At 36.2% G+C, this 1,091,318-nt stretch overlaps 6 protein-coding genes and 1 pseudogene across 20 annotated transcripts; 3 read left to right on the top strand and 4 right to left on the bottom strand.

Moving 5' to 3' along the window:
• Positions 1–134,201: 134,201 nt before the first annotated feature.
• Positions 134,202–173,488, top strand: KIAA0040 (KIAA0040 ortholog). The gene is made up of 3 exons (XM_074222093.1): positions 134,202–134,330; positions 143,609–143,784; positions 169,230–173,488. The coding sequence occupies exon 3, from the start codon at positions 169,397–169,399 to the stop codon at positions 169,688–169,690; it is 294 nt and encodes a 97-aa protein (XP_074078194.1). The 5' UTR covers positions 134,202–134,330; positions 143,609–143,784; positions 169,230–169,396; the 3' UTR covers positions 169,691–173,488.
• Positions 173,489–181,442: 7,954 nt separating this feature from the next.
• On the bottom strand, positions 181,443–271,161 carry TNN (tenascin N). The gene is made up of 20 exons (XM_074222092.1): positions 270,800–271,161; positions 257,377–257,824; positions 253,011–253,385; positions 252,122–252,385; positions 245,111–245,296; positions 244,078–244,167; positions 232,132–232,395; positions 229,938–230,201; positions 228,038–228,301; positions 225,221–225,484; positions 214,828–215,091; positions 213,487–213,750; positions 211,487–211,750; positions 207,274–207,404; positions 204,696–204,828; positions 203,730–203,881; positions 192,645–192,741; positions 191,526–191,693; positions 188,423–188,586; positions 181,443–182,861 (listed from the first exon to the last, which is right to left on the bottom strand). Exons 2-20 carry the CDS (start codon positions 257,780–257,782, stop codon positions 182,709–182,711), a joined length of 4,167 nt encoding a protein of 1,388 aa, XP_074078193.1. The 5' UTR covers positions 257,783–257,824; positions 270,800–271,161; the 3' UTR covers positions 181,443–182,708.
• On the top strand, positions 215,379–216,897 carry LOC141510834 (ataxin-2 pseudogene; annotated as a pseudogene).
• Positions 271,162–305,571: 34,410 nt separating the features above from the next.
• MRPS14 (mitochondrial ribosomal protein S14) lies at positions 305,572–310,044 on the top strand. Its single transcript, XM_074222091.1, has 3 exons — positions 305,572–305,703; positions 307,856–308,014; positions 309,592–310,044. The coding sequence occupies exons 1-3, from the start codon at positions 305,659–305,661 to the stop codon at positions 309,772–309,774; spliced, it is 387 nt and encodes a 128-aa protein (XP_074078192.1). The 5' UTR covers positions 305,572–305,658; the 3' UTR covers positions 309,775–310,044.
• Positions 310,045–314,793: 4,749 nt separating this feature from the next.
• CACYBP (calcyclin binding protein) lies at positions 314,794–327,659 on the bottom strand. Of its 2 annotated transcripts, none has more exons than XM_074222090.1 (6): positions 327,450–327,659; positions 320,374–320,593; positions 318,191–318,287; positions 317,776–317,875; positions 315,793–315,887; positions 314,794–315,149 (listed from the first exon to the last, which is right to left on the bottom strand). In XM_074222090.1, exons 1-6 carry the CDS (start codon positions 327,468–327,470, stop codon positions 314,993–314,995), a joined length of 690 nt encoding a protein of 229 aa, XP_074078191.1. In that variant the 5' UTR covers positions 327,471–327,659; the 3' UTR covers positions 314,794–314,992. The 2 variants fall into 2 exon arrangements, with proteins under 2 accessions (XP_074078191.1, XP_074078190.1); XM_074222089.1 differs by lacking the exon at positions 327,450–327,659 and adding an exon at positions 326,499–326,917.
• Positions 327,660–332,230: 4,571 nt separating this feature from the next.
• On the bottom strand, positions 332,231–1,048,745 carry RABGAP1L (RAB GTPase activating protein 1 like). 14 transcript variants are annotated; one of them, XM_074222076.1, is made up of 27 exons: positions 945,373–946,470; positions 943,558–943,717; positions 935,107–935,287; positions 932,857–933,046; positions 922,636–922,846; positions 918,293–918,467; positions 911,231–911,388; positions 906,446–906,556; positions 893,779–893,845; positions 882,037–882,139; positions 877,301–877,467; positions 867,106–867,247; positions 829,028–829,121; positions 813,673–813,823; positions 635,690–635,803; positions 598,292–598,366; positions 584,707–584,832; positions 581,783–581,926; positions 530,131–530,172; positions 485,127–485,255; positions 369,922–370,014; positions 359,795–359,905; positions 349,011–349,115; positions 345,218–345,301; positions 341,782–341,853; positions 340,133–340,330; positions 332,232–338,047 (listed from the first exon to the last, which is right to left on the bottom strand). In XM_074222076.1, exons 3-27 carry the CDS (start codon positions 935,242–935,244, stop codon positions 337,895–337,897), a joined length of 3,153 nt encoding a protein of 1,050 aa, XP_074078177.1. In that variant the 5' UTR covers positions 935,245–935,287; positions 943,558–943,717; positions 945,373–946,470; the 3' UTR covers positions 332,232–337,894. The 14 variants fall into 14 exon arrangements, with proteins under 14 accessions (XP_074078185.1, XP_074078187.1, XP_074078188.1 ...); XM_074222073.1 differs by having other exon boundaries at positions 943,573–943,717; XM_074222080.1 differs by having other exon boundaries at positions 935,218–935,287; positions 943,573–943,717.
• GPR52 (G protein-coupled receptor 52) lies at positions 767,642–775,941 on the bottom strand. The gene has a single exon (XM_074222072.1). It carries the CDS (start codon positions 770,220–770,222, stop codon positions 769,143–769,145), a length of 1,080 nt encoding a protein of 359 aa, XP_074078173.1. The 5' UTR covers positions 770,223–775,941; the 3' UTR covers positions 767,642–769,142.
• Positions 1,048,746–1,091,318: the final 42,573 nt, after the last annotated feature.

Genomic DNA, 1,091,318 nt, shown 5'->3' with positions numbered 1-1,091,318 from the left:
GACTTTGGGGAAGGTGTTTTATACCAAATATTCTTACTACACCACCTTAATAACTACACCTTTCTAAAAGCTACATAAGACTGGCTCACTAAATAATTCTCTGCTATAATATTTTGGGGAATAGGAGAAAAGACGAAGCATATTAATAGAGATCCAAGTCAATGACATCAGAGACTCTCTGTAACCTGACTCATTTGTGAGAATGAGATTAATGTTGAAGTTCCTTAGAGCCTAGTTGGGCTCCAGATTGAAATAAACCTAGAAAGATAATTGGACTCCAGACTGAAGAGTTCTAGACAATGCCATTTATAATTTATCTTTTAGGAAAGATGAAACCACTAAAGAATTACTAGAAGGGTAGTGATATGATAAAATAATAAAATTATTTTGGCAGCTATGTGAAGAATGGATAGGAATAGAGAAATATCAGAAGCTAGCAGTCTAATCAAAAGACTTTTAAAAGTCCAAATAAGAGGATGGTAGCTAAGTGGCACAGTGGATAGAGCACCAACCTGGTGTCAGGAGAACCTGAATTCAAATCCGACCTCAGAAACTGAATAATTACCTAGCTGTGTGACCTGGGGCAAGCCACTTAACCCCATTGTCTGGCAAAAACCAAAAGAAAAAAAAGTTCAAACAAGAATTGATGAGGATGTAGTAAAATGGATAGAGTACTGACTCCTTTTTTTTCACTTTAAAATAGGAGCTTAATTATCTACTGAGAGGAAGGGTGTGTGTTTCTGTATGTGTCTGATAATGTGTGTTTGTGATGTAGGAAGTTGAAGGAAAGAAGAGAAATTTTACAAGTGTGTGTAGAATGTGATAGAGAAGCAATCAGCAAAGAATAAAAATTTATATAATGTAAAAAGGAAAAAAAAAAGAGTCACAAAGAGGAAGATTCCAGAAATTGCCTCAGGCAACAAATGCTGGACAATCTCTTTGTTGAATAGAAAGACACAAAAACCATGGGAAAGTTCACTTTACAATATAAGCTCATTTACAAAACATGACAGAGAAAGATAATAGAACATCATATTTCACAAAACAACAAAAAAGAAGGGGAATGGAAAATTAGGCTGTAGAATGCTTTCTGTGAAATCCCATTGAGCTAGATGATATAAAGACAACTGAAGTATGAAAGCCAGAAGAAGACAAAAAAAGTAGATGTGAAATGAAACAGATGGCAGATGTGAAAATCTGCCAGAATTTCTATAGCAATCTATGTTCTCATCAATGGAAGTACAGTTTCACTCTGATTCTAACACCTCTATGCCCCATATTCTATATGAAGAGGTTGGGAATAATGCTGATGAAAAGTTGGGGAGCCTGGCTAAGCCTTATAATAGTTCTAAGATGATGCAAGGTCTATACAATATCATACAAGATTCCTTGATAAACACAATTGCAGAAATAACTTTCAATAATCCTCTATAAATATTGAGGCAGAAAATAGGCAAATATATACACATCAAAGATCTTTGACACATTCTTGGAGAATTTTTTGATCAAAATCCAAATGGAACAGGTATTCCCTTTAGAAAAGACTACACAATTTCCGTACTGCAAGGGGGTGCAACATGGTATATTAAAGTGCTTTATAAAAGGAAGGTAATACTTGAGAGCTATTTGGAAGCTACATGACCCTAGGCAAGTTCTTTTCCTCTCTAGACTTTTGCTTCCCCCCCCTCCTTTGATTTCTAAATTCCCATCTAAAGATGGAGGGGGACGACAGTATTTCTTTGAAATATTTTTAAAATACTGATGCCCGAAAAAAAGAAAAAGAGATGAGGAAAGAAAAAAATGAGTAGCAAAAACAAACTTTGTGGATCTTGAAATATTTTGCCTAAAGTCAACATCATATTTAAACCTTCTGGGTGAAGTCAGAGGAGTTGAGCTGGGAAAAGGAATCAAGGTTTGTGAAAAATCCATGAACCATTTAAGCAGCACAAATTAGCCTTCATCTCTCTACTCATCCTCCCAACATGAAAGACAAACACATATACTTCCAAAAACAACTAGGTGGTACAAGTGTGAAACTTCAGGGTAATGCAATGGATAGAATGTCAATCAGACAGGAAGTCTTGAGTTCAAATTCTGACTTAGAAACTCACTAGTTGTATGCCTGAAAGCAAGTCATTTAACCCCTCTCAGCTTCAATTTTCTCATCTGTAAAATCTACCTAACAGTAGAATCTACCTAACAGGGTTTTCATGAGAATCAAATGAGATATATCAAGTATTACATTTAATAAATGACAGTTAAGCAGTATAATGAAGAGAATGATTGACCTGAAGTCAGTTCAAATCCAGCTTCAGATTCTTAGTAGCTCTGTGACTTTAGGCAAGTCATTTCATCTCAGTTTGCTTCAGTTTTCTCATCTACAAGGTGGGAAAAATAATATCACTTACCTCATAGGATTGTGTAGTTGATCGAATGAGAAATTTGTAGTTATTTTGCAACCTAAAAATATTATTTATATATTTGGTAAACTAAAAATATTACTTAGATTTTTGGTCGGTTCTAGTCCAACCCCAGCAAGATCAGGTCTAGATTGTCTAGATTCAGTAGACATTCTAAGAACTTTTATCTAACCCTATGGCATAGTGTGCCTGGAATGAGGGAGACGGTAGAAAGATCACTTCAATCAGACTACAATGAGGAAAGCATTTCCATTCTGAGAACTCTCATTGGGGGCTTGTCAAGTTTGAATGTTTGGGTTTGGGGGGTTTTTGGGGTTTTGATTTGATTTGTTGGGTTGTTGTTTTTTCTGTACTTACCAACCTTTCTTCTACAGATAGAAAAAGGAACTTAACTCAAATCATACCTCTTATCCACTGGGACCTCTTCTCATAAGCAACAAAACAAGTCAAGTGGTCCATGAAGAAGAAGAAAATTGTTCCCTCCCTCTCCCTCATTAACTCTCCTACAAACACCCCACTACCTCCAAACACCCCACCACCTCCCAACACCCCTCACTTGACTCTCTTACCATGGTATTGACCTAGCAGCCTCTTGATCTTCCTATTTTTATGACCATGGGCAAATCTAAACCTCTCTGGGTATTCATTTCCCTAACACTAAAGTAGATGGATAGGATGTGAAGGCCCTCTAAGATCTCTTCTAGCTTTAGAGCTAAGATCCTATGGACACAGTTTGTAGTATTCAATTAACAAGCACTTATGCATTTATAATGTTTCATGCTAAACACAGAGGATAAAGAGATAAGCAAAGACAATCCTTGCCCTCAAGGAACTTACTTTCTAATGGAGGGGATGGAATGTAAATAAATGGTAATATACAAGACACATAAGGAATAGATGTATCCTTGAGGGCACACATCTTTGAGAGGGTCCCCTCTTGGGAAAACTTTGGTATCTGCAGAGGGGGACCAGGAATGGCCTCCTATAGAAATTGGTATTTAAGATCATTTTGAAACAAACCAGGGGTTCTAAGGAAGAGGAGAGGAACAGAGGAGAGGAAGGCAAAGGACCTACTGCTTGCCTTGGTCTACAAAGGCGTAGGCAGCAGCAGGTGGTAGAAGCCCCAAGAGATGCCCACCAGACTCTGCAAAAATAGTTTAGAACTTTAGATTTACAATGAAAAGTAGGGATCATCTGATAGTCCCATGTTTAGTCACTGATCTGATTTTTTAAAAAAAGAAAAAGAAAAGGAACAGAAACTATCACAAACTCATAACTTCTTCCCACCTGACTATCACAACAGGTGGCTTAGGCAGATTCATGGTTCATCAAGAAAATTTGTTTTCACTTTTGCAATGTCATTTGAGCTATACCAGGTGCCCAAGAATGTTTCAAACAGCTCAAGAACAATTTAACTGTGGTTTTCCTGCCCAAGGTAATGTTGTCCTTACAACAGAGACCCACAAAGATCAAGAAAACCTCTTCTTGGAAACCAAAGTGGAAACTTACTTGGTGCTTAGAGATTGATTGACTCCTTCAGGCACCTCAGGAACCCTTTTAGACCCAAACACAAAAATGATCCTGGATTCAAAGCTTACAGAAAACAGGATGAGCCCAAAGAAAATCAGAAAATAGAAAAAAAAGAAATTCCAGACCCTCTAGCTGCCTTTCCCCCATAAACTCAATGAAAAGAGAACACCCATGTCTGAAGGGAACTGAGGAGTGGAACTGCTCAGACTGGGTTCGCATTATCTTGTCAGGGGTCTCTGGAAAATGGATAGATTGATGCAAAATTTCTTGTCTTATCAATCTATTTATGTATTGGGCAGCTAGGTAGATGAATGGATATAGTGTGGGACTGTGAGTTAGGAAGGCTTATCTTCCTGAGTTCAAACTTGACCTCAGACAATTAATTACTAGCTATATGACCCTGAGAAAGTCATTTAATTCTATTTACTTCAATTTTCTCATCAGTAATATGAGTGGGAGAAGAAAATGGCAAATTACTCCAATCTTTGTCAAGAAAATCCCAAATAGGGGCAGCTAGGTGGCACAGTGGATAGAGCACCAGCCCTGGAGTCAGGAGTACCTGAGTTCAAATCCAGCCTCAGACACCTAGCTGTGTGGCCTTGGGCAAGCCACTTAACCCCATTTGCCTTGCAAAAACTAAAAAAAAAAAAATACCAAATATAATTCATTATGATCAAATAGGATTTATCCCAGGAATGCAGGGTTGGTTCAATATTAGGAAAACTGTTAGTATAATCAATTACATCAACAACAAACCTATCAAAAAGTATATGATCATATCAATAGATGCTGAAAAAACTTTTGACAAAATACAGCATCCATTCCTCCTAAAAACACTAGAGAGTCTAGAGAGTGTAGGAATAAATGGACTGTTCCTTAGAATAATTAGCAGTATCTATTAGAAACCATCAACAAACATTATATTCAATGGGAAGAGGCTAGAGGCATTGCCAATAAGATCAGGGGTGAAACAAGGGTGCCCATTATCACCACTACTATTCAATATTGTATTAGAAATGTTAGCATCAGCAATTAGAGAAGAAAAAGAAATTGAAGGAAGAAACAAAACTCTCACTCTTTGCAGATGACATGACTACAAAATCCCAAGAAATCATCCAAAAAACTACTGGAAACAATTAGCAATTTTAGCAAAATTGCATGTTATAAAAATGAACCCTCATAAATCCTCAACTTTTCTATATATGTCTAACAAGATACAGCAGGAAGAGCTAGAAAGAGAAATCCCATTCAAAGCAACCACAGACAATATAAAATACCTGGGAGTCTATTTGCCAGGACAGACTCAGAAACTTTTTGAAAACAATTATAAAACACTTCTCACACAAATTAAATCAGATTTAAATAACTGGGCAAATATCAACTGCTCATGGATAGGTAGAGCTAATATAATAAAAATGACAATTCTACCAAAACTAAACTACCTGTTTAGTGCCCTAGCAATCAAAATTCCAAAAAAAATTACTTTAATGAATTAGAAAAAATGGTAAGTAAATTCATAATGGAGAAATAAAAAGTTGAGAATTTCCAGGAATTTAATGAAAAAAAGTGCAAAAGAAGGGGGCTCAGCCATACCTAATCTAAAATTATATTATAAAGCATCAGTCATCAAAACTATTTGGTATTGGCTAAGAAACAGAGTGGTGGACCAGTGGAATAGACTAGGTGCAAAAGCAGGAGACAATTATAGTAATCTGCTGTTTGATAAACCCAAAGAGTCCAACTAGTACGATAAAAACTCTCTCATTGATAAAAACTGCTGAGAAAATTGGAAGTTAGTATGGAAGAAACTTACATTAGAACAACATCTAACACCCTTTACCAAGATAAGATCCAAATGGTTAAGGATTTAGACATAAAAAAAAATACTATTAGCAAATTAGAAGATCAAGGACTAGTTTATCTGTCAGATCTATGGAAAGGGGAGCAGTTTATGACTAAGGAAGAGATGGAGAACATCACCAAAAACAAACTAGATGATTTTGATTACATTAAATTAAAAAGCTTTTGCACAGATAAAACCACTGTAACCAAGATCAAAAGAAATGTAGTAAATTGGGAAATAATCTTTACAACTAATGATTCTGACAAAGGACTCATTTCTAAAATATACAGAGAACTGAGTCATATTTTTTTAAAAAAGTCATTCCCCAATTGACAAATGGTCAAAGGATATGCAAAGGCAATTTACAGATGAGGAGATCAAAGCAATCTATAGCCATATGAAAAATTGTTCTAAATCATTATTAGAGAAATGAAAATCAAAGTTTCTCTGAGGTACCACCTCACACCTCTCAGACTGGCCAATATGACCAGAAAGGATAATGATCATTATTGGAAGGGTTGTGGGAAATCTGGGACACTATTATACTGTTGGTGGAGCTGTGAACTCATCCAGCCTTTCTGGAGAGAAATTTTGGAACTACGCCCAAAGGGCAACAGAAATGAGCATACCCTTTGAACCAGAAATAACACTGCTGGGTCTATACCCTGAAGAGATGATGAAAAAGGGTAAAAATACCACTTGTACAAAAATATTCATAGCAGCCCTGTTTGTGGTGGCAAAGAATTGGAAATCAAGTAAATGTCCTTCAATTGGGGAATGGCTTAGCAAACTGTGGTATATGTATGTCATGGGACACTATTGTTCTATTAGAAACCAGGAGGGATGGGATTTCAGGGAAGCCTGGAGGGATTTGCATGAACTGATGCTGATTGAGATGAGCAGAACTAAAAAAACACTGTCCACTCTATCAGCAACATGGGGGTGATGTTCAACCATGGTGGACTTGCTCGTTCTATCAGTGCAACAACCAGGGACAATTTGGGGCTGTCTGCAATGGAGAATACCATCTGTATCCAGATAAAGAGCCATGGAGTTTGAACAAATTTCAAGGACTATTCCCTTTAATTTAGAAAAAACAGATATCTTATTGTCTGATCTTGTTATCTCTTATACTTTATGTTTCTTCCTTAAGGATGTTATTTCTTTCTCATCACACTCAATTTGGATCAGTGTACAACATGGAAACAAAATAAAGACTGACAGATTGCTTTCCGTGGTGGGGGGGGGGGGGGAGGGAAGTAAGATTGGGAGAAAAATTGTAAAACTCAAAACTCAAATAAAAATATTTTTAAATAAAAAATAAATAAAAACAAAAAAAAAAAAGAAAATCCCAAATAGGGTCATAAAGCATCAACCAACTAAAAACAACCCAAGAACAATAACAACAAATGTATGGATCTGGTTTTTTTTACTTATCTTCTTTTTTGTTCACTTATTTGTTATTTATTCATTCATTTATTTAGGCCAAGTAAAATTTCCCATCCTAAATAGAAGTATTTGGGGACATTATTTGAAAACCCATTTTAATCTACTGACTGTTGTAGCATATCACATATATTGTAAATGGAGCCAACTCATGTAGAGATTCACAGAATCCCCACTCATTTCAGAGAAACTAAAGCATCTTCATTTCTTTTTAAGCTGCGGCTGTTCCTCTTAGTCCTATAACCTCAGTTCCCTAAGGAGTATTTCAGTCATGAAAGGGATCCATATGAAATAAGGCAAGTAAGGTCAATTGAAACTAGATTTTGGAAGGCCTTGAGTGCTAGGATAAAGAGACTGGGATTTAGTCTGCAGGCATCTGAGAGGTATGGAAGGGTTTTGAACAATGAATTGAAATGATCAGAGGTATACACGCAAGGAAGAATCATATAGAGACAAAAGAAAAAAATGTTCGTTTCAAAATCTGAATGAGCATCCTAAAAAAATGGAGGTTCTTTCCAGGTAACTGATATAATAATGACTCTGAGGTTTATCATAGGGGATTTAGAAGGGGAAAAATCATTTTGTAATAAATACACAAAATTATAAATGGTAGTTCAAGGATTTCTGCATTGGAACTTTTGATGTTCTCCTGTTTCCAGGTTAAATCTGAATTAACATAATACTCCATCTTTCATTACACTGCATTCCTGATGCACAAAAATGTATTATAATCAATATTTGTCAGCTGTCTACTATGTGTTGATCCCCCAGCTCTAAGACTCTTCCCAATGAAGTCCATCCTTCACCTGCTCTCAAGGTGCTCTTCCCAAGGCTCAAGTCCGACCATTTCACCCCTCTTCAAATAAACTCCAGGGATTCACTACGTCCTCCATGATCAAATAGAAAATCCTCTCTTTTTTTGACTTCTAAAGCCTTCAAACCTAGACTCCTGTTTAGACTCTGCTCATCTTCATAGATCCATTGGTAGTTGTAGCAGGGCATACCATCTCCACATTCTGTGTTTTCACTGATGATCTCTCATGTCTGGAATTCTCTCTTCCTCACCTTTAATCACCTACATTCACTTCTTCAAGTCTCAACTAAAATCCCATCTTCTACTAGAAGTCTTCAGACTGAAATTATTCTCACTATATCCTAATTAAATGAAGAGGCAGCCAGGTGGCGCAAGAGTTAGACCATTGAAGCTAGAGTCAGGAAGGCCTAAATTCAAATTTGTCCTTAAAATCTTACTAGTTGTGTGTTTCTGACAGTCATTTAACTTCAGTTTCCTCATCTACAAAACGGATATAATAACAACCACTATTTACTTGTTATATGGATAAAAATGAGAGAAATTTTGTTTAAAAACAGATAAAACAGGGGCAGCTAGGTGGCACGGCAGATAGAGCACTGGCCCTGGAGTCAGGAGTACCTGAGTTCAAATCCAGTCTCAGACCCTTAATAATTACCTAGCTGTGTGGCCTTGGGCAAGCCACTTAACCCCATTCACCTTGCAAAAAAAAAAAAACAGATAAAACATCTGGTACTCCTTAAAGCACTATTTTTAAAGGTATCTATTGTTATTAGTTGCAGATAATTGTGTGAACATTGTTTCCTCCATTAGATTGTGAACTCATTATTGGATAAGGATTGTTTCGGCCTTTCTTTGTATCCACAGCTCTTACCACACAGTGTCTGACACATAATAGACAATAAATGTTTGTTGAGTTGATTTGTGTATAAAGGTCTGTAATTGGAGCTGAAGGAAATTCAAAGCTTAGATGAGGTCATGAGGTCACCTGTTGGTTCCATAGTTCACAGAACATTGGACCTAGAGTCAGGAAGACTTGAGTTTGAATCATACTTCATATACTTATTAACTCAGGTGTCCCTGAGCAAGTCACCTATATTCTCTCATGCTCCATTTAATCATTTATTAAAATGTGAATAATAAAAATTCTCACCTCTCAGCATAGGATTGTTGTTGTGAGGCTCATACAGTATAAAAAAAAATAGAGGGAAATGGTTTTGCAAACCCCAAATAACTATAAATGTTACATAAAAGTCCCTCTATAAGAGGTTAGAAACCATAAATGCTAGCCTAAGGTATAAGAGGCAACATGAATAGAGAGCCATCCACGGAGATTGAAAGGCCTGGATTCAGATTCTGTCTCTGGAATATGCTAGTTATGTAAGCATGGTTAAGCAAGTCACTTAAACTCTTCAAAGGCATTTCCTAATCTGTATTAGTGAAGGGAGATTCTACACTGGAGTTCCCAATACTGATGAAATCAAACATCCCAACTTTTTCCCAAACTGAACTACTCTCCCTACCCCCCCCAAAAAAATATAGGTTGGGGCAGCTAGGTGGCACAGTTGGATAGAGTACCAGCCGTGGAGTCAGGAGTACCTGAGTTCAAATGTGACCTGAGACATTTAATAATTACCTAGCTGTATGACCTTGGGCAAGTCACTTAAGCCCATTGCCTGAAATAAAATAAAAATTATTAAAAACATATAGGTAACAATGGAATTCTTTTTTATCTAAATATCAGTGGCATTGGTTTCCTTTGTAATCATATGGATTTTACTTTATGGATTTAAAAACCTTATTCTGAGGCTTGACCAAATTGCCAAAGGAGTCTGTGATGCAAAAAAGGATCAGAATCCTATAATAAAAGTACAAGATCTCTACCAAAAAGATAACTAAAATATATAATGATGTGTATATAATAAGATATGTTAAATCCATTGGAAAGTTGGAAAGCAAATGTTGGAGAGGGAAAGTCACTCATTACCTGATGGAAGGATGAGGGCAGGTCCCATGCAAAGGTGTTTGAGTTGGACTATGAAGGATGACTTAGAATTCAACAAAAGGAAGGAGGGAAGACTTGGAGGCAGAGGGAACAGCCTTGGCTATTTGCCAGTTTAACCCTCTGTCTTTCTTAAACCATTGTTTTACTTGTCTCCATACACAAACACTCCTGATTACCAACCACAATGACATTGACCTTTACTTGGACAATCACTATTGACTAATGGGACACCTTATTGTAACTTAACCCTGAAGAACAGGTAGACTGAAGATATCAATTGGGGAAGGCCATATTTGTTACATTCAACTCAACTAGTGAGAAAAAAATAAAGTGAAATATGCACACACTTACTCTTACATATGTACAAATATACATACACATATATATTATGTATATATATATTCACATAGTTGTAGTTCTCATGCAATAGTGTCTTGTCTAAAAATAAACTTTTGTTTTTCTTTCCTCAGGGTTGATTGCTTTGCTTTCCTCCCAAAATCTTATGACCTTTCCATACTGGCCATAATTGGGAGCAAAGGGGACACGCTCTGTTCGTTTGAATGACAAATGATACACTGGCTAATATTTCTGCTTTTTTCCTTTGTGGATAATGGGCTGTCAGATTATCCTTCCAGGGGTCTGAGTCACTATCATCTTGCAGGAAGTTTAAGATGGACCACTGTGTTAAATTACTATGCTGCTGCAGGAATACCAGGAGCCACAGGAGATAGAACTGATTTTTCTAACTCCTGGTTTTGTATAGGAAAGAATGGGCGGTTGGGTTTGTTCTTTAGTGAACTGAAAATTTTTTAATCTGTTGCAATAAAAGGAAAAAGGAAACCTGGGCTCATCCTAATTCCAAATCCAGGCAACCTCCTTCAGTCCTATTAGTCTATCCAAGGTATACTCATGATCAGGGTTCAATATTCTGAGCCTCCCTTTTACCAAATACTGGAGTTAGCCTAAGAACTCTCATGCTTACCCTCAAATAGATGACTCTAGGTTTCTTCTGCCTATTATCTTGGGATATAAAAAAGAAACTAGAATCATATATTAAAAGGAAAATGGGGAATAAAAGGGGTGGATGCTTCCTATTAAAAGTCACATCATAGGCAAGAAACTTAACCTGATTATCTGGCAAACAAATGAATGAATGAATAAATGAACTAACAACCAAACAAATAACAGTCATATTCCTAAATTCTTGTTTTTGCCTATACTCTTCATCATGAACTCTGAGGGGGTGGGGACCTCTGAAGGCATCTAATTCAAGAAAAATCCCTTCTAAAACATGTCCACCAGTAATAAGGAAGTCATCATCTCCCAAGACAGCACAATCTACTTTTGAACTCCTATAATGCTGGGGGATTTTCCTTTTGCTCCAATAATGTCTGTTTTGCTCCAGCTTTCACCCATTCATCCTCATTCCACCCTCTAGGGCCAAGCAGAATGCCTCAACTGTCTGAGACACAATATTCTCTTCAATACAGCTATCATGTCTTCCCCATGCTACATAGCTCCAGTTTTTTGAGCTATGTTCCATTTACTCCTTTTTGTTTACTGTAGTCCAGCACACACAGGAATTGTTAAATAGTTTAAATGACTATAGGACAAGGGAATTTCTGAGGGAAACAAACTATGTATATTTGTTCAAAGTCACAATTTTATTTTGTCCCAATACTTTAACTCAAGACCAGACAAGATGGCAGAATAGAAGAAAGTAGTACTAACCTCACATACACACACACACACACACCCCACAACCACCATCATCACCACCACCATACCACCACCATCATCACCACCACCACACCACCACCACCACCACCACCACAACTACAACAAAGTGCTAAGTAGAATATTAGACTCAGTAGTGGTAGGGAAACCCAAGGAGAAATCATCAACAGGTAATATTTTTGAGAACAAAATATCAAATTTAAACAATAGTCAAGTGACTAGGGTAGTAGTTATGGAACTAGGATGGGCTAGGATTGCAGCCTTCAGAGCTAAACAGGATTGGACAAATAGCAAAGGGTTGCCAAAAATGGGTCAAAGACAGTCCTGGGACTAGAACAGAGCCAGGACCATTTTTTAATTGATATTTTGTTTTAGTTTTCCAATTACATGTTACGAAAATTTTTCAATATTCATCCACTTGAATATTTATAAGTTATACATTTTTGTACCACCTTCCCTTCCCAACTCCTCCCCTCAGTGGCAAACAGTCTGGTAAAAGTTGTACATGTACTTTTGTCTTTAATCTATTTATATATTAGTTATTTTGTATATGAGAAATAGGTCTAAGGGGAAATGAAAGAAAACCATGAGATAGAAAGGAAAAACATAAGAGAAGTTTGTTGTTTTTTTTTAAAGTGAGCATAGGGGTGGCTAAGTGGCACAGTGGATACAGAACTGGCCCTGGAGTCAGGAGGACCTGAGTTCAAATCCAGCCTCAGACACTTAATAATTACCTAGCTGTGTGGCCTTGGGCAAGCCACTTAACCCTTTGCCTTGCAAAGAAAAAAAAGTGAGCATAGTATTCATTCAGATTCTATGGGATTTTGTTTGTTTTTCCTCTAAATGTGGATGATGTTTCCATAACAATTCTCCCAGGATTGTCTAAGATCTCTGAACTGCTGAGAGGAGCTGCATGGATCAGAGTTGATGAACTCAAAATGTTGTTGTTATTATGTACATTGTTCTTTTGTTTCTGCTCCCTTCACTCAACAACAGTTCATATAATTCTGTCCATGCTTCCCTAAAGTATGATCATTCATGGTTTCTTATAGAACAGCAGTACTCCAAAACATTCATATACCATAACTTGTTCAGCCATTCCCCAATTGATGAAGAAATTCTTCAAGAAATGCCCCCAATGCTAAGTCCCCTCAATTTCCAATAGTTTGCCACTGCAAAACAAACTGCTCTAAATATTTTTGAACATGTGAGACTTTTTCCCATTTTTTAATGATTTCTTTTGGATATAGACATAATATTGGTATTGCTGAGTCAAAGGGATGATCAATATTATTGCTCTTTAGGTATATTTCCAGATTCTTCTCCATAATGGTTTACAACTCCTCCAACAGTGCATTATTGTAAACTAGGACTATCAATATGGGATTTTCCAGAGGGACTTTGAGAAGGTAAAATCATGGTTTAACCCCCCCCCCCCAGATCTCTGAACAGGCTCAGGTCAGATATATGGGTCATCTGGAAAAAATACATATTCTTCAGGGAAGCTGGCCCAGAACAAAAATCAATTCAGTAGCCTCATCTGTCCCCATAATTGATTGCAACTCAGCCCCCTAACCCAGAATAAGGATGGACAATAGCATGATCTCTTTAAATTTGTGAAGCCTTCCTGATAGTGGAAAGGATCTGGGGGCTAACTACTGCCTAGCAGAGCGGCATCTACAGGTAAATTGGCAATTATATTGGCTAGATCCAAACTGGGGTCTGGATCCTGGAAAGACCAAGAGGGTAGCAATAAGTTAATATTAAGTTATTTCAGTTGTGTCTGACTTAGTGACCCCACTTGGGGTTTTCTTGGCAAAAATAATGGAGTAGTTTGCTATGTCCTTCTCCAGTTCATTTTACAAATGATGAAACTGAGGCTCTATCCATTGTACCACATAATCACCCCCATAGTGATAAGTGCACATCCTTAATTAGTCTGTTTGCTTTTTCATGACACAAAAGACTCCTGTGAGTCTTGAAGAACCTGGAAAACAATACCTAAGTGGCAAGATCCCAGATAAGACAGGTCAAGACCACATGAGGTCACTACAAACTTGCTAAAAATGTAAAGAACCTAACTATAATGCCAAGTCCCAATCTAGGGAGTAAAGCTAGGAGAAGGAGTAAAGAAAAGAGATAACCTATTATGATGCCAGGAATATCCAAGAATAAACATAATAGAGGATAACTAGAACTCATTGTCTCAGGGGCAGCTAGGTGGCCAGTGGATAGAACACTGGCTCTGGAGTCAGGAGAACTTGAGTACATATCAGGCCTCAGACACTTAATAATTATTTAGCTGTGTGACTTTGGGTAAGTCACTTAATGTCACTGCCTTGCCAAAAAAAGAAAAGAAGTCATTGTCTAAGGATAATCTAATTAGGAAATCTTTAAGGAAAGTACAATTAGGGGCAGCTAGGTGGCCCAGTGGATAGAGCACCAGCCCTGGAGTCAGGAGGACCAGAGTTCAAATATGACCTCAGATACTTGTGACCTTGGGCACATTTTTCCTTGCAAAAATAAAACATCCTGACACCAAGAGCAATTAGAAATTCTTCAAGAAATAAATCAAGAAAGTTTTTAGAGTTAACAGAAAAATAAATGAAATGAGAGAGGAGAAAGGAAAAGAAAGATGAGGGAGAGTGAGAAAGAGACAGAAGACAGAGAGAGCGAGCACTGGAAAAGAAAAGAGATTTTTGGAGGAAAGATTAGAAAAAAATTAACAGTTTAGCATAAGAGGCACAAAAACTTACTCAAGTAAAAGATTCTTTGAAAATTAAAGTGTACCACATACCCTTTGACCCAGCAATACCACTACTGGGTCTATATCCTGAAAAGATGAAGAAAAGGGGTAAAAACACTACTTGCACAAAAATATTTATAGCAGCCCTGTTTGTGGTGACAAAGAATTGGAAATCAAGTAAATGTCCTTCAATTGGGGAATGGCTTAGCAAACTGTGGTATATGTATGTCATGGAATACTATTGTTCTATTAGAAACCAGGAGGTATGGGATTTCAGGGAAGCCTGAAGGGATTTGCACGAACTGATGCTGAGTGAGAGGAGCGGAACCAGAAAAACATTGTACACCCTAACAGCAACATGGGAGTGATGATCAAACTTAAAGGACTTGTTCATTCCATCAGTGCAACAATCAGGGATAATTTGGGGCTGTCTGCAATGGAGAGTGCCATCTGTATCCAGTTTTGAACAAAGTTCAAGGACTATACCCTTTAATTTAGAAAAAAACAGATATCTTATCGTCTGATCTTGTTATCGCTTAGACTTTTTGTCTCTTCCTTAAGGATATGATTTCTCTCTCATCACACCCAATTTGGATCAAGGTACAACATGGAAACAAAGCAAAGACTGACAGATTGCTTTCCATGGCGGGGGGGCGGGGAGTAAGATTGGGGGGGAAATTGTAAAACTCAAATAATATCTTTAATAAAGATTAATTTAAAAAAAGAAAATTAAAGTGCACCAAACAGAAATTAATGACATATTAGAACTAAACTCTCAGATTTAATGGCCAAAGTCATTACTGCCCCATTGGAGATTATATGAAAAAGCTCTGAAAGTCCCTTCCAGGGGTGACTGTCTCCCTTCCCCTACTTGCACCCTCCCTGTCCCTCTGTCTATTTTATTGAATCAGTTGCAATATTTGATTGATTCCACCACTACAATGTCTCACAGTTAAGTTCAGACTTCTTCATTCTCACTTGGATTCTTAATTGGTTCTCCTGCCTCCAGTTTCTCCCCATCCCAATCCATACTTCACAAAGTTGTTGCTCCTAAACACTGATATTGCTAAACTACAAGTTGCTCCCCATGTCAATACCCTGCTCAAAAAAAGCTTCCCTGGCTTTCTATTGGCTCTAGGATAAAAAATACAAACTCTTCTATTTGGCACTTATAGCCATTCACAGTTTGACTCCAACTTATCTTTCCAAATAGCTTTCACATTACTCCCCCTCAGACACACTGTGTTCCAGATACACTGGCCTAATTGATGTTCACTATATTGAACTTTGCATCTAGTGCCTCTGTTGCCCTCAGGGTTGGAATGCTCTCCATCCTCATATCTGCCAAATCCTCAGAAAAGAACCTTTTCCTTAGACCCCCTACTTATTAGCACACTTACTACCTAACTCCCCTCTCCCCAAATTACTTTCTGTTTATTCTGACTATACTTTATATTTGTCTATATCCCTGTAGCAGTCTCTTGAGTGCCAAGAATATTATTTTCTTAGTATCTCTAGCACATTTCACAATGCTTTGCATATAGTAGGGGCATATTAAATACTTATTCATGATGGACTTATAGAATATTTGAGCTAGAAGAGACTTTAGAGGTTCTCTAATGCAATTGATAGAATACCCAGAGTTGGAATCAGGAAGGAAGACTCATCTTCAAATATGGCCTCAGAAATTTATAAGCTATATGATCCTGGGCAAGTCACTTAACCCTGTTTGCCTCAGTTTCCTCATCTATAAAATGAGCTGGAGAAAGAAATATCAAACCACTCCAGTATATTTGACAAAAAAAAAAATCCAAATGGGGTCACACAGAGTCAGGCATGACTGAAAAGCTTGAACAACAACAAAAGTATAACCCCCCCACTTTACAAATAGAGAAACTAAGTCTTTGAGAAAGTAAATGATTTACTTAAGGTCACACAGGAACAGAGTAAGGTCATTAGAAGAGTCTCAAATGAACTAAAATCCCAGGGCAGATAACTTCTTCTTGTAGCCTCAAAGATATTTAATGTCTCAATTTTTTTAATCTCAAATACAAAAATAAATGGGGGGAGATAGAACCCAGTACTTGCCTGAGCTCTCTCTCCAATTCCCTCCAAATACCTTTAAATGATTCCCTAAAACAAATTCTAGAGCAACAGAATCCACAAAAAGATGGAACAATTTGCCAGGCCAAGACACCTTAGAGGGTCAGCAGAAAAGTCTATTGCCATAGAGTGAGAGAAGGGCACAGTCTAGTGTAAGTGACCCTACGTGCATATCACACCCCAGGAAACCAAGAACAATCCTTGGGAGCCACAAAATTAGCAGCAGCAGTGACTTCTTCTAGAACTCTCAGCACATAGATTTAAGGGGGTTGAACAACTGGTTAGAAGATGATTGCAGAGGTCTCTTTTCTATTAATGGGACAGAACTCTGTTGCTCTACTCATACTCAGAACTAGGTCACAGTCCTGGGTGGTCTTCCCAGGGCAAGGAGGAGCACCAGCACACCAGAGCTCATGGCCACAGTGGAGTGGGGAATCCCATAAGTTTCAGGTCACCAAAGAGTGCTTGCAGTCACTCACAGATGAGAGCATAAGCCAGGAGAGTAAAAAGCACCTCCCCTTAGATCATAGCACCTTGGAAGAAATGAAAACTTAGAAGTCCCTAGGAGTATTTCAAAATGAAGTTGCACAAAAGCCCTGAAGTTTGGAACAGTGCTCCCTCTAATGCTGAAGTAGAGCCCTACTTTAACAAAAAAAAAAGTCTAAAGTCAGGTGATGAAGTAGAAAATAAGCAAACAGAAAAAAAAATCTGACCATAGAAAGTTACCATGATGACAAGGAATATTAAAATATGTATCAGAAGAAGATAACAAAGTCCAAGTTCCTATAAACAAAACCTCCAAGGGGAGGCTAGGTGGCACAGTGGATAAAGCACTGGCCCTGGAGTCAGGAGTACCTGAGTTCAAATGCGGCCTCAGACACTTAACAATTATCTAGCTGTGTGGCCTTGGGCAAGCCACTTAACCCCATTTGCCCTGCAAAAACCTAAAAAGAAAAAAGCCTCCAAGAAAAATACAAATTGGTCTCAGGCCAGGGAAGAATTCAAAAAGAAATTTGAAAATCAGGTAAGAGAGGTAAAGCAAAAATCGGAAAAAGAAAGATGGAAGCAATGCAAGAAAATCATGAAAAATAAGTCAACAACTAGGTAGAGGAGACACGCGCGCACGCGCGCGCGCACACACACACACACACACACACACACACACAAATAGAAGAAAATACCTCAAAAAACAGACTAGGCCAAATGTAAAAAAAAAGTACCAAAAGTCAATGAGGAAAAGAATAACTTAAAAAGCAGAGTGGTCAAGTGGAAAAAGAGGAACAAAAATTTGCAAAAAAAAAAACTCCTTAAAAACTAGAATTAGTCCATTGGAAAGGGGGATACAAAGGCTCACTGAAGAAAGTTTCTTGAAAATTAGAATTGAGCATTTTAAGCTAACGCCTATGAGAAATCAAGAAACAATAAAACAAAGCCAAAAGAATGAAAAATTAGAAGACAATGTGAAATATCCCAATGAAAAAACAGCTCAACTAGAACATAGATTCAGGGGGGCAGATAGGTGGCATAGTGGATAGAGCACTGGCCCTAGAGACAGGAGGACCTGAGTTCAAATTCAACCTCAGACACTTAATAATTACCTAGCTGTGTGGCCTTGGGCAAGCCACTTAACCCCATTGCCTTGCAAAAAACCTAAAAAAAAAAAATCCACAGACCAGGCAAGAGAGCAGTCAGAGCTTCTCATTAGACCTTGGAGGAATTAAGATTCCTATGGGGTGTCCTAAAAAACCCCAAAGCATTGAAAATGTGGGAAATCTGTCAGAGGCTGAGAAAATGAGCAAACAAAAGAAAAAAGAAGAATCTGACCATAGAAAAATACTTTGGTTCCATGGAAGATTAAAATACACACTCAGAAGATGGCAAAGTCCAAGCTTCTGTATCCAAAGTCTCTAAGGAAATGGACCTGGGCAAAAGAAAAGGTCAAAAAAGACTGAAAAACAAGTAAAGGAGATAGAGGAAAAATTGGGAAGATAAATGAGAGCAATGCAGGTAAATCATGAAAACCAAGTCAGCAGTTTGGTGAAAGAAATATTAAAAAATACTGAAGAAAATAACATATTAAAAACAGTTTAGGTCAAATGGAAAATGGGCAAATGAGGAGAAGAATGCCTTAAAAAGCAGAATTGGCCAGACTGTAAACTCAAATTGAAAGAATTTACCCTGAACTATACCAGATCTAAAACTATATTATGAAGCAGCAGTCATCAAAACTGTCTGGTATTGGCTAAGAAATAGAATGGTGAATCAGAGGATCAGAAGTAGAAAAAAAACAGTAATAAATGATTATAGTAATCTACTGTTTGTTAAACTCAAATACTCCAGTTTCCAGGGTAAAACCTCACTATTGACAAAAACTGGGAAACTTGGAAATTAGTATGGCAGAAACTCAGCATAGGCCTACATCTCACACCCATACCAAGATAAGGTCAAAATGGGTACGGGATTTAGATATAAAGATGATACCATAAGTCAATTAGGAAAACATGGAATAGTTTATATGCTAGATCTATGGAAAGGGGAGAAGTTTAGCATCAAACAAGAGTTAGAGAACATTATAAAATGACAAATAGATCATTTAGACTACATGAAATTTAAAAGTTTTACCCAAATGAACCAATGCAACCTAAATAAAAAGGACTGCAGAAAGTTAGGAAACAATTTTCACAGTATTCCTATTAAAACTTATTTCTAAGATATATAAAGGACTGAGTCAAATATATAAGAATGCAAGTCATTGGAGCGGCTAGGTGGCACAGTGGATAGAGCACCAGCCCTAAAGTCAGGAGTACCTGAGTTCAAATCCAGCCTCAGACACTTAATAATTACCTAGCTGTGTGGCCTTGGGCAATCCACTTAACCCCATTGCCTTGCAAAAACTAAAAAAAAAAACAAAAAAACAGCAACAAAAAAAAAAGAATGCAAGTCATTCTCCAATGGATAAATGGTCAAAGGATATGAATAAATAGTTTTTAGATGAAGAAATTAAAGATATATAAAGTTATATAAAAATACTCTAAATCACTATTAATCAGAGAAATTCCAATTTTAAAACTCTCACAACTCACACACAGAGATTGGCTAAAATGACCAAAAAAGGGAAATAATCAATGTTGGAGAAGATGTGGAAAAACTGGGACACTAATGCACTGTTGTGGAGTTGTGAACTAATCCAGCCATTCTGGAGAGCAATTTGGAATTTTGCCTAAAGGGCAATAAAGTGCATATCCTTTGATCTACAATATCACTCCTGGGTCTGTATCCCAAAAGAGAAAAAACAAGCAAAGAGGAAATAGATAGATAGATAGATGATAGATAGATAGATAGATAAATAGATAGATAGATAGATAGATAGATGATAGATAGATAGATAGATAGATAGATAGATAGATAGATAGATAGATAGATAGATAGATAGATAGATAGATAGAAAACTATTTACAGCAGCTCTTTTCTGGTGGCAGAGAATTGGAAATTGAGGATGTCCATCAACTGAGAAATGGTTGAACAAATTGTGGTATGTAATTTTGATGGAATACTGTTGTGCTATAAAAAATAATGAACAGGATGTCCTCAGAAAAACCTAGAAAGACTTACATAGGCTGATGCAAGGTGAAATGTTCTGTATACAAAGTAACAGCATGATGAGGATGATGATCAACTGAGTGATTTAGCTAGTCTCAGAAATACAATGGTCCATGACAACTCTAAAAAACTTACAGTGAAAAATGCTATCCATCCTCAGAGAAAGAGCTGATGGTTTCTGAATACAGAGGGAAGGATACTTTTTTTATTGCTTTATTTTTCTTGAAGGTTTTGGGGGGTCTATATTTTCTTCCACAATATGACAGTTATAGAAATGTTTTGCATGACTACACACATATATAACCTATATTGAATTGCTTGCCTTCTCAAAGTGGGGAGGGGAAAGAGGGGAGGAAAAGAGAGAATTTGGAACTCAAAGTTTGAAAAATGAATGTTAAAAATTGTTTTACATGCAACTGGGGAAACATGAAATACTATATAAGTAAAATGAATGGGCTTAACTACATAGCCCCTGAGGTCCCTTCCAGTTCTCTAGAACCCTGGCTCACTGACCTCCAATCCAATAATGTTCTTTCTACTAGATTGTACTACCACCTTTCACAAAGTTAGTCTGCCTGTGACTAATTCAGTACTTAGACCATGTTCACTCCATTTAAGCATACCAAATATGTTCTACTTCTCCCCTCAGTATTCTATTGCTACGCCTATTCAATTCATTTAGAAAGTTATTCAGGGGGAAAAATGAATTAAATAATTACCCCTTGATGACTGAAGATGGAGAGGACATGGTCTGCCTATTGTTCTGGAAAGACTCATGAGATAACACTCCTGTTCGAAGTAGGGAGCTAAAAGCAATTTTTTAAAACAGCAGATTCCTATTATATCCTGAAACTGACACCACTTTTCCATACTTGGCCAATCTGGCGAGGTGATGGGACACCTGTGTCATGCTTTACTTTGATGTTTTCAGGGATTGATTTATACCACCTGTTCTCACTCCCGCAGTGTTTTTGTGTTTTGTTTTGTCTTGGTTTTTTTTTTAAAGCTTGTGGCATAGAGCCTGGCAAAACTTCAGATGTGTTGAAGAGCCTGCCAAGGCAGAGTGAACACAATGACCACTGCCCACTTCTGCTGATTCATAGGGAGACAGATGATAGCATCAAAAGAAACTTGGAAAGTATTTTTGTGAGCTTTGAAGTCTTGGGTAGGAAACTATAGGAAGTGGAGATATGGGAAGTGTTTTCAACTTTTCTAGCAGTTGAAGGTTGAAACTTTTGGAGGAAAAGTAGGATAATTGAGTGCTGACTGTTTAGAGTGTGTGTGTGTGTGTGTGTGTGTGTGTGCGCGCGTTGTGTACTTAGGATTTGTTTTTCTGGGCCATGGCTTCAGATAATAGAAAGATGTTTTTTTGAAAAGGCTGATGAACTTCATCCCATAAAATTTTGAATAGTATGATAGACTGAGTAATTAGATGGTTCATTGGATAGTGTGGAATTAGGAAGATGTCCTTCTGAGTTCAAATCTAGCCTCAGACACTTGCTAGTTTGTGACCCTGAACAAGTTTATGTAATCGTGTTTGCCTCAGTTTACTTACCTGTAAATGACAAATCACAGAAAATGACAAACCATGCCAGTGAGATTTGTCAAGATAATCTCAAATGAAGTCATGAAGAATTGAAAATGACTGAACAACAAGAATAGACTAGAAAACCTTTCTGAGTTCAGGGTCCTAGCCTTTCTTATTATAGCTTATTATCTCTTCTCTAGATAATCTCCCATCCCCTGCCCATAACTCCTTTCCTTTCTGGAATATTCCACATTTGTGATATGCTAGAAAATATTCATTTCCCATGCAGAGACCTGCATTGAACTTGAGAATTTCATTGACACAGTATATATATTCTTGGGTGAGGAAAGTTCCTAGTCTAAACCAAGACAAGTTATCATCTTCTCTTCAAATTAAACTCTTAGAATTATCTAGCATATTGAAAGGTGATTTGCCTAGTTCACATGTTTTTTTGTTTTTGTTTGTTTCCTTTTGTCCTTCATTCATTTTTTCTTATTGATATTTTATTTTACTTTTCCAATTTCATATTATGAAAGTTTTTCAATATTCATCCACATGCATATTTATAAGTTACATAATTTTCTTCTACCCTCCCTCCCTACCTGCCTCCCCTCAGCTGCAAACAATCTAGTGAACATTGTACATATATATTTGTGTTTCATGTGTTTATATAGCAGTCATTTTGTATGAGGAATTACCACTAAGAGAAAATAAAGAAAACCATAAGATGGGAAGGAAAAACATAAGGGAAATTTTTAAAAAGTGAATATAGTAGTCATTCAGATTCTGTAGTTTGTTTTTTCTTTATTTTTTTTCTTTTAATGGCATTGTCCATAACGGGTTCCCAGAGTTGTCCTAGTTCTCTGATTGCTAAGAGGAGCTACATCATCACAGCTGATGAATTTACAGTGTTGTTGTTGTTAATGTGTTCAATGTTCTCTTGGTTCTGCTTCCTTCACTCAGCATCAGTAATTCTTTCCATACTTCTCTAGAGTATGACAATTCATGACTTTGGAGTCAGGTAGATAGGAATTTAAAGCTAGTCTCAGATTCTATCTGTATGACCTTGGGAAAGTCACTTAACTCTGATTGCCTCACATCCAGGGTCATCTCCAGTCATCCTGATTCATATCTGGCTACTGGACCCAGATGACTCTGGAGGAGAAAGTGAGGCTAGTAACTCAACACAGCAACCCCTCACTCAATTCCAATTCACATATGCTTTTCATGGCATCACCTCCCTGATGTTGTGGTCTTCTTCAAATATGAAGGACAAAAAATATTTTTAGTATATTGTTCCAAATATGGAACCATAACAATCATATACTATAACCTGTTTAACCATTCTCCATTTGATAGACATCCTCTCAATTTCCAAATCTTTGCTATCATAGAGCTGCTATGAATATTTTGGAATATGTGGGGAATTTCCCATTTTTTTATGATTTCTTCTAGATATAGGCCTAATTTTGGTATTCCTGGGTCAAAGGGTATGATCAGTTTTATTGCTCTTTGGGCATAGTTCCATATTGCTCTCCAGAATGGTTGGATTAGTTCACAACTCCACTAACAATGCATTAAAGTTTCAATACTTCCACAACCTCTCCAACACTGATTGTTTTCCCTTTTTTGCCATCTTAACCCATCTGATAAATATGAGTTGCCTCTCAATTGTTTTAATTTGCAATCTTTAATCAATAATGATTTGTAGCATTTTTCAAATGATTTTATATAGCTTTAATTTCTTCATCTGAAAACTGCCTGCTCATATTCTTCAATTATTTATCAGTTGAAAAATGACTTATGACTTTATAAATTTGATTCAATTCTCTATATATTTTAGAAATGGAGACCTTTAGCAGAAACCCTAAATGTGATCATTTTTACCAGCTTTCTATTGCCCTTATGATCTTGGCAGCATTGGTTTTATAAGTGTAAAAACTTTTTAATTTAATAGAGTCAAAATCATCCATTTATAACGTGCTCTATTTCTTGTTTGGCCAAAAATTTCTCTCCTTTCCTTAGATCTAACAGATATGTTTATAATAGAAATGGATGCTGTATTTTGTCAAAGGCTTTTTCAGCATCTATTGAGAAAACCATATGATTTCTGTTAGTTTTGTTATTTTTATGGTTTATTTATTTTATATTTTACAATAATTTTGTTGTTAAAGTAAACATAAACCCTCCTCCCTCCAAAATAAGATAGAGAAACATCAAGAATAATGAGAGAGGAAAAAAAAGTATACTTCAATCTGTGTTCATATTGCATCAACTCTGTCTGTGGGATGAGTAGCCTTCTTTATCATAAGTCCACCAGAGAAGTTGCTTCAATATCTTTTCCCACAGTCACTATTACTAGCTATATTTCCCTCCAGTCTATTCCTCCCCACTATCATTTATTCTATTCTCTCTGTCTTTTCACCCTGTCTCTGCTCAGAAGTGTGTTGTATCTGACTACCCTCTCCCATGATCTTCCCTCTCTTCTATACCTACCCCCTTCCCCTCCACCATCCCCTTTATCCCATCTCTTTCCTCTCATTTTCTTCTAGGCTAAGATAGATTTCTATCCTATTAAGTGTATATTCCTCTCTGAGCTATTTCTGATAAGAATGAAGGCTCACTCATTCCCCCTCACTTTCCCCCATTCTAATCCATTGAAAAAGCTTTTTCCTAACTCTTTTATGTGAAATATCTTAGCACATTCTTCCTTTCCTTTCCCTTTTTCCCAGTACTTTCCTTATCACCCATTGACTCCATCTTTATATTATATCATTATATTCAATTCCATCCTGTACTTTATATATGCTCCTTCTAACTGCTCTTACAAATGAGAAGGTTCGTATGAATTATCAGTATCTTCTTCCCATGCAGAAATACCCATAGTTAGCATCAATAAATTCCTCATAATTACTCCTTCTCATTCACCATCTCTTTGCTTCACCTGGGCTTATACTTGGAAATCAAATTTTCTGTTCAGGTCTGGTCATGTCGAGTTTGAAAGTCCCCTGTATCATTGAATGGCCATCTTTTCTCCTGAAAGAGGATGTTTACTTTTGCTGGGGAGTTGACTCCCCATTTTAATCCAAGCTCTTTTGCCTTCCCGAATATCATATTCCAAGCCCTATGAGTCTTTAATGTAGACACTGCCAAATCTTATATAATCCTGGTTATAGAGCCATGGTAGTTGAATTATTTGTTTCTGGCAGCTTGTAGTATTTTCTCTTTGACTTGGGAGTTTTGAAATTTGGCTACCATATTCCTGAGATTTTGGGATCTCTTTCAGGAGGTGATTGGTGGATTCCCTCAATGTCTATTTTACCCTCTGCTTCCAGGATCTCAGGGCAATTTTGCTGCATTATTGCTTAAAAAATGAAGTCTAGGCTCTCTTCCTAGTCATGACTTTCAAGTAGCCCAATAATTTTTGAATGATCTCCTCTGGATCTGTTTTCTAGGTCAGTTGTTTTTCCAATGAGATATTTCACATTTTCTTCTAATTTTTTGTTCTTTGGTATTATTTCTTAATTTCTTCTAAAGTCATCAGCTTTCTTTAGTTCCATTCTGCATTTGAAGGAGTTATTTTCTTCAGAGAGCTTTTTTAATCTCCTATTCCAGCTGGCCAATTCTGCTTTTTAAAGGCATTCTTCTCCTCATTTGCCATTTTTCATTTGAAACTGGTTTTTAACATATTATTTTCTTCAGTATTTTTTGTATTTCTTTCACCAAACTGCTGACTTGGTTTTCATGATTTACCTGCATCACTCTCATTTCTCTTCCCATTTTTTCCTCTACCCCTCTTACTTGTTTTTAAAAATCTTTTTTGAGTTCTTCTATTGCCTGAGCCCATTTTCTATTTCTCTTGGAGGCTTTTGTCCTTTGACCTTTGTCCCTGGCCCTTGTCATCATCTGAGTATGTATTTTGTTCCTCCATGGGACCAAAGTACTTTACTATGGACAGGTTCTTCGTTTCCTGTTGTTTGCTCATTTCTTCAATCTATGATGATTTACCACACATCCATGGCTTTGGGGGAGGGGTTGGGACACCCCACAGGAACCTTAATTCCTCCAAGATTTTATGAGAGGCTTTGGCTTCTCTCTTGCCTGTGCTCTGGTCTATGGATGACCACAAGCACTCCCCTCTGTCCTGGAGCTGTGAGGAGGTCCCTGCTCCACTATGCTAGTATGGAAGCCCAAACTGCAACCTGTATCTGAGTATGGACTCTGCCCCAGGAAGAGCAGAGAGACCTCTGCAGTCTCTCCCCACTACCTTCCCTCTGTGGGCTGGGTGCTCTGGACATGCTGGGTAACTCCTCCAATTCCAGCTGCAGGTTCTCACTGAAGGGATGCTCTGAGGCCTGAGCTCCATGCTCACTCCATGCAGCAGAGTTCTCTCACTACCCCTTCAAGCTGACCCTGATGATCCCTGGGTCAAGAAGTCTGAAAACTTCCCCCTCTGCCATGGATCCAGGTGACCCCAGGGACCCAGGAGCCTTGTGGGCTTTTCCTCAAAGACTGGAGGTTTGTTCTGTCCTGGCTGTGCTGCAGCCCTTTCCAGCCCCAAGTCCCAGTGAAATAGACCTTTCCTGCAAATGTTCTAAGTTGTCTTGGACTGGGAAATTGTATCACTCAGTCTTTCTGTGGGTTCTGCCCATCTAAATTTTTGGCTCAGGTCATAATTTGGCAGCTTTTGGAGTTTTTTGAGGAACAAATTTCCAAGAATTCCTGCCCTCACACTGCCATCTTGGCTCAGGCCCCCTAGTTTTGTTATTGATATATTTAATTATATTGAGTGTTTTCTTCATATTGAATCATCCCTGCCTACCTGGTATAAATCCTAACTGATCATGGTGTATTATCTTAGTAATAACTTGCTGTAATCTCTTTGCTAAAATTTTATTTAATATTTTTGTATCAATGTTCATTAGGGAGATTAGTCTAAAATTTTCTTTGTCTGTCTTGACTCTTTAGATATAAGCACCATATTGGTGCAATAAATGAATTTGGCAGAACTCCTTCTTCTCCAATTTTTTTTCCTGAGAAAGAATTGGGGAGTTTGAACAAAGACCAAAGATATTTAGTTTAAAATAAAGTTATCTTATTATATAATTCTGCTACAATCGCATACTATATGTTTCTTTCTTAAGGATATGTTTTCTTTCTCATCACATTCAACTTAGATCAATGCATACTATAGGAATGATGTAAAGACTAACAAACTTCCTTCTGTGGGAGGTAGGGGGAGGGAAGCAAGATTGAGGGGAAAATTCTTCTCCAATTTTTAACTAGACATCAATTCCATGTAGAATTGGAATTAATTATTCCTTAAATGTTTGGTAGAATTCACTTGTAAATCCATCTAGACCTAGAGACTTCTTCTTAGAGAGTTTATTGATGGTGTCTTCAATTTTTTTTTCTGAAATGGGGTTATTTAAGTATTTCATTTCCTTTTTTGTTAATCTAAGCAGCTCATATTTTTGTAAATATTCATCCATTTCACTCAGATTATCAAATTTATCAGCATACAGCTGGATGAAATAGTCCTGAATTATCACTTTGGTTTCTTCCTCATAAGTGGTGAGTTCACTCTTTTCATTTTTGATATCGGTAGCTTGATTTTCTTATTTCTTTTTTAAATTAGATTAATCAAAGTTTTTTTCTATTTTATTGGTTCTTTCATAAAACCAACTCTTAATTTTATTTATTGTCAATGGTTTTCTTGCTTTCAATTATATTAATCTCTCCTTTGATTTTTCAGAATTTCTAATTTAGTCTTTAATTGGGGGTCTTTAATTTGTTCTTTTTCTAGCTTTTTTAGCTGAATACTCAATTAATTGATCTCTTCTTTCTCTACTATATTCTTATAAGCATTTATAAATATAAAATTTTCCCTAAAATCTTCTTTGGCCGCATTCCATAAATTTTGGTATGCTATCTCATTGTTGTCATTTTCTCGTATGAAATGACTGATTATTGCTATGATTTCTTGTTTGATTCACCAATTCTTTAAAAATTAAGTTATTTAGTTTCCAATTAATTTTTGGTTTATCTTTCCATGAACTTTTATGACATGTGATTTTTATTGCATCATGATCTGAAAAGAATAAATTTATTATTTCTGTCTTTCTGCATTTGATTGTAAGATTTTATACCTTAGTACATGATCAGTTTTGAAATAGGTGCCATGTATTGCAGAGAAAAGGAATATAAATTTCTTCATTCTGTCTAAGTATTTTGCAGTATTTTCTCCTTTTTTTGAGAATTCTGGAATTTGGCTGGGATAGTGCTTGGAGTTTTTATCCTGGAGTTTATTCTGAAGGTATTATGTGTATTCTATCAAGAACTATTTTGGCTTCATGATCTAGTATGTTGGAAGAGTTTTCTTTGAAAATGTCCTGAAAGATTTTTTTCAAGGCTCCTTTTTTTGATCCAGATTTTGTGGTAGATCAATGATTCATAAATCATCTCTCCTGAATCTATTTTCTAGGTTGTTTGTTTTTTTCCTAAAAGGTACTTTTCATTTTTTTTAATTTTGATTGATAGAATCTTAGTGTCTCATAAATTCATTAGTTTCTATTTGTCCAATTCTAATTTTTAGAGTTTTATTTTCTTCAGTTAGCTTTTGTGTTCCTTTTCCATTTGGTTAGTTTTACTTTTTTGCTTAGTTGCATTTCCTTTACAGCTAATCGATTTGAGTTTTAGATGGGTTACATTGCTTTTCCAGTTGGTTGATTTTATTTTTTGAAGAGTTACATTATTTTTCCAATTGATTACTTTTCCTTTTAAAGGAGTTGATTTCTTTGTTCAATTTTTCATAATTTTCCTACATGACTCTCATTTCTTTTTCCATTTTTTCTTCTTCCTCTCTTCTTTGATTTTTAAATTCTTTCTTAAACTCTTTTAAATTGGACTTGAGTCCAATTCATAAACTCCTCTCAGACTTCCCATATAATTTGTCACTATTTTCTTCTTCTGAGATGGCATTTTTATCATCTCTATCTTCATAGTAACTTTCTATGGTTAGTGCTCTTTTAGTTTTTTTCATTCATTTTTATTGTTGAGCTCTGCTCCTAGGGTATATGGAGCATGCCTATCACTGACCAATATGCCGCCCAGGCACTGTCCAAACAGAAATTTGTTTCCTCCTTTATATCCAGGCTCTGCCTATCCAAAGATTTGTTACCAACTCAGTTCTGTCTTTTGTGCCAGTATTTCCAGAGTGCAGACTTTGTCTGAGGTTGAAACTTTCTCTGCTGGCTTGCTATCTAGTTGCTGAAACCTATGTTGACGTCTAGTGGTTGGGACTTGGGCTATACTATGGCTAAAAACTTCCCACTGGCTTTTCTAGTCTCCCACCTAGCTGGACTTTACTTTCCCTTCCTCCCACCCACCAAGGAAAAGAGCTTCACTGAAGATCCTCCTGATGTCTATAGTTGAAGATATGATTCAATCCTTTTTTTTGGGGGGGGGGGATATCTATAGATTTAATGTCTGTGTAGAGGCTTCATGTAAAGGGAAAAGCTAGCTTTACATTGTCATCTTGACTCCACCCTGGAAGTCTTGTCCTATATTCTTTAAGAAAACATTAGGGAGGTGATGCCATGACAGGATTTGAGTAGGGGCAGGGAGATGGGGGTGGAGGTTGTGAAAAGTCGCCAAACTCACTTTCTCCTTCAGTCATCTGAGTCCAATGACCAGATTTCATCATGATGATTGAAGATGGCCCTGAATGGGAGGCAATCGGGGTTAAGTGACTTGCTCAAGGTCACACTGATAAGTATTACCCAAGGTAAGTGTCAAATGTCGGAGGTCAAATTCGAACTCAGATTCTCCTGCTCTATCCACTATACCACCTAGACTCTGGGCAAGTCATAGAAGCAGTTGTCTCCAAAAACAAGGAAACAAAGCCAGATCACATAACCAGTATGTGTCAGAAGCAGAACTTGAGGGTCAGGTCTTCCTTTCTCCAAAAAGGGGGTCTCTAAAGCACTCTGCCACCCTGATCTGCTAACACAATATTATTGTTACCTGTTTTTCAGAGAGAGAAACTAAGGCTCTACAAGATGGGTTTATAATCCCATAACTAGTAAGTTTCTGGGATTGAAATCACCTTCAGGTCTCATGACTTTTCACCCAGTGCTGTATTCCCTAAGCAACACTTACTTTTCAAACAAAACAGAATTGGTAGAAGGAGCAGGAAAGTACATATAGCAAGAAGATATCCAGAATATTTATAAACTGCCCCTGATATACATATGCTGGCTTTGCATAATACAACCATCGTGGGCCTTGAGGAATGTTCTGTTCCATCCCCAGTGCTCACAGATGTGCACAGGTGTAATGAATATATGCTTAGAAGTAGTTATTATCTAATATTGTAGGGAGATTATTCCCCTAGACTTCATTAAAAAAGAAAACCTTTTATGATTGTTATTATTGGCAGGCTGAGGTTTGGAGCTTCCCTGGAAGCTACCTTCTGGAAAAACTGGAAATATGCTTTGAAAATCAATAAATAGTAGTTTTACCTGAATGAAAGGGTCTCAAGCAGAGGTTGCATGACTACGTGATAGGAATGTTGTAAAGGGGATCTCTTCCCAAGAACAGAATGGACCAAATGGCCTCTCAGATCCTTTTAATTCTAAGATTCTTCATTCTAGTTTCTCTGGCCCCCATAGACCAACTCTGAGACAAAACTGCCTCTTTCCTGCCCTCAAGATACACTATTTACTCTGTACCAATTCTCTAGCACAATATTATCCCCTTTTTACAGGTAAAGAAACTGAGGCCATGAGAGGCTAGTGATTTGTTCATGATCACAGAGCTTGTAAGTATCTAGGTGGAATTCTTCTGTGAGTGGAGCCTCCTAAAATTTTTCAGAAGTTCACTGGTAAAAGTGGCTAGGTGGTGCAGTGGATAGAACACCAGCCCTGGAGTCAGGAGTACCTGAGTTCAAATCCAACCTCAGACACTTAATAATTACCTAGCTGTGTGGCCTTGGGCAAGCCACTTAACCCATTTGCCTTGCAAAAAAAAAAAAGTTCATTGGTATTTCAGAGAATGTTCAACTGTAGAAGGGGAGGAGAGAGGGTCTACCATCATCTACTCATCTTCTGAGATGCTAAATTAGTCTGGATTACCCTCTAGCACCTGCTAAAAGATAGCATGAAAGACAGTGTGCATGGAGATAAAAATATCAGCATAATCTCACAGGAATCTTAGCAAGCATTTATAGAGTGTTATAAGGTTTGTAAAGCATCTTACAAGTACAATCTAACTCTAGGAATAGAAGAAAACCACTTTTCCCCACTTTGTTATTGTTATTCAGTTTTCAGACATGAACGACTGACTCTTGGTGATCTCATTAGGGATTTTGTTGGCAAAGACACTAGAGTAGTTTGCCACTTCCTCCTCCAGGCCATTTTACGGGTGAGGAAATTGAGGCAAACAGAGTAAAGTAACTTACCGAAGGTCATATAGTTAGTGTCTGAGACTAGATTTGAACTCAGATCTTCTTGATTCCAGGTCCAACACTCTATCCACTGTGTTGCCTAGCTGTCCTTTCTGCCACTTTAAAGATGAGGAAATTTAGACTTAGAGGACTTGAGTGACTTTCTCAGGGTCATAAGGCCTCATTCTGAGGCATTATTTGAACTCAGATCTTTCTGACTCCAAATTACTCAGTCCCTTATCCACAGCATCAACTAGATTCCTAGAATTTCAAAGCTTAAGAGTGGTCAGTCAGCCTACACTCAAACGAGGGGAAAACCACTATCTCCTGAGTTTCCTTTATCTCTAATTATTATGACAATTTTCCCTTGACATTAAGTTGAAAGGTGTATCTTTGCAACTTCTAATCCTGGCTCCTGGTTCTATCATCTAGAGTAAAAGGGAACACATTTATTCCTTTTCCCCCCTGATATCCCTTTAAATATTTGAAGCCAGTCATCACATGCCCCCTGAGTCTTCTCTTCCCAGGCTAAAGACTCCTAGCTCCTTCATCTGATGTCTCCAGGCTTGAATGAGAAAATGCATGGGAAGTTTTGTGAACCGTGAAGCCCCATATTTGTTAAATAGTAATTATTAATGCCTACAGACAAAGCTATTTGCCATGTTAAAGTATTCATTTGAGAAAGAGAAGCCAGAGTTTCTAGGGTATGTAATAAGTCAATCTGCAAAAATTCATATAAGATGAAGCTTTTACTGAAGAGGGGGGACCCCTGCCTGGTGAAAGAATGATTTTTCAGTTTTGTGAGGTACTTCAAGGATACTTTGTGGGTACTCCAAGGATTCAGAGGACTTCTTAAATAGAATGCCATCTTCTTGGAAGAATCAAAGTTGAAGGTTACCAAAAGCACAATGGAAAGGCTCTTGGTGGGTAGGTATTGGCCATAATATATTATAACCAAGGAAATGGGAAAATGTCTTAGAAAGTCACCTGTGAAATAGGTGAACAGAAGGGGGGGGGGCTGCTCATGAGTTGAGTCAATTGATAAACATTTTTTAAGTGCCTACTATATTCCAAAAATTGGGGATACAAAAATGAAAAAAAGAATTTAAATTCTTCACAACCTAACTCCTTCCAGACTTTTTAGTCTTTTTACATATTTTTCCTTTACATGTATTCTATGGAAGAAAAGAATAAGCATTTATATATGACCTACCATGGGCCAGGCACTGTGCTAAACAGTTTTTATAAGAATTATCTCACTTAAAATTAATGATCACGGGGCGGCTAGGTGGCACAGTGGATAAAGCACCAGCCCTGGAGTCAGGAGTACCTGGGTTCAAATCCGGTCTCAGACACTTAATAATTACCTAGCCATGTGGCCTTGGGCATACAACCCTATTGCCTTGCAAAAACCTAAAAAAAAAATTCATAATCACCTTATGAGGTAGGTACCATTAATTCCCCATTTTACAGTTGAAGAAACTGAGGCAAACAGAGATTATGTGACTTGCCCAGAGTCACAAAGCTAGCAAATATCTGAAACTAGATTTAAACACAGGTTTCCAAGCCCAGCTGTACCACTGGCTGCCTCTGGCCAACCAATCTGACCAACTTGTCATTCATCGCACACTCATAATGTCTCCTATCCCTCTGCCTTTGCACTCCTTCTTCATTTCTACCTCTTGGAATCCCTGGATTCCTTTAAGATAGCTCAAGCATAATTTCCTGCAAGAGGCCTTTCTCAAGCTCCTCAGCTAATGATGCCTTCCCTTCTAAGACTACCTTCCACCTATGTATTTTGCTTATACCTATCTTATCCTATCACATTATATCATATTTTTGTCTTGTTTTTTGTTTTTGTGAAACAATGGAGATAAGTGACTTGCCCAAGGCCACACAGCTAGCACAATATTATGTTATATTAATTATGTACATTGTCTCCCCCATTAGTTCCTTGAGAAAAGGGATATACTTTGTTCTTTCTTTATTTTCCTAGGACTTAGTAAATGGAACATATTAAGTCCTAAATAAATGCCTTTTGATTGATTGGTTAGCATCATCTGGGTCGTGTACACATTCAAAATATGATAAAGGACTCCCCAGTATAGGTCCAACATGATTATTATTACTCACTTTAGATGATACAGATAAGTGAAAATAGCAGTGCCATTAACATAGCATTAAGGAAAGTATGGTGAATCTTGGAGTCAGAAGATCCCTGTTCAAATCTAAAGCTCTCCATGAGAGAACAATTGGATTGAATTTGTTCTCTAGTGTTCTTTCCAGGTTGAAATCCTGAGATCTTTGTAGTCTATGGAGTCGATAAAGTCAAGAATTCTGAAAACCCAACAACAGACCCTCAGTAATACCCTCCAAAGCCCACTATCTCCAGTGTATATCTTGCTTAGGGGAGAAGGGCTTAAGTCCCAAAAGCAAGGAAATGACTTTGAGGAGACAGAGCCCATGCTTAGGATTTCAGAGAAGTCTACAGTTCTAGGTACAAAACTAAAAAGATTCATCAAGGTCCTGGATAAGGACTTTACATAAAGCTGGTCAACAAAGTTTGACTAGCCTTTCATTGCACTCAAGGCTTTACCCAGTGCTTTTGTACAATCAAATCACTTTAGCATTCATCAATTAATTACGATAATTTGCTGTCATTAGTTAGCTAATTAGATTTGAAACCAAGCCTCCAGAGGAGAAAGACCAATTTTGAAATCTCACTCCAGGCAGCCTTCCGCCAGCCCCATATCTTGCCTTCTTGACCTTCCATAAAGAACAGCTGACTCAGAGCTGGAACCTGGCCAAGTGCTGATCCTACGGGTAACTTTTCTTCATTACACAGTCCAAGCCAAATGCTTATTCTCTCCTGGGCTGCTACAATAAACAATAATGAGATTCTCTTCCCAGGTGGCTTCTGTATCAAAACTATGAAATTTGTATTCTCTGTCAAGAACCATCACTCCATTCTCAGCAGGAATCCTTTCCAATCTCCTGCCCTATGTCTTTGCTACTGGAGGCTATACTGACATCTCTTGGGAAGGAAGGAATGTATAGGCATAGTGATCACCAAAGCGGCCCTTACAATGAGTATTTATATAGTACAAGATCTGGGTAAGCTCCCTCCTCCCCTCGCACATATACAAAGTCTATTTAAGGTTTAATAGGCTGAAAGGAAGACATTCTTTTTGCAATATTTTTCTTGAATAAATGGAATATTAGAAAGAAGTCTTTAGAGTTCCCAAATAAACTGATTCATTCTCCCTTTTATCTTATGTTTATTTGCCTATAAACATTATGGCCCCAGATAATAAAGTGAAAGTTTCCTGAGGGAAGGGGCTATCTTACTTTTACATTTATGCCCTTAAAGCCTTGCACAATGACTGGAATACAACAAGCCTGTTGTTTGATTGCAACTTATAATTATTTATATACATAAATGCATATATATCCATATATATATTCATTATACATATAAATATATTCTACAGGAGCAGTTACAAAAGCAAATAGTATATATAGATGAGGGAGGAGAGAAAATAATTACTAATATTTGAACTTTGCATATATTATCTCATTTAATTATAATGAAAGTCCTGTGAGATAAGTGCTATTATTTAATCCCCATTTTACAAGTGAGGAAATTAAGGCTGAGAGGATAAGTGCTTACTTCCCCAGGATCCCACAGTATGTCCATAAGGTAGAATTTGAAGTTAGACCTCCCAACTTCCCAATTCAATAGACAGAAATTCACAGAGAGTCTTTGGCTCAGCAATGCCCCTTCAAGTCTCTTGTTCCTCCCAGATTCTACCATTTCAATCTCAGATTCCCAACACTGCCCTAGGAGAAGGGGAAGAAGGAAATAATTTTCTTAAATAATTGGAAACACTATAATTCACCTCTCCCTGTGGACTCACTGTCCTTGGGATTCATAAAGTGATTTAGAACTAGAAGGGACATCAGAGGTCAATGAATCCAACCCCTTCTTTTCATAGATTAGGAAACTAAAGCACAGAGAGATTCATTGACTTACTCAGGGTCACACAACTAGTAAATGCTTGAGGTAGGAACTAAATCCAGATCTTCATGACTTTCTGCTGCTCTTTCCTTTTATCTCTTTCATCATTTTGCTTATTGTCTTGAAAAGCAACACTCCACTCTCCAGGTCATGAAATGTTACATAAGGAATGATGGGGAGGACATTCAAGAAACAAAACAGCTTCAAAGTAGGGAAAAAAAACAAGCCTCAGAAGAAAATCAAGAAGCAGAGAGGAATCCTGACCTACATTGGGAAGTGGAAAAGTAGGAGTGCAACAAAGGTAGAAAAGGTAAGAAGGGTCATTGAACACTTTGAGGAAAGAAAGAGATTTGAGTTTCTTAATGAAGAGGAGATAGATAGATGCTCCAAGGAATCAGGTATTTATCTTCCAATGAATAATAATATAGATGTATCAGCTTTGTCAGAGTAAAAAATAATCCAGTAAAAGTCAGAGAAGAAGAGACGATGATTGTTTGGTGACTGCTCATGGAGTGGTACCATGGCAACTCTTTTGCCACTAGAAAGCAACAATAAACCACTGTGCTAGCTTCCCAGTGCATGTATTTTCCAAGTCATGACAGAGAACCTTTGAAGATTTGACAAAAATGATGACTGTTACCTAGTTCTAGTCACTCATATGGGTATACATGATTATGCCAAATTTGGGACCCTAAAGAGCATTGTCAAAAACTAAAGAGACTTGGGAGAAAAACTAAAATCCTCAGGGACACAGGTGGTATTTTTCATAAGTGGAATATTCATAACTGGAATCTTCAAAGGCATGAAATTCAGCAGAGAAAAGCAGATTTGGAAAGTGAATAGCTAGATAAGAAGTTGGTAACAGTATAGAATTTGGATTCTGGATCACAGCTTAAAATATAGGCATGAAAGATATATGGTCAGAGATGAATACAGTAAAAAGAACAGGAAAGGCTGTTAACCTGAAGTCTCACAAATCTAATAACAAGGATGTTAAAGATAGGGGAAAAGAAGAAAACTGTGTGCATACATACATACATACATACATGCTTGCATACATATATATATATATACATAAATACATAGACAGATACATGGATACATAAATATGAAACTAGATACCCTAGACTGAAACTATAATGAAGGAAGAAAAAAATAGCAGTTGAAATTCCCAAAAGTTCATAAGACAAAAGAAATCCAAGAATAGAGCCAGTAATAAAATCCATAAACAAATGCACAAAGTATGGGTAAATATAATGAGCTAGACATTCTAAGATAAGCAGACCTATTTGGCTTTATACTGAAGTATAAATGATGATGAGACATGTCACTGGAATGAGAATCTGGAAAAACACACTTTATTCAAAAGAAATATAATAAGCAAAAGAAAGGAGAGATAAAATAGCATTGTAGATTATGAAGATTGTTGTACATCCCCTTTTGGAGTTTGCTTGGCAAAGATACTGGAGAAATTTTCCATTTACTTCTCTATTTCATTTTACAAGTGAGAAACTGAGGCAAATAGAAATTAAGTGATTTACTCAGGGTCATATAGGTTGTAAGTGTCTGAGGTCACATTTGAACTCAAGTCTTCTTGACTCCAGGTTTGGTGCTCTATTCCCTCATTAAGAAGATAAACTCTTGTGAATTTCAGGAACTAGAGTATAGAAATTTAATGTAGAGCATTTATGTGAAAATAAATGGAGGTAGAGACAGATGACATTTTGTCATCAATGTTTACTATTAAAATGGTTCAAAAGATGAGTTCTAGGCACAGTTCATAAGCCTGGCACTAAGGTACGAAAATATCTAATCATTTCTTGACTTTCCATAATAACAATTTCAGCCTTCAAAAGTTAAAGGAATCTTCAAAGGGAAATTTTGATTGTGAATCTCACCAATGAAGAAGAAATTATGGGAGATCTAAGGGGAAGTAAACAGTTACTCTGTATTTCTGGATAACAAGGAGAAGAAAGCTATTTATAATCTGCTATGCAGCCTAATTTTTGGAAGAACTGATTTCAAAGCTGTCAGAGAAAGTAAAGTCAGGTGGTAGCTAACAGAGGAGTTTACCAAGAATGGATGAGAAGTTCTCAAGAAAGATACTCTGCTTGTAATATTTTCTCCTTGACTTGGGAGTGCTGGCATTTGGTTGTAGTATTCCTGGGAGTTTTTTTTTTATTTTGAAATCTCTTTTGGGGGGGGGGGGGGGGGGGTGATTGGTTGATTCCCTAGATTTCTATTTTTAATCTCTGCTTCTAAGATATCAGGACAATTTTCCTGGAGTATTTCTTGAAAATGTAGTCTAGGCTCTTTTCCTGGTCATGACTTTCAGGTAGCACAATAATTTTTAAATTATCTCTTCTGTATCTGTTTTCCAGGTCAACTTTTTTCTAATGAGATATTTCACATTTTCTTCTAGGTTTTCATTCTTTTGGTTTTGCTTTATTGTTTCTTGATTTTCATAAAGTCATCAGCTTCCCTTAGTTCCATTCTACATTGAAAGAATTATTTTCTTCAGAGAGTTTTTTTAATCTCCTTTTCCACCTGGCCAATTCTGCTTTTTAAAGCATTCTTCTCCTCATTGACCTTTTGGATTGCTTTTCTCATTTGAATGAAACTGGTTTTTAAGATGTTATTTTTTCAGTATTTTTTGGTAATTCCTTCACCAAACCACTGACTTGGTTTTCATGATTACTCTGATTTCTCTTCACAATTTTTTCTCTACCTCCCTTACTTAATTTTCAAAATCTTTTTTTGACCTCTTCCATAGCCTGAGATCATTTCAAATTTTTCTTGGAGGCTTTGAATACACAAACATTTACTTTGTCATCTTCGGAGTATGCATTTTGATCTTCCATGGGACCAGAATAATTGTCTATAGTCATATTCTTTTTGTTCTGTTGTTTGCTCATTTCCCCAGCCTCTAACTTAATTTTAATTCTTTGTTAAGGTAGTGCTCTGCTTCCAAGGTGGAGGATGCAAATTTTTGAAGGGTTTTGCAATTGCTTTCAGGGCACCCCCCCCCAGGACCTCAATTCCTTCAAGATCTTCTAAGAGGGTTTGATTGCTCTCCTAGACTGTGGATGACCACAAGCATTCCCCTCTGCCCTGTAACTGTGAGAAGGGTCCCAGTTCAACTATGGCAGTATGGGGCCCCAGACTGCAACCTGGATCTGAGTATGGGAAAAGCAACAGGGTTCTGCCCCAGGGACAGTGGAGAGAACTCTGCAGTCTCCCCCAGTCCCATGACTGACTGTGGGCTGGGTGTTCTGGAAGCAACTGCTGGTGACTCTGCAGGTTCCTGGGACTGGGAGGGCTGTGCTAGCCTGGGCTCCAGGCTCCCTCTAGTGTGGGAGAATATACCTGCTGACCTTCCAAGCTGTCCTTGGAAATCCCTGGGCTAAGAGGTCTGAAAACTGCCCCACTACCATATTCCCAGACACCCTCAGGGACTCATGTGCTCCACAGGCTATTCCTGGATGACTGGAGTCAATTTGTTCTGGCACTCAGCAAGGCAGATCTTCCAGGTTGTCTTGGGCTAGAAAATTGTTTCACCCAGTCTTTCTATAGATTCCGCCACTCTAGAAATTTGGTTAGTCATAATTTAAAGACATTTGGAGTGATCTGGGTGAGAGCCTTCACTCCATCTTGGCTCTGCCCAACTCAAAAAAAAGACATTCTGAAAACAAAGAAATATAGTTCTGATGAGGAGGAGAAAGGGAATTATCTAATGAGATTAATGTGGATGCCCAGAGAACTTGCCAGATAATTTAGGTTTTTAAAAAGATGTGGAGAAGATGGAAATAAGATCAAGTTAACTGAGGATGAATAGTAAAGTGAGGCACATTCCTATAAGAATGGAATCAGGGATTTTAAATTTCACAATGAGGTTAAGTTGCCAAGGAAAGCTAAGTACAATAAGGAGTGTCTTAGTTTTAGCTTGATGAAAGAATAAAGGAAGATCAAAGAACTGGAAAGAACACCTAACTAGTCAAGGTTGAAAGGACAGTGATGCCTAATGAGAGAGAAGGCACAACTCCTTACCCTTATTTTAGGTCTGTCTTCTCTACAAAGAAGTATTATCTTTGTCCTGGAAAGGAGAAAACAAATATGAGTAACTGGGATCTAACTTAAAATAAATAATAATATATAACACCCAACTTCCCTTGCTTAGGTCAAATGACCTATCTAAATGAATGACATAGAAGGTAAGTAAAAGAATTATAAGACATGTATACTGAGTCCCTATCAATGGTTTTTGAGGGGAAAAAATATCAAATATAAATGATTCTCCTGGTTTAGCTTACTTTATTTTGTAACAGTTTAGCCAAGTCTCAGGGTTCTCTGAAATATTTCATTCTTTCCTGATATAATAGTATTCCATTCAATGTCCCCTCACTTTAATCAATCTTATGAATAAGTCCCCTTTCCTGATATCATGGCCTTCTTTGAGACTGAAGGAAAACCTCACACATATTTCATTATATTAATACTATATTCAGCCATTTCCCAATTATTGGGCATCATCTTCATTCCTAGAGCTTTACTATTGCAAATGTATTTCTACCTAAAGGTTTTATTTCTTTTTCATTGATCTCTTTAAGATACAGACCTGGTATATGTATCATTGAGTCAAAGATTATACACAGTCAATTTTAGGGACTGGATCCTAAGGAATAGCAGTGTCTTGGTGGTGTAGTAGATAGAGCACTGGCCTTGAAGTCAAAAGAACCTGAGTTCAAATCTGGTCTCAGACACTTATTAGGCAAGTCACTTAACCCTGATTGCCTCACATCCAGGGTCATCTCCAGTCATTCTGATTCATATAGGGTTACTAGGCCCAGATGCCTCTGGAGGAGAAAGTGAGGCTGGTGACTTAGCATTCCCTCACTCAAATCCAATTCACATGCTTGTCATGGCATCGCCTCCCTGATGCCATGGTTTTCTTTCACAATGAAGAACAACAACAAAAAAAAAGAAAGCAACAAAAGAATGGATCCAAATTGCTTTCAAGAATAGCTAGACAGACTGACAATATGTTTATTTTATTTTTTTTTTTTTAGTTTTGCAAGGCCACACAGCTAGGTAATGGTTAAGTATCTGAGGCTGCATTTCAACTCAGGTTCTCCTGATTCCAGGCCTAGTGCTCTATCCACTGCACCACCTAGCCGTCCCAATATGTTTATTTTTCTACAGCCTCTTTAACATCTGTCATTTTTCTTTCTTGTCAACTTTACCAATATGGATATTAGGTAGGGTCTCAGAATTGCTTTAATTTTAATTTCCCAAATTATTAGTGATTTGGATCTTTTCATAATGTTATTTATAGCTTAGATTTCTTGTAATGTGAGATATTGGTCCAAAGCTAATTTCTGCCAGTTTGATTTTTCCCCCTCTGCAATTTTAAATAACCTTTAAAGACTTAAATACTCTACCCGATGCAATAAGCAATCACAATCCCAAGAGACTAGCAATAAAAAATGAGGTAAGCCTACGGGCAAAAGGGTGACAGGTTAAATATACAGAATTAGATACATTTTTTTAAATATTATCAATGTGGGAATTTATATCGATTATGAATATTTGTCCAAAAGGGTTTTGTTTTTCCTTTCTTTTTTTCATTTTTTGAGAGGGACTTGGCAGGGAATAAACTAAAATGTAATGAAATTTAAATTTATTGAAATATTCATTTCAATAAATGTCTATATATTGAAAATTTATTCTAAAATAAAGAAAATAAAGAAAAGGAGAGAAGAGAATTGTGTAAGGGGAGATGTCTTGATTTAAAAGAGAAAGGACTATGTAAACAAGAGGTCCCCAAAGTTGACATCAATTCTTGATAAAATTCTAGAACTTTTTATTACTTTAGAGAATTAATAAATGTCTGGAAAAAGAAGCTGGTATGGCTTCACCAAGAATACACCACATCATCTTCCCTTTTTTGGCAGGGTTATGAAGTAATTCAATCCAACAATCAATCAACAAATCTTTATTAAGTGCCTATTATCAGTCATGCACTAAGCTAGGAGCTGGGGAAAAGTGATTTCTACCCTAAAGGATTTTTTATTCTTTTGAAGGAAACAGTATCTACCCACATATGTACAAAAGACACTTAAAGTAAATACAAGTTATTTCTAAGTGGGAAGGCACTAGAAACTGAGGAACATTGGGAAAAGTTCATGAAGGAAAGGAGCATTTGAATGAAGAACGCTTGAGAGCATGGCGGGATTGAGTGAGTAATGCTTCAATGTAGTTATCTAGATTTTTAGCAAAGGAATCAATAACATTTCTCATATTACTATTATTGCCAAAAAATGAGATATGTCATTGAGGATAATATGATTGGGTAGATTTAGATTTAGAGCTAGTTGAATGACTATATCCAAAAAAGTAGTTTTTAAACTATGGTATTCATTTGGAAATTCTCCATTTGTATTCTCCAGAGATCAATGTTTGTCCCTGTGCTATTTAACATTTAAATCAATGACTTGAATAAAGTCATACTTAGCAAATTTGAATATCATGTGAAGCTGGAATGGATAGAGAATAAATAGGACTTCAGATTTTAAAAATATCTCAAACCAAATTGAATAAGACAAAATGTAACAGAGAAACACCAGACCTGAAGTCAGGATAGATCTATCTTCCAGAGTTCAAATTTGACCTCAGACACTTACTGGATATGTGATCCAGGATAAATCACAAACTTATTTGCCTCAGTTTCTTTATCTATAAAAATGAGTTAGAGAAGGAAACAACAAACCACTATAATATCTTTGGCAAAAAATACCCAAAAGGGGTCAAGAAGAGTTGGACATGACTAAAGAAAACAGAACAAAAGAGATATATGCAAAGTTTAACTCAGGTTCAAAAAAATGAGTTCATAAATGCAAAACAAAGGAGTCATGACTATAGATAAATATTTTCTGAAAATATAAAGTTCTTGGAATATTAATGAAATTTAGACTTAATTTGAGTCAACAGCTGAAATATGCCTACCCCAAAACTCTAATGAGATTTTCCATTGTATTAGAAGCCTAGGGTACATCAATGTGATGAAAGTCATCTTGAATTGTCCCATGCTTAGATCACAGTAGTTGAACTATACATGGTTAGAAGAGCAGTTCTGTGTGCCATGATTAGGAAGGACATTGAAAAGTTAAAGAAAATTCAAAGGAAAATGACAAGGTAATACAGAACCCATAGTTCTTGTCATATAGAAATAGTTGAAGAAACTGGAAGTTTTTAGTTTGAAGAATTAATAATAATATTAACAGTAATAATAATAAAAACCAACATTTACATAACACTATGTGTTAAATGTTTTACAATTATTTTTTTCATTTGATCCACATAACAATTTTGGAAGATACTGTTATTTCCATTTTATGGATAAAGAAACTAAAGCAAAGATTAAGTGATTTGTACAGTCATACAGCTGGTAAGTATCGGAGACTGGATTTTAACATAGGTCTTCTTGATACCAAGCCCTGTGCTTTGTCCACTCTGCCAGTATTGTCATGGGGAGGGGGGAGAGGAGGGGAGGGGGAAATAAAGTTGTCTTCAAATATAGGAAGTATCATATGAAAAAAGATATCAGATGTTCTGGTTGATCCAAGAGCAAAGAACTGGAAGAAATGAGAAGAAATTGCAAAAGAATAAATTTAGGCTAAATATAAAGAAAAAAATGCTAAGAACTAGATCTATTGAAAAGTGAAATGAGCTGCCTTGATAGTGTATTTGTCCTCATTTGAAAGCTCAAAGCAGAGAGGCTAGGTGAGTCCCTCTTGGGATTCTTTAGCAGGTATGGATTGAATGGGGTGACCACGAAGGACCTTTTCAATTCTGAAAGTCTTCATTGACCTCAAAATCTTTTTTTTTATTGCTCTGATTCCCTGAACTAGTTTCGTTTCTCACCGTAACTTTAATCTCGGTTCATTGCACTAATATAGTAATATACTTTTTTATGTCTTTCTTTCTATGACAGTGGCCTTTTTTTTGACCTCATTCCTTAGCCTGTCTTTTCTTGTTACTTTCCTGTGGTAACTAATTTCAACTATCATTATTTTACTTACATGCTTGTCTAATTTGTACAGCTTTCATCCCTATGCAGTAGCTCTTTCACAAGAGGTATAATTATATTTTGGTTTTCAAATTCATTTCTCTTTTGCCAATTATTGTTAGATAATTTTAATGATGCAGCTTTGTGGATCTCTGTATTTTATATAACACCATTTGTTCTGTTTTATTCACAGCCAGCCCTGGATAAAGCTATGAAGTAGCAAAGTTTGACTTCTGTGCTCCCCTACTCCAATCCCAAGAAGGGCTTCAAGATGATCCAGAATCTTTGCCTAGAAAAACTCCCAGACACTATGATTCATGGGGTCAGAAAGAATTGGACATGACTTGCTCAGGGTCACACAGTTAGCAAGCATCTGAGATCAAATTTAAACTTGGGTCTTCCTGATTCCAGGTTCATACCCTATCCATTGAGCCATCTAACTGTCTCCTACCAATATTCATATTATGAATTTACTTGAAGAAGTTAGTTATACCTAGCCCCATGACACAGTTCAGAAAAGGAAGGCACAGAAATCATTTTAGAAACTGAATAGGCAAAGGTGAATTTGAATTATAAGATCTTAGATTTAGAGCAAGAAGGGCTTTTAAAGATTATGCAAACATGGGAATCTTGAACTTGTTATATGTGTTGTATATAGACACAAGAACATAATTGCACATATATACATATAAATGTGTTTATATACATCTATATAGATATGGATTTACATATATTCATGTATAGATGTATGTATATTTGTATATATATGCCATATATATAAAATGTGTATTTTGATAAATATATTTCATAATTTTCCCCTTTTCTATTATTTGAAGCCCTAGTCAATCGTGTATTTAATAAGTAATTGCCATGTATAATGCAACATGCTAAGGATAAAAAAAATGTTTTCAAAAATCTTTTATTATCCTGCTCAGATATAACACATATTCCGATAAAAGTATACATGAAACTTTGAGATATAAAAAGAAATTCCTTAAAACTAGGAGAAATAAGGAAGGACTTCTCTTAGGATACAGCAGATGAGTTGAACTTACCAAGAAGCTATAGGTTAAAAAAAGAAGAAATGAATTCCAAGAATGGATTCATTTGTGAATGGAATTTCGCATTGAAGAAGGGAATTATGAGGGGGGAAAAAAAACATTTACCCCACATTAATTGTCCCCAATATTATATTACTCTTCAGCCACTGCTTAGCTCTCTCTAGGCAACACACCTCAAGACTCCCCCAAAATGTACAAATATTCTCTTCTCCTACCATCCTAAGAAGACAATGGGTTGCCCAATATTTGTAAATTATGAGGCTTACTTTTTTTTATGTCCCATGAGGAAGGTCCAAGAGCAAGTAAGGTATATTAGGGGGATTAGAGAGGAATCAGCCTTGGACTGATCAGTCCCAAAATGATCCTTGGAATACACATGCTGGGAATTTACAAGGAAGGCCTAAGGGCTTAATTCACAAAGAGTGCCTGTCTCCCCAGGATCTCAACCACTCTGAAAATCATTGATCATAATTCATGTTGTTTCTCCTGGTGCCAAGAGGAATACAGTGGGTCACTTATTCACACAAGGCCCTGCTGATCTTCTCCTCACACACTGTCCTTTCCAGTTTAGAGATTTTTTCTCAATGAACAGACTGTTCTTGAATTTCCTTGATGGTAAACACAAGCCTATCCCTTAGCCCTTGAGTTCTGCAAAAGGTTTTAAGAACATTTGATGGGATTCTTGTATGAACTTATATACAGCAATTTAAGCAGAACTGGGTGAACAACTTATATGATAAATACAACAATTAAAAAAATAACACAGACTAGAACTCTGATCCATATAGTAACTAATAGTAACTTTGAAAAGTATGATATGCTTCCCAGCAAAGAGTTGATAGATCATAGATGGGGTTTAAGGCATACATTTTTAGATATGGTCAATGTATTTATTAGTCTTGGTTGATCACAATAATTTTACAGAGGTAAATTTGGGTTGCATTTTTGTTTGATTTGGAGAATTATTGAGGGGGAGGGAGACTCACGGGAAAAAATAGTGACATCCTCCATGTTCCAAATACACCCCCTGTTCAACTTTGCCTCTGGACTTCCTACTTTCCTTAGTGTAAGCACCAGCTTTTACATATAGCTTTCCCTAATCCTCACACTTGTTAGATCCTTCCAGGAAAACTGTTTCACTTCTGTCTATGTGACAAAAAGTACTTGATATATTGCTTTATTGATTGAGAGAGAGAAAGAGAGAGAGAGAGAGAGAGAGAGAGAGAGAGAGAGAGAAGGAGAGAAGGAAGGAAGGAAGGAAGGAAGGAAGGAAGGAAGGAAGGAAGGAAGGAAGGAAGGAAGGAAGGAAGGAAGGAAGGAAGGAGGGAGGGAGGGAGGGAGGGAAGGAGGGAGGGAGGGAAGGAGAGAAGGAAGGAAGGAAGGAAGGAAGGAAGGAAGGAAGGAAGGAAGGAAGGAAGGAAGGAGGGAGGGAGGGAGGGAGGGAGGGAGGGAGGGAGGAAGGAAGGAAGGAAGGAAGGAAGGAAGGAAGGAAGGAAGGAAGGAAAGATGGGAGGGAAGAAGGAAAGATGGAAGAAAGGAGAGAAGGAGGGAAGGAGGGAGGAAAACTATCAATAAAATATCTTTAGAAATTTGATTGGGAAGAAGTCAAGGTATTTGTAAAGTGACATGAAAAATTAATTAGACTTGTTGCTCAGTGATAAGATTTTCTTTCCTAGAAAAATGGGCAATTCTTCAGCTGCCTTTGTAACAAGTCTGGTTCAAGAGAGTGATTGCTGGCACTGAAGTCAGCAGGCCTGAAATTCAAATATTAGCTCAGATCCATGACTATAGGGTCTCAAGGAGATGATTATACCTTCTCTGAGCCTCAGTTATCTCATTTGTAAAATGGCACTAATAAGACAATACTACTAATCTTACAGATTTGCTATGAGAGAAGCAAGCTCTACAAGTGAGTTTTTAATATTCACAAAGCTGGAAGACCTCTCTCCACTATAATATTTCTCTCCATAATTTACCATTGGTTCCTGAATATCCAATTTTAAAATTCCTCTTTGAAGCCTTAATACCCACAACCACGCTGTGAGAGACACCTGGGCAAATACTACATTTTATAAATGGAAACTGAGTCTCAATGGGGTTTATTCAGGACTAATGAGCAGTTCCCTAGGTTAAAACAGAGGAGAAGGAAAAAGGAGAGCACTAAAGGAATAAGAAATAAAACAAATAAATTTTGAAAGGAGTAAAGCTCTGCTCTTACTAACTGAGAGACTTTGAGAAAATCACCCAACCTCTCTGAATCTGTTTCATCACTTGTACAATGAAAAGGGGGACTAAATGATTTCCAAAATCTTTCATATGTAAAATTAAGTGCTCAACAAACCAAGGAGAATCAACCCTCCATTAATCATGGAGTTATATTTGCATCATAGGCATTGCCTGGGAGATGAAGTATGGTGGGGAGAGGACCATAGTGGGGATACTAGGCATCTTGGAGACATGTGGGTACCAGGTGCCTGATGTGAGATGAAACTAAAAGGAAATTCAGATGCTAAGAGAGGGTACATATGCCTTTAAGCACTTAGGACAGTGTCTGTTGCATAGTAGGCAATTAATAAATGTTTATTGATTCATTGGATATGTTTAATGTTTGTTGGAGAGAAGAGCCAGGCAATATTGAAGTCAAAACTTTGCTTTCTCAATTTTGTCAAGGGCCAACCCTTCTCTATATTAAATTAATTTCATATATACACAGGATCAGGAAAGAAGACTTTGGCTCCTATGAGACTGATATGTGGCAGTTATGGATTTTTAGTCCTAAGGGGTTTTAAATATATATATAACTTGCAGTCTTTTCCTTCTCCCCTCTTAGTGATAAACTGAAAGCTCTCAAAGAACTAGGACCATTTCATTTTTGTCTATAAACCCAGAGTCTATCATAGTCTGTGACACAAACTAAGCACTTGATAAATGCTTATTAATGGTTCAGTTAATTGGTAAACCATTCCCACAAAGCCATAGTAAGTCGATGATAACGGGTTAAAAGAAACAGAAAAAAGAAGAAATTCAAGAAACATACTCCCCTTTGCCAAAAATGACTTGAGAATAGCTATAACAGTCTATTTAGGTACATGCTAATAATCTGAAAACCATTCTTAAATCATAGTCTTGTTTCACTATTTCCTACATTCCTATGTAGTCCTTGGGGAAATCTTCCTACTGTCTAAAAACAAAGTGACAAGAGAGTTTGGGAATTACAACTGTGCAGAAAAGATGTGATGGGGATCCCCGGGGTAAGAGCCAAAGACAAAGGATGCTTTCAGAAGAATTTGGAAGTATTCAATCATTTCTCAAGTGCCAACTCTAAGTTACTGTTTCCAATCTATACATTCAATTCTGTTGATTTCTTCACAGATCTCTGCTTCTTCATCTTTGGCCATAGATATTAATGTCTGCATTGTATTTATTTCCCCGATTTCTTAGATTTATCATGACCACTCTAAGGCAAAATAATCAAGCATGTCGTGAAAGGATGTTTCTCATTGCCTTCAGCAAAGAATGAAACCAAATCCACTAATTCTTTTATTGTGCTCTCTGGAGATAACCCTTCTGCCTTTCCTTTCTGTTTAGTGTACTGTCTTTAAGTATTCAGTCTTCATTTACAGCAAGAATATCAATATAGCTGTGGTTCATTTTCTCCAGTATTGTGTCAACTCACCAGGTTATTAGACAATGATCAAGAGTTAATTAAACTAATGTTTGCTGATGGCCTAGGAACTGTGTAATTCTTAACACTCTTTTCCATCTTTTCTATCATTCTCACAATAGAAGCATAGAGACTAAACAGATGTAGGGCCAGTTTGGGTTATAATTCAATTTGGGGGACTCTATTATCCCAGTCCCCCAAAATCAACAACAGATGGTCAACCTAATGATAATTTTCTCATATTAAATTATTCAAACCCCCTCACTCTGCCTTCTTTTTTCTCCAGGGATCACTAAGGACTAAGAAAAAAAGAGAATAAGAATGTTAAACTGAGCAGAAGTATGAGGCAGCATAATGGTTAGTGTTTACTGTCCTGATTTCTTAGATTCATCATGACTACTCTAAAGCAAAATAATTAAGCATGTCATGAAAGAATGCTTCTTCTTGCCTTCAGCAAAGAATGAAATCAAATCCAGTAATTCTTTTATTGTGCTCTCTGAAGATAACCTTTCTGCCTTTTCTTTCCATTTATATCCTGGATTCATATCCTGCCTTTGATACTCACCTCTCTGAACCTCAGTTTCCTCATCTGCAAAAAGATGGGATTGGGCTAAATGTCTCCTAAAATGACTTCCCACTCAAATCAATAATCCTATTTTTTAATGGTTATATGACAGGAGAAATAGATGCCATTGGTTTTTTCAAGGAGAAACATAGAAAGAGACAGAAGAAAGAAGATGAATATGAGAGTGATGTTTGTCCTTCACTGTTGAAGAAGACCATGACATCAGGGAGGTGATGCCATGATAAGCACATGAATTGGATTTGAATGAGGTGGGTCCTAAGTGCCCAAACTCACTTTCTCCTCTAGAGCCATCTGGGTCCAGTGGCCAAATATAAATCAGCATGACTGGAAATGGCCCTAGGTGTGAGGTAATCAGGGTTAAGTGACTTGTCCAAGGTCATACAGCAAGTAAGGGTAAAATGTCTGAGTCTGGATTTGAAATCTCAAATTTCTCAGTGGGCAGCTATAGAACATATAAGAATAAAGAGCTTGCTCTGATCCCACAGCCTGTGATAAGACTAGAATAGGTTTTTGAGATTCTGATAACAAACCAAAGATGCATCTGGGATAATAGATAGTGAAGAAAAATGACTAAAGAATCAGCAATCTGAATTCAGATTACTAATGACTTTCTATAAGGGGGAACCTAAGATAAGTAAATTGTTCCAAATCATTAGTTTATTCAAAGAACTGGATATTGTTCATCCTGGCAACCATAAGTGGAACATTTCCTAGGAATATTCATTTGTTCCTGGTGGTATAGAGTGGTGAGTCTGTCTTGATGCCTGACTTGTGAGACTTAACTCCTGAATTAGGGCATGCCAATGAGGCCGGAGAAAGAGGAAGAGAATTGTGAATGTACAGAAAGAATTTGGGTGGAGATGTAAATTGACTTGAAGTAGAGAATTAAGATTGTAACAGAAACAATTATCATCTTGGATGGCGACCCTCCCCATTCTTAATGTACCCTTGATTCATTGTTTAATGTAAAATTTGTATCCTGATCCCCTTAGGCTTGGTCCAGTATAGGGGAAGAGAGTTCACCTTTTTCCCTCTGGATGAGAGGCAACACATAAAAACCTGAGCTGGACTCTAGTTCAGGGCCTAAGTCTTCTCTGACAATGGCCCAGCCACCACTACTTGGCTGCTCTCTCTCCTCCCTCTTCCTCTTCCTCTCCCTCTCCCTCTCCCCCTCCCCCTCCCTTTCCCCCTCCCTCTCCCCCTCTCCCTCCCCCTCCCCTCTCCCTCTCCCTTTCCTTTCCCCCCTCCCCTTCCCTCCCCCTCCCCCTCCCCTCCCCCTCTCCCTCTCCCCCTCCCCCTCCCCCTCCCCTCCCCCTCTCCCTCTCCCCCTCCCTCTCCCTCTGGTATGATTCCTCATAGGTAGAATGGAACCCAAGTCACCAGAGGCTACACCTAGAGATTAACTACTGACAATTGTCTGCTTGGTCCTATTTGACTAGGTTCACAATATTAAGGTTCACTAAGAGATACAGCAAAACAGGGAGGAGGGCAGGATTTATGAGAAGGACTTGAGTTTAGATCAAGCAAGGAACAAGACTGTATTAAACACATTATGTACTCTGCTAAGAACTGGGGATAAAATGACAAAAGTAAAAATAGTCTCTGCCCTCTAAGAGAGACAAAATGTCATTGTCTAAGTAAGTAAAAATTACATATGAAACATCCCCTCAGGGCTGTTCTTCCAACTTGAAATCACATTTGCCTTTTGTGTCTCCAGAGGGCAGTTGCTAATTCACATCCTAGCATTAATTAACCCTTTGGGTCTGTATTCCTAACACTATAACCCATGAACCCCCACAAATATATTTCTTATTAACAGTCATCAAGTAGATATAAAAAGATACTAAAAGTCAGTACTTAGAAAGGTAGTAAAAGCAGTAGTTATAGAAATTTCCTTTGATAAATCTGAGACTCACTCTCCAACAAAAACACATTATATTTGGGAAGGTTGGGATCAAACTTACAGTGCAATGGCAGTGATTTATTCATGTAATATATTCATGTAACAAAGGCAACTCACAACTTCTGATAGTTTAAGGTCTAAAAATACTTTCTTCATAAAATACTTAAACTGGGTTCCCTAAATTTGCATCTCTCCATTCCCAACTTTCAATTTTTAGGGGTTATGTTCCTTGAAGCGAATTAACCCTCTAGGTGATTAACTTTTATACCAATTTCTTTCTGGAGTATGTGTCTCTTCTCAGTGGATTCAGTATCTCCTACTAGTCTAGTACCTTTCTTTTCAATGCTAAGTAGCTAAAGTTGGAGTAAGGAGAAAGAAATTTTCACTATCCTTCCTCCAAGTCTTCTCCACAGGCATAACTATTTAAAACCCCTAGAGGCATGGCTAATTGCTTTTCTCAGCCAGTTGTGGTAGTCCCCTTCCCAACTCAATCAAAGAGGAGTTTGCAATTCATAAAGAGATCAGGGTGGAGATGCATCTTTTACAGTTAGTTTAACACCTCATTAACATCCTGTGATTAAATTCTGGACTTTCAATGACTATTTCACTGAAGTGGGCAGGAGGACTTTCTTCCTTACTCAAACAAATCTTAGAGTATCTATTGGATCACAGAACTGGAAGGAACCTTAGGTCATCTGGCCAACCCTCTCATTTGACAAAAGAGAAAACTGATACCCATAGAGAAGAATAAATTGCTCAAACTTATTGAACAGATTTTCCCTCATCTACAAAGCGATAGGAATATCAGGTAGAGAAGTGGTTCTCTGAGAACCATAAAATACTCAGCAGCCTTCCAGATTTTCCTCTGACTTTAAATGGAATAGACAGCCACCAGGGAGAACTGGGACTTCCCAGTACCTGGGCATTATTGCAATAGGATCAGGCCATTGACCAGCAGTGCTCCCTGGTATCAAACCTACACTAACAACCATATGGAGTCTTTTGTGGATCTGTATCCAAAGGAATCACAATTCTGTGGATGACAGACCTTACATTCCACTAACATAACCTTTAAGAAATAGGGTTGATAAGGTACATAAATAGGGCCATAGAGTATAAAAATGATTTTATACAGTTAGAGCTGTTGAAGTGAAGAAGTAGAAACATAATTAATTTAGTTGAAATACTGTCCATACACTTTAGGGTCTACTACCTAATAAAAAAAAGCAAAGTTGGCATATTTTATTTTTCAACATTTCATCTATTCATAGGACTTTCTCAAGGACTACCTTTCATATGCAAAGAAGATCCACCTACCATCACTAAAGGTACTCATGTTATCTTGAGATTTTCTTTCCATAATACTGATAGCAAATTTTCATCAATATTTTAATAGTCTTAATCTTTTTTTTTAATAGTATAGACTTGTGACCTGACAGGTTAGAATTAGTGAGTGAAATCTATAGTTCCAGACTGCAGGAAAGAACATGATATAGAGGCTAAAAACATTGAATTGAAACAGAGAAGACTTTGTGTTCTTTGGTGTAATTTCTATAAAACTGGATGGTAGGGAGTATAAGACAAGTCTATCTATAATATTCCTATACAGCTTAGATCTATGAATTTATGAAAGTTAAATGGGAATCAAATCTGTAACTTTGCACACAATATGTTCTAACTGATTGAACAACACTTCTACTACCTCCAATAAATATATGATATGATTTGTTTCATTTGACTTCAGTTTATCTCTTCTCATGCACCTAAATGTCATTTCAATTATTCTTCCTAAAATACCAATGTCATCTTGTCCCTTCCTCACTCACAAAGCTCCAGTGGCTACCCATTGCCTATAATCAAGATCTCAGCCTTTCTTCCAAAGTCTTCCACAAATCTTGATGCTACTCTAGCTCAGGGCATCCATTCCTCTCAAGTTCAAATGATGAGCCAGACTAATTTCCAAATTCTTATCTAAACAAACATGATCCCTACTCAGGCTCTTCTCAGATCCTGGTGTGTGCCCTTCCTCATCTCCAGTTAACCAAGCCCCACCCATTCTTCCCAGCACAGCTGAAGTCTTACCTTTTAGAAAAATTTTCTCAGACTAAAAAGACTTAGGCATACAATACTGGTGTTAAAAAAAAGTCTTAGATCAACTATTCAAAAGCCATTATCACACAGGATGAGAAAAAGTGAAGTGATTGACTTAGCCATATCGAAAGTTTAACAATAGATCAAATCAAACTCAAATTTCTTGGTTTCTAATTCCAAATTTTTTCTACTATTTTACAATGCATTATTGAAGTCCAAAACATCTCAGTACTTAGCCCATAGTAGGTGCTTAATAGATGTTTATTGATCAATTGCTTATTGATTAAGTGATTTCTCTCTCCATCTACTTCCAAATGGATTCCTATAGAACTTTTTTAATCACACCTATGGGAATCGATCACATGAAATATCAACCATTCACTTTGGGGTCTTGCTGCTGATTTAAGATGTAAAATTATAATTATTTAACAATATTGGATATATATATATATATATATATATGTTTTCCAAATAGAAAAGTAGATAAAATGTTTTATATTTTTTATTTGGCATCCATAATAGTGACATATATATATATATGGCATTTAACAACATTTTCTCAGTAACTCAATAAATCATATATTCATATATGTGTAAGGGTATATATGTATATATACACACATACATTAAGATCTAAGTCCTTGAGGAATGTATAATTTGGTAGAGAGACAAGATCGAAAATAGATCATAGATGGATATTATGTAGAAACATAAAAATATAGAGATAGATGTATAACTATTGAGAGCGATACAAGAAAAGAATAAGCAATAACAAGTAGTTTTACTGTAAAAGATAAATGCAAGCATTAGGGATGTTCCAAGATGTGGGAGAACACTTAAAACAAGGGCAGTCAGGTAAGATGTCCCAAAGAATGAGTTTAGCATGAGTCAATGTATGAAGGAAGAAAATCACTGGCTATATTTGAGAGGAAAGTATGCTGTTGGACTAAAATGCAATGTCGATACAGGAGTTTCATAGGAAGATACTAGATTAAAAAATGAATGCCTAGGTAAGAAATTTGGACTTTATTTTGTAGACAAAGGAGTGATACTGTGGGTGAACCAGGAATGATTGATGATATACAATAGCAATGAACTTAGAGCTAGTATATAGAATGATTAGAATGAAAAGAAAATCAAAGCATAAAGATCATTTCATTCATTCATTCAATTAAGTACCTACTCAGTGCAAGACATTGTATGAAGCACTAGAGGTACAGAGATACAATTAAAAGGAGCATACATTCTACTGACTGTCATCCCAGTAGCCCAATATTGAACTAGAATTACGACAGGGAAATATAATTATTATTATAGTATTTAGAGCTGCAAGGGATCTTCCATGCCATTTAGCACAATTTTATCTTTTACAGGTGAAGAAACTGATGTCCAATGAAAAGAACTGATTTGACTAAGGTCACATAGTAACAGAGTAGGGTTCTAAACCTCAATGTTTTAACTCCTAATGCAGTTCTCTTTCCTTTATAAACTACTCTACCACCCAATGCAAAAATGAGTCTGAGAGTCATTATGAGAGGAACTGATAAAGCTCATTACTCAATTACTGATAGATATGCAAAAGCATGAATGATTTCTCCAACCTCTACTACTACAGAGAACTGGAATCTGATTGAGATCTCTCATGCCATTTGGTAAAATACAAGTATAAAAACATTGGTAGCAAGCTTTTTTCTTTTAAAATGTTAACTTAATCCTTACCACAAATCTTGGATGTAGTTATTATCACCTTTTTACAAATGAGGAACCAAGGTTGAGAGGGTATGACTTATACAAGGTCACACAACTAGTAAGTCTAAAACTGGATTTGAACTTGAATCATTGCAAGTCTACTACTCCATGTCTCTTTCACCTAATTGCCTCTTTGAAAAGGAATTCTGCCTTCTAGACTCACAAAATCAACAGTAATAATAGAATGGTTCATATAAAGAACCTCATTCCAAGCATGAGATCTAGTAACTAGACAATATTACTGTGAATGGGAAATTTCAGGTTTGTTAAGTGACAGGAAACCTATCAGCATTTCTGGGTTTTTTACATTCTCCATTTATCAATTTAAGCCATATCTCATTTCTGTCTGTTTTTCCCCAGAGGAAAGGATGAGAAAAGAAGATGGTTATCAGGCAGCTAGGTGGTACAGTGGATAGAGCATCAATCCCGGAGTCAGGAGGGCCTGAGTTCAAAGGTGACCTCAGACACTTAATAATTACCTAGCTGTGTGGCCTTGGGCAAGCCACTTAACCCCACTGCCTTAAATAAATTTAAAAAAAAAGATGATTATCCCTTCTCACCATACTCAATTAATCTCTTTAGTTTTCTCTCCACTGCTTTGATTTGCACCTCCAGTTTCTTTTTCCATTGTAGTAGGTGTTTACTGGGTAAATTATTTAAAGACTACTTAACCAGAGGTCTGGGTGAGCATAAGGTGATGGGAAAGGAGAGGCAGGACTAGCATGCCATCAAGGTGCAAAGGTTGTTGAGAAGTATTTTCCAAGCTCTTGGTCCCCGAGACCTCTTCCTCAAATCATCACAAGTAAGAATGAACTTGAATTTGGGAGGTTCCCAGTCACACCCAAAGAACCTCTATCCCCTAATAACTTGTAAGTCTATGACCTGAAAAGTCTGGAGTTAACCCCACCCAGCAGCTCATGATCTGGCTCTGAGGCTCTGGCAAGGTTCCCAATTGTATTTGCAGAAGGATCATAAGGACAGAATGAGAAACAAAGTGGCTTCATGGAAAGTGCACTGGATTTCCAATCAGAAATTCAGGGATCAAGTCCCAACTGTGCTACTATAGAAACTTGGTCATTTAGTCAATCAGTCTCTTGGGAAACAAGCATTTATTAAACACTTATTTATGTTAATTATGCTAAAGTTTGGAGAAACAAAGTGGAAAGAAAGAAAGAAAGAAAGAAAGAAAGAAAGAAAAAGAAAGGGAGGAAAGAAAGAAAAAAGAAAGAAAGAAAGAAAGAAAGAAAGAAAGAAAGAAAGAAAGAAAGAAAGAAAGAAAGAAAGAAAGAAGAGGGAGGAAGAGGGAAGGAAGGAAGAAAGGAAGGAAGGAAGGAAGGAAGGAAGGAAGGAAGGAAGGAAGGAAGGAAGGAAGGAAGAGAGAATGCCAACAGTTATGTACATGTGAGATATATGGAGTAGATGCAAAGTAATCTCAGAGCAAAGGCACTGGGGAGGGCACTGGCATAGATAAGCCTTCCTGTGCAGGAAGTGAATGTTGAGTAGTCTTTCTGGATCTCAGTTGGTAACACAGGACTTTAAACCCCCTTCTAGTTCTGAATGTTGCATGTAAAACAAATTCTGAAAGATTAAGCTTAGATCCAGACCTTTCCTAACCATAGCTGCTGAGATCATAAATTGGCCAGGGCCACAATTATCTTTAGGGGGAAGGGGTAACTGGCAGCTATGATGAAGATAACTAGTCAACTCTTCCTTTCTGGCCAATGTTTAATCTTTTTGAGGTTACTTCTCTCAGCTACTAAAACAAAAACACCTCTAGGAGTAGGAAAGGACTAGTTATAAGACTAGCACAGACATCAGAAACAAAGAAGACAGCCTTGACCTTCAAATTTACTTCTCTAAACTTTGAGGTCATATCCTTCCCTTCAGGTGTTATTTATGCTCTAGATAGCAGTCAAGGAACTAGAAACTCCTTCTTAATCAGAGTGATTTATCTGTTAATACAAAAACTAATCAGAAGGGCCCCATTCTCCCTCAACCATCCTTTTGCTCTCTCCTTTGGAAATAGGGAAAAGGGGAGGACCTTGCCATGGGCTCTCCAAGGGAGGATGACAAGTTACTTAAGGACCTCATGGCTGGAAGAGGGTTAAAAGGAAAGGAAGATTCAAAAGAAGGGAACATTGCCAGAAAAATTCTGGACCCTGGACAAAGAACAGTTCCTGTTTTTATTCACTTGGTTATGAGACTTCAAGGGGCTCCATTTGGTAGTTAATTCAGAAACCAGACCTTTCTCCCAGACTCACTGTCCCAGAAGAATAAAACAAAGGAAAACACAATGAAAGACGATGATTTCCATTAACCCTTGGAGGACCAGAATGTATCCAAATGAATGTACCCATCCAGAGGATTCAGGCTAAGAACTAACTAGTATCTTGAAGGGAGATTTTGAGTTCAAAAAAAGAAACCAGATGACAGGCAGATCTTCCTTTTCCATTTCCTTTCTACTCAATCTTTATAAAAAATAGTCTTGTGAGCAATGGTGCTTTGGGCTAAAAAAGAAGCAAGGGCTGAAGGGTGTTCTTAAGGGAGTTCTTAAGGGAGTGCTTCACAAATAAGATTTAGCCTGGGATCCAACCATCAATATAAAGTTCTTGCCTTAAGATTTGTCCCACCTTCAAACTGAAGGTGGTATTATTTATTGCCAGACAGAATCCTTAGACTATTTAGATAGCCTTCAAATTAGAAACTTTAATATGTAGTTTACATAAACATATATATCCAAGAAATTGTAATTCAAATATAATCCCTGTTTTTGAAAGATGTGCTATTCTTGAAGCTGGGTTGAAAGTAAGGATCTATAGACTTTAAATTTCAGGCCCGTTCTCTGTACTAGTGTAGCCGCTGGCAACTTGAGTTTGGTTCTGCCTATGAGGAATCATTATTCAGACTCAGGAAAGCAAGGGTGGAAATAAAACAAAAATTTATTTAAAAGGTTACAAAGCATAGGAAGGAATGGGGGGGAGAGAGAGAGAGAGAGAGAGAGAGAGAGAGAGAGAGAGAGAGAGAGAGAGAGAGAGAGATAAAAGAAGAGCTAAGCAGTGTTGGCTGGACCACAGGTTGGTAGAGAAGACTATGGCCCTGAACTGGAGTCAAGCTCAGGTTTGTATGTCTTGCCTCTCATCCAGAAGGCAAAAGAAACTCCCTTTCTCTTACTGGCCCTGAAATTAGGTAAAGCCTAAGGATAACCAGGATACAAATTTTACATTAAACAATGAATCAATGGTAATGGGGATCTCCACTCAATTTGAGCAGCCTTTAAGATACAAATTGTTTCTGTTACAATCATAATTCTCTACTTCAAGTCAATTTATATCTCAAGAGTAGGTAGTAGTTAATCCCACCCAATTTCTTCATTCACAGTTTTCTTCATCTTTCCCCTGCATCACCAGGCCTTGATACAGAAATGTATCAGTCCTTAAATATAAGGAAATGCCCCTTTAACTTGGTACACCATGAAAAAGCCATACACAGTAATCTTGGGGAAAGTTGTTGGGGATAGGGAACCTGGAAAGGCCTTAGGCAGAAGGCAGAACTGGAGCTGAGAGTTAGGTCTTGAAAAGAACCAGTTACCAAAAGGTGGAGGTCATGAGAGAAAGCTTGAACAAATGCATGAGGATGATATATGAAAGGTTATATGTAAAAAACAAGAGAGGCAATTTAACTGTATGAGAATTACCAGATAACCTAGCCTAGAAGGGTAAATTTGGCCTGGTTGTGAAGGACCTAAAAAACTAAATGCAGAATTTTATTTATTTTTTTGACTTAGAAGTAATAAGGGGTCATTGGAGTTTATTGAAGTGGGAGAAGACATAGTCAAACCTGAACTTTAGAAAAATTATTTTGGCATTTGAGTCAAGGAAAGGTAGATTGCAGTAGAAAGAGATTGGAGACAAGAATGCTAATTACCCCTAGAAGAGGTGATGAGGGCTTTAACAAGAGTGGTAGCTATGTGAAAGGAGAGAAAGGATGGATTCAAGAGCTGTTAGAGAAGTTTGGTAACTGATTGTACATATGGAATGAGTAAGAAGGAGTTAAGGATGACAATGAAATTGCAAAGTTGGGTGGTGGCACTCTTGGGTATAAATAGGAAAGTTCAGAAAAGGGGTAGGTATTGGGGAAGAAGTAAGAAATTCTAATTTGGACATATTAAGTTTGAAAAGCTTATAGATTTCCAGTTCAAAATATCCATAATGCTGTTTATGATGGAGGAACCAGAGGCCAGAAGAGGTCAGAAGAAAGACTAGATCTATAAATCTCAGAATCATCTTCATAGAGATGTTGATTAAACCCACTATTGATGTAGTTACCAAGTGAGACATTAGAAAGTTCAGTAGAGAGACTAAGGGTATAAACCTACAGCCAAGTAACGACATAAATAATGATCTTTTTTTTTAAGTTTTTTTTTTAAGGCAGTGGGGTTAAGTGGCTTGCCCAAGGCTACACAGCTAGGTAATTATTAAGTGTCTGAGGCCAGATTTGAACTCAGGTACTCCTGACTCCAGGGTCAGTGCTCTATCCACTGCACCACCACCACTATGAAGGAGCAGTCAGATTGGTAGAAGGACTAAGAGAGTAATATCCCAGAGAGGAGAAAACATGTAAAAGGAGGTGATCAATAGTGTTGAAAGATACAGGGACAGAAGAAGGAAGAAAATTGAGAAAAGAGCATTAGCTTGGCAGTTAAGAGGTCATTAGTGTCCATGAGAACAGAATCCAGACTGAAAAGGACAGACAAGAGCCAATCTCTCAGGCAAACACTAAGGTGAAGAGACCGAGAAATTTAACCTGGTTCTCCTGTTTTGGTCCCTGACCAGAGATCTTCCAAATCCCTAAGAATCTTGAAAAAAGACTCCAGCTATGCCATTTTGATCACAGCAATATCATCAATATAACCCAAAGTACTATCTAGGTGAATAAGCTTGCTTATCATGGATGTAGGCAATGGTACAGATGGATAATTTTAGACTGCATATTTATTTCATTTCTGACTTTGTACCTATCACCTAGTACAAATGCTGTTGTAAATTTGATGCTTAATAAATGGTTATAAAACTAAAACATGTCTAATCTTGAACCCAGAACCCTTAACTTTGTTTATGCCTCATAAAATTTCTCTGGTTACAACTGTCTAGTTAATATCAAAGAAATGGTAGAAGTTCTCCAAGTTCCCCAGGCTCACACAGGTAATAAGAGCTGTTGAGACCTTCATCCTCTGACTCCAAGTATCCAGAGTTATGTTTTGTTTTCAATACTGTCTTCCCAATATCTTTACGTCTCTCCTCTTTTCCATTTCTATAACTATTAGTCAACTTTAGGCCCTCATAACTCCAAATTTCTACTATTCCACAGGCTTTTATTCTGGTCTCCTTGCCTCTAATTTCTCCTCTCTCCAGTCTGTCTTGGGCACTGTGGACAAATTAATTTCCCTAAAGAGCTTCCATGATCAGAACATTCCCCAACTTAGAACTTTGGTGATTCCCACTGCCTACAGGCCATCTATTTTAATCTGGCCTCAAACTATTTTTAAATCTCCTCTACCACTCCTTCTTTCATGTCTTCTGTCTATGCTCCAACCCAAATTGGACTATTTTCCATTTCCCTAATATGGTTGGCACTTCAAAGTTCTGTGTCTCACCAAGCAGGCCTTGAATGCTGCTTCCCTCACATTACGACATATTGAAAGCTTATCTTTTTTCCAAGGTTTAGTTCAAATGCCCCAGCTTCTATGAGATCTTTCCCAGCAATCTAGACTGGTGATCTTTCTCTCTCCTATGCTCAATATTAGAATTTTGTCCCATTTCTACAACTGAATGAATGAATGAAAATTTATTTAAATGAGTAACATCCGATAGCTATGCATTGAGGATATACATATTAAAAAAACAAAAGAACCCCTATCCTTGAGAACCTTACATTCTAATGGGGAAATTATTTCATAAAGGTAGTAGAAAGCAGAGGATGGAGTTCACTCTTGGTGGTGTGGTTTAGACATGGTTGAGAGGTAATGAGGTGGTCAGATTCCCAACAAGATATGACAAAAGCTTACCTATCAGAGTTTAGAATGAAAGGAACAGAGGGCAGAAAGTTCTACTGGGAGAGGACTGACAGTAAATAAAAGTGGCATCATAAAGAAATGATAATATATTGTCATTTATTGCCTACTAATTCTGAAATAGAGTAAAGAATTCTTGATCTGGGAAGGACTTGAGGTTACTACCTCCAAAATTAAGGTCCAGATTAAGCCAGACAGTGTCTTAGGTTCCGTTGATACAAAGACCAAAAAAGACCTCTTCTCATTGAGTTTACATTCCATCAAAGAAAATAATATTATATATAAATATTTATATATATATATATAATATACATGTATATAAACATAAGTATTTACAAAATACATACAAACAGAAAAAAAGGTAATCTTTGATGACAAATCACTAAAAGATGAAGGGATTAGAAAAGGCTTCATGCAGTAGACAACTAAGAGCAGAATGAAGGAATGAATAAACAAATGAAAAAATATATTTAAATACTTACTAAGCACTAAGAATACAACTATAAAAGCAAAATTCTCCCTACCCTCAAGGAATTTATATTCCAAGAATAGAAATATCACAGATAGAAGAGTAGTGTCCAGGGTGTAGCATCTTCATGAAAATTACAGTGAATAACGCCATGAGACTAGATTGACAAGCCTTATCCAGATTTAAAGGCAATGTTAAATTGAACTTGGGGGGAGGGGGCATTAACCAGAGTAGCAAAGCTTTAGCTTAATGGAAGAAAAGAAAACTCTTGGGAAAGTTTTCAAGGAGAAGCATTTACCAATCAGGATAGTAAGGACATAGGGCAAAAGTCCCTCTAGTCTCCTCTTATGAACTGTAAGCTTCTTGAGGGTAGGGACTATGTCTTATATCTTCTTGTATTCACTCAAAAAACAAATGATGCATGACTATTAGGAGTAAATTTCTCTGCAAAGCTCTGCCTGCATATCATGGACACAATAAATATTTGAATGACCTAAAAAACATCACTATTCATTCTGGCAAGAATTTTTGTTTTTTCCCCATTGTCAAATTCTGCATGGATGAAGCAGATGGCTGTTGGGAGTTTTTTTAAAAAAGTCTCCAGCCTGAAACATTTTCAATATACTGAGACAGTTCAGAAGTCCTTGAAGGAAGCAGTAAAGTATAATGGAAAGAAGAATAGACCTAGATTCAGGTATATTCAGGAGGCTTAGATTGAAATATCAGTTCAAGTACTAACAGTATGACATTGAGCAAGCCTCTTCTGTCACTGAGTAGAGATAAATGCTAATTGAGTTTCCTTAGTTTCCTTAGTTTCCTGAGCTATTAAATGACAATAGCAATGATTAAAATACCTACTTTATAGGTTTGTTGTAAGGACAGAGCTTTGCAAACCGTAAGATGTTCTAAAATATGAGTTATTATAATTATCACACAATTCACTAAGAAATTCCATGGCAATTGTTTCATTTTCTAAGTCAAATACAGGAGACGGCATTTCTACCAAAGATCTATTCAAAATACAGAAACTGTTCTCAAGCATTATCCTGGATCCAAGTGTGAAATTTTCTTTACAAAGATGGAAAGTCTTTGTTTTCCCTCAAATGAGAACTTTGTCCAGGCATTGATGGTTTACCATTAAGGCATGCTCAAATTCTCTTGACATATTTAATTCTTTAACAATTTGGGAAGGGAGGGAGAGGACAAACATTTATTTATCGGCTGAAGGTTTAATAATAATAATAATAACAGGCAATGGATAGAGCATAGTCCCTGTAGTCAGGAGGAACTGTGTTCAAATATGAACTTAGACGATTGACTCTTACTAGCTGTGTGACAATGGGTGAGTCATTTAATCCTGATTGTCTCACATCCAGGGCCATCTCCAGTCATCCTGATCCTTATCTGGCCCCTGGACCCAGATGGTTCTAGAGGAGAAAATGAGGCTGGGGACTTAGAATATGCACTCGGATTCAATTCACGTTCTCATCATGGCGTCATCTCCTTGATGTTGTGCTCTTCGAGAGCAAAGGATAAGCAACAATATCTGCCAGGCACTTTTTACAACTTTTCTCTCACTTGATCCTCACAACAATCCCTATTATTCAGTCCATCTGTTTCTCTTACGCTGGAGAAAATGTAAACCAACGGAGTTTAAGTGATTTGTTCAAGGTCACATAGCTAGGTGAATTTGAACTCAGGTTTTCCCAACTCTGGACCTAGAACTCTATTTACTACACTACTAGCTGCCTCTAAATTATGAACTTCCCCCACCCCTGGTGCCCAGGAACACTCAATTAACTTTATTGGTTAACTCTCATTGGTACTTAACCAATTGGTACTTAACCAATTGACTCCTAATGAAGTTCTAACTGTGAACTATACCTTTGATTTTGGCCCTTAAAAGTAAGGCTAAAAAACACAGAGAAAGGAGAACAGATGGAGAGAAAAGGAAAGGAAAGGGGATCCCTTAGACAGTGATCTAGGAAGAGGGGAAGAAAATAAAAACCCCTGTTTGCCTTCCTCTTCCAGACAGGAGACTGCAGGAAAAGAAATCTGGAGGTGGGAGTCTGCATATCCCTTCCTTCCATTCGGCCCCCCCCCACAGGAACTTTCTGACAATTGACTGTTGCAGAACCAGGAAGGAATTTCTGAACCACGTAAAGTTCCTGGAGCAAATCTAAGAGTTCCTCCACTGTAGTGAGTATCTGAAACAAAGAGCAGCTGGAGTCTGAGAACAATGGGAGAAGGAGCCACAATGTGGAAGAGCAAACCAGATGTAATTCTTTACTGATCCTGTGAGTTGGGTGGATTGTGCATGGCCAGGGCAAAAGAGGTCAATTCTCTAGCAGTCTTGCAAGGGAGCCCCAACCTTAGGGTAACATCATAAGTCTGGGCTGTTATATAGGTTTTTGAGGGATATAGAGGTCCATAAGGGAGAGGAAAGTTGTTTGGACTATTTATGGGCTCAAGAGCAAGTTAGCCTTTTTTTCTTTCCAGTAAAAAAATCCTAGACCATTGGTGTCAAATTCAACCCTGTTTAAAGATCCTTGCAGTCCCATAGTGATTCAGAAAACTACATATTAATATCTGCCTTCTTCTATTGTATGGTAAGAATTTCTCAATTAAATATTGGCAGTGTATTTGACAATTTGGGTTCAGATTATGCTTAATGTATGGTTAGTCTTGGTGCCTGAATGGGAGCAGAGAGTCTTTTTTCCCCACATTTTTGAGGCAAAAGTCAAGGCATGAGTCAAAAAAGAGAGTCTAAGAAATCTCCAAGATTACACTCAAATTAGATCCAAAGGAATGCTTCTGGGTCAGGAATTCTATGAATACAGAAGTTCCTTTCTCCATAATCTCTCATAACTACTCCATGACTCTCTTGAAAGCCCTAGTCCCCATTTGAGAAACTTTAAGATACTGTAATACCATAGTAATCTATGTGTAAGGGACAGGTCCTCTCAGGAGCCAAATTCTATAACTCATGGGCCATTTCCTTTCATTTCACTTCTTGACATTGTTCACTACCCAGAACATGTAAGAGTCCTTGCTTTATCCCCACCCCTCCCCCAGGGACATAATGGTTAGAAATGTGGAAGTGAAGATTAAGAATTAAAACATCTGTGAAATGGGAATAAAAATACCACCTACCTCTCAGCGATTTTGTGAGGATCATATGTGTTTATCTCATTGCCAACAAGATGAGAAAACCTGCAAAATTTCAAGCATTATATAAATGCTAGCTATTTCAAGGATGATGATGATGATGATGATGGAGATGGGCAACCATGATGAAGACAACAAGAGGCAACATCAAGGTAACTTAGGTAGACAGATAGTGCTTTGTCCCCTTGAATAATATCTCCACCAAAATAGCTTTCTGGATGGCTTACAAATGGAAGCAGTTTACTGTTTTCTTTCTCCTCTCACCATCCCTTTAAATACTTCCAGCATATGACAGGGTTTAAAAGGAAACTAGGCTGAAAATTTTTCAGATGTAATAAAGCTGTAGTTCTTGGTTTCTTTGTTTTTATTATTATTAATAGTCACAGCATGGGAAACTGTGTTAGCTTTATATTTTTTCCTTCTTTAAAAAGAAAATGAATTGCTCTTCTACCTCTTTAGAGAAATAGAGTACAATACACCATTGATGGACCTCCTGTCTCTTCACCTAGAACATCAAGGATGCTTCATTGCCTCTGGGTCTATAAATAGACGAACACCCGGCTGCTACTTCTCCTTGCTTATTTTACACAAGTAGAAAAATATGGCATTAAAGACTCACCCAGAAAGAAAGAGTCTTCCCCTGACCCTAGAGCATTAGAACCAGGCCAGTGGAGCCTGACATCTTGATAAACATTATATTCAATGAGCCCTACCCAATAGATTTAGGTTCTCAATTAAAAGCTCCCAAAAGGGTGGGTCTCTTTTTGCCAAGTACAAAAACCTGATTTCCAAACTTCTCCCTCTCTGAAACACCCTGATATGCAGGGACTACTTGAAAGGCTATTTCTGTTGATGGAGAAATGGGGAAAGAAAGGACAGAAAGGTGTAAACCAAGGATGTTCTGCCTTGATCTGGTTCCAGCCTACCTTTTCTTGGCAGTGACCAGAGCCAAGAGAGTGATTAACCCTCAATATAACAAAAGGTGATTTTTTTCAATTTTTACAAAGAAATATTTATTTCAAAAGACATAATCAGAAATATACAAATTTATCCCGATACGTGGAGGCATAAGCCCTGTCTACCCCCACCTTACCCTTTGGAACACCTCAGTCTCTAGCATGGGAAGGGGATTAGGTTCATAGTTTCACTCAGTTCCTACAAAACATACACCCCAAACCACCTTGGATTTTTTTCCCTTTATTTTATTTTTATTTTTATTCCCCCTCTGAGCCAATTTTGATGACAGTAAGGTCCACTCCTCCTCAACTCCCTCCTCTCAAAAGTTTTTTCTTAATACTTTTATTTGAAATAGCTTAACCCATTCTACCTCTCCCTTTCCCTTTCTCCTAGTACATCCTTCTCTCTTCCCTTAACTTCATCTTTTTCATATATTATTCCTTCACATTCAACTCTTACCTATGCCTTATCTATCTATGCTCCTTCTAACTGTCATACTAAATGAGAAAGCTTATATGACTTCTCAATATCATCTTCACATGTAGGAATATAAGTAGTTCAACATCATTAAGTCCCTCGTGATTTGTCTTTCCTGTTTACCTTTTTATGCTTCACTTGAGTCTCATATTTGAAGATCAGATTTTCTATTCTACTTTTCATCAAGAAAGTTTGGAAGTCCCCCATTTCATTGACTGTTCATCTTTTCTCTTGAAATAATATGTTAAGTTTTGCTAGGTAGTTGATTCTTGGTTGTAATTCTTTTGCCTTCTGGAAGATCATTCCAAGCCATAGAGTTCCTTAATAGAGAAGCTACTAAATTTTGTGTTATCTTGACTGTGACTCCTTGATAATTGAATTGTTTCTTTTGGAATGCTTGCAATATTTTTTTCCTTGACCTGGGAGTTCGGAAATTTAGCTATAATATTCATGTAAGTTTTTGTTTAAGGATCTCTTTCAGGAGTTGATTGGTGGATTCTTTTGATTTCTATTTTACCCTCTGCTTCTAGAATATCAGGAAAGTTTCCCTTGATAATTTCTTGAAAGATTAGATTATGTTTAGGCCCTTTTTTTGATCTTGGCTTTCAGGTAGTCCATTAATTTTAAAGTTATTACTTCTGGATCTATTTTCCAGGTCAGTTGTTTTTTTCAATGGGATATTTTACATTTTCTTCTAGTTTTTCCTTCTTTTGGTTTTGTTTTATTATTTCTTGATTTCTCACAAAGTCATCAGTTTCTCATTTCTCAATTCTTTATTTTCTTGAGGGACCTTTTGTATCTCCTTTTCCTTTGATCAATTCTGCTTTTTATAGTATTCTTCTCCTCTTTGGCTTTTTGGATCTCTTTTTCCATTTGACCTAGTCTGGTTTTTTTTAGATACTATATTCTTCAGGATGTTTCTGAAACTCCTTCACTATGCTGCTAACTCAGTTTTCATGTTTTTCCTGCATCTCTCTCATTTCTCTTCCCAATTTTTGTTCTCCCTCCCTTACTTGATTTTCAAAATCCTTTTTGAGCTCTTCCATGGCCTGGGATCAATTCATATTTTTCTTGGAGGCTTTGGATGTAGAAACTTTAACTTAGTTATCTTCTTCTGAGTATGCATTTTGAGCTTCCTTATCCCCAAAGTAACTATGACCAGATTTTTTTTTCTGTTATTTGCTCAATTCTCCAGTTTATGACTTAATTTTTAATGCTTTGTTAAGGTGGAGCCCTGCTTCCAGGATGGAGGGTATAATATCCCAAATCTTTGGGAGTTTTTGCAACTGTTTTCAGATACTTCTAGGAATGTAAATTTTCAATTCTTCCAAGGTCTTGTGATCTAAAAAGAGCTTTGAGATAATTTTCTGTCCTGTTCTCTAGTCCTCTCTTCCCTGAAACTGTGACGAGGGACCCTGCTCATCTGGGGCAGCAAGTTCTGTTGTGTTTCTGCTCCTTTTCTGAGACTGGGGCCCCAGACTGTGACTCAGTCTGTGACAGTATGGGCAAAGCAACAAGTCCTGCCTCAGTGATAGCAAAGAGACCCCTGTAACCTTCTTCCAATCCTTTTACCATCTATGGGCTAAGAGAATTCTACTGATTCAGTGACTCTGCACTGCTGAGACCTGCACTGGACAGTGCTCCACTGATGCAGACTTTTCTTGTTGACCTTCCAAATTGTCCTTGGCAAACACTGGACTGAGAGGTCTGGAAACCACCACTGCTGCCACTGACCCAGTTGCCTAGCTACCTGCTAGAGGAAAGACCCAAACAACACTACATTCCTCTCTCCCCCTCATACAACAGACCCTTCCCTCCAATCTTGGGCTGGAAAATAGTTTTACTCAGACTTTTGTGGGCTGTGCCATTCTAGAAGTTGTTTAGAGTCATTATTTAATGGTATTTAGATTGGAATGAGGGAGAGCTCGGGCAAGTCCCCACCTTTACTGCATCATCTTGACTCCCGATAAAATGGTTGATTCCTGTAATTTTTGTTACTGTTGTTGCTGTTTTTCAGCATTTTTCAATTGTGTCAAACTCTTTGAGACCCCATTTGGAGTTTTCGTGCCAAAGACATGGAGTAGTTTGCTATTTCCTTCTCTAGGTCATTTTACAGATGAAACTGAGGCAAATGGGGTTAAATGACCAGTATCAGTGTCTGAGGCTGGATTCAAACTCAGGAAGATTATTCTTCCCATCTCCAAACCCAGCATTCCATCCCCTATGCCATGCTGACATTTTAGCTGAAGAAATAATCTTTCTAAAATTCTCAGATTTAGAATTTACCAGTCAATAAAGGAATCCTGATTCTTGGATCCCTTCCAAGGATTTCTGGGGGGGGTTCCTGAGGTTCTTATGGGGAATCCTCAAATTCAAAGTTATTTTCATAATAATACTAAGACATTATTAGCCTATTAAAATGCTTCTCCTTTTAGTAACTACATATCTATGTGAGGCTGCATTTTCTTCATATGTTACAACCAAAGCCATACATCACAACTGAATGTAGAAGCATATAGTATAGTCTATTGTTTTCTATTAAAACAGGCATAAAAGAGATATGCAAAAATATGTAAAAGAATGCCACATCTCTTCTCACTGACATTTTCTCTTTTGTAAAAGTTTTCTATTTTTTCATAAGTTATTTATTCATTAAAATGTTAACATATAAAATTTTTATTGTTATCTCAAAGGAATAAATAAATATTTTTATAATGTATTGGTTAAAATCTCTAATAGGATAAATATCACTAGATAAAACCAACATAGGCAAAAGTTCTTTGGGAGACAAGGTAATTCTCAAAAGTTTTTAAGGATATAAAGAGGTCTTGAAACCAAAAAGATTGAGAGTGTTTGATAGTGTGGATAAAGGGTCAAGTTTGAAGCCAGAATATTAAGATAAAAGTCCTACTTCTGACTCATACTGATTGTACAACCAAGAGTAAATCACTTAACCTCTTATTGTACCCATGTAACTCTTTTAAGATTAGAAATTGTTGGCCTGTGGTAGCAGTGGTTTTCTTGCTTGGCGGTTTCCTAGACCAATGAAATAACAAGCCCAGGTTTTATCCTGTGATGACTTCCCTCCCCATCCCCAATCTCTAAACTTTACTATAATTTCTCCTTGATCTTGAAAGTTAAAATTATCATGTTTTCCATCCACCCCCTGCAAACTATGTCTTCAGTATAACTTGCTGCTTACTAAAATGTTCATTGACCTGAAATGTCCTTTATTTCCCCCTAAAAATGCTACCCTAGAGCTATCAACAGTGTAATAACTATTTATAACAGCAGACATTGATAACGTTTTTTAAAGTTTAAAAATACTTTATATTCATTATCTCATTTGATCCTTACATCAAATTTATGAGTTAGGTAGAAAAGCTACCTTCCCCTCACTTCTTATGCCTCTGTTGTTATTCTTATTACATTTCAACTTTGCTGGAGAACGAGATGGAAGTGGATGATTCCAAATGAAGTAATTCAAGATTTGATCTCTCTCTCTCTCTCTCTCTCTCTCTCTCTCTCTCTCTCTCTCTCTCTCTCTCTCTCTCTCTCTCTCTCTCTCTCTTGCTTTTCCTAAAGGGAACTTTGAGAAGGTACTCATGGCACTAATTGTATGACCCTGGACAAGTCACTTAGCCTCTGTTTGTCTTAGTTTCCTCAACTATAAAAGTGGGGAGAAGAGAACCTATTTCTCTAGGCTGTTATGAGGATCTAATGACATTATATTAGTATAGCACTTAGCACCAGGTCTGTGCTTATTCCTTCCTCTTTCATGGTGTAGTGGGGGAAAAGTATTAAATTTGGAAATTTAGACCTAGCTCTACCATTTACTACCTGTAAGATATCCAGTAAAACTTGGTTCTATGATACTACCTATGTGTTACTAGGTAAATGATTTACCCTCCTCAAGCTGCAGTTTCCTCATCCAAAAAATTAGGAGGTTTAACAAAATGTTCTCTTAGCTAGAGATTTTTGCCTTTGTAAAGTCCATGGACAATTAAGAACTTTTACTCTTCCTCAAACTTTTTCCTCCCTCATCAGCTCACCATCAGTTTTCCCACCAGCATACTTAGAACAGATGAGGTAGCCTCTGATTTCACAAGAGTAGAGCTGTTTCAGTCAGTCAGATTTCCCTGATATTTCCTCTTCCACTTCTTAAAACTTATCATCATTATCATTATCACTCAATCTTCTCCCTCTCTTCAGACACTTCATACTCCTCCATGAGGTTAACCCCTTCTCTTCTCCCTTGATCTCATCCACTTTCAACTATGCCAGAACTAGTCATCATTCCCTACTCTCTTCTGCAACTACAATCAATTTTCTGATGACTTTCCATGTCTCAAGGAATGTTCAGGTCTATCCATTATTGAAAAGGTCATGCCTTGACTTGTCCAATTAGTACTCCATTCTTTCTTCCTCTTCATTAACAAGCTTCTTAGGGGGGGAAAGTTGACTGTGCTGAATGTTGCCATTTCCTTTCCTCACTATCACTCTCTCCTCAACCCTTTGTCATCTGACTCTAACTCCCACCAATTTCTAGAAAATTCTATCTCAGAAAGAACCTAGTACCTCCTAAATATAAAATTCAATGTCCTTTTTTAAAGTTCTTATGGAATAAGATCATCTATTTAAAACTTCAAAGTACCTTAGAACTCATTGGAAACTGAGACTGATGGAGACTAAATGACTTCCCCACAATCATACAGCTAGTTAGTATCTGAGAAAAAAATTTAGGCCAGGTCTTCTTGAATCCAAGCTCATTCTTCTTTCCCCACTATTCTTCTTGTTTAAAAGCAACAGATAAGTTGTCAATCTGCATAGATAAAGAAGGTTTCACCATTACGCATTGCCTAGACCAATCAAATTATAAGCATTGACTATTCTCCTTCAAAAAAAATTTTTCCCTGGGCTTTCAGCAGCATTTGACTACATTTATCATCCTCTCTTTTAGATTATCAATCAAGAAGCAATACATTATGAACTGTGCTAAGCACTGGTCAAAAATATTGTGTCTTCCCCCAAAGAAATCATATTATAATGGAAGAGACAATATGCAAATAACTGTGTAAATACAAGGGCAACAAGGTGGCACAGTGGATAGAGAGCCAGATCTGAAGTCAGAAAGACTCATCTTAAATGAGATCAAATCCTACCTTGGACACTTACCTTGGGCAAGTCACTTAACCTTGTTTGCCTCGGTATCTTTGCCAAGAAAACCCAAGGAGGGATCATAAAGGGTCAGATTTAACAGACAAACATAAAAATGAGAAGCAAGCTCATTGGGGAGACTGCCAGTGAATGTACCAAGAAAGACTTCTTTCAGCAAGTGGGATTTGATCTGAGTCTTGAAGGAAGCTAGGGAATTCAGGAGGTGGAACTGAGGAAGGAGAGATTCCAAAAATGGGAGACAATCCAGTGAAAAGGCAAGGAGTGGAGGGGGGAAATCTTGGGTAAGGAACAGCAAAAAGGCCAGTGAAGTTAGAAAAGTTCATGGAAGGGATAAAGTATAAGAAGACTGGAAAGGTAGGAAGGGATTTTATATTTAGTACTCTAGGTAATAGAGAATCCCTGTAGTTTTCTGAAGAGGGAGAATGGTATAGTCAGATCCATTAGGAAGAATATTTTGACAACTGAGTGGAAAATGACCTGGAATAGGAAGAGACTGAAAGCAAGGAGATCCATTAGGAAATTTCTAAAATAGTCTAGATATGAGGTGATGAAGGTATGCACAAGGATGGTGGCGGTCAGAGAGAAACAAGCATACATAAGAAATGTTGTCAATGTAGAAAGGTTAAGACTTGATAATAGATTGATAGGGATTATGAGTGGGAGAGAGGATTCAAGAATGGTACCTTGGAACCGTGAAAACACTATCATATTTGGTTCACTGCAGATGGGTTTGGCTAAAAGTGTGTGTTTTTTCTCTCTGCTTTAATCTGTAGCACCATGGATGGATGGCAAGATAAGGGAGCAGGAATGAAGATGATGTAAAAATAAGAAATATGCCAATTAAAAAGATAATGTTTTTTGCAAATGTCACATCTCTTATGAACTTTATCCATCCAACTTTGCCATCAGATCTAACAGTACTTTGGATCACTCAAATGCACTTCCTCTTCCTATCTTCCTATGCTACATGAAAACAGGGATATGCCAAATAACCTTTGTATGGGTCCTACTATTTAGTACTGTACATACAAGAAGTCAGAAAGACTCAAGTGCAAGAACTCTCTCCACCAAAGGAGACTATAATTTATGACTAAAGATCAGAAAATAACAGATTTAGAGTGGAAAGGGACTTTAGAGATCAATTAGCTCAATCCTCTCATTTTAAGGTTAAGGAAACTAAGGTTCAGAGAGGCTAAGTAATTTTCCCAAGGTCAGACAGGTAGTAAATTACAGAGACAAGATTTGATCTACTTCAAATCAGGACTTTATCCACTATTCCATGATGCCTCTGCCATAAATAGCTGCCATTTAATGAAGATTTGTTGAATTGAACACAACTGAGTGAAGAATGAGAGAACCCAGAATCTCTAGAAATAAAAGAATGAAGTCAGGTGCTGGGTTCTTCCCAAGCTAGACCTTGCTGTTCTGATTCTGACTCACACAGTCCTACCAATTTGCCATTTAAACAATAGAGCAGGTGGTAGAACTCCCTATAAGGAGGATAGCTCTCCTTCTTCCTGCATTCACAGATCCTAAATATCTTACCAGGAGGCAGATAAGCCAGGGCCCCTCCCAGTTCCCTTTACCACTTCCCACCCCCAAGGCAAGTCTTATAGGAGGACTCCTCAGTTCTGTTGCCAACTTACTGCCAATTTACTACCAATATAATTCCACCTTTCTGGGCCACTCTCCAGAAAAGGAAAGGGAAGGGCAGCAAAGGGAGAGGGGAATGTGTTATTCAGAGAATGGAAAAGGTGAGGAAGGATTTTTCTCTCTCTGCCATAAAAAGGAAAGAACCAACAGAGTCCAGGAATTCCCCTTCACAAGTGGGTGACTGAGGACATCATTAGATTGTTTTTATAAAATTTGCCTTCTCTGTCCCTCATCTTGGTCACAGGGGACCTGCCAGCAAGTAACCTCATCTTTGCTGCTGGTGGCCAGTGCTGAGGCTGCAGATTCCTAGAAGAAAAATTTTTCACTGACACTAAAGAACAAGACAGACCCTCATTTCACAACTTAAGTCAAATTGAAATAGACACAGAGGGAGAGAAGAAGCCCTGTCTCTAGTGGAGAATGGGACTCATTGATTCCATTTCCAATGTAAAGGCTCAGAGTTAGAGTGATCACCTCCATTCACTTCAATCAAATAAAATTCTGGAAGAAATACAAGGAAGGCTGGATAATGACATTATCCCAGAAAACTTTCAGGAATAAGAATTTAGCATGCTTTGTTTTCTCAGTGAGAGGGGAAAAAAAAGATAGGAAATGAGATCCTACAGTATGACTCTCTTTCCAGGAAAGTCACTATGAATGGTTGCCTAAAAGATTTCTTTGTGTGCTTGCTAGAAAGAGAATGAGAACAAGGTAGGGCAAATAGCCTGTTCAAACTTCCTGCCTAGGTCCACTGAAATTACAATTAGTATTATTTCCGCTGATAATCACTTCCTCAACTGGTCTGCAATTTGCTAACCCAGATAGAATTAGAATCCAGAATATCTAATTCATAGGTTAATGAGGTAGTGGTCAATACCCATGAGAGGCAGTGGTTTTCCTCTATTGTTATTGAATTGAACCCTAATTCCAACATGCATTTTTCTCAATATCAATTATTGCTCAGTCATTCTTCAGTGTCACCCAACTCTTTGTGATCCCATTTGTGGCTTTCTGGGTAAAGATACTAGAACAATTTGCCATTTCCTTCTACAGTTCATTTTACAAATAAGGAAACTGAGGCAAGTAAGGTTATGTCTTGTCCAGAAGCACACAGTCAGTAATTTAATTTGAACTCCTGAAAGATGAGTCTATCCACTGTGGCACCAATTAATGCTAGTTAATATCACTTAATATTGGCACTCAGGAGATTTCTACGAGGACATAGACAAATAAATATAAACTATAGACAGAATGAATAGAAAGTAATTTTGGGAGAAGGGAGTTAGCTAGTAAGGGTGATAATAAGTAATGGGTCTAAGAAAAGCATAAAAAATTAAAAAGGACTGCTAGCATATTTTGTATGACTGCTCAGTTCCCAAAACAATCATTTAAAAAGCTTTTTTCATCACAAAATAAATAGTTGTATACTATTTAGAGCATATTTCCATGTTGTAAGGTAGAGGGCAGGATTTTCTATTATATATACTCAGCAGGGAGAGCAGATTGGGCACACGCAAAGGACTGCTCTCCTTTAACCACTCCTTTGTTATAAAAGCTTCACATATGAACATGTATGCACATATACACAAATATACATATGTACATACATACATGTACCTGTGAGATCTTAATGATCAACCGTTCTAAACCCTTCATTTTACATAATAAGAAAATTGAAACCCAGGAATATGAATTTCACCTTCCATGAAGGTAAAATGGTAATTAATAAAGGTAGGATATGAATTCAGGTCCTTTGACTCCTGCCCTTACATTATAATATTTCTTTTTTCCTTTGAGCCTGAATCTCCCCATTTCATCATGGTGGGAAGTTAAGGGGTCAATCTGCTAAGCAACATGGAAACTTGAACTTGTTTTATTCTGACCCAGATCTGTTCATACCTTTTTTGGCAACCTCCCTTCATTCCATCCACCCCACCCCTCTGGGCAGTTTACCATATTGGTTTTGTGACTCAGAACTCCCAAGCTCTAGTGAACAGCCAGCTTTAGCCTCCCCTTGTAGAAAGCATTATAGATATTTGCCACCAAATCCAGGATCATGTGACATTTATTATTAACTATCTAGTAAGATATCTCTTAATATGTCTTATTAGAACAAAAAACATCAGCCACAGAAGACTTCCCTTGATTACACTGGTCAAAAATGGTCTGTCTCTTTGTGAGCAGATATTAGATACAATGGAATCCACAATCATGATGAATGACAAGTACTTCAGATGATAATTATGCTTACAAATTGAAGGACACCTTTGTACCAGGACACAATGGAAAGGATTGTTGATGATGTCAGTCTTTTGGGTCAAACCTACAAATCAAATGACAGAATCTTAGAGGCTGAAAGAGACTTCACAAACCATCTAGATCAAAATTAACCTGAACTATATCCAAAAAGGGATCAACCAGATGTTGCTTAAAGTTCTTAACATCTATTATCATTTTCTAAGTGGTATCTCCATCATAATACAACCTTCTGTTTTTCCCTCTGTTGACAATCCCCCAATTATTCTAATGTGATTTAACAAATACAAGGTGTTCCAAAAGGCACAAAGTTGTTTGGGACATCAAGTACTTAGTGAACATATATTATATGATGCTAAGAATCTTTACAGATACTTAAAAACCATGACCCAGTGAAAGCTAAATGATAAAACTTGCTTTGATGAGTTAGGGTGTCCATGATAACATTTGGGTATTTCAATGATACATATGAAAACTTGCTCACACCTTCTCATCATAAGAAATTCCTGTCAAAAGGTTTTCCACAGAGGATTTATCCAAATCTCCAAAGGGCTCCTGTTTGATCTTTTAACATTTTGGCAAGATGTCAATGTACAGAGTACCAAGATTGTTCATCTCTTGATATCATGTATACCACTTCTTGAACATTAGGTCATATAGTTAATAAAATGTTGCAGACTAGACTCTATTCATCATGTGTCTTTTCAGGGACCTTTGGGATGTTTGCAATTTTGGTCCATCTAAGACTATGGTCATCCATATGTATATCACTTGGAAAATGTTGATCTTAAAAAGTTAGGCTTTGCAGTAGTGTAATAACTTTCACTGAAAATGCTGCACCATCCTGGAAAACAATGGAATTATACACATACCCTTTGACCCAGCAATACTACTACTAAACATATAGCCCAAAGAGATCAAAGAAAGAGGAAAAATTCATCTATCTATCTATCTATCTATCTATCTATTTATCTATACAAAATATATTCATAATAATATATTTTGTTGTTAAAAAAAGAACTGGAAACTAAGAAAATACCCATTAATTATGAAATGGCTGAACCAATTATGAGTATGAATGCAATGGAATATTATTTTAACATAAGTAATTAAAGTAACAGGTATAGACATCTGGGGGGAAAATGAACTGATGTAGAGTAAAGTGACTACAACACTACAAAGAAAAGTCATTCTGAAAGACTTAACAAGTCTAATCAAGTTAATGATCAACCCAACTCCAAAAGACTAATGAAGAAACATGAGACCTGTCTCTTGAAATGAGGAGTAGAATAAAACATATATGAGTTCACATGTGTGCATGCAATTAATTTTTACCTCTAGGTCATCACCCCCTCTGCATGTATATATGTTTACTCTTAGTTTTATGCATATGCATGTGTATGTTTTCTTGACTGCTGATGTTACAAGGGAGTATAGGATAGAGTCCAGAAGCCTTGAGTTTGAAGCCCACCTCAGACACTTATTAGCCATGTGACCTGTTTTATGTCTTCTTGTTGGCAATATAAAAGATGCCACAAGGCAGAAAATGACTGAGTGTCAAATGAGTGATACAAACAATAAATGCTATAGGAGTTCAGGAGAGGAGGTGCTCATGATTAAATGGTCAGGGAAGGTTCCATGGAGGAGGTGTGTCTTGAGCTAGGTCTTGAGAAATATCTATGATAATGGATGTAGAGAGAAGAGAGGAGAATAAAATTTTCTAAAATTGTCCCCAATACCTTCTATTTCTTAAATGTTTCTTTTTTAGATTACTTTGGGAACCTAAAGCAACCAGATTTCCCATATCTGCCATCTAAAAATTCACTTAAAACAGGGTTCTATCTTTTTTAGCTATTTTACTTACTAATTTATCAACCTGGAGCCTAGAGAAAGGCTTCCTAGTGAACAAAATAGAAGAAGAAAGGAGAAAATAGTCACCTTAAGAAAGTCCAAGAAGAGAAGATGGTAGCAGAGTTCTCACAACTCCTGCTCTCTTAACCAATTAAAACAATACATGCTATCTCTCAAGCATAAACACCTGGATATCATAACATAGCAATATCATCACCATAACAAGTCAGTCTTGCATCATCAGGGAAGATGAGATTTCTGAGAAAGTCCCCTCCCCCAGCTAACCCTACTACCCCAGATTTAACATATAATCTGGTGGTATTTGTTCATCCCATTTTACAAACTTATCCTCCATTTGTGAAATACTCAGTAACCTAGAGTCCTGTGATCCAGGTCCCATGATCCAAGCTTCCATAACACTTTGCATGTAAAATTTTAAAGAAAGAAGAAAAATAGTTAGGTTTCAAATTAGAAAAGGAGAAAGATTTTCTGAAAATATATCAAGTTCACTTCCAGGTTCTGCCTTTGCCCCTTTCTTGGCTCTGCATCAATTCACCCTGTTCCCTCCCCCACCCCACAATCCACCCCCATTGCCACCACAGCCTCCCTCCCATGGAAGCCATTAACAGAACACTAAAGGTTTCCTCAGGAAGGAACTTTTTTTCATAGTCAAAACATGTACAAAATACACTAACAAATCAACAATGAAAATACTTTTTCTATAAAACATTTCAGAAAGCAAAGTCATACTCTCTCATTTATTCTAAGGTCCCACAGTGTTGACATGTGGGAAGTAAGGCATGACAAATCAAAGATGGAGGGGAAGGGAAAGGAATGAAAGTGGAGAGGAGATGGAGGAATTTTCCAAATTTCAGACAACAGATGCTCTCTCACTTTGAAGGATCCTGGAAGCATTGCCTATCAGAAATAGGTGATGCCTGGTTTTTAGGCACTGCTGGGAATGCATAGGAAAGAAAGTAGAAAAGAAGTCAAGGACCCCCTGCATCCAGGGAAATCATTCTCAGAATTTCTTGTACAGAAGACCTAGAGATCCAATTAAAGACAGTAATAAGAATATTGTTGTGTCGAAATGGATGGTAGAAGTAAAACCAACACACTTTACCAAGGTGTCAGTTTGAATGATGGAATTTCATTTTGCCACTCTCCTAATCATAGCTCATGTTTCTATAGTGTTTTAATGTTTATAAAGTACTTTCAGTGGAAAGAATACTAAATTTGAATTCAAAGAACCATTGTCTCTCATTTATTATACCCCTACCTCGAAGTAGAACTCCAAGGAAAATCTCTTGAATCTTAGGAATGGTTCATGTCTAGAAAGATTAATAGGTTCCCTTCTAAAAATGTACTAAATGTAAAAAGTGAATATAGGACAGTTATTTATTTCCTCCTTCTTCTGGCACAGGATAGCTATTTATTTCTTCTACCACAAAAGGCATGCAAAAGACTTATAAGCATGCATTAACATATATTTAAACCACGAATAGAAGTACTTAAAACATAAATAGATATTTCACTTTCAATCTTGGATCTGCTATCCAAGCAACTCACTCAAGGTTTTTCCTTTTTTTTATGTGTTTATGTTTTATTTTGTTTTGTTTTCCGGGTCAACCTGCTATTTATGTCATTCTATTATCAGTGGTCATCTTCTCCCTAAAAAATTTTAGCTTCAGGAAGCAACTTTCATAGACCAAGGAACATAGGAATCCCTAAAATTCTGAGATTGTCATGAGAAACAAAATATCCACCTCAGGGTAGCTTTCAATCACCTATGCTCAAGGGAAGGATAACAAGCCAAAGAGACTTCAAGGTCTTTGAAAACCAGGCTCCTCAAGTGTGTATATTGGTTGCCATGTACAATCAGGGTGTGTTTACATGTGTGTGGGGAGGGGGGGGAGGAAAATGAAGAAGGAAAGTCCTACTTCCTTTTTCCCCCATCATGGAGGAACTCCTACACCAAGGGAAGAGTTCAAAGAAACCAAATGGGAAGAAATGAAGAAGAAAGCAAGAGTAAAAATTGTCTCTCCCTTTAAAGTCTGCTGAGTGGGCTGCTCTTGCTATTTAGTGGGTAGCCCTCTTTCTTGTAGCCCCCTCCCCCTCCAAAACGAAAGGAGGAGGAGAAAGGAATGAAAAGGAACCAGCCAAAAACCTCTGACCATACATGCTACCCATTATCTAGAGGCCCAAAGCCATTTCTTGTCAGATATGGGTCAAGTAATTGGAGGGGCTAGAGAAGAGGCCCATCACCACCTATGCTCATGTACTGGCTGGCCACTGTTCCACAGAAAGTTATCTTTGTGGAATCAAGTCTTTAGCAGATTATTCAGAAACCAGTAGAGAAAAGGGAGTAAGTATTGTATATAGGATTGACTGTATCAGACCCTATGTTAGGCATTTTTACTAATTTTACCTCATTTTGATCCTCACAATGACCCATAAGGTAGATGTAATCATTATTCCCATTTTTCTTTTACAGTTGAAGAAAAAGAGTCTGACAGAGTTTAAGTGACTTGACCACAGCCACAGAGTTAGTGAATGTCAGAGACCAGATTCGAATTCAGGTTTTTTCTGACTAGTCAGAACCAACATCAGATTGAAATTGTATGGCACATCTCTCCAAGTGACATTCAGAGAAGCCTGCCAAATACCAAGAAAGATATGTACTGGTGGCTGGAACGATACAGGGAATCCCAGTTTTAAACTTTAAAACTGCACTAAACTGCATTAATCTTTCTATCTTTTATGAACTGCAAGACAACAGATTTTGTCTGCAAACAACAAAGTGAAGGACAGTAAATATTAAAGAATAATAACACAATAATGGTATTTTATCCTAGAATCATTTTTATCTTTTTGAAAAAGTGATGGTGATGATGATGCCACAGGAAGGAAAAGCAAAACCTATAGCTTCACAACAAAATAACTCCATGATTCTGATTGACTCAATCAGATTTCCTCTGGGTCAGTAATAGACAAACCAATTTTTATTTTCAAGGCTTCTGTAATAGTTTTCTAAGTCACTTAATACTTGTGAACTTAATTTGAAAATTCTATCAATTCAGTTTTACAGATTCTAAGCCAAGATTCTGAGATGATAAGAACTTCACAAAATTAGCCAAGAACCAGAGCCAAAATTCAAAACCAGGTTGCCTGACTTCAAGTCTCATCTTTCCAGAACACAAAGTAAGGAAGGACCATAGATATTACTGAATTTAGTCTCTTTCCTATTACAGATAAAGAAAATGAGACATAGAATAAAGATGGAACAGTGGATGGAATAGGAGGCCTGGAGTGAGGAAAATCTGAGTTCAGATATTACCTCAGACACTGACTAGCTGTGTGGTTCTAGGAATGTCATTGAACCTATGTCTGCCTCAGTTTCCACAACTGTAAAATGAGGAAAATAATAGCATCTCCTTCTCAGAGTTGTAAATGGGGAGTACTTTGTAAACTTTTAATGATCAATGAATGTTAGCCTTTATTAACATCAATTTACACAGAGAGAGAGGGGAAGAGAGAATGAAAGAATATGAGACAGAGAGACAAAAGAGAAGAGATAGAGATAGAAAGATATAGAAAGAGACAGAGACATAGAAATACAGTCACAGAGAAAAGGAGAGAGAGAGAGAGAGAGAGAGAGAGAGAGAGAGAGAGAGAGAAGAGAAATACAGAGAAAATACAGTTTAGAGCTAACATCACCCTTTGTCCCAGGCAATCATATAAGCCTCATTTTACAGACGAGAAAACTGGAGTACTTAGAGATTATGACTGGCCTAGTCATACATATTTACTAAATATCAGCCAGAATTCAAATTCCAGTTTCATTCCAGAGCACTGACTCTGGAGTCAAGACTTGGATTTGAATTCCACCTCTGATGTCTTATTATATCAGAGCTAGTCACTTAGCCTCCCCAGGTCACAGGTTCCACATCTGTAAAATGAGGGGGTTGAACTAGATGATCTCTGCAATCCCTAGAATCTCATAAGTCCTACCTACTTTCTACTGTCACCTACCTCTTGACAAGGAATATTGTTCCAGAAATTTATGAAAAGGCTTTTAGTCCTCTTGTTAGAATGACTATAAACATATCATCTAAATTAACTACAGAGCAAATGCTGTGGGACAGAAAACAGCTTTGAGTGCCAACCATGCAGTTCAGGCTACCAGGGCATATGAGAATCAGATCATTGTTTAATTAGCAATTTGGAAAAAATCATTAAGAAAAAGCATAAGTTTATGAGTTTATGTGAAGGGAGGGAAAGAGAGAAAGAAGAAAAGAAAGCAGGAAGGGGAGAGAGAGAAAGAGAGAGATAGAGATAGAGAGAGAGAGAGAGAGAGAGAGAGAGAGAGAGAGAGAAAGAGAGAGATTTGAAACTAATGTGAATTAGAAGTAGGAAGAAAATAATAAAAATACAAATATTTTATTTTAGTCTGGTATTTATTGGATGTGGTAATAGGTTTAGCAGCCAATGAACTAGCATCTTCCCCAAAAGAAAGACAGCAATTTTCCTGGAAAGGAGACATTTATTTCAATATTTCACCATCATGGAATGCTGGGTTTTTTTAATCTTCTTAAAATATTAACCATAAAAGGGAAGAGGAAGGACAAAATGAAGATTCATTCTATGCAGAGAAATAATCAGTATAAATAAAACCATTTCCACAAATGAACCCCAAGTTGGAGATGGGCACAACCAATTAGACCTAAATGGGAATGAGATTGAAGTCAGAAAATTGAAGATAAGGGTCAATGATTACCCTGTCATGTAGCCAAACACACAAATGATACTGCTGTTCAGGATGATTTAGCACATTTTAAGTGATCATATCAAGTGTTTAACTCTGGTTAGAGAAAAGAATTGACCATTAAAAGACAAAAAACAACTCCATCCTTAACATTCTGGACTAGGGCAGCAGACCATCCTTCCCTCTGCAGATAGTGACTCCACATGGAAAGACAATGGATAAGAAATTGACATCATTAATTAAAGAAAAAAACCATGCCACCATCTCTTAATCTGTGTTTATGATATATTAATTCTCAATTGAATGTGGAAATATTTAGTTTCACCTCATTTGCATTGTTAATAGTCCAATGACAGATTACTCAAAAATGGAGGGGAAAGAAGATATTCAAATTGGAATAAGAAGTTAAAAGATATCACTTTAAGGTCTTACGATAAAGGTCTTGTCATTAATTATAATGCAAACAAAATTGTATTTATATACAATTTTTTTTTTCAGAAAGAGGTAGCTCAAAAGGCACAGTGCAAGACCTGGAATCAGAAGAATCTGAGTTCAAAATCAACCTCAAATAGTTGTGTGGCCCTGGGAAAGTCACTTAACATCCCTCTCTATCTCAATTTTCTTATCTGTAAAATGGTAAAAGAAAATATCCCTTACCTCCAAGGTTGCTGTATTAAGTGATATAATATTTATAAGTGTTTCAGAGGTTTTAAAACTTTATATAAATGATAGCTGTGTACTGTTACTCAGTACTTTGACAAATTAATGAACCTGTAAGATCACTGTGGTATGTGATTCCTCTAATGATACTGAGAATAGCTTATCCATACCTAGTCATTCTGTGTCCCTTCTGCTCAGGTCCTTATATAAAAATATTCCATAGGGGATGCAGGCCTTCATCTAGATCTCTTAACATTAGATGGGAAACAACATAATGCACAATCCTTTTATTAGTTCACCCTTATTCTAGTTACATAACCATTTATCATTTTCCCCCAGGTTTGCTCTTCTCTGATGATTAACATGACTTCTTCAGCATCATTCCTCATCTATAAAATTTGCTACAGTGGGTTCCCACTCATTATATCCCTCTCTATTTGCCTTTTGTGTGGTTTTCATTCTCAATTCATCAGACTGTGTGTGGTATTCTATGATTCACAACCATGATCCATAGCCACAGAATACAAGAAGGAACTGTGATTTCATCAGTGCAGGTGGACCATCTCTTCTCAAGGCATCATCTACACCTACTCTCCACCAAAAAATTGGACTCGGGTCCTGGAATCATCATGGGCTTTTTCTAAGTCAGTTTTAGCCTTAGCTTGCCTAGATCCAGGACTCCATAGCTCTTCCAAATCATCTCCAAGTCTTTTCATCTCCATTCAGATTATCATCTTCATTTTCTTCCTACTAGGAAATTAGATTCAAACCCTGGATCTACCTTAAGCCTTATTGATCTTGGTTAATCCGGATCTTCATAGCACTTCCCAGTCATCTTCAAGTCATACTGTAGTGTAACTCCTCCCTTTTCAGTTAATTTTTATGTATTATCCTCCCTCACAAAAGTTCCTTGAAGGTAAGGACTGGCTTGGTGGCTGAAGATAGTTGTATCAACGAAATATGCAAAGTGTTTTGAAGAAGCAATGAATATTATTGAACATGGATCTTCTAGAGGAGGCAATATTGGATTGATCCTTTAAGATAGATAGGCTTCAACAGACTTAAGTAATATGGAAGAGAAAGTATTCTATATGATTTGTTTCCTTATCATGTGGATTGATAGTCACAACATTCTTGAAGTTTGAAACAGGTAGATTGTTGATGAGTGGTGAAACAATAGAGATGCCCACTGTTAAAGAACTCGTTTTAATCAATCAATCAAGAATAGCTATTGAGTGTTTCTGATCTGTCAAGTACTAGGCTATGCATTGTGAGACAAAGTGAAGCAGTTATTACCCTGAGGAAGCCAATATACTAATGGAGAGGACAAGAGCAGGATTAGAGTGTAGTGTAGTTTGGTTTTCATGAAGAATACATGAAAGGAAAATGACATGAAGCAGGGTATAGCATTCAGCAATTAAAAGGTGATAATCCCATGGGATTTATTCCTCCTCAATTAAAATCTGTGGATTGTGTGAAAACATATTGTGTTTAGTTTTGTGAATTGTATTCTAAAAGAGATATTTATAAACTGGAGACCATTTTGAGGGAGGTGATCTGGATGGTGAGATTTCTGTAGACAGTGGCAGGGATTGGTTAAAAAAAATATGAGTATATTTATCTCTGAGAAAAAAATAAGGTTCCTTCCTTCAAATGTTTAAAAGACTGATCTGTCAAAGAGGGACTTCATCCACTTTGTTTGTTTGACCTCTTAAAGCAGAACAAGGATAATAAGGTGTAGAAGATACAGACTGGTGGGTTTCACTTCAATTTTTGTAGCCTTTGAATAGGTGTGGTCATTCATTTTTCTTAGACCAGCCCAAGCTGACCTTTCAGATGTTCCTCAATTTGATATTCTATCTCCTGCCTTCATGACTGCAAGTTATCCCCAGATGTATATAGGTGCATATATACCATGTATATATGTATATGTATGCATCTGTGGATAGATAGACAGATAGATAGATAGAAGGATAGATATAAAATTGGAAAAGATCAGTTTACATCCCAATTCTAAACAAGGGCAATGCCAAAGAATGTTCAAAATAATGAAAAACTATGCTCATTTCACTCACAGCAAGGTTTTGCTTAAGATTCTTCTTTGGGCTTTATCAATATGTGGAATAAGAATTAACAGAACTACAGGCTGGTTTTTGAGGAGACAGAACTAGAGACCAAATTGCCAAAATTCATTGAATTATAGGGAAAACAAGGGAATTCCCCCCAAAACCCAACTATTTCTTCTTCATTCATTACACCAAAACTTTAACTGTGTGGATCACAACAAATTGTGACAAATCCTCAAAGAGATCGAATTGCCATATCAATTTATTTGTCTTCCGAAGAACACATATGTAAGTAAAGAAAGAACAATTAAAACCAAATATGGAACAATTGATAGGTTTAAGATTGGGAGAGGAGTATAATAAGGCCATATTTTTACACCTTGTTTATTTAGCTTAAATGCAGAAAGCAGCATGTGAAATGTCAGGGAAGATGAATCAAAAGTCAGAATTAAGATCTCTAGGAGAAATATCCACAATTTTAGATATGTAAATGATACCACACTGGTGGTAGAAAATGAGAATAATTAAGAAGTCTCTTGATTAGAGTGAAAGATCATTGTAAAACTGGCTTGAAGTTTAACATTTAAAAAACATAAAAAAAGCGGCAGCTAGGTGGCGCAGTGGATAAAGCACCAGACCTGGAGTCAGGAATACCTGGGTTCAAATCTGATCTCAGACACTTAATAATTACCTAGCTTGTGGCCTTGGGCAAGCCACTTAACCTCATTTGCCTTGCAAAAACCTGAAAAAAAATTATAAATATCATGGCATCTGGTCGCATCACTTCCTGGGCAAATAGAGGGAGAAGAAATGGAATTAGTGTCAGATTTTATATTCTTAGGCTTAAAGATCACTGGAGACAGTTACTCCAGCCATGAAATTAAAAATTCTTATTCCTTGGAAGGTAAGTTTTGGCAAATATGTTTAGCATACTAAAAAGCAGAGAAATCAACTTTTTGGCAAAGTCCCTGTAGTCAAAGTTTTTCCAGTTGCAATTTATAACAGAGTTGAACTATAAGGAAAATGGAGAGTCTCAGTATCAGTTCTCTCAAATTGTAGTGCTGGAGAAGTCTTTTGAGAGTTCCTTGGGAAGCAAGGAGATCATATCAGTAAATAATTAAAGAAATTAATTCAGGTTATTCACTGGAAGGTCTAATGCTGAAACTTGAATACTTTGACTACATAATGAAAAGATGGGACTCATTGGAAAAGACCCTGATATTGGGAAAGACTGAAGATAAAAGGAGAAGGGAATGACAGAGGATGAGATGGATCAATAGTGTCATGGATCAGGAGTTTGGACAAACGTTAGGAAATAGTAGAGATTATATGAGTCTGGCATGCTATCCTTGAACCTTGGGGACGAGTTGGACACAACTGAATGACTGAACAACAACAATATATGTATGTTTATCTTGTGTATGGCTTTATATGTGGTGTATGTCCCCTGGAAGCTACTTGAAGACAAAAAAATATTTTCTTTCTCATCATCTATCACAGTAGCTTAATAAATTGAATTAATTAATTCAATGGAAATTAAGTGAATTGAATATAAAGAAAGATGGTAAAAACTATTTTGAAAATTTTGATATCAAGAAATGTTAAGGACCAACAACTTGTATGCTGTTCAGAATCCCCATAGCTGTATATCATGTGTAGCACCAAACACTATCAAAAGTTAAATTGACAATTTCTTAACAGATCCATCATTTGTCTAAAAATTATCTCTGTGTGAGCACTAGGAGCAAAAGTCAAAATTAATATCAAATTTGTAGAAAACACAAAGACAAGAAGATATTTAATTACAACTTCAACAGATTCAGTTTGAACAAGTTGATTTCAAAATCTAAAAAACAAAGTAAAAACACTAATTTCTATCATTTGCTAGTGAAATTTAACCAATGCAAAATAGTTTCAATGGAAAGGTCAAAAGATTCCAGAAACTATCTCAAATAGCAAACACTTTTAATGGAGAAATGCATTGTTTGTGTATAGCATTAGTGACAGTTAAAAAGTCTTATGAAGAGGTGGCATGATATGGGAAAGGGAAAGGAAACAATATTAATTAAGTTCCTATGCACTAATCACTTTGTAAAGTACTTTATGAATAATCATCTCATTTCATCTTTTCATTAATCTTACAAGGTCCTATAAAGTTTTGTCTAAAAGATGTTTCTGTGGCTCCCATCTAATGCTTTTATTTGAGAACAGAATTCACTCAAAGCCATTTATTATCCCCATTGTATAGTTGAAGAAATTGAAGCAGAAAGAGATTATGTAACTTGACTTGCCCAGTGAGACAATATTTGAACTTAATTCCTGACTACAAGCTTGGCACTCTGTTCTAGGCTATCTAGCTTCCTCTCTCTCTCTCTCTCTCTCTCTCTCTCTCTCTCTCTCTCTCTCTCTGTCTCTGTCTGTCTCTTTCTCTCTCCAAACCTGAGTGTATATAAATAGATCAAAGGACAGATGATTGAAAGATAGATAGATAGATAGATAATTTCCTAAGCTAGATACTGTATGGAGTAGCTACAATACTGGAAAAAAAAATTTAAGTGAAGATGCCTCTCTCTCAACTATTAAATCCAATGGTATTTTCTCAGTCTCCTTGCATGAATTCTTTCCAAACCAGATCATTCAGAGAACATTTATTAACTAAAATTGAATACAATAATTATTAGTGAAAGGAACAAGGTATCTCAGCATTTATAAGTCTGTGTGTCTCCCAAGGCTCTCCATACTGAGGATACTTCATCTAGGTATATAAATGTTATAAATGTATATAGGAATATAAATGGTGATAGGTATATAGGTACATAAATGGTTAAGCATGTTTATATACCAATGTGCATCAACATGTGTGTGCACACACATACACACTGAAGGGAGGGTATATGCATTTGTATGTATGCAAAGTATGTATTATACGTATGTTGTATATTGTCCCTCATGGTAGTTTCAACTCTCATTGATCTGTCATCCCTAAATAGCTGCCTTCCAACGATCTATTTTCCTTGGTGATGGTAATAGAAACACTCTATCTTCTTTCCATCTACACCCACAGTGCCCTATTGTACTAAGTGAGGAAGGGGAGATGTCATTTAAAGAAAAGATGTCAGGGAGCATTATGGGCTTAAATAGAACATGCAAAAGAAAACTGGAGGGCAGCCAATTTTAAAGGCATTCAAATATTCATTTTTAAGATGTCTCAATGAGAGTAAGGTTCTAAAAAGGACTTGGAAAAGCGAAAGATAGAAAGGAAGAAAGGAAGGAAGGAAGGGAGAAAGGAAGAAAGAAAGAAAGAGAGAAAGAGAAAGAGAAAGAAAGAAAAAGAAAGAAAGAAAGAAAGAAAGAAAGGAAGGAAAGAAGGAAGGAAGGAAGGAAGGAAGGAAGGAAGGAAGGAAGGAAGGAAGGAAGGAAAGAAAGAAAGAAAGAAAGAAAGAAAGAAAGAAAGAAAGAAAGAAAGAAAGAAAGAGATTGGGAAGAGAGAAAGAAAGAAAGAAGAGAAGAGAGAGAGAGAGAGAGGGAAGAAGAAAGGAGAATGAGAAAGAGAGGGGGGAAAGAAGGGAAAATTAACCAAGAAAACATCAGCTATGTCTGGATTTCTTTTCTTATCATTTAAAATCTTAATGGGCACTGCATCCAGGGCCATCTCCAGTCATCCTGATTCATATCTGGCCATGGGATCCAAAGGAGAAAGTGAGGCTAGTGATTATACAGTCTTTCCTGACTTAAATTCAATTCACATGCATCACTTCCCTGATGTCATTCTCCTATTTGAGAATGAAGGAAAAACAACAAAATCCTAATGAACATGGTACAAAACTGAGAAATCTATCAATTAAGTATTTCATAAATTAAAACAGTGAAAAACTGTTCAAGACAAAAAAACCACAAAGAGAATTTGGCATGATGGTGGTGATAGGATGTATTTTATATACATATATATATGTGTGTGTGTGTGTGTGTGTGTGTGCATACATATATATATATATATATATATATAAAATATATATCAGACCCTGCTAAACAAATATCAATATATTTGATCCTTATAAGAACCCTAGGAGCTAATTTTTTAATCCCATTCTAGTGATGAGAAAACTGAGGCAAACAGCAATTAAGTGCTTGCCTAGACTCATATAGCTAGTAAATGCCTGAGGCCAGATTTTATCCTTGAAGTAAACATGAGACAGGAATAAGAAGACTTTTTTCAGGAATTAAAATCAATGACATCACAAGTGTAGTTGCTATCCCTTTCTATAGCAGACTCACTTTTGGAACAAACAGATGAGGCACATCGATAAATAAAATCCTACTGTATCATATATTGATTCATTTTTAATGAAGAATTTGATCTGGCAGAAAACAGAGACTTGAGGGCTCTACTCAAACAAGGTGTCTCTAGTGGATATATTAAATTTGTAAAAGCATATAATAAACTCTGGTAGTGTTTACATCACTACTGACAATCAAGGTCAGAGTTTCAGAAGTGAAAGAACAACTGACTTACAAAGATTGTGTCTAAGAATGGGATTTAGATTTCTAAGACATGGCTGAAAGTAAAAGAAACATGCCTGCTTCTGGGATAAGAACTCACTACTTGACAAAAACTTCTGAGTGAACTGGAAAATAGTATGGCAAAAGAGAAAGTGGCATAGACTTACAACTCACTTTCCATACAAGGCAAGTTCTAAATAGGTAGAGGATTTAAACCTAAAGGGTAATATCACAAGCCAATTAAGAGAACAAGGTATAGGTCTATCTGTCAGATCTATGGAGAGGGAAGGAGTTTATGACCAAATAAGAGATTATGAATTGCAAAATGGATAATTTTGACTACATTAATTTTTTAAAGTTCTGCACAAATAAAACCAATACAACCAAAATAAGAAGGAATGCAGAAAGCTGGGAAACAATTTTAACAGTGTTTCTGATAAAGAACTCTTTCCTAAAAGATATAGAGAACTTAATCAAATTTATAAAAATGCAAGTCATTCTTCAATTGATAAATGATCAGAGGATATGAACAGCAGTCTTCAGATGAAGAAAGTAAAGCTATTTATAATATATGAAAAATTACTTCAAATAATTACTGATTAGAGAATTGTGAATTAAAACAACAATGGGATACCACCTTACACCTATCAGATTGACTAAAATGACAAAAAAAGAAAACTGAGCAACATTAGAAAGGATATGGAAAATTGGGACACTAGTATACTCTTGGTGGAATTGTCATTGGATTCAACCCTTCTAGAGAGCAATTTGGAGCTATGTTCAAAGGGCAATAAAATTGCATACTCTTTGATCCAGCAATAACACTATGAGGTCTATATCCCAAAGAGATCATAAAAATGGGGGAAATATTTATAGCAGTTCTTTTTCTAGTGGCAAAGAGCTGGAAATTGAAGGGGGTGCCCATCATTTGGAGAAATACTGAACAAGCTTTGGTATATGAATGTTATTGAGTACTATTGTTCTATAAGAAGTCATAAGCAACTGGACTTTAGACAGAAAAGACTCAGCTGTTGCTGAGTGAAGTGAGCAGAACTAGGAGACCATTTTCCACATTAACAGCAACATTATGAGATGATCAACTATGATGAATTTAACTCCTCTGAGCAGTTCAGTGATCAAGGACAATCCTGAGAGACCTGTTATGGAAAATGCCATTCACATCCAGAGAAAAAACTATGGAGTCTGAATGAAGAACAAAACATACAATGTTCACTTTTTAAAACTTCTTTAATTTTTTTCTTTCTTTCTAATGGTTTTCCCCCTTAGTTCTCATTCTTCTTTTACAAGATCATAAATATGTTAAACAGGATTTTATATGTACAATCTTTATCAGATTATTCACTACCATGGGGAGAAGGGAAGGAAGGGAAAGTGGTAGGGAAAAAAATATGAAACTCAAAATCTTCCAAAAAGATGAAAACTGAAAACTATCTTTGCATGTAATTGGGGGAGGGGGGAATAAATAAATTAATTAAATAAAGAATGGACTCCATATAAGAAAAAAGAAATGTGGATTTTTAACCAGGGAAATACTGTACCTAACATGAACTGAGTAAAATTATATTTTTTTGAGTCTTTCATTTAAAGGAGTTTTTAATTAAAAAGGAAAAGGGAGGGGTAAATTAGAAAACTGCCCTGATTCTGTCTTTTTGTATGCTATGTCTCTCTCTAGATATTTATATATTATATTGTTAAACGAAGATATATGCCTACATACATATATATTTCTGAACATGCATACATACATATATGCCTATGTATGTTTGTGTATACATGCAGGTTAGAGTGAATATAGAGGAGCTATTCAATAGGAAGAAAAATATACATAGAAATGCCATTCAAATCTCAAATCTTTAAATGCTAAATCCGATGGTTCTTAGTCTTCATATATGAACTCTGCAGCATTTGGCACTGTAAATCTATAAAGGTAAAGGGAATAGATTGTCCTGTGACAATCACAGGGGCATTTCTCTTTTAGTCATTGCTGGTAAAATTCTTGTCAGAGTCCTTTTTTTTTTTTAGGTTTTTGCAAGGCAAGAGGGGTTAAGTGGCTTTCCCAAGGCCACACAGCTAGGTAATTATTAAGTGTCTGAGACCGGATTTGAACCCAGGTACTCCTGACTCCAGGGCCTGTGCTTTATCCACCTAGCTGCCCCTTGCATTGTTCAGAGTCCTTCTTAATAAGTTGATCCTTCACCTGGAAGTTGGTTACCTCCCTGAGAGCCAGTGTGACTTCAGAAAGGGTTGAGGAACAGTTGATATGGTGCTTGCTGCCTGACAACTCCAGGAAAAATGCCAGGAACAGACTAAAGGTCTGTATACAACATTTGTAGATCTGACAAGGTCTTTGATACAAGTCACAAGGGTTTATGGAAAATTATGACAAAATTTGGTTGCCCGGAGAAGTTCATCAGTATTATACATCACTTTTATGACAGCATGCATGCCTGGGTTCTGGATACTGGACGGTGCTCTCGAGATTTCCCAATCACCAACGGAATAAAACAACAATGTGTCCTTGCTCCCATACTTTTTAGCATAATGTTCTCAGCCATGTTATCAAACACCTTCACTGAGGATGAACACAGCATCCAAGGTCAGCTATGGAACTGCTGGCAAATTTTTCAACTTGAAAAGGCTTCAAGCCAAGATCAAAGCGGAAGGAGTGTTGGTGCATGATCTTCTATTTGCAGATGATTGTACACTCAGTGAAACCTCTGAAGCTGAGATGTAACAAAATAGGGATCGATTCTTTGCTGCTTGTGCTCACTTTGGTCTAACAATTAACATCAAGAAGGTGCTCCATCAGTCAGTACCACACTATCCATATGTGGAATCATTGATTACAACAAATGGAGAAGTTTTGAGGACTGTGGACAAGCTCACTTACCTTGACAGTGCCCTTTATAAGGAGATAAACGTTGGCAATAAGGTTGACACTCAAATTGCCAAAGTTAGCTCAGTATTTGGGACATTCTGAAGGAAAGTGTGAGAGAGAAGAGGTATTAGACTGACTACCAAACTGAAGATCTACCGAGCCATGTGCTGATCTCATTGTCATATGCCTGTGAAACCTGGACAGTCTACCAATACCAGGTCAGGAAACTGAATTGCTTCCATTTAAATTATCTTAGGAAGATTCTGAAGACCACCTGGCAGGAGAAGCTCACAGATGCTGAGGTCCTTTCTCAAGCTAAACTACCTAGAATTCCAACATTACTACAGATGGTTCAACTACAATTGGCTGGACACGTTAGAATGCCAGATGTATGGTTGCCAAAAAAAAAAAAAAAAAAACTATTTTATGGTGAACTCACACAGGGCAAGCATTCACAAGGGGGTAAGAAGAAGCAATACCTGAAGATCTCATTGAAAAACTTCAGATTTTTTTTTTGTTTGAATGCTCTGTCTTTATTCATTTTTTAAATTTTCAACCATTTGTACATGTATATTTCCAAGTTACAAAATTTCCCTCTACCCTCCCTTCCTACCCCCCTTCCCCTCAGTAGGGAACAGTCAGGTTAGCATTTAACATACATATTTTGTTTAAAATATTTCCAAATTAGTAATTTTTGGCATGAGGAATTAGGATTAAGGGAAAGAGAGGCATGAGATAATTTTTATAAACTGTTCATCAGATTTGGTAGGGGTGGTTTTATTTTCTGTGTGTTTTGTTTTGTTTTGTATTTCTTCCTCTGGCTGGGCATGATGTAGTCTAATACAGTTGTCTTACTTCTCCGGACTGTCAAGAGGAGTTGCCTTCGTCAAGGCTGTTCATCTCATAATGTTGTTGATGTGCATATTGTTCTCTTGACTCCACTCCCTTCACTCAGCATGAGAGACCACAAGTCCTTCCATGCTTCTCTCTAGTCTGATCATTTATGGTTTCTTGTATAATAATATTCCATAGTATTCATGTATCACAACTTGTTTAGCCATTCTCCAATTGATGGGTATCCCCTCAATTTCCAATTCTTTGCCACTACAAAAAAGAGCTGCTATGAATATTTTGGAACATGTAGAACTTTTCCCATTTTTTTCAATTTCTTATGGATATAGTCCTAGAATTGGAATTGCTGGGTCAAAGGGTATGAACAGTTTTATTGCTCTTTGGGCATAGTTCCATATTGTTCTCCAGAAAAGTTGGATCTGTTCACAACTCCACCAGCAATGCATCAATATCCCAATCCTCCCACAACCTCTCCAACATTGATCATCTTCCCTTTTTCTCATCTGGGCTAATCTAATAGGTATGAGATGATACCTCATTGTTGTTTTAATTTGCATTTCTCTAATCAATAGTGATTTGGAGCATTTTTTCATATGATTATATATAGCTTTAATTTCTTCATTTAAAACTATCTATTCATATCCTTTGACCATTTATCAATTGGGGATATAAGATATAATGCCAATGTTAACACTTTTACTTCTGCCATTATTCCCATCTCCTCCTATATTCTCCAGAGGTCAGTCCTTTCAATTACTTCTCTGTCCTTATTTCTTTTTAATTTATGGAACAAAACAAGCATTTTCATAACACAGTACAATAAAAAGGATGATAATACATGAAACTGCAAACCTTGCATGTATGACTTGCTGTTCCATTCAAATAAACAACAAAATTATCATGTAAATTTCTTTCGTTTATTTTTTTTGTCCCTAAATTTCGGTCTCTCATTATAGAGTGTGGGTCAGGTGTATTCTGCATGCCTCCATGGTCCTTATTCACTCTCTCCTTCCCTGTTGCTCATAAGCATGCCTAGATCTCTGCCATTCTAAAAAAAATTAAACCTTGCCTTTTATAAGAAAATTCTTCTCCCTTTCACAGCCAAACTCTAAAAATGTGGGGAGGTTGGTGAAGGGAAACTATTCATACTCAACTTTGTTATCTCACCTCTTACTTGCTTCTCCTCTCTCCTGGTTCTGCCTATCTGCTGTATCCTTTTCAGATTCATCACCCATGGACCACTCCACATACACACACACACACATACACACACACACACACACACACACACACACACACACACACACACACACACATATATATATATATATTTGACCTACTTCTCTTCATTTTCTACACTCTTTTTTGTTAATCTAGTAATTATCAATTCCCATGGGTTCAATGATCATTTCTATGCAATTGACCTTCAAATCTACATCCCTAGTCTTCATCTCTCTCCTGAGTTTTCATCTCACAACTTCAGATACTTTCTGGATATCTCTATATGGAAGTACCATTAGCATCTCAAATTAAATATATATATATATATATATATATATACATATATATAAAACAATCAATTTATTTTCTTTCTTTCTCCAAAATCATTTCTTATTAATTGGGTGTTAGTGGATAAAGAATAGAGTAGGGATGATGACTTACAAAGGTTCAGAATCACTGAGATGCATGGAGTATGATCAGTGTGACTATGTTTATCATTGAGTGGAAGGTGTCACACTTCTCGGAGGAGGCTGGAGATAACAGGTGACAAGAACAGCATGAGATGAAAGGTACCATATCAGATGAAAGACCCCATTTCATCTCTCCTCTTTCTTCTAAAGATTGAAGCTTAGGCAGGAAATGAATCTTCACACAGAGAGACAGAAGATCAGGCTGGCCAAGATGAAACCAGAAGCCTTCCATCAAGGGACACATACAGCAAGAAATAGAAGGTGGGTGAGTAGAGGAAGGTCTTGACCTTCTTCTTATCTTACTTAGACTTCTCAGCTGAGTTCCCATTATGAAACATTCTATCTCTCATCTTTGTGCCTTTTCACAAGCTGTCCACCATGCATGAGTATACTCATCCTCCTTACCTTTTAAAACTACTAACTCCATGCAAATGCTACCTCCCTCAAGATTTCTTCATTTTCTTAGTTTTTATTGACTCTTTCCTTGAAATAATTGGATATTTTCTTGAGGTGTGGTTCTTCAGTTACAGAACTGTGAAAATATCATAAACCACCACCTCTACACAAAAAGAATATAAGGTCCCTGAAGTCAGGATTGTTTCACTTTTGTATTTACATTCTCAGTATTTAGCAAAAGGCTGCCCACTATATAGTAGGGGTTTTAATAGTGAGTGGTTGATAGATTAATGCAAGGGAAAGAAAAGGAGAAGAAGAAAGAAGAAGGAGGAGGAGGAGGAGACAGAGGAGAAAGAAGAGGGGGAAGAGGAAGAAGGGGGAGGAAGGGGGAGGAGGAAGAAGGGAAGAGGAGAAAGAGAAGATTGGGGAAGGGGAGGAGGGGAAAGGAGGGGTAGGAGAAGGGGGAAGAGGGGAAAAGGAGGAAGGAAAAGGAGAAGGAGAAAGAGAAAGACAAGAAGAAGGACAAGAAGAAGGAGAAGGTCAAGGATAAGGGCAAGGACAAGGACAGAAAGGAGGAGACTAAGGAGAAGGAAAGGCAGAAGGCAGGAACGCCTGAGTTCAATTCCTGTCTTAGACAATCACTAGCACTCCGACTAAGCAAGTCACTTAAAATCTCTGTCTGTTTCTTCATTTTATAAAATAGGGATAAGAGCTCCCAACTCACAAGGGTGTGGAAATAGAATGAGATAAAATATGTAAAGTGCCTTGTGAACCTCAAAGTTCTATATAAATGTTAAATCATCATTACTCTTATCTCATGTGATCATCATGCCAACAAGCTGACAAGATACTGCTTTCAGTTTCCCCATTTGACAGATAACAAAGCAGGATCAGGAGGGTAAGAGGATTGTCATGAGTCTTGTGGCTAATATGCATCTAAGAACACAGATTTGTGATGAAGCTCAGAGATAATACATGTTAAATACCATATAAATATCAACTATCCTTCTATCTTTACTGCTAAATTTCAAGCTACACGAGGACAAGTACTGTATCATATTTGTCTTTGTAACTCCTACCAACTGCAGAAGATGTATAGCAGGCATTTGATAAACTGTTGTTGTATATGGATGAACGAATGAACAAAATGACTAATATGTAAATGTACATGTGTGTAGACATATATATATATATATATGTTGGTACACACACACACACAGACACACACATACATATATAAATAGAGGCATCAAGCTCTGGGTGATGAACTCCAAAACACTCTCCGATAAAATATTTGTTCTTGCTCAAGCTAGATTAGAAAGCAAAGTTGTAACCCCAGGAGAACACTTAAGAAAAGTATGATATGCACCAAAAATATGTTGTATTCCAACACCCCAAAGGCACTCAATAAATACTTGTTGACTGACAAGTATATTACAGAAACATAAAAATTGCAAGATTGGAAGGAGATATATATATATATATATATATATATATATATATATATATATATATATATATATAACACAACATAAAAATGCGATTTAGATTTGGCACAGTAGAATGATTAGCACAATCTCAACAAGCATAATTTTAAAAAAGAAGAATGGTAGATCTATAACAGGCTATTCAAACTAGAAGAAACAGGAAAAAGACAATCAAGTTTTCTTCTGCAGTGAACAAGCCCCTTAGGGCAATGACAGCCTTGTTGGCGTCTTGGTCTTCAATGTGCTGACTTGGATGTACCAGTCCTTTTTCTACAAAAACAACAAGAATAACACACTTCTATAGTAGCTAATATTAAATGCTAGCATTTAGATACTGGGTGATGCAGTAGATAGAGTTCTGGGCACCTGGTTTCAGGAAGATTCATTTTCATGAGTTCAAATCTGGTCTTAGACACAGTAAATGTATAATCCTGAATAAGTCACTTCACTCTGTTTGCCTCAGTTTCTTCATCTCTAAAAAGGTCTAGAAAAGGAAATGGAAAACCACTCCAGTATCTTTGCCCCCAAAAAAAAACCCAAATGGGGTCAAAAAGAGCTAGACATAACAAAAAAATAACTGAAAAACAAGCATTTATATAGGTAGTGTGTTAAGGTCACTAGGTGCTTTTCATTTTAACCCATTTGATCCACACAATCCTGGGAGATAGGATAACTATCTCCCATTATTATTATTATTATTATTATTATTATTATTATTCTGCTATTCTTAATCCCATTTTTAAAAAGGAAGAAACTGAGGCACAGAGATTAGCTAGATCACCCATCTAAGGAGTGTCTGAGGCAAGATTCAAATTCAGGTCTACTGAACCCCTACTGCTATTATTCCATACCTAAATACCTTCACTTTAAGATTTTCAAAATGCATTATAAGCATTGCCTCATTAAACCCTCACAAAAACTTTTTGGTGTTGGCAATGTTATCATTTTGCAGAGAAGGAAGCTTAAGGCCCAGAGTGGTTTAGTCATTTTATCCAAGGTCACATAGTATTCTAGGCAGAATCCAAACCCAGTTCTCAATAATTCTTAGTCCTATTCTAATCATTATATCAGGCTATTTCTCTAAACTTGAGATGGCAATAACATCATGAGAATTGGGGCCACCTTTTTTTACACACTTGCAAAAAAGGTCAAGGATCCCTGCTTATCATTTCAAACACAGAACATTTTTACACAGGATATTAAAATAATCACACTGAAGGCTCATAAAGTATTTGCTATTTATGTAGCATGTCTCACACCTTTTCCTCATTCAGTGGTAGTAACAACATCACATGGTGAACAGAGCAGACAATATTATCAATATCTCATAGGTAAGGAAATATAATTTCAGAGAAATTATATTATTGCTAAATAGTAGGCATAAAGTCAAATAGCTAGTAAGCAAAACTGAAATTGGAACCCAGGTTTTAGGACTCTCATGGATTCTCCAATGATACTCGAAGTTCTCTTTGGTGGTGGGGACAATGACATAAATTGATGCTAAATTGAGACTATAATTCTGAAAACCCCTATCTGATGCTCACTCAGTTTCTCTAATTATAATTTTAACACCTACTTTTATCTGTCTGCTTCTGAGGCTTAGTTTTAAAAGAAGAACTTAGTAGACCCAAAGGAGGCAAAAAGCTGGAAGGTCCAGTTAGCATATTGGATGAATGATCTCAAAAGACTGGATCATTGAGCTGAATCTAGTTGACATCTAGTAGAGATAAATATTAATTCTTAAACTTGTGTCCAAAAAAATCAACTTCACATATACAGGTCAAAGGTACACTCAGAGGGCCATTCTTCTAAGATCCAGGAGTTATAGTGGACTGTAAGTTCCATAAGAAGTGATAGTGCTAAGACAACCAAGAAATGAAGTTGATCTGAACTGCATTAAGAAATATGGCTTTCAGGAAGAAACAGAAGAGGAGGAGGAGGAGGAGGAGGAGGAGGAGGAGGAGGAGGAGGAGAGTTTATATATGCTTCAAGATTTGCAAAGCACTTTACAACCATTATTTCATTTTATCTTCATGACAACCTTGGGAGATAGGTTCTAGTATTATCTCCATTTTGGGGTTGAGAAAAATGAAGCAAAAGAGGTTTAAATGGCTTGCCCAGCTAATAAGTATCTAAGGCTGAATTTGAACTCAAATCTTCCTAATTTCAAGTCCAGGGTTCTATCTGCTACTCCATCTTGATGCTCTAAGGAATGTATTGTCAAATTCACTTTGACCTGGACAGACTACATCAGTAATATTAGGTTCTGGGCACATTTTAGGAAGGACATTGATAAGATGAGGGTGGGGGGTGGGGGTGGGGGGAGGAGAGCAACCAGCAGAGTTGAGCACCTTAAATCAAATAGAGTTGTTTTACTTGGATAAGAGAAGAGTGAGGACAGGAGGCAGAGTTCAGAGAGACAAAAATCAGAAATATTTTCAAGTATTTGAAGCGTTTTATGATCAGATTTTTTTTAATTTTTAAAATTTATTTTATTCTAAATTTATGGGATACCTTCCCACCCTCTGTGGTCCAGCCATCCTGGTCTTCACAAAATTCATGATAACACTCCCATATTCCATGCTGGTACCTTTGCACTAGCTGGTTCCTTGCCTAGAATGCACTCACCTCTACCTCTTTGGGTTAAACATTTCCTCCAAAACTCAATTCAAATATTATGTTTTACACCAAAGACTAAGGGAAATCTTTATTGATCCCCTCCCAGTCACTGATAGCAACACCATGTGGTGAGCAAAGAAGGCAATATTATCACCCTCTTACATGTAAGAAAACATACATACACATATACTTTATATATATATATAATATTTATATATATATTATATATTTATTCATGTTTCCCCTACCAATAGAATATAAACTCCTTGAGTAAAGGCAACAACAAGCATTTATTTGGTGCCTACTATGTACTAAATGCTGGAAATACAATGAAAACAACAAAAAAAATCCCTGACCTCAAGGAGCTCACAATCTAAATAGTCCTTGAGAAAAGAGCATGCTTAATTTTTGTCTTTGGGTCCTTGGACCTAGACAAGTACCCAGTAGGAACTTAAATATTTGTAAATTTGGTAACTGTCTACATCAGATGGGAGGGTGGTTGCCATGCATACTGTTATTGAAATAATATTTACTTCAAGAAATTCAGATCTTTCTTGTTTTCTGTGGTTTCATTTCCTGCCCAGAAAGGCAGATAGGTGGTATAGAGGCAACTAGCATAAGAGATCACAACAGAGATAAACATTAAGCAAAGTTTAAAAGAATGTCACCCCAGAGAGGCAGATGTTTCTAAGATTACATAGAACATATCAACTATTCTTTTTGTAAATGCATGCCTATGTGTCATATAGAAAAACCTATGTGAATTTGGACACAGATTAGAGTCCCTAAATGATCTAGATGCTTTGGATTGAAATTCAGTTAAATATAATTCTTGAAGCATTTATTAGTATCTATTGTCTACCAGATACTATATGAGATACTAAGGGACTGGAATGTGCTGAAGACAACTCAAATAGATTCATGAGAGTCGATCATTAAATTTTCATTGGGAGTATTTACACTTCAGAAATTGGCAATAATTCAAGGATTTATCTATTGCTTTGTTGATTACCTTTACTTAGAAAGAAAATATTAATAATGCAGATTAAATTTGACTGAGTTATGTGTATTCTTTTTTCTGGAAAATCAGTTGTTAAGCATTTAACAACATACCATTGGAATACAATGACAAAAAAAAGGCAATCCCTTACATCAAGGACTTTGTGCTCTAATAGAGAAAACAATATATACATAGATAAGTAAATACAAAGTGATTATGGAGGAGAAGCAGTAACAATTAGAGGAGCCATGAAAGACTCTGGGAAGAAGTGACACAAACTTTTTAATAAAAATAAATTTAATATTTATTTTTAGCATTTTTAGAATGTTTTTTGCATTCCAAATTTTCTCCCTTTTTCTTGTCCTTCTCCCAGTCATTGAGAAGGCAAGAAATGTGATATCAATTATACATGTGAAATTATGTGAAACACATTTCCATATTAACCATGTTGCCAAAAAAAGAGAGAAAATAAGAAAAAGAAAGTGAAAAAATATGGTTTATATTGCACTCAGACTCCATTAATTTTCTCTCTGGAAGTAGACAGAATTTTCTATCATACATCCTTTGGAATTGTCTTGAAGCATTGTTTTGATCAGAGTAGATAAGTCTTTGTACGATGTCTCCTGGTTCTGCTCACTTCACTTTGCATCAGTTCATGTAAGTTTTGACAGGTTTTTCTGAAACTATCTGCATTTCTTAGAGTACAATCATGTGCCATAACTTGTTCAGCCCTTCTTCAAGGGAATTGACTCAATTTTTCCATTTTTTTGTCACTACAAAAAGAGCTGCTATCAATATCTTTGTGCAAATAAGTCCTTTTTTTTTATCTTTCATAGTGATACCTTTCTTTGATACCTAGTGGTGGGATCAAAGTGTATACAAAGTTTATAACACTGTGGGCATATTTCCAAATTGTTCACCAAAATAGTTGGAGTTCACACTTCACAATTCCACTAAAAGTACAATAATGCCTTATATTTCCACATCCCCTCTAACATTTGTCATTTTCCTTCTGTCATGTTAACCAATCTGATAGGTGTGAGGTAATTGTTTTAATTTGTATTTCTCTAATCAGCTAGGTAATGGGCAGAGTGCCTGAAATCAGGAAGACTCATCTGCAGGAGTTCAAATCTGTCATCAAACACTTACTAGTTATATTCAATGACTAGGCAAATCATTTAACCTTATTTGCCTCAGTTTCCCCAACTATAAAATGATCTGGTAAAGGAAATGACAAACCACTCCAGTATCTTTGCCAAAAAAACTCCAAATGAATTCACAAATAGACATAACTGAACAATAATATAGAAATATGTTTTAGGATTTCACATGAATAATCAAATTTATATATTCTATATGTACATCAAATTGCTTGCCTTCTCAAGGGATGAGGGAGGGGAGGGAAAGAGAGAGAATTTGAAATTCAAAAAAATTTTAAGTGAACGTTAAAAAAATTTTACAAGTAATTGGAAAATATTTGACAAAATATCTTATAAAAAAGAAATAAACGTGGGCAAGAGTCAGACTGTTAATGCAGGGCATTAGATGCCAAACAGAAATGATATGTATATCTTATCACAGAAGAAATAGAGAGCTAAAGAAGATACTGCAGCATAGTAGTTATATGATCAAAGCAGTGCCTTTTATTTGGTAGTTTTGTGGTAGCAAAGGAATAGAGAATAGGAGGAAAGAGATAGTATTGAGGAAGTATGAAGTACAGAACTAGAGAAAAAGAGATGGTTCCCAAGGGGTAGCTATAATCGTTCTTTTCAATAAAGTATGAAATGATGTCATTTGTTGAGAAGGAAGTAGGGGGAAAGTGGTGTAGGTGGTTTGATGAGAGAAGAGGTTGAAGAGATGCTATGGGAGTACAACAGAAAGTTAAGTCAGGGAAGAATAAAAAGTTTGGAATGCAACAGGGAGGGCCAGTAGGGCCTAGCTATCATACCTTTTTGGATGAAGCACTCACCAGCATGTGCCTGACTACTAGAGTGGAAGTTGTAAATCCATGCTTGGGGTTTAAAAGGAATTTGAGCAACAATAATATAATGAATTCAAGGGTAGACAGCAGAATAAGTTCGAACTTGTTACCTTCAGGGTCAAGATTCTGAAGAGAGGAAAGAAGGGAAGAGGAAATGTATAGAGTTATCAGAGATTCTGTTGAGAATAGGTGGAGGAAGGGGAAGCAAGGGGGGGGAAAGGAGGTAATGACTACATAGAGGAATTTCAGAGTTATGGATTATGAAAGTGGAAGTCTTGTGATTATTGTATCAAGCGTGTCAGTGGAAGTATAGTAAAGTACATGGGAGCCAAGGTTGTCACTAAATAAAGGGAGCATCAAAAAAGGTGATTTCAACATGTAGCAAGAGGAAAGGATAGCCACCAGATGGCCCATATGTTCCACTAACATCCTCATGATGTCCAAAGTGAGGAATGTTCTCATTATGATAGGTAGGCAGCCTCTGGCAAATTTATGAGGGAAAATGAACAAAAGTCACACAGAATCAGCAGGCAGGGATCCGATGCATTTGAAGGGAACATTTACACCAATGAGATTACATTGCTCTTTGACTGTGAAGCTTAGGAAATAGTAAATGCATTTGGATGAGAGAACTGAGAATCAGAAGAATCTCAACAAGTTTGAAGCAGACGTGAGCAAATTTAATAGGAATAAATATAAAGTTCTACACTTGAATTTTTTTTAATCAGCTTCAAAACTACAGGATGATGGGGATATTGCTAAACACCAATTCATGTGAAATCTAATTGGGGTTCGAGATGAATTACAACCTCGGTATGAGTAAGTGTTGTGTGGCAATCTACAAAATATACAATTTTAGTCTTCACTGAGAGAAAAGAGGAAGTTTCTAGTCCCCCCCGCCCAAACTCACATTTAGAGAACTGGGTACAGTTTTGAACCACAAACACTGACAAACTTGAGTTTTACTTACTCTGTGACGGCAGTAAAATGGACAACAATGGATTTAGAAAGTACAATTCAATTACAATATCAACATTTAGGAATATTAACACAGAATCCATCATCCCTAGGAAGCTATAGAAAGATTGCCATAACCTTGTCAAAAAGGACAAAAAGAATCGAGAAATCAAAAGGTTAAAAACTTATAGAAATACTTCTGAAATAAGCACACCCCATTTCAAAAAGTAATAGTGAAAGTTACAAATAAGTATATGCTAGGGAAGAGAAAGGATTATTTAGAAATATATATATTTATATGCATATACATACATACATATAACATATGTGTGTGTAATGTCTATTATGTGCTATTATCTGACTCAGTTCTTATAACAACTCTGCAAAGTAGGTGTCAGTGTCCCCATTTTACAGCTGAGAAAATTAAGACAAACAGATGTTGTGGAGAGATTAAGTGTCTGTATATAAATTCCAGGGTGGCATCAGAGAGGCCCCCCAGAAGCAATCTCAACATAAACTAAAGCCACATTAAGTTGACAAAGAAACATCATACAAATGACAGAATAATCAGGAATCGTTTACAGAAATATAGGAGTTTACAGCAATTACATAAGACTAAGTTATCAACTACAAGAGATTATAGAAAAGTCATCTCTAAGAAGTCCAGACTTTTTGTTCAGAAACTGTTCGATAGATCACTGCAGATTGCAAAAATTTAGCACCTACCTACTATCTGGAAAGACAAAATTAAATGGCTAGAACTGTAGACCAGAATCTTGCAATTCTTTATGAACTGAAAAGAAAAATCCTCAAACTAGAAAAACAAGCCTTAAAATATCCTTGAGAATCCAACAACTAGAACATCATTGCAGATAAAATTATCTCCCTTAATTGCCCAGACACAATACCTACCCACAAAAATTTGTGAACAGCATTTTTAATAAATGTTGCCATACTGAATACTCTATAACTTCCCAAGCTATGTGGAATGCACTCTGTGACGGCAGTAAAATGGACAACAATGGATTTAGAAAGTACAATTAAATTACAATATCAACATTTAGGAATATTAACACAGAATCCATCATCCCTAGGAAGCTATAGAAAGATTGCCATAACCTTGTCAAAAAGGACAAAAAGAATCGAGAAATCAAAAGGTTAAAAACTTATAGAAATACTTCTGAAATAAGCACACCCCATTTCAAAAAGTAATAGTGAAAGTTACAAATAAGTATATGCTAGGGAAGAGAAAGGATTATTTAGAAATATATATATTTATATGCATATACATACATACATATAACATATGTGTGTGTAATGTCTATTATGTGCTAGGCACTACATTATCTGACTCAGTTCTTATAACAACTCTGCAAAGTAGGTGTCAGTGTCCCCATTTTACAGCTGAGAAAATTAAGACAAATAGATGTTGTGACTTGCCCAGAGTCACAGAGAGATTAAGTGTCTGAGGCTGGATTTGAATTCAGGTCTTCTTGTCTTCAGGTCCATTGCTCTACCCACTGATCCACAAATTTCCTCACACTATTGGAGCTATATTGACCAATGTAACTAATATTGTAACCAATATGTAAACAATATTCAAAAGTTTATCAAAGCAAGAAGAGACAGTGGTACACATAATTTTACATATATATATATGTATGTATATGTATATATATATATATATATATATATATATATATATATATATATATAAAATTCCAGGGTGGCATCAGAGAGGTCCCCCAGAAGCAATCTCAACATAAACTAAAGCCACATTAAGTTGACAAAGAAACATCATACAAATGACAGAATAATCAGGAATTGTTTACAGAAATATAGGAGTTTACAGCAATTACATAAGACTAAGTTATCAACTACAAGAGATTATAGAAAAGTCATCTCTAAGAAGTCCAGACTTTTTGTTCAAGGCAGAACTTCAAGGAAACATTAGAAACTGTTCAATAGATCACTGCAGATTGCAAAAATTTAGCACCTACCTACTATCTGGAAAGACAAAATTAAATGGCTAGAACTGTAGACCAGAATCTTGCAATTCTTTATGAACTGAAAAGAAAAATCCTCAAACTAGAAAAACAAGCCTTAAAATATCCTTGAGAATCCAACAACTAGAACATCATTGCAGATAAAATTATCTCCCTTAATTGCCCAGACACAATACCTACCCACAAAAATTTGTGAACAGCATTTTTAATAAATGTTGCCATACTGAATACTCTATAACTTCCCAAGCTATGTGGAATGCAACATTCTCCAAATAGAAAGCTCTAGTTGAAAAAAAATCAAAACCACAAGAGATCAGGAAGTAGTGCATATGGTCCCCATTGTCCTGTCAAATCAACGGAATCATCCTCAAAATACTTGTAGCAAATCTACAGAAGATAAGCCTGACTCCCAATACTTTTGTTTAAATACGAAAATCATTCATTTTATTTGCCTGGATACTATCAGTCAATCAATAAACAGGTTTAAGCTCCTATTATGTGCCCTAATAGAAGGGAAGCAACTTGTTCTAGAATTGTTCTCATCAAATATAAAGACTGTTACAAAATAATAACAATAACAATCACATATATGTGTATGTATGTATGTATTGATATATATCATATATAGAGACTTTTGGTTGTACTTGCAAAGACTGGTTTAAAAGATGGGGATATTCATAATGTGAAGGAAGACTTACCTGGACATTATTTTTTCCTTCAAGACTAAAAAGATAAAATTTTACTTGGTTTCAGAGGCCAGAACTGGGAGTAAAATTATAGGGGAATATATTTCAAGAAAATATAAGGAGGCAGCTAGGTAGCACAGTGGATAGAGAGCACTGGCCCTGGAGTACCTGAGTTCAAATCCCGCCTCAAACACATTTAGTAATTACCTAGCTGTGTGATATACAGATATATATATATATGAAAAAAACTTCCTAAGCTTTGAGTGTTGCTCAGAAATGACATGGAATGTTTCAGATTGTACTAAGAACACCATCCCTGGAAGAGGTCTAAAGAAAGGAAGATGAATGACTCCCTTCCTCAGGGATAGGTAGCTAGCACTCACAAATTGGGTGATAGACATAATGGGGCATTTAAGTGGTGAATTGGGTCTACAGTCAGGAAGATCTGAGTTCAAATCTGACCTCAGACAATTACTAGCTGTGTTCCCTGGACCTTTATCTCAGTTTATCTGTCCAATGAACTGGGAAAGAAAATGGCAAATTATTCCAATATCTTTGCCAAGAAAACCCCAAAAGAGGTCAAGAAGAGTCAGAAATGACTGAGCAACAATATTCACAATTGGGATAGGAGTTGAACAAAATGACCCTGGGGTTTATCCAGCTGCAAGATTATCTTACTGTATCAAACCCAAGTTTTTCTGAAATTCTAGAAAGCAGGTGTCGACTGAGAAATACAAGGCAGGAAAAACATGCCAGGCTAACAATTCTTGACTCTAATGTGCCTCATTTGGTCCCCCAGAGTGTTTGAGCATTTCTCCCAGCAGTCCCAGCCTCCACCTCCCATGGTGTCCCTTCTATGGAGTTAAGACTTACAAACAGCAGCAGCAGCAGCAGGAAAAAGGGCCCTCACGAACATAAAAATAAACAAACTTCTATTTTTAGCCCAGGCTGCAGCTGCCAGGCTCTAGGATCTCTGCTCTTTGGATGCAGCGCTTACAAGGAGGGGAAGGAGAGGAGGGTGCATCAGTAAGGAAAACAAGGGAACTGCCCAGCTGGAGGCCTATTTTCCGTTGCTGGGCTGATTCACCGACAGGCCACAGAAAAGCAGCGTCCGGCCTAAGAGTCTCAGGAGCCTGCAGGTCTGGAAAAAATAGCCCCTGGGATTGTAGCCCATGGTTGAGCTGTTTTTTCTCCATATATAGCAGTAGATCATATATTGCCCAAATCAGTTCATGTGCAAAATGTTAGAATGCTACCCATCAGCGCTCTGCCTAAAGGGGTGGAGGAGAGCCAACAAGGATGGTTTGGGTTTGCTGGTCCTGGTACTGTTGTTTTCTCCTCTCTCCCTCAACTTTATTTCAAGTTGAAATCTGGGTGGAATCTCTCAGAACCTCAGGTCCTGAGCTTTTTTGTTTCCATTTCCAGAAATGTTTATGAAATTGCACAAAGGTCAAAAGCTCAGCTCACAGGACAGTAGGGAGCCTTTGCACCGTGAGATAGAAACAAAATAAGAGCACCAAGAGTTTGTAGTTAGATTGAAGCAGGATGGAAAATTCAGGGATTGGGATAGAGCATTGGCCCTGGAGTCAGGAGGACCTGAGTTCAAATTCAGCCTCAGATATTTAATAATTACCTAGCTGTGTGGCCTTGGGAAAACCACTTAAACCCATTTGCCTTGGAAAAACCTTAAATAAATTCAGGGATTGATGAGCCACCGGGGCCTCTGGGGATCCTTCTAAAGGGAGACCCTTCAATATGACATAGGCTCTGTAAAACTAAAAACACTCAAGATCTGATTTCACTTCACTTTGTTGCTTACTTGTTTCCCTACCCTGATTCTTGTGTACTCATTTCTATACTTGTTCTCATTTCATAAAATTATAGCAATTCAGAATTAATCAAGACCTCAAAGACCATCTCGTCAATACATACCTGAGGCAAGAACCCCCAGTGAGGAGTTAATCACCTTCCACTTGAAGACCTCCATTGGTAATGAAGTCACAGCTTTCTGAAGAGGGCATCTTTTCTTTTGAACAATTCTATTTCTTGGATTTTTCTTAGACTGAATCACGTCTTCCTGACTCAATAAGAATGAAATTTATGAAGTTACATCAAACTTCTTGTGTATAATTCTGGGTTACTTGGCTGTCTCTTTCCAGGTATTAAAAGTAGCGGCTCGATTTTTGTAACCTGCAGTGAGCCATTGTGCTGTTTCTATTGATTCCTTGCCAAATCTGCATTGGGTAATAAGTGTGGACTCATTAGGGATGACCTTTTCTGTAATGTCTGGGAGCAGTGACCCTTGGCAGCTATAGAAAGATTAACATGCCCTTTCAAAGAAGGGGAAGAAGATAACAGATGTTTTCCAATTATTTGATAAATAAATTTTAAAATTGTATAAAAGTCCTCCCGGAAGAGACACAACTATACCGGGTACTAGTAAAGTCTAACAATAGGCACATGTTGTTGGAGGGCTATTATATATAATCAATTGGAGCCTAGGAAATGGCTAAGCTCCAAGAATGGATTGAAAAGTCTAGTTGCTGTTCTAATTTAAAACAGCTGGAAGGGACCTTGAAGGTCACAGTAACACAGAATCGGAGTTTAAAAGAAGGTTAGTGTCAATCTAATCCAAGTCATATAGGAAGGAATCCCTAATGAGTAGTCATCTCCTTTCTGCTTAAAGACATAAAGGAAAGGAAAATCAACTAATTTCACCATTCAAGTCATTCCACTTTAGATAATTCCAATTATTAGGAATAGAGTAGGTAGATATTACAGTGGATGCTGTATCAGGTATGGAGTCAAAAAGACCAGAGTTCAAAGTGAACTCAGACACTTACAAGCTGTATGACCCTGGGTAAGTCACTTAGCCCTATTTACCTCAGTTTCCTCATCTCCAAAATGAGTTGGAGAAGGAAATGGCAAACCATTCTTATATTATTACCAAGAAAATCCCAAATGGAGTACTGAAGAGTTGGCATGAAAATGACTGAACAATAAAAATAATTATTAGGAAACCTCTTGACATCAAACTTAAATCAGCCTCTTGATTCTGACCCTCGGGACCAAACAGAACAACTCTAATCCTTCCTCCAAATGATAGCCTTTGAAGATGGTTCTCAGGTCTTTCAACTCTTCTATTCTCTAAGCTAAGCATCCCCAGTTCCAACTTACCTTCACATGATATGAATTCAAGACCCTTTGTCATCCTCCTTGCCCACATCTGGATGCTTTCCAGTTTTTCTTGTGCTCTTCTCATAGAAACCCATGATCATATTAGTTTTTTTATGAAATCAAATCATATCCATGATTTATACTGAGTTTTTAATTTACTAAGACCACAAAATCCTTTTTAGGACAACAGCAACTCAATTTATTTTGTTCCTGTAAAGCTGAGAGTGGCCTCCATGTCCTTCAGGCAAGATTCACCATTTCCCAACTCCAGGCATAGTTTCTGGCCATCTCCAATATCTGGAATGTTCTCCCTCTTCATCTCTGCCTCCCGACTTTCCTGGTTTCCTTTAAGTCCCAATCTCATACAAGAAGACTTTCCCTATTCCCTTTAATTCCAGTACCTTCCATCTAGTACCTTCGAGTACCTTTAGGTTATTTCTAATATATTATATTAGATATATTTATATAAATATACATAAATATAAAAATATATAAATATATTTTTGCCTAGAAGAACTTTGGCAGCATTTGTGAGACATGGAGACACTGACCACAGGATCAACGACCCCAGCATGCCCACATCAAAGAAGACACTACTCTCTACAAGCAAAGAATTGACATACCTCAAAAGAAATACGAGATGAAAAATTTAGAGACATCTCCATTCTAAATGTCCTTATGAACTATTTGAGTTTATCTTGCGGTAAAGCCTTCCAAGCTTATATTGGTTCAGTCAGTCCCAGTTGAACACACTATAACTTTACCCTAGCATAGTGATGTCATTTTGATTCTCTTTGAGAATAAACAACAACCAGTCAACCATTTCCTTTTTTGTTTTGTTTTGTTTTGGCAAGGCAATGGGGTTAAGTGACTTGCCCAAGGTCACACAGCTAGGTAATTATTAAGTATCTGAGGGCAGATTTGGACTCAGTTCTTCCTGACTCCAAGGCCAGCATTCTATCCATTATGCCACCTAGCTACCCCCCCCCATTAACCATTTCTAAATTATACTTTATATATGTCATTGAACAATTAATTATTTGCATATCATCTCTGCCATTTTCTTCGTATCATTTTCTTTGAATCATAAAAATTTAGCATAGTGCCTGGCTCATAGTAGGAGATTAAAAAATAATTACTGACTGAATGATTATCTAAGTATAAGACTTTACATTTATTCCCTAATGAATTTCATTTTAGTAGATTCAGTCCAATGGCAGCCTGTGAAGATATTTTTTGGATTCTGGTTCTGTCATCCAGTGTGTTAGCTCTTCCAGTTTTGTGTCATCTGCAAATTTGATGAGCGTGCCAACTATGTTCCCCCCCGCCCATTCATTTATAAAATGCTTTTAAAAGCTCAGGGCCAAGTGAAAGTTTCTTTTTGTATTCCACTGACAACCTCCTACTAAGCTGAAATTGAACATTAAATGACACTAGCAGTTATTTTTTGAGTCTGACAATCCAACTACTTCTGAATCTATTTAATTGTATTATTGCCTAATAATCTACATCTCTCTCTATATCCACAATAATAAGGTCCACTTGATCAAAGCTTTGCCATCTAGGTAAACTATATCCACAGCATTCCACTCATCTACTAATTTAGCAATTATCCCCAAACCAGAAATGATAGACTTGCTCAAAATAAGGTTATATTGATTCTTTGTAATAATTGCTGCTTTCCTGCCCAGATATTTATCAGCCTTCTCTTCAATCATCAAGAATTTTCCTAGGAACCAAAGTCAATCTTACTAGCTTCTCATTTAAAGACTGCTCTTTTCCTCCTTTGAAAATTTGGAGGACAGCTAGGTGATGTAGTAGATAGAACACCAGCCCTGGAGTCAGAAGGACCTGAATTCAAATCTAACCTCAGACATTTAATAATTACCTAGCTGTGTGACCTTGGGCAAGTCACTTTAAAAAGACAAAAAAGATTGGACATTGGTCTTTCTTTAATCTTGTCTAATTTCTTAAATCCTTTGATTTTCCCTTAATCTGTCATATTCTTTATGATCTTAAAAAAGTGTTCATAATCTGTCAGCTATGTGTAAGGTGCTCTCTCATCTTTTTTCTGTCATTTCCATTGCAAAAGTCATTTTTCTTAGAGAAAACAGATGATAGGAATTAATCAGCTGTCTTCACTCTCTTGTCAGTTATTGGCATCCCATCCACCAGAAGCAGAGATCCTATTCCTTTTTTGCTTCCTCCTTTTCTTCTAATATAGTTATAAAAACAATCCAAAATCTCTTTTGTTTTATCCTTTTGTTTACCTTGACAGTCTCAATTCATTCTGAGCTTAGCATTCTGGAAAACCATTTTAATAAAATCATTTTATGTTCTTATTTCCACCCTCCACAACCTCGTCTTATGTGTGTATGTGTATAAATGTGTATATATGTAATGCATCTGTTTATGTGTATATGTGTGTAAGTTTATATGCATATGTTTTGTGGATGTGTGTATGTAGGTGTAGGTTGTATGTATTTATGTGTATACACTTATATATTCATATATATAATATATATGTGTGTATGTATGTATATAAACTTGTGTGAATGAATTATTTACTTAAATCTAAGTTGTGTGTCCACATAAATGTTTTCAGAAAAACCTTTTTTCTTCTAATTTGATTTGTTACTCTTTTGTGACTTCAAAATTTCATTTTTTAAGATCTCCCTTATTTCTTGGGTTGAACTTAAAGTATTTAAGTCCAAAGGAAACTTCCTATATTTTCCCTGAATCTTTTGAAATTTGTTTTCCCAAGGGCAGCTAGGTGGTGCAGTAGAAAGAGCACAGCCTAGGAGTTAGGAGGATCTGAGTTCCAATCTCAGACATTTGACACTTATACTAACTGCAACCCTTGGCAAGTCACTTAACCCCAATTACCTCAGAAAGAAAGGAAGGAAGAGAAATTTGCTTTCCCAAAATCTAGAATGCAGTTCCAATCATAACCAGATTTCCTCTCCTCAATCACAAACTCTAGGAAGAACTGTTCACTTCTTCCAAGCATTTCTATTATTTTTCCACCCTGGAAACTATAGTTATCTCTTCCACATCATGATTTTCCCCCTTGAGGTTTCAATACATGACGGATCAGCAGAAGAAATTAAATGGAAATTTGAGGAATTTTGTGGAAGTTGCAGACAACAAACAAAGGACAACAGGCAATGCAGAAAAAATTTAGAAACTCAGAGATGCATCAAGTATATGTATGATATTATATAATGTCAGCACAAATTTTACAATAAGGTACTGTAAACAAATCATAAAAGAAAAAGGGAAAATTCGAACTTCTCTAGTATGAAGAGAAGGTCAAAAAATTGCTCATCAATTTTTCCAAATCATGAGGGTACCATGTCCCTAGCCCCCACAATATGGAAGGGATAGCTATATTTTCCCCATACATGTTAGCACAAATCAGATTTTTAATAGAATATCCTTTGGTCATAGCTCTGCCTTTTGAAGGATGAAATTAATACAAAGACAAATCAAGAAATTATTAGCTTCTCTGCTTTTGGCAGAGGAGAGAACCAGTACATATTGGTTGAGTAATTAAATTCTCCTCCTCATTTCATTTCTACCTCATGCCTCTGCACAAGGCTTGTGTTATTTCCCAAAATCCTCATGTATATCTTCCCTCTGTCTAGGTGCTCTGTAGTATACACCAATGACAAAATCTTCCACTTCTTCTTCCACTGAGCTGTCACCCAAATCTTTTCACTACTCTCTGGTTTCTAGATCTCTTCATATAAATATAGTTTCTTAGTAGATAATGCTATTCCACCCAACTTTTTAACTATCCTGTTTCTAATAACTAAGGAGTATCTATCCAGAATAATAGTCTAAAAATGGATTTTATTCACATAGGTCAAATGTACCCTCTTACTTAAATACCTCTTGTTTTTCTTGCCCATTACATAAACTTTGGACATTTATTAAGAATGTTTGAGTCCCAGAGTTTTATTGAAGTCTCCTTTCTTGGAGTTTATTTGTGAACATCTGTTCTCAATGATAAATAATTGGAGAGAATATTCCCAGACAATCTTCTCCCTCCTGCATCCCTTTTATTTAGTTTTAAATTCTTTTGTTTTTATTTGGAAAGCACACTGCAAATATACCTCACCATCTTTCATTTGATGTACTTTCTATGTTTAAAAACTCTATCATCTTCATATTTTTAAATCATGATCCTTAGGCCCAAATTCCCTTCTCAGATGTCAATTTCTTAGCCAGCTGTTCACTTTCCAAATTGATTTTTCTCTTCTATATCCCTTTCCTTCAGTGATCAACAATGAAGAAAAGACAAACTGCCTCTCTAATTTTCAGTTTCTTTCTGAAGATTTCATAATTGTCAGCAATAAATTTTTATTCCTTTTGGCAGTATCTTTCGTGCCCATGTGAAGCACCAGAAGTGGATAGTATTCATCCATTTGGATGTTTTGGGAGGTTCTTTATTATGTCTGGAATATAAGACCAAGGAAGATAATAGAGTTCTTTATTATTGGTAGAAACTTAACAAATAAACTAAACCTTCTATACCTTTTACACGAGATCTTCAATTACTATTGCTATTTTCATGATCCTCTACTCCTTAATGTCCCTCTGCCCATTACCATCTAGCTGATTTAACTGTTCTTCAAATATTTAAAGACTAATAATAATAATAATACCTTCCCTAGCTCTAGGACAGGGCCCTCACAGAGGCATCATAGCTTTTTGGAAAGAGCGCTGAGTTTGGGCTTAGGAAGAACTGGGTTGAAATTGCACCTCTGATTATCATTACTTCTCTGAACCCAGACAACTGCTATTTGTAACCCAGGTAAAAATAAATGTGCACTAGACCTGGAGTTAGAAGACAAGTTCAAATCCTCCTAAAACATTTATTTGTCATGTGACCTTGGCAAATAAGTTCCTTTTCTCCACTGTAAAAGGAGTATAATAACAGTACTCACCTCTCAGAATTGCTGTGAAGATGAAATAAGATAATTTCTGAAATGGATGATATTTGTAAAGCATTTTAGCATAATTCCTGAGACAGTATGCATTAAATAGATACTAATTCCTTTCCCTTTCCCTTCTCTATAGTAATTACTAAGTCATGGGGGGACAAGAGTCAATCTTGGTGAAGCTCTCAGTTTTCCAGACTGTAGAGTATCCCAAAAAGATAAAATCTTTTTTTCCCCTTAAGCCTTGACTTCTGGGCATGGGGGGGAAGAGGAAAAAAGATTCAGAACACAAAGCAAAATCTAGAAAAATGACAGAGAACATAGTATAATGTAAATAAGCACTCAAGGAAGAATAAGAAAGAGTAGTGTTCTCTTTACAAAATAGAATCATCAAGAAAACCTATGCAATTAACAAAAATCTGAATATGTAGGCTCTATCCTGCCACCTCTTGAGTTCCCAAATAAGAATTTTCCTCAAGTAATATGTTGTGGTACAGACCAGTTGAATTTCATAACCAGATAGACTTTCCCCTAGCAGGAAGTTCCTTGCATGAGTTTCTGGGCATTATGAGAATTATAAGAAATAGCTCAATAATAATCTTATGCTGATGTCAGGAAGAAATTGTGAAAATTATCTGGAATTTGTTGAGAAAGAGTTCATGCAGACACCAAAGCACATTTTTTTCCTCTATTAGTAAATACACCCTTGACTTTGATATTTTGCCATCAAAACAAATCCTTCAAGTTTTAATTTAAAATGTGTCCTTAGGGGAAGCTAGGTGGTGCAGTGGATAAAGCACCAGCCCTGGAGTCAGGAGTACCTGGGTTCAAATCCAGTCTCAGACACTTAATAATTACCTAGCTGTGTGGCCTTGAGCAAGCCACTTAACCCTGTTTGCCTTGCAAAAACCTAAAATGTGTACCTAAAAGACAAAGTCCTGGGCTTGGATTAGAGATTGGGAGAACTGTCCTCCTCTTCTCTTTCAACTTTCCAAAATATTTGCTTTGTTGCAGTATCCCTCTCAACATTTAAATGGCTGGATCTTGGGGCCAGACACCTTTATTTTACTTAAGCTTGACTTAAGAAGGAATGACTGGAAAATATACCTTTGAAGGAAGGGTGAGTTCTCTTCAATGAAGATGATTACCAGATCTGATTCTTCAGATCTTTTTTTTCCACCTGAACTCCTGTCCTAAACCACTAACTTCTCTCTGTAGGACATTCATTTGATCTTGCTCTCACAATAAACCCAATATTCTTAAAATTAACTCATTACTGATTCTCCTAAATAGGTTGTCAGAGATACTTCTTATCTCATTCAACAGCACTGCCATATTCTTGGTAATCCCAGCTTGAAACTTGAAAGTCCCTTTTTGAGGCATCTATCTCTTTCAATCATTACATGCATTCATTCAACAAGTTCTCACAATTCTTTCTTCAAAGTATTGCTCTTCTCTACATTTGTATCACCAGTGCCATAGTCCATATACCCCTTATCACCAACATATGAATTGCAGCATCACAGAGGCTCAGGGGCCTTGGCAGTCATCTAGACAAACACAGAACTGAAGAATCATCCCTCCCATAACTCACCCATCCAGGAATTACCCAGCCTTTTTCTTGAAGTTCTTGGTGAGGAGGATTTCATGATTTCATCCACTCAGTTACCAAAGGGATCTTCCTCAAGTCTGACCATAGTCACCATACAATTCAATAAACTCTAATAGCTTCCTCTTGCTATTGGTACTAAATATAAATTCCTCTTTTGGGATTTTAAAACCCAAAACAACTTGACCCCTTTCTTCTTATTCTGCATACTACTCTCACCTCTTCCATATATTTTTCAAACCAATAATTGCTACTCCTCAAAAAGAACACTCATTCTCTCAACTTCAAATATTTCACTGGCTATCTCCTAAGACTTGACCTATTTCTCTTTTCTTCAACTTCTGGCTTCCTTGACTTACTTCAAGCTTCAACTAAAAACTTTCTTCAAAAACACTTTCCCAGTTTGTCTCACTGTTAATCCCTTTCTTCTACTAAGTATCTCCACTTTATCCTTATGTTTGTCCTTCATTTTCAGAGAAGACCATGATGTCAGGGAGGTGATGTCATGATGAGCACATAAATTGGATTTGAGTGAGGGGGGGGCTGTGCTAAGTCACCAGCACCACATTCTCCTCCACAGTCATCTGGGTCCAGTGGCCAGATATGAATCAGGAGCACTGGAAATGGCCCTCAATGCAGGGCAATCAGGGTTAAGTGGCCTGCCCAAGGTCATAAAGTTATAAGTGGCAATTGTCTGAGACCAGATTCAAACTCCCATTCTCCTGAATCCAAGACCAGTGCTCTATCCACTACACCACCTAATTATCCTTGTGAATCTTGTTTCACACATTTGTTGGCAAAAATCTTGTCTCCAAAGGCTGCTAGGTGGTTCAGTAGATAGAACACTGGCCCTGGAGTCAGGAGGACCTGAATTCTTTTTTTTTTTTTTCAGGTTTTTGCAAGGCAAATGTGGCTTGCCCGAGGCCACACAGCTAGGTAATTATTAAGTGTCTGAGGTCGGATTTGAACTCAGGTACTCCTGACTCCAGGGCCGGTGTTCTATCCACTGTGCAACCTAGCTGCCCCAGGAGGACCTGAATTCTAATCCAACTTCAGGTACTTAATAATAATTACCTAACTGTGTGACCTTGGGCAAGTCACTTAGCTCCATTTCCTTGCAAAAATTAAAAAAACAAATATCTCCTTCATTAAACTGTGAGCTCCCTGAGAGTAGGCTTAGTATATAAGAGGCACTATTGTTTGTTTATATAATGTTTTTTGACTCATTCTTCCTGAAGCAACCAACTTCATTTCTTAATAATTCTATTTGGAAGTTTTTTCTTATAATAAATCTAAATTTGTCTCTTTCCACTTTTAAATATTGTTCCTACTTCTGCTTTCTGGGGCAAAACAGAAGTTGAAAACTTCTACCACTTGAAAACCCTACAAAGATTGTCTTCCCTTTTTCAAGTTAAACAATCCCAGTTTTTCTAACCAATCCTCATATAACATAGACCTTCACCATCACTATTACCCTTCTCTGGTGAGGCGATAAATTGGCATTGAAGAAAGAAGGATTTTATTCCAAATCCTTTCTGGGCCTAATTGCCTTTTTTTGATCTTGGGCAAGACACTCAAAGTCAATTTTCTTGCCTATAAAATGATAGGGGTTGATCTGAGGTCCCTTCCAGTTTGAAAGCTGGGATCTTATAGCTATTCTCTGACTTATAGATGCCCTTCTTAAAATAGGAAGTAGACCAATTTGGCTGGAATATATAGAGAGAATAAGTTAAAGGAAGCATAAAAAATAAATCTGGAAAGATAAACCAGAGATAGATTGTGAAGCTCCTAACAAGCCAAATAAAAGTTTTTATTTTATCTTAGAGACAACAGGAAGTCATTAAATCTTCTTGAGTAATGGAGGGACTAGGCAGAACCCCATTTTGGGAATTTCACAGATGGATTAGAGACAAGAGGCACTTAAAACAAGGAGACCAATTGAAAAGGTATTGTAACAATCCATGTGACAGGTGAGAAGGGTTGAGATAATGGCTCTGTGGCTAGCTGTTGAGTCAAAAGATATTGTGTATTGTAGGTTATATCTACAAAACTTGTCAATTGATTGGATATGGAGGATGATAGAGAGTGAAGAGTCATGAGTGACTTCAGGGTCTAGGAAGAATGATAGCAGCAGCATCAGAAAGGAAATAAAGAAATGTGAAGATCAGGTGGGATGATGTTGAAAGCTAATGCTGTCTAGTTCAGACATGTTCTGCTTGAGAGTACTATGACACATGCATGTGAAGATATTCTTTAGATCATCAGTTGTGAGGAACCAGAGCTCAAGAGATAGATTAGAACTGCAGAGATAGATCTAGGAGTTAGCTACACTGAGATGATTTTTAATTGATGAAAACAGAAGAGACCACTTAGAGTATAGCAAAGAAAGAAAAGGGGGCCTAGGATGATATGGTGATCCATGAGGGTTATTGCAATAGCTTTGTGGATGCTCCCCTCAACTCTTCCCACCTTTATTTTTGCTGTACTCTTTTCCACCTCTTCTCTGATTCTTGTCTTCCCTTTTCCAAAATTTATTCTGAGCAACTTTTTCCATAATTTCTCTGCATGGATATCTAGAATTGCCTACAAACAATACATCTAAATCTGTCTTTTGACTTTCATGACTTTCCATAACTAATATTCTCTTATTCTCAGTTATTTCCCTTATCCCCTCCAGAGAGGCAATTAATTGTACCATAGTAGTTTGAGAATTGCCTTTGGAATAAGGAGACCCTGTTCCTGAAAAACAGAAGTTGTTTGTATCTGAATAAGTGTACAAATACAGTGAGTTTCCCTATTCAGAATAGCCTAAACTCATAAAACCATGGACCCAGCACAAACTCCCCTCCCCCCCCCCCGCCAAAAAAAGACCTCCCAAGCATGAAGCCTTTTCTAGTAAGGCCAGCCTCTACTCTGTCTTTTAAGTGTAGATCTATTTATGCCTGTTATTCCCCATCCTAACATGTCTTCCCTACTCTGCTCCATCTATCCAAATCATATTTATCCGTCAAGGTCAAATCCCTTCTCCTCCACTAGAAGTTTAGGCATTTGAAGGGTTGAAAGGGTGGGGAAAAGTCTATGCCACCGAGACTCCAAGAAGTAAGGGAAGGAAAGTATTTATCTGCCATTTCCCTGGTCTATTAGAGGAGATCCTAGGGTACATACATTAGGAAATCAGATCAGTAGTCCCCTTTGTAAAGGACAACCTACTGATCATCATCACTACCACAATTATGACAGAGGCTGTCTTTGTCCAGATATGAATGGGCAGATCCAGGAAGGTATTGTTTACCTAGGGCTTAAGGAATTATGGCAGGGATGGTGTTCTGACTCATTTAACTGGTAGAGAAAGCACATTTCAGAGTGAGTTTGTGGGCCCTCAGGGTATGAGACATGAACCACCTCCATTATTCACAGAGGTTTTTGCCAAGGGTGGATGTGCTAAGTGGGATGATCTGGCATTTCCCGGGAGTTACACTGACAAAGTGTCAAAAAAATGCATTTCCATATTCAGTGTGACTATACGATGAGGTGTACACAACAGACTTTTTCTATAAACCCATCCCCATCCAAGCAAACAACTGGAACCACTGAGATGCCTACCACCCACAGAAAAAAATGGACTCCAGAGACACTGCTTATATAGACAACAAAGTCAATAGTGGAAGCTCCCCAAAGTATCCTGAACCTTAATACTGTCCATTTTAGAACTGCTATTGATATCACAGGGGAAAAAATAAGCTTTAAGAGCAAAATTTGGAACTGGATGTTTGCCAAACACAGAGACTGAAAACTGAGACATTTCTCTCCCAGATGGCATAAACAGAGTACCTATCCAGAACTCCATCTATCCCTTATTTTCCCAAAGTTATATTTGTTTTTATAATAAACTATTTTTGAGTTTGATTATTATGTCTCTAAAACTTAAAGAGGCTCTAAAGACAGGGGATAATACATTTGCAATGTGAGGAGAAAGAGAGCAAGGAAAGGAAGCATGTTGATTATTTAACCAGAAGTTGAAGGATTTCCTAGACCTCACTGTCACCCCTTAAATACTTGGGATTTTAGTCATAAAAGTAACAATTTTCTGGCATCATGGATACTGCCATGGAGATATTTTGAAAGTTACATTAAACTGCTTCTGAGAAGGTAAACTATTTCTGTTTTTATTTCAAGTAAGGGAAGCTTTCATAATTAGAATGATTTGCACAAGAATGGATAGTTTAAGAAAGGAAAGTCTAAACAGAAATCTAATAGTAAGGGAATAAATATAATCACTAGCATGGAGGCAGACACTCACAAATCTGTTTACAAGTAGGAAGCCAAAATTGAAAAGCAATGAATTTAAATTGAGTTAGTGGTTGAGGGATATAGGGGGAGGGGTCAGAGTGGGGATAGCAGGACAGAGAAAATGCCTTCCTGAAATACCCATAATCAACCTGGAAGCCTCATTGCTTTAGGAAAACAAAGTAAGTCTGAATAAACTTGAGTCATGGAATCACAGAATTTGAGTGAGGAGCCTTGGTAGCTGTCTAGTCCAATCCATATATGAAAGGAATTCCTACTAAAGTTTTATCCCTTCTGAATCATGGGGGTTAGGGGCCCAAGTATCCCTATGATCTGGAAAATGCTCATAAAAGTTTTTGGTCCTCCTTCCAAACGAGAGAAGTCTGAACTTTTTTTTCTTTTTCTTTTATGAGGTATTTACAGTACCTTATTATAAAATTTGGGGGGGGGGTAAGTACTTGGTCATAGGCTAGACATAGGTCAATGTTAAGTAAAAATACTATACATGTATTTTATGCATTTCTGAGTTTCTTGACTTTTTTCTGTGTCATTTGCTGGCCTTTGTGTGTCATCTGAGCCTTCTACAGACTCCCCCAAAATTCCCATTTAATTTCTTATGCCAACCCACCATATAGTGAAACCACAATGGGGAAAGTCTTGTTTCGGAAGGAGTAACTGTGTGGCATACTCAAAAAGTGTTCATACAGACTCTACTGAAAGATCCCCAGTGAGGGAGAACTCACTACCTCCTGCAACTCATTCTATTTTGAGTCAGGTTTTTCCTGACATGAAGATCAAATGGACTTTTCTTCAATTTCCACTTAGGGCTTGTTTTTCTCTGAGGCCAAACAATAAATCTAAGCCCTCTTTCTACAGGACAGCCCTTCAGGTACTTGAACTCTCATATTCCCCCATGAGTCTTCTCCAGACAAAATTCTTCCAATTTTTTTTAACAGATTCTCAAAGGAAATGAACACAAGACCCTTCACCATTCTCCAGCATTCTGTTTGTGGCTGTTATTTGTCCTTCATTCTCAAAGAAGAGCATCACATCAGAGAGGTAATGCCATCATTTGCAAGTGAAGTGGATTAAATAAAAAGGGGAAGGGGGTTCAAAGTCACCTCCCTCATTTTCTCCTCCAAAACCATCTGGATTCAGTAGCAAGATATGAATCAAGACAACTTGATGCAGTGAAGCACTGTGGTCATTTTAAGCTAAGATCTTTAACAGGTCTCATTTTGACTAGGGCAACACCCATCTCTCTCATCAATTTATCAATTTTCTCTTTATATGGTGATGTCCAGAACAGAACATACTTCATATTCATTTTGACCACAGCAAAGTACAGGACTATCAACACTGAATTTCAGGAAATGATGCTTCTCAATGCAGCCCAAGGTCCATAGCTCTTTTGATGACCACATACCATTAATGATTTGCATTGAGTCGAAGTCCATTAAAACCTCAAGATCTTTATCAGGCAAAACTTCCTGTCAACCAAACCTCTCCTATTCTGCATTTATGTATGTGTACAAATTTTCATCTACAATTTTTTTTAATATGTCTAAGACTTTAAAGTTTCCCCCATTGAATTTTCAGCTAATTTGATTTGACTCAATGCTCTAGCCTGTCAAGGTCTTTCTAAAGCCTGACATATCAGTGTCATCCAGTGTGTCAGTTATTCCTTCCAGCTTTGTATCATCTGTAAATTTTATGAGTCTGTCATCTGAGTCTCTATTCGACATTGATAAAAATGTCAAACATCCAAGAGCCAAGTATATAACCCTGGAACACTCCATGGGACAACTCCTGCCAAGTTGACATTGAACTGTTAACAATAACTCTTTGTCTCCAAATATTCAACCAATTATGAAACCATCTAAGGCTTCATTCTCATCTTTGCTTCTTTTTTTACAATTTTTAAGATTCTATATCTAATGTATCACTAACACCTAGCTTAATTATATATTTTATCCCATTCATTTTTTAAAAGGAAATGACTTACCCAATATCACAATAATAATAAATGATAGGATCTGAATTCTAACTCAGTGTTCTCTCAACTCTACTATAATGTATCTTATTAACTGTGTGATTTTATAGGCAAGCTACATGCAAATATAATCCAAAAAGTAAAAAAAATAAACTACATAGAATCCTCCTGATCTATCAGGAAATAGCCTGCTTTGACAAACTAATTTGTTACATCTTTGTGTTTCTTTTAGAGGGTTTGAGGGTAGGGGATTTGTTTTTTGTTTTGTTTTTGAGATTGAGTCCCCCATCTTTCCCAAGATGGAAAAGCAATAACCATTCAATGGTCCAATCCTACTACCGATAGGCATGGAAGATTTTGACCAGCTCCATTTTTCTGGTTCCATTGAAGTACGTAGTCTGGTGACCCCTTATCCCTTGGGGGGGAAGGGCATATTGGTGCCTGATTTAGGCCCAATACTCAATCAGCTTCAATCCTACTTAATTGGCGTTCAAAGGATCCACCACATACTGGCTCTTTATAATCGCCACTTCCCTGGCTACTTGTTCATGAATATTTCTTCAATTATCCATTCCTAAATTGCCCTCCAGAACTCACTGTCAAGTTCACTAGCCTTGAATTTACAAATTCTGTTCTTTGCCTTTTTTTTTTAATTTGGGATATCTGTTTCTCTCTTTTCTTGAAGCACCTAAAGTTGAATAGAGGTCAGTTCAGCCCCAGATTCTGTTGTTGAGAGAGTCAATGGGAAATTTAGGTTGTCTTCTCCAGTGTCAGTCTTAAAGGTTAAGAAGTACCCAACTTCTCTTCACAATTATTTACAGATCCATCATTTATAAAAATTTTCAAATGCAACGCATTCAGAACCTACTTCTATTTCCTGCCAGTTCTACCACTTGAGAGAATAAGTTTCATTAAGTTTATGTTTCAATAGGTAAAGTAGTATGTTTTCCTCCTAAACTTTACTAGAGTTTCAAAAGTCACCCCTTTCCCTCCTATTTTAGTATTTGGTGAACAGAACCATATTTATTTTATCCACATGGGCACTTAATCTAGTCACCTAATCCATATACTCATTTCATCCATACCTTTATCTTACCCTCACCATCCTCTTATGCTCACCTAAATCTTCTTCAGGCCTCCATCTTACCCAGTTTTCAATTAGTGCTTCTACATGACTTCTCATCTGTATCTTCAATCTATCCTCATCTTCACCTTTTTTCCCATTTTCACATCCTTTCTGCCTTCACTTCATCACTCTCCATCAACCAGTCAGTCAATAAATATTTATATAAGTCAATATTATTTAAATGACACTGTGAATAGAGTATCAGGCATCAAGTCACAAAGACCTGAATTCAGAGTCAACCTCAGACACCGCCTAACCTTGTGTGTAATCCTGGACAAGTCATTTTAACCTCTGTCTCCATTCTTCATCTAAAAAATGGGGATAATAGCAGTACCTCCTTCCCAGGGTTGTTGTGAGGATCAGATTAGATAATAAATGTAAAGTGTTTAGTGCACATTGTATATAAAGATAACTAAGTCAATGTATTAAGTGTCTACTATATGATGGACATTGTGCTAAGAATGGAGAATACAAAAGAAGCAAAAGACAGCTCTTGTCCTTGAGAAGTTCACAATCTAATAGGGAATTCAACATGGAAATGACTATGTACAAACAAATTATACACAGGAGAAGTAAGAAATAATCAACAGACAGAAGTCACACATGGCTATACATATATAACCTAGATCGGATTACTTGCTGTCAAGGGGAGGGTGGAAGGAAGTGAGGGAGGTAGGAAAATGTGGAACTCAGAGACTAATGTTGAAAACTACCTTTACAAGTAATTGGAAAAAATTAAATAACAATTTTTTTAAAGAACTAAAAAAGGGGGGTGGCTAGGTGGCGCAGTGGATAGAGCATTGGCCCTGGAGTCAGGAGTACCTGAGTTCAAATCTGGCCTCAGACACTTAATAATTACCTAGCTGTGTGGCCTTGGGCAAGCCACTTAACCCCATTGCCTTGCAAAAAAAAAAAAAAAACAACCTTAAACAAAAAAGAACTAAAAAAAGAGCCTACTATGTTCCAAATAGTGCATTTAGCCCTAGATATACAATGACAGAAATGAAATCATCTTTTCCCTAAAGAAATTCATATTCTATTAGGAGAGATAGTGTGTGTATATATAAATAAGCAAATAAAAAAAGTACTTCCCAGTTTTAGAGATTTTTATCAAATCCCTTTTTAATCATCACTTTTTCATCAGCCCTTCAGGATTTTTTATTTAATAATTTATTCATTCTTATCATTTGAATTTCTCCTTTAGGGATTTTCTCTAAATAAAATATTCATTCATTCGTGAGATAAAGCAGCAGACACTAACATTGTACTCTAGGTATAGATTTGACATCCAGGTAGAATATTATTCTCTTTTTTTTTCTTTTTTTAGGTTTTTGCAAGGCAAATGGGGTTAAGTGGCTTGCCCAAGGCCACACAGCTAGGTAATTATTAAATGTCTGAGACCTGATGTGAACCCAGGTACTCCTGACTCCAAGGCCAGTGCTTTATCCACTGCGCCACCTAGCCGCCCCAGAATATTATTCTCTGTTCTGTTTTCAAAACTAAAAGAATACCTCCAGTGCACCCATTTGGGACACAGAACAACTCTAGATATTAGTGGTGTATTTGATACAATCCCTAGAATAAAATGTCATAGATGTCTACAGAGGGAAGAAATATTAGATTCATAGAATTAGAATTGCAAGTTAAAAGAGAGCATAGAAATAACTCATCTTCATCCAATTTACAGATAAAAAATCTAGGACAAAAAAGAGTTGAAGGGACTGGGGTAAGGTCACACAGTCAACCCAGTCTAGAACCCAGAATTCAGCTTCTCTCCAGCATAGCAGATCCATGATTGCATTCTCTGTTTTGGTCAATATCTGGCCATTTTTACCAATTTCTGAAATTTTATTGATGAGAATGATGGAATCATCTTATTATAGTTTATTTGGTAGTTTTTGACTTTTTAATATTTAATTGCCCCCACAAATAAAATTCCATCCCTCAGAACATTATTATAAGACCAAAATGTTTAGTCTATTGAAAGCTATTTACATGTTTTGGCAAATAGCTTACTATAACACTTCACTGTTGATATAGTACTCTACAATAAATAGCCCAAATAACAAATGTCTCAAATGCAACAATTACTCAAAAGTACCCAATTATATGAGGTGAAGAGAGCAGAGTTTTTCTCATTTTTGTTACCATTTAACAGGAAGGGGAAGAGAGGAAAGGAAAGGGAATAAGTAGCTATATAAGAACTGATATGTGCCAGAAAATATATTCAGTATTTTACAAATATTCTTACTTGATCCTCATAATTCTGCTAGGAAAGTGATATTATCTCTATTTTCCTGTTGAGGAAACTAAAGCAGACAGAAGTTAAATAACTTGCCCAGAGTCATGCAGTAAGTGTCTGAGGTCAAATTTGAACTCATCTTCCCAACTTCAGGTCCTGTACTCTTTATACTGCCTCACCATCTGCTTTCAAGAATCACCTCCAACTAATTTCTTGAATTTTCAACTCTGCCCCTCTTATTAACCTCAAATATCCCACCTTCCATCAACAGAGAAGAAAAAAAGGTTCTCAAACCAACTAAAAAGTAAAAACCCCACACATAAAGGAATACTAGATACCATAGGCATAGATGGTTGAACTTCAGAAGACCTGCCTTATGCACTTTTTAGCTGTGTGCCCCTGAGCAAGTTATTTCAACTCTGCTTGTCTCAGTTTCCTCATTGGTAAAATAATAATGATAATAATAACACTACCTATATCTCTAGGTTGCTGCAAGGATCAAATGAGATCATTGTAAAGCACCAAGAACAGTGCCTGGAAAAGGGTGAGCACTATATAAATGTTAAATGTAGGTGTAGTAGTAGCAACAGGAGTACTAGTAATGGTGGTAGTAGTAGTAGTAGTAGTAGTAATGGTAATGGTGGTGTTGGTAATATAGTAGTAGCAGTAATACTAGTAGTAATAGTACTACTAACTAGTAGTAGTGATGGTAATGGTGGTGTTGGTAATAGTAGTAGTAAGTAATAGTAGTAACAGTACTAGTTCTAGTAATAGTAGTACTAGTAATAGCAGTAGCAGTAGAAGTAGTAGTAGTAGTAGTAGTAGTAGTAGTAGTAGTAGTAGTAGTAATGGTATTGGCATAGTAGTAGTAGTCATAGTAGTAGTAGGACTAGTAGTACTAGTCATAGTAGTGATAGTAGCAGTAGAAAATAATACCTTCTCACAGGGCTTGAGAATCAGATGAAATATTAATTGTAAAGAACTCAGTAAGCACTATTATATATGTTAACCGTTATTATTGTTGTTATTGATCATCATAGTTTTAACCTTGCAGTATCGTTGTAAGGATAAAATGAGAGAACATATGTAAAAGTATTCTTCAAACTTTAAAAGCACCATATAAATGCAAACTATTAAATGTGATAATGTGTGCAAATTGTTTTGCAATAAATGTTACTTTTTAATAAATAAGGACTTAGAAGTGGGATGTGATGGGGTATCTATAACACTTTCCCTTTTTTTCCCTGCTGTGTTCAGAAAACCTTTCATTATTTTACTCAAGAGAAACTGGCCATTGGTTGAGTTTTGTATACGACTGCAATAGACTGATAACAGGATTTCTAGCAATATGCAAGAGTAACCCTCCACACACACACACACCCATGCTCAGGGGACCCCAATATTATATAAGCCTATTCCAGCTCCAACTACTGGGGACCTGTCAGAAAAAGGAAGGACTTTAGGGGTCATCTCATTCGACTTCTTCATTTTCTAGGTTGAGGAAACCAAGAAGAAACTTTATCCAAGGTCACCCAGGTAGTGGCAAAGGAGCACTAAAACACATATCTGATAGCTGATTCAAGGCTCGTTCCATTCTACTAACAGACATTGTACAAGAAGGAATAGATTGAAATCCAGGAAGTTAAGACAATCACCCAAAGAATTTTACAACCTAAGGAAGAAAATAGTAAGTGCTTGAGACCTACAAAATGTTATTACAGATTGTAAGTTAGCTTCTAACTACAGGGACCAGGAAGACTTCCTGCAAGAGAATTTAATCTGGGTCTAAAAGTATAAGTAAGATTTTAATAACTAAGAGATGAGGATAGAAGAAGATGATTGAAAGTAAAATGGGTGAAGTACTAGCCACAGGCAACACCACTGACTCATCTGGTCACATGAAGAGTCAATTCCAGAGTTAAGCAAACTAAAAACCTAGAATCACAGAATTTCAGTGTTGAAAGAGACCATGGTGTCCATCTAGTCCAATTCATACCGGGAAAAAGAATTCCCCTCTACAGTATACCTGCAAAATTGTGATCAAAGCTCTGCTCAAAAATCTTCAATGAGATTGGAATAACAAAAATCTACAGATAGAAGAACCCTTTGAGATTATCTAGTTCAATTCCCTCACTGAGACCCAAAGAAATAAAATAATTTTCCTTGTCTGGCAGTTCCTCAGTCTCCATTGTTGGATACCTAATCCATGACCACTAATCATGACTGTCCCCTATGGCTCTATCTTGGACCCTCTTCTCTCTAATTAATTCCTATGGATTCAATTATCATCTTTATGCAGATGACTCATATCTGTTTATCCAGTCCTAACCTCTCTCCTGATCTTCAGTTTACATCTCCAACTATGGAACATTTCAGACTTAGATATCTTTAACCCATAGAACTCATTATCTTTTTCCCCAAGTAATCCTCTCTTCCTAACTTCCTTACTCCTGTCAAGGAGTACTTCCCAGTACCCCGTGTTGTCAACTTAGGTGGCTTCCTCAACTCCTCACTTTTACTCTTCATATAGAATCTATTGCCAAGTCCTATCAATTCTAGTTCCTCAATATCCCTCAAATATGTCCATTTTTCTCCTTTGACATCACCACCACCATGGTTCAGGCCCTTGTCATCCCATAAGTAGACAACTGCAATAGTATTCTGTTTGGTCTCCAAATTGATTTCACTTGTCTTATCCAAAGTCACAGGTTAGTAGTGCATCTGGGTGGTGCAAAGGATAAAGTTCTGGGCTGGAGTCAGGAAGGTTCATCATTCAGGAGTTCAACTCTGGCTTCAGACATTCACTAGTTGGGCATGTCACTGAACCCTGTTTGCCTCAGTGTCTTTATCTTTAAAATAAACTGGAGAAGGAAATGTTAAACCATTCCAGTAACTTTTCCAAGAAAACCCCAGATAGGGGTCACAAAGAGTGGATGAGACTGAAAAACAACTGAACAACAAGATTCAAGTTCACATAAATAGTAGGTTACTGAGCTAGAATTTGAGCTTTTAGACAGCTCAAATTGTTAGGAAGTCAAGGCTAAATTTGCCTCTTTCCAACTACAACCCTTAAAATTCAAGACAATTCTTGTGCTTTCTCCCCACCCCCAATCCCACAACCACTAAGACTTCCCTTCTTCAGGCTAAATGTACTGAGTTCCTTCATCAAAGCCTTCACATGAAATGAAAAAACCAACCTCCTCACCATCCTGATGATTTGCATTTCCTTGAAAAATACATAATCTCTGTAGAATATATTTCTGGTTGAGAAAAGAAAAAAAAGTAGCTGGGTACTCCATCTTCCTTCAAAGAATCCCAGAATCTCAGAGCCAGACTTCTAGTAAAGCCACACCTATTAAGAAATTCTTTCTATAAAAAAGTAAATTACATCAGCTCTGAGGTAACACCTTACATCCATCAGATTGACTAATATGAAAGAAAAGGAAAATTTTGATACATGTTGGAAAAGATGTGGAAAAATATGACGCTAATGCATAATTGGTCAAGTTGTGAACTAATTCAACTACTCTGAAGAACAATTTGGAACCACCCCTAAAGGACTGTCAAATTGTGCATACTCTTTGATCTAATAATACCACTACTAAGTCTGTATCCCAAAGAGATCATAAAAAAGGGAAAAGGATACACAAAAATATTTATTGTAGCTCTTTTTGTGATGGCAAAGATTTAGACATTAAGGGTATGCCCATCAATTGGAGAATGGCTGAACAAGTTGCGGTATGTTTGTCCTTCAATTGGGTTTTAGTGAGGGAATGTTGTGCTAAGTCACCAGCCTTGCTTTGTCCTCTAGAGCCATCTGGATCCAGTGACCAGGTATGAATCAGGAAAACTGGAGAAGGCCTTGGATGGGAGGCAATCGTAGTTAAGTGACTTGCTCAAGGTCACACAGGTACTAAGTATTAAGTGTCTAAAGCTGGATTCAACCTCCTTCTTCCTGACTCCAAGGTCAGTGCTCTTTCCACCTAGTTGCTCTTAAATTTAATGGAATATTATTGTACTATAAGAAAAAATTTGCAGATGAGTTTCAGAAAAACATGAATGGATGCAAAGTAAAGTGAGCAGAACCAGGAGAACATTGTACACTGCTTTAGCAACAATGTATGATGAACAAGTATGATTGACTTAGCTTCTCTCAACTGTACAATGATCTAAGATAATTCTAAAAGCTCATCGGAAATGTTATTTACATTCCAAGGACGAACTAATGGAGTCTGAATACAGATTGAAGCACACTATTTCATTTTCTTTATTTTATTTATTTCTTTTGTTCTGCTTCTTCTTTCACATTATGACTAATATGGAAATATGTTTTATATGATTGTACACATAAAATCTACATCAAATTGTTTATCATCTTAGGGAGGGGCAGGTAAGAGAGAGAGGGAGAACATTTGGAACTCAAATTTTCTTTTTGAATTTTACAATTTTTTCCCCAACCTCCCTTCCCTCCCCCTCCCCCCACAGAAGGCATTCTGTTAGTCTTTACATTGTTTCCATGCTATACATTGATCAAAATTGAATGTGTTGAGAGAGAAATCATATCCTTAAGGGAAAAAATAAAATATAAGAGATAGTAAACTTACATAATACAGAAGATAACTTTAAAAAAAAAAGGTGATAGTCTTTGATCTTTGTTTAAACTCCACAATTCTTTCTCTGGATACAGATGCCATTCTCCATCACAGATACCCTAGAATTGGCCCTGATTATTGCACTGATGAAAAATGAATATAAAAATTGTATTTACATGTAATTGGGAAAAATACTACTTTAAAAAATTTCCTTTATATTATACAATATTAATTGCTGGCATTTGTGTAATGCTTTAAAGTTTTCAGAACAATTTACTAACATCTAATTTCCCTTATAATTGGTTATCTAAGCCTCCTTGAAGACTTTAGGTGAATCCCATGACCTCAAAAAGGCAATCCTTTTGGATTGTTCCAGCCGTTTATAAGTTTTTCCAACAAGTCAAGGCCTACCTCTCAAAGACTTCCACCCAAGCTCCTTATTCACCCCTGTTCACAGCAAAAGACCCATCCATGGAATCTACCCCATGTTTTTCTTTTCTTTCCCAAGACTACAGCATCCAATAGAGAGGGAAACTTCATCTTAGATACAAAGTCATTGGTGTCTCTGCCACAAAAGTTGCTGTAAAATATTTTTCCCTGTTTCTAAAGGTAAACAATGTAGCACCATCTCTTACCTGTCACTGTGTCTAGGTATTGACATTTTTTATAATGTCACTACAGCGTAATATAGGCATGCAAGCTCACAATGTAACAAAATAATAGTTATTTTTAAAAGCACTTTCCCACAATATCCCTGTGAGAGAAGTGTATTTCTATTTTACACATGAGCAGACTGAATCTAAGAGAAGCTAAATGACTTGCTCTTAATCACATAATTAGCAGCAGGTAAACACAGGATTCAAATCTGGGTTCTCTGACTCCACATCCAGCACTAACTCTGCTAAATTTCTAGTTTGTGTAGTCTAGTTCAGACTCTGGGGCAGGCAGAAACAAATCTAAAATCCTCCTGACAGGTAAGACTGTATTGCTATTAATATCATTAAGGGAAATATCTTCCATTCCAAGAGCAAACATCAATCAGATCCCAAAGTAAGTATAAGTAAGCCCCTCCACCCAAAAAAAAACATTCCACCATGACTAAGCCATAGCCCAAATGGTATTCCTTCCATGGAACACTTAATTAGTTCTTGATTAGACTCCAAAAACAACTGCTTTACTAGATGGCAATATTATCAGATTGGAATTCCTTAGACCACTATTCAAAGCCCAACATTTAGCATAGTGCCTGATACATAGTAGGCACTTATTAAATGTTGGTTGAGTTAATTTATAAAGAGTTATGGCAGGAAGCCACTCTAAAGTCACTGAGAGAAGGGAAGTAACTCTGTTGCTAGACACTGAGCCTGAAGGCAGAAAGAGTTAAGCTCAAATCTAGCCTCACATACTTTCTAGCTGTGTGATACTGGGCAAGTCACTAATCTCCCTATTTGCCTCAGTTTCTTGATCTGTATGAGCTGGAGAAGGAAATGGCAAATCATTCCTGTATGTTTCTAGGAAATATAGATCTAACATCTACAGAACAAAGAGTACACAAAGAGTAATGATGTTTGTCCTTCATTTTCGAAGAAGACCCCAACAGCAGGGAAATGAAGCCATGACAAGCATGTGAATTAGATTTGAATGAGGGGGTGCTGTACTTAGCCATCAGCCTCACTTTCTACTTCAGAGCCATCTGGGTCCAGTGACCAGATATGAATCAGGACAACTGGAGATAGCTCTGGATGCAAGCAATCAGGGTTAAGTGACTTGTCCAAGGTCACACCACTAGTAAGAGTCAAGTGTCTGAGGCTGGATTTGAATTCCTATACTCTGATTCCAGGGCCAGCGTTCTATCAACTGCACCACCTAACTGCCCTCCAAAAGGGTAGGATAGGACTACAAAACAACAAGCTATCTATCCTCTTCTGGACCCCAACTTTTACTTCTAGCCCAGACTTCAACAATATACCTCACCCTGCTCCCTGAAGACAATGTTTCTCCTAAGACAACTAGGTGAAGCAGTAATGGACCTGGAGCCAAGAAGATCTGGGTTTACATCCCTGCCTTAGACATTGACTGGTTATTTGACCCTTAACTGCCTCAGACTCAGCTTCTTCATCATCTGTAAAATTGAGATGGTAATAATGGCACATACCCCCCACCCCTGTTGATGTGAGGAACAATGAGATTTCATAAAGATAAAGATGGGATGATCAATAACCTTATCTATATAGATATAGATATATACATGTATTTATGCATATGTGTGTATATGTAGATAGATGTTAAATTTATATATAGTGCTATACAAATAAAGGCACTTTACAAATCTTAAAGTTTTGTGTAAATGTTATTAATATTCTAGTCATCTTTTTTCTAGTCCAGCAAAGAAAAAGGCAAACAACTTCTTTCTCTTTTCCACCAAACTCCTAGATTCTTTGAATTCTTTAAATTTGGATCTTTTGTTCTCCTCTGAAGGAGATAAAGAGGGATCATTTGTTTATTCAATAACATTTAATTTCGCTAATAATAATCAATAATAGCTCACATATACTTAAGGCTCTGGGTATTTCTCCTCAAATTTCTAATTGGATTTTGCCTATGCTTCACTTTGCTTTAATCACCTTATACATTATATCATACACATCTATTCACATCTTATCACCGAAAGTAGATTAGGAGAGAAATTGTAGTTTTTGTTTTAATCTTTGTTTCCTCTGGGTCTTACACATAATAGGAGGTTAATCTTTTAAGCAGTTAATCTATTAAGCTGTAATCTGATAATAATTTTCCATTGCCTTTTCTCATGCTGGGTTTTTTTTTCCCCATCCACAGGCCTTGGCTCACTCACACTAACTCCTATTTCTTGAATGGCCTGATATATTTGATGACATCTCTCCTTCCTTAACTCCCCCAAATAGAAAGTGATCTCCAAATGACTTTGACAGCTGTGTGAAGGTTGGATAAGAGTAGGAAGAAGCTAGATTTAGAAAGAATAAATGTGAAATTACTGCAAAAGTCCAAGTGAGAGGTGATGAATGACTGAACAAAGGTGGGAGAAGAATGGGGGGGAGGGGGGAGATATTATGGAGATTAAGTGTGACCAGGTTTCACTATGTTTGAATATATGGGGTGAGAGTGAAGAGCTAAGAATGTCACTGGGTGAATGGGAAGTTGGTAAGAAGGGTCTGTGATATGACAGAGGAGTTCAGAAGAGGGTGGGTTAGGAGTAGGGCAAAATACTAAGTTCTTTCTTGAACAAGTTGGGTTTGAGATGCCTCTGGGACATCCACTTTGAAAACTCCAGTAGGCAGTAGGTGATATCTTTATAGTGATGGTAATAGAGCCCATGGGAGCTGATAAGATCAGCAAGTCAAAGAAAATAGAGAGAAAGAGAAGAGAGACAAGGTTAGAGCCTAGAATCCCACCCACAGCTAAGAGATTGGGAAATGGATGACGATTCAGCAAGAGTGCCTGAGAAGGAGTAATCCTGTCAAATGAAGGAGAGGATTGTCACAACAACTCAGAGAAGAGCAAGGGGCCAAGAATAGAAGGTAGTTCGTAAATGAACTATACTGAAAAGCAGGTCATCGTCTACACTGATGCTGAATGTTTCCTCACTGGGACTATACCAGTACAGGAATATTACCTATACCAATGAAACCATAGGTCCAGACCAAAATTAAACACACACACACACACACACACACACACACACACACACTATTGTAGCAACCTGGACCTCACAGAGTTGTTTTGAGGACAAAATAAGATAATGAATATCAATTGCTTGGCAATCATAAAACGCTATAGATATGTCTGTTGTTATAACCACACACCACACAGCCCTTAAAACAGCTCCCTTCCTTGGCTTTCTCAGGATGCTGAAGTCTGATACTTAAATTTTTGGTCCTTAATTCTACAAGGTCTCAGTGAGTTAGACCAAGATTCACCTCTGGGATTCTACGCATCAGCGGCTCTTGAGGCAATAATGGAAAGGAGATAGAGAGCCGAGAAGGGCGACGAGTCAGGAAAACGTCTCCCTCCTCCTTTACTGAAAGGGTGCTGTGTAGCTCTGTTCGGGCCGCTCCGGGGTTTTGAAAGCTGTGCTTTTCAGTCTTCGCTTCGGAAAACTCACCTTCGCATGAACAGCTTTCATTGACTCAGGAAGTTCAGACCCTCCGAGATCTTAATCAAAAATTCTATAGAGAAGGAGGGCCGGACAGGGCGGGCTAAGCCAAGGTTGCAATACCGGCCTGATCCTGGTACAAAGTGGGCCGGAGGAAGCTTGGGAAGCCCTCGGCCGGCCCCGCCCCGCCCCCTCCCACGGCCAGGAAGTTTGCTCTACGAAGCAGAACTGGGCTATTTGCAGTGAACTTGGGTTTCCCCCGAGTCAGTGTTTTGTCCCTGGGAACCAAGTGTCTGAAAGGAACTGCGGGCGCTGTCCTATAGGAAGGAGAGATGGAGCTGTGTGTGTGTGTGTGTGTGTGTCTGTGTGTGTGTGTCTGTGTGTGTGTGTGTGTGTGTGTGTGTGTGTGTGTGTGTGTCTGTGTGTGTGTGTCTGTGTGTCTGTGCGTGTGTGTGTGTGTGTGTGTGTGTCTGTAAACATACACAACTGCCAAGACAACCAAGCAACTAATGGATGTCGGGAAACACTTTTTTAAAGCAAAGGCACTCTTAACTTTGTTTCTCCAAAAATTAAGGCTAGATTAGAATGGAGAGAGACAGAGACAGAGATAAAGAGAGGAGACAACGAGAGAGATCACGAGACACAGACAGAGACTGAGAGACACAGACACAGACACAGAGAGACACAGAGACAGAGAGACACAGGCAGAGAGACAGAGTCTCGAGAGAGACAGAAGAGACACACCGAGAGGGAGGCCGCCAGAGCCGGAGCCGGAGCCCGCGCGAGGGGGAGGCAGAGAAGGGCCGAGCCGCGGCCGCAGCCCCGGACGGGCTTCGGGAAGTCTCGCCTCCGGCCTGGGCGGCGGAGCCCGGTTCCGAGGGAGGGAGGGCGGGGCGGGGGGGGCGGGCGCAGAGGTTCGGAGAGTGCGGCGGGCCGGGACCGAGCGGCCCAGGTAGGCCGGGGCGGGGCCGGGGCGGGGCCGGGGCGGGGCCGGGGCGGGCCGGGGCGGGGCCGGGGCGGGCCGGGGCGGGCCGGGGCGGGCCGGGGCGGGCCGGGGCGGGCCGGGGCGGGGCCGGGGCGGGGCCGGGGCCAGCCTGACAGCGGGGCTTAAGAGCGGGCCGGGGCGGGCCGGCATTTCCTCTGGATGCGGAGCCGCGGCGCGGGGGGAGAGACCGAGAGAGGCGCCGGAGGAGGCTGGAGCGGCCCGGCCGGAGCCCGGAGCCCCCGCTCGGAGGTGAGTTCTGGGCCGCCCCCGCCCCTTTCTCGGGCTTCTCGGGAACTTTCCGAACTTTCTGAAGCCTCTGCCCCCGGGAGGGCCTTCAGCCGACGCCTCGGAGGAGGAAGCGGAGTCCGCTGGCCAGTGCTGCCGAGGACCCTGGGCTGCCCTGCCCTGCCTCCCCCCACTCACACACTAACTCGCAGACACACACTCACACTCACTTTCACACACGGTCACACACACACCTCACTGACTTTCACACAGACCCACACACACACTTTCACACACATTCACACTCACACTCACACACACCTCACTGACTTTCACACAGACACACACACACACTTTCACACACGTTCACACTCACACACCTCACTGACTTTCACACAGACACACACAGACACACACAGACACACACACACACACACACACGCTCACACACACAAACACCTTTTACTCACCCAGAAACAAAGTTGGTCCTGAGTCAGGCCCGCTCTGAATCAACTTCTGAGCCAACCCAACCTCCCAGCACGAGTCACTCTGCTCCTCTAGACCTCAGTTTCCCCACCTGTCAAGGTGAGAGGAAGGCCGGAGGACGGCCATGGCCCTTCCCAGTGCTGGCATTCTAAATTTTGGAGGGACCCTTAGAGGATGGGGATGCAGAATCCTCCTTGTTCCAATGGACAACAGTTGTGTTTCCCCTGCACCCCCCCAAACACACACACACACACTTGAGCTCTCAAGGAAACAGATGGAGATTTTGTTTGCTTTGGAATTCTTGTTCCGAGGCCTTCCACAAAATGTCACTGACTTTGATATCCTGAATTCGCTGAGGGTGAAACCAATTTTGCCCTGGAACTAGCAGACTTGCTGAAGCAGAAATGGAGCAAAAAAGATGGGAGAGAAGAAGCGGTCTTCTTTTCTACCCCCCCTCACACCCCAAGGGGATGCACTAGGACCCAAACCGTTTCCAAACTTATCTGAGTTTTAGGAGCATCCTATTTCCTCCGTCCCTTCTCCTCAACCCCCCATGGGGGGGGGGGAGGGCGGGGCGGCGGATAGAACCCAATGGATGGAACCAGGACCTACCTAAATAACAAAGCCAAGAACATCATGTGAAATGGAGTCATAGAGTCTGTAATGACCATGATGAATGCACTAGTTAGTGCGAATAATCCTCCTGTTTTACAGATATAGAAACTGAAACAGAGACAGACTCTTGACCTAATTTTGCAGTACAAATTGGCAGAAAACTGAATCCTAGTACTGTGGCTATTATTTAATTGAATGGAAGGGGTCAAGGGAGGAGGAGAGAGGTGCACCCTAGACTCTTAGAAGCATTATCTCTCTCTCCAAAGTTGCTGCTTCTCATTCACCTGGATAAACTTAGCATAATTATCTCAGCATTGGAAAGGTTAACTATTTTTAAGCCAAATCATCTTTTGAAAACAGGACAGGCATTGGGTTGCTTCAATTAATACTTTTAATGAAACCTGTTTTTAGGTCTTTTTATTAATGATGTCTAGCTCTCTCTATCTCTCTCTCTCTCTCCCCCCACCCCCCCCCCACACACAAAAGTCATGAATTTACCTCAGATCCTACCTTCCTTGTAACAACAGTCTCTTGGCCTTGATATGACCTAAGGGGAAACTAGGTGGCATAGTGGATAGTGTGCTAGGCCTGAAGTAGGAAGACTCATCTCCTTGAGTCATAATCTGGACTCAGATATTTATCAGTTATGTGGCCCCAAGCAAGTCACTGAACCCTGTTTACCTCAGTTTCCTCTTCTCTAAAAAGAGCTGAAGAAGAAAATGGTAAACCGCTCTGATATCTTTGCCAAGAAGAACCCCAAATGGGGTCTTGAAGAGATGGATATGACTTGAAGAGATGGAAAATAACTGAGCAACATGAATTTATTTAATAAATTTGTCTTACATCCCTTGCACCTAGCTTTTTGTCAGGAAAGCAAAAAAATCTGGTCAATGAGGAAGGCTCTTAATAAATCCAATTGATAATTTCTTTCTAGAAGTTTTGGAACCCTAACTGCTAAGCTTAAAAAGTTAGAAAAGGCTTTCTTACCCATTAATGATATAATAAATTGAAATATCATCTGTAGGGCATTTTGCTTGTAGAACTAAAATGAGAATTTTTTCCCTTTCCCCTCATAGACTAAATTCAAGAGAGTAATTAGCCTCAGAAAGATGAACCACTGATCTCTGGCAAACTGACTGCCTCAGGCACATTTTGAGGATTTAACTCATATGACAAAAGTCTTTAAAATAATTTTGATTGAACTTCAGGGTGATCTGATAACATTCTGTAAATATTTTTTGGTGTCTTTGAAGATTCTTGATCTATATCCATCTCTAATCAGGGACAATGCCTTGTCATTTCCTTACCTCATAACATTTTTCACTCCCACACCTACCATTCTAGTTCATGGCCCCCCCCCCCCTCACCTCAATAATCTCTAAATTGGTCTCCCTAGCTCATCTTTCCAAATTCCAACCAATCCTAATGGCTGCCAAAATCATTTGCCTAAAGGGTAGTTCTGACCATGTCATGCCCCTATTCACCAAGTTCCAGTGGCTCCCCATTTCCTTTATATTTATGAATAAACTCCTATTTGATGTTGAAAGTATTTTACAATCTTATGTTCATTCTGTCTTTTTAGTCTTAATGCATATTACTTCATATGTAATGGAGCATGTACTACTGTGCTCTATAGTCCACCTAAATAGGCCTCTTTATTCTTCTTCCCATATTACAGTACATCTGTCTTCCTCACACCTTTGCACAAAACCCCCTCCAAGCCTAGAATGCCTTCTCATCTCTCTTCCTCTCTGAATCCCTAGTCTTCTTTGGCATGAGGACATTTCTGACCTCTTCCATCCATCCCATCCTCAACAACTAATGTTGTTCTATCATTTCAGTCATGTTTGACTCTTCCTGACCCCATTTGGGGCCTTCTTGGCTAAGATAGTGGAGTGATTTGTCATTTCCTTCTCCAGCTCATTTTACAGATGAAGAAACTGAGGCAAACAGGGTTAAGTCACTTGCCCAGTGTCACATAGCTAATAAGTGAGTGATATCAGATTTGAACTCAGGGATTTCTGACTACAAGTCCAGTGTTCTATTCAACTGTGCCATGTAGCTGCAATTGCCTGCTCCCAAAGCACCTGTTTTGTAATGCATTTGGTGGTCAAAAACCAAACAAACAAAAACAAAAACCCCCTCTCTTTGCCTTGGTTTCCTTAGTTGCAAAATAGGTATAATAATAGCATCTACTTCAAATGAGAATCAAATGAGATAATATTAGTAAAGTGATTGATTGGTGTATATATAGTAGGCATCATATAAATGTTAGAATTACTGGAAGGGTTCCTAATCTGGGATATGTGAACATGGTTTTTAAAAATATATATTTTGATAATTGGATTTCAATAGATGTGCTTTCCTTTGTCATCCTATGTATTTCATTTTAATACAGTCACAGTGTTCTGAGAAGGGGTCCACAGGTTTGACCAGACTGCTAAAGTGGTCCACCACACACAAAAGATTGATCTAAGTTTATGAAGTCATTACCCAAGACACTAGAAGTAGGGATCAGTTGAAGAGGAACTTCATGGAAACCTAGAAATTATGAAGCATACACTTTGATGTTAGAAATCAATAAATACTTGAGCAAACTAATAAAACACATCAGGCCTTTTCTCCCCAATGATGTTGGTAGTTAATATTGCCCAAGATAAAGAATCCAGACTTTATGGAAACAAGAAAACTGACCTTGCTCAAGTAATACAGGACCCTGAAGGGTTAACTCTTCAGAGGGAGATGTTAACTTGTGAATTAACCTAAAAATCAATAAGAGTAATACATTCAGTTCAACTAAAAATATTTATTAAGTATCTATTGGAGCAAGAATAATATGTTGGGCACTGAGATGAAAAATGTCATTGCCCTTGAGACCTTAAGGGACTCAGTGGGAGCAGCATATTAAATTCATTAGTATGGCTCTTTAAGAGTTTAAAATATAATTTAAATCACTAAGAATGTGAGTACATATTTATTCTTCCCCTATTCTGGTAGAAATAAACTTCTTGAAAACAAGATTCCTCTCCCAATACCTAGCACCATGCCTTAGGTATAATAGGTATTTAATAAATGTTTATTGGATAGAATTAGACAGAGGAGTCCCTTCTCACATCCATTGAATATTTCTTTTTCATTCACTCTTCCCTGACCTTTTCAATTAAAAACTGATCCCCAAAGAAGCTAACAGAGGCTTTGGACATTTGGTGATTTGGAATTCCCCTCAGTTAGGATTTCAGTCTGTCTTCCCACCACCTCCACCCCTCATGGAACAAGTGGAAGTTCCCCTCACCCAAACTCAGAAGCCAGAAAACTGATTCTTTTGAATTAGTCTGGGATTTCCCAGTCTCTAATTGGTACCCCATTCTGGTCATGCATCAGTGACCTCCTGTGTGAAGCAAATCTGTGACATCTGCCCAGGAAGGAGGCAAAATTTTTTTTTAAAAAATCAATGAAGGGGCAGCTAGGAGGCACCATGGATAGCCAGGAGGACCTGAATTCAAATCCAGCCTCAAACACTTAATAATTGCCTCAATGTGTGACCCTGGGCAAGTCACCCCACTGCCTAGCAAAAAACAAAACAAAACAAAAAATCAGTACAGCCTTCTAATCTTTGACCAACTCATCCTTATATGAAACAAATGAAAAGGTGTTCAATATAAAATTCTACTATGTTGAACAGGTCAGCCTAGGGGAAAGAGTACTGAAATAAGATTCAGAAGTTAGGAGTTCTGATCCTGGCTTAATCATTTCCCCACTCTAGTTTCTCATTCTAAAAGAAAAAAAATGAGGTGATTGAATTGGATGACCCCTCAGGACACTTACAGTTCTCAGGTTCTATCTTATCTAAATCAGGAGTGACACTTGAGAAAAACCTTTCTGGGACTCATGTAATATAATCACCAAATCTCTTTCCTTAACCCTGACCCTTAAGTGCTCTTCAAGCAGGATTCCTATGGAGCTTTAAAGAATAGGAAGGTGGGTTAATTGAGTGGAGTTTTTTTTTTGCTGTTTTATCATTTTTGTCATAAAAATTCCTTGTTTCACAAAGGATTGTTTGTGTGTGTGTGTGTGTGTGTGTGTGTGTGTGTGTGTGTGTGTGTGTGTGTAAAATCAATCAAAGACCAGGGAAACTGAGAGGACCCATCAAATACATCACTTTCCTGATTAACCCAATAGACACTGGGTACTGTGCCTCATCATATTAAGGCACTATGAGGGATGTAAAAACTGTGAAAAATAGATTTTTTCCCCACCATTTTAGGCAAAGGAAGAAATATACAAGAGGCATTCTTTATCCCCAGGACCACCATCCCACTTCAATTTTCCTTCTTTCCCAGATATATCATGTTGATCTATTAAAATACAAAACCAGTATAGAAGTAAGCAGGGGCTTGGTTCACAAAGAATAGCTGCTTTCCAAAATGAACCATACATAAACAGAAGATTCCTTTCTCAAGGGACAACTCCCAAAGGACCACAGAGACACTCTGCATAGTCTTAGTCAAATTGATGCTGCCACAATGGAGCAGGCTACTTTGCAGAGTTAGTAAAGAAGCAAAAAGACAGAAAGAATAATAATAACTACAACAAAACTGGAAGGAAACTTGGGAGACTTGTCCTTTACTTTTTTCAATCTTTTCTTTTTATTTATTTAAGGCAATGGGGTTAACAGTGACTTGCCCAAGGTCACACAACCAGGCCATTATTAAATGTCTGAAGCTAGATTTGAACTCAGGTCCTCCTGACTCCAGGGCCGGTGCTCTATCCACTGCACCACCTAGCTGCCCCTTGTCCTTTACTGTTGATAATCTCCTGAGCTTTGACAACTTCCAACCCATTGAGATCAGTCCTAATTCAGATATGCTTAGGGAGGTTACCTGTTGAATGGGAAAGAATGTGGAATCTAGAGTCAAGACACCTGCTCTGGAATTCCATCTCTGATAGCTACTAGATGTGTGATTATGGTCCAGACACTTAAGGTCTCTTGAGGTTCAGTTTTCTTCTCCGTAAAATGGGCACAGGATTTAGCTCAAGAGAAAGGATTAATATTCAATAGATCAACAAGTATTATTTAAGGAAACTATACTTCGTTAGGGGTTGGAGAACATAAGCAAGTTATACCAGGTCCTGGAGTGGTTTGCCAGTTACTTTTCCAGATCATTTTACAGATAAGAAAACTGAGGCAAATAGAGTTAAGTGACTTGCCTGGGGTCATACAACTAGTAAGTATCAGAAACAGAATTTCAACTCAGGTCTTCCTAACTTCAGACCCAGAATTCTTAGGCCATCTAACTGCTAATATAACTGCCTGGCCTACAGTAAGTGCCTGAGAAATATTTATTGACTGACTGACTTTCATTCCCAGTAGAAGGTATTCTTTAAGACTTAGACTTTGATGGCTTAAAAACACACTATGACTTTGGGATATGTTGTATTAAAGATCATATGGTTGGATCAAGGGATCAGGGGAGAGTGGATTTGGAGCTGGAAGATAGTCATCTTCATTTTACAGTTAAAGAAGCTGATATCCAAGGTTGCACATAAGTGGCAACCCCTTCATTTTTTAAAGGAGGGCTTAGCATAGTGCCTATCATACAGTAAAGATTTAATAAATGCTTATTGATTATTTACTTGCCTGATTATTAAAGAGGCACTCTCCATGTACTTTCCATAGTATTCTATGCCTTCTGGGTTGGTGTTTCTTAATCCCAAAACTCTTTTTTTTTAGTTTGTTGTTTTGGGTTTTTTTTGCAAGGCAATGGGGTTAAGTGGCTTGCCCAAGGCCACACAGCTAGGTAATTATTAAGTGTCTGAGGTCAGATTTGAATTCAGGTACTCTTGACTCCACTATTCACTGCACCACCTAGCCACCCCTAATCCCAAAACTCTTTAAAGATTAGTTTAGAGGGGGCCGCTAGGTGGCATAGTGGATAAAGCACCGGCCTTGGAGTCAGGAGTACCTGGGTTCAAATCTGGTCTCAGACACTTAATAATTACCTAGCTGTGTGGCCTTGGGTAAGCCACTTAATCCCGTTTGCCTTGCAAAAACCTAAAAAAAAAAATTAGCTTAGAAGTCTAAATTTAGGGAGCCATTACCTGATATCTATTCAAGCATGGGTTACTATAAAAGTTAAGTAACCTGCCCATGGCTGTACAGGAATTAAGGAGCAAATCAAGTGAATTAATATGTAAAACATTAAAAAAAATGTAAATATTGAATGATTTCAGTCATGTATGACTTTTTGACCCCATTTGAAGTTTTTTTTGGCAGAAATACTGAAATGGTTTTCCATTTCCTTCTCCAGTTCATTTTACAGATGAGAAAACTGAGGCAAACCAGGTGAAGTGACTTGCCCAGAGTCACACAGCTAATAAGTGCCCAAGGTCAGATTTGAACTCAGATCATCCTAATTCTGGACTCCTAAACTTTAAAGCTGTCTAAATTCTAGTAATGGTGATGACTGATGATCATATTGATCATCCAATCCCAAATACAATGATGTATCTACTGCACAAAATACTAAAGCACTGTGCAGTTGTGCAGTAGGAGAGAGAAGGGGGTAGATAAAGAAGGAATAAAAATAAAGTCTCACATCGCTGAGTACACTTAATATCCTTCATTTTTCCAGAAGGAAAAGAATAAACATCTTAAGAGAGGAAAAGAAGCTGGGTGTTTGGTGGTGAGAAGAGAGAAACAGCAGGGGCTAAAGGAATTTCTTTACATGTTGGTTTTAATTGATTGAAGGATAATGTTATGTCCTTGTTCACTAGAGTCATATATATATAGGACTTTAAGCAAAATGGTCTTGCATTTTTAAAAGAGGATTGTTGTATTATGCATAAATATGTTTAAGGTTAACTGAGTTTTAATTTAATTTGATGAATAAAAATAATGACCTTTATAATTGAGGAGTCAATAAATCTATTTTAAATATATTTTATTTTAGATTAAATATATTTTAAATAAATATAAAAGACAAATAACTTTTTTAAAAATTGGCCAGAAAAGACCCATTATTTCATTAGAATAGGGAACTTTGAAAGGAAGAAACTGTCTACCAATATGATTCTACACCCCAGAGAGATTAAGGAACTGCCCAGGATCACACAGCCAGTATATGCCAGAGGCAGATTTGAAGCCAAGTCTTAACTGCAAATATAGTTCTTTACCCACCAAGCCACACATCAGTAGCACTCTATAAAACATTTATCCTAACATAAATGAATTATTACTTTTGCTAGTAAGGAACATACTAATTCAGGTGACTCGGTGGGTTAGTTTGGATGTTGTCCTTCATCCTTGAAGAGGATCAAAATGATATCACTATGTCAGATTCTTACAGTATGTTGCTAGACTGGGAGCTAAGAAGGTCTGCATTCCAGTCTCTCCTTAGAGACTTACTTTGTGACCCTGGGCAAGTCACTTTTTCTCTGTCTGCCTCAGATTCCTCATCTGCAAAATGTAGATAATAATTGCACATGCCTCCCAGTGTGGTGGTGAATTCTAAATGAAATACCTTGGGCAAAGGACTTTGTAAACCTTAAAACATTATGTAACTACTAGCTATGATGATGTTGATGCTGATGAAGATATGGTCCTTGTCCCCAACTCCCTAGCATACATACACAGATTGATACAATAGAAATTCACACTTATATACCACTTTAAGTTTTATAAGGCACTTTACTCACAGTGACCCATCTGTTAGAGTGAAAATATTTTTATACCCATTTCACAGGAAAAAACTAAGGTTCAGAGAGGTTATATGACATAAAATAATCATTATTATAAATGATAACAGCATTTATTTGCATAGTGCCTTCTATGTGCCAGATTCTATATTAAGCACCTTACAAATTTATTTCATTTGATCCTCACCACAAACTTGGGAGTTAAGTGGCATTATTAACCCAATTTTGCAGTTGAGGAAACTAAGGCAGACATCAGATTAAATGACTTGTCCAAGGTAAAGCAGCTAATAAATGTTTGAAATCAGAGGTCAAACAACTAGTAAATGTCATGAAGCTTAAGAGATGATCCAAAGCCTGGTTTCTGCTGCTTCCAAGTCTTTCCCACTATGTCATGCTAGAGATTGACAAGCTATTCAAAATTATCAGAGAAGTAGACAAGCCAGGAAAGAGAACACAGTCTTCATGATTGCTGACCTTGTGAACTCATCCATCAATCTTCCTTTCAGGTTTTTTCTTCCCTGGCTGCCTTCTCATCTTCATAACCTGACCTACTGCACTCTCTATCATCTGCCTGCTTGACCTGTAAGGAGCAGAAGTCATCGGGGGGCCTTGTGGCTTAGATTAAAATGTCCAGTGTCATCCATGACCCAACCACTTCAAAATGAAATCTACAGAGTGAGAGGTGAGCTTCTTCATATACACCTAGGCTGGAATCCCTCTCAGAGCTTCCTTTGTTTTCTAGCTAGAAATTCCAATCCACTCTTTTGGAGTTTTAAGATATTACTCATGGCCATGGTTGATTCAGGGGGAAAAGAAATAAATAGAGCAATAAAGGGCCTGTTGGTTCTGAATGCTTGCAGGCTAACTGATTTCCAACTATAATACTGGTTCGACCATCATTACCCAAAGCCATCAATCTTTCTAACTCTGGAGCCAGATTTTCCCATAAAATGGGTACAAGAATGACTGTATTTCCCTGCCTTGGATAGTTACTTTGAGGAAAACATCTTTTCAGCGAATTGTTGGAATGGATGGCCCAAAACAATCAGTGGAGAGAATTTCTCATTTTCCCAAACCTGAGTCAGGAAAAGGCAGCAAACAGTAACTACCCTTTTCTTCAGAGCTGTCTGGGAGTTGGTGGAAGGAGATGTTGACTCATTCTGCATGTGTCAGTGGGCCATGAGATGAGCATGAGAAGGTCAGATGGATCTGACAGATATTTTTAAGGAACAGTTCTGGAAATTAATCTTGATTCCAGGAGAGAGGGGAGAAAGAGGAACTCTCCCACTTCCAAAAGACATGAGAAAACCAGATTTAATTTCCAGTTATTAGCTATGTGATTATCAGTAGACTGCCTTCTATACCTTTCCCCAATGGTCTGTCTTCAATTTTCAATAAGCCATAGGTTTTCACAGAATAATAATAATAATAATAATAATAGTATTCTAATGTTTGCAAATCATCTTACATATTTGTGTGGGAATATATATGTGCATGTGTCTGTATATACATATTATCTCTAGCAAGATAATTTGATTAATGATGAGAGCTTGAGGCGGGGAAAAAGTATAAAAAGGGAAAGAAGAGAAGAAATGAAATAGTTGTTTTGTTCCTCTCTATCTTCAGGGAGTCTCCTAGAATATGAAAGGGGGAATTGAAAAGAAACAGAAAAGAAACAGTATAAGACTTGAAATAAGAAAACCCAGGGTTCAAATGCTGCCTCTGACACTTATTGCAGGACCACGGACAAGTCTCTTAACCTAAGTAAGCCTTAGGTGGTACCTCAGGAGTTGATTAGGAAGCTACAATGAAATATAATGGTGTCTCAGAAATCTTACTTTGGTTTTTAAACTGCTTAAGCTTAAAATTTTATAAGATTTGGGAGGCACCCTGCATAAATCAATTTGCAAGACTTGATGCACTATCTAAAAATCATCAATTTAATACTGTAGGAATGTGGAGTGGCTTTCATATGCTCAGATGCAAAGGATCATAGAATTTTAGGGTTGGAAGAGACCTTAAAAGAGAATTGATCCTAGCTCACCTAGACGCTTAGCTTATGCCTGTACAATATTTGAGGCAGGTGCAAGAAGCAATGGAGTAAGGAAAACACTGAAATCTTAATGGCTTAGATTTCTCCACCTACGTCTTCTAAAGACTGTGAATTCTGGATCGAACATTTACCTCCTTTTATATGTTTAGATTCCTTTCTGCAAAAGGAACCAGGAAAGCTATATTTTTTTAAATTTAAATTTAAAAATTTAAAAAGACTTTGTCCCTGACTTAATCAATACCAAATACCATCTCCAGTTGTCCTGATCCATATCTGGCCACTAGACCCAGAAGGCTCTGGAGGAGAAAGTAAGTCTTAGCACAGCCCTCCCTTCACTCAAATCCAATTCATACACTCTTCATGGCATCACTTCCCTGATGTCATGGTCTTCTTTGAGAATGAAGGACAAACATGGTCAAATTCACACCTGCAAACCTCCCACCCATACAGAGAGCTCAAAAGAGAACAGAGAACACTTTGGGTTCTTTCTGCTCCCTACTGCCAATATTGCCAACCTTTCAAACTCTGGGACCCGGCTACAAACTTTTCTAACCTATCTCACCCTTCCAATTGACCTGTGACAGCCCGCTAATCCTTCTAGCTCTGCTTCTCCAGATTCAGCCCCCTTGATTACTCTGTAACACTCTCCAGGCCTTATCTGCCAAGCTATTTTCCTATTCTCGACCCACTGAGCTAGCATTCCCCTGCTGCAAACCATGCCTCACTGAGACTGAAACTTATACAAATTATGTCAGGGCAGGACCTGAACTCAGGACTTCCTAACTGGGAGGCTAGTCACTGTTCCATACTGTCTGTTTTACTTATTTGATTCTTTCTTTTTAAGTCAAGGAATTATTGATTTTGTATTGGAGTTTTAGAGATCCTCCAGTCAAACTCCCCCATTTTATTCATGAGAAAACTGAAACTTAGAGGATATAAATGTTTGTTTCCTCCCTTCCTTCCTCTCTTTCTTCTTTCTCCCCTCCCTTCCTTCCTCTCTTCATGCCTCCCTTCCTTTCTTTCTGACTTCTTTTCTTCCTTTTGACTCCCTCCCTCACATCACTCCCTAAAGTAACTCACTAAGTAAATAGCAGAAGGGGAAATATTAACTCAAGTCCTCTGACTCCAAAGCTAGTCTTCTTTCTATTACTTCATATTGCCCTCTCATAGCCCCTGTAAAATGTTAGTCACTTCTGTGTGGGAGTAAGGCAGGTGGACTTGCTTGTATACACTCATATACTTAAAATATCTTAATTGGTTTCCAGTTTCTGAACCCTAATAGCTTGTGATACTGTGTTATAAAATAGAAGTACTAATCTTATAGATAAATACAATGAAAAAACAAATCTTAACAATCCACCTTACTTAATATGATTTGATCATCCATTCCAAGAGGCCCATCCCCTCTGCATTGAGAGTCAGTCAATTAATAAACATTTATATTTTAGTTTTTGCAAGGCAATGAGTTTAAGTAACTTGTCCATGCTCACACAACCAGGTAATTATTAAGTGTCTGAGGTCAAATTTGAACTCAGGTCCTTCTGACTCCAGGGCCAATGCTCCATCCATCATTCCACCTAGCTGCCTTTTTTAATAAACATTTATTAACAACCTACTAGGTAACAGTGCTAAGTACTGGGGATACAAATAGAAAGTGCCCACAAGGATCTTATAACCTAATGGAGGAAGACAACACATAAAAGGAAGCTGAGAGGACTGGGAGTATAAAGAGGAGAAGATATGGACTCTATGGGAACAGTGGAAAAATAAGTCTAAGAAGTCCCAAAGCATTACAATCATGTTAAAAATGAGGAGATATCTTATCTGAGCTATCTTCTTAAATGGAGATTCCCCTTAATTGGAAATTTGGAGTTCATGGCCCCACCCTCCAACCAGACAAATGACAAGATGGAATACCAAGACTGATGAAATCTTAGAATGATGAGATTTTCTCTATGAGTTTCCTGGGGCATGATGGGAAAGTCAGTCAGAGAAGTCTCAAAGTAGTGCAATCAGGTGAGAAAGGAAATGTCTTTTAGAATGCCTTGTTTGAACTGCAAAACTCCACCATCAGCTTCCCCCAATTTCTTGGAACTGTTACTTTTCATGGCCAATATTCTATCACTCAGGTCGTCCTTAAACAGTTTGGTTTGGTATAAGGTGGGAAAAGGGGAGAGGGAGGGACTGGGGATGAGATCAAATTTTCACTTTAATTGCCTTGTCCAAACCACAGCCTCAAGTGAATTCCTGCCATTGTGAAGGGCTCTTCATTGGAATGCAGCAGAGATTAGAACAGCTGTACTCTGGGAGAAGGAAGGCTGAGGGATGAGGTTGTGTAATCTGTTTGAATGTTGCTAAGACAACTGTAAATCTAGTCTGCTTAGTAACTGTGTGAAATTGGAAGTCTTGAGATTTAAAGACCAGTCTGGGTCAACTTCTTCTCAAGCCAGTCATGCCTATTTGAACATCTTAGCACTCTCTCTCTCTCTAAAAAAGCAAAGGGACACCCGCTCCTTCATATTTTAGTATCAAGTGTAGAAGTGACTCAAGCTTGTGAAAGAGAAGGGGGGAAAGTAGCCTTCTTCATGAAGGAATCTTCTACTGTAATAAAATTTTCTAACAAAGACAAGTTAGCTAATGAGACACCAGGCACCACATACTTAAATTTTATACTCAGTCTAGGGATTGTTAAGTGATGAAGAATCATCTATTTAAATGATATGACTTCAGGATAACTAAAGTTTTAGCCATATTTCTTCTCACAGCCAGGTTTTAGTTTGTGATGATACATCATGTCTTGTAAGGTGATAATATTCTTCAAGTTTTCACCCAACATCCATATTTGCTCCAGATGGACAGAATCTAAAAACAGAGAGGTACCTCTGATTCCATTGATTTCAACCAGTACCTGAGCAAGAATCTCTCATTTAACATTAGCATCTCTCACAAATGTTTATCCAGTCTCTGCTTTAAAGACTTCCAGTGATGATGGACCAATTCTTCTTGTGGCAACCCCTCCACCTTTGACTAGTTCTAATCAGGAACTTCTTAGTCAGGAAGTTTTTTTTTCTTTACATTGTTCAATAACAAGTTGAATTATGACTCTGGATAATTCCCACCCATCCATTGCTCCTACTCTACCACCGAACCAACTAAAACAAGACTGAACCTTAGTACAAATGACCACCATTTAATAAAAAAAATTGAATATAATTATCATGTACTCCCTCCCTTCCCTCAGGGCCTTCTCTTCTCATCTTCTGTTGCTTCTTCCAATCTTTAGAAAGTGTGCTCATTGGTCCTCTCACCATCTTGATCACTATCTTCCATACATACTATAGCTTGTATTTTCTAAAAATGTTTTTTGCCCAGAATTGAAAAAGGAGTATCTAACCAGGAAAGAACAGAGCAGGAATATCACCTCTCTCTTTTTTGACACTGTCTCTCAATGAAATCAAGAATGGCATTGACTTCTGGCTGTCGGATTATGTACTATTATCTCAAGATAAGATCATCTCCCTCATTCTAAACTCTATTTTTTGTCAATGGTACTCCCAGGCTATCCCACCATAAACCATAAAGAAAAAAGTAAGTCATTCATCAAAACACCTAGAGTCTCTCCTATACTTTTCTCAGTGTCTTGTCATTGTTACACAGGAAAGAGACTTATAAGGTTCTGCCAAAGATTTGACAATTTATTATTGGGAGTTTCTGTCAGAGGCCATAGGCTCCCATTTCATGTATTTTCTTTAGGGAAGAAGGTCTCAGTGGCATGTATCACATTCGCAATGTGTAGCCAAGCTGAAAGTAACTAATTTCATAACTTGTATTTCTACTGATTTCACTACCCCAGTCAATGTTCTGATCAGCCAGTCTCAAGATTTGGATAGCTACAGCTAAGGGCATTCCCTGATCCCATTCTCCTAGGGAGACCAAAGTTCTGGAGAGTCACAAATGCATAAAGAAGGGCAGGAACCCAAGACCCAACCCCACTCTCTCTGGAGCCATGAAAGAGCACCAGGTCAAAGATGCCTGTCTGTATGCTATAACACAGGGCTGTCCAAAATGCAAATTTTATGTGGCCACCTGTGGGTTTACTAAACTCATTAGTAAACAAAGTCAAGCTACCACAGAGCTCTCACTAAAATGACAACTCAAAATATATTGTCTATTGTTTTAGTAAAAACTTTCAAAAGTAAGGTTGGACAGCCCTGCTATAGCAGAAGCCCTGCTGAATTTGGAATTGAAGCAATCTAGGCTTGAATCACAATCTGCCACTTCTACAGTGGATTCAAATTTAATCTTCCATACTTAATAGCCATGTGACCCTGGGCAAGTTATTTAACTTTTGTCTTACCTCAACTGAAAATGGAGATTAATAATAACAATAATGCCCTTCTTCCAGGGTTGCTATGAAGATCAAATGAGATAATAGTAGGCACATGTTAGGTGCTTAATTCACCTTCCTTCTTAGCCTCAGTTTTCCTCATCTGTACATTGAAGGGGTGGAACTAGATATCCTCTAAGTTTCCTTCTAGCTATAAATCTGTAATTTTCTCATTCTCATACCTATCGAAGCATACTGCCTAAACAGAATGACCTTGGGTCAGTATTCAGAACATCATCAGTCATATGCTTCTAGAGGAGTTGTTAAATATCCTATTAGTCTAGGACTTTAGTTAGAATCCCCCACATGTTCATCCCCCCCTTTCTCTCACCTACATACTCAGCCCCTCTGTGTTTATCTGTTTCCACACCACCTAGCATACTAGCATGGTACATGCATAAAGTGAGAAGTAATTTTAGGAGATGGCATAATGGATAGAACAGTAATCTAGGAGATAGGAAACCCAATTTCTAGGACTGACTCTACCAGCAATTAGCTGAATGACTGGGAACAAGTTACTTAAGCCTCTCTTGTTTTTTTCATTTTCTCATCTAGAAAATGACATTTGAAAGAGGGTCATAAAATTTTCTGCCTAGGAGGAACCATAGAGATCACTTTGTCCAGCTTCCTCATTTTATAAATTAGTAAACTGAGGTTCAGAGGGATTGCACAATTTGCCCAGGGTGACCCCTTTGTATAAAGGCAGAGTCACAAATGCAGACCTGTCAATACTGTCAACACTGATCTGATCTTCCTTACATAATTGTCTTTGTCCTTCATCAAATGAGGTCATGTGTGTGTGTGAAAAGTCATGAAAACAAAGTTCTATGAAATAGTGCATTTAATTAATATTGAGACATCCTTTCTGTAACACACAAACTTACACACACACACACATACGCATATACAACAAATGATGAATTTCATGAGTGGCATAAACTCAGTGCTTTGAGGTCACATAAGGCCATCTAGTCCAACATCACTATTTCACAGATGAGGAAACTGAGGTTCAGAAGTTAAATCTTCTTCCCCATGCCATGAAGACAGTAAGCAAAGGGGTGTGACTAAAACTTTAAAGCTCTGACTCCAGAGACAATCCTCTTTCCACACTTCTATGATTGGGAAGGGATCAGTCAGTCAATTAAGAAACATTTATTAAGTGCTATACAAATGTCCCTGAGAGTCAAGAACCCACAACCCAATCAATCCCACTTTTTTTGCAATCATGAAAATGTGCCAAGTATATGCATGATATGGCAAAAGCCATGCTGAATTTGAAATTGAGATCTAGGCTTGAACTTCAGTTCCACCACAAAGATAGACAAAAGACATCCCAGCTCTTCTGAAGCTCATAATCTAATAGGGAAACAACATGTAAATGATTATGTACAAACAAGTTATATAGAGGATAAGTTGAAAATAAGAAACAGAGGGAAAGCACTAGCATTAAGGTGAATCGGGAGTTTTCCTGTAGAAAGTGGGATTTAATTGGGACATGAAAAAGACAGGAGGTGGATATGAGGAAGAGAAATATTCTAGGAATGGGGGCTACCAGTAAAAATTCAGAAGTCAGTTAGGAGGGAGTGTCTTATGTGAAGAAGAGCAAAAAAGCCAGTGTCACTGGATCATGAAGAAGGTGAAAGGTTGTGGTGGAAGGCAAGTGATGTCTTTGATTTTATATTTCATCCTAGAGGTGATAGACAACTACTGGCATTTACTAGGAATCTGTTGAGCTAAAATGGCCAGACCTGAAGTTTATGAAGTTAGTATGACAGCTGAGTGAAAGACAAACAGAGATGAAGAGACTTGAAAGGAGATAAACCAGCAAGCTTTTCCAATAGTCTAGATGTGGGGTGTTGAGGGAAGACCTGGATAAATTGGATGAAATGCTGACAATGGAGGATTGTCAGCATAGAGAAGATAACAGAGTCCATGGGATCAAGTCTCTCTGGAAACATCTAGAAAGATTCTATTATCTAAGCTAAACATGAAAGGAGAGATATAATTTCTATACCACCCACCCCTTTGTTAGACAGGTTCTCTGTTTCTTGAAACATTCTATACACATTTTTACCTGAGTATTTCCAATTTCAGTTTAGGAAATATTAACTAAGTGCTTTCCTTAATGAAGAGAACATCTACCAGCTCATAAGAGACAAATTTACATAAAACATGGTCCTTTGTCTTCAAGGCCCTCACAGCCTGAAAAGGAAATACAATATTCAGTCACTTCAAAAAAAATTATTAATTACTCTGTGCTAGGCAGTGCCAAGCACTGGAAACCCAAAAGAAAAACAAAACTTTTGGGGTGGCTAGGTGCCACAGTGGATAGGGCACCGGCCCTGGAGTCAGGAGTACCTGAGTTCAAATCTGGCCTCAGACACTTAATAATTACCTAGCTGTATGGCCTTGGGCAAGCCACGTAACCCCATTGCCTTGCCAAAAAACAAAAAACAAAAAAAACCACCTTTCCCTGCCTTCAAGGAATTAATATTTTCATGGAAAAGTCAAAGTTCTCATTCTAATGGCCACATCTATAGTCCTATAGCTCCCTCACTCAATTCCCAGTATTAATATTAAACTGAAGGTTCTATTGCTAGTAATTCAAGAATGTCCCCCTTATGTAAAAAGGACAGTCCATTATTAGAATAACTTTTTTTTTGTAACTCAGAAAATAACCTAAGGCAGATATTCACATACTACCAGCAACCTGCTTCTAGGTCACTGAGGGGATAATGCAAATCTATATTTTTTCCCTCTAACTAGTCTATGGCCTGGCCCCACTGCCTCCTAACAATGGGAGGAATGTACTTTTCAAAACTTGCTCAGCAGGACAGACATGCTTGGCCAACCCTTGTAAAACCAACTAAGGTCACTGGGGCACAGACAGGATTCAAATGATTAGACCTCTAGCCAGGCTGTCTTGCTTCAGGAAGGTGTCATGGACACCTGGTGCCTACAGATTTGAAGATGGAAGACAAAGGAAGAAAAGGAAGGGAATCCCAAAGTAAGGGGAAAACAGCCAACAGGGTTGGACTTCAACAATGTTATTGTTAATTAGGCAGAGTTTGGCCTTTAGAGCTGCACCCTTTCCCACTATGAGAATTTTGCTTCTTTATTTTAGTGCTGTAACCCTATTTTTCTCCCCATTCAATGTTGTGTTTTGATATTGCTTCATAGACAAGGCTATGACCCTCCCTCCAGAGCCTTCCCTCCCTCTGTTTCAAAACTCTGCCACCCATATCCAGATCCCCCAGGCTCTAATTCTCTACCAAAACTAGTCTGATAAATTAATTTCTGCTGGATTGCTAATGAATGATAAGGTTGTCCCTCCTAGTCAGCCCAGCCCTATTCAATATTGTGAAGAAGCAATATCAGATGAGTCTCCCAGCTCAACTGATTTCCAAGTGTTTTTTTTTAAGTTCTTTGCTATTTTTCAAAATTATGAACTTATCAGTCACTGACATTTTCAACAGACAAGAACAAAAAGGATTGTATGTAAAAGTGTAAACTTTTGCTATGTGGAGTTTTATTTTTCCTCCTGGAATAGATTTTTTCTTTAGGTATTTTTTTTAATATCTAGCCACTTAATTGAAGAAATAAAAAACCCTGAAAAATAAAACCCTTGATACAGACATGCATAATACTGCAAAATAAATTCCCACATTGGTCATGTCCAAAAATGTATGTCTCCTTTCGCATTTTAAGTTCATCATCTTATTAAAGTATATAGGGAACATTAAATTTAATAAGGTAGTAACAAAATTGTCTTGTTTTGTGCTCCCTTCTGAGCTTCTTTTTTGTTCTTCTTGATGAATTTTTAAAGTCTTATTGATAGCCTTTTATTTCCTTTTTGGTTGCATCTTTATCATTACCCACTAACTTTTCCCACCCCATGAAAGGCTTGCATTTTAATGTGAGTCTATCAACTTCCCAGTTCTTCACTTTGTTTCTACTCTTGGCAATATCCCCTCTCCCACCTTAAAGAATCATAAAACCATTCTTTGAGTCAGCATTAACTCAGTGCTTTTATATATGGAGTACATAGCACTACAGGAGATGCACAGAAAAATAAGACACCTTTCCTATCTTCAACCTTTCCTATCTTCAACGAACATACACAATCTCAAAATTCCAGAGTTGGGTGGGATTTTGGAAACCATACTTCATCACTAAAATTTGGTCAAGTAGCCTCTGCTTTAGGATCATAATTAACCAAAAACTCATTTCTTCCTTCTCAGTCCATCCTTTCATTGAACATTGCCAGTATGTTCTTCCTTATGACCTGAAATCAGCCTCCATGTAACTTACACCTATTAGTCCTGTTTCTGCTTTTTGGGATTAAATAGAATAAATCTAATTCCTCAGTACCAAAAATTTTCTCATTTTGTTGTCTTTCTTTTTGCATGTATTTATATACTTAAGGCTTAGCATAGGACTTGATATATAATAAGTACTTAATAGATGCTTGCTGACTACTTGAATTTGTCTTCTAATCAACACTAACTTTCAACTCCAGCTTCAAGACTTAAATAAAGTCTTACCTTTCCTCAGGCAAAAGCCACTGCCAACTAGCATGATAAGGAAAGGTTTGAGAGAGGTCCAATCATTGAGTTGGTTTTTCAAAGAAAGGCAAGTCACCAAAAGATGAAGAGAAAGAAGGAAGATGCCCTCAGCTTAGGGAACAGCTTAGAGAAAAGCAAAGAGGAAAGCAGAGAAGAAATGATGACCAAAAGTAGAATGGTGGCAGTGCATTTAGATAAGTTAGAATCAAGAGATCTTTCAGAAGCTGAATTGAATGACCTTGAAAATTGATTGTATATCAAATATGAGGGAGAGGGAAAAAACAACAAATCTCATGAAGGCCTTGTGCTTGGGAGCCTAAATAGTGGCAAAATTAATGAAATCATAGGGCATTGGGTTTTAGGGGAAAAAATAACAAGCACAATTTTAAACATAAGATTTTAGATCTAAAGTTGCAAGGCATCTGAGAGCCATCTTGTCTAAACCTCTCATTTAACTAAGGGCTGGGGAAAGTTAATGACTTATAGGTTGTAAACTACAGAAGCAACATTTGAGCCCAGTCTATCCAAATCCAGACTACTCTTTCCATTTTACATACTGCTGTCAGTGTTGACTTGGAAGTGATAATGGAACTAGGAGAAGGTATTCAGTTAGGAAGTGGATTAGAAACTCAAGAGGATGGTTTGTGACTAAAAATTGCAGATTTGGGAGAGTTATCTGAATAGAGGCAATAACTAATATCATGACAATGAATGAGATTTCATGTACTGTCAGACAATTGATATATTGGTTAGTCTCATCAGATTGCTTTTTATCCCTCATTCTTTTTCATCTTTGCCATAAAGGATAACTCTCTAGATCAGGGAAGAAAGAGAAGAAGACTTATATTCATATCTAAAGGTAATATAAAACAAAATGTTTAAATATAAAACAATAAACATGCTTAAAAAACAACAAAGTAAAGGGAGAAATGTTGATTTTCAAGATACCAAAGAATGAAATTACATAATTTTTTAAAAGTATGAGGAAGGAGATTATATCTTCAGAGAAAGCCCAGAAAGAATAGAAAATGAAGGTGGACAAGGATAGGATCTAAGTAAATATCTCTTGTTAGGAATTAGAAAACTAAGGGATGGTAAAGAAGACAGAAAAGAGGGAGATAAATAGGAAAACCAGGAAAATATATGTCTGTAGAATAAAGAAGGAATGAGGATTCAATTGGGCAATACTATTGAATTCAAGTGGGCAATACTATTGAAGGCCAAAGAGGAAGAGAATTGAAAACACCTTTGGATTCAGCCAGATGCCCTCTGAGAAACAAGAGAGCAAATGACTGGGGAGAATGGGAAACAGAGGCATCAAGTATGGACTACTTTTTAAAGAAGTTTGGGTGATGATTCTGAGAAATTTTGTTAAGTAGAAGAGTTGAGGAGGTCCCTTTCAGAAGCCTCAGTCTTCTTCAAGTGATGCCAGTCCTGATCCCAAAATAACATATTTGAGGGGGCAGCTAGGTGGTGCAGTAGATAAAGCACCAGCCCTGGAGTCAGGAGTACCTGGGTTCAAATCTGGTCTCAGACACTTAATAATTACCTAGCTGTGTGGCCTTAGGCAAGCCACTTAACCCCCTTTGCCTTACAAAAAAAAAAAAAAGATGTCAAAATAACATATTTGAATTTGATGGGAGCCTTCAATATATACTCCTAAAAGAGTGACCAGTGATTGTTTCAGGTACCTTGGGAGGTTTTGCTGAAAACATTGGGTGTCAATGGAGCCTTTCAGCAGTTTCTACTGATACCACCCAAACCTTTTTGACCTGGGACTAAGATCAGTTCTGATTCCCTAAGAGCAGCTTCAAAACAAACACAAGTCTGTTGGGCACCACAAAATGTCAAGTTCTGGCAGGTTCTAGTTTTCTGGAATTAATCACAAAAACGAGTCTCAAATGGACTACGTAAAAATATCATTTTGTTCACCAGAGTCTGCTAAAACTCAAGCCAATACTATGTGCCTTGCCTACCAATTTTTTTTTAAACTGCAAGAACCTATCCTCATGCAATATTAAGAATACAAATGTAAACACACACACAGTGGAAAAGTGGAATCTCATCTTTTAGCAACATTAACTCTCCCATTCGGCCCTTCTGTTATGATGAAGCAGGCAGTGAAATGCCAGGCTCGTTTCAGATATTCTAAGCTGAACATTCCAAAGGCTTGGGTTAGCATGTGTGGGAGATCTATGCTTTTCATTCCCCAACAATCTTGCTGTTAAATTGTAAACCTTAATGCTACATTGAGGTAGCTTTGGGAATTTAATTGCCCTGAGCTTAAGTTAACACTAAAAGAAGGGGGGAAATTATAAGAAGGGAGAAAAAACCCTTATCTATGTGGCTTTGGAGTTACATAATTGTATTCTTGTGCCACTCCATTAGTTTTAAAGTAGCCTAGACTATCAAAATCCAAAGGGAAAAACAAGAAAGAAATCATTCAGTTACTCTGGAGAATTTTGCAGAATTCTAGGTTCCTTTGTCTAGAGCTAAAGAGAACAATGCCACTTAAAATTCAGTAAAAGAAAAGGGGAAATCACTTCCTATGGGGAAAATCTGAATCCTGTAAACCTCCTTCATTTTAAAGTGTCTTCTTGCTTCCCCTATTTACACGCCCCTCCAAAAAAAAATCATGGACTCTTTTCTCATAAAGGATATAACATTTGAAACTTTAAGCATCAGCTAGTAAAGCTAGCCAAGAGCAGAGAGTCTCACAATTATTTTTAGAGCTGAAAAAGCACATTTTTCCCCTGTCTCCTCTAACTCACAGAAGACTTAAGAGAATTAGCTCAAACTTTCCAAAAATAAAACTTCACCTTGGTAATGTAGCCACACCTAAAAATATTTGGCCCCCAAAAAGGTTTAAGAGTAAAAATGAGTACTTTATAACCAACAGCTTGAATTGTGGTCTTGGCTACAGCATTTATTACCACTAATACCAGGAAATGTTCTTCATATATACATACATATATATATATATGTATGTATATATATATATGTATGTATACGTGTGTATGCATCATATGTATATTCAAAGTTCAGAGAAAAGCATGCTTTTATAGTTGAGTGAAACCACAGAGAACCACTGTGGTAGTATGGAAACCCAAAGTTAACCAACTCTGACAGGTGGGGGATTCAGGTGACCATCTTGGACCATCCTCCATGTGTATGTGTCTATGTCCTATGCCTTAGATGTCTCAAATAACAGCCCTAATTCAATATGATGGCATTTTTATCCATATTAATTTTTCCTACAAACATTCCTCATTCTTATGGTTAGGCTGACTAACAAAGGATCAAGGAAAATCCATCAAGGCAGAGATGATAACTAGAAAGCAATTATTTCCTTCCTTCCTCAAATCATATTTATGGAGCAGCCACATGGTACATAGCAGTACTGGAGACGTTTTTATAGTACATAAAGAAAAACAACGTAGATCATGTCTCTAATGAAGCTTATAACCTACCACTCTAAATGATGTTGCCACCAAAAGTCCCCTTGCCCTGAGATAGATAAACAAACAAGTCATTTTCCTTCATTCTCTCTTTCCCATTGCCTATGAAAAGTGACCAAGCAGACCTCTCGTTTTTATGGTTGTGAACATCTGAAGTAATTCAACTAGACAAAGCTGAGACAAGAGGAAAGGAAAATAAATATTTTAAGCAAAATGAAAAGTTCTTGAAAGGACTGGGAGATACTGTGGTACATTGGGTAAAATTCTAGCTCTAAAGTTAAAATATCTGGGTTCTGAAACTTATTACCTATGTAATCATTGGCAAGTTTTTCTGTACCTCAGTTTCCTCCTCTTATAAAAAGAGTATTGGGTTTAAATGGTCTCTGAGATCCTTTCCAGATCTATGCCTATGATTCTATAACCATGAATGTGAAACGTTTCATGTACTACCAGACACAATTGATACATGGGTTAGTCTCTCCAGATTGTTTTTTTTCTCATTCTTATTTCATCTTTATTATTAGGAATAGCTCTCTATGTCAGGAAAGAGAGAGCATAAGAATTATTCTTGGAGATAAGAATTATATGAAGGCAAAAAAAAAACCAAAATATTTAAACAACCAAGTGAAGGGAGCAATGTTGAACTCTCTGTAAAGATAGATATTCAAGGCTGATTTTCCATTCCCAGACAGATAAGTGAAGCAGAAGCAGTTAAAGGATGAAGTTACATCATTTTTTAAAAGTATGAGGAAGAGTTTGCATTTTCAGAGAGTCTAAACACCAGGTTATTTCAGCCTTTAAGACAATCAGTTCTGCGTAAATTAGTACAAAAATCTTTGTGTAGAATAAAACAATACTCAGTTAACTGAATTTCCTTACTTTTAATGAATTGTTTTGGGACAGTGTATATACATAACCAATAAATTTCCAGTTAATGCTAATAAATATCATAATGTTTCCCAAAAAGGGTCAAAATAGAGTGAACTGTCTGACTTACTAATAGAATTGAGAAGCTGTTTTTAGTTCTGTTTTGATCCCTTTAGAATCTTAAAGTAGTAAAGGAAAAACCATAGGAAAGGTTAGAACTTTGTTGAAAAGGAATGATTCCATTATTAGAGACCTTTCAGAGAAAGGGAGAAAGAAAGAGAAATATGAATTGGTGGAAAGGAGAGAGAGAAAGCAAGGGAAAAATAAAGAAAAAGATGAGCAGGAGGATGGAGGAGGACCTTGCCATTAATTGTAAACTTTATTCTATAGAATAAGAAAAGAAAAAAAAGGAGAAGAGAGGAGAGAAAGAAGATATAAATATTAAAGGCAAAATAGTTTGGAGATTAGGGAGACATTTGTATTTAAGAATCAAGAAGAAAGAGCCATGACCATCAAGAGTAACCAAGAAGAAATAGTCAGAGAGATAAGAAAATCTTGAGCATGCCGTCATAGAATCCAAGGAAAAAAGTATTATCAAGAAGGAAGGTTGTGATTAATCAAGGAAGATGAGGACCTTAGATTAAATTAAATATGTTGACAGACACCTAACCTAGAGACAAGTTTTCTAGAATGTCTGTAAGCATTCTGGAGAAGGAAAGATCATTTTCAACTGATCAAATCAGGTAAGACATTAGGAACAAAATAGAATTTGAGCTAGGTCTTGAGGGACCAATAGGAGTTAAGTGGATTATGATGCATTGTGCAAAAGGTACTAAAGTTGTTAGAATTAGTGTCAGAAGCCTAGATGATCACCTTCATAAAGTCATTTAAGGTCACTGATCTCCAGTTTCCTCATCAATAAAATGAAAAACAGTCCTGGCAGTTCATCCTGCTTAGGTCTGTGGTGAGGAAACGTTTTTTGTAAAATGTAAAACACTCTCTAAATGGGAGTCTTGGATACTAGGAGGAAAGAATGGTGAGGAGCAATGAGGTTATTCACTTTGGGAAGGAGATAAAAGGAGTTATGGAGATGAGGAAGTGATGAATTTGTTCAAGGAGCAGGACAATTGCATTTGGTTGGAGACTGGAGAGAATATTTGTAAAATACTCAGCACAGAGCTCATGCTCTATAAATGATTATTCCCTTCCCTTTCCTCTTTCCTTGGAGTAGTATATGATGAAGGCAGATTGTAGAAGACCTTGAATGTCAGGCTGAGTCTGGGCTTTATTCTGTAGAAACTGAGGGGCCATAGATAGATTTCTCAGCAGAAAAGTAGCATGATTAAGTCTATGTATATGGTAGATTCATCTGGCAGTTTGGTGGAACAATAATACTAATAACTTTCATTTCTATACTTTCTTCTAAACTTCTATACATATGTTATCTGATATTATCCTCACTACAATTCTGGATGAAGAGGTTCTATTATACCCATTTTTTCAGATGAGAAAACTGAAGCTAAGAGAAATCAAATCCCTTCCCCAGTGAGTAAATGTCAGAGACAGGATTATACTAATCTCTTCCTGACTCCAAAGTCAGTGATTTGTCCATTATACCCTTTAGCTATCCTAAATGTGAGATGGATTAGAAAGTCATAGAACTGAGCCAAGAGACAAAGAAATGAGTTTAGAGTCTTTAATTAAGGTCCCTTCCAGTTATAACATTCCATCAGAATCTTGATATTTGAACATTGAAAGTTTACAGGACCTCAGTAATCCTTTAGTCCAACACTCTCACAAAAGGAATCCCTACTCTGATAGAACCAATAAGTGATGAACTGGGGTCTTCTTGAAGATCTTCAAGGAGGGGGAATACTCCACCTCCCACTACATTGTGATCTCTTTGAAGGCAGGAACTGATTGCCGTTTGCCCTCCTCTAGATTGCAGTGCTTACTCAGCATAGTGCCTTGATTTTTAAATGGTTCTAAGTTTAGGAAGGTTTTTATGACATGAAATTCAAATTTGTCTTTCTGCAATGGCCACCCTCTGCTCCATGTTCTGCCCTCCGGGGTCAAATATAAATCATCCTCAATGTGACCGCCCTTCAAATTCTTGAAGGCAGCTATCATCAGAACTCCCCTAATTCTCATCCCCAGGCTAAATATCTTCAGTCCCATCAATCAGTACCCATTGGACATGGTATCAAGGACTCTCACTTTCCTATTTGCCCATCTCTAGACATTATCCTGCTTATCAATGACTTTCTTCAACTCTGGCACCTAGGAATGAATACAGAGCTCCAAATAAGAGCAGACTACAGTAAATTGGTTCCTCCTTGATTCCCTGGAAGCTCTACCCCCTCTCAATTCTGCCCTCAATCTCATTAGCTTTTTAAAGCAGCTATCTCATTTTTTACTCATATTGAACTTCTGGTCTGCTGAAAGCTCAAAACTTGTTCAGAACAGCTGCTGCCCCACCATGCCCCTATCTTGTCTTTGTGTATCTAAGTGTAGGAGTATTTGTGTTTACCAAATTTCCTCTTAACAAATTCAGTCTGTGCTCTTTTGAGGTTCTAACTCTGTCTTCAAGGAGGGGAAATACCCCACCTCCCACTACATTGTGATCTCTTTGAAGGTAGGAACTGATTGCTGTTTGTCCTCCTCTAGATTACAGTGCTTACTTAGATCTTTTGAGGTTCTAACTCTATCATCAGATGCATTAGCTATACCTCCTAGGTATGTGTTATTGGCATGATACAAGAAATACATAAATTAAAAGTGAACAGAGTATGCTAAGGTATGGTATATGGTCTATGGTGTATATCATATAAAAGAATCTTTCTCCAAGGACCTGATAAAAAATGGAAAATGGCACAGGGACAGATAAAGATCCCTAGGTTATTCCACTGGAAACTTCAAGATACATGGATAATGAATTAACAACTACTCCTTGGTTCTACAATTCTGATCATTTACCCTTTGTTGATTGGAAGCAACATGATGGAGGGCAGAAGGGTCAAAACTCAGCCTACTGTCCACATATTTTCCACTAGCCTCCAGACTTCATCCTGAACTACAAGATTAAGAAATATAATTGAGAAATATTTAGCAAAATTTATAAAAATGCATGCTATAGGTGATGTTAATATGTTTTTTTCCAAGTAAATGGGTGGTCCATATGGAACCTTGTGCATAGTTTAATGCCCCCCTTTTCTATTGAGTGGTATAGAAGAGAGAGGGCTAAATATGGAGTAAGGATTAACTTTAGCTCAAATTCCACCTTTGAATTATCAGCTATGTAAATTTAGACTAGTTACTAAAGCTTTTGAGCCCAGTTCCCTCATCAGTAAAAAAAAAAAGGAGTTTAAATGCCTTTCCTTGTATTTATCTCCAGTACATAGAGCTATCTGGCACATAGTAAGGGCTTCATAAATTTTTGTTGAATGATTGACTTGAGTTCTGGGCACATTTTTCAAAAGACATTGAGAATCTGGAAAATGTCCAAAGAGAGGCAACTGTAGTGATGAAGGGCCAAAAGACCATGTAATGTGAGAATCAATTGGTGGACCCAGAGATGGGGATAGCCTGGAGAAGAAACACTTGTGCAGGAAAACTATTCTCTGTCTTCAAGTATTTAAAGCATTGCTATGAGGAAGACATGGCTGGCCCCAGAGAACAGAAGGAGGAACAATGAGAGAAGGAAGGATTTCTTTTTTTTTTTGCCCTTTTATCCTAGTATCTGGCAAAGGACAAGACACATGATGGTTGGTTGATGGTTGAAAAACATTTTAGAATTAATTTAAGAAAAAATTTCTAATTTGAACTATCTAAAAGTGAAATGATTTAAGTACTTCAAATGGGAATGAGGGTATTCCCCTTCCTTGGGCATCTGCAACCAAAGCTGTATTATCAAGGGGTTGCTAATTCAGGTATGCATTGACTTTGGGAGGTTCTTTTGTGGTCTTAAGACTCTGTGATCTATAGAAACTTAATTGACTATGTGATGCAGGTCTCAAAAGTGGGCATCAAATACCTGTCTTTCCCAGGACTGGATAGAACAGAATTTTTATATTCTATAAAGATTTTATAATAAGATCCAAAGATCTGAAGTAATAAATGAATAGGTCAACTTGGGAAAATGCAGTTGAGTATTTCATTGTAGCTGAACCATGTTTAAATTGCAATGAAATCCTCCCCACACCGAATATTTGCTGGTGGTTCAACGGTATGTACAGAACAGTACTTACACATCTCTTAGAGGGCATCTGAGTATATCATGTTAGCAAGGGGAAAACCACTCAAGAAATACAGAGCTAGTGCAGTGCCATTAATAACTACCACCTGAGGTACTTTCCTGGGCCCTCCTTTCCAGTAACACTTCACTTTCAAAGGATGGGATATTTTAGTAACCAGAGGAATATTTCTCACCCTGTATTATAGTTCTGTAGATGACCTGAGTTTTGAGAAGTCACAGTGGAGAGGGCTGACGTTGAATATTCTAGATCTCCAGTGAAGCTATGATTTCAGGGATGTGAGTATTTCCTACAATGATACACATAGAAATTTAAATATGTGTGCTCAGGCTATATGACTCCTATCCATGACTTCCCAAAAGTTTGCCACATGGAGATCCACCCAATGTACCATCTGTCCTTCCTCAAGTCTTGACAGCAAGAATGGATAATAGATAAGAAATCAAGAAGATACTAATGGAACACGAAGACTGTCGATCTGTTATCCCTTGTTCTTACTGTAGAGCCAGTTCATCTCCTTTTTTCTATCAAATGTCTCTTTGGTTTCATCTTTTGTACTATGTATTCTTTATAATTATTCCTGTACACCAGAGCTTGCAGTAAATAATAGATCCTTTCTGCTTCCTCCTCTCTTTTAGAAGGGACAGAGCAGAATCTTACCTAAGCCTCCCCTGATTCTGTCCTGACCCCTTTCCTTTCTCACATCTGAGACTACAAATTTATTTAGCTATCCCCCATTGCACAAGCTAGCTTACTTTTAGCTTTAAAAAACAACATAATGGTTCTCAGATCTACCTTTCTCTGCAGTTTTATAGGCTTATATTGGATAAAAAGTTATTAGTACAATCAATAGCTCAGAGCTGCCAATTGAGAAAATTCCCAACATCCATTTAGATTAGAGGTTTAGTTCTGTGTTCTAATTGCATCTTGAAATAACTCTCAGAATCTTTATATTTGTGTCAAAATCAGGGTACAGGAAATATTTAGGTGAAAGAAGTAAGAAGCACATATTGTGATGTTTATTATTAAAAAGATATGGGGGGAGGAATAGACCTGCGGAGGAACTTCCTTCAGTCCTTGAGGAGGCAAATATAAACAACAGCCTTTTTTAAAAATCTCCTGTTCTGAAACACTTGGGCGGCCAGGTGTCACAGTGAATAGAGTGCTGGAGCTGGAGTCAGGCACTTCCTGGGTTCAAATCAGAGTTCAGACACCTTTTAGTTGTGTGACCCTGGGCAAGTCACTTAACCCTGTTTGCCTCAGTTTCATTATCTGTAAAATGAGGTAGAGAAAGAAATAGCAAACTATTCTTTGCCAAGAAAACTCCAAATGGGATCATGAAGAGTTGGATATTACTGAAAATAACTGAACAACAACTGAGATGACCCATTACTTTCTGACCTTTTTCTTCTAAAGCTCAGACCTCCTTTCATTTTCTCCGGATTTTTGTCCCTGTTTATCTAATTCTATTTATTTTAGTTCATTAAGTCCCAGGTGGGGCTGATGATGCAGTGTCCCAAGTATTCAAACTCTTCTCTGTTCCTGGGATACTCATTCCTTCCTCTCAGATTGTCCCTCAAAGACTGTGTATGTGTGTGTGTGTGTGTGTGTGTGTGTGTGTGTGTCTGTCTGTCTGTCTGTCTGTCTGTCTGTCTCTCTGTGTGTGTCTCTGTCTGTGACTTTCAGATCCACTAGGTCTGACTCAATCCTGCTTTCCAGTTCAAAGATTAGGGTAGTTTCAAATCATTCTCAGGACTAAATGACAATGCTAATCAGAACCAAAAATAATAATGTGCCATCTAGTTTTCAAACCCGTATCCCATTTCTAAAAGTCTTGTAGCTTGCTCACTCCTACTTCATGCCTCCTCTTTGCACTTTGAGTAATCCATATCCTCCATCCTTCAGAGTCTGTAGAGTTTCATGACTCACGGCTATACAAAGCTCTCACATTTAAAATACCAGCAGCTCAGTTAATGTTTATGGATGGTTTAAATACTATGCACTTCTTAGCACCCATTGCTCCCTTTGCCACCACTTTGTCATTGTCCCTTCGAAAGTGTGCTAATAACCATTTTATATTTTTCTTTGTATCATGGGTTGCCATGGTTGAAGAATTCACCAACTGTGGAGCCTCTAGTGATGAGCATCACACACACACACACACACACACACACACACACACACACACATATACACATACATACACACACGGAAAAAATTGATTTGTGCATGATTAAAGATCTTTATTCTGAACCCTGGATTAGACAGACTCCAAGAAAGATCAGAGTTGATGAGATAATATATACTTTGGAAGACTCCAGGATAACAGGCTAAAAGAAAAGTGGTCCTGTACTCAGAAGACTTGAGTTGGAATGTAGATTCCACTGGATTCTAACTCTGTGATCTGGGATAAATCAAGGGGTGGATGGGGAGAGGACCAGTTAGGAGAGAAGGAAGCCCTTTAGCTGCCAAGCTGAGCAACTGTAGCTCCTTCCCTCCCTTCCCTGGGTCAGACCATGGCGTTGTCAGCTGCTCCACAAAGATACCAAACATCTTCTACAAGAAGCCTTCACCAAACTGAAATTCTCAGTTGGTATTGATAGATTCCAGGATCCAGAGTCACTGTCATAAGGTGATAGACTGGTCATAAAGAGCCAGGTCCCTTATAAGTCACAATTTATCTTAAATAAATAGGAGATCTGTGTTAGGTTTTGTTTTGTTTTGTTTTTTGAATTTTTGGGAGGAGATGAGTAGAAGAACAGGAACAGGCAAAGAAAGAAGTAGCAAGGTAATAGGAGGTGGAAAGAGAATATAAAAAGTAAAAATTTATCACCACAGTCTTCCCCTATCTCCCACCAAGGATGCAGTCATCAATCCAAAATATATTCACTTCTCTCTAATGGATAATAGCTGCCCAATTTAAGTTGTGATTATGCATATAGATCCACAATAGTCTGAAGACTTGGATAACTCATCAGAAGAAGGGTCCTTTACTTTCCCTTTGTCAGGGTGCATTTTGGGGGTCAGTGGACTGAAGGGAGGTCCCTGTGCTAAATCTTTCTTGAGAAAGATCCCAGAATTTTCTCAGGTGCCACTGGGGAGGCATTCATCTGTTTTCTTGAAATAATGTGGTAATTCATAAATGGTGATGAAGTTCTTTTGATTAGTAGAGGTCTCCCACTGCATCCACTTCCAGATGACTTTGGAGAAGAAAGTAAGGCTGGTGACTTAACACAGCACTCCCTCACTCAAATTCAATTTGTTTGCAAGACATGGCATCAACTGCCTGATACTATAGTCTTTTTTTTGAAAATGAAGGACAAAGTAACAACAGAGGTCTTAAGAAATCTAGAGGAGAATAGTTAGCATTAACAAAAATATAGACCACCTTTCCAATAACTGCTAAATGAATGCTCTCTTTGTGATTAAATAAGTTACTTCACTGGTGACAAAGTGAATTATTGACTCAGTAAAATCTAAAAAAAATTGTTTATACATATAAAATTCAGGAGGAGGAAGGGCTTGTGTTTGGGGATAGTGACTGAAAGATGTCAGAGTGGGGATATGCAAATAAACTAAGAACTCAGGTGCAATCATCTGCTTAAGTCTGTTGACTCTCCCAAAGTTCATACTGACTTTTAAATTAATTTTATCATATGGACCTGTGATTTTGTCCAAGGAGGGAGCTCATAGGATACTCTCTTCCACAATTGTTTTGCAGCTTCTAGTCTTGGAGAGTTTTCTAGGGACACTTGGAGGTTAAATGACTTATTCAGGGTCACACAGTCAGTCTGTATCAGAGGCAGGATTTGAACTTGATCTTCATAATGCATCTAATTCTTCTTTACTATGTATCCTGACATGGAACCTTTGCCTTTTGAGATAACAATTATTTTTGTTCAAGGAGTACTTTTAAAAACATGACTAAATTACTTTCACATCTCCTTCCTTAGAAATCTTTTTGGAAGAATTTTGGGAGCCCTAGGATATCTGGGAAGAGAATCATCTTGGAGAAAAGGTTTCAAACGTTTGTGAACCAGGTCTATGCAGAGATCTTTTAGCTTCCATGTGGTCTAAACAATAGCTTTAAGTTGAGTGCGAAGCAAAGGCAGGAGAGAAAGGGAGGAAAATGGAAAGGAAAATCAGAAGTTCTTTAAAGACATACCCCAGATTTATATATTCAGGAGACCTGGGAAGAAAGACTTTTAGCTATCAGTCTTAATAACTTTTCATTGAGCAACTGCATCTCCTCCTTCCTCCTCCCTGGGTCAGATCATAGCATTCTCAGCTGCCTCTTCCCATGCCTGAAGATTCCAGACATCTCCACTAAGCAACTTGCATCAATCTGGAATCCTCATTCCCTATTACTGGATGCCAGACTGGAGAGTCATAAGGCTTCAGGCTGATCTAAAGGGTTAGTCTGAGTCTGAACTCTACTCTTACCATTTATGTGGTACCATATATGTATTTCTGGAACTCTATCTCCTCCATGAACTAGTTGATCTCCAAGTTTCCTCCAATGCTAGATCTTATGAATCTATGTTTATTTTATATGGTAGTTCATAAATTTAAGATCCTGGAGATAGGTCCAGGAGCTTATCCATAATTGTATTTTCTCTACATACAATAGGACTTTAATAGATGAATAAATGAATAAAAAAGAAGAAGGGATGAAATATGGATCTGTGATTTTGTTGATATGGGGAACTTGAGAGAGAGAGAGACAGATAGAGAAAGAGACAGAGACAGAAACAGAAGGAGAGAGAGAGAGAGAGAGAGAGAGAGAGAGACATTGAGACTTGCTCTATAAATGCAGGTCAGCATCTTCTTTTGAGTCTGTGGACTTAAAGAGTTTCCTAAGACACTGAGAAATTAAGTAATTTCTCCAAGGTCCACTGCCAGAATCTGTCAGAAATAGGACTTGAACCCAGATCTTTCTGGTTAACTCCCTATGCATTATGCTATACTGCCTCTGAAGAAACAAGGTGCTAATCTTTTTTGAAGAAAGTAGGGCTGAGTTTCCTTTGAAAGAAGATTAACAATGCTGTCTGAACCCCCTTAAAGTCAACAAAACTGGTGGAAGGCAAAGGGAGTCTGAGTAATGAGTCTGTGGGTTTGCTCTGGACTCAAGATCCAAGAAGTATCCCCATAGAGTCTCCTGAGCTCAACATGTGAATTTTCACCACCTTTTTTTTCCCCCTGTTGAATGATGAATTTGATTTTAAGTTAGAGTAGTCATGTAGTTTTCATAAACTTGTGCTCGACCAGGGCTTGGGTTGCTGTTTATTTTATGTTTCTCTGGGTCTTTTTGAGGCATCTATTGCTATAATGCTTAGAATCTGAGAGAGTGATGGGAAATAAATCTCTTCCTGGTCTTTTTTCCATGACCGTGTGAATTTTGAAGTGATTTGGGGAAATAGTCAGAAATGGTGAAATTCTATAAATCTTATGCTCCTATCCAAAAATGAATTAAATATAATCACAAGGGGTAGAAAGTAAGGTAGGAGTCAATCCACCCCTGTAACAGAATCATAGCTTCATAGCTGGAATGGCCAGCCACTGCCTGTGGGGGTCTCAGAGAAAGCAGCCCAGACTAAGAAACTCTCCAGGTTTCGGTACTCAGTGTGAATACTTGGGCTAGAGATTTAATCATACTTTGTCTAATACTAACTTATAAAGTAATTGTGATCTAATGAGCAGACTCTACCCCTGTAAAACTAAAGGTCATTAAAGTCTATTCATACATACATACATGAATTTATATATTATTTGGGTTTTTTTTTGTATATTAATTTATATGAACCCAGTGAACAGATCTTCCTTGGAGTCAGAGTTGTTGAGAGGGCCAAATGAGATAATGTTTGTGTGGCTCTTCATAACCCTATGGATAGGGAAGGAAATGATTGGAGAAGGAAGCTTCCTCTGGCAAGGCAGGTCAGCACCTTATCTACATTTTATAATCTTGAAGAGTTTTCTGAGACAGCAGAGGTTAAATGACTTGCACAGAATCACATATAGCTAATATGTGTGTGTCAAAGAGAAGACTTGGCCATGAATCTTTCTAGGTCTAGGGCCAAGAACTTGGAAGTGATAATGGGGAATAGCCAATATAGTCATATTCTTTCAATCTTATGCCAGTGGTCAAAATGAGTTAATATAACAATAAGGAATAGAAAATAAGGCAAGGGCCAATCTACCCTTATCATAGAGTCATTGAACAGAGTATAACACTCTAACTAAGCTGCCTTCTATATAACCATAAAGGGTTACATCAGTGACCTTTCATTCATTGAGTATTTATAACATGCTTCCTTTCTTCACACAATGTATATTCTCCCTATTAGTACAATGATGATTTTTCTGTTGGGGTGCAGTTTCCCTCTCTCTAGTAGTTATTTCCCCATAAAATCTCATTGAGCTCTCTTTTTCTGGACCAAAATGTACAATAGTAAAAGAGATCTAGCCTACCCAGGGTAAAGTACATGATTTCACTAATAGGATTAGTGCTGCCACCTTCCTCAACTATCATCTTGTGTCTCCTCAGGTGTTATCTGCTGGGATATCCGGATCTTTCTCTTCTTTCATAAGGACAAAAAACAGGAGTCAGATTGCACAGCAAAGAGAGTGAGAGAGAAAGAGAGAAAGGCAAGCTGACCAAGTAAAAAGGTGGTGAGCAGGAAGATTAAGTCTGCCCTAATCTACTCAACTCCCATGGAGAAAATCAGCTCTTTCTTCAACAACCTCTGGAACCTCATCTACACCAAACATGAGCAGGGTCTCTTCAATACCATCTGCTTGGGCATACTCCTGGGGTTGCCTGTACTGGTCCTTTTAGCTCTCCTCTTCATTTGCTGCCATTGTTGCTGGAGTAGGCCAGGCAAGAATGGTGGACCTTCAGAAAGGAACAAGAAGAAGAAGAAGAAGAAGAAGGGTGAAGAGGATCTATGGATCTCTGCCCAACCCAAGCTCCTTCAGCTGGAGAAGAGGCCATCACTGCCTGTTTAGGAAGAGGAGGGGGAAAAAGCCATTCTCCTCCTGAGACTTGGGATCTTAGATCCAACCACCATTGTTCAGGGAAGAAGAAATCCGTGACCTGGCTCCCCTAGGTCCCCAGAGTGAATTTTAAACTAAGAAATGCCAAAGCTAGCAAGAAATACCAAAGCCTAAGACCCGGTCATGGCAAGCAGACCTATGTGTACACATGCATTTTTTAGTCAATCTGGCTTAGCCACTGTGGATGCTCAAGAGATGAGCAATATTTAATAATACCTTTTTTGCAACAGGTACATGCATATGCTCATGCATTAAAAAAAAAGCAAATAACCTTATTTGGTTATGTACAACTGTACCCAAGAGCACAATTTCACTGTTACGTACAAGCTTGTAAAGCTTGTGAAGTCCCAGGAGGGGAAAAAAAAGAACACACATATATAACCAGGTACACAAGAAGGTGAACAAGTATATTATACACAAATTCACCAATTCATATTGATATAATCTCTTGTAAAGACATGCCCAGCTCTGTGATTGTGTACAAATATTTTTAAAATGTTAGGAATGCTTTGCTGACCACTGTCTCCATTGCTCCAATTTCTAGATATAGGTCATGTTGTAACTGGCATAGGGCGAATCAATCGTGGGGCAGGCAGGTTTTTAAGGTCTCTCCATCCCTGTAGGGACAGTTAAACTTTCACCTAGACATGCTCATGACACTTCTCATTGGGCAGTCCAAGGTCTCTTGGGGTCCTGAGATATTACACAAATATTGATTCACATTTACATGCCATGTTCCTGTGTTCTTGACCCTCACACTGGGTTAACAGCTAAAATTGTTAACAGGATGAATCAGATTGCATTGCTGCTCTGCTTACACCTGAGATACAAGTATTATACTTCCATACTCCATTTAGTGTTTAGTTTTCACCCTCAGGGCTACACAGCTGAGAGCCTTCCTCCTAACAGCAATCAAGAGAACTGCCTAAAAAAGCCAGGTGGATGTTAATGACCAGAAAGTTTTGAAAACTAATGATTGGGTTGAATGTGCTATTGTCTTGACATGTACCTATGTGGCCATGATTGTTCAGGTGGAGAGATTTAAAATAGACATGGAAATTCAGAATATAATATATTTTACAATGTGAAAGAAGCTAAGGAGCCAATGCTGGGTTATGCATGTTGAATCCAATAGTCATAAGGTTTGTGGGAACCAATTGGGTGGGTATATGTTATGTTAGAAGTAGAAGGCAAAGGCATAAAGGAATGGAAATGATGGTACTGAAAGAAAATAATGAAAGCCAGCAGTTTTTAAAGGTCCGCACTGCCAAGAGAACCGTAATTTTGCCACTATGTTGGAAAATCTCAGAAAAAAGCCCAGACAGGTTTTTCTTCTTATTTATCACAAGACCCAACCTACAGTCTTGCTTGGAGTTGACACTTGGTAAATTGCCAGTTATGACAATGCTGATGATCATTATAAAGATGAAATGTTAACATCCCACCAACTCAAAACAAATTCCCTACTCACCTAAGTGAGTACACCAATTTTTCTAATGGAAGAAGAATTATATATTGAATTTGGATAGTAAGGTACAAGAAAGGAACAAGTGAAAAGTGCAGATGCTTGCAAAAGATGGTTATATATAAGCATATGTCCATAGTAAGCATAATTTCAAGATATATCCCTAGTCTGTCCAAGGTGAAAGTACTTCGTGGTAGGCCATCATCCTTAAAGAAAATGTGAAGAACAGGCAATCCCAGTTAAAAGAGTGTTTCAAAAAGAAGTATGAATTCTAAATCAGTTTTTTTTCAAAATGGGAACCCATTTCCCCATGGAAACAATGTCATAAATAGCTGTTCAGCACCTAAGTCACTTAAAATCATCTTTAACCCAACATTTCATGATAATATGGAGGATAGCTTTTCTAAGTTTAGAGTCGGAAATATCTAGTTTCAAATCCTACCTTTTATAAACCTTTGATTAAGTCACTTAATTTCTATGTTCTTCAAGTGACTAGGTCCCTAGGACTTACCTACTCAGTCATAAAAAATTGGTGAAAGAAGCTCCAGGGAATATGTTACAGAATTTGGAAATTTATATAGTGTTTTAACTGAGGTTCCCCAAGGACATATAAGTAACAGCCCAACATCATACAATTAGTTGCTTAGAATCAGGTCTCAAACGCAAGTCTATAACTGATTCCAAGTCTATGATAACACACTCACTGCCCCCAGTGAGGCTGGGCTCTAGTTCAAGCATAATCCTGTACATTATAACTATCCTCCATTCAGTTGTAGACAACTAGAACATTGTTTCTATGAGAAAATGTGTTCCAAACTCCAACCTGGAAAACCCCAAAATGTCCTGGCAAGGGGCTTAGAGACTCCACCCGCTGCTTTCCCACCCAGACCATGTTTTTCCGATACATGAAAAGCAGCCCAGAATGGGTCTAAAGGGTTTATAGAAGAGTGAGAATTGGAATAAGTTTTTCTCTTCTCTAGGTTAGAGCTATGTGGTTCCCCACCCGGGCTTGGGGAAGAATTGGGTAAGGCAGAGAAGTGAGTCAGATGAGAATGTGTTATAGGAAAAGAAAAAGAAGAGGCAACCTTGGGGAGAAGCCAACAATAGTAGCCTCTTCTAGAAAAGTAAAAGGACAGTCTGTCAGTAGAAGCTATTTGTGAGTTTGTAGATCATCTGTTCATAGATCTGCAGTATTGTTCACTTTTTCCTTACAAAGTAGCCCAAACTTGGAAAAAATCCTAATATTTTTCCATACCCTGGGCCTCCCACCCCTTAAAGAAGAATTGCCTCTGACTGAGAGAATGTTTTGGCACAGCTTTCTTTCATATTAAAGATATTTGACAAGTAATGGCCCTGACAAGGCTTCTCATGTTTGAGATGCCCTGCCCACAACCACAGCTAGCTCCAGTCACTCTTCTAGTACCTTCTCCCAGACCCACCTATTGCAAAGTTGTATGACCAGAGAGGGAAGCATAGAACAAAATAAGTGACAGACCTAATGGGGGGGAGTGGGTATGAAGAAGGGGTGGCATCACCCTCACAAGTAGCCCAGTTACCATGGAAAAGGTCTCCCTGTGTGAGCAGTAGAGTTGTAGGCCTTTGCTCACTCTGGTTTCATCCAAGCAATAAGCAAAAGGTCTCTTTTCCTCATATGTGTCAATGTCCCAGGTCATATGCAGAAATTTTTCAGAAAAACTAATTGTCCCCTGGGGTTGGCAACCTTTGGCAATGGCACCATAGTGTTCCTGCCGACATTGCCACTCTGAGTGGCAATTATTTTTCCCCTCTCTCACCTTTTCCACTTCTGTCACCATACTTCAGAGTCCCTTTCTTCCTCAGTTTCCTCAGACTCTTCTTCCCAACCTGCTACTAGTACCCACTGTGTGATGTTTATTCCCTCACTGTCATTGTGCAGCTGCAATCCTGACCTCTCTTAGGGGAATAAAGCTAAAGCAGATCAGTAAGCATCATGGGACCTGGACTAAAAGCCAGTACAGACTCTTCCCAGATTTGAGGGGTGCCATTCCTAAATCAGCACAGCCCTGGGGAATGGCTGGAACAGAGACTTCCTCTCCAGGGCTGACAGACAGCTTGGTAATATTCAACAAGACCAGGTCGGAGGCCACCTCTCTTCAGTGCTCAATAGATTTCATTAGGTTGGCTTATTTTTATCTTTTGAAAAAAAGTATAAATGGACTAATATATCTTCACATTTATATTTTATTTTCTGTACAGTTTGAACAGAGAAAAGTATTTAAATAAAAAAGTCAAGTTTTTCTATCTCACTGCTTAATCTCATTGCAACTTTTTTGGCATTAAAGATCAACCTTTGTATTTTGTTAGAAGGCTTTCTTGGGGACTGAAGTAGGGAAAAGAGCTCATGTCTCAATCAATTCATAAGCATCACTCTAGACCCTTACAGACCTTTTCCTTAGTCAAATAATGGAAAAAAATTTCAACAGGAAGAAGAATGACTCCTTCAGCCACTGGTGAAAGTGACTTGTGGATAGGCATAAAAATGGCATTTTCTGAAGGACTGACTTGAGAAGGAATACACCGATGATCCCTTGCTACCTTTGGAGTGCCTCTTCTGCAACGAGGTCAATCGATCCCTTTTTGATAGGGAGAGGGGCCAGAGATAGAATTCTGAGACAGCTCTGGAATAGGGGAAGAAATTCAATTAAGGGGTATATTTTTTATTGATTTGAGTCTGGCAAGGATTTACATTTGGTGGAGTGATGATGATGGTTTCTGATTTGTGTCCTAATGAAGAAATGTAAAAATGATTTCTCTTTTTGTTCTGTCTTACACAGAATCAGAGAAGGGGGGAGGGAGAGAGAGAGAGAGAGAGAGAGAGAGAAACATCTTCAAGGGAGTGTGGTATTGACTTTACCCTAAAATCTCAACCTCACTGGGTCAGACAGCTGCTACTTTAACCTGGAGGAGTTAGACAGTAAAGTGGTTATTCCACCAGAGGTAGAATCAGGAAAAGCTGGGTTCACACCCAAACTCAGATATTTTCTAGTTATGTGCCTATGGGCAAGTCATTTAACTTCTATTTGCCTCAGTTTCCTTACCTGTAAAAATAGAGATAATAGCATAATAATAACACCTACCTCCCAGCATCATTGTGAAGATGACATGAGATAATAATTATAAAGGACCTGACTGGTATTAAGTACCAGAAAAATGTTCGCTATTATTACTTATCTCATTCTCCCTTGTATCAAAGCTATTTGTATACAAATTCCTTCTAGTGCTATAAACTTGTTAAGTTCCTGAGACCTGATACAGGGTCCCACATATGGAGGAGACTTAGTAAATGCTTGCTGGTTGAATAGAATTGAATTTCTATTTTCTTCCTTTGCCACCACTGTGAAACCCAGGAGCCATCACCCAAGCAGGAACACTCAGAGCATAACTAGAACATGACAATGAAGGTTTCATACCAGAGTAGGGAAATTTAGAGGACTCAGACAGGACCTATATCCTTTCAACAAGTAGGTAGAGATGGCTAAATGTAGAATGTGTTTATCTATAGCAAAATTAGCAAAAATGGGAAAATTACTGCATAGTTTCTTCCCAAAATCAAGCTCCACCCTGCTCCCTCCTCCAGTCAAAATTCCCCTGTAGCAGTTGTCAGCTATTCCATGGCCTCTGCATGGGGCCACAGAGCCAAGGTCTCCCTGCAACTATTTGAATTTATCTTAAAAGGTGAATTGGGGGGTGGGGCAGTTGAGCATACTCCTTTTATGCCTCTTGGATTATGTATCAGTGCTGACCTCAAGCAGCAGAATTGTTACCATTTTATTATAAATTTATATATATATACTATCCCTTAATAGTATAAAGGCTAGCCTTCCTCCTGGTTCCTGTCACTGAGGGCATCCATCTACTGCCCTGAACCGATACTGCCACCTGCTGACCATCATGGGAAGCTCTGCCCCAATATCTCTTCCCCATCACTTTGCCCGCAGAAAGGAATGATGATGCAGTTCATACTTGGCTTTTTTTTTTTAATTTTCCACTCCATAAAAGTTTAGTTTGTTTCACCCTCAATACAACTCTTTCACAAATAAAGACATCCTCTAATTCTTTCCCCTTCCCCTCTGCAATTTCTTGACTAATTATCTTAGAACATTCTCTCTCCCTCTCTCTCCCTTTCTCTCTCTATGTCCCTCTGTCTCTCTCTCTCTCTCTGTCTCTGTGTTTCTCTGTGTCTCTCTGTTCTTTCTCTGTCTCTCCAGCTCTATCTCTCTTTTCCTCCATTCCATTTGTGAGTCAAAAAAAGAAATAAGATGGTAATAATACATGTATCAATTATACATAATAAGATATAATACCCATATAGCCATATTTATATTATTTCATAACAGCATTTATGGAGCATTTTTAACATTTGCAAAGTGCTTTATGCATGTTCTCAGTTGATGCTCACCACAATCCTGTGCAGGAAGCTCTATTATTTCCCCCATTTTACAGTTGAAGACTAGAGAGAGTAAGTGATTTGCCCGGGATCGCTGAGAAAATGTCCAAGATCGGATTTTGAACTCCGATCTTCTTGATTCCAATTCCAGCAACTCCATGCAGCGCTCCCCCCAGCTTCATCCCTCAGCCTCAGTTTCTTCATCTGGAAAGTGAAGAGGACTGGGTTCAATGATCTTTGGTGTGTTTTCCCTTGGTCCATGATTCTAGAAGAGGAAAATCTGGGGTTTGCCAAGTCGGATTATTTAAGAGGTTCAAGGTGAGCCGATATTGCCATCTCCTGGCTGTGGATGGTTATTACCAGACCTGCTGCACACAACTAAAGTATCCAAATTCTGTTGAATAGATGCGATCCCCTAGTGGATTGTTTACAGTAATGACTCTAAATCATTGTAGCTAAGGTCTTTCTTTAACGAAAGATGAAATCTTTCCTGGAGAGATACCAGAACATGTCCTTCCCTGTGTCTTTCTCACATCCCCTTAATGAAACTATCAAGGACAATCTTTTTCTATCAGAAAACCTTCTCGGCCTCCCCCAGACTCTTCATTTCCTCTTTCCCTATGCTAAGCTCCAAAACTACCAAGTCCTTACCTTTTAAGTGCTTTCTATCTAGTGGGGTGATGTGGGACATCCACAAAAACCTTTGGTCAAAGGTAGAAATATCAGAGCAAAAGGGAGAGTCACAGGAAGTGCTCTGAAGAAATTCAAATAGGCAGAAATCACTTTAAGCTTTTCAGGAAAGACTTCTCCGTGGTGGCACCTGAGCAAGTACCCAAAGTCCTAAGAATCTGGCATAAAATACAAAATCCCCCCCATACTCCCCACTGAAACATACCTCTCTAGTATGTGATGCTCTCAGGGGAAAGTTGTTGCCTATACAGAGCAGATTTTAGCTCCCTCATCATGGGACCGTGGTGGAGAGGAGGGAGAGAGAATAGAATGGATCAGATTTCAGCTTGAGGCCAGATAGAAGTTATCATAAAATGGAAGAAGTACCTCAAGAGGTAGAGGGTTGCCCTTCACTTGAGGTCTTCCAACAAAGACTAGTGACCATTGGTTGGGTGCATCTCAGAACTGATTCTTGTTCAGCTCCAAGTAGCATGTGTGAAACTTGCCTGAGTCATAGAAGCAAATGAACTACGGGGAACCTGAAATATTTAAAGAATCTTTGAGAGCATCACCAAAATGGACAGAAATTCAGATCATAACGTGTTAAATTGAACCTAAAATACATCAGGATTAAAGTTAATATGAATATAATGACAATGTTTTCAATAATGAGTCATGGTTCTGATGCTGCCCTCCTTCTAGGCCACTGTTATGTTTGTTTAGTTGCATTGGGTCCTAGGTATCCTATAAAAATAACTAAACCATAATTACATGGCACTTCAAGGTTAATCCAACACTTCCCTCACAGGATCACATTTTCCAGTGCCACCCACACCTCATTCTCTGGTGACAAATGTCTAGATACAAGCTTGGCTGGTCCAATCTAGATAAGCCACATGGACAGGAGCTGCCTACAGATGTCATCATCGCTAGCTTGTGATGTACTCTGAATGGGGTGGGGGTATTGGACAAAATACACAAGCCAAAAACCCAGGTCAAACCTCAAAGCCATAACCACTTATCCACACTCCACAATAATGGCACAAGGGAGGAAGGCCCCAAACCAACACCACAGGAACCACAGCCTCATGCCTCCTGGGGTCTGATCACTCCTCTTATGCAACTAAATCTAACCAAACACTCTAACCACCATCCCTCCTCATCATGTTGATGCTCCCATTGCTCTCATTCCTACCTCTGACTAAGGTAACCTAGACTTCCACTCCTCTCAGGCCCCCTATCCTCTTACCAATGGGAATAGTCTGCTCTTAGCCTCCAAGGTGCCCTGGTTTTGTGGTCTGTTCTGTTGGTTTGTCCTCCAATCCCAAGGACCTGCTGGTTTCCATCTACTCCAAAGTTGAACCTTCCTATATGTATTGTCTCCCTTAATGAGAATGTGAACTCCTTGAGAGTAAGAAATGTCTCATTTCCCTATTAACTCCTTGCATTTAGCACAGTATTTAATGTGATATAATAAGAATAATTAGTATTTATATAGCTTTTTAAATATTACAAAGTGCTTTGCAAATATGCTCTCATTTTATCCTCATGATCCCCCTTTTAAAGGTGCGGAAAATGAGGCAGACAGAGGTTAATTGACTCACCCAAGGTCACATAACTATTTTGTGTCTAAAGGAGAATTTGAACTCAGGTCTTCCTGACCCCAGGTTCAAGGCTCTATCCATTGCACCACCTAGCTTCCTGCTATGTATTTGGCACATAGTGAGTGCTTTGTAAATGTTTTTTCCCCTTCCCATTCCATTCCATGAAATAAAAATGGGTCTCTATATCCTCAAGGCACTTGTATACCCACAGCTAACTTTGAGAGACATCATGGCAGAATGAAAAGAGCCCTCACACAAGTCACGTGACATCACCGGGTCTTGGTTTCCTCATTTGTAGAATGGCAGGATTAGACTAAACGGACTCTGAGATCCCTTCCCCCTCTAGATCTATGCTCTATGATATCTATATCTCAGTATCCCTAGTTTTTCCATCCCATCAGCTCTCATACTCATCAGGTTCAGGGAAGATGGCAGCACTTTTGTTCACTTCTATCTCACTGACCCACCAGATCCCGTATAAGAGACACAGAGCAGTACTGTGTATAGATTCTTGGATTTAGGTTCAGGGATCCATAATGTTAAATCTCACTTCCATTTCATCATCTTTAAAATAGAGGTTTAAATCCCATCTCATTAAAAAACCAAAATCAATCAGTAAGCATTTATCAATTAATTCATAGTCATGTACTAAGCACTGTGCTGTGCAAAAACATCCCCTGCTCCCAAGGAACTGACATTCAAATGGGGAAGAGTTAAGTATGGGATATAAACAGAGAAAACAGAAACGAATCTCAGAGGGAAGCCACCAGCAGACAGATTAGGAAAGGATTCCTTCTGAAGGATTCAAGCTAAGACTAGAAGGGAACTAGAGAAAGACCAGATGAACCTAATTATAGAAAGGGGGTATAGAAAGGAGAAAGGATAGGTTTGGAAGAGGACTTTATCTTTGATCCTAGAGGCAATAGGGAGCCAGTGAAGTTTATGAAGCAAGGAGCGGGAGGGTGGGGGTGTGATTATGGGCACACAATCCTTTAAGGAAATCATTGCAGTTAAGCTCAGGATGGATTAGAGTAGGAATGACTTGAGACAAAGACACAGAAGACTATTTTAACAATAAGAGAGGGCTGATGAGGGGTTGAATTCAGGTGGTGGTTGTGTGAGTAGAGAAGAGGGGGCAGATGGAAGGAATGTTTTGAGGTAGAAACAACAAGATTTGGCAACAGCCTGGCTACGTGGGTGAAAGTGAGGAATTGAGAGTGATAACGAGGTTTCAAGACAAATGGGAAGATGGCAGGAGACAGTAGAGCAGATGGTCTCTTCTACTCTTGTCAAAATCATTTGGTGTCCTTGGACAGGAGATGCCAAAAGCTTTCTCTAGAAAGATTACCTCGCCTTTACTGTCTTAAATCAAATGGACTGCTTAATTGTAAAAATATTGAGTCATCCCCCTCTTTCCAGCCCTTAAATAGGGAGCATTTGTTTCCCCACCCAAATTATAAATGCTGCCAGCTGCATGGCAAATATTCCCCCAGAAGCCACCCCCAACCCCATGCGGTCCTTCCTTTCTTATATTCCTCCTTCAATAGGCTCAAACTAGCTTAAGAAAGCTGATTATTAAATTTTCATTGATACTGCAACATCAGCAAATGCTACAAACTAGGGCTTGATTTATTATTTTGCTGATCGCCAAGACATAAAAAAGTAAGGGAAAAGCTAAGTGGCACGATGGGTAAAGTACTGGGATTGAAATCAGGAAGTCTCAATTTCATGAGATCAAATCCACTCTCAAACACTTATTATCTTGGGTAACTCATTAGCCTATTAGGTTTTCGTGTATAATAAGGACTAGAGAAGGAAATGACAAATCGCTACAGTATTTTTGCTAATAAAACTAATAAAGGGATCACTAAGAGTCAGACATGACCAAAAAGACTCAACAAAAACAACACTAAAAAGAAAGTAGGGCAGAAAATCTTATTTATGTAAATTAAACTTAAAAATGTGGTCTCTATACTTTTATTTTTCAGAGAACAAGTTGGGGTTTTTTTTTGTTTTTTTCAGTATTTTTTGTTTGTTTTTTTCAGAGAGCCAGTTGTTAAACATTTACCCGCACAACACTGGCTGTTTCCTTTCTGACCTAAATTGTTCCAGAATGTTGCTTATTAGCTGTCTAATCTTTGTAGAGGGAGCTGACAAGTTTAACTTAAAGCAAAACTAGTCCTTTGTCAGAGGAATAATTTTCCACTATGTGGCTCCCTAAGCTAGTTTAGAACAAACCTTCTAATTTCATTCCACGGATAAAGTGAAATAATATTTGTAAAGTACTTTGCAAACCTTAGGGCACTCTATCAATACTACCTAGGTATTATTTCCAATTAATCTCTGAAGTTATTTGTCCTGCACTCTGCAGACACACTGGCGGGCAAGATTTTCTCAAACCAGATTTTGCCCACCTAGGCTGGGAAATTTCTCAACATCCTCAACAGTAACAGGAAAGCTTAGAAAAGGGGAGAATTTGAGTTTGAAATGTCTACAATTCAAGATATAGAAAACATAGTTGCTGAGATGCTTGTTCTTCATTTTTTTTTAAAGAAAACCAGGACATCAGGGAGGTGATGCCATGACAAGCACATGAACTGGATTTGAGTGAGGGGTACTGTGCTAAGTCACCAGTCTCACATTCTCCTCAGAGTCACCTAAGTCCAGTGACCAGTTAGGAATCAAGATGACTAGAGATGGCCCAGGATGTGGAGGCAATCAGGGTTAAGTGACTTGCTCAAGGTCATACAGCTAGTGAGAGCCACATGTCTGAGGCCAGATTTGAACTCCTGTCCTCCTAACTCCAAGACCAGTGCTCTACCCACTGTGCCAACACAGCTTAGAAGAGGGGATTATGATGATCACTTAACTCATGGAGGTTAATGACTATGGATCTCACAGGATTATTGTGAGAAAAGAGTTCAACAAACCTTTAAGCAATTTATACATGTTTCATGATTATTATGATTATTAATATTTTTGTCCCTGTGAAGTAATATAAATATTATCTCCATTTTAGAGACGAGCAAACTGAGGCTCAGAGAGAAGTGACTTGTTCAGGGTCACTCATCTAGTAAGCATCAGATTGAGTTAAAACTCAGTTCTCCCAACCCTAGGGCCAAGACTTTATTTTAATTATACTATACTACAGTGTGAGGAAAAAATGAGAGAAGGAAAAAAAGTTGCGAGATGATGACTTGCCTTTGAATATCTCTCCCAGGTGGTTTCAAAATCTAGAGGCATCAAGGCCCTATTTCTGCCTGAAAGGGCAATGGATGAGTAATGCCTAAGCTGGGAAGTGGAATAGGCTTTCACAAGCCATTTCCTTCCCTCCCTCCCTCTCTCCCAGCTCTTCAACTTTTCCACTATCTCTATTAACCATCAAACCTCACCTGCTAAGTTCCTTTATTGTGCACAAATTGCATCTTACTGAACACTTGAGCAAAATGTGCAGTTCACATAGATTTATGTGGGATGAGAGTGAAAGCTGAGAGAAAAACAAAGCCAGGGAGTTTGGGGATTTTTTTTAATCAAGTAGTTTATTATTTTTTTCCAGGAGTAGAAATTAAAGGTATTGAAATGGTCACCAAATTGCCTAATAGAAAATGTTCCATGATGGCAAGAAAAAAAGTCAAAAATAACTGATCTTTCTGAGTCTCCAATAGCAAGCATCAGGGTTTCCCAGCCTACTGTTTGGGGGCTTCACGTCATCCAGCAAAGTTGTTTAAGAGCATCAAGCATTAGAGAAGGATCTGGACAAATGAGTGAGGTTAATGCTTGATAGGCAATACAGTAGGGTAGAACTAGAAACTCCCTGAAATAATTTTTAAAACATACCAAATTATTTCAAGTCTGAGTGGGTACAGACTAATCCACAAGGCAAACAGCTCTTTGAAATCAGTTATGCAAATTAGACTAAGAATTGTCTTGGGGTGGGAAATGGACAGCACAGTAAAAGCTTTATTATCTAGCATATTGGAGGAGGAGGAAGTTTTCACAAAAATTTCCATTAACCATGCATTTCAGGGACCCTCCCCATTCCTGCCGTCACCCTCCATTCCTTTCCTTGCTTTCCCTCCCAACACCTGTAAGTGAGTTAGAGCAATGACTGACCCTATGCCAAAGCAGACACAATAAATGACAAGCTTCTGGCACAGTTACTAATGTCATCACAATTAGACCATTCTATTCCCATTGGGTGGTCTTACTGTATAGACATATCAATCAATCCAATTAAAAAGCATTTATTAAGTGTCTGCTTATGAGCTAGGCACTGGGTATGCAAAGACAAAAATAAAATAGTCCCTGCCCTCAAGGAGCTTACATTCTGTCATTGGGAAGACACATGCACATACAAATACATACAAAATAGATAATGAGGGAATTCAAGAAATAACAGTTTCTGGATCTTTCTGATTGGTAAAGAGCTGGATGACATATCTTTTGCAGAATTCTCTAGCCATCTGGCATCACTAGAACATCATTGGGGTAAGGTTGAGCATCCTTGCCAGCATTAATTTTCCACTCACATGCTATGCAACCACTTTTTTAAAAAATCTAAATCCTAAGTATAGATAATGTTGCATCATTAAAGGTGGAGAGGAAAGGGTAATCACAATAGCTTAGGGCTTGGCAGAATGTAACTGTAGATAGGATTTCTGAAAATAACAGAAAGTAGAGATCACTGATATCCTGCATATAGCCAATCAGATCTTAATTCAAGTTTAGCCAATGAGTAATTTATCTACCCCCCCCATCCAAAAATCTATGTAGCTTTAACTGATATCTTCTCATTGTGACTTCAGGTCAGTTGGATCTTCTGTTGATTATTCTCTTCCCTGATAACATCCTTTTTTTCCTTCCCAGCACAGGCTTCCCACTGAAACCATGAGGGCGGATCTTCAACTCCACGTAAGGAATAGAAAATTCATGTCCTTTCCATGGCTCCCAGTTCACCCCCTAGAGGGGAAAAAAAAATCAAGAATACTCAGGAGACTTCAGAGAGAGGAAACATATTCAATTTTGATCAATGCATATCATAGAAACAATATAAAGATTATCAGATTGCCTTCTGTGGAGGGGGGGAGGGAATAGAGGGTGAGAGAAAAACTGTAAAATTCAAAACCTTATCCAAAAATGATAAGTAGAAACTACTATTGTATATAATTGGAAAACAAATAAAATATATAATTTAAAAAAGAGAAAAAAACAAACTCAGTGTTCACATTAGAAATGGCATGTTCCTATTTTTAAAAAGAGAGAGACAAGAGAGGACAATGAATAGAGACCCTTCTTTGCCTGTTGAACCATTTTCTGTTTGTCACTGAATGGTAGAAGAAAGCAAAGTGTGGTACAGTGGAGACTAGATCTGGAGATGAGACTCTGGCAGGAGATCAGAATTCTAAACCTAACTCTTCCTATGGTTTAGGCAAATTCACACCTCCTCTCTAGACCTCAGGCATCCTTTATCTAAAATAAGTGCACCAGCTTATCTGCTTTAAGGACAAGGATTGAGTTGGAGAGGTTGTGGGAAAACTAGGACACTAATGCATTATTAGTGAGGTTGTGAACTGATCCAATCACTCTGGAGAGCAATTTGGACTTATGCCCAAAGGACTATAAAACTCTGCATACTCTTTGATTCAGGTCCATATCCCCAAAAGATCATAAAAAGGGGAAAGTACCCACGTGTATAAAAATATTCATAGCAGCTCTTTTTGTAGTGGTAAAGAACTGGAGATCGAGGGAATGCCCATCAGTTGGGGAATGGCTGAACAATGGGGTATATGAATGAAATAGAAGACTCATGCTATAAGAAATGATGAGCAGGTGATATTAAACTGTATGTAAATCTACATGGGAAAAAGATACTGAGAACTCATATGTACTTTCTCATTTATTTGAGCAGTTAGAAGGGGCATATATAGACAAGGCACAGGAGGGAGCTGAAGATAATGGTATAATATGAAGATGGAGTCAATGGGTGATAAAGCAGTGTACTAGGAGAAAGGGAAAGGATAGGCAAAATGGGCTAAGATATTTCACATAATCGAGTGGAAAAACATTTTTGCAATGGAGTGGAAGGGAGAAAGGTGAGGGGGAATGAGTGAGCCTTCATTCTCATCAGAAATGGCTCAGAGAGAAAATAACATGCACACTCCATGGGGTATAGGAATCTATCTTACACCAGAGGAAAAAGGAGAGGAAAAGGATGGGAGAAAGGGAACAGGGGGAGGGGAGGAGTGAGAGAAGAGAGGGAAGATCATGGGGAGAGTAGTCAGATGCAACACACTTCTGAGGAGCAATAAGGTGATAGGAGAGAGAGATAATAGAATGGGAGTGGGGAGGAATAGAAAGAAGGGAAAGACATTTAACAATAGCAACTGTGGGGGAAAAAACTGAAGCATCTTCTCTGATGGACTTAGGATAAAGAATGAACCCAGGGGCAGCTGGGTGGCACAGTGGATAGAACATAAGCCCCAGAGTCAGGAGGACCTGAGTTCAAATTCAGCCTCAGATACTTAATAATTACCTAACTGTGTGGGCAATTCACTTAAGTGATTTGAGCAAGTCACTTAACCCCACTGCCTTAAATTAAAAAAAAATTTAAACAAAAAAATTTTTTAAAAAAGTATGAACCCATCCCAGAGACAGAGCCAATGATATCTGAACACAGACTGAGGTATACTTTTTTCCTCTCCCTTTATTTTTCTTGAGGTTTCTCTATCTTTTTTCTGGGAGGGCAGGGGAGTTTGTGTTTAATTTCACCACAAGATTATTGTAGTAATGTAAAAATAAATAAATATATCATTAAAAAAGAAAGAAAGATATGGTAAGCAGGTGGATTTCAGAAAAACTTGAGAAGACTTACATGAACTGATAATGAGTGAAGTGAACAGAACCAGGAGAACTTTGTACACAATAACAGCAACATTGTGTGATGATCAACTATTATAGACTTAGCTCTTCCCAGCCATACCCTGATCAAAGACAATTCTGAAAGACTTGTATTGGAAAATTCTGTCCACATATAGAGAAAGAACTAAAGTGTCTGAATGCAGATCAAAGCATACTATCTTCAATTTTTTTGAATTTTTTACAATTTTTTCTTGTGGTTTTCCCTTTTATTCTTTTTTACAACATAACTAACATGTTCAACATGTGAATATCTAAACTATATCAGATTGATTGTTGTCTTGGGGAGGGGAGGAGAAAAAGAAGGAGGGGAAAATTTTACAAAAGATGAACACTGAAAACTATTTTTATATGTAATTGGGAAAAAATAAAATACTATTAAGATTTTAAAAAAGAAAGAAGGTTGACCAGATGAGCTTCAAGCAGTCCATTCCACATCTATCATTGGTGCCTCTAGGAGACAATAATTTGCAGAACTTAAAGAATATCTGAATTCCTACTCTATCTCAGATATTTACTTATACTCAGATATCTGGGTCTCAGTTTCTCATTCACAAAAATTAGAGGCCTGGATTCACTAGCCTCATAGGTCTCTTCCAGCAATTAGATTATCTAAGCAGTAATTAGAAGGTCTCTGATATGGAAAATGAGGTCTTTGTTCCTAAAATGTCTACATTTTTTGAGAAGTTTCAGCCTAATCAGAATGGAAATGAAACTGTTCTGAGTCCTGGCAGAAGCCCCAATGGATCTGAGTATAGCACAGTGGTAAAGCAAAAGGGGGGAAAGAATCTGCAGAATCTTCTGCCACTAGCTCAAAGTCTTATGGAAAAAGACTCTGAAAGACTGATTCAGGAAGAGAAAATAAGCATTTAAATAGGAGTGATAAGATTGAAAGGGACCTTGGCAACACCTTCTTCAACTCTTTCATGTTATAGCTAAGGGAATTAAGAAAAAGTTAGTGATTGGACCAAGATCCCACGGGTTGAAAATGGCACCCAGGGCTCTGGCTCCATATCTACCACTGTCTAGTGTACCATGCTGCTGTCATGACAGATAGAGAAACAATTCTGCTTGAATGATATTGAATTTAAGCTTCCCTCTCCCTACCCTAGCATAGACACACACACACACACACACACACACACACACACACACACACACACACACACACACACACACACAGAGTCAGTCTCTCTCTCTCTCTCTCTCTCTCTATCTCTCTCTCTCTCTCTCGCTCTTTCTCTCTCTCTCTCTCTCTCACCAAGAGGGAGGGACATCAATAATTGAAACACTCTTATTGGAAAGTTTTGTAAAATCAGTTTTGTGTCAGATTGCTTGTTTTCTCCTCTAGAGAAACAAATAGTCCACTAAAAACTAAATTCTGTTTTCTTTTGACTGGTGACTTCAATAATATTCAATTTGCTTAACAACCTTGTGACCTGGTCGAGGAATAACCCAAGTGACCATTTTTATGTATTTTAATTTGTGAGTTAATAATAAATAAGAGTTAAATGTCTTATGGCAGGTGAGGCAAACCCATTAACCAGATTAATGTCTTTCATTAGAGTGGCTTATTCTAAGAACCTTCTCAAAGGCTCAGACTTCTCTGGGCCATCCTAAGATATCTTCAATCCTCAGGGCCCTGGTCCTTTCACTGCTGAATGTCTAACCTTTTTCCATTTGGAAGGAGCCCTGATGAGGTTAGTGCTAGATAAATCAAAATGGAATAGAGAATCGGATCTTCCAATAGTTTACAAAGGGTTCCATTTGCTCCTCCTGTTTACTCCTTCTCCATTCCAACTAAGTTGGTCTACATTGCTGTTCCTCTAGCATGATACTCCCTCTCCCACCTCTGGGCCATTGTCCAGAATAGATTCCCTTCCCCACCTCATCACCAGTGCCTTTAGAACCCTTAGCTTCCTTGAAAGCTTCATGTTCAAGAGCCAACTTCTACAGGAAGCCTTTCTTGATTATTACTTTCCCTTTCCTCAAATTTTATTTCATTTAGGTACTTACAAATACCTAAAGTATGTAGAACAGGAGTTGTCTTATAATTTTATCTTTGTACTTTGCATACAGTAGGTGTTCAATAAATGTTTAATGTGTTACTCTTCATAAACCAACACAGGCAACTATTATTTCCCTTATGAGGAACCTGAGGTAAAGAGGTGTTGGCTTCCCAGTTAGAAAGTAAGGCTTGTCTGACTCCAAAACCAGTGCTTCAGATCCATCATACAACAACTGCTAATGCCAATATGGAAAAGAGATCTGGAGTAAAGAGTTAGAAACAGCCAGTGCCAGTGTACAGAGCTAGACCCGGGACATACTAGATACAAAGATGGGTGCTACTAAAAGACATAATTGGAACAGCCAGTAGGAAATTCTTAGAGCACAGAAAGACAGAGGACTTTCAGACACCAACCTAGGTGTCTAGAAACATGGAAACAAGAAACTACTTCAGAGAAATTCCATGAGCAAAATCCAGGGGAGCCTCTGAGTCAGAGGTCAGGTGGTTTGGAAGAGAGCAATTTCATGTGCTCAAACAGAAAAGACCTTTTTTTCTGAGGCCTCCAAGAACCCAAGAGAAATAGTAGCATGTTTAAATAAGGCATCCAAGTGAAGGGAAGCCAGCAAGGAGAATGAGACTCCACTATGAAAACTTGATTCATATTTAAATCTCTGTGAGGGTGAATTCAGGGTATATTGTCATATTGTCTGTCTTCCCTAATTTGTAAATAATTTGTTCACAAGTTCACCCTTGAATTTTAACAGGAAAAAAAATATGTGCACTTGAAATATCTGACTCAACTGTTTAGGCTAATTGGATGACAGTCAAAAAAGGACTATATCCAAAGAAAAATGTAAGGAATGGTCAGGGTCCCAAAGGCACAGATCTTTGGAGAAACTGACATAGTAAAGTCAACAAAAGTTAGCCAAGCTGTGGCAAAAACCAGCCCAGAGGATTCCTGTTTAGGAATAACCTCTCAATTCTTTCTTTTCAATAATGCCATGGACCAGGCAAGTTAATAGGTTGGCTTTGGGACTAAAGAACCAAAAGGAAATAGTCCCTTCCAGGAGTCTATATTCTAGGTGGGGGAAGGGAAAAGAGGTACATAGATAGGTACATGTGGAAAAAGTAAAATGTGAAATAAATACAAAGTTATCTGGGGACAAAGGGAACACCAACCATTGAGGAATCAAGAAAGACTTCTTGAAGAAAGTGGCCCTTGAGCTGAGATTTGCAAAAAAGCTAGCATTGCTAGAAGGCACAGATGAGAAGAAAGAACATTCCAGGGATATAGGGAACAGCATGGATAAAGGAACAGAAGGGGGAGATGCAATGTTCTGCACAAAGAACAGCAAGTACACCAATTTGACTAGAATGATGAGTACATAGAGAGATTCGTTTGTAATCAGTCTGGAAAAAACAGATGAAGGAAGATTTGGAAAGTCTTTAAATACCAAAGAGAAGATTTTGTAGCTTATACTAGAAATGATAGGGATCCACCAACCTTCATGAGTCAAAGAGTGACATAACCAGACCTGTATATCATTCTCCACAACCAAAGAGGAGGTCTCTCTGAAGGGAAATGTCTGAAGCTCACCTCACTATGCTTGGTTTCTCCATATCGGCCATTGGGGTTTGCCAGATGGCAGTTCTTATACCACCAGCCACCATGATGAGTCAGGGCACAGTTGCTGAGAGCAATATCATTGTCTCTGTCAAAGGTGGTGAATTTCCATCCATTGTGGTAAGAGAGGGCATCACCTGAAGGAAGAGATGAGAGCAGAAGGTCTAAGAAAGATAACTAAAGGGCTGACATACTTTGGTCCATAAGGAGAAAAGCATTATGTCGTTGGATTATAGATTTATAGTAGAAATGAACTTGAAAAACTATCTAGTATAACTTCCTTACTTTATAAATGAGAAAATCTAAGACCTTGGGAAGAGGTTAGGTGACTTGCCTAAGGTCACACAAGCATCATAAAGTGCTAGGTAATGATATGTCTTTTTGAGTAATTCTTGCCCACACCAGGTAACTTGGAGAAGGAAGGATAGCATTATTTCGATGTATACCTATAGCTTTTTTCCCTCCACATTAATAGTCTAGTTCTGTATTTCTATTGTACATTTCCAACTGGGTAATTTTCCATCATCTCAAATTCAACATATTCCAAGTCCAAGTAATCCCATTTTCTCTGAAAATAAGAATCTCCCCTGGAACACATATTATGACACTGCTGCTATCATAAAATCATTGGATCATAAATTTTGAGTTGCAAGGAGCCTAAGAGGTCACCTTTTTATTATCTATTACCTTGCTCATTTGTGTTTTTGTTGTTTGGTCTTTTTTCAGTCATGCTTTTTCATGATACCACTTGCAGTTTTTCTTGGCAAAGATACTAGAGTGATTTGCAATGTTCTTCCTTAGCTCATTTTACAGATGAGGAAATTGAGGCAAAGAGGGTTTAGAGACTTAAGTGTCTGAGGCCATATTTGAATTGAAGGAGATGAATCTTCCTGATTCCAGACCAGCATTCTAGCTGTACCATCTAGCTGCCCCTAACTTGCACAAAATAGGTATTTGATAAATATTTGTTATATAAAGAGGAACTGAATAGTTCTCTGATTCTAAACCATAAAAGGATTCTTGATTCATTTCTCATATATCTGATGTGTCTTATCTTTTTTCAAAATGTCTTATGCCCATAGCTTTGTCTCCATTCTACACTATACCCACTGACTAGATCTAGATCCTTCTTCCTACTCCTATATTATTACAATAACTTCTGGGCAATCTCCCAAACTAAAACATTCCTATCTCACATACATCACACTCACACCAATCCATCCTATATATCCCTACCCAATTGATATACCTTAAAAATTATTTTTATCATGTCACTCCTAGATTCTTAGTTAGGTTACACAATGCCTAGAGCATGGGACTAAGAACTCAGGAAGACATCAGTTCAAATCTGCCCTCAAACAGAAGCCTACAGTTCACAGATTGTATTTATTTTCCCCTCTTCTGAAAATGTAGATATATTTACTCTTTTTCCAAGACTGCAGCTCCTTTCCCATTCAAAAAACCTTTCAAAGATCATTAATAGTGCCTCAGCAATCATTTCTGCCACTTCAATCTCTGATTTATTCTGGGCTTAATGACTTGAGCTCATTGAGGGCAGCTAGGGGCTTCTCTTACCATTCCCCCCCATCTTGAATTTCAATTCTATAATCCATCTTTATTTGTCATTTCCCATTCAAAAATCATTCTCATCGACCGAGAAAAGAGAAAAAAATAAGGTTTGAGAAATTCTTTTGTCCAAAATCATCCTCCCCTCTCCTCTTTTCCCTAATATAGCTAAAAACCCTTTGTGTTGTGCACAGCATTCTTCACCAGCCTTATTGCTGCTGGGGAAATAGGCCTCCTGACACTTTTCTTACAGGATTATGACACAGTTTTGAATTAATCTTCCACAAGTCCCTTCCATCTCCTGTGCATGCCTGTAAAAGTTTAAGTTGATTGGTAAGTTCCTTTGTCTAGTCTTCTTTTAGAAAATCCTTCCTTTTCCTAATCATCTGAATTATCAAAGAGAAGTTCATTGCAGCTTCAGAATTTCATTCTTAAGAATTTCTCATCCTTCCTGTGTTAATCTGAATTGAAGTCAGTGAGATCTAAATTCTTTAAACTCTGTCAGAGAAAGTCTACCTCTATCACAAATTCTCGACTACCATATATACTCTCTACCATCTTTGTTCCTACTTTTCTCCTCTTTCCTCACCTTTCCAATCTCAAACATCCAACAAGGAGCAGTTTGAGTCTCTCTTCTCCCCATGAAACCTCCTTGATTAATCCAAACTTTACTGATTACTCCTGACTCCTCTCATTTCCTACATCATTCTTGTGCCTATTCCTTATGGTGCACAATTTAACTTTTGATGATTTTCTTATGGAGGAAAGAAAGAAAGAAAGAAAGAAAGAAAGAAAGAAAGAAAGAAAGAAAGAAAGAAAGAAAGAAAGAGAGAAAGAAAGAAAGAAAGAAAGAAAGAAAGAGAGAAAGAGAGAAAGAAAGAAAGAAAGAAAGAAAGAAAGAAAGAAAGAAAGAAAGAAAGAAAGGAGGAAAGGAGGAAAGGAAAGGAAAGGAAAGGAAAGGAAAGGAAAGGAAAGGAAAGGAAAGGAAAGGAAAGGAAAGGGAAAAGAATGATAGAAAAGGAGAAAGGAAGTGAGAAAGAAAGAAAAATAAAGGAAGGGAGAAAGAAATGAAGAAAAAAAGGAAGGAAAGAAAAAAAGGAAGGGAAGGAAGAAAGGAAGAAAAAAAAGAAAAAAGAGAAAGGAAGAAAGTAAGAGAAAAAAGGAGAAAAAGAAAAAGAGGCCTTTCCTGATCCCCCTGTTGCCAATGCCTTACACCCAAAATTATCTTGTATTTACATTGTATATATTTTGTATAGAGTTATATTTATACATGTCATTTCCTTGATAGAATGAAAACTCCTTATCTTTGTAGTCCCAGTCCCTTATGCTTACTACAGTATTTGGTACAATCTAGGTGCTGAATAAATATTGACCGATTGATTGATTGATGCTATGCCTGGAACTTAATAAATGTTAGTTGGTGGACTGGATGATATTGTAAAATCATGCCTAAATCTATGGCATGCAGTCACCAAGCTGTGAGACTCAGGAGTGAGCTTGGCATCCTTACCTGCCGTGCCTCTGTATTTCCCCACTGTCAGCTTGTATCTGTCCTTACTGGAGGCCACTTGGAAAAAATCATAGACTGCATAGGCAGACTCATTAGCGGTCTGCAAGTCTACCCTCACTTCATATTGGACTGGTGTTCCGGTGGTAAGATTGTGTAATTTCTCAAGTCCTGAAAAAAAGGAATAAGAGTTCAATTAATGCACCATTTAAGCATTTGTATTGCACCCTGACTGCCAAGACACCTTGCAGTATCTGAGGCTCATAATATAAAAGCAGTCTCTTTTGCTTTTCACCCTAAAATGTAAGTGTAGAAAGGGAAGAGGAAGCAAGGAAGGATTTCATGGGTTCAGACCACCATGATTTGTAACCTCCTTGAGCAAACTACCTTCCAGCTATCTAATCTTTGAAATAAAGGATATATTCTTTGTCATCCATTTAACTCCTCAAGTAGGCACTTGCATTAACTAGTAAAAGGATACTATCAATTTATATTTAATCAGGGGCTAAGGATCCAATCTGGAGATCTCTGAATTTTCCAACCAAATGCTCCTCACTTTCTTGGCCCTTTCATTGCTCATTAGCACCTTCACCACAGCTGGGGCAGAAAAAAAGGAAAGGAGATAAGAACCTTATAATTATTGACATTAATGATGGCATCTCAGGGAACACTAAAATTGGTTCTGAATCCCATTCAATCTATGTTCCCCCTTTCTGTCTCTCCATATAGATGGCATTTAACTTTTCTAGCACTCCAGCCAAATGATAAAATCCTGAAACACAGGAAGAAATGCTATTCTCATTGTATCTGTCCTGTTTTCCTCCAAGTCTAGAGTATTAGAAAATCTTACCAGAGGCCTCAGCATATGGCCACTCTGACTCTACAGGTGCTTTTTCCATCCCTAGCTATAGAGAAGTTGCTAATGAGTAATGAAAAGGCCAAGAAAGTGGAGAATTCAAAGATCTGAAGATCCTCAGTCCCCAATTAAACAAAAATTTATATTATTTGGAGCTGCCTCTGAACTCAGAGCTTCAAGGTATGGATCATCCATCCATCCATCCATCCATCCATCCATCCATCCATCCTTCAATAGTATCCCCTAAAAATTTTTAAAGCTCATACCAAACCAAAACTCCCTCGTGGGATCGCCAAAACCTTCCACATAGCTCCTCCAACGCTTGAAGAAGTCCAGTTGCCCTGTATTTCGTCTCTGAAATACCTATCACAGGAGAACAGTAAATGACATTTCCCTCCTTAAATATATAGACATGGTTACATAGATTGTGCTTGTTCCAGTTGCATCTGATTCTATGTGACTCCATTTCTTGGCAAAGATACTGGAGTGGTTTGCTATTTCCTTCTTCAGCTCATTTTACAGGTGAGAAAGTTAAGAGACACAAGGTGAAGGGACTTGTCCAGGGTCACACATCTAAGGAATGTCTGAGGCCAGATTTGAACTCAATAAGTTCAGTCTTATTGACTCCAGGTCCAGTGTTGAAGCTTTTTAGCTGCCCAGATATATAGAGGTATATATATAATCACTGAGTACAGAAAAGGAATAGCATCCATATTCCCCCAAGTACTATTGAGGAGGAAAGGAGGAAAGATTATTATATATAGACTTGTTGGTATTCTCTACTCTTTCCCATATCATTATTATTTATGGCAGCTATTTTTAAAATATCTTTTGTGGGCCAAACATGGTGCTTAAAACAATGAGATTCTTTAAGGATTTCATGTTATATAGGAAGTCAGAGACAAGAGAATATTGGGGAGTTTGGGTTGCAAGTAAGAAAAAAACATTCTTGATTTTTTTTCTGTAAACTCCTGCTCTTTTCAGTATCTGTACAGCTACTGAGGCACTTAATCATGTGCCACCTTATATTATTATTTAGTTGTTCCACGTGGGTTTCTCTTTTGGAGATACAAGTAGATCACAGGTGGTTAATTCTTTTGTGTGTCATGGATCCCTTTATCAATTTGATGAAGCTAAACTGAATTTCTTCTCAAAAACACATTGTTAAGTACACAAAATAAAATACATAAGGATTACAAAGAAAAATAACCACACTGAAAGATTTATCAAAATATTATTTCCCCAAAAAACAGATACATGGACCCCAGGTTGAAAGCTTTTGAATCAGATTGATGCCAGAAAATCTGTGGGTTTTTTTCATGTCCCCTTTATTGCCTAGAATATTAAGAAAATAAATGACTGACCTTTATGGAATGCCTGTGAGGCCAGTAATATATCATTAGCCCTCTTTTGGAGATGACATAACTGAGGCACATAGATAGGAAATGATTTGCTCCATGATCACAGAACTTAGTAGTGGCAGTTACACCAGGATTCAAGCCCAAGTGTTCTGACTCCAATTTCCATGGTCTTTCTACAGCAACATATAGCCTTTTCAATAAATATTTGTTGAAATGAACTATATTAATGGAGACAATGTGAGATGCTTTCCTATTTCCTTTTTAGAACAAGTATTCCTTTCTTGGGTAGCTAGATGGGTGCCATGGATAGAGCACTGGGTGTGGAGTCAGGAAGATCAAAGTTCAAATTTGACCTCAGACACTAGTCCCTAGGCATGTTTGCCTAAGTTTCTTCAGCTCTAAAATCAGCTACAGAAAGAAACACCAAACCACTCCAGTGTCTTGGCCAAAAAAAAAAAAAAAATTAAGGGGCTCGGGGCAGCTAGGTGGCGCAGTGGATAGAGCACCAACCTTGGAGTCAGGAGTACCTGAGTTCAAATCCAACCTCAGACACTTAATAATTACCTAGCTGTGTGGCCTTGGGCAAGCCACTTAACCCCATTTGCCTTGCAAAAACCTAATAAAAAAAATCAAGGGGCTCACAAAGAGTTATTGTTTTTTACTTGATTCTCAAAAAAAAGACCAAGACAACTGAACAACTCCTTTCTTCCCTCCCTCCTTCCCCACCTTCCTTTTTATTTCTTCCTTTCTTTTTTCTCCCTTCCTTTCTTCTTTCTTTTCTTTTTACCTTCTCTCTCTCTCTCTCTCTCTCTCTCTCTCTCTCTCTCTCTCTCTCTCTCTCTCTCTCTCTCTCTCTTCCAGACTTTGCATTTGAGAGAGAGAAACTTCCTCCGGTCAGGTTAAATCAAATCCTTTCAAATGTGGCAAATCTGAAAACTCCATTATGTGTATAATGTCTCCACCTCTGTGTACTATCAAAATTGACAGCAGATAGCTCAGCTTGACCTCAATGGCCAGGCAAAATGCAATCATAATGAAGTTTAAAATGAATTCTCTCTTAGCAAAAAGGGCACCCTGGCAATTCCTTTCTCTCTTCTCTCTTCTTTCCTTTGTATTCATTTGAATGCAGAGGCAGAGATGAAAACCCAATCATCCATCCTTCTTCCCTCCCTGATTCACAATATTTGCCTTGAGGCAAGAGAATTGGAATGCTAACTCTGGTATTAATAAGATACATTGCATCTTGATTCTGTGTTCCTTCTAACCTTAATCCCATCCACTCTCTTTCCAAGGATGCTAAAAGCTCAGTTAGGGAAGCTCATACTTTTTCTGATTCTTCCTTGATGTTTACAATCCATAATGCCATATGTCAGGAGCCTTGGCAAAACAAAATAAAAAGGAATAAGAACCTTCCATTTAGGGGAAATTAGGGGGCAAAGTGGATAGAGCAGTCAGGAAGATCTGAGTTCAAATTCAGCCTCAGATGCTAACCCTGGACAAGTCACTTAATCTTGTTTGCTTCAGTAATCTGTAAAAAATGAGCTGGAGAAGGAAATGCAAACCACTTGAGTCTCTTTACCAAGAAAACTCCAATCATGACTGAAATGACAGTAACAGCAACCTCCCACATAGTTGAGACCCTTATCCTTTATCCAAAGACCCCAACTCTTCAAGAATGTTCCATTCCATTTGATCTTTCTGTGTGAAAAGTAAAGCGCATAGGCACATATTTAGTTTACCCTTCTAAAACTAAAAACACACTGGTCCCATGAAACCATGTCTTCAACTGAAACAATGTTATGGAGTATTTGATTCCCAGACTGGAACAAAATGGGTTATGGAAGGTCAGAAAAAGGAGATGGAGTCCTAGTAAGTTATAGCAAAGGTGGGGCTCAAGATGTCCTGGTCGGACGTACTTCTAATGTCTTCATGACATTGTGAATAAAAATTGTTTGAGACGCTTGAGGTATGTCTGTATTCTTATGCAGAAAAAAAAAAGAAAAGAAGAGATTGGGCTTAGCCACCAGATCATTGATCAACAACCGAAAAGGACCTCAGACACCATCTGATCTAATGCCCTCGTTTTGTGTATGAAGAAACTGGGGTCCAGGATGACTAAGTGACTTGTCCAAGGTACTACAAAGGAAGTATGATGTGAGAGGCAGGATTAGAACCAAGGTCCTCTGACTCTGGAACCAGGTGCAGGGATAGAATCCAAGTCTTCTGTTTTCCCATTCAGTGAATCTGATAACTAGAGGAAGCTTCACTTTAAGAATGTGACACTGCTCTGTAGGCACCTGCATGGGAAATGTTCTTATATTTCCATTTATTAAGGGGGTATACAATAATATCCCTTTATATAAAAATCTTGAAATTAAAGACTAATATAACATGATTCTTTCATTACACTGCCCTGTCTCTCTTACCACCCTTCTTACCCCATCCCTCCAACTCCAGGATTATAGACATTTTCACTGTGTCTTCCACTAAGGATTCCAAGGGATTGACAACAGGCTAATAAGAATGGGAGAGTACCTTCAGGGCAGTTAGAAAGGTGACTGGAGCCTTTACTCTGGACAGATTCTCTGTACCTTAGTTTCCATTTGTAAAGTGAAATTATTTGACTCAGTAGCCCCTAAGGACTCTTCTAGATTTAAATATTTGATTCTATGATGCTTTTAGATAAAATAGTGAACTTGATTTTTTTTAAAGTGTCTTTTGTGAGAAAATTTGAAGGACCAAACAAGTTAGATATCCTCCAGAGAAAGTATCTTCCTTCCAGCTCCAAAGATCTACAGCTCTTTGATTCAATATATTTGAATTTATACATTATCTGAACCCTAATATGCATGGAGTAACTCAATAAACACCAGTGGCTCCTTATTACTTCTAGAATTGACTATAAAGTTCTTTGGATGGCATTTACAGTCCTTAACAACCAGGTCACAACCTGCCTTTCCAGCTTTATTGCAAATTACTCCCTTCCACTCACACTTCAACAAAGTCAAAAACTGGCTTCCAGCTATTGTTCATTCTCAGCATTCCATCTCCCACTTGCATTGCTTTTCACCCCCTTTCCCCAAAATTTATTTCCTTAGCTCTGTCTCTGATGAACTCTCACTTCCTTCAAGGCTCAAACAAAGTATCATGATGACTCTTTTGATTTCCATACTCCATCCCCAGCTGTTAATGTTTTTCCTCAAACCATCACCTCTTACCCATTTTTATAAATTCTCTATCAATAGGTATACGTGCTATCTTCCCCAACTTGACTCTAAGTTATTTGAGAGCAGGAATATTTTTGCTTTTATCATATAGTTGTTTTTCCATCATGTCCAACTCTTCATGGCCCCATTAGGGGTTTTCTTGGTAAAGATACCAGAGTGGCTTGCTTTTCCTTCCCCAGTTCATTTTACAGATAAGAAAACTAAGACAGGACTAAGTAACTGCCCAGGGTCTCATACAACTAATAAGTGTCTGAGACTGGTTTTGAACTCAAGTCTTTTTAACTCCAGCCCCAGTACTCTATACACCATGCCACCTAGTTTCCTTGATACATAGTAGGATCTTAATAAGTCCTGGTTGATTGATTGCTTGGGTGACAAAAGCAAAATATTTTTTATGTCACTCACTTCTGAAGAGTCCTTAGAAGAGATTTTTTTAAAATAGAATTTTGTAGGGGTTTTTTTGTTTGCTTATTTGTTTGTTTAAAGATCATTAGACAAGGAAATAGTAGCAAGGCTGGAAGGGTAGCCAGAGTGCAGGAGACTCAAGATTCTAGTTTCCATTCTGCAACCATTTTTGCTGTTGGATCCCAGTCAAATCATGTGATCTCTGAGTCTTCAGTTTCTTCATTTGTTAAGATAAGGGGAGTAGACTAGATGATTTCTAAGGTCCTCTCAATTTTAATCAATCTCTGTATGATTCTATGAGGTTTTTCTCCAGGGATGATGATGGCCACCTCAGTCAGCCTACTGTATTTTAACATTTCTTCCTCTTGGAACTCTCAATTATCATTTGTCCAGTCTAGTTTATTCTTCATAAACTGCATGTTGCTGTTGTCATTTTAATCATTTCCAACTCAAATCCCAATTTGGGGGGTTTTCTTGGCAAAGATATTGAAGTGATTTTATTTTTCCTTCTCTAGCTCATTTTACAGAGGAAGAAACTGAGGCAAACAAAGTAAAGTGATTTTACCCACAGGATCCCACAACTAGTAAGTGGCTGAGGCTGGTCTTTATCCACTGCACTACCCAGATGCCTTCATAAGATACACTGTAGAGTGAAAAGAATACTGGATAGAGCAGAGGTCAGTAGAGACCTACTCCATTCCTTGGTCTCCTTAGCTATAAAATAAAGTCAAGTCAGATATTTCTTGAGTTCCTTCCAGCTCTAATATGAATGCCAGTTGTTGTTGCCTCTTAATCATCTGAGTCTCATAAAACTTTCTATGTAGGTAGAAAAACTCATTGTTCAATAATATTTTACCTTGAAAGCCACAAAACATCAAATAATTTTTCTGAAGTATCCCAAACTATTCTCTACTTGGGACCTAAGGGAGTTCTACATGTCAGATCTTGCCTTACTTTGAGTAAGAACAAAGTCAGGCAATTTTTTAGTAGTGAATAAGAAAGAGAAATTTTGAAGAAACAATAGGTGATATATATTGGCATACAGAGATTTAAGACTGAAGGGATTGTATTTGAAATTGAGAAATCTTACATACTCATAAGCAAAAATTTAGAATAAATGAGCACTGAGCTCTTTCAGCTCTATAGAGTCTCCGCTGGAATCTTGGGTCATATTTTAGCACAAGAATTTCTTAAATAAATCAGCTACAGATTTAATTTCTTTTCAATACTTCCTTTAATTTTTCAGCTATTTCTGATCTCCTTGTATAATGAATTGATTCATTGGGGGGGGGGGGAATAAATCAATTCATTATATCTCCAAGAAATGGTTCCTTAGGGAACTCATCACAACCTCTTGATCAAGTGGGTTTTTTAATTACTTTTCATAACTGTCATTACACTGGAGGCTTGATGCACCTTCTTGTAGGGGAGGTACCATGTGTTCACTTCCTTCTAGTGTCCGCTCCGAAAACTTTCTAGACTACGTAGTAAACCTATTCAATAAACTTCGGTGGTTCTCTATCACCTCCTGAATCAAATATAAAATCTTGTTTGGTTTTCAAAGCTCTTCATAACCCGACTTCCTCCTACCTTTCCAGCCTTATTACACCTGCTTCCTTCCCTGTGCTCTGCAGTCCAGGGACATTGGCCTCTTTGTTGTTTCTCAAACAAGCTCCATCTCCAACTCAGAATATTTTCACTGGCTGCCCTCCATGTCTGGAATTCCTTTCCTCCTTCCTTCTGCCTACTGATTTCTCTGGCTTCCTTCAGGTCACACCTTCAGTAAGAAGTCTTTTCCAGTCTTCCTAAATCTTAGAGTCTTCCTTCTAAGATTATTCCCAATCTATCCTGGTGCAAACTAAGCATTTAATAAATAATAGCAATATATGATATTATATAATAATAGATAAAATATAATATATAATAATAAACAAATAAATAATAAATGCCCAATTGATTTACTCTCCACAATGATTTACTCTTCTCAGTGGAAATCATAGAATCTGGGTTCAAATTCTACCTCTGATAATTTTTTGCCTAAGTGACGTTGAACATGTCATTTAAATTCCCTAGGCCTCAGTTTCTTTATATGCAATATGAGAGATTGGACAAAATGACTCTAAATGGTCACCTCTAGACCAATCATACTATCCCCTGAATTCAAGTCCTGCCTTTGACTGTGTTACATATTAACTGTATGACCCTAGTCTCTAGTGACCCAGGCACAGCTGTAAATTCACAGCTCTAAATTAAAAAGCAGGCGCTGACCTTCACTGATAAAGAAAATGCCCTTTTTAAGAATTTCCTACACCAATTAAAATCATAGATCCGTTTCTTGCTGTTTTTTTAAGCCAATGGAAGGATCTGCTCTTATGGTCCACAAACCTTTCAAGATGGAGAAGATGGAAAAAAAAGATGGAACTTTGACTCTAGTCTACCTAATAGCATTGTGAGTGCTCCCAACCAATGGCCTTAGTTCCACTGGGGCAAGTCTCTTCTGCCCTCAGCTAAGCAGTAAATTTCCTGTTACCCACACCAAAAGATTTCTCTTGGAAGGGATTTAGAACACTCATCAGCTTAGTACTACTTTCTAAAGGTAGCCTATAAAAACTGATGGATTTCCTGAACATTACAGAGTCTGGAAGCACCAACAAAACATGGTAGGAAGAAGTAAGGAAATTCTGGATGCCTCCTAAAGTGTGCTCATTTTGAAGAAGGAATTGGAAGAGCCAAAATTCACACAATTCTTCATGGAGACTTGGATGGAAAACAAGAGCTGGGGAGAGTTCCTATTAGTTAGACTAATGGTTGGCACTGGTTGTTGCTAAGTAACTTTATTATTCTGGAGGCTGGTCTCCATGATCCAGGAAAGAGCCAGGACACATTGCAGACAAATAGGGAGGACAGACATTTCCAAGCAGGCTGACTTATCTGTTCATCAGATCTCCATGAAGAGATGTCTCTTTTCCTCCTCTGCCTTGGATTTCAACAACCATGAAAGACAACTTGGAAATATTTGCCTGGTGGTCAACTATAGGCACAATTACTTAGAGTTAAGGCTTTGAGCCTGAAGGGACAATATCTATTGAGTTACAATGATACAGCTGAAAAACAGCAGGTATAGCCTTGTGGGTCTGGTCAGGTGGAAGACTTTCTATATTATTCTCCTTTCTGTCCCTTTTACAAATCAATCTGGAATTCCCCATCCAACCCAATTATTGCCTTTCAGCCATCAGAGGCAGCTGTGCAGTTAATAAGTTTTCTTCTTCAGTGCTTATCAGACAGGATCATTTTATCTGTGGTTGCTCCAGTCCATTTGACTTCAAAGGGCCCCTGAGCAAATGGGTAAATGAATAAAGTTTGAACACCCTGAGTTTATCCTTTCTCTTACCTAAAACGATCTGGGATGGCATAATCGGAGCAATGGAGAGCAGTGGGAGAGAGGAAGCAATAAGGTCTTCTAATAATGGCTAGAGAAGTTTAGATTGCATTTTTTGGCATCTCCAGTTAATTGGATGAGTCTGTTCTGATCAGGGTAGATCTTTCAGTGAACTATACAGATATGACTCTAAGAGCATTAAGCCAAGAAGCAGGAAATTCAGAGGGGGACAAAAAACATCCTGACTCAAGTCTCAAATGCCCTTGTTTTTGTCCAACAGGCCCAGGCCAACTCTACCTGAGCAACAAGCCTTCATTCAGATGGCTGAGCCAAATGACCTTTCTAGATAATGTATTTTCAAGTTAAGAGTAGAGTGTGTTTGGCTGGCAATATAATGACACGGTGTTGCAGTGGGAAATATGGGAGAACAGGAACATAATCTTAACTCTCTGAGATTCATTTGATGAGAGACAAGTCAGTCAGTAAATATTAATTGTTTGGGCCCTGATTGTCTCAGAGTGAATGTAAAAACAGTTGATTCTTCTTTGCTCGGAAACATTAAGGGTCTTCCCCTCTCAGATTGATTTTTTTTGACTATGCGAAAAAGGCTATGCTTTGCTTCATTTTTTTCTTACCTACCCTAATCACTGATAAACCTTATAAGTCTTGCCTTCCAAGTTTAATTTTTCTTTTTTTGACTAAATAAAAATGTCATTCTTGGCCTCTTTGCCTCATTTCTCTCTTACCTAGCCTTAATCACTGAATGAGTTTTGTTCAATCAAACTGTGAGCTGGGTAAAAACCTTATATTTAAAAGGTCAAGCAAATTTTTTCCTTACATACATCAAGGCTAGCCTCCTTGTTGATATAAAAATAAAAAAGACTGAGCTGTTTGGCTTAAAATACTAAGGTCTTTCATTTCCGTGGTCCTTTACAATTTTCAAAGCTATTTTATGCATAATATCTGGGAGAAGTGGCACAATAATGGGTTGGAATCTATAGATCTGGGCTCCCATATTAGCCCAGGGCTACATCTTTGGCCTTCTGCAGTCATTCAGATTCATATCTGGCCACTGGACCCAGATGCTCTGGAGGGAAAGTGAGACTGGTGACTTAGCACAGCCCCCCTCTCTCAAATCCAATTCATGTGCTTGTCATGGCATCACCTCCCTGATGTCATGTTCTTCTTTGAGAATGAAGAACAAAAACCAACAACAAAAACAATAATGCCAGGCTCTAATTACTAGAGGCACAGAAAAAGGTAAAAACCCCACTGCTCTCAAGGAATTCACATTCAATGATGGGAAAATCATGCAAATAATCAGCTACATACAAGATTTGGATCAAACATATTTTTAGAAATGACTAGCAGAAGCTATTCTCATTTTTGTCTTTGTAGTAAATAGAGAGAAGGATAGTTCCCATTTCAAGGGTTCGCAACTTGGGGCTCATGGATTTCCCCCAAAAGGATCCAAATCTAGATTTCAGGGGATCTACAAACTTGGTTGGAGAAAAATTTTTATCTTTATTTTCATTAACTTCTAACTAAAATGTAACCTTTTCTTCCATTATGAATTTTTTTTAAAGTCTAGGATGAGATTCATAGACTTCACCAACCCTAGTTCAAGTAGAATCTCGGCCAATATACTGACTTTGTGATGCTGGGCAAGTGTTTCCCAGGCCACAAGTGTAAGTCATAAAACTTATGTTCTTTGAGGGCATTCCCTCACCAGGAGTTCTATACCAATGAAATCACAAGTCCACACACAAACATGTTACATTTTTTTTTAAAAAAGTCAGCACTTAGCAAAGTGCCGACACATTATTAGCTGCCTTTTGGATTGAATTTAACTTTTCTGTTCCTCAGTTTCCCCATTGATAAAGGTTATTAAGAAATTTGTCACCTGCAGACCTAGTCATAAATGCTTTCTTAAAGGTCCTCTTATCTGACCCTCTCTCTTCATTTTACAGTTGAAAAAACTGAATTATCTAGTTCAACTCGGTCAACAATAAATCCCCTCCTGCAACATCAGGTGATTCAACCTTTCCTTGAAATCCCCTAGTGAAGACCAGTAACTGGTCAAAGGCCACTCAGCTAGTAAGGAGCAGAGCTAATATGGGAACCCAGATCTCCAGATTCCAACCCAGTATTGCTTTCCATTGTGCCACTCCTCCAAGATATTATGCATAAAATTACTTTGAAAATTGTAAAAGGGGGCAGCTAGATGGTGTAGTGGATAGAGCACCAGCCCTGGAGTCAGGAGGACCTGAATTCAAATCTGATCTCAGACACTTAATAATTACCTAGCTATGTGGCCTTGGGCAAGCCACTTAACCCCATTGCCTTGCAAAAAAAAAAAAAAACCAAAAGGGGGGCAGCTAGGTGGCACAATGGATAGAGCACTGGCCCTGGAGACAGGAGGACCTGAGTTCAGATCTGGTCTCAGACACTTAATAATTGCCTAGTTTGTTTGACCTTGGGCAAGTCACTTAACCCTCATTGCCTTACATAAACCAAAGGGGAAAAACAAAGAAAAGAAAAGTGTAAAATGAAAGACCTTAGCATTTTAAGCTAAAAAGTTCAGGCTATTTTTTTTGTATCAACAAGGGGGCAAATTAAGCCTTTAATGTATGTAAGGGAAAACTTGCTTACAATTAGAGTAATCCAAAAGGGGAATGATTTCTAGGAGATAAATCGCTGAATAACTGCTTATTAGTGATTCTGTAGAAGGAATTCATTTTTGACTTTGGGTTGGATTGGTTCTTTCCAAACTTTGGGGATACAACTTTTTTTTAATAACTAGTATAAATCTCCTTAAATAATGTTGCAGGGAAATAGCTCCTCTATTCCATAGAAAATGAAGAAATTAATTTCCCAAGGCTTTGTGGGACAGAGCTAATATGTGGACCCAGATCTCTAGATTTCCAACCCTTTGATCAAGAAATTAAATACTAGGTAAAGAACTCACAAATTACTCACAATCCATCCACCACCATCGGTGTCCATGTCACAGTACACTTGCATGGGCTGGTTGACATCACCATGCAGGTAAATGGTGTACATGCCACTACCAGTGTCTCCATTCTGTTGAACCTGACTGCAGTCAGAAGGGTGGGGGAAACGAGTCCCAACTGAGAATCAAGTAGAGAAAGCATTGTTAGGAAAAAGGAAAGCGAATGAGTAAAGTTATTCTTTATCTGGAAGTCATCATCTGTTTAACAATTGTTTCTCATTTTGTTGTTCAGTCATATCTTAATCTTCATGACCCTTTTGGGAGTTTTCAAAGCAAAACCCATTAGAGTGGTTTTGCAGTTTTCTTCTCCAGTTCATTGGGCAAATGTGGTTAAGTGACTTGCCCAGGGTCACCCAGCTAGCAAGTACATGAGGCTGGACTCTAGGGCTCTATCCACTGCATAATCTAGCTGCACACATATCTAATGTATTCTGTCCTTCCCATTTATTCTCCAACAGTTCTCAAACATATCTAACAGACCTCTTTCTCTCACCCTCTCTCTCCATACATCATACATACACACACACACACCATATATATGTATATACACAAAAAATACAACTATATATCTATATATATAACATATATATGTGCATACTTCCACACTCCCTCATATAGGTTCACATGCACATACATGTAGATCTTTATAGACATATATGTATATCTAATATGTGTGCACACATGTGTGTATCAGAGTAATTTTTTTGGACTTCTGGGATGAGCTCTCAATCACTACACATTTTCATTTCTTCACTTCTATATAAGCCATAATACTTCACTCACTTGCTCCTCTTTAGAGCTCCTCCCTCCTTTTCTGGCATCTGTTTTATGTAGATAAATATATATGTAATATATTTATATATATATGTGTGTGTATGTGTATGTGTATATATCCATGACATATCTTTTCCAGGCTCAAAACCCCATCTTACCTGTGGATAAGTTAGTAGACACTGTCCTGCTCCGACGATCACCCTTAAAGGCTACAAGGGAAATTGTGTACCTTACTCCTAGCCCAAGACCTTGCAGTTCAAACCTCTGTTCCAAAGGCCCCAGCTTCACCTCCTAGCATACAAACATATGTTAGAGAATGGGTTATTCAATTTAATGAGTTTTCTACTACCAAACTATAACATTATTCCATTTGATGATTTTGTATTAGCTAGAGTATAACATGGGATAGAGGCATTGCAAGCTGGTCTCTTCATAGTTAAAGTTGGTACTAACTTGATTTTTAGATAATTTTCATCAACCACTGATAATCTACAATAGTTCTCCAATTAATCCTGAATTAATCAATCAAAAAATATTTCTTGAACACTTCTAACATACAAGAAATTTTTTTAGGAATTACAGAAGACAAAAGGAGATATAAGATGAACCTTCTTTCATAAAGTATTCAGTCAAGTTTGTGAAGAACAAAAATGATAAACTAAAAATATAGCAGATATGACAATAATATGTAGAGAACTGGTCTTTGATGTTTCATTTCTCAGTGTTCTCTGGCAATTCCTTGACCAGTGAATAGTTGGTCTTAATGGATAGAAGGGATTTCATTACAGTGTAGAGTTACCCCCATTGAAGAAATCACAGATTAAGACTTCATTCTCCCATACATCCCCCAAAAATCTAAAACAATATAGGACAGAATAGTATATGATAATGGTATATGACCAAAAGAATGATACTGACAGAAGGAATTCAGAATAGAAACAGAACACTATGCGCTATATTGTTTGGGAAAGCTTCATGGAGGAAACAAGATTTGAGTAAAGCTTGGAATTATGGAAAGAAAATGAGAGAGAATTCCAGGTGGGAAAATTTTATGAACAGTTGCAGAATATATTCAGGGAGTAATAGTGAGAGGCAATACTGGAAAAGTAGACTGTGGCCAGAAATTTGCATCCCCAGCTCATAGCACTTGATTTCACCTCAAAATCAGGAGAATGAGTTTATACTTTATCCTATCGATAATGGGAAGTCATTCAAAGATTTAAAGTAAGGGAGTAACATAAGGAAAGTCATGTCTTAGCAGCATTGAGTAGGATGTCTTTGACTCATGAGAAATTGAACCTTAAAGAAGTTACTACAATGATGATAATAACTGACATTGTATAGCATTTTCACACTTATAAAACAATTTCTATTTTTATCTCATTTGAGAGTAGAGTTAGAATTCAAACCTTGGGCCCTCCAAGTCCACCTCTCTTAATTATCCCCTTTATTTTTTGTGGGTGTTAGAAAAAGATTGGTCTGAATCTTTGAATTAGTCCAGACTCCCAGTGTAGAAATTCCTTCCACCCTCAAAGATGAGCAACTCCTGGTAATTCACCAGTAATTGCCTGGGGACCTGAGAGATTTAGCATATCCAGGCCTAACAATATAGCATTTCTGAGCACTAAGGCTGGTCCCCTCTCAGCTCCACATGTGATGACACCATGTTATTTTTCAGTAGTTCCAGTAAAATAGATATAGGCTTAAAGTATGGTGGAGATACTACAAAAGTCATCAATTTCCCCAACAGAAAAACAAAACAAAGTCTCAAGAATCAAAGCAATTTGATACCATACAATTCCAAGATGAAAGAAGACATAAAGGATTTGGAAGGTTGAAATTTAAGTTCTTAAATGGTAGGTTAATGATGACCATCAATAATAGGATTAATTGGCAGTAACACTAATAAAATAATTCTTTTCTTGCCCCTTATACCTCTATTGAACCTATGGAACCATAGTGTAATGAAGATTGAAAGTTTCTTGAATTCTTCCTACAGGTCCCAATATATGGAATCAGCCAAAAACATCAGGCCTAGAGAGCAGCAAACCCTAAAGGTCTGAAATGGGAATGTCCTATTTCTAGTGCTAGATAGTTAAATCTGAAGATAATTAATGCTTGTTGAAATACTGTTTTTCAGGTTTTAAGTTACATAAAGGATATGATCATTTCTATTTTTGCCTTTTATCCACAGGGCCTGTTATATTATTAAGGAATGATTATAAAAATGAATTGAATTGAGTTAAATTGAATCAGATATTTAGGGGGGGAAGATCATCTTTTCAGTGAAGAAAAGAATGCTCCCAACTTATTTTTAAGTTGGAAGTTTTTATTAGGTAGTCAAAGAACAAAATATTGTCAAAAATGTGGCCTCAGGTATTACCATCCCCTTCGATTCATTTAACCCAATCAGTCCAAGTCTGGTAGCTATCATGGTTGTTATCATTTATCTAAAATGGATATATATATATATATATACATATATATATACATATATATATGCATATATACAGGAATCATTAAAATGTCATCCTGGGACAGTTGTGAGAAAGCACATCTTCCAACTACTTCAGTAAATAGGTTCCGCTTCAGAATAATCAATTGAGAATTCTGCCCACAGTGGGCATTCAAAATAAATCTGTTGATTGATATATTAGATTGTCATATGGCTGACTTTAAATTTAAATATAGGTGGGCAAAGAAGGACAGGAAAAAAGGCATTAAAAAGTCAAGTACCTTTCTGGTGCCATCTGGAGCTTGGTAAGTTAGAATATAGCCATCAATCGGAGCAGAGGGTGGCATCCAGGTCACCACACCACTAGATTGGGTCACATCAGATGCCCGCAGGTTCTTGGGAGGGTCAATATCTATTTTAAAGAGTTGGTTAATTATTATTATTATTAAAGGAGAAAAAAGAAAAGCCTATGAGAAAGAAAAGAATGAAGCCAAAGGATGATGACAAGGAGGAGGGAGAGAAAAATATTAGAAATAGAGATAAAAAGAGAAAGAAATAAAATATGTATATAATATATATTATAAATATATTCATTTATATATGCAAGTATATATACATGCATACATGTTTGTGTATAAATGAAGTCAGATTGTAGAAAATCATTCCATTCCAATATAATATGAAAATATGAAGACAGAAAGATTAAAAGAAAGAAAGGGTAGGGGAAAGATGTAAGATTAATTTTTAAAAATTTATATTTATATTATTTAATGTAATAAATATTAATATTTACTTATTTTAATACTAAGTTCCAAGCACAAAGAGACAGAGATGATAGAGAGACAAAGAAAAGAGATTCTGGTTTTTTTTTTCATCTTCCATGTGGTCTCCCACACAAACTCCAGATGGAATCATGGGTTATGAGAGTTGCTCTGTCGGCAAGAAAATCTAAAATTCAACAGTACTATAATTCTCAATATAATATTTGGGCATTTATCTGAGTTCTTTTTTTTTAACCATCTCTAAGATGTGCCTTGAAATTTCCATTTTAAAAAAAATCATTGTTGGAAGTTATTTTAATTTAGCAGTCCCCCAAAAGATGCCTCCAGGCTAAAAAATTTCCATATAAGTTCTCAGCTTAGAAGTAAATTACTGTATTTTAATAGGAATCAAACAACTATTGTTCTGAATTAGAGCTTTATGGGTACTTTTGGTTTCTATAACATCAACTTGGTCTGATTTCCTCAAGTAAGAGGATTGACATACCTTCTGTTCTTTCTGTTATATGATAAAATTTAATTTCCTGCTTTGGAAATCAAAACTAAATGTAAAAAATAGAAAGCTTAACATTAAAAACCAGTTTGTTTTGGTTTAACCCATTGATGCCAAGGTTCATGGCTATCAAACTAAGAATATAAATGAAATGAAATGAAATCTCTTGTGGCATAAGGGTTGCAGAGTTCATATGATCTAGAGATGGAAGAAATTCTAAAGGTCAATCAGTACAACTCCATCATTTCATAGAAGTAAAGCAGAGAGAGGAGATGGAATCACAGATTTTTAGAGTTGGAATAGACCTTAATAGACAGTCCAATCTCTTCACTTTACAGATGAGAAAGACCTGGGAAGTTAAATGATTTCCCAAATAATCATGCAAAGTTGAATTTGACCCAAGTCATATTATCTGATTTCATGTCCAGTTCACCAAGCTGTACTCTTATTACTAACAAAGGCCATTACTGAGAAGCTTTCATTTTCTGGTTGTCTCTCATTCCCTCCAGCCCTCAGCCCTAATTCTTCTCAAAAGAGTAGAGCCAGTATTGAACTATTCTGAATGTTCTTTATTCATCTCCTTAACCCTCTCCCATAATCCTAGTCCATACTCTAATGTCAGATGGGTTCACCAAATCTCCTTTCAGCAGGTGACTGTTGAAAGCTCAGAACACTCAGTCTAGATTTCTCAGAGGCCAATATCACTGTAATGTGAAAAAATAAAATAGTTTTTTTTGGTCACCAGAGAGTCTTAAAAAGTCAAACATTTTATACTTTAGGCACATTAATTCAGCATTCAAACAAGCTGGCTATGTTGTGTCAGATGCTTGCTAGATCTGAAAAGCTAAACCAAGAACTTACTTTTTTTTAATTCGTTTTCCTCATCTAAAATAGGAACAATATTATGCACCATCTACTTAACTTTACAGAAATGAAAGAACAAATGTGATCATAGTATATAAATGATCTGTAGGTTTATCAGAGTGGCTCAGTAGATAGAGTACCGGTGCCAGAGTCAGAAGGACTTGAGTTCATATTAATCCTCAGACACTAAATAATTACCCAGTTGTGTGACCTTAGGCAAGTCACTTTAACCCCACTGCCTTGCAAAAACAAAAAAAAATGTCTGATGGATTTGAAAGGTATTTCTCAAGAAGACAAATCTCAGCTATCACTAGTATACAGAAAATTCTATGTCACTAATAATTAGAAGAATACAAATCAAAGTAATTCTGAGGTTCTGTTTCATGCCAATCATATGATAATATTGACAAAAAAAGGGAAGATGACAAATGTGGGAGAGTCTGTGAGGAGAAACAGACATATTGATTCACCTTGCGTAGAGCTATGAATTAGTAAAGCCATTCTGGAAAAAAATTTGCAACTTTGTCCAAAAAAAGTCACAAAATTGTATTATACCCTTTAACCCAGTGACACCATTATTAGGCTTATAAAGGAGAAACCTAAAAGATATAGAAAAGAGTTTGATATATAAAAATATTTAAAACAGCTCTTTTTGTAGTGACAAATAACTAGAAACTAAGTGGGTGCTCATCAGTTGGAAATGACTGAACAAATTATAGCGAAGAAATGTAAGGAATATTATTATGTTCTATGAGATGAAGAAATTACTTCATATGAATGAGAAAGACCTACATAAACTGATACAGAATAAAATCAGAATTGAGAGAACAATATCTACTATAATATCATTGTAAAAATGAACAATTTTAAGATTGTATATTGTGTTTCGTTCCTAGGACCACATTTTAGGAAGAACATAGTTAAGCTGGAGGGCAGTAACCAGAATAATACTATTACTTGAGAAGGAATTTTAACATGGCAGAGAAGAGTCTTGAGAGAATGGAATCTTGAAGACCTGCCATGTGAAAGATGAGCTAGATGTGTTCAATGTTGCTCCAGATAGAAGAAATTGCAAAGAAGTAACTTTTAGGTTTGGTGTCAGGAAAAACTTCTGAATAATGAGAGTCAAATGGAATTGGCAACTTCAGGGGTCGGGGTAAGGTGGAAGTGTTTTCTCATTGGAGGTCTTCAAGAAAAGGCCAGAAGATCAATTGTCAGTTGGATTGTTATGAGGATTTTTTTTTAGAGGATGTGGCTTGGACTACATGATCACTAAGGTTCTTTCTCAAGTTGCTTGAGACAGATATAGGTTAAATTGCTTATTTACGGATGTTCCATTTCTCCTCTTCTCCCTCTACCTCCTCTCTCTTTTCCTACTTCTTCTCCTCTTCCAGTGAGAATGATAGAAAAGACAGAAGACCTGAGTTCAAATCACATTTGTGACATATTCTTTCCACCCATAGAAGGAATTCTTATGAATCCAGAAAATGGGAATCAGGCTGCCTATTTGAGGTACTTTGAATTTCTTTCGGGGGCATAGAAGGTGGAACAGAAGGAGTATATAAAAGCAAGGTATTCCAAATTCAACCCAAAACTAAATTAAATATGTACCACAGGACTAGAATAGATCTTTGTTCTGGTACCAGGTTATTGCCTTGGATTTATCCACTAAGTGATCTCAACTTTGTCACTTTTAAGTGTAACTTTGGGGAAAGACATTTTACTTTTCTGGATTTCATTTTACTCAACTACAAAATAAGGATATTAGGCTATATGACATACATATAACTTACAACTCTAAATCTAAGTCTATGATTCTTTTTCTTTTTTGGGAGGGGGGTGGAGTTAAGTGATTTACCCAAGATCACACAGCCAGTAAGTATCAAGTGTCTGAGGTTATATTTGAACTAAGGTCCTCCTGACTCCAGGCCAGTGCTCTATCCACTGTGCCACCTAGCTGCCCCATGAGGCTATGATTCTTAAAAGAGTTGTTACTAGCATCCATGGGGAGCATCCCACACCAGAAGTCCCCTTTATTGATAAAATATAAGATCCTTCATATAGTGAAGTACCTCTCTATATACTTACATAGTCAGCACATACATGACTTGGCAATACAACCCAAAGGAGGCATTACTCAGAGATTGTTGGACACTAGAATTCTCTGAATTTTTTATTCTAAAGTTCTCTACCCATCACTTGAGGTCCACAAAACACAAGAAGCCTCAACTAGCCACCAGAAAAAGGTAAGGATTATAGGCAGATGTTCTAGTATTTCCTCCTCTCTAATCCAAACAAACCTTCAGAATTGAAAGAGAAGAGATTCTGTGGATAACTTAAGAGTGGATCCTTCATTACCTGTCAATGCTTTGGTGCTGGCTTTCTTGCTCTCCTGGTCTCCCTTCACAGCCCAGACATAAACAGAATACTCCATTCCTGGCCGCAGGCCCGTCAGGATGGTAGTGGTCTTGTCCTTCCCCACTGGTATCTCCCTGGTTTCTCCATCAGCTGAGATATAGCGCACCATATACCTGTCTATGACCGCCTGGACTGGGTCCCAGGATATAGTCGCTGTGTTCTCTGTCACCTGATTAGTCATCAAGTTCTTGGGATCATCAATTTCTTTAAGAAAAAAATTTTGTGTTAACCTGACTGTTCGTCGCTGAGGTCAAGGGTGGGAAGGGAGGCTGGAAGGAAATTTTGTAACTTAAAAATAGACATATGCATATGGATGAATGTTAAAAATAAAATAAAATAGATGAACTTTGAGGGAAAAAAGAAGAAAACAATATTGACACCAAGTTGCCATCATCACCAATCCATCTCCAAGGACTCATGAGGGCTGGAGAGAGGGCACACTTGGAGGATGATCACCAGGGTTATATTCAACACTATAACAAAGCTATTCCCTTCACAGCCACCTGGGGGAGCTAAGGAAGCAGGCAGCATCCCATTGTCATTCTTAAGGACAAACATCATCATCATCATCATCATCCTAAAATATTTTAATTAATATTATTTGTAAATTGTATTTAATTTTCCATTTGGCAAGCATTTACTCTTTCCTTTATACCTCTAATTTTAAAGAAAAAAACAAAAACAAAAACCTTTAGTAAATATGTACAGTGTTGAAGAACAATCAAAAAAGTGAGAGGAACAGGACCTTCTGAGAAGTATTTTGAGTTGCTAATTAAATAAATTCTGTTATAATTTCTGGGGTTCTTCCTTAGAATTGAAGATTTCTTTAGAGTTGAAAGTGACCTTATTTGATACAGAACTCTCATTTTTTTTAACATTTTACACATTTTTCTACCTGAAAACAAAAACAAAACATAATTATTTAGGGACAGCTAGGTGGTGCAGTGGATAGAGCACCTGTCCTGGGGTCAAGAGGACCTGAGTTCAAATCTGACCTTAGATACTTAATAATTACCTAGCTGTGTGACCTTGGGCAAGTCACTTAACCCTATTATCTTAACAAAAACAAAACATTTTCCTACCTGGATACTCCTCTGGACATATGCTTCAATGAATCTCAATAGTACTTAAATACAGAGTTTGCCATGGAAAAACAGGAAGATGAAGATAGGTAAATGATAAAAACTAAAATTATGCATCTCTTGTCTTAACTCCCCCTATTCTTCTTTCTCTTCTTATCTTTTCATTCAAATTTATTATTTATTCCTTATGGATACAATCATGGTATCTCTACTCCTTAATTTTCCCTCAATCTACTCTCATTCATCTTTGATCAAAACTTACTTTACCTCCTAATCCTAAAACTTCAAATACCCTACCCACTCCCTGCCCCCAAAGGCTGTAGAGTGGCACTGGGGGAGGCATGAGTTCCCCCATTCACTATGGTGAATTTTCCTCTGAGAATAAGTCATTCATTACCCTTATCTGGCCTCTAGTTTCATTATCTTTAAAATGTTGTAGAAGCAGACTCTGCCTTTTAAGATCAGAAGAGTATTGTAGGTATTATTTTAATGGTTCTTTTATAAAGAGATTATAGTTTGATTAGGATCCTGAAATGTTATTTTATGTGCTTCAATAAGCAACACCTAAGAAAGCTTCTCCTAGTCTCCCAATAGCACTTAAAGGTATTGGCACAAGATGTTACCTGTATTTCATTAGATTAAGGTCTTGTGAAATATTTCATCTGAGCCATTGAACAACATTAGCACTAGAAGCACAACCAACACTTCGCTATTTCTTCTGGAGAATTCTAACATAAAACCATCCCAGATTGAGTCCATAGTAACCTGATCCTATCAACATCAGACATCAATAGCCAATTTAGAATCAACGATGTCTGAGTCAGTGAATGGGTTTTTGTTTCTCTCTTTTCCTGTTACCTGTATGGGCTCTTGTATTGGCTTTCTTGCTCTCCCGATCTTCCTTCACAGCCCAGACATGAACAGTATACTCCATTCCTGGCTTTAGGCCTGTTAGAAGGGTGGTAGTTTTGTCCTTCCCCACTGGCATCACCTTGGTCTCTCCATCAGCCGAGGTGTAGCGCACCATGTACCTGTCTATGATGGCCTGGACAGGGTCCCAGGATATAGTGGCTGTATCCTGTGTCACTTGGTCAGTCACTAGGTTTCTGGGGCTATCAATCTCTGAAAGAAAAAGAGATAATCAATAAGAGCAATTACTAAACACCAAAGTATATGATCTGAAGTTCATTTCTCTTAATCTGAGATAATTTCAGGCTCTTCTTTTTTATTTTGTCTTGTCATAGTATTCTCAAACTTGTCTCATATACCCTAAATGTGAGCATGTCCACCCAACTTGTTGATTAGTTTTACAGGAAGACAGAAAGCCCAAATTAAAGATCAGAACTCATTATCTTCATAAATCTATCCATCTTCTAACTTCAATAATTCTGTCATGGGTGCCAGAATCCCACCATTCCTTGCAATCATCCATTTTTAGAATTTCTCATTCTCAACCCTTCACTTTCATTCATATAGTCATTGTTCCCTGGAAAATTGATTGCTACTCAAATTCTTAACTTGAAGTTTTATTGGAACTACTGTTATGTAGGCATTTCTCAATTTTTTCATTCTCATTTTCATCTCATTTTTTTTCATGGTAAGACCCAGAAATAAAGTTAGTGTAGAATATTAACCAAATAGAGTAAAACCAAAACAAAATAAATTTTTTGCCTACTCATGGCTTAGAGAACACTATAACTAAGTCCAATTAATATGAACAATAAATATCATGTATTCAAATGTGCATTATTCAAAGTTATAATTATGTAAATGTGGGCATTGGTTCCAACCCAATGAAAATAGGCAGTATGGATTTAAATAATGTTTCCACTTCACAAGATTCATTATTTGTACCAATTGGGACCTTAGTTATATAAAGATTCTAATTTAAAAGAAGTTTTTAAAGGGAATTAGAAATGAAGGCTATGGATAATGAGGGAATATTGGTCCTCTTACTCATACAATGTCACTCTGTACCACTATCAAAGAAAGGAAAAAGGCTTGGATAAATCAACTAGAAAGCAACTAACTGAGGCTAGAGACCAGAAGGTCTGAGTTCAAATTGTCCTAAAAATAGCACTGTTCTCCTAAGGTTCTTATGAGGATCAAATGAGCTACTATAAAACACTTAGGACACTACATAATATTAATCCCTTATGTTTTGAAATCTCTTGTTTTCATCTTATTATGATCCATTACCTGTTGGGGCTTTGGTGTTGGCTTTCTTGCTCTCCCGTTCTCCCTTCACAGCCCAGACTTGAACAGTATAATCCATCCCTGGCCTCAGGCCTGTCAGGATGGTGGTGGTCTTGTCCTTCTCCACCGGCACCTCCTTGGTCTCTCCATCAGCTGAAGTGTAGCGCACCATGTACCTGTCTATGACAGCTTGTACTGGGTTCCAGGATATAGAGGCTGTGTCCTCTGTCACCCGATCAGTTATCAGGTTCTTCAGATCATCAATTTCTGTAAGAAAAAGATTGGGAAAAGATTAGTATTGACACCAATTTTGTCATCAGTACCAAAAAATCTTCATGAGTATTGGAGATGGCCAGTCTTGATACCTCTCATTATAACTATCTTCTCCTCAATAATTAGGTCAATCCTTTCAAAGAAACCTGAAAAAGTTCATGGTAGATCCTGGCCTCCATTTCCCAGGGTCTATTAGACTTCCATATATATACATATATATATACAAATACACACACACACACACACACACACACACACACACACACACACACACACAGCTTCTCAAAGAGGGAGAATTAAAGAAATTTAAGAATGATTTTAGGTTACAACCCAGTTCCACTCCTGACAATGTGGATCATCTGCTCAACAAAAACAGAGAAGGAGAAAAGTCCAGAGATGTGATCAAAGAGCAGCCGGAGCCAGGGCCTAAAGATGCTCTCCTGGAGAACCTCAGTGCCAGCTGCCCATGTGGTGGCAGCAAGCCAGGCAGTCCTTGTATTTCTCCATCAGCCAGTGGGAACTCAGACCAGAAGAGAGGCCTGGAGGTCACTTCCCAGTGTGTCCAGACTACCAGCCCAGGAAGCAAACATGACAAGGAGGATCCAGAAGATAAAAAAGATGCCGCTGAGCAAGTTAGGAAATCCACATTGAATCCCAATGCAAAGGAGTTCAATCATTGTTCTTTTGCTCAGCCAAAACCTTCAACCACTCCGACTTCCCCTCGTCTTCAAGCCCAGCCAAGCCCCTCTATGGTGGGTCATCAAGAGCCAACTCCGGTGTATACTCAGCCAGTTTGTTTTGCACCAAATATGATGTATCCTGTCCCAGTGAGCTCTGGTGTGCAGCCTCTCTATCCTATACCTGTGACGCCTATGCCAGTGAACCAAGCCAAGACATATAAAGCAGTACCAAATATGCCACAACAGTGACAAGATCAGCACCTCCAGAACACCCTGATGCATCCTGCCTCGGCTGCAGCCCCCCCCATCATGGCCACACCACCAGCCTACTCAGCACAATACGTGGCTTATAGTCCTCAGCAGTTTCCTAATCAGCCTCTTGTTCAGCATGTGCCACATTATCAATCTCAGCATCCTCATGTCTATAGTCCTGTAATCCAGGGTAACACTAGAATGATGGCACCTCCGACCCATGCCCAGCCTGGTTTAGTATCCTCTTCAGCAGCTCAGTATGGTGCTCATGCATGAGCAGACACATGTGATGGATGTTTCTACTAGTTCCCTTGCTTAGCAGTATGCCCATCCTAATGCTACCCTGCATCCATATCCTCCACATCCTCAGCCTGCTGCCACCCCCACTGGACAACAACAAAACCAGCATCTGGGGAGCCACACTGCTCCAAGTCCTGTGCAGCACCATCAGCACCAAGCTGCCCAGGCCCTTCATCTGGCGAACTCCCAGCAGCAGCCGGCCATTTACCACACTGGTCTGGCACTGACCCCACCTTCCATGACACAGGGCTCAAATACACAGTCTCCACAAAATAGTTTCCCAGAAGCACAACAAACAGTCTTTACAATTCACCCCTCTCATGTTCAGCCTGCATATACCAACCCACCCCACATGGCCCACATACCTCAGGCTCATGTACAGTCAGGAATGGTTCCTTCTCATCCAACTACTCATGCTCCAGTGATGCTAATGACGACCCAGCCACCTGGCAGTCCCTAGGCCACCGTCGCTCAAAGTGCACTACAGGCCATTCCAGTCTTGACAACAATGCATTTCCCTTATATGACGCACCCTTCAGTACAAGCCCACCACCAACAGCAATTGTAAGGTTGCCCTGGAGGGAGGAAAAGGCCAAATTCCCTCCTCCCTTCTACTGCTTCTACCAACTGGAAGCACAGAAAACTAGAATTTCATTTCATTTATTTTTTTAAAAATTGATTTCTCGTAACATCCAATAGGAATGCTAACAGTTCACCTTGCAGTGGAAGACATTTGGACCGAGTTAGAGACATGTAGGCCCTAGCAGGTATCCCCTAATTCCATGCAAGTGCCCCAACTCTGCTTGCTGAAAACTGGAAGTTATTTATTTTCTAATGACTCTTCAAAGTCATGAACTCATCAGCTAGCAAAAGAAGTAATGAGTGATTCTTTCCTGCTATTACTGCTAAAAATCAAGCCTTGGAAAGCCCCTTTTACTAAACTTGAAAAAGGTTCAGTAAATTCTTATCATCAAACTGATGGATTATTATTTATAAATCAAGTTTTATGAGATGATCACTGTCAGCAGGCAGTGGTGTAACTTTTAAGTTAAGGGAAACACTTTTACTTTGTAGATAATATAAAATAAAAACTAAAAAAAATTTTTAAATAAAAAAGTTTTAAAAACAAAAAAAAAGAGGGAGAAGAATGGATCATCTGAGGAACAACTCTTATAAACACAAGTCAACTTTACTAGTTAAGACCAGCTGAGAATATATGAATAAACAAATTATGAATTTTTAAAATGAATTTATAGCTTAAATAAAGCAAAGAAGAGGCAACTCATAAAAGAGAATGGAGGCAATAGAACTCAAAACCTCAATAATACAACAAGAACTATTAGAACAAAGTCAAGAATATCAAAGAATTAATGGAAAAAATATAAAGGAAGGAAATTTAGCAGTACCAGATCTTAAAATAGGTTATATAGCAGTAATTATCAAAACTATCTCATACTAAGAAATAGAAAGATAGAGCAGTAAAACAGATCAGACATGAGATCTATAGCTGCAAATAAATACAGATATCCAATATTTGACAAATGTAAAGATTTAAGTTTTAGAGATAAGAATTCATTATTTAGTAAAAATTATTGGGAAAAGCTGGAAAATAGCCTGGCATAGATCAATATCTCACACCATTTACCAAGATAAAGTCAAAATGGATACATGACCTAGATATAAAAAGTTATTATGAGAAAATTTGTAGAACATGAAACATATTGCCTATCAGACTTATGATAATTTATGAACAAACAAGAGATAGTGACATGAGCTATAAAATGGATGATTTTGATTACATTAAAGTAAAAAAGTTTTGTACAAATAAATCAAATGGAGCCAAGAACAGAAGAAAAGCAGAAAATTGGGGGGGGGGGGGTGTTATAGACAATTCCTCAGATAATGGTCCCATATCTCAAATATATAAAAAACTTTGTGAAATCTATGAGAATGTGAACTGTTCTCCAACTAAAAAAATTATCAAAAGATATGAACAGGCAGTTATTTGATGAAAATAACTCTCTAAATCATTTGAAAAACATTCTCTAAATGTTTTTTAGAGAATTGCAAATTAAAACAACCTTGAGATATTATTATATTACACCTATCATATTGAATAAAATGAGAGAAATGGAAAGTGACAAATGTTGGAGAAAGTGTGAAAAATTGTGAAGTTCATCTGTGAGGTGATCCATTTTGGAGAGAAATTTGGAATTATGTCCAAAGAGTTATTAAATTGCTTTTACCCTTTGACCCAGTCTTAAGTTTGCTTCCCAAGAGGATTGAGGAAATTGGAAAAGATTCTACATGTTCTAAAATATTTATAGCAGCTATCTTTGTGGTGGCAAAGAACTGGAAATGTCAGAGATGCCAAATTGCGTAATGGTTAAACAAATATTACTCTGCTATAAGTTGTGATGAGCTCAATAATTTTAGAAAAACTTAGAGAGTAAAATAATGAAGCGTGAAATGAACAGGAAAAATGGCATCAAGTAATAGCAGTATTGTTTTAAGTCATTCTGAAGATTATAAATACACAAATTAGCCTCAAAGTTCATAGAAGGAAGATGATGTTTGAATCCAGAAAATAATATTGTGGTGTAGGAAATGATGAGCTGATTGATCTAAAAAAATTTGGAAAGCTTTGGACTCATTAAGGAAGATGCTATCCTCTCAGAGAAACAAATGATAGGAGGAAATAAGCATAGTATAGTTATATAAATGTGTTTGAGTATATTTGTGAATACATCTGTTTATAAATATCTATCTCTATATTCATGCTTAATTGTAGCCATCTTTAGGGTGAGGGGGTGGGAGAAGGGGGAAAATAAAATAAAAAGTGCACAACAGAGAACAAAAGAAAATCAACAAGGAAGCAAAGAAAAGTTGAGCAACTTTGAAAATATTGTGTAGTATTTATTATACAGCCTTTATTGACATGGAAATTTATTGTTTTATATTGAATCCTTTCTCAGAGACATCTGCCTGCATGTCAATGTTGCTTTTGTTTTCTTGGTTTGTCTTTAAGTGTAAAATAAAAGAAATTACCAAAAAAGAAAAAGAACAAAGTCAAAATAACGCAAAATCAGAAAAAAAGCCTTTAAGTTACTACATAATCATTGGAGACAAGGCTTGGAGAAATCATTTTAAAATCATTTGTGTTCCCAAAAACTATTATAAAAGAAAAAAAGTCTAAATACAGTATTTCAGGAAGATATAAAAGAAATTGCTCAGACATAATGGATTGAGAGAGTAAATTTTAGATCCACAAAATCCAAAGGATACAATCAGAGAGAAGATGTAGTTTATCTCAAATGTTGATGGTCAAGTTACAGAGTTTCCTACTAGCTCAGTATCGCAGAATTTAAAGGCATCTAATCTCATCCATATCTGAACAGGAATCTCATTTATAACATAACCAACAGCTGGTCTTCCAACATTTTCTTGAAGGGGAGTGCATTAGCTCCTGCAGCAGTCCATTTCACTTTTTGCTAGCCTTGATTGTTGGAAAATTTCCTAACATCAATACTAAAATTGCTTCTTTTCAACTTAATCCAATTTCTTTTTGTTTTGCCTTCTGGGTCTATGCAGAACAAAGCTAATCTCTTTCCCACATGACAGCCCTTCAATTACTAAAAGACAGCTTTTGTGGCCTTGTTTTATCTTTAAAAAAAAAAGAAATTTAAATCATCCCAACTCCTTCCAAACTGGCTGCCCTCTTCCAGATTTGCTATAATTCATTGATATGACTATCACAACTAAAACAGTACTTCTACAAGTGTTTGGTCACAACAAAATACAATGGGACTATCAGCTAGAAGGCATGTGGCCTGAAACCTGGAAGATCTGAGTTCAAATCCAACTTCAGACACTTACTAATTGTGTGATCCTAGGCAAATCTCCTAATCTCTGTTTGTCTCAATTTTCTCAACTGTAAACAAATATATTGTATAAGATAATAATAGCACCTACCTCCTAGGGTTGTTATGAGAATGAAATATTTGTAATGCATCTAGAATATGGTAGATGCCTATGAAATTCCTGTTCCCTTTCCTCCTACCTTCCATTATCTTCCTGGTTTTGAACATTGTACCTTTTTATGGAGTGATATTATATTAACTTTAATATCTACCACATCACACTAATGACTAATTGACTTTGTAGTCATCAAAAACTACCATTTTCAGATATAAAGCTGTCTATTCAAGCCTCTCTAGTCTTGTACCTGTGAAATTTGTATCAAGTGTAAGACCTTCTACCTTTATCAAATTTTCTTATTAGATTTTAGCCTAATGGTCTAGCCTATGACTCCATCATCCAGTGTATAAACTCTGTTCCATCTTGTAGCATTACAAACTGGATAAGCATTAGCATTAGAAAAGTTTTGTGCAAAAGAAAATACAATGTGATTAAAATTAGAAGAGAAACGTTTAACTAGAAGGGGGAAAAAATCTTTCTAGCAAGTTTCTCTGAAAAAAGATGGCATATCCAAGAAATACAAGAAACTGATGCAAACCAAAGAATAAGAGGTAATCTCAATAGAAAAATAATCAAAGGAAAGAAATTGAAGTTATCAACATAATATGAAGAAATGTTCCAAATCACTACTAAAAAATGCAAATTAAAGCAACTCTGAAATTGCACCTCACATCTATCAGATGATAAAAAGGAAAATGACAATTGTTAGAGGGACTGAAGATAAACAGGCAAATAATGTCCTGAAAGTAGAGCTGTGAAATGGTCCAACATTCTGAAAAGGAAAAAAGGACCAGAGAAAGGGGTATAGAGGAGAGCAGTTTAAAATGCCAAGAAAACAAAAGATCAGAAGGAATCACAGAGCAGCTGGAGATTTTGTGAAAGTTATGTGTTACCTTACATGGACCAAGAAAGAGAACATAATTTTTTTAATCTATCAATTATAGTAGTAGAAGGAGAATAAAATAAGCAGGTAATTAGAATAAGGGAGAACAGAGGCAAGATCAAGCAGGAAATTGCTGCTAAAAAAGAAAGATTATAAAATAAAAGGATAAAATACAATACCCATTTGTGATCACAGTTTGAGCAGTTTGAGCCAAGAAAGGAGAGTTAAGAGAGTATTTGGCTGCCTAGTAGCAGTCAAATGGTGTAGTGGATAGAGTGCTGAATCTGGAGTCAGTAAGACTCATCTTCCTGAGTTCAAATCTGACCTCATACATTAGCAGCTGACCTTGGGCAAGTCACTTTATCTGTTTGCCTCAGTTTCATCATCATTTAAACTGCTCTCCTCTATACCCCTTTCTCTAGGCCTTTTTTTTTCCTTTTCAGAATGTTGGACCATTTCACAGCTCTACTTTCAGGACATTATTTGCCTGTTTATCTTCAGTCCCTCTAACAATTGTCATTTTCCTTTTTATCATCTGATAGATGTGAGGTGCAATTTCAGAGTTGCTTTAATTTGCATTTTTTTAGTTGGAGAAGGAAATAGCAAACCACTCCAGTATTTTTATCAAGAAAACTCAGATGGGATTATGAAGAGTTAGACACAATTGAACAACAACAAAAGCTAAAAGTACAGATTTCTTTCTTTTAAGTGGGCTGGAAGGGAGCAGGGAGAATAAAAAAAATTATGGTAGCATTTAATAGAGGAAAAAATAAACTTAATCACAACTATTAGTGTTAATAGGACAAATCTATCTATCAAATAAGGAGGAGGGTAGCAGAATGATATAAAAACCAAAACCTAATAATTTACAACATACAAGAAAAACACTTAAAACATAGAGATTCTTACTGTTAAAATGATGGGTTGGAGTAGAATTTATTACAACTTGACTGGATCCAAAACAGCAGGAGTAAAAATCATGATTTTAGACAGGCAACAGTAAAAATAGATACAGCCAGGAAACAAACAGGGAAACTATACAATATTATACTTAAAGGCACTGTAGATCATAATAATTTCTAAAAATTAGCGTGAGCCTAAGGAGTGAGTTACAGCATGAAGAGTAAAAGATTTCTCCCTTCCTGGGAATGTGCGTTACTAGAACATTTCAAGATGCAAAAGAGAGAACTGGGTATAGTAACTTCTCAAATTATAATTCTTTCTCCACATGACAGAATAAGCTCTAGTTTCCCCAAGCATTGACTTCATTGCCACCCAGTAAGTTTTTCTATTAGAAGAACATATCTATCAGTGTTTATTTGCTACATTTTGCCTTTGTGAAGGAAAAGGATTAATGAGTCTTTCTAATTCCTCTCTTATTACCAGGGAGGTTACTTAGGTTATATCTTCACAAGGTCACTGCCCTAAACTATGTATAGTTAATACAATCCCTTCAGCTACTTTTTACAAATGGGATCGACTAATGAGGATAATGAACAGGAAGGCAAACATTATTCATTATTAGGAATGATTTGGTATCAAAACATTTCATATGTGCAATATGTAAACCAACAAGGAGTCCTATCTACCAAAGAGGCTTAAAAGCTGACTCTCTTCTAACCTTAGAGTCTACAGGATGGCCATAATTTTGTCATAATCTTCTTGCCATAGTCCAATAAGAAATTGCTTTGTCATCTCCAAAAAAAGCAAACCTGCTACCTTCAATAAGAGGTCAATGTACCATTACCTCCTGTATAATTTTCCCCTAAGTCATGGAGATCCATGAGAACTAACCAGGAGTCGCTGATAGCCTATGTCATTTAATAGCAAGACTTTTCATAATATTTTAAAGATTTATAAAGTATCTTACAAACTGTATTTACCTTAGCTGCTTAGCAAGGGACCAGAGCATGTACCCCATCCTGTATACTATATATCCTATCTGTGCATAATTGTCAGTATGTTGCTCTTTCCCATCTCCATTTAAATTATGAGCTTCTTCTCTGAAGTACCACCTCACACCTCTCAGACTGGCCAGAAAGGATATGATATGACCAGAAAGGATAATGATCATTGTTGGAAGGAATGTGGGAAATCTGGGACACTATTACACAGTTGGTGGAGCTGTAAACTCATCCAACCTTTCTGGAGAGAAATTTGGAACTACACTCAAAGGGCAACAAAAATGTGCATACCCGTTGATCCAGCAATACCACTATTGGGTCTATATCCTGAAGGGATGATGAAAAAGGGTAAAAACATCACTTGTACAAAAATATTCATAGCAGCCCTGTTTATGGTGGCAAAGAATTGGAAATTAAGTAAATGTCCTTCAATTGGGGAATGGCTTAGCAAGCTGTGGTATATGTATGTCATGGAATACTATTGTTCTATTAGAAACCAGGAGGGACGGGAATTCAGGGAAACCTGGAGGGATTTACATGAATTGATGCTGAGTGAGATGAGCAGAACCAGAAAAACACTGTACACCCTAACAGCAACATGGGGGTGATGATCAACCTTAATGGATATGCTTATTCCATCAGTGCAACAATCGGGAACAATTTTGGGCTGTCTGCAATGGAGAATACCATCTGTATCCAGATAAAGAGCCGTGGAGTTTGAAACAAAGTTCAAGGACTATTCCCTTTTAATTTAGAAAAAAATAGATATCTTATTGTCTGATCTTGTTATCTCTTAGACTTTTTGTCTCTCTTCCTTAAGGATATGATTTCTCTCTCATCACACTCAATTTGGATCAATGTACAACATAGAAACAAAGTAAAGACTGACAGATTGCTTTCTGTGGGGGGGGGTAATATTGGGGGAAAAATTGTAAAACTCAAATAAAATATTTAATAAAAAATAGGGAAAAAATTATGAGCTTCTTTAGGCCAGGTACTTATTTTTATCTTTTTTTTTTTTTGGATCATCAGCATTTAGCCTAGTGACTGGTGTATAAGAAGATACTTAATAAATATTTGCTGCCTTGATTTCCTGATTCTTAGAGTAGCTCTTTGCAAACTCCATCACATTTCTTTTCAACGTAATTCTTAATTGGGGGAGGGAATATAGACTTCCTGTCTAAATGAATTTAAATTGTTTATGAAAGAAGAGACAGAAGTAGGCTTTGAGCATTTAAGAGGGACTTCAGAGGTAATCAAATCTAGTCATCCTATTTTATAAATTAGCACATTGAGACTGAGGAAAAGACATTACTCCTCCTAGGTCACAGAGCAGCCTGGACTAGAAACCAGGCCTTCTGTCAGTCAGATAGACAGACAATATACATTTATCAAGCATCTACTATATGATGGGCACAAGACAGTCTAAGTTCTAATTCCATATCCAGTATATTTGCCATCATATTTAGCTTCTGAATGAAATAAAAAATAGACAGATATAGTCATGGTGCAATGGAAAGAGCCTTGAATTTATAGTTAAAGAACTCTAGTTTGAGTCCCTGGTCTGGTACTTAGCACATCTTTGATTTTGAGCTAATCATTGATTTTCTCTGAGTCTTAACTTCCCTGTCTATAAAATGAGAGAACTGGACTAGATGAGCCCTAAAATCCAGTCTAATTTGATTTTTATGTCCTATGATCCTTATCCTATACCTGAAAAGATGATTCTCAAGGAAAGATTAAAATGTCAATTGTAAAAATAATGAGGAATTAAGGCTAATTACATAACAGCTACAGAGGAAGTTTAAATTGATTTAATAATAAAAAAAATTGCTTAGTGTATAATACCTTTTACAGATAAACTCACAAATAACACCAATCACAAATTTCTCTTCTTTTCCTTGGCAACCTAATGGAGAGACCCTAGATCAGAGATTAAAGAACCTGAATTCAAACCTTGATTTGCTGCTTCCTGAAATGTGATCCTCCTGGAAAGGGAATTATTTTTTGTTCCTGTTATCTCTTCTATAAAACAGAGATCATTGTACTTCCACTACTTACCTCACAGGATTGTTGTTCAAAAAACCTCTATAAACCATAAAATCAATATAAAGATATGAACTTACCTGTTGGGGCTTGAGTGTTGGCTTTCTTGCTCTCTCGGTCTCCCTTCACAGCCCAGACATGAACAGTGTAATCCATGCCTGGCCTCAGGCCTGTCAGAATCGTGGTGGTCTTGTCCTTTCCCACTGGTATCTCCTTGGTCTCTCCATCAGCTGAGGTGTAGCGTACCATGTACTTATCTATGACAGCCTGGACTGGGTCCCAGGATATAGTGGCTGTATCTTCTGTCACCCGATCAGTTATTAGGTTCTTGGGATCATCAATTTCTTTAAGAAAAAAAAATTTGGAGAAGGATAAGCTTTGGCGCCAAGTTGTCTATTGCCCCAATCCATTTGAATAGGTAGAGGCAGAGATGGAGAGTTTTCCAGGATCATCATCAGGTCTTTCCTCTGCATAATAACAAAGCTATTTTTGAGGATACCATGGAAGTACCTAGTTCCCATTCTTTATGGTTTATTACTAAAATTCCATTCCCTTTGGTCATTTCTGAACTTGCAATTTCTCAGAGTTGGAGGAATTGGATCTCTCTTTGAAGTGGTATTTGAAGCCACCAAACAAAACCACTGATTAGGCTGACTTCCAGTAGAATCTTCAAGTCATCTATTCATTATTTCATTTAGGACTTCACTGAAGTACACAGTATATCTTTTACTAAGACTCCAGGAAGTAGTGTTACAAATAGGAAAAATTGGACAAATTCCTTAAAGGTACACATCAATATGTAATATTCTCTCTCTCTCTCTCTCTCTCTCTCTCTCTCTCTCTCTCTCTCTCTCTCTCTCACACACACACACACACACACACACACACACACACAGATAAAACTTATTCAGATCATGTTACCTTGACTCCATAGACCAGAACCATGGTATGATATGACTTAGAGTTTAGCAGTACCTTCTAGAGCCTCTAACATTAATTTCTCATTTTGCAGTGGAGGAAAATGAGGACCTGAGAAGTTAAATGACTTCCCCATGGTGATATGGGGAGTAATTTGCAGAACTAGACTTTAAAGCTAAGTTGTCTAGTGCTTTTTTCATACATTGGCAACACAAACATGCATTTTCTAGGGAAGCCTGAGACCCTCTAGCTATCTCTAATGAATTCTGGTTTAGTTTTTGTTTCTCTGAGCACAGCAATCCTGAGATAGACATTTCCAGCCCTGGTGGATACCTTGTGGACTTGCCATCATTAAGAAGTTCAGATGAATAGTAACAGGAGGTGCTCCCTATAGATTCAACACTTCACTCCTGAAAGAAGGGGACTGCAGCCAGGAGAAGGAGCCCTGTCTCACTAGAAATATGGACCTTGAAGGAGTAGTTCACTACAGAGTCAACTTGGGAATGAAATGACTTTTCTAGGATTGTTGGCAAACATTTTTAAGCATCTACCGTATTGATATCACTCTAAGCGTGAGAAATACAAGCAAAAAAAGAAAGACAGTCCCTGCCTTCAAAGAGTATACATTCCAATGGAGGAATGACAACATATAAAAGGGAAATGAAAACAAGATAGCATAGGGAAGTCCAGGAAATCAGGAGCAAAGCCAGTGTGGGAGTGAAGGAGTAAGTTTGGCTGGCTTCGGCAGGTCCTCAAATTGGAGGTTCCAGGAGAGACTCATTGTTGGTAGGAGGATCCCTCAAAGTGTTTCATGTTTTGATATTTTAAGTACCAATCTGTCAGGCAAGTAAAACAGCCAATTATAATAACAGTTTCATCTTAAAGTCTTTGCCAATACATACTTAAATATCTTTAGTGTACTAAGGATTTCTGTTGTGGTAGGAGAAATAAATAGCTGTCCTATAGCTGATATAAGTAGGAAATTGAGTATCTTTCTAGGCAGTCCCTAGACAGAAGTCATACATAAGTTTTAGATGATTTTTTTCCCTGGGGTTCTGGATGGTGGTAACAAGAAACTGAAGTCTAGAAGAGCCTCCCTGGGTGGCTAGGTGGCGCAGTGGATAGAGCACTGGCCCTGGAGTCAGGAGTACCTGAGTTCAAATCCAGCCTCAGACACTTAATAATCACCTAGCTGTGTGGCCTTAGACAAGCCACTTAACCCCACTGCCTTGCAAAAACCTAAAAAAAAAAGCCTCCCTTAGAAGCTAACCTACTTCCTTAATAAATATGGTTCCTGATAGTCTAGAACTGGACCCCCCCTCAGTAGGAAGAGATCAGGAACTTGTTCTAACAAGATCTAGCACCAGCCTTTCTACCCTACATCACATGGCCATGCCATTAGTAAGTCTTCCAAGACAGCAACAATCTTTCAATTTAACATCATTTAGATATTTCCAAATAAATAAACCAGTTTATGTTTTTCTCTCTTGGCCTCATAGAGTAGTAGGAAGACTGATGAATTTGGAATCAGAGAACATAGGTTAATAGCAACAAAAATAATAAATAATAATAGTTAGCCTTTATATGGTATTTTAAGAATTACAAATCACTTTATGAATAATATCTCATTTTGTCCCCACAACAACCAGGGGAAATAGATGTTATTATCACCATTTTACAAATGGGATGTCCAGGGTCACATGGTTTATTAAGTGTCTGAGACAGTATTTGAATTCAAATCTTACTGTTTGCAGTTCCAGAGCTCAACCTAGCTACAACTGAAATCACTAGATATCTACTTACCAGTTAGGTCCTTAGAAAATTACTTAATCTCTCTGCACCTTAATTACCTCTTCTATAATGCAAAGATAATAATACAAGCATACTATCTCACAAGACTTTTATTAAGAAAGCACTCTGAACTATAAAGTTAATATAAGTGAACTATTACTTATAATGGTATTGTTACTTCTGGTTACCTGTTGGGGCTTGAGTGTTGGCTTTCTTGCTCTCTCGGTCTCCCTTCACAGCCCAGACATGAACAGTGTAATCCATGCCTGGCCTCAGGCCTGTCAGAATGGTGGTGGTCTTGTCCTTTCCCACTGGTATCTCCTTGGTCTCTCCATCAGCTGAGGTGTAGCGTACCATGTACTTATCTATGACGGCCTGAACTGGGTCCCAGGATATAGTGGCTGTATGCTCTGTCACCCGATCAGTTATCAGGTTCTTGGGGTCATCAATTTCTTTAAGAAAAAAATATTTGGAGAAGGATAAGCAGTGACACCAAATTATCTATTGCCACCAAAGTCATCCTTATAGCATAGAGATGGCAAACTTTCAGAACTATAGGATTTAGAAATCATTGGATATGAGAGTTGGAAGAGACCTTACCATCAATACATCACTTAGTCAAAAATGTCACTACTTTCAAGGCTTGGAGTGGGGAAGGGAGCTAATGGTACCGATGAGTACTTGCTGGATTTATAGATCCTCAAATCATGGGCAGAGCAGTTTCTCTGGTGTAACCTTTTCATTCAGTAAAACCACTGGTTAAATTGATCTCTCCCATAACCATCAGGGAGCATATTTCTTATTTAAAGACCATCATAATCTAGCTGCAATCTGTGTGTTCAATCTCTTTGGACATTATTCTCCCTCTCACATCCTGCAATCTAGTCACACATCATCCATGACTCCTCCTGACTCCCATCTCCATATCTGAAATATACTCCCTTCTTACCTTTACCTCAAGAAATTTTTCTTTTTCTTCAAGATAAAAATAACTAGTTTCTACTAAGCACTAGGCTTTACAATTATTATAAGTCATTTGATCCTCACAACAACCCCAGGAGGTAGATGTTCTCATTATCCCATTTTATATATGAGAAAGCTGAGGCAAACAGAATACTACCAGAATTATATAATGAAGATTTTCTTTAACCGACCCCTCAACCTACTACTACTGTTCTCCCTATCAAACTACTTTATATTTAACTACCTTGTATTCATCTGTATTTATTTTCCTTATATTTATTATACATCTGCTCATAAGGTCTCCCCATTAGAATGTAAGCTCCTTGAGAAGAGAGATTACTTCATTCATTTATAAACCCAGGACCTAGTATAGTATATGGTGTCCAACTCTTTGTGACTCCTTTGGGGGTTTCCTTGCCAAAGATACTAGAGTGGTTTTTCACATCCTTCTCCAGTTCGAGGTCACACAGTAAGTGTGTAAGGTTAGAGTTTGGCACATAATAGGTACTTAATAAAGAATTATTAATTGACTAATTGATTGGTTTTTATGGAGGATTGTTTTTCAGAGATCATTGCTTTCTTTTTGTAAAGATCCTAGAAATGGTATATCAGTATCTCAATTAGCAGAACTTAGTGAAAGTTTAACAAGTCTCCTAAAGAGGAAATATTAATATAAAATGTCATCTATTCATATAAATAGACTTAGAGGTCATTTGAACATAATGGTTGTGGGTGGTTCGTGACCCATGCTGCCATCTTGTTTTTTTCTCAGATTTTTAACATTTTTAAAATAGTAAATTATTCCAACTTGCAATCAGATACCAGACATCAATAATCTTAAAATAGGCCACCAGGTGGCTACCTATGAACAAGAAAATGGTGGGGGCAAGAAGTATTTGCTCCCATTGACAACAAAATATAATGAAAAAACCATTGGATTTGCACATAGAATACATGGCGGGGTACTGCTACTTTAACAGATTATTTCACCTTTTAGCCTCAGTTTGTTTATTTTTAAATTAGGATAATAATACTCATTAGCTACAGTTTTTTTTTTAAGCTCATCATGAACAATAAAACTGTTTTCTAATGTGAGCTTGCAATGGTAACATTTCCTTCTGTTACCTGTTGGGGCTTTGGTGTTGGCTTTCTTGCTCTCTTGGTTCCCTTTTTCAGCCCAGACATAGACATTATAATCCATGCCTGGCCTCAAGTTGGTCAGTAGAGTGGTAGTCTTGTCTTTCTCCACTGGCATTTCCTTGGTCTCTCCATCGGCAGAGGTGTAACGCACCAGGTACCTGTCTATGACGGCCTGAACTGGATCCCAGGAGATGGTGGCTGTATCCTCAGTTACTCGTTCAGTAACCAAATTGGTTGGGCTGTCAAGTTCTTTAAGGTAAAAATATGGGAAGAGAAGTTTAATCATTCTAATTCTGAAAGACAAGTGTATATACACAAATAAGGATTACCTGGCCAAAAAAATCTGAGTCCAATTAACTATACAGTGACTGCATTTTCTCAACCTAATATCCAAACTTGTGACCAGACAAAAGATAGTCTCATAAAAACCAGGACATGTGTTGTTGTTTTTTTCCAAAAAAAACTCATTAAAAGTACTTTCTTTTCATAAAACAAGGACGATGCCAGAAAAACTCAGGATATATTTCCCTTAATTACAGGTCAAGAGCTGTGGTGGTTTAAGCCTTAACCCAGTGGTCTGAAATTCCAAGTGGGAGTTAATAGCCCATAATCAGAAGTAGGTCTTTTAGATAAAGTCAACATTCCATTTTAATTGGTACAACTTTGTCCTCAAATTGTTTTCTTAAAAAGTTTCAGTCAATTCCCAGTTTCCTCTGCTCCTTACTTTTATGTAATATATTATTTTAGTTCCTGTTCTTTGAACTTCAAAGACATCTTAATTTCATGACTCATAATGGGTAATCCTGCCACCAGTAACAAATGGCAAACCCTCCAGACCTTAGCACACAAATCTTAGTGGCTAAAACAAACAAACAAAAAATTATCTCTTGGCTAACCAATGGGTGATAAACCTCTACAAAATTTATTTGCCTAGATTAGGACAATAGGTAAACTATTTATTGCCAGGAAATATGAAGATAATTTTGATCAAATATCTGGAGAGGGAGAGCCACAAACAAGCAGGAGATCAGAAAGGTCTCTTGCAAGAGATAACACTTGAAAAGAGCCTTGGATAGAACCCCAGAGCATAAAAAGAAACATCCATCAAAAGAAAGAACTAGACCAGTCGATCTTAAAAGACCACTTTGTAGGGTGAGTTCTGCCTACATGGTAGCCACATAGCACTAGTAATAGTGTTTCTCATGCCTACTACCAATTCCTATTCAAAATCTAACATTGAACTTACAATTTATGTTGTAAATTGTAGCAGAAAGAAGTACATTAACTACAAATAAACCTGTTTTCAACAACCACCTGTCAATAAGACCATTTCTTTTTATCTTTGGAAACTTGGGTGGTCTGCCTTAGCGGGCTACCCTGGTTAACAGATAGCACCAACTAGGGTGAAGATAATTACATTGCTGCTCCAGAGTGAAGTCCTGTGGTGTCTGGGGCGGGGGGCCTCATACTTGACTAACTGTCTATAGGAAGGATGTAAGATTTATGAAAATTAAAGGCATATTTAGTACATTATTCTCTGAAATAAGGGCCTTCATTTTATGCTCAATACCTACCAGTCACTGCAAACCAAGATAAGCTTTTGACTCTTTTGTCAGTTAAACATTTCAAGCTCTCATGTCCAGAAATGAAAATTAGAAATTGTCAGTTAATTTTAGGAAAACACTGAATGAACTTACAACCCAATTAAATGTGACCTATAATATGGGGGGTTGAAGGGGAAAATCCACATATGTGCTAAAGCTTATTTGAGCATAAAAATGCAAAATTCAATTATGAAAAGTAGTCACGTTTGTTTCTTTGAATATTTTGACACCCCAGCTGTCAAAACTGGGCACCAATCTCCTGATGCAAAATCAGCTTTCTCCCTGAGGGAGTTTCTCAGTTTTCCTTTTCCTTTCTCTCCTTTTGAGAGTCAGTGTAATATAGTTCTCTAAACATGAAATCTTGAGCCATAGGATTCAGTATCATTTCCAAAACTATGTTACCACAAGCATATAACTTAACCTTGCCAAGTCTCAGTTTCCTCATCTGTAAAGTGGCTCTCAATAATGCCTGTTCTTCATAGGATTCTTGTGAGGATCGAATGAAATAAGGACCATGAAAGCACCTTGCAAAGCTTAAAGCAGCCCTATCCATTTCAGCTATGATTCGTGGTTACCTGTTAAGGCCTTGGTGTTGGCTTTCTTACTCTCCTGGTTCCCCTTCTCAGCCCACACATGGACTGTATATTCCATGCCTGGATTCAAACCAGTCAGAACGGTGCTGCTCTTATCCTTCCCCACCGGTGTCGACTTGATCTCCCCTTCAGCAGAGGTGTAGCGCACCACATACCTATCGATGGGGGCCTGGACAGGATCCCAAGAGACAGTAGCTGTGTCCTCTGTGACTCGATCAGTCACCACATTGGTGGGACTATCAATTCCTTTCAAAAAAAAATAATGAGGAAAGTTAGCACTAGAGACATATTTTAGGTTGTGGGTGAGGATCTAGAACAAAAATATTCCTTGTCTTGCCATCTCTGCCCTTATTTGCAAACTTATAGGAGTCCTTTGTATGCTTTCCTTATCTGCCATTTGTTTAATTCCTTCCATAAGGTATCTAGCAGCTATGTGATATTGGGCCAATCACGTATCCTCTCTCTACCTCAACTTCTTCATCTGAAAAATGAGGATAATAATAATAATAACTAACTTGATGTGTTGTTATAAGAGTCAAATGAGAAACACATGGAGAATTCTGCAAATTTTAAAGCAGCATCTAAATGGGCCTCTTATAGGGAGCCAAATGAACTAAAAAAAAAAAGTGCTGCAATGACTGCACATACTATGATAGGGAACCCCAGGAAACTTCTGGGGGAACCTCCAAAGGAAACCTCCAAAATATCTGTGGCTACATTCAGTGAAGCCTCCACAACTCCATTCAGAAGGAAGGTGTCTCCAAAAGTTTTTATAATGCCTATCAGAGATGATCAAGGGAACTCTTTGATTTGCTGGGGTGGGAATACCACATATGCTCCAACCCTTCCCTGAAGGAAAAGTTCTCTGATCTTAGCTGAGCATCAAAAATGTGCCTTGCTGAGATGATTCTCAGTCACTTCTTATAGCTGATTTTGATGACTAGGTTTGTGTCAAAGATTTCTGGTGACTAGAACTGCCCACCTTGTGAGTTATGAGTTGCAGAGGAGAAATAGCTCTTCATTTAAGAGATTCTGTTCTAGTAGTTTCTCTAGAATGGGGTAGGGGTTGGGTGGGGGGGAGAGTAAGGGATTTCTCTCCAGGGAACTCCTGTTTGGAGATTTTCTAGGTCATATCAAGAAGGTATGTATTTTCCAACAAGGGGTCAGAGAACAGAGGAGGTCAGAGTGCATGTACAGCTCCATGAAAGCTCCTTCACTCCAACAAATGAGGGGTTCTTGTAATCAGCCTTCCACCAGAGTAACCTCTTTCTGTGCCTCTCACCTTCAGTCCTGGAGCTAAGGGGCAATAGGCACAGACCCTGTGCTTTGGGTGAGATATTTAAATCAAAAGAAGTTGGGGGGGATAAATAAGAACATTTAGAACAGACTCAAGAATGCTGAGAATAGGAAGAGAGATCAGGGTTTCCTCTAAGTCTCAAATCTTTTCTTAATATGCACAATCTTGAACAGTGAACCACACCCATATGATGGAGGTGTTTGACCAAATCAGAACATTCCATTCCAAGACCTATATCACCTCCCCATGGCTACAGGAACAATTATAATTCACAGGGAAGCTTCCTGCATGTTTCAGGGGTCCATCCACAGAGTGAAAGGGTTGAAAAGAAAGAAGGGCAAATCCACTTAAGTTGAAATGAATGAAAAAGAAAGCATACCCCCTTTTCCCTTTTCTTTCCTCTTCTCTCTAATCTAAAGTTGAAGCTACTGTAGGCTACTGAAAAGATCTATCTTCACTTGGCAATACTTCCACTTCCCAATACCCAGAAATAAGAATTATCTGGCCAATAAATAGATGTGGAAAGGTGGATAATTTAGGGTATTTCCATGATAGAATCTTCAAGGAGGAAGATCATTGCCAGAAGAGGCAAGCTCAGCAACTTTAAAACCATCCAACGTGATATCAAAAAGCTGTGGGTATGATTAAGCAAATTTTCCATTCCAGATTCAAATGCTGAATACTCTTTGAGTAGCTATGGATTCCTGGCCAAGTCAGAGATGAGTAACAGCTGCAGGAGCTGTTAGACAGACCTCCCCAATATCCTTCTATTCTGACCTCCTCCACACATTAAAGAGATAGCCTCCTACCATTCAAAACCACAGATCTAACTGGGAATCTGCCTCTGATCAGTCTAGAAGAAAAAACCCAAAGGCTCAGACACATGGGATCAACCTTTAGATTTAATAGAGGAAGACAACCTACTTCTCTAAGGAATATAGGGACAGGGCTAGACATGCAGTTTCACTAGCATATGGGACTCCTTGGTGCAAAACTCTACCAAAACAGGTCATCACTTTCCCTGAAACTTATATTCTTACAGAATTGCCTATTTAAGTGACTTGCCTGGAAGGAAATCTAAATTATTAAAAAATCTGAATTTAAATAACAGATAAGTTAAGAAAGACTTGTGACATTACAAAGGAATATATGCCAAGGTTCTCATAGTAAAAGATTAGACTAAGTCTACCCATTGCCAACTGTAATGCCAAGTAGCATATGCCCACAGGCAAGAAGACCTGAGTTAACATGCTCAGTCCATAATTTATCTTTCACCTTTTTCTTATGGTGATGACGAATTGTAGGAGTTAATCTTGGAATATTAAGGATTTAAGGAGAAAAATAGTTTCTTGTGTTGAGTCGCTAGGAAATAAATATGGAAGTAAAGGAAAACATAGTCTTGTTTCTTTCTGTATAGCAGTGGTTCAGCTATCAAGGTTTCAGCTGAGCCCAAACATGGAGATAATAGTGACCATGGAGCATTGAAGACATATGCTTCAAGGGTCTAGCGGACACATCATAAGCCATAAGGAGGAGTCTGAGGCTATTACATAAAGATACTGGAGTTGGGGGGAGTATCTCTGAAGAGGAAAGTTGCCCTTGGCCCATGAGTTCCTATTAATGTTCTTTTCCACCTGTAAATTCTTTCTGTTGACTGTATGTCCATTTGGGAGAGTGTCAGGTTTATGAGGATAGGTTTTTTTTTTAAATTACTTTTCTTATTATGCCATTTCAATCATATCTTTACTTTGAGCTAATTATTTCATTTATCAAAAAGTAAACACAGAAGAGTATCTTGAATCTGGGAAAGCAGTCTAAAGAAGGGTCCAATTTATAGTTTCAGGTTGTGCGGGTAACCATTGGGAATGCTACCATCTATCTATTTCCTGTGATCCCCAAACTATTAACTTTTCCCCCATAGATTTGTTATGTTTCATTATATCAGCTACTTGCCTTATCCTGGGCTACCTGTTTTCTACTTATTTCCTAACTTCAACTCAAAGAATAGTAATTCATAGGGTGAAAATTTAAATTCTGACCCCAAGGAAATTGTCAAGACTGTTCCATCACTGCTTTATTTATGTTTCATTGAAAAACAGAAAATGCCTGCCTGTGTCAACTCCTCCTCTTATACAAGAACTGCCCAAATAGCCTATGTCACATCAACTTTGTTTTCATCATCCATTCTCCTAGTCCAACAAATAGGAAGAAATTAGGAAGATAGCTTGGATGTTTGCAAGCTGGCTCCCCCCAAGGACTATCTTTTTACTTATTCTTATCACTCAATGTAAAGTATGGATCCTAAGAATAATTGCTCCATCAAACCCAAAGGCAAAAAATACAAACCCAAATCATAGCTCCCCAGAGCAAACTAGGGCAGCACTGTGATTAGTAAAGGTCTGCAGGGGATTCAGTGTTAGGTTTCTCTGACCAAACGTCAGATGAAAGAAATCCTAAGTTTCTTGATCTCACCCTCCGGCTAATCATTTACTGATGTGCCTTGTGACACCTGGGCCACCATGGTAACTGAATTCAGTAACAGCTTTATACTCTGAGTTGCCAATTGATATTTTTTTAATTATATGTAGAGTTGGTCTACTTATAGGCCCCCCTTCAACCTGACTGTGAATCTGAAGTAGCAGCATCTCTATAGTGTCTTGAGCATTGCTTTGTTATTACACATTCAGGCAGAGCTATAATAAAGCATTTGTTATCTCTAGGTAGGGCTGAAAAAAACTGTGCTCAGATCTTTTTTGTTACTATTTACCATAGGCTTTGAATCTTCACCATAATAATGTCTATCATTTTACATCCCCAAATAAATACCTATTTGTTGTAGTGAGTAATTAGCTACTCTCTCTCTCTCTCTCTCTAGAGAGAGTAAACTCTCCATAGAATATTGTATTGATTTGATTGTGGCATGAAAGATATAAGCACACATAAAGCACAGTATTAATCAGGATTAGTTGTATCATTGTTATTATCTGTTGGTGATTGGGGGTAGTCATTGACGATAATTAATAATAAGCTGGGCCCAAAATTGAACAGGGGCAGAACCAGGTTAGATTTTTCTTTTAATGAACCCCAAACCTCTCCTTGAAACAAAGGCTCGTCTTTATAATGCCAATAAATTCTACCATTGTACAGATGTGAGACATGGAAGAATTTAAAATGGATGCACCACCAGAAGACAATGGCAGCTCTGAGTAGACAGCAGCACATTATGAAGAGGAAATTATAAAGGGGAGTAAAAGAAATATATGAATAAGAAAGAAGATGAGAGAAAAAGGAATTATTGCTAGACAGTATTTGTCCTCCATTGGTATCCTCACAATGACAAAAGAAAGTCCATTGGGCATATCCCCTAATAAATAAATGGTCAATGAAAAGAAAGTTTTCAAAGAAAGAAATACAAACTATCAACAGTCTTATGAAAGAAATGCTCTAAATTCTAATAGAGAAATGAAAATTAAGTCAGCTTTGAGGTTCCTACTACTAGGAAACCTTGTCTTGCCCAGAGACTTCTGTCAGCTATAGCTAATTCAATAGATACTTCTTCCCTACCTTCATTCCCCTTGACCCTTTGTTGTGATGCATGACCCTTCTAGGGCTCTGGTTGGTATGAGCCAGACCAACCTCTTGTTAATAAGCAACAAAAGCAAAAAAAGTTATCTTTTTTTCATTTTAAAGGATTTGTCTCTAGTCACCAGTCTTTAAACTCTGATATCAGCATTTAATGTCAAAGTGTGGGATTTGGAGAGAAGGGCCTATTTGAAAAAGGGAATTTTTTTAGCCAAGAAAATAAGTCTGAAAAGATTGTTGCTTTTCAGACAAAAGTTTGATTAGAAGTTACCCTTTGAAAAATATGTATTTTTAAGTTGTTTGGCTATTTTTAAAGTTATACTTAGTTAAATCTTAATTTGCTGAATAAAAAAATAATGTCCTTTGTAGTTGAGTATCAGTAATAAAATTTCTTGATTGCTTAATGAAATGTTTTTTGCAATGTATTGCTGAGAAGTCTGTTAGTTGATGAACGTAGTAGAGAGAACTATTTTCTCTTTCAACATTTTTTTCCTGTATTCCCTTAGTATAATACCAGGCACTGAGGTTCTGTATACACATCTTCCCCTTTCCCTGGTCTGTAGATTCATGAAATTCAGACTCTTCATTCACACCTGTATAGGATTGGGAGGGCACCAAGGAGAATTTTTTGTGAGACGACTGGAGGTAGACAGCTCTAGCTAGGAATACAACATTTTTTGTTTTGTTTTGTTTTCCCTATGTTTATTAATGTGTGACCAAGAGATGTTAAGTATCCAAGTCCCATGAATGAAGGATCTTATAACCATAGGCAGGAGTCCAAGTTTAGAGTATTGTTGTTCAGTCAATTCAGTTGTGCCTGACTTTTCATGATCACATTTGAGATTTTCTTGGGAAAGATACTAGAGCAGTTTGCCATTTCCTTCTCCAGGTCATTTAAAGATAAGAAAATCAAGGCAAAACATAAAGTGACTTGCTCAGGGTCACACAGTTACTATGTGTCTGAGGTCAGAATTAAACTCAGGGAAATGAGTCTTCTGGACTTCACGCTCAGTGTCCTATCTACTACATCAACTCCCTGCGCAGGTTTAGATTGGGGGGCTCTAAAGTCATAAATTCCATATTTTTAAATGGTTTGAGCAATATTCCTTATCACCCCCCAGCTAATTCTGAAACTGACCTTCTAGGATAGAAAGGTACTCTGATTTTTCAAAGGAGATACTGCAATCTTTTGGGAGCTTTAGCTTATACAAATAAGAGATGGGGGGGCCCTGATATCCAATGTTGAGGTGGAGAGCATCTGGGAACATCTACCTGGCAACATAAATCATCTGATCCTCTCTCTTGCTATAAAATAAAACATTAACATTGCCCTCCTATAGACTTAAGGAAGCAACGTGAGTGACTTTTGGATTGAAGCCCCCTACCACAATGCTCCTAGGGTCACATGAATAGTAACAAGGTGGTCCTCTTACATGGAACCTCAATCTGCCTTTTTAGAATTTCTTCACCTCTTGTCATTACTTTTGCTGGCTGAAGCCAAGTAAGACAAGTTGAATCCCTCCTCCATTTAACAGACCTCAAGATAATTGAAAAACTGCTATCATGGTCTCTTCCTATTCCTTCTACCTTCCTTCACTCTCAAGTTTTCATTTATTTCTCTGCACTAAATAGTCCCAGTTCCTTCACCTGGAAATGTCATCACCTCAGTCCAAATCTGACCTCATATATTTACCAGTTGTGTGATCCTAGGCAACTCATATAATATCTCCCAGTCTCAGTTTCCTCATCTGTAAAATGTTCCTAACTCCCAGGGCTGTTGTAAGGATAAAGTCAGATCATATTTGTAAAGATATTTGCAAATCTTAAAACATCATGGAAATGCTAATTATATGTCAGTCTTTAGTTCTCTCACTATCATAGAAACCCTTTTGTACATACCTCAGTTTATCACTGCCTTTCCTAAATCCTCCATAGAACTAAACACAATAATTTATCTCTGGTCTGACCAGGGCAAAACATATCTCAAGCATCATTTCTCTATGTGGACTCTATCTGTGCTGTTCTTAATGTAGACTAAGATAATAGTTTAGGGCATTTTAGTTGTCATATCACTATCGAATCATGTTGAAATTCTAGCCCACTAACACCTTGCCTTACTATTTCCACTATCTAGCAATAATGTCTAGTCAAGTTGTTCACCATCCTATACTTATATAGTGTTCTTTTTGAACCCAAATGAATTTCATTAGCTATAAGGGATTCTTTCTTTGAGGGTATGATAAGCCCCTATATCCTTTTTTAATAGATTTTATTTATTTTGAGTTTTATAATTTTTCCCCTAATCTTACTGTCCTTTTTAATATATGAGAGTTTACAGTTTTCAATTGTCATTTTTTCAATTGTATCCAATGCTTTATGACCTCATTTGGGGCTTTCCTGCCAAAGATAACTAGAGTGGTTTGCTATTTCCTTCTCCAGCTCATTTCACAGATGAAGAAACTGAGACAAACAGGGTTAAGTGACTTGTCCAGAATCACACAGAAAGTATCTGAGTCAGGATGTGAATTCATGAAGATAAGTCTTATTGATTCCAGTCTAACATTCTACCCACTGGTACCACCTAACTGCCCAAATTCTACTTCTACTTCAGCCTAAACCAAGGTTTGGCAAACTATAGCAAAAGAGAACATAGGAAATGGCTAGGACAGGTTCTAAATAAGACTTTCTTTTTGGTGTCCCTCCAAGTCACCATTTAGCCTTTTATGTACCTATGGCTATATTAATGATTCCTTGATTTAAGGAATTAAGTAATATTGAAACTAAAAATTCAAGTTAGTAATTAAGTGTTATTAAGATATTAACTAATAAGGCCAAAAGTATAATGTCTTCTCTGAAATGTTTGGATTGTAAAAGAGAGTCTTTTTAAAAGATACTCCTTAGGCCTTGCCAATGAATAAATAAAAGCTTGTTAAGTACCCTGAAAAGTTGCACTCCCTGACCTATGGAGGTCACAAATAAGAACCAAAGGTTAACTACTTTTCTCTCTATCCATTCTTGAATAAGGTAGATCCTACTTGAATAGCAGGGAAGGGTCAACAATAAAAGTGCATTTTTATTGCAGACTCTCTAGAAGACCAAGAAGAAAGAATAATGTCATCTAATCACAGACTCATCCAAATAAGGAAATATGATCCACTTTTATGTTAGAAATGGAATAGGACAAATGTAATGTCAAAATCATTATCATCCTCCTTCTCTACATGAAAATATAAGAAAGGATAAAGATTTGAAATCCGGCTATAACACAAATAAGTCCCTGGGACAGTGGATTCATTAATTCACATTAAGTGAATCAATAATTCACATAGTTCCATGTACTAAGTCATTGGAAAATTTAGGCATATGTTTATGAATCTTAGGGGGAATATCTGCCTGAAACTGAATCTGAGTCGATATGGTCTGATTAAAGTATTCTAAAGTCTAACCAAAACCAGAGCAGTCAATACTATCTAAGTTGCCGATGGAGCCAGGGCAAGCTTGTGAGAACCAATGTAGTGTCTCTAACATATATTAAGAGATTAAGATTGAATTATAGTTTCTCATCTGCCAGTGGAGGAGCTATGACATCATTGTATATTCCTAAGAAAATGTTTAAAGATTCCAAAAGTTTAAAAAGAAAAAAAAATGTGGTCTTGGTCTGATTTTTTTTCCTATAATATTTCAGCTTTGAGGAACTCAAAATGGCAGCTTCTTTCAAATAGATGGTGGTAGTTTTGTGAGGGGTTTCAGTCAGAGATCATATAAACATGAATGGTCTGTATGTGAGAATCCTCAAGAAAAATTCAAAGAAATTATATCAATTACTAAGAATTGATATCTAAGATTCTAAGGGAGAAATTTCATCAACCAGAATATTGGTCTGCTTTTTTACTTTCCTGCTTTGAGGACTGGCCTGGTTCTGAGTCTTGGTGTCATTTTTTCTGTAGACAGATGCTATATTGTCTTCTAATGAGTGTCAACTGTCGATCACATCCTTCCCTTTCATAATTTTTCTTTAATTCAAAAAGAAAAATATCTGAATTGGATCATTTGCTCTCTGAATGTGAGAAAAAATAGAGTCAATGAATAAGTCATGTTTAAAGCACATTGAAATTTGCATATGCGACTCTTGAATTCCAATGAATTTTTACCTCCTCCTTTGAGGACAAGGGGGGGTATTAAAATTTTATAGAAAACTGAGTTCATATTAAGAAAAATTAATTGGATTAATATTAATTAATGATTCTACTGAATTTGTGATTTTCTTCTTGAATTCATTTTCATCTTTTTATTTTTATTAATCAAATGAAAAATGTAATCCCAGTTTGTTTTGAATCCAATTATCTTTGCCATGCACTTGAGATCTAGCTCCCTCTAGTTTTGTGAGTCAACTGAACAAATATTAGGGAAGCCCCTCCTACTTCCCTAAGAGGCAATAGTGAAGCTCAGCATTTCACTAGGCAATAGAGGAAGTACAAAGATGAATAAGATATGGACCCTCGACTTGCAATTTCGTTGCAAAAATAGAACTTGAAAAGTGAAATAAAAACAAAAGACAATATGGAGCTAATGTCCTGGGAATTCCAATCACTGTGGGTTTATGGAGTAAATATAACATGAGCAAGGCTTTGTAGGATAGATAGTATTGGGAAAAGGAAGCTTTCCAGGTCAAGGGAACAAATTGAAGAAAAATAGAGTCAAGAATGAACAAGTCATGTCTAAGGTCTTGAAAAGACCTCCTGACTGTGTTAGGAAGAAATGGCAAATAAGTTTGGAAAGGCATGGTGGGGGTCAGATTATAAGAACTCTGAATGAAGTCAGGGGAGTGGGAAATGACAGGTTGATAGAATATGATGACAGTACTGTTTGCAGAAGATTAATCTGGAATGAATAAAGGAGTAAATAGTCTACAGAATGTAGGAGAGATGACTTCCACATAAATGTGGCATAAAAGGCATCATTCAAGACATGTGTAACTGAAAAAGAGAGATATTATATCTTATATTTTCCACTGGTTATAGAGTGAAAGCAGGGTACAATAGGTAGGCAACCTGAGTATTACACAGGTATTCAATAAATCAAGGAAAAGTATATTCACTGGATTTTCCATGATTTGATGTGGACAGGAATTATAGAAGATGAGTTCAGCACTGGTAAAGGAAGTATGACCATGTCAATCAGATTTTAGACCCATAGGAGGCAGTTAAGCAGCACAATGGATAGAGCACTGGCCCTGGAGTCAGGAGGACCTGAGGTCAAATCTGGCCTCAGACACTTAATAATCACCTAGCTGTGTGACCTTGGGCAAATCACTTAATCCCATTACTTTGCCAAAAAAAAAAATTATAGACCCATGGAAATATCAAAATGGACTGGGAAAGGTTATAGGTAAAGTACAAACAACTTACTAACTCATTAAAATGGCTCATTAGCCAAACTCCTATCCATATTTGACCTTGTATTCACTTTTCCTCTTAAACAAACAAAAATATGAAACAGGAAAAAAAAATCATTCTTTACTACTGGCCCTTTTAAAATGCCATATGTATCAGGCATACAGCAAAGGAGCAGATGTTGTAGGTACTGAATTTTCTACTCTGACCAGTCAAAATTAGCTATCGTAAGGGTAAAAACTAATCAGAACTAAACAAGAGTTTTCTTAGAGGAAGGTTCCTGTTGAGGAAATTGTGTTTTTTTCTTTGTATCTTGCTACAGAGACTCATCTCAATCTAATAGCTCTATAGCCCAAGTAAAAAATGTTTATTTCTTTCTAATAACAATGATGATAATGATAAAAGTAATGTCAATGGTAATTTGTTCCAACTTTCATGAGGCTTTTCATATTTTCCCACTTGACATGAAATGTGTAATGCAATTCTCAACTATGAAACTTTGGTTACTTTGGTTAATGGATAAACAAGATTAAAAACCCTGGCAGCTTTTGTAGTGTGTGGCTTCATTTTTCTTCTCTCTCCTCCCTGCTATCAATTTCTGTATTAGGAATCTGAGTCAACTGTAGGTGGATAAACTTATAAAGCAAGAGAAGGAAGCAGTGGAGAATAAAACCAGCTTAAAGAAAACTTGACAAGACATCCAACAAAACAAAGGAATCCCAGGGACATTAAAGATAAAAAACAGATGGAGGACAAAATAAAAGAAAAAAATGGAAAGTATAGAGATCATTCTAATAAATTGATTTCACAATCAAGGGCAGTGTGATCACATTTGTATTCTAACATCACAGTCCCAAATGTGTCAATAACAGAGATAGAAATGACTGTCATTGTTGTTTGTCCTTTGTTCTTGAAGAGGTCTCTGATCGGGGGGTGATGGCATGACCTGCAAGTGAATTGGATTTAAGTGAGGAAGGGCCATGCAAAGTTGCCAGCCTCTCTTTCTCCTCTAGGGCCTTTGGGTCCAGTGGCCAGATATACATCAGGATGATTGGAGATGGCCCTGGATGAAGTATGATAATACATAGAAATGTCACAAACAGCAAAAAGGCGAAACTCACTGGGATAGAACTAAATATATGTACAGAAAATCAGATGGATACAGTACAACTGTGAAGATATTGAGGGGCTGATGCACAAAGTTATCAAAAGAGATATACCAAAAGTACAGGTAAAGAAAATCTCAAGTCCAAACTAAAACTGACTGAGAAAATTTCAGCTTCAAACTTCTATACCTATTCTCCCACTTATACACAATATTTATGATTATCATGTAGACACAAATGCAGGTCATTCATGATAAAGATCTTAAAAATGATTAATGGGTCAAAATAAGCAGCCAAGTTATCAGAAAGAACTTTTTCCTCCAAGACACCCAGCATTGAGAGGAGATTGCTACGACCATGAAATTTTTCATTAAAACCCTGCCACATAGATGCCTTTCCAATAAGGGAATGCATTTATCCAAAAACTTATTCTTTCTTACCTCTTCTGGGACCCAGAATTTTTATCTAGAAAGAAGGGAAAACAACCAAAAGAAACATCATGAAGAGAGGTAGAATTAAAATCTGAGAACACTTTCCAAGGGGCCCATACCAGTCTTGCCATTCAGGGAAATTGGTTTGCCTTCCAGCCCACTTTTCATGGGTATCACAGTGATCTTGTACTCAGTCCCAGGCTGTAAACCTAGAAAGGAAGCCATAGAACAACAACATTATGGATTCCTGACAACCCTTCATTCAGTGTAATAGTATTCCTAAAGTGTCAAACATCCCAGAGGTTGTCCAGGTGTCCTTTGGATGAGGAACAAATGAGATACCATCTTCCTCCTTAGAGAACACATCTAAAAGTCACTTTAAGAGCTGATCCTAATGCAATCAGCACTGGCTTATAAAGAATTCCTTTATTTAGTGGCCTGCCATTCAGCAGATGTGCAGTCAGAGGGATAAGGCCTCTTTGCTGACACAATAAAACTGATTAGATTTTCTCCATTTGTGGGAAAGAAAACCAATAGGGACTAATGCTTGCTTCCTGATTTGATCTGTGGTCACAAGTGACTTTCTAGTAGCTGAAAAACACTCTTTATGAAAGGGTCTTCCCCTCTTAGCACAACAATCAGTCCAAGACTTTTAAAGGCTATTCAGCCACTGGACAGCTCAGCTGCCCCAGCAATTTTGGGGGTGGAAAGTCAGACTCAGGAGATTAATAATACACACACACACACACACACACACACACACACACACACACACGAGAAAGGAATCCTTGCTAACAGTCAGATCCATTTTCAGGCATAAGCATCAGAGCCAGGAATAAATCATCTCAGACCATATTGCCTGCTGAAACCTCCCAAGTAGGAAGATAGGAGAGAGAATTTTGGGGCCAGATCTGAAATCCAGAGGTTCTAGCTTGGTCAAAAACTTTATCATGGCTAAGAAAATCAGAGATGAGGTTCAAGTGGATCTGGAACTTTCTATTTGGCTCCTGGGTTACTGAGAAATCGATTTCCTAGAAGTAAACTTCAACCATTCCCTCTTCTTCCATAATTCCTTCAGCCTTTTCACTGGGCATCAGCCCACCCTACTCCAGACTGAGTTAAAGATCCATCAGCAATTTAAACTTTTCTTACCTGTTATGTCATATCTGCTCTTGGGGTCATTGCTCTTGGGTACAGTCACTTCCTCCATCTCCTGTCCTTCTAAGGTGCCATACCTGAGTTTGTAATAATCAACCTCCACTGGTGGATTCTCCCACTCCACATCCAGAGAGGACTCCGTCTCTTCAGTCACCCAAGCAGTGCCAATCACAGACATGTCTAAGGTAGAAGTAGAGGAAAGGAGGAAAAAAAGAAAAAAGAAAAAAATGACAAGATGCAAGCAACCAGGTCTCCCCCCACCCAGTTTTACATGTGAAGTGATGAACACCTCTACTCTGAGAATCTTGAAACAGAGACCTTGAAGATAATTGAAGAGAGGAATTTCCTGTTCTCCCTTTCTCCCTCATCACCTCCATTCCTATTCCCTTACCCCAAGAGCTTTGCCTTGAAACCCGCACCTCTCACCATGCCCATTATGCCAGGCAGCCTCCTAAGGCCCATGATCAGGAAACAAGGGCTATCTATATCAGATTGCCTTCTGTTGGCAGGAGGGGGAGGGAAGGGAAGGGCAGGAGGAAGAAAAATTGTAAAACACAAAACCTTGCAAAAAAAGTTGTATGTAATTAGAAAACAAATAAAATATTTATAAAAAAAAAAAGAAAAAGGACAAAGACTGTTACAAAGTATTTGGACACAGTAGCCAGATTTCCTTGCATTTATATATTTGTCTCTGTCTCTGTTCTTAGAGAACAGACTATATATAGGAGGTCCTATATATAAGACCATGAGGTCCAAATACCTTGATAAAGAAGTTTAGGAATTAGCCTGGGGAAGTCTAGGACATTTCCTATTGATTACTTCTATAGCAACCTGAACACACGTTTCCTCAGTTTTTCCAATTGTCCTTTTCTATTCTACTTCAGTCATTCTAATCAATCAATCAATAAGCATTTTTAAAGTCTGGATGCTAGACTTGTACAGGATTTCAGGAATGCAAAGATAAAAGTGAAATAACATGTGCCCTAAGGAGCTTATATTCTACCAGGAGAAATCAAATATACAAATATATACAACATAAATCCCCCAGATGAGAGAATCAAAGAGGAAATGTGAGCCAGTTAGTGGCACCATGAAGAGAGCGCCAGGCCTGGCGTCAGGAAGACTTAGCTTCCTGAGTTCAAATCTGACCTCAGACACTTACAAACAGTGTGATCCTGGGCAAGTCCCTTCACTCTGTTTGCCTTGGTTTCATCATCTGTAAAACTAGCTGAACAAGGAAAAGGCAAACCATTCCAGTGTCTTTGCCAAAAACATCCCAAACGGGGCCACAAAAGTCACAATTACAACAACAAAAGAACAGATGTATTCTAGGCATATAGGATTGCATGCAATCCTTATTCCTTGTCCTCTTCTCAAACCTTTACTATAAAGGTTTCTCAAGGGTTTGTGCAAAAATATAGAGTCAAATCTTAAACCTTACCACTCTTGTAACTATGTCTGGTCTCCCAGACTTAGAATATTTCAAATTCCACAATTTCCTATTCTCTCACACTCTGATAAACATTAAATTTGCTTTTCACCCTCATTCTGACCTTTAATTCCTTACCCTGTCCCTTGCTAGGGATTATTCAATCAAATTTCTCCTCTTCTAGGAAAGCTGAGTGTCACTAGAGGAAGTCATAAAATTGAGCTGATTTCATCCTCTATAAACCCATGCTATATAACTTCAATTGGCTTCTCACTGTGGCTCAACCATCCTTCAGTCCTCTACCTATCAACTCATTTCATGCCCCATAGACACTGTGACAATTATTTTCCTTCCCTCACAAATACAGCCCAACACAAAACAGATGATTTAGTCCTTTACTAAGAAGATTAAAAACTTCACATGAACTCCCTCAGTTTCCCCAACTCTATTCCTAAGCATTTCTCAGCATGATTCCCTATTCCCTCTATCTCCCTTCTTTCCCTATCTCATTCCATTCTGCCTCTTCCAAAAATATTCCCTAGTTGTCTTTCATTTCTTCTCCACTCAGCCCTTCCCATCTCTCTACAAATACACTCATCTCACCAGAATTTTAAAAGTCTTCTCTATAGTCTTCTATTCCAACAAGCTATGGTCCCAACTCTTTTCTTCCTCTTTACTTCTTTTTTTCTTATTGATATTTTATTTCATTTTTCCAATTACATGTTATGGAAGCTTTCAACATTCATCCACATACATATTTATGTTACATAATTTTTTCCACCCTCCCTTCCCTACCCTCCTCTCAGTGGCGAACATTGTACAGGTTCATTTGTGTTTAACATGTTCACAAATTAATCATTTTCTGTATGAGGAATTAGGACATAGAGAAAAGAAAGAAAACTGTAGGACAGGAAGGAAAAACATAAAAGAAATTTTTAAAAAGCGAACATCATGTTCAATAGATTCTATAGTTTGTTTGGGGGGTTTTTTGGATCGGTTTGGTTTGGTTTTCTTCGTCTGGATGTGAATGATATTGTCTATAATAGGTCTCCCAGAGTTATCCCAGCATTCTGAATAGCTCAGAAATGCTGCATTCATCAAAGTTGATCAACTCATAAGGTTGTTGCTAATGTGTTCAATGATCTCTTGGTTCTGCTCCCTTCCTTTCTACTGCTAAATTTCTTGACAAAGTTGCATCCAACCCCAAATCCTCATTACCCGTTTCTTAAACCTTTGTAACCTAGTTTCTGCTTCCACCAACTGTAAATATTTCCAAACCAGTTCATATCACCTGTGTGACAATAAGCAAATAACCTTTCTGGGTCTCGATTTGCTCCTTTCTAAAGCCTTAACAACATAGGAGCATCCCTAAGGGAGTTTAGTTGAGCACGTCCAGATTTCCTAACATGAAGCCCTTCCTCGTTTGATGAGTTGTGGGAGTATATGGGAGGGAACATACCAGAAAAAAGGATATGATCTTAAAACTGGCAACTGAGACAGTTCATCTCTTTCTGTCTTACACACTTCCTTGCTGCATCTAGTGAAGGTCACACAGTTCCCCCAAGGCTCAGGAATCATGAACTGAACCCAAGAGTAGGTCTCTTTCAGCATTCAATTCAGTCATCCTTTGATCTAATGATCTTCTAATTATCAAAATCAGTGGCATTTTTTAAATCCTCCTTCTTCTTTATTTCTCTAGAGCTTTGGAAACTGTTGATCTCCCTCTCTAGCTCCATACTGCCTCCTCTGATTTCAGAGACTCCACATTCTCCAGACTCTTCTGTCCTTCTAACCTCCCCTCCTCCACCTCTCTGTTTAAAGTGAATGTTTCGGGGCGGCTAGGTGGTGCAGTGGATAAAGCACCAGCCCTTGAGTCAGGAGTACCTGGGTTCAAATCCGGTCTCAGACACTTAATAATGACCTAGCTGTGTGGCCTTGGGCAAGTCACTTAACCCCATTTGCCTTGGGAAAAAATCTAAAAAATATATATAAAGTGAATGGTTTCCCTATAATCTGTCCTTAGTCCTTTTGTCTTCAATCGTTGCATTAATTCCCTTACCTAATTCACTACAATGGTATAATGTCCATTAAACCTTTGTCCTGACCTCTCCTCACCTGTCATAAATAGAATCACAGTATTTAAGAATTGGAAAGGATTGAATCCAACCCAAACACAAAAGGGATTCCTATTTTAATATCCCTGGTGAGCGATCATCTGGTGAGTAAAGATTATCTACCACCAATCAGTTACCAAGGCCTATTGACTACCTCCACATCTCTTGAATTTTCCTCTTCCTCCACTGGAGACTGGATTGAAGGGAGGGAAGATTGAAGGCTGAAGAGCAATTAGGAAGTGATTACAATCGCCCAGGCTAAAGATAATGAAGACCTGAACATGGATGGCAACTGAGAGAGTGGAAAGGAGATGGACACTAGATGGGCAAGACTTGGCTATTCAACAAAATTGGGGCTGAAGGAGAGGGAAGAAAGAGATAAAAATGCAGAGGGGGGATAAGGGGAAAATAAAACCTCTTCTCTTCTTTGCAGAGGTAGGAGTAGGTTGGTTTAGAATATGGCAAATACTGTCAGAATCACTGACTGTTGAAAAACTGTTTTTTCCTCTTTTGTTGTTATTCTTTATTACAAAGGATAATTTGCCTTGTGAGGTTAGAAGGAAGGATATATTTAGAGATTAAGGTGATAAAAAAAACAAAAGATGCGAATAACTTTAAATAGAAATTTTCCCTTGGAGATTTGACCTAAGGGGAAAAAACAAGATGATTCCAGGGAAGACTAATAAAAAAAAGTGATTAAAAAAGGATAAGTTTGAAGAAAGTGCGATGCTTTTTCAAATAGAATAACAGAAACTTAATAATCACACTCAAAAATATTTTAGAGAAAGTGAATCTCAGGCCAAGCTCTCCCTGAGGACAAAACCAGGGGAAAATAGGTTTAACTTGAATCAGGAGAGAAATAAACTTCATGGTTAGGGATTTTATGAGTTTTTTGGAGAAAGGAAGATTATTTAAACCTTCTTCCTCTAAATATCTTTCAGAAATAGATTGCTACTCATTAGTTTAAAATGCCACCTACTCTGCTTGAAACCAAAGATATCAACTGGATAGTTTTAAGAAAGTCTTTAATCATTCTTAAACTAATACTTCATTATCTTTTAGCTGTTTGAAAGGGAGACATAATAATAGTTTCTCTCTTTATCTTGACTTACTTCCAGGTTAAGTGATTAACCTTCCTCACTCTCAGTTTCCTCATCTGTAAAAATGGGTATAATAAAAACTGGCCTCAAAGGGCTGTTGCAAGAATCAAATGAGACAGGCTCTCTATTTGCTAGCTATCATTATTATAATAAATAATGTTAAATTAGCCTCCAATTTGAGCTTCCTTCCTCAAGTCTTCAGTGCCCTATTCAGTCCATTCTCCTCAAAACCTCCAAAGTGATAAAGTTGGAAGGGACCTAAGAGGTCACATAATCCAAATCCTTCTGCTTGCAGATGTAGAAATGGAGGTCAAGTGACTTGACCTCAAGGTCACACAAGGAATAAGCTTAAGAGTCAGGGTCTGAACCCAGGTCCTCTGCCTGTCCAGACTGGGTTCTTTCCATTATAGAATGGACTATATTGTTCAGCATCTTCAAGTCCTTTAAAACTTGGTTCTAACCTACCTCTCCAAGTCTTTTTATTAGAAATTGCTCCCCTCAAGCATTCTATAGTCTAACTGAGACTTTTTTTGGTGTTCCTCTCAAATGACATCCGACCTCCTATCTCCTTGACTCTGCACAAACTATCCCTCCATGGCAGGAATAGTCCTTCCTCTCCTCAACTTCTTGAGATCCCCAGCTTCCTTCAGGACTCTGTTCAACATGAGGTCTTTTCTCTTCTTTCTAATCACTAATGTTCTTCTCTTGTTAATTTTGTAAATTTTATATACATGTAATACATATAATGTGTATAATATGTGTGGATATATATATAATATATATATATATATATATATATATATATATATATATATATATTCCTCCCTAATAGAATGTAAACTCTATGAGGGCAGGAACTATTCCATCTTTTTTCTTTTGTATTCTCAGCACTCACTAAAGGGCTCATCACACAGTAGGTCCTTAATAAATGCTTGTTGATACATTGCTTGCCACCTAAGAAAAGAAGTCACTTGGATCTCCAATTCTCTTCCTAGTGAGGTATGTATAATAACAGGGAAGAACAAATTCCACCACAGAGTTGTCAAGTAGCTCAATGTTTACTTTTCCCCCCAAGGTAAGATTAGGTTTCCTACTAAGATGACTCACTAAGTCACCATGACATGCCAATGACCCTGAAAAGCTCTGCAGGTAAAGCATAAACTCTGAAAAGTCTTCAGCAATGGACTATGCCAAATATCTAAGGACCAGCCTAGTTAAGATTGGTGACCAGATGATGATGAAATTTTCAATAGCAACAACTCATGAGATCAATAAGGTCAATAAGAGTTGCTCCCTGTGGTCAGCGTCTACCTTGGTTGCCTCTACAGATCCTTAAAGGTAGTCAGATTAGGCGACACTTAAGTCTTATGCCCAACAGTATCAGGTATCAGGGTGGCTCAACTTTGATCTCATATCTAAATGTTAATCAAGAGCTTCTCTGACCCTTCAGGACCAAACCACATTTGGGGTGGACCCAAGAAGAAGAAGAAGACTACAGTCACTGAAGAAGTTGAGGCATAGGACCTGGTATTTGGTGTTCTAGGATCCCTTGGGGATCTCAAGGTACTCCAAGTTGTTTCAATGGATGTAAAAGTTGGCAATTTGTATGGAATAAATTATACTTTCCTTGCCCTTCCAACATTAAGATGTTGCAGGCTTCCAAGGTTTACCCAGTCTAAAACCTCCCAAGTCTCAGAGGCAAGGCTTTTTTTTTTTTGCTATCAAGGATTATTTTGGCATTCTGGTAAAGATTTAAAAATAACATTTCTGGGGCAGCTAGGTAGTACAGTGGATAGAGCACCAGCCCTGGAGTCAGGAGTACCTGAGTTCAAATCCAGCCTCAGGTACTTAATAATTGCCTAGCTGTGTGACCTTGATCAAGTCACTTAAAATAAATAATTTTTTAAAATGATGTTTCTAGATACATAAAATAAGATACAGAAGAATACAAAAGAAACCAATTATCTTGAAATACATTTATCAAAATAACTTTTTAAAACAAGTTCATAGATCCTAGATCAAAAATCCCTGCCTTATAATTTAGGCACAGATCAGGATACTTGGCTACCTAAATGTGAGAGCCAGATAATAAAGACTATATTGATCTGAGGGTAATTGATTAGGGTCTGACATATAATATTTAATAAATGTCTTATCTATCTATCCCTATATATCTCTCTACCTATCTAGCCATCAATCCAATCTTTCTATCTATCTATCTATCTATCTATCTATTTAATACTTCCTTTGTCAATTGTCAACAGCAGACACAGAGATATGGTTTGGATGATGTTTGATTTAGTTTGGGGGTAGAGAGTAGAGTAAGGGTCTTCTCGTGGCCTGTTATCCCTATGACCCTTACCTGTAGAGGCCAGGAGATGCTGTGGGTTACTGGTAATCCCCTTTTTCACATTGCGTAAAGTGATGATGTACTTGGTGCTAGGCTGCAGGCCAAAAATTTCATAACTCAGCTGATCTTTGGGGACTTTGACCTGCTTCATTGAAGTATCTAGCCCCAAGGGATAGTAGCTGAGCAGGTAATGGTCTACATCTACTTCTGGATCCCAGTTCACCAGCAGAGAGTCCTCAGTGCTTTTGAGTAGTTGTAGACTCTGGGGAACAGGAACTAGAAACAAAAGGAATGGGGAGAGACAGAAGAATCCATCAATAAGGATTTATTAACAAGGAGGTAAGTGAGAAAGACAAGTGGCAGGATGTATAAAAACAACGGACATGATTGTCTCTCGGGGCACTTTGCCATGGACACACCACATATCTAGAGTGATATGTATAGCTCTGTGTACTACATTTAAGAAGACCATTGACAAACTGGAGAAAGAAAAAAAGAGAGAAAGAAAGAAAGGAAGAAAGAAAGAAAGAAAGAAAGAAAGAAAGAAAGAAAGAAAGAAAGAAAGAAAGAAAGAAAGGAGGGAAGGAGTGAAGAGAGGGAGGGAAGGATGGAGGGAAGGAGTAAAGAGAGGGAGAAAGGGAGGGAAGAAGAAAGGGAAGGAAAAAAGGAAGGGAGGGAGAAAAGAAGGAAAGAAGAAAAGGAGGGAGGGAGAAAGGAAGCAAAAAAGGGAGAGATGGAGGAAGAGAGGGAGGAAGGGAGAGGGAGGGAAGATGGAAAGGAGGGAGGAACAAAAAATGAAGAAAGGGAGGGAGGGAGAAAACGAAAAAGGAAGAAAGAGGTGGGGGAAAGAAGGGAGAGAGGAAACATTGATTAGGAATAGACTGGGAAGAATGCTTCTCACCCTGGGAGCAGTCAAGGCCAGTGAAGCCCTCCTCGCAGTAACACTCTCCTGTGTCACAGAAGCCATGGCCGCTGCAGTCATTGGGACATCTCTTCTCACTACAATCCTCCAAAGTGAAGTCTTCATAGCAATGGCAAACGCCCCTGACACAGATCCCATTGCCACTACAGTTCTCAGGGCAGGGCAGGTAGCCACAGTCCTCACCAAGATAAGGCTCATCACAAATGCAGCGACCATCCACACAGCGTCCATGGCCACTGCAGGCCCCAGGACAGCTGGGGAGGGAGCAGTCAGGGCCTTCCCAGCCTTCATCACACCTGCATCCACAAGTCTCTTGGATGAAAATTCCATGCCCACTGCAGAGGTTGCTGATACCTGGTCAGAAAATGCCAGGTATCAAAGAATAAAGAAAGAAGGGAGGTAGGGAAAAGGAAAAACAAAAATGATGATTTGGCAATATTCCAGGAAACTTGAGAATCTTCTTCCCTGGAAATCTCAGAGAAATAACATTCTATTTCACATCATCTCTTCTATTAATTGACATTGATTTAGGAATGCTTTGTAGCCAGAGATAAAATGCAAGACTAAGGGAAGGAAGGAAGGAAGGAAGGAAGGAAGGAAGGAAGGAAGGAAGGAAGGAAGGAAGGAAGGAAGGAAGGAAGGAAGGAAAGAGGGAAGGAAGGGAAGATGGAGGAAAGGAAGGGAGGGAGTAAGGAGGAAAGGAAGGAAGAGAGTAGAGCAAGGGTGGGAGGAAGAATGGGAAGAAGGGAGGAAGTGGTTAATGAGAAGTGATGAGGCAGAGTCTGAAACCCACTTATTTCAGACTCCCATTAATGTCCATCACCTGATTCACTTCTCCAGGGTAAGATTAGACAAACTATCTCATTTCCTCTTTTTTCTCATTTTATATGAATTATATGAATTCGCCTGATGCTTTCCTTCTCTGTGCTTCTTTGGGGAGAAAGGGGAGGAGAGTGAGAACAGGGGATCAGACCTGGATTTTGGTTTTTTGGAGAAATTCCAGTGGGAAAACTAGCTGTGCCAATATAGACTGGCATCTTCCCTATAACTTATAGGAATAGAGAATTGTGACTCCAAGGTCAGCTATCTATCTATTACACAATTGTCACTTCTTATGGTAAATCTATAATACATTATAAAAATAATAATACCTCACATTCATGGGAGGGAATATGATACAAGGGATAGAGAGCTGACCTTAGAATGATGAATACCTTGGTTTGAGTTCCACCTCTGACTTATACTGGCTCAGTAACCCTGAGCAAGTGATTTAACTTGTCAATCAATACTCTCATCAGCTCTCTAAGGTGATATATTCAACACTGAGGAAGAGAGTTTCCTCATTCTGGAAATCCCTATTTCAAGAAGCCATAGGGTCGATCAGCATATCTTACATTTGCAGGCCCTATGCTTTCATATACATCAAATCACTTGATCTGTGACTGTAGTTAATATCCTAATTTTTTTTTGATGAGGGACCTCAGCATCAGAAAGGTCAAGTGAAGTCCATGGTCACACAACTGGGGTAGAGACAAAATTAGGATCCAATAATTTTCTCATTCCTATTCTAGGGTTCTCTTATTTTCTACCTGTTGCAAAAGAGACTCTAACAGTTTGAGAGATGTTAGATTGAATTATATAAAGAAGTATTTAATCACAGGAAGACGCAGGGATATTTTCCCAAAAACTAGATTTCAGGTCTCCTGGTTTGTAATTCAAGTAATCCTGCCCTTCTTGTTATACAAAAGGCTAGAATCCCATTCTCTGAATTAAGGCAAAATAAAATGCAAGGACGGTGGTTCAGATGAACTAGAAGATGGTACAGAAAAGTCAGGGACCTGTGTTAATTCTGGCTCTGGAGATAGAAGATCTAGATTCAAATTCTAGTTCTGTGGCCATGGGAAATTTCTTCCTTTTTTGAGTTTGTTTTTCTCGTGCATAAAAAGAGAGGGATGGACTAGATGAATTTGAAGGTCCCTTCCTCCTCTAAATCCCATGATTATCCAGGGATAAACATGTCTTGGGGGGGGGAGATTAAAGAGAAACTGGGTTTTTCCTTCAGATATCAGTTTTCACTATGTCTGTAGACAGAGATAAATGATGGGCAGATTAACAGTGGAAATAAGGTCTTGAATCTATAACGATGTGCCCTCATCCTTGCCTCCAAAATGCCGATAATCAAGACCACCATGACTTCCCATCCTCTCATGCCCTCTCCTGCTTCCTTTATTGTCTCCCTTTCTTCCTACAGTAAGCTTCCGAAGTGGACTATGCCCATCTTCCCTTCCTTTTGGAATATCTGTACCCCATTTTTAATGACTTCATGTTCATTATATTAATGATGCTATTGTAACTTTCATTCTACCTCTTAAATAATCAAGTTTGGTCTTGTTAACTTTCAGCCAGTCAGAGAAGAATTTAATTGGGTCCCAATATAAAAAAAAAAAATAGACCACAATAGTATGGAGCACAGGGAGGGATAGGAGGCCAGTCAACTGTGGTACTAAATGACCTAGACTTAACATCCCCCATCATTCCCATCATCCAGAGCTTGTAACTACAAGAAAGAGACTTTCTGCCTCAGTTACCAAGAAATCCCTGTTCTTTGAGTATGAGCTTCTAGTCAAGTATCTATACTTTAGGACTCTATTTGAGGAAAAAACAGGAAACTAGGAGGAAGATTTCAGTTGAACTGGTGATGGGGTGGGGGAGGGAATGGATAAGGGGGTAAAATAACTTAACTCCTTCAGAAAAAATGAGTTCTCAGAAATAGCCCCAGTCCTGAGTAATCCACCTAAAATAGACTATCATCACCACCATCCATTCATTTATCTTCTTAGAGATATTGTGACCCCCCTGAAGTGACATTTTTTATTCAAGTCATTTCCCCACACTAACTTTGCCCTCTCAACAAATAACTTCTGTCTTGGTCTCTGTCTAACTCTAGGTAAAGTCTAATCAAACTGATACTACAAGGAGGTGAGTAGCATTGTAAATAAAGAAACTGAGGATGAGGGAACCCCCAGGAAAAATTAACCATTGGACAAATTTGGAGAAGGAAGGCCATAGTATACTATGGCAAAAGCAACAAGATCCACTGGAGGCAAGGCAGTGTTGTCCAATGGAAAGAGTATTGAAATGCAGTCAAAAATTTGAGTTTGAATTCCAACCCTGCTAAAACCTTGGGTGAGCTGTTTTATCTTTTGAGGTTTTGGTTTGTTCATTTTTTAAATTGTTGCTGTTGAAGTATTTCATCCAAGACCCCATGTGGGAGTTTCTTGGCAAAGACATTAGAATGATATACCATTTCCTTCTTCAGCTCATTTCACAGATGAGGAAACTAAGGCAAATAGGAATGTATATTTTATGATTCCTTCCATCTCTAAGAGACTTCTAAGCAAACTTTATCTGAATAAAATAAACATTTACATTTTTAAGTAAAATGATATGCAACATGGCATCTAATATCTGAACAACATTGGGGGCCTGTTTGTTTTGAACTCAAAACAGAACTCTATTACTGTTTGCAACTCAGACTGTTAACATCTTCCTTGGGGCAAAGTCTGGATCGGTAGGGAACCAAAACACTTAACATTTGTGTAGTATTTTAAGGTTTGAAAATTGTTTTGTATTTTTTATCTCATTTGGTTTTTGCAACCATCCTGTAAGTGATGTTGTTATTATTATTACTATTCCAAAGACGAAGAAACTGAGGTTGAAAACAGTTAAAAAACTACCCCATATCACATGTCTTAAATACGTATCTGAGCCAGGTTTTAAATGCAAACATTCCTAAGGCCAAGTCTGGTTCTCTACTGCCTATGCCACATAAAAACCAGTTAGGGAATTTTTTAATCATTATTAAATTGGATTTTTTTTCAGTTATCAAAATTTCAATTATTTATTTTCTCTCCTTCCCCTCTTCCCTTTTCTCCAAAAAACTCTTGTAATATAGTTAAACAATACAAATTCAAATTGGCCATACCCTACAATGGAACCACTTTGAAAAACTTAAGAACTCTTATCAATACAAGGATCCACCATGATTCCAGAGAAAATGAGACTTCCTGACAGGAAAGTCATGAACTCTATATGTAGTTGGATAATTCTTAACTGAAATTCTTAATAGAGCCTTTAAGGCAGCTCAAAACTCTGGAGCCTGGTCCTCACCCTGCTTCTCTTCCCAGGATCTATAACCCTGTGCTTCTTAATAACTCATCAAACTATTGTCACTACACAGAACCATGGCATCCATGAGAACCCAAGAGCAAGGACTAGGAATGCCACAGTCATTGTGGACCATGGCTCTCACTGGAACTATCAGAAGACTAGACATCGCATTCACCTGGAGCTCCCTGGCAGCACTGCTGGTTACCACACTTCTCCTTCAGCTCTGCCATCTCTTCCTCCAGCTTCTTCAGCCTAGCCAACAGGTCCTGGAGATGACCTGACAATTCACAATTCTTTGGGGTCTGAAGGCGGATATTGTGCCGGAAGATGATATTCTGTTCTTCATTGGTCTCCCCAGGGAGGAGCCTTCCCCCCTCATCTCTGAGAGGTTCAGGATCAGCCTCCACCTGGACTAGGGAGGATTTTGGAACATCAATCTTGTAGGTGTGGCTAAACATAACTTGTTTCTCTTGATTGCTGCAGTTGTGAGGGTCAGGAGTAGCTGGAGCTGATGCTGTCTGTGGTATGGACCAGAGCAGGAGCCCCAAAGGGAAATAAAATATATGGTAGAAACCCATCATGGGCTTCCTTGGAACTGAGAATTGAGGATTCTTCTGGAAGGCCTGTATCCAGAGAAGGAAATAAAAAATATAGTCACAGGACCATAGAGTGGCAGAGTTTAGAGCCCCTGTGTCCAGTCCCACCACATAGTTTACAGTTAAGGAAATTGTGAACCAGAAAAGTTAACTCATTTACCCACAGTCACACAGCCAGTAAGTGGCAATGACTTCAGACCAATGACATCCCCCATCCCAGTCTGGAGTTCTTTTCATTAAATGGTTCAAAGATTTCATCAATTCCCATGAAAAGATAATGCAACACATCTGCTGGTAGCTTCCCAGAGCAGGATATTGAACCCAGATAATAACTGTCCTGCTTCCACCACCATCATGGGTCCCAATGAACTGAAAGATGTAAACTCATAACCTCAAAATGTGGACATAGTGCTCCTCTGAGTACAAAATACTGCCCCATCCTGTTTTGCTATAACTAGATTACTTCAATGATTAGAACCAGATTACTCTGACACAGAATTTAGAGGTCTTAAAAATGAACGACTAGATTTAAAATTCTACTCTTGTACTGTTCTAGCAATTACACTAAAAAGTTTATCTGATTCTTTGCCAAGGACCAATTAATATACTATTTTCTCAAAAATAGAATTCTGCAACTAATTTGGGTTACCTTTGAAAATATGGAGAAGAGAGGAGGGGAGGGCAAGGGAGAGGCAAGGAGAAAGTAGCTATGTTGTCCAACTGGACAGCAATGAAGAAGCTCCTACTGCTCATATAGGTTGTTGTTTGTCCTTCATTCTTTTTACTTTATTTTATTTCTTTTGGTTTTGGCAAGGCAGTGGGGTTAAGTGATTTGGCCAAGATCACACAGCTAGGTAATTATTAAGCGTCTGAGGCCAATTTGAACTCAGGTCCTCCTGATTCTAGGGCCGGTGCTCTATCCACTGTGCCACCTAGCTGCCCCCTGTCCTTTATTCTTGAAAAGGACTTTATATCAGGGAGGTGATGCCATGACATGCAAGTTAATTTTATTTAAGTGTGGGAGGACTGTACAAAGTCATCGACCTCACTTTCTCCTCCAGAGCCATCTGGGTTCAATGGCCAAATATAGATCAAGATAACTGGAGATGGCCCTCATACAACTGACTTTTTTTTAAGCTAAAGTCTTTAACAGGTCTCACCAGAAGGTGAGGTTCTCAGATGGGGAGGGGAGGGGAGGGGAGGGGAAGGAAGAATTCTGTGATAAGCTTGAGGGGAAAGGAAAATATATGGAACAATGAATAAGATAGAGAAGAGTCTTGCCACAGTAAGGACTCCTTTGAGGTTAGATAACATAAACTTGTGGATCCAGTCAGTATACTTCAATTATGCTCACAGTGCATGAATAGGAGCTAGGGAGTTGAATGGTGCAAGTAGTCCAGGGTTGAGTTTTGGTGAGGCATGAGCTACTAAAGGACAAGGGAATAAGGCATTCAAGAGTAGAAGACTGAATAAGGTTGAAATAGTTCACCAAAAGGATTGAGATTGGGAAAGAAGTGTAATTAGAGCAGAGGTGGATGATCTGAGAAAGTATTGAGGGATAAATAGATTAGATAACATGGTGAAGAAAATGTGTTTAGAATCAATATGGCATAGGAAGGGATGAAATGTTAAAAATATTATCAAGAAATATGAGAAGACCTTTGCAGAAGTGTTTCTGCATGTAGGTGAGGTAGAAGGGAGGCTGTCATGAAATCTGAATACATTAGGAAATTGGGAATTTTGGAATAGAAGTATATATTTCAAAATTCCTAGTTTTCTTACATATGTACATAATATGTATATATATATATATATATATATATATATATATACATACATATTATGTGTGTGTGTCCCTTTCTTTGAAGGGCTGAATTGAACTGGAGAGGGAAACTATGGAGAAAGGAGAGAAACATCAGTTGGGAAATTGCTGAAAAAATTATGGCATATGAATGGAATAGAATATCATTGTGCTGTAAGGAATAATGAATGGGATGGATTCAAAGAGGCCTGGGAAAATTTATATGAACTGACAAAGAATAAAATAAGTAGAACTGGGAAAAACAATTTCTACAACAACTATAACAGTCTAAAGGAAAACAGCTTAGAAGGTCTTAAGAACCCTGACCAATTTAGTGATCATCCACAATTCCAGAAGTCCAATGATGAATCATACATCCTACCTCCTAACAAAGAAGAGATGAATGAACTTGTAGGAGAAAATAGCATTCTTTCTCTGACATGGCCAAAGTGCATGTTTATTTTCCTTGTCTATACTTATTTGTTAAAGAGAGGGTATTTATTTTGTTTGTTTGGCAGAGGAAGACTCCTCAATATTTCCCCTCTTCTCCATTCTTCTATCTTGATCTTTCCAACTTATCCAAAGTGATTGTACCAGCAATTAAGCGCCTACTGCTTTCCATAGTCAAAAATTCCCCTTTCTAGTCAAAAACAAAACTATAAAAATTAACTCCTCCTCGATCCTTTTCATCTCACTAATTTTCTAAGCTACAAATTGAGTGCAGATGACTTTCTAAAGAAGTTCTGAATCAATGCAAAATGGCTCAGAGAGTCTTCCCATAAACCACAACAGGGTTGCCCAAAACCTTCTCTTACAGTGTTTGTTTTTGGAGACTAGAAGATGAAAACCCCAAGAAACCCTAGCATTAGCCTCCAGTGTTACTTGTCATCCTCAACTGTAATATGATGTCCTTGCTAATTACAGTCCCAAAGATTCCATACATCGTTCTCAGATTTTCCTGGGAAGGCTAATTGTTAGAAAGACATTTGGGGGGAGCAGGGGGTGAGGAAGGGGACCTTGTCAAACTTACACATCTGTCAAGTGTAAGAGCTCTCTTGAGTTTTTCTATTCAACACATTGAAGGAAAGAGATTTTCTCTGTTGTTTGAAAACAACAAAGGGAAGGGAGTGACCCAACCAAATTTCTCAACATAGACAGAAGTCTATTGGCGAGAGAAAGGGGGGCAGAAGGAGGGGGAAATAAAAATTAGTGGTTCAAAGAAGTACCACTAATGGATGAAGAAGATTTTCCTAATGTTGAGAACTATTAAAATGAGGAATAGTTTCCCAGGAAATATAATGGAAATCCCACAAAAATGTATTGTAAAATTTCTCTGCCAGGTTCCTAGGCAACAGAGAAGATGATAACAAATAGGTCTTTTCCATCCATAATTTCTCTAGTTCTGCTCAGGATAGCATTGAGGGGACATGAGAACTTATGAATATTAAGACTGAGAACCCAAGTTGACCTCCCCACTTTTTGAGAAAAGATCTAGGAGTTCAGTCCTCCTGATCACCAACTAACTTGCTCTGTCTGTTCCCCACAGACAGCCTGTCTTGTGAACATTCATTGAAAGAATTCATTCAGAGGTTTGTTATGTAAGGTAAATATTTTCTTCCCTGTTAAATTTACAAGGAATAGGGTTTTCTTTTGAAAGTGAGGGGGGTACCATAGGTACTTTATAAGAATTGTCATGGCAGCATATTATAGTGGTTAGACTTGGAATAAGGAAAATCTCAGTTCAAATCCTATGACCTTGGAGCAGTCTAAGTCTCAGTATTCTCATTTACAAAAGAATAATAACATCTCCCAGTATTTCCATGAAGCTCAAATGTGATAATCTATTTAAATGTCAATCATTGTTACACTAGTCAATTGAAAGATAAAGTACAGATCAATTGAAACTTTTTCCCCATCAAAGAAGTGGACTTAACATGAGAAGTTGTAGACTTCCTTTCCCTGGAGAATACTGGAGAATGTTAAATTGCACAACTATTGGATCAAATTGGAGAAACTGTTGCCTATGTGTAAAGGTTTAGTCCAGAGTTCTTAGCCTGTGGTCTGTGAACTTTTTAAAAAAAATATTTTGATAGGGGGCAGTTAGGTGGTACAATGGGTAGAGCACTGGCCTTGGAGTCAGGAGGACCTGAGTTCAAATGTAGCCTCAAACATTTAATAGCTGTATGACCCTGGACAAGTCAATTAAAGTTGATTGCCTGCAAAAAATTTTTTGATAATTTTATTTCAGTACGGTTGTTTTCCTTTATAATTCTATTTATTTTATCTTAGGGACTCAAAAACATTATTCTGATAAAGGCCCATATACTTTACCAGACTACCAAATGGGTCCATGTCACATACCAAAAAAAATTAAGAACTTCTAATTTAGATTAAAGTCGGACTGGGGACATGGAGATGGCAGATGACTCCTCCAAACCAGTGGTTAGATGATTTACTTTCAATTCAAATTCTCTGAAAAGAAACTGGCACACTAAGATAGGGATGAATAATACTGTCTGCCCTGAACAAAGAGCTGAAACCAATTTCTAGCCACTGCTCTGAACATTTATATTTAATGACAGGGTTTTTCTCTCTCCCCCTCTTCCCTCACCCCAACATTACCATTAACCACAAATTGATACAAATGAGAGCACTGTTTCTGGATTTAGAAGAACTCAACTATCTGAGATTTCTAAAAGGGCCACTTAGGAAGATATTCCTAATGGTCTAGGAATCTGGGCAGACACCAGCGCATTATCGTTGTTATACATCATCTCTATCTCTCTTCCTCCTGACTGTACAATTCTAGGACAGTTATATCCTCAAGCCATGCCTCAGTCTCTTCATCTGTGGAAAAAGAGTAGCATTCTAATTTAACTTTCTATCCTTAACTCACAGGAGTATCAGGAGGTTTTGCCCAGTGAATGGTTTCAAACATTGGTAGAAAATCATGTTTAAAAATATTGCTTAATCCTGCACAGGTGTGTTTCTAAACCCAACAAGATCTAAAAACATTGGCTCCATTGGGATGGAAAAATTGATACTGATGTTTTTAACTTTCAAAAGTGTCTGACAGATGCAAAGACAAATATCTTCATGATAACCGGTAGCAAATACAGGTATTTTAGGAAGACAAATGAACAGATGGCAAAATCTTGGTTCTGTTGGTCAATCCCTTTTCCCACTCCCCCCACCTCCTTGATCCCCACCACACATATACTTTGCTTTTGCCAAGACATTTCTTCCCTGGGGGATCTAACAGACCTTAACAAAAAAAAATGATTATTCCTTCACAACCAAAAGGTCCTGAGAACTTTTCAGAGTCAGAGAGACAGGGGTCAAGAGTCAATTTTCCTGATCAGGAAGATCTTTCAAGAAGCATTCAAGCATTGAATCCATTGATTGAGTCAGTCTAGGGGTGTAGTGTCCCAGACTCATGAGACCGTGTCTATCGTTCTTTTTGATAGAACTATGACTTTGCTCCCTCATCCTTACAAGGTGCTGGATCAAGCTACTCCCTGTGAGAAAAAGACCAGATCTCAGCCCAGAGGGGCTATTTACCTTCCCTCTGAGCTCATTCAGATTCTTTCTCTGCACTTTGGTCTCATAGATCTAAGTTAGGTGACTTTGCAATGACCTTTGGTTCAAAGTAACAAGGTGCTGACCTGGATTTAGATGAAGAACCATTCAGCATGTATTGACTTTACTTCAGTGTCATATCCATCATCCAGTGCTGTATTTATTTTTATAAATGTTACCATGGCAATTGTGGAAATCCCATGGTCAAAGTTAAGTGAATATCAAATCCAGCTGACTCAAAATGCCATTTCTGAGAGAGTCCCTCTATTTGGGTGCCAATCAGAGTCCAAAACTGAGACCATTTTTTCCCCTGGATAATGTGAACCTAACTTGCTCTTCAATCTCAACAGGCAGAAGGTCATGGAGAGTTGGACTCTAATTATCAAGATAATTGAGATTGTGACACCCTGATCAGGTCCACAATCATCTGTCAGCAACATGTTTTTCCATGTTAGGAACCAGAAATTTCCCAGTGCTTGACAGGCAAAAATAAATTAATAAATAAAATTTTAAAAAGTGAGAGGGGAAAGACTACTAGCATCAGACTACTAGACTCAAATCCTGGCTCTGACATTTATTTGTGTGGCCTTAAGCAAATCCCTTTCCTGCCATGACCCCCAATCTCTATCTTCCACAATGGGGATAATATGTATTACCAACCTCAAAGGCTGTTTATAAAGAAAATTCTTTACAAAGTGCTGTGATGGTTGTTGTGATTACTATGGTGCTCAGAGGAAAGAGATACTTACAGGATGCTCAGATGCTCAGAGAAAAGAGCAACATGGCCCCAAGTCAAGTGACCTGCTAACCTCTAGAATTTAGCTTTATCTCTCCACATTTCCTCCTCTCTTAAGTGGGGGTGATAGGATTTATATCTGAAGGGGACTTTAAGAGTTCATTTGGTCTAGTCTCAAAATTTTGCAGATGAGTAGAACTCTAACAGTCTCTCTCAGCCTCAGTTTCCTTATCTGCAAAATGGGGATAATGACATGTAACTCACAGGTTTGAATGACATAATATGTAAAGTACTCTGCAGGTCAGGGCAGTAAGGCTTTATCATAGGCATTCATCCACCCAGTAATGAGGTGCTCTAATATGCCACCCCACTTTTCCACTCACACATGTGATGTGATACACACAGTGAGGAAGAGACTTGAATGAATCCAAGATACATGAACCTTCTTGGTTTGGGTCAGGTCAGCAGGTAACTACTGGTCCTTCCTAGTGATACCAACTTCACATCTCAGGGGAAAGATTTGGAGTTATCCTTTGCTAGGGTCAGAAATGGTGGTCATGAAGGGGAGAGCCATGGGGCTCCCTGGAGAGACCACGAGTAACCTATCTATAAGCTAGTTAATAAGAATAAATTTGATGTTATTTTCGAAATATTCTCTTGCTTGCCTTTCCTTCTGAACTTTTTGCTCTTTTTTGCATTTTAAAATATATCTCTGTGGGGGCAGCTAGGTGGCGCAGTGGATAAAGCACCGGCCCTGGAGTCAGGAGGACCTGGGTTCAAATCCAGTCTCAGACACTTAATAATTACCTAGCTGTGTGGCCTTGGGCAAGCCACTTAACCCCATTTGCCTTGCAAAAAAAACACCTGTTTCTCTGTATTAACTCCTTTTGAGACCTCATGGCAAGTTTTAACCATATTGATCACCTCCTAGATACGTTTTCTTCCCTGTTATTTCATGATAATGCTCTCTCTCCTGGTTTTTCCTCTTCCCCAGTCTTATACAGATTCTCAGTCTCTTTTGCTGGATCTTCATCCATGTACCAACCCTAAGCATGATCCAAAGGCTCTCTCCTATGTCCTCTTCTCTTTGCTCTGCATGCCATTTTTCCCAATGATTTCATCAGTTCCTATGGAATCAGATCTTATCTCTTTAAAAAAAAAATCTCAGATCTGCAAATTGCAATACTAATTTCTCTCCTAGCCTCCAGTCCTGCTTCACTAACTAGTAGATTATATGGTTATTTCCTATTTCTACATATTTAAAAGGAAATCATTTTTCTTCTAAATCTGAACTATTGTCTATCTATTGGTGCAGTGGATAGAACCCTGGACCAGGAGTCAAGAAGACTCAAGTTTAAATCCTGCCTCATATACGTATTAGCTATGTGACCTTGGGCAAGTTTTAACAAGTCTGTTTGCTTCAGTTTCTTCACCTGTAAAATGGGGATAATGCAATCCTTTTGGCAAGGATCAAATGAGATAAACTTTGCAAAGTGGTGATATGTTAGTTGTTGTTATTATCATGAGAACATAATCCTTCCATTCACCTAGGTCCAAAACTTGAGCGTCATCCTCTCTTCTTCTTTCTCCCTTATCCCCAGGTACAATTTAATTGTTCATTTTAAGTCTTATCAAGTCTGCACCTATAACCTCTCTTGCCTCCTCTTAGCTCTTGGGGGGAACTCTCTGGTCTAGGACTTTATCTGCCCTTAATTAGTCAATTACAGCAGTTCTCCCCCAGACTTGTCCATTTATAATCAGAATCAAATTTGATGGTTTTGAAAATTTTTCCAAAGATTAAAAGTATCAAATAATAATCAAATATAATCATTACTCCTCAGGCAAATTATAATTGAACCAAATTCAATTTTGTCCCAGGTATAAGTTAAGAACATTATGTTTTCTCTTCTCTTAACTCTTAGGAGTTTCAACTATAACAAAAGAAAGAAGAGTGATGGAAGGAATGAGATATTGGCATAACAATAATACTATTGGTATTATCAATAATATATTAAAATAATTAGTAGTTGGTATTTATATAGCTCTTGGTTACCAATCACTTTTTTTCAAGTGCACAAAACACAATGAACCTGTGAGATAAATAATATTGTTCCCATTTTTACAGATTGAGAAATTGAAATTCCAGGAAACTGAATGATGTCCAAGATCACAGAGTTAGTAAAAGGCAGAACTTGGCTATAAAAGGGAACATTTAATTCATAGAGGGACCTTAGATATCATCTAGTCCACCCTCTACCCATTTTATAGATGAGAAAACTGAGACTAGGAAAATCAAGTGATTCACCAAAGGTCACTGTGTGGTATGAAAAGTATGAGAGCTATAATTTCTGAGTAATTAATCCCTTTATTAATCATGCCAGTATATAGTTAATGAAAGGGGTCAGTGACACTCTCCAGTGCCAAAGTCCCCCCATGGAACCTGCTTGTATAGAAGGGTGGGTGCTCCTAATAAGGCTAACAATGGAATCTAAGTGGTTAACTAGTAAGAGAGAGAATGAATATAATAATGCGAGGTGGACCAATTCTAATGAGGGGGATGGGGGATAGTGACTTTGATCACATCCATTTACTGTCAAATCACCCCTAGTCTTAAACAATCTAGACAAAGGATCTACCCCCCCTACCCAAACCTGCCTGAGTGAAACACAATGAACTGGAATTCAATTTAGATTAAATTCTTGTAAGGTTCTCTAGTTGGGTGAGACAACAATTCCACCTAGGTAAGATAGTCTAGCTGGGGTAAATTTGGGGAAAAGCAGGGATCTCCCCAATAATTTGTTATTTAATAATCATTCCTTTCAGTCGCATAAGTAATAAATAGCACCCTAGGTCATCTGATTTTTGAATCCTTTGCTCTTTCTACAAGACCACAGTATTCAGATATCATTTCCATCCTCCATTCATTATTTCCAAAATCTACAAAGAATTATCTATGTCATCCTAATACCTACTTAGTCCCTATATCATTTGGAGATATTGCTGAGTGGGAATTTCAATCCTTTTGTATATGTATAGAGTTAGACAAATCTATGACTAAGGCAGGATAGTTTGAGTTTTGCCCAGGACAGAAAATTTGGAGGGCATTGATGGCACCTTCTCCCTTCCCCCACCCCCATCTACTCTTTCCCCCCTAACAACAGTGGAGCTATCCTCACTAAACTGGCATTTTTTTCATTGATATCCTTGCTTTCTTGACCACACCTTCTTCCCTAGGGAGCCCCACTTAGAGCAGGTGAGAAAATGTGTCTTGATGTTTACATTCACCTCCACCAGGCAAGGTAAAGTGTTGGACCTGCAGTGAAAAAGACCTGAGTTCAAATCTGACCTCGGGCATTTATTAGCTATATGACCCTAGGTAAGTCATTTAACCTCTGCTTGCCTCAGTTTCCTCAGTAACAAAATGAAGATGATAATAGTACCAGGGTTGTTGTAAAGATCAAATAAGATAATATTTGTAATTTAACACAAAACTTTCTAGTTATCTTCCTTCCCATCACATCAAGACTCCACAAGACTTTTCCCATCCCCCCCACCATTTGTTGCCCTAGGAAAATTTTATAGTGAAAACTGTAGAATATAATATCCTAGAAAATAGTGAGTTCTTTTTAACAGAATATGCCATCTTTCATATATGAAGATGACACTAAAAGGTCTAACTCTGCCATTAGAAGGGAAAGTTTTCTGATGTTCAATAAATTGAACAGACTCACTTTCATTGAATCATTGAGTCTCCTTAAGGACAGGTAATACACATTTGTAAGATATAGCTAGAATGGACAAATCTGACAGCATTTAACTGGCTTAGCCTATATTTTATTACCAAAGCTGGTCATTAAAGAGATAAGGATCTATGACCAGGCTCATACTGAGCTGGGTTCAGTGTTTTTTTATACGAGTTATAAGCATTTAATATGTCTATATCTATTTGTAATATAGGTGCTTTCATATATATAGCTATGGATTATAAAATATATATCTATATTTATTTATCTAAATACTATCTATCCACTAAATTTAGTGTGGATTTAGTGCAAGAGGAGGTAGTGGAGAGAGTAATATAGACTTTTTATATAAAGCTATAGATTATAAAGTATATCTATATCTATCTATCTGTCTACCAAATTGTGTGTGTGTGTGTGGATTTAGGGGAAGTGGGAGTAGAGAAGAAGGAAACACCAAAATGATAAGTGATTATGTTCTTATTGATATAGTCTATAATGATTAGACTTCTGGTTTTTGTTTGCAAATTTTAGTTTTGATTGAGTAATCCTACGTAAGGGTTATGCATGAATATAGGCAAATCCTTCAACTTCTCAATGCCTCAAGAATCTCTCTGCAAATATTCACAGAGGAGTTGCCAATCCAAATTGATAAAGGGAGTTTCTATGATAAATGTTCTTAGACTGAAGAAATCACAGATCCAGACTGAAAAAAAAGAGAGATGGGTCATTGGGGCAAGAGGTGCAGCCCATGACCAAGGGACCATGTGGCTAAGACTACTGACCTGAACAGGGAACAAATTCTGTGCTTTAGTTTCAGTAACAAGACAATCAGAAAATCAGCCAGGTTTAGCAACAGAGATCTAAACTCATAGCCAGGAAGACCTTTTTGATGTGATCCTAAAAAGCCATTTACTCTTTCTCAGCCTCAATTTCTTTATCTGCCTAATGAGAAGGTTGAACTCTTTGGTTTCTAAGGACCCTTCAGCTCTCAATCAATGATATTCTTAAAACACCCAATATGACTGACATGGAGTCTGCTGAATCGCCTACAAAGTCCCCTTTCATGCTGGTGAGGGTAGCCTCCTCAACTGGCCATTTGCTACTTTAAAACTGGTAAACCAGGCTAAGAAAGTCACTCTATTTTCCTCCATCTTTTTGACCAAAGACTCCATGTTAGCCAAACTAGATGTGCTCAAAGACCAACTTATGTTATAATCTTATGTCTGAATCATAATTAGAGTTTGATAAATGCTTACTAATTGACCAGATTCAAGTCCTGATTCAGACATGAACTGGCAATCAGATCCTGGACAAGTTATTTAACTTACCTCCATGCATTGACAGTGGGAGTTTCCTCCCTAGGAATTCTCCTAATTAAGGAAATCAAACTAAAATAAAACCTGTATTCAACTGAATCTTTAGCATAATTGGGACTTGCATCTACCCTATGAGACCTTCTACAATCTGTGGCTAAAATAGTTGCCAATAGCTTCCACAGAGGCAGGGAACGCTGTCCATAGGCACTTTCTTGGGAACAGTCTACTACCCACATTTCAAACCAAAAACAAAATTTTTGAAAGCAAAACCTCCAACCACAAGACATTTTAAGAGCAGCCCTACAATTTGCTTGTGCAGCAGCCCTAACCAAACCACTCAAAGGAAAGGGAAGTAAGTGAGAAGACATGGGTCAAAATAGGTGACTTTGGAGAAGATGCTTCACCCCTCTGGGTCTGTTATCTTCTCTGTGAGATGTGAGGACTAAATAATACTTAAGAACTCTTGTCTGTAAGAATTTATTCTCCAAGACTCAATAGCATTTTTGTTGATTGATTCATCAATGAGAAGGAAGAAATACTATAAAATTATGCCAACCAAATTCTTTATCAACCACCAATGATTTTTCCTCCCCGCAGGGGAAAAAAATACCAGAGTTTTTCCTCTACTCTTTCCCTGCCTTTCAAGTTAGTCAGAATTTGGGAAATGACAAATTCTGAGGAGAGCTGTTTCTATAAGGGAAACACAGTCCTCTTCCTGCTCTACTAAGGGGACTAAGCCTTGCATCAATTCTTTACTTCTACCAGGTAAGCTTTCTGCTTTCACAGAAATGGAGATTCTCTCTTGGCATAATGCTACAGTCTCTTAAGATAGCTCTGGAAGACATGAGGGCAAATCCTCCCTCAGAGATGGAGGGAGTGTGACCTCGGGCAATTCCTTTAAACTCTTATTTTCCTACTCTGCAAAATGATGATAATATTTATTACCCACTGCCCTGGATAGTTACAAGACTCAAATAAGAATATATATATATATTTATAAGGGCTTTGAAAGCTTTAAAAAGTCTTATGCCTACTATTACTGTTGCTGCTAACAGCACCTTCTCTCTAATACCCAGATAACTTCAGCCCTTATTGCAAGTTCATTGTTCTTAAAAGAGTGGTTGATTATTACTACTTTGAGATTTTTCTTTCAGTATATTGTTCCCCTCTTTAACTCAAATTCATCACTTATTAAAGGACATCCTACCTGCTGCCAATGAATGACTTTCATGTCTACCCCAACCTTTCTGAAATGTGAAGTTATAGCAAGGGAACATTGGGAGGGTGATAGAGATATTTTTCCTCTTAATTAAACAGCCAAAGTAAAAACCAGTACAGTGCTCTGATCAGAGGCAAAAGTTTTCAAATCCTTACCCTGGTTTTTTGAAGGAAAATGGAATAAGATGGCAAAAAATAGTTGTAAAGAAAGCACAATAAACAAAAATAATGATAATAATAATAGAGTTGTTGAAATACAATAAATAAAAATATTTTCACATCAGTTTTTTGGCTTGGTTTGAGATTTTTTCCCCCCCACATAACCAGAAGGCAGCCTTCCTAGAAGTCCAAACATAGTACTCTCTATTTATATATTATTTATCAATATTCTTTCATTCAATTTCAATAAATCCTCACAGAGTAGATAAACAAAAAATTTACATTTTCAAGTTAAGGACATTGAAGTAAGAAATATCAAAATAATATGGTGAACATCATATGGTAAATCCAGGTATAAGACCAGGCTAACATATTGTCCCTAAAACTTACTGTCCAGTTCAGCCACCTTCTTTCTCTCATAGATAAGGGTTTGAAGATGGAGATCCTTACCTCAGAAGTTGTTGGGGCACACTGTTCCACTCTTTTGCCACTTTAGGAGAAAAACCCTCTAGAGGACTTAAGTCTGTCCTGGATCTCCTCTGCCCTCCTTTGTTCCAGAGAACTCTTCTTCCCTCTCTGAGTTTAAATCCCTTCTGGATAAGCCCAAAATAGCCAATAGGGATGCTTGGGTGTTGCCCTTTCTTCCAGACAAGGATTCCATTTGAGATCTAACAAAGAATTTCTTCTCCCACTCTTAATATTAACTGGAAAAAATGCACACTTTCCCCCCCATTTCTTCATTCTTCTTTGTTTATACAGCAGCTAAAAACACTGGAAGATGTTTCCATTTAAGCAAATGCAAAGTTAGTCTGTTAAAAGGGGTAGAATGTCTTGTGGCAAGGAAACCAGGTCTTTGAATTTGTATGTGCTTATTTGTACAGTCTCTTTACTGTCTTGTGGGTTTCTCAGCTCTTTCTACTATCTCTTTAAGCTGAACTCTCCAGATTCTAAGAAGTTCTCTGTGATCAAACAGAATGGAGCTGCCCTCTTACCACTATAGTGTAGTATTTTGCCATCTGAAGCAGAACAGTAGAGGAGAGGGAGAGAGAGAGAGAGAGAGAGAGAGAGAGAGAGAGAGAGAGAGAGAGAGAGAGAGAGAGAGAGAGAGAGAGAGAGAGAGAGAGAGAGAGACCTGGATTTGGAGTTAGAGGAACTGAGTTCAAATTTTGGTTCTGCAAATGACTATTAATAAATATCCCTTGGGAAACTTATATCCCTTCTTGAACCATTTCCTTCTCTGTAAAATGAGAAATATTGGACTAGATAACCTCTAAAGTCTCTGCCAGCTCTTCTCCCCATGATCTCTTCTTGTAGGGATTAGGAGATAGAAATTTGGTACAAAATGATTAAAGATTGCCCTTACCCCTCTCCCTCCCAGATTCCTCTAAAGCATTATCAGCAAGGGGATATGATGGTCAGGGACACAAAATTGTGCCATGAATTTCAGGACCACACCATAATTCTTGCCATGGTGGCTAGACTCTTGCTCCAGTCCTGACAAAGATGGTAGAGTCATAAATAATAGACCCTTAGAATCTCAATTTCTAATCCCTTTGCTGTTCCATTAGTTCTTTTATTTTAGGTTTTTGAAAGGAAAATGGGGTTAAGGGGCTTGCTCAAGGCCACACAGCTAGGTAATTATTAAGTGTCTGAGGCTGGATTTGAACCCAGGTACTCCAAGGCTGGTGCTCTATCCACTGCGCCACCTAGACACTCTCCATTAGTTCTTTTTGATGTCAAACAGCCATTTGCAAATAGGGGGAGCTAGAGTAAGAAATATGCAAATGTATCTTAATTACCACTATTCAAATTTATACTTACATAAAATATGGTATTAATCCCAGTCCAGTGGAATTAGGTGGTGTGAATTCAAATAATGCAACCACTTTGTGAGATTTATTATTCACAATAATCAGGATCTAGATGAATTAGGGGTGGCTTCTAGCTACAGGTCCCTTCTGATGACATTAAGTGTAGATAGAGAGAAGAAAGGAGGAGGAATTAAATTTGAGGTTTAAGATCAAACAGAAACTACCAAAAGTTCTTGTATTTTTTTTTATTATTTTATTAACCCTCATCGAATGATGTTTGACACACTTTCTCTTGTCCCACATCTCAGCCCTAACACTAAAGGTAGTTAGTATGTCCCCACCTTTTCTCAAATTCATCCTTAGTTTAGCTTTGTTATCTAACCTTAGAATACAAGCTAACCTTATGAGTGTGCAATTGGCTATACAGTATGATTTCAGGGTCACTAGGAAGATCCTTTTCCCCACAAATAACTGTTTCTTCCAATTTCACTGCCATTTCCCCCTTACCTTCAAACATACTTTTCCTGATTCTGATTCACCCCCTTCAATCTGTTCCACTTTTCCCCACCCCCAACTCTCCTGAAACTTATACTTTCAAAATGGAGTTCTAATAAGTTCTTTCTTGCTTTGCCTTTACTCAATACAATCTCACACTTTCCTCAAAGTTAGGACAGATAAGTAAGGCAATGTTGGAGCTACCATGTTAAATTTAATTTATATATTTTATATATATATATGTGTGTTTAACCCCAAGCTATACATATTAGAATTTTATAGCATATATATTAAATATCTGTTTATATATATATGTATATATATATATATTCTGTTTTTATTTCTTAAACATAAGAAAATGCTCAAATGTATTGGTGTTTGAAATTTTAACAAAATAATATTATTTGTAGTTAAAAATTGTTTCACAATTATATAAAAAAATTTTAACATTAAAAAATTTTAAGTTCTAAATTCTTTCCCTCCTTAACATCCCCCTCTCCTTGAGGAGGTAAGCAATTTAACGGATTATACATGGGTAGTCACACAAAACATTTCCATATTAGTCATGTTACAAAAGAAAATGAAGACCAAAAAGCACAAGCAAACAGGAGTAATAAAGACAGTGGAGGGGGGGAGTATGCTTCAATCTGTATTCAGACTCCATAAGTTCTTTCTCTGGAGAAGGATAGCATTTTTCTTTATAAATTCTTCAGAATTGTTCAGAATACCTTAGTCACTCAAAGTTGATCATCATACAATATTTCTATTGCTGTGAACAACTGTCTCCTAATTCTGCTCATTTCACTTTTCAAAAACTCTCGTAGGTCTTCCTAGATTTTTCTGAAAACATCTTGCTTGTCATATCCTATAGCACAATAGTATTCCATCACATTCACAACCCGTTCAACCATTCTCCAATTATTGGACATCCCCCAAATTTCCAATCCTTTGCCACAACAAAAAGAGCTACTTTAATATTTTTGTACAAATATGTTCTTTTCCTATTTCTTTGATCTGTTTGATATAGAGACCTAGTAGTGTATTGCTGGAGCAAAGAGTATGCATTTAATGCCCTTTGGGGAGAGTTCCTAATTGTTCTCCACAAGAGTTGGATCATATCACAACTCCACCAAAATAGGTATTAGTGTCCCTATTTTCCGACATCCCTTCCAATATTTGTCATTTTCCCTTTCTTGTCATATTAGTCAATCTGTTATGTGTAAATTAGTATCTCACAGTTGTTTTAATTTGTACTTCTCTAATATAGAATATTTTTGTATGACTAGCTTTGATTTCTTTTTTTCTGGAAATTTCTTGTTTATATCCTTTGACCATTTATCAATTGAGGAATGACTCATATTCTCATAAATTTGATGCAGTTCTCTACATATTTGAGAAATGAAGCCTTTATCAGAGAACTTGCTATAAAAATTTTTTTCTTTCCTTCTCATCTTGGCTACATTGATTTTATTTGTGTAAAACCTTTTTAATGTAATTTAAATGATCCATTTTATAACCTGTAACACTCTCTAGTTTTGTTTGGTCATAAATTCTCTTATTAACAAATCTGACAGGTAAAATTTTCCATGCTCCCCTAATTTGCTATTATAGCACTCTTTATGTCTAAATATTATACTCATTTTGACCTTATCATGAAGCTTAAAAGCAATAGTACATGTCAATAGTCTTTGGACTAAGGTAAGTGAAGAAGTCATGAACTGGTTCTTTCTTTTTTTTTAAGAATCTTTTTTAAAGGCAATAGAGTTAAGTGACTTGTCACACAGCTAAGCAATTATTAGGTGTCTGAGGCAGGATTTGAACTCAGGTACTCCTGACTCCAGGAACTATGCTCTATCTCGTGCACCACCTAGCTGCCCCTAACTGGTTTTCTTTTGATAGAGAACAATAGAACCTGGATAAAGGAAGTTCCCGTCATGTCTTCTGTGACATGCCTCTATGTCATACTTGTGATCTCAAGCACTTACCTATTTCTTCTTTCTGAACAGGTGGTCTGCAATATGGTAAAAAGACAAAATCAGTTCAGTTTCTCTTTCCTTTAACCTCCCAAATACTTCCTGTCATATTTTCTCCTTTTGAGTGCAAAATTCCTCAAATTTTGAATCCTAGAAAAATTACAAAGCATCTCATTAAAGAGGTGATTGGCAAACATCCAAACAGTAGATGAAAGAAACAGTATCCAAAAAACATACTTGACAAACCAAAACATTGAGCTGAATCTAATAAGATGAAATTCAAGAGATAAATATAAAGTCTTGCTTTTAGATTAAAAAAAAAAAACCCTTACAAGTATTATAATACCTAAACAGGGAAAGGTGATTACAAAAGTGCTAGCATGACTTCATCAAATAGAAGTCATGCCAGCCTAATCTTATCTCCTTTTTTTGACAAGACTATTACACGGGGAGAAAGTTGTAGATATAGTTAATCTTTATTTTGATAAAATATCTCATTCTAGACTTGTGGAAAAATTGAGAGGTATTAAATCAATGATGTCAAACTCAAATAAAAAGTAGAGTCCCTAAATCATACATAAGATCCTTCCTCCTCTTCCTACTCCTCTTCATCTTTCTCCTCCACCACTATACTTGGGGTGACTTAGAAACCCACATTTGAAAATGTTTTTAAAATTATTATTAACTATCTCCCAATTATATTTTAATCTGGTATAGAGTCCATTCATGGGCTTGAGATTCCTCAAATCAGGTTATGTGTTCGATGCCTCTGGATTAGCTTAATATAGTGAGATGGGTTTAAAACTAGTCAGATAGTCGTTATATGTAAAAACATATAGTTGTTAATGATTTAGTCAGCTTGGGCAAGGTGGCACAGTGGCTAGAACACTGATCTTTGGAGTTAGGCGGATGGGATTTCAAATCCAACCATACTAGCTGGGAGACCTTGGGCAAGTCACTTAACCCTCAGAGCCTCCCATCCAGGGTCATCTCCAGTCATCTTGATTCTTATCTGGCCACTGGACCCAAATGTCTCTGGAGGAGAAAGTGAGGCTGGTGACTTAGCACAGCTCCCCCACACTCAAATACAAATCATGTCCTTGTCATGGCATCACCTCCCTGATGTCATGGTTTTCTTTGAGAATGAAGGACAGGGGGCAGCTAGGTGGCGTAGTGGATAAAGCACCGGCCTTGGAGTCAGGAGTACCTGGGTTCAAATCTAGCCTCAGACACTTAATAATTACCTAGCTGTGTGGCCTTGGGCAAGCCACTTAACCCCATCTGCCTTGCAAAAACATAAAAAAACAAAACAAACAAAAAAAAAAGAGAATGAAGGACAAACATCATAGTCAGCATGGCAGGAGGTTTCCAGAGAAGTATCCTCAGGATCTTTACTTGACCCTCATATGCTCTTCATTATGCTCACTAAATTTTCAGATAATACAAAACTGGAAGGGATAGCTAACATAGTGGATAATAACCTGAATCTGCTATTTTGAAATTCAATAGGGATAAATACAAAATCTTTCCCTTAGATGTAAAAAAAAAAAATTACAAGTATTTTAAGAACTTCTCCACAATAATTCTGAAACAGACTGAAGTACATCAGTTGTGTGATGCATCAGCCAAAAAGCTAACATGATCTTGTGCTCCATGAAGAGAGGAATAGCTCCCAGGAACAAGAACATGATAGTGTCACTGTATTCTGCCCTCACCAGACCCCATCTGGAGAATTCTGCTCAGTTCTGTGACTTGTAGCTAATGAAGGATATTGATAAGCTGGAGAGTATCCAAAGGAAACCAATTATGGTGGTTCCCAAGCCAATGTCAAATAAGGATCTGTTTAAAGGAGCTGGGAGTAATCAGCATGATAAAGAAAAGGCTCAGAGAGAGCACATTAGCTGACTTCAAGTAATTGAAGGGTTATGATAGGAAGGAAAGACTAAATTTTCTCCATTTAGGCTCAGAGGACAGAACCAGAAGCAAAGACTCTGGAAATAGCAGGGGCAAATGTAAACTCAATGTGAGGGGGGAAAAACTTCCTAACAATTTGTTGTTGTAGAGTTTTTCAGTCCTGTCTGACTCTTCATGGTTCCATTTAGAGTTTTCTTAGCAAAGACACTTGAGTGGTTTGCCATTTCCTTCTCCAGCTCATTTTACAGATTGGGAAACTGAGGCAAACAGGGTGAAGTGCCTTGCCTAAGATCACACAACTAGGAAATCTGACTTAGATTTGAACTCAAGGTGCTCCTGATTCCAAAGTCAGCGTTGTAACCACTGAAGCTCCTAGCTGCCCTTCAATTAGAGCTACCCAAAAGTGCAGAGCTACTTCAAAGTAGTAGATTCCCCCTCAGAGTAGTAGATCCCCAGTAAAAGCTGGACAATAACTTATCAAGTACAATCCATTTCTTGGAGTGGTTGGACTAGAAGAATTCTGGTACTTTCTGATTCTCAAACTTTGTGATTCTATATGAAAATGCCCCATAATAAAGACCTAGTACTCTAACCATTACTAATTTTTTGTAAAGGCCCCCATGAGTCACAAAATGACTCAGGTAAAATTAGACAAGAAAAAAAATTAAAGAAATAATTAGCTCAAAACAAAACATTGTATATAATCTTAATGTTTCTAAAAAAACGCAGAACAAACTCCAGAATACTTTCAACTTTATTATGTCAGTTTTTTCCTTACAAAAGCATCAAAACTCCAAATAAAGCAATGAGTTTAAGGAAGCCTGAGTCAATTTCAAATGGTTTGAAGTTAGTCTAAGTTAGTTTTATTTGAAGGTTATTTTTTCCACTGGTTCAATTGGTATTAATCTGCTTCAGAGCTAAACTGTCAAGATACCTGTTCTGACTCTTTGCTTAGACTATAAAAATAACAGTTATTTTGAAACTGTAATTTTGTTTGGCCCTCAATGTATTTTTGCAAAATAGGAAGAAACAAGCTAATAAGAGAGCATGTAGGGAGGTGAAATCCTAGATGTTCCCTGTGCAAAAATAAGCGACTCTTAAAATAAACTTAACAGATTGTGGTTTTTAGCAGAAGAAGAATTTATCTTCAAGGCTAAGAGTGACCTCAGTCTCGCCTCAGATAATATTTGCCTCTCTTGGATCACTATATTTTGATACCTGTCTCAGCAAAAGTTCAAATATGTTCGGGATTTCTCTTCCCTGTAATGATTAGCATGAACTAGTGCTACGTGAGAAGAGAGGACCAAAAGGATGTTGTCAGGCCAAGGGCTGAACCAGTCCTTTAAAGTTAACAGGCTCTAGGAATTAGCCCCTGGAATGCTGATTCTGAGGATTGCTTATCTCCATTACCACTGATTTTTAAAGAATTCATACCATATGCTTGATTAAGATTTGTCCTTGTATTTATTATTAATAATCATATCTAATGATATAGTTAGCATCTATAGCAAAGCTTTTACTTATGTTATCTCTTTGATTCTTCTCCACAACCCTGAAAGGTAGAGGATTTATAGTTGAAGAAACTGAGGATAAATGAGATCAAGTGACTTGTGCCAGGTCATACAACTAATTAGTTTCTGAGAAGGTATTTACAATCAGATCTTTTTGACTCCAGGACCGTTTCTCTATTCATGATACTACCTAACTCCCTCAAGGCTTGCACAGTGTTTGAGGGGCAGCTAGGTAGAGCACAGTAGATAGAGCACTGGCCCTGGAGTCAGGAGGACCTGAGTTCAAATCCAGTCTCAGACACTTCACAATTACTTAGTTGTGTGACCTTGGACAAGTCACTTAACCCCACTGCCTTGTAAAAAACAAAAAAAAAAAGGATCACACAGAATCCTTATTTATTATTTCTTGACTTTTCAATTTTTGAACATGAATCTTGAACATGAGTCAATGGTATTTCAATTTAAAATTGATTCTTCTAAATAACTACACAGAAAAAAATCCATGTTGGAGTCAAGACAACAAACTTCTTTTATTAATATTTTATTTGTTTTCCAACTACATACAAAAGTAGTTTCTATCTATCATTTTTATAAGGTTTTGAATTTTACAATTTCCCCCCCAGAAGGTAGTCTGATAATCTTTACATTGTTTCCATTCTATACATTGATCAAAATTGAATGTGTTGAGAGAGAAATCATATCCTTGAGGAGAAAATAAAATATTAGAGGTAGCAAAATTATGTAGTACATAAGACACTTTTTTAAAAAAAAATTGAAGGTTATAGACTTTGGTCTTTGTTTAAACTCCACAATTCTTTCTCTGGATACAGATGGTATTCTCCATTGCAGGTAGCCCAAAATTGTGCCTGTCCATAAAGGTTGCTCATCACCCCCATGTTGCTGTTAGGGTGTACAATATTCTTCTGGTTTTGCTCATCTCACTCAGTATCAGTTCATGCAAGTCTTTCCAGGTTTCTCTGGTTTCTAATAGAACAATAGTGTTCCATGACATAAATTTACCATGGTTTGTTAAGCCATTCCCCAATTGAAGGATATTTACTTGATTTCCAATTCTTTGCTATGAATATTTTTGTACAAGTGATGTTTTTTATCCTTTTTCATGATCTCTTCAGGGTATAGACCCAGTAGTGGTATTGCTGGATCAAACGGTATGCACATTTTTATTGCCCTTTGGGCATAATTCCAAATTGCTCTCTAGAAAGATTGGATGAGTTCATAGCTCCATCAACAATGTATTGGTATCCCAGATTTCCCACTTCCCTTCCAACATTGAACATTGTCCTTTCTGGTCATATTGGCCAATCTGATAGGTGTGAGATGACCCCAGAGAAGCTTTAATTTGCTTTTCTTTAATCAATAAATGATATAAAGCAATTTTCATATGGCTATGGATAACTTTGATTTCCTCATCTGTAAAATGCCTTTGCATATACTTTGATCATTAAGACAACAAACTTGATAGCATTGAAGGGCCAATAAACTCGAAAGAAAAATTAGGAAAAATATCATTAGGAATAGGAAGCAGATCTGTGATTTCATGGGCACAGGACCCTCCCAGGTGAGAAAACTCCCCCTACCAACACAGGATAGTTCCTTCCTGCAACCTTAAATTTGACTAGAAACTAAGAGGTTATCCCATAGAAACTGCTCATCAGAGGTACATCTTAAACTCAGAGGCCAACCCTCTACATCATGCTGCCTTTCATCATATTTCATTACTGACATCATCACCCCATCCAAAAAATGAATGATCTACAAGCTAGTTTCTCATTTCTGTAAAATCTTAATAAGAATGATCTATCTATAACAAGGGTATTTGTAATGAAAATAGGAGAAGGAAATATGCAGTATTTCACCAGGAATTTTTTACTTTAGGCCACATCTTTCAAGTCACACAGTTAACTAGAATGTGTAGAACAATTCACAACTTGTGGATCATGATTGCGATATGGGGTGGGGAGAAGTCATAGATCTATGACTTGTTAATCTTGTTAATCTCCAAATAAGCAAAAATATCTTCAGTGAATTATATAAGTAATGTCTTTCACACTTGTATATTATTTTTTCAAGTTTTTGTTAACATTTCTATACTTAATTCAACAAAAGTTAATTTAAAAGCATTGTTAATGGGGCAGCTAGGTGGCACAGTGGATAGAGCACCGGCCCTGGAGTCAGGAGTAACTGAATTCAAATCTGGCCTCAGACACTTAATAATTACCTATCTGCGTGGCCTTGGGCAAGCCACTTAACCTCATTGCCTTGCAAAAAAAAAAAAAAACAAACCTAAAAAAACCTAGAATGTAAACTCCTTGAAGGCAAGACCTTTGCTTTTCTATTTTTATCCCCAGGGTTTAGCTTAATACATAGTAAGAAGTGAAATACTTTTTTCACTCACTCAGTCATTCATTTCTAAAGTATTTTTAAAAATACAGCAGAACACAACCTTAAAGATTGTTGTCTAACAATATGTAGCTCATGTAGATATTATGATCATAAGATTTCTTGATAAATGTGACCACTACAGAGAAAACTTTGTTCACTATTCCTTTGATTACCAATGTGAGATAAGGAATTGATTCAGTGGTCCTCTTCAAGAACAAGGGTCTATCCCTCACAGAATGATCTTTTTTTGGGGGAAATACATAAAAGAGGTCATCTTTTGCTTTATTCTTTTTAATCTAGCCTTAATCACAGAATGGTTGTTGCCTCTGACACTTTGGAAAGTCATGAACTTAAAAAGGCCAAGGTCTCTCACTACTTCTGGAGCTATCACCAGCTGTTGTGAATACTGGCAAGAGACATTGGACCCAGATGACTCCAGAGGAAAGAGTGAGACTGATGACTTTGCACATGATAGACTGAGTTGGTCTATCATGGTCTGCTGTTAAATAGATACTTCAGGAGAATAAAAAGCTAAGCCCAGGAAAAAGTAGGAGATGGAGAATAATGGGATTTTTATCTGGGAAGATTTACATCATATACATTGATCCCTAGCTTCTCTTTGACATGCATAAAAAATCCATCTCTCCAACACCAGTGCTGTTCTATTAATGCTATATAACTATAACTCATAGAATACTAAACTCTCTGAAGAATCAAATTATGGATCACTCCAGATTCAATGGAAATATGAATAGGGTTCTTGGATGGTGATTTGCTTCTAAAAAAACACTATAAAAATATCATTCAAAAAATGTATAACTAGAAAATAAGGTGAGCCAGTCTACTGAGAAAGTTGTAGGTAACAGATGGAAAGCTTGAGTGGGTTAACCATATGCATATAATGTTAAAGAAACTAGAAAAAGGTCTGTAGTGCACTGGTATTATATAATTAGAGGAAGGCATGGACAAAAATAAAACATGGACAAAAACATTTGCAGAATTGAGAAGTTTCCATATTGATGAAATCATAGATACACTGAAATGAAACAGTAATGACTGAAATTACCTTTTCTTTTACTAAAGATCACATAGGCAACCATCTTTCTCTTAGAAAATTTCCCTAACCTGGAACTCAGACTATTATGGGCAAGAGGTAGCAAAAGGAAGAATTCAAATTATAGAAATGTAGCAGAGTCCAGCAAACAATTACTAAAATATCAGTCCACTAGTTTGGTTTTTTTTAAGAAAAGATAGACTGCCCTGCCCTTAAGCCTAGAAGTACTTTGAAGCTCTGTAACTCTTAAAGGATCTTGTCTCACATGTGTGTCCCTAGAAAAGCTATTCAAGATGCCCTGAATGCTTCTCTGATGCTTGGAAGCTATTTGGATCTGCATCCATTCAAAATCATTATTTGTGAGCCCCCACTGTTATGTTTACTTTGATTAGTCATCCAGATGATTTAATCAGTTCAAAGTAATGGCATTTAATCAAATTACGTGGTAAGAAAAATAGTAATGGAATATTCCCAAACAAATCTGGGATCCACAAATACATAGATTATCAGTGGGAACAGTAGATAAGCATAGGGATTAACCTCATGGGAACACACATTAAGGGAGCATATAATGTCAGGCCACACACATGCAGGAGCAACTTATGCTTCTGATGCTACAAGGTCACTTATGTTTTCTGGTGACATCTCCACATTGTTCATTTTGACCTTGCTCCTGGATGGGCATTGCACCTGGATGTTGAAATATATCTATGCCATTTCTAAATAGTTGTTATAACAATGGTGATCTGCTCCTCCCTTCCCCCCCCCAAATACCTCTTTCTTTCTATTCAGAGTTTCTCAATTGAATTATTTGGAATATTATGCTGGTGTCATTGTCTTGACTGGGCAATGATCTCTGCCACCAGTTTCTGGGCTTCAACTCTAGGATCCTTAGATGTGGTGCCTGAAAAGTCTACCCCTGATTGGGTCAGTCTGAAAATTCTTTTCATACACACACACACACACACACACACACACACACACCTATTCACATATATAGACATACCTATATAATGTATAGATTTGTATGTATGTATCTCAAAGATATCTAAGTTTGATAGCATGAGCATGACTTGGCTAGCAAAAAAAAAAAATCCTTGTCTTCAAAGAAAACCTATCAGTAAAGTAGTGTTTTTCCTCTACTCATTTAATACAAATGATTGTTCATCTTTGACAGAAGGTCAGCATCTATTCAACAGTGTATATTTACATATATAACCTGAGGTACACAGTGTGTTGCTTAGAGTTTCTAGCAAAGTAGTAGATATATAATAGAATCTCAACAAAACTTTTTAATTTTTTGTTGCCAAAAAATAGTTTAATTTGTGTTTTGTTTCTTAATTTGTTTGCTTATTCATTCCTTTCCTGGATTCCCATATCAACCCAACTAACTTGTTTATGTGTTATAAGTTGAGTCTTGGAATTACAGTACTAAAAGGAATGTCCAATTTTTTTATTTTTTTTCTTCTCTGCACCTAAACCACTTAGAATGAATGTATATCAAGGGAATATTTTTCTTTGAGAAGGGGTGATTAAAAACTTTCTGATCACCATACATTGCAAGGTCAGAAGTGTTTGCCCTGGGAGAGGAGAAGAAAGAGGAAGAGGACCTGCCATAATATGAAACCTTAAATATAGGTAGATTGTACTCACATTCATTAGTGGAAAGGTCCTGATTTCAGTCCCAGATGCTGCTTTTCTCCCAAGGTTTTCATTAAGAACCAAGTCTATTTGTAAAGGAAAATTATGTAGCCTGGAATGTGTTCTTGCCACTATGTTAGGGACCAACCCAGAAAGAAAAACTTATCTGTGCCATTTTTTCCCATCTGTAAAATGGGGTTATTGATATATATTGTTATCCCTTAACAAAATCATCGTCTCTGGAATAACAAAAGTGTTTCAAGATGTTAACTGGACAGAGAAAACTGTCATCACATGAGTAAGAAAAAATGAAGTCAATCCACTTCCTAATGCTAAATCAAAGCAGAAATGGGCACAGATCTTCTGAATATGATTATTCTCTCATAATCTAATAAGAAAATCCAGTCCTTTCCATGTTCCACTGAGTCACAGGTTCCCTTCTCTAACGTTCTCTGATGCATCCCCACTGTCTGGAATACAGACTTCAGGCTCATATTACTCTCCCCCCCCCCAAGAAAATCCAATTTCCCCTCCACTGGTTGCCATAGGGTTCCTTTTCTCAGGGGTGTAGGGTTACTCCTAGGCAACTGTGGGACAGGCAACTATCCCATATCATGCAGGGGAAAAGCCACATAGTAATGATGAGTTCTGCAAGCTAAATGTAGAAGGTCATTCACTGCCTTTTAACCAGTGTATGTTTTTTTCCCTTGGAAGCCAGAGTTCATATGCCATTTTCTGAGAGACTAAGAGCAGCAGCTCAATCAGCTCATCTCTCTTTTATCAGGTCAATTCAAAGCTTTCACTCAAAGAGAAGGTCAATAGTATTAAAGGTAGACTCATAGGGTAGAATTTGCAGCTAGTTCCTTAGATGCTCTTCAAATTAGCCAAGAGATTTAAAATTCATCTATAATATTCTTTTTACATTTATCATCTATTCTTTAGATCAGGATCTGCATAGCCTAGAGGGATGGAAATTGAAAAAAATTCCAGAGGGATTCCAGTCTAGCAGCTGTGTGTGGTTTGATCAAGGCCTGGGTCTGACATACTTGCCCTCTACCCAAATATTTTAATGATAATCTACAGCATTTAAATGCTACAGTATGTCTTCCCCATTCCTCACTGTGATGTTCCACCCTGCAGTCTGGCATGGAAAACTCTCCTTTTGAAGAAAATGATCCAGTTCTGATTTTCCCTAATTATACAGTCATGACATCTGAGTTGAAGAGGTCCTCAATAGCCATCTTTTTTAGGTCATACCTGAACTATACCTTACTTGGTAAGAGGCCTTAAAACTTGTACTTCAAGACTTTGGGGTAGGGTAAGGCATTCTATTACCTCTCAAGTCAGTTCTAATTCTCCCCAAGTTTTTCCTGAACATCAAGTCTCAATCTGCTTCTTTGCATCTTCTACCTATTGTTCCTTGTTGTGCCCTCCCCAGGACAAGTAGAATTAGTTGAATCCCATTTTGGGGGGGGGGGTTAGGTTTTCCTAAGGCAATGGGACTAGGTGGCTTGCCCAAGGCCACACAGCTAGGTAATTATTAAGTGTCTGAGGCCGGATTTGAACTCAGGTACTCCTGACTCCAGGGCCAGTGCTCTATCCACTGCACCACCTAGCCACCTCATTGAATCCCATTTTTAAAAAATAGAGAACACTCCAAATATGGGAAGACAGCTATCATATTATCATGTCCTCTGTGAGATTTCTCATCCCTGTTTTTTTTCCAACCAATTTTTTTATTGCATGGTGCTCAGGCCCTTCATTATCCTGATGGTCTTCCTCTGAACATCTTCCAGTTTATAAATGTCCTTTCTAAAATATGGCATCCATCCAAAAGCTAACACACTCATGACATGATATGAGGAAAGTATCATCTGCCTAATTCCGAACCCTATCATTTAATTTTTCTCTATTATTCTCTTTCAGTGGCTCTCAAACAATGGCCCATCCCAGACCCTTGCAGGGGATCTCTAAGGTCAAACTATTTTCATAAAAGTAATGAGGTGTTATCTATTAATTACATAACTTGTATAAGGCCAAGATTTTCTTCATAGGCTTCACCCAGAACAACATATCACAAGTTGAATGCAGAAGTAGATATGAGGTTCTGTCTTCTATTAAATCAAACATTAAATAATTTTATAAAAGTAGTTACAACAAAGTCACTCTTCTCATTAAGTTTTTAAAATATAATTTTTAATAAAATCATTTATTTATATGTGGTATTTCTTATTGTTCTTTTATATTGATAAATATTTTTAGTTTTGCCATTTTAATTTCTAATATGGTAAATGTCAATTTTTAAAACCCAAATAAATAAAATCTCTCTGAGGGCCTCCATTTTAAGAGTAAAAATAAAAGAGTCACAGACCAAAAAGGTTAAGAATTGATATTTTATGCCAAAACTAATATTTTAGGGTTTGATACCATAAGCCTGTCACAAAGAGCTAAACTAAAATGTGAGCTCCTTGAGGACAGGACTATATTTGTGTCTTTCTTTTTGTCTTTAGCAATCAGTGGGGGACCTGGTATATAAGTGCTGAGTAAATGCTTATTGACTGACCAACTGAATGAAGGTCCTGTGTTGAGAGGCACTGACTGTGGAATCTGAGGACTTAAACTCACAGTTCACCTCTGCCATTTACTATCCTTGTGACCTTGGGGAAGTCATTGACCTAGCCAACTCAGTGGAGCAGTGTTGGACCTGGAGTCAGAAAGACCTGAGTTATATCTGGCCACATACACTGACTTACAGTAAGAGCCTGGACAAATCACTTCACCTCTTTCTCAGTTTCTTCAACTACAAGATATGAACTCAGGGATGGAGTGAGGATCAAATTATTTTTAAAGTGCTCATCCCAGTGCAGTTGTTGCTTTTTTCCTTCCCCTAACTTCTCTAAACCTCAGTTTCCCACTCTATAAAATGGAGAAGGTAGACTAGATTGCTTCTAAGGTCCCTTTCAGATAGGATCTTATTATAGAGGGTTAATTTCATGGTACACAGTTTTTCAGAATACATTGGATACTGGAGGGCCTTCCCAAGTTTAGAATTACATACCTATCACAGTAGTGCAGATCGCCCAGGAAGAAGCCAAGCATAGGTAGTGCTAAATGAAGCTTATGAAGGTTAATGAAGCATTTACTTTGTACAAGTGTGCTGTGTTCTGAGGATATTCTCACCCTTCCTTCTCAAGGAAGACTAATGATATCACATTTTCACATAATGGATTGACCTGCTCATGAATTGGAGTTGTCAGTTCACACTCTCTTCCAAGATCATCAAAATCCAGTGGCAGGACAAAAGTTGATAGCCCAGGATGCAGTGGATGACCTTGGCAGCTTCCATGTCTGACCAAGTTCTAAAGCTACTTCAGTTGCCTAATGGCCTTTGGAACAAATTGTTCTCATCTGCCCATTCTACTAGGGGAAGTCTTCACATGCTTGGGTTGGACATCCCCTGCCTTAACAACAGGTTTGAGGACTATTGGTTACCCCCAAACTGGTTTTAGATGTTTTCTGAGACAGTTTTACTGGGGTGTGGCTATTGTACATGCTGTATCTTCCTATACCAAAGATGGATGAGCAGCTAAAAATACAAGTAAAAAGCAAGATAATATTTGTCCTCAAGCACCTTAGATTCTGAAGGCAGACAACACATAAAGAGGAGCTAGAAACAAGGGAAGTTATGGTGTAAGCATGGCATGGCTTGGAAATGGCTGAGAAGAAACATGAAGGTCTGATTCTAGATAAAGTAAGAGGGATGTTCACCTTTCAGAGACTATCTACATCCAGAGGAAGAAAAACAAAACAAAACAAAAAACTACTGAATTTGAATGAACACTATGTTCACTTTTTAAAAATTTCTCTTATATCTTTCTTTCCTATCTCATGGTTTTCAGAAAGTGTCTAATCTGTAAAAATGTTAAACACAAATGTGTATGTACAATATTCACCAGACTGTTTGCTGCTAAAGGGAGAGGAGTGGGAAGGAAGGGTGGAAGGAAATTATGTAACTTAAAAATATACATATGCATATGGATGAATGTTGAAAATCTTTCATAACATGTAATTGGAAAAATGACAAGCAAGATGGGTTCAGACAAACCCAGAAATATCTATATGAACTGATACAGAGTGAAAAGAGCAAAACTAGTAAATAGTAACAACAATGTCATAATAATAATCAACTGTGAAAAATCATTTTATTTTTCTTGGGTTTTATTTTAATGGCTGAAATGGAAATATATTTTTCGTGATTCCACATATATAACTAGTATCATATAGCTTGTATTTTCAATGACTGGAGAAGGAAGAAAAAGAATTTGATACTTAAAAATTTTTAAGAATGTTACAAATATTTTTAAAAAGAATATATTTTTGATATCTTACAAATATAATTAAAATTAAAACCTAATCTAATTAAAATTGTAATCTAATCAAACTAAAGAGGTTTGGGGAGGGAGAAAACTACATTTATGCCTAGCTAGATACCACACATGATAATACTTGAATATCTAGAAGTTAACAGTTAAAATACAAGAATGAAGACAGAATCAAATGCATAAAAATTTAAACAATAAGATAAACTAAAGTTCCTAATTTAAAGAGAAAAGTTTAACTTCATAAATACTACTGAAACTTGTTGGGATGGAAAAACTCATACCTGAAACATGGTCTTAGATGAGAACTCTATTCCAAAGAAATGAGATAAGTAAAAGGAAGGTAAGGGCAGCTAGGTAGTACAATAGATAGGGTGCCAGACTTGGAATCAGGAAGAAATGAGTTCAAATAATATTAAATCTTTGGTATGTGACAGTTACTATGCTAAGTACTAGAGGAATAAATAATTTTAAAAAGAGAGAGACATGAGAGGGCATGGAGTCAAGATGGTGAATTGGAGGAACTCCTGCAAACTCTACCCCAGACCACTCCAAATACCTTTAAATAATGATTAAATTAAATAATGATTCTAATCAAATTCTAGAGGGATGGAACCCACAAAAAGACTGAATGAAACAATTTCTAGCCCAAGACAACTTGGAAGATTTTCGGGAAGAATCTGTTACACTGGAGTTAGAAACAGCCCACAGAGTAGTCAGGGTTGTACTGGCAAACCAATTCCAACCATCCAAGAACAACCTGCAGGGAACCTGGGTCAATAAAAGCAGCAACAGTTTTCAGACCTCTCAACCCAGGGATGCCAAGAACAATTGAGAAGCTCAGCTGGAAAATTCTGCTGGACCAGAGTGAGCATGGAGCCCAGTCCATCATAGGCTTCCGGACCCAGCCCAGGAACCAGAAGCAGGCCTGGGGAGACACCCAGCAGCTGTTTCCAGAGCACTCAGCCCATGGATGCTAAGGGGATTAGGGGAGATTGCAGCTCTTCACTATCCCTGTGGCTTTACCCATACTCAGAACCAGGTCAAAGTCTGAGGCCCTTGGCTCAGGAAAAGGACCTTTGCTGCCATAGTGGAGTGGGGACCCTCCTAACAGCTCCAGGGAGAGGGGAGTGTTTGTGGTCATCCACAGACTACAGCACAAGTCAGAAGAGCAGTCAGAGCCTCCCATATGAAGGATTGCAGTCTCTGGGGGAGTGACCCCAAAAACAACTGGAAAAACCCTCAAAAGCTTGGGGTCAGTGCATCTACCACCCTGGAAGCAGAGTACCACCTTAACAAAGAGTTAAAATCAAGTCATAGGCTGGGGAAATGAGCAAACAAGAGAAGAAAAAGAATCTGACCATAAACAATTACTTTGGTCCTATGGAGGATCAAAATACACATTCAGAAGATAACAAAGTCAAAGCTTCTGTATCCAAAACCTCCAAGTAAAATAGGAATTGGTCTCAGGCTATAGAAGAGCTCAGAAAAGATTTTGAAAAGCAAGTAAGGGGAGTAGAGGAAAATCTGAGAAGAGAAATGAGAGCAATGTGGGAAAATAATGAAAATCAAATCAGCAGCTTGGTGAAGGAGATACAAAAAAAAAATACTGAAGAAAATAAGATCTTGGGGGCGGCTAGGTGGCGTAGTGATAAAGCACCAGACTTGGGAGTCAGGAGTACCTGGGTTCAAATCCGGTCTCAGACACTTAATAATTACCTAGCTGTGTGGCCTTGGGCAAGCCACTTAACCCCATTTGCCTTGCCAAAAAAAAAAAACCTAAAGAAAAAAAGAAAGAAAATAAGATCTTAAAAGCCAGTTTGAGTCAAATGGGAAAAGCAGTCCAAAAGATCAATGAGGAAAAAGAATACCTTAAAAAGTAGAATTGGGGTAGCTAGGGGTGGCTAGGTGGTACAGTGGATAAAGCACTGACCCTGGAGTCAGGAATACCTGGGTTCAAATCTGTCCTCAGACACTTAATAATTACCTAGCTGTGTGGCCTTGGGCAAGCCACTTAACCCCATTTGCTTTGCAAAAGAACCTAAAAAAATGAATGGAATTGGGGTAGCTAAGTGACACAGTGGATAGAGAACTGACCCTGGTGTCTGTAGAACCTAAGTTCAAGTCCAGCCTGTGACACTTAATAATTACTCAACTGTGTGACCTTGGGAAAGTCACTTTAACCCCTTTGCCTTGCAAAAATAGAAAAGAAAAACAGAATTGGTCAGATGGAAAAGAAGACACAAAAATTCTCTGAAGAAAATAATTCCTTCAAATGTAGAATGGAGCTAGGGGAAGCAGATGACTTTGTGAAATCAAGAAACAATAAACAAAACCAAAAGAATGGAAAAACTAGAAGAAAACATGAACTATTTCATTTAAAAAATAACTGACCTAGAAAATAGATCTAAAGAGACAATTTAAAAATTATTGAACTACCTAAAACTCATGACCAAAAAAAAAAGCCCAGACTTTCTTTTTCAAGAAACAATTCAGGAAAATTGCCCTGATTTTCTAGAAGCAGAAGATAAGCTAGAAATTGAAAGAATCCACTGATCACCTCTGGAAAGAGAGCCCCAAAATGAAAACTGGCAGGAATATTACAGTCAAATCTCAGAATTCCCAAGTTAAGGAGAAAATATTACAGTCAGAAAGAAACAATTCAAATATCATGGAGCTATGATCAGGATAGCACAGGATTTAGCAGCATCTACATTAAGGGTTCATAGAGCTTGGAATATGATGTTCTTGGATTACAACCAAGAATCAACTACCCAGCAAAAATGAACATACCCTTTCGGGGGAAAAGATGGACAATCAATGAAATAAGAGACTTTCAAATTTTCCTGATGAAACAACCAGAGCTCAACAGAAAGTTTGAATTTCAAGTATAGAAGTCAGGTGAGGGTGGATGGGAAGGGCAAATTATGAGGGACTTAATGATGGTGAATTGCTTGTATTTCTTCATGGGAAAAATGATCCTGATAACTCATATGAATCTTTTCATTTAGTAGGACAGTTAGAAGGAGTAAATATAGTCAAAGCACAAGAAGAGTTTGAATTTGAAGGATTAACACATTAAAAAGATGGAGTTAAGGGGTGAGAAAGGAATGTATTGGGAGATAGGGAAAGGAGAAGTAGAATGGGGTAAGTTATTTTATATTAAAGAGGCAAGAAATATCTTTTGCAATGGAGTGGAAGGGGGAAGGTGAGGGAGAGTGAGTGAACCTTTATTCTCATTGGAAGTGGCTCAGAGAGGAAATAACATACATACTCAATTGGGTATAGAAATCTATCTTACCCTAGAGAAAAATAGGAGAGGAAAGGGATGGGAGAAAGGGGACAGGGGAGAGAAGAGGAGGTGTAGGATAGAACAAGAGGGAGATCATGGGAGACAGTGGTCAGATACAATACACTTTTGAAGAAGGACAGGGTGAAAGGAGAGAGAATAGGATGGAGAGAAATACTGTTAGCAATAGCAACTGTAGGAAAAAATATTGAAGCAACTTCTCTGACAGACTTATGATAAAGTGTCTGAATACAGACTGAAGCACACTCTTTTTTTCCCCTCTTTATTTTTCTTGAGGTTTATCTTTCTTTGGGTGGGGAGAGGGAATTACATTTACATTACATCATGACTATTGCAGTAATGTGTTTCATGGCTACACATTTTTAACCTATAACAAGTAACTTGCTTTCTCAATTTGGGGAGTGGGGTGGGAGGAAGGAAAAGAATTTGGAACTCAAAGTTTGAGAAGTAAATGTTGAGACTTGCTTTTGCATGTAGCTGGGGCAAAAAAAAAAAGTAAAAATAAATAAATAATTTAGAAAAAAGAGTCTTTGTCCTTAAGGAATTTTTATTTAATAGGCAAAGCCAATGCATAAAAAAGAAGTCACTAGAGAAGAGGATTTTGTTTTGTGGAAGAAGTGGAAAGTGGGAATCATGATGATGATAATGATGTTTGACCTTTGTTCTCCAAAAAAGCCATGATGTCAAGGAGGTGATGGCAAGACATGCAAGTGAATTGGATTTGAGTAAAGGTGGCTGTGCTAAGTCACCAGTCTCACTTTCTTCTCCAAAGCTGTCTGCAAAGAGACAAAGGCAATGGGGAAATGACCTGAATAAAAACAAATGGAATATGAAGCTCAAGTCTGCTCAAAATTTAATACAGCGTCTGACTCATGGTGGGTATTTAATAAATGATAGTTGTTCTGAGTTGACTCGACTCAGTCCCTCCACTTAGCCAGGAGATATAGAGAGCACTCACCAATCAACTGAGTTGGCCTAGTGCAAGAGCTCTAAAGGACAAATTTCTCAGAGATGAGGACATGATGACAGGGATTCTGCTAATACTACAATGGGTGCTCCCTTCCTCTCCTTAACTCCTTATCTCTTTCTGTTGCCTTTGCCACTCTCATCTCACACAACTGACCTTCTCTTAGACCTAGAGGTGCCCCAGAAAATTGTGCACAGAATAAGACTCCATTCTCCTAATCATACAGAAGACAGGACAATATTTTTCTGAGCTCCTGGTTTAGAAGGGTGCAAGCAGTTCACTTTTCCAGGGAAGATTGGTTAGGTGATCCATTGATGATAAATATCTCTCTCTGTCTGCCAAGTATTCATCAAAACCCTCTGAGAAACCTCAACATGTTAGAGTGGTTAGACTGCAGAGTAGTAACCAACAAGGAATGGCTATCCATTTGCTCTGGCACCTAATTGCTTTTATGAGGATATATCTGCCTACTGGCCTTAACAGGATTTAAAGAGTCAGCAATCCTTGACTAAGAGCTGACAGCTGTATCCTATATGTGTCCTGTATCCCTTTCATGACAGTCCAGCTAGTAACTGCTAGTTCATTTATATCTGAGTCTACGGTGCTGACATTGAGTTGTAGAAATACCTTGCAATTCTTATTCCTTTGTTTAAAATTACAAACAAGCTTTAAGTGAGGCAGAAATTAAATAGGTGGCAATCTTTCCCTGTTAAAATTGTGAAAATGTGTTCTATCCTTATTGAACCACAAATAGAAAATGAAATCATGTCTTTTAAAAAATTGCTTTGTTTACAAAGATATTTTCAATTTAATTAAACTATTATTAATTAAATGCCTACCACATTCAATAAACTGTGTGAGAGACTAGGGATTCGATGAAAAAACAAAAGCCCCTACCTTTGAGGGAGTTTATATTTTATTAAGGAAGAGGTTGCTATAGAACACATACATGTTTTGCATTTAATTCCATTAATGCCCACAAATAGATGCTTTGAGAGTATAAATTTTATCATCATTAACAAATGAGAAATGATCATCTTCTTCCTTTGAAAGAAGGAAGTTGCAAATAAATATAAAAATGACTTGCAAGTATTTCTGGGAAAGGCAAAGAAATGAGATGGTGGCATTGGCTGGATCATACATTTAAAAGCATCAAGAAACATTTCATGGGACATAGATCATTTTTTGCTGCAATGCTCATAAAAAGGAGCTAAAAAAGACAATCATGAAAATAAACGCAGCTTATGCACTAACAGATTGCAGACAATGAATAGGTAGAGGAATTCCTCAAAGAACTTAATAATACTCTCCAAATTAAATCAGCATGCACTTTGATACTCAATATCTTCAATATAATAGAGGGAGAGAGTCAGGATGATAAGAAACATTTCAGATGTCATGGTTTAGGAAGAAGGAATGAGAAAAGTTAAGACTTGTAGACCACAAAGAAATCTTATGACTTTATATTTAAAAAAAAGAAAGAAAATTGGGGCAGTTAGGTTGCATAGTGGATAGAGCACTAGTCCTGGACTCAGGAAGACCTGAGTTCAAACTGAGCTCAGACACTTAATAATTACCTGTGACCTTGAGCAAGGCATTTAACCCCATTGCATTGCAAAAAAAAAAAAAAGGAAGAAAGAATTGGTAGGCACTGAAAATTATGAGTACCAAATAACATTCTAGAAATCAAAAAGTATTTTGACAGGAAAGTATTCATCATAAAAATAGGAGTCTTCTTTAAATCAATTATCTTTGTATAGTCATGCCACAGTCTTGTCTGAACAAAAATCAGAATTAGTAAAAAAAAAAAACAAAACAGAAAAATAACAATGGGAAAAGACAGAGTATAAGATTGAAGCAACTCAATTATAAGCTATTTAAGCAATTAATTAAACATTAAAATAGAAAACTGACAATGTCAATTATATCAAATCCAAATATAATATTTTAACCAGAAATTTAACTCTCTAAATTATCACAACACAAAGATCAAGAAAATCCATAAAATACCTTACTCAGTGGACATTACAAGCAGAGAAGTATGGTGATCAAAGGCAACACCAGTTTAGAATGTAGATTTATTTGTAAAACCCTAAGTAAGGGGAATGATGGGTGATTATAAGTAATATCATCTCATAAAACAGAAAGAAGCAGTGGATAATAAAATCAATTTAAATCAATTTCAAAAAAGAGTAAGAAAGTAAGCCATCCCCAAAAATTTAAGGATGAAAATAGAAAGGCGACAGAGAAAAAAATGAAAAAGATCTGGCATCTATTATTTCAAGAAATTGTTTTCAGTCAAGGATAGTAGAACCACCAGTCTATCAACTCTATCATCCCAATGCCAAATATGCTTAAAGAGGAGTCAAAATAGTTCCAAAAAGAAGGAAGATTAAAAAGGAGCTGTATTAGACCAAGTTTATGTAGATGACATTCATACCATGGAATTTGTGAGAGATTGTGAGAGATTGATTTACAAGATTATATGAAAGAGGGGACAGCTAGGTGGCACAGTGGATAGAGTAGTGGCCCTGGAGTCAGGAGTACCTGAGTTCAAATCTGACCTCAGACACTTAATAATTACCTAGCTGTGTGGTCTTGGGCAAGCCACTTTAACCCCATTGCCTTGCAAAAACTGAAAAAAAAAAGATTATATGAAAGAAGGGAAGATCCCAAAAAGACACAGAAAAGATATTTAAATTTATTAATAACTTCCATTCCAGGGGGCGTCTAGGTGGCGCAGCGGATAAAGCACCGGCCCTGGAGTCAGGAATACCTGGGTTCAAATCTGGCCTCAGACACTTAATAATTACCTAGCTGTGTGGCCTTGGGCAAGCCACTTAACCCCATTTGCCTTGCAAAAAATCCCTAAAAAAATAAAAATAAAAATAACTTCCGTTCCTCATCCTCCCCACTCCACCAACTTACCCCAACCCCCCTGACTAAAGTCAAGAGAACATCAGCAACTAATGACCTTTATGACTAGTTTCCAATCTACACTTAACCCTAACGTACCATACTAGAATTGACTCAAACCAATGGCATTAGAAAGCCACCTCAACCCTTCAGGAGAACCCCTATAATTCTAAGGGAGGAGATTTAACTAGTTTTACTCTGGGGGGTGGGGGACAGCAGCAACATGCAATGTTAGTGGATCTAACTCATCGATATGAGGGAAGGGGGTAAGGATAAGGTTCTCCAGAATTTAAAAGGACCATATTATAAATTATAAAAATTGTACCATCCAACTCCCCATAGGTTGAAAAGGACTGCAATGATTGGCTGATTGTCAATAATCCCAGACAGTAGAATGGATTTAGCTAGCAACCAGAACAGTATTACCAAGCTGTACAAATGATCTGTAATCCTCACTCCTTCCTTTGCAATTGAAGAAGCTGGAAAAAGGAAATATCAGTAAAAGAAGTGATCATATGGAGTGCTCACTAATTGGAGAGTCAAGAAAATTGTGGGTTTTTTTGTTTCTTAAAAAGTTTTGTTTATTAAGAAGTTCTCCTAAAAGAACAATCCAATTAAGCCAAGGTCAAAACTCACTTGAAGAAGCTGGTTGGTCAAACCCTGAATTTCAAAACCTATCATTATTTCTCCCAGAGTCATGTAACCAGCACCTCAGAAATGACAAAGGACAGGAAATATTCCTCAGGAATCCTATTTGTCTGGCCAACATAAAAAACCATAATTCAGTTTAATCAGTAAATTTTATTGAAGCACTGTGTACTTTAGATTCATGTCTGCCCAGGGTCTACCCAGGGTCATTCATTTGTACAATAAAACAGAAAGTTGAGGAACTGTTTACAAAGCACTGGTCCACTTAGTCCTTTTCACTCTTGCTGAGGCTGAAAGAAGATAAGACACCATTCAATTCCATTTACAAATACTTATTAGGAGCCTACTATGTATAAGATGATGTGTTGGGTGCTGGAGACACAAAGACAAAACAATAATGACAAAAAAAAACATTTCTACTTCTAAGGATCTCACATTCTACTGGACAGATGTAGACAGATGAGCAAGTGCAAAGTAATGAGAAGGCTATGTTTATTACTTTGTAAAGGAAAGGCAAAATGGGGGATGGCTCAGTAAAGTATTCCAGTTGAAGGCAGCACCTGGGAGAACTCTGAGAGGAAAATAAGGATTCAAAGAGATCATGATAAAAAGAAAGGGCATTCAATTTAATTCAACAAGCTAATTTTAAGTATTTACTATGTTTGGGTCAAGGTGGGTAGTTGGGGCAAAATTATGGAGGCACAAATTGAAACATCAAGTTAGGGAATGAGGTTCCATTTAACTGGAACATAAAGAGTAAAAAGGAGAAGAATATGGAACAAAATGGGAAAGATAGTGGTGGGTCTTGTATACTAGACTGAGTAGTTTGTATTTTATCCTAAAGGTTAAAAAGAATCACTATAGGTTTGTAAGCAAGGCAGTGATGCTATCCTGATCTGTTCCTAGATTAATCTGGCAATTGTATACTTGGATAGATGATAGAGGGGAGAGACTGGGAGCAGAGAGACCAATTAAGAGGCTATTACAGCCGTCCAACTAAGAGGTGGTGAAAGTCTAATAGAGGGAAAGAAGGCAACATAGTCAAGATATATTAGGAACCAAATAGACCTGACAACTGACTAAATATGGAAGGTAAGGGAAAGGAAGAAACCTGAGTCAATAGTAGTACAAGTTTAGAGAAAAGATGTTTTCAGTTAGTCACAGATTGTTAGTGATATGTCAAATGAACTATCTAGATGACGATATTCATCAGGCAGTTATTTACTGAGTGTTAGAGTTCAGAAGAGTGGCTAGTACTAAGTATTTGGACTTGGGAATCATCTTTGTAGGAATGAACATGAAACTAATGGGAGATAATGAGACTGTCAAAAGACAGAAAACAGAGAGAGAGAAAGAAAGGACCCAGACTACAAAGCATGGGAAATAAATAATGAACCACCAAAGAAAACTGAAAAGCAACAATCAGGTAGATAGATGATTTCCCATGTACTATTCTGGTTCAACTTGCTCACTAAGTTTCCACTCACAATATTCCAATTATCCCTGACACCATTAAGGAAAATCAGAGATGTGATCAAGGGTAGGTAAATTTTAAAAATAATTTAAATAAAGCTGTTAGGACAGATATGATGGAGATTCTTCAAGAATCTTCTCCCAGAACAAGACAGAATAGATCTCAAGGGCAATTCTAAAACAAATAGAATGTGAGCATAGAAGGGACCCATCTTCTAGATAGAAAAATATTTCTAATTTTATAATCTCTATCTTGAAGTAACTTCCACTTCAGTGGTCCTAAATATATTAGCAAATATTCTAGCAAAAGAGATTGATTATACAACCAAAAGAGACAGAAAAGGGCAGTCAAATAGGTAGAAGGATTACCATGAAGGAATAGTATTATGAAAACCCAGAAACAAAAGAAAGTATCAAGGAGAAGAACCAATGGCAAAGGCTGCAGAGAGGTCAGCAAAGATGAGGATTTTGAAAAGACCATTAGATTTGGTCATTAAGACACAATTTGTGATTTGGAGGAGATCATTGTTAGTTGAATGATGAGGTTGGAAGGCAGTCTGTAGAGTTAAGGAGAAAGTGAGAGGAGAGGAAGTAGAACCATCTCTTGTTAGAAAGGAACTTTAAATGAGTTTATCAACAAAAGGAGAGATATGGGATGGTAATTAGCAGTGGTGGATGGATCAGGCTTTTTTTTTTTTTTGGTTAACATTATGAACCTGGGAGAAAGAAAGCATTAGGTGTTCATTTCACAACCTGCAAGATGGGATTAATGATTCTTTCAACCTGCTTCACCAGATCCTTAAGATGACCCACTGAATTTTTATCCTATAAATCAATTCATCAATAAGGTTATACCTCTCTACTTCTTTTAGTTTCTCAAATTTTTATGACGTAATTAAATGATACATGATATAATTGCCAGGTTTTATTATAGAAGAGAATATCATTGCTCCCATCACTGATTTTCAATGGTTTGTGCTTCTGTTCTTTGAGTCATAGAATTTTGTGTTTTGATAAATGTTAATAGCAATGTAGCCCCCTTTTCCTGAAGTGGAAGGGGAAACCAAATGCAGCAAGGAGGGTAAAAAGGGAATCTGACAAAATGTCTCTTCAGTAATTATGTACATCCCATACAGACAAATGTACTTAAAAGCAAAATAATCACATATGTGGTTTTGTTCCCCCTTCTTCATTACATCACATTTTCCTGTTGGAACACCATTCCCTATCATTCCTACAAATGTTCCTCTCCCAGAAGCAGACCCCTGTGGTTTAAACAAAGCATTAAGCTGAGGTTTTATGCAGGCTGCCAGTTCAATTCAATGATTGAACCATGAAGTCTGACGTCACCCACTGGGGACAGCCTTTAGATGACTAAGCTTACTAGGAGTTTGCCTTTCTAACTCAACAAGGAGAACACTTCTACTTGGTCTTGTGGTTCCATGATACATGGGGATTTAAAAAAGAACCAGATCACAGAAGCAAAATGCATTCACATACAATTTTTACAACTCCTTTTCCTAAGCAAATCAGAACAAAATTAAATTAGATTAATACAATTAGATGGATTAGGGTGAGTCTTAAAGTCCCTTATTACTCCAAATGATTCCATTGAAATGGCTATGAAAAAAAGGAGAGAAAACTTTATGATTGTATAGTATCTTTTTAAGAGGAACTGAAAATGTTTCATAAGCAGAAATGAAGAGAGGGAGATCCACTGCCTTTCTCTCTTTCCTCACCTAGAAATGATAAGGGATCATATCAAGGAAGAATAAAAATCTGCATTGTCTCACTTTTTTGACTTTTCTGGAGAAGGGATGTAAATAACAATGGCAGATACTAGAACCTTTTGCCTTGTAGTTTGGGATCGAGACAATTTGCCTAGTCTACTTTAGAGGTTACTTAGCTCTGTCTCTCACTGATTTAGGATGCCTTCAACTTCTTGTAGTATGTCTAATTCTCTTCTCTGCAATTGGAGGTCAACTTGAGTTTTCATTACATTGATGAAGATTTTCAAAAAGACTCCAGACAGAGGGAGGAAAAAGGGGGAGAAAAGGAATATTAATTAAAAAGTCACTTTCAATAACGATTTAAATGTAGAAATGTAGGGCAAAAGTTACCACTTCCACTTTGACTTCTCAGTCTGGTTAAGTGAAGATGCAGGATGTTTTAGACTGTTGTTTTGCTAGTTAATGAATACATAAGGTTTGAAAGCAATTTACTTATTCCAACCAAAATATGAGATTGGTTTGGAAGAGTTGCTGATGAGAAAAATCAAAGTGTCCAAAATACACCTTTGACCTTAGGGAGACTCTTGCTTTGCTAAGCAAGATTTTAAGATTTTCTTCACACAAGAGGTTATTGGATAGTTCACTAATTGGAAGTATCTTTGCAGAGAAATGAAGTCACCTTGTTGGTATGATTCAAGGTAGAAACAACAAGTAACAGTAAAATTTCAGAGGAAAGAAGGTGGATGACCTACCAGATGACATCAAGAAATCAAAAAATGACATAAGCGGCTTTATTGGAAAAGTAATAAGATGTATCTTCCAATATAGAGAAGTGTTCCACCTGTGATATAATCTTTGGAGTAAGAAGTTAAGCAAACTCTGTTTTTCTGCCTGTGACAGCATAGGAGCATAGGAATCTGTGGGAATGTGTGCTCCTGTGTTTATTAGAGGATTTTTCCTGTTTATTTGTATTACCACTCTATTTAACTAAATCCCTTTGTTTTAAGTTAAGGTATAATATAGGTTGGCTGTTTGTTTTGATTAGATTTGATTTGATTTTAGAGAAAAGGATTGGAATGAAACTCATGCTATTTGTTTTTAGTTAGATGCCAGCTGAAAGAGTAGATTGAGTACATTGACCTTGAGTATAGCTTTGGAGAGCTAAACACAGTGAGGAGAGCTTGGGCAACAAACTAAATGTTTTGTTTTGTTCAAATGAAAACCAGTCAAGAGCATTGCAAAAGAAAGTGGGTGTATCCTTATTACTAAAGTCAATCTGAAATATTGTGTTTCAGCCTAGGCCACAAGTGAGGGTGCAAAGAGTACCCTGAGGGAAAATAAAGTCAATTCCAAACCCCAGAACAAAATAAACAGTTCATTCTTAGGAGTTACAAGGTAATATTCAAATATACACATGTGTACACATATGAAGAAAATAAATTCCCAATAAAATTAAGATATTAGTTAACAAAGGAAGCTAAAAGAGAGGAGGGAAAGAAACTCAATGGGATTGGCCCCAGGCAGTTCAGGATTATTCCTCTTCCTAGCACAAAAATTTGGAGTCAAACCAAAGAGTCATTCTTTTTCCACAGATGGTAGGCAAAAACATTTCATTTAAGAGAAAAGCAGAGTGAGTCACACTATCACTTGTATTAAAGAAGGTAACCTGAAAATAAGTATTCTGAATACCATCCCCATGCCCCCAAAACATTTATCTAAATGTCTGATGTTTTTAAGGTCTGAAAACCCCGAGGAGGTAAAAGAAGTAAAAGAGTGACTCCCTGTTCTCCAATGATTTACAACATAATAATTCATAGTGGTTATTGCATTTACACAATGCTTGGAAGCTACAGAGTGCTTTGCATACATGAATTCATCTGAAGCTCATGTCCTCTGTGAGGAAGAAAGTGAAAATGCTGCTGTCTCTGCTTTACAAAGAAGTAAAGTGTGGCTCAGGGTGGTTAAAGGATTTTTCCAGGGTCACAAAGCTATCAAGTGGCTAAACTAGGATTAGAATTTAGGTCTTCTGATTCCAAGGTCTTCTGACTGCAAGGTCAGTGCTCTTTGAAGAAAAGATGGTAAAAACATAATCATTTTTTCTTCTAAGATCCAGAAACTGATGATCTTAGATTTTTATTTTTATTTTTCAGTGAGGTAATGGAGTGAAAGAAACTTACCCAAGATCACACAATAACTAATAAGTATCTGAGACTGGATTTGAACTCGGGCCCACCTGACTCCAGGGGTGGTGCTCTACGCACTGAACCACCTATCTAGTTGCCCCTGACCCTAGGTTTTGATGTGAACTCTGATACTTGCTTTCTGTCCTCAGTTTATGAAGGGGTGGGCAGGGCAGACCTGTATTAGAATGTAAGTTCCTTGAGAATAGTGTTTATTCTCTTCTTTATATTTGCATCCTTTAGAACCTACCACATAATGGATACTTAATAAATACTTGCTGATTGATTGATTGATTGAATGGTCCCTTCCAGATATAAATCTTATGATCTCATCAACCTAAGTCAGGCTCATAGACTTGACCTGAGAGAAAAGCCTAGGAACAATTGAAAGAGTTAGCTGATAGCTTGTGATGACCCTCCCCGGCTTTCTTGTCATGTAGTGTGTACTCAGCCGGTCAGGGCCAAGTCAAGGTAGTGGATTCCTTTACTCTATGTCCCTAACCCAAGTCTCAACAGTCTCACAAAAGTGTGAGAGTAGGGATGGATCTATACAAAACTATCACAACCACAGACAAAGATTGCTACAAACACATACCCTTTTGATGGAGTATCAACTTCGTATATAAAGGACAATGCTTTAAAAAGCCATTTTTATCCCCATTTTTATTTCACTCAGCATACATCACACAATAGGTTGAATAGAACTGGTTTTGGGGGACAATCAGCTCGGATGAAGCACCAGCACCATCTTGTGTTGATAGCCCTACACTGGAGTCTAATTGACATGCCATACAGGTCAGCTCCCGCAGCAGCAGCAGCAGCAGCAAGGTGATGTTGCCCACACTTCACTGCCAAGTTACTAAGTCAATTAGATCTGGTGCTGATGTCTAATGGGTCCAGATATATAAAAATAGACAGCTGTTTTATTCATTCCTTACGGAGAACCATCATTTCAGAGTCTGAGTAGAAGGAGCTAAATACTCAATCTAGTGATAGTGTAGGGAATATATCGTTTTTTCATGGTGCAGGAATTTTCTACCTAAGTGACTTTTGAGAAACAAAATTAAATGTGATCTTTATATTCCTCCTGATTCTCCAACTATGGGATCAAAAGAAAAGAAAATCCTCCCTCTCCCACCCATCCCTTGCCGTGTCACTGGATGTAATTTTCATCCTCCCCAGTTTTCTTTTCCCTTCTCCACCCTTCTTCCCATTGTGTACAATTTTCTCCCCACAATCACTACCACCACCATTTGGTACTACATATAAATAATGTGCAGTAAACGCACATGGACCACCCAAGGCTCTTCCTCTTTCCCAGGAATCCCTCACTTTTGGTCAAAACCACATTCATCTCTCATGTGGGAGAGAAAAGACAGGAACATTGTGTCCTCTTTTGGGAACAACTGCTGGTCAGCAGGGAGGAGCTGAATATGGAAAGAGTGGTAAAGCCAGACAATGGGGGTAGGTAGGCTTTGATGGATATAGATGTCATATGGTAGGGTCAAGTCCTGCCATCTGGACTATTCTTGGCACCAGACTTTCAGGCTGCACTAATATAAAATTGACTGGCAGAAGTTCTTAAAGAAAAAAAAGAACTTTAACTAACTTAAGGTTGGATTATTTTTTCCAAAAACTAAAAGGTATTAAGAAAATATCTGTCTGATTGAGGAATAGGGGGAAAAAAGAGGTAAAGACTAATTCTGCCCTAGAAGAGAAGAATAATGTAGAAATAAAAAAGATGAGAAGAGACAGGGAAAAGAAGGAAAGAGGAAATGACTGATGCTGGTAAATGGGCAGTTTCTTAACTTTTTGACTAGGATTCTATGCTGGTCCCCACAAAATGAGGATAACCCCTCTGAAGATTACAGCATTGTAGACAACTTAAAGGTCATCTAGTCCAATCCTCTCATTTTGAAGATGAGGTTATTAAACTTTGGAGAGATTGTTACTTGCCTGAAACCACAAGTGGATAGAGCACCAGCCCTGAAATCAGGGGTTCAAATCCAGCCTCAGATACTTGACATAGTCTAGCTGTGTGACCTTGGGCACGTCACTTAACCCTGATTGCCTGGCATCCAGGACCATTTCCACTCATCCTGATTCATATCTGACCACTGGATCCAGATAACCGTGGAAAAGAAAGTGAGACTGGGGTGACTTAACACAGCACCCCTCACTCAGATCCAATTCTCTTGCTTGTCATGGCTCCACCTCCCTGATGTCATGGTCCTCTTTAAGAAGGAAGGACAATCGGGGGCAGCTAGGTGATGCAGTGGATAGACCTGGAGTCAGGAGTACCTGAGTTCAAATCCGGCCTCAGACACTTAATAATGACCTAGCTGTGTGGCCTTGGGCAAGCCACTTAACCCCATTGCCTTGCAAAAACTAAAAAAAAAAAAAACAAAAAAAACCCCCTATAAATTGTTAGAGATTTGAACTTAAGCCAGGGACCAGCGGTGAGGGGACAGTAGATATATTCCTCAACCCAATAAGAGGTGAGACTCACCCTGCTCTGTCTCAACTATAGCCTCTTCATGGCTTGTTTGTCTCTGAACAGGCTTATCGTCTGCCACCTTTATGCAACTGAAAAAGAAAATGGATAACTTAATTTTAAAGCATCTGAGGACTCTGAACTGAGGGAAAAACAATCTCCATCTGAAAATACTTAAATGTAAAATCTGAGGAATGTTTTTCCATATCTGAGTGACTTTGAAATGGAAAGTAGAGGGTCCTTCTGAAAAGGAAACGTTTTTCTCATATTCCCCAGCACCTGTCCCAGTGTCCCAGCTGATCACTGTAGGCACTTCCTTAATACATGTTTTCTTGTTTGTTGAACTGCAATTTTAAGATTCTCCTTTATCCTTCTTCCTTGTTCACTCCTTTTTTCCTAATTAGGCTTTTTATACTCCTTCTCATAATTATTTCTTATAATGATCATATTAGCAGGCCAAAGAAACATGAATATGCTGCATCAACTTGCTTTTCTGTTGGTCCCTTGCTGTCATTCATGCTCCTTTCTCAACACTTAGCAGCTTTGAGAACAGGGATGACAGCTTCTCCTTCTTATTGTATCTGCATACTTTCCTGCACAGGATTGGTAAACAGTGGCAGGCAGGCAAGAAGCACTAATTAGGCACTTACTGTTTTCAAACTCTATATGAAATAAGGATGCAAGAGAAAATGAAAATGGTCTCCCCTTCCAGGAGCTCACATACTAATGGAAGTACAAGATTGATACAGATTGTGATCAAATTAACTAAATTAATTAAGTCATATTTGTTGGAAAGGAAGAAAGCTTTCATTAGAGATTACCTTCAATCTGCATTATGATGGTGGCTAGTATTAATATAGAGAACATATAAAAATAACGAGGTACATACAAGACGGATACGGATTGTGATAAAATTAATTAAATAAAATTAATTAAGGCATATTTGTTGGAAAGGAAGAAAGCTTTATTTAGTGATTACCTTCAATCTGCATTATGATGGTGGCTAGTATTAATATAGAGAACATATAAAAATAATGAGGTACATACAAGATGGATACGGATTGTGATAAAATTAATTAAATCATATTAATTAATTAAGGCATATTTGTTGGAAAGGAAGAAAGCTTTATTTAGTGATTACCTTCAATCTGCATTATGATGGTGGCTAGTATTAATATAGAGAACATATAAAAATAACGAGGTACATACAAGACGGATACGGATTGTGATAAAATTAATTAAATCATATTAATTAAGGCATATTTGCTGAAAAGGAAGAAAGCTTTATTTAGAGATTACCTTCAATCTGTATTGTGACGGTGGCTAGCATTAATATAGAGAACATATTAAAATAACGAGGTACATACAAGACGGATACGGATTGTGATAAAATTAATTAAATCATATTAATTAAGGCATATTTGTTGAAAAGGAAGAAAGCTTTATTTAGAGATTACCTTCAATCTGCATTATGATGGTGGCTAGTATTAATATAGAGAACATATAAAAATAACGAGGTACATACAAGACGGATACGGATTGTGATAAAATTAATTAAATCATATTAAGGCATATTTGTTGGAAAGGAAGAAAGCTTTATTTAGAGATTACCTTCAATCTGCATTATGATGGTGGCTAGTATTAATATAGAGAACATATAAAAATAGGGACAGCTAGCTGGTGCAGTGGATAGAGCACCGGCCCTGGAGTCCGGAGGACCTGAGTTCAAATCCAGCCTCAGACACTTAATAATGACCTAGCTGTGTGGCCTTGGGCAAGCCGCTTAACCCCATTGCCTTGCCAAAAAAAACCCCTAAAAACATTAAAAATAACGAGGTACATAAAATATTGATAGATTGTGATAAAATTAATTCAATCACATTAATTAATTGAGTCATATTTTTTGGAAAGGAAGAAAGCTTCCATCAGATCCGCATTTTGGAGGCTGGTGTTACTATAGAGAAGATATAAATATTGTCTTATTTGCTCCTACGCTCTCCGCATCCCCGAGGCAGCATTGGAACTCAGGTCTCCTTGGCTTCGGGTTCCCTGATCCCTAGGATTTCAAAGCGCTTCACAAACCGAAGCGCTTCCGAAAGCGCTTGGGAATCCTCTCGGTCCACCTCCCCTGGGGCGCTTGCCGCCCCCGCCGCCTCCATCCCCCGGATGCGGAAACTGAGGCGGCCGCCCCCCCCCCCCCCCCCCCCCGCGCAGACGCGCCTCGAGAGGCGGGCGCGAGGCAGACTCGGCTTTGAAGCTGAGAAGTCTGCGCAAGCGCGTCTACGTCATGGCAATGCGCCCTCACCGCGCATGCTCGCTCCCGCCGCGAAGCCCCGCCTCCCGCCGTCTCCCACGCTGTCTTCCACGGTGTCAACAAAGTTGCGTGTTTTTGAATCTGGCGTCCGGCAACATGGCGGCCTCCATGTTGACCTCTCTGCTGAGATCCGTACGGCAGGTCAGTGTCGCCTCCCGCTTTTGGCCCCCCCCAACCCCCGGCTGTTCCCCGAAAGGCCTCCCTCACCCCCCCCCAGGGGGAATAAAAGAAAGAGTGACGCAGCGAGTGTAGACGGAGAGAGAACCGGAAGTGACCTCGGAAGTCACCGCGCCCAGGAGGAGACTGAGGCCCGGAGGGTCATCATGACGATAAGCGCTTTGAAAGCGCCCCTCGCGAGCCCCGAGGCTGTCCGGCACCTCTGGCCGTGGGCCTTGGGGGTCTGCCGGCCTCAGGAGGGAGGCGCGGCCGTTCGCCCCATTCTACATGGCGGGAAACTGAGGCCGGAAGCCATTCAGTGGCCGGTGAGGCTCCAGAGCCGCAAAGAGCCGGAAAAGCCCCAAAAGTGAACAAAAGAGAGAACGGCGCATCCCCTCCAGGCTTGGGGGACCTGGCAGTCGCGGAAACGAAGATATTTTGTTGGTTTATTTATTTAATATTATTACAATAATCTGGTTATAAGAGTAGATATAAACCCCCCCCCCAAGACCATGAGAAACCTCAAGAATAGTGAGAGAGAGGAAAAAAATACATACTTCCGTCGGTGTCGGCCCCTGAACTAGGGTGGAGGAGTTGAAGGAATTGATGGCCTTGTCGTCCCGCAACCACTCCTGGATGATTTAGGGGACCCCCTCCCCAGCCAAAAGTCTGTGTTCTGAAGCCGCAGATACTTTGTCTATTATGATCACCCCAACTTCCAAACCACTCCTGACCTCTGACCTGCCCCCCTGTGCCAGCTCTCACATTCTTCTCACAGTGACTGTCCTCATCCTCGAATTATTTCAGTAGTTTTTTTTAGGTTTTTTGCAAGGCAAACAGGTCACACAGCTAGGTCATTATTAAGTGTCTGAGACCGGATTTGAACCCAGGTATTCCTGACTCCAGGGCCGGTGCTCTATCCACCATACCACCTAGCCACCCCTCAATAGTTTCTTTAAGCAGATTTTTTTAATTTTTTTTAAAGGTTTTTGCAAGGCAAATGGGGTTAAGTGGCTTGCCCAAGGCCACACAGCTAGGTCATTATTAAGTGTCTGAGACCAGATTTGAACCCAGGTACTCCTGACTCCAAGGCCAGTGCTTTATCCACTACACCACCTAGCCACCTAGCCGCCCCTCCCTCAATAGTTTCTTAATACGTTTCCTCTTTCAGTCTGTCTTCCACACAGCTGCCAAATGAATATGCTTAAGAATGACTCCTGTTCAAAAACTGTCAGTCAGTCCCCTTTGCATCTATGATAAAGTAGATTCTTCAACCCAACCTTTAGAGTTCTTTTATTTGGCTCCACTTTCCTTTTCAAGCATTCCATATGATTTCCCATCATATATTTTGTGTTTTTTCCAAATGGACTTACTTGCTATTTCTCCAAAGTCAGCATTCTTCTATCTCAATACCTCCAATTCTGAAACATACTCCCCCTTATCTGTACCTCTTAAAATCCAAAATTCCTAGCTTTAAGATTTTAAGATTCACTTCAGTTCCATTTTCTTATTCAGAACCTTCACTGATCCCTTCAATTATAATATTCTTTCTTTTACTTTTCTTGAATATGTGTGTTATTTTCCTCTGGTGGGAAGTAAGGTCCTTGAAAGCTGGGATTTGTTGTGCAGTAGCGACCGCTTAAAAATATTTATTGAATGAAAGATGTCAAGGATTTATATGACAGGAAGAATGCAGCATGGGTTTCTCACAAAGCAAGAATAAGGAATGACAGGTAGTCAACTAGAGTGCTTCACTGGTACTCTCATGATTTGGGAAGAAATTGAGGAAAGCTTCCAGCATGTTGGGTGGACTTGTGGAGAACTTTTGGGGGAACATTGACAAAAATCACTTGGGATGAAGGAGGAATGGAAGAATGACTATATCCATCAAGTATCCAGGTTGAAGAGATTACAAACCTGATTGAACATATGTCATATTCCCTTGCTAAGGGCAAAAACTTTTTATTTTTCTCTTTAGTCCCTGCCCCTTTTATGGCACCTTCTTCAGAGCAAACACATAATATTGAATTAGAAATGTCACATTGCACAAAAGCTAAAAATGGGGTGGGAAATTATTAAAGCAAGAAACAAAGCATTAATTTTACTGTCTTTTGTCTTTTTCTATGACCGTCATTAGATGGTCCCTTTATCAGGTACAGGGCAGATTCGAAATTACTATGTCGACTGGAGAATGCTGCGTGATGTAAAGAGGAGAAAGATGGCCTTTGAATTTGCAGATGAAAGACTTCGCATCAACTCCCTCAGAAAGAATACTATATTGCCAAAAGATCTCCAAGTTAGTTTATTTAAGATTTAAATCTAAGAAATTACCCAAACTAATTCTCTTGAAACTGCCCTCAAAAGGCCAAGGTTCACAAATGCTCACCCTTAACTGCCATTTCATTATAATATATGAACTTAATCATTCTGGGATGTATTTGTGTGTGTGTGTGTGTGTGTGTGTGTGTGTGTGTGTGAGAGAGAGAGAGAGAGAGAGAGAGAGAGAGAGAGAGAGAGAGAGAGAGAGAGAGAGAACCTCATTTCAGTCTTGACTAACCCAAGTATGTCTCTTTGGGAAATAGATTTGTTGAGTTTAAAAATTGCTTATGGTTGTCTCCTTTCTCATAGCAGGTCTAATCCTATTCTCTGGTAAAGCTCTGGGCTTAATTCTCCATAGAAGTGAACCTATCATCTATAGGGATAAATGTAAAACTCTTCAGCAGGAGTGATAAAATCAATTTCAAATAAATATGATATGAGAAATGTGGTGGATCAGTCAATCTGGAAACATTTATGAAGAATATACTGATGCCAGTCATTGTGCATGCTGGGAATACAAAGAAAGACAAGGAAAGTCCCTGCTTTCAGGAGCTCATACTCTTATAGGGGAGACAATATATGAACAACTATGTACAGACAAACTATAGACAGAAGGAACTGGAGATACTCTCAAAGTGAAGAGACTAAGGTTAAAAAGAGGACTGGGAAAAGCTTCTTAGCAAAGGTGGGATTTTAGCTGTGACCGAAAGAAAAATCATGGAAAAACGAGATGGAAATGCTTGTTGGATTGTAGGATCCATAAAAGGGTTAAGAAGAGGGGCTATGAAGGGACCAGGTTCTGAAGGACTTTTAAAGATTTTACATTTGATCTTGGAGGTAATAGGGAGCCAGTGAAGTTTTCTGATTAAAGTAACAAGGTCATGTGGCCTTGGGCTAGCCACTTAACCCCACTGCCTTGAAAAATCTAAAAACAAACAAAAAAAACCCAATAAAGTAACAAGGTCAAACCTGCACTTTAGGAAGGCTAAGTGGAGGGTGGAACGAGTGGGGAGGGACTTGAGGCAGAGAGATCAATTAGAAGGTTATTGCAGTAATCCATGCAGGAGATTATGAGGTCCATCATCAGATGAAAGAAGGGAGTGAACCTGAGAGGTGCTTTAAAGATAGAAGTGATTGGATATGAAAGGTGAGAAAGAGTGAAGATTTAAAGATAAATTAAAGATTACAAGCCTGGGAGACTTGGTGATAGTGCCCTCTATAATAACAGGGAAGTTAAGAGGAGAAGATAGGGAGATAGGGGAAGACATCCAGAGATGTCTAAGGCAGTTGTAGGTCTGGAGAGATGGTAGGGCTAAATAAATACATCTGAGAATCATCTCTATAAACATGAAAGTTGAATCCATAGGAACTAATTCGATCACTAATAGAGAAGAAAAAGGGCACAAAACAAGAGTCTTGGGGGATACCCATGGTTAATGAGACCTGGATGGAGATCCAGCAAAGAGTGTGTTGATCTTCTCCACTTAAGAATCCATAGACACCAATACTAATGAAATGAGAACAATGCAATAATACTGTCTTTTTTCCCCCTAGGAAGTAGCAGATCAGGAAATTGCTGCTCTTCCCAGAGACAGCTGTCCTGTCAGGATACGAAATCGTTGTGTGATGACATCTCGACCTCGAGGTGTAAAGAGACGCTGGAGACTCAGCCGGATTGTCTTCCGGCATCTGGCTGATCATGGGCAACTTTCTGGGGTCCAGAGAGCAATGTGGTGAATCAGCTCCAGGAGCCAGCTGCAGCAAAGTGGGCAAGGTTCTTACCTGCCTGGCATCAAGCCCATCTTGCATACAATCAGTGAGAGTGGTCCTGTAGAGTAACTGCTGTTTCTTAAGTTGACTTTTTAGCAGGGGGAAAAACCTTGGTATTCTAGAAGTATTTGGAGTTCATGGTCTGTAACTGAACTGTTTTTTTTTTCATTGAACTTGTTACTCCTGGTAAAGAAAAAAAGATTTTGATGTGAAGAAATTTGGTTGTGTTTTATTTCTGCCTGATTTAAAGCCAAAGCAGACAAAAACCCTTGCTGCTTGACATGGAGGAAAAGCTTTGGAAGGCTCTGTTAATGGAACAGAAGATGGAGATGAGTCAGATCAGCAGGCATTGAGGAAGCACTTTACTATGGGCCAGGCATTGTCCTAATGTTAGGGATTAGAAAGGGGGACCATGGAACTGTCCTTTGTTCCAAGGACCTCATAGGTCAATGGAGGGGGACAACACACTCCCACAGCTAAGATTGAATGATACCTACAGGATCAGTTGGGGGATTCTCTCAGAGGCAAGGCACCAAGGTTCAGGAGTGCCTGGAAAGCTGCGTATTGATGTGGGATAAAGAGGGACAGAGAGAGACAGCTAGTGACAGTGCCTGCAGCTGAGAGGGAGTATTTTGTTCATAAAACAGCAAGAGATTCCAGGTCTCTCATTGAATTAAAGGGTACAGCAGGAACTTGGGATGAGGGGAGGCAAAGGAAGCAGGGCTTCCCCAATATCACAGAAAGTAAAAAAAAATATGAAAAACACTATTGTGCCTAGGCTCATTCAGAGCTGTTTATGGACCCACCTCACATCTGTAGGCCACAGAGTAGGTGAAAGAAGACAGGAAAGATGAAAAAGTGACAGGTTCTGAAGGACAGGACTTTGAGAGCCAACAGAGTGAAGATTTTATATTTCATCTTGGAGGTAATGGGGAGACATTGAAGTTTTCCTGAATAAGGTAAGAAGTTCACACCTGCATTTTTAGGAAGATCACTCTGGTGGCTATGTGGAGGGTGGACTGGAATGAAGAGACTTGAGGCAGAGAGATCAATCAGAAGGCTATTGCAATAGGTAATGAAGGTCGTCAGAGAAGGGAAGAAGGGAGTGAACCTGAGAGACACTTTAAAGGTAGAAATGACAGGAGTGAGCAACAGGTTGGATACAGAGGGTGAGAAAGGGAAGGGTTGAGGATAAAACCAAAGTTACTAGCCTGGGGGACTGAGAGGATGATGGTGCTCTCAAGAGTAATAGGAACGTTAGGAAAGGGGGAGAAGGGGAAAGGGGGAGACATCCCAGAGATGTCTGATAGGTAGCTGGAAGTCAGGAGAAAGGGTAGGGCTAAATAAATAAATCTGAGAATCATTTCCATAGAGAAGAGAATCTAAACTATGGGAATTAATGAAATCCCTAAATAAATTAGTATGAAGAAAAGGCACAGGAACAGCCAGATGGGAACAATCCATAGAGCACCTAGCCCTGGAGTCGGGAGGACCTGAGTTCAAATCCAGCCTTAGACAATAGTTGTGTGACCTTGGGTAAGTCACTTAACCCCATTGCCTTGCAAAAATCAAAAAACAAAACAAAAAACAAAACAAAATTTTAGGGGAGATGAGACCAGGATGAAGGTTCAGCAAAGAAAGGGAGAGGATACATAGAGGTAATGTGCTTTATAGCTATCATCTGAGATACAGCAACAACTGTAGGAGGTCTGTGCTATTGTAAATTGACAGTTTTTTTAAAGTTGAAGAATCCTCAGCAAGCAGGGTAAGGGATTTGCCCAGGGTCATACAACTTCTGTATGCCTGAGACTGGATTGAACTCAAGTCTTTGAACTCCAGGCCTGCTAGTTATCTTCTTTTGCTATCTAGCTGACCAAGTTGTGGTCATATAGATAGAAAAAGAATCAGGAAGGAGCACTGTCACACCAAGATGTAGAAGAGGGTAATCAACAATATCAAAGGCTGCAGAAATGAGTACTGAGAAAAACCATTATTTACCTAATAAGAGGTCATTGGTGACTTTGGCAAGAGCTGTTTTTGATGATGAAATCAGAAGCCAGACTATAAAGGCCTGAGAGGAAAATGGAAGCACCATCGCAGACATCCTTCTCAAGAAGTTTAACTTAAGGGGGCAGCTAGGTGGCACAGTAAATAGAGCACCAGCCCTGGAGTCAAGAGTACCTGAGTTCAAATCCGATCTCAGACACTTAATAATTACCTAGCTGTGTGGCCTTGGGAAAACCACTTAACCCCTTTGCCTTGCAAAAACTTTAAAAAAAAAAGTTTAGCTAAGAAAGGAGAAAAAGGAAGTAAGATTAGTGAGGAGAGATGGATCAGGTGAAGGTTTTTTTTGAGGAGAGATGTGACCACATTTGTGGAGAGGCAGCCAGTATTAAGCAAGAAATGACTGAAGCCATGTGAGAGTAGGGATAAGAGGGAGCAGTCAGCAGATGGAATGGATTGGAATTTGCCTTGCTAAGCAAGGTTACCTCTTCACGAGACTGGTGGAGATCATGGTGGAAGGTATCTTAAGAGATTTAGAAGTAGGGAGAAGAGGGAACTCTTGAATGCTTTCCATTTTCAGTGAAATACAAGGCATAGTTCTTAATTGAGAGGGGGAAGGATAAGAAGAGCCATGGTTATAAAAACCTGTTAGAAAGTGGGAGACTGAATCCAATAGGGCAGTGTAAAAGGACTGTCTTGCTGCAGTGCAGCTCCATCTGAGATTATGATTAATGAACTGGTGGACCTAGTTCACAGGATTGTGTGATTTTCTTCATTTGCAAATAGAAGGCAGGGATCTTCAATAGAATAAGAGCAAGAGACTCGAGAGGCCATTGAGAATTGATTCATTCAGAGATCAAAGTAGAGTAGCCTGTTTAGAAGTGATAGCCTAGGAGAGGACAGAGGGTTCAAGAAATAATGAGGTCATGGTGAGAGTTGACAAGAGTTGGGGGGATGTCAAGAAATGGGAGATGGAATGTTGACTTTTTTTTTAAGTTTTTGCAAGGCAAATGGGGTTAAGTGGCTTGCCCAAGGCCACACAGCTAGGTAATTATTAAGTGTCTGAGACCGCATTTGAACCCAGGTCCTCCTGATTCCAGGGCCGGTGCTTTATCCACTGGGTCACCTAGCCTCCTAGGAGTGTTGACACTTAGGACCAGCTACTTCAATTTCAAATTTTATGAATATAGTTGTGGAACAATTCTAAGTTATAAAGTCCAGTGCTAGGAGTTGGGAGGGGAGACTATGGAAGGTATTAAACTGATTGAGGATGAAATCAGTGTCCTGGAGTTTAAAAAGCCATAGAAAACTAGTTTGGGTGGTAAATGTGGATGTGAAAGCAGCTCAGATGTTACTGAGTTAATTGTGGTAGAGTCATAAATTGGCAATGGAGAATAAGGAGTATCCATCTCCCCATCAATGACCAATTCATTCACACACAGCCTATCTCTTCCCTCCCCTTCAATATTCTTGTGAATGTTACCAAAGCCAGAATAAGTGGCCAGGGAAGCAAAAACTAAATCTCAAGGAATGTGTTATGGAGAGCAAGAGAGGAAAAGATTAACAATGGAAACAAATTTGTTATCTGTAAACATTCCAGAGAGCACAACAGAAGTAGCTTTAGAGTGGGTCACCTTAAGGTAGGGTTGAAGGGGATAGGAACAAAGCTTGAACAAGATTCAGAATCACTGAGATTGATACAGGATGATGCTAAGGGAGTATGGTAATATCTGAGGCTTTGGATATGGGTTGTCAAAGCTCCAGTCTAACTTTGCAAAGGAATGGCTTCAACTATGACCTTCAGCTAAGTTACTGAAGGATTTTAAGATAAATCACTGGTGTTCTAGTGAAATTTGATGCTTACTTAAAAAGTTTTGGTTTTCTATGAGGTATCTTTTTTGCCCAGATTTAACAATATACTCATATTTTGTTTCAACAATCTGTTACCTATGAGGAAACTCCAACAACACAACTTTGTCTATGTGCTTCCTCCTGCAAACTTTTATCATTTGCAGACTAATTCTGATTTACAAATCATGGGAAACCAGTTGAAAAATACTGGGTTTTTTTTTGAGAAACCTGAAATAAGTAAACTTTGATAAAAGCATCTCCAAACAGGAAAAGAAAAGGAATCTTCAGAGTCCCCAAACCTGCACCTACTCATTATACCACTGCTATAAGTGTGGAATAGTCATCATGGCTTCAAGGCCTCACAGAGTTGCTAGTTTTTTCATGTGGAGATTGAAATTAATTGTATTGAATTATCCCAATCTAATCTAGTTTTAGTCAAGTTTAAATAAGCAAAGTTTGGGATAGAGGGTGATAGAATTAACTTTTAAAATAAATTCCCTTACACTCTCCCAAGGAATTAGATAAAACTTTTCTGTTATATTCCTCTTCTGTAGATAACGTCTAGCAACTGATGAATGCAAAAAAAAAGACAAAAGATTGTTAGTTATTTTTTCTTTATTTTATTGTTATCAACTGTTTAATTCAGGAAGAATTTGAGATTAGTTCTCACCACTAGAGGCTTATTTGCTCACTCAATTTTGAATTGTTTGAAGTTTTAGTTTTTCAAGTAATTCCCTAATATTTATAGATAGTAATTAAGTTCATCTTTTAAAACTTCAATCAAGTCTTTTATAACAATCATCATAGCAGTAACTGAAAATTCAACTTCCCCTTTCCCTGTTCCTTGAGGAGCAAGGGTCAATTTATAACCACAACCTATATACAGGCTCACACCTCAAGTTTTATAACTGCTCTTCCTAAAATATTAAGTTGAAAGACTAAAGATCCATGCCAACCTTGAAGGAAAAGCAAGTTTACTATGATTGTAGGTTCAACCTTTTAATTGTGCAGATGAACACTAGATATAATGAATATATAACTTTTTAATTAGCAAGACTTTTTTTTGACATTTAAGTGAGGAAACAATGACCCTCTCTCCTTGCACACAAAAACCAGGGCACTAAGGCAACCTTCCTTGAAAGAAGTGTTTTAAAATAAGCATATTTTATTTTAAATAAATCCTCCAGCATGAAATGGAAAGAGTTCATGGTCTTTGCTTGGAAGAAGGCTGTGTAAACAATATACTTGTCAAATGCATCCGTGCAGCTCAGCAATAGTTCCTTATTGGAAAGGATTTTTCCATATTGGTGGCTGAAAGGACATTTTTGTCTTAAAATTCATTCTCTCCTTTGGCTTGTTTCTCCCTTGACTCTACCCAGGCTTTATTAATAGTTCTCTTCATTTCGTCATCTCCATCTTCATAAATTTTCTTCAAAACATTCATCAACCCCTCACTAGGATCTGTGTCATTATCAAAGGAAGATTTTCTGTAGAGAAAAATAAAAAAAAAAATAAAACTTTACAACAAAATATACCTCCAACTTAATCAGAAAAGAATATTGTTTTATATAACTGGGCCAGTTAGACCATCCAATTAAAACTGTTTCTAGGAGGCCAAGGTTAGATAACTCAAGGCTCTTCCCCAATTCTGGCTAGCAGCCTAAAAGAGAAGGTAGACAACTGGCTTAGTTCAATTCATCACCTTAAGACAATAGAGTATGATACTACTGCATGTCTATAAATACACAGAGTCAGATACCACACAGACACACACACACACACACACCCCATAAATATCATTGGACTTAAAATGTGAAAAGAATTTCTGGTCACAAGCTTTCCTCAGGATTTGCTTTGACAGCAGAGAAGTAGCAAAACTTAAAAGACAGCCCTTTCAAATCAGCTTACCCTCCAGAACAAAAATCACTGTAATAAATTTAAGTGTCAGCAGTCTAAAACCATACAATCATTTTCAACAATTACCTAAATTGCAATTCTTAGAAATAGAGGAAAAAGGGGGCAGCTAGGTGGCACAGTAGATAGAGCACCAGCCCTGGAGTTAAGAAACTTTGGGCAAGTCACTTAATCTCATTAGCTTAAAAAAAAAGAAATATAGGAAAAAAGACTCACTCCTTTTCTTTGCATACTTTCTCCACCTGGGTCAGGTAATCCCATTTCTGTTCCTGCTTCTTTTTGCATAATACAAGAACTGTATCAGTCTTGATCTAGAAGAGGCAGTAAAAAAAATACAAATATAAAATATGACAGATTCTCCCTTTGCATACTTTTAACACTTTTAACTTTTCCACTCCATCATAAATCCATTTATGCATTATCTTCTCTGACTCCTAAAGTAAGCCCAAGTTAGCCAGGCTCAGAAGTTACCTGGTGTGACCAGAGGGTATACACTGCACAAGTGTCTGGACCCTCATCTTCTGATCTTTAGTGATTTTTCTTCTCTACGCATATTCCATAGCAAGGGCACCATGTAACACCTGATAACATCTATTTAAAAGGGTTGTTTTAAGGACCAATGAAAATGTGCTTTGGGAGAAATAAAATGCCACAAAACTACTCAAAGATGAACATTTTGTAATGAAAATCATTCAACTTGGAGTCAAAAGGTTCAGGTTCACATTCTGCCACTTAACTTTATCATTGTTGCTGTAAGAGTCACTTTATTTTGGGGAGAACTTCAGTTTTCTATCATTATAAGCAAGTTGGCTTAGATATTCAACAAAGTTATAATTCCAAAATCATTTGTCCAAAGGCTCTTGGCCTACAAATACTAAGATTTTTACAACAGTGAGCCACAGATAATAAAGTGAAGGTCTGTCATGTAGAAGGGGTTGGATTTGTTGTGTGATCCCACAGGACACAAAAATCAGGTGTGGTGGGTAGAAGCAGATTTTTGACATAGAGGAAAAAAACCTCCCTATTCAGACTTTGTTCAGGAACAGAATGAGCTGCCCCAGTTGATTGAATTTTCTGTCACATGAGGTATTATCACAATTTAAAGATTCAAAGGGACCCCTGCTTAGGTGCAGATTTTGCTGGTTGACTTCAGTATCCCCCCCCCCCATGATAAAATGCTGTGATTCTCAAACCTCGTATCTCTTTATCCTCTTAAATCTTCCACAGATCTTTCTAAAATTCCTTGTATACTTATTAGTTACTCCCTTGGGTTCTCTAGCTAATCACTCTGTGCTTTCAAGGTGTTTCACAGCTCAGATTTCTTTTGAATATTTGAATCCAATGTCAATTCTACTGCCACCAATAAACTATATCACTTTAGAAATGGTAAGAGATCTCTGCTCTGGTCTCATATAGAAATGCTCTTGGGATGATACAATTCGGTTGGGGCTCACATTAAGCTTTCTGAAAACTCATTTCCCCTCTCCTTTTTTCATAGATTTGTGTTAAGATACTGCTCATCATTTTGTACCACTTCCCTTGTTCCCACATTTTGTGAACAAAAATATACTTTAAATCTTTGTTTTCCAAAGGACTTGTGGGAAAATACCATTCACATCCAGAGAAACTGCAATTTCACATGCAAGCACATGTGTGTGCATTTTTAGTATTCATCAACTCTCCAGTAGAAAAAAGTCTTAAAAGGACAGCTTTATCTCTCTATCTATACATTTCTTTTGAGACTGAACTGGAAATGCAAGTGACCAGTGGGACATGACTCCACTGCTGAAACTGTGACCAGTTCTACTTCCAACCTGGGCCAATTTACCCTTCCTTAGGCAGCATGGTGGCTCCCCATTCCAAGGGAATCACCAGACTGGTGCCACCCCATTGACTTTAGCTCAGCATTCCCAACTTCAAGGGATATTCAGCCTCCTTAGCACCAGAATAATAGACCTGTGCTACCACACTTGGCCAAAAACACCATTGCTCACCCTATTTTTAAAAATGCACTAAATAGCTTTTCCTTACTTCCAAAATATAACAATCACTTTTCACCATGAGGAGTGAAAATACAAACTCTGAATTTTCACTATTTTAGACTCAGCAAGGTCTGGGTTAAGCAGATTGTAAAAATGAAAATACAATGTAATGATATGCTTTTAAAAAGGAGAACAAGGAAAAAGCTATAAGACTCACCTTTCTTGAACTAGCTTCTACAGAGATGGGCTTCAAAAGGTTGTTGACAGTCATAGAGTAATTTTTCCCATTGAGATTCTTTACAAGCACTTCAAATGACCTGTAATGTAAATAACATGGCAGATGCATTATCTTCTTGGTTCTGAGACATTTTTAAGGGCACAATTTTGAGGGAAGGGTCAAAAAGTTTGAGAAATTAAAAGGGTTTTTTTTAGGGTTTTATAATCTCTGATGCTCCCTGCAGTACTTGTTGAGTCTATATCTCAATTATAGACACATATTTTTCAAAGCCATAGAATGAGGAAACTGATTAAAAAATTAAATACAGGAGGCTCAAGGAAAAATGTATCATGACTAATAAAACCATCAATGAACCACAAAAGGCAGTGTATTCCAAATTATACTGTATACTTACCTCTCCTTGAACTGCACCTGTACATTTTCAGTGGGGACTTGATGAACACCATTTAAAGTGATGTAGATTTTCACATATTTATCTGATTGATCCCATCCTACACACACAGAAAGGTAAATTAGCCAGACAACTCTCTGAATCTGCTCCATAATATGTAATTTAGCTATGGCTCATAATACTACTTGGCAATAAAAATAGAAAAATGGAGGGAATGTAATAATGGGAGTGTTTTTTATGTATACAATAAAAGTTTATATTCAGAAAATACAAGTTTACAAAATTCTTTCCTCACAAGTCTATAGTATAAATTCTATACTCCTCCATTTTACAGATGGGAAAACTCAGGCTTGGAAAACTTAATGTGATAGCTCCATAATAATACCCATCAATCACAAAAACAAGGCCTAGAATTAAGCACAGAACTAGAAAAGACCTTAGAATCTCTTAGAAAATGTGAAAGCTAAATATAATCTGGTCATGAATCTAATATTCTAGTGGTTTACTCAGTTGCACCACCTGCACTGTGAAAAAACTTTTTGTTTCAAGCTATTTTTCTACTTTAAATGTCCAGTTCTTCATCCATTAAGTAAGCTTTGAATCATGGCGTTTCAGGGTGTGTTCCCACCACATACAAGAGACTCAAAAATTCACAGACCCAATTTCACAGAGTTTAAATTTAGCAGCAAAATTGGTGACCAAGGAATCTAGAGCTGGGAAGGGACCCTAGATACTCCTCCAAAACCCTTCCTGTTGTAAATACATAAAGTGAAAGGATTGTCCCAGGATGCATACTTCAAAGTAGAGCTGAGCTCTGAATGGGAGGTGCACTGGGCCCAATCAAGGACCTGGTACTACATCACTCAGTCGCCAAAGCTGCTCTCAGAATCCTGCTTCAGGTCTTAAAATCCTACTTATTCAGATACCAACTGGGTACATGATGTCTTTGCCTTTCTTTGTATCCCTAATGCTTAGCATACAGCGTGGCACAATTGCAGGCACTTAAAAAATGCTGACTTTTTTTTTAAACAAAAGTTTGTCTTCTTTCCCCAAGTTGCTTAAAACCTAATGAATCCTTCAAATCATCATGAATATGTACATAAACTACAAATGAAAGCCATGATTTAGTTATCAGGATGGAGTAGAAATGTTGATGTTATGTAAATGAACATTAACCAGGTAGACTTCTAACAAAGAAGATGTTGAGCCAAATTTTAAATAATAATGCAGGAAGGTAGAAAGAACACTCAACTGGAAATCAGGAACTAGGAATGGAGTCCAAGCTTCCTTAACCTTTTTTGCGAAATGGACCCCTTTGTCAGTCTGGTGAAGCCCATGGACACCTCAGAATAAAGTTTTTAAATGCATAAAATAAGATACATAGGATTACAAAGAAATCCAATTATAATGAAACATCAAAATTTTTTAAGTTAACAGATTCAGTTAAGAACCCGTTATCAAACTGACAAAATTAGCTGTGTTACTTTAAGCAAAGCACTTCAATGGTATCACAGAATTTAAAAACTGGGAAATCTCAAGTCATTTAGTCCAACAGCATAAATATAAGACAGAGAACTAATTCACTACTTCCTAATGCAGTCCATTCTACCTTTTTAAAAATTAGCTAAATTCTTCAAAGTTTTTCTTAAAATGAGACAAAATTGCCCTCTCTACTGTTTCTAGATCTGCCCAATCGACCCTCTTCTTCCATATAACGTCTTCAAATATTTGCACAAGACACATCCCCCCCCCCATAAATTTGCTCAGATGGCATTTCAATCCTATGAGACCCACTTTTCTCATCTTTAACAACCCTTTCATTCCACAAAAAAACCACTGCTTCTGCCATAAAGAGATTCTTCGTCTCCAAAAATTTTTGTGATTGGTCTAGTAGAGTGCAAAGACATTTTTAAGGACTCAGTGGATCTTTTTTTATTACTGGCCCTCCCCTTCTCCACTTGCCCTTAATGTAAACCATCTTGCTTTCTTGCATAGGTCTTCTGGAAAGCAGTATTTTTTCTCATCTATAGCACTGAGAAATAAAATTCCTCACATTAAACAAGAAAGGAGAGACCCCATATTCCCCCTCCTACCATCTACAACGAGAATGAGAACAAAAAGAAATTAATGAGTTGGTGAGTTTACACAAAAGCAAAAGAAGCTGTAAGTAGGACAAGTAGCCATACCATAATTGTTGATTTTCACTGTGTATCCAGTTGAAATGGGGGCAACCACAGCAGCTGGTTTCTCATTATCAATGGTTTCTCCTTTCTCGTGTCCTTTCTGCTTTGTCTTGTGCTTGATTTCTGTCTCTAACTTGGTCTTTTCTGCTGTTAGGACATCACGGATTCTTTTCCTACTGGCCTTTCCCAGCAACTCCTTCACTTCTTCCAGGTCTTTCCGTAGCTTTTTAAAGAGAAATGGAAATAAGATATAAGTTCTTCTACATAATTCTAACTTGGAAGACCATCTCAATGTATGATTCACAGAAACACAATATGTAATTTGGAAAAAACCTCATATTTCAACCCATAACTTATCAAAATTAACCTGCCTGATAAATGTTCAGGTTTTGCTTGAAACTTTCCTATGGAAAGAAGTCAATTTAACTCCTGAGATAGATCATCTACTTTTGGATAACAAGTTTTGCCCTTATATCAAGCCTAAATATTCCCTTTAAAATAAATGAATTCCACTAATTTTTTTCCTGGAACCTGGCAAAGTAAATCCAATCTCACTTCCATGTGGCTAGTCCCTCAAATACTTCCAGCTATCATGTTCCTCCTCAGTTCACTCTTCTCCAGGTTGAACATTCTCAGGTCCTTCAACTAATTTGTGGAATGATTTCACTATTCTGGTGGTTTTCTTCTAAATGCTTTCCAGCTTAGCATTTATAATTTAGTATAATTTAAAGAATTATCATTCTTTAAAGTGATGCCCAAAAGCAGCATATAACAGAACAAATGTACCTCTCACAGGTCCTGCAACTATACCTCAACTCCCCCCCCTCCAAATAAGTCTAAATTCTCATTAGTTTTCCCTTCTTCCTTAGAAAGCCCCCCCCCCCTCCCCTCACTTAATAATTCCCCTTTCAAAGTGATAATCAATTCTGAGTTTCTTGATCAACATTACCATGTTTCACTGGATAGGAGACTTTCTCTATTTTAGAATGTTTTATTCCTTCATAATGGATCTGATAAAGAATCACCTTCTGCAGCTGCCAGTGGGGCTGCAGCCAAGAAGGGCTAAGCTGGACCCTGCCTACCTTCCTCATTTACCCAAAAAAGATTTGACAAATTAAAAAAAAAAACCCACATAATCAGAGCTGGGAAGGATGTAAGGGATCTACTACCCTGCCCAAAACAATTATTTTCTTTCTGAAACTCTGCCATGATTGAAAAGTCACTATCTCCTTCAAAACAGACAGCCCTAACACCACTAGATAGTATTTAAAAAAAAAAAAGGAAAGGAAAAATAATAAATGATTACAGTGCAACTTATAAAAAAAAAAACCTGAATTCCCTAGACCTTGGGAAAGTCAGGAAAACTGCAGAAATTAGACTAGATGTGCTGAGTCCCTTTTTAGCTCTAGATATATGATCCTAAGAAGTGGGACAACAAATCCTTAAAAATCCACAGTCCATATTTCACACAACTTCTATGATTACTACAAGAAACTAGATACCAAACTATTTGACTGGAGAGTTTATTTGTCTACACCCTCAGGATTTTTCTATAATAAACATTGTTCCTGTGGGATCAGCAAATCTATGATGTCTTAATATAATGAGTGCACTTAATATACTGTGACAAGAGTTACTCTTTGGAACTTAATGATGCACTTTAATGGCCTAACTACTAACGTTTCGATCACAAATATAGTGTTGCTGCTTATGAAATAAACATTCATTTCTTTAAGTATGTGAAGCCCAATAGATTTATCTAATCCTTCCATCATTTCAATTCTCTTATACTATTTGAACTCTACTGTGGCAATTTCTTAGTAGCCAATGCCCTCAAGTTCTGTTTGGGGGAACAGATGTAGAGATAATTTTAAAAGTCTTAATCTTTACATCATGTGTTTCATGGAAACTCCCAGACACTCACCGATCTGCCCTGTCCTCTTAACTCCTTTCTAATCCTGCCCTACTACCAGGAGCCTGGGTTTTAGAGGAAAACAAACTGGGAGAAGGGAATAGGAAAGAAAGAGGGATAAGTACTACAAATGATCCCCACTCACTAAAAATCACGTTTTTGAATAACTAATGGCACAGTAGAAGTAATTTTAAATTAAAACGAACAACCAACCTTCATGTCCTATTTTCTTTCACACAAACAATACCCTATGTAGAAGCTATTTCAGTTTATTTTAAGATTCTACCCTGGTAGTGACAGAACTAGTATTTTAAAAGAAGTTTCTAGCTTAAATAAATTTTTAAAAAAGGTACCTAAGCCAATGAATGTGGACAGCTGCTAAGACAAAGTCTCAGTCTTCTCAAGCAAGACAGCTAGTTCAAAGCTACCACTTAACAATATTTTTATGAAAAATAAAATTGAGAATCTATAATAAAAAATATTTTATTCCCCAGTAGCATATTCAGTGAAAAAAACACCAAAAAAAATTACCAATTCTCTTAAATAGATGAGTATTTTACCTTTTAAAGAGTATTTTTAGGGGCAGCTAGGTGGCATAGTGGATAAAGCACTGGCCCTGGGGGGGTCAGGAGTACCTGGGTTCAAATCCAGTCTCAGACACTTAATAATTACCTAGCTGTGTGGCCTTGGGCAAGCCACCTAACCCCATTTGCCTTGCAAAAACCTAAAGAGTATTTCTGAACAAATCAAAATTTTGATGGACAAATTTTTTAATATTAATTTCTTACCAAAACTAAAAGATAAATTCATACAGAACAAAAACTATCTGTGGTCAGCTAATTTTCCACAGTAATTCCACAGTACAGGAAGCATTCCATAGTATGATCGAGGAAGAACAGATCTTTCCCAGTAGCATCCCCAACCCCTCCACATCTAGTTTTCATTCTTAAATAATGCTCTAATGCCATGTCCTCTGAAATAAACTTACTATAGTAGTTTCTTAACTCATTAATGTATTTGTATTATTGCATACTCCCCCCTTATCTCCAATCTGAGATCTTCTCATCATTTATTTAAAAGAAAAAAAATCCAAACTCTAATCAAAGCTATAGTATAGAACCCATTGTGCAATTCCTTGACATCCCCTACCATTTCCTCCAGAGGAAGAGATGCCCTTCTCATCAAACTTCTCTAGGCTCTTTCCTCCAGTCTTCTCTAGCAGAATACTGGCATTATCACCCTGACCTCCATGTCCTTCACTCTCTCCACTCTTAACAAGTTCCTTCTCTCCTACAAACATATGCAAATCTCCCTTATCTTGGGCAGAAACCCCCAATCAATCCTTCCTACATCCTGTATTTCTCCTCCCTTCTTTGTCAAAATCCTTGGCAAAGTCAACTATACTCGGCCTCCATTGACTATCTGAGAAATGGCTTCCAACCACACTCAATTAGCAATTGCTAATGGTTGGAAGCCATTGAGCAGAGCAGACTCCAAAGTCACCAATGATCAACCACCAAATCTATTGGCCAATCAAATCCAACAGGCCCATCTCGATCCTCATTCTTCTTGACCTTGCACTCGATCACTAACTTCCTTCTCTTCCTGAACAGAAGAAGCTTTCTCTTTTTTATTTTTTGTGACACTGTTCCCTCCTGGTACTCTTCCCATGAGTGGTGCTGCTCCTTCTCAAGTCATCAGCATGAAAAGTTCTGTGATTATGGAGACAAAGAAGCACAGTTTCTCATCTCAAAGAACCCAGTCTAAAGGGATAAACAATATTCAACAATTATGGACAAACTATACACAGCCCTCCTCCACCCCTCCCAAGAGATACACCTAGGATAACAACAAAGAGAAACCACCAGCACTAAGAGTAATCAAAAATGCTTCCTCTTGAAGATGGCATTTGACCTGGAACTTCAGGGAAGCCAGGTGTCTGATAGGAGAGAATTCCAAAATGAGCTAGTCAGTGAAAATGCCCAGAAATGGGAAGAGACCAACTTGTGGGATAACAAGGTGGTAGACTTCACCAGACTAGAGCATGGCCAGGTTATGAAGGGCTTTAAGGGCCAGGTAGAGGAATTTTCTGTTTGATCCTGTAGATGATAAGGGAGCCACTGGAGCTGTCTGAATGTGATCAAAGGTGGTAACTGATGTCAGCCTGATAATTTAGACAGATTATGAAAGCTAAGCGGAAAATGGGCCTGGAATGGCAAGGCTTGTAGCAAGGAGAGCAAATAACAGTTAATTACAATAATACAGACACAAGGTGAGAGGGTGATGGCACCAGAGGGATGGCAATATGCCAGCAGAAAAGGCACAATATCCAAAAGATAGGTAAAACTGACTGACTTTGGTAACAAGACTGGATATGCAGGCCAAACAACAACTAGATTGCCAGTTTAGGTGACAGGTAGACCCTATGGGACTACTTTCATCATAATAAGGAATTTCAAGAAAAGGAAGGGTTTGGGGAGGAATGTAATGAGTTTAAGAGTACAAACAAGGGCAGAAAACAGACCCTGCTCTCCAGAGGCTTACAGTCCAAAGGCGGTGAGAGGCAGGGGAAGAGAATTTGAAAATAACTATAGAAAAAAACAAGATAGAGACCCATGCCTGGAAGTCAGCAGAGGGCTGGGAGCAGTAGATGTGAGAATCAAGAGACAATAATTAAATCCACAGGAGCTAATGGAATCATATAATAAAACCGTGTATAACAGAGAGGAGAAAGGACCGGGCAGAGCCCCAGAGTCTCCAGATGAGGGCTGGATGAAGAAAACTGAAAAGGAGATGGAAGATAGGGTTCACAAAACCTGGAGAAAACAAAGTATCAACAAGATAATGTTCCTAGTGTCAAAGGCTGAAAAGAGGTCAAGAAAGATGGGGACTGAGATGAGATCATTAGATTTTAGGCAAGACCAACTGCAGTTGAGTGAGGTCAGTAGGACTGCCAATTAAGACCTGGCTCAATGTAAATGAGGAAGAAAGCTTGACAGGCTCGTTTTGAGGGAACACTTTATTATCCCAAAAGCAAGTGGAACCAAGGACCTCAGGAGAATAGCTGGCTAACAAGCGGGTTTAGGGAGTTTTTTATGGGGTATACATCAGAATTAAGAAATCCCCCGTTAGAGCCATTAGGAGAGTGTTTAGCCTCAGTTACTGATTTGATGTGCATCCTGACATCACCCAGCTTCACAGAACAAAGCCAAAAAAAGGACAGTGCTATTAGTGAGTGCTTGGACCAGGCCCAGCACTTTTTTGGTTCTGCAAGGAAAGGCCTAGAGAATGAGAAAATAGAAAGGAGACACACAAACTATAAACATTCTTCTCTGGGAGTCTAGCTGTAAATGAGAGGATAGGATATAACTGCAGATATATCAAATGAGGATGTTTTTGAAGATAGGATTCAGACGTGTTTGTAGGCAGTAGGGAAGCAGCCTACAGATAGCAGAGGGGGAGAGAGAGAAGGAGGTTAAATATCTTCCCAACAAGACTCCCCACACCTTTCCACTTGTTACTTTACTTACCTGTCCTCAAACTCTCTAATGCAGTTTTTGCTAGCCTGATTACTGTGATACATGGGACACCCAATCTCCTGGCAACATCCCATTCTTGAATGTGCTCCCCTCCAAAACTTGACCTCTTAGAACTCCTGGTCTCACAAGAATCCATACTATGGCTATCATCTATAGTAAACAATTTTTAATTTCCATCTGCATCCCCTTCCCAAACTATCTTACATTTTTTCTGTATTGAATGTAAACTTCTATGTCACCTCCCTTATTAGAACGTAACTTCATTTAGGGAAGTAACAATTTTATTTCTATCTTTATATTCCCCCCCCCATGTCTTTTCATTTATCCTCACAAAGCTTTGGTTATGCTTTATCAATTTCCTCCACTTGTATGTTACTTTTTACTGGTAAAATGTTGCAAGAGTTGGTTTATCTCATCAAATTCATCCATTTTGTTGTTGGATGTTGCAAACTATTTAACTGTGTATAATCTGAAATTTCTTTATCTACTGGCCCTTAGATGACCAACAATTTTGAGTATTCCACAACTCACAGTGGTATATTAAGAAAAACAAAACCGGACAACAGCAATAGTCATCCATATTTTGTCAGGTACACCATTTCCAACTTTGTAGTGGTGCATATCTCATTAAACAATGCCTTTCCAAAAGTTGCCAATTAAAAAGATTACTAACTCACAATTAAAAAGTTTCTAATCCAATAATGGTTGTTATTCAGTCCTTTATGATCCCATTTGAGGCTTTCCTGGCAAAAACAGCGCAGTGGTCTCCCGCTCCAGTTCATTTTACAGAAGTGGGAACTGAGGCAAGCAGGCTTAAGGGCCTCACTCTTAGAAGATGAGTCTTCCTGACTTCTGGTCCCTATTCTATACCCTGGCCCACAGAGATCATCTCCAATAAATAGCCCCAAAACCCCATGTTCATTGAAATGAATACACGAGGCAGATCGTTCCAAATACCCGGGGGATAAACTGTATCCCTCATAGGTCCAATTTTGAAAACGATGCCTCAGTTTCCTCATCTGTAAAACGACGACGACTACATGGAGAGGCGCCCAAGTGCCTGGTTCTGGGGCCGCGGCGCGGGCTCCGGGCGAAGGCCGCCTGCAGGCGCCGCCGAGCCCGGGCTCCCCCGCCGCGCGCCGAGGCCTCAGGCTCCGGGGACCGCCGAGCCCGGGCTCCTCCGCCGCGCGCCGAGGCCTCAGGCTCCGGGGACCGCCGAGCCCGGGCTCCCCCGCCGCGCGCCGAGGCCTCAGGTTCCGGGGACCGCCGAGCCCGGGCTCCTCCGCCGCGCCGAGGCCTCAGGTTCCGGGGACCGCCGAGCCCGGGCTCCCCCGCCGCGCGCCGAGGCCTCAGGCTCCGGGGACCGCCGAGCCCGGGCTCCTCCGCCGCGCAGAGGCCTCAGGCTCCGGGGACCGCCGAGCCCGGGCTCCTCCGCCGCGCAGAGGCCTCAGGCTCGGGGCGCCCGCAGGCTCAGGCGTCTGGTGCGAGAATGTTCTGAACTCCAACGGAGGCTGCTCTCTCGGGCGCTCGCGCCGGGCCCTTCCGGCCGCCTCCGGCCCGGCCGCCGTGGGGGAGGGGCCGGGCCGCGCCACGGCCGGAGGAAGGGCTCGACGCCAAGGGGGGCCTACCTCCTCCAGGGCTGCCGCCATGGCTCGCTGCCACCGCCAGGAGCTGCTCGAGCCGCCTTCCCGCAGGGAGCTGGTCCGGGAGTGCCACACGGCCAAGGCCTGGCTGCTCCCGCCGCCGCCGCCAGAGCGCGGGCCCGCCTGCCACGAGCCGCCGCCGCCCGCGTAGGGATCCGACGTGCGCGAGCCGCCGCCGCCCGCGTAGGGGTCCGACGTGCGCGAGCCGCCGCCACCCACGTAAGGGTCCGCCGTGCGCGAGCCGCCGCCGCCCGCGTAGGGATCCGACGTGCGCGAGGCGCCGCCGCCCGCGTAGGGGTCCGACGTGCGCGAGCCGCCGCCACCCACGTAAGGGTCCGACGTGCGCGAGCCGCCGCCCACGTAAGGGTCCGACGTGCGCGAGGCGCCGCCGCCCGCGTAGGGGTCCGACGTGCGCGAGCCGCTCCTCAGCCCGCATGCGCACGGGCAGCCCGGGAGCGAGTCGGCCAGCCTCCAGAGGCGCTCCCGCGGCTCGGGGCCCCGCCCCTCCTCCAGCCAGAGGCGCCTCGGGAGCCTGCGCGAGTCCGCGGCGCGCAGCCTCCGCCAGACCCTGAGCCCCGCCCTGTCCCGTGCGCAGGCGCCGCGCCGGGGGAAGCCATCGTCGCGCGGGGGCCTCCGGGGCCCGACCGGCCGCTGCAGGAAAACCACGCAGCCCTTGCAGCTACTGCCGCCCTGGCCCGTCTTGCTCGCGCAGCCGCAGCTCGCCCTGCGGCCGGAAGCGCTTCCCGCGCGTGGGGCGCGCCTCGGCCTCGCGTCCTCTAGGCCGCCGGGCCGCCCCGCGGCGCCGCCATCGCGCCCAAAGCAAGGTCGCGTGAAGCGAAGGCCCGGAGCGGCGGGGAGCCGGTGCAAAGTGGCGCTGTGGGGGGCGCCCCGGCGCCCCCCGGCTTTATAGCCCCCCCGGCGGTGACGTCACAGCCAGGGCGGGAGGCCGCGGCGGCCCCTCCCCGGGCCCGCGGGGCGCGCATCCCGGCCAGGACCCGGATCTTGCGGCGCAGCCCGGAAGCTGGGAGCGTTGCTGAGCCCCGGCCGCGCCGCGCGCTGGGGGGGGGGCGTCTGGTCGGCGTTGGAGTTTCAGCTTTTTCTCCCCTTCCTCCCCCCAGAGAATCCGAGCGGATGAGGTTCCACGGGTAAAACTGCCGAAAACAGGCGCGAGAGCAGGCGGGAGCCACAGAAACGCTCCGAAAACAGAAGATGGCAGCGCCGAACGGCTACAACCTGCGGCCCGTCTGTCTTTTTCTGTAAAATGGAGCTGCGGGACTTCATCCTCCGGATCTGCGATCTTACATTTAACTTAGATTTACCTTAAAGGGAGCGAGGAGGTCTGAAAAGGCCTGGGGACCCGGGCAGAAGGGAGCAGTAAAGGCCTTTAAGGGGGTTGTTGCCTTAATTCACCCCCCCCCCCCCCATTCAACAAGGGCCTGGCTTAGAATGTTGGAAGCAGCGGGAACAGATTTGCCCCTTAAAACCTAGATTGCAGCCCTATTCCGCGACTAAACTGCCCTCTGCAAGGTTGTGATCTCTTCAGGCCTACTCTCACATCCGGTCTTTCTTGACCTCTCATGAGTATTTGACTCCTCCCTTAATCATGGATCCTTCCAAGGTTTTTGTAGGGGCTTTATTGCTCCTTTCTGGTCCTCTCTGTAGTGACCCTGATCATCCTCTAAATTACAGCCCCTCTGGGGCGGCTAGGTTGCAATGGATAGAGCACCAGCCCTGGAGTCAGGAGGACCTGGGTTCAAATGCTGCCTCAGACACTTATTACCTAGCTGTGTGGTCTTGGGCAAGCCACTTAACCCCATTTGCCTTGCAAAAAATAAATTACAGCCCCTCAGTAGAGGGTAGATCTGTGCTTCCCATAGGTGTTCCAGGGTCTGTGGCTGGGCATTCCATTGTTCACTACATCCTTTTTTTTTTTTTGGTTGGTCTCATGTAACTATGCAGATAATACCCCAATCTATATAGCCTTCCCAGTCTATCTTCTGAACTCCAGCTTCATTTTATCAAATGCCTTCTCCATTCAGATATTCAAGAGGTATTATAACCTTAACATGTTCAAAATCATTACCTTCCCTCCCAGTTTTACAACTTTTAACAACATTCTCCATATTTTCCCTTATATCTCCCCACATCCAATTACTTGCCAAGTCTTGAAGACTCTACCTTCACAATATCTCTCAAATCCATCCCTTTCTCTTCATTCCTATGGTTTTTGTAAAGCATATTTTCAGTGCATAGCATATAGTAGGCACTTAATACTTGTTTTCTTGCCCCTTTTAGGCCCTCCTCTTCTCCTGCCACCTCACACAGCTTGGTGATGCAGTAGTTTGCATTCAAACCTAAGTAATCTATCTACTTAGAGCATAGTGCTTCTCACTTTTCCTCTTAGAAGCGTCTTAAATGCATGTTGGGTTGCCCCATAGAATCTCTAGCTTTCTAAAGAAAGCCCAACCTGGTCACTAATTGTTCCCCCAGAACGTATTTTGTATGTATTTTGTATTTAATCTCTACATGTTAAATCTCCCTAATAGAATGAAAGCTCCCTGAGGATGAGACGGTTTCATTTTTGCCTTTATAACCAATACTTAGTTCAGTGTTTATAATAGGCACTTAATAATGGCTTGCGTTATAGAGGCTTTAAAGTTAAAATCCAAAAGCCTTAGTAATTGATGGGATATCAGAGGCAATAGAAGAAATCATTAGCATTTTCCCCAAGATTTTAAATATGGGAGTCACATCACATAATGTTGTCATAGACATCTAGATTTCTTCTATATCCTTTTATCCACAGCTCAGAAGCATCCCTTATGAAAACTACTGAATGATGAAATCATTCAACAAAACTAAGTAATACACTAATACACTAAAAAAAAAAATCTGACATTACACTGGTGTTTCACAGCTTTGGATGTCTCTACCTGTGAGGCAGTCAAATATTTGTTTTCTTCCCCCTTTTAGGTTCTGATCATCTCTGGCTACTATCACCACAATCCCCATTTCAGTGGTGGGAGATGTCTTTTCATCTCTCCACTCTGTTGACAAGTTTGTTTATAATTTTACAATTTTTTTTTCGGTGGTGGTTCTTTCCATTCTAATTGTGTATGCACTTCTAGCTTTCTTTACTTCATTGACTTACAGCATAAAAGTAATCGATTACATTTGTGATCCATAGTTTGTTTTGTCATTCCTCCGGATAACTCAGGGCTTCTACTAGGTTTCTAGTTCTTTGCTACCAAAAAAAAAAAAAAAAAAGAGCTGCTATTAGTATTTAGATGTAAATGAAGTCTTGACAAGATCATTTTTTTTTTGTTCACAAACCTTAGGGGCTCCACCACCCTGATATCCCTCTTAACATTCAAGCTCCAATCTACTTTATTTGGACATTTCACAGTATTTCCCATCATTGGGACTAAAAGGGCTTTTCGAGGCAACTAGGTGGAGCACTGGCCCTGGAGTCAGGAGTACCTGGGTTCAAAGTCAGCATCAGACACTGATTACCTAGCTGTGTGGCCTTGGGCAAGCCACTTAACTCCATTTGCCTTGCAAAAAACCTAAAAAAAATAAAAGGGATTTGCTAGATAATTAGATGAGTTGGTTCAGTGCCAGAGGAAGGGATGGGGTCGCCAATTAAACCAGGCAACAAGTGAGCAGAATGCCTACTGTGTACAAAGACAGGAAATAATTCCTCCTCTCCAGAACTTGCTTGCATTCCATAAAGAGACTATATACATATAGAGATCGTGTAGATGCAAGGTAGATGCAGGAGGAGGAATTATTTTGGGGTGGTGGGCTGAGGGAGTGGACTAAAACAGATCCTGCAGTCTTCAACAATAAACCCTACCTTACAGGACTCTGAAGATTATGGTAAACTCCAATACAAAGAAAGGCAAAAAATAGTCCCTGCCCTCAGAGGAGATCACCTGTCACTGAGCAGGCTCCTAAAAGATCTATGCTTAGTAGATGAAGGGAATGTGTTGCTGGAGCATCCAGAAAGTTCTATAGAGTGTAGAATTTGAACTGATGGTTGAAGGAAGCCGGGGAGCCCATGGGATGGCATGTAGGAGCAGAGTGGGGCAAACAAGCAGGACAAAGGCTCGGGATATCCCAGCCAAGCAGCCCCGAGGGTGACCGAGACCAGATTTGAACTGTTCCTGACTCCAAGAGCAGTGCCCTATCCACTGTGCCACCCAGCTGCCCTGGAGTGGGGGTGAGGAAGCCAACCAGGAGCCTGCCTGTGATGGCCTAAGCAAGTAGTTGCGGTGTGAAGAGAACAGACCAGGTATGAGAATGTGAAGGGAGAAGCAGCATGATGTGGCAACTGATCTGACAGATAACAAAGTGAAGGCAAGTTTAGGGTATTGCAGAAGTTACAAATGTAGGAGCCTTTAGATCTTTGATAGAGCAAAGCTGGAAGAAAGAATTTGGGGAGGAAATTGAAAATAAATTTACTTTTGGGTTTAAGATGTTTTCAGGAAACCTGACTTGAAATGTCTGATAGGCAGCTGGTGATGTAAGTTTGAAGCTTTGAGGGGGAAGAGCGGAGCTAAATATCTGCAGAGACAAGGTACCCCTCCCCAGGGAAACCCATATGCCGCATGGACACGATGTAGATGTAGCACTCGGCTCTCCTCATAAAATAAATAGCAGCAGAGCAGACCCAGACCCCAGGATCTTGGTTGGTTGTTGCCTTGCAGGGTCCAGCCTGGCGCAGGGTCCAGCCTGGCGCAGGGTCCAGGGGAGTGAGAAACATGAACAACATGCAGAGCGACCATTTCCTTTGCATTTCTTTTTTATTTTACAAGGGATCAATCATTCACACAATGAAAACAAGATACCCTCCAAACAAGTTCTTAACAATTAGAAAAGTAAACATTTGTTGAGACAATGTACAATAAATCTCACTTTTCATAGCAAGCATTTACATTGATAATTGTACCATACATATACATGGATTTATGGGACATGTCTAATTGTTAGTGGTCAGGGGTTTGGGGAACAATGTGATTGGCAATTTTCTTCTTTAAAGGATTTATACTTTAATGGGAAGGGATGGGGCTAGGAGTTGGGAGAGTGTCAATTCTCTTGTTTAGAACTTATTTTAAGAGGCATGAATGAGTGAATCATAGGAACAGTATAGGAAAACGATCCAAAAGGTGATTTGCTTTTAAACTCTGGTCAGTACAAAGACATGGAGCAGAAAAAGAGGGAGAATGGTGGACTGAGAAGAAAATCTTTTTTCCCCTTGTTTGAAGTACAAGATCCATGAATTATGTAAAATACTAAAAACAGAGAAACTGGTGCAAATTGCTATTAAGATCTTGGATTCTGGGACCACCTCCAGCATCACTTCTGTGCTTTGATGACACTAGAATCCTCTGATGTATTTATTACTGTAATTCAGTTTCGTATATATTAGCTGTGACTAATAGTTTTCTCTGAATTACACACATACTGAAACCTTTACATATTAAATCCTACTGAAAAAAAACATTTCTGAAAAATTTTCCTACCCAACGTTTTTAGATAAAAACATTCTCAATAAAATCTTTCAGAAAATCTACTAAGAAAAATATGGGTAAGTCATTAATGGTTCTGTTTTACTGACAGAGTCCATCCAGTCCCCTGGTCATGTGCTAAACAATAATTCTGTATCAGAGGTAATTTACTCACCCTCAAATTGGGAAAGAAAGTCCTAGCAACCAGCTGTTAAATCTGTGACTCTGTTTTTGTTTCATTTTCAAATCCTTACTCCAGATCTTTTCATACTCAGAACTGTCTATATAGTTCCTATTTTAGTGGATTTTATAGGATTGGAGAAATTCCTTTGATAGTATCCACTTCAGTATTATATAGCCACCTATATGAAGGCAAAATAAGACCTTTACTTAAGGACAAATTAGAAACAGTGTGGACCAAAAAAGACATGAACTCAGCAACCAGAGAAAGGAAAAAAAGTTAACAATGGAAGAAATAAGATTGGGCACAATGCTGTTTTCTGATCTGCTTTCTTGAATTCCCACATGCCTTGGTATGTGGGGGGCATCTGAATATATGTGTGGATACACACTACCATGGGTAGAACAGATAAGCAAAGGGATATACCCTTTAGAATTTAACTGTTCGGGAAGTCTGCTTTAATCTTCAAATTACTGATGTTGGTTTATTCTTTTGCCTATCTGGAAATCCAACAAGAGAAGCAGTATATTTGGGGTCTTATTTAAGATTATTAAATCAAATTCTTGATCATTGATCAAAAGGGCTTTTTTAAGAGGAAAAAGCAAGTTAGAGATGCTGAAACCATGATTTACTGAGATGCTAGAATCACATGATTGATCAACATGGGTATTAAATGAACATAGTTGGTCAATCAAAACTTAATTTTCACCTAGAAACCTAAGAATATGAGTTTTTGCAACAAAGTGTCTCTCACAAAGTGTGTAATCCTTATTCTAAGTCACTGACGATCTCTTCTAATATTTCAAGACTTTTAATATGGCTTATAGGACTCTCAGGGCCAAAAGGGTCATTTTGATTTTCCACATTTTCTCTCATACTAAAAAATTAGGCCATTAGGTTATTACTTATTAAGAAAGTGTTTAAAACAAAGTAGGAGAGGAAGAGTAGAAATCATTATGTAAGGAGACATTCAGAACATAAGAGAAGGTAAAATAAATGTTAGTGACTTCAGCAAAAAGATTATCTCGGTAAGAAAAATTAACCCAAACCAATGAAAAAAATAACTTGTAGATTTAATAGGTAGGAAAGATAGATGTATAGGTTGCCTTGCAAGATAAGAGTATATGCTGAACATCTACCAATATTTCTGATAAGCACTTGTAGAGGGTTAAGATATTTTCTAAATGAAAGTGTCTAGTTAAATATAACTATTTAGGAGATGGTTCAGGATGTGGAAAGCTAATAAACACATGCATTACTAAATTCAGCTGTTTCCTTTTATCTTTAAAGAAATAAACTTTTCAATATATGTTGATAAACTAATAAATAGCGCAATTTAGCATGAAGAGATGGGATGAAGTCTCAAAAAACCATTTTTCAAAATGTTGTAAACATTGGATTTTGGAAGGGATTTGTTCTGCACTGTACATTTTAGGAAAAGACTATATTTGGATTAAGGTTAAAATAACCATATCAGAAAAATACTCCATTGTGCATAAGAAGTTTTAGGTTGCTTGGTTGTTTTTTTGCTAGGGTCCTGAAAAGAATTAAAATGAAGAGGGGAGATTTACATAATCCTCTAAAATTAACTGAAGTCAATCAGTTAATCAAAAAGTACTTATTAAGGGCTTTTCCGAGATTTCAGGCACTGTCCTAGGTGCTGGGCATAACAAAAAAAAAAAGGAAGTAATACCTACCCTCTTTGGGAGGTTGACATTTTCAAAGCTTCACTTGTCTCTTGATCATATAGCTGGGGAGAGTGATATACCAACATATTAAATGAAAAGTACATATCAAACTTTGGTCCTTTTATCTTGCATCTTTCCTACTGCTGGTGGTAAATAGATACTTCAGCATGGGACAGACTAAGCTCCTGGCAGGATAGGTCATGCCACACATTACTGTTGGCACTGGCTGGAAGAGGAAGCAACTCAGTACTGTTAATGCAAGTCACTGAAAGCAATAAACGGAATTCTGAAATGTCTTAACTTTCCTTTCAAAGCAAAATACCAGTTTCTAAATCTGTACAACATGTAAATATGTTTTTTTCTCCATCAAATATACATCAAGTTGCATTAATTTTATTTAAAATTAAAGTGCTGTTCTTATCAGAAAGAAAGACAAAAATGACATAGAATTTTAATATTCATCACTTCTACATAAACTCTGTTAAGTAATCAAAATATAATGTCTAATATTAAAGTTCTACACACTTCATCTTGGGATCCAAAAATTCAAATGAATCTCAAGATTAGCCAGCTGAGTCCAAATATGAGTTTAAATGTAAGGACTTCAATTTGGGGGGGGGGGGTAATTGAGGAATGAGAAGTCTGTGACATTAAATTCGATCCATAGAACTGTTCTGGAGGCATCTACAAGATTCCTGTCTCAAGCTTGAGTGGGCAACATGCAGGAACTTCATTTTTTTCTTCTCAACTAAGGATAGCCTTGCAGCATAAGCCCAATTCTGCTGGTTTTGAGAAGTGGAAGGCAATGGGATAGTTCCATGGGATCAGACTCCAGAAGAAATAAGCATCTTCTAGTTAGCTGGCAATTTCATTCAGGAGGCTGAATAAAGTTTATGAAGTTTATGGTACTCGAGGCAGAAAAGTCAAATAAATTCAACAGATGTGACTAGATAACTAATGGAAGTAAATGTATTGAGTTAAAGGTGCCATTTTATACAGATAGCATTTTCTAGCCATTATTATATACTTTAAAGAAGAGTACATACTTGAAAAACCAAATTGTAGGTAACACCTGTCTAAGTTGACACACTAATGACATACAAGATAGTATGAACATTACAGGATTAATACATTCAAAGTTTATAAGCCAACAATGGTGAAAATAGTTTTCACAATTTTGGAAGTGTTACAGTTTTCCTTTTTTTGACAAATGTTTTTAATGTAAAGTATCAGACAATACCATCCTCTTTTGGGGGAGCCCTATTTGAGTAGGATCTGAAGATTACATCTAGGTAAACAATGTGTTTTTGTGAGTTTTTTTCAGAAGTAGTTAACAGTTGAAGGATATATTAACATTTTAGTATTCGATATCCCTTTTAGAGAAAGTGGGCAAGACATTCCCTATGACTGAATTTCAGTAAATTTTTTAGGAATGAAACTGTAATTTGATTACTTGTGAATCTTCTAAAAGTAAAACATGGCACAGTTAAAAGTTCCACTGGCACTACGGTTTAGGATTCTTTGCAAACAAGATACTTGACAATGAAACTGAAGATGAATATTATTTAACTTTATTGTACAGACCTGATAGAATTAATCTGGGTTAAAAGCAACTGGGTGCAGAGGATTCCCCTATACTTGAACAGAAAAGAAGATGTTAAATTTAATACACAACTAAACTCTTTGGCCCTGTTTGGGAGACTTCCTGGCAAGGCCATTTTTTTTATAGACATGTTAAATATAATTTAAAAACATTTCCATCAAATTTCAAACAATAATTTTACCCTTCAATGAAATAAGTATTTCTATAAACGTTTTATATTCAATCAAAAATGTTACAAATGCACTTTGCACCTCTCCATCTTTGGGATAAAAAGGGCACATTTTCAGATAGTTACAGAAATCAGGAAGAGTTACACAGCGTAAGACTAAAAGGTTTCAAAGTTGGCCTTGACTTTCCCTTTCATATCTTTAACACAAAACTGCTACCGCAAATTAGTATTTCCTCAGCAAGTGCTCATCAAAATTAAATGGAATATGAATTCAATGGTCCTGTCCTCCTACTGACTTTTCATCCAGAAGTTCTGATCGGTACTAAAAGCCCAACAGTTGTACCTGGACATTCCTAGGTGCTCTGGTGAAAGTTTTCTAAGGATACTGATTACAAAATACCCTTTGCATTCCACATCCACAAGACTGTCTGTCACACCTGAAGCCATGCACACAGGCAGACTTGAGATTCATGGATGGAGTTCTTAAAAGAACTGAGGCCAGGGTGATATAGGTTTGCTTTGAGTTTGCTGAAATCCCAGGTCCCGTTCTAGTGTGCATGCCAGAAGACAAAGGATAAGAGAGCCTCTGGAACATCAAACATCTGTGTAAGGAGCTCATTTCCAAATGAACCCAGCAGAAATGTAAAAAAAAAAAAAATAAATTTTGTAAATGAGTCTTTTTTTCAGGAGACTGGTTCTTAGCCCTCTTTCAAAAGCAAGGTGCTTCTTTATAGGATGCTACCATCCCTTTTGTAAACTACTGGGATCACGTCGGGGATAAGACCTAGACGATGTTCACGGCCTGCCCCTACAATGTGCTTTATTAAGTCCTGAAGATAGTCAAGGCTTAAATTTTAGTCTTTTCCTTACCCAGTCTGATACCCCATCTCCCACCATGTCAACCCTGAAATAGTGGGGGGACAAAAATCTACTGTTTTATGCAAGATACAAAATAATTAGGAAAATTTGTTCTAAATAAAACATTTAGCTTTGGATTATTTATTTCCAACTTAACATCTAAATATAATAAAATAAGGTGTAAAAAGGTTGAAGGTGGTTTTCAGTGAGGAAGGTGGAAAAGAGGTATTCAACATAAAGCAGGACTCTAAATAACTTTCCTTTGTAAAGCGTCACACCAGATGAATGAAAGATGCTGAAGGATTTCAGTTTGAGGCTTGCTCCCTGGCCTTCCTTACTTCCTGTCAGAGGGACACTGTGACAATCTGCCAGGGCTTCAGTTGTCTGAATCATCATGTTCTTGCGTGGGATTTGTTGGGAACTACGTGCTCTCTTTGGGCGGTTGGGATGGCTGAGGCTGCTGGGGTGGCTGTGTGCCTGTGGCTGTTTTGATAGAGTTCAGGGTTTTGCTAAACCAAGAGTTTTTTGCAGCTTGAATTTCATTCATGAGGGCTCCTCTCTGGTGTTCAAGCTCCTGAGGAAAGGAAGAAAGAATCATTTGAGGTTGGGAATCTTTTTCTCTGTAATTGAAACCCTTCAGCATAGTTATCTAACTATTTCTAGACTACTGAGGATAGTCTTCCGAGGAACAATAAATTCCACTGACTAGAGATGAAGACAACGAAGGCAGTGCCTGGAGTCAGTTCTGATTTGGACTACTGCCTGCGATCGCATTTCAATGTCCTTAACTAGAAAAGGAGGTTGAATCAGACTCTCTTCAAGGTTCTTTCTTGCTCTAATAGTCTTGAAGACAATCATTTCCCTGTTCTAGAAAAAGGTGATAGAGCTCAAGGGTATTGAAAAGCTAAATAGAAGAGTTTTCTCTTCAGAATTATAGCATTAATTTAAATGTGGGTTGAACTCTTTCATATGTTTAGGTTGAGGGGGCAGCTAGGTGGCATGGTAGATAGAGCACTGGCCCTGGAGTCAGGAGTACCTGAGTTCAAATCTGGCCTCAGACACTTAATAACTACCTAACTGTGTGGCCTTGAGCAAGCCACTTAACCCCATTGCCTTGCAAAAAAAAAAAAAAAAAAAACTAAAAGAAAACGGTTAGGTTGACATTTAATGTTTATATTTCAGATAATATTTCATTACAATGATAGACTGATGAAGTCCTGACTCACCAAACTATGCTAGGTGCAGTACAAAATAAAAAAATATACATTTCTTTCTTTGGGCACTTAAATAGGTGCTTCATATCCTTAGAGCAGAGGTACATGTAATGACATCATTTTGGAGTACTGTTGCAACATACAACCACTGTTAAGGAGGAGATGAAAAGATCTGGGCACAGTTATCAAAACATCTTTTTTCATCTTCTCTTTTTCTTTCTCTGTTTCTCTCTGCCCCTCACTTTCTCCTCCCTCCCCTTTCCTTCCCTTCCACACTGAGTCTCTTATTTTGTCCATGATGAAAATTTGGCAGTCAGTCTGATTAAAACAGACCTGATCCCATTGCTGATCAGCAGAGGGGCTTTGATCTGCTCCACGTCCAACCTGGACTGACTTGCCCCTCCTTAAGACAGCCTGGTGGGTTCTCCACTCCTGGAGGATCACCAAATTGCTGTGTGATTGAGTGCAGCCACTGGATCAGCTTTAGTTTAATTGAAACTCAGAAGCCTGATCTCAAGTGATCCACAAGTCTCATTAGCAGGAATTATAATGTTATGGCACTATGGTGGGGATTTTTCCTAAAGGGCATTAATAGACAGCTAGAGGAGGAGCTTATGAAAGAGAATTTCCGAAGATTGTTGGATGTGGTATTCAAGAGAAGAAAATGAGTGGCCAGAGAGAAGAAAATTCCAATTGCATCCTCAACATTTCTTTCAGTTTTCAGAACGTTTAATTTTTTAGTAAAATAAATATCTAGTTTTTAAAACACATGAAGACAGTGTGTGTGTGTGTGTGTGTGTGTGTGTGTGTGTGTTCATTCTAGCAAGTCAAAGAACTGTGATTTGATCACCTTATAGGAGATGATTTCTGTGGATTACTATGGTTGAAAAATTCACTATAAGGGGTGGCTAGGTGGCGCAGTGGACAGAACACTGGCCTTGGAGTCAGGAGTACCTGAGTTCAAATCCGACCTCAAACACTTAATAATTACCTAGCCGTGTGGCCTTGGGCAAGCCACTTAACCCCATTGCCTTGAAAAACCTAAAAAACAAAATTCACTATTTTGTGGCCAACATGGTGATGAGCCTCTCTGAATTTAACTAGACCAAGTGGTCCTTTACCAAGAGACTTAAATAACCCATTAATGGGCCCACCTCTGCAGCCTTTTCAACTTGATAGGAGCACAGTTTTCAAGAACTCAGATTGATCTCCAAGCCATAAAGATGCAACAGAGTAGAATGATGAGAAGTAAAAACAGATAAGTAAATGACAAGTAAAAAAATAAAGAACTCCATGTTCTTTCTTAGCTGTTTATAAATATAGGCTGTGCAAGTACTTTAAGAGACAAGAAGAACTGAACATGTGGAGAGAAGGACAAGCCCCTCCCTGAGAGTCCTCCAGCTGTGAATTCTGCCCCCATGTGAATGTATTAGCAAGTCACCAACCTGGATTTTACACTTGGCCTCCACCAGTTGCAGTTTAGTCTGGGCCAATTCTAGCTCCATTTCCCGTAGTTGTTTCTTAAGCGAGTCCTTCTCATCATCAGTCTCAATGCCCTGGTTTTCTTTGCTTATAGCTGCTAACTTCAGTGCTCCTTCCTTATTGAAAATCTCACTGCAGTGTTTGCACGCCATCACCTTCCCCTGCAATGTCCAAGCAGATAATCAGTAAGGCTTCATCTCATGGGACTGATCTTTCCCTGGAACACATTCATGTATTTGTGGTTTGTTTACAATGATATTGCCTGCAAGTGCTGGAACTCTAAAGTGGAAAGAGGGTCAGACAGGAAGCAGAGATCTGAGCTCAAAGTCTTTGATCAAATCATTTAAGTGCTTGGAGCCTCAGTGCTTTCATCTGTAAAATCAGAGGATTCTCAGTCTTACCACACTGTGATCTTTCTCTGACATCTCAGGACCTATTTGGTACTAAGCATGTTTCTTGTATTTCAAAATATAAAACAGCCTGGAAGAGGTTCATAAGGCCATCCGGTATGGATTCCTGGAATATGACATTATATCCAAGGTATCTGAAAGTAATAGCATTCTTCTCCAAAAGAAAGGGAAGAAAAATAAGCATTTATATAACTGGGTGCCAGGCAATCTCTGGGCTAAGTCTTTACAGTTATCTCATGTGATCCTGGAAGGGAGAGGTAATTATTACCTTTAAAATTTTATAGTTGAGGAAACTGAAGCAAACAGAGTGTAAGTGTCCAAGTGCCTAATGCTGTACTTGAGCTCAGGTTTCTCCGACCTCAGGCCCACAATTCTTATTCACGGTGCCATCTAGCAGCCTAAAAGATCTTCGCAGACCAAGATTCCCCAGAATTTTGATCTAGAATCTAATGGTCCTTAAAACAAGAGCTCTCCTTTAATGACTAGTACAAATCTAAAATGCCTCTCCAACAACTGAACCCTACATCACCTTCAGTTCTCAGAAAGGATGGAAAATACTGGGGCACTCTCTTGCTTGGGAAAAAAACAACTTCCCCATCCAAAATGAATGAGTAGTTTTCCAAATTTAATACGTAAATAAGAAGGTTAACCACCAGGTGGCAGTATAGAAGCAGAATCTGTTTTCTCTCCAAAGTAGTTTAGTTGGGCTGATTTGGTAGACGATAACAAGGCAATTGCCATGCAAATATTTATCGGGTATCTGCTAAATCTTTTCATTTCCCCTTATTGTTCATGGAAATATAGAGAGCGCTGTGAAGAATGGTATATCTTTCAAGTTAAAGCAGAAGTTGCTGGGCAAGCTAACATCTCTCTCTTAAGCAGAGAATGGGCCCACAGTTAATGGGTCAGTGACAGGAATATGTGATCTCTAATTTCTCCCTTTACTGACTACTTTTTAACTCTGTCCAATTGTCAGATCCACCCAGACAAGCAAAAGTCTGCAAGTGGAGGAGAGGGCCATACAGAGTCAAGAACAGAAGCATCACATGGATGCTCAAGAAGGAAATGCTCGCTTGGAATGAACTAGACATCTGTATGGGCCAGCTTACTGAAGTGCAGCCTCAGGCAAAGGTTCCCCTCCTGGATCCTTAGGGAGCAAGTGGACACATGGAGGCAATGGTGCTACAGGGTCGCTCTCCTACCTTGACAACTTCCAGTTCCTCCTTGTTGGCCGCTTGTTGTTTCTCCAGTCTGGTGCTCAACTGGGAGCAGATCTAAAGAGAGAGAAAAAGAGCTTCTGGGTTGGAAGGGGTCAGCTTTTTTGTAAATTGTGTGCAGAGTTGTTACTGGAAACAATTCTGCTCTTCAAGGTTTGTGAAATGCCTTTATAGCTCATTAGTTTTCACAATAGCCTCAAGAGGGAGGTGCTATTATTTGTCATTTTACTAATGAGGAAACGGAGGCTGAGTGAGATGAAGTGATTTGCCCAAGGTCATATAACCAGTATGTTTTCTGAGGGAAGATTTGAACGCAGGTCTTTCTGCTTTCAACTCTAATGCTTTATATATTGTACTACTTAGCTATCAGAAGACATATCTGGTCTGTTAAGTCACTGACCATTTCCCTTCTGTGTATTTGCAGGAAGAAGTCTAAAACTGGCACTTCAAATGGAAAGTGAAGATCTTAAGTAAAAGGTAGATCGCTTCCTTATGTCACTGACTCACTGGTCACTGACAAATAACTTCATGTTTCAACCTAGAAGCACGCAACCAGCTAATACTGTCTGAGCTTCAACTTGTTCTAGGCTGTGGAATCTGATGAGCCATCACTTTGAATGAACCTCTTTGTCCGGAACCACAAAAATGTCCTTATATAGTGAACAGGTCAAAAATAAAAACTACCCTTAGGCAACTTGGCCTGAAATGAGATGTCCGCAGGCAGGGAGTTAAGTTCAGATTTTTTTTTTTTTAGGTTTTTGCAAGGCAATGAGCAAGGCCACACGGCTAGGTAATTATTAAGTGTCTGAGACTGGATTTGAACCCAGGTACTACTTCAGGGCCGGTGCTTTATCCACTGCACCACCTAGCCACCCAGTAAGTTCAGATTTTTGATGCAGAAAAGGGCTATTTGTGTTTACAGACTTCAGCAAAAAAACAAAACAAAAATAAACCCCACCTGCTATTCTAATTAATATCTTCTCTCTTATGTGCCACTATTTTGATGTCCATTTTTTTTTAGGTTTTTTTTTGTAAGGCAAACGGGGTTAAGTGGCTTGCCCAAGGCCACACAGCTAGATAATTATTAAGTGTCTGAGACCGGATTTGAACCCAGGTACTCCTGACTTCAGGGCTGGTGCTTTATCCACTGCGCCACCTAGCCGCCCCTGTGCCACTATTTTGAAAAAGATTTTTATATTTTTCCCCATTTACATGTTTAAACAATTTAAAACTTTAAGTTTTGAGTTCCAAATTCAATCCTTCCCCATCTCCATCCTGAGATCTGATACAGGTTATATATATGCAATCTGTATGTTTTGTACAGGAAGACTCAAGCAAACAACAAAAGAAAAAATGAAAGAAAATGAAAAGAAAGTATGCTTCAGTGTGTTTTCAGAGAATATCAGTTCTTTCTCTGGAGGCGGAGAGTATATTTCATCATGAGTCCTTTGGGATCATCTTGGAACATTATATTGCTGAGAATAGCTAAGTCCTTCACAGTTCTTCACTGTATAATATAGCTGTTACTATGTACAATGTTCTCCTGGTTCTCCTCATCTGCATCAGTTTGTGTAAGTCTTTCCAAGTTTCTCTGATATCAAGGTACTTTCAATTTCTTATAGCACAATATTTCATCACAATCATATACCATAACTTGTTCAGGCATTTTCTAATTGATGGGAACTCCCTGAATTTTCAATGCTTAGCCACAACAAAAAGAGTCACTATAAATACTTTTTTTGTACAAGTAAGTTCTTTTCTCATTAAATAAAAAAATCACTTTGAGATATAGACTAGCAGTGATATTGCTGGATCTGATAGCCCTTTGGGCATGGTAACAAATTGCTCTTCAGAATGTCACCAATAGGGGCAGCTAGGTGGCATAGTGGATAAAGCACCTGCCTTAGAGTCAGGAGTACCTGGGTTCAAATCTGGCCTCAGACACTTAATAATTACCTAGCTGTGTGGCCTTGGGCAAGCCACTTAACCCCGTTTGCCTTGCAAAAAACTAAAAAAAAAAGAATGCCACCAACAATGCCTTAGTGTCACAGTTTCCCCACATCCCCTCCAACACTGATCATTTTCAGTTTTTGTCACGTTAGTCTGGTAGATGGGAGATGGGTGGTACCTCAGAACTGTTTTAATTTTTATTTCTCTAATCAGTAGTGAGTTAGAGCATTTTTTTATTTGATTACAGATAGTTTTGATTTCTTTGTCTGAAAATATCTATTTATATCCTTTTATATCATTTAGCAATTTGGAAATGATTTCCCTTTTTATACATTTGACTCAGTTATCTATATATCTGAGAAATAAGTCCCTTTATCAGAGATTGACTGCAACATTTCCACCACCCCCTCCCAAGTTTTCTACTTTCCTTCTAAGTTTGGATACATTGGTTTTGCTTGTATAAAAACTTCTAAATTTTTAAATAATCCATATATTTTACATTTCACAATGCTCTCTATATCTTGTTTGGTGCTAAATGCTTTCCTTATTCATAGATCTTCCAGATAAATTATTCCATGTTTTTCTAATTTTTTTATGGTGTCACTTTTTATGTTTAAATCACCTAGCCGTTTTTACCTTATCTTGGCATCCAGTATGAGATGTCAATTTATACCTAATTTCTGCCATATTGTTTTCCAGTTTTCACAGCATTTTTTGTCAAATAATGAATTTTTGCCCCAAAAGCTTAGGATTTATCAAATATTAGATTACTATGGTCATTTACTATAAAGTATTGTATATCTAATCTGTTCCACTGATCTAGTACTCTCTGAGCCAGTACCAAGTAATTTTGATAATCACTGCTTTATAATAAGAATCTAAGATCTGATTCAGTTAAATTGCTGGGTACCATTATAAAGCAAATGAAATAATGAAATCAAATTGATCCTAGAGTTAACAGATTTTAGTGTTTGGGGTGTGGTGAGTGTGTCACATGGACTAATCTCATTTTGGTTACTCTGTGGAGAATAGACTGGAGTGAAGATAGATGAGATAAAGCAAGGAGACCAATCTAGAGGCTATAATTATAGCAAATGTCATGTTAACCTGAACTTTAGTCACTCACAAGTGGAAAGCAGAGGATGTTGGTCAAAGATGTGGAAGTGGAAACATGATTTGTCTGAAACAATATTGGAAGAGAGTGAAGAAGCCCAGCTTGTGAATCTAGATTTTCATTATACTCCTTCTCCCTTAACCCAATGATCTCTCTTTGAAACAAGAGTAAAGATAGCAAAACTTAAACCTGTAAGCTCCATGAAAGCAGAAACTATGTCTTAACCATATTCTGTATCTCCCAAAGCTTTGTTGAATTTAATTGAAAGCAAACAGGTTTAAAAACTTACAAACTTTTGTGGAAAGAAAATAAGGCAGTTTCTGGTACCCTGTCTGAGAAGAGAAGGTGCTTTCTTACCTGTTTATACTCAGCTATGATGGCTGTTGTTTTCTTTATTTCTGATTCTGCCTTCTCCAGCTGTCTCCTAAAGACTTCTTTTAGCTAGGGAATACAAGAAGGAAAGAAATAAGAGACAACCAATGGTCAGGCTAGTTTCACAAATACCTTTCTTTAAGGCTTATCAATCAAATCACCAAGAATAAGAAGAACAACAAATGCAAATTATCTTCACTTCAGACGGAGCACCAAGACATGATAAAGCTTGTTTTTTTTCTGTGAACATCAATTTTCAGTCAATAGACATCTAATAAGCACCTATGTTCTAGACATTGTTCAAAGCCCTAGGGATTAAAAAAAAAAAGAGAGAGACATAAGACAATCCCTGGCCTCAAGGAGATTACAATTTAATGAGAGAAGACAAAATACAAAATGAAGGTAAAATGTGAGGAGGGAACAACTAGAAAGTAATGTGATTGCAATACTCATTACATTTGTTATTTACTATAATTAGTACTAATAAATAAACAGTACCTATCCAGCCATATTCTGGAGTCTTGATACAAATGTAAAGCTACTAAAAAGTAGCAAAGTCCTGTCTTTTCCATTGGGTAATTGCCCGCCTTGTCACCCTTGTCATTCTCCCAGTCTCTAAACAGTGCAGTGTTACAACTGAGCCATGAATAAATAAATAAAAGTCTGTGCATCTACCTAGCACCTGTCCTTGCTGCTCCCCTCCTAGAGGAGAAGGAGTCACAAAGTGTTATGTTCCTTTTAGACTAGCTGCTCAGGATATATTAGGTTCCTGCCAGCTAGCCTATCCTCACCCAGGTGAACATTGAAGGGGTGGGAGACAAGGATGGAAAATTCTCCAAGATCTCCTAAATCTCCATTTATTAAACCAAATACAAATGCTCCCATTCCCATGGCACTCTACAATCAACCAGTAAAACAAGGCTCTGATGCTCAAGGACACCAGATGATGAAAGCTTCCAGCACTCCAACACACAACAGTCCTTTACAATGAAGGTGGTATCAAAAGCCAAAGAAAGGCAGCGAGACAGAAGAACTAGGTTTCCACAGGAACTCAGCCCCTGCTCCAGGCATAGGAACCTGAATTTCTTACAAGAAATGATTGCAATATAATTAATTACAAATACTGCATTTAAAACCAGAACCCTATATTTTAACTTGAGAGCTCTAGAATTTTAGGTGCAGAAGCATTCATAAGAGAGCTCCTGAAAAGGTGAACTCAGTTATGCCAAATTCATGAACCAGAGAATTCTGCTCAGTATTCTGATATACTAGTCCAAATGAATGAAGAAAGAGCATCTTCTGGTACTGTTGCCTATATTATTAATGATCTGGGCTAGAGATTCACTAATTTGTAAAACACTGTAATTTACAGCTGGTCTCCCTATAATTAGAGTTTGTGTGTGAGATCCCATCATGCTTGTTATCTCCTGAGATGCTGAGAGCAATCTGTAGATTTTGCTGATATAGGCCCAGTCATATTTATTTCTGTTTTTGAGAATGTGTTATTTGGAGACATGATAGTAAATGATACCAAGAGGAGCAAGGGAGACTAGGTTCCTAGACATATACAAACAGTTCTCCCTTTTGCAGAAGCAAATTTTAGCTAGCTCTAAGAGGAAAGACTTCCCAACAATTAGAACTTTCCAAAAGCAGAACAGAATGGGATGTCTCTGATGGGATCTCCCCTTAACCAGATCTTCCAGTTCAGAGCAAGTGGATGAGCACCATTTGTTAGGAATGTTAGAGAGGAAATTCCTATTCAGCCACTGGTTGTACTAGATCAGTAGTGCCAAACTAAAATAGAAATTGTTCCCAGTAGGATCATATTGACTTCAAAAAATCACGAATTAATTCTCTGTGATACTGTTTTTTTTTTATTTTGTTAAGTGTTACCAATTACAGTTTAATCTGGTTCAGCTGCCAAAGGAAAAAAAGGCAGAAGTGGGTGATTAAAATTCATTGTCAGTTCATACCTTCTCTGCCAAGTTTTTTCCCTTCCAAATTAAATCTCCTACTAAAGTTTCCACAAAACAAACCAAAAAAACAAACAAAAACCCAACCAAAAATCCCATCACCATCACCAGCAACTACAACAACCAAAAAGCCCCAAGCAACTGATTGCTCTGAAGAAGAGTATGGTATAGTACTGGATTTGTAGTCAGAGAACCTGCATTTGGATTCTAGACATGTCACTTATAACCTTGGTTATACAAATTAATTAACCTTGCTGACCCCTCAGTTTTCTCATTTGCATAATAAAGCAGTCAAAATTAATGGTTTCTATAATTCCTTTCTGCTCCAAATTTGTGATCCTAACCATAAATTTCATTTCCTATCTCTGGTAAAGGTAGTAATCAACAACAAAATAGAAAAGAGACAGGTGGGAAGGATCAAGTCTCAAAGACCTAAAATAACCCACAAAATGGAAATTAGCTCCAAAGCTCATTAAAGAAATCATGGTTAGGGTTCATACCAAATGGCCCTACACTTCCCCCCTCCAATTCTGTTGAAATTAAAATGATTAGCTGATCTATAGCTCTGAGAAAATGCTAAAATTACACGATGCCCTTTAATAGATAAAAAATAAATTTATTGATGGTTGTTATGGTTTACCTAGTTTTATGTCTCTGAAATGTAGGTATTAACAGGCTAAATATTTGGTACTATAACTCAGCACAGAACTCAGAATATACAAGTCAACAGGAGTTAATAATCAAGATTTCAGATGTATGCAAACTTTATGATTGTTTGGTTCTACTAGTAAAATTCTAAATAAGCTCTTTCAATTGACTTTTGACTGATGCACTGGTGGCTATGAAGAAGACCTAATATATAAAACAAATCTACATGAGTTTTTTGGCTCTTGTTTCCTCACACTCAGGATCTAAGGGATCCAGAGCATGGGTAAAGTGGTATGTTCTTCCTTGGGAATTTAACTAACTCACAACACCTGGGGCTAAAAGTCTATTCTACAGCAAATGTTATACTTCATTCCTTTATAACACTAATATCTTTAAGTCTTTAATGAATCACAAGATCATAGATTTCAAGATAGAAGTTATATTAATGGGGAAACTGAGGCAGAGAGCAGTAAAATGACCAAGGTCACACAAGTAGAAAATGGAAACTCTTTTCACTATACCAAGATAATAACTTGAAGTCTGGTCCCCAAAGAATTTTAGTGCTCTAATGGGAACATTTCTGCATCAGGTTCCTAAGATGAATGAGAGGAATTTTTCCTGACTGGAAGTGTGTGGCAACTTCCATTAGAAATCACCTCTGAGAGCTTTTAGCTTCATCATTCTACTATGAGCTGCACCAGAAGAGTCAACTAAATTGAAGGATTCTGATGTCATTCACTGCTTTATTGAAGCTCTTGGATCATATCTCTCATGTACTGAATTTAGAGCAAACTATTCAACAGCTTTATTAGATCACTGAAGGCAAACTCCAGAAAATATTCTTATTTCTTTTTACAAGAGTTTCCCACCCCCCCCCCACATTGCTTCATTATATGAAAATCATTCTATAGTTTCCCCAAAAAAGCTTCTTTATTTTGAATGAATACATTGCTATAGTTTGGGTTGTTTTTTTCCCTGAAGATATATGGCCCTCAATTAATACAATATAAGAGAAGACAATAATATAATAAATAGAATATAATGAATAGAACAGAACAGAACAGAATAGAATAGAATAGAATAGAATAGAATAGAATAGAATAGAATAGAATAGAATAGAATAGAATAGAATAGAATAGAATAGAAAGTCAAAATACCTGAGCAGTTTCTTCTTCTTGTTTCCTCTTCTCTTCTTCAGTTTCCACTAGTCTCTGTTTGGTCAGGAGCAGCTCTTTATTTAAGACATCAGCCTTATCTTCAGCCTATAGTGAATGACAGGGAAATAGTCATGAGTGGACATACATTTGTCACATTTCCTATGACACTAAATAGTTTTTCAACACTGGACAAATGCTGATCTGGCTGTCTACAGATATGTGGAAATTATATGTAATATAAATGTGTATATTCATACATATTTATCATCTACAGTATCCATCTCTCCACAACCATGTCATATTAAAAGATGAGATGATAGTTTGTGTGGGTTCCCTTGTTTCTTTGTCTCTTTTCTCTGCACCTTTTCTTTTAGTGATAATGGTTCATGATTAAATTATCTCAGAATCACAGAATTTTAGAGGTGAAAGGGACCTCAGTGATCTTTAAAATAATTCATAGCTGAAAAAGAATCCTTACAAAAACTTACCCTATGATGTCATCGAGCCTCTGCTTTAAGACCTCCGTATTTATGCAACTGATATTGAAGTCTTGTCAATATCTCTCATATCTGCCTGTCTTTCCATTAAAATCTACCACCATAATTCAGGTACCCAGTCATGTCTCAACTCCACTATTACAACAGTTTCAGGTTTGGTTTCCCTGGATCTAGTCTTCTACTTCTCAAATCCATTTTTCAAACATCTGCTAAATTAATATTGCTAAAAGTAAAAATCAGACCAAGTCATTCCCTTACTCTGAAGCTTCAATGGTTCCCCATTGCCTTTAGGTTGACATTTAAAACCTTCCATAATATTGCTCCCATCTTTCTTTTCAAACTTATTTTCCATTATAGCATTCTCCAAGGTAAAAGGTGGGGAAGTAGACAGAGTGCCAGGCCTGAAGTATGGAAGATCTTAGTGCAAAATCTGCCCCCTCCAGACCCTTATTAGTTGACTGCTCCTAAGCAAGTCGATTAACATTGTCTACCTCAGTTTCCTCATCTGTAAAATGAGCAAGAGAAGAAAATAGCAAACCACTCTAGTATTTTTATCAAGTAAACTCCAAATGGGGTTGCAAAAAGACATGACTGAAACAAATAAACAACAGCAAACAGCAAAGTATCCTCCAAAGCAGAACAGGAGAGTTACCTCTACAATAGGCTTTTCTTGATTTCCTTAGGAGCTGGTATCAAAGACAATTTGTATAAATTTGCACATATTTATTGGAATATTTGTATTTCTTCCAATGGAATATAAGCAGGTGGGAATTATTTCATTTTTGCCTCTCTATACCCAGTGCCTTGAACATAACAATCTGTAAATGAATGTTTGTCGACCTGTGTGGAATATGAAGGGCTGCTCTCATGCTTATTCATTCATGGATAGTAATTGCAAAGGCTGCCAGCTCTTCTCACATTGTAGTCCATGAAGACTTTTCTCTGGCAGAGAGGCATAGCCAGCAAATATGATACTCCTCTGACTTGTGAGACTTTGATTCTTGAACACATGAAGAATTCTCCCATTCTCCCAGTTGTGTGCTAGCTGGAGCTATGCTGCAACCATATCTATTTAATATTATATTATTATTATTATTATTATATTTAATATTATCTCATTTCAACTTGATGCACAGAAGTCTACTGACTTTCTTGTTATCATCTCCTCTCTACAGAGAAACCCCTACTTGGTTTGCATGTTTTGACAAGTGCTAAAGCAACAAAATCCACTGGCTCCTTATTAGCTCCAAGATCAAATATCAATCTTCTATTTGGCATTTAAGGGCCCTTATGATCTGGCCTCCATCTTCTTTGCTGGCTAATTATACCTTATAACCCTTAAATTCCGTACTCTACAATCAAACTTGTTTTCTCACTGCTCTTCATGCATGGAGCTCCATCTCCCAGTCCTATGTCTTTGTGCCCTCTTGCTTTTCAGGTTGGGAATGCAAGACCTCCTTACTTCCATCTCTTAGAATCCTTTACCATTTAGCACCACCTTCTACAAGAAGCCTTACTTGGTCCCTCCAGGTGCTCAAGGCTTCCCATTCTGCCCCTCAATCACATTGCATTTATTTTGACTTTACCTATATATATATATGTATGTATGTATATAAAATGTAGGCTCCCTGAGGGCAAAGACAGTCACTAATATAGTAAACTAAAATTGGATTTTAGAGATGCTTATATTTATGCTAATTGTTGTTAGGAGAGACTGGAGACAAAGAGAAACATGCATAGATAAGCAAAGTTTGAGAAGCCAAAATGACTCTGAATTGGAACTCTCTGAGCAGTAAAAAGACTGGAATGCAAAGGAAAAAAACTGGATCCAGAATGCAAGGGGACAGTGTCTCAGAAGTGTATGGACACTCAGTAGTTAAATTAGCAAGAGTCAGGCAAGCTGACCTAAATTCTACAGGAATAGATATAAATTCTATAGGACTAGGTTCTAATCTGTGCAGAAAACCAAAAATGACAAAAGACTTTCAGGCCTGAAGTTGAAGACAAAAGAACTTTTTCCAAAGTGTTCAAAAAGAGATGAACGTTGGAAGAACTAGAAATAACTCCAGATGTCTAACCTGTGCAGTTTTAAATTACCTAACTTGGGCATAAGTTGTATCCCAAGAACCTCTCAGATGGCAGAATTTTCTGAGCTGCAGGGTATTTGGTGTCAGTTAGGGAATCCAATTTGGGGGGGGAAGAACAGGAGAAGGCCACGGACTCATTTCTCCCTGCAGGGGAAAACTAACATCCTGGGTAAAGGCAATCAAACTTCACTCAAGCAGCACAGGGAGATCAACTAGGAAGCTTTCTGTTAGTGTTCCCTCTCATGCCACAAGCCCAACCCTACAGTACTGTTTTTGTTTGTTTATTGGGATTTTTTTGAAGGGGGGGGTAGTGGAGTAGGAGGTTATATTTTTGACCCCACATAAGAGAAGGCTGACATCTGACAGAGATAAATATCTGAAACCATACAATACAGACTTCCAGATATCTGTTCTTTCTTCTGAAGATGGATCATATCCTTCTTCATAGGTCCTCTGTAATGGATTTGAAAATACATATTATTCAATATTCACTATTCTCATATTATTCAGAGTAGCTGAGTTGAGCTGTATGGCACAGTGAGGCTGACAGAGTAGCTACCCTCTAGGACTGCAGACGTCATTGTCCTAGACTCGCATACTAATTTTTCACTGTCACATCTTTGTCATTGAGATTTTAATACTACCAGGAATTTATGGTACAACAGATTCATCAAAGATGCGATTATTTCTAGGTGGCACTGTGGATAAAGCACCGGCCCTGGAGTCAGGAGGACCTGAGTTCAAATGCAGCCTCAGACACTTAACAATTACCTGACTGTGTGGCCTTGGGTAAGTTACTTAACTCCATTGCCTTACAAAAAAAGCAAAACAAAAAAAAAGATGTGATTATTTGTAAGTGTGCTCAAAATTTTGGACAAATACTAATATATTCATATATACAGGGTGTGTCCAAAGTCTTAAGGCTTAAAACTGCACTATAGGAACATCCCATATGTATATGTTGGTGTATACACACACACACATATAGTTCACTTTCTTTGTAATTTTATGTATTTTATTTCACCCAATGGAAAACATGATTCTGGTAAAGGAGACCATAGGCTTTATCAGACTGCCAAAGGGGAACACAAACAGGGTTAAGAACTTTGAATAAGTCCTCTTACTGGATGAAGAAATTCCTTCTATAGTTCAGTGCTTACACACTAACAACATGGGGTGATGATCAATTGTGATGAACTTGCTCATTCCATCAGTGCAATAATCAGGGATAATTTTAGGGGATTTGTGATAGAGAATACCATCTGTATCCAAAGAAGGAACCGTGAAGTTTAAATGAAGATCAAAGCTTATTATCTTCAATTTTTGAAAATTTAATTTAATTTATAACTTTGCTATCTCTAATGTTTTCTTTCTTCCTTTTGGATCTGATTCTTCTATCACAAATTCAATTTCAATCTACACTTATCATGGATGCAAATATAAACTCTGTATCAAATTGCCTTCTGTTGGGAGGAAGAAGGAGGGAAGGGAAGAAGAAAAATTGTAAAACTCAAAATCTCACAAAAAAAAACTGGTAACCAGATCTAAAATTATATTATAAAGCATCACTCATCAAAACTGTCTGGCACTGGCTAAGAAATAGAGTGGTGGATCAGTGGAATGGACTAGGTGCAATAGCAGGAAATGATTATAGTAATCTGCTATTTACAACCCAAAGAGTCCAACTATTGGGATAAAAACTCAGGGTGGCTAGGTGGCGCAGTCGATAGAGCACTGGCCTTGGAGTCAGGAGAACTTGAGTTCAAATCCAGCCTCAGACACTTAATAATTACCTAGCTGTGTGGCCTTGGGCAAGCCACTTAACCCCATTTGCCTTGCAAAAAACCTAAAAAAACTGTTGGGGAAAAATTGGAAGTAAGTATAGAAGAAACTTAGATTAGACAAACACCTCACACCCTTTACCAAGATAAGATCAAAATGGACACAGGATTTAGACATAAAAAAAAAAAAACTATATTATAAGCAAACTAGAAGATCAAGGAGTAGTTTCTCTGTCAGATCTATGGAAAGGGAAGCAGTTTATGACCAAGGAAGAGATGGAGAACATTACTAAAAACAAACTAGATGATTTAAATTACATTAAATTAAAAAAGCTTTTGCATAGACAAAACCACTGTAACCAAGATCAAAAGAAATGTAGCAAATTGGGAAACAATTTTTACAGCTAGTATTTCTGACAAAGGACTCATTTCTAAAATATATAGAGAACTGAGTCAAATTTTCACAAAAACAAGCCATTCCCCAATTGACAAATGATCAAAGGATATTGCAAAGGCAATTTATATATAGAGGGAAATTAAAGTGATCCAAAGTCATATGAAAAATTGCTCTAAATTATTACTTATCAGAGAAATGCAAATTAAAGTATCTGAGGTACCACCTCACACCTCTCAGACTGGCCAATATGACCAGAAAGGACAATGATCAATGTTAGAAGGGATGTGGGAAATCAGGGACACTAATACATTGTTTGTGGAGCTGTGAACTCATCCAACCTTTCTGGAGAGCAATTTGGAATTATGCCCAAAGGGCAATAAAAATGTGCATACCCTTTGATTCAGCAATACCACTACTGGGTCTATACCCTGAAGAGATTATGAAAAAGGGTTAAAAATATCATTTGTACAAAAATATTCATAGCAGCCCTGTTTGTGGTAGCAAAAAATTGGAAATTAAGTGAAATTGGAAATTAAGTGAATGTCCATCAACTGGGGAATGTTTTAACAAACTGTGGTATATGTATGTGATGAAACACTATTGTTCTATTAGAAACCAGGAGGGATGGGAATTCAGGGAAGCCTGGAAGGATCTGCATGAACTGATGCTGAGTGAGATGAGCAGAACCAGAAAAACATTGTACACTCTAACAGCAACATGTGGGTGAGGACCAACCTTGATGGACATGTTCATTCCATCAGTGCAAAGATCAGGGACAATGTAAAGACTAATGGAAAGCCTTCTGTGGGGGGTGGGGGGAGGGAAGCAAGATTAGGGGGAAAATTGTAAAACTCAAAATAAATAAAATCTTTCTTAAAAAAAGATTAGTAGAAACTACCATTGAATGTACTTGGAAAACAATATAGTTAGATGATAGATAGATAGATAGATAGATAGATAGATAGATAGATAGATAGATAGATAGATAGATAGATGATAGATAGATAGATAGATGATAGATAGATAGATAGATGATAGATAGATATAGATAGATGATAGATAGATATAGATAGATAGATATAGAGATATAGCTCATCATTGATGGATAGTCATCTAGGATCTAATGTAATAGGGTGATAGGGATCTCACTACACACTACTTTGGGAGGCAGTTTGATCTACTGATGAATAGTCTAATTATTAGGAATAGTTAGCATTTTTATAGAATTTTAAGCTTTGCCAATTCCTTCACCAAATTTTGCCTCATTTTATTGTTAGAATAAACAAGGAAAAAAAAAAGAATAAACAGGGAAAGTAGGTGTTATTATGATGATGATGATGATGTTCATTTTACACATAAAGAGACCAAGGCAGAGAGATGTTAAGTGCTTTGCTCAGGATCTGTCAGAAGTCATATTTGAATTCAGGCCTTCCACAGTAACCTCAAGTTTACCTCTCTTGTAGCTTCTAAAAGGCTCTACCCTCTGAAGAAAAATGAGGAAATAGAAAAGTTTATTTTGTATGATAACCCTCTGTATAGTTGAAGATAGCAAAAGTATTATATCTTCCTTTAGTCTTTTCTTTTCCAGGCTATCCACTGTCTGTCTGTTTTTGGAAAAAGAATTTTCTTGGAACTTGAGAATAATTCCCTTACATGATTTAATGGTTTTATTTTTTTTATTTCAGGTTTTTAAAAAGTTAGGTTTTTGATTTTTATCTGAAGTTTGGTAGTAAGTAATAGAGCAAGTGCTTAAGAAAAAGTTATTGAATTGAGCAACTTTATCAAAATATCAGTTTTTTACAAATTACTTGTCCTCAGCAAAGAGGTGTTTTGGTTTTTTTTTAAAAGATTCAGTGAAAACATTGACCTTCTTGCAGGCTCCTGCATGTGATGCTTGTGCCTTTTTCCAGACAGTCACCCATATCCGGACTGTTCTCCTGTCTCTGTCTCCTGGGTTCTATGGCTTCCTTCCAGACTCAATTAAAATCCCACCTTCTTTAAGAAACCATTTCCCTCCTTCCTCTTCCTGCCCCCAATGCTTTCCCTCTGATATTACCTTCCATTGCTTACAAGACATATATCTTGTGTGTGTGTGTGTGTGTGTGTGTGTGTTTGTGTGTATGTGTAGTCATTTGCATGTGCCCCCCCAATATATGACTGTGACTGCCTTAAGGGACTGTTTTTGGCCATACTTTGAATCCCCAGTGTTCAGCATGATGTTACTATATAGTAAGCATTTAACAAATGTTTGTTGACTGACAAACTCCTTCCAAACTCATTTACTCCCCTGTTCATTGTTTCCATTGTGGAAAAGAACCATATCACCTCCTGGCTTCCAAATAAAGATAGGAAATTTTATCACCTCAAGGAGGTGAAAACTGAAAACAGACATGAGAACTCTAAGCAGATGATCAAACATTATTAGAAAGAGCAGGCCAGGCTTCTGAGGTTTAGTCTCTGATCCAATCTGCTATGGAGGGAGCAAAAATTTAGCAGCGAAGGTTCTATTTTATCTCATGCCTAAGGACAGGAGAGCAGGACTGCCTTCAGTGCCTTTTTCCTTAATTTATGAAAGGTCCCCTTTCCCCTTTCTCTTCTATCCCTCTCTTCCCCTACAGCAAGCTGAGCGGAGCATTATTTTTGTTGTTGTTGTTGTTGTTCAGGCCAGTCTTAAGTCAGGTAGAGATTGTAATCCATTTTAATCATCTTTACAGGAATCATCATATGCTTTCTATTTTTAGGATTATCTTTTAAAGATTCCATTTTATTATATGGAAGTAATTATTGATAAATGTATACACTATTGTGTTAATAATTCCTCTGATGAGCAATGTAACTGGTAGTTCAATTTACACTCAACTGATATGCTTAGTAGAGAGCTAAAAAGTCCATCATAATCTATACTTTAATAATCTCCATTTAATACTTTCTACTTTAGAGTAAAACTGTTGTTCCTTGGGAGTTCAACTTTGTTGGCCTGCTAAGACCAATATCAGAAATCCTAGGAGTCTTAGAATTTAAAAAGATTTTGAGGTACAATAGGAAATAATTGGAGGAAATGAGGTGTTCCCCTCTGTTACCAGTCTCATTAGCAGTTAAGACTAAAAACCTTCAAAGTGCTTTCCACCCTAAAATGAATAAATATCTTTTTGAAATGCTTCCCTCTGAAACAGAAACTTCTAGAACAGAGTGGCTGAGAACTTCTCTGGGCTTCTTCATCATGCCCCAGGAATTTCTTCATCCCAAAAGATCACTTCCCACACCTCCGGAGGTCCCTTTGCCCCTGGGGTCAAACTTTTCCTCTAACCTGCAACATGCCCCCCATGACTTTTTCGGTTCTTTTCTGTATATTATTTTACCCTATTAGAATGGAAGTTCCTTAAGGGCAGACTCTTTTCCTTCTTTGAATTTGTATTCTTAGAACTCAGCACTGTGCCTGACCCATATGTTATTCAATCGAGTCTGAGTCTTGAGGACTCTGTGGACCACAGCATACCAATACCCCCTGGGGTTTTCTTGACAAAAATAATAGAGCAGTTTGCCATTTCCTTCTCCAGCTCATTTTACAGATGAGGAAACTGAGGGAAACAGAGTAAAGTGAATTGCCCAAGGTCACATAGTGAGGAAGTATCTAGGGCAGGAAGATATAGTGTGCTGGGACCAGTACAGCAACTCTAAAATACTTGTAGAATATATCACTTTAGGGATATTTATAGTAACAGCAATTATAAACCGTTTTATTACAAAAAAAAAAAGACTTCTTACTGGTGAAACATTTTCAGTGTGATGGCTAAAAGGTCATGTTCTGAGACATCACTATTTCCTAAATCTAGGTCTCTTCCATTGTCAGGGGGAAGCTCTCACTGAAAGTACAATTTTTCAGACTAGCTAAACATATGAAGAAAATGTTGACTGGGTGAGGCTCAAGAAAGGAAAAGCAACTAACCAATTCTCCTTTAAGTAAAACCTAGTCCCATCTCTCTCTGTGAGGACGAAAACAATTTCTAGAAATGTTAGGGATAACTATTTTCACTATCTTCCCAGCTACCATTTCCAAACTATGCAGTCTATACTCTTAACCATTATCTCGCTCTATCCCTTCCCCACTTAAGAGAACCTTCAATTTTGCCTCAGGGATCAGCCTAGGTTCTCCGAGGTGAACCATCATCTATCCTGTCTGGAACTAGGTCTCCAGAGTGCTTCCCAGAGACCATTTCCAAACCATACCACCATATACGTATTCTCCCACCACCCCCCTTACCAGTTTCTGTTTGGATTGTCTTCTGCCCAATAGAACATCAACTCACTGAAGACAGAAATTGTCTTCCTTACTTATATTTGTATGTTCTGTGCTTTGCTTTATTCCTTTGCATTATTTCTAACTTTTCATCATGTAGATTATACATAGATGAAAAATGGTTTGGACTAGCAGACTGAGGGCTGGCCTTAAAATTAAAAAGTCCTGGGTTGAAAGCTTACTATCTCTGATTTTTAAAGGTTATTTTATGTATTATGTTTTTTTATCTCTAATATTTTATTTCCATTTTGATTTGATTGATATTTTGAGTAATATGGATCTAAGTGTAGCATGATTATACATGTATAGCCTATATTAGATTGCTTTCTGTCAGGGAGATGGGGGAGGAAAGGGAGAGAGAGAGAAAAATGTGAAACTCAAAACTTTGAAAAAAAATTGATTGCTGAAACCTATAATTACATAGAGCTAGAAAGATGAATAAAATATCAAAAATTAATCTAAGTTGACTGTATAAGAAAAAGCATAAGAAAGACATTCTTAGTTTGAAATCACACCTCTGACATTCTAGCTATGTGATCACGAGAAAATCCCCTGTACTCTCTCAATGCCCAGGTAAGTCTCCAAGACTATACATTCTTGATGAGCTACCAATCTTGAATGAGAGAGGGAGTTCCCACACCAATGAAATCACAAATTTAGACAATTTCAGCCCTCAGACCCAAATTTTTTATATGTAGTACAAAGGATGAATGGAAAAATTGATGGATCTAACCTATATAAAATAATATGGAGGAAGAAGAACCCAGACAAAATTTCCTCTCCTGTTAACACTTTCTTTTAGTCACCTCTTCACTTAAATAACCTCCAACAATAATCTTGACAATGCATATCTGAAAAACAGGAAGGTGCCTCATATTGAGTCTTTCCTGTTGGATCTCTTTTGAACCTCTTCTGACTACTGACAGCTAAAGCAGTTTGATACCTTGGAAAGAAAGACGATGGATTGTTCCTCTTTAAATGGACTTGGGCTTGGTGTTCTCAGAGCCCACAGTACAGACAAGTCATTTCTTCTGTGGCCCATCTATCTTACCAGTCTTGTGTACCAATAAGCAAAGTGCATTTCTTGACCTCTTATGAGCTGATTAAAAGTTAATGATATTGTGAAAGGTAATTGTAGGAGATAGGTGGTTGGACAAGACCTCTTGGGAAGATCCTTTCCAATCTAAGAGAAAGATTTTCCTCCTTCACCTGAGATGATTCTTGATATCCTTCCCACACTGATTGTCTCCCACTGTTATACTTTGTTGTTCATATTCATAGATGGAGTTCTCAAAGGGAGGCAGAACTCTAAAGTTGATAGCATTGTGGAAAAGGCCAAGATTATATCAGTACATGCAGCTAATCCACCTACAGTCCTCCTAGAGATGCTATATGCCACTAAACCCTTATCCTTTGTACAAAACTTCCAGATTCACACAGCTAAGACACTTCCCAGAATTTCAGATGGCATCAATGTACTCTCTGAGAATGTTTTTCAGGCAGCCACAGCTGTCAGTTGGTGGTTTGGAAGAAGAAACGGGTGATGGGGTAGACACCAGAAAGGTTCAAAAGCTGGGGGAGAAGTGGGTCACATATTCTTTTTCAATCAAGAAGCCAATTCTTTCCTAAAAAGCATACAATGTTTACTTATCTCAACAGAGAAAAGGTTTTTCTTTAAGGCAAGAGTCACATTCTTAATTCTGCTTCATGTATGACTAGTTTTACCTGGTCCAAGTCATTTCTCAGAGCGATTTTGCTGGTAACAAGTTCATGAGCAAGGTCATCATTCTCTTGTTCTAGCCGCATGCTGGCTTCCTGTAACCTCCTGTTCTCCCTCTGTGGAAAAAGAGCAACAGCCAAAAGGAAAGGTTAATATCTATACAGACTGACAGAAATAAAAGGCCAGCAAGTGGGGGTGAGGGCATGGGAGTGGGGCAAAACAAGGGTGAATCTTAGAAGTGTAGGTAGGAGAAGGCAGAAGTGGCACAGTAAGGCAGGATTGCTGTTGGGGGAAACAACAGTGAGTTAAGCCAGCGGTGCAGATGCAGTATACTACCCAGCAAAATTCACAACTCCCCAGTATGTCCTCAGATGAGACCCACTACTATAAAATATGTGCCTTGAAAGGAAAAATCTTCTGGAAATGTTCTCATCTCTAAGACTTTAACCTCACTATGTTTTAATATAAATTTACATATGGGCCAGAAACACAGAGAAGAATCAGCTTCTCATCCCCAAATGGAAACTGCAGGCCATGGTAATAGAAATAGAGAAAATATTGAGATAAACTTCTACTTTTCTTCCAAGATAAAGCAAAAAATCAATCATGTTTTATTTACACTACAAGCCTGGGAGTCAAGGTATTCAAGTCCTGCTACAACTTTGGAACCAACTCGTTCAAACAAGGCAAGTTAACTTTTCCTGGATCTCAATTTCACTGTCAAATGGAAGTAATGTTATTGAAGATAATATCTGAATGGCAAGGGAATCATCAGATGAAAAGCACTGTATAAATGTAAATTACTGGGCTAGATTTCTCTGGGTCACAACTAGAGTTCTCAGTCAAGTCAGTGAAAACACCATTAGCAAAAGGTATGGCTAAAAGTTCCCTCCCTAAGGGGAAAAAGAAAAGCAATCCACTCTTCTAAAGCTTTGACTCTTTTGTAAAGACCCCCAAGAAATACTCTAGCAACATTTGGACATTTACCTTATAATTCTTTCTCTTACTTATGGTTCTAAAAGACTTAATAACATTAAAAAAATTTTTTTAAAGAATAACAATCCAGTGCCTTTCTTCCCAAGGAATTAAACTCCAACTGTCATAGGAGATTCAAAAGCAATCTGACAGGAAAGACTTCAATGTAAGACACCTTCCTGTTTTTCAAACATGCATTGTAAAGATGATTTTCTGCAAGACGAGCAAAATTTCAAGCAAAGGAGTCAAATCTATAGCACCAGGAAATACTGCAATAGAGTAAACTGTTCTCCCTCTGTGGAAAGGAAAGACATTGTTGTGTGTGGACCTCATTTTAAAATAAAATAAAACAAATAAGTCAGAGAACTCAACCAAGTAGGTGACTACAGTATGCTTCCTAAGTATATGCTGAACAATCTCATGCACATTGAGGACTGATGGGTAGGCCACCCTCTTCTCAAGACTTAGGGTCTTTCCACTTCCCTCTTTGAGGAGATCAGAAGATAGTGGCAAGTTTTAGAAAAATTTTAAGAACAATACTTTAAAATGTTTACGTCAAACACTTTTATCTTTTTTGGGGAAAGGAGACACAGAGAAACTTTTTTACAGGTACTTTCTTTCCAGTTTTGAAGATTATTTCCTCTATAGGACCCATTGTATCTTCTGAAATAAAATAAAGCCGAACAGCTCGTAATCAAGTCTAAAGTACTGCCTTGCCAATAAAACTTTCCAAGACACTCCTTAAATGAAAAAGTTTACCCATCAGTAGATCAACTTGTACCCAAAAGTAATTTGGTCTGTCCTTTCAGTGGAGTCAGTTTTATCCCACTTTCCTACAGAAGTATGATAAAACAGTTTACATGTCATAGATAAATCAATGTCCTCATCACACCTTTCTAAATTCTATAAGAGACAATCAAATTGTACATCACAGTCAAACAATCCTGCTTTCAGTACCCCCTCTCTGGCAACAACTTTTGTGAAATTGTTTGTTTTTTTTTAAACAAGCTTTCTCAGGGTCAGGAAACAGGCATTTTGCAAACATCTAGCTTCAGTTTCAACAGAATTTGTTGTGCAACACAGGTTGTATAGTAAAGAAACTGTAATTTCTTTCACATTTTTGGTGAGTTCCTGGTTACAGTCTTTTATCTTAACTAAATGACTTCACTAGTGTTGAAAGCATTCTTGCATAACTGTCTCAGACATACAAAAATCCCCTCAACTATATTTATAATAAGCCAATTTGACTATAAGGAATAATGACAAGCTTGCAGCCACTAGGATTCTTCCAGTTATATGGCAGAAGTGAGTCAAATGAGTCTCCAGCTAGACATTTCGGATCAGTATTTGGATCAAAACATTCCTACGACCCATCCCAAGGTAATCAATCACCTGACTTTGGTCAGATTGTTCATTCAACAAAAATCATGGACAGGGGCGGCTAGGTGGCATAGTGGATAAAGCACCGGCCTTGGAGTCAGGAGTACCTGGGTTCAAATCCGGTCTCAGACACTTAATAATTACCTAGCTGCGTGGCCTTGGGCAAGCCACCTAACCCCATTGCCTTGCAAAAACCTAAGAAAAAAAAAATCATGGACAACTATGAAAAATGATGAGTTCAACTGTAATCTTGACCAGAAGTAGTTTTAAAGTAATTGCTAATATTGCAATAATCCTTTATAGGAGTACAGGCTAGGGGAAATCTTATAGAAACCAGGAAATGTCAGATGGCTCCCTTAAGATAGGTATAAAATAATGGGGGAGGGGAAGGTGCCCCCCTTTTGCAAGAAGCTTCAGTTCAGTGTCTGCAAAGCAAGCAGCACAATGTGAGGTCTCAGGCTCCTGCTTCACTCACAGACAAGTGGGAAAGCAAGCAGAGTGGCTAAAAATGCAGTGTCCTCCTCCTCTTCCTCTTCCTCCTCCTCCTCCTCCTCCTCCAAGGATGTCACAAAAAGGGGAGACTATCTGTTATGCTAGTGAATAAATCACTGCTACCAAAGAGAATCATTTCCAAAGCCAGGGGAATGACTTGATCCTCTCCTCCCACAGATAGCCACAAGCAACAGGGAATAAGGCTACATTATTAGGCTGGCTGTCCTGGCCTCTCCCACAGAGAATTACTGATGGATTTCTTGGGGAAAAAACTCAGGGTTATACAAATGAAAAACTAGACTAAAAAGGAAGGGGAGAGAGTTTCATTTTGATGCTGTTTCAGAAAGCTTTGTCTAGGTCATTTTGAAACCTGGACAAGGAATCTCTCCCTTGCTATGTATGCAGCTTTAAAGATTTAGTTTGATGGCCAAGGGCTCCTTTGTCTTTGTGGGAGCATTCTATAATCTTGCACAAGCAGACTAGTCAGACTTGCTGAATGCTCAGGGCTGGTAAACAGACAATTGCTTCCTGCTCCCTCCAGTCTGAAGAGATTACAGTAGGCACTGTATTTCTAACATATACAATTCTTACTTGACTTGAAGCACCCTCCAATATCACTTGGCAGACAGCCTCTGTATAAAAAGTAGTCCTTTCCTCCTGGATTCCCTTCCCCTGCTCTTCCATAGGGGAAGGATGTAAAGCTGGGAAAGTTTGAGGAATAACTTTGAGAGGAGGATACTGCATTTTTCAAAGAGACAAACACAAATATTACAGACACACACAAATGAAAAACTTACCTCCTGCAAAGTCAGAGACCAACTACTGTTTTCAATCATAGGTACAAAAATAATGGAAAAAAGGATATCCAAGGAAATTTAAGTGCCTACTAATGAAATTAGGAAACAGCAACAACAAAAGAGACACTTGTTAATTCTAGTTTGTTAATTTTTTTCCCCTTAGAGCCTTCTCTATGACAGCAAACATTTGGTGAAAGAAAGCTGACTTGAGAAAGCCAGTGGGCAAGTCCCAACTCAGGAAGACCGATAAACTAAAACTCCACCCTCTCCATGATGCTATTCTCAGCTTGCATGACGGATGAATATGTTTGTACATAAGATGATTAGTAGTCATGGTGTAAGTTGTTTCCACTGCTGTCATGAAAGTTGGGTGGGACTCATTTATATGTACAGTGTCAGAAACCTTACAAAATAGCTAATCTTCAGGCAACAGAGGGAGATCTCAGTGCACAAAGAGCTGCTTGGCAATGAGGGGGGAAAAAAGCAAAAAATTTTTTCAGATTCCATTTGTGTCTGTCTGTGAGCTAAGGTCTGGATGAGGCAGAACAAGGAATTATATAGTTCCAGGAGGAGAAACTTGAGAACTGTTCACTGGCAACCAAAAGAAAATGTGGTAAGGTTTAAAGGGGGGAAAATATCATGTAGAGGAATGAGGTTTTAGAAACCCAACTCTGTTTTGGGTGTGTTGTCTGCTGCTATGATGAATTCTTGGCATGTAGATTTAAGTGACTTAAGGGTCAGGAAAAATGCTTCTCTAAACAAGAAGCACAATTTTATTAGCAAGTATATACTCAGCTAGCAAACATTTCCTTTCTGTATATCTCACTCTTGAAAAAAATAAGTAACCAAAAATATTGACATTTTGAGCTGACAATCTCAAGGCACACAAGGACAAATGTACTCAGATGACATATTTTAAAATTCTACACAATCTGAGAAACGAAGACTTAAAAATAACAAGTTTTCATCTTTGAAGCCTCAATCTAAGACCATATGTGGTAATTTCCTCCCTTTCTTTGCCATATTCCCTAAGGAGAATCTCTGACATTGAATTTGAACAACAGTTTCTGATCGTTTAAAAATCTCAACAATAAAATTAAATGACAGTTGGCAACCCAGACTGAATTTTTTCCCCCTCATCTCAAGGCCATCTTTGAAAATACCAGCTGATACTCCATCATGAAAATGAGATTAAAATAAAATAAACAAATTTCATAGGTGTTACAGAGAAACCTGTCAGCGTGATACAAATTTCTCTCTGATACTACAACAACAATGAACTATTTATACCAAAGATAGATTAATTCTGAATCATGTCTTTCTTCAAATGACAGGGGACACATCACCTAAATGACACTATTACTTTTATACTAAATCAGCTGACAGTGTTTCAAGTGTAGACATGAACTGGAACACCTAATCTTTAGTTAAGGTCTTCAGAGACTTTATATGATTTAAACTTGGCATTTCCTCTGCTTGCAAAAACACTCAAATTCATTAAGTTCTTTAATATCAAAGGGAATTTGTATCAGCTTTAGAGGATTTATTATAAATTTTTACTTTGGAAAGGTAAGATCTTAGGGTGTAGTACAGTGAGGACAGTAATGAATTTGGAATCAGTTATTAAACTGGATTCAGATTCCAGGTTAATGGGACCTGGGGCATGCCAGCTCACCTTTATGGGCCTCTCAACATGATGGGACTAGACTTAATCTCTAAGGCCCAGATTGAAGTCCCATGTTCCTAGGGAAAAAATGTAGTAAAGCAAGAAGCAAAGTGGATCAGGAGTCTGGAGACCAGAGTTCTAGTCCCAAGTCACAGTGAATTCACTGTGGTAACCTCTCTGGGTCTTAGTTTTTTCATCTGAAAAATGAATGACTTCTAAGGCTTTAAATCTATGGTCCTTACATAGAATTTTATATTCTAGAAATATTCTTTTTATCTATCGTTATCCATTTCAAAGATAACATTTTACAGCAGAAACATTTTTCAAAAGCTAATAGTTTTTTCTGTGGTATGTTAGAATAATATGAATTTATATCCTTTTGCTGAAGAAAACTCTTATGTCTTTTATCTTAACCTCACTGTTTTGGGAAGGGTCTCAACTAGGTTAAAAGGAACAGGCGGAGCAGTTATTTCTAAAGTATGGCATTTAATATCAAACCTTTTCCCTCTTCAGTGGGCAAGACAAAAGGTAATATATAAATTCTTTAAGTGATCCAGTTAATGATAAGCAAAGAAAGGGACAACACAAAAGCATTTAATCTATTCCTCAAACTCCTTATATTCTTGCATGAACAAGACCCAATAAAATAGTTTGAAGATCAAAGTTATTTTAGTGAAAACAATAAAAAAAACTAGCAAATGTGGGGAGATTTTTTCAGTAAGTTCAAAATATAATAGCCACCATTTTTCTGTCAATTCATTCAATTATGAGAATAATTTTAAAATATATTAATAAAATGTAACCAGCCTCAGAAAACAAACCGAAACACAAATTAAACCATTTGTTCTTTAGTTTGTTTATATTATACATGAAAATAAGGCTTCATTTAGAAATTAAAACTACCCATGCCAAAAAAAAAAGACCTACCCTACCCACATAACAATTTAAAAGTATTATGAATTCTTATAACCTTTCATAGTTTTCCTATCTAGATCAGAAAATAAATTACAGTTTTTTATACTTTGGGGGGTTCAAACAATTTAATTAATCAACTAGATTCTTCAAGGCTTACTTCTCATTTGTGTAAGCAGTTCTTTAATTAGACAAGAAATCAAAACATCTTCTGGAAGCAAGTTAATTTGGCTTTTTAAAGTTCTTTATGTAGGACAGAGGCCTCAACAATTTATAAGATTCTTGAAACAAAACATATCCATTCTTTAGAAGATGAACTATGAACCAATAGTCACAACTCAGGGACCAAATTATCAATACATCAGTGTCATTAGATGCACTTAAACAAAAGTTAAAATGAAGCATGGTATTAATATTTCTTAACATTTGAGCAGTTAGTCGACATTTTATTCCATTTGTAATCAGTAAATTCCTTCCTAACCTAAATACTAGTTTGCACAAGAGAGCACTTCAGTAAACTGGCAAGGAATGAATGACATTTGATAGTTAATATTCTATATTTTTCAGGCTTCAGTGATTTTCTTTCTCCCTCTGAATATTATTAGTTCAATGTGAAAAAGAACAAGAAAATCCTACTGACTATAAGCTATCACTATCAAGAGTATCATATGCAGACATGTATAAAACCAAAGGCAGTCAGAATTTTAAATCAAATCTCAAAACAGACAGGACTCAATATGAAGAAAACAAACAATAGTCCGGGCACATTGGGCATTCACTAAAACTCCTTAGTAGTATTCAAAGTAAATTCCTCTCACATAAGATTGTGCAGATTTGGGTGGGGCTTCTGAAAGAAGTGTTATTTTCAGTGAAGAGCTATAGTCTAGAAAGTTTTACTTTAGAGTCCTCAGATTTAAAATGCTATTTTATCCACTATCACATAGTTTTTGCATTTAGATGATGTTGAGGAGTGGCCAAAAGGTGAACTCTGATCTAAATGAGACCTAACCCATATAAATATATTCAGGCCTAATTTGGCTACCACATAGACTCCCTAAAAAGAAATCCAAAGGAAAGCTGAGCAGAATCATCTCATCATTACTCGCTTCTATATATTTCTAGAGATCCAAGTCCATTTCTGGGGCAGCTCCACCAGTATCTGCAACCTTCTTTAACCCTCTGCACCACACCTCCCATTTTCTTTTCCCTTCCTCATCGCACACCAAGATGCAGGTGAATCATTGTCAGAATGGTATGAAGTGTATTATATTTCAATTTGGGAATAATTTCAGGTTGGTACATTGCAGGTGTGCCCATCACACCAACCTTCCCCCATGCCATGTGAAAAAATGGGCTGAAAAGTAAAGTGATGATTTATGAGGAAGGTAAGGCCTCTATACAATTGCTTCATTTTCTTCCAAACCGCCACCTTTAAGGACCTAAATTAACTTCCCAGTTACTGTTTAGCCAACTATATTCCAAGGTTCACATCTAGCTAGGTATTATAAAACTCTGAGTGGGAGGATTTTAATTTTAGATTTTATACTACATATATATATATATATATATATATATATATATATATATATATAGGAGACACTGATTGGCACTAATCAAGAGTCTTCACAATTCAGTTATGACACTGATGATTGAATATTTCTAAACAATATGGTAGTTTGGAAGATCATTACTTTTGATTAATTAAGAAATATACACATTACTACTGCTATCTTCAAAGTGTAATATGGTTGGGTATAAAAACACTTTAGAAGGTCTGACATCTATATATGTTTCAGAGATTTTCCTTAGCCTAGTAACCTATAAAAATGTTAAGTGAGTATTTTGAAAAATCCACCAGAGAAACATAGAAATAAATGACTAAAATCTGTGACCCAGAGTTCATCACATATAGCCAGAAACCAAGTATTTTTTCAACTTTAAAAACAGTATTTATCTTTGGAGAAAAAAAAGCAAACTAAAAAAGGCAATTTTACTTCTACCTTTCAAATATAAATACTTACTGGCAAATTATTTTGCTCATATTAAAAAATTAAAATTAACATTTAAATTCCCAGAGCTTCTAGAATGATTTCAAACAATGATGAAAATAATCATTGACATTTATAAAGTGCTTTAAGGTTTGCAAAGTCTTTTATACCCATTACTTTATTTAATGTCCTCAACAATCCAGGAAGCTAGATGCTGCAGGTATTATTTCCATTTTACAGATGGAAGAAACTGAGGGTCAGACACTGACTCTTCTACTACATCAATTGTTTTTTCACACTTCTAGGTCACACTGTTCAATATAGTTTTGACTTATGTTTCTTCCCTGTTTCTTAGGTCTATATTTGAAGACAGAAGATTTAAGTTCAAATTCCAGCTCTGCTATATAAATCACCTTTAGACCTTGAGCAAATATGTAAAGTCTTTAGGTTGTGGTTTCTGTATCTGTATAATGGGAAAGTATTGACTTGGTAAGTCTCTATACTTGCAGGACCACATTCATTATGGAAAACTGAAGATCCAATCTATTACCATCTTCATTTCAGAAATACCACCTCTGAACTTTCTCTAAATTAGCAAATCAATTATGATGCCTGAAGATTCTGAAATAAGTTACTTTTGAATATTCCTGTTGTGTTAGCAAAGTCATTCTAGAGGCAAAGAAAATGAAAACAAGGATAGAGGGTGAGCAACAAGGAAGAAGTTTGATGAGTGATTGGTGCCATCAGTTTCTAGAAATCCAGTAACACAGGGAAGACACCCATGGTGAAACTAAGAGGAGTAACCTCATGACTTTATCTTCCTTTAATGGCATAGGGGCCAGCCTGGAAAGAAAGAGAAAAGGCTCCCCACTGTGGTGAAATGGAAGTCATGCATGTTAGAAGGATGCTTTGGAAGGATCGGATGATCGGAACACCAGCAATGCTCTGACCTACACAGAGATGGCACCTCAGCGCCAGGTGGGATGCAAATGGGGGTATAGCTATAAGCTTTGGTATCTGCATTCAGACTTTGGTGACACTCTGTATAATAGGAGAAACTATGAAGCAAACCTCAGCCTAAAATTCCATTTGGAAATTGAAGTGCTGTTAAAATGTCTGATAAACCCAAAGATGTTTCCATTGTAGAAAAGGAACTTTGTAAAGCTTCCCTTATCCAACAGTGAGGCCAACACCTAGGAGCAGTGTATTTGCAAATGCCCCATGGCAATCACTAAGGGGATGATGTGGTAGAAGATGGTCAGAAGATGGTTTGATCCTGAACCTGCAGGTTGTGGGCAGATGTCACCAGTAAAGCTGTAATTTTTATGTTTGTGGAAATAAATGTCGTGAGAAACACCATTAATCTGCTTTATACACCTTTGAGGTTTTATTCTTCTCCCCGAAGGGTGAATGCTGATCATTAACATTTGCTACAGACAGTGGGGAGATAAGTACATCCTTATGTCAGTCTTGACACAGTTCACCTTCTAAAAAGTCTTTGGGGAAGGAACCGCACACAGCTAAAAACAGTATCTGTAATCTCCTCCTTTCTTATTCTGTAAGTAGTTGGGAGCCACTTTTTCTCTCTCTCTGTCTCCCCCTTTCTCTGTCAGCGTCTCATGTGGAATCCCAGTATAAATGCAACAGCGGGAGTTACCTACAAACATACAAACTGAAAGAAAAGAAATATTATGTTTGGCTACTCTGAGGTTCCCATGGAAATGGGGGGGTAAAATGAAAACATCCCTATCAATGAAGCATTCCTGGAGGGTCTCCATAGCATCCATAACATAAAGAAAAGAAGGAGCCTGGATCCTAGACCCACCACCACCACCACCACCACAAACACCACCACCACCACCACCACCACCATTTGATATGGGGAACATTACTTGAAAAGAATTTTCCCACACTGCCCATACCTTGTATCTGTCCATAGGGTCTTCCTGCTGCAGCTGACTCTCTCGCATGGTTTGATATTCTTTTTCATATTTCTTCAACTTCTTAGTAGGGACCTAAAGAATGGAGGGAAAGCACATTATAAGAAGATCTAGAAAAGATCTGATAACATACTCCCTGGTGGATAAGAAACTTAGAGAACCATTAAGCACTTCCCACAAAAGCATGTTTGATATAAAATCTGAAACACAGCTGGCAACCCCAAATTTTCTATATTTTCATAACAATACATTTAATAATGTGAACAATAATTCTGCTTATCATGATGTCATAATCATTAATGCATAATCTATCACTGTTATTGTAACTTAAGGCTAGGCAAGGAATATAAAAAAATAAAATTTATTTTCTATGTCCTAATGTTAAATTTCTTTTTAGGACAAAAGATGCAACATGAAGAAATTACTTAACTGAATAATAATAGAATTCTACTTGGCTTTCCCACCAAACCTTTTAGCCTTTCCCCTTAAATGGAATAGAAAGGAAAAAGGATAAGGAGACTAGATTTGTGGGGAAGGGAAGAATATTTAAATAACCTCCACAATGTGCCAGACACTATGCTAAGGACTTTTACAAATATCTCACTTCTTACAAGAACCCTGAGAAGGGGCTATAACGATTCCCATTTTACAGTTGGAGAAACTGAGGCCAACAGAAGTGAAATGACTTGCAAAGGGTATCCAAGCTAGTAAGGATCTGAGGATGGATTTGAGCCCAGGTCTTCCTGACTCCAGGCCCAGTTCTCTAAACTCCTGTCACTTTCCACCACTTCCCACCACTGAATAAAAAAAGGGACTGAAGTCTATCAGCCTAGAATTGTGTATTAAGCACCTATTATGTGCTAGACTTTTGCAAATATTGTCTCATTTGATCCTCATAACAGCCTTGGGAGGGAGGATGTTATTATTACTCTCCCCTCCCATTTTACACATGAGAAAACTGAGGCAAACAGAGGTGATATTACTTGTCCAGGGTCAAACAGTTAGAAAGGTGGAAATTTGAAATCAGGTCTTTTTGACTCCAAGAGCAGTGCTCTTGTCCAGTATGCCATCAGCAGAATTGGTATAAAAAGGGCCCTTCTGAGTAAAGAAATTCCTACCAATAAAGGTTGGCACCTCTGTAACTTATAATCTCAGGAATGCCTGGAATACTTGCCCAGAGTCATCTGGCTGATCCATGCCAGAGGGGGGGACTCAATTCAAAATTCTGCTTTCTGATATCAGGTATCTGCTTATAAAGCCATTCTATCTCTCCTATATCAGACAGCAAACCCTAAAGTTTGCCAGAGTAAAATGCCCAAAACTGAAGCAGAACTGAATCAGGGTACTTTCAGTGAGGAGTGATGCCTCACTCTGTTTTTTCCCCTTTTCTGAAAAACTCTTCAAAGAAACTTTCTCCAACCTCCTCTGCTATTCTCTCATAATTCTTGCAGATGTTAGAAAAATCTGTTCTAATATGAAATCTAAATAGCAAAAAATTTCCACCACATTTTTTTTCTATTCTCTATAAAAGAGCCCTGTTATTATAGCTTTTCCCTGGTAGAGATTAATTATTCATGCTTCCATCTTAAGTTCCCATGTTAAGAGACAGTGATAAGGATCACTTGACTGGTTGGTGCTCTGCTAAATTCAGGATGTCTTTCTTGTTGATAAAGACTGTGTCAGAAACTTCTCAGTGTCCTAACACAGTTCCCAGCACACTAGCCAATCAATACACATTTCCCTGGATGTCAGTTATGGAATCATTTGTGGCTGCTTTTAAAATGTCATTTAATCCAACCATCTCATCTCATTAGTGTCAGAGAATGGCAAGAAGTGAGAATGAATGGAAAAAGGAGTCTACTGCTTGCTAGGGGTTAGGTGCATTGTCACTTAAATGAGGAGCCTTTGGTTTGTTTCTAAACTCCATGGAAACTGGGTATCGAAGTTGCTAAATTAAAAATGACGATGTCATTTGTGGTTCCTCTTCTTCTTTCCCCTTCCCCACTTCTGTCCTTTCCAACAAGGGATATCCTCTTGGAATCCTGGGAGACCTGTACAATGCCTGCTTCTGATCAGTGAGGAAATTTTTCTACCTTACTTGATTAAATGGGACAGCCTGCAACAATTCATTTCAATTGAATTCAATTTCTGTTAGATGCGAGAAATTGTGGAGCTGTGTTGGGGCTGAGAATAGTAGGATAAGAAATGACATAATTCTTACCCTTAAAATTAACAATCTAATAGAGCGGATGTTGGGGAAGGTAGAAAAGAAAGAAGGGAGAAGGAACTAGGAAGAGGGACAGATAAGTAAGATGGGATTAGTATAATAGGGACATAAAAAAAAGATGCTCAAGAAAAATAGATGAGGGGATGGCTGGCTTTCAACTGGGGGATTGATCAGGAAAAATTTAGACTAAGCTGAGACTAAAAAAGATGAATAAGATTTTAACAGGCAGAGATGAATATATAACATTATCCCAAGCATGGGGGAAAGCTTAAGAGAAATTCAGTCAGAGAATGCAGAAGACTGGGGAACACTTCTAATATAGATGGAATAAAGAAAGCAGGAAATGGAATAAAATGGCATAAGGCCAGAAAGGTGGCTTAAAGGCATTACAAAGTCAAGTAAATACAAAGTCAAAGAATTTTGATTTTATGCTACAGCAAAGGTCATGGGATATTTGGGGGGGGGGGCAAGGCAGTGGGGTTAAGTGACTTGCCCAAGGTCACACCGCTAGGCAAATACTATGGTCTAAGGTCACATTTGAACTCAGGTCCTCCTGACTTCAGAGCTAGTGCTCTATCCACTGCACCACCTAGCTGCCCCTGGTCATGGGATATTTTTGAAAAAGGCAATGACACTTGGTAAAGCTAGGTGGCACAGTGGAATCAAGACAACCTGAGTTCAAATATGATCTCAGACACTTAATAATTATCTAGCTGTGTGTCCTTTGGCAAGTTATTCAAGCTCCCATTGCCTTAAACAAAAATAAAAATTAAAAAAAAATGACACTGTCAGCTGACCTATGGCACTGATTAATTTTACCTTAAATCACAATAGGAAAATCACAGTAAGAAGGAATCAAAACACTGAATTAACTACTGTACCTCTTTGATACATATAACTGTAGCAACTTAGAGGTTGATTACCTGAACTACAACTACCCTTTTCTGTTACATTTTCTTACTAGTGGTACAAAATGTTGTTTTATTTCATGTTTTCCAATTTTTACTTTTTTTTGGCCAACAAATCAATAGTCAACCACATTAATCAACCACAATATAGTTAGAGGGAAAAAGTCATAGAGGGTACAAATGGCTAGTGATTGTGTTTTCAAAGGGGTTGCTAAATTTCATAGCAATTGTTGAAGATTTCTAATTGGTCATGAGACACTAACACTTTATTTTCAATCTCATGAGGCCATTAACAGCCCAGCTGTGACCAGCTGCAGTGAAACAGAGAAGAAAGAACCAACTGCTAATTGTAGAACCTAACAGGCAAAAAAATAAGGAAGCAGATATAAACATCATAAGCTCTGTAAAAACACTATTTTATGCAACTATTTTTAGAACTAGCAGTCTCAGTTCTCTATAGGGATTCTTCTTTGTACATATATTAAAACATACTAAAGCTGATAAAAAGAGATGTGCAAATGAATGGAAAAAATAACTGTACTGAAAAACTGGACTGAGATACAGTCTCCTGACTATCCCTGGGGCCAAGAAGCAAATATCTAAAGATGCTAAGTGGGGTAAGGTCTTTTGGACAAGCCTCCCAAATAGAACCAGTAAGCTCTCCTGTCTAACTGTTTTATCTAGTTCATATAAAGACTTTTTCTAAAAATCTAAAGATCAACCATCATCACAATTCCTGTGATTTAAGTTCATAGAAAAAGTCAATTCATTCTGTTGTTTATGCTAAGAGTTAAATTTCAAAATGAAAATTTTAATGAAATCCACCAAACACCTTTCTTTCCCATCTGACCAGGAGTCTAGGTTGTTTGGCTTGATCTTACGTAGGGAAACACAGCAGGTTCCCTGAACAGTATGTTGCTAGGATACCTTCCAAGCTTATTTATCTTGTACCTATGGTGTGATGTCAAGTATCTACCTGTGATTGGCACAAAATGAAAGGGAGAAAAAAGATAGGGGAAGAAAGTAAGGGGTAATGGTTTAGGACCATTGTTATTTATGAACTAATGAAAGAAAACACAAAGAGTGTTGCCATTTAACAAACTTCATTTCAGAGAGGAACTGGTTATTTTTGGCAATAGAACACGGAGAGGTGGAAATTTTCCTATCAGTAAAAGGTTAAAGGATTTAAGTGGGGGTGGGAGAGAAAATCATATCCAATTGTTAAAAAAACCGTAAGAAAACTCTTTAAGTATGCACTTCTAATGAAAAGAACAGCATGTCTCTACTTAGAACTATTGGGTATGTCATAAAACAACCTATTATCTCAATGTGGTGCATGGATATTCCTCCCTTTAGTAAAAATTACCTTAATGTCATTCTAAACTTAAGAAATTCATTAACCTAATCACCAATTTACTTGAAAGAATCACAGTTCACAGACATTAATCATTTTAGGGTCCTATATCAGCGCTCACTACTACCTACCTTATCTATTACTGACATTAAGTGGAGAGAAGAGCTATTGCATTCATTATAGATAACCTTGAAAAATTATGTAATACCCACCATAAAAATAATACTTTATGATAATTATAGCTAATACTTGGTGTTTTAAGCTTTGTAAAACATTTGCCATACCATTCTCATTTGACTTATATAAAATCACATGAAAAAATGCTCCAAATCATTATTGATTAGAGAAATGCAAATTAAAACAACAATGAGATATCATCTCACACATATCAGATTGACCAAGATGAGAATAAGGGAAAATGATCAATGTTGGAGAGGCTGTGGGAGGATTGGGACATTAATGCATTGCTGGTGGACTTGTGAACGGATCCAACCATTATGGAGAACAGTATGGAATTATGCCCAAAGAGCAATATAACTGTTCATTCCCTTTGACCTAGCAATTCTAATTCTATACCTATATCCAGAAGAAATCATAAAAAAATGGGAAAAGTCCCACAAGTTCCAAAATATTCTTAGTTCTTTGTAGTGGCAAAGAACTGGAAATTGAGAGGATGCCCATCAATTGAGGAATGGCTAAACAAGTTATGGTACATGAATACTATGGAACATTACTGTTCTTTAAGAAACCACAAATGAATCCGGCCTCAGACACTTACTAATTACCTAGCTGTGTGGCCTTGGGCAAGCTACTTAACCCCATTGCCTTGCAAAAACCTAAAAACTAAAACAAAAATTAAAAAAAAAAACCATAAATGGTCAGACTCTAGAGAAGCATGCAATGAGTTATAGAATCTGATGCTAAGTGAAGGGAGCAGAACACCAACAAAACAATGTACACATTAACCACACTGTGAGATGATCAATCTCTCTGCAGGTCAAAAAGCTAGGATAACCATATTAGTACAGCTATTGACAATATTATCCCCATCCAGAGGAAGAAAAACAAAACAAAACAAAACAAACAAACAAACCCTTCAGAATTTTATTGACAATATTATCCCCATCCAGAGGAAGAAAAACAAAACAAAATAAAACAAACAAACAAACCCTTCAGAATTTAATGAACACTTTACAAAAATTATCTCTTATGTATCTCTTTCCCTTAATCCTAATTTCCTCATATTGAAAAATGACTAATCTGTAAACATGTTTATGAAAAAATATGTATAAATAGTGCTAAACTGACTGCTCACTGCTGAGGGAGAGGGGTGGGAAGGGAGGGTGGAAGGAAATTTTGTAACTTAAAAATATGCATGTGCATATGTCTGAAAAAATAAATAAATAAAAAACAGAACCCACGGACTTGAAAAAATTTGCAATATTGTAGGCACCTAATAAATGCTTACTGATTGATATATCAAAATCTGCACATATTTTGCCTCCAGTAGGGATTCTATAGAAAATTTAAACATACAACTTTTCCTATAAGAAAGTTAGAAATAATTTCTTACTCTTTTTTTCTTGAACAAAAATGTACTTTCCAAATGTCAAACTGCTTAAGGTGGCAGGGAAAAGAGTAGAGACAAGAGGGTCTAACAATTCAGTTCCATTCAACTTATCTAAAATTTTTAAGTTATCTATTGGGTGCTACGTTCTCTTATAAGTGTTGATGATACAAAATAAAAATGAGAACACTTCTCCGAAAAAAGCTGATGTTCTTCTCAGGGAAAATGAACATATACAAAGACAAAATAAATACCTAAGTGTGAGGCATTCTCACACTTATGTGGATGTCGTAGGGACAGCAAGGAAGATGAGCCCAGATGCCCAGAGACAGAAGGAAGGAAGGAGAACATTCTAGTCATAGGCATTAAGGTGGGACATAGAATGTAACCTACAGGGAATTAAAAAAGCCAATTTATCTGAAATGGAGACCACTTCTGGGCAATAACTCTGGAAGGAGAGACTGGAGCTAGAGTCTGAATATAATATGTTTAGAGATGCCAATCACTCACATGCTCACTCAATATTAAGCAGGATATGAAAAGGACTGAACCAAATCCTCCCTTCTTCCTAAAATGGATATTACTATCAAGGGCAGCATCATCATCCTCCCAGTCACCCAGGCTCACAACCTAAGAGTCATCCTTGATCCTTCACTTTTTCTCCCTCCTCAGAGCCACTGTATTTCCAAGGTCTGTCAAGTTTACGTTTGTAATATTACTTATACATACATCCTTCTCTCCTCTGAAACTGCAACCCCTCAGGTGTACTTTATTATCTCTCTTTGACCTCTTCAATCATATTTAGGTTGATCTTCTCACCTCCTATCTCTCCCCCAGTCCAGCCCATCCTCTATTCTGCTTTCAAAAGAAACATACTCTAGTGAAAATCTGACTATTCTACCTCCCTCCTGCTCACTAAATACCAGTCACTTCCTATTTCCTCCAGGATTAACCATAATATCCTTTGTTTGGAATTCAAAGCCCTTCAAAATCTAGTCCATTTTTCAACCTCATTACCTTTTTTTAAAAAAAAAACTTCATTCTTTTTTCCATATATTCTTCAAACTATTAACACTAGTCTCCTTATTGTGCCTTGGACACAACATTCCATCTCCTGCCTGGATATTTTCTCTTAGTCCCCCATGCCTGGAATGCCCTCCCTCCGCATCTCTATCTCTTAGCTTCCTGCAAGTCTAATCTACAATTTTACCACTTGCAAGAAGCTTTTCCCTTCCCCCTGTTGATTTCTCCAATTTATCCTCAATAAATATAATTTTTTTTGTACATTTTTAAGGTTTTTTGGGGGGTTTTTTGCAAGGCAATGGGATTAAGTGGTTTGCCCAAGGCCACACAGCTAGGTAATTATTAACTGTCTGAGACCGGATTTGAACCCAGGTACTCTTGACTCCAGGGCTGGTGCTCTACCTACTACGCCACCTATCTGCCTCCCCTGTACATTTTTGATACATCTTTTCTTTAGTCTGTGAACAAAGAATACTTTTGCTTTTCTTTATATTGCTATAGCTTTATATTGCTAGTGCTCAGCAGAGAGTAGAATTTCATAAAGGCTTTGCTTGCTGTTGTTGTCTTGCCAAAGAAATATTATGTTAAATTAAAGTACATGTTCTTATCTCATACAGTCACTGCTGCTCTGCAGACTTCCCTTAGCATAACTTTCTTGCATTTCCACTAATATGAGATTCCATTTTAAAGAATGATTCCCCTTCTTTTGGCTAATTGAGAGTTGGTTTAGCACTACTTTTCTACTGGTAATCTTTGTGGTTTTGTACCCATTTTTTTTTAATCTCAAAGCATTTCTGAGACAACTGGTTTGTAATTGAACTGCATATACTAAACAATTAGTCATTAATGATGGCAGAAGATTAACAAAAGATTGTTAAAAATTTGGAGAAAAAACAATATGTGACCATGTAACAGACATATCTATAATTTTCCTGTGTTCAAATTTAAATCTGTGTTTGTATATTGTGTATGTGCATACTTATACACACACACACACACACACACACACATATACATAAAGGGTTCCCTTTTCAGCTTCAATTGATATAATCTCAGAAGGCCCAGCATGTAATCAAAATGTATTATTGAGGAATTAAGCTGACTGTCATGCAATTACATCTTGATTCCTTTATAAGATGCAAATATAAGATGCAAAGTGAAGGGGGCAACATGATTGGCTGTGAAAACAAACTAGTCATATCTCTGGGGGCTTTAAATAGTTAAAGCCTTTATGTTTTTTGATTCAATCAAACATCAGAACAGTTTAAATTCAAGAGTGGGAGAAATTGCATGTGGGAGCAGCTTGTGGAAAAGATCCTTTCAGAGAGAGGGAGAAGGATTTCTCTTTTATTCTCCAGCCCCCCACAATCAGCCATGCAGCTTTGAAAGAACCAGTATGAGAAAACTTTGATTAGGAAGCAGAGAAAAACATGTCAGAAACACATGGATACAGAGAGGTAATCACCTGTTGGAAGAAGCAGCTTCAAAGAGCATTTGAGAGTTGTTCTATAGAGAGGAGCAGATAAAAAGGAACCCAGGCAAATAACAACTTCTTGTATCACAAAGCTTTGAAACTTTTTTTTTACTGTAATCTCTTAGTAAATGCCTTTGTTAAGAGTTAATTACATCTACTGGCTGATTATTAATGAGAAGAGCATTAATGGGGGCTCTTGAGATACAGTAGTAGGAATGCAGTCCAGAAGATTTATCTCTAGAACTTAAGAGTAGCAGCCACTATTCCATGGTGCACACTAACTGTCAAGTGTGTGCAAAGTTGGCAGAATACCCATACAGGGGATGCTACAAATCATTCTTGACTAATAGTCAAATAAAAGCATATTGTTTTACTTCTGTGTAAAGAGCATACTGTTAGGTATTGGGGGAAGTATGAGTTTTATATAAGACATGATCTTTATTCCTGAAGAACTGACAATCTAGGAGTAACTAGGTGGCACAGCGCTTAGAGCACTGGCCCTGGAGTCAGGAGTACCTGAATTCAAATCCTGCCTCAGACACTTAATAATTACCTAGCTGCGTGGCCTTGGGCAAGCCACTTAACCCCATTGACTTGCAAAAACCTTAAAAAAAAAAGAATTGACAATCTATTGGGGAGGGGATTAAGATTCAGAAATAACTAAAATACACATTATTATATGATAAATACATTGTTGTTCTTGTTCAGTTGTTTTTTCAGTTATGTCTGATTCTTTCTTCATGACCACATGTAGGGTTTTCTTGGTAAAGACACCAAAATAGTCTGCCAATTCCTTCTCTAAATCATTTTACAGTTGAGGAAACTGGGGCAAATGGAGTTAAATGATTTACCCAGGGTTACACAACCAGTAAGTGTCTGAGGTCGCAATTGAACTCAAGTCTTTCTGACTCGAGGCCTAGTGTTCTATCCACTGAGCCACCTAGATGCCCTGAAAAATATAAAAAATAAAGTGCTATATGAGGTGTGAAGGAAACATTATCAGCTGAGAGGTTGATATCTGAGGTAGATGTTAAAGAATGAGGTAGGATTTCAGAGACAAAGAGGAAGAAAGAGGATATTCAAGGCAGAGGCTGCTAGGAGAATAAAGGCACAAAATCAGGGAAGTTCAGGGTATGTTCAGGGTTTGTAGTCCAGTGTGGACGAAGGATACAAAGTGTGGAAAATAGTATTTAAAGATAAGGCTGAAAAGGCAGAATGGTCCCAGATTATTGAAGGTCCTGAGTATCAGGTAAAGATGTTTGAATCTTTTTTTTAAAAGGCAACAGGAAGCCACTGAAAATTTTAGGATAGAGGAGAGATATAATCAGGTCCTTGAAAAATGAGTTCATTTCTCAGTTATTCCTCTCCAGAATCATAAAAATAAATAAGATTTGAAATCATGATAGATTTAAGCTGATTTGGTCTTTGGTGTATCTCTTCCTTCTGAATATGTTTATAAGGATTGTATACATTTGATAAAATACTAATATACATTAATTTATTAATTCACATTAACTTGAAAATTTGTAGATCTGCATTCTTCTTTATTTCATTTCTCTAGCTTTTAAACTACTTAGACCTGGTGGCTTATAGGCTCATTACAGACTTTAGGATCCATTCATAAATTATGGCATTGTGTTAGTCACTTTTCAATCTTCATGGCTTGGCCCAGAAGGTAGCAGGCTCATAAAAGCGTCTGCAGTAGCTTCTGCAATTCCAATTTCTACTTTGTTGAGCAAGATATGATAGAAGTTGTCTGGTCCTGGTGCTGGCTCAATGTGAAAAGTTTTTTGTAGTTTATAAAACCTGCCTTTCTGTTCATCTCCTAATATAATAAATTTTGTCTCAGACTTGTTCTCAGACAGAACTTTTCATATCTGGCATGATTCTCATATGTAACTGAGTGACATAAAATAACACCAAAATGTTACTGTGTATAGATATATCTATATACATACACACACACACACACACACACACACACACACACACACACACACACACACATATATATAAACATAGGTTTATCTAGGTATATATTTTCTTCTAAAGAAAAATTAAGACTTTCACTGGGTTTGTAATGATGATGCACAGGGAAACACAACAAGGTACTGTTTCATTTGGTGGGCAGATTATTAGCATTAGGTTTTATAACTTGATAGCTATCAAACTTTTTTTGCAGGTATATATTTTTAATTCATATAGCATACGATGTACTTTATATATGTGACCTTGGTGTGAATGACTTGAAATTCAAGTATTCCAAATATCTCTTTAAAATATGTGGTCTGGGGCAGCTAGGTGGCACAGTGGATAGAGCACCAGCCTTGGAGTCAGGAGTACCTGGGTTCAAATCCGACCTCAGACAACTTAATAATTACCAAGCCATGTGGCCTTGGGCAAGTCACTTAACCCCATTGCCTTGAAAAATCTAAAAAAAAAATTAAAATAATAAAATAAAATATGTGATCAAAGGATCCAAAGGATAAGGACATGGCAAGTCATGAGGAGATAGGAGGGTACACTGGAAAAGGAAGAATATGTGTATATAGTTCTGATCTTACAAAGGGAAACGTCATTAGCAGCCTGGAAGATTTTGACTATCAGAGGTGGTTAGTAAGATAATTTTACCTCTATTTCAGCTGATGGTTTTATTAGGTTTTAAATGAATAGATACTAGGATCTTAGAGCTACCCTCTAATAGAGGTATACTTTTTTCTACCTCAGCTTTTAATATTCTAGTTTTAAGGCTTTCATTTTTAGATATAGATGGAATCCCTCCTTCCTACTATTTAAGAATATAAGCAGGGCCACTCAAATCCTTTAGGGATGACATTCTTTCCTTTTTATCTGGGTAGCATTAGTATCTGACACAGCATCTTGCATGTAGCAGGTATTTAAGAAATCTTGGCAGAATTAAATTGTCCAGAAATAGCCTTGGGACTCAATGTAGTTAGCTAAACCACTACAGCAGTCATGGAGATACTTGTACTACTGCTTGATAAGGAAAGACCCTGTCAGTTAACTTTAGGACTTGAATCATCCATGCAAATTTTTTAAAAATCAACTTTGCATGTAATTTGACTTTTCATCAGCAATACTCAAATGTAACTTCCTGATTCCTATTTAAGATATGGAAACACTACCAGAATAACCAGTTTAGTTAGCATAGGCAGAGGGGAAAAAAAAAGAATAGGTATAATCTGATTGGTTATACAAAATACCTCTTGCAAACAAGGATCTACCAGGAAATTACAAGGTAAAGAATCCAACAGAGCATTCTGCAGGAAGAATCTGGGAACCAGATGATAAAGATGTCGTTTAATCTTGGGTGACACCATATGGGTAGGGCTCTATAAAACTTCTTTCTCCTAAATCAGGTGTAGGGACCTTTTTTTTTTCCTAACAAGAGATATTTGGATATTTATAACATCATTTGAGGGCCATACAAAATTATCAACTTAAAAATGAGCCTACTATATTTGGTCAAACATTTAATTTATTCAACCCTGAAAAGTTATTAGATTTATTGAATTTTGAGTTATGCCTGTGGTTGCCATGGCAGTACCAGACCAAAGTTCCCTGCCCCCCGTAAATGAACAAATATGGAGGGTTTTTCTCTCAAATAACAGGTTATAACATAAATACAGATTACAAATAACTAGACATTTGAATAATTCTAACCAGTTAGCTTCAATGACAAGCTATTAATGAAACAGAGAATAAATCCAAAGCTATTACCTTAATAATATTGTTAGAAAAGAAACATTCCTCTATGATGCATAACTTTAGATTTATAAAAATTACAATACCCCTCCAGTGTGAGTTGGGGATTAATAGCTTGATTGCTGATGAGGGAATTGTAGGAACTCTACTATAATAATAATAATGATGATGATGATGATGATGATAATCACACATAAATATAATATGCCAAAAGGGAAAATGATCAAATAATTCCCTTTCCCCAAAAATCTGTGCAAATCAAGACAAACAAATGTGATAGGTACTTAGAAGGAAATCTAGACTGCTGAAATATTCAAAGAGAACTAAATAAGTAACAAACATAATCGAATGGTTTAGCTCAGCAAATCAGAAAAGTGAAATTCAGCTCATTTTACTTCACTGATAGACAATGAGATCTTAGAAAAATCACATAATCTCTCTATATTCATTTCCTCATTTTGTGAAATGAAGGCACTATACTAAGAATGAGAAATAAGATAGGCAAGTTGGTATGTGAATTAACCTTCTTAGAACATGGGAGTATAATTTGAGAGGTAACAGAACCAAGTGGGAAAAGTTCTAGATGTGGAATCAGGAGGACTTGAATTCAAATCAGAGCGGGGGTATACTTGGCTACCATGACCCCAGGGCTGTTACCTCACCTGTCAGCTCCAGAGTTTTGTGATCTGCAAAAATGACAGCATGAGGATAATAAAACTTATATGACAGACTTCATAGGCTTCTGGGGAACCATTTCTGTAAATCTTCAAGTGCTACAGAAAGGCAAGTTATTTTTAGTTTGAATTTATTATTAATAAATCATTGTTTCATTGACTGGATCTGCTCAACTAAGCCCAGTGTGAGAAGAATGAACTGTAGAGCGATTTAGAAAGTGAAAGTAGGTTAAAAAGAACAGATGCATGCAATCTTGAGAGTGCCTGAATTACATACAAAGAGGAATTAATTTATTTATTCTCCTCTCTGGTCCACTGATATTTGTTAGGCACTAAGCATATTATGCACTCACTGGACCTGGTATAATATTTTAATGAATATATTAGATTTGAGGAGGGCAGGTAGGGAGGTAAAAAATGTGGACCTCAAAAGTTTACAAAAAGATGAATACTGAAAACTATCTTTGCATGTAATTAAAAAAATAACATTTAAAAATGCTTTGGAAGAAATACAACACATACATGTTATTCTTAATATTGGAAAAATCATCAATGTTTGGTTTTTGTATCAAGGTGATATACCTTGACCCAAAAACTTCCCCATCTTATCACTTGTTGGATGGATCAAAGGATACTGTTTCATTACTATGACATGAAGAAAAATAATAATGCAGGACATATGACTACGTTGAACTTGAAGGTCATATTCACTGGGACAGGGAAAATAGGAAGGCGACTTTCCCTCCATCAAAAGCCCATGTTCCAGAGTTGTGAACTGATCCAACCATTCTTGAGAACAATATGGAATTATGCCCAAAGAGCAATAAAGTTGGCCATACTTTTTGACCCAGCAATTCCAATACCAGGCCTATATCTAGAAGAAATCATAACAAAATGAGAAAAGTCCCACATGTTCCACAATATTCATAGTAGCTCTTTTTATAGAGTCAATGAATTGGAAATTGAGAGAATGCCTATCAACTAGGGATTGGCTGATTACAATATATGAACATTATGGAATACTACTGTTCTACAAGAAACCATAATGGGTAGACTCTAGAGAAGCAAGGAATGATTTACAGGATCTGATGCTGAGTGAAGAGAGTAGAACTAAGAGAACATTGTATACATTAACAACAATACTGTGAGATGATCACCCTTGATGGATGAATCTCCACTCCGAAGTTCAGAGAGCTAGGACAACCCCAGGAGATCAGCTAAGAGCAATGCTATCCCTATCTAGAAGAAGAAAAACAAAACAAAACACCAAACTCCTTCAGAATCTGAATGAAACTACATTCACTTTTTAAACATTTCTCTTATGTATTTCTTTCCTATCTTGTGGTTCACCATTGAGGGGAATATGCATGTGGAAGAAGGCTGAAAATTTTTTAACATATAATTGGAAAAAAAATAAAATATCAATTAGAAAAAAAAAAGCCTGTGTTCCTTGGTGCCTTGGTTCTTTTTGTGTCTTTCTCTTTCTCTTTGGGTATACAAGTGATGTTGCTTCACCTACACCCTTCTTCCCTGATAGGAAACTTATCTTCCTGTGTTCAAATCCAGCTTCAGAAACTTAGGTGTGATCCTAGGCAAGTCACTTAACACTGTTTGCTTCAGTTTCCTCATCTGTAAAAATGAACTGGAAAAGGAAATAGCAAACATTTCCAATATCTTGCCAAGAAAACTCCAAATGGGATTATGAAGAGACAACTATAACTGAAAAACAACAGAAAAACAAATAATAGTACCCCATTCTTACCTACTGCATCCATTAACCTTAAGTGTGCATTCAAGTATGGGAATATATACAACGCTTATTCTCTTTTAAAAGTAGTAAAGCCAGATCATCTTAATAATTCATTGTTAAGTTGCTTAGTGATTCAGTGCTCTTCAGTATAGTATGCCTAAAATAAAATTGAGTTTTTAAGTGATTTTTTGGCTAGAAGTTTATCAGTTAAAGTCTACAGTATAATGTTGGAACTAGAGTAATAGAAATGATTAAAAAGTGCTAAAAAAATTACGATCTAAAAATGGTATACAGTCCACTATATCCTATTACACATTAGAATAGCATTGGTCTGAATCCAGGTAACACATTAACTAGATGTATTCTCAAAGTTGGGTCACAGAAATATGATACTCCTTCTCTCTTTAGAAAGTTAATTAAACTTGTTTAAGACTCTACTTTAATAGAGTACCAGGTTAAAAAAAAAGTAATCTAAGACTTCTTTGTTCTTTATAATCATCTACACAGGTAAGATTGCTGTCCTGTCCTATCCACCACAGTTAAGACTGTTAAGAAGCCTAAGTACTTTTAAGGTTCTGGTCATAATGGATCTGATAGAAAATGAGATAACTATTTTCTTTCTTAAAAAGTCTCAGAATACAGCAGATACATTTACACTATAAGAGGTGTAATTCAAAAGACTAATATGCAAAACTGGTTGTGTGCAATCTAAAAAGTATTGTCTCTGGGGAGAGTGCATTGAATAATAGTTGTCTATCTGAGAAGGGAAAACAAAACAAAGTTTGGGAGAACAAAGAGAAAGTAGTAATGTTTTGCTTTATTTCAATCATCTAGTTTCAACTTTTAAGAGGTGACAAGGGATATTGGATGAAAGTGACTTAAGAGAGAAGACAGATGAAGCTAAAGGAAAATTCTTTAACCATCCATATGGGATCGAAGTTTTCAACACCAATCACAAGACTTCAAAACCTCAATATCTGAAAAATCATCACTAAAGAGATATTTTACTTTTACAAAAAGAAAACAAAAGGATTAGAATAGGAAGTAAGTGAAAGTTTTCTACAATCTCTATACCTTCATATCAAAATTTCTCAAGATATTAGTTTTATGTATTCATCTTTTCCCTTTTCCCACTCTTAATTCTTTCAATTATCTTTATTCATTTTGGTCTTCCTCCTAGCCTCCTACACTGGCTCACAATATTTACTTGGAAGTTTACTTAGAATTTTAAAAAAAGGGGAAATACTTCATGGGCTAGTTGGTACAGGAGTGGTTTTGTAAGTAAAAAAAAATTTTCATATACATTTTTCCATTTTCTACACTGAGAGGAAGAGTTGGCATAGAAGACATTGAGAAATACATTTAAATATAAACTTCCGATCCTAGCATTACAGAACAACATTAACATTATACTCCAGACTTTCTTTTTGGCTTAGGAGTAATATTCAATTGTTTATGTATCTTAGCAATTATCACTGACTCAAGAGAAAATTAATTTACCTGATTAAAGGGGCAATTTCCTCGTACTCCTAGCATTTCTCTAGATATCTGTTTAAGAACTAGAAATACCATCCAACATATCCTTGACATCCATTATAACCTTGAAAAGTGTTGATTCAGTCTTTGCCCAAAGACCTCCAGTGACCTCTCAATGGAGAAGTAATCTATTCCTCACTCTCTTTTAGGGTACTTCTAATTATTATAAAGCTCTTCCTTAGAGAGAGAACTGAAATTTGCTTCTCTAAACTTCTACCTAACAATTCCAGAGTTGCCTTGCTGAGCTATTTATTCAATAATCATCACAAGCAACTGTTGTAAAGAGAATATTGAAAAGAATTTGTAATTTTGAAAGAAAAAACTTAATAGTCTAAAAGATCTGAAAATACCACAAACAGTTAATAATTATAAGGGAATATCTGCAAAGTGTCGTAAGAGAGAGTCCTGCAGATAACAACCTGGGAATGCTTTGCTGAAGAGATGGAATCTGAAGTAGGCTGATTTTGAAGGATGGGTTAGGATTTAAACAGGCCAAGATGTGTAAAGAAGGCATGCCAGGCCCAAAGGCAATAGCATCAACCAATCATCAATCATTTAAAAAGAACCTATGATGTGTCAGACAAGTGGTTATACCTGGAACAAAGGAAGAGCTAGAAAGGGCAAGGCTTGTTTGATGAACAGAAATTAATAAAGTTTGGCTAATGTACAGTAGAGTTATGGGATGGAGAGATACCCTAGATCTAAAGCAGAGAAGCCTATGAAAAATAAGCAAGTTGATTTGGGACAATGTAGCTGGGGAATCACTGAAGGTTTTTAAGTAAAAGAATGACATGGATAGAACACCAGCCCTGGAGTCAAGAGTACCTGAGTTCAAATCCAGCCTCAAACACTTACTAATTACCTAGCTGTGTGGCCTTGGGCAAGTCACTTAACCCCATTTGCCTTGCAAAAAATTCCAAAAAAAAAAAAAAAAGAATGACATGGAGGACTTGTAGTCAAGAAGGCAGAGAGAAGACAGGCATAGTTCTAAAATCTCCTGATCTTTCTCCATATATGATATGAAACAAACCTCTTACCAAAAGAATGACATGATCAGAACTATGCTTTTGTAAGATAAAATAATAGTAATGAGTAAAGAGAGGGAAGAAAAATTGGGGAAAGAGAACAATTATAAGGTTCATCCAATCATTCAGGCATAAGGTAATAAGGACTTTATTTTCCTTTATCTACAGGGATAGCGGATAAGCAGATATAAGAAAGAACACTGTAGAGATGGAACTGACAATGAGAAAAAGATCACCTGGTGTGGGGTAAGAAACAGGGAGGATGGATAACTAGCTCTCTTCAAGGAAGGGTGACTAGGCCAGCTAGAACTCTTGTCCTCGATTTGATTCAGAAAGACCTGAATTTACCTTTAGTTACAGTAATTTAGTCCTACTGGCTGTATGACAACCTTGGGCGAGAGACTTAAACTCACCCAGTCTTGTTTCCTCACCTATAAAATTGGTAATGCAATACAGCTAGGTATATAATGGCTGGGGGTGGGGCAGGGAGGAGAAGGGGCACTTGAAGTCAGAAGACTCCTCTTAAATAGTTGTGTGACCCTGGGAAAGTCATATTCCTCATCTGTAAAATGAGCTGGAGAAGGAAATGGTAAACCACTCCAGTATTTTTGCCAAGAAAACCCCAAAATAAGAGTGAGACACAACTGAACTGACTGATAAACAAAAATTGGAATAATAAAAGTACCTACCTCCCATGGTTGTTGTGAAAACACTTTGTAAAGTTTAAAGTACTATATAAATATTAGCTATTATTATTCAGAAAATAGTGATAATTCAAAAATAACTTGCCTATAATCAGTTTTTTGATCTATCCCCTATTTTGCTTCATTCACCAAGGATTTGTACTCTCATCCATCCCACCAAACTTCCAGACTTTCCTTTTAAACTATTGGAAAGAAAGGGTTACTAACAAAAGCTGTGTTAGCATTTTTCTAAAACCTTTTAAAATAGGGCAGACTTTCTCATAGGTCTGGGATCATTCTCTTCCATTCCAATTTTAAGGCAACAGATTAATTCAAGTAATGCTTCCAGTCCTATAGTTATGTGATCTTGCATCAACCTAACTTTTCTATCTCATGTTTCTACTCCTCCCTGACAGAGGCAAGCCAGCCAGGAAAGTCTATTGACTGCTAAACAGAGGTTGCTTTGAGCTGAAGTTCTCTCTGGTCATCACTCATGGAACATTCTCTTCTTCTAGGAACCCACAGCGTGCTTCAGATTGGTTGAATCATACCTCCTGCATAAAGCTCTCCCTCCTTATTACAGCCCTCAAAGATATCTCCCATACCTGCAGGCTGTTTGTATCCTCAATATGCAGCACTTACTAAAAATGCTGTTGTCTTGACTAAATTCCTGTAGTAGCTATACCTGCATCACTCATTTGGTATTTATCACATGCTTTTCACTGTTTAATTTTTCATGTGTGAATGTCGTATTTTTCCAAGTAGGTTATTCGACCCTTGAGAAGGGACTGTGTCATGGAGTTCTCTGTATAATTTAAAAGACTTAATGTAATTCTATGTCTAGAAGGTAATTAATGAATAGCTATTAAATGAATTATCTTCTGAACATATTATTATATCATTAGTATATATTAATTTTAAGTGATGAAACTTTCCAGGACTTATCTACAAAGCCTTAGAAGAGTTACAATGTAAATCAGTAAAGGTATTTCCCACATTTTGAGTATTGTATACCAATAAAATAATAGCTCCTTTTGCATATTTATTCATTTAAATATTTGGATCAAAAAAGAGGTAATGATAACAGCAATTTTTTTTTACTTAATCATAGATTTTTTTCCCCCAGAGACAAGAAGCCGTCTTTATGATATGAAGATTAAAAAGGAGGTGACCGGGGTGGCTAGGTGGCACAGAGGATAAAGCACCAGCCCTGGAGTCAGGAGTACCTGAGTTCAAATCCGACCTCAGACACTTAAATAATTACCTAGCTGTGTGGCCTCGGGCAAGCCACTTAACCCCATTTGCCTTGCAAAAACCTAAAAATAAAATAAAATAAAATAAAAAAATAAAAAGGAGGTGACCTAGGATGTCTACAACATTAGGATTCTTCTACTAACTAAATAAGAAGATGCTGAGAATTACTTAAAATTGGCAAATTTTAAGCTTATCCATACAGAAAAGAGCATTGGATTTGGAGTCAGAACTCTTTGTGACCTTGGTTAAATAACCTACTCTACCCTTCCCACTCTACATATATGATCCAATTATCTTAAGAGTCTCCTGCATGTGGATCACAGCCAGGCTGAGGGAGTCACAGAAAAATGTTTCCACAATATGTACTTCTTGCTTTCTGGGAGTCTTCTATCTGCTAGGATATATAAAATATCTCCCATACAAGATGGGATGTGACAAAAGCATCAAAGATGGATGAACAAGAGAGTATAAAGAAAGTATAGCCAAAATAATTATATTACATGATGACTACAATGATATAAATAAAGACAATATGGAGAAGTCACAAAATTAGTAAAATACTATATTCAATGATATTGTCATGTAATCAAAGGAAAAGGATACATTCTTACCTTAAGGCATCAGGTATAATTAAAATACTATGGGGGGGGGGGAGTTAGGTGGTATGGGGGGGCAGCTGGGTGATACAGTGGATAGAGCACTGGCCCTGGAGTCAGGAGTACCTGAGTTCAAATCTGGCCTCAGACACTTAATAAGTACCTAGCTGTGTGGCCTTGGACAAGCCACTTAACCTCAATGCCTTACAAAAAAAAAAACCCTAAAAAAATACTATGGGAAAGATTATTACTAATCTAGGAAAATTACAGATTACAGAAGACTTCAGGGAAGAAATGGTACTGGTGTTAGGCTTCAAAAGATGGGTAGAAATGGGAAATGGAGAGGAAAGGAAAAGAACATCCAGACAAAAGGAAATATTATGAACTAAAGCCTCTATATAGAAAGGGATAATGAATAGTACAGTTTGGCTAGTAGAATTAGTATGTGAACGTCTTGAAATAAGTATTTAAATTTGTGTACTGAAGCATGAGATTAATGGTAAGAGAGTACAGTACAGTACCAGATTACAGAGTCTTGAATATCTAACAAAGGAGAGTGAGCTTTACTTAATGGGCAAAAGGGTTTGAGGCAGAAGTGACATGAAGATAAGGCTTGGCAGTACTGTCAAGGAGAGGGGGAAAGAGTGAATATAGGAATACTTGTTAAGAAGCTATTAATAGTTCCTTGCATTTATATAGCACTTTAAAAATTAACAAGCTCTTTACAAATGTTATCTCATTTTATCCTCCTAACAACCCTGGGAGAAAGGGCTTATGATGATTATTATTATCCCTTTTTTATAGATGAGGAAATTAAGGTGAAGGGAGGTTAAATAACTAGTGTCTGATAACAGATTTGAACTCAAGTCTTCCTGACTTCAGGTCCAGCTCTATCTACTGAGTCAACGGGCTCCTATTATTATCATAATCTACTGAGGTACTAATTTGGACATATATTAAAGCAAAAGCAACAAGAAAAGACAGGGTTTATTCTCAAACATCTCTTCAAAGAAAATCAGAGTCATTTGAAAAGATCAGAAAATTAGTAATTTGGGTAAAGCAACCTGGACAAAACAGAACTATTATGTCTTTCATCCATAGCAGCCTAATGAAGAAGACCATTAAATGTACCACAGATGAGATGCTGAATCATGCCGAGGTCTGGAAAGGAGGAAAAAAGGCTACATTCCATTTGAGAAAACTTCCAATGATCCTAAGCTACTCATTGCCACAAAAACCTATTTTTAAAAACAGTAATATTCTCCCTGTGAAGCTATATAACATGGATCATTGACCACCATAGTCTCAGAAGAATAAAAATTACAAGTGACATGAGGTTTGCCTATAAGCTAACATGATTTCTTAAAGTGAAAGAAATAGTTAACTGAGGAGTCTGAAAACCCAGGTTTGCTATTAAGTTAGTCAATACAACACTTTTAAAAACGGCTTCTATATATCAGGCATTGTACTAAGCACTGGAGATTCACAAAAAAGGCAACAGACAAGTTCCTGCCCTAGAGGAGTTGGAAACAAGTAAAAAAGTCATAGGATTATAGGCTCCTAGATTATAGAGAAGTTTATTGAGTCTATTCCAACTCCCATTTTACAGATAAGAAATTGGGAGTCCACTGAGACAAAGTGACCTGCCCAGGGTCATATAGCTAATAAGAGTCTGTCTTTCTGTTTCCTTCATGTCTAATGCATCAGTTTCTAACACCATATTGCCACACCAGTCTTTCTATATCCTTATGCCTGAAATGGCAATATTAAGAATTCAGATTAAATGTATTGATTCAGTTCAATGCAAAGAACATTACTGTGTACCAGACACTGTGATTCATCGTGTTACCAGAGGACTAATGATGAAACACCCATCACTCATCTTATGGTAGGGAGGTGCTAATCTATGGGTACAGAAGGTTTCATAGGTTGCCAAAAGCAATCACTGTATCTACTCATTTAGAATAATGACTCTTCTTTGTTGTAAGGGAAGTATCTATAGGGAAGGTTACTAGGAAATGATTGTGGTTTTTAAAAGAGAAGGTATCAATAAAATATTATGAAGAAAATATAATAGGCATCATAATGTCTCCCTCAAGACAGGTTGTTTTGAGAACAAAATGAAAATCATGACAGTGAATGTCCTTTGAAACTCTGGTGCATAAATGCAGCTACCAATGTTCAGTAGAAATCTAAATGGAATTAGTGCCTGCTTAGGGTACAACTATTACAGTCTCCAATAGAATTGCTGCACTCCAGCATGGGCTGGTCTCTATGTTCTCATTTCCATGGAAACAGTTGGGAGGCAGGGGGAAAAAAAAGGAAAATGTCTGTTCCAACACCCTTACCTTATTTCCATCTAGTCCTCATTTCCATGGGAACAAGAGTTGAAAGACCTCCAGTAGCTGAAAATGAAAGCTCAGTCCTATATTTCAGCAGCTGAATGTCAGCTGAGAGCACCAAATGACAGTTTATAGCAGCTGTTAAAATTTTTAAGTGATGTTTTCTCTAATAAATCCCCCCTCTAATAATTTACAAGAGGGAAGCAGACTATACAACTCATGCTATGAAGAACACTGAAAAGGGAACTTTTCAAACTCAGGCTATTGCCTTCCTTCATAATTCTAATGTCAGGCATAATTTTAAATAAAATGACTGGAAAAAAGGCAAAATAAAGAGAAATGAGTCATTTGCTGAGGGAGCTCCTTTGATGCTATAGTTTTCTCTCCAAATGGTAGAAGAGGGAAAAGTGAGGAGAGGAACTAATTAAAATGAGCTGAAGCAATGGGCATATCTAGTATCATGTCTGGGTTGCAATAAATTTTTAGCAGTATTAACTACTTTATTCATAAAGATTCTTGAGGTCAGGATCAATAGATGACCTCATTAGGTATACTTGGATGTTTCCATGTAAAGGGAGAATTTAATGGTCTACTACACATCGTTTGATTATAAAAGGTATCCCAGAAGTCCTAGTAAAGTTTTAAGCTTTAATAGCTTCACTAAGACCTTGGGGACATCCTATAGTATAGATCCAGAGCTATTGTTAGTAATTTTGACAATCTAAGAAAACAGCATAAAAAATCACTCAAATCAACTTATTCTTAAGACAAGTTTTACTGCTTTTTCTTTTCCCATTTTGGTGGTGGGTGAGTGGAACAAAAAAAGAGACAAGAGATTCTAGAATGCAATGAGGAGGCCCTTGGGGGGTTGCCAAATTGGGGCTGGGAAAAATAAACAACTGCTATGGGGAGGAAGCATGTATTACATATGGTGGCATCCTATTTTAATTAATTATTCTTGCTAACTACCTAGTTAGCTAAATTTAATTGTTTCTATATTGCTGCACCCATTAAATTTCAGTCAAGCACATAGTTATTACCCTGCCCTAGTTACAGTATTTTTCTGTATGTGCACATGAGAATGTGGATATATTTATTACACATTTATGTTTTTTAGTTTTAACATTTTAAAAAGACAAATGTAAAAGCAAATCATAATTGAAATTTAACTTTAAAATTTTAACTTGGGAAAACTGTAAAACTCAAATATCTTTAATTAAAAAATTAAAAAAAAATTTCAACTTGACATAAAAATTTTATGAAAACATATATTCTTCAAAAACTTTGGTTTGACCACCCAATAATCTAGAGAAAAACTCAGGTGCTTCAATTTTTCCAATTCATTTTTAGTGGACCTTACTTCAATTTATTATTCAACACAATTTAACTCAAACACGTATTCCTAAAGCAAATACAAAAACCGAGACGTTTCTAGGATAATTTAACACAAAGAATTGAAGACATCGGCACCTCCTCCATAAAAAAAGATAGAGGAGAAATACTCTACCAGCTTGATAAGACTTACTCTTATCACAGTTTCAAAGAGGGTGATTCTCAAGACAAGAATACAACCAGTAAATATATCTATCTAGAGAGAGAGAGAGAGAGAGAGAGAGAGAGAGAGGAGAGAAAGAGAAAGATATAAAGAAATAGTGAATGTGTATGTACATATATAGGGTACCTAGGGTATAGGGTATATATACATATGTCTATATATACATATGTATATAAATTATTATAGGTATCTTAGAGGGAATTCTTAGCCTGGTTGTGGACTCAACTGGACTAGAAGGTCTTTTTTTATCTCCAATAGTCTGTGATTCTGTGAGCAGGGACCCTCAACCCACTTCACAAACCGTGTCAGTGATCTGATTCATAATTTAGTCTATTTTGCTTTCATTAGCATTTTGCAATACTTTTATTTATTTTTTTTGAAATGTTGACAGATTATTTTATAAAGCATAGTCACTCGTTAGCCTTTTTTGAGCTTCATTTTAAAATGTTATAAACTAACAACATTTTAAAATTTAGATATTTTTGTATATATAAAGGCAACTTAATACTGAGCAACAACACTGGCCTGGAATCTAGAAGCAGCTATGAGGCTTTACCGATATCTTATTATCAGCTAAATATCTAGTAGAGAATCCCACATCCTAGCCATATAGCTTAGGTTTGGCTCTTTCTCAAATAGGCAAGGAAGCTATTCCAAAGATTTGTTTGGTTCAGGGAGTTGAAATGATCAGACTGATTCTGTATCACATTTTAACTGATTCTATTCAGTTAATTGATTTTGTCCTATAACTATGGCATGCTTCTTTGGATCTAAACTTTTTTCAGAAATTCTGTTGTCCTTTAATGACTTAGTTTAGAAATCCTGTTCTCCTGTTAATTTTTGTTCTGTTCTTACCTCAAGGAAATCTGTTATCCTTGAGGGATGCACTTGAGGTCCAGGGAGACTAGTCTAGTGCCTTTACAACACACCAAGCTATCCTTTAAGGATATCTGGTTTGTTGTCCAAAGAAATCTCTAATCTTGCTGATAGATTCAAACAATGAACATTTGAACTTATTCACAGGAGGGAAGGGAAGAGGTTGTTACTTGCTCCTCATTCTCAATTTCCAACCAATCATATTGTCCCCATGTCTCAGTTCTGTAACCAATAATATTGATTTTGCCATTCATAATGTCAAGCTCTTTTAACCAATCATAACTTGTTCCCTGTCTATGAAGCTCTGTCCTTTGTTCTATATTCCCTAAAATTATAAAAGAGATCTCCTCCTCACACAGGATCTTACCTTTACTGAGGAAGCTGAGATTGGTAAATTTGTATTTTGCTAATATATTGACTGACCATGCTTGGAACTTTATGCCTCAGTTTATCTTATTTTGACTGTAATAGGGTGAAGGCTCTAGCTTCACCTTTCTACAGTTAACATTAGTTTTTAAGTCACATTGACATGGCATCCTGGTCCTCTAAAGGCATAAAAGTCCATGTGAAATTAAGCCTTTCAGAAATGGCAGAGGCCCTCCTCTCTCTGAGGTATCACACCCTACTGTGACACATTTCACAGAGAGATGGGGGGAGGAGGGCATCTTACTGGGATAAATGATGTATCCTTATATGTCCCTTCTTTTGTTACCTGTTGAATGACTTCCAATATGGGGCTAGGGAACTGGCCTGAGACAGGTCTCAACCCACGGGAACCAAATCATCTAAATTGTCTGGACCTTTTCTCACCTGTAAAATGAAGGACTAAAACTAAATGACATGAGAGACACTATGATGTGAGAACAAGTGCATCTGGAGTCAAGAAAACATAGGTTCACAAATCTATCCAGCTACCTCCTACTGATTCCTGGGCAAGTCTCCTGAACCTCTCAATTTACTTAGCTGTAATCTCTAATCTTATGATATTTAAATTTCAGCTTCAATATTTATGAGTGTACTTATAATTTTTCCAGAACAATAATTCTAGGGATTTTAAACATGGCATCTGGGAATTTATTTTTTTAAATATTTTCAATAGAAATGATTTCTTTTGTAATCCTATGCATTTTATGCATTTAAAATAATATATTAAGAAAAGATCCACAGGCTTCATTTTCTGTCAAAATGGTTCAATGGGGGGGGGGTTTAAAAGACGCATGGAAATATTTATCATGCAAACATTGCCGATATATATATAAAGAACAAGGGCTAGCAATGTATAAGAAGATATCTAGTTCATTTTTCAATTAATCTAGGATTTCTTGCCTATTATCTTTTTTGTTTGCATATACATATTTTGTCCAATTAAGAAAAAATTTAAAACTAAATATATTCTACAGGGATTATGTATTGGGGCTCTGTTCCTGTGGCTCTAGTTTGAAAGGTTACCAAGAGCCATTTCAGGACAGAGGCAATAATACTAGGTTGAAATGGATATCCCACATCAAAGACAAGAAAATTCTCAGATGGATACAAATTTTGCAGGATAGATTTGTCTTCTAGGAGGCATTAACAAAAGTTAATATTTATATAGTACTTCAAAGTTTATTTTATATATATATGTATATGTATATGTATATATATATATATATATATATATATATATATATATATATATGTATATATATACATATATATATATATATATAAATATATGACATGTACCATATATGTCACAACACCACCACGAGGGTAGCTGCTATTATTTTCCCTATTTTATAGATGAGGAAATTGAGAGGACATTAAGTGACTAGTCCACAGTCACATGGCTAATAAATTCTGAGTGAGAATTTAAACTCTGGTCTTCTTGACTCCAAGTCTGGCACTCTATTCACTGTGCCTGACCCTCACCATAGTTGATGCAGGTTAGAAAATAATCTGACACTGAGGCAACAGACTCAGGGGGCTTCTGCAGGGCTTCCTTGCACTCTACTAGTGAGAGTCAGGAGGAGGTTCATCCTACTAGCCCATTATAAGACAGTTCTCTTGGATATCCAGCTGATATCCAGTCTCCTTTTCTGTCTTCACACAGATTTAATGATTATTAAAATATGGACTGATTTGATAACTAAAGCTGAGATATTGGTGCTTTTGGACACATCATTTAATTTTTTTCTTTTTTTTTTAAGGTTTTTTGCAAGGCAAATGGGGTTAAGTGGCTTGCCCAAGGCCACAAAGCTAGGTAATTATTAAGTGTCTGAGACCAGATTTGAACCCAGGTACTCTTGACTCCAGGGCCAGTGCTTTATCCACTGTGCCACCTAGCCTCCCCTTACGTCATTTAATATTAAAGGAAACATATAGATCTCACTGATGAAAATACTTGAGAAAAGTCTGATGTGTTGCCTGTGCTGGAGTTATTATACCTTACAGCTACATATAATTCAGGCTTAATTAGCTAAAATCCCCTGGGAAGGGACATTCTGTTAAGTGAAATGTCTGACTAACCCATGATTAGCAGAAAACTCTTTTGTTGAACAACAGTCTGTTTCTCCACTGAAAAGAGTATACTGAACAAAATTGAATCTTTCTTTGATGTCTGATGATCTCGCACTGCTATGGGATCATCACTGAGAAGCCAAGAGATGAATGAAGATCACTGGTTCTGGAGTCAGGAGATCTGGATTTAAAGTCCCAGCTCGCTCATTTATTGGATGTATCTATTGGTCTGAGCAAGTCACTCCCCACCCCAACTCCCCATCTCTGAAACATCATCTTCTCATCTAGAAAACCAGAACATTATCTGTATTGTTGATCTCCAATGTGAATCATAAGAAAAATGTTTTGTAACCTATAAAATGCATGATAAATATGATTTATTATTCCCTGCATCCATTTTCACTGTTGTGCTACATACATATTTGGGGCATGCTCAAACCTGGAGAGGTTTTTGTTAGAAATTATGTGGACAGACTGCTGGATCTGAAGTCACGAAGACTCCTCTTCTTGATTTCAAATATGGCCTCAAACACTAGCTATGTGACCCCGGGCAAATCATTTAATCTTGTTTGCCTCAGTTTCCTCATCAGTAAAATGAGATGGAGAAGGAAATGACAAACCACTCAAGTATCTTTGACAAGAAAACCCAGAAGAGGTCATAAAGAATCAGACAACTGAAAAGCAACAAAATAACAAAGTATATTTACATTTATGTAGTGCATACATACATATATTCATATATATTTAGTCCTAGGGAAGCTATCTTTTTATTCTATATGAACTACAAGAAATTTCTCTTTATAACATGATTGAAATTTTTTGACAGAGACCTAGTCCTTGGTGAGGAGGTACCGGTATTATAAAACAAAGTCTGTGGGTATTTTTTAGTAGTTTAAAGCTCCAAAGTATTTCAAACCTAGCACAAAGAATTTGCTTTTGGAGATGAAATGCCTATTATAATAACAAAGACTTTGATAGATGGTCTGATCTTATAAGATGAAAAGCCTTTCTAAAATCTTAAGTTTCTTAATTTTAAGCCAGAGAAATAGTGTGTCTGCTTTTCCTCTTCTAAGGAGGAGGTAGTGCCTCCCCTGAGGACTCTAGCTAGGCATATGTAATCAGTTCAAATCAGCTCTTGAGCTGATTGTTAAATTTTCAGTGTGACCATTCATACCTTGGAAACCAGCACTGGAAACAGGGCTTCATTTATTAATTTGTTTGTTGGCTTGTTTAATATTATTTCATTTCTAGACTTAAGAAAGTGAAATAGGAAATGGTAATGTTGAAAATTAAACTAGAAAGCTTGTCATAGGTACTTTTTTTTTCTTTCTTGAGAGACCCAGGTATAAACATTTATCAGCAAACCCCTTACTCTAGCTGAATCCAAAAGCTGTAAGCAAAGAAATCCATAACCTTGTACCAAGTTTGGCAGAGCCTAGCAGAAGTCAGCAATGACTATAGAACCAGTTGAGGACCATCTGACCCCATCATGCATGTCAGCCAGGAAAAATAGAAGGAGAAGTAACATTACTAGAAGATATCAATGACTCAGTGGTACAGATAGTGCCAGGTGATCCACCTTGTGCATGTGCTCTAGTCTCACATATTCCCTCTACATTTGTTTCTTGGTATATTTCATGCACGTGTTCCCCATAGATGGTATCTATATTTGTAATCTGTTTTCTAGCAATTTTTCTTATAAACTGTTTTATTAAATATCTTTATTTTGAATTGTCTTCTGAATGACTAGGAAAAGTAAAAATATCAGTAGGGGCTCATGATCTATGTTTCTGAACATATGGAGACACGCAGAATACAATGAACTTGAGATAACTTCATCTGGTAGATTCACAGGTTAAGTTGTATGTGTAGGGGAAAGGAGGAATACTTAAAAGATGGAGACTCCCTGAATATATACTAATTTCTGAGCATTCCCTGGAAGTATGATTTAAAGAAATTATTAAATTCCAAATACTCATGAGTATTTAAATGGAGGTAGTGCAGAAGAGCCATGAATTACGAGTCTAGAGGAATTGCTCTTTTACTTAGCACCTGTAAGGCAACTTAGGAAAGCAACTCAGACCTCTCTGATTCTTGATTTCCTTTTCTTTTAAAAGGAGAAAGCTAAAGATGATGGTGGCAGAGGAAAAGTTGGAAGGTACAAAGTATACTTTGATGTGTCTGTCTTTCCTCATGCCTTTCTTTATACCCCCAGAACTTAGGCAAAGACTAAATACATAATGGATCCTTATTAACTGAAAGTTTGACTCATGATCCAGTGTATCTAGCAGCATAAGAAAAAGGAACATCAAATACTGGAGAGGCTGGACAGTGACAAAGTATCTTCTTGGAGAAGCCAGGTATCTCTTTGCAAGAATATGCCACAAGTGGGAAATGAAGAGATTTAACAGTTTATTAATGATGGGAATGGGAATTCCAGAGGGCACAATGAAAGGGATAGAAAAAAGAGAGAGGTAAGACTGAGGTGAAAGGGGACAAGGCTACAGGAGTGGTTTTAGTAGAATGGAATTTTCATGGAGGCAGTGCACTGACACTGAAATCACAGGTATTTGTAGAGAAAGAGAAATAGTTAGCTACAGAACTCTTAGGTATGAGGCTAAGATGCTTCTACTCTGATCCTAAGCTAGGTCTGAATGAACAGGAGATGAGGGGTCTCGTTTATGAGCTCTCACTGAATTTACTCATCATTCCCAGGTTTAATAGCAGTTCACAGAGCTGTGTTGACATTTAGCAGCTCAACAGGAACCATGTTTAGAGAGTGTGACGGTCATGAACCTCAGGTGGTTTTAACTAGTAAAATATTATTGGTGTGTTCAATCCTCAGACAATTAAATTTACTGAAGATTCTGAAGAGGGTAGTATGTCAGGCATCCTAAAGAACCAGATTACAAATTAAAGAAGTAGGTAGCTGTAATGGAATGGGGCATGGGACTGGGAAGAATCAATCTTCCAACCAATAAATGGTTACTCAACTACATGTTTGTTGTCGTTTGCCCTTCCTTCTCCATGAAGACCAGGACATCAGGGAAGTGATGCCATGACATGACAAGTGAGTTGGATTTAAGTTGAAGGAGGGCTCTGGCAAAGTCACCAGCCTCATTTTCTCCTCTGGACTAATCTGGGTTCAGTGGCCAGATATGGATCAGGATGAATGGAGATGGCCCTGGATGAAGTGGAAGACCTTGACTTTTTAAAGCTAGGTCTTTCCCAGCTCACAGTTTGACTGGGGCAACCTCATTCAGTTATTAAGGTAAGGTGAAGTAAGAGAGAGATGAGGCAATTAGGCCAAGAATGGCCTAATTAAAAGATAAAAAGAAGAGGAAAAAATTGTTGGGAAGGTAAGATTCACAAAGTTTCAATGAGTAAGGAAGGTGAGAAAGGAAAGAAACAAAGCCTCTTTTTGTATGGTACCAAAAAAAAAAATCTAGGAAGGTTTTCTGCCAAAACAGAAACAACAACTTTCAAAACCGGAATCACCTGAATAAGTGATTGAGGCAGACAGTAGGCTCTCCTTTCTACCAACTTTTAAAGAAAAGGGTAAACTATTTTTTTTTCTGGGAAGCTGAGCTAACTTTTAAAGAAAAGGATAGACTTTATGGGAAATTTTTTGTTGCAGTCCTATATAGAAGCAGGTTGGGAGACATTATTTCATGTTCTTTCTAGCTCTCTAAAGCCTATGAATTCTATTCCATTTTTAGTGTAACTGTTAGAAGTTGTCTTCTGAGATGAAGTATAATGTGTAGAAAAGAAATCTAAGAATGTTCTTAACCTTAAAGGTGTCCTTGATTTAGTTGAGAAGACACAACTAATCAAAATGAAAGTTATGCAACTTCAGCAAGAAAAATATTTCACAGAGATGCAACAGAAAAAACTTTGTGAAGCACAAAGAAACATTAAGAATCTAGGATATGTAAAAACGAATATGGTCTTGGAAATGAATGTAGCAGTCTTCTTTATTCTCAGGCCTGATTAAGGCAATTAATAGAATAATGCAGACAATTTTAGACCCTGTAACTGAAGTAAGGTATAGAGAAACTGTTAAGAAAAAATTGTTAAAATGTTTGGGAGGAATAAATTTCCATTTGGGGAGAGGAGTAATCAAACTTAGAAAAGAGTATGGTAGAGGTTGGAAGGAAAGCACAAAAAAGAATACCAAGAGATATGTATCCTTTCTTTGTCTCAATTAAGAGTAAGGAAGGTATTCATTTCAAGACAAGGAATTGAGATTAGATGTGGGAAAGCTTTCCAAACCAGAACCAATGGAATAAGTGATTAAGGGATATGATGGGATCTCTATCTACCAACTTTTAAAGTAAAGGGGTAGATTATCTTTCTGAGAAAATGTTGCTGTAGTCCAAAATAGATGTAGGATCAAGAGAGACATTAAATTTCATATACTTTTGAGAGATCTATAAGTCTATGAATCTATCCCCCATTTAAAATGTAATCGTTAAAAGTGTCCCAGAGGGGGGTGGCGTAGTGGATAAAGCACCAACCTTGGAGTCAGGAGTACCTGGGTTCAAATCCGGTCTCAGACACTTAATAATTACCTAGCTGTGTGACCTTGGGCAAGCCACTTAATCCCATTTGCCTTGCAAAAAAAAACCTAAAAAAAAAAGTGTCCCAGAGTGAACAGTTAAGTGGTGCAATGAATAGAGCACCAGTCCTGGAGGCAGGATAATCTGAGTTCAAATCTGGCCTCAGACCTTAATAATTACCTAGTTGTGTGACCTTGGGCAAGTCACTTAACCCCATTGCTTTAAATAAATAAAAAAAGTTTTAAGTTCCTAGAGTTGAATTTTGAGATGAATGTTATAGTTTTAAAGATTTCATTCATTATGTAAGGCTGCTATACACACTCACTTAAAATTTCTTAGAAAGACAGAGAAATTCCAGAGAATTGAGGACCACATTCAAAAACAACATATCAGCTAGTATATAAAGGCAGGATTTGAATACAGGTTTTCCTGACTCCCATAATAAGAATCTATTCATCATGTTATAAAAATAATTTGAAAATTTAAAAAAATCAGTGGGCTTGTTATTCTTCTAAATAATAGAATGTCTACAAGAAAACTAATTGTATAATAACTATATGATAAAGAGAACATGGTTACTGTATGTTCAAGCCTATTCTAAAATGACTGCCATTATTCCCTAATGAACATTGGCTTAATTCTTAAAGAACAGTTTAATAGCTTATTCATAAAAGAATATTTAAAAATATTACTTAAGCAGGGAAAACATTTTACAAATAGGGATGGAACAGAAAAAACTTTAGGGACTTGTTAACTACAAAGATTCTACAGGACACTAAAATACATAATATAAAAGAATACTACAAAGCAGCATATCTATTCAAAGAAATAGGAGATGTGGCTATAAGAGATGCAGACATACCTATGAGATATCTATCATAAATCTAAGGACTCTTTCTAGTTGAGATAAGTAACTCAGATTCAATATTATAATATATATAGAACTTAAAATTGATACCCTTTTTATTTTTAAACACCCCAGACTTTCTTGTCAGAATCAAGTGATAATTTGGCTTAATACAGTTAATACAATTTTATATAGATACTGGCTATAGAAAATTTCCAGAAGGAACATGAGAAATGAAAGTCTTATATGAAATTAGGAACTATACCCCTTTAAGCCAAAGAGAAGCTTAGGATAACTAATACATTTAGCAACAAGGATTCTGAAATTCATTTTATTAAGTTGGTCTGTTAAATGGTTTGCTATGAATTCCTCCTTCTATGAAAAATGAAAGTTTTCATATATTAGAACTATTGGAGGGGCGGCTAGGTGGCACAGTGGGTAAAGCACCAGCCCTGGAGTCAGGAGTACCTGGATTCAAATCCAGTCTTAGACACTTAATAATTACCTAGCTGTGTGGCCTTGGGCAAGCCACTTAACCCCATTTGCCTTGCAAAAACCTAAAAAAAAAAAAAAAAAGAACTATTGGATAGACCTCAGATTGCATACATGCACACACACATAGCTCCATGATAAGAACTACATGTTGTTTGAACATATAGTCTAAAGAACACCTGTACTACATGTGAAAGATTAGTAGACAATGGAGAAAATTTCTTGGAGAAAAGGATGAAAAAGGAAAGAGCATGGAAAGTAGAAGGAAGGAAAATTTAAGTAACTCATTTTAGAATTGCTTATTGCTGAAAAAAATTCTACTTTGACTTCAGCTTCTGATTCACATTTCTCATATCTGAGTTTCCAAATAAATATCCTAGTCAGACCTCTAGGTGTAATTAAAGTAGTTATACCACAAATTTGTCTACTTCAAATATTTTTATTTTTTAAACTTATTTTATTCCCTTTCTTTATAATGTGTCTTATATATATTATCATTATAATATCATATATCATAATACCATCGTATTCCCTGTCCCTGGAGCAGAACCCCATAACAATTCATTTCAAATAAACAGACACATTGAAGATACAATCACAGAGTAAAAGCCTGCTAGAAGACAATTCACCAAGCTTACAATGATTTCAGTTCTCATGTTTCATTCCATGGGATTTCACTCAACTGAGATTTTATTTTCATATATCTGTGCTAGAAGCAAACAAAGGTTCCCCCCCCACCCCTTAGAAATATTAAATCTCTTTTAAATAATCCTAGTCTACAATCTTTGAACTAATAGGAAAGCAAGTCCCATTTCCCTTTCTCTGATCAGCCCAGGAAGACTCCTCCTTTGAAATAATTTAAGATGATGACCCAATAAGGATGATGGACTCCTAATAGAGCAAAGTAATACTAGTGATCTCTTTCTCAATGCTCTGAAGGGATTAGGATCATGATAATAGCAGCTAATAACTTAAAGTTAACACTTTAAGGTCCACAAAGTACTTTACAAATATCTCATTTTGCCCTCACTTTATAACCCTGTATTGTTTTCCATTGTTGTTCTGTTTTCTTGACAAAGATATAGGAGTGGTTTGACACTTTCTTCATCTTTTTTTTTTGGCTGTTATTTAAGGCAATGAGGTTAAGTGACTTGCCCCAAATCACACAGCCAGGTAATTATTAAGTGTCTGAGACCACATTTGAACTCAGGTCCTCCTGATTCCAAGGCCAATGTGCCACCTAGCTGCCCCCAGCTCTTTTTACATATGAAGAAACTAAGGCAAACAGGGTTAAGTGACATGCCCAGGGTCACAGAGTTGCTAAGCGTCTTGAAGCTGGATTTGAACTCTAGGTCGAGTACCCTATCCATTCTGTCCAAATAACCTTGTGAGAAAGGTATTATTTCCCCCATTTTATAACTGAAAATCTGTACGTGGGGGAGGAGAAATAAGATACTAAACAGATATAGTAGAGAAGTCAGAATTTTCATAGTAGTGCCACCAAGTGAGAAATGAGAAGATGTCTGAAGAGAGTTCTCTCCTTAAAGGGAAATTTTGGAGATCACAGTTCCACCCTCCAATCTGAGTTAGAATATAATGGGTTTATATTTTATTCTAAAAAAATAAGAAGTTTGTATTCTAAAGTCAATGGAGTACTACCCTAAGTTTCTTGAGTGGCATGATCAGATACCCCAATCTAGAAATAACAATTTGGCAGTTATGTGCAAAGGATGTTTTAGACAAGGGAAAGAATGGATGCAGGGAGACTAATTAGGGAGTTCTAAGAGTCCAGGGTAAAGGTGATAAGCATGTGCTGTATAGGGTCGTGGGACAAATAAAGATGTTGAAGATTTTAAGATGATTCTTTCATGACAAACCTCATTCATGTGACAGAATTAGGGAAATCAGGAAGTCAAAGGAGCTTAGGGAGAAAAAAAATGAGCTTTGCTTCAGACATTTTAAGGCTGAAATGACTACTGGATTCATCGGTGAGGATGTTAAGCAAGCATTTGGAAATATGGAACTAGAATCATTTTAAGCTTCAGAGTAGACAATGAAAGTTTAATTATATCAGATGCTGTGTTCTTATACTGTCTTCCTTGTTTATGTCAGGTCTTCTTATTATGGGAGACAAGACTTAGACAACTGACAGAAAAAGAATACTACAAAGCAGCAGACAATCAATGCCCAAAACATAACAATTCAAGTTCAAGAATATGCAGATGCTAATTCTCACCTGGAAAGTTTAACTTTTAACACCTCTGAACAACTCTAACAACAATGAAAGTATATGGTATAGATTTCAAGGGGATTTTGAGATTAGGACCAAACTTGAACTCCAAAAAATCATTTCCTCAAGGTTGTCTAATTGCTTACAACATCAAAAGAGATCAGAGGAAAAAAAAATCTTGTTTTATCCAATAAAGAAGTTTACCTAAAATGGAAAATATTTCTGTTTTGAAGAACTAGGCTCCCATTCTTCATGAAAGAATTTGTAGAGATAGGCAAAAAAAGTTTGGTATGGCCAGAGAAGGATATAAAGAGTGTGAATTATATTGTTATATACTTTTTTAGTGTAGATCCTGGAGGATGACCCATCTAACTTACATACACACACACACACACACACACACACACACACACACACACACACACACACACACACACACAAGCATCTGTTATTCTGTAGCACTATGTACAAGCTTGCTGAAACATTTCTTTGGTGCACTGGGTCATCTACACTCCTCAGGACCTTGGCATCATTTCCTCCCAGCTGCACTGCTGCACTTCATTGTAACCTCCACAAACTCATCATCCTGCAAGATGACAACTCCGACACAGCTCCTCAGAATTGCCTGCTCCTTGCACCCTTCCCTGTCTCTTACTGGAGAACTCTTCCCAGATCCTCCATTTCAGGAGGGCACCCAGCCCAGCCATCTCATTAACATCTCCTACTTAGTACCTCCTTCCACTCTTACTGCTTCTCCCCCTCCCCACTTTTCAGCTTCTTTTGTGTGTTGCTCCTCACATTAGATTATTATTTCCTTGAAGGAAGGATTTTCTTCTGCCTTTCTTTTGTATTCCCAAAATTTAGAGTCTGACACACAGCAGGCATAAATGTTTGTCCTTCATTCCCAAAGAAAATCATGACATCAGGGAATAGTTATGACAAGCACATAAACTGGATTCGAGTGAGGAGCTGCTGTGCTGTCACCCGACTCACATTCTCCTCCAGAGCCATCTGGATCCAGAGGCCAGATATGAATCAGGACTATTGGAAATGGCCCTGGATTCAGGCATTCAGAGTTAAGTGACTTGTCCAAGGGTCACACAGATAGATAATAAATGTCTGAGGCTAGATTCAAACTCCCATCCTCCTGTCTGAAAGCCAGTACTCTATCCATTGCACCATCCAGTTGCCCACCAGGCATTAATAAATGTTTACTGATTGAAAGAACTTAGACATCTTTAAAAAAAATACTCAATTATGCCACCTGATGAATTCTCTAAAATAAAGTATTCTTACTTTTTAAACAATTTCTTTTTGTACTGCATAGGTTATTTTATAAAACATTTACCTCAGGTTAAATCTTACTGTCACTTATTGAGCTTACAAACTGCCAATCAAACGATACTAACATGTATTATTTAGATATTAAACAACTAAAATGAATTGAACTCAACTACACCCTGAAGGTGAATACATTTTTTGTGAGGTCAAAATGGGGTCTGAGAATTTGGCATTTATTAAAAGCTTATTTTGTTAACTATTTCAATCTAATTGGTTTTCTTCTTAACCCATGTATTTTGTTGTATGGATTTATGTTCTAAGAAAAGGTCAATTCCCCAGTCCACCAAAAGGATCCAGGATACAAATGAAGATTAAGAACTCCCTGGATTAGATAGCCACCAAATACTGGGAGTGGTAGCACTCAACTGGATTTGCTCATGTAATTATAAACAGTAAGGTTTTATTGACAGCTAAAGAATGATGAATGATAAAGAAGTCATTTTCTTTTTATTTTGATGCTATTTACATTTACATTTCAAGTGTGTTTAATAAATTCTGAAAATAATAAATTTCTTATATTAGGTTGCTATAATTCTGAAAAATTCTTTAAGAACAGTCTATTTTTCCATCTTGTAATTCTCTGATAAGCAGTTCATAAATATTTGTTGAATGACTAAATGAATATATTATTAAAATTGACTTGTGTAACTGTGTTTTCTTCCTCTATTTCTGATGGTATCAGAACACAAACTGAAACACATTTTTTTTCTTTCTTTTACTTTATTTCTCATGAGGGTCTCTATTTTTTTGGGGGGAGGAGTATTAGGTTTACTCTTAAGCAAGAATATTAGTAATGTATAAAAAATCACTTGTACAAAAATAAAAAATAATAATAAAAAAGAGGAAAAAAAGAAACTGTCTTAGAGAGTTGCTTTGAGCAGGTGTTATAATCCCAAGTTTTCTGAACCAGATTAAAATGTAATTTTAATATTTAACAAAATAAATAACAAAGATAATGTTTTTCTAAGTTAATGTATAAAGTTGTAAGGATCCTTGTATATGGTCTTATGGCCCTATTTTTATTTGAGTTTGACAAGCCTGGTCTAGAGACAGTAATTATTTTGCCTAACATCTCATAGCTCTCTATGCATTAGGGACAGGACTGGAATTCAGTTCTCCCTGTTCTGAAGTCAACTCTCTTTCCGTGATGCCATGCTTCCTCAATATAACAATATCATATAATTGACATTATTGGTATTAGAAACTGGCACGAAAATGGCATGTGTATTAGACATAGATATTCACCTCTGAGCCATGAGTGTCTAAAATCAGAACTTGGTGACCAAAAAAGAATCTGAGAAGTGTCCTTTAGGGTCAGTGAAATCATAAGGTAGCAAATTTTAAAAATACCTTTTTCTTATCTTTAGAGCAAGAATGCTCTAAAAATCATGAAATATTTAACTAGAACAAGATATAGATATCATTTAGTCTAAACCCTTAATTTTACAGATAAGGAAACTGAGGTCAAGAAATATTAAATGGTTTGCCAGTGTCATATTACTAGTTAATTTATATCTGAATTTACCATGCTCCAGATGAGGCCTTTGACTTTCTCCACATATTAGGGACTTAGCAATCTAAGTTTCAGCACTGCCTTATTCATGGAAAAGTGATTTAAGTACAAATAGCTAGAAAATAAAAAAATTTTGAGGGTTGCATATAGTTATATCCTATAGTCTTTGAAAAATACACCTGTCAAGAGTTTATAAATGAACTGAAAATGAAAACTTTTTCCTGGTACAAAGGTACAACTGGTATTAGATATATTAGGAAATAATGTATACTTGTCACTCTGTTGATTGGTAATTAAATTTAATATAATGGTGTTGTTTAATGTGCCCATACTGGGTGATAATGGATATGCAAATAATAAAAACCTATTCACATTAAAATGCTCTTATTCTTCACCATTCCCCATCCCATCATTGATTTTAAACATTTTCTGTATTAATTACCCAAACCATAAACTTCAGAAACGTATTCATTACTTGATTGTAAACCATAAATGGTTGCACCGAATAGGCAAAGCTCATCCTTATTCAACTAGCCAATACATTTGCATTTTATATATGGTGTCAAATAACTTACTTAAACCCAATTGGTTTTAATAATTTCCTAACTCTGTTCCATTTGCACTTAATAGATTTATATTCCCATATTACTGTGCATTTCTCTTTGTTTTTCAAAATCTCAAATTATTCATGCTTCTAAAAGTAATTTTAAAAATTTTATGTATATATGCCTTTTCTCCTCACTAAGCCACATGCTCTGTGAAGGTAGCATCCTTGCCAGATCTTCAAAGGTCCCAGATCACTTCACACAATTATCTGTAAATAAAAGGCAACTAATAGACATTTGCTAAATTAAATTAACTTTAATTTAAATTTTACTTAAATCTAATTTTGTTTTTTAATATCATTTCATGTCTTCTCTTAATTTTAGATTCATTATATTAGTGTCTGTATTTATCGTTTTTTTGTAACACAATGATACTGCATTGACATACTAAAATGGCATTGATACCAATTATACAATTCTATGCAGAAATTTAAATCTGTAAATCAGTTGCCATAATAAGGACACCAAAAGAAACTTGAAAATGCCTTTCATCAAACAAACATATTATACTATTCAAACACTTCCTATTTACTGCCTCCTATTTATAAGTAATATGATTCTATTGTACTTATTCTTTGTTGATTATGAAAAATCTTTTATGATTCAGTAAAATACCACCTTTAACACTCTCTTTCAATAATCTATCTTCTCCTATCTGTATACCAAAATCACTCAAGATTCCTTGAAAGATAAAATGGAAATAATCCCATTCAACAACCCTGTGATCATGTATTATTTTCAATAACATCAAAAGGAAAGAGAACTCTGAATAATTATAAAGAACAATTGTAATGGAGCAGCTAGGTGGTGCAGTGGACAGAGAACTGGCCCTATAGAAGGACCTGAGTTCAAATTCGAATTCAGATACTTAATAATTACTTAGCTGCATGACCTTGGGCAAGTCACTTAACCCCACTTGCCTTGAAAAAATAAAAACAATTTTAATTAACAGTGTGGTGGAGATACAGGTATTGAAATATCCCTCTCTCCTCTGAACAAAGGGAAGAGACTACAGGTGCAGCTTAAGTACTATACTGTCAGATATTATCATGTTGTTCTTTATTTTTGCATTTAAAAAGCAGCTTAACAGTCTTTCTTTGTTACAAGAAATAGTTTACTATTGGGGGAAGGCTGTTTATAGAAATGATGGGTGTCAATCAAAAAAGTATTAATAAAATATTAACAAAAAAAAGAAACAAGAACACCCATGATGTAAAATGTTGAGCCAGAGAATTACTCAAATTTCAAGCCCCACAATCATTTAGACAATTAGCATTAATTAACCAGCTACTATTTAATAAATTATCCAGGCACTGTGCTAAGCACTGAGGATGGAAAGGCAAAGGATAGTTCTACTCTGAAGCAGGTCACAGGCTAATAGAACTATGTTATTTGCCATCAGCTGTCTTTTCCATGAAGTTTCCTCAACCATTCTGCCAAATCTATTTAACTTCATGTCATCCTACATCTGCCAAATCTTGAATTTCTCCCAATATGTAGCTCCCTTTTTACATTTGTCTTCTAAACGGACTCCCTGATTATTTTCCTAAAATGTGGCAGATGGCTTATTTCCAGATTCTACCCATCTAGCAATTATATTGCATTCTAAATACAGTGCAAACCTTTCAATAGAAATTGAATGTATCGTTAACATTGCCAAAAGGCTTGCTGCCATACAAACTGCCCCTTTTCTTAGCAATATATATTCAGTCCTGTGCTTTCTTATCTAGCGAGAATATGAACTCAGCTAATTAGAATTCATTTTGCTTCTAGACATGAACACACTTATCTCACAGGTGCACTGTTATACATCACCAAAAAAAAAAAGTCATTGAATATGCAGACTTTAGAAGAGAAGTAGTAGAATATGCCAGAAATCTGAGGTTCCATGATAGGGTTTAAGTTACATGTGGCATGATACTTATATACATGAATACATTTTCTAGTCTTGGTCTCAGTGTAACAGTTTCCCACATCTCACTAGATACATTATTTTATGAACTCAGAGCATTAAATGAAAGAAATGCTGCTTTACTTTACCCCTCAATTAAAAAAAAACTCTTCCCATGAATTACTGGGATGTGCAAACACTTAGTGCTGGCAAAATATCTTTTAAAAAATAGCCAATCAATAAAAAAGCAGAAAATAGGCTTCATGAATACTTTCTTTGCATGGTATTTTAAAAAAAAAGATATTATTATTCCCAAGAGAGGATTTTCACCCTCTTGATCTTGTCATTACCCAAAAGAAAACTACTCCAAAAAGCAAGAACCTCCATAATTTCTTTATCTAATTATTATCTTCTATTATTTTCTCTTTCTTAATGTCTTACTTCTCCTAAACTTATACTTCATTAGTAAAGCTCCAATCCCTAATACTGTTCCTCCAGGTACATTATTAACTCTGCTCTGGTTATATTCTTCTCCTCATCTCAAAACCTTAAGTGAACCATTTCAGCTCAACACTAAATATTGTCTTTGAGACTATGATCCTTTCACCTTTTGATGCTTGTTCTTTGTCATACACCAGCTCTGAATTACTCCCATCAACTACCTCTTTGGTGCTCCTGAACAGAGCCAAAGGAACAGGGAGGGATGTGTAGATAAACTACAAATTTATTCATGCCATATTATTTCAATTGGTACCCATGGCTTCAAGGCAATTCTTATTCCTAATTGATTTTTTTTCCTCCTCCACCTGTCTTTCCTCCTCCAATTTCATGTTGCACGTCTCCCTAACCAGATGACCTAAGGACCTCATCTCATGTCAGCAACTATGAGGCCATCTACTAAGAATTCCCTCTTCTCTCCTCATCTCACATCTTCCTCACCTTATGACCACTTGACATTCCCTACCATTTCCTCCTTTATTCCAAATCCCTTTCACTCATCAAGGGCAATTCCATTAGCTCAAGCAGGTTGTCACTTTCCAGTATTCCTTCTTTTTTACTAATCTTCAATTTCTATTTATTCCTACTTTATGTCTAAAAACACACTCAAATCTCTTGGCGGGAAGAATACCTCTAGATTTTTACCATCACCAATACCATCCTATTCCATTCCTTTCTCTTTCAATGGAAGTCTTTGAAAAAGCTATCTCCTCTCAATGCCCCTACAACCTCTCCTCTCACTCTTCTAAATTTCCTGCAATCTAGCTTCCAACTTCATTACTCAATTAAAACTGCTTTGTTCAGGAAACCGATGAGCTTTTCCTAATAAATTTAACATCCTTTTCTCAATCCTCATTTCTCTTTGCTGCATTTGACATCACTAATCATGGTTTCCTCTTGGAAATCTCATCTCTCTCTCTGATGTCAACATAGGGCTATCTCTTGGTTCTCCTCCTACCTGTCAGCTCAATTTCTCAGTGGATCATAATTAATGTCACACCCACTAACTTTGGGTATGGGTATACTCCAAGGTTCTGTGTTGGGCTAGCTTCTTATTTCTCACCATACTTTCTTACTCATTGATCTCATCAAGTTCTATGGATCTATTATAATCTTTCTTCAGAAGATTCCCAGATTTATACAACCAGCTCTACTTCACTCCCAAATTATCACAAATGTATCTCAAACCTAACATGTCTAAAATAGAATTAATTGACTTTCCTTTACATCAACCTCTCCTTTCAACTACTCTATTATTGTTGCTATCTTTCTAGTCACCTGGGATCACAAACTGGTTATCATACTGGACTCTTCAGTTTCATTTCATATACTCAAATAACTGTCAACAATCCAATCAATTGTCACAAATGTTCCCCTTTTCTAATTCAGTCCTTGATATCCTCTCACCAAAAATATTACAATATTCAGTCTCTTGGACTCAAGTCTCTTCTCCATCTATGCAACGCCCCCCACTCAAAAAAACCCTAGTGGTTCCTTATTACCTCTAGGCTCAAATATACAGTCTGTGTGGCATTTAGAGTTCTTCATAATTTAATTCCAGATTTATTCATTTCCCTCTGTGCAAGCTATGGTCTAGCTCTAAGGATGCTGGATTTCTTGCTCTTCCTCTCATGTAACATGATATCTCTCATCTCTGGGTTTTTGAACTGACTATCTCCCATGCTGAAATGCTCTCTCTCTTTGTTCTTGCCTGGATCTCTTAAAATGCATGGTTTCCTTCAAAGCCCTGTATAAGTATCACCTTCTACATGAAACTCTTCTTGATCATTCTAGGTTCTTGAACCCTCTTTCCCCAAATTACCTTGTATTCATTTGGTATATATTCTACAAGTACACATGTACACATACATACACACATCATACATGTGCTGTTTCTCCCATTAAAATATAAGTTTCATGAGGGCAGGAACTGTTTCACTTTTTTTTTCCTATTTACCAAAGCTTAGCATAAATGTTTGCAATATAGAAGACACAATATATAAACTTTGACAAGAATGTTCTATTTGGAGTAAGAAGAGATCTACCTTAAAATCCCACTTTGATACTAGCTATGCAACTAATTAACTCCTTCAAGTATCAGTTTTCTCATCTAGGAAGTGGAGCTAATAATACCTGAAATATTATTATACTGAATTGTTTGGTGCTCAAATGAGCATCTAATGACTGCTATAAAAGCAAGCTGATATTATTGTCGTTTTACAGAATGCTTTATCAAGTTATTTTAAGGATCTATCCAAATGCAACCAGTTGTATTATGCCTACCTGGTCTCAGCTTGTGCTTCCTGCATAATATAGTATGCCTCCTGTGCCTTATATACTATAACTCCGCTGCTATCCAAATAATCTGCTAGATAAAGCAAAACCTCTCATAATTTGAATCTTACAATTCCCTTCCATTCAGACATATTTTGAAATATTTTGAACTAGCTCTGTCCCTCTACTTCTATATACAATTAATTTAAGTGACAATGATTTTTCTTTCTAAAAAAATTCCTCCATTATCACCAACAAAACTTCCATAGATGAAAAGGCTCTAATAATTTCATTACTTAATATCATAACAGTAAAATAGCTCCATTAAGATAAGCTGTCAAGTTGAACATAACTTTTTTTTTGGTAACTGAGAAGGTCAGTAATTTTAGTTCTCTGAATAATGCATTTCATTTATATTCCTTAATGGCAAAGAATTATTAGAATCCTATATTTAAATGTTTAACTGCTTCTTCGTTTATAATTAAATGGTCTCTGACCATGTAAAGATATTAGCAATGGAAGGAGCAGTTAGCTCAAAGGACAAACTGAGAAGTCATGTATCTGCTCAATTTAAATTTCAACTCTGCTCTGACAACAGATGAGAGACACTGAGGAAAGTTAAAGCATCTTATTTTATCCTTTTTTTAGGTTTTTTTTTTGCAAGGCAAACGGGGTTAAGTGGCTTGCCCAAGGCCACACAGCTAAGTAATTATTAAGTGTCTGAGACCGGATTTGAACCCAGGTACTCCTGACTCCAGGGCTGGTGCTCTATCCACTGCGCTACCTAGCCGCCCCTTATTTTATTATTCTGTTGTACATTATGAATAATTATTTTCAGGGATCTTCAGAACTGGAAATTATATTTATCTTCCCAAGTTTGTGTTGAACTATTCATGAAAAATTTTTTTGCTTAATTCTTCCAATGAATTCTTTTATTTTTTTTAGTCATCAAAATTGCTAATTTATTAGAATCCCAACATAAAAACCCCTACTATAGTGGGGATAGTATTAAAATGACTCTTTTGTTAAAAAAAATTGTTAGGGGGGGGGGTGGCTAGGTGGTGCAGTGGATAGAGCACCGGCCCGGCCCTGGAGTCAGGAGTGCCTGAGTTCAAATCTGGCCTCAGACACTTAATACCTAGCTGTGTGGCCTTGGGCAAGACACTTAACTCCATTTGCCTTGCCAAAAAACCTAAAAAAAAGTTGTCAGAAGATGCCTACTAATATAAGCTAACATCTGTGATCTTTCTTTAAAAAGATTTTTCCTGAGTCTTGTTAAATCTGTATCTAGTCCATATTCTGTTCTTTAATTAACTACAGCTTCTCTTGGATATCTGTTTTGATTTACCTGTACTGATAAATCATATTTAAGTTAATAAAGCCTCATATTTATTGGTACAATATTCACCTGGAAATAAAGTACAGCTCACTATTTTTATATTTAATATAAAATATCTTCCTTTGTATGTAGACAGAGCAAGGCTACATAAAGGATTTCAGGGTTCAGAAATGAGTAATTGGCTTAAATAATAGGCACAAACTAAAAGCCAGATTACAATAGTGTGTCTGAAGGTGCTAAATAAAGCAGGCTTTCATCTGAAAGACCAGGCTTCACAAAGTAAAGAAAACCTTTATTTCCAACCTTTTCATCACTGTTGCAAAATTAAAGAAAATAAAGGTCAGGGTTCTGTTAACAAATGTAACATTGTGTGAAATAACTAATGTCATTGCAAAGTATATATGCTAAGCATTCTTTGTGAACTTTAGTGATGCTATTAGAATGAGACTTTGTAAACCAAACACAGAGACACCTTTCCTAGAGATATCATTGTATGGATGGGCCTTCAACAACCCAGAAGATTGTGCTATTTCCTGAATAACTACTGTAAGCTCTATTTCTTCATCCCCCCACACACACACTCTCTTCTCTCCCTCAGTTTACAAGTATCCTTTGCCCTCTCCCTAGCCTAATCCTCAGATCTAAGGGTAAGAGTAAGAAAACAAATCAAACTATTTTCCCCTCTGGAGTCTGCAGTCAGCTCTATTCTTATCTCCTCCTGACTCCAGGGACAGTGCTCTATCCAGCATATCATCTAGCTGCCCCCCTATTCTTATCTCCTCTGCCTTTTCTTCTTCTCTTCTACTTTTTAAAATGGTTATCCTAAAATAGTGAAAGAATGCCATTCTACCTCCTCCAGTCTGATCTAATGGTGGGCCATCAATTTTGAATTTTCAAACTCACTTCCAAAACAAGGATTGAAGAAAAGGCAGGAACCCACAGATTCAAAGGAGGTGTGAAGATGGGAATGTGTAACCAAGTCTTCCTGGCTCCAAGGCTGGCTTTTGAGCTGCTTTATAACAAACTAGTGCCAATGGGGAGAAATTCTTCTAGTTCTGCCCAGTCAATAATTAATTCAATAATCATTTATTTCTCAAGAACTGTGTTAAAGGCCAAAAATTGATGAAATTGATACTTAAGTATATTAACACACATGGTAACTTTATGTAAAATTAAAAACAACTTTAAAGTCCTTTAAAAGTAATTTTTGGGGGGCAGCTAGGTGGCAAGCAGGGAGTCCAAAGGACCCGAGTTCAAATGGGACCTGACACTTAATAATTACCTAGCTGTGTGGCCTTGGACAAGCCACTTAACCCCATTGCCTTGCAAAAAAAAAACAAAACAAACCTAAAAGTAATTTTTATCTCTGAAGAGGAAGTAAGATCAACATCTTTTTATAACCTACTAGAGGAATCTCTTGATGGATATGGCATAGAATTTTGTGCATTCTTTTAGAAAAGGTGATGGTGGCTCTCCATTTTAGCATAATAATAAACCACAACATATCTCCAGGACTCAGTACTTCTTCAAATTGTTATGTATTATACAATCCTGTAAGGGAGGAAGGTATCATTATCCCCACTTACTAGACTTACCAACTATCCAATGAATAGAATGGCTGGGCTCATTCCCTAGAGGGGAGTAAAGTGATAAGGTAGAAAGGAGTGGTATCATTTTATTGCTTTGGAAAGATTACCAAAAGATATAGTACTGGAAAGAAAGACTGGGTTGTAAATTATCTCTTGGCAAGAGTTTGCTAACCAACCAAACTTTCCCTTTCTCCTTGATCCTCTAACAAACCTAATCCTTGTGCCCTAAATATTCTTTTCTTTTATACCTCTATTACCATTCTCTGTGATTATTTACCTGAAGCACCTATGAGAAAGTCCTTTTCCTCTCAAAGATGAACTTGGAATCCAGTCAACTCTGATGTACCACACAGCTGTGGTAGCCTCTCATTCCTAGAATATCTTGGTCATTCTGAATTCCATTTACTTGTATAGCTCTCAAGTAATATAGATATAAATTAGAATTGTATATGTTTGTTGTATATCTCAATTTCAAAATTGATGAACAAACTGCCTATTTACAGAAAATTGCATTACTTTATATGGGGGAAATGTTTCCTAAGTATCCAAGGGATAAGTGGAAGAAATAGAAGGTTTCATCCAGTGTGGGACATCCAGGTCTTAGTTCCAGCTGTACCAGCAGTCCGTTGGCTGGAGAGAAGTCAATTTACCTTTCTATGACTCAGTTTCCTAACTTATCAAATGAAAGGTTTGAAAACTCGATCAATATAGGAAAAATCCACCCCAATGAAATCATAGTTCCTTGAAAGTAAAAAAAAAAATTGTTAACTATATTAGATTATTTTGAAAAATGTTATTTGAAAAATAGATTGAATGTAACATATTAACAAAACTGCTATGTTTATATCCCCTTCTGAACTTTAAAAAAAATTTTTCATCTATATATTTTAAAATTTTATTGATAATCTGGAAGTATAAATGAGAGGGAATACCCTTGTTAATCATAAATACAACAGATATAAATAGATGCTGTGAAACAGTAGAGTAATTCTTCTTTTGGCTAAAACTCAATTTATTTCAGAGTATCCCTACTTCTTAAATATTAAATCCCATACTCATGACTTCCTGAAACACAAAAGCCCTTGAAGGCTATGGGTTATAGCACCCTCAGAAACCATTTTTCTATATAACTCATAGTTCAGGGAATATTCTTTGCTGCTATGGTCAGGTTTCTGAAAACTATAAAGCTCCAAGTCTCATTTTTTGATTCACATCTCTTTTCCACTTATCACCCTTTAACCTAGTCATGCAAACTTCCCAAATTTGTGGATATACTGTTTATAACATGTCTTCAGAAATCTTTGCTCTGATGGAACAGTGACATCCAAGAGAATTTTGATGCTTGCTGGCCTTAGGGTAGCAGGTTGACTATGTCTGTTTTGTGACTGCTAGATAAGCTTCTATTATGAGCACAGAGATGATAGGAAGTTAATCGGATAATTGAAGTCAGGTGTCTGACAAAGTTTCCAAAATTTTCTTAAATCAAATAAAGTCTTTGCTTAACTAACAATTCAGTATCATTAAAAATGGATGATGTTTGGGTCCTTTCTTTTTTATTAACTGCTTAACAATCATCAAACATGGATATTTCAGTATAATAAAAGATTATACATGAAAATGTGAACTTATGTCCCCTTTTTAAACATGCATACTAAATCTGACACAGGATTAACAAAATTGTCCTTCTTGTTATCCTGAACTTTTTCTTCTGTGTATTTTTGACATGTTCTGTTGATGCTCAGCCTCCATCTTTTGCATCCCTAGTATTATCCACTAACTTCCCTTTGTCCTTGTCATAAATACATTCAAGAAACACAATTTCATTTATTGTTCTGTACCTCAAGTCCATGACCTTTCTGCCTAGAAGTAGGTGAAATGTTTTATGGTCATTCTAAAGTCACAAATGGCTATGGCATTAATTAAGAGTTCTAAGGGCAACTAGGTGGCACAGTGGATAGAGCACCAGCCCTGGAGCCAGGAGTACCTGGGTTCAAATCCAGTCTCAGACACTTAATAATTACCTAGCTGTGTGACCTTGGGCAAGTTACCTAATCTTGCTGCTTCACCTCCCAAAAAAAGTTTACAATTTTTCCAAAGTTAATTTCCTTTGCATTATTGTGATTATCATATAAATTATTTTCTTGGTTCTTTTTATTTCCCCCTATATTAATTAATCATATAAGTCTTCCCAGGTTGTTCCTGTCACTTGCATATGGATAATGCCAGTGCTCCTGGGCTTCCCTCCTAATTATAAGCCTTTGAGCTGATTCACTACCTGTCACTAACAGTGAATGTTTTAGACAGCCCTAAGGTATTATGAAACAGCTGGCTGGTTTGCCCTATCTTCCCCTAAAAGATGGGTGAAATCTTATTGTTCCCTAACAGAATTAGAATATTTGAATTATAACTCTGATCTTGCATAAACTGAATCAGCAGGAAAAGCCCAAAGCTTCTGGCTATGAACCATTTATAGTTGAAGCAGACATTACATGATCTAATCAGAAATCAGTTCTCCTTAGGTTGCACTAGCTGTACTTTTCCAGTGGGAAAAATCCTAACTCGACCTAAGCTGACCCAGACATTCTCTTTTAGGATCCAGCATCTTCCCAGAGGAGTTTTCTTAGTTCAAGAATTTTTAGAATTGATAACTTGAAATAGAAGGTGACAAAGGTCTGAAAGTGACCCACCCATAGAAATAAACAGAACAAATATGCAAAGTACAATTTATTTATTTATAACAAAATTTTAGCCAAATATTCTAAATCTCAGTATTCATTATGAGCTTAATAATAACCAAGAAAAAAAATTGTGCATAAAACTCTAGTAGCATTTTTTCCGAATTTTAGCCTTTAAAATAAATCCAATAATGGTATTGCCTCAAAGATATTTAGAAAGAAAATAAAAAATGAATTTTATTTGTGTTTTATTATTTCATTGCCCTATTTCCAGGAAAATACTGTCCTCATGTAGTTGTTATACAAATTTTTAAAGAAAGGTTAGGGGGCAGCTAGGTGGCGTAGTGGATAAAGCACTGGCCTTGGAGTCAGGAGTACCTGGGTTCATATCTGATCTCAGACACTTAATAATTACCTAGCTGTGTGGCCTTGGGCAAGCCACTTAACCCCATTGCCTTGCAAAAAAAAAAAAAAAACCTTAAAAAAAAGGTTAGGAGTGGATTTTTTTTTTTATAAAAAGTTGGGTTAAAATCGTTGATAAAATATGTGTTATTTACTCTTTAAGATTCGGGATTCAATCAAATCAAGTAGAAATCAAAACAATGAGCAGTCAAAATAGGATACTATTGCATACAGGGCTGAGACTCAAAAGATTCCAGAGTAATTCTTTCAGATTTTTATTTGGATTTATGAGTGGATGTATGCAGTATATCCATTCTACTTGTATCTTCATTCACATATGCTGTAAATAACCTATATGCATATGCATTTAGGTATACCTACATATAAATTTCTGTCATAGGGTACCTCATTTCCACAACTATGAAACTGAAACTATCTTTACCTATTCAAATTTCAGTTAAAATTCCACCTTCCCACAGGAAGCCTTTTCCAATTCCTCTTAATTCAAGGGCCTTTCTTTTGTTGATTATTTGTAATTTATCCTATCTGTCTTATTGAAATATAGTTATTCAAATGTTGCTTTTCTTCATTCCACTTTAATATTTTTGAGACTGTTATTCACTTTCTCAGTATTTCCAGGGCTTAGCATTGTGTCTTGCACCTAATAGGCCCTTAATAATTGTTTATTGATCAACCAACAAATAATTCATTGTATATCTAAGATGTGAAAGTAATGAAAGAGAACAAGATCAAATAGCTAGACTAGCTATAATCAGCCCTGATGACCAATAGGAAGATATGGCATAGATTTTCATGGGAGAGAGATTTGTCACTAGAAGGAATCTTACAGGTGAAATCCATCCCTGCCCTCATGTTATAGATGAGGAAACTGAGTTTCCTAGATAAGTTAAATGACTTGCAGAAAGTCATCTAGCTAGCTAGTGCAATTTAAACCCAGATTTTTCTGACTCCAAATTCAGAGCTTGATTCACTATACTACACTGCCTCTCCAGACTGGCCATTAAGGATTGAATAAAGAAACTTTGGGAAATATAACCTAGAATCACAGACTTTAGGGTGGCAAGTACAACTGTGCTTCACCCAAACCTGGGGCAGTGTTATGGAGCGAGATAGCCTGGTGCTGTGTATTGTGTAGGAGGAGGAAGCTATCACTATAATTGGATGAGAGAATGAATGCTGAATCTAACACTACATGCCTAACTAAGGGACTTACTTGAGTTTAGTATTAAAAACTTCAGAGTCATGTGGAAAGAAAAGCTAGAGATTGAATCAAAAGTTTATTTACAGAGCAGCTAAGTGGCACAGTGGATAGAGCACCAGCCCTGGAGTTAGGAGGACCAGAGTTCAAATGTGACCTCAGACACTTAATGATTGCCTAGATGTATGACCTTGGGCAGGTCACTCTTAACCCCACTGCCTTAAATAAAATTTTTTAAAAAGTTTATTTACTCTTCTGTATTCTTTGATTTATTCTAATCTATAGATCTCAAACTTCTGTTTGCTATTTTGCTTAGATTAATAGATTTATTCACTATTTGCTCTTTGTGATGGTGATCTTTTATATAACCAGGATGGAATAAACTGGTAAATATAAGCTAATGGCTACCCACCCTCTCCTTTAAGAATGACCAGGGAGGGAAGAAGTTTTTGTCCTAAGAGTCCAAATGTGGTACACTTAAAATAGAAATAAATGAGGCATATTTGATTGTTGCCTGATATCAGCACCTAGCAGTCCTGCATTTGGCTGACCCCTCCATGACAGAGGGTTGTGAGTAGAGAGCCCCTCCTCCTTTCCAGACCAGAGGTAGGTCAGCCCTCAGATCATTCATGCCACTCCCTAGCCTAGACAACACATTCAAACTTTTTAACCTTTAAAAGGGAAACTGATAAGGGAAAAAGTAATGAGAATTCTCCTTCTCCAAGTTGAAATTCAAAGAGATGATGACTCCCTGGAATATCTGGCATTGTGTTCCTACTTTAGCATCTGTCTTCATCAACATTTAAATGTCAGTATATCTAAAAGCTCTGGGTTAGGTGGTTTACAAAGATTTCTGAAAGGATTATGTAGATTTAAGAGAGAGAATACACCAACTCACTAAAGGGCAGATGGTTCAGAATCATTGTAGCAGAACAACATTGGATTACAGAGTATCAGAAAGATGTAGGAGAGTTCCAGAGATCATCTTATCTAAAACACGTAAGAAAACCCTTTACAGCAAGAATTCCTAACTCTTTTCTTTCTTTTCTACTGGACCCCTTTTGGCAATTTAGTGAGGCTTCTGGACCTCTCAACTTACCCATGTATAATTTTACTAACTCTCCCTCATGCCTCAATTTGTCTCCCTTTTCATCTCCATCTCTTCTTAGTTTTTCTGGTTTCCTTTAAGTCCAGGATAAAATCCTACCTTCAATCAACCAATCAGTCAACCAACCATAAACATTCACTAGGCAGTTATTATGACCAGGAACTGTTCTAAGCACTGGGGATATAAAAAGAGCTCAAAGACAGTCCCTGCCCTTAAAGGATTTCCACTCTAATGGAGTAGACAACATGTAAGCAAATGTATACAAACTATAGACAGGACAGAGAGAAGGCAATGAAATTAGGAAGGCTGAAGAAGACTTTCTGTAGAAGGAAAAATTTTATCTGGGATAAGGATGATAGCCAGGGAGAATACTCATGGCTTCAGTGTTTTGTTCATGGACAGGTCAGGAGTCCAGGGCCACTTCATCAAAGAGTTTGTGCTGGAAGATAAGATGTAAAAAAACTGGAAAGATAATAGAGGATTAAGTCATGAGGAGCTCTGAATGCCAAACAAAACAGTTTGTATTTGTTTCTGGGGGCAATAGGAAGCCACTGGAGTTATTGATTAGGAAGATGGCATGAAAGGAAGATCACTTTAGTGGCTGAATGGAGAATGGATTGGAATGGGAAGAGACTTGAGGTAGTTAGACCTACTCTAAGTCAATAGTCCAAGCAATGAGGCGATACAGGTCTCTGTCAAAATCGGGGCAGTATTAGAGGAGAGAAGGTGTAGTTGAGAGATGTTAGAAAGGGGAAACCGACAGGCCTTTGGCAACAACTTGGATATGGCAAGTGAGAGATAGTAAGGAATCTGGCATAACAGAGCAAGGGTTTGGGAGTATGGTGTTGCCCCCTAAAGTAAAAGAAGATAGGAGAAGAAGGAAGGTTTAGGGAGAAAGAAAATGAATTTTGGATATACTGAGTCTAAGATTTCTATCGAATGTTCATTTTGAGATGTCTGAAAGGCAGTTGGAGATGTGAGAGTGTAGGTAAGCAGAGAACTGGGGGAAGAAAAGTAGATTTGAGAATCCTCAACATAGAGATGGTCATTAAATCCATAGGACCTGATGAGATCACTAGGTAAAGTAGAATAGAGGGAAAAGAGAAGATGGCCCACATACAAGACTGAGGGACACCTCAGTTATGTGTAATCTAGATGAGGTTCCAGCAAAAACGACAGAGAAAGTGCCATCAGGAGAACCAGGAGAGAATGATGCTCCAAAAATCTAGAGAGAAGAGCACATATCAAGGAGGAAGGAGGAGCCAGTGTGAAAGGCTGCAAGAGGTCAAGGCTTCTTATAGAAAATTTACTTAATGTTCTCTTAATGCCACCAAGTTCCCTCTCTTGATTATCTCCAGTTTATGCTGTATACATCTTGCTTTTACATGGTGTTTGCATACCAGCTTCCCCACAAGTTCCTTGAGAGTAGGACCTTGACCATCCCTAAATACATTGTTGGGCATAATTGTAGGAGCTTTAGAAATGCTTGTGAATGATTGTTAACTGACCTCTAAATGTTTTCAAATTTATAAAATAAGAAGCTCATGCATCCCAAGCATCCCCAATGAGTGTTGATTTATTTCTTATTTGAACCTACTATTCCCTTCTTACTTTTGGATAGCTTTCATTGTGAAGGGATTTGTTCCTTACAGCAGGGAAACCTGCCTCTCTGCAGCCTCCAACTAGTGATTCTAGCTCCATTGTATGAAACCAAGCAGGTCAAGTTCAATCCTTCTTCCTCATGACAAGTGTCTTTCAAATATTTGAAGACAGAGAGAGTTGTAGTGCCTCCCAGAATGATGATGTCTTCCTGAAGCTGGAGAACTATTATTTTAAACTGAAATTTGTGGGTCATGCTTCCAATTCTCCTACTCACTACCCTGGTTGTCCTTTCATGAATACCATGCATTGAACTGTACTCCCCAGAAATGAACAAATTATTCTAGATGGAGTTTATCTAAGACAGAATACAGAATATCTACAAACCTATAGCAAGGAACCAGAAACAAAGTAGATTCCACTAATTGGGAGGAAATGAACAAACTGTGGCACATGCCTATAGGAGACCATAAGAAATAATAGAAGGGAGGGAGGGAGGGAGGAAAGGAGGGAACTGGAAGCAAGGGAAGGAGGGAGAAAAGGAGGGCCATGAATAAGAAATGAGCCATTTCACAAATATTTATTAAGTACCTTTAGGTGCACAGAAAATCTGGCTAATGTTTGAGAAGAGGCAATAATTAGATAAAGTCCTATCTCTGTCCACATGAAGTTCATAGTTTAGTGGGGGGGGCAATAATATATAGGTAAATAATTTTACTGTAAAATAATATGCAATAATGTATAAAAGTTCCAAGTGAAAAAGGTTATTAGGAAGGTTTTTCTTGAAAAAAAGATGTATATATACAATAAAGAATAGGGATGAAAGATAAGATTTTCTGATAGAGGGAAGAATTATACAGGAAAATGCAGATTATATATGGGATATAATCTATTTTGGTGTAATACATATGTAAGAAGTAACATAAGACTAGAAAAATAGAATGGAACTAGACCACTAAGGGTCTCGAATACAAGGATATGAGGCCTCAACTTGGTAAATTTTGTTGTTCAGTTATTTCAGTCATTCCCAACTTTTTGTGACCCATTTAGAGTTTTCTTGACAAAAATACTGTTGTGGTTTGCCATTTCCTTCTCCAGTTGATTTTTCAAATGAAAAATTGAGGCAAACAGGGTTAAGTGACTTGACCAGGATCACACAGCTAGTGTGATGAAATTTGAATTCAGGTCTTTCTAATTTCTAAATCCAAAATTCTATCCCCTGGGCCAACTATCAAGTTGGTAACAGATAATCAGCAAACAGGGAGGGGTTTTGTGACATCACTGGAATACTAGAATAAGGAAGGAGTCGCAACTTGGTAAATAATTGAAAACAAATAGGTTAAGTTTGTGGCATCATTAGAATAATGCAAAAGGAAGATGTCCTAGTTGTACTACTTTGGGATTGCTCTGATTGCGTTCTCCACCATACCCCAGGATGTTCATATGTTCATTATTGGGATGACCTCATCAGCCTATGAGAACTCATCAGAAGGGGCGGCTAGGTGGCCTAGTGGATAAAGTCAGGAGTACCTGGGTTCAAATCTGGTTTCAGACACTTAGTAATTACCTAGCTGTGTGGCCTTGGGCAAGCCACTTAACTCCATTTGCCTTGCAAAAACCTTTAAAAAAAAAGAGAGGCCAGCTCAGGCATCATTTCTCATCTTTGGAACCTCTTTCATTCCAGTTTCCAAGTACAGTAGAACTTTGATTTATGAGTAAACTGGTTTATGTATGCTTTACTAGATGAGAAAAAATTTTTGCAAAATTTCTCTTATAGAAAGAACAAAAATTTGCTGTGCAAGCATCTTAACACTGATTCATAGAGGAATGACACTCAATTAGGGCAAATTTTTCCCTCGCTTTCATATATCAAATAATGGAACCTCATTCAACACACATTGTCCATTTCTACTTCAATACTATCTCCATGGACAGTCCCTTCTCATTATTCACAAACATCCTCTTTGCTTATGCCCTCATTACTTCTTATCTGGACTATAGCAAAGTCTCCTAATGGGTCTACCTGTTTCAAGAAACTCCCCTCTCCAATTCACTCAGAAGCAAACAAAAGGAAAAAAAACATCAGTGAGTCAAAACATGAAAATGATTCTAAAATAAATGAAAAACAAGTGAAGACAGAAGTGTTAGTCTTACTTTTAGTGAAAGTAACATAAGAGAGAACACTCTGAAATCCCCGAAGTTCTCATGGAAGGAAATTCTTCCTCCAAGCAAAAACCTTTCCTCCTCCTCCCTCTATCTCTCTCACACTAGTCACTCTTATCAAAAGTAAAGGATAGCAGGTTAATTTGATTTATTTTCAGTTTATGTTGAGTACTAATCATTGCTATTGTATTTCAGGTGCATTAGGGTAAAAAAAAACTTACTTAAAATTATAAGTAATTATTTTTATATGAATATTTTTGGGGATGTGATACCAATCAACAGACTACATGATTTCCTGTAGAAAAATTTACTTTGTAATACAAACAAATTGCATAAGGAACAGAATCTTGGAATGAATTAAATTTGCAAATTGAGGTTCCATTTTACTTCTCTAGTAAGACACCATGACCATCCCTCCCTCCCTCCCATACCACCTAGGCAAGCTTTTCAGTTTTCTTTTGTGTGTTGTCTTCCTCGATTAGATTTTAAGCTCTTTGAGGGCAAGGACAATCTTTTTCTTTTCCTGCTCTTGGAAATAATGACAGGAGATGATTAAAAAATGTTTCCTGACTACAAGCATAAGAAAAATATAATTAAAAATAAGAGGGTCTAATCTTAAATATGAATATGAAAAAACTGAGGTTTAGAAAGGGGAAGAATTTGCCTAAAGGTTGTTTATCACTCAGGATTCAAACCTAGGCACTATGATATCAAGTTCTTGGTTTACCATCAATACACTGCTGACTCTCAAAAGAAGAGAAGATTAAGGGAAGTTAAGACACAACCATTTAAGCTCTAGGTAATACTAAGGTAAAAGAGGAACACATAGGAGACATTTGGCAGCAGTAGTATCAACATGATAAAGAAATGGATTAGATATAAGAGAAGAGGGAGAAGAATCAGTTAAACATAACACCAAAATTTTGATGATTTAAGTGGTGTTTTTATTGAATGAAAAAGTGAAGTGAGAATAAACCATTAGAAGAGAGGAGTAGATGTAGAATTCATAAGAATAATCAACACTGAAGATATGATCTAAGTCACATTTGCTCAGAAATGATCCCACCAAACAAAAAAGTGAATAAAGTAGTCAAAAGAGAAGGTAATTATGAAGAAAAACAGTCCCTGAGGAAGACAATACACAAAAGGAAGCTGAAAAAAAAAATCTTGGTTATCTCCAAGGTCAGGAAAAAAACATGAGGAGTTGTGATAAAGACAAAGAAGGAATGGGTAAAGAGGTAAATGTATAATGAGAAGAGTAGGACTGGCCTAAACATGAATTTCGAAAAACTCTCCAAAGAAAGGGGAAAAGGAAGCCCCCTTTTCTCAGATAGGTTTGTTTTCCAAAAAGTAAAAGGGAAAGCACAGAAAGGGCAAGTTAAAGATTAGTTACAAATTGACCTATGATACTTTCATGATGTCTTGTTAAGTTCTTAATACTTGACATTTCCTCTCAAGACAAAGTGAATTATTCTCATAAATTTATGTTTCTAAGAAGCCTCTGCCTTCCTGAAATTTCAGATATTCTAGCAAAATTTTTCAGGAACTAAAGGTGGAGGGGGTGGTTCCTATGTGAATTTCTATCATATCATAGATTCTTATTTGCAAGGAAAGTCATCTAAATCCACCTCATAAAGAAAACAGAGACAACTTGATAGTGATGAAACTTAAAAATATTTTAGGGTATGGTCTAGTTTTGGGTTTGAATGTGTAATGACTCCATGAAAGGATTGGTTTTGACCCTGAAATATTTAAGGAGAAAAAAAGTTTATTTATTATTACTATGGTTAGCAGAAACTAAGGGAGAGAGAATAGGAATTAGCAGCAGCAAGCAGCTAGGTTTTCCCAAGAATGGGATGACTTACAAAAGGGAGACTTGCCATCTTTGGATAAGCAGTAAAGACTTGAGGGGCATGAGAGTTTATTTGAGGCATTTATCATGCTCCCCAAGAGCAGGGTGGTTTTCCAAAAGAAGACTCAACTCAACTCAACTGAGGAGAGAATGAGCTTTTAAAGGGTCAGTAAGATGAAGAAAGTTACACATTGATGGAGGTAGAAACTCGAGCAGAGATGAGGTAATAAGGGATATATAGATGAGAGATGTTGCTCAAAGAGCAAAGATGAGGTAATTAAGGACTTGTAGAAGAGAGGTCACAGCTCAAAGATTTAATCCTTTAAGGTTAGGGCAGGAATCCATTGTTTTGTTGATAGAGCCCTGTTTTGTGCCTGGAGGCAGGGATTTACTGAGTCCTGGCCTAGTTGGACCAAGATAACTATATTAAAAAGTTCATAGAAGGGGCAGAACCAAGGTGGTCTAGTTAAGGCAAGAATTCTTACCAACTCTCCCTCAGAGATCACTCCAAATACCCTTAAATAATGACTTTAACCAAATATTAGAATAACTGAAACAACTTGGAAGATCGACAGAAAAGGTCTGTTACATTGAGGTTAGAAAGGGTCTGAAATGCAGCCCAGGCTGCACTGGAGCAAAAAAGCAGTTCCAGCCATCCAGGAACAGCCTGCCTGGTCCCTGGCAGCTGGGGCTGTTTCCAGACCTTTCAGTCCAGGAATTAACAAGGAAAGTTGGGAAGTTTAGCAGGAAAACTGCCACACCAGAGAGAGAGATCACAGCCCAGTCCAGCACAGACCTGCCTTGGTACCAAGGAGTAGGCCTGGGGAGCCACCCAGCAGCTGTTTCCAGAGCACTCAGCCCATGGCCATAAGGAGTTGGGGAGACTGTTGTTTTGCCCATACTCAGATCCAGGTTATAGTCTGGGCCCCAACCTTAGGAAATGGAGTTTTATTGTATAGCAGAGCAGAGATTCCCCTCATGTTTCCAGGGCAGAGGGGAGTGCTTATGGTCATCCACAGACCAGAGCACAGGCCAGGAAAACAGTCCTTGGAAGAATTGAAGTCCCTGAAAACAGCTGCAAAAACCCTCATAAGCTTGTGATAGTGCACACTCCACCATGGAAGCAGAACTCCACCTTAACAAAGAGTTAAAAATCAAGTCATGGGGGGAATGAGCAAACAAAAGAAAAAATATGATTATAGACAATTGCTCTGTTCCTATGGAGGATCAAAATATGCATTCAGAAGAAGTCAAAACTTCTGTATCCAAAGCCTCCAAGAAAAATATGAATTGGTCTTAGGCTATGAAAAGCTCAAAAAATATCTTGAAAAATCAAATAAGGGTGATAGAAGAAAAATTAGGAAGAGAAATGAGAATGAAGAAGGAATCTCATGAAAACCAAGACACCGGCGTGAAGGAGATACAAAATAACATCTTAAAAACCAGTTTGGATCAAATTGAAAAAGCAGTCCAAAAGGTCAATAGGTAGAAGAATGAGCAGAATTAAAAAGCAGAATTGGCAAGATAGAAAAGGAGTTACAAAAGCTCTCTGAGGAAAATAATTCCTTCAACTGTAGAATGAGCTAAAGGAAGTGGATGACTTTGTGAGAAATCAAGAAATAATAAAACAAAACCAAAAGAATGAAAAACTAGAAGAAAATGTGAAATATCTCATTGGAAAAACAAGTAACTTGGAAAACTGATCCGGTAGAGATAATTTAAAAATTACTGGTCTAGCTGAAAGTCATGACCAAAAAAAAAAAGACCTCAAACTTCATTTTCAAAGAAATTCTCCAGGAAAATCACCCTGACATCCTAGAAGCAGAGGGTAAAATAGAAATTGAAAGAATCAACCAAACACTTCCTGAAAGAGATCCCAAAATAAAAACTGCCAGGAATATTACAGCCAAATTTCAGAACTCCCAAATCAAAAAGAAAATAATACAAGCAACCAGAAAGAAACCAAATATTGTGGGTTGACAGTCAGGGCAAAATTTAGTAGCTGCTATATTTAGAGCTTGTAGTACTTGGAATATGATATTCTGGAAGACAAAAGAGCTTGGATTACAACCAAGAAGAATCAACTATCCAACAAAACTGAACATACTCTTTCAGGGGAAAAGATGAATATTCAATGAAATAGGGAGACTTTCAAACTTTTCTGAAGAAATGACCAGAGTTGAACAGAAAGACTGATCCTTCAAGTATTAGACTCAGGTGAAGCAAAAAGAGGGTGGATGGAAAGGGTAAAATATGAGGAACTTAATGATCTTGAACTGCTTCTAGTCCTGCATGAGAAGATGATACTGATAACATATAAAAGTTCTCATTTATTAGGGTAGTTAGAAGGAGCATATATATATATTATATATATATATATATAATACATATATGTTTTATATATATATATATCATATATGACAAGGCAGAGAAGAGAGTTGAATTTGAAAGTATAATATATTTTTAAAATGGAGCTAATGGGGAAGAAAGGAATGTATTAGGAGAAAGGGAAAGTAGAGGTAGAATGAGCTGTTATTTCATATAAAAGAGGCAAGGAAAAGTTTTTTCCAGTGGAGTGGAAGAGGGGGGGAGGTAAGGAGGAGTGAGTGAATAAGCCTTTACTCTCATCAGAAATGGCTCAGAAAGGAAATAACAACACATTCAATTGGATCTAGAAATACATCTCACCCTAGAGGAAAATAGGAGAGAAAGAGTTGGGGAAAAGGGGATGGGGGAGAAGGGGGGGTAAGTGATAGAAGAGAGAGAAGATAGTGGGAGAGGGTAGTCAGATACAACACACTTTTGAAGGACAGGGTGAAGAGAGAGAGAGAGAGAGAACAAAGTAAATTGGCTTGGGGAGGGGAATAGGATGGAGAGAAATACAAACAGCAATAGCAACTATGGGGAAAAAAATTATTGAAGCAATTTTTCTGATGGACTTATGATAATGAATATGATCTATCTCCAAAACAGAGCTGATGGTATCTGAGCACAGACTGAAGCACACTTTTTTTTCCTCTCACTTTATTTTTCTTGAGGTTTTTTTTTTCAGGGGGGGGGATTTTGTTTACTTACCATGACTATTGTGATAATGTGTTTCATGGGTACACATTTTTAACCTTCACTAAGTAACTTGCCTTCTCAATGCAGGGAGTGGGGTAGAAGAAGGGAGAGAATTTGGAACTCAAAGTTTTGGAAGTAAATATTGAAACCTGCTATTGCATGTAGCTGGGATAAAAAAAAACTTAAAAAGAAAAAGCAAAAATAAAAAGTTCATATACCTCATTTCAATAGCTCAGACAACTTGGATGGGGGTCAGTGTGAATGCAAGGTCAGATCGGAAGTTAACAATTTGACTAGGTCAGCACAAGGGAACATATTAGTAGTCATAAAACATATTGCTTTGTTTAATATTTCTTCTGCTACACGAAGATAAAATTAATATTACCTTTAAATAAGCAAATTGGCCAGAAATAACATTCTGTTAAGTTTGCCAAACTTAGATATAATATGCTACTCTTTTAAGTTTTAAAATATAAATTTTGAACTCATAGAATTTAAAGATTTAAACACTTATCTTCTAAAGAAATGAAATTACTTGGATTTCTCCAGAACTTATTAAATATAGGTAGAAAGATTACTAACAGTAGAGAGGGGGACAAAGATTTGAAATCAACAGAAAAATATCTACTCATATGGTTTAAAAGGTTATTTAAGGCAGAATAGAGATAGGACCTATCATGTTTTGTATTAATATGCATGATTGGCTTCTACCAGGACAAGCTGAATACAATAAGAAAAAGAGATATGAAAGGATGGGGGGAAAGAACAGCACAGAAAGAGTTAAAAGAATATTGAATTAGAAAGTAGAAAGCTAACATTCAAACTCTAAGTTGGACATTATTACCTTAGGCAAATCACAAATCTTCCCAGCTTCAATTTCCTCATGGTGTATAAAAATGCCTCTAACAATCTACCCTGAAATGTAGATTGAGGTGGAGGAATAAATGAGATAACATGTAAAGTGTTTTGTAAACCATAAAGAATTATTAAAATGTTAAGATATTAATATTATTAGGACTGATGATTCAGAATGGCTCTCAAATCTGTCCTCATTCTAAGTTATTTTTCTACTTGTAATCATTAATACCTTTTTAGTCTGTCAAATGACTATAAATTTCTAGTTATTAAAATGTTCTTTCTGCTCAAGTCACAAAATATGACTAGGTTTTTATGTCATTTGTCCTGGTAATAACCTGTGGAGTCTTTTTCCCCCCCAGGAACACTTTTTTTTACCCTGGCCATACCTGAGTTCCAAAACTATCTTACACCAACACAAGTTCAAGGTCAAGGTTATAGGCAACTGCCATCAAGAAAATTTCTAGAATTCATTTTTGAAAACTATGGTAGCTAATAGGATTTCCCTATCATGCCTGGGATCAGAGACATTCCACTAGTAAATGAAGTCTAATTCCAGAACGGAATTCAATTAATGCTAAGAAACTACTGAATAGTTTTAGAAATAATACCTAGATATTTATCCTTTCCCTAAAGTCGATTTATATAATAGAAGGAATGTAGCATACTTCATTGCACAACAATGAATCAAATCATGTAGCAAATGATGGAATTCATTCTGAGAAAATCCATGAGTATTTATCTCTCTTTCAAATAGTGATACTTCCCTGACCATAATTTTAAGAGTTTTTACTACACATAAAAGAATAATCAATACTCAATCAAAAGGGGATGGAAAATATTCTCTCACAGCTTTTACAGCTGCACCAAACCACTATTTCAAAACAAAACTGCCCAAAATGAAGCTCCGCTCTCTGTAATTTCTCAACTGGTAAAAAATTAAGTCTCTCACAAAGCAGACACAATGCAAACTGAGAGGATACAATATAAAATCACTAAACACTGCACCTTTACTATAAGTAAACTGAGCTCACTGCCTGGCCAGGCTACTAGCCAAAATCCTCAGGGCCGTTTTGCCTGGAGAGATTGAAGAATTTACCTGAAGGGACTGGATTTATACCAAAGCTAATTCCAAAATTGATAAAGTCCAAGAGCAGAAGTATGTTTACCAATAGACAACACATTAGGCTATGTATTAAAAAATAAATATATGTGGATTATACATGTATACAGTAAATGCGAATGAACCCGGTTGAGGTTCAGAAGCACTGGTTCCTTAACAACAATGTAGGCATTATAAAGAACTCTATGCTTAAATTATAGAGCCAATAAGATAGTGCTCCCCCCCCACTCCTCAAAAGCAAACCCAAGACTACACAAAAAGGCTACTTCACTAAAAAAAGGTGCCAGCTTTTGATTATACAATCAGTAGGTGAGAGAAGCTGCTACTATTAGCTTCTTTATAAAAGGGGATTCAGGGAAGGAAGTAAAGATAATACTCAAGTTGGGTGTTAACAAGTTTTTTGGATTAAAAAAAATGATTTGAAATTACTGGCCAAAATGTGTTTTCAGAATCATTCATATTCAGTGACTTTTGTAGTAAACTTTAGATAAGGCATTGACAGATATGGGCTTGAATTGAAGCTACTTAATTAATAGCTATGATTTTGGGCAAGTCACTTCTGAGCCTCAGGTTCCTTGTCTGTGAAATGGGGATGATAAAACATGATCTGCTGTGTGCGAAGAGATTTATAAAATTTAAAGGGATATATGAATGTGAATGAATATAATTATTGGCTAACATTATAGACATTATTTCCATATATTTGCTTCATTATACAGAGGCAGCATAACAGGGTAATGATAGCATTAGACTAAGTCAGAGTCATTTATTCAAGTCCCAGGTTTTCTATATCAACCTAGGACAAGTCACTTTAGTTAATCCTTCCTTCCTAGACTATGAAGTGGCAGTAAGAATGACTCAGTTTAACTATCCATCAGGATTGGTTTAAATTAGATATTAGGATTTCAAATGGCAGAAGCTATCCAAAAGGAAACAAAGATAAAAAAACAAACCCAACTGTGTTTTAAGTATAAACAGTACACAATAGGTCTGATTTCTCTATGTGAATAAACCACTGCCCTAAAATGTCAGATTTGTCTTGAGTCAGGTGAATTCTGGTAGAATCAAACTTACTCTCAAGAAAGTAGTTTACATACCTGGCATGCTCTGACCTTGTTAGAGGACAGAATTTCTCTACTGATTGTTCCTCATATTGAATTACAACATATTCACAATACCTCTGAAAGTTTGCATAAAGTCCAGGTGGGGGTGGGGGGTATCATCTTGTACTATAACAATGACCTTTCTCCAAGCACAGATAACCAAACACAAACACTTCCTTTTTCTACCGGTAGGTCATGGGATAAGAATTGTAAATGAAAAAAAAAAATCCCTTTCTACTTTACTCTTTAGAAAATGGTTCAAATATTTCACAAACATGAAATGTCAAACAAAATGTACTACAGAATATTTTCACATTCATTCCCAAGACAAGCAACAATTTGTAGAGACTGAAAATTAAGATATTTTAGTTTAATTACATAATTGAGCATACATTTAGAGTGTCTATATTATTGCCCACTTATAAAGTGTCACTGCAAAGAAGCAGAAATATAAATGAAAATGACCCTACTAATTCTATGTGGTAGATATGTGTCCATATATACAATATGTTTATCTGAGTATATATATATATAATATATATATATATATACACACACACACGTGAAAATATATATACATATATATGAAAATATAGACATATATACAAACACAAATATACATATAACATTTTGGTGTATGTATATTTGTATATACACATATATCTATCTAAATTTTTATCTATTTACATACACACACATAAATGGCAGATACTTTGGACCAAGTAGTTTTCCAACTGAAAAATTCTCTCATTATTAACACACCTTAAATAATAGTTTAACATACTCTGTACAATTCTTTTACATAATCTATAGTATTCCAAATGTCTTACAATATTATATAGTATAAATAAACCAAAAACAGTTTTCTATACATGAGACCAGAAGCAATACTCTTATTTTCTTGACTAGTAAATTAAAACTTGGCTGACTACTCTATTGGACATGGATAATTCCACCTATATCTACATTAATTTCATGAAGCATCACCTACCATAGTTTTGGGTTTGCTGATTGCCACAAGACTTGTAAGGAAGTCCTCATCATACAGCTGGCTAAAAACATGGGCATCGTAGGCTACCATTATGGAGATTTCTTCCATCATCTTGCCAACTGGCTTCCCAACAGCAGCAGCAGCAACTGCACCAGAGCCAGACCAGGTTCACTATCCAAAGAAAAATCTTGCTGCAAGCTCAGTGCCAAAGAACACACCCACCTGAAGAAGCTAGAGTGGGTGGAGAGTCACAGACCAAAAAAAAAAAAAAGATACCAAAGCCTTGTCTTGCAGTCACCCCTGGTGGGAAGAATAAGAGAGGTTGCTGTTATCTCTGTAGGAAGTGCATGCTATAAAATTTGTCTTGCATTCTCAACTCAAGACTTGGAAAATTCAGTTTCTGAAATTTTTCCTCAAACCTCAAGAAAAAAAAGAATTCCCTTAGTTAATATTAGAAACTGAACGCCCACCAAGAAAAAGGTAACTGTTAGCAAAGTTTTTCAGTTCTTGGTAGAAAGATGAAAAATTCAACCAAAACAAAATTCTTCTTAACAGTTTATCTCTGTCTTTTGTCTCTACAGGAAGATTCTTCTTCTTGGGGGAGTTAAGATTTTCTTAAGATACTTCTTGTTAATTCTGCATGCTCAAAGGAAAGCATGGGATGACAACTTTTAGTTTTTAAAATAGCATAGTTTTTAAAGAGCTATGAATTTTAAAATATATTCCATAATTGAAGCGGAAAAGCCTTCTCTCACACAGTATTTTTGATTTTTAAAAGTTGCAAAAAAAGAAAAATGATATATGGATATCAGCAATAACCACACCCCAACCTCCAGCCCTCCAAGGGAAGAAAAAAAAAATAACCTGACATCCAAAAGCTTTCAACAGAGCTCTTGATCTAGCTCTCTGTTGTTCACCAAAAAAGTAAAGTTACTACTTGAAAAAATTATAAGGTTCTTGCTTAGAGAAAGGCAAGCATTTCTAATCAAAACAAACCATTCTTGCAAAGAAAGACTCCCAGCATTTTATTTTATACAAAAAGAAAAACAACATAAATCTCCTCCCACAAGTTTAATTTTCTTTTTCACTGATTTCAAGGGAAGATTTACTTTTAATTACAAAGTGAGAAAAAGACAGCCATGGTGGGTTCATGCCTCAGTCTTACATGAAAAACATTCAGCTGTGGAAAGCAAAGAAATTCAGTAAATATCCCCCAATGAAAAAAAAAAGAGGGTAGGAGATGAATTCTGAAAGCTTTTAAAAATTGCTTTTAAAAAATTTATTTCTATGATCTCATAGAAATAACATCTACATTCTATTCTATGGGGAAAGGATAAAGGGATGAGAAAAAAAAAGTAGAGCAAATATCTTCAAAACCTGTATTCAAAGTGACCATAATGCTTGATAAAGATCTAGCCTTCCTTAGACAGAATCCCCATTATAAAAATCTTATCCTAACTTGAACTTGATCCGTTGGAAGGATATTCCTTCAAATTTGTCAATGAGGGAAGTCCCAAATTCAAAAGACAACTGACCATATGGGAATGTCTCTCCAACTGACCTGTAGCAAAGACACTGGGTTGTCCCAGGTTTGCTTTCCAGAACAAAAACAGGATAAGCCCTAAGGGGTACTCCTCTTCTTCTCCCCACCCCAGGTTTTTCCTTGTGTATCTTTCACCAAGAAGAATATGGTCATTTAAATGGCACCAAGCTAAATTTGCATGTGAAAAGATCTAAGCAACAGCTGGAACATTCTGCATTAAAACCCAAACAAACCTTTCCCTTAAACAGGAAGGTGGGGGGGGGGGGGGGGAGATACCTTATTGCTAGGAAACAGAAAAGCGTTCTAACAGGCTTAGTGGAGCAAAAATGCAACACTAGAGGTAAAATCCTCAAGATTAAACAGGCTGCCAACTCTATTTAACTTTAACTAAGGCAAGTTTACATTTTCATTTGTGGCTTTAATGGCTATTTTCCCTTTAAAGATTTTTCCCCTGTTGCCGCAGGGATATTTATATTCTTTTACACTAAGGTTAAAAAAAATTGACAACTAGCAAACAAATCACCTAACAGGAGTTGAGAGAGGTCATACCTGTTGCCTGTAACAATGCTCCTTGGTCTTTGCAGTGGCTTCAGAGGACACTGGACACTTCCTGGACACTCCCTAGCGTCGGAAGGCTTCCACTCTCACTGGGAGCCCCTCTTGCACTACAGGGAAAGCAATCTTTCCAGATCCTCAGACTCTGCTCAGCTCCTGAGACCTGGTGCTCCCCCACCTATCTCACCCCAGCTGAAGGAGGTAGGGTGGCACAGCCACCTGTTGTGGAAGGTAAGAGTGCTTTCCCACAATTCCTCGCTCTCTACTGTCAGCCACCCAGTGGCAAAGGAGAATTAGAACTGCCTTTGAACAGTCACAAAGGCACCGAGGGAACCAGTGTACAGTGTGACAATAAACATTATTATTCCCTGCTAATGAGATCACTACACCTAGTCAGCAGAAGGGAAGGAAGGAGGGAGGGAAGAACAATGCAGAGAAGTCTGGGCGGCTGACTGAATTTTATTTATCCATAATATCAAAAAGATATTAGAATCTTAAAAGAGCATCGGGTCAAAACTTCCTCATTTTCTAGGCAACAGAGCTTGTGAGGACAGTTACAAAGGATTTAGAAGTCAGGCCATTCCATTCCAAATCCAGAGGATTTTTCCCCTGCCTCATTTAAAATGCATGTAAGATCATCATATTCATCCCAAAATATTTTTTAAAATATACTTCTTCAAAGATTACAAATACAGGTTATATTTTCCATTAATACATTAAAAGGTAGTATGGCATTAAATGGCATATCTAGAACATCATATAAATTATTTGATATTTAAATATTCTAAACAACTGCTTAATTAGGCAAAATCGGAGTAAGATTCTATCTAACTAGATCTCATCTGAGAGGTCCTCTAATCGAGCCATAAAAATTTTGCATATATGATTTTTATAAGTTTCTAGTCCCCTATTATTTAGATTGATATCTGAGGTTAGAGATAAAAGAGCTGTGGGGAATCTATACTCTTTTGTAGAGCAAAGATATTTTAGATTCTGCAGAAAGTTGTTTCTGATAGTTAATTCTTTGAAAATGAATTTTCTGTACACATCACTCTTTCCCCTTCTGACTCTAATACCATTGTCATGAAGCAATCAAACTGACATAGCCAGTGATGGGTCTTCACATTTACATACATTCAGCAAGTACTTTTCCTTAACTCTTTCAGCCTCCTTGAAGGGCAAAGGAAGAATCTACCCAAATCTCCCTCTATGCCACTGCCCCCCCCCCTTCAGCTTCACTATCCAGCTCCAAAAGGAAAAAAGGGGAATTCGTTGGGATCAGATATAACTTTATAATTTCCAAAATTTTACAGATGGTTAGTGTTAAAGTTAGCCAAAAGAAAGATGGTTAGTGTTAAAAGTGTAAATAATTTTACAGCATCACTAGGCAGCCATAGATGATGAGAATAAAAACTCCATTAAAAAAGTAGTTTCTTGGGGGTAGCTAGGTGGTGCAGTGGATAGAGCACCAGCCCTGGGGTCAGGAGGACCCGAGTTCAAATTTGATCTCAGAAACTTAATTACCTGGGGGTGTGACCTTGGGCAAGTTACTTAACCCCATTGCCTAAAATGAATGAGAATTTTTCTTAAAAAGAGTAGTCTCTGAGTACAACAATATACAGAATGAGCTACAAGTTTTTATTAAGGACCTACAAATGTGGCCAGGCACTGTGCTAAAAATGATTCCTGTTCTGAAGAAGCTCACATTCTAAGTGGAGAATCCTTTCTTAAACTGGAAGCTAGAAGCTCGCCATTAAGTAGCCTTGTGACCCTTCTGTAAGTACTAATATTCACTGGGTTATCAGAGTCATTTACTACACATCGATTACTAGCAGTGCATTTGTTAAATGTGGACTTCTCTGGAATTCATTTTCTTTATATCATGAGAGAAATGAGATGAAAGGATTTCTAAAATTTTTACTAGAGTTAACAAACTATGATTTTTTAAGACAATCCATCACCAGGTTGGGAAAGGAGACAGAAGGGAGGAAATAATGACTTGTTTCCTTTAATAATGCATTTGGGACAACTTCAAAAAAATATGGTGGGTGGAAAAAGGAATACTGCAACAGTCACTTGGAAAATAGCTACATGAGCTTCCTTTGGAAATTTACACACTATCACAAATCTGCCAAATTTAATTCACCATGAGATAGAGGAGAAGGAGGGTGATATCAGGTGATCAAGACAATAGTAAACTAATAAATGCTGGAGATTGAATATGTGTAACAGCTATTGCCAAATTCATATATATTTATTGTATTGCTCCCAAATACTGCTTACTTAACAGAAACTTCCAAACAGGACTCCACTGGGAATGATTTTTTACTACCATAAGTCCAATAACATATGCTTTCCAGATCTGCCAATTTAATATTTTACACCCTTGCAAGAAAAAAAATCTTCATTATTTCTTCTAAATTTTTTATTTGGATCACTCTATATATTTGCATGGTTGATTTCAACCTTTTTTCCCTTCCTATTTATTACTTTTCCAAGGACATTAGAAATGTTTTAAATAATCATCTGATCCATAAATGAAAGGCAATGATTAAGTTTTTAGAGTCTTTCTCTGTATATTCTGATTCAGTAATAATGAGAAGAATGGACCCCTCTAGAGTGCTTTACAAGTCACTGGGTACTTTCCTCATAACAATCAATCAATAAACATTAATTAATGTTTAACTATGCAGAAATACCTACTATGTATCAGGCAAGGGCTACGAGCTGAGGATACAAAAAAAGGGAGAAGACAACTCCTATTCTCAAGCAGGTTACAATCTAATGAGACAACATGCAAACATATATATACAGAGTGCAGCGTCCAGCCTCGGCGGGGTCCTTGGAACTTGACAGGAGGGATAGTTGGCGAAATGAGTTGAGTCAACAAATGGGTAAAGGCTGGAGCAGGTTGACTGACTGTCAGCTGCTTAGATTTATTTTTATAGTCTTAGAATCATATGAAACAAGCAAACTAAAATCATTTCCTTGGTTACAAAAGTATACAATTTTCATCATTAATCACATAGTTCATATGGTTACAAGTTTGATCATGTAGTGGTTACAAGTGCGATTATCAATCATATAATTAATTTTCTTGTCCCTGCTCAGACCGTGATGACCTCAACCTGCCTGTTGCCTAGTTTGTTGCTGCATAGAAAAGTTATTGATTAAACAGAACTTTCCTTATAATAATCTTTGATATAATTTGTTTAATGGAATGCTTCTATGTTTTTGTACTGCATATGTAATGTTTTTCAATATGCTCCCTTGACAACCTATAGTGAGGGCAGTTATGTTTGTCCACCTGTCCGTTGATTCCTTCAATAACTAATTTCCTTTCAGCCCTTGTTGGGAGATGCTATGGTTTCTATGACTTTTTATTCTTTGCCAATAAACTAAGGCTGTTAGAGTTCACATATTGGTTACCTATACTAACTATTCTCTCACCATCTTTATCATATATTCCTGTGTATGATAAGGGGGGCAAAACTGTTAATTTCCCTGGAATTCTATCTGACCCATCTTGTACCTGGTTTCCCTGTATATATTCTGACATGTCCCTGGAACTCCCAGTGCTGTGTCTTCCAAAGATTTCATAATGCTGAAGCCTTTTGTATGTCTCAGGGAGAGGCAGTCCTGTTAAATTTGGATAGAGTTCACAATCTGTTTTATTCAAGGAATTTCTCTGAAATCCTTCCTTTATATATATATATGTATATATATATATATATATATGTGTATATATATATATATACATATATATATATATACATATACATATACATATACATATAGTCATTCCACTATTAGGATGAGTAAGTTTTGCAATCAATAATAGACTTATAAATATGGGTATACATGGAATCCCTATATATATTGAAGAAGGAAATGTTGTTCCATCAGGTAGTGTGACTGACCTGAGTCTTCTTGCCATGACTATGTCAAACAGCTTAGAGACCCTGGCTCCCAACATTAGAGCAAGCTTTACACAGGGAAAATAGGATGTAATTAACAGAGGGAAGAATTAAGGGGAAGGGTACTAGCATATAGTGAGATTATGATTGGGATTTAAAAGGAAGCTGGGAGGGTCAGAAGGGAATAGGTGGATCAGACTCTTGTGGGGCACTAAAGTAGCCTGTCTGCTTTTCTGCTTTAAACCAGTAAGGTTAAGAGTGAGCTATGTAGAGCTTTAGCTAAAATGGTCTTTATATAATTCCCTTTCCTTAAGTGATCCGGGAGATTCCTGTATAGGAAATGTCTATTATATTAAGACATAATGAACAACAGTAAACCCTGACTTCTGGAAAGTCCTTCATGATTCCAAAGTAACCAATATTGCATGGCTCACCTGAAGGATCATTTAAGCATTCATCAATCAATCAAGAGGTCTGATTATGTACATGCTCTGTGACAAGCAAAGTTCTAGGTACTGAGGAGACAAGTTTAAAGAATGAAACAACCCTTCCTCTCCCATGAGTTTCCATTCAAATGGGGGAGGTGACAGTTCCATGTCAAAATGTATACAGCATAAATGCAAAGCTAATAGTACTTAAATACAAGAAAGTCTGAGAAGTAGGTAGCAGGAGTGGGATCAGGTAAGCTTTCCAGCATAAGCTGATACCTGAGCTGATTCTTAAAAGAAAAAAAGGAATTTTCTGAATAATTGTAAATTTTGTTCTCTGAGTAAACTGTAAAAAGTAAAATGAATAAAGATAAAGGAGGCATTCATTCCAGGTATGTGGGATGACCCAGGTGGAAGTGCAAAGGCAAGATGAGAGGAGATGAGTGTTAAATATGAGAGAGAAGGTAATTTTGACTGATTTGCAGAGTATAAGAGGGAAGAAGAATAATGGACAATGAGGGTGGAAGGATAGGTTGGGGTCAACAAGCAAAAGCATTTATAATTTTAACCTAGTCAACACAAATTCCTTGGAATTTATTAAGTAGGAGAGTCATATGGCCAGATCTGGGTTTAAAGAAAATTACTTGTTCAACAGTGTGATCAGTGAACCAGAGTGGAAAAAGATTTGAAAAGACTTGTAGTAATCTAAAAGTAATGGTAGCCATGTGAGTGGAGAGAAGGGAAGGATGAGGGAGATGTTGGAAAGGAACAAATAGTAAGATCTGGCAGCTACATGGAAAGTTATTTTATGATTAATAATTATATTAATTATTAAAGTGAAACACATGTGGTTATAAAACAATTACTGAATAAGTTATAGATCAAAAGTCTCATTAAGATACAAAATTTTTTATAATGATGTGCCACTGATTCTTTTAAAATGTTGTCTGTTTCAAGTTTTCATATTTAAAGTGTAACCACAAGTTCCCTGGAACATTTGCTGATTTAGGTCTGAAAAATCATTCTTATAGGGTTACTGTTCTTAGCCTTATACTCTGCTAAGCAAATCAAACAGCCCTGTTTGCTGTTTTCTTTTTTGATACATATAGACAGATTTGGGGGCATTAAAAAGGCCTTTGACCTCAGTCAGCCATGTTTCAGGTTCCAATCAGTGAACAATGTAGTCATACTCTCTATGGATCTAACAGTAGAGATTTGAAAGAGGGGAAAAAAAAACATAAAGGAAAGACAAAACTATGCCCTGAGAACATAGAGGGCTCTGAGACTTAAGAGCCAGGACCCTCCTACCTCTCTGGTATGATGCCTGTTTGTTCAGTTCTACATAGAGATCTTAACAAATGACTTACTTCTTCCTTCTCCTCCTCCTCCTCCTCCTCCCCCTGTTAAACAAATGGATGCTTTTGAGAGATCTCCAAAATAAATTAATATGCTCCATAAATTCAGTAATTATTCCCCAATTATATTAAATTCAGCAAGCACTTATTAAGCAACTCTCTTTCTATAGCTAGGTATGTACATATAATATGCATATCTCAGAAATCACAAAATATTTACACTATATACACAGCAAGGAAAGTCCATTAAAATGCAGAAAAGATAAACCCTATAGCCAGAGGGTGGGTATTCTGAGAAGGATCTTAGCTCAGTTTCACCAGGAGGAACTTTACAACTTCTGAGGAAGCAGCCCATGATGACTCAGTGGATAGAATGCTGGATCTATACTTAGGAAGACCTCATGGACAGTACGGGATCTCAGAAAGTCAGATATAACTGAACAACAACTACAACATAATTTTTCATGCAAAGCAGTGTGTGAAAATGTAAGGAAATATCACTACTACAAATGCAAAAGATTTTTTTAAACATTTAATAATTATTCTAGAAGGACCTCATACCTAGAGATCTTCAAAAGGGAGAAAGTACATAAATGAACCAAACAATCCCCTTAATATTGTGTAATGACAAAAAAAAAAGAAATGAATAACTAGACTCATTATCTCTGAACTCCAACAATTGCTAAGCAAATTCGAATACCAGAAAATGCCTTTCTTTTATTAAATTCTCTTGTACTTAACCAAGAAGAGAATGGGCAGCAAAACAAAAAATACTTGCTTAAGAGGAATTAGAAATTTCTCTTCCTCAATTGCATCAAGGTCAAAAATGTAGATGAAAGCAAGAGATTCCCCAGATTGCAAAGCAATAATGGAACATTTAATCAATTAATAGTTATTAACTACCTCTATGTCCCAAGTTGGGCAGATAAATTATGTGGTAGATAGTGCCAGGCTTGGAGTCAGACTGAGTTCAAATCTAGTTTCAAACACTTCCTAGTTACATGACGCTGGGCAAGTCCCTGAACCTTGTTTGTTTTATGAACTGGAAAAGAAAAGGGCAATTTACTCTAGTATCTTTGTCATGAAAATCCAATAGAGTCACAAAGAGTGGGACATGATTTGAAAATGCCTGAACAAAAACAGTATGTGCCACTTTGTTAGGCAATGGGGATAAGGACAAATGAGGAAATAATTGTTACATGAAACAATCTTATATTCTAATGGAATCCATATTCAAGATCATTCTTGCATTTCTTTCTTAACTCCATTCTTGACTCTGAGGATTTCTCTGGCATTTCATCCTATGTACCCTGAAAATTCCAGTTACCCCAAAAGCCCCTTTTTCTGATTGGTCAATTACTCCCCCACATCTCCATTCTAAGGAAAGTGTCCATGGATGCCATGTTCATTCTTTAATTTTTTACTATATTTCAGACTTTTTGACTTTCTTCACTATGCCCTTGTGTGGACACCTTCTCAGTTTTCTTTTACATGTTATTATCCCTCCAGAGAAGGGACTGTGTTTCTTTTTGTTTGTATCCAAATTCCAAACACTTAACCCAGTAGCTGGCACCTGCTTAATAAATGCTCATTGATATCTGACTTAACATAGAAACTAGATAGTGGAGTGGTTAGGGATGCTGTACAACCTGGGTTTGAATCCAGTTTCAGACACTAGCTTTGTGACTCTAGGTAAGTCTTTTTTTTTTAAGGTTTTTGCAAGGCAAATGGAGTTAAGTGGCTTTTCCAGGGCCACACAGCTAGGCAATCATTAAGCATCTCTGAGACTGGATTTGAACCCAGGTACTCCTGACTCCAAGGCTGGTGCTTTATCCATTACGCCACCTAGCCACCCCTAGGTAAGTAAGTCTTTTAAGCTTTGTCCACCTCAGTTTTCTTTTCTCTAGAATGGAGAAAATAATAGAACATACTTCCCAGGGTTGATGTGAGAACAAATTGAGATAATATTTGTAAAGCACTATATAAATGCTAGTTCTGCTTTTTCTTTTTCTTCTTCTTCTTCTTCTTATTATTATTATTATTATTATTATTATTATTATAACATCCTTAGCAAACACTGAAAATAATTTTTTGTTGATTGATACTAAATATTTTTTGATAGTAAGACTTTCTAATTTTTATAGGTGAAATAGTGGTACCATTATTTAGAAGTTTATAATATTTGAAGATGAAAGGGAAAATAAAGATTATTTAAAGATTCAATACCTTCATTTTTATAGAGGAGGAAAATGAGTCCTAAAGGGGTAAAATGATTTGCCTGAGATCTCACAAGTATTCATCGGAATTAGTGAAATTCAATTCTAGGACTTTTGATTCTAGAACCTTCTAGGATATTTTGTTACCTCTTTGTATTGGGGGGGAAAAAAAGAAGAGTAAAAAGAGATGTTTTGCATCCTTTCAATAGAAAAAAATAATTGAAACTGTTAATTCTTGTACTTGAAAAGAATGAATAATGATAATCAGCATAAAGAGAAGTAGGAATATTTTTAGATGCTTTTAAAAGTTTAATGCAATGGCTGAAGGCAGCCCATGTCACCTCAATTCCTGGACTCCCACATATATCTATATATATCTCTTCTTTACTTCATTTGGAAAATATTCTCTACTGACCTAATGATTTTTTTTTGCAAGGCAAATGGGGTTAAGTGGCTTGCCCAAGGCCACACAGCTAGGTAATTATTAAGTGTCTGAGACCTCTTTTGAACCCAGGTACACCTGACTCCAGGGCTGGTTCTTTATCCACTGCGCCACCTAGCCACCCCTGACCTAATGATTTAAAATAATTCATTCATGACCACAAGTTTCTATCAAGAAAATCAGTGTGCTATTTGTTCCTTGCAAAGGCTCACATTGGGCACTCAGAGTGCAAGACAAGTAAAAGACCAGAACAGATAAAAAACTCTAACAAGAACTGGATGATGGTCATGCATCATCAAGCAGTGCTGGGGTTTGGTGAAAAGTCTAACAAAAACATTCCTTCCCCGTCATAATGAAATAAGGAGGAAATGCAGTCGATGCTTTTCGTTTTGCTTTGTTTTTAAAGGAAACTTCCAAAATCCAGGTGTGATCTCAAGAAATACTATTTATCAAATGTTCCATTATATGTAAAATCATTACTAAATGTTCTGAGGGAATACTAAGTATCAGCTTATGGATCTTGTCTTCAACAAGACAATATAAACAGAATAGAACAATTTAACAATGTGATGCCATGTAAGAGGAAGAGATATTTAAATAACTGGTACAGATGTTAAAAAGTACTCTGGGAATTTAGAAATAGAAGAGATCATTATGGGTTAGACTGGTCAGGGAAGACTTCTTGAAAGTGGTGGGTCCTGTCTAATACTGAAAGATTGGTAAAATGTGGTAAAGCTCAGAACAACAACAATATTCTCAAAGTAAAGTAAATAGTAAAATAGTAAATGGTAAAAACAGTAAAAAAGTAAATGCAGCTACAACGGAAAGATAGTAGGAAATAACAGAGTAAAGATTAGGGACAGATGGCAAGTCCAAGCTATATGTATATGTTAGCCTGAATACCAGGCTAAGGAATAACCAATTCATCTTGTAGATAATCAAGAGTCTGGGAGACAAAGAAATCAATTGACAATGGTGCAAAGGGATTGGAAGAGGAAAGTCAATAAGATCAGATGGGAAGCAAGTGCAACAATCACAAAGGGTCAAAGCTTCATAGATTTAGAAAAGGAAGGGGTATTATTGGGCAGTAACTTGCTAAAGGTCATACAGATATCAGAGTCAAGGATTTGAACACAGGACCTCCGATTCCAAATCCTGAATTCTTTCTATTCTATTAGCATTGACTTCACCTTGTCTCTACCCCCCCACCCCACCCCAGATGTGAAGAGACAGGACTTGAGATGAGGGTGTCTACAGAAAGATAGGAAATTAAGGAAAAGGTTTTACCAGAATAGAATAAATGAGACTTGGTACTTGACTGGATATAGGGAAATGGAATGATGGTGTTAATGACTAACAGGAAAGTCAGGAAGAGGAGGGTCAAGGCAGCTGCTAAACAAATATTTGGTGAATGTATGAATGAATAAATGTTGGTTTGCCTTTATAAAGCACAGAAGTGGCAAGGAATCAAAGAAAAGGATCAAAAAGGACTTCTAACTGGAGTGTATTTGGCAAACAGTATGGATAGGCTTGAATTGAAGCTTTTGGTGGCAATTTGGTATGGGGGTAAAGAGCACCGACTTGGCAGCAATGAATGAAGCATTTATTTAAGGATTTATTAAGTACCTCTCACTGGGAACATGTAGGGCAAAAGAGAACAGCCTTGCCCTCCAGGAGTTTATTTTTTTAATTCATACAGAGGACAGCCCACTGGACTTGGAATCAGGAAGAATCATCTTCATGAATTTAAATCCAGACTCAGACACTTAACCCTGTTTGACTCAGTTTCCCCCATCTGTAACATGAGTTAGAGAAAGAGATGGTAAACCACTCCAGTATCTTTGCCAGGAAAATTCCATGTGAGTTCAAAAAGTATTCAATAACCTCCTCGTTAGAGAATTTGAATCAAAGCTCTTGCTACTAAATGATCTAAATGAATAAAGGGGTATCTGTTTTCTCATTTCTAAATTGAAGGGGTTAGATTAGCTTCAAAGCCCTTTCTAGCACAAATGGAAGATCACTCAGTTGAGAATCAGTTCAAACCTGGCCTCTTATGCTTCTTAGATGGGCAAGTCACTTAACCTCTATTTGCCTCTGTTTCCTCATTTATAAAAAGGAGATCATAATGGCATCTCCAAGAGTTTTTGTGAGGATCAAGTGAGATAATAATTTTCAAGCACTAAAGGGTCATATGAATGTTACTTGTTGAGAAGGGGAGGGGAAGAATGGTAAAGATGGAGGAGTTAAACTGTGAAAAGGGTTTGTGACTTTCCTCAACTTATCTAACAAAATGGGAGGCAAGAAAATCTATTTCTCAAGCCCCTCCCCTTTGTGCTTGAGATAAGGGGATTCTAGGGAGTAAGCTAAATTTGCAGAAGTTGGAAAAAAAAATGAAAGTAATTTCCTAACACTGAAAAATCAGCTACCAGGAAATTCCAGCATGGAAAAAGTAGGGGTACCATGAACAGATCAGCCTCAGTAGTTTCCTCCCAAAGCCTTTATCTTTTTGTACATTGCTATGTTTTGGTGGATGATTTTGAAATTTCAGTGAGTTTCCTGTCATGGATGACTGGTAAGGGTTGGTGGAGTTGGAGGTTAAATGCTCTTTAGTAAGTAGAACAACAAAAGCTCTTCTTTCACATTTCCCTGACTGTTCTTACAAGCAGAACATCATTGATTTTTATTATGAAGAGTGATTGTTAAATGGAGAGGGACCAAAGGAAAAAATTTTATTGTATAGGAGTATTTATTTATGAAAACTGTATCAACAAAACATTCATTACTAAAGGCCATGAAATGGAAACAGCTTTGCACAGAGAATAGAATCTTTCTTTGTGTGACTATAGTTGTGGGGTTTTCCAATGTCCCAGTTTTACTTATTTTTTGTCTTTATTAAAGATCCAAATGAAATATCTTGATGAAAACAGCAGTTTTCTTTGTCTAGTACAGAGGTGACCTTTGAAATTTCAGCCAAATGCAATTCAAAGATAGCACCTATGAACTTTGAAAGACAATTTAAAATGGTTTAGTTTACTAATATAGGGATTCAGAGCCTATGTGTAAGAGGCTGCCCAGTTTCCAAGTTTGCCTCTGTGTTCTATTTCTCTATTAAAATTGTTTTAATTTATATTAAAAAATACTTAATGATAAAAATGAGCCATGAATCTCACATTTATAACGTTATAAGAATATAAGACTTAAGAAAAAACTATCAGTGTTTTTTTCACATAACAGTCAAGTTCAGTTGATTAAATTATTAGAATGTGGCTGTATACAATGTAAAGAAAGCATAGACAATATAACAGCTAGCTAAGACTTTCAAAGTGTTTTAGAAATAGGTAATCCCTCACAAGATCCTCATAACAGACAAGTGCTCTCATTTTCCTGTAGTTACTTCTATATGTACTTTACTGACAGTAGTAAATTCCAAATCCCACAATGATAGGAAGTTGTTTACAAAGCTATAAATTCCTAATGTTAAAAAATAGCAACTCAAGTTTATATGGTACTTTAAGGTACATGAAAGCCTTTAAATGTTCTTTTTAGTCCCATTTTACAAATTGAGAAATTGAATTAGACAGTCTTTCTTGTAACTTGCTCTGAATCACACAGAGAGTAAATAAAATATCTGAGTCTGAATTTGAACTCAGGTTTTTCTAACTTCAGGTTTTATACTCTAAACTCTGGACCACCTAGCTGTTTAGGAAAGATTTTTAACCCAAGTCTTCTGATGTCAAGTGTATTGGAGTTTTTAAATTAAAAAGTCATTTATTAAAGTTTATTATGCTTATATATTACTTTTATTAGTTTTTATTTTTATATTTATTGGAGTTCTTTCAATTAACTATTGGAGAAATCTAGTCATTTCTAGATCACAGTTTGCCCATCTTATTAAAACAAAACTGTACAAAATAGTCTCTACAATCTCAATCAAGTGTTATTTTTTTAAGTCTCAATTTGTTATTAATCACTGGTATTGAGTAGTTAATCCAGATATAACTATTAGAAATATTAGTTTGTTCTTCTAAGTCTTTTAGGAATAATTTTAACATTGGTCATTTTTAAATGTCTTAGAAATAATTTTAGAAGTAGTCATTTCCAAATGTTAAAATTAGTCCCTTAAAATGGAAATTTAGCCACAACTCATGAAAAAACATATACAAATGGCTGGAAGATTATTTTTGCTTTCTTAAAGAATCAAGATAATAAAAGTTTCTTGACACAAATAGTTCAGGTAAGCTTTCTGGCCTCTATTATATAACTCCATTCTTTCAACTTGCCATTGTATTCGTGATTAAACAAACAAACCAACCAAAAAAGTCTGAGGTAAGAACACACACACACACACACACACACACACATCAAAATGCAAAAAGAACATAAAAATATGGTTAATAATCCTCTATTTTCTAAAGTGGCATTATGCTTGCCATCTCCTACCCCAACTTATAAAAAATAACATCCATTAACAATTCCAATTTTATCAGTAGCTACTTGTAAAATTTACATGAGGCAAATCTCTTTCTGGAGATCTATCATAAAAGTTCATGATGAATCGATGAGCATAATTAATCATTAGACAAGTGATAGCCTAGCAGTTTCTTCTTGTAAAAGATTATAGGTTATAAATTTCCCTGGCACCGCCTCATTGAATTCAAAAGCCAAAAAACAAAACAAACCAAAAAAGCAAAAACAAAACCAAAACCAACCCCCCCCCCAAAAAACCCAACCTGATTCTCTTTCACTGTACATATTTCATCCTCTGCCTATACCTTTCTGACATATAATGGCATTTTTCATAGACTACACCTTTTCCCTGCAATATTACAGAATGCAAACGGGAAGTTAGCTTATTATAGGCTAGGTTTTATTTGAGCATTGTTGTTAAAAGTACAGATATGGTAAAGGATGGGGGATGTGCCATTTCAGCTACGGATAAATGGATAAACTATATATCAGCACTAACCAATGAGACATTGCCTTAGGAGTCTTCTATATACTTAGCTAGGATTGTCACTGTAGTGCTTAAAAAGTGACTGTAAGAGTTGATATAAATCATTTAAATTTAATATCCATGCAATTTTTGTTTGCTAGACCTTAGCATGTTTCTCCTTTAATTAAAAAAAAACAATAACTTCTGAATGATGAGAAGAGATGTTCCTGAAATTGGTACCCAGATGCTGCCATTTCTTTATCTAGCATACATCATTAACAGGGTTAATTAATTGGGGGAGACTGCCTAAAACAAATGATGAAAACAGAGCAATTCTAATGCAAGAAGAGAAAAGGTGTCAAAATGGAAAAGGAATCAAAATCAAAGATATTGAATTGTTACTGCAGGCAATGCAATGTCTCCCCCTCCTCACCCCTCTTTCATCCACAAGACCACCACAGAAATAATGCCAAAGTCAGAGGAAATTGAAGGAAAACCACATCTGGTCTGCATAGAGATGATGCTTACTCAATTGTGGGAGCGGTCCTTTCTCCACCTCCCAGAAATAAATAAATAAATAGGACCTTCAAGTCCATTAGTTATTTTGTCAGTTGCTAAGCAACAGGCTTGCTGTAGGGTGCTAGCATGGAATTAGTACTTTTTGAGAAAAAAAATCAAGATAAATTTAATGTAAAATTAGGGAAAGCCACCTGAAAGGCAGAAGAGAGAGCAAAGTATTAAATAGGCATCTTTAAAAGGATGCTTATAGTAAAAGAATTGATTGATTTGGTTGAGAGTTTTATTTAATGTAAATGCCAATGAAATTCTAAAATACACCTAAGAAGTAAATATGGTATTGTTTATTTAAGCAATAGTAATTTATAGTCATCTTTTGCTAATTACTTATTAATTTTCCTCCATATCTCAAAATAACAGAATTGCAGGAAGTTGGAAGGGCCCTCAGATGTGATCATTACAAGCTGGACTAAAAACGAGGATTCCTGTCCCAACTTAGCCAAGGGGCCACACTGAAGACCTCCAGTGGGGAGGAAGAAGCTCCCTCTTGAGGTAGCCCTTTCCCCTTGGAGAGTCCTCTAGCTGTTAGGAAATACATTTCTTCTATCAAATTTCCTTCTGAATAATTTATGCTCATTGCTCTGAGCTCTGTCTTCTAGGGCCAGGCAGAACAGATCTATTCTCTTTTTCACATCATGGCCCTTCTAGATCTACTTCATGCCAGATGTATCCTCTCCCACATCTCTTCTCCAGGCTAAAAAGTACTTTTTTCCTTAAGTGAATCCTTTAAAGACATGATCTGTAGACCCTTGATCATTCCTAACATCATGTTCTGGTCATTCTCTACAACTCATTTGTGTCCATTCTAAAATGTTGAGCCAAAAAATAAAAATAATACTCAGATATGGGCAGATTAGGGCTGAATGGAGTAGGACCTTCATCAGTCACCTTCTTCTACAGCAACTACCAAATGAAATAATATAGTGGGAAGATCAAATAAAAAATATAGTGAAGCATTTATCATGGGACTTTATGCTCATTTAGCAGTACACTCAACCTTCCACATCTTTTTCACATAAACTATTAACCACATGGTCCCAATTTTGGACCTATGAAATTCATTTTTTTTGGTGTAATATTTTACATTGATCCCTATTAAATTGGTTCAATTAGGTATGGCTAGGTCTTCCGGCTTATTGAGTTCTTTTTGATCCCTGAATTTCTCATTCCTGAGTCTATTATTCACAAATTTGATAAGCATGCCATCTATGCCTTTATGTGAGTAATTGTTAAAAATGTTCAACAGCAGAAGAGAGAGCATAAACCAATCCCTGGGGTATTCCACTGGCAACCTTTCCAAATTGACAGTGACCAACTAAATGGCTCTTTTTCAGTCATAGTACTTAATTCTATACTACTTCTCATATACCTTAACCTACGTTTTTTTTAAATTTTAAAGATTTTATTTGAGTTTTCAGTTTTACAATTTTTCTCCCAATCTTACTTCCCTCCCCCCACCCCCCATAACCTACCTTTTTTCATCTTTCCCACAGATACTAGAGAAATTTTCTTTTCTTTTCATTTTTTTAGAGAAACTTTTTTCAAATGCTAAATAAATGAAAACCCCAGAATTCTCTTGGTTTACTAGTCTAGCAACTCTTTTAAATAGGGAAATGGTTTTAGTCTGGCATGGCCTTCTATTTTTAAAATGTCATTCTGAACTTAAACCTGAAATAAAATGGGCATTTCCATATGCATGGTAGAACAAGAAAATAGGATTGTATTTGTGGATCTTTATTATGTATAGCTGACTTTCCTTTTTGAAATCTATAATAACCTCAATATTAACTTTCAAAGTTGTCCTGAGTTTCTGTGAATGTTTCTGACTTTCATTCTGCTCTTTTCTATGAATTTTAAAATGCTTCAATGACTGTCTTTTTTTTTCCCCCTTTTTCTTTGTGTGGAGCGAGGGGATATTATATTGCTAGACTGTTCCACCTCCTACTTCATCTCTACTGAAATAAAAAAGAGTAAAAAATAAAGCTGTAAAAGAATTAAACAAATATGCAGAGTCAAGCAAAGCAAATTTTTGCATTGTTTTTGTGGTATGGCCTATTCTTGATAAAGTGACCTGAAAAGTAATACCTACTCTCTGCATTCGCCAGTTTCTTTCTTAGGTGTTCACTTATCTTCTCTTCAATAATACATTCTAGAATTTTGCTGGGAAATGATATCAGAGCACACTGTTAGTATTACTGAGAATCAGTTACAAGATCCCTTTTCTTTTATGATGTACTGGTCTCAAATCCCAGTGTCTAGTTACCCTGTTCTTGTATTTTTTTTTCATATAAGCACATGTGACATGAAAGTATTAAAGTCCAGTTGCTTAATTCTGCTTTCCATACCAAATTCCTATTCTAAGTTCATCTTCTCTGATTCCTAAAAATTGTCTTATTGCTAATATTTTGAAATGTTCACTTCTTTTTAGCTTATAGAATCTACCCACAAAAAAAAGGAAATTTAGATGCTCCAGAGATAATTAAGAGATAGTAGAAGCAATTTTATGGGGCGGCTAGGTGGCGCAGTGGATAAAGCACCAGCCTTGGAGTCGGGAGTACCTGGGTTCAAATCTGGTCTCAGACACTTAATAATAACCTAGCTGTGTGGCCTTGGGCAAGCCACTTAACCCCATTTGCCTTGCAAAAACCTAAAAAAAAAAAGAAGCAATTTAATTAAGAGAATAGCCAAATATATGAAAAAAAATACTGAAGAGGTCCAGCTGATATAGGGAGGAGGAGGAAGTAAAGCACAATATTATATCAGATTGAGGATTTAAGGGAAGTCTCTGCTCCTTTTATAGTCATGCCCATATCACTAGCTTTAATTGTGGTAGGACATGAGTGGAATATAAATTGTTTAGGGAGAAGGTAATGTTCTGATCTGAAAGATGTTAAGATTATGGAAACACTGGCAAGATGCAATGAATATTCTTCAATCAAAATATGTAATTTCCTCTCTGTATTAAATAAATAACCCTTGAAGAATAATATTAAAGCACTCTCCCTTCCCAAAGTCTTAAATTTATCCCAGAGGGAGAAGAGGAAGGAATATTCATTAATTGAATGTCTGCAATGTGCCAATCATCATGCTAAAAATGTCACAAATAGGATCTTATTTGATCCTCAGAACAATCTTCCCCATTTCCCAAAACTCAACATTCTTCAAAATCAATCAACTCTGAAATTCTCATCTCCCTTTGACTGGAGAAGATGGGGAGCTCCTCCTAGATTCCCAGGGCTTATCAATGGACTTAGAACACGGTGAGTCCTTAATAAATGTTTAATGATTCAGAAGACAACCCTAGGTAGCAGGTGCTATTATCAATCCCATTTATAGCTGAGGAAACTGAGGCAGATAGAGGTTAAATGACTTGCCCAGGGTCACACAGTAGGAAGTATCTGAAACTAGATGTAAACTCAGATCTGAGATTTAAATCTGACTCATCCGCTGAACCACCAAACTACCATAGGAGTAAAGCAGCTATTTGAAGTTAATAGGCTACCTCTATTTAAAAGAATCCACAAATGAAAGATTCAAATTCTGCCTTTATTATACTTATATTTAAGATTTTAGACAATATAATGTTCTATTTCATTGCTACCTATGCTAGGTGGTAATAATAATAATTGTTCCTATTTATATAGATATATCCCATAAATACATTTCATACATAAAATGTATTTATATAATATTTTATAGATGTATTTATGTAAATCACGTACTTTTATTACATTCATACACACACACAATAGGACCTATATCTCATTTGTGTTGTGTGTGTGTGTGTGTGTGTGTGTGTGTGTGTGTGTATGGCTTGGTTTAGAAAGTGAATTTTTACATTCAAAAAGGATTTATTAGGCATACATAGTATGCTAAGTTCTAGAAGTACAAAAAAACAGTAAGGAAATAGTCCCTCTTCTCAAGGACCTTATATTATATGGTAATACACCAGATCCATGTCTTCATGAATGATATCATGCTAATTGCAGAATCTCCTTAATGAGATTTGTGTTTATTCAGAAGAACTGGTTGGACCACAGAAGACAGGTAGTTCAAGACAACTGCCCAGGAATTCCTTCTACAATATCCTTCATGAGAGATCTTTAAGCCTCAACCAGAAAACCTCCAGGGAGAGGAAATCCATCATTTCCTGAGGCAACAATTCCAATTATGGGCAGCTCTTATTCTTAGAAAATATGTCCTTTATCAAATCAAAGTTGTTTCCTCACAATTTCTATTCTCTGGGACCAAGGTGAACAAGTTTAATCTCTTCTATGTAATGCCCCTTAAAATACTTGAAGACAACTATTATGTCCTTCCATCCTTTTTTCTTCTTCACAATTAGTCTTTAGTTCCTTCACTTACTTGGTCTCTCATTCCTTTGCTCATCTTTTTAAATGCTCTGCTTCAAACTTAACAGGGGAGAAAGTATTGGTACTGTTACCTGTCTTATTTGGACATGATAGTGCTCTTAATATAGCATATTTGACTGCCACATCATTATATTGATTTTGAATTTTTAATACTCTAAAACCTCTAGATCTCACATGAATGGTTATCTAAACATCTCCACTCTTGATTCTGAAAATAATTTCTTGAACCCAAGTATGAGATTTTACATTTATCTCTAATAATTTCAGGTACAGCTAGGTGGTGTAGTAGATAGAGAACTAGCCTTGGAATCACGAAGATGCAAGTTTGAATCCAGCCTTAGATACTTGACCCTTTTTTCATTTTTGTTTTTTGTTTCTTTTAGGTTTTTTGCAAGGCAATGGGATCAAGTAGCTTGCCCAAGGCCACACAGCTAGGTAATTATTAAGTGTCTGAGGGCACATTTGAACTCGGGTACTCCTGACTCCAGAGCCTGTGCTCTATCCACTGCACCACCTAGCCACCCCCTCAGATACTGTATCACATCCAGGGGCCATCTCCAGTGGCCCTGATTCCTATCTGGCCACTGGACCCAGATGCTTTAGAAGAGAAAGTGTGGCTGATCATGGCATTACTTTCCCAATGTTATGGTTTTCTTTAAGAATGAAGGACAAGGGGCAGCTAGGTGGCATAGTGGATAAAGCACCGGCCCTGGAGTCAGGAGTACCCGGGTTCAAATCCGGTCTCAGACACTTAATAATTACCTAGATGTGTGGCCCTGGGCAAGCCACTTAACCCTATTTGCCTTGCAAAAAAAAAAAAACCTAAAAAAAATAAAAAGAATGAAGGACAAGGGGCGGCTAGGTGGCATAGTGGATAAAGCACTGGCCTTGGAGTCAGGAGTACCTGGGTTCAAATCCGATTTCAAACACTTAATAATTACCTAGCTGTGTGGCCTTGGGCAAGCCACTTAACCCCATTTGCCTTGCAAAAAAAAAAAAAAAAAAAAGAATGAAGGACAATCCAGAGAAAGAACTGTGGAGTTTGAACAAAGACCAAGGACTATTCCCTTTAATTTAGGAAAAAAAAACTGATTATCTTATTATCTGATCTTGCTATCTCTTTTACTTTATGTTTCTTCCTTAAGGATGTGATTTCTCTCTCATCACATTCAATTTGGATCAATGTATACCATGGAAACAGTGTAAAGATTGGCAAATTGTCTTCTGTGGGGGTGGGGGGGAGGGAAGTAAGATTAGGGGAAAATTTGTAAAGCTCAAAATAAATAAAATCTTAAAAAAAAAAGAATGAAGGACAAACATCACAGGCAGGTTTCCAGTGAAATATTCTCAGGATCTTTACTTGACCCTTCTTCAAGAAAATGAAGGGACAAACATCAATAATTTCTCCTTATTAGATGGAGCACATTATTCTAGCCTATTACTATCTTTCTGGATCCTTACTATCATTTAAATGTTTGCTATCTTTCCTAGGTTTGTACCAATTGTGAATTTAACAAGCATGTCATATATGCCTTTATCTAAATCATTGATGAAAATATTGAAAAACAAATAATGAAAGAACAACTCTCGGGGGTACATTATACTAGAAATGTGACTCCCTCAGTGACAAACTTTATATATTGTTTTTTTAGCTAAAACAGCTTGCTTTCCTCTCACATGCCATTATTTGATCAATGAGGGTCTGATACTAGTTAATTATTAAACATTTTTCATGGTTCTAGCTAAACTGAACCTGGTAAGGGAGCCACCAGCACTGTGAAACCTGTGTTCAGAACAACAGACAAATTGATGATATATTAAAATTGAACTTATTCTTACAATTATCTTTTTTCTTCCTTTCCCCCTCTGTGTGGCATTTCATATTATAGATCATTCAGTTTTTTTTTCGCTCACTGAAGCTCAGTTTCGCTCTGTTGTTGCTTTTAAGAATGATTCAATGTCCCTGATAATAAGGAGGAGAGATACTCCTCAAGTTCTTTCTATCTTCTCTTTGGAAAGTTAGACTAAGCTGAATGAATGAGTGAGACATTTATTTATTTACTTATGTGCAAAAAGCAGCGTACTAAGCACTGGAAATACAAATAGAAAAGATAGCCACTATTAGCCCAGGAATTCACATTCATTAGAGAGACACACACAATAGATGAAAGGTTTGGAACATAATCATTTGGCTATGGCAGAAGTACAAACCATGTATGTCAACAAAAAATTATTCCTATTTATCTGTAAATATGTTGGGTCCCTTCAGTGGAATAACTCTTTTGAGGGCAAGGGTGGTCTCACTTTTATATTCGTGTTCCCAGCACATGAATGATTCTGTTTATACTCTGGAAGCAATAATCAATAGATAAATTCTGGAAGCATCAAAAGTATGGTATATAGGGAAGGCACAAGGTAATGAAAATAGTGATTAACAGTGGAAATGAAGATTAATATTGCAAGATTAAGTTTATCACACAGAATTTGGAGTGAAAAAATGTGTTCAGGTTGTAATATTTGATTCAAGGTGGATTAAGAATATTTTGAGGGGTGGAAACTGGAATATTCATTCATTTAAGAAATATCCCCAACTGCCTCATGATATGGACTAGGGACAGAACCTAACCCTCTGGTATAGATCTCTAAACATAGTCAGAGATAAGAAGCTATCTAAATAATACCATCTCAGGAAAATACCTGTTTGCTGTCAGCAGTATGGCTGAGTAGATCTCAAGTAATGGACTTAGAGAGTTAGGAAGACCTGCATTCATGTCCTGTATCTTAAACTTACTAGCTATGTAACTATAGCCAAGTCATGTAACTTCTTTGATGGTGAGCCTCAGACAAAGCCTTCTTTTCACAAGGATGGAAGAAAATCCATACCTAGGAAAGTAGAGATGCTTAATTTTCTACTGCATCATTTCTTCTCAGTCCCATGTTTCCTCCTTCAAGGGTTTTTCCTGAATCACTCAGTTTTTATAGACACATACATTATATTTTAATATGGAATTTATTTATTTATTAGAACATATGTTCCTTAAAGGCAGGGATGATCTAGTTTTATATTCTTATCCACAGCTAGCAAGGCAATGTGTTAAATATTAGGAAAACGGCAAAAGACAATTCTCTGCTTTGGAAGGCCTCTTAATTTAAATTATCACATGACTAGTCCAGTGGGGATAATGATTGTTGACTGATTTCTCATAAAGACTTTAGACTATGCAGCCCTAGACTATATTATTTTTTAAAAGTTATTCTTTCATTAAAAAAATCTATTATAGATAATATTTCTCAAGTCAATTTGCAGAGACTAATGAATAAAAAAAACCAAGCTCTCAATGGAATACTGTTTGAAGAACAAGACTCAGAAAAAGAAAAAAATGAAAATGAAATATTCACAGACTTCTTCCATTAAGAAATTCTTTTCATTCATGTAGGAAGTATATGTTTCTCAACACAGTACATGTCCACTTCCAGTAAACCACAAGGCTTTCTGAGCTTCATAAGATTCTCATCATGTTTCTTCCTGAGACAATTAAACTTCAGTATGTTTTATTTTACAAAGACTTCCAGAATGCTCTCTCTCAAATTAGCTTATATTAAAAATGATACTAAGATTTCTGTGGTCTATTTGGGAGCTGGATTCTAATGCTTTTAGGCTTAAAGAATGTTGATTTTTATAATGCTGTGGTTTGAACTTATTGATGCTATCTCAATAATATGTCTGTTCTTGATGATGATGACTGTGAAGATTACAGCAAAGATGTCAACAATTTCCCTAAGGCTTTGGTTTACCATGGGCTTTACAAGTAACAACACAGTTTCATTTTATTTTATTTTTCTTAATAAATTTTTTTTTATTAAAGATATTATTTGAGTTTTACAATTTCCCCCCCCCAATCTTACTTCCCTCCCCCCATTCCCCCCAAGGAAAGCAATCTGTCAGTCTTTACTTTGTTCCCATGTTGATCCAAATTGAGTGAGATGAGAGAGAAATCATATCCTTAAGGAAGAGACAAGAAGTCTACGAGGTAACAAGATCAGACAATAAGATATCTGGGGTTTTTTCTAAATTAAAGGGAATAGTCTTTGAACTTTGTTCAAACTCCATGGCTCTTTATCTGGATACAGATGGCACTCTCCTTTGCAAACAGCCCAAAATTGTTCCCGACCGTTGTACTGATGAAATGACCTAGTCCTTCAAGGTTGAACATCACCCCCATGTTGCTGTTAGGGTACACAGTGTTTTTCTGGTTCTGCTCATCTCACTCAGCACCAGTTCATGCAAATTCCTCCAGGTTTCCCTGAAATCCTGTCCGTCTTGGTTTCTAATAGAACAACAGTGTTCCATGACATACATACACCACAGTTTGCTAAGCCATTCCCCAACTGAAGGACATTTACTGGATTTCCAATTCTTTGCCACCACAAACAGGGCTGCTATAAATATTTTTGTACAAGTGATATTTTTACCCTTTTTTCATCATCTCTTCATGGTATAGACCCAGTAGTGGTATTGCTGGATCAAAGGGTATGCACATTTTTGTTGCCCTTTGGGTGTAGTTCCAAATAATTCTCCAGAAAGGGTGGATGAGTTCACAGCTCCACCAACAGTGTAATAGTGTCCCAGATTTCCCACAACCTTTCCAACAATGATCATTATCCTTTCTGGTCATATTGGCCAATCTGAGAGGTGTGAGGTGGTACCTCAGAGAAGCTTTAATTTGCATTTCTCTAATAATTAATGATTTAGAGCATTTTTTCATATGGCTATTTTATAACCTGCAACTTTGCATATCCTTTGACCATTTGTCAATTAGGGAATAGCTTTTTTTTTAAAAATTTGACTCAGTTCTCTGTGTATTTTAGAAATGAGTCCTTTGTCAGAATCATTAGTTGTAAAGATTGTTTCCCAATTTACTACATTTTTTTTGTCTTGGTTACAGTGGTTTTATCTGTGCAAAAGCTTTTTAATTTAATGTATTCAAAATCATCTAGTTGGTTTTTGGTGATGTTCTCCAACTCTTCCTTAGTCATAAACTGCTCCCCTTTCCATAGATCTGACAGGTAAACTAGTCCTTGATCTTATAATTTTCTTATAGTATTGTTTTTTATCTCTAAGTCTGCTAACCATTTGGATCTTATTTTGGTAAAGGATGCTAGATGTTGGTCTAATCTAAGTTTCTTCCATACTAACTTCCAATTATCCCAGCAGTTTTTATCAAAGAGGGAGTTTTTATCCCAATGGCTGGACTCTTTGGGTTTATCAAACAGTAGATTACTATAATCGTCTCCTGCTTTTGCACCTAGTCTACTCTATTTCTTAGCCAATACCAAACAGTTTTGATGACTGATGTTTTATAATATAATTTTACTTTAGGTCGGGCTAAGCCACCTTCTTTTGTACTTTTTTTCCATTAAGCTCCTGGAAATTCTTGACTTTTTATTTCTCCATATGAATTTACTTACAATTTTTTTCTAACTCATTAAAGTAATTTTTTGGAATTTTGATTGGTAGGGCACTAAACAGGTAGTTTAGTTTTGGTAGAATTGTCATTTTTATTACATTAGCTCTGCCTATCCATGAGCAGTTGATATTTGCCCAGTTATTTAAATCTGATTTAATTTGTGTGAGAAGTGTTTTATAATTGTTTTCAAAAAGTGTCTGAGTCTGTCTTGGCAAATAGACTCCCAGGTATTTTATATTGTCTGAGGTTACTTTGAATGGGATTTCTCTTTCTAGCTCTTCCTGCTGTATCTTGCTAGACATATATAGAAAAGTTGAGTATTTATGAGGGTTTATTTTATAACCTGCAACTTTGCTAAAATTGCTGTTTCCAGTAGGTTTTTTTTGGATGATTTCTTGGGATTCTCTAGGTAGACCATCATGTCATCTGCCACAGTTTCATTTTAAAGCATCATAAAGTGACATTTTTAGTCCAAGTGCCAGTAGGAGATTTGAGAAATTCCTATGGGTTCCACTTGATGCCACTAGAAGAAATAAAAACAGACTTTTTTTTTAAGGAGAAGAAAAGGGGAAAAACAAAAAGTAGACAAGGAAGGACTAAAGGAGAAGAAAGAAGGAAAAAATGTGAAGAAAAGTTAAAGAAAAATACATAAGGTAATAAGCAATAGAATGGTGTCAACAACTGCCTCAAGTGTTACTCAACCGCAGCAACAACATGAGTTGCCTGGGAACGATACATGGAAAGGTACATGTGCAGACAATTACACTGAGCAATTTGCATGCTACTATTATTGGAAGAGACTGCTGGTGGTCACTAGAAAAATGTTGCTAGCTCCTCAGTGACAAGGCAATAGGGAAGAGAAACGGAGGTAGGCTGCGGGGGAAAAGAATCAGCCTGTATTATATTATTACAACCACTGATAATGTTTGTTGTTGTTGTTTAGTCATTTTTTAGACGCTAAAAATTCTTCATAGCCCATTTGGGTTTTCTTGGCAAAGTTACTAGAGTGATTTGTTGTCTCTTTCACCAACTCAATTTATATCTGAGAAGACTTGAGGGACCTAGAATTACATGACTTGCCCAAAGTCACACAGCTTCTAAGTGTCTGAGGCTGGATTAGAACTCGTCTTCCTAATTTAAGACCCAGCACTCCATTCATGGAGTCACCAAGCTGCTATTGCCATTTACAAGGTGCTTTTTCTCCATGACTGCATTTGAGCATTCCCCCAAAACATGATATTGAACAAATATTTACAAATCCATTGTGCAGATTAGGAAACAAGCTCAAAAGGCTAACTAGTTTAAAATAAAAGCTTATCAAGTTCATCCTGTACATCTCTGTATCTTTCAGTACAGTAACCTGAGGAAAAGAAAACTAATGAAGTAACTTGTCCAAGGATATGTCACTAGTCAAGAGGAGAATCAGTTATCTAACCCAAACCTTCAGCATGCTCTCCATTCAATCAGCTTTGGGAAAATTAGATCATCCTCTTTAGGCTTCTTAATATAGTTAGAAAATCTATAATTCCTTCAACATAATAATAATTAGGCTTATGCACTAAAGGTACATTTTAGCTAAAAGATGTAAATTCCTAAATATTTCAATGACTTAAGAGACCCATTTATTACCAGAGTCAATGCTCTTTTATGACATTTATATAGATCATATATATTACAACAGATTTTTCCATAAATTATAATGCATTTTTTTGTTGTTGTTTTTGTGAGACGATAGGGTTAAGTGACTTGTCCATAGTCACACAGCTAGTAAGTATCAAGTATCTGAAGTCACATTTGAACTCCGGTATTTCTGACTCCAGGGTCAGTGCTCTATCCACTGTGCTACCTAGCTGCCTTAATACATCTATTTTCTTGGAATGAGATGATCCTCAAATTCCTCATCTACTAAGCAACCTCCTCATGATAGACTTCTCTATGCTTAGCTATAACGATCAGATGTACAAAAGATGTAGTTTTTATCATCCCCATTTTAGAGTTGAAGAAAGAAACCGAGGCAAGCAGAAATTTGCCCAGGTTCACACACCTAGTAAGTGTCTGAGGCCAGATTTTTTAACTTACTTCTTCCCGGCACTCTAAAAACCATCTTGTTATCCATGAACAAGATACATATAGAAGATATCTTAGAGGTGGGACTTCTAGGTGGCATAGCAGATAAAGAGTACCTGGTTTAGAATCAAGAAGATTCATCTTCCTCAGTTCAAATATGGCCTCAGACACTCACTAGCTATGTGACCCTAGACATGTCACTTAACCCTGTTTGCCTCAATTTTCTCATTTATAAAATGGGTTGGAGAAGGAATGGCAAAGCACTCTAGTAGCTTTGCCAAGAAAAATTTCAATCAGGGTCATGAAGAATTGGATATGACTGAAATGACTGAATAGCAACAACAACAATCTTAGAGGTGAGGCATTAGCAATGAGAGAGCAAAACAAAGACCTGAAGAAAATGAGGTTTGAAGCCAAGTCTGGAGGGAAGCCAGAAGGCAGAGATGAGAAGGGAGACCATTCCAGAAAGCAAGAGGATACCATGAAAGATTATTGATAAGATTAGGGAAATCACTTCAACAGCTGAATGGATTGTAAGTAGGGAGAAAATGGAGGCAGGGACATGACCAGAAAGATGATGAAAGGTGATGAAAAACTGCAATAGGATATTGGTTGTGATTGAAGGGGATGTTTAATGAGATGCTATGAAGTGAAAAAGGACAAGACACACCATCACAATGGGTACGTGAAATGAGCAGTGGAGAATGATGAAACTGAGGTTCAGCATTATGCCATAAGACCTACTGAAAGATATTCAAAGCTTCTTCAAATATTTCTTTTTAAAAAAAAATCACCATGCTTTGTCAAGTTAAATGAAACCCAAGAGATGAATCAGAATATTTTAATAATCAATATTCTTTTCCCTTGAGTTTGGATAGGATCCAATAGGTTTAGCCTGGGGTTTTGTACCCCAGAGTACAAGGTGATTTAGACCCAAACTGAAGATGAAGATCTATTTCATCGAGTTCATCAATCTGAAGGCATTTGTAAAGACTTTTGGCTTCTAGGCTGAATTATGGAGAAGGCAAGACAGAGTATATAGAATGAAACAAGGATTGGCCAAGTCAATACATTTCATACAAATGATCTGAGTTGAAGACAGACTAACCTATGATCAGTTTTGCTGTATCTCATGTTTCAAATGTTTCAATGATATATTAAGAAATATTTTTTAAAATTTTTTTTTTATATTTTTCAAGGCAATGGGGTTAAGTGGCTTGCCCAAGACCACACGGCTAGGTAATTATCAAGTGTCTGAGACTGGATTTGAACCCAGGTACTCCTGACTCCAAGGCCGGTGCTCTATTCACTGCACCACCTAGCCACCCCATTAAGAAATATTTTGAGTGTAACTTGAATTTTGAATTAGCTTCTGTATTTTCTTCCTTGAGAAACAGCAATAATACAGAAAAATGTACCAGCTCACAAGAACTCACAACCTATAATCTTTCAAAGCCCATTCCTACAATCATTCTTCAGAAAAGGTTAAGTTCTGTGTTTATAAGTCTTCCATAGTTATTGCCTATTTAAAGTAAAGGCTGCAATGGACAAGAATGAGCCTATACCCTCCCACCTCAACCTTCTTCAACCATGGCCCCAGGTTAGAGTCTTAGACTTGGACTAGTGCAATTTGTTCTGGGCATCCTGAGCAGCAGCTCAAAGCCATGTATGGGCAGTCTCTATTTACTGGAGAACTTAAGTATTTCTTAACCATTTTATAGGTTAACTGAGCCACCATTTTATAGGTTAACTGAGCCACCATTTTATAGGTTAACTGAGCCACCATTTTTATTAAATTACTTCCTTTTTTTTAACATGCTATTGATAGGAGTTTTTGAGCCATTATACCTCTAACCCTTTTTCCTCATGAGTTCTATGGTTGTATTTCTTGATTTTGTATAGCCTGTTGTTTGGGGGTGGCAGCACAGATGTCATGTTATAGCAGAACTGACTCTGTCTAGTGATGCTTATGTTTGATGACCATTTACTTCCAAATATAATTTCAACACCTCAACAAAGTTTCTAGTAATTAATTCTTTTGGCACATTTGCTGAAAATATATGCAAAAAAAAAATAGCCTAGGAAATGATGCCTTTAGAAAGGATCTTGGTTGAGGGAAAGCTAGCGAAAACAGTATTTAAGAAGACAGTTTACATTGAGTTAACTGGAGCCAGAATTCTTAACAGGCAAAATTTTTGCTTTTAAATACAGAGGTAGAATCTATAAATATATTGCTCATTTCCTGGCTGCTTAGGCCATTAAGGTTCTAATCTATTTCCTGAGTTGAAACTAGCTAATGGAAAAATATTTATAATATAGTAATCATACACCAAGATGGTTTTTTTGGGCATCTATTGACCCCAAACATATTCAAAATCATATTTGACTTTGGCAATTTATGAGTTTTGGTTTTGGTTTTTTAAGTTTTTTTATGATTCATTTAATTTTTTATCATGTAGATATCTTATAATGAAGAAATAAAAGGGGGGCATTTTTGCTGGGCTTTAAATAGGGGTATCTCCCTACAACATTCCTTAATCTCAAGAGACCCTAACACATGTATAGTATAAGTTTCTAAAATATGTGCTAATTAAACTCTTACTTAGAGATTCATGAAAGGTTCAGATACTGTACTAACTCAGGACCCACAGCATTGTTTTCCCATGAAAATTTTATCTGTGAGCCCTGAAAGTTAATTAAAACAGCACATGACAGCACTAATTTTGCAATATTATCAGTAGGAACAAAAGCCAGAATGACTAAAAGAAAAACAATATAACAGAACATTTAGAATTCTATATGACATTGTTTCTTTTGCATCAGACCCAAATTAGCACACTTCTACTGTACAATCAAATATGAATCATCTACCAAAAAAATTTGATTTCATATGAAGATTGACTTATCCTTATTCTTCTACATATCTCTGAATTACCTGTTTACCTATAGACCCTACCTTTCTACAAGTAGTAATTGTAGTATCTATAAAATCTACTATTTTGAAGCTCAGCTGAGATATGGGAATATAAAATACTTGGAAAATTTTAAAATGATAAAAAAGTCAGTTTTTATCTAATGTATGCACAGGGAGATATAAGCTCATTTTATTACTAGTCTTAAGTGTAAATAGGCCTTTAAAATAACTCATTACTAAGAAAATCAGAAGAAAAAAGGTTATAAAGAGTTGGAAGGAAATCCTGACCAATATCTAAGGTTGGAGAGTGGGGGGAAAAAAGTGCCTCACAGAAGATGACGTAAGAACTGCTGAATACTTTAAGCCAGAAAACATATTTGAAGCTTCTTCTAAAAAAGAGGGAGTTTGATGTTGGGAGGCAGCAACAGCTAGTTCTCATAAATGGTAATAATGTCAAACCCAAATAGAAAGAGGTCCAACGATGTTTAAGAGTCCCTGCAGGCCAAATACTGAGTTGGAAAATCATATCAACATTATCTATGTTCTACTAAATTTTTATTTATTTTGTTAAGTATATCCCACTTATATTTCAATCTGGTTTTTATTTGGTTTGGACATGCAGGTTTGACATTTCTGCTCTAGACAATGAGGATGTGACTCCACAAGTGCTGTTAGATGGCACAAATGAACCTCACGGATAACACTGAAATTTGGTAGAATGGGGCTCTTTACTGGAATATGGCTTTGGTTGGGCATAATTTATTCAGAAATCAAAGGTTATATGAAAGTGGTGAGGATGGGGGTGGCATTGTATAAGAAGAATTACTCATGAGAAGAAATACATGAATGAGAAAGGAGGAACATTATGGAATCCAAAAGAAGAAAGAAAATGATAAAATCTTAGATTGGGGAATCTAAGAATAAAAGAATCCACTTCAAACACACACACACACACACACACACACACACACACACACACACACACACACACACAGTGGTAAGGTCCTATGGTAGACCTGTGTTTGAAGAAACTCACTTTGACATCACTGTGGGAAATGAACCAGAGTAGGGGGAAAGGCTTGAAGCAAGAGATCAGTTAGAAAGCTGTTGCAATGACCTAGACTGGTATTAAGATAGGTGGTAGCTGGGTGAGTAAAGAGAGGGTATAAGATGTGAAATATGAGAGATTGAATATATGGGACAAGGGAGAGTAAAAAGTCTTCATGTATCTTAAGCATCTTCCAAATTAATCTAACTCTTTAGTTGCCTAAATTGTCAACACATTGCCTAAATATGTTTTATCTTTGTGAAATCATTCCCCATAGCTGGAATTCCCTTGTGCTATATCAATCTACTAATTGAAAGTCTATTCTACCATTTTCACCGCTGATATGCTAGCTATTCCATGTAACCTTCCCTGACCTTCAGGGTCAGAAGTAGTCTCGCCTCCTTTAAACTCTCATTGCCCTAAGAGCTAGTTCATGAAATAATTATATATTATATATATCAAAAAACCACATCTTAATCCTCAGTTAGGCTGATTAGCTATTGAGGGCAACATTCATGTCTATTATTCAACTGACAAACATTTATTAATTGCCTACTGTGGACTAGACATTGTGGACACAGATATGAAGAGTGAAGCAATCCCTATGGGTAAGATTGCTTATAGTCTCAAGATGAAGACAAGTACATGTATAAGGAAATAATGCAAATAAATATATCTTTCTATCAGTCCCAGATTGCTGGCATTCACTGTGTGTCATTATTTCATTTTCCTAAAAATTGGAGTCCAGAGTTCCTTTAGTGATTCAATGTACACTAGGTGAATCATTCAACTATCCTGACATCTCTGTACTGAGATAGTTTTCTACTATACATGTACTTGTATTAGTTACTCTGAGTAACAATCAACAAATCCCAGTTTACAAAGGCACTGTGTAGTAGCTCTCCAAATACAAAAAACATAATTGGAGTATGACTATTCACACCAAAGTTACAGCAAAGAATAGAAATTCCAAATTCATTGAGAGAAATTAATGTATTAATAGGTATAAGAGGTTAATGGCAAGCTCTCTTTTTTCAGTTCTAGATAGAAATGCCACTGGAATCACAGAGAGGTATTAGTAAAATATCTATTTTATCTTATCAAAAAATACATAATTCGATAGTGTAATTACAGAAAAAATTTTCTATGTCATTCCATGACACTGATACTTGGGGAACTAGTGCCATTTTAACCATCAAGGTTGCTCTGAATCAAATTTTTGTCTCAGTAATGGCACCCAAAATGAAAAGACCTCATTGTTCCATGAGAAATAAGAAAATATTTAGACAGGAATGCAACAAGTTAATAAGATTTCGTCTGATGGAAAAAAAAAATTGTGAAACTAGTATTAAAAAAATAAAAACCTGCTGGCCCTCTTTAACATCCTGAGATTGCCATTTTGCGATTAGATAAAACAAAAATGTAACCAATCTGAACTGTGCCTATGAGAGATAAACTCATGACGACAGCAGGGGATGAAGGTCCCCCCAACAGAAGTTGGACTGCCCTAGGCTCCCACTTCCTCATCCCTCTCTTTGCCTAAGCATTGTTCCAGTTGCTGTTCATACTACCACAAAGCATCTGACCATCTGGGCCATACTGACTTCAGATGAACACACAGGTTTAAAAGGGTCATTTCCTTAAGAAAAAAAAATATAAACAAAATAAATCAAAGCATTACAAAATTAGATGCATGAAAAATGAAGACAATTTCAAAACAAAGTCAATCACTACTTGGCAAAGGTTTCTAAACTGAACATCACAGAAACAAAATAAAGAGATTCAAGATTTTAAGCACAACATAAATTTGAGTTTAAAAAGCCTCCAAAAATGTCAAGATATTCCTTCCCAGTAAGTCCTTATATTCTTATTTCTAGGTCTAGTCTCTTAAGTCTGCTCCTTGGGACTGACACTTCTTATCTAGAGTTGTACTTGACTTCAGTGGATCTAACTCTGGTGGAAGGCTCTGGGTTTTGGGTCATCCAGTACTGTACTCTTCATCTTTAGGAGAGGTCTCATCTCAGGGGCTCCAGGGCCTTCAGAATCATAACTAGACTCCTAACTCATTTGTTATGTTTAGTTTCCTTAAGGCAAAGTCATAACCAGTTGTTAAAGGAAATTCTCCATTTTGATGAAGCTAGGTTTCCTCACTTATTGCTAGACAGGAGTATTTCCACTTGGTCTCTTCAGTGATCATATGGTGGAACAGTTGCTCCCTAGAATCTACCCACATTATTAATTTTCTGCAATGGCCAGAAGCAATTTCCCCTGTCCTACCTATTTCAAAAACCTCCTTTTTCTTGTTGGGGGTGGGGAGGGGAGTACCAATACGGCTGTTATTTCTCACTTTTCATCTCTTTTTAGTTCTGAATAGTGTAGACTGAGCCTAACACATGGTCAAGCCTTGTCTAACCTAACTTCATCTGACTTCCTGGGTTCTGTGGACAAGTCATAACTCAGGGTTCCACAGGGGAGTGACTTTATAGGACATTTGCATTGAAGTGTTACATGAAAATATTTTAAATAGATTCAGATTGGGGGAGGGGCATTTTGTCATAGTTCCTTGTGTGTTCATAGTAGGCACACAATAAAGGATAATAGTAAACTGAGTATTTAATAATAAATGGGATAGGCTACTTTACTAAAAAACCTCCCATCTTTTGTGGTGGGGTAGAAAGAACATTATTCCAGGATTTAGAAGACCTGAGTTCTAATTCTGACTTGCACATTTATTGCTTAGGTAACTGGGGCCAAGCATTTTAACTTTTTCGGTTCTCAGTTTCTCATGCATAAAATAAGAGGTGGATTGCTAAGGCTTCTCCTTCTACCTTTAAAAACCTATGATTCTAAGAAGAGTTTGAGAAAATAACAAGCCCATCAGACTAGAATGGAGGTAAAATGAGTCCTTTTAAATTTAATCTTTGGTTCAGTTGCCCTAGACTTTGGACAGATAAGCACGTATGCTTAATCTCAATGAAGACATTAATCTTACAATCACCAGGTTATTGCAGTAAAATTCAGTCTGGCAACTGAAGTGAGACAATGAAAGCTTTCTAGGGTGCCAGACATCTGTTTGCCCCAGCCTGCCCATATGCCTCTAAAAGCTGGAGAGCAAGGCTTTCTCAACAGGAATAGGGAGCTGACCCCCTTAAGCTTCTCTACTGGGAATGTGCCCCACCTGCCAAATTGTGAGCACAACGCCTAAGCTTCAAATTGGTTCTTAGAGAATTCCTTAAACAGGAAAGTCACATTCTCCATGGTTTACAATTCTTTTGTTCAATTTATAAGCAATGGCAATTTATATTTATTTTTTCAATGAATAAATTGCTAGTCCAGTTATCAAATAAATGAGACAATTGTGGGTCAAAATCTTATGGAACAATCCTGCAAAATCCCAAACTGCAAACACTGCCCTGGCCAGCAGGCCCACTGAATTACAGTATTTTATTTGTTTTATTGATGTGTTTACATTGAGATTCTCTACAAAAACTATTCCCCAAAGTAGTCTGAGATACGCCATCGATGCCTGATAATGAGAAACTAGCATCACCACTAATAAGCCACATCTTCAGCTATAGAACAACAGAACTGAAATACTTTTTTAGAAATACAATACTGTTACAGTTATTAACATTTAGCAACATTTACAATTCAATTCTATAAATCAATCGTTAAACTTTTATAAGACATTATGCTACCTAGAGGCTGGAAACAAAGAAAAAACAAAACAGTTCTCACCCTCAAGGAATTTATATCCCATCAAGAAAAAAACACTTTTAAGTGACTAATTCTATGGCTACAAATGTTGGGGTTGGGGGTTTAGGGAACTGCCCAGTTCCAGTATACTACCATCACCCCTGTCAGATGTTGCTATTTGCAATACGGATGCAGGTAAATAACCAATGAATGTCAAGATGGAAGGGGTTTCCAATACTAGTTACTGCAATTCAGATTTTATAGAATCAGAGGATCATATAGGATCAAGGATTTAGAGGAGGAAAGGGATCCTACAGACCATCAAATTTGTCCTCCTCTTTCATTTTAGGAGTGAGACAACTAAGGAAGAGGCAGCAAGTGACTTGTCTAATTATACCATTAACTTATAATGAGCTTATAGTCCATTAAGACTCCCAGATCTTTTTTTAAATTGTTACCTTACCCATATTGAAGTAGATTTTTGTAAAACTTTACATTTAATCTCTACTGAATACCTATCTGAATGTGACCCAATTTTCTAATCCTTCAAGATTTTTTTGAATCTTGTCTTTGCCATTTACAAATTTACTAGAAATGGCATGTATGCTTTTTAAAATAAGACATCAATAACAACATCAAACAAAACAGGGCCCAAGACCAGAACTGTAAGGGACCTACTAATTTCATAGCCAACAATTAACAACTGCTTTTTAAAATTCACAGTCAGTTCTGAAGCTACCCAAGTATACGCTTTATCCTATGGTGCTATCTTTTCCACAAAAATAGCATAAGAAACTGTCAAAAATGCTTTGGCAATGCTTCACAGGTTTGAGTTTATTATATATTTTCCCCCTTACCATCTTTATATTTCAGTTTGATATTGGTTGCAAATATATATATATATATATATATATATATATATATATATATATATATATACATATACACACACTAACTAGTAAGAAGGCAAAGTCAAATATTTCAGGTCTGCACAGAATCTTTTGCTAGGAACTAGAGGGAGGAATGGAATCCTAAATACAGAGAATTTGCACATTAAAGTCCCTTACAAACCCTGGCACCTTTGTGCCCCCCCCCCCCAAATTCATCATTTTCCCAAAAAATCATTGTGTGCCAAACACAGAATTGTTATTGTTTATCATTCATTTGGATAAAGACCATGACATCAGGGAGGTAATGTCATGACTTGTAAGTGAGGAGGTGCAGGGAAAAATCATCAGCCTCACTTTCTCCTCCAAAATCATCTGGGTCCTATGGCCAAATAAGGATTAGGATGGCTTGGATGGCCCTGAATGCTGTGGAAGAGCATGACCTTTTTAAGTTAAGATCTTTCCAGGTCTCATTTTGACTGAGACCACACCCACTAAGTGACTGAGGCTAGGTAAGAAATGAGGCAAAGAATGGTCTCTTTCCTCTAGCCAAAAAAAAAAAAATTAAAATGCGCGCGTGTGCGCACACACACACAAACACACACACACACACACACACACACACACACACACACACACATACATACACGGCCAAAATAGAAACAATTGCTATTTACATTTACTGTGAGCCAATCAGGGTCCAGACAAGGACATAGTGGGGCTAAAAATTAAGTGTTTCATAAATGTTTATTACCAATACTCAATGCATGCACAAGCATGCAAAACAACACAAATACAGAATTCTGGAATAAAGATTTAAAAATAGTATATTACATTTTTGGAAAAGCAAAACAAATAACTATTTGCATTAGAGTGTATTTTCTTCTTTTACTGTATTCTGAGCATTTCTGTTCACTTGCAAATTCAGTCTTTGAAGTCTGGAAATGCTTTTTAGTTTAAATACTTATTACCATGAATTCTACAACGGAAAAAATTGAGGTTGCCCCGTGGAAATTATCGCCAAGGGAATTTGGTCTGTAGAAGATCAATCTTCTTCAATATTGCCAGCAATTGGTACATTAAATCATCAGCAACTTCAAGTAGACAAATCATCTTTTAAAACTATTTGGGGATCAAATATAGGAAGGTACAATGGATTTGAAAATATAACTGATTAAAAAATAACACTGGGGCGGTTAGGTGGTGCAGTGGATAGAGCACTGGTCCTGGAGTCAGGAGTACCTAAGTTCAAATCCAGCCTCAGATATTTAATAATTACCTAACTGTGTGGCCTTGGGCAAGTCACTTAACCCCATTGTCTTGCAAAAAAAAACAACACTAGTTAATTTTTTTAAAATGATTTTCAGTTTTGGGAAGAATGAGGGATGAGAAAGGAAAGGATGAATGCAAAATATTATAAAGGAAAATAAATATTTAGAAAACATTTACTACCAATACTTTGAAATTAAAATCAGCTATCCAGATTCAGAAGGCAGAAGGCAAATTTATGTAGTTAGCAGAAAAAATAGACTTGGGGCTTCAGAAAAATTTTAAAAAGCAACTAATCCTGCCTCTGGATGCTCATTACTTGTGTGACTTTAGGTAAGTCACAATCTCCCTGGGCCTTGGTTTCCTCATCAGTATTGGTCAAGAAGGCCTCTTACCTCTTCCAGTTATTAACTCTATGAATTTATATTGTACAAGGGATGAAGAAGAAGCAGATGGATTATGATGGGGCAGTCCTAAACTATAAAGGCAGAGAGGAGCTAGACAGTCATCTAGTCATTCTCTCTATTCCCTCCCCCCTCCCCTGCCCCCCCCCCTTGCAGTGATGGGTAGGGGTGGTTCATAAATACTAGATACCTCCCCCAAGGGCAGCAGGGGAGTTTGACACAACTAGCCTGATCCAATTACTGATTCTATCTGTGTGGGAAAGGATGTGTTTGATTTTATTTTCTGATTATTCACCTGGATCACCTGGTGACATTAGTTGGATTCCTCTTGAGACTAACAAGTGTCCATTAAACAAGTTTTAACTAATGCAAGTTTCCTTAGAGTATCAATAATTTGTCAATAATGGCATTACATAAAATATTGTCACTGTTATCAAGGTTTTTTAATCTAAATAAAATAAAGTATTAGATTTCCCCCTTTTTCTGTCATCCATTTCTTTATTCCCTAGTACTGAAAGAAAATACATTTCCCATAATAATCTCTCTGTCTTCAAAAACAAAATACTAGACTGATCGAAAAAATAAAAGGAGGTAGGACTTAGGTCTTATAATATATCTCTAAACTTAGTTCCTGTTTATTAGGAAAGAATTTACTTTCCTTGTGTATAATTTTCCTAAGTTAATGATCTACCAAGTCATTCCTTACTTTATTCCTTATAGAAATATAAAGTCCAGAGGTTCCCTGTTCCCTTTAGGATAAAATAGAAATTCCTCTGCTTGGAACTGAATAGAACTTGGCCCCAATCTACCCTTCTAGGGGTACTGTAAATTATTACTCCCTTTCCTACATTTTCCATTTAAACAAAATGGCTCATCTTGCTGTACCTCACACACATAACTCATTTCCATGCCTTTGCACTGGGCGGTCCCTGATGCCTGAAATACCCTTACCATATTCATTTCTTAAACTCCCATTTTCAAATCCTGCTTCAGACACTTAATAATTACCTAGCTGTGTGGCCTTGGGCAAGCTACTTAACCCCATTTGCCTTGGGGAAAAAAAAAAAACCTAACCCCCCACCAAAATCCCATTTCCTTCAAAACTCAATTTAAGTACCAATTTCTTTGTTTTTTCTTTGTTTTTTTCCTGGGGGGGGGGGGGGGGGGGGGGTTGCAAGGCAATGGGTAAGGTGATTTGCCCAAGGTCACACAGTTAGGTAAATAAGTGTCTGAAGTCATATTTTAACTCAAGTCCTCCTGACTCCAGGGCTGGTACTCTATCAAGGACCAATTTCTTCATGAAGTTTCTCCTAATCCCATCAGATCCTAATTATCTCCATCACTAAATTATTTTGTATTCATGGTATAGATAGTCCAGACATATTTATATATAGACATGTCTCCCTCCATTAGAATGCAAACATCTTGAGGGCAGGAATGATTTTAACTTCTTTTTGCTTTTGAATCCCCAGAAGTCACCAAGGTACTGAGCCCAGAGCAGATCAATGAATAAAAGATTGATGATCCCATGATTTAAATATATATATATATATATATATATATATATATATATGTATGTATGTATGTATAGTGAAGTGAATTCATCCAGTAGCTGAGATCTTTTATTCATAGCATTCCAGGATAGATACAGATGAGGATACAGATTTCATTTTGAATAATATAAACCATAAAAGGATCTCTAATTATACTAGGATAAAAATGGTAAAGGGAAGAATCTAAAATTACTTTCAGAAAAAGCTTAATTGTGGTCAAAGTTTAATTTGAGAGGAAATGGGATACAAAGTAAGAACTTAGAATTTGTTATTGAAGGACCATAATTTTTATCTTGGCTATGCCATTAGTAATGTTATGATCTTAGGCAAGACATGCAGCATCTCGGGGCCTCAGTTTCCTAATCCATAAAATGAGAGGGTTGGACTAGATTGTCCTCGAAATACCTTCCACTCTAAAACTTGATCCTATTATCCTAATAATGAAATTTCCCAGTTGAACAATTAGGTAGACAGATTTGGCAATTGTTCTTATTCAACTAAATTCAACAAACATTTATTATTCATCTACTTATTAAGATGAAAAATGACAATCTGCCCTCAAGAATGGCATACACTACTGAGGAAGGGAAAATAACAGGAACAGAAATAATATAATACATGGTAGGGGGTATGAGAGACCAAGGTCTCTAGCTGTTGTCAGGGGGAAGAAGAGATCATGGAAGATTTCATAGAGAATCTGGCACCAGAACTGAGTTTGCAAGAAGAATAGCATTTCAACAGACAAAAATCAAGAGCAAATTCATCAATCATACATGAGGATTACCCAAGGCAAACACACAGTGGTAGAAGAGAACAAGGCATGATCTAGAAACAGTCGATAATCCTGTCTGGTTGAAGCGCAAGGTATGAAGAGGAATAATATATTTTTAAAAGCTGGAGAAGTAGAATAGAACCAGACATGAAGGTTCTTAAATGCTAGATTAAAGAATGTCTACAATATTTTATAGATAATGGGGAACCATTGAAGGTGTTGAGAAGGGGAATATTATGATTAGATATAAATAGCAGAATTAAGAGTTATAATGGATATTACACATGACCTAGTCCAACTCATCTTATTTAAGCATAGGAAAACTGACTCCCAGAGGGGCCTTGTGCCCAAGGTCACAACAGCAATGGTTTAACACAAGATTCAATCTTAGTGCTGTTCCTAACTCCAAGTCTTGTTCTCTTTGCAAAATGCCTCCTTGGAGGCAGCTGCTTAAAGACTTAGGAGCACAGGACTGCATAAGAAAGAAGTTGGAAAAAGTTAAACTGGAGGTAGAGATGAGGCTACTACACTAATGCAGACAAGAGGTGATGAGGGACCTGGGCTAGGGCTAGGGGAGAAAAAGCAAAAAGTTGCTTAAGGGTATGATTTGGGGTTTTTAGAGAAGATGGCTATAAAATAACAGAACAGGGAAGGTTGTAGGAGGTACAGGTTTAGGGGGAAAAAGATGAGATTTGGAATAGTTTGAGTTTGTGATGGCCAGGATATTCAGGTGGAGATGCTAATAGATTCTTGGTCTAATGACTGATGATTTATGGTTAATTTTATCAACTGGCCCTCCTAGTCCACATGCTTCCTTCCTTCTCAAATCTAATTAGAATATTGGGATTGTTTGTGCCATTTTGATTAAAAAGTCAAAATTGTTAGAAATTCCACAGAACTTCTTAAAGGGTACCACAAAGGTTACTAAAATAAACAAAATTTAAAACCAGAAACACAAGGTAAACTATCCTTTAGTTGATTTGTTCCCTCTTTCCTCTTAAAGGATCCAATTTCCTTTTTTTGGGGGGGAGGAAGGGAACAATTGATCTGATAACCTTTAAACCACATGCAACAAACAATCTCAATTCAGAATCTCCACCCTGCATCAGTGACCATGACACCTGACTAATATATTGCCATCATACATAGCTGAATTAGATGGCTTCCACTAAAATTTATTGAAAACAGGGCACCAGCAACTTAAATATTCTATTGTCTGAGTGAGCATGACACTAATGACAGTTCTTTGACCTGGTTTAAATTTATGATAAAGCAGGGTGCTTTTATAAATCAGGAGTGTCAAACAGCCAGGTCACAAGTGGCCCACAAAAGAGCACCAATATACAACTAGATTTCAACTTCTTGGGAACTTTGCTGTGGTTGCTGTTCAATTGTGTCTGCCTCTGTGACCTCACCTGAGATTTTCTTGGCAAAGACACTGGAGGGGGTTGCCATATCCTTCTCTCCAACTCATTTTACAGATGAGGAAACTGAGGCAAATAGGGCAAATTGACTTGCTCAGGGCCTCACAACCCAGTAAGTGTCTGAGGCTAGATTTGAACTCAGGAAGAGGAATCTTCCTGACTCTGTGACTCTTAATAGTTCCTCTTGGGAATTTTAGGAGGATGTCAGAATTGGTACTGGTATCATTTTGAGCAGTATATCTGCTTCATCTGTCATTCTCATGCTATTCAGTATAGTAATAACAACAAGTAAGAGGTATCAGAAATAGCTTTCACTTCAATTTTATCACAGCCATTTTCACTTTGGGAAAAAATGGAGATTCTACCAAGCTAAAAAAATTTTTAATGACAGAAGTATGATCCTACAATAATATAATCATAATGATAGAGCTTCCAGGTCATACAATTAACCACCTTGCCTCTGAGAAAATTAATCTATATACTAAGGTAGATGTCTCATCTATTCTTAAAGCTTCCCAGGGACAGAAATTTCTCTTGATAACCTGCTTTGGTGTTTAATTACTCTGATGGTTCAGAAGATATGGGACTAAACTCGAAATCAGAATGTAAATCAACAGGTTTGGCTAAGGTTTTTTCCTCTCTCTGGATCACACAAGGGTTATCTTATAGTCTGCTTTATGAGGTCAATTGCAGAAGCTTTATGAGGTCAGTTCCAAAGTCCCGAATCCTGTCTTCCACATGAGCAAGATATTGCTGAGGCTGACATCACCCTAAGTATTATTAGCCCCAATATTTTTTCAAAGTAGAAATAAATTACTCCACTTAGGAAGAAAGAGAAATGAGTAAAACAGACATAGAAGGTTCCATCAGCTTCTACAGGATATAAGAAAGCAGGAGAACAAAGTTTCATGAAAAACATGGGAGAAAAGGATGTTGAGGAGGAAGAGGTCAAGAAGAATTAGGAGTTAGAAAAAGTCACTGGATATAGTTACTGATGAACCTCGAGAAAAGAAGTTTATTAGAAACTGGGGAGAGGGTGGTGGAATAAAAGCAAGATAATAGAATCAAACTCTCAGAATTAAAAGGGGACCTTATGAATCATTCAGTTTGGTGGTCTTCAAATTCTTTTGATCAAACATTATAAGAAAAAACAAAACCACCACCATTATCACCAACTACAACAACATTGATCAGGCACTTGTAATATGTTAGAGGTTATATTTATGTACAATGAGATTTAACTTATTTCCATATTAGTCACGTTGTGAAGGAAGAATGAACATCAAGAAGAAAAAATCGTGAGAAAGAAAAAAGCATAAAACAAATTTTATAAAGTGAAAAATATTCATGTCATTTTCCTTTAGAAGTCTTTTAGAATTGTCTTTGCTCAATGAAATGCTGAGAGTAGTTAAGTCTAGCACTGTCTATCATTACACAACGTTGTTATTATTATTACTATTACTATTATTACTGTTGTTGCTGTTGTTGTTGTTGTTGTTGTTAAGGTTTTTGCAAGGCAAATGGGGTTAAGTGGCTTGCCCAAGGCCACACAGCCAGGTAATTATTAAGTGTGTGAGGCCAGATTTGAACTCAAGTACTCCTGACTCCAGAGACGGTGCTCTATTCACTTCTTCACCTAATTACACAATCATTACACAATGTTAATGTGTACAATGTTCTCCTTGTTCTGCTTATTTCACTCAGTATTAATTCATATAAGTCTTTCCATAGTTTTCTGAAATTCACTTGCTTATGATTTATAACAGAACAACAGTATTACATCACATATACAAATACCACAATTTATTCAGCCATTCCCTGACTGATGGGCATCCCCTCAATTTCCAATTCTTTTCCACTACAAAAAGAGTTGCTATAGATATTTTTGTACATGTGGGGCTTTTTTCCTTTTACTATCTCTTATCCAGTAATATGTATTAATTTTGTGACACTGGGCAAGAATGATTGGTGGTTATTTGTTTTTGCTGAAGGCATGAAATAATTCAATTTACTATGAATGCCATAATTATAGATACAGTTTTCTGAGTTTTACAAGTATTTATTATTAAAACTAACTAAAAAACAATGTAAAGTAGTAAATATAAAAGGCACTAAATAAAAAAGGAATTACTTGGGGGGGGAACCCCTTTGTGTCTGTTTCCCCATCTTTACATTGAGAGGGCCTGACTGGATAGCATTTAATATTCCTACCCCCTAAGAAGACTTCCCAATACCTCTGGCTGGTCCTTCCTAATGTGAGAAGGGCCTCCAGGTTCTCACTGGACACAACTTGTTACTAGGCCAGACCACCAAATAAGGCCCTAAATAAAAAAAAATAATTTGACTCCCTGAAGGGATCTCTCTGCAGTCATGTGTTCTCTCTTTGGATTCATTCCTCAATGGTTATTCCCACTCCCTTTTCCTTTCCCCATTCCAGTAATCGTGAACATTGGATCTCAGAAGTACAAACATTTGTTACACATCACCAATTTTCTGGACCTTCATTCCTATCTCTCTGAACACACGCTCCAAATGTCCTACTCCAGATCTATCCCACCCCTTCCCCTGGACTTTCTGGAATGGTTATGCAATAAATAAACTTAACTTAAACATTTTACTTTCTCCATCTTCTGTCAATCACTAAGACCTAGCCTACTCCAGATTTCTCACTCCATACTCTATCTATACTTACCAGTAATGCTACAGTGCTACTCATAGACCTGAACTCATTGTCTGAGATGAGAAAGTTGGCCTTGTCCCAATTTTCCTTGCCATCGTTAGATTCTCTCTGTAACATCATTACTCAGCAGCCTCTTTTTCATGGGGTTTATACTATTTCTCACATGAGAAATATGCCAGGAATAAATGATCAATATCTAATCTACCTATACTCATGGTTGAATAAGAAAGTCTACTAAAACTTAAGTGCATACACAGGGAAACATTTTTTGCTCTCTCTGCTGAAAAATAAGTTCTCAAAAAGTCTTGAGAATTAATGAATGCTGATTAAGACTTGGAAGAAGGAAACCACATAAATATCCATATGTTCAGATATACAGACCTACTTTTGGCTTACTTTCTTTGGCAAATGGCTAATAGCAGAACCTCCATGTTCTCCCTATGACTTCTTTGGCAATTTGCTAACAATGGAACCTCAATGTTCTTCCATTCTGTGACTTCATAAATATTTCCATTCCAAAAGATTATGAAACTTTAAAGGTTCCCAAATGTGGTTATGACCCTAAATAGCAATTTTTATTCATGGGAAAATAACATAAGATGTGGTTTATCAAATACCTATCTTTTAAGTTTTGAAAAACTAGGATCAATTTGAAAGTCATGGACTCAAACAAAAATTTTTATCAGACCTTACTGCTAATTCCAAGGAAGTTTGTTTGGGAGAATAAATACTTGTTGCCACACATTAATAATAGCTAGCAATAAATAGCAGTTAGTAAAAAGAAATTAATAAGAAAATAAATTATTTTTAATTAAAATGTTTTCCATTTTCTGTTTTACCTATAAGGTAAAAGTCATTGACAAATAAATACAATGTTAGGTTTATACAAATAGATACAAAGAACTTTCTTAGAAGGAATTATCACATTTCTAGAACTTTTTACTAAGAATTTGATTTGTATAGAGGCAAGACCAACTGTGCTGATCTACCCTTACTGAGTAATAGCAAAATAAGAGACAGCAGGATACAGTGGAAAGAGGACCTTGGAGTCAAGAAAACCTGGGTCAAATGATTGTTCTGCAGCCAAGGGAGCAAATAACCTTACTATAGAGTTCTGGGAAATTCTCTAAGACCAGACTTAAAGAAAAGTTTCTAGTTTCAATTGATGGAGAGAGTTCTCATAATAGGATTTTCCTGTATCCATACAATATAATACTCAATACAATCAATACAATAACAATACAGGTCCAAATGAGGATTAACTGTCAGACAATGAAAGAAACTAGACAGTAACAACAGGGTTTAGGAGTTTTTGTAAAATGTTCCCTTATAAAAACATCTTCAGAGTAGATCAAGGAATAAGAATGAGAAGTGGGGCACCATACTGTATCTCCCCCTCCACCCCATTTCCTCTTCACTCCTACCATCTGCTCTGCCATCTTAAGAATTTTTCTTAGCTAATTCAAGGCTACCTTTCAACCATTTTGTCTTTATCATCAGGCTAAAGTGATTTTTGAGAAATCTTCCCACTAGTTTAAGTTTGGTTAAGAATCCATTGTTACTATGTTTTAAGGTAAGGTGCAAACATCTAGATTCTGTTCTCAGATATCATTTTCTTCCCAAGATTATGTAGCAGAGTGAAAAGAATATAGGCTCTGCAGTCAGAGGGCCTGTGTCCCAGCTCCGTCACTGTTGCTGATTCCCTCTGTGACCTTGAGTAAGTTATAACCTTCCTGATCTCTTTTTTCACTTGTAAAACATGGGAGGATGGGTTAAATGGCCTCTGAGATCCTTTTCAGTTCAGAGATCCAGGTGCCTATGAATTGGCTATTCACTCTTCAAATTCATTTTCTTCCAAAGATCCATCCTTCAATCAGCAGCAGTAATGAAAATAAGACCTATGTCTATAAGATCTTCAATTTATTGCCAAGAACTTCCTAACAGTGCTTCCTGGGTTGCTGCACATTTGTCTCTGTATAAGACAACAGGAATAAGTCTTAGTTGTATTCTGACAAGCCTTTGGAAACTTCTAGTATATCTCATGTACATACTCCAGGAAGGCAGCAAATCTCTATTGCTCATGTCATATCAACAAATGGTTGTTTCCCTAGCCTTCTCAAGAAAATGACCCCTCCCCACCCATGCTGCTCCTCTTCCTCTGAGAAGTACTATACAACTTTTCCATCAGGTGACAATCACACACCTTTATTTCTTGGAGCACAAATGACTGGCTGCTCCCTCTTCTTCAGAGCTGCAAACATTCAATGGTTTTTCTTCCCTTCCTCCTTGGTGACATTCTCCACCTTCTAAATTCCTGATAAAATTATAATCCTCCTTTGTCTTTTTACAAATGCCTTCTGTTATCACTAAATAAGCATTCAAATATAAAATTTTATTTAAAAATATTTTTGTTTCCATACACTAATTACACATCTTTCAAGACTTACTTGGCTCAGAAATGGGTTTACCAAAATAAGAAAATTTATTAGTTTAATACTTGACAAGTTTCTATAGTACAATAATTACTAAAAGACTATACTGAGTTGTATGTTTTATCAGTTTTTAATTACTGTTATCACCAACATGACATCTACCCAAGAAAAATCAACTCTCTGTAATATTTGCCCCCTAAATTCCAGATGTCTACATGGGAATGCACTTAAACATAAAAAAGAATCTAAAATATTGGAGACAATATTTTCTAATTATTAAGTTACTATTCCTTTAAGTTATCTTTTCAAATTTCCATATAACACCAAATATAAGAATAACATGAAATTTAGAAGAGACATTAAAATAATCTCTCATGTAATAACTAGTCCATAATGTGTGGAGAGAAAGCACAATACAATAGCATTATGTTGAATAATAATAAACATGCATACAGTGAGACAATTGAGCTAATCAACAATTAAAAGATGAGCTTCTTTACATTCACATAGACAGAGAAATAAAGACTGCTGACTAAGATGGCAATTAGAATGTAAGCTTTTTTGTTATAAACAGTAACTCTGAATTCCTAAAAAGTTTGAGGTTGTCCTATTTATTAGGACACCTTTAAGAGATGGGCAGCAACTTGAAAAGATAGATGACATAATTTTAATAATATAGAAAAGTCCTGAGCAAAGAAAGAGCTTCAACCACTCTAATTCAGTGCTTTTCCTGCAACTTCTGGGGAATTGCCTTAAGCTTTGAGATGTTAGTAACTTGCAAAGAGATATAAAACTAGTATAAGTTAGAGGGAAGATTTGAACCCAGATCTTCCTTCTGACTTTTATGAGAAGAAATCATTTTAATAAAAACTAACTTGGAGCAAGTCACTTGAGTAGGCCTCTGGGTTGGATAGTTTTGCAATCTCTGATATGATATAAATCAGGTGATCTCTAAAGTCATCTTTTATGGAAATCCTAAAATTAACCTTAAATAGACTATGAGGAATTTGGCAATCAAAAAATTTTTCTACTTGTAAGTATGATATCTTTATTTTGGATCTCAAATAATAATAGCTGCCATTTCTATATCAATTTTAGCTTTGTAATGTGTTTTACACATATTAACCCACTTCGTTCTCACAAAAACCCTAAGAGATAGGTTCGATGGTTAACATTAACCTATATTACTGACGAAGAAGCTGAAGTTTAAGGTTAATACATGATTTCACCAAAGTCGAAAAGCAATCGATTATCAGGGTCAGGACTAAAACTCAGGTCTTCTGAGTCCTGACCATGGTTCTGTCCACTATAGCAGGTTTCCCCATGGACCTTATACCCCCTTCTTATAAAACTATCATCATTTCTTTATAATAACTGGCAAATGCTACTGTATTGGTGATTTTTTACTTTCCTCCTTACCTACATACAATGCTTCCATTATTAACTGCACTGCTTCACCCTTTGATGTCTTCTCTAAGCTGCAGCAGCTAGATCTCACATAAGCAAGGAAAATATCAGGAAACAGAGCTTTCCAGGCTCTGCTCTGTCCCTCAGGAGAATATGACACATTTTCTCTCCCTCAGTTTTCCCCATCTGACCACCTTTTGTGCATATTATATGTACAAAGAAGATAACCTGTGGGAAATACTCCAAATACCTTGGGGAAAAAGTGTAACCAGAAAAATCATATTTATGATCAATTAATTAATTAACTATATTCATATATTATATATATAATTAAATAAGTTACCTAACTTTCAAATAACCCTTATATCTTGGACATTTTCTTTTCAAACCAAATTCAAGCATATTCAACAACATATACCATTTCTGTTTCTTGTGAATCCTATTTTCTTCATTTGGCAATCACTGGCTACCTCTCTGTCTATAAATACTCCTTTGTTCTACTATGGAAAAGCAGTCCTCTGCAGTTCTGGCAATCCTGGTATACATTCCTGGTTTTTTTAGTCTCTTTAATCCTCTATCTCTTGGAGGGAAAAAATTTTCTTTGAAAATATGCCTTTTAAAAATTCTTACTAGTAGCTCTTTATTTCCCACCATTTAACTTTTGAGATAAATAATTTGTCCCAAATGATATTCCTGATTACTCCCACAAAATTGAAACTACAGATGACCCCCAAAAAGCAGCTGAAAGGCATAAGGTATGTGTGCATAGGCTGCAATATTTTGTCAAAAAGAATTTCTGTGCAAAAAGTAGTATAGAAACTGTTACCCAGAAAATGTTTAATCAAAAAAGGGAAGTGAGTCTGTCTTATAGAATAAATGAGGCACAGCTGCTGCTATAGCACTCAGAGAATGTGAAAAGACCTACAGAAGACCTCAAGCTCTAGATGAACTCTAGTTCCAATGAACTAGAACTTCACAGGTTCAGATGATGGCAATGGTTTGCAATCAGTATTATTATAAACTTAAAAGTAAAAAGTGGTCAGCTGAAATGGACAGTAAATTAATTTTTTGAAACAAAGGATATTTCTTAATTTGAAAGGAAATTAAATAACTGATAAAAAATATAGCAGTCAAAACCTTAGGGTTCATGAGAAACATGGGAGATCCAAAAGTCCCACAGTTCTGACTTTCTAACATTTCTGGGATATCCTTCATGTGTCTGAAATATCCTTCATGTGTCTGAAATATCCTTCATGCATCTGAATCTATCCATCCATCATCCATCCAACCATCCACCTATCCATGCATGCTTACATACATAAATACATACATATATAAATACACACATTCCATGGTGTGTGTGTATGTGTGTGTGTGTGTGTGTGTGTGTGTGTGTGTGTATATATATATATATATAATATATATATATATATAATAAAATCTCATCAAGTCTGTGCCAAGTTGTATAATAAAATGAGAGTTATGATATCTAAGATTTCTTTAAGGTCTAATGTTCTATGATTCACTAAAAAAAATCTCATGGAATGTATAACAGGTAAATAAATGGAGAACTCTGTCAAATAGAAGTTTAGGCTCATCTTATGTAGAGGCAGAGGGATATGGCAAAATGAAAGCTAGAAGTCTCATCATTTTAAAATTTAAGGTATGAACAGTACTGTCAAAAGGAATTCATTCTCATGCCCATTGTCACTTAACACTGTAACTATCAAGATTGAAAATGTGAAACCAATTTAGCCCAAATTTAAAATATTATTGTGTGTATGTAGTGGGCTTCACTGATCAATGTGCTTGCAATAATTTCAATGCATATGGGATAGATAGAGACAAGGATTGGATGATGAAGTGTTTAGTTCTTCATAGAGGGTAAAGAACTGCATAGGCATGCTTTTATTTATTTATTTTTTTGGTTGCCCTGAACATGGTTAAGCCAGATGGTGAAAACAGAATATCAAGTCTGCTGCTATGGAAACCACCATCACAGCAGCCCACTCAAGGCCCTAACCTATTGGACAAATCTTTGGTTTCCTGTTATCACTAGCTGGATATGCTATTCCCTCACAAAAAGCTACCACAAAGATACCAGACTAATAGAAATCTCTTTAAGATCCTTTTGTGTTGAGAAAAGTTTTTATTTCATTATATATATATATATATATATATATATATATATGTATATATGTAATCCTTAAAAAATATATATCCTATTATGACAAAGTAAACCACCAGAAAACCAAGGCAAAATGCAATGTGTTTTTCTTCACCAATTGAGTGCATCACAGCCCAGAAACCCACAAAAGAACAATGTAATATCTCCTTTCATGTTCTTTTGTCATTCTTCAAATTCCACCTTTTTTCAGTAAATAGATACTACATGGGAAAGTAAGGAAATAAAATTGTGGCCTCTTACCTTAATATTACATGCTTGTTCCATCAGTCTCCGGGCATTCTCTTCTGCCCTGTATCTCTTTGGAAGCTGGACTCTGAAAAACTTTAAAGCACCCTCAAAGTCAGCCTGCAGAAGATCTTCCTTGGATGTCTGTAACAAATTTGCAGGGGAAATGATATTTTTTGTCAATATTCATGATAACAATTATAAAGACAATATATTTTCCTAAACAGTTAATGTTGCAAAGTTTCTAAACTCATTTAAGTGAGAAAATATACCTATCCTCTCTGTCAAAAGCTAAAAGTGATTGCACACACCTGGAAATCTCATTCAAAGAGGGATATAAAAAAGCTTCAACAAATTAACATGCTAGGCCTATGATGGAAGAAAGTTGGAAAAATACATTTTCCAAAAGTTTATTCAAACACAGGCTCTAAGGGAAAAAAGGTCTTGAGAAAAGGCTAATCTGTAATCCTGGGTTTTTGTTTTTCTTTTCAGGGTGCTCTTCTGAAGATGTCAGAAGATACAACCAGAATGATCCCTATCTTATAAGAAGGCCTTCATAAAGTTTAAAAAATTAAAAAAATAGGCATAATCACAGTATGAGAAGATTTAGAAAAATATCCAATGTCTTGTAATCTTCACATAAAACACCAGAAAAATGGTTGTGAAAGTAAACCAACCACTGAGTATAGAAAACTTACATCAAGAGGAAAAAAAATATTTGTCTTACTATTAATAGTGTTTCTTTAAGATACAGAAATAAACACAAATTTTATTTCAAAGGGTGGAAATATAAAATAAGGCTTAGATGGAGCATATATAAGTCAAAAGAAAATGTTCTTCAAAAAGTAGTCAATAGCCAACTGTTAAGAAAAAAGAATACGTAAAGAGAAAAAAATTGAAACCATGGAATCTGAATTAAGATTATATATTATGTTAAAAACCTTTGTCATTTAAATTCCATTATAAACACAGGTAACATTTACTGACCTTAAAAATCTATGTCTAAGAGATTATTTTTTAAAAAAGGCTTTTTAGGAGGACATGACTAGAATCCAGTAGCCCTGCTCCTACTCCTCTTCTTATAGTGAATTCCTTTCAATCCCTGCCCCTCCCCAATCTCTATTTCAATTTATAGTAACATCAAACTGAAACAAATAAAACTTCAATTGCTATTAATATTGGCCAGGATTTTATATGCAACTAGATCAAATCCCTAATGCTGTAATCAGAGAACAGAGCTGATAATGGTAGTGGTCATCATAAATAAAGCATAAAGGGCCAGATCTTTCTCAGCAGCTCCTTACTCATGGTAGGAGGTAGCTGGTAGAGTTTTAGTACTGTCTTGGGTATCATATTTGTAACATAACTCATTTGAAAGATATCACTGGTGCAACCACTATGAATGTAGGAATGATTGAACTTGGGTACCACAGAGAACTTCTCTTACTATCAGCCTCTGAGATGTTTTGCAAGTTTCTTGGGGCATTCACATTCCATTCCCATACATTGCATATACTGTAGTCCATTATGTCCACAGAGATTTGGTCTTCAAGTAAATATAAGGAATAGAGGCAGTTAGGTGATGTAGTGGACAGAGCACTAGCCCTGGATAATAGAGAACCTGAGTTCGAATTTTGCCTCAGACACTAACTGTTTGACTCTGGGCAAATCATTAACCCTGATTGTCTCTCCCCCTTCCCCAAAAGAGAAAAAATAAATAAATAAAAGGAATGAAAGCTGTTAGTCTCTAGAAGAGCACTTTCCCTATGATCTCAGTGTCCATCTGCTGATGGTTATTCCTTCTCAACTTCCAGTTGGATTACTCTTTGTAAAATTATTATCTCATTTGAGTCTCACAATAACCCTGGCAGGGAGGTAGAAATATCATCCCCATTTTACAGATGAAGAGACTGAGACAAATAGAGGTTAAGTGACTTGTCCTGGTAAATGTCAGTCTAGATTTGAACTCTTTTGGATCCAGGCTGGCCACTTAATCTACCGGATTGCCTTGTTGTCTTAGCTATATATTATTTATTTCTTTACTACTTAACACAGTGCCAGATACATAGTGAGCAATAATAAAATCATGTTCTCCCTGCATCCGTCTCTGTCTCTGTCTCTGTCTCTGTCTCTCTCATCTCTCTTCTGTGTATCACTTTCTGTCTCTCTTTTCCTCTTTCTCTTTTCTTCTGTGTGTCACTCAGTCTGTCTCTCTCTTCTTCTCTCTTCTTTTTTTCAATCTTCACACTCTCCCTTTCTTTTTCACTGTCTGAAGTTATATTGTCAGTTGTGTACAATGTTTAACTGAAAAAATTTTTTTAAGGGATTAACTTTTCCATGTTCCAACTTGGTGTGTATCTGAAGTGCCTCTATCCTTTATAGAAGTAATATTTTAATAACCCCCTCTCTACTGCTTTAAGTATATTACCATATGTTTAATAAAGTGGCACCAAATAAATGTCAGTCTGCATCAGGAATTATAAAACCTAAAGTAGAGTATCAAGCTCAATCACAGGGTTTTCTAGATCTTAAAGGAAAAATAGGTAGACCAGTAATTCAGTGAGGAAAAAAGAATCTGGTGGCAGCTACAGTGGAAGGTCCTGAAAACATGAAAGGGGAAACAGTCTAAAGAACACTGTGTGGTTCTTCTAGGCAGGATTTATACAAAGATATAAATAAGAATCACATATGTTGAGAAAGGATGGAGGGATTCCAATCAGCCCTAGTAGAGGAATAATAGATTCATCAAAGTTCACCTAGTGTGCTAAAAAGAAATATGAAGAAGAAATTACTTACAACTCATTTCATCTGTTAAGCTAAGACTCAGAAAAATATTTCTCAAAACAATAACAGATTCCTAAAGTAAGTAATCAATTAGCATTTATGCAGTACTACATCCCAGGCACTGGAGATAAGCAAATATAGCCCCTGAACCTCAAGGAGTTTACAGTAGAAAGGAAAAGAAAGTATAAATGAGGACGAGGATGATAAGGATGATGTTACATTTATGTCATGCTTTAAAGTTACAAAGTGATATATATGTGTATATATATATATATATACATATAAATATACATATACATATACATACACACATATCACTATGTGAAATATCTCATTTAATCCTTGTAACAATCCTGCCAAATGGAAGCTGCTATTATCCTCCTTTTTCAGATGAGGAAATGTAAGCTGAGAGGTTGACTGAGTTTCCCAGGGCCATACATGGCTCATTATGTGCCTGGACAGGTCTTACTGTCTCCAAGTCTAATAATACTCTATCCATTGTGTTCTAGAGCTGCCTACACGGGTACAAATCTAAGATTAAAGAGTGGATGAAAAGCAACCTTAAAGAGGAAGGCACTAATAGCTAAGCAGAATTAGAAAGGACTCCTGGAGATGGTAATATCCCAACTATGGTAACAGGTGTCATTTTTTTTTTAGGTTTTTTGCAAGGCAAATGGGGTTAAGTGGCTTGCCCAAGGCCACACAGCTAAGTAATTATTAAGTGTCTGAGACCGGATTTGAACAGGTACTCCTGACTCCAGGGCCGGTGCTTCATCCACTGCGCCACCTAGCCGCCTCAACAGGTGTCATTCTTAAGAACAAAAAATTAATTTTATGATAATATGAGACTACTCAACCTTATCAATGAATATAGGCCTACTACACTTGACCCACTTTGGTAATAACCTTTGTTGTTTGTTTTTGTTTTTGTTTTTTTGCAAGGCTGCCCCTTGGTAATAACCTCTGAATTTTAACAAATCTCCCCAAACATAAAGACTGAAATTTCAGTAAGCAAATGAGTAAGCTCAAGTTTAATTATTCTTATATTGCTGCTTCCCAGTTGTCACCATAAGAAGGGAAATTGTATAAGTGAAACAAGATATTCTTCAAATGGAAAAGATTTTAGTAGGGTCTGTCTGCATTTTCCTCAGGACAACGCTTAGCACATTGTAAATATCTATACTTCTATTAGTTTAAAAAAAAGTGCTGGCCCATTTATTTCTTCATTTTTCTAAAGTATTTTTATTTGCTGAAGAATGTTAATAAAAAATAATGTTCAGAGCTATGGGAGTTATAGTAAGGAAAAAAGACAGTGATCTGCTTCAATCCCCAGAAAAAGCCTATGATGGTTTAGAATAAAGCACAAGACTAGACATGCCTTAAAACTATAGATAGAAGATGCTAACACCTCTCTTTCTGTTCCCATACCCTCAAAAAATTTCAACAGGAAAGTCAAAGTAATTGAGAGATGTTTTATTTATTCTTTTTATAGCATCAAGAGCTGTTTGCACTCTTGCAGATAATTAGAAGCTTTTCACTAATCTGGCATCAAATGGTGATATGATGAAATAAATAACAATATTCTAAAATACTACCCTTTCCTACACTTAAGTAGATATTATACATGAAATCAATCAATTAATAAGTATTTATTACTGTTCTATACCTAAGTTCCTGGATTAATAGGCTAGTCAAAGGCAAGTCCTTAATGTAGAAAAAAATAGCATATCTCTACATCACTGTGTTTTGTTTATTCAAAAGGGGCAAGAAAGGTGTTAATTTCTTCATGGTTCATATGTGGAGCATCATCCAAAACAGGGGTAGGGAACGCCTGTCCTACAAAATTGTTGGGTCTGGCACTGCCAAGGCAACTGCAGGTAGCCTGGAAATTCAATAAATCTAGGAGTTTTTTAGGGGTGAATTAATTGTTTGATCAAATATAGCTGGATAATTTTTGAGTTGATAATTTTGTATAGCCCACAAATGCTGTAATAAATATCCAAATTGCCCCTGGCAGAAAAAGGTTCCCCACTTTTGATCTAAAATAAGAAGGCACACACATATGAGGGTACACATAATTTTATACTGATTCAGTGTATGAAAATAAATATCTACCAGAAAAATAGGAAGTTATTCACTTCCCCAAATATTGTTTCACCACAGGCTTCATCACAGGATTCCTTTAAGTAATGAGTCATTCCATTTAATATCCTCCCAATCTAATGTATTTTAAAATGAAATTTTGCAAAAAAGTAATTTACAAATTAACTCAGGAGAGCGTAACCTTCAGGCTTGGGCACTTATCTTTCCCCTGAATAGGGCCATCCCATACCCAATCAGTGTATAGGGAGTGGCCTGGACTATAGTAGAGGTGACAAAATTTGGAGTTTGGGGATTGGATTTTTTAATTGTTGTTGTTTTGCTATTTTTATTTTATTACTTAGCAGCAATATACAGTTTGGTGAGTCTGCCCATAGAAACCTTCCCCTATGAAAAGGAATATCTAATCCTAACTGCCTTATAAGTGCTTTCCAAAAGCCATCATTTGGCCCATTTCTAAAAACTAACACATTGAAATCCCCAATTTAAAGTCTATATGTAAAAAGGGAGTGAGTCTTTCTATTGGTATTTCCTTTAGTCATAAACAAGAATTGAGTATATTGCATAACATTAACTTTCAATGTTAAGCAATGAACAGAGTTCAAAGTTACAAATCCATAGTACCATAAAAAATCCTCTACCATTCTATGCTGCTTTTAAAAGTTTAAGTTTGTCCTTCTAGTTTTTAAAAAATGAATGGGTTCCTTCAAATAATTGTCCAAGTTTTTTAATATGGTTTAATTTCTACTCATTCATGTTCAAAATATGATTGAAAGTATAAAGAGTCATTGTAAATTTCTAAAAACTTGAGTATATACCTTCTTGACTGATGATAGAGAGATTGCAATGCTTCATGTGGCATGATTTCTCCCAGGTCTTTCCTGTAAGGATTAGCCATTGATCCCACATCAATAGCCAGTTCAATAAGAGAAGGTTGAATGACTGAATTTCCCACTGGCATAGGTTATAAAGAATAATGACTCATAGGAACACGTATTCCCCAAACCAAAATATTATACCCAAGGTTATCAACATGAAAAATAATATGATTATTCCACTAATGTTCTTCAAGTACAATTCATGTGGAAGAGACATATGTTATTCGAGAAATGGCTTTGCATAGGCTTTTCATATGTAGCGATGGCAACAAGTAACTATGCCCATGGTGCTGATGTCAAAACCCCAAATGACCAAATGCATGTTACACACATAATATCCCAAACTGGCAATGACAAACCCTGTCTAGTTGGAAAATATGATGTGAATGGGTCTCCTTCAAAAAGATACCGACTGATACCCAGACTATGCTTTGTGGAAAGTTACTTCTACCTGATGCTAGCTAGAGAAAGTTTTAAATCTCTAAGACACATACCAACATGAGGGAAGCTTTGGCTATCCAGGTGTGTTTTATATTACGATATCTTAAAATGTAGTAAGTATTGAGAGGAGGTCTTTCTGTTTCCTGGAGAGCTATCATCACAGACCATTGGGTCATAAAATTTAATTATGTTTTGAAAAGTTACAAGTAACGAGATACCCCCAACCATGGAATCACAAGGATTTGCTAAGTTTTCATAACTTTAGATTCTCATTTGTCCAAAGTGTTTGTTTCTGATTATTCTTTAAATATTTTTCTAATAAGGCAATGAATCTATATCTCCCATTTAATTATAAAATTAAAGTTCATGAAAACAGAAATTTAACTAACCAATAAGGATCTGAACCGGGCAAGAGACTACTCATACTATATTCTTTTAATTTATTGAAAAAATGAAAATGGAATTATATATATCTCTCAGATAAAATCCTGAAAAATCTCTTAACATGGTAAATTCTAACAGACTTTTCCTTGCATATTAGGGGTTTCCAAGTGCCTTTTGAAATAAAAATGAATTAAAATTGTTCACAATTTGAATATCAAACCAAGTGTCTCCATCTCAAGAAATAGAAAACATATGATTCTGGTAAACAGATCTTTCAATAAGAATAATCTTATGTTTGTTAGTCATCCATCTACAGACCTGCAGAGCAAGGAAGACGATGGAAGGGCAGAAGTAAATCAAAAGCAAGATGAGGAAGGGGTGTGTATGAGAAATGGGTGAAATTCAATAAAATAACTCAAGGAGTGAAAGGTTCCAAAATAACAGAAGTCTAACAATCTGGAATCCTATTGAGCTGTATAATGCAAAATAGGCAGACTCAATTACTCTGGTCCAATTACCAAATAATGGTGTACAACTACCATAGACATGACAGAACAGTGGCAAGGTGTAGTTACCAAGGCACTGAAGGGAAATGGGTAATCATCCTGCATCACTGATTGCTACTACTTAAATTTAACTCTTTGTAGGAAGGAAGGAGGATGTTTGGGTTTTTTTTTTCTTATTTGGCAATATAAGTGATATGCAAGTCAGACTTCTCAGGATCAATTGTGAAATATCGGCTCCAAACCATTTCAAAGATCATCCTCAGTTCAGTTGTGCCAGTAGATAAAAGAATCTTTAACTATTTCCTGCCCAGGTATTTTTAGACATCTCCCCTCACATAAAAACTGGAAATCCAAGTTAGCAACCAAATAGAATGGTTAAATGGAAAACAATTTAGTATGGTACCGATTCAGATGACTAAGTATAATATTGGCTTTTAGCTATAGGAATAACAGAATGCCTTGTATCAAGCATGGGTGCATTCTGCTTTATCATCTAATGGAACAAACCACAGAAATACACTTGCTAACATGGAGTTAAACCCAGGAAGAGGATTCCATGTTCTAAGCAAACAGCCTTTGGGATACAGCCCTCCTGAGCTATGATCCCCTCCTGCCAATTAAGGAGTGGCATGGACCAGGTTCAGGAATGGGGCCCCTTGGCAGCCCTTGGTCAGAAGGATAATGGCCATTCAGCAATTTCTTCAAGGTAGGGTGGGTAAAAAGAAGAAAACAGAAGAAACCACAAGCCTCAGCCAGAGTTGCAGGGAATTCTCCTAGGCAAAAAAGGTGACAGATTTCCTAAAAATGAAGTTCAATAAAAAGTGGTCTCACCGCCAGAAGCCGTGGCACAAACAGGCGATGGCCCATCCCCAGAAGCTCCAGCACTCGGCATGCGTACTCATTCACCAGCTTGCTCCTCTCGTCGTGCATGTCCTGGGACTTTTTGACAGGAGGTGTGAGCTTAGCAGCTGGGGTTGGGCAGGGCACCCCTTCTTCCATGAGCAGTAAAAGGTAAGTATCCAGAATGAGAAGACTTGGTCTCTCTATCCACAATCTGAAGAACTACAGGAGGAGGGGAGACAACCTAAGGTCTCCCCTAGAAGATGTTGTACACGCCTGAATGTGGTGGGAATTGCCAGCTAATGTCTTGAGAAGAGCATTTTGAATCTAGCCACCATAAAAGCCAACCATCCACTGTTCAGGAGCCCCGAAGTAGAATGGCAAAGCAAAACAAAAAGCAAACGTTGATCTAAATATAAAACAGTGAGAGCTAATGAAGCTAAGAAAATAGCCAAGAGTGAACGTACAAGAGTTCAGATCTTCAGAAAAAAAAAAAAAAACACCAAAAATCCAAAAATGGCAAAGCCACCTAGCAGGGTCTAGGGTGTGAGTGTGTATGCATGTGTGTGTTTGTGTATAAGTGAGCAGACAGCAGCAGCAGGAGTCAGAAAGCTAGGGCAGTTGTGAGGCTGCAAGGAGAAAAAGATGAGCTCATTGCAATCCTTGATTCGTGACAAGCAGGGCTGCTGCTGCTGCTGCTGCTGCTTCTTGCTGTGAATCAGTAATGAAGGGGTAGGAAAAGAAGGGGAGGGAAGAGGAGGAGGAGGAGGTAGGTGAATGAGCATGCAGGGTGTGTCTCAGGGGAGAATGCTGTAATAAGAAGCCAATGGCGAACCAGCCATTGGACAGATGCGCTTCCCCCTCCCGGTCCACCTTCAATCAATGTTAGTCTGACAAGCTTATGCTGTTGAAGCCTAAGCCCGCAGACAGATGAACTAGCTCCTCTTAACATGTGATTGCTGAGTGAAAAAATCAGACAGCCTTCCAGCGAAAACCCTGACCTTTATTCCCTCTTGCTTTCTAATAACAAGAATAAAAAAGTCAAAGGATAACGTTATCCTGGGCATTTATTGCAAGATGCTCTAGTCCCCATTGGATCACTGAAAGAACTGGAGGGGTGGTGCAAGGGCAAATGATGGAGTGTAGACAGAAGACTAAGGACCAAGCCTCTAAGAAGCAGGGATGACACACCCTGTGTCTGAACTGTTTGTGTAACGTTAATGAGATTTTGCAGGGATGGGACACTCCCCAGCCTTTCAGCATGTTGGAAAGACTGGTCACAAGGACACGACTGTTTTTTATGAAACAATTATTAAAGCAAAACAACAATTGATAGGACAAGAATGTTACTGGAAATTCATACATTTGGAAAATGTTAAAGTTGTTTCTCAGATTAATATGGACCCTCTAAGATTGAAGACCTTCATTATAAATGCCAAAAATTTCAACTTTTCATTGTTATACTAGTATATGAGAATAATATTAAATGAGCATCATCTCAATGATATCACCTTTTGCACCCTAAGAAGTGGAGAACATCCACATGTTCTTGGGTTTATTGTATGTTATTTTCCTTGCAAATAACCAGGCACAGGTTAAGTACCAAGAAATGGTGTTTAACTGGCCAGAAATGTCAAAGAATCACTTTGGGTCTCATACCCCAATAAGATGTATCAGGTATAATACTTCAGTGTATTCTTTCTATATAAGCTGTGACATAGGACATTGGAACTTGGAACAAGTTATTTTACCTTCTGAGTCTGTTTCTTCCATTAAAGAGCTCTAAGATGAAGAAAGTAAGTGATAATCACTAATGATATTCAGGTGTAATTATGCTATAATAACACAAAAACCACCAAAAAAAGAATTAAAAGATTTTTTCTCTTTGTTTTTTTTTTTATGAAAACCTAGAAAATCAAATATTTTCACTTTTTTTTCAGGATAACAAAATATTTTTAGATAAAATTTTTCTATATTATTATCTAAACTCCCTTGTAATAATAATTTGCAAAAACAAAAAACAAACCAAAAAAAACATATTCAACAGGATTTCAGAATTTAGAACTTTAAAAGTCCTTAAAGATCACCTTATATTCCAATTCCCCCATTTCAAGGATTAGGTAAATAAAGCATGTAGTAATTAAAAGACTACTCAAGATAAAACAATTAGTGAATAGCTGTTGAAATTAAAATTCAGTTCCTTTAATTTCAAATCCAGTATTCTTTCTACTATGCCACATTCCCTAGTTTTATGAGGAATTTGACAACAGTAGCATAAGGTCATAGGCTTAGAGCTAAAATACATTATATATATATATACCACTACACAAACTGAGGGTCCACAAATCCATGAGGTATCCACTGGCAGAAATAGTTTACTATTTTGATAACTGAATTTTGAGAAGGATTTTACAAGACTGCAAAAGAGTTCTTGATATAAAAATGATTAGAGTGACTTGTCCAAACTTATACAGCTAGTAAGTAGCCTGGGCCAGATTTGAACTAAGATTTTCTGATTCAAAAGCCAATGTAAGGGGTGGCTAGGTGATGTAGTGGATAAAGCACTGGCCTTGGAGTCAGGAGTACCTGGGTTCAAATCCGGTCTCAGACAATTAATTACCTAACTGTGTGGCCTTGGGCAAACCACTTAACCCTGTTTGCCTTGCAAAAGCCTAAAAAAAAAAAAAAGAAAAGCCAATGTAGTTTCATTTGATTTTTTTTTGGGGGGGGGGGGCTGTGCTGCTCTCAAATGACTGTATACTGACCTTGAGTACTGGCTTCTGTTCCACCAGATGTCTTCAAGAAGAGAAGAGGCTGGATGATGACAAGTGATAACACAACTCTATTCTCAATTTCAAGGGCAAGATAAATTTCTGTTTTAATGGGTCACTATTATTTTCATTAGTGAGGGAAAAATAATTCACTGCCTTCTTTCCCTTGGACTTCCTCTTACTGTCATTAATTAATTAAGATGCTAATGTATTATGCCTATCCTTATAACCAGGAATCAAAGATATGGAAGTAGAATGAACACTATTAGTCCCAAGATTTATCACTCTAGACATTAGAAGAAAAGTATTACTGTAGGCAAGTCACTTAATTTCTCTGGGCCACAGTTTGCTTCTTTGCGAAATGAGGGTTTGAGACTATAGATGGCCCCCAACATTCTTTTTAAACTCTAAAGCTCTGAGCTGAAGATGCTTATCAGCTGTTTGATCAGAAGCAGCTGGATGGAGTGCTTGGAATGGAATGAGGAGAACCTGAGTTCAAATTTGGACTCAGATACTTACTAGATGGGAGCGTCATAACCTTTCTTTACCCCAGTTTCCCAAATGTAAAGTGGGGGTAATAACAGCACCTTTTTTTACCTTGTCTGTTTTAAAGTTCAGATAAGATGTTATTTATAATTTTTTAAAAAACATACATGGCACCCAGTTGGTAAATAAATCAATTAATAAATGCATATTCCTTTTCACTTGTCTGCATTTTAAAAAAAAGATTTATTAGAGAAATGTCTTCAGTTATTGGACATAGAATCTGTCTCCTCTTCACACAAATGAGATGATAAGAAACACATCCATAAATATGATACAGATATGCATATATGATACATATTATTACTATATATTACTATTACTCTCACATTACCATATTATTATTATTATTATTATGACATTATAACTGGAGAAGAAAATGGCAAATCACTCCGGCATCTATGCCAAGAAAAACCCATGGGCAATATTAGGTCATGAAGAATTGGTCAGGACTGAACAATTAGAAAAAATAATATTTTATTATCATACATTATAAATATATGTATATTCATATGTACAAATACATAAGTATATATATATGTGTATGCCAAATCCAAATACTGAAACAGATCTGTAATCTTAGCAATGTTTGTATTCACTCCATTAATTCAGATCACAACTTATTGATAACAGATAATTTTGTGTTAATCTTTTCCATGTCCTCATATATGTTTGCCATAGGGAGTCCACTCAACATTCTTGGAGTTTACTGGAAGGAAGGGTGGGTGGAAGGGAGGGAGAGTGGGAGGAAGGAAGGAAGTTGAAGACCCTACTTGAAGACTTCCAAGGAGAGAAAAATGACTACTCCCAAGGCAGCCCATGCCATTTTGAGAAGACTTTTATTATTAGAAAATTCTTCATTTTCCCAGCTGATAATTGTTCAAAGAATATGAGCAGGTAGTTTTGAAAAGAAGAAATCAAATCAAGTAACAGTTGCATGAAAAAATGCTCTAAATCGCTACTTATTAGAGAAATGTAAATTAAAATACAACTTTAAGATACCACCTCACATCTGTTAGATTGGCTGACATGACTGAAAAGGAAACAATTAAAGCTTAAGGGAATATGGACAAATTGGGGCATGAATGCACCATTGGTGAAGTTATTAACTGGTCTAAACATTCTGATGAACAATCTGGAACTATGCTTACAGAGCTATAAAACAAGTACTCATACCCTTGTCCTAGTAATACCACTACTAGGTTTGTATCACAAAGAATTTTTTTTTAGGTTTGGCAAGGCAATGTGGTTAAGTGACTTGCCCAAGGCCACATGGCTAGGTAAGTGTCTGAGGCTGGATTTGAACTCAGGTCCTCCTGATTCCAGAGCTGGTGCTCTATTCACTTCATCACCTAACTGCCCGTCACAAAGAATATTTTTAAAAAGGAAAAGAACTTTTGTAAACAAAAATGTTTAAAGTAATTCTTTATGTGGAGTCACAGAATTGAAAATTGTGGAGATGTCTATCAAAACAAGATGCAGTCTATAAATATGATGGAATACTATTGTGCTATATGAAATTACAAATAGGGTGTGTTCAGAAAAACCTGGGAAGACATAGGACTTCATGCAAAATAAAGTGAGTAGATCCAGAAGAATATTGTACACAGTCACAGCAATATTTTATGAGGATCAGCTGTGACTGACTTAGTGATTCTGATCAATGCAATTATCTAAGACAATTCTGAAGAATTAAAAAATGCTATCTGCCTCAAAAGAGAGAACTGATGGAATAAACTGAAGCATAATTTCTTTACTTTATTTTTCTTGCTTTTTTTGCAAAATGGCTGATATGGAAATATATTTTTCATTATTTTACCCATATAATTGATATAGTGCTTGCTTTATCAGTGGAGAACGGGGTGGAAGGAAAAAAGGGAGGGAGGGAGGAAAGGAGGAAGAGAATTTGGAATTCAAAATTTAAAAAGAAAAGAATGTTAAAAATAAGAAAATATTTTAAAATAAATGCTAAAATATATAAGCAATAATTTTTTTAAAAAAAGAAATGAGTTATCATCACATTACAGTTACAAAAAGAAAAGAAAATTTTTCATGACATTAAAACTACTTAATTATAGAAGTTCAAAACTTTAATCAATGTTACTAGTTTTAACTTTTTGAGACCAAATAGGAAAAGTCAAACCCTCTTTATATGGCAGCCTTCCAACAAACTAAAACATTTTTGTCTTCTCTTGCCCAACCTGAACATCCTTGGTTCCTTCAACTGATTTTCACATGACATGGATCCCAAGCATTTTGTAAGTCTGGTTTCCCTTTTCTGGATATTCTCTAACTTATCAATGTCTTTCTTCAATGATAGCACCGGCAAATAATTGGAACTAAGGGGATGATCATCTATTGGGGAATAGTTAAACAAATTGTGGTTTATATAAATGTGATGGAACATTATTATGCTATATGAAATGAGGAAGTAGATGATTTCAAACAGACAAGAAAAAGATGTGTATGATACAATTCAGAATAAAATGAGTAAAACCAGAAGAATAATTTATACAAAAACAAACTACTTTGAACTCTTTAAGATTATTATAATGATCATATATGATTCATAAAATTAATGTGAAATGCACTTTCCACCTCTTGAAAGGGAAGGGGAAAGGAATAAACATTTATATAGCTGGCTATTGTATCCTAGGCACTGTGCTAAGCATTTATCAAATAAATCTCATTTTATAATCTTAACTGCATGAGCTAGCTGCTGTAATTATCTGCATTTTACAATTAAGAAAAAGAAGCAAACAGGTCAAGTGACTTGCCCAGAGCTTCACAGCTTGAACTCAGGTCAGTCAGATTTCAGGCCCAGGGCTCTATCCACTGAGCCACCTAGCTTCCTTTAGGAAAAAAAACACAAAAAATTATGGATTCAGGACACAGAATGAGATATATTTTTTGAATATAGTCAATGAAGGAATCTGTTTTGTTTGATTGTCCATATTGGCTACAAGGAATATTTTTCTTTTTGTTTAATTTTTCTAATTTTTTTATTGCATGTAAAGAGGGAGAAAAATAGATTTTTGCAAATTAATTTTAAAAATTATCTGAACATAATATTAAAGATGTAGTCTTATAAAAGTCAAGCATAGTGGTATTATTATTCCTTTTCTATTCCAAGTGACTATAGGTCTATAAGGGGCAATTTAAAATCATGTATATACTATAATTTGATTCAATTTTCCATTTATTCCCAAGACTATGGAACGTTCAGATATTTTAAATATTTAGTCCTTCTTATAGATGCCTCATATCCTTATGGGATAAGGTACTGAATGACATAAAGAAAAGTGAGCCCCTACTTTAGGTTGATCATGTGAAATCAATCAACCAGTATTTGTTAGACACCTACTATGTATCAGGTACAATGCTTGGTGCCTGCAATACACAGTTTTTTAAAGAAATTTAATTAAAATATTATATAAATTCAGAAAGGTTCTCTTAACAACTGAAAGGATCAACAAAAGATCCAAGCAAATGGTGATTCTTGAACTGTCTCTGGAAGGAAGAGATGGTTTGTATGAAGTAGAGGTTAGAAGGAAATACATTCTCTACTTGGGAGACAGCCAATGCAGAAACACATTGACAGGTATGAAAAAACAGAAAGATCAGCTTCGATAGACTCTAGAAGACAGGAAGGAGAGTGCTTAAAAAATGAGGCTGGAAAGATAGGGTAGGGCCAGTCTGGGAAGGGCTTTAAAAGCCAGAGAGTTTGTATTTTATTCTAGATGCACCAGGAAGCCACTGGAGTTATCGAGAAGAGTGACATGACCACTTCTGCAAGTAAGGAAAATCACTTAGACTTGGTAGGAGTAAGACAAGTCTGAGTCAGGAGTAAGACAAGTCTGATCTAAGATGGTAGATATGCCAGGAGACAGAAAGGGGTGAATGTGAGGGACTTTACAGAGAAAAATATTATACTGAGCAGTTGAAAATGGGATGTGTGAGTCACTATTCAAGGCTAACCCTATGATTATGTATGTGGGAGAATGAAATAATGGTGTTACTTTCCAATGAAATCGAGGAAGTTTGAATTTTGATTAGAAGATAATGAGCTTAAGATGTCTCTGAGACATCCAGTTTGAAATGTTCAATAAGAAGTTGGTGATATGGAACCAGAGTTGAGAGGAGAGGCTGGATCTAACTATGTAAACCTGGGAGACATCTATATGAAGATGGCATTTAAAAACATAGGAGCAGACGAGGCACCAAGAGAAGAAAAATGTCTAGTGATAAAAATGCTCAGGACTCTGCCCATAAAGGAGACTGAGGAGGGTTAGATAGCTGGGAGTCGGCAAGGTCATAACATAGAGAAGAAAAAAGTAACTATGAGGTGAGGGCAGTCAATAGCAGCAAAGGCAGTAAAGAAGTCAAAAAAGGATAAATACTAAGAAAAGACTATCTGACCAGCAAGTCAATTCAAGCCAAGTATTCATTCATTCATTCATTCACTTATTTGTTCGTTTGTTTTTTTGTAGTGCAATGGGGTTAAGTGTCTTGCAGAAGGTCACACAGCTAGCAAGCATCAATTGTCTGAGACTAGATTGGATCAGGTTCTTCTGACTCAAGGGTCAGTGCTCGATCCACTGCACCATGTAGCTGCCCCTAGCCAAGTAGTCATTGACCTACTATGTATCAAACATTGTACTAAGCTCTGGAAATTCAGAAATTGTGGATGTCTTCAGAGGGCAGCTAAGTGATTAAGATGGAAACCATATTGTAAAGGACTAAGGAATGAGAAAGAAGAAATGGAGACAATAAATAGAAGTGGCTTTTTTTTTAGGAATCAGAACTAGGGGTGGCTAGGTGGTACAGTGGAGTCAGGCCCTGGAGTCAGGAGTACCTGGGTTCAAATCCAGTCTCAGACACTTAATAATTACCTAGCTGTGTGGCCTTAGGCAAGCCACTTAACCCCATTTGCCTTGCAAAAACCTAAAAAGAATCAGAACTAAAAGAACAGATTTACAAATGGAACAATGAAATCCTAAAATTATGAATCTGTCTCATTCAAAGAACGATTTATCCCCCCGCCCCGACAATTTAAACACTGTTGGATGAGACCTAGAATTACTAACTTGATTCATGTAATTACTCTAACACAATATTTCTAGTTAGGAAATAACCAGAGAGAAAAAAGACCCTAGAAGAAAGTTCTTTTGGATTTTATTACTCCACTGGGAGTAGGAAAGTCATTCAACAAACATTTACTATGTTGTACCAGTGCTGGTATACAAAGAAAGGGGAAAAAAATTCTCCAGTCTCTGCTCTCAAGGAGCTCATAGTCTAATGAGGGGGATAACATACAAACAATTATGTACAAATAAGATAGGATAAATTGGAGATAATCAACAGAGGAAAGACAGGAATTAAAGGAGACTTAGAAAGACAGAAGCTATAAAAATAAAGAAGTTAGAATTTTAGGTGAGACTTGGGGACAAGTTTAAATTCAACTCAAGGAGCAGGAAATGGAAATAGTCTCCCTGTTTCAGGTTTGAAAGAGACATTTACAAACTTTATTTTATAGAGTAAGTTGGACTTAATGACTCAACTGTGTACTTGGTAAATGGCTTACTAATCTAGAGTTTAAATCTCAATATTCTTCACACTATAGAAAGTACATTTTATAGTTTAAATTTCAGAAGGTTTAGATGAGATGAGAAAAGAATTCATCCTATTTAATATCTAATTTTTGATGCTAAATCAAAACATCTCTGAGAGTGTAATTAAGATATGTGAATAATTATTCATCCAGATTCCATTCTATAAATTAACTCTTCTCATTTGAGACCTTGGTAACTAAAATAAGGTCCAGTCTAAATTGAGCCACCTTTTGAGAGGATATAGTAGATACTCCATTTTAAATTTGAAAACAGTCCTACAACAATTTTTACCCAGATATTAGAAAAGAGAATGAAGAAAAATGATTCTAATTACTTTACTACCTGTATATAATTATGCAGAAAAGGGAAAACTGAAAATGCTTTTTACAAATATTTATTTGCAAAATTAAGAAAGCATTAAAAGATCTAACTGCCTCTCATCTTTTGCATTTGAAGACCATTCAAAATATGTTTAGACAAGCCTTAGGTTATTTCAGCAAATGAGCATGAATTTTCAAGTTAATTTATCAACCCCATTTCTAGCTTCTTGAAGCTGGTGAAGGAATTAGTTCACTGTGTTAAAATATAATAATCAGCTGGTATTTGTCAATTAATTGTATACCAACTCATTCAATCTGCTTCATGCTAACCAGATTTAAAATGACAATGCATTATAAATTCTGCCTAGTAAATAATCTGTTGATAGTCAAGAAATAGGTTCAAATACCAATCATACAACCAAAAACTGACATGCTATGATAAGCACTTGCAAAATGCTCATGGAATGAACAAAATTTAAATCTGAACAGCTTTGAGCTTTAGAAGCCAAACTTCTGGAGAAATGTCAAATTAATTGGGAAACCCAATTAATTTGACATTTCCAAACTGCCAAAAGGATTCAGTTGCCCAGAAAGTCTAGGGAGGGGAAAAGTTATCTCTAAGATAGTTTTTGGCTAATCCACCTAAATTTTCACCCAGGCAGTTTAGGGAGAAGGGAAAAGTCATCTTTAAGATTGCTTAAGGCTAATTCACCTAATTTTTTAAAATACAATTAATATGTATGATTAAAAAAAAGAGAAATCTCTTTAAATACAGGTAATTTTTTTAAAGCTGCTTCCTGTATTTGTTTGGACAAAAATACTCAATATAAATATGGATGTTTTCTAATTTTAAATTAGCAGGTAGGTAAAGGATTATTCCTGGATAGGTAGAAGCAAAGAGAAAAATGTGATTTGAGACTGAAGATAATTTGAATCCCTTTTAACAGAGGAAAGTTACAGAAAAAATATAAAAGTTGAAAAAAAGAACTTGTTTCAAATGAGCAAAGAAAACTGGTGCTGAGGAGAACAGCCTACAGGCTGTAGGCTAGGGAGATGTTGACAGTTAGATTCTGACTCTTTTTTTTCCAAAGCAAAAGACTGACCTATCAGAAGATTCTGGTGGCCACCACAGGGGGCAAGTCCAACTTCAACTCAAGTTGTAGGAAATGAAAATAGTCTCCTTTTTGGGGGGTTTGAAAGAAACATTTACAAATTTGATTTTATAGAGTAAGTTGGACTTAATGACTCAACTGTGTACTTGCTAAATGGTTTACTAATCTAGAGTTTAAATCTCAATATTCTTCACATTATAGAAAGTACATTTTATAGTTTAAATTTCAGGCTCAAAGCATTATTCTCTGGATGACTCATTAAGAGAAAGAAGAAGAGAGGAAAGCCAAAAGGGAGTTGGGCCATGTCTGAAAGAAAAGAAACACTGAAAGAATGCACTTCAAGCAAAGTTATTTTTGAAAAGGGAAGAGACAAAAGCAAAACTATGCCTTAGGAAGAATAATGTGGTATCAGTGAAGGTAAACTCCAAGCAAAAAGGTCAATTAGGAAGTTATTGCTATAGTCTAGGTGAAAGATGGAGGCAACCCATGTACATGGGTGCTGGACTTGGGTTCAAATTTTACTTCAAACAGCTTTGAAAATACGATGAATTTTTGAATTACTCTTAGCATATCAAGCTAATCATATTAGTAATTGATTCTTGTGCATGTCCTCTTTTTATTGGATGGTATATATAAAATGTTCGTTTTATTTCATGTTTATGAATTTCAAAAATTAAAAAGATCAAATATTTTAAAAAACCAAATTTTACCTTAAATAATTAATAGACCCTGGGTTTTACTTTCCTCAATAAAATGGCAATAAAAAATGTGGTTTCTCCTGGGAAACTACAGTAATCTGACATGGGTTACACATGCACAATCATGTTAAACTTTACTGAGCTTTACTTTCCCTCATGTATAAAATGGCCATAAAAAAATAACAGAAACCATATAAGATTAAGAAAATCCAATGAAATAATGTATATAAACTGCTTTTCTATTGTGATGTGCTATCCAAATGTCTATCATTATTATAATTTTATTACCATTAATACCATTAATAATAAGTCATGAGTAGAAAGAGTGAAGTTTTTTGTCAGTTCTTAAAGCCTTTTAAGATTTTGTTATAGTCATTTGCCATAATTTCCCAAATGAAAGACATCTACTCTGTTTTTCAATTCTTTGTTCTACAAACAGTTCTGCCAGAAATATTTAGGTATATATGGGGCTTTTCTTTCAGTTATTGATCTCCCTGGGTTAGGTATCTAGTAATGGGAACTCTTGGTTAAAAGGACATTTGTCACATTCATTGTATAATTTCCAGTTGTTTTCTAGATTAGTTGGACCACTTTATGGATCTAGCAATAGTAAATTAGTAACCCCAATCAATAAATTGTCAAGTAATATGAACAGGTAATTTTCAGATGAAGAAATTAAAGCTATCTATAATAATATGAAAATCACTATTTAAAGAAATGCAACTTAAAACAGCTCTGAGTTACCATCTTACACCTATCAGATTGGCTAATATGACAGAAAAGGAAAATGATAAATATTGGAAGGGATGTGTGAAAACTAGAACACTAACACATTGTCAGTAGAGTTGTGAACTGGACCAACTAGGCTTGAAAGCCTTTTGGAACTATGGCCAAAGGGCTATAAAATTCTGCATACCCTTTGATCCAACAAAACCAATAGAGCTGTATCCCAAAGAGACCATAGAAAAGAGAAAAGTACTCACATGTACAAAAATATTTACAGCAGTTCTTTTTGTGTTGGTAAAGAATTGCATGCTTATCCATTGGGGAATGGCTGAATAAGGTGTGATATATGAAAATGATGGCTCTTTGAACAGAAATCATGAACAGATGGACTTCAGAAAAAAACTGTAAAGACTTATAGGAACTGATACTGAATGACCAGGGCAGCCATTATATACAGTAACAGCAACATTATGTGATGACTAAGTATGATAGACTTCACTCTTATCATCAATACAGTGGTCAGACTATGATGGAAAATATCATTCTGATCCAGAGGAAAAACTATAGATACATATCAAAAGTATTCTATTTTCACTTTTTCTTATTTGTTTTTTTTCTTGGTTCTTTCCTTTTGTTCCAATTCTTATTTTACAACACGAGTAATATGAAATAAGTTTAACATGACTGTGCATGTATAACAGATTACTGAATTTCGCAGGAGAAATTCAATCCGCTCTCTTTGACTTGGTTAAGCATTGGAAAAAAAATAGTGAATCAGTGTGCCTATTGTTTTACAATCCCTCTAATGCTGACTATATGTATACGTCAACTCTGCCATTTTTGCTGAGCAGAAAGTAGACTAATTAAAAAAAAAAAGTAACATCTTAAAAGAACCCAAATGGAAAAGGAAGGTGCTCTGTTATTTTTCTAAAACAAAAGGCATGTATAAACCATAAAACTATGGTTTCAAATATTTTGTAAAATTGAGTTTTAAGAAAATGTAGTTATCAGTTTTATTGTTTGTAGATACCATACAGTATAATAGTATATAGTATATAATAGTATAAATAGTATATAAATAATAATAAATAGTATATAATAGTATAAAACTATAATAGTAAGATCAAAAATAAAATGGATAAACCTTATTTTGAAAGCATCAAATAAGAGATCTCTATACTTTGCTGTCCCAAATACATATTCTGATTAAGGGAAGTGCTCAGCGAAGGGAATTCATAATTCAGATTGTCAACATTCCTCCCTTTTTCTTTAGTTATGATTTCTATAGAGACACATAGGTAGGGAAATACATCATAGAAACAGCAGAGATAACTGTGGTGAGAGGACTATTAAATCAGAGAATTAGGCTAAAGGGATCTAGACTAGGGAGAAAGGTTTTTTAAATCCTTCTCCTGCCATGGAGTATAATAATATAAAAATAAACAAAATAGAATTCTTGCCTCAAACTCTTACCTTTACTTCTTGAAGGAAGACTAATACTTTGTTTTGGGTTTTTTTTAGTTTTTTTTTTTTTTTTTGCAAGGCAGTGGGGTTAAGTGGCTTGCCCAAGGCCAAATAGCTAGGTAATTATTAAGTGTCTGAGGCTGGATTTGAACTCAGGTACTCCTGACTCCAGGGTTGGTGCTCTATCCACTGTGCCACCTAGCTGCCCCAAAGGCTAGTGTTTTAAAGGAAATTTTTTAAAGTGATATTATTTTTAAAACCAGGATTCAAATACAATAGATTTTCCTTCTGTTCTTATCACTGATCTGTTATGTCTATGCAGAATAAAGAAGCAGACCACAACTTGGCAAAATGGATTCTTTGGGTCACTGTGATGAGTTTCTAGATTACCACAAGTTCAATCCAGATTGCTACACAATCAATGAGGTTGTGGTAGTCCATGAGCATCATGGAAACTGGCCACAAATGTACACACAAACAATTTGAGACATGTAAGAAGGATGAGTTATTCTGTGGTTTAGGGTTAGGTGGCAAAGAAAGGCTCCTGTATCTATAAATGGAATTATGACAATGTTGTATAAAATGCTAGCCATTATTTCTATGTTCAGAAGGAAATAAAGATAATGTAAGGTCCCATTCTGCTTCTAGTTGATTAGAAAAAGCATTTAATTTAATAGAGCAAAATACTACCTTCAAGGCTCATATTCAACAAGGCATCTCTCATTCCATCCCATTCATTAAAATCATCTGAGACTCCTTGAGAGCTATAACAGAAAATAAACTCTTCACTGACTCTCTAGTCACAAACATCAGATAAAGCATAAAATGAGATATATGTTTATCAAACATGTTCACCACAATGAAGGAGGAGATCCAACAGATATGGTTCTAGTTGATGAGGTTTCCTGATTGTGAGATTTTCCTAGATATTCCAGTTAAAAGCACTGGGAAAGAGAGTATAGACCAACAGTGAATTCAGACAATGATAACCAAGTCAAAGAGAGCAGATGGGATTTCTCCCGGGAAACTACAGTTTCTTTAATGACCCTATGCATCCCACAAACCTAAAGAACCATAAATTTAATAGCAAGTTGCTACTAGTCTTGCTGCATGGCTGCAAAAGATGCAATAGAACAGTTTTTCAAGAACTGAAAATAAATACCACACAAAAGGTAAGATGCATGTTGATGAAAGAAAGGTGAAATATATAACCAATGAAGAACTTTGAAGATATCATCAAGGAATTGTCTTATAGGAAGAGAAGAGATCACAGGAAGAATGCCAGATTTCTCTACTGATTCCCATAATATGCCAGGAGAAAGTAAGGAAGAAATTTGTTGAATAACACGAATTAAAAGGAGAGGAAGATGGATTATATGTCTTCTGTTATTTTTCGGTTAAAGAACCCGTTCCATTCCTACTTTGCAGCACTGTAATGCTTATCTCAAGATTCACAGGATAGAAAGTATAACTTTTCATTATAAAATGAGGTATTACTATTTTGATTCACTACTGTGGCCCCAACAAGTCTTGGGTACTGCAAATGATGAAGGAATGTTTCTGTGAATTTAATTGTGATCAGACTCCCAAGTAAATATAAAATAACTTATCTATCATATAGGTTGCTCTTGAAAAGTAAAACAATTTTTACATTTATGTCATAGACTAAGACACAAATTAGAGTAAAAATTGCTATTTTTATTTGGCCTGATTTATGTATTTAAGTAGTTTTAAATAAAAATAGAGAAAACTAAATCTTTCTCATTTGTGTCAAAATGTAGTTGCTTCAAATTATAACCACGTTAGATATATATCTAAAATATGTGATTTTCATGAATAGTAATTGTCAAAGGAAAAATATTTATGAATATTGTTGAACATGAATTCAAATATGAATGTTTTTTATAAGACAACTATTGGATCACAAAGGTGAAGTTCAAATTTGTATACTCCAAAAAGGTTGTTGGAGAATTCTATCTAATGGATATAGAAATAAAAAGAAATTAGGCATATCAAAAATCAGAATGGTCAACAGGAGACTTCTTAACAAATTAGAAAGTCAAATGCTAAATGTAGAAAGATAAAAAACAGAAGGTAGATAGCCTCACTGAGATAAAAGAAGTAGATAAAAGTCTCCAGCATGTTGAGCAAATTATTAAGAATTTTTGGCAGTAATCACAGAAGAATTTCTCAGGACAAGAAGGCAGAACCACTGAAAAATGGCTTTTGGATCTGTTTGATGAAAAAAAAAAGGAACCACAGCAATAATATCAGAAATTCAATGAAGAACAAAAAAATAACTAATTTCACTACATTTTTTAAATGGAATGTAGTTTTTAGAACTAGTCAGTAAAATATCTTAAATCCAATTTATGCTATTTGTTTAATAATGCCTGCAAATGTTTGTTTATCTGAGATTATCTGGTTCTTTTAGGTGTCTTTTTTACATATTTTTCTTTTCAATTAACAAATATTTTTTTTTTTGCAAGGCAATGGGGTTAAGTGGCTTGCCCAAGGCCACACAGCTAGGTAATTATTAAGTATCTGAGACCAGATTTGAAGCCAGGTACTCCTGACTCCAAGGCTGGTGCTTTATCCACTGCGCCACCTAGCTGCCCTTAACAAACATTTTTTTCCCTTCACCCTATCTCCACTCTCCCAACTGAGAAGAGAAAAAGAAAAAAAAAGAAAATCCTTATATAAAAATATAGATAGTACCACATAGCAAATTCCTAAATTGATCATATCCAAAAATATATTTCTTATTTTGTGCACCCTGGTCTATCATCTGTTTGTGAGAAGGTAGAAGACATGCCATTACCACTGATCCTCTAGATTTGTGGTTAGTCATTACTTTGAACATTGTTCTTTCAAAATTGTTTTCATTAATAGTAAGTAGTATATTGTTTAAATTTTCTCCTGGTTCTACTGAACTTTGCAATTCTTCATACAAGTCTCCCCAGATCTCTCTGAAACTATCTCATTTCTTATAGCACAACATTTTGTTACATTCATAAACCATAATTTATTCAGTCATTTCCCAAAAGAGGGACAATTCCTAAGTTTCCTGTTCTTGACACTACAAAAAGAGTTGCCATAAAAACTTGTGAACATATACTTTTCCTCTTTCTTTGTTTCTTTTGGAAGTATATTCCTAGGAGTAGGAGTACCATTTCTAGCTCAAAAGGAGTACAGAGTTAAGCACTTTTGGGGTACAGTTTCAAACTTCTTTCTAGACACTATCAATTCACAGCTCTACCAACAATACATAAATGTGTACCTATTTTCCCATAATTCCTCCAACATATCATATTCCTTTGAATCTTTGCCAATCTGATAGGTATGAGGGGGAAAACTCGGCACTGCATTAATCACAATTTCCCTAATTATTAGTGTTTCGGAGCATTTTTTTTCAAGTAGCTCTTGATACCAGTTCATTTCCTTTGTTTATTTATCTGACATAATGTCTTCATAGTTGACATAAGACTATGTTTGAATGAAATTAAAATATCCAAAAATACATTGAAAAATTCAGTCATTAAGATATTATAGTTCTAAAAAAACCATATTCAATTATGGTTTTAGGGATCAGAAACTTCTCAGTAGTTATCACACTGTCTTAATAATTACTGTGCAAGAATTTAGGACAAGCATGGAACACTATTGTTCTATTGGAAACCAGGAGGGATAGAAATTCAGGGAAACCTGGAAGGATTTGCATGAACTGATGCTGAGTTAGATAAGCAGAACCAGAAGAACATTCTATTTTTTTGTTTTTACTTTTTTTTTTTTTAGGTTTTGGCAAGGCAAATGGGTTTAAGTGGCTTGCAAAGGCCACACAGCTAGGTTAAGTGTCTGAAGTCGCATTTGAATTCTGGTGCACCTGACTCCAAGGTCGGTGCTCTTATCCGCTGCGCCACCTAGCTGCCCCTCAGAAGAACATTGTAGACCCTAACAGCAACATGGGGGTGATGATCAACCTTAATGGACTTGCTCATTCCATCAGTGCGAAAATCAGCCCCACAACTTTGGGCTATCTGTGATGAAGAACTCCATCTGTATCCAGAGAAAGAATTGTGGAGTTTGAACAGAGACCAAAGAATATTACCATTAATTTTTTTAAAAATCCGTTATTATATAATTTTGCTGTCTCTTATACTTTATTTTTCTTCCTTAAGGATATGACTTTTTTCCTCAAAACATTCAACTTAGATCAATATATACCATGGAAACAATGTAAAGACTAACAGACTGCTTTCTGTGGGGGTGGGGGTGGGGAAGCAAAATTAGGGCAAAATTTGTAAAATTCAAAATAAATAAAATTTTTCTTTTATTTAAAAAAAAAGAATTTAGGACAGGGATGTGTTAGATTAAATCCATGATGAAGAGAACTGTCAATTTTCAAGGTAGTCACTGTTTTTTCTTGAAAAAAAATGGACAATCTATTTGCCATTCAAATGCCACTTTCTCCTTTACATTGCAATGAGAATATATTATTAATTTCAAATAATGCCTCTGTGTCCAACATATTTGGCAAAAGCCAACTTTGATTTCTTTCCTTTACATTAAGATCAACCTAAAGACAGAAGTAGAATAAGTTAAATTATTATATTTGAATTTATAATCCCTTAAGAAAAATTTTCTCTTTATTTTTATAAAGGATCATGTATAGTAAAATAATTAAATAATCTCAGTAAATTTAAAAACAATTCTCTATTCTGAAAAATAACTAATAGTAAATATTGTATTTAACATATATTAATATTTTAAGCTTAATAAACATTTAGTTAAGATAATAAAAAAGATCAGATGATAAATATTTTAAGATATCAGCATTTTTAAAATATTAAAATTTCTCAATATTTCAGTTATTACTATATAATATGATTGAAAAGATTTATTAGAAATGCTAAGTAGAGGGGCGGCTAGGTGGTGTAGTGGATAAAGCACCAACCTTGGAGTCAGGAGTACCTGGGTTCAAATCTGGTCTCAGACACTTAATAATTACCTAGCTGTGTGGCCTTGGGCAAGCCATTTAACTCCATTTGCCTTACAAAAACCTAAAAAAAAAAATTCTATGTAGAGTCTATTAGGGGAGCTAGGTGGTACAGTGAATGGAGCACTGGCCCTGGAGTCAGGAGGATAGGAGTTCGAATCCAGCCTCAGACACTTGCTGCTTACTAGCTATATGATCTTGGGCAAGTTACTTAACCCTGACTGTCTCACATCTAGGGCTGTCACTAGTCTTCCTGATTCAAATTTGGCCACTGGACCCTGATGATTCATGCAGAAAAAGAAAGTCTGGTGACTTAGCACAGCACCCCCTCACTCAAATCCAATTCATGTGCTTGTCATGGTATCACCTTCTTGATGTCATAGTCTTCTTTGCAAATGAAGGGCAATTATCATCATCATTAAAGGGAACACAAAATAAAATAAGTAAGATGCTTGTGAATGGCACTCTATTTAGTTTTATATTTAGGAGCAGGGAGAAAGAGAAGAGCATACTTAGGTAAGAAAAAAAGATTATGTAGTAGGAAAAATGTGAGGAAAAAGTGGTAAAAGGATGAAAACAATAAAGAACTGATTCAACAAAATGTGTTGAAGTTCATAGATGACTGATATAGTGCTTCTGAACCAAAAATCAAAGAAAATCCAAAGTAGAAGAGATCTTTAGGCAATTCTCAATTAGCTGTATTGCACATCCTTTTTTTTTTTTTTTTTTTTTTGGAAGGCAAATGGGGCCCAAGGCCACACAGCTAAGTAATTATTAAGTGTCTGAGGTCAAATTTGAACCCAGGTACCCCGACTCCTAGGCTGGTGCTCTATCCACTGCACCACCTAGCCGCCCCATTGCACATCTTTTTAAGGATCCATTCTAGAATTTTCACAGGAACCCAGGTCAAGGTTTACAGCTTTTAAAAGACCCTAGTTCTTCTTTCTTTTTGAAAAGAGGGACACTTTCCTTTCCCCAATCACATAGTACCTCCCTGATTGTCCAAGGTCTTTAAAGTAACACTGGAAGTACTTGACAATCTCATCTACTTATTATATCAGGATCTAAGGATTTAGATCATCTGAGCAAATTGACTTGCATTCTGCTGGACCAGTGAGGTAATCTCTTGCTATCTTCTCACTTATATTGGGGATCAACTCCAGACAAATCATTTTTGTTATGTCATTCCAGCATAGAAGTCATTCTATTTGACAGAGGGGGAAAAAAACCAAAATATGAATTTATATTCTTTTTTATTATTATTTAAGGCAATGGGATTAAGTGACTTGCCCAAGGTCACACAGCTAGGCAATTATTAAATGTATGAGGCTGGATTTGAACTCAGGTACTCCTAACTTCGGGTCTGGTGCTCTATCCACTGTGCCACCTAGCTATCTCCAAAATATGAATTTAATAACTGATTTTTCTCTAGTGTTTCACATAGTTCTATCTATCCCTCTAAGCAAAGTTCTATTGATTCTTTAATCTTCCCTTTTCTCTGCAAATAGCTAACAAACAAAAAAAAAATCCAGCACCTTTTTGTTCAACTCAGCTTTCTTCATCAGCTTTGGCTCATTCTAAGCTTTAGGATTTCCAATTATCTTCCACAGGACTAAGCCATGCTTTTATATGCATTCTCTGTTACCTGGTCTGGCTTCTTTTTTCTCTGCATTTCCTTTTAAAGTTTAAATTGGATGGTGGGTTCCCTGTGCATCCACATAAACCTTAACAGATAGATCCAATTTTTTCTCTTCATTGGAATTGTTTCCACTATTTTGTCATCAGTTTTATTCTGGCTTATTTCTCACCTCAACTGGGTCAACTTTGTCTGAAAGACTTTAAGCTGTGGGATCCTGTCAGGGACTGTTGTGTTTGGAAATAGTGTAAATTATCATCACCCGGTGCCTTTGAGAATCAGAACCTTGTTTTACTAAGTGCCATGGGAGAGGGAATGGATTAGGGTCTGGGAAGGATATTAAAGCACTTGTATTCTGGTGAATAAAAAGAATACTTGGAGATCTTGATGGAGTACTTGTTTCCCTTGTCATCCTTGTCTCCCGCCCCTCCAACACTTGCCTGGGGAAGATTGATGGAGTCCAAAAGGGGACTCAATATAAGAGTCCAGGAAAGGGACTCAACATAATGGCACTCATAGGGACTAAACATATGGCACCTATAAAGGGAAAAGAAGGCAGAGTTATCTGAGTAAAGTCCTGTATAGGACACAGCAGACACAAACAAGAGAACCCAGGTGATATCCCAGAGTAGAGGACTCTAGAGAAGGTAAAAGGTTGATGTTACCAGGGGCTGATTTTAACAAAGAGATGTAAAGAGAGAGAAGATAAACAAGTATTCAGCATTAAGGAACCAGCAAAGGAAGTTAGCATTAAGGAAAGCAAAAGTGAGAGAACAAATAATATTTAGCATTGAGGAGTCAGCAGGAAGTAGAGCTTCAGAGGCAGTGTTGCAGGGGATGGAGCTACTTCCTCAGCAGGAGTCCATACCAGAGCCATGAATGGGATGATGAGGAGGACCTGCTTGCTGCTCCTTTTTCTGGCCTGACTGTGCTATGTGCATTAAGCATAATCCAAACCCCTAAACCTACGGGAAACTTTAGAGACTTCTCATGGTTGCTGAGGACCCTGGCAGACCCTGACCTTGATGCTGACTACGAATTTCACTTCAGAAGCCACAACAAGTTTCACTTTCCACCCTACACCTGGCTGTAACTTGTTGCTCTGGTAGCAGAGGGCTGTGAATGGAACACTATCTGCGCTTTCTGTGTTGAGAGCGAAGGTGTCACATGCTATTGGCCAGTTTGTTATGGTGATGACTACAGTTCACCAGGGTCGGCAACTCCAGGTTGTACTGGTGTTAACCGTTTAGGTGATTTCAAATGTTCTCTCTCTCATTCTCTGTTATACCCACCCTCTGCAGAGGGAGGGAGAAGGGAAATCTTCCTTTTTGGAACTTCAAAACTCAAGCTTATGAGTCAGATGGAATGCAGGCTTTGCTACAAGGACAAGACCCCTCCAAAAACAAGGGACCCCTGTGCCTTCTTCCTGGTTTGGGGAGGGGGGTTGGGCAATGACTATTTTTCAATAGGTTATTGATTGGGAAGCTTCATGGTTCAATTGGTTAAGAGAAAAGGGTAAGAGGATTTTTTTCTGGGTTTGGGAAATTTAGATTTTGTCTTTTGAAGGAAGACTGTACTTATGGCTAATATTTTGGTGTGTGTATGTGTGTATTTAAACATCCGTAGGACATTTTACATCTCTCCACTAGTTTGGAGAGGTGGGAAAATGTTTCTATATTCTTAAATCTGGTACTGACCAGGGCTTCAATTCTCAACTTGGTAAATGTGCTTCAAGAGAATTGTTTCTGTGTTTGTGTTAGTGTCTAAAATCTGTGTATTTCAGATCTGAAATCATTAAGTGTTACCTGAGCTAAAAGTTATTCCTCTTAGTTTGGGTTTTGAATTTGATTTCTTTGAAAGGTTTTTTGTTGGCAAGAAAAAACTTTGTAATCTTTGTCTGTTTGTAAATTGGGGATAAAATCAAGGAACTTAGGAATACTGATTTTTATTATTGTTTAATTGACAATTGTGTATACTATTTTTGAACTTGTTTACAACTTCTGTGGCATTCATTATGTAATAATTTTGTTTCAAAAGCAAGAAGGGGAATATGTTAGGGACTGTAGTGTGTGGGAATAGTGTAAATTATCATCACCTGGTGCCTTTGAGCATCAGAACCTTATTTTACTAAGTGCCACGGGAATGGGAGTGGATTAGGGTCTGGAAAGGATATTTAAGCACTGTATTCTGGTGAATAAATAGAGCACTTGGAGATCTTGATAGAGTACTTGGCTTCCTTATCATCCTTGTCTTCTGTCCCTCCAATGCTTGCCTGGGGAAGATTGAGGGAGTCCAGAAGGGGATTCAACAGGATCCAATTTGATTTTCCTTTTTTTTTTCCAGTAATAGTTATTTTTGATGATTAAAATTATTGTAAAAGATTCTATTTTCATAATTCAGGTATTTTTTTATAACAATGTCTATTATTTAGTTTAAAAAATATACTGTTATATTCGTATTAAGTCCCTTACTTTCTCAAACAAAACTGTCATTATTTTATAGGCAGTCTGCAAGCGGGCTATGATTATAGACTCAAAAACCTCAAAAATATAGGCCCTCAATATATTTGGGAATATAGTGAATGCAATAGTTGACTGCTTACTGCAATCATTGCTTACTGCAATAACTTCTGAATTCTCCTGAAGAAAGTTTAAGTTCTCTGGGCATGTTATATAATTCTGGCCTGTTATTCTTGATCCTAAGTCATATTTTCCAATATACTTATTCACTACTTACTCTTCCTATGTTAGTGTTTTCATTAAAATCATTGAGTGTTAAGGTATGTTTTAATTTGGAAAGGCTTACTAAATACTTTGCATTTCTTCTCTACTTCTTCAGATGTTGATATGTAAACTAAATTAACTTCATAGTAAAAATTTTTTTGTTTATGCTTATCATGAATAGTGCACAGGGAAAATGATAAAGGATACTACAAAAAATATTTCTTATTGCATTTGGAAACAAGGTAAAACCACCTCTAACAACTCATTAAGGATCTCTCCAAGGAAAACCTTTGCACCATCTTTCCAATTAGTTAAAATTCTTTTATGATTCCTGCTTCTATAAGGTATCAAAAAATGGCAATGCTGACACTTAGTTTTTCACAATATGTCCATTATAGAATTTTAAATTAGAAGTATCAGAGCACTGGCCCTGGAGTCAGTACTTGAATTCAAACCCGGCCTCAGACACTTAATAATTACCTAGCTGTGTGGCCTTAGGCAAGCCACTTAACCCTATTGCCTTGCCAAAAAAACCTAAAAAAATTAAAAGTATCAAGTGTTTGGGTAAAGGTTTTAGAGATCTTGAAAATGCTGAGACTTTTAGTAGTTATCATTCCCTTTCCCACTATCTAGTTGAAAAATGGATGGCATGATACCATTAGCCTATCAGAAATGAGCCTGACTCTCTGTATTTCCCTTCCTTGCTACACATTTCAATTCCTTCAACAAATCTTAACAAGCTTTGACCAGGTAATTTATCATGGAAAAAACTCAGGCAGTCAGTTAGCATATATTAAGTACCTACTATATGCCACCCACTGGGATCAATGTTGGAGACACAAAGAAAGACTAAAGAATGGCTCCTACTCTCAAGGTCACAGTCTAATAGGGAAACAAAATATAAACAACTATGACTTATATGTATATGCAAATATGTGTCTATATGTACATATATCTGTGTATATATGCATGTGTATGGAACAAAACAGAGAAAAAGAAATACAAGAGAGAAGCACGAGAGAGAATGAGAGCTAGAGAAATGACTGTTTAATCATTTCAGTTGTGTCCAACTCTCTATGACTCCATTTGAGGTTTTCTTGTCAAGGATACTAGAGTCACTTGCCATTTACTTCTCCATTTCATTTTTATAGAGGAAGAACTGAAGCAGAAAGGGTTAAGTGACTTGCCCAGAGTTACAGTTATTAAGTGTCTGAGGTCATATATGAGCCAATAAGGAACTAATAAGGTTTCCTGATTTCAAGCCCAGTGGTCTATCCACTGCATCACCTAGCTGATAAGTATGTGTGCATATATACACATGTGTATATGTATATATGTATTCATATACATATAAGATGAGGAAACTGAAGGTCAGAGAGGCTAAATGATTTGGCTTGCGTTCAGCAGTTAAGTGCTGGATTTGGGATTTGAAGCCAGGTATCTCTTTAGCTTTGTCACATCTTCCTTTCATTGTATCACATTTTCCTTCTGTTTAATTAGTTTACTGTTTAGTAAGCACTTATGAAGTACATAGAACTATGTTAGGTATCCACTAGTTATAGAAATTAATTATAAACCCTAGTCTTGTTCTTCTAGGTAATACAATTTGGGGAGAAAAGACATACACATATATAATCAATGTAGACTTAGAGTATAATGACAAAGTGACAAATTAGAAGGGACTTAGCTCTGCATTTCCTCCCCTCAGAGACAGCAAAAGAAATGTCAAAGATTTTAAAATAACAGAAATCCTTCAAAAAGCAAATTTATAAAACCTAAGCAAACCATACTTCTGACATAATGGAAACATTATGAATGAAAATGGAAAAATGGCAAAAACAATGGAAATACTTTATTGAAATAGCACTGACAATAATTTTAAAAGCTAGAAATGCCCTAATATACAATGAAAGGAATAATAAAACACATTAAAAATTTTTTTAAAGATTAAACAGGAATTAGATAGATCCCCATTTCAGGGGAAATAGAATAAATGAATTTTTAAATATGCTTGGAAAAACAAATAAATGGAATTGAGAGAAGATAGAATTGCTTTTACTAGAGTACAGAATGGCATAAGAAAAAATACATGTGACATTTAAATAACAATAAAAGACACTGTGATAAATTAGCAAGGGAATAGTATGATTAGTCAGCAAATATTTACTAAGTTGCACTGTGCTAAGTAAACAATGATGACAAAGAAAAAGGCAAAAATAGATCCTACCCTCAGGATGCTCACATTTTAAGGAAGGGGAGATAAGATGCAAACTAGATTTATACAAGATAAACTGGAGTAATCTCAGAGAAGATTCTCTATCATTAAGAGGCAGCAGGAAAGGCTTCTCAAAGAAAATGAGAATTTAAAGTGAGATTTCTGAAAATCTAGAAAAACCAGAAGGTAGAGATAAAGAGAGGGAGTATCCTAGGCCCATGAGAAAACCAATGAAAAATGCTCAAAGTCAGGAGATGGAGTGTCTTGTGTGAGGGAAAAAAAAGGAACCAGAGAGGTTGGAGAACAAGATGGGAAGTGAATGGGATAGTAGACAGCTGTGAAAGCTCAGGAAGGTACCAGACTCTCAGAACAGACCTGCAAAGGTCTGATAAGGTTAGAGGAAAACATGAATCTCTTTGTGTTTCTGTTCAGGCAACTGTAGTTTTCTGTCAGCAGCTTTTATGTCTTATAAACAAGGCCAGCACACCATTTTTGCTCCATTATTGGAATTTAATTCTCATGTGATCATATTCCCATTTCTCTCAGTTACTAAAAATTTCTGGCCAGATTGCTTCCTCTTTCACATTCAAGATCCTTTCAGCTTACAACATAAAATCATTAAGGCCCTGAGCACCAATAAAAACTTTTGGTAGAATATATGTTGAAATAAAAATCCTCTATCTGTGTAGTGCCAGAGACACTGAGAATAGCTCTGAGCTGAGACTATCTTCTGTGCGGCTTCAGCCAAGAGAATCTCCATTTTTTTTTCTTTTATCTCCTCAAAGGCTAGATCTCTCTGTCAATGTGTAATTATATCCATAGAACATTTTCACCATGGTGAAGAAAATGAATGAATAATCATTTATTGAGCACTTTCTTCATGTCAAGCACTGAGAAATAAATATAAAAGAAAAGAAAGGAGTCCCTGACCTCAAGGATCTTCCATTCTAATGGAGAAAAGATAACACTCAGAAGGGAAAGTTGGCCAGGGAAGGTTCTCTGGTCTGGAACTTTTACAGGAATATGAGTGAGGCTATAGGAGAAGAGACTGAGAGAGAGGGAAGGAAGGAGGTGGGGACAAAGAGAGAGAGAAAGAGACAGACAGACAAGGAGAGGGAGGAGGGAGAGAGAGAGAGAGAGAGAGAGAGAGAGAGAGAGAGAAAGAAAAAGAAAAAGAGAGAGAGAGAAAGAAAAAGAGAGAGAGAGAGAGAGAGAGAAAGAAAAAGAAAGAGCGCGAGAGAGAGAGAGAGAGAGAGAGAGAGAGAGAGAGAAAGAAAGAAGGAGGAACAAGGAAAGATGGTAAGATGGTCCCTGACCTCAAGGAGCTTACAATCAGATGGAGGAAGACAATATAAGCAAGAAAGTCAAAGGTGGGACAAAAGGGGAACCTGAGTCATCTGGAGAAATCCATCTGCTAGCAAAATCAAAGTAAAAAAAAGCTATAAATTGAAAAACCACTAATCTTGAGCACCATTAGTAATTGTCTCTAATTTAGTACACAAGTGTTAGCTTGTAAACTTAACACAAATGTAACAGTAAAAAGACTGTGAGAAATATTCTTTGTAACTATTTTTTTTTTTTTGCAAGGCAATGGGGTTAAGTGGCTTGCCCAAGGCCACACAGCTAGGTAGTTATTAAATGTCTGAGGCTGCATTTGAACTCAGGTACTCCTGATTCCAGGGCTGATGCTCTACCCACTGGGCCACCTAGCCAGGGCTCTTTGTAACTATTAAAGTGCTACTTGATTCTTATTTTGTCTCCTACTTCTGCTACTTACTGTCAACCTCAGCCCCAAAAGATGTATCTTTAACATAATAATACCTATATTATCCTTGTTTTCCTAAGTCTTTCTGGCCAGTAAAATATAAATCTTTAAGGAAAGGAATTTCCTGGTTGTCTTTATATATCCAGTGCCTAGCACTACACTCTTTCTTCCTTCTTTCTTTCTTCCCTCCTTCTTTCTTTTTTCCCTTCCTTTCTTCTTTTCTTCTTTTGGGAGGTGGTAGAGTGAGAAGGATGGGTCTAGACCTTGATTTCCTCCAGGGTCAGGATTTAGTAGTAAGGAAACTCCTTTTATCAAAGACTTACAATTATGCTGCATCTTCTGGTACAGATGGTTTGCCCTGGGGCTGCCCACCTCAGTGGTAAGTGGTTTGCCTGGCTAGTATGGGTCAAAAGCAAATCATATTTTGAGGTTTTATAGGAGTCTTTGTATTATAATTGAAATCATATTTTCCAAACTCTAAATCTGAGCTGAATTGAATTGAATGAGAAAAATACTAGATAGTCCAATATCCAGGAAAGGTACAAGGAAAATAAATAGTCTATCATCTTGACCAATAAGAAGAGAGTCTCATAACCAATGGACTTTTGAGATAGGGGCTACATATGAACACTATTATGTCTTTTTTTTTTTTAGGTTTTTGCAAGGCAAATGGGGTTAAGTGGCTTGCCCAAGGCCACACAACTAGGTAATTATTAAGTGTCTGAGACTGGATTTGAACCCAGGTACTCTTGACTCCAGGGCCCATGCTTTATCCACTGCGCCACCTAGCCACCCCTATTATGTCTTTACTGCTATATTTTCACTAGATTTTGAGTTAAATTAAGATGAGATATAAGTCCAAACTTAAAAGTCTGAGACAAGAAATATAATCTCAAAAAGGGGGTTATTTATCCTCCAATATTGTGACTATCAGATTTAAAAAGAAATTGTCTGTTTTTTTTAAAAGACTTGCATTATTAGTATGTATATTGTTCTATTGTCTTAAATAAAATTTCAATAGAAAAACACATTTAAAGATATTTTTTCCATTCGTGCACATGCTATTTTATGAAATTCCAAGGAAAGTTAATTGAGTTTGCTGTAAAAATATGAATCATTGTCATTTAGACCTGTCAGACAAATTCTCCTTAGACAAAAAGTTAGCAAACAGGTCAGACAGAATGGCAGTAAGGGACTGGTTTTGTTTTGTTGGTCTTTGGGAAAACCTAAGTTGAATGTTAGTACATTCTAGGGAGCCTATATCATCATGTGTCTCAAATAATACCTTTTAAAATGTTTCGGTTGAGTTTCCCACATTTGGCTAAAATGTTGTGACACAATGTATTAATTTTCATCAAGCATTACTGACCCCATCAGCATTTTAGGTATGAAGTCTCTCTCATTATGGGAGGCATACTAGTAAGAATTATAGAAAAAAACATATTAAAAGATTGAATTCTTCAGGGTTATCTCCCAACAAAGTCTCTGGATGGTGCCTCTTTTGCAATCCTATGACTGACATAGAGTGGTCAGTCATAGGAGAACAGTGTTTGACAATGCACAGAATAGGATCTGGGCATAATGACATGTTTAGATTATAGAAACACTGATTCTTTGTTAGGAATTGGCAATATTCTAGACAGGGACTGTTTAAGCTTTATAATCTTTTTTTTTTTTTACTGGCATGTTGACATTATTAATCCTGGACTTGAGAGATTGATTCATAAAGGTGGCAGTGGCTATCACCTATTTTTGCTGCTCTCTGGAATCTTTTATTTGGAAGGCAGATAGATCAATAATTTAGCCCACAGAGTCCTCAATAATTAGAGGAGAGACTTTCCTTCCATCCAAAGTAGGGCTTTAGAGCAGATTTGTGGAACAGATGCTAACTCCATCAGGCCAGTATTAGGAGACAGCTCTCGAGATTTGTGATTAGAGTCTTGGTATGTGTGTGAACTTCCGATAAGGATAATTATAATACACAGACTCCTATATGACTATGTTATAAAACCTCAAAGATTCAGGAACAAAAGAATAATGTGTTAATTAATTTAAAAGAAATTTGTTAAAAGTTTTTAAAGTGCTTAAAATATTTGGCTACCTTCTCTCAAGTAACTTAAACACCACACCTCTCCTACCCCCATTTAAATGTTTTATTTCATTGCTTAGCAAACCAGTTTAATCTAAATCTGTGACTTTATGAGAAGAAATTCCAGTGTGGAAACTCTTTCCAATGATACAGGTAAGTTACTACTCTAATTTATATATTTTTAGTAGCTGGTACAATGTTGGCACTAAAGGCTTGAAAATTGATTAAATGGGTTACCTAATTTTTCTAGGTTCAGACTGGTTCATGCTTACAGCAGTTGTATTTGTTAAAAGAAAAATCTTTTCAACTTCCAGCACATTATTCTAATCTACTGGCAGCTACATAGTGCTGTGGATAAAGCAATGGACCTGGATTCAGGAATAACTAAATTCAAAGCCAATACATTTTTCACCACAATTATATATTTTCAGTCAATCAACAAATACATATTAAGCATTTATTATGTTCCAGGAATCCTGCTAAGCTTGGGGTTACAAAACAAAAAAAAATTAAAACGTAGTCCCTGCCCTCTGGGACCCATTCTAATAGGAGAAACCACATGCAAAAAAAAAAAAAGCCCATACAAGATTTATATAGTATCAGTGAAAAATAGCCTGAGAGAATAGAAATAGGAGAGAATGTAGAGGGAAGCAGGGACGGACCTGGAGAGGGCTCCTACAAAAGATGCAATCTGTGTCAAGTCTTGAAGGAAATCTTTTATCCTACATTAGAATATCCATAATGACTGACTTCATATCATATATGCTTTCAAATTACAAGTTTCCTAAATCCTGAATCAGTGGAATCAGTCAAATGAATGAAATTTTATTGTGCTGATTTGATTCATGCTTTCTGAGATCAGTAACACCTGGCTGACCACTTGGAATAGAAAGGCAGTGACCACTTTATTATCTCTGAGTTTTCCGAATTTCTTGGGTGAATTAACAATGGAAAAATTTGAAAAAGTAAAAAAATGATATAGAGGATCCCAAAAGTCTTATGATACACAGACTCTTATATGTCTATGCTATAAAATCTCAAAGATTCAGGACAAGAGAATAATGTGTTGATCAAATTATAAGCAAATATATAGGGAATGTAACTTTCAGAGAAAATTCTGTTAGAAACACATAATCTATGTGTCTCTAAAATTTCCTGATGAGACAACACTACTAAGATTATTTTTTATTCTTCATAGTTTGGTAGTAAAAAATAAATCAGAGGAAAACAAAAGAATAACTAAGCAGGTGGGTAGAAAGTAGGACATAAAATAAAATACTGATTGAATAGTTAGCCAAGTTAGGAAAAACTGAGTATAAGGGAAGAAATGTTGAAATGTTTTTCCTCGATCCAAAGGCCTAGAAGGTTTGGCTTTCACATCCAAGAGCTGGATAATACTGCCACCAACTGAGCAACAGATAGTCCTTCATGAGAATGATAAAACTCATGGAATTCTGTAAAAAAGCAGATTGGAAGACTGAGAGATTCTATAGAGCTAGTTGCTGATCTTTGGAACTTTGATTTTTATTTTAGAAATGTAAATTAAAAATAATCCAGACTAGGAGTACTGAGATCACTGTGATTAATTAACTATTAATACAGAAATTGAAGCTAATGGCTTAGGTCAACAAAATTTGAAAGTACAAAGCTTAAATTCAAAAACTAAACCAAACAAAACCCCAGCAATTATTTCTCCAGTTAATTTTTTCAGCTTTTAGTACTTAAATGTCTTCCCTGGGGTCTGAGAGGCATACTAGTAAGAATTACAGAAAAAAAAAAACCATTAAAAGATTGATTTTTTTTCTGTTATGATCAACTCCTCAAGAGAACAGAACTTGTCCTTTTATGAATATCCTTCCCTATATCAACAGAAAGAAGAGATCTGAAGCTACCTTGTGAAAACATAGCTTTCCTTTTAAGTGCGTGATCCCGCTCCAAAAGAGGAGCTTGTCATTCTTAACCAAAAGAACACTTTCTTCTCTACAGTGCTAGGTCTGAGGTCAGGAAGACCTGACCCTTGGTAGGTCACTAAACCTGTGTGCCAAGGTTTTCTCACATATAAAAGGGAGGTAAGAAAAGTACTCACCTTCCCAGAGTTGCAGTGATAACACCACATAATATTTTTAAAGTTTCCTACAATCCTTAAAATACTATATTATATAAATAAATGTTATTTATTATTATTGTAATTTTTCCTTCCCAGAAATATATAGTATATGATAGAGTCTTGGGCTGCAGAATTATTTTTGAAGTTCATTTAATCCTTATATTCTAAATGAGATTAATTACTAAGTTAACAAGGTAAGTACTAGCATATCTTCTTTGATCTTACATACATACATAAAATCAATCAGTAAAAGTTTATTAAAATTCTAACTGTGGTAGGCAACATTCTAAATGTTGGGGCAGGATATTGAAGGTTATATGGGGCTGGCATTTGTGAAAAGAGCATTTTTGTGAAGGGGCATTTGTGAAAAGAGCAAACAAATGGATTTGAAAGTAAGTTTTTCAAAAATATATATATATATGTATATGTATATACACATACATATATATGTTGAAAGAGGGTGAAGAAGAGATTAAGGAAATGTAAATACATGATAAGAGAATACAGTAAGTCTAGGGAAAAATAGTATGGCAGCTATTGTTTTACTGGGGGTCAAAATTATAGAAGTAAACTGTGATTCCTGTTGGGGGCATCTCACAATGCTGAGGTTAAGAGGATGATTAAACGAACATACCAGTGACACTTAGGGGGCAAAGCTTGACTGAGGAGAGGTGTATTCATGTTCAAACATTTAGGCACTGACTGAAACCAGAAGCAATACAAAATTAATTCTTCAGAGATATAATGTTTCTTCTTTTTTGAAAGGGCAGAAAAGATGATCAGAACATCTCTTCATATCATGCTTATCCAAGTGAGAAGATAATAACTAACTAGTAAAGACTGAGAGTGGAATTAATAAAAAAGAAAAGAAAAAGAAAAAACTGAGCAAGCAGATTATGTAACCATTTTTTTTAAACTGAAGTCCTACTTTAATGCTCATTTTGGGATGGAGGTGACCCCAGGTTCTTGAAGGCAGTGTCAGCAAAGTATAAACTCTGGACATTTTACTCACCTAGAAAGGCTCTGAGTTAAGGTTCAGTGAGTAGTCTACAGTCTAAGGATCAGCCTAGTAAAAGTCGGAAGTTCATCACATAGGCAGTGATAGATTTTTTTTGGGGGGGGGGGGAGTTGGGGATGAGGGTTCACAATGTTACATGATAACTTTAATACATTAAGGCATGTAATGATTACAGCCTGTGTTGGTCGAAGGAGTACCCATGCCAAGGAAGTCACAGTTCTTTTTAAGCATTTGAAGAAGAGTTGCTACAGGTATCTAGTGAATGGAAGGAATAATTATGTACTCACTATGTGCTAGCCACCACACTAAGTGTTTTGATTAATATAAGCAACGCCCCCCCCAATAAAAACCAAAACCAAAAAAACTGTGCCTGCCCCCCAAGGAGATTACATTCTAATGGGAGGAAGGCTATACCCAGAAGAGGGTGAAAAAGTGAAAGTGGGGGTGGGGGGGAAGGCTCAGAAGCAGAGCCAGAAAAGTGAAAAAATGAGTCTGGCTGGCTTAGGTATTACCTCAAATGGACACCCCAGGAGCATCTCATCAAATGGAATAGGGGAGTTACAGGGGAAGAAGGTTCTATCAGAGCTGCTGGAAGAGGTGGAGATGTCCAAAGAACTAGGAGTAGAGCTGAGAAGAAGAGTGAAAGAGAAGTTTCTCTTTTTCTTTTTAAACATAAGTGATTTTCTTTTTTTTTTTCTTTTTTTTTTAGGTTTTTGCAAGGCAAACAGGGTTAGGTGGCTTGACCAAGGCCACGCGGCTAGGTAATTATTAAGAGTCTGAGACCGGATTTGAACCCAGGTACTCCTGACTCCAGGGCCGGTGCTTTATCCACTACGCCACCTAGCCGCCCCAGTGATTTCCTTTTATGGATGGATCTAAACAGTCAGGACTACAAATTAGAAATGTCTACATTTTTGCATGAGCAAAAAGCCAATTCCCTGAAAATAAATGAAAGGCTGACTCACACTCTATGAAAGTTGTAAAAACAAAGCAATCATCATTTTTCACTAAATGTCAGAACAGATCCCCAAAAAGACTAAGTAGATTTTTCGGGCTATGGAGTGAGAAGGGTAGTGTGGATATAAAGAAAAGAAGCTCAAAGGGTTGAAACCTTATGAAACAAAATTAAATGTCAGGGTCTGCTGTATCTATGTAAGGCAGATGATTCCTAGGTTTATAAATAAACTAATGTACCACAGAATCCTGATTCATATATTTCTATATGGGACACTGAGAGAAAAAAAAGAGTAAATGATTTCTCAATTTAATTACTAAGTAAAGATAAATGTGTGTATATGTATGCACCCATTTGTATGGTATCCACAACAACTCTCAAATTCTCCCCCTTCTCTCCAATGAAAAGGCCATCAGTCAAGTTCAGGCCTTTAGCATTGCTTGCCTGGATTACTTTTGATAGCTTTCTTCTTTTTTTTTTTTTAAAAACTATTTTATTTTAGTTATTTTTTTTTGTCCTTTTGCAAGGCATCAAGATTAAGTGACTTGCCCTCAGTTTGGCATTTGGAGTCCTCAATCTAACTTCAGTCTACCTTTCCAGACTCACTTCACCTTGACCTGCTTTAGGTATACTCTAGCCAAACAGAGCAGCATGCTTTTCCCCAAAATTAACATTCCCTTTCTCATTTGATTGACTCCTCTTCATTTCCCCAAGACTTTCAGATATTATAGAGGGGATACATTTTAAACTCTGAATTTTGTTGCTCTCTTTGAAATACACACAATAACTCTATGAAGAATGAGGTATATTATTATCTTCACTGAGCAGATGAGAAGACTTGGACTAAATGACTTGTCCAAGGTCACACAGCAATTAACTATAGAATAAGAATCAGAAGGAGCTATCTAGAAGTTTCTGTGTTCTTCTACTGACAAGTAAAAGGAGACTTGGAAATTAACCTTTCCGCTTTCTCTTACAGTCACACAAGAAGTCATCTACTCCATTTTGAAGAACCCATCTACCAATCAAAGTGAACCGACTCTTGCATGCATTATAATCCAGTATAGTATAATTCCTCATCAACAGCTCTCTGATGCCTCATGATGGAATGGTGAGGTTCTCAAGGGCTATGCCAGCAGAACCCAACCTCTGGCAGATCTTACTAACTTGAAAGGCTCTCAGAACAAGTCTGTCCATATCTTTCCATCTGTTGTTTTATCAGTTTAGATACTAGGGTCATTCCTAGAATGGCAATTCTCAAATAGCTATACCTTGTTTTTGTTTTTCAGATACATCAAATCATTAAACAATCTAAGATGTCACAGAAGGGTCATAATACTGAACAGATTACATAAACTGAACAATTACAGCTCCTTAAATTGTTAATCGTTGTATACATATTGAACACATATGTTATGCTTAAAAATTACTTAGGCTGCAATATTTAGTGATCTAACAAATAAAAATCAAATTTGCTCAATTCTGCCAGTTTCTTATTTTTTTTTTTTAGGTTTCTGCAAGGCAAATGGGTTTAAGTGGCTTGCCCAAGGCCACATAGCTAGGTAATTATTAAGTGTCTGAGACCAGATTTGAACCCAGGTGCTCCTGACTCCAGGGCTGGTGCTTTATCCACCTAGCTGCCCCCTTATTTTTCTTTTAAAAGGAAAACTCAGTAGTCAAAGTGTGTGTGTGTGTGTGTGTGTATACATTTATATACATATATATGTGTGTGTGTGAGTAAATATATATATGTATATAGATATATGCATATATATGCATACTTAATCCCCCCAGGGGCACTTAATATATCTTAAAAGATGCTAACTCTTTATGCCACCTACTTCACTGAATCATCCTTACTCATTTTATCACAGCTTCTTCCTTACTTGACAGACTCAACGCCCATCATGGGATTCAAGCACTTTATAAAAAGTAGGCACCTTTAAACAATACTATTCTAAGTCAACCAGTCTTATCAGAATGATATTCCTACTTTCTTTTTTTCTCTAGCAAGAAATATGTTCTCCCCAAATGCAAAAAAATAGAACAGAACAGCACTGTAACCTGTTTATGAAAATGTGACCAAGGAATAGCCCCTATACCCACAGATTTGACACTTAAAAAAAAAACAAGATGTATCACTTCCAAGATGTATGACCTTGAGTATATAATTTCACTCTTCTAGGCCTCAGTTTTCCTAATCTGTAAAATGAAGAGATTAAACTAAGTGATCTTTGAGGTCTTTTCCATCTCTAAATCAACAATCCTATTACTATAGTTCAGATATTCTTTGAATCACATATAATCTGTGAATTATTTGGGAGACATGCTTCTGGATGAAGATTGGTCTAAGAGTTCTATTCATGGCTACAGTTAACTTATGTAGGATGTCTTATGTAGGATATGATGTATTTCCACATACACTATATTCTAAGTCTGGCCTGCACCGGGATTCTGTTCACCCCTGTACTTGCATATCCTTTTTCTCTATAGAGCCAAGGAAACCTTGGACATGTCTATGCATTTCTTGCCAGCCCTGTAAACTTTATTCCTGTATTTACAAGCAGGAGAAGACAACCCCAAAGCCAACCTCAGGAACCCATGAGAATACAACCCTCTAACACCCACCATAAGACTCTGTATTCAGTAGAACTTTCCTGAGAGGAGGCACAGCAGAGAGAAGAGCATGCTGGAAGGTAATACGGATTCAAATCCCACATTGACCTTCACTGTAAGGATTGATCATGGACAAGACACCTATAACTTCAAAGGGTATCAGTTTCTTCATCTGTGAGATAGGAATAATAATACCCACATCACCTATTTCACTTCCAAATGAAATAATTTATACTGTGGAGTGTTATAAAAGCCAACTATTATAAACTCCAGGATTCTTAATATCACACTATCTCAGTACAAGAAAAAGAATGTATTCTTCTTACATTTTAGTTAGCTTATTTTTTAGTCTTTTCTTATTCCTTCAAGTCTCCCTTTACCACTAAGCTTCTTATAATAGGTATGTAAATCATAAATCCCACCTTCCTCCTCTACTCCCAACCCTCCAGGAGGAAGAAGAATGGGAATATTTAGTGAAATTCAAAGGCTACCAGGTTGGAAGCAAGGTGATGATTTTTTCAGTCAAAGTTCATTTACCAAATTGTAAAGTTGTAAAAAGGGCTAACACTCTCAGTTGGTGAAGGAAGGATCGCCTGTGACAAAATTTCAGATCTCTGAAATAAGTGTGAAGTATTTTGGATGAGAAAATACCATGAGCATTATCATTTTTAAAAAATAAACAAAATGAACATTATCATTTTTACAATGAATCCCTACTCCCACCTCCCCTCCCTGCAATCCATATCTCTTAGAACACTAGGGTTCTGAGAAAAAGTATGGAAAATTCTTATGTAAAGAGATTCCATGAAATCTCTTCTGTCCAGTATCTACAGAATACTCTCCAAACTGGTCCTTAACAGAGAGGAGAAAGTTAGTGAAAAATGATACTACTAAATCATCATTTTCTTTCAAGTATGCCAGTGGTGCTTTGAAGAGATACTTCTTGGATATCAATTTTGTATATTATGAGGTTGACCAGCTAACTGGGAGCTTAGAAGTCATCACTATTTTGTCCTTTAATAAAAGCCCTTTAATAATATTAAGGATAATGATAAATTAACAAATATATTGCCCTTTAAGGTTTGCAAAGTGTTTTATATCCATTGTCTCATTTAGTTTTTCCCAACAACCCTGTGAGGGAGGTGTTACTATTATTCCCATTTTTTCAGTTAAGAAAATTAAGACTGAGGGAAATCAAGTGACTTGTTTATCTTCAGAAAGTTGATAAATGTGTGAAATGGATAAACTCAAGTCTCCTTGACTCAAAGGCCACAGCTATATAACTTAGGGCACCTAGCAAATGGTAAAAGGTTAAAAACTGCTTAGGCTCTTTCCTTTAACCTCATAGCAAATGTCTTGTTTAATCAAGCGCATTAGTACTATATGAATCTGAAGGTTACAATTCCAAAATGTTATTATAATTGAATTCTACTTTCTCCTAATTATTCCAGTAAGTAGGGAAACAACTTCAAATTGAACTGAAGAAAGCCCTGGCATCTCTATAAGGATTTCACACATCACTTTCCAAATTCCCACCTGCAAATGATTCACAAATATAACAATAATCCTAAAGGGAAGACAACAGCAACAACAACAACCCCGAGATTTTACTTTTTTCTCTAACCCTGTGTTCTAGAAAATAAAATTCATATTATGGCATTCTAGTCTTATAGAAAGGCCAAAAATTCATACAGTTATTAAAATTCAAAGAGAGACTTACCTTTAAGAGAGCCAAAGCTACATGGAAGATTATGTTGAGACCCTGAAAAAGAAAAGAAATTGTTATATTTAGTATTAATTTAATCATCTTTCCTGTATTTTGCTAAAATTCCAAATAATTAGATTCATAATTAAATCCCTCTATGAAAACTGGGGCTCTTTACACAACACACACACACACACACACACACACACACACACACACACACACACACAGAGCGTTTCTTTTATCTTCATATAAACTGTTATTATATCAAGGTATCATATTTTATCAAATTTGTGGGTTGTTTTTCACAGTCTGCCACATGATAAAAGTCTTGCCCAGCATGACAGATCTGTTTTTGGGAAAGCCTAAATACAGAAAGATATATTTCTAAATATCAAGATTTAATGCAATGGAACCTTTAACCTCTAATTATGAGATGAAAATTCCTATCTCTGCCAAGGAAGACTTAATGGGGGCACTCTAACGGATTCTCTAGTTAGCAGAAAACTAAGGACATTGCTGTTGATGGCTCCTCATCTCCAAGCTACAATACAAGTACCCAAAAGATCTTATATTTATTTTGTTTATATTTCCTCCTCTAAAATGTGTAAGTTTTTAATCAGGCACAATTTTGAGATATCTGTGATGGAGAATACCATCTGTAACCAGACAAAGAGTTGTGGAGTTTGAACAAAGACCAATGACTATTACCTTTAATTTAAAAAAAAAAACTGTTATCTTGTTATGTAATTTTGCTATCTCTTATACTTTATTTTTCTTCCTTAAGGATATGATTTCTCTCTCATCACATTCAACTTAGATCAATGTATACCATGGAAACAATGTAAAGGCTATCAGACTAGGGGGTGGGGGGAGGGAAGTGAGATTAAGGGAAAAACTGTAAAATTCAAAATAAATAAATTTAAAAGTTTAAAAAAATCTAAGTTTTTTTAGGGGTAGGGAGTTTCATGTTTTTCTTGTGCCTAGCACCTGAAAACCAATAAAGGTTGATTGACTGTATGAAAGAGTATCTTTATTGGATATGTCCAACACTCTTTCCCTCTTCTCATAACTGCTTCTATGTCAAAGTAATAGAGAACTAACTTAAACTGTCAGTTTCTTCTCTTCTTCCCTTGATTTTAAAATGAAATAGTAAAAATGTAAATTTTCATGTAAAAAAAGTTTCCTAAACAAAATCTTAAAATCATGCAAAATACTTTTATGGAAAATAAATGAAAGCATGAGAAGTCATATTGAATCTAAATATAATGACTCAATTCAGTCCATTGGAGTTTGAAGAATAATTAAAGTTATTAAGCTACAAAGGCAGGGAACATTCATGGAAATATTTACAAAGTCAGTGTTCAGTCCAACGCAAGCCAATCTAAAAGTGTCATCAATAATAAAATGGGATTCTTTAAGACTTTCATTCTTGATAAGTTCTTTCCCTGGAAAGTTGTCCAGAACTTTATTTCTTTCTCTTAAACTTTAACCTTCTAAGTCAGGGTACCTAGGTGGCACAGTGGATAGAACACTGGGCTTGGAGTCAGGAAGAATCATCTTCTGGTTTCAGACATTAGACCCCAGGCAAGTCACTTAACCTTGTTTGTCTCAGTTTCCTCATCTATAACAATGAGCTGGAGAATGAAATGGCAAACCACTCCAGTTTATTTTTTCAAAAGAGCTGGACAGACTGAAACAACTCAACAACAGTAAAAATCTTTTAAGTCAATCTGAGCCAGAGTACTTTGTATCAGAATACTATCACAACAGATCATTTATTTAGAAATAAGGCCTTTTGGGCATACAGGTAAAGTCAAATCAACCAACATTTATAATGAACATACTATATGTATCCAACATAATCAAGAACCAGACCCTGGCACATTTTACCACCAATGGTCCTCCCTCAGAATCTACTGTTTTTATTTCATATGCAATTCAAATAAGCACAATTATGTGGTTTCCCAGGACATAGTGAATTAGAAAGGAATAAGGGTGGGAAGACGAGGGAAGGAAAGATCTTGGTGGCCATGTCCCACTGCCTTTTGAGTCATTCAAACTACCAGAAATAAGAAGTTAAATTTCATAAGGGAGAAGATAGAAAAAATATAAAAAGCACATCCTAGAACTTTGAAACAAACATTTGGGGTTGGGTAAATAATAATAAGTTTATGTGTTTAGCATATGGAAATTTATAAAGCAAGTTTCTTATAACAATCCAGTGAAGTAAGGTTGCAAATATTTCTTCTATTTTGCAGATGAGAGAATTGAGACTCAGAGAAGTTATGGACGACAGCAAGGATACACATTTGGTGTCAGAGCTGAGATTTGAATGCAAGTCTCTTTCCATTACACATAACCAAAGTTTCCTTAGGCAATCACTGTAACTGCGATCCCATTGGTGTAGCTATTTCTACTATAAATGAAGAGTAAAATCTTCCATAGTTCTTCTGTGATATTTTCATTCAGATCTTTCAGTGAAAGAACCATGTCCTCTGTAAAAATACCATTCAATGTACTAGAGGGAGGCTTTTTTTCTTAGGAAGCTGATGCAGCAGTTGGAATGGCCATTCTATGGAAGAAAGTAGTAAAGTGTTTCTTTCTGCTAAAATGCTTAAAATAATTGGGGGAGCATTTATATGAGCATTTGGAAAACATATTTGTTTTAAATTTTTCAATGGCCATAAATTCATAATATTAAGATAATTTTAGAGTCACATATGAAGAAATGCCTTATGAAAGAGGGATAGATTTGTTCTGCTTGGTCAGAAAGAGGAGAATGCTGATCATTAAGCAGAAGTTACAGGAAGGGAAATTTTGAACATACAATATCCAAAAATGGAACAGGCTGTTTCAGAACCTCATGAATTCTCAAACACTAGAGATCTCTAAAAAGTAAATGTACTGTCACTGTCTAGGGGTGCTATAGAAGGGAGTCACAATTTTATTAGTGGCTGACCTTTAGCACTGATCCCTGCCAACTCTAAGATTCTAATTCATCAGATCCAGGAATGGTCAGCAAGTAGGTAGAATAATTATCGAAGAAAGTCACTATTCAATTTTAATATGTTAAATTCAGAGATATCCTGGTTATTACATCAAGTGTAATATTGCCAATAAATTTGTGAAGAAAATATTATCAAACAATGAATCCCCTTCATATTTGGCGGTAAAGTTCTAATGATTTGCTTTGTCTTAAAGGTGGGCATTAACTGAATTCTGCCTCTCTCCTTGTCAACCTAGAAAGCAAGAATGGGAACATGTAGGAATTTCCCTCAAATCAATGTTTTTTCCCTAAAAGTTTCCCCTTTATAACATCCCAACTAAAAAACCCATTATACTTTGCCAAGTTCTTTCAATTTTATTGTGTCCATCCTGAATTCCTACAAGGAGAAAAAAGTTTTGTGGGTTTTTTTATTTGGTATTTTATTTTACTTATTCCAATTATATGCAAAGATAGTTTTTAATATTCATCTTTTTTGAAATCTTTTGAATTCCACATTTTTCTACCTCCTTCTCTTCCCTCCCCTATTTCCCCATGACAGTGAGCAATCTAATATACGTATAGGGATATGTACGTATACACACACACACACACACACACACAGGCAATCATGTTTTTTTTTCTTTTTTTAGTTTTTGCAGGGCAATGGAGTTAAGCAACTTGCTCAAGGTCACATAGCTAGGTAATTATTAAGTGTGTCTGAGGTCCGATTTGAACTCAGGTCCTCCTGACTCCAGAGCCGGTGCTCTATCCACTGTGTGACCTAACTGCCCCTAGAATCAAATTTAATATGTTTCCATATTAGTTATGTTGTGAAAGAACAATCAGAACTAAAGGGGGAAAACCACAGTGATGTAAGGAAAAGATATAGAAAATTATGATTGTAACAGAAACAAAATTTGCAATCTTAAAGATGTTGAATCTTGTTACATTGGGTCTTGAGATGTAAAACAACTACGATTGTTTCATTGTTTAATATAAAATTTGTATCCTGATCTCCTTAGGCTTCACCCTCTACCTAATTCCCAATCCATAAGAGAGGAGGGAATTCAGCTTTTGCCCTCTGGATAAGGGGCAGGAAGATAAAAATCTTGGTGGGACATCCACTCAAGGCCAGTCTTCTCTGACTCACTGGCCCAGTCAGCTCTACTTGACTGTTCTTTTGTCTCTGTCTCTCTTGACCTATCATTTCTTTATATGTTGCAATTTCTTTTAGTAAATTTTTATTTTCTTTCCAACCTTGCTTTCCTGAGTCTGAATAATGATTCCTCATAGGCTGAACTGAACTCAAGTACCCAGTGGCTACAATGGGAAAAAAAAAAAGACGTTAAAGTTTTAAAAAGTAAAAATAATATGCTTTGTTCTACATTCAGACAGCATAGTTTTTGTTTTGGGATGTGGATAGTATTGTCCATCACAAGTCTTTCAGAATTGTCCTTGATCAATGAACTACTAAGAGGAGCTAAGTCCATCATAATTGATCATCATACAATATAGAGAGGAAAGTTTTAAGGTAATCTTGAGGAGATGATGGCACACTGGATGTTAAAATCTGGGTAAATATCTGTGTATTTCAAATAAAGCCTAATCAATCTCAGTAAAGGATTACTGGTATGTTCAAATGCCATATTCTTTTTCAAGAGGAGAAATTTGGTGATATTCCCTAGGACTTCTAAAATATATAAGTTCCAATAGGGTCACTAAAGTGAGAATTTTAGATAAGAGCATACTTCATTCTTATAACTTTGCTAATACTATGGCCACCATCCTATAATCTTCTATTCAACAAAATATTTAATATTGTACCTAATGTGTTCAAAGAAATATGCCAGGAAATGGATGAGATACATGATGTATGATTCGTACCCTCTTGGAACTTAAGGGCCGTGAAGGAGAGGATCCAGACAGATATAACTAAGTATAATACTAAATAGCTGCACTGGAAAGATGAGAGTAAAGTCCAAGTGACCAATAGGGAAAAGGTCATTACTGACTAGGGAGAATCATGGAAAGCTTCCTCAAAAATGTATCACTTAAGAGTCTGATTTTAAAAGATAAGTAGAAAAGAAATAAATGGGGGGGGGCAAAGTCAAGAAGTTTCCAGACACAGCACATAACAGTATATATCTAGGGAATTTTAATTTTTTTAATTTTTTTTTTTTTAGTTTTTTGCAAGGCAAACTGGGGCTAAGTGGCTTGCCCAAGGCCACACAACTAGGTAATTATTAAGTGTCTGAGGTTGGATTTGAACTCAGGTACTCCTGACTCCAGGGCTGGTGGCTCTATCCGCTGCGCCACCAAGCCACTCAGAGAATTTTAATTTTTAAGGTAAATATTTACTTTAAATATCAAATGCTATGCTCCCTTAAATGTTTCATATACCATATTATATATAATCATGATGAAAATGCTTTTTAAATGACAGCAAGGTACACAGTGGATAGAGTGAAGGCCTGGAATAAGGAAGACTCCAACTGAGATCATAAAGAGTTGGACAGGACTGAAACAATAATGACAACAAGAGATGGTCAAAGTTAGACCAATTACTGATTATCCTCAGAGGCCTTCTTAACACTATTGTAAAGAATCAGCTCTTGGTATTTTAGAAGTTGTGCAGCTTCTGTAGAGTATAGAAAGAACAGCAGGGAACACCTGATAATTAAGGGTGTAAAGCTATGATGGTGCAAGTCATTGGAGGGCTTTGGATGCCCAGTAAAGGAGGCTTGCTGGTAATGAAAAATGAACATTTTTTGGGGGGGGGGAGGGTTGTTGTTTTTAACAGAAGGATTATGAGAGAGAATCTATGCTTGTAAAGATCAGTTTCTCAGCTGTACTAAAATGGGAAAGAGATTAGACATGGAAGGGACAGTCTAGTAGGAGGACATTAGGTGAGTGACATGCTGGCAAAAAAGGATACCAATGGAAATAGAGAGGAGAGAACAAATTATTATAGATATTCCCAGTAATTGAGAAGGAACAGTGAGAGTTAAAGAAAATTCTAATATTTTGGACCTAGACAAAAGGATGATTGATAGTGTCACTAAAAGAAATAGTAAAGTTACAAAGGGAAGCAAATTTCATGAGAAAGATAAAAAGCTTCATTTTGAACATGAGTTTGCACTGCCAGTAAAAGATCTAGGAAGAGATATCTTGAAGGCAGATGGAGATGAGAGTTCTGGCTAACACTAGTTCTCTAGCGCATTTCAATCCCTTATCAATTATCTCAACCTACTTTGCAATATAATTACCTTTCCTTCATCCTACGAAGTATAACTTTATAAAACTACAATTGTATTTTAGATTAGAAAGAGACCAGATGCTATTCTCCCTTATTGCCCTATATACTCTTATTAGCAATGGGTAATTCCTGAACCTTTGATTTTAAGAGACAGAATTGACTGAAGTGAGGGGCTATTGCAATAGTCTTTTTATAGAAAATACAAATTATAAGAATCTTATCTAGAGTAGAAATTCCTAATCTTTCTGAGGGTCATAAACACTTCTGGAAATCTATTAAGCTTGTGGACCCATTCTCAGAATAATGCTTTTAAATAACTGAAGGAAATGCTAGATTTCATTTTGAGATTAATGAAAAAAAAGATGTAATTTTTTCCCCATTCAAATTCTTAGACTCACTGCAATCCATCCATAATTTCCAGATTATGAACCCTAAATTAATAAGGAACCAATAACTTTGCAGTTATTGTTATGGCCATTAACTCATCTGGTAAATTGTAATTGCACTGGTAAATAAAATGATGATGATGATGATAACAGCTAGATTTTTTTAAATTTATTTTTATTAAAGATATTATTTGAGTTTTACAATTTCCCCCCAATCTTGCTTCCCTCCCCCACCCCCACCCCCACAGAAAGCACTCTGTCAGTCTTTACTTTGTTTCCATGTTGTACCTTAATCCAAATTGGGTGTGATGAGAGAGAAATCATATCCTTAAAGAAGAGAAGTCTAAGAGGTAACAAGATTAGACAATAAGCTGTTTTTTTCCCCTAAATTAAAGGGAATAGTCCTTGCACTTTGTTCAAACTCCACAGCTCCTTATCTGGATACAGATGGCACTCTCCTTTGCAGACAGCCCAAAATTGTTCCTGATTGTTGCACTGATGGAATGAGTGAGTCCTTCAAGGTTGAACATCACCTCCATGTTGCTGTTAGGGTGTACAGTGTTTTTCTGGTTCTGCTCATCTCACTCAGCATCAGTTCATGTAAATCCCTCCAGGCTTCCCTGAAATTCCATCCCTCCTGGTTTCTAATAGAACAATAGTGTTCCATGACATACATATACCACAGTTTGCTAAGCCATTCCCCAACTGAAGGACATTTACTTGATTTCCAATTCTTTGCCACCACAAACAGGGATGCTATAAATATTTTTGTACAAGTAATGTTTTTACCCTTTTTCATCATCTCTTCAGGGTATAAGACCCAATAGTGGTATTGCTGGGTCAAAACAGCTAGATTTTTGTATAGCCTTAAGGTTTAAAAAGCATTTTACCACTATCTCCTTTCAACCTCACTATTACTTTGGGAGTTAGGAGTTATTATATCCATTTTACAGTTGAAGAAACTGAGCAGCTAGAAGTTGAGTGACTTGCCCAGAATCACACAGGTAGAGTCTGAGGACAAATTTGAAGTCTGGTTTTCCTGAATCCCCAAGCTCTATCCACTTTGTTACCTACCTGCACAATACATATGTGAAACAGAACTGTTCATTATTAGAAATGGAAATCATAATTTGTCTCCTTTTTTAACTGTGGAATTGTGAGCATCCTTCACTTCAGGGTTAAGTAGAGTATACAAAGAAGAGACTAGAGTGAAACAAATACATGACTTCTCACCTCCAAAAGTTGTTGATCAAAGAAAGAAAACAACAATTGCTTTAAATGTGCAAAGTCACAAAAGGTCAAGTTCTTTGTGAAAGGATCTCATCCTTCTGCTGACAAGCTCAGGTGTATGCAGAAATACTTCCTCAACACATTAGAATTCTTCTACTTTAAAATTCTGTCAAGATGTGGCAAAGAGTGTGTACCAAGGAACACCTATAATTAATTGTCCCCAATTAAATAATTGCTTCAAAGTATAGTTCATAATGTGCTGATTGAGGTGAGCCAACTATTTAGCCCCCACAATCCCTCACAAAGAAAAGCTGATGGCTGTGAGCTGACAGAAAGAATGACACCGACCCTTCTGGCTCTGATACCCTGGCAGCCGTGGGCTCAGAGACTGATGGGTTGTGCAGAGAAGCTGTCAAAGTCATGCTGTAAATGCTGAAAAGATGAGGTCCAAAAGTGCCAAAATCCATCATTACCTGGGGTCCTCCTGAAATAGGAGACTGAAGAAGGATGGAACTGAATGGTACTTGGAGAGGGAAATTAGAGCAACAACTAGGTCAGGCTCTATACAGATGAGTCCAAATAGGCAAAGTTAAGTTGAGATGAACAGTTCCAGCTCGTGCTGGGCATAGCAGAAAAGTTCTTTCAGATCTCCCTGAGTCAAAATATATATCACCTAAGTCAGGGGATTAATATTGCTTTTGATGTCAGCGACAATAGTTTGCACTACCATAACAGAACAGAAAAATGATACTGACTTTCAGAAAGGATTTTGGATTGAATTGTCCAACCCACTGTGAGCCTTGAGCAGTCTCCAACTGCCCTGTTTCTAACAAGAGGTTGCAAAGCCTCTGATGAAGAAGCAACTCCAGCCAGAGACTCTCTTCCCATCAAGGATATCCATTCCAGGGCAGCTAGGTGGCGTAGTGGATAAAGCACCGGCCCTGGAGTCAGGAGTACCTGGGTTCAAATCTGGTCTCAGACACTTAATAATTACCTAGCTGTGTGGCCTTGGGCAAGCCACTTAACCCCATTTGCCTTGCAAAAACCTAAAAAAAAAAAAAAAAAAAAAAAAAGGATATCCATTCCACTTTGGGGCAGCCATTGTTCAAATCCATTACTCCAATCTCAACCTTTTGGCTTCAAATTAAACAAGACTAATTGCTGGACTGCAAGGCTACTTTTCAAATACTTGAAGACAATTTCATGACTATTGATTCTTCTCTTACTTATGTCTCTTACTATCAACAATTCTTTAAAATAGATCATAAATTTGAGATTCTATAGCCCTCTCTTGATACCCTTCAGTTTATCAGTATCTTTTCTAAAAAGAGGGAACCTAAAACTCTAGATGTGAGCTAACCTAAACAAATAAACGTGGAATTAAAAATCTCCATGTTTTGGACACTATATTTTTTAAAAGGAGGGCTTAATACATCTGTTGGGGGGGGGGGCAAGGAGGTGGCACAGTGGACAGAGCACTAGGTCTAGAGTCAAGAAGACCTAAATTCTAATCCAGGATTACTAAACTGTGTGACCCTATGTGACTGTGCAGCTAGCAAAGTCACTTAACCTCTGTTTGCCTTGTTTCTTCAAGTGTAAAATGAATTGGAGAGGAAAATGGTAATCGACTTCAGTATCTTTGCCAAAATGGGGTCATGAAGAGTCAGACATGACTGAAACAAATGAATAACAACATATGTGTTAATTAGTGCATAGTAAGGGCTTAATGAAAGCTTGCTGGCTTGACTTGGTTAAACAGCCTATGATCAAATTGGCTTTACTGACTACCATGTCACAATCCTGACTTGTGACACCTATTCATCTCTGCCCTAGTCTGAAATGATGAACTTCAGTTTTTGAATTCAAGTGGTTAACATTACACTTTTTCTACTAAACTTCATCATGTTAAGGTTAACCTATTATTTCAGTGTGACAAGATTTTTTAAAATTTCAATCTTGAACATGTATCTCTATATACATCAATAAATGAGAGAAAGAACAAATCAATGAATTAGTCATGCAACTAAAAAAAACTAGGGAAAAACAAACTGAAAATCTCCAATTAAACACCAAATAAAAATTTTGAAAACCAAAGGATTAATAAAATTTGAAGTAAAAAAAAATCAATGAATTAGTAAATAAAATTAGAAGCTAGTTTCATTTTTTAAAAAAATTATGAAAATAGATAAACTAATCTTTAATTTATTTTTAAAAAAGAAAGCAAAAACCAAATTATCAGAATAAAAAATGCAAAGAGTGAATGCATAATGAAGATGAAATTAACACAATTATAAAGAGATATTAAGTGTACCCAAAATTGATAATCTAGATGAAATGGTTGAATATTAACAAAAAATTGACTAGATTAATAGAAAAGGAAATAGAATACTAATAATCCTATTTTAGAAAAATAAATGAACAAGTCATTAATGACTCCCCAAGAGAAAAATCCCAGGACCAGATGGATTTACAAGCAAACTGTATTAAATATTAAAAAAATTAATTCCAATACTATATAAATGATTTGAAAAAGTAAGTGGAGTCATAATAAATACCTTCTATGATACAAATATGGTTTTGGTACTTAAAGCAAGGAGAGTAAAAACAGAGAAAGAAAACTACAGACTAATTTCCCTAATGAATATTGATGCAAAAAAAAATTAAGTAGAATTCTAACACTGTGATATGGTGGGACTTATATCAGAATGCAGGGCTGGTTCAACATCAGGAAAATTATAAGAATAATTGACTATATTAGTAAATAAAAATAACAAAAACATGATTATATTAATAGATGCAGAAAACAAAAAAAAACACCTGTTTCTATTAAATACATTAGAAAGAATAATAATAGGGGGACTCTGACCACATTCAGATCCTGATTGCATTCTAGAGCCCCCCCCCATAGAACAGCAGGATTCCCCCCCACACCTCAGCCCTGTGGCAGAGGGGTGTGCTTATGGTCATTCACAGACCAGGTGGGAAGACAGAGACTATGGGGGAGGTGTCCCAATAATATTCAAAAGCTCAGGAAGCACCCCCAAACCAGGCACAGGCTGGAGAAATGAGTAAGCAGAGAAAAAAGAGGAACACCATTGAGAAATACTTTGCCTATGATCCCAAGAAGTATCAAAACACTTTATCTGAAGATGAGGAAGCACAAGCTCCTGCATCTAAAGACACCAAGAAAAACAGAAATTGGGCTCAGGCTATGACAGAGCTCATATGAAAATCAAGTGAGGGAGACAGAAGAAAAATTGGGAAAATAAATGAGAGAGATGCAGGAAAAACATGAAAATGAAGTCAGCAGCTTAGTTAAGGAGATCCAAAAAATGCTGAAGAAAATAATATGTTAAAAACCAGCATCAGTCAAATGGATAAAAGTTCGAAAAGTTATTGAGGAGAAGAATGCTTTAAAAAGCAGAATTGGCCAGATGGAAAAAGAGATAAGAAAGCTCTCGGAGGAAAACAAATCTTTCAGATGTAGAAAGGCTGCTGATTTTAAGGGAAATCAGGACAGAATACTTCAAAACCAAAAGAATGAAAAATTAGAAGAAAATGTGGGGGTGGCTAGGTGGTGTAGTGGATAAAGCACCGGCATTGGAGTCAGGCGTACCTGGGTTCAAATCCAGTCTCAGACACTTAATAATTACCTAGCTGTGTGGCCTTGGGCAAGCCACCTAACCCCATTTGCCTTGCAAAAATCTTAAAAAAAAAAAGAAAATGTGAAATATCTCATTGAAAAAACAACTGATATGGAAAACAGATTTAGGAAAGATAATCTAAAAGTTATTGGAGTACTAAAAGTCATGATCAGGAAAAGAGTCTTGACATCATTTTCAAAGAATTACTACAGGAAAATTGCCCTGATATAACTAGAAGCAGAGGGCAAAATAGAAATTCAGAGAATCCACCAATCTTCCCGAGAAAGTGATCCAAAAAAAAAAAAATAAAACAACCCCCAGGAATATTATAGCCAAGTTCCAGAACTCCCAAGTCAAAGAGAAAATATTACAAGCAGCCAGAAGGACACAATTCAAATATCGTGGAGCTGCAGTCAGGATCACAGGACTTAGCAGAAACTACATTAAAAGCTCGTAGGGCTTGGAATGTAATATTCTGGAAGGTAAAAGAGCTTGGAATGCAACCGAGAATCAACTACCCAGCAAAACTGAATGTCCTCTTCCAGGGAAAAAGATAGACTTTCAATGAACCAGGGGGGTTCAAATGTTCCTGTTGGAATGGCCAGAGCTGAACAGAAGATTTGATCTTCAGATACAGGACTCAGGTGAAGCATAAAGATTGGAGGAGAAGGGGAAAATATGAGGGATTTAATGATGATGAACTACATGTATTCCTGCATAGAAAAATGATACTGATAATACTCATATGAACCTTCTCATTTAATAGAGCAGGTAGAAGGAGCTTTTATAGATGAAGCACAGGAGAGAGCTGATTTTGAAGATAAAATGTGGGGTAAAAATGGAGTCAATAGCTAAAAGGGAAATGTAATGGGAGAAAGAAAAAGGAGAGGTGGAATAGGCCAAGATATTTCATATAATAAGATTTTTTTTATTACAATGAGCTATTACAATGATATGGAAGGAGGAAGGCAAGGGGGAATGAGGGAATCTTCGCTCTCATCTCCTACTATTAGGAGAGGAAACAGCATATATACTCAATGGGGTATAGGCATCTATACTCAATGGGGTATAGACATCTGGAGTTAAGAAGGAGAGAAGGGGGACAGGGGGAAGGGAGGGATGGGCGTGATGGAAGAGAGGATAGACCGTGGGGGGGGGGGGGGGAAGTGGTCAGATACAACACATTTTCTTTTTTTAATTCTTGCAAGGGGCTGGGATTGGATGGCCTGTTAGGGATCCTAGGACAGGATGGATGCTGGGCCTAAGGGGTGGTATGTGGACTCGGGGCCTCTTGGCCCCAGGGCCAGGGATATGTCTGCTATAACATTCAGCTACCCTACAGCAGAGACAGAGTGAAAGGAGAGAGAAAATATAGTATATGGTAGTGGAGAAGTACAAATGGAGGGAGTTGTGATCAGCAATGGCAATGGTGGAAAAATGGAAGTAACTTTTGTGATGGACTTTTCATAAAGAATGTGATCTGCCTGTGACAGAGCTGGAGGTGCTGGAACATGGACTGAAGCACATTTTTTATTATTGTTGTTTTTTTTGGGGGGGGGTTGCAGGGAAAATGGGGCTGGGTGGCTTGCCTGGAGCCGCACAGCTGGGTGATTGTTGGGTGTCTGAGGCTGGATTTGGACCCAGGTGCTCCTGGCTTCAGGGTCAGTGCTCTGTCCACCACCCAGCCACCCCTACTACTACTACTATTATTATTATTACTATTTTATTTTATTTTGGGTCTTTTTTGGGGGGGGGGATTTTGCAGGGCAATGGGGTTGGGTTGGTTTGCCTGGGGTCACACAGCTGAGTGATTGTTGGGTGTCTGGGGCCGGATTTGGGCTCAGGTGCTCCTGGTTCTAGGGCTGCTGCTCCATCCACTGCGCCACCTGGCCATACCTACTACTACTACTACTACTACTACTACTACTACTACTACTACTACTACTATCATCATCATCATCATCATCATCATTATTATTAATTTTTATTTTTTTCTCTCTCCTTTACTTTGTCGCTCATGCAGGTCTATATTTTTTGAGGGGGGCGGGGGTATTATGTTTACTCTTAAACAAGAATATTTTAGTAATGTATAAAAACATTAATTGCACAAAATAAGAATAAATAAACAAATTTTAATTGAATATGAAAAAAAGAATAAGAATAAATGGCACTTGTCTTAAAATGCTAAATAGTATGTATTTACAAACAAAAGAAAGCATTATCTATAATCCATATAAAATTGAATCCTTTTCCATTAAGATCTAGGTGAAACAAGGATGTCCATTATCACCATTATTATTCAGTTTTACTCTAAAAACACTAGCTATAGCAATATTACAAGGAAAAAACTGAAGGATTAAAATGAGGTAACCAGGAAACAAAACTAATATTTTTTTTGCAGATGATTCAATAAAATTTGAGAATTTGAGAAAATCAACTAAAATCAGTTTAAAAAATGAGAAAATCAACTAAAATCAGTTTAATAAATTAACAAACTTAGCAAAGTTGCAGAATAGAAACCATCAGCATTTCTATTAAATTACCTACAAAATAAAAGTGATATTATTATTACCTAAATTAATTGATATTCGATGCCATATCAACCAAACTACCAAAAAAACTGTTTTATAGAGCTAGAAAAAAATAACAAAATTCATCTAAGAAGAAAAGGTCAAAAATAACGAAGTTAATGAATAAAAATGTGAAGGAAAGTCTACTAATACAAAATCTCCAACTATACTCTCTCTCTCTCTCTCTCTCTCTCTCTCTCTCTCTCTCTCTCTCTCTATATATATATATATATATATATATATATATATATATATCAATCTAGTAGAGGTTAAGAAATAAAGTGGTTGATCAATGATATAGATTAGGTATATAATATATAGAAACAAATGAACACAGTATTTAATAAAACCAAAAACTGAACTAATTGAGCCAAGAACTCATTGTTCAACAAAAAACTGCTGGGAAAACTAGAAAGCAGCATGGCAGAAAGTAGACAGACACCAACATCTTATACTATCCTAAGAATGACCCCAAATGGGTATATCATTTATAAATAAAGAGTGATATAAAACAATTAGTAGAGCACGGAGAAATTAACTGTCAGATACAGGAAGAGTTCATGACCAAACCAAAGACAGAGAGGATCACAGAAGGTAAAATGGATAATTCTGATTACATTGAATTAATGATTTTTTTTTGCACACATAAACACATAAGCAATACTGTTAAAATTAGAAAGGAAGCAGAAAGGTAAAAATTTGAAGCATTTCTGGTTTTTTGTTCATTCGTTTGTTTAGTTTTTGCAAGGCAAAAGGAAGGAGGAAGTTAATTCATCATAATTTGCTTTTCTGAAGCTGCTCTTAAAAGACAGCTAGTTGTCTTTCCAGTCAGCAATATGTCTGGAAGAAGTTAAAAGACCTTTTCTAATACATTACCATAGTCAGAGAATAAAGTCATTAACCAACATTCTGGTATATACACATTATCAATAACAAATTTATAGAACAATTTCTTGTGATAAATCATTTTGATAGATTTTTTAAGTTGTTATTTTCTCTTTTTAGATTGTCTATGTTTCTTCCTGTATTCCTTCTGAACAATCTTATATATTCTCATTTGGTCTACTGGTGACCTCTGACTTAATTACTATACACCAGATGTACAACCCCCCAAAACCAAAAGCTGGCAAAATATTTTGAGGATGTACCTAAAATCTGGTACTCTATAGTAGAGATTCTTTTAAATCTCTCAAATATCTTTTAGCTGGAGGAGAAAATTTCCCATGACCATATTAATGAGATCACAGATCCATGAAAGAATCATGAAGTTAGGAGAGATGAGTTCAAAGGCTTCTCCCAACCCTTAGTAGCTGTATGATCATGGATAAGCCATTTGGCACAGTCTCAGTTTCCTTAACTGTCAAATGGGGTAACAAAACCTGTAGTACCTCCATAGGATTGTTGTAGAGAACAGATAATCAGAGAAGGTGATTCCAGAATCTTCCTCCCATTCTGGTGGTGTAAAATCCTTACTCTAATGAATAAGCTGCCTCTTATCTCATGGTCACTTCTTTTGCTGCAGTTTTTAATGTAGGTAATATTGCAAACTTAGAATTAGTTAATAAATTCTAGTCATTATTGCTGTTATTAAAACCATCATCCCAGAATGGTTGGATGTGACCTCATTTGCCATATAATAACAGACACAATAACCAAAAAGGGATTTCTACTGTAGCATACCCAAGAAGTGGTTCTTTATCCTTTGTTTAAGGTCTCTAATGAGGGCGAGTTCAATAGCTCCTGAAATAACCCATTTCTTTTGAAGATAGATTTAATTCTTTTTTTTTATTTTTTATTTTTTAGGTTTTTTGGAAGGTAACCTGGGTTAAGTGGCTTGCCCAAGGCCACACAGCTGGGTAATTAATTATTAAGTGTCTGAGACTGGATTTGAACTCAGGTACTCCTGACTCCAGGGCTGGTGCTCTATCCACTGCACCACCTAGTTGCCCCCAAAGCATTTCTTTAATAAAAATTCCTCAATCAGCAAAACTACTAAGCCTATATCTCAAACAAAGAACGAGTGGGAAATGAGTGGAAAAAAGGGAGTAAACTGAAACTGAAAAAAAACCCCAACAATCTTGCTATATTCTATGTATCAACCACACCTCATTGGCTTCACATCATTTTTTTTTGCAAGACTACTAAACTCTTAAATTGATAAAGATTTCATGTTATTTCTTTGTGGAGAATATTGAGAGATATGAATTAGATGATAATATAAGAAGATGGATTAAAAACTGAATACCAAGACTCAGGACTACCTATTAATGTTCAAGGGATGTTATGATCATCAAATTTGCAGATGACAAAAATTGGTAGGGAAAACTATCACCCTGGAGGAAATAATTAGGATACAAAAAGATCTTGAAAAGTTAGAGTATTAGGATGAATCTAATAAAATGAAATTTAATGGAAATATAAAATCTTACACCTGGATTCAAAAAATTGGGTTCCCCTGTATAAGTTGAGAAAATCATAGTTAGCAGAATTGGTCTGAAAAGGGGAGGCAAGATCTGAATCAGGAGGACTTGGCAAACCATAATCTCAATATCAGTCAAAAGTGTATACCTCCAAAAGAAGGGTGGTATAGCTTCCAGAAATAAGGAGTTGATCATTTTCTGTACTCTATTCTGTTAAAACAAATTCTGAAGTATTATGCTCATCTCTAAACAGTATATTTTAAAATATGTACTAATAAATTCTCTGGAAGAGAGAAAGAGATGCTCAACCAGAATGCTAAAAGGCTATATTACACAAGGATCAAGTGGAGGAACGGGGGTGTTTTAGTTTGGAAAAGTGAAGGCCCAGGGTGATAGGAGAGTCATCTTCAACTATTTGAAAGATTATAATATGAGAAATATTTTCTCCTCTGTTCTATTGGTTTTTAAAAAAATAAAATCAGCTCCTAATTTTATGAGATAGGGATGGTGATGAGGATGGCAAGAAACCAAGAACAATAAATAGAAGATGTAGTGATGCAAATTAAATGTAATTAAAAAAAACTTTAAGAATAAAAGTTATCTATAGTTATACTAGACATTTACTTTGTAAAACAATACTTTTTTAAATAGGTTTTGTTTTTCTTGTCTTCTCATTGGTTGAGAGGGGGAGAGAAGAGAATTTAGGAATAAAAAAAATGAATAAAAATCTCTTTTAAAAAAGAATTAAGGGGCGGCTAGGTGGCGTAGTGGATAAAGCACCAGCCCTGGAGTCAGGAGTACCTGGGTTCAAATCCAGTTTCAGACACTTAATAATTAATTACCCAGCTGTGTGGCCTTGGGCAAGCCACTTAACCCAGGTTGCCTTCCAAAAAACCTAAAAAGTAAAAAATAAAAAAAAGAATTAAATCTATCTTCAAAAGAAATGGGTTATTTCAGGAGCTATTGAACTCGCCCTCATTAGAGACCTTAAACAAAGGATAAAGAACCACTTCTTGGGTATGCTACAGTAGAAATCCCTTTTTGGTTATTGTGTCTGTTATTATATGGCAAATGAGGTCACATCCAACCATTCTGGGATGATGGTTTTAATAACAGCAATAATGACTAGAATTTATTAACTAATTCTAAGTTTGCAATATTACCTACATTAAAAACTGCAGCAAAAGAAGTGACCATGAGATAAGAGGCAGCTTATTCATTAGAGTAAGGATTTTACAGCACCAGAATGGGAGGAAGATTCTGGAATCACCTTCTCTGATTATCTGTTCTCTACAACAATCCTATGGAGGTACTACAGGTTTTGTTACCCCATTTGACAGTTAAGGAAACTGAGACTGTGCCAAATGGCTTATCCATGATCATACAGCTACTAAGGGTTGGGAGAAGCCTTTGAACTCATCTCTCCTAACTTCATGATTCTTTCATGGATCTGTGATCTCATTAATATGGTCATGGGAAATTTTCTCCTTCAGCTAAAAGATATTTGAGAGATTTAAAAGAATCTCTACTATAGAGTACCAGATTTTAGGTACATCCTCAAAATATTTTGCCAGCTTTTGGTTTTGGGGGGTTGTACATCTGGTGTATAGTAATTAAGTCAGAGGTCACCAGTAGACCAAATGAGAATATATAAGATTGTTCAGAAGGAATACAGGAAGAAACATAGACAATCTAAAAAGAGAAAATAACAACTTAAAAAATCTATCAAAATGATTTATCACAAGAAATTGTTCTATAAATTCGTTATTGATAATGTGAATATACCAGAATGTTGGTTAATGACTTTATTCTCTGACTATGGTAATGTATTAGAAAAGGTCTTTTAACTTCTTCCAGACATATTGCTGACTGGAAAGACAACTAGCTGTCTTTTAAGAGCAGCTTCAGAAAAACAAATTATGATGAATTAACTTCCTCCGCTAGAGGTCAGCATCGCAACACTAAAATTCAAGCTTTGTTCCCTGAACAGGCTTTAGATGGGATGCTTGACGATGAATAGCTTTTCATAGTTTTGTATTCCACCTATTGGGTCTAAAAGTAATTTTGTATTATTGGAAATTGTGGAAGATAAGCTCTCTTGAGAGGGTGGTAGATATTCCTTGATATTACGAACTAATGCAACTTAAAATTAGACACACAAATCTAGGTGCTTGGATAGGTTTCTCAAATGAAAAATTGTTTTAAATAATGCTAGTACACATTCAGAGCTACAAAATTTGCATATCAACCCTACATCTAGTCCTAGTTTATATGTTCAGGGAACACAAAAGAGGACTGTGCCCGGTCCAGCTTGGGAGGAATATGTAATATCATTAGGGGGAAGAAACAAATGAACCAAAACATGAACAATTCAAAATCATAGGTGACTAAGCTCTGATTTGTCCATGGGCAGAGGAAATCAGTGAGGATGGGAATTGAGTTAGTTCATGCAAGAGAATAAAAAAGTATATTTTTCTGGAATGTAAAAGCTATTAGGTTAGGGTCAAAATTAGATTTTCCAATAACTATTTGAATGAAAAATTAAGTTTATTGGATTTTTTCCCTGCATATGCACGCACATATATATATATATATATCCAGGGACTTCCAATCAATAGACTAGGGAAAGATAATACAGAAGGAGCTTTGGTCTTGTAATCAAAAATAGCTGGGTTCTAGTGCCACTTACTAGTTATAGCTTTATGACTTTAGGAGGTCATGTCCCTTCTCTGGGTCTCAGTTTCTTGACCTATAAAACATGACATGTGATTCTGGTAGACCTTAAAGGAGGAACTTCTATAACATGGTACTGTGATCATTATTTCCTCCTTCTTCAATAGGTCTGTTTGCTCTCTCCCTTCCCCACCTCCTCATCTCTCCACCCCACATCATGGTTTGTTGGAAGGATACCTAATTGCATTCACAGTCTTAACTTCCAATTTTCATCCTCAACTTTATCCTCTCCCAACCCCAGACTTTAATATCAACCTTCCATCCATTCAGTGGTGTAATTGTAAGTACCATCTTTATCTTTCTTCATTTCCCCAAGTGCATCACAAGGTTCTAATGAAAGGAAAAGTAGCTCCCTCTCCCTGCACCCCCTCCCCCAAAAGAATGGTAACTACTGGTAGGCACTGGACTGATCATTTAGTAATTAACAGCAATACAAAAACACTATGACTATAGTCTTTTCTTTTATCAGACTCATTATAAATTATGGCATATCCTGCTTCTACAAATTCCCAAAAGGCTGTCAAGGCTTCAGATTCCTCCCAAATAGAACTTTAGGAAGAATTAGCAGCCATGAGTTGTATCACAGAAAATCATTTTTCAACAAATACTTGTTAGTATCTTGGTACATATTTTTGGTTTAGCATTCTTTCTGGTTTCTTTGCCAAAACTAAAGTGTCACTCTGAATTTTCTTTAAAATTTGAAAAGTTAACTCCAGGACAATTCAAAGAAAAAAAAAAAAAAAAAAAGGATTTACGTGATGTTATCACTGTAGAGAGATGAAAGGGTTAGTCAGTGTCTCATTACTAAATTATAAGAGTAAAGAAGTAGTTAGGTGGGGCAGTGCATAGAGTACTGGCCTTAGAGTCAGGAGAACCTGAGTTCAAATCCCACCTCAGATACTTGACTCTTACTAGCTGTGTGATCTTGGGCAAGTCACTTAATCCTGATTAGCTCAAATCCAGGACCCAGCCCTTTCCAGTCCTGATTCCTATCTGGCCACTGGATTCTGATGGCTCTGGAGGAGAAAGTGAGACTGGTGACTTAGCACCCCTGACTCAAATCCAATTCATGTGCTTGACATGGCATCACCTCCCTAATGTCATGGTCTTCTCTGAAAATGAAGGAAAACATTATAAGATTAAGAAGGATCTAACCAACGATCCTGAAACAAGCCAGTGTGCATGGAGAGAGAGAGAGAAAGTCAAACCTCAGATTAATCATTAGCCTGAAAGCTAAGTAGAAGCTGACATTTTAAGCTAATATACAACTGTGTGTGTGTGTGTGTGTGTGTGTGTGTGTATTTTATATATGTATGTATGTATGTAACTTGCAGTCAAGTGTGCAGCTTGAAACACTGAGAATCAAAGAAAATGAGCAATATTCCCTTTTCTTTAAGAGGAAGTAGAAACTTCAGAAAGAATGCAAGAAAGAGGAAGGGAAGAGGAGAGAGGGAGGGAGAAAAGTAGGGGAAGGGGGTGAAGCATGGAGAGAAGAAGAGGGAAAAAGGGAGGAAGAGGGAGGGAGGGGGGGAGAGAGAGAGAGAGAGAGAGAAAGAGAGAGAGAGAGAGAGAGAGAGAGAGAGAGAGAGAGAGAGAGAGAGAGAGAGAGAGAGAGAGAGAAAGGAAAGGCAGAAAGAGAGGGGAAGATGGGGAGAAAGAAGGTGTAGACAAGGAAGACGGAAAGGAGGACAAGGAGGGGGAAGGGAAAAAGTCACAATAAATAATGAATCATGTGTTTCAGAGGAAAAGAAGTAACCAAATGGAAGAAAATACAGCTAATGAGCAAACATGAAGTTTGTTCACTTGTTAAGAAGTAGCTATGCTTAATTCTGTCACAATTGCTTGGATGATCTAAGAAGATTTATCTGTTAATTACATGAGCGTACCAAGTCTTTGGAGTTCTATCTTCTTTCCATGCTTTCCTAAAACTAGTTTGCAAATCTAGTCACCTGGATCTTAGAGCATCAATGTATGATTTGCTGGCCCCAAGGAAGAGCTCTTTTCTAAATCTATAATTTGACATTTAAGTCTCCTTTTTGACTAAGAAATACATATAGAGAACTCTCTCTATATATTTATATATATGGATATGGATATACATATGCATATGTACATGTATATATTAATCTTAGAATTAAATAACAGTATTATAAGATATTGGGTGATAAATTTAAGAGCATCAACATTTCTCAAAGGCCAGTTAACCTACTCCACTCATTTTAAGTCTGAAAAGTTGGAGACTTAGTAAATATTACCTGATTTACTCAGTCACAGAGGGAATAAGAAATAAGGTCTGGATTCAAAGGCAAGTCTTCAGATGCCAAATTCATTGATCTTTTTACTAAACTTTAATGTAATAAAGTTAATACACTTTACCTTAAAGAAGACAGATATATTTTAGTATTTAGATCTCACCCAAAACTCCAAGAGTCAAGGTTTAAACTCTTTATGTATGCCAGGGTTGAGACACAAAACTGGTCTGACTAGAAAAGGAAAGTTGCACCAATGTGTAAAATATATGAGGCTAATAGAAGCTATGATACTGAACAGTCACTCTGGGAATTATTAATAATAATCATATTATATTTCTAAAAGGCATCTCAAAAATTTCCCTAACAAATTGTCCTTCTGATACAGTCAAAGGGCACTAATTTACTGTCATGAGATAGTTGTAGTTTCCTATGATCAGCAAAAGCAATAAAATCAGATTTCATTTTTTTAAATGGGAATGAATCTAATGAAGGGATTTAACACTTTGCAAATCTTTTAAAAATAATAATTTAAAGTCAAAGATTACATTTTAAGTAATTTAAAATTAATTAACACTACACACATCAATGATGATTCACAAAAAAATAAAATGGGTTTTGGATCCACTGTCTTACTTTATCTGTATCTGCTACCAGAAGACTATCAAATGGTCATCATAAAAATTATTGAATATAGGTTGTTGTGATCAAATTTCATGGCCTTAGACCATAAAATTCAAAACAAATGTTTCTGTTATTACATTAAAAAAGACAGGGCATACTGGAAAGAATCCTAGATAAGAAGTCAGACAACTCAAGTGTTAATCCTTGCTTTTGTCACTGACTAATTGAATAACTTTGGGCAAATCATTTAATCTTTTTCTGCCTCAGGTTCTCCAGTTTTTAAGAAGAGATTAACCATATTTGCCTGGGATGCTTACTAAAATATAAGGTACTCTATAACTATGACTGTCAACTCTTACAATTAGTGTTTTTTAAAAAAAAATTTTAATGTGGAACTATTATTAGTCATGCAAAAATTCAATCACTTTCTTTAGAAGAATCAAACTTAACAAAATCATAAGCAAGGAGATCTGAGCATAAAAAAGAGCCCTATCATTCTGATGGGAAGAGTACTGGTTCTATATTTGAGACCTAGGTTAAAAATGGATTCTGCTACTTGTTATGGATATGACCTCTATGAGACTCAATTTTTCTCATCTGCAAAATGACAAGTTAGTATTAGGAGAATTTTATTGCCCTTTCAGGCTGCAAAGCTAATTTTGACAAACGAAGGATAAAAGAAAATTCTAATGAGATTCAAATTAACCAAATAAAATTTAAATCAAAGGGTTTCTCCAAACTTATAAAAGAGTAGACAAAAATCTGAGTGCAGAACACTGAACCAACTTTATCCTAAAGACATGTAAATTCAGACACTGGGATCAGCAATTTCTGATAGTATCACTTACACAACATTTTAAATTTTACAGTATATTACATATATTCTTTTGTTTGAGCCTCAATATCCTTCTGAAAAGGGGATATTTAAGATATTGCTAAAGATACTGAGGTGGCATAGTGGATAGAAAACTGGATGACCTGAGTTCAAATATAGCCTCAGAAACTTTTTAGTTATGTGATCATAAGCAGGTCACTTAACTTCTCTCAGTCTCAGTTTCTTAATTTGTAAAATGGGGATAATTAAAAGCACTTGCCTTTCTGGATCAATTTAAGGATCAAGAAACATTTTGCAAACATTAAAGAACTATAAAAATCCTAGCTGTGATGACGATGATGATGTTGATGATGATGATGATGCAAATGATTACATTTTACAGATGAGGACTGGACACTTCAGTAACAATGTCCCATAGCTAGTAAAGTTGGATTTGAATACAAGTCTTCCAAACTCCTTTAGTTACACATACATATGTAACTCATATTTTATAACACAAATGGAAAATTTCTTTGATCACCACAAATCACTTTCCCTTGCAAATGATAGCCAATGGACTGGTTTGTCAAGTGAATGATTACATTCCCTCAATGCCTCACTCAAGCAAAAAAAGGAAATTATCCTTAAGTTGTAATTAAAAGTGGAAAAAATAAGTTCTAATCAAACATTCTCATAAGTAATTAATTTTCTTGACTGCTAAAAACAGCCCTGAGATTGGCAAAGGTATCATGACTTTCTGCTGTTTCTTATCAGGCACAAAGAACAATTAAGGATAGTTTATACTGTACTTTTTCCATAGTAATTTAACCACTCAAACTATTACAGAAGAAAATGACCTCTTACCACTGAACATCTTTTAATAGATTTTCTATTAGGAATCATAACTACTCTAGCAAGTTTTTTTCAAGGAATGATTAATTCCTAAAGGAGCACAACACACACATTTCAGGTATGATCACTCTATTCTGCATAAGGTTCCTTTGCTTGATTTTAAGTACATAGAACAAGATGCCCCTCCTAGGTCAGGCTCATCATCATGCTGCTAACTCAAGTCTTGATCAATACCAGTTTCCTCAGCTTCCTCTCTTCTCTGAAGGGCTGGAGGGGGAGTAACAAATTCCTCTCAATGCCTTCCTTTATATCGTCCAGTGTTTCAGACCTGTCTGATTCATCGTGACTCTCCTTTTTCTTTGCAGAAATAGAACAAATTTGCTATTTCCTTTACTCTTATTTTACAGATAAAGAAACTGAGGCCAACAGGGTAGTGACTAGCCCAGGGTCATAAGTATCTAAGGTCATATATGAATTCAGGAAGATGAGTCTTCCTGCTTCCAAGTCTGGTTCTCTATTTGCCACACCAGAAAGTTAAAACAATAGGTCATGTCCAATAAGAAAAAACCCTAAAAGAAATCAACAATAGCAATCATTCTGCATCTGCTGCCCTTCCAAGTTTCAATTCACTGAAGATGCTCCCTCACCAGATAATCCTGGTCTTCCCTTCTCCACTATTCCTGTCTCTTTTTGTATGTTATCTCCTCCCCCCACCTCCCCCCACCCCCCAATCAGAATGCTCCTTGGAGGTTGGAACTTTCTTTTTATTAAGCATATCCTCACTGTACTTAGTAAAAAGTTAACATACATTATTAGGAGCTTAATAAATATTATTGGACTAAATGTTCTACTTACTTTTGATCAGTATTCAAATTGTTTATGTGACCCAAGTTTCTGAGGGCTAATTAGATAACAATAAAGCCCAAAACTGAGGTCACTATCCAGATTCTAGGAATGTCTTGCAACTACTCCCAGACAACCTGGTATTGTTCCTGATCTGGAGGATTCTTGCGGCAAAGAAGATGAAGCTACTGAATTGCAGAATCATTGTTATCAGACTTCTCCAGTCCCGTGAGGTCCTTTTAAATCCTTGACTAGTGTGCGCCAGAGTTGGGATGTAAAGGAAGTCCCTAAATCACTCTCTATAATTTGTTCCATGGAAAGTAACCTGTCTAAGTAAGGGATTTTAGTGAAATTATTTTGTTCTTTGCAAATTTATCTCTGGTGTTGGAGACAGCTTATCACATTCTTTCTAGCCAACACTATTTACTTCAACACTGTCTTTCGAACTTGACCTGGCTGTTTTTCCAGGGAGCATGATTATGTAAGAGGCCTGAAGGAAGCATTTACTGATCACCAACTGTAAGCTAGGCATTGTGCCAAATCCCTATAAACATTAGCTCACTACATATTTACAACAATTCTGTAAGGCAGGTGCTATTAGTTTCTATATTTTACAGTTGAGGAAATCAAGTGACTTAGGATCACATAGCTAGTAAGTGTCTGAGTCATATTGAATTCAGAACTTCTGATTCCAGGTCAAATGATCTATATCCTGAGCCACCTCTGTCCCTATGGTAGAAAGAGCAATGGATTAGGAGTCAGAAGATTGTGCTCTAATTTCAATTCTTATAGGAAGTGTGATTTACAGCAAATTCTTTCTCTTCTAGGTGTTTCCTCATCTGTCATATGAAATAAGTGGACTAAAGAGTCTTCAAGGTTCCTTTCATATCTAAGATTCCATCACAGCAAATGGAAATCTAATGAGCAAGTGGAATCTAGGACAGGTCGCTTCTGCTAAAGTATTGTTAGAAGAGAAAGATGAAAGCCACCCAATTCTAACTGATCTACTCCAACCATTTTACTTTACACAAGTGAAAACCAAGATCCAAAGAAGTCCAGGAACTTAGTCAAGGTCTGTAAAGGTAAAGACTTTTACCTGTATTCATGGGAAAATGGCAGAAATGGGATTTGAATCCAGGTTTCTCTGATATTAATGTTAGTACTCTTTTATATGTTAGAAATTTTAGGTAGGATCTAAAGTTGACATACAAATGAAATATAAAAATCTTTTGAAAACATTTGAGTACACGCTACATTCCTGAGTTCACAAGAAAGCTATTAGAAACTACAAACTAAGAGTTTGACCAAAAATAGATCAAGGGATTTAAGAGCTTATGAAATACAAGGGCAAAAGTGATGTGGTCATACCTTTTCCTCTCTCATTGGAGTATTGGTGAGTTCCTTTAAAATTTTAGGCATTTGTGTTCATTCCTTATTGATAGCTGGAACTTTTAAAATGGCTTCAGGATAGATCAAATCTGGTAGTAACTTGATAGGAAAGAGGAAAATCATCTAATTTCCAATTTCCATTTTGGAAAAAAAAAAGCATAAAGACTCACATGGCTAAAATGGATCTCTAGTTGTCATTTAGTCTATCTATCCTTCCATTTGGGACAGTAGAAACTAAGCCAATGTAGAAAGACCTTGAAGATAACCAGGGGAAGTTGATTCCATAATCTTTCTTTCTCCTATTCCGGTGTTTTAAAATCCTTATTCTAATGAATGATCTGCCTTTTGTCTCTCTGTCACTACTTTTACTGTAGTTTTAAAAACTCTTTCCTTTTTGCTGTTCTCAAAGGAAAAGGGGAACAGCTGGTAGTAATCCTTCATGTATTGGAAGAATTCCTTTCAAGGAAGTAGAGTGAGATAATAATAACTTACATTCTTATATTAGTTTAAGGTTTGCAAAACTCTTTACATATATTATCTCATCAGATCATCACAATAACTTTGTAAAAATCAGTAATATAAGGATAATTATCTTCATTTTGTTGATGAGAAAAGTGAAGATCAGAGATATGAAGGGTTTTGCTTCCGGTCATATGGCTGGGAAGTGACAAAGGTAGCATCTGAACCCAGATTTTTCTGACTCCAATCCAAGTTCAGTGCTCTTCAAATTAGAATCTCAAATCTCCAGCTGTATGATTTATGGCCAAGTCACTCTCTCAGTTTCAATTTCTTTATTTGCAAAATAGGGATGTGCATAAAGCCTTAAAATTATTTAAAAGTCAATTATTATTAAGAAATTCTAATTCCTTGCATCTGTGTTTATAATTACTAATTTTCTAACCTTTAAAACAATTCTATGCCCTCTCTACCAAACATTAAGCTATGGAAAGCAAAATTGATTTCATTTCTTAACAAGACTACTAGCCTGGCAAACAAGGAGGCTGAAGATAGAATGTAATATACTTAAATGATTTCACAGAAATGAAATCTCTCACTATCCCTCTGGAGAAAAATGAAGAGATATGAGCTAAATGCTTATATGGTTTGATATATTCAGTTGGTCAGCTGACCCAAAGACTGGTGACCAATGAGTTACTGTCAAGATGGAGGAAGGTGTCCTGTGGAATGTTCTGATCTTGGCCATGCATAACTTAATATTTTTGTCAGTGCAACAGATGAAGGTGTGCAGATATCCTTATTAAAATTTAAGATGATACAAAGTTGAGAGGCATGGCTAACAAAGCTGTGTGTCAGAATTAGGAAGCAAAAAGAACTCATAAAATTAGGTCACATTAAAAAAAAAAGAAATTAAAATGAAGTCCTGTGTTTATGTTCAAAAGACTCACCCCACAAGTAAAGAATAAGGGAATCACAGATAAATAAAATTCATAAGGAAAGAGTTGAGATTTGCATTTCATGGAATACAAATTCTATTGAATCAATAGTGCATGGAACATGACATGCTTTCAAAAAGATAATGTGATATTAGGCAAACCAAGGTATGATCCTGAACCATGACTCTGCCCTTAATATCTGTGTAACTCTTAGGAAAGATTCTTTCTCTCTCTGGGTCTCAGTTTCCAACTCTGTAATATGAGGGGAATGCAGGTCCTCTAAGAGTTCTGTCAGCTCTACAGTCAGGATCTTATGATCCTATGGTCCATTAATAGAAGTACAGCATGCAGGAAAAAAGGCACGATAGACCAAATGCGGTCTGCTTTGGTCCACTTCCATGTTGGATTCTGTGTTCAGTGCTTCATATAATATCATTAAAGATAATGGGGAGTTGGAGTACATCTAGAAGGGATTTCATATCATGGCATATAAAAACTGGTTGAGAGACTGAGGGATATTTAGCCTAAAGGAAAGAAGTCTCAGGAGGGACATTAAAATTATTTTCAAGTATCTAAAAGGCTATAATGTGGAAAAGTCATTAGGCTTGTTTTGCTTGGCCCTAGAAAGGAGAATGAGGAATAATTGATGGATGTAATAGAAAAATATTTTTCAACTAGATCTAAGGAAAATTTTCATAATGAAGCTTTTACTAAAGTAGAGCAGCTTATCTTAGGAGTTAACAAACACTCCAACATTTAAGGTCTCAAAGTAGGAATTAGATATTCTTGAGGACTAAGTGGGAGGCAAGTGTCCCTTTTAGGTAAGAATTGGACAAGATGGCATTAAAATTCCTTCTAATTCTGAAATGCAGTAGTTTCTATATCCAATTACTTTGCCTTAAGTAAGATCAAAAGAGTTTTGCATATAACAAAAGATTATCTACTATACTTGGAGATTTTGAACTTGTTGTCTATGCTGGGTCCTAAATGATTGTCACATTTGTACAGACATTTCATTTGTCTATATTAGCAAATTTGATTGCATGATTTCTAAGATTTTCTTCAACACTAACATTCCATGTTTCTAAAATTCTGTTTAAGAATCTATATGCCATGATCATCAACTATGGAGAAAACTCAAACTTGGAAAGAATAACTAACACACTAGATGAGAAAGTCACAATCCAAAGAAATATTAACAAGCTATAATAACACTGAGCCCAGTCTAATAAGTGGAAATTTAATGATGATAAATATAAAATTTTATACTTTGGCTTCACAAACTGAATAGCAGAGTATATAGATTGCTAAGGTCAAGAAGAGGTCAAATTGGGGGCAACTGACCACTCCATCCTAGAATTTACGATAAGAGTAGAGGAAATCTAGGAATAGCCTGACATGCACCTGAGATTTCAGGAAAAAAAGATTACACTGACTTTAGAAGAAAAAAATAGGATTCCATGAATTAACATGCTTCATAGAAAGTCAGACCTGGAGGAATGGGAGATTATTCAGACACAAAAGGGGAGTGAGGGAATCCACCGAGAAGAAAAAATAGGATTTGTCTGATGATACCTATGTGTATACAAAGGGAACTCTCTACTCAATTTAGATTTAAAAAGGAAATAATCAATAGAAATAAAGCCTGATTACAGAAAATGAATATGAGAAGGTGAAACAGTTTTCTAATAGTTGTTTCAAGAATGCTAAAGTTCAGAATGAACTGAGGATGGCAAAGGAAAATTATAGAAAGGAGAGACATGGGGGTGGGGGGATAGAGACAGGGAGAGAGAGAGAGACAAAAGAGAAAGAAAAGAAAGAAAATCAGCAAATCTAATCAATTCATGGAAACAATTTTTCTTTCTTTGATTTTTTTTAAAAAATTTATTTATTTAAGGCAATGGAGTTAAGTAACTTGCCCAAGGTCACCCAGCTAGGTAATTATTAAGTGTCTGAAGCTGGTGCTCTATCCAACTGTGCCACCTAGATGACCCCCATTGAAACAGTTTTGAAAAATTCTTTCAATGATCTGCACTTAGAAAGTTCCCCACAATTTCAAGGAAACCTGGAGGGATTTGCATGAACTGATGCTGAGTGAGATGAGCAGAACCAGAAAAAACACTGTACACCCTAATAGCATCATGGGAGTGATGTACAACTTTGAAGGACTTGCTCATTCCATCAGTGCAACAATCAGGAACAATTTTGGGCTGTCTGCAAAGGAGTGTTCCATCTGTATCCAGATAAGGAGCTGTGGAGTTTGAACAAAGTGCAAGGACTATTCCCTTTAATTTAGGGAAAAAAAACAGATAGCTTATTGTCTGATCTTGTTACCTCTTAGACTTCTCTTCTCTTTAGGGATATGATTTCTCTCTCATCACACCCAATTTGGAACAAGGTACAACATGGAAACAAAGTAAAGACTGACAGAGTGCTCTCTGAGGGGGGGAGGGGGGAGGGAAGCAAGATTTGGGGAAAAATGTAAAACTCAAATAATATCTTTAATAAAAATAAATTTAAAAAAAAGGAAAGTTCCCCACATATCTTTTCTTTGGTGCTATGTCCCACATTTTAGGAAGAATACTAATAAGATGGAGAGCATCTGGGGCAGCTGGGTGGCACATTGGATAGAGGACCAGCCCTGGAGTCAGGAGTCCCTGAGTTCAAAACCAGTCTCATACACTTAATAATTACCTAGCTGTGTGGTCTTGGGCAAGCCACTTAACCCCATTGCCTTGCAAAAAAAAAAAGGGAGAGCATCCAGAGGAGGGTAGCCATGACAATGAAGAGCCAAGCTATCTGCAAATCATTTTGAAGGAAATAGGAATATTTAAACTTGGAAAAGATTTAGAAGTGAAATGATAGTTGTCTTCAATATTTGAAAATCTGTCATATGGAAGAATTAGGCTTGGCCTGTTTTGATACTGAGTAGGAATTGCTTGGAGGCAGATTTTGGTTGAGGATAAGGGAGAAAATAATTTATTAACAACATGAGCCCTCCAGAAACAGAAATCAGAAGGCAATTATTTCCCCACTGCTAGAGGTCTTCTAGTAGACGTTAGAGGACCTCTTATGGAGAACACTTTAGAAAAATTCCTACTCAGGTGTGTGTGGAACTAGGTGAGCCCTGAGGTAGTTTCTAAACTTCAAATTCTAGACAATATTGCAGTACGAATTCTCATAACAAGTCAGAGAACTTGGAGAATACTTTGAATTCATCTAGTCCAAATACTTTATTTAGATGTTAAAAAAAAAGTAAGAAACTGATACTTAGAAAATTTAAGACTTATTCAAGGTCACACAGATAGCAAGATGGGGGAGCAGGATTAGAATGTTTAATATGTCATACCACAATACGCTGCCTCTCTGGATTGACTCAAAAGAAAAATAAACTAAGTAAATTGAAACACAGTAGATATTTTTGAGATCCAGGTCACAGGAAGATTTGTAGCAAACAAGTTACTAGACAGTATAAAATAAGGTTCTTATTTACACAGTATGAAGTAGTTTTATAATCATTTCATATGAAATAAAGTATTTGTGTAGACTAGTGGGTGTTCTAGACACCCTGCAATTTGAAACTGTAATAATAAATTAAGGAAAATACTATAAGCCAGAGAGGAAAAAATATACTAGAAAGACTGGCTAGTTGTGCCAATGAAAAAAACTTATTGGAAAAAGGTTACTTTTGACAGTCTACTCTTTCCTGGATATAATACCCTCTCATCTTCACATAAGTAAAAATACTGTAATTTATTCTTCCTAGACTCAGGAAGATTATAAGGGAACTACAAGGGTTGTTAAATCCTGAAATAACTTTCTGCTTATCTAGAAATTTTAAAGGAAAATATGAATATCTATTTAAATGGAATGTCTCAAAAACAGTTCTGCCTAAATGGAGAAAAATGGACTAGGTCAGTCTTCCAAAAATATTTTGGCCTATATAATTTACTAATTGTTTCAAAACTTTGAATCATGGTGGTACTGATCCCGTGGGTAGAATAATGATTAGTCTTAAGAGCAGAAATATGAAAGTTCTAGCCCTTCATTTTGCTTTTAAAAAATCTCTTACACCATTAGAATATGTAATTTTAAAACTGATAATTTCTTTTGGATTGTTGGTTGGTGTGTCTGGGTTAAATGAGTGCTCAGAATTTGTAAAGCCCATGAATCTGTTCTGATGTGAACATGCCCAGTTTCCTTTGGTATAACTTGAAACATAAGAAAAATGTAATTTCAGAGATACTCTATCCTGCAAAAGTTCACACTGGTATTTGAGAGGATCACGAATACAGATGAAATAAATCAGAACGTGTTTGACATTAAGAGAGGGAAAAATTCATTTTTTCCCCTGGGATTTTTGATATTTTAAACCATGAAACAATTCATATTTTTTCCAAGTTTAGGTACTTAACTCGAATAATATATGGAGTTATTTAGCCAACTGTTTGTTCATCTCTAATTTTTTAAAGGCATCAGATAGGGTAATTGGGGCTACAGATTTTAAGTGAAAGTAAAATTTTCCATTCTGAATTGACTCTACTGAAATATTTTGTTTGATGATTGCAATCTTCAGACAAACGTATTAAAACCTGGAGAAACACGGGTCCTATTAGAGATCTCTCCGAGCTTAATGTTACTCATGTGGGTAATGATCTGTAAACTGAAAGTCTTTCAGATCCCAAGGTCATTAGGTAGAACCATAAAATTTGAGAAGTGGAAGAGACCCTAGATACTATCTAATATAACAGCCTTATTTTATAGATGAATATAAATTTTATAGATGAGGCCCATAGAGAAGGACTGATTCATTCAAGGTTAGTCAATCAATCAATTAACAAACTATGTGCTGAGTATTGAGCAAACTGTAGAAGATACAAAGAAATACAAAGTGAGTCTGCAAGCAATCAAGGGTAAATGCCCCAATGTGGTAAACAACATGTAAATAATGATGAGTATACAAGACATATACAGGGCTGGAAGAAGGTCACCCCAATAGGAAAGCACAAGCAACAGATACTGATTTAAGACCCAGGGTTTCTAGACTGTACTATTTTGATTACCCTCTGCTATTCTGAATTCCTCATGACAGTCTGGTGATCCAAATAAAAAAATAAATTCCAGAGAACAAAAATCTGGTACTTTTCATGCTTATAAACCCATTTTTCAGATTATATCAAGTGATATTCACGGAATAAAGGCAAGGAGAAGAAAAAGAACACTCAGATGCCTATTTTCAAAAATGGGAAGAAAGGTCTTAAGAGAGGAATATCCAGGGGCACATGTGCACAATAAAATTCATTTTTGGACATTTCCCCATCATTTTTGTTGGTGGCTACAGCAGTACTTCTCTAGCTCTGATTGCCCCCCCCCCCCAGAAATGAATGACATTACACTAAAAGCTATAAATAGTAATGTGTGTGTTAGAATATGCCTGCTGTTGATGATCTAAAGGTACCTTTTGTAAAAAAGGACACTTGCTGACTTTGGGCCTCCAATTCAACAGATGCTGTATTTCAGGTTAATTGAACTTAAAAGTGTATTCAACTCACATTCTAAAACTCTTCCCCCAAAATCTCACCAGAAATAAACTGGGAAAGAGTTTACCAATTTTATTTTCTAGGATAAGTAAAGAACTTATAGCTGAACAAAGTATGATGGCAACTGCTGGCTGAATTCTGCTCTAAATTTAATAGTTGTATCCTTGGAAAATCATTGGCATGTGCAGTATCATCATTTAAAGGAGTATGAGAGATGATTTATTTTGTTTAGTTCCATATTTGACACATAAATATTCTTGGTACAATCTCTGACAAATGATCCCCCATCTTCAATCAGAATATGCTCCTCCTCCTGAGGAGATCTCATCACTTCACAAGGCAGTGGCCATTTGTACTCTGCTCTAATTGTTAGGAAGATTTTTCTCCCTTTTAAAAAAAAAATCTGTCTCACAATAACCACTGTCTCTTCATCTTGATTGGCTATATGAACATATATAGACTAAGTACATTTTTCTTACAATAATTCTTCAAATACCTGAAGCAGGCTGTCATGTCTTTCTTTACCTTCTCTTCTCTTTGCTAACTATCTAGTTCTTGCAAATGATGTTCATTTTATAAGATAGCATGAGATTCCCACACTGGTCTAGTCACATTTCTTCAGATGTCCTTCAATCTGTACTCCTATAAGATTGAGGTATCAAATTTGAGCAAAATATGACTAGCAGTACCTGAGCAGAATGAGATCAACCAACTTTGATCAAACAAAATTTTGAAAGCATTTTGCAGATGTTAAACCTCTATAAAAATGTGAATTATTATTTTTAAAGACACTATCCTTCCAATGCATCTTAAAAGACTTAGCCACAAACTAAAACTGTTCCTAGACTGTTATCACTTTTTAAATTGATTTCAAAAAAATGTAACATGGGCTATAAAAAAACTGTGATACCTGTGTCAATCAGTGAACACATTCTTATTATCCACTTTCCTACTCTACACTCAGTAAAGGACATGCACACATAAGTTATAGACTCCAGAATGCAGAGGGCTTGTAAGTATAGAGGAAAGACTATGAAAGGAATAGAGAATAAGAATAAAACATCAAGGACTAAATTCTGTTACAGGACTTCAGAATAAAAATGATGAGTGCTCTGAATCATTACTATCATATTTTAAATTAGATGCCATAAATTAGAAATCACTGTCCAGAATAATTTAAAATGATCAGCTATCTTAGAAATTGTATTTTTTTTAAAATTTTCACTGTACTATAGAACCAAATTTTCCTTACCAGCAGCAGATGGCACTGTGAATCAGGATGGGATTATGAAAAGTTACTAGAACAAGTTGTCAAAAGTGATACCTGCTGGAAAATGGCCCCAAATCTAACTGTTCCATAATTGAGATGACTAATTAGCAGAATCATGTGTTAAGGCATAAAACATAAAGAAAAGCTAGTTTTTGAGAGAGCAAAAACAATCATGGTGATCCAAAGCTTGGTAGCTTGTACTTTTAAATTTATTTTATTTTTAATTTATGGAATAAAACAAACATTTCAACAATACAGTATAATAATAATAAATAATTTAAAAGATTACTGCATATTATACATATTATTGCACATAATCCATTATGTATCCAGTAGGCTATTTCCTCTAAATGTAAAACATAAATTATCATGTACATTTCTGATCTCTTTTTTTCTTTCCTCCCCATTTCTACCCCAAAAGATGAGGTTTGTTAAATGAGAAAAACATTCTAGTTAAGAAAAAAATCTGATGTAAATTAATTTATAAATTATATTTATTACTAAAAATACTGACGGAGCGGCTAGGTGGCATAGTGGATAAAGCAGCAACCTTGGAGTCAGGAGTACCTGGGTTCAAATCTGGTCTCAGACACTTAATAATTACCTAGCCGTGTGGCCTTGGGCAAGCCACTTAACCCCATTTGCCTTGCAAAAAAAAATATTGTCCCCAAACTCTCAGAAATTCCTTCCAAATATTCCAGAGTTCATAAGGAAAAGGAAATTTACAAGTACATGGAAAGAATACTCTTTTTTTAAAGGATGCAAACAGACTATAAAAATAATTACTACCTTCTGAGAATCATTTTGAGCAATGGGCAATTTTAAAAATGTATTTCCTCTAACTTACCTACCTATATTTTAAAGTCTTTGGAGAACTACTATATTTATTGGTCCCTCACTAATTATTTTCTTTGATACAACACTCTTTTTGAGCACTGTTAAAAAACACAAGGCAAACCTAAAGGGAAAGTTGATGTGAGCTCTACCCTTCTTGGATCAAGGTAAAAGTTAATGACAAAAGCCTAGAAGGCAAACAGAAAGTATTGTTTGAGTTGTTTGATCCAGGGTGGATGATCCCACTTCTAAACCTCTCTTTCAAAAAAAAAATAATATTGCAATCCTATAGAAAATCTTGGAGACAATAGAATAAGATAAACTATCACATGGTGCTTCTGATCTATGCAGTCCAATCAGTCAAATCTTTTACCAAAAGAGAAGAGATAAGAAAAAACGAAGGAATCATGTTTCGGGGTGGGGGGGAGGCCAAAGTTTTTCTTAATTAGACTCTCTTCCCATCCTGTTATATCATCTTGAAAGAACTAATTTTAAAAGGTTACTTTCTGACCCCCTTCTTGTGCTAGGGACATGGCAAAGGTGATATGTGGATCTGATCATTCTTATAAATATAACTCCATTGGGATCAATATCAAGGACTTCAAGATAGCACTTTGGGAACTATGAGAATATGAAGAAAAATACAAAGCCCATCCGGTGCCACTGGCTATAGTTACTAGTATCATGGAGAGGCAAATGACAAGGCACAGGGATCCCTCCTCCTAAAAATAATTCTTGTTATTCAGGAAGAATCCTTTGGTCTCCTGCATATTTTTCAGGTAATCCATTTCTTATGTATTTTAATTTCCAGGGCAGCTAGGTGGCACAGTGGATAGAGAGCACTGGCCCTGGAGTAAGGTGGACCTGAATTCAAATCTGTACTCAGATAGTTGATAATTAATTACCTAACTGCGTGACCTTGAACAAGTCACTTAACCCTATCACCTTGCAAAAATTTTAAAAATTTTTAAATTTTAAAAATTTAAAAAATTTAAATGTAATTTAATTTCCCACGTAGATAGGTAGCAAAGTCTGACTTTGTATATGCAACCTTCTAACTATATATATCTATATATATCTATATCTATATCTATATCTATATATATATATATATATATATTTTCTTGCCTTTTTGCTATCAATTAGACTAGAAGCACTAGCCTTCCCCCGCCCCAGTTTTGTGTCAGTAATTAGATGATCACTTAAATTTATCTTACATTCTCAGTCCTTTTTGTTCACAAAGCCTTTTTAGATTCTAGTACAAACTTCTGTAGAACAACCTCTGTAGACCTGGTATTGACCCCAAAACTTGGCTATTCTTGTAATATACTGTAATACACTACTTTATTTAATTTGTGGTTTCTTCTTTGTTCCAATTCTAAGAAACCACAACAGGGAAAAGGCAAAAATAAAGAAATCTAAACTCTACAATGTTATTATGCACTCGATCTAACATTCCCTACGATTCTATAACATTACAGCTGATTTTGTTTAAGATCACTATTTAGGATGATGAGTAATATGGTCATAATGATGGTCATCATTCTGAATTTCTTATTCTCCATGAATATATCTCAATTGATAGGAAAATTAAAAATATGATTTTTCTCTCTCCATGAAATCATCAATATTCTATAAATCCATTAATTTTATAGATGGCAGTGATAAGGAAAGAAGTCATTTGTTCATTTCTGTTGACCTAGCATCCATTTTAGGTATTTGGTATTTTTCTTATTTCTTATTAGACTATAAAGCTCATAAGGAAAGAACCATGGAAATTTCAAAAAGAGAATCCCCAAATATACTAGGTACTGCTAAATGATAAAGAAATCAACCAACAAGCATTTATTAAGTCCCTACTAGGCACTGTGTTATGCACTAAGGATTTAAGAGAGGCAAAAAAAAAGGTCTTCACCCTTAAGGAGGTTACATTCTAATGGACTTTCCTCTGACATAATACTGGCTTTGTGACCATGGGAAATTCACTTAACATCTTAGTTCTTTAGGCAACTCTCTAAGACTATTCATCACTAAACAACTATACTGTTTACTGGTAGAGAAAGTTTCCTAATTGGAAGCTCCCTGCACTGATGAAATTACAGATCTGGACCAAATACTGCCAAGTATTTTATGAATGTTTTGGAAAGAAAAACTGAATGAATCTGGTACCCAAATGATTTAGTATTTTAAAGATTAAAAGCTGCATGCCAGAATTTAACACTAAAAAAATTCTAATTTGACTCCATTAATTTTTATGAAGTCTATATTATATGCAAAATAAACAAACAAAAATTTTTAAAATCCTGTGCTAATTGGTAAAGACCCCCCCCCAAGTAAATCTTTCCACTGAGATTATATTTTGCTTGGGGTGCAAGCAGAGGGGTATAACATGAACTTATATACAGAAATGGAACACATAAAAGAGAAGTGGTGGCCAAGGAAAGCAGTTTCAGATTGGGAAGTCACAAATTTGGTAGTTGGAACAAAGTGACATGCCCTTTCCAAAGATCAAGATAGTTTTGATTTTGTTTAGTTCTTATGCCAAGAGATGGAAAGTAGGGGAAAGAAAGACACTGAATTGTGGCAGATCAGAAAATAGCTAGAGTTAAGATATGGCTGCATAATCTGTAAAGTTGACAAAATAATGGAATGCTCAGTGTTGGAGAGGCTATGGAAATATAAATATATAATGAATTATTGATAGAGCTGTGAAGTGGGTACAACCATTCTGGAAAGCAACTTGGAATTATGAAAAAAAAGTGACTAAAATGTTCATACTCTTTAACCCAGAGATTTAATTACTAAGTACATACCCAAAGGAGAGATCAATGATGAAAAAGAAATCTCATATACACCAAAATATTTATAGTAGTACTTTTTGTGGAAGCAAAGAAATGTAATAAAGTAGATATCAATTCATCAGGGAATGACTAAATAAATTGTGGAATATGCAGTTAATGGAATATGACTTTACTATAAAGAAAATGAACATGAAAGCTACAGAGAAGTATGGAAAGATTTGCTTTTTTTTCATTCATGTCTGCCTTTTAGTGAAAATCCCCTTTGGGGTTTTCTTAAAGATATTGGAGTGGTTTGTGAACTGATAGAAACTGACACAAGGAGAACCAGAAAAACTATACATACATACATACATACATACATATGTGTATACTTATATATGTGGACACATTTAAATTATTATGACCATTTAGGAAAGAACAACAAAACAATCAAAACTTAATATTATCAAATTATAATGAGTTTAGCTACAAATAAGAGATAGGAGAAGACATCTTCCCTCTTCTTGTACAAGTTGGAAATGGGGTGATCCATGGGTATGGAATACAACATCAGTTCTATATCTATATCTATATCTACATCACTTACTTATATGGAATTATTTTCTTTCTTCCTCTTATTTTATTCTTTACAAGAAACAGTACTTTGTGAGGTATGGGAGAGAGAGGGAATAGAGTGGAAATATATGATAGATAAAAAATTATTGATAAATTTATTTTTTTTTAAATATGACTATTTTAGAGTGCTAGCTCCTCCAAGGTATGATCTCTGAAGACAAATTACAAGGAAAGTAAATAGGTGATGATGAGGCTGCAGGGTCTAGGAGGAATGAATTAGGTGCCCTGGCTCCTCCTAGGCCTGGTCTCAGACTGAAATATGATCCAACAAGGGGAAATTCATCATCATCTTCATCATCATCAACCCAACATTATCATCACCATATTCTTTGTCCTCCTTCTCCTCCTCCTCCTATCATGGATATTAGATCAACACTATGCTTGCACCCCAGAGAGCTGTGCCTGGCTCTGATCTCCTTACCCTATTAAAAAAATAATTATAGCTGACCTTTATATAGTGCTTTAAAGTCTGCAACGGATTCTATAAATATTACCTCATCTGTTCTTACTCAATTTCATCTCATACAATTCAGCCCTCTAGTAGTATCTGTCAGGACCTTGACTCTATTCACCCAACATGTAAGCTAAACCTCTTAGTTCCTGATTGGAAATATGAAAAAAAATATCAACACTACTTTTTTCATCAGAGAAGATTCAATAACCTGACAACCTATATGAATCAGAAGACGCTGGGCATTGCAGGTTTTTGAGAAAAGGTTTGTCAGAAATAAAGTTAAGGGTAAAACATTTGAAACTCTACTTTGTTTCTCTAATATATGATTAGTCAAGAAAAAGCATACACTGAGCTGCTAAAAGGGTGAGAATCATGCTTCAGAAATCCTTGTGAATGTCTAAAAGTGGTGGGTTCTTGTCCTTCATTATTGAAAAAAATCAAAATGATTATCACTGTGTTAGAGACAAGCTGTAGTGAGTCTGACTGTGGCAATATGACTTCTAAATGCTCTAACACAAGTTGGACACAAGTAGTCCATGTGAATGCCTGAGGTGGGGGTTATACATAATAAGGGCTTAATAAATATCCATAAACTCAAACAGTGATTTCAAGTCACCTGGGCTAGATGAATTACAAAGTGGGGATTCAGAAAGTACCAGTAATTGTAATCACTGACTCTCTGTGAGTGATCACTAAAAGAGTATGAACAGTGGGAGAAATATCCTCATTCTGAAAGGAGGAAAGAAGATAGCATGTGCAAACGAAACTGTGTCAAGCCTAACCTTCTTTGCTGGCAAAAAAAAAAAATAGAATATATTATTAAAAGGATAGTTTAGGGGTGGCTAGGTGGTGCAGTGGATATAGCACTGGCCTTGGAGTCAGGAGTACCTGGGTTCAAATCCGACTTCAGACACTTAATAATTACCTAGCCATGTGGCCTTGGGCAAGTCACTTAACCCCACTTCCTTGAAAAATCTTTTAAAAAAAAGGATAGTTTATAAGCTTTAAGAAAAGAAGAAAGTGAACATGAGAAACCAGTTAAGTTTCATCAAGAACTATTCATGCTAAACTAACCTTATTTCCTCTTTTGACATAATGATCAGATTGGTTGTTCAGATAAAAATCATAGCCACAGTATACTTTGGTTGGGGGGGGGGTAGTGTGGGAGGAAATAAGCATTTTAACTACAGGCACTGTGGTACACTCTTTATAAATATCTGTCTGATATAGGTAAAAGAAGTCCCCAGGATTTGTAAAACTGATGACTGTTTACAAATATTTTTCTGATCTGTGTGAAAAAAGTACCCAGGATTTGTTAAACCTGATGACTGGTATCCAATTTTGGTGATATGGGCATAAACAATGTATATAAACAATACCACCAGAAGAAATCTAGAAATCATTGCTAAGAAGTTTTGAACAAGGAACTAAATATCCTAGTGGTCTTTTCATCACTGCTGCCACTGTCTATTGAAGGCAAGGACCCTAGAAGAGCAAAACAGATTTGGGAAGTGAATAACTAGTTTAGAATGTAGACTGAGGATTAGATTTGGATTTCTAGCCTACAATCCAAAATAGAGGAATAACAGTTTAGCAACTCAGTGTTTTCATTAGACCACTAGGGGTAACAATGTAGAAGAGAAAGCCAGAGACCTTAATTTCTAGCTCACAGCATATTATATAGAGAAGGGAAAAACTAAATAACTAGATAATACCTGGTGGTAGAAGTTTATATCACTGGCATTCACCTTCACTATGAGAACATATGATGGTGCCAGGTTCACAATGTCTACCAACTTCCTACTTCTTTCTGGTAGGGTAGCTTTAGTATACTCTAATGACAAAATACAAAATCACTGCTGTTTCTCCTTCAGCTGACCTTTATCCAAATGTCTGCCCCATCATGCTTACTTCTTCAGGTCCTGGAGTCTCTCATATGAGTATCCTTTTTAAATAAATGCTCCCAACTATTCCCCCACCCCTTTTTTTTGGGGGGGGGGTTGCAAGGCAACAGGGTTGTGACTTGCCCAAGGTCACAGAGCTAGGAATTTTTTTTTTTAGTTTTTTGTAAGGAAATGGGGTTAAGTGGCTTGCCCAAGGCCACACAGCTAGGAATTTATTAAGTGTCTGAGGTCTGATTTGAACTCAGATACTCCTGACTCTAGAGATGGTGCTCTATTCAATGTACCACCTAGCTGCCCTTTCCTATTTCTTTTCTTTTCTTTTTTTCTTTTTTCTTTTTTTTAGGTTTTTTGCAAGGCAAATGGGGTTAAGTGGCTTGCCCAAGACCACACAGCTGGGTAATTATTAAGTGTCTGAGATGGGATTTGAACCCAGGTACTCCTGACTCCAGGGCCAGTGCTTTATCCACTGTGCCACCTAGCTGCCCCCCTATTTCTTTTCATTAAGTTATATGCATCCAGAGATAAATTTCCATAAAAAATTTTATCTCATCAAATCTCAGCGAAACTTGTAGTAGGATTTTGAGTTCTTCTTGCTTGTTGCCTAAACTTTGAGTATTTATGCAGACATTTCAGATTACTGATTCAACCTGCAAAATATCTCTATCATCCCCCCTCCACCCCCTTCTACTCACAAACCAACATAATTCAGTCCTTTGTGACCTAAGGCTCTAACTTTCTTCTAAAATTTCCTTGTTTTCAAGGCTCATCTCTTTCTTATCTTCTTTTATTCCTTCCTTCAGGCTCATCTATCAAAATTGCCACTTGTCAACAATGTTTTACTCCTAAATAGGTTTGACTGTGTCACTCTCCCACTCAAATCTCTTTAGGAACACTGCATTGCTTAAAAAAATAACATCAGACTCCTCAGGCTGACAGTAAGGGTGCTTCCCACATTGATCTTATCAGACCCTTCTGGTTTTCTTTCACATTTTACCTTTTCACATTCTCTATGCTCTAACCAACCCACAGTTTGGACTATACCGAATTCAACATACATCTCCAGTCTCAATGTGTTTGCACAAGTTATCACTCTCAAGCCTGGAATGTATTCCCTTGGCATCTTGACATTTAAGAATCCTTCTTTCTTCAAAGCCCAATTGAGATGCAACCTAATTCCTCTGTAGGAATGTCTTCCGTCATTTATGTTCTCTCCCTCCTCAAATTTTCTTAGATCATTATTCTTTTCACAAAGTCTGGCATAGTACTTTGTAGTTAGGAAGCACTTAAATTTGAATTGAATTGGAAAAGACAAATATTAATAATGAAAATATCATCACTGGTTTCAACATATCGTTCTCATCCTTCTGCCATGATGCACTCATCACCAAGAAATTCATCATCAAGGAGATTATTTCAGTTTTGATATTTGCACCTCAGAAGTGCCTCGGTTACCTCTGTCCCTGTAAAGCTTCCTTTTGTTGTTCTGTCCCCATTAGATTACAAACTCCTTAAGAACAGAGATTGCCATCTTTTTCTTATTTTGAATTTCCCACCTTAACATAACACCAATTCCATACAACTATATTTTATTGCATTGTATTGTTACTGATCAATGTAAAAGTCTTTTTTTTGGTGAAAAAGGGCCTAAAAAGAAATAATTCATTACTATTTCTTCCTTGAGTAGAATACCTAAATTTGTTCTGATGATGTTCTGATGATTTAGAAGACCTAAAATTGTAAAACACCCCCCTCATTCTGTTTTGAAAAGCAAAAGATCCCCCTACAAAAAAACAAAAAACCAAGAAGAAAATAAGTTTAATGCCATTAGTCTAAAGTGAATGGACTTACCAAATTTTAAAAATGGGAGGGAGAGACCAAGGATGGCATTCTAATTATGACTCAGGGAATTGCTATGAAACAAGGAATACTTGGCTTAGAAAATAGAAGGAAAAAAGATTAATGCTTTGAGACTGTAGTCATCACCTCAAACTATGAAAAACAGAGGCAACATTGAAAAGGGAATTAGTACACATTATGAAAGAGTTACAATTGTACTATTTTTCTGCAAAGGTCACAAGATTCAGCAGGGCTATGAAAAGAATAATGATTTCCAAAAAGATTAAGGTGACAAATGGTTTTTAATGCTGACTACTTTTGTGGACAAGCCTGGAGATTCAGAGTGTAGGAGGGTTATTGTAGTATCTGAAAAACTTCAGTTAAGTTTTTTTTTCAATGCATAAATTTAAATGTTTTATTTTATATTTGTTAATCAAGTTGGGAATATTGATGAATATAAAATAAAATATTCTTTCCTCCTACTTAATGGAAAACAAATAGATGCTAACTATCTAGATGATGCTTTAGTGCTTAGTACCCTTCACATTTCTAATTCTCTTCTAAGGGTCACATAGCAATATGACCAAGTAATATTTTAAGTGGATTTGCATAATAAACAATCTGTTAGCTAAAAATGTTCTACATTTCTTCTCTAAGAGCTCCTGTGCTTGGAGCTTCTGCATCTTCTATTTTTAATCTTTCTCTCAAAGACTAAGGATTTAAAATGTCTAAAAGCAGAAAAGACGGCTAGTTCCTGGCAAAATTATACAGTATATAAACTTTGATTCAGCATTCCTCTTTAAATGGGTGGCTGCCTAATCTATTTAATTGAAGTGACTTAGAAGATGATAGATAGAGCAAATAGAACTCTAAATTTAAAAAAAAACAGACTGTAATGGTTTTGTAACAGTCTTGCTAAGGTCTGGTTACTTCACCTCAATCTTTTCTCTTGCTAAGTGGTTCCATCCCTTAGTTAGCTTAAAAGATTATTACAGTGGAATCAAAATGTATCCACATTCAAATGCCTATATTTGACTTATAGGCATTCAAATAGAGGCATTGAGAATGAAAGAAAAGTGGGGGGGGAGAAGAAAGAGAAAGGGGGATAGAAGGAGAAGGGAGAGAAAAGTATTAAGAGGGGAAGGAAAAAAGCAAGAAGGGAGAATAAAATAGGAGAAATGAGAAAGAAAAAGAAACAGATGGACAGAGAGAAAGACAGAGAGAGACAGAGAAAAAGAATGGGAGAGAGAATGAGAGAGAGGGGGAGAGAGAAAGGGAGGAAAGTGAGAAGGAAAGAGAGATGAGGAGAGAATTCAAACTGTCCTGGACCATCATTTGACACAATGAGCATATGTTTCTGATCCAGAGAAAGGAGACCCAAATGTGCTATTTCTTCTGTCAATCTCAGTTCTCATTATTCCATCCTGTCACCCAACGAGGGGTTCTAGAATCTCATCACCAAACCAACAAGAATCTATTTATTCTGTTCAGAGTAGTGGAACTAATGAGGAGGCTGGAAGGTCCCTGGTATATTTCCTTTGATTTTCTTGTGTTTTTATCCTCTCTTCCCCCATAGTGAAAATGTAACAAGAAATAGTTATATAGCCAAATGATCACCTTGAAATATAATCATTCTTAAGTGTTAAGATCTTTTAAGAAATTCTTCTCTTCAGTCATCACTTCTCCTATCAGCTTAATCTTTATCTGTTTTCACACACAGGTGAAACACAAGCACACGTGTGGGCGTGCATACAAACACATACACACACACACACAAACAAACACAAACTTTAGGCCTGTTATTGTCCTATTTAAGCAATGATCAGGCTATTTTAACGATGTAGATTTTTTTACAATGATTTTAGAACCCAACTTCCACACAAGATGAGATTCTACTATATGAAACCAATGTAGTCATGTCTATCAAGTACTTTCACCTGCTCAAAGTTTTAAACTAGGGGCGGTTAGGTGGCAAAGTGGATAGAGCACCGGCCTTGGAGTCAGTAGTACTTGAGTTCAAATCCAGCCTCAGACACTTAATAATTACCTAGCTGTGTGGCCTTGGGCAAGCCACTTAACCCCACTGCCTTGCAAAAACCTAAAAAAAAAAGTCAAAGTGTTAAACTAAAACTATGAATGGAATCAAACTTTAATCTAGGGAAGTCAGAGACATGGTAGTTTCTATCTTTAGAATGCTAGAATATGGGTTAGTCATAGTTGACAATTTTTCTTCTCCATTACATTGTTTAGAGTCATATTCAGGGAATGTTTCCCTGAAGTATGGAGCAAAGTAAGTCAACTTTTACTACATTGTTTCAATCTTTTGGGAGAAAAGATATAACAAGAACAATGTCAAATACTTTCATGAAAAGGATGAACAGTGGCACATTTAGGAAGCAAGAGCTTGGTAAGCTATATTTTTAACCACAATGTGAGGATCAATGGCACCAATACCTTTGTTTAAGAATTTCAAACTTACTGAAACTAAAGAAGATCAAAAGGTGATTGAATGACTAAGAAATGTGGCAACAAACAATGAAGGAGAATTATGAATGTAGAGACTTTATAATTAGAAACAAATTCTGTAATCTTTTACACTGTTAAACTTTGCTAATTGTGGAAGGCAGTTTGCTCATAAGATGTAAACTGATCCCTGTTGATTGTATCCTGTCTCCCCATTCCTCCTTCACCTAACTTCCAGTTCCTAGTTACTTGACTTTGCCCATGACAGGAAATGACATGTTGAACTTAGAAGTCATGCACTTTGAGACAGGAAAGACCAGTATATATCACTTCCCATTGGAGAATATCAGGCTCAGGTGCTAAGTCACTCCCCAAGCACCACCCCTTGTCCAATTTATTACAGAAGTATATTTAAGAGGAAGCACAGCCCCTTCTTGCTTCTTCTTGACTAGATAGATCTTCCACCCTGCAGGATGTATGCACCTCTCTTTCCTTCTGAGATCACATGCTCCCATTCGAGGCCCTAGTGGTTCACCATGGGCTCCCATGCCAGGTGACTGGGGTGCTCTCTTGTTTGTTCTCTCTCTCTCTCTCTCTCTCTCTCTCTCTCTCTCTCACTCACTCAAACTTCATGGAGACTATCCTCAAAGTGCTTACTGTTTTTCTAGGAGTTAGAACCTGTTTACTTTGTAATAATTTGTAAAAAAAAATCAGGAGCAGTTTTAAAATTTGAGGGAGCACACGAATTTCTTCATCTTTCAGTAACCCTCAAATTCTATCTTTAATTGGTGATCCCAAAATCCCAGTGGCTATATAGCTAATGTTGTAATCCCTCTTACCTTCCTTCTACTCATGGTGTGTAAATGAGAAAAAAATATATATATGCTATCAGTGGCAACTTGATTATACAGGAGATAGAGTGCCAGATCTGGAGTCAGGAAAACTCTTCTATATATGTTGCCTCCCTGCCAAACATATACTAAAAGTATTATTATTCCCATTTTAAAGGTGAGGAAACAGAAACTGAGAGAGCTTAAGTGAATTATCCAGAGTCACATAACTAACTAGTCCAGGAGGTCAGAATTTATCTCAGCCTTTCCTGACTCCCAGTAGCAATATTTTATTCACTATTACCATGTAGCCTACACACGATCCCTGACATTCCTTAATTCTGTGATCTTATAGTATTTTTTTTAATATCAATAAGTGAAATCACTTAAAATTAGGGAAGTTTCTTATAGTTACAAAATTTTAAAAATCTTGGAAGGAATGTCAGTTTTTAAGGAAAATTAGTTAGCAATCATTTTCATGATTCAATTTTTCCAATAATTGGAATTATTTAGAGAACTTTATATCTTTTGCAGATGAATATATTCAAATAATCAAAACAGATCTGAAATGAGGTCTACCAATTACATGGCACCTTTAATAAAATCCTACTTGGAAAATGTATGCTATGAAAATGATTCAGAAGCCTGGCATCATTTCAACTCAGATCCATGGTGAATAAATTTCTACCCTACTGTAGTCTTTCAGGATATTTGTAGCTAAACATCAGATGTTTTGCATTTGAGGGACACTGCCATTTGATAATGAAGTTTTAACCTTCAGAGTACCTACTCCAGGGAAAGAATCCCCAAAGATATCAATTAACTTTAACATAACTATTTCTAAAACAAGAGAACAAAATTATTTATCAACCTTCAATACAAAATTCAAAAGCTGACAGTGAAAAGTGTTTTATAAAAAAAAAAGTGACCAGGATGCATTTTTCTAGGTTTTAATTTTTTCTAGAGGGCTTGAATACAAGTGGCTTAATTGCTATGAGCCTTTTCAGTTTCAAAGGACGTTGTATTCTTGAGTATGCATATTAATTAAGAACTGAAAGTCAGGGATAGTTAAAAAATGTGGAGAGTCAATAAAGATAGCATAGGCCTTATGGATACCACCAGATTAGTTGGGTACTACCCAGAGAATAGAGCTTTGTAAACCTTAAAACATTATAGAAAAGGGAATTACTGTTATTTGTTGTTAATCATTAACTACAGGAATTAACTGTCTGCATTATATCTAAATCTGTTTCATAACTTTCTATATCACCTTAGGTTAAAACACTATGATCAAGACTCAGACTCTGAAGGATAATCTTACAAAAATGATCAGGAGTGGGAGCTTTCCCCCCTTAAAGGCTGTATAAAAATGAGCAAGCTATATAACTTCTCTTAAACTGCTTTTTAGTCTGTAAAATGAGTAGCTAGATCTAGTTACTTCAGGTCCAATGAAACTGAACATTAAATGATTCCACGGTTTGTATGTGGATTCTTAATTTTTACCTTCTAATCTGCCAAGGTGAGGATTCTGAATGGATGGGGTGGCTCCTATGTATGAAATCCTAAAATTTCAACTAGGAAATTATAGTAGCCACATTAGCCACTGTGGGGTGCTCTGTAAATCAAATAAGGGATAGCTCTAGAAAGTTCTGAGAGATCACTGTCATCACAAAAAGAGAGTATTAATAGACAGTGCTCCAATTTAAGCTTCATAATAAAGAGGGTACTCTACTTAAGTTTTAAAACTACACAAAGACTTCTGGAAAATTTTGTTTAAAATACTTGTATAAGAACAGGTCATAAATTTGTACAGCAATGTGGGCTAGAGTGTAAACTCGGACAGACTAGGGTTGTATAAATGAAGCTGTCCTATATCAATAACTTCCAAGAAATAATTCATCTCTAAATTCTTATTGTTATCAAGAGGTTAATATTGGTTCTTTCTAATACCACAAAAATGAGAGACCACATTGCCATTTCCCATACTCTACTCCCATAGAGTTAAGTATGCATGCTTAAAATGTTTTTCTCAGAAAGGAAGCATAGATCAAGGCTCTGCATAAACAAAGGCTTTCTTCCATGGACAGCCACATATTGCAGCATATGCAAACCAAGTTCAAACAACATGAAGACAGTGTTATGGAAGAGTCAATTATTAAAATTCAGATTCAACTGCAGACTAAGAATAGTTAATGGTATGGGTCATAGTACCAACACTTTGTTTTCCTATTTAAAACCTGTTATTTCAGGTAAGGTTCTTTGATTTATGGGAGCTACTTATGGGCATTTCCACAGTTTCCCCACTCTCTTGCTACTTATGCAATCATTTAGAGAGCAGGGCAGCTAGGTTGCACAATGGTTAGACCACTGGCCTTGAAGGCAGGAGGACTACAGTTCAAATCCTATCTCAGACACCTGGCTCTTCCTAGCTGTGTAACCTTGGGCAAGTCACTTAACCCTGACTGCCCTGCATCACCAGTATCCTGATTCATATTTGGTCAATGGACCCAGATAGCTCAAGAGGAGAAAGTGAAGCTGGTAACTTAGCATGCCCCACCCCACTCAAATCCAATTCATGTGTTTGTTATGGCATCACCTCCCTGATGTCATGGCCTTCTTCAAAAATGAAGGACAAACAATCATTTAGAGATGTCTGAGAATGCACATTATTTAAGCAAAATATCCTAGGTAGATTTATGAGAATCAAACATTGTGCAAATACATGCCTACTGTTAAATGTTGAATACATATAAAAGATAGTGTTTTCAACAACTCATATTCCAGAAGGGAAAGGTAGAACCAGAAGCAAAATTAGGTGAAGGTGCAATCTTTCTAGGTTTTACATTTTTCTAGAGGGTTTGAATAGAAGTACTTAAATGCTATGAGTATTTTCAGTTTCAATTTCAAAAAATAAGTTTCATATTAATTAAGAACTGGAAGACTGGGATAATTAAAAAAATTCACAGATTTCAGAAGTCTGAGACCAAAAGCACAAAATCACACATTATCCAAAGTATAGAAAGGTCAATATTACCTGAAATAAATCAAAAGCAGTAAGTCATCAAAAAAGGAATTAGGGACTGACTAAGGTAAAAATTATAGGAACTAAGCAAAAAGTAGAACTAGAGCTCAATCAGAATAATAATTCTTACTATGAAGAAAAATGAATTTTTCCTATCAGACTATAAACTGATACATTTCAATATTTCATGTTTATGAAGGTTATCTTATTTTGTGTTGTGGACCTCTTTGGGGATCTGGTAAAGTCTGTAGAATTTTTTTTAATAATTGAATGAAATGCTAAATTATAGCTAAAGATTATTGAAAATAAAGATGCAATTTTCTCCCATGAAAATTCAAAAACTACTTGCAATTTGTTCATGTACCTCCTGGTCATCCGAGGAACTCAGGTTAAGAACCCCTGTTCTAAAGGATTTGTGCTGGTCTAAAGAGGGCATAAATAAAGAATTCTACTTTTGTGCTTTTACTGATGAATTAGGTAAGGAGGTGGAAGGAAGATGTGTGCAAAGGTATATATCAGAAGGGCAATGTGTCTGTATACATAAACATTCATAATTGAGTCCATGAAGGATCCTTGTTTTTGTTGGTATGGGGGTTTACGCTCCCAAAGTAGGTCACAATCTAGAGACAGTAAGTCATCTTCAAGAGTTGCCATGGCCTCAAAAGCCTACTCTTTGACCCTAGCAATGCCATACCAAGTCTATAGTCCACACAAGATAAAAAAAACAGGAAGGAAAAGGATATTTATAGTAGTTTTTTTTCTGGTAACAAGGAACTAGAAATTACAGGGATGCTCATAGGTTGGAGAATGGCTAAACAAACTGTGGTAAGTTATTATGAAGGAATGCTATTGTGTTATAAGAAATGATGAACAGGATGCTCTCAGTAAAAAACTTACACAAGCAAATACAATGGGAAATGTACTTTATACAAAGTAACAGCAATGTTAGAGGAGGATTAGCTGTGAATATGACTTACCTTTTCTCTGCAAAGCTGTGATCCAAGAGAACTCTGAAGGACTACAATAAAAAATGCTATACAACCCAAAGAGAGAGCTGATGGTGTCTGAACACTGAAGCGTACTTTTATTTTATTTTCTTTGAGATTTGTTGGGTTTTTTAGGGGGGTGCTTACTTTGACAACATGACTATTGTGTGTAATGTTTTTATGACTACACATTTTTAACCTATATCAAATAATTTGCTTTCTCAATAGGGTGAATTGGAGTGGGAAGAAGGGAGAGAATTTGAAACTCAAGGTTTAAAAGTGTATATTGAAATTTGTTTTTGCATGTAGGGGAAAAATAAAATAATTTTTTAAAAAAAGCTGTGAATGTATGTATCACTGATACATAGGTATTGCAAATATACACAAACACCCATACATATCTGTGTACAAACTTTTTTTTTGGGGGGGGGTCAAGATTAATGATTTCAATGATATAGAGATCTCCTGCTAAGGAAATTGCTTCTACCAATAGAGATCAAGACCTGTATGCAACTCAAGGTCTCAAAGAATTGTTTGAAACAGTAAGAAGTTATGTGACTTGTCCAGGGTCACAGAGCTATTTGAACTTTTGGTCTTTCTGACTACAAGTCTAGGTAACTATACTATAGCTTGTTGATTTTTATATACCTATCATATATGATATACCTATAAACTGAAATGATACATACATGTTTTCCTAAGAAACATGACAGTATTTAATATGGAGATATTGTCTGTATATGAAAAGATATTTTCAATAAATCAGCAAAAAACAAATAAAAGCCATCTAAACACTAACTTATTTATCTTTCAGTGATATAGCAGCAACCTCAGCTATATCACTGAACCTAAAGTATATTTATGGATTGAACAAGCAATAAAAATACATTAATTCAATTCCATTCATTTGAAATTCATAATTCAATTATTTATATATATATATATATTCCTTGTTATGCAAAAATTATAAAAATTCTTATGTGAGGCATTTAAAATAAAAGTTTTATTTATTTAAACCTAAATAAAATAGATTTATTATGACTCAGCATTTTCTTTAATCAAATTACTTAATTTGATTTATTGGTATCAATTTTTTTCTTACTTGTTACTATGTTTAATTATAAATATAGTATATTATGATATAGAATAATTTATAGTACACTTTATTTTAGCTATAGGTATCCATTTTTAACAAGTTTATAGTTTATTTAATTATATTACCTTAGTTTAATAACTCCATTACCTTAGTCTAATTCCATTATTTTAGGGTGGCTTATTGAATAGAGAGAGCTGACCTCAAAAATAGGAAGACCTGGGTTCATGTCCTACCTCTGACACACATTGGCCACATGACCTATATTTAACCTCTCCGTGCTCTAGTTAACTCTATAAAGACTTCAAACTGATAAATGTGCCAATCTGTTCTGGTAAAAAGATTTTCCTCATTTGGGAATTTCCTCTACTGCCAGTGAAATCACAGGTCCAGTCCCTATCCCTATCTTACTGCAGTTTACAACAGTATTCAGTTACAACAAAATTATATTTTAAGAACACATCCTACAGCTGACACAAAATTTATGTTCTATATTCCAAAATAGTGGATTTTTCCTTCTGGATTTCTGTCTCTAAATACAAGAGTACAGAAAACAGAAAACTCTGAAATTTTTAAAATGAAATTTGTCTAGATTGGCTTAGGTTTCTAAGAGTCACTCACTGTACCTCACAAAGCAGTAAGTCAATGATGTGGAAGACCATGCATAGAGGGAACTTGGCAGTGAAGAGGGTGAGAAACCACTGTGATGCATACATATGAGCCTCCAGATTCAGGTCACAGAAGTGGCTATGCAGATCTGGTAACTGCTCCTAGAATATAAAGAAGAAAAATGAGGAAGGAGAAAGTCAAGTCAGAAAATATGTCTTTTGTGTCTACTAGGTAAAAGGTGTCATACTAGGCAATGAGAATGCCAAGATGAAAAACAATATAATTCTTGCTCTTAAGAACTCACAGCCTCCTGTAGAGATATTACATTTATACAAATAAGAAGAAAACAAAACAGATTATGAATAGGGAAAGGTAAAATTCCAAAGGTTTTTACTATTGCTGAATTAGAATTTTAGGGCAATACAATCATTATCCTTCACCCTCAGTTCTCTTCAAATGCCTCATAATGGCTCTGGAAGGTTCTCTCAATCTGGAAAGTTGACTTCCAGATGTTCTAAGAGTCATTGTACCTCACAAAGCAGGGAACATCTGATTCTAGGGCCACATAGATTCAAGGCTGTCAGTCCAATATAATGGAGATTTATCATTAGGCTGGCTGCACAATAATGCATTTTTTTGGCCAAAGCAATTCCCAATGGCAGATTTCTAAGTTATAGAAGAGCAGTGAATGATCTTCATCAGTAGAAGCAACACACACAGTGAAGTAATCACAGATTCTCATTAATAAAACAAGTGTGAAAGGGACAAGGGAATCAGGAAAGTTCTCCAGATAGACTCTAATGTGAGCATACCTCATGAAGCATACATGGAATTGAGTTGAATTCCCCAAGCCAATTTTAGGGAAACACATGATCAGGGTTAAATGACTATGGGTTGTGGGAATCAACCCTTGAAGCAACTTCAGCCCCTGGACCTATGTGTCCCTGAATGTTCAACACAGCTCCACAGGGTATGGTACAGTAGGAATAGATTATGAAGGCTCCATTGACTATGATAATTATATAAGTATTTCTACTGTGACTTTAATCACCTTCTAAGATTTACCATTTCTGGAAACATTAGAAAAAGTAACATTAAGACAGGAGTTGGAGTAATGAGTTGGCAAATGAATAAAATAAGTAAAGGTATGCTATGCATAAAGCAAGTCTATGTTGTCACTTGTTCTTCAGGAAACCTTTAGCTTTTGGCAAAACAAGACTTCTCCTAGATAAAATGCTTGATGTTAAAAAAAAAATAAAGACCACTTCTAAAACTCCAATTCATGTTTTGATCACCCTACCAATAGTTCAAGGCCTAAACATATAAAAAAAATATAATCCTTCCTTGAAGATGAACTATAATCAAGAAGATTTGTAGAGAAGGGAAGCAGTCTGTCAGAGCAGAAAATGCCTTCTTTCTATTGGAGACAGAACATCTGATTTTCATTCTTTTCAATGAACAAATTCTTTTAATTTGAGCAAGACACTTAAACTATTTCCTTATCTATATAATTAAAGGGTTGAACTAATGATCTTATTTTCTCAGTTCCAACTTTTTTATGCCTCTAGTCATCTAATTTCCAGATTATGTAATCATTCCAATAGCTCCTTTGTAACTTAGACAGCTTCAACAACACAATAAAAATTTTTATTTTTCTTTTACAATAATGTACACTATAACACCCTAAATCCAAACAACTGCTGGAATTGTCTGAGTATGTTATATGGGACTAAAATGATCTTATATGAGAACTTCATTTTCTTTTTCTTCCAGACAAATGAGTAAATGCTCATGTATAAGAAGTTAAAATTTATCTCCAAAAGCAAGGAAAGCAAAATACAGGGCAACAACACAGTCATTTTCATTATGGAAAAGACAAAGTCAAAACAGAGTAATGCTTACTCTAGTTTCCATAATTAAACCACTGGGAAAACATCAATTATTGCACAGGGTGACTGCTTTAAAACTATCACAAATGCACATACATCCTCCAAATACTTTCAGTGGGAGCAGATTTCAAATGGTCACACTGTAGACAGATCATATTACTAAAAATGCTAATGGAAGAAAACAGATTACTGAAGTGCTATCCCTTCAGGATTTCTAGCTCTTCATTCACCATATATAATAAGCTAGACTAGGAAGGTCATTATATCCAATGTGATGTTTTTGTAATTACATTTCATAAAGAAAAATATAAAAACTCAAATCAGATGAAGCTAATAGCTATCTACTATTATTTCAATAATAACAATCCATTAGAGTAGGATAATGCTTTATGTCATTGGGTAAAAAACCTTTCAAAACAATGAACTTTTGTCTCTATAAGTGAAAACTTAAAACAGCTGAATGACTAAAATTACAAATGATAAAATTAAATTTAGAAATATCTAGCTTCTTGAATGCTTGGAAAGATGCAAATTTATTATAGTCTTCCCCTGCCTAAATTTCTTAATGGCCTTGTTCTCTTATCTCACTTGACATTCACTTTGACAGTGAAAAAGGCCATGAGACTTGTTTAGGAAAAAACTGAAAACATTTCTTGCTTTTAGACCTATATTTGGCTTGTGTACTTGTTAATTTGGGAAGAACTCATTATATTCTGAATGTGTTCTCTATAACTTTCCTAATTCTTTCACATCAATGGTGTGGCAGTCAGATAGCTAACAACTTAATAAATGTCTCATCAAATAAATGTATTTTATTAAAATAAAAATCTTTAATGTGCTGGACATAGAAGGTTCCAAAATGTAAGCACCAATTTAATGAAATTTAATTTCTGATGGTTTTAAGTCTCATGAATAAGATTAAGCAAAGTCCTTGATCATTTCTAACATCAATGTATAATATTCAATAGAACTTGTTCACTCATTGTGGATCATCCCTATGACTCATATAATTCCCTTCATCACTAGATAAAAATTAGTGATTTGGATCTTACCTGCATGAGTCGTTCCAGCTGATAGAATTTACAGTGAAGATCCTCAAAGTTATTTTTGTAGAGATCTCTCAATCCATAGTCATACATAATCTTCACCAAAACACAGAATGCCTGTTCTTCAGGCATCTGGAGAGGGAAAAATACAATAAGAATGACTAAGGAAAATGAAGAATTTTCTTTTGGTCTTACATTGCTATGTTAAATGGCTACAGGTCTTCATGAGAAATTTGTGCCATAGCTTCCTACCAAAAAAGTGACATTGAAAGACCTTTTTCCTATTGCTTCCAGATTCACCTTTTAAAACCCTTTTCCCTTTTCAATGACACTTCTCTGCCTACAAAGGATTCAAGCACCTCTTTTTTCCCTATAAAAACCTACTCAGATGAGGATTTGATTGTGATTTTTTCATTTTGCAGTTTGATAAAATAGAAGTTCCTTGAGGGTAAGAGACTTTCATTTTTATTTTTCCTCAGTTCTTAACTCAGGGCCTGTCACAAAGGTTTACAACAGATAGGTTATCTCAGGAGTAAAGGCACGAATTACTGGAATCAGGAAAGATAGCTCAAGCACTAAGAGAGAGAGAGAGAGAGAGAGAGAGAGAGAGAGAGAGAGAGAGAGAGAGAGAGAGAGAGAGAGAGAGACCCTCCAAAAGAATGAAAATTCTTTGAGGAGAGGGACTGTTTAATTTTTGTCCCTTCATCACTAATATTTAGTATTTTTTGTTCAGTCATTTCAGTAACATCAGACTCTCCATAACCTCTTTTGGAGTTCTGTTGGCAAAGATACTTCAGTGGTTTGCCCATTTCCTTATCTGGCCCATTTCACCTATGAGGAGCTGACACAATAGGGCTGAGTGATTTGCCCAGATCACATAGCTAGGAAGAGTCTGAGGCCGAACTCATAAGTCTTCCTTATTCCAAGTTCAGTGCTCTAAGTACTATATACTACCTAGTTGCCCCAATACTCTACATAGTATTTGACATACAGTGAGAACTTGATAAAAGCTTCTTGATTGATTAGATGTGACAGAGGTATGAATATAATGAAATAAGAGTTATGTGGCACATAATGAGATACCAATATCTCTGAAATTATATCAAATAAGTAGCTGTCTAATCTACTAGTCATTAGCTCTCAAGGGTCATCCATCAGAGACATATACATCTACAAAAGCACCTATATTGAAATGTGCTTTGTCTAATTGGCTCTGCTGCTTGATTTAAAGACAATGTAGCCGGTGCATGAAACATCAAAAAACATTAGGAAAAAACAAAAACCCTTTAGGAATCATTCTTTCTTTCAATTTGAGTCAAACTAGCTGTCTTCAGACAAGGAGAGCTACAATGAAATAGTTAACAGGGAACTGAAACTCAAGGTTAAGAGATGAAGATGACTACTGTTATTGTTGTTTAGTTTTATCAAATTCTTTGTGATCTCAAGGATGAGACAGTCAATGGGTTTTCTTGGCAATGTTTCTGGAATTGTTTTCATTTCCTTCACTAGTGGAATAAGACAAACAAAGATTAAGTGACTTGCCCCAGCCACATAAGCTAATAAGTGTCTGAGGCTGGATTTGAACTCAGTTCTTCCTGATTCTAGGCCCCATGCTCTATCTACTGAGCTAGCTAACTGCCTCTTTTTTTTAAGGTTTTTGCAAGGCAATGGGGTTAAGTGACTTGCCCAAGGCCATGCAGCTAGGTAATGATTAAGTGTCTGAGGCCAGATTTGAACTCAGGTACTCCTGACTCCAGGGCCAGTGCCCTATCCACTGTGCCACCTAACCACCCCAATAGCTAGCTACCTCCTAAAGAAAATTAAGATAATATCAATGAACACAAGGCATCAGATCTAAATGCACTACCTCCCAGATGAGAAAAGTATTTTGTGATTGTGATTGCCGAACAGTTGCCATTTATCTCTAAAAAAATCATGAGGCCCAGAAGTGGAAGAGGTGTAAATGTCTTAGTTTAAGGGGGAGGAAGTAGAATCTATAAAATATTGGGATGATGAGCTAAATTTCCAGGATATATTATTAATTATTTTTTAATGGTTCGTAGGTAAGTAGTTAATACTGAACCAACACATCTTCATCAAGAATATGTCATGTGAGAATAATATTACTATTTTTTTGGTAGGCTCAGTAGGTTGGTAGATTGGAGCAGGTTGGGGGATGTGCAAGATGTATGCAGACCTATATTTCAAAAAGAATTTAATAAAATACGCTTTATTTCTGTCCTGTAAAACAAAATGGAGATATAGGTGATCTAAATTATAGCAGTTAAATGGATTTATTTAACAGGTTGACTGTCCAGATCTCAAGAGTAACCATTAAAAAAAAAAAACCTTTCATACAACCCTATGGGCTGCAATTGATATCTGTGCAATCCCCATGATGCTCTACATTTCCCACATCACCACAAAGACTTTAAGCAACTAGTCTTGGTCAGAATCAACCACTTTAGAGCCCAAGAAGGAACCACCTGGAGAATATGTACCTTTCTTTGTATCCCTAGCATGATACTTAGTAGACACTTAGTGATTGTTGAAATAAAGAAAATGCTTTGAAAGAAAATTGTAAAAATGTGATGGCTAGATGTATTACAAAGTCATCTCAAATGCAATTGCTACAAGAAAATTCTTTTATTCCTTCCTGTTTTATCAATTGGGCTTTCATCAAAGTTGTTCCAAATGTTCTCTTCTCTACTAAATATCTGCTATCACCAAGCCCATATCCCTTGTTCCCTTTCTCTTCCTATTTATGAAGTTTTGTGAGATTACCTTATTTCTCTTACTCCATATTTTTTTTTAGGTTTTTGGCAGGGCAAATGGGGTTAAGTGGCTTGCCCAAGGCCACACAGCTAGGTAATTATTAAGTGTCTGAGACCGGATTTGAACCCAGGTACTCCTGACTCCAAGGCCGGTGCTTTATCCACTACGCCACCTAGACGCCCCTCTTACTCCATATTTCAAAGTCATTTTATACCTTCACTGGTTGTTCAAGTCTCTAAGGTATCCCTAAATCAGCCTCTTTGTTAAGATTAATATCTCTCCCTATATCTTCTATCTCATCTCTTTCTGGTTCCTCCTTGGAACATCCAACTCCAACTTCAGTGTCTCCTGGCTTATGTCAAGGTATCTCCTACCCTTCAAACAAAAATTCTCTGGACACTTCCAATTTCAAATTATTGTCCTATAACTCCCTAGAATAAGTCAAATATACCCACTGACTCAGCATCACTGAAACTCAAACTCTTAGCAGTTCAAGCTAACAGCCTTTCTTCAGACCTCACCTTCTTTATACTTTTGATAGGTAGGACTGAACAAAGCTTCCCCCTGAATATTCTTTCCTCCTTTTGAAAACTGAAATATTACTCCCCTACTATCTCCTGCCCATATGCTATTCGTATAGCTATAAGCATACTCATTTATCAAATTACCTTTTACTTACATATGAGTGCACATGTTGTATGTGAATTACATAATGGTAGGGACTAGCTCACTTTTATCAGTACCCCCAGAAACTAGAAAAATGTCTTGAACATGGAAAAGGCTTAATAAATGTTGAATTTAACTGAATTGAGTTCCCTAGTTCAGACCTCCCTCATCACCTCTTGTCAGTGATACTATAATTGCTTCCTAATTAGTCTCCCTGCCTACAGTCTCTTCTCTTTCTAATCCATTCTCTTTATATTGATATAATTAATTAACTATAAGGCTGTTTTTCCTTGCTTCCACCTCTCAAGATCCAGAGTTCCCTTAAAGGCCCAATCAACTCAAGAACAATCATTTACACAAAGCTATTCTCCATCCACAAAACTGTTAGTGTTTCCCACTCCCCAATTTTTTTTGTATTTATTTTGCATCTATTTTTATATTTATTTATTTGTGAATATGTTGCCTTCCTCCAGGAGAATGCCAGCTTCTTATGGGCAGGGATTATTCTTTTTGTCACTATATCCTTAATGTCAAGCACTACCCCTACAGGCACTTAGGACACTGATCTTAAGACTATTTTTTAGAGCTGAAAAGGACCTTAAAATGACATAATAATAATTACTATCACTACCACTGTAATAGCAGTTAGCATTTCTATGGCATTTTAAGGTTTGCAATGGGCTCTACAAATATTTTCATTTAACCTTTACAACAACCTTGTTGAAGGCAGGTGACAATTATTCCCACAGTTATCTGTGGATATGCCATATCCCAGCTCTACTCAAACATAAACATATATTTATAAACAGGTCTATGACAGTAAGGGCCCATCTACCAGGTTGTAAATACCTAATACCAAAATAGCAACTTTAATAGTGTTGTAAGGTATACAGAGTTAGGTGACAGTCTCTCCATTTTATAGAAAAGGAAACTGAGGCTGGGAGACATACCCAGGTGACACAATTAGCAAGTGTCTGAGTCAGAATTTGAACCCAGATATTGCCAATTCCTGATCAGGTCTTATACTGACCATACCACATTTTGCAGGTGAAGAACTAAGGTAAAAGTAGTTAAGTGGTTTCATTCATGTGGGTATTTTCTCCAATGAAATAGACTCTAAACCAGCACGTCTATCTATGAGACATGACTCCTGTGACTCCTGTTCACATGCTCTTATAGGTTCACAAAAAGGGGGTCTACTCAATATGCTGGGTATGTTGAGTATGCCAATGGAAGGCAAGGGTTCACGGACTGTCCACTGGTCATCCTTTGCTCTTGCCATGGGTCTAGGTCATTTATTTTTACAGTATCCTTTACTTCAAGGTAAAGTGAATAAGGAAAGAGGATTAGCAAGAATTACAAGAATTCAGAGAGGAAGTGAATGAATGAATGAATAAGTATTTATTAAATGCTTAATATGCAGCAGGCAGTATTCTAAGCCTGGGTTACATATATTTTGAAAAATGACAGTCTTTGCCCATAAAGAACTTATACTCTCAAGTGGAAGACAATTACTGTTAATAGGGAGAACTTTTTCTTTTCAGAAACTGTTCTGATGAGGTAGAAGGAGTGCCAGAAGTGCATGGCCATAGATATACAGCCAGATGGCTTGACTGGGTGGCAGGATAAGATGCTAACTAAAGCATAGTCTACTAGTATGTAAGGCCAGCAGGAGGTGTTGTGGGTTAAGTCGACAAATGTACAAATACACAGGAAGCTATCACCTGCACTGTTCCCCTCCACTTTTGATCTAGCTTCAAGAGCCTTCTCTTTCTCCCTCCCTTCTCCATTTTTTCTTCTACCCTTCTTCTCTCTCCCTCACTTCTCTCACCTGTTCCTCTCATACTCTCCTCCATTGTCTATTTCTCTACCTCCCCTCTCCTCTCCTCCACTCTCTCTCTCCCTACCTCTCTTCTTTCTTCCCTCTCTCTCCTCGCTCTATTCTTTCTTCTGCCCTTCCTCTCTCTCCCTTTCTTGCTCTCTCTTCTCTCACTCCTCCCTCCCTCTCCTATCCTCTCCTTCACTGTCTCTCTCTCCCTCCTCCAACTTACTCTCTTTCTCTTCCTCCCCCCCTCCATTCTTTCTCTCCTTCTCCCCCTCCTCATTCTTACTCCCTCTGTCCCTCCCTTCCTTCTCCCTCCTCTTCCCCTCCCTCTTTCCCTCCTCCCAATTATTCAAGTAGTGGCACAACAGATAAAGCTTTGGATTTGGAGTTAGCAAGGCTTGAGTTCAAATAGAATCTCAGACACTCATTAGTTGTGTGACCTGGCGCAAGTCACCTAAGTGTGATGTGGTTCAGTTTCAAGGACTGTAAAATGGGAATAATAAGTTACCTTCCTCAGTGAGTAGTTATGGGGATTTAATAAGATATCTGTAAAGAGTTTGGTACAGCACCCCCCCCCCCCCCCCCCCCCCCCGCCGCTGGTTTTCTTTCTTCCCATTACAATTTAAACTCCCTAAGGTCAGGGATTGTTTTTATATGTTTTGTATCCCCACTTAGCAGTGTTTGGCATATAACAAGGACTTAATAAATACTTGTTCTCTGAAGGATCTAAAATACAAAAGCTACTTCTGAATAGCTGGACAACAAATAATGCTTGATTTTTAAAGCCTTTCTATTCTATCAGAACAGACAGACAGGAATATCTCCTTATTTCAGCCATTAGTACATCCAGTCTTGCATAGAGTTCATACCTTTTCTGATGTAATTCAGTCCTTAAATGAATAAATTGAGTTCATTCCTTACCTCCCATCCTAGAATCTGGCATTAAGTTCTTCCTTCATTTTTAGTTCACTTATGTACCACATAAAAAATACTAAGTTAATCTCAAGAAATTCCTCAGCAGCTATAGTATAATTAATGATGACTATCTCTACTATGGTCATTTATACGAAATTAGTTTGAAATCTCAGACACCATCTCAACAAAAAACTTCAAATATACTGCCAAATACAAGCATTAAAAAAGAAATCTGAAAACAAAATCTGGAGAGAAAAGAAGTCATAACCATAGCTCCTCTGGAAAAAATAGAAATCTAAGCACTATTTCTTGTCTGGAGACAAAAAAAGGAATCTGTTGTCCACATTCAATTTCATTTATCTTTTTCTCTATGTAACTAGGCTTTTCCCCTGCCAGGCTTGGGGCAAACTGAATCTGCAACCCAGTCAGCTGTCTGATAGTTTGAAGTGAGCTTTATTCCTTCCCCCTCCACTTCAGGGTCAATGGGGGAAGTCTGGTAATACAGGGAGGAAGATGTGGGGTCAGGAAAATCTGCATTCAAAGTATTGCCTAGACTCTGAGCAAGTCACTTAATCTCTTGGGGACTCAGTTTCTTCATCTGATGATAATAACACCTGATGATGATGTTTTATTCTCAAAGAAGTCAGGGAGGTGATGACATGACAAGCACATGAATTAGACTTGAGTGAGGTGGGGCTGTGCTAAGTTACCAGCCTCATTTTCTCCTCCAGCCATCTGAGTCCAGTGGCCAGATTTGATTCAGGATGACTGAAGATAGCCCTGAATGTGAGAAAAGCGGGGTTAAGTGACTTGCCCAAGGTCATACAGCCAATAAGTGTGTGAGACTGGATTTGAACTCAGGTCCTTCAGACTATCACTGTGTCATCTAGCAGCCCCTACCTTCTAATAGCGCTTACCTTCTAGCTATTGTGAGGATCAAATGAGTTATTTGGAAAGTAATTTACAAATCTTAGAACACTAAATAAATGCTAGTTATTATTATTATTATTATTCAGGGCAGACATATCTCCTCTAGCTGCTTCCTTTCCATCATAACAATTCAGGGGTTTGTACTGTGGGTCACGGAAAAGTCTCTTAATTGGTTGATGAATTAGACTTCAAATCAAAGGGAGGATTTCAATCCCTCAGTCTTCTTCTCCCTGAAGTTCTAAAGTATAAGGATGAGCAAGAGTCAAAGAAACATGGAAATGACGAGGTCCCAATCAGTGAGCCCCCTTCTCTAACATTCAGATCTTCTCTGAGTATCCTTCCTGAGTCCTAGCTAAAACCAGGAATTTTAACTATTACTGGTCCTACAACCCTTATCTGCCTCTGGCCCAAGGCTTTTGATCCCCCATATCTTTGTTATCAGAATAACACTAAATAAGGTTATCTTTTCAGCCTTATGCAAAGATCGGTCAAGTGCTTCCAGCATCTGGAATATTCTTTGATATGCAAAAACCTTTTATCAAGCATATGTTATAACTCTGTTAGAGGGTCAATCCTATTGGTGAAGACAATTTTTGACCCCCAGGCCCACAACTATTTGTCTGAGAGCATTTCTTCTCTCTTCCTGCCTTCTCTTTCCCTATATAAAGGAGGGTATGTCAGATGCATCTTTTCTTAGAGTATCTCCCAATTCTCAGTCCATTGTTCCAGCACAGTACCCAATAAAATGCCAACCTACTTGGGAGAGAAAACCCATGTCTCATAATATTATGGTGGTGCAAACCCCAACATAAGCACAGAGACAAGGAGAAATAGAGACTACTGGAAAGAAAGTCTACTTGGTATTCTTGTGGAGATGACCCTGGAGGTTAGGCAATCAGGGTTAAGTAAGTTGTACAAGGTCACACAGTAAGGGTCTGAGGCCATATTTGAACTCAGGTCCTTCTGACTTCAGGACTGATGCTCTACACACTGAGCCATCTCGTTGCCCCAAAATAATGCCCAAGTATCAGTCTCTCAACTATTGTACTAGTACTCATTTTTCCAGGATTCAGCTCTGATAATTCTATTACCTATTATTGGTTAGCATTCTCTTTTCTGCTTGGGACTAAAACTACATTTTGCAACTGTAGAAATCCAAATTCAGAAATCTAAGATAAGGCATGGAATTGAAACACTGGGGAAGTTATCTCTGCCCTGGAAAGAGCAAAGTCAAAGCAAATCTTAAGGGCATATAAAGGTCTGCAGGTTATGAAGGTCTCCAGCTACTGTGGCTTTTAGTACTGTAGTGCTTGCTAACCACTGCTCCATATCTAACATTTGCTATTGTTATTTGAGTCTACTATAAACTCCTTGAGGGTAGCCACTATTTTATCATCATCATCATCATCATCATCATCATCATCATCATCATCATCATCATCATCATCATCATCAATACAGTGAAGTCAAGTGACTTGCCCAGGATTGCACAGCTAGTAATTATTAAGTGTCTGAGGCCACATTTGAATTCAGGTCCTCCTGGACTCCAGGGTCAGTGCTCTATCCACTGCACTACCTAGCTGTCCCCACTATTTAATTTTTGAGGCTAATGCAGTATCAGCATGGTACATACTGCAAAGTGTTTTATTTTTCTTATACAGTTGCAAAGATCAAGCTATACATTATTCTCAATGTAAATAAAGGGCATACACACACATCACTTGCACACACAAAGGCTATGGCCTCGGAACAGATGAATTCTAAGTGATCCAGTCAGAAATTAAGATCATAACTTTAACCTCAGAATCATATTCACATGAACAAGCAAGCTAACTAGCACAGCTAATTACAATTAAAATAATAAGAAAACTTTATATGAATGAAGCCTTAAGGACATCATTATTTTCAAGATTTCTAAGTGGAACAATAATCATTAAGTGCTTATTATGCAAGAGTAAAAAAAATGAAAACATTCTAGCTTTTAGAGAGTTTACACATATACAAATAAACATAATACAAGTAAAATCTGAGAAGGAAAAAAGCATGAACAAGTAGTGAGATTCAGTAAAGACTTCATGCAAGGAACATTATCTGAACTTGCTGAACTGCACATTAAAGGAGAACAATAAAAGAAGACAAGGAATTTGCATTCCAGGTATGTGGGACAGACTAAGTAAATGAAAAGAAACAAGATAATTTATTGAAATACCGTTTCCAAAATCCATAGTTGTATTAAATCTCAATTATTGTACCTAGAGCAAGAGATGAAAAGTGGGAGGGAAAGGAAATTTTTTCATTGAAATTAATTATTCATTAGGGATATTGGTATGTAGGTTTCTTTCTCTGTTTTATTTCTACCAGATTGAGATTTTAGTATTATATTTGTCTCAGAAGGTATCTGGTAAGATGTTTAGTTTTCCTATTGTTGTGAATAATTTAGGTAATAATGAAATTAATTGTTTTTTGTTGCTAGAACTGCCTATTTGCTTTCCAGAGTTCTTCCAAAAAGAAAATCACCTTGTTCAATTCTTCCAGGTATATCAGAATTATATTATAGATCTTTGATTTAAGGTACTATGTCTTATATAATATCATATCATATCCTTACATAGTAATAATATTCAGCACATAGAAGTGTCACAGTTTTGAGAAACTCCTCACTTTTCAGGATCTCTATAAAAACTGATCTGTACATAGTTATCTACGTATCTCTCCCATTAGAATGGGAGCTCCTTGAAGGCCTAGGAGATGCCTTTTAACTTTCTTTAAATCACCAACCATGAGCAAAAACTAATCATTGGATAAATGTTATTTGATTCAGTGACTGAATGAGGAAATGAGTGCCTCAGGTAAAAATGATCTTTGGCACTTCTTTAATAAACCTTACAATTCCCATTTTGAATAAGAGGAGGGGGTATATAGGAATATATCTTTAAAACATCCCCAAAATAATAAAGGTTCTGAAATTCTGAAGTGCAGTCTCTTCATATTCTTGCCAAATGTCCTTTATATTACTTCCTTGGAAGCATTGAATTTGCACAGTTGTAAGAGATATTGGGTAACAATTTGTATTTCACATATATGTTATCCTTATGTAACTTGTGAATCTTTCTGAGCTCTTAAAAAATTAGTGATTCTTTTCTGTAACTAGTAAGCTTCAACACTCATGTCAATAAAAATTAGAGTAAAACAATTTTAAATGATTATTTGATCACATGACAAAAATTTAGCTCCTCAATAAAAATGAAAAATAAATATTGTTTAAAGTAAATTTTTTCTGAAATCTACTTGAAGGAATATTTATCAAAATGAATTTCATGAAATTCTAGCAAAGTCAATAGAGTACCTGAAGTAATATTTAATTCCATATGAAATCCAAATGTTAACATGCTGATTACTGACATAATAAAACTAATTTTAGAAGATGTTATATAAAATGCAGCAGAGAATGTAAATGATTTTTCAAATAAAGACCGTGACCCCATGATCACAGAATCAGATCACAAAAATTCTCCCTTGGTGATAAACTTCCTCCAAATTAATATCATTGCATCATGGATGTAATGAAAAGTTCCTCCTATGATGAATGATGTTTCTACAATCCAAACCCTACTTGATAAACACATGCTAAAAGCTCTCACCAAGACATCTGTAGGGATGTTCATTAATTTATTGAAACTACTTCAGTTGAATTCAATAACACTCATCTTTAAAGTGGTAAACTCGATGGAAAAACGTGAATATATTAATATTATTCACTGGTCTTAAATATCTCATTCATTGTGTATTTCTCTATTTGTAGGCAAAAACTCAACACAGGTTTAGAAAAAACAGATTTTGAAGGGAAGCAAGTTTTGACAATGATTAATATAAGACTGCCAACAATGTCTAGAAGCTAAAAGAAACTGCAAACAAAAACCCAACCAAAAAACCCAGTCAATATAACTGATAAAAACAATTGTCAGCAATGTTCTTATAATGTATCCTCCTGGAACCCTTATAAATCATTTAGTTCATCTATTTCTTTAGCAATGCAATAATTTCCTACTTTTTATAGCTGACAAAAAAATTTTTAAGAATAAAGTTAACTTTCAAACTGAATAGGTCTAGCTTATATAATTTTCTAATTTTAGCTGAAAAGTACCCTATATGGATAACAGACATAAAGGATGAGCTGAGCCAAATATTATAAAATTTACAAGACTGAAATTATGTTAAACATAATCTAATATCTGACTTTTCAGAAGGCATTTCAATACCATGTAATTTCTCAGGTCATTATGAATATCTATTCTCTTTATAAGAAACTACTGATGTCAGTGAAAGTATAAGAACCCCAGAACAATATAAAGTTGGAGCTATAATCAGGCTGGCATGTCATCTAACCCAGGGGTTCTTAACTGAGGATCTGTGAACTTTTAAACCAAGTATTTTGAGGATAGCATTCAATTTAATTGGTTATTTTGTAATCTCATATATTTTCTTTTCTGTATTACCAATATTTTTCTGAGAAGGGATTTATAGGTTTCATCACACTTCTAGAGAGTTGTAAAAAATAAAAAGTTGAAAAATCCAGATGTCACCTATCATTTTAAGCAAGTAAAAATTTAAAACACCAAGAAAGAGAACAGCTAGGCAGCACAGTGGATAGAGCACCAACTCTGGAGTTAGGAGGACCTGAGTTCAAATCCGACCTCAGGCACTCAATAATTGCTTGGCTGTGTGACCTTGGGCAAGTGACTTAATCCTACTGCCTTAAATGAAAACAAACAAATAAATAAAAAAAAATCAAGAAAAAAAGGATTTGTCCAAGATAAAAGTACAGGTAGTAAAATAAGAGAGCCAACATTCAAAACTAGAACTTCTCATGATTTTCCCCACAGAAAACAAATGAACTTTCCACCCTTTAACCATCAAGGCACATCTCTATCATGAAGAAAAAAAGTTCACCCAATGGCAACTGGACTGAAAGAAGTGACTTTTATCAAATGGCACAAAGGCTTCTCAATAAACTCATATGATTTCTCCAATCTTCTAATTAATCTTCTAACTTCTCTAATCTTCTAATTAAAGACTAGACTAAAGCTGCTTTACTGATAATATACTGTGAAAGGTATTACAGTATCAGTTTATCCTTTATTCTTTTCTTTCAAATTAGACACGACATTCAGTGAATCAAAAAATAAATTACTCATGATTCCAGCTCATTTTACAGATGAAGAACTTGAGGCAAACAGGATTAAGGGACTTGCCCATGTTCACACAACTAATATGAGTCTGAGACCAGACTTGAACCCAGAAAGATGTGTCTTTCTGCCTTCTATCCACTGTACCACCTAAAGATTAGTAGTGCTGTTCATAGTTCTTTTTATATCACTTTCTTTACAAAGAATATTATTTGAAAATATGGGGCATTGGGGGAATGAGAAAAAAATAGTACAAAATGGTATGATGTAGCACAATCAATAATCTAAAGCAGAATCTAACAATATGTTGCTTACAAGAAAAACATTTGAAACATAATGACTAACATAATTAAAATGAGCATTGGGAAAAGAATTTAATACTTGAGGTAAATTCAAAAAAGCAGAAGTGGAAATTATAACTTCAGACAAGGCAACAGGAAAAAACAGACAGTGATAAGCAGAAAAGTACATTGTGTTCATTATTTATTTCATAAATGAAATAACACCTACAACTAGCTTTATACATCGATAATGAAGAAATAATAACTAACCTACACTCAAACCCTAATCAGTATAAAATGTGTGTACTTAAAGGAAATGCTAACTATTTTACAGGGAGAAATAGAAATCAAAATATAATAGTTGCCAATCTCCATGTGCCCCTTGCAGATCTAGAAAAAAATTTTAAAAAGACAAAATGAGAAAGAGTCTAAGGACCTGAAAATTTAGAAAAATTAAATAAGATATATATCTGAGACAAATGAATGGGAAATGAAAATGGTACTCCTATTTCTCAGTTTAAAATGACAACTTTAGGCAGCTAGGTGGTGTAGTGGATAGATCACCAACCCAGGAGACAGGAGGACCTGAGTTCAATCTGGCCTCATATACTTAACTGTGTGACCTTGGGAAGTCACTTAACCCCACTGCCTTGCAAAAACTAAAAATAATTAAAAAAATGTAGACTTAGATCAGAACAAACTGTTAGATAGAAGGAATATCCTTTTGTTAATCAAAAAGAAAGGTTTATAAGTAAAATGACAACTATAAAAATTGACTATGACTGCATCATAAAAGCATCACAAAAATGTATAAAGAGAATTCAAGATCAATAATTTACTTCTTTAATATGTTGTTATAGTGCAAACAATATAAGTTAGAATAAGGAAATGTCCCATTAAGAAAATTCTATAGGTAATCTTAGGAAAAGACAATACATAAGAAAGGAAGAATAAAGTCAATTAAAAATTAATATTCTTGATAGTAGTTTCATTTTTTCAGGGTATTTACTCACATGGAGTAGTAGTACAGCAGCAAGAAAAGATTGTCCTTGGCAGTATCCAATATCTTCATCATAGACAGAGTAAGCCTAGAAAATGAGAAGAGAGGAGAAAGAAAAATTAAAAGAAAAATATTACCACCAATATATTTTGACATGTTTAAGGTCTTTTTGATGCTTGAAACATTAAAATTAACCAGTCAGTTGGGGAGCTGAGAGATAAAGAATGGTGAAAAATAAGTACCAGAAGGAACCCATTGGTTCATCATTCTTTTTACTGAAACATTAGTTCCAGTTATACTATCCTCTCAGATCCAGTATGCATACCATAACTACTATATTATTCTAAAAGTGTAGGCAAAGATATTAAGACAGATTTAGTCAGCTATTGAATTGGAACTCAGGGGCATTCAAAGTAGCTAAAATACTCCCTAAGTATTCCTCTGGAAGAGGGTCCATTCACCTTGGACTGGTAATTTCTAGGATTCAATTGAGAGTTACTGTATGAATATGACTAGACTAATATTTAACCCAAGTTTTAGTCTCCTCATCCTTAAAATGGAGATTAAATGAACTACCTCACAGGGCTACTATAAGGATTAGAGGATATGACCAATAAAGTAATTTCAAATATAGAGTATCAGAAATCATCATGTATTATCTTGAGAATGGTGGGAGGCTCAGTTAAGATTCTCTAACCTAGTGATGTAAAACTCCCATGAGGTGTGGGTTCTCACCTTCCAAATGATCTTCGCTAAAGCAGTTTCTTCTCCCCCATCACAGGTTCATATATAGGTTGTTCCAAAAGTCTTAGAGTTAGGTCTCTGTTAGTGCATATAATGAACCCCTCAAATTTGCATTACTCAATGTTATAATTATATAAAATATGGTATCTAGTTCAAGATCAACAGAAATATCCAAATAGCCTGCCCATTTCGGATTTATGATTTGTACCAAATTGGATCTAGCAGCAGTCAAGTTTTAAGCCTTAATAGTTATTAAAATAGTTTTTATGCTATTAAAGCTTAAAATTCCACTAAGACTTTGGGAACACTCTATATTTGGACCTGAAAAAGATCTCAGTAGTCACAGAATACATTGCCCTCATTTTAAAGATGAAAAAAAAAACCGAGGCACCAAAAGTTTGTTAAGTGTCTTAATAGGGTCATGCAGACTGTAAATAGAAGTCATTGTTTAAATATGGTTACACTGACTCCAAATTTAGCAATCTTTCTAGTGCCTTGCACTATTACCTCAAAATAGTTTGACCCATAGAATGTGTCCTCCAAAAACCCAAGAACTAATCTGCACTACCAGAGTCCCACAGGGGACTTGCTAGAGCCACCACAAGAATCCAATATGGTGGTCAATTATATCATACTCTGGGCAAAGCCAAGATGGTGATGTGAGGGCAGGATTTCCCAGAAGCTCTCTTTCAAAATATTCCAAAAACCTTAAAATTATGACTCTAACTTAATTTTAGAGAGCAGAACCCACAGAAAGTCCTAGTGGAAGAATTCTTCAGCCCAAGGTAACTTGAAGATCTTTGGGAAGGCTGTGTTCCACTGGGGTCAGAAGGCAAAAAGAGGGCAGCCAAGGTCATGCTCTAGTCTTCTAGGAAAAGCCCTCGAGGTGCCAAGGCATCAGAAGCATATCCTGACTTCCCAACTCAGGGATCACCAAGCACAGTTTGGAAGATCAGTGGGGAAAATTCAGCCAGATTGAATATAGATCCCAGGCCAGTGTGGCCCTCAGCCCAGCCCATCTGGAAAGCCAAAGCAGGTCTGCAAAGCCAACCAACAGGAAGCCATCCAGCAGCTGCTTACAAAGTACTCAGCCCACAGAAGGCAAGGGGGTCAGAGGAAACTTTTAAGGTCTCTCCACCACCCCTAGGGCAGGACTCTGTTGTTTTGTCTATATTCGGACCCTGCTCACAGTCTGGAGCTGCCTATTGCCATAGCAGAACAGGAACCCTCCTCATAGCAACAGGGCAAAGGGGTGTGCTTGTGATCATCTATAGACCAGGAAAGCAGTCAGAGCTTCTCATAAGACACTGAAGGAACTGAGGTCCTTGTGGGGGTGCCCCAATAATACTCAAAAGCTTGGGAAGCACCTCAAAACCAGGGCACAGGCTAGGGAAATAAATAAACAGAACAAAAAGAATATGATCATAGATAATTACTTTGGTCCCATGGAGGATCAAAACATACACTCAGAAGATGAAAAAATCCAAGCTTCTGTATCCAAAGCCTCCAAGAAAAATAGGAGTTGGGCTAAGGCTATGGAAAAGCTCAAAAAAGATTTTGAAAATCAGGTAAGGGAAGTAGAGGAAGAATTGGGAAGAGAAATGAGAGCAATGCAGGAAAAACATGAAAACCAGGTCAACAGGTTGGTCAAGGAGGTACCAAAAAATGCTGAACAAAACAACATGTTAAAAACCAGTTTAGGTCAAATGGAAAAAAGCAGTCCAAAAAGTTAATGAAGAGAACACCTTAAAAAGCAGAACTGGCCATATGGAAAAGGAGATAAGAAAGCTCTCTGAAGAAAACAACTCCTTCAAATATAGATGGAGCTAAAGGAATCTGATGACTTTGTGAGAAATCAAGAAAGAATAAAACCACAAAAGGAATGAAAAAGTAAAAGACATGAAATATCTCACTGAAAAACAACTGATTTGGAAAACAGATCCAGGAGAGACAATTTAAAAAATTATTGGGCCACCTAAAAGTCATGATCAGGAAAAGAGCCTTGACTACATTTTTAAGGAATTTCTAAAGGAAAATTGCGTGTGTGTGTGTGTGTGTGTGTGTGTGTGTGTATATGTATGTATGTATGTATGTATATCCTAGAAGCAGAAGGTAAAATAGAAATTGAGGGAATCCATCAATCTCCTCCTGAAATAGATCCAAAAAATAACTCCCAAGAATATTATAGCCAAATTCTAGAACTCCCAAATCAAAGAGAAAAAATTACAGAAAGAAACAATTCAAAATATTCTGGTGCTGCAGTCAGGATTACACAGGATTTAGCATCTACATGAAGAGCTCATAGGGCTTTGAATATGATATTCTAGAAGGCAAAATAGCTTGAGAATGAACTATGTGCAAAAGTGAACATCCTCTTCCAAGGGAAAAGATGGATTTTCAATGAAATAGTGGAATTTCAAACTTTCTTGTTGAAATGACTAGAGTTAAACAGAAAGTTTAATATCCAAATACAGGACTCAGGTGAAGCACAGAGGATGGACAAGAAGGGTAAAGTATGAAGAATTTAATGATGTTGAACAACTTATATTCCTGCATGGGAAGATGATATTGATACTCATATGTATATGAAGTTATAATATATTATAAAGATGGAGTCAATGGATGAAAAAGGAAAGTACTGGGAGAAAAGCAAAGGAGAGGGAGAATGAGCTAAGATATTTCACACAAAAGAGTCAAAAAAAGCATTTGTAATACAATGGAAGGGGGAATGAGCAAGACTTCATTTTCATCTGAAACGGCTCAGGGAGGAAACAACATATACACTTAATGGGACATAGAAATTTCTTACATAACAGAAAAAGAAGAGGAAAGGAATGGGAGAAAGGGGACAAGGGGAGGGGAGGGGCCCTGTAGGTGATAGAGGAAAGAGTAGATTATGGGAGAGGGTAGTCAGATACAAGACACTTTTTTTTTTTTTGCAACATGGAAGGATTGGATGGCCTGCCCAGAACCACATGGCTGGGAGGTTTTTGGGTGTCTGGGGTAGGATTTGGGCTTGGTTCCTCCTGGCTCCAGGACTGGTGCACTGTCCACTGTACCATTCAGTTGCCACATAGCATACTTTTGAGGAGTGATGGAATAAAAAGAGAGAGAAAATAGAATAAATGGTAGTAAGGAGGAATGGATGGAAGGAAATAAAAAAACAATAGCAGCTATGGGAAAAATATGGAAGCAACTTCTCTAATGGACTTATGATAAACAATGCAATCCACTCCAGAGACAAAACTGATGGTATGTGAAAACAGACTGTAGAACATTTTTTTCCTCTTTCTTTCACTTTGTTTTTCATGAGGATTTCTATTTTTGTGGGGGGAAGGAGGAGGGGTTGATGCTTACTCTTACAAGGCTATTTTAATAATGTGTAAATAAATTTTTATAAATTTAAAAACACAAAAAGAGAAAAAGAGAAAAAAATACAGCTCATTTCCTCTTCTGCATTGAACATTTCCTGAACCACAAACCATTAGTCTTCCCTCTCATACTGCTAAGAACTTATTTATATTTGTATTTATTGACTTTATAGACTTAACTAAATATTTCTATATATACTTGTCTCCCAAATAGATATTATTTCTGTTCAAAAATATCATATCATACTCTGCATGTATACACCACCATGGGAACTCTAAACAAAGGACACTAATAAGCCTGTAGGAAATTTGGTATAAAGCCAAATGAGAAAAGAATGAGAAAATTTGTTATCTCATGCTGAAAGCACGTAACTCTCATAAAAGTAATGCATCTTAAGCATTACCTATTTGTCTTCTCAGTCAACAGAAATTAATTTAAATTACATGCTTAATTGATTCCTAATTTTCCAAAAAATGTGTTCTTCCCAAACAGCTGTGGTTCTGAGTTTGGATTTTTCCTGTTTGTTTTTTTTTTTTAGAAAAGTAAGTTGAAATGTTTCTAGATTTTGTGAGGTATCAGAACAAAATAAAATATAATAACAATTCAGAATTATCATCTGTTTTTTAAAAATCAAATACAACCTCAACTATAAGTTTAAATATATATATATATATATATATATATATATATATATATATATATATATATATAAAACAGAGTTTCCAAAATCATTACATGATTACATGTTACATTTCTGGATGCCATTTTTCAAAGAAACAGAATCTTTTAAAATTAGCATAATCCTCTCTACAGAAACATTAGAAGTGCTAACACAATCTCTGTTAATAGTCCTAATGATAAATTATGACCAAACCCACCAAAAGTTGAACCTAGTTAATATAGTCCCAGTCAAATGGATGAGTATAGAGCCTCTCTTAGTGCCAGGATAGGAAGAATAAAAGATCTAGTAGGCTTCTTTAGATAGTGGCCTTTCTAATATGAATTTTTAGTAACACATCAAAATTTAGTTAAATAGGCTTCATCATATAGTTGCCCATAATAGAGCGAAAGCAGCTAAAACCAAGAATCTTAAATTGTACTCTAAGAGCCACAATCTACTAACACAACTGGGGCCATAATGATCATTATCCCCTTAAATATTTTACCTTCAGTATTGCTAAACTTAAGTTTCATCACATACAAATGAAATGGTGAGGGGTAAGAGGGCAGGATATTCTAAAGGGGAGTGAAAAGCTCTCCAATTTCCTGTTTAATCTCCAGAGGTAAAAGGATTTGGGAATTCTCTTTTTATTTTCTCTTAGGGAAGGAGCTACCTATTACTAAATACGAGATAACACATTTTCATCTAGTTCAGGCAGCAAGGGCATCAAGTATGACACCTCTGAATTAGTATGCAGTAACCTTTCTTGTCTACAAAAATAGACTAAGAGATTCATGAAGTGCTTGGCTTAAATACCAGTAAACTATACCCCATCAGCCCTAGAAAACTTGCTTAATAAGGACACGATTTGGTCTTAATAAAATCATTCTAGCTTTCAGTGATTATAAGTTCCTTTTCTAGAGTACACAAACCACCTTTTAAATTGTGGATTCTTAACCTTTTTTTTTTTGTCACACAACTTTCTGGCAGTCCTTTCTCAGAACAATACTTTTAAAGATATGAAATAAAATACATAGGATTACAAAGAAAACAATCAAAGTACACAGACTTACAATATGCAAGTTCTATGTGCTTCCCTTTTTAGAAATCAAGAGAAAAATGGCTTAACACAATGCTTTGAATATAACAGAGTTCTTATTCTCTGGGAATTAATTACAAAATGAGAGGACAAACATCCTTCTCTATGATTACACATGGTATTGTAGTTTCAAAATTACCCTCTAAAAGCAATGATTTGGTGCACAGCTTGGTCACAAACTTCTAGAAAAGACAATAGATTTTGTATTATTCCATGATAACTTTCCTCCATTAGTTACTACCATACAATGCTGACAAACAAGTTTAATATTTCATACCTGATGTGCTACATGAGAAAATGGACAAAGATGGAACTGATAAGCATGCTGGACTAAACCAAATGCACACAAGAAAAATCTAAGCTTCAGGTAACATAATTTTGAATAGTTGGCAAAAAAATCTTAAAGAAAGGATATAGCAAATGAAAGGGAAAACACCAAGGGTAGTACTGTTAGCCAAAAAGGTAAGAGACAGGGCATCAACTTCTATTGATTCATATGATTATTGCTCATACTGATAAAATTCTTAAGACAATCACCTAAATAGAGAAGATAACTTTGATGAAACTATAAGAGGACAATCATATTTAAAATTATAATATACAACAGATCATATCTTCCCCAGGACAGAATTGACTGAAAAGTATAGAGAATTTAACTGCTACAATAAATTATTTTAAGATTGAAATGAAATTAGATAAAACCAGTTCAGATATAAATGCTGTGGATTTATGAATAATAAAGTCAAATAAGGATATCAGGAAAAGTTTCAAATAAAGTATTATATGGATAGATATAATCACAGACCAGCTAATTTCTATGAAATAAGATCATCAGTTTTTTCTTCCCTCTTCTTACTTCCCTTTGATTCTAATTTGTATCTTTGTCATATCTAGCTCCTGTTGATTTTTTGTCTTTGAGGGCACATCTCCTTCAAGGTCAGTTACTAGTGACTTCTAAATAAAATGAGATTTATTATAGTATGTGACTAAATATTTAAAAACAGATTTATATCAAATTTGTTTTTATTTCAAAAAGTTTGTCCATAAATACATCTACCCACCTGTTTATTTTTTCTTTTATCAATTTGTCTCTGTTTTGCCATTCTCACTTCTCATTTCTGATTCAGTTAATAATCATGTGTCCTCACATGTTGATTAGACTGCAGTAAACATTATTCCTCCCAGTGTTTTGGAATCATGATCAAATATATATATATATATATATATATATATATATATATATATATATATATATATATATATATATAAAATGTCCCCATGAGAATTTTTTCCCCCATTAGAATTTAAGCTCTTTAATTTAAGTACTTTTTTAATGAGAATGGTTTCTATTTTTTATTTGTATGGACACATACCACAAACATTCATTTCTATTTGCTTAAATCTTTTGACATTTCCTAAATTCCAAGAAATTAATGTTCCTTTTTTTTTTTTTTAGTTTTTGCAAGGCAATGGGGTTAAGTGGCTTGCCCAAGGCCACACGGCTAGGTAATTATTAAGTGTCTGAGGCTGGATTTGAACTCAGGTACTCTTGACTCCAAGGCCAGTGCTCTATCCACTACGCCACCTAGCCGCCCCATATTACTTTTTTAAAATGGGCAATATGATTTTCATGTATAGAATTACAAATAAATACAAAACTTCAAAATTAAACCATTTCCTTGCCCAAATTCCAAACAAATATACTAAACATAATCAGCATTTTTTTAAAGTTTTTGCAAGGCAATGGGGTTAAGCAGCTTGCCCAAGGCCACACAGCTAGGTAATTATTGCTTGCCCAAGGCCACACAGCTAGGTAATTATTAAGTGTCTGAGGCAGGATTTGAACTCAGGTACTCCTGACTCCAAGGCTAGTGCTCTATCCACTGCGCCACCTAGCCACTCCATGATTAGCATTTTTAACACTATATTAGATCAATCAATGTCATAATAAATATGAGGTAGTATGATATGTTAACATGCTAAAATATACTGCTGGAGGGTCAACTTTCATTTTTTTACAAAATGGTTCAATATACAATGAGTTTTTTGTGATTATTTAATTTTAACTACATGGCCCTTTATGCTTTCATTATTTATTTCTACTCTTCTCATAAGAGTTAAAATTCCTTTTTAACAGCAAAAAGGCTACTTAAAAAGGACTCCAACAGCTGGCTTTGAACCAAAGAATAAATACAAGCATGATATATCATCACCAAGTCAGGCTCAACAAATGTAAATTCGATTTGCTAAAAATCATTAAAAAGGACATGAGCCATTAGTTAAATAAATAAACCATTAGGTTGAAATCTACACTCTACTAAGCAGCTAAAAATAGAGGAAGGAAACGAGGATAGTAACTGAGAAACTAAGTACCAAAGGGGGGGGGGGGAAGTACAGCAAGAAAAAAGAATGGCTAGAAGGACATTGAATGTGGGAAGTGGGAAATGAAGACTGGAGAACTAGGATATTGTATTAGTGTAGAACATGGCCAAGGAGAGTTATCAAGTAGTAGAGCTAAAAGAAGTCTAGAGGAGCAAGGTTCAGTATAGCCAAAGAGATCTGATCCATTTAGAACCAAGAGAGGCTGAAGTTGAAGCAGTCCAGCACTCTGGATAGCGCCTTAAGAGAAAATTGGGGAGTAAGCTTACAGCTGACATTTCTTTAGATTTTTAAATTCTTAAAAGCTGTTCTTTTGGCTTACCCTTTCAGATGAAAATTATTTGTTAAAGAAACCATGCCACATTATGATGAACTTAGCTGTCCTTAAAAAAAAAAAAAACAGGAAGATATATGTATCCATCCAAACAAAAGTTTGACACTTGAATCAAAAGGAAAAAGATGGGTGAGAGGGAATTGGAATATATCCTCAACAGGTATGACAAGCTGGTCAGGGGCAGCTCGGTATTCTAGAGTCCCTATATTTTCTGAGTCAGGACTGGGATGGAGGTCTGATGTGAAATAATAAAAACTATGCTATGATCCATTTATATGTTTACTAGACAAACTTAGACCTTAAAACACAGGACAAGGGTAAAGTTTAATTGTGTTGGCTTTAACATTTACCTAAGACATAGCTCCTGCAGGAGAAAAATGAATATAAAATTAGTCTGACATTCTTCATTGTGCTTTTTATAACTGCAATGACTTTTAATAAGTTTTAGAAAGAGCATGGCATAATGTTCTAAGAGATCCAGTCTCAGTCTGGATGACCTAAGTCCCTCCTCTGACTCATATGAGTGACAATGTGAAGTAGTGCAAATTATTTAGTAACCCTTTCCCCCAATGGGAATCTCTCAAAAACCATATAATGTACAGAACAGTTGCTCATCTGCATTGGTAAATGATGCTTTTTTCACCATGGAGCTCCCTATAATAATTTAAAGATATAAGCAAAAAAAATTTTTTAAGGAGTTGCAAAAATTCTCTTCTATCTGTGGCACTCAACTTCCCATAACAATTAATTTTTGTACAATGTTAAGTCAATAAAGACAAAATTTAGTCAGCAGGGAACACCAGCTTTTCAGGTACCCACATAATTTCAGAAAAAAATGTTGATGCTAAGCTTATATACAGTATTTCTGTATTGTTGTTTCAAGAATGTAGAGCTCCACGAAAGAAAGAAAGCTTTATAAATTTCATCTCATTTGATCCTTACAACAAACTTTGGAGGAAGGTGCTAACTATCTATCTATCTATCTATTCAGATACATACATATTATCTGAATATATATATATATATATATATATATATGTGTATGTATCTGAATATATGTGTATATCTGAATATATATGTGTGTACATGAATATATATATATACACATACATATGTATGTATGTATGTATATGTGTATGTTCAGAAATTAAGGCAGTTAGAATTTAAGTGATTTGCCCAGGATTTCTTAACTAACAAATATCTGAAGCTGGATTTGAACAAGTCTACCTGATTTTTAGTTGCATCTGATAAAGGATACAGTGAAGAAATTCAGAGGAAAGGCACAAAAATTAAGAAGGATCAGGAAATTTTTTTTGCAAAAGCTGGGACTTTAGCAGAAACTTGAAGAAATCTATGGAAATTTCCAGACATGGAGAATAGCTAGTAAAAATGCTTAAAACAAGAAGATGGAGTTTCATGTATGTGTAATAGCAAGAAAGCTCCATGTAACTAGATTAGAGTGTACTTGGATAAAATATTATTCCCATTATTGCTTAATATCTGTGTGGCAAATGCAAGTTTTAGGTGGTCTCAAAAGGTAATTATCTGAGAAATAAACTGTCAATCGATTGTACATTTCCAGAACCAACACAACACCATGTTGAGGTCAGAAAGGCTAAGGCACTCAACACCTTTTGATTTCTTGGGATGGAGATAATAGGTGAAAGGAAGTAACAAAAAAGGTTAATGGAAAAGTTCAACCACCACAGAGTCTGCGCTGGGTGAGAGATTAGGAAAAGCTGCACCAATGGGGAGGGAAAGAAATAGTAATGACAGAGAAGGTAAAAGACAAAAAGAAAGAGATGACAAATTTAGGGGAATGGAGTATTTTTCAGATGGGGATAATACATGTGTAGGGGAGGTTGAAGAGAGGAACAAACACTCAGGCAGAGTCCCAATCTGCTTCTCAACATTGCAAAGAAAGCAAGAAGTAACTTTATGATTACTGGGAGACATAAACCTCATGAAAGAAAACCTTTAGCAGTGACAAACTAATCTTAATTCTTAGCATGCTACTTTTCCTTTTAAAAATGCTTTATTGACACTTTTCACTGTTACATCATAAGTATTTCCAGATAAAGTTTCTCTCATCATATGAACCCTCCCTTTTAACAAGGAAATGAGAAGACTATGGCATGACCTGTTCCAGCTGAAACAGTGTTCAGATTCTGTGATCACTATTTCTTATCTAGGTTCAGGTCCTTCATCTTTTTTGTGTGTGTGTGTGTCTTGGATACTTTTCACAGTCTGATCAAGCTTTAGAATAACGTTTTTAAGTGAATAAAATAAAATAATAAAGAAATAAAATATATTGAAATATATTAATCAAAATTTTTTAAAACAAGTTCATAGATGCTAGGTTAAGAACTCATGCTCTACAGAATGAAATAAAATTGAATGGAATAATCTTTTTTTAAGAAATATTTTATTTATGTTGAGTTTTACAATTTTCCCCCATTCTTACTTCCCTCCACAGAAAGTATTCTGTTAATCGTTTTTTTTTTTAGGTTTTTTGCTAGGCAAATGGGGTTAAGTGGCTTGCCCAAGGCCACACAGCTAGGTAATTATTAAGTGTCCGAGAGCGGATTTAAACCCAAGTACTCCTGACTCCAGGGCCGATGCTTTATCCACTGCGCCACCTAGCCGCCCCTACATTCTGTTAATCTTTACACTGTTTTCATGTTATACATTGACTTCAGTTAAATGTGATGACAGAGAAATCATATCCTTAGGGAAGAAAAATTAAGTATGAGATAGCAAAATTACATAATAAGATAATTTTTTTTGTTTTTCTTATTTGAAGGTAATAGTCTTTGGTCTTTGTTCAAAGTCCATAATTCTTTCTCTGGATACAAATGGTATTCTCCATTGCAGACAGCTCAATATTGTCTCTGGTTGTTGCACTGGTGGAATGAGCAAGTCCATCAAGGTTGACTATCACCCACATGTTGCTGTTAGGTTGTAAAACGTTTTTCTGATTCTGCTCATCTCTCTCAGCATCAGTTCATGCAAATCCTTCTAGGCTTCCCTGAATTCCCATCCCTCCTGATTTCTAATAGAACAATAGTGTTCCATGACATACATATACCACAGTTTATTAAGCCATTCCCCAATTAAAGGACATTCACTTAATTTCCCATTTTTTTGCCACCACAAACAGGGCTGCTATGAATATTTTTGTACAAGTGATATTTTTACCCTGGAATGGAATAGTCTTAAGTGCTTACTATGTATCACACATTCTGCTAAGCATGAAGGATACAAATAGAAAATTGAGACAGTCATTGTTCTAACAGGGATACAGGACATAAAAGAGAGTTCATGTTTATATTCAGTTCACGGAAGATAGAAAAGTCAGTTATTATTTTAGCAGGGAAAGTAGCAGGGCTGATGCAATGACCTAGAGGTTCTGTTTATCTACTAATCCCCTCCTTGCTGGCAATACATATATTCAATTTTTTTCAATTTCTTAAAAAAATTTCTTAGTAACTCTTGCCACACCTTCAATATATTATCCTATATCTCTTATCCCTTTCAGGTCAGACACCTAGAAAAGTTGTCATTGTATCCATTTCCTATATTACATTAGAACCACTCCAGAAAGCAATTTGAAATAGGGCTTTCTGTGGGTGTTTAAGGACTTTTGAAAAGGAGGGCACAAATAGTTTTTTTCTATTCATTTCAAATTCTAAATTTGTGGATAAATGTCTCTCCAAATGAATGATTAGTGCTAACAACATAGGTATAGAACAGGGAAAAAAGAATAATGTACATGATTCAATGTCCAAAGGGAAACTAACAGAGAATATTTTTTACAAGCAGATGGAAATAGGAGAGGAAAGGGATGCTACAGTCATTCAAGGTTGAATCTAACTTGGGGTGCTGGTTTGTCAGTTACAATCAAGGTGGTTTCTCAACTTTTCCTTTCTACAACTATGATGTGTGTTAGAGATATTTCCTCCTTTCTGAAATTACTACATTAGTAGGAATAATATATTATCCTTTACAACACTATAATAGGATATAAGCTATCATTTCTAGATCCATTTCTAGGCTTTGGGTTGCGATCTTTGAATGTACTAAATGCTTAAGAGAAATAGGACCATGGGCTTGACATGATTTAAAAATTGGTCCACAAAAGAGATGTGGAGGTTCCCATCTAGAATCCTAGGAACAATTCCTACCTGAATGATCAACTCTTTCCAATTTTTCCTTTTAGATCATTATCCATAAAAACCCCTCTTCTTAGTTGTACCCCCAAATTCTGTCCTAGATGCCTATCTCTTCTTCCTCTACTTTTTTCAGCTCTCATAGGATTAATTGGCATATTTATCCATAACTCCTAGATCTATAAGTCTAACCCTACTATCTCTCCTGAGTTTTAATCTTGGATTGTCAAATGCATATATAGCACATTTTGAATTGGCTGTCCCTCAAACTCAACAAATTGAAAAAAATTATCATTATTTTCCCTATTCTCAGCTGCTTTAAAATAAGCCCTCTTGGACAGTGAGGTGGTGCAGTGGTTAGAGCACAGGCCCTCAAGTCAGGAGGATCTGAGTTCAAATTTGGCTTTAGACACTTAATACATACTTAGCTGTGTAACCTTGGGCAAATCACTTAAAAAATCATTGCCCTTGCAAAAACCAAAAAATAAAATAAAATAAATAAAATAAACCCCTCTTCTGAACTTCCCTAATTTTCCTTAGAATATTGCCATTCTTCCTAATTTGCTATGTTCAAAAATCTAATGCTATCCATAACTTCTTCTTCTCCCTCCGTACATCTATTTAGTTACCAAATCTTTTTATTTCTACCACTAAGGTGTATCTTACATTCAAACCCTTCTTCCTACTCACATAAGCACCAGTCTAGTTCAGGCTTTCATCACTTTCTCCAGGAACTCTTCAATAGCCTCCCAATTAGTTTCCCAGATTAAAATCTCTATTCTCTCCCATCCTTCCTTTGACCAAAGTGACTTTCCTAAAGCACAGGCTTGACCATAAATTCTGTTCAAATTCTAGAGCCTCTCTATTGCCACTACATAAAATATACATTTCTTTCTTTAGTTTTTAAAGCCCTGGTCAATTTGACCTGACCTTCTGTGGGGGGTGGGGTTTATGAATTTATATTTTGGGGAAAATATGTAACCTCTCCTCATCTTTATTTCCTGCAGTTTTTTATTAAGCAGTGAACTCAAATGCTATCTTCTACATGAATCATGTCTTGATTGCTCCCTTGTGCTTCCCTCCCAACATTGCCTTTTATTTTGTAAATATTCTGAATATTTTTTATGTACATGCTATCTTCCCCATGTAGAATTTGAACTTCATGAAGGCAGGAGATGATTCATTTTTCTCTTTGCATTTCCTGTAAGTACTCACTAACTGATTCATTGCCTTCGGTTTGCTATTATCAAAAAACACCTTCTTATCCTATGCTACTCTTGTCCAAGGTCCTTTCCAAATGTTCTCCAGAGTGACTACTTAATTATTCCTGAACTTCCAATATAAGTGGCTTACCTCCCTTCCTGGTCATCTCTTCACAGTATCTTTTATGCTACCACTTCCTATTAAGTATCCTTTTTTCCCCCAAATTCTTCTTTATTTATTTTCCAATTAAATGCAAAGATAATTTTCAACATTCATCTTTTGGCCAACTTTTGAATTCCATATTTTTTCCATCATTCTCCCTTTCCACTCCCCTCCCCATGACAACGAACAATTTGATATAGGTCATAGATGTAAAATCACAACATAATTCTACATTAGTCAAGCTGTAAAAGAATAACTAGATCTAAGGGGGGAAGAAAGAAAAAAAAGCATAAAAGAAGTTTTAAAAAGGAAATTTGGTATGCTTTGCTCTGGATTCAGAATCCATATTGTTCCTCTGGATGTGGATTTTACCTCTGGATGTGCATTTTCTATACCAGGTCTATCAGGATTGTTCTTGATTACTGAACTACTGAGAGGGGATGCATCAACCAGAGTTGATCATCTCACAATGTTGCTATTAATGTATATAATATTCTCCTGGTTCTGATTAGTATCAGTTCACTTAGTATCAGTTCATTCAATTCTTTCCAGGTTTTTCCGAAGTCAGGCCACTCATAATTTCTTACATAACATTCATATATCTTAACCTGTTCAGTCATTCCCCAACTGATGAGTATCCCCTCAATTTCCAATTCTTTGTCACACCAAAGAGAGCTGCTATAGATATTTTTGAACAGGTGGGAATTTTACTATTTTTTTGTGATCTCTTTGGGATATAGACCTAATGGTGGTAAAAGGGTATGTACATTTTTATTGCCCTTGGACAGTTTTAAATTGTTCTCCATGACAGTTGGTTAGTTCACAACTCTATCAACAATGCATCAATAGGCCCAGTTGTCCCAACATTGATCATTTTCCTTTTTCATCATTTAGACAATATAACAGGTGTGAAATGGTACCTCATGAGTTGTTTTAATTTGCATTTCTCTTATCAATAATGATTTGGAGTTTTCTTTTCATGCGACTATACATAATTTTAATTTCTTCATCTGAAAACTGCCTGTTCTTATCCTTTGACCATTTACCAATTGGAGAATAAGTCCTTTATCAGAAACACTAGCTAAATAGTTTTCCAGTGTTCTGCATTCCCTCTAATCTTGGCTACATTGGTTTTGTTTGTATAAAAATTTTAAATTTTAAAGTAATTGAAATAATTTATTTTGCAATTTATAATGCTCTATATCTCTTATTTGGTCATACACTACTTCCCTCTCCATAGATGCAACATAATCTGACAGATTGTCTATTCTTTGTTCTCCTAATTGGGCTATGGTATCACTCTTTATGTCTAAATCTTGTACCCATTTTGACCTAATCTTGGCATAGGTTTTGAGATGTTTGACTATGACTAGTTTTTGTCACACTATTTTCCAGTTTTCCTAGCAATTTCTGTCAAATAGTGACTTGTTAATCCAGAAGCTAGAGGTCTGGGGTTTGTCAAACAGTAGATTACTATAGCCACTTACTACTGTTTCTTTTGTATTTAATGGATTCCACTGATCAACTTCTTTATTTCTTAGCCAGTACCAGAAGTTTTGGTGATCCATGTTCTTTAAAATAGTTTTACATCTGGCACAGCTAGACCTTCCTTGCATTGTTTTTTCATAAATTCCCATTCTATTCCTGACCTTTTGTTCCTCCAGATGAATTTTGTTATTTTTCTAGCTCTGTAAAATAATTTTTGGTAATTCAATTGTTATAGTACTGAATAATTAACTTAATTTAGGCAGAATTGTCATTTTTATTATATTATCTCAGTCAAACCATGTGTGATTGACATTTTTCCAACTGTTTAGATCTTTTTTATTTGTGTTTGTAATTGTGTTCCAATAGTTTTGGGGATTGCCATAGGAAATAGATTCCCAAGTTATTTTGTTGTCTACAGTTACCTTAAATGGAATTTCTCTTTCTCTTTCTTGCTTCTACAATTTATTGGTTGTATACAGAGATGCTGATGACTTATGTAGGTTTATTTTATTTCCTACAACTTTACTAAAGTTGCTGATTGTATCAAGTAGTTTTTATAGATGATTTTCTAGGGTTTTGATATCATCTGCAAAAAGTGAGAGTTTTGTTTCTTCAATACAAATTCTAATTCTTTCCATTTATTTTTCTTTTCTTATTGCTAACGCTAACATTTTAATTCAATATTGCATAAGTAGTAGTGATAATGGACATCTCTGTGTCATTCCTGAATTTTTTGAAATTAACTCATTTGTCGCCATTATATATAATGTTTCCTGAGGGTTTTACATAGATTCTGCTTATCATTAAAAATATTCCATTTATTCCTATACACTCTCTCTAATATTATTAACAGGAATGGATAATCTTGTCAAAAGCTTTTTCAGCATCTATGGTAATCATATGAATTATGTGCGTTATATTATTGATATGGTCAATTATGCTGATTATTTTCTTAATATTGAACCATCCCTGCATATCATAAATCCTACCAACCACAGTGCATAATCCTAGTGATAACTTTCCCAAATCTCTTTGCTAAAATTACACCAATATTCATTAGGAAGACTGATTTATAATTTGTCTATTTTGGCTCTTCCTCTTTTAGAAATCAGCACTATGTCATAAAATGAATTTGGCAGGACACATACTTTTCTTATTTTTAAAAAGTTTATATAGAATTGAAGTTAATTATTCCTTAAATGTTTCATAGAATAAATTTGTAAATTCATCTGGCCTTGGAGATTTTTTTCTTAGGGAGTTCACTGATGGCTTGTTCAATTTCTTTTTCTGAAATGGAATTATTTAATTATTTTATTTCTCATCTATTGATCTGAGAAATTTATATTTTTGTATATATTCATCTATTCTATTTAGATTTTCAAATTTATTGGTATACAATTGGACAAAAACAGCTCTGAATTATTACTTTAATTTCCTCCCCATTAGTGGTAATTTCACCCTTTTCATTTTTGATACTGATAATTTAGTTTTCTTCTTTCTTTTTTTAAAAATCAGATAAACCAGTGGTTTATCTATTATATTGATTTTTCATAAAATTCCTAATTTTATTTATTGATTCAGTAGTTTTCTTACTTTCAATTTTATTAATTTTCCCTTTAATTTATAGAATTTCTAATTTGCTATTTAGCTTTTTTAGTTGTATGCTCAATTCATTGATCCTCTCTTTCTCTAAGTTATTCATATAAGCATTTAGAGATATAAAATCTCCCCCTAGTAACTGCTTTGGTGCACCTCATAAGTTTTGAAATGATGTCTCAACATCATCACTGTCTTGGATGAAATTGTTGGTTATTTCTATGATTAGTTGTTTGATCCACTCATTCTTTAATGTTTGTTTAGTTTGGAATTAATTTTTAGCTTATCTTTCCATGATCCTTTATTGCATGTGATTTTTATTTCAATACAATCTGAAAAAGATGCATTTATATTTCTGCCTTTTTTGTTTGAGTGTGAGGTTTTTAATGCCCTAAAATGTGGTCAATTTTTGTATAAGTGCCATGTACCAGTGAGAAGTTATATTTCTTCCTGTCCCTATTCAATTTCTTCAGAGGGTTATCTAATCTAATGTTTCTAAAATTCTATTCATCTCATTAACTTTTTTCATGTTTATTCGATGGTCAGATTTATCTAATTCTGAGAGAGGGAGATTAAGGTCTCCTACTAATACAATTTTGCTGTCTATATTTTCCTCTAAATCCTTTAGTTTCTCCTCTAAACTTTGGATGCCATAGTCCTTAATATGTATATGTTTAGTATTGATATTACTTCATTATCTATAGAACCTTTTAGAAAATGTAGTTTTCTCTCTTTTCATAAGATCAAGTTTTGTTTATGCTTTGTCTAAGAATTACTAATCCTTTTTTAAAAAAAACTTCAGCTGAAGCATAATGTATTCTGCTCTAGACTTTTACCTTTACCCTGTGTGTATCTTTCTGCTTCAAACATGTTTCCTGCAAACAATATATTGTAGGATTCTGGTTTTACATTTTCTCTGTAATTTGCTTCCATTTAATGGGAGAATTTGCTCCATTCACATTCACAGTATTTCCCTCTATTCTATCTTCCCCCATTGTACTTTTCTCTCTCCTTTCCCTTTATTTCTACTTACCAGTGTTTGCTTTTGACTCTCTCAATTTGCTGTCCCTTTTTTCTCATCTCCCCCTTTCTTTTCCCTTTCCCCTTTCATTCCCTTTTACTTTTCCTAGCCCATTTGTCACCTCCTGTTCCCCTTTTCTGTCCCCTTCCTTCTACCTCCTCATTCTCTCCTTCCATTCTAAACACATTTGGGAATGTATGTCATTCCTCCTTTGAGTCAAAACTGTTGACAGCAAGATTTGTTCAGTGCTCACATCCTCTCTTCTTTTCCTGTATTATATTAAGTCATCTGTGCTTCTTCATATGGTGTTATTTATCCTCTAATGCTTCCACCTTCTCATCCTAGAATAATACCTTTTCTTTTCCAATGTCATAATTGTTTTATAGCCATCTTGTACCAGATCCATCTATCAAAATACATTCCTGCAATATTGCAAGATGATCAGCTGTGAATGACTTTCCTTTTCTCAGAAATGCTGTGGCCCAAGATAACTCTGAAGAAATTATGATTAAAGTATACTATACATCTCCAAAGACAGAGCTGATGGTATCTGAATACAGACTGAAGTATACTTTTAAAACTATTTTTCTTGAGGCTTCTCTTCTTTTTTGGGGGGGGGCCATGTTTACTTTTACAACATGACTATTATAGTTAATGTTTTGCATCACTACACATTTTTTTTTAGGTTTTTGCAAGACAATGGGGTTAAGTGGCTTGCCCAAGGCCACACAGCTAGGTAATTATTAAGTGTCTGAAACCGGATTTGAACCTAGGTACTCCTGACTCCAGGACTGGTACTTTATCTACTGCACCACCTAGCTGTTCCCATCACTACACATTTTTAACCTACATCAAATAACTTGCTTTCTCAATGAGGGCAAATGGGATGGAAAGAAGGGAGAGAATTCAGAACTCAAAGTTTAAAAAAGTATTTTTAAACTTGTTTATAAGTAACTGGGGGGGCAATAACATACAATAAAGTGTAAAAAAAAATACTCCTTTCAACTGTCCTGATAGTATAATTCTCAAAAGCCATAAGCATCCTTACATCATAATCAATTTATACTCACACCTCCTTTTCAAGAAAAACCCCTCCAACTGTCCCAATATAAATACAACCCTCAAGAGCTAAGAGTTGATCACATACAGTCAATTTATATCTATACCCCTTTTCCAAGCACCTTCACTCCAACTGAACATTTAGAAATACAACCCTCAAGACCTAAAAATTTGATTACATTACACAATTTATACCTACAAATTTTAATAGTGCTCCTTTTAACTGTCATAAGAGAAAAAGTTATTCCAGAATTACAAGTATTGTCTTCTTCTGTAGAGATATAGACAGTTTATTTTATTTATTAATATGAACTAATATTTCCCCCCTTCAGTTTGCCTTTTTTACTCATTTCTTGAGTCTTGTATTTGAAGATCAAATTTTCTGTTCAGTTCTTGTCTTTTATCAGGTAAGCTTGAAAAATATCTGTTTGGTGAAAATCTATATCTTCCTCTGAAATAATATGTTGAATTTTGTAAGCTCCTTTGCCCTCCAGAACATCATATTCCATGACCTTTGATCCTTTAATGTTGAAGTTTATAAATCCTACATAATCCTGACTGTGGTTCCCTGGTATTTCTTTGGATGTTTGCAATATGTTCCCCTTTAGATGAGAATTCTTGACACTTAGTGATTACCTGGCTGTGTGACTTTGGGCAAGTTACTTAACCCCATTGCCTTGCCAAAAAAAAATAAAAAAAGATGAGAATTCTTTAATTTGGCTGCAATATTCCTTGGAGTTTTTAATTTGGGGTCTCCTTCTAAAGGTGATCAATGAATTCTTTCAAGGACTATTTTATTTTCTTTTTCGAGGATATTAGGGCAATTTTCCATGATAATTTCCAGGAAGATATTATTCAGGCTCTTTTTCTGATTATGGTTTTCAAGTAGACCAATAATTCATAAATTATCTCTCTTAGATCTATTTTCCAGGTCAGTCATTTTCCCTAAGAGTTACTTTACATTTTCTTCTATGTTTCAGCTTTTTGGTTTTGTGTAATGGAATCTTGGTGTCTCATAATTTCTATTTATTCAATTTTAGTTTTTAGGGTTTTATTTTCTTCAGTTGGCTTTTTTTTGTTTCATTTTGTTTCATTGGTCAATTTTATTTTTCAATTCTCAATTATATTTTTAAAATTATTGTTTTCTTCAGCTAATTTTTCATAATTTTTTGCATAACTCATTTCATTTATCCATTTTTCTTCTTTCTCTCTTCTTGGTTTTGAAAATCCTTTTTGAGCTCTTTCAAAAGATCTTTTTGGATTTGAGACAATTCATCAAACCCTGTGAGGCTTCACATGTAGGTAGTTTGTCACTGCTTTCCTTTTCTGGGATAGTGTTTTTATCATGCCTATCAGAATAGAAGCTATCAATGATTAGTGGTTTTTGTTTTTACTTTTTTTCTCATTTTGATACTTGAGCTCTGATCCTGTGATAGATGGTGCATTGTCTCAAGCAATTTGTTTTTTTGGCTGAGGGCTGAGGGTCTGTTTCCTGGCTTTCTGCTGTGGTGATTCTGGTATTTGCAGTTTGTTTCCTGTGCTAAGGTAGTCCACTACTAAACCAACATTCTAGGGTTGTGACTCTCTCACTGTTGGCCTTTTGAGCTGCACTGGGACCTGATATGAGCTGAAAGTCTCTCATTAACTTCCCAGTTCTCCCATCAACACTGACTTGCACTCTCAGAAAGACCTTTTCCTGAAGTTCCTTCAAGATATCTCTTTTAAAAGTTGTTGTGTTCTCTCTCTCTCTCTCTCTCTCTCTCTCTCTCTCTCTCTCTCTCTCTCTGTGTGTGTGTGTGTGTGTGTGTGTGTGTGTGTGTATGTGTGTGTGTCTGGTTTTTTGTGGGGTTTTTTGTGGGTTCTATCAGTTTAGGATCTATTTAGAGCCTTCATTGGAAGTTGTTTCTGGAAAAGCTTCACACTACCATCTTGGTCCAAAAATCATCTAATCTTAATAGATTTGGACACAAATTAAGATTACAGTTATTCTTAGCCAAATTCCTAGAAAAATCTACCTATGATCATGGCATCTACATTCTCTCTTATCATTCACTCCTCAACCTTTGAAATTTGGCTCCTTACTTCAACATTTAATTGAAAATTGAAGTTAAATCTAAAGTTATCAATTATTTCTTTTTAATAGTATTTAAATTAATGAGCATTTTTTTGTTGATTGATTGATAAATTTATTTCCAGTTCTCCCCCCACCCTGGCAAGTTTTCTTTTGCAAAAGCAGAAAGGAGGGAGGGGCACTCTCATCTCTCTTCTTTGGGACTAAGCTTCATCAGTAACATCTTTTCAAAAATATATTTTATTTATCTTTTCTTTTTGTACTAAATAGACTTTCTTATTTATCTGTCCACTCCCTCACCTCAAAAACAGGAAAAAACAAATTTCATCAAAACTAGCCATTCTGTGGTCAAGATCGGACATTGGGGCCACTTCCCACACATGTTGAACAGAAGTTGGGGAGCCAGCCTTCTGATGCCTCTCCTTTGGGATGAAGGTGGTTCAACTTCAGATTGTTATCAAAGGAATCAAAATGGCAACTTCAATGGATATCTGAGGTGGAGAAGGGGAGACATGACCTCAGGGAGGAGGCTAGAAAGCAGAGGAGAGTTTCACAGAGGCTAAAGGAGAACTGTACAATTCATTGGAGCTTAAAAAAGGGTTTGAGGCTCTTCCAGGAGGAAATAATTATAATACAATGCATTTATTGAGACCCTTAAAAATGCAAAACATTTTACACACATATTATAATATGTGATCCTCACAACAACCCTGGGAGCTGTTGTTATTCTCATTTTACAGTTGGGGAAACTAAGGCAGGAGAGGTGAAGTGACTTGCCCGGGGTCACAAAGCTAAGAAGTATCTCAGGTGAGACTGAACTCGGGTCTTCGTGAATATAGGCCCAGATCTCTATCCACTTTGCCCTCTACTCAGTTGTTCTGAGGAAGAAGCCAGGGACACCAGGTTCCTCTAGTTCTCCAGCATCACCTCCCTGTAGAATTGCCACTGGACAGGGCTCAGGCACCCCCATTTCTCCTTGGTGGAGTCCACAGCAACATCCCTCCTCCTCTAGGCTTCTCTCAAGGGGAGGAACGAGATTCAGAGACATGAGACCTCTCGTTTTCCCCTAAACTCCTTCAGCTTCCTGGTCCGCTCTCTCCTTGATCTGCTTTTAATCTATCACTTATCTGTCAGGAAGTAGATAGTATTCTTCATGGAATCCTGGCTGATATCTGTATTGATCAATCAAGTTGCTTGAGGTTTTTTTTTTTTAAATAATATTGTTTAAGAAAAGTCATATTAATGCACTAGTCATTTGGGGAAACAATTTGGTACTATGTCCTAAAAGTTACTAAACTATACATATCCTTTGACCCAGAAATATACAAAGAGATCAAGGAAAGAAGAAAAGGTTCTATATTGGACCATATATTTACACTAAGTTTTTTAATGGTGATAATCAGATCATGTCTCTTAACTACCAAATCCAAAGGTATTTTCTCAGTCTCCATTCTTCCACAGCATTTGACTTCTGTTAGCTCCTCTTTTCTTAAATACACGCTCTAAGTTTTCAAGGTTTTGCTATCTTGACTATCCTCTTACCTGGCTAACCATTCCTTCAGTTTCCTCTGTTGGATCTTAATCCATCTCCTGCCCTGTAGATGAACTCCAAGACCACTGTGAGCTCTTTTCTGACTCAACATTCTCTACTGATGATAAGGTAGGTTCAATCATGCAATGTAATGAGTCTCAATGCAAATGAGTCCCCAGATCTATATATCTAGCCCTATTGTCATTCCTGAGTTCCAACTTTGTACTAAAAACTTCTGAGTAGACATTTCCTTTTTTTTTTAGGTTTTTTTGCAAGGCAAATGGGGTTAAGTGGCTTGCCCAAGGCCACACAGCTAGGTAATTATTAAGTGTCTGAGGCCAGATTTGAACTCAAGTACTCCTGACTCCAGGGCCAGTGCTCTATCCACTGCACTACTTAGCCACCCATGAGTAGATATTTTCAATTGGATGCTCTGTAGGAATCTGAAAGTCACTAATCCAAAACAGAATTCATTATGTCTCTGTGCCCCTTTCTAAACTTCCCCATTTCTGTTGAGGGTATCACCATCCTTCCATTGACAAAAGTTTGCAATCTCAGGGTCATTTTGAAACTTTCACATTGTTTCTAAGCTTCCCTTGCCAAAATCATCCTCCAATTATGAGTTTTACTTCCAAAAAGTTGGATCCAGCTTCAAGAATACTCATTTTCATATTCTAACTTGGACAACCACTCAGCAAACATTTATGAAATTACCTACTATTTGACTGGCTGTATATCAATAAAAATGAACTAATTCTTTCAGTTCAGGAGCTAACTTTCTACCAGAGGAAGCAAATGCAATTAGAATCAAAATGTATGAATATGCAACTAAAATAATTAGAGAAAGAGCAAATTAAAAATCCCCAAATAAATACCAAATTAGAAATTCTAAAAATTAAAGGAGAAATTAATAAAAGCAAAAGCAAAAAACTATTGAATTAATAAATAAAACCAAGAGTTGGTTTTATGAAAAAAACAATAAATTTGATAAACCTCTGGTCAATTTGATTAAAAAAAAGAAAGAAGAAAACCAAATTGCTAGTATCATAAATGAAAAAGGTGAATTCACCACCAATGAGGAGGAAATTAAAATAATAATTTGGAATTATTTTGCCCAACTCTATGCCAATAAATTTGACAATCTAAATGAAATGGACGAATATTTACAAAAATATAAGTTGGCCAGGTTAAATGAAGAGGAGATTAAATACCTAAAGAACACTATCTCAGAAAAAGAAATTCAACAAGCCATCACTGAACTCCCTAAGAAAAAATCTCCAGGACCTGATGTATTCACAAGTGAATTCTACCAAACATTTAGGGAACATGTGGTTCCAATTCTATATAAACTCTTTGGAAAAATAGGGAAAGATGGAACTCTACCTAACTCTTTCTATGACACTAATATGGTGCTGGTACCTAAACCAGGAAGAGTTAAAACAGACAAAGAAAATTATAGACCTATCTCCCTGATGAATATAGATGCAAAAATCTTAGCAAAATGATTACAACAAGTTATCAATAGGATAATACATTTTGATCAAGTAGGATTCATCCCAGGAATGCAGGGTTGGTTCAATATTAGGAAAACTGTTAGTATACTCAATTATATCAACAACAAACCTATCAGAAATCATATGATTATATCAATAGATGCTGAAAAAGCTTTTGACAAAATACAGCATACATTTCTACTAAAACCACTAGTAGAGAATGTAGGAATAAATGGACTGTTCCTTAGAATAATTAGCAGTATCTATCTGAAACCATCAACAAGCATTATATTCAATGGGGAGAGGATACAGGTAAGATCAGGGGTGAAACAAGGGAGCCCATTATCACAACTACTATTCAATATCGTATTAGAAACAATAGCTTCAGCAATTAGAGAAGAAAAAGAAATTGAAGGAATTAGAATTGGGAAGGAAGAGACAAAACTCTCACTCTTTGCAGATGACATGATGGTATACCTAAAGAATCCCAAGAAATCATCCAAAAAAACTACTGGAAACAATTAGCAATTTTAGCAAAGTTGCAGGTTATAAAATAAACCCTCATAAATCCTCAACTTTTCTATATATGTCTAGCAAGAAACAGCAGGAAGAGCTAGAGAGAGAAATCCCATTCAAAGTAACCTCAGACAATATAAAATATTTGGGAGTCTATTTGCCAAGACAGACTCAGAATCTTTTTTGAAAACAATTATAAAACACTTCTCACACAAATTAAATTATACTTAAATAACTGGGCAAACATCAACTGCTCATGGATAGGTAGAGCTAATATAATAAAAATGACAATTCTTCCAAAACTAAACTACCTGTTTAGTGCCCTACCAATCAAAAATTCCAAAAAATTATTTAATACGTTAGGAAAGGTTCTAAGTAAATTTACATGGAGAAATAAAAAGTCAAGAATTCCCATGGATTTAATAAAAAAAAGTGCAAAAGAAGGTGGCTTAGCCCTACCTGATATAAAATTATGTTATAAAACATCAGTCATCAAAACTCTCTGGTATTGGCTAAGAAAAAGAGTGGTGGTTCAGTGGAATAGACTAAGTACAATAGCAGGAAACAATTATAGTAATCTGCTGTTTGATAAACCCAAAGAGTCCAGCTATTTCAATAAAAACTGCTGGGAAAATTGGAAGTTAGTATGGAAGAAATTTAGATTAGACCAACACCTCATGCTCTATACCAAGATAAGATCCAAATGGGTACAGGATTTAGACATAAAAAACAATACTATAAGCAAATTAGAAGATCAAGGACTAGTTTACCTGTCAGATCTATGGAAAGGGGAGCAGTTTATGACTAAGGAAGAGATGGAGAACATCACTAAAAACAAACTAGATGATTTTATTACATTAAATTAAAAAGTTTTTGCACAGACAAAACCACTGTAACCAAGATCAAAAGAAACGCAATAAACTGGGAAGCAATCTTTACAACTAATGTTTCTGACAAAGGACTCATTTCTAAAATATACAGAGAACTGAGTCAAATTTTTAAAAAAGCTATTCCCTAATTGACAAATGGTCAAAGGATACACAAAGGCAATTTACAGATGAGGAGATCAAAGCAATCCATAGTCATATGAAAAACTGCTCTAAATCATTACTTATTAGAGAAATGCAAATTAAGGATTCTCTGAGGTACCACCTCTCACCTCTCAGACTAGCCAATATGACCAGAAAGGATAATGATCATTGTTGGAAAGGTTGTGGGAAATCTGGGACACTATTACATTGTTGGTGGGGTTGTGAACTCATCCCACCTTTCTGGAGAGAAATTTAGAACTACACCCAAAGGGCAATAAAAATATGTATACCCTTTGATCCAGCAATACCACTACTGGGTCTATACACTGAAGAGATGATAAAAAAGGGTAAAAACATCACTTGTACAAAATTGTTCATAGCAGCCCTGTTTGTGGTGGCAAAGAATTGGAAATCAAGTAAATGTCCTTCAATTGGGGAATGGCTTAACAAACTGTGGTATATGTATGTGATGAAACACTATTGTTCTATTAGAAACCAGGGAAGCCTGGAGGAATTTGCATGAACTCATACTAAGTGAGATGAGCAGAACCAGAAAAATAATATCCTAAACAGCAACATAGGATCAATGATCAACCTTGATGGACTCACTCATTCCATCAGTGCAACAATCAGGGACAATTTGGGGCCGTCTGCAATGGAGAATACCAGCTAGGTAATTATTAAGTGTCTGAGACCAGATTTGAACCCAGGTACTTCTGACTCCAGGGCTGGTGCTTTATCCACTACACCACCTAGCCACCCCTTATTGTCTGATCTTGCTATATGTTTCTTCCTTAAGGATATGATTTCTCTCTCACACATACAATTTGGATCAATATATACCATGGAAACAATGTAAAGACTGACAAATTGCCTTTTGTGGGGGGGTGGAGGGAGGGAAGTAAGATCAGGCAAAATTGTAAAGCTCAAAATAAATAAAATCTTTAAAAAAGAAGAATCAAAATGTATGGAAAGCAAGTATGAGATTTTGGAGGAAAAACAGGAAAGGCTTCAGATATGAAGCCCCCCATTTAGCTAGACTTCTATGATGGCTTCTTAAATTGATCTCTCTGCCTCTAAATTCCCTACTTTCAAAACATTCTCCACACAGGTCTCAAAGTCATATCTCTAAAATACAAGTTTAACCCTACAAATCTCCCAATCAGGAAGCTCCAGAGGCTCACTCTTGCCTCTTGAGATAAAATACTATCTGCTTTGTTTGCCATGCAAAACCATTTACAATCTGATTCTCAACTATGTTTTCAGACTTGCTGAAAAATTGTGCTGGATCAACAACCTAGAGTCCTGGTCTCAAACAAATTAGGTTACTTTTGCCCTAAAAGATATTAAATCAACCCCAAGATTTCAATGGCTAAGGGAACTAAGGCTCTGACACAGAAGGTTTTCTTAGCCTGAGGATAAGAAGCCATACAAACCACTTCAGCTGAAGCTAGGGCAATAAGTGGAGGCACAGGAACTGAACTCAAGTCAGTCAATGCACTGTCCTCCCTAAACATGCTTGATGAATCTCCATCCCCTGTCATGACAAAGTAAATCTTGTCCTACATGACCATCATTTCTATCAATGTTTCATTTTGTTTCAATATCAAACCTAAGCAATGAAATTGGTTTGGCCAGCCCTGGCCAAACTCTTTAATCACTCCACTATCCAGTCAAAATGACTCCCTTCTTGTGTTTGAATTACCTTTCATCTCTGTTCTTAAGGTCTTTGCAATGTCTCTCATTGCCAAAATGCCCTCCTTTCTCAGAGAATACCCAATTTCCTCAAAGCTCATTTCAAACATCATCTTCCTTCATGAAACTTTTTCTTGTTGTCCCTCAAAATATATTTTGTTTCTAATTTGCATCCTTTGGTAGAAAGTCAGCTCTTGAACTGCAAGAATCAGTTCATTTTTATGGATTATAGGACCAGACACATAGTAGGCAATTTCATAAATGTTTGCTAAGTGGTAGTCCAAGTTAGGATCTGAACATGAGTATTCTTGAAGCTGGATCCAAAATTTAAATACAGTAACCTCTCCAATCCAATTAGTCAGAAAGAAGCATGAAATGCAATAAAGGTTTTACAAATGGAAGAATATGCTGACAAACAATTGAGAGCTGATTATTGGTACTAGAGGTAAGAAAGTTGATGATTTTGTGCATGCCCTTATCTAAAACCACAGTGTTATGAAAATCATTTGTATATCTTAAGAGTGCTAAAGAAATACGAGTTACTATCATTATTTTATGACAAGTCAGTTTTATAAGAAAACAGAAGTAGCCTTATTTTCTCAATCAAAAGTATCCCTAGGATACTTTTTATTCCCTTATTTCTCAGTTATAGAGAGATACTCAGCTTGCCTCACTTTTATTTCTTGAAATTAACCTTACTTTCCAAAAGTAGAGACTAGATTAGAACCCTTAAGATTACACCAATCTCTTTATTTCTGACTTCCATTTTTATTTCCATTTTAATCCCACCCTCTTCTCTTTTCTCTAGTAATTGTCTGATGGCTGCAATTAGACTCCTAGGCAAAAGAACAGGCTGCCTCCACAAAAAATACAAAGCCATCTCAGAAAAGCTCTTGTGGGACTTCTGACTGAGAGCTGAGAGAAATTTTTTAAATCTCTTCAGGCACACTTGATAGCATAACAAATCATTCATTCTCTTTCCAACACTCCAGTCTCAGAAACTTGACCTTTTCACTGGTACAGTCTCAGAAGAAAAATCCATATTTGAAAATCACATTCCAGTTTCTCAACTGAGCACAGATTCACAGAAGGGCTATCTTATTAATATGTAAATTAAATGACAAGATTGCAAAAAATAATCCTTTTGGGGAAATAATGAAGTTTGCAAGTATCAGAAATCAGCTTATAAAAGACAAGTATTAAAAATATAAAGCAAAACACAAAAAGAAATTACAACCCCCTTTGTCACTTATAAGTGGTAGTAGACCAAAAAAAAAAGTAACTGGAAATTCTTTGATATTAGTTCATATTTATATAGTGCTTTCCTCACCACAATTTGTTAAAATAAAGAGGAAAAAACATTATTATCTTTAACAAACAGATAAGGAAACAGAAGGTTTGGAAGACTAGGTTTGGGAAAAACATTTTGGAATTAAAATCACTTAAGTATTATCGATAACATTTATATAATAGCGTGAATACATGATCTCATATGACCTTCACAATAATTTTGTGATGCCTAAAGTATATATATTACCATGTCCATTTGACAGATGAGAAAACTGAAGAACAGAGAAGCTAAATAATTCCTGAAACATTACCCAGGAGCAAAGTGACAGAGCCTAAATTCAAACCAAGTTTTCTGACTGTAGAATTTTATACACTACAACACACTGCCTTTTGAACCTAGTTATTTTCCTTTAAAAAAAAACACAAGTAATAGAATTTCATTTTTCACATTCTGGGGTTAGAAGAAGTCAGCTATTGGAGACCATGTATAAATCTGATCTATTGTATGTCTTTTATACAGTGGAAAGATTTCTGGCAGAGAGCAAGACCCTGGGAAAAAACAAAGCATAAGAATACTAAAAATAATTACATTGATTTTTAACAAATCATCAAAATATCCTCCATTCAATCATCTATCACAATACAATTTATATATTTCCTGGAGAATGTATCTTTCTCATTTTCATTTCAGATTCAGGGGTGATTAAGTTGCTATTTTCTGCCATGGATGAAATTTAAATTAAATTTAAAAACCTTGGAAATACAATTCGACTTTGACTATACACATAAAGGAAAGATATTGGCCCTGAAAATGTAAATGATCTTTGATCAATCACAGCAATATGTACAGTTCAGAATATTAAAGATTATTTCAAATTAATATGAGGGGAGGAAAAAACTAATGATGGTCAGTGAAGTGATATGAGATTTAAGTCTATAAGAAATAAAGGGAAATTTTTCTCACTTTTATATTCACACCATTCCCATATAAAATGTTGCAATAACTCATTGTTGCATGAAGATAACCCTAGGTTTTTAAAGTTGCTGCCAGCAGACCATTAACTATGCTAAGTTCTAAGGGATTGAAAAGGCTTCCAGAATTGTCAGTCAAACACTAAGGTGCCTGTGAAATATAGAAAAACTCCTCACTAGTAGGTATGATATTTGAGGATAGTAGTCTTCAAATTCTTTTATTATGCATACCTTTCATTAGTAAGGAAACTTTTGGTACATAATAGATCAGGAAAAAATGAAAAAGCAATGTTTTCACTATGAAATAATATTATATTTATGCATATATATATATATTAATTTGGAGGAGGTAATAGAAGGAAATGGAATATGCCACTTGCCTAATGCCTTATCTTGAACCAAAGAAGAACAATATTTGTGGGTTTACAAAAAAGATTTTAGATGTTATGTCCTTCTTGAAATCTTAGCTTTCAGAACCTGGTGAAGACAGTATTGTCTAGCCGTTCTTTCTCCATTCATTTAAGTTCATACCCTCAATATCACTCTTAGGTCAACCAATTAAAAGGAATAACAGAATCATGGAGTTTGTCTCAAATACAAGGGGAAGGAAAGAAAACAAACATTTGTTATGTGCCAGGCAGCTAGGTAGCACAGTGGATAAGAATAAAAGGTTGGAGTCAGGAAGATACACATCTCCCTGAGTTCAAATCCAGCCTCAGATAATTACTTGCTGTGTGACTCTGGGTAAGTCATTTAATTAGTTTACCTCAGTTTCCTCATCTGCAAAATGAGCTGGAGAAAGAAATGGCAATCCTCTCCAACATTTTTTTTGCCAAGAAAATCCCAAATGGATTCACAAAGATTTGGACACAACTAAAACGACTCAATAGTAACAACAAAAATGTGCCAGGCACTATGGTAAACACTTTACAAATCTGTGATTCTTACAACAACCCTGGGGTACTGCTACTGTCCCTATTTTACACATGAGAAAACTGAGACAAGTAGAGGTGAAGTGACTTTGCCAGAGTCACAGAGCTACTAAGTGTCTGAGGACACTTCTGAACTCAGGGCTTGACTACCGGGAGCTGTATCTACTGAAGCACCCAGATAGAACCTTAACTTTTTTGTAAACTGTGGAGGCTGGACTAGATGACCCTTTACAAGCTCTTCTAATTTTAAATTAACAATGCTATGAATTGCTGACACAGGTCCATCTACTGACCAGGTATTCTCACTGACAGGACCCCTTCTCTGGAAATCTCTGGCTTCCCTCAAACTCCAGCTAAAAATTCACTTTCTACAAAAAAACATTTCTTGATTCACCTTAATGTTCCTTACTTCCCTCCATTAATTATCTCCAAGTAAGCCCACTGAAAGCTCATTTGTATGGAGTCTGAATCTTGTCTCTCCATTAGACTGGGACCTCCTTGAGACTATGTACTAGTTTTTCTGCCTTTCATTATATAGCAGTTTACAGAGTTGGCACATAATAATTGTTTACTGTTGGACTTGCCAATAAAGTTCCAAAATAATATCAATTACACATGGTTTAATTCAATTCCAGGATTTACTATGAAATAAGCAAAGAAATAGTCTCTGTCCTGAACACCTTACATTCTAAGGAGACATCACACTCATCCAGCTAAATAAATGTAAGATTTCCTCCCAATGGAAGTTAGACTATGACACTCACTGAAGGGGTCAACATCACAGTGAGAACAACTAATGGCAGTCCCTATCACTGGGATGTTTTCTCACAATTCTGTTGGCAACCAATGTTGACCAAATGTCAACCATAGAGGAAATACCAGCTGTAAAAGTAGGGGGATCTGGAGTAGCATAATACTTGTGTGTATCCAGACCTGGAATCCATCTGCCCAACAAAGGTCCTTAATAACTAGTAGAAATTCTAGTTAAGAGAGGATTGAGTAACTGCCAGAAATTCACCCAACTCAGCCCAAACCAACATTCCTTGATGTAGACGTGCCACTTAGTGGAACATCAATTTTCCTATGTCTTACTAAAGACTTTTGTTAAGTACTTTTATTCTAAATTTTAGCCACCCAAGAATATAATTTCTCTCTATATAAAATATTCATCCTTAAATTCACTATTTATTTTGTACTCTTTTCACCTAACAGTGCAAATTTTCAGAGTCCCATAACCAAATGTAATCCCCCCTATATAAATCTCCTATATAAAAAAAAGCTGCAGAAATTACTATATAGCTTTAAAAACTCCAATAGAATGTTGGGAAAATATAGTATGAACTTCTCAAAGAAGAGTCGAAAAAATAGGTTGACATTAAAGTAAGTACTCCTGCCTATAGTCACAGGCAATGTGTTATTTATCTGTGATCCACAGAAATTTAGGAAAAACTAGGGGCAGACAGAATAGTGGATAGAGTCAAAAAGACTCATCTTTCTGAGATCAAATCTGACCTTAGAACATACTAGCAGTGTGAATTTGGCCAAGCACTTAAACCAGTTTGCCTAAGTCTCCTAATCTGTAGAAAGAGCTGGAGGGGGAACCTAGGTGGCATAGTGGACAGAGCACTGACCTGGAGTCAGGAAACCTGAGTTCAAATCCAGTCTCAGATATTTAATACTTATTTAGCTGTGTGACCTTGCCCAAGTCACTTAATCCCATTGCCTTGTAAAAATAAAAAAAAAGAATGAGAACGAGAGAGAGAGAGAGAGAGAGAGAGAGAGAGAGAGAGAGAGCGAGCTGGAGAAGGAAATGGTATTTTTTCAAAGAAAACTCCAACCATAGTCACAATTAAATAATAACAACAATGAAAAACCAGTAGGAAAAAAAATGACAATATGAATGAAGTACCTCTCTTTCTCTCTACATAATGTTTATCTGTGATCCACAAAGATCTGTGAAGAAACTATGTAACCAAGACAGAAGGTAAGGAAGTGTTTTCCTATGAGAACTACTGTGTAAGAATTAATTTGAAGGGGGGAAAATTACAAAATATTTGTAAGATTATTGCTGAAGAAAAGACAAAGGGAACAGGATAATTCCGAAGAGAAAATTGAAGTAGCTTAATTGACTTTGAGCATCATCTGAAGTGAGTCAAATGATTTAAGGCTGAGGTTTGAGAGAAGTGTAAAGGAATGAAATACTAATAATTTATGGATTAGAGGAGACTTTAGTTATGATACTGCTTAAATCCAAATATGCTATAAAAACATTACAGCTTAGAAAATGTGTGTTTATAATTGGTAAAATATATAAATAAAATAAATTATTCCTTTAAGTTATTGAATAAGCATCATCATGTTCAGGAAGTCTTTCTCTATATGGTATAAATTTGTATTTATATAATTATTTTTAAAATGTATTTATTGTGTTTTCCATTAGAGTAGAAGTTTCTTGGGAGTAGAAATTGCTATGTTCTTTATAATTTTATTCTCAGTGACTAGCACTGTGTTTGGCATTTAGTACATAGTTAATAAATACTTGTTGATTGATTAACTAATAAATGGAAAACGGGATCTCTCAAGTTCATTGGATAATTACTTTTTAATGAATTTGAATGAGGGACCTGAGCTAATTAGTTAAGTGAGAAGAGAGAGCAAATTCGTTAATGGATTAAATTATCCAACAAACTGCTAATTTGGTTGTGTTGTACAAGATTCAAATAAATTAACAAGAGGAGGTTTGTACCCTGGTGATGCTAAGTGACATTTGAGGTGGGCAATGGAAAAGGACAATTGGTCACGAATGCATTTTTTATGTGGAGCAACTACTGCCATTAAACTCAAGGACATTTAAGTGCCCCTGTTGTGAGAGCTATATTAAATCAGATAGAAAAAGAACCAAAATTAAAAAAAAATCAATGAGGTGAAAAATAATTTGTACCTATTGCTATAAATGCCAATTGAGACAAAAACATATAAATGGGATAAGTAAATTTTGTGATTACATCTGAAGCTAGAAAAACCAATGATGATTTGCATATTTCAGAATCACAAAGACCACTAAAAAGTGTCATTGCCAAAAGTGCAACTTTTACCTTTGTGGAAAATACTGAATATAGTTTGCCATAAAAAGATATCTGGAAAAGAAAGGTAGGTTTATTTTTGTTCTGTTTTTTTCAAACCACTGTGAAATCAAATTTTTAACCTAGAAAAACCAGGTTATTGATTTCTCTGAAATATATTCAGTTCCTACTATTAAAATCACAGCAGTAGCCTCTATTTCAAAAAATAGTTGCTTTAATCAGAAAATGAGAAAAAAGCAACATGCTTCAAATTAAATGGTACATGACAGGTCACTTCAATCTGTGATGTTGAGAACAATATTTTTGCCAATTGCTTTGGCAGGCTGAATTGATGGTGTCCTTGTGAAGATGTGTAAAACTGAAAATAGAACAGGAAATACTACCCCATTGTTTGCAGCCACAATCATGCAAACCTGATGAAGACAATTAGGCAAAAATCTTCAAAATGACAGTAGAGGGACTCTGAATCACTAGCTCTAAAGCAAACGACCAACATCTAACATATAAATAGAGGTAACTTGAAATACTAGGAAAAACACAACTTGGAGTTAGAAATTTGAACCCAAGTATTGACTCTTACCACTTACCAGTCATATGCCTGAGGAAGAAACTCACTTAAGCTCTCTGAGTCTCAGTTTACCTATTTTCAAAAGGCTAAACTATTTCTTACATTACTTAGCTCATGAAAATATTGATTGCTTTACCTGGGCTATAATTATTGGTCTTACAAATCAGCTACATTCATAAGATGTATGATATTGAGGTTTTTTAGTTGTTTTGTGAGGAAAAAACTTGTCCAATTGTACAGAAATCTCTTTATTAATTAGTCATTAGAAAGAATTCGATTCAATTAAATAAAGAACAAACAAAATCAAAGCTTCTAAGCAGTGGGTTATTCCTTCTTGCTTAAGTCCCCAAGAACTATTTTTATATATGTAACTGGTTTGACAAAAACCAGAAGTAAAAATAAAACTATACCTGGCTCTTTAATAGCTGAAGAAAACTTCTCCAAATTCTTGTTCCTATTTTCAGTCTTAATTTTTTTTGACTTAAGATTTTCAACTTCCTCACATAAATTCATGACAACAGAAGAAGCTTTGAACTGTCTTGATTTCCTTTTAGTCGGAAGATGAGATTAAGAGAAAAAAACTAGAATTGACAGCCCCATTAAAACATGACAGCAAGTTTTTAACAGTCTTCCCTCTTATCTGACAGCTCAGATCATTTCTCATTTCACCAAGGCCCCAAAGAACTTTTTTCAACTCCAATAACAGACTTTTCTATCCTTAAAACTAGAGGTATTTTCCAGATTTTATATAATCAGAATTCTCCCAATACCTTCTTCTTCATTCTAAGGCTAATGTATATTTTGCCTCTATTATGGGTCACTTCAAATTTAATTTGGTAGTAACCCTTCCTTCAGTCATTCTGACTCTTTGTGACCCCATTAAGGGTTTCGTGGTAAAGAAAGTGGTTTGACCATTTCCTTCTCCAGCTTATTTTACAGATGAGGAAACTCAGGCAAACAAGGTTAGGTGACTTGCCCAAGATCACACAGCAAGGAAATATCTGAGGCCACATTTGAACTCAGGAAGATAAGTCTTCTTGACTCCAGCCTGGTACTCTATCTGTCCACTAAGCCTCTTAGTTGCCCAAGCCAGATCTAATATCAACCACAAATGGCAAACAATTATTCTCTGATTAACAGGGAATGAGATTACATGTCTAAAACAAACAAAAATATGATTTCCTGTACCAAAAGACACAATATTCAGAGAACGTTGTTCAATTTGAAGCCAAAAATGGATAGTTTTTAAACATAACTTGTAACACAGTTTTGAGGTATCTCATTTCACTGGATTTTTTAAAAATCCAGCTTGCAAAAGACTTAAAATAATTTCACTCTCCAGAAGAGCTATCTTTCTTGGTTCTTATTTGCCCGTGTTTAAATCCCAAGCTTACTTAACAAGGGTAATTGTATTACTAAATATGATTTTAAAATAACATCTACCCAAATAGGAAACTGTCTAAAAGTACAACTGACTAACCATTGAAAGATCATATTTCAAAAGAAATACCAACTTTTGATCATTTACAAGCTGATTATTGATTTTATGAATTAACCAGGTCTTCTACTTTTTCTTTTTCAACCTACTGTTAACTGATTTTTGGTCATTTTTTTAACTGATTAAAAGCTTAACTTGTGAAAACTTAAAATAAGTTAGTTGACCTGATTTGAGGGGTAAAAGTGGTTAATATTGAATTTCAAGATACTTTGTATTTATTGCTTTAAACATAAAAGATAGTATGGTATATTGCACAGGATACTAGGTTGAATGTTCAGAAGATATGAATCCAAATGTCATCTTTGACACTGATCCACTGGTCAAGTGAAATTGGGCAAGTCACAGATTTTATGCCTTAGCAATGTTTTAGGATTTACTGATGTCATCACATAGTAAGTTCCCACCATAGGAATTCCCCCACACTGATGAAATCACATATCCTTTACTACATATATTGAAGGATAAAAAAGATAATTTTATATATTCTATATAGCCTGAGCAAATGAGGTTTTTAAAGGACAGAAATGAGCCACAGGCTATGTGAAAATGCTGGCAGACAGGAGAAGCTTTGGTTTCAAAGCAGATTGAAATTTAAAGTTTGAAAACAGTTTTTCCAGTCATTCTAACAATGAGAAAGAAGAGAAACACTTTACAACAAAATAATGAGTTAGAATGAAGATAAGTCATGGTAACAGTATTATCGGAGTAGCTAGAGGTTTTCAGAAATAAAACAACCCAATTTTTTGTCTTTTCTTATCTCTGGTTAAAAAAAAGATAATAATAATAATGGTTTAGTTTCCATCACTTCCTTACCTTCACCTCTTGGCTTCCCTGGTTTTCTTCAAGACTCATTTTAAATCCCAGCTTTTTTAAGAGGCTTTTCTTACACTCCTATCCACTCCCCCATAATTCCCCCTCTCTCATTACTAGTGCCTTCCCTTTGAAATTACAGACAGAAAGAGCTAGAAAGAGCCACACAACCAGGTTTTTTCCTTTCTATTTAGGCTAAGTACTTAATACAGCTAATAAATGCCTAATAATACTTGTAAACTGTACTGGTTGATGTAATTTTTCCAGAAGGATGGGACCAGCTGTTAATTAATTGGGCTTTGTTTATCTATTTCAATATTAAGACAATCTTTGGTTCACTTCCAACATAAAAGTGAAGCAAATTTCAGGCCATACCATGCCTCAGTTTACCTAAATATTCCAAGTCAAGAGGATCATATGTGAGGACTATATCTTGAGAGTACATAAGTATTACAGAAAAAAAATGTAATGAAAATATTGTTCAACCACTGACTATCAATATTACTATACTATAGGAAATGAAACAATTTTTAAATATATAATAAGTCTGTAGAACTCAGGATATAGACTTGGAAAATAGTCTTTTTTTCTGTTTTATAAGAAAGAAGAAAAAATCAAAATGGAGAGCCTGTACCTTGCAGATTTTATACAGGGATTCTTGACCATCTCCTCCAGTGTCTTTGAAGTGATCATGTGCAGGAAATGTTCGATGAATGTCTCTTGTTATAACACTCTCTTGGGCTGAGTCCTAAGAAAAAAATTTAAAAATAACAGATCACAAACATGAAATTTCCATAAATACAGAAAAACCCAATTGATTATATCAGGTTAACAATCCAGTCATTTCACTCCTCCAATAAAATAAGGCACACAAGTTCCTATAGAAGATAACATCTGCCTAAGAGAAACAAAATGATATTTTACAGAAGGATGGGCTCCAGAAGCTCCAATATGGGTGCCATTCTAAGCCCAGTAGGAAATGATTACTCATTCAGTTGGTGTTCTGTTATTCTTGGAAATGTTTGGATATTGTATCTGTCTGAATGTCAAGAAAATAGTCTCTGACTCCTTCAATCCTAGTGGATGAATGTGGAATAAACACACATTTCCAGCCAACATCAAAAGAGTGCTAATTGCAAATTAAAAGCATTGTTTAATGTCTTTGATCTGTAAATATTTGACTATATCCCTTTCCCAGTTTTGAATAAAAGAAAGGGGAGTTTTGAAGATGTGAGTTTCTTTAATGAATTTTAATTCTTATTCTCTCTTGCCAGGAAAAACAAGAAAAGATGGAGATAGCAGATCAACTCTGAGTTAAGTCAATGTCTTCTCTTCCTATCTCTTTTCAGTTCAGCTTCTACTTCATGCTGGGTGGCAATTAACTCTTATATCATCTAGTGGAAAAAAGGAAACAGACTGCAAAGCTCTATATTTGTCAGCATGCACCCAAAACATTGCAGACGAATTTTAAGGAAATTCTGTGGGTTTACAGGAATAGGTAGGAGACAAAATATTCCTTCTGACTTGCAAAAGAACCAAATCAAAAGGCTCTTTAGGTGCCTCAACTTAAACAAAGAGACACAGAATGAGTTTCTACTTGCAAGAGAAAAATGAAGACTTCACTAAGGACAATAAACAAGGCTTTAGGGAAAAGACTTTGAAGTAATTTTCATTTTAAAGAAGAGTGTTGAGTATTCCAAGTATGGAAAATGAGTTTTCAGAAAGATGGGATCATGTTTTTATTGCCTTGGCTTTTCCTTGTAGAATAAAGGAGATCAGATCATCTTTTACAATAACAGCCTTCATTTAGGCATGGACTAAAAAGTTAATGAAAGAAAACATTTTTCACCCAAGGTGGCACCATATTAGGAGGCAAGAGAAGCTTGATGGGTAATATTTTTCTTAGGAAATGGTCTAGACATCTAGAAGATGCTAGAAATTTGGCTTACAGAATATAGCATCTTGGGAATTTACAGCCTCCTTAGATTATAAAAACAAAATCTAAATACCGTAGGAATATAGACAATGAAAGTACCTACCAAATATAAGTACTCAATTCAATTTCCCCTTTTAGGTTTACTTTTTAACATTCCCTCTATCTGGACATTAATATATTGTTCACGTATGCAGGGACTCCAGGGAATAATGCCTGGAACTTTACTGAAGTTAGAAGAAGCACATTTGAAACTGTTCTTTTTCTATTCCCTTCTATTGCCATTTTTACAAACTAAATAAGCGCTTTAGCTACACTGCTTAGATATCTTTAATGAAAATGAAGGTCAAACAGTATTACACAATCCTAGACTAGTAATAACAATAGCATTTTTTTATAGAACTTTAAGATTTGCAAAGTACAAAATCCTCAAAAAACCTTGGAAGGAAGGTATTTTTATCCCCATTTTACAGATAAGGAATTTGAAGTGATATGCTCAGGATCACATAAACTAGCAAGTATCTGAGGGCAGATTTGATCTCAGTTTCTTGATTCCAAACTCATTGTTCCATCAATACCTAGCTGCTTCTAAAATGTCCAAGAGGTGAACTAATTAGGATGGTTTTAGAATCAGAGGACTTGCTTTTTAATTAAGGACTTCTTATCTGTATGACCTTGGGTAAGCTATTCTGCTTTATTAAGTCTCAATTTCCTTTATCTGTTAAATGACATTAAATACATTCAAAAACAAAAATTCCCCTGTGCTATCCATAATAAGTAGAAAGAGGAAACTAACAATATTTCAGAACTTACCTCCTTCCTGAGAGGCCATATCACTGTGTTCCAGTGACCCTCAAAAACACTAAAGTTGATGTTCCTTCAGGATGAATATACCTCCTTCCATTACCATTCTGAATATCAGAAGTCTACTTGATTAGTTTTATTCACTGGAGAGTATCTTTTTTAGTACGTGTTGATATAATCTGTGAACTGCCTACTCCAATGAAATAATTCATGTAAAGAGCTCTGAAAACCTTAAATTACTAAAGAAATTCCAGCTGCTTGGCTTTTTAAATTTTTTTTTCTCAGTAGGTTCTATACCTTTTATTTGGAAATCTACTAGACCTAAAACATAATTGTATGCACAAATGATAAGAAGTATGAATCCAATGATTCATAATAATCCTAAACTTTTAAGATTTTACATCTTAAAATTTCCAAATTTTTTCCAAAATAATCTTTCCCCTACTCTCAAAACATGGAAAGACATCCCATGTAAAAAATAGAAACAGTAAAAGGTTTTATTTTTTTCAGTGGGTGGGGGAAACAATTAAAACAATAAATGTTTGATAATTGAAAAAAAATTAGCATGCTGGTACATATAAAAGAAAAGGATTAACAGTAGAAGTCACAGAGCCAAAGTAGGATCATATTTATTAAAGGTCATGTTATTATTCTGAAATCTGTTCTTAGAGATTGAGGGAAAATGGTGTTGCCATACTGGGGTCGGGGGGAAAGGGGGAAAGGACCACTACCATCATCATTTTGTGAAGGCAGGGCCCTCTTGTGAATAAGCAAAATCATAGCAGCTCTGTTCTGCTTCCTGAGGACTTTCTAGGACAAAAATTACATAAGCACTGAATTCTGCTTATTCTTGAGATAAAGGAATCCTTATATCGATTTAAATTCATTCTATAAAGACTACTTCTTTTTCCAAATTTTTGAAACACAAGACTAAATTATTCTTTAAAAAAAGATATCAGTTTGAATAGTGATAAAAATATCTATATTACAATAGAAAAGGGAACTAAGATTACTGATCTGTTAAATACCACTTTCTAATCTAGAAGGTATGACAAACATTTTGATTAACTTTTTTTAGTTGTTTTTTTTTTTTGCAAGGCAAATGGGGTTAAGTGGCTTGCCCAAGGCCACACAGCTAGGTAATTATTAAGTGTCTGAGGTCGGATTTGAACCCAGGTACTCCTGACTCCAGGGCCGGTGGTTTATCCACTGCGCCACCTAGCCGCCCCTTTGATTAACTTTTGATCATTTTACAAGTGGATTCAGTTTCTAGTTTTAATACTGCAAGTATATTATTTTTCCTTCAATAATTATATATTTATAATACTTATATAATTCTTAATATAATATTTATAATAATTCATGTTATTTGGAGTTTTTTAATGACACCTGGAATTTGTTATGAGGGGGAAAAAGAGAAGTACAAAAGTATCAGCAAGGGTTATAAAGATCCTTTGGATGATTTCAACCTATTGCCTTTGATGTGATTGGTTCTGTATTGTTAACAACATGGCAAAGTGTTCCATTGGGGATGACTCTTCCCACATGATCTAATCAATGGATGGAGTATAAAAGCAATGGATAGTTAAGGGAAGTTGTATCCACTATGTAAGAGACCTGGACTCTGGAAGACTCATTTCCCTGAGTTCAAATCAAAGCATTTACTACAATTTACTATAACTACTGGACAAATCACTTAATTTTGTTTGCCTCAGTTTACTCATCAGCAAAATGACCTAAAAACGAAATGACAACTGACTCTCAAGTCTTTGTTCAGAAAATCCCTCAATTGGCTCATTAAATCTGAAACATCTAAAATAATTGAACAAAGAACAAATAAAAGCAATATCTCAAAGAATAATTAAAATTATCACAGATCTGGAGTTAGATTGAAAATCAGAAGCCTTGGGGTGGCTAGGTGGCGCAGTAGATAGAGCACCGGCCCTGGAATCAGGAATACCTGGGTTCAAATCCGACCTCAGACACTTAATAATTACCTAGCTGTGTGGCCTTGGGCAAGCCACTTAACTCCACTGCCTTGCAAAAGCAAACAAAAAAAAAATCAGAAGCCATGGAGTAAATTTCTTCAACATTATTACAGAATAGGAAAATGAAGAACAGAAAAGTGACAGAACTTATCCAAAGGATAAGCACTGTTCAAGATCTGAGCCCAGGTCCTCTGGAATCCAAAATCAGTTCCCATTGTGCCATACTTTCTCTTCTCTAATCATTTAGCTATTGTTCTTTTTTGCCCTATTTTTAAAAGTATAACATTGCTTTTCTTACCAAAGTGCTTCAAACAAAATATTAGTGTAATTTGTTCCTATATTAGACAAAAGCACTGATTAGAAAGAAAAGAACTGAGTTCAAGTCCTATATCTACTTTTTGACCTTAGGAAAGTCAGATAACTCATTGAGGCCTCTTTTATTATCTGGAAGATTGAAGTTTTTTTCATATCCACCAATGAAGACAATGGCTTCGTGGCTCCCTTCTACCTTTAAATTCTACAACAAATAACAATTTCCACTGAACACATGCTATGTCAGGTTGTTAGTATATAAAGATGATCCCTGACAGGTTATTATTGGCCACAATTGGTTGGCTGACAACTAATGTTAGGCTTTTAAAAAGCTGACCTTTAGAACATGCTTCTGGTTTGAACTCCCTGAAGACCCCTCCTTTAGTTCCACACTGTTGTCAGATCCACGCAGAGACATTACTAGCAAGTCTGCTTGCAGTTCCCTGCAAACAGATGGGTTTACAGGGGTAGATCTGATTTAGTCAGCCTTGATGTTTGCAAAAGGGAAAGGAGAAAATGTAAAAACAGCTTCCTGATTCAAGCATGCTACAAAAACTATTAGTTGAAAACAGCAACAGAAAAATCTCGAGTTTCTGCCAGTTTTCATTCTTTGAATTATGGGTAAAGGTTTGAATATAATTGGAGAAAAATTGAAGCATAAAACAATCATTGCCTTCTCAAATAAATCATATTAGGAATAATCTGTTTTCTGGGCATTACATGCAAATTGATAGCAATGCTCTGAAAGTCAAAGTATTGACTTAATGGTCAAAGAAAAGATACTAAACAACAATATAGGTCTCAAAAGGAACTATCAACAGTGAGTACAGGTAAAAAAGAGATACTTGGGGGGAAGGGGAGGGATGTGGAGATTAAAAAGTGGCCAAACTCTCTGAAAGCCAAAGAAGAAAACCCTGATTTAGAAGGTAAGACCACTACAAAAGGGTTTCATTTGACAGGAGCCTGAAAGAATTCTTGAATGTAAAATTCAAGTCTCTTCAGAGATAGATCTGAGGTACTATTGTCCATGGTCCCAGACTGTTTCCCAAAGATGCTCCAATACCTGAGTCAGTAACACAGATGGATAATTATAAAGAAAACAAAGTATCTGCCAATGATCCTGATTCATGTACTGACTTAAAGATTGAATAGTAGGCTTATATGTGACTTAATTATTGATCATTAAGGTTTACATTTCAATAGGGATAAATAAGACACACAGAGTAATGATCTCAAGGGAAAGATATTTGGGGCAGAAAAATTACAAGGATTTAAATCAAGTGAGTGGAGTCATTGAGGAGTTAAGTGGCATTCCCCTTTCAGAAGTAGTGATAAAATCAATTTGCATAAATTAGGAGATGGATGGGATATGCACCCGGATGATGGCTGTTGGGGAGATGTTTGGGGAATGCTTTCGTGAGTGTCTGAGTCAACCATGAATCACCATAGCAGAACCCCAAAGCAAAAGTTCCAGGTTTGAAAGGAATAACTGGAGAAGCAAATGAGAGAGAGAGAGAGAGAAGAGAGAGCTCACATATATAAAATATAGCCAAAGGAAGAGAAAATTTCAAAAAGGAGTAGCATATAAAACTTGTTTTATCACTGATTCCTAGAAGTACACTATTGACATTTCACCAATCAAAAAAGTATTCATTTATCTCTCTTCTTTCTTTCATGGTTTTTTAGCCATTTTTCTTTCCACAGAAAACAAACCTTTCTTTTATATTATCTCAAATGTTAATTAAACTATGACTGTATACCTTATAAAAGACATTTAAAACATATATATATATATATAAATCCCATGTCTCCTTGTTACTCTGTTCATATACATATAAGCCCATTCAAAAACTGCCATAGTTACATAAGATGCAAACTTTGAAAAAAAGAATAGTTTGCATATTCATTAATATATATTTTATTTGACATGCATACAGTCTCCAACAAGGAAGAAAATAGCTTATAGCTTATGACAGACAATTCTTCTAATAAAGGAGAAAAAAAAGAATGATTTGTTTACTTGCTAGAAAGATTTTTTTTAAATTTTTATTTATTTTAGGCAATGGGATTAAGTGATTTGCCCAAGATCATACAGCTAGGCAATTATTAAGTGTCTGAGGTCACATTTGAACTCAGGTCCTCCTGACTCCAGGACTGGTGCTCTATCCACTGCACCATCTAACTGCCCCCCAAAAAGATTTTAATAATTTCTATGGAATAGGAAACCCTTGGGACATGTAGTAATTTACATTTGGATATGAATTCCAAAACAGTCTATTAAAAATATGTGATTATAAAAGATTGCATTATTGTTTCTTTCACTCATATTGAATCCTTTCTTAAAACTATAATTATTAAGATACTTTTCATAAACCCTTTCCACATCCTTTTTGTTTTTCTTTTCTTTTATTTATTTAAGGCAATGGGATTAAGTGACTTGCCCAAAATCACACAAATAGGCAATTATTAAGTGACTGAGGTCACATTTGAACTCTGGACCTCCTGACTCCAAGGCTCTAACCACTGTATCACCCAGCTGCTCCCTCACATCCTTTTTCTTCCAAATAAATTGCAAGCTCTTTAAGAACAAGGTCCAAGTCAAACACATTTTTGTTTCACCCCAAAAGAGTGACTAAAATATTGGAGTTATTCCACAATCATTTGTTGAATTGTATTTAACAGAACAATTCTTTTCAGCATAAAGAGCACATCTCTCTATTAACATATGGGTTTCATTCACCTGAGAATATAAACTATGCTGATCACAACTTTACTAATTGAAAAAGAAATGAATAGGAAAGAACATAAGGCTCAGCCCTGGGAGGGCACAATAGGTCTACATAGTAATTATAAACTCTACTTAATGGAATGAAATAATTTAAGCTAATTCATTAAATGTACAATGGTCAAATTATTTTTGTAACATGCTGTTTAACAATTTAACTTATTTCTCTGAAAGCCTACTATATTGGTTAAGACCTCTCTATTGAAAAAGAAGAAACCATTTCAAATTTGTCAACTCAATAATATGTTTGCCCCCCCCCAACACATTTTCTAATAACATCTCATTTAGAAGAGGGTGGAAATTTTTTTTTGTGACAAGGTATGAACAGAACTTGATCAATTTTGGTTGGAAAAAAAATTAAGCTGTAAATGTAACTAATCAAGATAAAAGCTTTATGATTCACTTTGTGCACAGTCAGATGCATCCTTAAATGATAATAAACATTCCAAGGTTTATCATGTAAAGACATATTCAGGTGCTTGAAAACAATACATTAATGGAGTATAACCATAAATAGTATTATTTTTTGTAAGATTAAACAACACAGGGACAGAAATAATCTTTTCTTAAGGTTTCAACAAACTAAAAACTTCTTTCTGTAGCTCATACTTCCAACTCAACTTTCCAAGTATATTATATAAATTATTTATCTAATTAATTATCCCTTAAAGTTTACATGTATCTAAAAGAAATTTAGGACAAAATTAGGAATAAAATTCCATTTTTTTCTTTTCTCCAAATCAAAATATTGTCAACAAAATGCATATAGTTCATTTAGAATATCAAAGAAGGATGGTACTTACTCTCATGCAAAAAACAGATTGTGACTCAATATAAAGAACTTATAATCAATCAGAATACCTTAAAACGAAATATGAGGAAGAGACTTCTTATTAAAGAAGAATCTTTTCATCCATGGAATTGAACTCAATGACCCCCAGAATCCCTGAGATGAAATACTTTTGATTAAAGGATAGCTCACAAGTTCCACAATTCTATCCAAAAAAAAAAAAAAATCACTTCATTAATGGAGATAGATAGACAATCCTTAAAATAAAGGAGCTTACATTCTAAAAGAGGAAAGACAACACAGAGAGAGTGGGGGGGGTGGGGAAGAAACACATCATGGTATAAGGTGGAGTTGGCCAGGAAGTGGTTTACAAACTTTGTTGCAAACGAAGTGGATCAAGTAGATCCAAGAATGGAGTCCAAGTTATGATGGAGGGGAGATGGAGATGATGGCTGAAATCTAGATAGCTAGTGAATAGCTGGAATGTAATGCAGTTTACAGGATGTAAAGCTCTTCAGATCTTTTCATTAAGAAGGACTCTTCTTTATTCTCTACTATTAAAACCTCCCAAGAAGATCTCTATAACAGACTGGGAGCTTCCCTCATCTTTAAACCTTGCTAAAACTTACTGTGTTTCTTGGTGGCTAGCAGAATCTATGTCATTACCAAGCAAAGTCAATGACTTCAACAAGGTCAACATTCCATTTTTTTCTATAACCAAAAACAAATGAATAAAACTTCAAGATTTCAAGATTTCGAAATATTACTTGTGAGGTCTTTCATAATGCAGCTAGGGTAGTCCTTGGACAACAGACTTATCCCTGGACTCTTCTGGCATCTTCTCTGGTTTGGCAATATCTGTCCAAGCTTGTGATCTTGACTGATAAAATATTAACTGTAAATTATTTTCTGGTGTAAATAAGGGACTCAAACACAAAGAAAAAAATATGAGATTAATTTTTCATCAACTATTGAAAAATGACTTTAAGATAGACACTGGAACCTGAAATTCTAAAGCAATTTTGCCATCCCAAAGATTCTCTAATGTGCATATTGTTTGAGAGTTTTACTTGTAGTTGTTAACCTCATATCAAAACAATTTTTAAATATTGAGATGTGTGCAAATGTTCTGCTGTTCTTCAATTAACCTTCTTTCCACAAATCTTAGATGAACCATATATTTCATATGATCTGCTTTCAGCTATAAACAAACAGGGATCTTTTTCAAAAACTGAAATTCATTCTCTTTCATTAAAATATAGCAGTTTGTAAGGTAATTATTTTATTCATTGAAATAGCTTAAAATGGTCAACTATACTGAGGGTGAAATAAACAAGAGTGAGAACAATTTTTTCCTATTCAAGGCTTTTCAATTATAATGTTTTATAGATAAAACTCTGGCTTATTTTCAGTAGCATAATAAATGGTGGAAAGATACAGGATTGCATGACAATAATGATACTTCAAAAGTTATAAATCAAGATAGATGAAATTTTACTTACCTAAGTTATATTATTTGGCCTGAAAAAAGTAACATGATATTCAAGCAAAGGAGAATGTTTTAAAAAACGCTTTATCTTCTACCTAATAATTAAGGATCATGCAAAGCAGAAACACAAAGGTTTGTCTACATACTATAGTTGACCCCCCTTCTTTCTCTTTATTTATTTATTTATTAAGGCAATGAGATTAAGTGACTTACCCAAGGTCACACAGAAAGGCAATTATTAAGTGTCTGAGGCTGGATTTGAACTCAGGTCCCCCTACCTCCTGGGTCGATGCTCTATTCACTGCATGACCTAGCTGCCCCATTACTTCCCCCTTCTTACCACTTGTCCCTCATAATAAGAATATTCCTTATCTTTAAGATCATGGGAAGATGGTTTAGAATCAAGAGAACTTAGGGCCGGCTAGGTGGCACAGTGGATAAAGCACCGGCCCTGGAGTCAGGAGTACTTGAGTTCAAATCCAGTCTCAGACACTTAATAATTACCTAGCTGTGTAGCCTTGGGCAAACCATTTAACCTCATTTGCCTTGCAAAAAACTTAAAAAAAAAAGAATCAAGAGAACTTGTCATATCATCCAACACCATTTTACAAAAGAAGAACTGAGGGGGCAGCTAGGTGGCACAGTGGATAGTGCACTGCCCCTGGAGTCAGGAGGACCTGAGTTCAAATCTGACCTCAGACACTTAATAATTACCTAGCTGTGTGACCTTGGGCAAGTCACATAACCCCCAATGCCTAGCAAAAAACAAAAATCAAAAGCAGAACTGAGGACCAAAGAAATGTGAGTGACTAGCCCAAGGTGTTACAGTTAATAAGTGCAAAAGTGAAAATTTGAATCTTTGTCATAAGTCCACAAGCCAGTTCCCCATCAGGAGGAAAAAGTTTCTCAGGTTTCTGACCAATAGGAAACATTATAATCACAGAATCACAGAATCTGATAAGTTGTATCTACCTTAATCAATTTATGCCCTTGATAAAATACTCTTTCTCTGTGGTATGGCAAAATAAAGCTCATTTGTGTTAACTGTCATCAGGTCTAAGAGAGTTCCACTGCATTCCAATTCCAACTTGAAGTTCTAGACTGCACTTTCAGTACTTGAAGACAGAAGGCAACTATCATGTCCTTTCTGAGTTTTCTCCTCTCCAACCAAAACACAGTCAGATCCTTCAACCCAATTCTCACTTGGGACACAAGTTTCTTCCACTATTTTGTTTGACCTTCTACTGACACTCTTCTGTTTATAAATGTCCTTTTTAACTTACGGTGCCAAGAGCTACACACATTATTTCAGATGAAGTTTGATAAAGGCAGAATTCCATGAACTTGTCATCCTCCTGCTCCTGTTTAATGGAGTCCATTATTACATTAGCTATTTTTGGCTGCCCCATATTGTTGTTATTGTTGAGTCATTTCAGTCATGTTGTATGCATATTGACATTTATTAACTGAAGAATGACTTGTATTCTCATAAAATTGACTCATTTTCTATATATTTTAGAAATGAGTCCTTTATCAGAAATACTTAAGGTGTGAAAATTGTTTCCTATCTTTCTGCATTCCTTCTAATCTTGGCTGCATTCATTTTGTTTGTGCAAAACCTTTTTAATTTAATGTAGTTGAAATCATCCATTTTGTAATTTATAATGTTCTCTATTTCTTGTTAGGTCATAAACTTCTCCACTCTCCATAATCTGACAGACTGCTTCTTGTTCTAATTTTCTGATAGTATCACCCTTTATTTCTAAATCCTGTACCCATTTCAACCTTATTTTGGTATAGGGTGCGAGATATAGTGCTATGCCTAGTTTCTGCCATACTATCTTCCAGTTTTCCCAACAGCTTTGTCAAATAGTGAGTGACTTCTTATCCTAGAAGCTGGAATCTTTGGGTTTATCAAACAATAGATTACTACAGTCATTTATTACTGTTTCTTTTGTACCTAATCTATTCTATTCATCCACTTCTATTTCTTAGCCAATACTAGACAGTTTTGATGACTGTTACTTTATAATATAATTTTAGATCTCAATAAGATCTCAATACAGGAGAAACAAAGGGAAACAAAAACAAGTTTCCCTTTTGCTATCCTGAGCTTTCTTCACCAAACTATACCTCACACCAAAGCTTTACCCTCCCTGACATAGTTCAATTTTTTTAAACATTTATTTTATTCTCAACTCATGGAACAAAAGAGGAATTTCCTTAAAAAAGTATAGTTAAAAAAAGGTCATTATACATGAAACTGCAAATCTACCATGTACAACTTGCTCTTCCCTCCAAATATACAACAAAGTCATGTAAACTTTTTTTCCGAGTTTGATTTGAATATGTCCTCAGGCAAGCATGGTATTAGAGAGACTTATTCTGCCACTGATAGCATCCTGTGACAAGATTATCCACACTATCCTTGAACCACTGGCAAAAGGTTCTGTAGTTATTTTGTTTATAATTACTATCACTGTAAAAGGATACAGTGTTTAAGGACAAATACAAAGTAGATATTAAGAGCATAACTAGGTCAGCAAGAACATGATACTGTCTCATGTAGGCTTATTTCTTTGTTTCATTCTCTTCAAAACTCTAATTCATCTGATGAGTTCTTTGTGCTTCCATATTGGAATTTCCAATAGCAAAAAAAAAAAAAAGTCCTATTTTTCTCTATTAAAATGGTTTGCCTTTGTATCTACAGAATTTTATTACTGAACATCTCCCATCTCTCTGGGGATGACTTTCCCTACAACATGAACTAAAGTCCATGTAATTCTTCTTATATTTCCCCTTAATTTATTAAAATTTCCTTTTTTTCCAATTTAAGTTATATTTGAAATTGTCCCCCAATTTCGTCTCCTTTTTCACCAATTCTGAGAGGGAGTGGTCAAGTCCCCTGAGGGTTCCCATCATTTTAACCCCAGTAACCAAATTATTCCCAGTTGGTGAATCAGAATTGCATTTCCACTTGCTAGTTCCTCTATCCATCATTAAGATAACTTAGAAAGTCTTGGGGATGGGGACTATACAAGGAGGGGAAGAATCAGGAAAGAAGAGCAAGACCAATAGGCAGAGATAGAGTATGGAACACTGAATCTGCCTTGACCGCTACTGTTTATCATTCCAGGTGTTTGAGTGGTCTCCCATTCTTGCCATCTATTTCCTCTTCCTGACCAGATAGTCTGTAAGTTTAAGCAAGTCTTCAAGGTTCAGCTGATAATGCCTCTCTCCCCCATAGGCAGAAAGGAATACTAAGGAAACCTGCCAAGTCATCCAAGGTAATTGAACTTCAGAAGGCATATCATATTCTGTTCCCAACACCGCTGACAAACAGAACTCAAAGTTTGATTTGAATATGTCCTCAGGCAAGCATGGTATTAGAGAGACTTATTCTGCCACTGATAGCATCCTGTGACAAGATTATTCACACTATCCTTGAACCACTGAAAAAAAGGTTCTGCAGTTATTTTGTTTTTAATTACTATCACTGTCAAAGGGTACAGTGTTTAAGGACAAATACAAAGTAAATATTAAGAGCATAACTAGGTCAGCATGAAACAATATACTGGCCTTATGGTTGATTTACAAGATGCAGGGAGTCCAGATGCTTGCGATTCCCTGACCTTCAGAGGGACATAACTGTTCAATGAACAAAGGGGGCTCCTCTAATGCAAAAAAAGACTTTCTCCCCCCCAAAAAAAAGAGAAGGAAAGGGAGGCTAGCTATGATTACATTGAATAGATCAGATAACTCACAGGTACAGCTTAGACAAAGTATATATGTGAATAGGTAGGAAGGAAAGATTTTGTTTCATTTAAGAAAATAAGTTTAATGAATAAAAGAGCTAATTTGTGTTCATTTTGTTTTGCTTTCTAAGGATTCAAATAGTTGAAAACTTCTGCATGAATCTGTTACCTGACTGGAAATGAATATTATAAGATTCTCAACTATAGTATGATCCACTCTACTAGATTTAAATAATTATATTGCCCTATTTAAGTGCCTTACTAGCTGCCTCAGTGTGCACCAAAGAGAGACTCCTATGTTATAATTGTGTTTGAAATAATCCCATACTTTGTCATTTGGTCCTTGGTCCTTTGGTCTAAAAGAAACTCTATTCACTATTAACTACTCATATTGACTTCTCAAGCTTTGTTAAATTGACTCAATAAGAAACGAACATGTATTAGTTAAAAGCTTTAGTTTCCACTATGAATAGAATGAGAAACCTTTGGTGGAAGACTGAAAGAGGCTGAGAGGGAAAATGAGGACGTGGAGATAACAATGGACAGACACTATTGTTAATGAGAACACCAAGTCTGGGAAACACAAAGAAATTGAATTGATGACCTGGAAAATAAGACCAAATTAAGAATAAAAGTCTAGTTTTGGGACTACAAAAGACATAAAAGATGATTAAAAGAAAAATATTTCCCTTCCCATGAATAAATAACAAAGAGTCTAGAGAGAGTTAATTCACTATATAATGTATTTCATCTGATACAAATAAAAAAAACCTACCAATCAACAAACAGGGCAGGAACTCATGCCCTATTTAAAAAATGTGTCTTGAAAATCAGCATACAGATTCAAAACTAGTTATAGAATATGGAAATATAGTCCAGTCTTGTGCTATAGCCTTGGTAGGGGAAGATACATTTCAGACCTAAGAACTGAGCAACTGTGGGCACAGTAGAAATATTAGTGTGGCAAAGGGTATCTTGGAGGCTAATGTTTTTGACCCATTCCTGAGTGGGAATATACTGGGCTAGATTTCAAACTGGAGGCCACTGCCTTTTGACTCTATTCCTTAATACTTGAAACAGAAAATGGTCATGTGGGAGTTTAGGATGGAGTTATAATTTGGAAGAAATTATCTCTGAATGGCAAAGAGGAGGGAGGACAGACTTTGTGGCTAAGGGATGAGACAGTTCTTTAAACTTACCCTAGGAATCAAAGATCCAACATAAATTTTACAAAGGGATCCCTCGCCTTTATTAATTACAAATAAGCAGATCTTTAAGGTAGTAAGTGTTTGAGGTTCTGAAATATAAATTCTCTTAGAAATTAGGCCAGAGATTACCAAGGTTTTATTGGGCCAATGAGGGAAGTCAATTTCACTATATTCAGTGGAAGGAGAACTTGCTTAGACTTATATGCTCTGCAATATGGTTTTCTTTGTACATTTTCAGACATTTTTTTAAAAGCACAGGGGAAAATATGCCCGAAAGTAGTCCTAAGCATTTCAATTCATATAATGCTCTAAAAATTAAAAAATGTGTTTTTTGGAATTTGTCCAAAAACTAGATTTATGGAGGTTCTCATATAATTTTTCTTCTAATGACTGACAAAACTTATAAAGCAACTTAATAAGGTACCATGGAATTCTAAAGGTAAAGATAAAGCATTTAATGTGAAAGTAAGTTTATAGTCACTCTTTTCTTGGTTGGTGAGTAATTACAAGAAAACAGATTTGACACTTTATTAACCATGGCAAGGAAAAGGATTGAAAAGGCATCCCTTCCCTAAGTGTTTTGTTCTACTGAAGTACTTTGCTAGCCTGCACAGCTGCCAAGAGCACCAGCAGACTTCAGATATTCAAGGTTTATCCAGAGATTTAGGAAATGGGAAAGTCGGGAGCTGCACAAGTGTCCCAGATTGCTTCCCTGAGCCTTGGTCAATTACTGGCTAAATGGGGATGCACTAAGTATGTGGAAATGACTCTGCCCTTTCCCTCTCTACCCCTCATTCAAGAGCATGGTGTAATTTGAACTACTCAGAGATGACTGGAATGCTGAGAAATTCCTGGTACCAATCTATTTAAGACTGCCCAGACTTTCTGATACAATCAAGGTAGGAATGGACTACAGAGAAGAGATGATTTAAATGGAATTACCACTCATCAGAACTGTCCTGAAATGCTGGTATGTGGACTAAGCATTATGCAATATTAGTATTGGACACTGAGAGTCAACACTGTGGCTGAGCTAGGCCCTGATTGTCTAAAAGGTATTACAGAACTGGTTACTGGGGTCCACAGAAATTTTAAAACTAGTGTGTGATCCAATTCAATCCAATCCAATCCAATTCCAAAAGATTCATGATGAAAAATACTCTCCACCTCCAGAGAGAGAGCTGAAGAATTCAGTACATATGGAAGCATACTTTTTTCAACTTATTTTTCTTGCTTTTTTTAAAGGGGAAAGGGAAAGGAGAAATATGGCTTACATAGAAATAGGTTTTGCATGATTTCATGAGTATAATTGATATCTTATTGCCCGCTCAGTGGCTCACTGTATCAGATGCTCTGGGATTTCCAGTAAATATATGAGATCATTGCCTTCAGTAAGTTAATCACACTTCTCAAGAACCTTTTTAAAATACTAAAATTTTAAGTTAAAGTCTATTGAAAGAAATATTCCTAATTTTATAAGTAGAATGAAATATAAATCGTTTATTTATAAAGTCAGAGATTTACATAATTCAGAGATTCCTAAAGTACAACACAGATGCTATACTTTGACTATTTTGGGGGGAAAAATGAAGCTAGATTAAAGCATATCTTACACATATACATTTAAATATACATGTAATATATATATATGTATACATATATATTATATGTATTTCCACACTTTTTTATCCTGTGGCTTTCTTTCCTCAAGTCTAAAGATTTTTTTTTTTAATTCCAGAGAATGGATTGGAAATCTTTAGTTTTGGTGCTAAAAGAGTTAGGAATAGGAAAATATTAACCTCAATACTGATCTTCTCCCTCTTGATCTAATAAATGCCCCCCCATTTTGAAAAGCTAGACTAAATTTTAATTCCCCTATGAAGCTTTTGCTGACTCACCTCCCATCAGAAACAATCCCCCCCCCCCCCCATCATCTCACTTAGTACTTCTTATCAAAGGACCATGGATTCAGAGATGGAAATCATCTAATCTAATCCCTTATTTTGAAGATGACAAAACTGATTGATATCCAGAGAGATTAAGTGATTGTTCCAAACTCAAGAAGAAAGTAAGTGGCAGTATCAGGATCTGAACCCAAATTTAGCACACTTTTCACTCACCAAACTATTTTGCAATTTGTTGATTTTTATTTGTGGCACAGATCGCTATTAGATCTTTAACTAAGAAGAGATTAGATTTTATGTATATTTTGCATCTCTCCCTAAAAAAAATAAGCAATTGTTGAATGAATTAATAAACACTGGAACTCATTTTAAGATTATCAATCAGGAAAGGGGATTATCAGAAGTGATACTTAAAAACTTTCAAACATTCATACTTAGCAAGCTTATTCTGGAGTCAAGACGGATCACTCACCCTAATGTGAAAAAATGTTTATCCCTACTTGATACCAACCACATTAAATATTTAAGACTGTACAGTAAGGATTAGAGATACCAACTCCTATGGGGCTTCAGATAAAACTGATTTATAAAAAAAGATCAAGTTTTAAGATTCCCAAATCAAATAAAAGAAAAACCAGAATTTCAGAGGTGCATTTCTTTAAAAGTTACTGACTTGGGGGCAGGTAGGTACCACAGTAGATAGAGCAGCAACCCTAGAGTCAGGAGGATCTGAGTTCAAATTCAGCCTCAGGCACTTAATTGCCTTCTTTGGGCAAGTCACTTAACCCTATTGTCTTAATTTTTTTTAGCCTTTGCAAGGTAATGGGGTTAAGTGGCTTGTCCAAGTCCACACAGCTAGGTAATTATTAAGTGTCTGAGGCAGGATTTGAACTCAGGTACTCCTGACTCCAGGGCCAATGCTCTATCCACTGCACCACCTAGCTGCCCCTCCTTAAGTAAATTTTTAAAAAGCTACTAACTCAACTGCTTGTGCTATTTTGGAATTTTTCATACATTCAATGTTTCTTGGTCATCCATATGCAAAATGCTGTAGTTTTTCTTTTAAGTAAAACAATATTTTAGTAATATACAACTTTTACTTAAGCCCTTCATTATACCCTACTCAGATACATGATCATAGAATTTAGGTGGCCCTGGCTACCTTAGGCTAAATTATGAGTATAGTCTCATCGATCTTATCAAGCTAAAATGGCTCCAGGTTAGGGTGGAATCAGGTTGTTTTCATGGTTAAATGACCTGCCTAACTAAATATGGGACAGTTCATCATCAAAAGATGGGATGCTTCACAGGATTAACCCCTGGAAGGAAGATAGGGATTCTACCAAGGAGAGGTATAAGGAGGAAGTGCATTCCAGACTAGAGTAAAACAGGACCTGAGAGAATGCAGAGACTGATCTTTGACTGAAAAGTATGAGGCAGGTAAATCAGATAGTGACTACTATATTTGAAGCTAGTGATTTTAGGGAGCCATTGGAATTTATTGAGTAGAGAAATAACATGGTCTGACCTGCCCTTGAGGAAAATAATTTTGGTAGCTTGTGTGGAGAACCAATTGGCAAGAACAAAGATTAATTTCTTTCCCCACAAATCACCTATAGGGCAAATATTAATTTGCATTTTGGCAGAAGTTATTTATCTTCCCTAGAAAATTTAGTATATCTATTTAAATCCTTCTCTAAGAAATAAGAGTGGTTCTTCAAAATCCTTATTTGATTACAATGGGACTTATTCTTTAAGAAGAGCCAGCTGGCAAGTCTATCTCTGCTCTACCTTTCATTCTCCTTTGCACTTTCCCCATTTCCGGGCCAGAGTCATTCATTATTTTTTAATTTTGAAGGTTAAAAAAAAAGTTCTAACAAGCAAAAGTGAATTAATTTTTTAATTCTTTTTTTACATTTAGGATTATATTTAGTTTAATGTAAAAGAATGGTATCCTCATTAGTTCTTAAGTTGTCTCCAGCTGGACAATGTTTCTTTCAGCATTTAACTGAGTGTTGGCAATTGAAAGAGGAGAGAAGATCAGTGTGATTGGTTAATTAAGATTTCAAAGAACCTGCTGCTCCCTAGAGAGGTGGCTGATTTCTCATTTATAAGCCCATTTATAACTCGAGCTCTGAGAAATGGTCCTAATAAAATTCACAGTTAAGTAGGCCTTCAAATGCATGCCAGCCATTAACATTTGGGCTGCCTGCTGCTAGCAAAATATTAATATTTGATGCTACAGCATTTTCATTTTATAAGTCTATTTAGCATTCGTCTGTTTCAGGGTCTTATGAAGCAGCTTTCTTTTTTGTGTTTAACAGATTGAGCTCAGGCAACAGTGGTTGTTTTAAGCTGACTCCAAAATATTTCTTCAGTTTTTGGTCATTTGGGACAGCCTTTCCAAACTTTCTGATTCTCTCTTTCCTTACTGATCAGTATTCATATGGAGCCCATTTTGTTTGGCTCTCTCTCTGTTCTCTCAGCCTGGAGTATATAGGAATAACAACCTCTCTACCCAGAGTTACTCTCCAACCTCTATTCGTCCTTTAAGAGTGGATTCAAAGGTTATCTGCTCCCTGAAGTTTTTTCACAGAATCACAAGAGGTAGGAGGTGAAAAAGAATTTGACAACCATCTTGTGCCTGGTCATTGAATGAGCATCTCTACTACAATCTAGCTGTCAAGTGTCCAGAATTGGTTTGAAAACCTTGGAGCATGAGAAGGGAGAGGGCTCTCATTTTTCCTGAAACATCCCATTCCATTTTAGAACACCTCTAAAGATTAGGACCTTGTTCCAGGGGAAAGTAGGTGACAGAGGGGAGAAGCAATGAATCTGGAAGCAGAAAGTCCCAAGTTTAAATTCTGGCTCAGCACTTAACTAGCTGTGTGACCTTGGATAAGTCAACTTAAACTTTTGTGTACCTCAGTTTCATTTCTGAAATGGGAATAATAGCAGCACTTTCCTCCCAGAGTTGTTGTGAAGGATCAAATGAGAGAATATTCGTAAAGTACTTATCATAGCACTTTGCAAAAAGTAGTTGCCTAATAAATGCTTGAGAAATTTCAATTTATAGAGGCTGGTTTACTTGCCTGGGGGCACATGGATTATGTCAGAAACATTTGAAATTGTCAGAATATGAAGGAAACATATTTGAATCCGGGTCATCCTGACTAACACTAAGAATCTGAACAGTGCATATGCTGTCTAATTTCCCTAAAACCAGCTTTAAAACTGGAAGTTTACTATTGCCTTATTGCAAAATATTAAATCTCCACTTGCAAAATGCATTTTAATATCCTAGTCTTAATCTTTTAATTTCTAAAACAACTATTATGTAAAGGCTCTGATGAAGCTAAAATCAGTTTCCTACCAACTTTTTTTTGGTCACACTTCCTGCCATGAATGAACAAACATAACAGAGACCTCTCTTACTAGTGTCTGATATGTAAATCTGTCAACTAATTAACACTTCATAAATGCAGTGTTAAAACAAAGCCTTGCTTTTGTTAGTCCTAAGAGGCAGGGAATGATTGATACAGAATGGAACCAAAGGAAATTATCTCTGCCTAGAGGTTCATAAGTGAACTTTAAACTCTTACAAGAACATTTTTATTGAAAATCTTAGTACTGAAAAGGAAAGAAAACCAACCAGTTAATTCAGCTTCTCTGACTCCAGGAAAGACTCTGCTTAAATTATCCTATTCTGTTAACCAGCAAAAAGGCAAAAAGGCTTATATTTTCAAAGGATGATATAGAAATGACATAATTTCTGAAAATCTTGTCATGCACAGGGTAAACAAAGGGTAAAGAGTGATGATATCTTTAAGGAAGACCTCTAGAAATCAACCTGGCACTTTGCTATGTATCTATTTATCCACTGAAAAACAATCAAAACCAAATATAGATTATCTTTTTTTCCCATAGAAATTACTATTTAAAGTAAAACTTAAAATTCATCAAGGGTGCAGTTTTTTCTTCTTACAATGACGGAGTATAAAAATTTTAAAGACTTTAAAAATTAAGAACAAATTCAAAAACTTATTTCCATGAGTTGAAACATAAAATTATATTAATATATAGAATTTTAATTCCATATCATAGAGGGAGGATCTGTTTTTGCTTTTTCTTTGTAACTTTGACACTTAGCATAGAGCCTGAAACAGAGTAAGCATTTCATTACTGTTTATTAACTGACTGATTGTTATAGGTATAGAGGAAAGGGAATGAATGGGGGGGGGGAAGAGGGAATGAAAAAGAGGAAGAGTCAGTAATAGATCCAATAAGAATTTATTAAGTTTATTATCTTACAAGCACTGTGCTAACAGCTGTGCATACAAAAAAAAGGTCCTTGCTAGTATAATGAGGGAAACAATACCTCATAACAAGGCACACAAAAGGTTTATACAGAATATAGAAGGAAGGCAGTCTAAAAAAAAGGAGACCTAAGCACTTGAGGGGAACAGGGAAAAGCTTTCTTTTCAGCTCAACTGAGTTGAGAGGAAGCCTGCAAAACTGTAAGGAGAAAAGGAAGTTAATAGGTAGGAAAAAAGATTAAAATGAAGGAATGAAAGAGACTTAAAGAAACTGAAATAATGATAACACCATTCCTTACATTCATATAAGAATTCAGTTTATAAATTAGACAAAACATTCACAATTTACAAACATTAATTAAGCACCAAATATGAACAAGACACATATACACATACTTTCTCATTTGCAGAGTGAATTGCTTGTCAAATAAGGGAAATTAAATGGGTAGGAAAAACTGATCAAGTCTCATTTTTATATTCCTTAAGTTCAAGAAACCCTCATTATAACTGATAGAGAGGTTCAAATTTATACATTAGAAATAGGTAAAAGAGGGGCGACTAGGTGGCATAGTGAATTAAAGCACCGGCCTTGGAGTCAGGAGTACCTGGGTTCAAATCCGGTCCCAGACACTTAATAAGAAATAGGTAAAAGAAGAGTAGGAAGAGGAGAAATTTTTGAAAGATTATGATTTCTATTTCAGAGATGTTGATTTTTAAGATCTCTATGGACATTTAATTGGTGACATCCAATAGGTAGTTAATGGAAAAGAGAAAAATTTATAATTAGAAGGCAATGTAGTTTGTGTGTGTGTGTGTGTGTATTATCAACTTAGGATATGTTGTCTATCCTAAAAGAGTATGAACTCCCTAAGGGAAGGGACTATTTCTGTTTTTCCTTTGTTTTTACAGCATGGTGCCTATCATCATGCAAGTGCTTCAAGGATTCTTATTCTTGATTCCTTGATTCTAGTCCAAATTTTCATCTAATGATGAAACTTGTTTCTTGAACAAAAATACTAGTTATTACAATTAGGTTGTTGGTTGATATATTACTGTTAGTCAGGAATTCCAAAAACTAATACTTGATGGGGGTATTTAGTAAAATATTCAGTCAGGTTTAAAGAGCACATGTACCAGAGAACAGTACAGATTTCAATGAATACAAATGTCAATGCTATCATTTCACTGATATATGAATATTTTCAAAGTAAAAAAAAACCAATTATTTAAATAATGGATTACAATACCTCAGACAAAATAAATCTAAAATAATATGATAAGATGAAAAAGAGAGTGACTGTCTTTTTAAAGTATTCAACTTTCCCTTCAATCAGAAAAGTAGATATAATATTGTATACCTTTTATTCCATCCATATCAAAAAGGATGCTTAAAAGGATTAGTATGTTTATTATAAGATCCAATTTCATTATATATCTATGATCTTCAACTCCTATATTATTTTTGATAAAGTGCTAAAATATGAAAATATATTTTTTAAAAGTTATTCTAATCCTTCAGCATAAAGGTACCATTGAAAATAAGTTGTTGCTTTCCAGCAGAACAATAGCACTGATTTTCATTCAGTATCTGAACACCACTCATTAAAATATTTTTTCATAGGACAATATCAACTTAATGATAATATTAGTCCTTTTTGGATAGCTCATCTTTTTGAAGGTTCTCTCAACATATCATGAGGTCTCTCTTCAGCTAAGGTTTGTCAGACACTACCAAGGGGTTAAAACAAACTCTAAACCAGTTTTTGTATATTAGATTCCTTTAATAGTCTAGTAAAGCCTATGGGATCCTTTTAGAGAGTGTATTAAGTGTTTAAAATATGGAAAATACATAGGGTTACAAAGAAAACAAATTATATTGAAATATATTCATCAAAAAAATTTTAAGCAAGTTCATAGACTTAGGTTAAAGATCTGTGCTTTAAAAAATTAGATCTGCTGAGGCTGGATGATTACTTTAACTGAGCTCAGAGATCAGAACTAAAAGGAGAGCTACCACTCATTCAAGAATGCATTGACACAGAGAAGAGGGAGTACATAGGAGAAGGGAATGCCAGCTTTCAAAAAATCATAACTCTTGTATTTCAGTCATTTTCAAGTCTTCTTGACTCTATTTGGGGGTTTTCTTGGCAAAGATACTGAAGCAGTTTGCCATTTCCTTCTTCACCTTATTTTACATTTGAGGAACTTAGAGGCAAACATGACTTGTCCAGGGTCACCCAGCTACTAAGTATCTGAGGCCAGATTTGAACTCAGGGAAATGAAGCTTCCTGTCTCCAGGCCTGGCACTCTATCCACTGAGCCATCTAGGTGCCCCTAATGATTTAGGACAATTTAAACACATGTGGGAAGGAAGTAAGGCAACAAGCATTTATTATAACTCTTCTACATGACAGACACTATGCTAATACTTTTTACAAATATTATTTAATTGATCCACACAACACTGGGAGGTAGGTACTATTAGCTGAAATTGATTATTTCTTCTTGCAAAGTTGTCAAGGGAGAGGACCAAGAATGGTGAAGTACCTTTAGAATTGTTTGAAGAAACTGGGTATAATTAACCTAAAAAAAAGAAAAGACTCTAGAAGGACATGCTAGCCCTTTTCAGTGACAAAAAGGACTGACATGTATGGGAGGGCTTCAATTTATGCTGCTTAGCTCTAGAGGACAAGGCTAGGAATAATGGGTAGAAGTTTCCAAAAGGTCAACTGGGTTTCATGTCAGAAAAACATCCTAACAATCGGAGCTGTCCAAATGCAATGGGTTCTTTGAAGGTCTTTAAGCAGAGGCTGGATGCTCACTCATTGGATATGTTAAAGAGGGATTTCTTTATATCCAGGTCACTAAGGCTCCCCAAGACTCTCAAATGCTTTGACTCTTTTGGGAAACAAAGTTTGGTCAATTTTAGCTATCTGAATTAATGAAGGATAGTAGTAGCATAGACTAAGTGGACAAATTTTTAACCAGTTCAGATCAGACAATATTTCTTTCTCCTTTCTGAGCAAGCTTTTGCCAAAGCTGTTATTTACAAGTAGTTAATTGGAATATCTCTTCCTGCTTTCTAAAAGTAGAGAAAGAAATAGTGAAATCACTATAGAAATAGGTTAACACAGGGAAAAATAAGATCAAAGACCTGGATATAATTAGTGAGAATATAATCAAGAATCATTTGTTAAAAGTTTGCTATTTTGTGTCTTTTTTAAAAATGATGAATCCTACTGCAGCTCAGTAGCATCTAAGTTAGGACTAGGAAAGTCTTAAGTATAATACTATATGCTATTAAGTAGAACACCTGGCTGTCTGAATTACAAATTAAGATTTCACATTTATTAAGTGCCATTGCAGGCTCAGGCTTGCCTTGTTATATAATTGGAAAGGTCTTTGATCAAAAGCTTTCAGAAATAGCCACTACATTTTACATGAATCTGAATGGATCAGAGCATCTTCCAGAGTAGTACCCCATTTTAAAATATGTTGCTGTGCACTCTTCTGACCTCAGTAAATGGGCATGGTAAGGCAAGCTGTTGCTTTGAATTTCCTTGGATTTGCAATGTAAGTTCTCTAGCACAATTTCAACAGAGTTTTAGTCTGTCTTACAAATTTTAAAGTCATCTGTGTCAAAGAGGCCAAACATTGGTTTCAAGCTTTGACACTGAATAATTTATAAATGTTATGGGGACATTCAGGTCAATATTAACACATACAAAGGAGTTCTGTGGAAAACAGAAGAAAAGCTGAGACTAAAAAAAGTGAGATGGGGGGCGGTTGGCAGAGACCAGGAACAGAGGGAGTAGGGGGTAGTAATAAGAAAAGATAAAGAAACAGAGAAGGGAGGGGGAAGAAAGTGGTGCTAAAAGGAGAGTGAAGGGAGAAGAAAGGGATGGGGGGGAGGAAAAAGATTAAGAAGAAAGAGAAAGGAGGAGGATGGGGGTAAGTGAAGGAGGAGAAGGGAAATGAGGGAAAGGGAAAAAGGGAATTACCTAAATACAAAACATCAATCATTAAGATAGTTTATAACCAGAGACTAAAAGAAACTGATTTTTTCTTTGTACTCCAGGATAAAGAAAAAGTAAGTGTGTAAACAGAAAAAAAAATATTTAAAATATGCCTATACAGCTTGGTGAGGCTCTAGTTTTTTAACACTTGATGACTCCTCTTTATTACTCTTAAGCACAGTCAGTGGATAAGAGTGTGGGGTCTGCAGGCAGAAAGATGTGATTTTAAATTTGGCCTCAGAAACTTAACTAAGAGCTATAGGACTTTGGGTAAGTCACTTAACCTGTATATGTCTCAGTTTTCTCAACTTGTAAAATGGGGTTAATAATAATAGCACTTGCTTCCCAAGATTATCATGAAAATTCAATAAAATTATATTTGTAAAGTACTTAGCACAATTTCTTGCACATACCACATTCTGTATAAATGATAGCTATTCATCATCATCATCATCATCATCATCATCATCATCCCAAAGAGAACAATCAAAGCAAACATTTCGGGAAAGGGGTAAGGTATCTTTTGGAGTGGTCATTTATTTTCTACTGGTCATAAAACTTGCATTGACAAGTTTTTGTTTTGGGTTATTTTATTGTGATCTAAGTAGACTAACCTCTTCTTGGAATTAAAAAAGCTCTGCACCAAAGCCAAATAAAAACAATTTCCTAACTCTCAAATAGCAAAATGACAGGGAGAAATGTACTGGAAAAACCTTGTCCCTGAATATTGAAATAATAATGGAAGCAATAAAATAAGTAAAATTATTTACCAATCAATTAGCAAACATTCTCTGAGATGATCCACTGTATGTTGCAACACAATGCACTAAAATTGAGAAGACAAATTTCTACCACAATAATTTCTCCACCTCTGTCCTCATCTTGGCAAAGATGCCTAGGTAAGAGACAGCAGGACAAATGAGATCACTACAAAATCTAGAAATTCAACCAAAGTCTATATCAGCTGCTTCAAAGGGTCAGAACCTGTCAAAGAATCAAATCTGTCCACCTTTGCTTATGACAAAAGGCATCTGACACATAACCAGAGTTTAAATAAGGATTGAAGAGAATGGTTGGAAAGGCCTCTTCCTTCTTTTCCGAAAATATAATTACAATTCTTAGAATAAAAATGGTCCTCAGTAATCACTTTGATCATCCACACCTCTGACACAAAAATCCCCTTTATAACAATAACAAAGATCATCCAGCCTCTGTTCAATGACCATATTGGATGGGGAACTTGGTATGTAGGCAGAAAATCAAATTCCATTTTTGAACTGCTCTGTTAAGGCAAGTTTTTCTTATATTATTGCAAAATCAGTGATTCACAAACCTGATTTTATATCAACCCTGGATATTTCCACATAAGTTAAATGTTATAACATCATGGTCAGAACTGAAAGAAAAAATTTTTTTAAATTGCTTTTTTGAATGTCACTGCTACTGAAAAACCTTCAATGGTTCCTTATTAGTTAGGCTGAATTACAAATTTTTAAGCTTGACTTTTAAGGCACTGAATGATAAGGCTCCCAACCTAACTATACACATTATTTCTTTACACTTATACATGTATCTTCATACTTGATTCATCATTTTGCTTTTCTTTAGATACTAAACATTCTATCAATATGAATTACTAGCTCTTCTGCTGACAACAATATCCTTAGCTTTCAGGATAGCAAAGAAAAATCACTGGTGAATCTGAGTTCAAATTTTAACACTTTTGGTAAGTGTGAACTTTGGCTAGTAACAATCTAGCTGAACCTCAATTTCTTGTTTATAAAAAAGGCAGCTGAATTAGAATCTTTGAAGTTCCCTTCCAGCTCTAAATCTGTGGTCCTATAACTCTTCATGACTGGAATACATTTATTCTGCAAATCTACCTCTAAATTACAATCATCTTTCCAGTCTCAACTCAGACACTTCACCTTTATTGATAATATTCTGAAATTTCATACTTACTTTTAGATGTTGTATCTGACTTCCTATTCCCTCCACCAGACAAATGCCAGCTCCTGAAGGGCAGGACTGACTTAGCATTTGAACCATACATCAACAATATCATGAGGCAGATGGGAAGTACATTGGACAGAGCTCTAGTCAGGAATCAGGAATTTCCCAATTCAAACTTGATAGCTGAGAAACTCATAATTTCTGTCTGCTCAGTTTTCCCCATCATTATAAATATGGATCATAATAGGATCTACCTCACAGGGTTGCTTGTGAAACTCAAATGAGATAATATTTATAAGGTGCTTGCCACATGGGAGGCTTGTCCAACAGAGGAGGAATGGTAAAGAACAGAAGATCAGGAAGACAGAAAAACAGTGCCAGGATATATTGAGAGAGAGAACAAGGACACAGTTTCAATCTGATGCTTCCATATACACAGAAGTACTGGGAAAATGCTTTTCTAAAACACTGATCCCCATTCTCAGTTTAAAGCTGACTGACATAGATTCAAATCCAATTCACTAGCAAGCCAAGACCAATCTTCCTGATGTCATTGAACATCTTGGAGAATAAAGAAAGAACAAGAGCAACATTAGAACACTTTTTGGGAGAATGAAATTTCTGGCCAAAAGAGGAAAGACTGGATGAAATAGGGTTGAAGAAAGGAAGATCTGAGTTCAATTCCCATCTTTGACACACCCTAGTTGTTATAATCCTAAACAATTAGCTAACTTTACTCAGTCTCAGTTTTCCCAACTGTAAAATGGGGATGATAATAATATTTGGTTCACATGTTTATAGTGAGGATCAAATAAGACAATATATGTAAAATGCTTTGTATATCTTAAAGTGTTACAGAAACACAAGCCATCAAGATTATTGGTCCCATCAACTTTAATTCTCATGAGCTGACCTGAAAATTTAAGAAATTTGAACTTCTCAAAGGCTCAAGGAAAAAGTTTTTACTCCATATTCCAGCTTAATCCCATTTAACAGTGAAAATTAATTTGGTCTGCCATTGTTTTAAAATCAGAACATTTGAAAAGCACAACTGAGGTAATGAAAACTGGAGATGAGGCCTACTGGGTTATCAGTAGAAGATAGTTTGACTTCCAGTACAGAAGAAACATATTTAGCAATATGTTAACTTTAAAAATCTAAGCTATAGGGGCAGCTAGGTGGCGCAGTGAATAGAGCACCGGCCTTGGAGTCAGGAGTACCTGGGTTCAAATCCGACCTCAGACACTTAATAATTACCTAGCCATGTGGCCTTGGGCAAGCCATTTAACCCCATTGCCTTGCAAAAACCTAAAAAAAAATCTAAGCTATAGAAAAGTTGCTGGAAACATAAGCAATCCAGTGACAGATTTCCTACACTCTTCCTTGGAAATTCTGCCCTGATTTCAAGGGCAATTATGAGACATTTCCATTTTAAGGCAGTTTTAACAAAAAAAAAACAAAAAACCTGGTTTTTAAGTTCTTAAGGTAATGGACTGAAATAAAGAGTAATTAATGTTCCATTCATGTTTTTTAATATTCAGACATTTCATAATGTAAAACAAGGGGACTGCTTTCATAATAAAAAAAAAGAGATGACAATTATTTTGAAATTTTAGTTAAAGACGTAGCCCTCACTCTTTTGTAAGCTATATTAAGAAGCTCTCTTGTCCTCCTCTATTCTGTTATATTAACTAAATAGACACAGATGCCTCTTTTAAGATTGGTTACTTCTCCTCTTGATGGTGCATGCCACCATGGACAACAAGAATTTTGAGCTGAAATGGACCTTGCAAATCATCTAGTCCAATCTCTTCATTTTATAGAAGAAACAAGGACCAGCTCTTCCTGTAAAAAACAGAATAATAAAGTTCCGAATTGTGTTGTTTCTCCATGATAATACAAAATGCATGATGGTGAATGTAAAATTCTTCCCTTGTGAGGAAAGAAGATCTAGTGGGCTCAGTAGCCCTTGCTCTCTAGTGGCAAAAGATCATCCATGCTTGTCTACCTCTTTCATGCCACCAGTACAACATTGGGGGGGAGGGGCGACTTCCACTGAGATATTATTCATTTCAAAGCTCACAAAGTCAAAGATTCCTAATCAACAGAGGTTACTAAACTACAATGTCATTTGGAAGGGTAATACTACCCAATCTGAACCAGGTTGTTACAAGGATGTCACTCTGATGAATATGACAGCAGGAGTACACACTGTTACTTAAGAAACAACATTAAGGAAAACTTTTTTTGTTTGTTTGTTTGTTTTTAGGTTTTTGCTAGGCAATGGGGTTAAGTGGCTTGCCCAAGGCTACACAGCTAGATAATTATTAAGTATCTGAGGCCAGAATTGAACTTAGGTACTCCTGACTCCAGGGCTGTTGTTCTATCCACTGTGCCACCTAGCTGCCCCTAAGAAAAACTTGGGAAGTCATTAAGATGGAAATGCAAATGTCTATTAAAATCATAGAAAACACAACGTTTTGTACTAGCAAATTCACTGAATATATACTATGGCCTACAGTACTGAATATCTGGACCACACAAAATATTCCCACCTCTGCTAAATGTGTAATGAACTACAAATTTTCTTTCTTCATTGTCCTCTTTGAACATGGACTATATTATTCCAAAAAGTCTAGAATTTCTAGATAAGTTATCTATGGAGAAGTATATTTCAAAAGCCATATTCAGAATTCATCAGGCTTTTTTAAACCCCAAGGTCTTTTTGAGAGCAGCTTTTATGTACAACCAGTTAAGCCTGCAATAAAGGATGACAATGAGACTTAGTATAATACAAAACAAATACTCAACAGGAGGGGGAAAGACAAGGATGTTTGTTGTTCAGTCATTTTTTTAGTCATGTCTGACTCTTCATGACACCATTTGGGGTTTTCTTGGCAAAGATATAGTGAAGTGCTTTTGCCATTTCCTTCTCCAGCTCATTTTATAGAGGAGGAAACTGAGGCAAGCAGGGTTAAGTGACTGGCCCAGGGTCACACTGTTAGTAAGTGTCTGAGACTAGATTTGAACTCAAGAAGAGGAGTCTTCCTGCCTCCAGCCAGGCACTATTGTATATACGGTACCACCCAGATACCCTAAAGGACAAGTAGCTTCAAGGCAAAAAAAAAAAAAAAAAGAGCTGTGAGATGAATGGGCACCCAAGGACTAATGATATCACACAATAAATTGTCTCCTTTTGATTACTTGGACAAACTGGTCTGTAGCAATGAAACACAAAATGGAATCTTTTCTTATAAGGTGGCAGCTAGAGGTCAAAATGATCTCTTTATTACAAAATCCAGTGTCTTTTTCTTAGCTCTCATCCTTCTTGACCGCTTGGCAGCATCTGACATTCAATGTCCCCCCTGCTTCTGGATATTCTTACTTCTCTGAAATTGCATGACATGATTTTCTACTGGTCTTCCTCCAATCTGGCTTGTCCTCAGCCTCAATTGCAAGACAGATAAAAGATTAAATCTTCAATTCTACAGCCAAGGGTACTACCATTTTTCCCAGTTACCATGGTTCAATTAACAACCTCAGTGTCATCCTGTCTGCTTACTTGAACTCACCCTACATATCCATTCTATCTTTACAACATCTCTCCTATACCTTTCCTCCTTTCCACTAACTTCACTGCCACTTTGGTACATGTCCTTCTCAATGAGTACTTCTTCCATTTATTCAATGATATACTGAATAAATATTTATTTAGCTCCTACAAAGTGCCACGTATTTTACTAAGCACTGGGAATACAAAATGAAGCATGGAATAGTCCCTGCCCTTAGGGAGCTTACAATGTAATAGGAGAGACAATATGAAAACAAATAAATACAAAGCAAGCTATGTTGGTTGTTTAAGTAACATATTCTTTTTAATGCAGAAAAGAATGTTACTCAGCTTACCTCACTTAATTATATTTGTGTGTGTGTGTGTGTGTGTGTGTGTGTGTGTGTGTGTGAGAGAGAGAGAGAGAGAGAGAGAGAGAGAGAGAGAGAGAGAGAGAGAGAGTGTAACCCATGACCAAAACATTACTATATACTTGGAAGCAGCATAAAAATTACAGGTAAAGAACCTAGAAAATAAATAAATAAAATAGTCTCCTATGTCATTGACTTTGAAAACATCAAACTATAAAATATAGATAAATATCACACTCACAAATTTTGTTATAATCATTATGGGATATTTAATGAAAAGTCATTAGCCACAAGACAGTGAAACTAACCTATATCATTTTAAAGGAATTTTTAAAGATTTTGTTTGAATTATCTTTAAAACACCTTAACAAGTGATCACATTATTACTTTTGCATCTGCATTGCTGGTAAACACTTTTCAAAGAGAATCAGTTCCTTAATTTAGTTGGAAAATGTTAATTTTATATTTCTAAAAATGTACTTTATATGAAGCTAGAAAAATTATTTCAGCCAGGTACAAGATGTCTTTATAAATAAAGGAACTGACATGGAATCACAGCATATAAATCAAAACAACCATTTCATCTTATGACACCTTAATCTATCATACCATAGTGTGATTAGATGTAAAAAGGGTTGTTTAATGAAATGTTATCATTGCAAAATTCTAGGAATCATTTATAAATGCAAAGTTGAAACAGTTGATTACTTTACTTACAGTCTAATTGATTTCCACTGCATAGTCAATTGTAAAAGGAAAATTTCAACTTTGTACTGATCATGTTTCCACAAAAAGGAATACTTGTTGCAAATGCATACACATTTATTCTTTTTTTAAGACAGTGGATTCAGCTATAAATGACTTAATACTAATTGAAACTGAAAAATTAACATTTTACCAGTTATATACTCAAAGAATAACAATTTAGCCTTTATATATACACATTACCTTTGAAGAAGAATGACAATGCAAATCAAGAAAGGGACTTGGTTAAAGTTCCAACTTCAGAGGCCTTTAACACAAACTGACAACAATCAGAATGTTATCTTGAAAAGTTTAATCAAAAGTGATTGAGATCTGGTTTCTATTTGCCACTCTGGAATGAGTTGAGTGAATTTAGGAAAATCATTTAACCTCCCTGCACCTTGGTTTCCTCATCCATAACACAAGAGGGTTAGAGGAAATAATATGTATGGTGCCTTCAATTTTAAAGGGCGCTCTGAAAGTGGCCTTTGTGTACTGTTAAAATTCCTTGACATATTTTTTTTTACTGATGGGTCTCTGAAATTTGCTTGAATTCCATTGTACCAAAGGTCTGTGATTCATACATACAAAAAAATTACACCTTTATTTTTACTAGTCTGGTTTCTTGTATAATTCTATGTATTTTATTTTACACATTTTTTAAAAAGAGCTATTTTGAGGAGTCCATATTTTTCAATAGACTGCCAAAAGGATTCATGACATAAGTTAAGAATCTCTGAACTAGAAGGAGCAAAGACCCCTCTACTGTCACTCTACACAATATGCCATCTTCTTTAGCTACATTTGTCTCAGGACAGTTGGTATTAGAGTCAGGCCTAACCTAAGGCCATTTCTTTCTCCAAGGTTTCAGGACCTGAGTTGTCAGATGTAGGACAACCAGGCTTCAATGACCAGGGCTAATTAAGGTTCCTTTTCGTTGCTTTCAGGATCAGTGTGGGCTAATTTTAGGCTTCCAGACTTCAGGGTTAGCTAGCTTAGATTTGCAAAAGTATTATTCAGTTGATTCTGTTTCCAAGAATATTTAAAATCAAAACTTTGCATCTTTAATCTATTTGCCCACAATGTAAATTCAAGCCTTTAATTGTAATGAAATTTATGCAAGCTCAGACTTGTTCAGAAATGGAGAATAATGTCAAGAGCATTGGACTTAGGGTAAAAACTTGGTCTGTGATCTAAAGTCTACAACTCTTAGACAAGTCATCATTTGGAGTTCATTTTCATCATCTCTAAAAATCAAGATTCTAGACTAGATGGTCTCAAAGGTAAATTCATTCTTTCAATCACTAACCTTTTCATTTATTCATTCAACAAGCATCCAGTCCCTACTATGCATAAGGCAGCATGTTTACCATTCTCACATTATCCCTGGGGTAGGTGGTTAACAAATATCGACTGAACTGAATTATGCCAATTCTATAGATTTCCTCCACATCAAATTTCTGGTCTTGAGCCCTCATACAGGAAGGGTCACATAAATGTAAGATTGGTAGCATGCCGTAGGATAATAACAAATCAGATTTCTCTGACATGTCCAGAAAAAAAAAAACATTTGGCTTCACTATCCCCTTTAGACATGGACCTAAAAAGACAGATGGGTTTGAGAGTGTGAATTTAGTCTTCAGGGTAAAATAAAACTGTTTAAGAAAGACTCAAGGACAGCTGTTCAGATACATTAACAAAATGACAGCATATGCTATGTGGCATCTGCCTTCACTATCTGAGGTTATCAGTCACTGAGTTTTTTCATTTTTCCTCAGATAGGCATAGTAAGAAAATATTTAGAATTGAAAGAGTTTCTTTTAAATTCTATATTGATTTTGTTATATTTTCATTTACGTATTAATCTCCTTGGGAATTTTAGCCTGAGTCTATAAAAATTCAATGTATGAAGATGCAAGTTTGCCTTTTTTTGAAGCTGAAATATAGGTTATTAAAGTAATATCATTGAAGGTTAAGGAAAAAATGTTAGGAAAGGGAACAAAGAAAACATCTTAAGCATCACTAACCATGTTAGCATCAAGGAATAATTAAATATGCAAAGGAATGACTGCTGGATCTTGGTATACTGGTATACTTGTCTTTATTTGTTTATCTTGCTTTATTTCCTATGATTAACTAGAAACAAAGAGCAAAGCACTCTGGAGTGTAGACAATGAAGTTTTTTTCCATCCTGCTTATCATTTAAGAAAAAAGGTAGTTATTTTTTTTTGCAAGGCAAATGGGGTTAAGTGGCTTGCCCAAGGTCACACAGCTAGGTAATTATTATGTGTCTGAGGCTGGATTTAAACTCAGGTACTCCTGACTCCAGGGCCAGTGCTCTATCCACTGCGCCACCTAGCCACTCCCTAAAGGTAGTTATTTTAGAGAGATTATTGACATCTCACTAAAATGAGCTAAATGAGCTTTCATATAGTTAAAATACTTCTGTTTTCCTAAAATTTCTAATTCATAGATTAAAGGCCTCAATGGCAAAGAAGCCTGCCCAAGGTTTAACCATTTATTAAACTATTTCCAACTCTATGGCACCCTACTGACTTTGATCTAAGGGATTTTCTTGACAAATATAATGGAGTGGTTGCCATTTCCTTCTCCAGTGTGTCTTCATTTTACAGATGAGAAACTAAGGCAAACATGGCTTAAGAGACTTGTCCAGGGGCACACAACTAAGTGTCTGAGGCCACATTTGAACTCAGATCTTCCTGACTCTGCATCTGTCTTTTAACCACTGTACCGAGCTGTCCCCTTAATAATAATAATACTTCTCCCAATTAGAAAGAAAAAATAGGGTTTTTTGGTTTGCCCTACATAACTCTGGCCCTATGAAGTCAGAAAGGGAAAGCAAGGTCTTTAACATTTTAGATAAGCATATAATGACTGCATTTGCATTTTTAGAATTCTATCATTATTTCCATTTTTAAATCCCAAAACAACTGTTTAGCAGATTCATTTTTTTTGCTTGCAAGGGATTCCAATGCCCTTTATCAAGAAGATTTTAATGATGGGCAACTAGAAAAGTGAAGGATTTGATCAAAATCACTGAGTAAACAAGGAAAAATCTGGAAACAGAATGCACAATTCCTTGGCTCTATCTTGAAGGTCATGTTCTCGCTGAACTGCCTTCACACCATGAGATCATTCACAGGTGCTGCAAAGTACACAGGCAATAGCAACCTGGGAAAGGATCCATAAATTTGCCTTTAAACACCAGCCTACTATGCCACAGAGAGCACTGCTCAAGACAAATCCCCAGGATCTGCCCAGAATAAAGACTCATTGTCCTCAATAAATACAACATTTCCTAACACAGTTGCCTAATACTCCCTCCACTGTGCCATGGTGTTTCTTGTATGAACTCTCAAAGGAGGAAACTCATTCTGCTGATGTAGGTCAACATCATATCTGCAACTCCAGGTCTCAGAGAGCTAGCTGCCCACAACATTAAGAGGAAAGTGACCTATCCAGGGTCACACAGGTGAGAACTTTAAAAGGCAAGACTTCTACCACACTGCCCTTAAACAAAACACAGAAAGTAAAAGCCTGAAGCCTTTTTAATTAGCTGAAATACTTACACTATAAAGATTCATCCCTATTTTGAGAAGTAATCCTCTAATTCTAAAGGGGCTTGGTCACTGCTCTCAACTTATGTTCTCTTTTTATCAGAAGGCAAGCTCTGCTGGCTAAGATATAATGGTGCATTTAGTAATACTAAAGCTCAGTGTTGGGGGAGAATATTAGATTAGCTACCTATAATTAATTGCCTCATCTTAACACAAATGATGCACAACCTGAAAATTACACCAAATGGTTGCACTCAAGAACATTCTGCCTTCAGTTTCTCACTGACTAATTAGGTATAGAGCTAAGTGAAAACAAGGACAAGCTTTAACGATTCAACTGTAGAAACAAGGCCAGGGATAGGAGCTGGATGCATCATTTTACTGATATAAGTAATTCTTGTGTGAAAAAGTTCCCTCTACTCATAAAAGTTGGTCCATTCTGGGCAACTTCTAGTCACAGAATGTTGCCAAGAACACAAGGAAGATCAGTAAGTGCTTTGCCCAGGATCAGACAATCTGTATGGACCAGAGAAAGAACTTGATCTCAGCTTCTCCAAAAGCAACTCTCCACACAGCTACAATGTCTCAGAAACAACAAAATCCCAAAACTCAGTTTCTTTTTATAGACTCTCTTTTTTTGGAAGAGGGAGAAAATCTGTTGAGTTTACCAAGAGAGAGAGTACTTAATGAGTCAAAAAAATGGTGTCACTGATGAATTTCATATAAAGTTGGTGCTAGAACTTTTGCTTTCTCTTGCCTCTCATTTTTTCCCCCAAAATGTTCAATTTCTTCAGATTTGTCCCAAACCACACCCAATATCTGGAAGTCTAGGACAGGCCTTTGGCTGACACCAAGGAGAAATCAATCTTGACATTTTGTAGTTTTCATTTAAAGACACATGAAAATGTTTTCTTTTTCATTAGGCTCCTCATGTACAATCTTGAGAAACTTTGGGTTCGAATCCCCACCCACTCCCACCACTTACAAGTAGTGAAATTTCTGGGCCTCTGTTTCCCCATCTGTACATTGAAGGGGTTGGATGAAATCAAAGATGTCAAACACTAAGGCCAGCCCACTATATCCCAGTATGTGGCAGAATCAGATTAAAAAATGCAATAGAACATAGACAATGTTAATATGTGTTGTTTTCTTTGACAATCTACAGCCTGCAGATATCCTTTGTGTAATGTTTAGAAACCCCATCTCTTTCTTAGTTTGATGGACTAGTTGATCTCTTTTATATCTCTAAGTATATGGTGCTTTATAATCTTGTGGTTTTTCTGGTCTCAATTTCCTCATTCATAAGAATGAAGAGGCTAAACTAGATCATTAATTGAATAACAAACATGAACTAGATTTCATATTGCCCCTCATCTTTGTTCTACAATTCAAAAATAATTTTTTTTTAAAAAGGTGGCCCCAAAATGGAAGTCACTGAAGGGAAATGCAGAATACTGAAGAATCTTCATATTCCACCTACTGATAAAATGTGCATGATTTTCAACAAACCAGAAACATAAAGACAAGTATCACATATTTTATATGAGAAAACAGACACTATTTCAAAGAATAGTGGATTTGGAGCCAAGACATGGGTTCAAACTGTAGCTTTGACACATTAGTTGAATGACATGGGTAAGCCTTAATTTCATTACCTATTAAACAATAATATATCACCTATCTCACACTATTGTTGAAAACAGTGTTTTTTAAATCTTATAATACTATATTATTGTGAGCTGTGATGAAAATTATTTCATAGCTCAGCAAGAAAACTAGTTTTATTTACAGATTTGCTCTGACCTACAAATCCTCTCTGATTGTAGATTATTGGATGTTTTATTTAGTACATTTTTTTTAAAAATCTGAATTTAAGTCACAAGTCTTGTAATTCAGATTCATTCCTCCAAAAAAAAAAAAAAACAAATGGATTAGGTAACAATCTCTCTTTTAGCTTGTTTAGCCATCTTTCTTCCATCATGTTTAAAGTCATTTGTTGAAAACAGAAGACTTTTAGTTAATCACTATCATGTGTAAAGTATGTTACTAAGTGGAATTCAAAGACAAAAGAAAAGAAAAAAAGGAAAAAAATCCTTGCTCTCAAGGTTTTTCCATTTTATAAGGAGGTTACAATATAAAACCAAATACAATAAACACAAAGTAATTTAAAGGAGAAAGAATTAACAATTGGGGGGGATTAGAAATGGTATCAGGGAGAAGATGCTATCTGAGCTAAGCTTTAGAGGAAGATAAGTATTCTAAGAGACTTGGAGGAGGAGGAACTGTATTTCACTACTGAAAGGTCATTTCTAAGGCTGAGATATTGGAAAGGGAGGCTGTTAGGCAAGCTTCTGTTTGGACAAGAGAGTTGCTGCCCACTAACTGAGGAGAATATGGGAGGCAGGAAAGCCAGCCCATCTTCTTTGAGAGCTGTGCAGTTAAGGTTGCACAGAAAGGCTAGGTTTCCACAGAGGTTGAAGTTGTCATACTGTAGAAGACAGAGGAAAGCACCTCTGCCTATATTCATGATGTGTTACTTTCTCACAGAGTAAGGGGAGTTGGGTTCATAACCCAGCAAATATTAATATATTTCCCTCATCGGAAAGAGTCCTTTCTGTTTCACTTTTAAGTGCTTCTGTCTAAAATATTTATCATGAGGAGACTGTTTCTTAAAGGACTAGTGTTTGGGTAATGCTTTATGTAATGCTATACCTTCATGTACTGCGGATATCAACATACCCAAGACAAGATTAAAGGATTCAGAATTTCTCCCAAGGGATGCAACTAATACAAAACAGCTTTATCTAGATTGGGGTCTTTCACACAAATCACATAAATAATATATAGACCAGAAATGCATTCCAAGAATAAATGTACAAGAATTTTTCCAACTAACTGAACAAAATGGACCATTGAGAAAAATAGAAGTATATTTTAATTCCAAGTGTTATTTCTTTATTGTTGCTTCATCTTGGACAAAGTTTTTGAGATTGCATGTAATCTATGACTAGAAATTTTCAACTAATCTTTGAGTCTAATTTAATTTTTTGTAGCCAGTTTTGGAAGAGATATTAACAGGCCATATTAAAAAGAGGTTTTTTTTTTTGCCAACTGATCCAAATGCAGAATTTGAATTGTGTTTTAATTAAAATATTTAAATGACTATACAACAAAGAGCTAGTGACAGAAGGACCTATGCCTAAATAATGACAGAAGTCATGCTCACTAAATAATATAATTTTCTAATGCAAAAGAGTCAGAAATTAGGAAAGTAAGTAATTCTGAAGGACAAAGCTTAGGGTGGTAACAGTCGAGATTTTCAAGATTCTCATGAAACTGAGAACATAAAGAAGTTAGATCAAGTGTACAATATAGAAATAAACTATTGATTATTATGCATACTGCAATTATAAGCTTGTTTTTAACTCTTTGGCATATGTTCATTTGAAGCTCATTTCTGGGAATGTGTAATCCTGTGTTAGGAGTCACTCCCATGGATTCTACCCTCCTTTAAATCTTTTACTTCCCCTCACCTTATCTTCTTCTCATATACAGCAAGACTTTCAAAAAGTACTACTCATTCCTAAGGCTAAAACCATTTCTTGAACCCAAGGAAAGAAAAGAACAGGTCCAGAATTCAACATGTAAAAAGTTCAGTTACTTTTTCACTGTCATCATCAAAGCTAAGATCACAATAATTGCACTTTATAAGAACTGCTGCCAAGTAGAAGGAAGATGGAAGTTGCCTAAAATGATTATATAATATATAATCTTTGATTATATGACCTTTGATTATACAATGAAAGAAAAATGAAAACAATGAACCCTGAATCAGTTTTCATAACTTTTTCCCCTTTGTTCTCTGAGCCCCAGTTTCTCTATCTGTAAAATGAGAAGGTCATTAAATCACTATGGTTCCTTGCAGGGCTATGATTCTATAATCCTATGGATCTTTACTCCTACTTAGGTCTTTCTGGAAAGATTCTCAGTTTCTTTTCTTCAAGAAAGGAAATTTTTAAAAAATAGTTGATATCTGAGGAAACAAAGCAATTTGTTTTCTCCCTCTCTCCCATGAACTCAAATGCTGCCAATATTTTTTTTTCATTCTAATGTCCCAAATAAAAGGACAAAAGGAAAAGAAAGGGAAGTGCAAGATATAAATGTATCTGCTTAAGAGAACATTAATCACAATTTTCCATGGAAAATCAGCAGTTCTTTTGGGATTCAGGAAATATAAACAGTTCTGCAGGAGACCACAGAACACATGTTTCTTGTCTAACACCTGAGCCCTACAATCTCCAGTTTTGTGTATTTGAAATTTAAAAGACAAAAACAGTATCAACTAATGAAACCTTTCCTAGTCCTTGGACCCATGGTTCCTTTGTAGTCATTTAGCAGTATGAACATGGACTTCTGATATATGTCTTGCCTGTACTAAAGTCTTCTATTATCTCATTAGGGCACTCATATAACCCTTAGACCTCAAAAGCTAGGCTACAGGAAGAACACAAACTGGCAGGTTTAACAAGAGAGAAAGTCTTCACATATGATTGGTTAGAAGTTTCAGAATGCTCCTCACCCAAAGAGCAACTAGATTGTGACTTTTGATGCATATTAACTCATGAAATCATCTACTAGGGTTTGTGATAGGTAATGGTCTGTCTTGTTCAATATTTAAGCCTCTAATGAACAACTGAGTGTGTGCAATGAAGGAGGAAGGAACCATAGAAATCCAATCCAATCCAAAAGACATAAAAATTAATAAAAAGAAAGACAATCTTTTCCATCAAAGAGTTTACAATCTAATGAAGAGATAGGGGGGGAAAAGCACATATAAAAGAAGACAAGAAAGCAGGGGGGTAGGAAAAGGAAGACCAGGGGAAAGCTCCTTGCTTTCAGGGGCAAGCTGCTTGATACATACAGTAGGGAAGAAAGAAGACTGAAATGAGAGTCAGAAAATGTCAGTTCTAGTCCAAATTTTGCCAATAACTAATTATGTGGACCTCATTTTTCTCATCTGACAAACAAGTAATTAGGCTAAAGGATTTCAAAGAACTACAGAACTGCAAGGGACACCAGTGGTCATATAACCTAACCCCTAACCAAAAGAGAATCTCACTACAATATCCTTGAATAAACCAACTTGTGCTTGAAGATATAAAATAGAAAGGGTGTCTACTGCTCATCAGTCCAATCTCCTTTTAGTTTTCCCTTGCAACAAGCATAAATATCTCTTACTAATTTCTCAATGGTTCTGTCCTTTGAGGTCAAAGAGAAAAAGTTCATGCCCTCTCCCATATGACAGCTCTTCATATATTTTAAGAAAGCTCTCAAGGTCTCTCTGAGTTCCCTTTCTTCAGGTTAAAGGGCATATAATTATTCATTAAATTCAAGGGCCCTCCATCTTGGTTGCTGGATGTTCTCCAGCTTACAAACATACTTTAAAAATTTATTCTGCACTTAACCACAAAAAGAAAAAAAACACTTCTAGAAAAAATAAGAAACCAGACTGCATATAAATATGCAAATCTTTATTATATATATGTATTATTTTGTGAAAAATGTGCTAGTGCAAGAAGATCATTGCCTGCTTAGTCCTAGGTTCCAAAGATCGCATCTACCTCTAACATTCTATTATAATATTTGCTAGATTGCAAGAAAGCATGGGGCATGGCAAAGAACATGGTCTCTGCAAATATCTACCTCTGACATCCACTTAAGTAGATCTACAAAGAAGAAAGAGTGCCATCTTTGGTTTTGTTTTTTTTTTGCAAGGCAAACGGGGTTAAGTGGCTTGCCCAAGGCCACACAGCTAGGTAATTATTAAGTGTCTGAGACCGGATTTGAACCCAGGTACTCCTGACTCCAGGGCCGGTGCTTTATCCACTACGCCACCTAGCCATCTTTGACAGAGGTCAAAGGATCTTGGTAAGGATCCAAACTGTATTTCTCACTGTTCATAGTAGGTGACACAATTTTACCTCTCCAGGTCTGAGTTTCCTATATCTATAAAATGATGGAGTTGGAGGAGATTCAGTTAAACCAGCAGTGAATAAGAGTCTATTAATGCCAGGGAATATGTGGAAGGCTGGGAATACAGAGGTGAAATCAATACAATCTGACCCAGGGAAGCTTACATTCTATTATGGAAAAATATCATCACAGATGAGTGAATGTAAAATAAAAATGAAGTAAAATGTATGGGCAAGGAGGGAGGCTCATTAACATTGGGAAAATCAGTAAAGGAATTGTAAAGAAAGTTGAGTTGAGTCTTGAATGGATCTAGGATTTCAAGAAATCATGAGGAAAGAAATTATTTCAGGCAAGGGCTGCAGGGAGCTACTGAAATTTAAGGAGAGGAGTAAGATAATCAGATCTAAGCTTTAGAAATATCACTTTTGGGGTGGCTAGGTGGCGTAGTGGATAAAGCACCGGCCCTGGAGTCAGGAGTACCTGGGTTCAAATCCGGCCCCAGACACTTAATAATTACCTAGCTGTGTGGCCTTGGGCAAGCCACTTAACCCCATTTGCCTTGCAAAAACAAAACAAAAAAAAAAACCTAAAAAAAACTAAATATCTCTTTTGAAGTTATATGGAGGTTGAATCAGAAAAAGGAAATTGTAAGATGAGATCAATTAAGAGACTATTTCAATTTTCTAGGTAAGAGATAATAAAAGAATGGATTCAATTTTCAATCAGCATCTCTGCTTGGTTTCAACTCCAAAAAATATCATGCCTCTCTCAGATTAAGTTGACCACCTGAAACCTCATCACATTGCTGACTGATTCAGTTTCTGATACCTCACTTCTCTGAGTTTCCTCTCCCCTTTTAATGGAGGGTTGGAGGAGGTATAAGTTTCTCACAAAGACTCCCTTTATAGATGAACCTTTATGTAATTCTTCATAGAATCGATCAGATTTTACAAGTGAATATATATGAGCAAAGGGTAAACAGAAGAATTGAGGTTGATGAGATCTGGGGTTCTGCTTGGAAGGATGGATTTATTCTCATCAAAAACAAGTTAAGTAAAAGGGAAAGCAGATAGAGTTTAATAGGAAAAGATAAGTTATATTTTCTATAAGTTTAATTTTAAAAAAGAGTTGGGATAAATCTGTGACTCTTATGATAAGAAGGAAGTAGAGGACATTGAATGATAACACATTAAAGAATAGAAGAGGGAGGAAGATATGCCTATGGGATATCCAAGTGAATATCTCTTTGGTAAGCCAGAGGGAAACTGAGAAAAGAGATTACACATAGATTTAGTGCATTTGAGAAACATAAGCACAGAAATGAAATTAAACTCATAAGAGTTGATGAGAGCAGTAAGATGAAATATATATATATATATATGAGAGAGAGAGAGAGAGAGAGAGAGAGAGAGAGAGAGAGAGAGAGAGAGAGAGAGACCAAGACAGACTCAAGGCTACCCTTTAAAAGGATGGTGGAGGGATAAAGAGAGTTAAAGATACTTCTGATGAGACTAAGAAGATCAGTTAGACAGATCTGAAGAGAACCAGGAGAACACAGTGTCCTGGAAACCCAGAGAGGGAAAAGTAAATAATATCTAAGATCTCTTCCAGATACAAATCTATGTTCCTAGGACTTTGACAGCTAAATCTAACAGAAACAATACCAAAGGGTCTTTATTGGTAATGAAGAACTGGCGGCTTGTTCAATTTATTGTGAAAGTTCATCTTAATGACAAAAAATGTGTTTTTGCTCTTTGTGCAGATACTAACTTAAAGTAGGGAACTGAAAATTAAGTGGTTAAAGCCCTCATTAATACAAGATAAAGTTCTTAATTTCCCAAAACTCCTAAAGCCACTTTGCATTCCATTCATTCACATAATGTGAACTATCACAGCAACTCAATCAGGTATCACTTTCACTCAGGACTGTTGTTTATTTTTAATTTGATTTTCATCTCTGACACAGGAAAAACAAGCAAAATACAATAGATCATCTTCAGAAATAGGTACAAAGTTAACTGAACAGTTGCAGAGCAAAAGCAAACGCAATCATGATTTTCAAAGAATCTGGTGAAAAAAATATGAAAATGATGCCTCAAGGCAAAGAATCAAGTATTTATCCAGTAAAAAAATAATAAACATTAAAATAATTTCAAATAATAGTTTCTATTCAGCAACCCCAAACTATAAATTTCACAGGAACAAATCATATCCCCTCTATATCCACAGTTGAAGCGAGGCATAGAAAAAAAAATTAATCCATCTAGATGCTGCCCTTATATTTAAGAGTTTTTCCAGGTTGGCTTTATTAGAATACATACAAAAATCATAGGGGGCCAATATTCAGAGACAGAGGGACAAAAATGAAAAGAGAATCAAATCTGAAGTTCAAGGACCTGGGTTCAAAATCCACCTCTTCTATTTAGTAGCCAGGAGATTATGAATTATTCCCTTACCCTCTTTACTTCTCCATTTCTTCTCCCTGGCAAAATGAAGGGGTTGGACTAAATATCTTTAAGATTCCCCCTCTTGATTTGAATAAGTGATCCTATTTAACCAGAGCCATCTTCATACACCAGTGAGACACTGGAATAAGCAAAGGGCAGAGGTCCCCCATCTTAAAGATAGCATGAATTCCAAAAGTGGTATCAACAACTAGTTATTGACACATTATACTCTGCTTGATAGGATTAATCTCTATTAATTACAGAATCATAGAATCACTAACAGCCAATCCTCTGACCATATCATTATTGTTTCTTTAAAATATTTTTTTTCTTTTAAGAAAACAAAAATATCCAATTCCTCCTACACAAGACTTTTCTTTGCCTTTGGTATTCATTTAAGTTGTCATTCTTAGTCATCCTAGGAATGTGTCACAATTTCATGGAACCAAATGTGCACACGGTTGCAGTAGGGTTCAAACAAAACAAATTATTTTCACTTTGGAGCCTTTCACACCCAATCTTGCCTTTAAGGCAGGCAATACAAAACACTGGGAAAATGCAAAACATTTACATCTCCAGAGTAGGTTTTTTTTTCTGTCACTGAAATTATTCATTTTGAATAAATGCTCCAAGTGCAGACCTCATCAATAATTAATATACTGATGAAAGGAGACTTGTACCAGGAAAAAATACACACATGCTGTGGTAGAAAACTTGAGGTGAAACAAGGGCAAAAAATTCCTACTGGAAGGGCAATATTCAGTATTTATCTGAATATCTTCAGATGCTGTTGGCATAGCATCAATGTCATCTGTTAAATCAACGTGAAAAGATACCTTCTTCCAAGGTCAAAACATTCTGTGTGTGTTTCTGTCACTACAGAAATTGAACTTGATCTTTCATTTTATTAAAAAAAATTCTGAAAAATGCATCAGAAAAGATGGCTATTTGAGACAAGCTGATAAGCAACTTCTGAAAGATGAAAAGCTGCTATAATATCTGTTTTTCATAATCAGAGAGAAAATTATTTTCCTTGAAGTTTATCTTTAATCTTTGTGGAATCTAAAATCCATAGCAAATTGATTATTTCCCTTCATTCCTATATATGCTACATTCAGAAGGTCAATGCAAAAGAAATATGATAGAAAAAAAGTAGTAAAATAGAGACCTTATGTTAGACTGGAAGAAATGCAACTTTGTATTAGGGATCTTCCTCCATTCTTTCTATGAGACTTGAAATGAAAGAAGTATGTGTATCTCTCTCTCTCTCTCTCTCTCTCTCTCTCTGTATGTGTGTGTGTAGCACATTTTCAGACAAGGTGCCTTCCTAAACTGAGGCAGACAGTCTAGTTCTTCCTAGAAATATGATTCAAAATCAATAACAAATCCAGTGACAGAGAAGGTAAACTAACCTCAGATGGGCCAGAGACACACATGGAGCCTGAAAACATCTGCATCCTGTGATAGAGAGAGAGAAAGGTTCCCTACAGATCATCAATAAGTCACAAGATGGACCTTGGAAGTCATCAGGAGAGGAAGTAACTGACTGCAGGTATAGAAATGTTCAAATAGATACCTCACAGCTCGGAGATGCCTAAGTAGGCACTCTGATCTAAAATGTCACAAAGGGCCCTAAAATTCTAAATCTCATGGATCTCTGGGGTAAAGGGGATGACTGAAATGGGCAGAGGTCAGAAAAGTAAATCATATGAACCAAGAAGAACTGGTCCTGGTACAAAGCCCCATATTTCATTCCAATAAAGCTGAAGAAAAAGAGTAGACCAAAGACCACTACAAAAATAACTGGAGATGCAGGAGTTTCCCAAAAATTCAGTCTGGAAAGAGTAATGCCCTAACAAATGCAAGCAAAAAAAAAAGTGAAATAATCTACATAGAAAAAACTAAGTACCATTGATTCTCCCCTATCCATAAAAAAAGAGGACCATTGGAAAAAAATAAAATAAAGTAATTTACAGAAAGGAAGTTAGAAGAAAGAAAAGACAAACAGGTCAGTTTTGAAAATAATATATGAAATTTATAATGTAACTTTTTTTTTAAAAGCTAGTCATATATGGGGCAGCTAGGTGGCGCAGTGGATAAAGCACAGGCCCTGGAGTCGAGTACCTGGGTTCAAATCCCGTCTCAGACACTTAATAATTACCTAGCTGTGTGGCCTTGGGCAAGCCACTTAACCCCCTTTGCCTTGCAAAAAAAAAAAAGCTAGTCATATGTAATATAAATTTTGAGTATCTGTAAGATTCTCCTTTTTGTTATTTAAAGTTCAAAATAAAATTGGGAGTTTGCTACATGTTTTCCTTACAGAGTAAAAGTATTATCATGCTCATTTAAGAGACACAGCTCTGGAGGCCAATTATACCTAATTGTCAAGAAGTCCTATTTCTATGTGCATACCCTTTGATTCAGCAATACCACTACTGGGTCTATACCCTGGAGAGATCATGAAAAAGGGTAAAAACACCACTTGTACAAAATTATTCATAGCAGCCTGTTCGTGGTAGCAAAGAATTGGAAATTGAGTAAATGTCCATCAACTGGGTAATGGCTGAACAAACTGTGATATATGAATGTTATGGAACACTACTGTTCTACTGGAAACCAGAAGGGATGGGAATTCAGGGAAGCCTGGAAGGATTTTCATGAACTGATGCGGAGCAAGATGAGCAGAACCAGAAGAACACTGTACACCCTAAGAGCAACTTGGGGGTGATGATCAATCTTTTTTTTCCAGGAAAAGTATATTCACAAATGTTTAATTGCTGAATCAAGTTTTGGGGGTGACCATAGATGCACTAATGGCACATCTCCATACATCTGAATCCTCCAAATGCATTAAGTTTTAAATATGGCTACAGATATAGTACTAATAGTACATCTCCAGAACTGAACTCTCCAAGTGAATATACCACTGCTATTCACATACTAAGAACATGTCTGTAATCTTTCAATTCAACAGGTCTTCAAAACAAGTACTTAGCAACTGAACTCCTGCAGTGATGGGATGACCTTTACTCAGTCCTTAGACAATACACTGAAATGCCTTTCAACAAGTTAAAGGCAGTATTTAATGAAATCACTGTAATTAAGTTATTTATGTACAAAGTTAGGGAACTTAAGATGGATTCAATAGGACTGGCCTTTGGACAGGCTGGGGCATAACCCCCCCCAAGAACAATTCCCCCACCCCCAAAAACCCATAACAGGTAAAAGTCATATGAAATTATTAAGTAGGCTTTCCCCATAGTTTAGTGAAAGAAGCCAGATTTAATTAAAACTTTTCTAAGACATGGGGTACATAGACCTTGGTTTAAAAAAAAAAAGTTACCTAAATCTTTTAAAATAAACATTCAAGTGTGACAGCTTGGTTGTGACTGGACTTATGACCAAAACAGAGAGAAGGGATCACTTCTTATCTAAACCCAAGCCTACCTAATCTACATAATTTCTCTATTAGAACAGCCATTCATGATTGAAATGCTCAGGTCAATGAAACCAATTTAAATAGGGTCGTTATGGTACATGTAAAAAAAGAAAAGCAGTCTCATTGGCTCCTTTTTAAAAATAAATAAGGCAGCGGACAAGCGTTAGTTGTTGGTGGCCTTCTTCAGGTAGGCTATCAAGTCGGCCCTCTCCCCCTTCTTCTTGATGCCTGCGAAGATCATCTTCGTTCTTGGGATGTACTTCTTGGGGTTCTTCAGGTACTCCATCTCCCAGGTGTCCTCTCACCAGGTGATCCCTTTATTCTTGTTGGCATTGATGTAGGAGAAGCCTGACCTGTCCCATCTTGTGGCTGAAGAGCCCGTGCAGGTTGGGGCTGGTCTTGTGCTTGCTGCCCTTCTCCACCGTGTGGCACTGGGCACACTTCTGCACGAATATCTTCTTGCCCTTATCCACGTCTCCCATGGCAGCCTTCACTCCCCAGCTTGGCCTGCTGTGCCCGGCACTGCCTCTCAGTGATGATCAATCTTAATGGATTTGCTCATCCCATCAATGCAACAATCAGGGACAATTTTGGGTTATCTGCAATGGAGAATACTATCTGTATCTAGAGAAAGAATTGTGGAGTTTGAATAAAGACCAAAGATAAAGACCTTTAATTTAAAAAATTTACATGTCTTATTATGTAAATTTGCTATCTCTTATACTTTATTTTTTTCCTTAAGGATATGATTTCTCCCTCATCACATTCAACTTAGATCAGTGTATACCATGGAAACAATGTAAAGACTGACAGGCTGCCTTCTCTGGGGGGTGGGGGAAGGGAAGAGAGATTACAGGAAAAATTGTAAAATTCAAAATAAATAAATTAGATCAAAAAACAAAAGAAAGTCCCATTTCTTCTGTGATTCATTCATTCATTTACTTATTTTTAGGGGGTTTTTTTTGCAATGGGGTTAAATGATTTGCCCAAGATCACACTGCTAGGTAATTATTAAGTGTCTGAGGTCAAATTTGAACTCTGGTCCTCCTGACTCCAGGCTGGTGCTCTATCTACTGCACCACCTAGCTGTCCCCTTCTTCTTTAATTTAAAAGAGTATGCTTTAATACTTGGAATTATTGACCTGTGCTAATTATTTTTACAACTAGTATCTCATTTCATTCACTATCATCCAATGCTAAGAATTATTCTGAAAAATGACAATACACAAGTGCCTTTTAAGAGAACTTCTATTTCCATCCTTTTATTGAAAAAGCAAATTAAAAAAAGTCATGTGAATTTCTATTAACAGAGAGCAGAAAATTCTTTTCCTTAGTTTCAATTTTTTTAATTTTTCCATTTATAATAAAATTCAAGATGAGCATCATAATAAAGAAATCCAAATGAAAAATGGATTCAAAGTTCTACAGTGGGATGACACATTTCCAGACATTATAAACTTCACTATAATTGAAAAAGCTCCCTGGCTGTTACCACAAATATAAAAATATAGAAGTTAGCAATCACAACACTCTATTAAGCTGCTTTAGTTCAGCCCAAGGGATCAACTGTATAATTGGTTAACTGCAGCACCAGCAAAAACTACTTAATCCATTTCATTCTTAAGCAAAAAAGCAAAGCATACTATATTTTTATTTCTTTCCTCTGAATTAATTCAATATATCTTCCTTCCCTGAGCATTATCATGCACTTAATTGCCATTTTTGTCATATCTCTTTACATGAACACTCTATATTAACCAGACTAAGATAATCCCTGATCCACAAACATATTTCAAATTTCCTGTCTCTGTACAGATGCATGCATTATTTCCTCTCCCTACACCATTATAGGAGAGATGTTCAACTAGATTTGACATTTCATAGAGTTACTCTCCAAAATACCAATATTCTAAAATTCTGTTCCTATCCTAAGGCTGGACACCTTCTGTGAAATGGGGATTTCTATTTGCAAATCTTCCATCAGTTTAGTATTAGAGATAAATAGTACATACACCTCCACTATTCAACTAGTCCTACTTTCCCAGATACAAGGACATATTCAAGCCACTTCCATGTGAACTACATCCATTCTAATCCAGTTTTCCTCTCTTGGGATGAATTCCAATTGGTCTTTGGAAGTCCACTCTTCTCAATAATTTTCACTTAACATGCCCTTCAATTCACACTTTAATTAAAATTCATCTAACCCCAGAAGATGCTACACATTTTGCAGCTGATAGTGGGGGAACCACACTTCTCTTCTACTCCCCTAGACTCTCTGTGCTAGGAGGATGGGGGATATGCTTCTTGTTTCCCTTTGCCACTTCCAAACTATTCATCTAGTTTTTGTTTGTCCTCAATGGTCCTTTTTTTCTATCCATTCATTCTATCCTCTCCCCATATATGTAACTTTTATCATTGAACTGCAGGGTTTTTTTTCCTGGGTTTTGGTCAAACCCTGTGATTTCATCAGTGTCAGGATTTTCTTTTGTGGGAAACACTTCATTCATGAATTTGTCTGTATCTTAAAATTTTAAGAATTTGCCTAGAGCATAAAGAGGTTAAGTCTGGAGTTTTGGAATGAGAGGGTCAGGATTCAAATCTTGCCTAGATGCTTACACCTGTATTACCTTTAGCTAGTCACTTATGTTCTTTCAGTTTCCTCATTTGTTAAATGTGTATAGATTGAGTGGGCTCTGAAGCCCCTTCTAGTTGTGAATCTATGTCCTTCTGACTTGCCATTAGTCACACAGATATGTTTTCATGATTCTAAGGCAAGATCTCTTTTCATTAAGATATACTATATTTCCTTAATTCTATCCAGAAAGAAGCTGTCTTACTTCTTCACCTCAACTCCACTAATTTTCTTAACAACATTTTAGTACCTCATTCATGATCTTCTTCCCTGTATCCTGTGGGACTTCATGTTCATTTTGTTGACACTTAACAACTGGACTAAACAATCTCCTTGATAAATTATAATCTGGCATCCAAAGACCTTTATGGTTGGTTCCCTGCCTACCTTACATTTCTCTCTCTCTCTCTCTCTCTCTCTCTCTCTCTCTCTCTCTCTCTCTCTCTCTCTCTCTCTCTCTCTCACACACACACACACACACACACACACACACACACAGATCAACATTGGACTCATTCTTCGCACACAACACTTCTCTAAACTCTGAAAGTTTTCACATGTACACCTACTTTCTTGAAATTCTTTTCCTCCTTATCTTAACTTCCTGATCTCTCTTGCTTCCTTCAAGTTCCAAATATAATCCTACTTTTCCAAGAAGTCTTTCCTGCCTCAATTCCTTTTAATGATAGTGTCTTCCCTCAAAGATTATCTTCAATCAATCAATGAATAAATATTTATTAAGGGTTTTCTATGTATCAGACACTGTGCTGAAGGTTGAGGATGAAAAAAGGATTAAAAAATAAACAGTCCCTGCCCTCAAGGAGCTTACAATCTAATAGGGAAATACAATCTAGAAACAAATAAGCATGAGCATGCTATATACCAAATAAGTAATAAATGATAAAAAGAGGGAAGGCATTGGAATTAGGAGGTATTATGGGAAGGCTTCCTGCACAAGACTGAATTTTAGTTGAGATTTAAAGGAAATCAGGGAAGTCAGGATTTAGATTTAAGAAGGAAAAAACATTTCAGGCATAGAGGAAAGCCAGAGAAAATGCCTGATGCTGAGAGATGGAGTGTCTTGTTTGTAGACAGTAGTCCAAGTGACATTGGATCAGTGTATTTATTGGGGAGTAAGGTGAAAGATGACTGGAAAGGTAGGAGGGAAGCAGGTTATGATAAATTACTGGCAGGGGTGGGGGAGATATGATCAGACCTGAGTGTTAGGAAAATCACTTTAGCAGCTGAATGGAGAATAGCCTGAAGTGGGAAGAAATTTGAGACTTACAGACCACCAGCAGGTGACTGCAAAAAGCTAAGTGGGAGAGATTGAGAAGTGGTGGCAGTGTCAGAGAAAAAAAGAGGATGTGTTAGAGAGGTGTTGCAAAGATGGAACCAACAGATCTGGGGAAGTAAGGGGTCCAGGATGGCACCTAGGTTACCAGCCTAAGTTCCCTGTAGATATCCTGTTTGGTTGGAGCTGTCTGCAGCTGGTTTCTCCCATTCCATTGGAATCTCCTTGAGAGCAGAGACTGTTTTCTGCCAACCCTCCCACCCCGCCTCTTCAGCACTTAGCACTGTCTGGTACATAGTAGGTCTTTAATATTTATTTATTGATTGAATAAAGATAATCTCTGAAGGAAAAGATTACTGCCTTTCTGTGAATTTCCAGGACTTAGCAAGGTGCCTGGAATTTAATAAAATGTTTGTTATTGATGTAGTTTTCAAAGACCACTACATCAGGAAGGTGATGCAATCACAAGGACATGAATTGGATTTGAGTGAGGAAATCTGTGCTAAGACACCAGCCTCACTTTCTCCTCCAGGGTCATCTGGGTTCAGTGACTAGATATGAATCAGAATGACTGGATGGCCCTGGATGGGAGGCAATCAGGCTTAAGTGACTTGCCCAAGGTCACAAAGGTAGTAAGAGTTAAGTGTCTTAAGGCTGGATTTGAACTTGGATCCTCCTGGCTCCAGGGCTGGTATTCTACTTACCTAGCTGCCTCAACTGGTTCCTCAAGTCCAAGATTTGTCTCACAATTTCAAGTACATACTAGTCAATGTGCCTTCATTTCTTATAATTATAATGCCTTTATATATTTTCAAATTTTGAAATTTCACTCTCTGTCACTAATCTTGCCTTTCCACTTTTTCCAATTTCTTCTCCACATATTTTGCACACATCCCTGTTCCCCTCAATGAAATTTCTGACCTACTTTTACATTTTAGCTTGGTAAAGATTTGCCACATTTTTTTTTCCTTTTGAAGAGGCAACTGGAGTTGAGTGACTTGCCCTGGGTCACACAGCTAGAAAGTATTAACTGTCCATATTAACTGTCCAAGGCTGCATTTGAAATCATATCTTCCAGACTCCAAGGCAATGTTCTATTGCATAAGTCCTAGTCTCCTATACTTCAGAGTTCGAATTCAAACAAAAGGTTCAGAAACTCCCATAAAGTTTCTGGGGCAATTACATTGTAATACAAATTAAATGCCTTCAAGTGAATGTAGTCATCATCAAATAATTCTTTACATTATTTATTTTTATGTTTTTAAAAAGTGCTTCCAGGGCATAGATACATAAAGATAAAATAGTCACAAAAATGCTAAATAATAAATTTTCTGATTAACATGCTTTATTAAAAGCTCAGAATCATGACAAAGCAATAGCCAGAGCAAAAACCTAGTAATGCTTTCCTTATATTTATTTTATATTTCTTTAGCTCCTCTTCTGATGTTTTTTAAACAATTAAAGACAATTTTGAAAAGGAATGTAGGTCCATTCATGAAAAAAAACCCATCGTACTTTAACCCAATTTTCCATCATATTATATTTTAACTCAGTGAAAATAAATTTACTAATAGGGTTTATCATGGATAAATTAGACAAAGGGAAGCTTAATCTTGACAAATGATGCTTTCAAGTTGATCAGTCTGCAACTACAATAAATATTCTGCTAACTTATGTTCCACCAAACATTTGTCTTTCTAAGGTTGATAACTTGAAGATTTTTGTTTTTGTTTGCTGTTATCAATTTTGTAATCTTCCCTGTATTCATATATAAAGGACATCTTTTGAAATTCAATTAACTACAATGTGTGTCTGAGGAAAAACTAAGAAAGGACTTTATTGTTATTCACAGCTTCATGAGTCCAATTGTGGTTTAATGTTATTCATAGTTTCATGATCTGATTTTTGTAGTTTTATTGACAAAGATATAGGAGTGTTTGCCATTTCTTTCTCCAGCTCATTTTACAGATGAGCCAACTGAAGCAAATAAGATTAAGTAATCTGTCCTGGGTAAAATCTGAACTCGAGGGGCAGCTAGGTGGCGCAGTGGATAGAGCACCAGCCAACCCTGGAGTCAAGAGTACCTGAGTTCAAATTTGACCTCAGACACCTAATGATTACCTAGCTGTGTGGCCTTGGGCAAGCCACTTAACCCCATCTGCCTTGTAAAAACCTAAAAAAATTATTTAAAAAAATTTGAACTCAAGTCTTTCTGACTCCCAGCTCAGCACATTATCCACTATGCCATCTAGTTGCCTATTAAGAAAGAACAGCTTGCCTTTATTTGGTACTTTGACATAATCTAAAAGAGGAGCTATTAATTTCCAATGTGAATACAGTTGATCTGAGTGAAAAATTAGAGGTGAAAGAATTAGAGAAAGGGAAGAGAATTTAGAGATCAACTATTCCAATTCTCCTTTGTCTTATAAATGAGAAACGTGAGGTGCAGGGAAATCAATCGATTTGTCAAAAGTCATATAGCTAGTAAGATGCTGTGCCAGCAATCCAGTCCTTTGGACATTCCAAAATTAAGGAGGTGTGCTTTTCAGATTATTTCTACCACTCTTGTTCCATAAGGTTGGGTAATCAGATGTTTGGTATAGCATAAAAAGACTGCCCTTTATTCAGAGGCAGTCAATAAACTACTAAGCATTGGAGACACAAAGAAAAACATAAGACAATTGGGCTCACAATGTAATAAGAAAGACAACACATAAAAAGAAGAAACAGAAAAGCGGGGGTGGGGGTGGGGGTGGAAGTGATGAAGTCATGCAGCTGGAGTGAGAAATTATCTGAGGAAGTGTGAGCTTCGTAGTTGATTTCATCTTGCAGTATGATGACTTTCTGGAGATGATGAAGTCCAGGAAAGCTGCCAGATGGGAAATGAAGAGTCTTCTCTGAGTACCCTCCTTAAATGGTGAAGGATCAGAGAGGAAGCCCAAGCTCACCTCCCACCCTCTCCAATCAGGAGGAGGGAGGGGCTCCAGGATGAGAGAATGTTAAGGAGGTGTAAGTTTCAGAAATGATTTTGTCTTACAAAATTTTGAGTTTCTAGAGATCATGAAGTCCAGGAAAAACAGCCAGAGGGGAAAATGATGAGAATTCCCTGGGTGTCATCCTTAAATATAGAGGCAGTTGTCTCCTAGATCTTGGGACATACTTTTCAAGTGACTTCATATTTAGCAATGGCAAAAGTTAGATTTATTAGACCAAAAGAGAAAATCATATTTGTTTGTGAAACAGATTTAGAAATCATATAGTAGAATCATATTTCTTTACTATACCAATGAAACAATAGATTCATAGATATAGAAGAGCACTTGGAAATCATTTAGAAGAGAGAATAATATTCCTTAACTACATCAATCACATCATAGACTTATAGACATAGAAGAGAATTAAAAAATCATTTAGGAGAATCATTTTCTCTGCTATCTCATTCAAATCATATTTATAAACATAAATGAAGATTCAGAAATTATTTAGTCCAGTCTCCTCATTTAACAGAAGAGATGAGCGATTTAGTGAAATTCAAAAAGAGAATACAAGAAGAGAAAATGGGTCTCTAGACTCCCAGTACATTTTTTCTTTATTCCAGTGATATTTAATAACCTTTTCAGTCTTTCCTCAGATCTCCACTGTTTGTTTAAATATTTCTGCAGATTCAGTAAATTACTTGGGCATAAAATATCTATTGCCATTTTATTAATATTGTAAGGGGCAAGTCACAGGGACCACAAATTTATTTGTTCTAGCTTCTCAAGCATCCTCTCACCTTGTTCTAACAATCTATAAGGTCATAATTACTTTTTATTTTTCTATAGCTGTCTTTATATAATTATTTTTTAAATGAGAGGTAAAAAAAATCTCAGTCCCTTAACCTCTTTTTAATCATCCTTAATTTAATCTTGCTCTTTTATCAGTGGACCTACTTTTCCTTTGCCATTTCCTTTCCCTCAATATACTTATGCATTAAATTGCCTTTCTTAATCCCCCAGCTGGAACTCACTTGGTGTTTTATTGCTTCCCTTGGCTTTGCTGTGTACAGCTTAACTGATTATGAGTATCATTATTTAGTTCTCTTCTTAAATCCAACTTAAGTTTTTTATATCCTCTTTATGCTTCTTGCATTTTTCTTTAACAAGGTAATTGGATTCTGTTGTGCTTTAATTACAATCATTTTAAGGTACTCTAGTCATTTACCCATACTCCTGGATTTGAATACTTATTGCACTTTATTTGTAGGCCTCCATTTTTTTTTACTGGAAAATAGAATGCTCTTGTCTTGAATTCATCTAATTTCTACTTGCTCTGAATACAAAGCTCCCTGATTGTTGCAGAAAGGCTCTTAGAAATGTAAAGAGGCATAAATGATTGAACTAAGCAGAAGTAGCACACAATTCAGACACAGGAAGAGCACAAATAAATGAATGCAAAACTAATTTATTAACCTAACAAGAAGACAAGCAAAAACACAAAAAATAAATGACAATTTTAGAGATCTTTAAGAATTTTGTCCACAAATGTACAGTTCAGAAAGACTCATCTTCATGAGTTCAAAACTGGTCTCAGATATTACCTGTGTGACCTTGGGTATGTCACTTAACACCCTTTGCCTCAGTTTCCTCAGTTAAAAATGAATTGGAGACAGAAATGTCATACTCCAGTATTTTTTGCCATGAAAACTGGGATCATAAAGACTCTAACACAATTGAAACAATAATAAAAACAAATTATATTTTTATAGAGATAATGAGTGTTAGAATAAAATCTCCAGTTTTTGGGATGCAGCATCAACAAGTAAGATCGGACATCTTCTCTCAGAACATTCATATCCCCATTGATATACTGAAAGTGACTAAAATCATTACATGAAGCAAATTCCTTGACTATTAATTAGAGAAAACTCAAATGGTCATTCAAGATTGAAAGCATTCAATCATATAGACTTTAATATTCCTTTTCTAACTTCTATTTAGAGAATAAAACCTAGGTTCTAATACTTAAGATAAATACAAAAAGTTTGATTGATTACAGCTCTCCTTATTCAAATTGCCTCTAAGTGGGCACAAAGATATAATGCAGACTCAGGCTAAATTAATTTTTATAAGAGATCATCACCAAAAAGCAAAATAAAACAAAAGCAACAATACTTTAGCACTGGAGATACAAAGAAAAGCAAAAACTAATGATATCAAACAACATGCCAACAATTAGGTACAAGCATGATATAGATAGGATGGAATACTTAAAGGGAATCTCAAAGTGAAAGCATTAATATTAAGGTGGGTTAGGAAATGCTTCTTTCAGAAGCACTTTTGATTTAAATTAAATTATATTTAAATATGTAGTTTGCTTCTTCTATATAACAAATATAGTATTTACTACAAGTTCTATTCAATTCAACAACCCAATAATCATGTATTGAGCACCTTCTATATTCACATCATTGAGTAAGTCCTTGAGTATATAATGACCCCTCCCTCTCCCCCAAAAATCTCTGCTCTCAAGGAGTCTATATTATGCTGGTGAGAGGTGGGGTGTGTTGTATCAGACTCCCCTCTCCCGCAATCTTCCCTCTCTTCTTTCATCTACAGCCACCCTCCCCTCCTTCTGTCCCCTTTTCCCATTCCTTTCTTCTTTTTTTTCCCCTCTAGGATAAGATAGATTTCTATACCCTGTTGAGTGTTATTTTCTCTCTGAACCACTTTTTTTTTTAGGTTTTTGCAAGGCAAATTAGGTTAAGTGGCTTGCCCAAGGCCACACAGCTAGGTAATTAGTAAGAGTCTGAGGCCGGATTTGAACCCAGGTACTCCTGACTCCAAGGCTGATGCTTTATCCACCATGCCACCTAGCCACCCCTCTGAACCACTTTCAATGAGAATGAAAGCTCACTGATTCCCCCCCTCACCTTCCCAGCCCCCCTTCTACTCTATTGGTAAAGCTTTTTCTTGACTCTTGCATAAGTATGTTAGCCCATTCTACCTCTCCTTTCCCTTTCTCCCAATACATTTCTTCATATTCAACTCCCTCCTGTGCCTTGTTTATATATACTCCTCCTAACTTCTCCACAGTTGGGGGAGATCCAAATTGAGTTATCAGTATCATCTTCCCAAGCAGGAATACAAACATGAACTATCATTTTAAAAAAGAAAGACATTTTTTATAAGAACATGCAAAACATATTAGCCACAGTGTAAAAGAAAACATAAAAAGAAAACAATAAAAATAAAGTTTTAAAAAGTATACCTCACTCTGCATTTAGGATTCTTCAGTTCTCTCTCTAGAGGGAGATAGCATTTTTCATTCTTTGGAACTGTGTTTGATAACTATCTTGTTCAGATTAGGTTAAGTCTTTCATAGTGGATCATTCTTAAAATATTGTTGTTACTACATACAGTGTTCTGATTCTGCTCATTTCATTGTGTCAGTTCATATAAGTCTTCCCAGGTGTTTTGGGAACCTTTCAGCATATCATTTCTTATACCACAATAGTATTCCGTCACAATCATACGCCATAACTTTTTCAACCATTCCAATTGATGGACATCTCCTGAATTCCCAACTCTTTGACACACAAAAGACTTAGAAATATTTTTAGGCTAATAGGCCCTTATCCTTTTTCTATGATTTTTTTGAGATAAAGACCTAGGAATAGGTAAATACTTAGTAATAGGTAGACACAATTCTACTGTCCTTTGGGTGTAGTTCTAAAGTACCCCCTAGAATGTTTAGAGTAGTTCAAAAGTCTAGTGCCAGTATATCAATGTCCCAATTTTCCATATCTCTTCCAGAATTTGTCATCTTCCAAAAGATAGAAATTCAAAGAAGTTGAAAAGAGTACATTTGAATCATTAAGGCAATTTTGTATCTTTGTAAAATTACAGAGGTATGAGATAGAGTTTCATCTAAGGAAAAGAGTAGCAGAACAATCTGAGAAGGGTGTATAGCAAATAAAGAAAGTAATATTAAAAAAAGACAGAAAAGATAGGTGGAAGCTGGGGGCAGCTATGTGGTACCCTGAAGTCAGGAGGACCTGAGTTCAAATCCAGCCTCAGATAATAATTGCCTAGCTGTGTGACCTTGGGCAAGTCACTCAACTCCATTGCCTTAAAAAAATAAAAATTTTTTAAAAGGTAGGTGGAAGTCAACTGGGTAGGGCTCTTAGTGCCAGACTGAGGATTTTATATTTCATTCTATAAGAGCAGCCGGTTTAGATTTTGAAAGAAAATGACAAGGGTTATCTGTTCTTTATGAATATAAAGCTGTTTTGGAGACTGAGTTGAAAAGGAAAGAGATTAGAAACAGGGAGATGAATTATGAAGCTACTGCATTTTGTGTGAGACGAGAGACAATGAAGGTCAGACCTAGGATGGCTTTGGGAGGAATGACAAATGTTGCAAAGATACTGACAGGATTTGGTAACTAATAGAATATTGAGGGAAAGGGAAGATATCAAAGATGTCATAGATAACAGTAAGGTTCTGTACTTGGATGATTAAAAGCATGTTGCCCTAATACAAATAGGTAAGTTTAGAGGAGTATATAAAATCAGTGTGGAATAGCTTGAGTTGGAATAGGACATCTAATAGATGTCAGCAGTCAGATGGTAATATTGGACTCCATGAAAGTAAAAGAATGGAGTCTGGTATGCTCATGGAAGACTAGAGCATTCTTCTTTCCTCAAAATAATAAAGAATTTGAAGGTGCTACTCTAGCATATCTTTAAAACTAGACATGGTAACAGAAGCTATTAAAAGAAAACTCATACCAAAAACAAAGATTTTTTTTGTTTTGCTTTTTTCTTGTCTGAAGAAATAAAATTAGTATTCATTAGAGAAGTATTCTAAAGGATTGACATTTACAGAAGTAATCACTTCAGTAATGAATTCATTGAATACGCCACCTTCAAAAACTAAGATAGATTTCTTTATAACCATGGCTACCATATAAATTAATTCATCTAATATTGCTTATAAGCAAGATGTGTTACATCAATGAATTAATTGCCTTGCTCAAACAAACCATAGCTCATGAACACTGTGAAACAAAATAGAGATAAATCAAAATAGGCTCTAACACTGTAAGATCAACCATTGTAAGTCAGTGTTCTCACAAGATACTTGTCATTTGTTTAAAATAACTTTCCTTTAAACTCCATTCCTTTATATGTGAATCAGAGAACATTTTCAACAGGATTTTGTTTCTTAAATAGCAAACCATAGTCTAAGAGCAATAAAAGAAGGTCTGAACTGTGAACATGAAAGTGAGAACCTCATTTGCTATTACTGTATGACTCTGACTATGCATACTGATTTAGGATGCCCAGCCTCCAAGGGATAGACAGTATAAAAGGAAGTAATTGAAATATAAAGGTATTGGGATCCCACAGGGCTATATACTAAAAAAACCACACACCCCTCAACAATCCGTCTTCTTCTCTGAATACAGAAAGGAAGAAAGAAAGATATAGGCATGCAGAGAAATCTGAAAAAGTAAGGTGATAAAATAAGGAGACAGACAAGAGCTAAAGGAAAATGAGGCACAGATTAACTGACCAAGCAAGTGAAGTGTTACTTATATAGACCAAACAACCTATATTCTTCATCTATAGAAGCTTAAATTGTTTTTGTAAATATATGCTAAAGTATAGTACTGAGGGGCTCAGAGTGCGGAGGACATATAGAACACAAGCAAAGGTTTGATGTGTAGCCCTCTCATTCATTAGTTCTCTTGGCATAGTGGATAGAGCACTGGTCTTGAATTCAGGAGGACAGGACAGGAGTTCAAATCCAGCCTCAAACACTTGTCACTTTCTAGCTGTGTGACCTTGGGCAAGTCACTTAACCTTGATTGCCTCCCATCCAAGGCCATCTCCAGTTGTCCTGATTCATATCTGACCACTGGACCCAAATGGCTCTTGGAGGAGACAGTGAAGCTGGTAATTCAGCACAACACCCCCCCTCAGACAAATTCAATTCATGTGCTTGTCATGGCAGCACCTCCCTGATGTTATGGTCTTCTTTGAAAATTAAGGACAATATTATCATGATTCATACATTACTTTTATAAGACATAATTTTCCATGAAGATTTTAGTGTGTGTGTATGTGTGTGTGTGTGTGTGTGTGTGTGTGTGTGTGTGTGTGTGTGTGTAGGAAGGATGTTCAGATAAGAATAATGAAATTAATGAAAATAGACCAGAGGAGATATCTGATCATATCAACTAATTGTTTCCTTCAAAAAAGAGTCCAATTTATTCATTTAACAATATCTATTAAGCAATTACTACATTCACAACATTGTGCCATGCAGGGTGGGGGGGGTAGGAAAACAAGGATAAATAGTAGATAATCTTAGCCAATCAGTGATACAGAACACTAAAAATCTAGTTATTGTAGCATATAGTTTCTATAAGTTAGCATACAAAATAATTCAATTTGCAGTTGGCTGTTGTTTACTTATCATTCAAAATACTTCATGATTTAAAAATGCATTATACTACACACATTTTACAAACTACTTAGTGACAGGGCTAATATTTACTACTCAACAGATGGTTAAAAGTGGTCTTAAAACTAATCTGTGAATATTGTGTTGAAAATGTGACAATTCAATGTGATATTACTGCAAATAGATAGGCGTGTGTTGGTGAGTGGGAGATAACAGGATGCTACTACACTAGATAGAAACCTTTTTTTCCCCTTTCAAATCTATAAATGATCTATCTTATGTTTGGAGTGGTTCCCAAATTATCAAAACTGTAGCCCAGGACATCTGTACTTAAAGTCTCTCCTAATCTGGTTGGAGTATACCCCCTCTAGACTTATTTGCATACAATTCCCTTTCATATAATTCTCTTTCAGTAAAACTAGCCTACTTCCTCTTCCCCCATACAAGCTATTTCATCTCCCATTTTTGGCCTCTTTCCATTAAGACTAAATATCCCTTTCTCCATGAGGGTTATCCTGCTCCCTCCAGAAACTAGTGGCTTCCCTCCACTCTCAGAATTACTTTACATGTACTTCATATACATTTTAAATTTACTTTTCAGTGTAATGCGCTCTCTCTCTCTCTCTCTCTCTCTCTCTCTCTCTCTCTCTCTCTCTCTCTCTCTCTCTCTCTCTCTCTCTCTCTCATGCTACCAGCCTAGGCCTCCTGGCTTTTTCTTCTATGTCATGTGGCCGGACTAAGCCAGCCCTTATGGCTCACTCCCTTTTCCCCTTCACAGGCAGCTCAGCCAGGTCTCTCCTGGCTATTTTCCTTTTCACTTTCTTTTTCCCTTAGGCATCTGGCCTGGTCCTTTGCAATTTAACCCATCCTCAAGCTGCCTACTGACTCTCCAGGAGGACACAAAATTTTAATCTGTCAACTTTACTGGCTTGTATAATAAATTCTGAGTGGTTTTAAAAATTCCAGGACTGTATGTGAATTCTTTCACTTTCAAAACCTTTCAATCTTAAATTGGCGACATCAACCCCCCCAGCAACAAGTACGCATGTTCATTCTCCTAAAAGAACAGAAGACGCATCAGTGCAGGGAGCTGCCTAGTACTGTTAGGATAAGACACAAAATCTTCTGGCTCTTACAGTCATTTACAATGCAGACTCTGGCTATAGTCCCATGCAAATGACACACTGCTGTGGTTTCTGATCTTATCCTCCAATTCAAACCACTCTTTCCAAAGTTGCTGAGATGTCTTAATTGTCATATCATCGTCCTTGACCTCTCTTCGGCTTTAAAAACTGTCACTCCCCTTCCCTCCCTGCCCCCCCCCCCCCCCCCCCCGCATCCTCTCTTCTCTCCAGGTTTTCATGACCCTCCTCTCTCCTGGTTTTCCTTCTACTTGTATGTCAGCTCATTCTCTGTCTCCTTTGCTGGATCTTCCCACATGACATGACCAACTAATCATGGGGTTCCCCCAAGCATTTGTTCTAATCTCTTTTCTTCTCCCTCTCTACTATTGTACATGGTGGTCTCATCTGCTCACATGATTTCAATTATTAATTCAAAACTGATGACTCTCATATCTCCTTATAAAACCCTATTTTTTCCCAAACTTCAGTTTTTCATCTTTTATTTCTTATTAAACATCTCAAATTGGATATCCCAGAAACATCTTGAACTCAACACATTCAAAACTAAACTCATTCTCTTTTCCCCTCCAAAACCTGGCTTCTTCCTACCTTTCTGACTGTAGTCAAGGACACCATTTATGAACCAGTGACTGCTCCCTGTCATGCAGGTTCACATACTAGGTATTCTCAAATCCTTGCTGTCTTTTATCACCCATATCCAATCAAATAGTTAAATCCTGATGTCATCAACATCTCTTACAACTACCCTCTTCTCTCCTGTTTTTGTCAACATGTTGGTACAGACTTCCATTGCTTTGAACATGAACTGATTATTGGTCACCCTGCCTTAAGTCTCTCTCCATATCAGTTCATTCTTCACTCAGCTGCCAAATTGATTTTCCTAAAACCCAGGTCTGACCATGTCATTCTCCTATTTAATAAATCCACTGTCTCACTATTACCTCCAGGATCAAATACAAAATCATACTTAGCTTTAAACAATGAATTACATTTCTCATCTTCTTATGCTTTGTGTATTATTACAATAGTCTGTGAACTATTGACACTGGCTTTCTTGATATTCCTCACACCAGACAACGCATCCCGAAACTTTCAGTGCTATTGCTGGCTATCTCTCATACCTGGAATTCACTCCCCCCTTTTCTGCTTTGTGACTTTCCTGGATTATGTACTTCAAGTCTTAGCAAGGGTCCACTTGTCTGCAAGAAGGTACTATGAGTCTTCCTTAATCTTAGTATGTTCCTTCTGAGATAACTCCCAATATATCTGACAATATATAGTTACTCGCATGTTGTCTTTCTGCTTATCAATGTATCCTCAAGACTAGCACAGTACCTGGGATATATTAGGTACTTAATAAATACTAATTGAGTGACTAATTGGCTGGCTTCATACAGCCAAGGCTATAGTAATCCTGATTTACCTTCTGTTCTCTTTACATGTTAATCCATTTCTTTTTTCTTCATTTGCAAAGGTTGCCCTTCATACATAGGAATGCTCTCCCTCCTCACACTCTGAGCTTCTTTCAAGGATCAGTTCAGGCAATATATCCTTCAAAACTCTTTCTCAATTTACCCAGCAGATAGTCTATACTAATCACTCTATTTATATCCCAGATATACTTGTTTATGACTGCTGTATACCTTTCTTAGTAGAAGATAAGTTCCTTGAAGAAAGAGAAGAAATCTTGATATCTAGAAGATCCTTAAAAAATGCATGTTTATTGATTTCCTGAAAAATTGTTAGTCATTTATTCCATACTCATTTAGCAAACCTTTATTAGATGTTTTCCATATTTAGCACTTTGTCTAAGACTATGGAATAATAAAGTAAATTTTCTCAATGATTCTATCACCTATCAGAAATAGGTGATAATAAGATCAGTACATAAAAGTACAACTCAAAAAAATGTTAAATACATGAGAAGAGCATAAAATACTAAAATAAAAAAGATGAACAACTGTAACAGCATCAAGGAAAGTTCCATTTGCCAGGTATGGTGTAGCATGCCTGCAATCTCTGGTACCAGGAAGGATTGTTGGATCACTTGAGTGAAGGAGTTTTGAAATATGGTAGGGTTAAAGTCAATATGGAGAGGAAGAAAAGGAGGAAAGGAAAAAAAAGAGGAAGAGAGGAAGGAAGGACATGGAAGATTGTATATAAAAAGGCATAGAGACAAGACAATGAGAGCCTGAGCATGACAAACTTTTACATAATAAAAATTTATTATTTTCTCTAAGATATCAATTTTTAAATTGATAACCTCCATAAGATACTCAAAAAGACTTAACCAGAATTAATATTTTTAGTACTAGTTCACTAGATTAGACATGCCTTCAAACAAGACAATGCAATTTTAAATTCAATATAGATCTATCAATAAGGAAATGAATTAAGAATATTCCTGTACAAAACCAGTTTAAAAAGTTGGAAATTTAGTTAACTTTGTATCTTTATATGAAGACAAAATATGGTATGACTTCTGAGGGCACCCAAATTCTTCAACAGGGTTTCTCCCTGGTCATCTCAATTATATTTCAAAGTGTTTATGGCTAGTGTTGGAAGTGGAGGAAACCACTGGCCTTTGAAACTGGGCATCTAAAAGGTGTAAGAGAGTTTAATGATTCATATGACACCACAATTTTGTATATCAAACAAATTTCAGTAAAGGAAATAACAAAATGTACTTGTTAAGGAGAGTTTTGAGCATTTCATCTTTCAAAAATAAAGAATAAAATATGAAGGAACATTATTTTACCTTCTTTTTTAAAAAAACATGAGCAAATAAAGAAAGAGTAACAAAACAAAAGAAAAAACCACAGCTAAGTTCCACTAGGGCAGTAAATGATTATTCTTATCGGAAACCTACATTGTTCCTAGTAATTAAAATTCATTCTGCCCAAGTTGCTATGGCAGCAGAACTTCAGTGAACAATAAATTCCTCAAGCTCAGGCAAGAATAATGCTTCAAACCTGAAGTCTTTATTTGGGGGCAAGGAGAAAAAGATATGATTTTTCCAATCCCAGAATGACCAATCAATACTTGGAATTGCTTTGCAATTTATAGCAAAATTTTTGCTCTCAGAGTCCGAGGGACTGCGGCTTTTTTCATTGGGTTTATTTCCTTATCCCTTTAATAACTGAAAACATTCTTGATAAGAACCATTTCGGCAGCGATGCTCACCTCAGGCAGATCGGCTCTGCTAAAAATAGCCCAATCTGCCATCTGTCTTTCTATTCTGGGGCTCAATGCAGTGCTGGCATTGTGTTCACACTTCACTGGTGCCAAGCCTGATGCTGGAGAGCCAGCAGCAACAGAAAATAATCGTGCAAGACAGAGATAATGAGGTGAAGAACAGAAATGGTACTACTATAATTAACTGCTGTTTTGATATTCATCACTATAAAGCATACATACACAATGGTGCTGAAAGGACCTGAAAGTTGGATTCAGCTGCTGCCTTATAAGTGGTCTTGTGCTGACAATGTTGTTTAGAGTCCAGTGACTTCAAATCACTGAAGGTTAATTAAAATGTTAATAGCATAAGCATAGTATGCAATGTATGGCTGTCATGTTAGCAGTAGAGAAAATAAAAGCACCATATTCCTCATTCTAATAGTATCCAATGAGGCATTTCTTGTTCTAATCAGAGATTTTTTTTTCCTGTACTGTTTCCAAACAGGTATGTTTGCTTTAGCAACAATAACAACAACAAAGATTCACTTTGGCTTAAATGCATTCCCTTTTCAGCCTTCTCAGGTCTAAGTCTGCATGTGACTGATTCTTTGCTCCACAACTTGGACCTCCCACTCCTGCAGTGTAAAAGGTAAGATCTGTGATGCAGAAACAATTTGATTTTTGTCTGGTCCCAGCTTAGCCCAGTGCCTTCTACTTAGGAGATAGACACTTGCTTAATCAATGGAAATGGAATGACTTCCAAATTCAATCAAAATCTAAATCAAAGATTTGTATTACAAAGACAAACAGTTAATCTTGGTGACTACCTTCCCACATCCTCACAAAATTTATAACATAAGTATGAACACCCTAGAAAAAATGCAAATTTCCATGAATAGTGGAGCTTAATCACAGTTATAACCCCTTCCCCACCCCACCCCAAATGAAACTGATACAAGACTGAGACAAAAGCAAGCTAAATCCAGACAGTACCCAACAAACATGTGATGTATTCACACTGGCACCCTTCTTGTGCCTATTGTCCCCTCCCTCTTCCATTTATTAAAGGGAAAGACATAGGGAACTACTGGACTCTGTTGCTAATCAGCCACCATGAGTTCATCATTTTCATTTTGGACAGCTCCTAGAATTCTATATAGTCCCAGACTGGCTCTTGCTATCTAGTTCTTCATGCCTATTGATAGGCATTTTCATTTATGTACTTTGTTGGCATCTTGAATCAATTTTACTATAGACATGCCATAAATCAAACTGCCACTATTTTAAATGCTTTGAAAAACAGGTATAAACTATTATAATTCATAGTACAATATAAATCATTATTTTATAGAAATGCACAACAGAAAACCAAAAGTTCAATAGAGGAAACACAAACAGAACCATAATTAATGGGTCAGCCCTGCTTTACTCAAATTCAGGATAAGATCCAAAACAATGTACAATGGTGGAATGTTTAGCCAACCCCTTTAGAACAACTCTTTGATTTTTTTTTCAAAATAGTAATTATCTTGGGGTTTACCAGTAATTATTCAGATTAGTAACTGAATAATTAAAATTCCTACCTCCATTGTTATGACCCTATGAAAGGCTTTTTTTTTGGGGGGGGGGAACTGATCATCCATTACTTTCATGATGTTGGATTTTTTGTGTCTTTTGGTTTTTGCTCAACTATAAGTTTACACTAGGATTCAAAATTATATTTAATGTCACATTTCTATAAGTCTATAACCAGGATCTAGAAAACTGGCTCATTAAATGATTCTTTGATGGAAATCCTCCTTCAAGACTTAGTTTAAATGCCATTTGCAAAAAAGTAGGCTTTCCTAATCCCCCAGCTGTCAGTACTCCGCCCTCCCATGACCTAATATTGAGTTTTGCAAGGTCTCACCTAATAAAAAAAATAAGTTCCTGGAGGGAAAAGGCAATTTCAATTTTGTCATTGTGGCCCCACTACCCAGTAGTGGCAGATAGGACTTACTGATTGATTAGCCTTTCAAAATAGTAACACAATTCAGATGTTAACTAAAAACATATAAATATTAGTATAGAAAAAAATGTTTCATCTTTCCTGATTCCAGAAACTACCAGTTAGCCTTTATCAGTCATTCACTTGAACACATGGAATCCACAAATACTATTTTTGGGTTATATTTTTATTAAATATTCAAATAACAATGAACTCTTGAGTGAGGAGGGACCAATAGGCTTCACTAGACTGCTAAAGTTGTCCATGATAAAAAAAAGTCAACTTCTGTATAAATGTGTCACCACAGCTGGAATTCTATGGTGAATTCTTAACACATTCTTATGACTTGTCCACAAGAACCTTATAATCAAGTGAAAAAAGCATAATAGCAAGAATAGATAACATTTCTTTAAGTTTTACAAGAAGCATTTTAATTATCAATCTTCAAAACTCTATGAGTAATATACTCTAACACACAAAAGTATTCATGATCTTATCCAAAGATTCAGTTTGCAACCCATTCATGCATGCCTATCCTATCCCAACTCTTGTCCAGAACCTAAAGTAATTACATCACAAGAGAGCAACCCAACATGCTAGAGATTTTCATCTCATATTTTGCAACACTAGTATTAGAAAAAGCTAGTTAGAAGGATATAGATTCACAACTAGAATTGTAGCTAAGGAATTCTGATCCTATCAAAAAAATTCACAAAAATCCCTGACAATAGTTTATAAACCTAGGATTTTAGAGTTAGGAAGGGCCCTCATAGCTAAAGAAATGGTCATTTTTTACCTGAAACAAACACTTTAGGCTGACTTTCAGTAATCCCATTCCCTTTGATTTCATCTTGGATGTAACTCAATGAATTATCCCTTCTTTTGTATCATTCCTTCTCAATTGACTCCTCATTTGTTTAAAAGCATTCTCAGGTCTCTCAAACCAATAAATACCATTCCCGCAAATTATCGTCTTCCTGCCAAAGTTATAATCTCAGTCTTACTTCCTCAACACCAACTCTTTCCTTACAATCCTACTCTACTTTAACAACTCAGGTGAAACTATTCTTTCAAATGATCATTGAACCACCAAATCAAGAGTCATTTGTTTTTACAAGCCATGACCTTTTTGGCCTATCTATAGCATTTATTATAACTATTTATTACCATTTCCCTTCTTTAAATTGCTTCCTATCAATGTTTCACTGGCACTCCTACCTTTCTGATTGGTTCCATACCTTTTTCCATCCCTCAAGTTCCAGCTTTAATCCATTTTTTAAACTTTTTTCCTTTAGTTTTTGCAAGGCAGTGGGGTTAAGTGACTTGCCCAAGATCACACAGCTAGGTAATTATTATATGTCTGAGGTCAAATTTGAACTCAGGTCCTCCTCCAGGGCCGGTGCTCTATCCACTGTACCACCTAGCTGCCCCAAGGACTTGTTTTTTAAGAAAGGAACTTGGGGGTTTTTTTGTTTTTATTTAAGGCAATGGGGTTAAGTGACTTGCCCAAGATCACACAGCTAGGCAATTATTATGTGTCTGAGGCTGGATTTGAACTCAGGTCCTCCCCCAGGGCCACTGTGCCACCTAGCTGCCCTAAGAACTTGTTTTTATTTATTTGTTTGTTTGTTTAGGGTTTTTTGCAAGGCAATGGGGTTAAGTGCCTTGCCTAAGGCCACACAGCTAAGTAATTATTAAGTGTCTGAGGCTGTATTTGAACTCAGGTCCTCCTGACTCCAGGGCCGGTGCTCTATCCATTGTGCCACCTAGCCACCCCAAGAACTTGTTTTTTAAAATACATTTTGAGAACTATTTCAGTATAATCAGTTTCTTTCTTAATACTATATATATATTAAGAGATTATATTATAAACAAATTTAGGGAGCATGGAAAATATTATTTGTGTGATCTATAGATAAGAGAAGAGTCTATGATCAAACAAGAGGTAGAGATGATCAAGTAAAATGGATTATGTAAATGACATGAAATTTAAAGGGTTTTGCACAAACAAAACTAATGTATCCAAAATTAGGAAAAAAGCGGGAAACCAATAAAAAAATTTACAGCACTTCAATAAAGTTCTCATTTCTCATACAGTGACCTGAGAAAAGTTTATTAAAAATAAGAGCAATAAGAAAGTAATTTTATAAATTTATAAAAAATTAGAGCTATTCCTTTCATAAATGATCAAAGAATATGAAAGTAATTTTCAAAGGAAGTCAAAATTACCCACTGTAAAACTAAAACATGCTCTTAAAAAACTCATGATTAGTGGAAAAGTCAAAACAATTCTGAGGTACCATTTCATACCTATCAGATTGGTTACGTGACAGAAAAGTAAAATGATAAATGCTGGAGGGCAGGTGGAAAAATTGGGATACTAATGCACTGTTGGTGAAGATGTGAACTGTTCCAAACATTTTGGAGAAAAAATTGGAACTGTGCCCAAAGGGCTATAAAACTGTGCATTCCCTTTGGGCCCTGTACCCCAAAGAGATCAAAGAAAAGGAAAAGTACCTATATATACAAAAATATTTATAAGCAGTTATTTTGTAGTGGAAAAGAACTATGACTGAAAAGTTGTGATGAATACCATATGAGCTATGAGAAATAATAAGCAGAATAGTTTAAGAAAAGCCTGGCAAGACTCATATGAATTGAAGCAAGAGAACATAGTACATAGAAACAATGATATTGAAAGGATGAGCCACTATGAATGACTTAGCTTCTCTGATCAAGACAATGATCCAAGATTATTCCAAAGGACTCACGATGAAAACTGTTACCCACCTCAAGAGAGAGAACAGAGTAAAGCATAATTAAAAAAAGGTATTGTTTCTTTTTGCATCATGGCTAATATGGAAATATGTTTTGCATGACTTACATGTGATACTGGTGTTACAATGCTTGTCATCTCAATTGGTGGGAGAGGAGCTAGATGGAGGGAAAGAATTTGGAACTCAAAACTTTATAAATGAGTGAAAAAAATCTGCAATTTTATGACTTTTAAAACATTCTGAGAAGGGGTCCACAGACTTTGCAAACAAACAAACCATGACAAATGCATACATACACATAAAATGTAATAACTTCTGCTATTGTCCCTTTCTCCCTTTGGCAATCTTATTTACTCCTGATTTCAATTAACATGTCTATGAAGATAACTCCAAAGTCAATTTCTCCATCTCTGACCTCTCTCCCAAATTCTACCCAAAACTTTATTTTGTACCATTTCTTTTAATAAATATTTATTTATTCTATCCACTACCGAGGTTCAAAATGTCTATGAAGGTTCAAAAATGGCTAGTTCTCTTTAATGCCATTCTGTTTCATTATTATCACATATAAAACCAGGTACCAAATTGAATATACCATACTAACAATAAGAGCTCAAATTAATAAGATCCAGATTGTAAAACATAGAACAAAAATAAAGAGAGATAAAAAATCTATTATTAGCAATCACTAAGAAAGTATTTACTACTTTAAAAGGGCCTTAAAGAAATGACAGATAGAAATGTCTGAGAAATAACAAAAAGGCAGATTCAGGGAGATACTAGGAGTAAGCAAGGTTGAATTGACTTGACACTAGCTAACTCCAGTCCTCACTCTCAACAACCTTGACTCTCTAGCTAAACTGACATGGATAGGCTTTACTGAGCTTTCATCAACTATTCAGCAGGCTGAACTACAATAATTATCAGTATCAGAAACATAACACTGCTTCCAGGTTCACTCCTAGTAAAATACTGCAAGTACTGTTTCTAAGGTTCTTCCTCACGAAATCATTTTCCAAATTTAGAAAATTTTAAGGTAAGGAAGAATGTGATTCATGGAGTGGGGGGGAAGATGATGGACAAAACAATGAGAAACTAAAATATTAAAAACTTAATTATACTAATAGCAATATTACTCTAGAATTTGAAGTACTATAGTTCTACCTAAGCTGAATAGGTATTCTGTCATTGTTCAGTAATGTCTAACTTTCCAGTTTTCATCATTTGTCTTAAAAATACCATGCAAGGATCCTTTTATCCTCTAGTATTCTCCCAAAGTCTGTCCAAGTTCATATTCATTGTTTCCATGACACTGTCTATCCATCTTATCTTCTGCCATCCCCTGATCCTTTTGCCTTCAATCTTTCCCCAAATCAGGAACCTTTCTAATACTGTCTTCTCAATACCTGACCAGAGTACTTAAGCTTCAGCTTCAGTATTTGCCTTCCAGAATTCTGAATTTCTTTAAGAATCATAAAGGTCAGGGCGGCTAGGTGGCATAGTGGATAAAGCACTGGCCCAGGAGTCAGGAGTACCTGAGTTCAAATCCAGCCTCAGACACTCAATAATTACCTAGCTGTGTGGCCTTGAGCAAGCCACTTAACCATGTTTGCCTTGCAAAAATAAATAAATAAAAACAAGAATCATAAAGGTCTTTACTACACAGTTATTTATATATATATCTGGAATAAAAGACTAAATTTACCAGAAAGGTAAATTCCCACATCTTGCCTAACCTTTGTCTTTCTCTAGCTTTCAAAACCACAAGTTTCTCTGCACATAATAGCTGATTAATAAATATTTGGTATATTACATTGAAGGTACTTTCAGTAATTTAGCTAAGGAGCACCAAATGCCTTTAGAATGAAATTAAGAAACTGGAATTAAATGCCTTTATCTAGCAGAAAAGATTGTGATTATGCAGATTAAGCACAATGGACTAGCTCCTTTCCTAAGTAAAGCAACAGAGCAGGAAGTAAATAGAGATGTATACCTTCAAAAAGGAAAGAACAGATGCTGTTAAGAAAGCAATTTTCCCTAGTAATAATGGAATGTAGACAGCCTTTACACAACTCTAAATGTTTACAATTAAGCCAGTCTAGTCTGGATAAAACTAATTCAAAACAATGAAAACTAAATTAATTAGAAAGTTAATATTTCAACTTAAATGAAATTAAAATTGCATGGTTTTTCCCCCACACCACTGGAATAATTTTAGGTATTCTGCATTTGTTTTTTCAATTTGATTAAATTTCCTGACTTTTCATCAAGTCCTCTGGGTAATTTCTCTCCCAGCAGGCTTTTCAAGGGCATGGCAGTTTCTTTACTTGCCTAATCATGTTCTAAAGTATTTCTAGATTATTTTTAATGAATGATAACCTAATTTTAATTCTAATAAGGTGGGGAAAAACAAAGAACTTCTTCATTATATTCAAATACAATTAAAATGAACTAATGAGAACATTAGACTTGCCACTTTCAAACCAGTATTTCTGTCCAGAATTCTGTCTGCCTCTGATGTGGCTATTAACTGGCATAGGTAATGGCAGAAGAGGAAACTGAAGTATATCATCATAATAGCAATATTAGTGGCAATAATACTAACTCCTGTCACTCAAGGCTTTCTCTAATAATAACAAGCATGATGACTCAGTTATAGTGTTTGACACTTCCTCATGCTTTATGTACAATATTTCATTTAATCTGCACAACCATTCTAAGAGATACAGAATGGAAAAAAAATGTCATCTCTAGGAGAAAGGTAGAGAAGTTCAAGTTCTAAGAACAGAGTGACTCCTCCAAAGTTCCAAGTTAGTTGAGTGGCAGAAGTGGGACTCTATGGAATCCCATTTTCTTTGAGACCCTGCTCTGCACATTCTAGCCTCTATATAAAACATCAAAGGAAGAGCCAGACTATCCAAGAGACAAGCAGAGACATTTAATATTGTAATCACATACACCTAATGAATAAATTTCTGAGTCAGAAAAATAATGTGTCTTCTCATTCCCAGGTAACATTATTATACAAGCAATCTGACAGAAAAGTCAAAAGAAAATCAAAATTCATAGTCCTACAATCACCTATGGTCACATTTTCAGACCATCAGAGTTCCAAAAGTCCAAGGACAAGTAGATAGTTTCTCTGATATTCCATGTTTCAGAATATTTGTGGAACTAGCAAATCAACAATTTTCCTGGACAACTTGGACAATATTAAAACAATGATCCTTGTCATAAAATATGAAAGCAGTGCCTAACACTATATTAAAATCCCAAGATAAAGGTACAAAATATTTCTTTTCAGGATTTTTTTTTAACTTTTCAAATTCTATCACATTTTCTCTATCTCCTGCATAAACTTCCTTTATTAAATCAGAATTTTCAAAGCAATGTTCAATATCATTAAGAATAACTCATATGCAGTACAATTGTATTAGAATTTTTTTAAAAATAGACCTGTGTAGAGAACAGCAATTCATCTGAAACTTACTTAGAAAAATTAGTGGGGCACTGAGAGTGTGAAATTTGTCAACAGTCACAGGGCTTATAAGCGTCTGAGGCTGGATGTGAACCCCAAATTAATTTTATTACAAGGTCAAGTTTATTTCAAATAATTCAATATACTCCAAAATAGAAGCCCAAACCAAGAGGCCACAGCATAACATCAAGGGTTATGTAATCAATCAATCAGTAAGGGGAATGATGATTCCACCAACCCACATACCTTACATCTTTGGGACAGCCAATCTTGGTGTTCATTTCCATATTAAGCACTAAATAAATCTTTATTTATTATCCTTCAATACTATCTGAAACTCTGTTGCTCCCTCAAACTCTGTTTTGCAGGTTCCCAACTGTTCCCATTACCTCAAGGGCAGATTATATGGGCTACGATAACCTAACCATAACCACAGCCGAACTGGTGCAATCAGGAAAATCCTTGCCCCCAGCAGACCACCTACTCTGTACTTTATCAGATCCATGGCTGGAGCAATAACCAAATAATATGTCTACTTGTTCCAAGTTTCTCATCATTTCAAATCATCCTCTTGTCAAAGTAATTTCCTAGAGCACAGGTCTGACCATATCGCCCATTACTAAATAAATATTAGTGGCTCCCTTTTGAAGCTATGATATAATATCAATACCTCTTGTATCACAGTCCTTCCAAACATCTTAATCTACCTTTCAGGGCTGGTGGTGGCACAATGGATTCAGTGCCAAGCCTAGAGAGGAAAAATCATCTTAATGAGTTCCAATCTGGCCTCATTTATTAGCTGTGTGATCCTAGACAAGTCACTGTTTGCCTCAGTTCCTCATTTGTAAAATAAGTTGGAGAAGGAAATTATATTACTCCAGTATTTTTGCCAAGAAAACTTCAAAAAGGATCATTAAGCGATAGATATGACTGAACCAACTTAACAACAAAACCTTTGCAACCTTACTATATGCTATTCCCATTTCTACACTCTATGGTCTAGGCAAATAAGCTTTCCTGATGCTCTCCAAATTCATCATTAATAAAATAAAAAAATTTAAATTTTTGTGTATTTTTTATTTGAATGAAAGATATCAGTATTATACACTGTAGATAAATATTAATTTCTAAATAAACATACACATTTTGGGGACACATGCTCAAAAATGTTTTACTAATGGGATACCCAACCAAAACATATATATGTATCTAAATATATATATAAATATATATATATATATAATTTAGATACAGATAAAATCACACACATAAATTAGTGGTTAGTCTAGAGAAAATTAATGAAATATGGAATTTGAAGAATCTCAGAAGCCATCCAGTTTAACTCTTAAACCAAAAGAATTCCCATTGGATCATATCTGACAAGTAGCTGCCTAGCCCTCTCTAATGACCTACCGGAAAGAGGATGTTTCTACTTCAGTTGAGGCAGATGAGTCCACTTTTGGACAATTTTCTTTTTTTTAAGAAGTTACTGCTATAAAGTCTAAATTTGCCTCTTTGTAACTTCCAATCATTAATTCTGCCCTCTGTGACCAAATAGAAGTCAATCTCTCCTCTGTATGATAGCCCTTCAAATACTGGAAAGCAGCTAGATAACATAATTGTCATGAGTGTTCTCTTCTAAATAAATGTCTCCAGTTTCTTATGGAAATAGCCTACCTGTGATTGTGTTGGAAATGAGTCCACAGATATGGGACATGTAGGATGCTGGAATTCATCAGCTCACTTATAGATTGGTGAATTACACAAACCTTGGGATAATGCTTTGGTTTCTTGGGTTTGGTCCTTTCTGTTGGACACTACTGAATCAGTAGGTGTCAGTGTGAGTGTGAGTGTGTGTGTGTGTGTGTATAAATGTGTGTGTGTATGTGTGTATAAATGTGTGTGCATATACATATATATTTTTATATATGTATATATACATACATATACACACACTCTCAAATATATACTCAGTTTAGAATTCTGAAATAAAAATATCAGTACCTCTATAAAGATACAGAACTAGCCATCTCATATAAACACATAAATTTTTTTTAAAAGATGCTTCATTCACAGTATAAATTCTAACCTTCCACAAAGCACAGAAGACAGGAAAAGGAGACTCATTTCACTTGGGGAAAAAAAAACAACAACAGGTTAGTCTTTATTACATAGAGATTTCCAGGCAAGGACTCAGTATTTTGATTGGAGGAGACTAAGCCTGCCATTAAAAGAAAGCAGCAAAGCAAGGGGTATTTTTTCATTATTCTCAATGCCTTAATTACCTTTCTCCAACACCATCTGAGGCTAGCTATTTTTATACAGAGATTTTCTATCCAATGATGCTGTAATTATCTTACCCTGAAATAGATTCTGTTCATCCCTATTTATATAATTCTCTGAACATTTAAAAATTACCAATAGATTTTCTTTTTAAAAGAAAGTACAGTGAAATTTTCCTCCAATCCAATTAAAATCGAAATTCTAATTTTCCAGGATTGCAAAAGGAATTAAAATGAACATACAAAAAAGAGTGCTACTAGGTATGTTATAAACAAATAAATCTTGCTTAGTTATTTCAAAAGAAGAACTTCAGTCCTTTCCAATGACAAAATACATTTGTTATTATTGTTAGTAGTATGAGAAAGGATTAAACACTTAAGGCAAATTCAGCTAGCTTTATGATGAAAATATATAGTGTTCCTTCCAAAGAAAACATTTATTTCTTCGAGGTATCCTTGGTCGACATCTGTCTCACAGATACATTACTAGGAATAACATTTCTGATGGATGATACTATAACAATTCCCCCAGAACTCCCAGGAGAAAAATCTCTCTCTCAGAATACAGGACTAGGAATACAAGGCAGGATATACAATTGCCAATGACATGTGTATTTATCATGTGCATCAAACCATAGCCAATTTATCTCTGGCTGGAGTTTCATCTAACTAAAGAAACAATCAACACCATTCCAGAAAAGAGGCAGCAGGAATGATGAAAAACTGTATTAACAAGGTGAGAAACTGACCCCCTGGATTCTTCAACAATAAAAAAATAGAATAACTAAACAGAAGAAAATAAAGCATAGATAAATGCATACATATGTGCGTGTGCATAGAGGAGAGTAGATAAATTTAGTTAACTCCCACAAAAGGCTCTGGTGCAGATGTGACCCTGAGATCTATGCAGTTCTGCAACTAATCAGGAAGATCCAGGACAAAGTAAAAAAATCCAAATTCAAAATCCAATTCAAAGATCAGCAAAATTAAATTCAAATCAACTATAAGGAGATCAATTATTCAATTGTGGAAATTTTCAAAGACTACTAAGTCACAAAGAAATCACAAATCAGAGGCAATATACATACCAAAAATAACAAGCATCCTTGAATTACTGAAATACTCATAACATATGTACAAAGGTTTTGTTTGTTCAATTTGAAAAGCCTCCTGAAAATAATCAAGTGTCTTCTGTGCTAAATATTGTGTCTTATATACTACATACTAGAATACTAAGGAAATCCAAAAGCCCCTGCTCCTCAGAATCTCACAATCTGATGGAGAAGATAACATGCAAGCAATAATGTACAAACAAGAAATTATATCCTCATATGAAGTAGATAAATAGGGAATAATCCCAGAAGGAAGGTATGAGCTTACTTAAAGGAAACTAGAAAGAGCTTTTTGTATAAAGTGGGATTAGTTGTTGTTTGTCCTTCATTCTCAAAGAGGACCAATGACATCAGGAGGGTGATATCGTGACATGCAAGTGAGTTGGATTTAAATGAGGCAGAGCTGAGCAAAGTCACCAGTCTCACTCTCTCCTCTAAAGTCATAGGAGTCCAGAAGCAAGACATAGATCAGGATGACTGTCAATGGCCCAGAAATAAATGAGAAGCTTTGGCCTTTTTAAGCTAAGGTTTTTCCCAGGTCTCAGATTGTCTAAGGCAACACCCCATTCAGCAGTTAAAAAGCAAGGTAAGGATTGAGGTAAAAAAATGACCAAGTTTGATTTCTCAAAAGAATTAATCTGGTAGGGAAAGTTTCTGGCCATAATAGAAACAACTACCATGAAACAGAAGAACATTGTATATATTAACAGCAACGTTGTGTGATGATCAACTAGCCAAGGTTTAAAGCTAAAAAATGAAGGAAATCATTTCAGGCATATTGGACAGAAACTATGAAGGCATGCAGTCTGGAGATGGAGAAGTACCATGATCAGTATGCTATTTGGCTGAGTTAAAAATCTTGCCTTAGATTAGCCAGGTGACCCTAAACAAGTTCCCTTAACCCCTCTCAAACTTAATTTTCTGAAATTTTTCTAAAAAATTTCTTATTAAAGGACTATTCCCAAACAAGATAATATATTCAAAGAACTTCGTAAACCATAACATATTATATAGACATCCAGAGTCATCTCCTGTCTAAATACATCCTAATCTATATCTGTGACTGGACCCAGTGAGGCTGGCGAGTTTGAAAAGCCCTCCATCACAAAAATCCAATTCACTTGCATGTCATGGCATCATCTACCTGATTCACAGTCCTCTTTCAGAATGAAGGACAAACAACAACAGCATCAATCATCATTATATTACTGGAAAAACAACCCAGCAATTAACTAGTGGAACAGATTGCCTTGGGAAGTAACAAATCCACCTCAGGGAAGGACTTTTTTTCTTTTAATTTAAGGCAATGGGGTTAATAGTGACTTGCCCAAGGTTACATAGCTAGACAATTATTGCCTGAGTCCAGATTTGAACTCAGGTCCTCCTGACTCCAGGGCGGTACTCTATCCACTGCACCACCTAGCTACCTCCTTGAAGGACTTTCAAGAAGCTGGATAATGACCTGTTGGGCAAGCTATATAGGAGATTTCTTTTAATTTAGACTTGAACAAGATGGCTACTGAACCTCTTTTTGATTAAAAAAATTCCTTGAGTATTGTAAAAGAAAATCACTACATTTATCTCATTCAATTAACATTTATTAAATATGTGTACTAATTTTTCAAAGTACCATAATAGAGTTAGTTGCAAAAGCAATAAAGAAATTGTTCCAACTTTTAAGGAACATACACTCTATTAGCAAATAGAGCATGTGCTCAGTTAAACAAAATATAAGTAGTCAGAGGAGAAAGAAACTATAAGGTTATAGGGTCACCTTGTGGAAATGCTAAAGGACTTTTGCATGAAGCATTTTGAAATCCTAATTGATGTAACCCAAAGAAATAGAAACCCAGGAAAATACGAACATTGATGAGAGGATTCAGGAAAGAACAAAAGGTACAAAGCAGTACTGAGTAAGGCACAGTACTGATACTTCAGGGATATTTGTCATATCTAGGGAGAGGCTTCTTTTGATCAAGGATCATCAGACACCAAATAATCAAAATAACTCAATTTTATCATATATAAATTAAAAACAAATCTTGTTGATATTGTTTGTTTGCTGAGCAAGTAACATAGACTCAGCTGTGCTATGAAAAATATTTATTTTGGGGGCCGGCTAGGTGGCATAGTGGATACAGCACTGGCCCTGGAGTCAGGAGTACCTGAGTTCAAAGCTGGCCTCAGACACTTCATAATTACCTAGCTATGTGGCCTTGGGCAAGCCACTTAACCCCATTGCCTAGCAAAAACCTAAAAAAAAGTATTTTGGTAATATATGGAGAATGGATTAGAGATGGAAGAGACTAGGACATAAAGAGAGGAAAAGACTAGTACAATAGTCTAGACAAGAAAGAGGTCAGAAAGATCTAAGAGTTAATTTTATGACTAGAAAGAATGAAATGGAGAGGAGTCATGTTGTGGAAAGGAAATGTAGGAATATAGTATGAGGAAGAGGGAAAAATTAAAGGTTAACTCCAAGGTTACAAACTGGCATGACTGGGATGGTTCTTGGTAAAGTCCTCAAAAGACAAAGGGAAATCTGGAAAAGCAGAAGACACAAAGGACATAGCATCTTTTTGTGATGCTACAAAGACACGACAGTGGAAGCCACCAGCAGGCAGATGGAAACATGGAATATGAATCCTAGCACTACATTTGGAGGTGATATACATAGAGATGCTAGGTAGGTGCTATAATGATAGCCTAGATTTATCTCCAAATCTGTTTTATTGTGAATCATTTATCCAATTTTTTGGCTTACTAAGGAACTTTGTGTTATTCTACTTTCAACTTCTGGCCTTCTCACAGTTTATAATCTCATCCATCAGAAGGCTAAAGCATTTGAAAATTAATTTTCTGTATATTTCAAAAACTTCTCATAATTGTGACAAATAAGAAATACTTAGCTACATAAAATAGAGTACAAAAAAGAATCATTACTTTCTGCCTAAGTAGTTCCTTGAAATCTCTTGAGTTCTACTATATTCAAATTATGATCAATGAACTAAACCTAATTTAAAACAGCAGCAGTCAGGTTAGCATTGTACATATATGTTTTTGATAAACATGTCTATAGATTAGTCATTTTTGGTTTGAGGAATTAGGATTAAATGAAGGAGATATATAAGAGGTAATTTTTATAAAGTGTTCATCAGATTCTGAAGGAATTCTTTTGTTTTTTTGTTTTGTTTTATTTTTCTTCCTCTGGACGGGGATAACATTGTCTATAGCCAGTCTAATATGGTTGTCCTATCTCTCTGAACTGCAGAGAGGAGCTGCTTCCATCAAGACTGTTCATCACACAATGTTGTTGTTAATGTGTACATTGTCCTCTTTGTTCTGCTCCCTTTGCTCAGCATCAGACCCTGTAACTCATTCCATGCTTCTCTAAGGGGGGTTTCTTATAGAACAATAATATTCCATAGTATTCACTTGTTTAATCAATCCCCATTTGACAGGCATCCCCTAAATTTTCAATTCTTTACCACTACAAAAAGAGCTGCTATGGTGGCAGCTAGGTGGTGCAGTAGATGAGCACCAGCCCTGGAGTCAGGACAACCTGAGTTCAAATCCAGCCTCAGACACTTAATAATTGCCTAGATATGTAACCTTGGGCAAGTCACTTAACCCCACTGCCTTAAATGAAAAAAAAATTTAAGAAGAGCTGTTATGGCCTTGTTTGTGGTGGCAAAGAATTGGAAATCAAGTAAATGTCCTTCAATTGGGGAATGGCTTAGCAAACTGTGGTATATGTATGTCATGGAACACTATTGTTCTATTAGAAACCAGGAGGGATGGGATTTCAGGGAAGCCTGGAGGGATATGCATGAACCGATGCTGAGTAAGATGAGCAGAACCAGAAAAACACTGTACACCCTAACAGCAACATGGGAGTGATGTTCAACCTTGAAGGACTCACTCATTCCATCAGTGTAACAATCGGGAACAATTTTGGGCTGTCTGCAAAGGAGAGTGCCATCTGTATCCAGATAAGGAGCTGTGGAGTTTGAACAAAGTGCAAGGACTATTCCCTTTAATTTAGGAAAAAAACAGATATCTTATTGTCTGATCTTGTCACCTCTTAGACTTCTCTTCTTTAAGGATATGATTTCTCTCTCATCACACCCAATTTGGATCAAGGTAAAACATGGAAACAAAGTAAAGACTGACAGAGTGCTTTCCATGGGGGGGGGGAGCAAGATTGGGGGAAAATTGTAAAACTCAAATAATATCTTTAATAAAAATAAATTTTAAAAAAAAGAAGAGCTGCTATGAATATTTTGGAGCATTTGGGACTTTTCCCATTAATTTCTTTGAGATATAGGGTTAGAATTGGAATAGCTGGGTGAAAAGTTATGATCAGTTTTATTGTTCTTTAGGCAATACCTATATTGTTTTCCAGAATGGTTGGATCAGTTCACAACTCCACCAGCAAAGCATCAATGTCCCAATCCTCCCACAACCTCTCCAACAATGATCATTTTCTCTTTTTCTCATCTTAGTCAATCTGATAGGTATGAGGTGATACCTCATAGTTATTTTAATTTGCATTTCTCTAATCAGTAATGATTTGGAGCATTTTTCATATGATTATATATATACATATATATGTATATCTTTAATTTCATTTGAAAACTTCATATCCTTTGACCATTTATCATTTGAAGAATAACTTATATGTAATTTTCCATATATATTTTAGTAATGAGACCTTTATCAGCATTCCTAGTTGTTGAAGATTGGTTCCTAGCTTTCTGCTTTCCTTCTAATTTTGGCAGCATTGGTTTTATTAGTGCAAAACCTTTTTAATTTAATATAGTGAAAATCATTCATTTTACAGTTTATAATGTACTCTATTTATTGTTTGGTCATATATTTATCCCCTTTCCATAGATCTGATAGAGTACTAATTAGTCTATTAATTATCTATGATGTTGCTTTTTATGTTTAAATCCTGTACCTATTTTGACCTTATTTTAGTATAGGGTGTGAGATGTAGGTCTATGCCTAGTTTTTGCCATGCTATTTTTCAGTTTTCCCAACAATTTTTGCCAAATAATGAGTTCTTATCCCAGAAATTGATGTCTTTCAGTCTGTCAAACAGTAGACTTTACAGTCATTTACTGCAGTTTCTTTAGCACCTATCCTAATTCACTAATTCACTACTCTATTTATTAACCAGTACCAGATAGTTTTGATGACTGCTGCCTTATAGTATAATTTTAGATGTGGTAGAGCTAGGCCACCTTCCTTTACAATTTTTTCCATCAATTCCTTTGCTATTCTTGACCTTTTGTTGATCCACATTAATTTTTTTTACTATATTTTCTAGCACGATAAAATAATTATTTGGTAGTTTGATTGTTATGGCACTGAATAAGTAATTTAATTTGGGTAGAATTGTCATTTATTATATTATCCCAACCTAACCATGAGCAATTGACATTTTTCCAATTATTTAGATCTGACTTTATTGGGATGACAATTGTTTATAATCTTTCTTAATCTACAAACAATAATAAAGTCAATATTGTTACTGGAAAGGATATTATAATCTACTGCCCAGATGCCCCATCCATCATCTTTGGGTGGCTAGACTAAAATTCCCTTCCTGACCTCTTTGGTCAAAATCATGTTTTATACCTATATGATTGCAACTGAATTAAAATCTTCCTTAGAGGACTTCTGCAAACTCAGAGTCATAAAAGGAGAACCAATAAAACAATATATACAATGAATACAACAATGTGAAGAGAAAGAAAAAACAACAGCAACAAAAACAACTAAATTCTAGGCAGTAAGAATGACTAAGAAGTTTAGCACTGGAAAGTTAAGAAAACCACCTTCTTCTTTTCTTTGGAAAGGTGGGGACCAATGGGAATAAAATATTGGATACACTGTCAGACTTAGTTACTGGATTCCTTATGTTTAAAGTTTTTTTCCCCCTTCCTCTTTTAAGAAAAAAATGGATTACATGAATAGTTCACGGAGTAGAGTCAGGAAATAATATAGCTAGAAATAGACGTTATAACAATAAAAATTTCACCCAAAGAAAAATAAAAGTGTGTAAGGTCCTTGAGGGTAGGGACTCTCTGATTTCTTCATTTGTAGGCCAGCACCTATCACAGTACTTTGTATCCAATAAATGTTTCAAATTTTTTCTTTAAATTCTAAACATCATAACTTTATAGATGAGATATTCCTTCATAAGAGTATACTGGAAACAAATCAAGAGGAATAAATTTAGATAAAAAGGAATTTCAGAATGAAATGTTTTGTTTTTCCAAAATTTGGGCTTCTAGAACATTAAGATATCTAGCAGAGGCCCATACATGAGAAAAAAATGATGATTTCTAGACTTAGAATTATATACTAATCACAACCATGGTACAAACCAAAAGTCCTTAGCTATCCTGACTGCCTTCCTCTAGCCACTTTCTACTTTATCAGTAGATAAATATAACTTGTTACCTATTTGTTTATATGTTGTTACCCCCATGTAATTAAAGTTGTGTTTAATATATTGTGATGACTGACATGCCACACACACTTGAAGAGCTTGTAATTTTATGAGATCCTCAGCTAGCACAGGGCCTGGCACACAAGTAGACACTTAATAAATGTTTCTTCCCTTCCCCCTTTATAGTCATCTGAGTGGTTGATCCCCTCTAACAAATTCACAAAAATTCTATGATTCTAAATAAAAGCAAAAGTTCTGGGTTTAATTTGCTTGCTTAGAGAAAAGTCTAATGGAGTTTATAAGGAAGTCCTGATAAAGTTGCAAAGAACCCACAAAAGGCAGAATAATAATAATAATAATAATAATAATAATAATAATAATAATAATGAAAAAGATAAGCAGTTTTTATATATTGAAGGTAGTAAGTATTTTCATCACCATGGAGAGCAACAGAGAACTGAAAACAATAATTTACTTACAGGTTTCTCTGAAGAGACAAAGTCTCTGCCACAATTTGGAAGAAGAAGCATAAGAAAACACAAAGAAAGTATAACTAAACTTGCAAGAAAGACTTCTTTTCTAGAAACCCCTCTCCAATTTCCTGAGAGACCTTAACAATTAGCAACATTAATATTCTAAATGCATTTTAGATACAAGAGCTCTTGATCCATCTGCTTTAGCAAATATATAACAGCACTGCCTCCAGTTCTATCAGAAATGATGTTTCTTAATGCATTTCTTAAGAGTAGTGGGGAAACGATTCTAAGTGAAAAAGTTTACATCTGATAGGAATGTATTTGACTGCTAATAACAAGCAATGACTAAGTGTAACCAATAGAATTTGGGGCCTCAACTATTGCTAATCATTTTTCAACACTCAACACACTGTTGGCAACAGCAAAGAGATTCTTCTTCTGGAAAGGGTGATTCCTTGGGTCTGGCAGAGATGAAGGAAGCAGTTCGCAGAACTCTGTGGAAACGATAAGGTGAAATTTTGCAAAAAGGCAGCAGCAAATTAAATAGCTAATTCTTAGCCTTCATGCACAGCACAACATTGACTAACATCTCCTCAGTTGGACAGTTGTCAGAGTTTTGGGGTTTTCTGGAAAATAAATTTGACTATCACATCCATCTGACAATTGTTTGGCTGGTTGTACTGACCTTGGACTGACCTATTAATAGGAAGAAATATTGTTTGAAATAATGATACCATTATGTTTATTAACGAGTTCTATGTAATGTTTCAGATGTCTGGCTACCATAACCATTTGTAAAAAGCCCAAAAACTTTCTAAGCAACAGAGACAGAAATTCTTTACTTCATCTGTTCTGACTTAAGAAAAAGAAGGTAGAAGACAATCACTGTTCATGGCTTTACAGAAATCAGTCTGAATCACTATTTTTAAAGTGAATAAACAAAAAATGAATATGCAAAGGAGGCATATCTTTCCAAAGTCAAATGAGAACTTTAAAAAGGAATGAAATGACTTTAAAAAATTCTATTTCTAAACGTGATTGAAGTAATCGCCATGTAACTAACAGTATCGTGAAACAAATCAATCCTGCAAGGTAATGAGTTGATAGGCTGCTTGTGTTCCCTTCCAAGAGATGCTACAGTAATCACCCTGCTGCTAAGGCTTCAGAGATAGAAATCAGTAAGAATAGAATGCATTTGAAAGTAGTCAGCACAGTGTCAGGACATATCTTCCAGGCATTAACAGAGATGCACACCCACAAATGAAGCATCCAGGACCTTTAGGCTGCTTATATTTTGGAATCAAATCAGCCTAATCAATTAAACAGGTAATAACAAACTCAGTTACTGGAACCTTGTGGTAACATGACAATATTTGTCTAAGAGTGGGAAAAGGTTTGAAGTATCCTTAAAAATAAATGTAAAAAAATCTAAAAGAACCAATATTTTAAGAATCTGGCTGCTAGGAATTCTTACTTTGCCCAATTTAATTTGTAGACAGGGTAATAAAAACAAAGGAATCCAAAAGATAAGATTTTTTTTCATTTCATTGAAATTCTCCAAATAGAAGCTACTGAGGCAAATATAATAACATGTACAGGTGCCGGGCACTGTGATGGATGCTTTATAATTATTAACTCATTTGACCCTCACAACAATTGGGATATTATCTCCATTTTACAGATTAAGGAACAGCAGCAAACTGAGGCTTGTCCAGAGTCAATGACATCGTATTATGTAAAACTAATAGCAAATTCTCAAAAAAAGTGTCCATGTTCACCTTTAATTACTTCCATGTAATAAATTAAGGGGATTTTTTTTCTAGTTTAAAACACAGACCCATCTTCTATTTTCATGTATTTCCCCCACTAGAAGTAATCAAATCTTTATTATTTCAGTCAGCCATATAAAAAATAAAATATAATTTCTACCACTAAAGAATGGGACAATATGCCTGGCCAGGTTACAAAGATGTATGACACTTTCTTCTGTACAATCCCTTTATGGAAGGAGATTGCTATGCCAGAAAAGAAGAGGGCAGGGCAATCAGAGGGATGAAGGTTCTTGAGATCACATCACATGAGGAAAGGTTGAAAGAATTATCCTGGGAATGAAAAGGCCCAGAGCAAAAAATGTTATCTTTAACTTCTGTAATTTCTGACTAGAATTAGACTTAGGATCATAAATCAAAGATTAAAAGCCACCTGGTCCAATCTCCCCATTTCAAAGAAGAAGAAGCCAAGGGATAGAAAGGTTAAAGAACTTGTCCAAGGACACAAGATTTAAGAAAAACACTAGGAATTTTGAGCCTAAATTTTCTGAAACCAAATATATTATTATTTTCCCTGTACCAAGAGAATTTTTTCTGCTTGGTTTTAAAAGACAGATAAAGTAGCAGTAGAACATAAATGGGAAAAAAGTAAGGTTCAGGGTTAATGTAAAAATAATGTTCCTAAGGATTAGAGCCATCCAATGTAGAAATGGCCACCAAGTATGGAAAGGTGTAATCCCTCTCTCTAGAGACCATAAAGCAAAAGTCAGAAGACCTCTAGTTAACTGTGTTATAAAAGGATTCTTTATTCATGTATGGATTGATCCTTAAGATTCAATGAAGCACAATTTAGTTCCCCTAATACCAATGGTAGTCAACTCTTAGGCTACAAAAAGGTAGTTTTCTGACCTTTCAGTTCTAATCTTTTTCAACTTTAGCTATCTACGGCATTACAGTCTCAGTTATAAGGGGCACCAGGAACTGTATGGCTGGAGTTCTAGGAATAATATATTATTCACCTCTGGTTATTTCTATGTAAGGAAATAAAGGTTGCTTTTTTTCAGTCTGTAATACAAGTTCATCATCTATTTCCCTCACTGGAAGTAATAAAAATTTTCATTCTTTCAAGTCAGTCATTTGAAAAATAAAATGTAATTTCCATAGAGTTTTCAGGTTCAAAGTACACAGAACAAAAAATTGTACCTCTTGACTACCAATGGACAATCTCAATATCTTAATTATTATTAGACTGAGAGACAGATAGTATATGGACAGAGAGTTGTCTTTGGATTATGAAAGCTCTGGGTTCCAGTTCTACCTCTGAAACATGCTAGCTGTATGATCCTAAATAAGGCATTTAACATCTTTAAGTATTCTACACAAATAATAGAATCAAAGAGAAAGTGTCCATTAGAATCGGCAGAGGGAATTTTCTCATCCTAGGAGCTCCCCAAACCAATCATATCACAAGTCTATCCAATGGCTGAGAAGGAGTTAAACTTCAAAAATAAAGTTCAAATTTAATTGGATATTGATATCATTAAGTAAATTAACAAAACAAACATAAAATAGCTGATTTGAAAGAAAATTGAATCACATTGCTACCAATAATTATATTATTCCATTAGCAAATAAATGAGCTGAAGATAACTTTTCATATTAGTTCTTATCAAATAACTTATTGTAATCATAAATTGCAAAGCTACCATTTCTAAGGAGCAAGAACAAAGCTATTTCTTATGCAATTATTTCTTCTTCAGAAGAACTAAGGAATATACCAGTTTCAGGCTAAGAAAACCATGAAGCTCTAAGACAGAATTATCAAGCTAATTCCAAGAACATCAGCAGAGCCAAACCTATTCTCCAACTTATTAAAATGATCAACTTTATTTATTAAAAAATATATCAGGGGAAATACTTAACAAATTAACATTTACTCTATGTTTAAAATGAGGTTAAAATTAGAGGTCATTTAGATGAGGGGGTTTTTTGGCCAAGACCTGTGAGAACCTCTGAGTTCCTTGCTTATAGGCAACTTTGGATGAGGAAAAATTCTTCTATGGTTACTTTGGGCAAGAACATGTTTAAATAGGAGAAGGGAAGAGAATAGGCAATTGTATAAACTTTCAATGTGCTAGACACTGTGATAAATACTTTACAATTATTATCTCATCTGCTCTTCACAACTCTATGAAGTAAATGCTATATTCCCATTTGACAGTTGAGGAACTGAAGCAAACAAGGTCAAATGATCTGTTCAACATCACACAGCTGATAAATGTCTGAGGATAGATGTGAGCTTAGTTCTTCCTGACTTATTCACATAACTTTCAATTGGTGCAAAAGTTTCATAGATGCTCCATTTTTAATATTTTAAAAATAGAGTACTTTCAAAAAAATAACCCACAAGTAGAAATGAGTAAGTTAATTCATTCAACAGACATTTATTATGCCCCCATTATATGCAAAGCATTGAATCATGTGCTTCAGATTAAAAAGACAATGAAAACTGGTCCCTGCCCTCAAGGAATTTATGCCTTAGAGTTTATTAATATTATAGAATATGTGGATAAAGCATCGGCCCTGGAGTCAGGAATACCTGAGTTCAAATCCGGCCTCAGACACTTAATTACCTAGCTATGTGTCCTTGGGCAAGCCACTTAACTCCATTTACCTTGCAAAAAAAACCACCTAAAAAATAAAATAAAAAAATTATATAATATGATGGTGCCATACAACGATATCTACATGGATAACGGGAAAGACTTATATGAAATGATGCAGAATGAAATAATCAGTACTTGAAATATTCAGTTGCTTACCACATGATGCAAGAAAGGAAAGGAAGCAAGGCCAAAGTTGAGAGAATCCTGGGGAGAACTAGAAGGTGAAAAAACATCTAATATGCTTGGTTTTTCTTTATTAATTCTTTTGGTTGTGTCATGTTGGATAAGGTTTGATTGACTACTTTGTCGATAGTTATTATATTTATAGTCATTTTTAAAAAGAGTAGTTTAATAATCACGAAATGAAAAAGCCCATTTCAATCTAAGTCAATTCTATTCTGACAAAGACATGAAAAAGATGAAAAAATCAATGGTGCTTGGCAAGTAATAATTATTCCGAATCTAAAAAAATATATATATATTTTTCCTCCACTCTTGAAAAATGCATTCATTTTCAGGTCCATGTTAAATTTTCCATTTAGACTCTAAATTTATATTTAATTATTAGGTTTTCAGGGTCTATATTAGACAAGTCATCTATATAATTATTCTACACACTAGTTTGTCATAGGTAAATAGGATAAATAATGACAGATCACTTCTACAAGTTAATCTCTGAAGCAGCAGCAACTGCTTAGGAAACTAGACTGGCAGTGATTAAAAATAAATAAATAAATAAATAAAATAGTCTTTTATCTTGCAAATCAAAAAATAACAGGTAGCATTTAACTTTCTTTTCTCCATATGGTATTTTGTTTTCCTTCTCTAAATTTCTTGAGTGATATAATTAAATATTTTTTTAAAAAGTGAACAAATAGTAATACTGAAAAAACAATTTTGGGAGAATTGATAGAGAAGAAGAAATAAGTGGCAAATATGAGGTTTTATTCTGACATAGAATGAATCTCAGCACTAAGAATTAATAGCAACATTAATTTTTTCCCAAGAGTCAAATTACTTTGCAGTTTAGACATATCAATTCTGCATCACACTATCCATTAGCCAGAATTTTGAGAATGTTTTAAACATCAGTTTATGAACACTGAACAGCACTTCTGAACAGTTGTCATTTCTGACTGCTACCTCTTCACCAACTTCAATAATCTAAAATCATTAGCAATTCCTGGGTACTTGGTCAAGTTTGATGTCACAGACCTCAGAAGGAAAGATTTGCTGTTCTACAACTCTACCTGTAGAGAGTTTCAGATTGACGTTTTCTCTCTCTGGTAGAATGATGACACCATTCTTACAAGTGTCAGGATTATTCAACTGGTGAAGTCAAATCAACAAGCACTTATGAAGTATCTACTACAGCATGTTGCCTGTCTGTTGCTTGTCCTTCATTCTCAAAGAGGACCATGACATAAGGGAGGTGATTCCATAACATGTAAGTGAATTGCTTTAAGTAAGGGAGGTCTGTGCAAAGGCATCGGCTTCACTTTCTCCTCCAAAGTCATCTGGGTCCAATGGTCAAATACAGATCAGGATGACTGGACATGGCCCTGCATGCAGTGGAAGACCTTGGCTTTTTTAAACAAAAGTCTTTAAAAGCTCTCAGTTTCAAGCACTGGCCCTGGAATCAGAACGACCTGAGTTCAAATTCGACCTCAGACACTTAATAATCACCCAGCTATGTGACTTTGGGCAAGTTGCTTAACCCCATTGCCTTGCAAAAAACAAACAAAAAAAAGCTCTCAGTTTGACAGAGGCAACTACCATTCAGTGATGACTATGTTAAACTTCTGCTGTTGTTTTTGTTGCTGTCTTTCCATATACTACTATTTATAATACTACTTTATTAAACACCAAAGTTACAAAGAAAGGCAAAAAACAGTTCCTTTTCTAAAGGAAGTCTGACGGGGAAGACATTATGCAAATAGCCAAGTACTATATACATATATCCAATAAAATGTAGATAATCTAAGGGAAGAATCTGAGGTTAAGGAGATCTAGAGAAGGCTTCTTTCTGAAGATGGAACATTAACACAGATTTGAAGGAAGACGAGAGGCAGAGATGAGAAGGGAGCGTGTTCCAAGCATTGGGAGAAGCCAATGAAAAGAAGGCAAGAACAGTGGCAAGAGAGTTAAAATACTGGCTTATTTAAGAAAAATTACCATTTATTGAGTGGGTGGTAGCAGTAGGGATTATTCTCAATTGACTCAAAAGACTTCTAAATTCTCTTTTGCTAAATCATTTAAAGAAAATGGTACCATCTGTTTTCTAGTTATTTAACTAAAATTCAAAGTATATGTCAATATATAAAACAGCGACATTTCTGGGAAACTGTCTATGAAGTGAATTTTATATACACTGAAACAGATTTTTCTCGTTGATTTCTGTCAAAGGTATGATTCTGAAAAAGACTTTAATCCAGAGCCATAATGAACTCATAATGAGGATAAAGTAAATCTTTAAATATAGTTACTAAAAGAAAAAGAAAAATGTATTAAAATATTAATAGAGCATAAAGTACAATAAAAGGCACACACACAGCAAGTACTTAGGAAATCCTGCTCTCTGACTGATTTATTAAGGGTTAAGATGCTATTACTATCAAGAAGACCATAACTATTCACCTTGAAGAATGCCAATATGATAACAGTAAATGTTATTAAGGATGAAGCTACTACTTGATTTTGGTTAAATTGATTACTCATGCTTTCTTTTTTTTTTTTTGAAACTGAGTTAACTATACTACTTATCCTCATAATTAAAAAAATGGATAAATGCCCACTTCCTGGACATTCCCATTGGTCATCACCTCCACCTACACCCTCCCCCAGCAGAAAACTGGATAATATTTTTGGTCCTATTTAGAGTTTTGATAAATCAGTTTATGCTTTATCTTTGTTTGGTTCCCAGTCCCAATAACACTTTGAGAACATCTCCAGTTTCCATTTCTATGTAGTCTTCTCTGATTATAATGTAAAGTCCTTGAGGGCAGGAACTGTCTTATTTTTTATTATTTGTATTGCAGCCAAAATGTTTACTAAATGTTTAATTTATCTAAAGATAATAAATATCAAATAAATTATCTTAAATTTCCAATCCAATTGCAATTTCTCTTATCCTCATTGCCTTTTTCAATAGGATATTCTTTAAAAAGGTAGGTATAGTCTTCAATTTACCAATAAAGGACTTAATATTATATTAGTGAAAAGCAAAAAATGTAAAGTATATTATCCAATTTTCAATAAGCCACTTCCCAGTGCATGGAAATAACAATGAGCATTATTTAAGCCAATTTTTAAAAAAGATCATTAATATTTCAATTTCTAAACAAAAGAAGCCTTTTGATAAAAATATGAATACTGAGGTATAAGAGCAAGACTCAACAATTTTTTAAAAATCTTTACCTACTATATGCAAATTATTGAGTAAACAAAGATTTATTCAACATTTACTTTTTTGAAATTATCTCTATCTTTCATTTTTATTTTACTTATATTTCCCAACTTATTACTTTCCTCTGACATGATTATTCCTCCAAGCCCCCCACTTTCTCTTAGAATGAAGAAAAAAATTTACACTTCCTTAGCCCTAACATGTAAAACACATTCATCATTATATGTTCTATATAGATAATGCTACACACCATGTAATCCCCCATTTCTTCAAATAAGGAAGGAAAATTATGTTCTCATGCTTCTTCTTTGATGTCAACTTAAATCATCATAATTTCTAAGCAATTTCAATTTGCTTTGTTCTTGTCAATGAATATTTGTTAATCAAATATTGTGTGTAGAGCACTACACTAGATCCTACTTCAGATATAAAATTTTGATTAGATAGAGTCTCTGGTCTTAAGCAGTTTATGGTCAAGTAGAGGCAAAAAGAGAGAGAGAGAGAACAATAAATAAATCTTTTATATTTTTTATCATAAGTGGTGCTTTACATTCTAGCACTCAATTCCTTCTTGCTGGTGAAAATCAAATTGAGAATAGCACTTAAGTAGCTCTTTTTGATTTCTCTACTTTTTAAACAATAAGACTACTTTTATGGCAAATCAAGAAATTATTAGGTACTCTGCTTTTAGTAGAGAGAATACCAGTATGTCTCCTAATAAGAGATGTTTCCCAACTAAACTAGGACAGTTGTGATTTGTCCTCTGAACCGACTTAATAGTTTGTCCTTCCAGGGAGTTCTTCATGTCTCTGTTGTTATTTTTCTTAACTATAGTTAATTGCTATGGTATCAATTTTGGGAGAAATATTCAGGCAGTTCTTCCTTTTCCTGATTATTTGCCAATGTAAATAAGTAAAGGTTACTTGATAGAAGATGTGCAAGGAAGCAAAGGAAGAATTTCAAGAAACATGGAACATTTGGAGCACATTTGTCTACCACACCACAGAAACCTCTCCACTCTAATCCAGAAGGTCATTTCACCCTTCAACTACCCATGCTTCAATTTGTAAATAGTTGATCCCTTCTGAAACCTCAAATTTAAGAAAATCCAGGCCAAAAATTTCTTCATTCTTCTCCACACTACACTTCTTATTCATCTCCATAAGATCTTACACACACACACACACACACACACACACAATATTTTATGTGGAGTCTTCTCTCATGAAAAGATAAACTCCTATAGGCCAGGGATTATCTGTCTTTCTGCCACATTTGTATTTCCAGACCTGATGGCAGCTTCAGGTGCTGAGTAAGCACTTAAAACTACTTTCTGATTGATGAACCAATAGTTTGGAGAAAGTCAAGGATAGGATGTATCTGAGGAAGAGTATGGAATACATAAATGGAATAACAAAAGATAAACCTGAATAGGAAGGGTAGAGTGATATGGTAAAGTGATTTCAAATACCTGTTTAAGGATTTTAGTTTTATGTATAAAGAAAGCATTAAAACAGATTTTGACAGCTGGTGGGTTAAGCACATAAGTACCATTTTTAAGTCACTCTCTTACATGCTATTCAAATTGCTGAAGAGTGCACTCTACATGGCACTAATTTTTCTGGAATTATCTAATAACTGCAACCTCTACTGTGCCCTTTTGTTTTAAATAATTTGTAGAAAATCAATTAAGTCTTATATAAATACCACCCACACACTCAGAATGGAAAAAGACATGAGTAAAAGAAGAATCAATTTTAAGATGTGAAAAAGATGTCATTTAAGAAAAACCTCTTTGAATGACAAGCTTTTAAAATGTTAAACACTTGTCTTAAACATTTCATCAGTTATCTGAATTCCTAAGTGTCCTTTTATTAAAGAAGCAACTCTATCTTTCAGATAGAGAATAATTTTGGTCTTTTAGCAAATTAAGCATAAATGCAATAACTGAGAAGTGCTGGAAGATACAAATGTTATCTAGGGATTTATTCCATCCTAAACCAAAGACTGGCAACTTTATTCATTCTTTTGTCAAGTACCAACTATATACAAAGTCATGAAGTTGGGCTTCAGCTTCTTACGAACATGAATTGTTTAATCAGAGTGATTTGGTTGTAAAAGAAAATGCATAGTTCTGCTCCTTTCTTTTCAAAGTCTCTACTTCTTTATTTAAAATGATACCTTTTCAGTAGTTTGATGGCTAAGCAGAAAATGCACATTTAATTAATAATTTTCTTATACCACTGCTTTGTCATTAAAATGGCAAATGGGGTCCCTCCTTCCCACCATGAAGCAGGAAAGTATGCCATTTTGTTAACATATCTTAATAAAAACCATTTTAATCACTCTGGACTAAGTATTCACAAGCCATTTATAACACTAGCCCACCCTATAACATTTTCTCTGCCATCATTTTGATTCCGTAGCCAAGAAAGCATTTGTCTTGGACTCTAGAAGACTTGCTTCTCAGCACAGGCAATTTGACAGAACTTTTATCTGGTGTCCTTGGGATAGATGCAACCTGGGTTCGGTCTGGCTCCCACCATTCCCATCACTGTGGTTGAATGTAGGATAACCATGGATGTGGCAGGCCAAAGAAACTGTCACTGGGTATCCTCAGTGGAGACAGGATAGACCTGACAACCCAGAGAAGAAGCTAAGGAGAAAAGGATCCAGGTGTCACCTGGAAAGAGAAATAGCTGGCATCTTAAAAGAGTCTACCTTATCAATACAATCAACAGTTTGTCATTAGAGTTAATGAGATTCCCAGTAGGGAGTTAACTCCAGATTATAGGAGGCAAAGAAAGAACCAAAGACAAAACCTGTGTTGAGTCACTAGGAAGCAGAGCTAAAACAGAAATTCCCATAAGCCTCAGCCTGGTGTTAGGCACAATATCCAGGACTAAGTATGACCTGTCAACTTATCAAATGAGATGAATAAAGAATAACCAGAACACAAAGCCCCAATAGAGAAATCAAGGCTGAGGATATTAGCAAACAGATAAAAATACTGGAAATAATGAACTACTATGGCTTAAGAGAAAACCAAATGGTAACCCCAGAAGAAAAAGACTGCTTCAAGAAATCTAAGTAGAGCCTCAGAGAAAATAATATATGGTCACAAGGAATATAAGAGTTCCTAGAAGAAACTGAAATAGGGGAAATGTTAAGAAAAATCTATTCTTTAATCTGTTCCCTCTGCATGGATCATACCTTCCACTAACACTGATCCCAATACCATCTTAATTGTCCAGGTCAAACTGGCAAGGAAGGACTCCTGTAAATCCCAGTCCCTGGGCACAAAACAAGCCTCTAGCAACTAAAAAAATAGATGCTGCCTTAGCTTGAAAGGATTAAGTCTCTGTACAAATAACCTAATTACCTCATCTCTGCTCTCTGAGCTACCTGCCTCCAAGTCCTCTTTAAAAGCTTACTCACTCAGTTTAGTTTCTTAATTTCCTTCAGAAGATCAGCCTGCTCTGAGGGAGCATAATTACCCAAATAATCTCTCACTCCCCTATGCACTTCTTTACTATGTATTCCAGCTTGCTCCTCTCCTTTAGAGGTCAACCTGTTCTTGGGGAGCATCATCCTCATCTTCATCATGCAGCGGATCCATGTTAATCTAAGCCCAATCATTATCTCATGGCTGGTCCCTTTCCCTTTTCCCCCTTTCTTAATTGTGCTGTTCTCCCCAGAACAAAGTTCTTCTGTGCTTAAATTTATTGTTTTAAGAACTCTTTGCCTTTCTAAAGAACCCAACCAGTGAGCTTTTTGTAACTTGTGAACTTTTGAAATAATCTGTGAATTAAAATCTATGTCTTTTCTTAAAAAGAAAAAAAAAGGCAAATGAGACAATGGAACTTTCATTTTACTTTAGACTTTAAAATTCTTTAAAATCAGTAAGGACAATGAATTCTGAAGAGATCTCCAACCCTTTAGTCTTTAAAACTTGGAAGTATTCTTAAAGTTAAGTAGTTTCGAAGAAAAGGTAATAATTATTTTGATCAATACCTGAAATAAGTAAATAGTAAAGGCAAAATCAAATATAAGTCCTGATTATCACACTGATAAAAGGTTCTTGATTTCTCTTTGTGAATCTGAACATATATCAAGGATTATTATTAGCTTCCTATTCTAACCAGCACAAGGAGAAAAAGGAAAAGATTTATACTGAAGGAAAATATCTGTAGAAAAAAGAGAACATTTCTAAAATGCTAGTGGAGATTTTGCAGAAATCTTCCAATAGAGAATTCTTGGAAGTAAAAGACATAGTTCACTTTAAACTGACTTAGAATATTAACAAAGTTATTTCTTTTTATTTTTAGGCTTTTGCAAGGCAAATGGGGTTAAGTGGCTTGCCCAAGGCCACACAGTTAGGTAATTGTTAGGTGTCTGAGGACGGATTTGAACTCAGGTACTCCTGACTCCAGAGCAGGTGCTCTATTATCCACCACTGCACCACCTAGCTGCCCCAACCAAGTTATTTTTTGATCCTTACACTTTCATGTTAATTCAATATACCCTTTAACTACTTGTACAAAGCTATCATTCTCTCTTTCCCCCCCTAAGCTCTTCTCTCTCCTTCCCCACAACCTTCTCCTCTTACTAAATCCCTTATTACTCTCAAGAATACTACCAAGGCATGTTGGGAAAATCTAAGATGAGGAAAACAGAAACCCAGAAATGAAGTTACATAGTCTATTGTCACATAGCTAATCGGTAGAAAAAATTTTAGAGCCTCTAACTTTGCTTCAGTTATCCATTATATCAATGACGTTCTTCAATTTAGGCAAACTATTAAATCACATTATAAAGGCTTTTTCAGGATTATTTTTGGTACTACTCATCCAATTATATCATGTCACCTAAAAATTCTAAATAAAAGTCCACAAGTTTTGCAAACTATATTTTCTCCTCCTATAGTTGCCAGGGGGGGGGGTATGTAGAAAAGTCAGTATTTGGTACAAATTTCCATGAATCTAGAGGACCAACAGAATGACTAGCAGAAAATTCAATTACCAAGAGCAAACATGGCTAATATATTAGGATGCTTTCCACTACTGCTGAGCATGCATGTGGATTAAATAATCTCTTAAAATTCTAAAAGTAGCCAGTACCATATTGTTTTGTCTGCCTTTAAATCTTTGGTTTAAATATGTCATAAATAGCCTTAAAGTATAAAGGACATTTTTTTGTCAGTGAAAGGAGAATGGAACACTTAGGGGAGGGGAGAGTGCACAGATAGAAGAAAATGTAGGTGGCATTAGTGTGCCAGCATGATTTTACTGGATCTGGGATAAAGAATAGCTGGATCAAATGTATGGGGGTGGGGAAGAAATTCCACATAAACTTCTAACAAGGACTAAACCTCAAGCTATTTAGAGGAGTGAGAGAGAAAGGGAGCAGAATTAATTTGAAAATAAATTCAATATATGCTGGTGAATGAGGAGTAGGTAAGCTAAGATGAAGCTTATGGGAATAAAGCTCAGGCTGCCTGAGAGAAGGGGTTAGTTATAAGGTTAGCATTATGATATTTGTAATCATGAATTTTTCTCTCTTTTAGTGATCATTTCTGTGGGAAATTTAAAGATTATCTCTATGTAGGAAGCAGTGTGTTAAAGGGGAAAGAACACTAGCTCTGAAGTCAAGGAAGAGGATTCAATTCCTTTGACCCACCATTGATATTGATCCATTGATATTGGATGTCAATTAAGCCCTCCTCAAAGCTCCCTCAGCATGTAAGAGAAAGAATATGGATTAGATGACCTACCCAACACTTGATCTGTTACCCTATATGTCCAGGTAGGGAAATCGAACAATTGAAATATTACTACTACTGCTGCTGCTGCTGCTGCTGCTTCTACTACTACTACTACTACTACTACTACTACTACTACTACTACTACTACTAATAATAATAATAATAATAATAATAATAATAATAGTAATAACAACAAATGAAAATACTTTTAAAAAGTTTTAATCACTAGCATTTACATAGTTTTTCTATGATGTGTCAAGCCTTTACAAGTATCTCATTTTACACTCACAACAACCCTGGAAAGTAGGTGCTATTATTTCACCCATTTTACAGAACAGAAAACTGAGGCAGACAGATGTTTATGTGTCTTTTTCCATACAGCTGGTGAGTATCTGCAGCCAGATTTGAATTCAAGTCAATCATTCTATCCACTGTACCATAAAGCTGCCTGGGACACACTTGATAATTTAAAGAAAATTGTTTCTGAAGAGGTAAAGATTTGATAAAGAAGCTTCTGGGGCCCAATAGGTCAGAAGAAAATATAAAAATAATACTTCTATTATTAAATCATGTTGCATTTCTATTTATTAATAAAGACAAGGGGACAGAAGGAAATGCAATATTCCATTTGTTTAATGACCTACCTAGAATCAAGAATAAAAGAAGAGCAATATTTGTGTTTAAAAACTATAACAAGGGGTGGCTAGGTGGCACAGTGGATAGAGCAGCGGCCTTAGAGTCAGGAGTACCTGGGTTCAAATCCGACCTTAGACACTTAATAATAATTACCTAGCCCTGTGGCCTTGGGCAAGCCACTTAACCCCACTACCTTGAAAAAAAAATAACAATAAAAAGGATGTCTATTCCTCCCTCATCTGGGTTTTCAGAGTCTGTTGGAGATTTTGTTATTTAATATTCACTTAAAGAGTATCACTTTTTGCTATTTGCGTGTTCAAAAAGCTCTGAATTTAGAATTCAAGAACCTCTTTCAAATCCTGACTCCGTTACTTAAAACTTCTGAGATGTTTGGCAAATTTAATGACTTTTTCTCAGTCTGCATACCTCTCAACCTCTCTTAAGCATTTAACAATCAATCAACACTTATTAAGTTCCCAGTATGTGCCAGTACTAAAGACTTGAGATGTGAAAAGGGGTGAAAGACAGCCCATGCCCTCCAGAAGCTTACAACCTAATAAGGGTTATTGATAAACAACTCCTCATAGCTCCTCTTGTTCTCTGATTTGTTTTGAGACATTATTTTCTCTTGGTTTTTCTCTTAGCCATCTGGCCCCTTTTTCATAATCTCCATTACTTGTCAAGGGCTCTGTTCTCTCTAATCCTCTCATTTTATAACATCATCATTCCCATGCATTCAGTTATCATCTTTCTATAGATTTTTATATCCAACCATAGGCTGGTTCTTGAGCTGCAGTCCCACATTGCCAACTGGCTTTTGTACAATTCAAACTGGCATCCAGTAGATCTCCCAACCCAACAGAGAAAAACAGAAATCATTATCTTTCTCCCAAATACACCCCTCCTCCAAACTTCTCTAATGCTAGGCTCCACAATCATTTTAGTCATTCAGGATCACATTTCACTATTATCCTTGGGCTAACTGATCAAAAGAACCACTATCTTGTCGCCAATAGAAAGAAAAGGAAAGAGAAAGGAATCAACTTTAATTCCTACTACATGACAGGCACTGGCTGAGTAATTTACAAATATTGCATTATTTAATCCTCACCACAACCTTGTGAGATAGATTCTCTTGTTATCCCCATTTTACAATTGAGGAAACTAAGAGAAACAGAAATTAAATGATTTGTCCAAGTGAGGGCATATTTGGACTAAGTTCTTCCTTACTCCAGGCCCAGAACATGATATCTAATTGCCTGTTATACCCTTAACCTAGAACAGTCTATCTTTTTTTTTTTTACCAAGTTTACATATTCTAGAGAATGTAAGTCAATAAGCATTTGTTAATCACTTATGTGCCAGGCACCATAGTAAAGACTGGAATAGAATGGGTGCAAATCAGGTCATGTCCATCTTCAGGATAAAAGCAATAAAGGACCTGAAGTTATATCTAAAGAAACCTTGGATCAAGTAACTTCCCTTTCTACAAATCAGTTTTCTCATCTAGAAGATGAGAGGGTTAACCCAGATGACTACAAAGGTCCCTTTCAATTCTAAAATTTAAATTATAATCTGTTTTATACCAGGTCATATTGTCTTACTTCACTGATCAAACAAGAAGACACAGCCAAACACTTTTAGTGAAAGTGTCAATAAAAAGGTAATCGGATCAAGCAGATATATGATCCTATTTCTCTGGGTTGTACCAATAAGGTATCTACATCCATATCTGTTTAGCTATGCTATTGTCTATTGCTCAAAAGTATTTTAGGAATTGCTGGCAAAGGAACAGAGCTAGAGCAATGTGACATAGTATTTATAGTTCTCTTTAACTAATCCACAAAAAATAATTAAGTTATTTTACTAGGCAGAATGGAGATCCAATAGGAAAAGACAACTATTCTTGGATCCTCATGGACCTCTCCAGGTTGCTAATGCTCTCATTCCCTCCACCATGTCATGGAAACCCATTCACCCCGAAAGTACACTCCACACTGGGGTCTAGTCAGCTTATCTCTTCCACAATTTCCATTTTAAAGAAGACCTAAGCCAAACATGACTTCATTCTTTTCCAGATAGAATTTCTCCCATCACCATAACCTTTATTCTCCTTTCAGAATGTAAAAAACCCTTGAGAGCAGAGTATTTTTCTTTCTTCTTATGTTTCTTAGTAAGCATTTCAGAAATGCCTACTGAGTTGTTACTTCACAATCATGTTGAGTAGATAAAAATTTCAAGAAAATTATAACAAACTAATGTATAAATTGAGTATGTAATACTGAAGCATTAAGTGGTATGAAGGGCACAGGAATGATCAGGATGGAGTACAGTTAGAAAAGACTTCAAGCAAGAAATAATATCTGATCATGACTCTATAGAAGATGAGAAGAATTTATTATGAGAAACAGACAAGAAGGAAATATAAGTAAAATTACTTTTCCGGAATACAGGAGCCATTTAGGGATTACCAAGATTTCCTAGCTTCAAAAGTCATTTAAATTTTTTTTCACTTCCTGTTGGTCTCTTTTAATGCAATGTGGTCAGTCCCCTAGCACTTTTTTCTGAGACCTTGAAAAATGATTCTTTCAGTTTTGAACATCCTATAAAGCAGACAAGAGGATCACCCCTTCCCCCTCCCCATTAGAGTCTATATGACAAAAATTAGCCAGGAATGAAAGCTTGACCTGCTTTGACCTACAGACCATATTTTGACTTTTCTGCTTAGAATTTCTCTAACAGAATCTGAAAAGTTCTATCATATAAGCTAAAATGGATTCTTTAAGCTACTCGTCAGATTTAACCCAGACAACTAAACAGTATTCTGAATAGAGAAAGCACAAGAAACATCAAGCAAGAAAATGTCCTTTAAATTTCCAATACTCCATTAAGTCTTTTCTGAAAATCCTACAGGTTTAGGCTGTCGTTGTCTCTAGATTTTCATAGCTACCTAATCAGTTAATGGACTATCTCAAGCCTCATTTCAGACACTCCAAAGGAAGAAGGCTACAAGTCCATTAAACAGGATGGGTAATGCCACAATCTACAAACAAAGCTCTACTTGTTCTGAACTGCTCAAATGGGACCTCTTGAAAATTAAAATAACACAGCTCATTTGTTTTTCAGTATGCTCAGATTTTAGCCATGACCATTTTTAGCAACCAAACAAAAACTCATTTTCATGGTGTATTATGGAATCTGTTATAGATGAAATTGAATGAAAATTTCTTTGTTTCAGGTTACCTAGTTTTTAAGCATTAACATACTCATTTTAATACAGTCAACTGAATTATTTTAGGTAGATATTCTATGAGACCTTTAATATTACTCATCCCCTGCCTTTCAGTTATTTAGTAACTAAGAGTGTAAAAGAGCCTCCAGTAGAGGGTGTACAGGAGATAAAAAAGAGATTAAAATGAACCCAGTGGTTTATTACTTGTTAAGTTTTTAGTGGTAAAAGGTTTGAAGAGTAGAACAACATAAATTATAATCTGTTTAAAAGAAAGTTTTAAGTGTATCTGTGAATGTCAACTATCTAAGCTATTCTAATTTCACACTTTCATACTCTACAAATAATAAAAAGTTGAAAAATGATTATGGGTGTGTGTGTGTGTGTGTGTGTGTGTGTGTGTGTGTGTGTGTGTGTGTGTTTTAACTCCTTTTATTTTATTAGGACAGAGTATTTTATTGTAGCAGCTGGACTTAAAAGAATTGGGAAGATCCAGGTTTCCTGACTTCCTTCAAATCCCAGCTAAAATCTCACCTGATCCCCCCCCCAATCCATTCTTGTACTGTCCCTCTTTACAATTTACCTTTTAAATAGCTGATTGATCTAAAATTGTTTGCAAGTTTTCTTCTGCATTAGACTTCGTGAAGGTAAGGACTGTCTTTTACCTTTCTTTAAATATTCATTACTTAGTCTGGCTCAGAATAGGTGCTTAAAAATATTTATTGACTCACTATGTTTGTCTCTGCAGAAAACAGATGTGGGACCCTGGGCAAGTCACTTAATTTCTCTTGTGCTCAGTTATCTTGTTCACAAAATGAGAATAAAAACAATAAGAAGAATATTGATAGCACTTATTTTATAGGGTTGTTTTGAAGTTCAAATTAGATATTACATATGTATAGTAGTCTATTCCTCTTAAATCACTATATAAACACCAGCTATTTTTTTTATTATTATTACCTCCTAAAAGAAGATAAATTCTGTAGCTCTCACTGACATACTGAAAGACAATAGAAACTATCTGCTTGGGGGAAAAAGTCTAACATTAAGTATGCAAAAATATAAAGAAACACAAAAATGCAAATAGTATAAGGCTCCCTTAAAATCTTACTCTGATGGTTTATAATGACCTTAAGGTGATTATCATGCAGTCTTAATGGTTCTGCCAGCAGAGGACAAGTTCGAAGAGGTTCAAACTCTGAATTTAGACTCAATGTCAGAGGGAGGCAGGATGGGAGTGGTCACCTAAAGACCAACCTAGATGGCTAAGTTCAGAAAGGATCTTCTCCAAGAATCTGGTCATCAGGTGATGAACTTTCAGAGTCACAGCTACTCACAAAGACATTTTGTTCAAGCAAAAAGGATTTATATATCATCAGCATCAGTATAGAGAATCATTAAACAAGAAAATTATGGACTTCTTTAAAATACTATACACAAAATAATTCTGCCTAAACTGGCAACATTACATTGATACTCCCATTAGTATAAGAAATGAAATCTCCATAAATGTCATAGAATATTATCTAAGTAAGACATATTGAGACATTACACATTCTTTAGAAGTAAATACTCTCCTCAAATGCAAATTAAAGACAGAGACCATATGGATTTTGTCAAGGGAAAATGAAAAAAAAAATCTCCAACTTCCAGTTTTCACTAAATCAGAAAAAAAATTCTAATGGAAAAATTCATAATCCTCATTTTAACTACTGACTTCAATTACTTACTAAAGCCATAGTGACCTCTTAATAATAAGAACCCAGCCTAATCATGTCTCCGATGGAACCTTGTGGTATCAGTGTCATGGATCACTGTTAAAAATTTTCAGTTTCATCCTCCAGAAGCAGAGTAGTGCTATAGAGAGGGTTAGAGTCAGTCAATAGAGGCCTAATTTTTAATCCAGTAACTCAGTTAAAACTATGGGATCACTGGCAACCTTAATCTCTCTGAGTCTCAGTTTCTTTTGACTCTGAGATAAAATACAAACTCCCTAATATGCCATTTAAATGCTAGGGTGACTTAGTTCCAAACACTTAAGGTCTCCTGACAAAGTGACCTACCTGCTATATCCTTTGTACAGTCTCCCCACCTCCACTTCACCCCATGCTTAGAATTCATTCTTTTCTCTTTCCCACGTTGTTAAGATACCAAACTTTTATCCAGTGCTAATAGGGAATTACTGAAGTTTATTGAAGTGGGCTGGGGGTAGAGGAAGAGAAAGAGGGTGATGTGGCCAGACCTGTACGTCACGATTACTTTGGTAGATGAGTGGAGGATGGGCTAAAGTAGGGAGACCAGGCAGGAAAATCAACAAAAAAGTTATAAAATCCAGGTATGAGGTGTTGAGACCTGACTCAAATGGAATAATATCTTCAAAGCACTTGTCTAACCTGAAAGCACAATATAAATAAATATAAGCTATGATTATAATTAGTTACTGCTGTTCTTCAGTAATGTACTAGTATATCAAGTCCAAATCCTTCCTGTAACACTTACTGGCTGAATGATTGTGAACAACTCACTTAACCTTTCAGTGCTTCAAATAGGACTTATCCATTAAATCACAGTCAATGGAAGCATTATTTTCCCACACTAACAAAACTACGTATCTTTCCCATTCTAGCTTTTCAATAATAATGGCCAGCTGTTATTTTCAGCACTAGATAAAGTCCAAAAGGAAAATTCACTTTCTGCAAAATGTTGCCTAATATTTGAGCATCTCTGACAGAATATTTCCCCAAATGCCTTTATGTTTTTAATCTGTTATTCCAACTCTGAATTTTGTGGATGTGTGAGCACAAGTGTACATGTATCAAAATCTAGCACAAAATGTTATTTGGTACTGACTCCTTTGCACTTGTTATTTCAAATTTCAACAGAGAAGGAGTCAGTGGATTTGGTCCCAAAGAAGCAGGAAAGTTCTTCAGTCTAAATGACAGGAGAGTTCAGAAGACAAAGTGAGGAGCAGACTTGATTAATAGTTTGTAAATCTTTTTAATGTTTTCATTGAAAGAGCAGAAAGAAAGGCAGATGCATAAAGAAGAAAAGGTTATAGTTAAAGGGATGTAGCCAAAACTAAAAACTATCCAAAAACTATCTGTGATTGGTCTTGTGCTAATTATCATTTTATCAGTGATTTAGATAAAAGTGTTAACTGAAGGCTTTTCAGTTTTGCACAATGCTAAATTAGGAGAGAAAAGTAATATGACAAAAGACAAAAAAAAATCTTGATAGGAAAGATTGTATGACTGAACATTTAATTTCACAAGATGAAATTTAAGGGAAAAAGTAAAATTTTTGCTTAAGGTTAAAAATTCATTTCTGAAGTACAAGTTTGTTATGTCTTGGCTCAATATCATTTATTCAAAAAAAAAAGAGTTGAAAGTTTTAGCCACATGAGTCAAGAACAAGTTTGTTTTTTTTCTTTTAGTCTGGTCCTGAGATTTCATGAGTATAGGAAATTCCCAACTCTGAATTGCTTGGAACAATAAAGCTTAAGTCATTTGGCCAAGGTTACATAGTCAGTATTACACAGTCAGTATGTGTCAATGATAGGCTAACTTGATTGAGGTCAGCTCTCTATTAACCATACTGAGTTCAACAAAGTGATGAAAGCAAAGCAAAATAAAACAAAACTAACATATTTTGGGGAATAAAAATTTCAAAAATTAGGCAAGTGATATTTTCAGTTTCTGTCTCCTGCTCAGATATTAATTCTGGAATGTGATGTTCGGGTCAAGTTATTAAAAAGGATGTTAATAAGCCAAAAAAGTCTCCTATGGAGAGTGGCCAGGATGGTCAGGGTCTGTTTATCACCATGAGTATTAGTCGAGGGAACTGAAAGTATTTAGAGTAGAGAAAATAAAACTTGAAAGAGACATGAGAGCTGCCTTCAGTCATGTGAAGGAAAGTGACAGGAACAGGGAGTTAAAATTGTTGGGTTTGACTCCACATAGCAAAAGATAGAAATAACATGGAAATTGTACAGAGGCTGATTTAGACTTGATTTATAAAGAAACATAATGATTAGGGTTGCCCAAAAGCTAAGTGAACTGTCTTGAGAGGAAGGTTATTCCACTGAACTAGAAGTCTTTAGACAGAGGCATAGTGGTCACTTAACAGGGAAATTTTAGAGTGGATTTTTGTAAGGTACCAATCAATTAGACTAGATGGCTTCCAAGGTATTGTCCTACTCTGAGATCTTTTAAAAAAATCTATTTACTCATGGGGAATGGGAAAATGAAGAACATTCAAACAAATATTTCTGAAGCATCTACACTGTCTATTACATTGGGCAAAACAAAGGATGTAAAAGAAATAGAAGTTCAAATAACTCAATTGGAGCATACCCACCTGATGCAAGATCTCAGCAGCACCATAGACAGCTCCTGGCATTTCTGCTAAAGCAAATGCTCTCTCTCTCTCTCTCTCTCTCCCCCACCCCCTTCCTTCCTTCCTTCTTTGGTCATTCAGCAAATTCTTTAAGGCATATATTTTCTAGGCTTATTAAAAATCAAAGATTTTTTTAACCTTAAAGAAACCTTAGAAATTATCTATTTCAATTCTTTCCTGTTAAAGGTAATATAGTTTAAAATAGGTTTATGACCTACCCAAGATTGCACAGCTAAATGTGTTAGAGGCAGGATCATAAACAATGCAATTAAGTTCAAACTATGCCAACCTAATGAATCTGGGGGGTTATAAGGTTATAAGTGAAGGAATTTGCATGTGCAACATCTCCACATGACGAAGTAGGGCTCTATCAATTAGATAGATTCAAGGCTCAAGTATGGCGTAAGGGTCCTATAAAAACAAGATGGACATTGATTTCTCAAATTTTCTTTGGCATTTTTAAAGCACTTCAAAACTTGGCTCCTCCCTACCTTTCCAATTTTCTTATATCTTACTCCCTTTCAATTATTCAGTGATACGGTTTCAGTGGCTTCTGTTATTCCCTGATCATGACAAACCATCTCTTGACACAATGCCTTTGCAATCTGAACTTCTCTTCCCTCAAACCTCTTACCTCCAATTCCTAACTTTCCTGGCTTCCTTCAAGACTAAGCTCAAATCTTGCTTTCTGCAAGAGACTTTCCCCATCCCTCCTAACCACCACTACTTGTGCTCCCCTCTGAGATAACTGGGAATTTACATTTTATTAGGACATCTCCTCCATTATATTGGGAGCTACTTAAGAGTATTGACTATGATTTTCATTTTCTTTATATTCCTAGCATTTATCACAATGCCTGTCCTATAAAAAGTACTGAATAAATGCTTGTGGACTGAAAGACTGCTGCCTTTCAAACTGATAGACAAGCATTTACAGAAGCTATACCTAGTCCTTTCCTATATTTCCAGTTTCTTATGCTTTACTCCCCCTCATATAATCTGTAATCCAATTACATAAGCTTCCATGATCCCCAAGGATCTGAAGCATCTCCTGACCTGAAGAATTTTCTCTGGCTGCCCCCAAGTTTGAGACGCTCCATTTTTATTTCTTCCTCCTATATTCTACAGATTCCTTCAAATCTCAGTTAAAGTTCTATTTTCTTTTTTTTTAGGTTTGTTTTATTTTTTAGTTTTTACAAGGCAATGGGGTTAAGTGGCTTGCCCAAGGCCACAAACTGGGTAATTATTAAGTGTCTGAGGCCAGATTTGAACTCAGGTACTCCTGACTCCAGGGCCACTGCTCTATCCACTGTGCCACCTAGCCACCCCTAAAGTTCTATTTTCTGCAAGAAACTCTTACTTGTGCTAGCCCCAATTTATTCTGAATATATTTTGTTTGTGCATTATGCTTATCTATTGTTTCTCACATTAGACTGCCAGCTCCCTGAAAGGAGGGATTGTTTGCAGGGAGGGAAGAACATGTTGCTTTTGTCTTTATTTATAACCCCAGGATAAACCCTCATAGTAAGGGGTTAAAAATCCTTGTTGACTGAATGACTAGTGTTCTGTAGACAGTCACAAAATGCAAATATTTAAGTATGTATAAAAAAAATCATAGCAAATAAAATGTAGTTTAGGAAGTAGGGAAAGAAACTGGCAACTGGGTGAGCAGAGCTTCATGCAGTGAGTACTGCTAAGCTGAGTTGTTTTTTTCTTTTTGGTTTTTGCAAGGCAATGGGGTTAAGTGACTTGCCCAGGGCCACACAGCTAGGTAATTATTAAATGTCTGAGGCTGGATTTGAACTCAGGTACTCCTGACTCCAGGGCCAGTGCTCTATCCACTATACCACCTAGCTGTCCTGCTAAGTTGAGTTTTGAAAGAGACCAGAGATCTAAAGTGCAGAGGTCTGGAGGAAGAACATTCTAGGTTTGGGGGACAGAAAGTCAGCAAAAAAGTAGAGATGGGAGATGGAAAACAGTATGTGAGGAAGGATGAGAAGGTTAACAAGGCCAGCAAAGGTTGGGCTAGAGAAAGCAAGGAAGGCAGTACTATGCATTAATGCTAGAAACATCAGACTGCAAATAGCTAACATTTATTTAGCACCTACTATGTGCTCAGCATTATGCTATAAGGACTTCACAAATATTATTTCCTTTAACTCTCACAACCACCCTGGGAAGTGTCACTGTGATCACCACTTTGTAGATGAGGAAACTAGGGCAAACAAAGATTAAGCAACTTAATCAAGGTCACAGAGCTACTGTCTATGGCTGAATTTGAACTCAGATCTTCCTGCCTCCAAGTTCAGTACTCTATTCACTTTACTACCTAGCTGTCATGGGAGCTGATGAGATCATCAAATGAGAACTTTAGAGAAGAGACACTAAGAGTGTCATCAGCAGTGACAAGTGTGATGTTCCAGCAGATAAGACTGACTATAAAGTCCTATATAAACAAATACTGTTATTATTTACTTACTACTAAAAAAAATGCCTTTAATTAATCCACCAATGCACACACAGAGTAAGGCCTAATTTTTAAGGCATCAAATGTATCTGTTTAATATTATTATACCAAAGCAGAAACATTGGAATTTTTTTTTTTTTTTACCATTTATGTTTTCCTTCCTCTACCCCATAACATTTTGCTCAGCTATCTGGAAATTCAGAAGAATAAAACAAGCCCTTTAAAATTAAATGAATAAAAAATCAAATAAAAATTCAATATGCTCTGTGCAAATGTAAGAATATTCTCTCTTCCTTTATTTAAGTTTTTTCTAAGTATATTGCTTAGTTGTGAAGCCAAGGAGAAACAGAAGCATTTTAAATTCATAGCTTATAGGATAATTTTATTTTTCAGGTCACATTTTAGAACAGGTAATATTTTAGAACAGGTTCATCCAAAACAGTCTGAGGTGATCTCTCCTACTCAATATTCACTATAAAACAAACAAACAAATCTCTCACCTCCATAGCCTCACAGTTTTTTCTGATGTGATTAATTAAAATTATCTGGTCAGTCATGAAATGAAGGCCATCTGGACAAGGGCTGATATTATTCAGTTGCTGACCAGTGGCCCCATCACCTTAATATGAAATCTCCAAAGCAATTTCTCTGTCTGCCTTCCTGCTAAGATGCAGTGCTCATCTATATGTATTTTTATGATAGGCAACTCATTTCTACATGATGTTCTCTACAGAACATCCACAAAACTGTATACATGCTATATGTCAATTTGCTCATTAGATTATCTGGACACTGCTGGCAGTCCATTTCATATGCAAATAAAAGATTCTAACATAAATCTAAATGATTTTAGTTTTAGAAATTAGCATTTTATAAATAATGGATTTATGATTTTTGAATTAGTTCAAATTCGGTCTCAGACACTTGAATTTGGATATATAAATTCACTAGCAATTAACTGGAGCATAAATTCAAGGAAAGTGTCTCTTGGACTCAACTTGGAACAATTTAATCAATTAAATATCAAATACCTTCCATGAGGGGCGGCTAGGTGGCGCAGTGGACAGAGCACCGGCCCTGGAGTCAGGAGTCCCTGGGTTCAAATCCGAACTCAGACACTTAATAATTACCTAGCAGTGTGGCCTTGGGCAAGTCACTTAACCCCATTACCTTATAAAAACCCAAATACCTTCCATGTAAGGTAGTTTTTTTACCTAATTAATCCTTTTATATGAACTTTGGGGGAACACAGGGAATCACAACATCAGATCATACATAGAGCATTAAAAGGTATCTTTAAGGTCGCTAGACCTACTTCCTCACATGTCAAAGAAATAAATGAGTGTCAAAGGTTAGATAACTAGTCCGAAGGGACAAATATAGAAAGTGCCAGAGTTAAGACTTCAACCCAGGTCTTTTGACTTTAAATCTACTATTCTGTCTCTTGATAGTATATTTTGCCATAATGAATATTAAAAAATCTTTTTGTCTGAAAAAATAAATGCAACAATTACAATAACCCAAACTTCCCTACATAAAGTCATTTGTCAACTTCATACAACATAATTTTCATCACCTTCTTCACACTTCATTAACCCCTTTCATTTTCAAACCTATGTTAGTTTCCTAGTGAGATCTTAGAGAAGGGAAACAAATGAAAGAAATGTGGTAACATTTTGACAAAGCCCCCTACTACCTTTTCTGTGATTGCTAGTGTGTATACTGTTAACTGAAACAGAGTATAGAAAATTCTCTAGGAGACAAACTGTTAAAATTAACTGTATAATGAAATCCACCAAAAAACCCTCAGATCTTACTTTGGTCAAAAGTTTCAAACTTCAATCAATACAGTTTTTTACTGAAATGGTTAGCATTGACTTGCCTAGAATAGGTCAAGGATGCAATGGAACACAAATGAAATAGAAATTCACAATCCCTCTTAACAAGGAGCTCGTGTCAAATAGATCTAAATCTTCCCCTGCAACACTTCTCATGTTAACCTGATATTTGTGCTCACTACAACACTTGATCAAGCCCTCCTTCCCTTTTGCCTGGAAGTAGGATGTGCCCATGATGAAAATATCAGAACTTTAATTCAGCTTTTTTTTTTATCTAAAAAGAGGAAATTAAGTTCTAACAGCATTTAACATATAAGTTGACAATAGCATCCTCACGCAGTTCATATGTAAGATGCTTGGACATCAAGAATTATACTCAAGACATTTGGAAGGAAAAGGAGAGTTCCACAATCCAGAGAAGTAGACAGTGTCAAAATAACTTTTGTTTTCAGTGTTCTGAAAAGTATCAAAGGCTATATTCATCACTTAAGCACTTCATGTATTATTTTATTTGTTTTTACTAAATTAATCATCACAAAAATGGAGAACTAGCTTAACAAGATCCTTACAAAAACCCCACAAAATAAGGATAATAATAATGTGAACACAATTGAGTAAAGAGATAATAGCTGACATCTGACCTAGAATGAGATCTTCATCAGCCACATCTGGAGGTTGAAAAAAGTGACAGTTTAATCAGATATGACAAGAAGTCAGTCAAAAGAGATGAAATTATTAAGATTGTTTGAAATATGAATTTACATTCCCTATAGTTAATGATGAATTTCATTAAGTACATATTGTGCCCTGAGCTATTAGCTAAAGATAGTACGAAGCCATCAAGATGAGCAAGACATTTAAAAGCTAGGTTTTCATTGCCCCCCTCAAATATTTAAGTATGTCATCTATTAAAACTTTAATATCTGCACTTTAAAAACTTGGAACCAGAATTTTTCAACCTAATTAAAAATCTTCCAAATAAAGAGCTTAAATTTGTATTTAAAAAAAACATTAAAATGTAGTACCTTTTGATTACTTTGCCACAACAATCTTCCTTGATGAAAATTTACTAGCTGAAATTCCAAGAAACACTTTCCCTATGTGGTAGATGGAACTGAAAATGATGATTTAGTAAATGCAATGATCCATTTCTTTCATTTTGATATTGGTATCTTGAGAAGGACCTTTTTTTGGTTAAGTAAATATTTAAACCAAAAATCAAAATCATTTAAATTTATAAAGTTCTTTGAATCACTAGTGTCAAATGAAGATTATTTTTAAAATAATAAAGCATATTTAATCATGTTATTTTTTTCTGTGTGAGGGGAAAAAGTTTTGGTGCTATTAGTAAATAAAGTGAAATTTGTTTTAAAACAATATTTACTTTCCATCTCATCTTGTTTAAATGCCTGTTTTTTATATCTTTAACATATAATACAATATTATATAATCAATAAATAAACAAGCACACACATATATTCAGGATTCATAAACAAAAACATTTTACTAATAGAATTATGCTATCAAAAAATTGGGGGGGGGCTAGGTGGCGCAGGGCATAAAGCAGCGGCCCTGGAGTCAGGAGTACCTGGGTTCAAATCTAGTCTCAGACACTTAATAATTATCTAGCTGTGTGGCCTTGGGCAAGCCACTTAACCCCATTTGCCTTGCAAAAACCTAAAAAAAAAATTTAAAAAAAAATTGGAAACTGCTTGTAAAGACTATGAGTATATTAATGGAAGGAGATAAAATGAACAGACTGAAGGAGAACAGGAATAACACCATTATACTTCATGAAGGGATTTTTTTTTTAGGTTTTTGCAAGGCAAATGGGGTTAAGTGGCTTGCCCAAGGCCACACAGCTAGATAATTATTAAGTGTCTGAGACTGGATTTGAACCCAGGTACTCCTGACTCCACGGCCGGTGCTTTATCCACTGCGCCACCTAGCCGCCCCCATGAAGGGATATTTTGGACAGTTCTTTGTGCTATATTTTTGAGAGGAAATATGACAAACTATAGAATGAATGACTATAGGAAGACTATAATAGTGCTTTGTATTACAGTTTTATCATATAATTTTTTAACATCATATGCGATACATACTATATTAAATAGTGCTTTAAAGTATGCAACATGCTGTACATATATTATCTCATTTCATCCTCTCAGCAACTTTTGAGGTATTATTACCTCCATTTTATAGATAAGCAAACAAAAATAGAAAAGCCAAGTGACTTTCCCAGGATCACACAGTTAGAAAGTATCTGAAGTGGGATTTGAACTCTGATCTTCCTTAACCTAAATTCAAAACTCTTACCTACTGTTAGCTAACTGATCAGGATGCAGAAGAATCTGGTAATAGATTTTTATTAATCATATAAATCATTTCTTCCAAGCTATTTAAATAAAGTTATAAATAATAAAAAATTATACACAAGTCATAGAGGGAGCATGACATAGTGAATAGAGCACTGGATCTGGAGCCAGGAAGACATGAGTTGAAATCCAGTTATAAAGCTTTTGAAGAATGGGACACACTAACTATTATCATAGGTGGGGTTGCTAAGATAGGAATTCAAATCTTGCTTCTACTTGGCTTCTTTGTAAAATGAGGATAATAATAGTATCTAACTTGGAGGGTTACTGTGTGGATCAAATGAGATGGTCTATGTAAAGCAAATAGAAAATCTTAAAGTGCTAAATAAAAGTCAGTTATTAATTATTAATTATTCCCTCTCTGTCAAACAAGGATATTTTCTGAAGCACCTAGAGAATCAATTAGATATTTGTGGTCCCTTCCAACTCTGTAGACTTCTGACACCTCACAGGGTTGGCATGAGGGTGAAACAGCAAAGCTCTTGTTGTCATGGAACAGAAATGCTAAAGCTTCCTTAGGCAATGTGATTATATAGGGAAATATAAGTAGGTGCGTGTGTGTGTATGTATATATTGACATATAAATGCATGCACATAAACATATAAAGGGATAACAAACATGTTTCAAACAATGAGATAATAAAAAAACTATCGATTTCCTAACCTTAAAATATTTACAGTAATTAATATGCTTATAGTGACTGTTTAAGACAATAGGCATTTAAAAATTAGTTGACTAGGACAAGGTAGATATGCATTTAATATTAAATTTAAGTTTAGAATTCTTGGTAGATGAAGGAAATAGGTTTCCAAGTTCCATGATATTCCTGGTGTTTGTCAAGTGGACATTCTTTCAAAGGAATTTAGACAGGATGTTTTAATTCATGGAATTTAAACATTAAAGTTTTCGTTTATTGCAAATTGCTTCTGTTATTTCTCCTATGTCTTAACATCATGGGTTAATAAATAGGGTTAAAAAGATATCAATAATAAATGCATTTTGAATAGTAACAAAGGAAATACAGATTCTAAAACTTGAACAGAAGCCTTGGGATTCAGCCATTTTGAGACCTGGAAAGTGAACAATCTAAGAATATCATGTAATTAATGGGCAGGAAGAAAAAAGAAAAGGTAGTTGTTTTTAAACATTCCTTACCAATTTTATATAACCAAAAAAGAAAGGCAAAAATAGTTTAGCAAGTTATACTGAAAACAAAAGTGCTATTATAGTAAAAAATGTTTATGTGAGCACATGCAGATAGAGAAATAACAGATGATAGATGAGTATGTATATATGTGCATGTATATATCCTACTCTGAAAAATCAGAGTTACTACTATAAAGAAAGGCATAAAGGGCATTAAAATCCTCCATTAAAGTTTAATTATATAAAATCAGATATTTTGATCCTTTAAAGCCTCACCCCCCCCAAATATTACCTATAATAGGAAGGACCAGAGAAACAAGTAGGAAGTACAGTAGAGAAGACACCAAGACACCCCCCACAATATATGTTCTGTAGGTCAACCTCCCACCTTTCCCCTTTTTCCCACTCATTAGTCCTCATTCCCTCTGCCTGCACTATTTTGCAGTCCCCAAATTGGCCTCTCTATAGTTTCTCCTCTCTTCAATCTATTCTTCACAGAACTGCCAAAATGATAGGTCTAAAGTTGCAATCTTACCCTGAATGCTAAAAAATCTCTATTGGAAGATAGAGTGCATAGTGCAACATGTGCTACAATCAGCCAAGTCAAATCAAAAAGCATTTAATAAGTTCTTATTCCTGAACAAGTAGGGAAAAAAAGAAGGAACCCGCCCTGAAGAAGCTTACATTCGAATAAAGAAAGGCAATATAATTTTTTTAAAAAGAAGCTGGAAAATTTAAGGGGGGGGGGGAGCAGAGCACGAAGCAGGATAGATTGTTGAGAAAGTCTACAGGGGGAATCAAGAATGTAGCCCAGAGAGGAATGAAGACACAGAGACATAGGAGAAGGACATCCTCCTTAAAGCAGAGGCTGTGTAAAATAATAATTAACTGACAAGAGATACTGTCGTCAAAGTCTGGTTCAGCCACTTACCTGTGTGAACTTTGATGAGTCAAAATCTTTCTGACTATAGCTTCCTACTCTTTAAAATGAGAGGCAGGGCTAGATGACTTATTAAGTCCCTTTTTAGTTCAAGACAAATTCCAAGGCCTGGTATTTAAAGTTCTTCATGTTTACGCTCAAGTCTCCGTATCCAGGCACTTTACATTATGACTCCCTTTCACATGCCCTTACCAGCTATACTCTCCTACTTCATGCTTTTGTTCCCCCTTGGCTAAAAAACACTCCCTCATCTCTTCTATCTCTTAGAATGCCTGACTGCTTTCAGGACTCAGCTAAGGCACTGTTACTGCCTACTTGAAGCTCTTCTTGATTACTCTGGTAATTAATATTCTCTCCCTCCTCTAATTAGCTCAAACTTGTGTACATCTTCTATCTGCTACCCCCACTCTAGTGGTGGTGGTGGTGGTAGTAGGAGTAGTAAAGAATCTAAGTTAAGAGGAGAAGCAGTAGGAGGAGGAGGAGTAGCTGTAATCTTTTATTAATTAAAAAATTAATTATCATTAACACTTATGCTTGAAGGTTTACAAAACATATATTATCTTCATCACATCATTTAGCATGTGTATATTAAAATAGGTTATATAGACTCATTGGTCTCTGGTAATATTATCTTCAATAGATAATTGGTAAGAGGGGGAAGAAGATAATAAAATTCCAAGAGCCATATTCACTCTGACAATTCTTTTCTGCCATCCATAGTCTATAGCAGGTAAGAGCCCATCAGTATTTAGCTAAAGATTTTAGAATCCTAGTGTTTCAACTCGGTGTATTTACTCTTACTCTTATCATACTGGCCAGTGATCAACATTCAGAAAGGTTGCATCGAGTCAAAAATGATTGTTGCTTTGGATTAGCAACAGCAACAACAAAGTCTGACCTGCTGCTCTATACAATACTGGAGTACTTTTTAAAGGGCAGCAGGCAGATTTGAGTATGAGAACAACAGGATGGGAGAAGAAAGGGTTAGGACATTCCCAACAGGAAAGTTGTTTTTTTTTAAAGGTTTTTGCAAGGCAATGGGGTTAAGTGGCTTGCCCAAGGCCACACAGCTAGGTAATTATTAAGTGTCTGAGGCTGCATTTGAACCCAGGCCCTCCTGACTCCAGGGCCTGCACCACCTAGCCACCCTGAAAGTTGTTCTTGAATATCATATAAGCCCTTCCTAAATGATTATTAACAGAACAAGGACCACAAGTTCTTGCTGATATAACATAAAATCAAATCATGTAAATGATATAAATCTATACTTTGACATCACAGATGGAGGCTAGAGCCTGGCGGATCCCTGAGAAGCCTGAGGAGAAAGGGTAAGAGAATATGATGCATAAGTCTGAGTCACCATTAGAGGAAAAATTATCAAGCATAGTATTGGTCCCTTTTCTGTCCATTACAAAAACAGTGCATGATGGAAGGAATGATGTTCCACCTGTATCTGTCTGGTGTTTAGCACAGTTCTTTATATGGTAAGAGATTAGTCAAGGCACACTGATTAATTTACTAGAGTGGAAGGAACCCTTTGGGAAGGCAGGAGTTCAAATCCAGTCTGTGCTCCTCACTGACCCTGTGATGGTAGAAGAGTTCTTTTACTGTTCAACTCTTCAGGTTCCAGAGCTATAGCAAGAAGAGGCTCTTAACCTTTTGAGTGTTTAGTGGATCACTTTAACATCTGGTGAAGCCTAAAGAATCCTTCTGAGAATTCAATCTTAAAATGCAAAAGTAAAAAAAAAAAACAGCATAACAAAGCAAACTAATTATGCTCAAATGCATTTATATAAATATTTGAAAACACAAATTCACAGATGCCAAGTTAAGGACTCCAGATAGAAGATCTCTAAGGTCCTTTTTGGCCTTATATTCTACAAATACATGAACTACTATTTAACAGGATTACGAAAGATTTTATAAAGCTTAAAACTTTGCACAAAGGAAAATTAATATTATGACATTTCTGCCGATCTTATTCCAAGTCTCACTCTTATGTTCCTTGAGATAACTCTCCTAAAAGAAACTCTTCTCTTCTCTCAATCACACCCATAGCCAGTTTACCTATTGACTGGGTTTTCTTGCCTCAAATTTCTGCCTGTTCCAGGTCATTCTCCTCTCAACTGTCAAACTAATCTTCGTGAAATACAGATGAGCCATGTAACTCCAGTGGCTGCCTCACCAATCTAATAGAAAATCCTCTTTTTTGCTTTTAAAGACCTGACCCCTTCCTACCCTTCTTGGATTCTAACTTCTTATTTCTTCCTTATTTCCACTCATTCTGCGATCCAATGATACAGGTCTTTTTGTAGGTCCCTATTCCAGCCACTCCATCAGCTTCCTCTGTTTCACATAATGCCCCCTCAATGGAACTTTCTCTTTTCAAATCCCTGCCTCCTAACTTTGTTGGTTTCAGGTCTCAGATAAAACCCAACCTTCTGCAAATTTCAAACCCCCTTAATTGTCTTCTCCTTGTTGATTATCTTCAATTTTGCACATTCATAGTCTGTTTGTAGTCTCCCTCCATTAGATGCAAGCTTCTTGAGATCAGGAGCTATCTTTTTCCTTTCATGTGTTTCCAGAACTTAACAGTGCTAGCACAAAGTAGGTTCTAAATAAATACATGTTGACTGACTTGCCACTTGAAGGAATACAGAGGAGCTAAAGAAATGGCCCTCCACTCTGTATGCTGTCATAACCAATCAGGTGGTTATTTTTTTTAAAAGAATGGACAAAGGGTTTGTTTAAATGATAAAAAAAAAGGGGGGGGGGGAGAAAAGTTCTAAAGAGGTAGGGAAGAATCCTGCTGTGTCAGAAGACAGAAGATTTTAACAAGAAAAAAAAAAAAAAGAAAAACCAGGACCAGAACACACGAAAAGCTACCCAATAGGTAAGAAGTTGTCTCCAAAGAGGAGAAAGCCGAGCGCCTCAAGGGAAAGGGCAGCTGGTTTGTCCAACAAAAATGATGAGGTCAAACTGTGGCTGTTACCAGATAATTGAGTATACAGCAAGGGTCAGAAGAGAAAAGGCAGCTCATAGCTCCCAGCTGAAAGGGGCAGAGGCAGCCCTTTGTTACCTAGTGGATTAAAAATAATAGAAAAGCTGGCTATCTTCCTTGGGCAGGTTTCCAGGGTATGACAGTGAAAGTCCCAAGACTTGTCAAAATGAATGACTACTCCCCACACTTCTGGCAACTCACGGGGCCAGAAATGAGTCTGCCAGAAGGAACCTAGAAAATACTGGTAAGATTCTGCAGTCCTGGGCAAGAACTGAAAAGCTTTAAAGGCAGGACTGCTGTTTAGTTTTGTTTGCAATTTTTGTTTCATTTACATCAATACTGACAAGAGGCAGAAAGAGGCAGATATGAAAAGTAAAAAACTGGCAGAGACAGTATATATGAGACAGGATTTGTATCTAGACCACAGCTTACTTTGGAGGAATAGTATGTTCTGGCCTGAGTTGGGAGTGCCCCTAACAAAGGTTGTTAAGAATCTTTTCCCATATGTTAAAAAAAAAAATGATTGTCCATGTACAACAAATATTGGATTGTTCACTACCATGGAGAGGGTAGAAGGAAGGGAGAGTAGTAGAAAAATGTGGAACTCAAAAACTTACAAAAAAGATGAATGTTGAAAACTATCTTTGACTGTAATTGGGGGAAAATAGATAGACAGATAGACAGAAAAATAGAATGTATTACCCAGATGTCCTGTTAATCTAACCCAAGGGACTTCAAAATGAAAGGGGAAGGGGAAGAAATTAACAGAAATTGAGGAAGACATGCAAATATTGATAGGTCATAAAAAATCTAATAAAAGGGGGACAGTAAGAAAATCTATATACTCAGATGTTTATAGACAAAAATATATAGATGGGACACAAGTAATGTGAATTAAAGTTCCTAATGCAAGGAGACACATTTGACTTCATAGGCATCAATGAAACTGAGTGGCATGAGATTCACAAGTGGCACATGTCTCTGGAAGGACATGACTTATTCAGAGTAAAAAGGTATAGGGAACAGATAAGAAAGATGTACTATACATTAAAAAGATATACTACCAAAATAAAAAAAAAAGGAAGAAGAAGATATACTCATGTGAGGAAATCCAGGAATTAGAGGAGGGAAGTATGGTAGAAAATATTTTGATTTAAAAAAAAAACCTCCACAAAACTGTAGTATATTAGAGACTACACAGACATAAAGAGGAAATGGATGAGGAGTTTGGGAAATGTCAAAATTTCTCTACACATCTGATTTTCTCTCTCTCTGAATCTCTGTTTCTCTCCTGTGTGTCTCTATCTCTGTCTTTCTCTCTGTCTCTGTCTCACATCTAAAAGCAGATCAGCTACTCATTAACTGAATTGCCCTCATCTTTCAAAATGTGAAGGAACCAACATAACCACCTGCAATTTAAAATGCTTCCCATCAATAAGTAGGAACTGGGTGCTGGGATAAGAATTAACGGGAACTTTAATGGAAAGAAATCACTTCATTTTAGAGTTTGTAAAAGCACAAATGAAATCTGAAAATAGTCTAACCTGCATCCTGGATTTTGGGAGAGTAGATTTCAAATGATTCAGGAAGGGATGGGTAGGGGAGTGGCGAGAAGGATGAAAGTGTCTGTCCAGGGCACAGTTTTGAAGTCTGAAAAGTCAATAATTGGGATAGGAGGGGAATGAAGGTTGGTTGCAACTATGGAGTCAGAAGATCTCAGTTCAACTGTAGCCTCATACACTTACTAGCTCTGTAATCCTGTATAAGTCACTTTGCCTCAGTTGTCACAACTCTAAGATTTGACTCAGTTGCCTCAAAATGTCAAAACAATTGAGAATCATTTGAGATAATATTTGCAAAGCACTTAGCATAATGCCTAGAATATGCACAATACATACTATAGAAATCCTTATTCCCTTCCAATTCCCCTCCACAAAAGAAAGAACTCACCCATGAGAGAAGGGATCTAGCCTAGGTGAGGAATAACCCAAAATAAAATGCCATAGGAATTGCTGGAGGGATGTTCCAGGGCAAGAGTTCCAGGATGAAACAGGAGAAGAGGTATGGTTCTAGAATCCAGAAAATCAGGAGCAAAGCTGGGAGGAGAATAGAGAATCTCAGGGTCTCTGTTTTTTTTAACAGGAAACAGGAACGAGGAGCTCTCAGTATTGAAATTCTGAAAACTCAAAGGGATGGGGGGCAGCTAGGTGGTGCAGTAAACAGAGCACTGGCCCTGTAGTCAGGAGGACCTGAGTTCAAATCTGGACTCAGACACTTAATAATTGCCAAGCTATGTGACTTTGGGCAAGTCATTTAACCTCATTGCCTTAAATAAATAAAATTTAAAAAAAACTCAAAGGCATGCAAGCAAGCAATAGACATTTATTGTTTAAGGTATGCCAGGCACTGTGCTAGGAAACAAAATTCCAATGATGGGAGAAAAAGTGGGATAATGAGCTACCCATTCATTTTAAAAAAGAAACAAGATAGAAGGGCAAGAAGAGGAAGATAAAGACAAAGTGGTATTGGTATGGCACTATAAGAATGACATCAGGAGTTCCAAAGTGCAGAATGAGAGGAGGATAAATTAAAACAACAACAACAAAAAAGTTTTTTTGTTAGATTAAGAAAAGAGAAGATTAAATATGAGAAGAAAGACTGTTCAAGGTAAATAGGACAATGAAAATAGATAGTGGAGAAAAGGTAGAGCTTATTTTGCTTTTCTTCTGCCTAGGATAATGGTCTTAGGCCTAGAAAGGACAGAATCAATATAGCCAATAGGGATCTGATACCCAGAATGAGTAAGAAGATAATAGAAGAGCATCTGGCTGCTACTGATGAGCTCAAACCAGCAGGGCTCAAATGAATTACAGTCATGGAGACTGGAGGGAAAAAAACCAGGCATGTCAATGCTGGCCCAGTATTGGTGAGCTCTAAAAAACTAACACAAAGGAAAGATACCATTGTTCATAAGAAGGGCAAATATCCTGATTAAAAAAAAGAATAAAATCTTGAAACTATAAATAAGTGAGCTTAAATTTGATTAGTGAAAATTACCAGAACATATAATAAAGTGATTGTTAGAATGCTTCTAAAAAAGGAAGAAATGATCTTAAAGAGCCAGAATTGCTTCACAAAGAATAGAACATGTCAGAATAATCTTGTTTCCATTTTTTTACATGATTATTAAACTGGTAAACCAAATAGGAGGTGGCAGAGAAAAACACTTAATAGTTGTGTGACCTTGGGGGAGTCTTTTAACCTTGTCTGCCTCAGTTTCTTCATCTGTAAAATGAACTGGATAAGAAAATGGTAAACTACACTGGCATCTTTGTCAACAAAACCTCAAATGGGATCAGGTAGACTAGGACATGACTGAAATGACTGAACAATCAAGCAACAAATTAAATTAATCAGTGATAGATTTGATAAAGTTCTAGATGTACAGTCAGTAAGACCTGAGTTCAAATTTTTACCTGAGATACTTACAAGTTGTATAATTCTAGGCAGGATACAACCTTCCACTCTCAGTTTCCTGATCTGTAAAATGGAGATGATAATAGTACCTACCTCAAAGGGTTGTCATGAGGATTAAATGAGATAATATATAAAAAGGTCTCTGTAAACCTTAAGTCACTATATAAATATTAGTTATAATAATAATAATAATAATAATAATAATAATAATAATAATAATAAAGCATGTGATGCAAGCCCTTGCCTAGCTCTCTCCTGGCACTCCAGTCCCACTGATTACCAGAGGATCCTGGGAGATATTGACATCAAACATGCCAATGGACCCAGAGGACCTCTAGTCCTTGTCTTCTGTCCTGAAGCTGAGACTCTTTTTATATATTCTCTTCTCCAGAAAGGGAAATTAGGACTTCTAGGAAGGAATCTTTCTCTATTTGTAGGTTTCTCCATAAAATACTATTTGTTTTCTTCCTCCTTCTCAACCCCTGAAACATCAGATTCATTTCCTATCCCAGTTTTATTAGGAAATACTTTGTTGGATACTTCTCAATTTATTTGTTCTTCCTAACACAAGACTTTATTCTACTTCAACAAATATTCCTTAAGCACGTATTATAAAGAGAGAGGCACAAGCTACACAAAGCCAAAAAACAACCACTCTGCCCCAAATAATCCTGCCCACTGTGTTATCATTTTATCCTTCAAAGAGTAAGAGAAAAGCATAAAGGATCTATACAGAATCATAAAATTTTACAGCTGGAAGATATTTTAGACATAATTTAGTCTGGAACCATAAATCTATGCTAAATTCAACTGGGATTTGGGGGGGGGTGGAGAATGACAGTAGGCAACAAAGTACAGGCAAACTCTACTCCTGAATCTGTAAGTGAGGTCAGGACTTTGAGGAGAAAGTGGGGAGGAAATGGAAGGATACCAATAGGGGAGAATAGGAGCAGAAATGAAACAAAGAAGTTGGAAGAAGAGGAGGAACAAAGGAGGGCTAGGCTATGAGATACAAGGAGGCAAGAGTGAGGAGATGTAGAATGGGAAATGAATTTATGCTTAGGTGAAATGTGACTCTGAATTGCAATCTGATAGCCATAGGGTATATGGATAGAGAGGATAAATAGAGGTTCAAAATGAACAAGGCTAGTAGGAGAGTGCTTCTAAAGTTAGTGGAAGGTTCCACAGCAGATGACAGGGGGCCAGGAAGAAGGTGAGAAGTGGATTGTCTATTTGCCTGGAGACTTGTCAAGGGTTTTACCAGTCAGCACTTATTAAATAATCGAGGGCTGAATTTACTCAGTTTGGCACTTCAGGAAAGAACAGGTGCCCTGATAATTCTGGGTATTAGAGCATCATATGGGGGATGAGAGATCTGAAGCTGAGACGAATGAAGGATCTTCCTTAATGTCATGTTGCTAGCTGCAGCCCCAAACATATCTAGCATGGAAGTCTCCAATTTCTATTTCAGCATTCTTTTCCCATACCAAATGGCCATTCATTCAGCCAATATAACTTTAGGTCCCATGGTATGCCAAGCCCTTTCTTCTTGTAGCTTATCATATAGTAGGAGAATAAGACAACTCATTCATGAAAGCATTCAGTATTATATAATATGGGCATTTTAAGTGGGGGGGGGAAGAAGTAAAGTGGGGCAGTGGGAATATAACCAACTAAGATCACCAGGGAAGGGAAGGCTTCACGGAGGAGATGACATTTTAGTTAGAATTTAAAGCTTGGATATGAATTCAATACACAAGACAGGGAGAGTATTTTAAGCAGTGGGAACAGCATAACCAACGACCTGGATCCATGAAAAAAACACTGCCTGTCTGGAAAAACACGGAAGAGTCCAATTTGTCTAAAATGTAGAATGTAGAGGGGGGAAATTTATACCAAATATAGCTTGAAAGGAAGGGTGACCCCAATTTGTGAAGGACCTTGGCTGTCAAGGAAAAAGTTTGAACCTTATTTGCTAAGCAATATAGAGCCACTGGAGTTTTCTCATGATGGAAAAACATGACATCTCTTCATAAGTAAGATTATTCTGACATCTGTTCATTAGAATGAATTAAACAAGGTATGTCCTTCAAGGTCAAAAACATTATTCCCTCCTTTACTGTGTCTGCCTAACTGAATAAAGGCCAAGAAATACATTATGGATTAATTTTAAAGAAGTGAACATTATGACTCAACAAATTACCACTCAAGTCAGAAATTAATAGATAACATTCCAATTACTTATCATTCAATGTAACACAAAGATTAGGAAAGAGATTTGATTAGTTCTATTTAAATGTAAATAGTAGAAAGCTATTCACAGTTGTTTTGCAACCCTCCTCAGAAAAACTTCAGTTTTCCCTTAAGTCACCAAGAGTCTAGGATTATATATAAGATTTATCAATTTCATATTCTAAATTGAATTTGGTTCTATGCATTCTGGTGTCAAGAATCAAGTAAAACTTACCATTATAATTACTTATTAATTAGAATTTGTTTTTCTGCCTCCAAATTGTCTTCCCCCCCTTTTTTCCATTTTTTTTCTTACCAAGATTAAGTCTGCTTATCATTTAGTTGATTTATAAATCAACTACTCAAGTCAATGAGAAGACCTGGCGGTATAATGGAAAGGGGATATGATCTTCAGTCAGATACAGATACAGAGCCTGGATTCATTACTTACCATGTGACTTCAGGCAAGTCACTTAACTTCATCAACCCTCAGTTTACCATCCATAAAATGAAAGTATGGCATTAGATAAGGTTCTTGCTAGCATTATACCTACAATCGGGATGTCCCTTATTGGAATAATCATTGAATAAATATTGTTTATTATTGTTTGTCCCTCATTCTCAAAGAAGATCACGGAGGTGACGCCATGACAAACATGTGAATTGGATGTGAGTGAGTAGGGGACTCTGCTAAGTCACCAGCCACACTTTCTCATCCAGAGCCATTTAGGTCCAGTGGCCAGCTATGAATCAGGATGACTGGAGATGGCCCTGTATGGGAGGCAATCAGGGTGAAGTGACTTGCCCATGGCTACACAGCTAATTAGTGTCAAAGTGTCTGAGGTTGGATTTAAAACTACCTGATTCCAGAGTCAGTGCTCTATCCACTGTGCCACCTAGTTGCCCAGTCTCAAATAGAAAATTCTCAGCCTAAAAATGGAAAAATTTTGGTTGCACCTGACTAAGTAATGAAGAGTGGCAATGAATAAATAAATTATTTAGGATTTATGGCCTGTGTACTTCCAAAAATGATGTAAGGTAAAAGAACTTGGTTTTTTTTTCTCAAAGGAATGAAACTACAAATTTAGCTCATACACACACACACACACACACACACACACAAAACATATCTTTAAGCCCAATTGTGAAGTGGTCCAATTTCCCCCCAACAAAGTGATTTAATTCATTAAAGAGAATGAATATATGTTTCATTAAGTCCAGTCATAAACCCAGCCAGACAATATGAATTCCTCACTGTGGAAAAGGAAAGGATCTCAGAAGTTATCCAATTCAGTGCTTTTCATTTAAAGATGAGGAAAATGAGGCTAAAGGTGGTGAAGCGACCTTTCCAAGCACCTGAACCCAGGTCCTCTGATTCCAAAGTCAATACCATTCTTACATGCCACTGCAGTAACTGAAGAGGGTGGATATCTAGCATCAAAAAATACTTATTAATATTTGGCTATAGTTGGAATAGCAGTGCTAAATGATCATTCTCTCTACAGAAAATTAGATAGCATTTATTGTTTCAATCATGAATAATGTACTTATGTAATGCTTTTTGCTAAAGTTATTTCTGTATATTTCCACTCACTTTTAGGTTAGCTATAAACTCCTACAAAGTAGAGAAATATATGTTAAATAGTTTTTTATCTCCCACAATGTCAAATACAGATCTTTGTACATAGAAATTTTCAATAACTATTTGTTGAACAAAGACTAAGCCCGTATCAGATGTTTTCTTTGTATTTGGTGAGCAATAGAGAGACTCACAGAATTTTAGAATTTTGGAACCAGAAAAAGCCTAAACCAAACTGCGCATTTCACAGAAGAGGAAACTAGAGTCTAGAGAGGTAAAGTCATTTGACTAGGGTCATAACAAGTGGCAGATTTTCTACAACATCTACAATATCTCTCAGTAGACAATCTCCTCTTTGAAGAATGGATCTTCACATAATGAGAATAACCTAAAATGGCACCTGTCATTGGGATGCATGCCCATTATTCCACTATTTGGATTATAAGAAATCTTTGAGTTTTTATTTTTTAATGTGAAGATATGAATCTCTATTATACCTAAATTGCTTTTCTTTTTTAAATTATATGATAAATTCAACATAAATCCTTTGATGCTGTCCTATATGCTATTTTGGCTGTTAAATTTTTTTTCTGCTTTTCTTATCTAATGATTGGAGTCACTGAGGTTACCAGACAGAATCAGAGACTCAAGTTGGAAAGAAACTCAGAAGCCATCTAATTGAAATCATATTTGAACAAAAAAAATCTCAACACAATACATGAATGTTAAATGATCAGAAACGAATAAATGAGGCTTTACTCTGTTTCTTCTAATTAGTTAAAACTCAGATGATCTTCTCGTTTACTTATTTTCAGTCATGTCTAACTCTTCATGACCCTATTAAGGGTTTTCTTCACAGAGATACTAAAGTGGTTTGACATTTTTCTCCAGCTCATTTTACAGAAGAGGAAGCTGAGGCAAATGGGGTTAAGTGACTTATCCAGTGTCACACAGCTAGTAAGTGTTTGAAGACAAATTTGAAATCACAAAAATGAGTGTTCCTGAGTCTAGGTCTGATTTGCTATCCACTGTGCCACATCAAAAATCCAATATAAACTCAGTGTATAAAGAGCCTATGACAATGAGGTTTTTGTTTTTCAAAAATAATTAAATGGAAATAGTGTTAATTTGATCATTATTCAATTCTGATGAATAGTTATTCAAAGGCACAAAGACAGTCTTTTAAATTTAGTCAAAACACCTCAAATTTAGATGATTAGCTTTTTTTAAAAACTTAAGAGAATTTTCTAATATAAAGATATATTAAGTGGACTTAAAGTATCAAATCAATGACAAATCAACTGAGAATCTATTTAGACATTTTGGTGAATCAGTGAATTCATTTACACTGGGCTACTCTTTTTTTCATATTGTTGCATAAATCCATCAAAGGTGGGATACCTAGCATTCTGGAGGCCTTCCCAGAAATCTCCTGTGTAAGGATAGTAACAGAGCTCAAAGGGCAACTCTTGGAAGAAGATCAGTCCTTTAAATGACTCTCCCCAGAGGAATTCTTTGTTTCTAATATGGTATGTCCTCCTGTCGACCAGTGCCCTATTTTCTTCAATTATGGAATATCAGAATTGAGAATATAACTAATCAAATGCTTTCAGATTATACTTTGGAGTCCTTAATATTCATCATTTAAATTGTGGATTAAGAAAATCTTTTTATCAAAATAAGCAACTAAGTATTTAAAAGGCTCATTTCCATTAGGGTAATGAAAAAATTAAATTTCTATTGTATTTTTTCCTACAAGGCAAGATTATTAAGAGACAAACCCAATACTCTTTTCAAAATGTTTCCACTAACTAGATGGTTGATACTGAGAAAATCAATGTGATACAAGCTCTTTCAACTTCTTCAGGCCTCAGTTTTCCTAATTGTAAAACAAGGTTATTAGATCAAATGATGCTGTGCTCCCTTTTATTTTATTTTTTTAGGTTTTTGCAAGGCAAATAGGGTTAAGTGGCTTGCCCAAGGCCACAAAGATAGGTAATTATTAAGTGTCTGAGACCAGATTTGAACCCAGGTACTCCTGACTCCAAGGCCGGTGCTTCATCCACTACGCCACCTAGCCGCCCCTGTGCTCCCTTTTAAACCTTAAATTACCAATATTCTAAATACCTTATCTGTTGTTGTTTTTTGAGAGGCATTTGGGGTTAAGTGACTTGCCCAGAGTATCACAGTGAGAAAATATCTGAAGTCAGATGTGAATTCAGGTTCTCCTGACTCCAGTTTGGTTTTGTGTTTTTTTTTAATGCAAATTAAGAAGGCATTTACCCTCTAAAATTTGTAAAAACCTTTTGGCAATTCAAAAAACATTAATTATATACAAATAATTACTTTTATGATAATTGCACATTTAGTTTGCACAGTTACACTTGACAAGACATATAATTATTATTCCTACTTTGCACCAAAGAAAATTATTTTACCAAAAAGATGATGTGTAAACCATGAGCATATGAAAACTGGTAGAAATATTCTGCATTACAGATATTTAGTGCTCCCTCCAGAGCCTACCTGAAATGGGTCCACTGGATATTTCAAAAAGGCCTGGAGTAATTAAACATATTGTATTATCTTCAAATGAAGACACAGATTTTGGCAGTCTATGGTCATGTACCAATATGCTTTGTAAATGATACTTGGAAAAGTATCAAAATCCTCATTATTTGTGGCCATTCTGCCAATGAATGGTATCGCCTCCAACTAAAACATATAAAAACTGAGAATATATGCTTGAGCCAAGATACAGCCCTTTCTAATAAGTGCTAATAATGTGTTAAATGATAACTGATCTACTGAATTAACAAAGAAAGAAGGAATGAGGGCAAAAAAAATCAATGAAAATCAGCATGCTCATAAGACCCCTTTATATAGAATGTTGTGATGTATGTACATAATGTCCCAAAGGTTTTATAAAGTGCAGCTTTATTCTTTAACATCGTGCCAAGATTTTTGGAAGATCCTGTATATGGATTTCCAAAATGACTCCTTTTTCCAATGCATATAAATGTGCTTTCTCTGAGGACCCAGTAATAAGGAATACAGGCTTTGTAATAGTTCAGTACTCATCTAGAAGTGAGGGAGAAGAAAGAAGTCTCAAAGATTAAAGTTTTAACTCTCAGTTTTGATTCTTATTCATGACTACTTCACCTCCATATAAAACATATTTTGAAAATAAGACTCAAGGGGCAGCTAGGTGGCACAGTGGGTAGAGCACCAACCCATGGAGTCAAGAGACCTGAGTTCAAATTGGCCTAAGTCATTTAATAATTACCTTGTGTAACCTTGGGCAAGTCACTTAACCCCACAATGCCTTACAAAAAAACAAAAATAAAAAAAATAAAAGAGAGAGACTATTTAATTTAAAAAAAATAAGGATTCCAAGAGAAGAATTTGGAACTATTTTAAAAGTCATTCTCATAAAATCATTCTAATAATAATTTAATTTATTTGAATATTTAGAATCAAATTTTTTTCCCAAAAAAATGTGATTTCAAGGAAAATCTAAAAACTATTTTGTTGGCCAAAATGTTATCATATTTGCCTTAAGTCTTAGCATTTTTTCTAAAAATAGCAATTTTCTTCACCCACCCCCAAATCCAGCACATATGAAAAAACATGTAAATATGATTGTCCACTAATTTTGCTATCTTGTGGTTCTTATTTTTTAACTCATATTTGCTTAAATGCATATATATATATATGAATCTGATTTTCAAAAGTGTTCTTCACTGTAAGAAATTAATATTTTAGTAAACCCTACTACCTCCTTCAGTTTTTATTTTTCTACATTTTTATTGTGCAATCATTATTTAAAACTAGATTATTTCTTCACATTCCATTTTTTTACAATAAAAGTTAATGCTATTGCTTTGTATCTATATAAAATTCCTAGCTGCTTTTTAAAAAAATCTTACTTGCTAGAACTTTAAAAACTCAGAAATGTTGTTTCTTTCACACAAATTGCTATTTCACATTTTCCTTTTGGCATTCCATCACAGTGCTGTAAACTCAATTGTCAGAAACTTCTTGCCATTTATTACCCTACATAACTTCAGATATATATAGGTGTGTGTGTATATATACATATATATATATATGTATATATATATATATATATACTTTGTTTATATTTCAACTAATATAAAGAAATTACTGTTTTCTATAACAGGAAAGCATTTAAAATATAAACCTTTTAAAATTATAACAATTTGCTAATACTAAATTACTCTTAAAGATCATACTTTTGTCTGCTGATATACCATGTTCTCCCCAATACTATTCAATCCTAAAATATTACTAAGATCAAAAATGAAGACAAGCAACTGAAAGGAACCATGGATAAGAATATATCATCTATTAACAGAAGAGTAATATAAAGGACTTTCACATAAGTGAGGGCGGCTAGGTGGCACAGTGGATAAAGCACCGGCCCTGGAGTCAGGAGTACCGGGGTTCAAATCCAGTCTCAGACACTTAATAATTACCTAGCTGTGTGGCCTTGGGCAAGCCACTTAACCCCATCTGCCTTGAAAAAACCTAAAAAACATCTGAAAGTTTAAAATTGCCAAGATTTTTATTTCAAAGTTCAGTTGATTAATGATATCAATAGAGTTACATTTCTAACAAGAACCTAAAGGTTCATAATCATCTAATCCTCATTATAGTAATAACCTTTATGATTATATTAGGATCTTCCTAAGGAACCTTAATGCTTTTCTAATTTTATTTTTTTTAATCGGCAAACATTCCAGGGTAAGTGGAAAGGAAAAGAAATGGTTAATGCCATTCTTTAAAATGAGAAAACAATAATGCAAAAAATTAAATAAATTATCCATCAATCAATAAAATTATGGCTTCTGAATTTCCTTTCCTTATTCACTGAATAAGAACAAAATCTATTTGCTACATCAGACATTAAGATTGCATCTTGAATAACTGACTTTCCAGTTTTCCCAATTTGCTTACTATAGCTTTGTTCCCTTTCCAACTGAAGTCAGACACAGAAATATGGATGCAATGGCATATATATTTTCTTCTGTAACTGTGATGATAAAGGTTTAGAAGGTCTCTACAGGAAGGCCTCAGAGATCTGTGCTTAGTTCTCTGTCTTATATTTTTAACAGTGCCCTGGATCTAGGTTAGAAATGGGTTGCTTATTATCAAATATTCTGACACTATAAAGCTGAGAGACATACCCATTAGATAGATAATAGAGTACAAACAAACCAAAACGATCTTAATAGCCTGAAATACTTGTCAAATCAAATAAAATGAAATTTAATAGAGACAAGGGCAAATTCCTACATTTGGTATATTTGGAGTTTTTTTTTAAACTTCAAAAGCACAAAATGGAGACAGCAACAAGTCACCTGTAAAAAGACTGTAAGGTTAATCTAAGTCAAAAAAGCAACATGTAGTCTAAGAACATTAATGGGACTATATGCTTCCTTAAAACATATGTACTTTCTAGGAATAGTAAAGTGACAGACACTGTATTCTGCCCTAATCAAATTATATCTGATGTACTTACTAGTCAACGCATTTTTAGAAAAGAAATGGATAAACTACATAATACCAAGAGGAGAACAACAAGAATTGTGAACTTATATTACATCTATTTGAGAAAAGGCTGAAAAAATGAAAGATATTTACTATAGAAGGGGGGAAAACTTAGAAAGGATGGTAAAGCTATCCTCAAGAACCTGAAAGCCATCAACTGGAAGAGGGATTCCACTTACTCCGCTCAGTCCCAGAGAGCAGATCTCTGAGCAATGATTAAAAGCTGCATTAACAAAAATTTAAGCCTGCACATAAGGAAAAATTCTCTAAACATCTATAGCTATTACAAAAGGTAAATTGGCTGCAAGTGGGTCCATGTTATGCTAGATCTCCAAAAAAAATATGGATGACCACTTGTTGGGTATAGAGTAGTGGGAATTCTTTTTCATCTGTGAGTTGGACTACATGGATCCTCTGGCCCCTCTTCCAACTCTTCATTTTATGCATCTTGTGAGAATTTCACCGGTGACCAATTCCACCAACAGGACAACTCAGTGGCTCCAAACTAAGAATCTGTTATTTTGTGAAGGACTGAACACTGAAACATTGAAAAATGCCTTAAATGCTCCATATTTTCAGATGGCCTCAGAATTTTTTTAGAATTCTCACATTAGGAAATGTATTTGAAATAAAATATTCATCACTCAACAATAAGTAATCATCTCACACATATTATCTTGATGCATCTGCAAATCATGTGTAGCACTGGACTGATTGTATGAGCAGCAAGTCATTTATATTTTGCATACTAACAATTTAAAAAAAACAACACAAGCCTTTTTATAAAGTGTTGCAGAATCTGTCCTGAAACGAACAGCATAGTTCATATTATTGAATGGCAATTATGTGCTTCAAGGTGGTGAAGGACTGCCATTGTTCAGTCTCAGTTGCACAAGTTCCTTCCAAGAATTAGCCTGGTGAAGATAAACATAGAATTACATCCTGAGCTGGTTGCACATAACATTATTTCATGGCTGTTATTCTCAATCCTAGTGGATAACAAGCATGGAATGCCACTTAATAATAGTAATAATGGGGGAGGGGGCGAGGAGAAACAGTATTCATCAAAAAAATCACACAGTGATTTTAAAGTAAGTCATATCCTCCTACTATAGAAACACACAGTAAAGGACAGCATAAGCAACTTAAATGATTTAAATTAGGTCCTTATGAAACATTAAGAGCTGTGACCTGACTCATAGTCATTGAACTAACAGATAATGACTGAGAGACCCTCCTTTTTTCAGTGAAGGAGGAAAAATATGGCAGGAAACCATTCCCGAGAGAGAGAGGGAGAGGGAGAGAGACAGAGAGAAGGAAGGGACACAGGGGGAGGGAGAGAGAGAAGGAGGGAAGGAGGGAAAAAGAGAGAGAAAGAGAGAAAATTTATAAATTTGAATTTAATGAAGACCATTTAACTGAGAGCTTCAATTTGATTTCTTGCAAAAATGAATAGCTTGGGAACTGGGCTCATCAACCACTAATGAGGGAGGGGAAGAAGCAATAACTAAGGGATGGAATAACAAGGGTTTCTATGAGCTGGGAAAAGGAATTAAAACTGATAAATTTAGAATAAGAATAAAGAGCAATTAATTCAGAAGTTCTGAATCAAAGATGAAGATCAACATTAAAAACACAACTCATAGGGGGAAAAAAGGCCAAGATTTTAGGGGATCTGGGAAGAAATAGGTGTGGAAAGGATCCAGATTTCTAATGCATTAGGAAGGCAGAAGCAACAGGTATTATGGTACGATTCATAAAGACAGTCAAGTCCTGTCATCATGCTTCCAGCCTAGAGAACTCAGATTCCTCTTTTTTGAACACAACAAAACCACAAGACTGCATTCCCAAGCAATAGAGTAAATATAATGGATTCTTTTTCAAACACAAAGTAACTTGTACTATTAAAGTTCCATAATTTAGGATTACTAATAGAGGAGTCTTTTAACTCATTGTCTAGCTAGCTCAGGGGACAAATATAAGACATCAATGAAGGAGCACAAAATGGCCAGAATCATAAAAATTTAAGATAATCAAATCCTCATTTCTGAAAAGGGAATTCTATCATTCTAAATGCATGATTTCATTAAACTGAGGCAAAGTCCAATGCTGATACATATAATACTATTTTATTCTTTATTTTAATCCTTCTTACATTTATAAAAACATACAGGGGTTCAGAACAACCTTAACAAAACAACAAATTCATGTTTAAGGGACCTCTGAAATCAAACCATTGATGTGCAAACATGGTTGACTTCCAATGTGAAGAATCCTAGGCACAATTCATTCAATGTATTGTTTTTTGGTCAAACAAGGAAATCATAGTGCAGCTGTTAACAAGTCCAATACTCCTAAGTTAGACACTTAAATCCATCTGAAAGACTGGCAGCTTCGGTCCAAAGTGAGATTTATATAGCCCTCTGCTGTTCCCCCATTCCCACCCACCCACTCACTCACTCACTCACTCACCCAAAACCCTCCCCAACATGCTGCATCTGAACCCCTGATAGCTTATTACACAAACCCATGTAATGCACTTACAAAATTAGTTCATCTCTGAATTTGAAAGCAGATCATTACAAAGGGAAATACTGAAGCTCTTACCTGTATTTGATAACTAAATAATCTTCTCACCTCCTCCAAGAACACAGTTTTGTCTAATAAATATCTATTTAACAACGGCACAAAAAGTATTTTTTTCTCTTAAAGCAAGTTTTTGTTTTTTGTGTATTTTGCTTCAATCCTGTAGATTGAAAACAGCATTGACCTATTCAATGTGCTATGAAAACATTAGGCACAGACCACATAATATAATTTACATTTTTTTGTTTTAAAAAATACAGTATATGCAAGCAGGATACACACAAAGGACTTGCAACTACAAGTAAGCTATGTGTAGACCCAACATAAATGGCATAATATTTTACCTGAAAAAAAAAAAGATTCAAACTAGCACTACTAGGTGCATCTCTTGTATCTGCATTAGGTGATTCTGTTAGTGAAAAAGAAAAAAGAAAAAAGCTTTAGCTATTTTTTTTTAAAAAACACCATATTAGGCACAGGAACTTATATTTAATAGGACCCAGAAGAAAAAAATTATTTCTAAAAGCTATTATAACATGTTCAATAAATATTGTCCCCCCCCCCCCAACCAACTAGCTAGGTTGCTTTTTTGGAAGGAAGAGGTTATTAACTTTGTAATTACCTTATACAGTAAGTTCCTTCATTAACTAAGACACTTCTGGAATAAGGAACCAAAAGATTCAGGGCAGGAAAAATGAGAGGGTTGAAAAAAAAAGATTTAGAGGAGGTTACAGAATAGAAGGTTTTTGATAAACAGAGAAAAAGCTTCCATCTTTTTTAAAAAAAGAATTATTTTAATTTTGTTTTTTTGATGACCATGTATGCAGCAATGAATACTGTAAAAATATATGCAAGGGTGTTGTGTGGCTATCAAGCTACTTTTACTGTGTAGGTTTTGTGGAGACTGTTTATGGATAGTAGCCTACTGTATTTTAAAAGTATATTTTAATGCAAAAAGTTATCACATGCTACATATATAATATGCAGCATTTATCTACAGGAGGAAAAATAAGAAAAAGAAATAACTTTCTAAAAAAAGAGAGAAAGATACACAGGAAGAGCCTGCTTTGATGTGCCAGTGATGTTATGCCCTGTGGAAGATTTGAGATACTAGTTTTGTTTTTTTTTTAATTTTCACTGATAAATTTCTCTTATTACCATACAAATTCAAAGGAACCATATTCACAGGATAAATGTCTCATTTGTGTTACCCTTCTAGATTTTTCCATTTTTTAAAAAAAATCACTTTTAGTTTACATGTTCATAGTGAACTATTCACATCAATTTCTCTGTTGTGGAAAATCCCCAGATGTTCCAAATACTATTCCAAACTGCTCTCAGACTGTCCTTGATGAGCTGGGCAGTCTTTCTTAGATGGAGCAGGAATTAGCCCGTTTTCTGGGCTTGGGGTCCTGGATGTTCCGGTCTTTCAAACACATACAAGATGAGCATATTGTCTGGGATAACCTTCGGAGGCCCAGCCTAAAAACACTATTGGAGAGGCTATATATTACACAGTTACAGAAACTATTGCTTATAGCCAGCCAGGTTGTTAGGAAGGAAAGAGCGGGATTCTCCAGGACTCGGGAGCTCTCCAGAAGAAAGTATATGATGTAGGGGAGCCAGAGCATGTAGAACACACTGGTTATCCGAAACAAAACCATGGCATAGCGTTTGTCGGGGCTGTGTCCAGTCTCTCCGGAAGCATCAACTTCATGACTGGGGAACCGGGCCCTTCGGTCATTGATCTCTTTGGTGTGCTGCCGACAGATTTTGAAAATGTGGAAGTAAGTGAAGCAGATAACAAAGGCGGCAGGAGCATAAAGTAAACAAACAATGAAGCCGGTAAAATAGGCATTGGTGAGCCAAGAGGTGGCACACCATTCAAAGATGTCACCGTGGTAACCAGGTTTCCCCCAGCCAAAAAAAGAAGGCAGGAAGATCAGGCAGGAATAGATCCAGATCAGAATAATGCAGATTCTCAAGCGACAAGGAGTGACCAGCTGGTTGTAGGAAAGAGGTTTGGTAATGGCAAGGTAGCGGTCCACACTGATGCAAGCGAGGCATGCCATGGAAACACTCTTCAGTACTGAGATGATGTAGCCAAAAACCTGGCAAGTCAATGACTCGTGGACACCTGTGGAATAATGAAGCAGGGAGAGAGTGGGGACCAAGCAACTCACTCCCACAAAGAGATCGGCATAGGCCATGGTCTGGATGAAATAGCTGGTGGTATAATGATGCAAAAGGGGAGCACAGTGAAAGACAAAAATGACGGTTAAATTCCCAGCGATGATTAAAAAGGTCAGCAGGACGATAACCACTGTCTCTAGGATGCAGACATCTTCAGCGTTGTAGTGGCCGAATCCAAGTGGGCAGGAGTGGTGCTGAGAAATGTTTTCAAAGCTCATATTGTGAGTCCTTGGTTCAGTCAACCTGGACTCATTCATGGTTTGGGATTAAGAAACCCTGGGGCCGGGATGATGGCAGTCTGGCGTTGACCTGCCCAACATCTGCTGACCTTTGCTCTTTGGAGGGTCCCAGCTCTGCCTCTGCTGACACTGCCAATTGCTTGTCACAGATTAGCTTCCCAGAACTGTTCAAGTCTCTTCATCAGCACTGACACCCCTCAGCTGTGGGGGGAAAATAAGCTAGGAAGGAGGTGAAAAGAAGGCCACTGGTTAGCTCCCTCCAGTGCTCTCAAACTACCTTTAACAAACACAAGGCACTTCTAAAGAAAACATATTCTTTAACTTGCACTATGGAAAATGAAAGGCATTTTTTTTTTATTCTTTCAGCCATCAGGGGGATGGGGCGGGAGAAAGAAAAAGCTTTTGAGGATTGTTTGTTCTCCTGAGAAAGGCAATTTCTTTGGGATCCACTAGAGAGAACAAGAAAAAGACAAAAGTCTTCCTATGACTCGGGCTTCCTTGAACAGCAATGACATGATGTAAATGAATGTTTCGGATTCATTTAAATCATTAAAATTTCAGGAGGTTATTAACTGCTTTTAGTTGGAAACCTAGAAAAAGTTCCCTCTAGCATGCAATGCCTTTGGGATTTGTTCTGGAGATGACACTCCCTGTCTCATTCTTGTGATCCATCCTTTCATTAAAGAGGTAAGGAAAACCTTGTCAAGGTTAATTCCCAAAGATTCAACACTACTAGGATATGAATAGAGCAGATTCTCTTTAGAAGCAAAATAGAAAGAGAGTGAAACGCAAGGTTTATCCTTCAACTGCAGGAGAGGAAAAACAAAACATCTCGAGTGAAGCAGATAATGTGCAATCGGTTCACATTCCCCAAATAAGATGAACCCATGAAGTTTTAAGTCAGTTTTCAGTTTAAACAGTTTTAGTCCTTTCCAGTTATGTGTGGCAGTGGCAGCAGCATAATTTAAGCCTCTCTCCTATCCACTTCCCTCCCCACAAAAATCATCCTTGCAATTCAGTTTCAGTCTCGGTAACTGAAAATATTTTTCATTAGCTGGCTTGTCACATTCCTTATAATGAATCAGGACAATAAAGTGCATGGCTCAATCAATGCTATTTCTCACCTTTGCAACAACTCAGGAATCATTTCAAAACCCCAAATGATAATAGAAACTTCAGTCTGCATTCTACCCTAAAGCTAATGAAATGCTGATTTGACTAGAAATGCTGCCATTGTTTACTACTCAGTTATTTCCAGGCAGATCTTCATTCTCTAAGCTGCTCTACCTTGTCTATCTTCACTAGATGACCAGCATATTAAATAATTACTTCAGCAACTAGCTTTCCCAGTACTGGAAAATTACCTCGTTCATTATATTTGCAGTTACAGAACAGCCATAGGTTAAGAAAATGCTTCTTTTCTTTCTGTGTTCTATTTTGAGGAAATGCTCAATTAGTGCAGAGGCCATTAGGTAGGTTACTAGATAATCTTGTCTTAAAATGTCTCCAAAGCATCGAGGCAAATTTAAATCCTAGAGTCGGAAAGGCTGGCAATCCCGCAGGGTTGGATGAAGCATTCGCAATAGAAAGGTCTCCAAGGTCATTTGGATATTGTGCTGAAAGTCCTTTAAAAAGTACTAGAGTCTCAGAGGTCTCTCTTTTTGGTTGTCACTGTGTCTTCTGAAGGAATCTCATGCACTAGACAGAAAAAAAAAATCTCCTCTAGTTCTGATGCAGCAGTTTAATAGAAAGCATTCTTTTCAAAGTTCTTTTCTCTGATACATCACCAAGCCATAGAGGGGAGTCCTTATTCTTTATCCTTTTATCACATCCACAGGACGCTCCTCACCACGCATTTCCCACTGTAAGGAGCCAATTTCTTCTATTTCAAAGGAATCACTTTGGGGTTCTCTTCTTACATGAATAAGGCAACGCTTCTCACCTAGATCCACTCTAATCAGCTGCTAGGCTGTGCAGTCTGGTTTGGGAGTCCGTTTGACTGTGATGCAGTTACAGGGAGACTGGAGCGATTCCTCACTTCCCAGTTGCGCTCTCTGCATTACTGCTTGCACCTGAGCCCCTGCACCTCCTCCTCATCACTCTGAGCTGATGCAGAAGAACTCCCCATCAGAAAGGTGACTCGGTCCTTCTGCCCCAATCAACAGCCCAGCCAATGGCTACTGCAGCTTAAACTGTCTCTAGGTAACAGTTGCCAGGCACAGACAGGCTTCTAGCCTTACATGGCAAGCTACGATCAAGAATGACAAATGAAGACAATGGAACTGACCAATGATTATAATATATTAATGGCATTTCAAAACTTCCAGGGGTACTTCCCTTCTAGCACTTAGACAATATTCTGCCCTATGGATTAACAGACCAGGAGAATATCTATAGACATACCTTTAAACCTCATAGAGAAACTACCACAAAGCTACTATAAGAGACACAGGCTAAAGAAACAAGTCAGCAGAAATTTAATCCTTATTGGCAGAAAAATACTTATTAATTATTAAACGTGCCAAACCTTCATAAGCCCAAGCTAATGTAACTATTTCCCTTCTCTCAAAATGGATATATATTGATTAACAGAAATTAATCATCATTTCTATACTTCCCCCAAATATGGTCAAATCCCGGCTAAAGGTCAGAATTTAAATTAATTTCCCAAACAAAAAAAATGTGTAATACAATAGAGTTAATATTGCATGCTAATTATCCAGAATTAAAGTCAAGTCTATAAAATGTTTAAGATCAAATAGAAGGGAAAAGGTTAACTGGGGGAGATGAGAGGGGAAATCTTAGCAGTGAGCAAAAAAACTACAAAACTTTAGCTAAATCATCTGCTTAGTTTACCTTTCTGTGCCTAAAACTTCAAAAGGTTAAAACTAATTTCTCTATCAAAGGTGTTTAACTCAATTTAAAAACATATAGTTTCACTTTGGCTTCAAAGCAAATACATACTATTTTGAAGAATTTCTGTTTGGGTCCTATAACTCAGTTTTGAATTAGGAAAGGGGAAAAGCTTGTATTTACTACCTTAAATTTAAAACTTTCAAAAATAGGAAAGTAGGGGAAAGAAAGAAACTTATTACAATCTTTGAGGTTGGTAACAAAATTACAGAAGAATATATGGATCTTTTAATAGAATAACATATTTTGCAAAAGTTTTTTTCACTCCTTTATTCAAAAAAAGGACTTACATCTAAATGTCAGAGACAATGTGATTACTCTTTTTGTTGCAGACCTAGGAAATACCAGTATTTTTTTCTCTAATCTTTAGTTTAAAAAGAAATATTAGAGCTGTTTCATTGAGCTAAAGAGAGAGAAAATGCAGAATGGGTGATGAATTTAGAATTAAAAGCAAATATCTTAATTTTGGGAACAAACTCCTAGAAAGTACCATTTTAAAAGGAACAAGTTTCATTTTTAGGCATTCAGATAATTTTAAATATTCAAATTACAAATTGAAAGGCAAGAATTAAACTCACAGATAAAGATATGGATAAAACTTAGCTGAGAAACTGCTTTTAGTCTGAGTTGCAGAGGCAAAGAATGCTGAAACTTGTTCAACTAAGCATCATTGTGAAGTGGACCAATCACTTAGGAAGACCTGGGTTCAAATCCACCACTTCCAATATTCTTCCGATCACCCAGAGTCACAACACTGGTGTCATTCATGTTCCTTCACCCCACATTACCAATCATTTATCAAATTTTGTCCTTTCTCTCTCTAGAACATCTCTCATCCGTTACCCTCTCATCATCATTCAACTCATTCATTAACATTCAACAAGACAACAACCTCCTGTGGTTTCTCTGCCTTCTCTTCTCCCTTCAGTTTCTACTTATCACAACTTCTAATGTGATTTTCCTAAACTTCAGGTGTCACTCTTTTTTTACTCAATAAATGCCACTGGCTCCCTGTTTCCTTTATGATCAAATATCAACCATGCTCTTTGGTTTAAAAGCCTTTTATGACCTAATTCCCATTTCCCTTTTCAACCTTGTTGCATATTACTTCCACTTGCCTTCCTACATGCTACAGTCCAGTCAGATTGCCTTTGATGCCATTCCTTACACACTATATTCTATATCATCTCCCTGACAATACTTTGTTAGCCCTCCATCCCAGAAACACATTTCCCATTTCCTTCAAAACTTGGCTCAAATACTACCTTGACATCAAATATTTTTAGACTTCCTGTCCCCAGAGATGACAGTGTCTCCTCATTCAATTACCTTATATTAATTTTCTTTGTATTATATACTTCTGTGTTACCTCTTCCCATCCCTAGGAGTAGATGGTGAAGAATGCTTCATTTCTATCTGTATTCCAAGTTTTTAATAGTGATAGACAAATAGTAGGTGCTTATTAAGTGTTTATTAATTGCTCATCTTTGAACAAGTCACTGAACCTCAGTTTTTTCATCTATAAAAGGAAGAAATTGAACTACGTTATCAAATAAGTTGTTGTCCCACTTTTGTCGTTCAGAGGTTTCAGTCAAGTTTAAGTCTTTACTAGAATAGTTTGCCATTCCCTTCTTCAGCTCATTTTGCAGATGAGAAAACTGAGGCAAATAGAATACATAGGACACATAGCTAGTAACTGTCTAAGGTCAGATTTAAACTCAGGAAGAAGAATTTTCTGGACTCCAGGTCTGGCATTTTATCTCTGTGCCACTTAAACTGTCCCCCTTTCTCACTAGAAATATACAATTTTAGTAAATCAGCTAAAATATATCCACTATGAATTTCTTTAAAAAAAATTTGTGCTCTTACTAACATAAGTATCTATGTGATTTTATTTCTCACATTTGGGGATAATGTGAAAATCAAATACCGAATGACTTTAGATTTGCATTTTTAAAACCATTCCAAGACTTTGGGGATCCTTTATAGAACAGAAATGAAAAACAATGAAAACAATTTATTGTTAATATCCACTTCTCAATACCTAAGGGGAAATCTTTAGGTGACCATTGGAGATGGCAGAACACACTAAGTTCAAACTGGATTCTAGATATAGTGTTAGCGATCTATAATCTTAGCGATCTATTGCAACCTACTCATTTTACACATGAAGAAACCAAATCCCAGACACTTGCCAGAACTCACACAGCTATTAAATGGCAGAGTAGTGAACTCAAGTCCTCAGACTCCAGGTCCGTTGAGATTTCTTCTCACTGTAATATCATTATTCTCCTGGGAATTCTCCTAGCACTGCTAATTAATTCTTTTGCTTCTTTTTCATAAATGATCCTTTCTTCTTCAAATTTAATGTCATTCTTCTTATCTCTCTTCATCTGTTTTTTTGCTATTTTATAGCAGGACTTTACATTTACAATGAAATTCTAGGAATCTAAGTTTATAGTGGACATTATTTGAATATTTTATTATTGTCATTTTTTACTATTACTTTCATCATTAATTTCCTTATCCTTTCAATAATTGGTGACTTAGGGCCAAAGATCCTTTAAAGGAAATATCAGAGAGTATCTGAGGGATATATACATAAAACCAATTTGACAAATAGGATAAAGATCAAATAGGTACTGAGTAGAAATCATAGAGGATGTAGTGAAACTGGAGGCATTTCATCAGTTTAGAATCACCATTTGGCAGTCATCACCATTTATGTCTGGCTGTCCAACAAAAAAGCATTACATGGTTACTGTTGTTCATCCCTTATTCTTTTTTTATTTATTTTTATTAAAGATATTATTTGAGCTTTACAATTCCCCCCATCTTACTTCCCTCCCCCACCCCCACCCCCCCACAGAAAGCAATCTCTCAGTCTTTACCCTGTTTCCATATTGTACCTTGATCCAAATTGGGTGTGATGAGAGAGAAATCACATCCTTAAAGAGGAGAAGAGAAGCCTAAGAGGTAACAAGATCAGACAATAAGATATCTGTTTTTTTCTAAATTAAAGGGAATAGTCCTTGAACTTTGTTCAAACTCCACAGCTCCCTATCTGGATACAGATGGCACTCTCCTTTGCAGACAGCCCAAAATTGTTCTCGATTGTTGTTCATCCCTTATTCTTGAAGAGGACCAATGACATCACAAGGGTCATGTCTTGATATGACCATGAACTGGATTTAAGTGAAGCAAAGCTGCCCAAAGTCATCTCCACCAGAATCACTGAAGTCAACAATAAGGAGATACCAAATACATATGTCTTAAGGTATTAAATATTGGTTTAATATCTTTGGTTTAATACTATAGAAATGACAGTGCCTCTCTGGTACCTGAATTTAGAAGTCTTGACTATTTCCTTAAAAGACTGAAACACTAGTATAATTCGGGGGGCTGCAGTCTTATCAATTGAAATCAAGAGACAGGGAGAATGGTAGCAGTTTTTATTAATTCTGAAATTTCAGAAATGTTTTGAGATTGCCTAAAGGGCATATAATGCTCAAAATATTACAACAGTTTTAAGCACCACACCAAAACCAAGGATCCTTTTATCTTAACCTCTTCCCCAAGAATCATGACATTTTTGAATATTCATTTAGTTCATTGAAAAATAATGTTTTGAAAGGGGAAATTATAATTTCATTTCTTTCAGCCTACCAAGTGCCTCAGCATAAGAGAAAGCTTATCCCTAAGAAAGAATCTCCTGGAGTAGAAGATGTCTTGACCTCAACCTAGGCTGTCTCTCCATCCTTTGGTTAGAGAAATAACCCTGAGAGAGTTAAAGATTCTAAAAGATTTAGGGATTTCTATCTTCCATTCAGCATCCCAGATGTGTCCTTGGAACTACAGACAGCAAAATCTCCATTAGGAGCCAAGGAAAGACTAGACTGTAGGAGATGAGGAAAGCTGACTCATGATTCCGACAGACAGCCCAGTGGAAAAGTCAGCCCATACTTGAGGAAAACATTTTGAGGATTCCAGCAAAAGGACTTCCAGGAGTAGTGAATTCCTCTTTTTTTCCCCACATGTGTTCTTGCTAAGCTTAGGTCTATTTTCCTCAGGACTTAGCACAGGTCTAGCCCATAAATGCTTGCCAAAATAGCTTACTGAATGAGAATATGTCTTAGACTTTGGGAGGATGTTTTGTACCAACAGTTTTCACTAAATTCCCATTTATCAAGGCTAGTTAACTACTAGGATTATTACTAATCCCCTTTTTATAGATGAAGAAACTGAGATGGATCAAGGTTAAGTGAATTGTAGTCATGTACCTTTAAATATCTCAGGTCCTGACTGTAAGTCGAAAACTCTATCCACTATTCCAACTTACTGACACTTCAAATATTTGCTGAATTGAAGTGATGTGAACACCAAAGTATATCTGAGGGGGATCTTAGAGATCATCTACTGCAACCATATTATGTTTATACTGAGGAAACTAGAACCTAGAACAAATAACTGACCCTGCCCATGATCACACAGGTAATATAAGTATTAAAGCCAGGAATTAGCCAAGAGTTGTGACCTCCAAACAATAATTCTTGCCTTGGCATACATCCTTAGCTTTACTAATTTAATTGGCTATGTATATATAAATTATTTTTGAATTAAAGTAGAAATTTAAACTCCTAAATAGATTTTACTTTTGGAAAGTGACTAAAAGCTAATTGGTTAGGAAGAACTAACCAATATCAAAAGTTGTGACAACCTCTTAGGATTCCAACTGCCAAAATGATAAGTCCCTTTCTGCCTCACAACCACAAAGGCAGTCACCTAAAAATCACCCAAATGATTGTTAAAAAATGCCCAGAAAATTGTGTCATACTGAAACAGAGCATTTTAAAAAGAATGCTGGAAACCTGTTGAAGTAAAATCCCATTAAGTGTAAGAGAAAGAGGTCTATTGACTGTCCTAAAAGGACCTTTGATAAAAGTGGGAAGAGAAAAAGCATTCAGCCTGTGGCTGCTTTCACACAGACTCAGTACACCTGACTCAGGGGTCAGCATTTGTACTCAGACACAACATCCCAGATACAAGTTAGATGCTCAAGTGAGAAAGAAATCCTTGTTAAATTCCAGTTATTCAACTGTCTGGGATTGCCCTGGCTAGCTGTGATCTCAGACTGAGATTGGTCATTTTATTTAGTCAAATGAGCCAAATCTGTGAGAATGAATATTCTTTTGAAATCACAAAACAGTCTTACCCTTTTCAGAAAGATGAAGCATTCCATAGATGCTGACATGGCTTTTCAATCTAATACTTACACAAAACTCACAGATTTTCACCCTAAACCCTCTGAATCTCTCTGTTAGTACACAAGGCACCAATATCCTCCAAGGCACCTAAGCTCACAGCTTCAACTGCATCCCCAACTTTTTGCACTCAATTACCCAACTTACACCATTTCTACACAGGCAACATCTCTCATACACATAACCTTCTCACCATTCACACAGTTCCATTCTAGATCAGACCCTTATCACATCTTGTCTGAATTATTGAAATAGCCTTGATGTCCTTGCCTTCTCTCTTCCTTCTCCAATCCATCTATACACGGGTACCAGTATATCCCTACAGCATGTCAATCCCCTCTTCCCTACCCCACCTCATGAAAACACACTCCATTTATTTGAAAAATTGCAGTCTTATTTTTATGTTTTTGTTAAGATTCAACTTTCAATGCCAAGTTGTGATATAACTTGGTGTTCAATTTATGCTTATTGTTTGATCAGAAAAGTTTTCTGATAAGTGATGTCACTTGAACTGAACAATGAAAAGAGCTGAGAATTTCACATGGTGGAGATGAGGAGGGGCTGCATTTCAGGGAGAGAAACTAGCCTGTGAAAAAGAAGAAACAGATAAAAGAGCTCTACCTACTTTTAGTATTTCCTCCACTCCTCAAATTACTCCATTTTCTTCACATGAAGTTTTGTACTTACACATATGTACCTGTTGTTGCTATTTATTAAAGGTTTGATAATTCTCATCCCTTAAAGCAAATAAGCAAGGAACAGGGGAAGAACTAAAAGAGGCATCAAAAATTTCACTTTTGATAGGTTCAATTCCCCTCCCCTTGTTTATGACTGAAGGAATAAAACTTGTTTATGAGTGGCAGGACCAACTTTCAAATCTGTCCTCAATGTCAACCTTCTTTTGCCTGCACTGTGCTACTCTTCAGCCTTCTATTCCATTCACATACCACAGAATGCTCAGCTTATCATGAGGCCCAAATTTTGGTTCACAAGTTTATGAACACTGTCATAATGGCAACATGGCTCAGTGGATAAAGTTTCTCTCATTGCCAAGAATGAGATTCAAGTCTCAGTTCTTGCATCTAAAGCTTTAAAAGGATAACAAGTCACTTACCCTCACAATATTCTAGAAAACTAAGACTCTACAGTTTCCAAAACAAACAGAGACCTTCCTTGGTAAAGGAAGTTTCCTAATTGTTAAGTTCCCCATCTAGAGACTAGGCATAGTTCCCATCATAAAACTCTATGATTTTTTTTATATGGTGATCTTTTCTTGATGTCATTAATCTTCTTGTGACATAAACCCAATATTGTGAATCACCACATAGCTAATTCAATATTTTTTTCTTTGCATAATTCTGAGTTTTTTTCAAGAATGATTGACATAATTCACATCAGCAATGGAGTGGTTTTCTCTAGTACCTCCAACCTTTAAATTTCTCACCTGTGCTAATTTGATGGCTATGAAGTTAAATCTTATTTATTTAAATTGCTGATCTCATTTATTTTTTATTTAACTTTTCAGATTGTTGTTGCAAGACTGAATTTAATTTACTTGAAACCAGTTCATAGCCCTTCCTTATCCATTAGTAAATGAATTGAATTTTTTACCGATTTTGGATGTCAGTCTTTTTTAGGAAAAATGTTTAGTGCTGAGCTGTTTTAATCTACATCTTTTCTTCCACTTCTAGGTGCATCGATATTGTCTAAGCAAAAGCTTTTATATGTTTTATAAATCTGAAATTGTTTTGTCTTTTATCATCTGTTTTATCTTCTGATTATCAATTTTTCCCACTTCACAGTTGTCAAATATATACCTGGCTTATCTTCCAATAATGATCTCCTATAATTGCATTAACCAACTTTCTTTATCCCACTGATGTTTTTAACCTAAAAACAAGTTGAGTTTTATTATTTATAATAATTTTCATCATAAAATTACATCATTAATTTTCCATCAGTAGGATGACTTAAAAAAGTGTGTAAACGGTATGTAAAAGCAGAAGCATAAAAGCTGAATACACCTTCAAAAAGACCATTCAAAAATCTGAAAACCAATTAACATTTCCAAATTTTAACTGAAGGTATGAAAAGCAAAAAATATTTTCTTTGCAAAGGGTTATTTACTTTATTAAAAAATGAAGGAAGAAATGAAAAGAAAAATTGTTATACTTTTAAAAAGTGATATTTATTGTTATGGCAACTGAAGTGCTAAAAATAATAAAGAAATATCAAAGTTGTTATAGCAACTGGAATTTTAAAAGCAGTGAAGTGTGGAATAATCAAACCTTCAGCTGGCTTGAAATGTAACATCTATGACTCAATTTTCAGAAGCAAACTTGAAATACAAATGCTCATGCTTCAGGATCTAGACAACAAATTTTTAAAAATTCTCCAAAGGAAGAGAATTCAGGTTATGTTTTAATCAATACTTCAAATTTCTGTCAACAATGAATTGCCAAAAGAAGAAAAAAAATACTCTCATTTGTATTGATAGATCTGAAGATGCCAAGTCAAAGACTGGAAATAATATTTGTTATTTGAACTAAATTTGGATTCAATCTTCTGATTTTCCTGTTTACAACAACCCCATCTGAATGATATACCTAAAATTCATTCTGAATTTCCTATTGCTCATTACAGAGATGTTGGAGGTGAGGGTGATGTAATCATAATATGGTGTTTTCATATATTTAATGCTATCAAAAGTCATTATTAAGCATTAATATATACTCATAAATTTTATACACAAGACTAATGATGGTGAATTGATTCATAGAGAGTAGTATGATATAATGGAAAGAGCACCAATTCTGGAGTCAGAGGACTGATTTGTTTTCCAACATTACCTGTGACCCTGGATAAAACATTTAATTTCTCAAGGTCTCAGTTTCTTCTTCTATAAAAAGAGAAGTTTAAAGTATATGACTTCTGAGGTCCCTTTTAATTTTGAATGTACGAATCATGAAATTCAATTCACCACACACTCATTAAGCAACTACTTGTCATCAGAGACTGTATGAGGCATTAAAGAGAAAAGGCTAAATTGTAGCAATCCCTACCCTCAAGTAGCTAAGAATCAACTGGGGGAGCAGAAAGAAAGAAAAAGAACAACATATACATAGATAAGTAATTCAAAATATATTCAAAGTAAAACTGGAATGAGATAGTATTAATAGCAGATGGGTATCAAGAAAAGTTACACAAAGGAGACCAAAGCTGAAGTGAGTTGGAAAAAGAGACAGACCTTCTATGAGGCACAGGTGAGGAAGTATATTCTGCACATGGAGGACAGTATATGAAAAGACACAAATGCAGAAAATGAAGTGTTATGTATGAAGAACAGCTACAATTTCAGTTTGGCTAGAACTGTGTGTGTGTGTGAGGGGAAGTAGTATGGAATAAGTACGAAGATGGACTAGAGCCAGAGAGGGAAGGTCTTTAAATGTCAAAAAGAAGTTTTTGTATTTTATCTTAGATACAAACAGGAAACCACAAGAGTTTTTTAAACAGGAGAATGAGGTTCTCAGACCTGTATTTGAAAAATATCCTTTGGGTAACGTTTTGGAGGATGAATTGGAGACTAAAGAGATGAGAGGCAGGGAGACCAATTTGAACCTTATTGTGATGATACAAGTAAGGAGGGCTTAACCTATGGTAAGGACTCTGTAAGTATAGAGAAGAGGATGAATATGAGAGATACAGGGGAGGAAGAAATGAAAAACCTTGGAAATGAATGGATTTAAAATGATATTAAAGGAGAAGTCTATTTCCCATATGCTACAACTGCTTTTGAACATCTTTGGACTTTTCTATCATACCTCCTTTCCCAGAAACTCATCACTGGCTATACACATTATTCTCCAAGACTGAAACTGTCTGATACTCATGTTGCATCTGGACCCTCTCCTCTGCCCCTTTGATGTCGGGACCCTCTGGAGAGGACTCACCACAGTCTTCTCCCCATTTCAACCCAAATACAAAGACTAGGGTCTGCTATATTGTTGCCTATGGGCAGGTACTGAGTTAAGATAAAAGATTTAGCCTCCATTTGATCAAAAACTGCCCCACCTGCTTTTAAATTAACCTAGCCTTGACCTTCTCCTTTAGGCATGCTCAAAGAGATCTAGCCTTGACCTTTTCCTTTAGGCATGCTCAAAGAGATCTAGCTGTTCTTGCTCATTAGTATGAGCAGGGCACAGAAATGCATGGGGGAACCAATATACCACTTAGTTTGTGACCAAAGCCTATGAGTGGCATGAGGGGGCAGAAACAATGCCTTTCAAAGTGCATAAAAGACCTTGCATTTTGAGATTTCCCTGCACCTCTCTTCCCCACCATAAGGGAGATGTGCCATTTTGTTAAGATATCTTAATAAAAAACCCTTTTAATCACTCTGGACTAAGTATTTATGAGCCATTTATAATAATAGGCAATTGCTATTAATAAATTGACAATTATTAAGTACCTACTGTGTACTGTTAGGAATTGAGGACACAGACCAAAAAAAAAAAAAATCCCTGTTCTCAAGAATCTTATGTCCTCTCTTCTGGGAGACATGCATACATACAGATATAAACAAATTGAGCAGTTAGAGGGCCTAGAATCAGGAAGACGTGAATTCAAATCCAGCTTCAGATACTCAGTAGCTGGGTGACCCTGGGCAAATTACTTAACCTTGGTTTTCTCATCTGCAAAATCAACCAGAGAAGGAAATAGTAAACCACTCTAGAATCTTTGCCAAGAAAATCTCAAATGATGTCATAAAGAATCAGACACAACTGAACAAAAATAATAAATTATATACAAGTATTTGAGGAGAGGAATCTAGAAAGGCTTCATGTAGAAGATAGTGTTATACATTACCTGAGTCTGGAATTAAACTAGGTATTCCAAACAGAAGAGTTTATATTTGATTCTAGAAACAACACTATAGGAAAATCATGCTGACAGGTGTGTGGAGGATGGAGTGGGGCATAATTTGAAGCAGGGCTATATATGGAACTCTTCTGCTTTTATAATGAATAGTAAGAGATATATGAAATAGGGATAGAGGAAGATGACTATTGTCTAATTCACAACAAACAAATAGAGAATTCTCTTATTTTTCTTACTTCTGCCCTTATCTAGAAGCTAATAATCTGCTAACACCTTGTTAGAGGAGCCCTATAGTTAGAAAATCACTGGTCACTGCCTCATTCCTGTTGGATAGCACTCTAATCACACATTCCAATTTTATAAGCCTTTACTCCAAGGCAGAACAATGAAGGTTTGCCTTTAAAAGGCAGAGGATAGAATGACACTCCTGTTCTCAATGAGAATTCAAAGCTATTCAAAAGAACAATTAAATCATTAAATTGTTCTCTCCTCCATAATACCTGTTACAAATCTAAGGAAAAGTGAACTCAAACACATCAGCTCATGTCAGCCAAAATACCTCTATTATTTCAACAGCTATTTTCAAAACAAAATGATAAAATTAACTAGGCAAAATAAGAAAATTGAGAACAGAAGCCTGACAGAAATCACTTCGAGGGACAGCAAATTGAAAATAGAATAAATGTATCCTCTTCTTTTCAAGTCATGGTTAAAAGGATGTGTTGGTTGCCAAACAAGGAGGAGGTGGTTTTGAAAAAGTCTCTCAAGACATTCTTCTTTTAATTAAAATAGAAAATGTGATGAAGAACTATACTGGATAATTAGAACAAACATGTTATGAATTTTTAGGTCATTAGGTTGTCAGAAATAGAATATATGTATGAAACTTAATTGAAGGAAACAAGATAATGGGACAGAAAGATACATAAAGATGCATTTCAGTTTTGTCTCAAGAGCATACTACATTATGAGCTATTCCCATTAAATGATGCTGATTGACTAAAAAATAGAGATCTGTACCTAGAAAACAAAGTATTACAAAAGATTCAAAAAAGACATTGACATTGAAATCTATGGCATATGATGATGTCCACAACCATAAAAATTATTAATTTCCACCAATTAATTTCACACATAAATCAGCAGGCTCAGTGGGGTGGCTAGGTGGCGCAGTGCATAGAGGGCTGGCCCTGGAGTCAGGAGGACCTGAGTTCAAATCCATTTCAGACACATAATAATTACCTACCTCTGTGACCTTTGGCAGGTCACTTAACTCCACTGCCTTGCAAAAAAAAAAAAAAAGCTAAATCAACAGGCTCAATCTGCCAACTGACTTATAAAAAATTTTTCTGTAGATCTTTTTCTTTGGTTTGAATATTTAAGGTATGGCTGGGTGGTGATTTTCTAATTAAAGAATTTTTCTATATAGATATTTAAAATCAGTAACTCATGCAGGTTGCACTTTTCTAGTCATTCAAAATAAATCTCACAAAATTCAAGCCAAATTTTGTTGGAATTTACCAATACCATCTGATTGTTAAGGCATGAAATGGTGGCAAATGGAGCACTGCTTCATCTTCATTGCCTCCCAAAAATCAACAATCAAGCACCTCCAAGATGTCCTGAACACTAGAAATACAGACTCAAAACAAAAAACTCAAGCTTCTGCTTTCGAGTTTACATTCAGTTCAGGTAAACATGCATCATATAAATAAACAGAGAAGGCAAATCAAGTCTTTCAAATGTCATTATGGGTAAAGAACAGTAAATGGACCAGTTTGATCAAATTGCACAGTGTGGGAAGGGAAGTTAAGAATATTAGGTTTATAAAGGTCTGTCAGAATTAATCTGTTACTGTGTCAGAGGAGTCTGATTCTAGAGGCAACAGGAATGCCCAGGAGATTTTTGAGTAGAGTTAGCCCTGTACTTTAAGACTATCACTTTGCCAGCTATGTGGGAAATAGATTCAATACACTTCTAGCTTTGTCACATTTTAATAAAAATTTTAAAATCTCACATTTCTATGCTGACAGTTTCTTCCCAATAATCATGTGAGGGAGATAGTAAAAATGTTAATATCCCTATTTTCAGATTGGAAAAACTTAAAAGATTAACCAGTTTGTTGAAGGTTACACAGCATCAGATTCTGAGTCCAAACAAAGTCTCTTTCTTCAAGATGAAATTCAGATAAACAATGTGAAAAGAATAAAAAATAAAAAGCTTTTCCCCTTAAGAGCTCATACTAAACATACACCAATATATTAGAAATCTTCATTTTTTTTTTTAGAAATGAAAAGAAAATAGCATTCTCAGACCTTAACATTTTATTATAAAGCCATAATCATTAAAACTTTTTGGTGCTGGCTAAAAAAAAAAATTGAAAAGTACATCAATGGAACAAACTTGACAAGGGAAAACTGGATATAAGCGGCTCAGGGAAAAATGGTTATCAAAACATAAATTACCTAGGAAAGCACTTCTTATTGGGTAGGAAATACTGGGAAAAAATTTAATGCAATCTAAAAGCTATTAGATTTAGGCCAGCATCTTAAACAAACTTAAAATATTCATGTGACCTAAATAGTATGAAAAAATAAAAAAATAGAGCTAGATTGAAGTCCTTTTGCAGCTATTATTGGTGAACTTTTTTAAGTGGGGATAGAGACAAAAGACTATTTTGATTACATATAATTTTATACAAAAATAAGATAAAAAGGCAAGGGGAAAATAGTTACATCAAAAATTTCTGACATGTAGTCTTAAAACCAAAATATGTATACAACTAATAGAAATATGACTAAAACAAATTTTCAATAGATGGATGTCAAAGGATATGAAGAAACCATTATCAAAAAGAAGAATTATATTCTGTTAACAACCATATGAAAAATACTATAACAATTAAGAGAAATGAAAATCAAAAAGAACTCTGAAATTTTTTAAGAAATTCACAAAGACAACAAAAGATGAGAATATTTATTGTTGGAAGAGTTGTAGAAAGAGGGACACACTAATAAAGAGACTTTTTTCCAGTCATTTTGTGAAGTGAATGACAAAAATGTTCACACCCTTTGAGACTGAGATCATACTGCTAGGCATGTACTCAAGGAGAGCAATGTTTATAACCAAACTTTTCATAGTAGAAAAGATGAAACAAAATATATGTCTATTGAGTAGGGAAATGGTTAAGGTTGTAGTACTACTATATATGAATCCAATGGAATATTATTGTACTATAAGACACAATGAATAAGATAAAGAAGAAAGACTTATACAAAGTAAATAGAACCAGAAAAACAATATACTAAGTGATACTAACAATGTAAATAAAAAGGATAAAAAAATCAAAATTGGATGTTGTGAAATAATAATAACCACGCTTAGTTCCAAAGAAGAAACATAAGAAAATAACTTTCTCAAATGGAAGGGAAAAACTGGCATGAGTCACTTGCAGATTACATCAGGCTTTTCCAATGTGTTAAGTTTTGCTAAACTTTTATCTTAATGAATAAATAACAGAGAAAAAAGCATAAAGAAGTTACCATGGGTCAAGTACTATACTGAGTCCTGGGGATATAAGGAGAAACTAGATAGTCTCAGCTCTTAAGGATCTTATGTATTGACAGAGGAAGATTACACATGGAGGAAGCAGTAGCCAAGGGGAAGGTTCATTTGTTTGACATATCCTTATGAAAAATGGCTTTGCTGAACTGATTATAGTTCTCAGAGCTATAATTAGAAAAGGGAAGCAAAATGACTAGGAAGTGAGGTGGTAGGCCTAGATATGGGCAAGATAAGGACAGAACACTGAGCCTAGAGTAAGGAAGTTTTGAGTTCAAAAATGACTTCAGATACTTATTAGCTAAATGTTCTGGGCAAGTCACTTAAAAATCTGTTTACTTCAGTTTACCCAAATGTAAAAATAGAAATTAGAAGAGCACCTACCTAGAAGAATTATTGTGAGAAGATCACAGGAGATAACAGCTGTAAAACTCTCTTAGTAAAGTACCTGGTATTTAGTAAACATTCCCTTATCTCTCTCTCTCCTTTTTTTTATAAGGAATGGCTCTCTAGAAGATGCAAAGTTGATTGATACATTGGGAAATACAGGTGAAAAATAAAAATAAAATATTTCAATTAAATTTTGAGAAAAAAATTTTTTCAAGAAAAATGTAAAATTACTATTTCTGAAGCAGATCTGATTATTTCATCCTCCTCCTCCCATACATGTGGGCTCCACTCTATCTTATCAATCTTTTTGGCAGCTAAACTGACACAGTGGAAAGAGCACAGTCCTCAAGTCAGGACAGGAGCTGGAATCCAGCCTCTTGCTACTTACTAGCTGTGTGACCTTGGGTAAGTCACTTAATCATGATTGCCTCGCATCCAGGGCCATCTCCAGTCATCCTAATTCATGTCTGGCCACAGGACCCAGGTGACTGGGGAAGAAAGTGAGGCTGGTGATTTAGTACAGTCCCCCCTCACTCAAATCCAATTCATGTGCTAGTCATGGCATCATCATTCTGATGTCATGGTCTTCTTCAAAAATAAAGGATAAACATTATTAGCAGATAAGTTAGTTTATTTGCTGTTTACAGTAAATACCATTTCACTTACATTCCCCATGACTTTACATGGATTATTCCTCCTACCTGGGATATATTCCCTCCTCAATTTTAATTCTTAGAGAGTCTCTAAATTTTTTCAAGGCTCAACCCAAGTGCTACTTCCTTATGAGATCTTTCTGATCTCCCCATTTTCCAGGATCCTTCCCCATTCCACAAAAAAATTTTGCATTTACTTATCTTTGAACACAATATTTCTGTATAATAAAATTTAAGCTCCCTAAAGATAAGAATTCTTTTTATTTTATATTTGTATCCCCAACAATTACCATAGTTTCTGATACATAATAAGATCTTAATAAATGCGTGCCTGAATGAAAAAACTTAAAACAATAGCTTTTTTTAAAGATAGGAAAAAACTTTTTGAAAGTGACACAAGTCCTTATTATGACTAGGAATAAAAGGAGTACAATTTTTGATGTTTAGACCAAGAAAGTGACAAATTTATATAACCTCTAATCAAATCTTTAAAAAATTAGGAATGAAGCAATGAGACAATTTTATTTAACATCTAACATTCAATTTCTCTTCAGAAGATGGCAGTTATGAAATTTCTAATTATTTTTCCTTTTACACTAGATGATTGTTTCCTTCTGGTAACAATGCTTTTGCTGAGTAATGGATGAATGATTGGTCCTAAATGGTTCAGTCTTTCAAGTAGGTCTAACGGAAAGCATTAAGAATTCTCTCAGACAAAAGATTTTTGCAAAGTGAAACAGGAACAGTTAATGTCTTTATATATGTAAATGAGCCAGTTCTATTTGTCCAAAACACATATGTTTTGGGGTACCAAAATTTTATATATACATATATTTTTTAGGTTTTTTCCAAGGCAAATGGGGTTAAGTGGCTTGCCCAAGGCCACACAGCTAGGTCAATATTAAGTGTCTGAGACCTGATGGGTACCAAAATTTTAAAGACAATGTGAGGCAGTCTGTGAGTAGTAAGTAATAGATCAGAAGGGTATTTTTCCTTAAGTTTATCTTCCATCTAGTTCTAACTTTGAGACTAAATACCACTTTGGGATTACTGACTAATAAGAGCTGAGAAGATGCTTTTGTGAAATGACATAGTAGTGGACAGACTGAAATTTATGTCAAAACTTAAAGGAAAGAAAAAACTTTCAGGCTAATTCAAAAAGACAGGTTTTGATAACCCACACTGGTTCAGATGATGGCTAAAGGTCATTTCCTACTTAAGGCTCTATAAATCTGAGACAAAGAATAATTAAGAGAAAGAGTGACATTGATGGAGGTTGGATTTTATGGATCATATAATCTGAAGTTATAATAGTTATTGAAAAATATTGGCAAAATTAACATTTCAGCATGAATTTATTTTAGAAAATCAAATTCCATTATTTAAATAATACAACATATCAATAACTATGCTCTTACTGATATCACATACCTAAAGTAAAACATGCCATAAATATGATAGGATTAAAATCTACCAGAGTCTGCTGCTATTCTCCATCCCCAAGCAAGGAAGTTGTCCCCCAGCCTAGATTAAGGCATTAAGTCCAAAGCACTGCTAATGAAGAAGCTCCTGGTTGACAAGGTTTCTTGATTTCCTAAGGTAATAATAAAAAAAATGTCCACCAACTTAGAATCAGGTCCTTAAAACTTGACAGAAGTCTCATGGCCAAGTGATTCACCATACCCTATTCTACTAGCTATCACAGAAGGGAAGAGTTCTAGCTACATCTACCCCTAACTAAGTACAATATACTGGTTGAATATTCATTCTATACTATAATTAAGCAAATGTTTTGTTAACTATTGAATGACCTAGAAGTGTGTCATTTTTTTTTCTAACATTCCAGTAGATGGAACTAAATTAGGCAAGTGAGGGAGGGAAGATGGAAGAAAGGAAGGAGGGAAGCAAGGAAGAAGGAGGGGGGAGGGAGGGAAGGGAAGGGAGATAGAAAGGAAGGGATAAAAAGGAAAGAAGGGAGGAAAGAAGAGAGGGAAGAAGGGGAAGAAGGAAGGAAAGAAAAAAATGTTCACTGTGATTTTGCTTTAGGAAGATTTAAAAAAGCAGGGTCAAAATACAATTTTGCTTATTTCCCTCTCAAAGGTTGTTTCAATGCATTTTTAAATTATATAAAAAGTATAATGCCACTAAAGCGTTAATTATGAGCTCAGATGGAACATAAAGGTTTGCTGTGAATGATGTTATATATAAGTCAATAGAATGTGTTAAAGGCTGACATTTATTCCTGTTTTGGCTTCATAGTAGCAATAAGACACTTGGGAAAGGGTGCGATTTTTTTCAAAGAGGTTACTGCATGTCAGCATCTTTCTCCAGCACCTTTTCCTCTCCTGTGAGGGGAACAAGGAATAAATTGCTGTCCAACTTTGATTCCCATGTAGTTACTGCCAGAATACAGAAGATTGCTTAGAAACTGCCTTTACTAGGTAGGGGATAGAAGTATTCCAGTCCATGTGATGTTTACATTTCTCATTACCTTTGAAAACCATTTCGATGGCTAAAGAAAGATGGCAATAACTGCATCTGGAGGGAAGGAGTAAAGGTTAAACTTGGCCTTGTTCTACATTTCACTGATTCTAAATGGGAGGTTTAGAATGGAAAATTACAGAATATCCAGTTACACAGGACATTGTCTCTGCTTACCCTAGAGGCACAAAATCTGTGAAGGGAACAATTACTGTAAAACACAGGATGGTTGGTGCTCTCCTTTTCCTTAAAAGTCCCATCCTTTAGTAGTTGCTTAGAATAGCAATCCCAGAATGTTTGTTTGGTACTCACTAGGGAAAGAGAAGATCTACATTGGCTTAAATAGGACAATGTAGGAGATGGAATGGTGTTTTGTTTTGTTTTAGAATCCTTTATAAGTCTCTGAGGGGCTTTCCCTTTCTCTCTCCCCATCTCAAGAAATAAAATGAAACTACTTCTTAAATAACATACTTTTGGGCAACATATTTTAAAAACATTCATGCACACACACAATGGTATATGTATGTGTTTTTCATGATATGCTACATTTATCATTGGAGACACTCAAGTGAATAATGGTCCATCATATCTGTTGGTCGAATTTTGAGGAACATTTACACTTTAGATAAGGCTTTGACACAATGACCTCTAAATCCCCTACCAATTCTGAGATCATCTGGTTCTACAATATAAAGTATGATACAGAAAATGGAGGGTAGTTCAGAAAAGGAGTGATGTGGAGAACCAACGTTTCTGAAATCTTAGGCTACCTCCCAAGCTCTCAAGAACCTTAAAGTCCTTCCAAAAATAAATGTTAGGGATTGACAGTTCACAGAACCTGACTCTTGGAGAAGTCAACTTATAATATGTTTTCAACTGACTATACTGAAATACTTCTAAAAGCCCTTCAAAAGGTGAAATACAAAATTATTAAGTATAAATATTTATAGAGCATTTTCATTCCAAAGTATATCACTTAGCATTTAAATAATCTTCTAAAGCCTGCAAAGTGTTTTTATAATCTTTTTTATTAGTTGGTTCAAAATTCAAAGTATAGGCACAAAGCATTCCTGAAATCCTTCATAGTTCATTTTATGAAGTAAAAGAAGAAGTCTGACATGTAAGTACATTTTCCAGCAGAGAGAAAAGGAAAAAAAAATTATTGAGGACAACAGGCCAAATGCAACTTTTATACACTATCATAAGGGATTTTTGGAAAACTATCATTCACTTGATAGAAATGATTTTTTTTTTCTATTATTATACTAATAACCAATTATTAAATCAGAATTAAGGGGTTTTTTCCTTTCTATTTCCTCATTCAAAGACCAATCCCTGTAAGTCAGTCAGTCCCTGAAGGATACTGCTGATGGATGAATAGACTGCCCAAATCCTCTGATAATATGCTGCACCATCTTGGAGATTTTACTTCTGTTTAGAGAATAAACAGAATCCAATTTAGGCCAATTTCAGTCCTAAAGCATTAATCCCATATCCTTGCATCCCTCCTTTGGAATTCAGGGTAACCCAGCTCATGAAGGCAAAAAACAACCAGAATAATCTAGGTAGAGATGGATTCCTTTGCCTAGACTCCTGGAAGCTACTGAGTCTCATGACCAAGCCCAGTTCTCAATCCCTCCTTCTCACCTGAAAGTCCATCCATCCATTTATTATTCACCACTAAGAGTTGACTTTCACCTGTCAGGAGAATCCCCTTTTCCACAGGTAATTAAGCATTTGGTGATCTCCATAGGTTTGTCTTTCATTGCCAAGAGAGAGCACTGACCATCCATTTATTGATTAGCAGATAGCCTAATTAGTAAACTGCTTCCTAATTACCCAGAAACTACAATCTCCCTGGTTTCGCTTCACAGGCTGTCCTTTATGCCTAGAAAACAGTCCCTCTTCACTACTATTCCTAAGAAATTGCTCCAAACTTTGCATAGGACCTTTTCCTGGTTCCTCTCAGGTCTCCAAGTCCCCCACCAAAATAATCTTGCAATATATCTGATAATATATCAGTTTCCAGATGACAGAAATAGTGCCATTTTTGTTACATTGTCTGTCATACAATAGACACATAATAAATCCTTAATATTATTGAAGACTTAAAGAACCTGAAAATGATCAAAGAAAGTACAAACAAGACAGCAATTTATAAAATAATTTAAGAGAACCTGAAAAGCAAAAAAATTTGATCATTACAATGACCAGTCACCTCCAAAAGCTATTTCTCTACATTCAGCTGAAAGGTGGCAGACCGTGGCTAGGGAATGAGACATTGCTTCTCAGATGAGGCCTATATGTTCACCTGTTTTGTTGTAATTATCTTCACATAATGAAGATTTCTAGGAAGAAAGCATTTATTGAAAAGACATCACTATTCTCGAAAGTATTCATAAACTTAGTACTGAAAAGAACAGATGAGAGAAATAACATTTCACCATATTTTGTCATTTATCCTTGCTGTCCTTTCTCATCAACACTTCTCAACACTACTGATTTTGAGTAAGCTAATTATTTAAAGGCCTTCTCTTACTGAAAAGCCACAAATTGACTTCCAAAAGCAATGCTTTTATTAATGCTTAAATTTAACTAATAAAGAGTTCAACGTTAATGATCAAACATCTGCCCTTGGCAAAAAAAAAACAAAAACCAGAAGGTATTTTCCTAATTTTCAGTAATGGGTGGGCAGAATAAGACTAAACTGTATAAAATGGGGAAAAGACAGATAATAAACATGAAAATAAAAAGCTAGATTACCAAAACTCTTAAGCAGTTATTACTGTAGTAGATAACCCTTATTAAAAACATATTCCCACAAAAATTATTTCTTGCATGTTTAATCTGATACAGAATATATCAACAAACTAAATTAATGTACAGCAAAGATATACAAGGGTCATGCAAACAATTATGCTTAGGTTAATCATCAAAACAGTTCATGCAATTATTGACTATTATAAATTGTATTCATTTCTTAGACCATGTTTCCTAGAGGTCCCAGTTATAGACACTTTACTCCAGAATTGGCTCATTCTCTAGACTTCACCTCCTTACCAGCTACCTTGCCCCAACCAGGGTACTCTTCCTCTTTCTTCTAGTTCCCTTTTCAGCATTATTTTCCTAATTAGAATGTAAGACATTCTTAAGGGTAGAGATTGTCTTGTCAGCAGATTGATGTTATTTAAATCAGAAAAACAACAGTCGGGTTCCAGAACAATAACCATCACACCTTTTTACTTTTTTCCCTCAATAAAATTTTCCAAAGGCCTTAAAACTGTAGAGCAATTTCAAATCACTGCCACCGGTTCTGTATAATGAGGAATGTAGTTGGTTTATTTGTACTAAGAAAGGGAAACTTATCTTTCTGGTAATTAAAATGTATTTCAGTTATAAAAATGCTGGGTTGAGGAAAATCAGAGCAAGGATTAAGAGAAGCAAATTTTAATTCAAGTTCTTTGGGCTTAAATGGTTAAACTAAAGGGAAGTATGCATTCCAAGAGATAAAGTACAAAATCAAGTCTGGGAAAAAAGCTATCCTTTCCAAACAGTCCTTTTTGTACTTTCTTATCCAAAACGCTGATCTTCTTTCCAAATTTTCTCTTAAAGTGAAATGAAAGGATCGCACTATTATGAATGGTGTAGTAGGCTAAAACGAAAAACACTTAGACTGCTGCATTAAGCATTTTAATATCATCATCATAGTTATCATCTTTCATTTATATAAGGCAGCATGATAAGGTGAATAAAAAGAATGACAGCAATCAGGAGACCTGAGTTTTTTCATCAGCTCAGGTACTAAAGTACTGTGTGACCTCTTTGAAACCCACCTTTTGGGGAAAATGGATATAACAATACTTTCACTTTCTAACTTGAAAGAAGAAAAAAGCATTTTGTAAGTTGAAAAGTTGATAGGCACACCTGAATATTACCACTTTAGTTTAATTAAATTTTATTTTCAGATCTGCAATGCCTGCCTCTCACTTCTACTCCCATTGAGAAAGTAAGAAAACCAAAATTCATTACAAATATGTGTAAACAAAACAAATTCCCATATTAGTCATGTAAAAAAAAAGTCTTAGTCTGTACTCTGAGTCTACCACTTCTCTCTCTGGAGCTGGGTAATTTGTTTTATCTTGATTCTCTAGTTGGTCATTATGCTGATCATCCATCATGCCAAAACTATCTCTGCAGCTTGATCCAAACCTAGATGAAATTCAACAAGAAAATCCTGTGACCATTTCTTATATTGTAATGCAATGGTGCTACATAAATAAATAAATTTTCACATTTAGCATCTGAAAATAATATACTACTAATTGATGAGAACTTCAATAAGCCAGTATTCTCCACTGCCTTGAGCACTGGACAACATTCAATGGAAAAAATAATAGGAGATGTTAAAAAAAAGATGTTATCAATAACCTTAGGCTCTCTAGCCTGGTCTCCATCTGATGATCCATTTGACCTTGAGTGAACTGCTTAACACTGCTGTTCTGGTTATGTGTTAATTGACAATAATATTATTTACAATTTATTTATCTTATAAAGATATTGTAAGGTTTAATTAAAAAATAATAGAGACCTGTAGTTTCAATTCTTTTTTTCTGTTCTATTATGTACATGCACACACGCATTCTATTTGGTGCATGTTAAGTTCAGAATAAAAATGTTTTATAAAAAAGAATATTAATTTACATAAAATTTCCCAATCAAATCTTAAATCCTAAGCTCAAATAAATGAACATATAATGACATTGTGGCAAAGCAGGCAATACACATTCATGTGTTTCATCTGTATGAGTTAACACAAGCCCAGTTTTCTAAAGGATAACTAAAATAACTCTCAAAGAAAATAAAGGTCTTGATTAATTAATAAGATTCATGTATCAATCCAGTCACCTCAATAACATGAACCAGAACATTGCTAAGCACAGGATAGATTAGTGACCACTTTACAAACAGTTACAGATACTACAGATAGATAAGATTACAGATGTGTGTGTGACCGTGTACACATCATTTGTTTTTAATTTTGGTTTTTGCAAGGCAACTGGGTTAAGTGACTTGGCCCAAATCACAAAGCTAGGTAATTATTAAGTGTCTGAGGCCACATTTGAATTCAGGTCCTCCTGACTCCAGGGCCAGTACTCTATCTACCTAGCTGCCCCATACAATATACTTTTTTTTAAAAATCTAAGCCACAGGGCTGGTTATATGCCTTCTGTTAAAAGTACAATTAGCTGTATTTTACTAGCCATGTTTATACTAGCCAAAGATATCATAGCATTTTTAAGTCTTACACAAAATTGTGGCAGCTACAATTTTTATGTTTTATGAGTCTACAGAATAACTGATCAGAAACAATCACCTAATATGAATAAAGTTGGGTTTCTAGTTAGGGAACTGAAATTTTTGTGTACATATATGTTTTCCATTTTGTAATGATTTCTAAAAAAGGAATCAAATATTTTACACAGCATTGTGAGCATTTCATTTCTATTTTTACAGCCTATGTTAATAATTTCCTACTTTGAGACCATGTACCTTAATGAAAAATATATATGAAACAGCATTTAATAAACACCTAATATGTACCAAACACTATTGATCTCTTTGAGAATAGAAAAGCAAATGTAGGCCAGATAAGCTTTATACATGCTTATGAAATTAATATATGTTATACCTGACAAGCAGTTATAAGAATAATAAACTTAAAGGGTCTTGAGTTCAATCTAACTGAAGATTAAAATTAATGACAAAAGTATAAACATACTTCAAACAAATGAACAGCAACAGGCTAATTCAGCATCATTAGCATAATTCAGTTGTATTAGTCAAGTCTTTACCCTGAGAGATTTGTATGATCTACTGTTTGTTAGGATCATTTCAATGTACCATAGAAATCCTCCAATTTAAACTAATAAAGTTCCCTTCTCATAAATAGTTACTTGAAGCTTGCTTAACTGGATTTTATTTCTGCTTTTATTTTTAATTGTCATATCTGGCGGCACTATAAATTATAATTTTTTGGAAAACATGAGATAGAAATACAAAATTAAGAATCACCATCACTAGTTTACAAAGAAGTCTTAAAATCCAAAGGACAAAGTGCTAGGTTTGAAACCCAGGAAGGTCTGGGTTCATTCCACCTCTGATATGTACTAGTTTTGTAACCACAGGACAGATAGATTTAACCTCTCCTATCAAATGATTCTGTGAGAATATCAACAATAGGTACACTTAACCTATTTGGGCAAAGTTTCCCAAGCCAACAAAATCATGGGCCCTTAAGGATTTAAAAATACTGCATTTTCAATATACTATATTTTACTTAAAATAAAAGATGTGGGGCGGGCTAGGTGGTACAGTGGATAAAGCACCAGGAGTACCTGGGTTCAAATGTGGTCTCAGACACTTAATAATTATCTATCTGTGTGGCCTCTGGCAAGACACTTAACCCCATATGCCTTGCAAAAACATAAAACAAACAAACAAACAAATAGATAGATGATAGATAGATAGATAGATAGATAGAAAAATAAATAAATAAATAATAAAATAAAAGATGAGGGGGCAGCTAGGTGGCATAGTGGATAAAGCACTGGCCTTGGAGTCAGGAGTACCTGGGTTCAAATCCAGTCTCAGACACTTAATAACTACCTAGCTGTGTGGCCTTGGGCAAGCCACTTAACCCCATTTGCCTTGCAAAAACCTAAAAATTAAAAAAAAATAAATAAAAGATGAAAAACCTGTCATTTTTGCAGTTAAAACTTCCTCATTCTAAATACTCATACCTATATTTATAAGGATTAAAGAATAGACTTTTAAACACCCAACATTATAATCCTCAAGGTTCTTAGGTAAGTCACTACAAAGTAGCATCTCCTTGAAATCCTTAATTCACCCTCTTTCACTGGGTACACATAAGGCAGAATGTAGCCAGAAAATTGTACAAGTAGCCAGCTCTACAGTTTCATTCTGTAAAACAGCCTGAGAAGGCAGCTGGTAAGCAGTTTCCTTTTTAATTAGAGTCCATTCCTGATTAATTAGTCCTAGAACATTTAGTGCAAGACTACCCCATGCCACCAAGATGAAACCTGATTCTTTTTGCAGCATTTGCCTAACACTATCTTTTCACCATAATCAATCAGCTTGATTTATTTTCCATACAAATAAAAAAAAAGGGTCTTTTCAAGGAAAAGGGAGCAAACTCATGTTTCAATATGCCAATGCTCCCAATTCCAGGGAGAAAAGCCAAGTCACATCACAGAAATGGAGGATTAAAAGTATCCAGGGGACTTTCTTGTATTTTTTTAAAAATTATAATTACTAAATAAATCACCAACTATTTCTCTCCTATGCCAGTGAAGTAGTCTATTCATTCATAAAGATGGGGACTATTAAAAAATAAGTGAAGGGTCTCAATTATTTCCTCAGAGATCTTCATCACACTAGGGTTATATGAGTCAAAGGTGTTGTAATGGGAGGGGAGAAGGAGGGGAGACAGTGAGAGATAAAATGGAAAGAGCTCTAGACTCAGAGGCCAAGAGCCTAGATTCATTTCTCAGATTTGCTTCTTGCGTAACTCTAAGCAAATTATTTAAATTCTCTGGATCTCAGTTCCTCCTCTATAACATGTATGTTGCTCTGTCATTTTTCAATCACATCTATTTGTGATCCCATTTGTGGTTTATTTGGTGAAGAAAGTGGAGTGGTTTGCTATTTCCTTCTCCTACTCATTTAGAGATGAAGAACTGAAGCAAACAAAGTTAAGTGACTAGTCCAGGGTCACACAGCTAATAAGTGTCTGAGGAAGGATTTGAACTTTGAAGATGAATCCATTGTGCGGTCTAGCTCCCCTGTCTATAACACTATTGTTGCTACTCATCCTTTGTTTCTGAAGAGAATCAATAACATCACAGATGATTTCTTGATTTGAGCATGAATTGGATTTAAGTGAGGCAGAGTCTACAAAGTCATCAGCCTCTCTCTCTCTCTCTCTCTCTCTCTCTCTCTCTCTCTCTCTCTCTCTCTCTCTCTCTCTCTCTTTTAGAATCTTCAAAGTCCAGTAGCAAGACAAAAGTCAAAACAACTGGAAATGGGATGTAATGGATGTAATGGACTTTGGCCCCTTTGATGTCTGACCAAGCTCTCAGCACTCCACAGTGTCTGCTTCAACCACCTTTGCCTTCTTGGCCAATGGAACAATTTGTTCTCATCTGTCCATTCTGCTGAGGGAAATCTTCACCTGCTGGAGGACAGACAGAGCCCTAACTCACCAACAGGTAATGAGGTCTATCCATTACCCTCAATCTGCTGGGGGTTTTTAAATAACTATTACTACAGTCAAGTCACAGTCCCTGAAGTGATTTTGTTTTACCTGCATCCATTTGTTCATTCCACAAAGTGATAGGTGCTGGAGGAGAAATAAGATTTATAGAAGACAGCTCACACCTTTGTGAAGCTTACAGTCTAGAAAAGGAGGGAAAGATAAACACAAATGTGGATGTGAAATAAAATATTTCATATTTTAATTAAATGCATTATAAAAACAAATGAAAAATGCTATAAAACATAAGGATACAACTACCATCACTAGTTTATCTTACCAGTTTTCCCAAAATAACTTCGAGATTCATAAAAAAATCTGTTCTTGAAATCATGAACTCCAAGATTTGGAGCTAGAAGAAATGTTCTCATTTTACACATCAGGAGTTAAGGCTCACTGAGGTTAAATGACCCACAGGCACTTGGTAGATTACATGATCCATATGTAATTTGGGAGCTGGATTTGTACCATGGTTCATCTAATTCAAATTCCAAGGTTCTTTCCATTAGGACACATTTTCTTGAAATGATCTGGGTTCAAATGCTGGCTTAGCTATTTAAAATGTGTAACACCTTCAAAAGCTAATCATTTATCCTTCACAGTTTATCTGAGGTAAGAAAAAATATCAGCTATCAGCTCAAGTGAAGGTTTTGGGTTTTTTTTTTAAGGATAGGGGAGATATAAAGAAGGAGCCAATATGTTAGAAGAGATAGAAAATTAGAGAAAATGGAAATATAATTTAAGAGAAATTGTAGCTATTATCCTCATATAAAAATAATATTTTGATCTAAAAATCACCATATGAGCTTATTTGAAGTATGTCTAAAAGAATAACTCTTGAAGCATAGAAAAAAAAGGTCTTTAAAAAAGGAAAACAGGAAATTAAGTTTCTTTAGAACTTAGCAATATATTCAGTAATCATGGTGTTATAATCTTAATTTACTGAAAAGGATTAAATTTAGTTTGAAAAACTAAGATTTCAAATGAAGTCGTTAAGTTTTTTCTCCCATGCATAACAGCAAAAATAGTATTCCCTGGTCTTTATATAACATCCTTCATAAAGATATAAAAGCATTTCACAAAGGGATGAAAAATTTCTAATTCCAAAGGACCCAAGCTTGGAAGGGACCAACTGGCTGAAGGGGAAGACAGAAAAGACCAAGAAATTATGACTCTGCAAGGGAAAATTGGAAGTTTGTTGCTATGAAGAATATATTTCTCCCATAGAATGCATCAACAAAAGATGCCCATGAAATAAACAATAATTAGGTATTAGAAAAAGAAACACAAAGAATTTGAGTATTTCATAATTCCTAACTTCTAATCCAATTTTCTAGCTATTAAGTTGGTAGAAGGAAACTCATTAAAAAGTATTTTTTGAAATGTTAAAAAGGAATCAAGAGCCAACTGACCTAAATGGAAAATGAAAAATTCTAACTGAAGGTCATTTAAATGAAAACCAAATAACATTAGCTGGGTGATATTGGAACTTTTAGTTTTGTGATTTCAGAAGCATTAAAAATATGTTCCATTCCTATTCTTTAAAAAATTAATAGGACACAGGAAACCTAGTTAATAAGTAAAATAAACTATTAAAACTGCAAAGTCAGGTCTATTTTTATGGAAAGTTTAAAGAAGCAAAAAAATGAAAGAGAAAGAACAAAGAAAAATTTTTCAAAAACAGAAAGAGGAGAGAGATAAGAGACAATTCATATTTGTGCAGTACTTTAAAATTTACAATTCTGTGTTAAGCTGTGCAAATATTATTATTATTATTCCTGTTTTATAAGTATGGAAAACCAGGTCTCAAAAAAGTTAGATGAATTAATCAGGGAAAAACAGTTAAAAAGTATTCAAATAATACCTTTACCCCCCCCCCCCATCTTCTTTGGTCTTTGATATCAATGCTTCTTTCACTACCCCACACTGACATACAAAGATATATGAAAAGTAAATTTTTAAAATCCTGAAAAAGGTAGAGCACACTTCTCTCCAACTTGAGAATTTTTTAGGATATTATCATGAAGATTCTTTTAAGTGATGTGTTTGTATAATTACAGGTCCAAAGTTAGTAGAAGGCTGAAAATGTCCTTGCATTAGGCAATGTTTTTTGCTTTGAAAATGAGAATAGATTTTTATTCATGCAAAATAGCACAACTTTTACTAGCAAACCATAATATTCCCATGCATAATAAAAAGAAGAGAAGCAATCCAGAGTGGGAAAAGGGGCCTGGACAACATTATTCTGCAACTCTAAATTCACAAGAAACACTTCATAAAGGTCTGGTGATCACCTTAATAAGTGGCCCTGAATTCAAAACTGAGACCTAAGAGCCAAGTTTCAACTCCACACCTGTGAAAAGCACTATGTGCAAAACCTTGTGAAATTTACTGTATTCTTGTCTTACTCTTAACATCTATGAAAATGAAAAAAAAAATACTCCCACCCACCTACCTCAAAGAGATTTAATGAGTTCTAATGAGTAAATTATAAGAGCCTTGCTTAAATCTGCTACAGAAATGTTAAGCCTCTGAATGAACTATGGTAAAAAACAACCTCATTTTGAACAGTGCACTCCCACTCCAATTCCAAAATAAGTAAGAAAACTTCAGAAAACCATCACTTCTTTCATTTACTTTAATCTATTAATATTATAAACGAAAGAATAACAAACTATTTTTGCTATGTAAGTACAATACAGAACACTCAAAAATTCAGTCTTGCAAATTCTTCTGGGAAGAGAATGGTTGTATAAACAATGAAACTATATGGATTAAATTAACTCCATGGTTTTACTTCACATGGAGCAAAAATGTAAAGATGACAAATGACAGGTACATTTAGTGTTGGTAGGGTTAAGGAAGACAGAAACATAGAAACACTGTTGACCTGGTTCTGAATTGGTACCAACATTTTTAAAAAGGAACTTGTAAATTATGGAGGAGAAATGACTAAAACATTTCTATCTTTTGAGACAGAAATTCTATTGCTGACTCTATGGAAGTCAAAGACAGGACAAAAAAGTCTTATGTGCACTGAAACGTTCACAGCAGCATTTTTGTATTGGCAAAGAATAGTAAATAAAATTAGAACAACAAATCTGAGGAATTCAAAGAAATATGAAGACAAAATTCAAACTAACTAAAGTAAGAATAAATAGGAAGACGATATAATCAATGATTATAATAATGTAAAATGAAAGGACAATAAAATTAAACTAAACATTGTTTAATTATAATAAACAAATATGATCCTGGAGAAGACAGAAGAAAATGCACCATTTTCTTTTCACTGAAAACAGAGGACTAGGATTATGGAATGTTGCAAAGTTATTAAATACATCATCCATATACTAGTTTCATGAACTTTTTTTTTAAAACTTCATTCCTCAGAAAGGTTTGTTGAGTGGGAGGGGATGCTACATTCAAAAAATTACTGAGATGAAAAATCAAAAGGTCTCAATAAAACTAAAAACAAACAAAAAAGAAATTATATAGATGTTTTGACATAAAAAGTACTGACTTCAAGCAAATTGTTAGCCTGTGAATTGATGAATCTGACTATAAAAATTCATGTTTCCTATCTAAATTTAAGGCTATATAAAAGGAAAAGGAAAGGGAAAGGAAAGCACAAGAGCCACATGTAAAATGTACAATCATTTTTATATAGACAACACCAATGGAGAAAAGACTTTTGCATTTATAGTCCTATCATTCAAGTAAAAGAACTAGAGTAAGTAGTATTTTCACAAAAGTAATTTCTCTCCCAATTATTTTTTGATAAGTAAAATATTCATTTAAGGATATCTATCTTCACATTTAAGGGGCTGCTAGGTGGCGCAGTAAATAGAGCACCGGCCTTGGAGTCAGGAGTACCTGGGTTCAAATCCGACCTCAGACACTTAATAATTACCTAGCTGTGTGGCCTTGGGCAAGCCACTTAACCCCATTGCCTCAAAAAATTAAAAAAAAAAACACACATTTAAGACAATCAAAATACTTAATGAATATTTCCTCTTAATTGATTACCCTCTACCTTGTTCTTCCCTAAGACGGGGATAGGGGAGAGGGAAACACACAAATCTGATAAAAACACAGTGGGTACCAAAACTCTATCAGCAATGTCCTAGAACAGAGTCTTACTGTGACTTTTATAAATATCAGCAGAACAGTCCCAGATGGGATAACCCCATTCTATCAAAAAGCTCATTTCTTACAACTAGACAAGGTGATGACACAGAACAGAGGATCACTGTAATTAAGCAACGGCTGCCTCCTGGTGAAAACCAGTATCCTTCCGGTGAGTTTCATTTATTTTATATACAGTTTAAAATTAATTAGCCTTTAAAAGATACAAATTATGTAATAGAAAGCAAAATCAATCATTTATCTATTCAATTAAAGTGTAATTTTTAATTCACTCAAGAAATGATGATAACATGCTAAAATTACATATGATGTGCTAAAATTATATATATATATATATATTTAAATTATATATATATGATATAATCATTACTGGGCATGTTTTAAGCATTCACCATTTTTCCTTTCAATGTTCAGTAATGCAATTTTATTGTACAAAATATAATATTCTGATAAAATTAAAATGCTGATTTCTAAAGTGAAATATGCTTCAACCAGACATTTATTAGATGGTCATCATATACGGCAATTATACATTGGGGAAATCCTTTTCCCTTAAGTCATTTAGTATCATATAAGGAGAAAGTCAACTATACTTTTGATAGTACCTATCCAAAAATCAGAAAATACACATACATATATTTAGAAATATATATATACACACACACACACACACACACACACACACACACACACACACATCTACTTTTTCTCTGTAGCAAATTTGTTAATATGATTATTTTACAAAATTTAGTTCTCCCTCTGCAATACTTACTAGCTTTATACATTTCAGTATCAATTACTGTTTGTCTATTTGGATCTGGTCTGCTTGTCACTATCTGTCTCTCTTTGTCTCTGTCTGTCTCACACACACACACACACACTTTACTTTGAGGCTCAGGATCTTTTCCCTTAAAGAACTTACAAGTAAAGAAAGATAAGAAATAAGCACAATATACAATAGGATGAGAGAAGTATAAATAAAATACAATTATTGGTCCAAAAAGAGAATAATTCTAACCAATGGAACCTTGATTAGTTTTCAGCTGTTGGAGAAGATGGGAAGATGAAGGTGGAAGATTTACTCCACAGATAGGGCAGGGTTAGAACAAAGTTACAGAGGCCAGAGAGTGTGGGACATGTTATTTAAAGGTTTTAATCTACATTCTCTCATTTGATCCTTGCCAAGCCTTTCTCATTCCTCTGTAATATTCAAGCCTTCATTCTAGGACTAACATCCAATTTCTCCTGTATATACCTTATTTGTGCATAATTGTTTGGATGCTATCTTTCACATTAGAGTATAAGTTCTTTAAGGGCAGAGACTATCTTTGGCCTTGCTTTTTATTCTCAACAAGCAACACAGTTCTTAGTATATAGATGTGCTCAATAAATGCTAATTGACTGTCTAATATAAGCCCTTATTGAGAAAGAAAGGAAATTCTGGCAGTGAGAAACAGGAAGGTAGTCTAATATCCTCCAGCAGTGACTGAACCAACCATGATATCTGAGTTATTTGGGGGGGGGGGGCAGGTATTGATAGGACTGTAGTCATACTATGTTTAAAAGGGTTTTCATGTGGAAGAAAGACTGAACTTACTCTGTTTGATCTTAGTGGAAACAACAGCAACAATGCATAGAAATTGAAAGGGGGAAATATTAAGCTTGATGTAAAAAAAAAAGAAATTTTAATGATGAGAACTACCTGAAAGTACAATAGGCTGCCTTGTGGGAGTCCTTTCTGGAAAGACTTCATTCTCCTTTTAAATTGAGAAAGGTGGGGAAGGAGAGGGGAAAAAGTTTATTAATTTAAAAAAATTTTTAAATAGTTTTTAAAAAAGAAATCTGGATGCTCACATCTCGGACATGTGATAGGAATCAAATAGTATAGAACAAATGGCTTTTGAAGGCCCTCTTAAGATACTATATCATTATAATTTATAATATATAATATTATATATGATAATAATATATCACTATAAAACCTCAATTCAATTCCAAGTCATTCAATTAGCATTTCTAAGTACGTATTATGCACTAGATATTGTGCTAAGTAACAGGGTTACAAAAGGAGGCAAAAGCCATTCCCTGCACTCAAGGAGCTCTCACTCTAATGAGACTGTGTAACTTTGGGCAAGTCATATTATTATAAAATTTAGTCAATTATCCTCTTCAAGAATGTTTTTATATGTAAATGAGGATGTGGATGATATTTGTAATGAGCATATGAGGATAATATTTGTAACTCATAGATAAGAGATAAAGTACATATAGATGATCTCCAGGACGATAAAATGCTTTGGAAGATCAGGAAAGTGCTTCCTGTAGAAAGTGGACTATGAATTGAGAAAGGAGGCCAGGAAAGTCAGTTGGCAGAAGTGCAGCACCATGTAGGCAAAGGGAATATAAGAACAAAAACTGAAAAAAATTCTTACTCCCAAATGGTTTACAGATATCACATCTGTAATATTATTCAAGGTCCAGATATGTTTTAAAGAAGACACTGCAAATACAGAGCATGTTAAGATAAAGTAAGGATGACAATCAAAACTACCTTTAGAGAATGGATTAAAGCAAATGGTGATGCAGACTTGGGAGAAATGAAGATTTCAGAGTCAAAGGTGGGCTACCTGTTTTCAACTACTTTTAAGTAGTTTTGTGTAAAACAGTAACTGTACTTGCTCTTCTTATCTTCAGAGGACATAAATACTAGTAAACCGCAGAAGTTACAGGGAAGCAAATTTTGGTTCAATAGCAACAATGTCCCATCTCCTTTCGATAGCTCTATAATGGACCCTCTTTTTTTCCCTCTTTCTATATTCTATTCCTTGGTGACCTCTTCACCTAACAGGGTTTTGATGAATATTTATATGCAGATAACTGTCCAATCAATATATAGCTCTAGTTTCTCTCAGGAATTCCAATTCCATATCCCCAACTGCCTTTCAGATATTTTGAAAGGCAAGTCTTACAAGCATCTCAAATTCAATTTGTCTAAAACAGAACTCATTTTTCTCCATCCAAACTCATCTCCCTCCAAATCTCTCTCTCATTTCTGCTGAGGGTATCACATTCTTCTAGTCAATCTAGAATTGATTTGCTCAAAGACTCAAATCAAATATCTTCTATATAAGATCTTTACTGGTCCCAGACCTACCCCTTGCAAAAGGAAGACACAGAATGGGAGAAAGGGAAAAAAAGAAAAAAAAGGAAAAGATAAAAGGGGAAAGAGAGAGATAGAGATAGAGAGGAAAAGAGAAAGAGAAGGGAAGAGAAGGCTGAAAGATGAAGATGGAAGTATGAAGAAAAAAAGGAGTAGGAAAAAGAAGATAGAAAGAAATGAAGAGAAAAAATATGATTTGAAATATGAGGCTATTTTAAATAAGATCTCTGAAAGCATATTATTTTAAACTCACAATAGTCTTGTGAATGACTCAAAGCAAAAAATAGACTGAAAATGTGTTATATGTATATAGTAGACCCCTTTCATGATGTTAGGATTGAGAAACAGATTATATTTGCCCTAAAGGTTTTACTATGCTAAACTCTTTCATATAGTGGTTATATTTCCAGAATGCATGGTCTGACACTCAGCATATCTGACTCCAAGTAATAATAAGCTATGTTTCAATAAGTCTACTGTAAAGTGACAATATAAATTGTCAAGCTTTAGGAAGCAATTACTACACAATAGTCAACCAGAATAAAATTACAAATTTCATGCAGCCAGGGCAAAGGCAGAGTCAGGAGAAGTCATATTATGGTAGAATTGTGAAACTGCAGAATATATAAAAGGAAATAAACATAAGAAGACTAGAAAGGTTGAAAAAGGTCAAATCATTAAGAGATTTAAATATCAAATAGATTTATATTTGATTCTCGAGGTAAAAGGGTAGTAACAGTATAACAGAGGTAACTGGATTTAACCAGGAGAAGAATGGCTCAAACAAAGGATCTGCATTTTAAGAAATTCACTTTGATACCTGAGTGAAAAAAAAGGACTGGAAAACACAGAGACTGAGGCAGTGAAAAGAGAAGCAGAGAGAACAGGCAGATCAAGATATACAAAAGGAGAAAGTGACATGGGACAGCAGCTCAGGAGATAGATTAGGACTGGCTATGAAGCAGGAATCCCCTGCTTCATAGCAAATGATAACTAGGTGATTTGGGATGGGTAAGGGTAAATCTCCTGTTAGATCATTATAAGCCCACAATTTGTCATTTTAACAAAGCCAGAGAGTTTTCTAAGGAACTGAGAGGTTAAATGACTTGCTTGGAATCATACTGGCAATTCATGTCAATGGCAGGAATGAAACTTGGGTTTTTCTAACTCCAAGGGCAGTTGGCTATGTCATACTACTTTCCTGCTATAAAAAAGTAGCTTGGAAAGGCACATCCTTAAAGAAATATATTTGTGTTGGGTGATTTATCATAGGTATGTATGTATGTATGAATTAAATGAACTCCAGAGGAAAAAATATTCCTCTCCCATGATAGAAGAGATCAAACAATAAAGAAAAGGGATAATTCTTTTTAAATTCATAGGAAGGTGCAAAGTAACATGGCTAGTGTGGAAATTTGCTTTGAATGACCACATATTTGTAACAAGTTTTGTCATTCTTGGCTTTTTTTGTTTTGTTTTTGCAAGGCAATGGGATTAAGTGATTTACCCAAGGTCACACAGCTAAGTAAGAGTGTCTGAGGCCATATTTGAATTCAGGTACTCCAGGGCTGGTGCTCTATCCATGGTGCCACTGAGCTGCTCCCATTCTTGACTTTTCAATGGATGAGGAAGTAAAAGATAGGAGAAAAGAATTTGGAACTGAAAATAAAATAAAATCGATTTTTTTTAAAAGGGACAAATAGATGGCAGAGTGGATAGAGTATTGGGTGGGGAGTCAAGAAGACCCTGAATTTAAATCTGGTCACAGACACACTGGCTGTGTGACCCTGGGCAAGACACTACACCCTGTCTGCCTTAGTTTCCTCATCTATTAAATGAGTTGGTGAGGGTAATGACAAACCATCCTAATATCTTTGCCAAGAAAACTTCAAATGAGGTCAGGCAGAGTCTGACTGAAATGACTGAACAAGATAACAACATATTTCATATAAAACCCTGACACTTAATCTCTGTTTCCTCAGAGGTAAAAATCATGATAATAATAGGATCAAATGAGATAATAATTGTAAAGCATTTGGATAATCCCAGCACATAGCAAAGATATATAAATGTTAGTTATTTTTTCTGCAATCTTGTTTACTTCAAGCTGAACATCTCTTCTTCCACTAGACATTTCTACAGAACAGTATCCCATTCAAAATTGCTCCAGCATTCCCATTTTCCCATTCCCAAAATTCCCATTCTCCCACTTCTATCCACCCCATGGGGCAGCCAGAGGAACACCATGTCAAACCTACAGTCAAGACTGGAATTCAGGGTGGCTAGGTGGCGCAGTGGATAGAGCACTGGCCCTGGAGTCAGGAGTACCTGAGTTCAAATTCAGCCTCAGAAACTTAATAATTACCTAGCTGTGTGGCCTTAGGCAAGCTACTTGACACCATTGCCTTGCAAAAACTTAAAAAAAGAGAGAGAGAGAGAGAGAAGACTGGAATTCACATCTGCGTCTCAGACATTTACTGTGTGACCTAACACAAGTTACTTAGCCTCAATTTCTTCCAACTGTAAATAGGTGGAAAATAAAAGTATCTATACCTTCCAGGTGATGGTGAGGATCAAATGACTATATTTATAAACCAACTAAGAGGAGAAGCCAGATAAATTCTTATTCTTTTCCACTTTCCCAGTCTAATCTGCAACAACCTTCCTAACCTGCAGCCACCAAAACTGAAGGCAGTGCTCTAGAAGGGGGTTGATCTCAGCAAAGCACACAGAAGAATGAGCATGTCTAGAAGCCTCTATTAATACAAGCTAACTGTGAAAATCAATTGGTGATTCATATTGAGTTTACAATTACTGAAATCCTCTTTTTCATAAATTACTATCACCTAGTCACACATCCTGCAGACTGAACTTAAATGGTTCCTTTTTATGAATTCAAAGTGTGCTTCTATATTAATTCCTATTAAATTTCATCAAAATATAAAGTCTTCCTATTAACTCTTCTCTTCTGTGTAAAAGTATATGCTATTTAAGAAAATAGCTCGCAGACAATTTTTAAGACATCTGAATCAATTTATAAGACTAATCTGCTCCAAAAAAGCAACAAATATGTAGAGGTAAATGAATATTAAAACACAAATTAAATTACCCATCAGCCAGAAGCTGCAATTACTAGAAATGGTTGAAGGGAGAACAAGAAGAATTAAAAAAAAAGAATAAAGCTAAAATTATACTGTTTATAGCCAGAAGACCTATGTATTGGTTTTCCTCTTTCTGCATCTTACAGAGAAAAAAGGCATGGATTCTTTGTGGTAATATGTTTAAACACTCGCACAGTATTTTAAAGCTAATTATAGTGACCACTTTATAAACAGTCTGCTTCTTTATATCAGAAACACTCCAAATTAATGAACTTAAGAGGAATGATGCCGGAAAAAAATAAGTCTCATTTATAAGTAATGTAAATTAATTTACAGCAGGTAGATTATGAACACTCCGAGCTGGAAGGTGAATTAAGTGAGTAGATACAGTTTGTATAGATGTGGTACTAGCTGTGTGACTCTAGGCAAGTCAATTAAGTTCTGTCTGCCTCAGTTTCCTAGCCTGGAAAATGGGTATAATCATTGTACCTACATCCCAGGGCTACTGTAAGGAAAAAAATGAAATAATATTTGTGAAGTCCAGTGTCTGGCACACCGCAGGTGATAAATATATGCTTGTTTCTTTTCTTCCATTCTTCAACCAGGGGTGGGGTCAGATGACTTCTGAGCTTCTTTGTCTAGTTCTATGAATCTGTGATTCTCTATCTCTTTTACTAGCACCATGTAATCATAAATAAGGAATGCAATAGGACATGTTCTTTATTAACCAGAAGTAGTAAGAACTAAGATAAAGTTAACATTTATGAGTAAAAGATAGAATAATTTGATGCTTAAACAGCCCTAAATTTGAGCACAAATAAATGGGAAGAATTTTTTTTACTAGAAATTAAGAGCTGAAGGTAGTATTAAAATATAAAAGTTAAGAATTAATAAGAATGGTATCAAATTATATAGTAGTTACCTTTTGAAAATATTATACTTGAAAATGAGAACTGCTTCTATACAGAGTTATATTTTGACAAATAACGTATGGGGAAATTAATGGATACACATTTCTGGAATCTTAAACATAAGAGTCTATCTGAATTTCATATAAGCATGACTAGAGAATAAATTTTCCAATGTGACACTTGGAACTAGTATGTATTGAAATGCAAATTCAATTGAATACAGAATAGACCTCTCAAAAGCAGAATTTTCTAAATAGCACCAGTGCAAGCACAAGCACAAATACACACTGCAAGAACTCATAAAATCACCTGGGTACTCTGACAAATTTAATATATTTTCTATGACCACATATTCTGCTATGTTTGGCCAAGTTAAGTAATAGGAATTCTCCCACTGACATAACAAGAAAAAATATTTTAAGCTGGATCAAAAGTTGAGACTGATATGTAGTGAACAATCACCAAAAAAAGCAGAGGTCCTCCTTATGTTTATGCTCTTTTTACTGAAATGAGTCCCTTGAAACACTCAGATAAATGTTTGTAATCATTTTAATGTCTATTAATAGCTTGATCTCGATCTCTAAATATAAAAACCCAGAAAATCTAATTTTTTGGCTTGGACAAGTTCCCCTTCCATCTCTCACAAGAGAAAAGGACACCATTTTTTTCCCTCAAAGGAAAGATTAAGACAAAATTTAATATATAATTCTTCCTCCTACAAATAATTTTAAGTTTTGGAGAAAGATACAATAACCACAATAAAAGGATAATAAATCATTTGTATTAAAATATTAGTTTTGTTTTTTAAATCAAACTGCATAGTTAAAAAGGAAATTAAATTATATTCATTTCTATGGTGTCATAATGCATCAGCAGAGTAAATTGAGAATTGTGCTATTAATTTCCTTAAAATTATACTTTCTTATTCAGTCTTAGGAATAGACAATAATTAAACATGTAATAATTGTTTTATATTTGCCTTTTCAAAAATAATCTCTGGCCTATATATATTTTTGAAAGAATAATATTCTACAACAGATTTTAACTACTGCAATTGTAATGAGTCATCTGACTACAATTTTTCCTGATATTCTCTATCCTATTTATTGAATACAATTTTTAAGAAAGAAAATATCACATATTCAACACAGCTGTCCAAAAAAAAGTAGGGGAAGGTAGAGGTTCTTTGTCCTGTAAGCCATTCTTAGGTTGGAAACTAAATACCACAGTAATATCATCATCACAATTATAGATTCCATTACTAATGGAAAATAGCAGTTTAAATGGATGCAGAATTGTACTTACTAAGAAAAACCTTCACAAATGATTACAGAAGACCTTTGGCATTGACAAAAACATGTTCTAAAGGTTGAACAAGATGGAAATTCTACAGATTAAACCTAATCGGTGGTCAACAATGAGGAGAGAGAGGAAAATGAATATAGTCTCTATAGTCACTTTTTTCTTTTTAATTCTTCCTCCTGATAAAAGAAGGGATAACTTTGAATAGGAAACAGCAGACTAATTGTCTGCTGAATTGAAATAGCCTCAATAGAGAAGACCAGCATGCACTGGAGGGTGCATATGAAGGTGATAAAAATGCATTTATTTAGTGCTCTTTTATAAATTTTGACATTTTATAAAAAAGCACTAAATAAATGCATTTTTATCACCTTCATATTTCCTCATCCAAATTCTTCAGGGATCCCCTGTTCTTCTCTTCTCCCTCCCCAGATATCCAAAGCTTGCAGGTTGCCCTCAAGCTTTCAAAATTTCTTTCCCCAATTAGATCTGACCTGGGCAATGGTCTATCTCTTCCTCACGCCAATTAAAATTCCCAATCCCTTAATGCTCACCTAGGTGGTGATGTGATTAGAGAAATTGCATACTGATTTGATCAGTAGGCATGTATTTCTAACCTTATTTGACTGCTCGAGCACTGGCTATAAGTCATGCCAGAAAGAGGCATCTACTGCTTTTTAATGCAAATTACCTGTAAGAAAATCCTTCTAAATACAATCAGTTGGAAATTACTGAGAGACTAATTCAATTTGTGGATGGAAAGACACATATCTTCGGATCACTTCTTTCTATTTAGCCAACAATCAACTGAGAAATTATATAACAGAAAAAAGATGGGCCGGTGACATGGCAAGAGAGAAGGATACCTACTGGACAAAGAAAAGGAATGGACTGGGTCAGATGGCCTCAGAAGATACTCCCAGTTCTGGAGCCAGAATTCTATGATCCTAAGAGCATGAGAAGACAGAAGGAAAACTCCACTAGCTCCACTAGCATCGAAGTCCTCTAGAACACTGGACAGGTCCCCTAGGGTGAACTTTTGGGAGAATATATATACAAGAGGAGCATGGAAGAATAGATGGATGGTGACCTGTATCATTGAAGGGAATTCTAATGTCAATGAGGTCACAGATTCATGTGAGTTTTAGAATATTCAAGAAGGAAATCACTATAGATATAGGACAAGGCAGCTATTTCAGCTCTAGATCAGTGTCTTAGTCATCTTCAGGTCATAGTACAAGAACTTTTTTCTTTTTTTTTTAAGGGTTTTTTTTGCAAAGCAAACGGGGTTAAGTGGCTTGCCCAAGGCCACACAGCTAGGTAATTATTAAGTGTCTGAAACCAGATTTGAACCGAGGTACTCCTGACTCCAGGGCCAGTGCTTTATCCACTACACCACCTAGCTGCCCAAGAACTTTTTTCAAATGCACTGTTTTATTTTACCTATTAGGTTTGGCTAGGAAAAATTTAAGATGATCACCAAGAGTGGAATATCCAGATAAAGAAGTGGAAAGGGGAAAAAAAATAAGATACTTATTCCTCTTTTATAAATTCCAGATATTGCTGCTATCCCCATTTAAAAAGAACATCACGAAATGAATTAGTCTAACAAATATCAGCGTTTGGGGTAATCCTCCCATATGCTAAGAAAGACACTAACTTTTAGTAAGTTACTTTACCTCTCTCCTGGCCCAAAGGGCTCTTATACAATGAGACACCATCTTTTTTTCTAAAGTTAAAAATAAAAAAATATTTTTAAATCTCAAAATTTCCAGCAAATTTTGAACTTAGAAAGCAAAACCTGAAAGAGAGACCCCTAACTAACCCAAATAAAGATTTATCTCAACATCATGGTAGAGACCTGGGCAATGGAGCTCACAGAAGTCCCCACAGAAGCCCTGTTGGAAAAAGGCTAGAGGCAACTAACTGCCTACAACACTCATACCATTAAGCTCCCAGGGAGAGAAAGCTTTTGAAAATTAAATTTTTAAAGCTGTTTTCATTTTTGAATTACATTTGTATATCTGAAGTCTCAGAGAAATTGATATTTATAAATCTCATAAATGCATAATGTTAACCAAAACATGTTACAAAATACTTAACATATAAATAAAACCCAATATGGTACACCCTTGTTATGAGATTACACAAATCCAAAAAGGAAGAACCAAGGCCAGAAACATTTGAAGGCAACTGTTTTGGCTTTTTTTCACTTTTTATTGCCATCCATCCAGGCTTGTGACAAAAAGGAAAAACTACCACACAATTCCAATCACTTTGACAAAGAAGACTGAATATACCATCTGAGCTCTATGCAAAATGAAATCTTTTGATATGTGTTCTTGGAAAAACAAAACAAAAAGTAACTCTTACCTTTGTAATAAGAATTCGGTATTTATCCAGCATTGTCTGGTTGTCATGGCAGCCTGCTAGTAGCTGCCATACTTCTGCCCTTAATGCTTCTGGAACCCCACTCTTCACCAGAGTGGATAGCCCTTTGGGCCGTGCACCAAGGTTATTGTGCCTAGGAAAGTGAGAGAGAATGAGAGAGAGAGAGAGAGAGAGAGAGAGAGAGAGAGAGAGAGAGAACAGTCACCAGTCTTTGTCAATCCTTCAACCACATTATGTTAAGAAATCTATAAACAATGTTTTCTGAATTCATACAGTTGCTATGGAAAATATATTTATGAATTTATATAATATGTTAGCTTTAGGTCAAGAAAAAAATGAAAGAGGGTAAGAAAAATAGGAAATAGTAAACTCAATGGGATCACTGATTTCATTTTTATTTATCTTATCTTAAATTATGGAACTGAAACTATGGCTTTCAGAGAAAATATTCTTTTCTCTTTTTATTCCTCAATAATAATGTTCTTAGTTATATAAAGCAGTTACTCAGACAAGCTATCTCCTGAACCCTAGATTGGAAAAGGAAGGAGATCAAACATGGAACATCACCAGGATAGGGCAAGGAAAGGGGGCAATGCAGGATGCTAATTGCTATGGTTTATTGAATTCCTCACCAAAACTCCACTTGGAAAGAAGGATGAGTTAAGATTAGTATTAAGGAAATGGAAGCAAACTAGAAGGGTTAAAAAGTACACTCAAATGCAATGGTGTCCACTCATTAAAAAATCAAAGATTAAAAAAAACCCAAACTAGGAAGCCAAAACTCTGTTCCTATTGATTATAAAGCTGACCTAAAAAATTAACTTGACTTTAGCTCTAAGCTCTATGGTCTTGTCATTTCAAGGTCTACACCAGACTGGAAATGATCTGAAATCATTTATACAACTATTTCTTTCTCCTTAGTAGAATGTTGGAACTTTTACAAGCTCCCCTCACAGAATCTAGTTCTCTAATGGAATCACCATCACCAAAGCACCCTCTTCCTCTAAGCACTGTATTCCTGCTAGAACTTATGTGTCCACATCTACAACAGGGCAAAACACTAGAACAAATGCTCTGTGAATCTGCAAACTTACCTTAGAGTTAATATTCTGTTTCCCACACTCTCCAATGAATTCTGCACCCACTCCAACTTAATTCAACATTTATCATGCACCTACTATGTACAAATACTAGGAACATAAAGACAAGCAAGTCCTTCAGGAAGCTTATGCTGTAACAAAGGGATACAGCATATAGACAGATAAGTGAAGATGATCTGAGGAGGGACAGAGAACCAAGAAGGAGGATCAAAGAACATTCCACAGAAAAGATGACATTTGACCCAGGTCTAGAAGGAAGACTAGGAATTTAAAACAATGAGGAAGAAATGAGCTGAATATTGAGGGTAAGAGATAACAAATATCCTTGTGCCTGACTGAACCCCTAAACTTGGACCATATACTCAGTTTCTTTTCCAGTCTACTAACTTAGCTTAGACCCATGCACTCTGGGCCAGTCAGCCTTCTTGGACTCTATATATCTTTATATATCTATATCTATAGATATATAGGCTTACATCTTTATATATCTATAACTATCTATCTATCTACCTATCTACCTCTATCTATCTATCTATCTATCTATCTATCTATCTATCTAAAATCCTCTTGGTTGGCATTCAGCCCTGTATTTGTATCAGCTTGAAGGAAATGATGAGAGATATTTGGGAAGGGCTACTATATTGCAGCACCATGGAGAGAAGCATGGTTTGGGCTCTGGCCAGAAACATAATGGGCTGAGTGAATTAAGCCATTGTCAGTCACTCATCAGAACAATTTAGATCTAGGGCAAGAGACTGAAAAGCTGAGTGAAGAAGCTCCCCAGGGTTGAGGGAAACAGTTTCTGGAGAGAAGATCCACAGCATTCTCTTCCAAGTGAAAAGAAGCTGGGCAGCCCAGTTTGAGAAAAGGTGGAGATGGCTGGATTGATACGTTACTTTGAATGAATAACAGATGGAAACCAGTGTGCCCTATCATCTCCAACATACACATCACATAGAGTTTCTGTCCCAGTGAACAATGGTCTCAGTATTGGGCAGCCCTGTACCATGGTCACTTACAATCCATGGCCAAATAAACTGACCTCTTTCACATACTACAATCCAGATGAGAACTAGATTCTTCACAATCCTGAATGGCCCTGATTCAGTAAATTTGCATATCCCTACTCCATGCATGGAATGGTCTACCATATCACCTAATTATTGAAATCCTTCCCTTCAGGGACTTGTTAAGAGTGCCATCTTCTCCATAAAAGGCTACTTGATTCCTCTAGTTACATAAGTAATATCTCCCTGCTAAAATCTCTCATTAAACTTAATTCTATTGTAATTTGTATTTGATGGCATTTAGGTGCTACAGTAGATAAAGTTCTAGGTCTGAAGTTAGAAAGATTTATCTTCCTGAGTTTAACTCTTGCCTTGAATACTGACTAGTTGTGTGACCCTGGACAAGTCATATTAACCCTATTTATCTCAGTTTTTCCATCTATAAAATGAACTGGAGAAGAAAATGGCAAACCACTCTATTTTGCCAAAACAAAACAAAACTACAAACAAAAAAGCCAAACAAATGGGATCACAAAGAATCAGACATTTTATAAATCAGAGTTCATAAGTTTGATCTATTGGTTTCTATAATCCTGACATTATAGTATAAATTCTTTTTCTGATTTTTCTCACTTTACTCTTCATCAGTTCATTCTAATCTTCTCAGGATTGTCTCTTTCATTATTTCTTTTAGCACAATAACTTTCTATTATCTTCATATACCATCATTTATCCAGCCATTTTTCAATAGACAGATACCTAATTTGTGCCAGTACTTTACTACAAGAAATGTTGCTACCTTGATCTTTTGGGGGTATATGTCTCATAATAGTATTGCTGGGTCAAGGCAAATCACATCTTTGGACAGTTCTAATTAAGATGTTCTTCTTTATATGGAATCAAAATCTGCTTCTGTTCAACCCACCCAACTAATGATGGTCTCTGAGTCAAGAAAAAGGAAAAAAAGATGCTAATTCCTCTTCAATGTGTCACCCTTTCAAATACTTGAAGGTAGCTACCATGTTCCTGCAATTCTATTCAGATTGTCTAGGAAAAGAATGTAAGCTCCCTCAGAGTCTCCAAATCTTAAAAAACCTAACATAAATCTAGTACACAGTAGCTAATAAGTGTTTATTGCACATTTCTTTTCTACACATAGATTTTCATACATTTTATGCACATTTCTGAATTTAATCTTCTTAGCTCTTCTTCATCCTTGTACATGAGTTATATAGTAAAATCAATAAGCATTCATTTAAGTGTTTGACAGATTCTAAATACAATGTTCTATTATGGTTATTGGTGAAAAACAGGTACTCACATAGATCTTCAGCTCCTCCTCTGACTCTTTTCTATGGTATGGCCACCCATGTGTCCATTCCCCAACCACTTTTTCCACCCCTTATTCTGAGAACTGTAATTATAGCTACTCTTGGCTCAGGGAAAAAAGTGGCCCTGTTGCTCCATTCCCATGATTTTCCAGACTCTTTTCTGGCCAACAGGCATCTGCTGTCTTCTCTATTGGAAAATAAGCTCCTTGAGGGAAATTATGCTACTTTTTATTTATATATTCCATTGCACATTACACAATGGTTATTTAATAAGTGCATTTCATTCATTACCTCATTCATAGATAATTATCTCATTCATTAAAACATCATCACAGCTTTTCTATTTTATATCTTTTTATGTTATTATTTTCCTACTGTAATCTCTGAATGCTTGTAATGGATAGCATATTAAGTTCTCCAGAGGGGCATCTTCTCCCTAGTACTTTTTGAGTTTTCTCGAATCAGTAAGTTAAGAGAGTTTCTGAATTCTTCTAGTATCCACTCTGAAAACTCTCATAATAAGATAAACCTTTCTAGGAACTTATGTTAAAAATTAGTGTTTTGACTTTTTTTTTCCACTCCCATTTTTGGATTTGACATTTAATAAGTTAAGACTAAACTGTTGTTATGATAAAAGCATAACTTTTTTTCAAATTTATCTTTCTAATTTGGTATTTCAATTCACCTTTCCTCAGATTTTGAAATGACTATTACATCTGTAAGCTGTCATTCCTGTCTCTTAAAATTATATGATCATGTTTCTCTCCATTGCCCTTTAGAGGAAGCTATTAAGGAGGTGATGTCAGGAGGCAATGAGGCATAGTTGAAAGGGTGCTAAATTTGGAATCAGAAAACCTGGACATGAATTGCTGATACTTCTCTTCCCTCCTCCTCACCTTCGGTCACTTAAAAATCCTTTCTCCTTTTCCTTCAAACTTTTCCTTCACCACCCTGGCACATAAAGAGATAACCCTTCCTCTTGATAAGCCAACCCCCATCAACATACATTGATGATCACATTCCCTCCAATCTTAGCCATCAGAATGACCCCTTATAGTTCTAATTCTCAATCCTTCCATATAATATTGACTCTTTCTCTACTTCCAACAAACAGACCCATGAATCCCCAGTTCTATCCTCCCTTTCTTGCCTAAACTTCGGTTAAAGTTATCTACACAAAGTGCCTATGCGTCTTTTCCACTCACTGACTTCTAAACCCATTGAAGTCAGGCTTCTGATCTCATTATTCAACTGCAAGTGCCCTTTCCAAAGGAACTAATGATTTCTTAATGGTCAAATCTAAAAGCCTTTTCCCTTTCTTCACCCTTCTGACTTCTATGTAATATTTGAACTTGTCAATCACCCTCAATCTAAAAATTCGTTTCTCTAGGTTTTTGTTACATCTATGATCAAGGACTGAAACAAAAACACACATCTAAACTTTCAGCTCCAGTGGCATCTCCAGCTCCTTAGTCTGCTCACTCACATGCATCCCATGGATCCAATCTGCACACAAGCACTGTTATTTCTCTCTTTACAACATATTTCATGTATGTCCTCTCCTCTCTTCACAAAGCAACTACCCATGGTGAGGGCCCTCATCACCTCACATCTGAATTAATATGATAACCTAACTGGTTTCCCTGCCTCAAGACTCTCCTAACTCATCCATCCTACGTTCAATTACCACAGTGATTTTCCTTAAAAGTAGGTCTGTCCTTGTCACCTCCCTCCTCCAATCACACTTATACGCTTGCAGTCTCTCTCTTGTGTATGCTCTCTCTCTCTCTCTCTCTCTCTCTCTCTCTCTCTCTCTCTCTCTCTCTCTCTCTCCCTCCCTCCCTCCTCTCCTCTCCTCTCCTCTCTCCCTCCCTCCCTTCCTCCCTCCTCCACTGTTCCCTAGACATTCCAAGTAAAATATAAAATCCTCTCCTTAGCTATTAAGGCCCTTTACAACCTGGTCACTTCCTATACAGCCTCCTTACACTTTACCCCCCCCCATATTTAATCTATGATCCAGCAATGAAGACCTTCTTTCTATCTCTAGAACATGACACTTCATGTCCCAGCTTTGCATATTCTCAGTGACTCTCCTCCACAGCTTCAACCTCTTCCCTTTACCTCCATCTCTGGCTTCCTTCAATGGACAGCTTGAAATCCACTTTTTTTGCAGGAAGACTTTCTCAGTCCTTCACTACTCTCCCACCTACTCATGCCTTTTCTCTAAGATTACCTTCTATTTATGAGAGTGAGAGAGAGATAAGGAAGAGAAGAAATGAGAAGACAAGAGAGGGATAGATGGATGGAAAGATGGATGTTTTGCACATATATAATTATCTTCAGGTTGTCTCATCCATTAAGAGGTGAGCTCGGAAGGCAGAGCCAAGAGGGTGGCATGAGAACAGCCTTTCTTCTTAGGAGCTCTCTCCAAAATATTTCAAAACCCTCAAAATTATAACTGTAACTAAATTTTCAAGAGACAACCCACAAAAAGATCTAGTGAGGCAATTCTCCAGCCCAAGATAATCTGGAAAATAGTGGGAAGGCTCTGTTCCATGGGGTTCGAGAGGGGCAGAAGCCCGCAGGAGCAAAGGAGCTTCAGCATTCCAGGAACAGCCCCAGGGCACCTGGGTCCCTGGGAGCCTTGACTCCAGCAGCAGAAACAGTTTCCTGACCTGCCACCCCAGGGAACACCAAGCATAACTTGGAAGATCAGCAGGAGACCTCTTCTAAAGTGAGCATGAAGCCCAGGCAAGTGCTTCAGTGCATCCGTGACCCTCAGTGCAGCCCAGATTCCAGGAAAGAGATGTAGGTCTGTGGAGTCACTGGAAGGTAAGGGAGTGGAGGGAGACTGCCAAGGTCTGTTCTCTGTCCCTGGGATAGGACTCTGGAGCTTTGATTATATTCAGACTCTGATTGCAGTCTTGGACCCCCCCCCCCAGTGACCCTCCTTACAGTCCTGTGGCAGAGGGGTGAGCTTGTGAATGACTAGGAGAGCAGTCAGAGTCCCCCATGAGACCTTCAAAGAACTGAGGCCCTTGCAGGGGTATCCCAATAAGACTCAAAAGTTCAGGAAGCACCCCAAAAACAGGCACTGGCTGGAGAAATGAATAAACAGGGAGGAAAAAGGAATCTGATGATAGACCATTACTTTGGTCCCATAGAGGACCAAAACACACACTCTGAAGATGATAAAGTCCATGCTTCTGCATCTAAAGACTCCAAGAAATATAGAAGTTGGGCTTAGGATATGTCAGAGCTCAAAAAAAGACTTTAAAATCAGTAATGAAGGTAGAAGAATAATTGAGAAGAGAAATGAGAGAGATGCAGGAAAAACACAAAAATAAAGTCAGCAGCTTAGTCAAGGAGATCCAAAAAAATGCTGAAGAAAATATCATAATATAAAAACCAGTTTAGGCCAAATGGATAAAACAGTTCAAAAAAGTTAATAAGGAGAAGAATGCTTTAAAAAGCAGAATTGGCTAGATGGAAAAGCAGATAAGAAAGTTCTCTGAGGAAAACAAATCCTTCAGATGTAGAATAGAGTTGTTAAAGGAAGTCAATGACTTTGTGAGAAATCAAAAAACAATAATTCAACACCAAAAGTTTGAAAAACTAGAAGAAAATATGAAATATCTCAATGAAAATAAAACAACTGATCTGGAAAACAGATTCAGGAAAAATAATTTAAAAATCATTGGGTTACCTGAAAGTCATGATCAGGAAAAGAGCCTTGACCTCATTTTTAAAGAATTCCTACAGGAAAACTGTCCTGATATCCTAGAAGCAGAGGGCAAAATAGAAATGGATAGAATCCACTGATCTCCCCCCGGAAAGAGATCCCAAAAAACAACCCCCAGGAATATTATAGCCAAGTTCCAGAACTCACAAATCGGAGAGAAAATATTACAAGCAGCCAGAATACTGTGGAGCTGCAGTCAAGGTCACACAGGACTTAGCAGCATCCACATTAATAGCTTGTAAGGTTTGGAATATAATATTCTGGAAGGCAAAAGAGCTTGAAATGCAACCAAGAATCAACTACCCAGCAAAACTGAACATCTTCCAAAGGAAAAAAAAAGAGATGAACTTCCAATGAAACGGGAATTTCAAATGTTCCTGTTGAAACAACCAGAGCTGAACAAAAAGTTTGATCTTCAAGTACAGGACTCATGTGAAGCACTGAGAGGGTGGATGAGAAGGGTAAATTATGAGGGATTTAATGATGATGAATTGCTTGTATTCCTGCATGGGAATATGATGCTGATAACACTCATATGAGACTTCTCATTTAATAGAGCAGTTAGAAGGAGCTTTTATAGATGAGGTACAGCAAAGAGCTGAATCTGAAGGTATAATATATTGTAAAAATGGAGTCAGTGGGTGAAAGGGAAATGTACTGGGAGTAAGAGAAAGGAAAGGTAGAATAAGCTAAGATATTTCATGTAAAAGAGTCAAGAAATAGCTTTTGCAATGGTATGGAAGGGGGGGAGTTGAGGGGGGAATGATGGAGCCTTCATTCTCAACAGAAATGGCTCAGAGAGGAAACAGCAAACACACTCAATAGGGTATAGAAATCGAGAAGAAAAAGGTGAGAAGGGGAACAGTGGAGGGGAGGGAGGATGTGGGTGATAGAGGAGAGGGTAGTAGATCATAGGAGAGAATAGTCACATTTTCCTTTTTACTTTTTTGCAAAGTGGTGGGATTAGGTGGCCTGTCTGGGACCACCAGGCCAGATGGTTGCTGGTTCTCTGGGGTGGGACGCAGCTTGGGGTTTCTTGGCCCCAGGGCCAGTGTTCTGTCCACTGCACCACTCTAGCTGTCCCACAGCACATTTTTGAGGAGGGACAGAGTGAAAGGAGAGAGAAAATATAATAGATGGTAGTGGGAAGGAATGAATGGTGGAAATTACAATCAGCAACAGCAACTGTGGAAAAATATGTTAGCAACTTATATGATGGACTTATGATAACGAATGTGATCCACCTGAGACAGAGCTGATGGTATTGGAACAGAGACTGAAACACATTTTTTTTTCTCTCTCTTTCATTTTATTTCTCATGAGGTTTAATACTTTTTTTGGGGGGGAGGGGGTATTATTTTAGTAATGTGTAAATAAATTAAATAAAATTACAAAAAAAAAAAAGAGAGGTGAGTTCCTGGAGGGCAGATAACATGTTTTTGCCTGTCTTTGTATCCCCAAGGTTTTCTTAATGCCTACAATATGTTAAATGCTTAATAAACATTTATTTGACTAGCTGTGCAACCATGAATAAATCACTTAATCCCTCAATTTCAGTTTCTTCATCTATAAAAATGGAAAGAACAGAACACTATATGATTTTAAAAATTTCTTGTAAGGAAAGAGTTTTGAAGGTTAAGATCAAACACTGGAGGGCATTGTGATAGTTCCTGTATGCTCTGAAGAACTGATTTAAGTATGAATCATAAACATTTTCATTTTCTGTGTTATTAGGTGACTGACACATCTAGAATTTCCAACAGAACCATATCACTAAAGAGCTGGAGGTGGTCAATAGGCATTTGTTTGAATATAAGTCTAAGCCATAATTCTCTTAATAGGAAAGTATAATGATTTTATCTTAGTTGTATTGCCAACAACTAACATAATACTTACATATTGTAAGAGTTTAATAAAAGTTTGTTCAACTGAATGTAATAATGATTCCAAACTAAATGTTCACCTGAATCTAGTGATACTGGGAGTATGTATGTATGTGTGTGTGTTTTGATATTTTCTTCATACATAAACATATATGCATATACACATCTGTATCATTACTATGTTCAATTGAATATTTATTAAGCATTTAGTTTCACAAAAATATTTTATACATGAATATAAAAATATGTTAAAGAAAAAATTCAAATTAATCCTAAATAAAATACTAAGTCAAAGACTACAACAATATTTTACAAAGATTATACATTAAGATTAAGTAGGATTTATATTAGGAATGAAGGATGATTTAGCAATAAAAAACTGTATAAAAAGATAGAGTACCCCATTCGTTAAAGATTTCTAGATATGCTCATGTTACCACTAAGAAATGAACTAGAAATTTTGTGCTTAGGAGCAAACCAGGTTGTATGAATGCAGATATGAAATACCTTTGGTATCTCTGCCTTTTCAAAATGATTCTAATCAAGTTTACATTTTGAAACTTCTTCTCTCCTTTTATTTCCCTCTTTTATCATATTCTACCTGCTTAACATCTACAGAGCTGCTCCTATTTCCCTAATGCTTAAATAATTGCTTGCTAAGGATGCCTACTCAAAAATCTTAACATAGTAAATAAATAAATATAAGGCTTGCTTCTAATGCCTGAATAACAGGGTCAACATAGCAGCTTTCAGTGGTCCCTCAGCCATCTGTTTAGTTAGGCTTTATGAAAGTATCTCATCTACTCTCTTGTAAAAATCAAACTGCAATTTTTATCTTACCTAAATGGTACTGAAAAGAACTAGGTTACTCATAAAACTGGTAGATTAACATCTCTAATTTCTTCGTTATCCTGGCAACATTGCAACAACAACTCCATTACATACAATTGTATTATTTAACAGGACAGAATTAAGAAATAGGAGATTATACCTAATGCTATTAGAGCATATTGATGACCAGGAAAGATACAAAAAAAGATAAATTTTTAAAAAATTATCAGTACTTTAAATAAATGAGTACATAAGGACATCATTTCATCAACATCATCTGTTGTTATCAGAATCCTTGAGAATATACAATTGGTTATAACACATATTTAATTTCCCCAAATTCAACAAATTATAAAACATATCTTACATAATCTTTTAATGAGTGAAAAAAAATGAAATACACATAGTAACCTTTTCATTTCATGTAAACATAAGGTGCTATTAGATTTATGAAATATTTTAAATGAAATTATCCACAAAACCATATTATAAATAGCAATTCTAATCTTCTTTAAAATTTAAACATAAGTCATTTTAATATAACCATAACACTGATATATTATCTAGCAGATATATCCTCTAGGCATATCATCTAGCATTATTAGTTAAATCAACTCATGTAGATGAGATCTCCAAGGAAAAGAGATTTTGAAGACAGGTGAGTCATTATTATTAAAATAAGCAGGAAGGTCATGAATAGGAATAGACAAAAATACATCATACATGGGCATTAAGAGGTCTTTGATTTTATAGAAACCAAGCTTGATAGAAATATAAGAATAAAAACCCACATTACTGAGATTAAAAAGAAATTGGAAATATCAAAAATTAAAGGTAAGATAAACAAAATTGAGTATAAAAATCATACTCAATAAATTTAGGAGTTAGTTTTATGAAAAAAACCATAAACAATCAGTTAATTTGATTTTTAAGAATAGAGAAAACCAAATCACTATTATCAAAAATTACAAGTATGAATACACTATCAAGTAAAGAAATAAATAAATAAATTATAAGGGGTTATTTTGCCCAATTATATGTCAATAAATTTAACGATTTAAATGAAATGGGAGAATAATTATAAAATATAAACTGTTTGTATTTGGATTAGCAGAAGAATAATTAATGTATACACACACATATATATTTTAGAAAAAGAAATTGAAAAGGTCATAAATTAATTTCCTAAAAAAAATACCAGGACCAGATGGATTTACAAGTGAAATTTATCAAATATTTAAAAATCAACTAATTCCAATAAATTATTTGAAATAATGGACAATGAAGGGAATCTACAAAATTCCATTTTTGAAACAAATATAATACTGATAACTATATCAGGATGAGTAAAAACAGAGAAAGAAAATTATAAACCAATTTCATTTATAAATATAGATGCAAAAATCCTAAATAAAATTCTAAGTCAAAGATTGCAACAATATTTTATAAAGATCATACATTAAGATTAAGTGGGATTTATATTAGGAATGAAGGATGATTTAACATAAAAATATAATTAGCTATACCAATAATAAAAATTTTTTTAAATCATATGATTGTATCAATAGATCTTGAAAATTTTTTTGGTAAAAGTACAACATTCATTTCTATGCACTTGAAATGCTTGAGGAGATAAGCAATGAATGTTGGAAAAGATATAATAGTAAGTATTTAACAAATGTATGTTTCCTTCCCGTTTTTTTTCTTCTTGAGCAAGGCAGTGGAGGTAACGGGAGGAGAGAAGATTCTTAATTCCAGTTGCCTTTCTATACATTGTCCCCTTCACCTGGAATGTCTCTCTTCTCTTCTCAGTAAATTCAAAGTGTATCCAATTTCTCAAAACAAAACCTGGCTATTGTCCCTTATAGTTTGCCTAGAAAAATCATTAAATACTCATACCTTTAAGTGATGGGAGTAGAGGTAGAATAAGGAATATGGAAACATATAGAGTTGCATACCAGGAAAAGAAGTTTAGATTTTTCTCTGGGAGGCAATAGAGAACCATGGTATATGCTATTGAATAGTGATGTGAAATGTTGAAACTAATTTACTTTGTGAAGATTAGTACAATAATCAAATAAAGAATAATTGGAGAAGGGGGAACACTTTATGAAGGATATCATCAAAGGAATTTATAGTAATCTTATTTAAGATATAGTGACAGCAAGAATACAGCAGAAAATATAAATCTGAGAAACATTATTTTTTGAAAAAGAAATTAAGAAATGAGATCTAGAGATTCAAGGAAAAATTAAGATAAATGCCATAATTTAGACCCAGGTGACTAAGATATTGGTGGACATTTACTAGCAATATTATGGAGGTTGGGAAGTATTTGTTTAGGAAGTCAATTCTATTTTGGAAAGTTTAAGTTGTTTCAGATTTAGACAGAATTAACTTGAGGTAAAACCAGTGTATTTAAATCAGGTAGTTTTATTTACCTGGGATCTATGATCTAGTTTTTTTTTTTTAATTTTGATAACTGTATTTCAAAATATGTGGTTTCCTTTGTAAACCTACAGATTTTATTTTGCTAATTTAAAAATCATCATTGTGAAAGGGGATCCAGTGAGATCCATGACATAATAAATGCTAAAAAGAATACTGATCTGAATGCAGATATACTAAAGATGGCTGAAAATATAGACCAGAGGCCAGAGTCAGAGATAGGGATGCCAATGTTATTAGCATGAGAAATAAGTTAAACTTTACATCACATGAGTTCTCATAGGAAAAATAGAAAAGAAAAAAGTTCTATGACATAGTCTTGTGGGAACATTCATCTTTAGGTAGTCTTACCAAGGCTTAGCAAAAAGGAGAAAAGAGGGTAGAGAAGAAAAAGAAGGGAAACAAGGATGATATAGCATCAATATGTCCCTCCAAAAAAGGGTGAAGTTTCAAGGAGTCATGTGTCAACAGAATCCAGTAATCAAGGAGAAAAATGAATGGAAAAAAACAAGGCAAAAAAGCATGGGAAAAAAACATCCCTTCTAATCTTCGGGAATGTAAGTTTCAGTGAAGAGAAAAAAGATTCATGAAACTGAGAAACTTTAAGGAGAAGGAATGCAGGCAGTGTGTGGGGGGGGACTGATTATTTTAAAAATTGGCACAGAAATAAAAAAGAGACAGATGACGGTGACTACAAAGGCCAGCAGAATTTATGGGCGTGTGTGTGTGTGTGTGTGTGTGTGTGTGTGTGTGTTTGTGTGTGTGTGTGTGTGTGTGTGTGAGAGAGAGAGAGAGAGAAAGAATGTGTGTGTATGTGTGTGAAAGAAATAGTGTGTATGTGTGTGAGTGTATGCAGTGTGTGCATGAGAGCATGTGTGTGAGAGAGAAAATGTGTGTGTGAGTGTATGAGAGAGAGAAATAGAGTGTGTGTGTCTGTGTGTGAGAGAGAAAATATGTGTATGAGAGTGTGTGTTTGAGAGAGAATGTGTGAGAGTGAGTTTCTGTGAGTGTGTATATGTGTGTGAAAGAAAGATTGAGTGAATGTGAGAGAAAGAGTGCGTGTATGAGAGTATGTAAGAAAGAGAGAGAATGTGTGTGAGTGTGTGTGAGAATGTGTATGTATGTGTGTGTGTGTGTGTGAGAGAGAGAATGTGCATGTTTGAGAGTGTACGAATGTGTGTAAGAGAGAGAGAGAATGTGCCTGTGTAGGCAAGGAACTAAATGAGAGGAAGAAAAAAGGATCATCTATTTTACTTTATGAATCATGACATTATCCTCATGCTATTTCAAGCTCCATAAGCAACAAAGAAATATATTTTGCTTTGTTTTGCTAAAATTTGGAGGTAGGGAAATAGTGGAGAAAGTTTTATCCATGGCTAGTTCATTAAAAGTTTGGTGTCGTGAATTTTTCCTGTAGTTCCAATGAAACCTTGAATAACTTTTAGTGAGTTTATTGATTTTATTCTACCTACATTCTGTACTTTTTTAAAAACAGTACAGGAATCCTAAATGGTTTTGAATATACACTTAACAAGCAATTACACACACACACACACACACACACACACACACACACACTGTCTCTGTCTCTCTCTCTCTGTGTCTCTCTCTCTGTCTCTCTCTCTCTCTCTCTCTCTCTCTCTCTCTCTCTCTCTCTCTCTCTCTTTCTCTCTCTCACACACACAAACATAAACATTCTAAGTGAGCTTCCTGAACCTTGGATTTAGGATTGGAAGATCAACCAAAGCTCCCCAAAGATACTTCCTTTATTCCTAGATTGATAGAGATGGAAGAAACCTAAAAACTAATGAAAAGGAACCATAAAAATTACATGGAAGTGAATTGAATATGACACGTATCTACTTCCTTCCATAAATTTTATTATCGTGTGTGTGTGTGTGTGTGTGTGTGTGTGTGTGTGTGTGTGTGTGAAGTGATAATATATTAGGAACCTGTGGTCTTGCTCTAACATTCTACAAAGGAAAACCTCATTAGATGTCCTACAGAGTTAAATATAGATATATAGTTATTGACATAGATCTAGATACATAGATAGAGATCTCAATTCAATTCCATCTTTATGGATACAGAGGTTCTAGATGCCAGGGAAGATATAGAGTATGCTCTTCTTAATCACTGCCTACTCATGCTGAATACTGAAAGGTTTTCTTTATTAAAATGCTATTTGTCAGTTATCCAGAATAAATTTCCATACCTTAGTCTATAATGGTTTGTTTTATTTTTATGCTAACTAGCTACTTAATCCTGCCTGACTCTAATTTTAACACTTTGTTCATACATTTTACATGAATGGTATCTATAATTCAAGTTGTGATCTGCAGATCTCTGATACAGATGTTGGTTCAATAATAATAAATTATTATTTTGAAAAATATTTTACTATTTATTTCTATTTGGAAACAGGAAAAGAAATTCATTCTAATCCCCCCCAAAACTGAATTAATTAATTAATTAGTCAAACTGAAATAATTAACATGAATTACAAATTAGAGGAATATCTGCTTCTGAAAACAATTTATTACACAGTAGAAAGACTGAATTTGACCCTTTTTAAATCAGGTATGGGAAGGGAATCATATACATAGCAGATAGAAACATTTGAGACAAATAGAGAGCCAGGTATGGATAAATCTAATACAAATGAATTAGCCTCCCAATATGAGAATTTAAGTATTTTGACAATAAAACAGTATACTACTTTGAAAAAAATAAAGGTATGAATAAAGTTAGTATTTGAAAATGCAATAAAATGCTTTTATTTAAGTTCAAGCAAAATATTAAATATAGTTATACATTTATGTTGTAATTGATTTTCTGTACTATTTTAAAATCAGTGCCATCTTAAAATACAATATTTAGCATAATAATAAAAGCTTTAAATTCATATAATGAAATTAATTCAATACTCAAAATTCTATTCAAAGAAAACCTATTAAGTAAATGTTAAGTTAAATAGGAAAAAACTGAAATTTACCATCTTCCCAGCAATTCTCCCCATGAATATAAGATCTTCTCAGGGCAATCCTTAGATACATCACCAGTACCACTTGAGAGTTCATTATCACTCTCTGAAAATAAAAATAGAAAATATAGAAAAATTCAAAAGTGTATCAGAAAAAAAACACTAAAGTATATTCAATTAATGCATTAATATAATACTTTAACTTAATATCATTTTACCTCTAAATTTTAAAAAATCCTCCTAAGCTATATTAATTAATCATCAATGATAAGTAGTAAGCCAGGTGAAGAATTTCAAAGCACAATCTTTTCCCTTTGAAAATTTTCATACATATTTTTCAACTTCGAAATTAAACCACCAAGCTCTGCTCAAAGTAATAAATGAATTCAAAAAGGTGGAGATTGAAATATAATTAGGAACTCTGAATCTATTGTTCTACTAGATTCATCCTATAATAATCAAGACTAAATGTATAAAGAAAAAATCCCAATAAATACATGTAGAGGAATCATCAAATACCCATACATAAACGTGCTACACCTACATACAAAATCTCTGAAGACAAACAGCAATAATTTTTTATACTGTATCTATCCAAACTTTAAGATTTATAAAACTAGTCTAAGAGGTTTAACTTTTGATAAAAGACAACTTAAATATTAATATGTCGAAGTGTTTCTTTGATTCCAATTTTTAAAAATTTACAAAATGAGGGGCAGTTAGGTGGCACAGTGGATAGAGCACCGGCCCTGGAGTCAGGAGGACCTGAATTCAAATCTGAACTCAAGATATTTAATAATTGCCTAGCTGTGTGACCTTGGGCAAGTCACTCTTAAACCCATTGCCTTAAATAAAAAAAATTTTTTAAAATGTTTTTAAAAAATTACAAAATGGGGGCAGCTAGGTGGCTCAGTGGATAGAGCACTGGCGCTGGAGTCAGGAGTATCTGTGTTCAAACCTGGCCTTGAACACTTAATTACCTAGCAGTGTGTGGCCTTGGGCAAGCCACTTAACCCCATTTGCCTTGCAAAAACTTAAAGGCTTTTACTTTTTTCTTATCTTTCTGCTATTACTGTTCCTAAAACTCTATGTCAAATAATAGAAGGTAGAGAAGGAATCCTTGCTTTCCACCTTTATTCCTAAACAAATCTTCTAATGTAGGGGTTCTTGATTTTTTTGTGTGTTTATTGACCCCCTCTGGCAGCCTGATAAAGACAAAAGAGCCCTTCTGAGAATAATGTGTTTAAATACATGAAGTTAAGTAGGAATATTAAAGGAAAAGAAAGTATACTATTTTTCCCCTAACTTCTCCACTGACTCACATGATCACATATTCAGCTGCCTTTCAGATATCTGGAACTGGATATCTGGTAAATATCTTAAACTTAACATGTCTAAAACATATCATTATCTTTTCTTTTAAATCTTTCCCCCTCCCCTCCTAATTGACTTCTTACTTTTAAAGGCACCACCATTCTCCTAGTCCCTTGGCTTCACAGTACACTTGTCATCCTTCATGGCCTGATCTCTCTTCTTGCCTCCTTCCTCATATCCAATCTCTGCCCAAGGTCTGTTGATTTTTCCTTTTCATTATCTCCTAAATGTGCCTCCTCCTCTCCTCTTGACATCATCTGCACCTCACATCTTGATTATACAGTAGTCAGCTAGGTGGATCTGTTTGCCTCAAGTCTTTCCCCACTCTCTGTCCTCCATTCAACCACTAAAGTAATTTTCCTAAAGATCAGGTCCAACAATTTTACTTCCTAATTAGTCAATCAACTAGCATTTTTTAAGTAGCTACCATATACTAGGCATTACAGTGAGGACCAGGAATCTGCAAGAAAAGAAAAAGATAGTACCTGCTTTCATGGGGCTCATCCCAATGGTAAAGACAACCATGTAAAACCAAGATACATAAATGTTATAACTAGGAGGTAACCTCAGAAGGAAGTCAAGAGAAGAGTCAAAGAAAGCAGGAGGTTTCTGAAGGGGGAGAGTGTTCCAAGCCAGGGGGACAGCCAGTAAAAAGCTAGGAGTCTGGAGAAAGAGGTTCATTTATAATAAAAAGCAATGAGACCAGCATTACAGGGTCACAGATTATATATAGTATGGTGTGAAGTATAACTAGACTGGAAAGGTAGGAAGGAGTCAGGCTATTACTGTTCTGCTATCTCAGTGTGTCAACAGAATATTTGAGTATATCAGAGAAATCAGAATTAAAATATAGGTATTTAAAAAAAGTCCAAAATACTGAAATTATGAGTAATTAATTAGTAAAAAAGATTTGATAGAGTAATTTGATTTCTAATACAAAATGACTACAAATGGACATTGTACTCCTTATTTTAATTATACTCAAGTGATGCTTAAGGAAAAAAAAATTTTACAATTCATACTGAAGATCTTATTTTATTCCATCTCTGATCATATGTTCCTACTTTCATGAAGGCTCCTGTGCTGGGAATGATTAGTCTGGAAAAGAGAAGACAGAGGTACAACTTGATGATGATCTCAAAGTATCTGACATGTTGCTCTATGGAAGAAAAATGAGTCATCTTCTATTTAGCACCAGAGAGCAGAACTAAGAATATAGTAGGAATTGGAGAAAAGAGATTTAGGCTCAATATAAACTTTCCAACAGTTAGAGCTTCCTAAAATTGGAATGGACTACAAGGAAAAGAAGTGTGTTGCCTAGCAATAGCGGTCTTCAAAGATGGCTAATAGCCCCTTGTCAGGGATATCATCAATGAATTTCTTTGTCAGTTATGATTTGTACTAGGAAATCTCTAAGGTGCATCTCAACACTTCTTCCTATGATGCAGGATCTCAAAGTTTTTCATAAATGGAGGAGGTTGTCTTGCTTAACAGCTGAGTTTTCTGTCAATGAATGTATAGTAACAGAGGCAAGATGGCAATCTAGAAAGGAATCTTACATAAGAGCAGAATTGAACTAAATGATTGCTATGTACCCTTGTCAAGTCTAATGTTCCAGCTTTTTCTTACAAAGAACGGTTTCAAAACTATATCATGAAAGACAAAAAGAGAAAATATAAAGAATTAAGATTTTGATTACAAGTTCTAAATCAAATCATTTTGTAAGCTACATAAAAAGCTGGTGTCAAAAAACCAAGAGTTTAAAAAATTAATATTTTCATATAGCTATAGAACCACATCACACTTTGTCCTGATTTGCCTACCTACACTTGGGAAAAATGATTCTCAGTCACAATAGTTATTTATTTACAAGAAAATTAAGAGCAATGTAGTATAAATGATTAGTGACAGACCTGGAGGCAGAAAAACCTAGATTCAAAGCTCAACTTTTAACATTTCTTAGCCATGGGACTTTGGACATGTGCCTTGGAATCCTCATCTATAAAATAGTGGTAATAATACCCAATAGTATCTACCTTATACAGTTGTTGTGAATTTTGTAATATATGTAAAGAATTATAAGCATCTTTCAGTACAAATAAATAAGAATTATTACACTAATTTTTAACCTAAATATAAAGCAGTATCCCTTGCTAATTAAGACTTTATTGTCTGAAAGGGCCAGAAAAAAAAACTGATAATTATGTGAGGAAACACTGAAAAATCAGTCCTGAGAAGAATGAACATATACTCAAGTTAAAGATGGCAGAAATGTCAGGTTTCGCAGTATCTAATTTGTATGTAGCTGACATGAAAAACTGGAGATTGATTGCTGTGACAGTCTATTACCTAGAACTGTTGGGTAACTAAGGTGCTATTGTGGTATGGCTGGCAGAAGTGTATAATATGGTCAAAACTAGATTCCTTCAGGACAACTCCAGAACTCTGAGTAGGTCTGAGAAGAATTTTTTGGTCTAGATAGCAGAATGGGCTCAAGAGTCTGCTCTGTCACATGTATCTAGGAAAACCTAGAAGAAGAAAGCCTAGAAGAAGAAACTTGGCTGAACCATTCTGGATAACAATTTAAAACTATACTCAAAAGGTCATAAAACTGTGCCTAGCAATATCATTACAAGATCTATATCCCAAAGAGATCAGTAAAAAAGGGAGGAGAACTTACTTTACAAAAATGTTTACAGCAGCTCTTTTTGTGGTGGCTAAGAATTAGAAATTGAGGGGATGCCCACCAATGGAGGAATGACTGAACAAGTTGTGGCACATGATTGTGATGGAATAAAAACTACTATGGTATAAGAATGCAAGTGGAACAGTTTCAGAAAAACAGGGGAAGAATTATATGAACTGATACAAAGTGAAGTGAGCAGAACCAGAAGAACATTTTATAAATAACACTACACATACACACACACACACACACACACATATGTATATGTATATGTATATGTATATGTACTGTATGATGATCAACCTTGAGTGATTTAGCTATTCTCAGCAATAAAATGATCTAAGACAATTCATGAAGACTTATGATGAAAATACCAGTCACATTCACAGACAGAACTGATAGAATATGAATGCAAACAAGCATAATTTTCACTTTATTTTTATTGTTTTATGATTTTTTGCAACACTGCTAACAGAAATATGTTTTGCATGATTTTACATGCATAATTGATATCACATTTCTTGCTTCTACAATGAGTAGAAGAGGAGGGGGAGAATTAGAAGGAGAGAATTAGGAACTCAATTTTTTTTAATGAATGTTAAAAACAATTCATTTGCGGGGGGGGGGAGAAGAACATGACTACTTGGAAAAACTGACTAGAGGGAAAAGATTCGACCTTTACTATTCCCTATACTTCCACCTGAAAGGTATAAAGAGACTAGCCAAGCATAGCTGAGTGTCCTAATAGAATGATGAAAGGTATCAAATTCATGGGCCACACAAGTCAGTCAATCAATCAACAAAAACTTAGTAAGTAACTACTACGATGGACAGTTAAGTGGTACAGTGGATTACAGTGATGGACTGGCATCAGAAATACTCATCTTTATGAGTTCGAATCTAGCCCCAAACACTTACTAGCTGTGTGAACCTTGGCAAGTCACTTCACCCTGTCTACCTCAGTTTCCTCTTCTGTAAAATGATCCAGAGAAGGAAAAGACAAACCACTCCAGTATCTTTTCCAAGAAAATTCAAATGGGGCCACAGAGTCAAATAAGACTGAAAACAACCCCCAAAATATCCAGGTACTATGCTAAGCACTGGAGATAAAAATAATGAAACATTTTCATTCTCAAGGAATCTTCATCAATTCATCATAACAGTGAATGGAAGTGAAGAGATGAAGAAAAGGAAGAAAAAGATGCAAAAAGTAGCAGAAAAAAAAGAAGTGACATCTGTATAATACTTTAAATTTTGCTATGCACTTGATAAACATTATTCATGTGATACCACAATAACCATGTGAGGTATGTGCTAATAGGTTTGAAAAACCTCTTTTCACATATGAGAAAATTGATGTTCAGAGAGGTTGCATGACTTGCCCTTAGGCAGCTAAAATCACAGCTTCAGCCCTTATCCATATCCTGCCTATAAAACAAGGAACAGTTGAAAAAGCATTACTCAAGAAAAGAAAACAAGAGATTAGAAGAAAGCCAATGCTTCCAGAAGCTGTGTTCAAAAGTTTTAAACTTAAATTCCTGGTCTCCTTTCAATTAGCTAAAGCCAGATGAGATGAAAGCAGCATCAAACTGGGAATAGAGCTTATGTGAGGATAAAGGAAGTTAACTTCTAATATCTTCTGTATCTGTCAATCCCCTGGTCAAGTCCTGCAGTATCTGTTCCTGTCACAACTGTTAAAACACCGGAAATGCCCTAAAAATGTTCAGAAAATTAGAGATGGAAGGGAACTTAAGAGATCAAGTCCAAAACCTTTAGTTTGTATATGAAGCAATTATGTCCCAAAAAAGTAAAGTAAAATTTCCTGAGATCATGAAGTGAGCCTGAATCTCTTTAGGGGTTTTCTATTTCTACATAAAAAATTTTATGTTGCAGCTGAAGAATAATGGTAGCATTACTGAAAAAAGAAATGTACATTAAATATTCAAAATAAAACATACATAATCACACCTCTGGTCATCTGAAAGATTCAACTAACTAAATTTAACTTTAGAAATTTGAAGAGATTTATAAATGATAAAAAAAGATACAAATCTCTAATCTTGCTTTGTTTCTGTTACATCACTGTAATCCACTGTACTACCAACCCATGGCCTGCAATCTTCAAAGCTCATTCATAAGGTCAGTGTCATGCAACCGGAAAATGAAGAAATGGGTAAGCAAATGCGCCAACATTACAGCATCTCCAAACCAGCTGAGACCTTAACTCAATTCAACTTTTTCATGTAACTAACATTGTGTGAACTTTCAGACTGCCAGGTTTTTTACAAAAAATGTACATAGAGGAATTCGGATCTTTATTTTAAAATGTGCTATCACTCATCAATTTCTTCAACAGACAACTTTATCATATGCAGCAGTAATTGCAAATTTGTCACAGGACTTTGAGAATAGATTTCAATACTTTAGAAAAGACCAACAGCATTTTAGTATATTTGCTACTCCATTCTCAGTTGATATCAATAAGTTGTCTGCAACTTGCAAACAGAATGTTGAGAGTTTCAATCATATACACAACTTAAAGATTTATTCAAGTGTCTTTATTGAAGTTTTATAAGTTATACCTGCCTAAAGAAAAATATACACGATATTTCATGAACATGTGTTCATGACGTCTGGAATACATTACACACACACACACACACACATATTTGTGAGCAACATTTTTTTCCTTCATGAAGCATGCAAAAAGTAAAAACAGAACGAAAATTTCAGACCAGCATCTTTAAAATATCTTCACATCACTACAATCTCTATCAAACCATATATGGATGCACTGGTAACGAAAAAAGCAGGCTTAGTATTCATCTTAAAAATGGCATGGTCAGGGGGTGGCTAGGTGGTGTACTGGATAAAGCACTGGCCTTGGAGTCAGGAGTACCTGGGTTCAAATCCAGTCTCAGACACTTAATAATTACCTAGCTGTGTGGCCTTGGGCAAGACACTTAACCCCATTTGCCTTGCAAAAACATTAAAACAATGGCATGGTCTTATTTTTTTAAAAAAGCAAATGTTTCATTATTATACTCATCTTATTATTATACTTTATTATATTCTATTATACTGGATTACATTATTACAATTTCTTATTATACTCATAGCTAAAATGGGTTATATTAGTCATAAATATAAATTAAATTCTATATGCAGCCCTTAACAAGTTTTTGTTGGGTCAAGATGCCCAGAAGAGCTAAAAGGTTGAACACCCATGTTCTAAATAAAGGAGAACTGGTAAATTTTAATGCATAATGTGATATATCTTTCTCAGGAAAATAAGGTGAAAAAGAGAATATGTTTCCAATGAACTCAATCATAGAATTCTGGAATTACATCAAAACTAAATAATAATTCATAAATATTTTTCATCTGTATCTTCTTTTCATACAAGCACAATGGCTACATTTTTAAAATTAAGAAAATGGTGGCAAAGATTCAGTAGAAGTAAAATTTATATCAAATAAATATGCATGATATTTCAATCAATCAAAAATTGTACAAGACATTTAGCTTAGTTTTTGTGGCAGATTGCTAAGAAAAACTACTGTGTTTCTATTAACAAATTACTTTCATTCTATTTATAAAAGGAAAGGAGATTTGAAGCCTACTTCCAATCGTCAACAAAGACAAATTAAATTTGATGATATTTTCTACTAAGTATGGTCAAAGAACATCATGAGATGATGGTTTTAACAGCACAATATAAAATCTAGTCTTCTTAAAGTATAATTCTCCATGAAAAGAATGAAAAGAGAAGCTACATCATAGAAAATACAATTAGTGAATAGTTTTTCATAGATGCTTAACTTATACTGTAATTTTTCTCATAATCTTATACTATCAGCTATTATTCAGTAAGATTTGTTCTATTAAAATAACCATCTCTTTACCATGATAATGTTTTAATTTTTTCAATTATCATTACAATTTTCTTCCCCTAAGGTTAGGGGATAGTTTCATTTTTATTTATAGCAGTATGCATACTTCTTTAAGCTAGTAAGCTCAAGGTAATATTCAAGTCAGTTTCCTTTTTTCCAATTTGCTTTGCATATCCTGGCAGGATCACAGCCTCAGAGGAAAAGACAAGGTTTATTTCAGTCTACTTAAGGATTTCTCTGTTAGGAAATCAAACTATATAGCCAACCTTCCATTCTTTCATCCCATAGGTCAAATAAGATATTTCTCCAAACAGTGAAGTATTTGGTTTAAATTTTTAATCTATACTATGATAAGATGGAAAAAAAGGAGTAAGGTCTGACCAACCAATTACCATCAAATAACAAAAAGGGAAGACTGATAAGGATACTCTTCTTATAAAACATAACAATGCTAATTTATCTGTAAAAAAGAAAAAAATTAAGAAGATCTACTTTCTGGAAAAGAATAAAAAGCAATGGCAACTCAGCAGATAGACAGGGTCATGGAAACTAAGATGAGAGAATAAATAATAACTGTAATAATAATAATAATAATAGAAATATATAATAGAATTTAATTTATATTTATGACTAATATAACCCACTATACCTATGAATGTAATAAGAAAATGTAATAATGTAATCCAGTATAATAGAATATAATAATAAAAATGAGTATAATAATGAAATATAAATATAGACATATATATACATATATGTGTGTGTGTGTGTGTGTGTGTGTGTGTGTGTGTATAGTGTGTTACATGCATTACCTTATTTGTTCTTCACAATAACCCTGTGGGGGAAGTATGATTACCTAGCTGACATAACAATCTAACTAAACTAAAAGGAACATACCATCAGCTCATTTGAGAAGGATATTGAGGGTCACAAATTCAGTGACTTTCCCATTATCACACTCATCTCTTCTAAAACTTAGATGCTTGTTGACTGACTGTTGACTAAGACAAGGTATGGTTTAAACACATATATCAACAATAAACATTTATTTAGTGTCTTCTATGTGCCAGGAATTATGAAGATACACACATACACAGCCACATACACACATAAATGTAATTTAGATCCGGAAGAGATTTTGTTTGGATTTACCTCACCCATTTACTGAAGTCACTATAGACAGACCACTGTACTACTGGGAAATATTATGAGACACTGATAATGAAACTGAGCCTCACAGAATTGAAGAAGCTTGCCCAACGAGGTCCCACAGTTAATAAGGCCAAAATCAGGGATTTGAATTCAGGTCCTTTAACTCTAAATCCAGTAATGCCTCCCTATCCTTTCCTGCTTCCTATAGACATGTTCAAATCTCCCCTATCCTTTAAAAAATTTTTTGAACCTCTAATTCTCTCTTAGTCAAACTTTTATTTAAAAAGCTGACTATATTCATTACCCCCACTTCGCCTCACATTCTTTTCTAAATCCTTTTCAATCTGGCTTCATTCAAAACTGCTTAATTCAAAATTACCAATGATTTCTTTTTAATTAAAAATATTATCTTATTATAAACTTAAGCATAAAAAAGTTAAGATTTCAATATACAGAGAAGATGAAAAAATGACAAAAGAAACAGTCATTCTATAAAATATAACTTAGGCTTATTAAAAGGATAGTGCCACACAGTCCTATTCATCTGAATCTTCTAAACATTCTACTTTTCTGAAAATTTTTAATTTTCTAATGATACTTTTCTTTTTGCATTATTAATATTTGAATTACCATTATATGCTTCTCCCCAACTTTCTATTCCTAAAAATAAAAATATGTCATTATAACAAATAACTATAGTTGATCAAAACCAATTCACACATTGTCCATGAACCTATAAGCCACCTCTCTACAAAGAAGTAGGAAGCATGCAAGCTATATCAATCTTTAAGAGTCATGATTGGTCATTGCACTGATCAGAGTCCTCAAGTCTTTCAACATCATTTTTTAAATAATGTTACAGACATTATATAAATAATTTTCCTAGTTCTACTTATTTTATTATTTATTAGATAACAAAAGATTTTCTCTAAATCCATTCCTCTTATCTTACAGCACAACTATCTTTCACTACATTCATAAACCATAATTTGTTCAATCATTTCTCAGTTAACGGGCAGTTACTTTTGCTCTCAATTCTTACTGCAACCAAAAAAGCTACTATAAAGAGTTTTTTAGACTTTCAGCTCTATGTCCATGCTAGGGACCAGTATACCCAGTATCCATTGCTGCATTCATATCCCTGAGACATTATGGTAAATGTCAGAGTTAATTAGTTTGGCTATGCTGGGTATCTAGGGACAAGTTCTGCATTTCCTTCCAGCAGAATAGATGTCTTGGTCAACAATGATATTTTCACTAGTTTCAACTTTATGGTTTATATATTCTAATATAATTCTATACATGGAAAGTTCAAGGGTACCATCAAGGATAAGAATAGAAAACCAATGATGAATGGAAAAGTCAGTATTGTCCTCGGGGAATAGGATCCCAAATGAGGGAATGCTGGAGTTCAGTATGGAAAGGTCCACTGGTGGGATATTTTTCTACCTTTGAAAAGGCTGGGGCTCATCTGAAGGATGAAGATAAGTATATCATCATTTCTACTCCTTTTGCTGATGTCCCTACATTCTACCTTCCGTACTACTGACACATCTTGGCTCTCTCCAACTATTCCTAACAATATTGTCATGATGGAAGGACTCATGACTATGGTCCTTGTCATTACTGCTACGCAGAAGACAGTAAATGGTCCCACTGGTTAGTCTACAGTTTGACTTGCATGCATAGTCTCTTCCTATTTTTGAAATTAGGAAATCATTTTCCCTTCACAAAGCCTTGGTTATTCCATTTTTCATAATCTTTTGGAGGCCACAGACAATTGCTCAACAATCAAATCAGCTAATTCTCTCGGAACTTGAAAATTTCTCCCATTCTTTGGAAGAATGAAATTATCACTAACCTGGTCAAGGAATTGTTGGCAGAGAGAGAGAGAGAGAGAGAGAGAGAGAGAGAGAGAGAGAGAGAGAGAGAGAGAGACAGAGAGACAGAGACAAAGACAAAGACAGAGACAGCAAGCATTTGGATTTCCCATCCTTTTTATTCACTATCAGGTATGGGAGGGGTGGGCTTCAAGATGGGAAGGAAGAAGGGAAAAGTAAACTTTCCTTGGGGAGGATTGTGGATAAACTGTGAAGAAAGACTGTTGACAGTAGTTTGGTGGACAATAATACACCATTTTCCCCATTCTTCTAAGGAAAAAGGGCCTCTGCAAGCTGACACCACTATAGGTAGTCTGTATTGTTCTCATGACAAGACTGAATCTGTTTCTGCCTCCAGTTGACACTTCAACTAGTCAACAAATACTTAATAAGCATTGTACTAAGTACTAGGAATGGAAAAAAGACAAAAATCTTCACTAGCTTTTAACCAAATTTTCTACCTTGTAGTCCACCCTGGTTCTCAGATTTCCTCAAATGAGTTTATTTTTCTTATTATGTTCCACCTCCAAACCCTTTTGGACTTAATATATTTACTTTAAATAAATCCTCTCTAAGAACCATATTTCATAGTCAAAGGTCTGTGTCAACAATAAGATCAAATTTGCATAAGTATTTCATTTATTCACCATATGTTGCATGTATGTGTGTGTGTGTGTGTGTGTGTGTGTATATATATATATATATATATACACATTTATATATTTATAATAAACTCCTGAGATTAAGGATTTTATTACTGGCTCCTTTCTTGGATTTCATCTCCCATGAACTTCTAAATACTTCAACTATTTACTCTTCTTCCTACACTATGGCTGCCCTATTATAGTATCTAGCTTGTTGGATATACAATGCAGTTTTCTCCCTACAAATTGTTGTTAAGTTTCCTTTTTGATTCTGTTTTTCAAGATACTAGGAAAATACCTCATATGCCTTTATTAAGTATACTCCATTCCATAAGTCTTACTCCAAAGAACTAAAAGTAATTCTCATATTTCATTTTCTTAACTAGCTAGGTATTTCCTACATCTGTTTTTGTTGTTTTCTTTTCATTGCGTTTGAATGAATACCACTCATGTCCCTAAGGCCTTCAGATTCTTGCCTATTTAAAAAAAATCATCTAATAAAGATGAAAACAGTGACACCCAGATAGAAGAGATTTTCCCAAGGTTACAAAATGCCATGGTAGTAGATCTGAATCTAAAACTACATGTCTTTACATTTCAATTTTGACACTCTTGCCACCATAACAGATAGTCTCACAAAAGAGTAGTACTGTAATTCAAATGTTCCTATTCTTGTTGATAATTAAGATATTTTTCTTTAAAAATTGCTACTTATTATATGTAAAAGCTCTCAGGGAGAAGAAAGAAAAAGATGCCTAGAAAAAATTCTCAAGATATAAATTACAAAAAAGTAGATAAAATTATTATAAAAATAATTTAATCTAAATTAATAATCATTTAAAATCAGATATACAAGAATTTTTAAAAGATAGCTTGAATAGTAAATTATATTTTTAAAAATTGTTCTCTTCTCTAATTCATGATAAGCTATTCTATTCTCAAAGTATTTTCACATTTATTAAGACTGTTATTACATATTGTATTGTTATTTTAATTTTATCATTGAATTCTAAAAGGAATTCTGACAGATAATGCTCTTAAAATATTACTGCTACTAGTGGAAGCTTTAATAAAGCCATTAATACAAGACAGATAATAAATTCTAAATAATTTAGTGCCTTTATGCCAAAATTATCTATAATTATCACTACAATAATTGTTAAGTCTCTTCTCTTAGATTACAATGATTGTATTTTTCCAACTTTGTTCTACAAAAGGAGAATTATTTAAAAATGGAGAAAGCATTTTTTTCTTGAACTTGTTAAATGAGGTCAATTATTGTTCTTCTTGGGCAAGTAAAAACATGATGCTTTTTTAAAGTTCATTCATACACATCTTTTATTATACAATTATTACATCTTTTGATGCTATTTATAGTACATTTTAATTCTTAAAATGATGGCTTGCAAAACATTGATATGCAACCCATATAACCTTAAAAAAAAAAAAGCCTTGGACAAAACTCCCAGAAACATCACAAGGCATTATCAAAACCTCTTGAGAGTCTCTTGCTAAGTAGAGTTATTGTTTCAAAACCCAGGGTTTTCTTTTTCTTACCCCCCAGAAATAGAAATACATTTGCAATGAGTCATTCACCACCTTTATACAATCCTCCTTGTATCTCAAGTAGTCCACTAAGGAGATAGAGAAGATTCAAAATATAGGAAAATATCCTTCACTGTGCAATGTTAAATAATCCATACTAGCAAGGAATAGGACATTAAATTTATGAAGATCATGTCCTCACTAATTTATCAAGTCCAGATGCTCTTATCCAAAATATGAGTCAATGCATAGAACAAAATTATTCACAAAGTACAATCATGTTCTTCATTTTAGATTACTATAAAACAATAAATCTTCATCTTTCCCTTAAAAAATCAATATCCTTAAAAACAACACTTTTCTGTAAAACAAAATAAGGATTTCTGAACCATGGCTAAGTTTACTTTAAAATATAGAGTTTTGTTTTTAAGTCATTTTGGATTTGGGACAATTATAAAGGAGACAGAATATATTCAAGGAATTATGAGGTGTGTTTTATGAGGAATTTATTGCAAGAATAAGAGGATTTGTGCCATTTGTGCCATTTCAAAAATATAAATTCTAATTAAGCTTACATAAGTAATATTAAAATAAAAAATTCTGTACCCCTCTTTAAATGAATGGGAATAGGATGGGGGAGAAAATGACAAAAGTGAGAAAGAAGAAGCTCTAAATCAAGTATCTTATGTCAAAGGACCTTAGGCATCCATCAAGATTGTGATACTCTCTTTTCCTTATCTTTTCTTTATACAAGGTATCACTTTAGCAGCCTAAGTTCTATTCCCAAGGTAAACAGTCCCTAAATACCCAGCCCTGACCTGAATCCTTGAGGTCTGACCCCTTATTTATGCCAGCTGGACACCTTCCCCCAGAGATTTTCATTCTAAAACATTCCCCTCTTCCTAATTTTCCCATTTCAGCAGCCCAGGCAGGAAATCTCACAGTTATAGAATCTTAGTGTTAAAAAAAACTTCAGAGGACCTGAACTAGTCATGTTTATCTCTCCCTTTAAGCCCATTTCAAATCAGGAGGCAAGTGCTATGGGCTGATCCTCTCTCCACTGATCCTCTATTTGACCTCTGCCTCTTCCTTTCAATCTCACCTCAAAGCAGGTCTTTGTTACCTCTCACCCAGACCATATAATAATGTCCCTGCCTCCAGATTCTTCCCTTGTCCCTTTCATTCATAATGCTGCCAGAGAAAGCCCTTTAGAATCGCTGGTACCTTTCTACCTTCATCATCTTACATCTCATTCCCTTATATACTCCATGATCCCATGTGGCCTCCTTGCTATTCCTCACACAAAACGTTCCATATTCCCACTGCAAATATTTTTACTGTAACCCAAACCTTGAACTATCCTCAGCATCATTGGTTTCCTTCAAGTCTCACCAAAAACCTCATCTTCTAAGGAAGTCTGCCTTAGTTGTATTAATCACAGTGTCTTCTTCCTTATGAGATTATTTCCAAATTATCCTGTATATATATCTTATTTATACATGTGCTTGCCCAAGTTTCTCCCAAGACTTTCCCCAGCGATCCCTTTGAGATCTATTGTTGCCTTTTGCCTCTTTTTGTATCCCCACAGTACTAAGACCAGGGCTTGGGCCAGCTGATATTACTGCTCTACTCTTCAAAAGCCTTCACTGTCTTTTTAACACCAATCAGTGCAATGAATTTTTCTTATCCCCATTTTACTTAATTTCTGCAAAGTATCTGACCCCATTCTTTTTTCTTTAAATTTATTTATTTTGAATTTTACAATTTTTCCCCTAATATCACTTCCCTCCCCCCCCAGCCCCACAGAAGACAGTCTGTTAGTCTTCACATTGTTTTCACAGTATACATTGATCTAAGTTGAATGTGATGAGAGAAATCATATCCTTAAGGAAAAAAATAAAGTATAAGAGATAGCAAAATTATGTAATAAGATAATGAGTTTTTTAAATTAAAGGTAATAGTCTTTCTGACCCCATTTTTCATCTCTATATTTTCTACCTTAAAAGATGACTTATTAACATATATATATATATATATATATATATATATATATATATATATATATAGCCCTCAAAAAAGGTAGAAGGGAAAGAAGAAGGAAGGAAAGTCAAAATCACCAAAGCTGAAAAGAAGGAAAAGATGAAGCAGCATAGTAAACAGCCTCCACTTTCAGACCCTCCACATACCCTTTATAAAAAAAAAAAATTATTTACAGCAATGGAGTTAAATGACTTGCCCAAGATCACACAGCTAGGCAATTATTCAGTGTCTGAGGCTGGATTTGAATTCAGGTCCTCTCGACTCTAGCAGCAGTGCTCTATCCACTGCACCACCCAACTGTCCCTATATACTCTTGTAGCAAAAAGAAGAGGAATTTCCACTAACTTTCCATCATTAAAACTTAGTGTTCTATTCATACAGGATGTCTTCCTTTTAAAGGGGAGATGATGAAAAGATGATCAAAAGATGATCAAAAGCAGCTCATATAAGAGTTATACTCCTTCCTCAAGAAAATTCTAGGCCACAAATTAAATTACTTTGAGAATATTTATAGTTGTACAGCCTTGAAAAAGTATCATTGCAGATCTCCAGAATTCAAATATAAGGAAGTAAAAAATTGAGACAAAGCCAAGGAAGACAAAACAAGGCATGGCAATGAACCGAAAAGGGATGAGAATGAACAATGGAGATGAGAGGAGGAAATCTAGAAATTCTTTTAATTTAAAAGGAAAAAAAGATAGCAACCTCCGGTTCCTTTCTTCAAATCTGTTTGTTCTTTTCATATTCAAACTTAAACATGAATGTTAAAATTCACAGGGAAAAATCTGAATGGGCTTAAAGGGATACCATTTAGATTCCTTCAACTAGAGCAGTCTTGCTGGTCATTACTTACAATTTAATGGAAAGGTCAACCATCTTCTATTATGTAGCCCTTCTGCTGACATAGATGTTACAAATGTTTACTCCATCCCAAATGATGTGCTTCTGCAATATTTTTCAGAGAGCTCAGTTATCTTCCTCCAGGTTTAAGAGATTTGAGTCTCCAAGTCATTAGCCCAGTCAATCAACAAGCATTATAAATGGAGATAATCTTGTAGGGTCAATAACCTCAGCTTAAAAACCATGAACATTTACTCAAATGCAAACACTGAGAACATTAGCATGTAAGAAATGTTTTATCTAACAGGAATAATGCCATCGTTCTCCATGTAAAAATTCACCCTTTTTTGAAAAATTTGGGGTCTAAAAACTGGGAGTGTCTTATATAGTGGTCATATAATTTTTTTACTTGTATTTCACTATTTTTTAATTGTATTTAATTGTATTTCACAATTTTTTGTGCTTTGCACTTGCAATTGTTATCGGTATATTAGGTTACATTTTGCCACGTTCTACCCAGAAATGGCTCAGAAAAGATTTTCATACAGTGCTGAATTCAAGTTCAAAGTGAACCAGTTTGCAAAAGTGAATGAAAATCGTGCTGCTGGATGTCAGTTTGGTCCTCCTCCAACTGAGAAAACAATCTGAGACTGGCTATAGAAAGAAGAAATCTTATTGAAAAATGCCCTGGCAGAAGAAGGCCCTGAGAGGCAAGGCAGCCAAATGACCTGAGTTAGACAGGGAACTGAAGAGATGGATTGAAGAACAAAGGGCAACTGGAATTGCTATGTCCACAAAGATGGTTCAGCAGGAGGCCAGAAGAACTGCTGATGAAAAAGAAGTGACTGATGTCCTAAGAGAATTTCTGTTTCAGGTTCACGAAACAGAATGGACTAAGCATCTGTCCACACATCAGACTTGCCCAGGGAAAGCTTGTGGTCAACCACAGACCAGAGCACACGCAGGACAGCAGTCAGAGCCTCTCCTAAGACAGCAATTCATCATCAGAAACAGATGAGGTCAAGCTAATTAATGGGAGTTTTGACACTTATGAGGAGTTGTACGAATTTTATGATGAATAAAACTTGTGTTCAGTAACTTTATGTAATAATTTTTTTTAAATTTCAGATCCCAAAACTAAGGCACATCTTATTCATGGGGAAATATGGTAATTGTAGGATGTTTTTGGTTTGTGATACTATGAAATTCTGGAAAAAATGCTCAATGAGGAATCAAAGGAGCTGAATTCTAGTTCCAACTCTGTCACTGAGGGGAAGGGCAAATCACAACCTGCCTATACCTCACTATCCCTCATTATTAATTAAAGGGATTTTACTAAATGGCAACAGTGCATATGGATAGTGATTTGCCATTTATGACATTTTCCTCATAATAGATCTCCCTAAGGTGTCATAAAAGTTTAAAATTTCATTACATTCTATAAGATTACTTACAATTCTGGACAATGATAAAGAGCAAATAGTTTAAAAGGATAGCCATGTCTGCTGACATCTTATTTTCTAAATTATTCAATCAACAAGTATTTATGAAACTAATAATTATAGGCACTAATACACCAGGCAAATATTTGTAATGAAATAATCCTTATTTTCAAAAAGCTGACATACTGAAGTAGACAACAGGACATTCATTTTTAAGTATATACAAAAAAAAGTATAATGAGAACAATCACAAACCAACAAAAAACAGTTGAATACAAAATACTTGAGGACAGATCCTGAACAGATCAGGAAAAGTTCCATTTGCTCAAGGTGATCCTTGAACTGTTTCTTAAAAGAAGAGAGAGACTCCATGAGGCAAAGATGAAAAAGAGAGTGCATTCCTGATGTGAGGCACAGCCCAGCAGAGGAACAACCCCAAGAATCCAGGAGATGAGGTATTAAGTAAGAGAAACAGAAGGAGGGAGGCCAGTGTGATTGGATTATAGAGGTGGCAGGGGATTAATATACTATGAGATTTGAAAGATGGATAGCAACAAAACAGTGAAAGGGAGAGGCAGTAAGGAATCACTGGTCTTTATTGAGCAGGAAAATGACAATCAGATCAACACTAAAAAAAACAGTCATGTAAGACAATCTTGCCAGTGACTCTCGAAAAATAAGAAAGGGAATAAACATTTATTGAGTATAAACTATGTCAGCACAATGCTAGGGACTTTTTAATAACATCTCATTTCCTCCTCACAATTCTGAGAGGCAGGTACTATTATCTCCATTATACAGTTGGGGAAACTGAGGCAAAAAGACATTAAGTGACTTACCCAGGGACCCAGAGCTAGGAAATGTCTGAGCATGGATTTAAATTCAGGTCTTCCTGACTTCAGACCTACTTCTCTAGCCATTGTAATATTCAGTTGCCTCATCAATAAGCTACTACAATAATCTAGGCAAGAGGACTTGAGTTTAGATAGCAGCTGTATGAGTGAAGGGAAGGGACAGATACAAGAGATATTGCAGAGTGAGAACTGGCAGGATGTGGAAACTGAATGAATACATGGGATGAAGGAGAGTGCGAAGTCCTTAATAATATCAAAGTCAATACTAACTGTTTATTTTTTAAAATACTAGGCTTCCTGCTTCTGAACTTAAGATTCTTATTTGACCATAATTCTAGATGTAATGCGAAAGAGTGGTGACAATTTATACATTTTTGACTAGAGTAAAATTATTACCACAGCCTACTGGGTCTGGCCAAAACTACTACCATATTGCTGCAACATTCAATTGAATCATTTTTAATCATTTTACTTACACCAGTCTAGCTATCTGACTCTGAATGCTTACCACATTATCAATGACTTTCTTAAAATAATGGTACCCAGAAATGAATACAATACATCAAAAGTGATTTGAGCAGAAGAGAGTATAATGGAGCTATTGTCTAATCCTGGAAGCAATATAAATCGTAATGAAACCCAAGATTTCAATTAATCTTTTCTGAAACTGTCATATAACACTGTAGACTCATCTTGAGTTTATAAACTACTAAAAAGTTTTAACTTTCAGAATAGATATTTTCAAGTATAAAATTTTATAAATTTACTGTTTTTCTAAAAGTTCAGGAATTTCTAAATGTTGTCCAAAATTATTAAGTAGCTTCTATATATATATATATATATATATATATATATATATATGTATATATGTATATATACATATATATATATATATATATATATAAAATGTATCTTGCATCACACCGAGGGAAATTATCTAAAAATATGTTCCTTATGCCCCTCCATTTGAGTCTCTGAAAATTATTCTGGCTGAAAATAACAAGAGAAAGGATTAATAAGATATCTATTAAAAAATTAAGAAAATAATCTGCATTGACAATAAACTTATCCGGGTCAAAGATGAACAGTGGTACCTTATTTCTCAGGTGGTTTGCATATGAACAAGAAGAATTTGGATTTAATAACTGGGGAGCTCTGAATCTGGTAGAGTGATCATTTCAACAAGATATTGGCCAAGCACCATGAGCTACAAACACCTCAGGGTCCAGCCACAGAAACAGAATGGGAGAAGCTGCTGCCAATCTCAGGCTAAGGGTTTTTGCCATTTTCCAAAAAAAGCAAGGTGGTGAAGAAGTCCAATCCAAGAGAGGGCAGCCTGACCCCACTCTGGCAGAGTGGCAAAGACAGTAGAGTGGTCTGGCTCAGAAATGGAGGAGCCAGTAGCAAAGACACTTAACATAGTCAGCAGCAGAGCCACCTTATCTAAACTGAAACCACAAAAACTTTGGAAAACAGTCCCCCAAATAAAAACTCAGCAAGGATCAACTTGCTGAGTTGCCTGGGTTAAGTTGCCTTAATAAAAACATCACTTGTACAGAAATATTCATATCAGCTCTGTTTGTGGTAGCAAAGAATTGGAAACTGAGTGAATGTCCATCAATCAGGGAAAGGCTTAACGAACTGTGGTATACGTATGCATTGGAACACTATTGTGCTATTAGAAAGCAGGAGGGATGGGAATTCAGGGAAGCCTGGAAGAAATAAATGATTTGCATGAACTGATGCTGAGTGAGATGAGCAGAACCAGTAGAACACTGTACACCCTAACAGCAGCATGGGGGTGATGATCAACCTTAATGGACTTGCTCATTCCATCAGTGCAACAATCAGGGACAATTTGGGAGTAGCTGCCATGAAGAATGTCATCTGTATCCTGAGAAAGAATTGTGGAGTTTGAACAAAGACTAAGGACTATTACCTTTAATTTAGGGGGGGAAAACTGATATCTTATTGTCTGATCTTGCTATCTCTTATATTTTATGTTTCTTCCTTAAGGATATGATTTCTCTCTCATTACATTCAATTTGGATCAATGTATACCATGGAAACAATGTAAAGACTGGCAAATTGCCTTCTGTGGAGGGGGGGAGGGAAGTAAGATTGGGGAAAAATTGTAAAACTCAAATAATATCTTTAATAAAAAAATTTTTTTAAAGGATAAATCTGATTCTTCCTATCAATTTAAAATTTAAAAACATAATGAATTTGGCATTTAAAAAATCCAGTGTAGAATCCTTTTTGTCAGAATAGTCAATTCCTAATCTGTTTTATAAATTTAATCTCTCATAAATCATGTTTTTTGAAATCTGAGTGTACTTGCATGTAAATTTCAGTTGCTCTTATACATATTTTACTACCTGAGCATTTTGAGTGGTCTCATAAGAATAACAAACCCATGTTCTGTGACACTTGATATTTTTTATAAAATACCTTATAGAAAAAAATTTACCTTATTATGTAATTCTGCTATATCTCATACTTTATGTTTCTTCCTTAAGGATATGATTTCTCTCTCATCACATTCAACTTGGATCAATGCATACCATGGAAACAATGTAAAGACTAACAAACTTCCTTCTGTAGGGGGTGGGAGGAGGGAAGCAAGGTTGGAGGAAAATTATAAAATTTAAAATAAAAATCTTTCTAAAAAAAATAAATAAGGTTACCCAGATCAGTTTAAAAAAAAGTTACCTTGGTCACATATATCCCCTTATACATATATTAAAGTCTCATTTCCTGTAATTTAACTCTGCTCTCACTTTCTATGCAAAAACACTGTGAGCTGCTGGAAGAGAATGTCCAAGTATTATTTCACAATCATTATTCTTAACTTTGCTTTTTGAGTTTTTTGCTAAAAGTAAATTGAGTTGGCCGGATTATCTGTTAATGGAATAAACATCAGTGGGGGCTCAGGAACTACAGTATTAATAGGAATGCTTCTGACTTCGAGCTCTGAAATCTTCATTTAGGAAATGAAAGAACTGTACTAGAGCTTTAAAGTTCCTTCTTTGAGACCCTGTGATATGATGGATAAAGAACAGTCTCAAGTCAGAAGACAGGTTCAAGTACTGCCTCACAAAGCAATAATAACAACAAATGGTATTTATATAGCACATGGGTAACTCTTTATGAAAATCTCAACAACTAGGAGATATTTGCTATTACCACCATCTTACTATTATTATTAGATTATTATTATTATTATTATTATTATTATTATTATTATTTATTCCTGCTTTTCATATAAGGAAACTGAGGACTACAAAAGTTCAATGATGTGTCTGAGTCACATAGCTAACACATGTCTGGGACGAATACTGAACTTAAGGCTTCCTGAAGTCAGGTCCAGTTCCTAACCAATGTTCAACACAGTCAGTATATATCTTTTTTGTTTGTTTGTTTGTTTTAGGGGTTTTTTTGCAAGGCAAATGGGGTTAAGTCGCTTGCCCAAGGCCACATGGCTAGGTAATTATTAAGTGTCTGAGACCGGATTTAAACCCAGGTACTCCTGACTCCAAGGCCAGTGCTTTATCCACTAGGCCACCTAGCCGCCCCCTATATCTTAAATATATTCTAGGATAAGTCATTGAACGTCCATTTATAAAATGAGGGTACTAGTCCAGATGGATCATAAAGTTCCTTCCTGTTTTATGAGCCTATGATCCTGCTAACAAAAATAATAATATTAATATTAATAGAGCCCTTACCATGTATCTGCCAATGTACTAAATATATAATTTATAATTATTGTTTATAATTATCATCTCATTTGATCCTCTCCTATCTCTAAGTGAATAATGCATCTAAGGCAAATTACCAAATGGAGTGGGGGGGGGGGGACAGGCAATAGAGGTTGATTCAGAGACAGGAAGATCCTAGTTCAAATGCAGCCTCAGAGTCTCACAACTTACTTATTGCTGGGCAAGTCACCTAATGTCCAATCTATTTCAGTTTTCTCATCTATTAAATGGGGATAATAATAAGCATCTACCTCACAAGAATTAAGATAGCAAAAGTTGAAAAAATCATGCATTTCCCTCATCCAAAAATGATGGGGGTAGAATAGATGATCTCTCTAAAGGTCTCTTTCAACTTTAAAATCTTCTGATCAAAGAATAGCTAGGGGAAAAATATTCACAGGAATACTGAACACATGAAAAGTGTGGCATAGAAATTATTACTAATCAAGAGGGCAAAGGTGATGACTACATTTCTTTTCAGAAAACTGGCCAAGGCAAAGCTCATTTTCTGATGTCCACAAGGGATTGTAAAAATAGAGAACAAAACAGGCAAATGGCCAGAGGCAGATGTAATGGGGGAAAGGAAGAATGTCTGATTTTTTTAAAATACCCAACAGTCTCTTTGAAGTTTCACCCCTACCTTGATTACAAAGCCAATTAATAGCTATACAGTAGTTAATAATCCTCTAAGGGCAACTAGCACCTTTAAACATGTAAAATGACGTAAATTTAATACCAGCATGAAAAGGAAATATAAAATAAACCCACAAAAGTTCAATATGGGATTTGGTAGGATCATTTAAAATACAAATATAATGAATGGAATATTTAAAATATTTTCTGCTACCTTTATATGAAAGGTATCAACTGTGTGATCCATTCCCCTCTAAGAATACAGTTTGTCTAAAGGAGAAAACTTGAATACTTACACACATGTGCAAAATATAACCATATTCAAGGCTTGAAAGAAAATGGCATTAAAATTAAACTGCCTTCAAGTATGCATGATCCTTTCAAATATGCTGTGCAAAACACATAAGGTTAGCAATACTAATGATACTGAAAATAAACTTGATGTAGACATTTTGAGGAACAAATTTGATTTAAATTAAGTATGCAATGTTTTGTTGCAAAGGGCTATAATCAGAGAATAGGTCTAGTTAGGATTTTGAGTGTGTTTGTTTTTCCTAATGTAAAGGCCTTACATTAATAAATCCATTTAAAAGAATAAAGGGGTAATAAGTCTATGAATCGATTGCATACATAGCCTTTCCAAAATCAACACATATTAAATATTCAGCCCTGAATGTTGGACAAATGGTTCTTACTTATTATTCTACATGTTTAATGTCCAAGTCAGAAAAAAAAGAGGCAGCAGTAACCATCCTAGTCAGATGACTGTGGAATGCTTTTATTTCTCAGTGCTGTTACTCTCTTCATGTGTTTCCTTTCAACCAAAAAAAAAAAGCTTCTGTCAAGGGCAAAAGAAACACTTCAAATTTGAACCATTTACCTTCAAAAGTCTCACTACCCAAGTGGGATCTCTAACCAGCCACTGAATATATTTTTAATATATTATATTATATTATATTATATTATATTATATTATATTATATTATATTATATTATATTATATTTATAAATATATAAATATATAGTTAAGATTAAATTATAATTTAATTAATTTAATATATGAAATATAGTATATTATATATTTTAATATTATACACACACACACACGCGCACACACACACACACGCACACATTGAAATAGTCCTCTTGTCATCAGGCATAATGAAAAAAAAATTTGGTCCAAACTCAGGCATCCTGGGCACCTTATTCTATGTAATGTAGTTTAGGGAAATATAGAGTCTATCTCAATTTTTAGGAAGCCCCATAAAGAAACTGAAGTACAGCAGGGTCTGGTGATGATGATGCCCAAAATATCAATGGCCACCTACTTATTGAATGCACACTGGGAATACCATCTCATACCTATAATTCACTTTTAAATGTAGGATTCTAAATTACTGAAGGTTATCAGAAATTTTTTAATTACTTTTTCAAAATAAACAATTGTCACTTTAAAAGAAACCAATTCTATTTTATCTTAAAGAGTAGACAATATATGTCTCATGCTTCAACAAATACAATTGGCTTTAGCTCCATCAAGTCCACAATCAATTCAATACCCATGTATTAAACATTTACTATGGGTCATGTTCCTCACTAGGATGGAGAACAAAGAGGGGTCTTTCCTCTGTTCTATGTCCTTTGACAGTTTGGTGAAGCCTGCAGATCCCTAAGAACAGGGTCTACTAGGTATTAGCAATATTCCCAATTGAAAGGAAATGCTAAATTTTCATATAGGTAAGTGAATATAAAGATGCATTTTTTCATCCAAATTCATAGACACTTTCATATCTATAAGAATCCCTGATCTATAAAGACAAAGACAAAAATGAAAATAGTTCCCTACTCAAGATGATTACCTTCTATACAGGTCTACATACGAGAAAAAAATAAGACACATAGTAAGTAAATGTAAAGTAATCTGACATTATAGGAAGCACTCATGAACAGAGAAATAAGGAAAAACATCAAGTGAGAGGCAACTTTGAAAAGAAGGCAAGGAAAATGCTGTATTCCAATGAATTTTCTACCAGTTTAAGAAGAAATTAGAAGCTTCTACATTCAATAAGTTTGCTTTAAGCACTGAAATATATTTTTGTGTAAAGACTGAAAGGTGAACTTTGTCTACATGAAGATTTTATAATTTTATGATGATAGCCTAGGATTTTATATGCAACCTAAGAAAAATATATTTTCTTAGGAATAGAATTTTTTCCCAACAGAATACTAGAGATATGCCTTCTTTAGAACTTGTACCCCAAACCTTTTCTCCTTCCAAAACACACACACACACACACACACACACACACACACACACACACTCCATGCATGCAAGCATGCATATACACACAGCAAACTATTAGCTCTTCTGAGGCAGAAACAAAGGTCATAATATGATTGAAGTTAGAATAAGATCAGACCTTAACAGATTGTCTCATGAATTTAACATGGATAATTTATATTTTTAAAAATGCATGATAAACAAAATAAAAAAGGAGGAAAGTATGACAGAAGAGGCAATAATTGGGGGGGGGAGAAAGATCAAGGGTTCAAGGACCCAGGACTTCAGTTCATATCTTTCCTCTGACACAACCTGTATGATCTGGCTCTTCACTTCACTTCACCCCTCTGGCCTCAGTTTCCTTGTCCTTAAATAAGAAGCTGAACTAGACAGAAGGCCTCTGAGGTCCTTTCCCCATTCGCAATCTCTGCTCTTTTGGGTCTGGTAAATATTTCAGACTAGGTTCAGTTGCTTGGTCAAATACCCTTCAACTATCAGAGGTAGACAATGTAGGAATGTCAATGCTCCCAATAGGAGAGAGGAATACAGGTCCAAAACTCCTAAATGGGATAAAAAAATTTCTCTTTCAAGAGACTAGAAAGATGACAGAGTAAAATGAAGCAAGAGACCAGGGCACTCCCACAAGTACACCAAAGAAGTTAGATGAAGATCAAGGGACCATTGAGAAACCCAAGGAAATTATATGGCAGGTTCATTTTTCCAGGTCAGGTTAGCAGAGAGAGACAGTCAGAAGACCTAGAGATACAGGTGAAAGCATGGGCATAGGACTAGGGCCGGTATCAATAATGGAGCGGGGGGGTGGGGGGTGGCGAAGGAGAGCAATCAGGAAATCCTGCTATGACCCAGGAGAAGCATAGATTCCCTATCCAACTCATGACTGAGGTTTGCATCTGAGTAGACAGCACAAGAAGAGTGAACCAAGGCAAGTCTATAGCTCCAACCAAAATCACAGATGCAGGGTCAAGCCTGAGGAGAGGACTTGCAAATGGGCAAATTTAAGGTGGGATTATAATTTTATTGTTACCTAGAAGAGGCTAAAAATCAGCTACTTTGTTTTGTAGTTCCAACTAGAGGAATTTATCAGTTGTGCTCCCCAGACCCAAAAAGGGATTAGGAGCCTAAAAGTACAGACCTAGAACTAGTTTTTGAATAAACTCATAAAATAGAAACATACTGCTAAAATTACATATTATGACTTGGTTGATTGAATTTATACCAGAAAGAAATGCAGGATGGGTTTAATAACAGGAAAATTCATTATGGATGTACATAAATAAATAACTGAGGAATTAGTCACTTATTATTAGGTTGTGCAATATAATGAAAATGACAATGACACCTAAATTAATGTATTTATTCAGGCCATACAACAAACAATCAAAGGATCAACTGAGAGAGAGAGAACAAATTGTAAAATCCATCTAGAGAAATGAAGCTTTAAAATCTCAAGAGCAATAATGAACAACAGTGGAAAGGAATGGGACCTAGCAGTATCAGTCCTCAAAATATAATACAAATCAATAATGATCAAAACTACTTTGTACTGATTAAAAAAATAAAGAAATTTAGTAAAGGAATAAATTAGATATATAACAGCAAATGAGCATAGTACCCAAAGATCCCATCTACAAGGAAAGGACTTTCTATAAGACAAAAAAAAAAACTGCTGAGAAAACTGGAAAGTTATCTGGCAGGAATTAGGCAAAGAGCAATATTTATCAAATTCCAAAATAAATCTAAATAATATGCAATAATGGGTATCATAAGCAAAATAAAGAAACAAGGAAGAAATTACCTTTCAGATCAAAGGACAGAGAAATAGTTCATGATCAAACAAGGGACATAAAAGATTCCAGATCTTTGATTATTTAAGATTTAGAGTTACATGCAAATAAAACCACAGTGGATTGAGCACCAGCCCTGGAATCAGGAGGACCTAAATCCAAATCTAGCCTCAGACACTTAACAATTATCTAATTGTGTGACCTTGAGCAAGTTACTTAACCCCACTGCCTTGCAAAAACAAATTTTTTTGTAAATAAAACAACAACAAATTTAGAAAAAAAAAATTGTAGCAAGTTTTTTTCTCATTTCCAAAACATAAAAAGAACTGATTCAAAGTTATAATAACAAGAGCCATACCCCAACAGATAAATTGTGAAAGGAGATGAACAGGCAATTTTCAAAGGAAGTATTTCAAGTTATCAACAGCAATACAAAAAATGTCCCAAAGTACTAATTATTTTAAAAATGTAAATTATAGTAAACATGAGGTATCATAAGACTGGCAACTATAAGGCGTGCCCCAAAAAGACATATGGGATTAACTATGGGAAAACATACACAAAGGCCTTATTGCTGCAGCTATGAAATGGTACAGCTATGATGAAAAGCAATTGGAACTATGCCTTAAAAAGCACCACACTATACACACCTTTGATCCAACAACTACACCACCATGCCTATGACCTAAAGAGGTCAAATAAGCAAAACTATTTATAGCTACTCATTTTGTGGTAGCAAAGAAATGTTAATTAAAGATGTGCTCATCCACCTAAGGAATGGCTGAATGAATTTATGTCTATGAAAGGAATGAAATATATTTGTGTTGTAAGAAATGATGAAATGTATGGTTTCTAAGAAATCTGTTAACATTTGTTTGAGCTGAAATAGGCTGAAATGATCAGAATCAGGAAAATAATTTATACAATAATAACATTATAAAACAATTGTCGATCAAATATATTGACCACCAACCATAATTCCAGAGGATCAATGATAAAATATTCTATCTTCTAACAGAAAAGTAATGTTCTCAAGATGCAGAAGGGGGCATATGTTATTGGACATTGACAATTTGGGGATGTTTTTTGTCTTTCTATGCAAATTTGCAAGTTTTCTTTTTCTCTTCCCCCGCCCCAATGGAGGTGGTAAAAGGAAGGGTTGATAGGGGAAAGGTGAAAAAAGAAACTAGAGACAGAATTCCCACAAAATGAAATGAGGACAGCTGGCAGAGTATAAGAAATCATAAACAAAAACAGAAGTTTTTAAAGTTATCAATTATATTTCTTATCTACCAAAAAAAGCAAATTCTACAAAACAGATCAAGGGTTCTCAAGCTGGGTTCTATGAAATTATTTTAAAAATTTTTTAATTATATTTAAATATAAGTTTTCCTTATAATGCTATTGATTTTATTTTATGCATTTTAAAAACATAATTCCAAGAACAAGTTCATATGATACTTCCAGATTGCCAAGAGAGTCTGTGACACAAGAAAGGTCTTAAGAAAGTGTATAAAAGATTCACAGTTTCATATACAATTCATTCCCTTTCTACATTTACATATAAAAATGAACATTAGATTTGATGTTTTAAGTTTAGAAAAAAAGATAATAAAATGAAAAAAGCATTTTCTTTCTTTTCTTGGAGTAGTCAAACAATCATTCTCTCTCTCTCAGTTTGTCTCTGTCTCTTAGCACTTAGGACAACACTGGAACTCTGTACTACTCATTTGGCATTAAAATAACAATTTAAGACTTAAAATATAAACCAGTAAAATCAATCACAACTTTAGAACTGGAAAGTATTTTGGCAATCTAATCCAAATCTCATTTTTAGAGATGAAGAAAATGAGGCTCAGAAATTTAAAATAACTTGTTCAAAGTCACACAAATTAATGGTACACATTGACATTATACATAATTAACTTTTCATGTGCTCAAAAATAAGATTCAAAATAAGTAATAAAACTTTATTATGCTTTTAAATGGTCTGAAATATACTTTTATATTAAATAACATACTATTTCATACTTTAGTACAATCTTAAAAAAAATCTAACATGTGAGTGGCATCATAATTGATAGATTATTTTAAGGGTCATCAAATGAACAGGATATCAAACTAGTTCTTCTGGTCCAAAGAGAGCCATAGTGGATGAAAGATGCAAATAAATGCATTTCTGATCAACATAAAGGAAAAGTCTTGACAATTAAAGTTGATCCAAGATGGAATCTAGCTACCTTAGAAGTGTTTCCTATCACTACAGGTCTTCACAGAATGACCAATATTCATTAAGAATAATGGGCTTTTTTATAAGGCAATGGGGTTATGTGGCTTGTCCAAGGCCACACAGCTAGGTAATTATTAAGTGTCTGAGGCTGGATTTGAACTCAGGTAATCCTGACTCCAGGACAGTGCTCTATCCACTGCGCCACCTAGCCACCCCCATTGAGAATAATGTTAAGGGGATAAGCACTGCCTGGAGATAAAGTACAGTAAATTCTTACGGAAATATAGGTTGGCCCAGATTATCTCTGAATTCACTTCAAACTCTGAAATCCTTTGGGTTTTGACTTCAACACATCCTTTGTTTATGAGCTTGGGCAAGTCAAAAACCTCTCTGAGGTTCAGATTCCTAATTTGTATAATTGAGATAATACCTGCGATCCCTACTTCATGGGGTTGGTTGCTGGGGATTTTTTTAATGTTTGTAAACTTTAAAGTATTAAATAAATGTGAGGAGTTATTTCTCTGAGATGAATCTTTAAAATTAGCAGATGGTGCAATAGATAGGGTATTGTCCTAGAATCAGAAGACCTGAGTTCAAATCCTGTCTCACGTACTAGGTATGTGATCATAAGTAAGACATTTAAGCTGTCTCCCTTAGTTTCCTCAACTCTGAAATGGAGACAATAGTAGTACTTAACTCCCAAGATTATTCTGAAGATCAAATGAGATAAATGTAAAGCTATTAGAACATCTTACAATATCTATATATTAAAAATGATTATTAATACTGTCATTATTGTTATTATTATCATTATTATTACATTTACTTAATAAATTGAGGAATCATGAGCTATGTTACCTTAAACAAAATTGTAGGTAAAGGCATCAGGTAAAATTTTTTTTAACAACCAAACCCTCATTCTTCTTTCTCTGCACTAGCAGATAATATAAGAACAGATCTTTTTGGCACTCCTCAAATAGCAAAACAACCTTATTTGTTCAGTCTTAACAACAGGGTCCACAAAGTGTAATTTTTTAAATTTTTATTGATATTTTTTATTTTTACATCATTTACATTTTCTATATATCCTTCTCCATCTCCCTCCCACAGAGCAATCCCTTTTAACAGAGGACAAAAAGATTTTTTAAAAATCAGTTCTGCAAAATTAAACAACATCTTGAACAAGTCTGCTTGCAGTATAAAGTAGTACTTTATAACCATAATTCCCAACTTTCCAAGGAAAGCGAGACATCTCACCTTGGGGATAAATTTGGTCATGATTTTACAGCCTTCCATATCTATTGCTTTTCTATATATTATTTTCTTGGTTCTCCTATTTTCCCCTTCATTTAAGTGAATTTCAGTTCATTTAAGTCTTCCTTGCTTTTCTGCTTTCATCATATGTATCACTTGCTATATTACTATAACATTCTATTATATTCAAGCACTATAACCTGTTTACCTAGTCCGAATTAATGAGCATCAACTTTTTTCTAACATTCTCTACTTTAACTGCTACCATACTTGTCAATTTCAAAAAATTATAATCATATAAGCAAGTATATATTTATATATATACAATAATTTGTATGTATGTGTATACATATATATATATATATATATATATATAGAGAGAGAGAGAGAGAGAGAGAGAGAGAGAGAGGCAGTGAGAAAAAAGAGGAAGGGGGAAGGGGCTGAAAAGAGGGATCAAAAGAGAAAGAGGGAAGGGAAGAAGTGGAGAGAGGGGATGAGAGAGGGAAAAAATAGGAGGGACAGGGCCAGAGAAAAAGAGCACTCTTATTTAATATTTATCTGCAAGAAGCATTTTAAGGTCCATGAAGCTAAGATAAATGTAATTTAAGTTAACATCTACAAGTTAAATCCTTGCATAATCATCTCAAGGAGCAGTCACATAGGGAGACTCAACAAAACAACAGGTCCCTAGGACAGGAGGGATAGGAGGTGAAATTAGAAAAGTGAAACCTTACACAAAAAGAACTCTGTGGTTCTTTTATCTCACCCCCTCTCCTGCTATACTTAGCACACACAAGTACAGGCTGAGGGATGGGATGAATACTTTTGTGTTGGCCAGTTTCAGGGCTGATAATCCAAACTGTGCTGGATAAGTCTTTCCAACAGATGAGTACTTCGATTGAAACAGTGCCAAACAAAAACACTGTCACCTTACAAAGATGATTAAAATGGTACAGCACCTGTTTTCAAGGGGTGCAAAATTTTCTCCCCCTCCATTTTTCTTACCTACCCCATATACATTTTTAAAATTCTTGTTTTTACTTACAGAAATGGATAATTTAAGAAAGCAATGGAGCCACAACAATATATTACCATCTCTCTATTATCTAGAAACATACATTTGAAATCAATCAAAATAAAAAGATAATTTGTAGGCAAAGAAATATCCTATGGCCATCACTGATAGCCACCAGGGATCTTATAGTTCCCTTTTTTTTCCTAATAGGTTTTCTCAGTGGTTTTTTTTTTAATTTGCAAATAGAGAACTGTCATTAGTAAAGCTGTTACTATAGTGAAAGGTTATTTGTGAGTGACAACTTGTTCTAATCAGTGCTGTGGATTAGGAAACCATAAGAAAATAACCTATAAAATAATTTCACTTGGAGTTGGTGTTTTAGCAATATAATTAAATGTGAGGAGGAATAATAGAATAATAAAATTAATTTAATCTATTTAAATTGAAGAAAAATCATTCCTAAAATATTATTTTTACTATTTCTAATTAATTCCAAATTAAACCAATTATAGGTAGCTAAGTAGCACAATGGATAAAAGCACTAGACCTGGAGTCAGGAAGTCTCCTCTTCCTGAATTCAAATCCCACCTGATACACTTACTAGCTGTGTGACCCTAAGCAAGTCACTTGACCCTATTTGCCTTTGTTTCCTCATCTATAAAATAAGCTGAAGAAGGAAATGGCAAACCACTCCAGTATCTTTTTCAGGAAAACCCCAAATAGGGTTACAAAGGGTCAGGCATGATTGAAAAAAATGAACAAAAATCAATTATGAGAAAAAAAAGCTAAGCTTCAGTTACCTAATAATTTATCAATCTGGAATTTGCCAATAACCAAACCATCTGTCTTCAATAAAAATACATCTACCATTTGATACCTACATCTAGTTGTTCAACTGAAGAAGTTCCTCTTGCCACATATGTCCCAAAAGACTAGATATATACATGAGGTCAACAATAGAAAATTCATTTAAGGCTACATATAGAACAACATTTAACATTTAATTATGTTTAAATAGTGGAAACAATTCAGGATATCTGGGAGCACACAAATACATATATAATTCTCCATATTTGCTGGGATGGTCTTCAGGTTCTATGTCCTATTTTTTTACCTTCTGATATATCCAGTTTATAAATGTCACTTGAAAAATGAGCACAGAAAACCTCACCCATTTCACCTCTCCTAGAAAACCGAGGATAAATCAGTCAACTAAAATCTTGATCGCTTTTTAGGCAAATTACAGGCTGAATTAAAGAGAACCTGTTACCAAGGCAAGACAATTTAGAATGACTTGAACTTCCACTTTTGCTTTGACAGGCAAATTGTTAAAAATAATTAAATAAAAGAATGCTGTGATTCCCCCCACAGCAGGGAAACATTTATATGCCACCTCCGACTCTGACTTTTGATGTCTGAGTTGACAGAAACATCAATTATAGAACTAATAATAAAATGTATTGAAAATGTATGAAAGGCTGATCTATAAAAGAAAAGAAACTCTTAAGCACTACTCTGTGATTTTTGTACCTTTCATATAGGTGATGGCTAATAGAGTTTCAAAAGACAAGCTGACATTTTGAGTAGTGACAGAACCAAAATCTGTTGTTAAGAATGGAAGAAAAATTTGCAGAAAAACAGACATTTTGGGTTACTTGTTCCTGTTGATTGCATGCATTTTCAGAATGAGAAATTCTTGTTTTCAGCAATTTGAAATGAATTCTAGAAATTTAAATTGTCTTTTCTTTTTCCTTGATATTCTCCAAAGACTAAAGTTACTACAAAATCTTTTTAGGGATACAGAGTTAAAACAGAAGTGAAGGGGAGGGGCAGTTAGGTGGCTCTGGAGTCAGGAGGAACTGAGTTCAAATCCACCTCAGACACTTAATAATGACCTAGCTGTATGATCTTGGGCAAGTCATTTAACCCTATTGCCTTGCAAAAACTAGGGGAAAAAAGAGACATGAAAGAAGCAGAAAAAGAGAAGTGGGGAAGGTAATTATTTTTTTTCTATATGTTAATCTTAAGGCTTATGCTGACCCACAGTGTGATTACATCCTAGTTTATATAATGTCTGATTCTATTCTTCTTGCTTTTTTAAATGAACCTGGTTCACATTTACTCAGAATGGAGTTTTCTCGATTTTTTTAAGATCATAAATCAAACTCCTAAAAAGTATGGTTTGGCATCTTTTAGATGTGACAAACGCAGCATATTAGTTATGCCAATACTGGTTGGAGGTTGAATCAAAGGCAGTTCACTGTTTAAATGTCTTCTACTCACTTCCGGGTTGTGTATCTGTCTAAGTCTTACCCTGCATATAAAAGGGCTATAAAGGTCCCATCAAACTTTGATTCTGTGAACCCAAAAGCCCATCTCCCCAAGTCCTCAATTCAGAACTTCCAACCGTTAATTGCAAGCTCCCTAGATTAAGAGGCTGTGTTCAATGCCTCTCAAAAATAGGATTTGGCCTGCTGGACACTGAACTGTGGAGAGCAGTCAAGTCATAGGTACAGCCTGAATATAGCCTTCCTAGCCTTGGAAAAATAGAGAATTGGACCCACTGATGCCCTGTCATAAATAGACTTCCTTCCACAGACGTAGGTCAGCAAGTCAGACCACAGCCCACTTCTGAAAACAAAGTCAAGAGGGAGAACCAAAGAGAATGGAGAAATAAAAGGAAAATAAAAGCAGTGGGAAAAGCCTACTCATGGACCAGAGGGAGGCATAGTGGGCAGAGAGCACTAGAGGGGCAGAGAGCTGACCTTGACAAGAAAGGAGAAAAAAGCCTGCTCTGCTTCATGGAGGCTGGGAAAAAACAATGGGATAATCCTGGTCCCCAAATAGACCTATAGTACATTTTTCTTGACACAGGATTAAACTCAGCATTAAAAACTGGTTTTCAAAAATCAATTACTTACAGGACAAGTTTTCCAAATCACAAGGGTTCTAGAACTTGATGTGGCAGGAAATCAATTTTTCACCAAGTCTACCTTGTGAAAATATATTTTACATACAAGTCACACTATTATTAACTCCAGAGGAGCAAAACGATTCTTGAGAAGAAAGTAGAAAGTACAAAACTCCAGTACAAAATAGATGGTCTGTTACAAAGGCTGAGGACCATAGCAAACAAAATTATGTGGGGGGAAAAAGCTTTCAATGTCTAAAACATTTTTTTCAGAAAGCCATTTCTCCTTTGCCCTCAAAAAGAAATTCATTTTCAATAAACATTCGAGGACACAAATATTTTATACAATTAAAGAGAAAAGAGAAATTTTGCACAATAAAAGGGAAAAAAACAAGGGAAAGGGAGATTTACTCCATCAAAAACAGTTTGTACAGTTTATGTTCTCTGGCATATAATCTCGGCAACTAGGTAATACAGTGGATGGAGCTCTGGACCTGGAAACAGGAGGACTGGAGCTTGAAAGTGTTCTCAGACTTTTACTGACTTAGTGATCTTGGCCAAGGTACAGCACCCCTGTCTGACTCAGTTTCCTCAACTGTAAAAAGAGAAAAATAGCACCTAGGTCCCAAAGTTGTTGTAAGGATTAAATGAGATAATATTTGTAAAGTTCTCAGGTCAGTGATAGGCACAGAGTAGGTACTATATGAAGTAGATGTTATTAACAGTTATTGTTATTTTCTTGAACATCCATCATCACTATTTGAAATTCTTTGTCAACAAAGATCAACTTCAAGAGCATTAAGATCATTTATCAAGCAAAAAATATTAAACAAAGTAAATTTACTGATTTATATCACATTAATTATTCTGAGGTATGGATGACACCTTTCAACATGTATCCAACTGCTACAAAAACAAGCTTCTGTCAGTCTTTTATAATCAGCTTTAATTAATTATCAACTAAAAGAAACGGCAAACATTCAGAAAATGGTTTTAAAGAGACAGTACAGAATCATGAATAAAGTGGGGATTTGAATTGATGGAGGTTCAAATCTTACCTGAGACATTTTGCTAGCTGTGTAATCCTGAGAAAAGCACCTCTATTTTCTTTAAGTTTCTTTATTATTAAAATGAGGTGATGGTTATTATTGTTGCTTAGTCATGTCTGACTCTTTGTGACCCCACTTGGGATTTTCTTTGCAAAGATACTGGAGTAGTATGCTGTTTCCTTCTCCAGTTCATTTTACAGATAAGGAAACTGAGGCACATAGGCTGAAGTGACTTGCCCTAGATCACACAGCAAGTAAGTGCCTGAGGCCAGATTTGAATTCAGGAAAATGAGTCCTCCTAATCCCAGGCCCAGCATACTATCCACTGCATCACCAAGCTGTCCCAATAAAATGAGGATATTAATAATAAATCCTATGCCATAGGTTATTGGGAGGATCAAAAGAGAGCACATAATACTAAGCAATTGTGAGCAGTGATCATCATCATCATCATTTGTGTCCATCTTCAGGAATTAAATACTGATCTTGAAAATGAAACTTTTATCCTAGTAACTTGTGACACAACTTTTTCCCAATTAACTGTTACTCTTCTAATTTTAGTTACAGTGAATTTATCTGTGCAAACAATGTTTTCATTTTATGTAATCAAAAGTTGTCATTTTAATCTTCTTTGATCTCCTCTATCTTTGATTGGTCACGACCTCTTCTTCTATCTATAGCTCTGATAAGAAATTTCTCATGGTTCAAATGTTTTTAAAATAACCTATTGGTGATGAGCACTTTGGTGATGACAATTCACATTATCCTGTTAAAATACATACTTCCATAAAAGAAAGTGAAATAAAGAATGGTAATCTCCCCACCATATTTTTTGCTAGCTAAAAAAAAAAAAAAAAAAAACCAATCACGTTTTCTCTCTTCTTTATTCCAAGTACTGAAATAGGGGCAGCTAGGTGGCACAGCAGATAGAGCACTGGCCCTGGCCTGGACTCAGGGGGACCTGAGTTCAAATCCAACCTCAGACATTTAATAATTGTCTAGCTGTGTGACCTTGATCAAGTCACTTTAACCCCATTGCCTTAAATAAATAAATAAATAAATTTTTGAGCATGTACTGAAATGGTCAAAAGTCTAATTATATAAGAAGAAAAAAGACAAAGATAATTTGTAAAGTAGAAAATTTGGCCCTTGAATAATCAGTAGGAAAAATAATTTTAAAGTCTAATTTCCACTGAATCCACACTCAAGAAATAAAGAGAAAAAATGCCAGAGGAAATATTTTGAATTATTTTTAATTAAAGTACTAAAGCTTCCATTAGGCTAAAATTACTATTTTCTTTTTTGCTTTTGAAATTCTTTAGTTGACAATCTTGAATTGTTTTTTAATATTACTCAGAATCATGTCAAGAGGGTGACATTCATATTTTCTAATGAGTTCATTGAAAATAGCAATAGCTATTTCCTATTAATGACCAGAAGGAAAAATAGAAGGGAAGGGGAAGAAAAAGAAAGACATGGAGAAAAGGGAATGGGAGAGAGAAGGAAAGGAGAGGGAGTGAAGAGGGAGAAAGAGAATGAGTAAAGATTATATCTTATGACAAAAGCCTCAAATAAGGTATTTAAGACACAGACTGTGAGCCCTTCAGAGTTAAGGGGTTTTTTTGCCTTTCTTTTGTATCTCCAATGCTTAGCAATATTTTGGTATATTAACAAATACTTTAAAAATGTTTAATGACTGATACCTCTATTATATGATATACATATATTTGTATGTATATGTGCATTTTTATATATACACACATAAAAATATTTAACTGTTTTCTACACATAAAGTAATCATAGTAGGATTCTTCATTGCCTTGCTTTTAATCAAATTCAAATGTTCCACAGCACCCAGGCTCAACATAGAAAACATAAACAACAACAAAAAATGAACACAGAATTAGTGCCACTGACTGAATTATTAAGGCTTATTTTATGGCGAATTTGTAGTTGACATAAAAATTTACTCCAAATTTCTGGCCATTTTGTTAAAAAGATTCTAAATAAAGCAGTAGCTTCACAAAGAAAAATGTCACAAGAATCCTAAAATGTTTTATCCAAACAAGACCATATATAAGGTCAGGAAAAGAAATTTAATAGTGAAGAAAATAATTTTAATCCTGACCTAAAAAAAATGATTCAAAGCTATTATTGCAATCCTCAAAGAGTACAGGGTACCATACCAAAGGTTATATGGAAAGGAAGACTATGCTGGCATTTCTCCAAGATTGTCAAAATGTTTCAAACTATAAAAAGCAAGTAGCCAGTGATGCTGGTGTGAAGATTTTGAGATCAGTACCAAGGAAAATCAAAATTATGCCATAGCAAATGTGAAGATACACATATGTCATTTCTAAAAAAAACACTTCAGAGAATTGTTCAAACTAAACTTTATCTGTCATTTCAATTACTTATTTCTTTTGGTTTTTACAAGATAATAGTGACTTGCCCAAGGTCACACAGCTAAATATTAAATGTCTGAGGTCACATTTGAACTCAGGTCCTCCTGACTCCAGGGCTGGTACTTTATCCATTGGGTTGGTTACCTAGCTGTCCCCTCTTCAACTACTTTTTCAATGAAATTTAACAAACAAAAATGGCCAAATGATGTCCTGAAATATTTAAACACCTGCCAAGTCTAACCCAAAGTCCTGAGCTACGGAGAAGTGAAATGATTTGCTCCTACCTCTGATGATACCCAATGGATCCCAGCCTAGGACAACTCAAAGGGAAAAAAGACGATAACTCAAGCTCTCTCCCCTACACATGCTCCTGAAGCAGAATCCTTTGGTTCCTACCTTCTTCTGGTTCATCTTCCTGGGATGACATTGGTCCCCCAGTGCTGGTTGGAGTGACGGGTTCTTCCTTTTCAGATGCCCTCTGCAGAGTCACTACTTCATAGATGGCATCCCCAGCACTGGCATGGGCTCTACCCTCAGACTGAAAAACATCATGTTTCTTAATATTAGAAACATCAAGCAAATACAAAAAAATACACTCAACAGTTCATTCAAAAGAGCTTAATCATAAGGAGGAGAGAGGAGTATTCAATATACAATTTGGTTTAAGGACAAGAAACTGCAATAACTGGAAGAAAAAAAAATCTACCTCTTAAAATGCATTATTTGAAGACAGCATTAAGCTAGTTCTGCCTCTTAATAGCTATAGTGACATTAGGTAAGATTCAATTTATCTGTCATAATATCATAGAATGCTTTTCTTAATATTATCATTATTTCTATTTCTATGATTATTAGCTAATATTTATATGGTCCTTTAAGATTTGAAAAGTACCACATAAGTGTTCTCTCATTTGATTCTCATAACAGTCATGGATGATAGATTGCATTATTATTATTATTTTGATGATGATGATGATGCCCATTTTAGGGATGAGGATAATGAAACTGAAAGAGATTAAGTGACTTGCAATAGGTCACATAACTAGAAAAGGTCAGAGGTCAGATTTGAACTAATCCTTCTGACTAAATCCAACATTCCATCCATCAAGTCACCCAGCTGACTTAGAACCAAAAGGGCCATTAAAAATGATCTACTTCAACATCCTAATTTTACCACAGTAGAAACACGACCCAAGACTTTACCACAACAGGGGTTCTTATCCTGGAGTTCACACCCCCAAGGGGATCATAGATACAGATTTCTAGAGAGTAGTGAAGTAGAAAAAAGGAAATTCCATCTTTATTTTCACTAACCTCTGACTGAAATTTAGTATTTCCTTCAATTACATGATTAGGCAACAGCCATTATTCTGAGGAATCTATAGTTTTAATAGACTGTCAAGGAAGTCTATTTTAGAAAGAAATATTTAGAACCCCTGCACTAAAGGATCAAGTTAGAAAGACCCCAGCATCACAAAAGCACAGAACCTGAGAGGCAGGAGGGCCCACAGAGACCAAAGGGGCCAATTCACACATTAAAAGCATGCATACTCTCTAACCCATTCTGACTGCCACTAACAGACTGCCCATTAAGCTTAAATTCCTAGCTCAGGTCTGCAGTCAGAAACATAGCAAGGCTAATAATCCAACCTCTTCATGACAGCCCATCCTATCTACAGCAACTGTTCCAAACTATAATTGCTCTTCTCAGGTCCCTCAATTTATACTTCTCTTACTCAGATGAAATTTAGGCTTCTTCATCTTCTCCCTCATATGTCAAAACTTCTCTTAATCCTGATCTATCTTTATTCTCCCATAGTCCACTTTATTCACAGAGATCCCCTACTCTAGGAACTTGCCCCAACAGTCTTTTGGCTAGTTATTGACTGCCTACCTATATACATGCTCTCAGGTCTGACCTATCCTTAAAGTTCCTTCCCTACACTTCATCATTCACTCAGGTGATTGTCCTAAACCTAATGCTCCCCTGCCAAATGCCTAAAGGTGCAACCTACACTTGAAACTTTCTTAATACTCATTCATCTATAAACTCCTTTGATTTGGCATCCTCCATCCCTGACCCTCATACTTTTCAACTAAATCTCATTTAATAATAAACTAAATAGGATTTATCTCATTCCTCATGAACCCTGATCTTTTTGCAGTATTCAAAGTAACTACAATATTCCCTTCTTCTGAATATACCTTCATTTCTGAGTTTACATGACCCTGATCTTTCATGGTTCTCCTATATGAAAGGTTTTTCCTTGGTCTTTAGTAATGATTCACCATCATTATCTGGCCCCTTAAATGTGAGTATCCCTCAAGGTTCTTTTTCCCAAGACTCTTTTCTCTTCTCTCTACAATCTGTCCCTTGGCAGTCTTACCCATATGTATAGGTTCAATTATTATACTTTTAACAGATAGCTCCCAAATCTATATATTCCACTCTAATCCCTCTTGAGTTCTAGCCCCACATTTCCAGCTGTCTGCTAAATTCTCTAGTTGGCTATTCATTCCTCTGAGGGCCTCAAAGGCGAAAAGTTCAAAACTGAATTGATCTTTCCCTGATTCCAGTCTCTATTCTGGTTCTCTTTTATCTGGTGACCTACTTTTTAGGTCTAATTCCTTCCCTTCTACCTGCTCTAAGTAAAATGGATTACCAGTTATTGCTCAAGTTCAATACTCTTTCTCAACATCCTCCATCCTTAGAATAGGCTCTCTGCTCATCTACATATTTTAGAATCCTCCTCTCTTCTTTCAAAGGCTCAACTCCATGGACATTTCCACCATAAAGCTTTTCCTAAACCCTTAAGTTCAAAAGTGTTTTCTCCATCTGCCCTCATCACAACATATTTATCGATGTAAATGCCATATTAGCCCTCCTGCCCTATGGAATATAAATTCCTACACAGCAGAGATTATAGCATTCTTTATATCTGTATTTCAGTTCCTAACTCAGTGCCTTGTCCAATGTAGGCATTATATTTAACTGACTCAGATTTGTTTGGTGAAATCTACAAAAGCTCAAATTCTATTATTTTCTCCCAGAATTTCAACACTGGAACATCTGAGCAGTACTAATAATAAAATGTTCTTTATCTTGAAGACTGTTGATCAGCACTGGAAATGTACCAACTTTCTTAATATGAACAGTTGACTTCCAAATTAAGTTACTAATGCCATCAATCATACTGAAGATGATTGCTACAGAACTGTGTTGCAAGGCACTTTTTCCTTTACTACGGATAACTTCAGGTTTTTTAACACCTCTAAATCCCATGATCTTAATTCTTTAGGGAGCTATTAAAAAAATCAAATTGTCTTTGAGAGTGCATCATCAGATTGTCCCAAAATAAGCAAAAATGAAAGAATCACCCCCAGGACAGCATTTCATTGCTCAAAATACTGCTGATTCAGTTATAGCCATAAGTAAGTCATTTTTTTTTGTTTGTTTTTAGGTTTTTGCAAGGCAATGGGGTTAAGTGGCTTGCTCAAGGTCACACAGCTAAGGTAATTATTAAGTCTCTGAGGCCAGATTTGAACTTAGGTACTCCTGACTCCAGAGCCGGTGCTCTATCCACTGCACCATCTAGCCTCCCTGTGAGCCATTTTTTAAACTAAAATCTTTAAATTTAATATTCGTCAAAAAAATTTAAATTATTTAACTTATTGTATTATACTCAATAGTTTCCTAATGGTAAAACAATAGTTTCTGAAAAGCAACATCATAGAGTATAGAACTCATAAGCAGAATTGAGTTCTCCATGTTTCTAATCATATTTTGAAATAAGTTGGTTGTCATCTGGGATCTTTCTATAAAGTTAGGCAAAAAAAGAAAAAGAAAGAAAAATAATAATCTACTTCTGTAGAGAGGGACCAAATCAAAAATGCTATTTCCATCATTATAACACAATGCATAATTTTTAATTTTAAAATAAATGTAACATCTCAAAAATTTAACTACACAAATAGCTAGAATTTAAATTTATCCTGTAAAACAAATTTTCTAGAAATAATTCCATATAATCACATTGATTCCCTAAACCTATAGATGTAGTCAGCATATATTCTCAGGTCAAAATCAATAACACATCTTTGCAAAATAAATTAAAAACAAAAACAAAAAACTTTGTTACAAGTTTATTTTCTTTTCTTGAAATTTGGATGCCAGAGACCTTTAGGATATGCTTTAGGATATGCTTCAACATTAAAGCTTCTCTGAACATAAGCCTTGCTAAAGTGCATAGCTTATCGTATTTCTTTTTTAGACACTAGTTCATTTTCTGTTTTTTTTTTATTGTTACTCTACAACTGAGATGTCAAATATAGTCCACAATTACTCCTGAGGTATAGCCTGAACCAGATTAAAATAACTTGGGAACTATTTAATAAAATAAATAAAAAATACAATAAAACATACATAGCATTACATTTTAAAAATTAATTCAATATGAGGCCCACCAGATCCTTATAAACAGTTTAGTCACTCCAATTTGACAAATTGTTCTACAAGATGAAATTTTTTTTAAAAAAGATCCTTACATTAAAGGATTAAAAGCACTTTGTGAGTTTTTTAAAGGTTCTCTTGTATAACTTCGCAAAAGGAATACTTATCGAGCTTTTGAAAAATATGGTATGATTTTTTAAAGTCCATTGCAAAATAGGGAAAAAGTGGGGCTTCTTTTTAAAAAAAATTGGAATTTTCCAAATATTCCAATTCAGAATTGTTCATTCAGTCAGCTATCTGTCATACTATGACACAGGCTACTTTGTCTTCACAAGAGACCTAAATCTAACCGACTCCTCAACTCTGGTTTGACAGACATGACAACAGCATATGGTATACTACAAGTCACACAGCTCATAAAGGGTGCAACTAAGTTTGAAGGCCAAATTTCCTAATTCAAGTCATATCTTATATGCAATATACATAGACATATATATGTACAATTAATATGTAGAAAATATCACATTACTATAATTATTTTTTAACAAAATCAATTCAGAGATATCATCTATTACTTCTTACCATTAATCATTTTCTATTTATTTTTATTCTACTACAAGTGTTTCCATTTTTGCCAAAGGAATATATCATTCTGAAGATCTTTGTAGGAAGCAAATTACAATATTGACAATATGACTAGCAAACACTGCTCTGGGAAAAGAATAAAGAATGTTAAAAAAAAAAGTAACCAAAGGACACTGAAGACCTGGGGTCTAAAATAAACTCTGCTACCAAAAGTATATAATAAAAATAATAATATTGCTATCATTATTATTATAAATAGCATTTTTGTCATATTTAATGTTTGTGGTTTTGTATTGATTTTCCTAACAACCCAGAAAGATTAAGTGTTATTATAATTCTCCTTTCATAGATGAGGAATATGAAGCTTGAAGTGGCTGAGTGACTTACCTAAGGTCACATAGCTACTAAATGTCTAAGACAAGATCTTAACCCATCAGTTCTAACCCCAATTTCAACAGTCTGGCTACTATGTCACTTACCATTACAATATACAGTAATTAAAATATACACATGGTACAACCTTAATTTGCATTTAATGCCTTACATACTAAAGACCACCAATGTAATATCAGATTATTGCTACATAACTAGATTATCATAGAAAGTCATATTTCAGACAGTTCATTGTCAGCATCTCAACACAGAACTTCTCATAACACTCTATAGAAAGAATGTATTTTCAGTAAAAAATAGTTCACCAAATCAGTGCTCACAAAGTTATATTCGATGGGGCTATATCTAGTACCACTATAATCTAAAGTAATGAGTATTTGTCATAGGAATCCTATTCTTGGGATCTTCGGCTCTATTAGAAAAAAACTCATTTGTTTAGAAAACCAAAGCAAAAACCCATTTGTCACAGCATAGCATTTTTAAACTTTCACTTTTTCTTTTAGTTATTATGAAATTATGTTGTATTTACTATAAAACAGAAAAAATTTAAGTCTACACTTAGTATAACCAAATTAAAAAAAGGTTTATTTTTCAAATTGTATCTGACATTGCCTAATCATAGGGAAGAAAAAGGTATTCAGTTCTTACTACCTATGTACATATTACCAAATGGTCAAAATATGTCTGACTGCACTATCAGGAAGGCATACCTAATCCCAGGGGCCAGGCTTTGGCTTCAACCCTACCTGAGTAGGTCACCAAATATGAATGGAGACAATTAAAAATAGACTAATCAATACATTTGTGTCCTGTTTGTTGCAAGTCAAGAATTTGTTGCTCTGATAAATGCTCACAATAACTCTGACTCATCAATAGGGTCAGAATTACCAAAAAAACAAAGTAGGTCAATTTTGCCTTTAAGACTCAGTTGTGAGGCACTTAGGTGGCACAGGGGATAGAGCATCGGCCCTGGAATCAGGAGTACCTGAGTTCAAATCTGACCTCAGACACTTAATAATTACCTAGCTGTGTGACCTTGGGCAAGTCACTTTACCCCATTGCCTTGCAAACTGCACCCCCCAAAAAGCACCAAGATTCAGTTGTCACTTTCTCACCTCCATAAAAAGCAAAGATAGTTACCAGGATGTGAAAGGAAGTTAAAAGTACCATCCCCAGAGAGAGGGGGGAACCAAAAGTAGATAACGAAGAAGAAAAGGAGGAGGATATTTTGCGTTTATATTTTACTTTAAAGTTTACAAGTCACTTTACAAATATCTTGTTTGATCCTTGCAACAACCCAGGCAGGGGTGGTTGGGGGTGGTAGATGTTATTATCATCTCCATTCTATAGATAAAGAAACTAAGGTAGAGGTTAACTGACTTGCCCAGGGCCACAAAGATATAAAAGTCTAAGGCTACATTTGAACTCAGGTCCACCTCATTCCAAGCCCAGCATTCCAGTCACTGAGCTACTTAGCTGTCAAATATGAAGGGATGGCAAAGCCGATAATGTAGAACATCTAGTAAAATTTACCATTCTTGAGTAGGGGTTCTGGAACAGGGTTGGAATTCAGAATAGGAGAAAGGAAAGCAAATGGGAGATTAAGAAAACTAGTAGTAGGGAAAAGAAGTCTCCATATCCATTTTGGAGCACAAATAGGAGGAAGGGGAATGGGGCAGATCTAGATTAATAGTCTTCTTATTGCTCCACTAAAGTAGAATGCATTTCAGAAGAAAAGGGAAAAGGAGAGAGAAATCTAGGGAATTGTGTTCAGTATTACAAACCCAGAGTATCCAGAGAAGTGGATAACAGAGACCCTATAAGAGAATGAAGGGTGAGCAAAGGTCCCAGAGACTCCAAGGAATGCAGAATACTCATCACAGTTGCTTCAGTTGCTTCATGGAGAGTATTTTTTTCTTTGAAAGACTGTCATGGGGCGGCTAGGTGGCATAGTGGATAAAGCACTGGCCTTGGAGTCAGGAGTACCTGGGTTCAAATCCGGTCTCAGACACTTAATAATTACCTAGCTGTGTGGCCTTGGGCAAGCCGCTTAACCCCATTTGCCTTGCAAAAACCTCAAAAAAAAAAAAAAAAAGACTGTCTTATGGGAAGATAAGCTATCTTGGTGAAATGGAAAAAGTGTTGAATGTAGGGGAATTCTGTCCAAGTCCTAGCTTGGTTATGGACCATCTCTGTGTGATCATGGATCAGTCATTCCATCTCTCCAGACTTCAGTTTTAACTGTAAAATGAGTGTTCAGTTAGATGATCTTTCAGATCCCTCTCAACTCTAAAACACACCTTAATAGATCAACATATTGTATGAAAGGTAAATAGTTGGAAGTTTGAACAGCCCTTGGGATAGGGCAAAAAGGGAGAGTACTAGGTAACAATGGATGAAGAAGAATACAAAAGTATTAGGGACAAGACTAGGATTGGCTATCATTGGGAGGGTGGACTGTGACCCATCTTCCCAATGAGTTTATCACAAGTTCCTTGGGGTCTCACCAAAGGTTCCAATTTATAGATCATTACTCTCAAATAATTTTTTTCAAACAAGCAAACCTAAAACTTTGTGACATCCAACCAAGAATATACTATGTTTCCAGTATTCATCAATAGAAAAATTATGGAAAATAAAAAGGCCAGCAAAGGAATTTCCATTGTGATTTATCTTAACCATAAATGCATGCAAACTCACACCAAGAGTATATTTTTAGAAAGATTTTCTTATTTATAGCTTCCAACAAAAACCAGCAATGACCTCTCCAAAAATGAATTATTCGTGTTCAATAGAATGAAGCACTTCCCATGATTTAGGTTCTTAAGTGAGATGGTCATCAAAATTGCTTTTAAATTTTTCCAAAGGATTTCCTTTATACTTTAATATCTAATGAGCAAGATGAATAATCAACATTAAACCATTCAAGCTAGAAGCCATCATCTTACATTTGAGATTCATTTGAACCAGACTGTATATTTAGCATAGTTGAACACTTTCAAATTTAATCCCTTTGATTCACAGATGACCCTTTCATGTAATATTTAAACATGCTGAATTACTAACATGGGGCAGATGTCCCTAATCATTAGATGCTTTAACTAAAATAAGAACACAAAATTCCATAGCAAAAATCTTTTATATAAAATCTACACAAAAGGTCAGGTAAATTATTATAGCCAAGTATCTTTTTCAGGAAACTAGCAGGAGGGATTCATACATCTCTGAGCAATTTTTTAAGCACAGGCACCAAGGCAGATGGATAAAAGGATTGGATCTAGCATCAGAAAAACAAGTTTAAACCCTGTCTCCGACATTTAGTAGCTATAGGTATCTAGGAAATCACTTAACCTCTTTCAGACTCAGTTACCTCACATGTAAAATCAGGACAACCTGACAGTATTGCTGTGAGGATAAAATAATATACAAGCCACTTTGCAAACCTTAAAAATGTTATATAAAATAACCACTCTAGATGAATACAGGCTTCTCTGGTCATACAGGCAACTGCCTAGCCTTTGTCTAAAATAGCACAGAAACCTCTTCAATATAGAAAGAAGCTTGCTCGATCGCTGGACAAGAATCTACCCCTGCAGTCTCTCCTTCAGACTGTTTGGAAAGGAGGATGCCCAAGCTAGCCATGGCTTTATTCCTTTCCAGGCAGTACTCCCTGCCCTCTACACTTATCACCTTCTTCCTGACCTCTGTTTTTCAGCTCCTTTTTATGTGCTGTCTTCCCCATTAGATTGTAAACACCTTGAGGTTAGGCACTAGTATTCTTTCTGCTTATATTTATATCACCTTGGAACAAAACTTCTGTCTGTCCAGACAGAAGGAGGTTTTGTTGGTCAAACAATTGAGTTTTCAATTAAAAAAAAAAAAGAACTGAAATCCAAGTTCTAAGAGACACCCTGAACACACTCCAGGGCTAAACATTGCATTCCCAGTCCTCATTAGAATATCCTGTGGGATGTAGTGGAAGCAGTAAGAAAAGCTGAGTCATATCACAATTCTAATAATTTTGGGAAAAAACAGGAATATTTCAAATAAAGCATCTAGAAAATTAGGTTTAATTGAGTCAGGTTAAAGATCATTTTTAATATTAAAATTGGTGGTTAATTTCCACCACTTGTTCACTCTGTTGGTATTTTCTTGTGCCACACTATATTCAGCCTCTTCTCGTAGGTTGAAGTAACTATCATTTTTAAACATGGGAGCGTGGGAGTGCCAGCAACAGCTTATAAGGAATTTCAATTTAGGTGGATTATGTCTTTTTCTATCCTTTACTAAAAGGTCACAAGTTTCCTCTACTGAATAACACTCAATCTCCAATCTTTCTGAAAGCTAATAAGGAAAAAAAAAACTCAAAAAAGGTAGTCTTCCCACTAAGAATAAGACACTATTCTTTTTTTAAGGGACTTTTTTTTCTTTTTAAGATTTTTGCAAGGCAATGGGGTTAAGTGGCTTGCTCAAGGCTACACAGCTAGGTAATTATTAAGTGTCTGAGGCCGGATTTGAACTCAGGTACTCCTGACTCCAGGGCCGGGTGTTCTATCCACTGCACCACCTAGCTGCCCCTTTAAGGGACTTTTAATGCCACACTGTAAACTGTAAATACTCCTCATGCATACTATTGACTAATGTCCCTTAAAGCTACTTAATTTTGATCATGTGGGTGTCCTTCTGGGACTTAAGTGGTGCAGTGCAGGATCTGAGTTCAATTCTGACTTCTATTCAAGCATGGTTTCCTAGTTGTGTGACTATAGGTAAGTTACTTGCACTTACCTTTCAGGGTTGTTGTAAGGATCAAATGAGATAATTATAAAGTGCTTAGAACATTGTAGACAAAAAAATACCTATTCCTTCCCCTTCTCTTCTTAGGCTTCCCTTTCCTTTACTTGTGAGGAGTCAAGGGCAGAAGTAATAAGAGTAATAATAATAATACCTTCAGGTGTTCATTATCACATCCCTAAAAGAACAAACTAATAAGTGATAATTGTGCACACCTAAGCCTAAGTTCCAAATACTATACTGACACTTTTAAATGATTCAAATTCATTCATGATTACCAGTATTCCTTACTTGACCATGAGGATTCAAACAAAACTGCAGAAAAACTGCACAGAAAATAAATTTTCCTTGGTTAAAAAAAAATGATCCTACCTGTTTGAGCTTCATAAAAAAAGTCTCAGTGAAAGTTTTTCTGCTGAAGTACCAGAAGCGTTCATTGGCTGGGTACACACGCACCAAAGTCTCTAGCAAGAAACGAACTGGTTCTACCACCTCGGTAACGACCATATCCACAGCAACAGTCATGAACACCCTTTTATCTAGAGTTAAAAAATGGGATCCATGGTCACAAATCATGTCACTAAACTTTGAACATCTCAATACACAAAACAGTAGATCACAGTATAATGCAGTATATAGCCCAAAGTAAGAAAAATGTACTTAATAGGACTCAACACTTACTTATTGAATTTTTGGTGCCTAGAATGATGAGAGATACAAACAAAGTTTTAAAAAGAAGTTTTTATCTTCAATGAACTTACAATTTATGAAGGGAGACAATAGCTTTGGAGGAAACAGGCAACAAAATAATATATGATTAAATATCAAAGATAGTTATAAGATACTATATACCCTACATTCATGCCATATTTTCCCCTGATAGCACTTTATTTCTGAACATTCTTGCAAGAGAAATTTGTAAAAATAAGTGGGAAAAAAAGGTTTAATTTTGTCAAATGAGACCAAAAAAAATCATTTTTTACACCAGAAAATGTGAGATTTTTCACCCACAACATCCCCTCCCCCCCAAAAGTGAAGGTGCCAAACAGACAGGATCCCTATATTCTGTCTCTGGCATAGTCATACCAATGTTTGACCCTAGATAAATTACTCAATTTCTCTAAGTTTTATTTTCTTCATTTAAGAAGTCTTAGTAATATTTTCTTCATTTAAGAAGTCTTAGTAATATTTACAATCTCTTCCCTTAGCCAGAAAGTTGTAAGAATTCAACACACAAAGCAGGAAGATAAAGGATGATGAAGTACTATTTCAGAATTTTTAAAATGTTAAAGGAAACCTAATTAGCTTTCTATTACTAAAATGACTAAGGAAATAAAATGTAATTTTGCATAATTAATCAAGAGTCACAAAAAGCTTTTTTCTTCTTACCCAAGTAAGTACCATAGACTGGCCATTAGAAAAGAAAGTGTTTCTTTTCTTTTTCATCATTAAAAAAAATTGTGATTCATATTAAAATGCAAAACCCTGATACAAGAACAGTCTTCATAAAAGCACAAAAATGTTTGGGTTCTGTAATTTCACTGAACTAATTCTAATGTACTTTAAATTTCAAAAGAAAATCTCAACACTTTCTTACCTATGCAGGTCCATTGGGAGGAGGAAGGGAAGGTATGTTCCATACTTTCTTTTCTTTTATTACAGATGAAAGAATTTACATTTGCCAAGAATTTATTCTATTCCTAATGTGAAAGGGAATCCCTTACCAAATAAGCAAAATTTGCACAAATTAAAGTAATGTCTGAATTAAGGGACTGAATGTGTACCAGTGACCAATCCTTATGACAACTGATCATAAGTTCAGTTCTGTTTTTTCAAAGACTACTAGTGCAATTGAAAAGAAATTTAATTATATCACAACTCTTCAAGGTCTCTTGCTGCTAGAGCTATAATATCACAATTTGGGTTGAAATCCTCCTCATTTCCCACCTGGGCCTGATGCAGCATTCTGCAAATTAACCTTTCTAACTCAAGACCTGTTCTTCCACTTACAATGCTAAGAATTATAATGCTAAAAATAATAAGAGCTCTCACAAGAGACTCAGGACTCTATCCATTAAGCATAAAAACTAAGCAGCACAGAGATTTAGAAACCTTGGCAGCAAATGGACAATCCAGCTGAAAATTTGACACAGAGAATGCATTTAATAAAAGATCAGTTTGATACACAAAATAGATTTGGCAAAGCCAGATTTCAAAGAGTTCAGGGGAAAGGTGGTCAACATCCCATGATCTAAAATTCTAAAGGGGTAAACAAGAAAGTTTGGAAATAATCAAGATTGAAAACAAGAGGAAAAAAAGACGTGATCCTGATGAGGGAAAAATGTAGTAGTAGTTTAATGAGGTCTATGGAGGTTCAGATATTAAAAATACACAAAGAAACGAAGAAGGGAAGAGGACCCACCAGCTTCTTCTCTTCCACCTTCCAGTCACGTTCAAATTTCCTTTATCCTTAAAAAAAATTCTTCACTTAACCCTACTATCCCTCCAATTATCCTCCTTTTCTCTGAAAATCCTTGAAAAAGTTGTCTAAATTCACTGGCTCCTCACCTACTCCTCTTCCTCCTCAATTGTCTGCAATTGGGTGACCTTATCACCCAACTAAAACTTCTCTCTCAAGTTATCAGTGATATCATAATTGCTAGATATGATGCTCATTTCTCAGTTCTTATCTTTCTTGACCTCTCTGTTAAATTTGATTCTACTGTCCACATTCTCTGCCTTTTTCCCTAAGGTTCCCTCAGATTCCTCTCTTCTAGTTCTCTCTCTCTCTCTCTCTCTCTCTCTCTCTCTCTCTCTCTCTCAAGGTTTTTGCAAGGCAAATGAGGTTAAGTGGCTTGCCCAAGGCCATACAGCTAGGCAATTATTAAGTGTCTGAGACTGGATTTGAACCCAGGTACTCCTGACTCCAAGGCTGGTGCTTTATCCACTATGCCACCTAGCTGCCCCTCTTCTAACTACTTCTTCTCCTAACTACTACTCCAACTCCTTTGTCAGATCATGATCCCCAACTCTTTTGTCAGATTATGATCTATATCTGCAGAGAAATTCTATTTAAATCCATAGGAGTTTATGAAGTCATTCAGAAAGAGCATATATAGAAAAAAAAAGTTAAGAAATAGCCCTGGAGTACAATTAGGAGTAAGAAATAAATGACAATCTAGCGGAGCAAACTGAGAGATGAACATCCAGACACAGAAGAATAGCCAAGAAAGACCAATATCAAAAACACAGAGAGGAGAAAGTATTTAACTGTGGTCAAGAAAAACTGGGACTGAGAAAAAGATACTTAACATTTGTTAAGCTAATGATTGGGCTTTAAAGGGAGCAATCTCACATCAGTGACAAAGCTAAGAGCCAAACTGCAAAGTATTGAGAAATGAGTGGAAAGAAATTGGAAGTAATGAGCATCAACAGCTTTTTCTAGGAGTTGGCTGAAATGGGACAAGAAATATAGCATAATAACTCAAAGGGATGATGGAGGTCAAGTAAAGGGAGACTTTTTAAGCAAGAAGGTGAACTGATTATGTTTAAGGATCAAGGAAAAAGAAAAGAATTGCAATGCTACAGTCAGGAAACAGTTGGAATTAAGATGACACTAATTTATAGTGAATACAGTAACTAAGGTTCCATGATTTGCTCTGCACTGTTCAGTGGTCAGTAAACAGGCAAGGAGGAAGCAGACTGATATAGGTAATACAGGGCTGGGGGCCTTCTAAAGCATAAGGAATGTTATAAGATAAATCAGAAAAAAGAGTTGAGAAGTAGGGAGAAAGAATAAAACTATACTGGTAGGGTAGCTTAATAAATGTTTATTGATTAATTGTGAACTGGCTAAGATGAACTTACACTCCAGAAAAATTATGTCTGAAATGAAGGGGATCTACATCTATCCACTCATTCATATCTGACCATTCCTCAATCTACCAATCTACCTTGTTTTACTATTCACTTCTCACCCATGAATCACAGGTGTCCCCTACTCTCAGTCCTTAGTCTTCTTCTTGCCCAATAGACTCTTTAAATAACTTGATTAGCTTTCAATGGTTTAATCATCATATTTAAGCAGAGGCATTCAATCTTAATTTTCAGCTCAGAACGTAACTTGAAACTCAAACTTTCAAACTCATTTTTTTCCCTCAGAAAAATTTCTTTCTTCATCCAATGTCCACATTTTCATTAACAACCATCTTTCCCATCTCCCAGGTTCACATTCTCAAAGTGGTCCTTAACTTTTTCCAATACCTCAGAGCAATTCTACCTCCATAATCCCCTCACATCCTGCTTCTTTCTAAATATACTGACAATATGCCAATTCAGGTCCTTGTCAGGTCTGTCTCAGTAAGAGTCAGCCATCTTAGTACCCTTGCTTTCATTTCCTCCTTTCTCTAATCCAGTCATTATGTAATTCTTCAAACATTAGCTTGACCTTGTTATTCCCCTGCTCAAAATCTACTGTCTCCAAAGTAAAGATACAAAAGTACAAACATCTACGCCCATTCTTTGACATTCTGGAAGTTCTTTGAAGACCCATTCCCTGTTAAGTTCCTTTCCATGGCTTTAGATGCCAGCTAGATTGTCCACTAATTTTCCCAAACTGATTAGAAAGTCCCTTCTGGACCTCTGGACAGGCTATCAAATGTCTGGAATGCTCATTTTCTTCACAGTGTTAGAATCCTGAGCTTCCTCCCATCCTCACCATTTTCAGGTGCCTTTCCTAAGAAGTCTTCTGATTCCCACCCTAGAACTAAGTTACTTTTGAAATAAATTTGTATTTACTTAAAGGTATACATAGTGTCTGTCCTCTATACCCTGTGTGTCTATCTCTAATCAGTTCAAAATTGAAGGTAAAACTACTCAAGAAACAAAAATGTTTACCTTTTCTCTCTTTATCCCCAGTGTATACCCTTAATTAGTATTTGACACAAAGAAGTGTTAACACAGTTTTAAGCAAGAACAACTACTTTTGCATCCTTAAAGTTACCACCATTACCAATAACCAAAATGAAATTTATAAGAATTTCATTACAGTAATATTTTCATAAAGTAATATCTTGAGCCAAACAATGAACACTTTTAAGAAAATTCACCTTTAGGAGTTTCTTCATTAAGTGCCAAGAATGTAGGCGTGTTGGGGTTCCACATTCCAGTAATAATATAAGCTCTTCCATCACAGCTCTTTCCCATGGATTCCTATAGATACATAAATATTTAAGCAAATATTATTTGGAATCTCTTTAGAAAATTAGAATTTATAATGTTTTTAAGAAAACCAGATATATGAAAATTTTGGATTTGCGAATATGACAATAAAACCTTTTACTTCAGAAAAAATCTTCTCTTTTCTTTTAGCTCTGATTCTTCTTTCCCAATATGACTATTAAGGAAAATGGTAAATATGATAGTACATGTATAACCTATACCAGAATACCTGCTGTATGGGGAAGGGGAAGGGAAGGGAGAGAGGTAGGAAAATGTGGAACTCAAAAACTTACACAAAGATGAATGTTGGAAACTATCTTTGCATGTAATTAAGAAAAAAAACAAAATAACATTAAAAAATATTAAAAAAGAAAAAGAAAAATTCTTCTGGAGAAAAATATTTGGCATATAAGCCTCTAAACAGTAGATTCCCTGAAGGCACCAAAAATACAAAAGCTTAATTTTTTCAAAGTTATTAGGAACTCATGTCATTGAAAAAGGTAAATTATATGAATGAGTTGAATGGCAAAAACGGAATTGCAGCAGCAATTGATTAACCTCATACTGGTTCAAAAGAATTCATATACATCGATGTTCCATATATATATATATATATATATATATATATATATATATATATATATATATATATGTGTGTGTGTGTGTGTGTAAATACGGTGCTATTATCATTTTAAGATGATCAATCGACTAATTAATAAGCTTTGATTTTGGACTATTATATGCCAAGGCTCATAGGTGGTACAATGAGTAGAGGGGTCAGACCTGGAGTCAGGAAGACTCATCTTTCTGAGTTCAAATCTGGTCTCAGACACTTACTAGTTGTGGGACCTTGAATAAGTCTCTTAACCCCATGTGCCCAGATTTCATGTAATAAATGAGAGAGAATATCTAAACAAAACATAATAATTATGCTATCTTAAAATGCTATGTAAGGGCGGGTAGGTGGCGCAGTGGATAGATAGAGCACCGGCCCTGGAGTCAGGAGTACCTGAGTTCAAATCTGGCCTCAGACACTTAATAATTACCTAGCTGTGTGGCCTTGGGCAAGCCACTTAACCCCCATTTGCTTTGCAAAAACCTAAAAAAAAATGCTATGTGAAACTTTCTTATTTTTTATAATTTTTTTTTATTTTTTTCTTGCAAGGCAGTGGGGTTAAGTGGCTTGCCCAAGGCCACACAGCTAAGCAATTATTAAGTGTCTGAGGCCAGATTTGAACTCAGGTACTCCTGACTCCAGGGCCGGTGCTCTATCTATCCACTGCGCCACCTAGCTGTCCCTATGTGAAACTTTCAAACCTTCCTTTGGTAATATGCTGCTACTGTCCTTAAATTTGCTGAGACTTGGAATATAATTTAATCATTTTATTCTAAACTCAATTCATCAGATAGTGCTCTCTAGGAGGAAATAATGTATGCATTTTTTAAATGTTATATACCACTCACCAACCCCCAAGTCAAGGCAGAGATAAAAAGGATGCTGACCTCCAATAGTTTACATTTTGATGGAGGAGACAACTATATACAAAAATAAGCATTATGCAGTAAGGAAGACTTATCTTCCTGAGTTCAGGTCTGTCTTCAGACCTTACTAATTGTGTGACTCCTCATGTGTAAAATGAGCTGGAGAAGGAATTGGCAAACTACTAGAGCAGAGGTGTCCAACCTTTTAGCTCTTCTGGGCCACCTCACCCAAGAAAAACTTGTCAATAGAATTTAGAATTTAGAATAGAATTTAACATTTATGACTGCTGTTGGGATATTATAATAACAAACCACTCCAATATCTTTGCTAGAAAATCCCAAATGGGCCATGATGAGACGGACACAAGTGAAAACAACTGAATAACACCTATATACCAATCATCCCTAAGAACAGAAATATGGTTAAAAATGAAAAGGTTCCCAGAAGAACACTGAACACCCTAAGAGCAGCATGGGGGGTGATGATCAACCTTAATGGAACTTGCTCATTCCATCAGTGCAACAATCAGGCACAATTCTGAGGTATCTGTGATGTAGAATACCAACTGTATCCAGAGAAAGAATTGCAGAGTTTGAACAAAGACCAAAGACTATTTCCTTTAATTTAAAAAAAAAAAAACTTATCTTATTATACAATCTTGCTATCTCTTATTTTTTTTCCTTAAGGATATGATTTCTCTCTCATCACATTCAACTTAAATCAATGTATACCATAGAAATAATGTAAAGATTAATGGACTGCCTTCTGTGGGAGGTAGGGAGAAGGAAGCAAGGTAAGGTGAAAAATTGTAAAATTGAAAATAAAATCTTTATTTTATAAACAAAAAAATGAAAAGTTTCCTAAAGGAATTTAAATAGAAGAAACAAAGACCCTGCTAATAGGAAGGAAACAAAAAGAAACTAAAGAAAGCTAGATGGTCCTGTGAATAAAATACTAGGCCTGGAGACAGAAAGCCCTGAGTTCAAATCCAGTCTCAGACACTTACTAGCCATGTGATCATGGGCAAGTCACTGAACCTTTGCTTTTCCTTTTCCTTAATCTCTTGGAGAAAGAAATGGCAAGCCTCTCTAATATCTTGGCCAAGAAAGCCCTATGGGCAACATAATCCACAGAGTCACAAAAAGTCTGACAAGACTGAATGAGTCAATAATTACAAAAGGTTAGTGACAGAGATATATTAGCCCTTTCCCCCAACAATGAATTTCTTTTTTAAAATACTGACATTAATCTACACTATAGGGGCGGCTAGGTGGCACAGTGGATAAAGCACCAGCCCTGGAGTCAGGAGTACCTGGGTTCAAATCCGGTCTCAGACACTTAATAATTACCTAGTTGTGTGGCCTTGTGCAAGCCACTTAAACCCATTTGCCTTGCAAAAACCTAAAAAAAAATCTACATTATGACACCATTATACCATGGAAAGCAACAATTTTTTTTTCAGTATTTTTAGTCAACTCTGGATCATCTTAAAAATCACTCATCTATATCAAGGATCATCTATATATCTTCCCTATCCTTTAAAGCCCTTCACAATCCATTCACAATCTGCCTACCTTTCCAAACTTATTAGACTTGATTCATCTCACTATTTAACAAACAGTCAAAATAGCCTCTTCTTTTTTTCAGCTTTTTAAAAATTTTTTTAATTCTCATTTTGTACAAAATTTTTTTTTTACATTAATAAAATATTCTTGTTTAAGAGTAGACAAAATACCACTCCCCCCCATGAATATAGACTTGCTTGGGTGATATAGGGGAGAGAAAAAAAATTAAAATAAAAAAATAACAGTAATGATTGTAGGTACGGCCAGGTGGCGCAATGGACAAAGCACCAGCCCTGGAGCCACGGGCACCCAAGCCCACATCCAGCCCCGTAGACCCAATGATCACCCAGCCGTGTGACATGCAAGCCACCTGATCCCCACTGCCCTGCAAAAACAAAAAAGAAAAAAAAAGACCCAAAATAAAATAAAATAGTAATAATAGTAGGGGTGGCTGGGTGGTAGACAGAGCATTGGCCCTTGAGCCAGGAGCACCTGGCTCCAAATCCGGCCCCAGAAACCCAAAGATCACCCTGCTATGTGGCCCCAGGCAGGCCACCCAGCCCCATTTGCCCTGCACCCTCCCCCCAAATAATAATAATAAAAAATGTGCTTCAGTCTTTGTTCCAACACCAACACCTCTGTCATGGGTGGATCACATTCATTATGGTAAGTCCATCGCAAAAGTTACTTCAATATTTTTCCAATGTTGCCATTGCTGATCGCAACTCCCTCCTTTGTTATTTCTCCACTACCATGTACTATATTTTCTCTCTGGTGCAGCAGACAGATCCCTAGTCCTGGGGCCAAGAAGCCCTGAGCCCCCCATACCACCCCTTAGGCCCAGCATCCACCTGGCCCTATGGTTCCAGACAGGCCATCCAATCCCAGCCCCTTGCAAGAAGTAAAAAAAGAAAATGTGTTCTATCTGACCACTCTCCCCCCATGGTCCATCCTCTCCTCCTTTATTCACATCTCCACCCCTTCCCCCTGCTCCCCCCTCCTTCTTACTCCAGATGTCTATACCCCATTGAGTATATATGCTGTTTCCTCTCCTAGCCACCTCTGATGACAGCAAAGGTTCCCTCATTCCCCCTTGCCTCCACCCTTCCATATCATTGCAATAGCTCATTGTAATAAAAAAAATCTTATTATGTGAAATATCTTGGACTATTCCCCCTCTCCTTTTTCTTTCTCCCATTCCATTTCCCTTTTTTTCCTATTGACTCCATTTTTACACCATATTTTATCTTCAAATTCAGCTTTCTCCTGTGCTTCAACTATAAAAGCTCCCTCTACCTGCTCTATTAACTGAGAAGGTTCATATGAGTATTATCAGTGTCATTTTTCTATGCAGGAATACATGCAGTTCATCATCATTAAGTCCCTCATATTTCCCCCCTCTCCTCCAATCTCCATGCTTCACCTGAGTCCTGTATCTGTTCAGCTCTGGCCATCCCAACAGGAACATTTGAAATTCCCCTGGTTCATTGAAAGCCCATCTTTTTCTCTGGAAGAGGACATTCAGCCTCGCCGGATAGTTCATTCTTGGCTGCATTCTAAGCTCTTTTGCCTTCTGGTATATTATATTCCAAGCCCTACGGAGCTTCCAATGTAGTTGCTGCTAAGTCCTGTGTGATCCTGACTGCAGCTCCACGATATTTGAACTGTGTCCTTCTGGCTGCTTGTAATATTTTCTCTTTGACTTGGGAGTTCTGGAACTTGGCTATAATATTCCTAGGGGTTGGTTTTTGGGGATCTCTTTCTCTGGGGGATCGGTGGATTCTCTCCATTTCTATTTTGCCCTCTGCTTCTAGAATATCAGGGCAATTTTCCTGTAGTAATTCTTTGAAAATGATGTCAAGGCTCTTTTCCTGATCATGACTTTCAGGTATTCCAATAATTTTTAAATTATCTTTCCTAAGTCTGTTTTCCATATCAGTTGTTTTTCAATGAGATATTTCACATTTTCTTCTAATTTTTCATTGTTTTTGGTTTTGAAGTATTGAGTCCTGATTTCTGGTAAATTCATCAATCTCCCTGAATTCTTTTCTTTGTCTGAAGGATTTGTTCCCCTCAGAGAGTTTTCTTATCTCTTTTTCCATCTGGCCAATTTTGCTTTTTAAGGCATTCTTCTCCTCAATAACTTTTTGAACTGTTTTATCCATTTGACCTAAGCTGTTTTTTAGCATGCTATTTTCTTCAGCATTTTTTTGGATTTCCTTGACTAAGTTGCTGACTTCATTTTCATGGTTTTCCTGCATCTCTCTCCTTTCTTTTCCCAGTTTTTCTTCCAACTCCCTCATTTGATTTTCAAAGTCTTTTTTTGAGCTCTGTCATAGCCTGAGCCCAATTTCTGTTTTTCTTGGAGCCTTTAGATGCAGGAGCTTGTGCTTCCTCATCTTCAGACTGATTATTTTGATCCTTCTTGGGCTCATATGCAAAATATTTCTCAATGGTCTTCCTCTTGTTTCTCTGCTTCATCATTTTCCCAGCCTGGGCCTGGTTTTGGGGTGCTTGCTGAGCTTTTGGGGCACTCCCACAAGGGTCTCAGTGTGTGAGGCTCTGTCCTCCCTCCTGGTCTGTAAATGACCACAAGTGCACCCCTCTGCCACGGGGATGAGGTGGGGGGGGGGGGTCCCTGCTGTTCTGTGGGGGGGCCTAGACTGGGATCAGGATTTGAATGTGGTCAGAGCCCCAGAGTCCGGTTCCAGAGGCAAAGGACAGAGCTCTACAGTTTCTCTTCACTCCCCTCCCTCAGCTCAATGGGCTCATGCCCTGGGGGCTCCTGCTTACCTGCTCCGCCTGCTTGTTTCCTGATCTGGGCTGCAGAAAGACCAGGCTGCTGGCTGTGTGCCCTGAGGGCTGGGCTCCACGTGCTCCCTCTGGCAGAGGTCCCCCGCTGTTCCCCCACTTTGTGCCGGTGCTCCCGGGGAAGTAGCTCAGGAGACTCCCCCGCTGCTCTGAGCCGGGGCTCCCAGTGCCCTGGGGCTGCCTCTGGGAGGCTGAAGTTCTTTCGCTCTGGCGGGCCACCCCTCAGGCAGGCTGCCCCTCCAACCCCGGGGAGCAGAGCCTTTCTGCTCTTTTCCAGGTTACCTTGAGTAAGAGAACTGCCTCACTGGGTCCCTCTGTGGGTTCTGTCTCTTGAAAGTTTAGTTAGAGTCCTTAGTTGATGAGTTTTATCAGAGAGCTCCTAAGACTCGATCCCTTCTTGTCACCATCTTGGCTCCACCCCTCCAAAATAGCCTCTTTTGCAACTTTACTTCTCTGAAGCTTATGTAGTAAACTCACATGCAATACAGTCTCCCATTGTATGCCTCATCAGTGGCTGCTCCCTCAACCTGAAATGCCATCTCCCATCTTCAACTTCAACAGAGATCTGCCTGGGATCTGCCAACCCAGACTCCAAAAATTACCTTGTATTTATTTTGAAGGTTTTCTTTTTGTTCGGTTATTTTTCAGTTATATCTATCTCTGCCTGATCCTGTTTGGGGTTTTACTGACAAAAATATTTTAGGCTGGGGTGTCCAACCATTTAGATCTGAACTCAGGAGGATAATCTTGACTCCAGGCTCAGCACCCTTCCGCTGTACATGTATTCTGTATATGCTTATTTATGTATTTGCTTTCTCCTCTAATAACAATTTATGATTATAAAAAGTCATTATGGATGGAGAGGGTAAAATGTCATAAATAACTGTTATTATAATATCCCAACAATAGTCATAAATGTTAAATTCTATATGTGGTCGGTGAAGTGACCCAGAAAAGTTAAAAGGTTGAACACCCTTGCTCTAGTGATTTGCCAATTCCTTCTCTAGTTCATTTTACAGATGAGGAACCTGAGGCAAACATGGTTACGTAACTTGTCCAGGGTCACACAGTTAGCAAGTTCTGAGGATAGATCTGAACTCAGGAGGATAAGTCTTCCTGACTCCAGGTTCAGTGCTTTGTCCACTATACCATCTAATTGTATGTATTCTATAAATGCTTATTTATGCATATGGTTGTCTCCTCCATCAAAACGTAAGCTGCTGGAGGTCAGGAACTATGTCCTTTTTATCTCTGCCCTGACATGGGGTATGTATGTAATATATAAGCATTTTCAAAATGCACACATTATTTCTTCCTAGAGAAAGTACTGTCTGATGAACTGAGTCTAGAAAAAAACTATTAAATTATATTCTGGGGGCAGGTAGGTGGCAGAGTGGATAGAGCACCAGGCCTGGAGTCAGGAGGACCTGAATTCAAATCTGATCTTAGACCCTTAATAATTACCTCACTGTGTGACCTTGGGCAAGTCATTTAACCCCAGTGCCTTAAATAAATTTTTTTTAAATTATATTCCAAGTTTCAGTAAATATAAAGAAGCATATTGTCAAAGGAATTTTCATATAGCATTAAGATAGCATAACTAATATATTTCAATTAGATTTCTCTCTGTGCATATACAGTGCCCTCTTTTCTAGATTATATATTACAAGATGGAAGTGGTCATGTCTTATTTAGCATTCTATCTCTTCTAATACCAAACACAATGTTCTAAAAAATGGTAAATACTTAAAATATGGCATTAAATGACAGATTGGTTTAAATATGAATTCTTCAAAACTTTCCCAGCAGTTAATAGGGAGCACAAATATTAAAATTGGAAATAACAAGCATGGATATTGCCCAGGACAATACACAAATTCAGGAAGAAATTTATTCTTTTTTAATTTACAAATTTAATGCCATTCCAAAAAACAAGGAAATTCAATTTAGAACTAAACAAAATAATATCAAAATTCATATGGGGGATCAAAAAGTCAAGAACATCAAGGAAGACGAGTAAAAGCCATAGACACAGAAGCAGCCTAGCATTATCAAAATTCTACCCTAAAACAGTAATCGTCAAAGTGGCTTGGAACAGGTTTTTAAAAATAGCAAAATTAAACAATGTAATTGATTAGTTAAGTAAGACTCAAAAGTAACTGAAAATAGATAACATCCCAGTGTTCAACAAACCCCAGGATAGTAATCACTTGGAGGATACAGACTTCCTCTTTGAGGTGGGGGAAAAAACTACTGAGATAATTTGGAAAAAATCATGTTTAGATCAACAAGTTATAATCTATAACCTTCAAAGCATACATGATCTAAATATAAAATAATAGATCATAAACAAATAGGAGAAGAATGGAAGGAGTTACCTTTTACAACTATGTCACAAGAGAGAATTCTTAACTAAATAAGGGATAGAAGTAATCACAAGATTAAAGTTTGCCAATATGTGGAACTTTATCAATGCAGGACAGTATTGTCTCTTGGTCTTACAGAGTTGTCTAGTACACTAGAAAAAGTTAAGTGACTTGCCCAGAGGCACAGAGTCAGAAAGTCTCAGACACAGATACTGAATTGCTCTGAGACTGGCTCTCCTTCTACTATGTCATGCTGCCTCTCATAATAAAAGATAAAACAGGTAAGTTAAACAATATAAAACTGAAACAAATCAATGCAGCCAGAATTAGAAGATGAGTAGTTAAGTGGGGGGAAAAATCTCTATCATCTATCTATGAGGAAAGTTAGAAATAGTAAAAAAATAAAAACCATTCCCTAATGGAAAAGAAGGCAAGAAACATAAAGAGGGTTTCAGAAGAATTACAAATCAGCAGTATGATACTGACATTTCAACTCACTAAGAATTTGAGAAATGTAATTTTTTTAAATTCTGAGGTTCAATCTCTTCTTACCTATCAGATTTGTGAATATGACAAAAGACAAAAGACCTGAAGCTTGGTTTAAACATCGTGAAAAACAATTTGGAATCAGCAATCAACAAATATTTAATCAATCACCAGCTAGGTTCCAGGTACCATACTCCAAGCTTGGCACAAATAAAAGAACTGAAACAAGTCCCACTCACAAAGAGTTTTAAAAAGTCAGTTGATCAATCAGTCAAAAAGCATTGTGCTAAATGCTGAGGATATAAAAAGAGGCAAAAGAAAATCACTAAATGGTATAGGCAATGCCTCACAATGCATCACTGCTAAATATAGATCCCAAGAAGAACACAGAGAGAAATATTATATATGTACAAAGATATTTACAGCAGTAAATAACTACAAAGACAGTATACATCAACTAGCTCAAAGTTGCATTAGTGAAGAGAAGACAAAGATAAGAGATTTTGTAGAGATAAAATAGTAAAGAAATGGTAAGTAATTAAAAATAGAGGAAAGAAGTCCAGAGGGAGAGAGAAGAATAAGTATGACTCCAAAGATATGAATCTCATTGACTAGAAAGATGATGGCATCCTCAAAGGAAACTGAAAAGATGGAAAGGAATGATAGATTTACAGTAATATAACAAGTTTGGCCACAATTTGAGTTCCTCTTTCTTTTCCATTTTTATTATTAATACACTTTCTCTTCTAGTCAATCAAATTATGCTAGCCATTCTTTAGACACAATTGTATTTCCTTTCTCTGTGACTTCAAAGAAGTGATCCCTTCTATCTAAAACACAATCCTACTTTACTCTGTCACAAAGAATTCTTACATTTCTTTAAAATCTAACTCCAGTATCACTTCCCTAAAATGATAGTCAGGTGGCTCAATGGACAGAGTGCTATACCTGGAATCAGGAATACATGAACTCATATACTTAATATACTCAAGATATTTAAGAGCTATGTATTATTAAGCAAGTCACTTAGTCGCTATCTGTCTCAGTTTTCTCATCTGTAAAATGGGGTAATGATAGCTTCAACTTTGACAGGTAGCTGCAAAGATAAAATGAAATAATATTTGGAAAACATTTTGTAAACTTTAAAGTGGCATATAAATGTTAGATATTATTATTGTTATTATTATTATTATTGATTATGATATTCCTTTCCCTTTTGTGGTCAATGGTGATCAGTTTCTCCCTCTTAAAACTGCAAGTATAGTTTTGATGTATATATCTGACATATTGTTTTCTATATGCATGTCATACCCACTCTACTTCCATTGAGATATAAGTTCCTTGAGGACAGGGACCATCTTGTTTTGTTTGCACACCCCAATGAGAGTAAAAACATCATAAATATTTCTTGAACTAAATCTGATCTAATGCATAATTCTTTCTGTGTAATAAGAATTTATTTCAGAATTATTCAATTCTCAAGAATAACATGGATAAAACAGAATGATAAAATCCATATAAGTATATAAACAAGTCATCCTTCCCATACTAACTTTGCTTACTTTCGCTTCACCAGAGGTACTACTGATAATAACCTCTCTCCACACCCAACTACATCCAGTCTTTAAATATATATACTTGTCAATATATATATATAAATATATATACTTGTCAATGACTACTTTTTGAATTTTTTTTTATTTATTTAAGGTAATAGGGTTAAGTGACTTGCCCAAGGTCACACAACTAGGCTTAAGTGTCTGAGGTAGGATTTGAATTCAGGTCCTCCTGACTCCCGGGCCGGTGCTCTATTCATTGCACCACCTAGCTGACCCACTGTCAAAGACTATTGAAAAGGCTCAAGAAAATATATACTGATGCTCTGGTTTAAGGCTTTTCAGAGAAATTTGCTAGGTCAAACAGCATTTTTGAGGTTTTAGAGGTTTACACTTTAACATCTAGACAGCTAACAGGCAAAGTATGGCTAACTTGAGTTTCTGGGATCAAATGACTGTTGGTATAATTTCAATTAAAACACATTTAGAAAATTCATGGGAAACTTTTCCTGATTAATTCTAAAGAAAACAGATTCCTAAAAAATTCATAGAAATACCTAGCTGTGTGACCTTGGGCAAGCCACTTAATCCCATTGCCTTGCAAAAACCTAAAAAAAAATTTCATAGAAATATCAACACATATACTGTTTTAGAGAAGGAATTTTAGAATTCATATAGAATATAACCTGTGGTCAAGAAAAAATATTGACCAAAAAAAATCTAGTATCAACCATAAGACTGGCTCTCCCTTCTTATAGAACTTGTAAAATTTATGCCCAATTTCATCATTAATGCTAATAATAGCTGGTACTCTGGTTATTAGCTATGATTCTGATTGTTGACTTGTAGCTGCTATAAAAAATTCCAATTTTCTCAAACTCACAATTTTTAAAGACCTTTAAATGCCATATCAAAGGCAATTCATTTTTCTAAGACCATCAAAAAGATGGTAGAAAGAAAGAGAAATTTTTAAAAAGAAATGTCAATCATAATATTCAAATTAATAATATTATACTACTGTAAATAACAGGAGGTGTCTGTTATTTTAATATTCTAACTATTATTAGTCATCAAAGAAAAGACAATTTCCTAAAAAGTTTAACAACATATGAATAAAGGGGGCTTTATCAAAACACTAACATTTATTGGCTTCTACCTTTCATGTAATTCCTTCAGTAGGAATGTACCTATTTCCCACCTCTAGTAATTTCAGGTTCAGGTTTCCAAAGGACCTTATTAAACAAAATTATGGGCTAGAAAATAGTTCCTTAAAAAATTATGACAGATATCTCAACAGGGCATTTGACATCTTGAAAAAATAACCATGATCTATACTTGGTTAAGGTGTTAAGAAGATCATTACCATATCCAGTAAATGCATGTCACTGTTCTTCACGTTTCGACCTGGGCTTAATAACATTCCAAAACACCTGAAAATATTAAAGAAAAAAATTAAGAAATAATAAACCATTAAATCAAAGATTTTAGCCCATTAGGCAGAAAATCTACTTATAATTATATTCCCGCCTAAACTAGGTACAGTGGAGAGAGCCCTGGCTTTGGAGTCAGGAGGATGGGAGTTTGACTCTAGTCTCACACACTTGCCACTTACTAGCTGGGAGACCTTGGGCAAGTCAATTAACCCTGATTGTCTCCAGTCATCTTGATCCATGTCTGGCCACTGAACCCAGCTGACTCTGGAGGAGAAAGTGAGGCTGTCACACCCCACTCAAATCACCTCCCTGATGTCATAGCCTTAAGAATAAAAAACGAACATCATTCCCACCTAAGAACCTCAACTCCTATAAATGGTTATTCACATTTTATCATACATAAATTAAAATTGTTTATAATGCTACATTAAATTGTATAATTTGATGTGAAAATGACGTCATTTTGCATTTAAAAAATTAACAATGGTGTGAGTATTTACCCTAGACACACTAGAAATGGTCTTCAAATTAAGTGCTGATCAAAAGAGGAGAGAGTATTGGTTAAGGCATTAATTTTCAAATATGAGATTTCACTTGTACATTATTTTTAATATCTAGGTCAAGAATCACTAACTTAATTAATTTGTCACAGGAGATTTTGAGGATAAAAACCATAATTACAGTTTCCCAAAGCATTAGTTCAGTGAATACAGATTAAATATTGATTATCTTTAAAGACAGATTCATAGTTTATTTAGAGTTTATACTAGACAATATCTGAGGTCTCTCATTTCCCAAGATTCAAGGATTCTGTGATTTCCTCATTCAAACAGAGATACATTATAAAGAGTCCTTATGATTGAAAGAATCCTTCCAAGTATTTTCTCCAGCTTTCCAGAAACTAACTTTGATATCCCACCCCCCCCCAAAAAAAGACCAATAAGACTGCTAAGTACATAGAATCATCACATAGTAGAGCTGAAAGAGACTTGGAGATCTTAGTCCAATCACCTTCATTTTACAAACCAGGAAATTGAGTCATAGACAACAACAAATCTGAGGTCGGAGAATGAGTCAGCAGAAATAGGTTTAAAATACATACAGTACAGAACACACTACCTTTAGGAGTGATTGTCCCTAAAGTTACATCTCTCCTCCTCCCTAACATTCATATTCTGTTGAGTGCACCACCCTCTTTCATCAGAAACCCATATTTAATACCTGGGATTCATCTGTGACAATCCACTCTCTCCCACCAAAAGCCCCATTGGCAATTTCTTCAAGATCCCATGGAATCATACTTTTCTTTACTCATACCACAACCACCCTATTCTAAATCAGTAACCATCATCTCTCAACTGAACTAGAGGAACAGCTGTAAAATGTTTCCCTCCCTCTTTCAATTTCAGCTCTCTCTGATACATTATCCACAGAGCTGTCAAAGAGATACTCCCAAAAGTCGGGATGGCCCCATTCCTCTGTTCCAGAAGCTTCCACTCACATCATCTTCTCTTTAGTGGTATAGTCTGTACCCTAGTTCTGGGTACATTGTCCTGACATTCCTACCTTTCATAGCTTTCTGTCCATCATTTTCCTTTCCTGAAATAGTTTCCACTCATATCTCTACCTATCTGTACTATCCTTCAAGGCTTGAGTCTAGAACTACCTCCACAATAAAGCTTTTCCTTCACCTCCACTCATTAAATGTCACCATTCTGTTTGAAATCTTACTTGACAATCTTCTCTAATATTTATCACCTAACTAAATTCTAAGTTCCTTGAAGCCATGAACTACAATTCTTTCATCTTGGTGCTCTTAGGACACAGCAGATAGTAACTGGTACATTGCAAATACACTCAAATTCTGGTAGATTCTTACTGGAGCTAGAATCAGTTAAGAATTCTGTCACTTAGCATTTAACATCCTTCATAATTTGGCCCCAGTTTTATTGAACATTTCTCCTCTTCAGACCAACACAACTGGCCTCCATGCAATTCCTCAAAAGTAACACTCTAACAGCCATGTCCATGCCTTTGCTTTGTCAGTCACTCAATTCTTGGAAAAATAATTCTCTCTCATGTCTCCTTCCTAAAATCACTAGTTACCTTCAAGATTTAACTTAAACATCACTTTATATATGAAACTTTTCCTCATCTCCCTGGCTACTAATGCTTCCCTATCAAAAAAAAGAAGAAAAGACTTTTGAAAAACACTAGGGCTCACAGGACCTCACAAATAAATATAAGCTACCTGAAACCAATATAAACTATAGGAAAAAAGATATGCTTATTGAATAAGAATGGATTCTTAGATGATGAATGAGGTATAAATGTCAGTTTCTGCATTCATTTCTCAAAATAAACCTATATTTTAATATCAAAGGATAACATCTGTAGGAGAGATAATATAGACATCTTAAAAGCTCAATTGTATTTAAAATATAAAATTCAGGCATGTATAAATCTTTGATCATAATTTAACAAAAGGATAAATGATCCTATAGAGCTATAAAAAAATAGAAAAATCATTTAAGGATGAGTTTAAATAATAATTGACTAAACAAAAATAACCCAAGGAGAAAAATATAGCTACATACTATTAAATGGTAATTCAAAATAGAAACAAGCCTATTAATATTTAAATTATTTGAATGAAAAATTCAAATTCAACCACAAAAATAAAAACATCCTTTATAATGAATTTTTTGATCCAACAACCTACTTGATCTTTTTATAATGGGACTAGGATCTAAGGCAAAGCTAATTTATCCACCTAAGTAAATCAGGGCTGTACAAAAGCAGCCACTTTAGCTAGTACTAATATTTTAGCCAAATGAAATACTAAAATAACTGTATCAGATTCATGAGAACTTAAAATTTCAAAGAGATCATCTAATCTAATCTTTATCGCAAAGATAAATCCTTGAACTATCTTCCTTTATAAGTGATCATTCAACCACAGTCTAAAAGTTCCAGTGATTGTTTGCTGCTAAATCAATTTATGGACAATTATAGCTAGTTAGGAAGTGTTTCCATATACTGAGCTGAAATCTGTCTCCTATAACTCATAATTACTGATCCTAATTGTATCCTCTGAGATCTTCTGAAAAAAATGGAGAAATAATCTAATCTAATCATTTTCAAAGTGTTCAAAGGGTTGAAGACACTAATTTTGCCCCCCCCAATCTCTCTAATCTAAAGATCCCTATTAGTTTCAGTAATCTTTATATGGGGTACATATGGAGTCTCCTCAGCAGTCACTTTGCCCTCTAACCAGTACAGCTCAAGTTTATTTAGATTCTTCCTAAAATATCCAGTATAGAAAAAAATATGCAAAATGATATATAACAAAGGCCACATCCAGTAGAACTCTTCTGGATACTACAAAGCTATCTATCTAGTCTAACATTATTGTTTTGCTGGCAGTCAATAATATTAATTCTTGCTGACAGTTCACTAGAATCTTCTTTTTCCTTGTTCCTTAATCTACTTCCTACCTATAACGTTCCACGAAAATATGATGCTATTGGGACTTCAAGGTAGATATGATTAGCAAGCATTTGGTGATGTAAGGGAGGAATTCAAATTACATTGATTCTTGGAGGATATACAGATTTGAAAGTCATAAAGTTGGTTTGATAACTGATCACATGGAATCAGACATCAAAAAGTAAGAAGTGATGACAAAAAGAACTCTGAGAGACACTAAAAAAACAGTAAGAAAGAACAATCAAATGATTTTGGCTCTACTTGTCTATACTGCTGCACTTTTTTGGCAGAGAGCTCAGAGGCAGTAAGAAGTGATGATCCATTGTCCAAAATCCCAGAGAAACCAAGAAAGATTAAGTGAGAGAAAAAAAAAAAACCACTGAATTCAGCAGCAGAAAAATGGTTAGAGGAGTGGCTAGATGGCTCATTGGATAGAACACTGGCCCTGGAGTCAGGAGTACCTGAGTTCAAATCCGGCCTCAGACACTTAATAATTACCTAGCTGTGTGGCCTTGGGCAAGCCACTTAACCCCATTGCCTTGAAAAAACTAAAAAAAAAAATATGGTTAGAAATATTGAAAAGAGTGGCTTCTGTAAGAGTCGAGAATGGATCAGTTACAAATCAGTGGAATTCGGCAATGAGATATAGGAGAGATCTAGAAAAACTTGAAAGAATGAACAGAATCAAAAGATAGTTGCTTTAAAGTTGAGGAAAATCCAGGAATAGGCATAAAAGAAGGAGACAGTACCAAAAAAAAAAATCCTCAATGGGGCATCAGAGAACAGAAATGGTATGCAAAGAGAAGAGTTAATAAAAGAAAAGGGATTAGAGCAAAAGAGCTTAAAGGTACACAGGAAGATCACTTTAGAAATTATAGGAAATACCTTTGAATGCTGAATATAATGACAATTAATGTGTGCCTCCAATTTTTATAACAGAATGCTATAAACCAAGAAAACTGCATCTATGTATTAATCCTAAAAGTGACCCACTGAATCACTAAACAGTCACTGGATAAATTTATTAAGAGCTATTTAGAATTTATAAAATCAAATAGAAGCAACCTAGTAAGCAATAAATAGCCCAAGTTGTCTCATTATTTAATCTGATTTTTAAAACTGTCAAATTATATAAGTAAATTTCATTTGTTCCATATTAAAAGAAAATAATAAAACATTAGAAAAATTTTTAATTATTGGAAAGAAAAAAGGAAACTAAATTCCTTATAACAAATATGTACAGTCAAGCTAAACAAATTCCTTCACTGGTTGTGTTAGTTCACCCATTCTTCATGGAAATATTATCAAGAAATGTTTCTTTCAATCATTCATCCAACAAGATATTCAGTAACACTAATTTCTTTTAATATGATTTTTGTTGCTGTAAGTCAGCAGATAGTAAACAAGAATTCAAGGACAACTGATTATTGAAGCAGGAAGCAAATTCTTAAGATATCAAGCAAAGGTTGAAACAGAATATTTCTTAATTCTCTTACAATAAATTATCTAGTATGTATCTCATCACTTATTTTTCTAGTCACTCAGTACCTTACAACTCTAAATTACATTTTTCAGAGCAGTCCTTATATTTTATACCATATTATCTCTATTTTCCCAAAAATTTGTCATGTAAGAGGCATGTGTTAATATCCTGAAACTCAAAAGAAATTCTCCTTTACTTCTAGTTGTTGTGAACAAGTGTCTCAGTACTAACTAGAATACTTGTTTCATTGGGGTAGGCACCTCCCTTGGAGGAAATTCATTCTACCAATGGCAATCTGCTACTATTCCACAATAGGTGGTGAAAGACTAAATGGCCAGAAGCATATAATCACTTCGCAACAGAGGAAGGATTTAAATCCCTATCATCCTGGCTCCAAAGGAATCTATCTACCATGCTACATAGAACCAAGAAAGTTGAAAACTATGACACAGTGAACCTAAATATACCTATCTTAATCCAAATCAGGTTTCTAAGTTTGGCTTTAAGTAAAAACAAGGCTCCTCCTGTCCAAAAAGATCTAACCCATTATGCTGCCAAAATACCAGAAGTTCTCACAATCTCATCTTTAAGATACAAGGTAGGGGCAGGAGGCAGCACAGTGGATAGAGCCAGCCCTAGAGTCAGGAGAATCTGAGTTCAAATCCGGATTCAAACACTTAATAATTATGTAGCTCTGTGACCTTCAGCAAGTCACTTAACTCCACTGCCTTGTAGAAAGGCGCATGTATATACATGTATAAATATGTGTATGTATATATATACATGTGTGTGTGTGTGTGTGTGTATATATATATATATATATGTATATATGTATGCATATGCACACACACACACACGGTACTCTGGGAGCAACTAGGTGGCACAGTGAATAGAGCACCGGTCATGGAATCAGGTGAACTTGAGTTCAAATCCAATCTTAGACACTTAATAATTACCTAGCTGTGTGACCTTGAGCATGTCATTTAACCCCATTGCCTTGCAAAAAACAAAAGATGCATGGCACTGTCTACTCCTTGCCATGCACGCATATCATACTGTAAAATTCCATTAATATTTACCATTTATTACTCTATTCTTCATCCTCATTGCTGAACTCCATGAAACATAATAGGTGGGAAAAACCCAAGCAAGAAATTAATAATCTCTTAGATAGATTTTTGGATGTCTCATTCTACATTACTCAAGAAGCACACATTATCTAATAGCTTTACTACTGCACCTGATTCATTACAATAATTCATAGAACATGAGCTAAAAAGGACCTTGGAGTCCATCAAGTACATTTCCTTCATTTGATGCATGAGAAACTGTGTGAGTGGGAAGTGCTTGCCAAACAACACAAAAGCAATAAGCAAAGGTGGGATATAAACATACATTCTCTAACTGCAGAGATAGTAGCCTTTCTTTTTATTTGTTTTTGTTTTAGTGAGGTAAGGAGGTTAAGTGACTTGCCCAAGGCCACACAGCTATTAAGTATCAAGTGTCTGAGGCTGAATTTAAACTCAAGTCCACTAGACTTGAGGTCTGACGCTCTATCCACTGTGCCACCTAGCTGCCCCCCCATAGCAGCCTTTCTATTGCATCAAGTTACCTAAATTTTAGCTGAACTTTATATGGCATTTTATAATTTACAAATCCTTTATTCACAATTCTGTAAGGTTAATAATGTGAATAACCATTTCCACCATCTTTTATGAGAAAATTAAGGCTTTAAAAAGGTTAAGTCAATTTTCAAAGGTCACAAAGCAACTAAATATGAAAGCTGACAGGCAAGCAGGGGTCTCCAAGTAGATTGTTATATTACCTACCTTGATCCTCACTCATAGGTTGGAAAGGTCTCAGGAATTATGATGGAAAAATATGAGTACTCTGACCTAATAACTTGTTCCTCAAAAAGACAATCATCAATCAATACAGATGAAGTATCAACTACATACCAAGGAAAACTTGGTTCCATTTAATCTCAAAAGTCTCCTTTTTCTTAGAGAGGATGAAAATTTTGTTACCAACTAGATACATAAGTATCCTCAATTCCTTCTAACTGCACAGATCAACAGGTTCCAAATCCTGCCACTTCTACTTCCACATTTCCTCTTCCGTAGTCCCTCTTTTCTCCATCATCTTCATTCACCTATCATCTGGATAGTAGGCAATTAGAAGGAAACCAAAGCCTCCCTTTAAGGCTTTCATTGCAATCTTGAGAAAATGTTGAGAATAAAATCATATATATATAGTGTGTGTGTATATACATATATATATATAGCATAAAAACTTACTTTGATTTTGAAGGTAACTAAAATTTTTAGAAGCGTGAAAAACTGCAGTCTGGAAGGTAATAGATTTTATATGAAAAACAGTAGTAATTATAGATTTCATGAAAATACTAAAGAGTGATAGACAACTTTACTCACATAAGTAGAAGAAAAAAATACACAGTACTTTAAGACTTACAAAGTTCTTTATGAATAGTGTGATTTTATTCTCATAATAACCTTGGTAAGTAGGCAATATTTCTATCCTCCTTTTGTCACACAGGTGTGGGTCACATAGCTAGTAAGTGTCTGAGGTTAAATTTGAACTCAGGTCTTATTGACTTTAGTTTCAGTACTCTGTCCTCTGCCTTATATAGAATTTTCACCATATATTATGAACGCTGGTTAAAATATTCAAAATATACCTTTTTATAGCTTTAAAAGGATCACTCAATGACACTACAGTACACCAAGAGCCAGTCTTGGAGTCAGGAGGACTCATCTTCCTGAGTTCAAATTTGGCATCAGACATTTCCTAGCTGGGTAACCCTGGGCAAGTCATTTCACCCTGTTTGCCTCATTTTCCTCATCTGTAAAATGAGCTGGAGAAGAAAATGGCAAACCACTCCAGTATCTGCCAAGACCCCAAAGGGTGTCACTAAGAGTCAGAAACAGTTGAAAAACAACTAAACAACAACAGCATATTTTGTATATAGCTTTTTTACCTATAGCTTTAAGTGTAGATTTATATATAGTTTTCCCCTAGTTAAAACATGCAAAAATTCAGTGCAGAAGAAGAAAGTAATTTTTTATCAATAATAAGAAACATTTCTAAAATTGTATCATAAAGCATCAGTCATCAAAACTGTCTGGTATTGGCTAAGAAATAGATTGGTAGGTCAGTGGAATAGACTAGGTGAAATAGTAGGAAATTATTATAGTAATCTGCTATTTAATAAACCCAAAGAGTTCAACTATTGAGATAAAAACTTTGTCTTCAACAAAAACTGCTAGGAAAATTGGAAGTTAGTATGGAAGAAACTTAGATTATATCAACACCTCACACCCTATACCAAGATGGATACAGGATTTAGACATAAAAAACAATATTATAAGCAAACTAGAAGATCAAGGAGTCATTTACCTGCCAGATCTATGGAAAAGGAAGCATTTATGAATGAGGAAGAGAGATAGAGAACATCACCAAAAACAAACTAGATGACTTTGATTACATTAAATTAAAAAGCTTCTGCACAGACAAAACCACTATAACCAAGATCAAAAGAAATGTAATAAACTGGGAAGTCTTTACAACTAGTATTTGTGACAAAGGACTCGTTTCTAAAATATACAGAGAACTGAGTCAAATTTTTAAAAAACAGGCCATTCCCCACAATTGACAAATGATCAAAGGATATGCAAAGGCAATTTTCAGATGAGGAAATCAAAGCAATCCAAAGTCATATGAAAAAATTGCTCTAAATCATTACTTATTAGAGAAATGCAAATCAAAGCATCTCTGAGGTACCACCTCATGCCTCTCAGACTGGTCAATATGACCAGAAAAGATAATGGTCAATGTTGGAAGGGTTGTGGGAAATCTGGGACACTAATACATTGCTGGTAGAGCTGTGAACTCATCCAACCTTTCTGGAGAGAAATTTGGAATTACACCCAAAGGGCAACAAAAATGTGCATACTCTTTGATCCAACAATACCACTACTGGGTCTATATACCCTAAAAAGATGATGAAAAAGGATAAAAACATCACTTGTACAAAAATATTCATAGCAGCCCTGTTTGTGGTGGCAAAGAATTGGAAATTGAGTGAATGTCCTTCAATTGGAGAATGGCTTAACAAACTGTGGTATATGTATGTCATGGAATACTATTGTTCTAATAGAAACCAGGAGGGATGGGAATTGAGGGAAGCTTGGAGGCATTTGCATGAACTGATGCTGAGCGAGATGAGCAGAACCAGAAAAACATTGTACACCCTAACAGCAACATGGGGGTGATAATCAACCTTGACAGACTTGCTCATTCATCAGTACAACAATCAGGGACAATTTTGGGGTATCTGTGACGGAGAATACCATCTGTATCCAGGGAAAGAATTGTGGAGTTTGAACAAAGACCAAGGACTATTACCTTTAATTTTGGGGAAAGAACTGATATCTTATTATGTAATCTTGCTATCTCTTATACTTTATGTTTCTTCCCTAAGGATATGATTTCTTTCTCATCATATTCAATTTGAATCAATGTATACTATGGAAACAATGAAAAGACTATCAGACTGCCTTCTGTGGGGGTTGGGGGAGGGAAGCTAGATAAGGGGGGGGGAATTGTAAAACTCAAAATAAATAAAAACTTTAAAATGGAAAAAAAAATAAGAAACATTTATTACATGTCCACTGTCTGCTGTGACTGCGCTAAAGATTGGAAATATAAAGAAAAAAACATAACTTTCCCCTTATAATTTACAATACAGGACAGACTCATACATACATATAGACATACAAGATCCATAGTTGGCCAGCATTTATTAAAAGCTCACTTTGTGCAAGGCCAATAATGCTAAACTCTGAGGCTACTAAGAAAGATAAAAACGGGGTTTCTGTTCTCATTCTAATGGGGTGACGAGTATCAGGGTGTGTACAAGGGAAGAGTTCTCAAAAGGTATTGACCACTGGGGGATGAGGAAAGACCTCTTGCAAGTTTTTATTTGAGCTAATTCTTGAAGGAAGCAAGAGGTGGGGGTGAAGAGGGAAAACACAGTGTGCCTGAAGGACCACAGTGAAAAGACATGAAATACCATCAATGCTGGGGGGGGGGGGGGGGGGGGGGGGGGGGGGGGGGGGGGGGGGGGTGCTGTCTAGCCCATGGAGGAGAGTCAAGCACAGGAAGAGCCAGAGAGCAAACAGAAAGAAACCTTGGCTATGAAGGCACTCCCAGCACAGGGACCAGGAAGGAATATCAATATTCTCTGTATGCTGTCAACTTCATAGAAAGTCAAAACATGGCTTTCCCGAATAAAAATTAACTGGCAGATTAATGAAAGTAATCTCTCCATAAAATGTATTTAAGTTTCCATACTGTTCATTTGAATGGAAACATATGTAAATCAATACTTTTGGAAATAAATTAAAAATCTCAAAGAAAACAGTCATCACAACTGGTGGGGATCCTAGATGACGTTCCACATTATCCACAAATGTCCAAAAAATCAGTGATAAGATGAACAACTCTAAAATTTATATTTAAGGCCCATTATTTTTCCTAATTTTCCTTTTAAAAGAGAAATTATTGAGCAGGAAAATGGTCAAAAGACAGGCAAAGCATGAGGCACCATACAGTGGATAGAGTGAGGAGCCCAATATTTACAAACTACATGACTTTGGTGGGCAAGTCACTTAATCTCTGTTTTGCTAAGATTCCTCAACTATAAATAAATAGCACCACTTCTCAGGGTTGTTGTCAAGGTAAAATGAGATAATTTTGGTAAAGCATTTGTAACACAGAACTGGCATATATTACGCAGGAGGAGGCTAGCTATTATTATTAGCTATTATGAGAAGAAACACAACCTAAATAAGAAAAAGAAAACATAGCTATCTACTAAAAGAAAACTATATTTTTTAATTAAAAAATAAAACTTAAAGGATGAAAATCTAGGATAATAAAATGAGCTCTGCAGGTAGGATTTCAATTAGTTATGAAATTCAATTGTAAAATTTTCCTACAAAGAAAGTACAGATAACAAAACCCACCACCCACTATTACTGTGAGCAATTCTGCCATGATTCAGAGACCAGTATAAGTAGTTATAAGTTCATTAAATTATGAATAATTCTGTTTTCTGAAAACGTTCACTTTATAAACAACTTTTTTGAAGAAAATAGTATCTTAGATATAAAGATGTATGAACAGAAACACATATCTGTGTGTGTATACAATAGACAGACAGATGAGCGTAAATGTATATATACAAATGTATACATGTACTTTATACATACTCATACTATATATATATATATATATATATATATATATATATATTCTCCCTGGCTCTATTATCATTATTATTATCAATGTAACTGATAAATTATATTGTAAAATGCAAGTGAAATTGTAAATTATTAAATGTAATTGAAAACAAGGAACTATATGAAGTGCTAGGGATACCAGGTCCATGCTTTCAAGGGGCTCGCTCAGCCATATATAAATATATGTAAGATTTGCCTACAAACACAATCTGAGACACATATCAATTAAAACAGAAAAAGATTCTTTCTATATTATTCTGTAAATAAAAAAATCTAGCCATGAAATTAAATTTTTATTCAATTTTCTGAAATATACTTCTTAACTTGATCTACAAATATAGAAATGAAGAAATTTTCCCTCAGGAAAATGTGTTTTCCTTTTCACCAAAATGACATTTAGGCTCCTCTGATGTTATTCTTTTCCCCTTAGAGATTCTTCAGCAGTATAGTACAGTGCATTAGGGTAGAAATGTTCAAGTCTTTTTTTTTACAGCTTACACATATACATATACACTTTGGTAAATCAATTAATTTCTCTACTTACTAATCTGAAAAAAGATTATATCATATTTCTTCTAGGACTCATTTCACAATGTGTTAAGAAGACAAAATGAGATGATGAGAATACAAAATGAGACAATGTAAAAAAATACACTGCAACCACATATCATCATAAAATGCACTCTGACTGCCAAACTGAATTATTCTTCTCTTACAAATTTTATTAGCAATGCATGAATTTTAAGCATTCACTTGACAAGATTGCCACCTGCTGGACAAATTTAAAACTGAAGATTTAATCAAAGATGTAATCATTAGGAATAAAGATGTCTAAAAGTTAAATTATTAAACTCAATACAGTAAGCTATTTCTGTTTTTATTTACATATTACTTTTTAACAGGAATAAGTTTCAACAGCAATGATTACACTATCTACAGAGTATAATGGAGTGCCCCTTTTTTTATTAGTTCAAATCATAATCTATTACAAAAGAAGTATTCAAATTATCTCTAGTTAAGATGGAACAATTTATAAATGGACAATCTGAACCAGGTGATAAGCCAAAGGACGCTGTCTATGGCAGAGATGGCACTATAAACCAGGTCTCTTAACCAGCCCCACCCACTAAGTTCTGTACATCGATAAACATACATATCTGTGAATACACATGTATGATATCCACATGCACATATATGCCTCCATGTATATTGTGTTTGTTCACACACATATACCTAAAACAATCAGGCTATTTCCATCCCAGATCTTCCAGTTTTTTATTTCTCTATAAGGAGGTAACTTACCTTTCAATTGCTAGTTCCTTGTTGGACAGTTGTTGCACAGTGATTACAACCTTCTTTTCAATTCCTTGTCTCAATTTAAAGTAAAACTTCTCTCTATCCTTAGGCACAGGACTGAAATGTAAAAAAAGATAGGAATAAACTATAACACATTTAAATTATAACACATAAGGATGACCCCTAAAAATTTCATTATATCAATATATGTATTTCACTAATAATAATCATATTGTTTTAAATATATGCACAAAGATAGTATATGAGTTTTAGAAAGCTCATAAAATAGAGTGAGTGCTATAAACAATTTTTTAAATTGGATTCAAAAACCTTGGTATTTATTTTGTATGAGAAAATCTGAAACTGTCAGAATAATAGATATATAAAATTTATCTTTTAGATCTTACATGATATATTATTTCTTGTTTTTATATACTGCCTAATTTGCACTGTGTGCCTATTTATGCCCTCCTCCATTTATTTATTTATTTATTTGTTTGTTTGTTTGTTTACTTATTTGTTTGTTTATTTAGGTTTTTGCAGGGCAAATGGGGTTAAGTGGCTTGCCCAAGGCCACACAGCTAGGTAATTATTAAGTGTCTGAGACCAGATTTGAACCCAGGTACTCCTGACTCCAGGGCCAGTGCTTTATCCACTGCACCACCTAGCCACCCCTGCCCTCCTCCATTTATGAAGAAATGTATCTATTTCTATAACTTAAAATGCAAACCCCAAGTCATTTTATTTATTGTCTTTTATATACATAGCAGCTCACAATTTGAATAGCATTTGACAGAACACAGAGAACAGCTCCCTTTCAACAATTCTATGAGACAATATAATCTGTAACAAAATTTTAGAGAAAAGTAATTCAATAATTAGAAAAGTCAAGTGCCTTGCCAAGAAATACACAAAATTTGGCCTAACCAAGGCTTTAGGCCATGCTGCTGTTCACTTAAAGATTTCAGCATTTCAATGATGAGAGAGAGGGAATCCTCCCCCTGTAGTAATTGTTATTGTTTGCTCTTCCTTCTTTAAGAAGACTAAGACATCAGGGAGGTGATGACATAGCAAGCACAAGAACTGGACTTAAGGTGGGGAGGGATGGAGGGGGCTGTGTGCCCTCTACTCTCATTTTCTCTTTCAGAGTCAACTGAGTCCAGTGACCAGATATGGATAAGAACGACTAGAGATGGCCCTGGATGCTAGGTAATCAGGGTTAAGTGATTTGTCCAAGGTCACACAGCTAGGAAGTGTCAAGTGTATGAGGCTGGATTTGAACTTGGGTCCTTCTGACTCTAGGGTGCTCTACCCACTATGTCACCCAGCTACCCTTCTACCTGAACATATTCTAACAACATCCCTTCATTCCTTCCTATCCTACATGACACCTACCATGGATCTCTCTAACTATTTCATAGAGAGCCTGCAAGGATGTCTTCTAGTTTTTTGAATGTTCTGAAGATGCCAGACCAGTGCCCAGAGCATCCGTTACCTATGTTTTACTCTGCCAACACGACTAGTCACAAGCCTCTCACATCATTTTTAAAATCAGGACAAATTGATATAGTACGAAAAAATAATTCTCAAGCTAAAAAGATAAATCATTTTTTAAAAAAGATGATATAGGAAACAGAATGTTAACAGAAACAAAATGTAAGGTGACGAAAAATTTATAGAATATAAAAGGGTCATCATTTCCATCAGCAGTGTTTCTTATTCAATCATGAAAGAAGCTATAAAACTTATTTTCAATAGTATACCTTTCAATTCAGTACAATCCTTTACAATAGAATTGTACACATTTGCTTTGAATATGGAAACTAGACAGAATTTTTACCTTTTTAAAGGAAAATTAAGCCAAAAAAAGGAACATGTAACCACAGGGTATTGGATTCTAACCATGGGCTAAATACAAAAGTTTCAAAAGGAACACAAAAAAAAAACAGCTTGACGATTTTATAAAAATAAGCTTATCAAGTAGAGGATGAAGGAAGCATGGCAAGGTAGTCCTTTGTCTAGGATTCCCTGAGGATTTCAGGAAACTGCAAGCAGGAAGGAAGTCAGAAGTGGGATATGTCAGCTCCACTAAGAGTAGCAAGAGGGCAAGGGCAGGAGATAGGTAGAAGAAAGAGAAGAGGGAAACTGAAAAGAGAAAAAGAGAGTGGGAGAGATGGGGAAAGGAAGAGGAGGAAAGGAAATTTCTTCCAATTTCTTCCTTAGTGATTACTTTTTTTTTATTTTTACAAGGCAATAGGGTCAAGTGACTTGCCCAAGGTCATACAGTTATTTAAGTATCAAGTGACTACGGATCTGAATTCAGGTCCTCCTGACTCCAAGGTCAGTCTCTTTCCACTATGCCATTATCTGCCCCTCTAGTGATTATTTCCTATTTATCCAGTGTATGGCTAATTGGTACATAGGTGTTTGTGTATCTCCACCATTTTACTATAAGTTCCTTGAAGGCAAGGCCTATCTTTTGCATTTTTGATAACCCAAGCACTTGGCACAGTGTCTGGGACATAGTAGGCACTTACTAATACAGACCAATCTGACTCAGAGAACAGGAAGGAAGAAGAAGAAGGGAGAAATGGTGTAAAGAAGGAAAGACTAAAAAAAGGAATCCATGTTCTAAATGGACTCAGGATATTAGGTTCCTCACTTAGTTACAATGAAATCTAACTTTTTTAGCCTTTAGGTTAAAAATAATATGTCTCTACATTCTAGTAACTTATCCCCTTAGCTAAGAGAGAAGAAATGACTCAACTAAAGATGCAGTCAAATTCCAACTTGAACCTGAGTTACAAGGAACAAGTAATACCACCATAAACACATCAAAGTTGGAGAGAGGAGACATGGGCTCCAGTCCCATAAGGCAGAAGTCGGATGATCAAAGGGTGAATCAGCTAATTATTCAGAACCTCAGTTTTCTAATCAGCTAAATGGGGTAAGATGAGGTGTTTCAAAAGTTTACACTTTAACAACTAATAAAACTTTTAAGACATTTATTATTTCTTTGACCTAATTTACAGAGCTATCGTGAGAAAAATGCTTTACAAACTTCAATATGCTTTATAAATATGAGGATTTCTTATTAGGTGTCCAGAGATTCAGGGGAAAAATCAATTCAAAACAAGAGAAAATAATAAAATTATTACCAAATAGAATATAGCTAGCATGTCAAGTATGTGGTTAGCAGTGACCTCCATAGATTACTGTTCTTCATTAACTACACTTACACATTTGTTTAGCCCACCAAATTCTCCCTCTTCTACTCACCATGGAATAATATCTGTAGGTTTTATATTTGTTCATCAAGAATGCAAGAAATATTTTGTTCTAAAACAAAATGTTATCCAATGATATCATTATATATTCACTTGGAACAAGGAGATTTACTCTGTACTTAAAAAAGGAGAAAGATAGTAGCAAGTCACTTTCTCACACACCTAAACTCCTCTTTCCCTTTATTTTTTTCAGTTATTCTTTACAGCCAATTAACTATTATCACCTTCATCTATATTACCTAATCACTGACCTTCTTAACACAATAAAGTATAAGCCTTTAACTGACAAAAAAAAACCCAAAAAACAAATGTCATGGGGCAGCTAGTGGTGCAGTGGATAGAGCACCGACCCTGGAGGACCTGAGTTCAAATCTGACATCATACACTTAATAATTACCTAGCTGTGTGACCCTGGGAAAGTCACTTAACACTATTGCCTTGCAAAAAAAAAAAAAATGTCATCATAGAAACCAAGCAAGAAGCCACTCAGCTCAACTTACAGTGGTTTCCAGAGATCCAGCATCCTCCTCTATATTTCCAAACAGATATCAGCCAAGTCATCAGTCAATTCTAACCATAGATCATACCTGATTTCCCTGATGAGCTCCAATCCTCCCTTTTAATGCTTCTAAAAAAATCTTTCAGTTGAGGCAATGGTTGAACAGAGGTTAAAGAGGATCAGGTCTGGAGTCAGGAATATCTGAATTTAAATCCCGCCTTAGGCACTAACTGCCTGTTTGACACTCAGCAAGTCATCCCAGTCTGCTTTGATTTACTCAAGTGTAAAAAGCGAATAATAATAGCACCAGTTTGTTGTGAGGATCAAATGAGATAACAATTGTAAAGTGCTTATTTATTAGCACAGCTGCCTAGTGCTTATTAAGTTATATCATCATCATCATCATCAGTAGTAGTAGTAGTAGTAGTAGTAGTAGTATCATTATTCCTTCATTGTTAAGGTTATTTGACTAATGAAATTAACAAAAGAGATATAAAACATAAAATGCAATTTTCATTGCTTCCCATGAACTAGGAAGGAGGAAACTAGGCTTCCACAAAAAAAAAAGCCATTTAATGCTAAGATAGATAGCAAAAAAAAAGGGTAAAAGCTGGTTAAAAAAAGATTCAATCAATTATGTTGAATATAGATCTATTATATAAGTGCCTATTATTTAGGCACTAAGGCTCAGCATTAGGACATAGTAAGTGTGATATAGGCATGTATTGAATATATATTCAAGAACATGAAAAAGGGGAAATTGTTTTCAGTTAAGAAGTTCAGAACACAGGACCCAAAAAAAGGTCTTGAAAAAGGTCTTGAAAAGAAGAATTTCATGTGAAAATGTAGAGGATGAGTGTACTCCACTCAGGAAGAATAAAATCACACAGATACACTGATTTTCGATATTATTTTAAGGAACTATACTGCCATTTTGCTTTGAAAACTTGTGCACTTACTGGTCTTCTATTCATATATTTTCATTCTATTTCCCAGCTGCCTCACCTGAAGTTTCCTTTTCCATCATCTTCTTTGACCTCCAACGAGACATTGAAGGTAAATACATCACTGTCTGGAGTAGGGATAACAGAGTCCTTTACATCTGACACTTGCCTCGAAGAACGTTTAAATGCTGTACAAAAACTGTATAAAATTCTGCTGACCTAAAGGAAAGAAAAAGGGAAAACTACTGTTAGACAAAAGTTTTACTTTTCACCCCCCCATGTCTTCCTTTTTCTCCTAGTCAAAAGTGTACAAATGGTACATTAAATATAATTTCAGCAGATTAGGAAAGACTAATAGAATCTTATGTAGAAAATAGTATTAAAATATTAAATAGGATCATTAACATCTCACCTAAAGGGTGAAAACCTAAAGGGTTCCTTTCCAAAGTAACTCCGAATGCATACTGCAATACTCCACTGAACTGCCCCACCATCAATACTAGCAGATTCCCCATTGCTTTGGACACTGAGTAATTCTGAAAAAAACATAAACTTCCTGCACCCCCCCAACTCAAAACAAAATAATCCCTCAGCTTCCTCTAACTTCTAATAAAAGCTTTTAATTTGTACCACAATAAAGTGAAAATTTCTAAGCTAGAGATACTTATCCCCTGCAACAACATCTTGACTCTTGATTATCTCTTTCCACACCACTCAAAACTAAAATAAAACTTTCTGTGTCTCTAACTTATTAGATCATTTCTTTCAGGTTTTTGCAAGGCAATGAGGGTTAAGTGGCTTGCCCAAGGCCACACAGCTAGGTAATTATTAAGTGTCTGAGGCTGGATTTGAACTCAGGTACTCCTGACTCCAGGGCCGGTGCTCTATCCACTGCGCCACCTAGCCACCCCCATTAGATCATTTTAATATATAAATGCATACTTTTTAGAAAAAGTTAAATTTATGCTATGCTTAGCAAGTTAGGTTCCAAGAGTATTTCTGTTTAAAGTCTCATAATAATGTCCTTCACTTTCGAGGAAGACCATATCAGGGAAGTGATGCCATGACAAGCACATGAACTGGATTTGAGTGAGAGAGGGCTATGCTAAGTCACTCTCAGGATGACTGATGATGGCCCTGGAAAATCTCTTAAAAATATCAGAGCATGGGAGGGGGTGGCTAGGTGGCGCAGTGGATAGAGCACCCGCCCTGGAGTCAGAAGTACCTGAGTTCAAATGCAGCCTCAGACACTTAATAATTACCTAGTTGTGTGGCCTTGGGCAAGCCAGTTAACTCCCATTGCCTTGCAAAAACTAAAAAAAAAAAAAAAATACCAGAGCACAGGCCCTGAAGTCAAGAGGAAACAATTCAAATCCAGCCTCAGACACTTAATTACCTAGCTGAGTGATCTTGGGCAAGACCCTTAACCCCACTGCCTTGCCAAAAAAAAAAAAAAAAAAAAATACCCTTAAGTCTTTAAAATTAATATAGAAAATTTATTATATGATTTTTAAGTTAGCTATTTATGAACCATTTGTCAAGTTTTGAATGACAAAAAACTTGAAAAAAATGTAAAACATCTGTAAAGGAAGAAGGGGGAGGGAAAGTCTAATAAAAATAGTAACATTCTTGTCTACTTCTATTGTGCTTTCCAGAATCTTGCTCTGCCTGATTTCATTCGGAGGTAACTAGGAGGCTAGGTCAAAGAAATGGATAGAAATAAACTTGAGTTCAAGAGAAAACCCAGGAAAATGAGACAGACAGATAGCTAGACGGACAGATTATATATACACACACACACACACACACACACACATAATTGTTTATTTCTGAGTCATTTTGAAACAAATGAAAATCGGAGCAATCAGGAAGAACTGAGTTCAAATCTTACCTCAGACAGTTAGCTGTATGACCCTGGACAAGTCACTTAACCTGGGGGATGATAATAACAGCAGTTCCCTCCAAGGGTTATTGAGAGGATCAAATAAGATAATAATTGCAAAGTGTTTAACAGTCTCTGGAACATTTTTTTTAGGTTTTTTTTTTTTGCAAGGCAAATGGGGTTAAGTGGCTTGCCCAAGGCCACACAGCTAGGTAATTATTAAGTGTCTGAGACTGGATTTGAACATAGATACTCCTGACTCCAAGGCTGGTGCTTTATCCACTGCACCACCTAGCCGCCCCAGTCTCTGGCATAAATTAAGCAGGATATAAATGCTTGTTATTGTTGTTGGTATACTTGTTATTTGAATTCCTTTATAATTGTAAAGAGGTAACCAAAGATTTCATTCCCTAGTGCAAGGACGAACTTGTAACTCCCTACATTAAGTTGGTGGGCATTGTCCAGTTTCTCTTTCTTGCAGATCCTCAGAATTCTCCTCAGGAGGGTCTTGTGAGCTCTCTGTGGATGCTTCTAACAGAAAGGCCAAAAGGGCTGGGCACAGAGCTGTCTCCCTCACTGACCTTTTCTTCAGCCCTTAATCATGGGGGTTCTGCTCACAAAGGTTTGTATAAAATGACAATGCAGTTGCAACTGTTAGGGATGCTGAGAAAAGGATGGTCAGAGATGTTTGGAACAAACAGAGAAGGGCACTTTTGCTCACAGCAAGTTTCGATTTTCCTAACTGTTGTTCCCTAGAAAACACCCAAAATTGGCCAAAGACAGCAAAAATGAAAGAAGCAAAAGTAATTAGAGAAAAATGTTTAACAATGCCTGTTCCAATGGCAATGGGAACACGAGCCAACTGTCAGTCAGCAGGCATTTATGTCCTAAGCAATAAGAATGCAGAGAAACAAAAAACACAGCAGCTGCCTTCAGAGTTTACATTCTATCAGAATAAAATGTGCATGACCATATATGCATGGATCTACGGAGAGAGAGACAGAGAGAGAGAGAGAGAGAGAGAGAGAGAGAGAGAGAGAGAGAGAGAGAATATGAATGTACAGGATACAGACAAAGCAGACAGAAGATAGCCTTGGCAGGAAAGGCATAGCAGACGGAGAGATCAGGAAAGGTCTGCTGCAGGAGATGGCATTTGAGCTGAGTTTTGAAGTAAAACAACCATTCCAAATGCAGCAGTAAGAAGAAAGTTCATTCTAGGCAAGGGGGAACAGATGAAAATTGAGCCTGAATGGTACAGGAGCCACTCCAAAGTTGGGTCTGTGAGGTGAGAGAGCAGGGAGTCAAGAATGAGAAGTGACTGTGAAGGAGCCTGACTAGAAAGGCAGCAGTGCTCATAAAAAGAATAAGGACCTTTAGGAAAGGGAAGGGTTTTGAGGGAGGGAAGAAAGATAAGCTCTGTCAGGGATAAGTCAAGTTTGAGATGCATACAGGATATCCAGTTGAAAATATCTAAGACATGGATGGAAATAGACATAAGCTCAGGAGAAAAACTAGAGAAAGAGCTGTATAATAAGATAGATATATGGACAGACAGACATATACATTTTTACTTGTTTATTTCTGAGTCATTTTCAAACACATGAAATTTTAACTGAAACCATAAGAGCTGACAAGTTGGTTCAGTGAGAGTACAAAGAAAACAAGAGGGGGCCAGGACAGACTCAGGTTGGAAAGTCAGTCACAGTTAGGGGACATATGGTCCCTATTTTGCTTTCTGTCCCTTTAGGAAAGTCACAACTTCCTTGGTCCACGGTTTCTTCACTTTTAAAATGAAGAAAACAGATACTCTAAGTTCCCATCCAATTCTAATTGTGTGATACCTACAATACAAAGTTCAGGAATTGCTTAATAGACACTAATCCATGCTTATTCCTTCTTTGAACATAGAGAATTTTAGATTAGAACTTAAAGACACTTGACCACAAGCCACAAATTCTACAAAATACAAGCTTATATGGACTTCCTTTTAACAATCTGAACCATGGCGGGCAGCTAGGTGGCACAGTGGGGGTGGCTACGTGGCGCAGTAGGGAGCAGCCAGGTGGTGCAGTAGGGTACGGCTAGGTGGCACAGTGGATAAAGCACCGGCCCTGGAGTCAGAAGTACCTGGGTTCAAATTGGGTCTCAAACACTTAATAATTACCTAGCTGTGTGGCCTTGGGCAAGCCACTTAACCCCATTTGCCTTGCAAAAAAATCTAAAAAAAAAACAAAAAACTAAAAAAAATCTGAACGATGCAAATGTACTTTGGGAAATGAAGTTATGTACTGTTTCTCCCAAATGACTAGCAGACAAATACAGAATAACCCAGCCTCTCCCTCTAATACTATTTTAGTACCACAACTATGGTAAACATTCCCCACCCACCTTCCACATCACCACAAAAGGGATGGAAAGATAAAGGTTCCCCAAATTACAAATGTCACATACATCGCAATTACTTAAATAGAAAGAAACACATCACTTTAATTTCCTTCTTCAACAATCTATCTCTTCAAAGAACAGATTTTGCTAAATCTATTTCAGATCTCAGAATTCTCCTCAGGAGGGTCTTTGCGAGCTCTCTGTGGATGCTTCTAACAGAAAGGCCAAAGGGGCTGGGCGCAAAGCTGTCTCCCTCACTGACCTTTTCTTCAGCCCTTAATCATGGGGGTTCTGCTCACAAAGGTTTGTATGAAATGACATTGCAGTTGCAGCTGTTAGGGCTGCTGAGAAAAGGATGGTCAGAGTTGTTTGGAGCAAACAGAGAAGGGCACTTTTGCTCACAGCAAGTTTTGATTTTCTTAACTTGTTGTTCTCTAGAAAACACCCCAAATTGGCCAAAGACAGCAAAAATGAAAGAAGGAAACCAAAACTGAGACAGGTAGAAAAGTAACAGCTGTCAAAATTGAAATACCAGATTCCTACCATTTGTTTATCCTCACCTCTAATGAAGTATATAAGAATCTCAATATCTCTCTCTCTCTCTCTCTCTCTCTCTCTCTCTCTCTCTCTCTCTCTCTCTCTCTCTCTCTCTCTCTCTCTCTCTCCCCCTCTGTCCTTCCCTTCCTCCCCCTCCCCCTTCTTCCCCTTTGATAACTGCTCTTCACATCTTTTAACTGAAATATAACTAAGGAATCATGGCATAAAGGATAGAGAGCTAGCCTCAACACCAGGAAGATTTGGGTTCAAGTCCTCCCTCTGACCCATACTGACTATGTGACCTGGACAAGTCTCTTAACCTTCTATCTAAGAGGATGATGATCCTCCATCATTTTAGAAGAGCTCCCTGGGAATTCTCATTATTTCCCCACCTCCCTGCTCTCCTGGGCTTCATGATCTCCAGAAACTCATCATTTCACCAAATTAAATCGAGGCTGACACTCTCACTTCCTCAGCTCATTTCCCTCACTGGCTTCCCAAATCCTTACACTGATAATAGCCTTCCCTTCTCCCCTCCCCTTTTTTCAGCTTCTTGACTTGAACTTCTGGAGGGCAGGGACTGACTAACTTATTCCCAACACCTAGAACAATGCCTAAGATACAGTAGAAGCTTAATAAACATTTACTGATTAAATGGTTGATTGTTGTTAGTCCTTCATTCTCAAGGAAGACCACAACTTCAGGGAGGTGATGCCAGGACAAGCAAGTGAATTGGATTTGAGTGAGAAGGAGCTGTGCAAAGTCACCAGCCTTGTTTTCTCCTCCCAAGTCATCTGGGTCCGGTGGCCAGATAGGAATCAGGATGACTGGAGATGGTCCTGGATGTAAGCCTAAATGACTTGTCCAAGGTCTCATAGCTAGCAAGTATCAAGTGTCTTAAGTTAGATTTGAATCCAAGTTCTTTTGCCTCCAGGGCCAACGCTCTATCCACTGCCCTACCTAGCTGCCCCTTAGATGATTAAATGGTAGAGGAAACTGAGTAGTAGTTTGAAAATTCTTTGCATGAAGCAAGAACATTTAATTTTTAACTACTCAATTTTTCAGAACAAAATACGCATCATTTGGTTAGCTCACTTCACCAATAAGCACTGGTTTAAAACAAAACAAAAACCAAAACGACAGACTTGTAAAATAAACACTCTTCCAAAGATAGCTAGTTTTATACAGGGCAATGCTATCATGTGAAATCTTTCAAATTCATCTTTAACAAGTCATTAATTAAGAATTGTGACAGATACTACTCTCTTTTTCACAGTATGGGGGGTGGGAGGGAGAGAAAAATCTAAGAAAAAACTTCATGCAGTTTGACTTCACTACAATACAATGCTAAATTGTAAATGCCTCAAGAAGCTGGCAGTGGATAGTGCACCGGGCCAAGGGTCAGGAAAACCTCAGTTTGAATCCATCTCAGGCACACACTGGCTATGTGACCAAGGGCATGTCCCTTTAATTTCTTCCTGCCTCAGTTCACTCATCTGTAAAATGGGAAAAATAATAGCACCTGCCTCCCAGGACTTTTATAAGAATCAGAAATAATATTTGTTTAAAGGACGGGAGGCTCCACAAAACATCTAACAGTGGGTGATACATAAATACTTATTCCCTTCGTCTTCCCCTAATGCTGCTTAAATTATACTCTTCTAAATCTGCACTGAGAAAGGCACTCCCTATGATTCAGCTCTTTCCATGTGGCTCTGGGATAACACAAATCATGACTTCCTCTTAAGAAATCTATTCAAATTCTAATGTTATGTTAGGCTGCCTGTGCACATATACACTACAAAGTACCTTGGAGCCACAAAGACCTGAGTTATAAGTCTCTCCTCTAGACCACTCCTTGGAAAGTCACTTAACTCCTAGTATCTAGGCCAGCAGTTCTCCAAGTGTGCACCTGAGGATCCCTGAGATCCTTTCCAGAAGTAGGAGAGATCAAGATCATTTTCAAAATAACACTAATCCATATTAATTTATAATATGGTAAATATCAACAGATATAAAGCACATCAACAAAAGAATTTTGGTTGTGGTGGGGGAAGTCCTCAATAATTTTTAAGAGACGAAAGGGGTCTGAGGACCAAAAAAAAGAGAGAATCCCTGCTCTAGGCAACTTTTCAGGTCAGCATATTGTGGAGAAGGTACCCACCTGCACCAGGACAGGGAGCTTCTTATCATAGAATGGCAGTGAAATACAGGTAGAGAGTCCTGTCCCAACACTAATTAATACAGATGGAGGGCCTATTAATATTGTTTTAATTAACTTTCTCACTAGAGTAGATTGCTGGGATACATGATACTTACTGCCTCTTGAATCTCACAGGAGAAAATGTGTATCTGAAAGTCTTCTGTCCCACGAGAACTCTCTGTGAAAGCGAAACAGTCACTTTCTGTTGTCCCATCATGGCCACGGGCACAAAAGAGGATTTTGTAGATTGGGAATGATGCAATTTCCACATTGCTGGACTGATTTATTATTCTGCAAAATAAAGGTGACAGAAGAGCCCCAGATTTATTTTTCATTGCTCATTTCCTACTTTAGGATTGCAATTTAGAAAGAAAGGCTGCCCAATTCAAGGATCAAAAGAGCTTTGAAATAAATCCAGACTGAAATTGGACTAAGATCCCATTAGTATGTGCAATGTATAAAATTTAAATAGAGGCCCAGAAGCTCACAATAATACAGTAAAACCACAACAATTGCAACTAGGCCAGCACTTTTTTTATTGTTTTTTAAATTTTACAATTTTTCCTCCACCCTCCCTCTCCCTTCCTATCCCCCATAGAAGGCAGTCTGATAGTCTTTACATTGTTTCCATGCTATACATTGATCAAAATTGAATGTGTTGAGAAAGAAATCATAACCTTAAAGAAAAAAAATAAAAGAGATAGCAAAATTACATAAAGATAACAATTCTTTCTTTGGATACAGATGGTATCACAGATACCCTAAAATTGTCCCTGATTGTTGCACTGATAGAATAAGCAAGTCCATTAAGATTGATGATCACCCCCATGTAATGGTGGTACAATGTTCTTTTGGCACTGGCTCTGCTCATCTGGCTCAGCATCAGTTCATGCAAGTTTTTCCAGGCTTCTCTGAATTCTCATCCCTCTTGGTTTCTAATAGAACAATAGTGTTCCATAACATGCATATACCTCAATTTGTTTAGCCATTCCCCAACTGATGGACATCCCCCAATTTCCAATTCTTTGCTACCACTAACACAGCTGCTATGAATATTTTTGTACAGGTGATGTTTTTACCTTTTTTCATGATCTCTTCAGGGTATAGACCCAGTATAAGTATTGCTGGATCAAAGGGTATGCACATTTTTGTTGCCCTTTGGGTATAATTCCAAATTACTCTCCAGAAAGGCTGGATGAGTTCACAGCTCTACCAACAATGTATTAGTGTGCCAAATTTCCTACGTTCCCTCCACCATTGATCATTGTCTTTTCTAATCATATTGTAAGCCAGCACCTTCTAATAAAAAACTGACAACTAGGATGGACTGAAGTTACTGTCAATAGTTACTAATTGAGATCAACAAATGCACATTCAAAATTTAACTCCCTTACTGTTTCATGAGCAGTCATTAGCCATGCAAACAAATGAGATGTCATATGTAAAGAGCTTGACAAACTTCATAGCATAGCATAAATGTTAGTCAATTGTCCTATTTCTTCTATTTCTATTTCCTAATTTTTTGTCTCCAAAACTGGTCATAAGTGATCTATTATTTACATATATATTCACTGTTACAGGAGAAAATGCAATAGAATACTACATAAAGATAGAACTAAAACAGGTCAGAAGTTTAACCCTCCAGAAGCAAAGAAAACATTTGATTCAAGACCTTGCTTAGAGATGATTCCTACTTGTCAGATCTATGGAAAGGGGAGCAGTTTATGACTAAGGAAGAGATGAAGAACATCACTAAAAACAAACTAGATGATTTCAATTACATTAAATTAAAAAGCTTTTGCACAGATAAAACCACTGCAACCAAGATCAAAAGAAATATAGTAAACTGGGAAACAATCTTTACAACTAATGTTTCTGACAAAGGACTCATTTCTAAAATATACAGAGAACTGAGTCATATTTAAAAAAAAAAAGCCATTCCCTAGTTGATAAATGGTCAAAGGATATGCGAAGGCAATTTACAGATGAGGAGATCAAAGCAATCCATAGTCATATGAAAAATTGCTCTAAATCATTATTTATTAGAGAAATGCAAATTAAAGCTTCTCTGAGGTACCACCTCACACCTCTCAGACTAGCCAATATGACCAGAAAGGATAATGTCATTGTTGGAAGGGTTGTGGGAAATCCGGGCCACTATTACATTGTTGGTGGAGCTGTGAACTCATCCAACCTTTCTGGAGAGAAATTTGGAACTCCACCCAAAGGGCAACAAAAATGTGCATACCCTTTGATCCAGCAATACCACTACTGGGTCTATACCCTGAAGAGATGATGAAAAGGGTAAAAACACCACTTGTACAAAAATATTCATAGCAGCCCTGTTTGTGGTGGCAAAGAATTGGAAATGGAGTGAATGGCCATCAATTGGGGAATGGCTTAGCAAACTGTGATATATGTATGTGATGGAACACTATTTCTATTAGAAACCAGGAGGGATGGGAATTCAGAGAAGCCTGGAGGGATTTGCATGAACTGATGCTGAGTGAGATGAGCAGAACCAGAAAAACACTGTACACCCTAACAGCAACATGGGGGCGATGATCAACCTTGATGGACAGCTCATTTCATCAGTGCAACAATCAGGGACAATTTTGAGGTATCTGTGATGGAGAATACCATCTGTATCTAGATAAGAACTGTGGAGTTTGAACAAAGCTCAAGGACTATTCCCTTTAAATTAGAAAAAAACTGCTATCTTATTATCTGATCTTGTTATCTCTTATACTTTATGTTTCTTCTTTAAGGATATGATTTCTCTCTCATTACACTCAATTTGGATCAATGTACAACATGGAAACAATGTAAAGACTGACAAATTGCTTTCTGTGGTGGGGGAAGTAAGACTGGGGCGGGGGGGGAATTGTAAAACTCAAAATAAATAAAATCTTTAATTATAAAAAAAGATTCCATCAGTCTAGGGTTGCAAGATTCAATGAAGCTTGGGCTCCAAAGTAAAGTATAGAATAGAGGCTTGGACTAAGGGAAAATCATATCCCAGAACTAATGGAAAGAGGAAGGTGCAGTCTGAGAATAGTAAATAGTCATTCCTCACCTCCCTGAAAGTACAAAAATGAAAGAAAGGAGGAAAGTAAGGGAGAGAACCAATGTCTCTTCCTTCTGCTTTCCACCTAAACAGTCAAACATAGTCAAATAATAAGGCCTTCTGGTGTTGAAATTGAATCTTCTTCCCATCCACCTGACCACCTCCTTTCCTCCTAATTTATAAGTGGCCAGTATAAAGGGGGCATAGAGGAACATGAGATTGCAAAGGGGAACGTGGACATCACATACAGACCATCCCAAAGATCAAAGAAGTATAATTTACAAACTGTACCATATATTAACTAAAATTCACATCCTGGTAATATGTGCTGGATCGGGGAAACCATCTAAGTGCTGTTTGTCAAGGTTCTGATCCTGTAATATGAAAATTCCATACCTCCTCAAAGAATCTCAGAAAAGAGGTAACAACTTTGAGATGAAGACTTTGAAGTTTTAATTATAATTCTGAGATGACTTGAATGTTAATGAACTAATCTCAAAGTGGCACAGATAGGAGTTGGTCTGTTCCTCCAAAAACCATTATAAAAATGAGACTACAAACTCCTGCCCTCAAGCTCTCTTCCATCAGGACCATGCTGCTACATGTTCCAAATTCTAATCCTCTTTCCCTTGATGCCTGTTTCCCTTTACCATCCTATTTCCTGTTCCCATGCCACTACTCTATGTCTCTGGATCACTTTTAATCATTTATCTCTGCCTTTAATAAGGTTTTTGCCCCCATATACTCCAGGTTTACATAAGGTGTGACTGCCACACCATTTCATAATGCCAGTAGTGGTCTTTCCTAGTGAAAACCTATAGAAATAGGCATTCCTGCCCCCATTTCATAATTCTATAAATTATCAATTCATTTCTGGTTACACTTGGCAAACAGGAAGCAAGGGTTTAAAACAATCCTGGATCGCCATTTACATGCACAATTAAAATAATTGAATTCAAAGACAGTTTTATGTGGGATTTTTTAAAAATTAACTCAAGGACATTATATTTTGACATGGCTAATGGTGGCAATATATTTTGCTAAACTATACATATTTGTGATGAGTTTGTTTTTCCTTACTTTCTCAAAGTGGGAAAGGGAGAGTGAGGAAGGGAAAGAATTTGAAGCTGAAAATAAAACTGTATTAAAAGTAAGGAAATAAATAAATGAATAAAATTCAACTCAAGTTTATATCTTTCTTGAAGAGTCAGAAAACAATTAGAACTCACCTTACAGGGGTAGCTAGGTGGTACAGTGGATAGAACACTGGCCCTGGAGTCAGGAGTACCTGAGTTCAAATCCGGCCTCAGACACTTAATAATTACCTAGCTGTATGGCCTTGGGCAAGCCATTTAACCCCATTGCCTTGCAAAAACTTAAAAAAAAACTCACCTTACAGAGCCTTCTGGAACATTTGGCACATAGAGAGTTACAGGGAAGGGAAAATGGCTTGAAGATTTCATGGTTGCCATTGCTCGTAAAGCTTCTACTTCATTTCGAGGAGAAGAAACTTTCATACATCCTAAGTAAGTCAGTTTATTAAATAATACACTATCTTCCTCTGGTGGTTCACTGGGAGAAGGTGGTCGGAGAGTGGAAACTTCTAAAAAGAAAAAAATAGAAAAGGGATATGCTTACCAGAAAAAAATAAAATAAAACAAAAAACCTTACATCTGATGATGAAATGATTGCATTTCATGTCAGAGAACATGGATTCAAATCTTGTCTCTTTTAAATACCATTTATGTGACCTTGAAAAAAGACTCTTTGGGCCTCCATCTGTAAACTGTAAGTAAATGGTTGAAGTCCTTCTAAAAATCAATCAGTCAAGAGGTATTTATTACTCTCTTTCTCCACTATGCCATGAGATACAACATGGCCGAGTGGAGAGAGAGCTAACCTTGGAGTCAGGAAGACCTGGAGGTTCAATATCCACCTCTGATACATAGAGTGATAAAAGTGATTTATACTGTCACTGTCAAGTAATAATACTTTTAGCTCCAAAAAAGGTACTCATCTGCACAGCTGAATAAAGTTCCTTGCCAAGGACTGCCTACCCCAAGGAAATTCAATGAAAAATAATCCATGATCCTATAAACAAAACCTGCCTCTGAGTACAACTTTCATATTTCTGTTGATGATGATCTGATGTTCATCTTCTGTCCCCTAAAAACAGACTAAAAACTTAAGAATTATCTTTTACTCTTCCCTCTTCCTTATCACAAATGTCAACCTTTCTTGACCCTATTTCCATCAACTCTCATATAAAGGTTCATCTTTCCACTCCTGAACTTGGGCCTTCATGATTTGTCTGAGTTATTGTTAAGAACCTCCTTCCTTACTGTAGATCAATTAATAAATCAAGAAATACTCTATGTGTCGGATCTATGGAAAGGGAAGAAATTTATGACCAAACAAGAAAGAGTACATTATAAATTGAAAAACAGATGAATTTGACTTTATTAAATTAAAAATGTTTTGCATTAATAAAACCAATGCAGCCAAGATTAGAAGAAAAACATACAAAATTTTCACAGCTAGGGGTTCTGATAAAAGTCTCATTTCTAAAATAGCGAACTGAATCAAATTCATAAGATTACAAGTCATTCCTCAAATGATCAATGGTCAAAGGATATGAACAAAGGAAGTTTTCAGACAAAGAAATTAAAAGCTAAATATATAAAATCATAAGAAGAAATGCTCCAGAGGCAATTGGGTGGCACAGTGGATAGAGCACTGGTGCTGGAGTCAAGAAGGTCTGAGTTCAAATGCAGTCTCACTTAATACTTAGTTGTGTGATCCTGGGAAAGTTATTTAACCCCAATGCCTAGCAAAAGTCAATAAAAAAAAAATACTCCAAATCATTATTGATTAGAGAAATGCAAATTAAAAGATCTATGAGCTAGAACCTTGTGCCTAACAGATTGGCTAAGATGACTACAAGGGAAAACGATAAATGTTGGAAAGGTTGTGGGAAAATTAGGACATTAATATACTTTTGGAGGAGTTGTGAACTAATCCAACCATTCTGAAGAGCAATATAGAACTATGCCCAGAGCAATAAAACTTATCATACTGTTTGACCCAGGAATACCAATTCTAGGCTTATATCCAGAAGAAATCATAAAAAAAATGGGCAAAGTTTCAGATGTTTAAAAAATATTTATAGCAGATCTTTTTGTAGTGGCAAAGAATTAGAAACTAAGAATATGTCCATCAATTCCATCAAATGGGGAATGACTGAACATTATATGGTATATGAATGTTATGGAGTACTATTGTTCTATAAGAAACCACAAATGGTCGGACTTTAAAGAAGCATGGAGGGGCGGCTAGGTGGTATAGTGGATAAAGCACCAGCCTTGGAGTCAGGAGTACCTGGGTTCAATTCCGGTCTCAGACACTTAATAATTACCTAGTTGTGTGGCCTTGGGCAAGTCACTTAACCCCGTTTGCCTTGCCAAAAACAACCAAAAAAAACCTAAAAAAAAAAAAAAAGAAGAAGCATGGAATGAAGTGAAGGAAGCAGAACCAAGGGAACATTGTATATATTAGCAACAACATTGAGTTGATCAACTATGACTGTCACAGCTCCTCTCAGCAGTACAGAGATCTAGGACAACCCTGAGATGGGCAACTTCATTCACAGCCAGAAGGGGAAAAAACAAAAAAACGAAGAACCACAGAATCTGAAGAGACACTATGTTCAGTTTTTTAAAACTCCTCTTATGTTTTTCCTAGCCCTCTTATGTTTTCCCTTAGACCTAATTCCTCATTCACAAAATGACCAATATGTAAACATATTAAACACAAATGTACAAATACAACTTTTCCTAGACTGTATGCCACTAAAAGGGGGGGGGGGAAGGAAGAAGGATAGAAAAATATGCAAGTGGATGAATGTTGAAAAAATTTTCATGATATGTAACTGGAAAAATAAAATAAAATATCAATAAAGAAAAAAGAAAAAGAAAGAATCTCCTTCTTGGTGCCCCTTGCCTCTCAGGGTCTCCCCTTCCTATCAGCCCTTCATGCTATTCATGTTTTTAATGCATGTCTCAAGTAATTCCCTAACTCTCAATGTTTCCCAACACTTATTTTATCAAATAAGGTACTCAGCGTGGCATTCAAGACCCATAACAACTTGGTTTCAACCAACTTTTTATCCAAGCTTCCTCTTTAAAAATTCTATGTTCCAGCCAAAACACAACATTCACTGTTTCTTATATTTGGCCATTCTTTCCTCTTTGATCTCTCTCTGGGCCCTTGTTCATGATGCTCCCTTGTCCCATTTTCAAATCACTTGAATACCTCCCCCACCTCTTCATCTACCTAGTGACCCTGTTCTTAATAGAAACTAGTCTGATTCTTCTTAACGGAAAACAGTTTTGTCCTTGCATTTTTCATGGTACTTGTTCTCAATCTTTCCTTTGCATTTATTTCACAATCTTAAGAGTTATTTTTATAAATATGTCTCCCCATTACTATACTATAAGCTCTTTAAGGGTAATGACTGTGTGATAGGAATTAAATTTGCTTTTCTTGGAATAATTCAGTATCCTTTCAAAGGAATTAAGGTCATTCTAGGGATTTGATTGGCCTTGAAAACTAGTAATTGAACCACTGGGTAATTTCCTTGTTGCCTAAGGCATAAAAATTCATTCACAAAAGTTGATATTACTAAATTAAAATTTGATGAAATTCTCAGTTTCCTAGAAGCAGAACTTCTTTCTGACTCAGAATTGATGCCTTCAACAATTTTGTGAAGGTAAAAGATCCTAAATCTCAATTCTTAGTAAATAATACCTTATTAATCCTATTTCAAGTTTTTATGTTTACTGGATTTTCTGACCCAAGACTGGATTCAGTTTCCTCATCTCTGTTTTTGATTCTCCTAGACTTCACCACTTTAACTCAATGATCTTTTCACTCTGGAACTTCCCTCAAGATCCCCTGGGACCTTCTCATCTATCTAGTGGATCAACCCCCAACTCCCATCAATGAGAGCCCCTCCATTTCTTCATTCCCCTCCTAGCTATGGGTCTGACTCTACAGCTTTTGGCCTCATGCCTTCTCAGGGTGTGTTTTTTCCCTCCTGTCAGAACCTCCTTTTAGGCTTTCTCTTCTAGTAGAATGCTAGCTCCTTGCAGCAGCACCACCTAGCCTCCTTTTGCTTATATTCTCAGTCATAGTATCTGAAACATAATAAGAGATTAATAAATGGTTCTGTAGCCTGCTTTGCCTTGCCCAGACTCATCAACAACAAACAATCATTTCATAACTGGGTCCTCAATGTTTATTTCGTGGTACATATGTAATAAATGTTTGGAAAATTTAAGAGAAAATTACATACTAATCAAACAGCAAGAGCACTGGTAGATGGTCAGTACAGAAAAGGATCTTATTCTTACAAACTGAAACTGAAACAGAAAGGTGTTTCCTATGCAAAAGTTTTTTTTAAAAACCTTTTTATCTTGTCTGCTTCAGATTTAAAATGGAATTTCCATAAATTACAATACCAAATTCTTTATTCTATATCTACCAAAATAAAAGAGGCAACTGTATACTGGGAAAGAATAACAACACAAGAAAAAAATTTCATGTAAGCCAGATGGAGCTCCCAGCATGTAAACTATTTTTATCATTTGTGTGTGTTTTCCCAAACAACCTGACTCATACCTATTCTTTATCGTGCTCACTTTCATCCTTGTCATACAGAAACGTGTGTGTGTGTGTGTGTGTGTGTGCGCACGCGCACGTGTGCAAAATGTGGGGGGGGGGGTCAGAAGACAAAGAAAGAGAAAAGAGAGCTGATTGTAAAAACAATTATATTGGGATGGCTAGGTGGTGCTGTGGATAAAGCACCGGCCCTGGAGTCAGGAGTACCTGAGTTCAAATCTGACCTCAGACCCTTAAATAATTACCTTAGTTATGTGGCCTTGGGCAAGCCACTTAACCCCATTTGCCTTGCAAAAAAAAAAAAATTATATTATTGAGATATAATATAATTCAACAGACATTTATCAAATTCCTATGTACAGTATAATGTACTAGACAATAGGGAAGATTCAAAGAAAATCTCAGTAATATCATGAATACCTCATTTATATAGCACAATATGGGGAGGAGAATAGAGAGAGATAAGATGCAAGAAAGTTGAGGGATGTGGGAGAGAGAGTGTGTTAATTGAAATCATCAAAAAACAAACTTTCAAAACATATCTTGACAGAAATATAGCCAAAATTTCCCTTCTTTAGTAAACTGAACATACTTCTCTTGATGAGGACTCACAGTCATTGCTATGAATATTCATAGCTATATTATGTTTCAATACAAGGATACCTTATGAGTTTATTAACTTGAATGTCGACGACTCCTATATGTTCTTTTCTCCCTCTCATGCCTGTCCTGCTCAGTCTGCTTCTCACTGTCCTTACCATCTAAATCTGCTTCTCTCAGTCACTTGCTGTTTGTACTTTTTTCCTCTTCACTTTTCTTCCTTTTATCCCTCCCTGTCTCCTTTTGTTTCTTCTGCTCCAAAAAAATCAGCTTTTGTAGCTTTTCTAACTACTGCCAAGTATAAGCAGGTGAATCAACTAACCATATTGGGGCTCTTTAAAAACCCTTAGGTCTACAGTATCTCAAGTTTTTTTGGTAATGTTCCCACCTAAAGTGTTCGCCATATTCATGCCTGAATATGAGGCTCTGTGGCTAAGAAGTAGGCAAGTCAATTTACATTTATTAAGCATTCACAATATGCAAAGCACTTTGCTCAGTACTAGAGATATGAATATGAAAAACTAAAGATCTTCCATGAAGGATTTATGATCAAGTAGGAGATGGAAAATACATACATATATATACATATACACACACACACACACACACACACACACACACACACACGTAGAACATGAGGTAGATATTGAGACAGAGTTCTAGATCACTGGCTTCTGAAATGAGGCCACCCCGGAAGGCATAGCATGATTCCTAAATAGGAATCAACCAATCATAGCACAGGAAGGTGGGCAGCATCTAATCCTGCCAAGACAGTCAATCATAGGAACTGTTTCCAACACAATCACACTTACTCTTCACACTTCCCCATTTTTACCCCCTCCCTCCAAATGTGCAAGTCCCCAAACCTCCTTCTTTCTGAGCCAGATCCAAATGTCAGCCTCTGCAGGGAATTACAACCTAACTCTGAAATGAGCCCACACAAGTAGCTAGTCAGCTGCCCATTAATTCTCCAATTCTCCACCCTTAGCTTAAGTACTAAGGAAAAAAATTCTTGATAGAGGTTTATGACCAAGAAGAGTTTGAAAATCACAGTTCTGGGAAATGTTGACAAGGCAGAGAGTATATTCAAGGAACTAGGGAAATTTTCATTGAGAAAACAGTACCCAAGTGCCATACAGCCACAAAGAAGAAGGATTTTCACAGGAAGAAAAAATGAGGATCTACAGCACAGGCCCAGAAGATCCAATGCAGGGGTGGATGGGAGATAGAAACACAAATTTAAAGCACTACAGTGGAGAGACTGTGCATGGGGCTCTGGAAATTAGGCTGGAAAGGTTGGTTGTAATCAGAAAGGAGAGAGCCTTTAATGTTTACCAAGTAATTTTCCTTAAATATGACCATACAATTCCCTTACTTAATCAACTCTAGGGGCTCCTGATTACCTCTAAGATCAAATATAAATTCCTCTGTTTAGTATCTAAAGCCCTTCACAATCTGGTCCCAACCCATCTTTCCAGACAGACTGGATATTACTCCCTTTTCTGCACTCTGTGATCTGGTCAAATAAATTATTGCCCAGATGTATTCTTTCCTCATCCCTAACAAAATTTCTCTCTTCACAGCTCAAGCAATAACTTCTATAGGAAGACTTTCCTCTACTCTTACCACCCCCCCCAATACTTCCATTAAAGCTTAACTCGTCCCTTAAACTACTGACCACCTGACTGTTGTCCCAGGTCACAGGCTCTTGGAGTTATAGAAACTAACCTCAACCCAAGCAGATGTACAGGCAAAAGCCCACCAACCCTGGCATCTGTTATCCTGAATTTAATCTCTATGGTACCCCAAAGTAAGTTGCTACCTTGCCTCTCCTTTTTATTTCTCAATGGCACAGAAGGCTTTGAACATAATGAACCAACACCAGCAGTTTGGCACCTTCACTGCTGATGTCATTATGCGACCCTTGTCCCCAAAAATGACTCCTCTTCTGAACATGCCTATTGAGCATCAACATACTTCTATAATCTAAGTTTATACCTTTGCATTATCCTCAACTCCTCACTCTCCCCTCACTCCATATATCCAATCAATTGCCACAGATTGTCCTTTCTACTTCCACCCATCTCTCACATCCATCACCTCTTCTCTAGTCAAATAGTCACCATCCTCATTCAGGCCCTCATCATCTCCAAGATGGATTATTTTAATTGTTCTCTAATTGTTCTCCATGCCTTTAAGTTTTTCCCACTAAAATATACTCTTTACTACCTGCCAAAATGACATTTATAAATCAAGAATCTGATCATGTCACTTCCCTATTCATTAAATTCCAATAACTATCTATTGATGCTAAGATGTAATAGCAATAAGTTAGAATTTATATAACACTTTAAGATTTGCAAAGTGCTTTACAAATATTGTCTCATTTTATGCCAGAACAATCCCATGAGATAGATGCTAGCATTAGCAGGGTCACACAAATGTTAAGTACCTGAGACCAGATTTGTTTCCAAGTCTTCTTGAATACAGGCCTAAAAATCCTATCCATTCTTCTACCAAGCAGCCTAATTCATCCTTAACTCATAATTTTTAATTGCATATTTCCATTTGCTAAACTCACTGTCATCAACACCAACTGCTGACCATGTGCCACTGCAAGTTTGGCAGGTTCAAGAAACCTAGAGACAGCAGTACTTCCCTCTACTCCCCATTAGCCTAGCCCTGGTGGACATCATTCAATATTCCAATTAATATCAAAATTATCATAACAACCTTATGTATAATAGCAAAGACTTGGAGACAAAGTCTGTAGATTGGGATATGGTTGAGTAAATTGTGATATATGAATATTGCTTGTTGTCGTTCAGTCATTTCAATCACTTCGACTCTTCGTGATACCATTTGGGATTTTCTGACAAAGACACTGGAGCTGTTTGCCATTTCCTTCCTCAGTTGATTTTACAAATAAGGAAACTGAAGCAAACGAGGTGAAGTAACTTTCCCAGGGTCACATAGCTAAAAAATGTCTGGCAGGTTTGAATTCAGGAAGATGAGTCTTCCTGACTTCAGATCTAGTACTCTATTCACTGCGCTACCTAGCAGTTTGATATATGAATATAGAGTTTAATAAATTTGTTTTCATTGATTTAAAACAGATCATTAAGCAATAATGTCAAATATGTGAAATTCCTAGAAACATGGGGAAAAGTATGAACTAATGAAGAAAAATAAACAGAACTAACAGAATATAATATACAATGAGTACTATACATTATACATTGTCAAATACTTTGACAACTTCTGAGAGCTTCAAAAGGTCAGTTCTCAAAGGAAGAAATTGATACAAAGAACCACTAAAATCCCTTCCATTTCTAAATTTATGATACTAAGATTCCCATATCAAAGAGGCAGGACAAAATATATAGAGTGTCAAATATATATAGAATGGCTTCATTGTTTTTCTTTTTTCAAGAGAAGTGTATTCAGTCTAGGTATTGGTGGAGTCGTAGTTCTTGAAATAGTTCATTTAAAAAAGAGATGACAAAAATAACTCTTTAAAAAAAAAGTCAAAGGGTTTAATTGTTCCCAATATTCCTAGGACATACATATGTACATTTACACACAAATTCACACATATAAATGATAAAATGATAGCACCCAAGACATGGTCTGGACTAAATATGGAACAAAATAGATATGGACTTAAATCCTACCACATTCTACCATTTTCCATCTTGCTACATGAGGCACAATTTTTTTGGATAGCTCCAACTGTTAGGAAATATTTTCTTAAAATGAACTGAAATCTTTAATCTAGTGGTTTTAACCCAGTAGTCCTAATCTGCAAAACCAAACTGGGATATAATAGCTGAGATTGTGCTGTGGCTGAAACTAGAGAAGATAGTCTCTTGAGATTTCTGACAAGTCAGCAATTATTTGGTTTTATGCCCATTTGGTTTGAAACTACATCAAGTTTGCAAAGAATTTGAAATTGAGAGGAAGACCATCAACTGGGGAATAGCTGAATAAATTATGGTATATGAATGCGATGGACTACTATTGTTCTGTAGGAAATCAAGAGAGGTTGGACTTCAGAAAAGACTTGAATGGACTGATGCTGAGTGAGGTGAACAGAACCAAATGAATATTGTACACATTAACAGCAATATAATGAGATGAATAACTCCTCTCAGCAGTTCAGTGATCAAGGACAATCCTGAGAAACTTACAGAAAATGTCATCCACACTCAGAGGAAAAAAAAGCATAGCATATTATGTTCATTTTTAAAAATTTCTTATTTTTTTTTCCTTTCTCTTTATTGGTTTCCCCCATTTGGTTCCAATTCTTCTTTCACAACATGACTAATATAGAAATAAGGTAAACACAACTGTTCATGTAGAGCCTATATCAGATTGATAACTGCCTTGGGAAGGGTGGGAGGGAAGGAAAGACAGGAGAAAAATGTGGACCTCAAAAGTCTGCAAAAGTATGAATCTTTGCATGTAACTGGAAAAAATAAAATTTAAACTATATCCCAAATCTCCTATTATTCTTATCCTTTTTTCTGAATCCTTTGTCTGATCTATCACTAAGAAATGGACATATGGTTGGGGTAAAAGAGAAAAATAATTACTCAAAATAGTATGTTAGCTATTGTAAAATGTAAGGCAAGATTTTCCAATAAGTCTTGTAATACTATGAAAGGAACAAATATGTAGTCACAATCAATTAAATAAATAAAAATTACAATTTTACAACAGCATGGCATGATAATCTTAAACAATAACCTAAATTATCAAAAACTGTTCCTATTCTTTGGGCAACTTGTTAAGTGCCTAATATCTGCCAGGAATTAAACTGATTTCCAAATATTATGTCATTCAAACCTCATAAAAACCCAGGGAGACTGGTGTTATTATTACCCCTTTTTCAGTTGAAAGTTGAGGGAGGCAAAGGCAAAGTGACTTGCCCAGGGTCACACAGCTAGTAAGTGAGATATGTGAACTCAGGCATCCTTGACTGGCTCAGCGTTCTATTCACCATAATACCTAACTGCCTAATACAAGCCATTTCCTCAAATATAATACAAATTTAAAGTGATATCTTAGAAAGGGTCAAAGGAATATTTTTAATGAAATCTTGGAGCATATTTTTCATATTACTTTAAATTAATACATGTTAACTAGCTGCCAAATTCACAAGCTAGGAATGGGGCTAGGGAGAAGGGAAGAACCAAAATGAAGGCTGACTCCCCTAAAAATGAGTCCTTGGGGAATACAAACATTAAATTTATAGTTGGTTCCCAACTTTCTTCTGAAATTTCTTTCTCAACTCTACCCAATTGTGCTTATGCAGTAGGAGTAAATAAATACCTGTATTAGAAGGATCCAACACTAACTGGAGGGAAGGCCTATTTGCTTGGTTGGCTGAAGCATCAGTAAATGAATAATCACAAATCTTAGTCAAACTTTCACAATCAAGAAGATGGTTTTGACCTTTTTCAGAATCCCTCAAAATCTCTTCCATTGCCTTCTCCAACTGTTCATCTCCATTGGAGACTATCTGTAAAGTTAAAAAAAAAATACAGAAATAAACTTTAAACTTGTCCATAGACTTAGAGTAATATTACATAAATATAAAAGCAATATATGTATTGATTAATGCCTTCTACATGAAAGACACAAATCAAATCAAAACATTTTTAACTTGAAAGAACAAATTAAAATAATCATATATTACTAATTGAACACAAGCAGTACCTAATTTGACATAAATCTCACCTCAAACATTTAAAAAAAACAGTTAAATGACAAAGTACTTATTCTCTTCTGGTTTCACCATGAAATTATAGGGTTATAGTTTCCTCTACCACATTTAAAAAGTGATTCAATTTACAAAAACAATATACACAATTTAAGGAACGCAACTATTCCATAATTTTTGCATGAAACAGGGAAAGAAGGCAATGAAGTTCAAGTAAACACTGTCACTTGTGATAATATTCATTAACTTACCCTTTACAAAGATCTTATCGCTTATGAAAAATAGTTTAACTTAATAAGAAGAGCTCTTCATGTCCTATTGATTTCTTAAATTACTTAACTGAGATCATCTTAAAATATCAATTATGCAAAACAGCTTCAAATTCTGCAGCTAAGATTACAATACATACAAGATGTACTCAGCAAATGTTTATATTATAAATAACCTGACCAAACCTTGTTTTTGAGCAACAACTTTTTGTTGTTGTTGCTTTAGACCTGTGGTTTCAATGTATCAATTTCCTCTACCAATTCACAGAGTCTTCAAGGCAGAGAAGTGAAATTGTCTGTCATTTCCAGCCTTAGAGAAGTGCCTGAGACACCAAGAGATTAAATTATTTTCCCATGTCAACATAGCTAGTATGTGGAATAGGAGAGACACTGCCCTAATTCCAGAATCAGTCCAATATGCCACAATGCTGTTCAATAATAATGATAATATGGAATAACTAAATTACTTTCTGAAAACTCCATTCTAATCATTTGGTCAATGTAACTTTGTCCTACCTCACTCCCATCACCTTGTTTCAGTCAAAAATGTTTTCAGGGAAATAATGACTTATACTGTACAATTAAAAATAGTAGAAGATGGACCAAATATACTATCAAAATATTAAATCAGTTTATTTTCATTAAATTAATAAAATATGATTCCTTTGAAGTCAACTCAATATTTAATAATTTGCACCTGTTTTCCATTCAAAGGTTCTATTTCTATTTTAAATATTTGACTTGTTCCAAAATCTTTCACAACTTCCATCCAAAACAAAGCAATACAACTCAAGAATGAATTGAAAAAGTAATGAATAATGCCATTGAAACTTTTTAGTCCTACATTTCTCAACACATTCATGGCATTCAAATCACTTTTTTTAATATTAGTGTTTAGACATCAGTCAACTAAGCAAAATGTAGCTGAATATTATACTGTTCTCTTATGTCTAAACACTTCGATTGTTACAACTGTGTTACTTTTTGTCACTGAAAATGTACAAGAAACAGAATCATCTCCCCGTCAGTACTCTCAGATGCTAAAAATACTGCCAAATATGTCTATACGTGTGTGTGTGTGTGTGTGTGTGTGTGTTTGTTTATGTATGTATATCTCCAAGTTACAGCAACTGGAACAAGACCAAGCAATAGAACAATTGCTATTACAGAACCAAGGTACCAAGAGGTTTGCTTGATATAAAAATCAAAAAGAAAGTAAAACCCCACTGAACCAAAATAAACATACAGTGTACTTGACTACTTCTAAGGCAGGGGAGGGATCAGAGATGGAAAGTATGAAAGAACAGAAACATGGGAAAACCAGTAACTCCTATAAAAGTCAAAAGAAAAAATTTCAACTACTTCCCTATGTATCTTACCTTTTGCAGCTATATCTGGCAGTTCACAATCCAAAAGGTTTAAAAAAGATAACCTGGTAAAAAATCAACTTTGATTTAAACAAATGTAAACTGGAGTCTTCTGAACTCATTAACAGTTAAGGGGGGAACAAACTTGGTTCTAAACAATTACTTAAACACTATGTAGAATATGTAGAATAAATAAAAGTCATTTGAGGAAAAGAAAATATACCTTTAGTTGAGGTTTTTCATCATCTTTTATACAGGTATCATCTGCATGTTGAGGTACCAAAACAAATTCTTCACTATTTAGTGTGGCCACAGAATCAGATGACCCACTAACCTTCTGTAATGAAGCTCTGACCTCCATTTCAGGACTGTAGATTTCTCTTGCCACATTCACCTAGCCAGAACTACAAAGAGAAAACAATACTGCTAGTTAAAACATTTTGGAAAGTTTTTAAATAACCCCTAGTCTTTAAAAAAAAAGTTCATATAAACAAGAATGCTACTGGCTAGATAATTAACTTAAGGCTACCTAGACTGTCTGTTCAAATTGAGCTATGTACAAAGGAAACATATCCTTTTCACCCTGAGTCTCCAGACTACCAGAATCATATTATTTCCTGAAAAACAACACAAACTCCATCCAAATGTAAATTAAATAGATTGTGCAAATTATTTTAAAATCACTAAATTTTCAATAGAAATATTGGTTCTCTTTTTAATAAAAGGTAAAAAGAAATAACTTTGGGGAAGGGAGAAAGGAGCAAGGAGATATGAGAAGAATCAAGGGAAAAAAACCCTGAAAGAATTTTACTAACTGAATTTGGATGTTTCAGATAACATTCTTCCTCTAAGTACAAAAGTTTGTTAGATCACAAAGTGATTTTTCTAGGTCAATGAAGGTTTTTTTAAACTTAGAATAAAATTATAACCACTTCAAACCTTGTGTCCTTCCCAAATACTAATTATTTTAAAAAAATGCCTCAAATGACAATCATATAGGAAACCAAGTTGCAGTCAAATTATTTGTATTTGCAAAACGGAGAGTATTTTGTCAGGGAAGAAGTTCAAATTGCACAGTCTAGTGAGTCTGCCATTCTTTTGCTGGGGAAGGGGAAGAAGACAAGGATAGAATAATCATCATTTCCTCTATATTTTTTTGTATACCTCATTTCCCTCCCTTCCTTCGCTCCCCTCCCTAAAAGAATGTAAGTGGCATGAGATATTCTATCATGTAGATATGCTGGCCTAGTTACAGTTTTTTAAAAGATATTACTTCACCTCTTGTATCCCTATTTTCATACTGAATGTCTACCATGCCACACACAAACTCTGTCCCATCATCTCTGCCTCTTAATTTCCTTGACTTCTTCCATCAAAAATCAACTCAAAATCCACCTTCTATAGGAGACTTCTAGTTTCTTCAACTATTAACAACCTCTCCTTTTAGAATTCATTCATCTGTTCTGTATTTTATCTTCTATTTGCCCAGCTATTTACAGGTTTTCTTCATTAGAATACAATACTCCTTGAAGGCCGGGCTGTTTTGCCTTTCTTCATATGCCCAGAGCTTAAATATAGTAGCTAGTACACAATAAGCATTTAATAAAAACTTGCTAATTATCTGACTGATATACTAAGCTGTTCTGCACTTCTATAATGGGCAGCCCTGACTGCTTAGCCAGTATCAATGATCTGTGAAAGGTAACGGAAACCCCATGAGATGCTACAGGAATAGGGAAGGATAAGAGTTGCCCCATTTCAGCTTTCAAAGCTGAAGACTACACACTACAGACCAGAAATCTGACAAATTCTTGATAAATTCCAGAATACATTAATCACGGAATGACTAGTGATTATCTGGAAAAAAAAAGCAATTACCACAAAGAGCCAGAATGTCATCATCAAGACCATATGATTCCAGACTAATCCTTATTTTGTTTTTTGACAAAGTAACTAACCCCTGATGTATAGGGAGGGCAGGAGTCAAGGAGAAAAAGGGAGAAGGGAAGAAAGGAGAGCAGAGAGGATGATGGAGGAAAAAGAGAGAAGAGATTACAAGTGGGTAGTCAGAAGGTATTTAGATGAAATTTCTACAGTTAATCAGGATAATCAGGACCAAAAGTCACAGTAAAATTCTATAGCTTTTAAAGAGGTACAAAATGATATACTTCAAAAGACTCATGATTTTATTTGGTATGATTATGGCAGACAAACTATGTATCATATACCAGAGCATTTGCTTTGTTGGCAATAGCTTTCATTCCAGCCAACAATTTAAGCACCCATTAGGTGCTAGACACTGTGCTAGTAACAAGAACCAAGCCATCACTTTCAGACCATGTCAAATTAGTGGAGTAGGGCATTCATAAGGACATGAAAGGGCTAGAAGTGAAAATCAACTTAGAATTCTTTCTGTTCCAATAAAAATTAAAATCATCATTTTAAAATTATAATTGACTTCTCAAATATTCACTTCAACAATCTACTTTTGATTGAATTTCTAATTAATATATTCATTGATAATATGTTTAAATTTAATTCACCTACATAATCTTTTTAAGAAGTCAATTGGAGGGGCAGCTAGGTAGTACAGGGGATAGAGAACAACCCTGAAATCAGGAGAAACTGAGTTCAAATCCAGCCTCAGACACATACCTAATAACTAGCTAGGTGACCTTGGACAAGTCACTTAACCCCACTATCTTACAGAAAATCAAAAACAAAAAAGAAGTCAACTGAATTAGTAATTCCTCCAAAGGTGGAGCCATCTCAACTAGAAAACCTGCTAAGGTCCCTTTCTACTTCTAAGATGTTGTAGCACAACCAGAAGCTTTTTCAAACTGAGCTAAATCAGAAGAATCAAAACAGTGCCTGATATTCATTCACTCCATTCAATGCAATCATTCTGTACTGACCCTTCAGAAGTTCAACACTGTACCAACACTTGTAATTTTTTCCTTAAGTGTGACAGCCCTCTTCTTATTTGTTGACCTAATGACCAATAAAGTGATAAAGACTGAAAACTAACTATATGAATGCTGACTATTATCTGCGAACTGTCTACAGGGAGGAGATTCCATTTCAATCCATTATTAAGATTTAAGATATACATTTCAGAGCACTATAAGTTTTGATTAAATTAACAAATTAAGATCTATATTTCTCCTGTTTATCTCCTTTCCCAGAATCTACTAGATACTATGTAAATGATTTTAACTGCAATGAACCAGACCTAAACCAACCCTTGAGCTAGTGTATGTGTGCCACCTAATTTTGTAAAATGAGCAGATATTTGAAATACTCAGTGATAAACTCTAAATTCAAATGTCATTAGAATGATTAAAGTTGCAATTCTACAAAGTAGAAACTAGGATAGCAGCATTCAGCAAGTCTCTAACAAAAAGTACTATTCTTACAACATAATTAAATGCATTTAAACACGTAAAATCAGAGTATAAAATGTGAAGCTCCCTTTTGAGTCAAACAAAATGACATCAGTTTTTTTGCTTTCAGTTTCTGTGGTAGATTCATATCCACTCATTTTCTAAGGAGCTCTTGAACTAAAATAGTAACTTGGTAACCTAAAAAACCTAAGTATGAGTCAAAGTTTGGATAGGATAACAGTCCAGTTTGGAGGAAGTCTAGAAATGAGTACAGTTGAACCATTACAAAATGGAAAAAAAAGCATTACTATGGATAACAAAGAGAAAAAAAACTAGCAGCAGTTTCAAAATATCAAGAAGAACAAAAATCTTTGCCTTAGCATTTCTGAGGAAGAAATTCCAGTCAGAAAAATAAAACAACATTTGGTCACCAGGGTCCTTTGAGGCTCTGAAACTGTTTCAAGTCTTTTAAAAGGAGAATTTTAACTCCCGTTTACCAGAGTCTCTTAGTATTTCTTCTTATTCAAAAGGAAGGGTGTGTCAATACAGCAGGAGCTATATACAGGTTCTGACCAAGAGACTATCTCTTAAGCTATGGAAATACTGACTTGACCATACTGGCAAACTCAGGTTTGGGCTTGTCAGGCTACTTTCCCCATAAACTCTCAGCACAATGGAAACTTTACATGAGGAAGAAGACTCAATACATACTGACACAACTATATTCCAAAACAAGTCATTAATGAATAGGCCCAAGTATGAAGATAATCCATTAACCAAAGCTAGGACATGGCCATCATCATCCCATCATTTAATTCCATCAAAGCTTGTTAGCTGGGGCAGCTAGGTGGCGCAGTGGATAAAGCACCGGCCCTGGAGTCAGGAGTACCTGGGTTCAGATCCAGTCTCAGACACTTAATAATTACCTAGCTGTGTGGCCTTGGGCAAGCCACTTAACCCATTTGCCTTGTAAAAACCTAAAAAAAAAAAAAAAAGCTCATTATCTGCCCTCCAAAATACTACTCTACTCATATATTCATATCCTCCCAGCACCTGGGTTATGGTTTTTCTCTCCAAGCAGGTAGTTTTCATAGTGGAAAAAGCACTGAGGGGAAAAAAAAGGAAGATCCAAGTTCAAATTCAATCTCAGACACCTCTTAGCTGTATAACCATAGGTAAGACACTCAACCTCTGTCTGCTATAAAATGTGGATGAAAATAAAAGCACCTACCTCATAGGATTACTATCAGGATCACATGAAATAATATTTGTAAAGCCTTTGAACAGCACCTGAAGATACATCATAACATTTAATTCATGCTTATTCCCCTCCTACTTCCTTCCAACCTTGCCATCATCCTTGGTGACTTCAATGTTCAACTGACAACCTCCTATTTACCAATCACCTCAACCCCCATGACACCCATCTTCATCCCGATTTCAACCATTCACAGGCATCTTCAACTCTGTCCAAATAGCAAACTCCACTACTATCAATATTCTCATTAATGAAACTCCTCTCTCTAATCATAATTTTTTTGCCTTCCACTTTTCTCACTGATTACATAGTTATCTGGTCTACTAGGAGGCTCAAATGATAGAGTATCAGGATTAGAATCTGAAAGACTGACTCATCTTCCTGAGATCAAATTTGAACTCAGGACTTCCTGAGATCAAATTGCCTAGGAAATCACTACCTTTCAAAAAGAAAAGTACCATCCAGTCAAGTGGTCCTAGAAAGCAATGTATTACAAAATTAATTATAAAGAATTACAGGGGCAGCTAGGTGGCACAGTGGATAAAGCACCAGCCTTGAAGTCAGGAGCAGCTGGGTTCAAATCCGGTCTCAGACACTTAATAATTACCTAGCTGTGTGGCCTTGGGCAAGCCACTTAACCCCCTGGGCAAGCCACTTAACCCCATTTGCCTTGCAAAAAAAAAAACCTAAAAAAAAAAAGAATTACAAAACAAAATAGCCTTAACTCATCTCTTCATAAATATTATTTCATTATCTCTCCTTTAACTGAATGATTCTAAGAGCATATATAGGGAAAACTCAGAGTAGAAAACTAAAAAAAAAATGATTTGAGGCAATTTCTTATCTACCACAAGTCCTTCCTCTTTCACACGGGGCTCATTCATTCTATAACTTGTTTTACTAAAATATCCTATCAAAAAAATTTTTGGATTACATTATTTTTAAATTGCAACAGATATCCGGGACTGTTCTTTTTATTTAATCAAAATTCATTCTCTAAAGATGCTCCATATTTTACCACTTCCAAACTTGGGTTTAGCTTTAAACTAAGTATTGCAGTGGAAAGAGTACCAGGACTGGAACCAGAAAGACCTATCCTCCTGAGTTCAAATCCAGCCTCAGACACATATCAGCTATCATATCTGGAGAATAAAATGGCAAAACCAATGTAGTACCTTTGCCAAGAAAACCTCAAATGAGGTCAGGAAGAGTAGGACACAACTGAAAAACAACTGAATTGAATACTCTGACTCATGCTGCCTTTCAAGAATTTACTCCTCTAGATCAAAGCGATTCATAGGCATATGAAAAATTGCTCTAAATCATTACTTAGAGAAATGCAAATTAAAGTATCTCCGAAGTACCACCTAACACCTCACAGACTGGCCAATATGACCAGAGAGGACAATGATCAATATTGGAAGGGATGTGGGAAATCTGGGACACTAATACATTGCTGGTGGAGCTGTGAACTCATCCAACGTTTCTAGAGAGCAGTTTGGAACTGTGCCCAAAGGACAACAAAAATGTGCATACCCTTTGATCCAGCAATACCACTACTGGGCCCATACCCTGAAGAGATGATGAAAAAGGGTAAAAACATCACTTGAACAAAAATATTCATAGCGTTTGTGGTGGCAAAGAATTGGAAATCAAGTAAATGTCCTTCAATTGGGGAATGGCTTAGCAAACTGTGGTATATGTATGTCATGGAACACTATTGTTCTATTAGAAACCAGGAGGGACAGGAATTCAGGGAAGCCTGGAGGGACATGCATGAACTGATGCTGAGTGAGATGAGCAGAACCAGAAAAACACTGTATACCCTAAGAGCAACATGGGGGTGATGATCAACCTTAATAGACTTGCTCATTCCATCAATGCAACAATCAGGGACAATTTGGGCCTGTCTGCAATGAAGAATACCATCTGTATCCAGAGAAAGAACTGTGGAGTTTGAACAAAGACCAAGGATTATTACCTTTAATTTAGAAAAAAGAAAACTGAAATCTTATTGTCTGATCTTGCTATCTCTTATACTTTATGTTTCTTCCTTAAGGATAAGATTTCTTTCTCATCACATTCAATTTGGATCAATGCATACCATGGAAACAATGTAAAGACTGGAAAATTGCTTTCTGTGGTGGATGGGGAGAGGGAAGTAAGACGGGGGGGGGGGGGGGGCGAATTGTAAAACTCAAAATAAATAAAATCTTTCAAAAAAAAGAATTTACTCCTCTATACTCCAATTCATCTCTGCTCATCAAAATCCTATCCATCCATCAAGGCTCTCTTTAGGTTGTCTTCTTTGTTCTCATGTACTTCTCTCTCCTCTCAACTCCATGAGCCTCTGTATCTTATAGTTTTGATTATAATCTGCCTTATACTGTTATAAGCTATTTGTATATATGCATTATCTGATAATCAGAATATAAACTCCTTGAGGGCAGAACTAACATGTAGTAGGTATTCAATAAACATTTGAATCAAATTGTGGCCCAGTTCAGTCACCTATTGACTTCAGACAAGTCATATGACCTCTCTGGGCTTGTTTCCTCATCTACAAAATGAGGGGACTGGATTAGATGAAGGTCTGTTCCAACTAGAGATAAAATACAAGTGGTCCTAAATCTGAGGGAGGACCCTGTGGTCTATCTGGAGGTTGGACCATGAAATTCAGAGTCAGGAGTTTGTTTTATTGCATGGTTGTATGCAAAGGCTTTACAGTATATACAGCAATTAGGGAGAATGCTAATAAACTGTTACAAAACCACTTTCTCCTTTCATTATCACTTTAATTTTAGAGGGTTAAGAAATCTGTGAATTGAAACTGACTTCAGGACACTAGACCTTATTCAAGTTGATACAATTAGGAAGGAAGAAAATAAGATATATATCTGCTACTTCAGAGTCTTTCCAGATAAATAATTCCAAGTGATATTTATGGGAGAAAAAATATAAAACAGGAAAAATAAAACTTTTATCAAAGAAGCAGGTGGTTTTCCACAACCTTCTACCATAGAGACTGATTTTTAAGAAACAAAAGAGTTCCAAATACAAATCTGTGTCTACTGATTTGAGTTTCCGTTAAAACACACTGTAACTCTAACATGTATACAAGATTTCACAAGAAGGGCTTTGTCCAAGATTATATAATGAATACCAAAGTGTTTACAAAAGTAGAAAAAGAGTGCCCTGCCTGAGTGAAGATACTGACCTATGTGCTGAATCACTAAATCATAAAGACAAGAAAAGAATTCAAAGTAAAAATTAAGGATTACTGTTTTTACAATTTTAATTACCTTTGAAAATAAAGTAACTCATTTTCATTGGCAATAACAACTTTTACAATACAAATTTCTAAGCTATTATTTTCAAAATAACATTTTGCTTGTAATTATCAAAGGCCACATAAGAAAACCATTAAAAACTATTTCTATGGGATCATTTAAACAGGAAAAGTATATTTTATAAGGTCAACAATTTATTTCAATTTAGCAAAGACTAATTAAACACCTGGGCAGCTAGATGGTTCAACAGCTAGTGTGCTAGGCATGAAATCAGGCTGAGTTCAAATTCAGCCTCAGACACTAACTGTGTGACCCTTGGTAAGTCACTTAAACCTCTGTTTGCCTTAATCCGCTGGAGAAGAAAATGGCAAACTACTCCAATATCTTTACAAGAAAACCTCATGGACAGAATGATGTATGAGGTCATTAAAAAGACAAACACAATCGAAAAACAACAATTTAGCACCTATTATTTACAAAGCATACTTATAAATAAAAGTGTCATAAATGTGTCTGGAAATTTCCATTCTATCATCCATCAAGTTTTTGGTACCAAACAAAAAGCATTTTACATAAACAGTGGATATTTAATAAAATATTTATTAAATTTAACTACATAAAGTTAGTCAAGGAAACCAGTCCAGAAAAACCCAAGCTATAGAGTATTGGAGACCCAAAGACAAAGCTTATTTCCTTACACTAGACTTCCCCAACCCAGAGGAAATCCAAAAACCCAAGATTACCTTGGGAAAACCAACCTTCAGGGGCAATCTGAAGCACTAAAATGAGTTCTGAAACAGACCTTCCAGGACAGCCCTAAAGATGCATGTATATACAGAAGGCATCCACAGTTCTAAAGCTTCATAACTTTCACACTTCAGTCCCATTTTCACAAAGCTGCTCCTTTTGAAGAAAATAAATTCTTTTAGTCATATTTCAAATCAAAAACATATATTGACTCCATGATTGGCCTCACTCATTTCTGTAAGTCTCAGTGATACCTATGATGTAAAATTTGCATCCTTGCTTTGGGATCTAGTATCCTTCCCTCTAGGATCCCTATGTTATTAGGGATTATTATTCTAACCAGTCCTGTGTGCAAATGCTCGCTTAATGGAATCTGTCAATCCACATCAATCTCATTCTATATAGCACAGGAAGCTGTTACTTCATTGGTTGCTCAAGCTTCTCTCCAACCCCAGGAAAGTCTCATGCTTATGGAACTTAACTCTAAATGTTAAGTGGGTATTCTTACCCTCTCTTAATGCATTCTTCTCCAGGTTAGGTTTCCCCAATGTCTCTTTCCATCATAACTCTCCTTTGTTTCCTCCTCAAAAGAATTCAGTTCTTTGAAAGAAGACTACATTTTTAACAGCCTTGAAAATATATTTCTCCATTCCTTTTATCTTTTCTTACAGGAAGGCCAATTTACCCTTTTAGCATATGCTGGAGACTGCATTCATAGAGCAGAATCTCTAATACTGTTCAGCAAATACACTTTAAGTTGCTGACAAGCACACAAGTTTCGATTTCTGCTGGTCCTCCAGAACAATTGAGGTGACCAACAACTAGGTTGCCACACCTGTTTGCTGAGTTCTGGATTCAACAGCTAAGAAGCTCCTCTAGTTTCCCTTTCACCTTTCAAGTTTCTGTCCCTCAGAAGAACTGGGCCCTAACTGGCGCAGAGTGAATGTAAATAGCAATGTTTGTTTTTACCCAGAAACCCTGAGGGTCCTCACCTCCCAGACAGATTTTTTTTTTTGACCAAGTAAAAGAGGCTATTCTCAGCCTCATTTTTACTTAACCTAAAGCACTGAATGGGTATTGCCTCAATCAAACTAAGACCAATTAAAGACTTTGCTTAAAAAAAAGTCAAGGTGGGGGCGGCTAGGTGGGCGTAGTGGATAAAGCACAGGCCCTGGAGTCAGAAGTGTACCTGGGTTCAAATCCGGTCTCAGACACTTAATAATTACCTAGCTGTGTGGCCTTGGGCAAGCCACTTAACCCCATTACCTAGCAAAAAAAAAAAAAAGTCAAGGTCTCCACCATTCTAGGACCACTTCCAGTCATCCAGGGTGATATCTTGCCACTGGACCCAAATGGCTCTGGAGAAAAAAGTGAGGATAGTGACTTTGCACAGAATTCTCTCCCAAAACCCATATCATGGCAGCACCTCCCTGATATCATAGTCCTAGTAGAGAACACAAGCAAACAACAATAATAACAATAACCTGTTGCGCTTTCCCATTAATAAGCATATTCCTTATTTGTCTCAACTGAAGTGTCTGTTTAAGAATCACTGTACTTTTCAGAATGACTGGCAGCCTTTCTTCCTATCTAAAATTCCAAATTTGACAATAAGCATTTATTTATGTTAACTTTTAAAATAAAAAGAACTATTCCACTTACCAGAACAGTTTTTCCTCCCTCCTCAAATTTCTAATTAATTTTGCCTATCCTACCCACCAAAACCTTTCACCTGAGAATCTTGCATCATATTTCACCAAAAAAAGCGAGGGCATTTAATAAGCTATCTTTCCTCATCATCACTATCTTACCTCCTACCACAAAACTCCTCCTCCACTGTCTTACATGAAGAGCTGGTCTTTCTTCTTGGCAAGGGCAAGTGCACAAGGGACCACATGCCATCTTATCTTCTCAGGCAGACTACCACCTCTATCATCTCCTCTCTTCCACTCTCCTCTAGTTGCTAGAGATAATTTGAGAAAGAGAAGTTTCAATGGACTGATAAAATTTGAACCCTGACAAAGGGATTGAATTGTGAATGAAAAGAGAAAAAGTGGAAGCAGTTAAGTTTTCATAACTAGGAGTCAAGCTGAGAAAGGGAAATGAAAAACAGAATGATGAGATAAGAGGGCTATATGAACATATTTTAAGAACAAAAGAGACGAGCATACTTGTAGGCAGAAAGGAAGGAATCAACATATAGGAAGAAACTGAAGAACAGAAAAAGTAAGAAGATAATTATGTAGGCAACCAGCTGGAAAAGACTACAAGAGATGAACAAATGAATCAAAAAATCATGTATTAAGTGCTTGTCTCAGAAAGAGAAGAGTCTGCAGGAGAGTATGTGAGGAGAAGGGGGAGAAGCTCAGAAAAGCTTTTTGGTGGTAGGAGAGTGCTCCAAAGGGTGAAGGTATATATGGTCTAGGAAGGGAGATGAGACCTTGAATTGGATGTGACCTTGGGGATTTGATCTTTGAAAAGCCTATTAGTCCAACACAGAGGGGAGGAAGCTGGAACTCCGAGGGATAACTGACACTAAGAGAATGGGAGAACATGACCTAAGAAGGAGTTTTTGAGACAAATGGTGAAAAAAGTAAGCGAGGGTTACCAAGGTTATAAGACCAATGGTGTACTGATGGGGGGTTGGTTCTACTATGGGAAAGTGTTCTGGGAGTAAGGAGGAAATCCAAGGGACAAAGTCTACAAAATAGTGGCAGAGAGTAGTACCTACAGAAAAAGCCTAAAATAGTTACCTTGAGGCGTGGCTAGGTGGCATAGTGGATAAAGCACCAGCCTTGGAGTCAGGAGTACCTGGGTTCAAATCCAGTCTCAGACATTTAAAAATCACCTAGTTGTGTGGCCTTGGGCAAGCCACTCAGCCCCATATGCCTTGCAAAAACCTAAAAAAAAATAGTTACCTTGGAAGTGTTAATTACAAGAGAAAAGAAAGGTAGTAAAACATTTTAGGGGTCAGAGATGAGGAAAATGTAAGTCAACAGGAGATGGAAAGAGGGAATACATAGCAAAAAAAAGAAAAATTCTTTTTGGAAAGGGGTTGAAAAATAAATTTTTAAAACTAATAAGATCAGTTAACAGGAGGAGAGAAAGGGGAATCTATCTGGCACAATGAGAGAAAGAAAAGTGGGGAAGAATTAGATAACCAGATAAAAGTGAGAGAGAAAATGGAACTAATAAACAAAATCAGAAAGGGAAAGAGTTAACAAATAAGAGAAGAGGATCAGAATGGAGAGGAAAAGAGTCGGTAGGAACAGGGTCACATTTAAAAAATATCTTAAGAAACAGTAATGTGTTTACGTACGAGGAGGAGAGAAAAATCTAACATATATATATATATATATATATATATATATATATGTATATATATATATGATTTATACCTTACATAAGATATAAGGAATATAAACCTAATTCTCATAACATAAAATGTGAATGGATTAAACAATCCAATAACATGAAAATGACAGATTGAACAAAAGAACAGAAATGTAAACTACAATCAGCTCCTTATAAGAAATATATTACAAACAAAGACATACACAAAATAAAAACTGAAGGGTTATGGGAAAATGTACTATGCATCAAATAATCCAAAAAAGCAGAAGTTATAATCATGTTATTAAACAAAGCAGCAATAAACAATTCAAAAAATAAAAACAGAAAAACAAGAAAACCACATTCTAAATGTAGTCTGAAATAGTTTGAAAGAAACCATTATTAATAAACTTAAAGCCTTGGCCACCAAACTCATAAAAGAAACATTAGCCACTAGAAGACATATGTAGTAACACATAATAGTGACAAGAGACTTCAATATCCCTTTCTCAGCTGTTATTAAATCTAACAGAAAGATAATCAAAAAGGAAATAGGGAACTGAACAATTTGTTTAGAAACTAAATCTAAAATACTTCTGGGCATATTCCAAATGGGACAGCAAAAGAATATTCATATTTTTAACAGAGATAGTATATGTTTGTATGTATGTGTAAAGGTAGAAATAGTTAATGTATACTGTTTCTAGATGTTAACACCATAAAAATAGTCTCTGGCTCAGGGACCACAAAGTCACAGACCCAAAAGAGATTTAATGAAATCCTAAATAATGAATGGGTCAAAGAATAAATCATAGAAACAACTGACATCTATGAAATAGAAAATGATAATGATGAAATGACATATGGAGATTTCTGAAATGCAGCTCAAGTAATTCTCAGGGTGAAAATATCTTATACTTACAAACACACATTAAAAAATAGAAGAGAATTGATTAATTAATTGAATATGTGGGGTTTTTTATTACAAAGCCAACAAATAAACCTAAAATAAGCACAAAAGAAGATAAATTAAAAATTAAGGAAACATAAACTAGAAACAAAAACTAAAGGTCAGGTCTTTTAAAAGACAAAAAAAATATTGATAAATCATACTTAATCTGATCAAAAAAAGAAGAGAGCAGAAAAATCAAACAACAAAACAGCAGATGAGCAAAGTGAAATCATAGCAATATCAAAAGAAATAAAAATGACCAGAACATATTATGAAAACTTATATACTTATAAAATTGATAACAAAAAAGAAATAGAGGAATGTCTTCAAAAATATAAAAGACTCAAACTATCAGATAGAGATCATAAATAATACAATCTTAGAAAAAGAAATAGATATTGTTGGAAAAGAACTACCAGAGAGAAAAACTTCCAGTTCAAGAGAATTCTATCAAGCTTTTAAAGACCACTTAGTACCCATACTTCACAAATTATTCTCAAATATTGAGAAAGAAAGCACCCTATCAAAATCCCTTTAAGAGGCAAATATAGTCCTAATTCCTAAACCAAGGAAAGATAAAACATTAAAAGAAATCTTTAGGTCAAATATTATTAATGAACAATCATTCAAAATTCTTTAAACAAAACTATCACACCAACTACAGGGATTTTTCCAAGAAATTCACTATAATAAAATTAGATTCATTCTAGGTCATATAAGTTTAGGAAAACAATCAACATAATTAGTCATGTTAAAAAGCAAAACATCCAAAATCACATAATTATTTCAAAGGATACAGAAAAAGGCTTGAACAAAAATACAAGCCTCTTTTTATCTTAGGAAGTTTTAGCAAAACCAAATCAAGTAAGTATCATCAATTGTTATCACTGTCAGACTTAAAAACTAAGACAAGTTCATCTCTAGAGGGAGAGTGAGTTGTTTTTGGAAAGAACAGAAAATACTATTCTCTTACTTAACTACCTCAAAGTGATACAATGAAGAAACTGCTGATGTGTAGTCAGAGGAGCTGACTGAGCAGTCAACTGCTCAGTTTTCAATTTCCTTATTTTTAAAAGGAGGCTGGGCTAAATAATTTCTGAGATCCCTTCCAGTTCTGGAGTCATGATCTGAGTTCATGAACAAAGAAAGCCCTCCAGCAACTAGAAGCTAGAAAACCTGCCAGGTTACCACAAGCTGCTCAACAACATGTTTTGCCATTATTATATAAACCAATCTGGATTTACATCATTAACTTTCTTGCTAATAAGGAAACATATAACATTAGTGGCTATTCTAAGAAATTATTAAATATGTGAGATGTTTCTTGAATAAAAAAATATAGTACCATATTAAAGAAAAAAGAGATGGGATATATCATCTTGAACATCCAAGACCGGTCAACAGAATGATGGATCCTGTAACCAGGTCAAAATACTACAAGCATTATCAGATAATAAAAAATGATTTTGCTTCTTTGTTTTTCTTTGCCATGAGAGAGAAGAGAATATCTGTAAAATAAATACAAAAAGTATCAATAAAATATATTTTTAAAAAACTAAGTCCAATCAGCCTACCTTGGAATGCTAAGAAATATTAAAATAATTAGCCAAGTTTTTGAATGCCCAAAGGGTTAGAAAATATAAAGAAACTATGTTAAAGAGGACAAAATAACTACGACCTCCAAGGAAATAAGAACCTACATTAGTCACCAAGGGAGGTAAGAAAATAGCTAATTATCTGGCAATAAGCCTTAATATTAAAAGCCAGTCACCATGCAAAACTCTGAGGATACAAAAAAAGGAAAAAACAAATACATACACACAAGCTGAATACAAGATAGATAGAAAGTAATTAAAAGAGAAAAGGCGCTAGAATTAAGAGGGGATGGGAAGGGCTTCCCATTAGAACAGAAGTGTCAAAATGAGCCTCAATAAAATTGAAGAACTAAGCCAGGGAAGCCAAGAGGCAGTGATGAGAAGTTCCAGAAATGAGGGAATAATCAGATTTGATTGGTTAGTTAATCAATTAAGTATTTATTAAACACCATCTAAGTGCCAGGCAAATACAATGACCAAAAATGAAGCAGTCCCTGCCCTCAAAGAGCATATATTCTATTGGGGAAACAATATTTACACACATAAATATAGACAAAATAAATAGAAGCTATTTTGTAGGAAAACATCAGCAGTTGAGGGGCAGCTTGGTGGTGCAGTGGATAACAGTGCTGTACCTGAAGTCAGGAAGACTCACCTTCAAGTTCAAATCTGTCCTCAGGCACACTGGATAGCTGTATGACCTGGGGCAAATGAACTGGAGAAGGAAATGAAAAACCATTCTGAGGGGGGGGAATCACTGGAAACCTGGCATTTGAAGTGAGATTAGAAGGAAACTAGAAATTCCAAGAAGTTTAAAAAAAGAAAAAAGAAGTAGATTCTAAAAAAGTGGGAGCCAGTCAGTGCAAAGGTATCCAAGGGAGATGAGAATATGATATGAAAAACAAAAAAGTCTACTTTGCTACAGAGAGTGCATGAAGGTAAGAAACAAATGATCTTTTACCTGGTCACATAAAGAATACAATAGAAAAACTGTTTTTCCCACTATATGGACCAGAAGATGTTCTTTCAGAAATGTGATTCCAGATTAGGGATAGATCCTAAAAGTTATAGCAATTCAATAGTTCCCTAGAGTTTTATTTCTCCTTGCAGGTACACTATGAAATACTCAATTCATACAGAGTATGAAGAAAGCAGACTGGAATGAAATAAACTCAGCACTCTGTTTATTTGACATAAATAAACTGGATTCTAAATTTTACAGGACAAAATTCTTTAATTTAGTTCCCATGTCAAGCATTTCTTCCACTTAACATACTTAAAGATTTAGAAAGTAAAGTTTTCACAGCAAGGAAAAAAGACAACAGTATTTCCAAAATGTAAGTGATCTTTTTCCAATACCTTTTAATCTACCAAATTAGTTATTTTCAAAATGTTATGTATTCTGATTACATATATACAATCTATGTCAGATGAATTGGGAAGAGAGGACAGGAAGGAGGGAAGGAGAAAAATTTGGGATTCAAAAACTCACACACATGAATGCTGAAAATTATCTTGATATGTAATTGGAAAAAATAAAATTAAAATAGTGTGTATGTTATGTATTTACCATAGTTTGATTGCTGAAGCTTTCAACAAAAAGGGGGTTAGCAGGGTATAGATCTCAGAAAAATCTCAAATTGCCTACCATTAAATTCACTGTTATCTGAACTCAGATATGAGAGCCCTCTACATATGCCAAATTTTACATAACATTCTGAAAAGGAAATTTCACCCTTTGTACATATTTATTTTAATCTACAAAGACAAAAAAGTCATACATACCTACTCTTCTATATTTTTTAGTCACTTGCATAAAAATAAATTTATCACACAAGAAGAAAAATTATAGCTAGTTCTGTAAGTCTAAAAATTAAGCTTGGCACAAGCTCCCACTTATAAATTATATAAAAATAGGTTGAAGAAGAGAATGTGCACTAAGTAAACTAACTGTAGTTCTTATATTTATGGCAGATATATATTAATGCCAGAGTTTTTCAAATGTAAAAGTACTGCAGACCTCTAAAATCAAACTAGTAGCACATATGCAACAAAGTTCAATAATATTAAGTTTTGGGGGTTTTTTTGGCAAGGCAAATGGGGTTAAGTGGCTTGCCCAAAGCTGCACAACTAGGTCATTATTAAGTGTCTGAGGCCAGATTTGAACCCAGGTACTCCTGACTCCAGGGCTGGTGCTCTATCCACTGGGCCACATAGCCGCCCCAATAATATTAAGTTTTAAAAATTCCTCACAAAGTTGCTGATATATAACCTTTTTCCTAAGTTAATTGGATGAGTTATAATGATGAAAAAAGGAGTATGCAGGTGTTAAGAGGGAAATTCTTCCCAAGGCTAATTATTAGATATTATTAGATACATATGTAGGCTTAATAAAATACCTTTCTGGGCTGTAAGGTGGCAAAATGAATAGAGTGCTGGCCCTGAAGTTAAGGAGTCTTCAGTTCAAATTTAGCCTCAGATATGCACTAGCTGTGTGATCCTTTAATCACTATCTGCCTCAGTTTCCTAATCTGTTAAATGTGGATCATAGTAGCACAAATTTTCCTGAGACCTCTGTGAAGATGAAATGGGATTATTTTCATAAAATACTTTCAAAATCAAACATAAGAAATGTTATTTATTATTGTTATTATTTTACCTATTTAAACTGTGGGGAATAAAATTAAAATATAATTTTATGACTGTATCATGAATGTATCATATAGGTTACACAAACATACAAAATTAAGGCTGAGTGCAAGTGGTACATCACAGAGGGACTACTGGATTTGGAGTAAGGATATCTGGGTTTGGCAGGGATTGGCTCAGAGAAAATGTAAATAGAAGCAGTTTCTATTTTGGCCAGAAAACCCTGAGGGTCTTCCCCTCCCAAATTGTTCTTTTTTTTTGGGGGGGGGGTTGTTTTTTTTTTGACCATGCAAAAGAGTTTAATCTTTGCTTCATTACTTTCTAACTAAATGGATACAACTCCAGCCCTGAAGTCAGAAGGACCTGAGTTCAAATGAAGCCTCAAACACTTAGTAGCTATGTAACCTTGGATAAATCACTTAATCCCAGATTGCCTCTCATCCAGGGCCATCTCTAGTCATTCTGATTCATATCTGGCTACTAGGCCCAGGTGATTCCAGAGGAGAAAGTGAAACTGGTGACTTAGTACAGCAACTCCTCAATCAAATCCAATTCATGTGTATTTCAAGGTATCACCTCCCTGATGTCAGTCTTCTTAGAGAAGGAAAGACAAACATCATCATCATCATCATCAAATCACCAAGAAACCCTGATGATCTTACTATGACCTGGGAAAGACCCCTTGCTTTAAAAACTCAATGTCTCCCATTGATCCAGGGCCATCACCAGTTGTCCTGACCCATATTCAGCCACTGATGCAGATGGCTCTAGAGGAGAGAGTGAGGATGGTGACTTTGTACAGCACTCTCCCCCCCTTAAATCTTTGCATATAGTAGGCAATTAATAAATATTTGTTGAACTAAGTTGTATCTGATCTTTTTTTTAACAAATTCAAGGACTAATCTACAGTAAGGCTAATGATTCATTTGATTCTATAGAGTATATCTTTATATATAGCCCAGTCCAGGTCTTCAAATTACTAATTTACAATTTTTCACAATTTAAAATTTTCACTTTCTAGATCCTATAATCAGATATTTCTGAGAAATAAAAAGGTTTCCACCCCCCCCAACTGCCTGCATAAAATTCTAAGTATTGGAGATTGCCCCCACAAAGGTCACCTGGAACCCCAACAAAGAGACACGCCTGAAGTCAGGAATTACCCAATTCTGTCCCTGGTCTGGGTTTCCCCCACCAACTTCCTTCCTAGGCTTTTTCAGCTAACAAACGCTGTGCCTCTTTTTCTTTTGCCCTCTAGCAGACATAACAGGAAGGATAAGTTGTGCTTGTCTATTCACTGGAAGAAGTTCATTGGGATCAAGAAGCCATCAGCAAAGTCACTAAAACAAGTCTCCAGCTCCAAGTCAAAGGGAATCTCCAAAATCATCTACTTCACAATATACCTGAACAGAAATCTCCTCCCTCCACAAAATCCTCAGTCACCTTCCTAATTTAGGAATACCAGTAATGGGCAACCCATTTCAATTTTGGACAGTTTGGAAGTTTTTCCATTGGTAGAAAAATTTCCCTCCTGCCATCCTAAGTCTCTGGGGATAAGACTAGGAGACAATGAGACAGCAAACAAAACTACTTAGTGCTAGGGCTAAAAAGGTATCTTATTGTTGTCTAAATTAACCAGATAATTCCAAAGAAACGAAGTCACTAAACCAATCAAAAATTAGGTACAATATATTTCTATTAAAATAATCATAAGAAAAACTGATAAATCAAGTACAAAATATTAATCTAATATACATACACCTGTAAATTAAACATGAGGAAACAGTAGTCAGAATTACATTATATATATATATATTCCTATTGGAAATAAAAAACAGGAACTTCTATTAGGCTTTTATTTTGCAAATATTTTATACCATGTTATTAAATGACAATAAATCTGTTTTGAAAAACAAAATATTTTATCTCAAAACCTATGCATCAAATAAATAGAATTCTAAGCCTGGATACTATATTAAATTTTATATATAAATTGTCTTTCAACTTATCTTGTTTAAATTTTTAAAAATTTAGCCTCCCATTGGATCTAATCACCTCAAATGAATCAAACTGTCATCTACCTAAATGCTTTTTTGCTATCAGTCTTCCCAAATGCCAACTAATGCAAATAAAATTTTATTAGCCTGCAAAACAGCCCTGGTAAATAATTTTAAGAATCCCTGGTACTGTGAACAATTAGATTTGAGTAAGATGGCCAGTGGCCCACAGAATGAATTTAAAAATCATTTCAACCAAAATATTTTTGAAAGATCAAAAAGTGTTTCCTGCCCTAACATATCTAAAAGACTTACAACTGACAAATATAGATACCCTTTTTTGGAAGCTATACAAAATTCCACAAGCCAAGAATCATTCATCAACCAATCAATCAAAAATCACTTTTAAGAATTTATGACATACAAGACACTGAGCTAGGTGTGAGAAATACAAAGTCAGAAACGAATGGTCCCTTGCCTCAAGAAAATGACATTCTAAGGCACTAGCAGCTACAAAACTCTGGAAGGGCCTTACACAGGAGTCAGTGCTGGCACTGGAGTAGAAGTAATGAGTTCAGGGGCAGCTGGGTGGAACAATGGATAGAGCCCTGGCCCTGGAGTCAAGAAGACCTGAGTTCAAATCCAGCTTCAGACACTTAATTAGCTGTGTGACCTTGGGCAATTTTTAATCCCACTACCTTGCAAAAAAAAAAAAGTAATGAGTCTGGAGAAAAAGATAATGAGTTCTGCTCTGGACATATTGAGTTGGAGATATCTCTGGGAACATCCAGTCTGAAATAAACAATAGTCAGTTGATAATGTAGAACTGGATTTCAGGAAAGAGATTAAAGAAAGGCAAATATACACATCTGGAAATCATTTGCATGGAGTAGTACACTCATGTGAGCAAATAATGTCATCAACAGAAAGATCCAGGTAGGCAACCAGGGTTCAGGAATGATGGGTAACTGCAGGAAGAAAATGATGGATTTGGAGACTTACTTAGCGTCTGGCTCTGCCTCACTACTATTTATTAGACTCAATTAGCAAGTCATTTCACCTTCCTGGGCCTCCATTCCTTCAACTTGAAAACAAGAGTGGTTGAGTGGTTGGACTCTCTATGGTCCTGACCTCTATGGTCACTTCCAACACTTCCAACGAATTGAGCTTTGGAGTGGAGAAGTCAAATTCAAATTCATCCTTGTACAGTGACTAGCTGTGGGATTCTGACAAAGTTGCTTAACTTTTGTCTGCCTCAGTTTTCTTCACTATTATAGTATCTACCTCACAAGGTTGTGATGAGGATAAAATGAGATTATTTGTGAAGCACTTTAGCATCGTGCCTAACATAATAAATGTTTGTTCCTTCCCCCTTTCCCCTTGTTCTCATGATTAATCCAAGTTCACTTCTAGCAGTGGGTTTTCAAACTACAAGGAGAGAGGCTTTTTCTTTTGTTGCTCTTCAGTCATTTTTCAATTGTGTCCAACTCTTCATGACCCCACTTGGGGCTTTCTTAGCAAAAGTACTGGAGTCGTTTGGATTTCTTTCCCCAGCTCATTTTGCAGATGAGGAAACTGAAGCAAACAGGGTAAAGTGACTTGCTCAGGGTCACATAGTTAATAAGTGTCTGAGACCAGATTGGAACTCAAGAAGATGAGTCTTCCCGTCTTCAGGCCCAATACTTCTATACCACTACCTACCTGGCTGCCCCAAGGCTTTTCAACTTAGACTAAACCAGACCTAATTTGGACCCTTTGGGAATAGGATTACCAAAAATCAAAATCAAGGAATAAAAAGATAGATAGATAGATAGATAGATAGATAGATAGAGATAGAGATAGGGATAGGGATAGGGATAGGGATAGGGATAGGGATAGGGATAGGGATAGGGATAGGGATAGGGATAGGGATAGGGATAGGGATAGGGATATAGAGATAGAGATAGAGATAGAGATAGAGATAGATAGATATAGATATAGATACATATGTGACTGCATGAGAAAAATGCCAAATAAAAGCACACTAGTTGGCAACTTGTTACTCAAAGGAAAAATCCAAGCAACTCAGCTAAAAGCGATTTATGTACTTATTCTCTGTTTAAGAAAACCCTGAGATAGAGGGACAGAGGGAAGGGGAAAGGAAAAAAGGAGGGGAGAAGAGAGTGAAGATAAATTAGAGAAGGAGAAAGAGAAAGCTATGCTCTAATGTCAGTGTTTCCCATTCTAAACTATGCCAAAAAGACCTAAATTCTCTCCTAGGGCAGCTAGGTAGTGCAATGGATAGACATAGATACTGGCCTTGGAGTCAGGAGGACAGAAGTTTGAATCCAATCTCAGATATTTCCCACTTACCACCTCTATGACTTTGGGCAAATCACTTAACACATCCAGAGCTCTACCTCTTGTCATCCAGATTCATATCTGGCCACTGGATCCAGATGACTCTGAAGAAGAAAGTGAGGCTATTGACTTAGCACAGCCCCCCTCACTCAAATCCAATTCACATGCATGTCATGGCATCACCTCCCTGATTTTGTGGTCTTCTTCAAAAATGAAGGACAAGGGCAGTTAGGTGACACAGTGGATAAAGCACTGGTCCCGGAATCAGGAGGACCTGAGTTCAGACCCTGCTTCAGACACTTGATAATTGCCTAGCTGTGTGAATTTGGGCAAGTCACTTAACCCTATTGCCTTAAATAAAAGAAAAAATTTTTTTTTAATTTTAAAAAAGAAAAAAATGAAAGACAAACATGATGATGATGATGATGATGATGATGATGATGATGATGTCTTTTTCCCCCCCCTCTACACTCTTCTTTGAAATCTTACTCTTAACAGCTTCAATAATCACCTCTAGGCTGATAGTGAAATGTATTTCTTTTCTAGTCCATAACTTCATTCTCCAGAACTAATACTTTTATTTCCAATTGCCTATTCATCATCTCACACTTCAATGTCCTATTAGCAATTCAAACTCAACATGTCCAAAAACTAAACTCATTATCTTATTCCAAAATATCTCTCCACCAAACTTTCGTTTTTCTGTTGATGGTGCCACCATTCTTCTCATAAACCAGGCTCAAAACTAGTGTGCTGCTTTCCCTGTTCTCTCCTAACCTCTCTTAACAGCTCCCAAATTCTATTGATTTTTAGCTCCCTTCTCTCTATTCACACTGACCATTCTTGTTCAAAATTGTCTACCCTATATATACACAGTCTTTCCCTGTTCCAATCCACCCTTTAAACAGCTTCCAAAGAGCCTTCATAATAATGCACACATATGATCATTTCATTTTAAGAGACAGAAGAAGGAAAAACATCCCAAGTATAAGGGTCTACTTCTGAAAAAAAAAAGGCACAGGGTAGGTGTCAAAAATAACATGTACAGGAAACATCAAAAAGGTCAGAGTAGAAAGACTGACACTTTAAGCCCTTATGGTTTAGTTCAATCCTTTCATTTTACAGTTGGAAAAAACTGAAGAACTTCAGTGGCTACTGTTGGTTACCCAAAATAAATAAATAAATACAAATTTCTTAGCCTGACATCTGAGTCATTTGGCTTTAATATACCTTTCTAATTTTATTCCATTTTCTTCTTTACTCATTCTTTATTTTAGACAGGCTAGACTACTGTTTCTTTTAATGCCCTCTCCAATTCTAAATATTTGAACTTTTGTCCCTACTCATTCCTGGAATCAATTAGTTAACATTTAAGTACTTATGTTTCAGATCTCAGGGATGTAAATACAAAAGTGAAATGTCCCATACCTCAAGGAGCTTATAGTCTATAGATGAGGTGCTAACCTAGGGTGATGGACATGTGAATAGAGAAAAAAATAGATGGGAAAAAGATTATAGACAAAAGATTCAACAAGATTTGGTAACTGATTAAAAAGATGAGGTAACATTGTCACACTGACAGTGACAGTCACTGGAATTTCTTAACTCCAGTGTGACATGGTCAGACCTACACTTCAAAAATATTACTTGGGGGGCAGCTAGGTGGCTTGGTGGATAAAGCTCCAGCCCTGGAGTCAGGAGGACCTGAGTTCAAATTCAGACACTTAATACTTACTTACCTATGTGACCTTGGGCAAGTCACTTAACCCCATTGCCTTGCAGAGAGAGAGAGAGAGAGAATGAATGAGAACGAGAACGAGAACAAGAATGAGAACAAGAATGAGAATAAATGAATAACACTTGGCACATATATGTTATGGATGGAGAGAGAACAACAATGAGATAGGTATACCAACTGGAAGTCTATGACAATATTCCAAGCAAGAGATAAGAGCCTAAACTAATATGGTGGCCATGTAATAAAAGAGAAAGAGAATTATGTAAGAAGGTGAAAGAAGAAAATTCCTGGACATGAGAGATGGAGGTAAAATGTGGAGGTAAATGTGGAGGTAAAATGAATAAGACCTGGTACCTGAATGAATATGCAGTAGAAGGAAGAATGCAAAGTATCACAAGATTATGAACCTAGGTAATGTCTACATGTAAATTACAGAAACAGAAATGACTGAGACAGATATTCCAACATTATAGAAAAAAAAATAAAGTTTTACCCCACAGGTCTGTTATGGTGGGTCACCAGAAATAGGAAAGCAAATCAAAACACATTCAGATTGATAGCTATTAGAACATAGACCTTTTCTAAAACCTCTATTTCTGGGCTCCATTTGCATAAAATATTTTCAGTCCTAACCTGGACCATTGTTGCAATCTACCAAGATTCTTTTGACTCTTGAATCTGTCCACATAAATAATACATAATATCAATACATCCTGTTGTATAATTTCACTTACTTCTACTGTATAAATTCTTATAGAATTAATCTTAATAATTTGCTGCTTATGTAACACGTAACTGCTCAAGTTTTTAACAAGGAACCAGTGCTCAAGTCCACAGTCCCTCTTTTTTTTAAAATTCCTATTACATATTAAACTACTATCTATAAGGCAATTTTTTCTCATGCACATCAGTTTTCCCATCCTAACTCAACTATAAGCTATTTTAAAGACAGAGATTAAATCTTGCAATTCTTGTTTTTTCAATGGGAAATAACATAGTAGAACATATTTCAAATATTCAAAATCATAGGGTATTAGAGCTCAAAAGGACCTTAGAAATCATGTAGTACAACTTCCTCAATTTTATAAATAAGGAAACTGAAGTCCAAAGAGGTAAAGCCAATACGGATGTCAAATTACAATGTAAGGTCATATAGTTAGTTCATGGCAAAGAAGAAACTAGAAGCCACATCCCCTACTAAGCCAATACTCTTCTATCCAAATACAACAGTAAGTACAAGCTGAATGATGTGCTCCTAAGTTATATCCCTACTTACAAATGTTTCCATATCAGAATTTTGTCTTTTAAAATTAGATTTATTTCGAAAAGGAAAGAATTTGGAAATCAAAAATAAAATTTAAGCAATGTTAAAAAGAAAAAAGAAAACCTGAAAAAAAGTTTTATGAACTTTTCCTTATCTTATTTTAATTTCTATGGCACACATAATCTTTTTAACATGTACTGTGCTTCCAAAGCTTACTATCTTCAATTTTTAAAGTTGTCATATATATTTTTCTCATTGTGATTTGATTCTTCTTTCACAACATGATTAATACTGATCTATGTTTAACATGGTTATATATGTACAGTCTATATTAGATTGCTTTCTGTCAGAGGGAGGGGAAAAAAGGGAAGGAGAAAACCACACAAGTCTATTTCTTTCCTCACCTATTCAGTGAATGCAGGGGTACCATTCACATTTGAGCAACTATTCTGACACTAGTGCCAAGTCATGTTATTTTTCATCCATTTTACAAATATTTTCTTGGATTCTATTTCATATAAAACATTGGGCTTGTCAGCATCATTAGAGAAAGGAGAAAGCAGAAACATATAATACAGATGCAACACACACATACAAACTTTACATCCCATTTACAACCCAAAGCACAATCAAATAAAATCTTTATGTGTAACAATTCAAAGTAGTACAGTATTTACAATCAAATTAGTAATTCAGAGAATAACATGACACCAAATGGTGGTGTCATATTGAAGAATATGTAAAGAACAGTAGGGAAAGCATTTAGGATGAAAAAGGACAGTATCAATAAACTAGCAAAGGCAATAACAAATTGTTCTAGGGACATCCAAGAGATTGGCCAAAAAAGGGCTAAACAATTGAGAAACAGTAGAAAAGAAGGAATGAGGTTAAACTGAAGAAGACCTTCAAATGCCAAGAAGAAATGAGGTCAAACTGTAGAATACCTTCAAATGCCAGATCAACCAGTTTGGATTTGATCCTAAAGGTAATGGGGAACCACTGGTGAGTTGTGAGCAGAAAGATGGGTTTTTCATACAATGAGAAGGGTTTTTTCCACCTAATCTAAATTTACTGAAACAGTTTCCATCTCTTTTAGTATGCTTCACCAATCAGGTGACACAGTGTAACTTTGTAATTTCTATATCATCTCATCTTTGAGTCTAGGTCTATGTTAAAAGATGCCTGAAAAATATTCAGTCAACAAATATTTATCAAGGATTGACATTTACATCCAGAGTAAATACTCTACCTTAGAATAAATATAGAGAATAATAATATTATAAAGTAGTATTGAGGAGTGGTGAATATTCAATAGGTCCCCTCCTCTGTTGATTAATTTGACCATTTCACTTTTCATTAATTTCATTAACTGTTTGCCTAAGCCATACAAAAAAAAAACTAACTTTATAAGCTAAGAAATCTTCAAACTTCAAAGTATTTTTCATCTTCTAAAGTTTCATCAATGTGAGCTCACTCTGAAACTGAGATTTATGCCTCTACTTCTTTCATTTCTTCATTTTTTTCATTGAAAACTTTGTGCTCATCCACTTCCCCTAACATTCAATTCTGGTAAGTAATTACTCTTAGTCAGGAAGCACTTCTTTTTCTCTAATTAAACCTCCTTGCTATAATCTAAGTCAATTTCCTCTTCTGTGAACATGAACTGATCAACAAACTCCTTCTAATAATAATTCTCCAAATTTATGAAAAGTTGTCAATCACAATTCTGTTTTGCAAACTAATGCAGCCCTACATCTTAATCTGTTTTTATTAGTCAGTCAATAATCATCTATTAAACAGTTAGTATGGGCCAGACATTGTACTAAATGCTGGAAATACAAAGAAAGACAATGGAATATACCCCACCCTCAAGAAGCTTATATTCTAATAAAGGTAATAGCAGGCAAACAATCATGTACATGTATGTATACACCCTATCCAACATAAGTGAAAGGTAGAATGGGATTTCACTGTTTTTCCCTAAATTTTATCTATTTCCTTAAGGTAATTAAACCTGACACAACACCTAAATAAGGGCCTAAGGTTAAGTAAAGCTAAAGGAATATTTCTCATTCTTTAAAAGCAATCGGAATTGGTGACCAGAGAGCTGCCTGGGAATCAAGGAAATGTTGTACATCTAATCTGAGATACACTTTAACTGTGTAACTTGGGCAAGTCATTAACCTCCCAGTGTCCAAAGCAATTTTCTAAGAAAATATGGTACAGAATAATAGCTTTGTTTACATTAATAGTTATCAATCAAATCTAACAAAAAAATTTAAATTAGCATTCTAATAATTCATTCATCTCAAGATAATTCAGAAAACGTTGTTTTATGGACCTCTCATAAAATGAATAAAAAAAGCAAGTATTAAACATTTCTATATGTCAAATACAACAGTGAGTGCAGATACAAATACAAAAGCAAAAAGCCCCTGGTCCTCAAGGTGTTTCCTTTCTAAGTAAATACAATACATGTAGGAGAGAAAGAAAAGAAACTGAACTATAAAAAGGAATCAATTGACATAGCATCTTCAATATTAATGTAATTTTTATTTCAGAACTGGAAAAAAGCAAGAAGAATAAGTTGACTGAAACAGATGAACAGTACAGAATAAATCAAGATAGTCTAGTCCCAAATAAAAAAGTAGAATAGGTGAGGCATTCACCAATAAGGAAGGAGAGAATGTCAGACAAGCAGTTCTGGAACTCACAAAAACTTTAGTCATACCTGTTATGTGCATTCCACAAGGAAATTCTAAGAGGGAAATTAACCTTCAAATCTATATTTCTCAATACCTTCAGAAAAGAGTTTAAATCTTATTTAGTTAATTTACTAGTAGAAAATAAATAAGGAAATTTTTTTATAATAAATGTGTACAAAAATATTAGAAAAATGAGACTAAGTAATTAGGTTTTCTGATCTAGTTTAAAATGTTTTTATAAATCAATAGCAAGTATGTGCCTGGTTTAGACTTCAACAAATTTAAAAGTCATAAGGGGCAAAGACAGGCAATGAAAAGTAAAAGCAAATTCCTTATGAGTATAAATGAGGCATTTTATACCACTAAGGCATCAGAGGTTTTTAAATAACTTAATTACATAACAAGACCCACAAGATCAAAGAACTTGCCCAAGAACACAGTCTGATCCAGTATCAATGAACCTAACTACTCATCTTGTATAAATATTAAAATCTTGTAAATAAAATAGGCTGGTCACCAAAAATAAAAGTTCCTCTCCCAGGGAACTAAGCCCTAATATCCAGGAATGAACGAAACACAGAAAAGGTTATATCTCTCATTTCCCTGGGAGGTAACAAACCTCTAAGCCCTCAAAGATGAATGCAGTGGAAGGATCTCACCCTTTCTGAAAGAGAATAAATAGCCTTCCAGAAAAAAAGAACATGGCTAAGACCTCAACAGAAGGAGTACATGACAGTGCCAAGGGAGTTCAATGGTTCAACCTGTCCATCAAAAACACAGTGCCTCGTCTTTCTGCTAAGCCTAGCTACAGCCCCATCCTGGCGGCCAAGCAGACTGCTGGGTCTAAACCAGAAAAGATATCCTAAGTTCTGCAAAGAATCAGACAAGTTGAGCCACCAAATTGGGCAGGGAGTCAATAAGCACATCCACGACCAACATCCTACAATAAAGTGAACTTTTCGAGAGCCTTTAGAAAAAAGAAAAGTTGCTGAAGCCTGAGTTGCAATTTGCCTTGACCATATACACTCCTTATACATGTGTATCACTCTCATACTCTCCCCTCTACTAGCTGACTGTTAAATAAGAAGCACACCAGTGGGGGCTCATGAGTCACACCAATAGGAGTAGTCAACTACCAGTTATCCCTAAAACACTAAACAGTACTTGGTCTCTGGGTACCCAACCTGCTGAGACAAATTTGGAAATTCCAAGTTCAAATCCAACTTCAAGTGTTTATTAGCTATCTCTAAGCAAGTCATTTGAACCTCTGCTTGCCTCAATGTCTTTAATTATAAAATGGAAATTATAATACTACTTATTTCACAGGGTTGTTGTGAGAATCAAATAATATAACATTTTAAGAGCACTTATCACAGTCCCTGGCACAATGTCAGCATATAATAAAGTGCTTATTCCTTTCCCCTTCTTTCTATCAATTAAGATATTAAATGTAGACAGTTTATCTCTTCAATAAAAAGAAAAATGATCATTTATGAAATTAAAAAATAAAATAAACAATCTGCTGACTGCAATATATAAAAAGCAACTCATATAAACAGAGTAAGAAAGTTAAGAGATAAATTATTCTTCAGCAAAACAGGAAAGGCAGGAATAATAACAGTATCAGGAAAGGCAAATATCCAGTAAAAATATACAAAGAGAACAAATAAGAATATTACATAATGATAAAATTAAACAATGAAAACCTAAAGATTCAAGTATTTCAATTATCCCTAATAACAGTAAAATAAATAAAAAAAATTATAGAAATAAAAAATAGAAACACAAAAAAACTGGAGATAGAAACTCTACTATCAGGATACACCTATCATATAGAAAAAAAGAGCTAAAAATACAATAAAAACTAAAACTACAGACATCTAAGAGAAATTCATTACAAGTCAAGAAAATACTCCCATTTTAAATACCCAAAACAAACTGATCATATATACACAAATTCAACTCCTGAAATCTTTAGGAAACTGACACAATAGTATATGATAACTTTTCCCTAATAAAGAAGTGGTTCAAGAACAAATAGCTTTCAATGAAGAACTGTAGATTACCAACAATAATCAGAAAATGCTTCAAATTTTTAATAAAACTATACTAAGATCAGAATGGGCACATGATTTAGACATAAGGGGTGAAACCATAAGCAAATAAGGAGGAAAACTAATAAGCTTACCTGTTAGATCAATGGGAAAAAAAAAAAAGAATTTATGACCAAACAAGAGATAGATAATATTATGAAATACAAAATGGATGATTTTGATTACATTAAATAAAAAAGGTTGTACACAAACAAAACAATATAAATGGGGCAGCTAGGTGGCACAGTGGATAAAGCACCTGCCCTGGAGTCAGGAGTACCTGGATTCAAATCCGGTCTCAGACACTTAATAATTACAACTGTGTGGCCTTGGGCAAGCCACTTAACCCCATTTGCCTTGCAAAAACCTAAAAAAAAAAAAAACCAATATAAACAAGATTAGAAGAAAAGCAAAAAACTAGGAAACAATTTTTACAGTCATTGATTGTTTCAGATTAAGATTCAGATTTATTTCTAAAATAAATAAGAGCACTGAATTGAATCTATAAGAATACAAGTCATTCCTCAATTGATAAATGGTCAAAGGACAGGAATAGGCAAATTTCAGATAAAGAAATTAAAGTTATTTATAGTCATGTGGGAAAGTACTCTAAATCACTACTGATTAGAGAAATGCAAATTAAAAACTCTGAGGTACCACTTCACACCAATCAGATTGGCTAATATGACAGAAAAGAAAATGGTTAGGGTTAGGGTCAGAAAATTGGAACACTAATGCATTGTAGGTGGAGTTGTGAACTGATCCAACAATTCTGGACAGCAATTTGGAATTAGGCCCAAAGAGCAAGAAAACTGTATATACCCTTTGATCCTGCTAAGTCTGAATTCCAAAGACAACATAAAAAACATATGAAAATATGTACAGCAACTCTTTTTGTGATGGCAAAGAATTGGAAATTGAAGAGATGCCCATCAATTGGGGAATGGCTGAACAAGTTATGGTATATGAATGTAATAGAATACTATTGCTCTATAAGAAATGATGAAAAGATTTGCAGGAAGTTGAGTAGAATCAGGATTACATTGTACACAGTAATAGGAACATTGTACAATTATCAACTATGATAGACTTAGCTCTTCTCAGAAATACAATGATCCAAGACAATTCCAAAAGACTCAAGAAAGAAAATGCTAATCACATACAGAGAAAGGATGTCTTAATGAAGATTGAAGCATAATATTTTCCATTTTTTTGTTTTTTCTTTCTCATGGTTTTTTCCCCTTCTATTCTGATTCTTCTTTCACAACATAACTAATGTGGAAGCATGTTTAACATGATTGTATATTGTAGAACCTAAATCAGATTAGGAAGGAAGAGGGGGGAAAATATGGAACTCAAAATCTTACCAAAATGAATACTGAAAACTATCTTTACATGTAATTGGGAAAAAAATAAATACTATTAAAATTCTTTTTTAAGTATGTTTAAAAGAATTAAGATAATATCTCTGATAACCTGTCAAATTAGCAAAAATTATAGAAGAAAGAGTTGATGTGAAAAAAAGTGCTGAGCAGACAGGCACACTATTGTATTATTGGTATAACTTTGACTAGGTTGAATTATTCTGCACATATTGGTCAATTTGTTCTTTTTTTCCATATCTTCTAGTGAGGTCCTAAGTAGTAATAGTAATAAACTGGATCAAAATGTATAGTTTGCTGACTTTGGGGGCATAGATCCAAACAGCTTTCCATAATGGTTAAATCAACTTACAGATTTCTCTATCTAACATTACCAGTGGTTGTCACCTTCCTTTTTTGTCATCTTTGCCAATCATAAATGTGCAAGAACCTAAAGATTGCTTTAATTTGCATTTCTCTAATCACTAGTGATTTAGCGTATTTCTCACATGGCTATTAATGCCTGGATTTTTTTCATTAAACTGACTATTCAAGCATTTTGACCAATTACTCAACTGGGGAGTGGTACTTATTCTTATAAATTTAAATCAATTCCTTATACATCTTAGAAATTAGATCCTTAGGTGAGAAACTTGCTACATATTTTTTCCAATTATCTCATTTTAGCTCAACTATCTTGAAAAAATTTGGGGATTATGAGTAAAAAGTTAATAATTATTAATAATCTTAAATTCAGTAATTCTACTACTGTCCCCAAGTCAGGCAGTGATAGAAATGCCTCACAGAAACCAAAACATCTATATGCATTTGTATAAGAACTAAAAATGGACACATATATTATTACAAAATAAAGAATAACAAAGGAGGCAACTAGATGGCCCAGTGGATAGAGCACTGGCCCTGGATTCAGGAGGACCTGAGTTCAAATCTAACCTCACTCACAATAACCGCCTAGCTGTGTGACCTTGGGCATGTCACTTAATCCTACTTCCTTTAAAAAAACCAATAAAAAAAGAATAACAAATATACAAAATTCCAAGAAGCATAGGAAAATTATATGAATTGAAAAACAGCAAAGAAAGTAAAAATGGGGGGGACACATGAAACTTCAACAACGTAAATAAAAACAACACTAAAATATAACAAAACTCAGGTGAAATACCATTATCTATATCGGTTCCAGAGGCTAGATGTTGGAATGCATTTTCTCATGGTAGACTATAGTTATAGAATATATAATCACCTGAGATCAATCCAACAGATAATTCTGTTTAACTATTTTTGTTTCTTGCTTCATTTTTTTAAATGCAAAGTTACTATGGGAGGAGTTAGTTTCTAATTAACTGTAGCAAATTAAAAAATAAAATGCATCAATGCAAAAATTTTTTTAGTATGATTATCTACAAATCCACAGATAGTCTAATTTCAGCTTAAAATACAATAAAACTAAAAAATAACAAAATCAAAATTTAAAAATGTGTGTAACTTCAAGGCAATTTCTTTAGATTTGTCTACTCACCTCCTGGTCAGAATACAAATTCAGAGACAAGTATTCTAAATTATATATAAGGATATACAGACACAGCTCAGAGATTCTGCAGGTTCACTTTCAGACCAACACAATAAAATGAATATCACAATAAAATAAATCACATTATTTTTCTGGTTTCCCAATGCTTAAAAAAGTTATGCTAACATTATATTGTAGTCTATTAAGTATACCATATTACAATGTCTAAAAACCAATGTGCATACCTTAATTTAAAAAGTTTACTGTTTAAAAAATACTAACCATCAGTTGAGCCTTGAGTCAATCATAATCTTTTTTAAGGGTCAGCGTCTACTAAGTGATCAAAGCATTAGTTGCTGGAGGTTGGGGTAGCTGTGTCAATATGTTAAAAATAAGACGGCCTCTTTGATTGACTCTAACTTTCATTTGAACACTTAAAGGCCAGGGATTATTAATCAGACTAACTTCAATATTATGTGTCGGGGAGGCTAGGTGGCAAAGTCTGGGGCGGCTAGGTGGCAAAGTGGATAAAGCACCAGCCCTGAAGTCAGGAGTACCTGGGTTCAAATCTTGTCTCAAACACTTAATAATTACCTAGCTGTGTGGCCTTGGGCAAGCTACTTAACCCCGTTTGCCTTGCAGAAAACCTAAAAATAAATAAATAAAATCAGCGATTCTGTAAAAAGTGTACTTTCCTACATAATTTAAAAAAATAAATATTATGTGTCTCTGGGATTAGGGGCAAACAACAATTGAAAGTGGAACAGTGTCAAAAAGCATAACCTTTATAGATTAAACTTGGTATAGTTTGTGTGCCCCAAAATAATCAGATCACAGAGCACCTTAAAAGATGAAATAATAATGAAAAACTATGAAATATTGTGAGAATTACCAAGTTGTAACACAGAGACACAATGTGAGCATATTTGTTGGAAAAATGGCACTGATAAGACTTGCTCAAAACAGTGTTACCACAAACCTCTGATTTGTAAAAAAAAAAACACAATATCTGCAAAGCACAATAAAATGAAGCATGCCTGTACCTGTGTGTAAAAATTTTGACATTATAAAACTGTATCTATTCAAAATTTATGGAATGTTGTCAAAGCTATACTTCTATTCACAAAAATAAATTGTCCTATATTAGTAAGCAAAAAAGAAAGATGTATTTGGTTTCTTCTTAAAGAACTCAAATTCTTTAAGTCAAAAGAAGAGGAAAAAGCAAGAGAACAAATATAAAACAAAATGAGAAAGTTAAAACTACAACTCTACTGAACATTTTGAAATGAATGTCCATTAAGCATCTCAGGTTCAACCTTCCCAAACCAAATAACCATTCCTATTCCAAACTCCCAAAAATTTGTATTACAAACTACCCTATTTCTACTAATGGCATTACTACCATCCAATCACCCAGGCTAGCAACTCAGAAATCATCCTCAAATCTTCAGTCATCCTATGCCACAAATCCTATCAGTTATCAAATCTTATTAATTTTACTCCTATGGCATCTCTCATATCCATCCTTTTCTCTCTATTATCACAGCCAGCATCCTAGATCAGGTGCTCATCTCCCTTAACTTGGTCTATTCTAATACCTCCTTAATTGTTTTCACTCCATCAAGTCGCCCTTCTCCCATCCACAATCCATACAGCTGCCAGTTTATTTTATTGAAACTAATATCTAATAATGTCCCTATCTTACTCAATAAAACTACAATGATCTCGTATTATCTCTGAGGTAAAATACAAACTCTTCAGGTTAACATTTAATCCCTTTCACAACCTGGGTCCAACCCTTTTTCTGCTTTCTTATTTCTCCTTTACAAACTGCAGGCCAAAAAGGTCTTTGTATTGTTTCTCTTTTTGTGGGTTTTTTTTGTGGGGTTTTTTTTGTAAGGCAAATGGGGTTAAGTGGCTAGCCCAAGGCCACACAGCTAGGTAATTATTAAGTGTCTGAGACCGGATTTGAACCCAGGTACTCCTGACTCCAGGGCCGGTGCTCTATCTACTGCACCACCTAGCCGCCCCCTGTATTGTTTCTCACACACAAGTGTCAATCTCAACTCTTCCCTGGTTGCAAAACCTGTCCCTCTACAATATCGAAAGTATTTCAAAACTATGTTCAAGGTTTCTATATGAAGTCTTTCCTTGTCTCTGCCCTGCTGCTTGCCCCAAGCCGCTGACACATCTTCTCTCAAAACTTACCTTTTCTTTATTTCATGTGTTCTATCTAGGAAAGGGAGTGTAGGATGCCTATCTAGATGACTGGGAAACCCAGATTCAAGAACTGCTTCAGACACATATTGACTGTGACCCTAAGATAATCAATAAATCATTCAGTGCTCCCAAGACAATTCATCAGTACTATATAAACTGCATAAAGAATACTGACTTATATGATTTCTCCACAAAAAAATTCTAGAGGGCAGAGTCTGTTTCATTTTTGTCTTTCTAATCTACAGATTCTTCAAATATCACCTAGCAATAGCACTTAAATTTTGTTGATTAAAGATACTCAGAACTTATGTGTTTGTTAATTAAAGCAAATAGTCAGCACTTAAATGTTTGTGATTAATTGAAATGTTTATTTCAATTCAATTTGGTTTTAAACAAAACCAAAAATTAACTTTAAAAATTGACTGGCAAAATAAAAAAAAATTGTCAACTAACAATCAAAAAAATAGATAAAATAGATCTAACACAAAACTTTTCTTTTAATTGAGAATAGTATTGTAAGCTACCTTTATGTTAATAAATTTGATGACTACTTCCAAAAATATAAAATACTAAAACTGAACAAAAGTGTCAAATATGCAGTTCACAACCTCACTGAGTGCATCCTATACTGGATTAAATGTAACTGGGAAATAATTAATAAAATAAGTTTAAAAAAACATTGCAAAGTCAATAAACAGCCAGTGGGCATCTTTTTCTGCACAGAACATCAATGGATCAGCAACAATAAAGAATTAAGAAAAGTTACCAAAGAATTACCCAGTCTTCTTTTACCCTCCCCGCCTGTCTCCCAAAAGACATCTGGGACCAATAGATAAACTAAAGGATTTCCAAAGAACAAATAATTCCTATAATTACATTAATAATTGCAAAGTACAGAAAAGCTAGGAGCACTGTGGTCTATTGGAAAGTGGAGTCAGGACAGATCTCATTTTAAAAATAAAGATAATACATGTATTATAACTACTTCAAATGGTTGTTCTATCAAGTGGAATAACATGTAAATCTTAAAACCCTTTTTCAATGTCAGCTATAAATTTTAGCCCCTTGACTGTACCAACAGCAAGAATGAAAATTACAGATAACTCTCAAGATTATAGATATAGCAAGCCTTCTAAATAAAATATAACAATTATTTTGTAATTATTCATTTTGACCGAATGATACATACCTGAAATAAAAATATAGTATAGTACAATGAGAAAATAGCAACCACAATATGAACAAGAAAGTTTAAAAATAATTCTCAACAGATGACAAAAACATTAAATCTAACACAGCATGTATGGTTAATTTTTTAATTAGGCAAGGTATGTTTCTTTGCTAACATTTTAGATGTATGTAAAACCACAATATATCATTAGATTAAATGAAGATGCATTTGAGTCATTCTTTTTACAGACAGGAAAAAACAAGGCTAGCATTAAAATATTGGAAATAATTATGAGAGGAATACTATTTTTAATGCACAAAAAGCACAAAAATCAGAAAATCCAAGGATGTTTTCTATCTAAAAGTTGCCAGAGGTAAACAATGGGTTTCCAGTTGGATATTTGAAAAATCAACAAGTATCATTTGTATTCTTATATACTAATAAGACATAGCTTAAAAAATACAATGGAAACATATCATTTAGAATAGAAAGAAATTTTTTAAATATTTAATTAGGATAACTTTGGATGTAAATGAATTATTCAAAGAAAATTACAAAATGCTAACTTAAAAAAGAGAGATGTCATGCTCCTAGATGAAAAAAATTAAGTACAGATACTCCCAAGAAAAATACTGAAATACTAATGTATAACCATAAATAATATCCTTGACAAAGTAATATCATCTTTTACAGAATTTGTGGTTAAGAATATCAATAAATATATTTCCAGAACAAGTTTACTATCTGTATTAATTATTTCTGTAAAGGTGATACTCAGATTCTACAAAGCAAATTAACAAAAAAGAAACAATTTATATAGAACTAAATAAAGCCAAAAGATAATCTCTTGGAAAAAATATAAGGTCTAACAATCAAAGAAATACAAATTAAAACTTTAAGGAATCAGAATACACCTAGAACAACAACAATTAAAAATGGGATGAAACTACAAAGAGGTTATACTCACTGAGTCACAGGAAATATTTAACTCACTGGACAGCAATCTGGCAATACCTAATATATATAAACAAAACTACTCTTAACCTTTGACCTAATCATTCCATTTTGGGGAATGTGCTCAAAGGAAAAAACCTAAAATCAAAATAATTTAGTAAAGATGTTTGAAGAAGTACTATTTGGAATAGCATAAACTGGAAACAACCTAAATATCCCCAAATCAAGGAAAAGGCTACACAAACTTCATGAGCCAAATGTAAAACTTCATAACTATGAAAAGAGCACTATACAAATCAGCTATTCCAAAGGACAAGAACATATGCTACCTGCAAATGTTTCTAGTAGTTAAGTGGGATGGGAAACAATACAAAAGTAGTATTGTCAACTATATAAATATATGTTTACTTTAACAAAGGTGGAAAAGAGAGTTTGGAGTGACAGAGTTTAATGTACATCTCTACCATTTTCAGTCTCCTTTGCTGGATCCTCAAAAACTTATCTCATTATAGGGTGCACCTCAAAGCTTAATCCTGGGTACTCTTTTCTCCCTTCACTCATTGCAATAGACTTAGCTACAGTGGATTCAGTAAAGAATCTATGCTGCTAGGGGCAGCTAGGTGGTGCAGTGGATAAAGCACTGGCCCTGGAGTCAGGAGTACCTGGGTTCAAATCCGACCTCAGACACTTATTAATTGCCTAGCTGTGTGACACTGTGCAAATCACTTAAACCCATTGCTTAAATTTAAAAAAAAAGAGAGAATCTGTGCAAGCAGTCTTTCTGAGACACTTTCATTGAACTTCCACAGATCTCAATCCTAAAACATCTAAAGCAGAACTTATTATCCTGCCCCTAAGTCCAATACTATTCCTAATTTCCCTATTACTATAAAATTTTCATACCCAGGATGAATTGTCCTCAAAAGTCATCCACAACTCTTCCTTCTCTTTCAACCACCAGATATCCAATCATTTGTCACCTTATCCATTTTATTTGCACATCTCTCATTCTCTCCATTCTTACTTCTCTCCAGTCACATCACTATCATCCCTAGCTCAAAACCTTATCATCTCTTGTCAATATTATCTCAACAGCCTCATAATTGGTTTCCCAGTTTCAAACTCTCCCCTCTTCAGTCTTCTACAAAGTGGAAATTTTTAAAACAAAGGTCTGGATCAATGTATACTATGGGAATGATGTAAAGACTAGCAAACTGCCTTTTGTGGGGGGTGGGAAGAGAGATTGGGTAAAAAACTGTAAAACTCAAAATAAATAAAACCTTTCTAAAACTAAAAAAAGGTCTGACCATGTCATTCATATAATCAACAAACTCTAATAAAAAACAGCTCTAGCTATTTCCTCCATAAAGCCTCTGCAAATCACTGAGCTATGAATGACCACTCTCCTAAATCACTTTTTTACCTTGCATATAATTAATACTGTGTGTGTGTGTGTGTGTGTATGTGTGTGTGTGTGTTCTTTGTCATTTTATAAATGTAAATTCCTTGGGGGTAAAGACAATTTGGGATTTTTGGTCTTTGTATTTTCTTCACCTGATTCCAATGCCTGGCACAAAGTTCTATTAAATCCTTGTTAACTGACTGACACCTCCAGTTCCTTTCTTTTTACCTTCTTAACTCTCTACAGACTGTGTTGGTAAACTACCAACTGTTTCAACTACTCTAGAAAGTAATCTGGAACTAGGCCTAAAAAGCTATTAAACTGTGCATACCCCTTGACCCAATATACCATTGCTAAGTCTATGCTCTAAAGAGATCAAAAGAAATAAGAGAAGAACTCATAAGTACAAAAATGTTTTTAACAGCTTTTTTTTACAGTGGCAAAGAACTGGAAACTCAAGGGGGTCCCCATAAATTAAGAAATGACTAAACAAGTTACGGTGTATGTGATAGAATACTACAGATTTCCAAGAAATGATAAGAGTAGGATTTTAGAAAAATTTTGTAAAGACTTGTACAAATCAATGCAAAGTGATGTAAGCAGAACCAAGAGAACAATTTATACAATAACAAATATTGCAAAGAGAAACAACTTTTAAAGATCTGGCAACTCTGATAATTTTAATGGAACAAACCATAATTCCAGAGGTCTCATGATTAAAGTCTTTACTTACCTCCAGATAGAGAGTGCAAAGTGAAACATACTTTGATGATGGATAGTATGAGAACTTGTTTTACTTTATATGTGTGTATTAGTTAACAGATATTGTTATACTTTCTTTCTCAATAGCTGAGAAGTTGTAAGGGGGAGGTAGGGAAATTGGAAGTGAAAATAAAATTGAATTTTCTAAAATTGTTCTACAGTTTGATTTCCAACTTTATCATTCAATTAAAACTTCTTTCTTCAAAGTTATGAAGGATCTCATAATTGCCAAATTTAATGGTCTTTTCTCATTACTCATTCTCTTCAATCTCTCTGTAGACTCTGACACTAGTAATCACCTTTTCCTTTACACTTTTTTTAAAGCTGATTCTTTTTTTACATGAAATTTTATCTTATTTTTCCAATTACATTCAAAAATAGTTTTTCAACATTCAACATTTGCAAATTTATGAGTTCCACATTTTTTCTACCACTCTCCCTTCCCTCCTCCCTCCCCATGGCGATGAACAGTCTGGTAAAAGTTGTACATATACAATTGAACTTAACATATTTCCAATCTAGTAATGTTATGAAAGAGGAATTAGAACTAAAGGGGGGAAAATACCATGAGAAATAAAGGAAAAACACAAAAGAAGTTTTAAAAAGTGAACATAGTATCCTTTGCTCTGCACTCAGACCCCAGGTTTTTTTCCTCTCTGCATATGGATGGCATTGTCCATAGCAGGTTTCTCAAGATTGTCCTTGATTTCTGAACTGCTGAGATGCTAAACAGCTTAATACTCTCTTCATGACACTATTCATTCATAGTTCTCCTCCAACCTCTGACTGCTCTTTCCCAGTCTCCTTTTCTTCTATTCTTCCTCAGTATTATTTCAATTGATCTCATCTACTCCTATGAATTCAATTATCATCTCTATTCTGATGATTCTCAAATCTATTTAACCGAACATAACTTCTTTCCTAATCTTCTGTATCTCATCTCCAACTACTTATTGAACATCTAGAATTGGACATCTTAAACTCAGTATGTTTAAAACTGAATTCATTCTCTATATATCTCCAAACCCTCCCCTGTTCCTAATTTCCCTATTATCATTGAGGGGACCATCCTCCCAACACCCCAGTCTTTCAAGCTAGATGTCATCCTCCACTCCTCACTTTCTCTCACCCTTCATATTCAATCTATGTAAAGGCCAATCAATTATTCATAATATCTCCTGTACAAATTCCCTCCTCTCCTCCAACACTGCCACCAGTCTAATCCAGGTCCTCATCATCTCATGCCTGGGCTAGTGCAATAGCTTGCTGATTGGTCTCCCTGCCACAATTCTCTCTCCTCTCCAGTTCATCCTCTTCTTAGTGGCTAAAGTGAACTTTCTAAAGTATAAGTCTAATCATGTCAAGTCCTGCTCAATAAACTTCAGGAGCTCCCAGTAATCTCCAGGATTTGGTCCCTCATAATCTATCTCCCCTACTTCACTTTATACTCTGCCCCACTCTATTACCCCTACTTCACTTTATACTCTGCCCCACTCTATTACCATCCCAGCAACTCTGGCTTCCAACATACATGAAATGCTCTTCTTCCTCCCTTAAAGATCCAGTAAAATTCAATCCAATTTCTACAAGAAGTCTTTTGTGATCTCCCTTCAAGCTAGTGCTTTCCCTTTCTCTGTTTAGAGCTTTTGTACATAGTTGTTTGCACGCTGTCTCCCTCATTAGTCTGTGATCCTCTTGAAAAACATGAACTGTATCTTGCCTTTCTTTGTATTCCTACTTAAAACTTAGGTCACTGCCTAGTAAATAGTAGGTACTTAATAAATATTTATGGACTGACTGAAATATTAACTAAATGGCATCTTCCTATTTAAAAGATGAAATAAAATTATTCTCATTTGTTTTTAAAATGCATTACTAAAAACTATTACTAGGAAGAAATTTTTATCCTTTGTTTTAGCTAAAGAATAACAATTTTCTTCTTTCACAACTAGTAAATTGCTGGGAATTTTTATAAATTTCATTTATTCACAATATTCCTGGAAATTTCACTAAAATTTCCAAACAAGTCTTTCAGCTTTCAAAGAAGAACAACACAAATCCTTCTTTCCTATCTTCCCTCCTGTTTTTATTTCCCTGAACTCTAAAAGAAGTTGTCCCTAAAAAGGTTGGCACACAGTCATTGGAAAATACCTAAGAATTTGTCTCCCTAAACAATGTCAGTCCCCCATAATTCACTGCTCCATTTCACTCCTATACTCAAAAGGAGAAGTATAAATCAGCAGAAGTTGAGTAGAAATTGCCAGATTGCAGCCAAATTAAAGGAAATCATTTCCTTACTTTGATCATCTAAATATTCTATACTCAAAAGAGGACTACTTGGTCCTAGGAACATATTTGTCACCTCCAGAATAGATATAAAATTCAATTTCAACAACAAAATTAAATATGGGACTAATAATGCTACCTATTACATAACAGTTAATGATATATATATATATATATATATATATATATACTTTAACCACTAAAATATTCTCTCATTTGATCTTCACAATAATGTCGCTAAGATCGTTATTTTGTTATCCACATTTTGGAGATAAGGAAACAAGGTCAGTACCTAACAAATAGGAAGAGTTTTAAAAAAAAAAGAAATTTGTTGAGTGATCAAAGTCCATAGAACTTAAAATATCTTATCTAAATTGGTCCTAAATTGAAAAGTACAACGAGTAATATTATGTCTAGAATAAGAGAAACATGGTATAAAGGTAAAGCACACTGGATTAAAAGCAAGGAAAATGGGACTCAGGTTCCCCTTAAACCACTTCAGAGCTGTCTCAACTTGGGGTAAGGCACTCATCTTCCTAGGACCTTTCAACTTCCTCATTTGTAAAAGAGGGACAAAGACAACATCTATCATACTAAACTCAACCAGGTTATTATAATCAAATGAATAAATATAAAAACCCTTTTGAATTTGGTCCAGTCAGTTTCTAAGGGAAAGATGATTTTTTTCTGTGACACAGGAACAATACCATTTTGTCTACAATACAGTGGAAAGCTAGACCAGAATATTAACTGATCCATAAGCTCAATATTAATTGGGAAGGCGGGAGGATACAAAGGAAAGAAAACTAGTCCTGGAGACAGAAGACCTGGATTTAAATTTTTGTGCTAACATTTAATATCTGAGTGTCCTTGGGTATACTACTTAACCTCTCTAGAACCGAACTTTCTCAACAAAATGAGGGGCATAGAACAGACTGCACCTGCTCTAACTTTATGACACTTTTCATATAATGTCTTTTTCCAAATCCAGGATAGATTATCATAGAATCACCGACTAGAACAAGAAAAGATTTTAGAAGTCACTGAATCCAATTTCCTCATTTTAAACATAAGAAAATGTCTGGTGTTTTTTGCACTCAGGTTTTTCTGACTCCAATTCCAGTGTTCTATCTACTATATAACTTTAGATTCAGAATTTCTTGCAATTATAGGGGGAGGAAAGGCATGTTTTGCATATGCAGAAATGGATGAAGAGACTAAATGAAGTATAATTCAGCAAATACTGTCTTGACAAAAGATCTGAATCACTTCAAGGTCAATTCAACTACAGCTAGACAAATTATACCAGCTAATCACAACCCTATTTTAGGGAAAAAGACTAATTTGTCAAATTCTAAAAAATGTATTAGAATCCAACATTATAGACTTCCAATTTTCTTCAATAATAAAGCTCTATTATTTTCTAAAGAAAAAATTCTCTTATGAAGGAAAATTGTCTTATTTATGGAGTTTTGTTATAATATGAGATCATTAATCCTACATACAAAGTGTTCTTTTAGAATATTTCCCTAACCATACTACAAAGATTATTTCATATATAGAGGTTTATCACTAAATCTATACTAAAGAACTTTTAAATGTCTGTTCCACTAGCAAGAAATTAATTTAAAATGGGTAAAAATTGGGGCAGCTAGGTGTCACAGCGGATAGAGCACCAGCCCTGGAGTCAGAGTACCTGAGTTCACATTCAATCTCAGACATTTAATAATTGCCTAGCTGTGTGACCTTGGGCAAGTCACTTTAACTCCATTGCCTTGCAAAAATAAAATAAAATAAAATGGGCAAAAATTGAAGATAAAACCATTCAAGAAAAAAACTAACAAAAATACACAAGATTATCTGATGAAGAAACATCATGCTTTTCTACTTAGGAAAAGTGGCTGATTTCACCACTAGTAACAAATCAGTGTTAAATTAGCAACCAGAACAAGACACTAGACATTATATCCCTGACAAGCATAAAGATTCAAAACTGATATCAAGTACACATTTTCTACTATCCCAACTAAGTGACCTGAAAGGAAACACCCTAGTTTCCCAGCTTCCAACTTGCAGTACCTGATTGTAGATGATAAGAGCTAACATTTATACAGCATCTTAAAGTTTTGCAAAGTACTTTTTCCAAAGAAAAAGGGGGGGGGAGTGATATTTGGTTATAGTGGGTATCCCAAGTCTTTGTTGCTGTTCATTCATGCTCAGTCATCTACAACTCCTTATAAGCCTATTTGGGATTTTCTTAGCAAAAAAATACTGGAGATTGCCATTTCCTTCTCTAAATCATTTTATAGATGAGAAAACTGAGGCAAAATGGATTAAGGGGCTTTCCCAGGATCACATAGCTATGACCTTTCTGAGACCAGATTTGAACTCAGGAAGATGAGTCTTTCTGACTTCAGTCCCAACATTCTATACACTGTACCACCTCACTGCCCATATCAAAATATGTATTATTGTAAATTTAATACATAATACAAATTATTATATTATTATATAATACATAACATAAATATAAATAATATTAATTTTTGCTTAATTAATAATAAGAAGAAAACCTTTGGGACATCTCTATACCCAGTGTATCTCACTTATTACCTATATTGTTGACCCTGATTAAGTCATCTAATGCTATCAACCTCATTTTCTAGAAGGCAGCTAAGCTTTAATAGCTTAAAATTGAAGTAAGAATATGGGGACATCCATATAAGCTCATATTCAAGTGGGAAAAAATATCTTTAATAGTCAATCACTCAGGGAGGCTAGGTGGCGTAGTGGATAAAGCACCGGCTTTGGAGTCAAGAGTACCTGGATTCAAATTCAGTCTCAGACACCTAATAATTACCTAGCTGTGTGGCCTTGGGCAAGCCACTCAACTCCATTTGCCTTGCAAAAACCTAAAAAAAAAAAAAAAAAAAAAAAAAAAAAAAAAGGCAATCACTCCAATACTTCTTAAGTGTCCCTCTTTAAGTGCCAGTACTACTGGCACTGAGGACACTAGTACAAAGATGAACCACCTCTGTTCAGAAGGAATTTCCATGGACAACATGTATATGGAAAAGTATGTAGAACATAAATATAAAGTCAATTTGGAGTGGTTTAGAAGGAAGGAGATTAGCTCAAGAAAGCCTTCAGGCAGAAAGTGGAGTCTGGGCTGCTTGTTAAGAGGAAGGGACTCTGAGGCTGAAAGGAAGAGGAGAATGGCTGGTCAAAAATGGATACCAAGCAAAGGCTATTGGGTTGGACTGGGGGTGGGGGTGGAAAGAGGTTTTGTCCAAAGAAGCTGAAAAGAGAAATTGGCTTTAAAAGGTAAACAAAGAAGCTCTCTCTAGAGCATCATAAATTCCTACAAGCAATCAAACTGAAATTAGGTTTAAAGAAAATGTCTACCTCATGTATGCTCTGGCATCATTCTTTTTTTATTATTACTTTTTTGTAAGGCAATGGGGTTAAGTAACTTGCCCAAGGTCACACAGCTAGGTAATTATTAAGTGTCTGAGCCCAAATTCGAACTCAGGTCCTCCTGACTCCAGGGCCTATGTTCTATCTACTATGCCACCTAGCTGCCCCTCTGGTATCATTCTTAAACAAAAATAATACAAGTTGCCGTGTTATTTTACTTAAAAATAAATATTGTATAAGCAATTTCAGCAAACTTTCAATTTAATTATAAGGATCCTATCAGTCATGGATTTTATGAGAAAAAGCTTACACATAGAAGGTGCTTCTAAATAAGATTTCTCTCAATCCTCATCCAATAAAGTGGAAAACAAGATACAATTTATAGATTGTAGACCATGAAGGCAAGAAGAAAAAGAAGCATTTCATTACAGTCTTGTGCATTGAACAGTATTATTATACCCCACAGGTTTGGATTATAAAAATAAAGTTTTTTAATTTTATTTATTTAAGCAATGGGGTTAAAGAGTAACTTAGTGCCCAGGGTCACACAGGCAATTATTAAGTATTTAAGTCTGGATTTGAATACAGGTTCTTCTGACTCCAAGGCCGGTGCTCTATCCACTGCACCACCTAGCTGCCCTGCAAAGATAAAGTTTTAAAAGGGTTAGAAGGTAAAGAAGGCTCTGGAAATTAAGCCTGGAACAGGTTAAGTCACTTGTCCAGGTCACTCTCCAAGGTCAGCATTTTATCCTTTGCACCTCTGAGCTGTCTACCATCAATGAAATCATCAGTCTTCCTCTAACTCATTCCTATCACTTTCCCCTAGGTGCTGTTCTAATCTTCTTTCACTTTTCTCAAACCCTTAATTTGTGGTTCTTAACTGGGGTATATGAACTTTATAAAATTTTAATATATTTTATTTCCTTTGTAACTATATGCATTTTATTTTATGCAGTTAACATTATTCTACATTCATAATAAGTTTTTTGTAGAAGCAAAGAACTGGAAATTGAAGGGATGTCCATCAATAGGAGAATGGTCGAACAAATTGTGGTATATTAATGTAATGGAATATTCTTGTTCTATAAGAGATGAGGAGCAGCAGACAGGTTTCAGAAAGACTTACATAAACTGATTCTGAGTGAAATGAGCAAAATCAGGAAAACACTATATACTTTAACCGCAACACTGTGCAATGATCAACTATAATATACTTAGCTCTTAGCAATACAGTTATCAAAAACAATTCTAGACCTGGGATGGAAAATGCCATCCACATCCAGAGAAAGTACTATGGAATCTAAATGCAAATCAAAGGATACTACTTTTCCTTTTTTAAATGTTTTTTTCTCTCTCATGTTTTTTTCTAGGTTTGTTTGGGGGTTTTTTGTTGTTTTTTTTTTTGCAAGGCAAATGGGGTTAAGTGGCTTGCCCAAGGCCACACAGCTAGGTAATTATTAAGTGTCTGAGACCAGATTTGAACCCAGGTACTCCTGACTCCAGGGCCGGTGCTTTATCCACTACACCACCTAGCTGCCCTTCTCTCGTGTTTTTTCCTGTTCTGTTCTGATTCTTCTTTTTACAGGGTAACTAATATGAAAATATGTGTAACATCACTGTACAGGTATAACCTTTATCAGATTACTTGCTATCCTAGGGTGGGGGAGGGAAATGTAGGAGGGAGAAAACTTTACAAAAATGAATATTAAAAATTATCTTTATATGTAATAGAAAAATAAATATTAAAAAATTTTTAATTAAATAAAAAATTTAAATTTAAAAAACATTATTCTGAGAAGGGGACCAAAGACTTTGGAATGACAAAGAAATACATGACACAAAAAAGATAAGCTCTGTCCTAAATAAAGCCCAGCTTCCTTAATACACAAGGTATCAAACTGAGTGTTTTATAGAGGAAAAACTGAAACCACTTAGTGTGAGTCCTTCCAACTTTTTTCCCCTATCGTATCTTCTTACCTTCCTTCTTATCTCAAAAGAATAAATTCCTCCTTTCCAAAACTAATTTTCTTCATTTGCATCTTCTATCCCAGGTCTCTTCTCCTTTTCCCACTACAATCATTCCCTTTCTTGAATCTTCCATTTCTCTCCATTTCTTCCTTACCCTACCTACAACCATATTTAAACCTCCCCAACTTAAAAATACATTCTATTGATCTTGTCATAACCTCAAGTTCCTGTGTCATCTCTCTCCTTACTTTCATGCCAAACTTCTCAAATTGTACATACGTAATTCTTCTACTTCCTTACTCCTACCTTATTCTTTCACCCACTGTGATCTTTCTTACCTCACCCCCAAAAAAAAACCATACTCTCAAAAAAATCACCAATGACCTGCAAAATAAAAAGACCTCAGTATTCTTGATTTCTATGTTACATTTATATCTTTTCTAATAGAGCATGCTTTAGTGAAAAGAGTACTGGACTTAAGAGTCAGGAGAGAATTGGGTTCAAATCCTACATGACACTTGCTTTCTCTACACTTCCCCCTTTCACATGAACAACAAATCATATAACCTCCTAAAGTCTTGATTTTCATAACTATAAACTGAGGGTATGTCTTCAGCATTTACCTTACAAAGATATTTTAAGTGTCAAACAAAAATAGCCTTGTTTCCATCACATTTCATTTTCCTGGTTAACCTACTACCTGTCTGATCTTTCTCAGTCTTATCTTTCTCCCCACTTCTCCCATCCCATAAATATAGACTTCTTGGATATTTGGTACTCAGCAATCTTTTCTTTAACTACATCATCCTTGGCAATCTCACATAATCCATGTTTTAATTATCACCTCATGTAGCTTACTCCAGAATCTCCATCTTTTGCACCAACCTTTTTTTCCCCCAAACTCTAAATCTTAAAGCTTTTCCAAATGCCTACCAAATAGTACTACTTACATGTCCCACTAGTGGCTCAAATACATCTAAAACCAAATTCCTCATTTTTCTCTCTAAATATGATCCTCCTATTCCTGTTAATACTATCACCACCTTCCAAGTCATTTAAATTCTAAACCTCAGTCATCTTTGATTCATCCCTCTCTCTCTCACAGTACCATCTACACTCCATATATTTTGTAAATCCATGGTAATTTCCATGTAGTCCCCTCCCCATTCAAATGTGAAGTCCATGAAAGGAGAGATCATGTTTTTGCCTTCCTTTACCTCCCCAGGGTTTAGAAAAGTGTCTTACAGTAAGCATGTAAAAAAAGTTCACTGACTTGACTCCTATATTTAGTCAATTGTAAAGACCTGATAATTCTAACTTGTCTGCATAGGTATTTAATAAATTCTTGTGAATTGAATTTAATGCATTAGCTACTTCCACTCCTCTCTAGAAACAACGTCACCACCACTGGAGAGCTATTTGGAACTACGCCCAAAGGGCAACAAAAATGTGCATACCCTTTGATCCAGCAATACCACTACTGGGTCTATATCCTGAAGAGATGATGAAAAAGAGTAAAAACATTACTTGTACAAAAATATTTATAGCAGCCCTGTTTGTGGTGGCAAAGAATTGGAAATCAAGTAAATGCCCTTCAATTGGGGAATGGCTTAGCAAACTGTGGTATATGTATGTCATGGAACACTATTGTTCTATTAAAAAACCAGGAAGGATGGGATTTCAGGGAAGCCTAGAAGGATTTGCATGAACTGATGCTGAGTGAGATGAGCAGAACCAGAAAAACACTGTATACCCTAACAGCAAAATGGGGGTGATGTTCAACCTTGAAGGACTCACTCATCAGTGCAACAATCAGGAGCAATTTGGGGCTGTCTGCAAAGGAGAGTACCATCTGTATCCAGATAAGGAGCTGTGGCGTTTGAACAAAGTTCAAGGACTATTCCCTTTAATTTATTTATTTATTTGTTTGTTTGTTTTTTAGGTTTTTGCAAGGCAAACAGGGTTAAGTGGCTTGCCCAAGGCCACACAGCTAGTAATTATTAAGTGCTGAGACCAGATTTGAACACAGGTACTCCTGACTCCAAGGCCAGTGCTTTATCCACTGCACCACCTAGCCTCCCTTATTCCTTTTAATTTAGGAAAAAAATATCTTATTGTCTGATCTTGTTACCTCTTAGACTTCTTGTCTCTTTAAGGATATGATTTCTCTCTCATCACACCCAATTTGGATCAAGGTACAACATGGAAATAAAGTAAAGGCTGACAGATTGCTTTCCGTGGAGGGGGGAGTAAGATTGGGGGGAAAATTGTAAAACTCAAATAATATTTTTAATAAAAATAAATTTTAAAAAAAACATCACCACCAGTGGTGGGATTCAAATAAATTAACAAGCTGTTTGCCAAACTCTATATTCAATTTTTTCTAATTCTAAATTTTTCTAATTCCAGCTTTATCTCCAATTACACATAAGGCACAAGCTGAACATGAACTTGGTGTGCACAATTTTGCCTACAATGATCCTTCCAAGGCAAGAGAAAGACCCTTTGCCATCCAGATTTTCTTCCTATCCAATTGTTACGCAATACATAATTCCAAAACAAAAGCCATCTCTTCCATAAAAGTTTCTCTGATCATTCTCCCCCCACCTCAGTAAACTAACTCCCAGAGTTCCCTGTACTTCTCCATTTAGAGTTTCTCATTCTTCCTCAGAGGGAGAAGGATTGGATCTATGATTTAATTAGAATAGGAAATTCCAAGATGAAAGATTTCCTCTTCAACTTGAATCTCAGAATGCTGCTTAGAGTTTGAAAAGTGACATGACTGGCCAGAGTAAGTCAGAGGCAGATTTGAACAGACTTCCTGCCTAGGAAATCAACTCGCTATCTACTATAACACACTGCCTCTCTATTAACCCACCCCAATAGTTTTGGACATAATATATTCCCCACTAAGCTTCTGACTCCTCCAATTCAATTCAAAAAGTAATTATTAAATGCCTATCATATGCAAGACACTGCATAAATGCTGAAAATAGCCTCAAAAAAATAGTCTCTGCCTTCCAAAAGTTTATATTCTTCTGTTCCTTGGTAATGGGGACCATATTTTGTCCCTCTTTATATATCCCACAACACCTAGCATCATGTTTGGCACAAATAATAACTCAAATGACTAAATAAACAAAATTGTCCAATTCTGATATTTTGAATCAATTACTGATTTAACTTCTCATACTAAATAACAAACCTAAGAGGCAGTTCACTTTCTAAAATTCCACTTAGTATCTCCATAAATCTCTGTCAATGTTCTGAATCAACAAGAGATCATTTATCCTTAATGAATCATTCTGAGTGGTTAAATTTTCTGAACAGTTAAGGATTCAGCCCTTTAAATACAATTTATTTGTTTTGTTTTGATCCTTTTGGTTGGCTAACTTTAAATATTTACATGTTTGCCTACTTTCTTAATCTAAGGGTGCTGTCTCAGAGGGAAAAGATTTGAGACAAGAGCACCTGGTTTCAATCTGTCATTTACTACCTCCTTGGTAACACATTATGAACTGTTAAGACTTAAAAGCAAATCACTCTGGATTTTAGTCTTCTCATCTATAAAACTATACAGATTTGGACTAGATAACCTCTAAGGTCTCTTTCAGATCCAGAAATATGAACAGATGAACCATTATTGTTACAGTGTGCAGAGATATCCTTAGGATCTATTGATATGGATGAAGTTATGTATGCCCCTTACCTGAATGGTGCCAGGTTGTTTGGTTGAGTTTTGGGGTCTATTTTTTTTAATAATTGCTTTCCCCTCTTGCTAAGAGGTCACCCTTTGCTATTTGTTGGGAGTAGTGACAGCTCTATAATCTGTTACAGTGCAGTGGATTTGGTAAAACCACCACTCTTATTAGAGATGTAAAACAAGATTAAATTGGTTATGATTGAGAGCTCAACAAGCAGGAATGAGGCTACCTCTATTTTGACAGTTCAGGCAGATTTTTAGCTAACTTCCTGGTTCTCAGCTGTGTTCAGTTTGGATTTAGTATTATTTTATTTTCATGTGTCTGTCAGAGAACATAGCTGAATTTATTAGCAGCCAAAAAAGTTACAGCATTCCAAATGCTAAAAAATAATCTGTTTCCATAGTTTACTCATAGTTTCTAAAGTGTACCAAAAACATTTTATCATGAATAGAGGTATTTTAGAAGACTATTTCACCTAAAGATGAAAAATATCATCAAAATTTTTGTAGGAAAAAACACTGACACATGCATACACTACAATAAGGATAAGCTATGTCAGAAAAAAATATTAAGTATTAAGTAGAAACACTCATTAGAACTGGAATGAAAATATTTCACTGTAGAAAAGCACTGAAATAGTTTCTTTGAACAGTTTCTAGAAAAACAATGGTAATTTTTTCAAACCAACCACAATTAACTGCTCAGTTTAAATATAATTTGAAATTAAAGACTCTACTGCCTTTTGGATAATGTAAGCCAAAAAATTTTTAATGAAATATCAAGTACCTGGGGGTTTAAAGAACATTTCTTGAGATAATGATGTTCAACAGTACTTTCTAATATTTTTTTAAAAAACTGCTACATTACTTTTTTTTTTTTTTGGCAAAGCAATGGAGTTAAGTGATTTGGCCAAGGCCACACAGCAAGGCAATTATTAAGTGTCTGAAGTCAAATTTGAACTCAGGTACTCCTGACTCCAGGGCTGGGGCTCTATACACTTTGCCACCTAGCCAGCCACCCCTACATTACATATTTACTCCATTTTAAGTGGGTTTGAATTGTCAGATTGTCCAAACAAATCTAATTATGTACCATTTTCATCAACCCCATTTTCATCAACCCCAACAGTTGAATTTCTTTTCAAGATAATATTAGCAACAGTTTTCATATATAATGGACTGCATATAATCCCTTTAAAAATGAGGAAATTGAGCCTCAACAAGCTAAAACTCAAATTCAGGTCTTCTGATTTCCAGAATCTTGCTATTTCTACTACTACTACTCTCAAAGGAACCCACTGTTCTCAGCTCTGCCATTAGTTGGTTGTGTGATCATGGCTAATTTTTGAGCTTTCTATGGGACTCAGTCTTACCATCCATAAAACAAGAGGTTAGATATCTATCATCCCTTCCAGAGCTCACATTAAGCATTACTTCTTGGAAATTTGTAAAGCTGATGACAGCAGGAGAAACCCATTTGGTTAAAGCTCTAGTGTTACTCTTCTGTACTGGAAGAGTCACTCGATTCTGGGCAACAAAAATTTATTGAGACCAGATTTCTTATACCAAAACAAAGCAACCATAAAGATTCATAATTACAGCAAGCAGAATATATGTGCATATAAAAAATTTATACTAGTCAAGTCAGGAAAAAAAGATATGAAGTAATAGAAAAAACACAGATGTGAGAGAACCAGAAAGCCACTTTTTAAATATGTGACTATAGTCAGCAATTGACCTCCCTCAACACCTCATTTGTAAAATGGGGAAAATGATAGTTGTATTACCTGCAGAATTGTAGTGAGGAAACTATTTCATAAATCAGTTATTATAGAGACCAATAAGAAGTAGAGTCTAATTAGTAATTTATTTAATTTGACTTATGAGGTAGGTCTTAAAATAGATAGTAACTGAGAAGGATCAGGAATAATGTGTTGTAATTTTCTAACACTGATTCTTATACAATTTCTTCCTGCTGACTTAATCCTCTAATAATGACCAAATCTCTATGAAGGATATTACAAAATTTATATATCTAAATCTATTAAGTTTTTGTCTTTCTTTGCATCCCCACTGCTTTTGTTATTGAGGCATTTCAGTCTTGTTCTACTCTTCATAACCCTATTTGCGGTTTTCTTGGCAAAGATACTAGAGTGGTTTTGCTATTTCCTTCTCCAGCTCATTTTATAGCCAAAAAAAAACCAACAAAAAAACGGAGGCACAAAGAGTTAAGAGACTTGCCCAGGGTCACACAATTAATAGTGCCTGGTACATTTTAGATGCTTAACAAATGCCTTCTAACTGCAATCAAAGATTAGATTAGAGAATCAAGTTGTTTTTCTAGCATTTATCAAACGCAGAATGATCTTAAGTATCCTTTTCACCTGAAAAATAGATATATTTTTTCTTGTATGAGTAATGTAATTATACTGACATGCACACACATACACTCATAAATACACACCTACATGCCTTATTCACAAATAAATGAAGAGAAGATTTACATATATCCAATATAAACTAAAGCTGAGGCTATGTCCCAAAGAAAATAATTCATAACCAGCCTGAGCTTACCATTCTGTTGCTCCAATCATGGAGCAGAATCTCCAATTCAGACCATAGGATATGGCTAGATCCTTCAACAAAATAACCTTTCAGGGGGGCAGAGCCAAGATGGCAGTATGAGAACAGCCTTTCCTAGAAGCTTTCTCCAAAATATTCCAAAAACCTTAAAATTATGCCTCTAACTAAATTTTTGAGAGACAGAACCCATAGAATGATCCAGTGAGGCAATGTTCCAGCCCAAGGTAACCTGGAAGATCATGGGAAAGCTCTATTCTATGGGGGTAGAGGGGATGATAGCACAGCCAGGAATATCCCGCCAGAGTGAAGGAGCTCCAGTCTTCCAGAAACAAACCCACTGGGCTCCTGGACGCCTGGATGCCAGGAACACCGGCTCCTAGCAACAGAAGCAGTTTCCTGACCTGCCAACCCAGGAAATAGCAATCACAATTTGGAAGATCAGCAGAGAAACATCTGCCAAAGTAAGTGGGAGCCAGAGTGGCCCCCAGCACCACCCAGATCCCAGGAAACAGCAGGCCCCCAGAGCCGCCCAGCAGGGAGCCACCTGGCAGCTGCTTCCAGAGTGCTCAGCCTATGGAAGGCACAGATGTGGAGGGAGACTGTTGAGGTCTTTCCTCTAGCCCTGGGACAGCAGTCTTGTACTTTGTCCATAACCCTGGTTACAGTCTGGGACCCCCCATTACCATAGAGCAAGGACCTTCCTCAAGGCTCCAGAGCAGAGGGGAGGGCTTGTGGTCATCCACAGGCTAAAGCACAGACCAGGAGAGCAGTCAGAGCCTCTCATAAGACCCTGAAGGAACTGAGATGCTTGTGAAGTGTCCCAATGATACTCAAAAGCTCGGGAAGCACCCCCAAACCAGGCACAGGCTGGGGAAATGAATAAACAGGGAAAAAAAGGAACCTGACCATAGACAATTCCTTATGTCCCTTGGAGGAACAAAACACACAATCAGAAGATGAGAAAGTCCCAGCTTCTGTATCTAAATCCTCATAGAAGTTGGTCTCAGGCTATTTCAGAGCTCAAAAAAGATTTTGAAAATCAAATAAGGGGGGTAGAGGAAAAATTGGGAAGAGAAATGAGGGAGATGCAGGAAAAACATGAAAACTAAATCAACAACTTAAACAAGAAGATCCAAAAAATGCTGAAGAAAATAACATACTAAAAACTAGTTTAGGTCAAATGGAAAAAAAGTTCATGAGGAGAAAATTACCTAAAGCAAAACCAGATGGGAAAGGAGATAAGAAAGGTTTCTGAAGAAAACAAATCCTTCAAATTTAGAATGGAGTTAAAGGAAGCTGATGAGTGGGGTGGCTAGGTGACACAGTGGATGGAGCACTGGCCCTGGAGTCATGAGTACCTGAGTTCAAGTCCGGCCTCAGACACTTAATACTTACCTAGCTATGTGGCCTTGGGCAAGCCACTTAATCCCATTTGCCTTGCAAAAACCTAAAAAAAAGAAAAAATTTTAAAAAAGAAAAAAAAGCTAATGACTTTGTGAGGAATCAAGACAATAAAACAATATCAAAAGAATGAAAAACTAGAAGAAACTATGAAATATCTTATTGAAAAAAACAACAGATCTGGAAAACAGATCCAGAAGAGATAATTTTTAAAATATTGGGCTACCTGAAAGTCATGATCAGGAAAGGAACCTTGACTTCATTTTTAAAGAATTTCTACAGGAAAACTGCCCTGATATCCTAGAAGCAGAGGGCAAAAATAGAAATTGAGAGAATCCACAGATCTCTTCCTGAAAGAGATCCAAAAAAAATTAAAAAATACCCCCCCCGAATATTATAGCCAAGTTCCAGAACTCACAAGTGAAAGAGAAAATACAAGCAGCCAGAACAAAACAATTCAAATATCATGTAGCTCAGTCAGGATCACATAGGACTTAGCAGAATCTACATTAAGGGCTCATAGGGCTTGGAATATGATATTCCAGAAAGCAAAAGAGCTTTGCAACCAAGAATCAACCACCTGGCAAAACTGAACATTTTCTTCCAAGGAAAAGATGGACTTTCAGTGAAACGGGGGTTTCAAATGTTCCTGTTGAAACAACCAGAGTTAAGCAGAAAGTTTGATCTTCAAGTACAGGACTCAGGTGAAGCACAGAGAGGTGGACGAGAAAGGGTAAATTATGAGGGATTTAATGATGATGATGAACTGCATATATATATATATATATATATATATATATATATATATATGTGTGTGTGTGTGTATGTATGTATGTATGTATATTCCTGCACGAGAAGATGATACTGATAATACTCATATGAACCTTCCCATTTAATAGAGTAGTTAGAACAAGCTTTTATAGATGAGGCACAGGAGAGAGCTGAATTTGAAGTATAATATATATTGTAAAAATGGAGTCAATGGGTAAAAAAGGAAATGTACTGGGAGAAAGGAAAGGAAAAGTAGAATAGACTAAGATATTTCATGTAAAAGGTCAAGAAATAGCTTTTGCAATGGTATGAAAGGGGGGGAAGGTGGGAGGTTGAGGGAGCCTTCATTCTCATCAGAAATAGCTCAAAAAGGAAACAACATATATACTTAATAGGGTATAGAAATCTAGAAGAAAAAGGAGAGAAAGGGGCTGGGGGAAGGGAGGGGAGCTGTAGGAGATAGAGAAGAGGGTAGATCATGGGAGAGGATAGTCAGATATAATACATTTTCTTTTTTTTATTTTTTGCAAGGTGGTGGGACTGGATGGCCTGTCCAGGACCACAGGGCTGGGTGGTTGCTGGGTCTCTGGAGAAGCTTGGGGTCTCTTGGCCCCAGTGCTGGTGTTCTGTCTACTGCACCATTCAGCTGTCCCACAGCACACTTTTGAAGAGGGACAGAGTGGAAGAACAGAGAAAATTTAATAATTGGTAATGGGGAGAAATGGATGGCGGGAATTACAAGCAGCACCAGCAACTGTGGAAAAATATGGAAGTAACTGATGGAAGTCTCTGATGGATTTATGATAAAGAATGCGATCCACCCCAGAGACAGATCTGATCATATCAGAACACAGATTGAAGCACATTTTTTTTCTCTTTCTTTCACTTTATTTCTCGTGATGTTTTTTTGTTTTTGTGGGGGGATTGTGTTCACTTACAACAAGACTATTTTAGTAATGTGTAAATAAGTAAAAAATTAAAAATTTCAGGACATTTGCAGTTCTGTTGCTCTGAGCCTGCAGAGCTTCCATGGAGCTAGCAGAGACCTTGGTCAGCAATTGTAACCTAGATCACCCTAAAAAAAAGGAAGAATCTAGAAGTTGTGTCCCCCAGATCCAAACCAAGTCTCAAGGAAGGCAGTAATCAGAATGAACTCAAGGTCTGACTGATTAAAACACCCTTAGTGTTTGTAGTTTCCTAGTCTGAATCACTCTAAAATCATTGAAGAAACCAAAACTCAATTATCAAAGAAAGCAATAGCAGGATTCCAAGAACTATAACATACACCCACAAAAAACCTAGAAATTTCCACTATATGTACACAGAGCTTGACCCTAACAGAAAGTCTCAATTTTGTAAGTCTAGAAAGATGAGTAAACAAAACAAAAAAACTCCACAGCATTCACAAAGTCTCAAAGAAAACACAGTTTGGCAACAGTCAAATAGAATTCTATGATAAATTTTAAAAAACAGAATTTTTTAAATTTTAAAATATTTAAATGAAATGAATTCTCTAGGGGAAAGTATTAGAAAATAAATGAAAAGTTCTAAAAGAAAGACTTAAAAGAATAATTAGCAATTTAAAACAAGAGGTCCTTTATAAAAAGAACAGACTCCCTGAAAATCAGAATGGACTAAAAAAAAGTTAAAAAGCTAATAAGAAATATTAAAACAACATCAAAAGACTGAAAAAATAGAAGAAAATATAAACATCTTATATCCAAAACAACCTGGAAAAGAGTACAAGGGGAAAAAGAATTTAAGAATCACTAAAGGGCAACTATGTGGTGCAATGGAAAGAGCACCAGCCCTGGAATCTGGAGGACCTGAGTTCAAATCTAACCTCAGATACTTAATTACCTAGTTGTGTGAGCTTGAGCAAGTCACTTAACCCCCAATGCCTTGCAAAAACCTAAATAACTTTTAAAAAATTAAGGATCACTGAGCAAAAAAGAGACTGGCTATACTTCATGAAATCATGAATGAAAACACTTAGACCTAGAAACTTAGTTATTTGCTAAACCAAAGATCCCAGATACTGGGATCAAAAATTCCAGGGAAAGCTAGAAAGTACAGCAAAAGTTAGGTTGAGACTATCACCTGACATCATATACCAGTTCCAAATAAAACTGATATGCTCCAAATAGAAGCACAATTTAGAGATTAAAATGTTGCTTCATATGCAAATTAGAGAGTAAAAGAGAAATAATCTTTCAGAACTAAAGAAAGGGGAACAATCCAAGACCAAATAAGAAATTGCAAGAATCACAGAAGATAAAATGAACAATTTTTATTAAATAAAATTAAGTGCTTTGCACAAACAAAATCAATTCAGTTTAAATTAGAAAAGAAACCAGGAACTTGAAACATACTTTGCAATGTTTCTCTAATATAAGGAACTAGTTCAATGCACATTGGTAATAATGACAAAAAAAGAAAAAAACCAATGTGAGAAGCTGAGAAATAGATACACATGTTAATATTAATATACTATCAGAGGAGTTATAAACTGGCTTAGTCATTCCAGAAAGCAATTTGGAACTATAACCATAAAGCCCTTCATTTGAGCAAATGATACCCCTACAAAGCTGCCTAAAGAGAGAAAAAAAACAGACGTGTACAAAAACATCTGTAAAAACTTTATTGTGGTGGCGAAGAACTGGAAAGCAAGGGAGTCCCCATCAACTGCAGAATGACTGAACAAAAATATGGTAAATGAATGTAGCATAATATTAGCACACCACAAAATATGACAAAAGGATCAGACTAATCCTGTGAAACATAAAAGGATTTATATGAACTGAAATGAAACCAGGAGAAAAAGAATTCTACAGCAATATAAAGACAATTTTAAAAGACTAAGATCTCATATTAATGGAATGACCAACCACAGTTCCATTGTATCTAAACTGACAAAGTTCTCTGCCTGAAAAGAATTTGATGGACTTAAGATTTAGAATGAGACATATATTTTTGGACAAGATCAATATGAAAATCTCTTGTTTGACTAGTTGTACTTATTAAGGTTTTGCTTTTCCTTTTTTTTTAATTGAGGGTAAGAAAAGTAGTGGGGGCTAGAAAAAAAAACTTCTTTATTATCACTTCCCAAAAACAATATGGGAACAAAAGGAAAGCCAGAAGAAATAAACAAGCAGAACTTTGACAATTATATATTGAATTTATTAAGAGTTTTAAAAATAAAAAATCAATATTTATACAACATAGAGATTTATAATCTTATACATATAACTTTTCCTCTTTCCTTCAATGCAAATGAAAATGCTTATTTTGTTTAGTGTTTGTTAAGTTCATTAGTAAATAAATTTTACTTATAACATTTAAAGGAGTGAAGAAATCTATGGGAAATTTCATTTTTTTAGTTGTCCACTTAAAATTGAGAAAATCCTAAAACTGAATTCTTTTAACTATTTCCTAAATATTTTTTATACTTTGTATTTCTGATGGAAAAATTTATGAGGCACTGCTACAGCTAAATTATCATGGACACCATCTTTATCCTAATATCACTCACATAATCTAAAACATTAAAGGAATCAACAGCTTATCTCAATGAAAGATCAAATAGTGTGTAGCCTGATTTTGATACAACCATCTCTCATAGTATTATTGTATCTCAACATAGTACCTACTGCCACATGTTCTCTAGGTCATTGAAAGCTTCATATTACAGTCTTCAACTAAGTAGACCATCTTGTGACATTGTTATGTGTAAGGTGAAATACTGATGGAAAACAATTTCCATGATTAAAAGCAAATTTTCAAAATGCTCATATATCTGGCATCGGAGAATTCAAGTCAGTAAAACTGCAAATTAATTTCTGACAGTAATACCACTAGTAGACATCTATCCCAAGGAGGTGAAAGACAAAAAAGGATCCCATTTAAACAAAAATATCTAAGCAGAAAAAAAAGAAGAAAAATGAATACCCATGCAGTGACCAAGCAATTAGAACTTCACAGGACTAATAGTAAAGCATTTTACTAAGTAGGGAGGTGATGAATTACAGGTACAGAATGAAGTATTCATTTTCAGACATGACCAATGAGTTGATTCATTTCTTTATTGCACTTATCTTTCTTTAAAAAAATGATCCTATGGAGAAGAGTCGTAGAAAGGAATCTTTGGGGGCAAAAGCCTTAACAATGATATGTTTAAAAAAAGAAAAGAAAAGAAAGGTTACCCTTAAACAGTTTTTATAAAGAGAAAGTGTGAGGGGCAGCTAGGTGGCACAGTGCATAGAGCATCAGCCCTGGAGTCCGGTCAGACCTGAGTTCAAATCTAACCTCAGACACAATAATTATCCAGTTGTGTGACCCTGGGCAAGTCCCTTAACCCCATTGCCTTGCAAAAAAGGAGAGAGAGAGAGAGAGAGAGAGAGAGAGAGAATGAGTCATTTGATGGAACACCAACAGCATTTCGTACTTCAGAAATGGGTATAGAAAATTTGACTAGGATCTTCCATGAAACAAACCTTATCCATAAAAATCTATGCAGACATCATGAGGCCATTATATCTATTAGTAACCCAAACCTCCTCACTCTTATGTAGCCTTTAAGATTAACAAAGCACTTTCTTCAAATAATCCTCTGAGAGAAGTATTTATTACAAATGCTGTCATCCCAATTTTACAAGTAAGGAAAGTGAGGCTAACAAAAGAAAGGACTTAATCAGAGTCACATAGCTAATACACTGCAATGCCTGGATATTAATTCATGTCTTTTACTTCAAGTTCAATGTTCTTTCTACTACACCACAGACACAAGGTGTCAAGTTTCTAGATCTTGTAGGAAATATTTTCTATCATTTGGTGTGCTATCTTTTGCAAATAGCACATATAAAACTGTTGACGCTTTCTAATAAAACAGTACATAGTCAATAAATTGCAGTCACTAAATATGATTATCACCATGATACAAAACACATTTATCTTTGTACTGATTCAAACAATTTCCACAGATTTTTTTCATGGATCCAAAAGAAGCACAGGCTTTAATCAAATGAACACTGGTTTTCCTTGAAGGAAAACTTCATGTGAGATGACATTCCCACAGTGGACATCTATTTAACATGTATTTAATATGTTATCTGCTCAGAACCTTTATCTTTTCAATAATGATGGAAGTAAAAATTATTGAAAATTTTTCAATTTTCAATTTTGCAATGCAAAATAAGGTCTCAGGACAATTCAAACAATAAGTACACAACCATCAGTCTACCAAAGCTCTTCCATAGCTTTGGTGAAGATTTAGTTTTGTCTACCTACAGGCATGAGCTTAGTACCCAAGTCAGCTAGAGCACTGAATCTTAACCCAAAAGACTGGACTGGGAATCCCCATTCTGCCTCTTATCAGCTTATGATCTTCCCATAACACCAAATAAATGGCAATTATAATAGACATCTTCCTTCTTATCTATCAATTCCATCACAGAGGATAAGTCTGAAGAAATTCTTCTGTCTGAGGTACCATGTCTAATTTATTTCCTCAGCAACAGAAGAAATTTTTAAAAACTGAATGAACCAGAGGCAGGGTTTTGAGGAGGGTGTCTACCAGTATCCCACAATTCTGTTCTATTTAGTTATGCTGTTCTGAATCTCTTACCAAAACTTGGGTTTTAGCAAAACTAATTTTCTGCCTGAACCTAGCCTGCCTACCACATTCATCAACTAAGTCATCTGAAAATTACACTTTATAAGCTTCATTTGGTACTCTTCCTGACAGGGTTATAGCAATGTTGGTACTATCTATTCAAAATGTCAAAAAAAAAATCCAACAACTCAAAAGCATCTTCAATTCCACCACCATTTAATGATCAATCACTATATAATGTGACACAAAATACAAAATAATTCCTGCATTCAAGCAGCTTACATTCTATTTGGATAGACAACATAAACATGTACATATATGTAATAGTATTTATACAGTGCTTCACAGGCACTTTGCAAATATCTATTACTATCTCCATTCTACAGATGAAGAAACTGAGGCAGATCATGTGTCTTGCTCAAAGTCACACTGCTAGTAAGATCAAAGTTAACTCGGATCTTCCTAACTCCAGCCACTATTCACCACCTAGCTGCATAAAGATAGATGATAGACAGAAAAATTCAGAGAGATAAGTATAGCATACAGTACCCCATTTGCAGGAACAAACACTGGAAAGATCCCAAATTGGCTGCCTCTTAAAGGGCCAATGTAGAAGCAATGAATATGAACTTGAACAGAATTCTAGAGATAGTGGAGGATAGAAGGACTTGGCAAGCCCTGGTCCCCAGGGTCACAAGGAGTCAGACACGACTGAAGGACTGAACAAGTCAACTCCAGAGCCAGTTTCTAGGGTCAAAAGCCAGCTGGAGTGAAGAAGAGAATTCAGCAGGTTAAAAGAATCTAAAGTGTTATTTCCTCCCATCCCAAATTTGGTCAATGAAGTAACCTGAAGGGGAAACTTGCTTATAAATCAGATATACACAGTAGTCTAAAACCAGCACTCCCTGATAGTCTATGTCTCCTTTGAAAGGACTGGGTTAATAAATCAATTCTCTCTTCTACATTCTAAAATCAAACTATCTGCTCCATTAGTAGACAGAAATTCAGGTTACCCACTGAAGAAAGTCATCTTACTGACTTGACTAATGAAAGAACACTGGTAAGAATCAGAAAGAACCTCAGTAACACAGTAAATAATGTTTCTCTATTGTTGCAAATCTCCTCCAGATGGCAAGATGAAAAGATTGTCAAATAGAAAAAGTTGTCTAAGCTACTGGCCTCAGATATACCCAACAATACTCTTCCTCTCCTACTGCATTCCATACCTGCAACATCTACAAAAAAGTCAGCTTAAGCATACCAGTAAATCTGATCTGTCACTATCACTCTATGAAAATACCATGGTACCAAAGTTCCTTCTACTTTCTTGGCAATTCCCAAAATTCTTCATTTTTGCCACTTTCTATCCATAATTCTCATTCCTGAGGTTTCTCTACAATTTATTTTGTCAGCGCCATATACACAGTAGTCATTCTCAACTACAGAATTTAGAATAGGTAAAGAAAAGACAATCCAAAATATTCAAAAAAAATGACTAGACTTGTCCAATCTAAGAAAGTGTGGTTGTAGTTCTGAAGGTTAACTCTTTAGATCCCTATTTTTTTATTGTAAGCTTAACTGGATTTTTTTTAAGGAGGGGGTGGTATTCTTAGAAATGTTTTTGGTTCTATGACTTATCATAGCACTACAATCTGTGACCACATTTTTCATGTTTTGGTTTTGGTTAAAAATTCTATTAAAAATGTTTTTTAATTAAAAATTTAAAAAAATTTAAATCCTGTTACATTCCTAAATAAACATTTTTTTTCAACAGATAATTAGAGTCCTCAGAATCTCAAAAGCACACATAAGCTTAACTCCAAACACCCTAACTCCAAAATGACTGAACGTGTACATAGAAATCATATCCTGTTACAGGTTTACTATCCAAGATATATAGACAACAGAACTATATGAGACCAAAAGTCATTCCCCAGAAGACAAGTTGTCAAAGGATAGAAACAAAGAGTTCAAAAGAAGAATTACAATCTCTCAGTGCCCTGATAAAAGAATATTTCAAAAAAGAAATGAAAATCGATATAACCCTGAGGTTTTTGCCTTAAAGCCTACAAACTGACAAAGATGACAAAAGTCTAGAATAGTCAGTGTTGGGGGAGTTATGGGAAGATAGGCACACCAATGAGTTATTAGTGGAACTATGAATCATTGAAACCATTTTGGAAAACAATTTGGAACTATGCAAATAAAACAACTAAAATGTCAATATCTTTTTGCCCAGTGATTTCTCAGTTAGGCCTTATAGGTCACTGATAAAAAAAAAAAACTATGCATATGTCTAAATATTTATATATGAACTTTTATGGTTGCAAAGATCTGAAAATAAAGTAGATGCCCATCAATTGGGGAATGACTAAATAAAATCATGATATGTGAAAATTAATTAAATTATTACCTTGATATTAAAAAATGACATTTATGATAGTTTACAGAGATGTATGGAAACTCATGGAAACTTACATGAATTGATGCAAACTGAAGTAAGCAGAGCCAGAAAAACAATTTACACTCTTTACAACAAAGTACACAGAAAAATAATAACCACAAAACAATCAAAAGTGATTTGTAGGGGCGGCTAGGTGGCGCAGTGGATAGAGCGCCGGCCTTGGAGTCAGGAGTACCTGGGTTCAAATCCGACCCCAGACACTTAATAATTACCTAGCCCTGTGGCCTTGGGCAAGCCACTTAACCCCATTGCCTTGAAAAAAAAAAATCTAAAAAAAAAGTGATTTGTAGAAATTACAGAGCAACAGTAAATTCCAAAAAAAGGAGACATAAGAAAACATTGCCACTCTAGTCCTTTGCAGAAGTAGGAAGTCGCTGGATGTGGAAGACTACATATACTCTCAAATTTTTTTAATATATTAATTGGCTTTGTTCATTTTTTTTCTTCTTCTACTATTCCTTTCTTTAAAGTTAAAGAGAATATTTAAGTTTTTTTAAAAAAGGCTAAAGAGAAAAATTAAGTGATTAAAAATATCCATAAAACAATGTAAAGACTGGCAAATTGACTTCTGTGGGGGGTTGGGGGGAGGGAAGTAAGATCAGGGGGAAAATTGTAAAACTCAAAATAAATAAAATCTTACTAATTCAAAAAAATAACCATAAAAATTTATTTCAAAAGTGAGGTGAAATAAAATTTTAAATGAAATTTTAAAAAGAAGTAAAATGTAGAAAAACAATTCAAAATTTATTCTTGATCTTAAATTCTATATATCTAAAGAAGGCAGTATCATTCTAAAAAACTTCAGTCACATTTGACCCTCTTCTCACTTCCAGCACCCCATCAAATGACAACTCCTAAAGATTCTCTCCAGAAAAAGTCTTCCCTTGATTTCCACTTCCATTATTATCTGAACAATTACAATAGTCACCTAATTGGTCTCTGTGACATCAGTCTCATACTTTTTCCAATCCTTCCTTATCACTGCTGCTAATTTAACCTAATCATATAACTTCTGATTTCATTACTTATTACTTATATGACATAAATAAGTCACTTTCCCTCTACAGGCCTCAATTTCCTTATTTGTATAATGAAGAAGTTGGTCTAGATTAGTAGTATCAAAGATAAGGGGATCTCTGTAAGCTGAATATTGACTTTAAATTTTAAAATATAATATTATCTAAGTTTTATTGTGTTCTTTTTATTTTGTTAAGTATTTTCCAATTACATTTTAACCTGGTCCCTCCACTATGGAGTGTTGGGAGTGACACCTACTATCTGGCTTGGCCTCTAAGATTTCTTCAGCTCAGGCTAGACTTATGACCTATGCCTGGTAATCAAGGCCCTCCCCACAATCTAGCTCCACCCACCATTCCATACTATTTAATTCCTTTAGTGAATTCTGTTTCAATCAAACTGAGCTACAACCTATCTCCATCTGGCTCTCTCATCCTAATTTACTTATGGTATGTACCCTGAATCTCTGCTTGCCAAAATCTCTCCTTTCTAGGACCAATTCAGATACCAAGTTTTTTATGCACAATGCATAGAAGACATTTAATAAATGCTTTTCCCCTTCCCCCTTCCCTGATTCCACCAACTCAAAGTAATCCTTTCTTCCTTGAATCAATCCTACTATTTACTATCTCTTTTCCTATGCACTTACTTAAATCTCTGTGTGATAGTTATTTTGTATACATACTTTTTTCTTACCACATTAGGCTATAAACTCATGAAGTCATTTTTTTCATCTTGAACACAGAGACCTGCAAACAGTAGATACCTAGAAATTATTTAACCTGATTAAATAAAATGAGCAAAACCACATCCATAAGGGTCACATGGAGAGTGAAGAACTATATAACCAAATACTGATTCTCCTTAATTCTGTATAGTACCTTTTTACGGTACCCACTGTAGTCAAGAAGTTTAAGACAATTTCAAATATTGTCACCACAGTGAAACAAACTCCCTTCCATTAATGCGGCCTTATACATACCAGTCTACTTTAAAGCATGATATCAAAGAAAACTATTTTTCCATTGTTTCCAAAATTTAAAAACCCCTCCAAAACAGAATCTTTCATCACAGTCCAAAATAAGCTCATATTTTAAAATTCCACTGTCTTATGACAAATAGAACACATCCTCAAAAGACATCCCTGAGCTGCCCTTGAGATGTCAGCAACTGAGTTTTACAATGCCACTCAGAACCAGAGGCCATGGTCACCCCATACATAATGCAGAAGTTGTATTGTAAGGAGCACATGGCAACTTGTGCAAAATAAACAATCTCCAGAATCTCACATACTGTATTCTCTTGACTTCTATCACCTTACAATCACACAATCAATCACACAATCAGACACACACACACACACACACAAGAGTCTTCAACAGAGCAGCCCTGAACTGAGACAACTCCAGGAGGACAGCCATAGAAGCAACAGATGGCAATTCTCCAGAACGTATTCTCAAAAGAATGGAACTAAATTACTACTGAATAGACCCAGCACAGTAAAAAGTGAAGCCTTTAATCTCAAAGGCCTAAAATTAGCAGTATTTTAACTACTTATATCAGAATTTAGCTTTTTTTAATATTCTGAGGGGGAAAATCTTTTCACCTCATTTTCTTTAGTTCAGATACATAGGAGTTCTAGGGATTGCTTGAATATAAATTGGTGAGTATTTCCTACTTTGGCTAGGGTAACTGATGAGGTTACTTCAATTGGGGCTCTTTAAAGCCACCGATTTCAAAATCCAATTGAACTATACTTGAGTTGACTCTCTCAGCAGACAACATGAAGAAGTTCCCTGATTTCTAAAGACAACCTGATAAAAAGAAATTCTGAAATTAAGTCTCAAAATTTCCTCTGTAACTACTAGAGAGGTCAGCAGAAACTAAACTATTAGTGATATATTAATGGGGGGTCAATATGTAAACTAAATAACAGATTACTAATGGAAATAACTGATAATATTCAAAGTTCCTAAAAAAAAGTTCATGTACCCTGTTCACACATTCCAAAACTAACTGGTCATTCCCTCAATTAATACATTCTCTCAATTTAATTCAATAAACATTAAACACCTACTATTGCCAAGAACAGTACCAAACATCCAGAATATAAAAAAGAGGTAAAAGACAATCCCTGCTCTCAGGAAACTTTCAATCAAAAGAGGGAATCAACGTGCAAATGAAGACTGGAGATGGCCCTGGATGCTAGGCAGAGTGACTTGCCCAAGGTGGAACAGCTCAATAACTGTCTGCAGTTTGAACTTGAGTCTTCTAAGACTTGAGGATGGGCACTCTACCTACCCACTGTGCCATATAGCTGCCACTGTAAAGCAACCTATATACAAGACAAATAGAAATAATTAAAAGATGGAAAGCACTGGAATTAAGAGGGATCTGGGAAAGGCTTCCCAACAAAAAGTAGTTGAGACCTGAAATCAGGGAAATCAGGTGGAATAGGAAAGCATTTTATTGGGGGGGGGGGGGGGGGTGAGCCAGAGAAAATGCTCAAGTAGAGAGAGGAGGCCAGAATCACTGGATTAAAGAATACATGAAGGGGTATGGGGTGTAAGAGGAATGCACAGATATGAAGGACTTTGAATAACAAATAGCATTTTCTATTTGCTCTTAGAAGTACTGAGGAGTTTATTTATTGAACAGGGAAGTGCCAAGATTCAAACCTTCCTTTTAGGAAAATCAAGGACTAGAAGCAAGGAGACTGTCAACAGGGTACAGTGGTAATCAAGGGGTGAGGTGACAAGGACTTTCACAAGAGTGGTGGTAGTGTCAGAAAAGGGGAGGGGTGTAAATGAGAGATTCTGCAAAGGAGAACTTGATGGGCCTTGACCACAGCTCAGACATGGGGGGGGGTAGTGTCAGTCACACACAGTAGGGAGTCAAGGTGAGTCTGAAGGGCTGGGAAGATGTGGCCCTGCCATAGCGTCTGTCCTTCCCTCTTTTTTTCACTGACTGCGTCTGGGGCCGCATTTGAACTCAGGTCCTCCCGAGGAAGACCGTGGCACGGGGACAAGCTCGGCGCGGCATTGTGCTTAGTCACCAGCCTCACTTTCTCCTCCGGCTGCCTCTGGGTCCGTGGCACCAGCAGCGCCGCCCGGGCGGCAGGGGACTTGCCCAGGGTCACATCCGTCCCCCTGGCCTGCCGGGCGAGGGGGCGCCCGGGGGGCGGGTGGGAGGGCGCCCCTCTCTCCCTAGTCCCGGCTTCGGGAAGCCCGCGTGGGTCCGGGAGCCTGAGGCGTGGGCACGGCGTCCACGGAGGCGGCAGAGGCGCCCCCGCCGCGGGGGCCCCGGGCAGCCCCCCACCCTCACGTCCGAGGCGCGCTGCCTCGCATCATCGACTATTGATTACAGGTCTGCGGTCTCAGGCGGAGGCCGGCGGCACGGGGCACGGGCACGGGCACGGAGCACGGGCACGGAGCACGGGCACGGGGCACCGGGCACCGGGCGCCCCGCCGGCTCCTCCCCAACTTCGCTGAAGCCCCGGGGCGCACCGGGCCCACGCGGGGGGCTGCAAGTTCTCCAAGCGGCCCCGCCCCGAGCCCGCCCCACAACTACTTCTGCCCCCCGAGCCGCTCCGGGGAGGGGGAGGGGAGGGCGCGGGGCGCCCCGCGGACCCCGGCCCGAGGCCGCAAACTTTGGAGCGCGGGGGCCCGGCCGGGGCCCGGCCGCGCTGCCCATCAGCCGCGGCTCGGGCGGGCGCGCGGGGGCACCTGGCCCGGGCAGGTAGCGCTCCGCCCCCCCCCCGGGCCCCGCCGCCCCCCGGTCACTCACCGGCCGCCGCGCCGCCCCGCCGCCCCGCGCCTCGGCCCGGCCCGGCCCGGCCCGCTGCTCCGCTCCGCCGCCGCCGCCGCCGCCGCCGCCCGGGGGAGGGAGCCGGGAGGAGCCGGGAGGCCGAGCCCGAGGGGGGAGGGGCGGGGCGGGGGCAGCGCGGCGGCCCGGGCCCGCCCAGCGCCGGCGTGCGCGCGCCCGGCGCGGCCCGGGGTCTGCCCCGCCCCCGGCCCCGCCCCCGCCCCCCGCGCGCGCCCGGCCTCCCCGCCCCTCCCCCCGGCGCGGCCCCGCCCCGCCCCCCGCGCGCGCCCGGCCTCCCTGCCCCGCCCCCAGGCCCGGCTCGGCCCCGCCCCCGGCCCCGCCCCGCCCCCCGCGCGCGCGCCCGGCCTCCCCGCCACGGCCCGGGATCGGCCCCGCCCCGCCCCCCCGCGCGCGGGCCCCGCCTCCCCGCCACGGCCCGGGATCGGCCCCGGCCCTCCCCCAGGCCCGGGCTCGGCCCCGCCCCGCCCCCCGGCTCGGCCCCGCCCCCAGGCCCGCCCCCGCCCCGCGCGCGCGCCCGGCCTCCCCCCCCCGCCCGGCTCGGCCCCGCCCCCCGCCCCGGCCCCCGGCCCCGCCCCCGGCCGCGGCTCCCTGGCCGCACCGGGGCCCCCGCAGCCCGGGCCGCGCCTTCGCGCTCAGAAACGCCTTCCCCGGCCCGGCCCGGCCCGGCCCCGTCTGGTCACGGAGGCCCCTCGCTGCTGCCGACTCCGGCCTCCCGGCTCAGCCCTCGGGCCTCTGTGGTGCAAGGAAGGAAGGACGGACAAGAGGACGCCGTGACCGACCAGGTCGCTCCCGCGCCGCCCTCCACTTTTGTTTGTTTTTTTATTTTTATTTTTTAGGTTTTTGGGTTAAGCGGCTTGCCCAAGGCCACACAGCCAGGTAATGATGAAGTGTCTGAGGTAGGACTTGAACTCGGGCCCTCCCGACTCCAGCGCCCTCCACTTTTGGCCCTGCCCCGTGATTCACCCTCGGTCCTGGCTCGGTGCCACCGGCTCGCTTGCAGTTCTGAAGGGTCACCGGGTCCCAAGGAGAAGGGGGTCCCCAGTCGGAACAGACCCCGCGACCCTCCACCCCAACCCCTGCGACTGGCCCCCAGGGCTCGCTCTCCTCTTTCCTAGTTTATGGCTAACAGTTGCAGTTAATGTTCCTCTTCTCCTAAAGAATACGGACTAGGTACACACAGAAGCGCATTTGAAAATGAAGGCCATATAAAAGCAAAATGTAACAACAATGTTTTTTAAAAAACAGAAAAATCACTGTCAACAAAGCAAAGAGAGTGCAGTAATAAAAGATCATTCTTTTCCCAATACTGGAAACTTTTGTACTTCTGCATGTCTAGAATGCCGAGATGTTTTTAATAAAATATTTTTGATTAAGATTGAGTGATCCGGCCTCGGACACTTAATAATTACCTAGCTGTGTGGCCCCATGGCAAAACTGTCCCCCAGGGCTCTCTCCTCATTCTCTTTCTGCATTTTTCTCTCTACATGCTTTCTTGGACTTATTATCAGCTCCCAAAGCATAGCCTCTACACAAGGAACTTCCTAATCTAACCATCCAGCTTTCTTCTCTTGCCAGTCAAACTAGTTAACTGCCTTTTAGAACCTCCATTTGATGGAAGAAGCCAATCAGCCGTATCTACATTTCTCTATTAATATCTAGCAGGTGGCATCAGGAAGCAATAGTAAGACATGCAAGAAAATAATCAGAAGACAGCAATGGAGCTAAAGGACATAAATGGATGTATATACATATAATAGATTAATAGAATCATTAAATCCAATGTCAATTTTATGAATATTAAGAATTAAAAGAACTATGAGATGATGCATATGAACTGCTTACTTTGTGGAACAATTACAGCAATATAAATGGGATTAAAAAAAAGAATGAACAATAAAATGATGATGGCCCAACATGGCCTCAGAGAGCAGTTAAGAAGATGCATCACCTTTCGGGGTGGGAACTGATAACTATCGGGTCCAGAAGACCCAAGTTCACATCCAGCCTCAGACATTCACTAGCTGTGTGATCTTGAGCAAGTCACTTAACTCTGCCTGCCTCAGTTTCTTCATCTATAAAAATGGGGGAAATGATAATAGTATTTACTTCACAAGATTGTTGGGAGAATCAAATGAGAAAATATTTATAAAGCCCTTAATAATATTAGATGCTATAAATACTATTATGTATTTTTGTCAGTTTATATCTAACAGTATTTAGTTAATTTTTTTCTTTTAAAGAATAGTTTCTAGGGGCAGCTAGGCGGCACAGTGAATAGAGCACCGGCCTTGGAGTCAGGAGTACCTGGGTTCAAATCCAACCTCAGACACTTAATTACCTAGCCATGTGGCCTTGGGCAAGCCACTTAACCCCATTGCCTAGAGAAAAATAAAAAAAAATTGGTACTAGGTACACAGAAGATCATTTCAAAATGAAGGTAATATAAAAGCAAAATATAACAACAATTTAAAAAAAACATCATTGTCATCAAAGTAAAGAGAGTGCAGCAATAAAAGACCATTCTTTTCCCTATACTGGAAACCTATGTATTTCTGAATGTATAGAATGCCGAGATGTTTTTAATAAAATATTTTTGATAAACCTGTTGTCTGTTGTCTACAGCATTGAGAGTCAGTGTGACATAATGGATGAGTGATGACTTTCTAGGCAGGAAATCAGCATTTATGCACCAGACATATAAAGTTCTGAGAATACTAATATAAGGAAAAAGAAAGTACCAGACCTCAAGGAATTTACATTCCAGTTAGGGAAAGTCTTCAAATAAAAAAAGGCAGGGAAATATGGTGAGGTCCTGACAGTCAGAAGCAGAGCTGGCAGAAGAGTGAAGAAGGATGGCTGACTTGGGTCCTTTCTCAAAACTGAGATTCTGGTAGGGATGCTGGGAGGAGTTCACCAGTGAAAGAAGGAGGCCACAGGACTGGAGGGATCTTCCAGGATGACAAGGACACAGGGTAAAGAGGAAAATTTCCAAGGTAAAATAGTAACAGTTGAAAAAGACTAGAGTTCAAATCCCATCAAAGAAACTTTAACTTTGGTCAAGTCATTTAAATTATCATTGCTCCAGGCAATTCGGGGGGGGGGGGGGAGGTATAATTTGCTGAGACTGTATCAATAAAGGTTTCTTCATCTGGAAGGTCTATGACCTGATGAAATCACAGGTCTAGTACCGCTTTAAATGAAAAAACAAAGTGGGGGTGGGAAAGAATAGAAAGCACATTCTAGGCCTTGGAAACAGCTATGACAAAGTCATGAAGTTAGGAAAGTTCAGAGTACATTCAGAAGACCAGAAGTAACCTAGTTTGCCTGCAACATTGAATGTGTAAAGAAACAATGTGAGATAAGGCTCAAAAAGTTAAAAGTGTGTTCCACCAGATTGTGTCTGGCTTTAACTGTCAGATTAAGGAATTTAAACTTTAAACAAAAGTCACTAAAGGCTTTTAAACCAAGGTATGATGGGAATGGATTACAATGCCATGTACAGGCAGGCCCAGGAGCTTTCTGGAAAGAACTCTATTCCATAGACACACACACACACCCCCTTAATCAAAACTATCTATCTCAAAAATATGTCCTATTGGTCAGAAGGAGGACAAAGTGAAAGGGTGGAGATTTTTTGTAAAACCTCTTCTCTTTCCCAGTCATAGAAATAACTCAGCACACACTGATAGACAGCCCAGTCTAGTGACTCAGTTGAGTCATTTTTATGTTAGAAAGGACAAGGAATACGATTTCACTTATTCATTCTTCAGTTGAGTCCTTACCTATTCTTCCCCCTATGATTTCATAATTTCTTTATAGCAACATTATCCTAATAAGTATGAGAAGATTAAAGGGGGGAGTTAAGATAGAGAGAGAGGTCCTGAGAAACTAGATAGAGAAACATACTTCATTGTTTTTCATAGAACACTTCAGGGAAGATACTATCAAAAATCTTGACATGGAGCTAGGTGGTACAGTGGATAGAGCACCAGCCCTGGAGTCAGGAGTATCTGAATTCAAATCTAGCTTCAGACACTTAATAATCATCTAGCTGTGTGACCTTGGGCAAGTCACTTGACCCCATTGCCTTAAATGAATAAAAAAAAATCCTCCTGGTATGGACTCTAATAAAATCCAAGTTATAGGGAGTAGTTTAATACAATAAAAACCAAATTTTATTTTGTAGGATTGTCTCTATAACTCAGTCTATAACTCAGTCCTCTGCCCCTTTAGGAATAGTAATACTATTGGTAAGCTTTTCAGTACACCTTACAAAAGAATCTCATTTGATCCTCACAACTCTGTAAGTTGTATGATGTTACTATCTCCATTTTACAAATACGGAAAATGAGATTGAGAAGTTCAGGTCACGTTGTCAGTGACTAACCAAACTCACTTCTTCCTGGCTCTGAGTCTAGGGCTCTCTCTGATATTCCCATTTTGCAGATGAGGAAGATGGTTAAGTAACTTACCCAAATCATACTACCAGTGAATATCAGAACTTAACTTCTTCCTAACTCCAACCCTAGGGCTCTCTCTGATATCCCCATTTTGCAGATGAGGAAGATGACCTCCAATTCTTACTCCCAGTGAATATCTTCCAGACTCCAAGTCTTAGACTCTATGACACCACCCAGTTCCCTCATGAACCATATTATCTTAGGTGACCATCTTCCCACATAATAGGAATGCTACCCTCTCCCATACTTCAATTTAAATTCAACACTCATTAAGGGCCTATAATGTGCAGAGCACTACAAGTCCTCCCCAAAATTCCAGCAAAATTCCCTCTGATCTAGGGAAAGTGAAGATGTGGGAAAAATAACTGTAATCACTTTGGCTAAGGATATTTACTCTCCTTAAACTTGCAAATTCCTCTGAGAGAAGTATTTATACTAATATTTATCAGTCATTTATACCTCATTACAAAGTTTATCCATACCTCAGATAAATTTCCAGAAAGGAGAGATTAAAGAGATGAAGAGAAAGAAGGCACTAGGTGGGGTGGGAAAGGCGCCACAGTAATGAAAAAAGTATACATAAAATTATGGGAACAAAGCCGGGATAAAGCAGATAAACTTAGCTGCTTACACTGTTGTCTAGGGCCAATCCTAATTTCTTTCAGATTTTGGTCAATTACAGATATGTGTCACTTTTGATGATTTTTCTGTTAAAATGAACAACTGAATCACCAAGCTTTCCAGGTTTGGGAGCTTGACCCTTTCTCAATCACAATAGAGAGAGACAGAGTCAGATTTACACAGAGGTAGAGTAAGTAATATGATTTGATGAGCATATATGGACCCTGTGCCTAAAAGTATTATCATCTACTTTGGATTAATTTGGAAAGTTATTTCCAAAATAGTTACATGGTCCCTGGAATAGTAACACATTCATCTCTCTAATACATAGAAGCCCATGGAAGTGACCTAGCATGTTGCAGAATATGAAGACCACTAGATATATAAATTATGATGAAAAGAAAGTCTGAGAAAAGACTCCCCAATGCCAAATTCTTCCCATAGACCATCCAAAGTCAAATACTAATGTGGGGGGCAATGTAAAACTAAGTCATCCCTAAAAACATTAAGTTGCTAGTATAGAGATGTTAAAATAGGAGTGGAAGGACTTAAAAGGGAGCTAGGGATGGAGAATGGAGGGTTAGATCATGCCAAAGACAAATATTGCCTACTCAACAATTTTGCTTAGGACAAATATTTATATGAGACCTTCGAGGTAAAAACTATAATGAATGGTTGTAACCAACCACACAATTTATTGACATCCTAAACTCTTAAATGTAAGAACAGGAGTTTCTGCTTTGGGCAGATGTCTTTCATAACCCTTGTGGTTTAGCATGATGAAATAAGATTATCAAGACTTTACTCACTAAAACACAATCAACAGTTTTTCTTTCTAATGAATTTTATATTTTATTATTTTTTTTCACCTGGTCTCCTGTTTTTCCCTTAACCACTGTAATTGGTAACTTTATTGTTCATAGTAAGATGTTAGATTGTTTTCAAAATAAATAAAGCTTTAGCTCCTTTAGTTTCATGAAAGCCCTGTAGTTGAGTCAATATGTAGTCAACCACTTTACCAAAGTTCTCACTGTCTACTTTTTCCAGTACTACTCCCACAAAAATACAGTTTTGCCTGGGTTCCTCAATACCACTCAACTCCACAAATCCCAAGTAGTAGGCTATGGATATGTGGTAAGAATTAATGAACTGCCTTTCCAGGCAGAAATTTGAGTAAACTGAAGGAAGAGTTATTAAATGTGAAAAATAAAATGTGCAATCAGATTTTTAAAAATTAATGGACTGAAATAGCTCTTAAAGAAACCTTCCCTGTATAGGTAGCTTCTCAGAGAATAGTCATGATCCCTAGAGGTGATGAAAATGTGAGTGTAATGTGGCGACATTTCTGGGAAAGTAGTTTTCTATAATGCTGGGAAGATGAGTAGAAGAAGAAAGTGCCCCACTAGGAGGTTTGTGGACTTCAAAATTTTTCTCTCCCTTGTTAGAGTTAGGACATAGAGTTAATGAAGTAGCAGCCCTGATGCAGCCTTGGTAGGTTTCCCAGTTCCTGTCATGCCTGGCTTGGGACTCAGAGAACTCTTTCAGTTCCATTAGAATTTATCCAGTCACACAATCTGCATGCCTATGGCTATCAGGAACAGAGGCACGTGCTGTTAGTGTTCATCTGTGTAAATCCTTCCACACTGATCCTCGTCCAACAGGTCAATAGTAGCTCTGGTATAGCTCCCTAGCTGGAGTAAACCAAGATTGTTGTTTATCCTTAATTCTCAAAGAAGCTCATGTCATGGGAAGATGATGGCATGACCTCATTTGTTCATTGTTTGAGCTCTGGCGGTTCAGAGTGAGTATCAATAACAATTGTTTCTGTTTTAGCCAGAAACTCTGAGAGTCTTCCCTCCCAGACTGATTTTTTTTTGGGGGGGACTAGATAAAAGTCATTCTCTGCTTCATTTCTTACCTAGCATTAACCACTGAATGAGCTTTCCTCAAACAAACTGAGACCTGGGAAAGACATTAGGATAAAAAGGTCAAGATCTCCCACTGCATCCAGGGTCATCTTCAGTCTTCCTGATCTAAATCTTGCCACTGGACCCAGATGACTCCGGAGCAGAAAGTGAGGCCGGTGACTTTGCACGGTCCTGCCTTACTGAAATACAAGAACTAAGGACTCATAAACTAAATCACATAAGAGACTGGAAATCAGGAAGCTAGGAGGAAGTGGTTTAGGATGGAACTGCAATTGATATATTTTGTTCATCTTGTCCTTGGTGCTTCTTAACACCTTAATACTTTCCATTTTAAGTTAATGGTCAATATGTGGTCACATGGAAAATGTCAATTGGTCTAAAAAAAGTAAAAGCACGTGAGTATGACTGTTTTGAATGGACATTTATCCTAGTAGGCCATGAATACTTAGGAGTTTTCAAGAAGTTGGGATTGAAGGGGTGGGTACTCAAGGGTAACTGCTCTTAGAATTCAAGGGCAGATGCATTACAATAATATGCATAGGAATTAACAGGACTTTTATGGTAAAGAGGAAAATCTTACTCCTCTCAGTCCTTAAGGGGGACTATTCTCTCGTCACTCATCTATACCCATTTTTAAAAAGGCTACATTTAAAAAAAAATCTAGAATTACAATCCCTGTAAAAGATATAAGCTGCTGCGAGATCCCACATGGTACTGAGCAATATTAAACTGTAACAATTGGAGTTTGGTTATACTTCAAAAAAAATCCCTCACATTTTCCCTGATAAATGAAGCCTTCTAGGGAAATGACTCAGGAAGTAGAATCATGAAAAAAATTTAGCCTTCAGATACTGAAAACTTAAACTGATCAGGGATCTCATTAATTTGTATACCCTCCCCCTATACATCCATAGTCATCTAGCATATTTGACTTGTGTGAATGTGTGTAAATGTGTGTATGTCTATGTGTCTCTGTGTGGTCATTCTCAGCTTTCAACAACACTGTGTGGTAGGTGTTATTATTGATTTCTTATGGATATAAGACTAAAATAGTTAGTTATATAGATATTTTGATTTATATAGATATATAGATGTGTGTGTGTTTGTGTGTGTGTGTGTGTGTGTGTGTGTGTGTGTGTGTGTGTGTGTGTTTGTGAGTATGTTTGGTCATTTGAATCTTCCAACAATCCCATGTGGTAAGTGTTATTATTATTATCCTCATTTTGCAGATGAGAAAACTGAGGCTGAACAAATGTTAAGTGATTTACTTAGGGTCACACAGTTGGTAAAGATCTTCCATATCCAAAACTCTATCATACTGCCTTTAATGACCACCAAACCACTCTCTAAACTAGAGCATTCTTAAACTTCCTGTGTCATAGACTCCTTTCTTTGATGGTCTGGTGAGGCTTATCATTCCTTCTTGAATAATGGGTTTTTAAAATTCATAATTAAAAGAAATGCTAAATTTCAATTAGAGCTTAATGAAAATAAACATGTAATTTTTCTCTCATTCAAGTTTATGGACTCTGATGTAACTAGGGGTTCCTAAACCCTAGGTTAAAACCCTGCTCTAAAAAAAAAAGAAAGCCTATTTTAAAATACAAATATTCGGCTAGAGATACAATTCTTTTTTTAGGTTTTTTTAAACAAGGCAGTTGGTTTAAGTGACTTGCCCAAGGTCACACAGCTAGGTAATTATTATGTGTCAGAGATTAAATCTGATCTCAGGTCCTCCTGACTCCAGGGCTGGTGCTCTATCCACTGCGCCACCTAGCTGCCCTAGTGATAGAATTCTAAAGTGTGGAAACTACTTCTGAAGAACTAAAGATACAAGTTACCCAAAAGGAAATATAATAGTTTCATATAGTGGGAAAGAAAAGACTGAAACACATTAGCAATAAAGAATTGTGTGGGAAGATCAGTGTAAAAGAAACTACTAAGGAATGTATAAGTAAGAAAGGAACAAATAATGTATGAGCAAAAGGAAAGGAGCAATAGATAATCCAAGGATATGCATTCAATGTCAAGAAAACTAGTTGGTGAAATCCCTAAGAAGGTATTTACAGGAGGACATAGACAAGAAGATAATGAAGTTCCATAGGATAACAAAGAGGTATTACCCATATCAAGAGAACTCTCAAATCAGTACAATTTAATTCATTTTGATGATGAATTAAAATTTGGTCTTTACCAATTAAAGAAAGTCTTCAGTTTCCAGGTATAATTGCTACCAGCTCAGTTTCAAGACTTGTTACTTCTCTTCCCAACAAGACACTATTTTTAATCTGTTGTTGGTAGGATACAGCTGTGGTGGTGATGGGAGAGGGAATATTTCTCCAAGAAAGATAAGGGTTCATCTTTTTACTCCAGTTAAAACTGACAAACCACAAATTAGTATCATGTTAGAATTAGAAGAGATAATAAAATTATTTAAGCCAACTCCATTTATAAATGAGAAAACCAGTGCTGCAAGTGATGAAATAATTTATCTAAAGTAAAAAAAAAAAAAGCAATTAGTGGCAGAAGTGAAACTGCACTGAGTAGATAGCTATGTCCTCTCAAACTGTTACAGAGTCCAATCTAGGAACCTAAATTTATTGTAGACTTTGAACCTATGCAATCACCCAGAATTGTGCTTCATTAATACTTTACTAGGATTAGCACATGAGAACTGGCTTTTGTACTGGCAGTATTTGAAGGCCCAGTAGGTTAAATGTACCCGAGACTTCTGGGATACTATCATTTCTTTAAAAAAGAGTCACATTAGACAGCAGCATTCATCAACCATGTACAAATCACCAATATGCATATCTAAAATAATTTGTATAGGTGCATGTCTACTAATTACTATTATGATGCCTCACTGTATCATAGACCTGACCCCAGGCTCCCAAAACCTCTGGCATTAGAATGTAAGCTCTGGCAAGTCTTACCAAACTGGAAGGAATTTGAATATCAACCTGGTGACTGACCAAATATCTATTGTCTGTGGGCCAACATAGATTAGTTCAGGGAAAAGCATTACATTATTGAGCAATGATTTTTTAGATACCTCAGATTTTGAAGATATTGTGAAGATACTACTAGGTCTATGCCCTAAAGAGATCAAAGAAAGAGAAAAAAGTCCAATATGTACAAAAAGATTTATAGCAGCTTTTTTTTTTAATAGCAAAGAACTAGACACTAAGGGGGTCCCCACTCAAGGTTGTTATATTTTCTTTAGTACATACATCTTGCACTGGTACTAAGAACATAAAGCTATATAAGTTCTCCTGAAAAAAAACAGCATAAGGAAATGCATGCCAAATTCTCAATGAAGGCCATTAGTATAAACACTACATTGGAACACAGTGGAAATCCATGTCCTAATAAGAAACCTAACAAGAAAAATTAACTTCCAGTCTAGGAAACGAATAGGATTAGGAGGACTGGAAAAGGAACTGTTGGTTCCACTGACAAAGATAAATTGATACTCAATCATTTTGCTTAAAATCAGTACTTATATGAGGGCTATGAAGTAATAACTATTAGATGAACAAATTATATGTGAATGCAATATAATAATTTTGTAATATAAGAAATGATAGAGACAGCTTCAAAAAACTTGGTAAACTTGTATAAACTGATGCAGATTAAAGTGAGCACTAACATTATACTATAATAAAAGAATTTTGGAAGACTAGCAATCTGATTGATCCAATGACCATCAATAATACCAGAGGCCTTTGAAGAATCAAACTACCCTTTTTCTAACAGAAAGAGACTGAAATCATAATGAGAATTACAAATTTGAACATGGTCAATGAGGACATTTGTTTTATTTGACTATGTATATTTATTGCAAAAGTTAGTGCAAATTATATTATTTTGCTTTTACTTTTTATATTCTAATGGAATGGAGATGGGAAGAAAAAGTCAATTTTTTTCTAATAAAAAAAATTTTAAAAGATGTTGTAATGGTGGAATCAACAAGACTTGACAATTGATTGGACATGTATCAAGGATGACTGAGATTTTAAATCTGGATGAAGGGAAGGACAAGTGTTTGCTCAACAAAAAAGGGGAAGTTTGAAAGAGGAATTATTGGATATTTCTTTAATATAGCATGTTTTTTTAAAATATATGTTGGGTTGGAGATGCCTATGGTACATTCATATAGAAATGTCCAACTGGTAACAACAATAATGATGTTGGATTAGAGTTCAGGAAAGAAATGTGATGTGGCTATTTCAATATGGGAGTCCTTTGTATAGGCCTGATAACTAGAACCATGAGTGCTCCTTAACAAGATCAATAGAAAATGGGAGAGGGAAGAAAACCTAGGACTGAGTTTTGAAGGCCACCATTGAGACATAGGCACAGGATTTGAGCAATGATCCAGGAAAACAAACTAAGAAAGAATAATCAGGCAGAAGTGGCAGAATCAGACGGATAGAAGGAAAGCCAGGAGAAACAGAATACACTCTCAGAATACTCCTCATCTTTTCCTCTTAGAATCCCTAACTTCATTCAAAGATCAGCTAAGGTATCTTTTTATATACAAAACATTTCCTGATGCATGTAGTTATTCATACTTTCCCCTTTGAATTACTTTGTTACTCTTTGAATATTTTGTGTTTATCTATAAATATAAGCTCCTTTCAAAGAATCTTTTACTTTTTTTTACTTTTTTACTTTTTAAAAAGTCTTTGTGTCTCAGTAATTAGCTCAATGCCTAGCGCACAGCAGGCGTTCAATATTGTTTGTGGAATTGAACTGTTTCTATCTGTCAATGATGGAAATTGTTACCGGGGAACTAAATCTCTCAGGTACATTATCCAAACTACAAGTGATGTGATTATATGACATTCTTATGTTGGTTTTCTTCTCAAAACAATGACTATGAATTTGTCAAATCTCATTTCCAAAAATAAATTTATATCTTAAAAATATTTAATTGTAAATATTTGTTCTACCAATTTATATGATACATGAAGAGGAAGTTTTTGACTAAGATAAAATTAAAACCTAGCTCAATAATCCTTTAGTGTTGGGGGCAGCTAGATGGTGTAGTAGATAGCACACTAGCCCTGGAGTCAGGAAGACCTGAGTTCAAATTTGACCTTGACACATAATAATTGCCTAGTTGTATGACTTTGGCAAGTCATTTAACCCCATTGCCTAAAATAAATTTTAAAAAAATTTTAAATCATCCTTTTCTGTCATCAATTGCTGCTTAATCTAATCCTGGTCTTATCCTAAAATTTAACTGTGAAGGTAACTTTTTAACATCATCTAAATTCAGATATAAGAATTCTAAGACTTCAGACCAGTTTGATAACAAAATCACTTTTTCAGAAAAACTCTTTTTCATAAAGGGATTTTTATCTTCTATCACAAAGTATTATATTCTGAGTAACATTTTAACATGAAATTTAACAAGGTCTTAATAATCAGACTGGAGAAGAGATTTTAAAAGGTCTAGAGGAAAAAAGAAAGAATTCCATGAACTAAAATTCTACAGAGGAAGTCAATCCATAAGAGACAGGAAATTCTTAAGAATGAAATTGTGAAAGCACAAAAGGAAATAATCATCCTGATTGGGGGAGGGGGGAAGAAGGAGAAAGGTGTGATTATATAATAAGACAGATGAGCATGTATAGGGAGTTCACCATAAAAGTTACAAGTGAAATGGAAACATGGAGGTCACAATCTAATGGAGGAGACAACATGCAGAGGAAAAAAAGGGAGAGCATTAGAATTTAGGAAAGATTGGGAAAGATTTCCTGTAGAAGGTGAGATTTTAGCTGGTACTTGAAAGTCAAGGGGGCCAAGAGGCAGAGATGAGGAGGAAAAGCATTCCAGATATGGTGCATACTAGTAAAAAATGCCCCAAACTAAAAGACAAAGTGTCAGCATCAGTTCATGTAAGCCTTTTCAGGCTTTTCTGAAGTCTGTCAATTCATGATTTCTTACAGAACAATAGTATGTGTTCAACCATTCCCTAATTCAGAGCTATCCAAATTGCAGCCTGTAGGCCCCTTGTGGATTTATTAAATGCTTTAGCAAATGAAACCAAATTAGAACTGTCACTAAAATATATTGTCTATTGTTACAATAAAAACTTTTAAAAATAAGGTTGAACAACCCTGCCCTAATTGATGGGCATCTAGGGGAACATTTCTTACCTAAATAAGATATAGAGAGTCAAAATAGATACAATATTTTTTCTTACATAGAATTTAAAAGCTTTCTGCCCAGAGGAATAAATACAATTTGAATAAGAAGAAAAACAAATAATTGAGAAAAAATACCAAAGTAAAATTTTCTGATTAAAATATAATCAAGATATATAAAGGATTAATGCAAATATATTTAAGTACATGCTTGTTTGTATACATATACATAAGAATAAGAGGCACACATATATGCATAAGAATAATTGCAATTCCTCAATTAAATAAATAATCAAAAGATATAAAGATACAGATTTCAAATTAAAAAAAGATGCACGCTATCAACAACTATATGAAAAGCTACTCTAATAGTCAATTCAGGGATTTTTTTTTAGTTTGGCAACGTATAATTGTCATAAGGGTTTTATTTTTCATTCTTTTTCCCCCCACTGGAGTGAGGAGAAGTAGAAGGAAAAGAAAGTAGATATTAGATCAATGAAAAAAATAGAATTAAAATTTTAAAATTAAAAAATTGCTCCAAGTCACTAATAATAAGAGATATGTAAATTAAAACAACTCCAAGGTTCTACCTCATACCCATCAGATTTCAAAGATGACAAAACAGGAAAGAGATTAGAATTGTGCTTGGAAAAGATGTGAACTGGTTCAATCATCTGGACAACAATTTGGAACTCTTGTCTCAAAAGTCACTGATATGTCAATAGCTGACAATACTACTTTAGGCAGGTTCTCTAAGGAGATCTGAGTAAAAAGAAAAGTATCCAATGCATAACATAAGAAACAATGAATATTAAGTAGCCAACAGAGAACTATAGAAATAACTGTATGATATGATCTATACTGAAGTAAGCAGAAAGAGAACTATATACATGAGATAATCACAATAACTTTGTGAGGAAAAACAACTTTGAAAGATTTCAAAACTCTGATAAAGCAGTAACCAATCACGACTTTAAGAAACTAGTGACAAAGTCCACTTCCCTTCTCTCGGGAAAGAGAAGATGGACTAGAGGTATAGAACCAAACATGCATTCTCAGAAATGGCCTATGTGTTGGCTAGTTTCTCTTGACTATGCATATCTATCAGGAAGGTCTTTAACTGGTACCAGAAAGTTGGGTTAGAAGGTAATATTAGGTAGGAAAAAAGGCATCAATAAAATATTTTTAGAAGAAAAAAGAAGCACAAGATAAGAAACAAGTAGGACAACTTTAATACTACCTGGTTAAGCTTAGTGTCTACATGCTATGTGTGTTTCTTTTTAAACATATATAATAAAAGTTCAGTTATTTATACAATTTACTTCTCTATCTTAATATTTACTTCTTAAAGATTATAAATTTTTTAAAATAATTTTATGAATAGGACAAGTCAGAACCATACTTGCTTCTACAACTGTTGCTAAATTGGTAGATGAGGAAATATTGTAAATATAGCTTCTATATATTTTATTTTATTTGTTTATTTATTTATTTTTAGGTTGTTTGGGTTTTTTTGCAAGGCAAATGGGGTTAATAAGTGGCTTGTGCAAGGCCACACAGCTAAGTAATTATTAAGTGTCTGAGGCCAGATTTGAACTCAGGTACTCCTGACTCCAGGGCTGGTGCTCTATCCACTGTACCACCTAGCCACCCCTATTTTCATTTATTTAAAGGCAATGAGGTTAAGTGATTTGCCCAAGTTCACACAGCTAGGCAATTATTAAGTGTCTGAGACCAAATTTGAACTCAGGTCCTCCTGACTCCAGGGTCCATGCTCGATCCACTACGTCACCTAGCTGCCACTTCTATATATTTTAACAAAAGCTTTCAATAAAATCTCTCATGCTATTCTTGTGAAACCGCATCTGGTTTAGATAATAACACAATTGAATGAATCTAAAACTGATTGAATGATTTATTCAAATAATACTCATTAAAGGGATATTATAGAAAGAGCACTAGCTTCAGAGACAAAAAACCTCAATTCAAATCCTTCCTCTGCCACATACTACTTTTGAGACCTTGGACAAGTCATTGAATTTCTCTCGACCTTGGATTTCTCATCTATAAAACAATGCTGTTGAGTTAGATGGCCTCAAAAGTCCCTTCTAGCTCTGAAATCTATAATCAAATATCAACTTGGATTAGGGTCTCTTAACCTAGGATTCAAAGATCTCCAAATGGTTCATGGATAGATTTTAGGAGGCTTGTGAGCCTGGATGGGAGAGGGGGGTGAAAATTTCTTTATTTGAATATATTTTATAATTCTTTTTGTAATTCTTTTGTCATATATTTAAAAATATGATTCTTAGAAGGGATCCATAGACTTCATCCAATTGCCAAAGGAGTCCTTGACACAAAAAATGTTAAGAAGCTTTGTATGAGGTTTCCAGTGGAGTGTGCCCAAGAGATCTATGACTGACCATTGCTATTTAGCACTTTTATTAGTAATGAGGATAAAATTAAAAGCTGGTATGCTTATACAGTTTTCAGTTGACACAAAGCCAGGAGGGATAGCTAATAATAGAACAGAGAAAAATCAGTTCCAAAATCAGTTTTAGATTCCAAAAATCAACTTTACAAGCCAAGATTAGGAAAGCATATCTGGATAACAATTTATCTGAAAAAAAAAAAGCAGGGTTCTCAGAGACAGAGACAGTCAAGAAAACTAAAGCAATCTTAAGTAGTTTTAAGAGGCAGAACATGCAAGAATAAGGAAATGTACTCTGTACTCTACTCTGCCTTGGTCAGAACACATCTGGAGTATTGTAGTCAATAATGTCTGCCACACTGCAGGACGGTACTCTACAGAAGTACCTCCTTCCAGAGAAAAGAGACCCAGATGGTGAAGGGATTAGAGTTCTGACCAGTTGGAGATGGGTTGAAGGAACTGAGAATATTTATTCTACAAGAGAAAAAAAAAAACTGTGATTGGAGTTTTCCAGAGGAAGAAGTCCTGATAGTCTTCAGTTATAAGTGTTCTCATAGCACTTAGTCTTATTCTGCTTGTCCCCAGGAGGTAGAGCAAGAGATAGAGACAAATTTAGACTTGGTATCAGGGGAGAAAACTGTCCTAAAAATTAAAACTTTTAAAAATGGATAGCTTGCCTCAATGGAATCTTCAGACAAAGGCTGGATGACCATTTCTCAGTGATATTGTTAAGTAGATTCTTATACAGGTATGTTATGAACTAGAAGGATTCTGATGTTCTCACTTACAATTCAAATTCTATGAATACCCAATTTATCTATATACGATGAGAATTTCAGCAATTATATACTTTTATCTTGATGAACAGGGCTCCAAAATAAGATTAGTTTCCAATTTGATATGTGCACCAAAATTTCAATAGTTGAAGCAATTATTGACTGTATAACAGATGGTGGCCATGTTTTTCCCTACTTTGAGACAGAAAAAAATTCCTCAGATTTTTCATGCTTCATCCTTCTCTAAAATGTTTGAGCACAGCATATTTCAGAAATATGCTAGAAAAAGTGATTGTTTACAGAAGCAAACATCATGATTACTATATTCATAATTTGGCAGTATGAATATAGTGCAAAGAAATAAAAAAAACCTGAGTTCAAAACCTGATTATCACTTACTAAGCTATGTTATCTTAGACAATTACTTAAACTCTCTTTGCTTCAATTTACTCATTTGTAAAATTAGGGAGTAAATTATCTTTATCTTTAATCTTTAATTTACTAAATTATCTTTAATTTACTAAATCATCTCTTCCATAAATAGATAAGAACAGAACTCTTATTTTTTCCCAGGGGCCTGCAATTCTGATATGCTGTCTTAAATTTAGTGTTGGTGTTTGTTTATGACACTGTGGTCTAAATAGCCAAGCTTCCCATAGGTTAACTAAGTAAAAGAAATTAGCGTACTTTTTCAAAACACAACAACTGTATTAATATAGTTAAGCCTATCCACAAGATTCTGTCTGTATTTAAAGGTCCTATTCACAGATTTCTTCCTTCCATTAGCAAGATCTCTCACGCCCCTCCTAAAAAAAAAAGAAAAAAATACTCTTGTCAACTCTTTCCTCTTCTATGATGTCATCTTGGTCTCTTCCTAGGCATAACTCTCAAATTATACTCCTGCTACCAAGAAAATATAAGGAAAAGGGAAATGGAAGGGTTTTGGATCTACCTTTCTGAGCTTTGTGCAAGGAGGTCTATTGCTCAGATCTTCCACTGAAATGGAGATTGTGCTCCTTATGCTATCATACCATATAACTACCGCTCTTATACCAAAAATAAGAAGTTTCTAACTAGTCCCTAGAAGCAAATTCCCAATGTTTTTGTAGTCACTAAACCTTAGCCTCAAATTTCTAACACTAGGAAATTCTGGAGACACCTGAAATACAGGTCCAGAGAAGTCTATCTTTAATATAAGGAGAAGATGAGAAGAGAGAAAGACTCCAGTAGAGTTATTTCCATACAATATCTTAGCAGAAACAGTGAAGAGAAGCAAATACACACACACACACACACACACACACACACACACACACACACACACACAACACAATCACACATGAAGAGTTATTTATATTTGAATATTAAAATTTGTCAAAAAATAAAATGACCAAAAATAGAGGCTTGAAATAAATCAACTAAAACAAACATCAAAGTGCCTGATAAATATATATATGGATGTTGTTATATAATGCCTATATACATATAATGAACCAACTGAAACAAAGGTCAAAGGACCTGAAGTAGTGAGGCAAAGAAAAAAGAAAAAAAAGACACAACTGTTGATATCCTGAAAGCCATCCCCAAATCAGTATATGATACATTTTTTTTTAATTCAAGGAACACAAGCTAATAAAAGAGAGGAAATGAATGAAGAACATGTAGTAATTTGAAAATCACAGAAAAATTTAAGTTAGACTGAATGGTTTGAAAAAATAAAGGAAGAAATATTTAGTAAGAAAATTAGTAATATAGAAAAGATAAAAAATCCAAAATTATCAGTGAATGGAATCTAGAACAGAGTTAATACAGTTGGAAATATAATTACAGACAACATAGTAGAAGCAGACAATCTCAGAAAATAACTCAGCTGGGAAGCATTTAGAAATCATGCAGCTGTACATGGAAAGTCTAAAGTCCAAGGAAATGTATTTTTGCATGTGAAGTCTCAGAAATGACAAGAAAAAAATGTTAGTGAAGTTAGTTGGCATGCTCTTTCCACAAGCACTAATAATATTGATTTGATTGTTGTTCCCAAAGCAAGATCTAGATACAGGAAAGACTAAGATAGTGACAGAAAGATAACAGTGATAATAGAATGGGATTGTGGAGGGGCTAGGATCTGAGACTGATAAAATATAGCAGTGTGTATGAATTTGCACTAGTTAATTTACTCATCAAGAGAGCATAGCTTAAAGTGGACGTTCCAAAGGTTGAGTCATACACATATAAGGAAGTCTGGTGGGACAAGGGATAGGGTAAATAGTAAGGAGATAAACAGTGTGGTGCTATATAAAAACATTTTAAAATTCAAGTGATTTTGAAGAATTCATATCCAAAAATATATATTTGAAAGCAATTTTTGAAATTTTGGTGTCAGGTAGAGGCATAATGAATAGAATGTCCAGCTTGGAGTCAGGAAGACTCATTTTCACTTAATTAGCTATATTCATTTATTAGTATGTCACTTAACCCTGTTTCCCCTCACCTATCTCATCTGTAAAATGAGCTTAAGAAGGAACTGGCAAACCATTTCAGTATCGTTGCCAAGAAAACCCCAAATGAGAACAGAGAGAGTTGGGCATGACTGAAACAATTGAAGAAAATCTTTGAAAGAAATCAAACCTTCAAATTAAGAAATATTTTTAAAAATACATACTTTTAAACTCTATCTAAACCAGTTGTTAACTAAACAGAAAAGCTTTCAAAATTTTAGATTGTCTAATAATAACTTTTCATTTATATAGTGCTTTAAGCTTTCCAGAACATTTTCTCATTACTCAAAGAGGTTATGATAAATATTTTCATTTTATAGATGAGGAATATGAGATTAAGCTATATTATTTGACCTGTCCATGATAATATAGCTATTAAGTACCAAAGACAGGATTCAAACCGAGGTCTAAGTCCAATGTTCTTTCTACTACACTATGTTGCTTGTCATAGAAGACAATTCAGATAAACAGAGAATAAGGCAATTGAGTAAGGTAGTGAGGTAATTCTGAAGTAAAATCCTCTGAAAGAGCCAAGAGGCTACAAAGCTGAAGAAAACTATATCATTAACAGAATAAAATTTAAGGATACTATTTATTTTTATTTTGTTAAACTTTAATAATAAGGAAATGATGTTTGTATTGTGTTGTGAATACAAATAATTTAACAAATATTGTAAAGATAAGACAAATTTAATAATCAATTGTACCTCATGTAAGTGAATTGAAATCTTCAAGAGAAATTTCAAAAATTACATAATGGATTAAAAAGCAGACTACAACACTATGTTTGTGGATTTACAGAAGCAATGATTAATGCAAAAAAGAGATGTAGGTTTAGATAATTGCAATACATATATTACATGTCAAAAATTCTACTCAAAGTAAAATTGTAACTTTGAGTATTTATGTTAACAAGAAAGAAAATCAGAAACTTAAGATATTAAGTACACACTTTTAAAAAGTTAAAAAAAATTAAAAGCAGTGTCATGTAAAAAATGAAAAGGAAAGACCCAAGACAAAGACCCATTAATTAGACTGAAGATAAAGAAAAAAGTTGAGGTGATCAACAAAAGATCAAAAAATCATAAACAATTAGTTAATTTAATTAAAAAAGGAGAAACTAACCTAATTGGAATATCTTATTTCTATTTCTCCAGTCATAGGAAATAAAAAGTGGGATATTATAAGAACTTAAGAAAATTATCAGAATCTGGGGGCTGAGCCAAGATGGCAACATGAAGGGATCCAGTTTTAGGAGCTCTCTCTGATAAAAACTCATAAACTAAGTACTCTAACTAAACTTTCAAGAGACAGAACCCACAAAGGGACCCAGGGAGGCAGTTCTCCTACTCAAGGTAACCTGGAAAAGAGCAGAAAGGCTCTGCTCCCCAGGGTTGGAGGGGCAGCCCACCAGAGGGGTGGCCCGCCAGAGCAAAAGAACTTCAGCCTCCCGGAGGCAGCCCCAGGGCGAGGCGGCTCAAAGCAGCGGGGGAGTCTCCTGAGCTGCACCCCGGGGAGCACCGAGCACAAAGTGGGGGAACAGCAGGGGACCTCTGCCAGAGCTAGCAGTGGAGCCCAGCCCTCAGGGCACACAGCCAGCAGCTTGGTCTTTCTGCAGCCCAGATCAGGAAACAGAAGCAGGCGGAGCTGGGAAGCAGGAGCCCCCAGGGCATGAGCCCATTGAGCTGAGGGAGGGGAGTGAAGAGAGAGACTGCAGAGCTCTGTCCTCTATCCCTGGAACAGGACTCTGAGGCTCTGACCACATTCAGATCTTGATCACAGTCTAGCGCCTCCCCCCCACAGAACAACAGGGCCCCCCCCACCTCAGCCCCGTGGCAGAGGGAGGTGCTTATGGTCATTCACAGACCAGGAGGGAGGACAGAGCCTCACACACTGAGACCCTTGTGGGAGTGTCCCAAAAGCTCAGGAAGCACCCCAAAAATCAGGCTTAGGCTGGGAAAATGAGCAAGCAAAGAAACAAGAGGAAGACCATTGAGAAATATTTTGCAAATGAGCACAAGAAGGATCAAAATACTCAGTCTGAAGATGAGGAAGCATAAGCTCCTTCATCTAAAGACTCCAAGAAAAACAGAAATTGGGCTCAGGCTATGACAGAGCTCAAAAAAGACTTTGAAAATCAAATGAGGGAGTTGGAAGAAAAACTGGGAAAAGAAAGGAGAGAGATGCAGAAAAAACATGAAAATGAAGTCAGCAGCTTAGTCAAGGAAATCCAAAAAAATGCTGAAGAAAATAGCATGCTAAAAACCAGCTTATGTCAAATGGATAAAACAGTTCAAAAACGTATTGAGGAGAAGAATGCTTTAAAAAGCAAAATTGGCCAGAGGGAAAAAGAGATAAGAAAACTCTCTGAGGAGAACAAATCCTTCAGACAAAGAATAGAATTCAGGGAGACTGATGAATTTAGGAGAAATCAGGAATCAATACTTCAAAACCAAAAAAATGAAAAATTAGAAGAAAATGTGAAATATCTCATTGAAAAAACAACTGATATGGAAAACAGACTTAGGAAAGATAATTTAAAAATTATTGGAATACCTGAAAGTCATGATCAGGAAAAGAGCCTTGACATCATTTTCAAAGAATTACTACAGGAAAATTGCCCTGATATTCTAGAAGCAGAGGGCAAAATAGAAATGGAGAGAATCCACTGATCCCCCCCCCCCGAGAAAGAGATCCCAAAAAACCAACCCCCAGGAATATTATAGCCAAGTTCCAGAATTCCCAAGTCAAAGAGAAAATATTACAAGCAGCCAGGACACAGTTCAAATATCATGGAGCTGCAGTCAGGATCACACAGGACTTAGCAGCAACTACATTGGAAGCTCGTAGGGCTTGGAATACAATATACTGGAAGGCAAAAGAGCTTAGAATGCAGCCAGGAATGAACTACCCAGCAAAGCTGAATGTCCTCTTCCAGGGAAAGAGATGGACTTTCAATGAACCAGGGGAATTTCAAAGGTTCCTTTTGGAATGGCCAGAGCTGAACAGAAGGTTTGATCTTCAGATACAGGACTCAGGTGAAGCATGGAGATTGGAGGAGAGGGGGGAAATATGAGGGACTTAATGAGGATGAACTGCATGTATTCCTGCATAGAAAAATGACACTGATAATACTCATATGAACCCTCTCAGTTAATAGAGCAGGTAGAGGGAGCTTTTATAGTTGAAGCACAGGAGAAAGCTGAATTTGAAGATAAAATATGGTGTAAAAATGGAGTCAATAGGAAAAAAAGGGAAATGGAATGGGAGAAAGAAAAAGGAGAGGGGGGAATAGTCCAAGATATTTGACATAATAAGATTTTTTTTTATTACAATGAGCTATTGCAATGATATGGAAGGGTGGAGGCAAGGGGGAATGAGGGAACCTTTGTTCTCATCAGAGATTGGCTAGGAGAGAAAACAGCAAATATACTCAATGGGGTATAGACAACTGGAGTAAGAAGGAGGGGGGGAGCAGGGGGAAGGGGTGGGGATGTGAATAAAGGAGGAGAGGATGGACCATGGTGGGAGAGTGGTCAGATATAACACAGGACCATAGGGCCAGGTGGATTCTGGGCCTAAGGGGTGGTATGGGGGCTCAGGGCTTCTTGGCCCCAGGACCAGGGATCTGTCTGCTGAGCCAGTCAACAACCCTACAGCAGAGTCAGAGTGAAAGGAGAGAGAAAATAGAGTACATGGTAATGGAGAAATAAGAAAGGAGGGAGTTGCGATCAGCAACAGCAACATTGGAAAAATATGGAAGTAACTTTTGTGATGGACTTATCATAAAGAATGTGATCCACCCATGACAGAGCTGTTGGTGTTGGAACAAAGACTGAAGCACATTTTTTGTTATTATTATTTGGGGGAGGGTGCAGGGCAAGTGGGGCTGGGTGGCCTGCCTGGGGCCACATAGCAGGGTGATCTTTGGGTGTCTGGGGCCGGATTCAGACCCAGGTGCTCCTGGCTCAAGGGCCAATGCTCTGTCTGCCACCCAGCCACTCCTACTATTATTACTATTACTATTATTACTATTTCATTTTATTTTGGGTCTTTTTTTTTCTTCTTTTTGGTTTTTGCAGGGCAGTGGGGATCCGGTGGCTTGCATGTCACATGGCTGGGTGATTATTGGGTTTACGAGGCTGGATATGGCTCCAGGGCTGGTGCTTCGTCCATTGCGCCACCTAACCATACCTACAATTATTACTATTTTTTTTATTTTAATTTTTTTTCTCTCCCCTTTATTTTTTTCACCCAAGCAAGTCTACCTATATTCATGGGGAGAGGGGTATTTTGTTTACTTGTAAACAAGAATATTTTATTAATGTAAAAAAAATTTGTACAAAATGAGAATAAAAAATAAATTTAAAAAAAGAGTCTTTTAAAAAATTATCAGAATCTTCTAAAACTTTATATTGAATAAAATTTGGAACTTAAAAGAAATGAATACACAACTAATAAAACTTAAAATAACTAGGTTGACAAAACAGAAAGTAAAAAATCTAAATAAGCCAAACTCAAAAAGATAATTAAACAGATCATTAATAAGATGCCCCATAAAAACAAGAGCCACAGATCAGATAGAATCACAAAAAATTACTTTCAAAATTATAGGTCAATATTTTTAATGATTTTCTTAGACTGGACTCATGATTTCATAGGAAACTGACCACAAAAGGAAACTCCCTCAATCTGGAGTTTAAAATCCTATAACATATATAAGCAGTTCTCAGCTTCAGGACAATTAGAACCAAAGTCCAAATGCTATGATATGTTAAGTACATAGTAAAACCTAAATGAGTGCATTCTTTTTTATTTTGCTATGGAATGGTGACATAATTCCCCACCATCTGCCTCCTTTTTTTGCCATTGTAACTGAAAGAAGTTTGGAAAAAAGAGAAATTATAATTAGTCCACTGTTTCAGCCACATAACTCTGTGATTATCTTTTCTCTGACCAGAAAATTTTTTATCCCCTTGACATTTGTATAAACCTATTATTGTTATTGTTGTTGTTTGGGTCTTAGGAAGCAAATTGCTTAAGTTTATCTCTTTTCTTCTATAAACAATAGCTGGGCAGGATGAAGTAAGAAAAAAACAATGCTTCATTTATTTCTATAGCAGTTATAACATAGACAATGAAATATATTTTCTTTATGAGATAAAGTATCTGATGAAAGACTATGAGGTTATAAAATATCGTACATACCAGAATACATTTGGATGTAATATAACAAGATTAAGAACTGTCCTTACTATGTATGGCTAATCTCTCTGCCTGCTTCTTCCAGAACCCTATTGCAGCATTCATCTTCACTCTCTTCCCAGTTTCTTCTTCAACTAGCCTTTCACTACAAACATGATGAGTTCAACCAGTCCTAAAGCCTTTTTTTAACTCAATCTTCTGACAACACATTTTCATTTCACTATAAAAACAAATGAACAAATGAACTCTCGATTTTCTGATATCCCATTCTTTCCAATTGTTTGTAAACAAAATTTTATCCCCAACACTCTAGATTAAATTGAATTTTCTAAGGTCATCGCTGAGCTCTTAATTACCAAATCCAAGAATATACTAAAGCCAACTTTAATAAACTTACAAGAACCCATTTTTTAAATTTTTATGGCTAGCGTTTACACCTCAGAATTAAGCAAATACTATAAATCAGGGTTTAATTTACTATTTTGTTGATTGTTTAAACTTTTAAAAGTGTTGGAAGGAATTTAATCATATAAACAATATAAAAGATATCATAACTTTTGAAGAGTCAATATTTAAACCTTTGACAAACCACTGCCAAATTTCAGACATTTTTTAGTCTTTATCATCACCTTTTTTGCTACTTTTAAAATAATTAAGTACTTCCTCCTGGGTCTAAATTCCACCTTTGATGGCTACTATTTGTATGACTTTGAGCAAATCACTAAATGTTCCTGAATTTCAGTTTCCTCATCTGTAAAATGAGGTTCAGGCTCTTCCCTTTATTATTTGGCCATGTCATTTGAACTCTCTGGGTCTCAGCTTCCTCATGTGTAAGCATGAGGGAAATGGATGAAGGATTTAAGATGGAAGAGAAAAGATAGAGGCTCACCTGAGCTCTCCTAAATTCCACTTCAAACAGCTTTAAATAATGTTTCAAAATATATTCCAAAGGAGCAAAACCCACAAAAGGATAGGTATAATAATTTTTCAACCCACAACAACTTTGAAAGCCAACAGCAAGGATGTATGGCACATAGTGAAATATAGATCACCCCAGCACATCAGCAAACTAGCGGCCAACTTTGGAAGTAACTGAATCAACAGTGACAATGACTGCTTTCAGAGCTCCCAGTAAAGGGATTGGTCAACTGGTCAGAAGGTGATTACAGGGAAAAGAAGATTGCTGGCACTTGGATGGGGGGCAGAAATCTCTTGCATTGCCCAATCTTGGATCTGGGTCATAGTCCCAAGGTAAAGAGAAGCTTGCCAGCCTGGGGTGACAAAGACCTTCGTCATAGTTCTAGGACAGAAAAGAGTGCTTGTGGTAACTCACAGACCAGAGCACAGACCTTAGCTATCCTTAAATCATACCACCTTAGAAGAATTGATCCAGTTACTACACTCTAGTTGCACAAAAACCTGAAGCTTAGGATAGTACTTTCTATGCCGCAGGAGCAGAGCCCAAATTTAACATAAAGTTGAAAGCCAAGAAATAGGTTGGAAAAAAATTGGCAAAAAAGAGATATCCCGACTATAGGAATTCACTATGGTGACAGGGACATAAGAACAGAAACTCTAAAGAAGACAACAAAATCAAAACTGCTACATCCAAAACCTCAAAGAAAAATGTAATTGGTCTCAGGTCATTCATAGAGGAAAAAGCAAATAAGAGAGGTAAAGGAAAAACTGGGAGAAGAAATTACAGAAAATCATGAAAGAAAGAGTCAACAGGAGCAGGTAAGTGGCATGGTGGATAGAGGACTGGCCCTGGAGTCAGGAGGACCTGAGTTCAAATCCAACCTCAGACACTTAATAATAATTACCTAACTGTGTGACCTTGGGCAAGTTGCTTAACCCCACTGCCTTGAAAAAAAAAAGGAAAGAATCAACACTTCAGTAATGGAAGCCAAAAAAATATATTGAACATAACACCTTAAAAAACAAAATAAGTGAATGATAAAAGAGGCACAGAAATCTTAAAAAGCAGAATTGGCAAAATGGAAAATTTTCACTGAATTAAAAAAAATTCACTGAAAATTCACAGAAAAAAAGAGCTCCTTAAAAAATATAACTGGCCAAAGAGGAAGGGGAGGCACAAAAAGCTCATTGAAGAAAATAATTTCTTAAACATTTGAATTGGGCAAATGGAAGCTAATTACTACATGAAATACCAAGAAACAATAAAACACATTTCAAAGAATGAAAAAATAAAAGAAAATGTGAAATATCTCACTGGAAAAACTTATCTGGAAAATAAATCAAGAAATTATAATGTAAGATTTATTGGACTACCTGTAAGTCATTATCCAAAAAAAAAGTCTAAATATTATCTTTCAAGAAATTATCGGGGAAGGGGGTGTAGAGTATTGTCCCTAGAGTCAGGAGGACCTGAATGCAAAAGCAACCTCAGACACTTAATAATTGCCTAGCTGTGTGACCTTGGGCAAGTCACTTAATCCCATTGCCTTAAATAAAAATAAAATTAAAAAAAGAAACTATCAAGGAAAACTGTGATTATATTCTACAACTAGAAGGTAAAATAGAAATTGAAAACAATCACATCCTGAAAAGAGTCCAAAATGAAAATTCCTAGGAATATTATAGCCTAGAGTTCCCAGGTCAAATAGAAAATATTGCAAGCAGCCAGAAAGAAACAGTTCAAATAACATGGAAAAATAATAAGGAGGGCACAAGATTTAGCAGCTTCAGTATTCACATATTGGAGGACTTGAAATATGATATTCCAGAAGGCAAAGGAGCTAGAATTACCTTGTACAGTGATCATATGTGAATGACTAGCAATCCAGTGACCCAAGACAATTCTAAAAGATTTATCATGAAAAATATTATCCATCTCCAAACTGATGAAGTCTGTTTGCAGATCGAAATATCCTAGGGGAAGTAGGAGGAAGGGAGAAAATTTGGAACTCAAAATTTTAAAAGATGAATGTTTTTATATGTGATTAGAGGAAATAAAAAATTAAAAAAGTATAATAAAATAAAAATGAAGGGAATGGACTCTGTGACCTGTAAACTATATTCTGGCACTAAATCTTTGATCTTATAGGCAAGTTACTGGACTCGGTTCTGAGGATATGAAAATAAAATTGAAAAAATTGAATCAGTATGTTGGACAGAAGATTATATAGCCTGTATGGGCCCTGAAAAAGGACAATGATTTGGGCCTATAATTGAATGCCACAATGATATAGATCCACATTATCTTCCTATCTAACCTTACTAGTGTTTGACCTGGTAAATAGTAAATGCTTAATAAATTTTTATTGACAGACTAACTGATCCATCATATTTGAAAATAATATTCCTAAAAGTTTTGGTGTCTGGGAGTAATGAATTCTATCTGTAGAAATAAAAATTTTTATAAATATTTGTCAGATTGGATAACTCTATGAACCTATTGTTTTACCTTTACTTTTCTACAGTGAACTCTTTGATAAATAATAATATAAACCTTAACATTTATGTTATTCTTTAATAAAGTTTAAGGTTGAAAATATCTCATTTTATCCTTATAAACAATCCTATAACAATAGCACCTGGGAAAGTGGTACTATTATTATGTCTATTTTTTGTTTGTTTGTTTTTTTATTTTTAAAATTTATTTTTATTCTCATTTTGTACAAATGTTTTTCTTTACATTAATAAAATATACTTGTTTACAAGTAAACAAAATACCCCTCCCCCCATGAATATAGATAGACTTGCTTGGGCAAAAAAGTAAAGGGGGGAGAAAAAAATTAAAATTAAAAAAAATAATAGTAATAACTGTAGGTATGGCCAGGTGGTGCAATGGACGAAGCAACAGCCCTGGAGCCACGAGCACCCAAGTCCATATTCAGCCTCGTAAACTCAATAATCACCCAGCCATGTGACATGCAAGCCACCTGATCCCCACTGCGCTGCAAAAACCAAAAAGAAGGAAAAAAAAAGACCCAAAATAAAATAAAATAGTAATAATAGTAGGGGTGGCTGGGTGGCAGATGTGTTTCAGTCTTTGTTCCAACACCATCAACTCTGTCATGAGTGGATCACATTCTTTATGATAAGTCCATCACAAAAGTTACTTCCATATTTTTCCAACGTTGCCATTGCTGATCGCAACTCCCTCCTTTCTTATTTCTCCACTACCATGTACTATATTTTCTCTCTCCTTTCACTCTGACTCTGCTGTAGGGTTGCTGAGTGGCACAGCAGACAGATCCCTGGTCCTGGGGCCAAGAAGCCCTGAGCCCCCATACCACCCCTTAGGCCCAGAATCCACCTGGCCCTATGGTCCTGGGAAGGCCATTCAATCCAAGCCCCTTGCAAGAAGTAAAAAAAGAAAATGTGTTATATCTGACCACTGTCCCCCCATGGTCCATCCTCTCCTCCTTTATTCACATCCCCACCCCTTCCCCCTGCTCCCCCCTCCTTCTTACTCCAGTTGTCTATACCCCATTGAGTATATATGCTGTTTCCTCTCCTAGCCATCCCTGCCTCCCCCCTTCCATATCATTGTAATAAAAAAAAATCTTATTATGTCAAATATCTTGGACTATTCCCCCTCTCCTTTTTCTTTCTCCCATTCCATTTCCCTTTTTTTTCTTATTGACTCCATTTTTACACCATATTTTATCTTCAAATTCAGCTTTCTCCTGTGCTTCAACTATAAAAGCTCCCTCTACCTGCTCTATTAACTGAGATGGTTCATAGGAATATTATCAGTATCATTTTTCTATACATGCAGTTCATCCTCATTAAGTCCCTCATATTTCCCCCCCCCTCCTCCAATCTCCATGCTTCACCTGAGTCCTGTATCTGAAGATCAAACCTTCTGTTCAGCTCTGGCCATTCCAAAAGGAACATTTGAAATTCCCCTGGTTCATTGAAAGTCCATCTTTTTCCCTGGAAGAGGACATTCAGCTTTGCTGGGTAGTTCATTCTTGGCTGCATTCTAAGCTCTTTTGCCTTCCAGTATATTGTATTCCAAGCCCTACGAGCTTCCAATGTAGTTGCTGCTAAGTCCTGTGTGATCCTGACTGCAGCTCCACAATATTTGAACTGTGTCCTTCTGGCTGCTTGTAATATTTTCTCTTTGACTTGGGAATTCTGGAACTTGGCTATAATATTCCTGGGGGTTGGTTTTTTGGGATCTCTTTCTCGGGGGGGGGGGGGCAGTGGATTCTCTCCATTTCTATTTTGCCCTCTGCTTCTAGAATATCAGGGCAATTTTCCTGTAGTAATTCTTTGAAAATGATGTCAAGGCTCTTTTCCTGATCATGACTTTCAGGTATTCCAATAATTTTTAAATTATCTTTCCTAAGTCTGTTTTCCATATCAGTTGTTTTTTCAATGAGATATTTCACATTTTCTTCTAATTTTTCATTTTTTTGGTTTTGAAGTATTGATTCCTGATTTCTCCTAAATTCATCAGTCTCCCTGAATTCTATTCTTTGTCTGAAGGATTTGTTCTCCTCAGAGAGTTTTCTTATCTCTTTTTCCCTCTGGCCAATTTTGCTTTTTAAAGCATTCTTCTCCTCAATACGTTTTTGACCTGTTTTATCCATTTGACATAAGCTGGTTTTTAGCATGCTATTTTCTTCAGCATTTTTTTGGATTTCCTTGACTAAGCTGCTGACTTCATTTTCATGTTTTTCCTGCATCTCTCTCCTTTCTTTTCCCAGTTTTTCTTCCAGCTCCCTCATTTGATTTTCAAAGTCTTTTTTGAGCTCTGTCATAGCCTGAGCCCAATTTCTGTTTTTCTTGGAGTCTTTAGATGCAGGAGCTTGTGCTTCCTCATCTTCAGACTGAGTATTTTGATCCTTCTTGGGCTCATTTGCAAAATATTTCTCAATGGTCTTCCTCTTGTTTCTTTGTTTGTTCATTTTCCCAGCCTAAGCCTGATTTTTGGGGGTGCTTCCTGAGCTTTTGGGACATTCCCACAAGGGTCTCAGTGTGTGAGGTTCTGTCCTCCCTCCTGGTCTGTGAATGACCATAAGCGCCCCCCTCTGCCACGGGGCTGAGGTGGGGGGGGGGGGCCTGCTGTTCTATGAGGGGGCCTAGAATTCGATCAGGATCTGAATGTGGTCAGAGCCCCAGAGTCCTGTTCCAGGGACAGAGGACAGAGCTCTGCAGTCTCTCTCTTCACTCCCCTCCCTCAGCTCAATGGGCTCATGCCCTGGGGGCTCCTGCTTCCCAGCTCCGCCTGCTTCTGTTTCCTGATCTGGGCTGCAGAAAGACCAAGCTGCTGGCTGTGTGCCCTGAGGGCTGGGCTCCACGTGCTTGCTCTGGCAGAGGTCCCCTGCTGTTCCCCAACTTTGTGCCGGTGCTCCCTGGGGTACAACTCAGGAGACTCCCCCGCTGCTGTGAGCTGAGGCTCCCAGCGCCCTGGGGCTGCCTCTGGGAGGCTGAAGTTCTTTCGCTCTGGCGGGCCGCCCCTCCAACCCCGTGGAGCAGAGCCTTTCTGCTCTTTTCCAGGTTACCTTGAGTAGGAGAACTGCCTCACTGGGTCCCTTTGTGGGTTCTGTCTCTCGAAAGTTTAGTTAGAGTCCTTAGTTTATGAGTTTTTATCAGAGAGCTCCTAAAACTGGATCCCTTCATGTTGCCATCTTAGCTCCACCCCCCCCCCCCCATTATGTCTATTTTACAGATGAAGGAACTAAGGGAGGGAAAAGTTAAATGACTTTCCAGAAGGTCATATAGCTAAGTGTCTGAAGTAGGATTTAAACTCTGGGTCCATAGCTCTAACCACTGTATCACCTAGCTATTCCTAAGGATTAATTCCATTAATATGATAAATATTGTTAAATGAGTTCTATTCCATTCAGAAATGATTTTAAGATATATGAGGTTTAATATACCACTTTGTAGCCAGATGGTTACATATCTGGAGAATCAGTCATTTAAATTGTTAATCCAGACACATAGAATAGTTAGAGCATATTATAATAAATAAAGAGGCAACTAGGCAGCACAGTGATAGGGTGCTAGGCCTGGAATCAAGAAGACCTAAGTTCAAACTCAATTTCAGATACTTACTAGCTATGTGACCCTGGACAAGTCATTTGACTTGTTTGCCTCAGTTTCCTCATCTATGAAATGAGCTGGAGAAGGAAATGGCAAACCATTCCAGTATCTTTGCCAAAAAAAAAACCCTAAGTGGGATCACAAAGAGTCAGACATGACTGAAAACAACTAAACAACAACAGTAATAAAAATCTTCTCATCCTTCCTCCTCTCTTTGTCTGTGAGTTACCTGAGGCAAAGGGCAGTTAAGTGACTTAATGAGGGTCATGCACAAAGAAACTAAGATCTAAGTCTTCTGACTCTTCTTCCAGAGCTGTTCCCAGTACATTATTCTACATCTCCATTAAAGACTTTCATTACCTCATTACAACCAGGGTAAAACAAAAGTTCCCAACAAAAATGCCAGTGAGTACACTGGTATCTACTATGTGAGCAAAAGAATGGTCATTTGTGTGCCCCAGCTGGCCTTCCCCTGACATTCCTTAATTGGGCTTTCTTACAGAGCTGTTTTGGGTCAGGGTTTTTATGCATTCATTTATGGATACAGTCCAGAACTGTACAGACCATGAAGCTCTTTGGGTGGCACCAGAAGCCTGAATCCACATTATTAAAAGAGAATGAGGGGCTGGAATCTATCCAGCCAGCAACTCACTACATAGATAAATTTAAGTTTTGATGAGTTCTTAGATCCTCTCTGCAAACCAGTTTTTACTTTTGTTATTCTGTATTTACCACTTTATGATTTGCCCAAATAATGTTCCATAATTCTCCCTCTATAGCAGCCTTCCAAGACATTATTTAAAGGACACTTAAAAACTCCTTTTTTCAAGAATAGGCTCTGCATTAGTTCTGCTACTTTGCAGAAAATTGCCATTACTTTGAATTAAAGAATTAAACTAGTGTCAACTGTTTACATCTTAGTTCTAATTACTTTATTAAATTACCTTACCAGTCATCTATGTGCACTGACATCAAACTCAAATAGAAATAAATGGAGGCCACTAATTTTTACATATTTTTACCTCCTTGCAGACCACATATTGACATAGTTTTTAAAATGTAATATTATCTATGGTTTATTGTATTTTTACATATTTTTGCTAAATAATTACATTTTAATCAATTTTAATATTATTCAGACTGCACTTGAGAGTGCCCACAGGCCACATGTCTGACACTTCTGATCTAGAGACTGTTAAGAAGCCATGATTTGGGGCAGCTAGGTAGCACAGGGGGTGGCTAGGTGGCACAGTGGGTAAAGCACCGGCCCTGGAGTCAGGAGTACCTGGGTTCAAATCCGGTCTCAGACACTTAATAATTACCTAGCTGTGTGGCCTTGGGCAAACCACTTAACCCCATTGCCTTGCAAAAACCTAAAAAAAGAAAAAGGAAAAAAAAAGCCAGGACTTGGGACAAGCAAATTGTGATGGAGAGAAAAAATTAAGAGAGGATCAATGAAGAAATTAGCAGGGTTTAAGAGGTAAAGTGGTTAGTCTTTATTCACACCTTTGACCTACAGGCAGTAGAGTGCAGTTCACTGCAGTTCACCCATCAGATGATGGCACCCAGAGATGCCAATAGAGTAAGCAATTGTTAAGTGTCTGAGTTGGGATTTGAACGTAGGTCCTCCTGACTCCAGAGCTGGTGCTCTATCCACTGTACCACTGCCACCTAGCTGCCCCTCAGACCTGGTCTTGTGAGTGGTGGGATGCCTTGAAGACTTTTTAGGTTTTGGGGGTTTTTTTTTAGGTTTTTTGTAAGGCAAATGGGGTTAAGTGGCCTGCCCAAGGCCACACAGCTAAGTAATTATTAAGTGTCTGAGATCGGATTTGAACCCAGGTACTCCTGACTCCAGGGCCGGTGCTTTATCCACTGCGCCACCTAGCCGCCCCGAAGACTTTTTATTTAACATGCAAAGACTTCTGGGAGAGGATCACATTACAGTCTTTATCATAGAAAAACCTCAGCAAAAATTAGATTTTAATAGTTAGAAGACCTTTCTTCTAGTCTCAATATCAAAGAATCTCAAGAATTAAACATAAAATTAGAGACAATTAGTCCAAACCATAGTCTTTACAATATATCTGACTATATTCATTTAAATCTTTTTTAAAGAGCTCTTATATGAGGCAACCCACTTTCTGTCAAGGCAGCTCATTCCACTATGCTAGGAAGTTCTACAGGCACGAAACCTAAATTTCCCTTTACAACTTGCATCTATTGCTCCTAGTTCTGTCTATTGGGAGGAAGAAAAATAAATGTTCCCACTTCTACATGTAAACCTTTCAAATATATGAAGAAAACTTTTAGCTCTCCCTGACTCTTCTCTTTGTCAAGCTAAAGAGCCTTAGTTCCTTTAAAAAGTAGCACATTTAGATTAGCATGATTATGCATGTAGATTCCATATCAGATTGATTGCTGCCTTTGGGGGGGGAGGGGAAAGGAGGGAGAAAATTTTCAAACTCAAAAATCTTACAAAAATGAATGTGGAGGGGGCAGCTAGATGGCACAGTGGATAGAGCACCGGCCTTGGAGTCAGGAGGATCTGAGTTTAAATGCAGCCTCAGACATTTAATAATTACCTAGCTTTGTGCCTTTGGGCAAGTCACTTAACCCCACTGCCTTGCAAAAAAAACAAAAAAAATGAATGTAGAAAACTATTTTTACATACAAATGGAAAAAAAATTCTATTAAGGTTAAAAAAAAATAACATATTTACTACATCACATAAATATTGGCTAATAAATCTCTCTTCCCTTTTGTTTTCTTGGCACAATATTATTATAGCTTTACAGAAAACAACTTCATAGAAACATTCCTGATTGAAAATGTGGAGTTTTTAAATACAGAGGACTAGTTAAAGAGTGGCAAATATTTAAAATACTATTCTTTTAAAATTACTATTGGATCACTGCTTGCAACATCAAAATAAATTTTAATCATAACATAAAGTAATCTAGAATTTATTTTGGTTCATTTTTAAAAACAGCACTTGCATTTTTACATAAAAGCTGCAAATTTTAAACTCTCAAGGATGAGTAAAATATTCATTATTATTACAAAAATATTTTGTAGTTTCTACCTATCATTTTTTTTGGTAAGGTTTTGAATTTTACAATTTTCCCCCTCCCCTCCCTTCCTTCCCCTCCCCTCCCCCCCACAGAAGGCAGTCTGATAATCTTTATATTGTTTCCATGCTATACATTTGATCAAAATTGAATTGTTGAGAGAAAAATCATATCCTTGAGGAAAAATAAAATATTAGAGGTAGCAAAATTATGTGGTACATAAGACAATTTATATTTTTTTTAAAAAAATTGAAGATAATGGTCTTTGGTCTTTTGTTTAAACCCCACAGTTCTTTCTCTGGATACAGATGGTATTCTCCATTGAAGATACCCTAAAATTGTCCCTGATTATTGAACTGATAGATTGAGGAAGTTCATTAAGGTTGATCATCACCTTCATGTTGCTATTATGTACAATGTTCTTCTGGTTCTGCTCATCTGGCTCAGCATCAGTTCATGCAAGTTTTTCCAGGCTTCTCTGAATTCTCATCCCTCTTGGTTTCTAATAGAACAATACTGTTCCATAACATGCATATACCACAATTTGTTTAGCCATTCCCCAATTGATGGACATCCCCTCAATTTCCAATTCTTTGCTACCACAAACAGAGCTGCTATGAATATTTTTGTACAGGTGATGTTTTTACCTTTTTTCATTATCTCTTCAGGGTATAGACCCAGTATAAGTATTGCTGGATCAAAGGGTATGCACATTTTTATTGCCCTTTGGGCATAATTCCAAATTGATGAGCAAAATATTTAAACACACTTAAACACAATATCAAAAGTTCCCCTCCCCACAAATTACATTTCTAAGTTAATTCTAATGACCAAAATACTTCTTTCTTTTAAAAAAAAATCCTCAATTATTCTTTCATATGGCACGGAAATCTTGATGTATTCTAATAGATATAAGTGTAAAATTACTCTTGATGAAGAAAATACTAGACAGATGTTATTTGATACCTAGATAATACTGAAGGTGACAAAACCAACAAGACACTTTAATATACTTCTTTTTAAAAAATATAAAGTTGACTCTGGAATAACAAAGTCCAGAGCATAATAAAATATCTGCCATGGCAAGTTATTACCAGAACTTAGACTTTATCTTCAGGGTGTGAGCTAAGATATTTCACCATAGTTCAGATATCATCTCTATGTGCACCTCTATTTGAATTGGCCTATATTTTAATCATTGCATATCTGTTCTTTTTACTTCTATAATGTTCCCTAGCCAAATACTATTTGTTGGCTTACTTGAATAAATGAGCTACTCTAATAGCCAATCCTCTGAAACTTGGCCCATAGTTTGCTTCAGAATTGAATCTGAAACTGATCTTGGGGACTAGAGTGTCTATTATAAGACTTTCCTGACCCCCCCCCCCAATACCAGTGCTGTCCCTTTGTTGATCACCAATTTATCCTCTCTGAATCTTGTTTGTGCATAGTCGATAGCATTTTATTTCCCTCCATTAGACTGAGGGTTTTGAGAGCAGGGACTACATTTTACCATTCTCCAAATTCTCAGTAAAGTGCTGATATGCAGTAGATGCCTAATAAATGCTTATTGAGTTGATTTGACTGCTCCCTCTCTTCAAGGTCAATAACTTCTCCAACAGAATCAGTAGTCTGACACTTCCTCATCTCATTCAACCAAGCCATACGTCCTTTCTAAACTGTAGCCCCCAAACTAACACAATACTCCAGATGTGGTCTGAATAGGCCAGAATACAAAATGACTATTACTTCCCTAGTGCTGGATGCTATTTCATTCTATATAGTCTTTTAAAAAAAAACATTTAAAGAACAATTGATTCCAATTCTATTTATTGGTTGTTTTTTTCAAGGCAATGAGGTTAAGTGACTTTCTCAAGAAGAATATTTGAACTCAGGTTCTCCTAACTCCAGGGCCAGTGCTCTATCCACTGCACCATCTAGTTACCCTTCTATGTAGTCTTAATATTGTTAGTACCATTCCTGGAAATCAGGAGGACCTGAGTTCAAATGCAGCCTCAGACACTTGATAATTAACTAGCTCTGTGACCTTGGGTAAGTCACTTAACTCCATTGACTTGCAAAAACCAAAAAAAAAAATTATGATAGTCTTAGGAGTTAGAGTTACCTTAAAATGTATTACAAGTAGTCCTAACTACAGATGACTCTTATCATCTTCAGTGTGTTAGCTGTCCTTTTCAACTTTGTGTTAAATGCAAATTTTATAAGTATATAGGAATAAATAGCTGACTTCATTTTATAGATGAAAAAATCAGAGACCAGAGAGATAGACATGCCCAAAATTGGAACCCAGGTCCTCTGATTCCAAATTTATTCCTTTTGTAAACAAGTCATGCTACCTCTTAGTTGATAGCTACAAGAAAAAAAGAACACAAGACATAGGAATAGAACACAAGAAATAGGAAGAAGATAGTGGAGAGAATCAAGCCAAGACAACCAGCATTTATTAAATGCCCACTAAAAAGACACTTTGCTAAGCACTGGGGGAAAAAATAGGCAAAAGACAGTCCCTGCTTTCAACGTAGAGACAACATATGTACAAACTATGTACAAATAAGATATGTACCAAATATGTAAAAGGGAGAGGTTAGATTTTTTTTCAAGAGGGAAGAAAGGCTTCCAACCTAACTAGTCACATCACAATTTTGCCAAGTCCTGGCCTCACCATCCAAAATCATGTTGCTTGTTGCCTTCAAATAATTATAAATAATTGCCAACTCTTGATCCAGGGCACAAGTCTCCACCATAAAGTAGTATCAATCAAAGAGATCAGCAGAAAAACATCAATTTCCTGCAGAGTTAAAAAATACAAATATGAAGGCAGGAAGAAAAGGAAGAAGGGGCCCCCAAAGACCTTTTGAAAAAAAGATAAGCATTTCTATTTCATAACTTTGCTTAGAATTGATTCTTGTTAGACCACTGAAAATGTATTAAGTTGACTATGAAAGGTGTTGAAATAAAGGAGCAAAAAACCACAGAGCACAAAAGCAAGCATGCAAATAGTTGAGGTATGCCCCTTGACATCTTTCTGTCTTGTACACCACCATAGCTATTTCAGTAACTGGGCTGTTTTCTGTAAACATGCCACTTCCTCTTAAGGGATGTTTCTATTTATTTGCCTCCCCTGCTTTGGTTATCCTAGCTAACTTTAGATCAGCAATGATAATCTGAAAGTTGTACCCATGATAAGTATTGTTTGTTATAGTTTAATTCCCTCATAAGCACAGAATTGCTAAAGCATCAGTGTAGTTATTTTTTCATTTCTTACATGAGGAAAATTCAAGATCAAAAGAATTTATTTGTTTAGCACCTATCCACTGAATCACTAAATCTGTTTAGATTTTTAGAGAATGGTGGTTTTTGATCTATGGTCCCTAGATCCTGGAGTATAATATTACATGAAGTCTATGAGTACATATGTTCTTCAAGCATTTGTCATTTTGATCATTATTTAGACTCTTTGGTCTAATTATTTTGTTTTTCCATCTTTCCCTTCTAATTCCTTCTTTTGTGATAACTTCCTCCATAAGAATGTAAACTTCTTGAAGGCAGGGATTATTTTTCTTTTTTGGCTTGTACAATATAATAGTACTTGCTTAATAAATGGCTTCTCTAATATCCAATAGAATATGCATGATTCAGTATAATAAATTAGCAATTGCATGTTCCACAGATTGGATAAATTTATATTCTTCACATATTTATATATTGCTATTTTTCAAACACATGAAAAACCTGTTGTGATTAATAAACTATTAAATCATTTTAGAAAGGGATTGAATTCACATAACTTTTCATCATTGTAGGCAGTGTGGTATAGTGGGTCAGCCTTGGAATCAGGAAGATCTGGATTCAAGTTAGAACATCAATATACATGTATTAAGTGACTAAAATGTGCCACGCTCTTTACTAACCACTTGCCTCTGACACTTGCCATATGCCCACTGTATGGGCAATTTGTTCAACTAATTCCTGAGTATTCCAGGCAACTCTCTGAGATTTATAAACTACAGATGAACTGATAGATTGACAATGGTGGAAGCAATTTTTACATCAAATGAATAATAGGTCTCGACACCACTATAATTGCATTTCGATCTATTCTATTAAGACAGTTACAATTTGTATGGGGAGACAGTTTTTATTTTTTTTTAATTTTAAATGATTCTCAAACTAAAAAAATTGGTTTACAGTATTCTCTCCTTTTTAAAAGCTTATAGTTTCAGATAACTAAGACTGATGGCAGATCTTCAACTATGAGCAGTCTTAGATTTGATGAATATTTATAGGTGAAAATCATGATGTAATAGAAAGAACAATAAACTAGGAACTAGGATATTTGGATTCTGCTCCCAGTTCTTCTATTAACAAGATGGTACCAGGGCAGCTAGGTGGCGTAGTAGGGGCGGCCAGGTGTCGTAGTGGGGCGGCTAGGTGGCGTAGTGGATAAAGCACCGGCCTTGGAGTCAGGAGTACCTGGGTTCAAATCTGGTCTCAGACACTTAATAATTACCTAGCTGTGTGGCCTTAGGCAAGCCACTTAACCCCATTTGCCTTGCAAAAAACAAAAAAAAACCCCAAAAACAAACAAACAAAAAAACCAAGATGGTACCTTAGACAAATCAGATAACCTTTCTGGGTCTCAGTTTCCTTATATGTAAAAAGAAAGACATGAGGTTAGTCATTCCTTTGGCTCTAAAGTTCTATAATTCAAGAAGATAAATAGATTTAGTGGGTTGAGGGAATTATGTATTAGGGAGTAATGGCTATTTTCTATTTTAGAGAATTAAAGGATTAAAATTTAGAACAGGAAAGCATTGAATGTTGGAGAAAGATTCTCAGAGGATCTATATTATATTAATGAACTTGGAATAAAAAAAGTCCATTAAAGTAGAGATGATGACTTGTAGCAGATCCCGAGGTAGAAAAGGGATGAAGAATTGGGTAGAGAATTAAGGAAATTGTGATTCAGGGGAATGCCCAGTATCAACCAAATTGATTCCAGAATTTAAAGGAGAACCAAGATATAGGAATTGAAGTGAATCTTTTAGCACAGTACTCAGCACTGTTGATTGGATTTTTCTACCTCTTTTGATCACAACTGGTATTAATAGTTATTAACACTCAGCATTAGAAGTGGGTGTGGGTTAATTTGAAGGGAGGTACAGTGATAAAAATAATCAGGTTGGCAGGAGGACATCAATGTACTCTTCTAGACACAGGATCATACTTGTTGAAAATATATTCTGGGACACATTCAAGAATTAAAATAATGTGAAAAAGCAGCTTCCATCTCTCATTGCTAAAGATTAACATGTGAAAAGAAATTTCTCATGCCTAATGACAAGTAATACCAAAAAAAGAAATATTAGCAAGAATATGGAAGAATAATTATCTAAAGAAAACTATTCACACTGACCTGAAAAATTTAATTATATTCCTCTGTCATCTTCAGAAAGCCATTTACATCATTAACTCAACAAGAATTTATGAAATGCCTTCTCTATCAAGTACAGTGCTAAGCTAAGACCTCTACCCCCAAATATTGCTGAGATAAAGTTATTACCAGTAACACAGACTTTATCTTTATAATATGCTAAGATGATTCAATATATTTTAGATATCATCTTTAATGACTGCAGCTCTATTTGAGTTAGCATGGTATTCTAACCATTGTAGAATTGTTGCTTTTTTTTTAAATGTTCTCTTCAGGAGCTCATAGTCTAATGGGAAATACAATATGTGGAATTATTTACGAAGAAGATATAGACAACTCACCAAGGATTCATATAAACTGCATGAATTTCTAAAATGTCCATATTTAAAAAATTAATAAAAATCTAATAATGAAATTTCCTTGGACAAGAGAAAATTAATTTCCAATAACTAGGGACAGTGGGGGGAAAACTGTAATGCCCTAGTTATTTTATGTAGATAAAGAATTCAAGATTGAAGAAGTTAACCAGTGGTTTCACAAATGATTTTGATCCCTCCAGAAATGAGCTTTCAGCCATGAGATTTCATCACCTCTGCAGTTCACTACATTACCAAGTAACACAGCCTAACATTATGTTAGGTAATAGGTATATTATCAGAGTTAATATTTGTTATAAGGAATTATATGCAGAAATATGTATTTTCTGCAATCTCTAGAAAAATATTACAGTTTTTAGTAGTCATGGGAACATAAACCCCTATTTCTCATAGTTCAATGTATTAACATAAACATTAATTTTTGTGCCATTTTCTAGGAACCTTACTGACATAAAAGTTGAGGATTGACAGTACCTATATATGCACATGTTATCATTCCTATTAGAATGGGGATAGTAAGTGTCTTATTTTTTGTCTCTCTATCCCCAGTGCCTAGTTCAGTGACTGAGCACATAATAGGAACTCAATATATACAAATTGATTTTCAGATTGATTAGCTCATTAGTTTTGACTAGAGACAATAGTGTCTAAGCCTCACACTCATTTCCAGGGATCGTGTATCATGATACAAATGTATGGTAAATACCAAAACTATAGATATTTTGGACTGGCTCAATAGTCTGTCTGGTAGAGCCATTCAGGTAGTGTTCGTAAAGCATTTTCTTATGAACCAACCATAAATTCAATAAATTTTCCTTAAGGTTAAAAATCTACCTATAGTATACAATGTTTCCACAATTAAATCTTTTCCACTTTTGTTGTTTAATAAATTCCATTTTTTTAAGCTTCACTTAGTCTAAGGAAAAATCATCCTTTTTTAGTTTCTAAAGAAGAAAAATAATATAGAGAAGTTGATGCATTTGCCAAGGGCAAATTGATTTTAATGGAGTTTTTTGTTTTTTGGGGTTTTTTCCTTTTTTAATCTGGGGGCAAACCTATAAGAAGACCCAAAATGAGTAGTGCATTGTGTACCATTTTTTAAGCCTTTGCCAATACTTTTATCATGGTCAATAGGAGAGAAGTCTGAAAGTCAGGATTCTTTCTTATTTCATTTTTGAGTCTCTTACTAGTCTTGCACTTCTCTGAGCTACTCACCTTAAGATTTCTTTACCTTGATTAACTGAATTTATAGAACTTAGAACATAGATATTTATTTATTAATCTAACTAAATAAATGAAAATTTTGATGCTAGAAGATTAAAGGTAAAAGGCACTGGACCAAGGCACCTTCGTTAATAGTTTTATAGCTCTGAATAAGTCCTTTTATGGTATTGTTTGTTTTCTCACCTAGAAAATGTGGCTCAGAATACCTGCTCTATCTCAAAGTGGTTATGGAGATCAAATGGGATAATGTATGTGAAAGACCTTTAAAGGCATATAAAATGATAAATGCATGCAAGAGATTACTGTTGCTATTTAAATATACTTTCTAATAACTACAGCTGTGGAAATGCAGACTGTATTCCATATTATTGTTGCTGCCTTTCATTTTATTTTAAAAAAACAAAGGTTATCTCTTGAAAATAAAATTAAAATTCGGAAAATGGGAGGATGGTTCCATTTGAATCAATTACATCATATGGGCTGTCCCATGTGTGCTAATGTGGAGCTTTCTTTTTTTAAAAAAAATGATAATTTGGTGATGTAATTTGTTTGCATTTACTCCTTCCATCATTTCATTCCCCTTTCAGGAATCTGTGTATTTACCATTTTGCTGCCCTAGATTTTAGAATCCTCTTCTGATTTGATTTTTTATTAATTAGAACTTAAATATTAAATTCCACATCAGAAATCCTTACAATGAACATCTGAAATAGAAACCTTATCTTATAATATTGACCTAAGAAACAAAATTTCTATTAGTATAGTTCTTAGCTTGTAATGAGAGAACATGGTGGGGCAGAGGCAGGGACAGGGGCAGGGGTGTGAGGGTAGAATTTGGTGAAAGGGACTTTGATTGACAAGTACACTATTCTTACTTTGTGAATTACTTCCAGCTCAATGACTTAAAAAGCATCCAAATACCCAGTGTGAAGAGGCCCCTTTGTCTCTGAGGCTCTGACCCCTTAAAACAGTGTCTAGATAGTCTGGTAAGGACTCTCTGGAGCAGTGATTTACAGATTGTAAGCTGCTAATGAAGAGGCAGTCATGCAACTTATTAAGATACTGGGAACGCGGCCGGCATACAAGATGCTAAGTCTTAACAGCTTTCCTACTTTGTACCATCCAAGAGGAAAGAAAATCTTGAGCCTCACTCTTAAAATTGGATTGACCTCCCATTCCCTCAGCCTTTGCTGCCCAAATCTACATAGAATTCCTTTCTATTATTAAGCCCCTTAGTACTAAGTGAATACAGTTTTTAAGTATCAGTTCTTGCCTTCCATCTATCAACACTTTGACTAAAGGCAAACTTCATTGCATGTTATCTTAAGTATGATAAGCCAAACAGATTGCATATCTTACACATATTCGGAGAGTGAGTGTTAACCACAAAAAGATGGTCTTTGCAGTCAGGACAAGAGATAAATCATTTGTCACTGATTCTCTGAGTAAATTTGGGCAAACTTCCTATAGAATTTGTTATGGGTCTTTTCGCTCATGAAAATGCCAACTGTGAGATGCCTCACACATGGTAGACACTTAAATATTTGTCATAGGACTGATTTGTTAGCTAGGATGAAATGTTTTGATTTATCACATTGAGAAGTGCAGACTATATGAGTGAAATTCAAGAAATATTTGTTGAATACCTACCATGTGAATTTTATTTCAATTCAACAAACATAATAATGTACATGATAATGTTTGTCCTTCATTTTCGAAGAAGACCATGACATCAAGGAGGTGATATCATGACAAGCACATGAACTGGATTTGTGTGAGGAAGTGCTATGCTAAGTCACCAGCCTCACTTTATCCTTCAGATCCAACTGGGTCCAGTGACCAGATATGAATCAGGATCACTAGAGATGGACCTGGATGTGAGGCAATCAGGGTTAAGTGACTTGCCCAAGGTCACACAGCTAGTGTCATCCTCCTGACTCCAAGGCCAGTGCTCTCTCCACTTTCACCACCTAGCTGCAGGTGCTAAAGAAAAAGCAAAAATAAATAAGTTGTAACCACTGCCCAAAACCCAAAGCCTCAAGTTTACAAAAACTCACTTCAATTTTGGGAGCAGCTCCCTTCTTCTCAAAATCACAATTCTTTGATTTGTGCTGTTCTGTTCAGGGTTTGACTCTGAGAAAATCTCAGAATATAACTTAAGTATAACTTTTAAAGCTCATAGCTAGGTCTCTACAGAGGCAGGGAAAACAGTACCCAGTTTCTAGATAAATATGCAAAGTTATAGTATATGTTGAGTACAGGACAGTTTGCATTTCATCTCTTGGAAAATGCAGAAGACAAATAAAGGGCAGATAGTAGTACATAAAAAATCAATATAATTACCCTCCTCCAATGGATCCCACCTTTTCCACAGGATCCTGTATAAGACAATAACCCTGACATTCTGATGAACTCTGATTTTACCCCAGAGGTCTAGATTAAGTATTTAGCCTATGGACCTACCCCAGGATTTAGAACTGCCTTAGAATAGAAACAAAATTTGACTGACAATTCAGAAAATATCCCAACATTCTTGCGGATCTCATTTGATTCTAGGAAGCCATCGAGGTTTCTACCCATATATTATTACCATGAGGGCTTGAACTACTGTGGAAGGTAAATAAATGCATTTGGGATTACTAACTAGGCATTCAACCAGACCTGCCTCATTCAAATAGTTCACAGCAGTAGAGGATGGTATACACTATATTTCTTGTTCCTCTATGTTGTAGCATTAGCCCTTGTAAATATACCTCCTCCCCAGGTATGTATATGATTTTTTCCCCAAAAAAAAGGTAGGCATTGTCCAGAAACTTCCCCTTCTCTCTCTAGAAGGTTGTATATTCTATCTCAAACTTGAGATTCTTAGAAAGGCAGTCCTTAGCCAAGTATTATACAGGAGACTAGGTTTCTAAACTCTTAAAAACCCCAAATTTGAGATTCTGGAACTTAAAAAAAATTGTCTATTATTACATTTTTTCCCCAATTACATGTAAAAATAATTTTTAATGTTAATTTTTAAAATTTTGAGTTCTATATTCTCTCCCTTCCTACATCCTTACCTTTCCCCCACTGAAAAGGCAAACAGGTCAATATAGATTTTATATATATATGTAGTCTTGCAAAATATTCTCATATTACTCATGTTATAAAAGAAAACAGACAAATAATCTCACTATGAAAATTTAAAACTATTCAGACTTTTGGGATATCTCATATTATAGATATTATTTTGTTTCATGAAAAAATATACAATTAAAGGAGGAAATCTGAAGCAACTTTTGATCTACTGGCATGAAAATCTCTGCTATTTGCTACTATCTTTTTGAAGCAGTTCATGATAACTTGCAAACATAGTAAAGTTGTAACAACAAAGACCGGCAGTAACAAAAATATTACAAAGTATTTGTTCATTTCAGAAAGAGAAGCAAGCTAACTCCCTTAAAGTGCAAAGGTGCCAACAGGATCCCTTGAAAAAAGAGACAATGCCAACAGACTTTTGCAGTTGTGACATGGGCTTGCAGCATATGACAGTTCAAATCTAAATTAGGCTCTGCTAGATGTCCCCAAGGCCAATAACCTAAATTCTACCTAATTCTTCCTACTAAATTGGCAGGTTTGGGGAGGGTGGGTACCATTCAAAAGGAAAGAAGGTCCGAATCTCACTCAAAGGGGGCAACAATAAATGGCTCCAGACATCACCTTGAGAGATCTTGGCTTTCTGTTGCCATCCATTTCTATCATAAAAGTATGAAATTCCTTTAGACTTTTTACCAGTTCAATTAACATGAAATCTGAATACTGTTTTTTAGAAGACTTAACTTTACAAGATCCTACTTCCTAGATCACTGCAACAAGCAAAGTAGATACAACATTGAAGAAAGAAGCATTTAGATACTTAATGGTCAGCTAACTTAGCATCTGCTTCCATAACCAAATATTTTACAGCTATTCAGTCTTGACCACTGGATTTAATCCACCACTGGCAGGGCAAGACATAGAGCCAGGTCCAGTTTTCTGCTCTACAAATCAGAACAACTGCTACATATAAGAGAAGATCAGTCCCTCATGAACTCCTATAACTTTCTCCTGCTCCTTCATCATCCTCCAGGAGAGACTTCCAATGGACACCTTTACAGTGACAGCCTAATTACTAGCCTCGTGAATATGTTTAAAAATCAAGGTCAGTCCCTCTTGAGCTCCTATAACCTTTTTTTTGGTATCTCCATCATCCTTCAGGAGAGACTTCCAATGGAAGTCATCTACACAGTGACAGTCTGATTTACTAGCCTCATGAATCTGTTTAAAAATCATGCATGCAGTGAAGCAAATAGAACCAGGAGAATGCTTACACAGTAACAGCAATATTGTCCGATGAAGAACTACAAATATCTTAGCTATTCTTTCAGCAATATAATGATCCAAGACAATCTCAAAGAACTTTCTAGAGAAAGAATTGATATTGACTGAGTAGAGACGGAAATCTGATAGTTTCACTTTCCTTCTTTCAATTTTTTCTTTGATTCAAGGCTTTTTATACAAAATGATTAATATGGAAATGTTTTACATAATTGCACATGTATAACCTATATCTGATTGCTTACTGTCTTAGGGAGGGGAAGTAGAAAAAGCAAGTTGTAGAATTTGGAACTCAGAACTTTAAATAAAAGTGTTTAAAAATTAAATAAAATCATAGATGCCATTGCCTGAGAGTTTCAGTGGCCATGAATATAGAATGACATACCAAGTTTGTCCAATTCTAGAAGAGATGTATCTGAACCAAGGACTCCATTGGGAAACTGGCAGAGTTGTACTCACTGATGGTTCCCCTTTCCCCCTAGGTAGCAATGACCTTGCTTTATGTTGGACCTGGCCCTATCTTAGGGTTATGATGTTGGCATGATAGTCATAGATGACACATCCTGGCCAAGCTGATTCATTTCCTCCTCTGTGCAACACTTCCTATTAACCACTAAAGCAATTTGCTTGTACCTCAAATTAAGTTTTGATCCAATTTTTTTCTATAACCTCCAAGTTATATCTTCAGTTTGTTTTTGAATTTTAGCCTACATTAGTCACTGACTTTCAGGCAAAAGTTTACTTCTCTATAGCACATCATCTCCCATAAGATGAACAGATTAGATACGATAATCAGACTCCAATAGGATCTTGATAGGTATGAAACATATCTTTTTATTCCATGTATGCTTTCCATCCTGGATTTTGTACATAGTAAGTTCTTAATAAATATTTGGGGAATAGAATAAAATGGAGGGGAAGAGACTGGAATGAAATTCCCAGTGCTTATATCCTGGTCTTCAGTGACAACTTTAGTTAACTATTTAAGAAATAGGGAGCTTCCAAGGCTTGCAGTGCATACACACACACACACACACACACACACACACACACACACACACACACACACAGTAGTCAAAATTTTATAAAAATGGAAAGCCAATTAGGATTATGGTGGTTCTTCAAAGTCTTTTTTTCAAAGCCATCATACCTACAGGGAATTCTTATGGATTAGAAATAAAATCTAATTAATCGCCCAAATTCTATAGACAAACCCTTCAGGAAACCATCAAACTGAGACACAAATCCTTCACTAGTCATATAAATAATAAACTTTGTAGCCCATCCAATGGAATAGTGAGTTGGACTTGGAGTCAAAGTTCTTGATTCAAATATTGTCTTACTAGTTGTGTGATGATAATGCTTGTACTACCCTCCTCATAATAATTTAATGAGATGCCAGACCTACCTGATACTCTCTTTTCAATTAAATAAGAAATACACATGGAATTTAAAAGGGAGGGATAGGGGAGAAGCCACAAATTTTAGTGAGCAAAAACCTTTGCAAAGATTAAAGTAGTGAGTAAAAGTTAAATTATTAATAAATGAATATTATTTTTGTTGCTGTTTTCCTTCAGTTCTTTTTTTATTCACTGAATCCTAGCACTTAGGAAAGTACTTGACCCACAATAATAAATGCTGATGGAGTCCTAATCCCTCAATAAGGAGAAGACAAAAGAAATATGAAGCCTAAAAAAATCTCAGACTTACAGAGGTGATTAGACTACCCAAATTATACTTCAGAGAGCTATTGACCCTAGGTTAAAAATAACAAAAGCAAAAACATGGAAACCTGCATATAATTGGCATATCTCAGAACTGGGTTATATCTTCCACAATTGCCATGCTACCAAGCCATGACTTGAAAGTCCAGGACTGCATTCTGGGAGAAGTGATAGTAATAGAGACCACAGTTTCATTGCCTTCAGGGGAGTACTTATTAGAGAGGCATGGCCAGCATGTCATTGCTATTAATAAAGGTGCCTTAAGGGGTGGCTAGATGGCGTAGTGGATAAAGCACTGGCCTTGGAGTTAGGAGTGCCTGGGTTTAAATCCGGTCTCAGACACTTAATAATTACCTAGCTGTGTGGCTTTGGGCAAGCCACTTAACCCCATTTGCCTTGCAAAAAAAAAAAATAACTTAAAAAAAACCCCTAATAATGGTGGCTTAAGACTTTTTTTGTTTTTGTTTTTTCAGGTTTTTTTGCAAGGCAATGGGCTTAAGTGGCTTTTGCCCAAGGCCACACAGCTAGGTAATTATTAAGTGTCTGAGGCTGGATTTGAACTCAGGTACTCCTGACTCCAGGGCAGGCATTCTATCCACTATGCCACCTAGCCACTCCCCACTGCACCATCTAGATGCCCCCTCTAATGACATTCTGCTGATGCAGCTCTAAATAGATCTCCCTCACTTTGGACCATGAATCTTGAACTTAGGTCATGTTTTTTTAATTAAACCCCTATGTCTATACTGCATAGATTTCTGGGTTTGAATTTCTAATTCTTTTACTTGTTGTTAGAGTAAAAAGACTTTGAAGAGCCACCATAATCCTATCAGCCTTTAACCTCAGAGTGAGACTAGAATAAACTACATATGTCATGAATCCTTAGACTCAGAGAGATTTTTATCATTGATGATTTGTATAATTTATCATTGTGATGATAGAGGCACCAAAATAGAAAAAATATTGAAGAAGAGAAAGAAAAAGAAATAGCTACTATAGATTAAGCACCCATTCCAGATAGTTTTGGAAGAAGGGAAGAAAAGAAGAAACAAACAAAAAGAAAGAAGACACTTTAAAAATATTCTCTGATTTGATCTTTATCGCAACCTGGGAAGTAGGTGTTACGATTTTCATTTCACAGATGAGAAAACTGAGATAGACAGAAGCTAAATGACTTGACCAAGACCACACTTGTCCAAGATCACTGACTGGTAAGTATTTGAGGCTATACTTGAATTCAGGTCAATTTGACTTTGGGTCTATCCACTGTGCCAGCTAGCTGGATTAGATAGATGGTTTGATTAACTTTATTTCTGAGGGAAGGTGAAAAGAGCTCATGCCACTTCCTGGCTAATCTCCCCCATCTTGACTCTGCCTCTGGATCAGATAGATGTAATCTCTCTCCCTGAACCTAAAAAAGGCATAGAATACCTGGGTGGATCTTCCCTATTGTGAGTCAGAGTAATCAGTACATCCCAAAATCCCAAGCTAGTTGAACCATCGCCATCACGCAATACAGTCTGGACTTTTCATGGAATTATAAGATCATAGATTTAGAGCTAGAAATAACTTCAGAAGTCAGGTCCAATCCCCCTCTTTTTACAAAACAGAAAAACTGTGGCCTAGAGAAATTTAGCACTTTTCCTAAGGTCATACAGGTAGCAAGTGACAGAACCAGGGTCTTTGATTCCATTGCACACTGCTCCATATTCCATGGACAAAGAAATGACTGGCACAACACCACAGTAAAAATCAATCAGGTCAAAATGAACTGACTAATTTTTGAACCAATCCCCTATTCAATAGCATTATTTTCAATAGAGTGACCACAGTCTGCTAGAATGAGAAGTCTCTGAGTAACAGCTTCCTTTTTCTTATTTCTATTAGGAACCAGAATTACATTACAACACTTTTTCCTATTTGTGCTTTCCCAAACCCTTTTAGAAGAAAGAAATATTGACTTATTTTAAAATGTGCATCCCTCCCACAAAATGAAGATTTGGTTTGTAACATTAAAATCCTGCTCTTAAACAGTACAATAACAAGCAAACAAAAAGGACAATACCTTATAGACTACTACAGAAAATGAATGCTCTCAAAAGTGCTGGCTTCAAGTCTAGGGCATTAGTGTAGTAGATGTGATACAAAAAAGAAAGTGTTGGTTTCCATTTTGGTTCTATCCCATGATGTCCAAACCACAATTTCTCTGAGCCCTAGTTCCTTCTTAAAACAGTATGTGAAAGATAAAGTCTTGAGGCTGGGAGTTTGAATCCAGTCTCAGACATTTCCAAACTGTGTGACATGGGGCAAGTCACTGAACTCTGATTGCTCCACATCCAGGGTCATCTCCAGTTGCTATGATTCATATCTGGCCACTGGACCCATATGGCTCTGGAGGAGAAAGTGATGTTGGTGACTTAGCACAATATTCCCTCACTCAAATCCAATTCATGTACTTGTCATGGCACCACCTCATTGATGTCATGTCTTCTTCAAGAATGAGGGACAGGTACCACCTCACACCTCTCAGATTGGCCAATATGACCAGGAAGGATAATGATCATTGTTGAAAGGGTTGTGGGAAATCTGGGACACTATTACACTGTTGGTGGAGCTGTGAACTCATCCAACCCTTCTGGAGAGCTATTTGGAACTATGCCCAAAGGGCAACAAAAATGTGCATACCCTTTAACCCAGCAAACCACTACCTTGAAGAGATGATGAAAAAGGGTAAAAACATTACTTGTACAAAAATATTTATAGCAGCCCTGTTTGTGGTGGTAAAGAATTTGAAATCAAGTAAATGTCCTTCAACTGGGGAATGGCTTAGCAAACTATATGTATGTCATGGAACACTATTGTTCTATTAGAAATCAGGAGGGATGGGATTTCAGGGAAGCCTGGAGGAATTTGCATGAACTGATGCTGAGTGAGATGAGCAGAACCAGAAAAACACTGTACACCCTATCAGCAACATGGGAGTGATGTTCAACCTTGAAGGACTTGCTCATTCCATCAGTGCGACAATCAGGAGCAATTTTGGGCTGTCTGCAAAGGAGAGTGCCATCTGTATCCAGATAAGGAGCTGTGGAGTTTGAACAAAGTGCAAGGACTATTCCCTTTAATTTAGAAAAAAACAGATATGTAATTGTCTGATCTTGTTACCTCTTAGACTTCTCTTCTCCTCTTTAAGGATATGATTTCTCTCTCATCACACCCAATTTGGATCAAGGTACAACATGGAAACAAAGTAAAGACTGACAGAGTGCTTTCCGTGGGGGGGGAGCAAGATTGAGGGGAAAATTGTAAACTCAAATAATATCTTTAATAAAAATAAATTTAAAAAAAAAGAAAAGCAATTTGTAACTATGTCCAAAAAGTCAATAAATGTGAATATTCTTTGACTCTTCAAAAAAAAAAAAGAATGAAGGACAAAGGCATCTAGGTGACACAGTGGATAGAGCACCGGCCTTGGAGTCAGGAGTACCCAAGTTCAAATCCGACCTCAGACACTTAATAATTATCTAGCTGTGTGGCCTTTGGGCAAGCCACTGAACCCCATTGCCTTGCAAAATCTTTAAAAAAAAAAGAATGAAAGACAAGCATTATTATTATCGAAGAAGACCACTATGCTTAAGACAAATTACAGTGTGTTCGACTGTGGCTGATCAACCCAATAAGAGTTTGCATTCTCTACCACAGGTTAGGCTCAAATAGTTCATGTCAACACTTAGGGTGCTCTGTCTAAAATTACAGATGTCACATTTCCTTTGAGCAGCTTCAATCCTGCCTTCCTCATTGAGAACAGCACCCTCACTGATGAGGGCACACCATGCCAGGCAGTCCTATGCCAGTATCTCCCATGCTGTACAATCAATTCTAAAATTCTTCAATAGATCTTCAGGGTATCTTGGTACTGCTTCTTCTCACCCACTTGTGAGCATTTGCCCTGTGTGAATTCACCATAAAATAATGTAGTGTGAAAAATTAGGAATCCTAGACAACTCTCCTTTTTTTTGGGGGGGGGGGGGTCAGGTAATTGAGGGTAGGGGGTGGGGGTGAGGAGGATTGAATGACTTGTCCAGGATTGCACAGCTATTCAGTATCAACTATGTGAAGTCATATTTGAACTCAAGTGCTCAACTCCAAGGGCAGCACTCTATCCACTGTGTCACCTAGCTGTCTCCTCCAATTTTCCTTTGATGAAATGTCTAAGAAGTTAGATATTGAGGGAGTCTAAGTTGCAGAATAAGATGTAGGATTTTACTACAGGAGTTTTCTTCCAGTGATTGATGTTTTAAGAATCACTTTAGTTACCACCACTTCTTGCCAAACTTTTGTGGATTTTACTTAATCATTTAATGAATGAGTGGGAGGATCAAAGGGAGAAGAGAAGGGGGGGGAGTAGATGGTTTGTTTGATTATTCATTTAAGAGATTAATCCCTAAAATGTTTGGTAAGGAGTGGCAATAACTGAAGAAATTCTCAAAAAATATTCATTCAGTTAATATTTTAATATACTATTTTTAAATATACTAATACAGACTCTAACTTAAAGCAAATGGCAACAGTAAATTGAAAGCAATTTGTAACTATGCCCCAAAGTTAATAATTATACCTACCCTTTACTAGAGGTCAAAAAAAGAAAAAAAGAACCCATCTGTACAAAAATACTTTTTTTTCTATTGACAAAGAACAGGAAACTAGGGGAGTGTCCATCAGTTGGAGAATGGTTGAACAGATTATGGTAAATGAATGCAATAGACTATTATGGTACCCTAAGATACTAATAATGAAATGATATCAGGTAAGAGGTGCATGAACACAATGAAGAGAGAAGAAAGAGGAAAACAATTTATATAACAACAGCATTATAAAAACAAAAAACTTTGAAATATTTAATAAATATGATCAATGCAATGACTAACCATGATGCCAGAGGGCCGATGATGAAGTACGCTGCACACTTTGTGACAAAGTGTTGATGGACTCAAGATGCAGGATGAAACATACATTTTGGGGAAAAGTTAATGTAGCATTAGAGATTCGTTTACTATGAATATTTATTACAAATATTTACTTTTTTTATTTCTTTTCACTGGGAAAATAAAAAATGCTTATTCACTGAAAAGAGAAAAATTAAAAATAAAGAATAAGACAAAATTTTACTATATAATGATAATCCTGGGACACCTGGAGAATATCATGAAGGAGGAAAGAAAACCAGATAAGTGAGAGAATCTCCTCAACAATGGTGGTAAGTTCAGAGAGCTCAAGATCACCAGGAGAAGGTCAACAAGTATACTTGGCAAAGAATAAATTTAAATGACAAGATCACAAGAGAATAGATTATTATTTATTTCCTTATGTCAATATTTCGACACTTTAAGGGTCTGTAATTTCATCCTTGTGAGAATTTACTCTCTTGACCCAGATCTGCAAAAACTCTGTAGCTAAGTAGTTCTTTAAGAATTTCTGTGATCAAAAAACTCATTAGCCTCTAGCCAACTCTAAGGGATGAGTCTCTTCAGATTTAAATAGGCTTGTTCTCTCACCTTTACCTCTCCACCCAAATGAGAGTTACTAGAGATAATGCTCCATTGGTGAGGCCTTTAGGAATCCAGGAATCCTCCATACCATTATGAAAATTTGGGTGGAGTGAAGATGATGGGGGTGGTGTGATTTCATTATATGCATTTTCTTAAAGTTTTATAAGATGGTATAATAAGTTTTATTCTACTTTAGAATTGCAAATATGAACTGTAAATAATAGGGAAAATTAAATAACTTCTACAAAATTAGAGAAGTTTTAGCCATTTTCAAAGATCAGTTTCTGTGAGATCATTTAGAAGTTAAATATATTGTAATACTCAGTTATTACAGCAGAGGGCACTAGAAGTACAAAATAGTTCAATTTAAAGCAGCAAAATGGTTATTACCAGCACCATTGGGAGGGGCTTATTTTAACTTGATTGCCAAACATTCTGGATACTGACCTAACTAGTGAGTAAAACAAGGAAATTTTGAGACCTCGTGACAATTAGATTGAAGATATCATCCCAGAACCTCCCCAAGAGGCCCGCAGAATTTGATGCCTTATATTTATGGTTCAGGTTATAAAGTGGTACCTATTACTTACAAGCTTGTAGAACCACAAAGGAAATGTCAACTCACCACCAGGAAATTAGCTTAGCCTGGTGGAGTTTGAGGTCAGAAAGAACAATGTTGTACTGCAATGTGAAAGGCAGCAAGCAGGTTTGAACCTGTTAGATATGAGCTAGGTAGGGGTGGGGGGGGAATCAAGGACAGTTCTTAGATATTTTCTTCCTTCCTGAAGAGGAAATGCCCTTGTAGGTAAACTCTGGAGCCTACTAGCAAGGACACTCAAGGTGTAACCTAACAGACGAGAGGAATATAATAAAAGGCTAGATTCCCACTCTTTTCTAATCTTTCAAGAGATTCACCAGGTCCTAAAGACTCAGCCCTAGAAGGGACCTCAGAAGTCACCCCATTCCTGAAAAAAAAGAATCTTTTTGACAATATAATTGGAAATTAGCTTTCTGGGGGTCCATTAGAAGAACTGGAGGGAGGCCTTGAGTAAATTAGTAATGAACCTTTTATGGGATGAGATAGACAAGAATGAGTATGTCCCTTTTCTCTTATAATCTCTTATATATCACCAAAACTGCCTACTTACATAAAATTTGCAATATATTTGTGCATGATCATTTGGGGTTTGACCTGTGTAGTCCTTGTAAGTCTTCTGATACTTTGGAAAAATGAGGATTGAGCAACAGGAATTCCCTTCCACAATAAATTTAGACACTTAATAAATTTAGACACTTAGGAGCTCAGCTCTGGAGGCAGCAAATAGGTGTGTACAGTGATCCTAGACAAAGTCTATTTGAGTGAAAAATTCTCAAAGTTGAAGAATAAAATGAAGATCTGATCATATTTAAAGAACTTTTTACAATTGGGATAATTTCAATATAGTATTGAAGACTTTATATTTAGAAAAGTGAGATTTTTTTTTAAATAAATGCAGACAGGTAATGGATACTAACAACTTCATCTAGAGAAAACCTATTATAAGACTGCTTCCCACAGAATGTCAAGGATGTGAACTGTCATTTTGCTATTCATTTTGCATTTGATTGTAATGTGGTTGTTTAGTCATTTCAGTTGAGTCTGACTTGTTATGATCTTATTTGGGCTTTCCTTGGCAAAAATACTGGAGTGATGGTTTGTCATTTCTTCTCAAACTCATTTTACAGATGAGGAAATGAAAGCAATCAGGGTGATTTGGCAAGGATCACCCAACTTATAGGTATCTAAGCTTGAATTTGAATTCAGGTCTTCCTGATTCAAGATTAGTGCCATACCTAGTTGCCCAAGTTATAATTTTACAAAGGTATAATTAACAAAAACAACTAATATTATATAACATTTTAAAGTTCTCAGAACACTTTTATACATGTTATCTCATTTGAGCTTCATAACATCCCTATGAGGTTACATCCCTATTTTCAAATGAAGAAACTGAGCTGCTGGAATGTTTAGTGATTTAACCAGTTAGTATATCTGAGGCAGGATTTGAAGCCAGGTCTTTTTGACCTAAGCTTTTTTCCATTCTATTCTCTTAAACTTAGGACAAGCCCCAAGTTTCCATACGTGGAGGGAACCAGATTAAAATGTAATCCCTAGACCATGATCATTAATCTCAGTATTCCAAAATAACAGACTTTGAATATACTCTAAAGATCTAAAGAGATCATGTACTCAAACTCACTTCACAATTATAGAGAGTTGTTCTGTGTGTGGGGGGAATGTAGCTTGAAATTTTTTTAAAATTGAATAAATAATACAATACAACCTAGATCATATTACTTTGAGGTTTCCTAAGTCAAAATAAATTTTATTTAAATTTGGCACCATGCTTCCTCTCTAGATTGGGGGTATCAGTCAGTCAAGAAACATTTATTAAAAACTTGCTATATATCAGGCACTGTATTAAATGCTTGGAAATACAAGGGAAAATAAACATACAATTCCTGCCTTTAAGGAACTAATTTTCTATTAGGAGAGAAGATGTAAAAAGTTACCCATACACAAAACAAATATTTCCTCAGAAGAATCGGAAGGTAATATCAGAGATAAAATGTTAAGCAGTGGGGAAGGTGAAGAAAGGTCTACAATAGAATGTTGGATTTGAGCTGGGTCTTGAAGGGAGGTAGAAAAACCAAGCAACAAATGAGGAGGGCAATTAATTAACAGCAAGATGATAAATGTCATACATTATAAATTAGAAGAAAGGTAGTAAAATGTGAGAAAACTAGAAAGATATGAAGAGGACTAAATTAAATGAACTTTAAGAGTCAAATGTAGGATTTTATATTGATCATGGAGGTAATAGGGAATCATGGGATTTTTTTGAACAGGGTAGATGAAAGGCAGATGACATGTTCAAATACATGGGGAAAGATTTGTGGTAAGCAGACTGACCAGCAAACTATTGTAATAGTTTAATAACAAAATGATGAGATGGCAGTTATGTTAGAAGAGAGAGATGAGAATCCATTAGAGCAAAGTCATGAAGGTTAAAACAATATAACTTGTTAACAGATTATTAACAAGTTATATGTTAAATTGTTAATATATAAATTGAATCTGAATGAAGAGTCTCTAGTTGTGGACCTGGGTAACTGGATGTTTATAATTGGGATAATTAGAAATAAGGAAGTTCAGAAGAGGGTCATATTGAGTTTTAGATGTCCAAGAAGTGGGTGGTTGATGATATAAACCTGGATCTCAGAAAGATAAATAAGGGCTGGACACTTGGATCTGGGAATCATTTGCATATAGATGATAAATGAATTCATGGATGTTGACATGCTCACAAGATGGTAGAGCAAGATAGTAGAGAAGAGAAGATGACCCAGGACAGATATTTGGGAATACTCACAGTTAGCATTAGTGATCTGAACAAAGATCTAGCAAGACACTGAAAAGAAGTTATTGTACAGATAAGGAAAGAATCAGGAGAAAAAGTAATGTCATAAAAAAACCTAGAGAGGAAAAGATCCAGAAGAGGCAAATGAAAACTATTAAAGCCTTTAGAGAAGTCAAGATAACAAAGATTAAGAAAAAAAAGGTCATTCATTTTATCTGGCAATTATGTTATTTTTGTTAGCATTCATTATCTGTAAACTATTTGGAATGGTTGACAAAACTTGCCAAATCCAACTCAGCTCTGGCAGGAAAGTAGGTCTGAAAAATGAAAGAACAATAAATCATTGTCTATATTAAAGAGGTAGCTTTCTATTGAATCAAAGATGATTTACCCCTTAAAGGTCCAAATGACCCTCTATCTATCCCTTTGCTTGTTTTGGAATTGTGTGTCAAGTCCCAGAAAAGCTATCAGAGGTAACCTAGTTTTATTCTATTTCCAGAATATATGTATATTTATCCATGTTTGTGATATGGATAAAGCATTAAGGAATGATAGGATAGAATACAAACCTGGGATAGCATATAAACTTTAGGGAATAATGTTATATTATGTCATCATGCTATCTCTATGGAATGGAATATTAGTTGATCACAAAATGGAATCTTCTAGAAAAAATGAAAAAATTGTTTATTATGTGCCCAGGCACTGGAAATTCAATTACAAGCATGAGACAATCCTTGCTCTCAAGGGGTTTATTGTATTCAGGCAATGAGAGATTAAATAGAAACAGTAATATATATGTAATATGTATAAGCACCTGGTGTTGGCTGCTGAATGTTCAGTGAACTGTGCTTCTCCAGCTTTTTTTTCTCTCCCTCCTGGTACTGTATTGACCACTCCTCTTAGGGTAGTTTTAAGCTTTGATAGCTTAAAAACAAACACAAATCCACAGACCCTGGATTAATAGTAATTTTAAGCTTTAAAAGTTTAAAACCTCCCTAAAACTTTTGGGACACTATAAAAGAAATTAGTGGCTGCTAACCCTTATAGAATAATCACTGTTTCCATCATGAAAATGAAATTGAGAAAACTGGTCAGTTTGGATAAAATAAATTCATTCAGTCTCTAGCAGGGGTGATTCGGATAGGGTCTGTGATTTTGTGTTTGGTTTTTTAAACTATTTTGATAGAAGAATTTCAATATAATTGATTTCCTTTGTAATCACATTTTGTTTTATGTATTTAAAAACATTATTATAAGAAGGGATCCACAAGATTCACCAGTCTGCCAAATATGCATTGCACAAAAATATTATAAACCCTTCTACTACTGAGAGGCATGAGGGAGGGAGGGGTAGAGTAAATTTTTTTCCAAATGATCACAAATTCCTTTGGTTACTCTATGATCATATTAATTACCCAGCTTAAAAGTTGATTGATAGGGGAGAATATAAATAGAAATTAATTCTGTGAAATCAAAAATGCCCTAAACTTGTGCTCTTAACCTGAGATCCATGTGGTCCAGGATAGATTCCAGAGGTTCATGAACTTTGATAAGAAAAAGAATTATATCATTATTTTCACTAGCTTCTAATTCAAATTTAGCATTTTCTTCAATTGTGAATTTTATAAGACTTTATTTTGAGAAAGAGTCTTATTATAGGGTCTGATACTAGTACTAGTCTGATACCAGTTCTGATTGGATGTTGGAATAACATGAGACACTTCTAAGTTATTATATAGTTAACAAAAAGAGATTTATTTATCCTTAACCTAATAAAGATGAAGTCACATTTAGCTTCTACAGTTGCTCCCATCTCCACATGAAAATATATCTATGTTTCAGGGCAGATGATTTACATGGTCTTGAAACATCTATCAAGTCAGAAAGAACCTAACCCCATTTGGGTGGAACTTTTTAACCTAGGAGACCAAGAAGTTACATTAACATAGACAGAAGCCGCCACAAAGTTGTGTTATGGGAAGCACAACTGGAGCCTTTTCCCACCCCCTGAGCAATCAATCCTGGCCATGTTGCCTTTTGGTAAAAATTCAGGCAAATTCACATTGGTTACAGGGAAGATCAAAACACAAACCCTGAAAACAACAGTCAAAATCTGTATCCAAAGCCTCAAAGAAAAATATAAATTGACCCCAGAGCATGGAAGAACTCAAAAAGAATTTTTAAAAATCAAGTAAGAAAGGTAGAGAAAAAATTGGGAAGAGAAATGAGACTGATACAAGAAAATCATGGGGAAAAAAAAGAGTTAACAGCTCAGTAAAGGAAATATAAGAAACTTTTGAAGCAAATGACACCTTAAAAAACAGAATAGGTTGGGCAGCTAAGTGGTACAGTGGATAGAGCACTGGCCCTGAAGTCAGGAGGACCTGAGACACTTAATAATTACCTAGCTGTGTGGCCTTGGGCAAGCCACTTAACCCCATTTGTCTTGCAAAAACCTAAAAAGAAAACTCTCAGAAAAACCTAGAAAGATTCCATGAACTGCTGCAAAGGAAAATGAACAGAGGCAGTAAAAAGCAATTATACTAGTGATCTACTCTGAATAACAGCTATTCTCAGCAATACAATTATACAAGACAAATCTGAAGGACTTGATAAAAGATGCTGTCCATCTCTAGAGAAAGAACTGGTTGAGCCTGCCTACAGTTCAAAGAAACTTTTTCTTTATTTTTATTGGGGGTTTTAAATTTGTGTTTTCTTTCATAGTTTGACTTAACACAGAAATGTGTTTTTCATAATCATCTATGTCAAATTCCTTGTCTTCTCAATGAAGGGAAGAGAGGAGGGAGGAAGAGATATTAGAACTCAAAATTTGAAAAAATATTAAAATTGTTTTCACATGCAATTGGGGAAAAATAAAATATTAAATTAACCAAAAAACCTGCCAGTAATATAATTATTAGAGACCTTCTTCAGCTATTCCCCTTGTTTCTGCAATTCTTCTGGGTTCCCCTAGTTACAAAGCTTAATAATAAAGGTTCTGATTTCTGAAACCCATTTTCTGCCTGAAGAAGGCATGCTTTCCCTTATAAAAATAGGCCTCAATTTCTATAATATAATGAAATAGTTATGAAATTGTATGAAGGAAAAAATTACTAAAGAATATACAAAAGAAAGGGATGTCCACACCAAGTTTGTCATAACAATGGTCCTGATTAAACAATTTTTCAAGTGATTACTAACATTTTATTTTTCTTCTTTTGAAAATGGTTAATTTAAAAGGCTGGATTTGGATATTTCTTCCTTTGGATAATTTCATTTGTTCTTTTGAAATAATTCCATAGTAGTTTCAGAGTTTTAGAGACTATAAAATAATGTATTCAAAGGAAAAAGAAAAGATTGATGGGAATATGATACATGTGTCCTCATTCCCAACTATAGCTTATGATATATGTGTGTGTGCGTGCGTGTGTGTATACAAATGTTCATATATAGTATATGTAATTGTTGAGATCATATTTGTTAAACTTTTAGCATAGTTATTAACACATGATAGGCACTAGATAAATGCTAATTTCTTCCTATAGGAAGGCATTTATATACCTAAACTGTATATTATATATATTCATATTTATGCATAAATGTACATAATTAATATATATAATATGGGTATAGCAAATATGCTGACCCCCCATCAGCTTGCTCACTTGATGCAACTTCCCCAATTGGTAAGGGATGAAAGGAAGCTGCTTCCAGGAGAATTATAACCTCTAAGGGAAGTGCTTTGGAGAAATTGAAGCATGTATACATATTTTGCAATTAATACTGGGCTGCTAACCACATAGTGAATGGAAGGCTCTTTGAGTGATTTCAGAGGCATTTGAAAAGTTTATAAGCTTCATGAGCATCTATCTGGAGGAGTTCAGTGACTCCTTTATGGTATCTGGTATTCTCTAAAGGGGAAAAGTCTTAGATTCTGCTCTCCTTCTCAAATGGCCCCTAGGTCTTTGCCTAAGGGTCATTTTTGTTTTTCCATCCTGGTAGAAGGAATGACCCTCTTTGATCTTGAGAATTTGAGGAGCCCTAAGGACACTGTCATATCCAGAGAGTCAGAATCTGGCTAACATCAAGGTCTCCAGAGCAAGGAGCAATCTTTGCCCTTCCAGAGTAGATTTTGGACTCTGGACCAGCAGAAAAATTCATCATCATGTCACATTTGGACAAGGCCAGTGCTATGTGGGACAATGCAATGTGCTAGGTTACGAGTCTAATTCCCAATCCCACTGTACCCCACACCAAGGTAATGTAGGGGATATTATGCCCCTGAAGAAACATTTGTTATCATACTTTTGAAGTAACTATTCCTTTATAAAAGTTAATCTGACTGTTAAGTGATTAAATATAATCCCCTTCTACAACTGGAGTAGCTAAAGTGCACTGGAGTGAAGAAGAACTTGAGGGGCAGCTAGGTGGCGCAGTAGATAGAGCACCGGCCCTGGAATCAGGAGTACCTGAGTTCAAATCTAACCTCAGACACAATAATTACCTAGCTGTGTGAGCTTGGACAAGCCACTTAACCCCACTTCCTTGCCAAAAACAAAACAAAGCAAAACAAAAAAAACCCCTTGAATTAAAATTTGTTCTCAGAGATTTACTAGTTATATGACCCTGGGCAAGTCACTTACTTGCTGTTTGCCTCAGTTTCCTTATCTGCAAACTGGGAATGATAATAAGAGCAGCTAACTGCCAGAGTTGTTTTTAGAATCAATTGAGATATGTGTAAAGTGGTGAGCACAGTATCTGCTTGTTGCATAGTAGATGCCAAATAAATGTTATTAGTAGTAGTAGTAGTAATATTAATATTACATTTGAGAGAACAATATCAGTTGGAGCTTCAGTCAGTAGCATAAAACCTAGACAATTCAAATTCTCTAAAGATTCCAGAAAATCCTGAAGGAGTGAAGAGTATCATAGCTGCCCTTCTGGCAGTTGGGGCAGTTGGGGCAGTTGGGATAGTCACTGTTATAAAAGCACATTTCGTTTTTCTGGTTCTAAGCTCTCCTATTTATTGATTTTCCTATTTATTAGAAACACCTTTTTTGATGCATAGGGAACTATTATATGATGTAACTTCTAAGGGGTATCATTATCTTATCCCTTTTGCCTCTACCCCTGAAGCAGGGATGTGACTTCGATCTCTTTAAAGAGCTTGAAAAAGAACTTTCCCTAGTTCTCTATCAGAGACATGTGACAACACTACTTCCTCCCATATAGTGTGAGTCTACTATGGAAATAAGTTTTGCATGACTTCTGTATAAATGATTTCAAACTGCTTACTCTCCCAAGGAGAGGAAGGAGCTTCAGTGATTTGCACTTAAATATTTGGAAATCTGTGGGGAATTTATTGCTCTGTCATTATGAGACAAATGTAATTTTACATGAATATAGAAAGATGAACAATTTGATTTCTAACCATAATCTATGATCAGGTCATTTCCAATGAGAACTCAATTACTGAACCAAGAAAATTTGAAAAGAAGAAAGAGAGAGCAGAAAATTTAGAACTCAAATTTTTAAAAAATGAATGCTAAAATTTGTTTACATGTAATTGGGGAATAATTAGTTAAATAAATAAAAAGATATTGGGGAAAAAGATGAATGTTTGAAGTTTGCTTCTGGTAAGAAGTCTCCATAGTGAAATTTATATAGACATCTACAAACTAGTGAATTCTGGGATATCCTCTGCTTAAGTCTCTTATGTTTGTAGCAATACTAACCCAAGATGGGGCAGCTAGGTGGTGTAGTGGATAAAGCACTGGCCCTGGAGTCAGGAATACCTGGGTTCAAATCTGGTCTCAGAAACTTAATAATTACCTAGCTGTGTGGCCTTGGGCAAGCCACTTAACCCCACTGTCTTGCAAAAACCTAAAAAGAAAAAAAAATGCTAACTCAAGATGACATTCTCCCCTGAGGCCAGAAATTTTGCTATCTCTTGTAAAAATAATCAATTTATTATATTATAAATCTATTTATATTTTACTGATATAGCTTTACAAATTGAAATTTGTAATTATATGGTATAAGCACCAAACTTAACACTTTAAAATAACAAGAGTGATTATTCTAGCATCCGAGGTAATCATTTCACAGTTTTTTCAAAGCAAATATGTAGACCATGGACATAGCACAATGTAAAACATCATTTGACAGAATATTTTAGTGATGAAATATTTAAATTGAATGCAATCCCTGGTTCATGCATAATTAAGAAATATGAATTACATAGTTTGTTTAGATATTTCATCAATTAGACAATTCTTCATGACTCCAAATGGGATTTTTCCTGGAAAAGATATTGGAATGGTTTGCCCTTTTCTTCTCCAGCTCATTGGAACTGAGAGGCAAACGGGTTAAGTGACTTGCCCAGGGTCACCCAGCTAATAAATGTCTAAGGTCAGAGTTGAACTGGAGAAGAAGAGTCTTTCTGATTCTAGGTCCAGAACTCTGTTCAATCTATTTATTGCACCATAGTGCTGCCTCATTGTGGGGTAGAGTAGGATTCCAATGGGGCTCTGCCAAGAAGGATTGACAGAGCACTCCAAAGAATTGAATGGTAAGGAAAAAGCATGCCAATTAAATGTTGGGGAACTGAGAAAAAAATCCAGACTACTCTTCCCTAGTTATGAATCCTTATAGCTAGATCATACCTAGACTATATTTTTATTGAAAAATAACATGATAATTTTTACAAAATAATAATGTATCGGTTCTAGGTCTCTTTCTGATTGCATCAGTATATTTGTAAGTTGTGTTCCCTGCAACACATTTTAATGTGGTTGTAGTGTGTTTCTCTTTTTCTCCAAAGTGTACTTTACATTATTTTATGATGATTTTTCCACACATATATCTTTCTGTTCTTCATTTTCCTTTTTTATAGAAAGATAGCATTTTATTCTGTTAACCCTTCACTATTTGGATGCATCTGTGATCTTCTCAATATGAGTATGCCTTCCAAAAACTCATATAATAAAACATGCATGCCTTTTCATCTTGCATGATTAGTGCCCCCAAAGATACTGTTCAGCGGTGGCATCCAATATATTGGGCCTTCCTCTTGATGGATTGACATCGAATATCTTGTCTGTATTATTTATCTCCTACTGATGACCATCATGTAATCACCACCCCTCCTCCTGCATCACCTTAAAAAGTCTTTTGTATATTCATGATAGAAACTGCTCACCACATCCAGAGAAAGAACTATGGAATCTAAATGCAAATTGAAGCATACCATTTTTACTTTGGGGTTTTCCCCCCCTTCTCTTGTGGTTTTTTTCCCTTTTGTTCTTCTTTCACAACATGACTAAAATGGAAATATGTTTAAAATAATTGTACATATATAACCTATATCAGGTTTCTTATAGATTGGCAAAGGAAGGAGGGAGAAAAATCTGAAACTCCAAATCTTACAAAAATGATCGTTGAAAACTATTTTTGCATATAATTGAACAAAAAAAAACTATCAAGAAAAAAAGTCTTTTGTGACACTGTTCTTTGAAAAGTTCATCTATAATTGGTGTTTCTATTTTGTTTCCTCTCACTCTTCTTAGTTTCACTTTTTTCATTCTGACGCCTAATCTCATCATTCAACAGAAACTGTTCTCTCCAAAGTCACTGATAACATCTTAAATACCAAACCTAATGACCTTTTCTCAATATTCATTTTTCTTGACTTCTCTGGAGCCTTTAACACTGTAGATTATTGCTTTCTTGATATTCTGTTCTCTAGGCTTTCATGATTCTGTTCTTTTTTGGTTTTCTTTTTTTTAAGTGATATTTTATTTTTCCAACTAAATGTTATGAAAAATTTGTTTTTGTTTTTGTTTTTTTAGGTTTTTGCAAAGCAAATGGGGTTAAGTGACTTGCCCAAGGCCACACAACTAGGTAATTATTAAGTGTCTGAGACCGGATTTGAGCCCAGGTACTCCAGACTCCAAGGCCAGTGCTTTATCCATTACACCACCTAGCCGCCCCTTATGAAAGTTTTTCAACATTCATCTATATGCATATGCATATTTTTAAGTTTCAAAATTTCCTTCTACCCTTCCTTCCCACACCCCTCCCCTCAATGGCAGTCAGGTTACTATTGTACATACACATTTGTGTTAAACATGTATACAAAGTAGTCATTTTCGTTAAGAGGAAGTAGGATTAAGGGAAAGAAATATATGAGAGAATTTTTAAAAAATGAATATAGTGTTCATCAGATTCTGAAGGATTTTGTTTTATTTTGTTTTGTTTTTCTTTCTTGGAATGGGAATAGCATTGTCCATAGCTGATCCAATAGGGCTGTCCTAGCTCTCTGAACTTCTGAGAGGAACCGTATCTATCAAAGTTGATCATCTCACAATGTTGCTGTTAATGTCTTCAATGTTCTCTTGGTTTTGGTCCCTCCTCTCAGCATCAGATCTTGTAATTCATTTCATGCTTCTCTAGAGTCCAATCATTATGGTTTCTTATAGAGCAATAGTATTCCATTATATTCATATACCACAACTTGTTCGACCGTTCCCCAATTGAGGAGCATTTCCTCAATTTCCAATTCTTTGCTTCTACAAAAAGAGCAGCTGCTATGAATATTTTGGAACATGTGGGACTTTTCCCATTTTTTATGATTTCTTCTGGTATAGACCTAGAATTGAAATTGCTGGATCAAAGGGTATGAACAGTTTTATTGCTCTTTGGGCAATATCCTTATTGCTCTCCAGAGTGGTTGGACCTTTTCACAACTCCACCAGCAATGCATTAATGTCCCAATCCTGCCACAACCTCTCCAACATTGATCATTTTCCCTTTTTGTCTTCTTAACCAATCTGATAGGTATGAGGTTATATACCTCATAGTTGTTTTAATTTGCATTTCTCTAATCAATAATGATTTGGAGCATTGTTTCATATGATTTTATATATAGCTTTAATTTCTGTCTATTCATATCCTTCAATCATTTATCATTTGGAGAATTACTTATAAACTTATAAATTTGATGCAATTCTCTATATATTTTAGAAATAAGACCTTTATCAGAACTCTTAGTTTTGAATATTGCTTTCCAGTTTTCTGTTTTTCTTCTAATTTTGGCAGTATTGATTTTATTAGTGCAAAACCTCTTTTTAATTTAATGTAGTAAAAAACATTCATTTTGCAATTTTATAATGTATTCTATTTATTGTTTGGTCATAAATTTATCCCCTTTCCATAGATCTGATAGAGTATTTCTTGGTCTATTAATTTATCTGTGGTATCACCCTTTATGTCTAAATCCTGTACCTATTTTGACCTTATTTTGGTATAGGGTATAAGATGTGTATCTGCTTAGTTTTTGCCATACTATTTTCCAGTTTTTCCAACAAATTTTGTCAAAAAAAGGGAGTTATTATCCCAAAAGCTTATGTCTTTGGGTTTGTCAAACATTTACTACTGTTTGTTCTGAACCTATCTTAATCCACCCATCCATTACTATATTTCTTAACCAGTACCAGGCAGTTTTAGTGACTGCCACTCTATAGTATAATTTCAGATCAGGTAGAGCTAGGTCACCTTCCTTTACATTTTTTTTCATCAGTTCATTTGATATTCCTGATTTTTGTTGCTTCAGATGAATTTAGTCACTATTTTTTTCTAGCTTGGTAAAATAGTTATTTGGTAGTTTGATTGGTATGGCACTGGATAGGTAATTTAATTTGGGTAGAATTGTCATTTTTATTATATTAGCTCAACCTAATCATAAGAAATTGCAATTTTTCCAGTGGTTTAGATCTGACTTTATTTGGGTAAGAAGTGCTTTGAAATTGTGTTCATACAGTTTCTGGATTTGCCTTGACAGGTAGATTCCCAAGTATTTAATGTTGTCTATAGTTACTTTAAATGGAATTTCTCTTTCTATCTCTTGCTCTTGGGCTTTGTATTTCATATATAGAAATGCAGGTGATTTATGTGGGCTTATTTTATATTCTGCTACTTTGATGAATTTGTTAATTGTTTCAAGTAGTTTTTTAGATGATTTGCTCAGGTTCATAGCATCTGCAAAGAGGGAAAAACTTTGCTTCTTCACTTGCTAATTCTTATTCCTTTACTTTTTTCTTCTCTTATTGCTAAAGCTAACATTTCTTACACTATACTGAATAGTGATGGTGATAATAGGCATCCATGTTTCACCCCTGATCTTATTGGAAATGCCCCAATACATATAATATTTATTGATGGTTTTAGACAGCTACTACTTATTATTTTAGGGGAAACTACTTATTCCTATACTTTTTAGTATTTTTAATAGGAATGGATGATGTATTTTATCATAGGCTTTTTCAGCATCTATTGAGATAATCATATGATTTCTGTTGGTTTTGCTATTGATATGTTCAATTATGTTGAGTGTTTTCCTAATATTGAACCATCCCTGCCTATTTTGTCTGAATCCTATTTATCTTTCCTGGTTTTCCCCCCTACCTGTCTGACCATTCCTTCTCAGTCTCATTGCCAGATTTTCATCCATGTTATGCCCACTAACCTTTGCTATCCCCAAAGTTTTGCTATCATCTTTTCACTATATACTATTTTATTTGATATCATACCTCATGAATTCAACTGTCATCTCTATGCAGATGATTTTCAAATCTACTAATCCAACCCTAACATCTCTTCAGACTTCACATTAGAACTGGTTCACTCAATGAACATTTATTAAGTATTCTAATACACAACAGATAATACACTAAGCAAAAGGGGCAAAAATCAGTTTCTATTCTCACAGTCTAATGTGGCAGACAACACAAAACAACTACATACAAACTATATATATATATATATATACATATATATATATGTATATATATATATATGTATATATATATATGACACCTTGAAAATAATCATCAGAAACAATTTATGCTAAGGGGAATCAAGAAATGCTTCCTAAAGAAGGTGGGATTTTTTTCTTGTTTGTTTTAAGTGGGGTTTTTTTGCAAGGCAGTGGGGTTAAGTGGCTTGCCCAAAGCCACACAACTAGGTAATTATTAAGTATCTGAGGTCACATTTGAATTCAGGTCCTCCTGACTCCTGGACCAGTGTTCTATCCACTGCACCACCTAGCTGCCCAGAAGGTGGGATTTTAAATGGAACCTGAAGGAAGTCAAAAAGGGCAAGAAATGAGGAAATTGAGAAGTCCAAGCATAGAAAATAGCCAGTGAAAATGTCTCATAGATATTTCAAACTTACCATGTTCAAAACTGAACTCACTGTTCTCCCTAAATTCTCCCCCTCTTCCTATCTTATTACTGTTGAGAGTAGAGTATAGAGAGTCCTCTAGTAACTCAGTTTTGCAACCTAGGAACTTGGCTCTTTATTTCCTTTAGCTCCCCTTTCCCCCATCCAATCTGTTGCCAAGACTTATTGATTCTGCTTATTGTAATAGTCAATGGGTCTTCTTGTCTCAAATCTCTCCTCCCACTCCAATCAGTCGTCAAATTGGTCTTTTTGAAGTACAGGTCTGACCTATTTATTCCCTCACTCAAAGATCCTGTATAGTTCCAAGACCATATATAAAATTTTCCATTTGATGTTTAAAGTTCTACTTAGCTTGAATTCCTCTTACCCTTTGATTCTTCTTTCACCTCATTCCCTTCTATGTATGCTGTGATTCAGTGGCACTGGACTCTTTTCTGTTCTTTGTACATTTAACTTTTCTCTTGCTAATTGTGTAGTTTTCTAGGTAATTTCCCATGCTGGGACCTCTCCCTTCTTATCTCCACTTCCTGGTTCTCCTAAAATACCATTTTCTTTAAGGAGTCTCTCTTGATCCCTTTGTTGATTATCTCCAATGTGTCCCATCTATCGATGATTGTTGTTTACATGTATCTCTCATTAGACCATGAGCTCCTCGAGAGCATGGTCTTTCTTTTTTTGACAGTTCTTATATCTCCAATGAAAGACATAATGTCTGGGACATATTAATAAGCATTTCTTCACTTGATTTGACTCTTCTCCAGTCCTGTTCTAGGTATAATTATCTTTTTAATATTCAAGAAATATTAACAGACCAGCTTTATAGACTTTCCATCCAACTGTGTGTATGCTATAATATACACAGATTTTTTTTAAAATTCTCTTGGCTTTTCTGTACATCTGGTTAGGTTGTATTCTTTTGAGTGATTGTGGATCTAACTTAGGAGTCTCTTCAATAACCTGGAAATTGATAAAAATCAGCATAATGCCATTCACACACACAAACATCTGGATCATCTCACTATATTTAGAGAAAATCTTTTTTCCATTTGGACTTTGTGCTAGTCTTCCTCCATGACAGTAGAAAATATCTTTGGTCTCTTTGTGTTATGTCTCATTCAATACCAATACTTAAAGAATTATCAAATAAATAAATCTGTTATTGCATCTTTAAAGGAATTGTATGCAATTTCAATGACTACTTAAGAATACCTTGTTGAAGGAAAATCATTAAAGGGCAATTTTCCTCCACTAAATCAAACACAAACTATTCCTCATGATATTGCCTTTGGCAGATATTACATTTTGTTTTACAGATTGAAGATTTGTGGAAACCCTGCATCAAATAAGTCTATTAGTGTAATTTTTTCAACAGCATGTGTTCATATCATGTTTCCATATCACATTTTGGTAATTCTAGCAATATTTCCAACTTTTTGATTATTATTATTATTATATCTGTTACAGTGATTTGTGATTAGTGATCTTTGATGTTATGATAATTGTCTTGAGAACACACAAAAAAGAAGGCAAACAATAGATAAATGTTGTGTGTGTGTGTGTGTGTGTGTGTGTGTGTGTGTGTGTGTGTGTGTGTTCTGACTGTTCTACCTACTTGCCATTCCTTGCTTCTCTCCCTCTCCTTGGGCCTCCCTAATTTCTGAGACACAACAATATTGAAACTGGGCCAATTAATAACTCTACAATGTCCTCTAAGTGTTCAAGTGAAAGGAAGAATCAATCAATAAGTCAAGTTTCATCGTTATCTTATTTTATGAAATTTTCACATTCATCTCAATTTTCAGCAACTACCACTTTGATAAGTCAAAAACCATGAACACCAAGCTAAAACCCTCCACCAGCAAAAAGATCATGACTGACTAAAGGCTCAGATGATGGTTAGCATTTTTATTAGCAATAAAGTATTTTAAATTAAAATATGTACATTTTAAGAACAATATTGCACACAATAAACTACAATATATGCACAAGAAACCAAAAAATTGTGTGATTCACTTTATTGACATATTTCTTTTATTGCAGTGGTCTGGAACTGAATCTGTAGGACCTCTGAGGTATACCTATATATTGTTTTAATAGTCAGCAATGAGTTCATTGAAATATTGCATTGTCTATACCCCTCACTCAGTTGTGTGACTAAAATGGTATAGTTTTCTTGCATGAAATAACTTGTGAATTTCCTTTTGAAACCTTTACCAAGGATATTCTCTATACATGTGTAAATTATTTTCATAATAAAATAATTTTTAGGCTAACAGTTTTTTTAATATATATTTTTCTAAATCATCTTTTTTAGGGGGTAACAAGGTCTCTGACTTTTTACCAAGCATTTAATTCCCTCTTTCAAATATCTTGAGATTTTTAAGAATTTTAGTCCTGCTGGGCTATAAATTGCAGACATCATCCATGGGGCCATTTTCCTGTTGAGCGGCTGTCCACTGTTTCTCTTCTGTATTACTACTTCCATCTGCTGTTTCTTTATTGAATTGCAGGTCTTCTGTGTCTTCTTAACTTCTGGGAAATATTTACAACCACACCTAGCCAGGACTACACCTGTTCCTCTGTCAAAAACTACCATTTTTACTACTTTGTTTCCTCCTCAACACAAGCTCCTCCTAGATTCCCTTGGTATATGAGCTGGCATGAATCAACACCCTTCAGCTCCCAAAATGACCATGGCTACTGCTTTTGCTGTCATCATGCTAATTATTCTGGATTTCCAGGCAACTATTAATTTCAGAGGATTAATTAGGTATCAGATGATAGGAGGCATAGTCCTATAAGGGGGGGGGGGTGTCTCTAAATTATGCGGTAGAAAAATTGAGCCTAGTTTTCAACAAGAAACTACAAACAGTCAAATTCAACACCACATGATGGCTCAAAACAGGGTTAATCAGGGATGTTCAATGAGTCATGTGATGGGAAATAGAGACAGTAAGTTTCAGAAAATCCTCAGTATGCAACTGAACTCAGATTCACTGGACCATAGTCCCTTGGGGGAAAATGGACAGTGGTAGATCATAAAATCTACCTTTAAAGGGGGTTAAATAGAGAATATATTGAACTAGATACAACAAAAATATTGTGTAATGATGTTCTTTCAACAAATAACAAGGGAATCTGGATTCAGTGTTCTAAAACTCCCATTCAAAATCAGCTGTGGAAAGAGGTGAGCATTTAGTCAGAGGAAATGAGTTTGGCTAGTTCTGCTATTTGCTTCCCATGTGATTAAAAGAAAGTCACTTAGCTCTTCCGGGCCCCAACTTCTTTATCTGTGAAAATGGGAGGGTTTGAGTATATTATCTCTAAATGTTGCTTCTGATTTGAACTATTGTGGTATTTGCAATAGTTGTCTTGATTAAGGATCCATTATATGTGAAATCCTGAAACTAACACCTGGTCAAAAGCAAATTAAAATTCTTCTAGAAATGATTCACATAGATACAAGTGAAGTAAGTAGAACTAAGAAAACAATAGACAAAGTAACCATAGCAACGTAAATGGAAAGAACAGCTACTACAAAGGGAATGTTGCAAAATTACAAAGAAGAAACAAGGCCCAAAGAGGAGATAGGAGGACACACTTTCATTCCATTTCTTTGAAGACGTTGGAGGTCTGTGGGTGTGATGTATTGCATATATTTTTCAGACTATCCTAAAATTCTGACTTCTCCTACTACCTCAGCTCCCAGTGCTCTTGGTGGAGTTAGGCTGGAGTCATGAAGATACACTCCTTCAAGTTGCTTCCAACTTTTACTTTACCTTGACTGATCCAGAGATGACAAGTTAACTTTTAAAAATCCTTTTATGTCATCAAAATATCTACATCTATCTTCTTCCCTCCCAAAAAACCACCCCAGGTAACAAATAATATTTTAAACATAAGAAAAAGGGAATTTTTAAAAGCCAAAATAACTGGTTATAGTCTAAAACATATATGCAATGCATCATATCTCTTCTTTGGGTCCTGGTTAGAACTTTAGGATATTATAAAATAGAGCCCCACCTGGATTCATGACCCTTGTAATGAAGGCACTTGTGTAGCTCAATAAACCTATGAACTATTCAATAGACAGTTAACCAAAATGGACAGGTCATAGTGGAGAGTTCTGACAGAAGGTGATACACTGGAGAAGAAAATGGCAAACCACTCCAGTGTCTGCCAAAAAATTTCCATGGATAGCATTAAAATAATCAAAGAAATTACTTTGGAAGACGAGCCCCTCAGGTCAGAAGATGTCCAATATACTACTGGGGAAGAGCAGAGGACAACTACACATATCTCCAGTACTGATGCAACAACTGAGTCAAAGTCAAAAGGAAGTTCAGCTGTGGATGCTCCTAATAATGAAAGGAAAAACTGATGCTGTAAAGATTAGTTTGCATAAGAACCTGAACTGTAAGATCTATGGATAGAGATGTTCAATATTGTAGAGGAGGCAGCAGTAAAAAAAACATTTCCAAGAAAAAGAAGAGCAAAAAAGCAAAATGACTGTCTGATGAAGCTTTACAAATAGTTGAGAAAAGAAAGAAAGGGAAAGATATACCCAACTGAATCCAAAATCCCAGAGAATAACAAGGAGAGGGAGATAATGTTTTCTTAAATGACCAATGCAAAGAAATAGAAGAAAATAATAACATGGGAAAGACAGGGTATCTTTTCAAGAAAATTAAAGGGAATCAAGGGAATGTTTCATGCAAAAATAGGTATGATAAAAGATAAAAAGGTAGGAACTTTACAGAAGTAGAAGAGACTCAAAAGAGGTAGCTTGAATACACAAAAGAACTATACAAGAAAGATCTTAACATAATCACCCTTCAGGGTATGATTACTGATCCAGAATCAGTAATCTCACCCTTTGGGGTATGATTATTCTTACCCTTTGGGGTGTGATTACTGATCCAGAATCAGTAATCCTAGAGAATAAAATCAAGGAGGCCTTAGGAAGAATAGCTAATAATAAAGCCAATAGAGGTGATTGCTAACACTTTTTTTTTACTTTAGTTAAAATAAAGCTTTTACTACAGCTTATTTTTTTATGTAACTTTTATTTATTTTTCCAACTACATACAATGATAGGTTTTATCAATCATTTTTTGCAAGGCTTTGAGCTTTACAATTTTTCTCCCTCCTTCCCTTCCCTCCCCCCCCCAACAGAAAGCAATCTGACATAGGCTTTATATTTGTAACCATGCTAAATAAATCAAAGTTGTGTTGTGAGAGAAGAATGAGATCTAATAAGAGAACTTTTAAAAACTTTTAAACAACTTTTAAAAATTGAATAAAATAAACTTGGGTCTTCATTTAAACTCCACAGTTCCTTCTCTGAATATGGATGATATTTTCCATCACAAGTCCCTTAAACTTTGTCTTTGAATATTGTGCTGCTGAAATAAATAAGTCCATCATAGTTGATTATCACCCCATGTTGTTGGTAGTATGCATAATGTTCTTCTGGTTCTGCAACTAACTGTTCTCTAACCCAATATAATTAACTCACACACATGCCCTCTGTTTATTGCTTCTAAACTATTTTAATAATGATAAAATTCTTAGGAACCACATATATCATCTTTCCTTTTTGGAATGAATACAGTTTAACTTTATTGAGTCTCTTATTATTTCTCTTTCCTGTTTACCTTTTTATACTTCTCTTGAGTTTTATGTTTGAATGTCAGAATTTCTACTCATCTCTGGCCTTTTCATCAAGAATGTTTGAAAGTCCTCTATTTCATTAAATATCCATTTTCTCCTGAAAAATTATGTTCAATTTTGCTGTATAAATGATTCTTGGTTATAATCTTAGATCCTGGCCTTTCAGAATATCATAGGACAAAATATTGCAAGCAGTCAAAAAATAACAATTTAAATATCATGGAGTCACACAAGGATCACATAATATTTAGCCACTTCCAAGTTAAAAAAGAAAAGGACTTTGAATATGATATTTTGAAATAAGAGAGTTCACATTTTCTTCTATTTTTTATTTTAAAATTTTTGTCTATTATTCCTTTGTATCTCATGCAGACTAATTTCTAGTGCCCAAATTCTAATTATTAAGGAATTATTTTCTTCAGTGAACTTTTGAATTTCTTGTTTTATTTGGTTAATTCTGCTTTTTAAGGATTTGTTTTCTTCAGTGAATTTTTGGTCTTATTTGGTCTATTCTGCTTTCTATGGAATTCTTCAGTGAATTTTTTTACTTCTTTTAACCATTAGATCGATTCTATCTTTGAAGGTTTTTTTAAGTATTTTTTGTCTTTTTTAGAAGAACTTTTCATTCTCTTTTCCTAATTTTCCTATATCATTCTCATTTCCTTTCCCAATCTTTCCTCCAAGAATTCTTGAAGGGTTTGTGTCGAATTAGCATTTTTCTCTGAGGCTTTGGTTTTACATGTTTCCATGTTTTCACATTGTTCTCTTCTTCTGAGTTTGTGTCTTGGTCTTGCCACAGTAGTGGCAGACTATTTCTATTTTTTAAACAATTTTTAAAATTTTTTATTTATTTAAAGCAATGGGATTAAGTGACTTACCCAAGGTCACATAGCTAGGCAATTATTAAGTATCTGAGGTCAGATTTGAACCCAGATTCTTCTGACACCAAGACTGGACCACCTAGCTGCCCCTCCAGACAATTTCTTGATGTTAAAGGTGGGCTCCGTATAGCTGGGGATGGTATGCATGGGGAAGCTTTACCAAGCTTCATTTCTTTCATGCTCCTATTTTCAGTGCTATCTCTGGGAGTTTACAAGTGTTTAGTTCTTCCAAGGGATGTGATCTGGGAGGATCACTACTCTTCTTGTCTGTGGTCTGGTGTTTACCCAGGAAGGATTCCTCTGCAGCTGCAAGCAATAGTATTTCTCTCTGCCCTGGAACTGTGACAGACAATTGCACATGGGCAATAGAGTTGTCATTCAGTGCCAACTACATCTAGTGCCTGTCTTCTGTAATCTTTTTTTGACCAATTGTCCAACCCCCTTACTAGGTCTAGATTGAAAGCTCCTAAAGCTCCTCCTGCTGCCATTATTGCAGCCACTTCCAAGGTCCCTTGATGGTATAGCTGTCATATGTGTTCCAGGCTGTCCTCCACTCTAGTGAAACAAGTCTTTCCTGCTGACCTCCTAAATTACCTTAGATTGAAAAAATGTCTCACCTTGACCTTCTATTGGCTCTACCACACCAAAATTTGATTTGAGGCATTATTTTAATATGTTTGGAAGGGAATGTTGGGAGAGTTTGACTGGATTACTATGCTCTTATTCACCATCTTGCCTTGGCCTGAGTCCAAATGTGGGCTCAAGATACTTGACATTAGCTGTGTGACTTTAGATAAGTCATTTAACATTGATTGCTTCACATCCAGGACCATCTCCAGACATATCAGGTCTTGATTCATATCTGGTCACTAAACCCAGATGGCTCTGGAGGAGAAAGTGAGGTTGGTGACTTAGTACAGAACCCCCACACTCAAATGCAATTCACTTGCTTGTCATGGCAATACCTCCCTGATGTTACAATCTTCTTGGGGGGGGAGGGGCTGGGGGGAGGATAAACATCATCATCACTCAGAAATATCAGTTATGTAAAGGAGGATTCATAGACCTGGGATCACAAGTCCATTGATTTTCAAAGCAGTTTATTTTCTTCTGTTTTCCAGAATTCCAGTATTTCTTAGCTTTTCTCTTCTTGAGTTACCTTCCATATCCATCTCTTTTCCTCTGCATTGCTTTCAAATTCTTTTCCAATTGAGTTATTTTCTAAGAATGTTTTTCTGTTTCCACTGAGTTATCTAATATTCTGTGCTCTGCTGTATTTTAAAAAATATTTAATTTGTTTTAAAATTATATACAATAGTAGTCTCTACCTATCATTTTATATGAGGTTTTGAATTTTACAATTTTCCCACCACCTTCCTTCTTTCCCCACAGAAGGCAGTCTGATAATCTTTACATCTTTTCCATGCTAGACATTGATCGAAATTGAATGTGTTGAGAAAGAAATTATGTCCTTGAGGAGAAAATAAAATATTAGAGATAGCAAAATTATGTAGTACATAAAACACTTCAAAAAAATGAAGGTAATAGACTTTGGTCTTTGTTTAAACTCCACAATTCTTTTTCTGGGTACAGATGGTATTCTCTGTCACAGGTACTCTAAAATTGTCCCTGATTATTGCATCGATGGAATGTGTGCTCTGCTGCATTAATCCTGCTTTTGTTTTCATACACTGGCTTTTTCAAACTTTCTGGCCTATTTTCCATTCTGATGAATTTTGAAATTATTTTCTTTGGAGATTACTTAGCTACATTCAGTTCTTTTTTTTTATAAATTCATGGGGGTTTCTTGGCAGCATTCAATCCTTTTAATTTTTGTCCTTCTTCTTTAGTGTTTCTGTTGTTTGTTTGAAAGTAGCACTTAGGATTTCTTATATTGATTCTGATGCTAGAACATATACTATTTCAACGAATATTTCTTATGGTACATTTCCTCTTTTTTTCTCTTATCCCATAATATTTTTAAAAATTGTGTAAGAGCTCCTCTTCTTTTTTTCATCTTTTTGGCGAATTTGAATTTTATTATAAGAATGCCCATAATGTTTTATCCTTTCACCATTCTGTGGATGAATGAAATGAAGGAACAAATGAAAGAAAAACATTTATTGAGCACAAAACACTAAGCAATAGGGATAGAAATAGCAATATAAGAAAGCACCTAATCTCAAGGTGCTCATTTTCTAATCATTTTTGAAAGACATTTTGAAAAAGATTATGAGACACCTAGCTCTTCTGTGACTTATTACCTCACTGTCTTTCAAGAAGTAAACATACTTCTTCTTAGCTTACAATTTTGCCTTGAGAAGTTTGCTATATCACTTAATTTAATTGGAGATACTCTTGGGTATTGCAAAATGAGGTTCAGAATCACTGAAAGTGTCTGTGTGTGTGTGTGTGTGTGTGTGTGTGTGTGTGTGTGTGTGTGTATCACCATAGTGATGTTTAATTAGCATATATTAAGAACATAAAGCTCCTGAACTATATCATTTTATCTTTGTATCCCAAGAGCTTAACCATAATGCATTATACAGAATAGTTCTTGGTAAATAGTTGATGACTTAAATTGAATTAATCATAAAACATGTTTCAAGTAGATTTGACTATATTCCAATATTAACTGAAATCAGAGAAGAAAAGGTACATCCGAATAAATTTTCTGATTTTTCTTAAAGAAAAGAGTAATTATAATCTCCAAACAATAATTCAAGCTTGGACTCTCTAAACAGGTCTGGGCTTGCTACAGATTTGAAAGTAAGACACTCAAGGGATATCTGGGTAGGATTGAGGACTGTTGATTTAGACTATTTCTTGTTTTCTCTGAGTCAATCCCAAATCAAAGCCACAGTTAGAAACAATGATCACATTGATGCTGGATGATTTATCTTGTGGGTGATGTAGAAGACTAAAGTTGTAGTTATTAATCTATTTCAAAACCCCATCATTGTTGGTAGTTGGTTGTAAGAGTGCAGGTGTCAATGGAATGTTAAATTAGTCATTGCTTTGATAATTATACTTTGCTTACCTGAAACTCCAGTGGTGGTTTTAGTTAGATAAGGCGTCAGGCTGTTTTTCCTGCCCTAAATTGTTTGGTAAGGGTTCTTATATGTTATTAAGTTGCTGCCAAGTTTGTCTACCCCTCTCCACAAAGGTGGTGTTTGGGTGTTAATTCAGGTGATTCATCTGCTATACACTATGTAGAAATTATAGTTCCCAGGGATGTCGTAAGAATTAATTAATGTTTACTATGTGTTTTAAGAGGCTTAGATGAAAGACACTGAGGAAACATGCTGTTTGCCCGTATAAACTAACACACACATTGTAAAGAAATGTTGATGTCTTTCTGCATGAAAGCAAAGGAGTTAACTTCAAGTTATTATGATTCTGTTTAACAAAGGATCAAAGAATATTAGAATGGAAAAGATAACACCCAGGGGTATTGAGGGAATGTAAAAAAAAGAAAAAAAAACAAAAGAATTCTAATGTTGTTTCTAACAGTTCAGAAAGAAATGTTTTAAGAGTTGGTTACCCAATTCTGAGGCTCGAATGCTAATTTCAAGTGGGGGGGGCAGTGTGAAAGAGAATGTTTACTATGTGCCAAATATTGTTAAAGAACTTTATAATTATTATCTCATTTGATCCTCACAACAACTCTGAAAGGTAAGATAAGTGTTATTATCCTCGTTTTGCAGTTCAGGAAATTGAGGCAAAAAGAGTCAATGACTTGCCCAGGGTCACACAGCTGATAGGACCTGAGGCTTCATTTGAACTCAGATCTTCCTGACTCAAGGTACAGTACAATATACACCACTAGATGCTTCTGATATAGTAATTAAAATTTGTGAGTACCTCTGTTAACTGTAGGGTGAACAAGAACCCTTTAGAACATTTTTTATTTGATTTTTGTCCTTTTCTTGTTGGCACAGTGGCTGACAAGGTAGGGATGAGGTAGGAGATGAGGCAGCTTGAATAAAGTAAAGAAAAAGTTGGAAGAAAGCAGTTAGTATGAATATAAGAGGGTAAAGCTACAACCAGTAGGCAACATGTGAGGGGTGGGGTTGTCCCTGATTCCCCAGTCTTGAATACTTTGATCCTCAAATTATTTTATATTTATTTAGAATCCTAAGATAATAAATTTAGAGAGGGAAGGAATTTTAGAGACCAAGTCAGACCCTTTCATTTTATATATGAAGCAATTGAGACACAGAAAGGCTAAGTAGTATTCCCAGAGTCACAGAGTTAGCAAATGAGAGAGGATGGATTTTAACCCAGGTCTTTCTGACTTCCAATCCAGCTCATCCCTCTACTACTCTGCAAGACTTTTTGCACATAGTAGGTGTTTAATAAATACTTACTAAATCTAAATTGTTATTAAATTGGATTGTTACACACAGTGGTGTCATTCACAGCCATAGTATCTGGGTAACCTGAAAAGGTCAGAATGAGGATGGCTGAGAGTTAAAGAGCTTTTACACCTTTCCATAAACACTGAAGTGTGGCCAAAGTGTAGCTTGTAATGGAGGAGGAGTAATTTTTGACTCATCTTTCTCCTTCATTCCTTAATATTGAGTCAGTCACTAAGTTCTGGTAATTTTTCTTTTGATAGATTAATTTTCCTTAATATTTCTTTCATCATGTCATTCCTCTGCTCAAAAATTCATTTTGACAACCTATTGCCTACTGTATCAAATGCAAACTGTTTAGCCAAACTTTCAAGTCTCTTCCTAATCTAATTCCACCTTACCTTTCCATCCTTATATCTCACTGATCCCTACTACTCATCATCATTTGGTCTATACAGATCAGTGGAATAGACTAAATAAGTAAGCTCCAGAAACAGATGGACTTAATGGTGGAATATTCAATAACTCCCCAAAACATCAACTACCTGGAAAAAAATAGATTTAAATCTGTGTTACACCTCATATCACAGTGATGATGATGTTTGTCCATTGATCTTTTTTGCTTGTTTGTTTGTTTTTTTTTGCAAAGCAATGGGGTTAAGTGACTTGCCCAGGTTCACACAGTTAAGTAATTATTACTTTATTATCCCATGTATAAGATGCACCCTTTTTCGAAAAATTTGGAGCCTAAAAACTGGGAGTGTCTTAAACAGTGGTTATAGATTTTTTACTGGCATTTCCCACTTTTTCACACTTGTTGTCTTTACTCTCATTGTTTCACATTTGTTACAGGTTTCTGTTTTGCCATGACTTGCCCAGAAATGGCTCAGAAAAGATTTTTGTTCAGTGCTGAATTCAAGTTCAAAGTGATCCAGTTTGCAAAAGTGAATGGAAATCATGCTGCTGAACGTCAGTCTTGTCCTCCTCCAACTGAGAAAAACAATCAGAGACTTGCTACAGGAAGAAGAAACCCTACTGAAAACGCCCTGGCAGAAGAAGGCCATGAGAGGCAAGGCAGCCACATGTCCTGAGTTAGGGAATTGAAGAGATGGTTTGGAGAGCAAAGGGAAAGTGGAATTCTTGTGTCCACAAAGATGGTTCAGCAGAAGGCCAGAACTGCTGATGAAAAAGAGAAGTTCCTGATTTCAAAGGAGGACACAGTTGGTACTTCAGGTTCATGGAATGGAATGGATTAAGCATGTGTCCACACACCAAACTTGCCTAAAATAATGCCTGAAAGCTAGAAGCAGAAGGTCCTTGAATTTCATGATGAATAAAACTCAATAACTTTATGTAATACATTTTTTTTCAAAATGACTGAAGACGGCCTTAGGTATAAGGCAATCAGGGTTAAGTGACTTGTCCAAGGTCACACAGTAAGTGTCTAAAGACAGATTTGAACTCATATCCTCCTAACTGACTTCAGGGCTAGTGTTCTATCCACTGGGCATCCTATCACAGTATATTCCAAATAGATGAATGAGTTGAATGTTAAAGGCCACACTTTTTCTTCCATTCTTTCTTTACTTCTTCTTTCCTCTTCTTTATTCCTTCTTCCTGCTTTTCTTTATTAATTCAATCATTTCTTCCTTTCTTCCAGCCTTTCTGTCTCTTTCTTTTTATCAGTCTATCTTATTTTGTATAGGCAAAGAGAAGTATATATTTTAAATAGTTATAGTTAGGAGGAAAAATCAGACCAGAGTAGAAGAGATCATAAATCAGGGAGAATCATAAAAGACAAATCAAATTGTTTCAATTACATAACAGAGAAATAAATAAATAATGCAGTGGAAAATAAGAATCATTGTTGGAGGCACTGTAGAAAAATAGATATACTAACTCCAAGCTAGTGAAGTTGTGAATTAGTTCAAGCCTTCTGGAAAGCAATTTGGAATTATGCCACAAAATTACTAAATTATTCATATCCTTTAAGTCAGAGATTCCACTCCTGTGATTATATTCCACTAGGGATATTAATAGGGTATCAAAGATGTACAGTCACTTGTCATATACACGGACATATATACTGACTGACTCCTTTCAGTGGGACAAATGGGTTCCACCAATTCCTGATTGATCTTTTAATCCCTGTAACCAGGATTTTGTCAAAGATGCCCCTCATGCAGTGACTATGAAGAAGAGCTATGAAGAGTCTATAGCCCTTTGGGGACATGTCACTTAGGAACTGACCCTTCCAGTTCCCCTTTCCATCAATGGAAACAACAGCAATGTCAACATTCAGCTCAAGTATATGGTGGGAAGAAGATGAAGTTACCTGGCTGAGCCTAGAGTAAGTCCTAGATTGCCTTTTTCTTCAGATGTGTTTCTTCTTTAAGCACAGGTCTGTGACCAGCAATCAATGATCTTGCCTCTTCAGTCTGAGGATTTTAGTTTCCAAGATGGCACTGTCTTCCCTGTGGGAGGGGCTTCCTGAAACTACACTATTTCATAGAAGAGATGTTGACCATAAACAGGATGAATCATCCTAAACCTCAGGGACTAAAGATTCAAATCTAACTGGACCAGAGTTATGGACCTTGTGAATTGCTCTGACACTAAAGTCTAAGATAAGAGTACATCAGCAAAATCACAAAATATTTTTACTTTTTGGAGAGTACAATAAACAGGATGGTTACAGTTTTCTGTTTTTTAGTATTTATTCATGTGACTTTATGATTCTTTTGTATTTTAATAATTTATTTTATGGTAGAAGACATAACTAGCTACTCTATATCTACATTATCCATTGAGTAGCTTTCAAAGAAGGGACTCTGTCAGTCCTATTTTGAGAGACATTAGACATGAGTCAGCCTTGAGTTTTGTTTAAAAGATTTCCCCCAGAGTTTTACTATAGGTGAAATAATAAGGAACCAGGGAGGATAAGAAAAGTCTATAGAACCTTTTGTAGGAGTCAAATCATTACCCAGAAGAAGCTGGGCATTGTTTGACTCCAAAATTGAACCCCCTTGTGAGAAGGTGCCCTTAGACCATGGGTCAAAAAAAAGTAAGAAAAGACCTATGTACAAAAATGTTCATAATATTTTCCTCCTTAAAAACCTCTTGTTTTTGTTGTTATTCATTCATTTTCAGGTATGTCTGAATCTTTATGATCTCATTTAGGGTTTTCTTGGCAAAAAATCTGGAGAGGTATACCATTTCCTTCTTTGGCTCATTTTTACAGATAAGGAAACTGAGGCAAACAGGGTTAAGGGACTTGCCATAGCTAGTGTGACTATGTTACTCTCTGACTACTTCAACTCAGAACAATCAATCTCTTCCTTTTCTAAATAAATAATGTTAGAGACTGTAACAATTCAATTCAGCTCAACAAATAGTTACTAAATATTTACTATAATCAAGGAACTGTGTTAGGAGCTAGGGACATATAACAGCATTTGACTATATATATTGCCTTATAGTTGTGTGTATGTGTCTGTGTGTATGAATTTTGTCTCCTCGTTGTGAACTGATCCAGTCATTCTGGAAAGCAATTTGGAACTATGGCTATAAAACTGTGCATGCCCTTTGAACTAGCAATACCACTACTAGGTCTGTATCCCAAAGAGATCATAAAAAAGAGAAAGGCACCCACATGTACACAAATATTTAAGCACCAATTTTTGTGGAGGTAAAGAATTGGAAATTGAGGGAATGCCCATCATTTGGGGAATGGCTGAACAAATGGCGGTATATGAATGTAATATACAAAGTAATATTATTGTTTTATAAGATATGATGAGCAAATAGATTTCAGAAAAACCTGGAAAGATTTATATAAACTGATACTAAGTGAAGTGAGCATAACCAGGAGATCATTATACACAGTCATAACAATATTGTAAGGTTATCAAGTATGATGAACTTAGAATTCTTTTCAACAATAAGATGATCAAATATAGTTCAAAAGATTCATGTTGAAAAATGCTATCTACACTCAGAGAAAGAACTATGGAGTCTGAATGCAGATCAAATGTGCTATTTTCACTTTTTTCTTTCTTTTTTCATGGTTTTTCCCTTTGTTCTGATTCTTTTTTTATCACATGACTAATGTGGAAATATGTTAACATGATTGTACATGTGTAATCTAAATCAGATTGCTGTCATGGGAAAAGGAGAGGAAGAGAAGGGAAGAAGAAAAATTTGGAACTCAAAATCTTACAAAAATGAATGTTGAGGGCGGCTAGGTGGCACAGTGAATTAGAGCACCAGCCTTGGAGTCAGGAGTACCTGGGTTCAAATCCGGTCTCAGACACTTAATAATTACCTAGCTGTGTGGCCTTGGGCAAGCCACTTAACCCCATTGCCTTGAAAAATCTAAAAAAAAAAAAAGAATGTTGAAAACTATTTTTACAAGTGATTTGAAAGAAACAAATACTATTAAATGTAAATTTTGTCTCCTTGACTAGATTATAAGGGTGTTGAGAGCAAAAAAAAAAATGCTTTATATATTTAGGCCTTCATATAATGCTGGACATATAATAGGTGATGAATACGTACTTAATTGATCAACTCTAGCAAAGGCAACCTGATTTCTCCCTTCTAGACTTGAAAGAAACCTGCATGATCATGTCCCTTATTCTCCTTATCTGTACCAGGAGACAGAGGTCTACAGGTCTTTATGGAGAATAACAATTCTAATTCAATGATACTCTACAATCTTTATTTCTATTTTAAGCTGTCCAAAGCTACTATTTCCCTATCTATCCTTTATAACTTCTCATCCTGGATTCATATCTACATATAAATAATTAATAGCCTCTAATAAGAAACCTTAGAAATTCTCTCTCTAATCCTGTCATTTTACATGTGAGAAAACTAAAGCCAAGAGAGATTAATTCCCCAAATCTTACACCTTGTTAGTGGCCAAATAAGGACTCAACTAAAGTTTTTATCACTGTTCTGTGTACTCTGAACTTTCCTTAATCTTTGAGAGAAGAGGCCTAGTTCAGATCTGTTTTATCTCTGGGCTTGTTCTTCTTTCATCTATGGAGAAGCTGGTCTGTCTGAATAATAGCCTCTAATTTAAATACAGGCCTAAGTAAACATTGTTCTCCTGTTTCTCCAAAGGGATAATTCAAAGTCTCAAAACAGATACAGTTTGAAAGGAATTATTGCTTCAAAACCCAGAATGTGTCAAACATTCTTGTTCAGTTTTCCTTAGTGGACCAAAATATATTATAGCCAATACAATCTTTGGGTTATTTAGATATCATAAAATCTCCAGACTTTTAATTTGCCCTAAGTCACGTCCATCTATACCTCAGCTATGCATAATAGGATTTTTTTTGTCTCTAAACTCCTTCCATGAACTCTTTATGGATAAGCTGCTCTTAATATAATTCCAGTCAAAGACCAAAATATGATGGAAAAATTACACTAGAGAAGCTAGAGAACATGGTTGAAATATACAAAAGTACAAACTGATAATCAGAAAAATGACTCTCAGGACTCATTAATTCTCTCTCTCTCTCTCTCTCTCTCTCTCTCTCTCTCTGACAATAACCCTTAAGTACTATCATTATCCCCTTTTCATTTATTTGATTTGATTTTTTTTCTAAAACATTATGTTTCACCAGTTTGTCAAGGATAGAGCACAGTATTATTCAAAGGCATGATTCTACAATTAATTGGCAAGGGCATTTTGACCTGCTCCATTTCTGACTTGAGTGGGTTCATTCTTTCTTAGGCAACCTGGTGGTCCCCCATACCCAGAGAGTCATTAAACTAAAACCAAATTTATGTAGACACCCAATGAGCATGGCATTCATAGCATAGAACAACTGTATTCCAGTGATCCTTTAACTTCACCCTTCTGACTAGCTAGTGCAACTATTATGCCTTTTTTACTACAAATTTAGGCAAATAGAGATTGTGATCATACACAGGGTCACATACAATTAGATTTAAAATATTAAAAATAAAAAACTGATTTAAACAAATTAAGGAGAAATAATTTAAGAATCAGTAGCTTCCCTTGATAGCCATGATTTCTTAAAAAGCCTAGATTCTATATTTCAAGAAATGATAAATGAAAGCTATCCAGCCTCTTTAGAACCAGAAGGAAAAGTAAATACAAAAACATATATTAATCACTTCCCAAAAGGAATCCCCAAAAAAGAAAAGTCCTAAGAATATGCTCACCAAAAGCCAAAACTACTACAGCAAAGAAAAAATACTCCAAGTATTCTGGGGGAAAAACTCCAACAACAAAAACAAGGAACCATAGTTAGGATAACACAAGATCTGAAACTTCTATTTTAAATGAGAGAAAATATTGGGATAGAATATTCAAAAAGACATAATATATAGGCTTACAACCAAGAATAACTTATGCTGAAGAACTGAGTATAAACCTACAGGAGGAAAATTCTATATTTAATGGAACAGAGAATTTTTAAGCATTTTTGGTGAAAAAACAGAACTGTGTAGACATTTTAAAACACAAATTGAAGGAAAAATCAAAAATTGGGGTTAAGGGGGAGACAAGGTATTAAAAGAAGAGAAAAGAACTAGAATCTTAAGATACTGCCTTAGATTGCCTCTTAGATAATTAATGGATCAGGAAAATGTGGCATATGAATAGAATGGGATATTATTGACATTATTATGGTATATAATTGTGTCATAAGAAATAAGAAGACATTTTCTGAGAATCTCAGGTACTATGAACTGACAAAAGTCAAGAGAAACCTAGAAAGGCAAAGTTATTTTGAGCAATTGGAAGGAGCAATATGATTTCTCATAATTGGATTAAGAGAAGAGACTACTAATGGGTAGAAAGAGGTGAAAAAAGTAAATCTGTTATCTGAAACAAAAATTGTGTATATTGAACACATACAAAGAGAAGCTTGTGTAGAAATATATCTAACCTAACAAGAAAATGAATGTATCTAGGAGAATACTGTTGAATAGGGAATAGTCAAAAGCAAAACAAATTTCCTATTCCTGAAGGGGTAATTAAAAGGGTGGGGGGATTAGAATCTAAGGGGAGCATGTTAGACTGCTCCTTAGAAAACTGATCCTATGAACTACAAACTGTGTAGAATCAAGTGGAAAGAACCAAGAGAACAATTAGTATGAGAAGAGTAGCATTGTAAAGAAAAATAGTTTTGAAAGACTTAGAACTCTGATGGATGAAATTACAAACCTTGTATCTAGAGGACTTAGACTGAAACAGGTTTTCTAACTCTTGCCAGGACTAGAGGAGCAAATGAGACATATGTTTTCAGAAATGGTAAGTGTAATGATTTGTTTTATTTGCATATTTATTGTAAGGAAAGGCTTTAGGAGAGGAGGTGATGGGATAAAGTAAGAAGAAGAGAGGGAGAGATAGATAGTGAAGCCAAAACCAAATATTTTTTAATATGCAATTAAGAGAAAAGAAGGAAGTCAGAGGGAAACACAAGTAGGATAATTTTGGAACTTAAGAGATGAAATTGTTTTATACTTACAAAAAATAAGTTGCACATAATAGAGTCACAGTTTCCTATACAATACTCTTCTAATCTTTTTTGCTAGAAATATTATTTTATTGATGTTTATTAAGCTTATTATAATAAAAAATAAATATTAACACTCACACAGTCCTCCAAAAATGATTCTTCTCTAATTCACATTATTAGCTAGGTTTTTGAAAGTGAATTGACCATGTGAGGAGAGCTGTTTAAGTTGTGAAAACCAGTATCAACATAAAGAACTCTTCTACTCACCTAGCAAAGTTTAAGCAAGACACAGACTTCTGCAACAACAAAAAAAAATCATTCCTTCCAATTTTTTAATTCCCATATTCACAGGGAGCAATAGGGAAATATTTCCATAATCAAATGACTTAAAAAGTATTCCAGGAAGAGGGGGGGAGTAGAGAATTAAGGGCATTCATAGGAAGAGAGAGGAGCAACTAGATAGCACAGAGGAGAGAGTACTGAGTTTGGAATCAGAAAGCTCTGAATTCATATCCAAAACTCAGTCACTCACTAGCTGTGCTACCCTGAGCAGATCATTTCACTTCTATTTGCCTTAGTTCTTCATCTATATAGTGGGGGTACACTAGAGTAGGAAATGGTAAAACATTCTAGTATCTTTACCAAGAAAATCTGGACATATCTGAATGGCTGAACAAAATAACAAATAGGAAGAGAGGGAAGCCTAGGAGTCTGGAATACAGGGAAGGATAGCTGAGGATGGTGACTTATATGGAGCACAAAATGAAAGACTCATTCTCCTACCTGTCCTGGTCTGCCTCATGCCATTGTCTGGCTCATTTTCCTCAACCATTCTCTCCTAGGTAATGATCAGCTGCCCAAGGTTTTGGGTGGGTTTGGTTTTTTTTTTTTGGCAAGGCAATAGGGTTAAGTGACTTTCCCAAGATCACACAGCTAGACAATTATTAAGTGTCTGAGGCTGGATTTGAACTCAGATCCTCCTGCCTCCAGGACAGGTGCTCTATCCACTGTACCACCAAGCTACTCTTGCCCAAGTTTTTGCCCCACATTCTAGCTATATCTCAAGGTCAAGAAAAGGAAGACTTATTTCTTCTACACCCTCAGCTAGGGATAGGAATTAAGAGGAGAAAGAGAATAGTTGATGGTATAATATGCTATAATTGGAACAAGTCAGACTCCCTGAGAGATGGACTACCCCTGCCTGGGAATAGATGAACGAATGAACAAAAAAGCATTTAAGTGCTTCCTATCTGACAAGCTCAGTGCAAAATACTCAGAATACAAGCAGAAAAATTAATACTATGCCTATTCTCTAGGAGCTCACATTCTAATTGAGGGAAATTTCAGTTTTGTGGCAGATGGAAAGTCCTAGAAGTTCTAAGGAACAGATGAAGGCTTCAACATCGAGTTCCAAGAATCCTTAGTTTACAGCAGTAGGACAGTGTGGGGCTCTGGAGGATTTAGAAGCAGGTCAAATGGGAATAACTGAAAGACTTATGGTGCAGTGATAAGGAAGATGGCAAAATAGTCATTCCCCATCTCATCAAAAGGAAATAAAGTATTGACTGCCATCCCATCCAAATCGTATAAGTAGTCATGCATCTGAATTACCTGATTCTGGGGGAGGACACAAGGTGGGAAGTGAGAAAGGGAATGGCATGACATGCACTGAACCATGAAAGGTTCACAGGAAAGTTAGTTCCTTATCACAACATCCAGAATTCTGAATTTCCCACGGTTCAGATATCTTTCATGTTTTCCTCTCTATTTGTCCCATCAAAACCTGCCCTCAGATCTATTAATCAATAAACTGACAATAAACATGACTACTTCATGCCAGTCACTATGCTAGACACTGCAAATACAAGGGCAAAAATGAAACTGCCTTTCCCTTGAGCAGTTTAACTAGGGGTTGAATTGGGAAACCACATTAAGTAAATGCAATATATATATATATATATATATATATATATATATATATATATATATATATATATATATGTAATGGTGTCCAACATGTCATTTAGCAAGAAGTCAGAGGATGGCCAACTACGCTCAAGGGGGAAAACCCTAATCTAACAGATCAGAGAAGCAGGAAGGGTCTCTCCTGAGTCCAAAGGAAAAGAAATATTAGTATTGTACTCTGCCTTACAAGCACAAGTTTGCCAGACACAATTATATTCAATTTAACATTATTCTAAATCCAAACATTTCTACTCTAAAGAGAGAAATATCCAAATTGGCACTGTCTGCCCTTGCTCTCAAATGTCTCTCTCTCTCTCTCTCTCTCTCTCTCTCAGATCCTCAATATGGAAGAAATTACTAATTGTTAAAATTCAGTTTGAGGTTAATATTCCAGAACAAGTGTCATCAAATATACTAAAATCACAGAAACTACAGTATTCTTTCCTTCATTCATCCTCCCTTCTCCCCATGTCCTACCCTGCAAGATTTAAAACATTTCCTTCCCTATGATTGATATCTTTACCTTGAATGCAAAAAGAGGACACAGCCCCTAGAAGGGTCATGCCATCAATCACTTCAAAGGTTTGGGGAGTTAATGATTTTATCTAGACAAGGTTAGGGTTGGTTATCACCATTGATCATTACCAAGGGCAGTTACCTTTGATCCACCCATTTTCTTAAAAGAAAAAAAAAGCCTACAAAGGGTTTTAGACTGGAGAAAAGATTATTTCTTGAGATTTTCAGTTGAACTAAAAAGGTATTAT

The sequence above is a fragment of the Macrotis lagotis genome, chromosome 2 (genome assembly GCF_037893015.1).
Source record: "Macrotis lagotis isolate mMagLag1 chromosome 2, bilby.v1.9.chrom.fasta, whole genome shotgun sequence".
NCBI lineage: Eukaryota > Metazoa > Chordata > Mammalia > Peramelemorphia > Peramelidae > Macrotis > Macrotis lagotis.
Note: the sequence above shows the minus strand (reverse complement) of the source record. Positions and strands in the feature narration are given on the sequence as shown.

Excerpts from the sequence above, each read along its gene's own strand:
- RABGAP1L (XM_074222075.1), bottom strand. The coding sequence starts at position 935,244 with ATGGAGGTCAGAGCTTCATTACAGAAGGTTAGTGGGTCATCTGATTCT. Across the intron at positions 933,047-935,106 it reads ATGAAAAACCTCAACTAAAG|ATAGTCTCCAATGGAGATGA; the intron begins GTATATTTTCTT and ends TTAACTTTACAG. Across the intron at positions 911,389-918,292 it reads CCTGTGAGATTCAAGAGGCA|GTCAGCAGAATTTTATACAG; the intron begins GTAAGTATCATG and ends TCTTTCCTTTAG.
- KIAA0040 (XM_074222093.1), top strand. The coding sequence starts at position 169,397 with ATGGAGAAAATCAGCTCTTTCTTCAACAACCTCTGGAACCTCATCTAC.
- MRPS14 (XM_074222091.1), top strand. The coding sequence starts at position 305,659 with ATGGCGGCCTCCATGTTGACCTCTCTGCTGAGATCCGTACGGCAG. Across the intron at positions 305,704-307,855 it reads TGCTGAGATCCGTACGGCAG|ATGGTCCCTTTATCAGGTAC; the intron begins GTCAGTGTCGCC and ends GACCGTCATTAG. Across the intron at positions 308,015-309,591 it reads TATTGCCAAAAGATCTCCAA|GAAGTAGCAGATCAGGAAAT; the intron begins GTTAGTTTATTT and ends TTTTCCCCCTAG.
- GPR52 (XM_074222072.1), bottom strand. The coding sequence starts at position 770,222 with ATGAATGAGTCCAGGTTGACTGAACCAAGGACTCACAATATGAGCTTT.
- TNN (XM_074222092.1), bottom strand. The coding sequence starts at position 257,782 with ATGATGGGTTTCTACCATATATTTTATTTCCCTTTGGGGCTCCTGCTC. Across the intron at positions 203,882-204,695 it reads GTCTACTAACTTATCCACAG|TTGGGACTCGTTTCCCCCAC; the intron begins GTAAGATGGGGT and ends CTTGATTCTCAG. Across the intron at positions 192,742-203,729 it reads CCGATGGTGGTGGATGGATT|GTATTTCAGAGACGAAATAC; the intron begins GTGAGTAATTTG and ends CTCCTGTGATAG.
- CACYBP (XM_074222089.1), bottom strand. The coding sequence starts at position 326,840 with ATGAGGAAACTGAGGCATCGTTTTCAAAATTGGACCTATGAGGGATAC. Across the intron at positions 318,288-320,373 it reads AGTGAAAATCAACAATTATG|GATGGGATCAATCAGATAAA; the intron begins GTATGGCTACTT and ends CTGTGTGTGTAG. Across the intron at positions 315,888-317,775 it reads TAGAAGCTAGTTCAAGAAAG|ATCAAGACTGATACAGTTCT; the intron begins GTGAGTCTTATA and ends TGCCTCTTCTAG.